Source organism: Canis lupus, chromosome 36 (assembly GCF_011100685.1).
Source record: "Canis lupus familiaris isolate Mischka breed German Shepherd chromosome 36, alternate assembly UU_Cfam_GSD_1.0, whole genome shotgun sequence".
Taxonomy (NCBI): domain Eukaryota; kingdom Metazoa; phylum Chordata; class Mammalia; order Carnivora; family Canidae; genus Canis; species Canis lupus.
In genome coordinates this window covers 25,303,964-26,444,571 of record NC_049257.1, presented here as the reverse complement: position 1 = coordinate 26,444,571, position 1,140,608 = coordinate 25,303,964, and the positions used below count along the sequence as shown (strand labels likewise).

Here is a 1,140,608-nt window from a genome sequence, read left to right as displayed (position 1 = left end):
TCTAAGCAACTAACGAGATTTGCCATTTACCAAGAAAGGGGTGATGTGCAGATGAGAAGTTCACTTTGGGACATGGTAAGTTTAATGTGCCTATTAATCAACCAAGTAGATATGTCAGGTGCACAGCCGGTGCACCTATGAATCTCTGAATCTCAGAAAGGATCTCTGCCAGAGGTGTGAATTTTGGGGTAATTGGCTCAATTTTAAAGCCCAGAGCCTGGGGCGCCTGGGTGGCTCAGTCGGTTAGGCATCTGATCACGGCTCAGGTCATGATCTCAGGGTCCGCGTGGGCCCCTCTCCCTCTGTCCCTCCCCACCCCCGCTCGTGCTTGCTCTCTCTTGCTCGCTAGTTCTTGCTCCTTCTGTCTCAGATAAGTAAAACCTTAAAAATAAATAAATAAATAAAGTCATGAGACTAAACATGATGATCCAGTAGTGAAAACTGATGGAGAAGCCTGCCGCCTATGCCCTCATTCAAGGGCGAGGAGGAAGAGGAGGATCCAGCAAAGCAGAGTAAGAAGAGGTTCCGAAGATCAGAGGGAAAAGGGAGAGGGGAGCCAGAGAGTACAAAGAGAGTGTTTCAAGGACAGTGTGATCGACTGTCACATGCTTCACACTGCCCATGGTGTTAGGAGGGAAACCGAGCACTGTTGCTGGATGTAAAGGCCTCCTCAGCCAGAACAGATGCTGTGTCCCCGCGCTGTAGGTGCAGCATCTGATCCAGTCCTCGTGACAACACCATGGGGCAGATACTCTCTACTACATTTTTTTTTAAGAAAATGACATTTAATTTGGAATTTAAGGACCTAGTCGTTGGTCACAGAGTGTGGGTTGGTTTGTTGGATTCTAAGAACACGAGGAGCACAGGTGCATCTTACTCAAAAGCCCGCGTCCGTGTCCTGCGCGCCACAATGCTCTCCGAGGACGGGAGGACTCGGCCTGGCACCTGCCCACGACGTGTGCCCCGGCGCCCGCATGCCTGCAGCAGCCCCTCGGAGGCCGGCACACGGCTCTGATCCCAGCTCTCTGGATTCAGTATTTAATGCTTGTTCTACGCGGCTACATGGGCTTCCCAAAAGCCCTTTGAGGGCAAGACTCCTTTTCACCTAGCTAGCCTGGATGCAGAGGGATTGGGGATGCAGAGGGATAGGGGGAGCCCTGCAATCCGGGACTGGAGTGTGGGCAGCAGACAGAGAAGAGGCAAACTGTTAGGAGGCCCAGGCCAGAGGGGAAGGGCAGCGGCTCATCCATGGAGGAAGCTTGCCTATGCGGGGACACCACCGGCAAGGGAGTATCCTGGAGGAGGGTGACATCCTCTCAGAGCCCAAGGGGCACCCCATGTAACTTTCCTCTCCTAACAGATTTAGAGTATTTATGCCAAGTGCAGTACTAGGCATTTTCTAGTCATCCTACAAATCCCACTTTACTCAGATAAAGTAATCGAAATGCAAAGTACAAGTAAGCAGTGGCTCTAGTATTCAGTCTCAGGTCTATTGGATCCCAATGCCCACTTTCATCCTGCTACATAATGCATTCAGACATATTACATAATAAAATCATCATGGTGATATGTACTCTTACTTCACATAGGACCTATATGGGTAAAAACATTTATAAATATTAAAAAATATTTTTTGCATTACAATTTGGGGCTTGAGTTAATGGTCCCCATTCTGCACGTCACTGAGAATGTGCAGACATAGGCTGAAATACATACAGAGAAAAACCAAACTTCTCTTGTGATTATGGCACTGTTCCCTGTGCAAGCTTTGTAAAGATATTTCCAAAAACTCAATTCAATTAAAACAAGTTTCAATGCAGATTTTTCTTTATGGCTACAATGCCTATAATATGAATAGGCATGCTCCAGTTTGTTACTGGAGCATTTTCATTACATAACATTTTTTGTTTACGTATGCATGGCTATAGTGATACTACAATGGTTAAAGACCTCACATGGCCCAAAGCAATGGAGATCGTTTCAAAGCCTGGAGAAAGAGATTTTAGGATATAACTTAGAACTTTAGAGTTCAATTCTTTGTAATATACATTTTTTAAAAAGTAGGTGTCACATAATTGTCTAATTCTTTTTCATCTTTTCTATCTCCCCTCAAAAAACAAACGGTTTTTGTTTTAATTTTTGAAATCAATAACATGCTAGGTATATGAGTTTATCTCTATTGCAGCCACGGTTCAAAACCATATAACTAGAAAACAAATCAACCAACAAGCATTTATGGCATATCTGCAACGAGCATAATATTTCTCCAAGGGTAAAAAAAAAAAAAAAAAATTTCTCCAAGGGTAGTAAAAGTAGAAAAAAATTGGCATTTGATTGCATTTAAGATACTATTGAGTACACAGTATTATTTTGTATACCACCAGGAGAGAATATATTCTGCCCTTGAAACTATTACAATGTTTAAGATGTCAATTTTTGTTGTAAGATGCTTCTCGACTTTAGGAAAGTTAATAAGATGAAAAAATGTGCATTTTTGGAGCTGATAAAATTAAACAACTAAAAATAGATTCTGATTTCCAAGAGCTCACAATGCTATTTTGGGGGTAAGGCAATCAACCAAGAAAAAAATAAATCACAAAATAGGAAAAGCAGTATTTGCAACAATATAGAAGTAACAAAAAAATCCACACTGTGGGGCAACAATATGAATTAGCTTTCTAGCTATAAAGAAAGGATGCATGTTGGGAATAAAATTTATGCAGTATGGGGAGTCTAGGTTATAAAAAGCTTCAAATACCAGGTGGAAATGTTTGGGCTTGCAGTGTCTAGGAACAGTAAAAGTGACATGATAAGAAATATTTTATTATACAGGCTGAAGAAAATAATCAGAAGACCAATTAGAAAAGCAAAGAAATAATCCAGGTATAAGGGACATGACAACTTGGATTACATTGAATCCCATAAGAACTGATGACTTAAAAGGCAGTTTTCAAAAATAAGTGAAAGATATTGAAAGAATGAATGAAGAGATTGAACAAAGAGGTTCATCAAACACAATATGAAAATTTAAAGCTAGGGCAACTTGAACTCTAGTCTCTTGAGGGTTATGAGTTTAGTTTTATAGAGTGTCAAGGAACCCAATTTATTTATTTAATACCTGCCATTTTGTAAGCCTTCAATAAATTTTTCACAGACAAAGGAGTGAGGAAAGCCATGACATCTGGGTTGAGTTGAGGCCATTCACATAGAGGTGATGGTTCAATGAGAAAATATGAATTTCTCAAAAGAGCCAGTTTAGAGAAAGCCCAGTCAAGGACAATGCCCTGGGGGACAAACTTTGGAGGCCTGAAAAGCAGGTGAAACATGAAAAGAAACCAGATAAGGAGAAGTCATGAAAGCTAGTAGAAAATATGGGCTGTGTAATCAAAGGTTAAATAGAGTTTAAAACAAACAGTTGCCCAACGATATAAGAAGTTACAGAGAGGCCAGGGTACAGAGAACCAACAAAAGACAACTCGACATGATAAAATGAGGTCAGCTGGTGATTTTTCTTGGAATGGCTTCATCAGAGTGACAGAGACAGCTGTCAGATTAGAGGGGCTGAAGGGATTTGATGGATTGGAAGCAAAGACAGATGTAGGTCATGCTCAAAATCCTAGATTATCAATGACAAAAAATTCCCCTTCTATGCCATCATCCTCAAGTAATGTTAACCTCTCCACTTTCTTTCAGGAATTTATTGATTTTTTTTATCTCATTTAAACGTCTTTAATTATTATATTGTATGTATAATTATGTGTAATTATACATATTTTTAAAATATTTATTTATTTTGGAGACTCAGTGCAAGTAGGGGGAGGGGCAGAGGGTGAGGGAGCTAGAATCTCAAGCAGACTGCGTTGATCATGGAACCTGTTGCAGAGGTTGATCCCAGGACGGTGAGACCATGACCTGAGCCGAAATCAAGAGTTGGATGCTTAACTGAGTTACCTAGGTGCCCCTCTAATTATACATTATATATATATGCATATAATTTATTTATTTATTTAAATATATATTTGTATATATTAACTTGATATTTTTATTTAAAATGATAGAAATGGAGAACTGTGAACAAATTATTTTTTAAAAATTAGGAATAATATGGATAATGTTAACTAAGTTAATAAAAGCCTAGGATATTTAAAAATACTAGGGAGTGTATTTTGAAGTTTAAAAGAAGTAATTTTATGTCAACCAAAAGAATGTGGTGGGTCGTAATGTTAACTGATTATGTTGTCTAAAGCACCGAAATAAGCAAACAACAGAATAATGGTCAAGAAATCTATTTTTATTTTTTTTTAAGATTTTATTTTTATTTATTCATAGAGACACAGCGAGAGAGAGGCAGAGACACAGGCAGAGGGAGAAGCAGGCATCATACAGAGAGCCTGATGTGGGACTCGCACCGCTGCGCCACCGGGGCTGCCCAATGGTCAAGAAATTTAGAAAATGTTTGGGTCATACATCAACTGATCTAATCCATTAAGGAAACCATCTATATTTCTGGATTTTAGATGGATTAATTAGAAAGCCATACTGCTTTCCTTTAAAATGTGTCTTGGTGTCATGGGTAGAATAGGTGATGGGGATTGAAGACTACATTTATCATGATGAGCACTGAGTAATGTGTAGAATTTTTGAACCTCTATATTGTATGCCTGAAACTAATATGACACTGTATGTTAACTATACCAGAGTTAAAATTAACGATGTGTCTTGATGTCAACTGTCAGCTGAATGACCACTTGGTCCAATGCAATATGACATTTCTTCTATTTTTATCTTCAATCTTCTCAATTAAGTCAAGAGTTCATAGTAACTTTTGTTTCTCTGGAAATACTCAAAAGGAACTATATATTTATCTGAAGATATCTCTAAAAATATTCTATGATGATGAGTAGTAAAAGCTAGAATCACTAGAGCTAAGCACATAGATGAAAGCACTCCTTCTTTTCAAAAATTGGTTATTTAAGTGCTTATGTTGGCAGCGCATATACTAAAATTGGAAAAACATAGAGAAAGTTAGCATGGTCCCCATGCAAGGATGACATGCACATTTGTGAAACATTTCATACTTTAAAAAAAATGGTTATTGAAAACTAAGTTAATTTGGGATGAGACTATGTAGAGTGAAAGGATTTTTTTTCTGATCTCTGAGAGGTCACTCATTTGATGATAGTTCAGTCTTTTTACTTCCTGATGGTCTGATTTAAAAGACCAAGATTGAAAGACTTCAGATTTTAAAGATCTGGATTTAAATACATTGATAAATAAGCATTTAGCAGGAAGAGGGGTAAGGCATATTGGATCAATGAATTTAGGGAAAAAATACAAATTTCACAACTTTTTCCATGCTGCAATTCTAGAAAGCAGACTGCAAGAATAGTGAAGTGAAGGTTAGGGAATTATATTACTAGATATTTTGCTGATCTCAGTTTTGGATTTTGTTAATTTTTCAAATGAAGAATACACCCCAGCTCTAAAACTACATGATGCCTCAGGTTGAAAAAAAGCAGCAAATAATGAGAAACTTTACATGAGTATTTTTTATGGAAAGACTGCAAAAGATGATGTGCTGTTCTATAGTTGTACTATATAACTTTTGCGTACTCTTAGGAAGTCTAGAGTATTTGTCTACTAATCAAATATGTTAAAATAGTTATAAAAGCAAAAACACATTTTGGTTTTGTTTATTTAATTTATATTTCCTGTGTTTCTATAAAACAAATCAAGGTTCATGGCTTCCTGTAAATATACTTTTAAATACATAGCACTAATTAGTCTAAAAAGTTTAACTGTGTTATTAAAAAAGATTTCTCTTTTTCATAATAAAGAGACAAACAGTGCTTCAAAGCTAAATGTAGCTAAATCATCAGTGTATTCAATGTTTGAATGCTTGATGAAGCCTTATTATTCTAGTTCTACTCATTCTTTACACTACTGAATTTAGTACCTCACATTGTACCCTATTGACAAGGAAATCTTTGAAGTTTCCAAGAAAACTATAAAAAAAATCAGATTATGGAGGAAAAAGTTTTCTTATTGGCTAATGGAATGATTTAAAATGATGGAGGAAGGAGGGTTATAAATCAAACAGAATTAGCTGTATGTCAATAAGTACTGAAGCTGGGTGATCGGTACATGGGAGGAGGGTTGATTTTACTATCCTTTCTCCTGTTTTTTGAAAATTTGAAAATATCCATTACTGAAAAGCAAACAAATCCATAAATTAAATAAAAACAAATTAACTTATCAGAACATACACCTTTGTGGGGCACTTGGGTGGCTTAGTCAGTTAAGTGTCCAACTCTTTGATGTTAGCTCAGATCATGATCCCAGGGTCATGAGATTGAGCCCCATGTCACTGGGCGTGGAGCCTACTTAAGATTATCTCTCTTCCTTTCCCTTTGCGCTTCCCCCATTGTTTCTTTCTCTTTAAAAAAAAAAAAAGAAATAAAGAAAATATACCTTTGTGATCTCCTGAAATTGGCCTGTCTTGGCAATTTAAGGATCTTAAAAATTGTGTTCATTAAAGGAAGAGCAAAAGCAAAGAAAAAAAAGAAGAAGAAAGAAAAACAAAGAAAAGCAAACGAAAAAAGGAAAGAGAGGCAGGGAGAGAAAGACTAACCAGAAAATGATGCCCTAATGTAATTAATACTACTATTAATAACTGTTATTAACCTTAATAATATGTTAGTGTTAATATTATTGAATGCTCTGGGGAAAATAACTCAATAACTTTTTAATAATATACTCTGGGTTTTTCTACTACTTTTAAAAATATATTTTATTTTATTTTATTTTTTAAAATATTATATTTATTTATTTATTCATGAGAGAAACAGAGAGGGAGAGAAGCAGAGAGAGAAGGAGGCTCCATGCAGGGGGCCCGATGTGACTCGATCCCAGGTCTCTAGGATCACACCCTGGGCTGAAGGCAAGCCCTAAACCGCTGAGCCATCCAGGCTGCTCTTATTTATTTTTTTTAAGTAAGCTCTATGTCCAATGTGGATCTTGAACTCATGACTCCAAGATTAAAAGTCACATGCTCTACTGATTGAGCCAGTCAGGCACCCCATTATACTTCCTTATTTTTGCATTTCTACTCTAAAGAGGACTGAGAGCTAAGATGTTTTCATCATTTTTTTTTTTTTTACATGGGAAGTGTGTTATTAGTCTTTGAGCACGATTCAGGCTATTGTTACAATGTTTTTAAAAAGTCATTTTATATATTTGTACAATACAACATTTTAAAGTGTCTAGAGTTTGCAGGTCCCTTCCCCATCAGAGATCAGCACTGCATGGAGTTTTATTATTTTACCAAAAGAGGGGAACCATATAACTTCGCTGTGCACGTGTGCATGGGCTGATGTGCACGTGTGTGTGCGCGGCTATTTATGTCTTAGTAGCATAGATGACTTGTAATTTACAAGCTGTAGAGTCATACAACGTGTGCTTGTCTCCATGGCAACCATCTCTAAGATAAATGCGCTGCTGAACAATGATCCCAAAATAGTCTGTTAACCATTTTTGTAGATTTCCATTGTAGCAGCAAAAAAACAATTTTGAAAATTTTTGATCCATTCCTTAACCAACAAAAGTAGAGAAAACAAACATATTTCCAAATCCGTGAAGAAACTACGGTTAAGTGCAATAACAATTTCTATAATAAACTCAAGATTTTGTTCAGTCTCATTTTCATTTAATGGGTTATCTGTATTTATTGCCTCTCCTGCAAGTTTTTGGCTTCATACATTTTAGCCATTTATCCTCTTTTTGAGAGTTCTTGGCTATAAAATGAAGAGGAAGAAATGATCTTGCAGGTCTCTTGCAGCCCTGAGATTTTATGTTTTTATGATTTCTCTACTCAACTTGAAATATTATGAGAAAATGAGCTTGGAAAATAAAAATAATTGGGACCTAAGTCAGGCAATTTTTTCTCCTTTTACTCAGAAAGAGGAGAGTTGGGTTTTGTTTTTTAAAGAGTCTGCTTTATTAGTATTGTTGCATCTTTTTTTTTTAAAAGATCTTTAATTTTTTTATTTGACAGAGCATAAGAGAGCATAGGCGTAGCAGGGGCGTAGGCAGGCAGAGGGTGTGGGAGAGACAGGCTCCCTCCTCAGCTGCCTCGGGAGCCTGATGCAGGGCTCCATCCCAGGACCCTGGGATCATGACCTGAGCTGAAGGCACACCAGCTCAGGTGCCCATACACTTTTTTTCTTTAAGTAGGTTCCATGCCCAACATGGGGCTTGAACTCATGACCCTGACATCAAGAGATGTATGCTCTACTGAGCCAGCCAGGCACCCCTATAAAGGACAGTTTTAAAACTATTTATTGGGATCCCTGGGTGGCGCAGCAGTTTGGTGCCTGCCTTTGGCCCAGGGCGTGATCCTGGAGACCCGGGATCAAATCCCACGTCGGGCTCCCGGTGCATGGAGCCTGCTTGTGTCTCTGCCTCTCTCTCTCTCTCTCTCTGACTATCATAAAAAAAAAAAAAAAAAAAAAAAAACTATTTATCAAAAAAATAAAAATAATTAAAACTATTTATCATAATGACGGGATTGCTGTTCCTATAAATTCCAAGTTGTTAGTCTTTTTTTTTTTTCCTCTGTCAGTTGTCTAGATGTTCTTAACTTTCATTAGAATATCTTGGTTTTCTAAAAATGAAGGCAAGTTGAGTTCTTACATTGGGGGAAATCCTTTCTGTAGTTTTAAAGATGCTCATTTTGCACCCACTCCTCCACATCCCCTCGGTTGGAGTTTCAATATCCGAGTCCTCCAAGGGACTGGGAAAGTCTCTGTGACCCTAGATGGGCTGGGTCAGAATTTACCTCCATGGAGAGGACTGTAAAAAGCAGGGCTGATTCTCCCCAACCCTTTTCAGTTCTTGGGGAATGGAAGGCTGATTCCTTGGGTTTTCGTGTCTCTACCACTCCTCCTCCCCCGCCCCAACCACCTCTGGGGCCAGTACATTCTCTCTCCCCCAAGATTTGTAAGGAGAGGGGAGGGGAGGGGCAGTTTCCCTAAGCTTTCACTCAGAGCAGCCTGCAGCAGAACTGTTAACACCATACTTTCTTTTCCTTGGAGAGCAATCCTTACTTGGGGCCCAAAATAAGGGTTCTTTGATCCTTTAAGAATTCCTTTGAAGTAGTTTCCTTCCTTTGGAGTATCACGTCTTCTCTCAGAGCTCATCTGAATGCTGCTATGTCCTCCTCTTGTACTTTCCCCAGGGAGAGGAAACTTCCTCTTTCTCTTATCTGGGTATAGGTGTTTCTAACAGCGCACCTTGGCCAGACCACTGAAACCATCATCCTTATTATTCTCGCCAAACCCAGACTCCCTCTCACACGTACCAACTCCTCCTAGGCCTTCCCCCTCAGCACAAGGCTGGCGGCCTCAGGCCCTCATCCATGCTAATGAAGGAAAAGAGGGGCTGGAGAACTGGGGTCTACCTTTGGGATACAAGTATACTTCAAAAGCAGCCTTTGCAGTCAGGGCCATTACATTTTCTGGCTCGCCTCAAGAATGTGGGGGACTTTCAGAAGGTAGGGCGGCACCACAGAATGCCTACCAAAGGCATAGTTTGCGCAATGGCCCCTTCAGCCAACGAAAGGGATGATTTTGGCATTGGGCTTTGTGAATGCCACAGAAAACGCAAAGAACCCCAAGTGGAAACTTCACGTCGGTTTCCACAGGTTAGTGAACTTTATATCTAAAAGTCCAACTCTGGGGATCCCTGGGTGGCTCAGCGGTTTAACACCTGCCTTTGGCCCAGGGTGTGATCCTGGAGTCCTGGGATCGAGTCCCATGTCGGGCTCCCTGCATGGAGCCTGCTTCTCCCTCTGCCTGGGTCTCTGCCTCTTTCTCTCTCTGTGTCTCTCATGAATAAAAAAATAAAGTCTTTAAAAAATAAAATAAAATAAAATAAAAGTCCAACTCTATCAGTCATTGTCCAGAGGCCACGTAGGACTGGAAACGGCAGTGCTTGCCTTGTCTTGACCATTTCTTTTTGGACTATCAAGGTTCCAGGTGTCCCTCCCTCAAGACCCATTTCATATAAAAGAATCTTGGGTTATGTATGACCCAAGAACTTTGAAGGAGCCTGAGCGGTAGTTTAGTATTTCATCTAGTTTCTCCTTTCTGCTAAGAATCTGAAGATGAGTAATACCATAATGCTTTACGTATCAAGAGCTTACAGTGTTACTCATATCACATCAAGTTGGTGATCTACATGCTTTTATTATAGGGCCTACTTTACCAATAAATACACACCTTCTAGTTCTCAAAAACTAAATAGAAGACTAAGAACTTCTATCAAAAGCCTCAGCTAGCAGCAGACATGTAACAGGTTTTAATAAGACCTGAATATCCTTGTTTTCTTTCATTGACATGGAATTGCTTAGAAATTTCTTAGTAGGGATATGCTATGACTCCTGTGACTATAATAATTTAAGTTGTGTTTAATCTATGTAATTATAAATAGTATCCTGACAAGCAAAATTGTTTTTATTTTGGATTTTTTTTCTTAGGGAATTTCCAGTAGTCAAATATTCAATTTATGTAAGTATTTATATACCTGTATCTAGAAGTTATGGATATTTTGAATGTTTTTCACATATATGTCCAAACTGACCTCCAAAAGGGTTACAGCACTGTTTAAAAATGGTCTTTTTACTTCATAAGCAGCTTATATTTATTTTATTTATTTATTTATTTATTTATTTATTTATTTATTTCACAGAGTGAGCACAAGCAGGAAGAGGAGAAGTAGGACCTTGGGACCATGACGCTTGATCCCAGGACCCAGGGACTGTGACCTGAGCCGATAGCAGTTGCCCAACCAACTGAGCCACACAGGTGCCCAAAAGCACCTTATTTTTAAACTTAATTTTTGTTTTCCAAAGTATGAAGTCTTGCTGCTTTAATTTTTGGAAATCTCCTTTTTCCCGTACTATAAATTCATGAAGAAAATACAGTTTGGATTTTTTGTGTTATAGGAAGGAAAAGGCATTTGATATCATGGATAACACAAAACTATAAAGATTAATATTTTTCTATGTTGTTGTAGCTCTTTTTCTTACAATTAATCTTAGGCTTAACTTAAAATTTACTACACAATAACTAACTGGGGAGTATATTTATCAAGCTTGTCAAGCTAATATAATTGCCAATATAATAAGCTAAATTTCCCAAAGCTATAGCCAATATCGCCAGCAAAAATGCTCTTCCATTATTTTTTTGGATATGAAAAAAGGAGAAACTGTTCTTAGGCTGAGTCAGTCAAAGTGATTTTTGTAATTTTCTTGTCAATTAGTGTAAATATCTAGCAAATGTTTAATACTAACCTAAAAAAGGTTTTGTTTAACAAAATACTTTGCTATGATTTTCAATATTATCTGATCAAAAAAAAAATTTTTTTTTACTTACACCTACGTACCAGCCAGAGAGCTTTTCACATAAGCAAATTCTCATAGTCACAGTTACCTGAGATGAAAATATACAGAACAAGCACTGGGTGAGTATTATTGTGGACAGGACAGGTAACAAAAGGCCTGGTGGCTTTCCTCCTACCAGTCCTCAAAGACTCCTGAGTCACGTAGAAGAAAAAATATATCATTGTTTCAGTAGGTGGTTTATCTTTCTTTCAACCCAGTGACTCAGCACAATGAATGTGCTTGGTGCATTCTTTATTTGCTCTGATCAGAGCAAGATTTAGGAAGTGCCACTCGGATAGCTGTGATATCACATGCTGCTAGCTTAGCTTCAGTTTGATAAAGAGATACGTATTTAACTGTTCTTAAATTTACCACTTGGTTTGGCTAATTGCTAGTCATGCCCCTTGGATATTTATCCTTATGGTCTCCTCTTTTAAAAAATCTGGCTAAACATTACCACTAAAAAACGTCAAAATAAAATTAACCCTATCTTAAGAATACTATTTATAATTCTAGGTCCTTCCTTAGGAAACAATAACTACTGGTCTTTTTTTTTTTTTTTTTAGATTTTATTTCTAAGTAGTCTCTAAATTCAACATGGGGCTTTAACTTACAACCCTGAGATCAAGTGTTTCATACTCCACCAATTGAACCAGCCAGGTACCCCTAAATAGTTGTCTTTTATTTTTTATTATTATTTTTTAAGATTTTATTCATTCGTGAGGGACACACAGAGAGAAGCAAACACAGGCAGAGGGAGAAGCAGGCTCCCTGCCAGGATCCCGATGTGGGACTCGATCCCAGAATCCTGGGATCATACCCTGAGCCAAAGGCAGATGCTCAACCACTGAGCCACCCAGGCATCCCAATAGTTGTCTTTTAAAAAATAATTCAAAGTAGGTGGATGAGGTAACCAGGTGATGGGCATTTTATGGAATAAACGCTGGGTGTTACACGTAACTGATGATTCACTAAATTCTACCTCTGAAATTAATAATACACCATATGTTAATTAAATTGAAATTAAATTTTTTAAAAAAGAAAAATAATTTAAAGTGATCTCTTCATCAATATTCCCTAGTTATTTATTATTTATATTATAATCATTTATTATTTATTATAATAATTTAAGAATTTATTATTTATTATAATCATTTATTATTTATTATAAGAATTTAAATAAATTTAAATATTCTGGTTTGGATTACAGACAAATTAAAATCCTTTACAGTCAAGTTTGGGAAAATGTTACGTGTCAAACCTGGGTAATGGGTACATGGGATAATTATACTCTACTCTTTTTATGTTTGAAACAATTTTGCAATAAAAATTAAAACTTAGAAAAACCTTCCTTTTGAATAAATATCTCTTGAAATTAAAGAAATACCTCTTTTTTAAAAAAGATTTTATTCCTTTATTCATGAGAGACACAGAGAGTCAGAGACACAGGCAGAGGGAGATGCAGGGACCCCGATGTGGGACTCCATCCTGGGACTCCAGGAACATGCCCTGGGCTGAAGGCAGGTGCTAAACCACTGAGCCACCCTGGGATCCCCTAAAGAAATACCTCTTGAAGTAAAAAAGACACATGAAGAAAAATAAATCTTTTGTATGAATTAAACAAAACTGTCTCCCATGGAGGGAAGGGGAAAAAAAATCCCTTAATCTTAGTATTTGGTTATATTTTTACATGATGTCACAGAATTTGAGGCACCTTACTTAACTCTGGTAACTGTAGTCAAGTCCATCGTTTTGTGTCAAACTGTTACTTAATGTTAAATAATGCTGGTAGTGGTGGCGGTTGCACTTACTTTATATCCATGTTTTGCCTACCTGGAAAAGCATTAGCAGTGGAAAAAAAAATAGGGCCAATTATATGGTGGTAGAGTGGGAACTTGCCACCTGGCAGGAGTATATTATCAACGTTCAAAGACACGTTTCATGTCCAGGTATTTGAAAACCAACCAACACTGAATTTTCTTAGAATTCATTGCTTCTTCCATTTTTGTGATCCTTTCATGTATGCTAGGTCCCTTTCTTGCTCGAGTTAAGTTTGTAAAGTCTTACTTCTTACGAACAGAGTGTGTATCAGCAACAGATTTCCAAATGTGCGGCTTTATACAGAGCAGCTTTGAAAACCAAAAAGCTGGCTGAGTCTGCTTTAAGCAGCAGGTTTCTGAGACTAAATTTACAATTTCCCTGCAATCATTCCGAGGCCGACTAACTGTGGCTTATGTAATGTGCAGAAGCCACAGGAGCTCTTTAAAGCACTGCACATTTCATTAAGGAGGCAGCCAACCCTGTACTGCAGTAACAATAGGAGAAAAGGGTAGGTAGGCAAATGATAACCCGCATGCAATTCAAAGCCTTAGTGCTAAACAGCAGTTTCCACCTTTTCCTCGTGCTAAGCTGTTTAGTCAAGGTATTCAACTGAAAGAAAAACAAAACAACTTGAGTTTCTTGCTTTCCGGACTCTTTCCCACCTTCTGCTGGAGGTGCCAAAGTTCTGGCAGCCAGAGGAGGTAGATAAAGAGAGAACCTGAGTCATCCATCTACAGTGGGATGTTTAGTCCTGATATTAGCCTGATAAGATGACGTCTGTGGGAAGATTACCATGGAGTTGATCTATCTAACAGATAACAGAACTACCATAACTACTTGCAATTTAAATCAATTTACAGGGACGCCTGGGTGTTTCTGGGGTTGAGCTGCCTTTGGCTCGGGTCGTGATCCTGGGTTCCTGGGATCGAGTGCCGCATCACGCTCCCTGCAGGGAGCCTGCTTCTCCCTCTGCCTGTGTCTCTGACTCTCTCTCTGTGTCTCTCATGAGTAAATAAATATAACCTTTTAAAAAAATTTTAAAAATATATCAATTTACAAATGCTTACTATTCATGTCAAACTATTCTATAATTAAAATCTGACATAAGAAAGTGTTTATGTATATACATATATACACCTATATGCAAAAGTTTGCTTTAATATGCTCCTAATATTTTAAATGCAGAACCTACTATATAAAATAAGTGATGTTTTGAAACTAGTTAGAAGTAGTTGTCCTTGCTTTATAAACTAAAAGTTAATTGCTTATCCTATCATTTCAAATATGGCACAAATAAAGACCATTAGGAATGGGAGAAATACAAAAAGTATGAAAAATCGGAATAAATTCTGATTCTGGGGCAGCCCTGATGGCCCAGCGGTTTGGCCCTGCCTTCAGCCTGGGGCATGATCCTGGAGACCAGGGACTCCTGCATGGAGCCTGCTTCTCCCTCTGCCTATATCTCTGACTCTCTCTCTCTCTGTGTCTGTCATGAATAAATAAATAAAATCTTTAAAAAAATAAATAAATTCTGATTCTTGAAGTTTTATTGTGAAAATAGTGATCTGTTGAAGGAATTACAAATAGTGGAAGAAATGGTAAAACTTTAACATGCAGACAATCCAGGTGGGGCAGTTGTATATTTATAATTTCAAAGCAGGAAAAAAAAAAAAGGATTTGGCAGTAGCAGCTTAGCTTTTAGGATAGTGGTTAAGTAACACTGGATTTGAATTTAAGTGGGAATACAAATTTGAATTTAAGCATCAGCGAACACCTGACTTATTGTAAACAGTTAGACTTCAGTGATGTTTTAATGGGGAAAAAATCATCTTATAATGAGTTTATAATATTTTAGCATAATGTATATTTTATAATAAGAAATTTAATGTTCTTAACATTTGCACATAATCAACACTTAGAAGCTTAATGATTATGGTGTGTGTCTAACATGAAATAGTGAAAATATCATTTTCAGAAATTATTACTTTGGAATAGGAATTTGTCAAGCAAAGCAATGTTAATACAATTAGGTGGGCTTTTAATTTTTTTTTTTTCGAATGTTAAAGCGCAGTGAGTTGGCTATATTATTCCCTAACCACTTCGCTCAACTCCTTTGCTACTTTTTCCCTCCTTTGCATTCACTTAAAAAAAGAAAAATCACAACTTTCCATCTTTCTTTGTGCCATTCTCAATATAGAAAATTACACAACTGAGCAGACTGGGGCAGTAATGATAATAATAATAACCATAACAGTAGTAATCATAGGCAACATTTATTCTCAATTGTATAAGGTACAGTGCTAAGAATTATCTCATGCATTCGTCACAACAATGATGCCCATTTAAGGTGAAAAATTGAGATTGAGATTTAGAGAGCTTTAGTCACACGTTCAACGTCACGTTGCTGCATGTGGCAAAGGCAGGATCCAGCTCTAGCAGTCTGACCTCAGAGCTTAGGCTTTCCTCTGCGAATCATTTAAATATATAACACCAAGCTCAAATGAACACTTAACATTTTTCTGACACATGACCTTCCATTTAGTCTAATGAACTATTTGTTACGAATATGAAACACATTAATCCACGAAAAGCACTTGGAATAGAACATGACACATTGCAAGTACTCAGTAAATATTAGCTAACATTATCTTGTCTCTCCCTACAACCCCCAATCAAAAATCAGTCTGGCTCTATGTTATCTGCTTCCCCATCATCCCTTTCCTTCCTGTTTCATCAAAGCTTCTATTCTTTTTTTTTTTAAGATTTTATTTATTTGAGAGAGAGAGAGAGAGTGCACACGTGTGCACCAGAGCTGGGGGGGGGGGTAGGAGAGAGAATCTCAAGCGGACTCCATGCTGAGGGGGAGGTAGGGGCAGGGCGGGGTGCAGTGGGGCCAGTCCCTGGACCCTGAGATCAAGACTTGAGGCAAAGCCAAGAGTTGGATGCCACCCACGTGCCCCAAAGCTTCTGCTCTTTTGATTATCCTGTTTCTCTGCACTGAGTTATAAAATCTCCCTTTCCATAGGATAATTTGGCAACCACCACTGAAAATAAACAAAAACCCTCCCTTAACCCCTCCAGATACTGCCCCAGTCTTTGGTCCCTTTCATAATTCTTTTGAGTCTCAGTTTGCTGGCTCTTGATCTTAAAAGTTGGGAGTTCCTTAGGGCTTTTGACTAGACTTTATTTTGTTTTTTTTTAAAATACTTCCTCCAAAAATGATCTCATCTATCCCTGTGGCTTCAAATAATCCATATTCTGATGATCCCAGATTTGTATCTGGGACCTGATACAGACTGTATCTGACCTACAGTCTAGGTCATTCCTGGGATGTCCATCCAGTTCAGTATACTCAATATCCCTCCAAATTTTTGAAAGACCGTTTACTTTTGGGGTCCACTAAATGTAAAAATGTTGGGTCTCATATGTTCAGCTGGAACTTAAGTATCATCATAGGTTTATCCTGTATTCTTTTTTTAAAAAATATTCATTTATTTATTTATTCATGATAGACATAGAGAGAGAGAGAGAGAGAGAGAGAGAGGCAGAGACACAGGCAGAGGGAGAAGCAGGCTCTATGTCGGGAGCCCGACGTGGGACTCGATCCCGGGACTCCAGGATCGCGCCCTGGGCCAAAGGCAGGTGCCAAACCGCTGAGCCACCCAGGGATCCCCTTATCTTGTATTCTAATTCAAGTTTTATTCTACCATTGACTTTGCTAATTTTCTATGCATTCTCATATTTAAAAGAAGACTTAAGATCAAACTAAAAAGAGCCACCAATATTTGTATATACTGATTCATATTTCATCATCCACCATTCTAAAAAAGATTTTATTTACTTATTGTAGAGAGAGAGAGAACGAGCAGAGGAGGGACAGAGGGCGAGGCTGACTCCCCACTGAGCAGGGAGCTCCATATGGGACTGGGTCCCAGGACCCTGAGCTCATGATCCCAGCAGAAGGCAGACACTTAACCGACCGAGCCACCCAGGCGTCCTCGTCATCCACTATTTAAGTGTCAGTCTAAGCATAACACTTATCTAAAACAAAACCAAGAAACTCACAAATCCTTTGTATTGGGAAAATAAGAAGTGAAACCAATCATAAAATTTTTCATTACATTCGAATTTTTCTACAGGGAAAACAGAAGTTTTCTGGGTGACTTTAATAGGAAAGACAAGTCTATCATTAGTTTTGCAGAGCAGAAGCAAAAAAAACACCTATGAAGTGCCTTATCAGAGATCCAGCCCGCTAAAAGATGAATCTAATTGGATGTGAATGGTCAAGATCAAGACTGTTAATTGATTTTTCATTGTTTTCTTTTTGAACTTTCTGGCTCGGTCCTATTTCTGGCATCTCTTCTGCTGATTACTGGAGACATCTTATGTTTCATTTAGGCCTGTCTTCGTTACTCCTTTGCAATACCAAGTTGCAATCTCTGGCTAAGTCTGAACTCCTTACTTCATTTACTACAGATACTGGGATACTGTTGCTCCATCTGTTCCCTATCCTCTTTCCTAATTATTTTCCAGTAACAGTACATTTTCATGCCTGGTTGTCTTTGGATGTATGGGGTACAGAACTTCAAGTATTGATTTAGCCATATATGTTACTGTCTATGAACACTGTTAAACAGTGAAATCTTCGATTGTCCTTTTCCAAGCTTCTTCACCCCAACTTGGTTCTTCTGTTTGCAATATGGTCCAACCAAATGTAGTCTTTAAAACAATTTTTAAAAACGCCAATTCCTTGCAAAACTCCATTAATTTCTACTTCATAGGTGGTCTGACCCTTCCCACTTTTTTTCTTTCTGTGCTCGATTCTATCAGAATGTAGCAGTTTCCCAAAGGAAGGGATGGAGGATAGAGAAACCCAATATATATCTGCTGCACCATGCTCAGGCTGTGAGAAATTTGGCCCTCTATCTCTGAAGTCTGATGGGGAAAAAAAGTGTTGCATTTGTCTTGAAGAATAAGTGGAACATTACCTTTGACAAGGAACAGCCTAATCAATTGGCTTTATCCCAAGAACCCAAAATGATGGGTTTCGGGTTCTCTTGTCAATTCTTCTCTCTCCTTGCCTTAAGCAGGGAGGCACCAAAAGGCTGGGTCTCATAAGTGATTTTTAAAATTAGACTGAAATATTCCTCATGATTTGCAAAAAGCAATACAGAAATAATTTTTATCCTAATTTTCTGGAGAAAACAAAGCTAAAGAAAGCTATCTAAAAAAGCTGGCATATTAGGGGAAAATATGACAGAGTCTAGCTGTTATTTGAAGAGTTTAAAGAAGGGTCCTAGATGGCAGTCGTTGCATCCTGGTTTCCTGTGGCCGAATGAGGTTAAGTGTAGAACTGGCAAAAGGAAAGCTGCATCGGTCTCTTAAGGAACATTCTTGAAAGCTTATATCCTATTGGCCAGAATGTCAGTCATATGGCCATAGTGGGCTGCAAGAGATGCTGGGAAATGCAGTTTTTATTTAATTTCTAAGGGAGAAAGAGACCATGGATATTGAAGGATAGTCTATAACCCTTGTCACAGTCAGCAATGGTCTCAAATTATCTTTATTATCCTCAAGTTCCCCAAAGTCATCTTTTGTTCTCTGGCTTTCTTTTTTTCTTCTTCTCCACTGAATTTTTTTTCCTGCCTTAGCATTCCTAAGCCTATATATTTTCTGTTCCACTTTTCTTTCCACCTTCATTTCTCATTCTGTCTTTTGTGTATGTAATGAACATTCTTACTATTTTCCTGCTATTTTTGCCTTTACTAAAGTTGAACTTCGTGCATAGAATGTCATTTTCTACAGGTTTGTAGGTCCAAGACTTCACACTTTAATTCAAAGTTCAATTATAGGTTATTCTGAAAAGGGTTCCTAGAAGCTTCAGTTTGAAACCGTTCTCTTTAGGTCTTCTCCTATAGCCTTGTATCTCAGGCTGCCTCATGTTAGAGCTGTTTCCTATTTCTTTTCTCATCAGGATATGAGTTTAAGGAGATAAAAATTTATTATCGTACATAGCTGCATATGTCCTCAAAAAAAAAAAACAGTACTCTGCATATTTTAAGTACTTGATTATTTTAATGTATTATTTAGAACTGGATAATATTCATTAAATCCATCCACAATTGTTACTGTAAATGATCAAATGTTTTATAATACCTATACAAAGAGCTGTGTGCCATAGATTAGTTTCTGAAATTTTATGAGTAGAATTTTTATAATTGAATCATTTTTATAATTGAATCCAAAATTGAAAATCATTCAATTTTATAATTGAATCATTTTTATAATTGAATCCAAAATATATTTGGGAGCCACAAATTATAATTCTATTATAAGTTCTTCTATAAGGCCAACTTCACTCCTCCTACAATTTAAATATTTTCTAGTTTGGATTTCCAAATCCTTACTTTGCTTAGAGTGAGTACATTTTGCCTGGCTTAGAAAACAATTTTTCAAATTTAGATACATAACTTTTTAAGAATCAGATTTATTGAGATAATGTATATACAATAAAATTCATACTTTCTTAGGCATACTGGTCTCAGCCAGTTAATTTTACTAGTTAATTTTTTTTTTACTAGTTAATTTTCTAAGATTACTACAAATTTGAAGCTATTATCTACTTTCTACATCTCTGAAGGCTTACAATTTTAATGATGTCTGAATATGTTTTAGGGACAAAACAGTAGAAATCTCTTAACTGAAGGGAAACTATTTGGAGATCTTTAGTACCAAAGGAACTGTTAAGACTATGCCTCACATGATGAGGGGAATAATTATCTCCAGTAATGCTTTTAAAGCTTAGTTTCCTAATCATTTTTAAAATTTTATGCTTTTCCAGAAAGCTATGTATGGTAGGAAAAGAAACATAACAGTCACACTTTTTCATAATAGCCTTATAGGCTGATTAACATGATACAGCATATATTTTCAAAGACTGAAGAACCAAAAGAAAACATAAAATGATATATACTGACTAAAACTGCCGTAAAATCATCTGTACATGGCAAATTATATAATTATCTTAGCTCTGATAGTATAGTTTTTATACATATAGGCAAATACTTGAAAGGGTTGAATCTTAGCAACAAAATGCTTTTTGATGCAAACTGTAGGAAAAAAATGCAAGAATTATGAATACTTCATCTAGATCTAATCCCTTTTACTCAAATAGGCATATTCTATTTTCAGTCTACGGTCAATATGTCTAGAAATCCATTGTAATAAAAACTGGATAATGAACGAGTATCTACAGAGTTCTCCCTCTATTGGGTATTCTGAATTATAAGTAGGTACAAGTGTTCAAGTTCATGTGGGAACTTTTCTTGAGGAGTAACAGTTGTGTTCAAATTATAATATGGTGCCATTTCCTGGTTCTCTTTATGCAACACTTTTGAAAAACTGGAAAATGATGTAAACTTTCTTTTTTCAAACTATTCATATGAGCAGAGAGAGAGAGTGTGTGTGTGTATGAGCAGGGGGGAGAGGCAGAGGGAGTAGCAGACTCTGCGTTGAGCAAGGTCCCAGGTGAGGCTGGATCCCAGGACCCCAAGGTCATGACCCGAGCTGAAGACAGATGCTCAATGGACTGAGCCACCCAGGCGCCCCGTGATGTAAACTTTCATTGGTGGGACTCTGTAGTTCTGCTTCTAGCTAAATTTGTTTGTGGTCGCCCCAAAGAGCACATCTTTCCCTCCACATTCAACATCTTTTCAGTTCTCTTCTCGGCTGGTCTCAAACCCCTCATGCAGCTTAGTTTTTCCCAGATCCATTCTCACCATGGCAGGCTCCAGGTAATCGCCTCCTCTAAAGTTTTAACTCTCAGGTTGGAGAGTAACCAGATAAATTAAATCCCCCAACAGGTTACTGAGTAATAATAGCTCAATAGGTCATCTCTCTGAGGCATCTGGATTAAAAAAAAAAAAAAAAAAAAAAAAAGGACTCTAGGTACAAAGCCTTCATTCAAGGCAAAGCAGTTCTATTTGTAGAATTTAAAGCGCAGTGTCAGGTCTGATTGGTGGATGTTGGATTCCTTTAACGCCCCTTAAGTCAAATGCATTCAGCCCATTCCCTTTCCCTGGTCAAGACGTTAAAATAAATATTTCTGTATTTTTTTTTGCAGGTGCCAGAGCATTTTGTCATTCACTTAAAATCAAGGAATACACTGGAAACACCGACACCTGGAAGGAAGTTCAGGGCAGATGCTCCTGGCTCCGCTCACGCCGGCGACCCAAGGGCTTGGCTCCTCCGCTCGCGGGCCCGAGGGGCCGTGTTGGAGCGCGGCCGGGGAGCAGCACACACAGTGGGCAGGAAAAGCAGAATGTTTCCAAGAGGAGGGGGGATTGAGGGTGGAGGCCCGGTCCCTGCGCAAACCTTGGGCTCCCGCAGGCCAGGCCAGGGCCACCGGGACTCCTCTCCGGATGGGAGCCGCCAGCCAACGGATTCCGGACGCCGAGTACCTCCGGAGCTGCAGCGGCCCTCGCTTCCGACCTCGGGTCCCCACCGGGGCGGGGCGGGGCGGGGGGGGGTGGGGAGGGAAGGGCTTGGGGCCACCCCCCCTCCACCCCTCCGGGGGGCGCTGCGGGGGCTCGTAGGAGCGGCGTGTGGGGCGCCGGGGATCCAGTCCCGGGCGGCGGAGGCGGGGAGGCCGGGCGGGGCCGGGAGGTGGGGACGCGGGGTGTGTGGGAGGAGACCCGGGCGGCGGGAAGGTGGGGGGGCGGGGCGGCAGGGAGCCCGGGAGGGGCGGAGCCGGGGATGCGGGGGGCGGGGCCGGATCCAGGATGGGGAGGCGGGGGGCGGGGCCAGGAGGCTGGGGGCGGGGCCGGGATGAGGGGCCCGGAGGCGAGGGGGCGGCTGGGAGCCTGGGAGGGGCGGAGCCTGGAATGTGGGGGGCGGGGCCGGGATGCGGGGCCCGGAGACGAAGGGGCGGCTGGGAGCCCGGGAGGGGCGGAGCCTGGAATGCGGGGGGGCGGGGCCGGGACGCGGGGGCGGGGCCAGGAGGCCGGGGGCGTGGCCGGGATGAGGGGCCCGGAGGCGAGGGGGCGGCTGGGAGCCCGGGAGGGGCGGAGCCTGGAATGTGGGGGGCGGGGCCGGGATGCGGGGGCGGGGCCAGGAGGCCGGGATGCAGGGCCAAGTGGCCGGGGGCGGGGCCGGGATGCGGGGCCCGGAGGCGAGGGGGCGGCTGGGAGCCCGGGAGGGGCGGAGCCTGGAATGCGTGGGGCGGGGCCAGGAGGCCGGGGGCGGGGCCGGGAGGCGACCGGGAGCCCGGGAGGGGCGGGGCTGGGAGTGCGGGGGGCGGGGCGTGGGGCGTGGCCGGGCGTCGCGGCGGCGGCCCCCGGTCCCCTCCGGTCCCCTCCCCTCCCCCCGGGCGCAGCTCCCCGTCCGGCCTGGCGGGGGCGCGCGAGCGTCGGATCAGGTGACCGAGCGTCCGTCCGGGGCTGCGGGAAGCGGCCTCGTTCTCAGCCGCCGGAGACGCCGCCGCCGCCGCCACACCTCGCGGAGGAGCCGGGGAGGGCGGCGCGGAGGGCGGCGGGGCGGAGGGCGGCGCGGGCGCGGGCGGAAGGGCGGCGGGCGGCGGGCGGGGGCGGCGGGGGCGCGGGCGCGGGCGGCTGCGGGGCCGGGCCCGAGGCCGGTGTGGGCGCCGGGGTCATGGGCGCGCTGGCCTGAGCCGGAGGCCGCGGCGGGGGACGGGGCGCGAGGCGGCGGCGGCGGCGGCGGCGGCGGGGCCCGGCACCATGTCGCGCGCGGTGCTGCAGCCCAGTCAGCAGAAGCTGGCGGAGAAGCTCACCATCCTCAACGACCGGGGCGTCGGCATGCTGACTCGTCTCTACAACATCAAGAAGGTGCGCGCGGGCCGGCGAGGCGGGGGCGGGGGCGGGGGCGGGGGGCGCGGGGCCGGGCCCGGTCCCGGGCGGCCGCCGAGCGCCGGGGCCTGCGGGCGGGTCCTGCGGGCGGGTCCTGCGGCGGGGCCCGGGGCCGGGGTGACGCCCGCGTCGGCCGTCCGCGCCCCCCCGCGGCCCCCCCGGCGGCCCCCCCAGCGGGGTCCCCGGGGAGGGGGAGGGGCAGGGGCAGGGGGAGCGCGCGGCGGGCGGGGCGGCGGGGCCTGGGAGGGCAGGGGCCGCCCGCGGGGGGGCCGCGAGGGTGGAACCAGTTTTCTTCCGAAATACTTCTGGCCGTGAGTCACTGCAACCGGAATAACCGCCTCCCCTCCCGGCCCGCCCCCCGCCCTCCCCACCTGGTCCGACGCCCCGGGCCCGTCCCCTGCTCGCTGCGGGCGCGGGGCCGAGAGCGCACCCGGTGCGGCCTGCCGTGCCCCCCTCCCCCGCCGCGGCGCAGAGGCCCCGAGGCCCCGAGGCCCCGAGGCCCCGGAGAAGTCTGCAAATGGCTCCGCCGACTGAGCCGGGGCAGGCGGGGCTGCAGCCCGGGCCCGTCCAGGTAGAGCAGACACAGCAAGAGCCCTCCCTCCCGGTGAAGGCAGAGCCGGTCGGTGCACCCGAGGCCTCGGTCAGGAGGGAAATGAGGGGGATTTGTGGGCACGGCCGACCCCCCCGAGTCTCCAGTGTCGGCCTTTCCGTGTATGACGAGCGTCCCCTGGGGCTGGACGACCCTGGGACCCCAGCGTGGGCCCTCGGGGCTGCTGCTGCGGCTGCGGACACGGTTCAGAAATGCAAACAGTGAGGTTCGAGCACAAAAGTAATTCGCTGCAGCCGTTTGCTGAGGATCCTGGGCGCCCAGGGAGGACGGTGCGCCTCTAGGTAGGGGCACAGGGTGTGTAAGGATCGCCGCTCCTGTGGCCCAGCGGGCTGCGAGCTCACCTGCGGCCTGAAGAGTCCCTGAAACCGGCCCAGGTTGTCACATGGGGGGGGGGGGGGCAGGAGCGCAGCATCATTACAAAGAAGCCCTCTGCATTGACCGGACAGCCTCGGCCACACGCTTGTGCACTTGCAAAGAACTTGATTTTCCTAACTCAGGGGTTGACCTGAGCTTTCTGGCCAGATTATTATGCTTCTTGACAGACTCTGAAACTGGTTCCTCTATGAGCTTTGTCCAAAAAGACGAGCAAGGCAAACAGTACTGAAAATTACTAGACCTGTGGTATTGTGGTTAGAGGAAATGGTTATGATGGTTTTCAGAAGAGGAAGTGAGAGTAACATCAAAAGTGATTTGGGTGTTTGGACGACCTACCTTTCGAAGCGCGCCTTGAAACACGTTTATGACGTAAAATACAACCAGACTTTACCTACTCCACCCTCATATAAATTATACAGAAGATTAAACCAAGTTTTAAGCGTTTCAACTCGTATTATTTCAGTTCACTGCCTCAGAAGCATATTTTTTCACTTCCTGTTTGTTGAGGAACTTCAGGCTCTTATATCACTGAGCTGCTGAAATTTAAAATGGATCGAACCCCAAGGGTGACATCCTAGGGTCAAATATTTTGAGTTACTGGAATGTGTTTCAGCCCTTAACACACATTTAGAGTTTATTGAGAAATGTTTTGTCTCCCCTGCCTGATTGTGAGTTCCCTCTGGGCAGGGAGAGTGCTACTCATTTTTGAATTACTCGTGCTCAGGCCCTTACCTGGTCTACGGAGTCTTGAGTCAAGTCTTGTTGAAAAGGATGAATACACCGTATGTCTTAGGTTATACGTATATGTTTAGCATATGAGCGTATGATCTTTATCTAGTTTAAATAATACCTTTGGGTTTGCTCTCCTTGTGTAATTTTGCATACAAATGCATCAGATAGGTTTAGAATATTTTAGCCTGTAGAGTTGTCTGTAAGACTGGCACATCTTCCTGGCTGACTAGGGATTGAAACATTTGTTCAGAAATCTTGCCAAAAAAAGTGAGTAAGATTCGTTCACCATGTGTTTGTAAGGTTCATGCCGCCTGCATTTTTTATGACAGTATAAGCTACATAATCTTTTAGATCTCAATCTCATAGAGTCCTCAAAAAAACACAAACCAAACCCTTCCACTACACAATACACGTCTACCAATCAGTTGTTACGTTTTTATTAATGCATGTGTGCATCACATTGCCTGTCAGGTCCAGTTGCTCTGTTTCTATTGGGAGTCTGCATGGAAATATTTTAGTGAGCATACACAATGAAAATATTTAAATGACCTGAGTAAGATAGCTTCATACTGTGATCAAAAATAATGTGCTTTAATGCTTGTCATAGGAAGGTAACATGGTTGTTGAAAATGTTTTGCTTTTTTAAAGAAAATTTCATCAGCTGAAAATATTTTTGAGGTCTTAATATGTACAGATTATGGAAAATTTAGCAAGATCGTAGACACTTCAGGGATGTGAGAACACATGAAGGAGTATTTTAGAGAAAAGACAGGAAGGTGGTAGGTAGTTTTACATTTAAGTTTATTTGTTTCTTGGTTTCTTACAAATTCTGTTTTTTTTTTTATTGAAAATATGTCTTTTTCCAGACCTGATAATGCTACTCACTTCTATCTTGATTTTTAACATTTTCCAGACTACTTTTATATCTTTTACCGTGGCATGGTAGGCAGTGTGGTTGTGGAAGTGGAGTACTAGGCCAGGTTTGGGGGGACCTGCCTCCCAGTCTTGAGTCTGTCGCTGAGAGTTCTTTAACATTGGGAGATGTCTTGACTTCCCTGAACTCCATTTTTTCCTCATCTGTAAAATGGGAAAGTTAACTGTTTAAAAAAAATGCTAAAGTCCATTCCAGCTCTGATTATCTTATCTCTAGAAGTGATAGCCCATTTTAAACAGTGCCTAGGCTCAGGCTAGTTTTCTGTAATACACAGATGGCAGTACCTTCTCTGCCTACCTCACAGGATCCCGCATGAATATAAAAGTGAACACAGTTCAGAGCTTCAGTGAACGTGAGATAGTATTTATTTAGGAGTCTCAGCGACTATTTTTGGGCAACATTTGTTTCTCTGAAATTTTACTGCTATTTGCAAACACATTCCCAAATACCAAAACATTTTAGCTGAGTTCAGAAAATACTTGTTTTGGTTTTTTTTTGTCTTTCTTTTCCTACCTGTCACCAACCTGAACTTGATGGTTCTGTACCGCAGAGGTCTCTGGTAATAGTTGCATAATTTTTCTTGCTACATTATTCCCTTAATTCTAAGGGACAGAAAAGAAGAGCCACCCAACTGTTGCAGACTTTTTTTGAATGGCGTGTGTTTGCAGATTTCGATGCACTTCCACTTGTTTTTAAAAAAATTCCTCAAAAAAAAAAATTTCTCTTATTAGTGACTATTTTTCTTTTTTTTTTTTTCCGTAGTTTTTCCCCCGTGATTTTGGATATGTTTATTTTATGAGGAAAAAAATGAATTAAAATAGCAGTGTAAAAAATTGAAAGTATTTGGCTGGTATCTGCTTATTTAATGGAGAAAAAAAGGATGTGTGTGAAGGGTGTAGTGCAAGGTAAAGGGAGGGGGAGCCACCTTTAGCTTTCTCTTTCAGTGTTAACCTTTCTTTTCATTTAGGGTATTTTCTCTGTTCCTCAATCAGGAGCAGAAACATGCTCCAAAGATTGGCTTGTAGCAAATTGTAAACTAATAAGTATTATTAGTATGAGATTTTTTTTCTCATCATTATGGGGTTTCATTATTAAGAGCCTTAAACATGTTAAGGAAACATACACCTCTTCATAAATCTGAATTAAATAGTATATATTATTTTTTTTTAAACAGATCCTATCATGTCTATTTGTAATTTTATTTTTCAGGAAAGCTACTCATAAAAATAAGGATTTGATAATCTTTTTTCTTGTTACGTTGGATGGTAGGCTGAGGAGATAAAGGTCACTGAAAAATACTTAGGAAAAAAAAATTTTTTTTTTCAAGTGGCAATGATAGATTGTCCCTTATGGACTTGTTAAATAACTTAATATTAAGCTTTTTTAACTAATACAAAAGGAATATATGTTTATTATCAGCAACTCAAACATAAGAGCATTGTGTCACTTCAGAAATTCTTTGCCTCCCCTTCTCCCATTTTTAAAAATAAGCCTATATACTTACATCCTTTTCTGTACAAATGCTAACATATGTGCATGCATATTTTATTATATTTTGATTAAATTAGACTCTTCACAAAAATAAAATTGAAGCAGCATGGTGCAGTTTGCATATCAATGAAATTAGGGTCCTTAATATATTGCTTGTGTACTTAGACTAGTAAGAAAATTATAAAAGAATGCACATACTTAACTATCTGTATCCAATATGTAAAAAATGAGGGAGCTCAGATGAAAATTATGTCAGTGTCAAAAGTTCCCGTCCTTACTGGTTGGGATGATTGAAAGATCTATTCCATATTCTTGTTTGATAGTATAGGAATGTTCACATTAACTTAAGTTCCAGCAGTAATTTTGAGTCAGCTCCAGTAGTTGCACATTTTAAATGTTACTAGAACTAAATAATTTCATCTCTTTATTGCCCAATAAAAATGTGTAATGAAATTAACACTTGCTGCCATTTATTGAGGCTGTACTGTATACTCTGTATTTTTTTTTTTTTTTGTCTTTAGGTCTGTGATACATATACTTATTAATTAATAAAACAGTTGAAAAAAAGTTGAATTTGGAGAGGTTAAATAACTTACCCAAGATATTTATTGTATCCTTTCTTTTTTTTTTTTTTTTAAACTTTATGTTTAGTAACCTACAACCAGTATGGGACTCTAATTCATGACTCTCAGATCAAGAGTCACATGTTGCTCTGACTGAGTTGGCCAGATGCCCCCTGCCCAATTCTTATTCTAGAAAATAATAAGAATTTAGATTGACACCTTTTTTTATTGACCACTAAAATGGTTTCTAATTTAATTATTTTTGCCATTAGATTTATAGTCATTATTGACATTTTTGTGGGAGATACAATTAGATTTTTTTTTTTTTTAAGATTTTTATTTATGTATTCATGAGAGACACAGGGAGATGCAGAGACACAGGCAGAGGGAGAAGCAGGCTCCATACAGGGAGCCCGATGTGGGACTCGATCCCAGGTCTCCAGGATCATGCCCTGGGCTGAAGGTGGCGCTAAACCACTGAGCCCACCCGGGCTGCCTGAACACATAGTATCCTTAAAGAAACATGTACATAAACATAGTACAGAAACCTTTTTTTTTTTTTTTTTTTTTTTTTACTGGAGATGACTTTTGTATGAACTTTCTGTGGATTTGCATGAAAAGATCATTGAGATCATACTAACCGTGTATCAGAATGATTTTTTTAAATTAATTTGACAGAGGGAGAGAGGCAGGGGGAGAGAGAGAGAGAGCACAAGTAGGGGGAGCAGGGGAGGGATAAGCAGGCTCCCCGCTGAGCAGGGAGCCTGACGTAGGGCTTGGTTCCAGGCCCTTGGGATCATGACCCCAGCCAAAGGCAGATGTTTAACTGAGCCACCCAGGCACCCTGGGTAATTATTTTTTTTTTTTTAGAAAGATTATTTGTGAGAGAGAAAGAGAAAGAGGGAGGCGGAGGGCAGGTGGAGCCCCACGCAGATTTATTTATTTATTTGAGAGAGAGAGAGAGAGAGCGCGTGGGCTCACACAGGTACGGGCAAAGGGAGAGGGAGAGAATCTTAAACTCCCTGCTAAATGAGCCCCACACAGGGTTCTATCCCAGGACCGTGAGATCGTGACCTGAGCTGAAATCAAGAGTGGGGTACTTAACCGACTGAGCTACCCAGGAGCTCCTGAATTTGGGAATTTGAATGTACTTTTTCATTTTAAATCTTACATACAGTTAAATGGTAACATTTTCAGGTTGGGCTCTCTGCTCAGCGGAGCCTGCTTCTTCCTGTCCCTCTGCTCTTCCCCTTTTTTGCACACTCTCTGTCTCAGATAAATCTCTAAAAAAAAAAAAAACAAAAAAAAAACCCCAAAAATTCTGTAACATGAAATATAAGAAATGCAATTAAGAAAGTCAACTGGTAAGTTTGTTTCTTTCTGTCTTGGGCAGAAACTAGTAATTGGTGGTACGTCAGTCAGTCGTATGCTTTTTCTATTCTCAAAATGAGTTTTGTTGTTGTTGGCGGCTTTTTATTATTGCCTTTATCAGTAAATGTAGCAAAATCTTATTTGGATCCTATTAGACATTTGCAAGTAGTATAATTAGACTGGCAGATCCTTTACTTATCTGACAGTGAGGAGACTGGCTCCTCATTTCTTCAAATATTATTCTGCAGTGTCTTAAATAAGTTAACAAACTTCATACGCTCTTAAGTTGCTAATTTTTAAGTAGGGTTGTACATGTGCCAGTTTTAAAGGAATTTCTTGTTTTAAGTAAAAGCCTGTACTGGAAAATAATTTTGTTATTGCATAGTTGATTATTTTAGATACTTGACAGTAATAAAACTGCATTTTTAAAGTGTTTTATAAATCATATGAACTATTCTTTTAGTTAATCTCAAATTTTGAGGGTTTCCTTTTCATTCATTCATTTCCTCTTTTATTGAATGTCTGGGGAGACAAATAAATTAAGATGCAGTCTCCAATGCCAAGAGATTCACATTTTAGTAGGTACAAGAGATTTACAGATACTTACCTAAAATGTATTATGTAAGTGTTCTTATGGGAGTCTTGAGAAGGGTGTTGAAGATTCCATTCTGGGTAAGAAGAGATAGTAACTTTTATGCTTGATTTTGAAGTACTAATAGTTTCAGGGAGGCAGTGACAGGTATAGTCAGTCATTATTTAAGGTGCCAGAACTTTTGTTCAGCAGAATATATAAAGATAGATATATATAAGGTTACAAAATAATGCCCTAGTAATGTCTAATGTCCTTCTTGCTGGCATACAGCCTCTAAACTTCTCTCTCATTTTCCATACTTGCAGTATATTCTATAGCTTGAGAGAGCTTGATTCAAGATAAAGCTCTGATACTATTTTTTTAAGCTTTGGACAAGCTATTTAACTGTTGTTCCCGGTTATAGTTTCTTATAAATTGGGGAGACCAGTTTTAAAAGTTTTTTTTTTTTAAGATTTTGTTTGTTTATTCATGAGAGACAGAGAGAGAGAGTGGGAGGCAGAGGCACAGGCAGAGGGAGAAGCAGGCTCCATGCAGGGAGCCTGACGTGGGACTCGACCCCAGGTCTCCAGGATCAGGCCCTGGGCTGAAGGCGGCACTAAACCGCTGAGCTACCCTGGCTGTCCTTTAAAAGGTTTTTAAAAATACATCTGTATCTTGACCCAAAGTTAGTAAGAAAATGCCCTGGAAGTGATTCTGATATTAAGAACCACTGAAATAAGTCAGATGTAAGTTCTTAATATCTGTTTATTTTTTCTTTCTTATATAGTTCACAATAGTGATGTAACTTTGTTTTGGGGGTAAAACCAAATTTCTGGAATGCTGGGCTTGCACATAGAGTTTATATAGCAGAACCATTTACAGAGTACTTATTTGTTCTCCGTGTCTGTTAGGCTCCAAGCTATATATTTTTGTTTTCTAAGCCATGTTATTCTTCTTGATTTGAATTCTTGAAATCCGAAATTTTTTTTAAAGATTTTACTTATTAATTTGACACAGAGAGCACAAGTAGACAGAGTGGCAGACAGAGGGAGGGAGAAGCAGGCTCTGAGCAGAGAGCCTGACATGGGGCTCCATCCCAGGACCCTGAGGTCATGACCTGAGCTGAAGGCAGATGCTTAACCAACTAAGCCACCCAGGAGCCCCTCGAATTCCTGAAATCTAAAATAGGTATCCAGCTCTCCCAGGTGTGTGGAATACTCTTTAGTTAACCTTATAAGGTTAAGTGAGTTAATTCATTTAAAGTGCTAGTGCAGGCTTAAGAGTAAGAAATGAATATGTTTAGGCTGTTGTTATTAAATCTATTTCTGGGGCTTGAAACAGAGTGGACATTTAATAAGTGTTCATCTTTTTCTCCTGTTAAATACAGCTCAAGGCCACCTTTAGGAAACATTACTTACTTCTTTTTTACTACCTGACATTACAGTTTGATATCTACTTACTGTTAGTACAAAATAAGTATTTGTATTTCAGGAGTGTGTTCTTCAGTAGGTCTTTTTATTTTATTTTTTATTTTTTATTTTTTTCCCTTCTTTTTTTCAGTAGGTCTTTAAAGAGAGCAGCTTATTTTATTTTATTTTTTAAAATATTCATTCATTCATTCATTCATTCATTCATTCATTAAGTACAGTGGAGCCCAACATGGGGCTTGAAGTCATGACCCTGAGATTAAGACCTCAGCTGAGATCAAGAGTCAGACAGATGCACTTAACCCACTAAGCCATCCAGGCACCCCAAGAACAGCTTCTTGAAAACAGTAAAAATGTGGCCATGTATATATAATACTTTAAAAAAACCTATAAAGCACCTTTGTTTTATATTGAGATGTTTCTGTATATTGCAAGCTGAAAAAAAATTTTTTTTTAAAAATTTTATTTATTTCTTCATGAGAGAGAGAAAGAGAGGCAGAGACACAGGCAGAGGAGGAAACAGGCTCCATGCAGGGAGCTTGACGTGGGACTCGATCACAGGTCTCCAGGTTCATGACCTGGGCTGAAGGCGGCGCTAAACCGCTGAGCCGCCGGGGTTGCCCCCTGAAAAGTGTTTAAGAGCAATAGTGACATACACATCTTCTTATGAATTGAATAGTAATTGGTAACTCATTTGAATCATTAAAGTTTTTAATAATGAATTTTGAAATATATAATGCTTTGAAATATTTAAGTTTGTGAAATTCCCAGAACTTGTGCTTTGAGACCAAATACCATAATATATATTTTTAAGTTGGCCATTATTGGCTCTAAGTAACAGTTATTGATACATTTGCATTAACTCAAAAGTATTTCCAATAATTCCAATATACTTGCCTATAAAGCCTCTTAATCTAAATTTTAGCAGTGAGTTGCTTTTTTTCCCACCTACTCAGCTCAAGGGGAAGTTCAAAGCAGATTGGCCAAAATGTAGGTGATACACAAGAAAACAAAACAATTAGAGACTAAACCACTTAGTTTCTAAAAAACTGCAGTTTTATTACTGCAAGAATTTAAGGCTTGTTTTGCTCTTGATAATTTTCCAATATTTATTGAAAATTTTCATTGTATTACTTTCATCATTTTTAAAATTAGAAAATAAAAGAATGATAGGTAAGTTGTTTCTATAGTTTTTGATTTTAGGTAATGTCTGTTTTCCTTCTAAGCATTAATGACAGTTAATTTCCTTTCAGACTCAATGGAGAATCTTGGTCCTGGTTTGCAAAACCTTTAAAAACTATGATTTTTCTTGTTTACTGAGTAAAAATCAAATTCCTGTTTCTAGCATAAATTGGTCACATTTTACATTTTTCTCTCCTTCCCTGACATATTCAGATAGGGATAGTTTATTTCCTGTATTCTCACAAATAGCATTCTCACTCTGAACTCTGGAATTTTGTTCATATTTTCAATTATGTTATTATATTTAAAAAATTGGTTTGTTCTACAGTATTTTGGCAAAGGAATGTATTTTATTGCTGAGTTAGACTAACAGTTAAAAATGAAACTGATCAAATTAAGCAGATACTTCCTTTTTAAAAATATTTTTATTTTATTTTTATTTTTTAAAAAGATTTTATTTATTTATTCATGAGAGACATAGAGACAGAGGCAGAGACACAGGCAGAGGGAGAAGCAGGCTCCCTGCGGGGGGAGCCCGATGTGGGACCGTGACCCATCCTGGAACCTCAGGATCACGCCCTGAGCCAAAGGCAGCCGCCCAACCGCCCCGCCACCCAGGCGTCCCCAGATACTTCCTTTGATAGTAATTACTCCAATGAAAGTTTTGGGCGGTTGAGGTAATTAAAGAATGGAGATCTTTTGTGTGGTTTTTTTAGTATTTTTTTTACTTTTTTCCCAAGCATATATTTTTAAATAACCATTTTAGTGCTTTGGAATCTTTAAGTACTCACAGCTAAACCTTGAGCAAGTCACTTAATTTTTCTGAAGCTCCTTTCCTCTCTGCTGAGAGACACTTTAGATAGTTTCAAAAGCATAGATGTTTTACACACAACAGGTGCCCAGTAAATTTTCTTTTTATTCCCCACTCTTTGTTTTTTTTTTTTTTCCTTGATTGTTGCTTAACCTGTTATGAATAGATAGAAGACTATTTCTATATTTGATTTTTGTTAACATGATAAGTTTTTGAAAAAGTACATAGCATTGACTGTGTAAGGTTAGTCTGTGGGATGTAATCTGACGTTGTTACAGCCTGAGGAAAGGACTTGGGAAGGGGTTTTTTGGTGTTAGATCGGCAGAAAAATTAGTTTTAAAGTCATACTAAAGTTTGGTCTTAAAGTTTTTAGTCAAAGATCTTTATTTTGTGGCCTGAATAAAATATATTGCGGTTTTCTAAAACATTTTTATTCTTTATTTTTGATAGTAATATTATATTTATGTTTCATGAAGAAAATGAACTTGGAGATGTTGATTGATAATTAATACTGAGCTAATACTGAAGTCAAATGGAAAATCTTACTTTAATAATTGGGAACTCACTATAAATATCCATGTATTTTTGAGAAGTTTTATTTTAAAAAGTAGAAGATGATTACTTAGAACTTAGTACTTAGGTATCAGTCACTGGAATAAGCACTTTATGTACATTTTGTCTTAAAAATCTGAGCAGTTTACCCAGTGAAGCAGGTAGTATTAGTGCCCTTAAGTTTATGGCTTAGAGAATTGAGGTTCAGAGATTAAACAGCTTGCCAGGAAGTCATATGGGCTGTGCTCCTTGACTCAGAGACAGATTTTTTAATTATTATATTTAAACATTCCCTTTAACACGAGTACAATTTTATCTTCTACATTAAATAGTTCTAACTTTGTTGAATTTAAAGATAAATAGAATATTCATAGAAAATAAAGTTCTAATTGTGAGAACTGGAAATTTAAGTACATAGATATTTAAATTTCCTTTAGATCTTCTGGAATTTTAAATTGGAATTTTAAATTACAATATTTTAGGCAATATGAAAGCTTGCTGAGTCAAGATAAAGTCACATACACGGTTTTGAGGTTGTGGGTTTTTTTTTTTTAAGTTCTGTGGTTCAGATATGGTTTCCTTTTTGTCTAGGAAAAGTAGCTGTTTTAACCACTCATGCAAAAAAACTTTTGTTTTTTGATAGGACCATAAGGTTCAGTTATTTAGATGCAATTTTGCCCTGTACTCACTTTTTCTTTTTCTTTTTTGGTATGGGAGAGATAGAAGTATTCAAAAGTTTTGTTTGATTGAATTAGTAACTTGTTAAACCTTTGGTTCAGTCTTTGTGGTAAGCCTTTCTGATATATATCAGTCTAAAATTTATTAATCACCATTGTATGTGTTTTCTTAAATGTGGTACTTCAAAGGGTGATATTTTTGAGAGTGAAAGATTAATTTTGTGTAATTTTGTAGTTGTATTAGGATGAAGTAGAGTTTCAGGTGTACAACTGCAGGCATTGTTTTTGAAATCTAGGTTATTTTATGATTTCTTTGTCCTCTGTGTCCTGAGAATGCTTTCAGTTAGGGTAGAGAAGAATAATTTTTATAAACTGAGACATCTGGCTAGTTGCAATTTTGCTATACTACTTTGGTATGGTAAGAAACCCATTTTAACTGAATTACTAAAAGTATGGCTTTTTGTCAGATTTTAATTACTTAGACATGAGTTTTTTTTGGCCTGAGTGTTCCCTATACAGTATCACTGTTGGTATTAAGTAAATAAATCAAGCAGATTGATTTCAGAAAAAAAAAAACAACAAAAAAAATAGGGTCTAGTTCTGTATAGTATCTATGAGCCTCGTGTAGTTTATTGGCATATTGGAGTGCTCATGGTATTCAAGATATTTGTGTAAACTGCATGCACACATGTGTGCACACACGTAATCGGCCTAAAAACTTTTTAGGGTAAATTGCAATTATTATTAACCTATTTAGCAGATGGAAAAGTTGAGGCACAGAGAAGTAAAATCACGTGCCTATGGTTCTGCAACTAAGAATTGATGGAGTTAGAATATGAACCTGGACAGTCTTAGGACTCATGTTCTTAACTACCAGGCTAAACCCTTTCTGTAAGTACAACATATTTGGCATTCAGACTTAGGACAAATGAAGGAAATGTGCGATTGGAAGAGGGAATTTTAGTCATTATCGTTAGTTCTGTATATTATGAGAAAGACGATTTTGCAGTTATATTCTTATGAGACTTTTACTTGGGTAATTATAATTTTTGAGGCGGTTTTTGGCAACAGCAAACATTTTTAGAGCATCTTAGAGCACTTACCTGTTAGTCCTGCTAAGTACCGTACATGGTTTATCTGTCTCTTTTCTAATCCTCATAATGACCCTAGGAGGTAAGTACTAATTTCCCCATTTAAACACGAAGAAACAGAGTAGGAGGTATTTTGTAATATATTCAAGGTCCTATGGATCGTTAAGTGGTGAAGATTGAAACTCAGTAAGTCTTATTCTAGAATGTGTCTCCTGCCTCCTGGGATAGGATGTTTAGGTATGGCTCATTGAGCAGTGTGGAAAAAGGTAAATCAATTCCAAGGGAAAATTAAACAACCATTTATTTTTCCATTGAAATGAAATTGGATTCTTTTTGTTTTCAGTGTAAGAAGGAAGAGTTCCTTACGTACATACATGCATGTATGTGTATGAGAATACATAAGTTAGTTTGTAGATATTTGATTAAATTCTCATACAGTATAATTTGTGATCATGGGAAATGCATATGGTAACCTGATGTATTTTCATTATTCTAAAATCACTGATATTGTTGGAATGGAAAGCTAAATTTTAAAATACTAGAATATGGAAGATAAAACATACCATTAAAAAACCGAGTATAATTCGGAATCACGTTAGGATTCTGGACCACCTCAGGCGTATTTAGGGAACTTGATTTTCATTGTATTACATCGGTGTAAGGAAATGCTAATCTGTAGGTATTTCTATTTGGACAAACTCTTAGTATGTGGTTCTTAGTTATTCTCTTATATAGTATAATATTTTTGGGGAAGTGGATTAATTGGCAAATGAATTTATAAGAAATAATATTTTAAATGAACGATGGTCTGCTCTGAGGAAAAGTCAGATACAGTTAGTATTTATGATGTTGAAATGAAATTTGCAAAGCTGCCTTGTGTCACTCTGGTTAAGGATTATGAAATTCTAAGTTTCTTGAGTTAATTTTGTTTTATCTACTTATGTTTCAGAATTAGGAGAATTCTTACTGCATTCCTATTTCCGTTTGGAAAATACAGGAATGTTTGCATTGATTTTTATACTTTGAGTTGGAAGGGAGTTAGGTGAAATTCGAAAAGTAGTTACAATTTGAGCTGAAGTAAAAGAGTCATCCAATAACGATTTATTTTTATTCTTGGCTACCGTTTCTTTTTAAGGTATGTAAAATTTCACTGACGGTTTTGCTCCTACTTTTATAGCTGCATGTAGTCTTCATTTTTTTTCTTCTAGTATTATTTTAAGTTTATTTAGAAAGAGCACCAAGAAACTTACATGGTTGTACACTTACACAATAGTATTTAAATATATATATGAATAATATAAACTCTATAAAATCTATTGTATACTAAACTCGCTACTTAGAATACCTTTAGAGTTGTAGCACCATATAGTTGTTTTGTTATTCATAGTCTGCAGTGCATAAAGTTCTCTACTGAAACGTATGTCATAGTTTGACAATCATTGTTTACACGTAATTTTCTCTCTTTTTATTACAATGCTTCCCCAGCAAGGACAAGTTTGGAAGGTTTGCAAAGCTTTTCACCTTCCCTCTGCCCGCTTGCCCGCTTTCAGATCAGTTTCATGTTTCATAACTTCTCTTTCTGCAATTCACAACATAGCCATAGTAAACAATGAAAGAAACATTAAATTGCAATACGGTGTTTCCTCACACGAAGTAGAGATATATAAGGGAGAGACGAAACTTTGCAAAGGACACACTTAAAAAAAATGCAATGAGAAGTTAAATAGCAGTGCTACAATTTTAGTAATTCCCTAAGAAATAACATCTCACTAGCACGCAGTTAATTAAATGTCACATTACAAAATGCTGAATAGTATTGATTATATTTGGTAGTGCTAATAGTTTAGGTAAAAAGTTCTTTCTAATACAGTTTACTACAGAGAACGCTGGCTGTACGGCTGATGTGGTCAAAATGTAAACATTCCCATTCATTCTGTGCTTACGAGACGAGACGTAGGACAGATGCAGATTCATTGTTTTAAGTGCTGCTGGTATGATGGAAAGATAGTGCTGTAACTCAGATGTTCAGAGGAACAGGCAATACACTTTAGTACTATAAAGACAATTTTAGCAGCTTCCAGTTCTTTTGAACTAGGGCTCTTGTATTAAAATGTTTAAAGTGAATGAGGAAGACATTCTGGAAAAGACATTTAAACATAAGCTTTTATTTTATAACACTTAGAAACATTTCCAGTACTCTTCTGAATATTTAATTTTGTAATATTTTATTAGCTTCAGATGAATACAATCCTACCTCAAACCAAGACTTTTATTTTCTTTTTCTTTTTTTTTAGGTTTGAGCTTTTTCCTTCACTGCTGTTCTGCGCTAACTGCTTTGAAACTTTCCATGCATTTTTTTCAGTAGAAGAACATCTCTGTACTGTCTCCCATTGCATATTTCAGCTGTGACAATCCCTGCACTTTGCCTATTCATTTTATCACCTGCTCACCAAAAACAATAAATATCTTTAATTTCTGATTACAGATTTGCTATTACTTGGTTTTAGAACAAGGATGCATTTCACCTTTTTATTACTGTTGTTTTATAGGCATGTGGAGATCCCAAGGCAAAACCATCCTACCTTATTGACAAAAACCTGGAATCTGCTGTGAAATTCATAGTCAGAAAGTTCCCTGCTGTAGAAACTCGCAACAACAATGTGAGTCATAGAAATTTTCGTATTACTTGATTTTTGCCATGTGTGAGAGAAAGTAATGGTTAGTGTAATACTTGAAGTAGTTGTTATTTGTCTAATTCTTTATATTTTGGTATGCCATTTATGTACGTTGATTAAGGGCTTTTTGGGACAATATTTTTATCTCTGAAACTGGAAAAAAAAAGACTCTGAATCATTTTATTATAGAAAAAATAAAATCTTAATTTCTTACACACTTCTTCCCTTTCAAGTTGCAACAGAAAGTAAGGTAATATGTATATATATTCCAGATATTTGCATGACTAGTTGGGGAGTTTTTCTTTATGGTAATAAACCTTATTTTGAGGTAAGTGAATGTCTTCATAGAACTTGTATTGTTTTTAGAAATTAGCTGTGTTTATTCTAAAATATATTTGTTTAGTATTTTTACAATTGAGAAAACTTTCTGAAAAGTATGTAGCAAGGTAATACTGTTGGACCTTTATTTTTCCATATTTTTTCAGATGGGATACTTTTTCATAATATATAAAATACAGTCATATTCACAGTTTTCCTGATAGGTTTACATAATCTTTTGGTAGTTCTTTATGATAATTTCTACATTTAACTAATTTTAGAAAATTGGAGTTAATTTTTATCTCACTCTGGTCTTTTCATATGAATTTTATTGACTTGGAATCTTTCTGCATGTCTTCTTTTAAATTTTTTCTGTTTGTAGTCTCATGTTACAATCTTTGTTCTCTTTTTATGTACAAACTTAGTCTAGAAATTTCCTCATATATATGGTCTCCCTATTCCTAAGAAACTGTTTAAAAAATATTTTGTCATCTTTTGGTTTCCTCAAATCACGTGTATTTATTGAAGATTCATATTTAACCTATGGATATCATCTTTACTTGAAAATATTTTAATGTAGGAAGAAAACACTAGTCAGAATTTATAAAGTCTGGTAAAGTGCTTTTTAAAGAACTAGAAAGTCTGTGATTCTTATAAGTACAAGTTAATAGAAGTCTCCCTTTGTTAGAAGATTGTGTTTTATAATTGGTATATTAATGTATCACAATTAGTTCCTGATTACAAATGGGTGATTCAAAGTATGCACTTCTTAAGAATACCATTATTTGTGTGGAGAATTCTTTTTTCGTTGTTGACACTTCTTTTTCTCCGGGCTCATAAAATCTCTGTGATATGAGCTCTTCCGAGAGTCATTTAAATTTAGTGTGTGTGTGTGTGTGTGTGTAAATTTCCATATAAAAATAACCATAGTTCCTAAATCTGAGGTCTTTTTTTAGAAAATTAATAAGATACAATTAAATACATATTCACTGTTTTTATAACAGTAACTTTTTTTGTTAAAGAGTAAATTAAGAATCTTTGCTCTTCCTGATTTGCAGGGCAAACTTTATAATGCCTCTGTTTTTTGCTTTTTAATAGTTTTACTTCCCTTCTCAACTTCTGTAGTATAAAACTGATTTTTTTTTTTTAAGTAACAGTTTTATTAAGGTATAATTCACATATATCCAGTTTACCCACTTAAAGTGGGTTCAGCGGGTCTATAGTACATCCACGGAGTTATGCATCCAGTACCACAATCAATTTTAGAACCCTTTTGTCACCCCAGAAACCCCACACCTGTTAGCATTCACTTTTGTCAATCTCCCATCCCTAGGCAAACACTAATCTTTCTTACTGTATGCCTGTTGTGGAGATTTTATATAAATAGAATCATATAACATGTGGTCTTTTGTGACTGGCTTCTTTACATTTTGCATAATGTTTTTAGGTTTATCCAGGTTGTAGCATAGATCAGTACTTCATTTCTTTTTGTTGCCAAAAAATACTCCATTGTTCAGATACACCATTTTATTTATTCATCAATTGATAGATGTTTGAGTTGTTTCTACTTTTTTTTTTTACAATTATGATTAATGCTATTGTGAACATATGTGTAAAAGTTGTGTGAACTTATGTTTTCATTTCTCTCGGATATGTATCCTTAGATGTGGAATTAGTCATGTGGTGATTTTTTGTTTGACCTATAAAATCAATTATATGGTATTGTTGAATATTAGGCTGCTTGTGGAATTGACTCTGGTGTTTTGTTTGCAAAGCCTGACTTTTGTCTTAGAACCTTTGCATCTATTCTGTGATGCTGTTCTTTTGTATTTTGCCAACTGAGGTACTATGTATTGGGTGCTTAGGAAGGTTTTTTTTTTTTTTTTTTTTAAAGATTTATTTATACATTGAGATTTATTTATACATGTATTTATTTATACATTTATACAATACATTCTCTCATTGAGAGAGAGAGAGAGAGAGAGGGAGAAGCAGGCTCCATGCAGAGAGCCCGACATGGGACTCAATCCCAGGTCTCCAGGATCACTCCCCGGGCTGCAGGCAGCGCTAAACCGCTGCACCACTAGGGCTGCCTGCTTAGGAAGTTTTGTGATCTCAGTTTTGATCTGAGCCTGCTAAAATCCTGGTGAGAGGTTCCTGGCAAACTTGGGTTACGAAATGAGAAATGAGTTCTGTTTTGTTTTCGTTTAATTTCATAGAAATATTTAATGGAGGTTTAAGGACTGGGAATGGTAGTAGCATCTGGGAATGATAGATACTCGTAGACTTCTGGCTGTTAGGTACACTGAAGATACAGTATTGATATCATGGTCGGGGGTTTTTTTCCCTTGTTATTTGGGTCATTGAGTCATAGTATAAATATGTGCCCCAGAGCGTATTTATCTCCCTTTATCTCAGGGAGAATTACTGGTTAGCATCGTTTCTATTTTGATTCAGATAAGCACCACAGTTTCATAAAAGGCCATTATAAATTGTTTTGATGAAAATTAAGCACAAATTTATTTTGAAGTTTCCATGATTAGAGTCGTGTGAAAAAGCTACCTATGTGCTCACAGATGGATGATTATCTTACACTCTAAGAAAGGAGGGCGCTGCTGACAGATCTAGCCGGATTGGTGCCTAACATAGCTTTAACAATGATGCTGTTGGGTTCTGTTGAGTCAGTTTTACTGTCTTGCTCAGGCCCCTTTGTAACTAGGTAGAAACTTTTATACTCAATTTTGGGTTTAGGGAAAGTCTGGATCAAAGAATTTTTTTTTTTTTTTTCTGAGTCATGATGTTGAACAAGATGCCCTGTAGGCTTCAAAGCAGGCTGATTAAATTAATATATAATATAGAATATTATGTAATAATTTTTAAAATATTACATAACAAATTAAGTAGTTTATAGCATCATTTACAGAAAGACAAAGTAACTCTAATGTAAGACATAGCTTTAGAATCTGGTTTTATTTTTATTTATTTTTTAAAGATTTTATTTATTTGAGAGAGAGAGAGTGTGTGCACACACACACATGCATGAACAGGGGAAGGGGCGGAGGGAGAGGGAGAAGCAGACTTCTCGCTGAGCAGGGAGCCCAACGCGGGGCTCCATCCCAGGATCCTGGGATCATGACCTGAGCCAAAGGCACATGCTTAATTGACTGAACCACCCAGGTGCCCCTAGAATCTCTTTAAACATCATTTTATTCAACTGAATAAAAGTGATACCAGTTTATAATTATACCAGCACTTACTGAGTGTCTAATATGTGTCAGGCTATGTAGTTTAATAGAGTTCATAGATTTTCTTATTTAATTTAATTAATTTATTATTTATTTATTTTTAAAGATTTTATTTATTCATGAGACACAGAGAGAGGCAGAGACACAGGCAGAGGGACAAGCAGGCTCTCTGTAGGGAGCCCCATGTAGGACTCCATCGTAGGACCCCGGGATCACGACCTAAGCTGAAGGCAGATGCTCAACCAGGCATCCCTTATTTAATTTTAAATTAAGGAAAGCATGTGTGAGCTGATTGTCTAATTTATCTATAACATGATATCTTCTAGTATTTTGAATATGTGACTGCCAGATGGGTGCATAATTTGTCTCCTGTAGGTTTCTTATGAGCATATAGAGGGAATCTGTTATTTTCCTGGATAAAAAGAAAATAGTAGAAATTTCTTATTTTATTAACAGGTAAAAATTGTTTTGTCCAGGAAATTCTAAGGGGCATTTTAAGGAAATGTTTGGGTGTATGTATGTTAAAACGTTTCTTCTGAAATATTTTTCCTAAAATATTTTAAACTTAATTTCCTGCTTGTTCCTGTGTTGTATTTCCATCCAAAAGCTAATTTGTATTTTTTAAATATTTTATTTATTTATTTTACAGAGAGAGAGAGAGAGAGTCCGAGATCACAAGTGGGGGGAATGGCAGAGGGAAAGGGAGAAGCAAGAGTGCCCAATGTGGGGCTTGATCCCAGGACCCTAGGATCATGACCTGAGCCAAAGGCAGATGCTTGACCTGACTGAGCCACCCGAGCGCCCTAATTTGTGTTTTTTAAAACAGTAAAGTTATCTGACACAGAGGTGTTATTATAAGATTTGTCTATTTACTGTACATTTCAGTATAAAATTTTGGATTTAATTCCCAAATTAATGGTAAAGTGATATAAATTACTGCCCTGTATATGTTGGATTAGGTCTTAACTCCCTAAGAATGAAGGCATTGTTGGTGAGGAGAGTGCTATTAACAATCTTACAGGGATTCTGAAGTGAGATATAGGCCATTATTGAAATAATTTGAGGGGCACCTGGGTGGTTCAGTTGATTGAAGTGTCTGCCTTTGGCTCAGGTCATGATCCTGGAGTCCTGGGATCCAGGCTCGCATCAGCTCCCTGCTCAGGGAGGAGTCTCCTTCTCCCTCTCCCTCTGCTACTCCCCCTGCTTGTGCTCTCTTTCTTTCTCAAATTTAAAAAAGAATTTTTTTTTTTAAATACAATTTGAAAATTAAGTTTTCAAACTTCTAGGAATACTTTTTTGTAGATGTTAGTTATCTCCGCTCTTAAGGAACACGGTATTATAGGATACCTTGTAATAAATTTAAGTAGCTTATAGCATCATTTACAGAAAGACAAAATAAAGCAACTCTAATGTTGGTTGTGAGACATAGCTTTGGAATCTATTTCTATTTTTTTATTATTTATTTTTAAAAGATTTTAAGAGAGTGAGTGCGTGTGCACACACATGAACAGGGGAAGGGGCAGAGGGAGAGGGAGAAGCAGCCTCCTCCCTGAGCAGGGAGCCAGATGTGGGGCTCCATCCCAGGACTCTGGGATCATCCCTTAGCCAAAGGCACATGCTCAACCGATTGAAATACCCAGGTGCCCCTAGAATGTGTTTTTAAACACCGTTTTATCCCTAGTGCTGAGTACGTAAGAAAATAAATATATGTTTGATGAGTGCATAAGGTTTCCTTTATTCAATCATTGTTTTAAATTTATATCAGAACTCAAACTTAGTAATAATTTTTTAACTTCATTATGTTATTAGCTAAAAAAATATCCTTTTTAGTAGAGCTATACAAATACATCTCATTAATGATACTATTGAGAGTAAACTGGAATAAGAATAGGAGTCCTAGCTTCTTAAAAACATGAATGTATGTGGGAGTGGGATGGTGGTATGGAGGATGGGTACAGGGAAGCCTGACACACGCACTGTGGTTTAGTTAGTAGTTAGAAGGAAAGGGGAAGGACTTCCTTGTTTCTAGCTAATCTCTAAGAGAGCATGTGTTGTCTTGTCCTGGCTTCCATTATGATGAGGTAGTTAAGAGGATGGACTTCAGAGCTAATAAACCAGAATTTGAGTTCTGGTCTTTCAACTTACTAGCTGAGTGGTTTGGGCGTCCTTTCACATCTAAAAGCCCGTTGGTTCTTATCTATAAAATTATGATAAAACCCAATTCTCAAGAAGCAGTTTAATATCTTCTAAGTACTTCACAGATCTGTGTGACAAATTGCTTCTGAGAAAAGGAAGCTGTTACTTAGATTACCTCTCTTTTTGGTCTACTTCACTGGCTTTTTTTGTAGTTGCCTTTTAAATGTGGGTGTTTCTGAATAATTTCCCCCACCTCCCCACTCCTCCCTGCCCCCCTTGCCTGCACTGTATATGTATGAAAACATTTACTTCCATGGCTTCAACTAAGTGATATACTCTCTTCTGTTCTCTGGGTTCTGGATTAGCTACCCTTTGGACAGCAGCACAAGTTAAATAGCAAACTTCATATCCAGTTATTGAACACATGATTGTGATCCATTTTGTTTCTCTTCTGTGGTTTCTGTCTTGAGCCATCATCCTCTACTTGGTTACCTACGCTAGAATTTTCAGAAACCCCTTTGACTTTTATAAAATGTCAAGTTATTTAGGGCTCATCAGTTTTAATACTTGTCAGTTTTAATAATGTCTTGAATTTATCCCCTTAAGGTCTGCATCTCCTGCTGGGAGAAACGCTGTGATAATCCAAACACTGCTTTTCGTCTCTTCCAATTTCTCTTACTGTTGTCACCCTCTGCCTCCCACACTAGGGGAGACCAAACAAAACAAAACCCCTCTCTGTGGTAACTCACATCTCTTCCTGGCCCAAGCACTCATCTTTGAATCCTTTTTTTTTTTTTCTAAGATTTTATTTATTTATTCATGAGAAACACACACACACACACACACACAGAGGCAGAGACATAGGCAGAGGGAGAAGCAGGCTCCATGCAAGGAGCCCGATGTGGGACTTGATCCTGGGACTCCAGGATCACACCCTGAGCTGAAGGCGGCGCTAAACCGCTGAGCCACCGGGCTGCCCTGAATCCTTTTCACTAGCATATAGTAGGCCAGCAAATAATACTTTGGTTTTAAAAGGATTTATCTTACAATAAAATGATGTTACAGTATTTTCATGGCATATTTTGTCCTTAGTCAGTATGTCTCTCTCTATATCTGTATATATGCTAATGGAAACTTAGAGAAATATTTGGTCTTGACCAATTAATTAAACTTTACCAAAATTAAGAAGCAGAACTAACTAAAATGTCTGTTCTTTGAAAAAAGAATCATCAGGGTGCTTGTTTGGCACAGAGAGCTCAGGTCATGATCCCAGGGTCATGGGATCAAGCCCCACATCCTGCTTCTTGCTCAGTGGGGAGCCTCCTTTTCCTCCTCCCTCTGCCTGCTGAGTTCCCTGCTAGCGTGTTCTCTCTCTCTCTGTGTCAATAAATAAAATTTTAAAAGAAAATAAAAAGGTATTATCAGTATTCATTTAATATTTTTTCTACATGTAATGGTCTTTAATTCTAACTTGAATAAACAGTAAATAAAAGAATGAACCCCTCATTAGCAGATGCAAGTAAGTCATGCTTAGATATATTTGAAAAGTATTTGAAATTGGTCAGATGCTGGCAGGGAATTGCATTAGCACTAATGACTTACCTAAACTGGTTTAAATGATCTTTTAATTTTATCAAAATAATATGAATGCATGGTAATGAGTCAAGAAATTCAGAAGAATTTAGGATAAAAAGTGAGTATATCTCCTATTCCACTCTTTCCCAACCTGGTCATGTTTCTCAGAAGGAACTTCTATTTCTTTTTTTAAAATATTTTATTTATTCATGAGAGACACACAGAGAGAGAGGCAGAGACACAGGCAGAGGGAGAAGTAGGCACCATGCAGGGAGCCCCGATGCGGGACTCAATCCTGGGACCCCAGGATCACGACCTGGGCCGAAGGCAGGTGCTTAACCGCTGAGCCACCCACACGTCCCAGGAACTGTTATAAGAAATATGCTTATTCTTTTTTCTTTTATAAATTAATTTAATAGTGTTAGACAATATCTGTTATAAATTCTTTGCTATAAAAAATGAAAGTTTATTTCATTCAATTTCTCACTTCTTGCTTACTCTTCTCCTGATATTTGATAGTTTTTTTTTTTTTTTTGGTTAATATTTTTAGATCATTGGTTACTTTCTTTTTAAACTTTAAATAATATAGTTCTCTATTTTTATAGCCTTACTCTTGGTCATATATTTAAATGTTGTCAGAATTGTTAGTGCTCCCTTTTGTTTCTGAAATCATAAAGTGTTCTGAGATTGAACTATATGCTGATTCTAAAAATTAAAAACTGGTAAAGACCTGAGTGATTATTTTGCATTGCTTCACTCCATTGTCACACTGGACTTAAAATAACTTTTATTACATGTATTTATTTATGTTTATATATATGTAACAGTAAAATTAAATGGATTCTTCTAGTATTATTTCATACTTAAATTTGTCTCAAAGGTATATGTTGATTTTTCTGGACTTACAGTAATGTGTTTTGATAGAATTCTTAAATTTATCCTAATAATCATATCACTTTTATAAGCTTTCCTTTTTTTGTGAAGCCCACCCTCCTATAACCCGCAGTCTTCTAACTTCTCTCTGGACAGTTTGCTTATGTCTGCTGCATAGTTTTCATCCCGGGAAATCTTCTTTTTGTTGTCCCACCTGGGCTTTCATATGGAGGAGTTTTCTTAGAGTTTGGGAATCCCTTGAAATTGTGCACAACGTTTGAGTGTGAATATACTTTCAGCTTTCATTGTATTCTCCAGGATGGTTTTTATGATCCCAAACCACATCTGCTTTGAATCACAGTATTGTGTACTGTATATGCTAATTATACAAAACTGTAATCATAACCTCTTCAGCTCATTGATGCTGTTTTCTTGCAAATGAGACTGCAAGTGGACATTATACTGGGGTTTTATAGCGTAGCCCCTAGCATAGCCCCCAAAGAGATACATTCCTGGTATTTGCAATCATCTTTATATTTTCCTCAAATTTCCTAAAGTTATATCTTACCTTTAGTGATAGCTTTTCAATTCTTTCTCCCTTTGGCTGCAATGGTGATTATGATGCCCTTTGTAATAACAAAGGATGTTACCAATACCTAATCACTTGTTGATCTTTAATTTTTATTTTTCTTGGTCATTTGTTTGAAGGAGGCTTTAGCCATTTTTAGCCTGGTGCCCTTTGAGTACTCTTAGCATTTATCATGGCAGTTCTGGTCTTAACTTTATCACAGCAAAAGTTATTTGCCAACATCCAGAATAAAAGACAACAAAAGAAATTACAATGGAGTAAATAAGAAATGTTGCAGAAACTCTTATTTTTCTTTATTCTTCTTCCTAGTGGTGATCTTGGCTAAAAATGTTTTAAATATGTATACCAATGATCTTTGGCTAAAAATAAATAGGGTAGTATATATTGTGTTAGTCCTCTGTCTATAGTGTTGGGTAGGTGTAGAGCATGAGAAAATTTAATTGCTTATATATTTTTTAAGAATTTACTTATTCATCTGAGAGAGAGAGAGCATGGATGCGCCAGTAGGGGGAGGGGCCAGGAGAGGGTGAGAGGGAGAGAATCTTAAGTGGACTCCACACTGAAAGTGGAGCCCCAAGCAGGGCTTGATCTTATGACCCTGAGATCATGACCTGAGCTAAAATCAAGAGTCAGATGCGGGATCCCTGGGTGGCGCAGCGGTTTGGCGCCTGCCTTTGGCCCAGGGCGTGATCCTGGAGACCCAGGATCGAATCCCACATCAGGCTCCCGGTGCATGGAGCCTGCTTCTCCCTCTGCCTGTGTCTCTGCCTCTCTCTCTCTCTGTGACTATCATAAATAAATAAAAATTAAAAAAAAAAAAAAAAAAAAGAGTCAGATGCTTAACCAGCTGAGTCACTTAGGCACCCCTAAATTGCTTGTTTTTTAAGAAGTATTTTACTTTGGGAAGATATAGTGTATATACAAATAGCCATGCTTTACTTTGCCTCTAGGCCTTTGTTTATGTTGTTTTTACTCTGGAAAAATACTTTTCTCTATAATCCTTCATTAGGCTAACTTCTACTTGTCTTTTGGGTCTATCCTTAGATGTCATCATTCTAGAGAAGCTTTCTTTAACCCTTTCAAATTAGGTTGTGTGCTGCATGTATAGTTTTCTCCTTTTATCACTCATTTTTATCACTTTATTCATTTATTTAAAAATTTTGTGGAGTGCTGTCTGTGAGCCAAATCCTATTCGAGAAGGCAGTAATGAATAGACAAATTACTGCCCCTGTAGAGCTTACATTCTATTGGGTAGAGATAGACAGAAAAGGATTTAAATGTAATACTAGGTAGAGGTGAGTTCTAAGAAGAAGAACAAAGCAGAGAGAGTGTGGGGAGATGCTTATTTACTTAAAGTGACCAGGGAATGCCATTCTGAGGAGTATGAAACTTGTAGTCCTTGAGATGAGAGGTGATAGTGGCTTGGGGTAGAATGGTAGCAGTGAGAAATGTTCAGATGCTGGAAATGTTTTTGAAAATAGAATCAACAGTAACTTACTCATGAGTTGATACGGGATATGTGAGACAATAAGAAATAAGACCCCAAGATTCTGGCTTGAGTGGATAACAAAATTTCCTTGGATGAGGACACAAGAGGAACGGGTTTGGGATAGGGGTGTAGAAGAGATAGTACTCACCAGCTCAATATTAGATATGTTAAATTTGAGGGGCATACTAGAAATCTGAGTGGAGATGTTGAGTAGCCAGTTGTATATATGAGTCTTGAGCTCAGGCTAGCCTGGACCTGAGAAGTTGAAGAGGAATTACTGAATGTTTTAAGAGGGAGGAGAAGTGGCATAATGACTGAGTGTAGGAGAATGAATTGATAGTAAAAATTGGCAGTGAAAATGGAGTAGTTACTCGTTATGGTTTATGACCATGAATTCAGGTTGAGGTCAAGGCAGCACATGTATATGCTTTCTCTCATTGTGGGTTTTATCAGGCAATAATGATAGAGGGAGACAGGGACAAGGAAGTAATACAGTGATGGGCCATTCAATCTTAAGATGGATAAAAAAGGAAATAGGGCATAAGATGGTGAGTGAAAAGATGGTAGGGTAAATGGATAGGAGGTGCCTCTGAGTTCGAAGACTTGATAAGGATATACAGGTATTAAGAGGGTATTAGAGGTATTTTTTTTTTAATTTTTATTTATTTACTTATGATAGTCACAGAGAGAGAGAGAGAGAGAGGCAGAGACACAGGCAGAGGGAGAAGCAGGCTCCATGCATCGGGAGCCTGATATGGGATTCGATCCCGGGTCTCCAGGATCACGCCCTGGGCCAAAGGCAGGCGCCAAACCGCTGCGCCACCCAGGGATCCCTAGAGGTATTAAGTGGGAGTTACTCTTCCATTGATGCCATTTTACCTTGTCTCTAAATCTGCCATGAACACAAATAAAAAGGCCAGAAAGAAGCCAAGGCAGTTTAAGCATAAACGTTACTCCTGTTTATAGGCCTGTGAATTGAGGAAATTTAACATGAGCCACTCTCTGTCAGTATGTAAGAAAAATAATTCCAGTCTTCTCTGTTTTAAGATCTCCTTTAACTTTCCCCTCTTCCTCACCATCCTCACTACCCTTAGAAACTCTGACAATTCTTATTGCGGTCTTCCTCAAACTGGAGTGTGTGTGTGTGTGTGTGTGTGTGTGTGTGTGTGTGTGTTTTAAACCTCTTCCATGTAATTACTAGTTGGTGAGGGTCTGTGTCTTGTTTGAAGCATTATACATGATAGTTTTTCGCCATGTACTTTGTACCTAGAAGTTAATTGTGGTGTAACCAGCTTCTAAAACTGGATATTTACCTAGAAAAAAAAGTGAGAATTACCTGTATATCTACATATACATCCCTTAGTAGATTATATACTGATTTAGAGGGCCATCATTTTATTGTTTTATCCCCAGGTCCCCCCACAATGCCTGATAATCTAATAGGTTAGGATATTTGTTGACTCAATGAATAATATATTATTACAGTCTTCCCTTTCCTAGAGGTTACTTTTCATATCACTTGCCGCTTTGCATTACATCTGAGAACTAGGAAGGAAGCAATTCCACTTTTAAGAATCTTCCCAAGAGGACCACCTGGGTGACTCAGTCAGTTAAGCACCTGCCTTTGGCTCAGGCCATGATCTCAAGGTCCTGGGATCTCAGGGTCCTGGGTTCAAGCCCTGAGTTTGGCCCCTGATCGGTGGGGAGTTTGCTTCTCCCTCTCCCCTGCCTCATCTCACCACTGGTGCTCTCTCTCTCAAAGAAATAAATAAAATCTTTTTTTTTTTTTAAAGCATCTTCCAAGAAAAAGAAAGTATGTGTCCACTTATAAAGATATGTTTATAAAAGCATTTATTATTCATAATAGCCTAGAACTGGAAACAGTTCAAATGCCCAGCAATTGATGAATAAATAAACAAAATGTGGTATATCTATTTAATGGAATACACTGTTCAGCAAAACACTACTGAAACATATTATAGTATCAGTGAACTCCAGAAAAGTTTAGACAAGTGAAAGAAGCCAGATGCAAAAAGGTACATACGGTGTGATTCTATCTTATAGGATTCTATCTTATAGGAAATGTCCCTCTAGAAAAAGCAAATTTGTTGAGAGAGAAAGTAGATCAATAGTTCCTTGGTGCTGGGGGTAGTGAGGTAAGAATGAGGTTAACTATAAATAGGCACAAGGGAAGTTTTTGGGATAATGGAGATTTTCTCAAATAGGGTTTGTGGTTGCACAAATCTAAATTTTACACAAATTACTTAATTGTTCATATATTATCAATGAATTTTATGGAATGTAAATTGTATCACAATAAAGCTATGAAGAACAAATAATTTTGAGCATCCAGATGAGGTATTTTAGAAAAAATGAAGTTTATCCAGAAATAAGCTTTTTGGTTCTCACTATGCCAAGCTTGTTGAGTTTACTTAGGCAAAATTGTAACCAGTCTATTTTCTAACACAGTGTACACATTGTACATTTAAAAGATACTGATCAGGAGCAAATGATGATTGACGGAAAAGAAATAAAAGCTTTAAAAAGTAAAAAGTAGGACAGCCTGGGTGGCTCAGCAGTTTAGCGCCGCCTTCGGCCCAGGGTGTGATCCTGAAGTCCTGGAATCGAGTCCCACGTCGGGCTCCCTGCGTGGAGCCAGCTTCTCCCTCTGCCTATGTCTCTGCCGTGTGTGTGTGTGTGTGTGTGTGTGTGTGTGTGTGTCTCATGAATAAATAAATAAAATAAAAAAAAAAAAGTAAAAAGTTTATCCAGCAAAGAGTGTTTAATGTTGGCTTGTTACCTTATATATGTCAGTAGCACCTGAGGCCATCTTGACATTAATAGCTTGGTATAATTACTGATTACAGTGATGACATCTAATCAGTAAGAAAAGCTTGATTTATTTCTGTGTCCCTAGGTTATGAAAGCAAGGTAATTATGTAAAAATTTATAAAAATTAATTATTAAAATTTGATGTAAAGGAACCAGCTTCATTTATGCTTTTATTTATATTGGAAAATGGTGCCAATGTATGAGGTAAATTATATTAATAGTGTGCTGTCTTGGTCATGTTACACCTGACGAATCACACTATACTAGGACCTGTAATTAGTGATTTTTCTAGTATTAATGATAAAATTACAGTAGTTTCATCAGTTTGCATTAACTTGACTGTCTTGTAACTAGAAATCTTAAAACTTTCAGGATTTTTTTCTGATGCAAGTTAATGCATTCAGATGGTAAAATAAAGGTTGTTTTAGTTTGGTGCTAGTTTTAACCTAGTACTACATAACAGACCACCCCAAATCTTACTGAGCTTAAAACAACTTATCTTTCATCATTCTGTGGGTTGATTGGGCAGTTCTTGTGCTTGTCTTACCAGGTAAGTCTTACATCACAGCTGCATTTAGCAGATGGGTTGCCTGGGGGATGGGCCAGGGGATGGGCCTAGCTGGGCTTAGCGAGATGCTGAGCTGCTTCTTGCCACATGATATGATATCTGAGGGTTCTTCACACATAGTGCTTTAGGGCAGTGTTCACAAAAGAGCAAAATCAGAAGTTGTAAGGCCTTAAGTTAAGAGTGTCATTTCTGCTGCTTTTTGTTGGTCAAAGCAAGTCACAAGGCGGGCTGAGATTATAAGGGTGGGAAAGTAGACTACAACTCTTGATGGGAGGAGCAGTAAAGTCCTATGACAAAAGAGGCATGCATACAATGTTTCCTTTTTTTTTTTTTTTTTTGGCCTTTCTGTTCTTTAAAATAAAAAATTCTGCTTTTCAGAATTAATTGGAACAGATGACTAGGAATATAAACTTGAAAAGGTTTGCTTTAATATAAAAAATGAAGAGGTTGACTTAGAGGAGTTCTTGGAAGCTTCAGTCTGATGAGGCTACACGTAAATACAAGTATTTTCTGAAAAGAAAATAGCTTTAGCTTTGCTTGTTTCTATACTACTATCATGTCATTGTATGGCAACTTGAATGTTGAAGTGAGAAGAGGTGTTTTGAGCTTTGAAATTTGATTGACCTGGATGGGCATTTTATGCTTTTATGGTCTGTTTCTGTATCTGGAACGTGAGGATAAAAATATATCTGGATTAGGAAGATAAAAAAAAGTTCTAGAGATAGATGGAAATGATGGTTGCACAACAGTGCTAGTATATATCTTTTTATTTTTTTATTTTTTTTAATATTTTTTTTTCAATTTTTATTTATTTATGATAGTCACAGAGAGAGAGAGAGAGAGAGGCAGAGACATAGGCCGAGGGAGAAGCAGGCTCCATGCACCGGGAGCCTGATGTGGGATTCGATCCCGGGTCTCCAGGATCGCGCCCTGGGCCAAAGGCAGGCGCCAAACTGCTGCGCCACCCAGGGATCCCAGTATATATCTTTTTAAAGATTTTATTCATTTAGAGAGTGAGAGAGTGCACACATGGGGGAGGGAGTAACTGGACAAAGTGGGAGGGAGAGGGACGAGCAGACTTTTCGTTGAGTGCAGAGCCCTATGTGGGGCTTGGGCTCCATCCCATGACTCTTGAGATCATTACCTGAGCCAAAAACAAGAGTCGGATGCTCAACAGACTGAACCCACGTGCCCCAACGCTGGTATATTTTTAAGGGTGAACTCAACACCTAAAAATGACTGAAATGCTTAAAGTAGATTTTATGTTATGTATATTTTATTGCAGTAAAAAAAACAAAACAAAACATGTACCTTGAAAAGCACTTATGAGGATTAGATTTAGTAACAGACACTCAGTTATGCTTATTCACTAGGCAGCTTGTTAGGGTTACTTTCCCTAAAATTTATTTAACCTTTACTCAGAGAAATGTGTTTCTGAAATATTGACTACTGGTAGAATCATTTTATATATGATAAAAAGAGAATCCTACAAAATCCCATGAACCTTTTTAAAAATGAGTACTCTGGGTGAATTTGGATTTTCAGGTAATCAAGAGATTTGCTTATATTGGATAGAATATGTCGTTCTCAAAAAAAAAAAAAATATGTTGTTCTCTTTAGATGTTTCTCGTTTTCTTCTTTTATGCTTTCTTGTCCCAGAAGGACATAATGAAATACTTTGCCCAACAGTGGGGATTTATTCAAGGGGTTAAATACTACTACTCTTTGTTAGGATACATAAACTCACTTGAGACATGAATTGATGCCTGATACTGCATTCATTTATAGTCAGCAGTGCAATTTGAAAAATTAATTCATGATTTTTATGTTAAGAATCTTGAAGATTGGTAATTGATTGACAGTTCATCTAATATGTGCTAGTGTTCTAGATACTGGAGATACAGTAGATAATAATACAAATGTCCTGGCTCTCATGGATTTAAATTCAAGTTGAGATTTTAGTCAATAATTAATGGAAATAAATACGTACTTTGATTTGGAGATAAGTGGTAGAAAGAACTAAAAAGGCAGGATAAGAAGTTAAGAGAGTAATGAGGAAGAAGAGACTATTTTAGAGAAAAGGGTCTAATGTTGGCATCTCTGAAGAGAAGTGTGGGAGTGAGCTATGCAAACAAGTGGCCAAGAGCATCCCAGATTTGAGAAATAGCAAGTGCAAAGGCTTTGAGGTAGGGCCAAGGGTGGTGAAGTTGATAGAGCAGGAAGTCCAGTAGTGACAACTACTGAGTGAGGCTAGAGGAACATGAAAGAAGGTGAGGTCTTAAAGATAGGTGTCCTATTTAAATTTTTTTCTGAGGCACTAGTAGGGACTTTGTATTTTAAGTGTGATGGGAAACCATTGGAATTTTTTTAAAAGCCTTTTATTTTGAAATGGTATTAGACTTTAACAATTTGCAGAAATAGTGCGGAGTGCCCATATATTCTTCACCCAGTATCAATATCTTGCATAACTATTATTGGAATCAGTTTTTTGAGGTAGTATTTTTTTTTTTTTAAGATTTTATTTATTGATTCATGAGAGACACAGAGAGAGAGGCAGAGACACAGGCAGAGGGAGACGCAGACTCTGTGCAGGGAACCTGACGTGGGACTCGATCCAGGGTCTCCAGGATCAGGCCCTGGGCTGAAGGCGGCGCTAAACCTCTGAGCCACCCAGGCCGCCCTTGAGGTAGTATATTGCTTTAAAATTTGCACTCTCCTGCTTCTATGTGAAGACTGAAGAGGCAAGAGATGAAGTCTGGAGACCAGTTCGGAGGCTAGTGTAGTGGGCTAGCAGAGAGTTGATGAGGGTGGGAAGCTGACAGTTCCTTAAAAGAGATGTACCCAAGTAGCTTCTTGGAACTCATATTTTTAAAAACCTGCTTTAGAGTAGAGTATCTTACCAAGAAACTGCAGAAAGCATTCCCTGAGACCAAACTTCTGTACTTGGTTATTTTTTAAGAGGAACAAAATACTAGCATAATTTAGATCAAGAAAAATATTATGTATAAGCAATTTTGATAATGAAAGAAGGTAGTAATTGACACAGGTGAATAAAGAACAATAGCCACATTTATCTATCTTGAAAATCAGTGAGTTGCTTAGGCATTGGTTCCATTATTGTAAGTTGCCAGTAGTTTTTCTTTGAAAAAGAAAACAAGTAAATATCACACACATTTCAAGTTTTTACTTTGTGTGGAAAATGCTTCTTAATTTGGCAAAGATTGATTACCAGGATTTTTCAGGGCAAAGATATAATCTGCATGGCTAATCTTTATCCTTTTTATTTTCAATTTTTACATATTTTACTTGAAAGTTAAGAATATGACCCATAGTTTGAAATGAAAGTTTAAGGAAAGCATTGTACAAATATTTTGCCAATGTATATAGTTAATTTATAGATCTATGATGGTGCTTATATTTATTTATTCATTTTTTAAAAAGATTTTATTTATTCATGAAAGACACAGAGAGGCAGAGACACAGGCAGAGGGAGAAGCAGGCTCCATGCAGGAAGCCGGACATGGGACTTGATCCCGGGACTCCAGGATCATGCCCTGGGCGGAAGGCAGGCGCTAAACCGCTGAGCCACCCAGGGATGCCCCCTATGATATGCTTTTAAAGTATTAATGAAATTCATGAATTATTCTCAAAATTGTAGTTTTCTAATGTTCTGTAACATCAAACAATTTGCTAATTTACTTAAACTATTTCCAGCTTTTTGTTTTCTATAAAAACAATGAGGTGATGAATTAAATAAACCTTGTTCTGAATGTTGAACCTAAAATTAAGTACTTTTTAGTAGTATCTACTCTCCTTCACTTTAAGAACTAAAAGGTAACATTTTTTTTGTGGTGGAAGTCTGAAAATTGTAGATACTTTTGTTCTTTGTTATAATTCAACTCTTTAATGCATGGCTTTATGGAATTTATTTTCATTAAAGAGGGAACATAATTGAGAGGATTGAGTGAAATACTTGTAGAATATTTGGAACAAAGTCTGGCAAGGAGTTCATGCTTACTTAATATCAACTCTTATTAGAAGTACTGTAAGTGGGATTGGGATTATTTAAAATAGCTTTATTTTTGCTTGTTTTGAAGAAGTGGTCTGTGAGCCCCCTTTGTTATTCACCTAATATCTAATGGGTAGCTTCTGGGTGTCAGGCAGTGTCAGATGTTCTCATGTACATTATTTTGGCTTATGATTAGGGTAATAGGCTCTGAGATGTGAAGTTATTGAGTCATGGTTGCATAAGAGGTAGGCTTTCTTACAAAACACCCAAACCTGCCATCTGTTGTTGACATAAAAGGCTTTTTAATTTGTCAAAATCACTCCTGATAAATGTATATATTGGATACTTTCTTATATGCAGAGCTATAGGATATGGGCTATGGAGATTGAAGATATTTTTGGTACAGTGTCTTGTAGTGTGGGAGACACTGAGATACAAGGTAAAAACTGGTATTATTAGAAATTATACACACTTAGAGGACAGAGATGTTTGCTTCAGGGAAGAAGTTTAATCAGGGATTTTTTTTTTTTTAAAGATTTTATTCGTTCATTCATTTATTTATTTATTTATTTATTTATTTATTTTTTCATTTATTTATTTACTTATGAGAGAGAGAGAGATTGAGGAGAGAGCGTGCGCACCCACACGAGCAGGGGTTGGGAGCAGAGAAAGAAAATCTGGAGCAAATTCTGCCCTGAGTGTGGAGCCTGACAAAGGACCAAGATCCCATAACCCAGAGATCATGACCTGAGCCTAAATCAAGAGTCAGATACTTAACCGACTGAGCCACCCAGGTGCCCTCAGGGATGGTTTCTTGAAAACAGTTAACATTTAAACTGAGTGATTTGGAGGAGTGGGATTTGGATGACTTAGTTGAAGAAACAATAACAAAACATGAGATGTGTATAGAAAATAGTGTGTAGTTTGTTTTGGCTACTGTGTGTGAATGAATGAATGTAGGGGAAATTTTATTATTTATTTTTAAAAGATTTTATTTATTCATGAGACACAGAGAGAGAGAGAGAGAGAGAGAGAGAGAGAGAGAGAGACAGGGACAGGCAGGCAGAGGGAGAAGCAGGCTCCATGCAGGAAGCCTGATGTGGGACTTGATCCCCATCTCCAGGATTACACCCTGGGCTGAAGGCAGGCGCTAAACTGCTGAGCCACCCGGGCTGCCCTCTAGGGGAAATTTTAGATTGAAAAGGTAAATTAAATTTAGGACCAAATTGTGTAGGATCTTGAAAACGTGACTGTTTTGAATTCAGACATTCATTAGTTGAGTGCATTTCTTTTAGTCACTATAGAAGCTAGGTACATATGGTTTGGGGAAAATAAAAGGGAATGAGAAATTTAGACCACGATGAGATTTTATTAAAAAGGGAAATTGGTGGGCATGCAGAATGGTAGAAAGAATATTCATTTTATTAGGAAAAAGGGAATGAAATTTCTAATCCTTGCCCTGCCATGAAGTAGTTATATAATGTCAGGATAGGCCTTTTACATTCTATGTGCATCAGTTTCTCAGTATGTAAAATGAGGTTTGTATAAAAGATCATTAAAGCCATAATGAGATGGTGACTGTGTCTTTTCTTGTCTAAACTAAGATGCTGAAATTGAAAGGAGGTACTATTAATAATTAAGCTCAGTAGCAACTGAATTATATTCTTGCTTCTTACTATGAGTCTACTTTCACCTATTTCAAAACTCAAATTTAAGCTACTGAAAAGAAAAAGAACTAAGACATAAATCATATATGTTTAATGTTGAACCAAGGTAAAAGTAGTATAATCTGAGGAAATATAATCTTTTAAACATTATCTTTAATTAAAGTATAATTGGCACTCGACGTCACATTTGTTTCAGGTGTGTAACGTAGTGATTCCACAAGTTTACGTGTTAATGCTGTGCTCACCACCAGGGTGGCTCCCATCTGTTACCTGCAGTGCTGCTGTAACACCCTTGACTGTATTCCTCGTGCTGGACTTTTGTTCTCGTGACTGACTCATAACCGGAAGCCTGTACCTCCCACTCCCCTTCACGCATTTTGACCATCTACCACCCCCCAGAAATAGAATCATTTTTAATTAAGTATCTGCTTGATGTTACGTACGAGTGGTGATGACTAAAAACGTGCATATGAACATGGAATTGTTTTGAAACGTATATTGTTCAAAATAAAGTCCGTTACTCTCATAGACAAAGCTAAAGACAATTACACGTCACTGTAAGAATACCCTTCAGTAAGTCTGGCATTTAGGGGAAGTAATGAGGTACTTCATTTACACGTGTTTTCTCAACATAATTCTTTAAATGTCTTCAGGGACTGCAGTCTTCAGGGTAGTTTACCTTGTATTAGCTGGTCTTCCGGACTGCTGTGCTTGCTGTTTTAAATACTCTTGTTACAGTTTTTAAGATCTTCCCTTGATGATAGACGCAGTGCTGTAATTTTCTGGCTTTTCATGATGGTTCAATTCGATTATGCAGAGGCATCTTTCCCCCCGGCCGTCCTGTAGAAGTAAGAACTGCCTGAGAGCTTCAACACTATGGATTTTGATAGCCAGATTGTTATTTCAAGCCACTTTCCCATATTTTCTAGTTTTCTCATATTCTAGACAAGAGATTCTCAGGCACTTGATGTACATTCAGATCACTTGGGTATTTTGTTAAAAGGCTAATTCTGATTCAGTAGATCTGTGGGCCTGAGAATCTGCTTTTCTAATAAGCTCCTAAATGGTGTGGAGTTGCTATTCTGTAGACTGCACTCAGGACCAAAGGTTCTAAAAAGTTTACTGGAATTCTGTAAATCTTAGGATACAGGGCATTAAGTTATTACCTGGATTCTTTCAGAATTATCAATAGTTTTAAAAAGAAAACTTAGTACTTCTGTAAATTTAATAATACAGCTGATTGAATAATATTTATCTTTTATATTCACATTTCCCTCTTTCATGTTTACCTGTGTCTTAACTCTAGGTTTGCTTCTTTCTCATTTCTTTTTTTTTTGTTGTTGTGGTTTTTTGCTTTTGTTTAATGTATTATTGTGTTTTGTGGATCTGGTCAGGGAACCGTTACTGTATTTTATGTTTGTATCTACATTTTATTTTGCATGCGTAACGTGGCTTTGCCTGGATGTTCTTTTTGGTAAGTTCCAAATTTATAAAGCATATTGTTTTTTTGTAGTGTAAGTTACAGTGTTTTTCATCTTTTTTTCCCCCTCTCACTTCTAGTAATGTGCTCATGCTCATGAGTTGTTTTTAATTTTTTTTGAAGAGTTCATTTGTATTTTTTCCTAACATTTTCCAACTTTCCTTAATAGTAGTACAGTTTGATACTAATCTGCTTTGATTGGTTTTATAGCCTCACGCTGTCAGTTGCTGATCACTTTAGCAATTGCTGTCTCAAGTATTTTGGTTTTTTAAAAAAGCCTTAGTCATCTAGAGATGTTGTTCTAAGAGCTTGTGCTTCCATATAGTAATCATAAAAGAAGATAGTTTGTAGTAATATTAAATATCTTTGTTCTGAATGAATAATGCATTCTGATTTTGTTTTTACAGCAACAGCTTGCACAGCTACAGAAAGAAAAATCAGAGATTCTGAAAAATCTGGCATTGTACTATTTCACATTTGTAGATGTTATGGAATTTAAGGTAAGTATTTTAATATGTAAAATTTAACATAGAATGATGTTTGTTAATTGTATAAATTGCTTTGTAACTTGTAGATAATAACATTAGAATTCTTAGAACTAAAAATTAAAATGTATTTTATTTGTATGTGTTTTCTAAATTCAGTATTATTTATATAGGTGAAAGATTAAAATCAGCTTTTATTTTTAGGACCATGTTTGTGAATTGCTGAATACTATTGATGTTTGCCAAGTCTTCTTTGATATTGTAAGTATTATTTTCAGAAAAGTTTCCAGTTCTCTTCTGATTTTCTAATAGAACTAAGGAGACTGAATATTTTTCTTTAGAAAAAATCTCCATGACTAGTGTGTGAAATTTTAGCATTGTTAATTTGGCTTATTTTGTAGCATTTTTTTAAGGTAAGAAGTTATAATGTATTCTCTGTTTTTGTTTATTTAATTGTCACTGAGTATGAGTCTTGCACATATTGGGAAATAGTTCTTAATTCTAGTATTTTATTTTAGTAGGTCTTTTAAAAAGTTAAGTGAATAATATTTTTCTCTGTAAAAGACATACTTGATGGGATCTTTCTTAGGTGAGACAATTTCTATATACAGAAAATCAAAGTGAAGAATGTCTCCGGTGACAATTTACTTATTGAATGACTTTTATTACTTATTTATTTAATACTTCTTTTTCTTGCTTAGTGAGATTGGCTCCATATTCCTTGTTATTCTAGTTTTGTTTATTCTTTTAAACTGTTACCAATTAAGGCAATAACAACTTTTTTTCATCCATAAAATTGTGTCACCAACACAAAACTATTATCTGTAACTTCCAAATTTTAGGTATGTTTTTTGGTGAAAGGAATTAGAATTTTAGAAATGGGAATAAAATAAATAACTATAGATTGGATTTCAGTAGCTGCTGTGAAGATTTTTGTGCCTTTAAAAGTTAGCAAAATAAGGAGTTAAACTTGATTTTTGTTTTCTAGACTGTAAACTTTGATTTAACAAAGAACTACTTAGATTTGATCATAACCTATACGACACTAATGATACTGCTGTCTCGAATTGAAGAAAGGAAGGCAATCATTGGATTATACAACTATGCTCACGAAATGACCCATGGAGCAAGGTAGACCTCCATTATACAAATCTTTGTGAAGTTCTTAGTTTGATGGCTAACAACTCACTGATATTTGATATGTCTGTTTTAAGTGACCGAGAATATCCGCGCCTTGGTCAGATGATTGTGGATTATGAAAACCCTTTAAAGAAGATGATGGAAGAATTTGTACCCCACAGCAAGGTAGGACCTGGTTTTTAAATGTGCATGTGAGATACAGGGTAATGAGATTGAGCTCCACATCAGGTTCCATGCTGAGCATGGAGCCTGCTTAAGATTCTCTCCCATTCTCTGCCTCCTGCGCCCCCACCCCCCACTGCCCACCCATGCACACTTGCTCTCTCTCTTTCTCTCTCTCAAAGAATGAATGAATAAAGAAATAAATAGGCATATGAGATGACATAAGGGTGAATAGAGTTAACAAACTTCTTTTATGAAAAACATTAAAATGGGATATGAATAGTAGGCAGGCATGGTTTTATCTAATTGTGAACTGGAGCACTCATTAGTTAGATTCCAAATAGTATATGGAGACTCAGGGATCATTCATTATAGTTTTCACATTTGGTATTGGGTATAGAGGTAGTGAAATTTAGTATTTGAGAATGTCTACTCTGATACCAGACTATCTTGATACTAATCCCAATGCTGCCGATTATTAAGTATGTAATATTGGGAAAGTTACTTAACTGTTTTCATTGTATCTCACTTTTCTTATCCGTAAAAATGGAGTAATGGTACTTGCCTCATGGTTGTTAGGATGTTTCAATGAGTTACTTCATAAAAAGTGTTTGGATACATAGTATTTGATAAATTTTAGCTATATTAATTCGTAAAGCCTTTTAATGAGGAAAAAATGACGAGTTTTGTGAAAATACTTGGGAATGTCTGTTTTTTACAATACATTGAAAAAATTTCTGTTCGAAGGAGTCTTGCCATTATGGCTTCTCTGCAGTTAAGGCTGATTCAGTGTACGTAAGCACATGAAGGAAATGTATAGGTATCTCATAAATCCTCATTATAGGTAAGGAAGTTGAGCGCTGGAGAACTGACACAATTAGGCATTTGGCAGTAATGGCAAAACCAGAGCAAAAGCCAAGATTTCAGAACCTTAGTTCATTCTTTTTGAATGATGAGAATTAGACATTTTAATAATACACTATTTTGTATGCATCTGTTAACGCCAAAATTTTCCTTTAGTTTTCTTACCTCTGAAAATTCTGAAGGTGCATTTGCAGTTTAATTTTTGCATAGCTGTATTATAGCCACAAATTTATATATCTAATGTTTTGAAGTTAGTTGGATCATTAGTTACAAGCTAATAGATGGCATCAGATTTGAAGTAAAAATCATCCTTATAGATGGAAGTGTCAGGATTCCTCAGAGTGTTGATGAGCACATCATAGTCATCTGTCTCTGATTTTAGTCATCTGTCTCTTTTTCCTCACCTTGAACTAGCTTCCCTACTTCTCCCTTGTTTTTTCTCTGGATCTGTGTCTGACTTCTTGCCAATCATGTCTGACCTTTTTTTTATTTATCCACTTCAAATTTGTTTTTTTTTTCCCACTTAGGTGATAAAAATTTCCTTAAAGGCTTAAGGGTTGGATCTCTCTTTTTTTTTTTTTTTAATTTTTATTTATTTATGATAGTCACACACAGAGAGAGAGAGAGACAGGCAGAGACACAGGCAGAGGGAGAAGCAGGCTCCATGCACCGGGAGCCCGACGTGGGATTCGATTCCGGGTCTCCAGGATCGCGCCCTGGGCCAAAGGCAGGCATTAAACCACTGCGCCACCCAGGGATTGGGATCTCTTTTTAAAGAGATTGGATTGGATCTCTTTTTAAATAAACTCTCCATACTCATTCACATATACTAGGCTATTAAATTGCTTGAGGACAATCATACAGTTGGATTAGACCATTTATTTCCTTATTATGATTTTTTCTGATGTACGATGATATTCCAGGTTTTTTGTTTTAAGATTTTCTTTTTCTTCTTTTTGAGAGTGTGAGTGGGGGAAGAGCAAAGGGAGAGGGAGAAAGAAAAATCTCAAACAGACTGCACTGAGTGCAGAGCCTGATAGAGGGCTCAAGCCCATGGCCCTGTGATCATGAACTGAGCTGAAATCAAGAGTCAGATGCTTAACCAACTGAGCCACCTAGGCATCCTAGTATCCCAAGTTTTAGTGGAAAGTCTATCTTGTATTTGCTAGAATTTGTTAAAATTAATTTAGTTTAAAAAATATCATTTGATAGAGCATAATAAAAATACAGATTTCTAGAGTCTACTCTCAGAGGTTCTAGTTTACTAAGCTATAGTAAACTATATAACTATATAACTATATAGTTATAACTATATAACTATATAGTTATAACTATAACTTTCTGTTTCCTGAACAAATCCCATGATAGTTCATGGGCAGCCAGATTAAAGAATCACTCTTATACAGAAGTTTTAGGAAGCAGAGATGAGTACCAAAGCACAGTTAAAAGCAAACAAGAAGCAGATGAGAAGAAACATTGAGTATCTTGATGATAAAGCTGTAGTTAACAAACCAAGAGGCAGAAAGAAGTTAAGCAATTTGTTAAGATAGAGTACATTTTTTTATAAGGCATTCTTTGGAGAAATATGAAATAAGTTGGGCTCTCTTAACACTTAGTCATATAACCCTAATGTTCTGTTATTTCAGTGAAAATTATCAGAGTACAAAAGAATGACACTAGGTTTCCTACCCCTTTTGAAATAAGTATCTCAAGATTGCCAAACATTTTAACTTCTAAGGAAGTAACATGATTTCCTGAGTTAAGCTCTTGCCCAGGAATGCAGAATCTATTTTGCTTTTATGAAGTTAAAAAAAAAATTCTAAAGGAGATTGCCAGACCCTCTCAAATATTTTACGGAGCATAGTTGTGATTAGGCTTTGTTGTTTTAGGATGGTACAGTTTTAGAAACACACAGCAGTTGTAGCTGAAATTTAAATGAGAAAGGAAAATGTTATTCCTCAACTTCCTTTTTTCCTATTTTAGTCTCTTTCAGATGCACTGATTTCTCTTCAGATGGTGTATCCTCGAAGGAATCTTTCAGCTGACCAGTGGAGAAATGCCCAATTATTGAGTCTCATCAGTGCACCTAGTACAATGCTTAATCCTGCACAGTCTGACACTGTATGGTTCTATTTTTCCCTTTTCAAATGAAAATAGTAAAGTTGATTTTTAAAATAACATAAGTTTTACAGTATTGTTGCAGTTTTTCTTCTAATTGATATTAGCTCATCAGTGAAATTTGCTAAATGTTCATTAAGTCCTACTGTTGAGTTTTATTTCTAAATTCTGATGCTGAGTTAATACAATTAGTGTAAGTATTTTCTTACACTAATTTAAATGTTTTGTTCTGTTATGGTAGAAAATTTGGAAAAAGCAGAAAGTTTTAAAGAAAAAAAAAAAATCTCAATCTTCACCAACCCGAGAAAATCATTACTAATTCTTTCACAAAGTTGACCCTTGAACAACACAAGTTTGAAGTGTGTGGGTCTACTTACATTTGGGTTTTTTCTTTTTCATAAATACCGTATTTTCTCTTCCTTAAGATTTTCTTAATAACATTTTCTTTTCTGTAGCTTAATTTACTGTAAGAGTACATTATATAATGTGTATTAACATGCAAAATATATGTTAATTGACTTTGTGTTATTGGTAGGGCTTCTGGTCAATAGTAGGCCATTAGTAGATACGTCTTTGGGAGTCAGAAGTTCTGTGTGAATTTTCAGCTGCGCAGGGAGGGGGTTTTGGCACTCCTAACCCTCGTGTTGTTTAATCTTTTCCCTGTGAACAAAGATGTTCTGCAGGTGGAGAGTACACACATAATTACTGATTTGGGTGAGACAGTGAACATCTATGTACATTAATCTTTTTTAACTTGATTAAAATATTATCTTTTGGAATACTGCAAACTCTGAAATAGGAAATTTGGAAGTTGTCATTTACCAAATTGAAGACAAGCAGGAGTATTAATTTAAGGGAGGTTTCAGGGAGTGTAAATATGAAAGGGGCACAGCTCTTATTGTCCTTTATAACTGCACATTTAAATATAAGTTATAAAACTATTATCTAGCTTTTCAAATATGTCATGGTGGTATTTGAGCCAACTATTGAGTAGTAAGAATTTTTAGGAGGAAAAAAAGGAGTGTAACTCGGTATAGGATTTGTGTTTTTAGAAATTCTTTTAATCACAGATTTTTTTTTTTTTTTTTTGTATCTTCTCTTTTTAAGATGCCTTGTGAATATCTTTCTTTGGATGCAATGGAAAAATGGATAATCTGTAAGTAAAATTAGTTTTGTAATTACCCCTCAGGTTTTAAGTTTTTAGAGAAAAATAACAGGTAACATGGATTACTTCTATGCTAAGCACTGTCCTGCGCCTTCTCTGTGCGTTACTTCATTCAGTTCTTTTATGACCCTGTCAAGATAGATCGTTTCTTTTATAGATAAGGAATCTAAAGCTTAATTCACATACGTGATAAGCGATAAAGGCAAAATAAGAACCCAGGCTAATGCCAGGGCTCATGGTGTATTATGTTGCCTCTCAGTATAGCTGTCAAAACTACATTTTTGTTTTGTTTTTAAGGATTTTAAAAAATATTTTGTTTATTCACTTAATGTTTTTGGTTTTGATTTACTTCAGTACATATAATAGCGGTTCATGGTTGGCACTTAGATGCATGGAGGATAAAATTTCTTGTGCTCCTGAAAAGTTCACAGATTTTCGGGGAAATAGACATGGTGACACACAGATAAAATAGAGAATGAGAATTGCTATAATACAGCTGCTTGTATCACCCCCCGGTCCAGTGGCAGAGGGGAATGATTTTAAGCAGTTTGTGTTTTTTACTTTCTCTAGTTCTTGTTTCTTGATTTTTTCACTGTTAGGCAGTATTTGTTGATTTTTTTATTATGCCTCAAATTATAGTGAAGGATCAGGTTTTTTTTTAAACAAATTTTTAGATTGATACTTACATAAAATATGAATGACTAAACTAATAACTGAAAGTGAATTACTAAAGTTACCAGAAATAAAGTAATAAAGATACAAAAGAAAAGCTCACATTTTTAGGGGTGGCTCAGTGGTTGAGCATCTGCCTTCAGTTTGGGTTGTGATCCCGGGGTCCTAGGATCCAGTCCCACATCAGGCTCCCTGCATGGAGCTTGCTTCTCCCTCTTCCTGTGTTGTGTGTCTGCTTCTCTCTCTGTGTCTCTCATGAGTAAATAAATAGAATCTTTAAAAAAATCCACATTTTTTTTTTAAAGGTATTTTTTTTTTAATTTTTATTTATTTATGATAGTCACACAGGGAGAGAGAAAGGCAGAGACATAGGCAGAGGGAGAAGCAGGCTCCAAGCACTGGGAGCCCGACATGGGATTCGATCCTGGGTCTCCAGGATCGCGCCCTGGGCCAAAGGCAGGCGCCAAACCGCTGCGCCACCCAGGGATCCCAAAATCCACATTTTTAATTACTAGATTGGTCTAATAGATTGTTACTAGATTTCTACTATAAATGTCAAATTTTTATGAAAATTTCTAAATACTCGTTTTCTTTACTTAATCTCAGTATGCCCTGTTATTTTGAATAGCACTGTTTTTATTATGAAAGAAAAGTAATTTAGGACATACTCCCTATCCTTAGCCTTTTTTTTTAAAAAAATAAGGTTTTCCTTCTTTCTTTCTTTCTTTCTTTCTTTCTTTCTTTCTTTCTTTCTTTCTTTCTTTCTTTCTGAGTGTGCACACACGAGTGGCGGGGTGGGGCAGGGGGAGAGAGAGAGAGAATCTCAAACAGAGGGACTCAGTGTGAAACCTGTCATGAGACTTGATCCCACCACCCTGAGATAATGACTTGAGCCAAAATCAAGAGTTGGATGCTTAACCATCCAGTTGCCCCTCCTTAGTCATTTTTATTAATTATATTTTTCACATTGATCATTTTTTTGATACTTATATTTTCTTCCATTATGATAATTAAGATTTTCATTCTTTGCCTCTTGGTTGATTCAAAAGACAGCTTTCAAAGTGTTGATTTTGCTTAAATGTATCCTGATCCCTGATTGTTCATGTTTATGGAAGTATGGTTGTAGAACAGAGGTGATTAGTAGAATTAGGTGGCATGGGTGACTTCTAGAATTAATAGCACTAGTTCCCCCAGGCTATACAGGAATGCTGATTTCAAGGCTCTGTACGATGGGCAGGGATGTGGGTCAGAAGGCAGGCTACACAGGGTCATATATAAGGCAGATAGATTTGGTATGATAACAGTTGCTGAAGTATGGAAAGTGTTAACTCTGAGCTTTGCTGAGCCTTGAGTAGAGTTAACAGAGGTTAAGAATTACCTCCAACTCAGTGCTTTTTTGACCCTGATATTCATAGTAGGACTTTTTCTGTAGAAGATAGTCTACTTTCTTTAGCACTTTGCTTTAGATTAGTTCAAAGTGTGGTCCCTGGGTCAGCAGCATCACCTAGGAGCTTGTTAGATACACAGAATCTTGATGTCGGCCTAGACCTACCAACATAGACTGTAAATGGATCGTGGCAGTGTGATTTAATAAGCCTTTCCAGTGCTGATACAAGCTAAAGTTTGAGGATCACAGGTCTAGATTGTAACCTGGGGCCAAGAGTTACTGAGAGTCTGGAATGTTGAAGACCCAGCTTTTTGGAATGCAGTTATAAAATAACTTACCCTGTTGTTCTTACTATATTGGTTGCACTCAGAAGGACTCCTTGGAAAAGATTTCTTTTTCATTTCTAGAGTTTTGTGTTACTAATTTCTGTTTCTTTTTAAATTGATAGTTGATTCTTTCTTAAAAGATTTTCTCCAACTTTCTTGTCTAGTATTGGTCTTTTATCTTGTTTTCCAACAATTTTGTGGCTTAAAAAATGAAAAAAAATGTTCAGTTCTTTTATTGGGACCTTGGTGGGGAAAGATGGGTAAAATGTGATTTAATAAACTATCCTGGGGCAGCCTGGGTAGCTCAGCGATTTAGCGCTGTCTTCAGCCCAGGGCATGATCCTGGAGACCCGGGATCGAGTCCCACATCAGGCTCCCTGCATGGAGTCTGCTTCTCCCTCTGCCTGTGTCTCTGCCTCTTACTCTCTCTGTTTCTCATGAGTAAATAAGTAAAATCTTAAAAACAAAACAAACAAACAAAAACTATCCTGATCTGGGCAATCTTAAATTAATTTACTTTTTTTGATTCTATCATAAACAAATAGATACACTAAATTCAGAGGTAATCCATATCTTAAAAAATAAAACATGGTAACACATAGTATAACTGCTAATATTTTTAGAGAAATGTTAAATTATCAGCAGCAATTTTGTGAATCTAAGTATTCCACAAGGTATAAGACACTAGGTGAAATCTCTTTTTACTCAGGGTTTTAGAGTAAAAAGTCATTATATAAGGAAAGAATCTTTTACAATTTCTCATAAGGATTCTTTAAATTTCCATGCATGTGTTCTCTGTCTTTGGTTGTGTACCAGGTCGTATAATTGGCTTGTGTTTAGGGGTCCTCTTGCATTAAAAATATGTCTACGTAACTTAAAAAGTTAACCTTTGGGGCTGTCCAGGTGGCTCAGGGGTTGAGTGTCTGCCTTTGGCTCAGGGCATGACCCCTGGGTCCCAGGATCGAGTCCCACATCAGGTTCCCTGCAGGGAGCCTGCTTCTCCCTCTGCCTGTGTCTCTGCCTCTCTCTCTCTCTGGGTCTCTCATGAATAAATAAATAAAATCTTTTTTTTTTTCTTTTAAAGTTAACTTGCTTGTGTAGTAACTCTGTTAAAGGAAGGTTCTTGAGCTAAAAATAAAAAGATAAATGGCAAGTTGTATGTTAATGATTCAGGAGTTTGTTTAAAGGTGGGAGTGACTACTGAGAATCCTAGCGAGATTTCATGGGAAATACGGTTGATTTGTAACTGGCCCAGTATAGTACTTTGTGTATAGCCCGCACTGAGTAGACGTTGAATGAATGACAGTTGAGGTTTTGTGGCCTAGTTCAGAGGGCTAGAGAGAGCGCTCACAAACATATATATGATTATACATTTGTGTAGGGTTTCCAAAGTAGATAACAAAAGATGAAAGAGTTACCTGAATTCATATACTAGAGAGCAGCATAGGGTAAATACTTGAGGCTAACTCTAGCTCTAACATGTTAATAATATAACTTTATGTAAGTCCTTGAACCCTCATTTTTTCAACTATGAAAGAAAAAGATACCATCTGTTTTATCTTCTCCGCAGAATCATGTGAGATAATATACGTGGAACTTATTTGGTAAACTATGAATTGCTATGAAAATACGAGATGCCATTACATCTCTTCTGGTGATTTAGAAAAGTAGATTAGCCTTATTTTTCAGTTATTTTAACAGTTGTAACGATTAGCAAGTTATGTGTTAATTAGTAACTTCTGATCTTTTGTTTAAAATATAAAGATTTTATAAATAAATATATTCATTTATTAAAATGACTTATACAACCCAGAAGCAACATTTCCTTTTCTCATCAGTGTGGGTTCAAAGAACTGATTTTGCAGTATACAGAAGATTGAGAGAAACATGTTGCCATCTTTATGTATATGAATTATTGCCTGTCACTTGAAATCCTCAATTTAGTGATTATGTTTATATTTCTGAAATTTTTGAAAGCAACTTTGTAACTGAAAGATTTCAATTTTGGAATACTTTTATATTTGTATTTACTTCTGTTTCTTTAAAGTTGGCTTCATTTTGTGCCATGGGATTCTAAATACTGATGCGACAGCTTTGAACCTTTGGAAGCTAGCTCTTCAAAGTAGCTCTTGCCTCTCTCTCTTTCGGGATGAAGTTTTCCACATTCATAAAGCTGCAGAAGACTTATTTGTAAACATACGAGGGTATGACATTTTCATTTATCTTGTCTTTTATTTTTTTTGGAGAAGGGTAGTGAGCAGATTATTTTTATTGAAGTTTGGTGATAGAGAAGGATCATGTGGTGATCACCTGTACTTTCCTACTGGCCATAGCAAGTTGTTTTTAACAATTGTCCTGTTATGGTAATATTCATAATTTTATAGGTAACTTTGTAGATTAAAGTTTCTAGTGTTTCTGCCTTTTCAAAATTTTCATTCTAGGATAGAGAAGATGTCTCCTCTTTTTCAAATCATGATATGGGTTTAGACATAAGTATTGCTAAAAGCACCATATACATTTTAGAGTTTTGACATTTTTATAAGTGCTATTTAAAATTAAGTATGTGAATCAGTCAAAAGCTCCTCTTTAAATTAATTACAGCAATTATAGAACTCAGACCACTGCACAAGAGAAATCACGGTTCCTTTTAATAAGATGTTCCAAGTGACTCATTTATATTCATTCCCTGTAAAGCAAACAGTTCATACAAATTCGTGTCCTTGAAATTTTTAATGCCTGCATTTCTTTCCACTTGAGGTTCTGTAGCTGTTGTATAGAAGTCAGGCTGAGCTCAGACTTGGTGGCAATTTTGAAATCTTTTGAAATTAGAAGCATCTAAAATATTCTGGGACCCCCTGTACCTGAGAATGTCAAATAATTATGTTTTGTTTTTTAGCTGAGGTAGAAATGAAGTTTACCTAGATTTACTTCATATCCAGTTTGGAAACGTCTTGATGAAATTGATACAAAGCATCTGTTAGTCAATAAAGACTATCAACTTGATAGTCTTGTTTAAGACTATCAACTTAAGCCTCAAATTTTAGTGTAAGAATTACTCTGTGATGTGAATTAAAAGCCTGGACATCATTCCTGACTTGTATTTCCTATATCTATATCTTGAAGAGGTTAATGGAATCTGCTTTTTGTTTCCCTAGTAATTTTGAAGTAAAATTTACAGACAGAAAAATGCATAAATTTTAGGTGTATAACTCAACAACTTTGCATATGAATACTGTTGTTGATTTCCTAGATCAAGATATAGAACATTTCCATTATCCCTAGAAAATTGATTTGCACCCTTCTGGGTCACTGCTGCCACGCTCCATCTCCCATCCATCAATCCCCTTCTCAAGTGACTATTCTGATTTCTGTCAGCATGGGTGTTTCTGACATTCTTAGTCATAAACTGAGGTCTAGTGCCCCGTGTACTTTCCAACTCTTATGTGGCTTTTATTTTAGATGCTAGAGTACCTGCAACTACCCCCTGTCTTTTGGGATATTTTCTAATTGATTTTTCATTTTCTAATTAATTCAGATTGAAAATCCTGAAACTTGTATTGTGTCTTACCATATTGATAACGTCTCTGTGAAATCATATTTATATATAAATTATAAGCATTTAGAACCAGGTGGTCTATATATTGAGCAAGCTTATGTTATTTATGATACACATACGCTTCATGGCATCATGAGACTGTCTTTTTGTTACACTTTTCTTTCCCTTTTTTTTTGTTATGCTTTTCTAATAAATTTACCAGTTAAGAATCTTATTTAAAGTTGGAAATTGTTAATTTTTTATTCAATCATGAGTGATCAATTTAAAATATGACTTAGCAGTAGTTACAAGTCAGATCATTAAGTATAAAAGCTTCTTAATTGTAAAGGACAGTGATTACAGAATTAGTGTATTTTGGACATTTGCTCAAAGAACATATAAATCTTAAGAGTATTTAATTTAGAAGTTGAAGTTTTTGGTATAACTGGTTTTAGCCAGGTTGTCAGGAATATAGTTTTTTTTTTTTTTTTTTTTTTTTTTTTTTTTAGGAATATAGTTTTTCTTTAACATTATAGGAATTTTCAGTTTTTGTATGTAGTAGTTACGAAAATAACATTTATTAGCACTTATTTTTCAGATGTTACCTTTAAACTTTTTGATGTTGGTGTCCTGTTTTAGTTTAAAGTAGTCATATGCTTTCCCACCCCAGTTTTTTGTACAACAAAACTAGTATGTCTAAACATTCACTAGTGTTGCTGACCTAATATATGTTCTTTCAGAATTTTTTTTAATGAGATAGCATTAAATAGCTTTGTTATTACTTGAGATTTTTTAGAAACCACTATTAATTGCAATGGAAGTATAATTTTAATGTCTTTATGGGGGCTGAATGAGGTGTATTTACTCAAGATCTACATAGTGAGCTTTATTTTTTTTTTGTTAGATATAATATAATATGAGATCTGTTTTTCTAAGAAGACTTAACTGGTACTGTAAGGGACCGAGAAAGGAGGGAGGTAGATTTCTTCCATGCACTTCTAGTTTGAGGGCTAGTTTTTCTTGTTGCTAATAGTCATTTATAATTGACTTTTAGTATTTGGCTAACTCGTTTTGACTGTTACTGATGAAATTAAGATTAACATGGCTTTAAATTTTTTTTTTGCATGTAGCTATAATAAGCGTATTAATGACATAAGAGAATGCAAAGAGGCAGCTGTGTCACATGCGTAAGTAGTTCAATCTTATCTGTGGAAGTTACAATCAAGAAGAATTCTTTTCTTAAAGCATAATTTTGTTCAATGATTGCAGACTTTTGGTATGCAAGATGTGATAGAAATGGGGGACTTTGAATCAATGAAAAATAAATATATATCAGTATCTTGTAAGCTTCAAGTTAGTGCATACATACAGTCCTTAAGTATTTTTGAGGTATTAATAAAAATACTCTAGGAAGTACCTTACAGAGCCTTTATTTTAGGTGTCACTCAAGTCTTTTACTATTGCCATGCTTTTGTGTCAATACTTTGCAAGTTGTGATGATTTTTGTACTATTTCATGAAAATTGACATCTTTACACTCCCCTCAATAGTATTTACTTTTCAAAATATGGCTTTCCTGAATTGTGGTAAATATTTTACATTAGTAAGTAGAATAACTTAAAAATTAGCATATTTAAGATCTTTGAGCAACTTCCCAATTTTCTCAGAAATAATTATAAATAACTTGATATTTCAACTTAATTGTTAAATATATGGTATACTTGTGTATATCTTTTCTCTGGTGAGCCTAGGTAGAAGTAATATTTGACCTATCTTATTTCTATAAGCCAGAGAGAAGATAATGCACCTTTGTCATTATAGCACTGCCAGATGTAAAGCCACAAGCAAGAAGTTTTAGAATTTAGGTTTAAGTTAAGGGATGGATGTTGGGAATTTAAACCATCTTTATTCATTGCTGTCAGTGCTATATCATTTCTTCATGCATATTTTTTTACTTGAATGAAATGCTTATATGATTAACAAGTTATTTTCTAGTACAAATAACATACTTTGGAGTGTGTTAGAATTCCTTTCTTAACATACAGAAATACAAATGTTTTTCACTTCTTCATGGGATACACCCTGTTTTAAGCACATATATGGTGTCATAGCTATCTTTTATGAAACTCTTTTAAAGGTAAGGCATTTCCCCCCCTTTATTATTATAAAGTAATCATAAACAGTAAGCAGTAGTAATTTTTCATAGGAATTCCTCATTACCATGTGCCAGGCATACTACTTTATAGACCTTTTCTCTCTGTATTAATAACACCGCAGGCTCCTTGCAACAACTCTGTGTAGTAAAATAGTCCAAATAACCTTGCCCTTTTTCGTCTTAGAAATCGTACTGGATGACTTTGTTATCGTTAGATTAAAAAAGTGCTTGTCATTGGAATTAACCTAACATTGTAAAAGTACTATGTATCAGCCATTATGAAAGATGTATCCTTTGAGGCAGGTATCATCATCCCTTTTTTATAGATGAGAGGCTGGAACTAGAAGTATCTGTGTCTTCTAAAACTAACCTGCTGTGTCCCAGCCAAATTTCTGGTATTCTGTATTCTTTATACTTGCTGTTTTGGCATATATACATAGTGTGTGAGTGTGTGTATGTGTGTGTGTGTGTGTTGAGGACTGCCTTTTTTTTAAACCTATCACAATCTTAAAATTAAAACTTAAATTGGGACAGTGTATGTCTTGCATAGTGTGATGAAGAGTTGGAATACTTAGGATATTCTGTGATTTTTTTTTCCATGTTAATATGTAAGAGTAATTATTTTTTAAAATTTTGTATTTTAAAAATACCTAGTAATGAATATTTATAATTATCTCTTCCCTTCCTGCTTTTGAACAAGAGTGCCAAATGATCTCATCCTAATATCTTTATTGTATATAGCTCTTTAAAGGGTCTCACATATTTAACAGGAATGTACTTAGGAAACTAGGATATACATAATCAGATATTAACTTGTGTTCATTGATTTTTGTGTGTGTGTGTGTGGGGATGACAGAAACTATATAGTAGAGCATTGCTTGCTTTCAAGGATTTCACAGTTCAGTTTATGAAGTGCTATGCTAAATGTTATTAAATTTATGGAAATTATTTAGAAACAGACATCTGGATTTTGGGAAATGCTTCTTGAAGGATTGGTCTTAAAGTTTGAGTAGGATTTTGATAGGTGGAGAGTAACAGAATAAACATGGTTATAAAAACAATGCAAGAAAGGTGAGGATAAACATAAGATTGGAAAGTCATTTAATGAGATGACATACCATAGAAGATATTTGTAGGGCTTCTGCTTTCTAAAAAAATCTTTGGAAATTGACCTGAAATGATAAGTCATTTAATAGCCAGTAATGATTTTAGTGGAAACAGATAAATTATAATGATGTCTTTCCCTATAGTGGTTCAATGCACAGAGAAAGACGCAAATTTTTAAGGTCTGCGCTGAAAGAATTGGCTACTGTCCTCTCTGATCAACCTGGCTTGCTAGGTCCTAAGGTAATTAATTTAATTCTTATTTTAATTATAGGTATGCCTTCTTAAAATGAAAAACTCATTGTGAAGTTTTACTAAAATTTGTTTTAATTCTTATCTCAACTATTGGTGTACCATATTAAAATTTAAAAATACTCTATGGGAAGTTGTGCTAAAATTTGAAGTCTTACTAAAACTGAGAATGAATTGACACTCACATATCACACTTCTTTGCGTTTTTCTCACTTCTTCCTTACATGTATACTTTCCCAAGTTTTCTTCTGTTTTCATTTTTGTTTATTGAACTTGATTTTATTAGCTTTTGCCAGTGACTTTGCTTACAGAAAGATTATGAGTAAGGTTTTGTTTATAATCTTGGCATGAGAATAAGCAATGTTGTTTATTTTTTTAATTAGGCACTTTTTGTTTTTATGGCATTATCCTTTGCCCGTGATGAAATTATCTGGCTACTTCGTCATGCAGATAACATGCCAAAGAAGAGTGCAGATGACTTTATAGACAAGTAAGTTAGCGACATTTAAAAAGTTATTTTTTGAATATTTTGATATATGGAATGTGGAATTTGAAAACGTGGAGTTAAATTATTTTGAAAAATCTTTTTTAGGGCTTTTCATATTTCATAGTAAAGTAATATTTGTAATATATCATTAGATGATACAAATTATAATGCAAAGTCAACTGTAGCTTAATATTAGGGCTTTTAATGTTTCCTTTCCAATACCCTAGGTATAAAGTAAAGTTCTTACTTGTTTTCTTGCTATAACCAGTAATATTTCTTTTGGAATTCAGTTTTTAAAATGATTAACCACACAAAAATTTAAATAAGAATCCTTATGAAGTAGAGTTGTACCAAGTGTGTTATTTGAAATGTCTATCTTTTTAGTCTACAGTCTTTCAATAAGAGTTAGATAAATGAAGCAGAGAAGTAAGAGCATATATAAAAATCTTATTTCTTCCCAATCCTCTAATCGTCTTTTATTTGTGATATTTTTTTTAATGATGTAATTTTTGAGATACCCTAATTTTATTTTCATTTTGGGTGGTCCTTTGTTAATTTTTTAGTTATAGCTGTTTTGCTGTTTTTTTAATTTACTTTCCATCATAGGAGATATCTTTAAAAAGTAGTTCACATAAGATGATATTTAGCAGTGCTTTTTCTAAGAAAAGGCATTTTATGTGTTCCTTGAGATTGATGAATTTATTTTTTGTGTACTTCTCTTGAATTTTTTTTTAAAAGGCACATTGCTGAATTAATATTTTACATGGAAGAGCTTAGAGCACATGTAAGGAAATACGGACCTGTAATGCAGAGGTATTATGTACAGTACCTTTCTGGCTTTGATGCTGTTGTTCTCAATGAACTTGTGCAGGTAAAAACTGTCTCATGCTGTTCTCCCTCTTATTCCTTCCTTCCCTCCTTTCTAGTAACTAATTTGCTTGCTCAAAATAATTTAGTGTCAGGTGGTGGAGATACAAATATAAGTAAGTCATTGTCATATCTTGTCAAGGAGATATGTAATAGGTGTTATGCTTAAGTGTGTACAAAGCTCAGAGTGAACACAATGCAGGGAATAATTCTTTACTGTGGGGGTGGAGGTATACAGTGGCAAAATTTTAGAAGGCCTTGCAAAAAGATTTACTAACAGAATCCCTCTGGCTCAGTGTGGATGATGGATTTGCTGGGGGCCAAAGGAGGAGGCAGAGAGGTCAGAAGAGAGCTGATGAGAGCCTGAACTTGGTCGGCGGCTATGGCAATAAAGATGAGATGATGGAGATATTATAATTGGTAACCAAGTTTTAGAGGAAAAATAGAATATAAATCTTTTGGCATAGTGTGTTAGTAAATGACCAGATTTAAAAAAAAAAAAAAAGAATCATCTAGTTGTCCTGATTTTATTTTATTTTCAATTTGGACTTCCTCTATGGATTTTTAGTCTTACTTTTGTCTCCATAATTTCTTTATTCAGTCTTTTTCATCTTAATATAAATTTGTTTTACTTTTATTCCAAATAAGCTAACTGTAAGGAAAATTTTTTTTCACTTCATTTTATAAAAATAAAGATGTCTAAAGAGTGTCATAAGCTAACACAGTATAAAGAACAGCATGAATTCTCTTTATAAGACTATTCTGAAATTACTCATTTTCCGGGCAGCCCAGGTGGCTCAGTGGTTTAGTGCCGCCTTCAGCTCAGGGCATGATCCCAGAGACTCAGGATCGAGTCCCACGTTGGGCTCCCTGCATGGAGCCTGCTTCTCCCTCTGCCTGTGTCTCTGCCTCTCTCTCTCCCTTTCTGTATCTCTCATAAATAAATAAAATCTTAAAAAAAAAATTACTCATTTTCCAATGAAATAACCATACTTTGAAATACTGATTTTTTTTCAAACCTACCTAAAAATGCACATAAGAAAAGAAAAAATTGTAAATTGTTTATCTTGGAACATACACACCTTATAGTTTGGTATCCTGAACTGGTGTATTTCTTCCTTTATCCACTAGATGGAGCTCAGATGCTTCTTGTCTAGAATGTCCATTAAAAAAGGAAATGGAAGAGCTGATTTTATCCCTAAAATGTTACTGTTTTCTGTACTTTTATTTAAATAGTTGTCACTTACCAGATAAAGGAGAGGCTTTTGTGCTATCACAATTTAAAAAATAAACCAGACTCCTGCTTTCATGTCATTTTGAAACTTGCTGAAGTTGGATATTAATTAATACATTTCAGATTTATGTTATATAATATTAAATTTTTTAAGTCATTCCATCTCTTTAGGTATCTTTTACATCAGTTGTGTTTTAACAATACTAGGAAAAATAATGTTTTATTTTTTTCTGGAATTACAGTCACATTACCAATAATAATACTAATACTAATTATTATCAGATCTGTTGATGATGTATTTTACTATATCTATACAACAATTCTCTGGGGGTAGGTATTGTTACCATTTGTTGGGGAAAAAAGACTTTGTATGACTTGCTCAGTATCATACAGTTCATAAGTAATAGAACCAGTATTTGAGCATAGGCTTTATTAACTCCATAGCCCGAGCTTCTTATACCCTTTTTGGTTGTAAGGTACATGCATGGTGTTTTTACCCATTTACTAGGATTTAAATTTAGAACTAAGATTAATTTGTTAATATAGTTCATTGTAATAGGTGTTAAATTTTTTTGTTGTGGTAAAATAAGTATCATATGCAAATTTTTATGTTAACTATTTTTAAGTGTACAGTATAGTGAAATTATGCACATATTGTATAGGTTTTAGAAAATTATGCTGTTTGTGAGCTAAGTATCTACTTTTTGAAAAAATATTATTCAGCATGCACTTCAGGTGCAGTTTATAAGGTATTCATTTTTTTAGCTGGCTTGAGAGGGATTTTTTGGTCTTTTGATGAAGTATAATTTATACACAATAAAAGTCACTTGTTCTCAGTATACCATTTCAATTTTGACAACTGTGTACATTCATGTTACTACCACTGCAGTCAAGACCTAGAAAGTTTCCAACACTTAACAGTTTTCTTGTGTCCTTTTTTTTTTTTTTTTTCTTGTGTACTTTTGTAATTGATTCATTCTCTAACCCTGGGCAACCATTGATCTGCTTTTGATCTGCTTTTTGTCACTTTTACCTTAAAAAAAATTTTTTTTTCATATAAATGCTATCATATGCTATATAATCTATTGTTTGTGATTTATTTGAATTAGCATAGTGTTTTTGAGATTGATCCATATTAATGTATGTATCAACATTTCATTCCTGTTTCAGGCTGAAAAATATTCCATAATATGGCCATACCAGCTTGTTTATCCATCCACCAAATTGACGGACCTATGAATTGTTTCCTGAGTTAGATGTTTTTAACATTGTTCTTTGTTTCTTTTTTCAGAATCTTTCTGTTTGCCCTGAAGATGAATCAATCATCATGTCCTCTTTTGTTAACACTATGACTTCCTTGAGTGTAAAACAAGGTAAGTCTTCCAAATAAAAGCATATTTTCTTCTGATTAGGTTTTCAAATGTGATTATTAAGGAGGGGATTTAACAGTTAATTTTTATATACTTATTTTTGGACACATTTAATTTGTTCTCTCTGAAGCAAAAGTTGCCAAAGTGTGTGTGTCATAATGTTTATCAAAATAATGAGGGGACGCCTGGATGGCTCAGCAGTTGAGTGTCTACCTCCTCGGGTCCTGGGATCCAGTCCCACATCGGGCTCCTGTGAGGAGCCTGCTTCTCCCTCTGCCTGAGTCTCTGCCTCTCTCTGTGTCTCTCATGAATTAATAAATAAAGTCTTAAAAAAAATGAGAATTATAGCTTGAAATATCTTATTTTTCAGCAGGGAGAAAGAAGGTATTTTGTAATTAAAAAAACAAAGCATAACGAAGTGTATATACAGCCCAAGCATCAGCTATGACAATATTTGGTACCACTGATAAAATGTTTTAAAAAGTGGTAGGCATATACATATTATCCTGTTTAATTCACATAAGTTTTTTTTTTTTTTTAAAGATTTTATTTATTTATTCATGATAGTCACACAGAGAGAGAGAGAGAGAGGCAGAGACACAGGAGGAGGGATAAGCAGGCTCCATGCCAGGAGCCTGATGCGGGACTTGATCCCGGGACTCCAGGATCGCGCCCTGGGCCAAAGGGAGGCGCTAAACCGCTGAGCCACCCAGGGATCCCGAGTAATAAATTTTAATCGGTCTTTATCACACTTAAAAATAGAGAAACTATTGTAAAGTTGCCTGGTGATACTTGGTTTATAGTTACTTGGAGGAGCTTCACCATGCTCTGCAAAAGCCTCTGTTAACAGGACTTCTCAAGCTCTGTTCTAGCTTCTTCAAAATTGGCATTTAGAGTTTAGGGCAGAAGTCTGTACTTTACACTTCTCCTAGCATATAACTCCCTCCTTATATCAACATCTTTATAGGATTTGAGAATGACTTCAGTGTCTTAGTGATTAAATTATTTTTGTTTTTTTTTTTTAAGTGTGCTGTGTAATGGTGTTTAGTGTATTCACATAGTTGTGCAACCAGTCCCCAGAACTTTTCGTCTTGAAAACTGCAACTCCATAGCTATTAAAGACAGCTCTTGATTTTTCCCTTGCCCCTGACATCTACCATTCTGCTTTCTGGTTCCAGGGGTTTGACTACTCCAGATGCCTCATAAGTGGGATCATGTAGTATTTGTCTTTTTGTCACTAACTTACTTCACTAGCATAATGTCCTCAAGGTTCAACTACGCTATAGCATGTGCCAGAATTTCCTTCCTTTTTAAGGCTGAATAATGTACCACATTTTGTTCATCTATTCCTCTGTTGATGGACATTTGGGCTGCTTTTGCCTTTTGGCTCTTGTAAATCATACTGCTGTGAGCATGGTGTACAAATACCTCTTTAAGACTCTGGTTTTAATTCTTTTATGTAGATGGCCATACATGGAATTGTCTTAGATCTTAAATTTTAAAACTCTGATTCTGTATCTGTGAAACATTAACTTCCTCTGTAATCTTTTTTCTCTTATTGTAGTTGAAGATGGGGAAGTATTTGATTTCAGAGGAATGAGATTAGATTGGTTTAGATTACAGGTAAGAATAATTAATAATTTTGTCATTCTGTTTTGAGTATTGAATATTTTTGTTAACATGAAAACGTTTAATAAGAAAAAGATTCATTGTTGTGTATGTGTTGAAAAGACTAGTTTTGTGTAACTATAATTTTTTACCTCATAGAAGAAACATTTTTATTAAGGTATCAACATATGAGTTTTCAGGTTTACAACATAATGAGTTTTGTACATATTGCAACATGATCATAATAAGTCTAATTAACATCCATCACCACACATAGTTAGAAATATTTTTTCTTATGATGAGGACTTTTAAGATCTGCTGTCTTAGCAAATTTCAAATATGCAGTACAGTATTCCTGAGACAGTAATCATGCTGTACATGAAATCTCCAGGACTTATTTATCTTATAACTGGAAGTCTATACCTTCAGATTACCTTCACCCATAATGCTCAACTCTGGCTCCCCACCTCTGGCAACCAGCAATCTGTTGTCTGAGAGTTCAGTTTTAGATTTTTGGGGGTTTTGTTATTTTTAAAAATTCCACATGTGAGATCATTTGATCTTTGACTTTCTGTGTCTGACTTACTTCACTTAGCATAATGCCTTCAGGGTCCACCCGTGTTGTTGCGCATGGTGGGATTTGCCCCATTCTTCTGATTAAATAATATTGTGTGTGTGTTTATACATATATGTATTTACAATGCCATTTCTTTTATCTGTTTATCCACCAGTTGCCACTTAGGCTATTTCCATGTCTTGGCTGTTGCAAATAGTGCTGCAGTGAACATGGGTTTGTAGATAATCTTTTTGAGGTAGTGTTTCATTTCCTTCAGATAAATACCTGGAAATGGAATTATTGGATCATATGGTAGTTTTAATTTTTTGAGGTGTCTCCATACTGTTTTCCATAGTGGCTGCATCCATTTACATTCCCACTAAGTGCATGAGGCTTCCCTTTTCTCCACATTCTTGCCTTGTGTTTTTGATAATAGCTTTTCTAACAGATGTGAGGTGATATGTCATTGTGATTTTGATTTTGATTTCCCTGATGATTAATGATGTTGAGCACCTTTTCATGTGTTTGTTAGCTGTCTGGATATCTTCTTTAGAAAAGAACAAGCAGGCAGCTCACAGGGTGTAGTTTGTTGTCCCGATATAGTGTCATAAGCTTCATTTTTCTGAAATGCAGAAATAAGTGGTAGTAGACTTTAAAAGTTCAGTTTTCATTTAATATATAACTCACATACATAGTTTTTAAGGACTTTTAAATTCAAGCTTAAAATCTTTGTGTATACTATGAATTTAATGATGGGATTTAATTGCCCCTTAAATAGTTCTAGTAATTATGTGGAGACTATGGCCCAGTTTTTTCAATAACTGCATATTTTTAAAATATATTTTTAAAATAATAATATTATGTTCTCATTATAAAATGTCAGAATACCCAGAGGTAAAGTAGGAAATGAAAGTTTGTACTTTTCCCAGTTTCATACCTCAGAAATACTCACTTAATAAGTGGCTTATATCCTTTTAGGTATTCAAACGGTAAGTGGGATTATACTATATATACACATGGCTGTGCAACTTAAATTAATTTTTGTTTGTTTAATTATAAAGTAAAAATATAACCAATATATATTGGTGGAAGTCATTTTTAGATCAGCCCAGTCTCAGGAAGGACTCCTAGGAAGAGCATGCTTTTCTGGCAGTCTGCTTAGTTCCCTGAGGTAATTTTGCTCTCAGGTTCTTTTCTTCGAACCTCAAAATACATGGACATTTTTTTCATTCTCGTTCTTTGTTCTGTGGTTGCATACTTTTGGAGATGATTTTATAAAGAAGACCACTAGTATTAAGTAACTTGCCTGAAGTTGCAGAGTTGGTTAGTGGGAAATCAGGGAAGAACACTTAACACCACTACCCCAAAATAATAAGTGTGTATGTATAAAAGATTTTTTCTTCCTATTAAAAATAAAGTTTAGAAATGAACATTTCTTTGTTTTAACAAGATCTGTGAAACAATATAGAAGTGGAGCATATAAGGTGAAAATAAAAGTGAAATTGCTCTGCCAAAGGATATCCACATTTAGAATTTTGAAAGTCATTCATTGTCAAAAAGCTTGAACTATTTAGTATTTAAGTCTTCTGCTGTCAGTTTGTGAGAGTGCCTAAACCAACATTTGGGTTCAGAAAATTATAGAGATTTAGGTACATCCCAAATTTACCCTTATTAAATACTTTCAGGATTATTAAGCTTACTCATTTGAAGGAATCACTTGATAATTTAGCTGTGTTCAGTCATATGGCAAAATATAAAGCATTTGTATAAGCATTAAGAATGTAGAACTGACAGATCCCTTTGTAAGTATTTTTAATTTTTATGAGTGATTATAAGAATATCACTCTCTCTGATTTTTTCATATGTTGTATTCTTGCTTTTATTAGTTTGCTAAGGCTCCCGTGATAGCATACCAAAGCTGGATGGCTTAAACAATAGAAATTTGTTGTTTTATAGTTACGGAGGCTAGAAGACTGAAATCAAGGTGTCAGCTGGATTGATTCCTTCTGAGGGCTATGAGGGAAAATCTTTTCTATGCTTTTTTCCTAGCTTCTGGTGATTTGCTGGCAATCTTTGATGTTTTTTGGCTTGTAGATGAGTCACTGTCATGGCATTGTCCCTGTCTCTCTTCATATAATCTGTACATATCTCTGTGTCCAAATTTTTCCTCTTATAAGGATACTGGTCTTATTGGATTAGGGCCCACTCTAATGACCTCTTTTTTAACTTGATTACCTCAGTAAAGACGCTGTTTCCAAGTAAGGTCACTTTCTGAGGTACTGGGGACTATGACTTCAACATATTTTTTGTGGATAGAATTTAACCCATAACATTGCTCATAATCGTGACTGGGACATAAAGTCACTCTCTATAACTCTTCATTTTTAGTGACAGAAGGGCAGAGCATACAAGGAAGAAAGCAGTGGGACATACAACTAAGCCAGAGAAGTCTTGTCTGAGCGGGAAAGTGCAACTTGTGAGGCAGTGGTGAGAATCCAGAAGGTTTGCATAGGTGATGAAGAATAGGTCAGCAATGAAGGTTCCATGCCTACTGACTAGACCATAGGATACAGGAGATAAAATATTGAACATTATTTTATAATCTGTAGAGGAGTACAAATCTTGTTTTGAGGATATTATAAATTTGGGTGTGGAGACAGGCATAAAAGATAATGAAAATTAAGTAGCGGTTGAAAGTGTAAAAGATGCTACTTGACAGAGTATGATTATAATTAACTATAGTTTTCTTAGAGGGGAGAAAGCTTTTTTTCATGTTGGAATTGCTAATAACGACTATAGAGAAAGCATCATTTTGCCCAGATCTTGAAAGATGGGTAGAAATTGAATAGGAAAATAGCCTACACAGGAGGAAAGGGCAAGTAAAGAGACTTTTTAGTGTAAAGTATTACTACAAGAGGGAAGAAGCCTTCACAAGAGAGATGACTGATGAGTGATCAAATAGAAGGATAAGAGTTGGGTATGAGCGCGTGGCCCGAGAGGGTGTAGAGTTCTCTAGGTAGCAGTAATTCTTGTAGTGCAGGGCCAGAAGGATAAGGCTTTGGGAGAATTTTGTAATTGTTTTCTGCCTTAACTGGAGTCCTATCCAATTTGATCTTAAGGTCATTGGTCTTTTATACGTCATTTTGATCTTTTTCCTTTTTTCTAATCTTTAAAGCATTCTTTCTCCATGTATTCTCTGTCATTATTTTTCTCCTTCCTACTTCTTGTTCCCCTATGTATTCCAGTAGTGTCTTAAGCATCTTTAGTCATCTATCTTCATTTATCTTCTTTTCTTCTGTCATCAAATTTACTTGGGTTGTTCATATCTTACACTTTTATTTAAACCTTTTTTTTTTAAAAAAAATAACCTATTTCTCCTTTCATTGTTGTCAAGTATTTCAAATAAGTCTTTTACGTTAAATTATCTCATTTTGTCACCATCCATTTCATCTGAAATTGTTTCCACAGTGATATTTTAATTCAGAATTTTTGAAATGAAGGTCAGTTAATGAAAGTCTTTATTAAGCTCATGGCCACAACTGTGTTTCCTCTTTAAACTGTAAAGCTGATTAAAGATAAACTTCTGTTAGACTTAATTTGTAATATATGTCCATGCCGTCAGAATATTGCCCTCATTCTTCTTCATTTATTCAAAAACTATAAAACTCTGTTTTGTCTGTGGTGTTTCTGTGTTAGTAAACAGTAATTATCCATGCTCTGGCCCCTTGTTATTGTAGAGGCTAAGAGTTGATTTTTATCCAGTTTACAAGGAAATAATTGTTTATAGTCTACTATTTCATGGAAACTGGCAGAAGACATGGGGCCCCTGCATCAGAGACAAAGGACTTAATTATTCACTGCACAGGAAGCATCATGAGCATTAGTGTATATGTATCATTTTTTCCCCTTGCTTCCATGACCCATGGTGGAAGGCCCAGAGGAACCCAGATGAATGGTGGGTACACAGTAGGTTTATGTTGCAGCTAGGGAACACTGAATTTGATGCACCCTCCCTTTTACCAATACAAGCATACTAGCTCTTTGATCCAGAGGTCGAGATGACCTCATTCCTCAAGTTTGGTAGCTGCAAATACAACCTTGAGAAATGGCCTGAGTAATGAGTGCTCTGGGTCTTGCATTCTTGGCATATCCAATGTGTAGGCATACATGAGATCCACGAGGAAGTATTTCCCAAAAGCCAGAACCCTGGCCACGATTCGTAGCTCTTCAGTTGCCCACCATTTCTAGTCATTTCCCGGATGAAACTGTTTTAAACTATACCACCATTGTAGACCAGACCATCATGATCCTGTCTGGATTATTGCCACTCCTGCCTGCTAACAGATCTCTGCCTCCTATTCCCTTTCTGTCCACCTTTCCCCAATTCCCTCCACTGCATAGAATAATCTTTCTAAAACAATAATTGGCCACTGTGCAAAACCTTTAGTTCATGAAAGGGGTCTACAAGATCTGGTGGACTCTCGTCTTATACCACTTTCTCTCTCTCTCTTTTTTTTTTTTTTTCTTTTTAAGATTATTTATTTATTCATGAGAGACAGAGAGGGAGAGAGAGAGAAGCAGAGACACAGGGGGAGAAGCAGGCTCCCTGCAGGGAGCCCAATGCGGGACTCGATCCCAGGACCCCAGAATCACGCCCTGGGCCAAAGGCAGGTGCTAAACCGCTGAGCCCCCCAGGGATCCCCTCTCTTCTTTTCACTTTAACTGTAGCCATAGTGAACAGTATTTATTCTGTAGACACTCCTCCTATTCTCATTCTGTGCCTTTCTGGAATGCTCACTGTCCATGGACAGATTTCTGCTCTCTGATTTGATACCCTTGTAATAAACACTGTTACAGTGTTTCTTTTCCCATAAAGCTATCCTCATGGTTTTGGTTAAGTTCTGTCACCTTATTGGTCAACCTACATTAATTTTTACTATCTTCAGTTCTTTTCTAGAATCCATCAGTTAGTACAGTGTGTCATATTACCTAGTTTTTAATTATTCAGTATAATCTAAAACCTCAGTGAATCAAAACGTACAGTACTTCCTTTCATCTCTGTGTTTCCCACGTATGTTTTCTTTCAAACTAGATTAAAAATTTCTTTTAGTAGGGTTAACTGATAATTCACTGTTTTATACTTTTGATATTGTAACTTCAGTTCCTTTGGGGTTCAATATGAATGACCCACATATTAGATTTTGTTTTATTGACAGTAATACCTGTTTGTTTATGTAAATAATTTTCTTGATAGGAATTTCAAGTTGGTCACTATTGACAGCTTTAAAAAGGTGATGTTATTGATACAGTGTCAAAATAAACACTAGAAATTTTTCAGTAGTGGGTTTTTTTTTTTCCCCTGTAGAATGTCAAGGCTGAAATATTGGTCTGTTCTTAAACTACTTTTGTTTTTGACTTTCACAGGCATATACTAGTGTTTCTAAGGCTTCACTTAGCCTTGCAGATCACAGAGAACTTGGAAAGATGATGAATACAATAATTTTTCATACAAAAATGGTAGATTCTTTGGTGGAAATGTTGGTGGAAACATCAGATCTCTCCATATTTTGGTATGTGGTAATTTTTTAAAAATCAGAATTTGAAATTTTTAGTATTCAAAGATATCTTTGTTGGTTGTTTTTATGTTAGTGTTGTAGTCCTTGAGCCCATTCAGTAAAAGACTCCTAAGAATAAAAAGAACAGGGGTGTCTAGCTGGCTCAACCAGTAGAACATGTGACTCATGATCTCAATGATAGGGGTTTGAGCCCCATGTTGGATGTAGAGATTACTTAAAAATAAAATCTTCAAAAAAAAAAATAAATAAATGGAATAGTTGGCAACTTGCTAACAAAAAGTCTACAAAGTTAGGGATCTTATGTCTTTTTTTTTTAGTTCTAAGAGTTGTGAATTTATTTTACTTTTTTTGAGGAGGTAAAAAACAGTCACTTTAGATTGCCTCAAGGCCCTCTTTTGCATCATTATATGAAGGAAAAGAAGTTGTGAATCAGGGTCAAATAGAGCAAATGTTGGAAACTAAATGGCAAGTAATTTCGCTCTGCAGTATTAAATTAGACGTTAATATTATGATGATGTGGTGACTACTCCTCCATGGTGCTCTGTTCCTCTCTGCTCTTTTTTTTTTTTCCTCTGCTCTTATCATAGCCTTTTTAGTTCTTTTCTTCCCTCTCTTTCCCCTTACATAATGTGGTCCTTGAAGGAAGGTCAGGTTTTTGTTTTCTTAGTATCTAACATGGTAGATACTTAATAAATGTTTGAAAGAATAAATGAACCTGATTGTGATCAAACTAATAAACAGTGGGACCAGGATTCATACTCAAGTATTCTGGCTCCTAAGCTGTGCAGTATCAATGCTGTATCTGCTTCTTGGCTTTTTTTCTGTGTATGGAGGCTAATTGGAGTAACCTATTATCCTTTATTTCTACAATGCTGAGATAATCTCAGTGGATACTAATAGTAGTTTCTGTGTGTTGAAAGCTATCATTATGAATAGCTTCTCACTGTTTTTCTGTTGTTGTTGTTTTTTTTTTTAGTGTGGGGAGATACCCCCAGTCCACACTGATTGGGCCGTTTGTTAGGATAGCTTTAATTAACAGTATTGCAGAAGAAATCCGGGTCATCAGATAGGGAAGGCATGAGAGGTTTCTTAAGGGAATTCCTGAAACAATGTATCACTGAAACACAATATATCACATGTCAGATTTGTAAGAATTTTAAGATTATTTTTAGAACTGTATACTATTGTCTGACTTGGAAAGAAAAATGGAACATTTTAGGTCTACATATATTTGATCTACAGCAAGGTACCTATTGGTAAAAGAAAGCTGCTGCAATAAAAAATCCTTTTCCCTTTCCTTAGAAGTAAAAATACATTGAGTAATGTTTAAAATTTGTGATTTTCAGTCATATTTAATTAATTTTTACCCATTTTTTTCTTGTCACATTCTTATTTTGTCTACTACATCCAAAATAAAGACATGTTTACTACTTCTTTTTTTTTTTTTTTTTTTTTTTTTTTTTTTTTTTGTTTACTACTTCTGGTTGTCTATTCCAAGATGTACTATATTTTATTGACTCATAGTCTTTTATATTTAATATCTCCTAAATCCAGAAGTAATTTTAAATTGATGGTGCATCATTATTTAATTGACAGTGCTTTTCTTTCTTGGTGGTACATAAAATAGTGGTGTTTCTTAAAATTGATAATGACTTGGCTTTGATAAATCTGGTAGTGTGAGATTTGAATGTCCTATGTTCATATGCCATAGATACAGTTTATTTTGTGTTTTTTTATTTTAAAACTTGGTTAATATTATAAAATAATATTTCTTTTATTCTGTAATGATTGTTGGTGTATAAAAGATAGTCTTTGGAGAAATAACTACTCTCTTCTTAAGGGAATAAAGGCTACCAGTTGATAGCTTTCATTCACTTGAATCAAACAAAATTAACTGTATCATAAAATTTTTTACTATAAAATATTCTAATTTTTAATTTGTTTCCTTATATAGTTTTTATAGTCGTGCTTTCGAGAAGATGTTTCAACAGTGTTTGGAGTTACCCTCTCAGTCAAGATACTCCATTGCATTTCCACTACTTTGCACTCATTTTATGAGTTGCACACATGAACTGTGTCCTGAAGAGGTAATTTCAGGGTAGTATTATGATTTATATGGTATGTAGAATACACCAGAGTACACCAAAATGTAGCTGGCTACATTTTGCAAAGTCACAATTACCTAATCTAGTTTCTTACCTAATTTCTCTGTTTGCAGAATCAGAAGAATGTTTCAATAGATTAAAATAGATGTAGCATTTACTTCCACAGATGAATAAATACACATATATATTTTTAAGAACATATTATAAAATCACTTGGGGTTACATTTATTAAATGGATTAAATATTCATATTTATGGTAAAGCTACATACAGTAATTGATTTTGTATGCTTACTTTTCCTCTTAAATTATTATTGGAAAGAATCAAAAATTGAATTACCGATTACTGACTGTAAACATAAAACATGTCAAGGAGGAATTTTACTGATGTTAATATGATAGATATAGTAAACAAAATTAACATTATTAGTATTTGTAAGACATACAGCCACACATAGTTATTGAATATTTTAATTACTTGGTACTTTTATCAATAAAAAGTATCAAAAAAGTATGCAGTATTTCTCCTGATTTTAGAGAAGAAATGTCACTTTGTAAGTGTGATAAGACTATATATTAGAGTTAAGTGGTCTGGTTTTTTATAGTTTAACTTATGTTGAGTCCCTTTACTTAGAACTACAGAGCTTGGAGAAAAGAAACTAACAAATAGCAGTAGCATTATTAATGTCTTTAAGCATTAAGTAACATCTGTTGCAGATTGTATTCCTCAGTGCATTGGAAGGGGACTCTGAGACAGAACTTAGCCTGCAAGAGGTTTAGGAGGAATTGCTTTTAGGAATATTAACTGTGAGGGGATAGCAACGCCAGCAAATTTTAGACTTTTTAGATTTAATAGATTCTTTCCTTGAGCTTTATACCCAAGGTATACTATTAATTTTTTCTTCAGTCATCCTTCCCATTCAATCACCCATGAAGTCTTCTTAATTTTGTCTGGTTTCATTTCTTGAATTCACCCTCTACCCTCAGTTTTGCTTTTGTGACTATTGTAGCTCAAATTTGCAGTACTCTTCACATGTACTCCTGTTTTGTTTTGTTTTTTTTTAAGATTTTATTTATTTATTCATGAGAGACACATACAGAGAGGAGGCAGAGACACAGGCAGAGGGAGAAGCAGGCTCCATGCAGGGAGCCCGATGCGGGACTCCATCCTAGGTCTCCAGGATCACGCCCTGGACTGAAGGTGGCACTAAACCGCTGAGCCACCCGGGCTGCCCCCACATGTACTGCTAAATAGTTTTCCTGCCTTCAGTATTTCTGCCTTTAAGATTATCTAATACAATGCCACCAGAGTCTCTTTCCTTCTGGGAGAATCCTCAGTGGTTGTCTGTTGCATATGGAGAAAGTAAACATTTCTCACCAAAGCACTTAGATCTTCAGCAATTTGGACTCTCATTCTTTTTTTCTCTTAAAAAAAACTGTAATTAGGGGCACCTGGGTGACTCAGTAGTTGAGTGGTTGCATTTGGCTCAGGGCGTGATTCTGGGGTCCTAGGATCGAGTCCCACAGTGGGCTCCCTTCTGGGAGCCTGCTTCTCCCTCTGCCTGTGTCTCTCATAAATAAATAAAATCTTTAAAAACAAAAACCTTATAATTAAAAATATATGTATATACATATATTTAATATATGTGATATATATATATATATCACATAAAACTTTTCCATTTAAATTATTTTTAAATGTTTAGTCAGTGGCATTAATTACTTTCACAGTGTTGTACAGCCACCACCACTATCCATTTCCAAAATGTTTGTCACCCGAAGGATAAACTTTGTAATCATTAAGTTGAACTTCTCATCCCTCCAACTCTTGGTATATCCTCTAGTCTATTTTCTGTCTCTAAGAATTTGCCTATTCTAGGTAGTTGATATAGGTGGAACCATGCAGTATATGTCTTTTTGTGTCTGGCTTATTTCAGTTAGCATATTGCTGATGTTGCCTGGGTCTTTATCTCCACTCCAGACCTTTACTGAAAGATCTCCATTTTCTGGATCAGGTATTTTTAGCCATCTGACATGTAGCATGTCCAGAATAGAACTTGATTCTCCACGTTACTCAGTCATCATCCTTTGAAGCCTTTTCTGCCTTTGGCTTCATATATATCCAAACTTATCCAAACTCCTCCCTCTTTTCATCCTTGTCAAAGCCACATCTTTTTTCTTGGATTATTGTTGTAGTCTCCTAAATGGTCTCCACTTCTGACATTGTTTTCCTAAAATCTTTCTCAGCACTGTAGCCCGAGGCTGAGGCAGATCATGGAGAGACTTTGTGATATTAAGAGACTATTTGTTCTGTTTTTCACCCAGTCTCAGCATTTCTGAGCCATTGAAGGGGAGTAGTGATATCAGATTTGTATTTTAAATAAGTCTAGTAAGTTTGAAGAAATGCTAGTTCAGTGGTCTTTTTTCGGAATTAAGTGATAGCAAGGGATATGTTTCATCTTCCAGGAGTCAGAATTTGGTTACATAAAACCTTAAATGTTTACTATTTGAAATCTTTCCTTATGTAAACCAATATTTAATTGTATCTGTCCTGGAGGTTCCTTTTGGTTTGGTTTCCTATTAAAATTTTCAGTGGTGCTTAGAATAAAATACATTAAGGTATCATGATAGATCTAGGAACTGTTACTTTAGGTATTGAAGTATTTTTATATTCTTGTATATTGCATTTGTTTTAGCACATAGAAATACCAAATGTAAACTCTCGGTATATTTGTTATGTAATTACGGAAGATTTGGTAAGGTAAACTTTCAAAAATTTATCTCTTTGTAAAGTATTGCAAAAGTGTAATACAAAATTTTATTGCATTATATACTCAACATTCTAGTTACCATTGACAAGAAAAACCTATTAAATTATTATGGCACCCACCAAAACTAAAAAGATCAGATTCCTATAGAGAAAGATGGATGGATTTAAGTGAGTGTGTGGCGTGCTCTCTCTCTCTCTCTCTATATATATATATATATATAAAATCTCCTTAAAATTAAACATAATATAAAAATAATAATTCTTTTTTTCCGCTGTTGTGTTCAGAAAATGCATGGTCAGCTTTTTATCTCTTCTGGGTTGGGGAGTTTGATTTTAGCAAGTTGAATGTCTTGTGACTTTGTTTTATTGACACGATTTCTCACAATTTTAATTAAATATTTAAGCTTTTTTGTTTATATATTACCAAGTTATTTTTTGTGCCAAGATTTACATTTATCTGTATATATAGTGTGTGTGTGTGTATCAGTTAAGATTAGAGAACATTACTCTAAATGTGTTCTTTCACATCTTCTGTTTGATGGTTCAGTATTTAAATAAGAACGAATGTAGGACCTTGCAAAAATTGAAGATTAATAGCTTTTCATGGTAAAGAAATTACTGGTCCTCTAAGATCTCCCCAATTGTGCTTGACTTGTATAATCACCAAATATTTATTTTATGTCAACTATGTAAAAACAGTATGATAGGTTAGTTGTTCTAAGAGATAAAAGTAATCTAGAACATTCTCTACTACCACTCCTTAGTGTACAATGGACTTTAACTTTATTTTCCGTGTTTATTTAAAAAAATATTTTAATTCAAGCTACTTTCTTATAACTTTTATTATTGTTATCATTCGGCTTTGACAGCGACATCATATTGGAGATCGCAGTCTTTCTTTATGTAATATGTTCTTGGATGAAATGGCCAAACAAGCTCGAAATCTCATCACTGATATTTGCACAGAACAGTGTACTCTTAGTGACCAGGTAATAATTTACGTGTTTCCTTACAGACAGGACTTTTGTGTACGAAGGCAAGAGAATTAAGTGTTAGGCAGTTGTAATTTTTTTATTGTTAAAATGTCAGTAAATCTCCTTACCTCTTCTTATAAAACATCATTTTTAGGTTTTTAAAAATTTGCCACTGTCTTACTGTTTAAAATCCAGCCTCTAGCTTGGCATTCAAGTCCCTTCCTCATAGCTCAAACCATCTACTTCACCCTTCACTTGGTGTTTTAACACCGAGTAGTTCTCACTAAATTCTGAACTTTTCTTTCCAGTAAAATGTTCTCATTCTTTGCTTGTCTAGTCTGTTTTTACTTACCATTTAAACTTTAGTTTTGATATAACTTACTCTATGAAGCTTTCTTCACACAAGATTTACCTATTTCTGTTTTCTACCAAGCTGTGTGACTTCCCTGACCTGGGTAGGTAAACTGCATCTCACATATGCCTCTGTTCTTTGTGCTAGATGCTATTTGCTACCTTGTCTGGATTCAGCTGAGATTTGCTTAAATAGTTAATGTTTTTTCAAAATAATTGGTGTAATATAAGATTTAATTTCTTTTTAAATTTAGTTGTTGCCCAAGCATTGTGCCAAAACCATTAGTCAAGCAGTGAATAAGAAGTCAAAAAAACAGACTGGTAAGAAAGGGGAACCTGAAAGGGAAAAGCCAGGAGTTGAGAGTATGAGGAAAAACAGGCTGGTAGTGACCAAGTAAGCCATCCAATTTTATTGTATCTTTTTGTTACAAGTAGAAGTTTTTCACTTTTTGTATGGCATTAGTACTGAGGGAATGCTCATAGTTGTAAATTCTTCATTTCTTGTCATTAAGTATCATCATTATTATTACTATTATTTTACCTTTGTGTATTTGAATAATTAGTGCTTATTTCCAAAATACAGATTTTGGATTTTTGAAAATTTTGGATTTAAAGAAAATTCATTTAATAGGTAATATTTGTCTATATATAATGAATGCAAAAGGCCAAAAATCTGTCTAAAAATTGGGAGGATACACTATAAGTAATCCATAATTTTCCATTTATTAAAAAGCAGGTAATCTGAGACTTTATTTTGGCATATTGTTGTATTAGAACATAAATCATTTTTATAGTACGTATATCAGACTAGATATTAAGGATTGTGTTTTTGGAGGGTAGGCATTGGTGGACAATAATGGATGAACATTTGTTTTGTTTAAAGTAAATTTCTTACTTCTTGGCTTTTTTTATGTTGAGCAAGCTGTTTGCCATTTTGTAGACAACTTTCGTCCTCCAATACAGAAAGTACAGCAAGATTGTCTATGAGCATGTAATAAACTTTCTTGTATATTAAATCAATGTAATTGTCATCTGAATGGAGAAACAAATGAGTGATACTGTCTTTAGAAAACTGCTCTCATGTTAGTGATATCCTTAAAGATTTTGAACTTGTCAATTTAGGAAGAAAAATACTGAATTCTGGAATTATTATCCCCAAATGAGATCTGATACATTTATAAAAGTAATTTTGTATTTTTATGATGAAACATTGAACATTTCATTTACTGTTCATTAATATTTTTTCAGCCTTGATAAATTGCACACTGCACTTTCTGAGTTGTGTTTCTCTATAAATTATGTACCAAACATGGTGGTTTGGGAACATACTTTTACCCCACGAGAATATTTGACTTCTCATCTGGAAATCCGCTTTACAAAGTAAGAAAGAATAACAAACTTTTTTGTTGGTTCAGTTAATGAATTTGTTATGTACTTCATATCCTTGTTACGAGGAAAAGTAGTAGTAGAACTGATATAGTATCAAGAATAATGAATGGGGAAGTATAGAGAGTGGTGAACTAGGAATCACTTAAGTTACCCAGATTCTTGTCCCATACTTGTTATTAACCAGTTTTAACACCGGACAAGCCAGTTAATTCTGTGAGCCTTAGATTCCCTATAAGTAAAATGAGAAGATTGAAGCGAATCAGTATATTTCAGCTGGTAGGTAGCAACCAAGTCGGGTCATGAAATCAATGTAGAAGGTTGTAGTAAACATTTAAAAAAAGAAAGAAGAGGCAGGGAAGGAAAAGAAACAAGAATAGAAAAAATCATCCACTGCATGTAGTAAGTATAAATACTGCTTCATGAAATTTTTCACTTATATGTATATATGTACCCAGTCATGATGCCACATACATATCTTATAAGTCGGTCACAGTCAAATGTTTGAAACCATCAGGACTAGATGATATCTTGTTTTTTTCTGAGTTCACATGTATGCTCTTAGGTCAGTAGAATTCTAGACTCTTGAGGCACCCCTAATTAGAGTTCTATAAGTCTTATATATGTTTCTTGAAGTCATATTGCATGTGATATCAGAAACCTTTCAGTTTTATAAATGTTGCTTCAGCTTTTTTCTAAAGTTACACATGTATTTATTCAAGAAAATATTGATTGATTTGAGAAGTTTTTCTTTGAACATCAATTTATAAAACAAAATTTAGCTGAAGATTTTTCAGTTTTGTGGTCGTTAACAAGTAGTATTTATACCATGTGCTTGACATTGTGTTAGGTCCTGTAAGTAGTAATGAAATAGTATAAAGCTTAGAGCTATAGTTTGTGAGAAGGCTACAACAATTAGAGAACAAAATAGGAGAATATGTAAGTGGGTACTAAATTGTGTGTTAAGTCATCAGTTGCCTAGTGAGATGTTAAACAAAGACTGTCTTTTGCTATCCTTTAGTAAGGCAGGCATTCTGACAGTGAAACCTAGAATAGTTTTTAAACCAAAGGGACATTATGCACTCTGGTATTTATTATTCTCAACTCGGTGGGAATGAGAGGATGGTGGGTGGAAGATAGGGTTGACTTTACACCCCCCTTGTTTTCCTTCTGTAAGTAGTCTGGTCTGTTAATCCATAGAGAAACAGATGTTCTTTTGACAAAACATCTACTTAGTTATCAGAATCAAAGCAAGGCTGTAAACTTGTTTACCTGGGAAAGATTTTCATGCCAAAACAATAGGTTGCATTAGTTTGTTGATTTTTGCTGATCACTTGAGTACAGTCTTGGAACTTGAGGGGTTATATGCAAGGATAGCAGTTATTGCCTTGAGTTGATCTTCTGGGGTTTGTTTCTATTGATGGAATTTGATGTTGTCTTTAAGGATTTATCCTTACAAACACAAGTTTAAGATCTTTACAGATCCAAAGCTCAGAGTTTTAAAGATGGTAAGATGGGGTGGCCAACATAGGAAAAGAACAGGTAGGAAAGTATTTTCAAAATTTGTGTTTCCTTTCAGGCTTATAGTTCATTGGGGTATAAATATAACAGAACTGTGTTTTGTGTGCTGCAAATGATTAAAAAACAACATGGGAGGTTTTTTGTTGCCTTGTTTGACTGTTGTGCATTTTGTTGAGTGGCAGCACTGTCAGGCAGATGTGGACTCAAACCCTAGACCCCCTACTTCCAAACAAAGTGACCTTATTCAGTTTACTTGAGTTCTGAGCCTTAGGTAGTGGTGGTGGTGGTGTTTAAATCTGTGAAATGGTGGTGATAATAACTACATAGTAGAGTTATTAAATATGAGAATGATCGGTATAAAGCTTACTGGTGTGTTAGAGTGCCAGATAAATTTGAGCTGTGGATTAAATAATCCATTGTACTTGCTATAGACAGTGTATCTTGTTAAGGAATTTTTTTAAGCCCTCTTTATCCTTAAATCATTTTTAATATTGATGTCCTTAGAATTTTTAAAATCATATTTCTACTTTATTGTAGCTTTTAGGTGTTCATTTTTTTTGGAGATAATGATAGTAATTTCATGGCTTTGTAACAAATTGTCTTTAAAATTAATGTTCTTGCTACCAGTAGGTTAAATGGCCTGCTTAATAAATGGAAAAGTCAGTTCTTTTATTCACCCCCAACAGGTCAATTGTTGGAATGACTATGTATAATCAAGCCACACAGGAAATTGCAAAACCATCAGAGCTTCTAACAAGTGTAAGAGCATATATGACTGTACTACAGTCCATAGAAAACTATGTGCAAATTGACATTACAAGAGTGTTTAACAACGTTCTTCTTCAACAAACACAACATTTAGACAGTCATGGAGAACCAACCATCACAAGTCTATACACAAATTGGTAAGCACATTTAGAAATTTGGAGTGATACAAAGTTTCTTTGTAACGAACTGCTTAGGGAAGTTTTTTTTTATTAATAAGTGCTCATTTTTGTTATCAGTCAACTTATGTAGGAATTTATACCATAATAAGTATTGACTTAATTTCTCCTGATTTTAAATTTACTTTTTCTTCTTAGGTATTTGGAAACTTTGTTAAGACAAGTCAGCAATGGTCACATAGCTTATTTCCCTGCAATGAAAGCGTTTGTGAACTTACCTACAGAAAATGAGTTAACATTCAATGCAGAGGAATACTCTGACATATCAGGTGAATAAAACGGACATGTTCTCTAGAGTGAAGACACCTCGATTCTTTTGGCTTTTGATTGTTATGACTGTTTTCATTTAATTCATTCAGTGCATAATCATACATTATATCTTAGACTTACTTTGCTTTTGTGTTACCTTGTTTATTCTAGAGACTTCTCAGGATTTTTGCATTAATAATTTGCTTCTATAATGAAACATTCCAGTGTGTTAACATTCGTTTTCTGAAAGTGTTTGCTCTGTCAAAGTATAAAATTAATTACATTTCCTTTCAGAAATGAGATCGTTATCAGAGCTCCTAGGCCCATATGGTATGAAGTTCCTAAGTGAGAGCCTTATGTGGCACATTTCATCACAAGTTGCTGAACTTAAGGTAATATAGTCTTTATCGGTTTTAGCTTTGAAATATTAAAACTATTTCCTGCAAAACATTTTAAGAATATGAACAGCAAGCCTAGAATGTTAATTACTTTAACCCAACATGAAAGTTCTCATATATAAATGAAATTATAGAGCTAGCATGGCCTTTTTTTTTTTTTTTTTTTTTTTTTTTTAAGATTTTATTTATTTATTCATGAGAGACCCAGAGAGAAAGGCAGAGACACAGGCAGAGGGAGAGGCAGGCTCCATGTAGGGAGCCTGATGCAGGACTCGATCCTGGGACCCTGGGATCACAATCAGAGCCAAAGGCAGACGCTCAGCTACTGAGCCGTCCAGGTGCCCCTAGCATGGCCTTTCAATAGCATTTTCATTTAGTACTCTCTCTTTTACAGAAGAAAAAACTGAGAACCTAGAGAGGTGAAATGACTTGCTAAACTCAGATTTCTTGACCGTTGGTCACGTCTTTATTCTATTGTACCATGGTGTTTCTGTTTAAAGTCATTTATTTAAATTTGTAGTTTGAATGTATTGCTTTCCACAGATTATATTACAAACATTATTAGGCTCACTGGTTTTTGTTTTTTGTTTTTTTTCCCTAAGTAATCTTAATTTCTCTGCCCACTTTGGGACTCAGACTCATGATCCTGAGATCAAGAGTCACATGATCTATCAACTGAACCAGTCAGGCCATCCCTAGGCTCACTTTTCTAAGTAATCTTTTAAATTATCTTATACCCTTTACGCTGGATTAAAAAAAATGTCTTTAGAATGCTTACTTAGCATTTTTAAAAAAGGCTTTGTTTATTTATTCATGAGAGAGATAGAGAGAGGCAGAGACACAGGCAGAGAGAGAAGCAGGCTCTCTCTAATGCAGGACTCGATCCCAGGACCCCGGGGTCACGACCTGAGCTGAAGGCAGACACTCAACCCCTGAGCCACCCAGGTGCTCTGAGCATGCTTAGCATTTTATTAAAGATGTAAAAGAGCTGAAGCAACAGCATTTTAAATGACTTTTTAAAAAAGCCTTTTAGAAATATCCCAGTGTCAAGGTGATTTACTTTGAATGAGTTAGTTTTAGTTTGTAGCTTTCAAGTGTTTGAAAGAATTTGAATTTGAGCCACTAAAACTTTTCAACTTACAAACAAAATAGAAGAGGCATATTTTTAAATGTGCTCTTTTAGGGGCAACTAGTTGGCTCAGTTGCTGGAGTGTGAGACTCTTGAGTTTGAGATTGTAAGCTTGAGCCCCACATTGGGTGTAGAGAAAATAAAATCTTAAAACAAATTGTAGAAAGATATGCCCTTTGTGAAATTTTTTTGGTGGTTACTTGTGCCTTGCATTTTTAATTTCCTAGCAATATAGTATATAGCACTGTTAAGTAGCTTGCATTTTAAATGTAGCACTTAGAGAGGTCTAAATGTGATAATCTTATTTATTGAAAATTGAGCAAATATATGGGATAAGTCAGTTCCGGCAAGGTGAGAAATATTTTACTGAATGAATAAAATAGATGGCAAGAGTCTGTGACTAAAAGGAGAGGTGATATTACCCAGTGTTTAAGAACTCACGCTTTTTTTTTAAGATTTTATTTATTTTATTTTAGAGAGAGAATGCATGAGTGGGGAGAGGAATGGAGGGAGAAAATCTCAAGCAGACTCCACGCTGAGCATGGAGCCTGATGCAGGGCTCCGTCTCATGACCTTGGGATCATCACCTGAGTGGAAACCAAGAGTTGGACACACAACTGACTAAGCCACTCAGGTGCCCCAAGAACTCAAGCCTTCGAGACTGAAATTATCTTGAATTTCATTCCTCTCACTTAAGAGCTTTGACATTGGGCAAAGTTTAAATTCCTAAACTTTTACTTTGAGAGAAATATATGAGATAATACATATCAGATACTTGGGTTCTGAGACTAGTCCTTGGCCCACAATAAACGTTAAATAAATCTTACTTGGTATTCATCATGTCCATTATCCTCTTACTGTTCTTTTTCAAAAGAGTGTTTTGCAATTTTTGTATAAAAGTTAACTTTTAGATACTTTGTAATATGGGTTTTAAATACATAAGCTGTATACTTGATATAGTTTTGAAGACATAAACATTTGACAATTTTGGTTCTTTACAGGCAGTCTAATTTCTGTTTATTAGACTCATTCACCTCTAAATACATGATCTCTTTTCCATCCTGTTGTTCTTAGGTAACAAATTTCTCAACATACTTTCTTGTGTTCTTTTCAGTAGGAGAGAAAAATTAGGACAAGGTACTCTTTTTTTTTTTTTACGACAAGATATTCTTGTTCTTGAATTCTAGAAAAGAATTTTACTTGCACCAGCTATTTTTTATTTCAGACTGAATAATAGGTACTTTTAGAATTCTTAAGTATTTTTAGTGCTTGTTTGCCATTTAATGTGATAGATTGAATATTGTCATGTAGTAGAAGAAATTAGCCTATTTAGATCTCTGTATCCATATCCCATGAGAGTTCAAAGGCATGATGTCCTTAACAGTACTGAAGGCGGCCTGGAATATAGAGCTAGCCTTTCACTTTTCTCACCTTAACTCACCCAGCGTGGTTGGCCTACTTGTTCTTATTTCAAAATACTCTTCACTGAGGTATTGTCTTAGCTTACTTTCTCGTAATATGCATCATGTATTTTTCAAATGTTGCCTTATCAGAATATCCTTTCTTCACCACACTTTGTAAAATAGCAAGCATCACTTTTTATTCTCTTTATTCAGCTTCCTGTGTATCTTACTTGTGACTCTCATGTCAGGTATTTGTTTATGTCCCTGTCACTAGAATAAAGTCTCAGTTATAAACTCTCTTAAAACTTTGGTACTAAATTAATATCCACACATAGAAAGTATGCACTAAATATTTGTTGGGTATAGAAATAAAAATAGGTAGCTATTTTGACTTTTTACTTTTTTCCAGGACTTTTCTAAGCTCCTTAAATAAAACTGGTATTGTTCCTAATATACAAACTAGAAAAATAAAACCAAGAAATATTAAGTACCTTGTCTAGGTTCACATGCTTATTAGAAGTGGTACGACTAAAATTTGAACCTGTCTAGTCAATCTAGACTTAGAGCTTATCCTACTAGTACTGTGCTAGACTGTTCTTAGAAATGAAAGGGATCTAAGCAGTCATCTACCCACGCTTACATGATGCAGGAAAATATACTACATTTTTCCAGGAGGATGGTCTGGTATTTTTGAAAATGAGGCAGTCTTTTTAGTTAACTACATATCTCTGTTGAGTCAGTATCTAAGTAGCGATTTTTGATTGTTTTTTATTCTAACATCAAGAGGTAAAGATTGCCTTTGACAAAATTACGCTTCATATATTTTAAAAACTTGTAGTGTATTGCCTTTGTCTTCCGCATGTGAAATATACTGATGCTTAGTCTCCCCTGTACAAATTCTGTTGAAATTGTTTGTCTCATCCTTAGAGAATAGTGCCTTGAATTGAGAATAAACTTTAGTTAGAGATCCGATTAGTGAAGATGCACTTACCTTTTCTGGATACTATGTTTACTAGTACAGGTAAAGATTATGTTGACACTTTCGGTAGCTATACTGTAATATTTTTAAGTTTTTTTTAATGTATTTTTTATTTTGTTTTTAAAGATTTTATTGATTTACTCATGAGAGTAATAGAGGGAGAGAGAGAGGCAGAGACACACACAGGCAGAGGGAGAAGCAGACTCCATGCAGGGAGCCCGACGTGGGACTCGATTCCCCATCTCCAGGATCCGCCCCTGGGCCAAAGGTGGCGCCAAACCGCTGAGCCACTGGGGCTGCCCTATTTTTAAGTTTTTAAGTTCTAGTTGGTGAACATGCAGCGTAATATTAATTTCAAGTGTACAATTTAGTGATTCAGCACTCCCATACAATATTTGGTGCTCTCCACAACCAAAGCACTCCTTAATCCCCCATCACCTATTTAACCCATCCTTCCTCCTCTCCCTTCTGGTAACCCCTAGTGTGTTCTCTATAGTTAGGAGTCTGTTTCTTGGTTTGCCTCTCTCTCTTTTTCCCCATGTTCATCTGTTTTGTTTCTTGAATTCCACATATGAGTGAAATCATATGGTATTTGTCTTTCTCTGACTTATTTCACTTAGCCTAATACTCTATAGCTCCATCCACATCATTGCAAATGGCAAGAATTTGTTCTTTTTTATGGCTGTGATATTCCAGTGTGTGTACACACAGACTACATCTTCTATATCCATTCATCAGTTGATGGATATTTGGGCTGTTTACGTGATTTGGCTATTGTAGAAAATGCTGCTATAAATATTGGTCTGCATGTATCCCTTTGAATTAGTATTTTTGTATTTGTTGGGTAAATATCTAGTAGTGTGATTACTGTATCATAGAGTAGTTCTGTTTTTAGTTTTCTTAAGGAACTTCCATACTGTTTTCTAGAGTGGCTGCCTGCACCAGTTTGCATTCCCAACAACAGTGCAAGAGGGTTCTCCTTTCTCTACATCCTTGCTAACACCTGTTGTTTCTTGTGTTTTTGGTTTTAGTCATCCCAACAGGTATACAGTGAGATTGCATTGTGGTTTTGATTTGCATTCTGATGATAAGTGATGATGAGCATCTTTTATGTGTCTGTTGGCTGTATGTATTTTTTGGAGAAATGTCTGTTGTTCCCATTTTTAATTGGATTATTTTGAGGGGTGTTGGTTTGTGTAAGTTCTTTATGTATTTTAGATATTACTTTATTAGATATGTCATTTGCAAATACCTTCTCCCATTTGGTAGGTTGCCTTTTAGTTTTACTGTATAGAAGCTTTTTATTTTGATATAGTCCCAATGGTGTATGTTTGCTTTTGTTTCTCTTAACTCAGGAGACGTAGCTAGAAAGAACTTGCTACAGCCAATGTTAAAGAGGTGACTGCTTATGTTCTCCTCTAGGATTTTAATTGTTTCATGTTTCATACTTAGGTCTTTAATTCATTTTTTTTTTTAATTTTTTATTTTTTTGTAGTTCTTTAATTCATTTTGAATTTATTTTTGTATATAGTGTACATAGGTTGCAACATTCTTTTGCATGTTGCTGTCCAGTTTTTCCAACACCTTTTGTTGAAGGGACTGTCTTTCCTGCTTTGCAAAAGATTAATTGACCATATGGTTGTGGGTTCATTTCTGGGTTTTCCGTTCTGTTCCATTGATCTGTGTGTCTATTTTTGTGCCAGTACCGTACTGTTTTGATGACCACAGCTCTGTAGTATAACTTGAAGTCTGGAATCGTGATGCCTCCAGCTTTGCTTTTCTTTTTCATGATTGCTTTGGCAATTTGGGATTTTTTGTGGTTCCATATAAATTCTCTAGGATTGTTTATTCTAGTTCTATGAAAAATGCTTTTGGTATTTTGATAGAGATTACATCAAATGTGTGTAGATTGCTTTGTGTGATATAGACATTTTAACAATATTCCTTCAATTCATGAACATGACATGTATTTACATTTTTTTTAAGATTTTATTTATGAGAGAGATAGTGTGTGCTCAGACACACGTGCACATGTGAGCTGGGGAAGGGGCAAAGTCAGAGGGAGAAGGACAGACTCCCTCCTCAGCATGGAGTCCCAACATGGGGCTCCATCCCAGGACCCTGAGATCATGACCCTGAGATCATGACCAAGAGTTGAATGCTTAACTGACTGAGCCACTCAGGCACCCCATCTTCAATTTCTTTTATCAGTGTTTTGTAATTTTCAGAATATAGATCTTTCTCCTCTTTGGTTAGGTTTATTCCTAGGTATCTTACTATTTTTTGTTGCAATTGTAAGTGGGATTGTTTTCTTTCTGCTGCTTCATGATTAGTGTATACAAATGCAGTGGATTTCTCTACATTGATTTTGTATGCTGTGACCTTACTGAATTCTTTTATCAGTTCTAGTAGTGTTTGGTGGAGTCTTTGGGTTTTCTATGTATAGTATCATATCATCTGCAAATGGAGTTTTACTTCTTTCTAACCAATTTGGATGCCTTTTCTTTCTTTTTGTTGTCTGATTGTTGTGGCTAGGATTTCTAGTACTATGTTGAAAAAAAGTGGGAGATTGGACATCCTTATCTTGTACCTGACTTTAATGGGAAAAGCTCTCAGTGTTTCCTCATTGAGTGTCATGTTCACTGTGGGCTTTTCATATATGACCTTTATTATGTTGAGGTATGTTCCTACTTTGTTGAGGGCTTTTATCAAGAATGAATGTTATACTTTGTCAAATACTTTTCCTGTATCTGTTGAAATGATCACATAATTTTTATCCTTTTCCTTATTGATGTAATGTATTACGTGGATTGATTTGCAAATATTGATTCACCTTTGCATATTGGGCATAAATCCCACCTGATCGTAGTGATTGATTTTTTGTAAAGTGTTGTTGGATTCTCTTGGCTGGTATTTTGTTGAGAATTTTTTCATCTGTGTTCATCAAAGATTTTGGCCTGTAGTTCTCTTTTTTTGTGGAGTCTTTATCTGGTTTTGTTATCGGGGTAATGCTGGCCTTGTAGAATGAGTTTGGAAGTTTTCCTTCCCTGTCTGTTTTTTGGAATAGTTTGAGAAGAATAGCTATTAACTCTTCTTTAAATATTTGGTAGAATTTGCCTGTGAAGCCGTTTGGTCCTTGACTTTTCATTTGTTGGGAGATTTTTTTATTACTGATGCAGTTTCTTTGCAGGTTATCAGTATGTTCAAGTTTCCTATTCCTGTTTCAGTTTTGGTAGTTTATAGGTTTCTAAGAGTTTATTCATTTCTTCCAGGTTGTTCAAATTGTTGGCATGTAGTTTTTCATAGATTTTAGCATTTGGGAAATCCATGTGATTTTTTTACTTGAGTTTTCATTTTATCTTCATAGAAACTTGCATATTTTATTAATGACAAGAAGTTGTAGTTACAGGAAGACTTTTTAAAAACCATGATTATATTTTGGTATTTAGGGACTTCCTGTTTTTACCTTTTTACTTCTGAAGTAGTAAATCCTGATTTAAATATTTTCAAAAGGCTCCTTCATGTAGGCAGCCATAAATATGAAAGCTTTACATTTCTAGCATTGTGCCTTTACCTTTAAGTTTCTTCAAAACAAAGCTAGTCCTAATGATTCAATTTTCTGGAATTGCACAGTGCTTTACAGCCATTTTCTTACAGATCCTTTTTTAACAACCCCAAGATGTAATCCAGTTTTATCTGGATTCAACTACTTGTATATTATTAAGAACTGGAGAAGATGTTATTTATGACTTTGTTTTCTTAGCCTCTGAATGCTGAGGCATACTTCCATGTATATTCTTGTATCTTATAATGTAAGAAATCTTATCATAATACATTGGTGTATCGCATAGACAAGTTCAATGTGTTGTGTACTATTCTGTCCCATTGAGATAAATCTTTGAAAGTATTCAGTCTCTCAGTGATGATTCTACTTGTTTTACATTTTTAAATGTCGTATAAAGTTACTTTCCTTAGAAGGACCTAATTTATGAAAACACAGAAACAAAATAGTATACAAATATTTGCTTCAAGTATTGATAGGCTAGGTTATTTAGACCATCTTTTCTCCTAAAGACAACTTAAAAAGTTGGAGAGAGATATAAAGATTCTTCTTTTAAAGAAGCGAAAAAGGTGTAGGCCAAAATTAGGAGAATGTGGGAACTCAGAGACATAAGGCTAGCACTGGAAGCTACCCTTGACCTGAGGACATTTGCTTATCTAGAAGCAATATTTGTGAGAGTAATACGTAGGTTTTGTGGCCTTGTGTACTGGTGGGGTTCTGTAGTAAAAAAGCCTGCTAAAGTGGAGAGTGGAAAATCTGCTTAAATTCCTCTCGACCTTCTTTACACATATACCCCCAAAGGGTTGTATCTGCAGGGTAATCATGAACTGGAAATGATTTGCCCCTGCCCAGGATCTCCAGCCGTTATGGTGTTGCTTTTTTTGACCAAGGAATCTGTTTTCTGAAACTTGGATTAAGGTGGTCCTAGATTAGTATTGCCTCAAAGGGCTTGACAAAAGCTAACAAATACTCTTTGGAGGAAGGTATCTTCATCATAGGTTTCAAATGATTCCTACAGTCCTTTTTCAAAAACAGTAACCTCCAGCTAGAGAGTAGAAGTCTGTTGGAGATCATTGGAATGTGGAGGTAGGAGTTTTTATACATCTGTCTGGCTGTCTCGGGTCATTTTCTGCCCCTTCTCTTCCTCCTGTCAACTTTTGCTCCTGATTTTAGAGTTGTCGTAAATGGCATCACTTCTTAAGATGGTGAGAGGTGTGTGACAACCTCCCATTTAGACATGTAATAACTGTCTTGTTTTCATCTTCCAGTCTTTCTGTGCCACTGCCTACAACTTTTACATCCTACTTGGGTCCTAAAGGCATGTATCAGCTTGCCTTCTCTACCGTATCTCCCCTGCAGGAATTTGCTGGGTCACATTTCTCCCCTCTACTTATTCTTTGGTCCAGTTTCCATCTTCTAGAAGTTTGTTGACTTCTCTCATTTGATCTTGTTTCCTGTAATGTTTTCTTATTTATTGTGGATTTATTCTTTTTCATTCTTTTCCTTTCACTTTAGTGAATTTCTGGAAGAGTTTTAGAGTGTAAAACACTCGACATTTAACCAGCACTTCCGCATAGTTTATAAACTTAATTTGAGCATAGGAAAAATTTCTGAAAATGGATCAAAAGATAGGGATGTCTAAATATTTTCTAATATTGCCAAGTATCCCTCTGAAGAGATTGTAACTCACACTCTTCACATTAGAACATGAGGATGCCTCTAATAGCATTTTATCCTTTTTTTTTTTTTAGTAGGTTCCATACCTTATATGGGGTTTGAAATCAAACACTGAGCTTGAGCCTCATACTATATTGACTGAGCCAGCCCCGCATTTTTATCTTTTTAAAATTAGTATATAAAGGGACATCTGGTTGGTTTATTTGGAAGAGCATGCAGCTCTTGATCTCAAGAGTTGTGAGTCTGAGCTCCACATTGGGTGTAGAGATTTCTAAAAATAAATAAACAATTAAATTGGTATATAAAATGTTTTGGAGAGAATTATAATTCTTTTAAGATAATTTCTATAACTTCTTAGCTTTTATTTTTCTGTTTTTATTTTTCACGTTTAATCTAACTTGACATCAACTAAATATGTGGTCACATATTTTCTTTTATCTTAAAGATGACCTTCATTGTTTCAAAGAGTAAGTTTATGTGTCAGAAAAAAGGAGAACTTCTTTATATTTAATGGTTGTGAATAAATCATGTGTCAGACATAGTCAACACTGTGCATGCATATTCATGGTAAAATGTGTTCGTTGCTCTTTGGAGAAGAAAACAGCCAGTCTTCTTTCCTACTAAAATTCTTGAAGTGTTTCATTTGGTGGTGTGCCCATTGAGTCAGTGTCTCCTTCTAATCCTGCCAAAAGAATCGTTTTTTGGCATTTTACAGATCAGTTCTTCTAGTTCTTCATAGAAGACTTTTTTTTTTCAAATGAAGTAGGAAATTTAAATATGAGTTATGCCAAGAATTTAACACTTTCTTATTAACTGAAAACCAAATTTATTTTTAGTACTGTTGATATATTTCACTTGATTTGTATTCACTAGTATTACTTCCAGCTTAGGGTCTATTTGCCAGTGATACTAATCAATGGCCTAAAATATTTAGAGAGCTCTGTTTCAGGATGCAGTTGAGGGAGGAAAAAAATGTTTTTTAATATGTAAACTATTTTTTAAGTGGAGATATCATTAACTTTTTTTTTTAAGGAATAATGTACAAACAAATATTTTAGGGTAATTTGTAAAAAGTATGATCCTCAGATCAGTGGCAGCAGCCTTACCTCAGAACTTAACAATGCACAACTTTTGGTTCTGCCTCAGACTTGCTAAATCAAAATCTGTGGGACCAGAACCCAGCAATGTGTGTTCTAATTAATAAGTCCTCCAGATTGTTCATACACTAAAAATTGGGAACCATTTCTTTAGGGATTAAGAGCATGGATTTTTAAATCAGAAATACCTGAATTCAAATTCCAAAACTCACTGTTTTAATATCTCTACAACTTTGGACTAGTTACCTCATTTCTCTAAGCCTTCATTTAGTTTCCTCAGTTGTAAAACTGGAATAACACCTCTTTTGTGTAGACCAGATAAATGGTTTTGTTTGTAAATTGGTTGGTACAGAGCTAAAAGGTGATCACAGTAGCTTTAACATTAAATATACACTACAATTTATTGATTCTAAAACATAGTTATTACATATTAATGTTTCTGAAATTATAGGTATCTTAAAGTCACTTGATTGGAAACATTATATCAATTTAATTGCTAAAAAAACTTTTTTTCCCTTAATGCCATATAAGATAATGGTACATTTAAAATTCAGTGGTGTCTGATTCAGTGATACATGTGGTATCATGTTCAAGGTGCAGGACCACTGTCAGGGTTGAGCATATATTTGAGTGTGTATTGATTGAATCAAGGTTTAGCATGGAACAGATATTGAATTGGCCCCAGGAGGGAGCAGATACTATAATCAGAGACTGTAGAAGTTGAGTTTAGCAAACAGATATGACTGGAAATATGTATCTCTTTGGGAGCATGAAGACAAATAATGTGAATACAGGAACACCTTGTTTCCTTGCACTTTACATATACTGTAGTTTTACAAGTTACAGGTTTGTGGCCAACCCTGTGTCGAACAAGTATACTGGCACCATTTCTCCAGCAGTATTTGCTCATGTCTTTGGCACATTTTGGTAATTCTTCCAGTATTTTGTGCTTTTTCATTATATTTGTTATAGTGATCAGTGATTTATGATTTGCTGAAAGTGCAAATGATGGTTAGCATTTTTAGCAATGAAGTATTTTCTAATTAAGGTATGTACACTGGTTTTAGACATAATGCTGTTACACACTTCATGGACTATGGTGTAGTGTCAACATAACTTTTTTTATGTACTGGGAAACCAAAAAATTCCTTTGACTCGCTTTACTGCAGTATTTGCTTTAATACAGTGGTCTGGAACCAAATCTGCAATATCTCTGAGGTATACCTGTAATATCAAGTAACCTAAACAAAATTCATACTAGTATAGGAAAATGATTTTTATAAATTTTCTGAATAGGTTTTCATGCTCTCTTAAGTCAGTTACCATCATCCTTTGGCTTGTAACAAAACCCTTATGGCATTTTAACAGTATGTTTGCTGTTAAATCTTTGCAACCAGATTTGCTAAATTGAAATATCTAAGGATGAAGCTTGGATTTGTATGTATTTTGAAATATACTAGGCTTCCTCCCTGGATATTTAAATACTACATCAAGGCTCTCCACATTCATATATAGGCATTATCTCTGCCAGAATCAAATTAATTATATTTGTTTTTATTTTAATTTTTAAACTAAATTACTTTTCCAAAGTACCTTTTAAGAAAAACATTCTTTAATGAGTTATACTTTTCTTTGAGTAACTATCCTTTACTCTTCCTCTCCCTTATTTTTAGCTCTTCGCTTCTTTTTCTCAGTGGTCTCTGAAAGAGAAGGTAGATAGTTAACACTTTCATTTTATAATTTGTGTGGGAAACCTCGCTCTATTATAATCCCCATGAAGTGGTATATACCCCAAAAGTTATTCTCCCTCTGATTGTATGCATCCAGTGATGAACTGTAGGCTATCTTTGGCTAGCTTTAACTTTAGCAAGTTCTTATTTTGGTTGGAATTTATTGCTCTCTATATCCACTTCAGTGTCTGTTTTTTATTATTGATGCTGTTCTGTGTTTAAGCATTAGGTAATCCTTTATCCTACTGCATATCTTTATTGCTTTTTCCTGAACCATCCTCCCTTCTTGAATTTGCAAACTGAAGAAAAACATTAATCCTATGTGAATAATTTTAAGATTCTTTAATTAAACCACCAACAGAAGTATATAGCATAGAACATCCGGATTTCATGAATTGTATTTCCTACTTTACTGGATTATGATTTCCAAGCATGCTCCTATTAACACAAGGTGGTCTATGCCTAACCTAGGATCTTTATTTTTTTTTCTTTCTTTCTTTCTTTTCTTTTTTTTTTAGAAACTTGTGGTGGAGAATGTTGATGTGCTAACACAAATGAGGACCAGCTTTGACAAACCAGACCAGATGGCCGCACTCTTTAAAAGATTATCATGTGGGTAACTCTTGAAACTTTCTATAAGCATTAAGAAGACCTTGATACTCAGTAGTTAGCTTTTGCTAAAACGTTAATATAAGTACTCCTTAGCTTATGAAGAGAGCAGAAAATATTTGCAGTGAAACAATATTTTAAGTCTATGGCTTACGTATTTCACATTTATTTTACTATACTCTTAGTACCATGTATGAAATACTTGATGAATATTACTAGTTTATAAAGTCATTTAATCCAAGTAAGTCTATATTAATTTAGACTAAAGGAGAATTAACTTTTGAGTCTATAACTTTCTAAAAATCAACTTTATGGTGGTTTAGTTTGCATATGATGAAGTTACGCATGTAAGTGAACGCTTTGATGAATATTGACAGATGCGTATATCTGTGTAACCATCATCACAGTGAAGACATAGAGCACTTGCATTGCCTCAGAAGTTCCCTCATGTCCCTTCATAGCCAGTTTCTGGCCATCCTCCAAACCCAGACGAAAAGTGATCTGATTTCTATGACTGTGGATTAAATTTACCTGTTTTAGAACTTCACCTAAATGGAATCACACAGCATATACTCTTGTATTTGCCTCTTTTCACTTGGTGTGTTTTGGAGCTTCACTGGCTATGTGAAGTGAATCAGTAATCTGTTCCTTTTCATTGCTATCTAGTATCCATTGGATGAAAACCTGAGCCCTACAACTAAAAATTGTTTTTAATATCTTCTTGACATTGGTTCTTTGTAGGAGAAGAAATAAGATTCATTGTGGAATAACAGTGAATCTTAAATATTTATTAAACTATATTTAGCCAGGTAACTATTTTAGATGCATTTGAATTAATTTCATTTTCATTTGCTTTGGCACTGGAACTTGAAGTATAATTAAAAATCATTCTAAAGTCATACTTTTATTGATTCATTTAAAAGCCTTTCCAACATTAAAAAATTAATGATATACCAAATAAAATATTCTTTGTGTTTGAGAAAACCAAAGAGTTTATTCTCCCAAATAAAAAATAATCCTGAAAAAATTATAGCCATGTATGTATTTTACTCAATACTTCGCCTTTGATATTTTTCTTTTAACTGTTATGTAGCTTTTTCAAATTTTATAAATGTATAAAGTTTTAGAGAATCATTTTATTAGGCTATCTTATGCCTACCTTCAAAAATATAAACTTCTTTAATAAAAATTCATATAAAATTAAACTACATGATAGGTGACCTTGTAGAACAGATCAGTTGCCAGAACTGGGAAGGCAATGAGGGAGTTTTTTACGTTGTTGGAACTGTTCCTCATGGTGGCAGTGGTGGTGACACAAATCTATATGTGTTAAAATTTTTTCCTAGAGCTATCTACCAAAAGAGGGAAGGAAGGTCAGGTTTACCATATGGGACTTTAAGAAATGAAATTAATGATAAAAATGAAAATACTGACTTGGTAGTATTAAAGGGAGGTAGAGTATGAATACTTAATAGGAGGTTATTTTTTAAATTTCTGACTGATCTCTTTGGTTCATTGTTGTATTATATACTTATATTTTCCAGTCTCGTTTTCTTTATTCTTATATTTTTCATGTTTCTCCCATTTTTTAATACTCAGTTGACCACCCAAGCAGCCTAATTACCTAACTTCTTACTAGTAAATAACGTTTTCACTGTATCATCTGGTGAGAAGCATGGAATCCACCGTACTGTTCATTGCCTGTTTACTGTTATGTTAACTCTCCTGTTTGTGGAATTGAAACAAAATGGAGTTTGTTAAAATTCCAGACAGTTTGTAAATTTTTTTTTTCAGTTTGTAAATTTTCAAAATAAAATCCGTAATCCTTTATGTAGATTCTGTTTACTTGAATTCTGGATATGGTAGTGGTGAGTCATGGTTTATGGAATTGTCCAAAATCAAAATCTAAATTGCTGAGTCTGAATAACCCATGTATATCAAATTTGCCTATAAGTAGAATTTATTAATTCTTTTTTGTAAATTAGAAAAGCTGCTCAAGAATGGCTTACTTAGGGGACTAGAGAAAGCTGTTCTTTCAGTTGAAATATTTTCTAAAATACTCTCTGTTGTCTCGGATTCCTATCTTTGTTATCTTCGTACTTCCTTCACCTTATATCCAGAAGTTGATACACTTTTGTAGCAGTTGGATTTTCATAGTCAACAACCATATTCTTTTTAATACCCTTAAAAAGCCATATAATTTATTAAAAGTGACCCTAATTGGGGCAGCTGGATGGTGCAGTCGGTCAAGCGTGTGACTCTTGATTTTGGTGCAGGTCATGATCTCAGAGTCGTGGGGCCTCAGGCTCAGCATGGAGTCTGCTTGAGAATCTCTCTCCCTTCTGTCCTTCCCTTTGTGCTCACTCTTGCATGCAGGCTTTCTCTCTCTCTCTCTCTCTCTCTCTCTCAAATAAATAAATCTTTTTTAAAAAGTAGCTGTGAATTGGGAGGTAATCTCAAAATAATTTTCAGTTTTTGGGCTTTTTAGCCATGTGACTTGAGCAAATTTAATACTGTCTCTATTTCTTTCTGTTTTCTCACAGTGTGTCTCCTAGGGCTCGGCTCACTTTATTGGCTCCCTTACTAGAGACCTTCATTTTCTAGTTTTCCTGTAGTTATTCTTCCTTTTTAAAATCCATTTCATTCACTTTTGCCCTGATCTTGCCACCATCTACAAACCTACAAGTTGCTTCCAGAGACCTTTACTTTAGCAGTACTTTGAATGTCATCACCTGAAATTATTGCACTGGTAAGATCTTGAATTTGAAGCTTTACTCTCAGGTCATAGTCCTGTCTTCCAGCTTTCCCACTTCACTCCTACTAAATCTTTTGTTCTATCTCCTTGAAACTTGGATGTCTCCCTAGTTTTCTAATCAGCTTCTTCCTGGCTTTACTTCCTTATCCATTCTGGACTTTAAAATTCAGTGATTTTAATGGCATTCTCCTCTGCTATCAGATCTTTGACTTTCTGCTACGTTTGTCATTCCAAACAATTTTCCTGATCCCAGAAAAGTCTCCTGCTCCGTGGAAGCCAGATACTGCTTGTAAAATAACACTTGTTAAAGTCTGTTGTTAAGCCTACCTTTTATTCATTCTAGTGTTCTTCATATTGCTTAATTCTTGACTAGCTTGTATTCACTGTTTTGTTTTCCTGGTCTTCTGCTTTCAGTAGTATAATGTGGCTACTCTCTGAAACTTTTCTGGAAGAGGTCATTAGTGACTACGCATTTTCAAAATCTGGGCCTCTTTCCTCTTATTCTACTTGAATAAGATTTCTTTTTTCCTCCTTTTTATTGAAATTTTATTCTCTTCATTTTCCGGTAATTTTACCTTTTTAAGCCATTGTTTTAATAATCCTATTGGGAAAATGCATCCAGTCGTATTTATCAGTGTATCTTTAAAATATTCATCCCCATCCTTGACTCTCTATATGGAGCTCTAGGAATTTAATACCAAGGGCTGGTTTGGTCAGGGTGTGTGTGGTCTGTGGACCACAAGCAACAAGCAGGCATAGCACGTAGAAGTTTGTTAATGTAAATTATTTCCACCCCAGACTTACTAAATCAGTTTGCTGAGGCCCAGCAAGTAATTCTGATTTGCATTGAAGTTTGAGAAACATTGTTAGATTATCTACAGCTATATGACCCACAGATACTTTGCAATATCTCTGGAATAGGAAGGATATTCCCCTCATTGGAGGTATGAATGAGTGAGGAGAAAAAGCCTGATTTCTTCTATTACTGACCATTTTATTACCTCCCATGCCATTCACCCAGTGATTCTCACAGGGAAACTTGGGTGTGCTATCTTGACTTTTCCTATAATCACATTCCATATCTATGAGTAGCTGTATGTTCCAGATCAGAGTTTGCAAATTGATGGGTCACATTTGGCCCAAAGAGAAAAAATTTTTGACTCTATGCTGCATTAAATTTAAAAACATTTTTTGATCATTATTTTAAAAATGGAAGATTTTGCATAAACATCCAAACTTCTGGGTCCCCTCCCCCCAAATCCTAGGCAGTATTTCCCCACATGGCAGTGATGGACTGGAGCTAAGTAGCAGTTGCCCCCTTTAGAAATGTTTTTCTTCAGTTCCCCCCCGCCCCAATGTTCTTTCGCTTAGTCTACTTCACTATTTTATGTTACCTACTGTAGATGTTTGAGCCTGTAACTCCTGCTGCAGATCCCACCTCTTAAATATGATGCCTAAATCTATTCCTTTTATTCCCATGGTTCTCATTTAAGGCTTTGTCATTATTTTGTGAACTCCAGTCTTGGTTTCCTAACATGTCCAGTCTTCCCTCTCTAGCCCATCTCTCACATTTAGAGTCATATTGATAAAGATTTCTTTTCATATTACTCCTTATATTTAAAAACCCTGAACTACCTCCTCTTTGCTTGGAGGATAGTCTAAAAATCCTTAGCATGTATTCAGAAGCCATTATTTAGATAACCTCTTTTCCCCCCACTACTTTTTGCCTGCCTGGCCTGAGATCCAAACATAGCCTGTGCTCAGTGTTAGTTCCTTGGCATGTGCCTTAGTCTATTTGGGCTGCTACAACAAAATATCACAGATTGGGTAATTTATAAACAACAGAAATTTATTTCTCATATTTCTGGGGGCTGGAAGTCCAAGATCATGGTGCTGGCATGGTTGGTGAGGGCCTGCTTCGGGGTCACAGACTCGTCATTGTATTTTCATGTGACTGAAAGGGATAGGGTTCTCTCTGAAGCTTCTATAAGGCAGTAATCAAATTCATGAGACTTCACCCTCATGGCTTGAGTGCACTTCAAAGGCCCCACCTTCTAATACCATCAGCTGTGGGGGCTTAAGTTTTTAATATATAAATTTTGTAGGGACATAAACATTCACACCAGAGCAGGATGTTAATGGAAATTACGGGGGATAAAAGGAGATGCCAGTGCTTAAAAAGGTATAGCGAATAGTCCATTAATGATCAGTTAAACAACATTTCTTACCATGAAGTTTCTCAGAACTTTTAATATGTCATTATTACTGTGTATATTCAAGAGGAGGTCGTAAGATATAGTTCTGGCAAAATTAATTGATTGAATTCTGGGTATCATCCCTTGGAAAATATGAGATTCTACCCCACTACTTATTTTCTGATTATTCACCTTATTCTCTGCCATTCCTTTTTCTAGATCCCCTTTTATTTTGTTTCCTGGCCTGGAATGCTTTTGTCTTCTTACTCCTCCTTTATGACCAACTTAGATGACATTTTCTCAGATAACTATTTCCTTTCACCCTTCTTTCTTCTCTCCTTTTCTGGATGGTAACAATTTTCTAGTCTCATTTTTTGAATAACCATTTCATTAAACATTTTGTAGTTTTCTGAGTGCTAAAGAAAGATGAAAAGATTGATTAAACTGATAACTGCTCATGTGGAATGTATAACATATTTGTGCCTTACTTCATTTTGTGAACACCACTGTTTTAATTTTCATCACATTTTGGCTTATATTGTGGCTGCTAGTATGTTTTTTTGTGTTTTTTTTTTTTTTTTTTTTGGCTGTTAGTATGTTTTAATAAAAGATGCTATGGTCACAGTTTAAAGCAAACCATGCAGGAGGTAGAAAGTCATAACAATTCTCTCCATTCCTATTTCTCATAGGTAACTATGTTAATGCTTTTCTGTACATCTTTCTAGAAATTTGTTATGTATACACAAATGTGTGTGTGTGTATGTGTATATATATATATATATACACACCCATATATACATATGGGTAGGGTCGCTGACTCCCGGTGCAGTCAAAAATCTGCATATAATTTTTGACTCCTCCAAAACTTAACTACTAGTAGCACTGTTTACTGGAAGCCTTGCTGATAAAATAGTTAACATATCTTATATATTATATGTATTATATACTGCTTTCTTACAATAAAATGAGCAAGAGAAAATGTTATTAAGAAAATCATAAGGAAGAGAAAGTACATTTACAGCACTATATTTAAAGAAAAAAACCCATGTGTAAGTGGACCTACACAATTCAAACCCGTGTTATTCAAGGGTCGCTGTTTATCTTTTTGTCTCCTATAAATAGGGTCATATTTTCTTAGTTTTCTTGATAGTCCATTTAGACTGTTACTTAGTCTAGATCATTATTCTTTTTTTTTTCATTTTAAGTTTTTATTTAAAGTCACATATAAGGTTACTTTACTCTTGCATCTTCTCAATGGTTTCTTCCTTATATTTGCCCTTTTCCTTTCCTACATGGTGCTAGATCATTATTCTGTTTATATTTGTGTTCTTATTACACAGTACGATGCCTTGTATATTTGGAGTAATTCCATAAATGTTGGCTTTTTAAAATATGAAGGTATTGATCCTTCCCATTCTAATCTCCCTTGATTTTGTTAACTAAGTTTTAATATTGAATATATAGTAATAATTTTCAAAGTAATGCTTTCTAACCAAAATGTTAAATGATCAAATCCATTCGTAGTCGTCAGCAACCTGGTCTTCCCAAAACTGCTTGTGATTTCAGTAGTCATTTTTTTGTTTCTTGACTCTCCAGACCTCCTCAACAGTTTAAGAATTTAGTGTCTCCAAGTTCTGGGACCATTTGAGGACTTAGCTCCTTTCCATTCTGGCAGCTTCCTGTTTCTCCCCTAGGCTTTCTCTCTCCTTCCCCCTACTTCTGCCATTTCTGAGAGGATTATACAAGTGGCTACTTATGGGATTATTTCAAGATTCTGGTGAACCATCTAAACCATTTTAAAGAATAGTGTGTACTTGATGTGAACTGTAATTTCCTTTTAATATCATCTTTTGGTACCTTTGCCTCTTTAATGTTGTAATCAAATTGCTCTTGTACCTTTTATCATGGGAATTTTATGACTAAGAGTTTTCTCCTAGTTAAGAAAGAATCAAATTCATACTCTTCTCCTCTCCTTTCTTCCAATTTAGCTGTCGACAGTGTCTTGAAGAGGATGACAATAATTGGTGTGATTTTATCCTTCCGATCGTTGGCACAAGAAGCACTTAGAGATGTAAGAAACCATTATAAGTACACATCCTATAGTCAAATAATCCCTTTTAATTTCCCAGGAATTAAAAGTTACTTAAAATTCTAGTTTACATAGTTATATAAAATCAAATATATAGAAATTAGAGTTATTTAAACATTTTTAATTTTGGTTTTGAAATTGGGGTGGGAGGGTATAGCTTGTCTGGATATTGTACTACTTTTTCAACTTTACTCTTCATTGAAGCATTTCCCATTTTGGCTGTATTCAGTTTGGCATTACTCTTCTTAATACTTTAGAAAATCACGTGAAAATATTAAAAAAAAGTTATGAAAACTAGAAGTAATTGAATGGTAATATTTGATAAATTTGGGGTTCACAATTAAAAGTAACTGCATTTTTATTTGTTGTCCTGCCTAGGTCTTATCTTACCACATTCCTTTTCTTGTAAGTTCAATTGAAGATTTCAAGGATCACATTCCAAGGGAAACTGATATGAAGGTAATAAACTTTCTGTTCCAATTCTACAGTGTTTAAAATGAAATATTTGAGTTACACGTGCAATAAAACTTAATAAATTCTAAACTACTGTAAAGTGTCTATTTTAGAGTGATCAGTTAGCATGCTTGCCTTTGAAAATATATCTTTGAGGGATGCCTGGGTGGCTCAGCAGTTGAGTGTCTGCCTTTGGCTCAGGGTGTGATCCCAGGGTTCTGGGATCGAGTCCCACATCAGGCTCCCTGCAGGGAGCCTGCTTCTCCCTCTGCCTTTGTTTCTGCCACTATGTGTCTCTCATGAATAAATACATAAAATCTTAAAAAATAAAAAGTGAGAAGAAAAGAAAAAACACAATACATCTTTGAGAGCTCAGCACCAGAGTGCTACTACATAGGCATTTTGAAAGTTCATCTTCCTTGATTACCTATAGCAATGTAAAATGGGTTGGTATTGATGTTTATCCCTTTTGCTGATAGCTGTCTATACATGGCCTTAAGCAGAGTAATTTGACAAGCCCGTGAAATAAGAGTTGTTTTGTTTAATTAAAATTAAATCAGTTTTTTATAAATTGATATTAAAAAGTCTTGTAAAAGGATGTCAATTATAGGGTATGATTTTTTAAAATTTTCATATCCTGTTTTTATAAATATAGAATATTAGTAGCCATATATGAGTTTACAATTTTTGTTTTGAAATTTTTTTGATCATGAAATCCAACTCCTTATCTAACCCCAGTAATAATTAACCAGTGGTTACACATCCAGTAAGTGATCTCTTCTGTATGTTTTCTAAACTTTCATGTGTCTTGGAGAAATTATTTTGTTTCACATGTTTTAAAGCACACCGTCTGAAAAAAGTTGTTTAAACTCTCTTGTATGACACTCCGGTCTTCTCAGATTGATGCCACTCACTTCCTGAGGCTTATCTTCCATGGCTTATTCCATCCTTCTCCCATGCTACTCCCTTTCTTACACTATGCTTCTCTTCATATTTATCCTGTGAGGTAACTAGTTCTTCCTGGGTGCAATCTCACATCTGTCTGTTTCATCCTTTAATTATTTTACCTGAAAATCTTGCCCTTTTTCTATTTTCTGCCTTTGGAAATCCTGCATTTCTTTTGAGGCCAGATTCAGTTGTTCTCGTCTAAGAAATATTCGTTGATCCCCAGGCAGTAAAGGTTTTCTTTTTTATTATTATTATCAGAAAACTTTTTGTTTATCCATTGTGCAGTTACATATGTTCTGCCTTGTATTATAATTGTGTTTTTTCTCCTCAATTTATGCTAGATTGTGAACGTTTTGAAGACCTTTATTCCTTTATTTTTGTGTGTCTCACGATGCTTAGTGTACACAGTATGTAGTGTGATCGTTAGAGATCAATGATTGTCTTATGATTTTATGATTGAAAACCATTATGATTAGTACAAAGTGATTAAATGGAAACACTGTAGGAAAAAAAAGTTAAGAAAACATGAAAGAAGAATCATTCCTTGAAATACACAAGTGTGGGGATCCCTGGGTGGCTCACTGATTTAGCGCCTGCCTTCCGCCCAGGTTGTGATCCTGGAGTTCCAGAATCAAGTCCCACATCGGGCTCCCTGCATGGAGCCTACTTCTCCCTCTGCCTGTGTCTCTGACTCTCTCTCTCTCCCTCTCTCACTCTCTCTCTCTCTCTCTCTCTCGCTGAGTCTCTCATGAATAAATAAATAAAATATTTTAAAAAAATACACAGGTGTGTGAATTATGAGAATACTAATTAATATTCTAAGCAACCATCCAGCTCTCTCAGCACCCAACATAATTATGTTTAGTTTTTAGCAAACTTTCAACAGAACTTAATATTTTTTTGAAAAGACATATATTTTTAAATTTATTTTTAATTGAAATATAGTTGCCATAAAATATTACACTAGTTTCAGATGTACAACATAGTGACTCCACATTTATACACATAATGAAATGCTCACAATGGTAAGTGTAGCTGCCATCTGGCACCATACAAGGTTGCTACGTTGTTGACTTATTCCCTATGCTGTACTTTTCATTCAAGTTACTTATTTTATATCTGGAAGTTTGTTGCCTCTTAATTCTCTTCACCTGTTTGTCCAGTTCCCTTCCCTTCTGGCAACCACCAGTTCTCCAAATATATACTTTTTAATGGCTTTATTAAAATATAACTCAGATATCTTAAAATTTACTCATTTATAGTATACAATTCAGCAGATCTAAGTATACTCACAGAGCGGTGCAGCAGTCATTGCAGCCAGTTTTAGAGCATTTTCATCTCCTGGTAGGAAGCCTGTGCCCATTAGCAGTCATTCCAGAAATCTTCCTAGTCCCCAACCCTAGTTAACTACTAACCTGCCTTCTATATCTAAAGTTTGCTCTTTTTTTTTTTTTTTTAAAGATTTATTTATTTATTTTAGAGAGAGAGAATACACGTGCATGTGTGCATAGGGGAAGGGATTGCGGAAGGGCATCCTCAAACCAGCTCCCCACTGAGCACAAAGCCCTACACAGGGCTTGACCCCGTGACCCAGGAGAGGATGACCTGATCTGAAATTAAGAGTCAAGTGGTTAACACACCAAGCCACCCAGGCATCCCAAGTTTGCCTATTCTTGACACTTAATATAAATCATATGATATGTAGGCATTTGGTGCTAGCTTCTTTTACTTAGCATAATGCTTTCAAGTTTTATTCATCTTGTAGCATGTATCAGTACTTCATTTTTTATTACCGAATAGTGGTCCATTATATGGATATACCACATTTTCTTTTTCCTTTCATCAGTTGATGGACATTTGGGTGGTTTTCACTTTTTGGCTCTTATAAATAATGCTACTGTGGATATCCATATACAAGTTATTGTGTGAACATACGCTTTCCTTTTCTTGGGTATATACCAGAAGTTGGATTGCCAGGTCACATGGAAACTCTATGTGTAACCTTTTGAGAAACTGCTGGATTGTTTCCGAAGTAGTTGTACCATTTTGCATTTCAAGCAACAATGTGTGAAGGTTTCATTTTCTCCATATCCTGTCAATATTTGTTGCTGTTTGTCTTACTTATAGCCATGCTAGTATGTATGACATGGTATCTCATTGTTTTGTTACACATTTTCCTGAAACGATGAATATTGAATATTTTCATGTCCTTCGCTTGTTTTTTTCACTTGGATTTTTTGCTGTTTTAATTTTGAGATTTAAGAGTTCATTATATATTCTGGATACAAGTCTATTAACAGATACATGATTTGCAAATTTCTGTTGTACTGTGGATGTTTTTTTCATTTTCTTAATAATGTCGTCTGTGGCACAAAAGTTGTTGGTTTTGGTGAAGTCCAGTTTGTCTATTTTTGATTTGGTTGCCTCTTCTTTTTGGTGCCCTAAGAAACCATTGCCTAACCCAAGTCATAAAGATTTATATCTATATTTTCTTATAAGGATTTTATAATTTTAGTTCTTATGTTTAGGTTTATGATCCATTTTGAGTTAATTTTTGTATGTGGAGTGAGTAATGAATCACCAAAAAAAAGTTTTTCCTTTTAAAAAAAAAAAGATTTATTTGAGAAAAGGAGACTGTGCTTGCATGCACAGTGGGGAGAGGGAGAGGGAGAGGAAGAGCATCTCAAGCAGACTCATCTGCTGAGTGTAGAGTGTAATGCAGGGCTTCTCACCACCCTGAGATCATGACCTGAGCTGGAATCAAGATGCTTTACCCACTGAGCCACCCCCCTCAAATGATTTTTTTGAAACTTATTCCATGACAATTTCCATTAATTTTAAGATACACAGTTTTGCTTCATATTTTATCCTGAGGGTTTTTCTTCTAGTAGTATCAGAGGTAACCAACCGTGTAGGTGGTTTTTAACTGAAGTATTGAACAGAGTATTGTAAATACTTGAAATCCATATGTGAGAACCAAAAAGAATTACTTTAGTCATTAGAAATTCCTTTATCAGGTTTTAAATCATTACTCCTTAAAAATCTGTTGTGGAGCACATGGATGGCTTAGTTGGTTGAACATGCAACTCTTGATCTCTGGGTTGTGAGTTCAAGTCCCACGGTGGGCATAGAGCTTGCTTGAAAAAAAAAATCTATTAGGATAAGTAATTTAGGGATCCCTGGGTGGCGCAGCGGTTTGGCGCCTGCCTTTGGCCCAGGTCGCGATCCTGGAGACCCGGGATCGAGTCCCACGTCAGGCTCCCGGTGCATGGAGCCTGCTTCTCCCTCTGCCTATGTCTCTGCCTCTCTCTCTCTCTCTGACTATCATACAAAAAAAAAAAAAAAAAAAGATAAGTAATTTACTAGCTATGATATGATGAGGCATTGAACCACCCCAATTTCTCATTAAATAAGTATGAATGTAAATAAAAGTTCAGTGATTTTGATTCACTTTTGTTCATTTATTCATCTCTTTTGGCTTGATATTTTACATCCATGCTTCCAAGAAAAATAATGTTAGGATGATTTTGTTGGTATTTGCCACAGAGAGTATACAAACTTTCTTTAGTATGACAATAGGAAGTTCAAATAAGCAGTACGTCATGAAGTAATAACTCAGTTTTTCATTGTAGGCTGGGTGTGCTGTGGTTCCTATTTCAGCCACGTTTTGAAATTCTCTAGTGTTCTTATAGGTAGATTCTAATTTAAACAGTATATCTTTTCTTAGTAAAGTGAGATTTCTTAGAAATTTGCTAAAATATTTCTTACTCTATAATTCTTACATATTTCATCAGGTTGCAATGAATGTGTATGAGTTATCATCAGCTGCTGGATTACCTTGCGAGATTGATCCTGCCTTGGTGGTAGCTCTCTCCTCACAAAAATCAGGTAAAATGCATTAGTAAATACATATCAGTCTTAGTTAAAATTATCAGGGCAATACAGATACAGGTATGCAGGTTGTGGCACTATTCAAATACCCACTTAATGTCATATTTGCCTTTTTTTTTTTTTTTTTTTTGGTAGTTGGAATATAGCAATGTAGAAGAGACAAAAATCCCTGTTTTCTGGAACTTATGTTTTAGCATAGTCATCATACAGATGATACTTAAGCCATAAGACTAGATGGAATTTCTAAGGTTAGTTAGCATAAATGCAGAAGTAAGAGGGATCAGGGTCTGAGCCTTAGGATACTTTCAACTTCAAGAACTCAGGAAGAAAAGGAGTAATTACCAGAAAAGAAGCTGAGAAAGAAGGATGGATGAAGGAGAAAAAAAACTAGGAAAGAGGAGCTTCCAGCAAAGTGGAGAGAGAATGATCAGCTATGTAGAATTAATGGGTAATGCTGCCAAAAGCAGTTACAGTGGAGTTTTCAGAGCAAAAGGCTGATTAGAGAGGTCTTAAGACAGAACACGAGAAAAGGAATTGGAAATAAGTATAAAATAACTCTATCAAAGAGTTTTACTATAAAAGGGAACAAAGAAATGAAATTACAGTAGCCAGAGGCAGGAATAAAATCAAGAGAAGGATTTTTTTCAGGTGAGAGAGTAACAGCATTTGCGTACTGATGGAGATGGACCAGTAGGTAGCAAAATTGATACCTGGAAAAGGGTGTCCTGTTTTCACTGGACTAGAGCTATTTACCAGTCAGTGCATCATTGTGTTATATTTAAAAGATTTTAAAACCGGGTAGCCCCGGTGGCGCAGCAGTTTGGCCCTGCCTGCAGCCTGGGGCGTGATCCTGGAGACCCTGGATCGAGTCCCACGTCGAGCTCCCTGCATGGAGCCTGCTTCTCCTTCTGCCTGTGTCTCTGCCTCTCTCTCTCCCTTTGTGTCTCTATGAATAAATGAATAAATAAAATCTTTTTTAAAAAAAGATTTTAAAACCAGGTCTTCGAAATATAGTACCCAGAATGCTCTAGATATTTCTAAATTTGTCTCCAAAGTAGGTAACATTTTATCTGTTTCTGATACTAAAATGCCCTTCCCTATCCCGTTGTACTCAGCATGTTTGGCTGGGCTCATCAGTTCTTTTTTTATTTAACACTGCTTTTTGTTTTATCATTCGTGCAATATGTTAATTATGGTCACATGAGCAGTTGCCATTATTACTCGTTTGGCTACAGCTCTATTTTTCATAGCCAAATTTTTAAGACCTATTCTGGCTCTTATGTTCAATTCTTACATATGCGTGGTAGGGTGAATAGTAGAGTAACTAGAATTTCCCAGGCACCAAATTCAAGTGCCGAGGTGTGACCTAGAGTTCTAGTACACATTACAGTAAATATTTTAGAAAGGATTATGTCTTCAAGGACTTAGAGCAGTGCTAGTTATTTTCATTTATGACTGGTTCCTTCTGTCTTTTAGAATGGAGAGGTTGGAAATCCAGTCCACTTTCCACACTTATGTCTTTTAAATAGTAATTTTTTAATTACATCTATTTAAGGATTTTTTAGGAAGATTTTACAGAGTAATTTATGAGATAATTTTCTAAACTGTAGTACACAGTTATCTTATGAAATAATAATTTATCAGTTTTCAGTTAGGAAATTTTAGGATTCCACTTATCCTAATCGTACTTTTTTGTCCTATCATCTCCTCTGTTTTTTTGCCTTATTGGGTTTTTAGAGGTCCTTGAAATATTCTTGGATAGTTAATAATAGCCAATAATAATATATGTTACTTCTATATTTCTTACAGCAAAGTTGTGATTAGTTCTGTAGAAGCTCAGTAATATACTTTATACAAAAATTAAAATTTGCATTTTCTGGTTTAGATTGATAACTCTTAACTAATCTTGAAGAAATACCTTGGTTTTATTTTTAATTTTCTCCCTCAGAAAACATAAGTCCAGAAGAAGAATATAAAATTGCCTGCCTCCTTATGGTCTTTGTGGCAGTTTCCTTGCCGACACTGGCAAGTAACGTGATGTCTCAGTATAGCCCTGCTATAGAAGGTAATAGTGCTTTAAAACTGTTTTGGCAATGAAGAAGTAACTTTTGATATAATAGGTAGTTTTCAAGTAATTAATGTTTGTATATAAAGAATGCGGATTAATTTAGTAGCCACTTACTAGCTTGATAACCATAAATAGTTTTTTCTTTAGAAAGAGAAAATAGATTTTTCTTGAGTTTCTCAGCCCTAGTTTCCTGATAAATGAAATATGTATGGGTGAGCTTTTGGGTGCCTGAATGTGTGCGGCAGGGGATGGTGAAGGAGTACCCAACTCTTAAGATTATTTTAAAGATTGAATGACAGAATGTTTCTACAGCAGCTAAGAGCTTCTTTTTTTTAAGTTTCTAAGGAAATATAAAAATGATACATGATTTCTTTTAGGAATTTTTTTTTAATAGAGACATCATCACTTGTTGCTTTTCTACTATAGTATTTTTAAAAGCACTAGTCCACATGAAAATGAAAGGAGAGCAAGGCAGGCTATGTCCTAGCTCTTTAATAATGTCACTATTTATATAGATTGTGAAGTTATTAAAGACTTGCCATTTATGTATTATTTGAAATATCGGAGTCACACAGAAACCACAAACCCTATATGAACTTTCTCAGGGCACTGCAACAACATACATTGCTTGGCCAAAGCCATCAACCAGATTGCCGCAGCTTTGTTTACAATTCACAAAGGAAGCATTGAAGACCGTCTTAAGGAATTTCTGGCGGTAGGTATACTCAAATAGCAGAACTCATGATGTTTTATAAGGAAAATTAAAATGATAACTATCAAATAAAGCAGAATACAGTCTCCTTTTTCCCCCCCTGAAAGGAGAACCAAATAAAGGAGCCAGTTATCATTTGTTCCCTTAGCTGTCTCTCATTTCTAGAGCTCTGCAATATGACCTTTTTTTCTAAGCTGGTATTTGGACTGCCTAGAATTTTGCCCATTATATTACAGATAGCCACTGAATAATTGAAATATATTGTAAGTTGAAACATACTGAAAATAAACAAGTAACTTGTGAACATTTCATTAAAACTTCCTTAAATTGTCTGTATCCTTCTAAGCTGGCATCTTCCAGTCTACTGAAAATTGGCCAGGAGACAGATAAAACAACAACGAGAAACAGAGAATCTGTGTATTTACTGCTAGATATGGTAAGTCTCATTTTATGTTTTATTAACAAGAAAACAGTTCCAGTCTGATAGTCTTTCTTGGCATTTAGATAATTAAATAACAACATGAGCTGAAATTCCTTTTGATCCCCTCTGTGTAGTTGACTCAAGCCACACACTTTCTAAATATTGCAGGAAAGACCGACATGCTTGTGCTTTACCATATGATAATCAGGTCAGAAAACAAAGATGAGTAGCATTATCTATAAGGTATTCTAAGGTATTCTTTCTGAGTAGTTTTTCAACCAGCTGGGAAGCACCTGGGGCCTTATATTTCACCGCCTCTGGTTTTCTACACCCTGACTCTCTTCCACCGTCTACTGTAATTTCCTGTGAGTCTCTGTGCCTCGTCGGTTCTTTCTCTTCACTGTTTGAACCAGCTCTGCTTGTTTCTACACCGTCCCTCTTCTCTCACAGTAATTTCCTTTTCCTGCAGAGATCTCTATCTGTTCTGTGATTCAGAATACCCCGTCACTCCCGTCTTTTTCTGGATAGACTTTCCTGATGACTCTGCCCCACGTTAATCTTTCATCCCTTTTGAACTCCTCTAGCTTTCCACTTAGTTACATACAGTTGGTCTTATGTGTGATCTGGCCTCCTAGCTTAGACTTGAGAACCCAATTACACTTGATGCTATGGACCGTATTTTAAATATGTTTATATTCTCAAAAAAATATGTTTATATTCTCTTAAATGTCTAGTGTACCGTTGAGGGCAAATGAAAGTACTCAGTCTGTTCCTGTGATTAATAGACTTAATTGAAAAGTGATGTTTTAAACATTTTTGATAGCAAAACAGTGGCACACTTAGATTTCAGGTTTTAAAGTTAAAAGGAAAATAATTTTCTGTTTCTAATAACACTGTAATACTGGCTGTGAGTAAATGTTGCTGCTATAAATAACTCCCAAATCTGTGATGCATTTTTGCCACTTTTCAGATTGTACAGGAATCCCCATTCCTGACCATGGATCTTTTGGAATCTTGTTTTCCTTACGTCTTGCTGAGAAATGCATACCATGCCGTCTACAAGCAAAGTGTTACATCTTCTGCATAAAATACCTACTTATTGAAGACAAGCACGCATTTTTGTTGGTCTGGTTTTACCTGTAAACTGTGGAACAATTTTACCTTAAGGCCTGAAAAACAGTTTTGTGGTTATAAATTTCTTTCATACGGTTGTGTTTTCTGATCATTGGTTTCATTTAATATGGTTGTATTACAGTATACTTGGTTGATTTAGGTTTCACATTCACTGAATTCACTAAAATTATTCCTATAATTTTAGAATATCATTGTTTGGGAAATATACATTTATCTCTATGTTTTTGATATTTGAAAATGAACAAAAAAACCCTTTGCTTGTTTATTTCTGAAAAAGAATTGTATTTAGTGATTATTTTAGATAGTGATATTATAGCATTCATCTGTGTGTAAATTATTTCATATAGGGAAGAGTTCTGATCTGTACCTATGGTCCGCATTGAAAACAAAACTGGATGTGTATTTCTGTGATGTTATGAATACATTTCTACTTTATTTTGAAACATTTGCCAAACTAAATACTGTAACACTGTATAACATTAAAAATGTTTAAGGACTGCTTAGCATTAGAAGCAGGCTATGTCCAGAAATTCTAAAACGGCAGCACATGTTGTTGCTTGTATAAAGCCTGGTGATGATTTTTAGACTAACTTCCCTGGTGCCCTACTGGCAATAGCACTACCATTGTACCCTGCTGTATAATAAATAATCTTAGACATTTATCAACTGTTGATACAAATGTTAGTCCCTAACCACTTTTTATATGTTTTAAATTTTTGAAATTCAAGTGTACCTGCCATAACATAAAATAAACACTAGACTGTATCACATTTTGAATTATTTCTTTAATTTTGGATCTCTAGAAATTTATTAAAAATATGAAAGTTTTAGTTTCAATTTAGTTTAAAATAAGCTTTTAGTTTAGAAATGTCTAACTGTAGCATTTGATACCAAGTCAGCTGTCAGAAAAATCTGCTTAAATATTTTGAAAAACATCCCACTGGAAAAAAATTTTTTTTGAATAAAAATCAGAAAATAAAATCATATGACATTTTTTTAAGAATTAAGCACTAAAAGGATATTCATGTGCCATCAGCTTGCAGTTTCATGTGACCAAATGGACAGTTTTATTTGAAAGAATGGGAATAAAATGATTGATTATGGAACCAGTAAAGTGTTGCTGAGAGCTACTACATCAGTCAGTAATGAATGGGAAAGACCAATTGCTTAGTGGTTGGCCGAGGGTAGAGCAGCTAATTTTGTTTAAAAACTAACCAGATGTTTTGCGCTTTGATTGGCATTATAAAGACTATTTCTCAACAGCTTTGTATCTGGATATCAAGTAGAACTTTTGCTCACAGCTTCTTAAATATACACTAGTAGCACGTTAAGAGAAAAGGAAGCTACTATGAACTCAGTTATATATTATTCTTCTTTGTTCAGGTAAGAGAGTAGAATGAAATTGAGGTGCCACAAGATTATCATGTTGCTATTTTGTGTGTGATCCTTCCAATCTATATTTCAAGCAGGGAATAGTCAGCACTCTCTGTTGAAAATTTTCAATAGTTCAGTGAGGATTTTTGAAAAGAAAAGGAATTTTCTGGGGCGCTGGGTGGCTCAGTCATCTAAGCATCCAACTCTTGATTTTGCCTCAGGTCATGATCTCGGGTCCTGGGATCAAGCCCCGAGTCCGGCTCCATGCTCAGCAGCAGGGAGTCTTCTTGAGACTCTCTCCCTGTCCCTCTGCTCATATAGTCATGTTCTGCCTCTCTCAAAATAAATACATCTGTAAGTACACATTTTAAACTTTGAAACATGTTAGGTTCCTTCCAGTAAGATTGTATCAATTTTACCTTTTCAGTTATGTGAATGTAATTTCCTCTATTAACTGCCAATGCATCTTTGCCTCTTCAAAAAGTGAAACACATGTTGTGTTTTAATTCACATATCTTTATTCATTAGGGAGATGGAATATCTTTTTTGTGTTAATTGGTTATTTTTATTTCTTAAATGAATTTCTCATTTTCACTGTGTTATTTTTTTTCATTTTCACTGTTTTAAGTGGAGTGTTGAAAAACTGTTGTTTTAAAATACCAATTGAACACTTACTTGCATATGTAAACATTTTTTAGTATAATAGGGTTGAAAATAGCTCCCAGACAATCTTGAGTGTAGTCATATGACTGTTAAAATCTAGTAGTGCATAGTAATTAATGTTAGGATGCAGCTACTTTTTTTTTTTTTTAAAGATTTTATTTATCCATGAGAAACTGAGAAGAGAGAGAGAGGCAGAGACACAGGCAGAGGGAGAAGCAGGCTCCATGCAGGGAGCCCGATGTGGGACTCGATCCCGGGTCTCCAGGATCACGCCCTGGGCTGAAGGCAGGTGCTAAACTGCTGAGCCACCCGGGCTGCCCATGGATGCAGCTACTTTGATAACTGAATTTTAATTGAATTTTCGAAGTATATGACATTTATTTCCAAGTCCAAGTTAATGGCATTCATTTAAAAGGGGTGTGTGTGTGTGTGTGTGTGTGTGTGTGTGTGTGTGTGTATACCTGTTAGAGAATGAAAAGATGTCCAATTTAAAAACATGAACTTAGGGGCCCCTGGGTGGCTCAGTCGGCCCAGTGTCCGGTCCGCCTTGGGCTCAGGTCGTGATCTCAGGGTCCTGGGATCAAGCCCTGCGTGGGGCTGGCTGTCCAGCGGAGAATATGCTTCTCCTTTTCCTCCTTGCTTTTGCTCTTTCTCACTTAGCTCTGTCACTATTTCTGTCTCGCTCTCAAATAAATAAATGAAATCTTTAATACATGAATTTAAGAATCAATTAAAATTACACCGAGATTGCAATTCCTTTATTCTATTAAATAGGTATATTATGAATTATATATTAAGCTAATTCAGAAAGATGCCGTTTGTGTGTTTAAATACTATATAGGAGACTATACACAGCAGTTTTTAGCTTCATTCCTTGGAGATGTCATTTTAAAAACTATGTTCTCAGTAAAAATGTCTACCAATCAGAAGGCGAAAAGTTGTAAGACTCCTTGCCTTTCATACCAATAGTCTGGTACACATCATTTTTTTTAAAGAGAAAAAAGACCAAAGAGGACTTCAGTAACTAAATTAGTGTAATTAATGTTAACCTTTGTCTTTCAGTTACATCCTCTAAAGTTAATTTGTAAAGCTCTTTATATTTTAATGGGCTTGATAAAATTGTTTCTGTCATTCATTCCACCCCAGCCTTCAAGTTATGGAAAGTTTTTCCATTTTACAAAATTTTTCAGAGCCAAGGTTAAGTGGCCTTTAAAAAAAAAAAGATTTTATTTATTTGTTTTTAGAGATAGATTGTTCAGGGAGAAGAGTGAAGGGCAAGGACAAGTAGACTCCAGGCTGAGGGTCAAGCCCCATGTGGGGCTCAATCTCATGACCCTGAGATCATGACCTGACCTGAAATTGAGAGTTGGTCTTTAACCAACTGAGCCACCCCGGTGCTCCTAAAGTGGCCTTTTTGTTATTACAAATAGGAAGGAAAAAATACATAAAGGAAATGGAATCTATATCATACATTATTTTAAATGTAATTAAGATAATTCCTTGTGAGAAAAAAGCTGCCTGGTCATTAAGTCATCTTTATTTACTGTAATCCTGACCTTCATAGATGGTGCTAATGCAGGAAATCCGGTCACAGAATGTTCCGTAGTGCAGTCGGTCTGAGAGCATATGTCCGTACAGTGGGATGAAAGCGACGTGTAAGATCTTGCACCTACCTTCCGGGAGCTCAGAGTGCACCTTGCTGTTAAGTCATAATCAGCTGATTGTTCTGCTAGTGTTGCCGATCTCTTAACCCAGATGGGATGGAAAAACTCCAAAGTTCAGTGGACTAGGATTAGGGCCCTGGAGAAAAGGCTTCTGCGAATTTACAGGTGTTAACGCAGAATGAGCAAGCCTTTAGTATCTCTAGAGGTCAGGAGGAGTTCTTGGAGCCTACGCTGGGCCAGGGGCTGGGGAAACACACTCTTCACAGTCAAGAAGGGCTCCTGACAATGAGTAGTTTTTTACAGGGTTATACACTTCTTGCGTTTTGTAAGAGCTCAAACAAGGACTACGGCCCACGGGCAGGCATCCCGTTTTCATCTGATGGCATTGGCCTGGATTTTCAAACAATGGCTCTTTTTTACTTTATTTTAGTTTTTTATTTAGGTTTTATTTATTCATGAGAGGCACAGAGAGAGGCAGAGACACAGGCAGAGGGAGAAGCAGGCTCCCTGTGGGTAGCCCGATGCAGGACTCAATCCCGGGACCCTGGGGTCATGACCTGGGCCAAAGGCAGGTGCTCAACCGCTGAGCCATCTAGGTGCCCCTTTTTCTAAAGATTTGCTGTGACCCTTGTCTTTTCATAAAAAGATTGGTTTGAAATTTTAAATGTTTTAATCTTTAATGACAAATGGATATTTAGTTATTTGGTCCTGTTGAATTGAAAGGAAAATCAGTATTTATTGAGCCCACTTGGTATTATTTTCAGGGTGGAAAGTTGCTTTAGGTATATTGAAATTTGGATATTTATATGAATCGAACTTTCCATACACGTTACTGTCATTACCGTTTCAGGTCAAGCATGCCTAACTCTAATATGCTTCATTTCCAAGAAAGGTTCTCAGGCTGTCGTTTTGACCTAAAAAGAACAATGTAAGATAAATTAGCAAATCAAAGTGAGGAACCTAGCCAGAGAGGCCATATCTTATTTCCAGTTAAATGCACTTTACTACTTTCTCTTAACTTCGAGAATGAGGTGGAGGGATGGGTTCTGGTCAACTTCTTGCATGAGGTCCACAAACCTGGGACATGGGTGGCCTGGAGATGGGACGATACTGGATAAGCAACCTGTGATTGCCATGTCTTAACTGTGGTATAAGGCTAAGTCATATTCGTAGTGTACATACTGACCAAATGCTCAATCGTCTGGTCTTGGAATTATATTTGGCCAAGGCCTAAGAGGAAAATCACCATTATAGAATATAAGCTTCTAAGACATATGAACAAGTCTTATTTAAAAATTATTATAATTTTATTTCATCAGTTATATATATATTTTTTAATTTTTATTTATTTATGATAGTCACACAGAGAGAGAGAGGCAGAGACACAGGCAGAAGGAGAGGCAGAGACACAGGCAGAGGGAGAAGCAGGCTCCATGCACTGGGAGCCTGACGTGGGATTCGATCCCGGGTCTCCAGGATCACGCCCTGGGCCAAAGGCAGGCACTAAACCGCTGCGCCACCCAGGGATCCCTCGTCAGTTATATTTTTAAAGTGTAATGTGGTTCAGAATCATTCATTTCTCACCTCTATCAACTGCTAAATTGCTCCTGTGCTCATGTTAAACCACTCATTTAAAATTCTAAATAGTGACTTACTTTTTAAAAAGATTTTATTTATTCATGAGAGACAGAGAGAGGCAGAAACACAGGCAGAGGGAGGAGCAGGCTCCCTATGGGGAGCCCAATGCAGGACTCGATCCCAGGACCCCGGGATCATGACCTGAACCAAAAGCAGACGCTCAGCCACTGAGCCCTCCAGGTGCCCCTAAATACTGACTTTCAAGTGGAGAGTGGAGAGCAACTCACGAAGTTGCTATCAAATTAGTAAGATTTGCTTTTTCTCCATTAGTAACTGAATAAGTTAAAGGCATTTCTTCTTTAACTCCTGCATTTGAAGTTTTGGGGGTCAGTGCTAATGATAAAATTTCATTGCAGTATTCTCCCAAACTGAAACTTCCTGCATTATTCGGTGGTATTTCCAGAAACAAACCTAAAACATGTCGCCCTTGTTTATTTTTTCCTAAGTTCTTGCATACATTATTGCATCATAATTACTTGAGAAAAAATTTTTTGATAGACTTTGGTTCTAAAAATGTGACAGTGGTACAAATGCAACTAAATTTTCCACTTGCATATTATCTTTAACTGTGTGCATGCTAATTTCGGCATCTTGTGGTAGAAAGAGAATCTTCACAACAAGTAGTATCATGTAAGAAATCCTTACATTCTAAAGGCACATTTGTACTTAAACTGATGGAATCCAATTTAAGGAGATCTCCACTCCAATTATATCTGAAATGTTTGTCTTGGGGCACCAGGGTGACTCAGTCGGTTAAGTGTCTGTCTTCGGCTCAGGTCATGGTCCCAGGGTCCTGGGGTGGAGCCCCTCATGGGGTTCCCTCCCAGTGGGGAGGCTGCTTCTCCCTCTCCCTCTCCCTGCCACTGTGCCTACCTGTGCTTTCCCTTATGTCTCTAATGAATAAGTAAAAGCCTTATAAAAAAAAGTATTTGAGAGCAGATATTCAATTATGAATCATAAATCAAGATGCCATACCAACTGGGTATGACCATAACCTATGGAATTACATGGTCATTGATCACACACAACTTGTAGAGGCCAAAAGGCAGATTGGAGCTGGCATTCGGTGGTTAGACCTTGCAAAAACTAAACCCAAATCTGAGGAGCAGCTAATGCACAAGTTCCTAGGCTGATGCTGAACTTTCAGTTCATCCCTAATGCCTACCTCCGGCCAAAACGTACAAGGGTCTTTTTGCATAGCCTGAAGCAAGGCCCTGCCAGTAGGACTCAGATGGGAATAAAGGTCAAATTTGATCTTGGCTGTTAATAGGGGTTTGTCCAAGCTGAAAACGCTGGTCAGAATAATAAGAAGAAGAACTTACTGATAGTTCACTGTGCAGCGGACACTGCCAAGTTTTATCCAATTTGATCTAAGTATTGCTCATCTAGTCTTCACAATATCCCTACGTTACTGATGTGGAAACTGAAGCTCAGGGAAGGTGAGTAACTTGTACAAACTCATGTTGCAAGGAAGTAGCAGCCAAGATTTAAATCTGGTCCCAAACTATATACTTATCCTTATCCTTATATTGTCTCAGATCTCTCAGATCGGAGGGTGGGCTTCTGGATGCAGTGGCATTTAAGGCTGCTTGGCACCGCCTTGGGTGCAGCTTCAGCGTTAGGAGCCACTTCTGAGTGCCTACATCATGCCACTTTCACACCCATTGCCTGTTTTAATCCCCACCACCAAATTGCTCAAGAGGGATTGTCTTTTCATGAAGAAATGGTACCACAGAGCTTTAAGTCCCTTGTCACAGGCACATGGAGTGACAGTAATAATGGAGCACTTTAGGTTTTTATAGCTGGAGAGAGCCTTAGAAATGATCTACTTTAACCTACTCAAGGGTGAGTAATTTATCCAGTCACATAGAAGGAATCTTGTGATTTCTTTTAGAATTTTGTCATCTAGGTTCGTGGCATAGTAGGTGTAGTGCTCCTTCTATTGTGCCATGCTGCTACACGTACGTGCATGGTTCTACAGTCGTAACGCCTTAGTCATCATGAGCGTTTCCTGGTTCCTGCTAGGATTTTAGGGGGTCTATGTGAGGGATGATTCCATGGCATCAGAAAATCTGGGATCGTAATCCCAGCTCTGCTACTTTCAAGTTACTTGACTTTTCTGAGTTTGCTTCTATAAACGTAGAGCGGAGATAATATCTACCTCAAAGGGCTGTTGTCAGGACTGAAGTGAGGTCATGTGTATAAACTGATAAGATTCAATAGATGGAGGTTGTTTTTCTGATTTGTGGTTGATTTGACAATTTGTTCTGCATCTTATACAACTGTCTTCAAAGAGTTTGCTGTGGATTCTAGGAACGGTATCACATCACAACTTCCATTCACGAGACTGGGACACTTTTTTTTTTTTTTATGATAGTCACACAGAAAGAGAGAGAGAGAGGCAGAGACATAGGCAGAGGGAGAAGCAGGCTCCATGTACCGGGAGCCCGACGTGGGATTCGATCCCGGGTCTCCAGGACCGCGCCTGGGGCCAAAGGCAGGCGCCAAACCGCTGCGCCACCCAGGGATCCCCCCGACTGGGACACTTTCGCGTCTATATCTGGGCAGCCTGGGTGGCTCAGCGGTTTAGTGCTGCCTTCAGCCCAGGGCGTGATCCTGGAGACCCGGGATCGAGCCCCACGTCGGGCTCCCTGCATGGAGCCTGCTTCTCCCTCTGCCTGTGTCTCTGCCTCTCTCTCTCTCTCTCTGTGTGTCTCTCATGAATAAATAAAAATCTCAAAAAAAAAATCCTTTGTGTCTATATCCCAGCCTATGTTCCAGCTCTGGTCTGAGAGTCTTTATGTGATCTTGGATGGGAAAGAGTTCTTTTTCTCAGGCAGCTTTAACATAAAGCAATGCTCAAGTTGATTGAAGCCTGCTCTTTACGCCTGTACATTGTACTATATTTATGTGCATTATACACACGGATGTAAAAGATAGAAACCTTGCATTTTCAATGTCATTGTAGCATCCGGAACAATTTTAACAATTGCTTGCTGGACGTCTCTGTGCTTTTTCCTCATGTTGTTTCCTGCCTCTAGAATGGAATGTTCGCTCATATTCTGGCCTCAACCTCCTGATCTCATTGTCAACAGTGAGTTCAAACCTTCTTTTCCATAGCACATCATTCTCTGTTTTCTTCTGAACCTCGTAAATACTTTTATTACACACTTACTGGATCATAGCGTGATTGTTACACATCTGCGTCTTCTTTGATTCTTGGAATACCTTCTGGGTCCGTGTTCATTTCACCTTTTTTAAAAAAATATTTTATTTATTTATTCACGAGAGAGAGAAAGAGGCAGAGACACAGGCAGAGGGAGAAGCAGGCTCCATGCAGGGAGCCCGACGTGGGACTCGATCCCGGGGCCCCAGGATCAGGCCCTGGGCTGAAGGCGGTGCTACACCGCTGAGCCCCCCGGGCTGCCCTCACCTTTCTTTTTAATCAAACCCCCAACTCAATGGAAAAGGCTGATGGCTGGACAGATGCTGTAGAAAAATGGCCTTTACTTCATGTTGGGGGCCAGTGGGTATTTTTCTTTTTGTACTTGCTTGTGAAGCACGGGTAGGTAGGGCTTCCAGGGCCCGGAGTGGAGGTAGCTCAGTGGTGACGCAAAGTGGTTTGTGTGATTTCTCCCAGTGAGATCATTCCCACGTTCGGACTATTAGGGGGACACTTGGAATCTGAACTCCTTATGTAAATAGGCATAAGCCCCTGAGACTGATGACACGCTATAAGTTAACTAAATTGAATTTAAATATAAAAAGTTTTAGGGGATCCCTGGGTGGCTCAGCGGTTTAGCGCCTGCCTTTGGCCCAGGCGTGATCCTGGAGTCCCAGGATCGAGTCCTGCGTCAGGCTCCCAGCATGGGGCCTGCTTCTCCCTCTGCCTGTGTCTCTGCCTCTCTCTCTCTCTATGTTTATCATTAAAAAAAAAAAAAACTTAAAAAAATAAATATAAAAAGTTTTAATAAATAGGCATAAGAAGGGGAGGGGTCGTGAGAGATCCAGATAGTGTTTCCTGTAACAGGAAAATGACTTTTTTTTTTTTTAATCTGGAAACGTAAGTGAAATGCCAAGAGCAAAGAAGAGGAGCTCTAAGAGAAATTGCAAAGTGACGATTGAGGTCATCGTCCTGAAGTAGAAAAATGGTCCTTTGAGCCTGGTGACCCGGGCCTCCCGGAGGTGGGCGCTTCACACACGGGGCCGGGGCTGCGAGGCCTTCACCGCAGCGTCAGCCCTGGGCAGCGGTGCCCCCGCCCCGGAGCTCGGCCGACGGTCCTCTGAGGTCATCGGGCGCAAGGCCCAGTGGACCTGTCACCCCGTCAGCCTAACTTCCCATCCGGCCCCGCGATGCGCCGGCAGCTACCCTGGCGGCCGGGCCCACGCTGAGGAGCGGCGACTCCCGGAGCGAAGAGCCTCGGCCGCGGGTTCTAGGCTCGTCCTGAGGGCCCGGCCCGGCCCGGCTGACGGGAGCTCCCACGGCGGCTCGGCCTGAGGGGCGCTGCCCAGGGCGGGGGCCTGGCCTCAGCCGCCGGCCACACGGGCTGCCTCAGCCCACCAGGACGTGGCCTTCCGGACAGGGCGTCCCAGCTGGGAGACAGATGTGGCCTTTCAGGAGCAGCTCCTCCAGCCGCCCCCCTCAGGGCTGTGGAGCTCCCGCCTCGCCTCACGCCCCGACCTCCCGCGCCTTCGAGGAGGACGAGGAGGACGTGTGCACCGGCCGCTCGGCCTGCGGGGAGAGGCCCGGGGCCACACGCAGGCAGAGGTGCTCGCCGCAGGCCCGACGGCGGCCTGTCAGTGGAGGAGGGAGGATGGCGGGTCCTGTCGCGGCCTGAGGCTGATGTCTGTCCCGTGACCACGGGCAGGAGGAGGATCACATGCTTCTCGGCCGCAGACGGCGACACAGGTCCCTGAAGCCGGGCCACGTGGCACAGGAGATCAGGGAGGACCGCTGTCACCCGTCGCGCCTTGCATCAGTTCGACGAATGTTTCTTAAGTTTATTTTCAAGCAACCTTTCCCCCCGACGACGTGGGGCTGGAGCTCGTGACCCCGAGACCGGGAGCCACATGCTCCTCTGGGGCACCAGCCCGGCGCCCTCAGCGGCAACAGCTCTTTCCTGACAGCGGCTACGCGCGGACGTGGTGGCTCAGCCTTCCCGCGGGCCCGACCCGCCGCCCCTCCCCGCTTGCCCACGCCGGGTCTCTGAGACTCGGTCACGAGAAGGTGGAGCATCGGCCGGGCCAGGCCCGTTTGGGCCGCAGTGACGAAGGGCGCCCGCTCCGAGGGCCGTCTGCCCCCTGCCTTGGCAGGAGCGCGTTTCCTCCCTTGCAAAAGGAAGTCTCCAGCCCGAGCAGACCGACTCCGTCAGCCGAGCCAGGGGTACGATCTCATGCGTCAGACAAACCCCAGTTTGCTGTTTCTTGTAACAGAGTTCAAGGAAGACCTGGGCTCAAGGAAGAGTTTGTTCTGACCGGCCGCGGCTCCGTTGGAACCGCCGGGCCGCGCAAGTGCCTGCACGCACCCTGGCTGCACAGCTCCGTCTTCACAGACCTGGGCCGCGTCCCGGGTCTTCAGCGATGAGCATAGGGTCCAGTGTTCCAAGAAGGATCCGGCTTCTGGACGTGCCGTCTGCAGAAGAGCTCATTTCATAGGAACTGAGCTAAAATTTCTATCGTGGAGCAAACGTGGTATAATCTTTCTGAATAAAAAGCCAATCAGGGCCGAACTCTGCTGGGGAAGTAGGCTCTGGGATACTTGAAGGGAAACACATGTACATGGATTAATATGAGGAGGGTTTCCTAGTTGTAAATCCGAAAAAAAATCCAGGACAATCCTCTTTTCACAATCGCTTATTGAAAACTTTTGCAAGAAATTTCTTCCCCAAAAAAGGACTGTGGAATTAGTCTACTGGTCAATTAATTAAAGGTAATTTTATTTTTTTTTAATTTTTTAAAATTTATTTATGATAGTCATACACAGAGAGAGAGAGGCAGAGACACAGGCAGAGGGAGAAGCAGGCTCCATGCACCGGGAGCCCGACGTGGGATTCGATCCCGGGTCTCCAGGATCGTGCCCTGGGCCAAAGGCAGGCGCCAAACCGCTGCACCACCCAGGGATCCCAATTAAAGGTAATTTTAATCATCTTTTTAAAAATTCTTCATACAAAGCACAGATGTGTGTGTCTCTCAAACAGACTGCATTATGTAAGTCCTTAAAAAAAACACACGATTGAATGAAGACCTACAAATATTTATGCCAAGCAGGAATCCGCCTGCCACCTCCCTGCAACATTAACTCAAAATTGATGTTGAGGGGCACCCGGGTGTCTCCGCGGTTGAGCGTCTGCCTTTGTCTCGGGTCGTGACCCCGGGGTCCCGGGTTCGAGTCCCACATCAGGCTCCCCGCGGGGAGCCTGCTTCTGCCTCTGCCTGTGTCTCCGTCTCTTTCTTGGTGTCTCTCATGAATAGATAAATACAATCTTAAAAAAAAAATTTGATGTTGGATTCAAGATTCTGAGACTAGGTTTCTACTACTTGAGCTCTAGCAAAATTTAAGGTTCTGTAGACTCAGCTAGGATAATGTCCTCCGTGTCCAAATCTAAAATGATTATGCTGATAACCTCCATGCTGAGTGCTGTTCAGATTGGCCCCCCTGGTGACAATTCTGGCTCACCCTTCCTCCCCCAGCCTCCTCCTCCTTGGCCTCCGCAACCACCCCTCTCTCCATAAGCACTGCCTTGATCACCACGGCGCCCACCATCGTGGTATCTGCCCTGCTGGTATCCACCACCCTGGTATCCACTTCCTGTATAGGTAGATGTTTGGAAGCCACCGTCACTACCACCTTGGTAGCTACCACCGTGGCCACCACCATGATGGCCCCCTGGCTGGAAACCTGAATCTTTTTTTTTTTTTAATTTTATGTATTTATTCATGAGAAACACACACACACACAGAGAGAGAGAGAGGCAGAGACACAGAGAAGCAGGCTCCACGCAGGGAGCCCAACGCGGGACTTGATCCCGGGTCTCGGGGATCATGCCCTGGGCTGAAGGCAGCCCTAAACCGCTGAGCCCCCCGGGCTGCCCTGGAAGCCTGAATCTTGGTAAGCACCACCGTGGTAGCCACCTCCTGCTCCATTCCCTCCATCTGTCCAGCCTCCTTCATGCTTATTTCCTCCTTCTCCCCCTCAGCTACCATGGGCGTAGCCACCTCGTCGACCTCTCCGTCCTCCTTGTTCATGGCCTCCTCGTCCACCATATGGGGAAGGTTCATGACCCCCTCCCCCCTTCTTGGCCTGCTGCTTGCCGCTGGGGGCCATCCTGCCTCTGTGCCGTGCTGGCATCTCTGGAAGGGGGGGTGCGATTTCACGGGTCTACCTCCCCTGTCGGGCACCCAGCCCGTCAACACCTTGTTGCTGGCTCGGCCGGTCTTTCCTCCTATAGAGCCATGGCTTGTTCTTAAAAGCTTTGACAGGTGTTGTCTTGTAGCCAAAAGGTGGGCCACAGCAACGGTGCTTTTAGGAGTATGAGCTTTTAGGGGATAAGGTTTCAGCTTGTCTTTGCTAATTTTTCTGTGTGACCTTTGGCTCCGTCAGACCAACCAGAAGACTGGACAGCGACATCCAACCATCTTATTAGCGGCCTTCTCGGGACCGGGTCTTCATTAGCTGCGGTTCATCGCCCCGGCCTTTCCCAGGGAGCTGGTCCCAGTGGCTCCTGCAATACAGGCCTCCCCACATGGTTAGCTGCAGCTCCTGCCAATGTCCCCTCTAATCGTTTGTCAATCCCGCTGAAGACCTGGAACGCAGTCATACTGGCGGCCGGGTTTGGACGTTCCCAGGGCAGGACATGTGCTTTTCAAGTCTTGAGGGTCCTCGCTGCGCCTCCTCCGGAGCTTCTCCTAGAGCAGCGTTCCCACAGGCCATTCTGGCAGGTTCCAACTCTGAGATGAGGCATGTGAGCCAAAGGAGGCACTTCTGAGTGCGAAGGCGCGTGGTCACATCCAGATGTGGCCTCCCCTAGTGGCCCACTCAGCTTGGGCTAGAATTCTCAGCTGCACTCGGACCGTTAGTCACTTGCACGTTTCCCTCTGGTTTATGGAGCACGCTTGACCCATCCACCAGCCCAGCACCGAGTCTGATGAGCTCGGGAACTGGCTCCGCAGACACGGCCGGCGGCCCACGACGGACCCACAACCTGGGTCTTCGGGCAGCGCCAAGATGGTAGCGTCCCCGAGGTCACGCTCCACGCCACTGCGACACTCACACACGGGTCACTAGACTCCCTTCTGCCCCCCCAGCATGTGCTCACACATCTGCAGCCTCCCTGCAGCGAATGTTTATTTAATACCTGCTATGGGCCAGCCACTTGGGGCAGAGGAGTAGGAAGACACTATCCTAAAGCACAATTTAACTAGACTTATCCAGTTCCCAGCCCCATGCCCAGCCACCCCTAAGGAGGAAGACTCCCAGCGGAGGCTCCTGCGATCCTACACTGGCACCCCACTACCCGTCCTCCTGCTGCCGGGCAGTTAATGAGAGAGGAAGCTGGATCCGCGGGGAGTTAGTCCACTGACTTGGAGGTGGCGGCCTGTTTCTACCAGATGTTTCTCGTAAGTGAGGACCAAGGCTGAAGGTTGTAGTGGTTGTTTCAGCTGCGAGTGTCATGGAGTAGAGATTGGGGCGGTCATTGGGGCGGTTTGCTATGCTCCCAGATTATAAGGAAGGAGAGAATCAGAAAGCTGATCGGGTGAAAAGAATGGTGTGGATGCCCAGAAGAAATCAAAGAAACATGGCACGATGAAGTTGAGAAAAAATCCAGACTCTCTTCTTCAATCTCTCTCTTTTTTTTTTTTTCCACTTGAATTGATTTCATTAGATTTATATTTCTTACTACTTCCCAGTGCAGAGAAGGTCCTCAAAAAAATATTTATTGAATGAATGAATTGTACGGGGCATTGCGTCCTAAATGCTTGGTGTATACAGGAAGCAGATACGGTCCCTGCCATCACGGGGTTCGTCCCTAGAGGAGGAGACAGGTGACAGGTGTTACGTATCCGATCTTGACCATGACACAAATGTTGACTCTCATCATCTGATGCAGGAGGCAGGTATTGAACAAATAATGACTATTCGATAGTGCGGTGTCAAAACCAACCAGAAGCTCAGGTAAAAGTTTCGATGTTATTGATCACAACCAATGGATACGTGAATGCGTAAGAACATTGATATTATTAGCAAAAACATAAACAAATTGCACTTCACTGGAATTCAGAGTTGGCTGGATGTTTTTTTTTTCCCACCCTCCCTCTCCCTCCTTTTCTTCCTTATTTCTTCCCTTTCCTTCTTTTTTGAAATATGACTGCAGGGATCCCTGGATGGTGCAGCGGTTTGGCGCCTGCCTTTGGCCCAGGGCGCGATCCTAGAGACCCGGGATCGAATCCCACGTCGGGCTCCCGGTGCATGGAGCCTGCTTCTCCCTCTGCCTGTGTCTCTGCCTCTCTCTCTCTCTGTGTGTCTCTCATGAATAAATAAATAAATGAAATATGACTGCAATATTGTGCTAGTGCACATATTTTAATTTGGTGCAGAGCATGCATAACAAAATAAGTGAAAAGCTGTAAATGTTAGAGCATACATATTATTAATTTCAATGACAAAGGGGCGATAAATCATTTTGCCAACTGCACTGTAACATTCAAGTTCTGCCTCTGTTATGTCTCATTGGCCAAGCATTTGCAATTCTGAACTCTGCAGACTGGGGAAAAAGCAATTAGTTTATAACAATAGATACCTGACTTGTCATACGTACCTTTCCTACTTCCTACTTTGTCTCTTTAACTGAAAAAAAAAAAAAAAAAAAGCCTTTCTCAAATATGTACTATTTACAGGTCATTGGAAAACAGTGGCGCACAATAGGATTATTATAACATATTAAAACATAGCACTTTTATCTTACTGGCATGCGGAGATCACATGTGAAAACTTTTTGATCTCTGTGGACTTTTTAGTGGAAAAGATTTGGAAATAAATCCTTTTGTCACTGGCCAAAACAGAACTGTGGTAGCTGTTTTATAGTCGGTCACTTTTTAACAATGGATAAAACAGTTTTTGTTGAAGCCAGTTTATTCATACATAACAGGCAACATGTTGCCTTAAAGACAAATAAATGCTTATTTTTCCCTCTTATCCAAAGACTCCCCAAATTTTTGCCAATATCCAAAGATCTACATTCTCCACACGCCCCCCTCCCCGGTCTGTCCTATGCTGAGAAATTGTACCGTAACCCTCTGAGCTTTAGCAGTCTTTCAGGGAAAAGGAATTTTTCATGATGTAATTGATATCATAACTGCTCAGCTGGACATAAACTTTTAAGGGCTAAGTCCATTTGCTGATTTGTTTGCATTTCCTGCTCCAACTAGAAGAATTCAAAGGCATGAAGAGCCTATTGTGAAAAATGCATGAATAATGCAAAAGCCATCCTGAGGTGGGATATCAGTAAGGTTCCAAATGCAGTTACGGCTTTCTAATAAAAGCATGAAAAACTTAAATCGAAAAAAGCAAAACCACCTCAAGTTAGTTCAGGCAGCTACGGGAAGAGTGCATGGGGGGGAAAGCTCCCTGTGACATGTTTGGATTTTCTTCCGTGAAGCCTCTCCCCTCACACCCCCACGACAACTTTGTCAAGACCGAGTTGACATACAACATTGTGTAAGTTTAAGCTGTAAAACGTGTAATTTTGATCCACTTATGTCTTGTAAAATGATTCCTACCACAGCGTTAGCTACTGTTCCCTCCAAGTCACACGATTGCCATTTCCTTTTTGCGGTGAGAACATTTAAGACCTACTGGAGGGACACCTGGGTGGCTCAGGGGTTGGGCCTCTGCCTTCAGCTCAGGAGGTGACCCCAGGGTCCTGGGATTGAGTCCCCCATCGGGCTCCCTGCATGGAGCCTGCTTCTCCCTCTGCTTGTGTCTCTGCCTCTCTCTCTGTCTCTCATGAATAAATATATAAAATCTTAAAAAAAAAATTAAGACCTACCCTCATAGCAACTTTCAGGTATCTGATAGAGTAGTGCCAACTACCATCACTGTGGCGTACTTTAGATCCCTAGAACGTATCCATCTTAAGTCCACAAGTTTGTAGCCTTGACCAACCTCTCCCCATTTCTCCCCACCTTCCCTCCTCAGGTAACCACCGTTTTACACTGTTTCCATAAATTTGGCTTTTTTAGATTCCACATATGGTCATATCATACTGTATTTGTCTTTCTTTGACATGTTTCACTTAGCATAATGCCCCAAGTTTCATCCAGGTTGACACAAGGGCAGGATTTCCTTTCTCACAACTGAATAATATTCTGTGTGTGTGTGTGTGTGTGTGTGTGTGTGTGTGTGTGTGTGTACATTCCCCCGGCCTCCCAGCCCCCACACACCATGTATGAATTGACGCTTTCCCCTGGGGGTCAATGCTTTGATTCCCTTCTCTTTGCCTTCCATGAATCTACCGTGGGTTTCCATTGCGTGGTTGTTAGGCGGCGTACATAAAACATCACATAGGTGTTAACAGTCTATTTTACACTGATAAGTTAACTTTGCTACAAAAGCTCTACCTTTTTACCTTATCTTTTTTTAGTCATAATTTTCATCTTTTTATACTGTGTCTCTAGCAGCAAGTTATTGTAACCATAGCTTTTTGTTTTAACGCATTGGTCCTTTCGCTTTTATACTAGAGTTAAGGAGTTATTTTCATATGTTTTTATGTTTCTAATTAGCATCCTTCTATTTCAGCATTTCTTAGAAGGCAGATTGACTGGTAATGAACACCCTCGGCTTTTGTTTGCTAGGGAAAAATCTTTATCTCATCTTCATTTCCTAAGAACAACTTTGCTGGGTAAAGTATTCTTGGTTGGGAGCTTTTTTCTTTCAGCGCTGGGATTATATCATTCTCTTCTTTCCTGGCCTGCAAGGTCTCTGCTGAGAAATCTGATGTTAGCTTGACGGGATTTCCTCTGATGAGAGAATTGTTTTCCCCTTACTGCTTTTATTTATTTATTTATTTATTTTAAAGATTTTATTTATTATTCATGAGAGACACACACACAGAGAGAGAGAGAGAGAGGCAGAGACATAGGCAGAGGGAGTAGCAGACTCCGTGCAGGGAGCCTGATGTGGGACTTGATCCTGGATCCGGGGATGATACCCTGGACCGAAGGCAGATGCTAAACCACTGAGCCACCCAGGCATCCCCTCTTACTGCTTTTAAAACTCCCTTTTTGTTTTTGATTTTAGACAATTTTATTATAATGTGTCTTGGAGAAGATCATTTTAGATTGAAATTTTGGGGTGACCTATTTTGTTCGTGAACGTGTCCAAATCTCTCCCTAGAGGGGGAAAGCTTTCAGCTATTATTTCTTTAAATAAGCTTTCTACACCATTCTCTCTCTCTCTCTCTCTCTCTCTCTCTCCTCCTTCTGGGACTCCAGTCGTGTACACTGTTTCTCTTACTAGCATCCCACAGGTGCTGTCAGGGTTCTTCATTCCTCTTTCTTTTTGTCCTTCTGATTGGATGATTTCACTTGGCCTGTCTTCTGGATCGCTGCTACTCCTGCTTGGTCAAATCTGTTATGGGAGTTCTCTGTTGAATTCTTCGGTTCAATCATTGCATTATTCTTAAGCCCCGACATTTGTTTGGTTTATTTCTATGTTTTCTATTTTCTGTGTTGATCTCATTTTGTTCTTGTATTTGTTTTCCTGATATTGTTATATTATTTATCTGTGTTCTCTTGTAGCTCTCTGAGCATCTTCAGAACAATTATTTTAAATTCCTTGTCAGACAATTCCTGGATTTCCATGTCTCTGTGGACAGTTACTTAAGGTTTACTACATTGCTTTGGTGCAGCCATGATTCACTGATTTTTCAGGACCCCTGTAGCCCTGAGTAGGTGTCTGCACATTTGCAGGACCAGTCACCTCTTCCAGGCTTTATGGATTAACTTCTTCAGTCATGGGAGGGACACAGTCTACTGTGACCCTGGGTCTAGTGGTATGGCACAGGTGTGGGGGCATGTGGCAGCATTGGGTTCAGGGGTGCATGATGCCTCTTTGGCTTGAGCTGCTGGAATGGACAGCATGAAGACCCACGTGGTCCTTAGTAAGCACTTACTGTGGCTGAAAGGGCTGCTGGGATCCTTAGTGGTGCCTCCAGGTTCCCCAACCAGTGACCAGGGCAGGCGGCTACAGTGGGGAGCCCCCAGTGGTGTGGGAGAGCCAGCTGCAGGTGCCTGTGTGAGGGCTGGGGCCAAATGCGGTCACACGTGTAGTGAGGAAGGCCAGTGCAGGCAGCAAGGGCCAGGCCAGCTAGGGGCTCCCTCACACCTCTGGGGGCCCTGCCTGCTGGTGTGCCCCCCTGTGGCTGCACAGTCTTCCCCGAGCTGCATGGCCTATCATGAAGGCTAGTAAGGAGGGTGGGTGAGGCCAGGCTATGCAGGTGCATGGCTGGGGGCACTAGCTGCAGGCCAGCGCCAAAAGAGGCACCTTAATTTGAGCCCAGCAGGTGTGCGAGCAGTCGGTGCAGACGCTGCAGTGGAGGCAGGTGACAGGTGTCAGGAGAGCAGCAGGCCAGTCACAGCTGGAGGCCCGGCCCCGGTGCGTGCAGGGCGGTGGAGGTGGGCCGGGAACCTAGCAGTGCAGCTCCTGGGCCCCGGAGTGGGGGGGACCTGTAGGGTCTGCTGTGGGCAAAACCTGCTGCAAACCAGCCGTGCTGGCATCCGTTTCTTGGAAGTCCTCCGTGTTGCTGTGCAGCGCAGGTGACTGTGGGCCACGATGGCCCGCGCTGCTCTTCCCCCTCCGAGCTGCCTCTCTGTGCCACCCACTGGGAACCTCCATGAGCCCTGAGGCCGGGGCAGCTGGGCCCTCGCCCCGTTCCCCCTTTCCTGGCGAGGGGCCGCTTCCAGATGGGCAGCCCCTCTCCGGCGGGTGGGCCGCAGGGGCACAGTGCAGCTGCCGTCCTTCCCCTGCTGGGCAGTCGTTGGCAGGTTCCTTGTTCCACTGTGCTGCTTAACTTTGGGGGGACTCCGCTGCTCTCCCAGCCGTGCTCTGTTCTTGGGTAGCTGTTGGGGTCTTGCTCTCTGCGGGGGAACGCGGCTACCATTTCCCGTGTCACCATTTTGGTGATGTCTCTCCTGCCATTAAAAAAAAAAATCTTAAAAAAAAAAAAAAAATCTCCATCAACAGGGGTCTGTTCTCCAAGTGAAAGAGTAGGTGTTATTCAACATAAATGTTCAAATGTTCCCCGAGGGAAAGGGGAAAAAAATATCAAAACTGGTGACTTTGCCAGTTTCAAGTCCCAATGATGGTCACTCCATTGAGGACTTACCATTTTGAAGTTTCAAGGGTCAGAATATTGATTTCACCTGTGTGTTCATGGTTTAAGATTTTTAGGTTTCAGTTTTTCTAGATAGTCTGTTCATAACAGATTATGTAAAATATGGTAACTCAATAGGGAAGTCATGAATTTATTGCCATTTTTCAGCTTTATTTTCGCTGTCCTTTGAATGTAGCCTTTTCCCATGTTCGCACTTGAAATCTCCATTGCCCAAGACGTGGGGGGTGAGAGGCCACCTCCTACCCTGGAGGCCCATTCTCCTAGCATCCCCCGTCCTTTTGTGGGGTACCAGATTCGGGCTCATCTAGTCAGATGCAACGACTCTGGTTTTGAACTGGGGGGTAGTGATGCAAGACGATGGGGAGCGCAGTGCAGGCGGTCATGCCCTATCCGATTTCCCAGGCCCGTGGAGACCTCGCTAACGGTGGTGTCCAGAGCTCAGCTCTGTAAAGCTCTATTGTTTGTTGTTGCAGGTGGTGTCGGTGGGCTTCCCTCTGGGTCATCTCTGCGCCTTGGTTTTGATGCCTCTGGTTGCCTGGCGTTCGAGTCTGGTTTCTAGCCTTCCTGGCTATTCGGTGACATGCTGGTCAACATTCGTTCACTAAATCCCCCCTTTGCTTAAATCAAAGCTGTCCTTTTTCGTTCTTGCAAACTTGAGGCTTGTGACCACTCAGCCCACATATGGGTCAGATAGGCTCTTGGTACATTTATGATGCGTGGGGGCTTATGTTCCACCACACTGGACGCACTTGTGCAAGTCATGCCACCGCAACGTCGGTGTAACAGAGATGTACACTTGCTGGAGTGGCGATACCGGGAAGAGGCTATGCAGCTGGGAAGAGGGAAGGGGATCATTTGAACTCTGGATGTAAGCTTTCTGATACACAACGTAAAACTGTACACAGAGTCCCTCTGAACATGGTTCCGTCTTACACAAATATGCTGGGTCATGTTGGCACATCAGAGTGTAGAAAGAGTCAACTTTCACGCATTGCTTAATTTACTTATTCTGGTAAATGTCCCATTCACAAATACTAATTTTGCTTTATAGAGATATTGCAAAGTGGAGAAATATAAGTGTTCAATAAAGTTAAGCAATGTTCAGCGTGACGGGATTAACATGTTCCTCTGGCAGTGGAGTTCTGCGGGAACCAAATTAAAGATGTGTCTTCTTTGGCCTGACATGCTGCGTGTAACTGTAGGCCTTTAGGACGTGAATTCAGATGGAGTCGTGAACTTATAAATACTTAGCAATACTTACAATTACACAATACGTAGGAATGCCTGCGCCTCCTTACTGATAGCCTTCTGTGAAGATGGCCAGACTTTGCAGATGCTCTCAGTGTCTGGCCATCCACCTCCTCAACATGAAAAATGAGGAAATAGGATTGGATTGCCAGGGGTGTCCTAGAAAAAATAAAAAGGTGTTTGAGGATGTGTTACCTGTGAGGTCATGAGGATCTCTTCCCACAGAATGTGGATGAACTTCTTGGGTGTTCTTTTACACCCGTTGTCTCATTTGACATGCACAGCAGTACTATCAACAGGGTGGGCAGGAATTATTCTGACTTCCCGAGGAGAATCCTGAGGGTCACTGTGTCAGACATCTGGCTAACAGGTGGTGCACTGGGGACACAAGCCTGTCCTCTGACTCTGGCCCTGTCCTCCGGCCAAGACGAAAGAACATGGCAAAGGAGCCTCCTTACTGGGTTTCTTCACTTTAGGAACCCACGGTCTTTATCCGAGACGTCGATCTATCTATACCCTTCCCCAGAAACCACTCGCAAAATGTTTTCTGCTCACTGTTCAAAATTAGTGGAATGCCCACGGCTTGGGTGTTGTCCATCAATATCAAAGCAGCGGAGCATTTCACTAATTCAGGTCAGTTCTGACCTCTCTGAGATTCCCTTTGCACTCAAGTGCAGTCAAGCGCCTTCTTTGCCAAAGAATCATGACCCAAACTTCCCAAGGCTCCAAATGTTGTGTGTGCATATGGGGACATGTCAACATCCATGCCCAAATGCTAGTCACCATTCCCCTCATGCACTCAACCCTGGCCTCCAAACCTCTGAGAAATCTTCCCTTTGGCCTTCCTCAGGCAGGGTGTTCTCCCCTGGGTACGGACCCAGACCATACTGGCTCTCTCACGCAAGAACTGCAGCTCGAACGGGCTGCTCTGAGCTTCCACTCCACTCGCTGGTGAGCTACAGACCTGTGCCAAGCACCTCCGCTGGAGCTGGCACAGCCGGCTGGTCTCTCAGGCAAGGAGGAGAACGCGCCCTCCCTCTGGGGTGCTCGCTTCAGGATGGTGCTGGAATGCCTAGGGTTGTCCTACAGCAGGGTTACGTGGACCTCAAGTGTAGAGTTCTGAAGGCAGCTCTCTGAGTTTGCATCCAGAGCCCTTTTGGCTTCCAGGGCACCTCTGGACCATCAGGTGGTTGAATCTGGACAGGTTAAAGAATCATCTACACAGGGCAGCCCTGGTGGCCCAGTGGTTTAGCGCCGCCTTCAGCCCAGGGAGTGATCCTGGAGACCTGGGATCAAGTCCCATGTCAGGATCCCTGCATAGGGTCTGCTTCTCCCTCTGCCTGTCTCTCTCTTTCTCTCTCTCTCTCTCTCTCTTTCTCTCTATGTGTGTCTTTCATGAATAAATAAATAAGATCTTGAAAAAAAAAAGAATCATCTACACAGCTTTGCACCGATCAGTATTTCGGTGCAGTATTTGGGCCCTCAATTCCGGGGCCCAGCAGCTGAATTCCTTAGAGCGAGCTTTCTCTTGGAGCTCGACAGTTTCCTTTTGTATTTTAGTCTTCACTGAGCCCCTTCCACCATGGCGCCCCTATCCCAACAGGCACGTGCAGATGTGTCTGAACACCAAACGTGACCGAAGCTGCGGTCTGTGACCAGAAGGCTACTTTCCCTTTGTATAAACCAGTGGCTGCAGATGGAACTGAGCAAAATGTTTTCCTTAGGAGTGACCAAGAAGCTCATTCTGAACCTCATCTCAGGGTGGGCTCCCTTTATTCTTAGCACCTCCAGTCAAATTCACAATGAAACATTGGAAACTCTCCGTTGCCAGTCAAATTATTTATATTTTGATGCTCTGTGCCACTAATATTTTCTCAGGGAAAATTTGGCTTTAAATTTTATTTTTTTGGGTGCATGGGCAGCTCAGTCCATTAAGCGTCTGCCTGTGGCCCAGGTCATGATCCCAGGGTCCTGGGAGGGAGCCCCACATCAGTCTCGCTGCTCAGTGGGGAGCCTGCTTCTCCCTCTTCCTTCCCCCTTCCCCTTGCTCGTGCTTTCTCTCTCTCTCTCTCTCTCTGTCTCAAATAAATAAATAAAATCTTTAAAAAAAAGTTATTTTTCACTTAAACAGATAAAATAGCAAAGTGTTCATCAACAGAGGAATGCGTACACAAAATGCAGCACATACAAGCAAGGGGATAGGATTCATTCTTGAAAAGGAAGGGAAATTGGATCCATGCTGCCACGTGGATGAACCTTGAAGCCCTTGCGCCAAGTGAAGTAGAGCAGTCAGGAAGGGAGAGAGATGGGTGATTTCTTCCACACAAGGTGCCTGGAGTAGTTGGATTCACAGAAGCAGAAGAGAAACCAGTGGCTGCCAGGGGCTGGCAGGGAAAGGGGGTGGGGAGCAAGCGCTTCATGGGGACAGAATTGGGGAAGAGGGAAAGGTCCTGGAGTGCGTGCTGGTGATTGTCGTACAGTGAGGCGTACTTTTTCAAGAATTAGGTTTTTTTTTTTTTTTTTTGGTCTATCATATAATTGGCAGATATTTTCCAAGTTTATCATTTGTCTTTACACTTTTTAAAAGCTAGACCGAACTCCTGACTCATTATGTAGACACCCATGTACCCACTTGTTCAAGATCAGAAAACCTCCGCGTCATTTCTAGCACTTCTATGGGTTCATTCTTGACTTCGCAGTCGTTGACTTATTATTCTGCTGTTAGATTGCGTCCGCGAGACTCGGCTCTTCCATAAACACAGTAGCTCCTCCTTAAGCACGTCGTGAAGCACTGTGCCAGTGTCTCCACCGGTCACAACGTGGAGGGACAGGTCGGGAAGTGGCTCAGCAGGCCCCATCGCCCAGCCCGGAGCCCAGCTCTGAAGAGACCAGACCCGTGCCCTTGCCGGGCTCTGAAAGGCTCATCTGCTCACAGAGTCTAGGACTGTCGGGGGACGTCTGCCTTCATGCTCCATCGCTTCCTTCACTTCACACGAGAAGATCTGAGCTCTAGAGACATCATCGCCCCAATAGGAACCGCTACTTTGAAAACCTGTGAGAGCACCCGAGTCCCAACCCAGGGTAAGTAGGCCTCTCTTCCAAGAAAACCTTTATCCTCAGACTTTCCCGGGTCAGCACAAAAAGGTGTGCAGGACGTTTCCCCATGCTGCTGCGTGGCCACTTCACCTGCAGGGACCGCAGGGACCTAGGGCCTTCCTGGGTGTCCCTGGGCATGATGAAACCTGGGGGTGCTGGGGTGGGGAGCAGGCCCAGAGACTCCCGGCCCCCCAGAGAAACTGGCCTCTACTGCAGGAGGCTGGTGAGCTTGGCTTTGTAGTTCATCTTGTTCATCAGATTTCAGAGAGGGAGAAGGTTGGGAGTCACTGCCCTGCGTGTATAAAATAGCCGTGGATGGCTGCTTGCCTTGGACTGTATTTCTTCTTGAAACATTTCGTGGACTATGCACCATGTCTTCTTGCAAGATTGTTCTGTTAGAAATTCCTCAACCAACAAAGGTAAGAGGGTCTGTTATTTCACTGTGGGCAGATGTGTCAACATTTTACAAATGTTTCCTTTTCCAGAGCCCCCTCCCCCCTCCACCTCTCCCTTCCGGAATCTTTCAAGTCTGAGAGGCCAAGTACTTCTGGGTGTCGGATGGTTGTTCCCTCAACACCTTGGGGGCCATGAGTTCCCCCAAACACAGCGTCCTGGCTGTCCTGTGGCCAGAAACACAGTCATCTGCGTGATAGATCGGCACAGGGCCCAGCCCCAGGTCCTGGGAGGACACTTGGTCCATTCGGCCTCCAGCAGCCGCATGATTTCTTGAGCTAAGCAGGAGGGGAACAGGGGACGAGGAGGCAGGGCCGGAAACCCTGCAAGTGAGACCAACGTTGAATTGATCCAGAATGGAGCCTTTTTTCCGCTCCTGAGCTGCAAGTCTTTGAAATGCTCCGTGGTGTCTTTGGGGTGGGAAATTAGCATCACTTCCTTCTCTCACGGTCAGGTCTTCAGCCTCCCAGCGGGGCCTCCCTTTGAAATCTGAGGAGCATGTGTGCAGAGGATTCAGGAGCCAGGCTTGCAGGCCCGGAAGAAAAGCAACCGGCCTATTTCCCATCCAGAGAGTAACCAAATACAGCTGTAACTCTACACTGAGGTGCTTGGGAAAAATGATTTTTCTTATTAGTCATTATTTTCTAAGAAGCAAGTGTGCAGTGCTCAGGAAAGGATCCAAAACGCGGCCGAGGAAATCTAGCTGGGGTGATATCGCCCCATCTATTATGGACAATTTAACAAGTCAGCTGATTTGTTTTCTTAGGAAGAGAAGCCTCGCAATTAAAAGAGTTTTGTTTTTTCGATTTTAAAGACAAAATGATTCGATATCGAGTTAGAAATACAAACCAGAGATTCCCAAACACGCGGCGGGTACCATATGCTTGTAGCCTGTTGCCGTTTCCTTCTAGATTAGCTCCATTCGAGTTCGAGCAATTATTAAAGGAAGCTAGAATTCTCTTGTGTCCTGTCTACCTGTGGGAGCTATAACGAGATCGCCGCTGAAACAGGAAACGTACAATAAATTCCCCTTTTATGACTGGAAGTGAAGTATTTTATGGTGCTTGCAAGTCATGTAACTTTGTAGGGGAAACAAGTAAATTACGTTGTGAGTTATGTATTACTGGACAGCCTCCGCTGCATAATAACCTGTTTTGTATATTTGCCACCTCTTTGAGGTTGTGGCCGGTGTCCGCGCCGTAGGTAGCACATAATCAACCGTGATTCTGAAACGAAAAGAGGCGTTTGATACTGAGTTTGTGAAAGGTGATACGTAATGAGGTTTCCTGTGAGCAAGGTAGACCAACAATGATATATCGTGTCTTATTAGTTTGAGTAGAAAAAAAAAAAAGTTAGGTGACTTAGAAACCAGGAGATATTTCAAGAATATGGTTTGTTGGCTCAATGTTTTTTTTTCCAAGGAGTCTTTATGCGTCTTTTCTCTGCCATTTTAAGAGAGATTCAGAGTATTCTTTGATGACTGTGACCCAAAAGCTAACTTCCAAAAAGAAGAAAGAAAACAAGACATGATCTTATTTTTCAAAATCCAATTTATTTGCAAAGCCTCTAGGGGTGGCCGCCAGAGTACGTGCATCTGAACCAAACTCGTTTTGCTCGATGCCGTCGACCTCCCTGAGGCCCAAATGTGGTGGTGTTTCCTGTGGCACCTCTCCCGGGTCTGACTGTGCACCTCCAGCGCATCACCTGGTCCAGGGTCCATGTAATCAAGACGACGCTGGTAAGGTATATCCCTTATCGTGACACCGTTGAAGATTCCAGTTTACTGACTTTTTTTTTAAGATTTTATTTATTTATTTAATCATGAGAGACACAGAGAAAGAGGCAGAGACACAGGCAGAGGGAGAAGCAGGCTCCATGCAGGGAGCCCGATGTGAGACTCGATCCCGGGACCCCAGGATCCCACCTGGGCCCAAGGCAGACGCCCACCCGCTGAGCCCTCCAGGTGCCTCAGTTTCCTGTCTTTAAAGTCTTGAGAGACCCGCTCTGTGGATCTCCAGTGTGAGGTTTTGGTACATGGTGGTGACCGTTACTGTCCCTGTAGGCCAGACCGTGTCCCTAGAAGGAAAGAGACATTCTTTCCTACAAGTGGAAGACGAATTCCTCCCAGAAGCTGTTCTGTGAGAAGGGCGGAAAGCGACGGGAGCTCAGGGGCCTCCTGGACCTGTCTTTGGGGCGGGCCTGGGCCCAGGGAGGGCCTCGGGAGCGGGAGGGCGCGAGCCCACGAACCAAATTGGGGAAAATTAAAGAGTAGGAACCAGTGTCCTGCCATGAGGCTGCGGCCACCCGGCCCGCAGGGCCTCGCTCTGTGCCAGCCTCGCCCGGCGGCCCAGTGCCCGCCCCGTGTCTGCATGCAGGCCGGCTGGCCCTCCTAGGAGCCGGCATTCTGCGGAGGCTGCTGTGCCAGGGACGTTGGCCCCGAGGTGCCACTCCCAGGGGAGGGGACCGCACTTCCTTCTTCGTTATCACCTGGGGCAGCGGGACCCCCAGACTCCCCTTCCCTCCCAGGCACGCTGGGCCCCTCGCCCGCCTCCCAAGGCCCAGGGTGCAGGCAGCTCGTCTCCACTTGGAGAGCCTCCAGGGGTTTCCCGACCAGCTGAGACTTCACTGGCGCAACCAGTAAGGACCTCTCTATCCTGTCTCAGACGATAGGGGCCTCGGGTCCTAGAATTATTATTTTTAAGATTTTATTCATGAGACCCAGAGAAAGGCAGAGATCCAGGCAGAGGGAGAAGCGGGCTTCCTGCGGGGCCCGATGCGGGACTCGAACCCAGGCCCCGGGGCCAGAGGTGGCAGCTCCATCTGAGCCATGCAGGTGCCTCGCAGTTGGTGACTTCAGACGGGTTGCGTCAGGCGCCTGGAAGCCCTACGTTCAAACCTAACTCTGACTTACCAGCTCTTTACTATCGGGCTGACCTAAAACTTAGTGTTTGGGTGAAGATTCCATGAAACAATGTATCTTGAGTGCTCAGGACGGAGTTTACACGCAGGAAAAGGCCCTTTGCAGCTTGGCATGCAGGAAAAAGATGTTTTAGGAGGTGGAAGAGACAATTGTTGGGGATTCCACTGATTATACCGGGTCCCCCAAGTGTTACTGGGGGTTACTTTGCCCCAGGCCGGTCAAATGCCTTCCCACTTGCTGCCGAAAGCCCAGCGTCTTCGCAGCGACGCCCGTGGATTCCGGAGAAGCTCAGGGCCGCGGGCCTGGCGGCTGAGGGCGCCTCGCTTTCCCGCGACCCCGTCCTCGGTTGGGGCCACGGTGACCCTGACTCCGAAATCATTCACCAGAGATATTTATGTCCGTGGAGGAAACTTGCCCGGAGGTTCAGGAGGTGGGATTTATCACAGCTGCATGGACCCTCGAGTGACACATGCCACGTGGGCTCGGGCTCGTCCTGGTTTAGGGAACGCCCAGGCCGCGTCTGAAAAGTGGGCTCCGGTTCGAAGGGGAGTGAGTAACGGTCACCACGGCCCCGGGTTGTTGGGAGGCTTAAGGGGGCTAAAGCTCCCCAGGGCCCGAGAACAAGGCCTGGCTCGCAGGCCCAGCTTCTCCCGCTGCCCCCCCAGGCTTGCCCCCCACCCCCCGCCACCTGCCTTCCTGGTTGTGGTCTGGGCAGCTGCTGACCTGTGGCTCTGGCCTCCACCCAAGGCGTTTAGGAAAACATTTCCCAGACACAGTTCCCTTTCGAAGAACACTTCTGCCGGCAATTACGATAAAAATACGGTTGCTCTGCGCCCTACACCTCAGCTATCCCGAGCTTATGAGCTAGGTTCAGGTGACGGTCACCCTCCTGCCCTGCACGACCTACGCCGTCGGACTCAGGCTCTGCCCACTGACCAGAGAGTGCTTCTGGCCTTTGCGACCAGAGCGCGCACCCCCCGACGGCGGGGTTGCATCCAGCACACCTCGGTTTGAGCCAGGCACTCGTGGGCCCATGGGTGTCACCAGGGATGACTGATTTTGTCCCCGCCCCCCCCCCCCCCCCGCTCTGCTGGGAGCTGCGGCTGCCTCTCTGTGTCCCGTGAGATTCCCAGGATCCAGTGATTTCTGGCCCAGAAGCAAAAGCAACGTGGTTTTCATTGGCCCTGAATTCACAGGAGGAGAGCTCACAGTGAATCAGGGGGTCCGGGGGGGGTGGACCCTGGGGAATCGGCAGGCCGGCAGGGGCTCCCGCCTCGAGGGCCCCCCAGGCCTGTCCAGGCCCCGGCAGCAGCTGAAACAGGGCCACCTCTCTGACAGGGGGGTGTGCTTATCGAGAGAATAATGTTTTCCCTTTACGCTTCTGCAAAATAGATGGCTTCCGTAATAAATATGAGAGAAGCCCTGTTGCAGGAAACAGCCGATGAAATGCACAGACTCCACAATAGTGAGTATGTTTAGTTCCAAGGGAGAAAAGCTTTGTTTTGTTTTGCTTAAAAAAAAAAAAAAAAAAGAGCGGGCAATCTTTTTAAGGGGGCGTGGAAAGCTTTAATTCATTCATGGGGTCCCAGGGGCTGGAACGCAGGGCGGCCACCTGTCAGCCGGCCACCTGTCAGCCGCAGTGGAACCCACGGCTGGGCAGCATCCTGGGGACGTTTCATCTGAGGGCTGAAGACACCTGCTGTGGGAGCAGGCGCTCTGGAAGGTTCGCTGGGTGTGCACGTGTGTGCATGAGTCTGTGTGTGTGTGTGTGTGTGGGGTGCACCACGCGGCAGCAGGGGTGGGGGTGGGGGGTGGGGGATTGGGGGGCGGGGGAGCACTGTCCAGCCCCATGTCTCCTGGAGCCTTTCTCCGCAGCTTTGGACACGTGTGGCCCTTGACCTGACCCTGTAGGTCACCTGCTGGCCTTGGGTGGGACACGGTTTAGGATGTTTCCTGTGAAGAGGCCGTTTACCAATCTGGGACTTCAGGCTTCAGTTTTCACCACCTGGACCCTCACCCCCCCACCCCCCCCCCCGACCCCCGTCCGGTTTGGCGTCTCCTTCCCCTGTTCCTAGGGCACCGCAGCAGCACATGCAGGTACATGCGGGTATTTCCTGCCACCCGCACGGATTCCTGAGGTGTCAGTGTATTGGCATTTTTTTTTCACTTCATACATCGTGGGTTGGTGCTCAGGTCACAGCTGCAAACCTGCCTTACTGTTTCAGGTTGCTGCACAGACTGGCTCTTGGGGCAGCTGCCATCACTTACTGGACCGGGTGATGGCAGTCACGCTGTTTCCAACTTTTTATTATAAACTATCCAGCAACAAATGTCTTTTTAAAAGCAGGGCTTAATTTAGAGCCTTTATATTTTTCTATGGTTTTATCAATGAATTTAGTCGTGTAAAGCTCTTGGTCCTGAAAACTGGTAAAGACATGGATTGTGAAGACTAAAATTCTGCGTTTTCTCCTGAGAATTGTGGGATGGATTGGGTAGAGTGATAATTATACATCTATACATGGATAATTATACAAATAGGTCTTGCATATGTAATGAACCTGCTGTAGCCGTGTATCTTGCTCTGTTAGGGGCCATAGAAATCATAGGATCTTCTAGTATATTCTTACTGGTCTTCAAATCATTTGGACACAGTCCTGCTTCAAGGCAGGATGAAGAATGAGATGATATATAAGATCACAATCAGTTTAATAGTCTATTTATATTATAATTTGTTGTATAATTAGAATAATGTAATTATGAGGATGTGGTCTCATAGTTTCATAATGATATTGTGCTGTGTACCGTAAGCCGATGGCAGTTGGACCTGATTTCTATAAGCCAGGGTTTCTGAGCCACTTCCCCCACGGCTTACCCTGTTTAGAAATCCATTTAATGAGGTTATTTCACAAAAACTTAGCCATCCAATATGAACTGAGAGCCTGTTTGTAAAAGAGAAATACAAAAATATATATGTTACAAAATTTCTGCCCTTCAGAATCCTGCTATAAGCAGTCAAAGATTTTGTATTTCATTTCAGTGTATGAAAAGTTGAAGGAGTAGCCATAAATGACAATTATAAATGACATTATGTAATGAAATGCTGAATAAGTCAAGCAGTCAGTTTAGTCAAGAAGAAATGAGGGAATTGACTCAACTTATCCTTGATATTTCATTATTAAAATGATTTGTCTAATGTTGTCAAGGCTATGACTTAAAATTTACACCGTTTTTAAAAATATATGTTATCTTATTTCACCCTCTAAGATTGCTTTTTGATATAGAGTGAGAAAGAATTCTTGGGCTCATTTTACAGATGAGGACACTGAAGGTCCGAGAAGTTCAATGACTTACACAAGGTCAAGGTATTAGTACGAGGTGGAACCAGGACTGAAAGCCAATACGTCTCTCTAGACTTTATGTTCAGGGGGTTATTATAATGAAGAACTTCTTTTTTTTTAATGAATTTATTTTTATTATTATTTATTTATTTATTTATTCATGAAAGACACAGACAGAGATAGAGGCAGAGACACAGGCAGAGGGAGAAGCAGGCTCCATGCAGGGAGCCTGACGTGGGACTCGATCCTGGGTCTCCCGGATCACGCCCTGAGCCAAAGGCAGACGCTTAACCACTGAGCCACCCCGGCGTCCCTAATGAAGAACTTCTCAATGCTGCTGTGCTTTTGTGGAACAGTCAGGAAAGATTCTTCTTCATACTTATTCTTTTTTTTTTTTTTTTAATTTTTATTTATTTATGATAGTCACAGAGAGAGAGAGAGAGAGAGAGGCAGAGACACAGGCAGAGGGAGAAGCAGGCTCCATGCACCGGGAGCCCGATGTGGGACTCGATCCCGGGTCTCCAGGATCGCGCCCTGGGCCAAAGGCAGGCGCCAAACCGCTGCGCCACCCAGGGATCCCCCATACTTATTCATTAATTTGTGACACAAATATTTTTTGAGTGTCTACTAGGCGCCTGGTTCTGTTGTAGGCTCTAGAACAAAGTGGTCAAATTCCTATGCTCGTGAGCTTACATTCTAGGCCACAGGATATCCACATATATATTACTGTTTGCTACCAGGTCCAAACAGCTATGGAGACAAATAAAGCAGTAGAAGAGGAATAAAGAGGCCATAGGATTGAGCATTTACCTTTTTAGATTTACCTTTTCAGGGAAGTCTTCACTGAGAAGTTAACATCTGAATTTAGAGAAGTTTGGGCTGAGAAATCCGTGCATCAGGAGCATTTCCATTCCCAGCATGTTCAAGAAGCAGCAAGAAAACACGTGGGGGGGGGGTGTGTGTGTGAATGAGGCTAAGAGTAGTAGGCCATTCAGCCAGAGCGAAGGGAAGGGGGATCCCTTGGAGCCTGGGTGGCCGCCGTAAAGACAGGGTGTCTGAGTTTCGGGAAAAAGAAGGCCGTTGGAAAAGTAACAGGATCTGACTTATATTTTTAAAGTGTCTTCTGTTGGGATTAGACAGTGAGGAGCTGAACACGGAGGCAGGGAGACGAGTCGGGAGGCTCTAGGAATAATCTAGACTTGTACCGCTGGGCTAACAGTCGCGGTGATGACAAGCAGTAGACTCTTTATATATTTTGAAGGTAGAACTGAAGGAAATAGAGGCCCAAGGATTGTGGCCTGAATTAACTAGAAGGATGGATCCATTAACTGAGGTTGGAAAGATTGCAAGTAGGCCAACTTTTTCATTCTTTAGTATTTTATTTTAGGTGGGTGGGGGTGGGGGCAGTAAGCAATCAGGTGGGGGAGAGCAGAGGTGCGGTTTGGGCGTACTAACTTTGGGGCATTCAGTAGATACCCCAAGGGGAAATTGTGGAGTAGGAAGTTGAGGAGAGTTCAGGGCCAGACTTGGGCTAAGAGACATAAACCTGACGGTCATCAGTTTCTAGATAGAACATAACAAGCCGCGGGATTGGATGAGATCACCATGGGAGTGATTGCCAGGGAGAGACTCGGATCTCACTGAGCTCTGGGCTCTCCAGTTCACAATCGAGGGAGATGAGGATTTCTCTTTCCTGGATTTCTCCGGGATCATCTTTTAGGTACAGAGCATACCAGGATTCTCCTACGTACGCAAATAGTTCTCTGCTGCCACCACCACCACCACGACCACCCCACCCCCCCGCCACAACCACCACCACCACCACCCCCGCCACGACCACCAGCACCACCACTATCACCATCACCACCACCACCACGATGACCACCACCACCACTATTACCATCACCACCACCATGACGACAACCACGACCACCACCACCACCACAACCACCACCACCACCACCACCACAAACCCCCCCACCATCATACCACCATCATTATTAGTTCCACGACCACATAGCTATTGCATGATGCTGGTTATGTGCACTGGATCTGCCATCATAGTGCTTTGCAGAGCAAGAGTGACCTCTTTGCGTACCCATAAGGGTGGTGAAATTGCTGAGTGCAGCCTTTGCTTACCTGACTTTCCTATGATAAGACATGCCTCTTATTCTACTACGATAGAATATGGCTGCAGAAAGGGCTTTGCCTTGGATTAACATGCCTTGATTAAAGAAGCCACATAAGGTAATTCTAGAGGAAAACAATAATCTCTTCTCCTTTGGGTTACAAATCCTAACCACATACCTTGGGAGTTGCTCACTGGGAAGTAGGGCAGGGTATCCAGAAAAGTTGCACTATGGCTCTCACCCCTAAGGCCTCGGAAATTGTTACATGTCTCTCTAACAGAGTAATCTGATGAAGTGAGGTGGTTGGGGATGAGTCACCGCATGCTGCCGGGACTGGGGAAGAGTTCGTGAAGGTCGTGCTCATGCAACAGCCTTCCTGGAGCAGACCACGTGAATTGGAAGGCCGCTCTGTGACTTGGAGAGAGGGCCAGGTAAGGTCTCAGGGGCGTGGGACCAGGGCTTGGGAGCCTTGGGGTAGAGGTGGTTTGGGAGGGGAGCATGGCCACAGCAGTGGGAAGATGTCAGGGGTCCGGCCGTCCTGGGCCAGGCCTCTATAGGGTTTTGATTAAAACTTTAAAGGGTAAGTCTCAGCCCCAGCCACTTACACTGCTTTAAAGAGACGGGTTTGGGGAAGCCTGGACATCAGGAGTCGGCACCTTCTCATACTGGAGGTGGAGGCTGAGCAGCCCCACTGACCTTCTGGGTCCTTCTTAAATTTCAGGACCGGAGGCTCACAGGGGTGACTTCCGAGGATAGCTTGCTTTCTTCCTTTCACGCCCACTAGATTTAGTGTTAGATTTAACCTCACTCGGAAAACGTGTTGTGAAATTTTTACTGGTCTTTTATATCAAAACGTTCTTAAAGAACAGAAAGTTGCTATACTGGACAAAAATGACACATATCCTTTTGCTTATTTTTTCATTCACTCTCCGCTCTCATAATCTACATTTATTGAACGTGTATAGAAGACATCGTGCTGAGGGCATAAAATGGGTGGAGCATAATTTCTGCCTTCTGTGGAGGTTCCTGATGTTCACATCATATGATGTTATACTTGGAATACTTCCTGGTAGAAAAAAAAACCCATTGAGGTAGGTGCCCCATCACATCCACTTCATAACCTCAAATAGTGGATTCAGTTTAATTTTGCACCTGTGAGCCTCCAAGGGGAAAGCAATGACCAAGCGTGTTGTTAAATAAAGCTTAACTGTTCTCTTAGTTGCAGTCATCATGTGCTCACCTTGAAGGCTAAGAGACTACAGAAGAACCCAGTGCTGAAGTTATTTGAGTTTTATCATTTTACTCCACTAATAAGTGATGCTTTTCCGAGAGGGAAAGAGGCGTAAGGCATTCAGTGGGATAGGTCGTTTCAAGACTTTTTACTCAAAGGATTTTTATTTCACTATTAACAACCTCAGGTTATTCTCTGAAAGCTTTCTTTAGGAGAGACCATGTTGAACCTCAGAATGTATTTTAAATGCCTTAATCACTGTAATAAAAAAAAGATAAACACTGTGGCCGTTTTCATAAATTTCAATGTGCATTTTATGTCTTTGCTGCAGAAGAAAGTCAAAAGAAAAAAACGAACTCTAGGACTTTGGCATAGTTCATCTAGAATTTATTTTTTTATTTTTTATTTTTTTAAAGATTCTATTTATTTATTTATTCATGAGAGACTCACAGAGAGAGGCAGAGACACAGGCAGAGGGAGAAGCAGGCTCCCTGTGGGCAGCCCGATGCGGGACTCGATCCTGGGACCCTGGGATCACGTCCTGGGCCGAAGGCGGCGCTAAACCACTGAGCCCCCCAGGCGTCCCTATTTTGTTTTTTTGCTCTCTTTACAGTTAGGGCTATATTTACCATTTGGGGACTGGGTAAATGCAGCAACAATGACTTTGGCAAAAACTTTTTATTTTTATTTTTTAAAGAAACTGAGAATTTTGGAGCATTTCCAAAGCATTACACTAAGGAACCTTTAATTGGTAGCAGTAAAGTTTTGTTTAAGCTTAGCCATTTGCTATGTTATGTTTGTTCGAAAAAAATTGCCGAGCCCGTGGCTGCCAGAGAGCATACAACACACACCGTAAGTCAGATCTGAAGCTCAGTGTGGCATCTTGAAACAAAACGGTGACCTAGGGCAATTTTCAAGTCAATGTCACATCTTATGCGTCTGGGAAATATTTAGCGTGGGTTGTTGTCGAGTCTTCTCCTTTAGATTGCCACATTAATTCGACCGTCCTGGAGAGCCTGACCCTGAGGTGTTTCTAGTTAGTTCGCTGTAAAGCAAATGGATTTAGAATTCATTGGTGGATAGTCACAAATTGGAAGAGCCCTATAAATTAAAGTCTGAAAATCTTATTTTTTAGAATACAGTGGAATGCCTTCCCAAGGAGTTGTATTTTGCTCACATTTAATCCAGTTTCAAAGCCTCCTACCTTCTTATTGAGCCGGGCTGTGCAGATAAAGGCTCTGGGGGGACCCTGGCTATGGTTAATGGCACGATGGCAAGTGTAGACGGTCTTGTCTTCCTAGAGGCCCTAATAATGAGACAAGGCATCTAATTCTAACCTTATGGTGCTTCATTCGTTGAATGAGGGCCATGTAATCAGAGTTCGAAAGAGGGGAAAGAGGTGGTGTTGATAAATCTCTGATGAAACTGGTGCAGAAGGCGACTCCCCTCTCCCTCCTCCTGCAAACTGATTCGGAGCCCAGAGGTTTTCTCTGCATGCCTCGATGATCTGTTTTCTCCTTCCTCTCCGTTCCCCTAAATTATCATTATCAACAAAACAATTAATACGTACTTCTGATCTAATAGAGTGCTTTAAGTTACATAAATCTAACTGGATTTTCTTAACATTGAAAATAGGATTAAAAAGCCCCAACACTGCCACCAACCAGACACGTCAAATTTCTACTATATTCAAACTGACCCTTTGTTCTTCATTAGTCAAATTTGTTTGTTAATATATAGATTCAACCATAGGGACCAGTAATTTATTTTCTGTTTTCTAAGGCCGTAAGACATAGGCATAACATTGATCTAAAAATAAAATTGAGCCTATAGATATGGGTATACGTGTGTGTGTGTGTGTGTGTGTGTGTGTGTGTGTAATGAGGGGGAGAGAAGGGGGAGAAGGAAGGAAGGGAGAGGGGAAGAGGGAGACTTAACCTTCCAGGTGGTGAGGGACCAATATTTGAAGGTCCCAAGGTGGAGATGTTGTGCTTTCTACGGAATATTTGCAAATGTAAATAATTTCCAGACTGCATCTCCTCTTAAGGACAGAGGAATACATTTGGAAGATTCTAATTTCAGTTTTCTTCTCCGCTCCTCCTCTGTTGTCCCCTGTGTTAGTTTGAAAGTGTTATTGGTAGTGGTTCCCCGAGGCACTTTGAAGGACATTGCTTAACCTATACAATCTAATGTTAATAATTAGACAATCAGGGATGCTTGGCTGGGGAGGGAGGGCTCAGTGGTTGAGCGTCTGCGTTGGGCTCAGGTCATGACCCCGGGGTCCTGGGGTCGAGTCCCTCATCGGGCTCCCTGCATGGAGCCTGCTTCTCCCTCTGCCTGTGGCTCTGCCTCTCTCTCTCTCTCTCTCTGGGTCTCTCATGAATAAATAAATAAAGTCTTTAAAAAAAATTAAAGAATCAAATAATCCTTCCAAGCAATAAAGGATCACCACACCTTTTGGAATTACATGCTACTATTACCCAGTACGTAGGTACCTGTGTGTGGACATTCTTTAAAAAAATAAAAGGAGGGATCCCTGGGTGGCGCAGCGGTTTGGCGCCTGCCTTTGGCCCAGGGCGCGATCCTGGAGACCGGGGATAGAGTCCCACGTCAGGCTCCCGGTGCATGGAGCCTGCTTCTCCCTCTGCCTATGTCTCTGCCTCTCTCTCTCTCTGTGTGTGACTATCATAAATAAATGAAAAAAAAAAAATAAAAGGAAATTGGGGCAGACCCATTAAGGGTTCAACAGATGTAAATTTTAAAAACAATTTACGTACTAATTAATGTTGGAACTGTACAGGAATTTTTATCCACAAGGCCTCCGCATTTTGTAGCCATTCCCCATCACGGGACAACATATTTATGTCCTGACTCGAGCCTTGGTTCAGAGGCTCCTGCGAACGTACTCAGAATTCATGACTTTTATCAATGAAGAGTTGCAAAAAAAATAAGCAGGAGCATCTTGGCGACAGCACATGATACCCTGGTGGGACAAGTGGTAAGTTGCAAGCGGGGTGCACAGCGGCTCGGGGGTTTCATGGATCTTGCCTCAGAGACTTCTACTGTTTTATGGCTTTAGCTACACACTACAGTGCAGATCAGATTCCTGAACAGGACCCATAGGATAAAAAGGTACAACAGGATTTTAGCCTTAGAGAAACACACAGTGTGCTAAAAGCACCTTCAACCCCCGGTTTTCTGGGGAGGGGGCAGGGTTATTTAGCACACCATCTGTTCCATCTTATATTTACGTCATGCTTAGTCTCCAGGACATTTCTGTTCATAGGTGGGCAAAGAAGAGGCAATACGAGAGAGAAATTGGTGGGAGGGCCTTGGCAAACATGAGAAAAATAAAAATGGCGAGAGTTGAAGGATTGCTAAATAGTGTATTTATCATCTGTGACCTATTTATTCTCTATGATCCCACTTACAAAATTACACAGTCGTATTGACAAGAGTGGTGCACATCTTTTTGGAATCGAATCCTTTTTCGTGGTGTATCGCTGAGGCCTCCCTCAGCTGAGGCAGGGCTCGTTACCATCCGTGTTCCAGGGGAACCGGATTCCAGCGGCACACAGTTGTCCCGGAGGCCCATCGGGTGAAGTTGGGCTGTTGGTAAATCTTGAAGGAGTCCAATCAACAAAGCCCTCTCTTACCAGCGCTGGGCCACCCCTCGAAAGACCACCTGGGACGCCAGGGGCAGTGGAAGGGCTCCCAGGGAGAGAGGGGAAGCCTGAAGTACTCTTTGCTCGAATTCACAGGTCAGAAAAATTGCCCCTTGTCCAGAATCCTCCCAAGGTCTTCCATCCTGGGGAGAAGAGTGCACATCACCTCCTATCTGTTGAAATATCTCCTGGTTTCTCTACCAGCATCAAGTTTGTCCCCGGCATCCTACCTACCTACCAGCCTACCTACCCTTCGTTCTCTTTCCCTTCCCGGGGTCAGGGGGTGCTTGCATGCTGTATCGATCACGGGTAGCCATCAAACATTATTTTCTGCATTTTCTTCTAATAACTTATCTCCATCAATGCATCCTAGCCTTAGGAATATAATATCAATATTAGTTATACCCATTTAAGATGCAAGAATGGGAACATGTATTTTATATACCTTGAGATCTATATGTGACTATGACACAGATCTTAATGATCTGTATCCAGGAAAGAAAAATTAATTTTGTACTTTGGTTGAAAACACGGAGTTTGTGAACACCTAAGGAACATTACATTTCTTAAAACTATGGAATAAGTTTATTTATATACAGAACCTACACATTTGTTTCCCTAGAGGGTACAATAAAAACAATTGATTGGCTGTCTATTTGGGTAATTTTTTTCTTTCTCAAATGTGACTGAATTCTGTTCTGTGTAGTTTTTTTTTTTTTTTAAGATTTTATTTATTTATTCATGAGAGACACAGAGAGAGAGGCAGAGACACAGGCAGAGGGAGAAGCACGCTCCCTGCGGGGAGCCCGATGTGGGACTCGATCCCAGGACCCCAGGGTCACGCCCTGGGCTGAAGGCAGACGCTCAACCCCTGAGCCACCCAGGTGCCCCTGTAAAGTAGTTTCTTGATTGCCTTTTCTTCCTTTGTTATAGTCTTACTATGAATTAAGTGTTACAGTTTTGTGGTTTTCTGTTTGGTTCTTCTTGAATACTTTAGGGAAAACCTTAGCTCTTGTGAACTGCATTCTTCAGAGAAAAACAAGTCCTAAAACAAAATGCATAGCAGATGGAAAGCCCTGCAAAGTTCCCCACCTCCTCTTTCACTATGGATGGTATCTGTAACACCGGGCGGCCCACCCCGAGTTAGTGATGCGGTGCTGGGTGACAGAGAGCTCCTTGTGGCTTGCACAAAGCTGGCAATTCAGGTCTTACAGATACTTCTGTGAACATTTTTTATATCTAGATGAGAAAATGCAATTTCCTGCAAAAAAAAAAAAAAAAGCAAAAACAAAAAATAAAAAACCAAAAAACCATGTCCATGGATATTGTAGGGGAAGAAACAAAAATAAAAAGAATATAGGGACCTGTAAGTTGGTGAAATGAAACATTAAATGCCACCTGCCAGACAAATAATCATTTCAATTGTATACACTTAGGGTACTAAGTGTGACTAAATAAATATATACACCAGCATCACAATATGTCAGTGAAATGTAAGCAGTTTTTCAAAAGCTGTTTATATGCACTATCAAAAATGCCAAATTAACCATTTTTCTACCTGCCATTTCTTCCTAAACTTCACCTCCCAGGGCCTCCGTCTTCCACGTTAAGCGTAGGGCCTGACTGAATATGAAATGGCGATCTGTGACCTGGTTTGCAGGTGGACCTGGTTTGCAGGTGGAGTCGTCTACACTCTTGGAAGAGAAACATGTTCTCTCTTTCAATTATAACTTAATTTTTAAGGGAACAAATTCAGGACTTTATCAACTTCTACCTTGAACATTCTTTCGATCTAATGTAATTCTTTCTTGCTGTAGCATCATGTTGTAACCTGGTCCTTCCTTCCTCAGTTAAGACACAGGGCTGACCATTTACAGTTCTTTCCATTTTGTACAGAAAAAAAAAATGATCAGAATGCCAATTTTATGATGGCCATGACTTTGTTTATTGTGCTGCTTATTCCACCTAAAACTATCTGGAGCTTACAAGGCCGGCCGTAAGTGTTGAATGAATGAACGGGCCAATGTTCTTCTCCAGAACAACACTATTCTTTTAAGCTTTCTCCAGAGATTACATCCCATTCCTGCCCCTCAAAGAAGATGCTTCATGTTTCCCACCAATAGTTTGGTGCTATTGGACCCAGATTTCTGGACCTTAACCGCTATGTTCTCGTGTTAATCACCATCCTTATCATAATAAAAAAAATGAAAGCATTTATACTGTTTATAAAACTGTAAGTGGGAGCCCATGGACTCTCCTCTCCAAGGCCTTCTTGAAGACCTATAAACTGTTTTCAATTTTTTGTTTTTCGTTTTTTTGAAGATTTTATTTATTTGACAGAGAGAGAGAGAGAGAGAGAGAGAAAGAGCACGAGTAGAGGGAGGGCAGAGGGAGAGGGAGAAGCAGGCTCCCCGCTGAGTAGGGAGCCCCTTGTGAGGCTGGATCCCGGGACCCTGAGATCATGACGTGGGCTGAAGGCAGACGCTTAACCCACTGAGCCGCCCAGGTGCCCCTAAACTGCCCCTAAACTATTTTTGTTTAAAGCAGATTATATTATGCTTACCAATTAGAATCACTTAAGTTTCAAAACCGACGAGGAAGAAGAGCCAAGAAAAGAGGCACTCTGTCTTATTCTTAAAAGATATTTAAAGAATTCAAAATGTTTCTGTTTGGCCATTACTAGTGATGAACTTGCATCAAGACAGGAGGTAGATTTAGAGAAATTCTGTGCTTAGAAAGTATCTGGACGGCCTCTGATCTTCCCTTGTGTTGCTGCTTTCATAATTTCACCAGGTCTTTTTTTTTTTTTTTTTTTTTTTTCACCAGGTCTTTATCTTTGACCGGCCAGCAGGAAGGATGGCTGATTCTTTGTCCCCATGTAATCAATCTTCTAACCTCAGATAGAATAATGGAGCAATGCTAACTCCATATAGCATTTCCCCTAATTCTCTCAGGGAAACACTCCACGCACCGTGCTGCCTTTCAGAGGACGTGGAACAAGGGAAAGGAGTGCTTTCCCAGACCTACGTGCAGAGTCCTAGCCAATCCTAAACTTCATCAGGTCAACCAATAAATAGGAGAGCCGGGGATCCCTGGGTGGCTCAGAGGTTTAGCGCCTGCCTTCAGCCCAGGGCGTGATCCTGGAGACCTGGGATCGAGTCCCACATTGGGCTCCCTGCATGGAGCCTGCTTCTCTCTCTCTATAATAAATAAATAAAATCTTTAATAGAAAAATAAATAGGAGAGCCTCTCACTTCTCTGTTACTTTAATAACGTACAGGATCAGACTGACAGCTGGGATTGAGGATCAAAATAAATATTACTTATAATTACTTATGAATTATAATTATTAAATATTTTTGAAATAGGCTTAGAACTGATTTCTTTTAAAAAAATATTTTATTTATTTATTCATGAGAATACACAGAGAGGAGAGAGAGACACACACACAGGCAGAGGGAGAAGCAGGCTCCATGCAGGGACCCTGATGTGGGACTCGATCCCGGGTCCCCAGGATCATGCGCTGGGCTGAAGGCAGCGCTAACCGCTGAGCCACCCGGGCTGCCCCAGAACCGATTTCTTATAAAGGTTATAAGTAAAAACAAATTTTTATCTAGATGGAAGGTATAGAAGAGAGAGAATTATAGAATAATTATAGAATAATTCTCCCCTAGAATGATTCCAGAGACTGTCATGTATCATAATGTAAGGAATGGGTTTAACCGGATGTTTTTCCTTTGGGCTCAAAAAATCTTTTGCTATTGTGCTCAGTTAATAATATCGCATTAATAACATATCACGTCATACATTCAGGGTAGGATCTGAGAATTATCATCTTCCCGTCTTGCCTTATTATTTCTGAGAGATTGCTCAAGGAAGACAGGCTTTACAAGACAAATGTCCTGAGATAAAACCCATCTTGGTGTTAAGGTCTTCACTACTTACCATCAGATGGAATCAGGTTATCAAGAGAATCAGTGGAATGGAGTTAAGAATCCAGGCAGACCCTTAATGTCCATGTTCACTTGATTTTTTTTAATGTACTTAAAAACATTTATTTAAATCACACATTAAAGTAACAAAGACACAGAAATGACACAGTCAATAAAGTTGGATTCCAAAGCTTGATAGAAGCGTGAACTCTTCTCACGGTAGCCTTCCAGCTGTTCTCTCTTTAAATCTCAGGCCGAATTCGTAGGTTTTCAGGATGGTTTGGAAGTTACCTAGGTAAGTTGGTGGGGACAGGTGACTTGGGGATCCGACTCCTCTGCCAGCTTGCCCCGTCTAGGTGTTCACTTGATTTTTGACAGAGGTGTCAAAACAAGAAATGGGGTAGGAAAAATCTTCTCTACAAACGGTGCTGAGACAACGAGATAGGCACATGCAAAAGAAGGGAGTCGGACCCCTTCCTCACACTCTGCACGAAAACTAGCTAAAAATGGATCTTGGCCCTAAATACAAGAGCTGAACCTATGACATTTTTAGAAGAAAGTGGAAGAGTAAATCTTCGTGACCTTGGGTCACTCAAAGCCCGCTTAGATATAACACAAAGAGGGAACAGAAAAAAAAAAAAGATAAATTGAACCTCATCAATATTAAAACCTTTCTGTGCTTCAAAGAACACTATTGAGCAAATGGAAAGACAAACCGTAGGATGAGAAAAGATATTTGTAAATGATATATCTATCTGATAAGGGGCTGGTGTCTAGATTATATAAAGAACTGCTACGACTCAAGAACAAATCATCAATGACAAACAACCCAATTAAAAAATGCAAAGGGTCTGAATCAAGATCTCCTCCAAGATGATTAGTTAAGCAGCAAATCGGCACTTGAAGAGATGCTCACTGTGACTAGTTGTTAAGAAAATATGCACCCAAACCACAGAGATGTCCTCTTACCCGCCTAGGACGGCGATGATGGAAAAGACGTTGATAGTAAGTGTTTATGAGGAAGTGGAGAAATGAGAACCCCTTCCACATCGCTGGTGGGAATAGTGGTATTGCTACTTGGAACAGAGATTGGCAGTTCCTCAGAAGGTTTAACATAGGGTTATTATGTGGTCCAGCAAGTTCCCTCCTGAGTATGTACCCAACAGAAATGAAACACACGGGCGCCTGCGTGGCTCAGCGGTTGGGCCTCTGCCTTCGGCTCAGGGCCTGATCCTGGGGTCCCGGGATCAAGTCCCACTTCGGGCCTCCCTTCATGGAGCCTGCTTCTCCCTCTGCCTGGGTCTCTGCCTCTCTCTCTGTGTCTTTTATGGATAAATAAATGCAATCTTTAAAAAAATATGTCCACCAAAAAAAATGTGTGCACAGATACTATGGCAGCATTATTCGTTGTAGCCCTAAAGTGGAAAAAACCCAAAAAATCCCAAACAGGTGCCCATTAGCTGATGGGTTTTTTTCCAGGTTCTGGCTACAATGTAGATGGACCTAAAACTTCGTAGGAGGGGAAAGCAGCCAGCCGCGGGAAGCTGTGCTGTACGGTCCCATTTGTGTGAGTTTGCATATATGTGTTAAAATAGGCCAATGTGAAGAGAGGGAGCCGAGATTCGCTGCCATCTAGGGCTGAAGGGATTAAGGGGGAAACGAGGAGTGACTGCAAATGGGTATGGGTTTTGGGGGGAGGTGGGGGAAACGGTCTCAAATTGACGGTGGTGACTGCTCGGTGCCTGTGGGCGAGCCAAGGACCACATGGTTCTAGGCTCCAGAGGAGTGAGCTGTGTCCGTGAAAGCCACCTGGGGGATGGCATGCGGTGTAGTAGGTAGAGGGTTTTTTTTTTTTTAAGATTTTATTTATTTATTCATGAGAGACACAGAGAGACAGAGAGGCAGAGACCCAGGCCGAGGGAGAAGCACGCCCCATGCAGGGACCCCGGGGTCATCCCCTGGGCTGAAGGCAGGTGCCCCACTGCTGAGCCCCGGGGTCCAGGTAGAGGGTTTCTGTTGCACCCAGCTCCCCCCCAGCTGCCCAGGCCGCCGTGCACCGTGGGCACCCCCACCCTGACATGACCTTTGCTTGCGTCTGGGGCCTTGGGAAAATGGGTGACCCGAGACCAAGCTTCCTCATTCGTGAAGTGGGAAGAGGGACGCTGCGGGCGGCCGCTGGGCCGGTCGGGGAGGTGGAGGCCCCGGCAGCGCCAGGCCGAGCCAGGGCCCGCGGGCAAGCCCTTGTCGCCCGTCACCGAGTGGCCCACGTCCAGAGCCATCCTCTGGCGCTCTCTGAATTCCAGCTCTTTCTGTCTCCAGCTTAGTGAATAAATGCGCTGAGAAAGGCGCCTGTGCTCGAGGAAGGAAAACAGATCGCCCAGGGACGAAGTTCGAAGTTCGGGCAGGTAAGGAAACAAGGTGGGGAGGAAGCGTAGCATGAGGTCTGCGTTTGCCTCCTGGAGGCCCAGTTCTGGACGAGAGACGTGCGGGGAAGGACTGGAAGGGAGGGTGGCAGCCAGAGGCCGGGAGGTGGTGGTGGGAAGGGCAGAGTAGCTGAGGCCCCTGTGACGGTCGGGGCATCAGTTAGAAAGGACGGGGGCTGGGGGGATGCACGGGCTGGTTTTTTTTTTTTTTTTTTTTTAAGATTTTATTTATTTGTAGAGAGGAGGAGGGAGCACAAGCAGGGGGAAAGCAGACTCCCCACCGATCGGGGAGCTGAGGGGCTCGATCCTGGGGCAGCCGCTTCTCGGAGTGAGCCGCCTGCCAGGCGCCCTTAAGGCTGATTGATGCCCTGGTGGCAGGAAGGCGAGCAGGTCAGGATTCGCACAGGGGCCCAATCAGTTGCTTGGTGACATAGGACTATCCCCCCAGTGCCCCAAAGGTTCTGTTAACACTCGGAGGATGCGTGGGAAGATTTAGGCCCCTAACCCGGCCTTGGTTATTCTTGAAATACCTCGCTGTGAGCCGAGGAGTCCTTCAGTAACCATTTCTGATATTCCGGTGTAGGCTCATTCTTCAAAACCGAGGAGACGATTTTAGACTTAAAAAAAAACAACAACAAAAAAACCCTCCCTCATTGGTTTCGAATTGATGCGTCTGCCACGCTGGCGGACTCACGCTCTCGCTATCTACCTGTTCTTGGCAGAGAACAATCCATCTCCCAGGGTAAGCCTGCGATGCACGACTCACGTGCGACACGTTACAGGTGACTGAGGACTCGCTGGGTTCTGGCCTCTTACTGACCGTTTTGCAGGATTCCTAGTACCGTGGGGATCCTTTTCAGGCTTCTCTGACTCGGTCTTGACCGTCGCAGTCAGTTGCTCAGTTGTTCAGTCACAGCTCAAGCCTAAAGTCCCTCTTGGGATGACCCGTGAGCCACCTGACTTCCCTTCGCCACCAGAGGGGCACCCGGGGAGTAAATCGAGACTTTAAAGATCCAAGAGGAAAGACGTAGCACAACGTGTAGGTCTGTCCCAGAGTAGGATGGCGGAGGGTTGGTCTAGCAATCATCTCTAAGTAAGTGTTGTCGAAGGGAGATTAGGAAAAAATTCGGGATCAGTTTCCCGCCGACGCCAGACAGAGGGAGCACTGGAGTCTGGAGTCCACTTGGATGTGTCCCACACCCCTCCTCCTGGACCCTCAAATCCTTTGGGGCTGTTTGGAAGGTTTGGATGATTTTAAGGGATTGTGAAAGCTGGATACCATCAGGTGTCATTATCCTACATACTTTCTATGGTGTCCCCAAACGTAACTTCCGACGGAGGCTGCCGTGTAAATAGGTCATTGAAGGAGCACCCGAGCACCCGTTAACCGCCGTTGGCTGCATGATTCTGCACAAGTGATTTTTATCTCTGAGGGTTTTTTTTTTTTTTTTTTTTTCCAGACTAAGCTAGGGAAGGCTGGGAGGTCAGAGGGGGAGGAACAGGTGGGCGGGCTAGACTGCGGAGGTTCCTTCCATTGCTAAGATACTATGGTTACGTCTGGAACTTCTTTGAAGCTGGATCTATTGTTCTTCTGCGGCGGTGGCAGTGGAGGGTGCTAGTTTCCTTTAGCAAAGTCACTGGGGTCAGAGAGCCAGCTGATTTTATTGTCAGGGCTGGCCTTTGAAGGACCAGTAGGGAAATCTCATCCTCTTTTCCTCCCTCACCCCCCTTCAGAGTGTACCTTAGCTGTCAGGCTGCTTTATTGAAATTTTGTTTCTAGATTCCTCCTAAGGAAACATAACTAGGAGATAAAATAATGAAATCTTCGTAGCTTGCAGAATTTGCTGAGGGCAAATCGGAGCCTCATATCTAAGTGCGAAGTGTGGTCCGGGGACAGCAATACCAGGTCACCTGGGAAGGTGTGGGAAATGCAAGTTCTTGGGCCCGGCCCAGACCTACTGCCGGACACTGGGCTGGGGCCCGGGCGTCGGGGCGTCAGAGGCCCTGCGGTCCTGCACTTCACCAGGTCACCGCCCTGATGTCCAGGTAGCTCGCAGGCGGCAGCTTTCGTGGGATGGCTTGTGGAGGCCGGAAAGGTGACACGTTCCCAAAGGTGCACAGCACCTCGAGGGAGGCCCTGAAGGCCCCCCCATTTGGAGAGCCTGTTCCTGGAAGGCAAAGCCAACATCCGACCAGGACAGGCCCCGGGAGAGACCTAGGTCCCCAGGGAGCAATGGCCCTTGCGCTTCCCGCATGCCCTCTGCCAAGGAAGTGATGGCTTGAGTGGGGGAAGGGGCAGGGTTCAGGTGGCATCTCTGGCCCCTCTGCAGCTGCCAGAGCCCTGGGAGATGCCTCATTGCCTGGAGCCTCGCCTCTTGGTGTTTGCAACTAGCACCTCTGCCAAGCACCGGCTGGTTTCTGCACCTCGCAGGTAGTGGGTACTCAGTAAACCCGGCTCCTTGCTCTGGGGGCTCGGGGGCCGACCCCCAACCCCCCCCTACCCCAGAACGGGACTGGCCTCAGTCTGCAGGCCGGACGTCCCCAGCCCCCCGAAGAGCCACCGCATGTGCTTTGGGGAGCCTTTCGAAGTCCTGGAACCAGGTCTCCATGGATCTTTCTCAGGAGGGTATTGGTACATTAGTTATTTGCATTTGCACCTCGACAGCCTTCTCAAATCTTCTCAAAAATCTTTGAATTCCATCCTTAGTTCTAAAAAATGAGTTTTGTTTATTTTTAAAGATTTTATTTATTTATTCATGAGACAGAGAGAGGGAGAGAATGACAGGCAGAGGGAAAAGCAGGCTCCATGCAGGGAGCCTGATGCAGGACTCGATCCTGGGTCTCCGGGATCATACCCCGGGCTGAAGGCGGTGCTAAACTGCTGAGCCATCCAAGGATCCCCTAAAAAGTGAATTTTAAAAGATTCCTATTGCTACGTGCAACAAAATAGCCCTTTATCTGATTCTCCAGCCACTTGTGTGTTGCCTGCAAATGATTTCGTCTGCCCTTTCTTCAGCAGCCCAGGGGCACTTTCCAGAAGGATTCTGTCCTTTTAACAACTGGTTAAATAAAACCGAGTGAATAACGTAAGACAAACAAGCCACCTATGATCCACTTCCTCGGAGGATTCACCCTCCCTTAGATCTCTCTGAATGTGGGCCTGCTGGAAGGCGCTCACTTGGGGCTACGGCTCATCCACTAGCGGAGACCGCAGGTCACATCTGATTTGTATTTCCCTCACCATCACATCGCCTATTTTTCAGACTTCACTGTTTATTCAAATCGTATCTTATTTCTCTTTAAGATGGTTATTATTTTTTTATATTTTTGGCATTAAAATCTTAATATTTAAAGTATTGCGTTCTAAATTACATCAGCTCGCATTTCTCAAATGCCTATTTCGAAAGAAATATTAGATGAATTCTCTTCTTGAAAAAAAAAACACACACATGCCATCTAGGAGGGCAGAGGACACCCAGATGAAATAATAAGAGAAACAATTTTCAGGCAATAACGGGACAGGTGCTAAAGAATAATTTGCAAAGTTCAAGAGGAACTAACTAGAAAAATGCACGGAACCAGGCAGTGTACCCAAAAGCCTTGAGGGAGGCAGTGAAATTTAGTTTGGATTTTGATAAAGACAGATTTGGATTAGAGAAAAACGGTGGGGGCACCTAGTAGACCAAGTGGATCATTTCTGTGCCGGGGGAGGAAAGCAACCTTCATTTCAGAGACTCGCAGAACCATACAGACAATTAGCTTGTGTCTTCTAAGACTTACGATGAACCCGAGAACATTAATAGCACAGAATCTACTAGATCTACTCTTTGCTTCTTCCTTCTAATTTATGGAAAATCCCAGCCACCTATTAGATGCAGATTAGCCCCCAAAGGCTCTAATAGCCACGATTTTCCAATCCAATCCCTCCCCCACCTTGCATTTGCAGTATCTCTTTTCTTTTTCTTTCTTTTTTTTTTTTTGTATCACTTTTCATCTAATTCATTTCTGTAATTCTTGGCTTTATTTTCTTACACGACATGAAATAACTGCAGATCAAAGTTTGCATACTTGCTAAATGGCTCGTTATCTATCATCTATTATGGGGTGTTTTTTTTTTTTTTCCTCTCCTAAATGGAACAAACTTTCTTCTGAAAAAAATTTACTGACAAACTGCTGTTTACGGTCATCTTAGAGATAAAATTCCATAAACTCAAGGGAGCCGTGATGTTTTCGGAGTCGGGGCTGGGGGCTGGAAGACGGCATCTCCCCGTGGGCTCGGGAGGGGGGGGCATCTTTTTCCTGCTTCTTGCTGCCTGGGAGAAATGGCTGGATTCAAGCAGCGAAATATCTCAATGATGTAGAGCAGAGGTGACTTCCTGTTTTGTTTTAGGGTTTGTTTTCCTCTCGTCTCAATGAAGGCTGTGTTTTCTGACATTCTGTAATCCTTCTGCCGAGTGAAAGGGCAGGGTGCTGGGCCTCCCCAGGTCTTCCCTCCACAATATGCCCGGGGCGGTGGGGGGGGGGGCTCATTAGTGGAGGGAGAGGACCGGGAGGGGATCTGTTTTCCATTTTCTTCTCTAGATTAAGCTACTTTGGTTGGGAAGGGTTTTCTCGTTGTCAGCGGCATCTTGATTGTCACGACCCGGGTGGTGTAAATTTCCTGCACTTTTCTCTCAGGCTTTGGGAGAAACCTTTGGTGACAAGAGATAAATAGGAAGTGCCATTTTATTGTAGTGAGTGAAATCGGGGGGGGGGGGGGGAAATATCCAAATACTTCAAAGCAGGTAGCTTTTCACTCTAAACCTTAAGAAGCAAAACTCCAAACGTTCTAATTCTGCAGGCAAACAAGACGAATTTTCTTTTAAACCTGTTTCTTGCTCCTGGTGGCCTACTTGAAATTATGTGCACTGTGCTGCCTCTTTCTTTTTTCTTTTTCTTTCTTCTTTCTTTCTTTCTTTCTTTCTTTCTTTCTTTCTTTCTTTCTTTCTTTCTTTCTTTCTTTCTTTCTTTCTTTTTTCTTTCTTCTTTGTTTCTTTCTTTCCTTTCTTTCTCTTTTTTTGAAAGGCAGTGTCCCCCCCCCCCCCCCTTAGTTCCTCACAATGCAGACTCTGTAGTCCTGACCTTGGGGCTGATAAAGCCCCACCACTGCGTGCAGGGGGCTGTTTTCTGTGACTTGGACTTTTAAAGCGACACAGCTGACGTCCATCCTCCGTCTGGCTCGGCGGGGCCGACCCGCAGAGGGAGAGCTGTAGTTTGCTTACGGAGCTATCCCCAGGGCGCGAGGGTGCAGGGGGGGTCCCAGGGGGGCAGCCTGGGGTACTCCTCCGTGACAGGTTAGCGAGGGCCTGGGGGGGGGGGGCTCTTCTTTGCAGCCAGTGTGGGGATGGGGAGGAGGTGCACGTCCCAAGTCCGCGCCGTGTCGGGCGATCGCATCCTGGCAGCTTCTCGAGGCTTCCCTCCCCTCCGCCTCAGCGCGCAGCCCTGCTCTCCCCCCTCCCCGCTCCCTCCCGGGAACAGGAGCTGCCGTTCGGGGGCTGGGAGTGCACGGGGTGGGGGGGGTGCTCGAGGGCTGGGACTGCGGGTGGGGGTGTGCTCTGGGCTGAGACTGCGCGGGGTGGGGGGGTGTGCTCGGGGGCTGGGAGTGCACGGGGTGGGGGGTGAGGGCTCGGAGTGCAGGGGGGGTGTGCTCGGGGGCTGGGAGTGCACGGGGTGGGGGGGTGAGGGCTGGGAGTGCACCGGGTGGGGGGTGAGGGCTGGGAGTGCACGGGGTGGGGGGGGTGGGAGTGCACGGGGGTGGGGGGGGTGAGAGCTCGGAGTGCACGGGGTGGGGGGTGAGGGCTCGGAGTGCAGGGGGGGTGTGCTCGGGGGCTGGGAGTGCACGGGGTGGGGGGGTGAGGGCTGGGAGTGCACGGGGTGGGGGGTGAGGGGTCGGAGTGCACGGGGGGGTGTGCTCGGGGGCTGGGAGTGCACGGGTGGGGGGTGAGAGCTCGGAGTGCACGGGTGGGGGGTGAGGGCTGGGAGTGCACGGGGTGGGGGGTGAGGGCTCGGAGTGCAGGGGTGGTGTGCTCGGGGGCTGGGAGTGCACGGGTGGGGGGTGAGAGCTCGGAGTGCACGGGGTGGGGGGTGAGGGCTCGGAGTGCACGGGGGGGTGTGCTCGGGGGCTGGGAGTGCACGGGTGGGGGGTGAGAGCTCGGAGTGCACGGGGTGGGGGGTGAGGGCTGGGAGTGCACGGGGGTGTGCTCGGGGCTGGGCCTGCGGAGGTCGGCGGGGGCGGGCTCGGGGGCCGGGCGGGCCGGGGGGGGCGGAGCTGCGCCCGGGGCCGGGGCGCGGGACGCGGCGAGCGGCGGTGGGAGCTCCCGGCTCGGGCGGCTCCGGCGGCTCCGGCTCCTGCGGGCGCCCCCCCCCCGCCCCATCCCAGCGCTGCGCCCCCAGCCTGCGGGCCCCGGGCCCCGCCCCCCACGTGGAGCCCCGCCCCGCCCCGCCCCGCCCCGCCCCGCCCGGCCCGCGGGTGAGCTCCGGCCCCGGGTGGCTCCTTAGCCGGATCCGGGGACGCGACGGTCCGGGGCGCCCGCGGCCTCGGCGGAGTCGGGTCTCGCCTCCGGTCGCCTCCCGGGCCCGGACCCGCTCGGCCCACGGCCGCCCCCGCGGAGGGTCCCAGGGGTCCCCGGCCGAGCAGCGGCGCAGCCCTCGGGGCGCGGGGTCGGGGCGCGGGGCGGGCGGCGGGAGGAGCGGGGGGCCGGGGCGGGGGCCGGGGCGGGGGCCGGGCGGGCGGGCGCGGCGTCCCGCGGGGACCATGGCGCGCGGCCCCGGAGGGCGGCTGCTGCTGCTGCTGCGCACCGGCCTGCTCGCCCTGGCCGCGCCGAGCCTGCTCTGGGCGCCCGGAGCTCGGGCTGCGGCGTGCGAGCCGGTGCGCATCCCGCTGTGCCAGGCCCTGCCCTGGAACATGACCAAGATGCCCAACCACCTGCACCACAGCACCCAGGCCAACGCCATCCTGGCCATCGAGCAGTTCGAGGGGCTGCTGGGCACGCACTGCAGCCCCGACCTGCTCTTCTTCCTCTGCGCCATGTACGCGCCCATCTGCACCATCGACTTCCAGCACGAGCCCATCAAGCCCTGCAAGTCCGTGTGCGAGCGCGCCCGGCAGGGCTGCGAGCCCATCCTCATCAAGTACCGCCACGCGTGGCCCGAGAGCCTGGCCTGCGACGAGCTGCCCGTGTACGACCGCGGCGTGTGCATCTCGCCCGAGGCCATCGTCACGGCGGACGGAGCCGGTGAGTCCCCCCCGCCCCCACCCCCTCCCCATGGGTGGCTCCTGGGGGCACCGCGTGCGCCCCCCCCCGCCCCCGCCTCCCCCGCGGCTGCAGGGTCTCCAGCTGCGGCTCAGACTGCGCCCCCCCCCCCCCTCTAGCCATTAGGAAAGCCTGGATGGTTCCAGGGACCTCGCTCCAGCCTCGGATGTCAGTGGCATGTGTTTGCTCGCAGTCCAGTGTGAGCAATTACCTTCACCCTAAATCTGCCCTCGTCTCTATAGGGTAGATTGTTCCCGCACTCCAGCCCCGGGTGGCTGGGAAGCTGCTGAGCCCCCTCCACATGCCACTCACCTGCAGCCCTTTTGTGAGGGGCACAGGGGTGAAAGGGGTTATGCCCAAGGCGGCTGTCACCATTCACCCGTGCAAGGGCATTTTAATCGCCCCCCAAGCTCCCCAGCCCGCTGTTGTGCTCTGCAGACCCGGCCCGAACACCTCATCTCATGCCCTTTGTTCTGCATGTGCATCACCCCCGGGTCCCTCGGGGTGTTCCCCTGCCCCCCAAGAGCTTGCCTGCTCTCCGACGGTTAATGGAATCAGTCACAGGTGGTTTTCTCACAACTGTTTGGTCTCATTATGACAGTCGTGCCTCTGAAGACCCCAGCGAAACCCAGCTCATGATGGTTCATTGAACTCTCGCTCTGTACCCCTCCCGCGTAGGACCCCTCAATTCAACTTGCACCCTTCATATAGTTTCATATATGGATATATTTATGGTTGGTGGTTGGTCTTCTTTCATCCCGTCCGGGGAGGAACTCTCTTATTAGATGTGATGACTTGATTGCCTCCCCTGTTCATTTCCTGGGCATCTCCCCCCCCCCCCCCACTTCATCTGCTTCTCAAGTTGTTCAGCCTGTGCTCACACCCTTAGTCCATTTCTAAGGGATGGTTCTTGGCTGTCAGAGAATTGATGGGGAAAAACTGCTTTCTGTGCACAATGACCCGCTCAACATACAGTGAGCAAAGAGGCCAAAAGTACTGCAAACCCAGGAACAGAAAGATTCCAGAAGCTTTTCGATCATCCCCTCGCTCAGTGAGTCGGGCTTCTAAATACCTGTTGTCTTGCTGCTTTTAATCAAGAGCCCAGAACGGGCTGTGTGCTCTAAGCAGGGGAGGAATGTATTTCTCTGGGCTAAAGGAACACTCTTGAGCCTTTGTACTCAGTAAAGTCACAGGCTGTGCGGATTCTGGAAAGTTTGCTCAGTCGCTGCCCTGCTTTGCCAGGCACTTAGAATCAGTTAGATGCAGGCGCTTCGCTCGCTCGGGCCAGCGACTAGGAATGGGGTGGCGATGGTTCACTCTGAATAGCTTTCCTCCCCTTAAAGGAAAAGACTTGTTCTGAAACCTCTCTTGGAGACGGACCTGGACCTCAGACGAGCGAGGTTTGGCAAGGGTAACAGCTCTCAAAAGCCATGGTCAATATGGTTGGGAAGCAGTTTCCTTAAGTGTCCCCGAATTACCTATCATTGGGGACCAGATGCAGAACAATTGCCTCATTGAAGCCCTCAAATAGGCCATGCATGGAAACAATTTGTCAGTATGTGGGACCTGGTTTCTGAGCTGCTTTAAAATGCCATAATATCCACTTTGTTGACAGCATCCTTGCTAGAAAAATAAGTAGGCTTAGGTGGCAGTTGGAACCATATTTTTATGACCGTCTCCCTTTTTTTACCACAACCTTCAGTGTGAATCAGAGAGCCTGGTGGCAGGAGGGGTGGGGAGGGGAATGGAGAGCTGGATTCCAACCCGAAGGGTCTCCTGGCTTCCGAGGCCAGCTTGCTAAAAATTGCATTCCCTGTCCTGGGTCAGACTGTCAGGCACCTGGACTTACTTAGTCACTACCATATGTGGCCGGTTTAATTTACAACGCAATATACTCTTTGGTTCAGCGGGATATGATAGTTCCCGAAGCACTTCCCCCCGCCTTCCTTTAGGTATAAACAGAATTGCTTATGTTTTAGGATTAGAATCCGGCCTCCGAATACGAAAATGAGGTCTCCCTGAATAAAAGGGGCCACCCTTCGCATTCCTTCAATGCCAAGAGGACTTTCAAATCCTAGCGTTCAGGGATCTGTTCCTTCCTAGCACAGTATGATCCCACAAACGAGTCTAGGCCCCTTTACAAAGCAAAGTCTTACAGAAACGGAGCAGTGCTTCAAACTACTCTTTGCTTTCAAAATACTAAGGGCCAGGGTACATTTAAAAAAGAAAAAAAAAAAAAGCTCACATCCTGACTATTATGGACAAATTTATATGGAACTTGTTCTTTGTCCACATTGTATATTTATCACGGGGTTGGGGCTTCCTGCGGCTGCTGCATCTGAGGATTCACGTCCTCTGTTCAGACCCCTGGTCCCCTCTCGAGGATGGGGGGGCGAGCAGGGCGTGGGCTCGGAGCCCGCAGACCAGGTGCTCAGTCTGGACCCCTCTCAGCTGTCATTTTGGGGAATTTCTGTAACCTGAGTGAGCTAAAGTCTTCGGACGTGTGCGGGGCCTGGGAGATGAGATGAAGCAGCCTGGTCCCTGGGGCGCGGGCCCTGACAGACTGTGCTGCTGCTTCTCTGTTTTGCCCTGATAACCGTCCTGATTACCGTCCTTCCGTCAAGATGAGGTTTTCTTTTTTTAAAGATTTTATTTATTTATTCATGAGAGACACAGAGAGAGGCAGAGACACAGGCAGAAGGAGAAGCAGGCTCCATGCAGGGAGCCCGACGTGGGACTCAGTCCCGGGTCTTCAGGATCACGCTCTGGGCCGAAGGCAGGTGCTAAACCGCTGAGCCACGCAGGGATCCCAAAATGAGGTTTTTCTTTTTTGAAATGGTCCCCTGGTCAGTGCGGATGCAGCCTGGAGCTTTTGTCACTTCGGCTCTGGAACGCAAGCTTCACCCCCGGGCCCAGTGGGAAAGCGGATCTTCCTGCTGAACCCGTGAGCCTCAGGTTTCATTTTGCGCGATTGACCCGGGTCTCAGGCACCGGATCGAGTCCCTGGGGCAGCAGCGGGAAGGAGGAGAGAAAGAGCCTGATGGGCGTCTGCTGGTGACAAACGGCGTGTCTGGGAAGCGCAGGGAGCAAGGATCCAAGCACACGCGTGGTCTGACATGAGCGGCCGCGGCTCCCGGCCCTGGCCCCGGCCCCGGCCTCGGGCAGCGCCGGTTTCCGGGCCGCTGTCAGCCTGTCACCCCGGCCCTTGCTCGACACGGTCCTCCGGGCCCGTCCCGCCTGCTGGGCCGCCGTGGGGTCACTCCTCCGCGCTCCCGGAACAGGCCGCCTTTTCCTTCGCCCTGGTCTACAGCTATTTGAGGGGCCAAATACCAAGAAGGCAGAATGACGTCGTGCGAGGGCCGGAGAATGGAATGGGAAGGACAAGTGGAGACTCCGACTCAGGCGCAGAGAGCACGGTTCTGTGGTCCCTCCTCACGGGAGACACTGCGGGGCGCTCTGGTGGCCCAGGGACGCGGGTCTCCGAGGGCCGCGGCTGACCTGCCCGGTGGGCATAGAATCTTGGGTAGGCCCCAAGCCTTATTTTAAGAATTCATTTTTTATCTCATTACTTTAAAAAAAAAAGATTTTATTTATTTATTCATGAGAGACCCAGAGAGAGAGGCAGAGACACAGGCAGAGGGAGAAGCACGTTCCCTGTGGGGAGCCCGATGTGGGACTCGAACCCGGGACCCCGGGGTCACGACCTGAGCTGAAGGCAGACGCTCAACCACCGAGCCACCCAGGTGTCCCTGTTTGTCTCATTCCTGCCAAATTTCCAAGTAGTTGTTGCGATAAGTAGCAAAACTAAGCTGTGCTGGGCCTTTCCCCTTCCAGTAGGTGAATAGAAGGACGGACACACGGACGTGACTAGTCCAGAACTGGTCTCATGTGCGCGGTTTCGCGGGTTTAGAGCGGGGGGCCCTCCGCTTGGAACTCCGGCTTGGCGTGGCCCTTAGGCCCTGAGCGAGTCGGTGGAGAGCGACGTTGGCAAGAGGAGGACGGAGGAGGACGGAGGCGCCGTACCCGGGAAGCGCCGGTAAATGGCACAGCAGGACGGCGTGGGAGTTAGCGACAGCAGCCCGCTGGGCCACCGGGTCCTGGCAGGAGCGGGATCGGCTGCAGCGACAGGCAGGGCGGCGGCACCCCGTCCCCCTGCTGTTGGGGGGGGCGGCCTGGCCCTATGACGCCTGCTGGCTGCGCCGCCTGCTCGTGGGAAGGAGAGCAAGGCCAGCTCCGGGGACAGGGGGTCCAGCAGAGGCCACCCTCCGCCACCCTCCGCCACGCTTCGTGTCTCCTGAAGAAGGAAGGGACTCGTAACCTAAGACGAAGAATCTGTCGCTGGCCCTCAGGCTGCAGTTAAAGGATCAGGTTCTGGGCATTGTCGCTTGAAGCCCCCGAGAGCTCCGAGGCGGCTGCGGGCAGGGGTTCCAGGACAGACAGGTACGTGCTGCCCCTTGGGGAGGACCGAGCAGGTCCCAGGCCCCCGTCCGACCCCCAGACCTCAGGGGCAGCGCCTCGGAGTGAACTCTCGTCTCCTTCCCCGCGTCGGCCGATGCTTCCCTCTCTGTTGGCTCCAGGCCCCAGAGCCACCCTGATTCTAGCACCTCCCCCTTTTATGTTATTTAAAATTTTATTTATTTCTTTGGGAGAAGGAGCAGGAGCAGGGGGAGGAGCAGGCTCCCCGCGGAGCAGGGACCCCACCTGGGGCTCGATCCCAGGGCCTCGAGGTCAGGCCCCCAGCCATCGGCAGCCCCCGCTTGTAGCCCCGCGTTCAAGTGTCCCTGAACCTGCTCTGAATCCAGTTTCCTTCCTTTTCCACTGCGGCTCGTTCAGCTTGGGCTTCCAGTGGGTCCCCTGGGTCACGGGTCCGGGGCAGTAACGGCTTGCTGCCCACAGCCCGATGCCCTCTGTGCAGAGGGTGTGCTGCTGACATCGGCGGTGCCTCGGCCCGGCCTGCATGGGCCTCGCCCCCGCCTCTCTGGGTGCAGCTCCCCTCTCCGTTAGCCTCGCTGCAGGACTTGGGGGCCCTCGGTCACAGCCGCAATCTCTGTCCATACTTGTCACACATGATACTTTCTATTTGGAACCTGCCCCCGCTCCCCGACTTTCCCCAGCAGCTTTGGGACTATTCTGGAAACTTCTGTGACTCCTCCTAGAAATCCTTGGGGCGTAAAACCCAATAATGCCTACGAATAATCTTCACTTAAGATGACTTTCTCGGAATGCCTAAGTTCAACTTTCTGAAAACAACTTTTTTTGGATGATTTTTGATCAGATAACTTTTTTTTTCTCTTAAAATTCTAACAACGGATACCTAAACGCTTTTATAAACAGAAATATCTTCCTGTGACTAAGAGTGAGAGAAGAAAACCATTTTCCTACGTTCAGCTATATCAAGAGTTTTCTTTCCCCCGGGAGAAGAGATTTATTTTTCATTTTTCTGTCAACATTTCAGGACTTAACAGTTATTTTACACGTGGATTAATATAATTTCTTCACTTACAGAGAGCTCATTTTTTAAAAAAAGATTTGAGAGAGAGAGAGTGCACGTGTGCACATGCGCGAGCGGGGCAGGGGCAAAGGGAGGGAGAGAATCTCCAGCAGACTCCTCGCCGAGTGTGGAGCCCGGAGGCAGGGCTGGATCCCAGGACCCTGAGATCATCACCTGAGCCGAAATCAAGAGACGGACGCTTAATCGACTGAGCCACCCAGACACCCCCAGAGAGATCATTTTTGTATAGATCGTATGTGTGTAACCATGATTATTGGACTTTTTCAGGAATAAAACCATTGGCATGTTACTCTAACACTTCATTTATCATGAAGAAAGTCTTTGAATAGAATGAAAGTCATTAAATTAATAGCATATGACTGAGTTGAACCTCACGTTTTAGAATCAAGTATGTGTTGCCTGGTGGTTACTGTCTTTCCTTGTATATAGCTTTTTAAATACCAGAAGAATAACAGCTAAGGAATTTCTTTAAAAATTGAAAAAAAAAAAAAAAACAGATGATGATTACCAAGCCTGAGAGAATAATTCACTAATTGTAATTTTGAGTGCTGTTGTCCTAAAATGGTGTTTAACCACTCCTTTTTAATCATGATACATCCTATGAAGAAAAAGGACAGAGCAAGGATGGTATTTCCTGTTGGGATCAGTGGATACTCAACTCCTATAACATGAAGTGTTAATGCAAAATTAAAGCTTGCGTAGGAGTACGGAGTTGAAGTGTCCATAAGAATCTATAACTAGAGGAATCACTGAACTCTACCTCTGGCCCAAGAAATACATCGTATGTTAATTAATTGACTTTATTATTTTTTAATTTATTTTATTTTTTATTTTTATTTTATTTTATTTTTATTTTTATTTTTTTAATTGACATAAAATAAAATAAAATAAAATAAAATAAAATAAAATAAAATAAAATAAAATACTATATTGCTAGGGGCAGCAGGTCTCAGCATGGTGTCTTGCCGAGGCCTCAGTCACCGGAGGCTGCTTTCTTAGCTGGAACACAGAAGAGCTTTATACTCTTAGTCATCGTTGCCACGTCCGTTAATCGCGCTGGCTTGAGCGGTCCCAGCATGATGTGCTTCCTTTCTGCTGAGGGACGGTTTAGTTTACAGGCAACAAAGGGCATGAGAATGCATTCTGGGTGTTTTCCTTAGGCCCTAAGAATCTAAGTACATGCTAGGAACGCATGAGGCGTCTATTTGTTGAAGAGATGCGTTTGCTGCTTTTGGGTGTTGGGTGAGGACTTAATATGTGTGTGGACTTCATCGTGTCAGAAATTTTGTGAGACCCCAAAACTTCTTAAATCCTGAAATTTTATGCGTAGTCGGTGAGGATTCCAAAGAGAGTGTCATCCTTTAATCACACAAAAGGACCGACGGTTGTCCTTACTTGACCTGTAAGTAACAGAGAACCAAGCTCATGTCACTGATAAGAATCGACTTCCTTGAGGCACCTTGGTTTTTTACCCAAATTAAACTCATGACTGAATTAGACTTTTATACGGGAATTCTCGAAATAATAATGAATAAATGATAATTGCTTATTCTGTCTGTCACCTTTCAGATTTTCCTATGGATTCTAGTAACGGAAACTGTAGAGGGACCAGCAGTGGTGAGTATACCAGTACCTTCCTACTTTTCGTTTGTGTTCACATGAGCCTTCGTGACCTATCTACTCAAGTCTCATTTGGGTACATTTGTGCCCTACGTTTTAAAAGTAAACTTAAAAAAAATCACTCATATTTTATTTAAAACATTAGCATTTACTAACATTGATGTTTTCTCTTGGTCATTAAAAATTGTGTGGATTTTGTGAGTTCTGTGGGTATTAATGCAGGAATAGATGTGCGTAACAGCCACCACAGCAAAGATACAGAACTATCGTATCCCCTCAGAAGAAACTTGCTCATGGTGTCTCTTCATCATTACAAGCTTCTGCCCCCCTTAACCGCTGGCGATCACTGATCCCTCCTCCGCTCTAGCTTTGTCTTTTTGAGACGATCTTATACATGGAATGGTAGGGTCTGTAACCTTTTGAGATCGGCTTATTTCACTTGTCATAATGCCTTTGAGCTTCATCCAAGTTGGTGCTGCATGTGGCACTATGGACTCGTTGCAATTGCTAAAGATTTCATTGCTTGAGTCTACTACCGTTTGTTTAGCCATTCAGGCCTTCGAGGATTATCGGGCTGTTTCTAGTTTTGGTCAGTCATGGGTAGATCCACTATAAGCATTGGCATAAAGGTGTTCGAATAAACCTGAGTGTTCATTTCTCTAGGGTAAGTAGGAATAGGATTACTGGGGCTATATGGTCAGGGTGTGCTTAATTTTGTAAAAAACGGTGAAACTGTTTCCAAAATGGCTGTTCTATTTTACACTTGGGGTGTCTCAGATTTCGAGTTGTTGTGCATCATCTGGCGTGTAGTATTTTCAGGTTTTATTTTTTAAATCTTAGCTATTTTGATAGCTGTGGAGTGCTAGTTCACACCCCTCAAGGTAGTGCCATATCCTGGCTATAAAGAACCATTTTTTGTTTCATCGATTTTCTCTGTTTTCAAATTTATTGGTTTCTGCTCATCAGTATTTCTTTCCTCTGCTTGTGTAGGACTTTTTTCCCCCTTACAGAAGTTTAGATTATGAGTTGAGACTTTTCTTCTTTTCTACTATAGTAATTTAATGCTATAACTATCCAGCTAAGGATGGCTTTATTTGCTTCTCACAAGGTTTGATAGGTTTTATTTTAATTTTTCTTCACCTTAAAATATTTTATAATTTCCCTTGAGATTACGTTTTTGGCTCTTGAATTACTGAGGATTGTACTATTAAATTTGCTGCTGTTTGGAGATTTTTCTCTTTGCTTTATGTTGTTATATTTTATTCTAATTACCCTAGAGAACATACTTTGTATAATCTTGATTCTTTTACATTTGTTAAGGTTTATTTTATGACCCAGGATGTGATTTATCTTGGTGAATGTTTTATTAGCCTTCAGGAAAAGAATACATATATTCTGCAGTTGTTGGCTGGAATGTTCTATAATGTCAATTAGATTAGTTAATACTGTTGTTTAGTACTTTTATATTGTTGCCCATTTTCTGTGTATGAGAGCTATTGATCACTTTGAGATGAATGTTTAAGTCTCCTAATATTGTAGTCTTTTCTATTTTCTTTTCAGGGCTGTCAATTTTGGTTCATGTATTCTGAAGCTCTGTTGTTTGGTGCATTCACAGTTAGTATTTTTATGTCTAATTAGGGAATCGACCCTTTGTCATGTAATGTCCCTCTTTACCTCTGTAATTTCCTCTGCTCTAAAGTCTTATTCCTTGGTATTTAATATAGCTACTTTAATCTTCTTTTGATCAGTGTTTTCAAGGTATGTCTTATGTCTTTATCTTTTTATTTTAACATACCTGTATTACTATGTTTCAAGTAAATTTCTTGTAGACCTGGAATAATTGGATAATTTTTTGGTAGGTATTGATTTCTTTGTCCATTTTACCAATCGTTATCTTTTTTTTTTCTTTTTTACCAATCGTTATCTTTTGATCAATGTGTTGAGACCATTTACATCAATGTGATTATTGATATATTTGTATTTAGATCTACCATTTTATTATTTGTTTTCTGTTTGTTCCTTCTCTTTTCATCCCTGTTTTGTATTTCCTAATTTATTTTGGATTAGGTGAATGTCTTTCACACACATGCACACATATATTTTTGTGTTATATATATATTCACAAGGTGTGTATACATATCATGAGAGTATATACAGTTGTATTTTTTCCAGACATTAAAAATGTTTTTTAAAAAGATTTATTTATTTATTTTGAGAGAGAGAGAGAGAGAGAGAGAGAGAGAGATGGTGGGGGGGAGGGGCAGAGGGAGGAGAGGGAGAGACCGAATCTCACACAGACTCCTAGTTGAGCATGGAGCCCATTGCATGGCTTGATTTCATGACCCTGAGATCATGACCTGAGCAAAACCAAGAGTCGGATGCTTACCTAGCAGAGCCAGCCGGGTGCCCTGACTTTAAAAATGTTTTAAGCAACTCAATAGGAGAATAGCTTACTGTGTTTACCCAGATGTTTTTAACTTCTGTTGTTTTCCCCATTTTCTAGTATTCCTTCTGCCTGAGGAGCATCCTTTAACACTTCTTTTAGAGCAGTTCTGGTGGCAATAATTCTCTTAGTTTTCCTTTCTCTGAAAGTGTCTTTCACCTTCATTCCTGAAGGACATTTTCCACTGGATATAGACTTCTGGGTTGGCTAGTTCATCCAGTGCTTTAAAAAGTTATTCCACTTACTTCTGTCCTCCGCGTTTCTCATGGGAAATTGGTTGTCATTCGAATCATTTTTCCCTGTATATAATGCATCAGTTTTCTCTGGTTGCTTTCAAGACTTTTTCTTGGTCTTTAGTTTTTAGCAGTTGGATTGTGCTATGTCTGGACATTTGGTTTCTTTGGGATTATCCTGTTTAGAGTTAACTGTGTTTTTTGAATCTATAAATTCTAGCATTTGTCAAATTAGGGAAGCTTTCAGCAACCATTTCTTCAAATACTTATTTTTATAACACATTCTCTTCTATTTCCAAGTCTATGATGATGTGAATGGTAGAGCTTTTGTTGTTGTCCCACAAGTCTCAGAGGCTCTGTTCATTTCCCTCCCCAACCTTTTCTGTTTGTTCAGATTATATAACGTCTCTTGGTCTGTTTTCAAGTTCATTGACTCTTTCCTCAATCATGTCTGTTCTGCTATTGAGCCCATCCAGTGAATTTTTAATTTCAGTTATTGGAGTTTTCAGCATTCAAAATTTCTACTTGGTTCTTCCCTTGTATCTTGTATTTCTTTGTTGAGACTTTCTATCTTTCCATTCATTTCAAGAGTTTTCACTATTACTTTTTGGAGAATTTTTATAAAAGCTGCCTTGAAATTATTGTTGGATACCTTTAACATTTGTGTCATCTGATTTCTTTTCCCCATACATTCTGAGATTTTTCTAGTTCTTCATGTGCAGAATAATTGATTGCATCCTGGTCATTTTGATTATTATATTCTAAGAAATTTGGTTCTTATTTAAAGTTCTATGAAGAATGTTGATATTTTTGTTTTAGCAGGAGTTGATCCTGCTGGGTTAAAGCAGCAAATTCTGACTTGTCTTCTGTGAATTGTGATTTCAGTACCAGTTCCATTCTCAGTCTTTGCAATGCCTTTCAGGTCCATCCCATGTGTATCCTGCCCAGTGGCCAGTGTGAGATCAGGGCAGTGACCTACCGCATGGCTTAGTTTTCAAAGTCTATAGTATACTGTTTCGTGTCAGATTCATATATACCCAGGGGTGAACCTACCAGTTCATAAACAATTTTATGGATTTTTTATTTCTAAGTTCTTCCCTCTCTGTGGTCTTCTCAGTACTTTTCAGTTCCTTGGGGGCTCTTCTTTTTGGTCCTTTGGCTGGAAAGCTGGAGCTTTACTTATCCCACTCTGTGACTGACTGCATCTGAGGCCAGATGGTGGGAGGACAACGCAATGGAACTTTGCCCCAATCTCATTTTTTTTTCCCCCAATCTCTTGATACTACATATCTAATCAGAAGAGAAGGTTCTCCAACATCAGCAGTTTAGGATTCTGAGGGCTTCCCTTGGTGCAGCTGTTGTCAGCACTGCCCCAGGATTGCTTGAGGGCTGGAATACAAGAGAATGGGGTGTTAGAAGACGCTTTTCCTACTTTTGATTCTTTTTTTTTTTTTTTTAGATTTTATTTATTTATTCATGAGAGACAGAGAGAGGCAGAGACATTGGCAGAGGGAGAAGCAGATTTTTCGCAGGGAGCCCAATGTGGGACTCAATTTCAGGACCCTGGGATCATGACCTGAGCGGAAGCCAGATACTCAACTGCTGAGCCCCCCAGGTGTCCCACCTGCTTTTGATTCTTAGCTAGAGGGCCTCTCCTGAAGGACTCTGCTGCATTATGCCCGCTTACAGGCTATGGGCTGTGTTGAAACTAGGCCTGAGGAGACCAGAGAGGGAAAAATTGATGAACCTATTGCCACTTTGATAGTATTAGTCTTCTTTCCCAATCTCCTGCTTTTACTAGCCGAGTGCTTAAGTAGTTGCTTCACGTATTCTGTAACTGTGTTCAGGGGGAGAGACATGGTGGCATCTAGTTACTCCGTCTTTCCTAAAATAAGCATTCAAATGAAGTATGACATATGTGCAAAAAACATGTCATAAGCACGTAGCTCAGTGACTTGTCACAAAGTAAACATTCTTGTGTAACCACCACACAGATCAAGATACATACCGTGACAGCACTCCAGAAGCCTCCTTGTACCTCTTCCAAATCACTGCTTCCATCCTTTTTCTCCAAGGGTAACTACTAGCAGAAATTCCAATAACATCTATTAATTTTGATCTTTTATGAACATATATATAGGGTGTGCCTTCCTTTGCTCTTCATTACCCAGTGTATAGTAGTTCTTCTGAATTTTCAGTGCTGTATAGTATTTTATCATATGAATATACCACATGTTATTCTAATGTTCTTGGAATATTTAGGTCGTTTCTAGTTTTTATTTTTATGATTAATGCTGTATTTGCTCTTATAAGAATGTTATAACTACAATTAATTACTATATACCTTTTCATTTCACGTTCCTCTAGTAATTTGCACTGATTTGGGTCTCTGCATCCTGCCTTGTAAGGTGTCTTTTTTTCTTTAAGATTGATTGAGAGAGAGAGAGAGAGAGAGAGAGAGTCCTTCCCCTCTACGGCCTTGAGATTAGTGGGAAGTTCCTTTCTACATTTGCTTTCATTGCTGACTTTGCCTCCACAGTCCACACATCCATTCCTTCTTCATATCTCCTTGAGTTCTCAGCACCTGCCATTCAAAGAGGAAACAACAAATAATGGTTGCACTTCCAAAAAAAAAAAAGAAAGAAAGAAAGAAACCCAAAAAAACCCAACTTTAGTTGTCTTTCGATGTGTTGAATCCCTGTCCAAATAAAAATATTTAATGGAAGAAAAGCAGGAGGAATTAGGTCATATAGAGGCTGGAGAAGATGCTGGTGGTGGGAGGGCTTAAGGGAAGATCTAAGAATGAGAAGATTTCCCAGTGGAAAGTAGTCAATCTGGTTTTATTTGTAGTAACTAATCAAAAATCAGCTTTGAATTTCGACTTTTCTCCTGACCTTGTTAAATACCATTAACTCCATACTTCTCTCCAAAGTCAAGGGAAAACAGAAACGTAGAAGGAAAAATACCATTTTTTTCTTTCTAAGAATCACATGCCTTGAAACTATTAATGCTAAATTAAACAAACTACTAATATCAAAAGAATCACTTTAATTGTTCATTTACCTGTTCATCCTCTACAAGAATCATTCCATTGAAATGACCTTAGATCGTGACCTGAGCCAACATCCAGTCAATGCACTCAGGTGCCTCTGCCTTGTAAGGTGTCTTATATGTGGAAGTGGAACTTTTCTTTTATGGAGTTGTAAATAAGTTTGAAATACCAATTTTCATTAGACTGCAGCAGTTTTCACCGTTGATTTCCAGTGAATATTGTTAAGAGTGACAGGTGTTCAACCGGAGGCCATGTCTGCCAGAGGTGTCCCACAAACATTTATCTGTGAAAAACGTAAGTGAGTGAAAATGATTTATTTAGAACGATTTCATTACCTTCTTGATACAGTTGAGAATGTTCTTGGAGTGTCATAAAATCACCTGGAAATTATTGGTGTCCAGTGATGGTTCTATTTTAATGATCACCCCTACTTTATATTTGATCAAAACAAACCACAAGGCTCATTTGTATAGTACAGTTGGCTAAGTCACCATTTTTGGCAACTGCATGCGTGTGCTATCAAATGGTCCAGAAGTTATAGTTAGAATAATACAGCCCTTCAGTGTGTAAACGGAAGATGGCATCAACAATACTATAAATAATATATGAAAATAGTTCAGTGTGTAAAACTACCTGGAATGAACGTAGTTTCCTGGGTTTAGGGTTGACTGTTCCTCTTTTACCAATGTTTTCCTGTTCCCTGGTATAATGGGAACCATGAAAACAAACCAGCAAACAGGCAAAACCAAGCTCATTCTGCTTGTAAAAAAAAATGTACTGACATATTCACATGTTCTGCAAAGAAAATATAAATTATTCACACGCAGAAATTCATGCCTTGGAAAAATGGAGCAGCCGAGGTTGACGAAACAAGGAATGAGGAAGATACAAAAACACTGTCACCCACATGTCCCCACTTTCAAAAGTGTTAAGCTGTTTCTGCTGGAATTTGGAAAAGAAATTCTTTTATTCCAGTTAAGTTATTCTTTGCCTAGAAGCTTCATAATTATTTTCTTTTCTTACCTTCCTTCCTTCCTTCTTTTTTTTTTTTTTTTTGAGCTAATGACTGAACAGCTTCCAATCTGTGAGTATGTTTTATTTTGTAAACCCACTGTCCCACTAAGGGGTGCATCACTTCTAGTTTCCATAACGTGGAATTTGGGGAAAAACAGTTATAGTTTTATTCCACTGAGTCATTTGGTCTGTCAAATCAACACCGAAGATTAAGGCAGGTGCTCCAGGGGTGCAATGAAAAGATCTATTTTGTATTGAAAGAATTCTCTCAGTTCCCCACTTTGTGATGGTGACTGGTTTATGAATTCCTATATTTGAAAAACACAAAGTTCCGGGGGGGGGGGGCAGAAAGCGCTGGCAAATTCTGACATGAGCTAATTGACATAAGCATAACAGAATTACTTTACTGGTTGGTTTCCAAAGATATAAAATCAGACTGTACTGACTCTCGGTTTCCTTCTGATACATATTCAAATCCGGGAGACATCAGCAGCGTTCCCAGGGTAAGGTGGGCACTCACCTGGTTTGCGCTGGCCTCTCCCTGCCTGTTCAGGGGTGCTTCAGAGAAACTCCCCTGGGTGGCTGAGTACTGGGTTCCCAGTTGCCTGCACCTGCCAGGCCGGCCCCAGCTCCCCACTCTTGGGGTGGCCTATGCCCGGCTTGGGTAGTATAGATTCACTCTCTCTCCTTCTCCAAACTTCTTTCCTCCCCTTTGGCTTCCTCCTAATTTGGGGAAGGAATTTAGGTTTTTTGTTTTTTTTTTTTGCTTTGGGTGCACATGTGTACTGATTCTGGCAGCTAAATTAACTTGGGTGCAATGCCTGCCCTTTATTGGGAAAAAATTAGGATGGATTAAAAAGTGGTCTATTTATAAATTCACAGTAGCTTCCAAGTAGAGGCGCTTTTTTTTTTTTAAATTCTTTGACACTTGACTCATTTTTATTCCTAAGCATTCTCCTCTTTGAGCTGTTTGCCAAATTGTACCAGAGCTTCCCCTGCCCCCCAGCCCCCCAGCCAGTGCAGGCCTCCGCTCCTCCCGCCTTCTGGGGGCTTCTTCCCCCTGGAGCGCCCGGCCACAGGGGCTCAGCTCTCCCTCCCCTGACTCCCCGGACCGGGTCTTATCTCTGTCAGGGGCAGAGCCCGCAGTTCTCCTTGGATAAACACCTCTCCCTGAGTCACCGGGCTGTACCTCAGATACAGCCTCGTTAATAATTAAGGCTCTCTTTGTATCGCAGATTTCCTCCTGGCAACTTTCTTTTTTAAATGTGTGGCACCATTGTTTTCTCAGGTCCCCAGGATTGAAACTTCAGAGTCCGTTTGTTGGTCCCTCCCCCCCCCCCACTGGCCCTTAGAAGGGCCACTTCCTCCTACCAGGCCTCCCGAAGGCCAGGACTTGGGAAGAGGGAGTGAGCAGTGACTGCACCCCTGGGGGCTGGGGGAGGTAGATAGATGGCTGATGATCTTTTTTTTTTAAAAAAAGATTTTGTTTATTTATTTGAGAGAGAGTGCTGGAGGGGGAGAGGGAGCAGGGAAAGGGGCTGAGGGAGAGGGGGAATCAGGCTCCCCCATAACACTTCCAGTCTCATGGGAGAAAGTAGACAGATCTCATGGACTACCCATATTTTGTGCATCCCCAATGATTCTTAGATCCAGAAGTGTTGTGAGGGACAGTTTATTTAAAAATTTCTGAAGGCATAAATCCTAAAGGAATACACTAAATTTCCTTTTCTTATTAATACAGGGTTAATCCCCTCAATCTTTTTATTTTATTTTTTTTAATCCCCTCAATCTTAAACAGTTCCCTTTTACAAAGTACAAATTACTATGAATAGAGACCTTTATTACAACATTTGAGGTTTGTTTTGTAGGCTAAACTGAGCAAGGGTTATTTTTGCTTTTTAAAGCCTCGTTACATTACCTGTGTTCACCAGTCAGCTGCATCGCCTTCTGCACATACTGCTCTTATCCAAAAGGAAATCTAATAGATTCTTTGCCTTATGCATACGACTGGGAAATAAAAATTATTCTAAACATGTAATGAACAGCTGCTAAGCCGTGGCACACTTCAGTTTATGGAAAAATGAAAGGAATGTCTCATGAATTTGTATGTTCCTGGCACTTTCTCGATATATAACTCACTTACAATAAAAGGCATAATGAAGCGTGTGCCACATTGAATTTTGGCAACTGTATACGCCTACGTGGCTCTCACCGTGATCAAAATAGAGAGCATTTCTAGCACCCTAAGGATCCCTCCGGGCCCAGTCACCCACCCCACTGTGAGGCAAGCACAGGTGTCGTTTTTTGTCACCCTACATTGGTATCCGTTCTTCAGATTCATGTAAATGGAATCATATAGAACCTATTCCTTTGTGACTGGCTACTTTTGTTTTGGGGTAATGTTTCTGAGATGTATCCATTTCTGGGTATCATTATATTTTGTGGAGTAACGTTCCCTTGTGGGACCGTAATACCAGTGTGATTTCTCAATTCTACCTTTTTCCATATAGTTCCCCCCAAAACCAAGTATAATACATATTCTGTCTCCAGGGGAAAAAAAAATCTAGTAGATTTTTATCTTTAAACGTGAACTTTTAAGTCTAAACTTTAATTTTTACACCAACTTGCAGATGATTTTCTGTTAGAAAAATCGTCTCTTCTGCGTCATCAACCGCTCTTGAATTTGCATAAAATATCTTCAGATCTTTTTGGTTTGTTTATGTATGACTCCTGCTAAGAGCTAACGTTCAGTGAATGATTTACTCACTAATAGGCTCTGCGCCAAATTGTTTAAGTGAATTATTCTTTAAATTCTTAACAATAACCCTACGTGGTAGATAGACAGTCGTCGTTTAGACCTAGGCTTTGCCGAAGGTAACCGGCCCAGGGTCACACGATGGGAAAGGCATGGAGCTGGGAGGCAGACCCATGGGCCCTTAATCACTTTGTCATATTCTCTTACATTTTAATACGTATGAGAATGGTCACATATGTGATCATTTTGGCTTGCTAAGCTTGATCCTTCAAATTTGGAATACGTACATGACAATTCGAAGGGACTCCTTGCATGGGGACAGAAATGAGCTTGGTCCACCTGGACCAAAACAGCAGAATCTGGCACCGTTGAGAAGCCTGATTGCCTGAGTTTGGTGGGCACCACGGTTCAGTGGGTGACAAGGGACCCTGGAAAAAATAGTGCTTCTCTTACCCATTAAATGGTCTTTATATATAACGGATTAAAAATCCCAGTGAATCTTGATTAAATCTGACAGTTACGAGGCAGGTATACCAGGTGCTGTGATAGGTATTTTATGTGTATTCTCTCCTCTAATTCTCCCAGTACTTCTATAAAGGAGATGTCTAAAATTACCTAAGGGCATGCTTATGGACATGCCTTATAGGTGGTGAAAAATACAGATCTGGATCTCCGTAAAGAAGTCATAGTTAAGAATATAGACATTCAAATTATAAAAAATAATTTTTTATGTCTGTTTTAAAACTTGTGGTTTGCTCCTATGTTTTTTTCAAATGGAAGGAAGGGGGCAAGTGGGCTCCTAGGGTCGAATGCCAAGATATAAAACATATAATACGTTTGGTACAAATTAAAATTACTTAAACTCTAATCTGATTAGAATGAGTCAATCTTGAAAGAATTACACTGGAAATTGTAAAACAAATAGGATTATACTTTCTTTAACCCCCACGTACTTTCTGACAATAGATCCTGCACACAGATCTAAGATGTTTGCTTCCTAGAAAAATCAGAAAAATACTAATTCATAGAGAGTAGTATTCCAAAGTTATGGTACCTGAAAACTACAGGGGTTTTGAAATCTGGCAAAGGAGGTCCGTTAGGGTCCTCCGGCTCTGGATGAGACCCAGCAGTAGTCCGTTTCAAGGAAAGGTCAAGGTTAGAAAGTAGTGTCACCCTTATTAGGCATCAACTTGAACAGATTCCATCAAGTAGCTAAGGTCCACTGATAATCGAATTTCATAGTTGTATTGGGTACTTCTAATTCTTTAGCTCTTATGAAACTATGTGACTATTTTTTTTAAAGATTTTATTTATTTATTCATGAGAGACACACCGAGAGAAGCAGAGATACAGGCAGAGGGAGAAGCAGGCTCCCTGCAGGGAGCCCGATGCGGGACTTGAACCCAGGATCCCAGGGTCACACCCTGGGCTGAAGGAGACACTCAACCACTGAGCCACCCAGGGGCCCCACCATATGACTCTTTAGGAAGACTATTATCATTATGTGTTTTCAGTAAATGAGCCCATTTTTCTGAACCAAATTTCAAATAAAGAAGTTTGTGATTACTTTCCTCTCTGAACTATGTTTGTAAGGCGCCTCATTGCTCAGGAGGCTGTTTAAGGCTCGGGCGCTGCAGTGCATGGGGCGGGGGGGATCTCCTCTGAGTTGCAAACCAGATTCTGTGGACCTCCGGCACGTTAATTTTGCAAATGAATATTTGTGTGAGGGTGATAAACTCGTGTTTGTACGAGGATAGGAAGCAGTGTTCACTTTCATTAGCCGAGGAGGGGGAAACCACTGATTCTGGGAGAGCGGCCGACCAGGGCCCGCGGACGCCTGTGGGATGTAGGATGATGAGGATGATGAGGATGCTCTTCTGCAACTCGGACGTTCTATTCAATCCTGGACGTGAGGTGAATGAATTGTTCGTCTAAAACCTTCCCCTCGTTTGAAGAATTCTTTGTCACGTCCAGCTCCTGTGACTTTTCCATATTCCTTAGATAAAAACCTCAAGGCATTTCCTTTACAACCTTTGCTTCTCAGCAGTGGAATGCAAGCAGATCAATCGCTAAGGGTTTTTGTGCAAAGCTCAGTAAATAATAGATTTTATCTTGCCACTGTAGAAACCAAAATTTAAAACCTTTGTGCGAAAATAAAAAAATAAAAAATAAAAGAAAATAAAACCTTTGTGCAGTTTGGGAAGCCGGGAGAGGAAGACTACTAGAAGAGTTATTAGCAAATCAAAGTAGAAATGATGGTAGTATTACTGGCTCCGTACAAAGTCCGAGGAGTCAACTACTCATAGTAATAGAAGAAGAAAAAAGGAGGCTGTTATAATCTGACTTAGGGTGGCAGGTACGAAAAACCTAACAATGTGTGTACCGTATCCCTCCGTGATTCTTTGTAATTTCCTAGTTTTTGGGCTTTTGGGGATATATAGGTAGATGTGAGTAAATGTACTCTAGAAGAAGAACCGATCTAAGATGTATTTTTCATGAATACACATAATCATAATTATGTTTGACTTGAGTTAGCATAAATAAGTGAAAGGAAGTCCTCCCCTATTTGAGCCCTTTGTAGATATAAATTTCCACTTCTCCTTTGAGTCAGCTATTTTATTGAGCTACTAGTTACTTTACCTAGGCAGATGTTTGCTTATAGCAAAAGCGACGGATAGAGGCATGGCCAGGGTCACGTGTATGGCATGGCGTCGCCACCTCTGAGGCTAGCAGAAACGAGTGAGCCGTAGAGAAGTCAAATCTAGTTCCAGGAATATAATTGCTTTGCTCCTTAGCTATCAGGAAATGGTGCAGCTCTGTGTATATATGGTATGTGAATACCGATTTGAAATCTTTCTACATCACTTTATGATCTAATTTTTGAAAAATCTCTGCTTGGGAAGGTTATGGAATCGCTTTGTTTATGCTTCAAGCAGAGTCCTATGGCAACAACCCCATATTCAACTCAGCCCAGTGATACTTGGTATGGTTCTGCCAAGAATTTTTATTAGCGTATTAGCAAATTTCTAAAGAATTACAAATATGTCGATAATTTATCTACATTATGTTTGACAAATATCTATTTTTAAATTATGGAGAAGCACAAATCCCTCTGAGGATAATCTGGAAATCAAAGACCATAGCAGTTATAGCTTCAGAAATGGTCTCATCTCCAGAATATCTTTCCATCAAAAGGAACCGTCGTGAACTGTTCATGGGAATGTAAATTGGTACAACCATGGTGGGAAATAGTATGGAGGTTCCTCAAAAAATTAAAAATAGAGGGGTGTCTGGCTGGCTCAGTCACTATAGCATGCAAATCCTGATCTCAGGGTTGTGAGTTCAAGCCCCACATCGGGCATAGGGCTTACTTAGGGAAAAAAAAAAAAAAAAAAGAAACCCTGTATGATCCAGTAATTCCATTACTCGTATTTACCCAAGGAAAACAAATACACTAATTTGAAAAGCATATGCACCCCTTTGTTGCAGCATTATTCATAACAGCCAGATAGGGAGGCAACCTAAGCGTCCGCTGATAGATCAATGGATAAAGATGTAGTGTGTGCGTGTACACACACACACACACACACACACACACACACACACACAGGAATATTACTCAGCGAAAAAAAGACTGAGATCTTGCCGTTGATGACAACATGGATGGACCCAGGGGGTGTGATGCTAAGTGAAACACGTGACTCTGAGAAAGACAACTACCATATGATTTCACTTATATGTGGAATCAGAAAACCAAACAAACGAACAAACAAAAGAAAAGCAGAAATGGATCCAAAAGTACAGATAAGAAACTGGTCGGAGAATGGGCGAAAGGCATGAAGGGAGTGAGCAGTGTCGGCTCCCCGCGGTGACATGAGTCCCGGGGATACAGGCCAGCAGCCCCAGCCTGGTCAGCGGTGTTCTGGTGGCAGCTGGCGGCGGGCGGTGGCCGCGGGGTGGTGAGCTCAGCGGCACGGAGGACCCGTGGAATCCGTGTCCTAACCTGTTAGAGAATATGTCGTTCAAACCGCGTGACATTTCGGTGCAGAGTAGAGCGGCCGCGCCGGAGAGCGGGGGAGCTTCCGTCCTGCACAGGTGGGCATGCAGGTGTCCTGCCCAGGAGCGCCCTCGTTGGTCTCCACGGGGCACCAGCACGAGGCTGGCGCAGGGGTGGGTCCGAGATCTCTTCCCCGACACGCGTGTCAGGAGTCCTGTGCCCAGCAAGGGCGCTGCTGTGTGGGGGGGAGACAGGCCTGGCGCCCCGGGGCCCGGGGGAGGCCGCTGGCTGCCGTCGGAGGGGTTCTGGAGCTTTAGGGGCCTGGGGCCGTGGCCGGGAAGCAGGGGCCCCCCGAAGCTCAGCCGCGAGGAAGCCGGGCCTTGGTGGGAGGACGGCGGCCGGCCGGGCCTGCAGGGCCGTCTCCCTTCTGCGGGGCGTCCTGGCAGAAAGCACTTAGGACCCCTCTCGTGTTGGCTTCCTGTGATTCGGAAAGAATCTTTGCTTTTTTTTCCCTTTTTCTGCTCTTTTTTCCTTTTTCTGCATCAAAACGTAAGCAGGTGTCATCCACGGCTCACGAAGCCTTCTCGGGCGCCGGTTACAGGCGCCTCACCCCGCTGGGCCGCGGCCCGGGTCATAGGGGAGGGGGAATGGGGAGGATGAGGGAATGGGGAGGATGGGGGAGGATGGGGGAGGATGGGGGTGGGGGGAGAGGGAGGATGGGGATGGGGGAGGGGGATGGGGAGGATGAGGGTGAGGGAGGGTAGGGAGGGGGGATGGGGAGGATGGGGGAGGATGGGGGTGGGGAGGGGGGATGGGGAGGATGGGGGATAGGGAGGATGGGGGGATGGGGAAGATGGGGAAGGATGGGGGTGGGGGGAGGGGGATGGGGAGGTTGGGGGGATGGGGAGGATGGGAATGGGGGGCTGGGGTAGGGGAGGATGGGGGGATGGGGGAGGATGGGTGATGGAGGGGAGAGGGCGCTGCTAGGAGCCGCCTCACCCTCACCCCCAGCTGCAGCTCCTCGTACCAAGAAAAAAAATGTGATTGAATAAAAAAGAAAGCTCAGGTTGCATTTTGGGCCCAAACCAAAAACGTTGTATTTTTCAGAGCGCTGCAAATGTAAGCCTGTCCGAGCCACGCAGAAGACCTACTTCCGGAACAACTACAACTACGGTAAGGGTGACGTCTCGGGGCTGGGGGGGCGCTGGGGGGGCGCAGAGCGATCTAAAAATACGGCCAAACAGGGACAACTTTTAAGCGCAAGTGCCCCGTCCCTGCCAAATAATTAAAATGTCTCCTGGGCAAAATTCTGTCTTTTTTATTCCCCCACGGGCAGAATTCTTAACAAATGCTTGATTTTTTAAAGTTAACTTTTTATGTTTATTTTTTTCTAAAGACTTTTCTGTATTTATTCATGAGACACACAGAGAGGGACAGAGGCAGAGGGGCGACCCGATCCCGCGACCCCGGGTCACGTCCTGGGCCGAAGGGCACTGCAGGGCCGAGTCCCGGGCCCCACATGCTGGGTTCTGAAGCCTGGGGGTGAGCGTGGCTGGCACCTGGTGCCCTGTGGGTGCGGTGGGGGCCCCTCCTTCCCCCGGAGGCCAAGGCCTGGCCCAGCTTGGAGCCTCGGGGCGAGTTGCCTGCAGAGGGGAGCAAGGGTCAACCCCCAGCTCGAGGGACCGATGGTTGACAGCACAACCTGGTGTCTCCGTCGTCGATCTGTCTGCTGGAACGTGGGGACCCAGTTGGAAGGTGACACAGACAGAAGGTGTTCGTGTGCAGTGAAGGAAATGGCTTTGTTGCTCTAGCTGGACCCCGGAGAGTGACCTCCTGTTGAAACCTTAGCTGGAGAGCCACCAACCCACATGTAGCCGCAGGCTTCACTGAGGGGGACAAGGCCTCCTGTCCCACCAGGTGCTGTGCTGGGTGCGTCCTGTACACCTGCCCCGTGAGATGTAGTACTACCCTAATTTTATCAGGGATAATTTAAAAAAACGGTGTTATTTATTTATTCATGAGAAACACACAGAGAGAGGCAGAGACACTGACAGGGAGAAGCGGGCTCCCTGTGGGGAAACCCCAGGCGGGACTCGATCCCAGGACCCCGGGATCACGACCTGAGCCCAAGGCAGAGCTCCCCCACTGAGCCACCCAGGTGTCCCATCACTGACTATTGAACCTGGGTTGTCCTTTCTTAATTATTTAGAATATACTTTTAGGCCCTGGCGGGCTTCAGACTCACAAATACCAATTACCACTATCTTTGCAAGGCTCAGAATTTCCCAGCTGATAATGTAAGGGACAAGTCAACATTTGCTGTCATCCAGAGGCATCTTATTGTGACTTTTCCCCCTTAATGTCTATGAGATTGATAAAGGGTTGCAGGACTATCTCTGTTGATGCTGAGTCAACGAATGAACGTGACGATTAGATTCTTAAAGGAAAGTTTATTATTAGAATGGGCATTTTATTATTGAATTTATGTGCCTCCTTTTAGAGGACGCAGGACATATGGCACAGATTTGTTTCTATTTCTGTACTGTGGGGAATCAGAAGGAGAGAAATCGGTAAGACTCCGTAAGAATAATCTTTAATATCTATGAAACTGTGTATTAGAAGGTATTTAATAGGAAATTCTCAGTGTAAGTAAATCTCTTTGAAATAAATGGTTTCCCAAGTTTTTTTTTTTTTCAATGGAATCAATTTTTATTTTTTGCTCACCACTCATCCTAAGAGGAATCCAATTTCTCTTAGCCGGTGGTGGATGCACTGTGCGAGGTCGAAAGGTCATGTTTTCCTGAGAGGCCGAATGCCTGGCTGCTCCTCTGAGAACCCATTCCTCTAAAAACTGATGTGAAAAATCACGGGAATGGAGGTTCTTGATTTTTTTAGGAGATTAGTTCTTCAAGATTGAAAACTGTTAGGTGAACGTTTAGTATAGTTATGCTAAAAACAAAGGCATAATAAAAATGTTATTTCAGGGACATTTCGTTGACTTTATTTTTCTTCTCTTATCCGTTTGCACTCTGTCTCACTTTCTTAGTGCTGTGACGGTGGGTGCTGCGTATTTTGGTTAAAAGTCGAAATACTACTAATACTTGGGTTGCAAGTCAGGGAAAGAGGAGATCTTTGACAAGGTAGCCGAGGGAATATTACGGCGTAAAATGAAATACAGCTCACAATCAATGGGAAGGAGATCCTTTCTTCCTCGTACCCAAATAATGACCGGGTTGCCCACAGTTGAAGGATGTTCACGCATCTGCTGCCTACTCAGCTGCTTTGGGGGAAGGCGGGCACTCAGATGCTTAAATGGAAGGAAGAACTCTGAAAAGCAAATGCAATTCAAACTCTAAAATACGGTGATTTTGGTCACTAGTATCTGCCCGCGTGGAATGAGAAAACAAAGTGGGGGTGGGGGTAAGATCCTTCAGACAATCTCTGCTTCATTCAGATGAATTCAGTAAAAGCTCTTGAGTTTGAACCAAATTACTTGAATAATAAAGTCAGTCTTGTAGAGGGATATTTATTTTGGAGTGGGGACATGTGCTAAAAATTTCTAATGAAAATAGTAGACACACTGGGTAAATAAATCATTAGTTTGAGAACATTTGCACAGTTTGCTAATCTCTGAGAGCTGATGGAAGCTGTGAAGCACATTTACATAAACCAGGACACCCAAAAATGTCTGCCAGCCAGGGCTGTCGATTTATCATCAGTTCTCCCAAGTGACATTTCAAAAAGGGCCATCTTATTTCTTGTTCAAATACGGACTTGAGAGACAAGGGATTCCTTTGCTCCCCAGGAGCACCCGCAGGGACGGCTGGCTGGAGCTCTTCCGTGCGCTGGAGTGCTCCTGCTTTCTCTGGAAATTGAAATACCTGTGGAGCAAAAATGGGGTTTTGTCCTGAAGCTTTTAGAATCAGCAACTTAATTTCTATCCACCATCTGTCCTACTGATGGAATGTCGCTGAACATTTCTGCGTGAGGTTGGGGCATCGACGGGGGAAACGGTTTATTAGCTGGCTTTATGTTTTCATGGAGTACTTTTTCCCCATTCCTTTGTAGTCTAAAAGACCCTAAAATCCGTGGGAAGGCACCCAGATGCAAGGAGTATGCAGATATGTGCTTAGAGGCTTTCAAAAAGTGGATTCATTTGTATGCATTGTGTAGTTTTCTGTATAACATCCCTGGGTATGGGACTAGGGAGCTGGGGCAAAAGCCACTAGCTTCTTGCTAGTTGACATTTTTACCTCTTTGCAGGCTTTTGCACCACCCACCCCCACCCCCCCCCCAAAAAAAAAGAAAAAAAAAAAGAAAGGAAAGCTCATTTATCAGAAAGAGGAATCTAAAAAATCTGGCTTTTCCAAGGGACAGAATATACAGCGTAGAAGCAGCACTGTACTTTCTAGATTCTGAGTCAAATACTTTGACTTTGCAGCTGAATTGGTACTTTTAAGACAGTTTGTATGGAGACGTGAAGCTGGCTTTTGTGAGCCAGGTTGGGTGCCAGGGTCTCCACCGGGAGAGGTATATGGTGCCGCGGACGCAGTGGAAGGAAACAAAGCGTATCTAAGTACCAGGTCTTTACCTAGCGTGAAATTAATATAAATTCCTCTTGGCAGCAACTGAAAGCACATATGCACACATTCAAAATAAAATTTTGGAGGAAAATCACATCAGATTCGCTCAACTTTCGATTAAGTGGATTTCTCACAATGAGATACAGGTGCACACGTGTGTGTGTGTGTGTGTGTGTGCACGAATATGTGTGTGCCCGCGAATTGGAAGGGGGTCAGGGCTGACCAGTAAAAGGGGCAGGTGTGTTGTGTCGTGTGCCACTCCCCTCCACCTAAGACAGAAACACCTGCTTAGAGCAGCCCAGGGGGGCTCAGCGGTTTGGCGCTGCCTTCAGCCCAGGGCCTGATCCTGGGGACCTGGGATCGAGTCCCACGTCGGGCTCCCTGCATGGAGCCTGCTTCTCCCTCTGCCTGTGTCTCTGCCCCTCTCTATGTCTGTCGTGAATAAATAAATAAAATCTTAAAAAAAAAAAAATACCTGGTTGACTTTCACGCATCGACCGTGAGAAAGCCGACTTGTCTTTTTGGAATGGAGCATCTGTTGTGTGTCGTTTTACCATTTCAGCTTTATTTTCTCTTATCCAGTCATTCGGGCTAAAGTTAAAGAAATAAAGACCAAGTGCCATGATGTGACCGTGGTCATTGAGGTGAAGGAGATTCTAAAGGCTTCCCTGGTAAACATTCCAAGGGACACCGTTAACCTGTACACCAGCTCTGGCTGCCTGTGTCCTCCGCTCAGCGTCAACGAGGAGTACGTCATCATGGGCTATGAGGATGAGGAGCGTGCCAGGTAGTGGCTCCCTGGTGCAGGATGCTTGCCTCTCTTTCCTGCATCTCTCCGGACCTCTTACTCTGCGGTTCTGACCTGGGGCCCTGTCCACCTGCTAGGGGACGATAGTTAGGTTTCAGTTGGGTCCCTCACTATCATGGATTGGGTAGCAAAGTGTAGGTGTGCGGTTTGTGGGCGTGCATTTTTCTGGGGGGAGAGATCATAGCATCATTTCTTTTTTTTTTTTTTTTTGCATCATTTCTTCTTAAAGGAGCCCGTGACTCGTAAATTGTTGAGGGTTGCTAATCTAAAACTTGGCTGTCCTACAATGAACAGGAAAGCTTTTTTGACCCATGACTCCTTGTATTTCAAAGAACATGTTTTAACCTGTCAAAAATGGTTGCTTCTCTTTAAAAAATTACAGATTACTGTTGGTGGAAGGGTCTATTGCTGAGAAATGGAAGGATCGACTTGGTAAAAAAGTCAAGGTAAGCCTGTACTTTGTGTTCATAAAAGAAATAAAAGGAGAAAATCAGCCATTTGTCATTTAAACGAAAGAGTTGCCCTTTAGGAGAAATACTAAAACCTGAGGGGTGTGTGTGTGTTGTGTGTGTGTGTGAAATTCTAAGGATGGAGTTTGTTTTGAACTGACTGAGCTACTCAGACACCCCTGGACTTTGTTTTTAATGTCCACTTAATTTGAGGAATGAATTCTCTGTAAGCGTATCAGAGATTTAACCACAATAGTCTCATTTCTTGCAACGAGAAATCTGGCTGTGGGGAGTCGAGTCCTGGTTGGGTGGCTGCACGTTATCATCAGGGCTCCAGGCTCCTCCTGCCTTACTCTTCTGCCCTTTGAAAGGATATCACTGCCGTGCTCAAGTTCACCTGGAGGTCACCTCCAGCATCGCACCTACGTTTTAGGGAGGAAAAAAAGGGAGGCGCAAAGGCAACTTATAGTTAGGTTTTAGTCTCGTATCCATCCCTAGCTGCAAGAGAGGCTGGCAAATGTAGTTTTTTTTTTTTTTTTTTTTCTTTAGCTGGGCATATTGCTTCTTTGAACAGATTGCAGTTCTGCGAGTCAGGAAGGGGAAGATGGATGATGGGCAGGAAACTGCCAGTGTCCCAAATCATAGACCCCAGTTCTTCTGTACGAGGTGCAGCCACATTCATCTGCGTGTAAGAGACCTGGCTCAGTTAGGTCCTTAGAGCAGTCGCGCAGCTTTATTTTTAAGCCAGTTATTCTCAGATTCTGGAAGTGATGCGTTTTTTAAAAAATCACAGTAAATTACCTTACTGTAGAAAGTTGGGTTTCATTTCTTTTTACTCTACGAAGCAAATCTGTTTCAAAGAAAGGAACGTATGCGTAGAATGGCCAAGAATTGAAAAGGGTGCTCACGCGCGCATGTGTGTGTGTAGTGGGCAGGGAGGGAGAAAGAAAGAGTGGGAATTGTACCGAACATAATACATCCTCCTCCTTCGGTGAGTTTGAAGGCTTGGAAAACATTTACAGGGTAAGTTAAACACCCCTGGGCGGTTTATCTTCTACATCTGGCACTTGACACAGCAGACACATTTGAGCCTAAGTGACCTACAAAAATGTAAAGGGCATTATTATTTTGCAGGGAGAAACTATCCTTCAGTAAGTTCTTCCCCCCTGCCCCCAGTGTGTTTGTCAAAAGGGAGATGCATTTCGGGTTCAGGCTTGTGGGAATTGTCCATTTGTATCTCTTTTCAGTTACTTTGGTATTTATTAAAAAGTGGCTCTTCAGTACGTTGGAATCTCTTACTGTTCTTTTAATTTGGTTTTCTGCTTGCTAATGCAGAACAGGAATTTGTCCTAAATTCCTGTACCAGTTGGAAGACCTTTCAACATCCCTGCTGCAAAGCATGTAACGAGGCTTGCTGCTTCTCTTTTGGTACCAAAACAATGACTATCATGTAAAGACCCAGGACGCATGGCTTGTTTATCCTGTTTCTTAGGCAAACATACGGTGTCCATTGCTTTCTACTCACAGAGTTGTTGTGAAATCCTTTATATTCTCAGTCTGGATTTAAACATGTTAAAGGGAAGAACTAAACCCATGATGTGAACCCAATTTCTAATTCACATGCAGATACTCATGGCTAAAGATCTTGGGTAGAAAAATCTCTTTTGGCTAGAATTACTGCGATTTTTACTTTAGTTTTCTAGTCAATTTGAGGATGTCAAAAAGTTTTATGGAGGACACTTTTTTTTTCAGATATGAATTTCCCTTTTCAGCTGATTTTTTTCTTTTTGCTCAGTGAATAGAATTAGAAATAAAGACCTTCTTATGATTTTGCTGTACAAATGGTTGTTTACCTAAGTCTCTGACATAACAGGTTGTTCAAATCAAAATATTTGGTCTGCCTTGGGCAGCTGAGAATCAGACTATTTTCTCATATGAAAAACAGTAAGATTGTGGAATAGAGTATGCTAAAATAAAGAATTCCTTACAGTATTTGAAAAATGATAATTTATTATGTACTAAGCCCTTTATACACTTTTTATTTGATAATCATCGCAACTGTCTTCTAAGTATATTCTATAATTAATTCCAATGTGTTAATGATGAAAATGAGGTTGAATAAGTTCAAGAAACTTTGCACAGTAACCAATGGAATTTGGATTTGAATTTGGGCCTTTGGACCAAATTAGCTCCTTGCTGCTCGACGTGTGGTCTCTGGACCCGCCACACTGGCATCACCTGGGAGCTTGTTAGGTGTGAAAATCTTGGGCCCCATCCCAGACCTACTGAATAAGAACCTGCAATTTTAACAATATCTCCAGTTATTTCTATATTTATTGAAATTTGAGAAGTATAGCTGTAGTCCTTATTCACTAGCTGTGATACTCAAAATATAACTCCCTTTTAATTTTAATTAGTTCACATGTGGACACTGTTGGCATTGTTAATATGAATTATCAGTGAGCTTGATTGTGGTTATTAGAAATACTGGTGATGTCTGCTTTGGAAAACTTTGAGTGCAGAACCCTGTCCGTTGTGATTGGTCCACTTGGTAGACGTTTTTAAGAGATCCCATTTGCCCCCCAAATTTCTATTTTTTTCACTGCTTAAATTCCATATGTTTTAAAAGACTGTGTTCTGATGTGTCATAAGAGAAGATGAAAAATAACCCTTCGAATTCCCCGTGCAAAGCTTCCATTTGTTGGTCACCTGTGAAGTGCCAGATTTGTGTATGTCACTTGCAAAAATACTTGCAGATTTTGATAGATTCTTTTGTCATCACTTGACATGGAGATTTTGAGTTGAAGGTTTGATATGAAAACATCACTGATACGTCAGAGGGGCCAGTTTTGCGCTTCTTATGATCAGAGAATCATGTCCATTTAGCACCAGTTTTGTTACCCTGAGATAGCGAAGGCTTATGCTGTTGGAAAATGCTTTTGAGACCTGACTTTGCGGCCTTGCTTAGTTGTTAGAATAATTGTAATGATGACCCTGGTGATATGTGCACGTGACCATTTCCTGTTTTGAATTTCACAGCGCTGGGACATGAAGCTCCGTCATCTTGGACTGAATAAAAGTGATTCTAGCCACAGTGATTCCACCCAGAGTCAGAAGTCTGGCAGGAACGCCAACCCCCGGCAAGCACGCAACTAAATCCTGAAATGCAGAAAGAACACCAGTGGACTTCCTACTAAGACTTGCGTTGCTGGATCAGCAAAGGAAAATTGCACTATTGCACGCCATATTCTATTTTTTACCACAAAAATCATGTGGTTACTGATATTACTTCTATTTTCTCTGTTTTCTGTTTCTCTCTCTCTCTCTCTTTTTGTGGTCTGAGTGCAGATCCTTAAATATATGTATTCTGTTTCACTAATCCTGGGAAAACTGTTCTTTGCAATAATAATAATAAATTAAACATGTTGATACCAGGTGCTCTTTGCTGGAGTAAATGTGAATTTGCTGTCCTGCACCCAGACTGGGGATGCAATCCCGGATGCAGAGGGAGACTTCTGGGGCACATGCAGAAGGCCAGGTACGCCGTGAAACGGAGTCTGCTCCTCTAATTACGGTCGCCTCATTTTCACATGCCTTTTGGGCCTTCTCCTCGCGCTTCAAAGTTCTGAATGTTTATAAAGGTAAAATGGCAGTTTGAAATCAGACGCCGCACAGGCAGAGCAATCAAGCACCGGGAAGCATTTATGAGGAAACGACACACAAGATAAATTATTTGCAAGATTGGCAGGAAGCAAAATAAATAGTGCTGGTAGCTGGGGAGAGAACATTTCGCCTGATTGAGAAGCACAACTGAAACCGGGAGCCGTTGGGGTGTTACCAGTAGCGTTTTTCTTTTGGCCAATACACTTGGTTTGCTTCTGAATGTATTAATCAGCACTAGGGAAGTGAGTTGGAAGGAGACCTCTGCCGTTAGCAGCGGAGCTCTGTTACATTCGCTTCCCTGGACTTAAACCCATCAGCGTAAGTCTTCCCCCCACCCCAATCTTTTAAGATAAACCTTGACTTGCTGCGCTGACCCGGAGAGGCAGTATGCATGCACGGGCACCGCGGTGTTGCTTTTAAAAGATGCGTAGCTCTAGAAGATGCTGTGGTTTGCAGGATGGTGAAGTGTGCGTGTGCCTGCGTGCGTGTGCACTCCCACCCGAGCTGGACCCAATCGCAGGCCTGTGCTCCTGTCGCCTGGATTTGTGCTGTTTCATGTTCGGTGAAATCTGCCCAGTAAAGGGAGTCCTGGTCATCGGGGGGAGGTTGTTGGACCTTGGAGCCAGCAGCAGCCAAGCTGTGTACCCCCCACCCCGGGGACCTGGGGCGGCTGTCGCGGCTCTCCCCCTCCCCCCAGCAGAGTCCCTCCCCTCCCTGTGGGACATCAGCAGAACCACGGTTCTGAGCTTCGGGCCTGGACAGCAGGCCAGGTGTGCACAGGTGTGCAGCCCCCTGCTGCGCTTTCCTCGGCTACAAGGGCCGTTGGGGGGCAGTGAGGCATGCGTTCGGGAACGGCCCCCCAAATAGCAAATATGTCTTGTAAGTCCCCCCTCTTGAGAGGGAGCAGGCACCCTGACGGCCGGCTCATGCCCGGGCCCGCAGCTTCTGGAATCCCGGAGGACCCCCCCACCTGCCCACCTGAGGCGCCCGCCTCCACCCGCCCTGGGCCCTGGCAGGTGCCTCCCTTGCCAGATGCGCCTATCCTCGGGGTGCCCCCAGCCCCCAGCGGCCCCCTGGGATCCCCAGGAGGGGGGCCCAGGTGGTTCTGCGTGGTGGGTCCTGCTTGATTCCTGCGCTTCTCAGGTTTGCTTTGGTCAGAAGGGCCAGAAGGGGGGACGGCGGGAGACCTCCAAGGCTGGGGTTCTTGAACCCACAAGGCGTCCTCCCCTCTCCAAAGCATAGTGAGACGTTTTTTGAGAGAGCAGGTGAGCAAGGGGGGGAGGAAGGGGGCGGGGAGAAGCCAGCAGGTGGTGTCCCCCCCCCCGAGCAGCTGGCCGTGGGGTCGCGGCCTGAGCCACCGCCCAGGCCTGGTGGCTTACCCGCCCCCCCAGGAAGTCTAAGTGAGGGACCTCTTCCAACGCCCCACGAGGGCGCAGGTGTATCCAGCGCCTGCAGTGTTGCTGAGCGGCGGGAGGCAGCAGCCGCAGGAATAATTCGATTCCACGTGCACGTGTGACACAGTTTACGCTCAGGACACCTACACTCAGAACCAACAGAGGACTGCAGCTTTTGATCCAGCCGTGTCCTCGGCCACGTCCCCGCCGGCCGAGGGGCGCAGCAGCTGCACCCCGAGTCCGTGCAGGCCTCCCCGGGCGAGGAGGTGACGGTCCCCAGGTCGGGCAGGTTCCTAATCCGGCTGCAGAGTCCGTTCTCCTCCGTAATCGCCAAAATGCAAGTGCGTCTTCTTGGCGCCTCTGTAGGGCTCTTCGGCCGGGCGCTAACTCCCAGAGCCACTAAACATGTAATATATATGCACCCTTGTCGGTAGCCTGCAGATCAGGAAAGTTCATTTAAAATTCCTTAGACACCAAATCCCTTGAAAAAAAATAAATAAATAAAATAAAATAAAAAAATAAAAAAATAATAAAATAATAAAATAAAATAATAAAATAAAATAAAATAAAATAAAATAAAATAAAATAATAAAATAAATAAATTCCTTAGAAACACCTTGTTCACCTCTGGGATTTTAATTTCCCCAGCCAGGTAACAGCTCCAAAATGTTCGGCGCCTGCTGTGCAGGCCAGCACAAACGAAAATAGCAGCAAACTTGGATTCTCTTCCCAGATTTGTGAGTATTTTACTGTGTCACATAGAGAGTGTAACCTGATTCGGTGCCATATGTTGCACTGAGCATTTGGGGGTGGGGTGGGACAAGTCCACGGCTTTCCACATCTGTTAGGTATTAAGAAGGCAAATACAAAAATTACAGTCACTGTGAGTAAATAGCACTACTTATTGCCTTCTGCAAGAAATTGCTTGCTATTATTTTTTCAACAAGTAAAATGACAAATAAGTATTTCAAGACTGGTGTTTATGCAGACTGTGAGTTTTAATACTTAAGTAATATAAGTGTTCAAGAAGATGGTAAAAATGAGACAAAACAGAGATTTCTTTTTTATTATTATTATTTTTTTAAAACAGAGATTTCTAATACTGTTACTGAAATCCAACTGATAGAGTTTTGGAATATGGTTCCCAGCTGTATTAATAAGAAAAAATGGTACAGTCAAGTCTTTTTTAGTTGTCTCTTTGGGTAATAATATCTAACAGGGGCTAGAGCTTTATAGAAAACACCTGTATGTGTGTTACCTCATGTAATCCTGCAAGGGCTGTCAAGTAAGTATTATTTCCACTTTATGGATGAAGAAATCAAGGACTGGGAACGCAGAGTTTCATAAGCAGCAGAGCTGGGCCTCAGACCCTCTTATTTTTATTTCCCAACTTATGTTTCCCACCATCGCAATTGCTGATAAAAAGATCAGGGCATCCTGACATTGTAAAAAAAAAAAAAAAATAGTGTCAGGCTTGGAGTGGGGTGCTGATATTTTTTTCTTCAATGGAGATCTACTGACTGAATGCCAGAAAGTGCATGTAATAGAGTTCCAGTTCTGATCCCAAGCGCTGTCGTTTTTGCTTTTCAGTTTTCCCTGCCCGAAAATCAAAGTTTTTTAATGGAATGATTCTTGTCGAGTATGAGCAGGTAAATGAACAATTAAAGCGATTCTTTTGGCACTAATTGTTTTGTTTAGCATCAATAGTTTAAAGATATGTGATTCTTTGAAGAAACAAAAATGGTATTTTTCCCTCTACGTTTCTGTTTTCCCTTGAATTTGGAGAGAAGTATGGAGCTAATAGTATTGAACAAGGTCAGGAGGAAAGGCGAAATTCAGAGTTGACAGTTACTCCAAATAAAACCAGATTGGCTACTTTCCACGGGGAGCTCTTGTTTCCCACTCTCAGATCTTCCCCCAAGCCCTCGCATGGCCAGCGTCCTCCCCAGCCTCTACATGACCTAATTCCTCCTGCTTTTCTTCCATTAAATATTTTTATTATGACAGGAATTCAACACGTTGAAAGACAACTAAAGCTGGCTTTTTTGTTTCTTGTTTGTTTGTTTTTGGAAGTGCAACCATTATTGCACTTGAACGGCGGGTGTTGAGAGCCCAAGGAGGAGCTGAAGAAGGAAGGGATCTATGGACTGTGGAGGCGAAGTCAGCAATGAAAGCAAATGTGGAAAGGAACTTCCCACCAATCTCCAGGCGGTGGAAGGGAAGGCCATCTCTTAGTGGCATCGTAGTGCCGGGGCTGCCCTTCCAAGGAGCCAGCAGCCCCTCCGCACACTTAACATTATGAAATAGGATTGAATAGGCTTGTAGGGTTGGGTCTTAGGAGAATTTGGGGCATCACTGGGGATCCCTGGGTGGCTCAGTGGTATAGCGCCTGCCTTCGGCCCAGAGCGTGATCCTGGAGTCCAGGGTTCGAGTCCCCCATCAGGCTCCCTGCATGGGCCCTGCTTCTCCCTCTGCTTGTGTCTCTGCCTCTCTCTCTCTCTCCCTCTTTCTCTCTCTCTATGTGTCTCTCATGAATAAATAAATAAAATCTTTAAAAAAAAAAAGAAAAAAGAAAATTTGGGGCATCAGCGAGGGTAGGCCGGGGTGATCCATGAAGCTTCTGAGATGGTAAATAGTCTGTGAAACAGAAAACAAAGTGTTTCTTGTCTATACTGGATGGCAAATAAGCTAATGAAGTCGATCTAGTTTACTCTCATTTTATTTCCATGTTCTTTTGGTGACTCTGCAGTGGAAGGATCAGGGCTTCTCAGATAGGATCCCTATGCTAGTATTAACAGAATTTGAGGTAAACAGTTATTACTTAACTGGACAAAAGAACATATGAATACAAACAAAATCTCTACTGTACAACCCTTTCCCTGTGACGTGTAACTCAAAGCTTTAAAAAGAAGCACGAGGGATCCCTGGGTGGCGCAGCGGTTTGGCGCCTGTCTTTGGCCCGGGGCGTGATCCTGGAGACCCGGGATCGAATCCCACGTCGGGCTCCCGGTGCATGGAGCCTGCTTCTCCCTCTGCCTGTGTCTCTGCGCCTCTCTCTCTCTCTGTGACTATCATAAATAAATTTAAAAAATAAAAAAATAAAAAAAAAATAAAAAGCACGAAGCTCGGAAATAGTACCCCTGCAAAGACTTCATTGTCTTGTCTGTGCACATTTGTCTCTTCCCGTCTTGTTCATCCTTCCCTTTTCTGTTCCTCCTTATATTGCTGTGCCAAGTCCAATACAGGCCAGTAGGAAATAAATTCAGAATCGCGAGAAAATCAAGCACGAAACAAATAGAAGAGATGGACAATCCTCAAGCCCATTGATCAATATCCACGAAGCTCATCTGAATTTCTTTCGAATCACTGGTTCACGCAGTCTTGTCTTCTCTTCTCTTGTGTACCCGGTACCAATAGCCTGAGACTACAGTTGCCTGCACTTCCTCCTTAGAAACACTCAGTCACTCAAAATGGCCCCATTATCACACCCTGAAAAGAGCTCTGAAGTTAGGACCCCTGGATTCAACTTCTTGCTTTGCAAGTTACTGTGCGTTTAGCCTTCTCCCCAAGTCTTAAGATCAGGTGAGTTGAGCTGGGCAGAGCATGTTGAGCAGTACCTGGAGCGAGGTAGGTGCTCAAAAAATGTCAGAACGATTCCACCTTTACTCTTGAATTCTCTAAGGTCCACGGTTCTCAAACATGGTGCTAGTGCATGCTTACCCAGCCAGGAAGAAAAAGTGGCTTCCAACACATCTTACACCCTGACCTGTTCTGGCCCCACCATCTTCAAGATGCCAAACTCAAAAAAATCCCTTTCATCCATTCTCAGGTTGAAGATCGAAATCCTCTTTCTTTCCTTCCTCTTCCTACGCAGACGTGCTTAGACAGTAGCATGGTCAGGAGACCAGATGAATTCTTATTTAATTAAAAAAAAAAAAAAGAGATACAATTCTGGAAAAACTTCATAATACTCAGTTCGGCAAGTACTTATAGAACTGATAATAAATTTTTTTTCTTCCAAATATGATTTGTTTTGGAAATCGAGAAACCAAAGTGCTTCTCTAACGACTTCTGAATACAGAAGATGGTAAACTTACGGGAAGCTTAACATCTTTATGTTGGTTATCTCCATGGAGATGTGAACTTTCCGATTGATTCACTTAATCTTCCAACTTTGGAAGTGGGCTTTTATGCTTTAATGTGATTCGTTTTAGGTCATTTCACGTAAGGGAACCAAACAAGTAAACCAATATTTTTCTTGATGTTATTGGTAAAATTCTGGTCCCCGAGAAGAGCCGTTGTTCACTGTTTAGGTGAGCAAGACGACGCCTCTTGCAAAGATATGCGCTCTCCGTGCGAGCTGAATTTTGTCAGAGGAGCTTCTTGGTGTTTTTCATTTCCTAGGGAGTTCCAGAAGTACTAAAATTATATCGAGATGAAGTGTTTATGTTTCAAAAGTGCAGGCTCTGCATTCCAGGCTGCACACTGAGGGTTCTCAAAACAGAGGCAGCTTTAGTTGAAATTTGGGAAATAAGGGTAACTCCTCAGGCCTTGGACTAGAACATATTGGAAAAGCAGAGGATAACCTATCAGCCAGCTGAAACAGGGAACAACCAAATTCTAGGGTTGGCATGCCTTTCTGTAAAGGGTTGCACAGCAAACACTTGAGGCTTTGTGGGCCGCGCGGCCTCTGTTACGAGCTCTGTCCTTCAGGCTTTGCAAGCCTTACCGGCTTACAAGCTGTAGTTTGCCTGCCTTTGTGGGTCGTCTAATCAAATGTCCGCCAACTAGCTTCAATGATCATTTTTTGGGGGCTTAATGAAATAGGTAGTTTTGGTGACATAGACGCTTTCCTGGGAAAGGTTGGGCTTGTGCTTAAATAGGACTTTGCCTAACATTTTACCAACAGAGTGAATCTACTGCGTAGAACACTGTTCTCTTCAGGAATGAAATGCAAGGGCTTGGGAAATATATCAAATTACCCCTTCCTTAGCATCAATTAAGTAACGAGGGCCGAAAGAGGCCCTAGAAGTTGCCAGAGAGTACATGGTACCTGGCCCGGGGAACAGGAGATTGAAAGGAGCCGGGAAAGGGAGATGTTAGCTGCCTCCCTTAAGCAATTATCCACAGGACTCGGCTGACCACCCAGTAATAGTTTGTTGTTTTCTACAAAGGCATATTCTTTGGGATGATCCAGCGGGGAAAATCCATGTATAATACACGATGGTAGGATCTATAAAAGAAATAAGAACAAGAGGTAATTCTTTGAAAAGTCCCTCTGGCTGCTGGTCTCATTTCTTCTCTCTGGCCTCCCCTCCCATTCATTCTGGTTTGGTGTCTTGAAATGTGTTCCTACCGCGAACTATCCCCTCTCTTTAAAGCTGGGCTGCCTGTAATGATGGGAGACTATCAATAGGACTGGTAGCTATCATTTAAAAAAAATGTTATTAAAAATAAATAAATAAAAAATTTTTAAAAATGTTATTAACTCTTTGCTATTTCCTTAATATTTCCATTTAAGTTGCTAAAACTAAAAAAGAAAAGAAAAGGGGAAAAAACAGACAGTAGGAAGTGCTGCCCACGCATCAAGACCCTCTTGTGTGTTTAACCCATTCGCCGTGAGCTTGATTTACAACTGCTTTCCCGGCCTGATGAATCCCACATGCCCCATAATTTAAACATCTTAATGTGCCTCTCACTGGAGTCCCTTTTTATTTGAATGTAAATTGATTCTGAAACTGCTCCCAGTCAGAAGTTTGTGTTTGAAATACCGTAGCTTTGAGTCGAAATATGGTCATACTAGGGTTCAGTCTGCGAGCTTAGAGGAACGAGGTTCAATTGCCGGCATAATTAACCTGCCTCAGGTTAATTTAACCATAAAATATACACTCCAGCTGACTGTTGATCCTGCCATAAATAAATAAATGGCAGAGACCCTGAGCCATTCGACAAACGGACTGCAGTTTGCTCGTACAAATACAAAAGAACTTTGAATTTGTGAGTTTATTCCTTTTTTGAGGACTTTTAGGGACTTTCCGTGAAAGGCAGACATGATTCTTGCAGCATTCTACACCTGAGAGCAACCCCAGTAATTCTTACCTAGTCTAGGTAAAGCCAAATATACTCTATATAAGACAGCGACTTATCTATCATCTATCTCATTCAAAAAGAATATTCTGGAAGACATATCTCTTTTTGTAGGTAATTCTGGAATTTAAGAATCATTTCTTAAATTCCGCTGCAGGCTTTTAGCACAAGGAAATGTCAAATTACACGAAATATTTAGCGACAATTATAACTGTTTTACTTTTTTTTTTTTTTGAAGTACTTGTTCAATACCTTACACTTAAATAGCCAGATCTGTATTTTGGACTTAGATTGGATATTTTCCTAATAAGTCTTGGTAACATTTTAAGTCCTACCTTTCTCCTTCAAGCTCAGGGCAGAATGTGTTAGCTTCAAATATGCCTGGGTTCAGGCGCTAGCTGTCCTTGGAGACAAACCACAGGCCCTTGACCCGATCCCCTTCTCGGAGCCACAGCCTGGAGAGCTGGGAAAATGTCTTGTGTGCTGAGGCCAGGCTGCCTAACACAGCCAAACGAACAAAACAACAAAAAACATGAATAAAGGAGGCAGTGGGTGCACAAATGTACCCAAAGATAGGCTTTGAGCTTAGAAAAGTCCAGAGCTCCACAGAGGAGGCTAGTACCTTGGCCCTAGTCTAGGTCAAAGAGCCACAAGCCATGTTGAAGCAAAAATCTTCCTCCCAAACACAGTGGATGGTGACTTCCACCCAGAGAACCAACCTCTTGGACAACTGCTTTTTTTTTTTTTTTGTCTCAGGAAATTAGGTTGTGGTGTTAAAAAATTCCTGAGGCCTGGAGTAGATAGAAAGGGCACAGCAGTTGTTTCCTCTGCACCAGAAATTGTCCATACTGCAAGCTTCTTACCATGGGAGAAAGGAAAGGAACAAGCCTGCTTTAATAACATGCAAATTTAAGTTGTCAAATAGCTCTTTACATTTTTTTTTTTTAGATTTTATTTATTTATTCATGAGAGACATAGAGAGGGGCAGAGACACAGGCAGAGGGAGAAGCAGGGAGCCCGATGCGGGACTCGATCCCGGGACCCCGGGGTCACGTCCTGGGCCGAAGGCAGACGCTCAGCCGCTGAGCCCCCCCAGGGGCCCCAGCTCTTTACATTTATCTGGCAGTGTTCATCTGAAAGGACACTTTGTCATTTACTCATTCAAGGGCACGTTTTTACTGAGCGCCGCTGTGCCAGACGCTACGTTGGGTGGAGGGCATTCTCGCGTGGTGCCTGCCCTGCTGTAGCACACGACGTGGGGCAGGGAGCAGACAAGTGACGTGCTGTGAGAGGCGCTGAGAAGGATGAATAAGATGTTAGAGGTGGAGGCGGGGGTGCAGAGGGAGGGGATGGGGAGCTGGTATCTGCGGAACAAGGGGAGTCACCGAGGTACAATCACTGTGGAGCTAATGACACTGAGCTTCAGTGTCCTTCCCACGTCCTGGCCTCTTCCAAGGCCCAGAGGCACCCCGTCATCATGTGTCTTTGTGAAGTTTGCAAATTTAAGATTCTAAAAAATTGGTTTTCCATAGAAGAAGATTCCCTCCAATTGCATGAGTTTTAGGGCCCAAGGAGTCTGGATTCATGCTTGGTGGCTAGGGGAGATCTCTCAGTGGAAGAACTATTTCAGTTGATTCAACAGGATCAGAAGGAAGCCGCCACGCTTCCTTCCAGGATGGTGAGGGTGGTGGTCCGGGTGGGCCGCTGGGCCATTTGAAACTTCCGAAGCTGGAAATTGCTTTGGGAGGACCTGTGGAGGGAGAGATAAGGCTGGAGACGATAGCAGGGGCCAACGCGGAGGCCGCGGAGGCCGGATTACCTAGTTTGGTTTGTGTCACTGGGGCATGTGAAACCATCAGCATGTTCGGAGCCGGAGAATAACACGATCAGATGGATGTTTTTAAGAGATGACTCCGGGGCCCCTGGGTGGCTCGGTCATTTAAGCGTCCGACTCTTGCTTTGGGCTGAGGTCGTGATTTTAGGGTCATGAGATCGAGCCCTGTGGGGGGCTCTGCGCTCAGCACAGAGTCTGCTTGGGACTCTCCCCACCCCACCTCCCACACCCGACCCCACTATTCTTCTGCTCCTCCCGCTGCTCAGGCATGCGCTCTCCCTTTCTCTCTAAAATAAATAGATGATAGATAAATAAATAAAACTTTAAAATCTTAAAAAAATGACTCAGATTCTGTAAGAATGCTTGATATAGGGTTGGGGGCCATGCTTAGAGAAAGAGGCTGTTGCAATATTCCAAGTGAAAGATGCTGGTGGCTCGGGTTATGGAGGAAAGTGGCCAGACTTAAGGCCCACCTTGGATTCTGGTCCACGGAACCCTAGGACTAGCTGATGGGCTGGATGGACAGAGCTGGAAAGAGACAGAGTCAAAGGCGACAAATGATTTTCTGACTTGAGCCACTGGATGGAGCGTAGTGCTACCTGGGGCCCAGGAAGAGGGAAAAGCTGGGTGGGTGGGTCTGGGGGGAAATGAGAGTTCTGATTTGTTGTATTAAGTTGGCCATGCTTACTACCCAACGGGAAGAGAGTGAGATGACATGGTCTGGAACATAGAGGAAAGCTACAGGTGCAAATTTAGGAGTCGCCAACGTACGTATGATAAACAGCACATTTCCGACCCTACAAGATTCCTACCTCTGCTCTTTTGAGTGGTTCTTCATTCCATAATGTAATCAAACGAGGCAGGAAGAAGCTCCTAAGCCAGATTAAGTAGAACTGCTCAGTTGCAGAGGTACTTTATGTGGAACTACGGGATCCTTCTAGAAAGACGTTGGAGTCTGGAGTACAGCCGGCAGGTTGCAATAATCACAAAAAGTTGTATTAGGAATTTCTCGAAAGGCATTTATTAACCTTATAGTGGATATGGCTTTGTAAGTGTAAAGTATGCCCATGTTGACATCTCTTTGAAGGTGATATAAAAGCAGGATTATGGAGTTAGACGTGATCCTGTGTTATTTAATCCCACTCGAGTGTGCAGGAATGAATTAGGCGTGTGAAATATGTACACCGTCTCCACAAATCAGACGTTAACTTTGTTATCCGAGTAAGTTTACATTTCTTAGTGGCCTGCGAGAAACAATGGTCTGGCTAACACTGAATCATTCCAGTCAATGAACAGACCCGGCTTTTAAAGCGTACGTGAAATGGGGCCAACATTGTGTTTGCCTGTGGATTAAGACCTTGACTTTAGGAGGTTTCAGGAGGCTTGTGTTTTCCCAGAAGTTAAATACACGTTTTTGCAAATAAGCAAGGAATAGGAATCTTGGCTCATCTGGCTGAAAAGTCCTGAATGTCAACTTTATTTAAACACAATCTGAGGGTTCGGGATCCCGACAAAACCATATTTCTGCGTGGTGTTGTAGCACTGGGGACAGTTTCAAAGAGCTGTGAGACGGAGATACTGAAGTATGAGGGCAAAGGAATCTGTTACGCTGGCCTTTCAAAAATGCTTACATGGGGATCCCCGGGTGCCTCGGCGGTTTAGCGCCGCCTTCAGCCCAGGGTGTGATCCTGGGGACCCGGGATCGAGTCTCACGTCGGGCTCCCTGTATGGAGCCTGCTTCTCCCTCTGCCTGTGTCTCTGTCTCTCTCTGTGTGTTTCTCATGAATAAATAAATTTCAAAAAAAATGCTTACATTTTCCTTATGGAATTTAGGCGAGCACACGTAGTCAGGACTTGCACATGCAAAGAAAGTTGTGCTGTTCTTAAACAGCTTCAGTCTCAGCCTTTAAAAAATGCACAGGTATTGAAATCGCTTTGGGATTCTGGAAGGAGATTCTTAGGCTACAAAGTAAGGTGGGTCGGGGAGGACACCTGTAGCTATGAAATGTGAAGATGCCAGAATCAGGGCAGGGTTGGACTTTGTAAGCGTTTTTCCACGGGGGATCTCGTGGGAATGACCCCCGTTTTATTACAGACCCGTTTCTTTGGATGCTTTTCTGTTTTTGGTGAGACTTGGTGACCTAGAAGCCCTTTGGACCTTATCTTTATGGGATTTCTGTCCTCGACTGCCCTCATGCATACCATTCCCGAAATACTTCTTTTGAAGGTTAAGCGGGATTTGAATAGAAATCTACTCTAGAAAAAAAAACAAAACAAAACAAGAAGGGAGGCGTGAGGAAGGTAGCGGAGAGTAGGAAGCACCAGCGACCCCCGACCTAAGCGCTCTAGGGGCGAAAATCACACTCTTGTGGCCGCCTGACATTAGTGTTAAACCCTAAAGAGCGACACATTCATGACAAGAAAAAAACGTTGGGGGAACATGGAGTAAGAGGCAAGGCCCGAGCGAGGATTACCGAGGACCACCCAGGGCCACCCTGCTGGAGAGGAGAGACACGCGCTTGCGGGCTCTGCTCTGGTGCATTCCTGGTCTGTGAGCCACGGGGACAGCTGTCACCCTCGGCGGTCGCGGCCTCGGGAGGAGGCCCCTCTGGGTGCACCCACTCTGCCCCACCTGCTTTGAGTGCACCCATTCTGCCCCACCCACTCTGGCTCCACTCGCGTGTACCCACTCGTCCCACCTGCTCTGGGCCCACCTGCTCTGGCCTCACCCACTCTGGCCCCACCTGCTCTGGGCGCACCCACTCTGGCCCCACCTGTTCTGGGTGCACCCGCTCTGGCCCCACACGCTCTGGCCCCACCTGCTCTGCGTGCACCCACTCGTCCCACCTGCTCTGGGCCCACCTGCTCTGGCCGCACCCACTCTGGCCCCACCCACTCTGGCCCCACCCGCTCTGGGTGCACCCACTCTGGCCCCACCCGCTCTGGGTGCACCCACTCTGCCCCACCTGATCTGGGAGCACCCACTCGCCCCACCCGCTCTGGCCCCCCCTCTCAGCCACCGTTGGCACATAGCCTGGCTTGCGGCTGTCGCTGTTCCCTCCCGGGCAGGGGAGGCAGTGAAGGGAGGCCCGAGGCGCCGCTTGCGGGGCTGAGGAGGCCGCGGGGAGGCTCCCGGAGCTCAGCCGCGCCGTGTGCACCTGCGCCTGCAGGAGTGTGTGGCCCAACTAGCGGAGAAACGCTTGACTAAGAGTTACCTGCCCTTTTGCCCTATGGACTGGTGTCCCCCCGAGCGTGAGGACCCGGCTGCAGGCTCCGTGCACCGCGGCGGACACCCACCCGACCAAGGTAGAAACCCGGCAAGGACCCTCCAGACCCAGGCCCACTGTTAGGGCTCAGGATTCACACCTGAGGGACACACACCTTGTTATTTGTAACCGTGGCGGTGCAAAGGTTACTAGGTCCCCACGTGTGACGGCACAAGACGCCGCACCAACACGACAGCTCCCTTCCGCACCCGGGGAAGGAGGCGACCGCAGGCGTGCAAGCTGGGTTAAAAGAAATACCGGTGGCATTTGCAGGCAAGTGGCTGGGTTAGTGGTTAGGCGGCCTCAGCCCAGGTTACCAGTTTTTCACACCGGGTGAAGTCCTCTGGTTCCTAACCGCTTACGACCTTGACATGTGGTTTACCCCCTAAAGTTATTCATAAAGTTGTGTTAAGCTCCAAATGACATCTCAGTTGGAAGTATTCTTAAAATCATCCCTGGGGTAAAACACCTGCAGGATTTTTTTTGCCCCCAAAGCCATTCTCGGGCGGTGGTACCGTGTAAAAGCGACGTCCGCTTTAACCTAGGAGAAGCCACAAGAAAGATGGGCCCAGCGACTCCGGAGGCACATTTAAAGCTCTCAGTTAACATTTTTCTTAAAAGTAAGCTTTTGAAAATAATGTAAAAGCTTGAAGGCTGCTAAGATGGTTTAGTCCACCTTGTAAAATTGTTCCGCGTGAAGACAGGCATTGCAGCCCCACATTTTAAGATGGAAATTACGTAATAAGAGTGAAAACATATACAAATTTTAAAATGATGATTTTGTTCAGTCTTTAACATTCTAGTGGACGAGAGTTTGTGGGAAGTATATTTGAGCGTGTGTGTGTATTTATTCATACCTGTATATGGCTATTTGTTGGGAGTGAAAATATTTCGATCAGCTGATTCCAATTGGTCCTTAAGTATGTTTTTCAGTTAGGGTATGACCTACTGCAGTAATTTAATTCTTTAAGGATTATTTTTGTTATTTCAAGTGCGGACCGTAAGTGCCTTTACTGTAGACAGCAGCAACCTTTGTTCTGTCAAGTAAAAAGCAGCTGTAATAAGACTGGCTTCTTTGCTTCTGTCTCTATTTTTAGTAAATCAAGGATAGGTCCTAGAAAATATTTCCTATGATCTCCCCCCCCCCCCACCCCCGCCGCCTTTCCTTCCAGCGCCCAGTGAAAACTAATCATCTTTAGGAAAATTAAAGTCTGTGGATTGTGAGCACAGATCTGACTTTTTTTTTTTTTTTTTAAGATTTTATTTATTCATGAGAGACACAGAGAGAAAGGGAGGCAGAGACACAGGCAGAGGGAGAAGCAGGCTCCATGCAGGGAACCCGATGCGGGACTCGATCCCGGGACTCCAGGATCACACCCTGGGCCAAAGGCAGGCGCTAAACCACTGAGCCGCCCGGGGATCCCCAGATCTGACATTTCTAATAGCAAAAACGATTGCAACCAAGAACGCAGGACGGATAAACATTCTATTAGGCTGCATCGCACCTACACCTCACTCCTGCAGCGCTTCTGTGTTCAGTCAACGTAGGTGGACTGCGGTGACGCTCAGGGAGAGGTTGTAAACCCAAGGGCTGGGAAAAGTTCTTTCTCGCTCTTCCCATTTTTATTTCGTCCTTGTTTATAACCATCTTGTGGCAAGAATTGCTGGTATTCCAAACATCTGCTCTGAAATGACCGTCTTTGCTTATCGATTGGAAGCAGCTGTTCAACCTGAGGGGCTCAAGCGCGTTTCCAGCTTCCATAGGCATTCAGAAATGCCCACGCTGGATCCCACATGATCAGGATTGTTTTGCATTCTCGGGATAAAAGCTTGTGGGGCTCCTGGGTTCTCCTTGGGCCTCGGCGAAGGCTTTGCAATTCCTGTGTGCGCTTTTAAAAATACTCAGGTACCAAATGAAAACTGGGCGACGAAGAGAAAGCCGGCGCGAGACGTGGCCCCGAAATGTTTGCAGTCAATTAAAGCCCTGTTCAAGGTTAGGCTGGCGCTCCTCCAGCTGTGGCGTTCCATGTAAAATAAAATAGTGCCAGCTGTGGTCAATTATTCGATTTCCCCCTGAAACCCGAGAAACGTGTAATCACTGTTAATATGGTAAAAATTGATCAAGTGTGACGTGCTCCGTAATTCACTGATTGCAATAGCCTTGCAGGTAGCGGCTCGGGGCGCAGTGCCCACGGATGAAGTTCCTGGGCCTCTGGAGCTGAAGCAAGAGTTAGGTGAACTTTTTTTTTTTTAAAGATTTATTTATTTATTTATCAGAGAGAGAGAGAGAGAGAGCGCGAGAGAGGCAGAGACACAGGAGGAGGGAGAAGCAGGCTCCATGCAGGGAGCCCAATGTGGGACTCGATCCTGGGACTCTAGGATCGTGCCCTGGGCCAAAGGCAGGCGGCAAACCGCTGAGCCACCCAGGGATCCCCTTTTTTTATTTTTTATTTTTATTTATTTTTTAATTAATTTTTTTTTTTTAGGTGAACCTTTTGACTTCAAATTTAGCCTTAGGACCTTGATGGAGGAGTGGCTAAAGACCCATGATCCATCCTCCTGAGAAAATAGAATCAAGTAGCAAACGTCTGTGTGTTCAATGCTTGTGCTACAATTTGAACAAAGCGGGACTCAGGGTTGTATATGTGAGGGTTACAGTCGCATGAAAGAAAAATCTGAGGTTAAAATCTAGAACATCAAAACATCTTTTTTTGTTCTGGTTTCCCTTTCTACTAAGCTAAACGTATTGCCTCAAAACGTGCAAGTGGCAACGTGCATGTGACCTGGGTCAGCAGAGCGGTGGCCGGGCCACGGTGCGGCCGGGGTGGCTTTCCCCGTCCACGGCGGGTCCCTACCTGGTGGCAGCCCAGCCGGAGGGTCGGATCGGGGCGTGGGGAGCACCAGGAGCCCAGCCGAGCTCTGCATCCCCCGCGGCGGCCGAGTGCCTCGTCCGCTCCCTCGTCCACCGCAGAGGGGCTCTTACTTCCCAGGCCTTTGGTCAGGTCCCCGGGTCCTCTCGGAGGACTGTCCCCTGCCAGCTCTGGAGGGTTTGCACCCCTGTGCACGCATCGTGTCTCCTGCTGGCCCGGCTGCTTCCGGGCTCCGGCCACCAGCGGCCTGCGGCGAGAGGTCCGAGGTGAGCGCCCCGGACGTCCAGCCCCCTGGGGATTCCGGACACCCTCGAAGGTGGATGTCGTGTGGGTGTGACACGGACCCTGTTCCAGCTGCCTCTAAAAGTGGTGCTTCCCTCCACGTTTGCGGTCCTGGAGTTGGTGGATGCCTTCCAGGATTACGGAACCACCGGTTTATGGGGCACTCAGTGGGTCACTCCTGCCAGGGGTGCCTGTGCCCAGCCCTGTCCCACCTGGGGCTCACTTGGGTAGATGCCACCTGCCCCCTGGGGTCACTCGGGTAGATGCCACCCACCGCCTGGGGCTCACTCCATGTAGATACCACCCACCGCCTGGGGCTCACTCCGTGTAGACGCCACCTGCCCCCTGGGGCTCACTCTGTGTAGACGCCACCTGCCCCCTGGGGCTCACTCCGTGTAGACGCCACCTGCCGCCTGGGGCTCATTCCGTGTAGACGCCACCTGCCCCCTGGGGCTCACTCTGTGTAGACGCCACCTGCCCCCTGGGGCTCACTCTGTGTAGACGCCACCTGCCGCCTGGGGCTCTCCCCGCCGCGGGCCGCCGGGAGCCGGTTGCTGGCTAGCCGTGAGGGGTGTTCTAACCAGGGCACTCGGGCCACCCGGGTGAAAGTCCCGACACCTGAATCCACCGGCGGGCCCGTACTCCGCCCGACAGGGTCCTCCTCCTTCGGTCACCTGCTGTGCCAGGACCGAGGCTGACAGCCCCCGAGTCACAGGGGCTGGTGGGGACCGAGGCAGATGAAGCCCGGGAGGCGGAGGCTTGGGTGACTCTGTCACCCCTGAACGGAGACTTTACTGCCCCCCCCCCCCGCCCCCAGCAGTGTGTCATCGCCCGGGAGCCTGCGCTGGTGCCCTCCGGCTGGTGTCCCGGGAAGGAGGTGGCGCCCTGATGCCCAGCCCGGGGGCTGCAGCGCTCGCTGCTGTTAATAAAAGCGAATTAAAATGCGGCCTTTGTCGGAAGAGCCTGGCGGAGCTGCAGTGTGCTCCCGGGTGCGGGAGGCCCGGTGCCACCGCAGGCCCTGTCGCCGGGGCCGCCACGTGTGCCCGGAGTCGAAGGACCGTGCGGGTCCCACGGGAGCAGCTGCCACGCGTGGGCCGCTCCTGCCCCCTCACCACCACCTCGCAGCCCAGGGGACAGCGTCGGCACAGCCCACCTGAGGCTGGTCCTGGGGCGCTGGGTCCCCGAAGCTCCCCGGGCCCCTGCTCCCCGGCGGTCCCGGCCGCGCTCGCCCCCGGAGCCCTCCGTCCAGTGCCCGGCCCGGCCGCTGCCCAGGGGCCACCGTGAGAACCGCCCCCCAGGCCCCCGACTCGACCCGCCGTCCTGCCGGGGGTCGCCCTAGAAAACATCCAGAAGGGCCATGCTGCTGGGGACGGGGCTCTGGGGCGGGGGGGGGGGCGGCATCGGTGCCCAGGACGACAGGTGGAGGAGGGAGGCCTTGGAGGGAGACCGAGGGCGGCACAAATCCAGACGGAGGCTTGAATTCGCGAAGGCGTCCTGGGCAGAGCCGGTATGTCAGAGATGTCTGGGGGGGAAACCAGGGGGAGCAGTAGCGGGTGTAGGGGCACCTAGGGGAGGCCGCCGGGCGCGGCTGGGTAGGGGCTGGGTAGGGGCCGGTGCGCCCAGGGTCGCGGGGTCGAGGCCCGCCTCAGGCTCCTCGCCCCGGGGGGGGGCGTCTGCTTAGAGCCTCTTTCTCCCTCTCTCTCAAAATAAATCAAGTAAATAGTTTTTTAAAAAGGATTTAAAGGAAATTCTTAATAAGGGTGTTGGGGTCTCCCCTTCCTTGTGAATGTCCCAGAAATGTAAGTGCAGGAGGGTTTGTGCGTGTGCCCCTCTCCTCTGGGCCACCCTCCGCGTTCTTACGACCTCTGCCTCCCCCAGGAAGCCCCCACCCGCCGGCCTCAACAGCTCCCTAAGAAACGAGGATTAGGAGGAGGGAGGTTTCAAGGACTCAAAGGACTGGACTCTTGGGGCCTTTTGCTGGAGTCTGGGGAGACCTTGGAGAACTTGCCCAACGGTTCTCATCACCCTTGGTCGGGAGTAACCCTGGGGTGTGAGGTTGGGGTGGCGGGAGGAGGTGGGCCCTACCGGGGAGGGGCGCCCCAAGCGCAGGCAGGCTTCCCCTGGGGAGGTGGGGTTGACTCAGGGCCGGGCCACATCAGGGCTGGGGGGCTCGGGGCGGGCATGCAGGACAGGCCTGGGACTTGGTCCGGGGAGACAGGCACGGCTGCCCACGGGGTGGGGGGCCCCCGGCACCCCTACCAACTCTCAGTTGCTCCGGCAGGAGTCGCCACGTGAAACACCCGCCAAGGCACCGTTCGTTTGCCAGTTCTGGCCGCGCTCACCAACTCTGCAGGTCCGGCCCCGGGGGGTCCCCCTCGGCCCATGGTGGCGCATGCTCCCTGCTGCAGGAGGCGTTAGCGGGCAATTAGACCATGACCCCCCAAGTCCAACTGGGAATCCGGTTCACGACAAGCAGGTTCACCGACTCCCGAATCCGTGAAACAGTGGGTGCCACTGGGGTGGGAAAGAAGCGGAATTTAAGGCGCAGACGGGTCAGATGGGGTTCGCTGTACCTTGGTGTCAACGATTAATTTTTTCATCCACGAATATTCGCAAATACTTTCGGCGACCCGGTGCCTAGTAGGAAACAAACTGGCTTAACAGGCGGAAAACCTGAGATCTAGTCCTGATTCTGTCGATGGTGTCGTCTTCTTCCAGAATGACCGTCTCTCAGGGCAGCCCTGACGCTCTGTCCTTCGTCGGCCCCCGAGGGCCGTTGTCCTCGAGGCGTGAGCGAGGCCTGTCCTGTCCTCGGCGTCTTCAACTGAGAGTCAAATTGGAGAAAACGCGCGTTTGTTTCCTTGGGTTGGGGGTGAGGCCGGCTCGAGGCTTAAGAGCACCAGGAGCTCAGCAGAGCCTTGTCCTCTCGGTGGGAACGTGCGGGACAAATGTTAGGACGGTTCGTTTTTGGTAAACAAGGAGGTTGGCCCAGTTAGAGCCCCACGGTAGAGCTCAGTCCCTTCAGGGTCCTCCTCTTCTCTGGACGTGGAGGGAAGGTCACATTCCTCAAAGGACGTTGTTGACCAAAATAGAGGAGCCCGGGACTGGAATCTTTTCTTATAACAAACAGCAAACCTTTCTTGGTTTCTTCCGTCGTCATCTATCGGCTCTGACGCGGGCAGCCCAGAACAACAAAGACCTTTTTCGAGATCCGGCCCTTGATTTTATGTGACAGTTGAATAATATTATTCAATTATTATTCCCGGTCCTGTTTCTACCTCCAAAGGTAAAGCGTTTCGTAGCTACGGTAGAAAGTTCTTCTAAAGAATTAAAATTCCGACGGAACGAGTGTGAACTCTTAAGTGGGTCATCGACGATTTAATCAAGAATTTAAAATCTGATATGAATACTGGCTATTTCATGTAATTGCATTAAATAAGAAAATGATAATATTAAATAATGAAAATCCTTTACAGATCGTTTGTGGCTTGTCAGTGACATTCTATAGTCCTACTAGAACCTAATTTTCATTCATTCATTCATTCACTTATCTATTTCTTTTCTTTCTTTTTTCTTTTCTTTTTCTTTCTTTTTTCTTTTCTTTCCTTTCTTTTCTTTCATCTATCTATCTATCTATCTATCATCTATCTATCTATCTATCTATCTATCTATCTATCTATCTATCTATCTATCTATCTATCAGCGACCCAGAGAGAGAGGCAGAGGGAGAAGCAGGCTCCCCACGGGAAATAGTCTGATGTGGGACTCGACCCCAGGACCCCGGGGTCACACCCTGAGCCAAAGGCAGATGCTCAACCACTGAGCCCCCCAGGCGCCCCTGAAACGTAATTTTCATTGGATTCTCAATATAAAACTTATCCTTCCACTAGTTCCTGGTCCCTCCTCTCATCTTCTGGCAGAGTTTTCTCTATTTGTGCCCCCCCCCTCCCATATGCTCACGAGGTTCCCATCCTGAAAACCATTAGATCCTGTCCACGCACTGCCGCGTTTCCCTGTCCTGCGCTCTGTCCTTTCATCCCTTGCTGCCTCCCTTGCTCTCTTTCTCCACAGCCGCCTTCCCCGTCCTCCTCCTCCCTTCTCCCCCCGCAACCTCACTCACCTGGTGGGGGTGCCGGCGATGTGTCTGACACTGTGGTGAAAACAGGAATGTGCTGGAAAGACCGGGCTGTGTCCTCATGGGGCCTAATATTTGGCACAGAAGACAAACACTTGATAAACAGGGGGTGGAGTCGTCTCGTCCTCACTTCCTACCTCCGACTTATCCCCACTGGGCTTGATACTCCAGCCCAGGCCAGCAACGACCGCAGTGGACCTTTTTTGTTCCACTTTTAATGTCTCATCGGAGTTCATCACATCATTCTTCTGGAAACTTCGTTCTCCTTTGCTCTGTGTCCCCATTCTTCACTGGGTGTCTTACCCCCTGGGCCGTTCTGGTAACTCTTCTTATGCTCCTCAGTGAAATAAATGGGTGGCATTTCACAGTGCTCTGAGATTAGTCCTTTTGTAACTTTTCTTTTTTTGATTTCCTGGGGCAAACCTACCTGATGCCGTGCGTTCTGCTGCGACCCACATGTTCCATCACACCCATTTTCCGAAGGATGGGCGCATCCGCTCACCTGCTGGGCAGCATCCTGTCCCGAGCTCAACAGGCTCTAAGCTGAACTCATTATCTTTAAAAACTATGCTTCCTGGCTGATTTTTAGAGAATTCCCATGCACGCCATCACCTAAACTGGGTCGTAAAGAAGAGCAGCAAGGTTTTCAGGAACCGGCTTTTACAGGTGGGAGTCAGTGAGATTTCAAAGAGCAGGAGGAGCAAGTGCACAAGCAGCGGGGCCCAGGTGCTCCAGGCAGGGGCCGCACGAGCCAAGGCCCACAAGCAGAGCACGATCGCGGGGTGCACAGGCTGGAAGGGAGCGTGGCAGGAGGGAGGTGTGTGCGCCTGGGAGGTTGGCGCACGTCCCACCAGAGCTGTCGTAGGTCACCAGGAAGCTTGAGCTTTATTCTGCGTGACGTGGGACGCTTGGAGGGATTCTTCAGCAGGGAATGGCCTGGGTTACACTTTGTAAAGATTATTTCTACTAGATCTTACAACAAACTGTGAGGGGGTCCGAGGAGAGGCGGCGGGAGGCGGGCGGGTAAGGGGGACAGGAGAGGCTGAAGGCGGAACCAGGGCGCAGGGGAGGCTTTGGCAGTAGCCTCTGCGAGCCTCGCTGATGACGGGGGTGATGCAAGGTAAGTGGAAAAGGGGCATCAGGGGTGACTCGCAGGTTCTGGGGACGAGTCGCTGCGGAGACCTTTCAGGGAGATGGAAAGAACGTGGGAGGAAGTGGGGCTCTGGGGAGGGGGGCTGTAGGGCCGACCTGCTCCTGTAAGCTTTGGGGTACCATTAGGATCGCCATGAGGATGTGCCAGATGGCCAGTTGGGCAAATGCCCGTGGGGCCTGGACCTGGGTGGGAGGCCCGGCAGGGGAGTGCAGGGGGCCCCCGGGGCCCGGGGTAGGAGGGGAGCAGGGGGCCCGGGAGCAGCTGGCTTGCCCGGAGTGGGCAGCGCGGCCAGCAGGTGCAGCAGATGGGCCGCAGGAAGGGGGCCCGGGGTCGTCGGTGCCCCACCTGGACAAGAGAAGTTTTGGGTTCGAGGTGGTCCCCCTTTGAAAGCGAGCACCTCAGATCGTCAGGTTGTACTTCACTCGCATGATTCTTTCGGTGTTCGGGGGGCTGCATGGCCGCTGCCCCAGGTCCTTGGGGGCAGCTGATGAGGGTCGCCGCCCGACGTTTGGGGCCCTGGGATCGGCTGCAGGTGGCCAGGAGCTTACGGGGTGTCGGGGAGAATGAAGGTGGAAGAGGATCAAAAAGAGTGAAAGTGAAGTTGGGACAGTAGACAGGACAGATGAAGAAGAGTAAAGTTTTATAGTTTTCCAGAGTTTTGTCACTTTCCCCAAATAGATCCTACGTATTTTCTTTTTAGATTTGTACCCGAGTATTTCATTTTTAGGGGTGTTAATGTGACTGATACTGTCCTTTATTTGAAATGTCACTGTTCATCACTGCTCTGGAGAAAAGGGACGGACTTGTGAGTAGTGACCTTGTGTTCTGCAACCTGGTTATAACTTCTTACGTGAGTTTCCTATAAGGAGGTTTAATTTGTTGATTCTTTAGGATTTTTCTACACAGACGATCGTGTCATCTGCAAATGAGGGCGGTTTTCTTTCTCCCTTCCCAGACTATGTCCCTTAATTTCCATCTCTTCCTGCGTTATCAAGACTTCATTACAGCGTCGAAGAGCAGTGATGAGAGGGGAAGTCTTTGCCTTATTCCCCATCTTAGTAGGAAAGCCTTGAGTTTCTCACCATTAAGTGTAACGTCAGGCCGTAAGTTGTTTACTTTTTAGAAATGAAGTTGAGGTTTCCCTCTATCCCTAGCTTATCAAGGGTTTTAGAATGAATGGGTGTTGGGATTGTTTAAAATGTTTTTTTTTTCTTGAGTGCCTGGGTGGCTCAGTTGCTTAAGCCTCCCATTGATTTTGGCTCCGGTCATGATCTCATGGTCCTGGGATCAAGCCCTGTGTCGGGCTCTGCTCTGGATGGAGACTGTTTCCTCTCATGTGTTGCTTAGAAGTGTGTTGTTCAATTTTCATTTATTTCGGGATTTCTCAGTTGTCTTTGTTACTGATTTCTAGTTTAATTCTACTGGGGTATGAGAGCAGACATCGTGTGATTTCTGTTGGTTTAGATTTATTAAGGTGTGTTTTATGGCCTACAATATGTTCTATCTTGGTGAATGTTCCATGTCAACTTGAAGAATGCGTATTCTGCTATTATTTGATGAAATAGGCTAAAGTATTTATTATATTCGGTTGGTTGATGGTGTTGAGTTCAGGTATTTTTGATTTTCTTCCTGCTGGATCTGTCCATTTCCAATAGGGCGGTATTAAACCCTCCAATTATAATAATAAACTCACCTATTTCACCTTGTGGTTCTATCGGATTTTACCACATGTATTTTGATGCTTTGTTGTTCGGTGCATATGTGTGAAAAATTGTCTCATCTTCTTAGAGACTTGACCTCTTTGTCATTATGTAATGCCCCTCTTTATCTCTGGTAACTTTCCTTGCTCTGAAGTCGGCTCTGTTTGAAATTAATAGAGCTACTCCTGCTGTCTTTTGGTGTTAGCATGGTATATTTTTCTTTATCTCTTTACTTTTACTCTATATGGAGCTTTATCTTTAAAGTGCATTTCTTGGGGGCACCTGAGTGGCTTAGTTGGTTGGGCATCTGCCTTCAGCTTGGGTCACGATCCCAGGGTCCTGGGATCACGTCCCACATTGGACTCCGTGCTCAGCAGGAGCCTGCTTCTCCCTCTTCCTCTGCCTGTCACTCCCCTTGTTTGTGCTCTCTCTCCTGCTCTGTCAGATAAATAAATAAAATATTTAAGAAAAATAAAAATAAAGTACATTTCTTGTGTGCTTGGCTGGCTCAGTAAGTAGAGCATGTGACTCTTGATCTCAAGGTTTTAAGGTTGAGCCCCATATTGGGTATAGAGATTACCTAAAAATAAAACCTTGGAAGTGGGTTTCTTGTAAGCCGAGTCATTATGCTGTGCATATTACATTTCTACAGAGCAATATGTCAAATATATTCCAATACAATGAAGAACCCCTCCCCCCCCCAAGATAACAAGTGTTGAGGATGTGGAGAAAAAGCAACTGTTGTACAGAGCTGGTCAGAATATAAATTGGTTCAGAGCCACGGGTGGCTCAGTGGGTTAAGCATCCAAATCTTGATTGGGACTCAAGTCATGATCTTGGGGTTGTGGGATCAAGCCCTGAGTCGGGCTCCGCCCACAGCACGTAATCTGCTTGTCCCTCTGTCTGCTCCCCCTCCCACCCCCATCATATACTTATGTCTCTCAAATAAATAAATAGAATGTAAATTGGTACAGCCACCTGTATGGAGGTTTCTACAAAAATTAAAAATAAAACCACCTTACGACCCAGGAATCCTATATATAGGATATATAGGGTATAGATCCAAATAGAAAAAAAAAAATCACTATCTCCAAGAGGTGGGGAGGATAATAATTGAGTTTCTTGTAGACAACCTATAGAATACTTAATTATTGCTAGAACTTCATCTTTAACAAATTTAAGTCTCATTTGACATTAAAGAATGTGGTAGGCCCTGGCTACTACTAAAGAAGCCATGGCTCTTTGGCAGGACATAATATTTCGAAACTGCAGTGTGGGGTGCCTTGTGCCTCAGCCTCTGCCTTTGGCTCAGGTCATGATCTCAGGGTCCTGGGGTCGAGATCCTCCCCCCTGCTTGCTCCTTCATGCTCATTCTCTTTCTCATGCTCATTCCCTTTCTCTCTCATGCTCATTCTCTTTCTCAAATAATCCATCAATCTTCATGAAAGTACTATTGCTGCCAATAATAGAATTTTTTAGATGCTCTTTATGAATCTTTGCAGTTCTTTTGTCCTAAGGCTACATCTCACTGAGGGTGTTTACTCCAAACACTGTGTTTTGATGTTAGTTGGTAACATCAACTATACCTACCACCAACTGGTTACGGTTAGACTCATTTGTTTTATCATTGCTCTTTAGGAATTTTTAAAAATAAGTTTTATGATTGTTAATATTCTTTACAGTGTTCCACAATAAAATTTTATGGACTAAAATACATTCAGGGAAATCTTACTTTATACCCATCTTTCTTATTCTGTTTCCAGTCTTCCTTTATCAGTAATCATTAAAAAAAAAAAGCTCCATCTTTCCATTGTTCTTTTATGTAAATTACCTGTCCTATCTACTGGCTGACTGATCTACCAAGAGGTCTATCCATCCATAATCATTTCCTCTTCTTAGATAAATGGTAGCATGTCATATGTATTTTTTTCTAACTTGTTCTTTTGCTCTTAGCAATATAGCTTCATAACAGTATGCAAAGATCTGTCTTCACGTTTATAACTGCAGAGAGCCCCATCGCTTGGTTGTAACCTGATCTACTAAACCAGTCCCCTCTTGGGGACTTAATAAATGTTTGAGTTAATGAGTGATGTTATTGAATTATCATTGCCATTTTTGAATATCATTTTGAATGAGTGTCATTACTGAATGAGTATTATTAATGAGTGACAAAGGTCACTTTAAAATACTGTTTTTTTGTAGTTAAGTAAAAAAAAAAAAACGATATTGTGGTTTTGTTAATAAGAAGGAACCCTTACATGAAATACATGTCAAAATATAGTTGATTCATTATTTGTGGATTCATATTTATGAGTTTGCCCACAGACTAAAAGGTTTTTGTAACCCCAGCATCGATACTTATGACGGCTCCATGGTCATTCCCAGTCGTGAGCAGCGCAGCACAATTCGAGGGGCCCAACGTACACGTTTCCGGCTTGGGTTGCCCAGGTGGCTCTCTGCCTTCTTTCAGTTTTCATGTCATGAAGCAGTGTTCTTAGGGTCTGTTTAGTGCCATGCTTTTCACGTGGGAAGCTTTATTATTTTGCTATTTAAAGTGGCCTCCAAACATAGCGTTAAAGTGCCATCTCGTGTTTCTAAGTACAAGGATCCTGGGATGTACCTTACAGAGAAAATACTCATAATAAAATTCAGCTGTATGTTCACCAGTTGTCAGAAATGTGACCAGAGGCTTTGGGAACCTCGTCCTATAATCCCGTAGGAGTGGCTCAGTATTTGCTAATAAAATGTTTGTGATGAATTCATGGAGCAAAACCACACAGAAGAGTGAGAATTGACTGTAGTTTCTGACGAAGTGACTAGGGGTTACGTAAAATAATTCAGGAGGGTCCAGGACAGTGTGTCAGGGCATAGATGAACCATGGCCAAGGAGTCGGAGATTGGTAAGGCCGTGTGATGGACACCTGAGGGCTCATTAGGCTATTTTTCTCTCTTTTGGTATATGCTTGGCATTTCCAATCATAAAAAAAAATTACCTTTAAATCCCATTATAAATATTTGAACACTTGAATTAGAGATATTTTCATGAACGTTTGATGCTTCCGATCAATGTCAGTATTTGACTCAACATCTTCATGATTTTTTTTTATTGTCCTGTTTCCTTCAGCTCTACCCCTTTCTTCCGTCCTAAGAGAACGTGAGAGGAGGTTAGAATACAATCTGAGGGCTCCAAAAAACAGTGTCTTGAACTTGCACAGACCCAGAAAAATCATGTCTTGTGGGGTTTTGTCTGGCTCTCGAGAACAGTCGGCACAGTAAATGAGTATCGTGCTGCTGGGGCTGCTATTTCCATGGCCCTCTTGCCCCCCCAGGGGCTCTGTGCCATCCTGTGCTCGTCTGCTTTTCGGAGAATAAAGATTCTCTGAGGGGAGCCTCCTCGTACGCGCTGGCCCTCCGCACCGGGTCGGGCACTGAGGGGCTGAGAGAGTTGGCCTGCCTCAAGCTTCACGACCTTCCCTCCCCAGTTCCCCGTGGACCTAGACCCTACCGGATGGGGGATGACCTCAGGGCCCCGTCAGGTCAAGAATGTAGGAACTGACCCGTGAGGTTGGCTCACAGCCTCGGAGGGAGAGGCCACCAGCCCTGTTTGTTTGTCTTAATAATTAAAAAAAAAAAAAAAAAAAACTGAAAGGAACAGGAGAGAAATATAGGGGAAAAAACCATAATTGTACCTTGTGCTCTCCTCATGTGTCTCAGCCTGTGGGGCTGAAAATATTCTCTAAACGTTACCTCAAACGTGAGTCGCTCCAAGGCACAGACAGGGCAAACATTATTAGCTTCATCTGAGACATGAGGTGGAGCAGGGCAGGGATTGACGGAGCCAAGATTTAGGGCCCAGAGCTTGGCTGCTGCTCAGCCCCCGCTAAGTTACCCCCAGGACCCCTTCCCCCCTTTCCCGGAGGGGCTCTTCCTCTCCTTGGGGGTAGTCCCACCCCTCACCACAGGCCTCTTGGGATCCCTGTCCTCCCATCCATGAGCCTTCCCCAACCCCCTTGGGTCATGAGTAGCCCTCCCCCACCTCCCCCCGCCTGGCCTCATCTCTCTCTCTCTCCTTCTCTCGCTTTATGACTTCCTTTTGCCCTCATCATCCGACACACCATCTATTCCTGGTTTCCCACCATTTTTGCGCGCCCCGAGGGAGTCCTGCGCTGGGGCAACTCCAACGCCTGCTGGGCCCCAAGTGGGTGCTGAGTAAATGTTTACCGACTCACTTCTTTTATCAAAACCTGCTTTTAGTTAAAACCCAATAGTTATCTCCGGGGGCTTGAGACACCTTGATAGACGACCCCTTCTGGGGGTTGCTTTCATTATAGCGGGAGAGACCGTGCTGTGAGGTCGCCAGCGGAACACGCCCTAATTCGTAGCAACTAATAGATTCAAGCAAGTCTTTTTGCACAGCAAGGGATCCTTCGGATGATCTCTGAGCTAGGCCCAAGGCTAGCCTTCCCAAGAGCTCTCAACGGAGAGTGAGAGGGAAAAAGTGGATGAGAAACAGACTTTGCAGGAGATGTATCAGTGGTGCTGGGGAATCAGGGGCGCTCCTTCAGAGCCCAGCCCCCCGGTAGTCAAGGGGAAAGCAGAGAAATCCCTTTCCTACTGGCTTGTCTCTTGATGAAGAGTTTGGTGCAGTTTCCTGGTGCCAGCCTTTGACCCGTTAGGTGGTACAAAGGGTCAGCCTTTGCTCACAGAAACTCACCAGGACAAATCGGAACAGGATCATCCTTCCAGCAGCTTCTGGAAGGTGCAAGAGCCGGGTTAACGTCTACTGAGATGATAATCCCTGTTATGCTTGTTGTGTAAGTTTATTATGTGTTTCATTTTAATTTTTAGAGAAGGGCGCGAGCACAGGTGTGAGTGGCGGGAGGGGGGGAGTGGAGGGGGAGGGAGAGAGAGAGCATCTCAAGCAGGCCCCGTACCCAGTGCGGAGGCCCCAGCGTAGGGCTGGATCTCAGGACGCTGAGGCCATCGCCTGAGCCGAAACCAAGAGTCGGACGCTTAACCAACTGAGCCGCCCAGGCATCTTTTACAAGAAGTAATACTTTCCTACTGATGACTTGTAACCGACTGTCAGGAGCTGCATATATTTTTGGCGCTTTCTCCGCGCGCATTTCCTTTTTTAACACCCAGCTCTGTTGGAGGAGGCATTTAAGGCGGCTTACCTACGACCAGACTTAAAAATTGGTGAAAGAGGGAATGGATACAGAGGGAAAGCAGATCGGACAGGTGAGACAGGGATGACACTGCCTCAACCCCAGTCGGTGGGCTCCCCGGCCCCGAGCAGGGCCTGCGGGCTCCTTCTCCCTGGCCCAGCGAGGGGCCTGTGGGTGCCGGGTGCCGGGTGCTGGGTGCCGGGCTGGGCCCTAGCTCCCCTCCGCGGGCTGTGGCAGCGGACATGGAGGAGGACACACGGCCGGGACCTGCCTCCCAGGGCTCGGGAGGCGACAGCAGGCCAGGCGCTCAGGAGCCGGTGATTATTTCTGGTCGGGACAGGGGGGGCCTGTCCTGCAAGTTCCCAGGAGCGGCCACCACAGGGCGGCAGGGCCGCCTCCGACGACATCCTACACTGGGTCATGATGTGCGACTGACGCCGAGGCCCAATTCAGGGAAAAAAAAAAAAAAAAGCCATTCCACTGGGGCGTGGATTCCAGAAACCGTGGTCAGGTTCGTGGTCTGCGTTGGGCTGGCTTAATTTAGGGGAACAGTTTAGGCTGTTTCGGGGGAAGAGTGGACTGTGGACTCCACAGGCCCAGGCCGTAATTATTATTTCTCTCAACTGGGATTTTGTAAAACTGTGAGGGCTGGGGAGCCCCAGGCCCCCGACCAGGCCCGGGGTGCAGCTCTCGGCTGCGGCCTGCGCGTGGGGCCTCAGCTGCCAACCCAACGGGCAAGGGAAGGGGCTTTTTGGTAAAAGCTGAAGAAATGCAAGGATACCGCTTGACTACAGGGCCGCCCAGTCCGCACGGACCCCCCGTGCGAGGGAACAGGATCCGGGGCCTTGACCACCCCCCAGTACTACATGGAGCCAGAGTGACGTTGTGCAGACCGAGATGTTCCTGCACATTCAGTGTTGAATTAGTGTTTGCATTTTCTTCGGATAAATACTTAGACACAGAAGAGCCGGCTTCTATAGTGTCTGCATTTTTCATTTTTAGAGGAAACGCCACACTTTTGCGCAGTGACGGCCTCCCGGCCGACAGGGCACGAGGGCGTCCTGCTGCCCGCGTCCTTGCCCACACTCGTCATTGCCTGTCTGCTTGATACCAGCCTTTCTGACAGCTACGAGGTGGTGGCTCTCTGTGGTTTCGAGTCGCGTTGCCCTGACGATCAGTGATGCTGAACAGCTTTTCCTATGTCTGTGGGCCATCCGCACATCTTTGAAAAAAATGTCTGTTGAGGTCCTCCGCCGTTTTCCGAAATTAACTTTTTTAAAGGTTTATTCATTTATTCATTTGTTCATTTATTCACAGAGAGAGGCAGAGACACAGGCAGAGGGAGGAGCAGGCTCCCTGTGGGGAGCCCGATGCGGGACTCAATCCCGGGACTCCAGGGTCATGACCTGAGCCAAAGGCAGCCGCTCAACCACTGAGCCACCCAGGAGCCCCTAAAATTAATTTTTTGAAATGCTGAGTTTTAGGAGTTCTTTATATATGTTGGATGTTAACCCTTCATCAGATCTATCATTTGCAACTATTTTTTCCCATTCAGTAGGTTTCCCTTTGATATTTTTTAAAGATTTATTTATTTATTTGAGAGAAAGAGAGTGTGTGTGCATGTGAGCTGGGGGTAGAAGCAGAGGTGGAGGGAGAGAAGGAGACCTCAAGCAGACTTCCTTGATGCATGTGACGCGAGGCTCAATCCCAGGAGCCTGAGATCACGACCTGAGCTGAAATCAGGAGCTGGCTGCCTGACTCACTGAGCCACCCGGGTGCCTTAGGCTGCCCTTTGATTTATTTTTAAATTTTTTTAAAGATTTTATTTATCTATTCACGAGAGACACAGAGAGAGAGAGAGAGAGAGGCAGAGGGAGAAGCAGGCTCCACACAGGGAACCCAACGTGGGACTCAATCCCAGGTCTCCAGGATCAGGCCCTGGGCCAAAGGCGACGCTAAACCACTAAGCCACCCAGGCTGCCCCTGCCCTTTGATTTTGATTGATGAAAATTGATTTCCTTCACTAGGCAAAACGTTTTTATTCTGGTGTAGTTTTATTTGCTTATTCTTAATTTTTTTTGGTCTTTGTTTAAGGAGACCACTAAAAAAATATCACCAAGACCCATGTCAAAGAGCTTATGCCTCCATTTTCTTCCAGGAATTTTACAGTTGCAGATAGTTAAGTCTTTGACCCATTTTGAGTTTACTTTTGTGGATGGCATAAAACAAGTCCAGTTTCCCCCTCTTGCAGGCTGCTGTCCCTGTCCAGCTTTTCCAACGCTGCTCATTAAAGAGACAATCCTTTGCCCTGCCATGTTCTGGCCCACTCTGTTGTAGGTCAATTGACCATATAAGCATGGGTTTATTTCTGGGATCTCTGTTTCGTCCCATTGACTGATTGTCTGTTTTTGCCAGGACCATACCGTTTTGATTACTGGAGCTTTGTCGTATAGTTTGAAATCTGGGAGCATGATACCTTTAGCTTTGTTCTTTCTCAAGATTGCTTTGGCCCTTCGGGGTCTTTTGGGTTCCATACACATGTTAGAATGACCTGTTCTGGTATTGTGAGATATGCCATTGGTACTTTGGTACGGATTGCAATGAATTTGTAGATTGCCGTGGGTACGAGAGACAGTTTAACAATATCAATTCTCCCCAGGTATGACAAGGTATCCCGTGTATGTGTATCTTTTCATCAATCTCACATAATTTCCTGAGTACAGGTCTTTGACTTTCTTGGTTAAATTTATTTCTAGGTATGTTATTCTTTTTGATGCAATTGTAAATGTGATTAGTTTCAGAATTTCTCTTGATAGTTTGTTATTAGTGGATAGAAATACAACAAATTTCTATATATTGATTTTTATATCCTGCAACTTTACTGAATTCGTATATTCTAATAGTTTTGGGTTTCTTATATATAATACATCATCTGTGAATAGTGACACTTTTACTTCTTCTTTTCCAATGTGGATGCCTTTTATTTTGATATTTTTCTTAATTGGTGTATCTAGGACTTACTATGATCAATAAAATTGGGAAGAACGGGCATCCTTGTCTTGTTTGTGATCTTAGAGGAAAAGCTTTCAGCTTTTCACTGTTGAGTACGTTGCCTGTGGGTTTGTCACTCACGGTCTTTACTATGTTGAGGTACATTCTATACCCACTTTGTTGAGAGTTTATCACGAATGGATGTTGTAGAAAACGTTTGACAAAGTACATCTATTGAGATGATCATATAATTTATATCCTTTGTTTTGTTAATGTGGTTTATCACGATGAGTTCCAGATATGAAACCATCCTTGCATCCCTGGAATAAATTCCATATGATCATGGTTTATGATTTTTTAATGTATTGTTGAATTTGATTTACTAATAATTTTTTGAGGATTTTTAGATCTATGTTAGATCTATGTTAATCAAGGATACTGGACTCTAGTTTTCTTTTTCTATAGTATTTTTGTCTAGTTTAGGCATCAGGGTAATTCTGGCCTCCTAGAATGAATTCCTAAGTATTAATTCTTCATCAATATTGTGAAACACTTTGATACAGATAGGTATTGACTATTCTTTAAATGTTTGGTAGGACCGGCCTGTGAAGTCATCTGGTGCTGGAGCCATCTGGTGCCGGACTTTAGTTTCTTGGAAGTTTTTTGATTACTGATTCAATTTCATTACTAGTGATTGTTCACTTTTTCTATTTTTGCTAGATTCATTCTTGGAAAATTATATGTTTCTAGTAATTCATCCATTTCTTCTAGGTTTTTCAATTTGTTGACATGTAATCATTTGTAGTAGTCTATTACGATCCTTTGTATTTCTGTGGTTTCATTTGTTACTTCCCTTCTTCAATATCTGAGTTTATGTATTTAGGGCCTTTTATTTCCTTGGTGAATCTTGCCAGAGGTTTATCAATTTTATCTTTTCAAAGAATGAGCTTTTTAGTTTCATTGATCTGTTTCATTTATTTCTACTCTTTATTATTTTTATATTTATTATAAATCTTTATTATTTTCTTATACTAATTTCGTGGTTTGTTTTTCTTTTCCTACTTCAGGTGTAATATAAAATTGTTTATTTGTGGTTTTTCTTTTCTTTTGAAATGGGCCTCTTAGAATCACTTTTATTGCATCCCACAAATTTCGGAGGATTGTTTGTTTTTTCTCTTCTTTCCTTTTTTTCTCCTCCCCTCCCCTCTCTTTCCCTCCCCTCCTCTCTCTTTCCCTCCCCTCTCCTCCCCTCCCCTCCTCTCCCTTTCCCTCCCCTCCCCTCTCCTCCCCTCCCCTCTCCTCTCTAGATTTTATTCATTTGAGAGAGAGGAGACAGAAAGCACAAGTAGGGAGGAGAATCAGAGGGAGAGGAAGAAGCAGACTCCGCTGAGCCAGGAGCCTGATGTTGGGCTCCATCCCAGAACCTGAAGATAATGACCTGAGCAGAAAGCAGACACTTAACCATCTGAGCCACGCAGGGGCCCTGGAGGATTGTGTTTTCATTTTCATTTGTCTCAAGGTACTTTCTTTGTTTCTTCTTTGATTTTGTTCATTGACCCATTGTTTACTTACATGTTGTTTAGTCTGCATGTGTTCATCTTCTTATTCTCCACCTTTTCCCCTATAAATTGATTTCTAGTTTCACACAGTTGTGGTCTTTTCTGACACAACTGATTGATATGATTTCAATCTTATTAAATTAATTAATACCTTTTTGTGCCCTAATGTGATTATCCTGGAGAATGTTTCGTGTGCACTCGAAAAGAATATGTATTCTGCTGTTTTCATATGGGATGTTCTAAATATATCTTTTAAGTCCATCGATCTAATGTGTCATTAAGGTCAATGCTTTCTTATTCACTCTCTGCCTGAAAAATTTATCCATTGATGTAAATAGGGTGTTAAAGTCCTCTGTTATTATATTACTGTCAATTTCTCCCTTTGCATTTGTTAATATTTGCTTTGTATATTTAGGTCTCCTTTGTTGGGTACATAAACATTTACAAGTTTTATCTTCTTGCCAGACTGATCCCTTTTTCATTATGTAATTCTCTTCTTGGTCTTTTGTTATAGCCTTTGTTTTAAAGTCTATTTTTTAATATGAGTATTACTACTCCAGCTTTCTTTTTGCTTCTATTTTTATGGAATCTCTTTTTCCATCTCTTTACTTTCAGTCTATGTGTGTTTTTAAATATGAAGTGAGTCTCTTGAAGGCAACATATAGATGGACCTTTTTTTTTTAAAAAAGATTATTTATTTATTTATTTGAGAGAGACAGCGAGCAAGAGAGAGCACAAGCCTGTGAGAGGGGGGAGGGACAGGGGGAGAGAACCATCAAGCAGACTCCCCACTTAGCATGGAGCCCAATCTATGGCTCAATCCCATGACCCATGAGACTGCCACCTGAGCCAAAACCAATAGTCAGATGCTCAGCCAACTGAGACACTCAGGGCTCAACTGACTGAGCCATCCACGCGTCCCCCTGTCCCTTTTTAAAATCCATCAGCCACACTTTATCTTTTCTTTGGAGAATTTTGTCCATTTACATTTAAGTAATTATTGATTGGTATGTATTTATTGTCCTCTTGTAATTGTGTCCTAACTTTTATATGGTTTTTCTTTGTTCTTTTGCTGTCTTCCCTTGTGATCTGGTGTCTTTCTTTAGTGTTATGTTGGATTTTTTACGTTTTGTTTTTTATGTATCTATTACAGGTTTTTGATTGTGGTTCTGTGAAGTTGATATATAACAGCCTATGTATATAGAAGTCTATTTTAAGTTGGTAGCTATCTGGTCCAGATGCATTTTAAAAGCATTGCATTTTTTTTAAGAACTGCATTTTTTAACCACTACACGTATTTTGTTTTTGATGTCATATTTTACATATTTTAATTTTGTATATCTCTAAACTAATTATTGTAGATACAGCAGATTTTACTTTTTTGTCTTTTTTAACACTCATACTACTCTTATAAGTGTTGATCCATTACTTTTTCAGTATATTTGTCTTTACTAATGAGATTTTTTTTCTTTCATGTATTTTCTTATTTTTAGTTGTGACCTTTTCTTTCCTTTTAAAGTTCTTTTAATTTTTTTATAAGGAAGGCTGGTGATAAACTTGTCTACTTTTGCTTGTCTCAGAAACCCTTTATCTCTCCTTCAATTCTTAATAATAATAACAACCTCACCATCTACTGTACTCTAGTTGTAAGTTTCTCCTTTCAGCACTTTAGCTATGTCATGCCATTCTTCTGGCCTGTGAAATTTCTTCTAAAAACCACCTGATAGTCATATGGAGGAACTACTTATATGTAACAGACTTTTCTCTTGGAGCTTTCAAAATCCTCTCTTTATCTTTACTTTTTGACATTTAAATTTTAATGTCTTGGTGTGGATCTTTTTGGATACATCTTGTTTGGGACTCGCTTTGATTTCTGGACCTGGAAATGTGTTTTCTTCCCCAGATTAGGGAAGTTTCCAGTTATTATTTTTTTCAAACAACTTTTGTGCCCCATTCTCTTCTCCTTCTGAGATCCTTATAATATTAATGTTAGTGTGCTTGATGTTTTCCCAGAAGTCCCTTATACTAATGTTATTTTTAAAATCCTTTTTTCTTTTTGCTATTCTGTTTAGATGATTTCCATTACCCTGTCTCCCAGACTGTGAATCCATTCTTCTCTATTATTTAATTTGTTGTATATTCCCTCTAGTGTATTTTTCATTTCTGTTGCTATATTCTTCAGCTCTGGCTGGTACTTTGTTTCATTTTCCATCTCTTTATTAACATTCTGGTTTCATCTATTCTTCTCCTGAGTTCAGTAAACATCTTTATGATCATTTCTTTGAAGTGTTACCTGTATCCTCCTGATGAGGCTGGGTGTGGGTGCTGTGGGCATGCTGGTCAGTTGGGGTGGCCCTAGCCTGGCTGGCTGCAGACCCTGCCAGGACTGTTGTAGCATCCTGGTGGCGGGGGGATTACTGTCTTGTTCGCTGTGAGGCCCAGCCCAGGCCCAGCGTTACATGGAGCTTTTAGCAGAACAGACCCCATAGTGTTAGGAGCCTAAGAGGGGGATTCCAAAATGGCATTCTTCAGTGCTGGGATCAGCATGCCTGAGTGAGAAGCAAAAACGGCAGCCACCAGGGTCTCAGTCCCATGGAGAAGCCCAGCTGCCTCCCCCTCCAGGTACTCCAAGGTCAATGAGTTTCCTTCATCTGTGGCCTATCAGCTTTTCAACCTGGTGTTTTTGCACTGGTTTCTGGCTTGTGCACGTCCTTTAAGAGTGATTTTTCCTTTTCCTGCAATTCTATAGTTTTCGGAATCCTGTTGGTTTTCAAAACCAGGTGTTTTGGGGCTCACTTCACCGGTAAGGATCTAATGGTTAGGGTGCCCGACATAGAGCTCAAACCTCTCGATCCACAAGAAAATTTCCCTTCCTGACTGTAGAATGTTGCAGGTGAGGTGTGATTTTTTTTTTTTTTTTCCTTGATGAGACTATACCTGTACTTTTCTGTCTTGGTCATGTCCCTTGTAAAGGCTCTGCTCTTTGAGTTCCTAGGTCTCCTTCAAGGGGAATTATTCCATATGTAGTTGTATATTTGTTGTGTCTGTGGGAGAAGGTGAGCTCAGGATCTTCCTATGCCACCATCCTGAATGGGAATCCCTTAATCTGGAATTCTTAAAAGCGGATGCAATCAAATATTTGCATTGGTGATAAAAAAAAAATGGTGATAAGAAGATAATCTTAAAAAAATTAAAATGAATAAAACCAACTTTCTTAAGCCATTGTTGAACTCGTTGAAGCTACTCTGCTCATTACCAGGACCTCAGTTATGTATAGCTAAGCTCCTGGAGAGAAGACAGGCAAACACCCTCGAGGCATACATCATGGAAACAGTGACTGAACAATGTCTGGAATACACAAGGCAGGGCAAATCTCTGGGTGGCTCAATGGTTTAGCACCTGCCTTCAGCCCGGGACCTGATCCTGGAGACCTGGGATCGAGTCCCACGTTGGGCTCCCTGCATGGAGCCTGCTTCTGCCTCTACCTGTGTCTCTGCCTCTCTCTCTCTCTGTGTCTATCATGAATAAATAAAATAAAATCTTAAAAAAAAATACAAGGGGGAAATTTTTTGGGGGGGGGGGAGATTTTTAAAATATATTTTATTTAAATTCAATTTGTACAATGGGGAGATTATTTGCTCTTCTCAAAGTGCTTCCCCGAGAGCAGCAAACATGGAGGCCCCTGTCCAGAGACAGAGCAGTAACTGGTGCCGTTTCCCTCCCTTGCCCCTCAGCATAAACACGCAGCAGCAGCCACATGCAGTAAACAGCACAACCCCGACACTAGCTACCTAACCTGCCTGCACCAGGGCCCAAGCCTTGCTCTCTGCCACTCCTGTCCTTTCTGGTCAAGTTTGCCTCAGCCCCTGCACAGCAGGCCGTGCCCCTAGAAGGTCAGTGGAGGCCCCTGCCCACACCATGCCTCCTGACCAGAGTTCTGCAAGGCTTCAGTTTTAGGGGAAGTAGCATCAGGTCTCATTTAACAGATCAGAGCATGCCTCGTTAAGACTTGCCACACTCTGGCCAAGCACCAAACACTGCCCGCATAGGCAAGGAAAAGCTGTGTAGACAACGGCCCGAAGGCTAGAGAGGCCAAAGCATGGCAGCCAACTGAGGACAGCACGCACCGGAGACGCTCCATGAAGTCCCAGGCCCTGGACACTACAGGCCCTCTTCGCAAAGCCGGTATCTCAGGAGCAGGAAACCTACCGGGCTTTTCTGACACACAGAAGAAGGTGGAGACTCGGCATTTTGCCTAAGATGGAGGAATTAATCCCAATGAAACAACACGATCAATTCACAGTTGGAGATCTAAGCAAAAGAGATGTAAGTAACACGCCTGGTAGAGAGTTTGAAGAAACAATCATAAGGCTACTCATCGGGCTTGAAAAGAGAATCGAAGACTCCAGGGAGGCCCTTACCACAGAGATAAAAGAGTTAAAGAACAATCAGGCAGAAATGAGAAAAACAAGAACAGATTTGAAACAGGCTGGATACAATGAACACAAGGAAGAAGCAGAGGAACAAGTAAATGATATAGGAAATAAAATAATGGAAAATAATAAGGCTGAACAGAAGAGAGAATGAAGAATTGTGGAACATGAGAATAGACTTAGGGAACTCAGTGACTCATTCAAATGTAATAATATTCATATTATAGGAGTCCCAAAAGAAGAGAGAAGAAAGGGAGCAGAAAACATATTTGATGTAATAATAGCTGAGAACTTCTCTAATCTGGGGAAAGAAGCAGGTATCCAGATCCAGGAGGTACAGAGAACTCCCATCAAAATCAACAAAAGCAGACCAACACCCAGACATGATGGAATTAAATTTATAAAATATAGCAATAAAGAAAAAATCCTAAAGGCAGCAAGACAAAATAAATCCCTAATTTATAAGGGAAGAGCCATCAGGGTAGCTGCAGATCTCTCCCAGGAACTTGGCAAGCCGGGGGGCGGGGGTACATTCAATGTGCTGAATGGGAAAAATCTTCAGCCAATAATACTCTCTCCAGCAAGGCTGTCGTTTAGAAAAGAAATAGTGATAAAGAGGTTCCCAAACAAAAACTAAAGGCATTCGTGACCACTAAATTAGCTCCTCAAGAACTGTTAAAGAGGACTCTTTGAGTGGAAAGGAAGGACCAAAAGTGACAAAGACCAGAAAGGAACAGAGAAAAATCTCCAGAAACAATAACCAAACAAGTAATAAAATGGCACTAAAGACACATCTATGAATAAAGACTCTGAACGTAAATGGACTAAATTGCTCTAACCGAAGGACCGAAGGTATCAGAATGGATTTAAAAAAAAAAAAAGGCAACCCATCATGGTGCCTACAAGTGACTCATTTTAGACCCAAATACGCCTCCAGATTGAAAGTGAGGGGTTGGACATTAACCATGGAAATGGACTACCAAGGAGAGCTGGAGTAGCAGCACTTACATACCAGACAAACTAGATTACAGACCAAGGACTGCAGCCAGAGATGAAGGAGGACTTAGTAGGGGACTGTCCAACAAGAAGATGGAACAATTGTAAATATTTATGCCCCTAACGTGGGAGCACCCAAATATACAGAACAGTAACAAACATAAAGGAACTCACCGATAGTCCTACAATAATAGTAGGGGGCTTTAACACCCCACTCACATTAATGGGCAGAAAATCCAAAGGAAACAATGGATGGATTTATATGTAAATGGGTAAATAAATATATGTAATGGGTAAATAAAACCCATTTACATATAAATCCATCCTGCTTTGTTGAAGATGAATTGACCATAGAGTTGTGGGTCCGTTTCTGGGTTTTCTGTTCTGTTCCATTGATCTGTGTGTCTCTTTTTGTGCCAGGACCATACCGTCTTGACCATAGCTTTGTAGTACAGCTTGAAGTCCAAAATGCAGATACCTACAGGTTTGCTTTTCTTTTTCACCATTGTTTGGGTTATTCGAGGTCTCTTGTGGTTCCATCCAAATTTTAGGATTGTTCCAGCTCTGTGAAGAATGATGATGGTATTTTGATAGGGATTGCCTTAGATGCATAGACTGCTCTGGGCAGCATAGACATTTTAACACTATTTGTCCTTGTGATCCATGAGTATGGAATGTTTTTTCATTTCTTTGTGTCATTTCTTTCATTGATGTTTTACAGTTAGCAGAGTACAGATCTTCTACATCTTTGATTGGGTTCATTCCTAGGCATCTCAGTGTTTTAGATACAACTGTACATGGAATCAATTCCTTGATTTTTTTTTCTTCTTCATTATTGGTGTGTAGAAATGCAACAGATTTCTGTACATTGATTTGTATCTTGTGACTTTACTGAATTTGCCTGTCAGTTCTAGCAATTTTTTGGTGGAGTCTTTTGGATTTTCTGTATGGAGTGTCATGTCATCTGTAAATAGTCAAAGGGTTGTTACTTCTTTGCTGATTTGGACACTTTTTATTTCTTTCTGTTGTCTGATTTCTGAGACTAGGACTGCTTCTCCCACTTTCCCTCTGATCTCTCTGGCTCTCTCTCTTCAAATAAATTGATGGTTGACTGGATAAAGCAGTAGTGTCTAAAAAAAAAAAACTAAAAAAAAAAAGCAGTAGTGTGTGTGTGTGAATATATATATTTATTATATTATATTATATTATATTATATTATATTATATATATTATATATATCATATATAGGGTATGTTCCAGCATAATTATTTTGAGATTCATATATCAGTATTTCATTTTTGTTGTTAAGAAATGTTTCTTTGTGTGGAGAGACCATAGATTGCTTACCCTTTCACCTGTTGATGGACATTTGGGTTGTTTGCTGTTTTTGACAATTACATAAGAAGCTGTGAACATTTATGTACAAGTTTTGTATGGTCTTAAGGAAATTGTATGTAAGGAAATATGTGGATTACACGATAGGTGTATGTTTGACTTCTTAAGAAACCGCCAAACTTTTCCAAAGTGGTTGTACTGTTTCATATTCCGATAGCACCGTAGAAGCGTTCCGGATCCTGCAGCTTCCAGCCAACACTAAAATGATTAGTCTTTTTAACGTTAGTGATTTTAGCCAATGCATATCATTGTGGTTTTAAGCATTGCCCTAATGACCGAGGATGTTGAGGTCATTTTGTGTGTTTGTCATATGTATGTCTTCTTGGTCAAGTGTCTTTTCAGATATTTTCCTTGATACTGAGGTTTTTGAATGTTTCTCTGTTTGGGTTTGTCTGATGTTTCCTTTTTACTGCATTTAGGTTGTGCATATTCAGCTGGAATACCATAAAAATATTTCCTTCTCAGAGCATCCGATCTGGAGCCACACTCTTTCTCCCTCCTCCACGTTGGTAACATAATCACTTCATCAACGTGTGGCCCTGTCTTCCCACTCCATAGTTCCTCTTTCCCTCCTTGAAACTATAAGTCGTCTATGGAGGGAGACTTTGAGACCATGGTAATTGTCCTGCTCCTCATCACACTCCCCTACACTTAGTATCCCTGGATGATTACTTCCCGAGCAGTCCTTAGTAGTATCATTGCAAAATTTTGATTTTTATGACTTAGCAGTCCTCCTACATTTATTAGTTCACATTCTACTGTGAGAGAGAGCCTGCTACAGCGACTTCTCCCTCCCTCTCCCTCCCTCTCCCCATCTCCTCCTCCTTCCCTCCTCCTTCCCTCCCTCTCCCTCCCTCCTCCCCCACCCCTTGTACATGCCATCTCTAGCTCCCTCCCTTGCCTTTCTACCTATCATTAGTTTTGACTCCTGGATTTCTAATGTATTCAGTGAGTTACAGATCATTCCTGTCCTTATATTGGTGCCCCAGATTTGGACAGAGTGTGATGCTTTTTGCTACCTTGTGTGTCCTCATCATTTTTTGAAAATGCCCTCATTTTGCGTCACAGAAAGATGTTCTAAGCTCCTCTTGTAACTTTACTGTTGCAGCTCTGAATTTAGTCATTTTTTCTAAGTGGGGAATGATATTTAGAAACTATGATCTGAATATTACATGTGCTTATTTCCACTAGCGTATAATTGCTTCTAGACCTTTTAAACAGATGGAGCCAGGAAGCCTATTTATCTATTATTTATTACTGAACTGGAAAAGTTGAACTACAACCTGGTGGGGAGAGACAGGGAGGGGTGGAAAGCCCTGATTTTTAGCATGTGCCGATTTCCAAGGTGTAAGTGTTCCCACCATGGATGGTTTCAAGCTACCATTATGAAATCACTAAATGTCTCTCTGGAAATAAATGTACAATTGGCTCTCATAAGTCAGTAGGAATGAACTCGGGTCCACCACCCTAGCTAACCATACTCATCTATCCATCTGCCTATCTATCCTCCCATCTGCCAAATTCCAATCCAACCCCATAGGGTTTTTTCTTGACTTCACTCATTTCACATTTTAACTTCCCTTCTTCCATAGTAGAATCCTATCTCTCAACAACATCAACATTTTAACTCATTTTCTAATTCCTACAAAATACAAAGAATTGTTTAAGAATGGCCACATCCCTATCACTACTCAAAACAAACCAGTTAAAGATGTATTTGCATTTGCCTAGACTGTAGGCATACACGTGAATCAATTTTTTAAAGTTCCTCGAATTTGTCCTCCTTTCCCCTTCAATTTGGTTATGTAGTTTATTCAAAATATAGTTGGCTTCACTTATAATTTTTTGAATTAATTTGGGGGGTTTCTCTTCATCTTTGACGATTCTTTGAATATGTAGAACATTAACATGATCCCAAAACTACAAAAATACATACCTTCAGTAATTTTCCTCTCTCCTCTATCCCTTCTACCCCATTCTACCCTATGGGGTCTCCAATTTCCTTAATTTCTCATTCTTGTGTTTCCTTTTGCAAAAACAAACAAACATGTATACTCTTATTTCCTTGCATTTTTTAGGCAAAGGTACCTTTCTACAGTTATTCTTTTGAACTTTTCATTGTTCTCTTTATAATATATCCTAGAAACCCCTTCCATAGCAGTTTATATAGATTTTTCTTTAAAAAAAAAAAAAAAACTTAAATCAGGGCAGCCCGGGTGGCTCAAGTGGTTTAGCACCGCCTTCGGCCCAGAGTCTGGTCCTGGAGACCCGGGATTGAGTCCCACGTCGGGCTCCCTGCATGGAGCCTGCTTCTCCCTCTGCCTGTGTCTCTGCTTCTCTCTCTCCTCTGTGTGTATTCTCAGAAATAAATAAATAAAATCTTAAAAAAAAAACCTTTAATCATCTTACTAGCTACTTAGTGCTCTACTGAGTATAAACTATAGTTTATAAAATCAGTGTCCGATAAGTGAGCAGTTAGGTTGTTTATAGTATTTTGAAATTACAACTAATGCTGCAGTGACCAACTTTGTGCATATGTGCCTGTGTATTTGCATAGTGTTGACGTGGAGCCCTCCTGCCGCAGCCATCCTGGCTAGGGGTATGCTCTACCAGCAGACATCCTGTGGCTAGGTTTCTCAGCCCCACCAGTGTCCTCTTCTCCAGGAGACCTACCCTGCCTACCCTGTTGAATACTGCAACTCTCCTGCTGCTGCCACCGCACTCTTGATTCCTCTTACCCTGTTCTGCTTTGTCCTTTATGCTGTAACATATCTCCTTCTAACATACTGTAACATTTACTTATATTAGGAGTTTATTGTCTATCTTTCCCTACTAGAATCAAATCCTCCTGAAGTCAAGAACTCTAATTTACTAACTGAAATGCAAGGAACAAAGCCTAGTACCTTTTAAGTGCCCAGTGGATTTTTGTTGAACAATGGGGGTTTGTGTTGAACTCATGTGGCTGGCTCATAGGATTTTTATTCAGGCAGGCTGAAGGGAAGATGACAAAGAGGATCGCAGTGTTCCATTAGTGGAAGAGTTGAACCTGGCATCTACTCACATTGAAATTACAGGCTTGCAGTTCACCAAGAGAGAAACTGGGCTGCCTTTTAAATGGACTGCTTAAGCCAATAGGTCTGTAATTTGTGGGATGCAATGAGTTGTTCTTTAAAAAAATGAGATAGGTGAGACAATAAATCCATTGGACAGCACATCTGTATATTTTTTAAATGTTATTTATTTGATGGGGGGAGAAAGAGAGAGAAAAAGAGAACAAGCAGGAGAGGGGCAGAGGGAGAGGGAAAAGCAGACTCCTCTCTGAGCAGGGAGCCCGATGTAGGGCTGGATCCCAGGACCCTGGGATCATGACCTGAGCTGAAGGCAGATGCTCAACCACTGAGCCACCCAGGCGCCCCTCAAAAACACTTTAAACTTTCACTATTGAAATGCACTTTTGACTTTTAAACATGTATTTTATGCCCATGTTGCAATTAATTAAAACGTGATACTAAAAATCCTAACTAGAAATCTTACTGCATAGTATCATGATTACATTCTTTAAATTATCATATACACATTACACTGGAGTGTCTCCAAACCCTATGTACAGTTTGTATGTCTGGATGCTGATTTATTAAGCAGAAAATAAATGGAAGGAAGAGCAAAGTATAGTTGACCCTTGAACAACTGAGCTTGAGCTGCATGGATTTTTTTAAACATGGATTAAACATGGATTTTTTTTTTTCAGTAAATAAAGTACAGCACTATAAATACATTGTCCTTCTGATTTTCTTAATAACATTTTCTTTTCTCTAGCTTTATTATCAGAATACAGTATATTAATACATATACAAAATCTGTTAATTGACTGTTTTTCTGGTCAACGGTAGGCTATTAATAGTTAAGTTCTGGGGGAAGTCAAAAGTTTTTCATAGATTTTTCTGACTGGTGGGGTGGTGGGTGGTGTCCCAAGGCTCCTTCACTGTTCAAGGGTCAGCTGTAGTCATTATCAGTGCTAGCTAGGTTTCCTTTGTCAAGAAAAATTTCTTCGGGGAGGGCAGTTTGAGGAATGTCTTCAATACAAGACATGGAATTAAAGTCGGTGTGGCTAGTATTTTGCTCAGAGGTATATAATCATCATATAATCAAATTTGTTTTCCTCAGCTTGGTGTCAGGATACAGGTTAGCTTCTAGCTGGGCTGAGCATTCAAGATGTGTGTGTTTTTAAAATTTCACTGGATTGCAAACCATTTGATAGCAACTTGGGCAAAATAGTATTGAAAAAATACTGTGTATGAATGGCCACCTGAACACCTTTCTCCTTTAAATCCTGAGTCTGGAGGCTGGGACAGGAGTTTTTATGTTAAGACTTATTCACACCATGGCATGCCAGGTTTTGTTGCCAAAAAGTTATGATTCAGAAGGACTGAAAACTAGGCTCTGGAGTTTCTTTAATTGGAGAATTACTGCTTGGATTCAGTTTTTATGGCTTGATCCCATAATGGATGAATTGGCCTACTTCTGAGAGAACACATTTCATGTAGGGTGGATCTGTGGGTGCGTATTTATCCCCTGGATTTATATAGTGTATATTTTATCCCAAAGAATGCTAAAAATATTTACTTGTTTAAGTAATAGAATAATGAACAAAAGTAGAAAGAGAAAGGAGGAAAGAAATAAATACGGCTACTTGGAAGAAGTAAGATAGAAAATAAAGCAAAGGCAATGTCAAAAAACAAATCCTACCAGCAGTCAGTGTAACCGATGTATTAAGAAACTAAGGTTATTTGATATTCGGTGCTGGAAAGTGTGATTATTACTGTTGTAATTTAAGAAAAGGGACAATTGCTTTGTTAGATGATGGATTTTACTTTTGACATTTTATATAGCAGATTTAAATACATCGAAGTATTGTTCAGTTCTAGAAGTCCAAATATTTACTTTGCAAACTTCTCAAATTTCACATCCGGAAAGTCATGCAAACTAAGTGAATAAGCTCCCCGAAAGCATTTCAGTGGCTCCTGAAGGTTATTAGTATAAAACAAATTTCTTAAAAAAATTTTTTTTTCTTTTGCTCTTGAAGTCCTAACAATCTACTTGGGAAGACCACATATGGAATATTTGGAGAATAATACAGGGCTGAATAAAAACTAGTGCTTTCTTATAAACAAATACAAAGTTATGTGGTAGATATTTTTAGAAATTTAGAAATTGATATGTAATATAGACATCAGTAAAGGCTTCACAAAGGAAGATTGGATTTAAAGGATGAGGTGTAGGATGAAAAAGGCATCAAAACGGGACAATACTATGAAATGGGTATGAAAATATAAGTTAGTCAACTTCCCATAAAATAAATTGGTATGGAAAAAGTTATTAAAAAGCTGCAAATGTGGGGCACTGGGTGGCTCAGGGGTTGAACAACTGGCTTCGGCTCAGGGTGTGATCCTGGGGTCCTGGGATCCGGTCCCCGCAGGGAGCCTGCTTCTCCCTCTGCCTGTGTCTGCCTCTCTCTCTCTGTATCTCCCATGAATAAATAAATAAAATTCTAAGTAACCCACAAAACTGTAAATGTGCAAATCAAAACCACAGGGTATCCCCTCACATTCATTAGGATGCCTACTGTGCAACAGAAAAGAGCAAGGCCCGGGTGAAGATTTACAGAAATTGGAATGCTTGTGAACTGTTGGTAGGGATGTAAAATGGTGTGGCTACTGTGGAAAACATTATGGGATCCCTCTGCAAACTAAAAATAGAATCACCACATGATCCAGCACTTCCAACTCTAGGTATATATCCAAAAGAATTGGAATCAGGGTGTCAGAGCTGTTTGTACATCCATGTTTACAGCAGCATTGTTGCTGATCACCAAAAGGTAGAAGCAATCTGAGCGTCCCCTTCATGGATACAAGGAAAAACAAAGTGAGGTATCTACACAGAATTGAATATTATTTAGTCTTCAGAAGAAAACTGACACATGCTGCCATATGGATGGACCTTGAGGACATGACGCCAAGTAAAATAAGCCAGTCATGGAAACACGGATACTGTATTACTCCATTTATGTGAGACCCACTGCAGCAAGCTTACAGACGCAGAAAGGGACATGGTGCTTGTCGGGGGCTTGGGGCAAGGGACGATGGGGAGCTGTTGTTTAATGGGTGTAGAGTTTTTGGTTTGCGAGAAGAAAAAGTTCTGGAGATTGATTGTACAACCATGTGAAATAAACTTGGCACTACTGTCGTGCACCTAAGAATAATTAAGACAGTAAATTTCCTGTTCTGTGTAGCTAGTCACCATTTTAGAAAACTAAAAGGAATCGAGTTCTAAGGAATACACTTTATTGACTTGAAACATCCCTCCCTCCAAAGATAAAACCTAGATATGCTTGATATTCTTGCAGAGAATCCATAGATACTTCTTCGAGTCTAAATAGTTGACCGTAGGTCTCATCCCTGTGTACAGGGAGAAGAACAATCACTAACTCTAAGTGATCATAAAGCCCCAGAACATGACAGCCATTCTAGAAGACTTCTATATGGTCTACATCCCATTGTCCCAGAAGGGAAGTTACCTGGATTTCCCCTGAGATAAACTGAAGTCCATTGGGCTGGGCGCAGCTTGCTGACTTCTGTTCTCCTCCAGAACTAAAGGTCACAGATATGACCAATACTTGTGGGAGGATTGATTACCGGTATCTCTTGCTGACATTTCTCATTCTGGGATAGTAGTTCAGGTCTCCATCCTTTCTAAATATTTTTCAACTTTTAATACTTCTTAGTTATCCCTTCTTATTTTTAGTCTTCTTTTTTCTCAAACAGTTGCTCTTAAAAAAAATTGTTACACTTATATCTGAGATTTTATTGGAATTGTTTATCCTAGTTTTCTACGAATCGTTACTTCAACTGAGAGGCATCTAATTTCTTTCTTTTTTTTTTTTTTATGATAGTCACAGAGAGAGAAAGAGAGAGAGAGGCAGAGACACAGGCAGAGGGAGAAGCAGGCTCCATGCACTGGGAGCCCGATGTGGGATTCGATCCCGGGTCTCCAGGATCGCGCCCTGGGCCAAAGGCAGGCGCCAAACCGCTGCGCCACCCAGGGATCCCAGGCATCTAATTTCTAAAACATTGTTTGCCTAGTAAATATATTATGACTACATCTTTATTCCTAAACCTATTTTGACTAAATTGTATTTTTTTTTTTCCAGTTGAAGTTGAAACTGCTCATGACCAAGCATGTAAGCCTTCAGTAGTGGTCTTGCATAGAAGGCCTAGACCTAGTCTATGGCTCTGCTGGCACATTTTTGTGCCGACTCATGGACTGTTCAGTGTTGTTTATAGGTTTCTCTGAACTTCTTGAACAGCAGAACTTGACTATTCAGAAGTCAGATGCCAGGTAGTTTGCAGATAAAGTTGACCTACGCTATTTCCTTCTACAATTTCTAGAGCCTTGTGAAGCAGAGACCCCAGTGACTAGTGGGTGTTGAGTCCCTTGCTCAAAAGTGGTGGTAATACCCGTAAGTTTGAATTCCCTCTAGTGTTCACATGACCGGTGGGGATGCGCCTGATTTAGAACTAGGACTTGCAGTTGTAGAAATACTGAGGGGTTAGGCTAAGGCTGGTGCTTAGGTGAATATATTCTCTAGCTGGTCCCAGCCAATATTTTTTTCAATGAATAAGAGGGGTTTGTTTTGTTTTTTAGATAATTCTCTTTTAACTTGAACTTTACCATGTACATCGGCTATCACCCCAGTTTATATTTTGTATTGCAAAAGGAGACAGGTGATCCTTATCAAACTACCACTAATATTGATTCTTCCAAACCACTAGTCCCTTTTGTGGAGTGGTTACTCATTCTGACCCTTTCATTCACACATTGGAGCTCTCATCTGCTGATTTGAGTGGCACTTTCTCTTCATAGTCTCTAAAAATAATTATTCATAGACTGCTGTGAAATATGAAAACAATATTATAGCAAACATTTAGGTGATTGACTCCTCAATTTTCTCCTCTCAAACCAAAGAAATTTCCTCCTTGATAGCTATTAAACTTAGTAGGACTGAATTTGTGCCTCCAGCTTGGGGCTCTGTGGCTGACCTAAGAAGGTTTCTGGGCCCAATGTGTATAGGGGTGCATCTATACCTCACGATGGGGTATGGAAGAAATCTTGAGAGTTGCTCCTAGGATTCCTGGAGGATTGAATTCAGGTAAAATCAAGAAGAATGATGGGCTCTACTCAATAACGCAGGGGAGGGTAAGGAAGACTGCGCCCTCCAAGGATTATGGAAACACATTCAAAGCCAGAAGAAAGTCTGCCTTAGAACACAGAAGGAAGGAGTTAGAGGGGGTAAGGGGGGGATGTACATTCTAGACTAGAACCCATGTGAGTCCACTTAGCTCATTAATGATATGATTATATACTGTTGTATCCATAGTGTCTTATATACCATGTTGGTTAAACAGGCGATATTGTTCAATAATCTTCAGAATCGGGATCCCTGGGTGGCGCAGCGGTTTGGCGCCTGCCTTTGGCCCAGGGCGCGATCCTGGAGACCCGGGATCGAATCCCACGTCGGGCTCCCGGTGCATGGAGCCTGCTTCTCCCTCTGCCTGTGTCTCTGCCTCTCTCTCTCTCTCTCTCTCTCTGACTATCATAAATAAATAAAAATTTAAAAAAAAAAATCTTCAGAATCATCTGAGATGATGTGCAATGCACAAAACTCTCTTAAATAACTATAACTATTTCAAGGGAAGTCCAGTTTTTTTTTTCTTTCTTTTTTTTTTTTTTTTTTAGAAACACAAGTTTTCGTACAGGAGTACTATTGCACTAAGGACACTGAGCCTATGAGCTGTAGAGAGAAAGAGATGGGATTGATCCAGGGCAGGAAAGAGTGATTCAGGTCAGGAAAAAGCACCCCTGGGAGGAGCAACCGCTGGTGGTTGGCTCTTTGAAGCTTTGGCAGCTCCATCAGGGGCAAGTGCTAGGTGCTGTGGGCCAAAGGACCATCCCTTGGGAGCAGGAGGAAAGGTGGCATTAGGAAGATGGTGGACCCTGCCCTCTCTGGCAGATTCAGTTAGATGGCCCTTGCAGAAGATGGTGAACCTGTGTCTAACGAGGCTTTAGCTCTATTAGTCTGGGTCCACCAGACAATCTCTAGTTAATTCTGTTTGGGAATTCAATCTTATGACCTGAGTAGGGAACGGGATCCTAATTTTCAGGCGTTCTGGTAGCTTGAGCCAATTACATAGGCCCTAAATAGTGAAGTGGCTCTCGGGCTCCAAGTTGGGAGGGAGTAATGAAAGGAAAATGAATCGCACATACTCTCTTCCAAAGTAGTCCTACTTCGTGCCAACCGATTCCATTTTTATCCTGTAATTTTCCTACCTCTCCTCACACACTGATTTCTCTGGCAGAGAGATGATCATAAATTTGTCATTTGGAGTTCTGCATGAACTTTCAACAATATCTTAGTTATAAAGACAACATTTTGCCTTTAAAAAATTAAACAGTTATTAAACTTTATTATGGCAATTTTCAAATAGAAAAAATGGAATTGTATAACCAACCCATATTTATCCATTATTCAGATCCAGTAAGATACAGTCACTCTTGTTTCACTTGACAACCACCTCCCGGATTATTATTTTTTTCTCTCCTCTGCTCCATCTTCCTCCAACATTCTGGTCACAGATGATTTTAAAGCAAATTCCAGACACTGTTATTTTGTAAATATTACTAGCACACCTGAACACCATTATTCCCTCTCCCCAAACAATATTCGGTTAATATCAAATGTCCAGCCAAGTGTTCTAAATAGCCTCAAATATTTCATAAATTTTTTGCAGTCAGTTTCTTCAAGTTAAAATCCACATAAAGTCTACACATTGCCTTTGGCTGATAGGACTCAAAAGTGTCTCTTTTAAATTTTTCTTTTAATCTATAAGTTCTCTTCCTCTTTTTTTCTTATCATTTTTCTTCATTAAGAAATCATGTCATTTGTTCTGCAAAATCCTCACATTCTTGATTTTTGCTGCTTGAGTATGTTTTTCTTACAAAACACATTATCTCATTTTATCTACGTGACAACTAGGCGGAAGAGATATTTTTGCTGTTAGCGTATGAATTGATCAGGATGCAGAAGATGAATTAAGCAGTTTGTCCAAACTTAGTAAGTAGCCGAACCACATCTAGAATCTCCACCATTCGTTGAAGAAACTGTCCTTTTTCCATTGGATATTCTTTTGAAGATTAGTTGACCACGGAGGTGAGGGTCCATTTCTGGGTTTTCTATTCTGTTCCATTGGACTCTGTGTTTGTTTTTGTGCCAGGACCATGCTGCCTTGATGACTACAGCTTTGTAATATAGCTTAAAGTCTGGAATTGTTGATGCTACCAGCTTTGGTTTTCTTTTTCAGCATTCCTGTGGCTATTTGGGGTCTTTTCTCTTTCCATACAAATTTTGAGATTATTCCAGCTCGGAAAGAGGTCAATGGTATTTGGATAGGGATTGCATTGAATATGTAGATTACTCTGCACAGTGTAGACATTTTAATAATATTTGTTCCTCCGATCCATGAGCATGAAATGTTTTTCCATTTCTTTGTGTCTTCCTCAGTTTCTTTCATAAATATGCCATAGTTTTAAGAGTATAGATCCTTTACCTCTTTGGTTAGGTTTATCCTTAGGTATCTTAGGGTTTTGGGTGCAATTGTAAAGGGGTCGAGTCTGTGATTTCTCTTCTGTCACACAGTGTATGGAAATACAATTGACTTCTGTGCATTGATTTTCTATCTTGCTACTTTGCTGAATTCCTATATGAATGAGTCCTAGCCCTTTTGGGTGGAGTCTTTGGATTTTCAACATCTGTGAAGAGTGAAAGTTTGACTTCTTTGCTAATTTAGATGCCTGTTATTTCTTTTTGTTGTCTGACTGCTGAGGCCAGGACTTCCAGCACTATGTTGAACAACAGCTGTGAGGGTGGACGTCCCTGTCGTGTTCCTGACCTTAGAGGAAATGCTCTTAGTTTTTCCCCATCACAGATGCTATTCAATGTGGGTTTTTTGTATATGGCTTTTGTGATATTGAGTATGTTCCCTCTATCCCTACACCGAAGGGGGTTTTAATCAAGAAAGGATGCTGTGTTATGTCAAATGCTGTTTCTGCATCTATTGAGAGGATCATGTGGTTCTTGTCCTTTATTAATGTTGTGTCACATTGATTGATTTGCGGATGTTGAACCACCCTTGCAGCCCAGGAAAGGATCATTTGCTCATTTGGTTGAGGTGAATAATCCTCTTAATGCACTATTGGATCCTATTGACTAGTATCTTGGTGAGAACCTTTGCATCCATGCTCATCAGGGATATTGGGCTGTAATTCTCCTCTTTGGTGGGGTCTTTGGTTTCGGGAACAAGGTAATGCTGGCCTCATAGAATGCGCTTGGAAGTTTTCCTTTCATTTCTATTTTTTTGAAACAGCTTCAGCAGAATAGATATTAATGTTTGGTTAATAGGTATTAAGCGTTTGGTAGAATTCTGCTGGGAGGCCATCTGGCCCTAGAGTCCTGTTTGGGCGATTTTTGATAACTTCTTCAATTTCTTTGCTGGTTATAGTTCTGTTCAGGTTTTCTATTTCTTCCTGTTTCAGTTTTGGTAGTTTATATGTTTCTAGAAATGCATCCATTTCTTCCAGATTGCCTAATTTGTTGGCATTTAGGTGCTCGAAATATGTTCTTATAATTGTATTTCTTCAGTGTTGACTGTGATCTCTCCTCTTTCCCTTATAATTTTGAGTCCTTTTTCTTTTTGATAAATCTGGCTAGAGGTTTATCTCATTAATTATTTCAAAGGATCAGCTCCTGGTTTCATTTATTTGTTTGACTGTTCTTTTGATTTCTATTTCATTGATTTCTGCTCTAATATTTCCTGTTTCTCTTCTCCTTCTGCATTTAGGCTTTATTTGGTGTTCTTTCTCCAGCTCCTTTAGGTGTAAGGTTAGGTTGTGTAGTTGAGACTTTTCTTATTTCTTGAGAAGGCCTGTATTGCTGTATACTTCCCTCTCAGGACCATCTTTGCTGCATCCCAAAGGTTCTGAATTATTTTTTTCATTTCCATGAATTAAAAAAATATTTAAATTTCCTGTTGACCTATTTGCTAGTAGGATGCTCCTCAACCTTCATGTATTTGTGTTCCTTTCAAATTTTCTCTGTGATCGAGTTCAAGCTTTAAAACATCATAGTTTGTGGGGCGCCTGGGTGGCTCAGTGGTTGAGCATCTGCCTTCAGCTCAGGGTCCCAGGATCGAGTCCCACATCGGGCTCTCTGCGTGGAACCTGCTTCTCCCTCTGCCTGTGTCTCTGCCTCTGTGTGTCTATCATGAGTAAATACATAAAATATTTAATAATAAATAAAAATAAATAAAACATTATGGTCTGAAAATATGCAGTGGAATAATCCCAATCTTTTGGTCCTGGTTGAGACCTGATTTATGTCCCAGTATGTGATCTATTCTGGAGAATGTTCCATGTGCACTAGAGAAGAATGTGTGTTTTATTGCTCTAGGATGGAAGGCTCTGAATAGGTCTGTGAAGCCCGTCCTGTAATGTGTCATTAAAGCCCTCGTTTCCTTGTTGATCTTCTGCTTAGATGATCTGCCCATTGCTGTGAGTAGGGTATTAAAGTGCCCTACTATTATTGTATTATTCTCAATGTGTTTCTTTAATGTTGTTATTAATTAGTTTACATAATTGCTGCTCCTATGTTGGCATAAATATTTACAATTGTTAGATCTTGTTGGATTTTTTTGTGACGTAGTGTCTGTCCTTCATCTCTTATAGTTTTTGGGTTTTTGGTTTAAAATCCAGTTTGACCACCATTTGCTTCAACGTGGATGGAACTGGAGGGTATTATGCTGAGTGAAGTAAGTCAATCGGAGAAGGACAAACATTATATGGTCTCACTCATTTGGGGAATATAAATAATAGTGAAAGGGAATAGAAGGGAAGGGAGAAGAAATGGGTAGGAAATATCAGAAAGGGAGACAGAACATAAAGACTCCTAACTCTGGGAAATGAACTAGGGGTGGTGGAGGGGGAGGAGGGCAGAGGGTGGGGTGACTGGGTGACGGGCACTGAGGGGGACACTTGACACAAATAACACTGGGTGTTATTCTGTATGTTGGCAAATTGAACACCAATAAAAAATAAATTTATTATTAAAAAAATAAAATCCAGTTTGATATAAGGATGGCTACCCCAGCTTTCTCTTGATGTCCATTAGGATGATAAATGCCTCTCCACCCCTTCACTTTCAATCTGGAGGTGTCTTTGGGTCTAAAATGAGTCTCTTATAGACAACATATTGATGGGTCTTGTTTTATTTTATTTTTTATTTTTTTTAATTTTTTAATTATTTTTTTATTTATTTATGATAGGCACACAGTGAGAGAGAGAGAGGCAGAGACACAGGCAGAGGGAGAAGCAGGCTCCATGCACTGGGAGCCTGACGTGGGATTCGATCCCGGGTCTCCAGGATCGAGCCCTGGGCCAAAGGCAGGTGCTAAACCGCTGCGCCACCCAGGGATCCCTGGGTCTTGTTTTATTATCTAATCTGATACCCTGTGTCTTTTGATTGGCGCATTTAGTCCATTTACATTCGGAGTAATTATTGACAGATAATGAATTTATTTATTTATTTATTTATTTATTTATTTATTTATTTATTTATTTATTTCAGATCATGAATGTAGTGCAGTTATATTACCTGTAAGGCTGTTGTTTCTGTAGATTGTTCCTGTCTGGTCATTGTTACTTTTGGGCTCTCTTCACTCAAAAAATCCCCTTTAATATTCTTGTAGGGCTGAGTTAGTGATCACAAACTCTTAGTATCTGTTTGTCCTGGAAGCTCTTTATCTCCCCTTCTATTCTGAATGACAGCCTTGCTGGATAGAGTATTCTTGGCTGCATGCATCTCTCATTTAGCACCTGAATATATCATGCCAGCCCTTTCTGGCCTGCCAGGTCTCTGTGGACAGGTCTGCTGGCAGCCTTACATTTCTACCCTTGTAGGTTAAGGACCTCTTGTCCTGAGCTGCTTTTAGGATTTTCTCTTTATCTCTGAAATTTGCAAGCTTCACTATTATATGTCAGATATTGGCCTGCTTTTGTTGATTTTGATGGGAGTTCTCTGTACCTCCTGGACTTGAATACCTGTTTCCTTCCCCAGATTAGGGAAGTTTTCAACTAGAATTTGTTCAAATATACCTTCATTTTCCCCCCACCCCTATCTCTCCTGTTCCTCAAGGACCCGTATTATTCTAATATTATTTCACTTTCTGGTATCATTGATTTCTCAAATCCTGCCTTCATAATCCAGTAGTTTTTTTTTCTTTCTCAGCTTCCTTATTTTCCATCACTTTGTCTTCTATATCACTGAGTCTCTCTTCTGCCTCATTTACCCTAACAGGTAGAGCCTCCATATTTTACTATGTCTATTAATAGCCTTTTAAAATTTCAGCTTGATTTGATTTTAGTTCTTTTATTTCTACAGCAGGCATTCTAGTGACTTCTATGCTTTTTTCAAGCCCAGCTAGTATCTTTATAATCATTGTTTTGAATTCTAGGCCCAACCTCTTAGTTATATCCATATTAATCTGATTAAATCCCTCACAGTGAATGCTGCCTCCTGTTCTTTCTTTTGGGGTGAGTTATTCAGTCTCATCATTATGTCCAGAAAAGAATAGATGAGAGAGAAAATACAAAAAATAGTAACAACAGCACCAGAAAGATACAAACAAAACAAATCAGAAGAAAACAAATGCCCCCCCCCCTCCAAAAATGAGGAAAAAAAAATCAAACAAGAAGTAAAACAGAACACAACAATAAGCTAAATGATGAATGCATTTTGGTCTGTTTATTAGAAGAAAGGAAACCAAAAGTATAATTTATATATATCATAAATGAAAAAAAAAAGCAAAAATACTTAAAAAAAAGGAATTGATAAAAAAAAAAAGAATTGATAAAATAAGAAAACAGCTGAAAAGGAAGAAAAATAAAATGGAAACACTAATGACTAAACAACTCCACACATGCTATGTACTGTTTTCCCCAAGGTCTGAAGCCTTACAGTTGTCTGGGTGGTAAACCTGGTATTAGCTGATGTTCTGTGGGTCTTCCAAGGGAGGGGACTTTGTGTTGGTTCTCAGGTGTCTTTGCCCCGGGGCAGAACTGTTACCCCCCTTGCCAGGGCCCTGGGCTCAGTGTAAGCGGCTCCGGGTTGCACTAGGTGGCACTGTTTTGCTCCCTGAAGGCTTCCAGCACTTCAGAAGGCCTAGCTTCCCATCTGTGGCCTTGGACTCCCCTCTCTGCACCTCCTATCTCGTTAAAGGTGGTCACCTATTTGTAGGGTGGCAGCAATTCTTTTCTCGGGTCTCAGGTTGATTCCACAGACCTACGTTGCTTTCATCGCCTACATTTCATCGATGAGGGTGATGAAAATGGTGACACCCCAGCCTGTAGCCCCGGAGCTGGACATCCATGCCCCCACTCTTCTGTGCACCATCACAGAAAAGCAGTCGGTTACTCGTTTCCCCGGTTTCTGTCCCCACTCTGTGTTCGCCCACCTTGTGGTGGAGCATTTGAGTTCAGAAAGGCGCCCCCATTTTGGGCCTCCACACTTCATGGTGTCCTATGGTGAGGACCCACACTGTCCCTCACAGGGGAGGGCTAGGGGTCTCGCCCTGCTTCTGCCTTTTGCTGGCCCAGCTCAGAGAGCAATTGGCCCAACACACAGCCGTCGGGGCTGGTGGCAGCACTGAGTAGGGAGCCTCGACTGGCCCTTTGGAGCCCGCTTCCCTGCTTGCGGGCTCTGGGAGCTCGGGCACACTCAGGCCCCCCATTCTCCCTGTGACCCCAGGAACCCTGAGGCCATGCCGCCCCCCTGGGACTCTGACCGGCTCCACCACCGGAGCACCTCTCAGGCGGGGAGGTCTCACCAGGACAGACTTCTGAAGTTCCAGTTTGGCCCTTCGCAGCTTATGCCACCTCCCAGGAGCCAACCCGAGGCTCCCCGCCCCAGGGCCTAGCTTCCATCTGTGGCCTTGGACCCACCTCTCTGCACCTCCTACCTCGCTAAAGGTGGTCGCCTATTTGTAGGGTGGCAGCAATTCTTTTCTCGGGTCTCAGGTTGATTCCACAGACCTATGTCGCTTTAAAATTTCCTATTAGAACTGCTTTTGCTGCATCCCGAAGGTTCCGAATGATCTGATGACTATGTAGCCGAATCCCAGGGACCAGAGGAAATTAGGGTCCTCTAGCCATCTGAACTCCTCCCCAAGACTTTCTTGAATTTATTCTTCTATGTCACTGCTCATTTGATTATTTCTTGGCCTTATTTGCTGTAGATTATAAACTAGATTATAAACTTTGGGATTCAAAATCCAGTGTTAGTTTATTTGCAGTTTTTCAGTCGAAAGCATGTGACTGATATTCAGGATCTTTATAGTGAAAAACAAAGGCCGGGCAGCCTGGGTGGCTCAGCGGTTTAGTGCCTGCCTTCAGCCCAGGACATGATCCTGGGGTCCTGGATGAGTCCCACATTGGGCTCCCTGCATGGAGCCTGCTTCTCCCTCTGCTTGTGTCTCTGCCTCTCTGTGTCTCTCATAAATAAAGTCTTAAAAAAAAAAAAAAAAGAAAGAAAAACAAAGGCAAACAAGGCTGTGTAAATTCTCATCCACCACTGGGGTAGAAACAGCATTTTCTCGGAGTAATGAAATATCTTCTATGTCTCTGCTTATTTTTCACTGCCATCTACTGGTGCCTGATTTTTGGACTAAAATTTTTTAAAGGAAATTTGTCAGAAGGACTTACACAGAGAGAAAAATTATGAAGTCATAAAAATTATTAGAGAAATTTCCTTTTGAAGGAATAATTGCTTTCTTGATAGGTAAAGCTACCTTAAATACAATAAAAAATCACTCACCTCTAAAAAAAAAAGTTCCCATTTTATCTACTACAATACCCGCTTAAGCACTGTAAGGGCTGCCAATTTACAGACCATTACCTGCAACTTTTATGGCATAAAATAATTATAACTTCTGTTAATAATTCTTCTCACAGTTGAATTCGTGGAAAATTAATTTTAAACTTAAAAATATAGTACAGTATTTCTGGTTGTTAATTAGAGTCTACACTTTACATGTGTGAGGTTCTGAAAACCGAGGAGGACATAAGAGAGCCATGGCTTATCCTCAGAGAAGATCATTGTAAATTAATGGGGGGAGGTGGACAAAATTTCTTATTTAGCTTTTTCTAAGTTTAGACAACATACATCCTTCTGCTGACTTTAGGTTTTATTTTTTGTTCTTTTTTTCCAGCTCCTTTAGGCACTAGAATTAGGTTGATATTTTTCTTGCTTCTCAAAGTAGACCTATATTGCTTTAAAATTTCCTCTTAGAATTGCTTTTGCTGCATCCCACAGGTTTTGAATCATTGTTTCCATTTTTAGTTGTTTTTGTGTACTTTTACATTTCTTTTCTTTTTTTTTCTGGTTGATACATTCATTATTTTGTAGCACATTATTTAACCTCCATTTGTTTGTGGTCTTTCCCGATTTTTTCTTGTGGTTGGCTTGTGGTCAGAAAGATGCATGGCAGGACTTTGATCTTTCAGAATTTGTTGAGGCTTGATTTGTGGCCTAATAGGTAATCTGTTCTGGAGAATGTCCCATGGGTGCTTGAAATTAATGTGTATTCTGCTGTTTTAGTACAAGTTTTTGTTTTTTGTGTTTTTGTTTTTTTTTTTTAAAGTAGGCTCCACGTCCAGCAGGGAGCCCAATGTGGGGCTTGAATTCACAACCCTAAGATCAAGACCTGAGCTGAGATCAAGAGTCAAATGCTTAACGAACTAAGCCACTCAGGCGTCCCTAGGATGGAACGTTCTGAATATATCAGTTACATCCATCTGGTCCAGTGTGTCATTCAGAGCCATTGTTTCCTTATTAATTTTCTGTTTAGATGATCTGGCAATTGATTTAAGTGGAAATGTTAAAGTCTCCTACTAGCGTATTATAATTCCTTTATGTTTGTCATTAACTGTTTTATGTATTTGGGTGTTCCCATGTTGGGTGCATAAATATTTACAATTGTGCCTTCTGGTTGGATTGTCCCTTTTATTATTATACAGTGTCCTTCTTTGATCTAAAGTCTTTTAAGTACTGCTACTCAGCTTTCTTTTGACATCCATTTGCATGGTACATGTTTTTCCATCCCCTCACTTTTTAATCTGCAGGTGTCGTTAGGTCTACAGTCTCCTATAGGCAGCATACACATGGGTCTTTATTTTTTTAATTCATTTTGTCACCCTATGTATTCTGATTATTGCATTCAGTCCATTGATATTCGAATGGACTTGATATGTATTTATTTTTTAAGATTTTATTTATTTTTTCATGAGATACACAGAGGGAGAGAGAGAGGCAGAGACACAGGCAGAGGGAACAGCAGGCTCCATGCAGGGAGCCCGACGTGGGACTCGATCCCGGGTCCCCAGGATCACGCCCTGGGCCAAAGGCAGGCGCTAAACCACCGAGCCACCCAGGGATCCCAATAGATATGTATTTATTACTTGTTTTGTGGTTTCTGAAGATTTTTTCTAATCCTTTCTTGTCTGTCTTTTATGGTTTGTTGTTTACTGATATGTTTGGATTTCTTTCTCTTTATTCTTTGCATATTTATTAGTGGTTTTTGATATATGGCTACCATAAGGCTTGTAGATAACCTCTTCTGTACAGAGCAGTCTGTATTAAGTTGATGGTTGTTTAGGTTTGAACTTCTTCTTTTCTCCTTTCTTCTCCATGGTTTAGGTATATGGTGTCATATTTTATATCTTTTGAGTTCCCTGATTTTTTTTTTTTACAGAAATATTCATTTTTACTGCTTTTGTGTTTCCTACTTTCATGCTGTGATTTTTGGTCTTTTCTTTCCAAAGAGTCTCCTTTAATATTTCTTCCAGGGCTGGTTTAGTGGTCATGAACTCCTTTAGTTTTTGTTTGCCTGGGAAATTCTCTCTCCTTCTATTCTTAATGATAGCCTTGCTGGATAGAGTATTCCTGGCTGCAGGTTTTCCCCCATTCAGCACTTTGAATATATCATGCCACTCACTTCTGGCTTTGAAAGTTTCTGCTGAAAAATCCGGTGATAGCCTTAATGGGATTTCTTTTGTATGTATTTAACTGTCTTCTGTTGTCTTGCTGACTTTAAAGTTTTATCACTAAATTTTGCTGTTTTAATGACTATGTCTTGGTATGGATTTGCTTTTGTTGATTTGGGGGGGATTCTCTGTGCTTCTAGGATCTGGGTATGTTTTCTTTCCCCAGATTAGGAAAGCTTTCAGCTATTTTTTTCTTCAAATAAATTATCTTAAAAAAATATTTATTTGGCCACAGAACACACAAGCAGGGGGGGAGTGGCAGGCAGAGGGACAGGGAGAAGCAGGCTCTTTGCTGAGCAGGGAACTTGATGCAGAGCTCCATCCAGGACCCAGGATCATGACCTGAGCTGAAGGCAGATGCTTAACTGACTGAGCTACCGAGGCACCCCTCTTCAAATAAATTATTTCCTCCCTTTTCTCTTCTTCTTCTTCTTCTGGAATTCCTACAACATGAATGTTGGTACATTTGATGGAGTTCCTTATGTATATTTTTGTTTTGCATTATTCTTTTTTCTCTCTTTGGTTCAGCTTGATTACTTTCCATTACTTTGTCTTCTAGGTCATTAATTCATTCTTCTGCTTCTTCCTGCCTGTTTTTTTCTACCAAACACATGTCTCATTTTGGTTTTTGAGCCCTTTATCTGTGCTACATTACTCCTTATCTCTGTGTTAATGGTCTCACTGATGTTCTCCACTCTTTCCTCAAGTCTGGGTAGTATCTCTATGATCATTGTTTTAAATTTTCCATTAGGCACATTGCTTATATCTATTGCATCTAGATCTCTAGGCATGGCCTTGTCCTGTTCTTTTATTTGGGACAAATCCCTCTGTGTTCTCATTTTGTCTAAGTCTCTGTGCCTATTTATCTGTAATATAAGCCAGCCATATCTCCTGTTCTTGAGGATAATGGCTTTATGAAGAATAGGTCCTATATGCCATACAGTCTAGTATCCCTTGTTCCCCAGGACTTGGAGCTTTTGGGATTGTCTCCAGTGTGGGCTGTGTGCTCTGCTGTTGTGTTCTGGCCCCTTTATTCTTTAGGGCAGTCGTCTGCAGAGGCTCTCTTTGCCTGTCATGAGTAGTGTTTGGTCTTTGGCCTGAAGGTGGTGCATTTTATCTAGGTGTGCTCTGGTCTGTACCTGAGAGTTGTCACCACTCCCCCTGGAAGCAAGACCTCAGAAACCTGTGCCAGGAATTGTGGTGTTGGCAGGGGTTTAGGCCTGTCTTCTGGCGGAGGCCCCACCGTCCTGAGACTCAGGCAAGCAGGACTACGAAGGGCAGTTCCAGTAGAGTGCAGGGGACAGGGCTTGGTAGTGAGTGTGGGTGCTGTGCTGGTTCTCACAGATGGCCCAGTGCTTATGCTGAGGGGTGAGTGAAAGAAATGGCTCTGCCAATTCCTTTGTTCCTGGGTGGGGGGGGTCTCTAGGTATTTCCTCTCTGGGATGTGCTCCAAGATGAACAATTAATCTGTGTGCCCCAGGTGCTCTTCAGATCACCATTTCCACATTGTGTGTCCATGGGGTGTTTGTCCTTTCTTTTTTCCAAGAGTAGTCTCAGGGTCCCCAGGCTCTCCCAGAGCCAAATATGCTGACCTTTAATAATCCAGGTGTAAGGGGGATCCCTGGGTGGCTCAGAGGTTTATCACCTGCCTTTGGTCCGGGGTGTGATCCTGGAGTCCCGGGATTGAGTCCTGCATCTGGCTCCCTGCATGGAGTCTGCTTCTCCCTCTGCCTGTGTCTCTGCCTCTCTCTCTCTGTCTCTCTTGTGAATGAATAAATAACATCTTTAAAAAAAACAAACAAACCCAAAAAACAATCTGGGTTTAAGTCCTGCTGTTTGCAAGAAGTCATGAAACTTGGGCCCTTGTGCGTTCCAAGCCAGTTGCTATAGGGATCCATGTTGCCTGTGTGCTAGTTTGTCTCTTGCCCTTTCCCAGGCCTGTGGCTCCCTCTCCACTGCAGTGGCCACAATCTGTCTCTCTCAAGCTGCCCACGCCTCTGCATTTCCTACCTTCTGTGATGTGGCCCCTCTTCTACCTTTAGTGTGGAGTTTGTTCGGCCAGTCTTCAGATTGACTTTGGGGGTATTTAGGACATGATAGTTATCTAGCTGTATCTGTGGGACACGGTGAGCCTGGGGTCCTCCTATTTGGCTGCCATCTTCCCCTCTCCAAAGATCTTTCGTTTTTCTTAAAGTAGGTTTTTTTTTTTTTTTTTTTTTTTATCACTATAAACTTTTATTGGAACTGCTTTTGCTGCATCCTATAGGATTTGGTATGTTGTATTTTCATTTTCATTTGTTTTGAGGCATTTACAAAATTTGACCATTGATAGCTTGGTAGCAGGTTAATTAATGTTCTGTATGATTATTACTAATATCATTTCATAATTGTTCTGTTTTAGAGTTCTCTTGTTCTTCCTCTTTTGTGGTCTTCCTTTGTGAGCTGTTAATGTTTTGTAGTGATCCACTTTAATTCCATTCTCTAACTTCTGTGACTCTATTACAGGTTTTGCCGTGTGGTTACCATGAATTTTAACGTAGAACATCTTTAAACACCTCAGTCTATTTTATGCTAACAATTTACTCTCCTACAAAAACCTTACCCCTTTACTTCCCTTTTGTGAATCTGATGACACAATTTAAACCTTATCTTTAGTATGAACAAACTGTCATAGTTATTACTACCTTTGTCTTTCCACTTTTATATTAGATTTATAAATGATGGACCCACCAGCATCACATTATTCTGAATCTAAGTATTACTTTGGCCAGTGAGACTGATACTTTCATATTCTTTGTATTTACTAATTAATGCCCTTTCAAGAAAGAAAGAAATTCCTTTAACATTCCTTGTAAGGCTTGTTTAGTGGTGACTTCCTCCAGCTTTTGCTTCTCTGGAACTCTCACTTTTAATTCTGAAGGACAATTTTGCCAGGTATTCTTGGTTGGAAGTCATGAGTTCCTCCTTGTTGTGACCTAGCACAGGGGGATGGGTTTTATGGGATTGTGTCATAGCTGCTTCTGCCCAGTTCAGTGTGGGTTTTTCTCTCATTAACCTGATGGACAGGAGTCACTTGGCTAGGGTCTGGATTTCTTTTAGAGGGAATGGTTTTGTACACAGCTGTAGATTCAGTGTCCATGGGAGGAGGTGGGCTCAGGAGACTCCTATTACACCATCTTCTCTACTAGAATCAACTCTTTATTTTCTCTATTTGAGGAGGTCAAATATTAAAATGTTTGGAATAGCAGTTCTTTACCAGTAGTTGATAGGGAACGAGTTTTTTGTGGACCTTAGCACGGATCTTTTTGAATAGGTTTTTTTTATCTGTATCTTTTTTTTTTTAACAGGACAGCAAGTACTAAAAAATGTATTCAAGTGACTAGACAGTGTAAGCAAGTGATCAGGATTTTCGTATTGGTTAGTCTGACATTAGCTTGCAGCCATAACTCAGGTTTATGACCCCTCACAAAGCAGATAAACCTCTAAGAAGGGGATTGTATGACAGTACAAGAATCTAAGTGCAAATCTAGTGTTAAATATAAAAAAGACTCAAGTTGTGAATGACTAACATTTTTGTATATGATCAGTAATACATTTCTATTTAGCCTGGTGGCAGACCTGAATTGTCATTACTTTTACTGAAAACAAGCTATTCACCAGAGGAATTTGGGTGTATTTAAGTTTCAGTTTATGTGTAGAGTAGCATGCTACTAGAAAGATCATTTTCTTCTCATCCTCAGAATCAGTTACAGGAATCATTATAGAAAATTGAAAATACATTTTGTTAACTTGACCTCTGTACTATTTAACAATCATGATGGACTGGATATGTCTAATTTAAGACATTTACCTGAGTTTGGTAGACCTAGGGCCTAATTATACAAAAAACCTGTTTTAAAAAGGGCTGAAAAATACCTCATTAAAGCCTTTCATATTCTAAGCATCTTTGTAAATATGTTCCATAGGAAAAAACATAGCAATTCTGATAACTATACTTAGAAAATTCCTGCTTTGAATACCATTAGAAAACAAAGCACAAATCTAAAGAAAACTTTTACAATATAAAAATAATATCATTTTCGTTTATCTTAATCACATACATTAAGTAAAAAAGATATAAAAGATTCTAAATAAAATTTGGGAAATTGGAATAGATAAGCATCATTAATATTAAAACACAAACTCCAAATTGTTTTACATATTTAAATATACCTAATTTTCAAATATAGTTGCCTGACAATGGTCTCTGGTATGCTAGAAATGATGCTTTGTTACCCAAGGCACACAAAAATGGTGTTGCTGAGAGAAATGGCCTATTTCAGCTGGCACTCTTCAGGGTGCTCTATTGCACTTACGTTAAAACCTTAATTCTGCCAGCTGTTTTTGAGATACTCAATGACACTGATTTGACTGCAGAAAATAGCCTCCTGATGGATACTGTAGGATATATATTTAACACGACTCCCAGTAGCCCTGGCTTTAGAGCCAATTCCACAAGTACATACTGAGACCAAGTTACAGGATATATAGTGTTCACTATTTTTTTTTTTTTTTTTACTGCCTAAGATGTTTTTCAGTAAGTTTGGAATTCTATTTACAGGTAACAGTATAGGTACCTATAACCTATTTATGAGTTCAGTGTCAGAACTGTGAATTACAGATGCTCGGGAGACAGGAATCATCCCTTGGATTCCTACATATGCTTCAGGGTCCAGCACAGTGGTATTCACATAATTGGTACAATAATTCAATAAACACTAAGACTTCTTTAGGTCTTCCATTTTAGGATTATTGTAGAAAGCCAATTTTGAGATTTCTAGGCAATGAAAATTTAATACATGAAAGGTACTTTACTTGCCATTACTGATCATATTTCTAAAAAGTGGTATTAAATTTAGATTAGAAGTGGAGATTGTTCTGTAACTGCCCACATATATGAAGGATTCAAATGAAGCAAATGGGAGAGGATATGAATAGGATTAGACTAGAAAATAAATTTTTATACAAATTGTAGTGATAATTATGAGGAAATACTGGGGAAGGAAAGTGACATTAAAAAATAAAACTCTTCCATATAATAAGGCATAATCCTAATGTTTCTGGGAAAACTTTTTTTTTAATTTGCTGACTTCTTTTGATCAAACAGAATTTTTACCATTCCATAGACTTTGAATTGTAACTAAACAACTGCATGTGTTGACGTTTGTTAAAATGCAAGGAAAAAAAAAATCCCATCCTTAGATTTATATACTTAATTTTTTTAAAAAAATAAGTTCAGTTATGCCAGTATTTATCTGAAAACAGCAGCATCCAACAGTAAACTAATAAATGGAATAACCACAGTGTCATTATGAGCTATAGTGAAACAAAACTGCAAAGTTACTTTTCCTATTTGAATAATGAAGAAATCAGATCAGTGAAAAAACACAACTATGGAGCACGGGGAAAAAGCAAATGTAAATAAAAGATCTGTATCAAAACTAAGTCCAGAAGGCAAAACCATACATATTAGAATTATGCTTCAAAAGTCATTTAGTATCACAGGGAAAACTTTTAAGAAAGCAATTCAGAAAATAAATGAACACACATGTTTAAAATATAGAACTCTAAATACTTGATATATTTGGGATACTCTACAGTGCCAGTTAATAGCTACAAATATGGTTTTCCTCAGGTATTTGTAGATGCTGTAGAAATCTATTGGGTTTATTTATTGTTACAAAAATTCTTCTCAATTGTGAAAAATTAAAATCAGTTCTTTAACCTTTAGAAAGAAAAGAATCGCTTTACTGTAATACAGCATTGAAAATAGGATATCTGTTTGCTATGTTGTGTTTTCAAAATGAAACAGGATCATTTTCATCCAATTTTTAGAATAAGTGACTAAATCAAGTTTTCAGGCCAGCCACAAAACTTTAAGGAAGAGAGTCCCGTTTTGTACAACTTAGACAGGTATGTACGTCATAGGGCAGGTTCCTGTCTGAGCCAGCCAGTCTTAACATCATTTCCAGGGGTCAGTAATCAATGACCCATGGACTGAATGTGGCTCGTGGCCAACTGTTTGTGAATGGCCCTGAGCTAAGAATGGTCTTTACATTTTTTAAAGGGTCGTAAACAAAACAAAAACAGAATATGTGACAACTGTATATGGTCTACAAAGCCAAGGATCTTCACGATCTGGCCTTTTACAGAAAAAGCTTGCAGCCCCTTCATTTATACCAGTGTTGTACAGAATTCAGACAGTGCAATTACAAGTCCAAGATAATGTTCATTTATTCCCATGAAGACTGTAGTAACATCCTGAAAAGACGTCTTCTGATGTCATTTGTTAGAACTCCTTTTCTTTTCTCTTCATCTTCAACATCATTAAAGTTCATCCTACAATAATGTACAAGTCATTGAAAGCAAAAGTATGAATTGAAATTAAAATTTTTTCTACCTTTAAAAAAATAATTACTATTTAATGGATGGATCGCTGTATGAAATACACATTGCTTAACTGTAACAATGGAAAAGAAAAGGGTGTCTCTCAGTTCTTTCCTGTCCATGCAGATGCTACAAATTACACTTTTACAGTCATATTGGTATGTTTAACTTAATTTCAATTATGATATTCTGACTTATGACTAATAACATTTTCTATTTCAAATATTTAACAACGAGATAAGAGTCAGATTTTCAAACCTCTTGAGGAAGCTAACAGTCAAAACATGAGAAAAATATTTCTGTAAACCCAAGAAAATAAAGATTTGTAACTTTCTTTTAGATTTGGATAAAATGTAACTCTCAAAACGGTATGTAAGGCTTCTTTCTATATTGGAGTCTGCAGTTCTAATACGGTTCTATAAAGCCAGACGTCTCCCTGTCTCTAGCCCTCTCCAGAATCTGTGTTTTTTTCTGTCCTTTTTTCACCTTACAGGGAAAGAATCTAAAAAAATCTCATAGGCCATTTTATTGAATTCCACTCAGAAAGCATTCCAGCATTCATGGACTCGAAGTATGTCCTGGGATGACAATGATTTAAAAAAGGGAGAAATCAACAGTTCTTCCACAGAATAGCAAAGGGGCTTCACTGCCTCTTGACAGGTAAATTTCAAGGAGGGGCCAAGATGAATACGGTTCTGATACATCCTGACTCTACACCAGAAGAAAATCTGCTATGCAAAATATATTATGAGGCTCCAGTATATTTATTCCCAACAAGTCAATGCTTTATTTGTATTTGAACAAAATTTAAATAATTTATGGCCATAGTTCACTATTTTGTGTTAAATGGTATTACTTGTCCAAATTGCTAAGCTTATCAGTGTATACAGGCTACAGTCTAATGGTCATATTTTCCAATCAAGAAACTTCAACTTTACTATTTTTTTGAAGCTTCCATTGTACCTGTTTATTGATGGATATAAGGTACAGTAAGGATAGATAATGTTTGCCAAGTCACCTCTACATTGTAGTCCTTACCTTATCTCTCTTTCCATGATTTTGGAGATTTTTCAATTTTTCATGTATTAAGGTAGCAATTTCTTTTGCATCTCTGGCATCTATCTGCTCTCCCCAAATATTTCTCTGAAATTAGAAACACTCCTCTTATAATCAAAACATGACATTTCCATCTAAGAAACTTGATTAATCCTTTAAAGTTCTAAATATTTGAAACTCCAATTTCCTCAAGGAAATAATGCCACAAAAGCAGTTAACTTCTAACTTCGTTAATTAAATACAATACCGTAGTGGCAACATGTAAAACAATTCCTTGGAAAAAATGCATCGCTAACTCCAATTGCCTTAAAACACAACTGAACTGTAAAGAGAGAGACATTCCTCAGAGGACTCCAATCACTCTAATACACGTCACAGGCACAGCCAACACCCTGACCAACAACACTGGAGAGTAATATCTGTCTCTAGGTTCTCATCTGCTCAGGGCAGAGAGGTGGCTTTGAAAAGCGGGGAAGGGGGCAGGTCAATATATCAGGCTTGCTCCTCCTGGATCTGGAGTCATTTATTTCCTCCTTCCTGGTGGGGGCTCCACACTGTGTGTCAGGATCTTGTTTTTGTGTGTTACTGCCCACCGGAGCTGTACTGCCGTTTACCACAGTCATTACTCTGCTGTGGTCTTCACCCTGGCCTGGTCTCCCACCCCGTCTCTTGGTTTACACGGGCATATCTGCAGTCCTCATGTCCTCTGGGCTCTTCTAGACACAGGATAACATCATCTTTTCAAACAGCTCCTGCTATGGCCTGATTAATTCTATGACTGCTCATTATACTGACATACATACTAACATCATTCTGAGTAGGACCCCTATCGAGGTCACCCATTTCTCAGCTGTTCTGAGAATCAGAGAGGAGAGCCAGCGATTCCAAAGGAATGAAGACTCAGGTACTGGGATAAGCTCCTTTACTCTGAGTTCTGCTTACTACAGGCCATTCTTAAGACAGAATTAACCTCTCTGAAAAATCAAAATCCTTCACTGAAAAATCTAGATGTCAATACTAGACTTCTGAAATTCATCATCAAATTTCATTAACTCTACTTCAAAATATAATTTTTAATAAATAGCAAGATCTTAAGCTGATGTTCTTTCTCAAAAAGTATAAACATATTTGAAATTACTTATTTCAAATATTTTACCAGAAAACATGAATACACGGCAAATCCTTACATAGTTACAGTTTTGTTGTCAAAAATGTCATGGTTTTACTCAGAAGATAGCTAAAGTCGTGAGTACTTTCAGTTAGCAATTATATTGGTTGAAAGATCATTTATATAAATGGCTGTAGGGGTTATCACCTGAATTTTAAGACCCACTGGTAGATGTCTAGGTTTCTTTTTTGGGGGAGAAAACACATTATTGTCAGTGGCACAGAGAAAGGAGTTATCACCAAACCAAGGAACCCTAACTTTTATTTTGTAGTATAAATCACCAATAGATATTTCTCAAGATAAATGTTCAGGTACTAGTCTATTTCAAAAATATCATGATAGTATTCTTTTAATTTTTTTCTTTTCCTGGAAAAAATAATTACAAAGGTAATATGCATTATTTTTACAAAAGTAGGAAATATAGAACTTCACAGAAAATAATTATCTTGAATTCTCAACTCACAGAAAATTACTACTAGTATTCTGGTATGTTTCTTTAGTAGTTCTATAATTCAGGAGTATAAAAATTTTAAGGCAATGGATCATACCAACTTTGAGACAGAAAAACTTCTTAAAATCATTTGATGCCTATGCTGAAGCTTTCTTTTACATATACATAGAAGAAAAAATAACAAAAGGGAAAAAAAGGCTAATACAAACATTCAGACTAGTAACAAACCTTTTCAACTTGGTCTGCTAAAGGAAAGGCACATGTAGGAAAGCCTTGTACATACCTTTGCTCTTTCATAGGGATAAAATTTAACAGTTGGATAGGCTCTGATACCAGCTTTCTGGCATGTTTGACCATAAGCCTGACAATCTACTTTTCCAGCTTTCACTTTTCCTTTAATCATCTGAAAAGAGAGAAATATGGTTTGCCATTCTCTGTGGCATAAACTATTTTGGTAATCATAAAGCAACATGATACTAAAATTTTAAATCTTTATAATTTTAAGGACCTGTTTTAAAAACTTAAGCTTTTATCCTTTCCACCCTAACAAGATCGCTTCCAACTTTTTACTGGCTCCTTAAATGCCTATTTACCCAGAACCACCTCTCCAAGAGTAAATAAACTCTTATCAGGAAAAACTCTTTCTTGGTACCCACACCTTGTCCCTCATACCACAAACACCTCAGATTCTGTCCTCACTCGCCTTCCTCCTTTCTCTGGTCTTACGTGTGGACGTAGCACTCTTCATCCTGTGGAAGCCTGACAACTACACCTACGTCCTCCATTTCCTCTCTATCAGGTTTCTTACTTGCTCTACAGGGTATGATCCGCTATATTCAAGATATGGCTGCATTACAAAATAAGCTAAGTTTTTCAGTGAACAAGGGAGTAAAAACTTTTTGATAGAATTACTAGAGAAAAAGGAAGCATGAGAGGAGAAGAAGATCTAATATAACTAAAATAATCTTTTGTAACTCCTGGGAGCTTTGAAATCCCTTTGCTAAAGAAATCCTCCAGGCTTGGGATTTTTGCTTTTGTTTTAGGCTGGTGAACAGAATTTTCTCACCCTAGTGAGTGTTTTACAGCCCATGGCAAAGCTCCTTGAAGCAAGGAAGCTAACAATCTGGATTAGCTAGTGAGCAGGATGACGGTGACAGAAACCACAAAAACTTTCAGTTTATGCATTCACTTAAATTTTATAAGCATTTACTGAGTTAGACACAGAAAAGACCTGTACACCTTGCCCTCAAGAAGTTCAGTCTTACGGAGGAGACACGTAACTAAATAAATATTTAACATTCATTGTGTAACTACACCAATGGAGTCCAAGATATCAAAGTGAACTGACTGAGGAGTGTGAACACAGAAGTGCCAGTTGAAGCTGGGTTTTGTAGGATAAGGAGAAAAAGATCCAGATGACCATGGTAAGGAAAAGGCATTTTAGACAGAGGGAACAGCACATACTTGTTTAACAAACCTGGAGTACTCTGTTGTGCCTGAACTGTAAGGTGTGGGGTGGGGACAGAGATAGAGCTGAAGAGGGAGGAAGGGTCCCATCAGAGACCTGCGATCAAGGATGCAAGCCCAGAAACTTATTGACACGAAGCTGGAGAAGGCAGACTGGCAACAGAAGACTAGCTAAAAGGTACACATGAACAGTCTAGATGAGAGGATGAAGGCTTGAGCAGAGAGGGGACGGTGAGGAGACCACAGATTTGAAAGGCATTAAGGAGGCAGTGATGGCCTGGTGGGCAGCAGAGTAATGGTGATAAAGGAAAGAAATAGGAAACAAGCAGGAGAAGTGAGGTGTCTGGCTGTCAGGGGTAGGTAGATGATGTCATCCATCAAGATAGGAGATGCTGCTAAAAGCATTCATAAAGAAGGAAGAAATCTGCAAAGATTAGAGTCATAGAAATGAAATGGAGTTTCAAAAAATACACAGGAAACTTTTAAGAAAAAAGAATCATATTTAAAATTGTATCTAATTATTTTATCTAATTTTAAAATAAATGTTATTTTATCTAATTACTGAAACATGCATGTGACTACAAGTTATTTAAGTAGATAGACGAGACTTACTCTAGCCAAGAGCTCAAACTCTGGAGCAAAATTTTGGCAAGGTCCACACCAAGGAGCATAGAAATCAACCACCCAGTGATTTTTCCCTTGTAGAACTTTTTCATTGAAAGTCTGAGGAGTTAAGTCTATGGATGCTTGAGGTAAAAATCTGTGGCAAGGGATCAAAATTATTTTTCATTATATGAAGCCAAAGCAAACATCTAAAATATAATTTTGCAAAAAGTTTCTAAAAAGGACTTCAAAGTTATCTTGGTAAATTATAATTCTTTACCAGGTAGTTTAAAATGCTATAGCCTTAAACAACTCATAATATATGTAACTACAGACATAAAAGGAAGGTCAAAAGCAATAAAGTCAATTTACAATGATGCATATTTTGATTACTCACCCTAGACCCCAAATTCTCAGGGAATAAGCATCTCTATTCCAACCGTTGTAACTACTGAAAGAAAAAAAATATGTAAGTTGTAAATACTATTTTCTAATATTGGATATGTTCAGAAAACCATCTCTCTGCAGCAATTTAAAAGTTTAACTTATTGACCACGTAGCGCTTCACCTAGCTGTAAACGGTGCTTATATGGCTTCCCAAATACATTTTTCTCTAAGTCTTGATGTTTTTTTTTTTTTGTGCTCCAGATAGCCCTGAATGTCTGGCTGCCTGCTGGGCATCTACAGATGCATGGGAATGGCAAAACTTCAGATGTCTACGACCTCATCTTCAGAGACTTCACTCTGGTCGTTACGTCCATCAAATTCCTACATACTTAAGGCCCATGTCAAAAGCCGCCTCATCAACGCAGCCTTCCATGATGTCCTCTCATAGCTGTGATCCTCTCCTCCTTTGAAATCCATGGGCCAGTATAATACTCCTTCTACTCTGCCTTGCACTGGACTCTTCTACCTCCAATACCATGTGGTGTTACAGGCACGGAAGACAGATGGGCTCATCCCCACTTACACACCTTAGCGGCCGTGTGCCGTGGGAAAGTCGTTGAAGGGCTGTCCGTCAGTTTACTCATCTAATAGTGGGAAGGACAAGCATTCTTATTTCTCAGGGTACATGTGAGGACTCGTGGAAATAACGTGAGCAAAGGGTCTATTATAGTACCTGGTACCAAATACTGATTTCCTAAATATCAGCACTTCCTCTCTATCTTCTGTACCAGCGTGCCAGTTTCATGAACACTGGGATTGTTCAATTCTTTTTTCATCTGCTGAGGTTCTCACCAGCACACGATCCTAAAACATGGTGGGCTCCCCAAAAATACTTGTTGGGTTAACTTTTATTTAGTCAAGATAACTTTTTTTTTTTTAAAGCTTATTTATTGTATTTAAGTAATCTCTACGGCCAATGTAGGGCTTGAACGCAAGACCCTGAGACCAAGAGTCACATACTTTTCTGACTGAAGTAACCAGGCACCAGAGTAAGATAACTTTAACTGTTTAAATAAATGGTTATAATAAATTGTCTTTAAATTTTAGGCAACACTTACTGATACTGATAAGCTTTATTTGATTTTTGGGGGTAAAATCTTATCTCAGGGTATCTCCGAACATTTTCTTGGGCACAAAAAGAATGATACTGTTGGCAGTCTATGCTGCCCACATTGATCAGTCCAGTTAATGTCTATAAAAGAGAAAAGAGGAGATAAATAGATCAAAGTGATTAGAATAAAATTACCTCCATAACTATTTGTTTACATTAGAGAAATCATCACTGTGAGATGGTTATGTTATTTATCAGTGATTTTCACCAAATAAAAATAGGTAAGGGTTTAAAACATTATAGTAATGAATTGAAAATGTAATGTTGAAGTTAAGACCTTACTGCAGATTAAACAATAGATTTCGTTCATGTTCTATGCAGGGGGAAAATTTGGTATCTCTAAAATTTAATGTAAGAAACCAGGAACTAATGAAGGTCTCTGCAATGGTATTTCCAATGTATTTTTCAAATAGAGTCTGGCATTGCAGCACATTGAATCATGCTCAACTTTAAAAATTTTACTGAAAAGAGAACTCTTTTGAACTCTTTGGCTTATGCATTTTTTTCTTAGAAACATAGTGATTTCATTTTCCATTATCATATTTAAATAACTTTTTTCCAATCTTTTGTGCTTTATATAACACTCTGTATAGAAAATAGATTTTTGGAAAAAAAAAAAAAGAAAATAGATTTTTGGGATGACTTTGGCAGAAATTTGGTCATATATGTAACAAATAAGTGACGCAGGAAAAAAAAGATTCTATTCACTCAACCAGACAGAAACAGAGTTGAAATCTAACTGGTATAACTGGAACTGTTAAATGATAATCTGGAGGTGGGTTCATCTCAGTTTCAAAATAGTTCTGTTAAATAAACATTCATGCTACATGTTAAGATTTAAAATAAATTACTATACTATACCCGGGCCATTCTTTTCCATTCTGGCATTAGGACTTGACATGGATGACACCATGGAGAATAGAAATCAACCATCCAGACTTCGTCATGTTTTCTCTGTTTAACCAGTTCATTGAAAGTGGTGGGTGTCAGGGAGATCACTGAAGGATTCATAAGGTCCTACAGAGAATGGAACTTTCATTATAACAAATACATTCTTGGCAAACTGCTGTCACTTAGAAAGTTCCTTTTCTGAATAATCAAAAGATACGGATATTTAAAAGACAATCTACAGTGAATTATTTTAAAAAAGGAAAAAATTAAGTTTGGACTCTGCCCATCAACCTTCTTAAATCAAGGGATATTTTCTTCTTACTTCTATGTATCATTAAAATCATCTCAGAAAGGGAACAAAGGCAATTTTATTTAAGGTGATAGTAGATGGGACAAAAGTTCTAAGAGATGCCCCGATGTCTACACAGGCCATATAGTTCTGTTTCAGAATCAATGATTGGTTTGGAAATGATCCTTTAATTATTAATGGAAAGCCTATTATTCTATTTTCCTGACAGTCTGACTGGAGATACTGCTCGATCTCCCCATGCGGTGTTAATAGAACTTCAGTCTACCACGATGGGGTAATACTAACAAAAAGGTTAGCTTTACTAGGGAGATAATAAAAAACAACACAAAACCAAAAGCCATTTAAAGATCATTTACTTCTATAATTTACAATACTGTAAATTAATTTAAAATTACCTCTATGAATTCCAAGATCTGTTCAGCAGAGTGATGGCCTTCGTATTCATGAACGTTGGACTGGTTGAACACCACTGTTGTTGGATAAGCCTGAATGTTATACTGTTAGGAATGAGAATACAAATGAAAGATTTTATGCATCTTACCTATTGGTTTCAAATTTATAACCATCTTGCTTTTAAGTAACAACAACATTTAAAAAACCCACTGCTATACTGCTGGCGATTAAAAATTTTTAGCCTGGCCAAATGCGGCAAAGAAATTGGGTTCACGGTTGCACTGGTAAATGACCCTTTTTTATAGCTACTCTCTTAGCCAGAAAATCCACGGGCAAAGAAACATGGAGAGGTGCGCACGGCTAATTATGAGCATGGGCCCTTTTGACTCTCCTGAACCATGACGGATAGATTCGGCTGCAAAGAGCAGGCTAATCTCTAGCTTGAGTCTTTTTGAAACCATAAAAATGCTCCAATTTGTCTAGTAGCAGAAGAAAATAAAGGAAATACAGTAGCAAGGATAAGGAAATAAATTAATAATGTATATACAATCATATTTTAAGTTAAGAATTATGACTCATGTCCTAAGAATATGGTCATCTTTTATTACTCATTCAAGATAGCTTTTATGGTACAAAATACTGTAATTTCTATCTCAGAATTAACATGAACACTGGCCCAGGAAGAATTTCTTTGAAGTTTTAATTTTTATTTTTCTAAAAGTATATAAGGATATCTGTGTAAATTTACTGCAGCTGATCCTTGCATCCTTAAAGTTGACAAGCACTCAGCAAGCAAACTGGAATCTTTGACTAGGATTCAAAAATAGTTTTAGAAAAAAACAATGGAAATATCAAACTTTTGTAATCTGAGTGTAAATTCAAATAACTCATTAGGTATGACTGTTGTTCTATTAATCTAAGTGATTTGCCTGTGTTGGGCATCTTTTTTAGCACTTAAACATGTAGTTTCTTTTTTTTTTTTTAAAGATTTACTTATTTGAGAGAGAGAGAATCTGAAGCAGAATCCATGCTGAGTGCAGAGTATGACACGAAGCTCGATCCCACGACCGTGAGATCATGACCTGAGCCAAAACCAAGAATCTGACGCTTAACTGACTAAGCCACCCAGGTGCCCCTGAAAAATGTAGTTTCTAATCTATTTTTTACAAGTCTATTCAGAAGCTAAATCAACTTTACAGATCTGAAAACAGAGGTACTGAGAGGCTATGTGACTTGGTGTAGGTACCGATTAGTGAGTCATGATTCCTGGCCTCTATTCCAGGTAAGAGGACACCACAGTTTTAAATCCTTACATTTTACTCAATTATCCAAAGGATATTTAACAATTTAGATAAAAGTAGAAAAACTAGAAGACTTCAAATTAAGGTAATTACTGTTATCACATCGTTTGCATCTTGCTCAGCATCTTTTCAACATCACATACAAGACACTCGAAACCAAAGATCTTATTTCATTTTTAAATATAGTTAAATGAAATTTCACACAGAATCGAGAGGGGAAATCATCTAACAAATATCCACATATCCCTTCTCAATATTTAAGAAAGATTAAATTCTTTGTCACACTGGCAGATGGCTTATATCTTTTTCATGATCCCATTTCCTTTCCTCCCTGAAAGCAGGAGCAATCAATATCCTCAAATAAGTGTGTATCCAATCCACTAATGCTTTATACTTTTGTGACATGCATATGTATCCTTGGGCAGTATAGTGGAATGTCGTACAGAAAATTTTTCTGTAATTCTATCATACTCTGTAAACTATTCTGTAATACACTTTTGTCATCTCACAATGTATTTCTGAGACTCACCCATGCTGGTAAAGATAGATCTAGTTTTAAATGCTCTATGGTATTCCATTATGTGACTGGATAATTCATTCATATACTTGCTATTGTCAGATTTCCAAATTTTTGTTAATTTGATGGATTGTTATGATTTGTACTTTCCTGGGACACCTGGGTGGCAAAGCGGTTGAGCGCCTGCCTTTCACTCAGGCCGTGATTCCGGGATCAAGGCCTGTATTGGGCTCCCTTCGAGGAGCCTGCTTCTCCCTCTGCCTGTGTCTCTGCCTCTCTCATGAATAAATATAAATCTTAAAAAAAAAAAAATTGTACTATCTTAAGGGCTAGTGAAGTGCAAGATTTTTTTTTTTTTTTTTTATAAATTTTTATTTATTTATGATAGTCACACAGAGAAAGAGAGGCAGAGACACAGGCAGAGGGAGAAGCAGGCTCCATGCACCGGGAGCCCGACATGGGATTCAATCCCGGGTCTCCAGGATCTTGCCCTGGGCCAAAGGCAGGCGCCAAACCGCTGCGCCACCCAGGGATCCCAAGATTTTTTATATTCATTGGTTTTTTCTAAAAAGAAAGTCTCAACTTTCTCACTTTATCTATTTAAAAAAATTGACTTGTAGTCAAATATTCTGGCACCAAGGTATTCCATCAGTTAAATGCACTGTAAATATTTAGCTTGTTTCCTAATTTCATAGTGTCTTATTCTTTGGAAATAGGTTTAACACTTCATGTACTCAAAATCATTCACATTAATTTTTACCCTGTATGTTGTGGACTGGGAAATTCTTGCTCACACAGAGCCAAAAAGATCTCCTCTACATTTACTTCTGTTTTTAAAACCCGTTTTCTTTCCTTTCCTTCTCCCCCTTTTTTCTTTTTTAAAACGTTTGCTTTTATAAAATATTTAAATTACAAACAAAAGCAGAGAGCAATAAACTCTCGTACTCTCATAGCTACCACAGGCATCCACTCAAGTGCACGCTAACTTCATTTATACTTCCTTCCAACTCTACTCCTACACAAAGATTACTTTAAAGCAAATTCCAGATAATTTATCATTTCATCTATATTTCAGTATATTTAAAACATAAACTTTCCCACAAATGTAACTACACTTTCATTTTTTCCCCTAAAAATGAACAATTCCTGATTATCATCAGATACCCTGTCAATGTTCAAATTTCCCCAATTCATGCTTGCTCATTTTTTTGCAGTTTGTTTGGTCCAAATGAGACCTAAACACTGCACTTTGAATATGTCTTTTAGTCTCTTTCATCTCTTTTCCCACGTTTCAGTGTATCTGTCCAATAAATTAGGTGTTTGTCCTGTCAAATCCTCTATATGCTGGGACTTGCAGATTTCATGCCCATGGTGTCAATATATTCCTCTATACTGATTTCCTATACACGGATAGATCTCAAAGTGTGATTTGATTTAGGTTTCACACACTTGTTCCAAGAATATTTCATAGGTGCTATTATATACTTTCATGATGAGATATATAATTTCTAGTTATTCCTGGAATTGAAGAGTGAATATCAACATAAGAAAATATTTTTATGTAAACAAAGGTTCAAAAAGCTTTTTCATTTTAAAAATTTCTATCTCCTTAGAAGACAATTATGAGGAAAACCTGAGAATCAAACTATAAAGTGCCAAAAGGTAATACTGAGTCAAGAATTATAAATAATTGAAAAATCATGTATTTTATCAAGTGAACTAAATATTTTCCCAAGTTTGGGGGGGAGGAGCAAGATGGCGGAAGAGCAGGGTCTCCAAATCACCTGTCTCCACCAAACCACCTAGAAAACCTTCAAATTATCCTGAAAATCTATGAATTCGGCCTGAGATTTAAAGAGAGACCAGCTGGAACGCTACAGTGAGAAGAGTTCGCGCTTCTATCAAGGTAGGAAGACGGGGAAAAAGAAATAAAGAAACAAAGGCCTCCAAGGGGGAGGGGCCCGCGAGGAGCCGGGCTGAGGCCGGGGCGAGTGTCCCCAGGACAGGAGAGCCCCGTCCGGGAGGAGCAGGAGCTGCACCGACCTTCCCGGGGGAAAGGGGCTCGCGGGGAGGTGGAGCAGGACCCAGGAGGGCGGGGATGCCCTCGGGCTCCCGGGGACAGTAACAGACACCTGCGCCCCGGGGGAGTGCGCCGAGCTCCCTAAGGGCTGCAGCGCGCACGGCGGGACCCGGCGGGACCCGGAGCAGCTGAAGGGGCTCGGGCGGCGGCTCCGCGGAGGGGGCTGCGCGGCCCCGGGAGCAGCTCGGAGGGGCTCGGGCAGAGGAAGAGGCTCCGTGCGGAGGGGGCTGCGCGGGTCCAGGAGCAGCTCGGAGGGCCTCCGGCGGCGGCTCCGCGGAGGGGGCTGCGGGGCGGGAGCGCGAATCCACCAGCGCAGGCTCCGGAGCACAGGGCGCCGGGACACAGCCCAGGATCCCGCCTCCCCCGGGACAGGCAGAGGCCGGGAGGGCCCAGGACAGCGAGGACGCTCCTGCCCCAGCTGAGCACATCAGCGGCCCCGCCCCGGAGCCTCCAGGGCCTGCAGACGGAGTTCCTGCCGGAGCTGAATCCAGGTTTCCAGAGCTGCCCCGCCACTGGGGCTGTTCCTCCTGCGGCCTCACGGGGTAAACAACCCCCACCGAGCCCTGCACCAGGCAGGGGCACAGCAGCTCCCCCAACTGCTAACACCTGAAAATCAGCACAGCAGGCCCCTCCCCCAGAACACCAGCTGGACGGACAACTTCCAGGAGAAGCCAAGGGACTTAAAGTACACAGAATCAGAAGATACTCCCCGGTGGTTCTTTTTTTGTTTGTTTGTTTTTGTTTTTGTTTTGTTTTGCTTTTTGATTTGTTTCCTTCCCCCACCCCCTTTTTTTCTCCTTTCTTTTTCTTTCTCTTTTTCTTTTTTTTTTCATTTTTTTTTCTTTTTCTTCCCTTTTTTTTTTCTTTTTTTTTCTCTTTCTCTTTTCTCTCCTTCTTTCTCTCCTCTCTTTTTCTCTTTTTCCCAGTACAACTTGCTTTTGGCCACTCTGCACTGAGCAAAATGACTAGAAGGAAAACCTCACCTCAAAAGAAAGAATCAGAAACAGTCCTCTCTCCCACAGAGTTACAAAATCTGGATTACAATTCAATGTCAGAAAGCCAATTCAGAAGCACTATTATACAGCTACTGGTGGCTCTAGAAAAAAGTATAAAGGACTCAAGAGACTTCATGACTGCAGAATTTAGAGCTAATCAGGCAGAAATTAAAAATCAATTGAATGAGATGCAATCCAAACTAGAAGTCCTAACGACGAGGGTTAACGAGGTGGAAGAACGAGTGAGTGACCTAGAAGACAAGTTGATAGCAAAGAGGGAAACTGAGGAAAAAAGAGACAAACAATTAAAAGACCATGAAGATAGATTAAGGGAAATAAACGACAGCCTGAGGAAGAAAAACCTACGTTTAATTGGGGTTCCCGAGGGCGCCGAAAGGGACAGAGGGCCAGAATATGTATTTGAACAAATTCTAGCTGAAAACTTTCCTAATCTGGGAAGGGAAACAGGCATTCAGATCCAGGAAATAGAGAGATCCCCCCCTAAAATCAATAAAAACCGTTCAACACCTCGACATTTAATTGTGAAGCTTGCAAATTCCAAAGATAAGGAGAAGATCCTTAAAGCAGCAAGAGACAAGAAATCCCTGACTTTTATGGGGAGGAGTATTAGGGTAACAGCAGACCTCTCCACAGAGACCTGGCAGGCCAGAAAGGGCTGGCAGGATATATTCAGGGTCCTAAATGAGAAGAACATGCAACCAAGAATACTTTATCCAGCAAGGCTCTCATTCAAAATGGAAGGAGAGATAAAGAGCTTCCAAGACAGGCAGCAACTAAAAGAATATGTGACCTCCAAACCAGCTCTGCAAGAAATTTTAAGGGGGACTCTTAAAATTCCCCTTTAAGAAGAAGTTCAGTGGAACAGTCCACAAAAACAAAGACTGAATAGATATCATGATGACACTAAACTCATATCTCTCAATAGTAACTCTGAATGTGAACGGGCTTAATGACCCCATCAAAAGGCGCAGGGTTTCAGACTGGATAAAAAAGCAGGACCCATCTATTTGCTGTCTACAAGAGACTCATTTTAGACAGAAGGACACCTACAGCCTGAAAATAAAAGGTTGGAGAACCATTTACCATTCGAATGGTCCTCAAAAGAAAGCAGGGGTAGCCATCCTTATATCAGATAAACTAAAATTTACCCCAAAGACTGTAGTGAGAGATGAAGAGGGACACTATATCATACTTAAAGGATCTATTCAACAAGAGGACTTAACAATCCTCAATATATATGCTCCGAATGTGGGAGCTGCCAAATATATAAATCAATTATTAAGCAAAGTGAAGAAATACTTAGATAATAATACACTTATACTTGGTGACTTCAATCTAGCTCTTTCTATACTCGATAGGTCTTCTAAGCAAAACATCTCCAAAGAAACGAGAGCTTTAAATGATACACTGGACCAGATGGATTTCACAGATATCTACAGAACTTTACATCCAAACTCAACTAAATACACATTCTTCTCAAGCGCACATGGAACTTTCTCCAGAATAGACCACATATTGGGTCACAAATCGGGTCTGAACCGATACCAAAAGATTGGGATTGTCCCCTGCATATTCTCGGACCATAATGCCTTGAAATTAGAACTAAATCACAACAAGAAGTTTGGAAGGACCTCAAACACATGGAGGTTAAGGACCATCCTGCTAAAAGATAAAAGGGTCAACCAGGAAATTAAGGAAGAATTAAAAAGATTCATGGAAACTAATGAGAATGAAGATACAACTGTTCAAAATCTTTGGGATGCAGCAAAAGCAGTCCTAAGGGGGAAATACATCGCAATACAAGCATCCATTCAAAAACTGGAAAGAACTCAAATACAAAAGCTAACCTTACACATAAAGGAGCTAGAGAAAAAACAGCAAATAGATCCTACACCCAAGAGAAGAAGGGAGTTAATAAAGATTCGAGCAGAACTCAACGAAATCGAGACCAGAAGAACTGTGGAACAGATCAACAGAACCAGGAGTTGGTTCTTTGAAAGAATTAATAAGATAGATAAACCATTAGCCAGCCTTATTAAAAAGAAGAGAGAGAAGACTCAAATTAATAAAATCATGAATGAGAAAGGAGAGATCACTACCAACACCAAGGAAATACAAACGATTTTAAAAACATATTATGAACAGCTATACGCCAATAAATTAGGCAATCTAGAAGAAATGGACGCATTCCTGGAAAGCCACAAACTACCAAAACTGGAACAGGAAGAAATAGAAAACCTGAACAGGCCAATAACCAGGGAGGAAATTGAAGCAGTCATCAAAAACCTCCCAAGACACAAGAGTCCAGGGCCAGATGGCTTCCCAGGAGAATTTTATCAAACGTTTAAAGAAGAAATCATACCTATTCTCCTAAAGCTGTTTGGAAAGATAGAAAGAGATGGAGTACTTCCAAATTCGTTCTATGAAGCCAGCATCACCTTAATTCCAAAGCCAGACAAAGACCCCGCCAAAAAGGAGAATTACAGACCAATATCCCTGATGAACATGGATGCAAAAATTCTCAACAAGATACTGGCCAATAGGATCCAACAGTACATTAAGAAAATTATTCACCATGACCAAGTAGGATTTATCCCTGGGACACAAGGCTGGTTCAACACCCGTAAAACAATCAATGTGATTCATCATATCAGCAAGAGAAAAACCAAGAACCATATGATCCTCTCATTGGATGCAGAGAAAGCATTTGACAAAATACAGCATCCATTCCTGATTAAAACTCTTCAGAGTGTAGGGATAGAGGGAACATTCCTCGACATCTTAAAAGCCATCTATGAAAAGCCCACAGCAAATATCATTCTCAATGGGGAAGCACTGGGAGCCTTTCCCCTAAGATCAGGAACAAGACAGGGATGTCCACTCTCACCACTGCTATTCAACATAGTACTGGAAGTCCTAGCCTCAGCAATCAGACAACAAAAAGACATTAAAGGCATTCAAATTGGCAAAGAAGAAGTCAAACTCTCTCTCTTCGCCGATGACACGATACTCTACATAGAAAACCCAAAAGTCTCCACCCCAAGATTGCTAGAACTTATACAGCAATTCGGTAGCGTGGCAGGATACAAAATCAATGCCCAGAAGTCAGTGGCATTTCTATACACTAACAATGAGACTGAAGAAAGAGAAATTAAGGAGTCAATCCCATTTACAATTGCACCCAAAAGCATAAGATACCTAGGAATAAACCTCACCAAAGATGTAAAGGATCTATACCCTCAAAACTATAGAACACTTCTGAAAGAAATTGAGGAAGACACAAAGAGATGGAAAAATATTCCATGCTCATGGATTGGCAGAATTAATATTGTGAAAATGTCAATGTTACCCAGGGCAATATACACGTTTAATGCAATCCCTATCAAAATACCATGGACTTTCTTCAGAGAGTTAGAACAAATTATTTTAAGATTTGTGTGGAATCAGAAAAGACCCCGAATAGCCAGGGGAATTTTAAAAAAGAAAACCATATCTGGGGGCATCACAATGCCAGATTTCAGGTTGTACTACAAAGCTGTGGTCATCAAGACAGTGTGGTACTGGCACAAAAACAGACACATAGATCAGTGGAACAGAATAGAGAATCCAGAAGTGGACCCTGAACTTTATGGGCAACTAATATTCGATAAAGGAGGAAAGACTATCCATTGGAAGAAAGACAGTCTCTTCAATAAATGGTGCTGGGAAAATTGGACATCCACATGCAGAAGAATGAAACTAGACCACTCTCTTGCACCATACACAAAGATAAACTCAAAATGGATGAAAGATCTAAATGTGAGACAAGATTCCATCAAAATCCTAGAGAAGAACACAGGCAACACCCTTTTTGAACTCGGCCATAGTAACTTCTTGCAAGATACATCCACAAAGGCAAAAGAAACAAAAGCAAAAATGAACTATTGGGACTTCATCAAGATAAGAAGCTTTTGCACAGCAAAGGATACAGTCAACAAAACTCAAAGACAACCTACAGAATGGGAGAAGATATTTGCAAATGACATATCAGATAAAGGGCTAGTTTCCAAGATCTATAAAGAACTTATTAAACTCAACACCAAAGAAACAAACAATCCAATCATGAAATGGGCAAAAGACATGAACAGAAATCTCACAGAGGAAGACATAGACATGGCCAACATGCATATGAGAAAATGCTCTGCATCACTTGCCATCAGGGAAATACAAATCAAAACTACAATGAGATACCACCTCACACCAGTGAGAATGGGGAACATTAACAAGGCAGGAAACAACAAATGTTGGAGAGGATGCGGAGAAAAGGGAACCCTCTTACACTGTTGGTGGGAATGTGAACTGGTGCAGCCACTCTGGAAAACTGTGTGGAGGTTCCTCAAACAGTTAAAAATATACCTGCCCTACGACCCAGCAATTGCACTGTTGGGGATTTACCCCAAAGATACAAATGCAATGAAACGCCGGGACACCTGCACCCCGATGTTTCTAGCAGCAATGGCCACTATAGCCAAACTGTGGAAGGAGCCTCGGTGTCCAACGAAAGATGAATGGATAAAGAAGATGTGGTTTATGTATACAATGGAATATTACTCAGCTATTAGAAATGACAAATACCCACCATTTGCTTCAACGTGGATGGAACTGGAGGGTATTATGCTGAGTGAAGTAAGTCAGTCGGAGAAGGACAAACATTATATGTTCTCATTCATTTGGGGAATATAAATAATAGTGAAAGGGAATATAAGGGAAGGGAGAAGAAATGTGTGGGAAATATCAGAAAGGGAGACAGAACGTAAAGACTGCTAACTCTGGGAAACGAACTAGGGGTGGTAGAAGGGGAGGAGGGCGGGGGGTGGGAGTGAATGGGTGACGGGCACTGGGTATTATTCTGTATGATAGTAAATTGAACACCAATAAAAAAAAAAAAAAAAAAAAATATTTTCCCAAGTTTGACAAATAATACCATTTCTACATTGAACTATGTCTGTTCATGTTTTTAATCCAATAATTAATTTAATCCAATAATTTTGTATCACTTTGTTAAAATTGATTAAATAATTTACTACTCTAAATGTAGACATACATTTAAAATAGAGACCTCTGTCAGTGTAACTTAAAAATCATTTTACAAAATAAAAATAAAGTATTTTATACTTACCATGTTACAGAGTCCCTCATGAATTGTACAATCTAGTGTACCAAATTTAAGCTGACCATAAAGATGCTTTGATGCTTTTCGTAACTCTGGCAATAAAGCTCGACACGGTGGACACCACTATGAAACAAAAATTCATACGCATTGAGCTAAATGAAACAAAAAACCCAAATTTCTACAATAAGCAATATATATTAAAATAAACTATACTTAGTGGCAAATCTTATGCGTGTGTGTATTTAATCCTTGGAGGGGCTACGACAACCCTGCTATTATTTTTAAAGATTTTATTTATTTATTCATGAGAGACACACAGAGAGAGGGAGAGAGACACAGGCAGAGGGAGAAGCAGGCTCCATGCAGGGAGCCTGATGTGGGACTCGATCCCAGGAATCTGGGATCACCCCTGAGCCGAAGGCAGATGGTCAACTGCTGAGCCACCCAGGCGTCCCCATCCTTGCTAATCTTAGAAGCACTATGTATAGGGACCAAAACTGAGTAACACAATTCTAGTACTCATGGTTCAAGACTATTTAGAAAATGCCTTTTTGCTATGACAAGAGAAAATCTGACAACACCGAAATTTGACATGTAAAAATAACTTACTGGGGCAAAGAAATCAACAAGCCACGGTTCCTTGTCATTGGCAGGAAAATTTTGAGGTCCAAGTGTGGTAACATGAGAATTAACACTTTCTTTGGCAAAGGCAAGTATATCATATAGAATCTTCTTTCCTTTGAAATTGAAGAGAAAAATTAAAATCCACATTCTATCCACAGAAACATTTCAAAGTTTTTATATTTAATATAATAAAGAAATGAAGACAAACTTATTGAACACATTGATTTTGGTGAGGGTCCGAGTGTTCTGTATACTATATGTAAATAGGTTTGCTCTGGCCAGAGTACCTTTCTTACATGCTTTGTTTCTTGGAGGACCTATCTTTCCAATGTTCCTTCATTCTCAGTGGCTGAGTAATCACTATTTGCAGTATTTGTGTTCTTTACGCTCACCTGAACTATTACTGTGGCCTAACTACTAACTTTGTTTCTTCAAACTCAACTTCCCTTATGAATTCAAATCCTGTATCACCAATTGCCCAGTGAAAATATTCATATGGATGTCATACAAACATTTCAAATATATTATAATTGAAGCTGTTTCCCCCCAAATTTGCCCCTTTTCTCAGCTTCCCTATCTTGGCAATGGCATAATCATCCACTAGGTGCCTAGGTAAAATTTTCCAGAGTGATCTTTGTATTCTTTCTTTGTCCTTGTATCATAACTCCATCCATTCCATCTGTTATATCTCTGAAACCAATTTTGTCTACTGCCGAAATTCAGTTGTGCCTATTATGATAACCAAGCTGGTCTTTGTGTAACATCTTCCTTAACTAATCCATTTTCAACACTGCTACCACAGTCAATTTACAAAACCATTTATCTGATTATACTGTCCCTGGCTTAGAGGCCTCTGATGATTTCCTCTTGTCTGAAGAATATACTCCATGGCTTGGCAAATAATTTTTTCAACCAGCACATAGTCCATTTTATTATGTGCCCTTTGACTTATTCACCTGATAGTCAATACTAAGACACCTATTATGTGTGACACCTATTTTTTTTTTACAATTTTATTTATTTGACAGAGAGGCTGCACAAGCAGGGGGAGTAGCAGAGAGGGGAGGAGAAGCAGACTCCCCCTGAGCAAAGAGCCTGATGCGGGGTTTGATCCCAGGATCCTGGGATCATGACCTAAGCTGAAGGCAGACACTTAACCAACTGAGCTACCCAGGCACCCTGACACCTGATTTAAATGTCATAGGGCAGGCAAAACAAAATAAAACAAAACAAAAAACAACAATTCACAGCCCTGCAGAAATATTTTCACAAATATTTCAATATGGTTATAAATGACACTACATTCCCCTGCTTTTTCTCTTACTCTGTAGCTGCTGCTGCTTGAATGCTTTACAAACTCCTCTATCTTTGACCATCCTTTACAAGTGATCCTTGGGGTTCTGCTCTTGTCTCTCTATTCACTCTTAGATAAGCTCATTCTCATCCAAGCTTCCATTATGATGGATATGATGATTATTTTTATCTACATTTTCAGTTCAAATTCCTCTCCTGAGGCCTAGGCCTATATTCAACTGCGAGCTAAGGGTGTCTACTCCCTGTCAACTCCTCCCCTCAGTATTCTCTTTCTTACTCAACGGTGCAGTCATCAACTGCCAACTGAGTGTCAGAAACCTGAGCTTCCTTCTCTTCCCCACATCTAAATCATCATCAAGTTATACTATTTTTTTTAAAGATTTGTTAGAGAGAGGGACTATGCACACAGAGGGAGAAGGAGAGGCAGACTTCCTGCATGCTGGAATCATGACCTGAGCCAAAGGTAGATGCTTAACAGACTGACCCACCCTAGTGCCCCTTAACTTTCTATTTAAATACTGACTTTGTATTTAAAAATCAGTTCACTTCCTTTCAACCACACTACCATTATTTAAACAAGGCAGCCGTTTTCTCTTAGATGGATACATCAGGCTTCTGTCTTCCATCCCTTCCTCTAATCATGCTTCTATCCATTCTAGGCAGCCACCTTCCTAAAATGTACTACTAGTTAAATCCTATGTCTCCTTAAATCTATGAGTGCATCTGTTTTCCTTCAGGATGAAGTCCAAATTCCTTTGTCTGACAGATGCCACACAGACTTTAGAACCCTCTAACCTTGTCTCAATCCTTTCCAACACTCAATCCAGTTATCCTGAAATCTTGCTTTCTAAGAATGAATAAGGCTCTCTCTTCAGAGTCCATGAGTACGTGTGCTGGTTCTGGTGCTTGGAACATGCTTGCTAACTCTTCAATTGGTTAGCCATTACTTACACCTTAGATCTCGACAAAGAGATTGCTTTCTCTAACCTCAGATTGTCCCTCCTAAGTGTTCTTCCTCTTGAGTGCAACCCGTGCTTGTCTCGGTAGTCGTCAGTCTCCAAGATTATCCTCAATGATGGTTATTACCTCAGGTATTCATACCACTGTTGAATCAGGGTTTGGTGTATGTGACCAATAGAATATGGCGGATGTGATGGCGTGTCCTGACTGACATTAGATTACATAAAAGATGTTGTTGCTTCTGTGTGTCTCTCTCTGGTCATTCATTCTGGGAGAAGCCAGCTGCCACGCTGTGAGCAGCTCTACAGAGAAATCCATGTGATAAGGAACTGAGGCTTTTGGCTGACAGCCATTAAGAACTAAGGCCCCCAAACTATCCCATGAATCAGCCTGGTACCAATTCCTCTAGCCATGGTCTAATCTTTAAATGACTATTGCTCCTGCCTATCCCGACTGCAAGCTCATGAGAATACCTGAGCCACAACCACTCAGTTAAGCTGTCCTCAGATTCCTGAATACCAGAAACTGGGACTGTGGACGAATGTTTGTTGCCTTAAGCCACTAAGTTTTAAGATAATTTATTATTCAAAAACAGATTATTACTCTTCACTTTGGATATTTTAAAATTTACTCATTTACTTGGTTTTCCTTACTAGTCCTGTTCCTTAAGGTAGAGATTTAGTTCACATTTTTCCCTATTCCCCAGGACTATACTTGGTATAAGTAAACGCTCATTATCTATTTATTTAAATCCAAGGAAATTAACAGCAGGTATGCTATAAAGTTATTGATGGCACATAAAAGGAAGTACATGGAAATCTGTGGTATATTACCAGGGTGGGGAGGAGTTTTCAGTGGGTGATTTGGAGTTTGCTAAATATTTTTAGAGGCAAGAAGGAATGATAAAATAAGAGGAAGAAAAATCTTGTGTGAAGGCACAGAGGAGTCAAAGAACATGGTATTTTTGAAGGATATACAAACAGCCAGGGCAAAGATTATTTGGAGGGGAAGAAATGGGATAAGACTAGAAACTGGGCAGAGGCAGTACCCTATTAACAACTGTTTACAGAGCCTACTATGCACCAGTCACCATTCTAAGTGCTGGAGGAGATAGACTGGTGAGGGAACCAGACAAAGTCATTGCTCATGTGAGAAGGAATCTGAAAATTACCTTAAAAGAAGTCAGGAGATGGCAGGTGGCTTCAGTTGGGTCTGATGCCCCCAAGGGAGTGGCTCTTACACTGGAGTGGGGGCGGGGGGTAGGGGTGGCCTCTACCAACCAGCATACCAGCAACAGTCATGGCCAGTCTTGAAGCCAGCTGTGCTGGGAGCTAACCCTGCCCACCAGTGTGACCACAGTAGCCATGGCTGGCCCCTTACCCAACCCAGCAGTGTACCTGCAGCAACTGTGGCTCGGTTCAACAGGAGGGCACATGTCGCCACCAGGGGAGCCCCCACCCCTCAAGCACCTGGCTCTGGTGATTGGGGTGGGGGAGTGGGCCAAGAAGACACTTTCTACAGAAGGCCACTCCTTCCTGACCACATGTAATTGATCTACCAGATACACGAAACAAACACAGAGTTAGGCAAAAGAGGAGACAGAAAGAATAGGTTCCAAACAAAAGAACAAGACAAAATTTCAGAAAAAAACCTAATAACTGAAATGGAGAAAAGCAATCTACCTAATAAATGTTCTAAGTATTGGTTATAAAGATGCTCACTGAAGTCAGGAGAAGAATGGATGAACACAGTGAGAACTTAAAGAAATAAAATATATCAAAAATGAGTCAGAGCCAAAGAATTCAAATAACAGATACTAAAAAGACACTAGAGGGAATCAACAGCAAGTTAAAGGTAGCAGAATTTACCAGGGATCTGGAAGATAGGGTTGAGGAAATCCCCCAGGCTGAACAACAGAAAGAAAGGAGAATAAAAAAGAAATATAGGTTAGATAAAGGAATCTTTAGGACAACATCAAGCATCCTAATATTGACATTATAGGTCTCAAAAGGAGAAGAAAGAGAATAAAAGGCAGGAAACTTATTTGAGGAAATCATAGCTGAAAAACTTCCTTACCAGGGGAAAGCAGAGACTTAGGGGGCACAGAGAAGACCAAAGAAGTAGAACTCAAATAAATCTACGCCCAGACACATTTAAAAAATTCTTTCAAAGTTTGAAACTAAAGAGAAAGAAAATCTTAAAAGCTGCAAGAACCATGCAACTAGTTACATATAAGAGTACCCTCATAAGATTATGAGCTGATTCTTCAGCAAAAACATAGCAGGTCAAGAGGGAGTGGCATGATTTATTAAAAGTGCTGAGAGGAAAAGTTCTACAACCAAGAGTACCCGACCCAACAAAGATCTCATTCAGAATTGAATTGTTTATAGAGATACAGGCCTACCTCAGGAAACAAGAAAACTCTCAATCTAATCTTACATCTTAAAGGAACTAGAAAAAGAAATGAAGTTCCAAGTTAACAGAAGGAAAAAATAAAGAGCAGAGCAGAAATAAATGAAATAGAGACTAAAAAAACAAAAAATGTTAAGAGATGGTTCTCTGAAAATATAAACAAAATTGATAAACCTTTAGCCAGACACATCGAGGGGAAAAAAAAGAAACAGGCCTAAATAAAATCAGAAATGAAAGAGAAGTTAAAACCAACATCACAGAAATAAAAAGAATTATATAAAGAACTACTAAAAACAATTATATGCCAACAAAGTGGACAATCCAGAAGAAATAGATAAATTCCTAGAAACATATAATCTTCCAAGACTGAATTAGGAAGAAACAGACAATCTAAACAGACCAATTATTAGCTGGGAAATTGAATCAATAATCAAAACATTGCCAACAAAAGTTCGGGACCAGGTGCCTTCAAAAGTGAATTGTACCAAACATTTAAAGAAGAGTTAATAACTATTTTTCTCAAACTTCCAAAAACACTGACGAGAAAAGAATGCTTCTGAACTCATTTTACAAGGCCATCATTACCTGGATATCTAAACCAGACAAAGACACTACAAAACAAGAAAATTGGAGGCTAATATCTCTAATGAACACAGATGTAAAAATCCTCAGCAAACTATTAGCATACTAAATTCATTAACAGATTAAAAGAATCCTTCAAAATGATCAAGTAAAACTTATCCCAGTGATGCAAGGATGGTTCAATATCTGCAAATAAATCAATGTGATACATCACAATAATGAAGGATAAAAACTGTAGGATCATCTGAACACATGCAGAAAAAAAGCATTTGACAAAATTCAACATCCATGTGTGATAAAAACTCTCAACAAAGTGGGTAGAAGGAAGACACATCAACATAATAAAGGCCATATATGACAAACCCATAGCTAACATACTCAATTATGAAAAGCTGAAAGCTTTTCCTTTAAGATCAGAAATAGGACAAGGATGTCCAATCTCCCTATTTTTATCCAACAGAGTCCTGAAGTCCTAGCCACAGCAATCAGAGAAGAAATAAAAGGCATCCAATTTGATAAAAAACTAACTTCGCTATGGGCAGATGCCATGATACTAATATGGTAAACCCTAAAGGCTCTACTGAAAAACTAATAGAACACATCAACTCAGTAAAGTAACAGGATATAAATTAATACACAGATATCTGTGTTCTCTCTTCTTTTAAGGGTAGAGAGGGGAGAAGGGAGAGGGAGAGAGAGAATCTTATTAAGCAGGCTCCACACCCAGTGTGGAGTGCAACACAGGGCTCAACCTCACAACCCTGAGATCATAAACTGAGTTGAAATCAAGAGTCAGATACTTAACTGACTGAGCCATGCAGACACTCTTAAGAGTTGGACACTTAATCAACTGAACCACCTGGTGCCTCAATCTGTGCTATTTCTTTTTTAAAAAGATTTTATTTATTTATTCATGAGAAACACAGAGAGGAGAGAGAAAGAGGCACAGACACAGGCAGAGGGAGAAGGAGGCTCCATGCAGGGGGCCCGACATGGGACTCAATCCAGGGTCTCCAGGATCACGCTCTGGGCTGAAGGCAGCACTAAACTTCTGATCCACTTGGGCTGCCCAATCTGTGCTATTTCTATACTCTAATAACCACACTATCAGAGAAATTATGAAGACAATCCCATTTACAATTGCATCAAAAAGGATAAAATACCTAGGAATAAATGTAACCAAGGAGATAAAAGACTTGTACTCTGAAAACTATAAGACATTGTTGAAAAAAATTAAAGAGGACACAAACAAATGGAAATATATACAGTCTTCATGGATTGGAAGGATTATCAAAATGTCTATATGATCTCTGAAAATCTACATATTCAATGCAATTCCTAGCAAAACATCAAAGGCACTTTTTACAGAATTAGAATAATCTTAAAATTTGTATGGAACCATGAAAGACTGTGAAGAATCAAAGTAATCATGAAAAAAAGAATTAAAAAAAAAAAAGAAAAAAGAATTTCAGAAAAGGTATTTCAAATCTTTGTAATTGCAATTGTATGTACATGAATGCAGAGCTAAAGTCCCAAACAAGCTGAAATGTAAAAATGTTAATTATAAATTCAAGAGAGCTAAAAGTAACCATTGAAATATCTAATAGTCTTAGTAGAAGGAAAATCTGGAAAATGCCCATGGTTGAGATGCAACTCAACCATGGGCACATAGAAATGGAAACTATAGGTATTGCTTACATTTCTTAAGACCATCCTTAAATTCTGCACTAACCTGTTTTGTCACCAGCATTCTTGCTGAAACATTAATCAAAACAGTGAGCAGAAAAAAGTGAATTATTTAAAAGAGAATAAAAGAACTAAATTCAAAATATCCTTCTCCAAAAGAAACCTATTTACTAATAAAAGCAAAATTATTTACAGGAAGTATATATTCATATAAAACAAGGTAAAAAATAAACCCACAAAATACCCCCAAAAGCCAAAGCAATCTTGAAAAAAAAAAGAACAAAGCTAGAGGTATCATGCACCCTGATTTCAAGATAAATTACAAAGCTATAGTAAAGACAGTATGGTACTGGCACAAAAACAGACACTAGGTCAATGGAACAGAATACAGAGCCCAGAAATAAACTCATGCTTATATGGCCAATTAATCTTTGACATTAATCAGTGCCTGCCTGGGTGGCTCAGTAGGTTAAGCACCTGCCTTTGGCTCAGCAGGGAGCCCACTTTCCCCCCTCCCTCTGTTGCTCTCCCTGCTTGTGCTTTCTAGCGCTCTCTCTCAAATAAATACATAAATAAAATCCTAAAGAAAATTAATCTTTGACAAAGGAGGCAAGATCATACAATGGGGAAAAAGGAGTCTCCTCAGTGAATGGTGCTGGGAAAACTCGACGCTACCTGCAAAAGAATGAAATTCAACCACTTCCTTACAGGTTTACAAAAACAAACTCAAAATGGATCAAAGACCTAAATGTGAAACCTGAAACCAAAGAAGTACTGTTAGAAAACATAGGCAGTAATCTCTGACATTGGCCTTAGCAATAATTTTTCTAGATTTGTCTAGGCAAGGGAAATAAAAGCAAAAGTAAACTATCAGGACTTCACCAAAATAAAATGCCTTTGCACAGTGAAGGAAATAGTCAACAAAAAGAAAAGGCAACCTACTGAAAGGGAGAGGCTATTTTCAAATGATTTTTTTTTTAAACTTTATATATAGGGATAGAGTGTGTGCAAGTGGGGGTGGTGAGAGGCAGAAGGAATCTTTTTTTTAGATTTATTTTATATATATAGAGAGAGAATATCCTGAGCAAGTTGGGGAGAAGTAGAGGGAGAGACTCTTCAAGCAGACTCCCTGTTGAGCACGGAGCCTAATAAGGGATTCGATCTCACAACCCATGAGTTCATGACCCAAGCTAACCAAGAGTCGGGTGCCCAACCAACTGAGATGCCTACACGTCCCGAGAAGAAGAGAGAATCTTAAGTTGCATGGAGTCTGACCCAGGGCTGGATCTCGTGACCCCGAGATCACGACCTGAATCAAAATTAAGACTTGCACACTTAAATGACTGAGTCACCAAGGCACCCCTCAAGTAAATCCAGTATCATCAGGGAAAAGCAGGTCAAACCCACAATGAGATATCACCTTACACCTGTCGGAACACCTAATACCACAAAGACAAAATGGGCAGAGCTGGCATGGATATAGAGAAAAAGAACCCTTGTGTGCTGAGGGAAATATAAATTGGTGCAGCCACTGTGGAAAACAGTAGACAGGTTCCCCCTAAAATAAAAAAAGCCATTATTTACCTTCAAAGAAATCAGAAACACTAATTTGAAAAGATATATGCACCCCTATGTTTATTGTAGCATTATTTGTAATAGCCAAGATATGGAAGCAATACAAGTGTCTGATAGATAAAGATGTGTGTATGTACACAGAAATACACACAAATGGAGTATTATTACTCAGTCATGAAAAAGTTGAAGATCTTGTCATTTGTGACCATATGGATGGACCTAGAATATATGATGCTAACTGAAATAAGTCTGAGAAGATAATTATTATAGGATTTCACTTATATGTGGAATCTCAAAAAACAAAACAAGTAGAAACAGATTCATAGATACAGAGAAGTTGGTGGTTACCGAAGGAGAGAGGGATGAGCAGATGGGCAAAATGGGTGAAATGGCATGGGAGTTATAGGCTTTGAGCTATGGAACGAATAAGTCATGGAGATGAAAGTACAGCATCGGAACAGAGTCACTAGTAATGTTAACAGCACCACGTGGTGACAGATGGTAACCACACCTGTGGTGAGCAAAGCATAATGCACATAATGTACACAATGAATCACTGTTGAACACCTGAAACTAATAAAACAGTGTGTCAACCTCATGCAAATTAAAGAATACTTTAAAAAAACAAAGTAAAAACTACAATTAAAAAATTACTATTTGAAGATAAATACAATTTAAAAAAATTTCTTCTCTTCTTACCATGATGAATTTCATATTCTTTGGTCCCTTGTCCTTTAAATACTGCTAGACATGGCTGAAATACATACAGATTACTGCAGACATCTGGTGCAGAGGAACAGTCAAACCTGCCAACCTAAAGTAGAAAATTTAATTTGATGAAAACAAAATCATATGCACTCATTTTTAAAATATTCATAAAGAAATAACATTGCTCTAACAACAGTTTCTAAATAGAAGCTAACTGGCCATGAAAATAAAAGATAGAAATAATTAATGTATTTTATTTATTTATTTTTATTTTTTAAAGATTTTATTTATTTATTTATGATAGAGAGAGAGAGAGAGAGAGAGAGGCAGAGACACAGGCAGAGGGAGAAGCAGGCTCCATGCCTGGAGCCTGACGCGGGACTTGATCCCGGGGACTCCAGGATCACGCCCTGGGCCAAAGGCAGGCGCCAAACCGCTGAGCCACCCAGGGATCCCCAGAAATAATTAATTTACATTTAACAATGAAATTCAATTTAGTTAAGGAAAAAAAAAAAAAGCATCCTACAGTGTTCAAAAACCTTATAGAAAACCTTCTGGAAAATAGTCAGTTGTTTAAGAAATCCACTCTCCTAAATATATAGAGGATATCTGTATAACCTTGGAGTGGGGGGGAGAGAAAACTTTTTCAGACCCCAGAAGCAGAAATAATAAAGCAAAGGCTGACAGTTTCATATGGTGTAAAGGAAAACAGCCTAAAAAATGCTAAGAGGGAAATGATAAACCATGAAAAAATATCTGAAGATTTCAAAGGACCCACTAAGAAATAAAAGATAAACATCCTTTCAGAAGAAAGACTATGGGCCAGAGGCAGAGAGAAAATGGAGAAGAATGATTATTTGATAATAATCACAAAAAACTTTTTCAACCCCATTAGGAAGCAAATGAAAATGATAATTATTAACATATCACTTTCAGCCTATCAGAATGGTGATTAAAAAAATAACACTATCATGGTTGGCACAGACGTGGAGAAATGGTTACTGACATTGTAAGAATATATTCTGGAGGACACTGGTAATGAGGACAATTTAAGGAAAAACATAATCTTGGTTAAAAAAATTCTTCATACTGAATTTTTGCAGTATATAGTTTTGATATAAAAAATAATGGAGACAATGTTAGTAAAAGAGAATTTACTAAACAACTATGGTGTAACTACCATATAGTGAAATACTACGTAGACTTTAGGGATGATGACATCCCTATGATGAAAAATATCTATATCCTGTGTTTAATAATGTGTTTGATATATTTATATACACGTGTATATATTTATCATCTCTAAAGACCAGGAAGTACACTTGATATACACATACCTACACATGCACACAGGCCCATACACACACACACACACATATACATGTTATATATACACATACAAATGTGTACACGTATATATATACACATATATCTACATCATGTAAAAAAACATAGGATACTGTCAAGTGAAAAATTTTACAGAAGAGAATACGGCAACTCCCCCCTTATCAGTGGTTTCGCTTTCCACAGTTTCAGTTCCCAACTGGTCAAACTGTACTCCAGCCAGAGGTATAGGATTCTCCTCCTCTCACACTGTCAGGTCGGTAGTAGCTTAACACCACGCCACAATGCCTGTGTCATTCACCTCACTTCTTCTCAGCACGAAGGCATTTTACCTGTAACTGCATACGTGAACTTTTTAAATAAAAACGGGCCTCGCTATGGCGGTGCCTCGATGGCGCAGTCAGTTAAGCATCTGATTCTCCTATCAATTCTTAAGGGTGAATTACAATATAGTAAGATACTTGGAGACATACCATACATAACTTTCATGATAGTATATTATTACAGCTGTCCATTTTATTATTATTGTTAATCTTTTTTTGTGCCCGATTTATGAATTAAACTTTATTATGGATACAGACGCACAGGAAAAAACATAGTATACATAGGATTTGGTACTATCTGTGGTTTCAGGCATCCACTGGAGGCTTCAGAACATATCCCCTACAGAAAAGAAAGGACTACTGTATAGTGAATCCATTTTTTGTTTGGGTTTTGTTTTTATAGATTTATTTTAGGGAGAGAGAGAGAGAATGAGAACAGGGGGAGGGGCGGAGGGAGAGGGCAAGAGAAACTCCAACAGACGTCATGCTATGTGCAGAGCTGGACGTGGGGATTGATCTCACGACCCTGAGGATCACGACCTGGGCTGAAACCAAGAGTCAGATGCTTAACTGCGCCACCCAGGCACCCCTATAGTGAAATCCGTTTTTATTAAAAAAGTTCATATACACAGTTACAAATACATCTAATGTGATGGCCATTACAATATGCATGTGTACACACATACACTTATGTCCACATACTAAAACATATGCAGAAAAAGTGTGAAAAGTTACACAGTAAGTTTATAGTAGGGCTATTAACAGTCGTGAGAATATGGGTGATTTTTAAATAATTCATTTTTGTCCTCATTTATATATCCTAATTTTTAAACTATGAGTTCAAATTTATTACATAAAAAATAACTTAAAAAAGGGAACGATATTCTTCTACAGTATGCATTCCAGAAAAATTGTCTGATAGAGGTAGATACACCAGCTACTCAAGAGCAATGAAAGCTAATTGCTTTCAGGTATCACTGTGGATTTTTAATAGAAAAACAAAATCACAACAGAAGGACAAAGGCACTTTGTGGTTTCTTAACCTAGTTTCAAATAAACATTTTTATGTTACTTAAAATATGATTTTATGTATTGAATTGGTAAGAAAGCACACCAGCAGGAGGCTTGGGAGAATGCATTTTTCTTACTTGAATATGTTCATTTTTAAGTAGAGTTTTTAGTTTCTTCAGCTCAGGATCATTTGAATTTTCATGTTTTCCAAAATTAAAAAATAAGAGCCACCGATGATGAGCCAACCGATCCTTAGAAGTGATAAAAAGGGAAGAATAATAAAATAATGTCAGAGTCAAGAAAGTCTAAGGGTTCTATTTTTTATTTCTTTGACTTAAAGTTAATTTTAGCCGTCATACCCATTACTTTGAAATACTGTCTAAAATTCAGACCCATTCATGCTTCTATTTTGTATTTCTTTGGAATGCTGCTATGTAAATCAATCCTAGATTAAAAGATAAAAATCACTAAATTATAAAATCTTAAAGCAGACAACTGTGCCAAAACAATATATGGTTTTAACAATATATAGCTAAAAAGTCGGAAGTAAGGAAGTAAGCCTTTTCAGGCTTAGCAGAGTCTGGTAGGCAAACAGACTTAGCTCTGGGATCACGAAGCAGGAAAAAAAAAGATTTTACTACTAACTCAGTCTTTCTAGAGCTGCTTGTATTTAATTCTCAGTGAACAATATAAATAGTTCTGTAAGCAAGAACTTAAAATTCTAAATCAGATCCAAAGCTGCTCTGTGACCAAAATCTTGGCTTTTCTGACACTCTCCCTGAGCCCTCCATTCAGGACTGGTTATGTCATCCTCAACTCCAGACCGACCCTGAAGTTGCACCTCAGAGTAGCTGATACACGTGTACATATACACATACACACATATACATATATACTATCCTTTGAAACTGCTACTTCCGCTCTAGTGATGAATAAACAAATGCTGATTTTAAAATGTTAAGACTTGAGATGTTACCAACATTTACTACCATTTATTATTATTAACGGAAATATTACCTCTAGTGTGTTTGCCGAAAGTAGTTCAAAGTCTGGAAGATTATGCATTATTTCCAAATATATTTCTTTAGCATCCAATGAGTTAAGGAACTAAAATAAGAGAATCATATTGTAATCTTTTGAATTAACATCCATTTATTTTAGTGTCTTTTCTCCATAGAACTCTTAATTAAAAAAATCACAAAAGTTAAAAACGGTTTTTAAGCTATTTATTCTAAAGGTATTTTTTAAAGTATATGGTATTTGGGCAACTAATAAAAACCTGTGTAACTGATCTGTTTCTTAAAAATACTGATGTCGATGTAAAATTCCATTATGTGGAATTTTCTCTTAATTGTGGTGTGCGTTCTATAATAATCCTCACAATAACCTGGAATAACCTCTGAATTATCGAGGAAAAAAAACTGTATTATGTTCAGATTAATTTTAATGCTCATCATGTTCTGCAGAATGCCAACACTTTACAAATTTTTTAAAGACTTGGTAATTAAAACACTGGAATATTTGGTGATCCAAGACACTGCACACCCAAACAATAATAGGAATTAAAAATTTATACCTGGAAAGTTGAAATATTCTTTACTGTAGGGATTTTCTGAAATAAAGTCCAAAAACCTAACCACCTAGGAGTTTGGCAGAGTAAAGCATCCTGATAAAGGCCTTATCTTAAAAGGTTTAAAACACAAAACAAGTGCAAAAGGCACACTTCCTACCTAACAAATTTCCTTTCTTTCTGTCCACATTTTATCCTCCTATTTTTCTCACACTCTCCCTGCTCGTAAATCTCAAAGAAAGCAGCCATTACGACAACGATGAAGTAACGGGCACATCAGGAATATGTATTTGGGGGCTGACCAAAAGCTTACTTATGAACCACCTGTGCCTGAGCTTCCAAGTACTACACCTGGAAGACCTGAAACTCCATTAAAAACTTGTAGTTTTGTCATGACAGTTCATGGTATTCAGAGCTTCCCTGTGCCCAGCATGAGAATAACCATATGGAAAGAACAATGGGTACAACATTAGAATAGAGAACTGTTTTCCCTAAGTTTCTTCTTTTAAAACTTGTTTTCCTTTTTTTTTCTTAAATCTTAGGCCACAGTACTCCAGGTCATTGACATCCATCACTTTTATTAGAAAGATTTTACTAAAAATACTCATATAGCAGCTTATATGAATATGTGGCTAATACACTACAACCTCATTATAAACCTGTCACAGAGTAAAACTTGGTAGTTACGCTTACAAGGGATATGGTCTAGCCTCTGAATTTCTTCCTCCCTCCCTCCCTCTTTAAGTTATTTATTCATTATACACAGAACATATCCCCTATAAAATGTACATGCAAATCATTTTTAAAGGTGTAATGTGGTGTACATTTCTCAACTATAGAACATACACATCAGTTGGGACAATAACTGTGCCTCAAAATAACCTAATTATAGCACCCAGAATTTTCTTTATTATCTAATGCAAAGTTACATGCTTATTTTTGGGATTATTTCCCAATATGAGTTTGGGGAGACAGAGTTTTCACAATTATAACTCCACTATATTACAATCACTACACACTAAACCAGTTTATTACAGATTGAATTTTTTTTCATTACTGATGGAATGCAAACAGAAACACTGGGTACTTTTAAATGGCAGATAACCACAAAATTACCTTTGACAGTATATGGGGTTTTAGAATTACACTAGGATATGAGTGGTGTAAAACGCTGTTATAAATAACATCCCCAAACAAGGAGGCCATGCTGTATGTAATGATTCACTATACTGTGTGGACCATTTATTAAATAAGTGAATCTTATCTGTTTTTCTCCCCAATTACCCAGTACAATTTTGTCCACAGTCAGGGCCTGGTAAATAAATGTTTGCTGAATATACGGACTAGGAAAGAGGGAAGAGAAGGGCGTTCTTAGCTGGGTGTCAAGTATTATAATTGGAATTTACCTGGGAAAGACAGTGTTAAGGAAGACATAAACTACCTATGGCATAGGAATAAATGGAACTCACATGCCAACAAAACAAACCATTAAGCAGAAAACACTGCCACTGGAATAAACAAGGCGAGATTTGCCAACAGTGAAAATAGAACTGACTTTGAGGGATAACCAAGATGTTTATATTTGACCATACCTTTGCACACCCAATTCAGTTTGAGGCAACAGATGTTTTACTTTCCTAAAAACTTGAATGTTTTGAGGAGTGACAAGGACTACTTAATTCATCACTCCCTGTTATTACATTTCCGGTATCACTCATTTATGTCTTTCCTAAGTTCTCCTGAATTTGCAGTTTTATATCAAAAAGCAGAAAGATCTATTAAAATAGGAGATTGTAGCACCGAAGGCAAGAATCTATATTAAGGGAATGAATGGGCATGCTTATGAACTGTGGCACAATATAAAATTTTCTTTAAGTGCAATCTGGCAAAACAAATTGAAATGAAAATTGCCAAGGCTATTTCATCTAAACAGGTAACTAAAGAAGTGCACAAAGATGAACAACCATTGTTCATTACAACACTTCTTATACTCATGAAAAAGTACGTAACTTAAACATCAAAAGAGGACTGATTAAATTAGGTAATGGAATATGTCACATTTATTCATTTATTTATTATCATTATATTTTTAAAGATTTTATTTATTTATTCATGAGAGACAGAGAGAGAGAGAGAGAGAGGCAGAGACACAGGTAGAGGGAGAAGCAGGCTCCCTGCAAGGAGCCTGACGCAGGGCTTGATCCTGGATCCCAGGATCACGCCCTGAGCTGAAGGCAGACGCTCAACCACTGAGCCACCAGCTGTCCTCTAAGTATGTCACATTTAGTCAGTGGATTGTAACTTACAGTTGTTGATTTATATATTTATGTATAAGTATATCTAAATCCCTAGCACATAGTATGTAATATACATTGGCACAATGTAGAGTGTCCACTATGTGCCAGATATTCCTCTAGGGATTTGAGGTATTATAATAAAAAAATTCAAACTTAAAAATATACTGTGGGAGAAAAATATAAATACAAATATATTAGTGTATATTACAAGGTGATAAAAGCTCTGGTAGCAGTGGAAGTGGATTTTAGAAAGATTATGACAGAGCCACAGATTCTCTTTGATAACTAGCTTGAATCTGTCTCCTCATTCATGAAATTAGGGAGGTGAACCATACAGTAGATATCCAAACTGAGTTTATACCAGAATCTAACTGGGTGGTTTAAAGAAAAACAGATACCAAGTCCCAGCCAAACCTACCAATGATCTGTATTTTAATATTAGAAAATACACACATAAATACAGACCACTAAAAATTCACATGACCTAAGAATGTTTCCCATACTTCTGGGTTATAAAATGTAATGGTCTATATCACTGTAAAAATAATACTTATAATAGACTTTACTATTAAATTAAATACCTATTCTAAATACTTGTTTATTATAAATGGATTTGTTTCCTTGTTCACCGTTTACAAAATGATATATTATGCCTGAATGTGTGTGTTCACATATACATAAAGAAATTAGTAATTCATACCAAAACACTGCTTTTCTCTTTGTTATTTAAAGTGGCTCCAGGAGGAAAATAGGCAGTAGTACTTGTTGTAATATCCAAACTTTTACAAAGGTTGTCCTGGGTGGCACAGTCCATCCATCCTACATTAACAAGACCGTCCTACAATGGAAAGAAATGGGTCACATGTAAGTGAAAGAGAAAGTTAAAGGGATTTAGCTTTATTTAAAAAACCCCAACTTTCTACTGTAAATTTAAAACATTTTTTAAAAGTTTACTCAAAAAATAAATGATGCAGATTTGAATTACATGATTAATAAAGTTGGCCTTATGGTATAAAAATTATAGCTGACAGACACACACAACATATTTTTGAGCACACATAGATTTTTCACAATTTTCATAATTGATAAATTCCCAGGCTGCAAAGGGAGATCCGATAGTGTTAAAGTATCAACAACATACAGATTATATTCCCCAACCATAGTGTGATGAGAGGTAAATATACAACAAAATAACAACAAAACAGTAAGAAATAAAGTTTGGAGGTGACACAAACACTAATATATACCTCTTTGATTAAAGAAGAATTCATAATTAAATTACAGGATAGTTAGAAGTGAATAACAATGGAAACATCACATGTCAAATTTCTAATTAGGAAGAAAAGTTTTATAGCTATGAACACATTTATCCAAAAACGAAATTTACAAATAAGTGAGTTAAGTGTTTAAGAACCACAAAGATATACTTAGAATCAATTTTTAAGTATCTTTCTTAACGTGGCCATAGAGTTTTACAAAATAATTGATGCTTACCAACATGCCACTCAGCCTGAGTCGTGTCTGTGAAGTCAAACAGTCTAGTGAGGAAAAAGAAATTATGAGATAATTTTAGCTTTATTAAGTATGTACTTTCTTTTGCCTTCCCCCTCCAAATTACCATGTTAGTTCCAAGGCAACTGACTGGACTTCACTGGTAAACAGTGACACATTCATTTACTAGGTAGATAGATACTGAGGCCCAAGTCTTACTACACACATACACACACACACACACACACACATACACATGCACACATGCACATTTTTCCATTCTCTCCCCTTAGCTTCCCAGGTTTCTAGCTATAGGAAATCTCTTTGGGATCTTCTCAAATCTCTGCTCCTACCAACAATCTCATTTAACCAGGAGATCTCACGGTTTTGGCAGAAATAAAATGCAATGGCTCTATTTGATAAAAATGTATAAAGAATCTTTAAGTTTAGAATACAACAGTCCCTTTACTTATTTAATTTTAATTCCAGTAGTTAAGTGTTAGTTTCAGGTGTACAATATAGGAATTCAGCAATTCTATACATTACAGTGCTCATCATGGTAAGTGTACTCTTTAATCTCCGTTACTTATTTCACCCATTCCGCACCCACCTCCCCCCCTGGTAACCATTAGTTTGTTCTCTGTACTTAAGAGTTTGTTCCTTGAGGTCTCTTTTTTCCTATTTCTTAAATTCCACATGTGAGTGAAATCATGTGGTATTGTCTTTCTCTGATTGAATTCTTTTATTTTTAAATATTTATTTATTTATTCATGAGAGGTGCACACACACACACACACACACACACAGAGGCAGAGATACAGGCAGAGGGAGAAGCAGGCTCCATGCAGGGAGCCCAACGTGGGACTCGATCCCGGGTCTTCAGGATCACGCCCTGGGCTGAAGGTAGTGCTAACCCGCTGAGCCACCTGGGCTGCCTTTATTTATTTATTTTTATTTTTTAAAGATTATTTACTTATTTATTCATGAGAGACACACACAGAGAGACAGAGAGAGAGAGAGAGAGAGAGAGAGAGAGGCAGAGACAGAGAGACAGAGAGAGAGAGGCAGAGACACAGGCAGAGGGAGAAGCAGGCTCCATGCAGGGAGCCCAACGTGGGACTCAACTCCGGGTCTCTAGGACAACACCCTGGGCTGAAGGCAGGCGCTAAATGGCTGAGCCACCAGGGCTGCCCTCTGACTGAATTTCACTTAGGATTATACTCTCTAGATCAATTTATGTTGTTGCCAATGGCAAGATTTCATTCCTTTTTAAATGGCTGAGTAACATTCCATTATGTACATATATGCCACTTCTTTATCCATTCATCTCTTGATGGACACTTGGGCTGCTTCCATAATTTGGATATTATAAATAATGCTGCAATAAACACAGGAGGATATAAAGATATAAAAAGATATAAAAATATATCTTTTTAAACTAGTGTTTTCATATTCTTTGGGCATAATTACCCAGTAGAGGAATTACTGGATCATATGGTAATTCTATTTTCAACTTTTGGAGGAACCTCCATATTGTCACAGTGGCTGCACAGGTTTGCATTCCCACCAACAGCACACAAGGGTTCCTTTTTCTCCACATCCTCACCCACACTTGTTTCTTGTGTTTTTGATTTTAGCCATCCTGATAGGTGTCAGGTGTGAAATGCTCAACATAACTCATCATCTTTTTCATGTGTCGGCCACCTGTGTGTCTCCTTTGGTAAAACGTCTGTTCATATCTCCTCCCCATTTGTAAATTGGATTATTTTTCTTTTAATTTTTAAATTTTTGGGGGGATTATTTGTTTTTCTTGCGTGTGTGTTAAGTTGTAGAAGTTCTTTATGTGTTTTGGATACTAATCCTTTATTGGATATGTCATTTGCAAATATCTTCTCCCATTCCATATATACGTCTTTTAGTTTTGTTTCCTTTGCTGTGCAGAACACGTTTATTTTGATGTAGTCCCAATAGTTTGCTTTTGCTTTTGTTTCCCTTGCCTCAGGAGACATATCTAGAAAAATGTTACTGTGGCTGATGTCAGAGAAATTACTACCTGGGCTCTCTTCTAGGATTTTTATAGTCTCAGGTCTCATTTTTAGGTCCTTACTTCATTTTATTTTTGTGTATGGTGTAAGAAAGTGGTCCAGTTTTCCTAACACTATTTGCAGAAGAAACTGCCTTTTCCCCCTCTGCATATTCTTGCCATTATTGTAGATTAATTGATCATATAAGCATGGCTTTGTTTTTGGGCTCCCCATCATGTTCTATTGATCTATTTTTGTCTATTTTTATGCTAGTACCACACTGTTTTGATTACTACAGCATTATAGACTATCTTGAAATCTGGGATTGTCATACCTCCAGTTTTGTTCTTTTTCAAGATTGCTTTGGCTACTTGGGGTCTTTGTGGTTCCATACAAATTTTAGGATTATTTGTTCTATTTCTTTGAAAAATGCTGTTGATATTTTGATAGGGATTGCAGTAAATCTGTAGATGGATTTGGATAGAATGGAGATTTTAACAATAGTTGTTCTTCCAATGAGTATGGAATAATGTCTTTCCACTTATAGCATCTTCAGTTTCTTTCAACAATGTTTTATGGTTTTTAGAATACAGGACTTTCACCTCTTTGGCTAAGTTTATTCTTAAGTACTTCATTATTCTTGGTGCAATTCTAAATGGAATTATTTTCTTAATTTCTTTCTGTTGCTTCATTATTAGGGTATAGAAATGCAACAGATTTCTGCATATCAATTTTGTATCCTACTTTACTGAATTCATTTATCAGTACTAGTAGTTTTTGATACTGAATATCATGTCATCTGCAAATAGTGAAAGTTTTACTTCTTTCTTACTGATCTGGATGCCTTTTATTTCTTTTTCTTATCTGACTGCTGTGGCTAGAACTTCCAGTACTATATTGAATAAAAGTGGTGAGAATGGACATTCTTGTCTTGGCCCTGACCTAAGGAAGGAAGCCCTTAATTTGTTACCATGGAGTATGATGTTAGCTGTAGCTTAGCACATGGCCTTTATTATGCTGAAATATGTTCCTTCCAAACCTACTTTGTTGAAGTAAGTATCATGAATGGATGTCGTACTGTGTCAAAAGCCTGCATCTACTGAAATGATCATACAGTTTTTATCTTCTCTCTTGCTGGTATGATGTATCACACTGACTGATTTGCTCATGTTGAACCACCCTTGCATCCCAGGAATAAATGCCACTTGATCACACTGAATAATTTTTTTTAGTATATTATTGGACTTGATTGCTAATATTTTGTTGAGGATTTTTCATCTATGTTCATCAGAGATATTGGCCTATAGCTCTCTCTCTCTCTCTTTTTCTTTTTTTTTTTTTTTGTAGTGTCTTCTGATTTTGGTATCAGAATAATGCTGGCCTCACAGAACGAATATGCGAGTTTTCCTTCCTAAAATATAATCTTAAAATAACTTCATCATTTTCATGAAAGTTTTTAAATAAGAATGCTAGGACACAATAAGACAGATTTAGAAGCGAGGGAACTATAATACTGCAGAACCTATAAAGATAGGTAAAATCAATCTACCTGGGATGAAAAGTAAAAGAATGCCAGAAAGTTTAAAAAGTTTTCTAAATGTGTGGAATGAATAGAAATCTGTGCATTAGACCAAAAGGAGGCAAAATCCCTCAATGATAGACTAAATTAAGGGTTTGTTTGATGGCACTACCTTCCTAACATGGGCCTTACAGGATAGGGTGAGTGGTTGATTTTGGCTTCACGGCAATTTATTCTCAATAAGCAGCAGGAAGCTGATGGGGTTCCTTTGGGTTAAAGACCCATCTTTGGGATTAAACATATGATAATGTGTTAATGAACTGGGCATTCAGTAATCCTGGGGCTGATTTTTAACTAATCTCATTGTTTGAATAGAGTTTATAATTTGTGGTTTGGCACACCAGAGTATTGAATTTTCAGATTAATTTGCTGATGGAAAAAGGTTCCTAGAAATGGAACATTGTCATCTTCAAGTATATAATTTTATAAGGCAAATATGTATACATTTGTGATATGTTAAGAATGAGGCAAAGTCTGTAATACCAAAAAATTATTTTGGGAGGGTTACACCTGTCAACGCTAATTTTTGCAAACATCTGTGGCTATCTGAAGGTACAATTTATAATAATTAAGCTGAAAACCTTGTCCACCAAAGTCATAAATGACCTTTAACAAACTAATAATTTTATAATATACGTGTAAATTAATAAAAAATAGAAGTATTCATTAAATAAATTGTCATCAGATAAAAACTGTAGCTTGAGGTACTGAGTCAATCATAGTAGCATACTTAATGCTGACAGCTGGTCAAAGGGTATCACCTTCCTGTTATAAGATTAACACGTTCTGGGAATGTGATGTATAGCATGGTAGATTTTAAATGCTCTTAGCATGAAAGAGAAACAGCACTTATGTGACAGGAGGGTGGTGTCAGCAAATGCTATGATGGATCATTTTGCAATATGTAAGTGTACCAACAGGTCGTATGCCCTTAAGTTATATAATGTTACATGACAATTATATCTCAATAAAGCTGGTAAAAAGAATAAAAAGAGTGTCACCTAAAAAATTAAATACTTGGTTTCTTCATCATTAACAAAATAATGAATAAAATTACCTCCGCCTTTGGAACAAAAAGTGATCAACCAGCCGACACCAGCAGCAAAAGCAGTTTGTATGGAGTTAACAAAATTTCCTAAGAAGAAAATAAAGCAAATTTCTGATTATCTATTACTTGAATTCAGGAATTCATAAAAGTCCTCTTGAAGCACACTGAATTCCTACACTGACTTTCCATTGTTTTCATCATATAAAATCTAAATTCATTATTTCATCAAGAAAGAAATCGGTAACTAAGATTCGTACGAAGGCCCATGTGATCTGAGCTTTGTCTACCCATGTAGCTAGCTGTGTTTTTCCCCATATCACAATACCCAACCACCTGTCTTTTCGTTAGACTCTGGGTGAAGTACCGCCAGTTTACCACGTTCACAGGGATCTCTGAAGGCTTCCTCCTCATTTTCATGACAGACTGGTCTGACTTCATTCAAGAAGTATTTTTTAATTCTTCCTCTTTTTCCCATCTGTTTTTTTTTTTTTTTTTAATGTTCTTCATGTTTCTCTAAGATTGCCTCTATCATAATAACTACTACATTGCATTAATGGTTTACTAATGCCTTCCTTGCTAAAATAATGAGGCCCTTGAAGCAGGGATTACATATTATTGCAGCCCCAACATGTAACAGTTTCAGAGACACGAGTTGTACTCACTGAATGATGTGAGTATCTTACTAGATGTGAGTACTATCATTTCATGGGTATCACAGAGTAGTTAACCCACCTAAAGCCACTTGATGAATCAGAAGTCTAAGGTTAGAGGAAAGAGTTTTTCAACTTTAAAATTAAACTGGATAGGGAGGTAGTCACTGCCTGATACAGTACATTTATGAAAGCAATAAAACACCTGGTTAACTAAACATTTAGCTGCACTTTAAAAGCTGCTATCCCACCTAGCATCACATTTTTTATTTCCCACATCTTAACTATTTTAGTTCCTAAACAAACATGATTCATTTGTTAAATACCAACTATTTAGCAGAACAAATGACAAAATTCCCTTCTAAAAAGCATGGAAAAGAAACTTTAAAAATTTTAATATTATGACCAACATGTTAAAACTGTTATTTATTTATTTATTTTTTAAATGTTTATTCATTTATGATAGTCACAGAGAGAGAAAGAGAGAGAGGCAGAGACACAGGCAGAGGGAGAAGCAGGCTCCATGCACCGGGAGCCCGACGTGAGATTCGATCCCGGGTCTCCAGGATCGCGCCCTGGGCCAAAGGCAGGTGCCAAACCCCTGCGCCACCCAGGGATCCCTAAAACTGTTATTTAAAAAAAAAACAAAAACACAAACCCCAACAAAACGCCAATTTCAAAGTATCCTTGAAAATCAAACAAATGAAGACAATAAAATTACCTGTCCATAATTCTGTCACTGTGCTTCTAACATGCTGCATGGCGAAACTCACTAAACTTTCCTTGGATCTGTCACCATGATATTTCACTGCGGCCTATTTTTTTTATAAAATGAAAAACATCTTCTATTATTTCTTTCAAAAACTCATTAAAATAATACCAAATACTTTTAACTGTACATTATTTTGAATACAATGAGATTAATCTCTTAATAGTATAGTGTATTTCCAAGTAATATCCTAAGCATCTTGGTTGTACAGATTCTATTAGAGACATTTTAATAACACCAGTTTTCCTGTTTCTGTTTTATCACTTAAAACTGGAAAAAAAAAACTAGAAAAAAAATGGGATATTAGAACTTTATACGCAATGAGACAACGTAAAATATTTTGTGACTATAAAGTACAATATTCACACTGGTTCAATTGTGTTAAGACAGAAACTGATGGTAAACATTTAATTTTGAAATAAAGAAAGGTCAAAGTAATGGCATTTAAAAAGCATTCACAGTATGATTCAAAATATTTATTATGCCTAGACCTAGTTAGATGGCACCTAAAATTAGATTTAAAAATCAAAACATTCTACAATATCATGTATTGTGTTTTCTCTAGTATTTTCCTTGTCAGAAAGTTCCAAATGAAAAAAACACCGACTTTACCCCTTACCATTCCAGACCTAAAAATGAAGAGGCTGGGATAACTGTTGACTCCTTTCATTCGGCAAAGCATTCTATCATCACCACAGTTAACGGCACCAATTCGAAGTAATCCATCCACTTCTTTAGCAAAGTCTCTCCACTATGAGGAAAAAAAGAACAAGTATTTCCATGATAAGATAATTTTTCGTTAACACTCTTCAAGCTGTACATTCTTTTTTTTTTTTTTTTTGAAGATTTTTAATTTATTTATTCATGAGAGGCAGAGACAGAGACAGAGGGAGAAATAGGCTCCATGCAGGGAGCCTGATGAGGGTGGGCCTCAATCCCGGGACCCCAGGATCACGCCCCAAGCCCAAAGACAGACGCTCAACCGCTGAGCCACCCTACTGTCCCAAACTGTACATTCTTAAAAGGAGAGTAATTTTATCAAATAAAACCATACATGTGTCAAAGTATTTGATAATTGATAGTTATCATTACTATTAATAGAAAAAAATCCTAACATATTTAAAGAACACTCAACAGATTAGAATAAAACTTTAAAAATCAGGATGTAAAAAATACATACCGTGGGAGCTAAATCATGGCAGTGTGAACATCCCGGGGAGTAAAAGTTCACAAACCACAGTTCTCCAGAATTAACAGCAGCATCTAAAGTACATAAAACCAAAACAGCTTAGAAGTATGTACTAAGATTCATGCTTATTTTAGTTAAAATTTTGTTGAGATTAGAAGAAGATACTCATATACTACTTTTGTCATTTTCTGTATAAGTTTTTTTTTTTTTAATAAAAAAGGGAACATATTATAGTTGACCCTTGAACAACATGGGCTTGGATTTTTCTTGATATAGTACTGTAAATGTTTTTTGTCTTCCTTATGATTTTAATAAGTTTTCTGTATTGTATAAATACAGTCTATAACATATATATGGAATACGTGTTAAACAACTGTTATGTTACTGTAAAGCTTCTAGTCAACAGAAGGGTATTAGTAGTTACGTGTGGGATTTTCAATTGCGTGAGGGGTCAGTATCCCTAAGCCTTGCGTTGTTCAAGGGTCAACTGTGTATCAACTGTCTAACAACATCTTAAAAAAACTCCTCTGGGCACCTACTTGAATAAGACCAACCCTGACCTGTAAGACACTTGTCACTATGAAGCTGTGAGAAGAAGTGGCATAAGGAATTGGCAGCCAAACCTCAGACAAGAGTTTGTATGGATGAGAGAAATGAAGAAGACAAACAGTGAGAGCTAGAAATTTAAGTTCATCTACTATCTGCAGCACAGGATAAATACCTGGGTCAATCAGTTCTGACAGCTACTTCAAATTCTGAAAGAATGAAATAAGAGAACTACACAATATAGTAAAGACTATGGGGATTAAATTTAATCTTTGTCCTTAAATAAGTCATATACCTTGGAAAAATATATTATTAAAATATATTATTAAAATATATTATTAAAAGCATTAGTCAAAGTTTTTAACAATTTAAAACACAAATACATATTTGCTAAAATAACAGATCTGAATACCACATGATATCCAGCCAACAATACATTATGCATTATAATCTATAAAATGACTGATGTAAACTCTGAGAATATAGGCAGTAATTTCTTTGACACTGGCTGCAGCAACATTGTTCTAGATATACCACCTAAGGCAAGGGAAACAAAAGCAAAAATAAACTACTGGGATTATATCAGAACAAAAAGTTTTGCATAGCAAAGAAAACCATCAACAAAATAAGCAACCTGCTAAATTGGAGGAGATAGTTACAAATGGTATATCTGATAAAGGGTTAATATCCAAAATATATAAAATATTTATACAACCCAACACCGAAAAAATACATAATCTGATTTAAAATGCAGAGGATCTGAATATTTTTCCAAAGAAGACATACAGATGGCCATTAGACATATGAAAATATGGCTCCACATCACCAATCATCAGAGAAAGGCAAATCATAACCACTATGAGATACCACTTTACATCTGTCAGAACAGCTCGAGTCAAGAAGACAAGAGATAACAAATGTTGGCAAGGGTGTGGAGAAAAAGGAACCCTCGTGCGTGTGGATGAGAATGTAAAGTGTACGGGGCTGTTCTTCAAAAAACTAAAAATAGAAATACCATAGGATCCAACAGTTTCCCTGAGTATTTACCTAAAAAAACCCGAAAACACTAATTTGAAAGATAACATGCACCTTTTTGGTTATTGCAGCATTATTTATAATAGCCAAGATATGGAAGCAGCCCAAGTGTCCACTGATAGATTGATAGGTTAAAAAAATCTTCCATATACAATGGAAGATTAGCCATAAAAGGGATGAAACTCTGCCATTTGTGACAATACAAATGGACCTAAAGGGTATTATGCTAAGTGAAGTCAGAGAAAAACAAACACCATATGATTTCACTTACATGTACGATCTAAATAATAGAGCAGATGAATCAACAAACAAAAAGTAGAATCAGACACAGGAGTATAAACTGATGGTCCCCAGTGGGGAGGAAGGTGGGTGGGAAAGGGCAAAATGGGAAGGGACATGGGAGTTATGGGCTGCCAGTTATGGAATAAGTCAGTCCTGGGAATAAGAGACACAGTTATAGAGACTGCATCTGTGGGGCTGTAACAGCACTGCACGGGGACAGATGGCGGCTACACGTGTGAGGAGCGTGGCATACCTACAGAGCTGTTGGACGCTATGATGTATACCTGAAGTTAACACTGTATGTCAACTATACTCAAAAAACAACAACACAAATTTTTTTTTTTTTAACTCTGTAAGGATGCACTCAACATTTAAGATGAAAAAGTAAAGACAATTTGCTTTTGGTTGAAATGTTTCTGTGTAATTCCATATCAAAATCACTTAATAGTAATTTTTAAATAAAAGTTTCATAAATTATATGAGTAACTTATTGTAAGATATCAAAACAAACATACTATTTTAAATATGTATAACCAATTCACATTAAATAGAAACATGCTCAAGACTCCATGTTCACTTTCAATGATAAGACACATAGATCTGTGGGAAAAAGTTAATCTGTACATTACTGATAAAGTGTATAATTTAGGATTTTATCAGCTGATCCCTGGCAATGTTTAGAAAATGTGACTAAGAGATGGTTAAAATGTGACTAAGAGATGGTTGAGATAATTGCCACTAACACTTGCCATTAATATCTACACAACTAAGCTAATAACTCGTTAGCCCAGAAAAATGTAAATATAGGATGAGGTCACAAAGGCATGAGATAACAGAGATCCAAGAGTTAAAAGCATCCATTACTGAGCAAGAGAAAACTAAATGTACAAGTATAGGGTCAATAAGAAAACACTGATGAATAACTCTAATGCTGACAGGTTTATTTCCTTTAAGAAAAAAAGAGCAGCACAAGCACGGGCTTTAAGGGGAACCTGAGTTGAGTGCTACGTCCTGCCTCCGGTACGGTGTCGGTCAGGAAGGGTTATGCTATAGGAAACAAATGATTCCAGTCATGTCATGGGCTGACAATGAAGGTTTATCTCTACCACCTACTACACGTCTATACTGAGTTAGCCGCAACTCGCCTCCGTCTCTTTCACCACTGACCCCAGGCTGGTGGAGCAGGCTCTACCTTGAACACCACTATTTTTCACAACAGAGCAGAATGGTAAACCACACGCTGGCTCTTAAAGCTTCTGCCCAGAAGTGGCTTCTGCTCGCACTTCACGGGCCAACACGAGTCACGTGGTCATGCCTGAGGTCTACAGAGTGGGATGTGCAATTCTCCCTCCTAGAGAGGCACTTCACGAAGAAACAATCAATGTGAATAAATATAGTAAAATATACCACAAACACCTATTAGCTGAACTTAGGCATGTAATTTTTCTCCCCCTGAAATGCAGTTTGTAATTTGTGGAAAAAAACCCCTAATATCATTACTGAGGTTTGTTGTCAAGATTAAATATGGTAAGTGTTAATTGTGTGGAATAGGAACACTCACAAATTATAGCAATGTTTTATTATTCTCTTCTAGTTACCTACAAAACATTCTTATAGTACGACTACATATTATTTGATAGGACTTCAAGAACTCACACAGAGGCAGCACAGGACCTGCTGGCAGACAGCATGGCTGTGAAATCAACAGCGGCTCCATGAAATTGCACATTAAAAAAAAAATTTTGCCACAATTTTTATCCCTCAGGGTGAAGACTTTTAAGAGGAGACTTATTCATTCATTGATTCATTTTATTTTTGAGAAATAATTTACTCCTTGATGTATTATGGAAAAAAATGAGAAAGTTTAGGATATTAGTTAAGGAAGTTTGAGTCATTATTCCGAATGGTAGAATTTCATCTTTCTTGGCTCAAGAAGGTTCTCAAAAGGAGCCTAAATCAATGGGAAGCAATCCAGTATAGCTGAGATCTCCAAAACCTTACCAAGAATCCAGTTATTGCACACACCCTTGCAAAATGAGCCTCAAATGCCCAGAAGTTCATCTTATGTGGGCTATGCTTTGCATCATTTCCACACTGAATGGGCAGTCTTGTTAGATGCCCTCACATCTTGTATAACTAGAGTAAGCACGTGTGGTTCATATAAACAAGACCCTGCCATTAACACAACTACTCTCCCAAGAAGAGTTCTCTGACAAACCCTAACTGAACAAAATCCTAGACTTCACTTTGCTAGGAGAGGATGGGGATTAAAAAAAAAAAGAAAGAAAGAAAAAGAAAACAAAGAGAGGGAGAGAGAGGTGCTGTGAGCTCCTCTGTAATTTCCGGAGCTTGTCTGGAAAAGGATGCCTGTGTTGTGTACGTACTCTTCAGAATGACAGTGAAAGTCAGAGACGCCCTCTGCATTTGCAGATACTGTCTAGAATTTGCTTATAATGACTGATATCACACTTCTCTGTGACATAGGAAAAGACAATATGCACCATGTTTAATGGGAAGGATGAGGACAGTTTTAAAGCTTTCAAAGTGGAATTTATTAATCACATTTTCTTTTTCTGTACTATAAACATTCTAGAGTTCACTCCTGATAAAAGTGAACTATGTAATTTGGACTAACTCTCCCACTACAGCTACAAAATTGGACAAAATAGAAAAGATTTCCGTTGAAAGCATCAGACCATCACCAATACAGCGAAGGATCAGGGGGCCCAAAGTACGGGAGGAGGTGGAAATCACAGAGCCGGTGTTTGCCACCTGGAGAAGAGGTCGTTACTAGGCAAGAAACTGAGCCAGCTTTCAATATATTCATGAGTTCAGGGCACCCCAAAAAAGGGCCCTGTAAATACAGAGGAACCGGAAAGTGACCAGTCCTTTCCAAGTCCAAACCCCAGCTTTTGAATCCTTTCAGTTTGGATAAAACTGATCTGACTGATCATTAATAATTACTCGGCTTGCAAGTTTTGTTCAGTTCCTCCAATTCTATCTGTGATTGCAGTTTTCTGTCCTGCCGGGCTGCCCGGCAAGCAGATGAGCGACGACGACGGCCATCCAGGAATCCCACAGGTTCACCCGACTGCGTGCAGCACTTCTGTTTCTGTCAGCTCATGACATGGGGGTCACTTCTGCCTACCAACAATCCAAAACTGAGCAGATTTTTTTTTTTTGGATTCTCTTTGTACAGAAGGTGTGTCTTGTATTCACTTTACTCAGAGCTCATTCGAGTGTTCATGTAGAAGACTATTAAAGTGATACACTGAATATCTACTTTGTAGGTCTGAGCTCACCAACCAGATGTAGAAAATATGAATAAATCCAATTCTAGGTCAGAAGAAACTGATCAAAATCAAATGACTATACTATATCTTTGATAATGAAGATACATGAGAAATACTCTATGTGCTATTTTTTGAAGCTAGTACGCTATTTTTGTTTTCTAAATTAAATAAGATTGTAATAGAAAATAAAATTGACACTTGAGGTAAAATATATTGATTGGAAATACAAAAGAAAGAGTTAATTCTATTTTATTATACCTGTACAAACTCTGCAAGTGTAAGAATCTAATCCAATATTTAAGATTTTCTAAAATGCAATGGAAAATTACAATAGAACTGTATCTTATGTCCAATTTCACATAAATCAGAGTCAAAAATAAATCTGCTTCTAAAATAACCACAAAGTTACCCGAAACTCTGAAATCCAGAAACTCCCAAACTGGGAATTTATCTGCAAGTTTGCAGCAAGTTCCCCTAGCACCCAAACCTGTCTTGAACTGATCTGGGGCTACATGTTATTTTTACTTTCTTTTTTCCTTTTCTTTTTTTAGCATACATACTTATATATTTATCTGCAGAAATATTAATGCTCCCATCTCTCCTGAATCTATTTAAACCTGCCCCCTTAGAGACTTCTGAGGATCCTAATAAGCCCCAAATTTCTTAGGTTCCCTGGACTAAGGCTGAATTGCAAGCCATAGTTAGAGAGTCTCCTAAAGTGAGAAAGGACCCATTAGGTCTGCTGAAGATTTTAGTAGTTACTCAAACTTACCAACCTGGTTTCTCAGATATATGTATCAGTTAGTCTACCTGCTTGTTCACGAAGGCCAGGCCAAACCCTGGATGAAACTAGCCCAATGGGAACATCCTGAAAGGGATTCAGAGAAACAGGCCCCCTAACTTTTGGCAAGATGTGAGAACACTCGGCTGGAAACCTCCACTGTGCCTTTCCTAAGCCTGTTGATTGGAAAAAAATTCAGACTCACACACAAAAGCCTGATGAGCCTGTTCATGACTACTGCAATCAATTTCAAAGTACCTTTTTTTTTTTTCTCCAAATTATCTTTAAAGAAAATTCTGATCTTGCTGTGCGTGTTGAATCCATATAGATAGCATTTAACTTTATGCTTATTAGCAGGCTGAACTGTGGTCTTTCTCTTTTAGTTAAAAGAACCAAGAAAAGATGAGAAACTATGTCCACTCCAGGGTTAATTTGGCAAACCATCACTTGCACCCTAGATGAGTCACTTCAAAGACTGCTAAAATTCTTAATTTTCAACCCCAGCAAATGAAAGCCTCTCAGCAAAACCAAAAACCTAATTTCTGCTATTACTGCAAAAAGCCAGGAGATTGGGAGAAAGGCTATTACCCTCCTAAGCGCTTCAGATGTCTTCGGCCCTCTACCTCTCCAGTGTCCTGCTAATTCCCAGTGATGGGGCTCCAAGGAACCACAAGGGGTCTTTCTCCATCCTCCCACTTAACCAGCTTGGAGAAACTACTCTCCAGATTGGGAATGAGTTTTTCCCTGTCCTCGACACCACAGCTACTGTGCTGGTGCTCAACCTCACTGCTATAAAGTAAAGCCGCCTCAGAGTTCTACAACAGTTCAAATAGTGGGGGCGATTAATCAGCCCCAACAGGTTCCTATCTCTGACATCCCACTCATTTACCAGGCCAAGATTTTTTTTTTTTTTTTTTAAAGATTTTGTTTATTTACTCATGAGAGACAGAGAGAGAGAAAAGAGAGAGAGGGACAGAGACACAGGCAGAGGGAGAAGCAGGCTCCCTGCAGGGAGCCTGACGTGGGACTCGATCCCAGGTCTCCAGGATCAGGCCCTGGGCTGAAGGTGGTGCTAAACCTCTGAGCGACCCGGGCTGCCCCAGGCCAAGATTTCTTAGAAAAATATTATGCCAGAATTCCTTTCTTCCAAAAGGGAGAAATAGTTTTACAGTTTGACTGTGGTAATTAAAGCAGCCAACCAGGTGAATTAAATGACCCTTTGACATCTTTTATTCGTTCTGACGGTACATAGAGGAGTCTGGGGACCAGGATCATCTGTCTTTATTGGATCAGCTACTGTCCTCTTTAAGGGCAAGATCTTCGACTAATATGGGCAGAATCCACAGCGCATCCCCCAATGAGATTCAAATGAGATCCCTCAGAATATCTCCCCAGGTTAATGAGCACCCTATAAATAAAGAAGCCCTTCAAGGCATCAAGCCTGTAACAGAAGGTCACAGGCTCAGGGCCTCATTATTCCCAGTGCTAGTACCTATAACACACTTACTTTACCTGTGAGAAAACCTAAATAACCGAAGATGGAGGTTTGCTCAGGACCTCCACGCAACAAGTACCACTGTAATCACTGGGTACGCAGCTGTCCCTAACCCCCCACATACTAGTCATATCCATTCCCACAAAAGCACGGTAGCTGGTCTATGCAGGACACTTTTAGTATTCTAGTCGCTAAGGCCATCTGGAGGAACAGAAATACACCTGGACGGTAATGTCCTAGGGTATCCCGGAGAGGTTCTTCCCGACCTGGAGAGCTGATTTTGGATGACACCAAGTTTTCTGCAGGCTCTAATTTGTTATGATAGCAGATTATTTGCTTCTCTGCTGCCTTCTCCAACCTCTTCATAGGAAGACAGCATCTACCCCTCAAAACTTGTGGACTTAAGGGACATAAAGTCTTCAAAGAAAAACTGCATTTTACTCAAATCTATTCAAGATCTCAGAAGAAGGTCTATATTTGAATTCAGGTAGGAGTTACTACATCCTGCACTTCCCCCAAATCTAAAACTAATCTCTAATTACGAGGTTTTCCTGGACTCACTGGACACTGTTGAAAGTTGATTCCAACCTTCTCTCTTCAGGCTCAGTATGCCTTACCAAAAAAAAAAAAAAAAAAAAAGACAAACCTGACCCTGCTACTTGGAAAGACTAGACAGATGCAGCTTTGGGACTTTAAAAAGCCTGCTGCTTTTCAACATCCAACTTCCCTTTTTCCTCTTTGCATGTGAGAGAGAGGGAAGGTTTTGTCTGCATTTCCCAAGCCTCTGCAATAGGAGGAAACCTCTTCTTTTGGTTATGGCCTTTTGGAAATAGCCTCATAGTGATCCTGTGATAAAATTAATTTTTTACCTGTTTTTTCCTAAAGGGTTAGAAGGTTCAGAATTCACAAGTCTGCCTTTTATCTGATGTATTATCTGACTCTGGAACTCTTATCCAAATTCATGGTCTCTGAATTTGCAACCTTACAGCTGTATTATTAGACACCACTTGTTTCCAAACAGTTCATTTGTGATAACAAGACTGTTTCAATCTTTGAGGTTTTGCTATTTTTTGCAACAAACTCATTAGCTATTGCTTCATGTTTATACTTGCACTATATCATCCCAAATGCACTTGGTTAATTCAGTGTGCTCTTGCAGTATCTAAAGTTTTGCTTTCATGGCCACTTTAAGCAGGAACTTCCAGGGGGCATCCATAACTCTGGGTTTGTTTCTGTAGGGGGGACTTTTCTCCCCTAAGTTGGAATAAGTGCCAATAAATATTTTCAGTTAGCTACTTTCTGATCTAGGGTCTCGGCTCTGCCGTCATAAAACTTGGAATTACAGGGATGCCTGGGTGGCTCAGCGGTTTAGCGCCTGCCTTTGTGGCTCAGGGCGTGATCCCGGAATCCGGGATCAAGTCCCACATCTGGCTCCCTGCATGGAGCCTGCTTCTCCCTCTGCCTGTGTCTCTCATGAATGTATAGATAAAATCTTTAAAAAAAACAAAAACAAAAAACCTTGGAATCACGTTACTATTCCTGTTTTGCATAATATATTTTAAATTTTATATTTTGTTGCCTGTCAAACTTTTATAAAAAGGGAGATGATCTCCCTTGCTTACAATCTTGATAAATGCACGTGAGAAGTGCCTGAGAGCTCTCCTTTCTAACCTTTCTTGTTATGCCAAAGGCCATAAGTAGTTTTTAACGGCAATGTGCTTTTCTCCAGGTAGGATGGGAAGACCAGAAAAGGTCCTTCCTGGCACTGAGGAACAAAATCATTCAATATGGAAAGCCTGAGTTTTGATCAGAGATACTTTCAGAAAAAGATCTTGATCTAAAGGGGGAAATGTTAAAATTAATAAAGGAAAATCTCACTTAGGTAGACTAGGGAAGCTAAAAGGGGGGGAGCTATAGACTTCCTCAAAGTCTAGAGGAAGAACTGTCAACTGAAGGCACTAACAAAAGAACCATCAATAGGACAAAATGATCAATTACAGGCCCCAACAGGAAAAGATGTACATTGACTCTTCTACAAGGAACTCACTATCCCTGAAAATCAGCTAATGAGAAACTGTTGTCACCTTGAATTCTTGCTTTTCTCTAAAGGACTTTCACTTAAAACAACTCTTCCCAACTTCCTTCTTCTCCATGAAATAAGGTTCCTTTTATTTCTTTAACTTGCCTATGGTCTGACTGTGGCTTGCATGTCCTGAATTACAATGTTCTGCTATTCCTGAATGAACCCATTTTTGCTAGCAAAATAACTATTTTATTTTAAAAGTTAACAAAACCACAGTACCATGCTAAAATACAAAATATTTCTAAATTCCAAATACATTGGTCCCCAAGAGTTTTAGGTAAGAGAGTGGTCTTGGAGTAGTTTTAGAAAATCATATGCCCACGAACTTACCAAATTCTCTTCTATCCAATGTTATGATTTCAGGATCATCATCATAAATACCTAATTTAAAAGTTAAAATGATAAATTAATGTTCATCATAAAAAAATAAATTACCACATAAAATAGGTTATTTACTCTCGTTTTATCATCAAAAATCAGATTACTATATTACATCTCAAAGTGGAAGTATGTGTAACAAACAAAAACCAAGAGTAAATAATACCACTGGTGATGTACCTAAAGAGTGATAAAAAATTCGTTTCCAGATCTGGATATTGCTGTGTATAGGAGTTCCTAATATTCCCATTTCATCTCCACAGAAAACTATTATTATTAACTGTTTATTTTGCAGTAATTATAGACTCACAGAAAGTTGTAAAAATAGCAGACTTCTACGTACCCTTCCTCTCAGCTTCCCCTAATGGTGACTTAATGTAGTTTTAATAAAAATATTAAAGCTATGAAATGGACACAGGTATGTTACTGTTAGCTAGACTACACACCTCACTTCCTTCTCAGATTATGTGGTTTTTAAAATAAATGTTATCACTAAAATACTTTGTTTTTTAACAGTCTTGGAATATTTATAGAGACCAACTTACTTAGTAAATATAAATTTTGTCACAATTAAAACCAACATAAGAAAGTCTCATTAGTATATATATCAAAATACTACTGGTGATGGATATAGACCAGATGTCAGCAAACTTTTTCTGTAGAGGCCAGTTAAATAGGCCTTGTGGGACATTCGGTTTCTCTCACAACTATTCAACTCTGTCCCTGAAGTGAAAGAAGCCATAAACGATATGTAAGTAAATGGGCATAATTTTATCCTCCTAATTATCATATTCTCATAATTCCATGATTAATAAAACTTTTACAAAAATAGGTGGCAGGCCAGATTTAGCCTCTGAAATGTAGATTGCTGACACCTGCTATCGAGCTGCAGTGAATATCCTTGAAAATTCTATTTTGAAAAGAAACCTCAGTCTTGAGAAACAAATACTCCAAATATGAACTGAAAGTATTTATGTGGTCTATTACAGAAGCATACCTCAGTTCTTAGCCTGCAGTTAAGGCTAATAATGAAGAGAAATATGGGTAAGTGAATGCTCCCTTTTGCCTTGACACCTGTGTTTATATTTTACTCTCTCCTTTAACTTGCTTCCTCCCTCTGCTCTTCCCTCATTTCTTATTTCTGTCAAAACATCAAACCATTATTAAGGATTCCACATGAGAAGGACTGCATTTCTGCTGAATTGACCACTATTAAAGGAAACTTTAGCTTTCCTTGGAAAACATGATGCTTTAAAAATATCGAAAGGCATCAATATTTAAACATCCAATTCAATTATTATTATTTTTTAAAAAGATATGACGGGGGGAGAGAGAGAGAGTACATAAGGAGTGAGAGTGGCAGGCCAGGGGAGAAGGAGAAGCAGGCTCCCTGCTCAGCGAGGAGGGAGCCCCGAGTGGGGACCTTGACCTGAGCTGAAGGCAGACACTTAACTGACTGAGCCACCAAAGCAACCCCCAATGCAATTATTCTGTAATAGCAGTCCATATTTTAAAAGTACCTAACACGATTATGACCAAAACACCTTCACATCTGTGCAACAGATATTTACATACTGACTTTCCTTTTGAATTTTGTTCCAATGTTATATTAAAAAAAGAGTCAAGGTGACACATATTAACTACAGATGCTTAGTGGTAAAACAAAATTAATTTTCTCAACTTACTCAAATAAAATGCAGTATTTCATATAGAGTATATCATCTTACCAAAATCATAACGATAATAATTCCAGCTTTCATACTGGCCTCCTTCTTGATTATCTGCAAGTCCCTTTTCTCCATATTTGTCATACTTTTTCCGCAGATCTTCATCTTTGAGTACTTCATATGCTCTGTTTATTTTTAAAAAATCACTATGTGCGTTTGGGTTATTCTATTAAAAATATTAGATATAACAGTTTTAGTTACATGATCAAGTCTTCAAAACCTATATGAAGATTTAGTTTAAGATTCCTGGGATAAAGGATACCAAAATAAGGAGGAGGAGTACAATATGAAATGGGATATCATGAGTTAAAATAAGAAAGTATTTCTAAAGAACTACAATCTTCCAAAAACCCCCAACCAACAAAAGAATAAGGAAAGTAACAGAGATGAGAATTGATGCCTCAAAAGGCTGACAGATATGGTCTTCCAATAGAAGTCTTATTGTGGCCCCAAGGAACAGAGCCTTAGAAGGAGAAGTCACTCCTAAGAAATACAACTGAGAAAAACTGACTAATAAAACCTTAGGAACATTTAATTTTGTAAATATTATGTTACCCTTAAAACAATTACAAAGAAATTTGTAGGTTCTTTTTCTATTTGAGGCAAAATCAATATATTAATTTAAAAAAAACAAACTGCAAAAATAAAAAACAAAAGGTATGTGCCCCAATCCATCTGATAATTAAATGCGACTAATATCAGAGTAAAATTCAAACTGGATTAGAAAGGTTCCTCATTTGTTACGGTTTCACAGGACTGACTTTTGAAGAATGCTTTCATCTGAATAATAATTAGTCGTAAAAGGTCAACCATCTTTCATATGGAAACTTAAAAAATCATACTCTGAAATTTTAAAGAAAAATAATGAGAAATAAAAATCCTAAATCAAGAGATCTCGGAAAGATAACCAACTAACAAGAGTTAGTTGAGTGTTACGCAATCAGAATAAAATAACTCTTTTAAAAATTCTATAAGGAAAACAAAATTATAAACCATACCCTTCTCCTTGATAAGCCAAAAAAGTCAGTAAGTTATTAAGTCCTTAAAAAGTTAAATTATAAAGAAAACTCTAAGTATTAAAACATTTAGTTTTGAAAAATTACGTTATTGAATATGTAATCTATATTTATGCCTGGAATTAACTGGATTTGGCTGCTCCAAAGTTTTAATTTATAATAATTTGACTGGTCTGGGATTTGTATATGGGAGAAAACAAAGTTGAAACATGTTATTATTTGCTATTACCACCATTTTCAGCAAGAACCTTCCAAGTTCTAAGAAAATAATTTTTGTTACAGCTCTGAAATAGCTGATCTTAACTTACTTTATTAAAAAAAAATACTTGAACTACTTCACAGACATTATTTGTCAGCTTTGAAATTAACCCCTGTAACGCAACTGTTGTAAATCAGTTTTCAAATTTGGTATCTGCATTCTTCGCACACTGTTCTCAACTAGAATGTGTTGCTGCTTCTTAGCACAGAACTTGGATTGTGATGTTTTTTTCTTAACCATTTTGAGTACTTATTTGAAATTTAAGTATGTATCAAAAGCTTACTAAAATACATGAACTAGATACATTTAAAAAGAAAATTTTACCTACCGGGTTTTTATCAGGATGTAGCTTCAATGCCAATTTCTTGAAAGCTTGTCTTATTTCTCTACTGCTTGCAGTTTTGGATACTCCAAGCAAACTGTAAAAATCCTGATCTGTGCCCACTAAAATGGCCATATACACTATTAGAAAACAGAGAATGACCCTTTTCAAGTCTCTGACATAGTCATTTTTATTTAACCAGACTCCCATTCTTTTTCTTACACAAGTTCTGATTTAAGTGAACATTAAGATACGACGCTGGTTCCAGTTGATATGATATGCAAGATCGAGGACTTCTGTTCACTTTACTCCAAGAGTGAATCGAGCATCATGAAATGGCCTCCCAAAATGTCAATCTAAAGAGAAGAAACCAGGTCGTTAAAATGACATTTCAAAAAAATTGCAGTAACAGTACTAAATAAACATGATCAGTAACATAATCTCCATTCAATGGCAAATCAGGGTGACTGCCTCGGCGCTGTTCCTTGGGGGTTCCCTTTCCTGCTTCCAGATCCAATTTGTGAAGCCACTCAAGATAGGAGGTGAAAGGGCAGCCTGGGTGGCCCAGCGGGTTTAGCCCAGCGGTTTAGTGTCGCCTTCGGCCCAGGGCGTGACCCTGGGGTCCCAGGATTGAGTCCCGGGTGGAGCTCCCTGAGTGGAGCCTGCTTCTCCCTCTGCCCGTGTCTCTGCCTCTCTCTCTCTGTGTCTCTCATGAATAAATAAACAAAATCTTAAGGAAAAAAAAAGATAGGAGGTAAAAGGTGGTATGTAGTTGTAGCTAGAAGACTTCAAAAACAAGCAAATTCAATGATTTGCTATAATCAGCACCAGCACACCAAAAAAGCTTGGGGAAAAGGCTGTTTCCTTCCTTCTCCTATCTAGCTTAAGCACTGTTCTTTTGTATTATCACTTCCTTTTCAGCTACTTTTTTTTTTTTTTTTTAAATCACTTAAAGCTACATTGTTTTAATTTTACTCAGATTTCACTGGTAGGAAATATTCTTTGGAAATATTCTTCGGAGGGGCTGGCAGGAAGCATCAGGGCCTTTCAGTCTTTTTCATGTAGCTCTTCCAACAACGGCTCGAGTTTTTATCCTCATAGTAGACAACACGCTTGGTAGGGACGTTTTTTTCCGAGTTTTCTCAACTCAGAAGTAGTAGTAGATACTACATCCAAGGAGAGGCTATAATGACAAGTTAACAGTGTAATTTTACTGCAAAGTTGACGTTTGAGATAGATATAGGGGGGAAAAAACCCTAGAAAAGGAGATGAAATCAGTGACCTTGACATGCTCAGCTGTACAGGGTCTATCACCTCCACTTCATCTGATCACAAAAGACCTCAGACTGCTTTGGAAAAGTGTCACCTCCTTAGGCATTCTCGGCTTCTCTTTCCTTGTTTATATATTAGATTTTATGTATTTATTCATGAGAGACACAGAGAGAGGCAGAGGGAGAAGCAGGCTCCATGCAGGGAGCCCACGTGGGACTCGATCCGGGACCCCGAGGTCACGCCCGGAGTCAAAGGCAGACGCTCAACCGCTGAGCCACCCGGGGATCCCTCTTTCCTTCGTTTAATTCCAAGTGTCTCTGTCCCGATTTTTCTCCTTACCTGAGAATGGTCCTCGGCTCACACCTGACTCCCCCTTTTCACGCAACCAAGACGCACCTTTGCGAAGTACAGTGATGGAGGGTGACAAGTGTGCAGGCTAGACCGCAGGGGCTGGGGGGCGGGGGAGAAGGTGCCTTACGCGGGGACAGGTGCCTGGGGGCAGGTACGTTGGGGGACAGGTGCCCAGGTGCCCGGGGGACAGCTACCTAGGAGGGAGCCCGAGGACAGGTGCCCAGGTGCGCCGGGGGACAGGTGCCCAGGGTCAGGTGCGCCGGGGTGGGGCGGGGGGCCAGGTGCGCTGCCTGCCGGCGGTCGTCCCCCGCGGGGGTGTGGCCGGCGGCTCGCGGGCAGGTGGCCGCGCAGGCTCGCAGCGGCCCGGCTCCGGCCGGGATGCGGGAGACGGAGGACGGGAGGCCTCGCGCCGCGGGGACGGGACGGGATGGGGACGAGGACGGGGACGGGCGGCCGCGGGACCCTGGGCGCCGGGGGCAGGCGCGGGGAGCCGGGGTCGGCAGCGGACAGGACACGGCGCCCGGCGGGGCGGGAAGGGGCGGACCCCCCGGGCGGACCCCCCACCCCCGCCGTCCCCCCCGGCGCGGACCCCCCCCCGCCGTCCCCCCCGGACCCCCCTCCCGCCCCCCCGGCCCCCCCCGCCCGCCGCCGGCCCCGCTCCTGCCCACCTCGCCGCGGCCGGGTGGCCTCGTGCGGCTACTCCCCCATCCTCGGGCCCCGGCGGCGGCCCCGCCGACCGAGGCAAGCTGCGCGCGGACCAAGCCGGCCCCACGGCCCCCCACGGCCCCCACGGCCCCCCACGGCCCCCCACGGCCGCCGGCCGCCGCCTCGGGACGCGGGAGGAGCGGCCGCCGCGGCAGCGAGGAGCGGGGCGGGGCCCGGCGCGGGGCACTGTGGGAAGGGCGCGGCGGCCCGGGCGGCGCGGGGTTAGGTTGACGTGGCCGTCCGCGCGGAATCCGGCTGCGGCTCCGGCTCCGGCTCCGGCTCCGGCTCCGGCTCCGGCTCCGGCTCCGGCTCCACGCCGCGGCGGAGAAAGCCGAGAAGCGCGCGCCCCCGCGCCCGAGCGGCCGGCGCCGGCGGCGAGCAACACGCAGGACGACGGGGCCCGCCCCTTCCGGCTGCGGTTGCCATGGCGACGGGGAACCCCGGCGGGCGCGTCGCGGCGGGCGGGCCTCGAGAGGCTCGGTTCTTAAAGGGGACGCACCGCCGGGAGCCTTTTCCGGGCTGGTGGGTGGGAAATTTCCGGGGAGAAGGGCAGCTCGCTGAAGTGACGTGGGCTACGGCGGCCTGGGTCTGCGGGGCCGAGGAGGAGACCGGGGAGGCACGAAACCAGCTGGGCGTGGGGACGGAGCCTTCCCCTGGACTGCCTGGATTCCCGGACCCCGAGCCAGCCTCTCCGTCTCGCCTTCACCTGTAAGCGACAGGGGGCAAAAAGCCTGCAGCGACGCACAACAGCTCAAGTAGCTCCATCTGCAACCATCAAAACCAAAAATGCATGATGAGGGAGCCTGCTTGAGACCTTGACCGCAACATGAAATAAATCCTAGTTTCGTGGGTAGGACAGCCAATGTAAGCTCGTAAAGAACCGATTGATCAACCCATCGCTGAACTGATACATCAGAGGAAGAGGAGGAAGGAGATGGACAACGGCAGAAACATTACAAGAGCCTAATTTTTTTTTTTTTTTTTTTTTGGAAAAACAAGCATTTGTGTTTATTAACCAAAGGGAGAGGAGTCAGAGCGGTACAGACTCCTACTAGTCCCTCCTGTGGTCTACCCTCCTGGGTCGGCCAGGCCGCCACGGGCCTGCCCCCACCCACTGGGAACCAGGGCCCACTGGGAAAGGAAGAGGGAGTCCGCAAAGGTTAGGGGCCAAGGAAGAAGGAAACAGAACCGCTAGGTCTGCCTAGTAAGGACAGGTACCTATCTCACAGGTAGTAAGATCCTTTGGTCCTTCACTGTCAGTGGACAAGGTGGAGTGCCCGGATCCAAACCCTCAAGAAGAACCAGGCAGGGCTCCTGTCAAAGCCCCTGCATGTGAGGAGGGTAGAAGGTGGCCCAAGGTCCAGAGGCAACTCTCTCCAAGGTGGGTCCTTGCCAGATGGATGCTGGCCCAGCCTCTGAGTTCTGCCTCCATGCCGGGCTCACACAAGGTAGCAGCCTCTGGTCTGCCCCAAGCCAGGGAAATGATACTGAAGAGGTCAAGGGGCCAGTGGGCTCCCTAAGATCTGTCCTGTGGCAAATGCCAAGTCCAGTGGAGGCCTAGCCCTCAGCGGCTGGGGTATCCCGTGCTGGCCGCACCCCGTAACCATGTACCAGGACCTGGTGTAAGCACACGTGTGTTATGGTCCTCCGAGCAATCTGGTATTACAGTGACTGTTACTTCACCCATTTCACCTTTGAGGAAACTGGGGTGAATATGTGATAGACCTGGGATTCACCTGTAAGCAGCCCGGCTGCAAAGACTGTGATTTTTTTTTTAAGATTTATTTATTTATTTATTCATGAGACACACACACACACAGAGGCAGAGACACAGGCAGAGGGAGAAGCAGGCTCCATGCAGGGAACCTGATGTGGGACTGGATCCCAGGACCCCGGGGTCACGACCTGGGCTGAAGGCGGCACTAACCGCTGAGCCACCCGGGCTGCCCCAAAGACTGTGATGTTAATTATTAGCCACACTGTGTGTGTGACCCAACAAAACCTTTAGAGTAAGTTGGAAAGCAAAGCAAAACACTGGAGAATCAAGCAGAGACCAGATCACAGCGGGTTTTATGCTATGTTGAAAACATAGACTTCATCTTTTTGGTGAAGAAAAAGCTATTTAAAGCTTTTAAATAAGAGACTGAGATTGTATTTGTGATTGTTCTGGTAGCTACTGGAAAGTGAATACAAAGGGAACCAGGTGAGAAAGGAAGAACGGTTAGAAGAGGGCTAGAGAAAGTCAATTTGGCAGGAGATGGTGATTGATTGGATACGGGAAATAAAAAAGAGGAAGGATCTAAGGTTACTTCTCGTTTTGGTAGCTGAGTACATCCACTGAATGAGAATCTGGGAAAAAATAAAGGGTTCTGGTTCCGGGTATATCTATTTCAAAGTTCCTAGATTACGTCCGAATAAATACATCCAGCCTAAGACTCATGGGAAGTGTCTAGACTGAAGGAAAAACATTGGAAATTATCAATTAATCTGTGGTAGTCAAACCATGAATATAAATAGAAAGTATGCTGTAGAAAGTATGCAGAATAAAAACTGTGAGTGAAGGATAAAATCTTGGGGAATTCTCATATCAAGATCGTTGCACAGCATAGGAAACCTCAACAAAATGAAAAGATCGCCTATGGAATGGAAGAAAATCTTTGCAGATAATATATCTAATAAAGGGTTAATATTCAAACTATATAAAGAACTTATACAATTCAAATAGCAAAAAAATAAAAACCCCAAATAATTTGATTAAAAAATGAGCAGAGGATCTGAATAGATATTTTTTGAGAAGACCTACAGATGGCCAACAAGCATATGAAAAGGTGCTCAGCATCATTAATCATCAAGGAAATGCAAATCAAAACCACAATGAGATGTCACTTCATACCAGCAAGAATGACTATTATAAAAAGACAAAAAAATTACAGGAATTAGCAAGGCTGTGGAGAAAAGCGGACCCTCATACTATAGGTGAGAATGTAAATTGGTGTAGTCACCTTGGAAAACAGTATGGAGGTTCCTCAAAAAATTAAAAATAGAATTACCATAGGATTCAGCAATTCTACTTCTGAGTATTCATCCTAAGGGAGGGAAAAACATTAGAAAAGATATATGCACCCTCATATTCATTGCAGCATTATTCACGATAGCCAAGATATGAAAACAACCTAAATTTTGATTAACAGATGAACAGATGAAGAGAATGTGGTATATATGTAAAATGGAATATTAGCCATAAAAGAACGAAATCTTGTCATTTGTGGCAACATGGATGGATTTTGAGGACGTTATGCTAAGTAAAAAAGAACACACAGAAAAAGATAAATCCCATGTGATCCTACTTATATGTGGAATCTAAAACACATATGACACCAAACTTACAGATACAGAGAACAGATTGTTGGTTGCCAGAGGCTGAGAGTAGGGGGTGGGTGAGATGGATGCAGCAAGCCAGCAGGTACAAATTTTCATTTATAAAATATATGAGTCTTAGGGATGTAATAAACAGCAAGGTGACTATCGTTAATAACACTAAAATGCATACTTGAGAGGTACGAAGAGAGTAGATGCTAAAAGTTCTCTTCATAAAAAAATTCTCTTTCTTTATGGGATAGATGTTAATTAGACTGTGGTGATCATTTCACAATACGTATAAATATCAGGTCATTATAGCATTATATTGTCTATCTGAAACAAAATAATGTCAATTATACCTTAATAAAAAATTTACAAATAAAAAAAAGTAAGCTCTATGAAGATAGGATTTTGAATTATTGTTTTGTTTGTTTGAATTATTGTTGTATCCCCAGGTGCTCCTGGCACATGGTGGGTACTAAATAAATATTTCTTAAATGTAACAGATTAATTTGAGAACAGGGTTGAAAAAGAAGAGCCTCATAAAGGAATCAAAAAGGAGAAGATCAGAGATGTACAAAGAGACCTAAACGTCCAGGAAGTTGTAAGAGTGATTCAGGTAAGACAGTGACTACACTTGTTAATTCTTCACAAGTATCACGGTCTTGAAAGTGAAGAGAAAACTGAAGAATTGGTCCTGACTGAAGGAGCTAAGGAGTCACGACAGCTAAGGGAAACGGTAGTTGCAGGCTGGATCCTGTTAAGACATTATCGGAACAACTGGCAAAGCCTGAAGGGAAATGAGGATTAGAAGGTACTAATGTGTCAATGTTATTTTTCAGATTTTGATGATTGTGTTGTGGATTATAGAAGGACATTCTTCCTTCTGTAAAAGCACACCACAGTTTTGGGGGAATAATGGGAAAACATGTCTGCGATTTACTCAAAAGGCTGCAGGTCTTTTTGTTCCTCAAACAGTCCTTATGCTTTAGAAATATAAAGCCTATGTATTTGCTAACACCTCTGCCTCAAACCTCCCCCAATCCCTTGCCCACATTCAATGAATTTTTTTTCATTTTATTTTATATATTTTGGCAATACCTTTTCAAAACCTTTGCACCCAGGACTAGATCAGTTCCCCATTATTCATTCACACAGCACTAAGTATTTTCCCTTCATAATTATGTTTGTTTTTATAATTGATTGATGTGCCCCCCCCCCTCCCATTATCCTGCTTCTCCAGGACAGAGCTATGTCTTTGCTCACCACAGCATCCCAGGGATCTAGCCCAGGGGACAATAAACAATTTATTGAATAAATGGACTGTTTAACTCATCCGCCTCTGTCCCTGCTTCTGACCCACTCTCCTTTATCTGCAGCCATTCTTTCCCATCCTCCTCCTCTCCTCACCTTGGTTTAGCTCTGACACTGTGCCTGTTCCACCTGATGGCTTTTGGTCTGAATTATTCAGAATGGGAAAGGGCCATGATTATTTTTAATAATCACTTAGCTATAGTTTGAAGAATGTATTGTAGGAGGGCGATAGTAAGTATAGGAACACTGGCGAGAAGACATTGCAGTGGCCTGGGTGATAGATGATGATGGCTTGGACTATGACGGAGTTAAGCACAGATGTAGAGGAATGAATAGATTCAAGAAAAAAGTAAGGGGTAATATGTAGAGAGAATTTGGTAATGAGTTGGTCATGGTGGGGAAGAAAAAGATATTTGGAGACCCATTCCTACTTCAGAGAATTGACATCAGGGATGTCCATCTGCTTCAGGGAAACCAAAGCCTTACTAGCCTCAGTAGAATAAAGCAAAACTTGATACAATAGTTCTATCATATATGCATGAGATATGTTATAACAGGGGGACTGTTTTGTTTCTTATTCCATCTGGGGCATTGGTACTCATCCAAGACCAGTTCATGTTTCTTCCGGAAAACAAATTTCTGTGAGCCATTCAAGCATATTTGAGCATTTCATCCTCTATTATTGCATTTATCACACCATATAGTAATTATGTTTCATTGGTTGTCCTACTATAATGAATTCTTTGAGATCAGGAATCAGGTTTTATTTACTTTTTTCCCTCAATGTCTAGCTAGAACAGTGCTTGGCACCTCTTCAATGCGTGCATTATGATGGAATGAAGAATCAATATTTATCATGTGCAAAGAGGAAAGAATAGCCCTTTGTTCCTAAAGTCATTATTATCTGGCCTTGAGGAAGGAACATGAAGAACACATATTCACATGTAGAAACATAATATAATAAATGTCAAAAGAGTGGTATAAACAATATGTTCCATAAGGAATCAATTTTGGGCTCAAGTGCTCAGAACAGAATGAGAGTACAGTGTGGGTGTTTCTGAATTTCAAAAAAATGCCTAATAAATTTGAAATTTCAGGACAGGTAAAATCTTTGAGGCCATGGAGTTCTTTCTTTAAATTCATAGAGGAGGAAACTAAGGCCCAGAAAAGTTGATGTGTCACCTGCTGAAAGACACTGAAGTGTAAATGGATGAAATGAGAATATAAGCTGGGTCTTTTGTTTAAGTACTTGGTGTAAAATGATAATGATAATCATAATAACTAAAACTTACATGTCTCGGGCACTATATCAAGCTCTTGTATCAACACATGTAATTGTCATAACCACTCTATGTGGAAAGCACAGTTATTGTATCAATACAATATATCATGATATATTGATCATGAGACATGATCATTGTCTCATCAATACAATTATAGATGGAGAAACTGAGGCTAAATACTTAACCAATGTTACAGTTAGAAAGTGGTAGAAATTTGGATTATGGGCAGTCTGGATCTGTAGTCCAGAAGGAACACCACAATTAATTAATTGAAATATTTTTGACAGCATTTACTTAAGTTAAACAAAGTGTTATTTTCATATAACTTTTCATAACAACATAATCACCTGTCATAAGTGCTTGATTTGGGGGGTAAATTGTAATAGCTCATTAGGTCAGATCAAATGTATACAAATGAAGTAGTTGATGTCTTAAAATTACCCACAGCATCTACTAATGGAATTGATATTTAATATATGTGTTGTATTAGTTGTATTTAGTTGAATTTGTGGTGTCTTAAATCTCCGTAATAATTACAATCTCAAATTTTCATCTCCAATAAATAGGTCAACCTTTAGCTATAGCCGACCTTTAATGCTTATTTCCCTACATCCCAATTATTTTGACACTACAGTTTTTAGTGTTAAAAAAGGTCACGTGGTAGGGTGGTGCAGTGGGTTAAGCATACAACTCTTGGCTTCGGCTCAGGTGGTGATCTCACAGTGGTGAGATCAGTTCCGGTTGGGCCGGGCTCCGTGCTCAGTGGGGACAGTCTGCTTTTTGAGTTTCTCTCTCCTTCTCCCTCTGCCTCACGCCACCCCCTGGTGTGTTCTCTCTCTCTCTCCCTAAAATAAATAAATCTTTAAAAGAAAAAAACGTTATGTGGTAATTAAACCCTTAAAACTAATAAGTTAAAATAAAGCAGACATAGGCATGTACACACATGTATACACGTGTACATATAAAAGTAGATGTATATATATATATATATATATATATTTGTAAACATTCGTTTTTCTTGGCACTATTTCCTCCATAAATACTTGCTAAATATAACTGAATGCAAATAAAAAAAGCAAATATGGACTGACAGGCCTAGTGAAATATTTTCTTTCTATTTTACTCGATAAACAATAGGGGACAAGGAGATCAGAATATAAACTGATAAAAGGTGCCTGCCAGCCTAGCTACATCCCAAATCTTTGAAGATGATAGAGAAGTTTATTAAAAAAAAAAAAAATCAACATCGTTGTTGCAGAACAAGTGCCTTCCTTAATGGACCAGAAACTTTGAGGAATCCCTGAAATGTAGAAGACAGAAGGTGTTGAGTCGACAGAAGAATTCACTGAACAAAGCACAAAAAATGCTATAAAATGTGAGAATGGATTGGATGTAAGGAAAGAAGAAAATGACATGACAGTGGAGGAACTTGTAATGTCTGTTGGTCGAGGCATTGCCTTTAGAGTAGCTATGCAGGCTGGCCCCTACATTGGATGTCCCCAAGACTATCCCCGGGTTTGATGATTTACTAGAATAAGAATATATGGTACTCATGGCTAAGATTTATTATAGCAAAAGGGAACAAAGCAGAATCAGCAAAGAGAGAAGGCACATGGGCAGAAGCTGGAGGAAATCAGGTGGAGGCTCCCAAAGGTCCTCTCGCAGTGGAGTCACCTAGGACACAGGACGCCAGCCATGAGCTGTGGTAACAAGTGCAAAGGGTTGTAGGGTCTCTACAGAGGAAGCTCAGTAGAGACTAAATAACCAAAGTGTCTACTGGGAGCTGGACCCGTAGGCATCCTTCACTTAGCATGCACCCACATTCCAGCCCCCCAGAAGGAAAAGAGATGTTCAGCATGAACTATATTGTTTCTGGGGTTCCGATACAGTGAGCCATGCTTGTTACTTAAGATTTTTTTTTTTTTTTTTAAACAGGAAGTTGTTTATTAAGCAAGTTCCCAGACACCAGGCAAGGACCAGTCTTCCAAGCAGGACTTTCAAAAAATAGCAGTCTCAGGTTTGCTATGCTAACTGTCTCCTGTGTAGCCTCCTCTGATCACCCGCTCCAACCAATCAAGTAGTACATCATGGACACAGCTTCCGCCAGACAGGTACAATGAGGTTACAAGCATCTGTGAGGTGTCAAGGAAAGGCCCTGGTTTGCCAAGAGGAAGAAGAAGATGCCACATTCAGAAAATTAATGATTGGCACAAGTCTCCCAGCAACCTGTGTTCCCTTCCTTTGTGAACACAAAGGAGACTGTAAAGGGCATAGGATTAGCAAAAGGAGCTAAGGTGTGTACACAGAGTGGGGTGTGTGCATCCCAGGAGGTGTACATTTGATTGTCTGGGGGTGGGGGCAGGGAGAAAATGCTTTACCCCTTTATTTTTAATAAAAAATGATTTTCAAAATCTAACTTGTACTAACATGTATCACTTGTACGTTACTAGAATATACAAAATACAACTTGTATTACTTGTATTACTTGGAGTCAGGGATCCAGAACCCTGATCATGACAGAGGGGCTAATGTTTTCCCAATTAAAATCCTCACAGCTCCAAGACCAGGATACTTTTTCTGAACCTGATGTCTGGCCTTCTAAATGCCTGGGTCCTTGCCCAGAATGTGATAGGCAATGGAAGGCCCCCATTACTACCACTTCTTTCTTAGACATTTTATCACAAGCCTGGTGCGTTCATTGTCTCGTCACTTGACTTTGTTCCTTCAACAGTTGACACACAAAAAAATTAGGGCATCTGGGCCAGCATTCCAAGGTCTGCAGATAAAGGCCTACTCTAGAAATGAGGAAGGCCCAAATAGGGCAGCATGACTAGCTTTGAGGATCGAGAAGGATAATTACTAACATTACAAGAACTAGTCCCTTGAAGTTCCACGTTTCTGAAACAATAAACTTGCTGAGAATATCAAGACTGGGGAGATGGATTGTCAATATTCCACGGCTGTTATTAAGGCCTCCAAGGGAGTTGCGTAAGACGTGAAGCAGAAGGATAAGGGTGAACCGGAACTGCAGGTGAAACTACTAGTTGAATATTTTTGTGGGTGGAATGTGCAAAGAATTTCAGATAAAGTAAGACCAAGCAAACGGATCATTTGCCTAATCCGCTGCATTCTATAACTAGAGCAACACAGGCTGTCATGCAGCCAGGGTGTACACTCTGCAGTATGAGACAGAGCATGCTACCAGGGCACTACATAGAGCAAGAAGAAGGGGAAATAGAAAGCCGGCGGTCCTTATTATCATCATCTCTGCTCCACAGTTCCATGAATGTGACAACCTTAAATCAGACCAAGCAAACAGATCCTGGGGTCCTGGAACCGAGTCCCATGTCGGGCTCCCTGCATGGAGTCTGCTTCTCCCTCTACCTGGGTCTCTGCCTCTTTCTCTGTGTCTCTCATGAATAAATAAATAAAATCTTAAAAAAAAATAAAGCATTGAGAGGATGATACTGTTTCCTTTGGGGCTATCTAGGAACTCTCCAGTCGGACATGGATTACCCTTTTGGCCCAGGAAATAATAAGGCAGACCTTTTAGCATAGGATCCTATGCGCATATCACCTGCAGAGTGTGTGGCAATAAAGTGCTGGGAAGGTGCCTGAAAAGGACAAATTTCACCAGTCTGCTGCTCAGCATGCCATTGTAGCCTGGCTGGACCTTCTGCTAATGCTTTATCTGCCCTGGGTACATCTCCTCAAAGGTTTATCTGTTTTCAATAATCTTCTAGCAATCCAGAAAATTGGGGACATGAAAGTATCTGGAGTGGAACAAATACAGAGCAGGACCCAAGCCCACAATCCCTCCTCTTCTTTCCTACCCTGACTAGATCAATGAGTTAGGAATCCCAGACTGCATTCTGTGCCAGTGGGTGGAGGGACACCAACCTAGATGCAGTGCCATCTCCTGACCCAATGCAGCGGCCACCCATCCGTGTAATATATTACACTTCTAGATGCAGACCTTGCACTTATGCAGACACTCTATTGCGTGGACACTGCACTTACGCTTATGACACACGCACTGCACTCATTCTTATCTCTATGAAAGGTAGGAGAATGTGGTGGCAATAGGGGAAGTCCTAGATCCCAGAGAAATTGATTTATGGTTTGGTGGATTAGATAATAGTTTGTGGTTCAGTGTGAATTTCATAATCACGTGGTAGCCCGTGGTCAGGCATTCACTCTCTGCCAGGCTCTGATAGAAAACTGATGATTGCTGATGTTGATGATAACTGCTGCAAAAGGACACCATTGCCATGTAACAAAACTCTAGGGACCTAGGCTGTGGTTTTCCTAGTGGGGCATATCGGAAGCACCTTATAGTATTTCAATCTGCCAAAGGCCCTTTTGGTATCATTGGATCTATTGGTGATAAGATCCAAGAGATGGGACCGTCACATGACAGCTTAGAGCTACCTACTTCAGACTCTTTCGTAATTCAGGTCCATCTGAACACGCCAGTCTCACGCGTTAGTTGGTAAACAAGTCCGAGTAATACGACTATATATTGTAGATACACTCTCTCCACAACTTAAGAAGCCATCAAATGTTGAACCTCTTCCTTCGTGGTAGATATAGCAGCTCGCACCATTATACCGTTACGCCATCTATGCCGCTCATACCATGATGACTTAAAGCAACTCATATCATTACACAACTGAAAAAGAAATATTCTAACATGTCCCGGACCACTGGGCCTCTAGAAACTTTACCAGTATGGCAGGGTCCTGAAGTTTATCTCCTGTTCTCTGGCACATGGAGGCCTTAGCAAGCCTTGGTACGTTCTGCTTCTCTGTTCCAATCCATATGGATCCAGTATGATCCAATGGATCCAGTTGCAATCCAATGGATCAGTATGACGGTCTTTTCCTAAAGAGGGAACCTGATCCTATCAGAATGATCGAATTCCTTCCAAACTCTATTATGACAGTAAGATCTTTGACATAGTCCTGGCATAAGGTAATAAAGACGTGCTGTGCCTGGTGGTGTCAGGTACATGCAAATTGCTTCGTTTTCTCATATACAAGTAAAAAACCTAGCATTTAACAGGTTAATTACTAACTGCATATGAGGTGCCAGACTGTGCTAGATTTTTTTCAGCTGAGAAAATATATTTGAAAATGTATCTGTCTTTGGCATTCCCATTTTATTCTCCTGACAGCCCATGACTTTTGCCTTAGCAAAGGGAGCAAGTTAAATGAGAGCCCTGCAGGTCTCAGGCCTTTAATAGTGGTTTTATGTCAAAATTCACCCCAAGATGTAACTTCACTTTTGGTTTACTTGCTCCGCGTCTGTGGGAGCAGTTTCAAATGCTTCCGTTTGGCCCTCGCTAGCATGAAAGCCCTGGTCCCCTCACGGAGGCAATGCTGGGACGCTGCCAGTTACTACGCACGACCAGCTAAAGCATACATTCGAGGACAGGGAAATAACCATAGGACGGTGCTCGTCCTCTTGGGGCTACTATTAGACTCAGGCTACCCTCTGTGAGCCCCACTCTGCTTAGCGGATTATGGTGGCATTTTAGGTTTCTAGGGATCCACAAAAACTCAGAATTACTGTATAAAAATTCCCAGAAGGTCTGGTTGTTTCCCTTTCCTAAGGGCTATGTCAGTCTGGACAAGGGCCCTGGTAGCCTGGGGCAGGCTCATGGGGGAACACTCAGTATATTTCTGCTCTCCTGTTGCAAGTCTCTTCCTCACTTGAGGCCTCAGGGGTTGGTTCTATCTGGGAGCTAAGCAAGAGTGTGAATCTCCACCATAGGTAACTTATTTTTCTGTCCAGCATATCCAGAGGTTTTCTTTTTTTTGAGACACAGAAAGAGAGGCAGAGACACAGGCAGAGGGAGAAGCAGGCTCCATGCAGGGGAGCCCAATGTGGGACTTGATCCCAGAATCCCGGGATCATGCCCTGAGCTGAAGCCAGATGTTCAACCGCTGAGCCCCCCAAGACCCCCAGAAGTTTTCCTTCTATATATGTCAAACAGTACCCTAATTCCTGCCTATTGTTTATATTTCTTGGGACCTGATAGTCAATTAGCCACTGTTACAGATCACTGCAGGTCAAAATACCTGATTTTCATCCATCTCTATAGTAATTACACCTTTCTATCCCTGCTAGTTCAATCCTACCGTCTGGCCTCTACAATTTTGGGACCTTATTGTTCTCAACGAGATCAACAACTCATTTCTATCTCAACGTTCTCCACCAGTATTTCCAGCTGTTAGAGCTCTTCAAGGTTGCTGGCGTCCCCCCACCCTCACCCCAGTGTACTTATTAATACTTTGGTGAAGTTAATGTTCTTTTGATCCTTCTGAGGGGGCGGTTTGGGAGTGACAGAGCACGTCGACCATCCTAGATCCCATTTCAACTTCTCTTTTTTTCCTGAGCCTTTAGACGGCTTCCCCTGTAGTATTCCAGGAAAGTTCTGACATTCTGACTTCATTAACCGAGAGCCATCATTTAACCTAGGCTTCAATTAGCAGGTACTGAAGCCAAAATATTAAACATGATGTCCTTGAGGGGGAGTGCACTTATGTAAGTGAATTTGGCTCTACTGAGTTGCATATTCTAGACCTCTTGGTATAAATATTTATAGAACTTATCCTTCTATGTGCTTCCCAGCCTCTGGTCAGTAAAAGTTGGAAGTTCTAGTAGTTTTTAAATTTTTATTTATTTTTTTATTGAAAAAATTGGAATAACTTTGATTTATAAAAAAGGCACAAAGATAGTACAGAGAGTTCTTATATATTCTTTATCTAGGTTCCCCAGAGATTTATACCTCACATAATCATGGGCCATTTGTGAAACTCATGTTTTAACTTTGGTACAACACCATTAACTCTACTACAGACTTTATTTGGGTCTTGCCAGTTTTCCCACTAATAATTGACAGTTCTTCTATCTCATTTTGTGTGCACACTATTTCCTGGGGAAACAGGTCTTGTACTGCTCCATCTGGACTATGTTGGGCCTTGAATGAATAAGTCCTAGCACGTTATGGGCCTATAATGAATGAGTAGTAGCATAGGGGAGTTCTGGGAGTACCACTATGAGGAACCCAACACATCCAATATACAGGGGTAGAAAAGGGAAAAGATAGCTTCAATAAAAATTCACATTTGTAAAAAGTACAATGGGAAACACATGCACGCAAACATATATATCAAAATTTTGAGCACATATCATACCCTTTTGGATGTGAAAAGCAAAGCAGGAAAAGTAAGCCCTATGAATGGTTAGCCAATGTGACAGCTCTCTAAGATGATCTCCTTTTTACCTTATTCTCCACGGTTCCTCGACTTTCTAGGAAAGGCTCCTTTCCTATTAACCTCTATACCACATCTGAGGGGCCACTGAGAAGGAAAAGTGAAAAGAGTGAGCTTATTAAGGATAAAGAGAGAAAAAAAATAAATTGAAAACCAGGAAATAGCTAACACAGATGAGAGGATAACTATAAGCCAGGCACATTGCAAGTACTTCTCACACAATAATCCATTTAATTCTTACAAAATCCTCAGAGGTAGATACTATTGTGCAAGTTTTACAGAGGGGAAAGTGAGGCACAGAGAAGTCACTAACTTGCCCAAGGTTGGACAGCTAGTGCGGATAGAACTGGAACTTGAACCTGGGGAGCCTGGTTCTAGAGTCTGCACTTCTGCACAGGGGTAATGCCGGCATCATAGAATGAATTGGGAAGTGTATTCTTTTCCTTTATTTTAAAGACACATTAATTTTATTTTTTCTTTATATAATAGAAATCACTGTGGGGCATCCCGGGTGGCTCAGTGGTTAGGCGCCGCCTTCAGCCCAGGGCCTGATCCCGGGTGCCAGGATCAAGTCCCATGTCAGGCTCTCGGCATGGAGCCTGCTTCTCCCTCTGCCTGTGTCTCTGCCTGTGTCTCTATCTCTCTCTCTCATGAATAAATAAATAAAATCTTAAAAAAAATAAATTGCTTTAAAATTTTTTTGCTTCTCAAACTTCAGATGGAAGTCTAAATTATTGATTTATTTCTTTTTCTAGAATAAACACTTAAAGCTAGGAGTTTCCTTTTCTTTCAGCTTTCTGAGATATCATAGACAATGTTGTAATATATTTGTTGGTATGTGTATACATTATGAAAGGATTCCCACCACTGAATTAATGAACATATCTATCACCTAATATATTTATCGAATTTTTTGTGTGTGTGAATGCATAGGTTCTATTCTGTTAGCAAATTTCAACTACACAATGCAGTATTATCAATTATCGTCACTCTATTATATATTAGATTGTCACTTACCCATCTGATAAATGAAAGTTTGTACCTAACAGCCTCTCTCAATTATCTCCATTCCCCAGTTCTGGCAACTGCCATTCTACTCTCTGTATCTAACAGTTCAAAAAAAAAATTTTTAATTCTACATAGAAGTGATATAATGCAGTTATTTGTTTTTCTGTGTCTGGCTTATTTCACTTAGCATAATGTTCTCTAGGTTCACCCATGTTATTGCAAATGGCAATATTTCCTCCTTTTCAAAGGCTAAATGATGTTCCATTGTATATGTATGTGTGTGTGTATCATATTTCCTTTATCCATTCATTCACTGACAGACACTCAGGTTGTTTCCATACCTTGACTATTGTGAATAATGCTGAAATGAACATGGGAGTATATCTTTTGAAGAAAATTATTTCCTTTGCATATAAATTCAGAAATGGGATTGCTAAATAATGTTAGTTCTGTTTTCAATTTTTTTCAGGAGCCTCCATACTGTTTTCCATAGTGACTGCACTAACGATAGCTGTGGTGAGTGATAGCTGTGGTGAGCACATGCTCAAGTACCTTTTAAGAACTGTGGCTTTGTTTCTAGTCTCATGAATTTACGGATGGCATGCCACATTGACCCTCAAGAGCCACATGCCTTGAGCTCCTGTCCCTTGGATGGAAGTCTTAAAGTCGGGATGCTAGATATATGGCCCAAACTCCTCATTTCTCAGGGAGAAGCTGGAAACTGGGCGATCCCCCCTGATTGCATGGTGCTGTGCCAGGGTAGGGGCCAGGGTAGGGCTTATGGTGACAACGTGTCTCAGCTTTTCTTGCCCATCTTGATGTTGGTACTACTCTCTCATTTTCCCAATGTGTAGGAGTCCATCAGTAGTTTCTGGATTTCTTTCAGAGGGAATTTTTCTGTATGTAGCTGTATATTTGGTCCATTTGTGGGAGGAGGAAAGTTCAGGAACCTCATGTGTCACCACCTTGGTCTCTCCTCCTCCTTCAATTTCTTTCTAAGTACAGTTTTTATCCTATAAATTTTGATATATTGTGTTTTTATTCTCACTCAGTTCAAAATATTTTCTGATGTTTCTTGTAATTCTTCTTTGACCTATGGATCATTTAGATGTAACAAGGAGAATCGATTAGTGCTTACGTCAAGGAATTGTTGTGAAGAAGTAAATGGCCCATTGTCAAAGTGATGTGTGTAGGAACAGTGCCTGCCACGTAATAATTGTTATGCAGTAGCTTTTGTTGTCACCTCCAAATTTATCTTTGGGTTTCCTCATTCTGCTTTAAGGAGAAATCTAAATTGTCTCTTAACTTTTGCTACTATAAACCCTGCTTAGTCTTTCATATTCCTTTGTTACCACCAGTGTGGGATAGGAATACTTTAAGGGCCCAGGCTTTCTTATATTGCTAACAGGTACTTGGACTCTTTAATTAATCAGATTCTGTAGATAAGAGGAATAACAATTTGGTTTTTATAACTTTTGTTTGCTTTAGCAGCCATGTGCCCTTTAAAATGCTGTGACTAGAACAGGAGAATGAGAAAAGAGTATGTGTGTGTGTGTGTGTGTGTGTGTGTGTGTGTGTTTTAACCATATTGCTTCTTAGATTGTCTTTTTCAAACAGAAAAAGTTACTTTGGCCGCCTTGGAATATATTACTCATAACTAGTTTCAAGTTAAAGGCTCTCTCCTTCTTAATGAATTTATTTTATACCAAAAGAGTTGGTTTTTTTTTTTTTTTTCACTAAATGCTATTTCCAGGGGTTATTTCATTTTTCTCCTCAACATTTTGAAACACCAACCAGAACTGAATGTGCCTCTTGCCCAAATTAATATATTCAAAGCTAAGATTACATAAAACTGTGAAAACTTCATCTGCACACTAATATGCAAAAAACCATCCTCCATGTTGAGTAAAGATGCTAAATCAGTAGCACAGAATTCTCTATCCCTAAGTGAGGGAATAGGATTTCAGGGAAGAAAGTGGTCGCTGAAAGGCTCTTTCAGATTTTTCAACCTGAATCACTGTTCCTGTTTGTCTAGATACAAATGCCTAACCTGATGATATATTTTGGATTTTTCATACCTAACAGCCAGCCTCTCACATTTTGATATAGGTTTCTATTCTGTTCTCCAAGGAAGAGTTCCAATTTTTAGAATAGACTTTCAACAAGAAGTATTAGATTGAACAATTCTGTTGGCATAACTAAGCACACAAACTTGGTATATTCCCTCTCAATAGTAGTGGATACTTTAATGCAGTTTATTCCATTTATAAGAACATTTTGTAGCATAATAATGGAATCAGCAATAATTCTGCAGTTAAATATAACTGTTTAATTCTATTGTCAGACATTTTTCATTTGAAGACTTAGTCCTCATCAAGATAAATTTCTATCCCAAAGACCTAATCTACTCCTTGTAAAAATATCCTCTTTAATTAGTTGAGTAACTTCTTTTTAAAATTTATACAACTAAAGGGCAGATTGTCACCAAATTGGTGGCAACAAACATGCTCTCACTAGGCCTATCCTTCTGTTTCCATTATTACTGTTTTTGTTCAATTTGTAAAAATCTCAGTGAGCCAGCAAAATGCACCACCCACTAATAATTAGGTAAAATAAGTTGCCAAAGTATCCTGGGGGAAAAAAAGGCATCTTTCCAGTGGGCAAGACTTCATAGAATTTTTGTTTGAAAAATTATTATACATGATATTTGGTCCTGAAGATAATTGGAGATTTTGCATTTTTTTCTGAACTCTTCAAGGTAAACACTGAAACTTTTATTTGATTTTACTTTTGCTTCATCAATTTGACAGTAGCAAAAGCATGAAAACTACCAGGCTTTAGTTTGCCATATTCTCTAGGACATACTTGAAGGAAAAAAAAAATCTTTAAATACTTCAATTAATCATCAGAACATGAAGTATGATCTAGGGACTCTTGGGGACCCCAAACTCTTTCCAGATATCCAAGAGGTCAATATATATAATATTATCATATTATTTCCATGATAATAATGACATGTTAATTATTTATAAACTATTTTCCTAATAGGAAGATGTAAATTGTCTATAAATGATTTTCATAATAGTGAGTTATTAATTATGCTTTGTTTACTCTTATTCTGTTACAAGTATCCAGTGAAGTTTTCCATAAGCTACACAATGTATCATATCTACAGTAGGCTAAATATAGAAACAGGTATAAAAATCCAGCCCTCATTTCTAAGGGCCAGACATTAGACAGGAATATAAGGTATTGTCATCTTTCCGATTAATTTTCTTTAGGGAAAAATTTCATAGACATGTTAATATGTAATGGGTTTATTATATTTTAAATGAATTAATAAATATTTTAAGTTTCCTAGTGTAATTTCTAATGTGGTAAATATCAGTAGGCACGATGGACTCACAAAAAGATCTTTGAAGTCCTCAATAATTTTAAGTATGTAAAAGGGTCTTGAGACAAGAGTTTGAGAACCACCAATCAATCCAATTGCCAAGGAAACTTCCTACTCTTATTCTATCCCAGAAATTGTGCACGTGGATTTTTACTTAACGATTTTACTCGTTTTAATGACCTCAACTCCATTTCTAGTTCATGTGGCCCATGCCTCCTTCCTCTCCCCCACCTTCTAGATTCACTGCTAAATCAATTACCTTGGATCCTGAATTTTTAGAGTCCTGAATACTTGTAGCAATTTGGTGACCTGAGAGGCAAAATTCCTTGATAAGGTATGAGGAGATAAGAGTACAAAGAGTAAGCTTCAAAGACCTGAAGTTTTGTAACTGGTAACATTTCTCCTGTAACTCCTACATTCATGTAACCAGGACAACAAGAACTGACCAGGGCTAGAACCTTACCATCCATGGGTGGTCTATAATACGTCAGACATTCTATTAGCCACTTTGTCTTTTGTTTTTAATCCTTACAGTTTATAGCTATGCATAATTGACTTATTCATGGGTAAGGACCTGTAGGTTTGGAAATGATTTGTTCAAGACAAAGTTTGTAGAGTTGGGATTCCTGGACCAGCCTCATTAGTGCACAGGCCAGGCCTTTCAATTCTTTTTGTGATGTGTCTCCTTACATTTTACACTGAGGGAGGTCTGGACCATAATAGTCATTTAACAAATACATTTTTGTAGAATGGAGAAATGAATTTGACCCCACCTAAGAGTTAAGTTCTGCTTAGCAGTTTTAGGATTCCTTCTCTTTTCTCTCAGATCGTTTCAGCTCTCTGATCAGAATCAGAAATTCTAAATGTTCCCTCTGCTCATCAAAGCATTGTAATCAGAGATCTTTTAGCAGCACGGAGAGTCACTGACCTTTCAAAGGCTGAAAAAATTAATGAATAAAGATGGGCCTGTTTCTTCCAGAATGTAAATTGGAATTAGTCTGAAAGGAACTTAAAAATAAATTGCCACTGGGGTCTGAAGAGCTATTAGATATAAAGACCCCTCCCCACCCAAAAAAAGACTAAATGTCAAGTAGGACTTTTTTTACATAACATGTAATATCTATCCTGAAATATTTTCCCACACCCCCTCCTTTAAAGAAATTCTATCTTGTTTTCACTGTCTGTCTAGAACAGTTTGGTTGGTTCAATTCTGCTTTAACAATTGGCTTAAAGTACATGAACAGTTTCATGTCATTAACTTTCATCTCTATTTGCCATTATAACTTGAAATCTTAAAAAGTAATAGTTATGCTTCAAGAAAGTACTTTGTGTGACTTTCCTATATCTGAAAGATCACAAGGGAGAGAGTGAATAGTTCACGCAAATCCAAACTGATATATTTTAACTATCTACTTACTTTATTTTCAACAGGATAGGACTTCAATTTAAACCAGTTACATCAATAGTAGCAGGTGAGTAACACCAGCCATGCTGCTCTAAAGAGTTTAGGCTGATTCAAAGTAAAAATTATTAAGATGGCATATGAAAATAAGTTAAGATAAATCTAACTAAGAAAATTACTTTAAAATTAGCTTTTAGGATGCCTGGGTGGCTCAGTCAGTTAGGCATCTGCCTTCGTCTCAGGTCACGATCCCAGGGTCCTGAGATCGAACACCACCTCCAGCAGGGACTCTGCTTCTCCCTCTCCCTCTTCCTGCCATTCTCCCTGCTTGTGTGCGCTCTCTCTCTCCATCAGATAAATAAATAAAATCTTAAAAAAAGGAAAATAGCTTTTAAAATTATTTCTCTGATTTAATACCAATTCCTTATTTATTTCCTTATTCAGAAATATTTTTATAGCTTTTATAATTATGAAAAATAAGACAATGAGTATCTATTTCCTCTGACCTCATCTTTAATTCTTTGCACATATTTTATGACGTGCATCACACTTAACCTCCTGTGCACATTTCCTCTCCCTCACTACAGTGCAAGCTCGTAAGACCAGAGAACATACCGTTCATCTTTGCATCTCTCACTAAAAGCAGTATGGTATTTTGCATATTGTATACGTCCAATAAATATTCATATGAATAAATTATTACTCACCACGCGTGCTAATGTATCTCTCACATTAATTCTATATTGGATTCTTTAGAGAAACCTAGACTCTAGAGCCCCAAATTTAATTGAGTTTTGCTTAGATTTTGCTTATTTCTTTGTAGTCTTTAAGTGAGTGTTAACATAAAATGCAAGAATCTCCTAAGCAGTAATTGGAATTGGTCTTATTAGAATTGTCTTGGCCAGTTACCCTTGCTGGAATAAAAGTTCTGTTCTTTGATCACACCCTGGAGATTGCATCTCCTTTGTCATATCTTTGACGGGGGCCTAGAATCACAAGACAGTGAAAGTGAATAGGTAATCTCAGACCAGTCTAGCACTGTTTGTCTTTTGGGCACAGGTTTAAAAGATAAGCACGCTTTCACTTTTAGAATGAAATAAGATATAACTAAAACTGGGCCGAGAGTAAACACAGTACTAGTGTTAGGAGAGTTTTTCATTAAAGGAGTTTTTCCTTTAATGAAAACTAATGAGGGTATGTATTCCATGGATAACTTTTTTTTTTTTTTTTTTTTTTTTTACTGGGAAAATTCCCCAGAACTAATTTGCCACATGTTGTATTTTGGAGACCGCTAAGTCATGAGAGTAAGGTATCCCCTCAGCGCAGCCAACCTGAGTTAGCCACTAATTTTTGTTCTCGGGAAATGTGACTTCCTATAAAAGAACTTGTGTTGTTAAGAAGAGTGATAGGATGATGATAAAGAAAAGTAGTTTTCCTCATGAGAAGAGAGAGTTGGAGAATAAAGTCTTGTCCCCTCCCCCCCTTTTTTAAGGAGAAACATGGAGCCAGCAGGACCAGCAGCCTGAGCACCATGATCAAGAGCAAGATCACAGGAGAAGGAGACAGACTCGGATTTGAATCCCAGCCGTGCCCTTTCAATTAACAAAGCAATTAACCCCTTTCTTCCTCATCTGTGAAATAGTCATAACGATGGTTTCGTAGATTGTTTTGAGAATGATAAAAGGCCATGTTTTCAAAAAGCATGGTACATAATAAACATTTACGGATGTTAACAAAGGAAAAAACAAACGTTCTTTCTACAGAAACATTCTTACAGCAGAGAGTGGTATTTCATCATGCTATTTTAGCTTAGTGGAAATACCTCGTAAGAGCCTATCACTGTCATCAAAAAGCACTCTGAGTAACCTCCTATGTTCTCTTGCTTTTTTGAAGATGAATTAACTCACCAGATAGCAAATATGATGCAATATAAAATCATACACCTGTATTCTTGATTTTAAATCAGTTTCTTGTCAAAAAAAAAAAAAAAAAAAGCACCAACTAGGACTTTATTATCCCCTCAGGGAACTGATAAGATCAATGTTCAGAAACTAAAAAAAAAAAAAGTAAGAAAAATTCAGTCCTGAAATTTGGTATATTTACCAAAAGGCAGTACCTTGGCGGTGGTGGTGGGGGGGGGCGGTGGTTTGCTGAAACAATCAGCAGATCATACTAATTTCCTTCCTGGGAAAAGAAAGTGTGAATTGTCACCTGATGTGGAGAGTGGATAGTACAGAGTTTTGTCTGGTAGTGTTAGTTATCCTGCTGAATCCAATTCCTAGCCCTGTTTCCCTTGTGAAGGTTCAGGGTAAGAGCTGGAGCCTGAATATCACCACTTACCCCTCTGTCCTCGAGTTATAACTAAAAAAGAATAATCGCAGACATTTGACTCAAGCAGGGATCAAGACAGCGACATTATTATTGATAAAGGGCTACGCCAAGGATAGACATACAGCCTTTAATCCTTAAGAATAACTGAAATACCTTCCTGCCTGGTCCTCCTGTTGGATGGTAAGTATTGCCGAGTGTCTGAAGAGGTTCCTTGGGAAGTAGAGGTCTCAGGGCCAAATACACTGTGTTCTCATGTTCTCCCACATGATATATTTAGAGATGAAATCAGCTTGAAATGAACAGTAAGAACAGCCTTAAAGGGGAGATGAAGTCATAGCCCAGCAGTTTTATCTCTTTGCTTTGGTAATGGGGTAGGTTATGTGCTCACTGTGTGCAAATGTCTCTGGACTTTAAAAGGAAACATATTTTTACAGGATAAGCATAGGCATAAAAAGGAATAGAGAAAGAAAAATTGTTCATCTATCCCCTGCCCCATTATGATGACACTCTTCTGGGTATCATTTAGTTTTTACAAATCTGTAAAAGTTTTGAAAAAAATTTTATTCTGTTCTTTCTGCTCGAGAATATAAATAATATAAATATAAATATAAATGTTGTTAGTGTCATAGCATAATCCTTATAAATATATTTAATGATAGTGTAGTGTATAAATATTTCACTAAGTGGATTCAACATAAGTTATTTAACGAGTCACTTTAAGGTTATTTTCAGTTTTTAAACTTGTTTCCAGATTTCCCTTTGCTAATATAAAGAATGCTGGTGTATCATTCTGCATAAAACCTTTGCTGTTCTAGATTTTTTTTTTAACCTTACAATAGATTCTCAAGAGTTGGATTTTAAGGTCCTGGGTATATTTAGAGTATAGTGCCACAAGACATTTTTAGTAGGGGACAAAGGATCACTTTCTCCTAATAAAAATCCAATTAGATCTCTAAAACTTGGTATCTGAAGGTTGTTCAGAGAAGCTGTATTTTGGGAATGGCATCAGGACGTACACGACAGGTATATGAGAATTGCATTCTGTCTCAGATGATAACCACTTAGCAGTACTGTTTCTAGGAGGAAAAGCTGCCTTTGCCACTCTTCTGATGCATTAGAGTACTTTAACAGAAAATAACATATTTTCAACTTGATAAATTCTTTAAGCAGAAGAAGAGAAACTCGTATTTGTTGAGTGCCTACTTGGCTCCAAGCACAGTATTTCCATTTTCACATTTATTATTGTTGGAGCTACACAGTAGGGTTTGTTTCCTCAATTGTACCCCTCTTTTTTTCCCTCCATGGTTCTGGTCAACAGAGCATCAAAGACCTGAGTGTAATAGGACTCAAGACTTCAGTCATGTTACTGGTAAAGCTGGATTAAAAGGTGTGAAACACCTCCAAGTTCCTTCCAAACCTGGACTTTGGAATGCATACGTCTGTCATTTATTTACTTGCTGACAGGTGGGAAGCTGGAGTGGAGAAAGCAGGCCCTCTTGGTCTGCCTATTATGTAAAGATTAAAAGCACAGGTGCCCACTGGGTAAGAGAGCAGGACTCTGGAGGACAAGAGGCAGTCTCCAGTCTGAATGGCAATGTCGTCTTGCCTTTTGGTTATAACTGATCAATGAAGAGCTGCCTTCCTGTAAACCAATCAGGTTACCCACTCCTCCCGTCCTGATGAGGGACGGGTGTAGAAAAGACCTGCTCTTGTGGAAACATGGCTGAAGGAGGGTCTGGAGCCCTTACTTTCCCAAATTATCACAAATAGTCTTCAAAAGAATACCATAAAGATTAGAATCCTATTTGTAGGTAAGGAGCCTGACGTTCAGATATGTCAAGCAATTCCTAAGTTCACATAGGTAGCAAGTGAGCCAACATTCAAACCGAGATGTGTCAGACTCCAAGGCCTGCAATCCTTTCATTGGACTGATGAGTACTATTGCCTTCATGACCCTCACCAACCACCGTCCCTCCATTCTTATTTAATAGAGGCTTTTTAGAGACACAATCACTTACAGTGTAGGAGTGACTCTCATGGTGGGAATTTCAGGCATCTTGGTAGTCTAGAGGGATTGAGGTTTAGGGCAGTTTGACCTTTGACATTCTCAAATGACGAATCTCTCTGTAACTTTTGGAACAGCTATAGCAACACAACTCTATGTAAGACTTCCCCTTGTCTAGAGATGTCTCTCATCGTTTAGACCCAGACTGTAAGACCCTGATTGCTCTTTCACCTGGCACATTTGCCAGGATTGTTTACATCAAATAGGTGAGAGGATGAGATACGCTCTCCTCTGGATGAAGAGCAGACTTGCTCACTGCTTGCTGTAAAAGCTGTGTGTTCCTCGAACTAAGTGTCCTCTGGACACAACACAAGACTACTACATGCACAGCATCCGTTTGAGCCCATTGTATCATTAAGATTTTTTTTTTAAGATTTTATTTATTTATTCATGAGAGACAGAGAGAGAGAGAGAGGGAGAGGGAGAAGCACGTTCCATGCAGGGAGCCTGATGTGGGACTCGATCCCAGGTCTCCAGGATCATACCCCGGGCTGTAGGTGGCACTTAAACCGCCGAGCTACCGGGGCTGCCTGTATCATTAAGATTGTGTGACTACTGATTTTCAGGGTTGCTAGACAGTTTAACATTTGGAAATCTATTAATATAAATCCTTATTTTAGCAGATTAAAGAAGAAACACCAGGTCATTGTATTAATTGATGTTTTTCTCTTTTGGGTATTGTTGGCATATTTGGAAGGTGCATTTTAGGTCAATTCTCACCTCAGTTTGCAGATACCTTCTGGAGTACTCAGCGAATTTTCCAGTCCATACACATATATAGAGAAGAGCAAGGAAAGGAAGAGTATGGAGAATCTTTTTTAGTTCCTCTAGAAAATCAGGTTGCTAAGGCCAGTTAAATCAGGTTCAGATCGGTTCAAATCAAGCTCATTATCTATCACAGAATCATTATATGATATATGATGATTAAGATTGCTCCAGTGACTAATGGAATAGATTTTGTGTCTCATTAAAATGCAAATTGTCTTGGCAGGGGCAATATATTCAGCTTCATTTGTCAATTACAACAGAGGAGACGGTTAGGGAAGTGGAGAGGAGGAAAAATAAATTGGATACTTAGGATGGGGAGAAAAGTGTACCATCAAGAAGGCAAAAGTACCTCAGGAGATCAATTTTACTGATCTAATACTTTGGCTTAGGTGAGTCCTGAGAGTGTAGGCCCTAAACACAGAGGCCTTCGTGAGAAAGGGAAGGGTAGATTCAGAGGATGGGCAGACAGGACACGGAGATTAGCATTCAAGAAGCGCCTTCCACGTCCCGGCTTTTAACAGGCCTTTTAATAATAGCAAGTGCTATGATTGGTAACAATTTATAGATGAGGAGGCTGAATTTTGGGGACGTTATCATGCACAAGGTGACCCAGCTCTTAACATGTTAAGCCAAATTTTAATTCCAAGTTTGTCTCTAAAGTCAGTTTTGCTTCCATTGAAATAATTAAGGAAAGGAGAGTCCATGGAGGAATTGTCTTCAATAATGAGAACAGGAGAGGAGTATTACATAAGCATATTATACAAAGCATGTAAGTATCTCCTTAGCTGATTTACTAAAAACTTCAGTGAAATTCAGAAGCAAAAAATGTCCTTTTTGTCAAACACAAAGCAACAAAATAGTCAGTAGGGATTATTTTATTTCTCTAATATATGTCTCAGTAAACACTGAAACCTCTCTTTTTGATAGCCAAGGTTTTACAAAGTTAGTTTCTGGATATATATTCTCTCTCTCTCTGAGTTTTATGTGTACATAGGTGACACAGATATATCCTCTCTGATATGTCATTTAACAAATCATGATTTTAATATTTATATGGCTGATCAAAAATGACATGTTTTGCATTTTAAAAAATTAGAAAGATCCCTACTTCAGGAAAGCCATCCTTGAAGTCCTTGACCTGATTACTTACATAAGAGTTTCCAGGTTGGGTTTGTAGTCTACTTTATTTTAATTTTTTAAAGATTGTATTTCTTTATTCATGAGAGACACAGAAAGAGGCAGAGACACAGGCAGAGGGAGAAGCAGGCTCCATGCAGGGAGCCCGATGCGGGACTCCATCCCAGGCCCCAGGGTCATGCCCTGAGCCGGAGGCAGACACTCAACCATTGAGCCACCCAGGTGCCCCTGTAGTCTACTTTAAAGCAAAATAAAAAATAATGAGTTTTTCCTAGTTAGAATTGTTTAGCTTAAATCTCTAGATAGTTTATTTTTCTCATATATTTAATTAGCAGTCTATATTGGTCAGAAAATAAAATATATAATATTTAATATGTAACATATATATTACGTGAGTGTATCAAACCATTTGCCTTAATTTTTTGCCAGTTTAACTTTGGAATGCAGTTTTAGAAATAATTTTGGTTTGTCATATATATGTGTGTGTGTGTGTGTGTGTGTGTATAAAACTTTAAAAAATATTGTAAATTGATTCTCTGTTGTACCATTTTGCATTGTCATCAGCCATTTGCTCAAAGCCTTGCCAGTAGAAGGTGTTGTTATACTTTGGTCGCCAATCTGAGAGTTAGAGGTGGTGTCTTAATTGCATTTTTCTTGTTATGAATCAGGTCCAGCATATTCTTATATATTTAAGGGCCATTTGTGTTTCATTCAGTTCACTTTTTCTACGCTGATTGTGTCTTTTGTCTGTTTTTTTATTTGGTTGTTTCTCTCTCTCTCTTTTTTTTTTGTTCTTCAGGTCTTTATCTAGAAAGTACTTAAGCCCTTGGTCAGTGAAAAGTTGCAAGCCTTTTTCCCTCTTTATTTTTTTTCATCGACTTAATTTTTGAGTCACAATTAAAAATTTGGATAACATAAGGGGTGTCTGGCTGGCTCAGTCTGCAGAGGATGCGACTCGACCTCTGAGCTGTGAGTTCAAGTCCCATGTTGGATGTAGGGCTTATTTTAAAAATTTGAATAATGTCAAACTTGTCAATTTTCTTTTGTTTATTGTTTCTAGATTTTGAGTTAGTGTTATTAGAAAACTTCTCCACTCCTAGGATATATAGAAATTCTTCTGGTTTTTTACTTGTCTTCTTCGCGAAATTGTATAGTTCCATTTTTTTAACAGTAAGATGTTTGATCTATTTGGAGTTTATCTTTGTGGACTCCGTTTTTATTTATCCATATTTAGAAAGTGCAGCCAGTTCTACTGTAGCGCTTGTTTTGAAGACACAAGTTGTTCCAATGTAATTGATATATTAGGGAACACTGTAAACATAACAGTAATTTTTACATTTGCTAATGAACAGTTCTGTGTGCAGGCAATACTAAATGCATCTGGAAAATTACCTAGATGATCTGAACTACACTATTAAGGAATACATAATATGCATGTATATACACATACCCCTCAGCTGTCTACCAGCTACCTTAGTTCACCACATTTTACCTTACAAGGTTGTGTTTTGGTACTACTTCACACATTTGTAAACTTTCTGTGTTACAAAAAACCAGAACCATTCATTCTACATCCCAAACATGTCTAAGCATCCCGGTTCCAAAATGTCAAGCAGTGTATAGAAGAGGAAAGCTATAAAACCTGAAATAGTAAAGATTTTCAAAGAAATGAGAAAGCATGCCATTCCTTCCAAGCAAAAGACATGAAGGAATTTACATTGCAGACAATCAGAGACTCTACAAATATAAAAGAAACACCTATGGCCTGAACAACGTCAAGTGCTGTGAGGTCAATAACAATAACATTTTAAAGAAATGGAAACAACGCAAAGACTATGGAATACAGATTGAAGACTAAACTGTGTTGCCTAAAACTTTTCTCACAATCAAAGAAAAAAAGATCATCTACAAATGAGGCCTTATGCAGACATTTCCAAATCCTGAAGAACTGATTTCTTCTTATTTAGGACTGTTAGTTTGGTGATTTGAAACGTCACTACAGTTTCAAAGTCTTTTGCTGTCTGGCAAAGCCAAGGGTACAAAAAGGAAAGCCACAAAAGAATTTCCAGCAATGAAGCAGATATTAGCTGAAAGTAGGCTATACGATGCCTCACATTGCAGTTTTGATGAAACAGGTACCTATTAAAAATGCATGCCCATCTCAAAGGCAGAAAAAACAGGCTATTTAAGTATTTAAGGCTGTGAAATGGATAATTGTCTATCTATTTCATAATGACTTATAGATGGCACCCCTTCCTACAAGCCAACTCCAGGTCATTTTCAAGGTTGAGTGCCATTTTCATTACAGTGTTTATATATTTCTTAACCATTAAGCATTTACAAAATTGTGCTATACTTTTAAAAATTAAATTCCTGTCTTTTTTATGTCACTGATGAAGTTTTTTGAGTGTTGAATTCTGTCATATTTTTTATTGTGTGATTTTGCATAATGGGGAGATTTTTAGGAACATGTACTTTCTGTTACAGCAGAACTGCTTACATATATTTTCTGATTATATGAAATACTGCCTTTTGATTTATTTTTATTTATTATTATTATTATTTTTAAAAAATATTTTATTTATTTATTCATGAGAGAGAGACACACACACACACAGAGAGAGAGAGAGAGAGAGAGAGAGAAAGGCAGAAGGAGAAACAGGTTACAGGCGCGGAGTAGGATGTGGGACTCGATCCTGCATCTCCAGGATCATGCCCTGAGCCAAAGGCAGATGCTCAACTACTGAGCCACCCAGGCACCCCAAAATGCTTTATTTTTTAAAAAATAAAGATTTTATTTATTTATTTATTTATTTATTTATTTATTTGAGAGAGAGAGAGAGAGAGAGAGAGAGAATGAACAGGGGAAGGGGCAGAGGAAAGGGACAAGCAGACTCCCTGCCAAGGGAGGAGCCCAACGCAGGGTTCAATGTGGGGCTTGATCCCAGGACCCTGAGATGATGACCTGAATGGAAGGCAGATACTTAACTGACCAAGCCATCAAGATGCACCTTGAAATGCTGCTTTTATGTTTAAATTTCTATGTGTACTTTTTCTATTTCTGGACATTCAATTTTGTTTCATGGTCAGTCTGATTATTCATATGCCAATACCATGTTACTTTAATTTTTGAGGCTTGATAATATTTTGAATCTAGTAGAGTTAGCTAATCTTCATCCTTCTGCCCGCCTGCCCTGCCATAGCACCTATATTTTAGGATTTTCCTGTCCTATTTTTGCTTGCTTATTTTTTCATGTGGACTTTTGAATGAATTTCATGAGCTCTAGGAAGAGAGATGTTGATAATTTAAATGGAATTAAATTCATGAATCAACACAGAAAAAACTGACATCTTTCTGATATTGAGTCTTCCTCTTCATGAAATATCTCCAGAACATGCCTTCCCTTTGTTCAAGTCTGTATTTGTTTATTTTGGAAGTGTTTTGATAATTTTTTCTTTATAGAGCCTTTAATATTTCTTAAGTATATTTCTACTACTTTATATTTTTAGTTGCTATGCTAAATGGGATTTTACTTTCCATTATGTTATTTAAATGGTGGTTGTTTTAATAAAGTCAATTGATTTCTGTGTGTTAATTGTATATTGTGTTACCTTACTAAGTTATCTTACTGTTTGTGCTTGTTTTTCCATTGATTTTCTTGGGATTTTCAGGTATACATCATAAACATTATGTAATACTTATGTTAGTAAGCAAGAGAAAGCATTGAGAAAATTTTCCAATTCATATGCCATAAGTGCCTTTTTTTCCTTAATGGAATTAACATTAATACTTCCAATAAGTTGTAAAATAGTAGTGATGGTGTTTATCCTCCTCTCATTAGCAATGGCCCCATATTTTCCTATTGTATGAGGTCCTGGCTTTTGGACTGTGATAGATTGAGCAAGTTTCTACCTACCACCATTTTAATTAGTGTTTTGTTGTTGTTGTTGTTTTGCAAGGAGAAGGAAATTTCTGGGCCTGAGCATCATTTGATAAAATAGGCTGTCAAGAATGTACAGAAGTAACATGGTAAGTAGAAAGTAGGCTTCTTGACTTTTTATATATCGTTGTGAAAATAATACTTCTTTGAATATATGCCTTTGAATGTACCACTAAATTTGCTTCATGTTTCACTATGATGTGAAGTGGCAGTTCTGAATAGACTATGGACAAGTCTGTATGTGGGACTGGGTGGATGGTGTATATATATATATATATATATAACTTGATTATTAATGAATGTGATTAGATCCATAACTGCATGTCAATTTTTATTTTGCCCTAGACTCTGCATCCTAATGATACTGGCTTTTTACTTACCAATCCTACACACAGCTACCAGATTATTATAAATTAAGGTTAAGAGCATAGATTAAAGTAATAAGAATTTCAAAGGGATAATTAGGGGATGATTTATTGGAGACTGGTACCCTGTGTTTGTCTATATTTGTATAAAGAGATGAATCTGGGTGCAAATTTGAAAACAATACAATTGCATTTGTATTTCATAGTGGTTTAGTATACAGAGTAACATACTGTTTTAGTATATACTGTTTCCTACTGTTTGGTGGCAGACATTGTGGGTTTTTTTTTTTTAATTTTTTTATTTATTTATTTATGATAGTCACAGAGAGAGAGGCAGAGACATAGGCAGAGGGAGAGGGAGAAGCAGGCTCCATGCACCGGGAGCCCGATGTGGGATTCGATCCCGGGTCTCCAGGATCGCGCCCTGGGCCAAAGGCAGGCGCTAAACCGCTGCGCCACCCAGGGTTCCCGACATTGTGGGTTTAATTCCTTGGCTATACCACTTACTAAGTCTGTGATTATGGTCAAATTCTATACATGTTCCATGCCTTAGCTTTCTTATTCGTAAATACAAGATAATAGTGTCTACCTCACAGGTTGTTGGTAGGTTTAAATCAGTTTGTATATAGAGAATTCAAAATATTGCCTAGCACATAATAAGTACTCTGTATTTTTATTGGATGGCAAATTTTAGCATTAGTATGGCTAACTGCTCCTATTCATGACTACTTTTTTTAGAGTGACAAATCTCGAAAATACAGGTCATTTGTTTTATTAACCAAGAAATTAGGATGTTTTTCTTATAGGATGTTTTTATTATAGTTAAGTTTTCTTATATAATATTCTCAGTTTTTATTATATCAGAGAACGTGTCCTAGGGATTTGGGTTGAATAAGCAGCATATTTAAGGAAACGAAATCTAAAGAAGCCTGTGATTAATTGTCATATATAAAACGGAGTGCGTAAAACAAAATGAAAAACTAAATCTCAAATAGAATTAAATTTCCACATATTTACAAATTATTTATTTAAAATATTTAATAAAACTATATCGAAATGCTTCCCCATTGTGCTATTAAGATGAAATAGATAATTCCTAAAGAAAAAGTATTTTTTTAAGTGACACATTTTTTGAAAAACTATTCTCATGATTTTTTGTTTAACGTTTCTTTGCATGCTGTAGGCTAGATCTAGATCTAGAGAAGGTACACCATGGTAAAAAGAAGTGGTGTCATATTATGTCTTTGGGCTTCATTACCTTTTCCTAAAAGTAGAAATTTATATTAGATATCTTTCATATCCTGCCCAATTCTAAAATTTCATGAATTTCTTATGAAGGAAATCTTTACCTTTAAAGTATATGGATATAGAAAAGGACTGAAATTTATTGATCATTTTAAGGTTGGCTAAATTTAGGTAAATAGCATGTGTGCACGCTGTGTCTCTAAAGTAAATAAATAAATCTTAAAAGAAGTACTTTAAGGAAAAGCCTGCTTTCATTACAATGACATGTTTGGTAGCAACTGGTGGTGTGACTCCCGCTCTAGAAAAACATAAATGATTCATTGTAACCTGGAATCAATATAGCAACTTCAACAGACTATTTCTTATTCTCAAGAAATTTTAAGGATTTGAAATTTCAGAAAATACAGGACTCCTAGATTCAAGATAAAGGACCATTTATTAACCACAGCAATAGTGGTGGCCAGAAGATCGGCATTTTTAAGATAGGTTTCTTGAGCCACTATTCCCACAATATTACGTGGATAGGACTAGGTAATACCTGTTTACATAGTAGGCTGGTTTATAGGAGAGAAACCCTGAACTTACGGAAATCACCACCTCTTATAATGGACAATAAGATACTTACCATTTGCAAGTGAAACATTATCTCTATTTACCATAGCTGTTCACTCTCCAAAATCCCTGAAAAGATAGTCTGAACAATAGATATTCAGTGCTTCTGCTCACAAGAAGTGCAGAAATATGAGAGACCCTTAAAGAATGCTTAACACCTCTTGATAATAACTTTTACATTTTCTGACTTGTTTTTAGGTAACTCTTAAATGTTCAGATGAAGACATGTCAAAACTTGAAATTTTAAGCTCAGTCAAATACATTTTCAATGTCATCAGTTTGGGATAATCAGAATTATAGAAGTTTCCATATTGGGTTAGACAATGATGTGTCTAAACTGGCATGGCTAATTATAAAGTGATATATCTTCATTAATATTTGGCAGCAACTGAATTCTGCTAACATTATGTGCATCGTTATAATTCTTTTCTGTCCTATTGTCATTCTTTTCAGTCTGGGGAAATTACTTTGATATTTTCTAAAAGTCAATCCTGGAGTGAAGTGAGAAGCAGAATGACAACTCCCCAAGTCAGCTGACTACTGACAACTGCTTGATATACACATAAGAAGATGAAATAGATGATGCTTTAGAATGAGGCTCCCAACCTGGGGCAGCAAGATGAGGGGCCATATAATTATTATTACAAATCAGAATGAAGATCACAAGTTGCTTATTGAATTGAGAAATTTCTGAGGGGGCAAATGGTACAAGTTTAGCTTAAAGTAGGATGTTTCTTTTTTAAAGATTCTATCTATCTATCATCTATCTATCATCTATCTATCTATCTATCTATCTATCTATCTATCTATCATCTACCATCTATCTATTTATTTAGAAAATGTGAGCAGGGGAAGGTGCAGTGGGAGAAGAAGAGAATCCCAAGCAGACACCAAGCTGAGCATGGAGCCGAGCACAGAGCCTGATGTGGGCCTGTCCTCATGATCCTGAATTCAGGACCACAGCTGAAATCAGGAGCTGGAGGCTCAATCGACTGAGCCACCCAGGCACCCCTAAAGTGATCATGTTAACAGAACTCTGGCAGGCATCACAGAATAGTCTGTCATGAATACTGCTCAGCTAAACTCCTAAGGTCTCTCAAAGAACACAGAAGTCATTAGAATAGGTTTTACTAATGACTAATCAACCATACCCAGAGCAGGCCATTGATACCTGGTTGGGTTCCTCTTCCACCACCCCTCAGGTGATCACCTTCAGCAAAAATCCTGTTAGGTGGGTTTAGCCAGAATCCTCCTCTAGTCCTAATGTTTCCTTCCAGAAATCTTCCATCCACTGACCCCCAACCCTACTCTTTGACTAAAAATCCCATTTTCCCATGCTGTATATGGAGTTGAGCCCCATCTCTCTCCCCCACTGCCATTTTCCATCTCATGTCCTTATCTGGACTTGGAATAATATCTTCCTTATTGAGCTTTAGGGTGTCCTTGAATATTATTTTTTCTTTAAGATTACTCTAAGGGTGGCGCAGAGACCAGCAGCCTAGCCATTACCTGAGAGTGTATTAAAAATAGAGAATCCCCACACCAGATCCTGGATTAAACCTGCACTTTTAGAGGATTTCTCAGGTGATTCACGTGCACATTAGAAACAGAGACACGTTCCTCTGTGACTGGTTTGCAATGCTTGTCACTAAACCAGGACCATTTTGGCTAGGTAAGAATCTGAGGAAACCTTTTTTAACATAGAAATTCTTAGCACCGTCCACCAGAGATTCTAATTCAGTAGATCTGAAGTCCTGGAACAAGCTCCCACTGTTTGATTGTGATATACCGTTGCCCTAGGCCTAGGGCATTATCTCCCAACTTTGGCTTGATCTGGTCCCAGATCACTGATTCTCAAACTTGACTGCACAATAGAGTCACTTGGGAAGCTCTTAAAAGAGATTGAAAGCTGAGCCCTACTCCGAGAGTCTTGATTTACCTGTGTTATTGTGAGACCGAGGAATGTATATGTTTTTAAAGCTCCTCAGGTGATTTTAATGTGTGAGACAGAATTTAGAAATACTAGTTCTTATAATTTAGTTAAATTATAAGAGTTAATACGAGAGGGACCTTTCAGAAAGATTATTTTCATGGTGGTATAAAAAAATGGATTAAAATGAGAGAGAAAGAGTGTGAAAACCACCTGTAATAGTGCAGTTGGGAGCTGTTCTACAGAAGCCTGACAGTAAAAATTGAAAGAGAAATTTTGAAAAAATCTTTAGAATGAAGAATTATGAGGTCTTTGAGATGAACTCTTAATAAGGAGAGTGTTCAACAACATAACAGTCTGTAGAGAGGTCAAAGTTGGATTGAATAGTGAGGAAGTTATGGAGATTTTTGAGAGTATTATTCCAGGAAAGAGTGAGGAACACAATTTAAAATGCAAGGGATTGTAGAGAAAATTAATGATGAAAAAATAGGGAATTAATGATGAACAAAATATGGTTCATACTTAACCGAGAAGATAAAGACATAACATGCTTACTAATGAAAGGATAAAATAGCTTAGTGAAGGTGGTGGTTGTTTTAATAAATTGTGAGATCTACACAGAAGATGAAGTCAGAGGTTGAAAGAAGAAAGCAAAACAAAATAAATCTCTACTTTTTTTGTACAAACTATGGGAAGACATTTAACAAATTTTACTTGACTGACGGGAATATTTGTCAGAAGGCGCTATGGGTTAAAAAATAAATAAAACCTTGAGTACACTCTTAGGTTTTGTCAAAACAAAGAATTCTCATCACTTTAATCCATGAAATAGCAATACCTGAGCCTACTGGGCCATTCATGCCTTACGGACACAACTGCCAGAAACAAATAATGTCCTTTCATTTTGAGAACTGATCTTTCCCTGGAATACTTGGAATGGTGGTGCTGGGGTGAGCTGAAGATCACCACACTTAATCGTGTCTAATATTAAAGACCATTTTCTGCCTATCAGAGCCTCTTTTGGGGAAATAGTCAACGAATTCAAAATTTAAACTTCCTAAAAGGCTCTTTTTCTTTTCTCTTTCAAAAGTCTCTCCTCTCTTTCCTCTATTTTAAGAATAGAGGTCTGTGTGTGGTGGCCGTAGCTTACATTTACTCATGACGACCTCTTGATTAGCCTGAGTTTTGCCCCTTCTTTGTCTCATACTGGTCTCCAACAAAATGAGGTGGTCCCATCTGATCTCCCGCAGAGGCATGCTTATTTCCCTATGTCTGATCTTTGTTATTTTCTTCCTTCTCCTAACTTTGGGCCTAGTTTGTTCCTCTTCTTCTTCTAGTTCCTTGAGGTGTAAAGTTAGGTTGGTTATTTGAGGTCTTTCCTTTCCAGAATTGTCGTCTTTTATTGCTAGAAACTTCCCACTCTGCATTGCTTTTACTGCATCCCATAGGTTCTGGTTTGTTGTGTTTCTACTTTGATTTGCTTCAAGATACTCTGCTATTTTCCTTTTGATTTCTTCTTTGATCCATTTGGTCATTCTAGAGTATGTGGCTAAATTTCCATTATTTGTAAATTTTTCAATTTTCCTTCTGTCACTGATTTATAATTTCATACCATTGTGGTCAGAAAATGATTTCCAAAGATCTGCTTTGTGGCCTTACATATAATCTATGTGGACAATGTTCTATATGTACTTGAGAAGGACGTGTATCCTGCTGCTGTTGATGGGATGCTCTGTATATGTTTCTTTAGTCCATCTAGTGCATAGTGCTATTCCTGTCATACTGATTTTATGTCTGGATGATTTGGAGCCAAGTTCAGGATTCACAATCAGACCAAGGTTGTACCTGTGAGGGTAAAGATGGATATATCTCCTGCTGGGTCCCTATCTGAGGCTACTACTCCTGAACCACAGTGTGAGGGGCTGGAGCCAGGTCATGGCCTGCTTTCACAGTCCACAGCTGTGGCTGAGGTTGGGGGGGTCTGTTATCTAAGGCATGAGACAGTGTGACTTCTCCCAGGCTCTTTGGCAGATGGTGCTAGTGGCAGGAGCAAGACCAAGAAGGTTATAGCTAAGTCCACGGAGGGTGGGGCAGTTTCTGGGTCTGCAGTCAGGGTCATAGTAGTGCCATGGGTGTGAGGCCCCGCTGTCACAAATTGGCCCTTTTTAGTCTTGGGGTCCGCTGGAGTTTTGCAAACCCCTACCTGGATCCAAAAGCTCCCACAAAGTCTCTTTCTGGCAAATGGCTATCAAACTGTTGTTGCAATAGAGGGATATTAACAGTGGACCTTTTATTTTTCCATCTGACTCTGTCCATTTAAAAAAAAAAAAGTGTAGTTATCTTTACTCCATTAAGCTAGATTTAAGGGTGCTGATTTATATAAGTATGTGGGATTTTTATGAAAAGAAAACTTAAACCTCTGAACCATAATATAATTAGTTATTATCATAATTATAATAATTATTTTGGAAAAAATAAGTTAAAGTGAAAATGGCAAAAGTTCATTGTAATAGTCTATCAATTTTTCTGAATGTTTGAGATTTTTCATAATAAATAAATTGGGAAAAGAAAAAAGATTTGATTTGATTAAAATTTGTCAAGAAAGCAGTTTATATACTTCAAAAGATGTCTTCTAAGGAACAATTAACCTTACTAACAACTACTTTGTATTTTGAGTTTCCCATTTCTTAGAAAAACTATAGTGCCATAAGCCATTATTAAAAGACTTTGTGGACCTAAAATATGCATTGTCTTAGCCTGAGAATGAAAAAGAAATGCAATCCACTGATTTATGTATCTTATTAGAATAATGTCAAAAGAGTAAACTCACCCTGACATTATGAAGCATACAATATTGATTCAGAAGTTCCACTGATCCAAATGCATGAATTAATTAGAACTAATTTTAAGGTAGAGTTATTTCTTTCTGTCAGACACTAGGATATTTGGATAGGCAGTGGTGTCCTTATCTTAAATGTTGAATTCAATCATGTGTCCTCCTCCCTTTCTCTTCAAACCAAAAGATACATTTTTTTTTGTATGTGATGTTTATCATTTCATGCATAATGAATTATATTTTATTGAATACAAAACTACATTTGTGATCATCCCTAAACAATATATTGATGTTTCAAAACTATATAAATGTTAGGCTTTAGCTATCTTATTTTTCCATTTTAATGCATATAGCTCTGTCATTCATTTTTATACCCATGTGTTTTTACAAATTATGAATATACTATAATTTACATATGATTCTAGCATTCGTGGGCACTTAGATTGTATTCAATTTTTTTTGCTCTTGTAAGTAAGGCTTGTGTATGACTCCTTGGGCATATTTTAAAAAATTCTTCAGTAGTGGAACTATTGTGTTTATAGAGAATGTGGGTTTCTTCTGTAAATTGCCTGTTCAAATCTTTTGCTCATTAGTCTATGGGGCTGTTTTTCTTTTTCTCATCAGTTTTTCTTTATGTACTTGATATGCTAATCCTTTAACACTTATAAAAGTTGCAGAAAAATTTTCTCAGTCTATCTCTGGTCTTTTCACTTTTAAAAAGGGAACTTCAAATGCTCAAAAGTTTTAATATTTAATGCCTCATTTCCCTTAGAATTTATCTTATTTTAGGAAAATCTTGCTTAAGAAGTTTTAAATTTTCTTAAGTTCTTCTATATTTTCTTCTAAAAATATTTAAATTTTGATTTTAATATGTAAGCTTTCAATTACCTTGAATTCATTTTTTTCTACTATTCCAGCATTAGTTTTTTTTGGCTGCTCTAACCTTTCCTCACTATGAAATATTTTTTTCCAATACATAATATGTTCCTCAGGTCTTTATTCTGTTCCATTATCTACTTTTGAGCTCATGTTATATCATCTAACTACATCTATATACTACATCTTTTTTTTTTTTAATATATACTACATTTTGATATTAGGTAGAGTAAGCCCTTCCCATATTTTTCATTTTTTTTTTCAAAAATGGTTTTGGGTTATTTGTGGCTCTTTGGTTGTTCATATCAATTATTTTTAGAATCAGATTATCAAATTCACATATTGTTTTGATTTTTGGTTGGAATTGTATAAGTATTACAAATTAAATTGAGAGAAGTCTGTCCTTATATTACTTATTTTTCTTTGGTGTCTTTTTATAAAGTTTATAAATGTAACATATCTTTTGCTACATTTATTCCTAGGTACCTTATGTTATTGTTGCATTACAAAAAATATCCTCAAAATGCTAGGTTTCAGTTATTTATTCGTTGTTATAGGAATATATATGATACCATATCCAATTAATTGTAATAATTTGTCAACAGTTTCTTTTTTTTCCCCTAAGAGTTATTTATGTATTTGAGAAAGAATGTGAGAGAATATGTGTGTAAGCTGGGGGAAGGACAGAGGGACTGGGAGAGGGGGAAGCAGACTCCCTGCTGAGTGTGGAGCCCACCAGAGGACTTGATCTCATAATGCTGAGATCATGACCTTAGCAGAAGTCAAGAGTTGATTGCTTAACCGACTGAGCCACCCATGTGCCCAATCAGTAGTTTCTTATAGGCCACTTTGTAGACAGTAATGTTGCCTAATAATAATAATAATGCCACCTTCCCCTACTTTCCCCAATACTTCCACCTTTTTAAATTTCTTCTTGTCTTTCTTCAGAGGTAAGGACAAACTCTAGTACTGTATCAAATAATGTAGTGATAGCCAGCATCCTTGTATCCAATTTTATTTATTTATTTATTTATTTATTTATTTATTTATTTATTTATTTATTTCTTGTATCCAATTTTAGTGGCAATTAACAATTCACCATTAACCATAGGTCCTTGAATGCATGTTTGTAAATAATGGTTGGGAAAGTCTTTAATTCTAGTACCTAACCTTGCCTCTGGTACACAGTAGAAACTTATTAAATAATTGTTGATTTAAATTTCTTATTCTTTCTAGTATATGGACATATATTATGTAAGAGCATTTCTGTCAGGCATAAAAATCCTAGAAAATTATATGCTTAAGTGTAAAGTGATTACAACTTACAATCTGGTAACATCTTAAATTACCCAGAGTAGGTGTCAACTTGAATATTTATAAGAAGCTTTCTAATCTCTGTGATAAACAAGAGGAATTACTCTGGGACTAGAGAGAATTGATTTATGATAAAACTGCTGTTTTTAAACATCTGTTATTACCAACTCACCAGGCATAAACATTCAAATGTTAAAGATGTCATTCAGAAGCTATGTTTTTGTGCTTGCCTTCTTTTTAAAAAATTTTTAAAGATTTTATTTATCTTCTCATGAGAGACACAGAGAGAGGCATAGACACAGGCAGAGGGAGAAGCAGGCTCCCTACAAGGAGCCTGATGCAGGACTCAATCCCAGGACTCTGGGGTGTCCTGTGCTGGCCTTCTTTATAAACCAATAGTAACCATTAGGAGAGAGAAAGCAGTTCTGCTGTTCTGCTACTGAATTGATTTCTATTGTTTTGTAATGAATTATTAGAAATTTAGCAGCTTAAAACAACACTAATTTTATTATCTCAGGTTTCTGTGGGTCAGGAGTATGGGCATAGGTTAACTGGATCCTCTCTTCAGATCTTATAGGGCTGCAATCAAGATGCCAGCTATGTTATAGTTTCCTTCTAGGGTTTGGGTCTTCTCCTAAGTTCATTTAGGTCATTGGTAGAAATTCAGTTCCTTGCTGCTTTAGGACTGAAGTCCTTGTGTTCATGCTAGTTGTTGGATGGGAACCACTCTAAGCAACTAAAAGCTAATTCTGTAATCAATTTACAATATGGCAATTTGCTTTTTTTCTCCTAAGTCAACCAGAGAAAATTCTTGCTTCTATGGACTCACCTGATTAGAACATTTTCTTTTCATGGTATCATTGTAAGAAGGCCTTAACAAAACTTTCTCTTTTCCAAACATTTGCACATGCCTTAAACTGCTATGTGCTTTAAGTTGATAGTTTGGTTTTAGCCTTATTTCTTAGGTAGGCCTAGGGATGCTTCATGTGACACTTAGTAGTTGGATAATTGATAGATTTTAATCTGGGAGTATGTCTGTGCTTCACTGGTTTTAAGCTGCTATTTCAGCTACATTCAAAGCCACATGGACACACACACACATACACACTTATGCATGAGAAGCCATATTTACAATATTTCATGCACTTATGCATGAGAAGCCATATTTACAATATTTCTTCAGATTACATATTTACAATATTTACAACAATTTATCTGGAATTTTAATATTGTCTTGCTGTTAGTTAATAATAGGCCCTGGTATAATTTTATTCTCTTCCAGTTTGAATAGAGAATGTTTTAAAAATTATGAAGGCATTAGAGAATCCTAAAATGACAGAAAAAAATATTGTCATGGCATTTTGTTTACTTTTGAGAGATGTGTACTTTATTAGCAGTACCTACATTTTAGCAGCATTTTAAGTTTACAAGATGCCATATCACATTTTATGTTATTATGCCCAGCAGCACTGTTATAGGAAGGAAAGTAAGGCCTAGGTCAACGATTTCCATAAATACACATGCATGATTGGGTAGGATAGGGAATTTAACCCAAAACTTTTAATTTCAACTATAAATCTTTTTCATACATCTGCCTCATTACATCATGAGTAGAAAGAGTTTATAAATATGCCTCTTATATTTGCATTAAGTAATGGAGACAGAATTTTCTAAAATTGAAGGGGTATTCTTTTGTATAATCTTATTTTGTGCAACTCTGAACTGGTTTTGAGTGATGAATCTTTACTTTTCCTATAATTTATGTGCAATTCTTTTTTGAATTGGTTTTATTTTATATTATGCTCTATCATTTATAATTTGGCATATGTTTCTTGTCTGCTTTATGCTCTCCTTGTGTTTTTATGAAGTTGTATATCTTCTTTAAAAGAGGGAACAAATGGAAAACATGACTGTTATATTTATTCAAGGACTTCACAGCACTTCATACTTATGCTTTATCATCCACATTTCATTGTCTGGTGGCAACTTTTCTAACTAAAGAAAGATAATAATATCCAGAATGGAGCTATTCATGAGGTTTGGAGATTTATGAGGAAATTCTACAATGCCACTGGCTTTTGTTAAGTAGATAGAACTTACAAATATGATGAAAGATGGTATAAATTCATAGATATTGGTGACTTTTTAAATTATATTTTTTGTATGTAATATAGACACATAATAAATGCAAATAGATTAAAAGAATGTGTGGTGAGAAGTGAATTTTTCTCCTGATCCCATGTTCTAGTCCTCGTCAGTAGTTTGGTGGCTTGCAGGGAGTCTCTGGTTAATACTTCCTCAAAATGGGAAAAAGGATTCGCTAATGTTTAAAAGTATAGAGGAATTTAACAATGAATGAAAAATGGCAGTAAAACACATTTGTATGTATAAGGGAGAAAACTTCTGGGTATGCAATTTCCAAAAGGATGCTGTCCTTAAAGTGACACACTTTGGAGAATGGTGTGAGAATGGTGGAGTTGAATGGTGGAGAGAACACACCGCTAGTTGTGCATGGTTCTGAATTCACTTATTTAGCTGCTTCTACCATTTTCTGGCTAAGCTTGTTAATAGGATCCATTCCTTCAGTTATCTTCTCTTGGACTAATCTCTTGGTTATGGTATGGAAGAAAGTGATGTTGTGGGTTGAATTGTGTACCTCAGAAAGATATGAAGTCCTAAACTATGATACCTGTAGTTGTGGACTCATTTGGAAGTAAGGTCTTTGCAGATAATCAGGTTAAGATGTGGTTACATTGGATTAGGGTAGGGTCTAAATCCAGTAACATGTGTCCTTATTAGAAAGCTGTGAGCAGATGCAGACACACACAGGGAGCTGTGAGCAGATGCAGACACACACAGGGAGCATACCACATGATGGTGGAAGCAGAGACTGGAGTGATTCAGTGGTGAGCTAAGGAATGGCAAGGTTTGCTGGCATCACCAGAATCTAGGAGAGAAGCATGGAACAGGGTGTCCTTCAGAACCTCCAGAAGTAACTAACCTTGGTGACATGTTGATTTTGGACTTCTAGCCTTCATAAGTGTAAGAGAATAAATTTTGTTGTCTTAAGTTGCCCAACTTTTTATGGCAACTCTATGAAACTAACACAGGAGAGAAGGCAGAAAGAACTTTTTCTTTAATGAGAAATTACTGACATGCTAATACCATTGCAATAAACACATTATCTCATTACTATTCTCCTCATAACAGCATTGCAAGGTAGATATTCTCTCCATTTTAAGGATGCAAAGACTCAGGCTCAGAAGTCTTAAGTAACTTTTCCAGAGTCACTTGGTCTCTGTCTGATAAAGAAGCCATTACAGCACACTCTTATTGATGATCACCAGTTTATAAAGGGACAGCTAAACTTAGAAATGGTTTTATTCATCTAGGGCTGCCCCACATGGTCTGATTACAGGAGGATTGGAAGCAAAACTTACCTCTCCTACTGATGCCTGAAATTTCACTACTTTTAATAATTAATACTTCTTTTTAAAAATGTAAATATTCCAGAAAGATTAACATATTATGCCAATGAAAATATAAATATGTAAGAATATTTTTTCTTTCTTAATATCATAGAAGACCTATTAGCTTAAGAATATTGTTTGCTGGAAAAAAAAAGAATATTGTTTGCTGGAAGTTGGAATATGGTAGCAGAGGAGGAGGATCCTAGGCTCACCTTGTCCCATGAATACAACTATATAGCTATCAAATCATCCTAAATACCTGGAAAGTGACCAAAATTCTGACAGAACAAACTCCACAACTAAAGGTAGAGAACACATTGAAGAAAGTAGGAAGTGCAGAAGTTGAAGTTTGGGAGAGAAAGGGATCATGGACACTGTGGTAGGGACGGAGCTGTGGTCACGCAGAAGAGTGAGAGACACAGTAGCACTCAGAAGAGTACACAGGGCAAATGAATGTCCATGGCAATTGGTTTGGGAAATGAGAGGGCCTGAATTTTGTATTCTTGTAACCAGCAGAGCTCAATGCCTAGAGCATTAAAGTTCAGTGGATTTGTCTGGGATAGAGCCCACATGGCATCGTGCTGCTCTTGGAAAAAAAATTTGTGGGAAAACAAGCTGCGACATACAGCTTGGAAACAGTGATCTGAAGAGCACCCAGGGCGCACAGTAGGAGGTTATCAGAGAATGTGCCAGAGAGATAGCATTCATAGAGACCCCTCGGAAAACAAAGCAACTGGCAGAACAATTTTCCTCCCCCTGCCCTCAGCATAAACACAGTACCACCTGCAAGAGCCAGCATGGTGCCAACACTGGTTGGCACCTAACTTGCTTACGCCAAGCTGTAGTCCCCAAAGCTCCAGTGTAATCGCCTTTCCCAGTCACACTTGCCTCAGTCCCAGAGTGGTGGGTCCCCTTCCCTAGAAGACTGGCTGAAACCCCTTCTCACATCATCTCTCCCCATGTCAGTTTTGTGGAACCTTGGTCCTGTGGCAATGGCAACAGGGCCTCCTTCCACAAGCAGACCAGAGCACACCTCGTTAACATGCACCACACTCAGACCAGGGACCAAACACTGCCCACAACAAGCAAAGAGAACCTCTGAAGATGACTGGCCTAAAGCATAAAGTAGCCAGGACACAACAGCAGAGCACACACAGCATACACTGGAGACACTCCAGAAGTAACAGAGGACTCCACACAGCAGGGCACTTTAGGATTTCTCCGCCATTAGGCCATTACCCTTAAAAACAGGAGACATAGCTTCTTTTCTAACACGGAGAAACAGGCACAGAGACTTAGACAAAATAAGAAGAGAGAGAAATTTATCTAAAATGAAAGAACAGGACAGGCCATGCCTGGAGATCTACACAAAACAGATGTAAGTAACATGCCTGATAGAGAATTTAAAGTGAAGATCGTAAAGATACTACATGGACTTGCTAAAAGAGTGAAAAACATGAGTGGGGCCTTTAACATAGATAGAAGGTAAAACAGCAGAGATAATGTGCTCTATAAATGAAATGAGAAACACTTGATGGAATGAACAGCAGGCTGGAAGCAGCAGAGGCAAAATATAGTGATAAAAAAAAAATCTTAAAAACAGCAAAGCAGGGATCCCTGGGTGGCGCAGTGGTTTAGCGCCTGCCTTTGGCCCAGGGCGCGATCCTGGAGACCCGGGATCGAATCCCACATCAGGCTCCCGGTGCATGGAGCCTGCTTCTCCCTCTGCCTGTGTCTCTGCCTCTCTCTCTCTCTCTCTCTGTGACTATCATAAATAAAACTTAGATTGGTCCATGAAAAAAAAAAAAAAAAAAAAAAACAGCAAAGCAAAAGAAGACACTAACTTACAAGGCAAACCCATAAGGCTAGCAGGGGATTTCTTAGCAGAAACTTTCCAAGGCAGAAGGGAATAGCAAATTATATTCAAAGTGCTGAATGGGAAAAACCTGCAGTGAAGAATACTCTATCCAGCAAAGTTATCTTTAAGAGTAAAAGGAGAGATAGTTTCCCAATACAGAACAAACTGGTGGTGACCAGAAAGGAGAGGGGTGGGGGGGATAGTTTAAATAGGTGATGGGGATTAAGAAGGGCACCTGTTGTGATGAGAACAGGGTGATGTATGGAAGTGTTGAATCACAATATTATACACCTGAAGCTAATATAACACTGTATGTTAACTACCTGGGATTAAAATAAAAGCTTTTAATTAATTAAAAAAAAGAGTTTCCCAGACAAATAGAAACTAAAGCAGTTCATGACCACTGAACCAGCCTGAAGAAATATTAAAGGGGACTCTTTGAGTGGAAAGTAGAGATTAAAGTAACAATATAAATATAGGAAACACACAGGTAGTAAAAATGAATATTTCTGTAAAAAAATCAGTCAAGGAACTCACAAAATTAAAGGATGTGAAGTATAACAACATACACATAAATGTGAGTAGAAGACTAGTAAAGAGTGGGTTCAAACTTAAATGATAATCAACTTAATATAGATTGCTATAGTGGAAGAGGCTATATACAAACCTAATGGTGATCACAAATCAAAAACCAGTAATATACAAAAAATAATGGGAAAAATAAATCCAAATATATCACTAAAGAAAATCAGCAAAATCACAAAAAAGAGAAAGATTAAAAAAAGGAACAGAGAAAATCTTCAGCAACAACCACAAAACAAGTAATAAAATGGCAATAAATATATATCTATCAATAATTACTTTGAATGTGAATGGACCAAATAATTCAATCAAAATACTTAGAGTGGCAGAATGGATAAAAAAAAAAAAAAACAAGACTCATCTGTATACTGCCTACATGGGACTCATTTCAGACCAAAAGACATCTGCAGATTGGAAGTAAAGGGATAGAGAAATAGCTATCATGCAAATGGACGTCAAAAGAAAGCCAAAGTAGCAATATTTATATTGGACAAAGTAGATATTAAAACAGATTATAACAGGAGACAAGGAAGGACCTATATAATGATAAGAGGGCAATCCAGTGAGAAGATATAACTGTTATATCTTCTCACTCAGCAAAATCACAAAAAAAGAGAAAGATAAAAAAAGGATAAAAAGGATATATGGATGGATAATAATACAATAATAGTAGGTGACTTTAATACCCCACTCATATCAATGGACAGATCATCAAAACAGAACACAGCAAAGAAACAATGGCTTTGAATGACACACTGGAATAGATGTATTTAACAGATATATTCAGACTATTCCATCCTAAAACAGCAGAATACACATTCCTTTCAAGTTCTCATGGAATATTATCCAAAAGTAGATCACATATGAGGTCATAAACAGACCTCTACAAATACAAAAACTACAACTACAAATACTATGCAACTTTTCCGACCACAAAGGTATGAAACTAGAAGTCACCCAGAAGAAAAAATCTGGAAAGACCACAAACACATTGAGGTTAAGTAACATGCTACTAAACAAAGAATGGATCAATAAGGAAATAAAAGAAGAAATAAAAAAGTACATAGAAAACAAATGAAAATGAAAACATAATAGCCAAAACCTTTGGGATGCAACAAAAGCAGTTCTATGAAGGAGGTTTATAGCATTATAGGTCTTCCTCAAGAAGCTAGAAAAATCTCAAATAACCTAACCTTACACCTACAGGACTGAGGAAAATAATAACAAACAAAATCTAAAACCAGCAGGAGGAAGGAAATAATAAAGATTACAGCAGAAATAAATGATGTAGAAACAAAAAAAGCCCCAATATAACAGATCAATGAAACCAATCAATAAATGAAAAAAAATTAATAAAATTGATAACTTTCTAAGCCAGATTCAAGAAAAAAGAAAAAGGACTCAAATAAATAAAATCAGAAATGAGAGAGGAGAAATAATAACCAACACCACTGAAATACAAGAGAATATTATGTAAAACTATATGCTAACAAACTGGGCAACCTAGAAGAAATAGACAAATTCCTGGAAACATATAAACGATCGAAATTGAAACAGGAAGAAATAGGAAATTTCAACAGACTGATAACCAGCAAAGAAATTGAAACAGTAATCAAAAAACTCTCAACAAGTCAAAATCCAGGGCCAGATGGTTTCACAGGCAAATTCTAGCAAACATTTAAAGAAGAGTTAATACTTATTCTTCTTTATTCCAAAAATTAGAAAAAGAAGAAAAACTTCCAAATGCATTTTATGAGAATAAAAAAGAGAACCACAGGCCAATATCCCTGATGAACATAGATGCAAAAATTCTCAACAAAAACTAGTAAACTGAATCCAACAATACATTAAAAAAAAACCAAGATCTGGATTGCAAGGGTAGTTCAATATTCACAAATCAATCAATGTGATATATCACATCAATAAGAGTGAGGAAAAGAACTATAAGATCATCTCAATAGATGCAGAAAAAGGATTTAACAAAGTACAATATCCATTCATGATAAAAACCCTCAACAAAGTAGGTTTAGAGGTTCACATAATAGAGACCATATGTGAAAAGCCCACAGAAAACATCATCTTCAGTGGGAAAAACTGAGAGCCTTTCCCCCAAGGTCAGGAACACGACAGGGATGTCCACTCTCACCACTTTTATTCAACACGGTACTGGAAGTCCTAGCCACAGCAATCAGAAAACAAAAAGAAATAAAAGGCATCCAAATTGCTAAGGAAGGAATAAAACTTTCAGTACTTTCAGATGCAGATGATACTGTACACAGAAAACCCTAAAGACTCCCCTAAAAAACTGCTAGAACTGATAAATGAATTCGGTAGAGTCACAGGATACAAAATCAACACACAGAGATCTGTTGTATTTTTATACACCAATTATGAAGCAACAGAAAGAGAAATTTAAAAAATCTCATTTATAATTGTACCAAAAAGAATTACTTAGGAATACACCTTCTAAGAGGTGAAGGACTTCTACTCTGAAAGCCATAAAACACTGATGAAAAAAATTGACAACATAAAGCAATGGAAAGATATTCCATGCTCATAGATTGGAACAACAAATACTGTTAAAATGTCTATACTATCCAAAGCACTGAACACATTTAATGCAATCTCTATCACAATATCAACATTTTTCACAGAACTAGAACAAACGATCCTAAAATTTGTATGGAACCATGAAGACCCTGAATAGCCAAAGCAGTCTTGATAAAGAAAAGCGAAGCTGGAGACATCACAATTCCAAACTTCAAGTTACATTGCAAGGTTGTAGTGCTTAAAACAATATGGTGCTGGCACAGAAATAGACATTAGATCAATAGAACAGAACAGAAAACCCAGAAATGAATCCACAACTATGTGGTGAATTAATCTTCGAAAAAGCAGGAAAGAATATTCAGTGGAAAAAAATCTCTTCAACAAATGGTGTTGGGAATACTGTGCAGCAGATGCAGAAGAATGAAACTGGACCACTTTCTTACACCAGACACAAAAAGAAACTCAAAATGGATTAAGGTCCTAAATCTGGACATGAAACCACAAAAATCCCAGAAGAGAACACAGGCAGTAGCTTCTATGACATCAGCCATAGCAACCTTTTTCTAGATATGTCTCCTGAAGCAAGGAAGCAGAAGCAAATATAAACTATTGGAACTATATCAAAATAGAAAGCTTCTGTGTAGTGAAAGAAATAATCAACAAACCTAAAGGCAACCTTCAGAATGGGAGGAGATATTTGCCAATGACATGTCTGATAAAGGGTTAGTATCCAAAATATATAACAATTTATCAAACTCAACACCCCCAAAAACAAATAATCTAATTAAAAGTGGGCAGAAGACATGATTAGACATTTTTCCAAAGGAGACATCCAGATGGCCAACAGACACATGAGAAGATGCTCCACATCACTCATCGTCAGGGAAATGCAAATCAAAACTGAGATATCACTGCACACCTGTCAGAATGGCTAAAACCAAAAACACAAGGATCAACAAGTGTTGGCAAGGATGCGGAGAAAAAGAAGCTCTTGTGTACTGTTGGTGAGAATGCAAACTGATGCAGCCGCTGTGAAAAATGGTATGGAGTTTCCTCAAAAAGTTAAAAATACAACTACTTTATCATCCAGCAATCACATGACTGGGTATTTACCCAAAAAAACACAAAAACGCTAATTGAAAAACATGCATGCACCCCCAGATTTATAGCAGCATTGTTTACAATAGCCAAGATATGGAAGCAGCCCAAGTGTCCATCAACTGATGAACGGATAAAGAAGATGTGGTATATTTATCTCTATATTTCTATATATAATGGAATATTAGTGATAAAAAATAATGAGATCTTGCCATTTTCAAAGACAAGGATGGGGCTAGAGAGTATTATGCTAAGTTAAATCAGTCAGAAATACAAATACCATATGATTTCTCTCACATGTGGAATTTTAGAAACAAAACAAATGAACAAAGGGAGGGAAAGATGGAAGGACAGAGAGGGAGAGAGGGATAAACCAAGTAACAGACTCTTAATTATAGAGAAAAATCTTATGATTACTAGAGGGGAGAAAGGTGAGGGGATGGGTGAAATAGGTGAGGGGATTAAGGAGTGCACCTGTGATGAGCCCTAAGTGATATTTGGAATTGTTGGATCACTATGTTGTACATTTGAAATGAATATAATAGTGTTTGTTAACTAACTGGAATTTAAAATGTAAAAAAATTAATTAAAGAAGTTTTATGTTCAAATTAAAAAGATGAATATTGTTAGCCTGGTGATAAGGAGGAGAGTGGCATAGCGAACAGAGTACAGAAGGACTAAACAGAAGAGCAGCATAAATACATCTGTTCACTTTGGGATTTTGCTGAGTTCTGGCAAATTTTCTTACATATTTTCATCCTTGTGTTTTTTTTTTTTTTTTTTTTGCTGGGGATGACACTGTTTTTACTAAAGATTTAAAGTTGTAAATGTGTGAAATATGAGGACTAAGTGGGAATATTTGGCCAAGATAGGATAGCAGAATACATATGATACATTACCTGTCTCAAGCAACTGTTTGACATCCTAAATCTAATCACAAAGTTTTTCATGTAATATAATTTTTTTTATGACACAGAATACATTTTTACTGTGAAAAATAAAAAGACCCCCACATATACAAGAGGAAAGAAGATAATGACAGTGATCCATAATCATAACATCCTAAGTCTAGCAATGCTATCTTTTGCTATATTTCCAGGACTTAATTGTATAAATATTTTTAAAATTATATGGATTGATACTAATACATATTTTCGAACTGTTTGCAATTTTTAAAAATAGAATAAGAATATTTAATGTAGGAATAGATGCAAAAAATCATTTGGGATCCCTAATACAGTCAAGAGATTATTTGAATTTCTATTCATAGACTAAGTATAAGGACATTTTAAAGATGCATTTTCATTTTCCACAGAAGTTAAAATCTCAGCCTAGAACACAAAGAAGAGCCTGACTCAACTTCATTTGCTGTGAATTTATTACCTTGATAAAGGCTGAATCCTGAATGGATAAATAATGATTTTATTGTGTTTTTCCCAGCTCAATTCCATTAAAATAGTTTCAAAGTGAAATTATCATAGAATTTGCCTGATAGATAAACCACAGACTGGCTTATCTGACAAAAGTAAGATAAAGTAAAATAATTTGAAATTATTTGAATTATATAAAGATCAATTTTCAGGGGTTTTGAGTGTACTGGAGGTTGTTTTGTAAAATAGATATCATTTCTAGCTTAGCACTTAATATATCTCAGAGGTTTTTTGTTTGTTTGCTTGCTTGATTGTTTAGAAGAGAAGTAATGTGGTTAAGTAGAATGATGACTTCTGGGGAGATGTGTTCTCATGATGGCCAATAACCTTACCTGGGATGGATGTGATATGCAATAGCTAAGACAAGATAAAGGATAGTTCTACTAGTTGAATGTTGCGGGGGGGGGGGGGGGCGGGGTAATAAGGACTGTATACTTGTCTGGCCTGCTTTGGAAGCCTTGAAGAAGAACCAGAGGCTCAGAGCAGCCAATTATCAACTCAGGATGCACTGAAAGCCAGGAGGCAGTGCTTAAAGTGTCTCTTATCTCTTGCAGTCAGAGACTGCACTGGGACTGGAACTGAATTGTGAGGGTGGTCAAGCTACCGAGGAGATGGAGAGAGTCGCCTTGACAAGTCTCCTAAGTCAGCAGCAGGGCCCTGATAGTGGAAAATTGATAAATAGGATGAGGAAATGTGGTGGATGTGCCAGAGAAGTTTGAGCCCTTAATTCCCTGGGCTGGCAGAGGTAACCCTTACCTTTATGTTAGGGAAGAGCAGTGTCTTCTTGCCTGGGAATGAAAGACCCTGCATGAAAGACCTCCACAGGGCCAAATGCTCTGCAAAACAACTTGTCATGCTTGTCTTCCTTAAGATATCCTCCTTCCTTCCCTCATTGCCTATAAAGCAGAAACAGGAGTAAAAGCAGCATAGCTTGAGGGGAAAAGCCTGGGGCCGGTGGGGTGGGGTGGCTGCTTACTTTCCAAAGAAATGCAGGAGCTGGACTAGGTATAGCAGCTGGAATTTGGGAATATGTGTGGGAATAAGTCTTGAGTACATTGGCCTGGGGCTTGTGCAGAAAGCAAGGCTGGGAAGTTGAGTTTATAGACTTGGGTTTATATGCCCACGACTTAAGATTTAAAGTGCTAGGGAGGACACCTGGAGCCGGTTTTAATACCCTGCTGACCTAGTAATACCTCTTTGAAGCTAGGAGGGGAAGCCAGAACTTCCTTGTCAGAATAGTGAGGAATGGAGCTAGAAGGTCAGGAGGTGGGCATGTTAGAATGGACTTATTACGTGAGTCTAGAGAACCCATCCCTGCCTCTCTTCCCTGGAAGAGCCCAGAGGACACTTCCTACACTAGAGCAATAAGGAATGCACCGTTGATGGAGAAATTGGCATATGTGAGAAGTTCTATAGGAGCTGTCCTCTATAGGCTACAGTTCACAGTTGGAGATTGCCTTTTGTGGTTGCCTAGAGAAAATGGGAAATGATAGGATTCTAGAATATCTGAGGCCAAATGGTTGCACTTTTTAAAAAAATATTTTATTTATTGGGGATCTGGGTGGCTCAGTGGTTGAGCATCTGCCTTTAGCTCAGGTAGTGATCCTGAGGTCCTGGGATGAGTCTCACATTGAACTCCCTGCAGGGAGCCTGCTTCTACCTCTGTGTGTCTCTGCCTCTCTCTGTGTGTCTCTCATGAATAAATACATAAAATCTTTAAAAAATATTTTATTTATTTATTTGAGAGACAGAAAGAGGGAGAGAGAGAAAGGTAGCAGCAGAGAGCACAAGTGGGGAGGAGAGGGAGAAGCAGGCTCCCACTAAGCAGGGAGCCCGATGTGGGGCTCTATCCCAGGACCGTGGGATCATGACCTGAGCCAAAGGCAGAAGCTTAACTGACCAAGCCACCCAGGTATCCCCAAATGGTTGCACTTTGGACATAATTACTATTATGTCCAACAAGGCCAGAGTGGCAACCAGGAAGCCTTGGCCCACTGGAATCCATGCTAAGGGTTCATATATCATGCTGCTCAGAAAAAGAGAGATGAAATGCACATCAGTGTATACCTTGTTAACTTCAATATGTGGAAAAATCAATTGTGGAGAGAAGATTGACATTAGAAGGAACAATGGAAAATGGATTCCAGAGCTGAGCTAGTTATCAGAGTGATCTGAGCAAGTTCACAGATGCAGAGCCCATTGATTGAAGGGAAGCTTGGGTTCCTTTGAGAAAGAGTCTTGAGAGGCTACTTCAAGTATATGCAATATCTATTTCTTCAATACTTACTCAAAAGGACTTATAGCCACTTATCAGGTAGTGGTTCATTGGGGAAAGACCTTTCAGGAGGTTTTGGATAAACAATCTGAGCTGGAACTCATGACAAAGAACCAGAAGTGTTATCATGAGCCTTGGTCAGGGTGAGACTTTGGGAGAGCAGGTGCTAAGCAGAGTCCTGGCCTAAATATGTCTTTTTTCTTTTTTAGATATAATTATCTATTTGAGAGAGAGAGAAAGCACGAGCTGAGGGAGGAGTAGAGGGGGAGAGGGACAGACTCCCCACTGAGCATGGAGCCTGATGATATGAGGCTCAATCCTAGGACCCTGAGTTCATGACCTGAACCAAGGCAGATGCTTAACTGATGGAGCCACCCAGGCGCCCCCTAAATCTTATAGTGAGTCAAACTCCCAGAACCAAGAAAAAAAAATCATAAGTGAAACTGAAAACTAGGAGAAACTGCAGAGGTTAGTGTCATCCTCACAGTCTTAAAGGACGCAGGTTTATTTCCAATGTATTTCCTTTCAATTCACCTCTGACTCATGTAACAACCATATATATTTTGGCAGATAACAGTAGACCACATACGTAACCAAATAGTGGACCCAATCACAGCCGTGCCAAATATTTTATCTCCCCTAGAACAAACCAATATTGCCTCTAGTACTTGGTATTGATCTAGCAAATGAGTTATTTTCAATCCCTGTGAATCAAGAGTGTTTCAAAGTCAATTTACCTTTACGTTAGATGGACAGCAGTACACATTTACTATCTTGTCCCAGGACATGATTAATGCTACTTCTCTCTATAAAAATAAAGTCTGCAGAGAATTTGATTATCTTAACATTTAACAGATCATTACACTGTTCCACTATATTGATGCCACCTTGTTAACTGGATCTAATGTGTAAAAAGAAATTACACTAGTTGCCCATTCATGTCAGATGGTGGGAAAAAACTCTTTTAAGTTTTAGGGGGCTGCTTTATTTTCAATGTTTTTAGAGGTTCAATGACCTTAAACATTCTAGGACATTCTCTCCATGGTAAGGGCCAAGTTATTACATCTTATGCCCAGTACAACTAAGAAAACAGGCAGAGTAGTAAGTGGGCTTCTTTGGATTTTGAAGGCGGCATACTGGCAATTAAAAATACTGCAATTAAAATGATTGCTTTGACTCATTAATAGGGTGACTTCGATTGTTGCCAGTTTCAAGTTGGGCCCATAGCAAAAGAAGGCTGTGGTCCAGGCGAGCTGTTCTGTATCTCAGGTGGAGCCAACTATGCAAGAACCAGATAAGGATTCCATTTGGTGTATCTGGAAGCCCCAACAAGAAAATTGTAGCATCTACGATTTTAATGCAAGATTATGTCTTCTGCAGAAGAGAATTACCTGGTGCACCGCTGAGCGCTAGTAGACACTGAATACCTGCCCATTCGCTAGCTGCCTACCACAACCTGGATAGATCATGGAGTTGAAAAGTTTGGATAAGCATGGTGACAATTCATTATAAAATGATGCTGTGGTCTGAATGTTTGTGCCTCTCCTCCCCATTTATATGTTGAAATATAGCTCCCAAGGTGATAGTACTAGGAGGTGAGGTCTTTGGGAAGTGATTAGGTGATGAGGGCAGAGCTTTCATGAATGGAATTAGTGCCCTTACAAAAGTGGCCCTAAAAAGCTCCCTTGCCTCTTCTGCCATGTAAGATTATCATAAAGAAGCTAGCCATCTATGAAGAAACAGATTCTCAACAGACGCTAAGTCTGCTGGCACCATGATCTTGGATTTCCCAGCCACCAGAATTGTGGGAAATAAATGTCTATTGCTTATACGCCATCCAGTTTATGGTATTTTTGTTCCAGAATCCAAATGGACTAAGATAAATGGAAATCGTACTTTTGGGATTAGGCCCAAGTAGGTCACGAGGACAAATAAATTATATTAATAGGTGACCTAAATTCTGTTTTCCTATCTCTGTTATACTGACAGAGTTGTATCTCCCTCTCCTCACTTTTGGGTCTAGTTCACAGATAGGTTGACTCCATGTGTGGAACCAAATATGAGCTGCTCCCTCACTCTAGTGCTACTCAGGAGTGGTCCTAAAGGACAATTGGGAAGGAGGATTTATTCCCAGGGAGCTGAGATGTGAGCATTAGACACATCATACTTTGTATAAAGGGCAAGTAGCCTGAGGTAAAGATATACCTCTGAAGAAGGTAGTGAATGACTTGGCTTGGTCAGGGGACTGGAATGGGCAAGATTAGATTAAGGACAAAAAGGTCTGAGTTAGAGGCATGAGCTGGCATGTGTGCATCTCTTCTCTGATGATATTATCCACTAGAACGCATCCAACACACAAGAAAGACCAAAGAGCTGGGCGGTCAGAGTGACCCTTCTGGTGGATGTTGGTCAGCTTCTGCCTTGAGTCACCTCAATATTTGCACAATGGGCTCATAAACAGAATATCGCTGGTGGCAGAGATGGAGATTATATGTTGGCTCAATACCATGGCTGCTCTAGCTACTGCTGCTACTGAATGCTGGACCTACTAAAAGCAGATTTCAGTGATAAGCTCCTGATACATTATCATCCCTCAAGGAGATAAACCGCTTGCTTGATGGCAAGTTGATTACACCAATCCCTTTCCACCCTCATGATGCCAGTGATTCTTCATTAATTGAATTAATATCTTCTCTAAATATGGATTTCCTTACCTGCTAGTGGTGCTTCTGCAACACAGAATCACTCACACAGTGGATGACTTACTAAGGCAATACCATATAACATCCTGTCAGATCAAGGGACTCATTTCATATAGAAAGAGGTGTAAAAGTGGGTACAGAGCCAAGAGGTCCCCTGGTCCTACCACATACCAAATCAACTAAAAACAACCAGATGATTAAAATTACAGAGTGGTTCGGCCAACACCCTTCAAGACTGCCTTGAATTACTGGTTGATCTATAATGAGGTGTCCTCATGGCTAAAATACACAGGTCCAGGGAGTAGGAGGTGGAAATTGAACCGGTCCTTCTCAGCATCACCCCCTAATGTCCATTTGTTGAATTTGCAGTTCCTTTTCCTGATAATTCAGCTCTGCTAGTTTAGGGAAACACTTTCGCTGAGTAATAATACAGTGTGTTCACTGAACCTGAAGTTGTGACCTCACTTCAGAGAGCGAAAAGTAATTCCTGTTTTATTATGGGCTCCTCATGGCAGTGGACCAGCAGGTAAGAAAGGAATTATTATATTCATGGGGGAAATGAGCCTGAGGATCTTGAAGAGCTAGGATTGCTACTGAATAGTGGAACTCAGGATCGGCATTGGTGTTTCTATGGTAATAAAGATGAGCCAGCAGTTGCAGTGATGATAGCATGATAAGAACAAAGCAAGTAAGAACTCAGACCCTCAGGCTGAAGAGCTGTGTCACTCCAGTCACTCCACTAGGCAAGCAACTTAGATAAGTAGGGGGACTGATCAACCTGGCAGATGGAAGGGAGAAGAAAATATATAAAGAATGATAGACAAGTGAGATGATGGGCATAAATTTCGGTTTGGGTATCAGTGGCAGCATCTGTAGTTTGTGCCTCTAACCTTTGTGCATTAAGCTTTTGGGCACCTTAAACAATGATGGACTGCATTTAATGTAGGGCACAGGTGGGTCTGAGTAGTCCCAGGGCTGGACAATATCAAGGTGCCTCTGGTGCCCTCACATCCTCTTGGCCATTTCTCTGAGTCCAGCTGTGACTGGGGAGGGCAGTTCTAAATATGTTTTGACTCATTTTTCACTGACAGCATCTTATCTCAAACATACTGCATGTCTTTGATTTCAGCCGCAGGGCTTGTCTAATGCTGTAGATGAAGGAGGCATAAAGTAGGCAGTTGGCCTGTAGATCTAGATGTTAGGAAGTAGATCTGTAGAGGCAAATTGAAGTGTTTCCAGACTGTAGGAAGTATTTGAAGGCATTGGAGGGAAAGAGATTCTCTAGGAAGAATTTCAAGGGAAAAGAGAAAGGTCATGGGAAAGATTCACAAAGAATATACAAAACATTTATATGTGAGGAACAGTTAAAATATGTGCAAAAAAGGAAAAATTTGCAAAAAAAAAAAAAAAAAAAGCTTGAGGAGTGGCCAGGGATAATAACAGAGTGCATAACATTTTTATTTAAGTATGACCTCATTTAGCCAAACATAGCTAATCCTCTCAATTTTATATATAAAACAAATACCACACATACACTTTTTTGTGGTTTATAAAGTCCTTCTATATGTTTTCACATTTGATACGTAAAAAAATGACAAGCTCAGATGTCAAAATTATCCCTGTTCTAGAGATAAGGAAATTGGATCCTCGACTTTGTTGGTAAAGAGCATCATGATAGCTAGGTATTAAAGCAAAGCCAACCTTCTATTAAACTGCAGGAAGTAACTGTTCATCTTTCTAGACTTTGACTTTTAGTTTCTGATTCAAGGATGGGGCTTCAGACTTCACATACTGTATATAAACCTGTTCCTGTTAAGTGTACTGTTAGAGCCTAGGCCTGATCCATGTGTCTTAAACATGGCAAATACTTATCTAGTTATGCCTCTATTTTAATCACCGTATGTTGATTTATCTGCTTGTAAAAGTATTTATGAATTACTCTCATGCATGATCTCAGTTTAAGGCAGGAGCCTGACATGTTAGATTAACAAATATTGTTCCTCTTTTGGGGGAATTATAGACTTCGATGAAAGCAAAACATAAACAGATAACACGAACACATAAAAGACGAAAATAGCCTTACTGGTATTCGATTTGTTTCAAATATATAGGCTAGAGAAAGAAAGTAAAATAAAAATGTAATATATATTAAATACAATCTCGTCTTTTTGGGTTCTGTTCAAAGAACAAATGTTCAAAGATATTTCTCTTGGGGGAGAGAGACTTATACTAAATTTTTAAGAGACATACATTTTTGTAGCAGCAATAGACAAATTTACCACATTTCTAAATTTTAATGAGCATGGCCAGCAAATGATTAAAATGAGATTTTCCCCTCAATTTGGCATTTAAAATACGTGTAGGACTCTAGAGGGCACTCTACTCCTGTTGTTTTCAGGAGGTGGTGAAATTCTTTTAAACGCAGGTATTTAAAATTCATCATGAGTACTTACAGAAAGGTTAGAGTTCTATTTTTTTTTTTTTTTTAAAGATTTTATTTATTTATTCATGAAAGACACACAGAAAGAGAGAGAGAGAGAGGCAGAGACACAGGCAGAGGGAGAAGCAGGCTCCACACCGGGAGCCTGATGTGGGACTCAATCCCAGGACTCCAGGATCACACCCCGGGCCAAAGGCAGGCACCAAACGGCTGAGCCACCAGGGATCCCAAGGTTAGAGTTCTTATGAAGATCTTGAAGTCAGTGTGGATTAATGGGACTTTTGTGTTTTGTGTTACATGGCTTCACTTGGAATAGTTTATGTTCTTTAATGCCTGGGATGGTAATTAAGTTCTCAAGAGAACATACTTACATTTACAAGGTTAAATGCTCTAAAATGTGTAGGTCTAATAGTTTTCTTGGCATTACTCAATTATATTTTACTTTATTTCCTTACGTGATTGTTACTGTTAGCAACAACATTATCATTATTACTATTACTCTTAAAACCCTTTACTCAGAGTTTTGAGATGTTTCACGGGAGTGGGATCATCATAACTTGGATTTTCCCCTAATTATATGCACGTTAAATATGTGTGGGAGGGCCTCATTCTGATGCCTGGATTACAGTAGGTGTTAATTGAATGTTCCTCAAGTCTGAGTCCAAAGATTCAGAAAACTTTTAATATTAATGAAGATACCACATTATCTGTATCTGTGCCCTCTTTCCTTGTCCCTTCATGGTCTAGGCGATGGTAAGAACCTGGTCCCTTGGTGTTTGATTTAGCCAGGGAGACCATTTTTGTTTGTTAGTAGGTCTTTAAAAAATCAGAATCAGGCTGCATTTGAGCTATTGCTAAATTTGAACAATGCTCACCTTCCCCTATTGTCCTATGTCCCATGCCTGCTGCATAAAAAAGCTTATGTGCACTTAAAACCTCTGGATACACCCAGGATCTTTCGCTGGCAGCAGATGTCTCTCTTGAACACCACTTTGTGCTTGAATAAACATCGTCTCAGTAATTTGGTTTATCGGCTTTTGTGCAAAAACATCTTCCGTTCTTTGAATCTCCCCATTCTTTACAGCTAGGGTTTTATTTCCACTTGTAGGCTCAACTTTGCCAGGCTGACCAAGGGGAATTGGAAGTCTTAGGAATAGCTCACTCCTGCTTTTCCTTGTTGATTTTGCTTTCAGGGCTAATACCGTGTGTTACACAAAGCTCTCATCATGTACCCCATTTCCACGAAGTGGGCACTGAGTTTTCTCCCATAGGTCTGAATTGTATCTTGGTGACTTTTCAGCTACCCAATTCCTCTCCGAGTAATTTTTCCTTCCCAGGTCCGGAGATGGCAGTTGCAGGGAACTATTAGCCACTAGAGGGGACTAGGTTTCCTGCTGCCATTTAGCCACGTTCTCTATATTACATTCTGTATGTTCCCACTGCAGTTTCCCACACCTTGCTGGACTCTCCCCACACTAATGGTTGCCCTCATAGTCTTCACCTGGTAGGCATAATCCACTTGTGTGGACTTTTAAACACAGTACTTAATTTACTTATCATACCAGCTCCGATAATAAAGCATTTATGAATTGGGTATCACCATTTCTTTCATATAGATAATAGAAATGTGACTGAAAATGTCAGGATTTGCAGCCATGTCTTCATATTGCAGCCATCCGTGTGCTTTTTGTTTGCTTGTTTAAAATAACTGCAACTGGTAATATGCTCGAGCTGCCTTGCCCGGACTTGTTATGACTATGTCTGGCTGAAGCTCTTTTCCCACATTGTGAGGCCTTGAGATTTTTGTTCTGCTCATTTGAATTTGAGCTTCTATTCTGACTCCAACAAGTGGATTATCATCTTATTAGGGATGAGATGCACTATTCCCAAGGCTCAGAATACCACAATAAGCACACGGAGGCATCTTCTTGGGTAACAACTTGACATTCTCTTTTCAAACAGTGCATCACAAACTTATCCGGGAAGAGTCACCTGAGGCCCTGTTACAGGCACAGATTATCAGGTTACCAGGTTTTATCCCTGGGCTCACTGTGGTTTAGTGGGTCTGGGCTGAGATCTGAGAGTTTTTATTTATTCATAAAAGACACATAGAGAAAGAGGCAGACACAGAGGCAGAGGGAGAGGCAGGCTCCATGCAGGAAGCCTGATGCAGGACTCAATCCCGGGACCCCAGGATCATGCCTTGAGCTGAAGGCAGATGCTCAACTGCTGAGCCACTCAGGCATCCCGAGATCAGAGAATTTTTTATTTTTTATTATTATTTTTTTATTTTATTTTTTTAAAGATTTTATTTATTTATTCATGACAGAGAGAGAGAGAGAGGCAGGCAGAGACATAGGCAGAGGGAGAAGCAGGCTCCATGCAGGGAGCCCCATATGGGACTTGATCCGGGGACCGTGGGATCACGCCCTGAGCCGAAGGCAGATGCTCAACTGCTGAGCCACCCAGGCATCCCCGGATAATTTTTTAAAAAGGGTTGTAGACAGTTCTTATCTTCAAGCAAATTTGAAAATCAACTTCCTAGAGCACAGTGTCTTAGAATGGTGTGAAATTAACCTGCTGCTCCTACTTATTTCCATTTCTGTATCTTTTTTCTTGGTAGATGAATGCAACATCTTTCTTTCCTCTTGCCCTCCTCCACTGCCAAACTCCTGTAAATGACAGAATTTCATTTTGACAGCCTATCAGCTCACTGTATGATTTGGGTTTGGAAAGCCATTTGATCTACAGGTGCTCCTGGTGGTAAACTGAATTGGAGAGAATGATTCTGAAATTACATCGACCCAAGATGACTTATGCCATAGCATTTCTAAAAGTCACAGGTTAATGAAAGAGCTTTAGAACCAGATGGTGTTGGACCTTAAATCCTTTTCTTATATTCTCAGAAGAAGGTGACATGTCTTTCCCTAAATGATCCCATTCTTTTCCTGAAGGAATAGCCAGATTATCTCAATAACTTTTAAGTTAAATCCTCAGCACATTACAAAAACTATGCCCACTTATAAATATTTCACAAGAAAAATGACAGATTATGGAATGGTTATTTGCGTCAAGAAATAGGATGTTCTGGAAAGACATGCAATCTAATGTAACCATCTGCCATTGGAAAGAGATTGGAAGTAAATACACATCTTGAAAGCTGATAAGCTACCCATTAAGGATTCTGTATTGTTATGTTCTCACATAACTGTAACAGAGCGTGTGGCAAGTCACTAGGCCAAGAATGAAATTATACAGCTACTGTCTCCCAGAGAAGATGCTCCTGGAGTGGAGGTACTTTGAAGGATTTGCTGTGGTCCTTAGCTGGATAGGCTTAAAATCCTCATTCAATCAGTTTCAGAGTGGTTCGATTTAAGAAAAGCAAAAACTCTTAAATCGGGATCCCTAGGTGGCACAGCGGTTTAGCGCCTGCCTTTGGCCCAGGGTGCGATCCTGGAGACCCGGGATCGAATCCCACGTCAGGCTCCTGGTGCATGGAGCCTGCTTCTCCCTCTGCCTATGTCTCTGTCCCCCACCCCCTCTCTGTGTGTGACTATCATAAATAAAAAAAAAAAAATTAAAAAAAAAGAAATCTTATAAAAAAAAAAACCTCTTAAATCTAATGTTTAATACCAGAGTGCCAATTTATTACTTTGCCATTACATCTGTGATAGAAACTCCTATCAACATGGCCACAATCTGCTTTTTCTCAATGTAAAACTACATGGAAATGAATTTTATTACCAAAAAACTGATGGCTAAATTTCCTATATTTTTTCTTGACACAATCTGGATAGGCACTGCAATGTTTGAAAAAGATTATCTTACAATGTTGTAACTGATCAATCTTTCCTTCTGACTAATACATACTTTCTTCAGCTATATCACAACTTTTAATTGAGTTATACTTATGTTTCAATGACTTGGGAATTACACTTTTTTAGGTGACTTTGTTTAACTATTACTGTAATTATTCATGAGCAATATGACTTATATTCTTATCAAACTAATTACACAGAGGAATAGGCTGAGGTTTTTTTTTTTTTTTGAATACTACCTCTTTCATTTATGTATCTTTTATATCCTTAAGTAACCTATCAGAAGTTATTTTTAACCAAAATATGATATTTTATTCCCCAAATAGGGAAGATATGAATCACTGATTTGGATATTTAAAAAGAAAGCAAATTCATTTTAGGCAATGCTTTGCTTCTGGATGACATTAAGATGAACAATAATTTAGCTTGTTAGGAGGATGATCATATTCGAAACATGGATTTCTTTTAACTATGGAATAAGAAGCTAACATAATGTTAACTATTTTACTGTCACATTACCAATTCTGATTACATTGTACTTGGATTTAGCATATTTTGTTCAGTACTGGCCACATACTATTTTTTTTTCTTTTTCATTAGGAATTAAAGACTTACATAGGGTAATTTCAAAAAAATTTCATGTTTTATTTACTTTAGATAGCCATTGTTTTTGCCTTTTTTTTCCCCCTGAGTATAATGATTTTGATAAACATTGTTCCACTATTATTTGAATATCTGACAGGCTCTCCATTAACATTCTAAAAAGCAAAACAGTTGACTTTAGTTTGACAGAAAAAAGATAAGTGTACCCTGGCCTCCAACGTTATTGATGTGTTTTGAATAAGAAATACCAACCATGTTTGTGTAGCTTTACACAGATGTAGAAATTGTCAAAAGAAATAAATCAGCAGTGATGAATTCATGATAAGTGACAATTTTATTAGAAAAAGATCCCAAAGAAATAATATTTCATAAGGCAAAAGGAATATTTACATTAAAACAACAATCCACAACAGAAAGTATTTGCAAAAATGTAGCAGATGTGGGCATGCCTGAGGATGTAGGAAATCATTTATGCTATTTTGAGTTACTATGATTTTGAAAATTGGAATAATTTAATGCTATTATTTTATCTTTCAAATTTATGTGTTCGTATACTTTTTCTTATTTTAGAATCCGTTTATACTCAAACATTCTGAAGAGTTTCACTGCCTTGCTTATATCTTAAATAGGATTGGGAAAGAAGAGGAAACCACGTACTAGTCACTCTGCTACTTATGCTACCTCCCTTGTCACAGCTAATCCTCACCACAATCCTCTGAAGCAGGTTCTATCCTTCCCACTCAGAGACTTGAAAACGAGTCTCAGAGAGATTAAGTCATGTTGAAGATCACAGATGGAGTAATGCCAGCAAAACTGGCATTAGAGCCTCAATCTTTTGATTCAGTAACTCATTCCATACTATGTAGTATATTTTGTAAACTAAAAAACAATCTGCGCTTGTAAGAGTTATAATGATTACCTCATAGGGTAGAGTTTTGATAGAGTCTTTTGCTGTGCAGAAAGGCACTGCCTTTGATTCCAAGTCAGATGAATGTTTAAATTCAATTTGGCTTTGGTTTTTTCCCGAGGACATCAATGGATGTGCCAAGTGCTTTCTGTGAATTATATCGTCAAACCCTCACATCCTCCCATTGTAGTAAATAACGTTGCTATCTTCCTGTTACAAATGAGGAAACAGGTTCAAGGAGTTTAAGTAGCTTACTTAATGGTTAGTGTGGAGCCCATGTCTTGTGTATCCATGATATGGCCCATTGTCAGTCAGTGGGCTGAATTTCTTATAAAGAATTACACATGCAGCTTTACATGGAGTCCAACTCCTTATTTCCTTAATCGTGATTTAGGCTTTCCCACAATCCATTACTCAATCAGGTTTTGATCCATTAGTTCTGGAAACCACTATTCCAAACTCCATGGTTTGGATCTAATAACAACTTTGGGTTTCACAGATGGTTATATATATATATGCAGAGAGAGAAAGAGAGAGAGAGAGATATTTAAGGTGACATAATAGGAGATATTTAAGGAGATACATTTACATAAGGATATACGTAAGAGCATATTTATAAGGACATACATATATCCTTATCATTCCAACCTTCAGAAATTAGGAGGAAAAGCCCACATGTAGGAATGATTATTTGGTGGTTAGTAAGTCCTCTGGTACAGAAGCTTGTTACAAGATTTTTTTTGTGTGTGTGTAATCACTGATTAGAGAAAAGGTATCTCTGACTTAACATACATTAAATATGACCACTAGGTTTTTGAAGAGCATTGACTTACTCTAGACAAGCTGTATGGTTCTGAGGAGTTAGATGAAAGGGAAAAATTGTAACATATCAGTCATCAGCATTTATTTATCATCCATTATGAGCTAACAAGGGAATTTCTGGGAGTATATGTCAACAGGAGTTGGCTAAATTCCAGTCTCATTTAACAAGCAATCAACATAAGCAGCTTAAATATATAGCAAATAAACTGTAATATCGTATTTTCCTATAGTTTCTCAGATGTGCCAAGGCAAGTACCCTTCATATCAACTCTCTTTTTTAAATTATCTGCCCTTTACTGTAGTATCCCCTTGAACTGTAGCTCTTGTTTCTGGGCTGCCATTTTCAAACCTTTTCTTCCCTTCTGTGAGATTGAGGAGGAATGCTGATGATTCTGAAGAGAGAGCTGTCTCTTTTACATTAATCATTTTTTCTACTTCAACATTAATTGCTTAAAAAAAAAACCCAAACCAAAAAACTTCACTACCAAAATAGTTTTGTTTGCTTTAGAACAAAAATATTGGGAAGAAAGTTAGGCGATGTATGAGGACTGAGGAAGAGTGTGTGGGTACAGGGGGAAAAGCACATGACCTAGGCAGAAGACCTAGCTCAAAACTTTCCTGGGTCAGTCTCGGAAATTAATTAATTAATATCTCTGAGCAACAATTTTTAATCTCTATGAAAAATATACCCACTTCAGTGTGGATGGAATGTGTTCTAACTGTAATTACCATGTGAAATCTTTGGATGGAGCTGGAAAGGCAGCAACAAGTAGTCAGAAATTGAGGAGGACTTGGAATCTTGGATGGCCAGGACCCAGCAGTAGCCTACTTACAGCTATGACAAAGAACAAGACTGTCTGGCCTGTGGGGCTGCAGAGAAAGGTACATTCTCCAAGAGGAGGGTATGAGCAGAGAGAAATCTCAGAAATCAGCCCTCTAGAGACTTTTTGACCTTCCATGTTTGAGCATGTGCTTGTTCCTAGGACTGGGTTTAAGGTTTGCCAATCTGTATCATTTGATTCTGTCTATAGAAGTGGAAAGCGTTAGAGGGAGTAATGAATGCCACGATGAAGTCTAAAGTGCCATTTTAAGACCCAATTCCGGGAATTGAAATCAGATGATGTTCCCCCTAAAATAACTCAGGGCTCTAACATTTGGATATGAAAGACTTCAGAGAAACCAGTTCAGAACTTCTAAAACTCATTCCCCTGGGCTGGATATTTTAGCATCAGATTAAGTAAGAAGAAAAATACATAGATAAACATCTTCAGCACTCTCTTTTAGGGAGCCACACCTTCTCCCATGTCATAAAGATTACGTAGGCCTGGCCAAGTCTTATGTTGCCTAATTCCTCTTCACTCAGGGGCCAGGTCCAGGCCTGACCACTCAGGGCGCTGTATCTCCCTGACCTCAGTGGTTGTCATGGGGCTGGCCATGTAACTCAGACTGGGTGATTCAGAACCCTCCAGGTTTCTGACATTTATAATCCTTATGGTTTTCAGAATACTTGCAGCCATGCTGCTGTCACACAGATAAATCCTGTCTGATTTGAAGCAAAGCAGAAGCAAGCAAAACCAGTCAAGTAGGCGAGAAAACCATCCTAATGACATTGTTTAAACAGCTGGATTCAACAAGGGATGTACCTTTTGGCTTCTTGCTCACATTTTTCTGTCATTTGATCTTGAAAAGTGCACTGGCTTTATACAGTTCCATAGTGTTAAGATACAAATATTTCTCATAGTGTTATATATCTTATAATTTGGCCAAGCAAAAATAAAAGAAATATGTTTTGGCTAAAAATAATTTAATACTGTAGGATTCCTTATCATATGTAGGCTCCGCTGAATTGTTTGCTATTGTTTTAGAAATAACAGATTAGTTTGCCCCATAAAGCCTATTAATATGAAAACTTTTCTCGTATAGGTCTTTGTCTTTATCTGATTAAATTATTCAATTGCTTAGGAAAGAAGTTTCTATAGTGATTTCAAACAATTGATCTCAGATGATCTTAGGAAGTATCTCATAGCAAATTAGGAAAATGGGTAGATATTCTTTCCTGGATACATCATTTGACAACTGAAGATAGTTTAAAATGTCAACTAGAAGACATATTATCTCATGTACCTTGAATAGCAGGTATACTAGAGTGCTAAAATTAAATTAAATTAAAATTAAAGCGATTATCATATCTAAGAAGAGTAAAATAAAAATGTTACTTGAAACAAGAAAATTGTTTTCTTACTTCAGAAAAACTTTGCAAAGGTCTTTAGTCAGAGTAATAGAATTAAGTCATTATACGAGAATGTGAAAGAAGACTAATGGTATTCTCAGAATATAAAACTATAATAAATTGTGAGTTATAAATTCATACCTTCTCCTTGTTCATCATAATGATTAACTTTTAAAATCTGGGATGAATAAGCCCAATTAACTCATTTTGATTAGGGTTTTGCTCTTGGTTAAAATATTTCAATTCATATCTGCCTTCTTGGAAAAATATTGAGATGCCCAAAGTTTGTGGAACTATCTAATAAATAATCATTTACATTTTATATTTTTTATAAAATATTGGCAACAGCTTAACTATGACAACAGAGAGAAAAATGGGCCCAGTTTTTAATAAGTGAATATATTTTTATATTATATTTTATTTCATTTTTTTGATTAGGTAAACTTAAAATTATATTAACTAATTTTCTAAGTTAAATTAATTAAATTTCTAAAAATACAGTGAAAAGTCTACACCATCTTGTTGCCCCATATATCCATTATCTGCCCTATATTCTCCCTCACATCACTCCCCTCACATAGACACCACCTCTTCTGGTTTCTTATCTATCCTTTCACAGTTTCTTTAGGCATATATAAGGAAATAAGTATATTAAGAATCTCAATGTTCCTCTATTTATTACATGTGTTTGAAAACTTTTACCATGCTGTTATTTTTGCTTTTGAAAAATGCCTTCTGCATAATTAAAATATCTTCTGGATAATTAAAAATGTCTTTTGGATAATTAAAAAAACTTTTGTCACCTAGTGATTGCCTTTATGAATATAACTGTATATTATACCATTAGCCCTACAGTATGAATCCTATTAAGAGAAATAACAAAATAAGAATGTTTTCTCTTCTTTTCTGTTGCCTTCTATTCTTCCACCATCTGATATTAGTATTTATCTTCACACTGTTAAAAATGTACATATTTCTATTAATTGATTTGTCAGCTTTAAATGTTACTGACTCCCAGCTATTAGAGACGAGATGATCAACAAATTTACTTACTCTCTATCTTTTTCTTTTATGCTTTCCTTGTTTGAATTAGTTGATCATTTGTACATTTTCAGAGCATATAATATTTACACTCTGACTGTTCACCTTTATCCTTACTTAGATTCAGTGTCAGTTCTACAGGTGAATGTATCTTATCATTTCCAGCCTGATTTGGTGTTTAATTAATGTTCCATTTTACTTCCAAAATTTTATATTGCATACCACATTACATTTAGTTTTTATTTCTCCTACATTTCCTCCAGTCTGTGACAATTATTTGATCCTTTCCTTTCTTTTATAATCTTGACATTTCAGAAGAATACTGATTATTTTGTAGAATGATCTTATTTTGATTAGTACATTGTTTACTTATGACTAAAATGAGGTTATATATCTCTGGCAAGAAAATTCAGACTCTTCTGCTAAAACTTCACTTTTTCTATTTGGCATTTTTATACATTAGCCACTGCTATGGGAATGCCTTTTTCTTGATCAAATGGGTTCTTCAAGTTTCCATTTTATTAGTTTTTTTGTTTTTCTTTTTTAGAATTTGAGGAATATTTGAAAATTTAGGAAAATTTGAAAATTATGCTAAGATTCTAACCTTCCTCATATTCGGCATTTGTATGTATCAGTCACTAATCAAATTAATTCTTCAAATTTCAGTTTCATTAACTTGTTTTCAAATGCAGGGTTTTCTTATTTGCCAAATTATACTAGCTAATCAAAAGAACTGTGTCTTAGGTGAAATTTATCTTGTTGTGTCTCAAATGAAGGTAAATGCTGGACATATTTGGATCTGTTGGAAGAATAAAATATCTTTTGAAATTTCCATGCCCAAATACCAGATCTAAGAAGATACTATATTAGTGATAAAAGGAACTTTGCAGTTGTGATTAAGGTTACTGACCTTAAAACGGGGGAGATCATCATTGTAGACTCATGTGGTTAGACTGGGGAGCTCTTATGACCTGTAGCTCTCATCAAGGATCATATAGTTGTTAATGTCATGGACTCCAATAGCCTGAGTTGAGACATTATGCCCATAAGGACCCAGAGTCACAAAACACTCCCACACTTGACACCCTGCACTACTACACCTAGTGATAAAGAACTTTCTTTACTGAAGTCAGTTGATAAAGTCTAGAAATGGGTCACTACTTCTTCAAATATGCAGACATCTATGCAACTCAGAAGAGATCATGAAGAATGAGGGAAATATGACATCACCAAAGAAAAATAATAAACTTCTAGTAAATGATACAAAGAAATGGAGGTACATAAAGTAACCAAGAATTCAAAATAGTTGTTCTAAAGATGCTCAGAGAACTCCAAGGAAAGATAGATAAAAGTTTAATGACTTTGGGAAAACAATACAAGAACAAAATGATAATTTCAAATACAACAACAACAAAAAGACATTAAAAAAAAGGAAGCTTGAGGGCAGCCCTGGTGGCGCAGCGGTTTGGCGCCGCCTGCCGCCCGGGGCCTGATCCTGGAGACCCTGGATCGAGTCCCACATCGGGCTCTCTGCGTGGAGCCTGCTTCTCCTTCTGCCTGTGTCTCTGCCTCTCTCTCTCTCTGCATCTCTATGAATAAATAAATAAAAATAAAATCTTTAAAAAAAAAAGGAAGCTTGAGAGCTGAAGAATATAATGAGTAAACTGAAGAATTCAACAGAGAACTTCAACAGGAGACTTGACCAAGCAGAAGAAAGAATGTGAACTCAAATACAGATAATTTGAAATTATTCAGTCAGAGGAGCAAAAATAAATAAGGAATAAAAAGGAATGAAGAAATCCTATGGAGCTTCTAGGATACCCTTAAGAAAAACAATCTCCACATTACTGAGTCCCAGAAGGAGAGAGAGAAAGGGGAAGACAGATATTTAAAAAATTATAGCTGGGAACTTCCTAAATCTATGGAGATATATTTTTTTTTTCAGGTTTTTTTTAAAGGCTAGTTAAGTGAAGCATGGGAGTGTAGATGGAACAAAAAAAGAATCTGTAACTGGCTGTGATCAATTAATTGTAAATACCACTAAACTTGGACTAGCCACTGGGGAGAGATTTGGACAACCACAATCATAAGGTAATAGGTCCCCAAACAAATTCAACTTGATATCCCAGATACATCATAATAAAGTTTCAAAAATCAAAGACAAAGTGAGAATCTTTAAACAAGCAAGGGAAAAGCTTTATCTCTTAGAAAGGAACTCCCATAAGGTTCTTACCAGATTTCTCAGCAAAAACTTCAGAGGCCATGAGGGAGTGGGATGATATATTCAAAATGCTACAAGAAAAAGAAGACCTGCCAACCAAAAATGCTATATCCAACAAAGTTGTCCTTGATAAGTGAAGGAGTGATAAGGACTTTCCCAGATACACAAAGCCTGAGGAAGTTCATTACTTGCCTTACAAGAAATGCTAAAAGGAGTTCTAGAAGCTGAAATTAAAGGACACTAATCAGTAACATAAAAACATGAAAATATAAAACCCTGGAAAAGATATGCATATCATCAAATTCAGAATTCTCCAACGTTGTAATATGGTGATATATTTTTTTAAAGATTTATTTATTTATTCATGATAGACATAGAGAGAGAGAGAGAGAGGCAGAGACACAGGCAGAGGGAGAAGCAGGCTCTATGCCGGAAGCCCAATGTGGGACTCGATCCCAGGACTCCAGGATCCCACCCTGGGCCAAAGGCAGGCGCCAAACCACTGAGCCACCCAGGGATCCCCTAATATGGTGATATTTTAAATACCCAACTCTAAAGGTTAAAGAACAGAAGTATTTTAATGGCTATGGCTACAATAATTTGTTAGTGAATACACAATATAAAAATATGTAAATTGTGACATCAAAAACAAAATGTGGGGGCAGGGAGAAGTAAAAGAGTTTTTGTATGCAATCAAAGTTAAGATGTTATCAGCTTAAAATAGCCTGTAATAAGATTTTTATGTAAGCAACAGGGTAACCACAGAACAAAAACCTCAAGTAGATTCACACAAGATAAAGAGAAAAGTAATCAAAGTATACCACTATGGAAAATCATTAAATCACAAAGAAGACAGCAAGAGAGGAAGAAAACAACAAAGGAGCTTGAAAATAGCAGAAAAAAATGTCATTAATAAGTCATGACCGATCAATAATTACTTTAAATGTAAATTGATTAAATTCTCTCTAATCAAAAGGTATAGAGTGGCTAAACAGATTTAAAACAACAACAACAACAACAACAACAACAGCAAGACCCAGTTATATGCTGCCTACAAATGACTCACTGCAACTTTAAGGGCACCCAGGGTCTCATAGTGAAGGTATGGAAAAATATATTCCATGCAAATGGAAACCAGAAATGAACAGAGTTAACTATACCTACATCAAATAAAATATACTTTAAGTCAAAAACTGTAAGAAGAGAAAAAGGAAGACATTATATATTGAAAAAGGGGTCAATTTATTAAGAAGAGATAACAACTGTAAATATATATGCACACAACATGCACCTAAATATATTAAGCAAATACTAAAAGATCTGAAGGGAGAGATAGACAACAATGCAATTAAAATAAGGGACCTTAATACTCCACCTATTCCAATGGATAGATGACCAAGACAGAAAATCAATAAGTACACATTGAACTTGAACTATACTTTAGACCAAATAGACCTAACACATATATAGAACATCCTATCTAACAGGAGCAGAACACACATTTTTCTCAAGTGCATATGGAACATCCTCCAGGATAGATAATATGTTAAGTAACAAAACAAGCCTTAGTGAATGTAAGAAGTCTGAAATTACACCATGGATCTTTTTTGACCACAATGATATGAAACTAGAAGTCAATTACAGGAGGAAAACTAGAGATATTCACAAATACATGGAAATTGAACAGCACGTACCTGAACAATGAGACAAAGAAGGAATTAAAAGGGAAATAAAAAAGGAAATAAAAGGCATCCAAATGGGAAAGGAAAAAGTAAAATTATCTGTATTTGCAGATGACATAATATTATATATGGAGAACTCTAACAACTCCACCAAGAAACTGTTAGAACTAATAAACAATTCTGTAAAGTCTCAGCATACAAAATTGATGTATGAAAATCAATAGTGTTTCTATACACTAACAATGAACTATCTGAAAACAAAAATAAAGAAACCAATCTCATTTATAGTAGCATAAAAAAATACTTAGGAATAAATGTAACCAGGGAGCAAAAGATCTAAACTCTGAAAACTATAAGAAATTGATGAAAAAACTGAAGAAGCACAAATAAATGGGAAAATGTTCTATGTTCCTGGATCAGAAAAATTAATATTGTTAAAATATCCATACGATCCAAAGTGATCTACAGATTCAATGCAATCCCTACCAAAACTGCAATGGTATTTTCACAGAAAAAAAAAATCCCAAGATTGTATAAGACTACAAAGGACTCCAAATAGCTAGAGCAATCTTGAGAAAGAACAAGACCACAGTTATCACACTTCCAGATTTCAAACTATATCACAAAGCTAAAGTGATCAAACAGTATGGTACTGGCATAAAAAGAGACACATAGACCAATGGGTTAGAATCGAGAAACCCACACATATATGGTGAACTAATATTTGACATGGGAGCCAAGAATTTACAATGGGGAAGGGATAGTCACTTTAAATAATTGTATTGAAAATGTAAATTCACATATAAGAGTATGAAATTGAACCACTCACAAATGTTGACTTGACATGGATTAAGAACTTAAACATAAGACTTGAAACCATGAATTCCTAGGAGAAAACAGGGAAAAAACTATTTGGCATTGGTCTTAACAGTAATTTTTGGATATAACACCAAAAATACAAGAAACAAAACCAAAAATCAATAAGTGGGATTGTATCAAACCAGTCTCTACACAGCAAAGGAAATAATCAATAAAAGGAAAAGGCAACCTTTGTAATATTTGTAAACCATCTCTCTGATAAGGAGTTAATGTACAAAATATACAAGGAATTCATACAACTCAAGAACAAAAAATCTAATAATATAATTGAAAAATAAGTAAGGGAAAACCAATATTATTAAAATGTCCATACTTCCCAAAGCAATCTACAGATTTATTGCAGTCCCTATTGAAACACCAACAGCACTTTAGAACTAGAAAAAGTAATACTAAAACTTGTATGGGACAACAAAAGATCCCCAATAGCCACAGCAATCTTGAGAAAGGAAAACAAAGCTGGAGATACACAATCCCAGATTTCAAGATATACTATAAAACAGTACGGTACTGACAAAAATAGACACATAGTATCAATGAAACAGAATAGAGAGCCCAGCAATAAATCCATCCTTAAATGGTCAGTTAATGTTACAACAAAGAAGACAAGAACATACAATGAGAAAAGAGTCTTTACAACAAATGGTGCTGGGAGAACTGGTCAGCTACATGAAAAAGAATGAAACTGGACCACTTTCTTAAACCATACACAAAAATAAACTCAAAATGGATTAAAAACTTAAATGTGAGATCTGAAAACATAAAACTCCTAGAAGAGAACATAGGCATTTGTATATGTTTTCTCATGCAAGGAAAACAAGAGCAAAAATAAACTATTAAGAATACATTAAAATTAAAAGCTTTTTCCCAGCAAAGGAAGCCATCAACAAAATGAAAAGGCAATCTAGTGAGCGGGAGAAGATATTTTCAAATGATTTATCTGATAAGGGGCTAATACCTAAAATATATGAAAAACTTATACAACTCAACCCCCCCCCCCCCAAAAAAAAAAGCTGGTTAAAAATAGGCAGAGGCCCTGAATAGACATCTTTCCAAAGAGGACATTACAGATGGCCAACAGACAAATGAAAAGATGCTCAACATCACTATTTGTCAGGGAAAAGTAAATCAATATCACAATGAGATATCTACCTTACACCTTTCAGAATAGCTAGAATCAAAATACAAGAAATAACAAGTATTGGTGAGGATGAGGAGAAAAACAAATTTTTGTGTGCTGTTGGTGGGAATGCAAACTTGTGCAATTACTGTGGAAAATAGTATGGAGGTTTCTCAAAAAATTGAAAATAGAACTATCTCATGATCCAATAGCTCCAATACTGAGTATTTACCTAAAGAAAACAAAAATATTAATTCAAAAAGATGTACGCCCCCCCTATGTTTATAGCAGCATTGTTTACAAGATATGGAAACAACTTTGGTGTCCATTGATAGATGAGTGGATAAAGAAGATGTTATCTATCTATCTATCTATCTATCTATCTATCTATCTATCTATCTATCTAATGAAATACTCCACTGTCATGATAAAAATGAGATCTTGCCACTTGAAACAACACGGATGGACCTAGAAGGTACAAAACTAAGTGAAATAAGTCAGACAGAGTAAGGCAAATATGGTATGATCTTACTTATATACAGAATCTAAAAAAACTTCAGTCATAGAAACAAAGAGGAGAATGATGGTTGCCAGGGCTAGGGCTTGGAAAACGAGGAGATGTTGGTTAAAGGATAAAAACTTCCAATTATAAGATGAATAATCGGGTGGATCTAACCTACAGTATGGTGACTATAGCTGATGATACTGTATTGTATACTTTAAAGTTGCTACGAGACTAGCTCTTAAATGTTTCACCATAACAACACCACCACCACCACTACCAACATTAACAACAACAGAACAACAGCAACAAAATGGCAATTGTGGGAGGTGAAAGATGTATTAACTAACTTTATTGTGGTAAACATTTTACACTACATATAACATCATATTGTCCTGTTTAAATTTATACAATATTTTATGTCAATTGTATCTTCATTAATCTGGAAAGAAAATGAACTGGCATTACATCAATTTAAATGCTTATTTGACTAAAGGAAGAAAGGTCACTCAAACTTATTGACACACAAAACTCTTAGAAAACATTAATGCAGATCAGATGAAAACTGAGAAAAAACATTCTGCCATGAATTTGAAAACAAAGGCTTCATAAGGCAACCACTTCTTTAAAGGAAAACCAAAAAAGCAGAAACAAAAAAGTAAGGAAGATGGCAAGGTAAAATAAGATGGCCAGAAGAACTTAAGAAAAAGCAGAAATGAAAAACAAAGCCATTGCAGAAATGCAAAGAACAGGAACAAGGGAAAATAGACATATGGTTTAGGTGCATACAATTTAGAAATAACAAAACTGATCTAAAGAATTAGAGAAAGATGGTAATATTGAAGTGAGGCAAATAAAAATGTAACATTGCATAATTAGACTCCCAAGGAATAAAGATATAACTCAAGAAAATCTTGGTGAAATAAAAGATTTGAATCTATATAATGAAAGAAAACATTGTGTGCCAGGGGAAAGTAATCCAGATGGGACTTTATGGATAAAGAATGAATCTTTTGGATATCTAGTCAAAATGGTTAAGTTATATATATAAGGGAGAAAAATCAGGTTGACCTCAGATTTCTCAGGAGAATTCAACTTTAGAAGGTAGTGGAACAAATCTTACAAGATCCTCAAATAATGTGTGACCCAATAATTTTCTAACCAGCAAAACTGTTCTTTAAGATTAAAGGCTAGAATGAACTGTTTTGAACATGAAAGAATTCCGAGTATATTTTTCTATCTACCCTCCTGCAGGAAACTACTAGGGAATAAATAAAAACATTGTTTGAAGACCATATGAATGTATAAAAAAATACTATCAGTTGAAAACCTACCACATAAAAGAATATTCAGTAAAGGGGTGGGGCATAGAATTAATATGTAGAAATCAACAGTTTTTATTATACAGGAAACAACTATGAAATAATAGAACAAATCACTCCAGATATTATTTTAATACCTAGGAATAAACACATCAAGAAATATAAAACATATATTCAGAAAACGTTAGAATGCTCTTGAAGGTTATAAAAGAAGAATTGAAATAATGGAAAGTCACACCAAGGTTTTGACAGGAAAATTCAAAATCATAAAGTTATCAATTCTTCATAAATTATAAAGTAAAGCAATGTAAATTTCTTCAATTCTTCATGATGTGAATTTAAAATGATCCAATAAGAATACCAAGTGTTTTTAAACTATTGAAAAATTGATTATAATGTTTATATAGAAAAAGTATACAAACAGGAATATTGAGAAAAACTGACAAAAGGAGCAATACTGGTAGCAGCTAGATTTCCTGGTAGTAAAACACTTTATGTCTCAATAACTCAACAAACAATGTATATGTCAAGGGGCACCTGGGTGGCTCAGTTGGTTGTGTGAGCCTTCAGCTCAGGTCATGATCCCAGACCCATATTGGGTTCCTTGCTCAGTGGGGAGCCTACTTCTCCCTCTCCCTCTGCCTGCCACTCCTCCTGCTTGTGCTCTCTCTCTCTGTCAAATAAATAAATAAAATCTTTTAAAAAAGGAATGTGTATATCAGTAAGTAAACAGCTATAAATAAATGATACTAAAATCTAGTGTGTTACAAAGGGCTCTCTCAAAACAGGAGGGTAAAAGTGGATTGCTTAATAAGTGGTCTTGGGACAACAGGTTGCTTTCTGGAAGAAATAAAATTGGATCCATATTATACATTATATTACATACTATGATATATTTCAAATGCATCAAGAACTACGTATAAAAAAAAGGACGCCCTTAAATTCCAGATGAAAATTCAGTTTTTAATAGGAAGGCTTTTCTAAGTTGGAATCAGAATCCAGAATTTACAATAAAAAAGATTAGTAAATTTAGAAACATAAAAAGAAAAAGAATTCTTCATGACAAAAAAAAAACCACATGGTAAATCAAAAGACAAATTGCAAACTTGGAAAAATTCTGCAATCCTTTATTACGAGCAAAGAGTTAATCTCACCATGATACAGAAAACTCATGGAGCTCAGCAAAAGACTGATAATCCAAAATATAAGAAGCCAAAAAATATGAACAGATAGCTCACACTTAACAAAATACAAATAATTTAAAAACATATAAAAAAGTAGTAACTTCACTGAATATTAGAGACATGGATATAAAAACTACTCTAGGGCTATTTCTTCTGTCATACTGGCAAAGTTTTGAGCTTTATAATGTTATCTATTGGTAACAGGAAACAAGCACTACTATTCATTGCTCTTAGGGATATGGATAACTTCATATAAAGGGCAATTTGACAGCATTTGTCAAAATTATAAACATACATTTCCTTTTGAACCAGTAACTTTATTTTTCATGGATGAATCCTTACAGATGTGAAATTCCTTACAGATGTGAAATGACAGATGTACAAATCTGTAGGGTATATTGGTTAAATGCATGTGGTGCATCCATACAATGGAATATTTTTCATTTGTTAAAAACAGACAAGAAAGTGCTCTGTGTACTGACTTAGAAAGTTTTTAAAGAAATAGTGTTAACTGAAAAAGTAAGGTATGTTACTATTTGTGTAAATTGAGAAAATGAATATATGTATTCATTATATAAAACAGTTGTTACTGGGAAGGAAACAACTGGAAACTGTGTGGATGGAGATAATCTTGAAAGGAGTCTTCACTGTATATCTTTCAAACTGTAATTTTTTGATCATGTGAATTATCTATCATATATTTAAAAGTCCGAATTAAAAGCAACATTGATATAAAGTTCTCTTTTAAAAAACCCACAACATGATTTCATTCAATCTGAAATCATGCAGAAATGCGAATTTTTCACTAAGGTGGAAAGCAATAGCAAAGACCACAGCTCCATCTCTTGTGAAAACTTCTCTCTGCCATCTTAAACTTCAACCATATTTCCCATCCCAAACCATTCTTTCTTGGCTTTTTCACATCTAAGCTGAAAGCAGCCTCTTTTACCAAGCCATAGGAAGTACCAAGAATGAAGCTAGGAAGCCACAAAGTCTCAGCTGGAGCTAAGAATCAATGAAGAAATATTGAAATTGTCTAGAAATACACGTTCTGTGAAAAGTTGGTACAAAAGGAGAATGTGCTTCGTTGGGATTTTGTTGGTTCAGTGATATTTGGTTTAGGAAGGCAGGTACACACATAGTGCTAAGTATCATTGAGTCCCATGGTGAGAAGCTTGTGTTGGAGACCCTTTTCAGGTCTCTTTTAATTTTAGTTACATCAATGAGAAAGTCTTGGTTTGGTGTTAATGCATCTCTTATATATTAGCCTTATATCCTGTGATTTTTCTAGAATTGTTTATTAATTCCAGGAGTGACTTTTTTGATTCTTTGGGATTTTCTATACAAACAATCATGCCTCTGTGAACAAAGATAGATTTCTTTCTTTCTTCCCAATCTGTATACATTTTATTTCCTTTTCTTGTCTTATTGCATTAGCTAGGACTTCAGAACAGTGTTGAGCAGGAGTAGTGAGAGGGGACATTCTTGGCTTATTTCTGACCTTAGAGGGGAAACTTCTAGTTTCTCACAATTATGTATGATGTTAGCTGGAGGTCTTTTGTAGATGTTCTTTGTGAAGTTAAGGAGGTTCTTTTGTAGTTACCACTATATTCCTAGTTTGCCGAGATTGTGTGTGTGTGTGTGTGTGTGTGTGTGTATGTTTTAGTCATAAATGGGTGTTGGATTTGGTCAAGTGCTTTTTTGTGCATGTATTAATATGATCATATGATTTTTATTCTCGTTGATGTGATAGATTACATTAATTGATTTTTGAAGGTTGCAAACCTGGGATAAACTCCACTTGGTCATGGTATAGAAGATAAAAAATTCTAAAAAGAATAAAGGAATTTACTAGTGATGAAATTAAAAAGTCTGTCTTTTTTTTTTTTTCAATCAAGATGTTATGTATCCCCTTCTCTTCTCCTAACAATCAGAATATGAGAACATGTTTTCAGAATGAAGGGTATCTATTTGATTTATTCTTCTAAATTTTATTTTTTTTCTTCTAAATTTTAAAATTTAGATTATGCTATTAATGTCCTTTAAGTTCCATGGTTTGGTGCTACTTATAATAATTGTAACTGCCATTTACTTTCACATAGAGTGACATTTTATGCTTTTATTTTGCACCTGTTTTAAATATTTCTGGAACAGGTTCAAATCATATGATGAATGTAGTAATTAAGGGTGTACTAAAGATGAATCATCATCCATATATGCTACATGAATTTTGATCACTCTAATATGTCACTGCTGTTAAAACAATTCATTTCACTTCGTCAAGTGTTTTGTAGACTTTTATTTTCTTTTAGTCCTCAGATTAGAAAGTTGTTTTTTTCTCCTCTGAATACCACAAAACATCACCCATGTGAGATGAGGATTTTACATGATAATGGTGACACCTGCAATTCTTAGTATCACAGAAAATGGTAATAGGATTAGTTTCATGGCTATAAAAGTGACAGTTAAAAACCTCTTTCAGCAAAGCAGGGCTCTTCTGTTACTGCTTGATTTGTTTCAGTTGTTTAGGCTCTTCAATCTACCCTGTTCCTGGAGTAATTTTCATTTCCTCCAATACTTATTATCTTAGTATTATGAACATATTGGAGATGGTCATAGTGCATCCTCTGTTTTTGATCTCTTCTGCAGAGAATGTCTCCTGAGAGAACTCTTTGGGATAACTGGATTTTCCTATGTCTGGTTCAAGCTTCATTGGAGTTATGTTGGTATGAGGTCACACTGTACCCAAATAGAGGCTCTGTACCTCAATTTATCTTCATTTATCTAACTTGCCAGTTATACTTGTACTCTACATTCCCTCTGCAAAATATAACCATGCTCAGAGCAAGCCGAATGTGGATAGCTGAGGATTGCTCAGTCATGCTCTGCTCCTCCTTGGATAGTCGAATACTTACCTTAAGTCAGGGAGTTTGTCCCCACATTTTACTTAGGACAGCTTTTTTGGTAACCACAATAACATAATTTTATTTAATTATCCCATAAGCTGACGAGAGTGAAAAGAAAGTGATGTCTCCATGACAACTAAACTGAATGCTTTGGAAAGACTCAGTTAAAAAGGTTACTTCAAAATCTTGTTAGGTTAAGTATTGGCAAGCAACAGTAAAAACATTAGAAAATAATTATACAATATTAAATGATTTCCTATTGAGATTATTCTGAAAGACTGCATTTCTGAGATTTCTCTTCATATTAAAAAAATAAAAATTGGAAATCCTAGACTGCATTAGGAGTGTGGTTCATGCAGGACATCATGCAAAACTAGTCACTAGAGTGCCAGGTGGTGGATTTAGAGTTACAGAAGTTTGGGCTCTACATGAAAAATCTGGAAAATGAATGTATGTTTGTATATTTTAAATTCAGGTAAAATGTCTATAGTACATACATAATACTTATGGTGATTCACTCTTTACATCAACTGGTTTTGATTAACTGACCAGCTACAAATGCTGATAGGTCAGATAAGATTTTTTTTTAAACATTTTATTTATTTATTCACGAGAGACACACAGAGAGAGGCAGAGACACAGGCAGAGGGAGAAGCAGGCTCCCTGCAGGGAGCCTGATGTGGGACTTGATGCCAGGACCCTGGGGTCATGCTGTGAGCCAAAGGCAGAGGCTCAACCACTGAGCCACCCAGGTGCCCTTGTCAGATAAGATTTTTACTGAACTTGAACTTGAATGGCTGTCTTTTTAATCCTTCCATGTGGACCTAAGGTTTTTGAGATAGGTAAATGTGTGTCTCTGGAATCAATATTTTGTTAATATTCAGGCAAACAGATTAGAAAGATTTAAGAGATAACTACAATAAGGGCAGAATGGCATAGGAGTGGGAGCAAAGTGAGAAAACCATGGATCTAGCAGTCCTGTTCTTCCTATTCCCTCCGGAAGAAATCCACGACTCAAGTCCAAAGTTAATAGTCTCCTCTTTCCTCCATAATGTCCTTTAATAAGGGACAAAGACTTTCATGTTAATATTAAGGATTTTCCGAATGCAAAGTACTAGACATCACATGAGATGTTTTTATTTTACCATGAATGAGTTTTTAGGTTTTGTATAGATAACTGAAGTGGTGGGGGGGTCCAGGAAGTAAAGCACAAACATGAGGCTGGAGTAGGGTGGGACAGAGTGTACCTTCTTTTTTTTTCAGAGTGTACCTTCTTAATCCAGTATTAGGTGAGGGAAATCTCCTTGACTACATGGATAAAGGTAGATTTTTCAAAACTGTCCATGTAATCAATTGCATATTGTTGGCCTGAGCCACGAAAATCTTATTCATGTTGTAATATCTATCCATTTCATGCCGACCTGCTATCACACTGACATTTCAGTCTTAACTACGTTTGAGTAAGTCTATTCATCATGCCATTTTAATTTTAAGTTGTTTTGGTTGTAGCAAATGGAGCCAACATGACATTTATTTTTATTTGTAAGCTAGCATGATTGGAAAGTAAGTGGATACAGTCTAAGTGGAATACTACCAAGTCGCATGGTTTGATTTTACCATGATGTCATAAAATTATTTTCCTTTTTCTTTAGTTTCTGGAGAAAAAAATATGTCTTTTATTTAATGAAGTAAGAAATTTAGAAAGAAACAAAGCAGTATTGTTACTATATAGTAGTCATAATTTGAGATAGTTCTATATCATAAAATTGATCCTTTTACTTAAAATTGAGGGGACCTATGTAAACTTGTGTGTTTATAAGAGTAATAATCTTTTAAAGTGAAATTTGAATGGCTATAAACAATTTTTTGTTGTATTCTATTTGCTTTCAGTTATAGATATACTTGAAAAAATTATTTAACTTTGCAAAACTGGGAAATTACTAAGTCAGTCTACAACCCAGTTGGGCAAAAGAGCTGTGGAAGAAAGAAGGCATAATTTTTCGAGGTAAAAGAATATTGCTTTGTGTGTGTGTGTGTGTGTTTTGTTTTTGTTTTTTTTTTAACAGAGCTATCCTATCACTAGAGGGAGAAAAAAGGCAACTAGAGCAACAGGGGCATAATTACAAATTAAAAGGGAAAAAAAAATTATGTTGATCTTTAAATTTGTTGTCAAATATTTAAAATGGAAGCTTTAAGCTTGAAGTTATTCTTCTATTCACTCAGGTGAATGATAAATCTTGCAAAGTTCATAGTAAAAATCTCAGATTTTGTATACTTGGCTCCTAGGATAAAAGTGGTCTGGTTAAAATATATTGGCAATTTAAAATTTTATTTTCAATAATGGTACAGTCGAAGAAAGCCAACTGTGCTTTTCTTTGACTTTAAGCCTGATAAAATATTTGTCTGGAAAAAAATACACCTGATTGTGTGTGCGCATGTTTGTGTGTGTGCATGCATTTCTGTGTTATCCTGAAGACTTTCTTCCTTTTCCTCACAACCCAGTCAACCCTCTCTCACATCTTATATACTTCAGTCTGGGAATGAACAAAATCCTCTGAAGGTTGTTTACAATTTGCATAGAACAGAGAAAAAGAAAGCAACAACCATAATTTAGTATCAATATATCTGATTCCAGTGATTTGATTGATAATGCTTCCTATTTATGGGAATTACAAAAGCAAATGGTAATTCATGTCATTTCTCTTACACGCTTGAATTCAACTTATATATATATATATATATATATATATATGTATGTATATATGTGTGTGTGTCTTTTTTAAGATTTATTTATTTATTTATTTATCTTAGAGAGAGAGAGAGAGCTTGAGCACAGGGGTGGGAAGGGCAGAGGGAGAAGAGAGAATCTTAAGCAGACCTGGTGCTGAGCTGGGAGCCCAGCAGGGGGTTTAATTTCATGACCCTGAGATTATGAACTAAGCTTTTACATAAAATTTGCTTTTACTAAGTTAACTTCTGTTTAAGCTAATCCCCAAATATATAGTACTTAATCATGTTTAAGTGTTTTGCAATTGTAAAGACCCAAATTCTCATTAAATGAATAAACACCAAAAAGAAAAGGGAAAGGAGGGAGAAAGGAGAAAAGAAGAAAATTTGCTGAGCTTATGATGTCTATGTTTTAGTGATTCCCTGGATCCTGGGAGAGTCCCAAGGAGAGAACTGATGCTGGACAAATCTTTATGTAGAACACTACAGATTTGTATGAAAGAACATAATGTGAGATGTAAATAAAGGGCTGGAATACGTTTTTGGATGAAAAGAACTAATAGCATTAAAATGTGAATCTTCTAAATGTCAATATAAAAATGAAACTCATTTTTAAAATTAGAACTCCCAGCAAACTATTTTTTTTCAGTTGGATGAAGTGTTTTAAAATTTTTGATGAAGGTATAAATGCTTAAGAGATGGTAAGATATTTTTGAAAAGAGAACTAGAGAAAGAGAACTTGCCTTACAGATGAGAACATGCTGTAATTTACTGTATTTAAATCAATATGGCATTGGATCAGACCAGACCAGTGGAAAAGAATAAAAAATCTGAAAATAGATCCTGGTGAGGATGAGAATTTAACATATGGCCAAGGTGGTATTTTAACTCATTGGGAAAATGATGGTTTTTGCACCATATGGTGCTAGCCCAACTGGCTACCCATTAGGAAATAAATAAGATAGTACCAGTACCTCATGCCATATAGACAAATTTTGGATGGATTAAAAATTAAATGTGACAAAAACAAGCTAACAAACACCTACAAGAAAATCTAGAAGAAGAACAGGGGTATAAACTGGAGGATGGGGGAGGAGAACTTTTATTTTTCAAATTAGAAAAAACAATACATTTAGAAAATATATTTGCATGCAGAACACAGAATACTAATACCTATAATCTACAAAGAGTTCTTACAAGTGAACAATAAAATAATCCAAGAGAAGAATATGCAAAGGCTAAAAGTAGGCAAATCATAGAACAATGATTCAAACTCCTCATAGGCAGGCAAAAGCAGATTAAATTAACACCTTGTAACAGACTGGACAAAATTAAAAAGAGAAAAAAATACCACTTTCTTCCCAAGAATGGAGAGGTGAGTGTATTTTCAGATTTCTGTAACAAAAATGTAAATTGTTGCATCCTTTTTGGAAAGTAATGTAGTACCCTCTATTAAAAGCAACAAATGCATAGTTGACTTTGATCTAGCAGTCTCTCTCTTAGGAATCTAGCCAGTAGAAATAATAGCACCCATGAAGATTGTATACAGAATATTGGTTGTAACATTATTCATAGTGGCAAAGAATTGGAAACAAAGTGAATGCCCATCATAGCATATTTATACCATGGACTATTTTGTAGCCATTAAAAAAAAAACTGTATAGAACCATATTAGGAAACTTGGAAGGATTTCCATGAGGTATTATTGAGTGAGAAAAGCAAGGTGCTGCTGATATTGCATAATATCCAAGTTTTAAAGTAGAAGTAAGATTCCCCACGCTAAAAATATATGTGTAGTTTGTAAATACTTATAATTTTATAATGTAAGAGTCTTTGTCACCTGGGTTACCTAGGTGGTGATGGTGGCAGTGATGCTGTGGGTAGACAGGAGAAAGAAAAAGGAGAAGGGTAGCATGTTAGTTTTCTGTGGTTGTGTTACAAGGTAACACAAATTTAGAAGCTTAAAACAATATACATGTATTTTCTCATAGTTTTTGTGGGTCAGGGGTCAGACCTGCTCAGCTGAATCCCCTGCTAAGCATCTATCTAGTAAGGCTGCAGTTAAAGTGTTGACAGGACTGAATTCCCTTCTGAAGCTCATGATGTTTTTCCAAGCTCACATGACTGCGGTGGTATTCATTTCTTCATGACTATATGGCTGAGGGCCTTGTCACTCCAATGTCCTGGAGCCCACCCGCAGTTCCTTGTCACATGTCTTTTTCCATAGATAGTTCACAACATGGCTGTTTGCTTCTTCCAGGCCAGCAAGAGAGTGTCTGTTGCTTAATCAGCTAAGATGGAGTCTTATAGAAAAGAATGCAACCAGAAGAGTGACATCCCATCCCATCATCTTTGCTATATTCTATTGGTTAGGAGTAAGGTACCACCAAACACCCAAGGGGAAGGAATTATTACAAGGACATGGAGCACTGGAGGGGGTCAGCATTAGAGTGTGTCCATAATACAGAGCCAAACAAACAATGAAAAGAAATAATAATTCAAAAAGACCAAAATAATAGAAAAGAGAAACTATTAATACTCTATGTAACTATGCATGTATATGAAATAATTTTTTACAAGAAAGACATTTAAAAAAAATGACTGCCATGTCCACTAGTATTGTGCATTCCCTTAGGTTATTCACAGACCATTAATAGGATATGTCGTACCATGCTACTTCTTTGGGTTCTTCATGAAGAATATGTCCTGTTGTTTTCTTCCATATTTCATCCATTCTGTTGTGCCCTCAGTTGTCAGAGGCCCCCTGTTTTGTGCACCATAATGAAAGAAAATAGAATCCTAGTTAAACTAGGTTTTTCTAGCACTATTAATTAGGAGACACATGTCAATATAAAAGATGGAATATCTTAGATTCGATGAAAATTACTTGAAGGCATTTTCTCCTTGGGAAAGCTCTCTTTAGCTTCCTGCTGGAGGCCCTTAGAGCCCAATGGGTTGCCTCCTTCCTCTCAGATATTGCTTGCTGAGAGCCACTGCTTGCCTCCCATCCTTCTATTTTCTTAATGCAAATTAGGAATAACAATAATCAGGTTTAGGCTAGGCAACAATAAATAAGATTCTTTTATAAGTACAAATTCCTCTGAAGTCATTCAATGGTTCTAGGGCACTGGGATTTCATTTCTAGGTAACTAATGCAAACTCTCTAAGGTTGTTTTTTTTTTTTTTCCTAAAGTATATTTTTCTTTTTTTTGTAGAAAGAAGCACTATTAAGGTGAAATAATATATGAAAAATTTGAGGGCAGCCTCTGGGTGGCTCAGCGGATTAGTGCCACCTTAAGGCCAGGGCCTGATCCTGGAGGCGCGGGATTGAGTCCCACGTCAGGCTCCTTGCATGGAGCCTGCTTCTCCCTCTGCCTGTGTCTCTGCTGCGCTTTTTCACACACTCTCTCTCTTTGTCTCTCATTAATAAATAAATAAAATCTTTAAAAAGAAAAAAGAAAAATTAGAATTAATTTTTAATTATCAGATGCAGATGTCTGGAAAATCTTTTAGCTAAGCATGGCAAATAGAGGTAATTATGATATTGTGTATGAACAATGTTTTTCCTTAGATAAAATACATGCTAATCAAACTTGAAAAGCAATTTAAATGAACTATCTCTTAAAGCAATTTCAAATGTACTGAAAGTGACTTGATTTGCTTGAAAGAGATTATAATTTTCAAAATGAAGGTGATTCACTCTTTGGCCATTTCTTGGCTCCAAGTCTCCTGTATATTAGAACACATTTTTCTTATGAGATCTACAGGTTGCTGCTAAATTTGTATATGATATCTATAGCATCCTCCAGAATGACCTCTATCATGATTTTTCCACATCAGCACAAGGATTAATATTACAAGCTCTAAAATTAGTTTAATATATTTAAGAGGTCTTGAAATTATTAGAATTTTCAAAAGGAACAGCCTAAATCCCTACCGTTAAAAAATTATAGATAGCATTATATTTCTATTCTTAGGTTTTAAAAAAAGTTCAAGCATCCTTATTTCTGTTAAATATTTTGTAGATCTCAAAGCTTTTCTCTAAAGTTCTTCTGAAATTGAATTTCATGGTGTTATTCTAGTTTTCATCAATAAAAAGCCTTAACCAGAATGCCAGGAATTCATTTACATTTTCTGTTTCATAGTGACCTGAAGCTATCTGCTGTTGAAGTTTGCTTTTTTTCCAGAAATCAGTGACAACATATCAAATAAAGCTTCAAGCTGGAGTCTAATTTTCAGTCACCTTACATGTCTTCCCGATGAGGATACCTACCCTACAGATTTCAAAAGGCAATGGCGAGCATCAGGTGAGCAAGATTAGATCCCCTATTCATGCTTTGTCAGTATTACTATCTACCATTTTAAGAGGTAATTTTTCTTTCTGTCTTTGTCTCCGATCTCAGTCATTGCTTGAATTCTATCCTCAATAAGTCTTCCTAATTCCCTGTCTTCCCTTTGGCTTGTCTCACACATAAGTAACAACTGATGCCAGCACTGTGGCACATGTTTCTGAACATGAGGAAGAATGTTTTTATTAGTAAACATAAATGCTTGGGTTTCTTTTCTTTCTTTCTTTTTTTCTTTTTGAGCTAGAAATACATGATGGCTTGACTTTTAGCCCTGGGCCCTTCAAAATTATATCTTGGGTTTATGATATTGTGTGGTATTGGTAGGTTAAAAGCAATGTAAGCTGGTCTCACATTTTCATGTTTTTCTGTTAAGTGTTTTCAGATGAAAGCTGGAAGACTCAGCCCTCCTAGAACTGGTGAGATGGCCCTGTCTCCAGCCAATCGGCCAGCCAAGAGTTATTTCTCAAACCCACTGTAAATTGGGGTCATCTAAATTCTGCTCCCTATAACTGAGATCTCTTTTCATGGTGGTGTTCCCACATTTAGGCAGGTGCCTTAAACTCAATCTGACCTGTTAAAAGTCCAGAGGAGGTAACATATTTTGGAAGGAATAGTAAAAGAGAGTCAAGTTAACTACTCAATTCTCCAATCTCTGTACTTCCCTCAAGTCAGAGCATCAGAACATGTACTCCCACAGAGCTACTTCACTTTGCCTTCATTTCATGGTATTTCTAAGATTTTGTCTAAGCCCCAGTTGCCATAATACCATCGACTGGATGGGTTAAACAACAAAAGTTTACTTCTCATGGTTCTGGAGGCTGGAAGTCTGAGATCAGGGTACCAGTATGATTGGGTTCTGGGGAGGACCCTCCTCCCGGCTTGCTAACATGTGCCTTCTTGCTGTATCCCTTTATGGTGAAGAGAGGGAGATCTGATGTCTCTTTCCCTTCTCATAAGGGCATGAATCCCATCATGGAGGATCTACCCTCATGACCTCATGTAAAAGTAATTACCTCCCAGAGGCCCCATCTCCTCAGATGGTTGCTTTGAAGGTTAGTGCTTTAACATATGAATTTTTCTGGAAACACAAATGTTCAGTCTATAACAGATTTAAAGAGTTCTGTTCTTTCATTTTTTTTTTGTATTTTGTTTTTTTTGCTTTTTTTTTTAAATCTCAGAACAGAAAAAACTGACACTGAATAGATGAAATAGGTAAAAGCTACGGCTCTTTGTTACTTAATGCTCCAAATGAGAAAAAGTTGTCACTCAGGGACATACAGGAGTGTATCCAAGGACAGGACAACAGCAAGCTGGAACTGTAGGAGGCAACTTATGTATGGGATGCTCCCAAACATGTCTTTCCATATAGTATCTGATACCATAACATTGGGTTGGACAGGAATATGGTCACTGTGCTGTCACCTCCATCCTCATGTCTTCCTCTCACTAGATTCTCAGCTCAGTGCATGCACATGCCTACATACTCACATCTCCTCCTCCTTCTTCTTCTCAGACCCCAGAACTTTTTATGGATATCAATTCAAGCATATAGATAATGCCAGAGTTGCCCTATATAAGGAACATTTGTTTTTTCTTACATTGTGGATTACTGCAAGTCTTGTAACAACTAGGTTCAGGATAGTTTAATTTTATTCATTTGGGAAACTATCACTGTATAGTTTTCCTTCTCGTGTTCAGCTGTCTCTGACTTAATAATATAGAACAGTGGTGCTCAGTCCTGGCTGCCCATTTTAAGTCATCTTGAATGGTTTTTTAAAAAAATGTCTCACTTGAGATCAGTTGAATCAGAATCTCTACAAATGGATATAAAACATAGGCACTTAAAAAAATCTCTCTCAGGTGTTTCTAATATGCAGTTAGGATTGAGAACCAACAGTGGTAGAAGCAGCTTTCAAAATAATCACTTGCTTTCTAATTTTAAATTGTAGTTCTATCTTATACTAATTATTCTCCTCTCCACCCCTCATCAGTTCCTTTTAAAAATAAAAGTATTCAAAATATACTACCCCTTAATTCTTGCCTAAGATAGAACATTTATATATCTGGAAATGGGTTAACCATTCTGTAATATTTAATGGTTTATAAACTGAACCATTAATTAGATTTTCAAATCTCATCCTCCAAGGTCTTGAAAATATGCAATACTCTCCTGAGGCTATTTCCATTATTAAGTAAATGTGTTATAAATTAGCAAACCAAAAGAATATGCATGGAACTGTAATTCACATCTTGTAATTTTCACACTAAATCACAAACCTCATTTTTTTTCAGGATGTACTGCTATACTTTTCTTGTCTACCATCCTGAACTTATTTACCTAGAATTAAATACTTTGAAATCCTCCAGAATTTTAAAATGTTGGAAAAAACAACAAACATTTTACTGTATTCACATAAAAATAAAACTTTTAAAATTCTTGTTGGAGATCTAAAAGCCTCACAACACACTCAAAGGAAGGGAGAAACAATGGATTATCTGTAAAACGACAATCAAAGATTGAAAGAAAAGTCGTCTTAAATGGTTGAAAATACTTGAAGGGTTTAGAAAATGACAATGCTATTTTTTTAAAAATTGATGTTTCCTCCTGATATTTCCCCTGAGGAGAGTGGTTTGTAGGTTGGAGTGTAAAAGATTGGGGTCTCCGGCTATTGTGTTTCAAAAGGCACAGCCATACAGTGGAGATTACATTAGGTGCTCTCTGAAGCAAAAACATCTGATAGAAAAAGAAGAGATTCTTCTACTTTCAAAACAAGATGAAGGGTGGAAGTTTCAAGTGGAGATAGCCAAATATTCTCCCAGGAGTGATGGAGCTGGGGGTGTTTGGTCAATGAGAGGGGGATGTGTACCCCTACGTCTGAGATAGAATCTTCAATTTTCACACTTAGAGTTTTCCAATGTGGCAAAACTTCAGAGAGGACATGACTGCTTGGTGCACTGGGGCAGAAAGAACAGAGAGCCCTATAGAGACGATTCCTGGGTCCCTAAGTGCTATCAACTGAATGTTCATATCTCCTTCTCCCAATTTATACGTTGAGACTTAATCCACATAAAGATGACATTTGGAGGTGGGGCCGTTGATCGCTCACTAAGTCATAAGGGTGGAGCCCTTATAAGTGGGGCCAGGCCTTTATAAAAGAGCCCCAGAGATGACTCAGCATGTGAGGTTCCTTCTGCCTCATGAGGATCCAGTGCAAAGTGAGCAATCTATAATGTGGAAGGGGGCCTCACCAGAACTTGACCATGCTGGCATTCTGATCTCAGGCTTTCAGCTTCCAGAACTGTGAGAAATAAATGTTTGTAGTTTATAAGCCACCTAGTCTACGGTATTTTTGTTATAGCAGCCCTGAAGTCAAAACCACTGGGATTAATATAAAGGCAGTGGAGAGAACTTCTGGACCTGAACCCAGGCAGGAATGAAGATTGTTTCAGAGTGTCATGTGAGGCCGATAACTGGATGGGATGATAAACATCCTACTGAATGTCTAACAGAATCCTATCAGTTAAGGTCCAAATGTGCCCTACCCCATCCTCTGGCAGTCTGTAAACACCCAGGATTTAGAGCCCTAGAAAAATAAAAATTGGGAGCTCTAATTAGCTAAGATTAAGGTTTTTCATCCTGATGAGATAGATGTTCAAAATAGAAATGGAGTTTCAGGCAAGTAAAGAAAATTATATTTTTGTATATATGTCTGTGAAACTAAATTCTTTAGGGATGTGAAAAAGATGAATGTTTATTACCATTCACATTCTTTTAATTGCATTAAACAATCTTGTAACTGTAAAAGGTTTCAATTTTATAGTGTGCTAGCCTCTATTTCCTGTTTTAAGAGCCTTGTAAATATTATTTAATAATTTTTAAATCCTTGGTCTATTTATTCTGGTATAGGGGGTAACAATAGAAGACAACTTTGCTACAAGAGAAGGTTACAATCTTACAATATTTTTGATAGAATAAGTTTCCATATACATCTTAATAAATTTATGGGTGCTGTGATCAAAATAAAAAAATTGTGTGAAAAAATGGGTTTCAATTAGATGTTTAAAACAATAAATGAAAACTGAATATCTATTTGAAAAATCATCAAAAATAAAATAAAATTAATACTAATATAAAAACACATTAATAGTTATATTCCCAGAGACTCGAATAGACTAATTTAATCACTATTATCATTGAATAAAAAATACATTAAAAATTATATTTTATGGGACCCTGCATTTGGCTTAATTGCCACTAAAAATCCCAGCAAATCTCTGACAGCCCAGTGGCATTAAGTTCTCCTGAACTTACATGTGCTGTAACTCTGAAACATCTGAAGGAAAATCTGATGAAAGGAACAAAAATATTTTTCATAACAGATTATTTACAGTGATGTAAAATCTTAGAATGTCAGTGTTTCACAAAGGATATTTCCCAATGTCAAAAACCTCTCTGAGGATTTTTTTTTTCATGCAGGGATCATGTAGCCACTCTGTGTGACTCTGACAAAGTCTGCAGCATTTCCCTCTGTTGCTGTGGTTTGCTCACATGACTCTGCTCTTCTGGTCACTGGGGAGCATAACTGGCTGCCCGTTTCTCTGTTTGTTTGAGTCACACAGTGTCTTCTCAGAGATTATTCATTCTCATTTTCTGAGGCATCTATAATACTTTCTGAATTCATTTAGACTTTTGAACTTCACATATCAGTGGTACTTCCCCTCAATTTTTGAGAATTATCATAGTGTTGTGATTTTTCCATTCAGCCAAATATGTTGATATAATGAACCAATTACTACTCATTTTTATTACAGTGGACAGTGGATAAATGAATGTTTTTGTAAGGGAGATAGGGAAATATAATGGCAGAAATTAAGAATGTAGAATTAATTTAGCTTTAGGTAAAATGTAGTATTGTATTTATTTATTTATTTTTTTTGGTAGAAAAATCAGTGACAACTTAATCACTGACTGGTGCTGGACAAAGGCCTGGAATGTGGGAGTCATTGCCCTAGATAATTCCCCCTTGTTATGGACAATTTCAATGGCACCCATAATTCTAACATAGTGTCAGAACAGGGGCTGTCTTTCTCTAAGGTTTATCTTCTCTTTGTAGGGCCTTCATTTATTTAACAAACACAATCCAGGCCTGTACTTTGTGCCAGGGACATAGAGATAAAAGTCCTTCCTCCTGAAACTCAGTCTGTTAATAGAAATTTTTCAGTTGACTCACGTTCCTGGAAATCGCCATGTTTACTGAAAATACATAAAAGAGAAATGTAATACGTATAGTCTTTTAAAGCAGTAAACTACTGCCAATATGCAGGAAAAAATTTTCAATTCTTTCTATCTTTATTAAATTTTCATTTATGACTACTCATTTTTTTGTAAATGACCATCATTTTTATGATGATTCTTACTGTAAATTCTTTGGCTCCATCACTTTTTGACTATCATTATATTGTTTTCCTTATTCACCAAACTCTTCACTTGCCTCTACTTTTACTCAGAACTAGTAAGATATTTTGCAGTCTTTTTCTCTTTTCTAATTCCTTCTGTTGGTTGTATTTATTTTTCCACTGATTTCTCACAAATAAAAAGCTCAAGCATAATGACACAATGTCCATGACCTTAAGACATTGAGCAGAGAGGACTGAAGAAATGAGAAAGAGAGTAAGATGGATATGAAATACTGAAGTTTCTCTGATATTAAAATTGGAGCTTGGTCAAAATTCTATCAAAGATATATGAACTTGGAAGAAATCAAAAATACCAAGCTTCAGACATGTGTGTTACAATTTGATAAGTTTATGCTAGATGTGAGTACAAGGTTCTATGAGAACATGAAGGGCTAACATGTAATCCAGATGGCTTGTGGAGATTTCTGGAAGCAAGTGACGAGACAATTTATGACAAATGAGGAGAAGTGAGTCAGTGGTGAAGATAAGTAAAGCCATTCTCACATAGGGAAAAGCTGATACAAAGACACGAAGATGTGAGAGGATGCTGCTGCCAAGGGAGAATGACACAGCGGGTTGTTGGAGTCTTCACAGAGATCATCTGAGCTGAGTGAACTGGATAGGCCACACACAAAGTACAGGAAATTCCCAAGACCACTGCTGTTTCTGACATCTGTTGTTGCAACTTTGAGTGTCCCCATGACCATCCTCAGGTTCAGTAACTCACTAGGAGGACTCACAGAACTCAGCAAAACCATTATACTCATGGTGACAGTTCATTACAGCACAGGTTATAGATTCAAATGAAACAAAGGAAGATATGCGTGGGGTAGGGAGGATCCAAGAGGGTTCCAGGCACAAGCTTCCAGATATCCCTTCCCAGTGGAATTTTGAGGACAGCACTCTTTTCCCAGCAACAATGTGTGACAACATTTGCAGAATATTGTCAAGCGGGAAAGTTTACTTGATGCTCAGAGTTTTTACTGGGGCTTGGGCATATGGATATGTTTGACCACCCACATGGCTGATCTCTGTCCTCTAGCTCCCCCAAGAGGTCAAGCTGACACTCTGTGGCTCAACACTCCTCAACCATAAATGACATTGTTAGCACAGACTATCTGACATGGCCCATTGTTTCCAAGAAAACAAATAAACAAAAATACTCTTATTAGGCAAGACATTCCAAGGGCATGACCTGAGAGGTTAGCTCTCAGGACCTGAGGGCAAAGGCCAATCTCTTTGGGCAAGGTTAATACTTTATGTAATTAATTAATTTATTTAAGATTTTATTTATTTACTTGAGAGAGAGTGTGCACGTGCTCATGGGTGTGTGGGGAGGGGCAGAGGCGGAGAGGGGTAGCAAAAGGGACAAACAGATTCTGTGCACTGAGCAGGGAGCCCAATGTGGCCGTTGATGTCATGAAACCAAGAGTCTGCTGCTTAAATGACCGAGCCACCCAGGCACCCCATAGGCAAGACTGATATATTATTGCATACCAGAAAACTCTGAAATTCCAGCCATATTTCCTTCAGAGGAAATCTTATATAAAGCAGCCTCAAAGGACCAGGGGTCAGCTCCTGGCTCAAAGGATTCACTGACCTCAGCCCTGGCTATACATTGGGTTCACTTAGATACACTTAATATTGCTGATTTAAGTCCACATCCCCTGACCCCAGAGATTCGAATTTAATTTGTCTGAGCCAGATCCAGGATTGGTATATTTTTAAAGTTCTCCAGATGATTCTAATTTATGGGAACCACCCCATGAAACAGCTGGGAGAATTCAGCCTAGTAAAGATGCTCTCTATCACAACTCTGGCAGTGGATGTACACAAGGATGCAGCTTCAGGAGACGCATAAGCGAAGACACTGAGTCAAGAGAATGATTTTCAACTGGAATTGCTGAGGAATCCAGAGTGACATGCCAGTTCTCACGAGGCCTTACTCTCCCACTGCTGAGTTGGTTTCCTGTATGTACCTTACCTTTAGGGCAGACATCTATCATCAGAGGTAACCTATTTTGTGCGAGGGCAATCTGAATGAATTTACCTAGTATGATAGCTGCCGCTCCTCACCTTCTGGCACAGGTTAGTTAATCTTTTGAGTCTCAGCTACCTCATTGATAAAAAGGAGATAGTAGTAGATACCCCATAAATTGTCCTAGGATTAAATAATGGAAACCTTAGTCCAGCCACTGTGCCAAATTGTTTAGTTTAACACATAACTTAACACATAAATTAACTCATTTAATTTTTATAACAGCCCTGTGAAGTGCCATTACAATTTTCATTTGATAGCTGAGAAACTAAGACTTATTAAAGTTAAATAATATGTTCATGGCTTTTTCATTAATAATGTTATCAGGGATTCCTGGGTGGCTCAGTGGTTGAGCATCTGCCTTTGGCTCAGGGTGTGATCCCGATCTGGGGATGGAGTCCCGCATCAGGCTCCCTGTGAGGAGCTTGCTTCTCTCTCTGCCTGTGTCTCTGCTTCTTTCTCTGTGTCTCTCATGAAAAAATAAATAAAAACTATTAAAAAAAATAATGCTACCAGTTCACATTTTGTTTGCCTCCCTTACTGTTCTTGGAGGATGAGGGGAATTGATCCTGTCATTTTAGAGGGAACAAAATCGATACCTAGGGATGTCAAATAATAGAAGTTACTCATTGAAAGGGGAGGAGAACGTCAATCTATTGGCTTTTGCTTAGAACGCTTTTACTGGACCTTATTCCTGTGGAAATGGGTAAATACATTTATTTAATAATTTATCACATTCTCGGGGAAGCCTGGGTGGCTCGGCAGTTTAGCGCTGCCTTCAGCCCAGGGCGTGATCCTGGAGACCCAGGATCAAGTCCCACGTCGGGCTCCCTGCATGGAGCCTGCTTCTCCTTCTGCCTGTGTCTCTGCCTCTCTCTCTCTCTGTGTCTCTCATGAATAAATAAATAAAATCTTTAAAAAATAATAATAATAATTTATCACACTCTCAAATCATTTGTCTTAGCTACATCATTACAGGAAATAATGACAATGATCGAATTTGAACTCAATTACTACTGAAATTTCAGGAAAACAGAGAATTCTAGTATATCAAATATTCTGCTTAACCAAGACTTTCTACATTTGTCATATAGGAATGATCTATTTTTAAAATCCCCTCCATATTAAAACTCTATGGGACATATTGTACTTGGTTTGCTAATTCATAAAACAGTTTCTTCCTATGGCCTAGAATCAGAATACCATCTCTTCAGGTATAACTGAATAGATAAACTAAATAATTTTAAATATTATACATTAAAGTGATACTTCAATAAAATATTCACATAATAATATTGCAAAAATGAAAAACTCAATGAGTCATTCAGGAGATTGGAGAATGAAAATTTGTAGAGTTTCTATGGTTATTCCTTTAGATACTTTTATATGCATTATGTACTCTAACTTTCACAAATAAAATTAGTTTTATATTCATTATACAGATAAAGAAAATACAGCTCAGAGGGATTAAGTCAGAGGTTCTTCAACTTCTTCAGTTCATAGTATCTTTTTGCATCATGGTAATTTTTCATAGCATCACTCTGCCAAAAGACATACCGAAGTTTCTTTTATTAAGTTGTTCATCCCAACTTAGGTTCTAACAACTTAGTACCCATCTGAAAATAAAATATACATAAATTAAAACCAAAATTAATATTTTTACTTAATTCTTAAATACCCACAAATACCCTAGGATCATGGCCTGACCCCAAGGATCAACTGAGCCACCTAACCAACTGAGCCACCCAGGCGACCCTCATGTAAAAATTTATAACCACAAAACTTATAACCACAAAATTTACTTTGAAATTTTGTGCATTTCAAAATAGTTTTTTCTTGCAGATTTGCTGCAAGAGTAAAAGCTCATGATGATAAAACTCATAAAAAAGATCATGAAACTTTAGAAATGAAAAATATTGATAGTTTATAAAGGAAATTGATCCCAAAAATGATTTTTCCCATTCTCTTCTGTTGTAGGTACACAAATTGTGCTAGAAGAAAATTTTCTAAAATATAGTTTGTATTCATTTAATTATTTTTTTTTTTAGAGGGCTCTGTTGTGGGGCTTAGTCTCACAACCCTGAGATCATGACCTGAGCCAAAATAGTTGGACGCTTAACTAACTGAGCCACCCAGGTGCCCCTTCATTTAATTTTTGTACAAATATTTTAGATTGGGCCTGCTTTCTTTTTCTTCAAATTAAGCGACATATTGACAAACAGAAGTAGGAAATATAATATGCCTACTTTTTTGCTCCTCTAAGTATTTGCAGAGTCATCAATGAAAAGAAAAAGTGTATAGTGAGAGCCACTTTTAACTCTTGTCTTTTAGTAATTATATACAAATTGAACAAAATATTTGAAAACCTTTATGTTTTTCTTTTCTCTTTCCACACTTGGATATGATTTGGCTGAAAATACTCAGGTTCCAGTTACATAGCCTAGGGTGCTCAAAATCTAAATAATTCTCATTGATACATTTGTGTATGGAAACACAAATATGTGGGATTCATGAGAGTTAAGAATTAAAGCTTGTTCATTTTTCATTTCAACTCTGTTTCTGAATAGTCTATAAAAAGTTATTTCAATCCATAAATTCCTTCTCTGATATTTTCCTGTCCTGAATACCTATGAAATTGATGTTTCTGTGAAAGCGACCTGGTAACACAATTTATAAGGACTAAATTATTAAATATTAGCCATGTTCATTAAGAATATAGAATTCCTATAAGTGAGATTATTTTGACATTAATTTATAGCTTGTTCTGAACATTAAAATACTGCACATATTTCTTTTGGGTAAAATTAGTACTGGGTTGCAATCCTCCAGGAAGCAAAGTATTTTGAGTTGATTCTTTGTCATCTCATTATGAGAAACTGGAGAATATGGAGCTGTTGCTTTGACACAGAGGTCAGTGTTAAGGTTGAGATTTTTGTCAGTAGGGCATGCAAGGTGTCTGAACAGCCTGACTAGCTATTTCTTGTTTTGAGTAAAGTAGTGGTTTGGCAAATATCATCATTCATTTATGTTTAACTTTGTTAACTGAAGTCAATCATCAGTTTCAAATATTATAATTCCTAATATTTAGTTATTTTTGTACTTTGCAATTCTTTTGCTTTCACATAGACCTGATTTTTTCCTCATTCTTTTCCCAATATATATTTCTTGACAGTATAAATTATTAAATTTAAAAGTAATTACTAAGGGAAGCTAAAAAATCACCATCTTTGTAAATTTTAATAGTAGGGTAGATTTTTCTGGGTTTTTTTAGGCTGGAGTTTAAGGCCAAGGAATAAATGTACATACTTTCAGTGTCTACTGGCCCTACAGTTCTGGAATCCACTGCTATTTCAAGCAAAATGTTTGAAAATAAATGGAAATTTTAATTTGCTGACTGTTGATACTAGTTGAGAAGATTAGATTGATGAAAAGTATAACAAAGGAATACTGTGCCTTGGGATTACTTTGTTTATGTAAAATCTATCTTTTGGCATATATATTTGAGACACATTTTGGGGGGGGGGAAGATGTTTCTTCTCTTTGAATCACTTTAATCTAGTGCTATTTTGAGAACTATTTTTCCTAGTTTCTGCCCACTTCTCAGCCCTCTCCCTCACACTCACGTTGTAGGTGGTGAATAGTTTAGAATTCTGAGTGGCTTAGATGATGAATAATTCTATGTTATATAGCACCCAGAATGGCAATACATGGAATTGGCAGTGGGCTAACTCAGTTAATTGTGTACTTCAAGTATAGAAGTCAGGGAATTGGAGGTCCAGGAAGACACAGGTTGGAGCCACATTTACTGCTTGAATTTTGCATGTCCCCTGGATGGAGTAAGGAAAGGAGTGACAGACATGACAAAGGTCATCTCTGATAACCTCAGCTTTTGCTACTAATCTAAAGACTTTACTTGGAAATCTTTTCAAAGTGATTTGTATCTTCAGATGACAAGCAAATGGTCAAAAACAAAACAAAACAAAACAAAAAAACCTTGAGGGCAGCCCAGGTGGCTCAGTGGTTTAGTACCACCTTCAGCCCAGGGTGTGATCCTGGAGACCCAGGATCGAGTCCCACATCGGGCTCCCTGCGTGGAGCCTGCTTCTCGCTCTGCCTGTGTCTCTGCCTTTCTCTCTCTCTCTCTCCTCTCTCTGTGTGTCTCTCATGAATAAATAAATAAAATCTTAAAAAAAAAAAAACCCTCGAAACTCTTGACATTCTCTGCACTGAGCTTGCATTTGCTTTCTTTACCTCTTGTATATGAAATGCTTTGGAACAACTTTTAGATATTTTATTCTCTTAGTGTTTATAGCATTAATAGCTTATATTTTTAAATAAGAGTATATCTTAAAAAGAAAGAGTATATCTTTGCCTTCTACTTGTTTTTTAGATACTTCATTTTACTTTTACTTTTCAATTTCTCTTTTTGCTCTTTTTAAAGTAAGAATTTTATGATTTTCTTAGAATTTATTTTAATCTAACAATATTAAATTTTGAACTGTTGGTGTTGTCTTAACATTTAAAAAAATTAGAACAATTTTTTAAGTGGTTTTAGGTTCACAGGGAAAATTGAAGGGAAGGTACAGAGATTTCCCATAAACTCCTTGCCCTGACACATGCATAGTCTTCCCTGTTATCAACATCACCCACCAGAATTGATCTAGGGAGGCTTTTGTGCTCCTGTAGAGAAGACAGGCAGATAGCCCAGGGGCAGAAGGCATGATCTGAGGATCTCCCAGAACTCACTGAGAGAGATGGTTCCCCCTACTTGGAGCACATCTGAGAGAGGTGGCATTGCCTCTCCTCCATCCCTCTGCATGGCACAGACACACCTGCTAAGGACTGTTAACCTGGACACTGGCTCTTTACTGTGCTTTACCCCAAATCACATGCTACTGTACTTTGGTGTAACTGCCCTTCTTGGTCAAACCTGCATCAATCCCAGCTCCACAAGACCCTCTCCCAGTGCAAGTCCCTGCCATACTAGGTCACTAACGTTTGGAGTTTTAAAACTCAGCTGGCCTGACTGGTATAGAACCCATAGTGTACTTCTTTGATCCAGGCAGGCAAGCAACTCAGACACAGTGTGAAGGCAGTGATCTGAAGGACACCTGAGATGCATGAGGGAAAAACTGTTTGCTCTTCTGGGAGGGTTTCCCTGAAAGCAGCAAGCGTGAACTCCTCTCTCTGGGATGAAGGATCTGACAAGTTCCATTTCCCTACCCTACCCCTCAGCATAAACTAACTTTAGTAAATAGCACGGTGCCAACACTGGCGGCCTAAGTTGTTTACACCAAGCCCTACTACCCAGCACACTGCTGCTGCTACTTTTCTTAGACAAGTGTGCCTGAGAACCAGAGCATCTGGCCCTTCCCCCAGAAGACCAGCACAAAGCCCTGCTTGCACCACGTCTCCTGACCATAGAGTTCTGCAAAGCATAAGCTCTAGTGAAAATAGCATCAGGTCTCTTTTAACAAGCAGAACAGAGCACACCTAGTTAAAATTCACCACACTCTGGCCAAGGTCCAAACAACATCCACTGCAGGCAAGTAGAAACTCTGCAGAGGACTGACCTGAGAGATAGAGTAGCCAAAACACAGTATTAGAGTGTATGCAGCATACACTAGAGCTATTTCCTGAGGCCCTGAAGGGTATATGACCTCTTTTTTCATAAAGCCATTACTCTCAAGGGCAGGAAACAACATGCTTTCAGAGGACAGAGACATAGGCAAAAAGCCAAGATGGGGGAATTCATCCCAAAGTTAAGAACAAGAAAAGGTCATGGCCAGGGATCTAATTGAAATATATATAAATAATATGCCTGATCCAGAATTCAAAGCAATAGTCATAAGGATACTAGTTGGACTTGAGAAAAGCATAGAAGACACAAGGGAGTTCCTTACTGCAGAGATAAAGGAGCTAAGAGCTAATCAGGATTAAATGAAAAATGCAATAACTGAGACTCGAAACCAACTGGATGTAATGACCATAAAGATGGAAGAAGCAGAGGAATGAAAAATTTTTGCACGTCCATTATTTATGGAAAATAATGAGGCTGCACAAAAGAGGGAAAGAAAATCTTGGATCATGAAAGTAGACTTACAACCCAGTCATTCCATAAAGCATAATAACATTCATATTATTGGAGTCCCAGAAAAAGAGGAGAGAGAAAAGGGTGCAGAAGACTTACTGAAAGAAAACTTCCCTAATCTGGGTATGAAACAGATATCCATATCCAGGAGGTACAGAGAACTCTCATCAAAATCAACAAAAGCAGGCCAACACCAAATATACTGTAGTTAAATTTGCAGAAAATAGAAATAAAGAAAAAATTCTAAAAGCAACAAGACAAATGAAGTCCCTAACTTACAAGAGAAGACAAATAAGGGTAGCAGCAGAGCTATCCTCAGAAACTTTATAGGCAAGGAGAAATTGGCTGAATGGGGAAAATACACAGCCAAGAATATGCTATCCAGCAAGGCTATCACTCAGAATAGAAAGAGAGATTGAGAGTTTCCCAGACACAGAAACTAAAGGAACTTATGACCACTAAAACCAACCTGCAAGAAATATTAAAGAGACTCTTTGAATAGAAAGACCCAAAGTGACAAAGACTAGAAAGGAACAGATAAAATCTCCAGAAATGACAAAACAAGGAATAAAATGGCGCTGAATTAATATCTATCAATAATTACTTTGAATGTAAATGGACTAACTGCTCCAATCAAGACATAAGGTGCCAGAATGGATACAAAATGTAGCAATATTTATATCAGACAGACAAGATTTTAAACCAAAAATTGCAATAAGAGATGAAGGCACTGCATAATAATAAAGGGATCTCTCCAACGAGATGATCTAATAATTATAAATATGCCCCCAAATTGGGAGCACCCAAATATATAAAACAATTAATAAAAATCATAAGGGAATTCATTTTTAAAAGATTTTATTTATTTACTGGACAGACAAAGAGAAAGAGCACAAGTAGGGGTAGAAGCAGGCAGAGGCAGAGGGAGAAGCAGGCTCCTCACTGAGCAGGGAGCTGGATGTGGGGCTCAATCCTAGGATCCCGGAGTCATGACCTGAACTGAAGGAAGACACTTACCCGACTGAGCCACCCAAGCACCCCAAGGGAACTCATTGATAATAATACAATAATAGTAGGGAACTTTAACACCCCACTTATAGCAATGGACAGATCACCTAAGCAGAAAATCAACAAGGAAATAATGGCTTTGAATGACACATGGGACCAGATGGACTTAATAGATATATTCAGAACATTCCACCCCAAAGCAGCAGAACACACATTCTTTTCAAGTGCACATGGGACATGCTTCAGAATAGATCACATACTAAGTAACGAATCAGGCCTGAAAAAGCACAAAAAGAATGAGATCCTACCATGCATATTTTCTGACCACAACACTATGAACCTTGAAGTCAATCACAGGAAAAAACTTTGAAAGACCACAAATACATGGAAGATGAAGAGCATCCTACTACAGAATGAATGGGTCAACCAGGAAATTAAAGAAGAAAAAAATGTTAAATGTCTGTACTTCCCAAAGTAATCTACATGTTTAATGCAATCCCAATCAAAATACCACCAGCATTTTTCACAGACCTAGAACAAACAATCTTAAAATTTGTATGGAACCAAAAAGACCTCAAATAGCCAAAGCAACTCCGAAAAAAAAACCAAACCAAAGCTGGAGGCATCACGATTCCAGACTTCAAGTTATACTACAAAGCTGTAGCATCAAGACAGTATGCTACTGGCACAAAAACAGACACATAGATCAATGGAACAAAATAGAAAACACAGAATGGACCCAAAACTATATGTCAACTAATCTTTAACAAAGCAGGAAAGAATATCCGATAATGGAAAAGAGACAGTCACTTCAGTAAATGGTATTGGGAAAATTGGATAGCATCATTCAAAAGATGGAAATGGGGCCCTTTCTTACACCATACACAAAAATAAACTCAGAATGGATTAAGGACCCAAATGTGAGACCCGCGAAACCATAAAAATCATAGAATAAAACACAGGCGGGAGCTTCTTTGAAACTGACTGTAGAAACTTCTTTCTAGATATATCTCCTGAGGCAAGGGAAACAAAAATAAATGAATGGGACTTCATGGAGATAAATAGCATCTGCACAGCAAAGGAAATAATCAACAAAACTAAAAGGCAAACTTCAGAATGGGAGGAAGTATTTGTAAATGACATTTCTGATAAAGGCTTGGTATCCAAAATATATAAAGAACTTATCACACTCAACATCCAAAAATCAGTTAAAAAATGGGCAGAAGACATGAATAGATAGTTTTCCAAAGAAGACAAACAGAAGGCTAACAGACACATGAAAAGATGCTCAACATCACTCATCATCAGGGAAATACAAATCAAAACTATAATGAGATGTCACCTCACACCTGTCAGATTGGCTGAAACTAACAACACCTGAAACGACAAATATTGGTGAGGATGTGGAGAAAGGGGAACCCTCACACACTGTTGGTAGGAATGCAAGCTCTGGAGAACAGTATGGAGGTTCCTCAAAAAGTTAAAAATAGAACTACTCTATGATCCAGCAATTGCGCTACTAGGTATTTACTCAAAATATACAAAAATACTAATTTGAAGGGATACATACGCCCCAATGTTTATAGCAGCATTATCAATAATAACCAAATTATGGAAAGAGCCCATATGTCCGTCAGCAAATGAATGGTGAAAGAAGATGTAGTATATATACACAATGGAGTATTATTTAGCCATCATAAAGAATGAAATCTCAACATTTGCAATGACATGGATGGAGCTAGAGAGTATATTATGCTCAGCAAAATCAGAGAAAGACAAATGCCATATGATTTCACTCATATGTGGAATTTAAGAAACAAAACAGATGAACATCAGAGAAAAAAAAGAAGCAAATCATAAAACAGACTTTGAACTATAGAGAACAAACAGGTTTGCTGAGGGGAGGTGGGTGGGGAATGGGTTAAATGGGTGATGGGGATCAAGGAGGGTACTTGTTGCTATGTGCACTGGGAGTTGTATGTAAGGGATGGATCCCTAAATACCTGAAACTAAAATTACACTGTATGTTAACTAATTGGAGTTTAAATAAAAACTTGAAACTACAAAAAAGATAGGCTGGACTTCATTCATTAAAATTAAAAATCTCTGCTCTGTGAAAGACAATATCAAGGGATTGAGAAGAGAAGCCACAAGCTGCAAGGAAATATTTGCAAAAGACATATCTGATAGAGAACTGTTAGTCAAAATGTACCAAGAACACTTAAAACTTGACAATAAGAAAACAAGTAATCATATTTAAAAATAGGCCAAAGACTTTAGAAACACCTCACCAAAGAAGATATCTAGATGGTAAATAAGCATATGAAAATATGACGCACATGATATGCCACCAGGAAAATGCAAATTAAAGTGAGATACCGTGACACACACCTATTAGAATGTCCAAAATCCAGAACACTGACAACAATGAATGGTGCTGATGACGTGGAAAACAAGAACTCTCATATACTGCTAGTGAGAATGCAAAAAGGAACAGACATTTTAGAAATCATGTGATGGTCTCTTACAAAATTAAACATACTTTTACCATATGATTCAGCAATCCCATTCTTTAGTATTTACCCAAGGGTGTTGAAAAGTTATGTTCACACAAAAACTATACGTGGATGTTTCTAGCAACTTTATTCATAATCACTAAACCTTGGAAGCAACCAAGATGTCCTTCAGGAGGTGAACGGATAAATAACTGTGATACATCCAGACACTGGAAGATTATTCCGTGTTCCAAGCAACTGAGCTATCCAGCCATGAAAACACACAGAGGAGGCTTACATGCATATGACTAAGTGCGAGAAGCCCATCTGACGAGGCTGCACACTATATGATCGCAACTATAAGAAATTCTGGATAATGCACAACTATGGAGACAATAAGAAGATCAGTGGTTGCCAGACATGAAGGGGGTGAAAAGGATGAATCAGTAGAGCACAGAGGATTTTTAGGGCAGTGAAAATACTCCGTGTGATTCTCTAATGTTGGATGTGTGTCATTATACATTTGTCCAAATCCATAGAATGTACAACACCACAGTTAATCCTAATGTGAGCTACGGGCTCTGGTGATATGACGTTCAGTGTAGGTCCATCAAATGTACCAAACACACCACTCTGATAGGGGTTGTTGATAACAGGGGAGGCTATGCAGGAGTGGAGGCAAGCGGTATATAGGAAATCTCTGCATCTTCCCCCCAAGTCTGCCGTGAACCCAAAACTGTTCTAAAAAAAATAAAGTTAAATAAAACTTGGTTTTTAAAAACCTACAACTTCTCTCACTGATTCTTTTTTCGTTAAAGTCCCCCTGGGTTCTCCATATTCTTGAGTTGAGCGAATGATTACTTTTGTCATTTTAAATGGTTCTTCATAGGAAATGCTTTTTTTCCCTTTCCCCTGAATATAATGTTGTCTTCTCTGATAATTATGATGATTGACAGCATGTTTAAAATAAAGATCATTCAGTTAGTATTCTGGGAAATTTTCAAGAATTAGCAAATTTCCTCTTGAAGTTTCTTGGGTAATATCTTAAATTTGCTATTGCTAGTTTAGTAATGGCTTAACAAGCTGATAACACTTTGAAATAATTAGACTAGTTATCCAAACACTGCTACATGTAAGCAGGATATCTACTGTAATGCATTGACACCACAGGTTAACCAAAAAGTATTTCAAATAAAAAATTAAGATAGATTTTGCTTATATTTCATTATAATTATTTTCAAATATGAATCTTCAATTTTTATTCTGTAGTTTTCTTCCAAATTCTCCACAATTTATGGGCACTTTATGTATAGTTCTAGTCATGTATTGTTTAGGAAAGGTGTGCAAAATATTTTATTTATGAAAGCTATATTTTTAGGAATAATATGTAATTTATTCTAAAACATATCTAAAAAAACTGGTTTACTTTTAACTCAATCAAGTATTAGTGGTTTGAAATATTTCAGAATGAAATGGGAATGTAGACATCACTTTGAAATTATAGAGGTTTAAGTTGCTGCAGTTTTATTTTTTAATTTGCTTTTTATTTTTTTTAAAGATTTCACTTATTTGAGAGATAGAGAGCATGCATACAAGAGCAGGGGAGAGGGGTAGAGAGAGAAGCAGACTCCCCATCGAGGAGGGAGCCCAAGGCAGGGCTTGATCCCCAGACCCAGAGATCCTGACCTGAGCAGAAGGCAGATGTTTAACTGACTGAGCCACCCAGGTGCCCTCAATATTAACTTTAAATATTATTAATATTCTCTCTTTCTTGGTATAGGATTTACATTTTTTTTTTTTGGATAATGATTCTTGTTAACCTGAGTCTTATCTTTAAAAACGAATTTAATGGAAGGCCCCATCTTGTTGAATAAAATAAATCTTGAATGACTTACTTAATACAGACAAATTAACTCTTGATTGTGCTACTCTTACAGTCTGCATTCTACTTAAGCATCTTACCTGCATTCTATAACTATTAACAAACTTCAACTCACCCCTCCTAGTTGGCCCTCCTTGGTTACCAGTGTGGTCATAGTGAATACCATTTGCACAGAGTGAATATCAGCAAACTCAATGATAAATTCTTAAACAAATATTTACTGACAGAAAAGGTAAAAGAACTTCTAGAAGCAAGAAAAGACATCATGCATGTCAGTTACCGCCACGGATATAGTTGATCTTTAGTCTTGACCAGGTTGCCTTTCAAATTAACATCAAAGCTGAGTAGACAAAGAGAAAGTATTTTAGCTTCCTCATCATGTCTTTTTTTTTTTTTTTTTTTAAGTATAACACCGTGTAAACATCTTAGATGCTCAATAGGTCTACTGGGTTATCCTGTATTCTTTATCAATTTCTTGACTCCACCTTCTAATCCAGTGGCCTTTTTTATAGCTTCAGTTTCATGAAAGTGAGTTATTACTGGTATGAATTCTTGATGTTATTTTATCCTCTTTGTCTATCGTACTATTTAGTTTCTGCCTTATATTAATTCTTTCCCATCCATGTTGTCCAATTATTCTGTCTCTCAACAACCACTATTGCCCAATTTTATTCTGCTTCCAAATTATCATCAACATAGTCTCTAAAAAATTTTTATTGGATATTTAGGACAAAAAAAATATCACAGGAGAGCATACCATTTAAAATCAGATTATAGATATTTATATCCGAAAGATTTTGTTCCATGACAAATTGCCACAAAACTTTTAAGATTTTATGTTTGAGTCTGGGGGTCGGGTGTTCTAGGATGGCCTTTCCCATCTACTGGGTAGTTGATGTTGGTTATTGACTGTGATCATGGGGATGACTGGACCCTGTGTTTTTATCATCCAGCAGACTAGCCTTGATTTTTAACATGATGGCAGCAACAGGATTCTGAAGAGTAGCAAGAGATAAGCCTTTAATGAACAAGCACTTTCCAAATCTCTGCTTATGTCAGGTTTGCCACTGACCAAAGCAAGATATATAGCCAAGCCCAGAATTGGTGTGGGAGAGGAATACTCAAGGGCAAGGAAACAAGAAGGAGGATTATTAAGCCAATTTCTAAACAACCTATGAAACATTGTTTAACTTCTATATCTTTTTAAATTGGTCATCTTGTCTCAAAGGGCACATATATTCCATTGTACTGCTGGGCTAACTTCTCTTCCTATGACTTTCCCTGCCTCAGTAACTCAATCTTGCCCATGCCCTGTATCTTTATGTTACGCCAAGTGCTTTCTCTTTTTTTAAACTCTTCCTGTGTCATTTATTTTAATTATTTTATTTTATTTTAATTCCAGTATAGTTAACATACAGTGTTATATTAGCTTCCAGTATACAATATGGTGATCTTCCTATGTCATCTAAATCTGACCTCCAAAGAACCTAATTTTTATAAACAAACTTACTGATTACATATGTTTATTAATAAAATAGCTTTCTTCATGATAGTTCAGTAGACAACTCTAATCTTTTTCTTGCAGCTAAACAAATATGAAGATGAAAATGTGAAATTTTAACAAAATACTCATAGCACTTTTATGTATTCAGTGTATAAATAAGGCTTAAGATTTATAAACTTAAAATAATTCTGGAGCCCCACTAAGGGTCCTCTATTATTGAAAATTTTATAGTGCATTTGGAAAAAAAAACTCAGGAAATGAATATTCTAAAACAGAAGAAAGACAATTGTTTTGTGATGAGGGAAGCATGAACATTTTGAAATAGTGTTATTATTTTTTTTTAGAACAAACTCTATATGAGTGGCCAATTTTATTTTAGAAACTTAGGAGAACTCTGCTGTAGAGTTTTCAAATCTAATTTCCAGTGATGACAACTCTAAAAAAAAATCTGAAAAATTTTACTTAATGATTTATTTTATTCATGGATGTAAAGTAGGGTTGTGTACCCAGATCAGGCTGTGGGGGATTTCCCTGTCATGTGCTGATATAACAACCTGAAGATCTGGGTGTAGAAAGTGTGGTTTCACTTTATGATTCCCGTATAGGGAGTATGACTCCTATACAGGGATCTAGTGATCTGGTACATGTTGTTATTCAACAATGTAATCAAATATAATATTTGGATCAATAACAGGTATAACTGAGCCTCTCTGATACCCATGGCACTGAGGTATGCTTGAGTAGGATTATCTGATGAGATAAGAGACTATGCAGTTTAATTTGAATTTCAGATAAGCAACAAATAATTTTTTAGTATAAGTATGTCCTAAATGTTGGACTGAAGATATCTACCTACATTAAAAAATTATTCACTTGAAATTCAAATTTAATGGGGAATTCCATATGATTTTATTTTATTTAAAAAAAAATTTTTTATTTATGATAGTCACAGAGAGAGAGAGACAGAGAGAGAGAGGGGGGCAGAGACACAGGCAGAGGGAGAAGCAGGCTCCATGCACCGGGAGCCCGACGTGGGACTCGATCCCGGGTCTCCAGGATCGCGCCCTGGGCCAAAGGCAGGCGCCAAACCGCTGCGCCACCCAGGGATCCCCCATATGATTTTAAAAGACTTATTTATTTGAGAAAGAGAGAGTGTGCACACACAAGCTGTGTCTATCATGGGGCTTGATCCCATACTCATGGACCCATGAGATCATGCCCTAAGCCAAAACCAAGAGTCAGAGGCTCAACCAACCGCCACTTAGGCTCCCTGGGGAATTCCATATTTTTACTCGCTATTTCTGGCAACCCTATCAGCTTAGAACAAAATGAAGCTAAAGAGCCAGGACAGGTATATATATATAAAGTAATAAGGTAAAGAAATGCTTTGTAGCAATTTAAAAACATAAACCCACAAATTATTTGGCACTACATTGAGAGGTGGAGTATATATACCCCTTCCTTTGAATCTGATTATATTTAGGGATTTGCTTGTGACCAAGAAGATGCAGAGGAAATGCTCCTATGTGACTATAGAGGCTGGGACATGAAATGCACTGCAGTTCCTGCCTTGCTCACTATTAAAGCATGGAGTCTCCAGGGAGAAGACCACTGCTACCCCTAGGCCATCGTGCTGTGAGGGAGCCTAGACCACACGGAGAGGGTCACATTGGTGCTCCAGTTGACAGCCCCTGTTTAAGTCCCAGAGAGGTAGCCACTGAGCCAATAGCAACCACCAGGCACATTGAGTGAAATCACCACCAGATGACTGTAACTCCCTGCTGAAATGCTGATGCTGCGGAACAGAGGTGAGCCATTCCCACTGTGGTATCTGAATTCTTGACTTTCACAGTCCTAGACCATAACAAAGAGGTTGTTCTAAGCCAGTAAAGTTTGGGGTAATGTTGTTGTTATTGTTACGTAGTAATAGTAAGTGCTATACACACACGTTAAAGGCAAAGCGAATGTTTAACATAATCTGTGCTATAGGAGTTTAGAGGAGGAAGCAGTCACCAAAGTTTGGATAGAGGCGGGCTACCTTTTCTGCTCCCTTCCCTGTACTTTAAAAGCATAGCTTGAAAGGCAGTACAGGACATGGACAATGAGAAAGGAAAAGCATGAATGTAGAGTTAATGGCAAAGATTCTTGTTCTATTTTCTTCAAAATTCTTTTCTTAGAATAATTACAATTAAAAATCAATCAGCTTATAAAGCACTGACATAAAGAATAAGAGCTGGAGAAGAAATAAATTAAACTCCCATCTTAATTTATGTGATGTATCCTCCAAGCATTTAAAGATGAAGCTACTGTGGTTGTGCATAGTACTTAATGGTCTTCAGGGAGACTGATAAACTGAGAAACAGACTGCAATGATTTTGGATCGGTGATGCACCAGGATGACTTAGTTACTTACATTTCATATCTCTCTTAAAATTATGAAGCAAGGGCATCCTAACACGTTCTTTTAGAGGAAAAGTTTCATGGGAGAACAAAGCAATTTGGTGAAAAGAGACTTCTTTATGCTTTAATGCCTTTGGGGAAGTCTCCAAACTAGCAAACAACTAAAAGCAAAAGAGAATATTTGGCCTTTATTTTGTGAAAGGATTTTTTTTGAGAGACACCAGGTGTAGATATAGTAGGGAAAGATATTGATGGTTGAATCCTTGAGGACTTTACAATGTCAGGAGATGTTTGCACTGTACAGGATGTTTTTGCGATACTCAAAGCTAAAATCTAGAGTATCTGTTTACATACAGAGCAGTATACTATATACTTTCTATTTTATTTTATTTTTATTTATTTTTTTAATATTTTCTATTTTAGAAGGGGCTACTGAAACAGCTTCCCTCCTCTCCTTCCTGTATGCTTTCTTCTCTTCCCTTCCCTTGCACCTCTTGGACCTCAACTGGACCCTTCAGTCCTCACGTTGTGTTTGGGTCTATCAGTTCCTCTTCCTCTGCTCCAGCACTGGCCTCTGAGTTTCCTTCAAGCTCTCCATTGAACCTACTGATGGCTCCTTCACATCCAAATGTACTTCCCCTTAGTGAGGCATGGCAACCACATCTACCGGATTTTCCAAGATAGGTAGTATACAAACAATTTCGTTATCTTTGTGTATTTAAATTTTTCACAAGTCCCAAGATTTTGATATTTAACTACATCTCTCAGAACTTTATCCAAGTCTGAAAGGGACACCAATTCCCAGATCATATATTTAGATTCCTTATATGAAAAATTCTTACCCTCCCTCCCTCATTTGCCTATTATTATTATTATTTAATTAGCTTTCTAGTTACACCGCAGTTTTCATTGAGACCTTGGCATTTGCTTTTACTCTTTTTCTCTTTGCCCAAATGCTGGCATTTCCTCAGCTATCCATCCATCTGTCCATCTATCCATCCATCCAGTTATTATTCACATGAATAGGTCATATTATAGGATAGCCTCATACTCACTTGTGGTTCTCAAGTTTTATATTTTTATTTCTTTTCATTTTAGTTCCCTGGCATGTAGTGAACATTATGTTAAAGAAATAATAATACTTAAAATGCATATCAATTGTTAAAAAGTATCATCAGACTTTGGTAACAGATGGGATCATGTATCTACTACTAATAGCTCAAATTTCACTGTCCCTTGCTCCCCCCTTACCTTTAGAACTCCCTGAATGGGGTGCTGTCATATTTGTGCCTCAGAAAAGTATGCCAGGGTATTGCTTACCCTGTTTTGTTTTGTTTTTTTTTCTGTCACTCTGTGAGCTTCTCAATCCTCTTTGCCTGAGTGGCTATCAGTGTTCTATCTGCAGGTATCTGCAGTGAAAACATCCATGTCCATACCAAATGTTCACTTTCTCTGAACTTCCATAGCTGCCAAATCCCAAGGCAGGAAGGAATGCAGCCTACTTGATTAGACTTTTGTCTATGAGACTTAAATAACACCCCCTATGTATTGTTGGTGAGAAGACGAAATGTTTAAGAAGACGAATGTTTAAGAAGATATGCATTCTTGTGTATGAATATATAAGAAGTGATCCTATAAAAAAACCAAGATTTTTTAGAAATTAACTTTGGAAATCTGTTTGGGGTCCATTTAATATTTTGTTTATATATGACTAAGAAAAGTCATGCTGTATAGAAACTAAATCTTAGGTTAGTCAAAAAGAACTTGAGGAATGCCTTAACAGAGCTTCAGCTTGCAACTAGGATGGTTCTTAAAATATATTGAAAGAAGGAAGCCAGCTGCTAACACAAAGGAGTACTACTCAATAGTCAGTGTGTAGGAGTTGTTATGAGGGCTAGAAAGGAGACAGTACAGATATTCAACAATTGCTTAAATCTTTACCAAGAAATACTTTGGGGAATGTGCCATACTTAAACTCTATCTAGAGATGATCCATGTTGTAAGTTTAGAGAGTTATAAGCGGATGGTATTCTCTGTATAATTTGGTAACCTCGAAATGAATAAATTATTTGGGTGTCAGCTTTAATGTACATAAGTATTGAAAGTAAATGAAAAATGAATTTAAGACTAGGTTGTTTAAAAAACATAAGCTCAGGATGCCTTGGTGGCTCAATGGTTGAGCATCTCCCCTCGGCCCAGGATGTGATCCTGGAGTCCCGGGATCCCACACTGGGGTCCCTGCATGGAGCCTGCTTCTCCCTCTGCCTGTGTCTGCCTCTCAGTGTGTCTCTCATGAATACATAAATAAAATCTTTAAAAAATAAAAAAAAGAAACATAAGCCACTTTGGAAATAAATCATAACATAACCTTTGAGAAGAATAACCCCACCTTATTATTTTCACAGATATTTTTATTTGTAAGCTAAGAAGACTCTATGATGACACTGTATTTACAGATTCAAAGATGCTTTGATAAGTTTAATTTTTTAAAAGATTTCATTTGTTTTTTTATTTAGAGGGCACACACATGCAGGGGTGGCACAGAGGGAGAGGGAGAAAGAGAATCTCAAGTGGACTCTGCGCTGAGCATGGAATCTGATACAGGGCTCTATCTCATGGCCCAGAAATCATGACCTGAGCTGAAATCAAGAGTTGGACACTTAACTGATTGAGCCACCAAGATGCGTCAAGTTTAATTTTAATAAACAGATAAAAATAGGCAACAAGAGGTACAGAAGAAGGGTAGTTTTGGGTAGAAAGAGTGCTTCTCATGCGCTTTTAAGGCAGTTTCATTTAAAGTCACACAAACATGGGATTCCTGGGTGGCGCAGCGGTTTAGCACCTGCCTTTGGCCCAGGGTGCGATCCTGGAGACCCGGGATCAAATCCCACGTCGGGCTCCCAGTGCATGGAGCCTGCTTCTCCCTCTGCCTATGTCTCTGCCTCTCTCTCTCTCTGTGTGACTATCATAAATAAATAAAAATTAAAAAAAAATTTAAAAAAAGTTACACAAACACCTGGAAGCACCCGGGAATACTCAAATTTGCTGAAGCCATTCGTTTTTCTAAGTGAAGGCTCATCTACCTATTCAGCACTCAAAAAAATGTTATTGGATACTTAACATATTCCAGACATTGTATTAGATGACAGAGATGAAGGGATGAAGGCAATTGTGTCTCAAGGGCACAATCCAAAAGATGGAGACAAATTAGGTAAATATATAACACCATGTAATATAACATCTAAGAGATCTGCAGAAATGAATTAGTCACTCTATATAATTATATATCTTTTTAGTATAAGATGCTGCTTGGCAGAAACTCTAAAAGAGTTTTCAAACCCAACACAGAGTCTCTCCCACGAATGTGACTCATCCGGAGGGATTATTCTGTCCTGTGTTAAGTTGAACCATATCGTGCTGTTTTAGAGCCCAAATTCCTTGAGTACATGGTTGGTAAAACAGTACAGCGGTGGGCATTCTATTCGGTCTCTGTCAATCCCTCCCATTTTTCTGGTCTGGCTACAATGCTCTTCCGTTCACATTCCTGGGACAAGTATATCTGCCTTCTGATCTTTTACTAATGAAAGGAACTTCAGCCATAATTTGATTCAAGTGCACACTTGCCCAGTTTAATTCCCAGATTTGATCCCAAGTTCCACCAGCAGGTGGTAGGGAAGTCAAACAGAGTTAGCCTGTTTATAGTTGTTTTGGGCTGAGACCACAAGCAGAGTAATCATTGTTATACTTCTGAGTAAATAACAAACCTTCTACATTTATAACAACACCTGTAGACATTGTTCTCACTTACTTTATTTGTCTTATAAAATCTGAATAGTTTTTGAGTCATGTTTTTAGTTTCCTAGATTTTCAAGCATTGGCGTTGTTATTATTGTTAAAAAAATACTGTTTGTGAATGTGTACATGTGTGATTTGCCTTACTTGAAGCTTAACTAACGTAAACATAGTCTTTATATCCAGAAAGAGTATGATTTAAAGGACTAAAAGCACAATTCATATGTGCGAATACTAATATGTAAGATTTTCTTTCTAGAATAAAAAAATCTGAGAATGTAAGTAATGCATTTTCTATTTCATTTCTTATTCTGCAAATGAATCAAAAGGGACAGGGATTTATTGACCATTGTGATCAGCATATCCTTGGAGACATTCAACTGCTTTTGGTATCCACCACCCCAGGATCCCTGAGGTCCTTTAGCATCCTCTGTGACATGGAAACAAGTGAACAAACATCAAATACCTATGTTTTTTCCTCCATTCTTTATCCAAATAATTTTACACAAGTCCCTCCATGTACAAGTTTAAGGTAAAGAAAGCAAAGGTTAATTAGAAGTAGAAGATCAAGCTAATTTTCCTTAACTGGCAAACTTCATATGGGCTTGTAAGACTACATTTAAAAAAAAAAAGATTTATGTATTTATTAGAGACAGACAAGAGAGAAAGAGAACACAAGCAGGGTAGGGGTGGAGGGAGAGAGAGACAAGCAGACTCCCCGCTGAGCAGTGAGTATGACTCGTTGCTCAATCCCAGGACCCTGGGATCATGACCTGAGCCAAAACCAAGAGTCAGACATTCAACTCACTTAGCCACCCAGGAGCCCCCATAAGACTACATTTTAAATATACTTTGTGGCAAATATCTCCATGAATTATTCTAAAAGGAAATTAATTTAATGAAGCATGTTTGTTTTAGAACTTCTTTGTTTTTTAAGGAAGCATTTTGAGATAATGCATCGCTTTAAGTATATTTCTTAGTCAAGGAAAGTGTTTCTTTTCTAACTTTTTGTTTCCTTTTTTTTTTTTTGTACAACAAATATTTTCTTGACTTCAGTGGCAACTCTATTTCAATGAAGTAAATGATCATGACAACGAATTTTTCTTGATAATGTTTTTAACTATCATAGGAATAAATGTCTGGCAAATAGAATGAGAAGTCACTTTTCTTTCTATAACATTTTAACACTAAAAAATTTAATGTTAGAAGCATATGGGTGGCTCAGTCAGTTAAGCATCTGCCTTTGGCTCAGGTCATGATCTCAGGGTCCTGGAATCAAGCCCCACATCGAGCTCCCTGCACAGTGGGAAGTCTGCTTCTCCCTCTGACCTCTGCCTCTGTTCTCCACTCATGCTTGCTTTCTCTCTTTTTCTCAAATAAATAAAATCTTTAAAAAAATAAAAATTTAATGTTAGGAAATAAAGTTAACTTGCCTATATGTATTGCAATTAGTAGATCTGATACATGGACTAATGCCTATTGGCATTAGGCATGTAGTGTTAACTTGAAGTCTGAAATAATATTTCCTTTTTGAACTCTGATGATATGTCATCATAAATTATGTTGTTGAAAAATCATTTGATGGGAAGACAGAGATAGCTTTTGGATCTTCCCAATTCCCCACATAGAAATAACACAGTGACTAGACAGCAAAACCAAAAATATTCATGGACAACTTTTATAATAAAATTAGGTGGTATTTTGATCTCTCAAATTCCAAAAGTACAAATAGGTACAAACCACCAAGAGCAACAATACAAAAGATACTGCCTTATGTTCAGGAGAAAGCAGAGGAAAATAATGGTGAATCTGAAGGACCTGAGAACAGGAGATCCTAAAATAACCAACTAATCTTCACTGGCAAGTGTAGTGGGGGCAATCTGAGAACTGCAGCTGATACTAGGAGTGGGTTTTGCCTACTGTCAAGAGTGCAGGGGCCTTCAGTAAGGCCTGAAAGTGTTGGAGAAGTCTACGGCCCTTAGACTCTTAAAATTGATCAGCTAGGATTCCTTTCAAGACAGAATTCCACACCAAGGAGAAACTGTCTAGAGTGAATTAAAAACCTAGCCAACAGAGAGACAACCAGAGGACCAAAGAGCAATGTTTAGATAAGACTCCAGGAGGAGACAGAGACAGGAAACTCAGCAAGCTGCCTTATTATCTAGCACTATACAAACAGCGACCAAACACGAAAATTAAAAGAATAGCTGAATTCTAAAAACTTGTGAAAACCAATTTTACATAAAATACCTAGAAACTATTGAGGTTAAGTCCCAAAAAATTGTTACAAAAATAAAAGAGAATAAAAAAGAATAGGATGTTTACAGATGATATAAGCCTGCTAAAAAGACATGTCCATAAAAGAGGTGAAATTCATAACCTACTAATTAAAAATAAATTAATAGAGATTAAGAAAATGGCCCAAGTTAGGAAAATAACATAAGTAAGATTAGAAATTCTAAGTGACAGAAAGCAAGAAAGAATTGGAAATTGAAGAAAAATCATTTTAGAAATGAAGATTAAATTGAAGGACTACAAGACTAAATATAACAAATAATGCTGTAAGAGAAATATAAGGCAAAAAAAGAGAAAAAATTTTAAAATCAAAAAGAAATTCAAAATAAAAGATTTGAGAGAAAATGACAGATATTGAAGATAGACAAACAAAATCTAGTATAAGGATAATAGCAGTCCATTAAGAAAATTCAAAGCAAGAAAAGAATAAATACCAAAATATGAAATTTAAGAAAAATTTCCTAAAATTACAAAATATATATTTGAAAGTAAATTTTGAAAGAGCTTAACAGGTACCTGAGAATATTGATCCAAATGACTGCCACTAAGACAAATCCTAGTTAAATTATTGAAAGAAGAGAAAATTCTGTATGTTCTAACTAATTGAACATTAGAAGCCAAGGAATGATACAATTTTTGTTTGATTGATCAAACTTACATTTGAACAAATAGAAGTATGTAAAGGTGTGAACGTAACAAATTAGTTTTTTTTTTTTTTTTTTAAAGACTGCATTTATTTGAGAGACAGAGGATGAGAGACCAAGACAGCATGGGGGAGGTACAAAGGGAGAAGAGCTGCTGAGCAGGGAGCCCAATGCAGAGCTCAATCCCAGGACCCAGGGATAATGACCCGAGATGAAGGCAGACACTTAACCTACTGAGCCACCAGACACCTGAAGAACTTGTTCCTGAAGCTGAATCCAAAAACAGGAATGTTCCATTTATCTATCACTGCATAGCAGCATACCAAGCCACACCAAAACTTAGTGACTAAAAACATCAACTTCATTTATTTTGCTCACAGATCTGCAACTTTGTTGGGGATGAGTTGGGTTGGCTCATTTTTATTCTACTTAGCATCACTTGGACAGCTCAAAGCAAAGGAATTGAAATCATTGAAGACTTGGTTGTTCATTCTTATGTCTTGGCAGTTGGTGCTGGCTGATTGTCCAAACAACTACACATTCTCTTTTCCCATGGCCTGGACTTCCTTCCAACATGGTGGTTGGATTCTAAGAGTCGCATTCCAAAAGGGAGAGATCTAGGTGGCAGCCCATTGTCTATTATGGTTCAGCCTTGGGCGTCATGCAGCATCATTTCTACTACTTTTGTATTTACAGAAGCATTCACAAAGGGAGTTCACCCAAGTTCACCCAGTCCTCAGAGAGAAACTGACTCTCCATCTTTTGATAGGGAAGTGTCAAGGTGCTGGATATTTTTGTGTCCCTACAGATATTTTTGAGCTTTGTTTTACAATGTGGTAAAGTTACTTGAAACGAGTTTGCTTCTTTCAAATCCTACTTTTAAGATATGTTAACAGTACTCAGTCTAAGACTATTCATTCTTTAATACTGAGGGAAGATCTTTTTGAATACTCTACCCAACGTCCTGTGAAACATGGAGTCTTCCACTCTGGCTGGTGGGAGCCAGGAATACTTCTGGTCCTGTGTGAATTTTGGGCATAGGAACAACTAATCCTCTTGGTAATTCTTTTCTCAGTCCCAGGTAGTTTCCTTACATTTCTGGTTGGTTGGTACTCGGGCAAATGCTGTACAGGGAGCCTCTCTTGTTTTCTAGAGTTCTTTCTCTTTACAACTCTTTTCCCTATGAAACTCTGCCCTTCAAAGCTGCCTTGGTCACCAGGGAGTCTGAGTTCTGTCTTCTCAAGTCAGTAAATCAGCTGGGCTCCTCCTGGATCTCCCCTCCTGTGCCTGGAAATCCTCAAAAGGTAGTAAGCTGAAGCAACAGTGTTTCCCAGCTCTTGGCATCCTTACTCTGACCCATCATTGTCTAACGTTCTGTGTCTTGAAGACCAGTATTTCAGATATTTTGCCCATTTTTTGGATATTTTAGGCAAGAGGATAAGTTATATTCCTGTCTCCATCTTGACTAGAAATGGAAGTCCTGCTTGGCTGCCTTTTAGTTATGTCTTAGTTTATCTTGCCTCCTGCAAAGACTTTTAAATCCATAAATATTTAGAGAATGTTTCTCAAAGCACAGTAAACACCTGTGTGCCTACCTAGTGTTTCCTTGATATTAAACCATTCATGCTTTGAGTGTCAAGTCACTATATTGTCTCTTTTACTTTTTATTTCTGTTTCAAGCTTTAAGGAATGTTAAATTATATTTCTACTGCTGCTGTAATACATTACTACAAACTTTGCAGCTTAAAACAACTCAAATTTATTCTCTTGCAGTCTATAGGCCAAAGGCCTATTCCCAGAATGACTTGGCTGTTTCCTTTATTCCAAGTCTCACAAGGCTGAAATCGAAGTGTCAGCAGGCCTGTGTTCCCTCCTGAAGGCTCTGGGGGGAGAATCTGCTCCCTGACTTATTTGCATTTTTGGCAGAATTCAACTCTATGGGCCAACCTGGGTATTCCAGAAAAATCTCCCTATTTTAAGGTTCATAATCTTAATTGTGTCTACAAAGTCCCTTTTGCCATGTAGCATAACGTATTTACACATTCTGGGGAGTAAGGTATGGGCATCTTAGAGGATGGACATTTTTCTGCCACCACAGAAATAAGTTGTAATTGTTTTTATTATGGGTTCTATTTCCCTAAAGTTTTAAAATTAGAAGTCACTCTACATATTTTTGGATGAAGATTTCCCTTGGAGGTCAGTTTGCTTTCTGAAGACTTGGGTCTCTTCCTCTGCCAGATTCTTAAGTCTCAGTCATGCTTTCTGATCTGGTAATAACTAATCATCTTTCCCTTTAGACATCTCCTCTTTGAGAGCAACTAGACCTGGGTCCATCTCCTTTTCCCATTTACATACACTCGATATGATTTCTAAAATCTCCTTTTACTCCTAGGTCAATCTCTTGCTTGCTTCTTGTTCTTTCATTGTCATGCTTCTGTCTAAGCATATTTTTACCATCAATTCAATCTCTTCTTTTTCTGAGCAAATATGATTCTAGAGACAGATTGTTCCAGGAACAGTACTTTTAAATTGCCTACATAGCTCTTGTATTTCCGATAATTTTCTGGAGTTATTTATATATACCAACTGAGGAAGATGGCATTTTTCCTATATAGTAAAGTCTCACAGTTCTGGATTATATAATTAATAAATTAGAGCCAATTTAAAACTATTATGCTGTATGGGTGCAAGTGTGTTTGTGTGTGTGTATTTGTGTGTGTGTGTGTGTGTGTGTGTATGGTGACTTCTAAGCTGTTGACAACCATAATGACCATAAGAATTTAGCCTTTCATCTGTGGGTAAAGCTATAAAAAGCTGTTGGACCCTACAATGTCAGAATCCCAACTCTTTTAAACTATTAAACTTTAGAGCCACCTACCCTGATCACATCAGGAACCTCAATATTCAAGTGTTGTTTTTGTCTTCATATACAAGTCCTTGTTCCTATTTCTCAAGGTTTCTTGTGTTTTATCTTACAGATGATTTGGCAAATATTTATTATTCTATTATCTTTCTGAATCTAGAGCTAACTTGAGGCATAGATCAGGGAGCAGACAGAAATGAAGATATCAGCTTCATAACAGGTGAAAATTGAAGATGGCAGTGTAGACGTACTACCATAATGGGTTTCTTAACGCATCACTCCTGACTTAACCATTCAGGAAGTGATGAATCTAGACAAAGGTAACTTAGCACTTAGGTTTCCCATAGGGTTGAGAGCAGCCCAGAGTGTTTTCTCTCTATTTAGGAAGGTTCTAAAGAGGAACAACCAAACATGCTAAGTCAAGCAAACTCATTTTTTTTCCCCCCAGATGCATTAATTAGGTAAGCCATTCCTCTTTTACAGGGAGGAGGAGTGAGTAATGAGGGAATTGAGAGTCAGGAAAACATAAGATGAAATGAATAAGGTTTCACCCTCACCCCACCACTTTATAGGGGTGTTTATCATACCCCCTCCACCATGTAAGTCAGTGAAAGTAGATACAGTGTCTTGTGTATAAGCCTAACTATTTGGTAGAATTTGCTCCTGTTTTTCTTAAGATGTTCAACTGGATCTCTTTCCAGGTGGGTGTTGTCCTTTGTGTTCATAGACTATTATATTCTCAGAGACAAGGCCTCTGGGTCACCTAGATGTTTAAATGCTTTTAGTTCTTCCCAGGTGGATCAGCAGGTCCAGGTGCTGTCCAGAGATGGAGAACAGTGTGTGTGAAAAGGGGATGTACTGTGACAAATGGATCAATTGTCCTCTTTTCCTTCTCTGACACATTTTCTGATTCTCTTTTTCTTTTTCTCAATGGGTCAGGCATGAAATCTCTGCTACACTGCCTAGGGGCATAATTTATCTAAAATACCTCCATTGGACTGTGATTATTTAATTGGATTCACTTGATTTGGCCTGTCCTATTTTTGCCTGTATTTTGTACACAGAAAAGTGGGGACTGGCTGTCTTTTGTCAGCATCATCATCATTTTACTCAGCCCTGACTTACAACAAACACCAAAATTGAAATAATCTAAACTACATTACCTCCTAATTTTGACTCATTGAATCTGATGATGGGAAGATATTTATCAGTCCTTGGGTATGAAGATAGGCATTCCTATCTACAGATACTTCTCACTATTCAAATCTTATTATCCAAACATTTACTCTATATCCTTGCAAGAATATTACCCACACTTCATTCTTTGAACTGAAAACCTGCTATAATGAGTATGTTTGTGCATCAGCAAAATCATTTTAATTGGGCAGGACTCAGGGAGAGAAGATGTAAAACACGTTACATCTCAGCTGTTCTCCCAACAGGATTACAGCATGTGTACTTGTGTTGTTCAATGCATTTGCACTATTGCTATCAACTTCATTACTTTTTCCTTCAGAGTTCAGCCTTTATGTTTTCCAGTGGTTGCCTCTGTAAAGTGCCTGTAAGTACTACCAATATGGGGTCTAAATTAGATACCAAGTGTTAATTTTATTTGAAGTCAGAGGAATGGTTAGTTAGCATTTGAAATACTTTAATCAGGCATACACTCAGACAGGCAGTTAGCATTTGAAAGAATCTAATCAGGAGAACATTCTCCAGAGGCACCTGCTACTAGGACTCCCATTATCTAGATCTGGATAAGTACTAGTAGGTGTCCTAATTACAACATATGGAACATTGAAATGAGTTTTCACTGGTGAATTGAGTGTTCAAGATATAGAGGTTGGTTAGAAATATTGTGTAGGAACCTGTGACTTACATAAAAAGAGACAGTGTTCAGTGGACCAAGCAGCCTAGACCAAGTGGTTCTTGATTAGGGAGTGACTTTGCAATTTGGCAATGTCAACATTTTTGGTTTTCTCAACTGCTACTGCTACTGACATCTAGTGGATAGGTGCTAGGGATGTTGCTGAAAATTCTACAATGCGCAGAAACTTCCCATCCCTTAGCTCGCCCCCAACAAAGAATTATTGGCCCAAAATATTAGTAAATGTCAACATTAGACACATAGCCTACACTCTTTAGAGTGGTGCCCTAGGCCTAGGGTTCTATTTGTTTCTATGCATAGCCATTAACAGATGAGTCTGTCTTCTGCCTCAGGACTAGAAATTTAGTTGACACCTGCTACTAAAATATTGATGCAATTCCCTCCAGTGAACCTTTCATGGAAGGTGCTAGTTGGAGTTCCTATGAGATCAGAGAACTGGAACTTAACTATTTTTGTGCCTGCTTGGTAATGTATGTTTGAATGTTGTAGAATTCAGTCTGAGACCTGCTTTCATTGTAATAGAATTCCTGATGGATTGAGAAATCTTTAGAGCAAAGATCTATAGTTTTTACCAACTTCTTGTTATTAGATACTATTTATATTTATCAAAATAGGCTAATGATTGTGCATAACTAATTTTTCTTAGATTTGTTCCCAAAGGCAACGTATATCTTCAACCTTCTGTGGCACTGACTACCCAGGATCTTGAGGAGCTTTTACTATGCTTAAATATTTGTGCATACACCGAATAGGTTATATTGGGCATCTTTTATATACCAGGCATTGTTATAGTTCCTATGGATGTAATGGTAAACAAAACAGACATAGTGCTTGCTTTCCTGTGGATTATATTAGAAATATGTCTGAGTTCCAATTGGGAACACAAATAAGTTCTTTTGCTAGTAGGCAAGTTATTTCCAAAGCAAACTGATAGATACAAATAAACATAAGAGTGAAGGTCACATGCTACTGCCAATTTTTCCAATATAAATTTTCCCCCAGAACAAGGTTTTCCCTAAATTCTAGTGAAAATCTTTGCTTATAAAATATCTAGGCTAATTATTTATGTGAGAGAATCTACAAAATCTGCAAATCATTGGTACATGAGATGGAAAATGCAATAGAATATTTGATAAAGTCTCTTGGTTCTCCAGTTACTTCAATTTCACTTCTACAAACTACCATCGTAGTGTTTTCACAGTCCATCACATTAATGCGCATTTCTGTCTCATCTGCCAAGTTGTGCACTGTTTCAAGGTTGGAATGGCCCATTTCCAGTACTTACCAAAGAACCTGACACAAAGAGGGAATTATGCTTAAAAGATGAATGAACTGGTATCATCACTTATTCCTTTTTTTAAAAAATGTTTTCATCACTTATTCCTACATCTAGAAAGGACACATATTATTTGTATTTATGGTTTCTACAGATTGTTTAATGTCCAGAGTAAAAGGGTGAGTGTTAGTTTTAGAAATTGCAAATGGAAAGAACAAATAGCCAATATAATGGTCAAGGTGTCCACTTGAGAAAGACTGGCTGATTGCTGGCCAAGAGGACTCACAGGTGGCATTTATTATCTTGGTAAGTATATAATCTTAAATCTTACACAGTTAACTCTGAGAGTGGATGTTCTAATCACTGGTGTGATGAATTTCTATTAACAAGACTCATGAGATTGATATATAGCATACGATTGCTATTATAACAATATTCACAAGTATTGGCATGATCAGAGCATTTTGACCTGTAGGCACATCCATTTGGAATCGAAATCAGAGCAGTGAGATTTAGATACAATTTTTTTTAGTCTGATGTATCCTTCTCCCTGAAAGGGAGGACATTTTTCATAGGGTTGTAGTATTCTAAGTGTAATTGGTTAGGATGCTTTCTTCCTTGGATGAAGCTTGTCTGGGCACCCCCAGGTTTTGCTCTTTCAATTTCCATTCTAAGAATTTCATGACAGTACACTCCTGCTTTTCCATATCCTCCACCAATCTATGATGGAAACTTTTTTTCTTTAAGGAATATTATATTCACTCAGATTGAATTTTATCTTTTTGGCCAAGAATCTCTGCATTCATGCATTATTCATGGACTCTAAATCTCAGTGGAGATTGTCACACTGTAGCTTTTATGAATTACGACATAAACCATATTACCCTCCCTTTTTCTCTCATGTCCTCCCTCCCTCTCTTCCTTCCATTTTTCTTCCTTCTTTCCCTTCTCTTTCTTCTTACTATTGTATCCTTTCAATTTTTCTCTTTTTAAAAATCAAGTCCAATCCTGCTAAATTAAAAAAATTATAGTTGTGACAAAGATCATTTATATTTACTATTTTAAATTGTAACTTAACTTTTGTTGAATACCATTGAAAATTTAAATAAAGTTAGGAACAAAGAATTAAGTTCCAATCTTCCTCTGGTAGGTTTTATAATCTTAACTAGGTATTTAGATATAGCTACTTAGAAAGGATATGATCCTTTCTAAAACCCAGACAACAGATAATATCATAAAAGGGTCATATGGATGTTTATTTTTTAAGGACTCTGCTGTGATATTTAAATTCATTTTTTAAAAAAGATTTTATTTATTTATTCAGGAGAGACACAGAGACATAGGTAGAGGGAGAAGCAGACTCCCTGATGCGGTACTCGATCCCAGGACCCCGGGATCATGACCTGAGCCAAAGATAAACGTTCAATTCCTGAGCCACCCAGGTGTCCCTTTAAATTCATTTCTTAAAAGAAAACTGGACAGAAATAAGAGTCTCAAGGAAGGTCAGGTTTCTAGCACTTGAAAGGCTTTCTAAACATTTAGAATTAACAATGTAAGAGAAAGAATTTATGGGAATTTGGGGATCCCTGGGTGGTGCAGCGGTTTGGCGCCTACCTTTGGCCCAGGGCATGATCCTGGAGACCCGGGATCGAGTCCCACGTCGGGCTCCCGGTGCATGGAGCCTGCTTCTCCCTCTGCCTATGTCTCTGCCTCTCTCTCTCTCTCTGTGACAATCATAAATAAATAAAAATAAAAAAAAAAGAATTTATGGGAAATTAAAACTCTAGGAACATTTTTTACCTCTTACCTCTGAGGGAAAAATCAATTGACAGGAATTGCTCTGAAGTGTGGTAAGGTTCAAAGGTAGAGGTCATTGACCCATGTCTCTAGAAATAAAGGTGGTTCAAAAATAAACAAACAAACAAATAAATAAATAAAATATTAAAAAAAAAAAAGAAAAGAAAAGAAAGAAAGAAAGAAAGGTGGTTCCTTACAGAACTGGAAGGAAAGTTCATCCCTGCTGCATATTCCCCAGAGCTTTCTTTTCCCTGTTTTATGCTGTAGTGAACAGATGATATGGAGGAAATGAATTCAAACTTATTTACTTGCAAATAGACATATTCTACAAAGCTTTGCTTTGAGTAAGAATACTAAATAGCAAAGCAACCCTACCATTTTTCATCCTTCAAATTCCAAACTGATTCTATCAAAAACAGATTCTATTAAAACACAGTTGGTAAAAAAATAAATTCTCCCAATATGTTGAGCATTCATTTGACTTTCTTTATGTGACTCAGATATTACTCAAAGTTGCATCAAGTTGTTTTCTCATGCTAAATGTCTTCTTTAGTTGTGTGGTATATTGAACAAACATCACCTGCCTATTTAATGTTTTTAATTCACACAAAGAACAAATCTAGTGTTTATGTAATAGATACATTACATACTTAATGTAAAAAAGTCTTTATAATTCAGAAATTCCCAACTAAATTCTAGACAAATCTAGATAAACAAAACAAGATAAAATAACCTCAAGCCTTGGAGAGGGGGAAGTCGGTAGGCTTTGTCCAAACCTGACATGCCACTGATTTGCTTTTTTTCTTAGTTTTGCATATAATGGTAAGTTAACTATGCACTTGCTTTGTCTTCTTAACAAGCTTTTTTTCTGAGCACTAATTTAATTAGTACACAGAAAATTTGATACTCTGGTTCAAACACATGCAAACTTTAGAAATTAGAGTTATTTTTGTAATAGTGAAAAATTAAGGATAGCTTAGCTTTAATTAGAGAGATAATTTTACATTTTTTTAATGGACAGACTGGGAAGATTGATGGCTTGTTTTGTTCCTGGTAAAAGGCAGAGAAATTGGAGAAGTTTTGGGTTGGTGTACATGTACTCAAGACTGACTTATATTGGAAGAATTTATCTGAAGTTACAAAAGTCAGCGAACCAGACTCACTGTCCTGAAGAGCAAGAGCATAGCTCACCACTATCCTTAGAATAAGGTCAAAACTCCTTAATACGAAACATAAAACCTCATATAACTCGGCCCTTGCCTATAGTTCTCGGTGCCTCAGTAATGTTGACCTGCTTTCTCACTTATAGGCTGTCACTTAATTGTTCCCTTTGCCTGCAACACTCTTTCCCTTTTTAATTTTTCACTGAACTAATTCCCACTTATCTTCTTGGTGTCAGCTTAAGTGCCTCTTCTTTTGTGAAAAGCTGGACCTCCCCCCAACCACGACCCGCCAACTTGGTTAGGTGCCTTAGAAGTACTAGTCTTTTGTTCTTTGTGCTCCAGTAGTACTTTGTTCCTACCTCTGTGATAATTTTTTTAAAAAAGATTTTATTTATTCATGAGAGACACAGAGAGAGAGGCAGAGACACAGACAGAAGGAGAAGTAGGCTCCATGCAGGGAGCCCATGTGGGACTCAATCCCTGGACCACGGGATCACGACACCAGCCAAAGGCAGATGCTCAACCACTGAGCCACCCAGGCGTCCTTGTGATAATGTTTTATATACTAAGTTGTAATTAACAGTTTACTCATCCACACTTATAACTAGACTTCAGGAGAAGGCAAACACTACCACTGTCTTAACTGTAGTAGTCCAGTACTTCACACAAAGCATGCATCTGACAGACTTTTATTGAATGGATCAATCTGTAAATAAACAAATGTCAAATGGGAGTGACTGACTTTGCCTACTAGTGAATATTTGGCAATGTCTGGAGACATTTTGATTGACAAGATTTGGGATGAGTGGTGTTAATGGCATCTAGTGGGTAGAGGCCAGAGATGCTGCTAAAAATTGTACAGCACACTGGCTCAGCACCCCCATAATAAAGTGTTATGTGGTCCAAAATGTCAAAAGTGTCAAGACTGAGAAACTCTGGTGTAAATAATGCTGTGTTTATTGTAACAGGTCATACAAAAGTATCCTCAGGGGAAAGTAGTGGGAAAAAAACAAATACAAATGCAAATAACTGGGATGTTTGGAAGCAGTTCAAAGTGAAATACAAGGAGAGTGGTTCAGAGCCAAGGTCATGGAGAGCAATGGGAGCCAATCTTCCTCTGTTGGTGGTGTGTGCTGGCGGAGTGAAGGAGTTCAAGAGGTTCAGGCTTAGATGTGCTCTCCAGCATATTTATTATTCTCTTCTTATTCCTTCTAGTAACTGCTCTTTAGTGTCACCTCAACGTGCTTCTACTGCCCATAAAATAATTGTCACTCAATTGTGGAGCTTAAATAAATATATTGTCTTTAATACACGCCGAGGAGGAAAACTGAAAATGAATAGCCCAAAATTTGCAAGAGAAAGATGGCGAGACAGAACGTGAAGTGATTCTAAAACAGGGATAGACAAAAACATCGTCTTTCTGGCCTGTCTTTTTAGAAACAGGAACACATTATTTCATATAATCTGTATACCATCTTTCTTTGATCATATTTTATCTATTGTCAAGCACAGAAAGACCATTGTTTCTATATAAACATCTGAAATGCATCTAAATTTAAATCAAATTGGCTTTTAAAATCACATACAGTATTAAAAAATGGAACCAATTAGTAAATAAAATGTTTGGAGTATTAAGTAAGGACAGATGATATTTAACTGGCTTTGTAAATTATGGTCTATCATTCTGATTAATAATCAGATGTACTGTATCTATGGAAACGAAGGGAAAAATTATTTCTGCTTCCAACAAATGTACAAAGATGAGAAATATTGTGCTTCTCTGAATAATCAGCACAGATGTTGCCCTCCTTGTTAACCTTGTGTTATTATCTGTTTTACCATGAGAAGAGCCAAGTCATGTGGGTGGCAATCAAAAGGTGTAAAATTAAAAAAAAACGGACAGATGTTGCCTTAAGGAAAGTTGTATGCTATCAACTGATTTGGAATTCTGAATTGTTTTTTGAATTAGGAAATAAAAATGTTCAAACTCACATGATTTCTAAGTAAATTCTGTAATTTGACTCATGAATATGGCCACTTTCTCAATTTTATAGGCAAAGTTTAATGGAAAATCTTTAAGATTAAGAACACGGAAGAAAAAAAGTTAACTGGGGGCGCCTGGGTGGCTTAGTTGGTTAAGTATCTGATTCTTGATTTGGGCTTAGATGTTGATCTCTGGGTTGTGAGATTAAGCCCTGCAATGGGCTCTAGGCTGGGCTTCGTGCTGAGCATGGAGCCTACTTAAGATTCTTTTTCTCTCCCTCCCTCTGTGCCTCCCTCATCCCCCCTCACTCTTTTGCTCTCTCTACTCTCTCTTAAAAAAAAAAAAAAAAAAAGAATAAAAATTAACCAAACAGGGAAGAGACTCCTAAAATACATTTCATAAACATAATACATCATTATTTTTAAATGGGATGTCCTAAGGGCTATGTTGATATGAATTTGGTTTTCATCAGGATAACCTATAGCTATGTAGCTTGATGTGATTTCTTGGAAGATATCATTACTTTCCAGGTGATTTTCACCAGATATTAAGGATGAAATGGGACTTATATGAGAGATAGGGCTGAAATGCAATTCCTATTACTCTCATATCTGCCTTTTAACCCTTTACTGAAATTAAAAGATTGTTGTGTTCCTCTGTTTAGGTTTGGAAGTTTTAGAATCTATTTTATATAGTTTTTCAAAAAATTAAGTTGAAGAAACTTCCTGTTTACATTAGTTTTTTTTGTTTGATTTTGTTTTGTTTGTTTTTGTAGAACCAGCTAAAAAGGCAAAGCCTTTCTCATTTTACCATTTCCAGTAGACTGAATTTGTTCTGTTTGTGTAGTTAATGATTGGGCTTGGCTCTCCTCCTGTGCTCAAGAGGGTTTGAAGCATGCATTCTCCTGGGTAGAAAGAGAGGAGAGGCAATACCAGCTACTGTTAGGCAGGTGCCCCAACCTGGCTCTTTGCTGAAAGGTGAACCTCAACTACAACCACCAACAGGATGCTGGCACAAGACTTCCATCCTTCTAGGCAGGCAGGGAGGTGATGAGGGAGGAGTTCACTATGGAGAAGTCTGACTCTGCCCTGGCACACCCTATTGATGCCCTTTTAGATGGTAAGCATTGCACAGCTACCTAGGACATCGGTGGCTTGAGAAGTGGTAAAAGCCACCATTTGCCTCTCTAATACACATTTTCTCACACACAATTCACAATTCGCCAGCTAAGCGAGTATTCTTATCTTCTTTTTTTAAAGACAAGGAAGTAATTTGCCCAAAGTCACACAGATCATCAGTGATGAAGCTACAATTCAAACTGAAGTCTCTCCAACCCCAACACTGCTGTGTTCTCTCTGGAAACTCCTTGTGGCTCCTGCAAGTTCTCTGAAGTTGCCTTCCTAACTAAAAGAAGAAGTGGTAACAATGAGCTTTCCTCACTGGATCACTTAGTACCTTTGTTTAATAACTCAAATGGAGGTTAAAGGATATAGTAATATTCTAGAATCTCTTAATTTGAATTTTGGCCCCATTCTATTGTTAACTTTAAAGTCTAAGCATTTTCTTTTAAGATTTTATTTATTTATTCATGAGAGACACACAGAGAGAGGCAAAGACACAGGCAGAGGGAGAAGCAGGCTCCATGCAGGGAGCCCGATGCAGGACTGATCCCCATTGAACTCAACTTCAAGGAAACAGAGGCCTAGAGAATTTGTGAGTACTGGGATGGGGGAAATCATAGACCATCTATCTGTATCAGGTCAATTGGCCTAACCCAAAGGAAAAGTCAACCTTCTCCTATCTTCAAGACAGGAGAATGTTTTACAAGTTGGAGCAAGGCATCCATTGAAGTTAGGCTCCAACCCTTCCCCAGAAACTGGGAGACAGGGATGCTATCTTCCTTGATGAACACATCTGCATTATTGCACAAGCTGTTCCCCTGCCAAGATGGTATCATCTCATCTCTTTTGTCTGTGTATGCAACTTATCCTTGATCACTACTTAGTGTTCCAGACCCCTGCAAAGTTGATTACTTTCCTGTTTCTGTAGTACTTTCAGTATTATTTTAAAATTTCATTCTTACTATGTTATTATTTGGTTCTGTATCTATCCCCTTTGTTAGACATGAGTTCCTTGGAGGCCAGATGACCAACTATATCTTGGATAGTAAAAAGCATGTAGCATGGGGATCCCTGGGTGGCTCAGCAGTTTAGCGCCTACTTTTGGCCCAGGGTGCGATCCTGGAGACCCGGGATCGAGTCCCACGTTGGGCCCCCGGCATGGAGCCTGCTTCTCTCTCCTCCTATGTTTCTGCCTCTCTCTCTCTCTATGTCTATCATAAATAAAAAAATAAATCTTAAAAAAAAAGCAGGTACTCAGTAGCTTTTCTTTAAGTGATATTGACTAATATTCATATCCTTTTGAAGAGGGTATTCACATTTCCATGACAACTGACATAACTTTCAAGACTCTTGCCTAGTTCCTTGTTTTATATTTTTGACTCTGTAAAAAAGTCCATCTAACTGGACATTTGGATCTTTGCCACTAGGAAAGCCTATAAAGTGAAATCCTGGGGTGTGGATTTTTGGTTTGATTGAGTTGGCAGGGACAATCAGATAATTTGATTTATTTTAATATTAGGCCAAACATCTTAAAGATATTACTATTCACTTTGATACATAACTCGATATTACCTCACTGTCATTTTTGGTTTTATGTGGAGCAACTGAAGAGCTTGCTTTAATATTGTTTTTAGAAAACAGAATTAATACTTTTCTTAGCATCTCAAATCAGATAACACAACTTTCATCCTGCTTCTCCCAGGTGATCTAAAATGGGATGTAATATGGAAAGCACCGTGCACTGGATTCAAGAGACCTCATTACAGTTATGGGTTAGCCTTGAGTTATCCCTAAAACCTCCTGACATGTTATTTCACTGCCTGGGCCTCTTTTTCCTCATCTGGTTCTTTACAGATGAAACAGGCTAAGGTTCTCTAAGTATAGATATATTTTTCTGGATGTCCTATGTGGACTTGGTTCTGACTTCTCGATCTGGCCTTTTAAAAGATTTCTACATAATTGAAGACATTGAGATCTCACAACGTGAGACACAGAGTTTTATAAGATAGAAGTATAGATTGGGTGAAGAAATGGTCACTACTCTAGGTAAAAAAAAAAAGTTTGCTGGAGGTGTTCATACATAATGAAATTCCTATACAAAGGCTCTTCAGTTATACAACATGTTTGCTTAGCTAGCGTTGTCTATCTTTTGAACCCACAGAACCCTTCTGAGTACTAACTATATCTGTAGATGCTTTCCTTAGGAAGGGAGAGTCTCCATGAAGCCATGTAAGGTTTTTATCCCATTCTGTTCTTATCTGAGTCTACTATGTAAAAACTAAAACTTATGAAAATACTATAACAATCCTTATTTTTCCTTTACCAGGTCTTTCTGGGGAGGATAGAATGGTCCTCATTCACTGAGTTTGTGTAACAACTGTTAAAATAAGTATTTTGCTCCAGGTCTAAAATTTGCTTCAATATAATTAATACTAGCTAGTGTGTACAGCTTTAAGTTACTGTGTTTTCTCTAATAATTTCTTTTTATTGTCATAAGACTCAATTTGTGAAGGAAAATGTGACTGCAAGTGTGGTCAACAGACATGGTTATCTTGTTGGATATCATCTGACATTGTAAGCAATACTGAAAGCAGTAGGAACAGTAAGACCCCTAGACTGGGACAGTAAGATTGACAAAATATAGAGGTGATACATATATATTTTATAATTGGGAGATTTTTTTTTTTTTTGCAAGGCATACGATTTACACAGAACAATGGGGAAAAAACAAGTTTAAATACTCTCTGAATAAATTCACTGAATGTTTAATTATTCCAAAAAGAGATAAACAGTGAAGTTATATAAGACTAAGGCTTTTGTTAAGCAGGTGTCAGGCAAAGAGTGTTTATAAAGGCTGCCAAAAAAGAAGTGTGCCTTTGTTATAGATCTCTTGGCTTATAGTAGTGACCGTTTACTAAAAATCTCACTATACATTATTCCTGGTAGTTACAATGGCACTACGTATACTGAAAACGAGTTGGCTGACAGCACGGTCTTTCGTTACAGTTAGAGTAAAATCTTGTTTTTGATCTTGTTATGGGCTGCATTGTATCTCTCCACCTCCCAGCACATTAATATATTAAAGTCGTAATACTTGGTACCATAGCATTTGACTGTATTTGTGAAAGGATCTTTAAAGAGGTAATTAAGTTACATGAAGTAATTATGATGGGCCCTAGTCCAATAAGACTGGCATTCTCATAAGAGGAAATCTGAACACAGACAGGCACAGAGGGAAGACCACAGAAGGCCTACATAGAAGATGGCCATCTGCAAGCCAAGGAGAAAGAAACCAAGCCTCAGAAGCAACTAAGCCCATCAACACCTTGATCTCAGATTTCTTGCCTCCAGAACTTTGAGAACATAAATTCTGCTGTTCAAGTCATCCACCTAAAGGGTTATATCCAGAACGAAAATGGAATGTGTAGTTGTTTCCTAGGTTTGCTGTAACAAGTAATAAACTGTAGCGTTAAACACCAGAAATCAATCATGTCATGGCTCTGGAGGCTGCAAGTCCAAAATTAAGGTGTCAGCAGGGCCATTCTCCCTCCGAAATCAATAGGGAAATCCTCCTTTACCTCTTCCTAGCTTCTGGTGGTCGGCTGGGAATCTCTGGAATCTTCTGGTTCCTTGACTTGAAGCAGCTGCCTAACTGCAGTCTCTGCTTCCCTCACCACATGGTGTTCTCCCTGTGTCTTTGTTTCTCCTCCTCTTGTAAAGACATCAGACATATTGGATTAAGGGTTGATACTACTCAAAAATGACCTTATTTTAACTTAATCAATTATATTTGTTATAACTCTATTTCTAAATAAGACCATATTTTGAGGTAGTGGGAGTTAGCATGTCAATATACCTTTTTGGGCAATACAATTCAACCCATAAGGGATTCTTTGGGATATAGTGAATTCCTTGTCATCGGATGGGCAAACGTAGGAAATTCAAATGGTTGATATGTTTATTTATTGTTAGCAATTAAGGGAGTATAGTTGATTGGTCTCACAAATATTGTCACCCTGAATGGACTACACATAGGGCCTGGATATTTATCTGCATTTAATAAAATCATATTGCTTATAGTCAGCCACTAATGAAATAAAGTGCTGATGGCATCAGTAGGAATAAAAAGTTTTGCCAGACATTTCCTCATTACTTGATATTCTCATGGAATTAATGCCCAAAGTCACCTTCTTGTTATTCAAATCATACCAGTTTATATCAGTTTATTATAAAAATTTATGTGAAAGTAATTAAAAACTCTTTCCAAGTTCTAAAAAAATTTTATTTGAATTCCAATAGAGTTACCATTATAGTGTTATATTAGTTTCAGGTGTGCAATATAGTGATTCAGCAATTCTATACATTACTCAGGGCTTGTCACAAAAAGTGTACCTTAATTCCCTTTATCTTTACCTCCCATCCCCCTAACCACCTCCCCTCTGGTAAACACTATTGTTCTCTATAGTTAAGAGTCTGATTTTGGTTTGCCTCTTTTTACTTTGTTCCTTTATTTTGTTTCTTATATTCCACATATGAGAGAAATCATGTTGTATTTGTCTTTCTCTCACTTATTTCACTTAGCTTTATATCCCCTAGATTTATCCATGTTGTTGTAAATGGTAAGATTTCATTTTGTTTATGGCTGAGTAATATTCCATAGGATATAAACCACTTCTTTATCCATTCATCTATGCATGGACACTTGGATTGCTTCCACAATTTGGTTATTGCAAATAATGCTGCAATAAGTATAGGGGTGCAAATATCCTTTCTTATTAGTGTTTTGTATTCTTTGGGTAAATACCCAGTCGGGTGATTACTGGATTATATGGAAATTCTATTTTTAATTTTTTGAGGAACCTCCCTACTGTTTTCCACAGTCGCTGTACCAATTTGCAATCCCACCAACAGAGCATGAGGCTTCCTTTTCCTCTACATCCTGATACTTGTTTCTTGTGTTTTTGATTTTAGCCATTCTGACAGACATGAGGTGATATCTCATTTTAGTTTTGATTTGCATTTACTTGATAATGAGTGATTTATTTATTTATTTATTTGAGAGAGACAGAGAAAGTGCACATGAGTGAGGGGAGGGGCAGGAGAGAATCTTCAAGCAGACTCCCCACTGAGCATGGAGCCTGACTCGGGGCTTGATCCCACGACCCATGAAATCATGATCTGAGCCAAAAGCAAGAGTCAGACACTTAATCAACTGAGCCACCCCGGCACCCCAATGATGAGTGATGTTGAGCATCTTTTCATTTGTCTGTTGGCCATCTGTATTCCTTCTTTGGAGAAACGTCTGTTCATGTCTTCTGCCCATTTTTTAATTGGATTATCTGTGTTTTGGGCATTGAGTTCTGTAAGTTCTTTATATATCTTGGATAGTAACCTTTATTTGATATGTCATTTGCAAATATGTTTACTCATTCATTAGGTTCTGTTTTAGTTTTTTTTTATTGCTTCCTCTGCTGTGCAGAAGCTTTTTACTTTATGTAGTCTCAATAGCTTATTTTTTCTTTTATTTCCTTGTCTTGGAAGACATATCTAGAAAAATGTTGCTATGGCTAACGTCACAGAAATTACTGCTGTATTCTAGATTTTTACGGTTTTAGGTCTCACATTTAGGTCCTTAATCCATTTTGAGTTTATTTTTCTGTATGGTGTAAGAAAGTGGTCCTGTTCCATTCTTTTGCATGTAGCTGTCCAGTTTTCCCAACACCATTTGTTGAAGAGATTATCTTTTTCTCGTTGCATATTCTTCCCAGTTTTGTTGGAGACTAATTGATCATATAATTGTAGGTGTATTTCTGGGATCTCTATTCTCTTCCATTGATCTATGTATCTGTTTCTGTGCCAGGAGCATACTGTTTTGATTATTTCAATTTTGTAGTATAATTTGAAGTCTGGGATTGCAATACTTCCATTTTGTTCTTTTTCCTGATTGTTTTAGCTATTCGGAGTCTTTTGTGATTCCATATACATTTTAGGATTGTTTGTTCTAGTTCTGTGAAAAATGCTGTTGGTATTTTGATAGGGATTGCATTCAATCTGTAGATTGCTTTGAGTATTACCAACATTTTAATAGTATTTGCTCTTACAATCCATGAGCATGGCATATCTTTTCCTTTGTATTGTCTTCAATTTTTTTTCATCAAAGTTTTATAGTTTTCAGGGGACATGTCTTTTACCTTCTTGGTTAAGTTCATTCCTAAGTATTTTATTATTTTTAATGCAATTGTGAATGAGATTGTTTTCTTAATTTCTCTATTACTTCATTATTAGTGCATAGAAATACAACAGATTTATCTATTTTGATTTTTGTATCCTGAGACCTTACTGAATTCATTTCCAGTAATTTTTTTTTGGGGGGGGTGTCTTGAGAGTTTTCTATATTTAGTATCATGATAGTGAAAGTTTTACTTCTACCTTACCAATGTGGATGCCTTATTTATTTATTTAGTCTGATGGCTGTGGCTAGGACTTCCAGTACTATGTTGAATAAAGGTAGTGAGAGTGGATGTCCTTATCTTGTTCCTGACCTTAAGGTCAGGTTTTTTGTATTTTTTCCTTAGATCATGGTGAATGAATTTTTTAATGTTGTTGGATTTGGTTTGCTAATATTTTGTTGAGGATATTTGCATCTATGTTCATCAGGGGCATTGCCCTGTAGTTCTTGTTTTTGGTAGTGTCTTTATCTGGTTTTATTATCAGGGTAATACTGGCTTCATAGAATGAATTTGGAAGTTTTTCTTTCTCTTCTAGGTTTTGGAATAGTTTGAAATAATAGGTATTAACTCTTTAAATGTTTGGTGAACACCTGTGAAGCTGTCTGGTCCTGGACTTTGACTGTTGAGTTTTTTGATTACTGATTCAATATCATTGCTGGTAATCAGTCTGTTCAAATTTTCTATTTCTTCCTGATTCAATTTTGGGAGGTTATGTTTCTAGGAATTTATTAATTTTTTCTACATTGTCCAAATTGTTGACCTATAATTTTTCATAATATTTTCTTACAGTCCTTTGTATTTCTGTGGTGTTGGTTGCTATTTCTCCTCTTTCTGATTTTGAGTCCTCTCTCCATCTCCCTTTCCTTCCCTCCTTCTCTCTCTCTCTCTCCGTCTCTCTTTTGATAAGTCTGGCTAGAGGTTTATCAATTTTGTTGATCTTTCAAATAATCAGCTCCTGGTTTCATAGATCTGTCCTGTTGGTATTTTTTGTTTTTGTGTTTTAGTTTCTATTTATTTATTTTTATTTTCATTTACTTTTGTTCTAATCTTTATTATTTCCTTCCTTCTACTGGTTTTGGGTTTTATTTTTTCTTTTATAGCTCCATTAGGTGTAAGGTTAGGTTGTTTGAGATTTTTCTTGCTTCTTGGAGTAGGCCTGTATTGCTGTAAACTTCCCTCTTAGAACAGCTTTTGCTGCATCCCAAGGATTTTAAACTATTGTGTTTTCATTTATACTTGTCTCCATGTACTTTTTGATTTCCTATTTAATTTCTTGGCTAACTTATTCATTGTTTAGTAGCATGTTATTTAACCTCCATATGTTTTCTTATGCTTGATTTCTAATTTCATATTGTGGTCAGAAAAGATGTATGGTATGACTTCAATCTTTTAAAATTTGTTGAGACTTGTTTTGTGGCTTACCATATGATCTATTCTGGAGAATGTTCCATGTGTGTGTGTAAAGAATGTGTATTCTGCTATTTTAGGATGAAATGTTCTGAGTATATGTATTAAATATATCTGGTCCAGAGTGTCATTCAAAGCCACTGTTTCCTTATTGATATTCTGTGTAGATGATCTTTCTACTGATGTAATTGAAGTGTTCAAGTCCTCTACTATCAATTACTTCTGTGATGTTTGGTAAAAGCTGCTTTATAAATTTGGGTGCTCCCATATTAGGTGCATATATATTTACAATTATATCTTCTTATTGGATTGTTCCCTTTATGATTATGCAGTATCTTTGTCTCTTGTTATAGTTTTTGTTTTATAGCCTATTTTGTCTGATATAAGTATTGCTATCCTGGCTTTCTTTTCAATTCTATTTGCATGGTAAATGTTTTCCCTTCTCTTCACTTTATTTATTTATTTATTTATTTATTTATTTATTTATTTATTTATTTATTTATTTATTTAAAGATTCTATTTATTTATTCATGAGAGAGAGAGAGAGAGGGAGGCAGAGACACAGGCAGAGGGAGAAGCAGGCTCCATGCAGGGAGCCCCACATGGGACTCAATCGCGGGTCTCCAGGATACACCTTGGGCTGCAAGCAGCGCTAAACCGCTGCGCCACAGGGGCTGCCCCCTTCTCTTCACTTTCAATTTGCATATGTCTTTAGGTCTGAAATGGATCTCTTGTAGGCAGCATACAGATGGGTCTTACTTTTTTATCCATTCTGTCATCCTATGTCTTTTGTTTGGAGCCTTTAGTCCATTTACATTCAAAGTAATTATTGATAGGTATGTACTGTTTGCCATTTTGTTACTTGTCTCGTGGTTATTTCTGAGTTCTTCTCTATTACTTCTCTTGCTCTCTTGCCTCACAGTTTCCTGGCTTTCTTTAGTGATGTACTTGGATTCCTTTTGTTTTTTGCATCTCTATCACTTTTTTTTTTTTTTTTTTTTTTGTGGTTACCATTGGTTTATAGATAACATCTTATGGGTATAACAGTCTATATTAAGTTGATGTTGGGGGCTAAAAGTTTGCATCCATTCTTTATTCCTCTCTTCCCCATATTTTTTGAATATCTTGACTAATTTTTATAGATATACTTAATGTTACTGCTTTTGTGATTTTTACTTTTCTTACTCCCATTTATGGTCTTTAAAGAGTCTCTTTTGTCATTTCTTGTAGGGCTGGTTTACTGGTCATGAGTTTCTGTAACTTTTGTTTGTCTGGGAAACTCTATTTCTCCTTTAATTTTAATTGATAGCCTTGCTGGATACAGTTTTCTTGGTTGCAGGTTATTTTTCTTTCAGCACTTCAGATATATCATGCCAGTGCCTTTTGGTTTCTGCTAAAAAATCAACTAATAGCCTTATGAGGTTTCCATTGTATATAATTATTTTCTCTTGCTGCTTTTAAAATTCCTTCTCTATCACTATTTCTTGCCATTTTAATTACTACATGTCTTGGTTTGGACCTCCTTGGGTTGATTTTGTTGGGTGCTCTCTGTGCCTTCTGGCTCTGGATTTCTGTTTCCTTCTCCAGTTTCAGGAAATTTTCAGCGATTATTTTTTCAAATAAATGTTCTGCCCACTTTTCTCTCTCTTCTTCTGGGCCCCCCTATGATGCAAATGCTTGTTGGTGTTGCTAGAGTTTCTTTAATCTATATTCATTTATTATTATTTTTCTCTCTCTCCTATTCAGCTTGATTACTTTCCATTATTTTGTCTTTCAGGTTGCTAATCTATCTTCTGCTTCCTCTCATCTACAATTTGTTTCCTCTAGAGTATTATTAACTTCAATTATTGAGTTCTTCATCCATGATTAGCTCTTTTTTATGTTTTAGGTCTGTTTGTTGAAGGTCTCACTGAGGTCTCTCATAGTTCTCTTGCTGTGATTTTGTCCTGTTATTTCATTTGGGACATATTTCTCTGTCTCCTCACTTTGTCTAACTCTATATGAGTGTTTCTATATGTTTAGAAAGTCAGCTATGTCTTCTGCTCTTGAAAGCACTGGCCTTATGAGGAAGAGGTCCTGTACTGCCCTGCAGTGCAATGTGTCCTGTTCACCAGAAGTTGGTGCTTCATGAATGTTTCCTATATGTGTGGTATTTGCCCTACTGTTGTGGCTCAGAAGCTTTTGCTTTCAGTCCAGTTGTCTGCAATGGCTCTCTGTTTGTTGTGTGCAGGGTTTGGTCCCTGTACTGTTTTTTTAGTGGGCCAGTCTGGGGTTTGAGTTGAGTCAGACCAGGCATTTGCCATAGATGCAGTAGCACTAAACTGCAGAGTGCTTTCCCTGTGTTGTCCACCAAGAAGCTTTCATTGGTGGGCAAGGCCCACAGTCAGATCAGATACCTGCTCCAGCCCACTGCTGGGTCTGCAATCAAGTTGTATGTGTGGTTATCTTCTCCTGTCCCTGGGGCAGGAGTAACTTTATAGAGTAATGCTGGTCCCTGTTGGGGCTGCTTGCACACTGCCAGGCCTATGGCACTATTTTGGATGGGCTTCAGCCAAAGGCATATTAAAGGGAGCAAGGTATGTGGGGCCAGCAAGGTCCATGTTGGTCTGCTGCAGGACAGGACCTGCAGCTACTTGAGAAAACTCTTGGTGAGGCCTGCCAGGTTGGAGGGGGAAGGTCCACAGAAGAATGTGGGGGTGGGGCACAACATTAACAAGCTAGGTAGAGTGTTGGTACTGCACAGGTTCCTGCAGGTGTCTGTGTATCTAGGCTGAGAAGCAGGGACTGCAAATAGCACCTGCCAGCTCTTTTCTTCTTAGAGAAGTCTCCCAAAGAATCCTGTCCCTCCAGCACATGTTCTGAGATTAGTAAATAAATCTCCTTCCTATATACCCCAGGTATTTTTCAAACTGCTCCTTCTATGTTATATCTCAGTGAAGCTATTTGTTATTCTGCCTCTTTGAGGGCAGGGAATTGGTTTTCTCTCACCCTCCTGGCTCAGAGTTGAGTCTGATGATTTTAAGTTTCAGGTATTAATCCCCACTGATCATAAAAACTAGCAGCGGCAAAAAACAAACAAACAAACAAACAAACAAACAAAAAACTAGCAAAGTTAGGCCTTTCTGGTTTTGAAAGCCAAGTGTTCTGGGGATTCATCTTCCCCATGCCTGGGATGCCTGGGGCATCTCTCCTCTCTATGCTCACCATGTCCTTCCTTCCTGTGGACAGTTCTGTGTGTCAATTTGACTCCAGACCAGGTCTCCACCCCTCCTACCCTCTTCAATGTGGCTCTTCTCTACATCTAGCTGTGGAGAGTCTGTTCTTCCTGTTTTGGGGTCATTTTCTGGGTTATTTACACTGATGTGGGTGTTATCTGGTTGTATCAGTGGGACAAACTGAGCTTAGGATCTTCCTACTCTGTTATCTTCTCAAGAAACCTCCCATTTTAACTTTTTTTAAATATATTATATGCTTGTTTCCAGGTATGAAAGAAAAGAGTCATCTTTTTCTTCTCAGATTTGCTCTCCTTTCAGACATATTCCAGCAATGACGTTTTAAGTAACTATATACATTGACAGTCCTTACCTGATCTCCAAGCTGCTACAAACCATGTCACTTGAGGGACAATTAAAAATGTTTGTGATCCTTCGCAAAGGAATCTTCATTAGCTAAGTTATTTGCTAATTTTTAGAAGTTTGTCTCCCTGCTTCACTAAGATCTTCTTGAGGGCAATGACTGAATCCTATAGTAGAGTGACTAACTCATTTACTGAAAAATCATTATGTGCCTGGCACTATTCTAAGGGAATTATATCTCATTTTACAGATGAGCAGATGGAGGCTTATACAGAAGTTAAAGAGTCAAATATCCACATCAAGTGAGTGGCAGGTAGGATTTGAATACAGGCAGTCTGATCACAGGGTTGATGCTCCATTCAGAAGCTCCCTCTTCCTACACAGATGGCCAACCAAAAAACATTTATTAAATCCATGGTAGGATGTTTATTTTATTTTATTTTATTTTATTTTATTATTTTATTTTTTTAAAGATTTTATTTATTCATGATAGTCACAGAGAGAGAGAGAGAGAGAGGCAGAGACACAGGCAGAGGGAGAAGCAGGCTCCATGCAGGGAGCCCGACGTGGGATTCGATCCCGGGTCTCCAGGATCGTGCCCTGGGCCAAAGGCAGGCGCCAAACCGCTGCACCACCCAGGGATCCCCGGATATTTATTTTAATATACATTAGGCTCACCTGTTTCCATCTCATAATCAAGTTAGAATTAAGTGTCCATGATCTTGTAAAAAATGGTTTTCAGGTTATTTAGTTCAATCAAGGTAAAAAAATTTCCCCTTTTTGCGTGATTAGATAACTAAATGCCTTTTAGGAAAAGAAAAGGGAAATAATTCTATTGCCTAGAATTTGATTTTAGGAATTGTATTTTTTTTGAGCCTGAGCAGAATTTTACATTCTTTTCTTTACTATATACAAAATTACAAAGTAGTATTTAGTTGGTGCAAAAAAACGGCAATATGAGATTTAAAGACACTGGTCATATCTCCTTCAATTCTTTCTCCAGTGCCAAAGTAACCCATGTTAACATGCCACTGTCTATACCCTTCCTTTCTGAGCTCACAATAGGGTCAAAACATATACATTTCTATAATTTTCTGTTTTCATTGAACAGAAATATAATTTCTTCAATTACATACATAAAGATCTAATTTGCTTTTAAAATAGCAGTATAATTTTCCATTGTATAAATGTACTGATTCAAGTGTTCCTTTACTGATGAACATTAAGATTGTTTACAGCTCCTCTGGCCTCTTTGCTATTAAGTAATAAGCTTATGAAAAGTAAATCTGCTGGTCAAAGTACATGTATATTTTAAAATAGATTTGCCAGATCCTAATACCAAAATTATAGCTAAAACTGCAAATGTAGACTTTTTTTTTACTTTTCTTTTTGAATTCAGACAATATTGTCTATCTGAGGTTGAAGTGTTTAAATCTCCACTTAAATATTTTCTCTGTCTCCTATAATCAGAATAAAATTCATAAGAAACTCAGATGATAAGCTTGATAGAAATGTAGGGTATAAAAGAGGATCCTTAAATTTGCTTTCACTTTCATTCCAAAGAGAAACGAATTTAGAAGAAAATAGATCCAGGTTATGCTGTGTTATGAGGGGTTTGTGACAGGTTAGCTTATGACCTTAGGCTCCTTCTAGACTAAAGCTCATGGCTCAGAAAATAGGGCAAAAAAGTTGTCTTTATGGTCCTTGTGCAAAGATACTTTTTATTTTAACTAAATTATTCCTCACTCTTATCTACTAAGAAGGTGAATACCCAACTCTCTTTAGCAATTCTATACATTGTTGTGTAATGTTTGAGACTATCTCACACAATGGACCTGTTGTCACATTCAGACAATCCTTGTGATAATGCCTGATCCCTTGAACTCTCATCTTAGTTATTCCAAAAACTGTCTGCCAGAAGTCTTGTATGACTATCTTTTTCTGATTCTAAGTACTTCCCATGTCAAAGAAATAATATACGAGACATTTGGCTGTCCAAGCTCTGCCATCTGGGGAAGAGTTTCTCTTAATTTAACCAGACTCTATGTTTGTAGAACTGACAAATCTGCACATTCAGGATGGGACAGAAAGTTTATTCTAATTAATTCTTAATCTTGTAAAAATATAAATATTGAAACCAGTACTGCAAAATGGTGATATACAGAACTGAATTTGAAACTCAGCTTCTCCTTGTAGTAGTTGGCGGACTTGGCCAGGTTAATTGATTCCTCCAAGCTTTAGTTTATTCATGTATAACATTTGGCTATAATACCCATCTCTCAGAGTGATGAAAAACAGATCAGGTTGCAAAAAAAGAAAAAATAGATAAATTAAACTATATTAAAATTAAGAACTTCTGTGCATCAAACTGCACAGTCAATAGTGTGAAAAAGCAACCCACAGATTGGAGAAAATATTTGCAAATCATATACCTGACAGAGAATTAATTATCAGAATATATAAAGAACTCTTATAACTCAACAATAAGACAATGCAATTAAAATTGTGCAAAGTACTTGAATAGACATTGCTTCAAAGAAGATATACAAATTGCCAACAGACACATGAAAAGGTCCTCATCGCTAATCATTACAGAAATGCAAATCAAAACCACAAAACCACTGATGCCATCTCATACTTGTTAGGATGGCTAGTATGAAAGAAAAAACACAGAAAATAAAAGATGTTGGTAAGAAAATGGAAAAATTGGAACCCTTGTGCACTATTTGTGGGAACTTAAAATGGTACATCTGCAATGAAAAAAAGTATAACAGTTCCTCAAAAAAAATGTAAATTAGATGTACCATATGATTCAGCAACTATGCTCCTGGGTATATATTAAAAAGAGGTGAAAGCAGGATCTCGAGGAGATAATTCTTACACCCATATTCATAGTAACGTTATTCATAATAGCCAAAAGGTGAAAATGACACAAGTATCCATCCATAGATGGATCGATAAATAAAATTTGGTATATATACACAATGGAATATTATTCAGCCTTGAAAAGGAAGGAAATTTTGACCCATGCTACAACACTGATGAATCTTGAAGAAATTTTGCTAAGTGAAGTTAGTTGGTCACAAAAAGACAAATACTATGTGATTCCACTTTATGAGGTATCTAGAGTAGTCAAATTCATACAAAAAGTAGAATGGTGACAGTCAGGGGCTGGGGAAGGGGGAAAGGAAAGGAAGTTTAATGGGTATAGGGTTTCCGTTTTCTGAAATGAAAAGAATTCTGTAGATGGACGGTGGTGGTAATTGTTACACAACAACATGAATGTACCTAATGCCACTTAACTGTACACATGAAATGGTTAAGATAGTAAATTTTGTGTTATGCATATTTTCCAATTAAGAAAACACTTAAAAAAGTATTTTATCACAATTATAAAAAAATGAATAATGTATATATAGCAACTAGTGTGGTTTCTTGTTATAGTAAATGATCGATAAATAGTTATTACTAACAACAGTGTTTAATCTCACTGGGTTTCTACTTTCCTCTAGCTTATTTTATCTTTAATTCATAAAAAATAAAAAACACTTTGTGTATGTCAGCTTTCAAACATACAGAAAAGGTGAAATAGTGCACCAGACATCTGTATATCCTTAACCAGGATTCAGTGAAATTAACATTTTCCCACATTTGATATGTGATATGTGTGTGCGTGCGATGAGAAAATTTAATTATGATCTAGTAAATTTAGTACATTTCAAGTATGTAAGATGAAACATTTTTGGCGGGAATATTTCGCCAGTGTTGACTTTATATTAGCTCCCAAAAGGCACATAAGGCAGGTTGTCCTTCCAAGAGTTTGCTCAGAAAGCATAGTCAAATGTTTGTGCTGTAAAGGATATAACATAATTGCCAAGCAAAGTGGAATAGCATGCGGGACAGAGCCTGCTCCTGACCAGCCTTAGTCCAAATGGCTTTAACATTATTTTATCTTTGACTAAATCAGTATTTCATTGGGAATTTAAAAATAGAGATGAATTAGACTTCCTCCAAAGAGGCAAGTTAGATATTTATCAATTTTCAGAGTGAAGATTGGATGTAGTTGTCTCCTCCCGTGGTGGCATATGAGATTTGTTATTCACTTCTAAAATAACATATAGACTATATAAATGTTTAGCAATGATTTTAAAATGAAGTGAACTTCTTCGCAGATCCAGGGTTGATATCTATATATTTCTATATAGAAATTTTTCTATATTTTTCTAAATTGGGTTACAGTGATTACGATTTAAGGTAACAAAGTCTGAACCTGAAGAAAAGGAGGCTGGCTTTTTAAACCAAGAGAGGTGTAAACCACCTTCTTCTCTTGCTTTTCTCCCTTACCAGATCCCTCCAGAGCTACAGGACTCAAGTATTCTCCTTGGCTGGAAGAAGACCAAAGATGATTGTGTGAATCTCTCCTTCACTCTTTAGGGAATGCTCTTTCTTCCCCTTTTCTTTCATCTCACCTGTCTGGACAAAGAGGGCTTTTTATAAGCAACTAAACATTCCTGGGAACACATCTTGCTGGTTGACGTTCTTTCAACAATAAAGAATTACTCACAGTTGCTGAACATCAGGCATAGTGATGAGTCCTGAATCTATAGATAGATAAAAATACTGTCTCTGCCTTTCAGGAGCTTCTGGCACATTCCAAAATTATCTTTCCAACAGGAGTCAGATAACAGCTCAGGTATAAGAAAAATGATGATCTGTGGATGATCATGAGGTCTTACTAAGACAACAATCAGCTTTTCTTAAGAAGTGAACATAGATAAAGGTCAATTTAAAAAAGGACCTTTTCTGGATAATGAGATAGGGTTGAGCTGTTGCTAGATTGTGGATTTAGAATTCTGCTGGCATAATGGAACCTGACTCCCTTCCCAATAAGTTGCTATTACATTGGAGACCTGAAGATTGCTCAAGCTTTAATGATACTCTCAAAATCAATTTTACTGAAATTTAAAACATTTTCTATGATGATATTACTTTTAAAAATATATATTTAAAATATATTTTATGTTTATATATATATATATATATATATATATATATATATATACTTTTATTGTACATTCTTTTGCTGTAACATAACAGGGAAGTATCATTGTATATTACCTTTGATCCACTAATAAGCATTTCTTGCATTTTACTAGGATTTTCATTTTAACAATGACAGTGATTATCCTCCTTAAAGCTCATGACATTTGCCTTCATAGTTCCACATTCACTTTAGATGATGAAATTGAAATAAGAGGCTAAATGAGTCTCTAATATCTCAAAGTTCATAGATGACTATATGCCATTTTCTTAAGCTTTTCTTTGTCTTGTCATACCATCTCTTCCATGATTTGATATATTGGAAATGATATGTGCATTTTTAAAAAAGATTTTATTTATTTATTCACGAGAGACATAGGCAGAGGGAGAAGCAGGCTCCATGCAGGGAGCCTGACGTGGGACTCCATCCCGGGATCCCAGGATCACTCACTGAGCCAAAGGCAGATGCTCAACTGCTGAGCTACCTAGGCGCCCCTGATATGTGCATTTTTGTTTTTCCATTCACTCCCACTTAGTAAGACTTCACTGACCCAGATTTTATTTATTTATTTTTTATTTTTTTTTTATTTTTTATGATAGTCACAGAGAGAGAGAGAGAGGCAGAGACACAGGCAGAGGGAGAAGCAGGCTCCATGCACCGGGAGCCCGATGTGGGGATTCGATCCCGGGTCTCCAGGATCGCGCCCTGGGCCAAAGGCAGGCGCCAAACCGCTGCGCCACCCAGGGATCCCTGACCCAGATTTTAAAAGAAAACACATGAGAAACATGATCTGAAAATTGTGAATTACAAAGTAAAAGTTTCATCCATGTTAATACCTCTTGCCATCAGGAAGAAATGAACGAATGACTTGTGGTCATCCACTGAAATAAAAGCCCTGGTCTGCCTTCTCAATTTTTATGTAAGTATTTCAACATTACTATCTACTTAAAATGAATGAACAACCACTTTTATAGCAGTTACTATGTGCCAGCTCTTGTTCTAACAACCTTATTAATACTACCATTGTAATGCTCACATCAGCTCAATGAACTAGGGACTATTACTGTTCTCATTTTTTTATAGATAAATGAAAGCAAAGACAACTTAAGTGACTTGCCCAGTGTTCTACAGTCAATAAGAGGCAGAGCCTGTGTGCTTGTATCTTGTGTCATTTCCTCACACAGCTTCACACGTCAAATACATGGCTGTCTATACTCTTGAACTCTCCACCATCTGGCCTAACTCAGAAGTGAGGTTGAGAGAGAATTAGGTATTAGTGACAGTTTGAAAGATATGCATTGCTCTAATTATTTTTATTCTTAGACCGAATTTCACACAAAAAAATGACTACTGAAAAAAAAATTACTACTGAATCCTGACTCTATAAAATAACCTTCACTATTGTGTTTGATATCATGCCCATTATTTTTTTAGAACATTTTATTTATTTATTTATTCATGATAGAGAGAGAGAGAGAGAGAGAGAGGCAGAGACACAGGCAGAGGGAGAAGCAGGCTCCATGCCGGAAGCCGGACGTGGGATCCGATCCCAGGTCTCCAGGATCAGGCCTGGGGTGAAGGTGGTGCTAAACCAATGAGTCACCCAGGTTGCCCTATCATGCCCATTATTGATGAGTGCTATAAGAAACAGCCTCATAGGGGCACCTGTGGGGCTCAGTGCTTGAGCCTCTGCCTTTGGCTTAGGTTGTAACCCTGGGGTCCTGGGATTGAGTCCCATATCGGACTACTCCCCGCAGGGAGCCTGCTGCTCCCTCTGCCTGTGTCTCTGCCTGTCTCTCTGTGTCTCTTATGGATAAGTAAAAAAAAAAAAAAAAAAAAAAAAAAAAAAAAAAAAACTAAAAAAAAAAAAGAAAGAGCCTCATAAATCCATTATTGTATTTGACATGCAAATGCTACTAGGGACATCCTCCACTTGTATTTCTTAGTCCTGCCTTGTAAAATATGGAGTGAAAAATTTTTTTTAAAAGAAATGGATTTGCTTCCACTGAAAAAAATTTCCCATTTCAACCGTAATTTACAATTGGCCATATCTCTCTTTTCATTCATTCTGGTTACCAGGAATGGCATGCATATCCTAGTCAAATATATATCTTAGAGTCAAATATATTGCTTAATGCTAAAACATTTAAAAATAAATTTTACAATCTGTATTTTTCTATTTTCTAACTTGTACTTCTCTCCTTGTTATGTGTGGCTTCCTAGTTCAGTTTATCCTTTCTGTACTCCAGAGTTTTATTGACAATTTACCACCCTTTTGGATGTTGTAGGTAAGCTACCTCAAATCTCTCATGGAATGAGACAGATAAAGTCTCATGTCCAGGGATGCAAAGAAACAAAGGACATGGTCTCTGATCTCGTGAAGCTCAGACATGGTTGGGAATGTAGCACACACACAGGAACAAATTAGTAATGAAACTGAGCACACTGTGAGTTCCAAACAGGTGGTATAGATTGAAAATAAAATACTATTTCAGATTTGAACAAAGTCTCGGGCAGTTGGAAAAAATAAGAAGAAACAGAAACTAAATTGGCCATCGAAGAAAGGATAGAACTTCCGTAAAAGTAGTATAGGAAGGGAGTAAGACTTTTAGGGAAGGCAAGGGTCCTGAACTGAGATTTGGAAATGGAAATCTGGTTTATCCAAATTACAATGGACAGAAAAACATGGCAGGATATTGTCAATTGCCTGCTCTAACATCCATGCTCCTGCTCCATCTCAATTGCTGAAAACAAATTTTTATACCAGAGCAACGATATATTCCAGATAAAAATGGTTTTCTGTCTCCTCTCTTGAAACCAGGTTTATCTAAGTAATAAGTTGTTGGCAATGACATGCAAGCAGAAGAGTTGTGTCAATGCATAGGACTTTAGGAAAGCTTCAAAGAGAGGCAGTATGCCTTTTCTACTGCCTGGAAGGCCATAGGACAGATGGAGTGTGAGTGAGGACTGTAGACTCTGAGGACAAAGCTCACACACAGGAATAGTGGAGCAGAGAGCAGCATGTAGCCTGGGTCTCCAAGGCCTTTCTGTAGCTGCCCAACAGCCCTAGACAGAGACCATCTCCAGATTCCTTCACATGAGAGACCAAAACCTGGTGAGTTTAAAGGGCTATTTTCCATGTTGCTCTGACTCACATCTAAAAGCAGTTCCTCCTGGATAAAACCATTTGGCTCAGGTAGAGAATTCTGAATTCTCTATTATGAATAATGGAAAACCGTGGATTAGATGATGTCCCATTGGACAGCACATTTTTTTATACCTACATGGAGAGATCACTGTGGTGTTCTCCATGTCTGCTAGCCATGTAGGTAAGAGTAGGGCACTTTTAATTTAAGTGACTTCTTGCACCATCTTGCCTAATGAACTAGATTGGACTATATCAACATTGATCTACTCTACTTTTTATGCCTTCCATTGTGAGAACGTCAAACACAGTGAGAGCCTTCAGTCATGCTTATGGGATTTAACTGTGTATCCTTGTTACTGTGTCATTTGTGGGGTACACCCCCTTTTTAAAATTAAATATAACTCATTCTTACTGTGGCTTGTAGCATTCCTCCTCTTCTGGCCTCCTGGACTCTTCCCCTTCATCTCTTTTACCCGTGCCCCCTCCACCCAGTCTTGGTGGTGGTATATTAAAAAAAGAAAGAATGAAAGCACGCAAAATGAGTCAGTTTGGGGTCAGTGGTAAAGGGGGTTTATGTTGCAAACACATGTTTTAATAACAGTTGGCTGTAGTCACCTCTTGATGTGTCTGGCACCGAAAATAAAGGGAAAAAATACTACTACTGAACACAAGTGACAAAGAATGGAAAAGAAAAACAAAAAGAAAAACCATGGGTTAGAGCTAATACCCAGCAAACAAATATAGGCTTTGATTTATTACTAAATGAAATAAATTTGATTGTATATGAACTTTCAAGCAAAAGTTTCTAAGCTGTTATTTTTAGTTAACACTTGCATGAACTAGTTTTCTGAGTGAAATTACATTTTATACCAGTTACAAATGTAGAAATATATACCTCGTCTGTGTTTACTGTTACTATAAAAACACTTGATGAAAGGAGAGAAGACACATTTAGAATGATTTTTAAATGTGTTCAGTTTGGGTGTCTGGGGAGCTGTGTCAATTAGGCAGCAGACTCTTGGTTTTGGCTCAGGTCATGATCTCAGGGTCCTGGGATCCAGCCTGTGTCAGGCTCCACCCTCAGCAGGGAGTCTGTTTCTCCCTCTCCTTCTGCCCACCTCCCTTACGCCCCATTCATGTTCTCTCTCTCTCTCAAATAAATAAAATCATTTAAAAAATAGTATTAAATCTTGAATTGAAAAATCTAAATAAAGGTAATTATATCATCCCGCTATACAAAAAGTTGTTTACGAAACATAAGCATTACAATTTGTAACATATAAGATACTGAAAACTCACAGGAAAATCTAGATTTTCTTTTAAACCAAGAATGTAAACTATATCTAGATAAATATTATTTTTCCCTTTTCCAATTTTGCAAGCTGAGATTTATAATTAGTGTCTTAAAACATTTTTTCTGGTCTCTGCATGCTTCAAACCTGTGAAAATTAAAGAATCACTTTATTAGGTTTAGAAATCCTATTAAAACAATTGTATTTACTGTGAAATGCTGGGAAGATGAGAAGATACATGTTTTTGAAATCTTCCAGTTTGGTGGTGTTTCATGTTTAAATGAATTAAAGATTTTATTTTTCAGAACTATTTGACCCTTAGTTTGAAAGACAAGTTTATCACATCCCAGGTTTCTTATGCAGGCACCACAAAAGTAAAAGGATAGTACTCCTGCTGTAAAATTCCTTTCCCTTCTGGAAAATTACCCTGGAGCATCAGGTCACCAGCTGGCAGAGATATCAAGCACAAAACTGTATTGGCTGCCAAGAAAATGAAATTTCTTAGTCATCCAATCAGATGATTCCAATTGGAACCAAACCAAATCTTTTGTGATAACCAGGTAAACCTCTCACTAATTTAATTTTTTTTTTTTTTTTTTATAGAGAGAGAGAACAAGAGAGAACATACACGCAGGAGCACAAGCAGGGAGGGGAGGGGCAGAGGGCGAGGGAGAGACAGACTCTTAAGCAGGCTCTACATCCAGTGCAGAACCTGACCTAGGGCTAGATCTTACAACCCTGAGTTCATGAGCTGAGCCGAAATCAAGAGCTGGACATTTAACCAACTGAGCCACCCAGGCACCCCTCTAATTCCTAATTCTTGACTTCTCATGGTAACATTGCAGCAAATTGTTATGAAATGGCATCAGTGGGAGTGATTCAGAATATCACGTAGCTAAATTTGGTTATGGTAGAAAAGAATGTTTTGGCATTTAAAAGAGAATAACTAATTACTAATTAATTAATTAACAAAGCTAGACTCCTCTGGGGCTTTTAGCATGTCAAATTTATCCATTCTGAATTATGATTATGTAAGAAACAAACTGTATAAGGTTATGGTGGATTATCCATATATATTGCAAAGCAAGAATAAATGCTGAGTCAAATCTAGGGGCTCACAAAAAAGTACAAAACTTTGGTTGCTTGCCTGGTTGTGCAAAGGTCAAGCTCATAAAATATATTTACAAAGCAGTGTCGCTATTTAGAGAAAATGGAAAGCAAAGTCATAACTGGTAGATGGTCTTAGACTGCTAGGAAGGAACGATTTGGCACATTTACTATCAATCACTATAATCAGCTTCCCAGGTTCATAGACATTTCTGTTCAGACACAAACTTCAGAACTGAAACTGCTTAAAAGTATAAAGTTGAACAAAAATAAAAATGGCTGCACGAATGCTTTAGGGAAGCTCAATTTTAAAGCAACCTTTTCTCTCTCTTCCGCAAACCTCCCCTCCTCCCTTCTTAGCCTTCTGTTTTAGGAACCTGGTCCCACTCTAAAGAAATGAGGAAGGAGGCTGGCAGCACAGACTCAATTCCTGTCAAAACTGGCTAGCTCCTGAAAACCCCCAAAACTCCTTGCCCCCACCCCTCTCCTCCTTTTTATTTTTTTTTTGACACTATGAAAATGCTTTAATGGTGGCATCTGTACAGCATGTGACGTCCAGACAGGAAAAAGAGCGAGTGCACACAGAGACACGGCTATCAGAGAACAGGTTGTGAGCGAATAAAGAGTTCACACAGCTTCCATGCGCTTTACCAGGTGTCAGCTCTAGGCCACCTCCTCCTCCGCCTCCTCCTCGAACTCCGCCTCCTCCTCGGCCCTGGAGTCTTGGTACTGCTGGTACTCAGACACCAGGTCATTCATGTTGCTCTTGGCCTCTGTGAACTCCATCTCGTCCATGCCCTCACCCGTGTACCAGTGTAGGAAGGCCTTGAGCCGGAACATGGCCGTGAACTGCTCTGAGATGCACTTGAACAGCTCCTGGATGGCTGTGCTGTTGCCGATGAAGGTGGCGGACATCTTTAGCCCCCGGGCTGGGATGTCACAGACAGCTGTTTTCACGTTGTTGGGGATCCACTCGACGAAGTAGCTGCTGTTCTTGTTTTGGACGTTCAGCATCTGCTCGTCCACCTCCTTCATGGACATGCGGCCCCTGAATACTGCAGCCACAGTCAGGTAGCGGCCATGGTGGGGGTCACAGGCAGCCATCATGTTCTTAGCATCAAACATCTGCTGGGTGAGCTCGGGCACTGTCAGGGCCCGGTACTGCTGGATACCTCGGCTGGTCAGTGGGGCGAAGCCAGGCATGAAGAAGTGCAGGCAGGGGAAGGGGATCATATTGACAGCCAGCTTGCGCAGGTCAGCACTGAGCTGACCCAGTGGAATCTGGGCCAGCTTGCAGGTTTGAAGATCACAGGTTGTTGCAAACTCCTCCGCCCTGCAAGGCAATAAAGCTATTGCTCCTCTTGATCCCAAACTCTGTCTTCCTATTATATTTTGGTTCCAAAGCACAGAGGTTGGTTTTTGACAAATAAAGCTTTAAAGACATATTATCAAGATAAGGACCCACACTTGTCCAGTTCCATACTAGAATCATACCTTGAGGAACTAGAAAGGAATATTCAAAGTGTAATGCCCACAATTCACCTCTTCTATCCTATATCATAGCATATAACATACATACAACACATAGCATATATTATTATACAAAACAATATATATTTAGAATGCAAGATAAAGTCTTTCTTGTTCTTTCTCCCTCCGTTATTTCCTATCTGGCTTCCTTCTTTTCATTTTGATCTTGTGTTTAGAAGACGACCAGGAAGTTTCCTAGTTCCACATGAAATATAACTTCAAAATTTACATTATTAGAAGGTATAAGGGACAAAGTTGTGGCAGACATATCACTATAGGAAATGAATTGATATAAAACAGGAGAAATTTAACAAAAGGTTCTGACCAAGATTTGTTATGGTTCAATGAAGGGAAAATGTAGGAGTGGGATATAAAGGAAAGTTTGCGGATGGGAGGAATGAATGACTTGTCTGAAAAAAGTCAATGTTTATAAACTTTAAGAACGTCAACAGATAATCTGGAAGTTACCTTGAACCATCCTTATAATGCTGTTGCAGCTCACTCAAATTATTGTACTCGCAGTTCCATATTTTGTGTATCCTGCTTTGGCAGGGCTGACCCAACTTTCTCCTTCTTTCTTCCTTAAAGAGAATAACCAGAATAACAAGTCAGATTCTTACTATTATAAATAAAATTTGAACCATTAGGTTGTTTCAACAAAAAATTAGTCTTCTTGGGTGCCCGAATGGCTCAATTACATCTCCTTTTGCTCCCGTCATGGTCCCAGGGTCCTGGGATCGAGCCCTGGGTCAGGCTCCCTGCTCAAGGCAGCCTGTTTCTCCTTCTCCCTCTGCCATTCCCCCTTCTTGTGCTCTCTGGCTCTCTCTCTCCCTCTGTCAAATAAATAAATATATATATATTTTTTAAAGCCATAATTTTTTTAAATTAAAAAATTTTTTAAAATTAAAAATATTTTTAAAATCTTTTTTAAGAAACCATAAAAACTCATAATTTATAAAAGTCATAATAATTTTATAAATTATGAGTTTCTCATCCCCAGGAGTGGTTACACTAGAAATTCAGAAAGTAGATTGTAGATTGTACTAAGGCAGACAGCTACTATGTATGAGTCTTCAACGCTGTGCTTTTTATGTATGTATCACCAGTCAATATAAGAATCTCATCATTTCTTCATCATTCCTCTTTGCCACCAAGCTGTAGTCTCATTGCTAACCTGTTTATTACTTTTCTCCCCCTACATATTACCGTCCAGTCCTGATCACCCCCAACAAGCAGCAAGAGTAACCGCTATTCTATCCTTTAAAAATAATAGATTAGCTTTACCTTTTTTTTTTTTTTTCAACGTGTAATTGGAATTACTCAATATGTACTCTCTTGTCTGGCTTTTGCCCAATGATATCTGTGAGATTCATTCATATTGTTTTGTGCAGTTGTAGATTACTCATTTCTAATTTCTACATAGGGTTTCACTGTATGAATGCCCTGAGCCAAGGGCAGACGTTCAACCGCTGAGCCCCCCAGGCATCCCATGAATGCATTTCTATTGCAAATACACCTAGGGGTAGCTTGCTGGGCCATGGATTATACATGTGTTCAATTTACCAAACACTATAAAATATTTTTCCAAAGTGCTCGTATTCACTTAATATTCTCCCCAGCAATGTCTGAGAATTCTAGTTGCTTCATATCTTTGCCAACATTTACTATTGTCAGTACTTGTCATTTTAACTGATATAATGGTTGTTTTATAGTCACAGTGACCTTTCAAAAAATATAAATAAGATTACATCTCTCCCTTCCTAAACAGCCCTCCAATAGCTTCTAATTTCATCTAAAATAAAATCCAAACTTCTTAGATTTTATTTATTTACTCATGAGAGACACACACACACAGAGAGGCAGATACACAGGCAGAGGGAGAAGCAGGCTCCATGCAGGGAGCCTGATGTGGAACTCGATCCTGGGTCTCCAGGATCATACCCTGGGCTGAAGGCAGCGCTAAACCACTGAGTCACCTGGGCCACCCAATCCAAACTTCTTATAATGGCTTACGGACCTCTGCATTGTCTAGCCTAGCCTCTCTCTGACGTCATTTTATATCACAATCTTCCCTATTCTCTAGATTCTAGTTCCATGGTCTTTATTTCTATCTTTTGAAAACTACAAACCCTTTCTCACTTCAGAAATTTTATAGTAGGTTTTTTTAGATCTCAGATTATTCAGCTTATTGAGATTTTAATTCTAATATGATAATGCTTTTGTAAAAAGCTGATCATTTAGGTAGTAATAAGGAGATAAGACATGACTTGAAAGCTCACCTTGATTGGTATAAGTATCAAAGTTTAGAAACAGTGAGACTTAAAATCACTATTTTGTTTTCCCTCTGGATTTGGGTTAGGCTTTGCTTTTGGCAAAAAATCACTGAAAGCGTATTGCCCAAGCAAGGAGGAGAGAAAACTCTCTTCAATAGCCTTTTGGAGTTGACTCAAGTCCAATTTCTGATCTGCAGAAATTTCTTTTCCAATCAGACTGAGGAGGAAGAGTGCCTTTTTCTTTGTGGAAGATGCATAGTTTGAGCACTAACAGTTTAAATACTGTACATCGTGATTTATTGAGAAATGAAAAGCACATTTATCATTTTTGGAAATCCTTTCTCTTCAGCGTGGCTTTTATGAATCATTCTTGTCACACACTATGAAGAAACAATTGCTGTTTCACTTTCACTATTTGTTTTGTCGGCGTTATAACATTTTAGATGATTATATATTTGTTGATAGGAAAAGACTGACATATCTGGTACTTTTCACTTCTTATAACAGTCCTGATTTTACATGGATTCAGGACAATTATGACTGCAATATTATTTCTTATGCCAGAGTATAATAATTAATGATGATTATAAAAGTTTTGACTTTTGTTATTTTGTGTTATTAAGAATTGGTAAAGAGTTAAATAGAAAAATAGAGTGGCAGTCCATGTAAATATCAAAGAAACAAATTTGAAAAGATCCATATATTCTTTTTGAGGTAATAATTAATAAATAAAATTTTAATTTTATTTATTTATTCATGAGAGACACACAGAGAGGCAGAGACATATGCAGAGGGAGAAGCAGGCTCTCTACGGGGAGCCCGATGCAGGACTCGATCCCAGGGCCCTGGGATCATGACCTGAGCCAAAGGCTCAGGTTCAACCACTAAGCCTCTCAGGTGCCTCAAGGCAGTAAATATTAACAAAATTTAAATCATAAAACAATAATAGATATTAGATTATATCATAATTCTATTATTTGTAGATTCATTTGGTGTATTTGTTTCATTAAAAAAATAGTTGCCATACTGTTTCATGTTTCTTTGAAAATTCTTCACATCTGGTGAGAATAGATTAACAGAAAGATACCCACCTTGTCCCTTCGAAATTTATGAGGAAGAAAAATCCTACAAAATTATATAAACACCTATGACAAATGATTTTCAAGTCAAACATAAAAAGGAACATAAAAATATAATGAAGAGTGTTACAGAAAAATAAGGTATCCAGAGCACATTTTGTACTCACTAATCAAACTTCAAAACACAGATTTGATAACACCAATTCTAAAAAGAAAAGCTTCTAACGTTTCGTGCCTATGGCAGTTAAGAATTTTCAATAGAATCTTGTTGAAGTGATTTCTACAGACTGCCAGCCATTTTCAGTACTTGATAATGAGGGCTTTTTAAGATTAGCGTAAGCTATGGATGTTGGTATAAAATTCTCCCTGGGAAATAGGCTGCTAGAAAACTGTTTCCAGAATTATATTCTTCAATGTATAGAGGAGTTTAGACACATTATTAAGTGGACCAGTTAAAGTAAGAATTTATGTCTAGTGCCTGCAGAACAATCTAGAAATGATAGTGCTGAGAGAAATGATTATTCTCAGGCAATAATAAAAAAACTTAAAAAGGCAGTTACTAGAATTTTTAATAATCTGAAGTAATATATGTTTTTGATAAAATTTTGTTTATTCTTTTTTTTTTTTTTTAATTTTGTTTATTCTTATATACCAGATGTTCTTTCCATGATGGTGATATTTGGCTTTGAGTGAATACTAATTCTAGTGCTCAGCTCAGTGAAAATGTGTATTTACTGCATCACTAGTATTTATTTATTCATTAGTATACGCGTGTACTAACAGTCCTAGCATTTTAAATATAAGGCCAACTATATTAAGTACTTAGTAAATTAAGTATATTACAAAATGAACAGAAAAAATGGAAATTGGAAAAGGCTGAAATAAGATGATATAAACAATACTTTAAAATGTCAGCTCGCTAATTATCATGACTTCCTAAAATCATTAGATAATATTTTAAGAAGTAAAATTAGGGCAATGCATTCATCATAAGTGAAAGTTAATGTAAATCCATTTTATAAATAGTCTTTATAATCTTAAATTTTTCAAAGGCCTAATTAGATTGCCATTGTCTTTCTAGCTGTGAAAACGAAGAGTACTTCCTGATGGAAGAAGTGTAAGCTTCCTCTATTTCCTGTTGTATGTTTGTGCTTGGCATTATTATTACACTGCCTTTAATCTTTAATTTATTTACAGGAATATTTTTAAGCCACTTGTGCATCTTCTGAGGATAAATTTAGTTAAAACTATATAGAATAATCTACAAATCAATTTAACTACTTGCAAGCGAACTGTGAGGAACCACAACATCCTGGCTGCTTGAGGCTCTTTTCGTCTCAACACCCGACAGCCAGATTATCTTTTAGACCTCAGCCTAGAACATTGCCATGTTTTTTCTGGCTGGTCTTTGGCAGGAAACTTTAATACAGTTTAAATTGATATTTCTTTCCAAAAGTTCCTCTTAGCGTCATGTGTGTAGCTACCATCTCAAATAATTTTCATGCAGTCAGCTCTGATTTTCTTTTATTTTTATTCGTATTTTATTTAAACTATAAAGAAATAACAACTTTATAGTTTGGAAAGGATTTTGGAGCTAATGTATGTCAATCCTCCTATTTTTATTGTTAATTTCTTTCCAATAAGTTAACTTTTTCCCCACCGTCAACTTAACCATTCTTTTGTCTTCCAGTTGTACACTGCCTTATTTTTAAGTCAAAACAATGCTATAGTCAAAGAATATAACTTTAAACGATTCCTGATAACTAATAATGATGTATCAGACATTTTTCTCAGAATATATTTTGACAAAAATTTTCTCAGTGCAAAGTATATGCATTCTCAATACATGTTCTTAAATGGTGAAGAAAGGGTTAAATGATTTTTAAGACAATTTTTTCCACTGTACTGTAACACAGAAGACATGATTTTAAAGAACTGGATAATTTGCATGAAAAAAGTTCATTTACATGTATCAGAATTTACTAGTTATGCCAAGTGTCATCCCCATGAATTAGAAATAATTTTGTTTTTTGCAGTTCTTGAAATTTTGATCCTATTATCTTACTTCTACTATCAAACACTCCAAACTTCCTGACAAAAGCATTCACCACCAATACCTTTGAATGATGTAATGAACTCAGGTAGCATGGCAATTTGTTTTCTGTGAATTTTTAAGAGAAGCTTCACAGAAAGCTTCTTTTGGAAAGGTTCTGTTTATTATCTGGAGTACCTTATGTCAACCAAGAGCTCTAAAGTCAGGGGAATGATTACTGTGAGCGCTACTGAAATTAAATTTGCCCTATGAGTCATTGCCCAGTTGTGATGTCAGGTAACAGATTATGTTTGTTCACATCTCTTCATTTTACACGAGTGTTATGAGCCACATAGCATTGACAAAGCTTTAAAGATTTAATATTTCAAGGGTTTCTCTGTTTATATTTTTGAAAAGATATCTTGAAATCTTAACAGGGTATTTATGAGATTATGCACACTTTTTGGAAGGAATTTAATTCAGGTTTTATGATGAATTATGGCTAATGGGATACTGACTTTATTTTGCCAAATTATATTCTGAAACCAGCTTTTTCTGCAAAGTGGCACACAGGAGAAAAGTCTAAGGTAGCTATCCAACATTAAAGATGATGCCTTGGAAAGTAATAATAAATAACAACTCAATAAAAATAATAAGGATAGTATTATTAAAATTTTTGAGGTCTTCATTATATGTGGGACATTGTACAGAGTGAGACCCATGCATTGTTTCATTTGTAGAACTCTGAGTTAGGAAGCGATATTATCTCTATTTTACAGATGAAAATTCTGAAGCTCTAGAAAAGTTAACTTGCCAAAGTTCACATGAGTGTAAGTGATAGAATAGGAATTCAAATCTAGGTCTGCTTAATTCTTGAGCCCACGCTCTTACCCACCTCACTAGATACATCATCCATGGAGATGTTCAAGCCTAGTTCAGAAGATGGGTTGGCAAGAATATGCAAGAAAGACTTCCAAAATCAGCTGGATGGTTGAACCAAGTGAATTAAAACTTTCAAACCCCGAGAATCTGTGATTCTATGTTTATATCAGTAAGAAATGTATTTTTATGTACCTTTAGACTTTAGAAGGAGAATCGTGACTAGGGTTTCATCAAAGATGGATTTAAAATCAGTTTTAATTTAAGACACTAAAAAGGAATATGAAATAGTTTAGAAAATTTGGTTCCAAAACAAATGTTCTCTTCATATTGTGGGTTAAATTTAGTCAGAGAAAATGGTGCAACTTCTTTGAGAGATGCCTTGCTTCGGGCCCTTGTATCTCATCTAAATATTGAACTACCTCCTCCACAGATCTCCCTGCTTGAGACTCATCTCAATATGCCATTTGTCCCAGTTATTGTCCGTCACCATATAAAGCCCTAGGTTTCTTGGCAACTTCATCATCAACAACATCCTGATTATCTTTGACCTTCTGAATGGTCCCTCTACCTTCTTGCTCTTGTGGAACTGGCCTCTCCCACGAGGTCATTCCTTCCGTGCACCGTTCTCAGGTGGTGGCTGCTTTTTATTCTATAGCTTTTTTATAGCCAGACCTGAAGGTGGGGGCGGACATTCTCTTGTCCCTCACTGCTGCTTTCAGATAATTCGTTTTCTATCCTCTCTAAAACCTTGAATTCCCCGCCAAATTTCCCACGACTTCTCCTTATTGCTGTAATCAACTCACTCAGGGGACACCCTCAACTCCTGTTTCTGTATGATTTTAGCTCCTGGCTCACCATCACTTTCTCTAACATCATGCTATTACTGGTAAAGATGAAGCGTTCGATAATTGGCCTCCAATTTTTCAGACTTTCTCTTCCACCGTGATCTATCCTCCATTCTATGTCAGTCACCTACAGCCATTGTCAAAAGACTCTTCTTCCTCTTACCCTGCTCTGTAATTTCTTTCCCCTTCCATACCACCTCCAGCTGCAACTGTGTTATCACTCTATAATAGAGTGATAGATAGATATTTATCACTCTATAATAGACTGTATAATTTATAATTTATTATGTTTGCTGTAAATTGTTTGTTTCCCCCAGATAGGGTGCAAATTCCTCAAAATCAGAGATCTGGTTTGTTTACTGATTATAGGACATGTTGGTTAGTTACTTTTCCAATCTGTTTCATTCTTCCCTGGGCACCCAGGTGTCCTATATTTCCCAGATACCCTTACTGTTTGGTGTATCCTTGTGACTTCTTTCAGGCCAATGGAAGGTGCATGCTGTGATGTGCACCATTTTGAGGCCTGGCCTCAATGTTCTCTTTTTTCCCCCCTTCTGCTATATGGACACAAAAGACCCAACCATTGACTGATGCTCTGTAGGATAATGGAACCACAAGATAGAAACAACCTGGGCTCCTGAATCACCTCCTGATGGCTGCCCACCAAACATACTCATTAATCTCTTATCTGATACAGAAGTAAAATTCTGTTGGGTTAAGCCTTGAAAATTGTTATTGCAGTTAGCCCATCCTAAATCATATAAAGTTGTATCCTGAGCCCTTGGACTGCGGCTGAAACATGATAATTGCTTCTTAACAGATATGTTTTTCCTTTTCTCTTCAATATGATGGAATGAAAGACTTCAAAATCACCAGTACCTGCTTAACCAGTATTTCAGAACTAGTAATAGATTAAGGCTAATAGAGAATATGGCCTGTCTTGAATTTCCCTGAATTCTTATCATCTATGCCAGAAAAGTAGTTGCTCAGAGCCTGATTTCTCTGGAGAACAGGGTCCTATTCTAGCTATAACAATAGAATACAAAGGCTAATGAAATACTCTGTGAATTGATCTATTTCAGATTAAGACCGCAAATTAGTTTGTTATTTAACTTCATGATGTTTAAAACTTCTGTATAGAACTCAGAAAATTTTTGCTGGCCTGGGAACAGACAAACTGAATTGGATATTTATCATTCTCTTATTTCTTTATTTATAGTAAGAGTTCTATAATAGGTGGGACAGAGGTAAAGCCCTTATTTTAATATTTATTATTAACTTGAATATTTGAGGTCAGAAATACACTTTTTGTCTAGGAATCCTCAAGATTTACCAAGATTTATCAAAAATGTTTATTTTTCAGCTCAGTGGTTGAGCAACTACCTTTGGCTCAGGTCATGATCTGGGGTCCAGGGATCGAGTCCCACATCGGACTCCGCATGGAGCCTGCTTCTCCCTCTGCCTATGTCTCTGCCTCTCTCTGTGTGTTTCTCATGAATAAATAAGATCTTTAAAAATGTTTATTTTTCTTCATAGATGGATTTAAAAAATCTAATGACTTTGACTATGAATGTACAAATAATAAATTTCCCTGGAAAAGCTAAGTAAGATATAAAGATGATACCTAAATTCAGAATAATCAGGCTTTCTGCTTGGTTTCATGTGTATATCAGTTTTCCTTAACCAAATGTTCTATTTGCACAAATGAAATTATGTAACACAGACAGCACAAAATACTTAATGATTCTGTATATAAGTAGCATGAATACACATACAAATATGACAAGAAACACTATCTTATTTAAAGAACCCTAATAATTTGGTGAAGGAAGGAAAATAATATATGCTAGGAACACTGCTGTTGCTGCCCTTTCCTGTATTATATGTCTATTTAGATTGGAACAGAATTCTTCAGTTTTGCCCTTACCTACAGTGAATGATTGGTAGCAATAATATAATGTAGAGTGAAAAAGGCATTTGTTTTTCTATTTAAACAATTTGATCACATTTAGAGACATTTGCCAGAGATCTGCAAATCATATTTTGATTTCCTAATTCACTCTTTTCTTCTGCCACATGCTATACATTCTATGTATAATGTAATACCATGTTGTGATTATATTACCAGTGTAACATGGTATTGTAATTATATTACCATTAATTCCTGATTTATGTGTAACACATGACTTTTCAATGCCCTGTGTTCTTTCAGAATTAATTAGTTTTGTGTCTCTTTGTATTATTAGTAATATGTGTAACTTTAAAGAGGCAAAATCTGGGCAGCCCGGGTAGCTCAGAGGTTTAGTGCCGCCTTCAGCCCAGGGCCTGATCCTGGAGACTTGGGATCGATCCCACGTCGGGCTCCCTGCGTGGAGCCTGCTTCTCCCTCTGCCTGTGTCTCTGCCTCTCTCTGTCTGTCTCTCTCTTTGTCTCTGTGTCTCTCATGAATAAATAAATAAAATCTTTAAAAAAAAATAAAGAGGCAAAATCTGAGTTAATAGAAACATAGTTCTGGCTTGCAAATTAAAGTTGAAGATTGTCCTATGAAAAGCTTCAATAAGAATTGATTGTGTTTGATGTTTGTTACATTTTTTTTAAGATTTTTTTTGAAAAGGCTATTCAAATATACTTCTAACACTTTTTGAAATACTTTTTCCATAAGGATAGCTTTTTCAATGTATTCTGAAACCTTGATGATTTAAAGAGTCAATGCCTCTATAATCCAAAGTTTTACTATATTTGAGAACTTCAAAGTAGTTTATAAATATTAATTTTTATAATGTAATCTAGTATACAGGTATCCTCACTTCATGTATATGTTGTATAAACTGGGTTTAAAATCTTAAACACATTCTCTGTTTCCTATTAGCCTTGTAAATAGTGATTTCAGGAAATGTTTAGTTGGCTATCCGTATGGAACCTTCTTCCAGGAGTGGTCTGCAAACATTTAGAGAATATGTACTGGTCAGTTTTTCCATCGTAGAGTTGCTGTTTGACCTTAACGTGACCTGAGGGAACCCAGAACCACAAATGAAATCTGGTTCCAAATGGGGAAAATATATTAGTGTTGCATAATCAAGGGTCTAACCCTACCACAGATGGAAGTTTAGTCACTGGGAGAAAGAACATCATCCACACAGGAAGGTGGAAATCCTTAATTTCAGGGAAACATTCTAGCATGACTTATTAAAAAAAAAAAAAAATTCCTCAAGTCCAAGAAGCAGCATCTGCCTCCTTGGTTGGTATGTGTGTTTGAATCAACTCCCAAGTGTATCTTTGACCTCAGCAGTTTATTGAGAGCAGTTGGCAGGCACAGATTTGGGCCCACATTCCCCTAATCTGCCTTCCAAATTCCTTCTTGCATTTTGCTTAGTTGTATCCTGTGTATTTCCACTTGGCATTTCAGCATTTGTCACCAATCCTATTTTAAAAAATCAAGCTTGTCGTTGTTTTGGCTCAGGTGGTTTAAAAACAAAAGTTAAAGGGCGAAGAACTATTCAGGAGGTCTTGGCAAAGAAGGTAATGCCAGCTATTTCCTGTTAATAAGAGTTGAATGTGGAATATAGGTTTCTTCAGCTCTGGTCTTGACTTCTGTCCACGACTCTTCTTCTGGTGTCTCAGCAAATATACATCAATTGATTCAAGATGAGAATCAAAGCCAATTCTTTTTCCAAATTTCAGCGAAGTTCTTTGGGAAAAACATGAAGCTGGGAAAGGAGATGTTTTTGTAAACTTGTGATGGTAATGAAATGGTATAGCAGCCTGATCCTCAGAGAAGTTTTGGCAAGTGTTTTAGGGCAAGCCATTCCCATTTCTACATCCCTCTCTTAATTCCTACTTCCCTGACTCTCAGAGAGTGCTGCAATAAGCGTTGTTAACTTTCTTGAAGATCCCTCTTCTTCAGAACTTACTTGTCTGATGCACTCACCACTCAGAGAACTAGAACTCATTAGTTGGTTAACTATGTCATGTGAAGGTGTTGAAGAATAACTAACAAATACATTAGCTTTTAAATGTAAGTAAGTGTCCTCTAAATGCCTTTATTCCAATCATAGAAATTTCTGGTTTTGTGATAGGACATTTCTTAGGGTTTTTTTGGGTCAGAGTGTTCCTTCTAGTAGTCGCCAAAGTGCATCACCTAGGCAAGAGCTTAATCTACTTACATGCAAATGAATGTAGGCTTTTTGTCCCCCTGGATGTTTCTCTATGTACATGTACCATGCAATCTGAGGAGTATGCCAAATGCCTGTAGGGACTATGCATTTTAACTAGCATTTGGTGGGTGCTATTGGTTAAGTAGGCCTGATTGATAAAAAAGAGTTTATGTGAAAAAAATTCTGATGTTCTGGATTAGTTCTTGCCTGGAATCCTTTCATTAAGCAGATGTCCTATGCTTATCATTAAAGGCAGGAAGGCAAAAGATCTAGGGTTAAATCACATCAACCTCAGTCGGTTTCCTGTGGCTTTGCTTGCTTTTCTCCCTTTTTTTTTTTTTTTTAGAAGAGAGATTCATTTTAGGAGATGAAATCCTACTAGGCAGATATGAACAGCAAGAAGGTGATAGATTCAATTCCAGGGTATGCTGGAATTATAAAACGGGAGCTCTACAGTGGGATGGAAACCCAGCACTCAGGAAGTACAAATGCCTCTGTATTTTGTAAATGCAATAACTGACCAGGGCTGTCTATAAGGACGTTTTTGTTAAATTCTAATTTATATCTATTTGCACCTAATAACCACTGGTAATACAATTTCAATTTACTTTTTGTTCTTGTTGTTGTTTTTGGTTTACAATGTGAGTTCATCTACAGAAGCGGCCCTGGGGGCAGTTCGTTGGAGTCAGTTACCTGGTTAAGATAGAATCACAAAAATGATTTGAAAATAACCATATTGGTGAAATTTCAGCCTGGGGGTAAAAACACGAAATGGATTAAATTTTCAATACTTTTACTACTCCTTCAGTAGCAGTTCTTTGAAGTTACCCATCTTTCCTGCTCAGTGGTGGGCTTCCTTAATAACCTATCAGTTAAATTACGTAGTATTTCATCATTTATAGTTTAAAAAAAAAAGTATCATTTTGGTTACTGACACTCCTTTCTTCTCCACACTTGTTCCTGTGGCATTGGTTTCGCAAGAGGGGAAGGAACAAGATTTTTCCTGCTTCTTCTCTATACCCTAGCTGGATCAGGCATTTTGCTTATCAGGTGCTTAGTCACTTTCAGATAAGAGAGAATTACTAGTTCTTGCTTTAGTAGCAAGGGGAGACAGTTTGGATAATACTTTCTTGTTGGGAGGATGGAGCCAGAGGACCAATTCAAATGATTTTCCTCAGCCACAGGAAGGATGAGGGGAAGAATGGTTGCTCTCTATGGAGTCTGTGGTGCTCTAAAATGTCACTCCTGATTTGCTTCCAGTCCTTCTCTTAAATCTCTCTATGGTACAAGTCATCAAACCAATTTGGCTCTGTTACTCACTAATTACTTTATGTAAACACACAAACAACTGGCACAGACAGGTCTTGGAATAAATACAACCAACTCCTGGTTGTATTGGAGTGCGGGTAGAGAAGTGTAGACCCCTGGCCGGAGGACCGCCAGCTGTGAACTTTCACTGTGACATGGACATCAGTATGTTTTATGAAGGAATGGAGAGTTGTTATGGAACTGACAAGTCTATTATTGGGGTTAACTTTCACTGTAAACTATGATATTTGAACCATAAAGCAATTTTATGAACCCAAGGTTGAAAGACCTGACCCAGACTTTCCAGATAATTAGTCACACTTAGGACATGAAATCAGGTCTTCTGATTTTATTTATGGGGCTCTTCCCACTGTATACTCTTTGTATCCATCAGGGTTCAGTCAGGAAAATTGAAACTATTCAACATATCAAGGGGAATAGATATATTAGAAAGAACTAGCTACAATAGTCATGGAAGAACACTGACAGCGTAGAAGGAAGAGTGAACACCGCTCGGAAGATACCGACTGCAGGGAGCTGCTACCATTCCTGGGGCTCAGTGTTATCACCGGAGCCCATGAGGTGAGGGCTGGCACCACGGTAAGAGCTGTTGGCATAGATCGTGACGACAGAGGTTGGGGTTTTCTGGCAACAGGAAGAAATATCTGGCTTCTTCCTTCATCCTGTGCCCTTGTTTCCCCCCAAGAAAACTTATATATACTTTACAATTGGAAGTCTGTACCCTTTCGTACATTCTTGTACCTGTGCCTTTCTTCCCTTTTCCAATTCTTACTTTTGGGGAATAGATATGAAGTAATCCCAACAGTATTACTTAGGGAAATATGTAGCTATGGACTAGGGAACAACATGCCATGTCTAATAACTTAGCTCAAAAAGGAGCATATTTGAAGGATAAAAAGAAGCAATCTCCCAGTAAGATGGGTACTTAATTATTATAAAAATAATAAACATTACATTTTTCACAATAGCCAAGACATGGAAACAGCCTAAGTCTCAATGGATGAATGGGTAATGTGGTGTGGGTGTGTGTGTATGAAGGGATAATGTGGTGTCTGTATATATATAAATCTATATATATATGGTGACTGTGTATGGGTGGATAACGTGGTGTATGTGTGCGTATATATAAATATACATGGACTATTATTCAACCATAAAAGGAAGAAAATTCCTCCATTTGTGACAATATGGATGGACCTTGAGGATATTATGCTAAGTGAGATAAGTCAAACAGGAAGATAAATATAGTATGGGATCACTTACATATGGAATCTAAAAAAGCTCAACTCCTAGAAAGAGAAACTAGAGTAGTGGTTGACAGGGGCTGGGGAATGAGGGAAATGAGATGTTTGCCAAAGGGTACAAACTTTCAAGTGTAAAATATATATGAATTCTGGGGAGAAAACAAATATTACACAAATAGCAAATGATAAAATTAAACATGGCCATTTTATCACTTATTCCTATCTTCATCATACCTTTTACTATCGTTACATCCCTTTCTCATTCCCCATCACAGGAAAAGAAGAAAGGTAAAGAATAATTGGAAAGATGAGAAGAGTGGGTGGGGGTTGTCAGGGAAACAAAATGTGGAGAGAATCAAAAGAATCAATAACTGCAATTATAAATCAAGACGTTGAGACAATATTATGTATTCAGAATGTTAATGGACATTCTCCTCATTTAAGTAAAGCGAAGGAGGAGAAGGATTAGGAAGGTGAATAGGGAAGATTACACCAAACAAATCCTCCCCCTACTGCATTATTTTCCCTTAGGCTCATTTTGATTTCTTGCCACCAGAGCAGGTGCTACAGATGTTTAATCCTCTGAGTTGGTGGTATGTCCCCAATCTCATATTTTTATGATTATTTTTAACTTCTTTCTTATGATTTAAGTGTATTTAGACTCAAGGGTTTACATGTAGATAGCAGAAGGAAGCATAAACAGAAAAAGGAAGCATCTATTTTCCTACAGAAGAGAATTTTTTAAAAAAGAAAAAAAAAAGAAGAGAATACTTAAAACTTGCCCACAGACAGGGGAGAGATACCAGACAACTGTGTTGTGCTTCAATTCTCTTTCTCTCGGGCATGCACTTTTTTTTTTTTTTTTTTCACCTAGCACCTGTCCGGGCTAGTCTAATTGCTGCTCTGAGTAATTAGCTGTGCCTTAATTTTGTCAATGTCTGTCCATCACCTAGCCCTGGTCTCTAATTGTGGTCAGATAATTGTTTGTCACCTCTTACCTCCCTTTGAAAAAGTTTATACATTGATAGTCCTGTAACTTGAAAGAGGTCACTGATTTTTTAGAGAGTTCTTTTTTGTTTTCTGCTTGTCACGGTTAAAAGAAATTCATTGAGAATCACAGAAACCACCATGTAAGTGATTTATATCAAAGGCACCCAACATCATGACAGGATCCAGGATGTGCTGGGAGACTGGCAGGTGGGGAAGGGAAGACAGAGAGGAGTAGTTGGCAAGACCCATGTGTATCATTTTCTTAGTTTAGAAGCACATATGGTGCTTCATAATGCTCTGCTCAATTGCTATATACTTTTAGTCTACATCCTATTAAAAATAAGCTCTATTAAGAAGACTATTTCAGAGAAGTCATGAATCTCATACTATAATTCACGGAATTTTTCAGGAGGAGCATTTAAGTTTAATATAGACTAACCCTGAAAGATAAATTGAGACATCCAAACTTTTTTAATGAAAAAATAAACTTATTTCTAAAAGATGTTTCCACTCTTTAAAAATTACTAATGGAACATTACAAATTCATGACTGAAGTAAAATTTTAATGTGAACAGTAGAAAATAAAAGAAAATATAGCAAATGCCTCCCTAACCTCGCCCAACCCCCCCAAAGCCACCCATCATCCATAATAAGTCATGTCCTCTTCCTTTTGTAGCTTCATGTATGCAGGTCTAAGTCCTAATTCTAAACCCTGAGGAGGAACTACCCAAAAGAAATCACAAGCCCCGACCTTCAGAATCTTGTCATCTGAATTATATGGTGAGATAGAAGAGCAAGTTGTAATGACTTACTATAGTGTTTATTGATATATTAGGAACTAATCTTACAGTTAGACTAGTGTGCTATTGGGAATTAATCATACCAATCTGTAAGTTCTATTTAGGTTCAGGATGATTTTTGGAAAATGTAAATAAATAAAGGGGTCTAGAATTTTTTCTATAATTGCATGAATATATCAATATCTGAGCTATTTATACACTCAACGTTTCATATTATAGTTTTGTCACAAAGTATGATTGAAGTGGTCTTCAATACTGACACTGTCAGTGTTAAGGGGCCACCCTGTCTGCTGATAGCTATACCTCCCTAATGCCCACTGCTTCCTGGATTTTCAGTTTAAAAGAAACAGAGCGGCTTTTTACTTAAGAGAAGCAGACTCACTCAGAGCACACTCACAAAAACAGACTCCTACCAAGGGCAAAGGGAAAAAGAGATATGGGAGCAATGCATATCAGTGATAATCCTCACAAATGTACTCACCCTCTGATTTCTTTTATCATTGCCCCGTAAGTTCTGGCTTTTGGATCTGGAGACATATGCTTATTTCCATTAACATGATTTCCCCTGAAAGATAAATATATGACTTTGGCAGAGAATTCAAAACAAATGTGAAAATTGAGAAACATCCAAGTTATTATCTTGACAATTGGCTTTTATACACTAGTTAGACATCTTCAAGAAACAAAGATTTATCATCCATTGACGTAAATCCATGGTGTGGAAATTCTAAAGATGGGCCATGAAACCAAGAGATTTCTATTCCCAAAATAGGTATTAGTATTTTATCGCCTAGTAGAATGATAGAACATGCTATATAGGATAAAAGTATTAAAATCTTACATTCTAAAAATCCAAATAATAAAATAATTAATCGAGACAACATTTAGAATATATCAGACGTATATGTAATTTAGTTCACCCTGTTTGAGCAAAATAACAAAATGAAACTGACAAATCAAATATTCTAATTAATTGATAGTAACAATATCACATTATCTTAGTGGTCTTTTAATGAGGTCATCACTATAAGCAAACAAGTTACAAAATTTGAAAAAACTGGCATATAACAAATAAACTATATTTAGTTTTACCTTTCTGACTCCAGAGTTATATTAGTGTCATTATTTGGACCATAAATTAGTTCCATCTAGCAACTAACTAGCATGGCTCTCAGTAAACCTGTATTAAAGAATAAGTAAGTGCAAACACATACTAATATGATTCTGGTTGACGGAGTAAATGGCCAACATTACATAATATATGTAACATTTATATTGACCTTAAAAAAGCTTAATCTATACAGAATGTTATTTTCATACATTGCCAATGCATTTTTTTTTTTTTTTCAATTCCAAATTTACCCAGTAAATCTACTTGGTTCGGAAAGTTTGGCATTTTCCTTAGTGTTATACACATAGATACATCTGTCAAGTAAAAGACCAAAAGGTTAAAAAAAAAAAAAAAAAAGACCAAAAGGTATCCATATTTTGGTTAAATTGAGCATAGTTTTAAAAAGAATAGCAGAATATATGTTAACATAATTTGAAATATTCAAGGTTGGGTTTTTAACTTAAATAACATACTTCTCCTGAAGCCACACATAGGCTTAGATGTTATAAAATGATAAAGGAATTTGGAAAGGCATGCTTGATTTAAAAATGATCTAATAAAAGCAACATATTTTATTTATTCATTTATTTTTTAAAAGATTTTATTTATTCATGAGAGACACAGAGAGAGGCAGAGACACAAGCAGAGGGAGAAGCAGGCTCCCTGTGGGGAGCCCGATGTGGGACTTGATCCCAGAACCCTGAGATCACACCCTGGGCCGAAGGCATAAGCTCAACTGCTGAGCCACCCAGGTGCCCCCAAAGCAATATATTTTATAACTACATGAAATTATTAAGTAATTTAGGATATTTCTGGCAAATGTTTCTAAATTCCTGACATAAAACTGTCAAATTGATTTTAATTTTTTTTTGTGTTTTGGACTTGCAATTGATAGGTTTATTAGTGGGAGAAGGAATTTTAATATCTAGGCATAGCCTTAAGCCAGTGATTTCCTGCTCTTAGTCACATAAAGCTTCATTTCCAATCGTTGATTTGGGATTCTAAAACCAAATTAATATTTCCTTTTCTAACATGTGAAGGTAATTAAATCAGAAGCAGATTTGCCTATCAATATTAGTCATGACTAAGTAACAAAACAGTGCAATTTTCTTCTGTGTTCATTGCATTAATACTCCATTATCAGTTAAATTAATTAAATACGTGCAAATGTATATCTAATGGTGAACCTGGAATAGTTTTAAAAATAATTTAGATGTGTAATAGTTTTTCATAAACATTATTAGAAGTTGAACCTCCCAAGAACAGTCTACTTAGGCTGGTAGGGCAGCTTTTGTTACACTCCTTCAATAGTGTAATGATAGCTCCCCTTTATCAAATGTGTCTTTCAACCAAGGATCCTGGTGACTAAGTTACATGCGTTCATTATCTCTCTGAAACTTCATGACAACCCAGTGAAGTAAGTTCTATGATTAGTGATACTTTATGGCTGAAGAATCTAGAAATATTGGTTTCCCCAAGGTCACTGAGTTGGTAAGTGGTGAGGCTGGGAATGGATCCAGGCTTATCTTTACCTCTTTTGTCTTCTTATGTTCAGATGAAGAAACTGAAATAGAAAAAGCTCATGTTTAAGATCACTAGCAAGGAGCAGAGCCAGAAGCTGAACCAGTTACCATGAATACAAATCTAGCACTTGTTCTACTCTACCACCATGCTCTGCCTATTTTTTGTAGTCTTTATAAAACTAATTTGTCCTTTTAAATCATGTGAGGATAGGGGTGCCTGGGTGGCTCAGTCGATTAAGTGTCTGCCTTCCGCCCATGTCATGCCCCTAGGGTCCTGGGATCAAGCCCTGCATCAGACTCCCTGCTCAGTGGGGAGTCAGCCTTCTCCCTCTACCCCGGACCCCTTTTCATGCTCTCTCTCAAATAAATAAGTAAAATCTTTTAAAATCAATCAATCATGTGAGGTTAGCAATGGCTTTCAGTAGGTCTAAATGACAGGTTTATATATTTTGAACTGTATTTCTCCCCTTAGATATAAATATATCTTATTTCTGCAATTTCTATTACAGTCAATTGGCCTTTCTTGCCTTCCTTCTTCTTTTTATTAATTAGATGATTACTATAATTATATTAGGGGTTTTGGGTAATGGTAACAAGGAAAACAGTTGGGCTTTCTTGCATAAACTAATCATAAATATGTAATTAGGTAATGAATATTAAGTATTTTATACAGCTTATGGGAGGAAAGAGGTCTTGTGCATGTATATTAACACAGTACTGCAAGTATGTAGTCATGTATTTTTTGTTGATGTGAATTAAGAACAACACAAGTGTATATATATATATATATATATATATATGCACATTCATTGTACGTTTTGCAATGACTTAAGTGGATAAAGAATCAATCCTATACTTTGACAAAAATCTGCGCACATGTGAAAAAATGTAAATCTGTATATTACATTTCATTATTTTTGAATATGAAGAACATGACCTCTTTAAGAATATATATTTTTAATTTTAAAAATACAGAGAATGTGGTTTCACCCAGAGACTCTTTTTTTTAAAAGAAATTATTTATTATACAGCAGTGTGGCCAATTTAATTTGGCAAGGTTTTGAAGTAAGAGAAATTAGTCCTTTGGGAAATAACCTTCCTTTTCTGAGGTTATTTCATCTCCTTCTTCATGTACCAAAGCCCTCATGCTCTCTTCTCTTTGGCTTTTTAAGAAATGATTTGATGTAATTTACGTCTTTGTGGACCTTTGGGTCAATGTCTTACTTTTCCAAGAGTTATTTGCATGTTATTTTTTTTTTAATTATTTATTTGAGAGAGAGAGAGAGAGAGAGAGAGAGAGAGACCCAACATGGGGTGGGGCAGGGGGAGAGGCAGACTCCCCCTGAGCAGGGAACCCAATGCAGGGCCCAATCCGAGGACCCTGGAATCATGACCTGAGCTGAAGGCAGACGCTTAAATGACTGAGCCACCAGGCACCCCTGATGTTAATATTTTAAAGTAATGCCACAATAAAATCTTTCTTCTGAACATAGCTTTAGGGATTATCTAGAACATGGGGTGACATATTTGGAGGGAGGGAAATTACTTCTTGAATAAAGCTAGGGGACTTTCTACTCCACCTCTACATAAAACTGATGATGAAACCAACAGATCATTTGATAGATATTTTCACATGTGTTTATTAAAAATGCATGTCAGGGGGATCCCTGGGTGGCGCAGTGGTTTGGCACCTGCCTTTGGCCCAGGGCGTGATCCTGGAGACCCGGGATAGAGTCCCACATCGGGCTCCCGGTGCATGGAGCCTGCTTCTCCCTCTGCCTGTGTCTCTGCCTCTCTCTCTATCATAAATAAAAATTTAAAAAAAATAAAAAAATAAAAAATAAAAATAAAAATGCATGTCAGTGTCATTAAGTGTCCATTGCATTGTAACTATAGTTAGGCTATTGATGTTACACTATATGATAAACTTGGCACTTTAGGTCAATGTGATCAATGTGTTCATAATGTGCTCAGTAATGGAGTAACAAAATGTCTTTATTTTTCTTAACAAATAATCAAATATTCTCATAGATAGCTTGATCTTAAGTGGAAAAAGTATTTGTTTTTATTTTATTGCTTTAAAAGTTAGCAGAATTATGCTAAAAAAATGTTTCTTTTGGAGTAGAAACGCTCAGAACTTTGGTGCAAAACTCTTGGAGTGCTCCCCTAAGCTCATTGCTCCAGGGACTCAAAATAAAAGTAATAGAAGTATATTGTTTGACCTAGCAGTTTGCAGGAAGGAGAGAGAAAATCTTGAAAGCTCCTAAATATTTGTGATGGCTCTGGAGACTCTTCTGCTTCTATTGTTATGGGATGTAACATATGTTACATATGTAACATAACATAGATTTTAAATTTGATCCAGATAACTCAGTAATTCACCATGAGTAAAATCAATCCCTTTTGTGGGACCTATCTTTGTTCAGTGATCTTGCTAATGAGATCCTATAAAAATGGTGCAGATACTCTGGCCATTCCTAATACTATAGATTGATTTCAACATTACCTTAGGTATAGGATTAGAGTAGAGATGACTGGAGACATGAATGTTGGGTTTATTCCATGACTCACTACTACTGCAGGCTTAAATCTTAGCTTATATAATGTTAATGTTTGATTTTACTGAATTACTTTTTACTACTTAAAAGTAGTTTTATAAAATTCAATCCCACATAAACTTTATTCAACCAGATTTAACAAACTTTGTAAGTAGTACAGGAGTACTAGACCTAAAATATTGTCAGAGGTATTTAGATTGTAAAATTTCTTTTCACACTTACAGAAATTTTTCTCTTTATCTGGATAACTATTGGATTAATTCTGAATTAAAAGCAAAACACCCTGGGGCCCCTGAGTGGCTCAGTCAGTTGAGTGTCCAACTCTTGATTTCAGCTCAAGTCATGATTTCAAGACTCGTGTGATTGAGCATCTTGTCAGGTTCTGTGTTCAGTAGAGAGACTACTTGAGATTCTCTCTCCCTCTGCCTCTGCCCTCCCCCTACACTTGCTCATACATGCCTTCTTTCTCTATAAAATAAATAAATCTTAAAAAAATAAAATTAGAGCAAAACACTTCAAAGGAGCCAAATCTGAAGATATTCTCCTTACACTGCGTGAAGCAAGTAAGAATAGAGATGGAGTTTAAAAAGAAGTGAAAAATATTGGGAAAGAAAAAAAATTTTAATTTTCTAAATTAACAATTCATAAACAAACTGCATGCCAATATCTTTTCCTACGTTTTATGTCTTAGTCTTTATGATATCTATAGAAGATATGATTGTTTTCACATTTATTTAACAGATATTGGTGGAATACTTATTTTATTCCAAGCACTATTCGAGGTGCTGTGGATATATCAGTAAAGCAAGAGCGACATGGCCCCTGTTCTCACAGGGCTTACATATGAGACACACACACACACAGGGTGATATGATTGGAAGTGTCACTGGAATTAGACTGGTATTTTTGATTGGATGGACAGACCAAGTATCCTGGCAGCAACATACATTGAGGATATGAAGAGAAGGTGCTGAAGGAGGATACGAATCTCAAAGGTCCTAAGTCAGGAAAGACTTCTGTATGTTTAAGGAATAGAAAAAAGTGCAATATGGCTGGAGCAAAATCAGTGAGAAAGAATATCAGGGGAAAAACTAACCCAGAGGGTGATTTTAATATATAAATCAGAGCCCATCACTCTTACTCAAAATGCTCTAAGAGCTTCTCATTACACATAGAATAAAACCCCCAAACTTGTAAGGGGCATCCAGGTTTTTACACAGATATGACTCCTGCCATCTATCTACACACATGTCCTCTAGTTTACATCCCACTGGCAGCACACCTCCTTGCTGACTGGTCAGTATGCTAAGCATCCCCAACCTCAGGATGCTTTTATTTGCTGTCCCCACTGCATGAATTTCTCTTTCTGTAGATATGTGCATCACCTCCCCATTTTTTTCATTCATTTCATTTTCATTCTCAGCTCAAATGTTACAATCTTAAAGAAGCTTTCTCTGAATATCCTTGAAAATCCCACCTCCTCTTATCCCTTTCTTTTCCTTTACCCTGTTCCTGCAGTTGCTATGGATGCATAAATAATTACATTAAAACTTAGTTCCTTAAAACAGCAAGAATCATTTATTATCTCTCATCATTTCCGTGGTCAGGAGTTTGAGAGTGGTTCAGCTGTGCATTTTTGGCTTGGGGTCTTTTGTGAGGTTGTAGTCAGACGGTGGCCTGTGACAGAGGTCATCTCCCAGGCTCCATTCACAGATCTGTCACCTGATCTGGGAAGACTCAAAGAACTGGGGACTAGAACAGCTAGGGCTCCTCAATCACCTTTCTTTTTCTCTACTGGGTCTCTCCAGCACGGTGGCTTAAGAGTAGTAAGAATTCATACATGTGGCTCAAGGATCCAAAGGCAAATGTCTTAAGAGAGAAAGATCCAGGCAGAAGCCATACAATCATTTATGATCTAGCCTTGGAAAGTCAAGCAATGTTACTTCTGCTGCATTCTACTGGGGTTGAGACCATTGCAGAAGTTTACCCAGTTTCAAGGGAGAAGGGGGGATGTAGGCATTGCTTCTCGAAGGAGAAATGCTGGTATAATATTACATTATAAGAACATGTTGGGATGGCATATGTATAAATAATATATATATTCTCCAATGCTTGGAAAATAAAATTTGTCACATTGCTTTCTTTATTCTTTCTCCGAAGCAGTTTCTACTCTATTGCCTGTCTCCCTCACTAGAATATAAACCCTACAATGGTAGGACTCTCGTCTGTCTCCTTTCCCGCTGGTCAATCTTCTTTACTATTCGAATCAATGATTAGCATAGACTAAGCACTTGACATTTTCTGTTCTTGAATGAATAAACAATTCCTGAATCAACTACCTATGAAGCAATGGAAGTATCATGAAAATCATCATTTTAGAGATGGAAGAAAATTTTATAATATTCTATAAGTGGTCTCAGAAATCTACCAGGATCATGGAACATACTAAAACTATCTTAAAAGTGAGCTGGTTTTCGCAATGTGTGCCTAAAAGAAAAAGAAAAAAAAATGTGTCTTCTAATATTTTGGAAAAACTATGACTCTTTTTATGACATTATATTAACTAAGTTCTCAGTGGCTTAAATTGTTAAGAGATGAGGGGTGGCAAGCCTAGCTTGTAATCTGCTCTCACACAGAGATTATAACTTTGCAAGTAGGTGTATCAATCTTCCAGTCGCAGCTACACAAATGCAGTTAGTCGTTCAGCTCATAACCATATCCACGAAGATGAGCTGTAGGCTACAGGGGCTTCCACTCCCTGTTTTTGATTGCTTACTTTGTCATTTTCAATGGGCCTCCATTTTTGCTTCTTTTAAGGCGGATTGTTGACACACAGAGGCAAACTATTGCTTGGATTTTTACTGTCGCCAAGAGATAGTCTTTTGAAACTCATTCTCCGTAACACTGAATGTCGTGGCTTGTGACGCAAACGTGGGAATGAGCCTTGAAGTTGTCCTCTTAAAAATAAGCCTCCAGGGCTTAAGAATTCATTGCACCCACAGGCAAAATGGGTGATTTTTCATGCGAACTGGAAACAACCTCAATGCTCACAAAGAACAGCTGAGAAATTAATGACATACCAGCAAAGGCACAAGCACTTAGAAAGGTGTTGCAAAAGAGAGGAGGCAAAAAATAATTTTTCATAGCTAACAGGAATACCTAAAACTCCAAGACGATTAACTAAAAAATCAGAAATGCTATAAAATTGCACAAGCTATCTGGATAGAACATATTATGAAAACATCAATAGTTTTCATATAAACAGCTGAGAAGACCTCAATGGTCAAGTAAAGAAGCATGATGCCAACAAAACACAAAACACTTAGCGTTGGTGACAAGATAGGAAGGAAAGGACTAAACTGAGAAATGATGTGGTAAAGAATTCAAGGAGCAAGACCCAAACCAGCTCCCCCGACATCTTGGCAGGCTGGCGGAATGGGTCTGCAAACTTTAAGTAACCAAGTTGTCCTTGGTGCAAAAGCACAGAACATCGTGGCTTCTGTTTTTCTAGAACTTACCAGAAGGTCATCTGCTCTTTGTTGCAGAGAGAAAATGTGTCACCCAAGCCGTGAAGGTGGCTTTTCAGTCACTTTTGTGGGATCCAGGGCAGCGCAGGATTTCGAGTCCCAGCAGGAACAACAAACTTGAGGCTTGTTTTGCTCTGGCTGACACCCTTGGGTTAAAAATTCTCCCCCAATCTGGGGAACACTTGGGTGGCTCAGGGGTGGAGCCTCCGCCTTTGGCCCAGGGCGTGACCCCGGGGTCCCAGGACCGAGTCCCACGTCGGGCTCCCTGCGTGGAGCCTGCTTCTCCCTCTGCCTGTGTCTCTGCCTCTCTCTCTGTCTCTCTGTGTTTCATGAATAAATAAAATCCTTAAAAAAAAAATTCTCCCCAAATCTGGCTCCAGGAAGAGAACCAAGAGTCCACCAAGGAAGTGGGTGTCAATGAGCAATGGAGTTCCCCTCCGGGGGCCCGAAGCCGGCCTCTCCAGGGAGGTGCCCAGAGAGCCGGGCGTGGCCTCCTGGCTTGGCCAGCGCTCCTGGACCTCCCCTGAGCCCCGCCCCCCCAGGCTCGGACGCCGCAGGGCATCTGCAGGAGGCAGGGATGCGAGCTTCCCGCCCCTGAGACCGAGGCCTCCGGACACGCTTCAGGGACCGCGCCCCAAGCCCGCGGCGCTCGAGGCCACGGGAGGCAGAGGGCGCCCCAGGCTCCTGGCTGCCCCGCCCCCCGCCTGGCCCACGCACCTGGGCCGCGCACCTGGGCCGCGCACCTGGGCCCAGCAGCTCCCTCCTGCAGTCGCGCCTTCCGGGTCCTGAGAACGCTGCCCAGATGGACGGCGAGGCCTGAGAGCGCCCCCAGGAGGCGCGTGAGGGTCCTGCTGCCCCGCCCCGGGTTGGGGGGTTACAACGCGGGCGCCCAGAGCCTCCCGGGCGGGCAGCGTCTGGCACGCGGCAGGAGCGGACGGGAGGCCCCAGAATGCCCCGGGCGCTGAGCAGCTCCGCGCAGGCGCAGTCCCTCCCGCCCTCAGGCCCCTGTGCGTGTGCGTGGGGGGCGGGTGGCCTTGCAGCGGTCCCGCCCATTCTCGGGCCCCTGTGCGCGTGCGCGGTGTGGGGGGGGCCTGCAGCAGCCCCTCCCGCCCTCGGGCCCCTGCATGTGCGCGTGCGCGGTGGGAGGGGCCTCCAGCAGCCCCTCTCGCCCTCGGGCCCCCGTGCGCGTGCGCAGTGTGTGGGGGGAGCACGTGCAGCGGCCCCTCCTGCCCTCGGGCCCCTGCATGTGCGCGTGCGCGGTGAGGGGGGCCTCCAGCAGCCCCTCTCGCCCTCGGGCCCCCGTGCGCGTGCGCAGTGTGTGGGGGGAGCGCCTGCAGCGGCCCCTCCCGCCCTCACGTCAGGAGCGGGGCCTGAGGCAGCGGGTCTCGGCGCCCGAGGTCCGCCCTGTCCGGAAGCGCGGTCCTCAGAGCCCCCGCCCCCCACGCGGGCGCGGAAACCAGCAGCACCCACGAAGCAGGTGCGCGGTGGTCGGGGAGTCCCCGCGGCCCGGCTGCTGGAACCCGATGCCTTCGGAGCTGCGGCTGCCCCGGCCTCGGGTCGGGCCCGTGCCCTCGGGCCGGGAGGTGCCTGGTGGCCCCGGTTCCCATCGTGGACGCGCCGCGGCACAACCAGAGGAGCCTGGCACGGCCCTGGAAGGATCAGAGGGACAAGCTGTTGGTGAGGAGCAGGTATGAGAAGCTGCGGCTAGAGAAGGTCGGGGACGGACCTGGCGGGTGGTGTGCGGGTGGTGGAGGCGGCTCGGGCAGAGGCCAGCTTGCTGCAGGCCTGGACTACCTGGGAAGGTAAGTCTCTGACCTCCTCCAGTGGTGCCTGAGGGCTGCCCAACGAAGAACCGGACTGCACGAGAAAGAACTGAAAAGGAAGGCCAGAGATCGCGAGCACTGAAGACTCCGTGGGAGAGACCCTGACGCCGCCTAACGAGATCAGCCAGGTCTGGAGCAAGCCCAGGTGGAGGCCTCGGCCATCCACGTGAGCTCGAGGAAGGAGCGGATGTGGACAAGACCGCTGAGCAGAAGACTACAGTAAATGACGAGCGCATCGTCATCAGAATCCATGACCTCATTTCCAAGATAGAAAACAGTAAATGACGAGCGCATCGTCATCAGAATCCATGACCTCATTTCCAAGGTAGAAAACAGTAAATGACGAGCTTATCGTCATCAGAATCCATGACCTCATTTCCAAGATAGAAAAGATCTGACATGGAAGTTCCTGATGAATGTCTGTCTCCCTTGTCTGTCAGTCTGACTATTCAAAGATCTCATGCTCTTTCTTGATTCTTCAACTTGTTTTTAAACTGGGTTGCTTTAAAAAGGAAACTAAATAGTTTCCCTTTAGTCAATGAGGGAAAGAAGAAGAGAGAAGAAGAAAAAGGAAGAAGAAGAAAAAGAAGAAGAAAAAGAAGAAGAAAGGAGGAAGGAGAGAAGAGGAATTATTTTATAGTACAGGCTTTGGAATGACACAAATGATTTAAATGCAGGTTTACATTCTGTGTCATGTACTAACTGGTAGCCTTAATCTCGTTGAGTTCAATTTCCTTATCTATAAAATGGTTGCAATAATTGAAATACTGGTGTGAGATTAACAATGTATGCCTGGAAAAAACACTTGAGAATAATATCTATTAAACAGAATTGAAAGTCCATCAAAATATTATTAGTAAAACTGTGGGACTTATGTAATAGACAGATGGAGCAGTAAGAGCACAGATGCTTCAGGGACACATACTAGTATATATAATAATATAATGGTTGATAAAGGCCACAATACAAATCCATGAGGGCAGAAGAAAAATTTCAATAAATAGTTCTGAACTCTGCGTGAAATCTTTGGAAAGAATATAGTTAGATGTGTAGTTTTCACCTGAACAGATAAATTCCAAAAAAGTTACAGCACTAAACAAAATGAAACTTTTATTTCATTTTATTTATGATTTTATTCTATATCAATTAGAATAAAATCAAAGTCAGGAAATACTGGATATTGACATAGAGAATAAACTTCAAAGGCAAAAGAGCAATAGCAGAATCACAGAGAAGAGGTGGACAGATTTGACTACATGGAAAATTAGATCTTGGGAGTGCCAGGGTGGCTCAGTTGATGGAGCATCCAACTCTTGATCTCTGGGTTGTGAGTTCGAACACACAGTGTAGAGGTTACTTAAAAAAATTTTCTTTTAATCTTAAAAAAAGTTAGGTCTAAATGACACCAAAAAAAGTAACGAAATATTTCTATCACTTATGATAGGCCAAAGGTTAGTACAAATATCTAAAGAACATTTACAAATCAATAATAAAAATGTAAACCCTACTAGAGAAAAGTGAACAAAAGGTGGAGCAAGATATTAAGTGGTACCAAGATCCCCCGAAAATTAATACAAGAAATCTCAATAACAAACTTAAATTCACTTTTTTTTAACCTATCATATTGGTAACTAATTTTAAAGAAAAATACATAAGATACATTACTAGTGTTCCCTGAGTTTAGAACATTCATGTATTGCAGAAAGGGAATAAATTGGAGTAAATGTTAAGGAAATTATACTAGATTTATAATTCTTGACACAATATTTCTCCTATATAAATTTGTTCATAAAAACTAGAGATGCAGAAATCACTTATGTGCAAAAATATATTTATTAGAGGATTATTTACCATAAAGGAAAATTGGAAAAAATAGGGATGGATAAATAATGGCACAATCAAATGATAGTATACTACGCAGCTAGCTAGATGAACAATTTTGAAGTTAAGGGAATGGGAAAATGTTCATAGTAAAATTTTAAAAGGATGAAGGAATATGCAGTTTTATAAACCTCTGCAGGTTTTAGTGGATGATAGTGGATGTTTTCTCTCATTTTTAGTGGTTTTCTCTCAGGGAAAATAGGTAACTTCCGTTTTTTACTTTGCATTTTGCAGTATTATTTCAAATTCTCTATAATAATTATATATATCTTAATATTCAGGAAATGTGCAAAATGCTGCTCTTCACATTGTATTAAGTACACCAAACTATAAAATGCATATGCAGATGGTCTCAACTATATAAATACAAGTGTTTATTTTTAAATCACTTTAAAGTTTTTTTGAAAAGCCTGAGGAAAAGGGGTTTTATGTCGATTTGGCAAGCAGTGGACAACCCGAGCAAGTTCACAGGCAGGGCACCATGTGATCAGAGCAGCAGTTAGGAGGAATCGCCTAGGAGGGTGCTAACAGCTGGTGCGGAAAGGTGACTCAGATCAGGCTGTGGTAGGCAGAAGGACAAGAAGGGGTTGATCCTGAGCTACAACCGGGAGCAGAACTGAAAGTACTTGGAGCCTGGGAGTGGGACATGAAGGACAAACAGGAGCCAAGAACTTAAAAAAGGCATACAATTATTGTAAAAAAATTTGAAACAATAAAGGAAAATACCAGATAAAGCAAGATAAAAATAAAAATGCCAGTTTATAGAAACAAGGAAATTTGGAGGAGAAGCTGGTTTGAAAAAGATAAATGAATTTTTAAACCTGTGAGAAGTTTGTGGCTAGAAGAGGATATCAAAGACGTATTTAAATATCTCCTTTAGTTTTTTTTTTTTTTTTTTTTAATTTTTATTTATTTATGATAGTCACAGAGAGAGAGAGAGAGACAGAGACACAGGCAGAGGGAGAAGCAGGCTCCATGCACCGGGAGCCCGATGTGGGATTCGATCCCGGGTCTCCAGGATCGCGCCCTGGGCCAAAGGCAGGCGCTAAACCGCTGTGCCACCCAGGGATCCCCTCTCCTTTAGTTTTTATTATGTAAATATAAACAGTAAAAAAAAATCAAACAGGAGAGAAAGGAACACATTAATATCAAATCTCCTACTGAATTTCCTACAACTACCCAGAGGCCTACTCTTCGCCATAACTGCTTTCAATTGTTTTCATTTTTATTTCCTCTGGTGATCAATTTCATATCTGCTCAGACCTCAATATCTTATCTATCACCACCAAACATCCCTTGATCAATGTCTCCATACTCTGAAAGATGAGGAACTTCTCTGTTCCTAATTTTTTTAAGATAAATTATTATTTTGGCATTCCTTTGGTAACTGTTGTAACAAATTACACTTCTGTAAGAAGTTTAGGCTTAAACTTTTTATATCTTGATCAATCAACTTCAAACAGTATATCATTGAATTCCCCACAATATAAACGGAGAATACCAGTGATTATAAACTTCCTTCCATCTCTTATCCCCCCGTTTTTCTCCCAATATCTGGCAGCAATATAATCACTTTTATTAAAAAGTTCGGGACATTTGTATTTTTTTCTGTAACTATAATAAAATAACTCATGTTATATCTCGTGGTTGAATTCTAAAAACTGAAAACATATATACACAGCATTTGATAGTATAATTATGTAAATACTATTGATGTAGAAAATACTGCTTATCTGGGGACCTGCCTGAGAAAGAAATGGAATTCTTTTTTTTTTTTTTAATTTTTATTTATTTATGATAGTCACAGAGAGAGAGAGAGAGGCAGAGACACAGGCAGAGGGAGAAGCAGGCTCCATGCACCGGGAGCCTGATGTGGGATTCGATCCTGGGTCTCTAGGATCGCGCCCTGGGCCAAAGGCAGGCACCAAACCGCTGCGCCACCCAGGGATCCCGGAATTCTTTTTTTTCTGTGCTTTTTAAACAACTTTATTGAGTGTAACTTGTACACAACACAATTCATCCCTTTTAAGTAGACAATTCCAAGGTTTTTAGCAAACTTACCAAGTGGTGCAATCTTCACCATAATCCAGCTTTAGAACATTTCATCACTCCAATAAAATACCTCATGTCCATTTACAGTCAATTCCCTTTCCTACCCCCAGCCCCAGGTAGCCACTAATTTACTTTCTGATTCTATAGATTTGCCTGTTCTGGTTTCTTCCACTCAGGAAAACAGTTTTAAGATTTATATATGTTGTAGCATGTGTCAATATTTCATGCCTCTTTACTGTAGATGGGTTCCATTGTTTTGATTTACATCTTGTTCGTCATTCATCAGTTGATGGACATTTGAGTTGTTTTTACTTTTTGGCTATTATAGATAATTCTGCTATGGACATTTGTGTGCAAATCTTTGTGTGGACTTATGCTTTTTATTACTCTTGGGTAGATACCTAGGAAATTTAATTCTATATTTTCCTAACCAGTCTACTCAAAGAAAAATGTCCCAATTATCAAGAGCATCTGGAATTTATTTTTCTTATATGTCATCAATTACTTTAAATCATTCCATATTTTAGTTTGGCTTGCAATCTTACCACGGCTTTTATGCTTATATTTTTCCCTCTAGAGATTTAAAACAATTTTTAAATTACGTATTTCATAAATACTAAAAGGTATAAAGGTATTATCTGTCAAACTATATATTCACATCCTATTTAAGAAATAAAACACTTGTAAGTGCTCCTGGGTGGCTCAGTCGGTTAAATGTCTGCCTTCAGCTCAGGTCACGATCTCAGGGTCCTGGGATTGGGCCCACATTGGATTCCCTGCTCAGAAAGGAGTCTGTTTCTCCCACCCTCTCCCTCTGTCCCTTCCAGCCCCCTGCTTTTGTGTTCACTCCTCTCTGTCTCTTTCTCGAATAAAGAAATTTTAAAAAATCTTAAAAAAAAAAAAGAAAACGCTTCTAAAACAGTTGAAGAGGCTTATATGGAGTTCACTTCAAAGCATCCTCCTCTCTCTTTCCAGAGATTACCATTATCTAGAGTTTAGTGTTTATCATTCCTATGCATTTCTTTAAACATTTACTAATTATATATGTATTTACTAATTAGCAAAAAATAAAGTCATGCTGTCTAAATTCTTACTGGACTTCGTTTTTGTTCTCAATATTATTTTCATGAAATTTATCCTCATGTATAGTTTTAACTCCAAGATATATATTTTCACAACCATATTATATTCCATTTTGTGAATATGTCAACATTTATACATTTTTCCAGTTAATGGGAAGTTAACTGATTTAAAAAAAAACTTTTTTTTGCTACTAGAAACATTCTTGTATACGTCTCCTTCAACGCACTGAGTCCCCCAAACTTCGTATGTTGAGACCTAATCCCGAATGCAAGTATTAAGAAGTGGGGCATTTAAGGGGATGATTAGGTCATGACGGTGGAGCCCTCATGAATGGGATTAGTGCTTTCATGAAAGAAACTCCAGAGAGTTTCCATGTTCCTTCTCCCTCGTGAGAACACAGCTAGGGAGAGGGCTGTCAACAAACCAGGAGGTAGGCTCTCATCAGACACTAAATCTGCAAACATCTTGCTCTGGTACTCCCCTGCTTCCAGACTAGTGAAATAAATTTCTGTTGTTCGTGAGCTACCCAATCTCTGGTATTTTTTAATAGTAGCCTGAATGGGCTAAAATGTCTCCTTTATGCATGTAGGAAAGTATTTTAGAGTACATCCATTTTCAACCTTTCTAGACATTGGCATATTGCTTTCCAAAATGATTTTGCTAATACTTAAACCAACAAAACATGAAGTTCCTCTATTGCTACACATCCTTCCCAATATCTGGTGTGGCCAGATAGTTCTTCTCTCAAATTATTGAGTGTGCAAAGGTATATATCTATGTAGCCACTTCTGTTTCACTGAATACAGTAATTTTTAACGCCTTCTATTATGCCTATTGTGCATTTATGTTTCTGCTTCAGTGACTTTCTTGCTCCTATTTTTATCTTTTTTTTTTTTAAATACTAACTTGCTTGTGCTTATATTATGGCTTTCCAGAAATTATTTGTGTGTTCTTGGTATGAGAATTTTGTTGGTTATATTATATGCACCACAAATAATTTCTGAATCTTCTTTTGGAGATTTTAGTACTCTCTGGAGTAAATGACAGGTAAATTTACCATTCAGTTTAATAAAGATAATCAGGTTTCCTTCTGGAGAAATGGTTTGGCATGTTTACTGCCCGCTGTAAAAGATCCAAAGTCTCTAAGTCTCTTACAGTGTCAGTCACTGTGTGCGCAGGTATCATGTGGCCGTCTTCGTGCCACCTTGTGGAAATCAGAGCTCAGATAACCTGTATACCAAAATGCCAATACTGTGGCCACTACTTTTGGTGTGAAGAGTAAATACAATTCTTTGTTCCTGACCCAAGGATAGGCTGGTAGACTGATCTGATAGCTTGTGTGAATGGTGAAATTTCAGAATCTTCACAGTTCTTGACATCTTTTTCTATTAATAAAATAAGGTATATCAATTTTATTGATGTTTTCAAAGAGACAACTTTTTATTTTGTTGATTACTTTTCTGATTATTGTTTTATTTCATTGATTTCTGCTCTGATATTTATTTATTAATTTTTACCTGTTTCACTTGACCTTTTAAGATTCTTAGTGTGGAGGCATCCAGGTAGCTCAATTAAGTAAGTGTCTGACTCTTGATCTTGGCTCAGGTCGTGATCTTAGGGTCGTGGGATCCAGTCTGCCTATCATTACTCTGCTTCTCCTCTTCCCCTCTGCCCCGCCCCCAGCATTCTCTCTTTCTGTCTCTCATTCTCAAATAAAATAAATACATAAATAACATTATAAAATTTCTTACTGTGGATCCTGAGATCATTGATTTGAGATCTTTTTCCATTTCTAATAGAGCTATATGGTGCAACAAATTTCTCCCTAGTTACTGCTTCAGCTGTATTTCACAGATTTTGGTATATTATGTGTTTCATCCTTATTCAGTTCAAAAATACATTCTAATTTACTTTCCAATTTCTTGTTTGGCCCATAGGTTATTTAAAAGTGTATTATTTAGTTTGCAAATATTGGGAGTTTTCCAAAGATATTTCTGTTACTGATTTCTAATTTAATTCCACTGGGATCAGAGAATATAGTTCGTATTGTTTGACTCCTTTTAAATTATGGAGACTCGTTTTATCATCCAGAATGTGATTTCTTTTGGTAAATATTCAATGCCTGCACTTTAAAATAATGAATATTTTGCTGTTTTTGAGTGGAGCGTACTATAAATGTCAATTAGTTCAAGTCTACTGATAATGTTGTTCATGTCTCTTACATACTTACTGGATTTCTCTCTACTTATCAATTTTTATAGTGAGGAGTATAAAATATCTGACTATATGACTATAATTATAAATGTGTCTACTTCTCCTTAGAGTTGTATTATTTTTGCTTTCATGTATTTTGAAGCTCTGTTATTATGTGCATCTACATTTTGACACCTTCACTTTTTAGAAGCCCATCTGTGCATTCAAAAGTATGTTTATTATAATTTTTCCAATATTTGTAGATGCTTTTTGGCCTAGACATTTTTGGAATATCTAGTCTGCTATACCATTATAACTTCACAAATTTCTGGGGGTCTTTTCTTATCAATTAAGAAATAATGTGCTCTCATTTAATCAAGAAAATCATCTTTTTAGTTTAAGATTGTTTTAAAATTTAATCCATTTTTTTCTTGAAGCCATCTTTTTTGGATCGCCTTAGTTTTTTTGTTCTAATTTGAACTAATTTTCTCCTAACATTTCTTCACAGAAATAAATCTGGGATTTTGTTTTTAATCTCCATGGCTAGTTAGGTACATGTCTCTGATTTTAGTCACTAATTACTTTTTTGTTTTTCGGGTATACTGACTCATGTAATTATTTTATTTATTTATTTTTAAAATATAATTATTTTAGAAGAATATTTGAGTGGTATGCTTTCCAAATTTGATGCCTCTGAATGTTATCATTTATCTTTGTCATTTGCTGGGTGTGGACTCATAAGTCTAAAACTCTTTTCCCTTTAATTTACTACATGGTGCTAGTATAACCTTATTATGATAATAAAATTAGTGTCACAAATATTTCGAACATTTCACACGTGAGCAAGGATGTAAGGTTTCTAAACTGAACACTGGCAATGCATAAAAACAATAATGTTCTATGACAAATTATTTGGGAAATAGTTCATGATGAGTAAACCTACTGAGATAAATGATTACACTACAATCCAAAGGAGAAAAGTCATGCAATAATATCAATAATAATACATGCTAACAATTTAATAGAGCAGTTACTATGTGCCTAATACTGTCTTAATTTTTTTTGTATATGAAATCATTTAGTCCTTACATCAACTGTATGAGAAGGATGATATTATTATGTTTCTTTATACATGAGGAAACAGACACGTGGTAGTAACTTGCAAAGTTACCACATAATTCTTTAAGTGAAAGAACAGGGATTCAAACTCAGGTAGTCTGGATCCAGTCTATGCTGGGGATCAGTAGATCCCTCAAAATCATTGTATAAATTTTAGTCAACATTCCAGTAAAATATTAGGTAATAAGAATGAAGGAACTACGAGCTACTTATTATAATAGATAATTTACCTGAACATAGAACTAAAGCAAAAGAGATGGAACATATGAGAGATAAGAGACAAATTAGGTCAATTTTTACTCTATATTTAAGAGTATTTTCTCAGCTTCTTCCCAGAGCTTGTATAGAACATCTTGTTTTAGCAAGCGTATTTTAATTTCTTAGAATACTTTCATGTTATCTTATTTCTTTGTCTTATGTCAGAATTTTTTTTGGCTTAGTTTAATTTCATGAATGCAACATCTCAAATTTTTCTCAACAGATTAATTAGGGAAAAAAAGTTGAATGCTGTTCCCTAAGTTCTATTCTGTTCTCTCCAATGTGATTTATTTTATTTTTACCTATTAATACATCTTGGAGACGTTAGTTATAAACTAGAAAAGAAAAATGCTTTGAATTCTCTGCATTAACAGAAATAGCTTCTTGATGGTGCCTAAATCTGAAGATTACATTGGTCAAGGATTTAAGTAACAAGCTGTTCTGCATAGCTTATTGTTCACATTTGAATTTTATTTTATGAAACATTTAATGCAATAATTAAGCCTTTTTGTGTACTGAGTGTGTAATCAGTATACTATGAGATCTGAAATATCAATACATGACAGAAGTGAGATCATGAAAGGGCAAATAAATTTTAATGACAAAATTCACCCACGATGGGGTAAGATAGTCCTCGTATTTTAGAGAGTTTTTCACTGTGATTCATCTTTGTGAGCAGAATTCAGATATTGGCTATCGCATTAAAGGAAAATCAGGTAAGTGTTTATTAAATGCATATCTCCAGAAGGATAAACGAAGGCGCAGGGAAGGTAAAGTCAGTATTTTCAGAGCAACGACTAACTTACCTCTGACAATTCCGGTAAGTGCTCGCAGGGGTGGGCGGCGATTACGTAGAGCTCCCTGCGCGCTAGAGGCCTTACCTGCAGATGGAGGTCAGGAACACAAGCGAAGCTGCACTTCACTTAACTTCTTTTTTGGAAACTATTTTCGATTTTCGACCAGTCTTTCCGTCTCCTGCTCCCCGGCGTGTGGGAGCGCGGGGAGGCGGGGTGGGGGTCCCAGGCTGCAGGCGGGAGCCTCTGCGCAGGCGCACAGCGCCCCTGGTCCTGCCGCGCCCCGAGCTTCCCTGCTGGGAAGGAGGCCCTGGCCTGGCTGTGTTGCGGGGGGTCCGGGCACGGGGCATGCCCCCTCGGCCGCCCCCCGACGGGAGACCCCGGGGCGAGCCCCTCACCGGTGCTCGGGGTGGCAGGGCCCCCGGGGTGCAGACCCGGGTTCGTGGGGAGCAAGAGGGGCCTCAGGGAGAGGTTGCTGGTCGGCCCCAGGTCAGGACCCGGGCCGGTTGCGGCCCCTGCCAGGCTGCCTCCGTCTGCTCAGAGAAGGTTCCAGAGCCGAGCACCCTGCGGCCTGCGTGCAATAGGAGTGGCTGCAGGGCCGCAGCAAACTTCAGCTCAGCTCGCTGCCCACAGCTCTGGAGAGGCGGGTGCTGGGGGTGCGGGGTGGCCACTGGGCTCCAGGAGGGGGTGCTGGGGTCTGCGGGGGCTCTGGGGAGGTGCTGGGGTCTGCGGGGGCTCCGGGGGGGAGTGCTGGGGTCTGTGGGGGCTCCGGGGGGTGCTGGGGGCTGCGGGGGCTCCGGGGAAGAGGTGCTGGGGGCTGCAGGGGCTCCGGGGGGGTGCGGGGGCTCCGGGGAAGGGGTGCAAGGGGCCCCTGGGCTGGGGGGGGGTGCTGGGAGCTCCAGGGGCTCCGGGGAGGGGGTGCTGGGGGTGCAGGGGCTCTGGGGAAGGGGTGCAAGGGGCCACTGTGCTCGGGGGGGTGCTGGGGGCTGCTGGGGCTCTGGGGAGGGGGTGCGGGGCTCCGGGGTGGGGGTGCAGGGGGGCCCTGGGCTCTGGGGAGGGGGTGCTGGGGGCTGCAGGGGCTCCGGGGAGGGTGTGGGGGGGGCCGCTGAGCTCCAAGAGGGGGGTTCTGGAGGCCGCTGGGCTGCGGGGTGGGGGTGCTGGGGGCCAATGTGCTCCGGGGAGGGGGTGCTGGCGGCGTTGCGGGCTCGACGGCAACGAGGGCTCGAGCCGCCCAAAGAACCCACGCCCCCTTAGACTGGGGAGGTCATGACGTCCCTTCTCTTCTGGGGCCGTTGCACCTGCAGTCAAGGTTGGCCCGCGTGGGTGCAGGTGGGTTCCTGCTGCAAGGACTTGGGGGGCGTCCTGCTCCTTTATTCGCCGACGCGGGGGAGTGGCCTGTCATGACTGGACGGCTCTGCCCCAGTCGTGCAGCAAAGCTCACCTCTTCTCATTTGTAAATCAGAAGGCACTTTCTATAAAATTTGGCAGACACGCTCTTTACATACTACGATGATTTTACTCCTTGGTGCATTCGGCGCCTAGATACACATGGTAACTTTGTGTTGGGAGACGGTCGGTCAAATCCTAGCGCCCATTGGAAAGGACCGGCTCTGGGGGCCCCTGGGTGGCTCCGTTGGTTGAGCCTCCGATTCTGATGTCTGCTCAGGTCCTGATCTCAGGTTCACGGGCTCAAGCCCCACAATCTCTGCTTGAGGTTCTCGCTCTTCCTCTCCCTCTGCCCCTCTCCCACCCCACTCACTGTCTCTGTCTCTCAAATAAACAAATAACCCTAAACACACACACACACAAATGAAGGACTGGCTTTAAATCTGGGAAATACCTTTCTCGGTTTCTTCAGCTGTTAAATGGGAATATTGCCTACGTCATAGTCTTTCTGTAAGAATTTTTAAAAGGTACGCTGTTAGGTACTGGCAGCAGTGTCTGACATACATACCTAATAAATTCAAGACATCACCATCGCTCTACTACCCCTGAATATCCCTACCTTGAACTTCAAGGTAACAGGCAAGGTTTCTTGCAGGGAGGATAAAACTACACCTGGGTTTTCAAACAAACAAGAAGAGAGATTGCTTTTAAGTGTATTTTTCTTAGCAGCTTGCGGATAGCGATCGCTGCTGTGGAGCTCATACTCAGGGTCTGTGCTTGTTTCAAAGAAAGCTCACCATGTGTTGGGTGCTTGGCAGATGACTCAGTTCTGATTCCTTTTATGTTCACTTTCTCTCATTTTTCTTCTCAAATGCACAAGCAGCACAGCATCACTTTCTCTCCCTCTCTCCTTTTCTTCCACCCCCCACCTTCACACACTCCCTTTCCTTCAACACACAGATACACACACACACACACACACACACAGACACACAAGCATTCACACTAGTTTCATTTTATTTATCTTTTAATCCCCAAAGGATTCACGGAGCAGGCTGTGTGCAGCTGCCGTGTTTTCTTCTGGGTAAATTGGCGGTTACCTACTGTGTGGAGTTGCTAGGAGAAGGTGAATAAGCATGATTACAGCATCATTGATGTACATAGTCTCTCAACAGCAACCTGTGGAGCTCTGTGGTCTGTCTTCTGTATGGCTCTATGTGTTATCTCCTCATTGTTGTCATTAATATCTGTTGCATTTATTGCTGGAGCATGCTATATCTTTTCACTGTTGGTTCCAGATCAATTAAGAGACAAAAACCTTGGCATTTAAAACAGGCACTTTTTTCTCAGGGTGGTGCTGCTGACACTGGTTCCTACCATCTGCTTCCTTATTACATCCCGCCCTCCTTCCATTGGTAGAGAGGAATTCAGCTTCTTCTGATGCGCTAAAGTCATTCACGTTTCTCTTGTGCATAATAGATCTTGTAAACTGTAGGAATTCTGATGTGCTTCAGTGCACGGAGCAGTAACAGATGAGCTGCTTTTGGGGAGAGCTGGAGCGCTCAGTCGGTCAGTAGTACAGTAGCAGGCTCACATGTGCCGACTGTTCTGTGAGGTCAGAGGATCTGCTTATACTGCTGTCTGCTTGGGGGGGGGGGGGCAGGGGGGTGAGGAGCAGTGGATATGCCTGTCAAAGTCAATAGCAATTCTGCCAGAGGCTGCCCTTAGCTTTGTAAATCTGCAATATTTTGATAGATGAGAGATGCTACTGTCTAACTGTTTGAGATTTGTAGTGGACTGAGGAATGCTTGTTCTAGCTGCTGAGACTGACTGTAACTATATTGCCCTAGGAGTATCATCATGGGGTCAACTGCTACAGAAATTGAAGAATTGGAAAACACCACTTTTAAGTATCTCATAGGAGAACACACTGAAAAAATGTGGCAACGCCTGAAAGGAATGTGAGTAAGCTCTTTGCTTGGTTCTGTGTTTGATTTCCCCCCACCCCACCCAGAATTTGACTAGTAACATGACTATTTTTTCCTATTATCTGACTTGGTGGACCAGTGTTTCCTTTAGAAAGATTTTTCTCTTAGAAAATAACGTGTCAGTCTCAGATCAACTTGCTTGATTTATTATCTTTTTGGCACCTGTATGTTTAACATAAAGTAACTCCCTGAGAATTCACTTCACTGTAATAACACATGGCTTCTTCTGTACATTCTCTGTGTATTCTTTAGATACGTCATTTAGATATGCACAAAAGTAACTAGGAATGCTGCTTGCCAAGATACGTGCAAAAATAAAATTTCCTTCAGAAAAACGGAAAGGTTACTACTGGTACTTATTTCTCTGTGATTAGATTTTGAAAAAGCAAGGGCAGATTTAATGTGGTACTGAATATATATACTCCATTGTGCTTATTCTTTGTCTTAGTTGATATTTCTTTAAGAAAAAATGTGGTGAAACACTAGTGGGATTCCAAACTTATTGGAGAGTTTTGGCTTGAAATTAACCAATTCACTTCTTCTGAGAGTACAGAATAGCTCATGGTATAAAATAGACCTTACTAAGGTGGGTCAAGAGATGTGCTTATGTCAAACATGAACTGTAAGTACCTGAGTCAAACTTTAATTGCATTGCTATTCACTCTGCTATTGAAACAACATTTAAGTTTTTTCTTGTGTATGCTGCTAAGTTCTGTTTAGTTCTCCAGAACCCTGTGTTTATGTGCTTTATTTTAATTATGTCATAATTTAAAAATTGGCTTTAACATTTCAATGAAAAATGTGCAATATGAATATTTACAGGCCATTGCAATTGCTTAGCATATCTGCAGATCTGAAATGAAAATATATTTTCTTTTCTATAATAATAGCTGAAGGAATACTATACTAGGCAAAATAGAGATTTTCTAGGATTCCTATTTCTAATGATTCATTTACATATTATTATATAAAATGCAATATCTAAGTAAATTTAATGTTATTGTTTTGATATCTATGATTTTTTAAAAGAAAAAATATGTCAAACTTTGTTTAGAGGAAAATTCTTTTCTACTTTTCTCCATTTGAATGCATTTAATGATGTTTATATATTTAAATAGCGTTGTCTGTGTGTTTTCTTACACTTGAAGTAATACACAGCTTTACAGTAGGCTAGTATAAGAGCATACTAATAATGCAAACAGCATTTAACAGAGAATAACTTTTAAAAAAGGAAGCCATCTTACAGTATTTGAATGAATTAGAGAAATATGTTTTTAAGATCCATTGAAGATTTAAGATTATAGTTTTTTGATAAATTTGTTCTCTAGGGAAACGAATAATCCTGTAAAAGCAAATAACAGCTCACAAAATTAATTAGCATAGATGAAAATTAAACATTGGCAGTCATCAGATGATTTGTGTCCTAACCTAATTAGTAAGTGAACATCTGTACCGGAAAAATTTTAGATCATATTATAACCTATTTTAGAATTTCTTCCCTTTATCAGGACAGGATGTTTTTGCTTGTTGGTTTTGTTTGTATTTGTTTTATTTTTCTGTAGTTACTTAAATGTATGAATATATGTAGTTATTTAAATGTATGTATGTGTGTATGGTAGTGAATTTGTGCATAGGTCTTTAAGAAATTTGAAAAGTGACTTTGTGTTTACCTAACATTTTAGAGCAAAGTTACCTGGCTTTTTTATCAGTTGATCTCAAAGATCAATCTCATTTTATTTCAGTAGAGAGTGATAGAGTCATTCAACAGTAGACTTTTGTGATTTGATATTCCGTGTTGATTTAATGATAATCATACATGTATGTAGTAAGTAAATATGGTGTGTGTCTGCATAGAGCCACTGAATGACCATTTAGGGAAAAAAATACTGAAACTAGTTTTTTTTTTTAAAAAGAATCATGATTACCGAACTGATTGAAATGACTGATTGCCTTTGCATCAAAAAAAGAAGGAATTTGCATTTTGGTACTACTACTTTAACTTGTACTTTGACTTAAGACATTTCCAGTATCCTAGGTTTAGAATCGTCAAAACAAGAAGCTCTAAATCTAAAATCTGCATGACTAATGACAGCCAAATTGTTTAATTATGGTCTTTTGTGTAGTCTGCATTCATAGCGGTGATATGAGGGTCTCTTTATTCCATTGCTGGAATTGTCTTGCCTATTTAAAATGTAATATTGACTCAAACAGAAATTTTAGCTTATCAAAATCTCTACTGCTAGAATTTCACTATTTAAGTGGTGCCAAATAAAATTATGCTACTCACAAAAACTATCAAACAATTTTGCAATAGTTTTCTTGGTTTGTTAAAGAAGACTCAATGAAGACCTTTCGATATTTGGAAAGTAATTTTTTTTACTTTTACTGTATCTAACTTCACGAATACATTGATTTATTTCAACAGGACATTCTGTTTTTTGAGTAGGTTTATAATACATACACTTTTGAGGTTAGATAAAAATAGAGACAAGGATTAAAATAAATTAACGCTTATTCAACTATCTTTAAATATGGAAACATGAACTATTACAGGTAGATATTTTATTTTTTATTTATTTTTTTAGGTAGATATTTTATAAGGAATATCATATAACATAATATTATAAATCACTTTTTTGAGCGCACAGAAATAGTTATTAAATTTTGTAACACATGTGAAAACATCGGTAAGCTAAATTAAATTATCAGTTATTTTCTACCATTTTGTTGATTTTTTTCTTTGAGTTCCTTTTAAATCTCCTTCATATAATATTTAATTGAGACACCATGTTCAGTGATGTGCCAAGAAATCTCTTATTTCTTTGTGGAAACAAGGGTAAAATACTTTCCTCTTCTGATTCCTGATGTAGATTTGCATGATTATTCTATTAATTTTATTTTACAGTTATGGCTTTTTTCTTTGGCTTTCTTTGTCTATCCCTTCTTCCATCAGTCCATCTTCTCCCATTAACCTGTCTCTCAATATGACAATTTGGATTCTACACTGTGACTCATCATCCATGGTGGGGGAAATGTTAGCAAGTGAGTATGACATCATGCCCTTCATAAATGACATTTTGAAAGAATCATATACTTGTTCATAAGGTATCCGTTGTTTAGGACCTGGAAAACACTTCCTATTTCTTCCGTCACCTCAACACCTGATGAAATTTCTGGTTCAGAAGTTTTCTGTGACTCTGGGACCTATACTACTTCCTACATACTGAGGAGATTTTTCTGACTCTAATCTTTGCTAGATCATTAAGTTTATCGGTTCCCATGAGGAAAGTTGATTTGAAGATTTTGTATGTGTTTTCGTGTATGCAGGATTTTTTCCCCAAATTTTAGAAATAATTCTCTTTTCTGTGTCATGGTACTGTTTTATTTATTTTTATTAAGATTTTTATTTATTTATTCATGAGAGACCCAGAGAGAGAGGCAGAGACACAGGTAGAGGGAGAAGCAGGCTCCTTGCAGGGAGCTCAATGTGGGTCTTGATCCCAGGACCCTGGGATCACAACCTGAGTGAGCCACCGTGGCTCCCCCTTTTTTCTTTTTTAAATGTAAAAATTGCTCCACAGCTGTGGATTAAAAAAATTAACATATTTTAAAACATCCGTGCTGCTCTTTCCAGTCAATACCCCTGTTCTAAGAGTTTGATCTAAGGGGTGACAGCATTTCCAGAAAAGTGTGGTCAAGTAGAAACTGCAGTGAACATGGCATTATAGCAAAAACTAAATCAGAGTGTTATCTTATTCAGTTGTTCAATAGAAGGGAGGAAAATTTAAGCTATAAACTATAGACAAAAATCTGAGATGTGGTACTTTATAGTAGTTACTTATTGCCAATTCTTTCAGTTTTTATTAATGTAGGACTAGAACCTATGAGAATTTTACAGTTAGATACTAACTTAATATATGAAAATTGATTTTTCACATACAGATGCTTACCTCCTTATCTCTTCATATCTAGACAAACTTCTAATGTCTGGATATGAAGACCTAGAATTGTGAATGCAACAGTTGAAAGACGTAAGCTCCTTTTTTTCTTTTTTCTCTGACTGGTGGTGAACATGATCATCAGTAATGGAAGAATAAAATATAGAGAAGCAGAAAGTGAAGGAGAAAGGAAGTTGTGTTTAATTACTGTATGACAAATTTAAAGTAACTGTTGCTAAAGAGGGTGGTGTGTTGAGCAGCTCTCAGATGGAGTTTCCCAAACCCTCATCACCAAGAAGATGTAGCAGAAATGCATATTTTGAACACAAATGGGCAAAAACCAGTAAAATGACAGGAGCTATTAGCACATATTCCCAAACTGACATTGTACTTTAGAAGGAAGCAGCATCACAGATTAGCAAATCTGATCCTTTTATTGTCCTGCCCTCTACCCTCCCTTCAAGGTTCAGTGTCCTGCACAGGGTGAGGATGTCCCTATACATTTGAAGCCTCCTCTCATGCTTCTCCCGCTTGTGGCCCCCTCTCAGTTAGGCACAAGATTGCCCCCAAAGAAATGCTGCTTACTGCCCATCTGCCTTTGCTCATTTTGTTCTCTCTTCCCAAGGGAACCACTCCTTCGTCCTCTCTCAGCCAGGACTGCTCGTGTTCCCTGTGATGCTTTTAGAGATATGTGGGGATGTTTCTGGTTATTGCAGTGCCTGAGGGTGTTTCTGTACTCAGTGGGCAGCAGGGTCCAGGCATGATAAATGTCCTCCAGAGCTTGGGAGATTCCTTTGTCAGGAAGAATTGTCCTACTCGAAATGCTAATAGGGGATTCACTATTAAGTAATGTTCAAAGATCTCATTAAATTTCACTTGCAAAGGAAATCCTTCTTGACCTTCCATATTAGGTTAGTTTCCTATATTTGGTTCATAAAGTAACCTGGACTTCCCTTTTCATAACAAAATCTACCTTCACTGCTGGGCCACAAGTTCCCGAGGGTAAGAATCATGTTCATTGCGTTTGTTTTTGGATCCCCAGCACCTAGCACAATACCTGGCACATAGAAGATCATGCAATAAATCTTTTTCAATCAGTCAATGAGTAAATAAAATTTAGTGGTTGTAACTTCAAAATTAGAGAATCAGTTAGGCTACCAAAGTAGCCAGGTTGGAGGAATGGAGATAGATGCACAGATAGAGTAGGAATGGAGAAGATGGAAAGAAGTAATATTTGCTTATCATCTACTGGTTGTCAGAACTTTCCAAATATAACATATCTGTATTCTTGTTTACTTTTCCAATGATTTAAAAAAGTAAGTATCCTAAGTTCATTAAATAGCTAGTATCTGGTGAAACTTGCATTTAAATACAGATCTACCTAGCTCTAAAGCTCTTTTTCTTTTTTAAATGATTTTATTCATTTATTAGAAAGAGAGAGGGAGCATGAGCAGGAGTGGGGTGGGGAGAGCAGAGGGAGAAGGAGAAGCAGATTCCTCATTGAGGGAGGAGCTTGATCCCAGGACCCTGAGATCAGGATCTGAGCTGAAGTCACATGTTAACTGACTGAGCCACCCAGGTGCCATCTAAAGCTCTTATTCATCTTATTTTAAAACAAAAAAAGAAAACATTCTCAGAATGGTTACCCAGAATGATCACAGAAAAGGATGAAGATCTTTAAAACTTAGTCAATGGGCGTTGTGGTGGGCAGACTAATTGCCCCCCAGACATGTCCATATCCTAATCCCTAGAATCTCTGATGACATTTACCCTACATGTCAAAGGGGAATTACGGTAGCAGATGGAATTAAGGTTGCTAATCAGCAGACTTTGAATTGTGAAGATCAGTCTGGATTTTCCAAGGGGACCCATTGTAGTCACAAGGGTTCTTAAAAGTGAAAGAGTGGGGCAGAAGAAGAGGTCACAGTGCCTGATGTGAGAAAGAAAGGCTCAATTTGTCTTTGTCAATGTTGAAGATGGAGGAAACAGGCTGGGAGGCAAGGTATGTGGGTCACCTCTAGAAGCTTGCAAAGGCAAGAAGCAGATACTTCTCTAAAGTCTCCAAAAAAAAAAATGCAGCGCTGCCAAAACCTTGATTTTAGCGCCATGGAACTTGCATCAAATTTTTGGCCTACAGAACTAGCAATAATCCATTTATGTTGTTTCAAGCTACTAAGTTTGTGGTAGATTTGATGCAGCAGCACTAAGAAACTAATACATTCCTCCCATAACAGAATAACAGAGTGCTTAATCAACATGACTATTTTTATATTCTTACCCTTCCCCTCTCACCCCCCACTGCTCCCCAGCACACGTTTTCTCGTACAGATAGGATGCCTAGGGGTGGAGCCAGTCTTGGCTGCTCCATGGAGAAGTAGAGTAGATACCCTTTATCTTTAGCCATAAAAAACCCACCGTCTTCCATCTAAACCTGGTTTACCTGCCTAGACCATCCAATTTTCTTACCAAGCTGTGATATTGAGAGCTTATAGTGGATTCATTTCAAATGCCAAGGAAGAATGTTAATGCTCTTTTTTTTTTTTTTTGGAAATTGTTGATAAATCTCAGTCTTTATTCTCACATTGTTGAGTATATGATGGTTTTGATGGATTGATCAGAAAAATCAGTTTAAAAACTATCCTTTCATCATAAAACTAAAGAAAACCACTTCACAAAATCTGTTCTGGTATATAAATACAATCTTAAAGTAGGTCTTATTCCTTATATAATATTATGTTATGTTTGTAGAATACATATGGTTAAAATGAAGTACCCTATAATATTAGAGACCTGAACTCTGGAATCAGCCAGGTATTTTCTAATATCATCTGTCCTTTAGCTCTGTGGTCATGGAAGATCTATTAACTTTTCTAAACTTCACTTTCTTTATTTGTAAAATCCAATTATTTTATTCATCATTCATTCACTCATTTAGTAAATACTGTTGGTCATGTGCTATATAAGGCATAAATTTAGGCACGGGAACTCAAGTTTTAGCAGAGGAAACAAATATCAACAACAATAAAGAAATAAAGTTAATATAGAGCAAGAAGTGACCTGAAGAAAATGTACTGGGTGATGTGACCAAGAGCTACTTGGGAAGTATCCAAGAGTACTTCAGATAGGAATGACTTATTTCAGCTGAGGCAGACAAAAATTGATACCTACCTCATGAGATCTTGGGCACTCCAAGTTCAGGAGTAAACGAGGGATAGATTTAGGAGTCCAAGTTCAGGATTAAGTGTGGCATAGATTTAGAGTCCAGCTGATGAAGATCATTATGTCAGCTTTATTGCAGACTAAATTTCTGTTGGAGGATAAGATTTTGCAGCTAAATAAGCCAGAACACCCTTGAATTCAATTTTTCCACCCAAAAGGCAGACCTCCCCAGCAGGAGCAAAGTCTCACCTCCTAAATGTGCCTCGTGACCTCTAACAGATGAGACTACACTTTCTACAAGCAAAATATCCTTTCCTCACTCCCTGAAAAGGATATTTTACACCCCTAGGTGTAATTCTTTTTCCACATTCCCCAACCAAATGTTGCTCCTCCTCCTCTGTGAAAGAATATGAAAAGTGACAAAGGGCAGCCTGGAAGGCTTTTCCAGGCGAAAATCCTTCCACTTAAAAGGGAAGGATTAGGATCAAAGAATCGCCATAGTGCCCAAATCAAGGTAGTGAAAATTAAATAAAATAATGTTTATAAGAAATACAGCATAGTATCTGGCATACAGTAATATCTTAAAAATACTGTAATTCTTAATATTTCTGTAATTTTATCTTTTCTTATGTTTATATCAACTCTATTTAACAAGCTATATGATCTTCTCCAAGTTGCTGATTTTTTGATATCTTAGGTTTTTTTTATCTGTAAAATGGAATGATATCATTACCTATCTCCTAGATACTAAGAAGATTAAATGAGTAAGTCTTGTAAACTTCTTAGAACAGTGTCCAGAATTCAAACAATTCTAGCCGTGATCATTATTATTGCTAATATTATATGCAAATGCAGAATTCTGTTTTTTTCAAGTAATTTTCTTATCAGAATCAGTGGAGAGAGTTGTCAAGATGAGAAAGGAAGCTCTGTTAGGTCAGTGGAAGTGCTCTCACCGAGATTCCCAGATTTTTATATCAAGGACTTACATTTCCTTGGGGCAGGAGTGATGGGCATGTAAATAAGGAGAGAGCTGAGGAAGAGAAGTGGGCTGACCTTGAATTTCACTGGTAAGAATTTCCTTGACGAATTTAGCACCCTTAATTCAGCATCTTGTGGTGGCCGTAGAGTGGATTTTAGGGCTCTGTAATCATGCGTAACCCAGGGCTAGTCTGATTTCTTGAGTCACTCTGACTTGAAAATCATTCTTTAGGTCTTTCCTTATCCCAGTCTAGGTCTGGTTCACAATGGAATTGACTTCCAAGTAATTACTGTCTTGTCCCGTAGTCCTTCCTTTTGCTGATTCATTTTAGAAAATACCAAATTACCATTATGTTATTAGATTTTGTCCCTTATTCTAACATATTTCAATCAGCTAATCAAATGTAAATATTTGAGCAAGTCTGATTCCCCTCTGAAAGGTCTGTGCTGTAAGCCCTTTGGATATGAAAGGAACTGTTCACTAACATCATTAAACAGATGATAATGTTAAAGGCTCATGAGAATCACAGTATTCCAAATATCTGGTCTGAGCTAGTATTAGGCATGAATAACCATCTATTGTTAAGGAAGGACATAAAAGTGGTAATAGGTCATGAGAGGCATATAAATGAAATGTTATATCCCTTCTGGTTTCTTCTTTTAAAGCTACACTTTCTTGAAATTGTTTAAAGAGATTGTATTTTATGAAATGTTTAAAAACACATTTTTATTAAATAGGCCCAGAAAATGCTGAATGCAGATAATTTCTGCTAGGTAAAATTTTGATGTTTATAGCTACTCAAACACACTTCTAATTAGTCCTGAAAAAAAATAGTAAAGTCCTAAGGACAGTGTCCAAAGGGCAAGGAAACAGAGGTCAACCTTAATTAAGCTCTGCATAAGAATAGAAGATCAAAGGATTCTTGGAATTTTGTACATGAATCAAGTACTTGATGACTTAGAAGAAAATAAAAACAGACTTCTTAGTAGAAAAGTAATAGTATGCTGACTCTTAAAAGTGGACTTTCTAAGACTTGTTTCAAAATAAACAGCATTTGGAGCAAGGTAGGAAAACACTGAACAACTTGTGCATCAATCCTATTTTTAGTTAGCTTAAACTTATAAATGAATCATAGTAGAAATCATATTTTATAATTTTTTGTGCTTTATAATTTCTAAAAGATTTTTGTTTTGATCTGTGTGGTTCAGCCCCATTATCCCATTTTTCTGAAAACTGAGCCTCAAAGACATTAACCGACTTGACCAATGTTTCCCAGGTAGTAAGTGGAAGGCCAGATTCATAGCCTCATATCTTTCTTTTCCAATCAACACTGACTTAGATAATTCTATTTAATACTCACTGTAAAGACTCACTGTAAAACCTGACACTTTAGGAATTAAAAACTATTCTCTTGTTTTGATTTTTCTACAATCCTGCCATCTGTTTGCCTAGTTTTGCATACTCCAAGGGGAGTTATCACTTGGCATATGCTTTAGATGTCAGAAACTCCCTGGTTCTATTTCTCCTCTTCTCCTAGATTTGCACTACCATTACCCTTTTAATCAACTTATTTTAACAGTGATCCTAGCAGTAATTTCAAAGGTGCTTGACTTTTCCTAACCCCTCTCACCTCTTCGGAGTTTGGATTCTTACAAAATTATTTTAATTTATTTGGCCTTTAGTATCCCAAACAAAATGGGAAAAAAAAATACCTCAAACTCTGCACGGTAGAGACATCTGGGTGTCTGTCCCTGAAGATTTTATTTACCAGTAAGAATAAAGACAGGTGTTCTATTGATTAAAACTAGGTATTTTCTTCCTGCTATGCTGCTGCTTCTTGTTATAAAGGATTTTATGCATGCAGTAAAGTTCTTTCCTGAAGTAGAGTGAGAAGAATCTTTTCTCTTTTTGTTTTAGGAAAATCATTTAAATGGAGTTTATTCTGCTTTATTTCCCACAGAGAACATAAACTATGTAAAGGTACACAGCGTTTTTCTCATCCATTTTTAGACTGCGTTTGGAGGTGGTTATTAGATGAGTTAAGGAGCTCCTTTAGAACTTTTAGAGCTCTCAAAATCTGCAGTACCTCCTACTGGTACCAACTGAAAACAGTGTCTTTGTAAGTGTGACCCTCTTGACATTTTATCCTCCAGCAAATCTCTGCCTTAATATCTCAGGTTTGCCAAAGAACTCTCTGTTTCCCAGAAATTCTTTCATGCTGTTTTTCACTGTTGCAATATGGCCCAATTTGTGATTTCCAATATCCACTCTTGGGTAATCCCTCCCAGGCTGACTCTGAGCTTGGCAATGCAACTTGCTTTGGCCAATGGGCTCTTAGCAAATGTGACACAAGTGAAGGGTTGGAAAGGGCTTATGCATTGGAGTTTACTCTCTCCTGCTGCTCTTTGTAACTCTCATACCAGCATGGGAAGAAGCCTGGTCAAACCTACTGGAGGAGGAGCATGTGAAGCAGATATAAACCATTCCAGCTGAGTCCCCTTTAGACCAGCCAAACCATTAACCACCAGATATGTGAGTGAAGTCATCTGGGACTATCTAACTTCCTCAAAGTCATAAGGAAATAATAAGTGTTTATTGTTTTTGGCCACTAGTTGCAAGATGGTTTGTTGCACACAAAAAAGTCAACAATATACACTCAAAATCAGGCTGTTAGCTTCTAACATTTTCAGATAATTCTTCTCTGGCTTTCAAGGGTTTTTTTTCCTACTACCACTCTGCTTTTTTCCCCCTCTCACCGTCATCTTTCATTTTCTTCTTTGATCCAGTCAAACAATTATGAAAATAAAGAGAAATTTTCAGAAAATCAGTAAGATTCTCTTCCACTCATTTCCACCAGCAACTGTATCAACTGCATGTCCCGACTTACAATATTTTTTCCAATATGTGATTTCTCAGTGGGCTTTGTGTTGAAGTGTGTCACTCTAGGTTTCTGTGAAAAAATATAATTTCCCACCAAATAGAAGAGAAACATAAAATAAGGCAGGGAAACTGCATGGTTGCATAAGGAAAGATGGTTCATATCCTGTTACCCTGGCAACAGGCACTGGGAAGGCCAGGGCTCCCCACACATCCTGTTGCCCTGACAACAGGTCATGCAGGGCATGGGAAGGCCCAGTTTCCACTCTTCTAGCCCTCTTCTTTGCAACCACAAAGAAAAAGGAGAAAGTGATTTTCTATCTTGTTCCTCCTTACCTACATATTTCTTCTATTATCTGAATCACCCCAATATAAGTTTATCACTACCAGATGTAGGAGAGGGTAAGAAAAACGTGACCTCAATTCTTACATTCATAAGCTTTGAAACATTTGCTAATTTTTGATGGGGTAAAAGGAGTGAGTGATCGGAAAAAATAAAAGAGAGGAAGGGTATCAAAGCAGTAGGGGGAATAAATTGTGGAAACCAGATAAGTGGTATATGAATAATGTAGCAGCCAAGAGCTGATTTGGGATATGTATCACTTAGCTTCATTGCATAGGCTTAGCTAATTTTTAGGGTGTTTATCTGAAATAGTCACATATATGAAATATTTATTTTGTTACTCCTACTGTGAACAGACACTGTATAACCAAATGTCATATTATGTTACAAAATTTTTTGTAAACTTAACTTGCAATTCTGTATACATTTTCCCCTTTTAGTTTTCATGCAGCTTTTCTTTCATTACTTATCCTTTTTTGCCACATAGAGTTGATAAGGAAGCAATCTGATCAAATTCTTTTTTTTCCTTCCTTCTCCCTTTGTTCCTTCAGCAATTGTTTTGGTTATATTAAAGAAAAACTCTATACATTTATTTTTGGAGCTCTATCTTGCTGTGTCTTCACAATTTATGGTTTATATAAAGTAGTTGTCTATTCAAAACTGACATACACCATTAGTTCTGCTATTACCAATCTCTATCAATTTTTCTGTGATCTAAAATAAAATTTTAGCTGACTCTTCTGCTTTTAAAGATGGAATAACAACATTAAATGCTGTAAAACAGAAGTCTTTAATTTTCGCAAGCCAGAGACTTATTGGTTGAAGACAAAATTGTCTGGAAAAATCTTCTCTTAAAAAACTGGACAAAGGGATCTGTGGAGAAAAGATTTTTAAGTTAAACGGAGTGAAAAAGGAAGTACAGGCTGGCGAAAAGGCAGTGTCTTTGTGAGACCATAAGCATGTTGAAATGGGATTTCTGAAAGACCAGGTGGGAAAGTTGGGGCCTAATCAGAATATCATAAAAGTCAGAGAAAAATCACTCATGATTATCTGAGACTAAGTTAGGTGACCCTTCTAGGTACTCTGTTTGCACTTCATGTATTATTATTACCGACAACCTAATTGTTCTGCATTTTAGGCAGTCCTTCTCTTTGTCTTCTGAGGATAACAAGAGGAAAGAGGTGGAATCCATCTCATTATTATTGTATCGTCAGTGCCCCACATAGCACATTGCAAGAAGTGAAAACTTAAAAATGTTTCAGTATAAAAAACAAAAACAAAAACACAGTAGGCCATATGCAACAACCTTACATTTGAAAGATGTAGCTAGTAAATATTGAAATTTGAAAGATATAGCTAGTAAATATTGTCCAGCAGCAACATTAACTCAATCTGGAAGACCAAGAAACTTTTTTTGGAGGGTGTTTAAAAAGCTTCTAAGAAAGGAAGAGAATGAGGTGTCAGGACCTGACCAGGGGAAATTGTTGAGGATGTGACTGTGTCACAAACACAAACAAAAATGACAAAAGATAAACCTTATAATATGGAACTTAGAATCTCAGAGCATTGTTGTGAGGGATGAAAATAATGCAAGATGCACAGACCCTGCAGAAGCATCTACAAATGGTAGCGGTTATTGTAAATTACTTATGTGGTTCAACTATGTGTGAGACACTATGTTTGTTTTTGCCTATTCCTCTGCCAAATACGAGATTAAAGTTGACTCTGGGTAACTATATGGTGGGTGGAAGGCAGAGGAGATTCAAACATTGAATAACTGAATGACTACTCCAAGACTATGATTTCCTACGATCTATATACTACTTGCATCCTAGTAAAACTCAAATTTCTGTTCGATTATGTAATTGAATAGCTAGGATTATGCTGAGAATATCTTTTAGTCATCAGTGAATATTTTGGATTCACGTGATCTTGTAGCCCAGGGAATTCATGGTGAGTGAAGACGGCTGTGTATCGTGTGAGGGTTATTGCCTGCTGAAGTTTTCCTAACTGTAGTGAGTCAAGCAGAAGGAGAGAAGCTGACCAACTTGGAGGCCATCAGGCTAAAAACTTTATATTAGCCTCCAGGCTCCAGTTACTTGTCCACAACTGAGTTGAAGACTAACTAATCCTCTTTTTGCACAGCCTTTACAGAGACACTTACAAAGAAAGATAGTCTTGAGATTTCACAATGTGATTGTACAGTTTTCATGATTCTTGAGTTTTATTTTTACCAGAAATCAACTCCAAGGTGTTTGATGAAGCTTGAACTAAAGTCATAATTTTCAAACTGTCATTTAATAACTTTGTTCTGATGTCATCCTATCATGTGAATCATATTTTGATTAGAGATAAATATTTGCAAAATGTGTATCAAAAGATACCTCTGTAAAGATAACCCGTCTATCCATAATGAAGTCATGGGTTAAGGAGAGATCACATATGCTTATAGACTGAAAATTTTGTGGAATGAAATTTACAACCAAAATAATTAATATCTAGTTTAAAGATAGATATTTTTGGCATTAGTCCCCAAGTGACTTTATTATATAGGCTTTCCCTCAATTTTATGAAGGCATTCTTTACCACAAATTTTTTTATTTTTTCTAAAAAAGGACCAAATGCAGTGCTAAAAAGTATTTACCTTTATTCTTATATTTCTTTGATTTCTTTTTTAAAAATTTCTGATTCTATAGTAAAATAACTGATGTCTACTACGTGTTATTAGACAACTTGGTTAATTTACTGATAGCTACAGCACCTGAAAGATAAGATATGATGGAATGAATTTAGAACACTTTGGAATTAAAAGCATGTTACCAAATAATCTTAAATTCCCTAGAAAGGAGAAGTGTTTAGGCTCAGAAATAAGAAAATAAAAACAAAATACTCTCCTTAATAAGTTCAGTATTTAAGAATATGTCTTATCAGTATAAAAGTAAACATTAAATTATAGTGTGTCAAATCAAAAGGATGTAAATGAGGTTAAAACTATATAAAAATGAGAGTCTTTCAGAAATAAAGTTGTAGTTTAAGTTTAATACAGACACTTGCAAAAATATTGAGGTACTTTGGAAAGTAGGACTAATATTATTTGACTTACCCAATTCAGTTGACTTATTAATACAATATAATTTGTTCATTCAATGAATATTCATCACTTAGGGAGCTCCAGCATTATTTCGTGCACCAGGGATACAATGATAAGCAGTATGGTCATGATCCCTACCTTTCCAGAGTTACATTTTGATGGAGAGGATGGGTAATAAAGAAAGAAAGAAATATGCAATGTAATTTTAATAAAAGCAAACAAGGTAAGACAGCCAAGTGTCTGGGAGATTCAGAAATGGCTATTTTAGAAGAGTTGTCAGGCAAGGGCTTTCTATGATAGCAACTGGTAGAGAAGGACGTTAATGAAGTGAGGTCTGAGCTATGCCACGGCCTGAAGCAATGTCATCCCAGACGGGGGCAAGAGGAGCACAACCCTGTGAGGCAGGTGCATGTGACATATTTGAGGAAGATAAGACCAGGAAGGGCTGGAGCACAGTGGGTGAAGGAAAGAGTGAAAGAACTGAAGGTGGAAAGAAAAGCAAAAGTCACATCATCTAACACCAAATAGACTGTGATAAGAAATTAGGATTTTATTTTCAGCCTGGTAGGAAGCCTTTGGAGCTTTGGAACAGCACAGTGGAAGATCCGGCTTATGTTTTAACAAGGCTTTTCTGAATAGAGTAGAATGATGCTTACCGGGGATTGCGGAGTGGTGGAAATGTGGAGATGTTGGTCAAAGGACACAAAATTCTAGTTATGAGATTAAGAAGTTTTGGGACCTAATGTACAGCATGGTAATTATTGCTAATAATACTGTATCATATACTTGAATGGTGCTAAGAGAGTAGATCTTAAATGTTCTCACTTCAAAATGAGATGGTAACTATGTGAAGAAATGGAGGTGGTGGCTAATACTGTGGTGGTAATCATTTATAAAAATTTATTTTTTTAAGATTTTATTTATTTATTCATGAGAGACACAGAGAAAGGCAGAGACAAAGGTAGAGGGAGAAGCAGGCTCCATTCAGGGAGCCCGATGTGGGACTCAATCCCAGGACTCCAGGATTATGCCCTGGGCTGAAGGCAGGTGCTAAACCGCTGAGCCATCCAGGGATCCCCATTTATACATAATTTAAAATTTATAATTATAAATGCATTTTATAAATGTATCAAATCAATAGGTTGTACACCTTAAACTTATAAAAAGAAGGCTTCTCTGCTTATTTTGTGGAAGCTAACACTGACAAGGGGGGAAGCAGGGAAGGATAAGATAGGAGGAAATAGGAAGATGTATTAGGGGGCTATGGCAGTTGTCCATGGCAACATAGGTCCTTATGGAGATGATAAATATTCAGATTTAGGACATATTTAAAATTAAAGCAGTAATACTCACTCATGAATTGAATGTGGGAATGTAAGGATTGAAATGAGGTGTAATGTCTTGTTATAGTGTGTGTGTTTGTGTGTGTGTGTGTGTCTGTGTGTGTGTGTGTGAGAGAGAGAGAGAAAGAGAGACAGAGAGAGACAGAGACAGAGACTAAGAGAGAGAGAGACATCCTGAACAAATGGGTAATGTATGGTCCCTTCTTTGAAGCCCTTGGGTTAAAATGTGACCCAAATTCATAATTTTCAGATTTCAGAAAGGTATTAAGGTGCCCATCCCTCAAATCAGTAAATGTTCCCAGTGGGGTCTGGAGTAGCTCCCAATGGATATTTCTGTGACAGAATGTGTTAGTATTTACTTAAATAGGGACAATAAATGGCTTGTACTAATTCAAGTCAGGTTTTGGTGCCAAATGAGTTCAGGTCAGATCAGATTTTACTGAGAAATAAAAATGTTTGGTGTTTAGATCTTTCAGATTTTCATAGCTGTGGATAAGGGATTATTGTAATACCTTTACCATTTCCTGAAATGGGGGAAGATGGCACTAAAAACAAAAAAGCTCTTTTGGATCTATGGATTTTGAGAAGCCTATTAGATATTCAAGTGGCCTTACAAATAAATAGACAGCTGGACATATGAGAGGTCAAGGCAGAAGACAGAAATTTGTGACTTATCAATATGCAAATATATTTAAAATCATGGAACTAGATGAGATCCTGTGGGGAGTTAAAAGGTATAAATGAGAAGAGAGTCAGGGCTGAGCCCTCAGATACCCCAACAATTAGTGCTTGGGAGGAGGAGTCAGGAAAGGAGAAGAGTGGCCGGTGCACTGAGGCATCCTGGAAGCCAAAGAGGACTACTTTTCAAGAACAGCAAATATCAAGGGTCAGATGTTGCTGAGAGGTCATGTACAGGGATCGTGCATTGACCATTGGTCTTTGCACTATGGAGGCCTTCAGCAATGTTGGCTAAATACTCCCAAAGAAGTAATGGGACAAAAATCCTCACGGGAGGTGGATAGAAGAGAGGACTGATGTGAAGAAGTGGGAGCAGTATGCACAGCTAGCTCTTTAAATAAGTCTCTATAAAGGAGATTGTAGAGAGACAGTGATAGCTCTGTTACCCTCTGAGAGTAAATGTGGGGACATCACAGGAGAGGTCTGATGGGGTCGATGGTAAGAATGATTCGTGGGGAGTGAAAAAAATCAATGCAGAGAGTGACACAGAGAGAGAGAGAGAGAGATGGAAAAAGAGAGAGGAAGATGTCCATCTCCTTCAATAGGTGAGAGGTCAGGACTGCTGAAGTGCAGAGATTGGATCCAGGAGCAAGGGTGGCTCACCCTCACCCACGGTAGCAGGAGGGACGCAGACTATTTGGGAACGTGTGCAAGTAGGTAGGTGAAAACTTGGTGATGGTCCCCTCTGGTTACTTTTATGTTCTCCGTGAAATAAGAGGCTATTTGTAGAGAGTGAGGAGGGGAGAGAGGGAGTGGAGATTTGAGGAGAAGGCGTGAAACAGTCAGCTCAGCAAGGAGTGTGACTAAGGAAATGCGCTGGAACGGGTGGGCAGTGCTGAGCATGCACCTCGACCACAGATTTCAAGTGTGATCGGTTTGCACGCCCTGGGACTTTATTCCCTGTTACATTTGGCTCAGCTGCTTCTGTGCAGGCTCAGAGCAGAGCAGAACTGGGTGCACGGGGTTCACATTTTTCCAGAAAATACAAGTGCCATGGATGAAGAAGGGCTGAGGGCTGAGGGAAGAGGTGAGAATAGGAGGGAATGAGGGACAGGGAAAAAGCGGATAAAGACAACAGATTTAAAAAAAAAAAAAGCAACAGATTTGAGGTAGAGGAGGAAATAATGAACTTCTGGAATGAGATACCAGGATTTAGTGATCTTTTTGTTCTTTTCAAAGGCACGGAATGAAAATATAGATATGTATTATGTGTAGACGAACTTACACAAGAAATATAATTTGGTGAAAACAATAAATGGTGGGTAATTTTATTCTTCCCCTGTTTATAGAAACCCCCTGTGAAATCTTTACCTTTCACTACTAGGCTCTCTCTTCAAAACAGAAGAGGCTGTTAGGAGTGTGGCCACTCCTGCAAAGAAAACAAAGCTGGCCGATCTAATTTTAGGATGCTTTTCCTTGACAACAGCCTTTTAAATATTGCCTGTACAGTAATAAAAATTGGCTTCAGAAAATAATGACACTGTGTTTCGTTAACAAAATGCAGTCACTTCTTACACCTGAGCCTTGCGAAGTGTCATGAGGACACATATGAGGGCTTTTCCTTCACCTTTCATCAGTGAGTGAAATGTTACCCATTTGTAGTATTTATGGCAAATTTCCATGCCTTTCATCAGTTGCAACAGGCCAAGCGTGTAACAGGGACTGCTGTGAAATATGGTTTTAAGCACAAGGATATGGAAAGTATTTTACTACGTAAAGAGTTGTTGTTCCTCTGTTTACATTACGAGTAGCTTTAGTTGGGACGCCGGGGTGGCTCAGTGGTTGAGCGTCTGCCTTCAGCCCAGGGCCTGATCCTAGAGACCTGGGGTCGAGTCCCACATCGGGCTCCTTGCAGGGAGCCTGCTTCTCCCCCTGCCTGTGTCTCTGCCTCTCTCTCTCTCTCTGTGTCTGTCATGAATAAATAAATAAAATCTTTAAAAAAATAAAAGAGTAGCTTTGGTTGATCTAAATAATGTAGATTTTCAGTTCCTTCTTGAGAGCCAAACCATTGTATAAGTCTGCACACACTAAGCAAGCAATTATTCCTTTCTTTGATGATGATTTTAATGCAAGGAGTGAAGTTTGCCTTGGTTGAAATTTTATAAAACAGTCTCACACACATACACACACACACACACTCATATTCACATTCACACAAAATAATGGTACTTAGTCATGCACTTTGACATACCTGCAGCTGCCATTCAGTAACTATATATAATATTGTGTGCTGATGAGGCATAAAGAGAACAAAAAGTCATTGTTTCCTTTGATTTTTATCAGAGTGTTATTATACATAGAATTTCATGGGTCATAATATTAAAGAATTATGAAACTTCAATGTAAAGGTCACTTATAGATAGATTTTATATCTACTTTTTCCAGGAAATTGAACCTTCTGTTTTGTGCAATAAACTAATTTGGGGCTAATTATATATGAGTTATGTGAATATTTAAAAATTACTCTTCTGACATGTTTGTTGAATTTCCTATTTAGCATTGCATAGTTAATCTTATTTGAAGTTGGTACTAGGTTGTTTACTCCCAAATACTCTTTGCATCTTTAGATCCTTGGTGGGATGTTTCCTGGGTAATGCTGTGCATTTTATTGTTGGCAAATTGAATTTCCTTTCTAGCTCCTAGAGATGTCTCTTGATTTCCCTTCTTTTTTTTTTTTTTTTTTTTTTTCTGTTCCCTTCTTTTAAGGATTGGCCTGAATATGATCTGAGGCTGCATGATTCCTGTTTATTCTATCATCAAAGATATACTTGTATGTTGGAGACTGCCAGTTATCTGCCTTGACTGGCTCTTTAAAGAAATATAAATTTGGCTTCCCATGCATTGTTATAACACTTTTACTTTCAAAAATTAATTCTTATTTTTATCAAAGTAATAAAATAGCATAAGAATGCCAACAGCTCCCCACCCCCCTCCTCGGTACTGCCTAGGTCTGCTTCCTGAGACCTCAACTTTCATCTTTTAGTTCTTCCTTCCTGTAAATTATCTGTATTTCAGAATAACAACTCTGTGTAGTTGTTTCTTGATTTATTTATGTTAAGCATATCTATTGCTTTCATATAGCCCCTGCTGAAAATTTAGCACGTAGACCAAGCTCTACCGATGGCCCTCTTGCGTTATCCTCTCCCGTTCTCCCAATGTAGGTCTATTACCTTTCCTGCACATCAATATTTGGTGTTTAGAGTCTTGCCACTAAATTGTCTTCACTTCTGAGCCAAGAAATAAAATGTGGATGCTTCCTGTAGAGTACAACCCCCTTGTTTTTACTGGAATTAACAAATGTCTCATTTTAATTGTTAGCTTTGAATACTGTGCATACATATCACTAATTCTTTCCAAATTCAGAAAAAGAATTGTAGAACACTCTTTAACATTATCCCCACATTTCCAAGCACATCGTGTGCTTTTTCTGTCTTACTCTTTTCCTTGGAGACCTTGCCCTTCCAGCGTCCGTCCCAGCTCCTTCTGGGGTTCGCCAAGCCGGAGACACAGCTGAGACTGGGGGTTGCCTTTCGCCTTCATTCTGGGAAATCCCTTCAACATCCTCAGGAGTTGGGTATGTTGTTTCCTGGATCCCGTGCTTTCTCTGTTTACTCTTGTTTAGGGGATGAGCTTCTCTAATAGCTTCCTGAAGTAGGGTACTTGAGAAATACATTCATTTACAGTACATTTAAATATGAAAATACATTTATTCTGTTTTGATAATAGCTTGAGAGGCTCTGAAATCATAAGTAAAATAATTTTTTTCTCAGAATTAAAAAAAAATTCTGCTTTATTGACTCTTAACATTAGTACTGCTACCGAGAGGTTTGGTGCCAGGTAGCCCTGATCTTGGGATGTGGTGTTCTTCCCAACACTCATGAGTCAGAAATTTCTCCTGATACCTCTTTCCTCTGAAATTTTGTGATAATGGCATTGGCGTGAGAATTTTGTACTGAGAAGTTTGTTGGTCCTTTTAATCTAGAAATGCATGCCTCCGTTTTTTTGTTTTTTTTTTTGAAAACCTCTCCATTTTTTAATTTGATAATTTTCTTCCTTCCATTTTCTTCGTCTATTCTTTCTAGGATTTTTATGTTGCTCTTTCTAGATTGAGTCAAATTTTATTACTTTCCCACTCCTCTCATCTATTTTTACTTAAAAAAAAAACACAAAAAACTTGAATATCTATTTATCAACCCCTCCAATACTTTTCAAGATCTGACCTCATGCTTGTTTTGGTTGATTCGTCTTTGTAGAATTCTATTCTTTCATGGTGCATGCAACACTTTTTATAGCTCTGAAGCTCATCTTTGTTAATTAACGAATTTTTCTTCTACTTGAATAAGCTCTTTCTACTGAGTTACTGTTTTCTGTGTGTTTGTTTCAATTTGTCTGTTAAAAACTTTCCTCAAGGGGGGCTATCTGCTCACTTTTAAAGAGAAAACACTAAAAAAGCTAATTGATGTCAGTGTGTATGGATAATGTTCCTTGATAATAAGGTGGGAGGTACTCAACCCATCCAATTAGGTACAAGTGTTAGTATCTGAAGGTTCTCTGGAACCATTTATTTTCTATTGGAAAATGACCTAACCTCTTGTCTAGGATAGTAAAACTTTGTTGCTTTCATTCTAGAACTGAGTGAGGAAAGGAGTTGGGGCCATACCATTTATTATGTAGTTTTCTTTTTCAACTTAGTTCACTTTTTTTAAAAATACAGAAACCCACATTTCTCATCTCTGTGTCTTAATTTCACTGGAAAATAAATATCTAGTTTTCCATAATGATGTGGGAGCAGTAGTTGCTTGGCACTTCTCTATATATTGACTTTCAAATAAAATCCTACTTTGAGTCCCACTTTGATTCTCTGAATTCTGCAACACTGGGTGCCTCTAATTTCTGCATCTTTCATGGTTCTTCAGGGTGAAGCTTCTATTTCTAGCTGGCATTCTTCACTAAGATTTCTACTCCTCCATCTATTTTTCAAACTTCTGAAATATGATTATTTTCTTGTGCCATGTTATATTTTTTCCAATTCAGTTTGTTCTTCCGGGGGATTTATAATATCTTTATGTCTTTACTATCATGTTAGGCGATAACAATGATAAATACACGTTCAATTAGCCATGATTAAAAAATCATGCACTTAAATTTTCCAACATTTTAAAAAATTAATTCAAATTTTATTTTGTGCTTTAATTTTCTTGAAAACCTTGAAAGGTAAAACCATGTACTAACTGCATTATCATATAAGGAAACAAAAAAGATGATTTTCTTTTCTTTTTTTGCAGATTTATTTATTTATTGATATTAGCGAGAGAGAAAGCGAGTGAAGAGGGTGTGTAAATATGCATGTGCAAGCAGTGGGAGGGGCCCAGGGAGAGAGACTCCCCCAGCAAACTCCCCAGTGAGCGTGGAGCCCTTTGCAGGAGCTCAATCCTAGGACCCTGAGATCATTACCTGAGCCTAAATCAAGAGTCAGCTGCTCAATCGACTGTGCCACCCAGGTGCCCCATAAAGAGATGCTTTTCTTAAAGTAATTATATCATTGAGTTCAATGCAGAAAACAGGAACCAGGCTGTTATTTGAAACAGAAAGGGATTCAATATGGATTCAATAGATGTTTGTAGGAGCTGGAAATCAGGGGCCACCACTAAACTGGCAAGTTAAAAGATCAACACTACAGCTGTGATTCAGAAACAGGAAGCAGCTGGGCTGCCATCACTAATGCTACTACCCCAATGCCAACAGCTATCCATTGGAGCCAGTGGCTGGATATGCAAAGGTGGAATCCAGCCAACACCACCGGCTCATGGCCCTGTTTGTCAGCCAAAATGGCTTCTCCTAACTTTGCCTTCCAAATATTCCAAACACTTTGAGACTGCTTATCATTGGTATCACCTAATTCGTATCTAGAGCCTTAGCTAAAATGATCTGATTATAGATTTTAGCTTTCAGATCTCTTCAAATAGAATGTCTCAGTCTGAAGCATCTGCTATAGTAATACAGCTGGTTTGGACAGAGTTACAATTGGACCCCAGTTTTTGTGACTTTGAGCATTTTCCTTTGTACTATTTCATTTTAAAAATACAAAGTAATAGAAAAGAATATAATAAAATAGAATATTTAAATATTGGAGAATATAAAAATCACGTTAAAATTTGTCAAGCCTTACTGGTCAGGTGGAGGACTAGCATGGCCTGCCTTAGGAATTGTAGTCAGAAGACCCCAGAGAGAAGATTTCCAAACATCCTGTGTTTGGCCTAGAGAAAAGGCCAACATCTAGAAGGAACCAACACAGGAAAGCAATCGTATATGCTGCACCCTTCCCCCTAATTCCCTTTCTTCTCTGGCCTCATAAATTACAGAGGAGAGGGAAGGAAACTCTAAACTGAAGCAGGTCCCAACCCTAGGAGTTGGGAGAGTGAGGCTGGAAAATGCTTCACTTTGGAAGAATATGGAGTGCTAATTATTACATTGGGTGTTGGCATTTTGACTTCTGAAACGAAAGTCACACTGTGACTGAAAGGGACCAGAAAATCAGAAACAAAGAAATCCAGAGGATGGGTATGGAAGAGCGATGAGGGAAAAGAGTAAGACCCTTCTTGACTGCAGTATGTTCCTTAAACATGTGTCTACAAGACACGTGTCTATAAGCCAAAACTGTGTGTTCTCCATTTGCAATCTCTGGGATAGGGAAAGATGGTTGGGGGTGGAGGAGTATGGGTGAGCACTGGATGGATAAAGCATGGTCAGAAGCACTAAGTAATGAAAGATATACAACTTTGTATATAAATAGTCTGCTTTCTGTTTTGCCTTTTTATTTCTTCATTGTAGAATCTGGATGACCTTGTAAGGCCTTTACTACACATTTAGATGAATTAACAAAACGGATGGTGCTAATGCTTTTAAACATGTAGATAGGAAAAGGTTACCCTGGCTTAGGAAATAGCCCCATAAAGACCATTAAACTTTCTTCAAATGGGAATACATGACACATTGACGACTCAGTAAATAATTTTGTAGGCTCCTCGGAAGCCCACTGCAATTGATTTCTTTAAATGTACTTTTCTTCGGCAGCCCCAGTGGCCCAGCAGTTTAGCGCCGCCTTCAGCCCAGGGTGTGATCCTGGAGTCCTGGGATCGAGTCTCACGTCGGGCTCCCTGCATGGAGCCTGCTTCTGCCTCTGCCTGTGTCTCTGCCTCTCTCTCTCTCTGTCTGTCATGAATAAATAAATAAAATCTTAAAAAAAAATAAATGTATGTTTCTCAAGGATTTAACAAAATCACCAAATTAAGGGACATTATGAATCCCTGATTACATAAGTACTACAGTGCTGTCATCTGGAATTTGGAATTTGTTCACATACTGGTGTAGAATGGGTTGCAAAAGTTAGTCCAGGAAGTCCTTTTGCTGATTGAAAGTTTGTAAGTTAAGGGAGATTTTTTGTAATATATGGCAAGGAATGCTTTGGCCAGTTGTTAAGGTTTTTGTTCTCTGAATTCCCGGCAGTGTTCTGTTGTTTGGGGCTCTTGTAGCTGCTGCAGTGATTAGGATGAAGTTAGCACAGAGTAGATGTTTTGCACAATACAATAAGCATGGCTGAAAAGGCTGCTGGTCCTCTGCCCAGTTGCTGTCACCCTAATAGAACCTGCGGGCATTGCACTGTCCGACACTCATTCTGAGCCTGGAAATCGTTTGTGTAATTCCCACACCGTTAAGTTTGTGGGTAACAAAGGCAGCACTAATGACTTTTTGGCTTGTGGATATCTCTTGTCACAGAATCTCTTTGAGAATCAGACTTTCTTTAAAAACATGTTCTACCAGATCAAAAATAAAATTCGTTTACCATTGTTTGGACGTACAACAATAAACAATCGTTTGTAGTTCATCGAGGGATAGGAAAATTGATTCTCCTTAAGTGAAACTAATTCACAAGGTGAATATTTTTCTCTTGATCCACGGTCGATTTTAAGATCATATATAGATAAAGTCTCTAAATTATGTGATGGTTTTGTAACCTTAAACCATTCACATTAATAGATCAGACAGGTAAACTCAGAATTCCAGGAAGTTTGATAGAATCTTGCAATTAGACATTGTATGTGAAGTTCAGATATGAGAATCAAAGAGTAGACACAGATCTTCATTTATCCATTCATCATCCCTCCATCCATTCGCTCATGAAATCACTCACTCAATAAAATGTACTGAACTTCTCCCATGTGTAGAGCTTGATGCTTGCTTTTTAGATGGATAAAAAGAATACTTGTAAACCTTAGTAAGTGGGACACTTAAAAGCTAGCAAGAAAGTTAGACATTGGCACAAATAACCACATAAATAATTAGATATATCTATATATTTGAATAAATGTTACATATTTATATATGTAAACACATAAATATGTGTATGTGTATATATGTCTGGACTCATAATCATTGGGTGCGTACAACTTGGTATCTGACTTCTTTGTTTTGTTACATTTTATTAATTGCTGCTCTATTTTCTTTATATATTATGTTTTACATGGTAACATGGAGTTTACCTCAGTGTTTCTATCACTGAATAATTATGTTGTTTCTAATTTATGGTGGTCATATTGATAACACTAGGAAACATGTTTCTCATAATCTATATTTGTCCTTTGGATAGATTTCCAGAAAGTTTGCTGGGGTAAATCTAAATTCTGAGTGACCAAATTTCCAGTCACCTGCTTTTTGTTTTTGTTTTTGTTTTTGTTTTTGTTTTGTTTTTGTTTTTGTTTTTGTTTTTGTTTTTTCAAGTCCATTCCTTCTAGCACCTCACCTCCGGGACTTTTTCCATCCTACTGGTACCTCCAACTTATTATCCCTTTACACTGTCTCTCTCATTTCCCTTTGTTCCCTTCAGGTGCTCATATTCCCACAACATGCTTCAGATACAATGGTCCGTTATTATACCCCTTGCTTGTATTCTTATTAACGCCTTTGTTCCTCTCATGTATATATTTCCAGAAAATTCCTACTCCTGGTTAAAACATGCTCTCAGATCATTTCATGCCTGAACTCATGTGAGCTGAATGTGTCTGGAGAAACCCGCACCCCTGTGCTGACTGCTTTTACTTTAAATGCATGACTAGGAACCTCAGGTTCACCCTGTTGTGCACAAACCCACTGCATTTCCTACAACCATGAATGGCTATTCTAGAGGCCTCTCCTGTCTCCCCAAGCCTCAAATGCTTCCTTTCCTCTTGCTTCCTACTTCATTGAGCAGAGGGACCCCTCACAAGAGCCTTCCCCATCCATGTCTACAACCCCACAGGTTTCTCCACACCCATACTTTGCCTTCCCTTCTGTTACAGTGAATGAATGGTCAGGGTTCCTAAGGCCACCTCCCTACTTGTGCTTTAAAGTATGCCACTCAACAATATATTCCTACAATTAAGCCTGCTGTAGCTTGCATTTTACTTCTTTTCAGCTGTATCATTCTGATCAGCATAGAAGTGTATCATAGTATTTCCAACTTAAATAAATAAAACTCTTTTAAACTTATGTCATCCTCCCTGTAAGTCAAATTTCCCCTTATGGTAAAACTCCTCAAAAGAGTTGGCTACATATATTGTTTGCACTTGCTCTCCTTCCACTTGTTCTTGAATCCAATAATAATTTTTTATATCTCCCTTTTCCAATAAAACTGCTCTTGTTAAAAATCATTAGTGGCCTCCATATCACTAAATCAACTGTTTATGCTCAGTCTTCAAATCTCTTGGTCCATTAGCATGTATTACATTTGGTTTAATGTTCCTATTTGAAACACTCTTCACTGCTCCTAGAAAAACACTCTCTCGGTTTTCTTTGCTGGATTTCTCATCATTTTCCAGTATTTGAATTTTGGGGTACCCTTGGATTCAGTTCTCAGCTTAGTTGTCTTCTCTATGATTCCATTCTATCGATAACATCCAGTGTCATGGTGTAACAGTCTATTACTGATTGCTGCCAAATGTATGTCCCCAAACCTGACCTCATCAGACTTTAAAACCCATATTCTACCCAATATCTCTTGTTCAGACTTAACATTTCCAAAACCAAATTTGGTTCCCTACTTGTATCTCCCTATAAAACTGTTTCCATAAACTTATGGAAGACATAAAAAACAAGTAAAAGATTTACTTACGAGAAATGACAAATACAAATAGTAGTGTATTCAGATCTTGACATATGAATTGAATAATTGATATCTTTTCTGATGTTAATTTTGGGAAACCCCTTTGAGCATATTATTCATGAGACTTTCTGATACAGAATCTTTTCATTATAAACTTTCTTAAGAAGTCAGCTTCAAATAAACTTTTTTGGTTTAATACAGATAGCTTTGAACAGTCTTATTTAGGTATAATTTACATATCATAAAACTCATCCATTTTAAGTATACAATTCAATGATTTTTAAAGCAAATTTATAGTATTTTGCAGCCCTCACCATGATCCAGTTCTAAAACATTTCCATTGCTTCAAAAAAATTTCCTTGGTCAGTTTGGGGTCATTCTCCACTCCCACCTACTCCCAGCCCCAGGCAAAGGTTGCTTTATTTTCTCTCTATAGATTTACTCTTTTTTTGAAATGTCGTGTAAATGGAATCATGCAATATACAGTCTTTAATATTTTTATAGTGGATATCAAAAGTCCATTCCTTTTTCTTGCTGAATAGCATTTAATTTTATGGATATGCCACATTTTGTTTATTCATCCACCAATTGATGGACAGGTTTGGCTATCACAAATGATGTTGCTGTAACATCCCTGAACAAGACTTGGTGCAAACATGAGTTTTTGATTCTCTTGCAATTGTTAGATCCAATGTTAAGTCTACTTTTAATCCTTTAATAAACTGCGAAACTTCCAAAGTGGCTGTATGAAATTCCCACCAGCAGCGTTTAAGAGTTAAAGCCTCTCCACATTTTCTCTAGCACCTGGTACGGCAGTGTTTTTGATTAGAATTACTCTGGTGGGAGTGTAATTGTATTTCATTGTGGTATTAATTTGCATTTCTCTAAGGACTGATGATGGTGAACATCTTTTTATGTGCTTATTAGTCATTTGTATAGCTTCTTTGATAGAATGTCTATTCAAGTCTTTTGCCTATTTTTAAAAAGGTTTAACTTCTTATTTTAAATTTTAAGAGTTCTTTATAGATTCTGGTTACAAGTTATTTATCAGAGTTATGACCTACAAATACTTTTTTTCTCTGTTGCTTATCTTTCATTTTCTTAATGGTGTCTTTTGAAGAGCCAATTTTCTAATTTTATGGAATTCCAATTTATCATTTTAGTGTCCTAAGAAAATTTTGCCTAATATAAAGTCACAGGATTTGCTCATTTTCTACCAGAAGTTTTTGTAGTTTTCATCTTTACATTTAGGTCTATCACTCTAAGTAAATTTCTGTATGTGGGTTGAAATAAGCATCTCAGTTCATGTTTTTGCATATGGATAACCAAATGACCAGGCAACATTTATTGAAAAGCCCACCTGGTACCTTTATTAAAAATAAATTGTTAAAAATATAAGGATTTATTTCTGGCCTTTCAATTCTATGCTTTTTATACCATATGTCAATTTATAATAATATCAACTATCTTGATTACTATAGCTTTAGAGTTAAGTTCAAAATCACATGGTGTAAATCTTTCAACTTTGATCTTTTTTTAAAAAAAATGTTTTGGCTATTCTATATTCTTTGTAATTCCATATTAATTTTAGAATCAGTTTTCCAATTGTGACCAAAAAAGCCTGGTGGGATTTTTGATAGGGATATTATTGAAGCTGTAGATCCATCCAAGTAATTACCATGTTACAATATCAAGTCATCAGCTCATGAACATGGAAAGTCCCATTTATTTTAATCTTCTTTAATTTCTCTTAGTAATATTTTTATAATTATCAATGTATAAGTCTTATACTCATTTTATTAAATTTATTCCTGAGTATTTTGTTCTTTCTTTTCTTTTTTTTTTTTTGTTCTTTTTTTTCAATGGAAGTTAGTTTTATATTTTATTTCAAATTGTTAGTTGCTGTTATAAAGAAATACAGTTGAATGTTAACTAAACTTATGGTGTAATCATTTCATAATACATGTACATGAAGTTACTATGTTGTACACCTTAAGCTTATGCAGTACTCTATGTTGATTATATATCAATAAAATTAAAAAAAAGAATTTGTATTACAAAATGTAGAACAATTAGAAATGGAAAGTTACAATAAAAGATAAATAAAACTTAAAAAAATACAATTGAAATTTTTATATTGATCATATATCCCCCAAACTGGCTAAAACTCATTTATTACCTTCTGGCAAATTTTTCTCTTACAGATTTTTTTAGAATTTTATACATACATGAGTAGGCTGTCCATAAAGGCAGTTTTACTTCTAACTTTCTGATTTATATGCTTATACTTGCTAGATCCTCCACTATGATGGTGAATAGGAATGATATGCAGATGTCCTTGTTTAGTTCTATCCTAGGTAGAGGCCTTAACTATTTCTCTTAGATGCCCTTTAAGTTAATGACGTTCCTTTTTATTTCTTGTTAAAATTTTTTTAGTCATCAATATGTATCAGGTTTTGTGAAAATTTCTCTGCAACTATTGGGTTGATGATATACTTTTGTCTTTTTATTCCTAGGATAAGCCAGACTTGGGCATTATGTATAATCCTTTTATATATTGTTGGGTTTGGTTTGGTTTGCTGCTATTTTGTTACGGTTTTTTTTTTTTTTAAATAAATGTTCATGAAGGATATTGTTTTGTAATTTTCTTTTCTTGTGATGCTTTGCCTGAGTTTGACATTATGAAATGAGTTGGGAAGTGTTCCTCTAGCCTCTATTTGATGAAAGAGTTTTGGTAGATTTAGTATTATTTCTTTTTTGCCAAAAAATTACAGAATTTATCAGGGAAGCCATCTGGACCTGAGTTTTCCTCTGTGGGAAGATTTTTAATTACTCATGTAATTTCTTTACTTGTTATAGATCTTTTCAGAATTTCTATTTCTTCATTAGTCAGTTCTAGCTATTAATATCTTTCTATGAATTTGTCCATTTTACCCATGTTATCTAATTTTTTGGCATAGAGTTGTTAAAAATATTCCTCTGCAATCCTTTAATTTCTGAAGTGTTGACAGTATTGTCTATGCTTTCATTATTTTATTGTTGATATTTTTAAAGAGTGAATTTTTGGTTTCATTGATGTTCTTATAGTTTTATGTTATCTGTATCACTGATTTCTGAATCTTTAATCTTCCTGTGCTTGCTTAGGATATAGGTTGCTTTTTCTTTTCTAGCCTGTTATAGTGGAAGCTTGGACTATTTATTTGAAATCTTTCCTTTTTTTTTTTTTTGATAGTAGAATTAAAAGCTATATATTTACTTTTAAACAATGCTCTAGGTGCCTCTGATACTCTTTGATGTGTCGTATTTTCATTTTTATAAAGTTCAAAATATGCCCTGACTTCTAGTATAGTTATATCTATCCATGACTTATTTAGAGTATATTATTTTCTGTATTTGTGGATTTTTCTAATTTCTGTTGTTAATTTCTAATTTAATATAGTTGTGGTTGGTGGGAGACCATACTTGAATGATTCCAATCATTTTAAATTTATTGAGAATTATGGGTTAACAAGTGGTCAATTTTGGAGAATATTATTTGTGCACTTCAAAAGAATGTATAACCTGTTGTTGTCAGAATATTCTCTAAATATCAGGTCTAATTGATTGATTGTGTTGTTGAAGTCTTCTGTATCTCTGTATATTTTCTGTCCAGTTTATCAATCATTGAAAGTGCAGTACTGAAATCTACAACTATAATTGCTTAATTTTCCATTTCATCTTTCAGTTTGGTCATTTTTTGCTTCAGATTTGTGGGACCTCTGGTAGGTAGGTATACGTTTATAATAGTTACATCTTCCAGTTGTATTGACCCTTTTATCATTATTATTGTTCTTCTTTGTCTATAGTTACATTTATTGTCTAAAGGTTTATTTTATATGACATTAATATGGCCACTTTAGCTCTCTTAAGATAGTATGGCTTCTTTTCCTATCCTCTTATTTTCAAACTATTTATATCTTTGTATTATAGTGTGTCTCTTATAGACATATATGGTTGGGTCTTGCCTTTTTGTTCAGTCCAACAATCTCTAGCTTTTGATTGGAATGTCTAATCAAATCCATTGATTGTAATTATTGATCTGGTCAGATTTACATCTGTCATTTTCCTGTTTATTTTGTCCATGTCATATGCTTTCTGACCTCTATACTCTGCTCCAGATCAAGTCAGCCACTTCTAGCAGTGAAGTTCCTGGTTTCAAAGGCCAGACTCACTGTGGTAAAACTATCATTTTGACCTAGCTGAAATGGCAGATGGGGGTAGTAGCTCCAGGTCAGAATACCATAGATTTCCATTGCTAACTGAGGTTTAGTAGTATCTGGTCAATATATGCTTTTCAATTTGTAGTTTGCCTTTAGTTAATGTCTGGAGCCCTAAGAGTGTTTTTGATCATTTTTGTCGGGTTGTATCACTGCTTTTTGATGGAGAATATTGTTTCAAGTTTCTATTTTAATTCCAGGTAGATAATACGGTGTAGATAACATTCAGGTGTATAACATAGTGATTCAGCAATTCCATATGTCACCCAGTGCTTATTACAAGTGCATTCCTTGATCCCATTATCTATTTAACCCATCCCTCCCATTCACCTACCCTCTGGTAACCATTAGTTTGTTCTCTATAGTTAAGAGTTTGTTTCTTGGTTTGACTCTCTTTCTCTCTCTCTCTTTCTTTCTTTCTCTCCTTCTGCTGGTGGTTCTGCTTCTTAAATCTCACATATAAGTGAAGTCATATGGTATTTGTCTTCCTCTGGCTGTCTTATTTATCTTAGCATTATACTCTGTAGCTCCATCCATGTTGTTGCAAATGGCAAGATCTCCTTCCTTTTATTGGCTGAGTAGGAATCCATTTTATTTTATTTTTATTTTATTTTTTTTAAGATTTTATTTATTCATGAGAGACAGAGAGAGAGAGAGAGAGAGAGAGAGAGAGAGACATAGGGAGAGGGAGAAGCAGCAGGGAGCCTGATGTGGGACTTGATCTCAGGACCCCAGGATCATGACCTGAGCCAAAGGGAGACCCTCAACCACTGAGCCACCCAGTTGCCCTTACATTCCATTTTATATATATCACTTCTTTATGTATTCATCAATCACTGGAGACTTGGGCTGCTTCCATATCTTGAATATTGTAAATAATGCTGCTATAAATATAGAGATGCATATATTCTTTTGAGTTAGTGTTTTTGTATTTTGGGGGGTAAATACCCAGTAGTATGATTGCTGGAATGTAGGATAGTTCTATTTTTTTTTTTTTGATAGTTCTATTTTTTAACTTTTTGAGGAACCTCCATACTCTTTCCTACAGTAGCTGCACCATGTGAAGAATATTTTTAATTTTTTTACTACTCCATAGCCAGAAATCCCCAACATTTTGGATTTGATGAAACATTTTGATGAAACATGTGAGCTTTATTTTTTCCAATAAATGAAAATGGTAACTTTAAAAACCTACATTTAAACTATTTAAACTTTTTTTTTTTTTTTTTTTTTTACAATTAGATTAGATTGGTCAAATTGAGATAAAGTTCTTTGGAATTAAAAGCTCTCCTCAGTACTGATCTATGGTTTCATCTTATAGCAGACTAAAGAGCAGATATTGACCTAAAAGTTATGTGAATTTTATAAACCCTAAGGGGTTTATTTTTTAAATCTATACTTTTAGCTTTCTGCAGTTAGTAGAGTGACTATTTTGTCATTGTACCTTGTTGGTTTTGCCAGACTGGAAGTTGTAGTTAATGGTGTAGAGTGTTAATAAGAAAATGTAGTAACTGTGTGTAAATTCTACTTTCTTGTGAATAGGTAGTGAAGGCAAGCAAGACAGAGACTATTTCTTGGATTTTAGGGGGCCTCAGGATCGAAAGATCTTACATCTCTAGTTCTGTAGCTGAGATAGGAATGCCTAATTGAGCATCTCTATCATCCAACTTCTGCTTAAATACCTCACATTTGTGAGGAGCTCACTAGCATCCTGATGGAGTCCATTTTGTTTTGGTAGCTCTAATATTTGACTCTCAAATCTGAAATGAACTAGATAAAAAAGAAACCTTCTAAATGCCAAAGAGTGAAAAAAAAAAAAAAAAAAAGGAAAACACCTCCCAAATGCTGAAAATGTTTCATTCTAACTATAGAAAAAAAGGAAAGAATTTTCACTAACTCAAAATGGTTAAACGCTTATTTGATCATTGTGGAGAAACATAGAAGAATTTATGGTACAGAAATTTTCATCCTTGCAAAGGAAGGGCCTGACTCAAAGCAAGCACCACAGATTGTGGAAATAGCTAGTGTCTGAGGGGGATCCTAAAACACAGGAGATGTGAGTATGTGGGAGAAGTCACGGAAAAGCACTCACATTGATCCAATCCCTTCTCTATACTTTTAGATCTTGCCCCCACAGCAGGTAGCACATGGCCCCAATGTGTGCTCTGGGAAGTGAGGGTGAATCAGAACGAAAAAAATCACATACTCCTGGCCAGAGGGATCCATTTGGTGTCTAAGAGCATTGACTTTAGGATCAGATGGACCTGAGTGTGAAGCATGCTACCCCTTGATGGAACTGAGTGGCCAAGAAAAGATAATTTATCCCTGGTCTTCGTTTCCTTATCTATTAAATGGGGCTATCTATTATCTATTAAATGATAACAGCATTTTTTACAAGCAATAAATAAAACAGCATATGACAAGTGCTTAAAAAACTACTTTGACAATTACTGAGCATTTGAACAAATGGTGGTTATATTTATGTATCCAATTAATCCAATAGATATTTACTGACTACCTACTACATGCCAGATACTGCACTAGATGCTGAGAATATAAACAGTAACACACGTAAAAAGACATTTGAATCTGTAAACACACAAATTTTGGCTTTCATGGATCTTATATTCTAGTGGAAAAAGTTTAGATGGATAGATGTACATATATATCTAAACATATGAGAGGCCATGATATTATTATTTATTATTATAATTTTAGTAATAAAGGAACATGTATTTCTTGAGGTCTAAACAGAACATTTTATTCTATTATTGTCTCTGATTATATTATTAACACCTCTTTTTTCACTCAAGGTTATGGCCCCTTCACAAAATATTAGCCTCATTCAAAATTTCTCAGTCACTCTGGTGATTGAATTAATATCTTTGTGTTTTTTAAGATGTGATCTTGTGTATTTAAAATTGTTAGTCTTATATTCAGTTTAAAAGTATTTTCCCTCAACTCCAAGGGCAAAAGTTAGAAGGAATGACTGTTTCTACTTAAGCAACTGCTCACCCCATCTTCCTAACTGACATCAAATGCTCTGATGTTGAATCTTGGGGAAAGGACAGGACAGGCCAATTGTCCCCAAGTTACTGCAAAGTACAGGTGATGGCTGTATCAGGGAAAGAAAAGAAGGCATATCCTCTCCATGAATACAGATTTCCCTAAAAAGTGACTTCCTTCTTTCCATCAACCATCTTTTTATATTAGGAAATGTGTGTGGGCTTGCACGCGCAAGAGAAAGTATTTCTGGTTCTGCTAACCGACTCTTTTTCAGGAGGCCCTACATGAAGGTGGCTAGCTCTAATAGGTCTTTTGCTTTTGCTCTTGGGCTGTGGACTTGAATTGCCATGTGCAGCTTCAAGGTGCAGCAACTGGCACCATTCTGTCTTATGTGTTGAATAGAATAACTATTGCTCGACCTCACACGTTATAGTCGATTTTTGCTATTGCAGTAGGGATGTGTGTGTGGATATGATATTAGATTCTCTTTGATGGAAAGTTATTAGTTTTTTGATGAACTTTTCTTTGCCTTAGCTGTCATACATGTAAATGCTATTGATGGTCAAGCCAGTAAAGGTCTTTTTTTGTTTTCTAGTTATTATTCTTCAGCATAATGGTGCTGAATGTTTAATTGCAATAGTTCCTTGTAACTGAGAGGGAAAAATAATTTATACTATGCTTTTTAAGAAGTTATGTTCTCTGTATGAAACAGATGTAATAGAATCATTTTAGCCAGCTTACCAATGACAATAGGACAGAATTCATATTTAGGCAACACTGTTAATTTTATATAGAAGGTTACATTGCCTTTCTTCCCTATGTACATAAAGGAATCAAAAGACGTGGCTCAGCGGTTTAGTGCCTGCCTTCAGCCCGGGGCATGATCCTGGAGGCCCGGGATCGAGTCCCACATCAGGCTCCCTGCATGGAGCCTGCTTCTCCCTCTGCCTGTGTCTCTGCCTCTTTCTCTCTGTGTCTCTCATGAATGAATAAATAAAATCTTTAAAAAAAAAAAAGACTTCTGTGATAAAAGCTTATTTCAAGGACCTCTGATAGTGTAATAAATACAAACAAGAAAGAATGCTGCAAAGTATTATATATATATATATCAACAATGATTATTTCTAGCATACGTGATTTATAGCTTATGTGTGCAATGAATATTTATTTAAAAATTCAAAGTATGATAAACACTGAAATGCAACGTATATTTATCTTTTCTTTGTATTCTTTTCAGTCTCTAGTGTTGTGCCAGTCTGTAAAGTTGTGCCAGGATGTACACTTCATCCTTTGAGGACAGATCTAAATCAGTCATATGTCCTAAGTCGGCCTGTCTGCTTGCTTCTTTCTTTCTTTCTTTCTTTCTTTCTTTCTTTCTTTCTTTCTTTCTTTCTTTCTTTCTTTCTTTCTTTCCTTCCTTCCTTCCTTCCTTCCTTCCTTCCTTCCTTCCTTCCTTCCTTCCTTCTTGTTCCTTTTTATGTATAAAAGTGTAAAATTACATCTGCAAATTTGACACTAATGATTCTGTCAATTAGAGGTTGAATTAGAGCTTTCACATTTCAATATCACTTGTAAAGCCCAAATTTATCTAAGAATTGTTATGATTGCTAGCGTGGTAAGCTGTCAACATAACTACCTTTTGGATGAATGTTCAAGTAGGAGTAATGTAAAGACAGGAATATGGCTTTCGTGCATCCTTTAAATTGCCTACAATTGCTAATTTTTTTTTTTTTTTTTTACAAAAGTGATGTTCACCCTTCATGCTTTGAGTTTGTCTAAGAAAATTCTAACACTTCCTCTATAGACTATCCTGTAAACATGATCTGAAAGGATTATCCTTTACTAGAATTAACACTGACATCTTTTTGAGTTTGAAGTACTTAAGGCTTTCATTTTTCATCCTCTTTCCTAACTAAAAGGCATCAGTAGGAAGTAATACATATGTGTGGATTCAGTAACTTCAAGTTAAAGGAAGCCTCATCAGTCAAAACCGCTGTGTTTTGGAGTAAGATGGCACATATTCCCTGTTATAAAATAACACAACAGGAAAGGAGTCGTTTATCAAACATTGTGACATTGTAATTTTAGTTTGATTTTTTTAAAATTTTTATTTATTTATGATAGTCACAGAGAGAGAGAGAGAGAGAGAGAGAGGCAGAGACACAGGCAGAGGGAGAAGCAGGCTCCATGCACCGGGAGCCCGACGTGGGACTCAACCCCGGGTCTGCGGGGATCGCGCCCTGGGCCAAAGGCAGGCGCCAAACCGCTGCGCCACCCAGGGATCCCTGTAATTTTAGTTTGAACAAGAAAATGTTGTGGTAGTCAAGTTGGCAAAGGCCAGACCCGGGGCCAATAACTTTTGAAAAGTGCTAAGCTAAATTCATGGCTCCTTTATTTCTTGTAGGAGAAGAGATGTGATGTGTTTGCTTTAGTAGCCTCTACATGAGAACCAAGACATGAGACGTTATGTAGGAAAAGGCCAACTTTTCCAAGCTAAGAAAAGGCCGAGGAATTGCACTAATTTTTCCACAAACAGTGCGACAAATGCACTAGCAATTGCATACAGACATAATGAGTCCAGGTACCATATTTGGACCTGTGTTGTGATTTTCCCATTTTCACTTGGCTTTGAGAAAAAGGAATTTGCAGAGATAAATGACTTGGGGTAATAACAGGACACACAGGAATGCCCCTGAAATGGGAGTTGTATACATGTCGCATGCACAGAGACATTCTCTTTCTCACCACATATCAGACGTCGTTAATCTGTCCTATCACCCTTTCCCACTGAGGCTGGGCATGATCTGTACTGCTCCAGGCATCTACTGCCAATCTGTCATAATTAGAAAGAACTTGGTTTTTTTTTTTTTTTTTTTTTTTTTTTTTTGTGAAAGGAGAGTAATTAACCCAGTGCTTGACTCGTAGTAGTACCCAATGGATATTTGTTTCATTAATGAATTGAACAAGATTGTCCAGAATTTATAAAATGCCCTTGATGTTTTGCGAATTGTAGCAAGTATAGACCAACAAGGAAATTTCTCTTTAAAGTTGTTTGTTTTATTTTCTAGTAGTCAAAAGAAACAGGAATTTAGTAAAGAATTATTTTTAGGCTTCACTTATATTGGTTTGAACAGCTTCTTTTTGAGATTAATTTCAACCCTGCTTGCAGGTGTTCTTTAGTCCTCCTCCATGTTGAAGGGAAGCTGTCCTTTGTCATGGCAAGAATATGAGTCAAGCTCCATGGCTTCTGCAACAAAACCTCATCTTTTCCTTCTGTGTACCTGGTACTTAGAGAAGAGAGACTTTACTTCACCACAGAGGACCCGTGCATTGACTGGATGATTTTTTTGTGACTGGAGTTTGAACTATGCCGTATAGCTTCTGTCAAAAGCATGGACGGGCTTTGGATTTCTAAGTCTTGAATAAGTCTTTATTCATTTCACAGTAAATATGCAACCTTGGGCTTTATGGGGCTATGATTCTCTTATCTGTAAATTGGACATTACTCTAATAGTGCTCTCTACTTCTAGGAGTAGTTCTGTGAAATGAAACTACATGTTTGAAATGCCCATAAAGTTTTAAGCAAGTGTTAGTTAATGTTCAGCCCTGTGCACTGTCTTCTAGAATGTGGCAATTATCAGATGGGGAGGCAGGATGATGTGGGTTGAATGGTCTTTGAAATGAAAAACATTGGGATTCGTATCTCAATTTCACTATTTACTGTGACTCAAGGTATATCCCTTCACCCTTTTGAGTCTTATTTTCTCAACTGTCTGGAGGAAAATGGATTTTATGAGAATTAAATTGTCACATATTTAAAGCAGCTGGCACTGTCACTGGTGCCCAGCAGTCAATTAATGACAGCTATTATAATCAATAAATGCTAGTGGATATAATAAAAATTACAATCGGAGAAATGCTAACCGCTCTACATTTTTTATCCTCAATCCTCAGCATGTGTCAGATTATCAGAAAGCTACACATATGAATCGGTTTGAATTATCCTGAAGTGCAATTACTACTAAAGAACCTCAACATTCTATGATTGGCTTTTTATTGATGTTCTTTTAAAGTGATGGAAATAGATTCATGCCTTTGAATTATTATGCCATTTATTTTGTTCTTTGCTGTCTTTATATAATAACCCATGTGACAAATTCCTAACAGAATTTAAATATGTATCTCCTTTTATGAGATGAAATGAGTTGTGTAAAATGCATAATATCTCCCTCTTTACCTCAGCTGGAAGCTTAGAGCTATGTTTTGTTCACAAAGCTTTAGCCATATTAAGAATTGAAACTTCCCTATGTAATCCCTACTTCTTGATCATTTTTATTATTGACATTCTCATTTTCATGTTAAAATATTCTGATCCTAGATCTTCATTCTTTTGGTAAGTTGGCCCACGTCTCTTTTGAAATAATTGGATCGCTAAAAATTAGAAAAATATAAGCTACTCAGTTCTGGTGTTTGATTTCACCTTTGCTACATTGCAATATTCTGAATTAGTTTTATTAAATTAGGGTTAACTTTGAAACTTAGTAAAATAAGATGCCCTAGTCAGCATAACAGTGTGCTACGTATTAGTCAAAATAATGTGCACCTTATGAATGCAGCCTTAAAATGGGTAACACTAATTGTAACAAATATAATTCATGCTAATTAATAGTTCATCAACCTGTAGATATAGAACTTACACGTTTGTTGTCCAATATTTTGCCTTTAAAAGAAAATTTGTCACAATATTAGAATAGCCTATTCAATATTAGTGTTTCTATTGAGCTCATGAATGAAATTTAACTTTTACTGTGCTCTTTTGATGACAAAATAAGAAAATTGGTTCTTTTATCTTGCGACCTTAAATACACCAAGAGGTAGAGCATCCTACCTCTTTAGTACTTTTACGTGTTATCTAAAGTGAATTAACACTGTTAAAACTGAATTATCAGAAATATTATTATATAACATTTTAGGAAGCAAACATTTAAGGATTTAAAAAAGCGTTACTTCCATTCATAATACTCTTTACTAAATATATAGTCTGAGGAAGCTCATAAAACACTTTTAGTAAGTTAAACAAAATGGAATTTTACCCTAACTTCATTAAGTTAAGAAAAGGATCTAGTACATTTGGGAAAGCATTTTGTGGTACTTGTAAAATAATAGAAGAAAAAGTGACTAGCCAGTATTTTTTTTCTAAAGGATATAAAATAATTTCAGCCACAAAAAACATGTAACTTTAGCTTTCCTAGGATGTGTTGGTAATACAAAATATCAAAGTTATCATGGAAATGATAAAACAATATAGCTTGACCCCAATTTCCAGCCCTTTGGAGTTTCTTGGTTTACAAATCCTGTCTCAGTTTACATGTTCTCCTGCCCTGTCTTGTCTTGCTCAGTGGTACTAATCAAGGTTCAGACACCTAGTGGCCTCCATCTACATTTGTTGCTGCTTATCTTGATCTTTTTTCTGGGATGTCACCTTGGCATTGATGATGTGGAAGTCATTCCATTCCTGGAACCAATTGTCATGCTTATTGAAGTAGGAGAAAGTTCTATATTCTCATTTGGCTTCTTCTTCTTCTTCTTTTTTAAGATTTCCTTCTTAAATAATCTCTACACTCGATGTAGGGCTCCAATCCCAAGATCAAGAGTCACATGCTCTACTAACTGAGTCAGCGAGACAACCCTCTTTTAGCTTCTTAAAGAATCTAAGCTTTTAGTTTCCTTTCTGAGAAGCTATAGACAAGTCCTTGGGGCTGGAGAAGAAGCCATCCAAGGGCTGTTTTAAGAGTACTCCAGAGTGATAGCCAGCAATACTGACCTTTTTCTATAAGATATTGTCCATTTCTAGTTGGGAGAAATTGCAAAGGTACATATCTTCCCCTTTATGAGGGAATCTATTTCTGTATGCCTGAACCCAGTTGTCCACATCACTGTCTTTTATTTTTCTCTTGGAATTCCATGTTGTCTTCATGTAAATAAGACAAAATAGCATCACTTTGGGCAATTCCTGGTCATCCTCTTCCATTTTTTTTTTTAATAATAAGCAAACCAAAGAATCTCATTACGGTATATGTATATGTAATTGTTCTCATATTCTATAATTTCCTTTTTCTGTCTTATTGAGGAAAAGCAGTAACTTTATACATCCTTCCTATGTCACCAAAAGAACTAACCTAATGAAGCAACTGCTTTGTGCTTCATAATAATCTCATTGAATTTTCATAAGATCCTTCAAAAGAGGATGTACATTTTATAAATAATAAGGCCAGGATTCAGAAAGTTAAGTAGCTTGCTTAAGATCAAATGATTAATTATGAATGGAATAAAAATTCAATTCTAGTGCATTTTGTTGGACCCCAAAGTCTGGGCACTATCGTGTCTAGGGCAACATTTGGCTCCTTCAGCAAATTACTTTTCCAACCTTTAGAGAATTGAATAAGTTACCTTGCTGTGTACATGATGTGAAACATTCCTATTGGTCCTTTTCTTTGATAGAAATGTTTACAAAGACATTTTTCCCCATTCAGGAAAGAGCCTCTCCTAAGCAAAGTGAAGGAATAAAATTTTCATGATAGTAAAATATATAGATCCAAGTAAATATATGTCTATATTCTTATTTATCACTTTGCACAAAATAGGTACACAATATTAATGCATTAATCAATTGCTTGTATTGAGGAAGCTTATAGATCTGGATACTAAAGATAAGTTTTTATGTTAAAGAAGTCTTTCTAAGTTCTAAAATAGATTTTAAGATAAGTTTGAGAAGAGTGTCTCATGAAACTCTTTTTGCAATCACATTGCTGAGCCATTGACTTTCTTATTGATATTCACTAAAGAGTTGGAACACTGAACAGTGTGATAATTTCTTTCCTGTTGAAAAAAAATTTTCAACAAAAAAAGTATTCTTAAAAAAGAAGCAAATGGCAACTTAAAAAGTTCTTTTCTCAGAGTACAGTACAACTTAGTAGGGAACAGTACATAACATCTTCATGTGTATCAAGAATTAGGTTGGCATATCTTGGAGAAGAAAACACTTTTCTATCCTATACTCAAAGGCTAGTCTCATTTTAGTCCAGATCTGAAAAGTCACGATTCAGATTAAAGGGAGCTCTTTCTTTTGTTTTATTTCAGTTATTCTTCCTGGATAACAGCCAATAATTATACTGTGGAATTAAGAGTTCTGGGGACTTCTGATGGTTGTGGGACTAGATGAGGTCATTTCTGTAAGCTTAGGCAAAGTTTCTTGCTCATGTTTTCTCATCTGCCTGACATGTATTACCTTTGTGGCATGTTATCTCTTTTCTTCAGTGAATAATTACTGAAAGGCATTTCTTCATTATAATTTTTATCATTGTTCCAAACCCCATGACTGTGGATTATAGCTGGTGGTTTTAGAGAATATTTTTGCTCTGAATCTAAATGTATTGGTCTAGAAAGCAAGTTGATTTCCATGAAACCGCTTAGAAAATTTAGTTCACTAAATTGTGAAGATTGTCATTTGCCTACCTTCTGTTTTTTAGATAAGTGTATATATAATTTTAACTGAAATGTTATTCCACCTACATGCAGCACTCAAGAACAAAAATCACTTGGAAATCAGACAAGGTAATTCATGAAAAACAAATCGCTATATCAAAATAGTCATAGTATCTCTATAAAAATGTGCAGTCAAATGTCACCTTCCACTGGGTTGAGCCTAATGTGCCATGTGCAAAAACCTCTTATTCTAAGTGCTTTATAACACAATAGAAACTCTCTTCACTTCGTGAATATATCTATCTATATTTCCTACTTGCTGTTTTGTGGATACTTTTCTCTTTCACTAAACTTTTAAGTTTCCAGAAAGAAGGACTGTCTTCTTGTTAATTGTTAAATAGCTATTCCTATAATAACCCCAGACAGAGAGTAACTAACTGTTCAATGATATGTGGAGAATTGAGTTAAACTGAACATTGAAAATTAGGTATTGAGAGAATTATTACTGTGACACAGTCCTCACATTCAGAATCTTTGGGGGAAAAAAAGTATAAGTGGGTAAGGTCTTGTAAGAGTCTTGTAAGACCCATTTAAATTGTGTAGAGAATGGATGGGGGGGTCCCTGCCTTTTTATTCCTGGTATGTATAAATGGCACTTCCTTGTGGAGAAGAGAGGCCATGACTGGGACCTGTGACACAATATAGTGATATTTGCCTTAGTATAGAGACTCTTTCCTCTGTTTTGTTTACTTATAAATTCCACCAATTTTAAGTGTATAGTTTGTTGAGATTTTGTAATGTCTCCAATTATGAAATCACCATGACATCAAGATGTACCAATAGTTCTCTCAACCTAAAAAATTTCCTTGTGTCTTGTTACACTTGAACAGGGCCAACAAACTTGTTCTCTCTCCACCCTGGCCACAGGTAAAATCAGATCTGCTTTCTGTTCTTACCATTTTTCATTTTCTAGAACCTTATGTAAATGGAATTATGCAGTACGTAGTCTCCTGATTTTACTTCTTTTACTAATAAGCAAATGTTTTTAAATTCATCCATGTTGCATGTATTCATATTTGATTATTTTTTATTGGTGTGTAGTATGTCATGCTATGTGTATAAGAAACTTTTCTTATCCATCCAGAAGTTGACAGACATTTGGATTGCTTCCACTTTTTAGCTATTATGAATAATACTTCTGTGACGTTTGCATATAGCTTGTGTGTGGACACATGTCTTCATTTTCCTTGAGTAAAACCTAGGAGTAAAATTACTAGGTTGCATGGTTAATATTTATCCAGCTTTATAAGAAACAGATATATAGCTTTCCAAAGTGGCTGTATGATTTTATATTTCTACTAGCAATGTGTGAGAGTTCCACTTACTCCGTATTTTTGTTACACTTGTTATTTCAACCTTTTCAATTTTAACCATTCTGGTGAGTATGTAGTAGTATCACATTGTGGTTTTAATTTATGCTTTCCTAATGACTAGTGATCATTCAAAATCTTTTCATATGCTTATTAGCCATTCATATGTTTTCTTTTGTGAAGTGCCTGTTTAAATATTTTGTCCAATTTTGATTATTTTTTATTATTACAAAATTGTAAGAATTCTTTATGCAGTCTGGACAAAAGCTGTTAGTTAGATTTGTGGATTCCAGAATAAAACTTTTTGTAGTTGTGGCTAGCTTTTTGTTTTATTAACTGTCTTTTAAGAAACAGAAGTTTCTGCTCTTTTTTTTATTTTATTTTTTATTTTTTTAATTTATTTTTTATTGGTGTTCAATTTACTAACATACAGAATAACCCCCAGTGCCCGTCACCCATTCACTCCCACCCCCCGCCCTTCTCCCCTTCTACCACCCCTAGTTCGTTTCCCAGAGTTAGCAGTCTTTACGTTCTGTCTCCCTTTCTGATATTTCCCACACATTTCTTCTCCCTTCCCTTATATTCCCTTTCACTATTATTTATATTCCCCAAATGAATGAGAACATATAATGCTTGTCCTTCTCCGACCGACTTACTTCACTCAGCATAATACCCTCCAGTTCCATCCACGTTGAGGCAAATGGTGGGTATTTGTCATTTCTAATAGCTGAGTAATATTCCATTGTGTACATAAACCACATCTTCTTTATCCATTCATCTTTCATTGGACACCGAGGCTCCTTCCACAGTTTGGCTATTGGGGACATTGCTGCTATAAACATCGGGGTGCAGGTGTCCCAGCGTTTCACTGCATCTATATCTTTGGGGTAAATCCCCAACAGTGCAATTGCTGGGTCGTAGGGCAGGTCTATTTTTAACTCTTTGAGGAACCTCCACACAGTTTTCCAGAGTGGCTGCACCAGTTCACATTCCCACCAACAGTGTAAGAGGGTTCCCTTTTCTCCGCATCCCCTCCAACATTTGTTGTTTCCTGCCTTGTTAATTTGCCCCATTCTCGCTGGTGTGAGGTGGTATCTCATTGTGGTTTTGATTTGTATTTCCCTGATGGCAAGTGATGCAGAGCATTTTCTCATATGCATGTTGGCCATGTCTATGTCTTCCTCTGTGAGATTTCTGTTCATGTCTTTTGCCCATTTCATGATTGGATTGTTTGTTTCTTTGGTGTTGAGTTTAATAAGTTCTTTATAGATCTTGGAAACTAGCCCTTTATCTGATATGTCATTTGCAAATATCTTCTCCCATTCTGTAGGTTGTCTTTGAGTTTTGTTGACTGTATCCTTTGCTGTGCAAAAGCTTCTTATCTTGATGAAGTCCCAATAGTTCATTTTTGCTTTTGTTTCTTTTGCCTTCGTGGATGTATCTTGCAAGAAGTTACTATGGCAGAGTTCAAAAAGGGTGTTGCCTGTGTTCTTCTCTAGGATTTTGATGGAATCTTGTCTCACATTTAGATCTTTCATCCATTTTGAGTTTATCTTTGTGTATGGTGCAAGAGAGTGGTCTAGTTTCATTCTTCTGCATGTGGATGTCCAATTTTCCTAGCACCATTTATTGAAGAGACTGTCTTTCTTCCAATGGATAGTCTTTCCTCCTTTATCGAATATTAGTTGACCAGAAGTTTCTGCTCTTGATGAAATCTATTTTACCAATTGTTTTCTTTTATAGTTTGTGTTTTGGGACTCACCCAATATCACAAAATTTTTCTCTTAATTTTTAAGTAGAAGTTTAGTTTTAGCTCTTATGTTTAGGAACAGTTACCTGAGCTGACTTTCTTGTGTGCGATGTGAGGTAATGATTGGTATTTATTCCTCCCCCCACCCCCATATAGTCAGTTTTCCCATCACCTTTTCTTGGAAAGACAGTCATTTTCCTATTAAATTATCTTGGTAACTTTGCCAAAGCCAATTAAAGTATGAGTTTGTCTCTGAAGTTTCTATTCTGCTCCATTAACCTATACATCTATCTTTATGTCAGTATCTCACTGTCTTGATTATTGTAGCTTTATACTAAAATTTGAAAGGAAGTAGTTTAAGTACTATAATTTTATTCTTTTTTCAGGATTGCTTTAGCTATTCTAGTCCTTTGGATTTTGATATAAATATTTAATTTATATTGTTAATTTTCTTTAAAAGTCCTAGTTAGGATTATGATTAGGATTGTATTAAATCTAGAGATTAATTTGGAGAGAATTGGTATCTTAACAATTTTGAGAAGAATGGTGTATCTCTTCATTTATTTAGGTCTAGCTTAATTTCTTTCAAGAGTATTTTGTAAATTTTAGTGTAAAATCTTAACAATTGTCTTCACTAAAATTTTTCCCATATTTATTTTTATGCTTTTTGAATGTGGCTTTTTCTGAATTTCATTTCACATTTTTATTCCCCCCAAAACTGAAATACACTTGATTTTTTAATAATGACCTTAGTTATTGGAAACCTGCTGGATTCACTTATTAGTTTTCATAGCTTTCTTATGGATTTCTTAGGATTTTCTATATATACTATCTTGTCTATAATTAAAGTATCTCTACTTCTTGCCTATTCCGTATGCTTTTTATTTTTTTTCTTACCTTTTTGCACTGGTTTGAATTTAAAGTGTAATGTTAAATAAAATAATGAAAACACAGATCCTTTTCTCTGATCTTATCTAGGAAGCATTGAGACTTTTATTACTGAGTTTGATATTAAATGGAGCCATAGGAGCTCTTAATTGGGTTAAGGATATTCTCTTTTAGTTCTAGTTTTCTGGGAGCTTTTAATAATGAAATAGTGATCAATTTTGTCAAATACTTTCACTGTATGTACTAAAATAATCATATGCTTTTTTCCCTTTATTAAATTAATATGGTGAATTATGTTGACTGATTTTCAGATATTAAATCAACCTTCCCTTCCTGGGATAAACACCTGTTAATTATTATATATTATCTTTTTTTTTTACATAATGCTCAATTTGATTGATAATATTTTAACATAATTTTTATGTCTATATTTGTGAGAGGTATTTGTCTACATTTCTCTTTGCTTGTTGTATTATCTTTGCCTCATTTTGGAATCAAGGTAATTTTGTCTTAATAAATTGGGAAGTTTTTTCTTTGAAATAGTTTGTGAGAGATAGCTACTAGTTTTTCCTTAAATGTCTGATAGAATTCATCATTAAAGTCATCTGGATTCAGAGTTATCTTTTGGAGGAGGTTTTTATTTACAAAGCTTATTAATTAATAATGGCTGTGAATTTTTTTAAATGTGAGTTTTTTTTTTTTGAGGATTTTTCCTCTTTCACTTAGGTTGCCAAATTTATGAGCACAAAGGTGTTCATAATATCCCCCTTATTGTTTTTGTTTTGCAATTCCCCTAATATCCTTTTAGTGTTTGTAGAATCTGTAGAGTCCTCTTTTTCATCTTTGATATTGGTAACTTTCCTTCTATCTCTCCCCATCCTTCATTTTCCTTCTTCCTTTTCTTTTCCTTCACCTCTCCCTCCCAGTTTAATCTCTAGCTGCCCTTTTAGCCTGGTGAGCCTAACAGTTGAATAGACAAACGCTGAGAAGTCGTCTTTTGTCCTTTCTGGCCAGGGTAGAGTCAGAGCATAGTTCAAAAATAAGGATTCTCATGAGCAGAAAGAAGAAACTAGTTAGGAGGAAGAATAGTACTTTAATTTATGACAGAAAAAGCTATAAAACTTTCTGGAGGATATATAACATGGGAATAAGTGGCAAAATCAGCTTCTTAGTTCTAAAGAATTTTGCGGATGCATGGTAGGACAGCTGAGACCTGTGCATAGGAGACCCAGTGTGAAACCTTTATCCAATTGTGTCCTCCCTTTTTCCTTTTTCATTTTGAAGTTAGATTTACAACTCTAAATAAATAATAAATAAATGACAGTACATAAATTGATTACATAACAAAATTAAATTTAAAAATTAACTGATTCGTATACAACTCATAAATTGACTTGATTTACAACTCTAAACATTGTACCTCCTGTACCAATTGTGCATACTTTTCGGATGCTTTATTCTAGAGCTCCTTCCTGAAAATTGAATAATAGCATTACCTCTTCCTCAAAAATATTCAATGACTTCCTACCGTTTGATAAAACGAAGTGCATAACTCTCTGTGTAATATTTTAAGCCTTCTTTCTCATTTTTCCAAGTTTCCAACTTCCCATTGTGTTACATTTTCATCCTTACCTCTCCCACGAGTCAAGATGGTTGGTTCACTGATTATTTTGCTGATGCACTTGGTAGATTTCCACTTTTATGCTTTCACTGTTGTAGGACTGACTTGTTTCTTTATATCTCTCAGTTGTCTATGAGAACTGAGGTTTAGAGAAGTGGCATAAATTTATCAATGTCAAACACTTTACTTAGGAGAGAATGGAAATAAGAACTCAGATCTAGAATTTATCTATCTTAATATGAAGGATTTGGATTTTATCTGTTAAGAAATGAGGAGCCTTTTTGGTTTCTAGGAAGGTAACTCTTGAGAAATGTGTTCTAAGAAAGATAAACTTGACATCTTTAAGTAGAAGGGAGGAAGACAAAACTGTGACAGGTATAAAATCTAAGAGGCTGCGGTATCCCTGAGGACACAGGTCAGGCCAGAGATTATAGGACTAACAAAGTTACTGATTTAAAGCTACTATGAAGAAAACAGTGACAATACATTTCAAGACCATGGAAAGAAGGAATTGTCAGGATACAAAAGAAATAAGGTTTGGAAAATACCTTAAAACTCTTTCTTTAGCTAACCATAAACCTCATCATAATATCTTTAGTACAATAGATATTTATGTTACTTTTATTTATTTTATAATTTTCCAAATTGCTTTCACCATATGCTTTTTCTAAGCATTGTTCTAGACACTGGAGACACAAGAGTGAACCATTTAATGAATGAATGAATATGATCTCACTATCAAAATGCATATGCCAAGTGGGTGGGGGGTGGGGGTGACTGGGTGATGGGCACTGAGGTGGGCACTGAGGTGGGCACTTGACGGAATGAGCACTGGGTGTTATTCTATATGTTGGCAAATTGAACACCAATAAAAAATAAATTTACCAAAAACAACAACAACAACAAAATGTATATGCCAAAATGTTATTAGGGCCATTGAAAAAATTTTGATTCTACAAATTTATTGTTTATTTATTAATTTTTTAAGTTTTAATTTTTTTTTTTTGAGGGAGATAGTGTGAGAGATGGGGGAGTGACAGATGAGGAGGGAGAAGGAGAGAACCTCAAGCAGACTCCCCACTGAGTACAGAGCCTGGCATGGGCTTGATCTCATAACCCTGAGATCAGACCTGAGCTGAAATCACTAGTAGTACAGTTAACTGACTGAGCCACTCGGGGACCTAAATTTATTTTTTTTAAAGAGAATGATAATCTTAATTTTGGGAATAGTTAGGAATAGCTTCTGTATTTGCCTGTGGATAACACCATTCAGGAAACATGAAACGAGAATATATGTATGTGTTTAATGAGGATAAAAATTATTGTTTTAAATTGCATAGAACTGGTTTTAAGGTTAATGTTCATGAAGTAATTTAGGTGATGCTATTCCCAACCATCATACTGACAAAAGATAGAATGAAAGAAATGCTTTCTCAACTGAAGAGGATCTATTTTCAACTTTAAAAAAATACTTGTAATTCCTGTGATTTCTTAGGAATTACACACCTTCTCAATGTATCATATAAGCAATTAAAAGTTTTTTTAAATTTTATTTATTTATTTGAGAGAGAGAGCGAGAGCAAGCCAGAGAACACAAGTGGGGGAAATTGCAGAGGGAGCTGGAGAAGCTGACTCCCCTCTGAGCAGGGAGACTGATGTGGGGCTTGATCCTGGCACTCCAGGATCATGACCTGAGCTGAAGGCAGGTCTTAACCGACTGAGCCACCCAGGCACCCCAAAAGTTTTTGAGACCCTGCTTCAAATTTTTTAATCAAAATATACTTTAGTTACTCGAATTCCAATTCTATAGCATTTTATTGGAAAGGAAAGATGAAAACATTCTTAGATACAGACATTTACAGTGTATTTGGCTAAATGCAAAACTGGTCACTCTACTAGGATTTAATGAATAAACTTTAGGCTAAATTTGAAATATCTGATGAGGCCAAGTTCCTGATAAATTATTACTAGTGGAATCTTTATGAACTAAAGGCACTATCCCTTCCTGTAGCTATCATTTATTCTTTATTACTGTCTTAAATTAATCCAAAGAAACTGAGGTCATGCCAAATTAAGCAATCCAAGATAATTCTCGAAGAAAAATGAAACAAAAATAAGAAGTAGAATCAAAGTACACACATTTACTATTTTTTTTTTAGTAATCCTTCAGTCTCACTCTTTAATTAAAGATTCAGTCATAGTATTTTCCAAGTGCTCTCCATGTATCAGTTTTTGTGCTTAGTAGGAGGAATGCACAGGTGAAGGCAGAAGGGTCCATGTAAAATGGTGCTTTCTTTCTGGTTGGTGAAGAGAGGTATTAGAAAACTAGCAAGTAATCAGAATGATTCCCTAAAACGGTAAGTGACTTGAAGGAAATAATAGAATGGGAAATACCTATAGGATAGGAAGTAAGCTGATGGGTCTGCTTTACATAAAATGGCCAAAAAAAGGCCCTACTGAGAGATACTACTTCAGGTGTTGAAGAATTAGAATTTAACTGGTTCACAACACTGGATGCAGGAGAAAGAACTTAGCCTTATAGCTTCCTCAAAATAAATTAACCTTTTATGAAAGGCTAGGATATGAAAGCAAATAGCTTTTCCTTTATATCCAGAATGCCATTTCAGTTCTTTCAGTACCTGTATGAAGATTCAAAAGACAATAACAAACTAGAAAAATGGGGAAGAGCTTGATATTTTTGGAGGTTAATAAAGTTTGGTCTTTACATTGTTTTCCTTTTAAGTGTCATTTTTACACACACAAAAAAAACTTGTTATACTCTGCGAAGAGTGATTCTGAATATGGTATTTCTGTGTCATTAAATTTTTTTAAGTTTAGCTTTAAAATAATTGGCTCCTTTTGCTTCATATCCTACCTAGTTGTTCTGAACATTGTTCATCTTTTGAACTGAATGGAAATTTGTTTCTTTAATAACTGACTATGAGCAAACTCAAAAGTATTCTTAAATACTTAATGGATTTACAAGCTCAAGTGGCTTCACAATAACTAAATGATTTGTCACAACTTTCTCCCTCCTCCCAACTCTCTCTCTCTCCAGAATTTCTTAGATTCTCTCTGTTCAAGGAAGCCCTTATAAGTCTTCTACTAAATACAATCTTCAGTCTCAGTACTGTTCTTAAACTGTTCCAGGTAGAGGCTCATTGTCTTCTGTTTTTTTTTCTTTTAAATCACTGAAAATGAAAATGATAGGTTCTCCTCTAATGGTGCATTTCTAACACAAGAGCCTTTCTTTGTAAAAGCAAATAGAAAATTTAGTTTTATAACTTTAGTTTTGGAATGACCACCCAAAGTTCAAAGGGGTGAGAAATTCTTTCAGTATCTGTGATCCCAGCAGCCTTAAGAAAACCTAACAAGTCTTGGGAGTTCTGGCCTTTGTTGGTCTTGTGTGGTATAGGTAGATCAGGAATGGAGAAGGAACTTTGGTAGAGGCAGCCCAGCCATCACCATGGCTCTGAACTCCTATTCACATACCAAACAGATAAAGTGAGAGGTTGGGCTGGCATAGAAGCAGTTCTTTCCTCATCATCACTAGCTTGGTATCCTTGCCAAGGGTTTCCTTGCCAGGAGATAGCTCAGTTACCATGAGCTCCTTGAAGTGTTCCTTGGCAGTCCTGAGTGAATCTGAAGTGTGATTTCATGCCTTTGCTTTTCTTCAGCTTGTGCTTGGCTGTGGTTTTGAAAATTAACTATGAATTTTTAATAGATTGTTCATATTTTGCATATTATTTGAACTCTATAGGGACTAGGACATTATCTTTTACATATTCCTTAATATTAACAAAACAAAATTTTTGCCTTATGAAATGTACTTTTTCTTCCTTATATAGAGCAGTATGTGAGTGGGAAGATGCTTGAATTGTTCCTGCTTCTCCTTGCCAGAAGAAAATAAAAGTATGTCTTCTACAATCCCTTTCTTATGTTATTTGAGGCTATCAAAATGCCAGCTGGTGGCTTCTTTTCTTGTTGAATACAATGCAACCTAAATATCCTCTTCTTTCACAAAAAGGAGCTAAATCAGAGTGGATTTGCTTCTTGTATCTAAAGGTTAAAGGCCAAGGGATAAAATGTGCATAGTATTTTGTGTGTGTGTGCTGTGACTGCTAGAGGATTTATAGGGATGAAATATAGGTTAGTTTTATAATTTTGTTTTTTTAAATGAATGTTTTTTGAGATACCGAGATTCTTAGATTTTGGGTTATTGTATTAATAAGATCCAGAAAATTAGTTATAGGAAAAACATACTTAACAACTTATTTGAGCTCACAGATATTAAATATATTGTGGAAAAACAGTTGAATGGATAAAGCGTAGTACATCCAAATAATGAAATATTATTCATCCCTAAAAAGATACGAGCTATCAAGCCATGAAAAAACATGGAGAAATCTCATATGCCTATTACAAAATGAAAGAAACCCATCTGAAAGGCCGAATACTCTATTATTCCAATTATATGACATTCTAGAAAAGGTAAAACTATGGAAAAAGTAGAAAGATCAGTGGTTTTTAGAAGTTGAGAGGGAGGGATGGGTAGGCAGAGAATAGAGGACTTTTAGGGCAGTGAAAATACTGTTATGAGACCTTAAGGATGGATACAAATTATACATTTAGCCAAACCCATAGAATGAACAACACCAAGAGTGAACCCTAATGTAAACTATGGTTCATCAATTATAAGAAAATCACCCGAGGATCCCTGGGTGGCTCAGTGGTTTGGTGCCTGCCTTTGGCCCAGGGCGCGATCCTGGAGTCCCGGGATCGAGTCCCACGTCCGGCTTCTGGCATGGAGCCTGCTTCTCCCTCTGCCTGTCTCTGCTTCTCTCCCTCTCTGTCTATTATAAATAAATAAATAAATCTTAAAAAAAAAAAAAAAAAAGAAAATGACCCACTTTGGTGGGGAATATTGACAATGGGGGAGGCTGTGTATACATAGGTACAGGGAATATTTGGGAAATATCTGTGCCTTCTTCTAAATTTTACTTGAATTTAAAATTGAATTTTAAATTGCTGTAAAATATAAAGTCTTGATTAGAAAAAACATGATAATCTATTATTCTTTTTATCTTAAAATTTTAACAAATTAAAAATATTTCAAAATCCTGGTATTTTAATTTTTAATTTAAAAAAATCAGAGAAAAATAATCCAAAAATTTTGTGCTGGGAAGGGTAAATGTTTATCCCACTCTCCACTCCTGCCTGTGCAACTCCCTATCTGTCTCTTTTCCCTCCTCCTCCCCCTAGATTAGTCAGTGTCTGGGAAAATTTGGCAGAAGTACTAATCCTAAAAGGTAAGAGCTATGCCCTACTACCCCTTGTTCTGCTCCTCATGCACAGATTGATTAGGTTAAGTCTGGCTGAGGGCACTTCTTGTCAATTGTCACTCTCCATATTCAAGCCTAACCCTGATAGAATGCTAAACCCCAAGATTTTGGGTTTCAAGTTGCCAGAGTGCAATCTCTTTCTTTTAATAAGAAGCACAAATTTCTTTTGAAAGCCGCCCTCCTCCATTATCATTGGTTGATGGAACTGATCTTATTCCCAACATTGGACAGCGAGGTAAGGGGAGCCTCTATGGGCTTAATCCAATAAATAGTCTACCTTCCCAGTCACGGGACTGGTTCAGAGATGGGCATGTGACCCAGTTAGAAGTATAAGATACAAGAGACTATTTTTGGAGCTTCTGGGAAAAACTAGATGGGGTCTTCCTTCTGCTGAATGTGGGAGTGCAAAAACAAAGGGTCAGAGCCATGCTGCCTTTTTGCTAGCCAAGAGATCCACCCTGAGGAGGAAGTTTACTCCCAGAGGAAAGCACAGCTGAGACACGCAGAGAAACCAACTCTTGATGACATTGTTTCAATAACTGCATCAAATCACAGCTGAAGGAAGCACTAGCACTGAATCTTCATGTTATTGGCCTGCACATTTCCTATTTTTCTCTAAGTCATTTGAGCTCAGTTTTGTTCCTTGCAACACACAGTGTACTGAAGGTCTGTGGAGCCCTTGTAGCTAATAGCTAATCTCTGGCTCGTCCAATGCCCTCTGCTCCCACCATTTGAACAGTATGCTTGCCAAGAATCTGCTGTGATTCTTCCCAAACTTGTTTAAGGAAGTTGTAATTCTATGTAGTAATTACACAAGCTAATTAAATATTAAATAAACTAATAAAATATGAGTATGAAAAGAAAGTTATCATATATACAAAAACTAAGTTTAATATTTTGAGAAGCCTCATAAAAAGTCATATAAAAAAGTTATCTAATTTAAAATGAATAAGAACAAGAGTTTGTAAGAAAACTAAATGAAACTAGTAAGATTTTGAGCTTAGTTTGTTTTGCAGATGTCTTAAATTCTCATTCCATGTTAAAGAATCACAGAGAGCCTGTAAAGGTGAATCCACCGGGGCTGGCTGGGGAAAAGGAGGAAGCTTGCTCCAGAAGGAACTGTCTGAGGGATCATAGGGATTTCTAAATGTGGGAAAAGGGAATAAATCATTTGGTGAAGTCAACTGTACCTACTTCTTTATAGGTCTAAAGAAAGAGCAAAGCTTTTATATAACAGGAATCCTGTTCTTCAGGGATACCAAAAGGAAATTTTTATTTATTTATTTATTTATTTATTTATTTATTTATTTATTTATTTTAAAAGGAATTTTTTTAAAAGGCTTTTATTTATTCATGAGAGACACGGAGGGTGGGGGGCTGGCAGAGACAGACAGAGAGCGAGGAAGAAGCAGGCTCCATTCAGGGACCCCGTTGCGGGACTCAATCCAGGATCACACCATGGGCCGAAGGCAGGCACTAAACTGCCCAGGGATCCCCCCAAAAGGAAATTTTTAAGTCATTTTTGGTGCAACCTAGCTGGAAATTAGCATGTAATTGTTTGAGCCTTGCTGATTAAAAGTTTAACCTTCAAAAAAAAAAAAAAAAGAATCACAGAGAGGCATTTTGAATTTGGTTAGTTCTAGAAAGGTGAATTGAAGCTCCTCCAATCAGCAGACTCCTATATAAAGAAAAAGCTTTGTTCCTACATCAACTGATTGGCCAATGAATGCATTTTCATAAACTTTAAGTTAAAAAATTAATTATTACTTAATGCTTTCATACTTTAGCCAGTATTTTTGGCTAATTGACTATTACAGGTTTTAAAATTCTATGAGATCAGAGGAATTTTACTGTTCTTAAGTGGAAGATGAGACAGGGTGTGTATGGGAAAGTGACATTAAGAAAGTGAAGTTTAGGGCAGCCCCGGTGGCCCAGGGGTTTAGTGCCGCCCGCAGCCCGCAGTGTGATCCTGGAGACCCCGATCGAGTCCCACATCGGGCTCCCTGCATGGAGCCTGCTTCTCCCTCTGCCTGTGTCTATGCATATCTCTCTCCCTCTGTGTCTCATGAATAATAAATAAAATCTTTAAAAAAAAAAAAAAGAAAGTGAAGCTTAAACTCAGGAGATGAATGTGCACATGTCACAGGCAAGGCCGATGGGATTGTGGGAAGGAAGAGCTGTGAGTTAAAACATCAAGTTTGAGATATCCTCTTGTGTCTTTGATATAGGAAATCTTTAGTAGTTAGTAGCTATTTATGATGGATTTTAGGCAGATTTTTATTTTAGGAAGATCACTCTGGTGGTAGGTTGGAAGATGGACTGGAATGAGGAGGAAAAATGTTAAAGGAAAACATGTCAATGGATGTGGTCACCAACTAAATAATCAGAGTGAGGAAGAAGAAGGAATAAAAGATGACTTGGTACTTGTCAGTGAATGGAGAATGAGGAGACTTAGCATTTAGTTCTTTGACATTAGAGTTTAAAGTTGAAGAGTGTGCTGAGACCAAGTATTTATTGAGCACTTTTTGTGTCACATATGGTTCTAAGCACAATGGGGAAGACTGTGGTTCTCTAGAAGCTCAGAGTTTTGAGCAAAAATATATGCTACAGTAGGTATTTGCTAGGATTTATAAAGTTTTTAATTTTTCTGCTTACATCCAACCTCTTTTGTAGAATTTCCCATAGAATTTTAGTAAAAGAGTTGTATCTCCCATTATGGAAGCCAAAGTTAGCCAAACAGTCTATCTCTCTTCTCCCCAAAAGCTATTATTTCTTTAGGGACCCAGGATGAGCCAAATGGATATTTCAATTTTTGGAGTTTTTGATACAGTATTGGATAGTTAGAGATGAGTTGTAGGGTGAGTCCAGCTACCTAGTATCCTTCCAGTAAATTCCTTTTCCGATTAAATTTGACTTGACATAAATAAACAGGAAATACAAGACAAAACAAAAAAAACATGATTTGATAGAATAAGAAGGGGAGAGACCTTTAGAGCGTGCCATCAGTAACGAAGGAAATTTTCATGGTCTACCTTCCTTCCAATGTGCACTGGGAAGAATCTTTCCAAGGGGAAATGATTATAACATTCCCTTCTCTGAGAGATTATCTTACAGAGGATCTTTCAGCTCTTTTCATAGGAAGTTAAGGATTTAGTATAGTACTAGGACTTTTGTCCTTGGTTTTGTGATTTCAAACTTCCATTAACTATATATTGAGAATTTACATAGGGAACCTCTACATGTTTGTTGGGGTTAATTTAATAGCAAATATAAGGTGAAATAAGCCAGAGGGCAAAGACAAATACTGCATGGTATCACTCATTTATAGAAGTAAAAAAAAAATCAAACTCTTAGAAACAGAGTAGAAAAATGGTTTCTAGGATCTGGAGGGTAAGGGTGGGAGGGAAAAATAGGGAGAGGTTGGTAAAAGGTTATAAATTTTCAGTTATATGCTGAATAAGGTCTGAGGATCTAATGTATAACTTGGTGACCAAAGAAAGAAACACTACGTATTATAATTAAAATTTTGTAAGAGAGGAGAACTTAAATGTTTTCACCACCTTTCCCCACCAAAAGGTAAAACATATGACGTGATAAATGTGGTAATTGACTTGATAGGAGGAATGCTTTCATAGTATATACATATATCAAATCATTGCATTGCAAACTTTAAATATCTTACAATTTTACTTGCCAACTATGCCTCGATAAAGCTGGAAAAAATAATTTAATAGCAAATAATAGGTATATGTATTGTTCAATTTAGGGATGAATTAAAATATTGAAAAACCAAATGTATTAAAAACAAAAGAATTCAGGAAAAGATTGCAAACATATTTATGTTTATGTAAAGTGTTTTTTTACTAGATTGTATAAAAGCAGAAAAAGAGGGAAGATATCAAGTGTAAAGAGTGATCTTTAGAATATGATAGCTCAGACTTTGGACCATGACTGAATAGGAAAGTGGGCTAGCACACTTGTCTGTGCGATGAGAACACTTAGCATCATTTTAATTAGTGCAAATTTATGATGTTGTTTTTGCTTTCTAGTGTTTTTAGAAAGTGCTTGCCTACACTTCAGTTCTGGCTTCCCCCACATTTGCTTTGTTAAGAAAAGCTCTTTAAGCATAATTTCTCAGGATCGGAGTCGGATGGGGAAATAAAATGAGTACAAAACTGAGTTGGCAATTCTAAGACTTTTCCTGAATTTATTACTTCCTGTTATTCTCTCTGAGCCTAAATTTTCTCATTTTAATGTAAGACTCTGAACCCCCTTTATTTGTTTAGAGCGCACTTATAAAGGTTAAATTAGTGCCAGATATAAAATACCACCCATCACTCTATCGCCTTATACTGCTGCTTTATTTTTACGATTCTTATTTTATACCTGTTGTATAATATTCAGGGTATGCTCTGAATAAAATTTGGTTGACTAAACGAAGTGAATAAAAGTATTCCTATTTTTAATTGTTGAAAGCCTTTCTTGGGAAGCTTGCCTCTAACTGGGGGATTAGACCCAAAATCTTTGATTCAGCGAAGTCTTTCCATACTTGATTGATGATCTTGTCTGTTCATCTTCCATTGTCCCAGTACTACTACACATTATTTCAAGGTAAGATCGACAGCATCCTCCTTAGGTTTTCATGCAAGCTATTTGTTGTAACTAGTATTTAAAAAAAAAAAATCTCAAAATCACGTACTCCTAGGTTGTGTTTATTTGTTAATACTGGTGCTTTATAGATGAGTGTTTTCTTTATCAGTAGGGAAATGTATGAGAATTTTGGCTTGAACTTAATGGAGCCTAAATTTTACTTTGCCCAACCAAATCATAAATAAATTTTTAAATAGAAATATCACATTTTTAGAATCACACTTGCTAGAAGTTAACCTGGAGAATCATTAAAAAAAAATAACACCACAAAACTCCAAGAACATATGCAAAAGAGGCAGGAATTTAATCTTTGTAAGGGCTGGATATGTCTTCGTAATTAGGGCCCAGCAGAGGTTCTAGCCCACAGTTGGCACTGAGTGTTGAATGAGAGAAAGGAGAAATACTTGAAGGAAAGCAGTACAGAGGACAAGTAGTAAGGAAGATAAGGCAATGAAGAGGTCAGGAGAGAGTAAATATTCTGCATGTGGTTAAAAAATAATAAGGAAAAAAATAATAATAAGGTAGATTTGAGGGGGCAGTGGAGACAGCAGCACCACATTACTCTATTATCCTTGATCTCTTTCCGTATTTTTTGTACTATCAGGAGTTTAAGCAACCAGAGGATAGACTCTATACTGAGTTCACATTGTCAGGTGACCTCAGTCCTTGATCATGTCTTGAAAGAAGAGCAAAATGCCCACTGATGATTCCTTTTGTAAGGCGAAGACTGCACAATACATTTCAGAATGATTTAAAAAAAAAAATGGTTAAACATTTTTAAGGAATCAAGCCTCAGTGACTTGAAGAAATAAGGTATACTCTTCTCTGATGGTGCCAGTTAATAACAAAAATATATTTGGGAAGAGTATGTATTTATGCCTTTGCACATACATATTTCTGTATATATGCTAATATATTTCTCTATATTTCTAAATTTAAAATACTTTTTATAAAGAGAAAAAGATCTTTCGAGCACATATTTATATAATATTGATCGTTTGAATGTGATTAGGGATCCAACTTTTATTAACTTCAGTGTGAATTACAGAATACAAGCATAAGTTATTTGTGAATAATTTGTCAGAGCAAAAGCACTAGCATATGGTAATTCTTATACTTTTGACATTCTGTATTGTTTTCAGAAACTGGTACATGAAACAGTGCCAGCTGCAGATATCTATTTTTCCCCCTTTTATAGTTAAGATGCAGAAGTTTTTACAAATGTAAGCAATTTTTATTTTTTGTGTTTTGCATTTTTTATACATAATGAAAAGCTATTGGTTCACATACTGTAATGTTAATGTAACATCTCTCTGATGAATAAATTATAATTTCCAAAGTGAGGATCCTTGGAAATTTGAAAAACAAAACAATAGCATTAAAAGGAATGAGCCTGAATTGATCTTAACCAGTTTTTGATTTAATCATAGTGCAGGGGATTTTCATGTCCCTAGTAATGTTGTTTATTTTATTTTAAAACATTTTTTTGAGAGCTAACTTGATGTCATTGGTATATTGTTTCATGCCATGAGCCAGTAACTTCACTTGTATGGGTAAATGCTCTGGTTTTGGCCCCTAATAGAGGCATAGGAACTGAGGCGGAGTCATAAATGGGCCAGTCTTGAATTCCATTCAAGGAAGATTTCCTAGCTTGTTTCTCCAACTGGAAACTTTCTGATTCAGTTTGGCACTTTTTTTATGTCCCCATTTCTGCTATTTTTTTTTCCTTTGTCCATTCCATCATTTTCTCTAGTTATTAAATTTTTGTGAGTGCCACTGTCTTTTGAAGACATGATATCTGCTTGAGGATGTTCTCATTTCCTTTGATGGGGGAAAGGAGAAGAGAAGGCAGTTGGCAGTAGGAGTAATTAAAAGTAATGTCAATGATAATAATAAGGATGCTAATGGAAAGCCAGTATTTATTGAGGTCTTATGTGCCAGGTAACTGTGCTCAGAAATTTGTATATTTATATTATCTTATTAATCTTGACAACAGCCCTATGAGGTAAACAAAATTTTAGCTAACATGTTTTATTTGGGAATTCATATTATAAATGCTTTAAATGGGTCATCTAAATTGGTTTACTTTAGAGTTATTTAATGGCTGAAATGTAAACATTTTTAAAAACCGTAAATGCTACATATACTATAGAGTTGTCAATATCTACTATGATTCCACTTACTAGGACAATCGCATAAAGGAGTTATTATTCTGAAGACTATTTTATACATGTGGAAACTGAAGCATAGAGATAAGAAGATTATCCAAGATCAAATAGCTAACAAGTGGCAAAACCATATTCAAACCCAGGTCTTTTTCACATTAGATTTTATGAATATTTGTGCTTTATGATTCTGCTTAGGAATAGAGATGAAGATTTCAAAGAGTGAGTGTTGAGTGCCCCTAAGTGAGTGTAGAAAACAAATCTGGAGGGTATAAAACTGGAACAGGTACACTTTCTTTTTTCAGCTTACATTACTGTTGACAGTATTTAAACCTTAAAGACCCTTCTTTGCTGAAGGAGTAGAGTAGACATAATACAAGGAGGGAGGTGTTCTTTTTCTTCCTATTCTCTTCACTATTAATGGTATTGAATGCATTTTTCATTTAATTTGTGTGTGTGGTGGGGGTAAAATTAAGTTGATGATCTTTTATTTGCTATTTTTTTTTTTTTGGTTAGGGGTTATGTTTTTTCTGACTCAACCTAAATATTTGGCAGGGGCGCTTCCATTTTTGGGTATATTGTTACAGAGTGACACTTTTTATCCACAGTTTTATTATAAGGGCTGACGATGCTAGTATCTTAAGAAGATCTTAAAATTCCTGGTGTGTGTGTGTGTATGTATGTGTGTGTGTGTGTGTGTGTGTGCGTATTCCTATGGATAGTATAATCTATCAACCTCCAAATGTTATTTATTTTATTTTATTTTAGAAAATATTTTGTTTATTTATTTGAGCGAAGGAGCAGGGAGAGGGGCAGAAGGAGAGGGAAAAGAAGGCCCCCAGTTCAGGAGGGAGCCTAACATGGTGCTTGATCCCTGGACCCCAGAATCATGACCTGAGCAGAAGGCAGACTCTTAACCAACTGAGCCACCAAGGAGCCCCGATAGTTATTTATTTTAAATTTTAAAGTATATGTGAAATACAGAGAAAAATTAACTTCAGATTTGTGGATGAGAGGGAAAGAGTACTATTTTATTCAGTTTTGTGGCCTCAGTTTCCCCAGACGAAAATACAGGGTCTGACCTAGCTGATCTCTAAAGTACCTTCCCAGGGATCCCTGGGTGGCGCAGCGGTTTGGCGCCTGCCTTTGGCCCAGGGCGCGATCCTGGAGACCCGGGATCGAATCCCACATCGGGCTCCCTGCATGGAGCCCGCTTCTCTCTCTGCCTGTGTCTCTGCCTCTCTCTCTCTCTCTCTCTCTCTGTGACTGTCATGAATAAATAAATAAAAAATCTTTAAAAAAAAAATAAAAAAAAAATAAAGTACCTTCCCATACTACCACCGTAATTCATGTTTGTACCTGCCATTGAATGGAATCAGAGTAGATAATGCAACTCTGTAGGGCAAACTGCTTCCAAGTAAAAAAGTCATTTTGACTTCAGCCATTAAACCACACTAAATTAGACTTAGAACTCTGTTGAAAGGAACTGTAAGTGAATACATTTGCTGGTAGATGAAAATTGGCTGGCATGCACAGTCATTAGCAGTGGGTGATAGTTTTTTTGGATGTTATGTGAAAAGAACAGAGAGCTGTTTTGGAATGCCTTTGAAGTTTTTTCTTTCAGTTCTAAATATCTGAGATTCTTTACAATTTTCACAGCAGAATGGTCCATAATTTTTGCTGGGTCTTAAAAAGTCACATGTGCTTAACAATTGTAGAGTTTCAGGGTGCCTATAAATCAGACTTCAATGAGGGAAATTCTTAAGTTGGAAAGAATAATTCGAAGGTAACTCTAAATTTTCTGTCTTAAATGAAAACAATCTAAATGATAGAATTAAAGAAATCATTTAGTTTTATAATTTTTATTTGAAACATATGTTCCAACATGGTTCAAATGGTTTAAAATAAGAAAGGAAGGAAGAATATCAAAAGTTACTGGGCATACCCAATGTGCCAAGCATGAGTGTTAGGAGCTCGAAATGTTAGGAAAGCAAAGGATTTGCATAATTAGAAGAGTCACTGAGCTCTTACTCTAGTGTGAAAATGCTAAAATGCAACTTCAGGTCATATGGTGGTATGCCTGGGATCTTGGAAAACAGCAGTGACAACCAGGGACATGGAACAAGAGCTTCATAGCAAAGGAGATAAAGCCAGAACTCCAAGACAAGCTTGTGTTCTAGCCCCATAGTATCAAAAATTGTCCAGTGTCAATGCCTCATCAGCAAACGTCTTTATAATGGAATATGGACAAAGATCTGAAGCACAAGGTAGTCTAGCAGTTTAGACCTGATTCAAAGGTTGATCATTGATATTCATTCATTTATTTATCCATCCATTCATCAACCACTTATTATCAACAATCCACAAAAGCCTGGTAGGGAAGATCTCATGACCGTAAGAACTATGATACGTAGTAGTTAGTGAGTCATGCCATAAGAAAGTATAGGTAAGGTATGTGGTAAGTATGAGGCACCAGGGAAAACATCATTGAACAGATGGCCTATAAGCTGACCCTTACAGGGTAGGTTTTGGGTGCCTCATAGAATCTGTCTTTTAGTCTCAGGCCTGCACAAATTACTAGTCTTTGGGAAGTATGAGGACACTTATGTGGTGATGGTCTTCAGCATGCATCTTCTCTTCTTCTCTGCTTGTGGTATACACTTCTATTAATAAAGAGGACTTTTTGTGAACTGAACTGGGGCTAAGGAGGGTCGGTGAGAGTTGTGGAATCTGATGGGAACAAGAAGAAGCCTGTGGCGTGGGGGTGCGGTGGAGGGTGGGAGTAGGGAGGCAGGTGTATGTCTGCAGTTTCTAAAAGGTCCAGGCTGAATCTGATAGTCTCCTTAGATGGCTATGTCTCTCTTTCACCCACTTGGAAATTATCACTCGTAGGTGACATGAGATATTAGGACATCAAACCTAAGTGCAACATTATTTAGGAATATTTGAAAAAAAAAAGGAATATTTGGTAATGAAGAATACTAAAATTTATGAGGGGGAGGCACCTTGTAATAAAAAGTGATATATAAAATATGAACAAAGCATATCCATGTGTATGTACTGTAGGGGCAGAAAGACACCTTCTACCCTCCTAGGTTCAATAGCTGGGTCTCTGAAATAAACTCACAGCAAGCAGATTAATAGGAGAAAAGATATATAACTTTATTAATTTTTATTACTTGTGTAGGGGGAAAAAAGCAATGCTCAATAAAGCAGTGGATGTGAGGGCTTGATGAGGGGTGGCGTATGCACATGTGCACAGGTGTATCCATGAAAATCATGATTCATCCAGCAATTAGGAGCTGTGATACAGTGAAAAATCCTTAAGGTAGTAAGCATTTTTCCAAAGGTTGTCCTGAACCTAACCAATTATACGTGAAATCCTGAAGGTTAGTGTGCATATTAAAGTTAAAAACAAAATATTTGGGGTGCCTGGGTGGCTCAGTCGGTCAAGCGTTTGCCTTATGCTCAGGTCATGATCTCAGGGTCCTGGGATCCAGGCTCACTACTGAGTGGGGAGTCTGCTCCTTCCTCTCCCTCTGCCCCTTCCCCTGCTCATGCTCTCTCTCTCAAATATATAAAAATCTTAAAACAAAACAAAACAAAACATTTTGTGCAGATTTACCATGAATCAGATATTTGTCTGAATGTTCTCTATATATTGCCTCATTTAAAAAACACAAAAATTACATGAATTGGTCATAACTGTTAGCCCTTCTTTACAGATGAGGAAATTGGAGTCTAAATATTTTAAGTAACTTTCCAAAGACCACACTCCTTGTTAGAAGAGGAACTAGCTTTCTAACCAGATTCGGCCATTTCAGAGATTTCATGCTCTTGATACCAAAGAAGGTTATGATATAAGGATACATAGAAGTAATATTTAATTATCTGAACTAAACATTTCACAAGTATTATGTAGACCAGTGAATACCCAAATGACAAAATGAGTAAATTTTAAAATTCTCATATTCTCTTACTTTTCCATTTGCAAAGTGAATTGTCAATCTGAATAATTACTCTGCATTGCAGCAAATAATCTGTCGTCAGTTCTTAAATCTGATGTTTCAGACAGACTTACTAGTCTCGTTTCAGGTATGTTGTAGTAACCATACCTGACCCAAACAGGAGACTGGGCTTAATTTCATAAATGTTTGATGACAATAACATTTCCCTCCACCCTCCGACTTGATTTCATTGTATTAAACAGCATGCCTTTGTGTGATCAATGACTAAGACAAATTCATCTTTGTCCTGTGTGAATTGAATCTTGAGTTTTCACTTCACTGGTACGCTGTTTAACCCAGTGGGATGGTCCACATCTTCCTCCAGGCAGGGTTAGGAACATGCCTTTCACTCAGTATGTTAAGATACCATAAAATATTCCTGAGAAATCATTGCTATTTTACTTTTTAATGAATTTATTCTATCATATTTAAAATATTTATCATATTTAAAATAAAATATTAAATATTCTATCATATTTAAAATATAGTAAAAAAAGCTGAGATGATGTAAACATGATGCCATAACTATCATTGAAACTGAAATGGATTGAAAAACATATTTGTACTTTTATCTCTCATATTAGCATTTTAAGTAGGGTCACACTTGTACTTTTATCTTGCATATTAGCATTTTAAATGGTGATAAATATTGAATATTCATGTCCCAGCATGCTATCATTTCCATCATAACTAATTTCCTAATAAGGTTCCATGAAATTTGTTTTGATGCTAGAGGCCCTTGACCATATTGAATTTTAAAATACTAAGTCATGATTGAGGGTTAAAGAAAATATTCTTAAAAGGCATGTGCAGTTTCATGCCAACACACTAATCTTTAAAACAGCCCAAGTATTTTTGAGCTGCAATAATGGAAAAAACAACAATACTGGGCAGGAATGAAACAGGAAATGTTTAAATTGTTATTGCCTTAGGCAGAAACTGATCTAAGTAATGGTATTAAGAGCTATACAATATTTAGGATCTTAATATTGACTACAGGATTGAAATATATTCTTGTGCTATAGATTTTCCTCTTTTGTATAGCTTTTCCTCTTTTGTATAGCTTTCACATTGAAGCTAATTTGATCTTATTGGCATAAAATATTTTCCCTTAAACTCCCAGATCAGCTTCCTAAAACAATATTTATAGGTTTCATCTCTCCTGAAGGGAATCACCAACATTCATGGATCCTAGAAAAAATAATCCTGTTTAGAAGCAAAACAATGTCATTTGATTCTTTGTCAGATGGGAAATGGAATGTTTGTTTTGAGGAGATAGCTCAAGGCATAAACTATTTACTCTAAGTGATTTCCTTTACTGTTGTTTTTATACCAATAAAAAGCTGACTTTAGCCCATTCTGGAATCCTGTTGACATCTTAATTACTTATATTTAGAAGTAGGCTTCTTTATTTTTCCTCATTGTCTTTGGCAAATATCTATATCTTGTATATCTTCAGTAAATGGTCTTAAATTAACTGCATTGTCATTTGTCTGCATTAGCTTTAAGTGCTGAAAAAAATTCAACACTTTCCAGCACGCATAGTCTTTTAATCACGCTGAAAGCTCCCCATCACATTATGCATTTCTAAACACAATTATAGTATGGCCCAACATAGTCTAAAATTCCATCTTCCACAGCCAATAAAAACAATTTTTTGGTCCAGATCCAAAGTATGCCAACTTTAACTTGTGTATCTCAGAACTTTTTTAGCACACTAAACCCCAAAGGGTTAGGTATCTTTTCCATTCTTTTTTCCTTGTTTTATTCAAGAAAGAGGCTGAGTGTTAAGTACTGAAAACATTCTCTAGGAAAAAATTAGTTATATAATTGCATAAGCGTGCATGGATACATGATAGATTAAATAAATTGCTTTTAGTAGAGAATGGTATATAGAAGCCAAGATATTGATGCTAGGTTTGCCCACTTCAAATGAATTGTCATTGCTTGCAGGCTTTCTCAGTGGACAGAAGGAGGAAATAGATTTCTCCTCAAACTTGAAATCCATAGGTAGCATTTTGCAAAAGTATAACATAGATAGGCATTTAATCACTGCCAATCTAATTTATGCATGGTAATATTAAAGAAATGTATAGAATACAATGATGAGTTATTTCCTCAACACAAATAAAGCAAAAAAAAAAAAAAGTTAGAGTTAATGGTGGTCCAAAAGAAGTACAAGAATTATTGCAATTATGCTGTTGATGCCTTAGTAGTGAAAGAAAGGATGTTCGACAGCTAGACAAGGGACATCTATTTCAGACTTGGTTTCCAACAAAGGCTTCCAGAAGCAAAACATACCCACGCTGATTGGATAGTAAGCCGGAAATAGAGGGGGGAAGAATTTGAAGGAAGTATTTCTAGGCAGAAGCACTTAGAAACTATAAATTTCTGGAGAAAGAAAATAATAGCAGGTTTTATATGTCCCAGGAAAGTTAGAGAAACAGTGGCATAGGAGTTAAGAGTTGGAAGATTATTTCTACTCGAATAGCTGAGAGAAATTTGTCTGAAGGGAAACATTTTGTTTGGGCTTAAAACTCATTCGGGGTTGTAGATTACTCATTTTATTTAATACTGATGTTTTGTCTTTAAATCACTATGAACATAAAAAATATGCAGTTGTTATCCTCCAAAAGTTTTTTTACCTTACTTCTGAAAAATGATTTGAGGTTTTGATGTAGCAAATTATATTATAAAGTTTATTGTAAGATATAAAGTTTAAAGGCAATGCTGGTTATATTTGACAATTAAAAGCCAATTATATGTTGACTTTTCAATGTCTAAGATTTCAATACAATGTAAAAGTTACAGTTTGAACTGTAATTTAAAAAAATATTTCATATAATTTTGAAGTTGCAGTAATAGTGCAAGGAACTCCATGAACAATTTTTATTTTGTTCCATTTATTATTCTCTCTCTCACTCTTTCTATACATATATATGATTAAATATGCATATAGATATTAAGTTTTATTATGTAAGTACAGTAGTTAAATGTGTATTGTATAATGCCCACACTTTTTAATCTGTCACTTGCACATCTACAGTACTATTATTAAAATCAAGAAATTTAATACTGATAAAATATTAATCTAATCCTCAGTTCATATTCAAATTTTGGCCTTGTTCTGATAATATCTTTGAAAGTTATATTATTCCTAGTCCAGGATCAAATCTAAAATGACATATTGTGTGTAGTCATCCTGTCTCCTTAGTCTTTTCGTCTGAAACAGTTCTTTAACCTTTCCATGTGCTTTTTGACCTTGACACTTTGAGAGCACAGGCCAATTATTTTGTAGACCCTCCCTCAGTTTGGTTATGTGTAATATTTCCTCATGAGTAGATTCATACAGGAACAGGACATAAGTGGTGTTGTGTCAAGAGAGACATGCTGCTGGTTTATCTTAATATGGATGAAGTAATAGTAAAGTGCTTAGACTTTAAATTAATAAGCAATTTGTAGAAAGATACTTTGAGACTATATAAATACCCTACCCTATCTTTTTCTTTAAAAACAACTTTATTGAGGTGTATGTATTTATATATGCAAAACCTGCATGTATTTAATGTATAAAATTTGATGAATTTGGGTATATGCATACATCCATGAACCTATCATTGCAATCGAGGTAATAAACTTACGTACCACCTTCACAAGTTTCCTCTTGTCCCATTGTGTGTGTGTATGTGATAATATTTAGCAGGAGATCCATTCTCTTAACCAAATTTTTAAGTGCATGATACAGTATTGTTAACTATAATTATAATTTAGTGCAACATTCATTTTGGAAAACTAAAACTTATCCAACTTGCATAACTGAAACTTTGCACTCACTGAAAATAACTCCCCATTACCCTCTCCCTCCAGTCCCTGGCAACCACCATCATACTCTCTGATTCCGAGCCTGACTATTTTAGATACCTCATGTAAGTGGAATCATGCAGTATTCGTCCTATGACAGGCTTATGTCATTTAGCCTAACATCCTCCAGGTGTGTCCATGTTGTTACATATAGCAGAATTTCCCTCTTTTTAAAGGCTGAGTACTATTCCATTATATGTTTACCACATTGTTTTCATCCATTCATCCATTGGTGGAGATTTAGGTCCTTTCCATGTCTTGGATGTTGTGAATAGTGCTGCAGTGAACACAGGACTGCAGATATTGTTTCAAGATTCTGATTTCAATTCTTTTGGATATGTACCCAGAAGTGGGGATTATTGAATTGTATGGTGTTTCCAGTTTTAATTTTTAAAGAAGCCTCCGTAGAGTTTTCCATAGTGGCCAGACCATTTTATATTCCTACTGACAGTGCACAAGGATTCCAGTGTCTTTACATCCTTGCTAATACTTGTTAATCTTTTGTTTTTTTATGATTGTCATCCTTACAGATATGAGGTAATATCTCATCGTGGGTTTGATTTACATTTCCCTAATGATTAGTGATATTGAGTACCCTTTTATATACCTAGTGGCTATTCATTTTCTTTTTTAAGTAGGCTTTATGCCCAGCATGGAGCCCAGTGCAGGGCTCGAACTCCTGACCCTGAGATCAAGACCTGAGCTGACATCGAGATCTGGACCCTCAACTGACTGAGCCCCTAAGGTGCCCATATTCATTTTTTTTAATTGGGCTATTTGTATTTTGCTATTGAGTTAAAAGAATTCTTTATATATTTGGAGATTAACCCCCTTATCAGATATTTGGTTTGCTAATATTTTCTCTCATTTTTTTAGGTTACTTTTTAATTTTGTTGGTTGTCTCCTTTTTGGTAAAGAAGCTTTCTAGTTTGATATAGTACCAATTGTTTATTTTTTCTTTTGCTGTGCTGCTTTCGATGTCATATCCAATAAATCATCGTCAAGAACAGTGTGTCAAAGAGTTTTTTCCCAATATTTTGTTCTAGGAGTTTTACAGTTTTAGGTCTCCCACAGTCAATTAAGTCTTTAAACCATTTTGAATTGATTTTACTGTGTAGTATAAGATAAGGATCCAATTTCATTCTTTTGCATATAGATATTCAGTTTTCCCGACACCGTTTGTTAAAGATTATCTTTTTCTTATTGTATATTTTTGGCACCCCGTCAAAGAACAATTGAGTGTATATGTGTGGACTTATATTTGGACTTCCTGTTTTTGTTCCATTGTTCTATATGTCTGTCTTCATGTCAGCACCATACTGTTTTAATTACTGCAGCTTTGTAAGATATTTTGTAATCAGAAAGTGTGGTAGCTCCAGCTTTGTTCTTCTTTCTCAAGATTGCTTTGGCTATTTGAGGACTTTTGTAGTTCAGCATGGATTTTAGCATTGTTTTTTCTATTTCTGTGAAAAATGTCATGGGGATTCTTAAAGCCAAAAACCACTAGTGAAAGAAATTAAATAAAACACAAATAAGTAGATATCCTATTTTTTTTTTTTTAATGAAAGTGAAAGACTTTATTCACTACTATTGCAACAGGGGTGAGAGAATCCAGCAGAAACAGCTGGACTTCTGCCAGGAAGCAGAGTGGGGTCCGTGGACGGGAAGTCACTAGGGGTAGACACTGAGGAGGGAATATCCTTGCTAACACTGGGTGAGGCCCCGTGGAGCAGCCTGGCTGCCACTGGGTCAAGAAGGTGCCCTATGTCTGCATTTGGAGGTGAGAGGCTCCATCGGGGCCAGGGCAGAGCGTGCGGACCAGACTGGGGCAGGCAGATGCCGTGGGGACCTGACATTCTCCGAGGAGGGAAGGAGGCTCACTGGGAGTAGAACCAGTCCTTATGGTATGTCGGGAAGATGGCAAAATTAAATAAAACACAAGTAAATAGATATCCTATGTTTAAGACTCAATATTTAAAAAATGTCCATACTACCTAAAGTCATCTGGATTCAACACAATCTTTATCAGTATCCTGTTTCTTTTTCATTATACTTTTACCCACTGTTTTAATATTCATTGATTAAAAAAAATTCATTGATTTTATAACTCCATCATTCTTTTGATATTTATTAGTTATATTTTACTCTAAGGAAGAGCTTTCTTCCCAATTTATTCAGTCAATTTTTATATGAATAATGATTCAGTGATTTTTATTTTATTTAATGAGTAACAGTATGTGATCATTATTATTTAATTTAATGCTCAAATTGTCCCACATTTGACCAATAGAGCCTCTTTAGGCTGTATTTTTTTGATATGTTCCCATCATTCTTTGAATGTTTCCTTATTTTCTATCATAAGAGTCTAGGTTGATCTTGTACTTTCCCTCCTCAATCCTGAATCAACCTATTTTATAAGGAATACTGATTTTTTTTAATTTTTAAAATTTTTTATATTTTTTTAGTTTTGAGTGGTATATAGAGACCAAAATTTGGGTGCTCGGTGTACTAATTACTGTTGGTGTCTCATTGCTTCTCGGCTTCTCAATGGACATAGCTAGAATTATATATAGTATACACATAAACTATAGTTTATATCAGTACCACCAAGTCCAAAGGATATATTCTAGTCTTATTCTTTTCCATACGTGGAATTCCCTTCTCCAATCGTGAGCAATCTGACTCCTGTTATCCCTAATGATCCTTTGCTCAAGATCATAGACTTTTTATATTTGACAAAATGATTGTGTAGAAGAATAAATTTTTGCAGAAGAGTAACTATGCACTAGTATGGAAAAAAAATTATTGGGAGGAGAACTAAACTGAGGGAAGTCTGTTTAAACATTATCCAATGTTTTAGTATACTAAAAGTTATAATAACTAAACCAGTGTGGTATTTGTATAGAAAAATTAGCAGAATAGAAGAGAGACCAAGCCAAATAAATGTGAAAGTTAAATGTATGTATGATAAAAGTGGCATTTTAAACTAAAGAGGAATATAAGATGTTTCGAAGAAATAATGTTGGGATAATAGGCAGTTTGAGTAATTTGGAAAAATTAAATTATGTCACATTGAGAGTAAATCTTAAATTTTAGATACCATTAATTCATTTCCCAAAAGAGCACTATTTCTATTATCTTTTTAAAATGATACAGAAAATATGTAAAGTGTTTATTATTTCTTTTGCACAAATGAAGACACAATAGGCATTTACTAGAATTGGATGTGAATATATGCCTGCGTATAATTAGGAAGAATCGTTAGCTGACTATGTGGTATTATTTAAAAGGTACCTAAAACTGAATAGCATACAATCAATCTACCATAATTCCTTAACTTTAGAATTCTTGATTATCATGTTCTGGAATGTGCTAGCAGGTTTTTATCATCTGCTAATGCATTGGCAGATACTTTTTTTGTTGTTGTTGTTAGATCATCTGGTTTACATTTGAGAGAGCAAAACACAGAACACAGTTAAGTTTTTATAGAAATCTAGATGAGAAGAAAATACATAGAACATTGATTCTAGATGGGTGCTGTAGTTCAAGACTTAAACACCCAGGATCAAAATAGGAGCAGTGGGATCCTGGAAGTAAATCCTGAAAGCCAAAGAGACATACGAGACTGACTGTTGCTACTTAGATTGTATGCCAAGGGCCAGCAGAGTCACTCTTTCTTCTGTAAAATAACTACACGCGAGCACACACACACACAGACACACACAGACAGAGGTTATCTGAGAGTATGTCAAGCTGAAGAAGACACAGGGCAACTTTGTCCTGATCTTTTCTTGGATCCATATCTCTTGTTGAGTTAGTACACATGTCCTCCCAAAAGAAAACAATACTTGGAGATTTAAAATGAAGGATTAAAGTAGAAAAAAAAAAAAAAGAAACCTAAAAACACTTTCTTGAAGCAAACTGTTGTCATGCAAACAGATGGTCATATTTCTTTATTCTTAATGCCAAATATTTGTAAAGTTAGCTCATATCTTTTTTTCATGTTTATTTCCATAAGCAGCATTAATTGAAGTAAGTATGATATATACCCAGTTAGAAAAATCCCCCAACTTTCATGATTTTCTTGGTTTCAGAACTTTTGTCTTACTGAATATATGATTGTTCCAGCACAGATATTGCTTTCATTAAAGCGCACTGGTGGCTTCCTTATTGCCAACTATAATGAAAACATTTCTATTCTTTCTCTTTTTATTTGCTCTGCACCTTTGATTCCAGTAACATCTTTCTTCCACTTGAAGCTCCTTCCGCTTTTATTGTAGGAAAAACTTTCCCTCCTGACTTTTCAGTCTTTTTTTTTTTTTTTTTAATTTTATTTATTTATTCATGAGAGACAGAGAAAGAGAGAGAAGCAGACACAGGCAGAGGAAGAAGGGAGCCTGATGCGGGACTCGATGCCAGGAATCCAGGATCCTGCCCTGGGCAGATGGCAGGTGCTAAACCGCTGAGCCACCCAGGGATCCTCTTCAGTCTTTCTAACATCACCTGAATGTTCTTCACTGGCCATCCCTTCAGTTGCTGCAGTTTTATTCTTGGGCGTTTACTTCTCAAACCTATATGTTCCCTCTGAGCAATACCATCCACATTCATCCTTTTATATTTATGTAGCAATACCTCCACCTCCCACACACACACATTTTCCCTCTGTAACTGACTCCATTCCTCCTTCGATAATTTCAGTACATAGTCACCCCTGAAACATCTCCACTTCGGCCATCCCTTGATGTTGCAATTCACTGTGTCCCACCAATAAACTCTGATCGTACTTCTTTCTTTGTATTTCATCATCATTTTTTTTATGATCTGAGTCTTCCTATACCATCCACTCAAATTAACAAACCAGAAATGAATGTACTGCCTTAGAATCCTTTTCTTTCTCGTTCAGCATACCCAATTATTCACTAAGCCCTATGCTTTACATCCTGTTAGTATCTTAGAGTCTCTCTTGTCCAATGGTTTTGCCTCACTTTATACCACTACCATCTTTGATATTTCGCCAAGACTCTAGTAGACTATTTACTGATATCCCTGCATTTAGACTCATTCTTTTCAAAAATATTTTCCATATTTGAATCAGTGAGATCTTTTAAAGCTGCAAAACTGAAGGTGCCATTTTCCCTGACTAGCCAATCAGTGGCTACTCATTGCTCATTGCCTACTCTATATAGTCTAAGCTCCCCATATGGCACATATGATTTGGCCTCTGTCTAATCTTCCAACTTTATCTCCTGCCACTCCCCATCATACTTTTACCCTTGCTCATACCAAGATAACTATCAGGTCCTGAATACTATGGTTTTTCATGCTGCTTTGTTATTTTCACCTTCCTTTTACTTGACTTTCTCCATTTTATCCTTCTAGTAAACAGTTCTGCCATCGTGAATTTCTAATCACTGGCTAACCCTTGATAAAACAGAATAATTTCCCCTATGAGGCTTTCTTTCTCTCCTTTCTGAGCTTCTTTTGTCTGTTTTATGAACCCACTCACCGAATTGTTGCGGAACTACCTTTAAACGTGGGTATTTTTTTCCTTTTTATCTTTAGCTCTTGAGGACAATGCCCATGTTTTAGTAATCATTGTTCTCCTAACGTCTGGTAAATCTTTGTCACATTAGCCAGTGAAGTGAAGCCATGTTATTTATTATTATTATTATTATTATTATATTGTTATTTTAGATTTTTGTTTATTTATTTGAGAGAGAGAGAAAGCACGTGCACAAGTAGGGGTGAGAGGGATAAGCAGACTATCCTGCTAAGCAGGGAGACCTGGGATCATGATCTGAGCTGAAGGCAGACTATTAACCAACTGAACCACCAGGTACCCCTAAGCTGTTTTATTTTTAAATTTTTTTTTTCAATTTTTATTTATTTATGATAGTCACAGAGAGAGAGAGAGAGAGAGAGAGAGGCAGAGACACAGGCAGAGGGAGAAGCAGGCTCCATGCACCGGGAGCCCGATGTGGGATTCGATCCCGGGTTTCCAGGATCGCGCCCTGGACCAAAGGCAGGTGCCAAACCGCTGCGCCACCCAGGGATCCCAAGCTGTTTTATTTTTAAAGGTGAGGTTTAAAGCAAAAATCAACCTAAAATAAAAATTTACCATTTCAATTGCTACATTGGAAATCAAATACCATCCCTTGGTAAGACCAACCCTGCTAGTTTTCTCTTCATTGCTGGAAAAGGTGGTTATTTCTTTGATTGTATACAAGGTAAAGAAGTTAGTCTAAGAAAAGCCTAATGCTATCTTTACACATAAGTAACATTGAACAAGATGAAATACTTAGGTTGTAAAATGTTTTTGGAATGGAGATCAAGGGAATAATGTATTCACTTCCTCTACCGCAGGGGCACTTGGGAGTAAGCCCTCTCTGAAAGGAAAAGCAAGAGAAATTCTGCAATGGTTGAGAGGGTGAATAACTTGACCTTGAAGGTCCTCTTAGATTCAAGGGGCCTACTCTTCTATTTATAGCAAATAACTCATTAACTCAAGGTAAAAAAAAAAAATCAATGTCCACGAGCTTCTATACTGAAACAATGTGTACATCCAAAACAGCAGCAGTGTTTTTTATTTACAGAACAATTGAGAAAAGTGAGTACAGAATTCCCACAAATTTAAGAAAGTTAGAATCAATAATGATACTTGCAGCTTGTCATTGGAAAAGAAAATTGTTAATTCACCAGGAGCAGAAGAAGAGAGTGAGGATAAAAATGCAAAATGGGGGGGGGGGGGGGTACCTGGGTGGCTCAGTGGTTGTGTGTCTGCCTTTGTCTCAGGTCATGATCCTGGAGTCCCAGGATCAAGTCCCACGTTGGGCTCCCTGCGTGGAGCCTGCTTCTCCCTCTGCTGTCTCTGCCTCTCTCTCTCTCTGTGTCTTTCATGAAAAAGTAAATAAAATTTCAAAAAAGAAAAGAAAAGCAAAATGGCTGTAAGGAGCAGAGCAAGGGAATCAAAGCAAATCATATTAGATGGCCACATTCAGGGTGCATACTAGTAGGTAATGCATTAACTAGGGAAGAAAGGTGTCCTGAGCTCAAATACCTGCTTTGCCAGTCCCATTTGTACAATATTACATCTAAAATAGGGACACTAATTCCTATCCCAGGAGAATTCAGTGTTTATAGGGTTTGTAGAGCACTCAGCAGAGCTGGATACATAATATATGTTCAATAAATGGCAGCAGTGATCCATATTTTCCTTGTAGTGGAATATAGGGTCTAGGCAATCTCAGGCAACTCTGAGCTTTACAAGTCTACAAATGGAGCCCATCCAGCTTCTTCTTCTTCTTCTTCTTTTTTTTGTGCAGGTGAAATATCTAATAATGTGATTTTGAAAGAAGATAGAGAATTTAATTAATGAATTAAGTTTTTTAATGATACCAGATCAGTTGCTAAGAGCATGATTTTAGAAAGAACTTCATTACACACACCTCAGTATTGGAGAGCCATTTTGTATGTTGGGGGTAGAACCACAACTTCATTTATCTATTTACTCCAGCTTGCTTTATTTTCTGGGGTTTCTCAGTGATGCTTGACTGAACGTTTATCCACTTTTGTTCAGGAAGATTATACACCAAACATATGCTAAAATTTAAACTTTAAAATTTAAACTCCATATGTAGTCTTCTGGTTTTTTTAATTTTTTTATTCATTTTTTTTGTTCACTGATCCATATATATGTGAGAATCCATATATAGCATTCATATATATTGTGAAAATGACGCAAACCAAAATAATGTGTCTCTAAATCATGTCTGAGTCATTGCTGGGGTTCAGTCTCATTAAAATGATTAAAGAATTATATTTTTAAGGTATGGTTAGCCCAAGGGTCCCGGGGTGGCTCAGGGTGTTAAGGGTCTGCCTTCCGTTTGGGTCGTGGTCCTGGGATGGAGCCCTGCTTCTGGCTCCCTGCTATGTGAGGAGCCTGCTTCTGCCTCTCCCTCTGCCTGCCACTCTCCTTGCTTGTGCTCTCTCTGTCAAATGGATAAATAAAAACCTTTATATATATAAAAAAAGATATGGTCGGCCTAGATGCCTTTTTCTTTAAGGCTACTATTTAAACTAAGAATGTGATTATTGAGAGGCAGGGTTAGTAAGAACAAAGCTGTTGGCATCAGATAGAACTGGATTCAAATCTTATTACTGTAACATATAAATTCTATAGCATTTGGCAAATAATGTAACTTTTCTAAACTCTGTTTCCTTGGATGTGACTTGAAGATAAGAGAATCTATCTTCTAGGTGTGTTATGTAGAATTAACTGAAATGGTGTATAGAAAAGTATTGTGTAAATGACTAAAAGATAGGTCAACTCACTTGCTCCCATGCTTTCTGTTGGGCCAGGTGGAGAAAAAGAGCAGATGAAGGAAGATTGACATTCTGAGGGACCACAGCAAAATGAAGGTTCATAATTAAAAAAAAAAAAAAAAAAAGCAGAATTTCTAAAATAGACTTGATTTCCAATGTTTTGTCAGGTATTGGGGTTTGATGTTCACTGACTAGTTTAAACCCTATGGAATTTAAGTTTAGAAATTAATTAAATGAATGTACAAATAAGTTATATCATGGAAAATTGATAGAAATAATACATTGATAAGAGAAGATAGCAATTCCAGAGATGAGATTTGCTAGGATGGATCATTCCAAAGAATATGACATGAGGGAAAGTGAGTAGAAATGGAGCAAAAATCTAAAGCTGGAATGAGTTTTTTTGAGAAGGGAATGGATGTGAGGGTACAAATATATGTGGTCTGTATTCTCTCTGCGAACTCATTTTTGTTTTAAAAAGTTAATAAGGGTTAGTGACCTATTTCTATACATTTGAGTTATTTTCATAGAACCTACCACATAACTATTAAAATCTTGGCAAATTGAGTGGCTGCTTCTATTCAAAGTCAGTGTGAGTCACGATTATCTCTCCTGCTGTCTAATTCTAAAAGCCTGGAGAGTCAATAGGTTAGCATTTAGGAATTTTCCATTTACTGACATTGACTCAATTCATTCTTGGTGGTAGTTCTGCATATTTATTCATAGGCATTACTGGAAGCTTAAGATGGACTTAAAATACAACCACCACTAACTACGAATTGAATCTAAAGTCATGTTGAAACCAAACTTAAAATATGGAGGAAACCTGGTAATGATGACTCAGTACTGAAGCTAAGTCAATGATTTCGTGATGGGTTTCAGAGCTGCAGAGAAACAGAACATGTCTCAGCATGCAAGTACCTTTGGACAATTTTCCACTGCCTGAAGAGCTGCAGATAACAACATTTTTGGCATGTTTGGGGAGTAATGGAAACTTCTGAATCACATGCTTTTAAACTGTGATATCACATTGATTATTTTCCTCATTTCAACTCTGCTCTTACGTGATGGCGTGAGCCTCTTGAACTCTGCAGGCCACATTAGCCTGAACCACAGTGCACTGCTACAGCCACAACCTGTCCTCCCAATCAACTGTTGTTGCCTAGTGCTAGTGGCTGATGAAACACTTTGCTTGCCCTTCATCTTAGCCTGCTTACTGAATATCTATTCCTCATTCAAGCCCCTGTTCAATCATCTCTTTCTTAGTCCTCTGACTCAAAGGGAATTTTATATTAAGGAGGCCTCTTTCTCTAATGTTTATTTAACTACCCGCTATGCATAAGTCATTTCCTTTTACAGTGAATTACGCAGTGAGCTGTGGGTGGGTGGTTGGCTATGAGATTCTGCTTTAAATGATTTCCTTTGTTGTTGTTGTTGTTGATGTTTTCATAGAATGTCACACTCATTTAAAAGAAGTTGTCCTACTGCCAGCACTAAGGCTGTCAGAACTTGTGGGAGTGCTAATTGGAGCCAATCAAACTCTAACTGACCTGCTTCCACACTTAAATGACAAAGAGGAGTTTTTCATCCTTTGTGAAGTAGGAGGGCTCCGCTCTGATACCTGGCCAAAGAGTCAGCCAACAGTTTTTCCTTGCCCCTTGAAGCTATGTACTTGGGCTTCCTTATTAATTCATTGAAGAAAACAACAATACTGATCTATTTTATTATTGAATAAGTGGCAAATAAGCTCATTCTGACTGACAAGTCAGGAGCATCGAATTTAAAACGATTAATGGGATAGAGTCTGTTCTTTGCCCAATAAGGTAGAAAATAGTTTTGGTGAAACTGAGAACCATTTCCAAAGTGATTCATCAGCTGCACTGTCAGTTTTAATATTCAATGCATTTATTCTCAGGTAGAGTTCCTCATGTGAAGAAGTGTAATGACAAATATTTCAAGATGAAATACATACACGTATTAGTGTTTTGAAGCATTGCAAGAGATCAGTAAGAGTCTCCTTATATACATAGAGGTGAAAACGTTTTCTCCTTTTGTACGTTCTTTGGCTGATCTAATAATTAAATTGATGTAAGATAGATGGACAGGAGAAAAGTAAACAAAATTTGGTAACATGGATACATGGGAGAGACCCAGAGAAACTTAAGTAACTCCCAAATGGCCAAAGTCATCAACTTAAACATCGTTTTCAGCTAAAGACAGATGTTGGGGGTGGGAAGTCAGGAAAAGCATAGTAAACAAAAGTAAGGCTGTTTTGCAGGTTTAAGTCGAAGGTTTCTCTGATAGGTGTCTAGAGATTTAGATATCCTCCTCTTCCCAGTGCAGCCAGGGAGACAACCTTAGAATTGCAGATTTCCCTAACAAATGTGTTTCTTACAAAAGGGTAACTTCTACTCAGTTTTCTGAGCCTCATCAGGGTCTCCGTTTCTTAAAAATAATGAGCTTAGGATAATCAATGTGCCAAAGAGATATATTTTGGAGTTGTTTCGCTCCCCTTCAAAGACATGTATATAAGAAAAAATATATATTTTTGTATAATTTGACTAGGTTTATGTTTAAGGTAGTTAGGAACAGTTAGATGTTCTGATTTTTCCCTTAGTTTCTGTATCCTGAAGAGTGGGTTTATTCATCACTTAAACAAATGAATTTGTGAATAAATAATTAACATGACCTACACAGATTATGAAGCTTGCTAATAAGGGGACAAAGACAGTATTGAAGGTATATAAATTCAGATAAGGTTGTCAGAAGAGTCACCTCTTGGAGGTGAAAGTGCAGCTGAAATCTGAGCAGTGGGCAGAAGGAACAGCATCCTAGACCGCAGGGACACTACATTCAAAGAGTCCGAAAGATTGTGGAGTGTTCAAGGAACAAAATGCTGGCGTGGTAGTGAGGAATGAGCAAATGAGATGGGGATAGATAGGTCAGGGCAGTGTTAAGATTGTGCTATAATTTACTCACTATGCACCCACTGAAATGAATAAGAAAGCCGCATAAAATAATGCGAATAATGTGTTTCTCTCTCTTCCACTTAATAAATATGATCTTATCTTCTTCCAGTTAGCCAGAGGCACCAATGCAGTGTGGGGAGTGGGATTATTCTTATCACAGATGAAAGTAAAAACAAGTAAGAAGCCAGACTTTAATATACCTTGGAGTTACTTCGAGTTCTGTTCCAGAATACTGCAATAAAGCGAATATTCTATTAAAGCAAGTCAAATTAATATTTTGGTTTCTCAGTGCATAATCAAGTTATATTTATACTATTCTATATAATTAAGTATGCAATAGCATTGTGTCTAAAAACACAATGTACATACCTTAATTAAAAAATACTTTATTGCTAAAGAAGCTAAACTTTTTTTTTAGCAAATTAAACTTTTTTTTAGCATCATCTAAACTTTCAGCAAGTTGTTAAGAAACAAAATTTAACGAGTAAATTTGAAGATCTAATTGGCTTTATAAGGGATTCATGCATGAGGCATCATCCCTTCAAGCACGTAGAGGGGAGCTCTAAGGAGTTGTACAAAATGAAAGTTTTTTGGATATTGGGTTTGTTAACTCTTTTATAGATTTTGGGTAAGTTGGGTGATGGGCATTGAGGAAGGCACTTGATGTAATTAATGAGCACTGGATGTTATATGCAACTGATGAATCACTAAATTTTACCTCAGAAACTAATTTTTTTTTTAATTTATTTTTTATTGGTGTTCAATTTACTAACATACAGAATAACACCCAGTGCCCATCACCCATTCACTCCCACCCCCCGCCCTCCTCCCCTTCTACCACCCCTAGTTCGTTTCCCAGAGTTAGCAGTCTTTACGTTCTGTCTCCCTTTCTGATATTTCCCACACATTTCTTCTCCATTCCCTTATATTCCCTTTAATTTTTTTTTTTTTTTTTAATGGAAGGTTTTTGTAGGAAGGAGAGTGGGGCAAAGAAGTTATTAGCAAAACAAAAGAAAGAATTGTTTCAGGAACTTTCCCTTAGGGGAAAGAGCAGGGGTTCTTTATCCTGCAGATTACCTCATCTTCCTTGGGGCATAGAGAAGAACCCCATGACAGATTACCTCCTTTGTGCTGATAAGAACGTTTCTGATCAACCAGTTAAGACTACATTTCTAGGGGATTTTGAAGCTGTAATTAGGTTAGGTATTAAACCCTGTTTTGAAAACCAAAAACCGAAAACCCTGTTTTGATGGCTTGTGTAGAATAAGTGACTCCATCTTGGGCCTGTGGTAAGAGAGTAGTAATTTTTCTGCCGATGGAGGGTCTTACCTCGGTGTTGATGGCTTCTGATGGATTACATGGTGGTAGTTCAGCTAAAGTTTTGGGGTAGCTGTGGCAATTTCTTAAAATAGGACAACAATGAAGTTTGCTGCATTGATTGACTCTTCCTTTCGCAAATGTTTTCTCTGTAGCACGTGACACTATTTGATTTGATAGCATTTTACCCAAGGTAGATCTTTCAGAATTGGAGTCAATCTGTCACTGTTTCATCATCCAAGTTTATCTAATGTTTAAAATCCTCTGTTGTCATTTCAACAATGTACAGCATCCTCACCAGGAGTAGATTGTATCTCAAGAAGCTGCTTTCTTGATTCATCCTTAAGAAGCAACTGCTCATTTATTAAAGTTTTATCATGAAATGATGACAATTCAGTCACATCCTCAGGCTCCACTTTTAATTCTTGTTCTCAAGGAATATGGAGGCAGAAGGAGAGGGACAGAGTAAGGGGAATGGCCAGTCAGTGGAGCACTCAAAACACACACGACATTTATCGATTAAGCTTAGAGTGTGGAGCATGAGCGCTTAGAGTGAAAGCTTACAGCAGGGAATTTTCTCATGTCTTGGTGAGTTTAGCTACAACAGAATAAAGATGGTGGAATGGCTTGTCCAATTCCAAGCCTTCCCTCTGGGTGGGATGAAGGGCTCAGGAAGTCCTGCTGCACTAAGAAGAGTTTATCTATGCTATGAGCCTGCCATGCCCATTTAAGAGGTCAGGGAATCCTACACAGAAACCAAAGGATTAAGAACTTCATCAGGGATCCAGTTGAAGGATATAATGTACATTTGAGGGTCCTGCACCACCAGCAAAGGGTGAGATTGGGTTTAAGGAGAAAGGAATGGCCATAGTGCCCAGACTGAGCCTACTGAACAAAACAGCCATAGATTTCAGCAATAGATGTCTCCAGGGAGCCAAGTGACCAGACAGAAAAGGGACATGGTTGCAGAGACCAGAGAAAACAGAGAGGTTCAGGGACTTGCAGGTTTGGGTTTGAGGCCACCTTTTTTCTGACAGTACAGGGTCATAGAAACCCATGTCCCTCTAAGGTCAGATGCCTCCTTGAAGGAAAACAGTGGGTTGGAGGAAATATGAAAGTCTGAACATTTACCAGATATGACTAAGTTTTTAGAAAAAGAATATACAAAAAGATGATGAGATAGTACTAATAGTCACTTTGTTCATGTGATCATTCATTCAGTAAATAGCCACTGAATGTATTAGGAACAAGACAGACACTAATCCCTGTCTTCCTGTAGTTTACATTCCAGTCATGGTAGTTCCAAAGTGAAGCTATAGGAAAAAAAAAATAAAAAAAGGAAAAAAAGAAAACCGCTTAAATAGAAAAAAACTAGAGATACTACAATTTATTTTCACATTTGAATAGCAATGTATTATATTTTTCAATCCAGAACAATGGGGATGAAAAGTATTCTGGTGGTATGCATAGACTCATTGTGGTTAAGAAAAGCTAAAAATAAATACAGAGCTTATTCTTGTTTGGACACCAAGTTTAAATAACTTGACATGTTATCACAGGGTCAGTCATGGAGTCACAAAAATTTGGAGCTGGAAAGGCTCTTCGAGGTCACGAGGCCTGACTTCTTAGTTTGACTGCTAAGGAAACAGATGTGTAGGGAGTTGAGAAAATCACTGCTAGAGCTGGGATTTAAAAATACGGGCCTTGACATTAGTCCAGGGCTCTTTAAAATAGAACACAGCTTCCATTTGAATCGTAGGAGAACATACTCATTGATTATTTCGCCTTGATATCAGTAGGCCTTCTCTGGGGCTGGCTCTTGTAAGAAATGCGAACACAATGAACAATGCAATGATCTTGCAGTAGGGTAGAGGATTAAGAGAGTAGACACTCATCAGTGATTAATTTCTCCTTCTCTTTCTCCATAGAGTGAGAAATAAAGCCCAGAAAGAACACAGGCAACCTCAGTGTCAGAGTCTCCACAAAGGTGACAATTTAACTCATTAGGGGTAAAAGCCTGGGCTCAAGAATAAGACATTTGAATTTAAATCCCAGCTCTACTACTTATGAACTAGCTTTGTAGCCAGTCAAGAGACATGTAGTAGGAAATTTGCCATGAAATATGGATGAAATGCTGAAGAGATTGCAAATGACTTACCTTAAAAGGGTACATTAGATTTAGAGTTATCTCTAAACGATGCCAGTCTCATGCACTTATAGGCAGTAGCTTTTTGCCCAGTGGTAAAGGGGCTGTGTGTGATTGGTTCGTTAGTCATAGTTTACACCCTTCTGTTTATCTCAAATAAATAGCAAATGGTGCTCCACTTTACTGATGCCATATTTATACATCAAATGAAAATTATGGCAGTGCTTGTATTTTATTTTTCTTGGTTTTATCAAAATGTAGGCACTTTTCCTGGAGAGTATCATATATGTGTTTTTCTTTCACATATGTTGTATCAAAAAAAATTAGATTGAGCACTCTGGAACTGGAGATTAGGTATAGGAGACACTCTAATCATACACAAGACTAGCACTAACCTTGATGGAAAGTAGAGAGGCAAGAGGGAAAGAAATTTTTTAAAAAATTTTACTTATTTAAAAAAATCATTTATTTATTTAAGAGGGAGAGAGATTGAGAGAGCACAAGCAGAGGGAGGAGCAGAGGGAGAGAGAGAAGCAGGCTCCCCACTGAGCAGCAAGTCCAATGTAGGCCTCCATCCCAGGACCGTGAGATCATGACCTGAGCCAGAGGCAGATGTTTAACCAACTGAGCCACCCAGGTGCCCCAAAATGTGTTTTTTAATTGAAATATCATATGTATATAATAGTAAAACCTAAAATGCCATTTGTTCTTCTCTTTCTTGCATTTCCTTCCCATTTCTCTACTAAGTTTAAAACTCATTTAAATACATAACTTGTGACCTTGTGTTTAATTAGACTTTGTGAAAAAAAAATTTTTGTCTCAGGCTGATATTTGACCAGACTTACCAGGTAAAGTGATACTTTATAGATAAGTTCATAACCCAGTTCTTGGGCTGTCATTGCATGATTTTTCATCCATTGCATACTTTTTGGCACTTATGCATAACAGAGCTATAGAACAAAGTATTTCAATAGAAAAAAAAAAGAAAAGAAAAACAAGAGAAAGTAAAGCTCACCTCTTTTCCAAGATGCTAAAAACAAAATACCATGACACGCCTTGTCTCCACTTGGTTGGGAAAGTTACGGAGCTAATCTATGTTTTTTGTCACACACCATGAGTTATGTTGGATACATTGGTGTGTTTCAGCTGAGTATTTTAACAAATTAATTTAAGGAATATTTATTAAGCACCCGTTTTGGCAGTCTCTAACAATGCTGAGTGGGGGGAAGGTCTGTGTGTGTGTGTGTGTGTGTGTGTGTGTGTGTGAGACAGAGAGAGAGAGAGAGAGAGAGAGACAGAGTAAGCACATGCCATGAGCTGGGGTTGCTGGTGAAAGTGTTAGACAAGGTCTACTGAAAGAGAGTTTACCATAACAGAAAAAATATAAACACCATTTCTGATTCCCACTCCCAGGAGGAAACTATGCATAATAAATTGTATTTGGTTTATTTTATAGGAGAGTTGGCCTGGTTGGTTATTTATACAATATATTTTAGTTCTTTACACAGTACAATTGTGTTAATTTAAGGAATATATTTTTGTAATTTAAGCAACAATAGTGGAGTACTTTTATCTTATTGAATAATACTGCAATAAGTTGAGTAAGTTAATGAAGGAAACTTTCTTCCGAATATTACATATAAATACTTTTTGATAAAAAGTTTACGAGAACATTTAAGAAATACATATTTTCCTTTGTGCCAGATGAATATTTAACTTATTGGTATTTTCTCATGGCTTTTTAGGCTTTAAGATTGGGTTTAAATATGGTGCTTGAAATAAATGGGAATCTAAGCTTTCTACCTTAACTAAAGAACAAAAAGAATATAAAATTAATCACGACAAAAATATTATTTTTCTATAATTAATTTAACAAGTTTAAGATTCTGCAGTTGATAGTCAAGTCTTCGAGCTTCAAGTTAGATTTTATACTTGACTTGTCATTTGAGCTGTACCTTGGCTAGAAGTTTACTAGTATTTATGTTGAGTTCCTTCCATCCTGTAAATGAAGAAATCATCTCACCTTTCTAATTCAAAATGACAAAATGAAAGTTAATTTTTAAAAGTTGATGAGCTTATTCTCTAGGGTTATCTCTCAGGAGTATTTGTGCTAAATTAATAGTAATATAGATGAACTGTGAGTACAGAAATTGACTGCCACCCATAAATGCCAAAATCCTTCCAGAAGACCTGTATATCATGGTATTTCTTATGTGCCTTCCTATACAAAGAAACAGAATATGATAATTAGTTTAAATTAAAAAAAATTATTTTGACTCATTAGATTATGATTAAAGTCATAATTAGGGATCCCTAGGTGGCTCAGCAGTTTCGTGCCTGCCTTTGGTTTGGGGCATGATCCTGGAAGCCCTAGGATCAAGTCCCACATCCAGCTCCCTGCATGGAGCCTGCTCCTCCCTCTGCCTGTGTCTCTGCCTCTCTCTATGTCTCTCATGATTAAATAAATAAAATATTAAAAAAAGTCATAATTAGCCAAAGCATATGGTTACAATAATGCATTTATTCCAAAGGTCTGCATATCAGTTTGCATGTAGATGGTCTCCAGATTTAACTGCAGTGTCACACACGTGTCAGGTTGTGATTGGATGCCTATTGATGGTGACGAGAACACTGATTTAGATGTCATTAAGTAGATATATAATATCTACAGAGATACATACAATATAAAATTTCTTTTTATTTATTATTTTTAAAATTTCTTTTTATTTATGACTTCTTTACCTAAAGCTTACATAATAAATGTGTATTTTTGGAGTATTGGGCATCATAACTTCTATGCTAGTTCCTTTGCAAGAAGCAAAGTAATCATATTGAGAAATAGCATGATAGTACCATTAAAACTGGAAGAGAACATAGAATTCAATTGATGTTATTACTTCATTTTATAAATACAAGAACTGGGGCTCAGATAGGTCAAGAATTTTCCAACAGTGTCCCGGCATTTTCATGATAGACCTAGGACTAGAACCCATTTATTATTTTTAGTTCAATCCTGTCTCAGAATGATGTCATTAGATTAAAAAAAAAAAGGTATGGATTAGAACCATGCTCTACATAATCAGTGATTTCTTTGAAATTCTCTTCTTCTTTGTCTTTCCACTAAGAGGAAAATAAAAGGGTGTAATTGCTCCCGTGGAGGTATTTGGAGAGTACTAAGAACTACAGATTACAACCACATAGGTCATATCCTCTTCTGTGTCATTTGACCCTTGTTTGATCATTCGGGAGCATCTCAATTTCCCTGGCCTTTATTTCACATATATTTTTAAAACATTTTAATCATGCTTTGAAATGGTTTATTTTATTGCATACCAAACTTCTGGCCTGGAATCTCATGCCACTATTGATTGAGTAGGAATTTTGTTAGTGATTCAGATATAAGAATGTCTCCAAAATACATTACATTAAAATGTGAGGGTTCACCTTATCTCTAACTAAAACTAGAGCTCCTGCAGTGTGAGTCAAAGTCTTCCAAGTAAAACAGTTTTTAATGTCATTTATTTTCAGCTGTTTACAACTTCCCTCAAATATCTACATTTCTTTCTTTTTATTTTTGAAATTCAAATTTGATCATATAAAATATAAAAACCTTAGGTTCCAAGGAAGTTTGGGGAACATAAAAAAAAAAGTGTGTGTCTATGTATATGTGTGTTTCCATAGCATTTTTTTTTTTTTTTTTTTTTTTTGCCGTGTCTCCAGGTAGTTGGAAAGTCACTCTGGATACAGACATCTGGGCACAATGTCACACTGATAGAATTGAGCAATTTTTGTTTTTCTAACTTTTGTAGCTCTGGCCAGCTTCACATGGGCTTCTAAAGGTTGAAATGATATCTTTGACTTTAACCAAGTGTAGGTTATTGAGTTATGAGTGCCAAAAACCATGAGTGGCCTCCACAGTCCATCCAGTGTGAATAAAAGCAATATTGTAAAATAATTATAATCTTTTGAAGCAGAGCCAGGCATGCAGCCTGAGCCCATCTTCCTTCGTTAATTTGTATACAGTTCTTCTTTTAAGGGAACAAACTTTCAGAGGGTACTCACATGGGACTGCTGAACCAGCTGTACAACTTTTATTTTGAAGAAAAAAAGTTGAGCCTCAGAACAGGCTGTTTTAAAGACAGGGAGGGACTTAGCTTTTCAGAGCTTGACCAGCATGTGGAAGGAGTGCTCTCATGGCTGCAATAACTCAGGGAGCTCCTACCTGGGTGCCACTAGGGTAGGAAGTTTTCTGTTTGTTCTGTTCTGTTTCCGAGGGTCCTGTGCACTTCTCTTGCCTGTATCAACGTGACTGTTGGTGGTTTTTGCACACCCTGCTCTGTGGGGGAGTGCCCCAACGTGCCTGTCTTATGTGGCCTCTATGGACACACTGTTCAGCTGGCAGAGAGCAGGGAAGTTTTCTCCCAGCACCCAAAAAGAGAAAGAGGAAACTACTTTTTCCTTCTGGGCTCCTTGCAGCACGATAGACCAGGATAAGCTTCTACATTCTCTCCCTGGATTTCTGGAGTGGTTTCCAGGAAGAAGTTAAACTTTTACCTTTAAATGGATGACCATGTCACAATCAGGAAGAAACATCTCCAAAGACCCATCTTTAGGTAAGTAATGCTACATCCCAGTTGGCTCCAGGGCTCTCAGGAAAAATCACTTCTTTCCTCACCCTTAACTTGGGAATTTTGGCACTAAGCTACAGCAAAGCAGTAGAGTGTGTCTCAAGTTTAGCTTCATGCATACCTAAGGAGTCCTTTTATTTTCTATTTTCTGAAACTCTGTGCACAAGCTCTTATCAACTCCTCAAAAGATATTTTAAAAGCAAATTAGCTATTCAAGCACATGAATGACACAGCACTGGAAAAACTTCTAAAACATTATGCAATCCCTCGCTGTTTGCAATGGTTGCACAGCCCTCTAAATTGGAAATACTGTGCTTGGTTATTTCAACTGATTATACTCAGAGATAATGTTTCGGTGCAGCAAATGCTATACCTTTTTGCAATAACGTGTGAAAAGACAAATGTGAACTTGATGGCTGTACGGTAAAGTATATACCTCTACAGCTTGTTCAGGGGTATCTTTCTGCAGTTTAGGAAACAACAGGGCAACAGGAAAATTAAGTTTTTGTGGTGAAATCTATGGCCAGAAAAAATGTAGATACAGTGTAATAAATTGAGCTAAGTAAGATTTTATTTTCTATGTGTGTGTGGGGGGCTCACCCTTTCTCTAGAGAACAGCAATTTCTTCATTGACTCTTTAACCCTTGATTCTTAAGTCACTTATGTACTTTAGAATTCAGAATTAGGAATTTAACATTTTAAAGAGGCTAGAAAGTCAACACGATTTCTGCCTTGTAAGACAGAAGATTTTTTAAAAAGAAGCTGATTATATATAAATTTTGGGCTTCCCCCAAAATAATGTCCTAAACAAAGCAGAGATATTACCTGTTAGCAAAATGAGACATTAAAGTCAAGTTGCAGTCACAGTTGTTGTTCTAGAGTTAACTACAGGATAGTAGAAGTTTATGGATGGAATTCCTGGCATTTTGTGATTGTCACATAATAAGAGTGGGCCTCAAGGCATATGTTTTATGTATTGATTAAACGTTATTATAGTGTTATTAGTAGCTACTAATATATATTTTTGTAATGCTTAAAATGCTAGCTCAAATATGTTTCACAACCTTTTTAAAAATAAATCATATTGGGGCGCCTGGGTGGTTCAGTTGGCTAAGTGTCTGCCTTCAGCTCAGGTCATCATCCCAGGGTGCTGGGATGAAGCTCCGAGCCTGGCATTGGGCTCCCTGCTGAGCGGGGAGCCTGCTTCTCCCTCTCCTTCTGACCCCCACCCCTGCTTGTGCTCTGTCTCCCTCTCAAATAAATAAATAAATAATCTTTAAAAAATCATATTTAAATCTACACATGTGGATTTAATATCATAACCTCTGCCTACATTTTATGCAGTAATGGCAATAAATAACCAAAAATCCAAAATGACCGTAGAATGTGTATTCACCTGCCATAATTCCTGTGTAACTAATTTGTATTTTCCCCCAAGTGCATGTATGACTTCAAGAAGATGTGACAGTAGCACAGATGATTCCAAACTCAATCCCATTGAGGGCACCATGAGAAGAGGGCACCTGCGGAAATTCAAGAAGGCGAGATTGTGTTGGATAAAGTCAGATCCACTTAGCCAGTAGCATTAGTGTGTACCCCGTTGGGAAGCTGTTGGATTGAAGCGGGTGGTCTTTCACCACTGGTTTATGGTGAATCCATATCCCCTTCTGCTGCATTGTGTGCTGAAGTGCCACTCATGGGGAAATTGAGACTCATCTGTGCTTCAGTTCTTTTTCATGTAAAGTAACTGAGATGCTTTGCCCCCAAAATAGAATACAATTTGGCAAATTCGAATGATTGCCTCATGATCCTAGTGACCTAGAAGAGAAAACATAGCTGCCAAGGAGGACATACTTTCACTTAGGCAACTGTTTCGAGCAAGTGTACAAATAAATGGTCCCTGGCTAAAAACAGGTTATTAAGGCTAGATTTTGGGGTTGGGATTGATTGGTCAGTTGGCACGTTGACAGATGGCTTTGCTTTTATCAGGATATGATTGTCATGAGGAAAAAGGGAGGTGGAGAGTATCTTAATAAAGCATTCAAATGAGTAGAAAATTTTGGGTGATTTTTCAGTAAAACACAGCAGTGGCTTTCTGGTACCTAGTTGTACTTTTGGGCAAGTTAGGAAGTGGTTTAAGACTGCTTTTGGTATCTTATGCCCTTATTCCATGCCTCACTTCATTTTCTTTTTTGGTCTCCTTTCTCTGGTCCCTTGTCTTCTTGGGCTAGTATTGGACTGTCCACCTCTCACATTGGAACATCTTTCTTAAGCCTGCCTTTCTGGGTCAGAGACCCATGTACCAGACCTTTCCTTCTCAATATGTACTTGTTCACAACCTATTTCCTAAAGGGTTTGCAATACTAGTTCTCAATCCACTGGTAAGCAAACTAGTGCTAGACTGTTTGTGTGTGTCAGTCACAAATTTGACAGGAGTTTTGTGAAAATAGTATTTTAACTGTTTATAAATAATTCACTTAAAATATTAGTCATTAAGAGAGGTCAGTCCAAGATTTTGGGGGAAATATCTGACATATTGACACCATTCAAATTTTTATACACAGACTACTTTCTCCTGCAGATGAACCCACAGGTTAAATTCAGTTCACCTGGCCTTGTCTGATTGATTATAAGTCTCCAGAATCTGGGCTACTGCATTGAAGAGGTCAGACATGATAAAGAAAAACACATCTTTTTTTTTTTTTTTTTTTTTTTAAGAAAAACACATCTTATCTGCCTTCACATGACATATCGTCTAGTATATACCTAGGTAACTATGGCACAGGAACATGATGGGTGCCAAAAAGGAGGTGACAAAGTCCTGGGAAATTATAATGAGACAGATTTCAATGATGACTAATTCTGACACCTAAGTGAATTGAGAGAGATGAGCAAGATTTTATTTTTTTTAATTTAATTTTTGAAAATGAATAAGCATCGATTTTTAATTAGCATAATCTCCCTAAATTTTAGACAAAAAAGTCATCCATCAAGTGCAAAAAGTTAGTTAAGAGGCTTTAGAGCAGACAGTAGATGTTGAAATTCCATATCCATGGCTGGATGTGATTTTGGGAACACTGTGAGAAATCTTACGTATTCTTTAGATTTTGCCTCTAAGAATGTCTGTATCTCCTATGATGGTGATTCTTGAATCATCTCACATAGTAAGGTTCGCAAGTCTATGTTTTAAAAGTCTTTTGTGGGCTGGAGGAGTGGCTTCCGAAAAAAAAAAAAAAAGTCTTTTGTGGGGACACCTGGGCGGCTCAGTGGTTGAGGGTCTGCTTTGGGCTCAAGTTGAGATCCCGGGGTCCTGGGATCGAGTCCCACGTCGGGCTCCCTGCATGGAGCCTGCTTCTCCCTCTCCCTGTGTCTCTGCCTCTCTCTGTGTGTCTCTCATGAATAAATACATAAAATCTTTTTAAAAAGTCTTTTGTGAATATTTCAGGTACATATTCTCACACCAGGTCTATGAGGCAAGGAAAAGGCAAAATTTTATTTTTTATTTTTTTTTATGGCCAAGGTGGAAGTTTATATGGTCTCTATTATGCATATCATGTGGAACTTGGATCAGTGAGTCTGGCCATTCAGCGCTGAGAATATATAAACGATGCATCTCAAACATACCTCGTCGTTCTGACTGTAGGCATCAGTGCAGCTCAGAATTGTATTTAAAAATGATGATTCTCTCTTTATTCAAGAGAAATTCTTTAGGTTTTATAATTTTCCAGGAAGGAAACACTATCACAATATGTATATTAATATATTTTAAATTAATAACACTAGTTTGTTCCTCAACACATAGAAAATAAAATTACATATGTGAATAAACACTTGATATTAAAGATTTCCCATAGAAAAGGGAACATTTTCTTTTTTTTTAGACTTTTAAAAACTTCTTTTTCTGTGTTACCACTGAGTTTTATCTCTGGTAATCCTAATCGATCACTTGATAGAAATAGGTTCATCAATTTATTACCCATTTCAAATGAATTACCTTTCTATGACTCCAGTAAAACAGTTGGTGAAGATACTTCCATCTTCTTGCATACTCATATTGTTTAGTGAACTTTCTATATTCTCGTGGGATTAAATAAACATTTAACATTGATATCAAGAAAAATCTGTTTCTCCTAACAAAGCTACATCAGTGGGAATATTTCTTATACGAATTTCATTGCCATGAAGTTTAAGTCTGGGTTTCTGTTTTTTTTTTTTTTTTTTTTTTAAGGATTTTATTTATTTATTCATGAGAGACACAGAGACACAGGCAGAAGCATAGGCAGAGGGAGAAGCAGGCTCCTTACGGGGAGCCCAATGCGGGACCCGATCCCAGGACCCCGGAATCATGATCTGAGCCAAGTCAGACCCTCAACCACTGAGCCACAAACGAAATCGTGCAAATAGTTGTTCATCAGCCCCAGATTTGAGAACTGGTCTATGCATCCAGAATCTGAGACATTAAAGTGCAAGTCAGATCGCTGCCAGGCCCTAAGACTAATGAAAATCATGTTGAGATCTTCACAGCATTTAGAACATGCTGTTTCTTCCCTTTATGCCTTTTCAAAAGTCTTATTTTTACAAGTATCTGTTAGCAGAGGAATTCTGAGTGTGCTTTTGGCAGGCACATTCTCTTCACATGGAGATGGAGAAAGCAGGAGGATGAAATAAGAAAGCACAGCAAAAGAAAGGCAGATCCTAATTTTCTTTGTGGACCTAATAGGCATGGTTAGTAACCTATTGCTGTGACTGGTTTTTAAATTTCAAGGTTGTGATCTATGCTTTATAGAAGAATCACATAAAATATCTGTTACATATTTAAAATCATACACCTTTTGGAATGTAATCATTTTTACTTATTTCCACATTTAAGCTCAGTGTATGAACATCAGTGTTACAGCTAAAACAGAAGTTGCTGGTACGCAGGGGCCCGCACTGCATTTCAGATTATTACACGTTAATAAGGGAACACCTGACCGACTGCTTATTTATGGTAGTTTTCTAGGTAAAATGTCTAGCTAGTATTCAGTTATTCAGATATTTCAAACCCATATCCTTCAGTGTTTTGGGAACAACAAAAAGCCTGAACAAATATAAAATACAAAGTCACTTCAGAATTTAAAGAAATTGTAATACATTTGTGGACATTGGGATTTTTGTCTTGTAAATATTTAAGTATTTATGATATTCTGTGATTTGATCCACTTTTTAACACCTCCCTCTCACCAGAAACATATATTGTAGACAGGGATACATTTAGCACAAGTCATCAGAGTGAAAAGTAATTACATAGAAAAAAATTAAGTTTGAGCTGAAGAAGTAGTATAATATGTAAAATATCATTTTTATGTGGTGAATTTCCTCATAGGAAAAAGCTCCATGTAAATGGAATCCAAAATATAATAAAATTCTGTATTTATGAAAATGTTTTAACAGTTTCTGGCTCTAAGACAAAAATAATTATGAATTTGTTTTTTTTTTTTTTAAAGAATTTTCCTGCAATGGTTACATAGTTACATACTGGAATTTTAGTTTCATTGTTTTTTTTTTTTAATAAATGCTGATGTTTATGTGACAGTTAATTGAACAAAACAGTTGTGTTTAAGTTATTCTCTCCTCGCTATGAAAGTGAAAAATACTTCTGGAAAATAGGCATAGTGAAATGAATTTAATGTTTATGATGCTATCAGGCGCAATGTTAGTTAATAGACGAACAATTACATTTTATAACAGACGTGTCCATTAAAAATTAGTTTTTCATCATTTAGGCCAGGATGTTATTGCTGCTGGTCAGAGGTCTTTGTATGACGTATAAGGGAAGGAACAGACTCAAACTGATCTTTAAAATGTACTACAAAGATCAAAGCAAAATAGCAAACACCTATAAATGTAAGACATAGGGTGATGTTTATCATGCAAAAGTTAACAGACATAATTGTGCCCTTTTTTTCCAGCTGTGATAAAAGTAACTAATTTTTAAGTGGTCATCACAAATATATAAGCTGTAATTTGTCATACACTTTAAAGTCAAGCAGTAAGTAATTTACTCCTGGTGGTATTATTTCATCCACAAATAAACAAATTTATTTCCAATAAACTTACCATCACCAGCAGCAGTAAGTAGCAGCAGTAGGTAGTAATGCTAATATTAAGAACTGCTGCTTACTGAAATCCTCAGTGTGTTTTTCATCATTTACAAGCATATAAGTCTTTAAATTAGTAATAAATCCACAATTAATAATTCTGAGTATAGATCCAGGAATAGATGGTAGATTAAAACAAAAGGAAATGTCTCTCTCTCAGGAATTACACAAATCTTGTTTTCTAAGCCAGAGAAGCTTGGTGATAATTGTGTTTATCTTGGACATTGGCATGAAGTAGAAATGGCTTTTGTAGTGTTTGAAATGAGGAAAATCAAGGTAATGAAGGTAAAATGATTTATTGGATAATTTAATGGTTTTATACCATCTGGAAACTTATATATTTGGAATGATCAGTCTGTTACATATAGTGTTTAGGTAAAAAGCAATGAAAAAGAGTAAGATTAAGGTGATCCCTAGGTTTGTAGAGATTGAATGAGTTTAAGGAGGCCTGCAGTACTTATAAACCCTATCTCTCCAGTTCTGTGACTGGATATGACATAATTTTGATAGTTCTCATGGGAAAGCTTCTGTTTATTTATGTATTTGATTAAAGCCACTTGGACATGAGCTCTAATTGAGGAAAATCCAACATTTCCTGAATTGGAGCTGCTGCAAGTGAATAGGGCAAGTCACGGTGCATTTGAAGAACGGAAAATAAAACTTTCAAATTTGTTATCTTCACAATATCCCAAGCTTGCTCTATTAAAGCTATATTTTTTGTTATGGAGAAACACTAATTTTGAGTCAAATTGGTGACCATTTTTAGTGTTTTGGACACTTCCAGCCTTTAACATGTCATTTTTAGAAGAGCTGTTTGTTTAAAGAGCTATTTAAATATTAATTCTAAATGTATTAATCAGTTGTTTATAGGCATTGAATGTCAATGGCCTTTATAATGAAAATCACCACTTCAACTTTAAAAATATTAATATTTAATTTGACATTTTCAAAGATCAAAGAGCTTGGAACAAATTGTAGAGACCAACGTAATGAAAAACAGCATGTCTGTAGCTTTAACATACAAACATGGCAATTTTTGAGTTCTAATTGAGGAAGAAAAGGAAAATCCCATTAGATCAAAGTCATTTTAATTAATTAATTATATCATTAAATTAAAATTTGGGTGAAAGCAGGGACCTGTGACAACCTGCGGCCACCTGTTTGTTAGCTATCTCCTTCCTCTAATGAAGATTCCAAATGCTTAATGCTCTTCCAGTGGTGATGTCGTTGTGAAATAACATGAAACAGAAAAAAAGAGACTCTTGCCAATTCTGTGCCCACTAATTAAGCATGTGCTGCTCAGTTCAGCTACATCTAATTTTTTCCTGACTCTGAGATCCTATGTCATTTTATCTGGATTTCTTTTACTGCACATATCACTTCAGTCTAATTACTCGAGTAAGATTAACCCTTCTAAAAATTTTTTTGAGATTTCTGAGGCTGAATGAATATTGAATACACTTGTGTATTTCCCATAACTTTTGATAGAATGTGTGACACAAGTAAGTACTTACATAGTCTTCAAGAAGAGACTAAGTCAGTATTGTAAATACTGTAAATAGGAGGTATTGGGAACTATGTAGATGGGAAGTGAAACATTTAGTTTCACATTATTAAAAACAGTGCACGACTGGGAGGCCTGGTTGACTCAGTTGGTTGGATGTCACTCCAGGTTTTGACTTAGGTCGTGATCTTATGGGTCGTGGGATGGGCCCCAAGAGGCCTGAGATTGGCTCCACACTTAGCCAGCAGTGAGTCTGCTTGAGAGATTCCCTCCCTCTGCCTCTCCTCCCACTCAGGCATGCCACACGCGCTCTCTCTCCCTTTCTCTAAAATCAATCAATCAATCAATCAATCAATATTTATTTTAAAAAAAGTAGTGAAAGACTAAACGAAATCCAGCTACAGACTGCTAGCTGGTGACCCTTGAAATGAATGAAAGATAGGTGGAATAATTTGTTTAGTTAGGTATACATAATGGTAATCCATTTGCAGAGTGAATGGTGGCCAGTAAGTCTTGGGTTAAAATTCTGGCAGCCATATCACAGAGGATTACTAGAGGGATGGGTATTTTTTTCTTGTTTTCACTACCAGTTAAGATGAGAAAACCAAACTCTACAACACACTTGTACTGATTATATACAGATTATATACTGATATATACAGATACTGTATATACGGATTATATAATTTCGTAGCATTAAAGGAAAAGAGTAAGAAACATATTTGTTGAACGAATAAAATGCATTCCTGTTAGCCCCAACTTGAATTATTCCAGAATCAGTGAAGTCACTGCCTTTAGCCCATTCCTCCTTTGAACAACCGTGACTTGTTAGAAAGTACTTTCTTAAATGGAAATCTGTTTTTCAATCAATACAAACTTTTTTTCTTTCTTAGCAGAACTAAGAACGAGAAGGATCCAAATTCTCTTTCACAGGACAGCCTTTCAAATGCTGAAGACAATTGTATTAGCAATTGCTGTTTATAAATTTCCTTAAAACATAGTCATTGCTGTTTACAAATCTCCCTAAAACATAGTGGCTTAAAACAATGAGTCTACAGATCAGCTGCCTGGTTCTGTCGTCCCAGTGGACTTTCTCATGCATCTGTGGCCAGATCATAGGTTTGTGGTGAACTGGCTGGCTAGGAAGACCTTGGTTACATGACTTGAGTTTCTTCCATGTGTCTCTCATATCCCTCCAGCATGCCAGCCTGGATATTTTCTCACGGTAATTGCAGGAATCCATTGAGGAAGCAGAAACTCACAAATATTTTTTTCAAGGCTCTGACTGAGTCTGAAATGAGTCAAGTTCCTTCTATCCCATTGGAAAAATCAAAAAGTCACATGGCCAAACCCAGAATTGGCAAATGTGGCAAATATAATTGAGTCAATTAATGGAATTAATGCTCTCTGAAAACTCTTACGCTTTTTCTGATTCTTCTTTCCTTTATTCCATCCATAGTCCATCTTCATTCAGCCAATGAAGAGATAGCATATAATCTGAATTTTTATATCATGTTTTGAAGTTTTCTGAGACCAGTGAGGATAGGAAAGCAAAATAGTGAAGTCCTATTGACTCTCATGTGACTAATGAGTCAAATATTGCTCACCTGACTCCAGAGTTACAGCGTGTCTGAGATTCCTGGTTAAAAAAAGTTTTAAAAAGTTAAACATTAAAGAAATTTCACTAATTTCTTAAAACATGAGCTATTAAGCCCATAATGATGGCCTATCTTTTCTCAGTTTCTTTTCGAGAATTGATTTTTACTAAGTGTCATGCTAACAGGCTTGAGACAATTCATTGTTTTAATACAAACTGAATATAATTAATTTTCGGCAATTCAATACCAATTCCACTAAAACTGTGGCATGGAAACGAGGCATTATAAATCCTGAAATTAAAAAAAGTAAATAAATCCTGAAATAAAATAATGCCGCCTTATGCATTTTGAACCATATGTGAATCTCATCCATAATGTGTATTCTCTAGGGATTTATGATTGTTATTTTAAAAAAAATATTTATTCTTTATAGTTTAGATTTATGACACTATTTTCTATTACTGAACCCTTCTGAATACCACTATAACAAGTAGATGTTTTCACAAAAGCCAAATTACATAGTTCTTCTTTTAAATCAGTGATTCAGAAAATAAATGTGTTTGCTATTGACATTAGAATTGTAGCTTACAAAACAGAACAAAACAAAAACAAAACAAACTTCTGGAGCTCTTAGATATGCTTTGGTAGGTCAGGGAGTAGAAAGCTTTGATATATGTATTTCCACATGCTCCCAGTTTATGTTGATTCATAGCTAGATTTGGGAGCCACTTAATGATATAATTTACATGAATAGGAATGGAAAAACAGAGTAGTTTGGAAGACTTTTGTTTTTGTTTTTGTTTTTGTTTTAAGATTTTATTTATTCATGGGAGACACAGAGAGAGAATGGCAGAGACATAGGCAGAGGGAAAAGCAGGCTCTATGCAGGGAGCCTGCTGCGGGACTCGATCCCAGGACTCCAGGATCACACCCTGAGCCAAAGGCAGATGCTCAACCGCTGAGCCACCCAGGCATCCCTGGAAAACATTTTGATAAGATTAGCATCATTATTGGAAATAGAAGCCAAAGTTTTCTTTTAGTGTTTTTTTTTTTAAGATTTATTTTTATTTATTTATTTGAGAGATAGAGAGAGAGAGAGAGAGCATTGGTTGAGGGTTGGGGGGCAGAGGGAGAGGGAAAGAGAAACCCAAGCAGACTTTGTACTCAATGAAGAGCCAGTCCTAGGGCTTGATCTTATGACTCCGAGATCATACTTGAGCCAAAACCAAGAGTCCGATGCTTAACCAACTGGGTCACCCAGGCACCCCTTTTCTTTTAGTTTTTTATTAAAAAATGTCTATGGGTACAAGCGACCTATGAAAATGAAGGGTGTTATGCTGCTTCTCTAAAAATCTTAAACCATTTTTTAGAATGTAGGTTTAAAAAGTACGGAGACAAACTACCATGAACTCCAAATCAATGGTTTTCAACATTGCCTGTATCTTAACAATCACTGAGAAATTTTCTAATTCAAACACCCAAGTTGTATCTCAGACCTATGTATCTCCTGGATGAGACCCAGGAATCAGTGTTTTTTAAAAACTCTTTAGATATCTCTAATATGCAGCCAAGTTTGAGAACTACTGTCCTAAAGTGAAGCACATATGAAGTACTGAGATAGAGAGAGAGAAACATTGAAGGTTGAACACTGAAGGTTCTTTCAATTTTTACGGGCAAGTAGAAGAAGAGAAGGATATCAAAAAGGTCGTATAACTTGAGTAGAGGCATGGGACTGCACAAGTGCTTGAAGTGTTTGGGAGAGTTCTGGCCATACGGAGAATTCCTCATTAGCCAGCATAGAGCTGAGCTTTGGCACAGGGAGCAATACAAGGCTTTAAGTGGTTAGGGCTAGTGAGTCAAGGTCCATACTCCATTTATTTTGTGAATATGTGCTGCCCCCCCATCTGGTTCATTGTTAAAACTGACAAATCTGATGAACTGAACTCCTAAACTTCTGAGCTCAGTGTTTCCAAAATGCTGTTTCATCATAGAACACCATTCCCTGAAAATACTCTGAACAAAAGCATGGAATATGTTTGAGAAATACTGCCTGTCACACTCTCCTCTTAGAAATTTATAAGGCCTATTAGATTTTTTTGCAGTAAAATTTAAGTTTCTTTTTTTTTTTTTTTTTTTTTTTTAAAGTTTTTTTAAGTTTTTTTTTTTTAATTTTTATTTATTTATGATAGTCACAGAGAGAGAGAGAGAGAGAGAGGCAGAGACATAGGCAGAGGGAGAAGCAGGCTCCATGCACCGGGAGCCCGACATGGGATTCGATCCCGGGTCTCCAGGATCGCGCCCTGGGCCAAAGGCAGGCGCTAAACCGCTGCGCCACCCAGGGATCCCAAAATTTAAGTTTCTTTACTCCATTATTTCCCCAAATATATTCTATTGATATATAAGGCTTATTAGTAGCTCCAGATATTAGTGTTCTAAGGTACACATTTCTGTTTCTCTAAGTTTTCCCAAAATATACCTCCTTTTATTTTTCTGAGATTCACTTTACTTCAGCTAGTCCTTTTTCTTCCTTTACTGCTTTCCTTGCTTATGTTTTCCAGATGATAGTCTGATCCCAAGAAGCTTCCCCATAGTTAATATTTTTCATCTACTCTTAGAGAAGCTAGGGAAACAAAGTTGCCTACTTGAGAGAATAGTTAATGTTCAATTACATAACTGCAATGGTGTGAGTTTAAAAATGGAAGAAGAAATATTTTGAAAAGATTGAAAAATGATGAACAATATCACATTATTGAAACAGCTGAGGGTAAATTAAGAAATAACAGATGGGAGTTATCTGTGGATTATCACACCCAGGTATCATGTACACACAAGTTTGGCAGCATTTTACCTAGCCTTGTGCCTTTTTCCTCATTTCTTCCTGAAGAGAGTTTTTTTTAAAAGCATTGCTTTTAAATTCACACTTAGCAAAAAGCAGATGATACAAAATCTGCAAATAATACCATTTTGAATAATGATGGCTTATGTTGGTATAGAATCCCATAATAAGAATTTTGAAAAACATTTTTTAACATCTTTTATAGTATTTGTCCATACAATATCCTCATGAGGTAGAAAGGAAACTACATAGATCTACATTCTATTGGTGAAGAAACTGAAGCTCAAGGAGTAACAACCGACTAGATGGGGAAACACTGAAGAGTACTGATACTAAGAACAAACAGATTGAGTGTGGCTTGCCATTACACATGGTATCTTCGAAACAGATAGTGTTAGGAGGCCTTCATGAGTATGCCAGGTTGGCCAAACAATCCTTCGTTGAGGTATAACCCATTCTCGCTAGCCAAGGAAATGATTTGAATCTCCTTCAAAAATTATTTTGAGCTACTCAGAATTATTTAAGAGTCATTATATTCATGAAAACTTTCTGTTCCAGAGGTGGAGCAAGAAAAATACGAGGAGCAAGAGTACATTATCATATGTTCTCTGGATCATATGATTTATGGTGATGATTATACAAACACAAACACAGATTTAGAGATGTGTCACATACGAGGCACTTACTAGGAACTTTAGGACATGAAATACTGTCTCCAGAAGGAGTAAAGAAAGAGGAGGGAAAAGGAAGATAAAGTTCAGGCATTTGCTTTGAAAGTATATCTCTGCAGAAGGGATTTGTTGCTACATAATGTAAACAACATTTTCTTAGGCAGTGGAAGGACCCTTTTAGGACCCTTTTAGCCACTGAAGGACGTGGCTTCTAGGTTGTGCAAGACTAGAGCGAGATTTCATTATGACTTCATTATGATTTCGTTAATAGACATGAATAAAATATAATTTGACAGTAACCATCCTATTAATCTCTTCTTTTTTAGGCTTTGCTTTTTGTAAATTTGCTCATACTCAAATTGCTTGAAATTTACTGTTCAGATGCTATTTTGTTTTAATGTACTTTAGACCATTCTAGAGTGCCATAAAACTTCCATGTTTTGTTATTTTAAAATATTTTACTTTATTGTAATTTTTTTCTGAAATATCATAGTAAGAATCTATTTTCTTTCTTTTTTTTTTTTTAAAGATTTTATTTATTCATGAGAGACACACACACAGAGAGAGAGAGAGAGAGAGAGAGAGAGACAGGGACAGGCAGGCAGAGGGAGAAGCAGGCTCCATGCAGGGATCCTGACATGGGATCCCCAGCCTCCAGGATCAGGCCCTGGGCTGAAAGCAGTGCTAAACTGCTGAGCCACCCGGGGTGCCCAAGAATCTATTTTCTAAAGGGAAAGTAAATCCTATGTTTTGTTAGGCAAAACAATATAATAACCTTAAGAATGCTATTTTTTCTCTCTCAAGAATCAAATATTTAAAAAATATTTACTAAAGAATATATATATTTGTGGTACAGGGTAGCAAAGACAATTTATTTAAAATACATTTCATTCCTAGAGTAGATCCATTATTTCTTGATCTTTGCTCATTTAAAAAATGGAAAATCCTTTCTGACTACATTCTGAGGAGCCAAACAGCTATACCAAATGACCATTGACCTAAATTTTATATAAAAATTCTTAATTCTGTATACCAGCTTTTAGACAAACCCATGTGGAAGTTGAGGAGCTAAAGTTGAATAATTTTGATCAGTATATAAAATCTGGATCATCTATTCTGCTTTATGCTTCTTTTTACCTAACAACACATTGTTTCCCCCTCTCTTATTAGCTCAGCTGCCAAGTTAGCCTCATTTATCTATTTAATGGAGGCTATGCCAACTTTGTGCTGGTAAAGGACCTTAGCTTTCATCTAGTTTTTAAAATCTTTACGGATATCTAGATAAAAATATGATTTTTGCTCCTTCCCACTCCCTGCTTTTTTTCTTTCTCTCTCCTCTCCTGACAGACCCCAGAGTGCTTAGCGTTACCTGTGTGAGAAGAACTGGCCCCATTCTCAGAAAACCAGTGGCCATGCCAATTAGTGTGTTATCCTGAGGAGTTCAATCTACAACTGTAAACATTAGAACACCGAGGCCACTTAGAACTATGAGTTTAAATCTCAACTGACACAGGTCTTATGACTTCCAGACTTTTTGGTTCTGGGTTTTCCCTTAAGATTGATTGGGATGCCAAGGGAATGGTCTAGGATTCCACATTTCAGACTTGTCTTAGATTAAAATGCTTAGGTGATATCTCTCTATATAACTCATTAACTTGGAGATGCTCACTCTGAAATAATTTTCTCTTAGGTTTTCTACTCTGCAAGTTACAATTTAATCTCCCTCCCTTCTATTTATTATATTTCAAAATGTAGATTGTCTACAGCTTCCACATCCTCTCATTAACTTCTCCAGTCCTTTGCAAAACCACCTCTTCTCATAATCTCGACGACCTTCTCTGTTAGGTGACGTCTACATTTATATTTGCAGATCTCAACTCTGTCCTGAGTGACAATTTGCATCTCTTTCTATCTCTTAAGCATGTCTACCTGCATGACTTCCTGATGCCTGGTATTGATCCATTCCAAAGAGATTTATTATAACACCTACTTTCTCTGTAAGAGTAAGTTCAGGAGAATACGTATGCTCATCTCTCTAAACTTTGTCCTTTGCAGCACTAGTGTCCTGTGAGATTTAATATTTTACACACACACACACACACACACACACACACACACATTACTACACAATTTCCTGGAACTTTATTATGTTTATGTTAAATGTAAATATTTAAAAGGAAGATAAGATATTTAGTGTGTCCTAAATTGACAGTGAAGCCCTCTTTGTGTTGAATATTTATAAACATATCAAAGTCTCCAGTAAACTGTTATTTGAAAAATATTGCTTAGACGAACGGCCTAAGCTGTTTGTTGATAGCTACTAAAGAAAGCATAAAATGTACTTCCACTCCCCTATGTCATTTCAGCTGGAAATCTATTATTTTTGATGCCTCTTTAACTTACTGTCTTCCATAACAAAATGAATATCAAATCCTTTCTGTTCTGTTTTTAAAAATTTACTTATTTCTCTCTGCTTTGTGCCTTTTCACTTCAAAACCTCTTCCCCTTTTAATCTAAAATTTTATATTTTTCAGATTAATCTTCTAATCTTCAGCCCTCCTTTCACAGTTCCTTGTTTCTAGAGTAATTAGATCAGTCTTTGGAGCTTTGTCATGGTTATGTCCCTCCCTTCTCCCTGTAATTTGTAATGACCCTTCATTTTCGACTAAGTAAAATACTGACTCTTCTGTCATTTGAAGGACTTTATACCCACTTTCCACTTACCTCACCTCCTTCCTCCTTTCCCAGATCCTATGCTACACTCATTCTGGATGCCTCATTGTCCTCCAGGACTTGTCGCATGCCTCCCTTCCTGAGCCTATGTCCATTCTGCTTCCTCTGCTTCAATGCTTCCCCTCTATTTCCTATTTAAACTTCCTGTTTTTGTTCATGCTTCAAATCCTAATTCCAGCACTACTACTGTCTTCATGAAGTGTTCCTTGATTCATTCAGTGAAAATAAGCTTCTCTTCTCTTGGGCATTAGTGGTGGTAGGTTTTTTGGTTGTTTTGTTGTTTGTTTGTTTGTTAATTTTATGTAACACTATGTTCCTGAGTATATTTGCCTGAGTACGTACCAGAGTAGCTACCAGAAATTGGTATGATCATTTATTATTTTTATTTTTTAAAAAAGATTTTATTTATTTATTCATGATAGACATAGAGAGAGGAGAGAGAGAGAGAGAGAGAGAGAGAGGCAGAGACCCAGGCAGAGGGAGAAGCAGGCTCCATGCAGGGAGCCCGACGTGGGACTCAATCCTGGGTCTCCAAGATCACACCCTGGGCTGAAGGCAGGCGCTTAAACCGCTGAGCCACCCGGGCTGCCCATGATCATTTATTATTTAGTGCATATCCTATCTTCCCTCCTTCTTTAAAAAATATTTTATTTATTTGACAGAGAAAAAGAGAGAGAGCAATCATAAGCAGGGGGGATGGCAGAGGGAGAGGAAGAAGCAAGCTCCCTGCTGAGCAGGGAGGCTGATGTGTGCTCCATCTCAGGACCTGGGATCATGACCTGAACAGAAGGTACACAGGACGTTCATTATCTCCCGTCCTTGCTGTACACACTTAACTGACTGTGCCACCCAGGTGCCCCTATATTTCCTTCTTAGTATGAACTTATTGATGATTGTCAAATAAATAAATAAATGTAGAGGACAACGAGTAGCTGATGAGTGTACATTTAACTTTTAAATTCTCTGTGTTTGCCACATACCTTTCATGTTTTATTATTCTACTTTGTTAATGAGAGTGATTATACTATCTTCATGAAGTAAAGTTTGAGAAATGGAAATGCTTTACACAGAATGATACAGGCCATGTGAGCCCAGCTATATTATTGTATTATTGAGCTGTGTATTAGTTGTATTACAATTTTTATATATTCATTAGAGGGTATTCCCACATTCATATTTACACTGCTAATCATCATTGTTATAGTTGGAAACAATTCATATCAATATATAGGCTTTCTAAAAAAAAAATATATATATATATATAGGCTTTCTTTAGGGCGCCTGGGTGACTCAGTTAAGTGTCTGACGCTTGATTTTGGCTCAGGTCATGATCTCAGGGTCATGAGATTGAGTCTTGCATTGAGCTCCATGCTCAGTGTGGAGCCTGCTTAAAATTCTCTCTCCTTCTCCCTCTTCAAAAAGAAAAAAGAGGGATCCCTGGGTGGCGCAGTGGTTTGGCGCCTGCCTTTGGCCCAGGGCGCAATCCTGGAGACCCGGGATCGAATCCCACGTCGGGCTCCCGGTGCATGGAGCCTGCTTCTCCCTCTGCCTGTGTCTCTGCCTCTCTCTCTCTCTCTGTGTGACTATCATAAATAAATAAAAATTTAAAAAAAAAAGAAAAAAGAAAAAAGAAAAAAAGAAAAAAAGATATAGGGTTTCTTTAAAGTAAATTACACTCTAACAAAGGTTTATTCATAGCCTTAAACTGTGGGCATATTTTAAAATAGTAAATTAGTTCAATTGTTCATTACAAAATTTTGATTTTTTTTTTTCACGAACTTATTCTTCTAAAGTATAAATTTAGAACCCGTTCCTTAGGAGATACCTTATGGAATATCTACTCTGAAAATGGGAGAAAGCAGAAAAACATATTTGTTATTTTGAACTCTTTATAATGAATACTGTTATTATTATTTATTGTGTTTTGGCGTTTTAATAACCTGATTCAAAAGTGTCTATTCTGAAGAGACACCATATTTAATCTATATTAATATTTTTACTGGCAGGCCATATGGCACATACAATGTAAATAATTCTGACTACAGCAGTTAAATAAGATCAGGAAGTCTGGAGGTTCATCAATATAAAGAGATTTTTACTTCTCCTATCCCTGTGATATACCCAGCAATCCTCCTATTAATTCTATCATCATGAATGGAAGGATAAATGAAGATGCTTCCATAGACCTATTAAGAAATGAGAACGAAGGATTATTTCCTAGCGCCTGTAACTTCCATTGGAAATATTTATCACGGTTTGTGTTATACACTTATATTTATGATTTGCTTCGTGTCTGTCTCTTCCACTGGAATGGAAGAGATAGAGACCCAGGCACAGACTCCAGAGACCCTGCTCTGGAGCAGAGCTAGGCAGTAAAAGGCAAACACGGGAAAGGCTCAGATTTTGCACTGGGGGATCCTGGAAAATTTGAGGTTGGCACCTGCCCCCAGGCTTGGCTACTGTTCTAGGTGTCCCAGCATGTCTGCTCGAAGTTTGTTGCGTGTGAGCCCAGGATCCTTTTGCTGTGAGGACCTGTCACCAGGCTCCATGTCCTGCTTTTGGGTAGCGTAACGAAGGCCAGAACTTCGAACTATTGTAGCCATCGTGGACACAATAGGATTGTAGTTCATGCTGGCCCCAGCAGTCAGATCATTGCCTTTGGTGTAAACAGCCATGAACTTCAGCTCCTTCAGATATTCCAGGCTGATGATGTCATTGAAGCCTTTTTCATACCCCACGGACCTGGCAGGCTAGGGGCACTATGTGACCTGTCTGAATGGAGAGGGTTTTATGGTGCTCAGGCCCTGTGGCCTCCTAACTCTGCCCTGGACTCGCCACCCTGGAATGTATGTTCTGAGTCTACAAAATTGGGATTGAGTTTGTATACATCACATCTCCAGTGCCAGCACAGTGCCTCCTACATAAAAGATGTGAGAAAAGTATTTGCCCAATGAATGAACAATGTCAGAGAATTCTTTTTTTTTTAAGACCTCTGGGCTTATCTTACTGGTTATCTAATTAAGCTTAACCCCAGTATTTGAGATTAATCATTAAAGGTGGAAATTAATCATTCCAGGTGGGAATTTCTAGCAGATTATTCATAGTCTAGGAATGAGCCTGGAGCCAGATTTAGGAGATACTTTAAGAAAGGTGCTAGTTGAAGGAGGAGAAAAATATTAGATTCAAGAAAGAGAAGGTACAAGGTTAAGGGAAGAGGGCTGAAGAAAGAAATTAGAGAAATGGCCCATGTTAGGAGGAGAGAGAATTAGAGAAGAATTAGGAGGAAGTCAACACAGAGTTGCAGAATGGGAACTGATCAGTATCCAAGATGGAGCTAGGAAAGAGCAGAGCCAAGATTCAAGCTCACATCTGTCAAACTACAAAATCCGTACAAAGTTTCAGTACAATGTATTGTCTCAAATACCTGGGAGTAATATTGTGGGGGAATAAAAGATGGCAGGAGGATTTGTTTGTTTAACAGAACACCACGTAGATATACTTTTTGTTTTCTTTTATACAAACAAAAGAAATTAATTAAAAAAATCCATTGCCTTTTCAATTTTCAGAAATATATTTAATGTTTATTATTTATGTTTTTATGCTGGCATACCAGCACAAGTTCAGCTAGATAAAATGTTTACTGTCTGTTTTTCTTTTCTAGCCATTATTATTATTTGTCTCATTGCATAAATATATCTGAGAACAATTTTTTCATATGTATGAGAGAAGTGTTAAAAATGATCCACGCTTTGTGTCCAACATGCTAGGTATGCCACCGGCTAAAACTCAGGGTTATTTTAAAAATTCTTCTTGGATGATTGTGGGAAATAGCTTTTCATTTTTTTGTATCCACCAGAGTTCTGAGCAGTTGATAATACATACTTATTGAATGAAAAGACACATGATAAATGAATAATAAACAACTGCTTAAAATAAGCCATGTTTGGTCTTCTAGCATTACTGGAAATCTACATTTTTACTGTGAGCCTAAGAACCTAAAAATAATCTGACTGCGAATCAAAACTTCTTCTTTAGGTTTTGGCTGAAAGATGAAAACTACTAAATAAATGCAGTGAACTTCAGGATGTTTAAAGCCTGATCCCCTAAAAATATTCTGTAAAGGATTTTGGGATTTCAGGCCCAGCTTGACTTTTTGTTTTTTCTTATAAAATGGGGATAATAATAGTAGAACCATATAGGGTTGAAGTGACAGTAAAATGAGGTAACATATAGAAAGTACTTAACAGTGCTCAAAATCATCTAAAGATTTGATAAATGATAACTATTGTGATCATATAGAAATTTGATTTTTTTGGATACAATTACTTTGATCTCATATGGGTCCATAAATCTTTCCATTTCGGGATTACATATTTGTAGGCTAATTTTTTTTTCCTCTAAAAAAATTTAGGACACAAAGGATTTGGTGCCTTTAGCTTTTGACAGAAATAAGTGAAAGCAGAAAATGGAATAAAAAAAACAGCGAGAGGGGATTCCTGGGTGGCTCAGTGGTTTAGCGCCTGCCTTTGGCCCAGGGTGTGATCCTGGAGTCCCGGGATTGAGTCCCATGTGAGGCTCCCTGCGTGGAGCCTGCTTCTCCCTCTGCCTGTGTCTCTGCCCCCCTCTCTCTCTCTCTCTGTGTGTGTCTATCATGAATAAATAGATAAAAGCTTTAAAAAAGAAAAACAGCGAGAGAAAAGAATCAAGTCCCTCAGAGGGCATATTCATGATTTCCTACAAGCCAAGCTTATGTCAGGACCACTTGACAAAATCCTATCTAGAACTCAGGCTCATGAAATATCAGATTTCATTGACCCTAGTTGCATCATGTAGTCAAGCAGCAATAGGCTCCCTTTCAATATCAGCTATGTATTCTTGGTCTCTTTGTATAAATGATATCAGAGCAGCAGAAGGGTAACAGTTCATTTACGTGTTTCATTTCATGTGTACTCCTCATTCTATCCTAAGGAAGGGCTGTACCAGTGAATTTTATATATATACATATTTATATTATATATATTTATAAATTATAAATATATATATATATATTCATGTACTTTTAAATCTCTTTTCTCTGTCATGTTGATGCTATCACCCAACATGGCTATGGTGTGCCTTGACTATGACCAAGTATACACCAGTTTTGTGTGATTCAATCTGTTGTCATTTGGATAATAAACAACTGCTTATTTAGTAAAAACAATGGTCCTCTCTCACATTTTTAGTTTGGGCTATAATAGAAATAATAACCCTAATTACCTAGGATATTTCTGTACATTCTTCTTCTATTGTTTTAAATTTAAATCTGACACGAATCCTGAGGAAGGGGCAGCATTTATTATTATTCCTACACATATTGAAATGAGACAGTTATCTAATTATAGAGTCATGGGGTTACATGGTAAGTCATGAAGTCCTACCTCTTTTGTCTGTCTAGAGCACTTTCTACTTTATGATAAAAGTTTGTGGTGAAAATGCTGTTCGTAGCTAAGAAAGCATTGGATTGAGAAGTTGTTATATACAATTGATAAAAGTTAACTAGAAATTTGCATTTCATTTTGAGACAAAGCCTGGATTTCCATATTTGCCTTTTCAAAATTCCCGTTGAACAAATAATCATGTTAAGGGTGTAGTTTTTATTGTTGTTATGATAGTGATTCCAGAAGTGGTTAGTAAGCAACTCTGAAGGAACAATCTTGTGGTACACGTTTTCTACTACTGTTATATATCTATAATTTGGGGGATAAGGGATGAGTTGGCCAGTAAAGCAGCAATCAGTAGTGACTTAGGCCCCAAACTAGATCTTGACAACCAGTCTTCTGTTATTTCCATTAATAAACATTGTGAGACTAAACAATTCACTTTCTCTTGGCACTTCTGTCCCTGACCACTCACATAAACTTCTTATAATGCTCCTTTATTATGTGATGCATGCAATCCAAACTTCCCTACTGCTTGCTACTGATGGGACCGCATTTATTTTCTTAAAAAGAGCTAGATGGAGTGGTGTACTGGTAGATCGCCTTTATGAAAAGACATTAAAATGCCTTGATTTGTAGAATTGACCAATTTCCCTAGTATAAATATTTCCATCATGGACTTGGAGTTGGAAAGACCATGAGCACAATGAGCTCTCAAGAGCTGGCAGGGGCTGGCTCCATCCAGCACAGTACTGGGGAGGGGGTCCAATATCACCACACTGTGGCCTCTAGAGTCACAGAGGAGAAAAGTGAGGCCCAATCCAAAGCAAATATGCAGCTTTTCTAGCTTTTGCTCTAACTGGGGTACTTAATTTAGTACTTTACCATGTCAACTACCTGAGGAGTGAGTGATTTATCCACAAGCGGAGGTAGTGATGAGCAGAGGGCAGAATGTTACTATAAAGTATCTGTGGGAGATGAGATAAAGTGAACATGTGTTGATATTCAGAAGCCAAAACAGATTAACAGGAGAATGCTATTCCTACCTACACACGTTATGCTATAACCAAGACAGTTTAGAGAGACGATTTAAAAATCATTGTGCATTGGACTGGAGAGATATCTATAGCTTCCAAGAGTCTTTTACAATTCAATTTTTTATTTTCCTATCTTAATAAAAAGCGAAGTGACAGAGTGATCTTCCTAATGGTCCAATTAGATGCTGGCCCAGAAGTTTCTGGTCCAGAAATTCACCTTTCTAGAAGTAAACACAATATATAAAAGAGAGTATCTTCTATTATTAATCATTAAAAAGTAATCTGATTGCCAGATTTTTTTTTCATTTTCTCACTTTCTTTTCAAATTTAATCATGCAATTTATATACTCCGTTAATTGTAGTAATTATATTTTCTGGATTTGAATTGAACACCAGTCATCAATTTTTACTACCTAAATTTAAATTCCCTAAGTTAATTAGATTCCATTATAAAATGCTAATGCCAAGGTTTTTTTTTTTTTTTTTTTGCCTGTGGAGAAACAGTCATGAAATGGAAAGTGCAAATGGTATTGTAATCTTATGTTTAAAAATAGGAATGATTAGTTGAGTAACTGAATCGTATTTGAAATTGCGGTATATAATCAGATTTATTATATTTTAGACTTAGAAAACATGCTAGATGTTCAATAGTATTCATTCTCTTAATTATATTACTCTTAAGTGATACTTCGGTGAGGGTGACTCAAATAGAATCTAAAAGAAGAATTTAAAGGCTTAACAGTGCATAACAGTGTTTTGTACCATATTCTCATACTTGTTTGCCAGCTTCAATTCATTATGTCAATGGTGTTGATTTATAGTAGTAAAAGGCTATGTGGCCAGTCTCTTATAATACCAAGAATAATAAATCATTAATTTTTCTCAAGATACAGTAGATACTAGATTAAGATACCAGATTAAGATAAGTTAGAGAACCTTTTAAATTTTTACATGTTTCTAGCTACAAATCTAGTTACACACAGAACATTAAAAAACACTTGAACTTACAAATTGAAACAGATTTATTCATATTGATTGTTCTTCATGTTTTAGCTAAGCTGTCTGGCTGTGACCTGTGCACAATTTCATATATTTTAATGAACACCTTAATTGTATTTGTAGACAGATTTCCAGGCTTCAGTAAGGCTTTAGTTCTATTATATTAGTCTCGTGAATGAATTGCATAGAATCCAGACACCGTATGAAGAAACCATTCTCAAGCAGCATGACTATGCTATCCCCTAAAGATAGTCTAAACCTATCTAAATCCTCAAATAATAATAATAATACAAGATACCAAGATGGGAAGCATCACAAATTAATAGGTGACTCTTGACCAATAAGTGATACTGGAAGATTCCTGTGAATTTATTGGGGGATAAAGGACTGAGTGGAAGAGTCAAGGAAGGCTTCGTGGTAGGGGTGGAAAGTACCTGCACTCCGGAGGAGGACAGGAGCCGGGAGGTGGAAGGGAAGGGATTTGGGCTTCTCAGAGGCAAGAAACAGCAGGCAGTTTACGGAGCACCCGGAGTTTTTCAGGATGGTGAGCTGGCTGTTGTGGCTGAAGCTACAGGTTGGTTTGATGGGACTACAGTAGTGTTTCTCAGGTGGTCGTCGGCAGCAGTTCACCCGGAGACCCCGGTACAAGGCGGATTCAGAACCAGCAGGTCTGGGTGAGGTGCCGGGTGGTGCAGGGCCAAGGGTCTGAAGCGCTCCTGTTGCTGCTGTTCCCCCCCCGCCCCCACTGGCCTGACTGGCCTGTTCCATTTGATCTCTGTCTCTTCCCCCTCACTTGGCATTTTCATTTGGAGAAGTTAATTAGAATTTATGCATAGATGAGACTTCATGGATTTCATCTACTTGTACCTGTAATGACTGGGCTGAAGTGACTTTGAAGCAGTTAATCTCCTTCTAGAAGTTTTCCTGGTTTCAGAATGTTCTGGTCCTAGTTTCTGTCGGCTTGCATCTCTAATGCAGTTTCTGGCATCGGTCAGGCTTGATTTCATCCTCTCACTCCCTGTTTGTTTCTCAACTGGTTTTGGAATCACTTCTAGACTAGTCTGTGCCTCCTATGGGATTGCCCACCTTTTAGCGCTCTCACTCTGTCTTCCCGGTGCCTTCCAGGAATATCCACCTGTTACCTCTCCTTTAGCACCTCACTTGAAATCTCCTCATCTCTGCTCCACCTCAGGTCTCCCTCATCCACTGTGTCCATGTGGAACTGGCCAGAACAAAAGGTCAAAAAGCAAAGGCACTAACTTTTTTGTCTGATAACTTGACGAATTGTTAATTATAATTTTATGAATGATTGATTAATTGATATTTAATTTAAGACCTCGAAAAGCTAATGATTTTAAGCCAGACTGAACAACGGCGATCAAAAATGATGTGTTCCATCCCATAGTTGAATTTTTTCTTGATATAGGGAACTCGAAAAACTCACTATAAAGTGAGTTGAAAAATTGAAGTTGTCAGGTGAGAGAAAAAGTTGAGCTTCTTCTTTTTGATATAGAAGGATTTTTCTAGGGATATCATTTTGTGAGCCAAAGAATGAGTCATCTCTCTCAAAACTTGATCTATGGAATATAAAAAATTTCATGCATTTCTCACATTTCTCCCTTCCGCTTTTCTCATGGGCCATTAGGCAAAAAGTATCCAAGAGAGAAAAAGGTGGGGCTATCAGATTTGGGGGTTGGATGAACTTCTAGTCTATCTGCAGCATGAAACTTCTTTTTGGCTTATTTTGTATCTACCAAGGTCATTTTCAGAGCATACTTTTATTGGGTTTTTAAAAAATGTTATCATTATTATTAAAAAATGACATGTAACACCCAGAATTAAAACTGTCCTTTGTCTCACTCTGTGGACAAAGGTCTTGGAGGATATACAGGGTTTTCTTTTTAGTTTTAGTTTTATTTCATTTTTAATTTTAATTCAATATAGTTAACATACAGTGTAATATTCAAGTATGCAATACAGAAAGTGGTTCAACAATTCCATACATCACCCAGTATTCATCACAAGTGTACTCCTTAATCCCCATCACGTATTTCACCCATCCTCCCATCCACCATCTCTCTGGTAGCCATCAGTTTGTTCTCTGTAGTTGAGAGTCTGTTTCTTGATTTTTCTCTTTTTCCCCCTTTGATTTAGTGTTTTTATATTTTGGGGGCAGATAGCCAATAGTAAGATTACTGGATCATACAGTAGTTCTATTTTTAACCTTTTGAGGAACCTCCATGCTGCTTTCCACAGTGGCTGCACAAGTTTGCATTCCCACCAGCAGTGCACCATGGTTCCTTTTTCTCTATAATCCTCTAAAACACTTGTTGTTTCTTGTGTAGTTGACTTTAGCCTTTCTCAAGGTGTGAAGTGATACCTCATTGTGGTGTTGATTTGCATTTCCCTGATAATGTGTGATGTTGAGCATCTTTTCATGTGTCTGTTGGCCATCTGGATATGTTTTTTGGAGAAATGTCTGTTCACATCTTTGGTCCACTTTTGATCGGATTATTTGCTTTTTGGGTGTTGAGTTGTAAGCTCTTTAAATATTTTGGATATTAATCCTTTATCAGAGATATCATTTGCAAGCATCTTCTCCCATTTAGTAGGTTGCCTTTGAGTTTTTCTGATTATTTGCCTCATTGTGCAGAAGCTTTTTATTTTGACGTAGTCCCAATAATTTATTTTTTCTTTTATTTCCCTTCCCTCAGGAGATATGTCTAGAAAATTGTTTCTACCGTCAGTGTCAGAGACATTACTGCCTGTGCTCTCTTCTAGGATTTTTATGGTTTCATGTCTCACATTTAGATCTTTAATCCATTTTGGGTTTATAAGTTTTTAAAAAATATACATTTATGATTCATAAGTAAGGACTTATAACAAAAACTGAACACTGATGGAATAGTAAAAACTCCCCTCTGGTAGAAGTTATTAATGTTTTGCACTGGACTGGTAGGTCACAGATGCTCTGATATTTTTGGCAAAGGTGGTATTGTCTACTAGGCTTTGTGAAAAAAAAAAAAAAAAAAAAACAGAAAGAAAAAGAACTTTGTGACAGGTTTAGAGCAGATCAATTAAGATAATGTCCACTATTATTCACCCCAGCAAGTGGTCCTTTCCTGCTTGCTGTTTTGGCCTCAATTTCCTAGACTTTTCCCTAACCGGTCTTTCTCTCCATTGTAGTTAAACTCAAGATATAATTTCACTTTCTCCTCTTGCCAAAATAGAATGATTCTTTTGAATAAAGACATTGCTATACTTAGTTCTTTAGTGGCTTAATTGGAAATCTGCCCTCAGGGTTGCTGTTGAGACTCATCTGGATGGCTAATTAAGGCTACAGAATCTAAAGAGACTTTGAGAGACTCCTGTGAGCAAAGCTGTAAATAGGAAAGAGATAACGAACATATTTGTGTGCTGGAAGCTCTTTCTGCTGCCATAAACAAAGGCACATCATCTTGGAGCATTATTCCTAAAGGGTTTGTGTAGAAATTAGCAAATGTTTCTCACTTTGTAGAAGTATAGTCTAAAATGTGCAAATCTCTTGCCACCATGTCAGAGAGGTTGCTAACTTGAGATGATGCTTGGGAAAGAAAAAAGAAAAAAACAAAACAAAACACTAGTTTGCTCAGTATCTGTTCTATGTCAAGGACACAGTCTCCATTTAGTCATGGGAAAAGCACAAATCAGCACAAAGCCTGATACAAATGTGTTCAATGACATGACAAGGAATTAAAGATAAAAGTCAATTATTACTAATCATTGTGCATCATATGATCAAGCTGTGGAATATTCAGCAACTATTAAAAGGAAAGAAATAGATCTCTATATAAATCTGAAAGTATTTCCCAAATTGATGAATATTGAAAAAGTAAGCTGTAAAACCTGTATTAGAATGGTTTCAATAAAAAGAAAAAGAAATGGGACTTTATAAGTTTTAAGTATATGTATAAATGCCCTTGTAAATTGAGTATTGAGAAAGTTGTTGAATGATATATACCATAGTATTAATGCTGATTAGCTTAAAGGTATAGATTAATAAAAGGAATGGGAGCATACTAGCTTTTAAATGTATATATATTTTAACTCTTTAGAATAAGCATGTATTAATTTCATTATTAAAATTTCATAAAATTGAGAGCATATTAGTAGTTTCTGGTGATAAGGATTTAGGGGGGAAATTTGGCTCAAAAGGGCAACATAAGGGAATAGTTTTGGCTCATGGAACACTTCTGTATTCTGAGAGTGATAGTGAGTGATGATACATGAATCTATATATATGCCAAAATTCATAGAATTTCTCACACCAAAAAAACATAGTTAATTGAATGTGAGTTTGTAAGAAACTGTAAAAGTCAGTGAAGAAAAAACAATGATTTAAAAAAATACTGAGAAATGGGTAATAAAAAATAGTCCTTCAAAATCTACCAATTATAGACTAGACTGAAAGGCCACATTCTTTCCAAGAGAAAACTATGCCATAATGTTGAAAACATTAGCGTTATTTTCCAATTTGAGACCACTTAGTCATTGATGGTCAAGAGTGTAAGTCAGTAAGTCGATAGGACGGGTCAATAGGTATTATTCACCCTGTTTTATAAATAGGTAAACTAAAGCTTAGGATAGTTTAGTAACTTTCCACAGTTACATAGTTAATAAAACTCTAAGTTGAAATCCAAACTGTGGAAAAAAAGAGGTCAAGATTTCTATATGTAAAAAATATATAGGATACAAACTATTTGTGTGCATTAGCTGTAATAAGGTAGTAATGAAAAGCTAGCAAGATTTGAGACAGCAATATATTCCTCTACACTAAAAGTAATAAGACAGACTTGAGACCTAAGTAGTTGCTTGTAGCCCACACCTATTCAGGCGTTCCTGGAGGCTCTGGGGAGAGTGATCACAAATTACTGTAATCATCTCAGTGTGCAGTTCAGTCCAGGATGCTGAAAATAAAGCAATATACTATTTTTATAAAGAACCCCAATTCAACTCTGCCAAAGAACTTGACCTCCATACTTGCAAAAGCGCTTTTCATGATATAATAGCAGCAAAGAGCCAATGTTAATGATTTAACATGGGGCCATTGTAGTATAAAAAAAGTATAATAAATTTGAAGCCTATTTGGTGGTGTTACATTCACATCTTATCACAACGCCGGACTCTGTGTTTTTGTGTCAATAGGAGTTAAGTGGCAAAATAGATCAAATTTTTATAGTTGTGGTTGACAGTTTACATTATAATTCATGCTTATGTCCATTTTCAGTAATAACAGTGAATATTACACATCTTTCTTTTAAGTGGTCATAATTCAAAACAGCACATTTTAAATATAAACTGTTCTACAAGAGTAGAATAGGAATTTCCTCACTGACTTCATCCAATTTAAGTTTTAATTCTTTTTATAATTCCATGTATCTTTATTATTTTTTCAGTGTCAAATACAATTTTTCAGTTTTTCATTTTAGCTTCATCTGTTTAAACCACTTCCATCCTTTCTGAACTCAGTTGAAATTCCATGTTTTTCATGTAAACCTCTTTGGAAGTAATGCTCCTTATTTTCTGAAATCTTACTATTCTTAGAATATGACTTTTTTTTTTTTGTCCTATGCAAGTTGGTTTTATCTCTAAACAAATTGTATGTGCAGAGTCTGTATCATACTCCTTTGGCATTTACCTAGTATCCATTCATTCCATCAAGTAGGTACTGATCACCTTTTCTGTTCATGGCACCATGCTAGCTGGGGAAAGAGATACAAAGGTGATCTAAAACTCATCCCTGATCTTAAAGAATTTACTATCCAGTAGAAGATATAATAAGACTTGTACATGTGACTCCAATACTAGACATTGTATCATATGATGAGAAAAAAAGACAAAAAGACACTGGAGTGTTGATACACAGGTAGAGGATATTTTTTCCCATTGATTTTTGAACTAGTCTGTGAAACAACTTTTCTAATGTGGTTTCTTTCTTCCTTTACCTTTATTAGATTATTTTTTTTCCATCTTGATAAGTGTACTCTTTAATCCTCATCACCTATTTTACCCATATCCCCCCATCTCCTCTCTGGTAATCATCAATTTGTTGTCTATAGTTAAGAGTCTGTTTCTTGTTTTCTTTCTCTCTCTCTCTTTCCCCTCTTTATTCATTTGTTTTGTTTCTTAAATTCCACATATGAGTGAAATCATTTGTCTTTCTCTGGCTGACTTATTTTGCTTAGCATTATATTCTCTGCTCTATCCATGTTGTTGCAAATGGCAAAATCCTAATCTGATTTGTTATTCCAGAAATTTTCTCTTATGTCTTACACTAACACTAATAATTCTTAAAATCACATATAATATTTTTTTCTGGTAAAGAGTTTATTGAAAAATACATTTTTTCCTAATTCATGCATTTTCCCCCTATATTATAATGTCCCTGAAATCAGACTTTTTAAAAAATTGGGTCTTAAAATGCCTTTTAGAGAGATGACAACCATGACAAACTAGGTTAAACAATATGAAATCACCGTTGAAAATATTGTATGAATAATTTTTGACCTACAAAACCAGCAATTTTATTTGACATAATTGCCAGCCCATTTATAATTTTTTCCATTTCTGTTCATCTTATCATCATCTCAGTTGTGTCAGGTGCATTATTCTTACTACACATGTTGAGTTTGCTGCTCCTCAAAATACCATACTCAAGATGACATTGAAATGAAAAGTAATTGTGCACACAAAAAGACACAGAAATGCACAGAAATATAGGCCCCAGTGCACACAAAAAGCACTGGGGCCTATATTTGACATTGGAGCAAACATTTATTATGGAATAAGTGACCTTAAGTATCTGTTTTCTTGCAAAGCAGTAATAAAATGTGTAGAGATCTCTACGGGGATATTCACAAGTAGGTAAAGCTGTGTTATGCTGTTCCTTAGGCATATAAACAAGCATTACTTCTCATTCCCCAGGCAATGGTAAGAGTAGTTGCCAAATCACCTGGTCTGATAAAATAAATGCCAAAGTGATGAGAAGTTATTTTGTTACAGTGGAAATGGCAATTTTTGTTTCTTTTTAGTGATATAAAAATAATAGTGTGTCTTACACTGATGATGTTTTAGATTCAGTGCAAGGAAATAATGTAGGTATTTGCTTTTTCTTAAAAAACTGTTTAAAAGTTGTTCACATGAAGTATTCTGTAAAGAAACACAGACTTTTTAAATGAGTATGAACTTTTGTAGAACACTCAATCAGCTTTTTGCTTTTTCCTCCAGTCATGGCTAAAATGTGATTTCATTTACTTCTTTGTGTTTTATTAGACGTAAGTTCTAAATATTTTTAAAGTTTCTTTATATTTGTAAAAAAAAAATCAAACTGTCAAATACTAATCATTTCCTATTTTTATGATATGAGCTCAGCCTTCAGTGAGTATATAGTCCATACAGAGAGATAATATGAATTGAATAATAGTTCAAGATGGCATTTGAGATAAAAGAAATAAATATGATGACAAGATAACTGGGCACAGATAAGAAGTACTGAGGAATTCAGAAAAGGAAGAGAGTTTGAGAGCAGGAGAAGATTATCAGGAAGGACTTCAGGTCTTGAAATTTGGGTGAAAAAAATTTTATTCAGGTCCTTTGCTTATTTTTAAATAGAGTTGCTTGCTTTTTTGCTTTTTAGTTCTTTATACATTTTGGTTTTTAATTCTTTTGGATATTAATCTGATAAATATGTGGCTTGCAAATATATTCTGCCATTTCTTAGGCTGCCTTTTCTTTTTGTGATTGTTTTCTTTGCTCTGAAGAAGCTTTTTAGTTTGATGTTCTTCTAATTGTTTATTTTTTTTCTTCTGTTGCCTCTACTTTGTGTGTCATATCCAAGAAATCATTGCCAAGATCAATGTCAAAGAGTTTTTCCCCTATATTTTCTTCTAGGAGTTTTATAATGTTAGGTCTTACATTTAAGTCTTTAATCCATTTGCGTTAAGGATCCTATTTTATTCTTTTGCATATAGATACTGAGTTTTTCCAATACCATTTGTTGAAAAGACTCTTCTTTTCCTATTGTATATTCTTGGGGCTCTTGTCAAGGATCAGTTGACTGTATATGTGTGGGTTTATTTCTGGGCCTTTTGTTCTGTTCTACTGGTCTATGTACTGGTTTTTATGCCCTTACCATATATTTTGATTACTATAGCTTTATAAATAGTTTGAAATCAAGAAATGTGATGCCTCCAGGTTTGTAGGGTCTTTTGTGGTTCCATACTAATGGCCAATAGGTACATGAAAAGGTGCTCAGCATCGCCAGTCATCAGAGAAATGTGAATCAAAACCACAATGAAATATCACCTCATAGGATGTCTAGTATTAAAAAGACAAGAAATAACAAATGTTAGAAAGGGTGTGGAGAAAAGGGAATCTTCACTGTTAATGGGAATGTAAATTGATACAGCCATTATGGAAACTAACATAGTGGTTTACCAAAATACTAAAAATACAGTTACCATATGATCCAGCATTCTTACCTCTGGGTGTATCTAAAGGAAATGAAGTCAATATCTCGAAGGGATAATTGCACTTCTATGTTTATTGCAGCGTTATTTGCAATACCCAAGGTATGGAAAAAAACTAAATGTCTTTCAGTGGATGAATGGATGTATATCCACGCAGATTTAAGCCAAAGGGCACGAACATTCAGTTAGTAGAAGAATAACTTCTGAGGATCTAATGTACAACATGATGGCGTTAGTTCATAAGGTGGTATTGTATACTTGAAAGTTGCTGAGAGTAGATCTTAAACTTTCTTATCCCACACACAAGAAGAATTATGTGACATCTGGTGGCGTTAGTTATATCTTGATCTCAGTAGTCATTGCACCATGTATACATATGTCAAATCATAATGTTCTCTATAAATATATACAATTATATTTGTAAATAATTCCTTAATAAAGTTGAAAAAAGAAAAAGAAAGAAGGGTGGAAATTAGATAGGAAGAGTGGATGAAAAGGGAGTCCAGATATTGATGAAAGGAATAGTAGAAAGACTGTGTGAGAAAACCAAAGAGATTTTCAGAGTATGGAGAGGCTCTGAGAAGAGGATTAATTATAAATGAGGTGGGCAGAAGATTTAGGACCAGAATGAGGTTCCAGATGCAGATTCTGGATTTTATTATGTTGGTGGTGAGGAGTACCTAGTGATTATCTTGCCTGTGAGTTGCAGTAATTAAGCTGTGGACACTTTTAATTTACCAAATGTAATCTTCTATCAAAAATTTTTTTCCCAAATTTTTTCCCAAAATATTAATTTTCAGACTTTTAATTATTAAATTATGCAAGATGTTGTAGTTCATATTTTAGGAAATGTCTGGTTAAACTTCCTAGGAATAACGGTATGAGTTCCAGAAGAGAAAAGTTAGATGTTCGATGAATAACAACATGTTCTTGAAATATTCTGTGCAAAAAGAAAATATCCCTAAAACTGAGCTCTTTTCTCTAGATAGTAAACCAAGCTTGCATGTTCATGGTTTTAGATGCTGTATTAGTTTTCTTTAGCTAAGGAACAAATCACCACAGACGACGGCTCAAAACAACACCTTTTATGAGCTCAGAATTCTGTAGGTCAGAAATTTGAGCACATAAGGCCGGGTTTTTTGCTCAGAGTATCATAAGAGTGAAATCAAGGTGTGGGCCAGGCAGGGCTCTTGTTTAGAGACTCTGGGAAAGAGTATGCTTCTAAGTTTGTTCTTAATTGGGCAGATTTTCCTGTTTCCTCAATGGCGGTTAGCCAGGAGCCTCACGTCAACCTCTAGGACTGTTCTTGGTCCTTGCATGTGGCCCCTCCATCTTCAAATGATGAATCAAATCTTTCTCTTGCTTTGAATTTCTCTAACCTCTCTTCTGCCTTCCTTATATGCTCCCATCCAAGGAAAACTCTCTACTTTTAAAGGACTTGAGTGATTAGATTAGGACACCTGGATTATGTCCCTATGTGAAGGTTAACTTTTCCATGTAACATATCATCATCACTGCAGGAATCACAGCTACATCGTCATACTCACAGGTTCTACTCATTTTCAAAGAAATGAGGTTACAAAAGAATAATGATCATTGGAGATTATTCTTAGAATTCTGCCTACCACAGATACGTATTTGATTATTGCTAAAACTTACTTTTAATATTATGCCAGGTGGAAATAGTGTAAACAATAATTGTTACAGAAATAAATATTGAGTAGGTACTAGTGGAAAAAAAACCCATGTAGTCCAGAAACAATGAATATCTCTATGCAAGAATAAAATGAGTTAAAGATTAAAATGACATAAAATTATTCTTTGGTAGCAAAATTGAACAAAGTTAATACAGGTCTTATGAGGAATCCCTATGTTATGTGTAACATATGCCCTCACGCTGACAGATTCAATAAGGACCTTTATGAAAGCAGTTGCCACCATCCAGAACCATATAAAGGGACTTTTCACTGATCTCTCTGGCAACCATTCAAAATCATATTTTGACATGATATGATGTCCTAATAACAAATTCAGAAGTTTGTGTCTAGTCTGGAAAGGGTATGATGGGAGGTGGAGAAAATCCTCTTTTCTCCCAGCATACTAGGTGAAAAACAACTTCACGAGTGCCTAAAATCTATCAGAACTCCATTGGTTCTCTTTCTTCTGAGAAATGTAACAAAACAAAACCAACTCCCCATAAAACTACTCATGATTAATGAAAATCTATCACATCATATCAAACTAATCATATAATTTATTACCTACATACCTTTTGTGATCACCTGCTGATCCTTAAATGCTCTGAGTTCATTACAACTTCTCAATGCAATCATTGTTTTATTCAAATACAACCATGACTTCTGGCTAGTGATCTTGACTATGAATCGATGGGCATTCTTTTCTAGTGTCTCACACCAACATGTGCCATGTCTGACTTTTCACTCTAGGATGTGGTATGTTCTCAGGTGATCTTCAGTGCACTTGAAACAGCTTGGTCATGGGCCTTGATCATGGGCCTGCTGAGATTTACTCAGTGGTATTATCATTGCTTTATGCAATGACCATAATTCTTATTAGCTTATGACTTGGATTTTATACGTTCCCATCAGTATCTTATAATTATCCCAAAGGTGAAGAAATACTTTTCCCAATTAAAAAGCCCGTAAATGATTATTAAAAATCAACAAGAGGAAAACAACATAAGGTTGCTTAAAACATAAATTTCAAAAAAAAAAAAGATTTTTCAAAATGACCCTTTAAATGATCCTGTTTAAGATAACTTGTAAATCTGGTATGAAGCTTCGCACGCATGTCATTGTTCTCAAATGACCTAGGTGATGAATCAGAATGGGCAGGGGGAATGGTTTATTCCACCTGGACAGGAAACAGAAAACTTTAAAGAGGAGCTGAATCTTGTAAGGTCAACTGGTGTCGGGTGGAGAGGACCAGAGAGAACACGAATAAGGGCAGAGAGGCATGACAAGGCAAGGTACTCGTGGAGAACGTAAAGCAGGGGGTGTAGGAAGAGAAGAGAACTTAAAAAGAATAAGATTTTGGCAGATTAAAAAAAAAAGATTTTAGTCATTTATTTACTTATTCGTGAGAGATGCAGAGAGAGAGAGAGGCAGAGACAGGGGCAGAGGGAGAAGCAGGCTCCCTGCAGGGAGGGAGCCTGATGGGGACTTGATCCTGGGACCCCGGGATCATGACCTGAGCCAGAGGCAGATGCTCACCAACTGAGCCACCCAGGTGTCCTAAGATTTTGGTGGATCTTATCTGCTGTGCTTCAAAGTGTGTCATAATGATGGTGATCCAGAATCTCTAGGCTTGCTTATGAGTCGGCATGAAGTGAGGTGCTCATTCAAGTCTCTGGATCATCATGGATGAATAGAAAAGATCTTCATCCAGACAGAGTCCACACCTGGTGCTTTTGACCAAGTAAGATGATCCTGACACATATCCACTTTTGGAAAGAAAAGATATTTCATAAATATCACATGAGCATCTCTGTCTCAAAATTAAGAACGTTAATACGTAGCCGTATTAACACTTTATGCTTAAATCCTTATATTATGTTACTGTGCATTTTTTTCCACTTAACCTTTACAGAATGATGCATTTTTATTTCCTCCATTTGCAGATTATTTACTTTTATAAAATCCTTGCCTGTGAGCATTGCTTTATTCCTGTTTGTGCTGTTAAAGTTCAGCCAGATGGAACTCTTCCAAGCCCTTATTTCTGTCAGACATTTGAACAGCTGGGATTGTGTAGTTTCTGAGCTTGAAGGAAAGGATCTGTAGAGCTCATGTCAGCAAGGGCCATGAGCTCTCATGATCTCTCTCAGTAGCTTTATAGTCACACAGTTTCACTTGGAAAAAAACTAACATTTGTAATTGGTGCCAAGATGGGAGAGAGAATGAGAAGGAATTGCATCTAATATTTGGCTTTTAACATTCCGGGACATTTGTAACTGTTTTATTAAACCTATTTCAGAAATCATAATCATGTCATTTTTCTATCTTATGAAATTTGGCGTGAAGCATGGATATGAGTAGTTTAAGAGTGATTTATTTATTTTTTATTTTTGGAAAGGGTTGCGATTCAGCATGTTCAATTTAGATTCCTAAGTGGAAGAAAATTAAAAAGAGCTGGTGTTAATGTAGCATGTGAGAATTATCTCAAAGATTAAGTAGGTTTCAAAAATTGTGCTTTGTGCTACTAAAAAGGGAATTTATTATTTAAGTTTTGAGAGTAGTCATAAAAGGGGTTTAAACAAAACAATTTCTTCCCTTTTCTCCTTTGCAATGGCTTAATATTCATAAAAATGAATTTTAAAGATTTTTGTCAAAAATGATTCTCAAATTGTTGTATGTGCCTTTGTGGATACATTTTGAAAGTCTAAGCAAATGCTATGTTCAGATTAGTGACTACCCAGTTTTGATTTGGATACAACTATGCTAACATGGTAAGACCTTTAAAAATATGAAAATATCAGTAATAAAAGATTTCATAGTAAGAGTCATAATAGCAAAAAAGCAGGATTTTCATAGTTTAATTCTGAAGAAGATAAATGGGAAGATTTGAAGATGGAGAATGACATCTGAGTTACATGAGTTAACATTTTATTTGGGGAATTCATTAGTTGCAATTGGAAACTCATTAAAAAGCTACAGAATGTTAAACTTTAAGATAGTAACATGCAAATGGCTCCAAGTATAATGTATAGTTTTCCTTCAACAGTTATTTTTTTCAATAGTTATTTTTTTATGGAAGCTAATACTTAGAAAATTGTTGCAGTCTTTTTTTTTTTTTTTTTTTTATAAATTGTTGCAGTCTTGACAAAAATATTAGAATAGGAAGAGACTCCTAGGAATCATTTGGTCCAATTTCAGTTATTTTTATTAACCGAGGCATAATTTATATACAGTAATACACAGATTATGGATATTTAGTTCAGTGGAACCTTATGGTTACGCATACAGGTGACCATAACTCCAATTAAAATACTGAATATCTTCATCTCTCCAAAAAGTTTTTCTCAATCTTGAAAACCCAGGACCCTGGAATCATGTCCTTAGGGGAAGGCAGAGGCCTAACCAACTGAGCGCCCCAGGCGCCCCAGGAAACCTTCTAATTTCCATCATCTTATCTTGGTTTTCCCTACTTTAGAACTTCATGTCAGTGGAATCACTTGCTACGCACTCTTTTGTATTTGGCTATTGTAGCTCAACATAATACTTTCGGAGGTTCATCCATGTTGTTTTGGGTATCGGTACATGATTATTTTTTTAGAGCTTATTTCTAAATGTTATTATTTCATTGTGTAAAAACACCACAGTTTGTTCATCAGCTTTCCTGTTGTGGAGATGTGGGTTATTTCCACTGGGGGCATTGTGAATAAAAGGTACTATGAACGTTCTTGTACAAATCTTTCTGTGGACACATGTTTTCATTTCTCTTGGGTAAATACCAAGGAGCGGGCTGGCTGGGTCATAAAGAGGTTGTATATTTAACTTTATGAAAACTGTCAAATTAATTTCCAAAGTAGTAATAAAATTTTACTTCCATCAGCAATGTAGGAGAGTTCTGCTTGCTTCACTTTCTTATCAATGTTTGATAAGAAAATTTTATCCTATTCTAGTAGGTTCAAAGTGGTAACTCATTGGATTTAATTTGCATTTCCTCGATGACTATAATTATGTTGAATATCTTTTTATTTGATTATTGACCATTCGTGTATCTTCTGTGAAGCATTTGATATATTTGTCCTTTTTTTAAGGTTGTTTTCTGTTTATTATGGATTTGTAGAGCTCTTTATATATTCTGTGTGTAAGTCTTTTGTAGATATATGTCTGATAAATAATTTTGTATAGCTTGTGACTTGCCTTTATGTTTATTTGATGGAATTTTTAATGGTCTCTTTTGAAGAACAGAAGTTTAATTTTGGTGAGATTAACTTTATGAATTTTCTCTCCTAATAGCTCGTGCTTTTGGTGTCCCAAGAAATTTTGTCTGCACTGATGTCGTAAAAATACTTTACCATTTTCTTTTGTGAGCTTTATAATCTTATCATTTATGTGTAGGCCTCTGATTTATCCTGAAATTAATTTTTGTGAGGTAGAGGCTACAGTTTATCCTTTCTATATGGATATCTAAGTATTTGTGCTGATATTCATTATAGAGCCTATCATATCAATCTTTGAGAGTTATTCATTTTAATTTGATGCATGAATGAATGCACATACAAATTTTTAAACATTACATACAAAAAATAATACTAAGTATACGCTACAAGGAATTACTCATTAATCTTTTACGTGGATTTATCTACCTAACTAAATTTTAAATTTTGAACACATTTGTACACATCTGGTTCATATTTCTGCTCCATCATTTCCGAAATGCTTAGTCAATATTTATTGATTGAATGGATGATTAAGACAAAGGATCCATTAGTATTTATTAGTTTCTGTCCTTTTACATATCTATTTAGTACCTTTAAGCAGTAGTACATGATTTGCTCACTTGAGTTAGTCATTAAGTGAAAGTCTAATTTATTTTCCTGTGCTACAAGCATTTCCTCTTGCTTTTCTTTTTTTTTTCTCTTGCTTTGCTAAATCATGTTTCTCCCCCAGATATTACATTGATAAACTATTTATAAACTGTCTCTCCCTTGATTTCTTCTTCACTGCCTTCAAATAAGCTCAAGTATGAGAAAAAAAAAAAAAAACTACCTAGTTTTCAATTTTGCTATTCCCAGGTACCATTCTTTACCTTTCTTTATTCCTTTACTTCTACATTTCTCTGATGGAATGCTATCATATATTGCAAGGGTCTGTGGTTTTCACTTTAAGGAAAATCTATGAAATAGCCTTCTTATTCTCATTCATCCAGGGGATCGTCTTCAGGTTTTACCACAGCTTTTGAACTGCCCTTGGCATTTGTGTTTATAATTCCACCATGTCCAAAAATGATAACCTAATGATAAGTTTGAATTCTCAAACAAGGAGTTGTGCTCTACTAGTAGACTATAGAAGAAGTAATTTACACTGTTGCCCTCTTTTTCCCTCCTTCCTCTACCGACCCCTTGTCATTTGGCTTTGCCTTCCATTACTTTGTTAACATTGGAAATTGCTCTCTTAATAGTATTCGTATCAGACTAGGCCACCCTCAGTCCCCAGAAAAGGCAAGTTAGATAGTAATTTTGCTCCCGTTCCATTACTGCTACAATGCAGTGTCTGATGCTCCACACTCAAACTCAGGATACTTGATCCAAGTAAATCAGCCAGGCTCCCCTGATGCCTTTTTCCTTCTAGTCTTCATCACTGACTACCACAGGTAAGGCCTGGAGTCCTGTGACGTCATGAAGTTGTCGAGCCTCAACAATTCCTCCTGTCATTACATGGTGTCCTAGTCCACAGTGTTTGGGCCTTTTCCTAAGTCTCCTTTCATTACTAATGACTAGATCCCTGGCCTGTACACTATCCCCATCCTGAATCCCTATCCTTAGGAAACCTCTGCTTTCGGGCTGTCATATCCAGGAAATGGAGTCTTATCTTATGCTTCAGGTTGGTGTTTGAGCATTGTCTTACTATGGGAATGCTCCCCGGGTAGTAACATTGGTCTAGTTTACCTTACTCTCTTTTTTTTTAAGATTTTATTTATTTATTCATGAGAGACACACAGAGAGAGGAAGAGACACAGGCAGAGGGAGAAGCAGGCTCCATGCAGGAAGCCCGATGTGGGACTTGATCCGGGGACCGGGACCTCACCCTGAGCCAAAGGCAGACGCTCAACGGCTGAACTACCCAGTTGTCCCTGGTCTACCTTACTCTTAACCACTCTGCACGTTCTTGAATTTTTCTGTGCTATGACCTACCATGCAGATTGGTTCTCCAAGTATAAAGAGCTTCTGAATTTGTATTTGAGGTTGTAGCATTGCACCCTCTTAGATATTGCACTTTCTTACTTTACAGAGCCAGACCCTGGGGTGGGGTGTGTGTCTCCTACCTCTTAACTTCCTGGTCCTGAATTGCTTGGTAATTCACAAAGGTGTACCTCTTTTATGCTTAAGGAATTGCTATGATACTGGCTTGTACAATGTTGCCTGTTTAATTCTTTGTCATCACTATTTCAAACATTTCATACTGTCTGCTGAGATACAATGGGGAGAATTTGCTCATATTTTTATTTGCAGCTGTTGACACCTTGTCTCTGTGCAGTCCTCTCCCTTTGTTTAGGTCCCTCAGTCGAGTCAATGACAAACTTTGTCAGAGTAAGTTTTCATCTCAGGAGATCTGATGGCCATATTTAAAAATAACATTTCAAATAAAATATTGCTTGGAGAAGTTTCTTCTGGCTTTCTTCTCTTAACAAAACAAAATCTGGCAGGATCTTGACCTTAAATAGGAACTGATGCTTGTAGGTATTAAAAGAATAATTTAATATGGAAGAAATCTATATTTGAGAAATGTTTATAATGCACATTTTATAACCACTTTTTCCATAATCTTTTTTTGGGAACTGTTGCTCTAATGTTTTTCAGTGATTTTGGAGTCAGGTGACATTAAGTTGTGATTCCACCCAGCTGCTGCTTTGGATAGGCAAAGACTTTCTGCTTAGTCTGTACCCCTGGGAAGTTTTCTTTTTTTTTTTTTTAAGATTTATTTATTCATTCATAAGACATACAGAGAGAGAGGCAGAGACACAGGCAGAGGGAGAAGCAGGCTCCACTCAGGGAGCCCGATGTGGGACTCGATCCCAAGACCCCAGGATCATGCCCTGGGCCGAAGGCAGACGCTTAAACTGCTGAGCCACCCAGGGATCCCCCTGGGAAGTTTTCTTTCTGTGTTTCTTACACATGTAAATTCATCTTGTTTGAGTTATTCTCCCCCTCTTCTCCATCTCATGGGAAGTCTTATAAGGCCTCTCTTTGCAGTTCTTTTTTTCTCTTTCTTCTTTTCTTTGTCTTTGTTGGAAGGTCTCTGAAGGCTCCTGATGTATTATAACTTTAGTATCTTCGATGATAATCCATTTAACAAACTCTTAACCTCCTCTAATCCAATGACTTCACTATTTCAGCTGCATACTCCCAAGATCCTTCTCTAAGATCTTGAATTTTGAAAATGCCCTTTCTGACCACAGTCTTTTTCTCATCCTACCGTAGCCTCCTACCTCATCATAGTCCTTCTTCTTAGATGGTTGCTCACTCTTAGCCTTTTCTTCCTACCTTGGTTGGAGCTCCTCTTAAGTCTCTTTAACAGCAGATCTTACCATAATGCTGCCTTGGTTGGAGCTCCTCTTAAGTCTCTTTAACAGCAGATCTTACCATAATGCTGTCTTGTCACATTCTTTGGGTCTTTCCTTGTTTACTCTCAGTTCGATCATCAACTTACTCCATGCTTGCTCCTGGTCCATTGTGGTGCTCAAGAAAGACTGCTTAACAGTATTGCCCTTCATCCTTAAAGACAATTTCCAATCACAATCAGCCCTTCATGATTCCAAATCAGTTTCATGCACATCCACTCACCAACTCCTGGAAATCTTTATATTTTCCTCAAGAAACTCAACTCAGCACTCAACCAACTGTCCTTTATTATATTTTCAAGAAATGAGAGTCCATCTGGCATGGACCCATCTCCATCTCAAAGTTTATCTCCTTAATCAGCCACTCTTTCCTCCTCTTATCTGAGAGGAAGAAAATGAACTTTTTTCCAAGGCCACCTTCATATTCAAATAATGAATCTATCTCTATCATTTGCTTCCAAATTTAATTTAAATTCATTGTTTCTAATTCATTCTTTATGCCACTGCAATTTTAGCCTTGGTTCCTACCATATCAATAGAACTGCTCCAAAATTGTGAGGCATTACCTGATGTTAAAGTTTGGTTTCTGGGTCTCCTGTTCTTGTTTTCCTTGACCATGCTCCAGGATTTATCACTGCAGTCTACTCCACTGAATGTTCTGCATCCTTCATTTTTATAACATTCTAGAGACCTGAAATCTGCTTTAGTTAATCTTAGTAAAGATGTAACAACCTCATGGCATCCCTCCCTTTTTCCAATAAGTGCTTTATTTAACTGGAAAGAGATTACTGTAGCTTACTACAGTAGCTACATTTTAATCAATTAAGTGTTTCTTTTTCAAATAAACTGAACTTAATTTTATGTCCTTCAAATGTGAATAGATTTTAATAAAAAAGAAAAATTATTAAACGTGTGATAAGAATCTGTTGTATAAAAACAATGCATCAAGAAGATTAACTTAATAATGAGATATACTCTTCTGGGTTGTGAAAAGAGAAAATGGTGTCACTGAGTTATGCACACCAGCTAGATGACTTTTGGGGGTGTACATTAGGGTAGAGACAGAATACAGAGTTAGAGAGGAATTCTAAACATTTTACAAATCAGGCTTTATACCATGGATCATACCTGGGATAGAATGATAGGAGAGAACTAAAGTGCTTGATTTGATATTAAAAAAGATTTAGCAACTATTAACAATACATCATCCAATTCTAACTGTACCATCAGGCCTATAGTGGTTCCAAAAAATGGTACTGTTTTTGCTCAAAACCAACCTGGTGTTTCCCAAAAAGACAAAAAAGAAGTATAACTTAAAATAATAATGTAAAAGTAGCTAGCATTTAATAAGTATTTTATGAGCAAGGGAAGGAATTTTTCCTTCTTATTTTTCATATGTGGAAAATGTGGCTTAGAGAGTCTAGATGACATGTTTAAGGTCACTCAGCTACTAAATGGATCTAAGCACCTCGTCCAAGGTGTCAACCTCCAAACTTCTTGCTCTTTTTCTTTCCTATACTATATAAGTCTATAGATTCAATAGCAGAGATTTGAGTTCCACTCCTACACTTCTATTATCTCATCCTGTAACAACAGATGTCATTGAATCTCTTTCAGCCCCAGTAGTCTTCCACAAAAAAAGAGGTACTAAGAAGGGTGAGAGGGAGGAAATCAGCCAAATCTGAAATGTGGGAATTTTATAGGATAAATGACATGGATAAAATGGAGTGGGGGGTGACAGCTGAGACTTAATAGACATATCAACCAAATAAAACGATACCAGGTCTTCTTGGCAGTGAGTGTGGTGGTAGAGGCTATCTTGATTTAAACAACAAACTGAAAAAATATGTATGAGCAAATCACAGAATTTGAACATGAATGAAATATTTGGTGATATTAAAGTATTCTTAGGAATATTGTAAAATGGGATAATAATATTTGTAAATGTTACAGGAAAAAAGCGTTACCTGCTAATGATACATACCAAAAGGTAAACAAGTGAAGTGATATTAAGTGTGACATTTGCATTAAAATATTCTCATAAATATAAGCGAGGAGAAGATAGATGAGAAAGATTGGCAAACTGTTAATAATTGTTAAAGTTGAGTGGTGGGTGCATGGGAGCTCATTTTACTGATATTACTTTTGAATGTGTTTTAAAATTTCCATAATACAAAGTAAAAAAAAAAGTAAAGAAATAAAAATGGTGAGACAGATATTTCCAAGTTCACTTTCAGAAGTAAGACTGAGTTACAAAGAAATCTCATATAACTTTTTTATTATGTATTATGACATTCGTGCATGACAAAGTATAATTTTATTTTTTAATTAATTTTTAAGGTATTCAAGAATAATTGGATTTTTAAAAGTCCCCTGACTAACCCATAAATGCTGCTTATCTCCACCACATGCAGTTTCACACCTGAATTGGCTTTGCTAAATTAATCTGTCAGGCTCTTTTATCAAGAAGTTAAGTACCCAGAGTTCAGGAATGTTCTTTAGTTCCATCTCATTGATTTTGTTGGGAAAACAGTGTCTCACCATGAGAATTTAAAATTTATTAAGGCGTCTTTCTAATGTTTAGTACAGATTCTAAAATTGTAACACATATTTGAAATAGAAATATAGGGAGATAAAAGTATTGCAGAAACTATGGTGAGCAAATTTGCTAGTTGTGTCATGTAATATGTATATCAGACCCTTATGTAAAAAGGGGCCAATTATTTTACATCCAATTTTAGTTACAAGAGATGAAATGGTTAAAAGGATTAATAATAAATCAGTAAGAGATGGTTCTTATCTTAAAGAGCCTTAATATTTACACTCAGCTGGCATATACCTTTTTTCATCTTTTCCATGTGATTTTCAAATCACCAGAATCAATGAAAGAGGATTCTGTATTTTTTCTAAATTGCAAATTTTATAAATCATTAAATATTTTTGATCAAAAGAAGCAGACTATTTTTTTGCCATAGTGACTAGTGATAATTTGAAGAAAGATGCTCAACAAGTACTTGAAACTCACTTTTATTGTTCATGGCATTTTGTCAGGTTTATGGTTATCTTGTCAAATAATAAGGCTGTGACAATTTAACATGAGCTTGTGACAATGATGTGTTCCTCTGTTTATTTCTGTATGACTCTGGTTGCTCAAGGAGCTGCTTTCTTTGTCTCACATTGGCAATGACTGCCAAGTCTGCTAGTCAAAACAATTTCACAATTGAACATTAATGTACTCAAGAACATTAGCAGAAATAAATATAAGCAAGATACCATAGTAACCCATGGAGTCTGAGGAAATGATGTTCTATTAAAGGGAAGGATTATGTCCCAAAATAAAGCTTTACATAAACAAATTGGCTTCTCATACTTAACGGGCCTCTTAACATGAAATGAATTTCCAATTTCATACTGTCCATATTTGCCACTACAAAAATTTCTGTTAATATTGAATACATTTTATTTTTTTTAAAGATTTTATTTATTTATTCATGACAGACACAGGGAGAGAGAGAGGCAGAGACACAGGCAGAGGGAGAAGCAGGCCCCATGCAGGGAGCCTGATGGGGGACTCAATCCCAGGTATCCAGGATCACACCCTGGGCTGAAGGCAGCACTAAATCACTGAGCCACCCGGGCTGCCCCATTGACTACATTTTAAAAATTTAAGAACAATATCAAAGTAATGGGGAAGAGAGATAAAATTATTTTATATGGAGGTAGGTAGTTTAGGATTTTTAAGGTCATATGATAAATTTTAAGAGAGGCAATAGGCAAGTATGAGCAATAAATCAATATGGTTTCAGTTTCAGCACTAACAGAAATGTCACCTCACCCAGAAAGGAACATAGGAAACATACCCTTCATTCTCTTTTTTCTTTTTTTTACTTTTATTGGCCAATCAGCATTCTTCAAATAAACGTGTATTATAGTGGATCTCAAACTTTTCTTGTTTGAGGCAAACTCTTTAGCAGTAAAAGTTTTGGAGTCACTCTTGAAGGGATTAATCAATTAATTAATTGAAGGGATTAGTGCTATTGCACTAGACACAGAAAAAATAATTAACTTTTTAAAACTGCTCTAGTAGACAAACTTCTCACAGTGTCTGTTCCTATAAAAATAACCACAATTTCAAAGATTTCACATCATCACCTTTCAACATTGTATCACTGCCAGATATAACTGTTTACTGCCAGACAGACATCTCTTGATACATAGGAGGCAAATTCCTGCACATTGTAGTCACTTAGCATCTTTTGACATTTGACTACATACCAAGGAAGAATATGGTAAATAGCAGAGGTGAGAACCACTGATGTATTGAGTGTCTCCTGGGTACAAAGCCCTGTAAAAGTGCCATGCACTCTTTCCATCTCAGTTTGATTTCAATTATACAGAGGACAGTACAAAATGAGAAATAGATTTCTACACAGGATGCTAGTAGGTGGATACTGGAATCTATATTCAGTCACATGGATTCTAGGACAGGTCAGCACATTTTTAGTGATGAGAAAAAAAGGCAAGTAAGTCTAAACAATATTAATTCTGTCATTGCAGGCCCAAGATAATAATAAGAGAAGGGGGGAAATAAGGAGAAGAATGTAGGCTGAAGAGGAAGAAGGAAAGATGGATCCAAATGAGGAAGCCAGAATGTATAACCAAGAATTAACTTAGGGACATTTACCAGTTCCCTAATTTGTCCCTTTTGTGATTGAGAAGCTTTAGCTTATAATTCAGTTTAGTTTGATTCCTCTTCCTTTGTAATACCTATTTAATATATTTAAAGTAAACCAAGTGAAATGTATAGAGTTCAAAGTTCTGCCAGCAGAGGAATGATCCAAGAAAATGGAGTCATGTTTAACTTCATGAAAATGAAAGTAAACAACAATAGTAGAAATCATCAGTTATTTTAAAGGATAGCTTGCCAAAGAGGAATCACGTATATTCATTGTGAAACATACATAGGGTGGTTGTACTTGTTTATGTGCCCAGTATTATCTCAGGTTACACTTGCTGTCCCATCATGATTACTAAGAGTGTTCTGGCTTGCGTGATAGGGAATATAACCACCTGACTCATAAACTGAAGTTATAGCAATACAGATTTTTATTTGTAATTAGAAAGAAATTTCCATAAGTTAAAATTGTCCAAAATGAGAGAAATTGCGTTAAGAGCCAATAGAAACATTAGAAGTTCTCAATCAGGTGATGAAATATTATTGAGTGTTTTAGGGGGTCTAAACTAGAGAATGGTTAGAGGAGCAGATTTGTTTCAGTTATATAAAAGTGCCAATATCTGGCTGTTATCTGACTTACAAAAATGTGAGTTTTTTTTTTTTTCAGTATCTGATTTACAAAAATGTGAGTTTCAGATAGTTCAACCTAATATAATGTCCATCAACACTCTAGGAATCTATTTTATGTTTACAGTCTTATAAAGGCATGTTATATATTTGCAATAAACTTAAAAACTTTTACTTTAAAATCTTAAACGTTTTTCATCAGGGAGAGTGAAAATTAAGACAGCTCTTTATTGGAATACGTCATTAATAGAATGTCAAGGCATGTAAGTCAGAGGCATTAAGTCAGAGGGCTAGAATTGAAAGCGGAGAAGAAAGTTGGATGTATTTTGATGCCAAAGTGAAATGAAATGTCAGAGCTCTACACCAGCATTTCCTGTAAGGGATAAGATTCCTAGAAAAGAATTCAGAATACGTTTTTTAAAAACAATGTGTTCTAATATAGTCTGGGAATGCTATAAAAGCCTGTTAGATTAAACCATGATTGATTAACAGTTAAGATTAATGAAAGGCTTACAAAAGTAGGCTACCGCTAATTGATTTGTAAGATTGCCTTATATCCATGTTTTCCAAACAGACGACAGTCTCGGGGACCCCTTTCATGTGGTTAATTACATTGAAGCAATGGTAGTGTCCAAGTATATTAACCGACAGACATTCCTAAGAGTCAAGGGACAGAAAGACTCACAGACCCAAACTAGGGTGCTTGATTCCCATAGTTTATTGAACCAAATGAGAACACACAGCAAGAAGCAAGAAGAAAAAGATGCATATGGGTTAACATACTTGCAGTAGGGTGCAGGAGCGGTTAAAGGACTATCCTACTGGAATCCTGTGTTGCACAACACTTATATATTCTCTCTCTCTCTCTCTCTCTCCACCCCTCCTGTCACATTGGCCTTTATTATTGAAGATGTAGTTACAAGATACATTGAACAAGGAGGTTAGTGAAGGAAGGCAGTTGGAACCAATATATTCTTGTTCCACTAGGGGTATACAGGGGCAGCACCTGGTCAGTTGCTCTCACTTTCACTGATCTGCTGAATAGCCTTGCCTTTTTTCTGCGCATGTCAGATAGAACATAACATGGGATCCAAATGGAACCGTGATGTGTGTCACAGATAGGGACCTGACTTAGTGATAGTATACCTTTCAATCTGGAGGTGACATGATTTGTACCTTGTGACTTGGTCTTTTGTATCTGTTTCCATCTCTGAGTGATACTTCTGTTTAATCCATTTACTTTTTTTTTTATCATATATTTCACTTATTCTGTATGTAGGAGATAGATATCCATATCTTACAAGTTACTGATTTACTTTCTAATTATACTTTTCTAATTATACTTACCACTTTGTATAAATAGTACTGATGTTTTAGACACTAACTGAATTGTTCACCATCTATATACTTAATACGCCTTGTCAGTTTCATCCACCACGTTTTGTTTTCTGTTTTTTTTTTTTTTTTATTTAACAGATATTGGATATTCTTAAATAATGCAGCAAGCACACAATGCAGACCCAGAGGAGGAAAGTGGGAGAGGAAAGTAAGGGTGAAGGCTGGGTATCCCCAATTCAGCTTCAACCTGAATGGCTATGGTTTCTGCTTCTACTGTTTTGTATATTCTGTATGAGATCTTGTATGACAAGGTCTTCAGTGCTACTAATAAAAGAACCTGAAAACCAATGCTGCATCAGGTTACTTTACTATTTACTATTAGGTTTGATTAGTAATTCCATAATTATAAATTAAATTTAAAAATACATAGTTGCCACATTGTTAGGGGTTGAAAGAAAACTCTATAGGAATTGCAGATAATATATGAGCCTATTACTTCAAACCCTCTAACATAAGCATTTATCCCTAATGCAAATGCTAATGGCTGAAATTTGTTGAAAATCAGATTTCATGTTTAAAGTGAAGATAACAAAATAAAAATACCATTTTAGATGAAAACTGTGATTTAAAGTTGCACAAAATAATAATCCTTATTTTATTCATTTATCCAACTATTCATTCTCCGATCTTTCTTTTTTTAAGATTTTATTTATTTACTTGAGAGAGAGAGCACAAGTAGGGGGGAACAGCAGAGGGAGAGGGAGAGGCTGACTCCCCTTTGAGCAGGGAGCCTGACATGGGGCTTGATCCTAGGACCCCAGGGATCATGACCTAAGCTGAAGGCAAATGCTTAACTAACTGAGCCATCCAGGCATACCTCATTCTTTGACCTTTTTAACACGTATCACTTAGATGCGAGACACTCTTTCTAAGAGCTAGTGATACAAAGATGAGTAAGTCTCTGCTCCCATGCTTAAATAATTCAGCCTGATGGAAAAGACAGAGAAGTAAAGCATCTGTTGAAATCCAGTGTGGTAACTCTTTTAAAGAATCTGCTTTGGAGACACAGAAGAGGAGTAGGGAGGGGAGGTGCTATAAAGGAAATCTTCATAAAGGAGTTGAATACTGAGCAAGAATTAATGGAAGTAAGGAAATAATTGAGATGAGGGAGAAAAAAACACAAATTGTAGAGAGAAGAAATAGCATTAGTGGGGGTACAAAAGGGAAAACAGATGTAGATTCCATGTGGAGAATTATCAGGAAATGAGACCTTGACAAATCTGGTCATGAATGGCTTTTATGCTGCAAATTGAAGATTAGAATTTATTCTGAAGTTGAAGAAGAGTGCTTGGAGAATTTTAAGTAAGAGGATAGTGTGATTGTGTCATAATGTTTACAGCTGGAAAGATAACTTTGGGAGAGGAAAGGAGAGGAGCTAGAGTAGATTGATTAATAGTCCATAGTCCAAAACCGCCATCCAATTTTAAGAGGGAGGTGTAGGGAGTGGAGGAGGAGACTGTCAAGTCATTAGAGAGCTACTGAGAATTAGATCACATTTTCCAACTTTGGGATAGTCCAGTAGTATTTCCAGCTCTTCACACCACCGTGGTCATAGACCAGACACTGGCTAATACCATATATATCTGCAAAATATCTTGTGGCTTACACTTGAATTCTGGAAGGTACATGTTGATTCTGTAGTCACTTTACTTGTTGTATCAGAAATGTTTTCCTCAGGTTTGGCTCCCTGTTACAAAATTTAAGACTGAGGAAATTCACACATATTTGTGAAACGGAGTTAGTTTTCTTTATTAATATCAATGTAATTAATCTCACTATTGCCTCTTATTAAAAAACAAAGCAAATTATTAGTAAATATAAAATGACATTACTAATGTTTTGTGGATTATTTTCCAAAGTGATTTATCTATGTTTGTTTTTAAACATGAAAGATACTGACTCTATCTTTCCTCAATCTATAAAGCTCATGAGATGTGAGTATAGTATAATTATGGCACATGTCCATCAGCGCTCTGAGCCTCTCAGACCTTATCTGTAGTTCGTGGTAAGCATCTTTTACTGGGACCATTGCCTTGCTAGCCTGTAGAGATAATTAGTTTCCAGTTCCTCCTGATAAAACCATTCTGTGGTTTACTTTAAATGTCTTTGGCAGTCCAGCTTTCTTACTCTGCCTCCCATGATGTGGCTAAACAGGCTTGGAGAATCTGAATTTTCTGTCTGGTTTCATCTACCCTGCTCTCAGCCCATAGTGGACTTCCCTTCACTCCTCTTTGAATACATAAAGCTGGCTTTCTGCTTAGGGTCCTTGTATGTGTTGTTCTCTCTGCCAGGAACATAATTCTCCCCAGTAATCTATGTGGCTCACTCTTTTGCCTCCTTCAAGTCTATGTTCAAATGTCACCTTCTTGGGGGAGGCCCTTCCTTATCGTACTAAAAAAGTTGCTGTCCTAGATCAATTCTCCTTCTCTGTTCTATTTTTTTCCATAGCACTTAGAATGTTGAACACGCTACATACTTCATTTATTTGTTGTGTTTATTTTCTATCTCTCTTCCCCCATTAGAACAGGTCTTTGAGGCAGGGATTTGTATCTTGTTTTCTTCTCTTTGTACCGTATAGGAAGGTGTGCGCATATATTCGTATGGCTGTTAAATATCAACAATCATTCTCAACAGGCAAATTTGAAAATAAAAGGAAAAAAGAAATGTGAATTGAAAATGTAAAGAAAAATAATGTCTTTGCATCTTGTTCAGGTTTTCGTGGGGCATTCTCAGTTTTAGTACTGAAAGTCCTGTGTCTTGGGAGCCCTCCCAACCCTGTGCACATGAGAGTTGGTCAACTTTCATTCTTGTCATTATTTGTCATTGTTTGATGATTTTATCACCTCTTTCTGTCTTGGTGGGAGATGGCTATGCTACATTATGTTTCCAATAATTCGTAGTAAGATTGCTTATGTTCACCCCACACAAAGACATTGGGGGCTTTCCTCGTTTACTAAGAAGTCTCTAAATTGTCATCTCTTTGGTCTTCTGGCTTGGTTTGCAGAATGAACACATCTTCCTTCCACTAATACTTCTCATGTTATGATGAGGGAAGTCCTGGACTAGCAAACTTGATTCTGCCACAGATTTGCTCAAAATCATCTCACCAGTCTGGCCTCAGTATTTTTCTTCCATAAAATGAGGAAACAACAGATGTTGATTATGTTCTTTTCACCACTAGCATTCTAGGGTTCTATTGTGTGGTATTTCTTCTGACCTGCAATGGAAACTGCTCCTCTCGCCCAGGAGATGGCTTAGCCCCTTCAATGAGAGGATCTGGCACTTGAGAAGAAGCATGGGCCTTCTCAAACCATGAAAAGTAGAAGGACTTTAATTTTCTTCTCTGAGTTACAGCCTCACATGCCTTTTTTCCTAGTAAGATTTCCACATGGAGAAAAGTGTGGTTTGCATTTTGCTTCTTAAGTGGCTACATTTCCTATTTAATAAAGTTATTTTTTTAAAGACGTCAACTATCATTTGAACAATTTAAAACTTAATTTGGATTTAATAATTGGTCACCAGTTTCCTCATAATTTATACATATGCATGACTAAAATAATACATATTATACATACATACACACATATTAATTAAACTAGGTTTATGTTACCATTTCATGACTTTGAAGAAAACCTAGATGACCAACAAGGAGTTTCATCTACATGTAGCTGTCATACGGGAATCAAAAAATGCTTTGGGGAGAAAATGTAAGTGAAAGCAAATGCCATCATTTGCAATTAGCTACTTTGCATTTAAATGATACTTAGGTGTTTAAAAATCATTTCTTTTATCTACAGATCCTCACAGTGACTCTGGAAAGAAATCAGATTGGGTTCAGATTTTTGCTCTAGTATTCACTAATTGTGGATACTTGGAGGAATCAGGTCAGCCCTCTGACACTCAGCTTAGGCAGGTGTATAATGGTGATTATAGTGCCTGCCTCATTTAGCTCCATCCTTTTCCAAGTTATGGTAGGACTAAATGAGTTCATACTTGAACCTAGGAGATGCCAAATACATAAGCCACTAATATTATTATTCCTGTTTATAGATAAAGAAATTGAGGGTAGAGAAGGTTAAGTGATTTGTCCACTTGACAAAACTCATAACTTGTGCACCCAGGACTTGTTTATTAGTCTAGGACTTTTTCTCTGAGAACCACAGTAATATGTTAAAGCCTGTCAAGGATCCACTCAGCAAAAAGATCAACTAAGATCAGGGCTGCATTATGACAAACCAAGCCATGAGCACTTTTGCCATTTTGGGATCCCTTCACCAAAGAAAAAAATAAGCCCAGGTGGGATTCATTGAGACATATGCATTACTATTCACTTTTTCTTCATATTTTAGAACATTTCTATGAGTCTCTAAATATGGCATGGGTGCTAGGCCCTGTGCCCACTGTGCCTAAATGGTTAAATCAACTGTAAGTTAGAAAAAAAACCTGCTTCATACTTAGACAAACAATAAAATTAAGAGATCTTCTGTCCCTATGTTTGGTCTTGCAGTTGAGAGAGTGTTCTAGTGAGATCTTTCAGCTGCCCCCACAGTGCCTTACAAAGCGTACTATAGTTAGCTTCTAAACCAAGTTAGATAAAACCGGGACACCTGCCAGATCCTATTGCCTCACCCTCTGAATGATGGATGGGATTATACAAATTTAAAAGTTGATGATAAAGAAGTTAATATTTTAAGACATGTAAAATATGACTCTTCCATGTCAGATAATGAAATCTAAGATTAATCACAAACAAATTTGTACTAGGACATGTTATAGTAATTCATCATGTCTTCTCCAGAAGTGGTATCTATGTTGAGTGTTCCCAAACAGTGTCAAAGTCAGTGTCTGGAGCAGATGTAATCAGGAAGGAAAAAGAGCCCAGAGTCATACGTTTAAAATGTGTAGGCTTTATATGATAATCACTATGAGGGAAAGGAACGGGACGTTGAAACTTCTGTAGCACTTCTTTCATGGTATTTGGGTTCCATTTTGAAAGAATCTATAGAACTTAGGAATTCAAGTCTTGACCTGTATAAAATCATTGGACAGTATTCAAGAAATAAGGCTAAATAAACACGTCATTGCCTGGCAATCTTAGGATAAGCCTACCCTTCTTTTCTGGGTAATTTTTGGTGTGCGTGACCATGTGAGTTTCCTCAGACAGGAAGGTTTATGAATGCAGGGAATAAAAGCTCATGGGAAAATGCCTTCTGTAACCTTTTCCCTGTTACTTTTCTTGATTGCTGGGAGTTTTATTCTCAGCAGCATGAAGTGTGTGTATGACAGACAATCCTATACAGATTTTAGCTACTCAATTATTATACTGACAGGGACATCGCACAAACAAAAAAATACCTAAAGCGACACCAGTAATCTTTCTGATGCATAAAAACGATGTTTCAAACTGAGGGAAATGTATTAGTACAGATATAAACTTAGGTGTCTGAATGAATTCTTAGAGCTAGAAACTGATTTTAAGCTGAAAAAGTCATTTACATTAATCATTAATGTGTCAGCTTGAAAGCTTGTAAATTTGTCATCTCTAAAAGCAGTTTTACGTTATAAAGTCACTCAAAAAACCCTTCAAGTATAAGACAGAGGGGTTTATTGCCATTATTTATTACATGTTTTAACATGCTTATTTTTGTTTTGCCTTTTTAAAAAAAATATCAATTAAATGAATTAGTGTGTTCTGAAAGAGTGTACTTAAATTTTGCTTCAAATGGATTCTGGTTACCATCAGTTTCAAACTAAGGAAACAGAATTGTTTATGTATAATTTAACTTAGATTTATTAAGCTTTTTAAGAGTTGTTTGGGAAGATGCTGTGCCTCTTTCTAAGACTTACTCATACATGTTATTCAAAACAACGTTAATTTGATGGAGAAACATGTACTGCTACATGGTTAGGAAATATGATAGGCATTGAAAAAGTTGGCAGGCAAGTTGGAGGAGGAAGAAAGAAAAAAGGAAGGAAGGAAGGAAGAAAGGGAGGAAGGGAGGGAAGAGGTAGTATAGGAAATTGACTAGGAACAAGGGTTATGGAGTCAGAGGCCCTGAATATGAATATAGTCTCTTCCAATAGCAAGATACAAAGCTCTGAAGAAATTACTTCTCTCTGCTTTAGTTTCCTTATTTGTAACACTGGGATGATAGTCCAACCTCCTAGAGTTTTTATGAGGATCAAGTGGGTTTATGCATGTTAAGTACTTAGAATCATGCCTTGCACTTGGTAAGGCCTCAATAAATGTTAGCTATTAACTGAACATCCCTGCTGCCAAGAAACTCAGTGTATGAGGAAAAGGAAAAAATACAAATGCAGATACACTGTAGTACACTGAAGTGAATACTGTTATAAAATAGCTAAAGGAAGTTCTAGAGGAGGCACAGAGATGATACCAGATGGAAAAATATCCTGGTGATTAGGAAATGGTGATGATGGACATCACTGTAGGGTGACATAAAGGAGGAGAGGAATTCTGGTCAGATGAGTTAGACCAAATTTCCAACAGGAGGTTACTTGGAAGCATGTTGAGATTTTAGAAAGCACGCAGATGAAAGCATATGAACAAAAGATTGAGGGTATGAATATAGAGATTACAAAAAAGAAGAAGAAAGAAAATAAAGATTTAAGAAATGGTAATCGGTTAGGTGTCCTGAAGGGAGGGAGAGTCAAAGTTCAGGGAGAGGAGTCTGGAAAGGAAGGTTGGGATCAGGCTGTCCATAGCTTCTTTTCTTTTTTCTTTCTTTCTTTTTTCTTTTTCTTTTTTTTCTTTTTTAGATTTTATTTATTCATGAGAGACACAGAGAGTAGAGAGAGAGGCAGAGACACACACAGGCAGAGGCTCCATGCAGGGAGCCCGATGTGGGACTCGATCCCAGGTCTCCAAGATCACGCCCTGGGATAAAGGCAGTGCTAAAGCGCTGAGCCACCCGGGCTGCCCCTGTCCATAGCTTCTCGTGAACGTACATAAAGCACTGGGAAGCCATTGAAAGATTTACGTGAAAAGGTGACATCATTGAGTCTGTCTTGAAAAGATAACTCTGAATATGAAAGAGTGGAATCTTGTACACCAAAATCACAGAACTGGGAAATTCATGCAATTGTCAGGAAAAGGGAAGGTGGCTAAGAAATGGTTGAGAGGCACCCAATAAAGGTCTGCCTACTAGAGGTAGGACTTTCAGTGGTGTTCAATCATCATCAAAGGGGGACCACTGCTTGGCCCACCTCCACCTCCCTTAATCTATAATTCTAGAGTTCAGGCCTCAGTAAGGCCAAATGCTGCCTTGGGACAAACTGCTTGGAAATCGAATACTGTATATTTCATGATCTACTGATAACAGTCAAGTTATGTCTCTGAGGCGCATCAGTGGAGCTATCTTGGAAATGCAAAATGGAGCAATTTAAAGTCAAATCTGGAATCTAACGTTACTTAGAGAAAGTTATAAAGCTAGTTTCTTCTAGAATCCATCCAAAGCAATTTAGTAACTAAGATACAAAAAAAAGGGCACTGTAATAATGTTTTAGGGATTGTATTTTTTTGTTTAGACTTTGAGTGAAGCATCACTATGAGGCTCTATTGAAAAGAGTGATTTCTGTGGTTTTCTTAAGTATTTATCATCTTTTCAAATGCGAAATGTTTGAAGAGCTCACAGATAGTACCGGAACATGTTGAAAAGTCCTGCAGCTTTTCTTTGGAGTTAAGTGTCTTGATGGAATTGGGTGTTTAGCATGAATTTGAAAGTAATATTATTTCATACTTTTGTTTTTTTTACTTTGAATTATTTAAGTTAAAAAAAAAGAATTATTTAAATTTCAGAAAACACTAAGAGGTATTTTGCACAAACATCCAAATTTCTCATAAGTCTTTTCACCAGTGTGTTATGAATCTTAATTTCTTCTGCTGCAAGTTGATATAGGAAGTAGTGATATTTTTTATTTGAATCATGATGATCCTAACAGCCAAAGAAATAAACAAACTTTGTGCAACTCTCCAAAGCTTGTTGGCAGTGTAATTCAGTATCATTTAGTCTTTTAATATTGTAGGTTGACTTCCTGTTCTAAAGAAAGGCCAGTGAACTTGTAATAATTCATGTAATATTGTTTTGTAAGCTTTCCCCCATATACTCTATGATGATATAAGACAATGAACTGATTTCAAGGATGATAGAAAGTATTGATGTCACCTAAGTGTTTAGACCGAGTTCTCTTCTCTGGCCTTCCTCTTCTCAATTCTCTCTCTCTTTCTCTTTTTAACTTTCCTCCTTGCTTTTTCTTTCTCTCTCAGTAGCTCACTGAACTATCACTTCATAAGAACTATTGATCAGAAAATGATTATTACATGATAGGAGGTCAATGAGAAATTTCTATTTTAGTGTTAATAAATTAATGATTCTTAATTAGTGTTAATAAAAATTCACAAGACATTGTTTTCAAACAGATATGGGAAGGTATTTAACATAGTATATATCCCCAAGATATATAATCTATTGTTTTTGGTTTTGGATCTGCAGCTTATTGTGTTACCAAAGCATTCTTTAATCATATTAAAATCTTCTGTTTCTGGGATTCCAGCAATTTTGTAAAATATCTTCATATTTTTGTATGGTTCAACTGTGTATTTATATCAACACTTAGCAAGGTAGTTTAAAAGTCTTGTTACAATCAAATTCACCTTGAGCTGTTTTCAAATTGTGCAACTCTTATATGTTAGATATTACTTGACTCAGACTTTCCTATCCTGGAATATGAGCAACTCTTAAAAAATTGATGGTAAACTCGGTTTCCTTCAAAATCCCTATAACTCAAAGCAACTTGAAAATATTACAAACATTTTCATTTTAAAGGAAGAGTTATTTGAAATTAGAAGCCTAAAATTTCATTAAATGTGTCCTCAATTAGAATTGTTCACTTTGAATTCTGCATTGAAGGAACTACACTGAAATCATGAGTTGTCATAGAAACAGCATTGCTGCCAAACTCGACCTTAATTAAAACCTTTTTTAAAAAAATTACCATGAAATGAGCTTTAAGAAATAAATGCCTTAGGCAGTTTCAATTTGATAGCAATGATTTTAGTATTAATGGATACATGTAAAATTCAGATGATGATATATGCTTGTAAAAAAAAACCATGTAGACATGAAATGCAGTCACTCAGAAATGATTGAAATGTTTCTGATACGTGTCTTTGTTTTACAATTTTATTTTCAGAGCTAGATTAATTTTATAAGAGCAAGAAATATCAGAATAAAATTTACTTTTTAAAGTGACAGTCATTTTGGGCCGACGTTTTATAATATACACATTTAGTAGGGATGCCTGGGTGGCTCAGTCAGTTAAGCATCTGACTCTGTGATCTCATCTCAGGTCTTGATCTCATCTCAGGTCTTAATCTCAGAGTTGTGAGTTCAAGCCCTGTGCTGGGCTCTGTGCTTGGCAGGGAGCCTACTTAAAAACAAAATGAAACAAAACAGAAACCAAAATGGCTTTACAATATACATAAATACTTCAACTTATCTTTCCTGTAGTAAGAGTACCAAGACAAATTCAGAAATTAATTCATTTTTAACGGTTAATGAGGATAAACTGCTAAGTTCTAAAGATAAGAATATCCATATTTATTTAAGTGTAATTCAGCTACTGATATAACTGGCAATAGAGTATTCACACACATATTTCATTTGCATTTTGTTATTTTTCTTGTGTGTATGAGAAAGATTGGCTCATACTAAATATTCATTTGAGTTAAAACATAAGGCCTCTACTTATTCCCCTTCTTCTCGATGTTTGGTTTGTGTATTTCTATTACCAGATGCATTAGCAAGTTACTCAACTGTATTTTTTATTTATTCTTTATTTATTTATTGCCAGAAAGGTAAGCATTAGAACATATATGTTCAGATGTAGAGCAACCAGCAGGTAAGCCTATATTTGCATTCCATAAGTATATTTTATTTTCATACTATGCATTTCACACCAAAGGATTCTGGATTTAGCAAATGCAGTTAAGCTGCTGCCATTGACAAATCCTGACAGTGTAAATAATTAACTGATTAATTTTTAGAAAACAGATGAAATCAAGACATCATTGAATTCAATATGCATGTCTCCTGTGACCACTAGAGTTAGTTTTTTAGATTTCAACTATAAAATACACATGGCTTCCATATGTATTCGGGGTAGCAGTTGTCAAGGTACATTTTTGCCTATTCAGATATTCATGTTTCACTAACATTACTTTATAGTTATCTCATTGGACCTCTCAGGTGCAGCCCACCTGCAATGGGAAATGTCCTATTAAAATATATTGAATTTTGATTTACGTGTGCCTCACATATTTGAGATTTACAGGGTCAAATTGCTGATTTTTAAAAAGGTGATTAAAGTTCTCACTCTAAAAAAAAAATAAGTTCTTACTCTAGAAGGAGGATGGCTAATGGTTTCCTTGACTCAGGATGAAACGTGTTCACTGCTTAACTGAATGTCACAGTTATGTTTTGTTTAGAGTTTTATCTAAAATAAATGTTTCTGCCATTTATCAAGTCAACTCTTGTAGGCAACTCCTTTAAATCCAGCTGGCAATTGGGTAGAACACGGACACAATTGACCATTGTTTTTAGGGGAGGAACATTATTTTATAGCCAGTGGCATGTTCTTGTCTTAATGCCTATGAAGTAGTTTCTTTCCTGTTTAGTTTATTTCTTTTTTTTCCATTTTCCTTGGAAATGAAATGTAAAGCTAGACTATTTGGATATTCCATTTTAATTTTGTTCTAGTATTTTATATTTGAGTCCTTTTGTCTTGGAATAAATTTAACCCTCCTCAAAAGCTAATAAATTAGCCTATTGCTGCCTCAGAGATGCTGTCAGAAGACATGAGATTCCTGGGTCAGAAGCAAGATGCTTTATTCTTCAGGGCATGAGTATCCACATGTGCATCTACTAGCCTTGCTCACACATTCCACAGGAGCAAACACAAAATGGGCTCAGACACACATGCTACTGCATCATACCTGAGGAATGCTGAGCTTGGGGGATCCATGTTTTTATAGCTAGCAGTAGACAAGCCTGCTCTTTGTCCCAAAGGGAAACATTTATCTCAACTGTGAAGGTTGCTTACTGCAAACACTAATTGAGAGATGGCTGGTTTGTTTCTCTCTCTGATTTCATCTTATTTTATTTTTCCTTTTCTTCCACTGTGTTCATCTGTTTTGTTTCTTTAATTCCACAAATAAGTGAAATCATATGTTTGTCTTTCTCCGACTGACTGATTTTGCTTAGCATAATAACCTCTAGTTCCATCCAGGTCATTACAAATGGCAAGATTTCATTCTTTTTGATGGCTGCATAATATTCCACTATATATATATATATATATATATATATATATATATATATATATATATATGTGTGTGTGTGTGTGTGTGTATGTATGTGTATATATATATACCATTTCTTCCTTATCCATTATCTGTCAGTGGGCATCTGGGCTCTTTCCATAGTTTGGCTATTGTGGACACTGCTGCTATAAACATTGGAGTGCATGTGCCCCTTGGAGTCACTATGTTTGTATTCTTTGGGCCAACACCTAATAGTGCAATTGCTGGGTCATAGGGTAGCTCTCTTTTTAACTTTTGGAGGAACCATACTGTTTTTTTCAGAGTGGCTGCACCAGTTCACCTTCTTAATCCAGATTATTTCCTAGAACATCAGCATCAAGTAAATTATTAATATTAACTAATTATGGTTCAGATTCATTTCCTTCAATAAGTTTACACGCACACAACACAACAGGGGAGATTTTACCTTTAGAAGCTAGAACAGACTGCTCTGACTGATGATTAAATGTCAATGTAAGGTGCCAACACTGACACTTAACACACCCTGAATGAAATTGTTTGTGACATGCATGGAAAAGCATCCCAAATTTGTGAAGTAAAATGATTTATTCTCTGATATCACCTTGTCAGATATTTTTAACTCACATCCACTATTTTCTTTAGTTTTTATACCCTAAACTATTGATTTTCCCTCACTTGATAATCAGGTCCTAAAAGATATCTTCCAAATGCAGCCAATCACCCAACAGCTTTCAAAGTTATTCTCTAGGAAATTGGATTTCTTCATTTTGATACATTTAGAGAAAAACAAGCATCTGGAAACTACCCCTAACTATGGCTGTTATTAATGTATTAAAATATTTAAGCACTTACCTGCATTTACAGCTATTGAAAACATGGAAGTTTTGATGAATACTTTGAGAAACAGCAGGTTAAACTATAGAAACATTGAACTAAGGGCAAAATCATCTGTAGTTGTTCAAGTGATGAAATTGTTTCCAGAGTCTCTGGACTACAGAGTCTGCCTATTTCAAATGCATTTTTTTCTTCAGATTATCAGAAGAAGAACATGTTCTATTGGTCATGTGCTTTTTGTTAATATTGCTGAAGCAAGGAAAAGCAAAATGGCCATCTTTCACTATAAACTAACCTTGAATTTGTCATAATTCATAAAGATAAAAAGAACTTACAGTTATAACCACCACAGTCATTCCTTGGGATGAGGAAGATCAGGGATGAGAATATTATAGGGCAGGGAGTAAAGACTGATTGGAGAGAGGCAGCTGGTGAGGGTGATGGTGGTTGTGGGGGGCATCAGTACCGCCCTAGCTGAGTACTGGGGACTTTACCCTGCTCCCTGCTCTGGCTCTCCTCTGGTCTTGCCCGCCTCACAGACAGAGATGCTAGAAATGTGCTCTTAGAGTCTGTGTATTCCTCTCTTCTTGACCACATTTGAGAAGCCCGAAATATCAGAATTCTATGCCCAACTGGTTTAGAATCTGCTTTCTAGGCCCTGCATGAACTTTTCCCCCAGGTTTGTCTTTCTGAGGGTGGACTGGCCTACTGGTGATAGTGGTAGCTACCATTTACTTCCTCTGCTGGAATGTGTTTTCCTTCACAAATACTTTACTTCAGTTGATACATATTCTCCGAAATTCTCCCTTAAGCCCACCCTTAGGTGGGACCTAGTTTGTCGTGGAGGCAGATTTCATCTAAATGTCTTAAAACTCTGGAGCTCTAGTGAATATCCATTGGTCTAACTTCATCTACCTGCAATCATCAAGCAATATAAACAGTCATATTGCAATTGGCCTCATTTGAGAGCTCACCAGTCTTACTTTCAGGCATTTCTTTTGGCTGAATCTCTGACTTCTAGAACTTTAGTTCACAAACATGTGTTGTGTGTTTTCTCTCTAAGGTCATGTTTGACTTACAAGAGCTTTGGAACTTTTCTGCTCCCTCTTACCTTAGCTGACCTCTTTGAACCTGAAACCTTACTTGCTTGCTTTTGCTATTTTTCAGCTCTCTCCTTTTCAGAAAGGTTCCTGTCCTCATCTCTTTCTGGTCAAGCCATGATATTTTCTTTCTTTTCACTATCATTACATTTTTTCTAGATACTATCTTTTACAACACATTTTTCTCATCAAAGATGCTTTTGTTTTTGATATATAATAATTCAAATACATTCAAATAATTCAAATATAACTGCAAATGTTGCTGAAGGGTATAAGGAGATAGAGGAGATCTATCGTAAGGGTTCTACCACTTTCTTTTTTTTCTTGCCACTGTCTTTTATAGGAATCTCCTTGTGGTCAATGGCCATTTTTTAATGTTTCTCAGGATGGCTTCATGGGTGTGTGTGATTTCTGTGTATGACTAGACATGCTGCTGGGCTCAGAAGGACTTCACATTTTATTTAAAACCATACTGTTGCCATTTTAATAGCCCTACAAAATGGATTTTTCAATTCCTAATTTTGTAAGTGAAGCTCCATGGGACAATGGTTTATGTACCAGAGGTTTGGAGCCTTGGTTTATTTATGATGACACCTAGCATCACCCTCCTGGTTACCACTCTCTGTTCCCTGAGCCCAGATCCTGCCTGACCTTTCCGTTCTGTCTCCCTGCCCTGTACCATGACACTGCTGCCTTTTTTTTTTTAATTTTAAGATTCTATTTATTTATTCATGAGAGAGAGAGAAAGAGAGACAGGCAGAGGGACAAGCAGGCTCCATGCGGGGAGCCTGATGTGAGACTCGATCCTGGCACTCCAGGATCATGCCCTGGCCCAAAGGCAGGTGCTCAATCGCTGAGCCACCCAGGCGTCCCAACACTGCTGCCTTTTGAAGGGTGAAGGTAGACGCCCATTGTGTCCACTGAGTGGGAGTAAAAGAAAAGGAAGATCCGAATTCAGCTCACTGCCTCTAACACCAGCAGAGGTGTGGGCAGGAGCATGGGGTTGAGGAGGATCGTAGTCTGGCACTGGGGAAATCACAGGGTAGGATTGGTAGCAACTGTCTCCATTATGGTCTGGCAGCAAAACTGCCCATTTTTAAAGAAAGTTGAGGGTCACCTGTACACTATAGACTGGGGCAGTGGGCTCGTGGAAAGAGGAGATACTGGCTTCAGTTTCTCCAGAGCCCATCCACAGGTGGGCTTTGTGTACTGCCCCAGCAGCTGGTGGAAAGAAGAACCTGTCCTTCATCAGACCTGAGCATGCACCTGACCTATCCATGGGTGGCCTCCAGGTTGCTTGTAAGGTCTGCATGCAACTCTGAGAATTCTGTGTCCTAGATAGACTCATTGGCTGGCTCTGTGCCTGGGGGGCTATATCTTCCTTCTTCCAATCTTCTGAGTCTAACTTGTGCTTGTTCTGGCCAGCTCAAAGCTCCCTCTGAAATAAGAATTATGCAAATTTGGTGATTCTTCATGAGACTTGAATGCTTTTATATTTGCATTTAATACTGACATTGTATATCATCGATGTAAAGGGTAAAATCCATGCTAATAATTTCAATTAATTTTTTTACTTAGAGTCTGATTATATACCAAGTTAAGAGAAAGATCATAGAAAAGGGGAAAAATACTTCTACATCTAACTGCATTTTTTGCTTTTTAAAAAAGAGACGAGTATTTTTAGTTTTCACTGTGCCCTGCAAATTATATAGGGAGCCCTATATGTAGGCGTTCTTTTAGAGAAGCCATTTTTCCTTAGCCTCAAATAAATATAAAACAGCTAGCCCATTAAAGCTGGACACAAGCATTTTTTTTTATAACCCAGCAACTCAAATCCTAGGGAAACACCTAATAAAAATGCATGTGAAAATTCATCTAAAAACATGAACAAGAATGTTTGTAGAAGCACTACCTAAGTGGCCCTAAGCTGAAAACTACCCAAATGCCCCAAAATTTGTGGAAGCAGATTCTATCTACAAGAAACTATAGCTTGAAGTCAGACATTGTGATGCCTACAGCTTTGGTTTTCTTTGTCAACATTCTTCTGGCTATTTGGGGTCTTTCCTGGTTCCATACAAATGAATCTCACAAAGATAATGGGGAATGAAAGAAGCCAGATATATAAACATGCATACAGTATAATTCTATTTACATAAATTCAAAAATAGGCAAGACTAACCTATGGTATTAGAAGTCAGGACAGTGGTTACTCTTTGTCAGAGGGGTTGGGTAAGTACTGAAAGAAGGCATAAGTGGAACTTGTGAAATCTTGATAATGTTCTGTTTGTCTTTCTTGGTCTTGGTGCCAATAATGTGTTCATTTGTGAAAGTTTATCAAATTGCAATTTAACTTTTGTGCTCTTTTCTGTATGTATGTTATACTTAATAAAAAATTAAATATAGACTAAGCATGAAAAATCCCCTATTATTACAATTCCTGTAAAATAAGACCTGATTCAGTTACTGTACAGTTCAGTGGAAAGCAATGACATAACCAAAGAAATTTATTTTCTTTTTTATGCTAGGGTTGTAGGCTATGTAGATGAAGAAGAAGAAACCATTGTTTTTGTTTTTGACCAAAACTTTAAAAAAATAAGGAGTAACAAGAGGCAAAATATATTATTATTACAAATATCTCCCTAAGATAGCCACTGGCAATGGCTTGGAAGGGGTGTAATTTTAAGAGCTATTCTATAGAGTGTAGTTCAGGAGTTAGAATTAATCTTGGTAGGTTAAAGCAATGTATTTTCATAATTAAGCAACAAATGGGTGTGTAAGAAGAATGTACTCCTGTTAATTTAGTCTGGTTGAATTATTTTTTCCTTTTTTATCCTTAGTTGTCAGTGTTGACTTAGGGGCATTCATTTGGGGGCAGTTTTTAAATACCTCAAATAATTTCTTCATAGGAGCAGCGAAAACTGTATAACCTTTGGTAAATTGGAGAGGATCAGCCAAATGCAATTTCCTACAAAATGTATGAAATGTAGAAAATTTAAAGTAAATGATATTCTCTGAATTTCCATCAATTGTCAAATAATTTCAAATCCATGAAGGATGGAAAGTAATAGAAAAATACATGTCTAATTATAAAATATTTAGTGATTTTATGATCTGTCCCTACCACATTACAGGTTCCTATACGGTGGTTCTGTCGATTGTTGCTGTGGATTAGTTCACCTTCCTTTCTATCACAAGTTAACTTCCTCAAAATGAAATCTGATGATATTAAATCTATACTTAGAAGGTTCAGTTGACTTTCTATTATCTATTGAATGAGATCCGGTTTACTTAACCTGTCCTACAATGCCATACTTTGCAACCTGATCCCAGACTCTTCCTCTCATCTTGCCTTCTGCCAGTTCTCTCCATCTTTCCTCTCCATCTTTCTCTCCATCCTGAACCTCGTGTGATTTCAGATTATGTCATGACCTCTCATATGCCTGCTGCTGTACTTTGCCTAGAAGGATTTTACTTCCTTTTGTCTTCTGGGCCCATCCAGAGTTAATACTCCCCACCTTGGTCACTTCATGGAATTTTGTTCACACCTCTGTAATAGTTCTTAGCTCAAAATATTATCATATATGTGATTGCATGTCACTAAACTATGAGAATGTGAAGTGAATTTAATCCTCATATTCTAAGGGTTTAGGTTAGTGCCTGGCTCATAGTTAGTGCTCAACTATGTTGCTTAAATAAGTGATTATTTAAAAATTGGGAACCAGATGGAACCCAATGAACTGTCAAAAGGAATTTCTACTATCACTTGATTTTAGGAAAAAGATTTTTTATTCTCCTACAGAGTTTCAGTTATGCAAGATGAACTAGTCCTAGAGATCTACTGTAAAGTATAGCACCTACATTGTATATTTAAAAATTTACTGAGAGGACAGGATTCGCAACACAAAATAATGATAATAACTACTACTAATAAAAAGAGAATGCAGGAGGAAACTTTTGGTGCTTATGGCATAAGCAGTGGTGATGGTTTCGCAGAAGTATACTTATCTCCAAACTCACCAGGTTGTATACAGTAAATACGCAGAACATTTCATATGTCTACCATGCCTCCATAAAATGGTTAAAAAATATTTTGTGTTAGCCTGAACATTAGTTTAACATTCTCTCAGCATTTTGGATAGTTGAGGCAGTTCTGGGATGAGGCAATTAACTGTCTGAAGTTCCAGTCTGCTCCCATGATATAATCCTGGCATGACAAACTATTCCCCTAGTGTTACCCTCCAGAGACTTTCAATACCTTTTCTTTGATTGTCTGGTTGTGTGTATTTGTGCTTGTGTTTTAATTTTCAGATTAAGTACCATGCCTAGAAGTCCATGCCTTTGGAAAGGAAGGCAGTTTGACAAATCTTAATCTTCCTCACCAGAAGACTGATGGTTTTCAGAAATTTCAAGTACCTTTCAATGTCATAAACACTACTAAAAATTCTACCAACCTAGTCTCTGACCAAGAAAAACAAAACAAAGGACAGAAAACTAAGCATAAATGCCTGTAACTGAAAAGCTTTCCATTCAACTTGTTGTTATAGTTAAGATCCCATAGACTCAATGACCATACTACTTTACTTACTTGTACTGGCTCAGTCGGAGGCCAGTATGTGACTTTGGCAAAGAGAAATGGAAAGTGTGTCTTTTTCAGACATAGTCTATGTTTATCCTGTTTACTTGTGATATTTAAAAAAAAATTAAATTGTTCACACACAGAGGCTACTCTTTTCCTCGGTGAGCTCCATTTTGTAATCTGAACTTTAGTATATTCAAATACTACTCCTAGCCTCCACGCAAAAAGCTTTCTAACTAAATAAACTTAGCAGTCAAAGGTCTGGCCTGTACACTCACATGGGTTATTTTCAATTCTCCTGAGACTAAAATCACCATAGCAATGACATTTTAGTCTACCTACCTCCTTATTGGAGATGTCTATTAATATACCATTTATCAGAACAGATTATTTTGGTGTTATAATAACACTTTTTTACAGGAATTTAAACTATCCCACCTCCTTTGCATAGCCTTTTCTATCTTAGGTTCTTTCCTCTATTCACAGAATCATGAGGATCAATCTATTTTAGTAAGGAAAAGTATAGAACAATTTGAACTTAAAATTTAGAATAAGGTTTAATAACCCTTCCAGGCATGGAGTAGCCCAAAGCTCTGGCACAAGGTAAGATTTTGAGATCCAGGGCAACAACTAAGAATGCAGACAGACAGAAAGTGAAGCGGGAACTAAGGTCTGTTTTTTGGATTTTAAAAAATGGAACAGAGTGAAATGGACAGGTTGATGTGGAGTCCAAAGAGTCAGTTGGATAGATGTGATCTATACACCTCAGAAAAATGTGCCAAAAAGAGGAAAAATAATCAATTCATGTGAGAAGAATGAGAAATTACCCCTAAACCATGTGAAAACACAGCAGGAAACCTTTTCTATGGAACATGTGGTCCTATTTTTGGGTGGTCTGAGACAAGTCATATGGGTAATGCATGCCTCCAAAGCCAGAGACCACAGAATACTGAAATATTCTATACATATTTATTGACCCCTTTTGCCTTTCCTGTCTACTCTTATTCTCTTTGACTCCTCTTGCTAGACGGGTCTAATAACCTGCCTGAGTTCATGAAGATTTCTATCGACATTAGTAGAATGGAGAAATGATCTCTTCCTGCTTTTTCCCATACTGGCTTTTTCAAGCCTATTAATATAAAGCCAGTCTTCAACTCAATAGGTACATTATTTTTCTTAAAGATTGGGATGTACAGCTAAGTAGTAGATCCCCCGTAAATGACAGACATACCGGTTAGTTTTACATCAGCTTAGTATGAGGTAGTTTGATTTTAGTAATGTCTTCAAATCTCCAGGAATAGTAAGCTACTTAAACGTATCACTTCATCTGTGGCTGGTGTGAGCCGTCTTTTCCCCAGAAAAGTACTTCTGCTTTCTTTGAAGATGACCATGTTCCACCATAACTCTCTGGCTTTTACTTATGATTTCCCCTCATCTGGCATACACCTCTTTTAATTTTCAGCTTTCTTGCCCCTCTTTCATGAAGCTATTTCTGAACCTGTTAAACTCCATAATCTTTCCTTTGTGCTCTCATTGTGCTTTGTTTATATATCTTTATAATGGCTTTGCATTATGATTATTTATGTGCATTCCTGTCTTTCTCACCGGACTATAATCTCTTTGAGAATAGAGAACATGCCCTGTCCTTTCTTATTGTACAGTATCTAACGTGGCACCTATTTTTTAAAAGATTTTTATTTATTTACTCTTAAGAGACAGAGAGAGAGAGAGAGAGAGAGAGAGAGAGGCAGAGACACAAGCAGAGGGAGAAGCAGGCTCCATGCAGGAGCCAGTGTGAGACTCGATCCTGGGACTCTGGGATCACACCCTGAGTCAAAGGCAGACGCTCAATCACTGAGCCACCCAGGCACCCCACATGGCACCTATCTTAAATTAGACACTTAGTATGTATTGGGGAGTTTCACTACATGATGAAAAAAAGCAATTTTCCAAGGGCTGAATGCAGGCTGCAGTTGGCAAGGATTTCAATCTGTGATTGTATCAGAAGCAAAGGAAGTAACAAGTTATTAATGGAGATCATGAGGGAGACATAATTTAAACAAAATGAAATGGATATGTGAGTACCTTAATATTGAAACTGAATATATGAGTTAAACAGAAGCATAGCACAGATTAGCTATTAGACTGCAGGATCCAAAGGTTTTATTATTAGTTTCTGAGTTTATAGCTTTAAATTAGGTTAATAGTCAAAATGAGGGAGACTGCTTTCTTTGTAGTGATGTCTGTTCATACCTCCTTCCCCCTGGATTATTAACACAAGATAGGGCCAATTATTTATCAAAGGGATATCTGGAGTTTTAAGCAAAAATAATATTTAAAAATTCTTTATTGAGATTTAAATCAAACATTTTCTAACCAAATGGTTTTTACATTTAGGCTAAAGGGAAAAGCAAGCTCAGCTTGTTTGTTGCTACCTTCTTTTTTTATTTTTTTATTTTTTCTGACATAGATGAAGACTTCACCACTCACAGTCAGATCTGCCTTTACAGACCTTTATCTCAGACTTCGCTTGAGAAAGGTTCCCAGAAAAGAACAGAGGATCCTAATAGTTTTCTTCTCTGCTAGCTGCCCAATGAAGGAGAAGTGTTTTTATGGAGGATAAGTCAATTTTCTCAAGAGGTCTTGGGGTGAAATACTTGGGATTTTTCTTGATGTGGGCTTTAAGATCAAATAGACAAGCAATGCAGGCTTGGCCGTTTATTCTCCGAGTGATCATGGGATGGCCATTTAAATACTCTGAGTTGTTTTTCTCATTTTTAAAGCAGGGATGAACTACCATTATGTAAAGATATATCAATAGGCATACATTTTTATGTGCATAGATCACCTCTAAAAGGTTGTAGAAGAAATGGTTATAATTTTTTCCTCCAGGTGGAGGAATTGGGTGCCTTCCAGGTATCACAGATGGGAGAGAAACTTACTTTTTATGGTCTACCACTTTACACCTTTAGAACATTCTACTATTACGTGTATTACCCTTTCAAAAGTAAAATGTTTGATTTACAAATTAAAACATAATAAAATATGAAATAAAATTTCCAACACAATTGCTGACCTGATATTCAATAAATACTGTTCCCTCCAGCTTCTCTATTTCTATTCCCCAGTTTATCCTCTTTGATCTGGTATCTGTAGGAAAATATACCCACCCTTTCATAGAAGTTTTAGTTCTACCATATTTTAGAAAGTTAAGTCTTTTAGATTATTAACAACTAAAATGACTAAATGTAAAAGATAATGATGTTTTGGGGAAATGCAAACTTTATGACTTAGCTTGTCATTCTTTTGGAAAAGACATATGGATCTAAAAACCTGAAATAGCATGTTCATTCCTCTAAGAGATACTTTCTTTTTCTGCTGTGGGCTTGTCAGACACTATTCTAGACTCGAACAAGGCAGAAAAATATCTTTCTCCTTGTAGAGGGCTAGCTTTCAGGAGACAGCAATAAACAATAAACATGATGCATAAGTAAATTAGTACGTTAGAAGGTAGACTAAATTAATTTAGTGCAGTAGAAGGTAGAGTACTCCATGGAAATAAAACAAGACGGGGAAAAGGAGGAAAAAGAGAGTTGGGATAGCTGGGGACTTGAACCGCGGTCAGTGTGGTCTTCTTGAGAGAGGCTTGAGCTGAGACTCCAGATAGTGATGAAGCCACACAGATATGTGGAGGAGAGCATTCCAGGCAGAGAGAACAACCATTCCAGAGTCTAAACAGAGGCGTGCCCATGTGTCTAAGGGGTAGCAAGGCTGTGGCTAGGGGAGGTGCGATTCAGAGGAGGTGTGGCAGGAGAGGAGACGTGGAAGGACATAGGTTAAGATCATGGAAAGCCTGTAAGCCACATTAAAGAGGTCAGCTTTTGCTCCCAGTGAGAAAGGGGGCACGGGGGATTTTAGGCAGAGGTATGACAAGTGCTGACTTCTTTTTCAAAAAAAAAAAAAAAAAAAATCCTTCTGGTTGCTTTGTTCAGAATAACCTTATAGGAAGGCAAAAAGAAAAGCAAGAGATAGTATTTATTGGTGTAATATGGGCAAGAAATTGCTGTTCAGAGAGGTGGTACTGGGTTGGTTATAGGGTTGTGAGTGAAAGATAAAGCCAAAGATACTTAAAGTTATGTGAGCTGAGTATCTGGAGGAATGACATCTCCATTACCTGAGGTGGGAACAACTGAGGAAGGATCTGAACTGAAAAGGCGAGTATTGGCAGTTCATTTTTTGAGTACGTTAAGTGTGAGATGCTTATTAATTACCCAAATGGAGATGGTGATGAAGCAGAGAGGTCCAGGCTGAATATATGAATGTGCTAGTCATCAGCCTAAATGTAGTGGTCCCCTGTTTGCCCGTGTTTTTGCTTTCCACAGTTCCGGTGACCCGTGGTCAACCATGGTCTGGAAGCAAATGATCCTCCTCCTGATATATTGTCAGAAGTAGGCTGATGCTACATCACAGTGCCTACATCATTCACCTCCCTTCCTCTCATCACGCAGGCATTTAGTCATCTCACATCCTCACAAGAAGAGGAGTGAGTACAGTACAGGAAGATATTTTGAGAAAGACCACAATTATTTAACTTTTATTGTGGTGTATTGCTATAATTATTCTATTATTGTTGTTAATCTCTTACTGTGCCTACTTCATAAATTAGACTTTGTTATAGATATGCATGCATAGGGGAAGAGGTAGAGATGCAGGTTGGTACTATTCAAGGTGTCAGGCACCCAGTGGGAGTCTTGGAAGTATTCCCCTCGGATAAAGCGGGACTATTGTAATGTCTCTTTGAAAGCAGTTGCTTCTTTCCAGCCCCAAAACCACGCTCAGAGATCTTATCAACATTTAAATGATATCCTGGTTGACTCTTAAGAGCAGAGAGGGCAGTCTTAAGAGAAAGCCAAGGAAAAAGGCAGGTATCATCAAATTGGGGTGTAAAGGATGTACAGTTTTTTTTTTCTATGATTATTTCAGGATGAGTTTCTCATTTCTGTATCTTGTGTTTGCAAGAAACTTTTTTTCTGCAGAGGTTCTGGATAACATACATGCTCTCTTGTGATTTTTAAAAAATTTTTAAAAAATATCTTATTTATTCATGAGAGACACACACACACACAGAGAGAGAGAGAGAGAGAGAGAGAGAGGCAGAGACACAGGCAGAGGGAGAAGCAGGCTCCATGCAGGGAGCCCGACGTGGGACTCGATCCTGGGACTCCAGGATCACAACCTGGGCTGAAGGTGGTGCTAAACTGCTGAGCCACCTGGGCCGCCCTCTAGTGATTTTTGAAGTCTTGTGTGTGTGTGTGTGTGTGTGTGTGTGTGAGAGAGAGAGAGAAAAAGAGGGAGAAGAAATGAGAAAAACAAAGAAAATGCAACACACAATTACAAACACTATTATTTTAGAGATGCACGTAGTTTTTTATCTTGCGAAGGTGAAGATATGATTATATCTTTGGTGCCAAATATTTCTTTGTTCAAAGAAAAATCATGAAAGTGATGACATCATTGTAAAGCAGAGGCCATGACTGGAGGTGGAGGTGTTTAAGAAGTAGAGGCAGCAATGGGCTGTTTTGAGTGATTATATATATACCACACTATGGATTTGGGGATGCTTTTATCACTATAGACCAGTTTCACATATAAAGTAGCTACTTGCAAATTACTAATTTATTTCAGTTTTGGGTTTTTTTTTTTTTTTATCTTTAGCAGAAGTTGATTTAATATTAAAGCTTGAACTCAGTTGTGTTGTAAGATTTATTAGGGAAAAATTGTTGTCTGTATTGCAGCCATTGAGGCTGCCATCTGAGAAGAATAGGCATCTAGTTTCAAGAGCCCAGAACAACAGCAAGTGAGCTGCAATGGGTAGCCTGAAGGAAATAATACAACGATGCTTATCAGAATTGGAAAGATAATAGACTTACAGCTTCCAGACACACTGACGGAGGAAATGCCCAAAGGAAGCACAAGATGCTTTAAGAAGGTCCTTAGGTGGAGGCCAAAGCAATAGAATGTCGGCATATGCACGAGTGTGATTTCATTCATACATTCAGGATGGTGCAGTCTGGAGACAATTAAATTATGTATAATTAAGTTACAATAGTAGGAAGGTTGAAGCCAATTTGTAGTCATTGCTAAGAATAGTACAAGTAAGCATGCAATGTGTTTGTGTGCACTGATCTTTCTGTTTTGTTTTTTGTTCTTTTTTCTTTGTAAATATTTTATTACAGATTTGAAAGCTTCCTCATATTCATATTTTTTGTAGCACTATGCAAGGTGTAAATAATGGTTTTCATTAAATTTCAATGATGGCATAAAAAACATTGATTAAATGACTACTATGTCTTAAATGTTGTAATATAATTCAGAAAAGGTACTCAATATAGTTTTTAGGTATTTTTTAATTGAAGATGGCATTTAATATTTTAATTCCTGAAAGTGAGAAGTCATAAGTGGCAATATACTAATTCTCCCACTCTGATACTCAATTTAATCATGATTTTGATATGTATATTACAAAAACACCTCAATAGCCTGAAGGTGTAAATCTGTGTAAAATGCCAGCCCATCAATCAGTCTGTACACATTTTTCAAGAGTAAGAATGTTTGAAGGTTGGGGCAATTGTAATGACAAATTTTCTAGTTTTCTATCTTAGAAGAAGCATATTGCACTGTAGTTTCTGAAAGGATAAAATTCAAGAAGATGATGTAGTTAGGTCTGCTGCCTATGCTGTCATACTGAACACCTTCAAAACTCTGTCATATTTAAAAAATATATAGATACATCATAAAGTGATTGACATAGTGTCACGCATCCATGCAATTAAAAATTTATCAAATGAATACCAAATGCTTGTACAACAGGCCCTGAATAGATTAATTTATAAACCAGGGTATATTTTCTGATTTTGTTTCTCATGCTATGGTCATATAAAGATGTTTACTGTATTAAAAATTTCACTTTCAAACTGTAAGCCATATGAAAAAAACAATTGTTACTGTTCTCTTTCTAATTTCTTAAGATGAATGTTTAGCTGATTAATTATTAATCTTTCTTCATTCCCAATATCTATATTTCACACTGTGCATTTCCCTCTGTTTTGTTTTATCTGCGTCTAATGCTTTGATATGATGCATTTCATTTATCAATCAGCTCAAAAATATCTTGTATAATATCTTCTTTGATCCATGGATTAATCACAAATGTTTTATTTTCCCAGCATCTGGGGGATTTTCTAGTTGATTTCTGTCACAATTACATTGCAAACAGAACACACTCCGTGTTTTAAAGTCTTTGAGATTTTTTGTGATTGGCTTTACCTAATTTGGTATTTTGTCACCTTCATAAATGCTTCCTGTAGACTTGAAAAGAATATGCCTTCCATAGTTTTAGGTACAGTGTTGGATGCAGTTTAGTGCAGGCCTATACCCATTGGGTCAAATTTATTAAAAGATTTGTTCAAGTCTTCAATGAATTTACTTTTTATTTCCTACCTTTTTTCAGTTGCTAAGAGAGGTCTACTAAACTAACCCACTATGATCTTTGGTTTGTCTATTTCTGCTCGTAGTTTGGTCACTTCAGTTTATATATATTAAGGTTATACTATTAAAAGCACACATTAAAGAGATTTCTGAATTGAATTTTTGACATCTATGTAGTGATTCTCCATATCTCTAGCAGTAATTTTTGCTTTTAAATTCATTTTGTCTGGTATTAATATAGTGACACCAGTTTTTTCTTGGTTAATATTGTATGATAGTTCTTTCTGTTGTTTTATCCTTAATCTTTCTATTTACTTATATTTTATATGTATGTCTTTTAAGAGAATTTAAATTTTAGTATACTTGGTCTGTTTACATTTAATATAATTATTAATAGAGTTTTGATTTAAATCAGCCAACCTACAATTTGCCTATTTTTGTCTTAACTGTTATGTTTCCCTTAATTCTATCATTTTATTTTTTCAATCCTTGTATTAGTTTAAAAGATATACATTTCCTTTCCAGTCTTTTTAGTGATTCCCTAAAAATTATAACATTCATGCTTGACTTATTAAAATCTAATGCTAACTAATACTTTTAGCCTTCTAAGAAATATAAGCATTAGGCTTCTTGAACTCTACTTATTCTCCTTTTAATTTGTTTTTTTTTAAATATTTTAATTCTACGTACTATAAATCCTACAAGATGTTATTATTATTTATACAGTTAGTGTTCACTTAGGTTTATCACATTTTTACTATCATGATACTCTTCATTTTTCCCACATCTTTGACCTTCTTTAATTCTCTAATTCATAACATAATCTCCCCAAATATGAGCTTTAACCCCTTTTCTCCCTAACATAATATGTTAGATATTTACGCAGTGCTCTTTATGTCTCTTCTCTTCTCTTTTGTCTCTTTTTGTCTCTCTCTACTTCGCTCTGGAAAGTCTTTGATTTATTTTTTCACTCTGGAAAGTCTTTTGATTTAATTTCTTTTTTTTAAAAGATTTTATTTATTCATGAGAGACACAGAGAAAGAGAGAGAGAGGCAGAGACACAGGCAGAGGGAGAAGCAGGCTCCATGCAGGGAGCCCGACGTGGGACTCCATCCTGGGTCTCCAGGATCAGGCCCTGGGCTGAAGGCGGCACTAAACCGCTGAGCCACCCAGGCTGCTCCTGAATTAATTTCTAATTTATTCATTCTCTCATTGCTAGCATCCATTCTGCTGTTAAACCAATTTATTGATTTCTTAATTATAAATATTGTATTTTTACTTCTGGAATTTCTATTTAATAATTTTAAAAATCTTTCATGTTATGTATTATAGGTTACTGATGTTATTTTCAATTTGGTATTTATCTACTTGGTTGTTTAGTAGTTTGTGTTTGCTATTTCCTGTATCTGGAGTATCTGTGATTCTGTTTTTGTTGTTTGTGCTAGTTTTTACTCATGGGGTCTTGTGTCCCTATGTATTGATTGAATATCTGCTAAACACAGAATTTGAAAGGTTAATTTGGAAGTAATTTGAGACTTAGGCTTGTTTTATTTTCTTCCAAAAGTATTTTAAATTATGCTTTCCAAGCTCTGAATTTCTAGCTATTGCCTTAAATAAGTTTATTGTTTAAGCTTATGTAGGCCACTTAGATAACTCAAAACTGGGCATAATTCAGTTTTTGTTACTTCTAGAATGAAGCCCTTTCAGAATCCTAGCAGAAAGTTGGTGAAGATGGTCATAGTGACTTACCAAGGCCTCAGCTGTAATAGACCGTAAATTCAAACTTTTGTGTCCTTACCCATGTAAAGTTCAACTTCTTAGCTACCTTTTTCATATTAGCCTCTGGAGTAAAAGTGGTATTTTATTTTTTTATTTTATTTTATTTTATTTTTTATTTTATTTTATTTTATTTTATTTTATTTTATTTTATTTTATTTTATTTTATTTTATTTTACTTTATATTAGAGAGAGAGCATGCAAAGCAGGGGAAAGACAGAGGGAGAAGGAGAGAGTCTTAAACAGGCTCCACATTCAGCATGAAGTCTGATCTGGGGCTCAATCTCATGACCCTGAGATCATGACCTGAACTGAAATCAAGAGTCAGATATTCACCTGATTGAGCCACCCAAGCACCTCAGAAAGGGGTATTTTAGGAAAACAAGCCCACATTTCTGGACTCCCATCCTTTCCCAGATCTTGTTCCTATAATTTTTTATTGTATCTATAATGATTTTTGTAAAGGTTTTAAAATTCTCTTCAGAAGCAGTATTCTTAATTGCCTAGTCCTCCATTATAGAAAGATGAATTGATCAACAGCTATTATTACAGTCACAGTTATAGCTCTATTCACTAACATACTAAAGAGAACATTTTAACTATATAGAGTACCTTACTCCTTGTTGTAATGCTTATATTCTGTTTATTGTATATGCCAAAATGTGAAGTCCAAATGAGATTTCTGTGCTACTCTCACTCCTCAACCAGTAGTTTCATAGGCCATTTCTGAATTCCTTCCCCTACTGTCTTCCCACTCACTCAATATGTGATCATGCATTCAAAAATAAAATCTCTTTAATGCATACGGCATCCTAATAGTTGCTATGGAAAATAGAAAGTCAAATGTTACAGTCCTGGTCCCTGAAATTTAAGGTCTACTTGATGATTCAAAATCAAAATATACTTGCAAACTATTGTTGAAATACAAAGAAAATATCAAGAAAACTAAGCGTTCATTAGCTTCATGATAGTTCAGTATCAATCTGGGTGCCAAAGAAAGCAGGATGGCTTGTAAGGATTGTACTGTATTGGATGAGAGGATGAGAACGAAGATTGAGAGAGATTATAATTTAAGGAAACTGTTCATCTCAGTCAGAATTGGAAGTTGGCCAGGGATTAAGTAGGTTAAATATTAACTCTAATTTATAATGAATGGGCAGGAGTTAGAGCTACCACTCTATTGTTAAATGACCACCAAAATACCGAGATAAAGCAGTGTGAGCTGTGACTATATCATATCGGTGACTGTATCCTTCCAGGCAACGGCATCGTATATTGACTTATGCTTACTCTAAGTAGATGAACTGATTCACACAGAATATTCAGGTGATCAACCAATGAGGATATGGGGTCTATTTGTGTGTAAAACAATGTGTCAGTCTCATAGTCTAATTATAAAAAAATAGTTGCATTCACTCTTAATGTGCAATTTGCTTGTGTATATACGTAAACATATGCATATATGTACATATACACATAATATATACTCACCATATCCTGTGTAAGATTCTAAAGAACAGGGAAAGTGTCTTAGTTGCTATTGAATGCCTCCTTGATACAACACACGAGTCTCTAGTCATAAGTACTAAAGAGTCTATTGATTTTATACTAATGCAAGTGTGTTCCACACTAAATTATTATATATAATTCCATTTCAGTGATGATTATTATTTATTTATTTATTTGTTTATTTATTTATTTATTCATGTATTTTAAATGGAAAATTCAGCATAATTCTACTTAGTGTTTAAGTGATATTTTCTACTTCTGAATCTTTGAAAAAAAATCCTGATTTGGCTACCAAGTTTGGTCCAGATGTAATAAGAAAGAAGTGGAATGTTCTCAGCCAAATCATAAAAGCTCATTTAACAGTTATAAAACAAACATTAAACACCAAATTCACATTACCAAATGTGAATAATTCCCAGCACCCAATGTGAGCAATTTCTGCTAATACATAGCAGAAAACTAAAGTAAAGAATATACCAAATCTGGAGTTTCTTCAAAGAAAATGTCCCCTATAAACACAATAAAACAATAAAATAAGAACAAGTTTCTTCCTGTTAGTTGCTCATTTAGTGATTACAAAGGAAATTTTTATAACTAAGGACTTATGGTATGCTTATCTAAAGGCTAAGACAAAGCTATACTTTGTTCCCATATATTAATTATCTGACTAGGTCAGGATAGAGTTTCTGGAGCTGCTGAATCTCGAGGGAGGGGAATTTGAAGGTAGATTGTAGAGTTCTCACGTGAGTGCACACTGATAAATAGAAATGAGAACATCTACAAAGATGTCATTAAAAGGTAGACATATGCAAGAGTTATAGCCACAAATATTTCTATATCTTTTACATCTAGAAATTTGAATTAGATTACATAAAATAGGGGCATAGTTTCATCAGATAATATATTTATATCTCAAAAATCTAATAATTTATATGGTAAGGGGTATGGGAGGAGTCTGCTCTTGTTGAAAAGTGAGTTACTAACTTCATTTTGGATACTTGTTAACCTTTTATGGTAACATTTGGTATATATTTAAGAATGGTATTTTGGGGTGTGAGGAGACAGAAAATTTATCTTTTAGGATTTGTTAAATCTTAAAGAGCTGGCAAGCTGGGGGAAGAGGAAAGGGAGAGGGAGAGAGAATTCTCAGGCAGACCCCTCACTGAGCACAGGGCTTGAGGGCAAGGCTCGATCCCAGGACTCTGAGAACATTACCTGAGCCATAATCAAGAGTAGTCCGCCTAACTGCCTGAAGGACCCAGGCGCCCAAGAAAATGTATCTTTTAAAAATTTTATTAAAAAAATATTTTTTCTTGTGATTTTTACAAAAAGAAAAAAAACCCTGAAGAACATGAATGTGTCTGTGCCCTTTTTCTTCAAGGGAAGTCCACTTTCTACTATGTGTTATGCCTGATTCAAGGAAATATAATCTTTATGCTATTCCAAAAGACATCTAAATTAGAAGTAAACAAACAGGTTTCTGCAATTAATCTGTTTGACATGTGAAAATATGCAACATCAATAAGTTATTTTCAGTACCTGGATTTTAGTTAATTTCCTCCTATTTTACCAACAGGACCACGGAAAAGCTAGCTATTATCCCTGACAATCTAGGTATTTTAATGATATATAGCATAACCATATAATTTTCAGGGTAAACTTCCTTAACTACTTTTCCTGCTTGAAAATCTAAAGATGCTAGATCTAGTCAAGGGGTTGCTTGTTTTGTTTCTTTTAGTTTTTTGTGTGTTCTGTTTCTAATTTCAAATTTTCCATTTTCTTCTCTTTTATAAGAGATATTTTATGAAGTGAGTTTTATAAGACTAGGTGCTTTTGGCTTAGATTAATAGTAAAAAAAAAAAAAAGTGGGGAATGGAAGACCAAAATAGGTTTCAGAAATTTTGTTCATCAGAATTCATTCCACCTGGAGTCTCTCTGAAAGTTTTGACAGAAAACTAGTCTTTATTGTTGAGAGCAAACATTAGCCATGCGGAAATGATGGTGGGGCATTTTATTGGACAGACTTTCTGAAGAATAACATTTAAATTTGATGTAACTTGCCTGAAAGCAAATGAAAACACAAGTTGCATATTTTACAAATGGCCTTAAGGGCATCCATTTGCTTATTTTGAAACTCCTTTTGACAATTCTGTAAATCCTACAGGCTGTGTATATTTCACTTTGCTATTTACCTTGGCCCTATTTAATTCAACAATTCCCATAAATTTTTCTTCAATAAAAGTTGCATTTTATAGCATAATCTCAATGATCTATGCCCAAACTACACAATAGGAGCTCTATCAGGGTCACTTGGTGGCAGGTTTATATCTCTGTAGTGAAGTAGGTTAATGAATGTATGGTTATCACCCTCTACCTCAAGTAAATTCGGTTTAGGACTTTAGAAAATGAAACACCTTTCCTTCTTTCATAAAACGTAAGCATAATTGCATTTGTGAAGTGTTATGAAACCCACATGAAGTAGATCAGCTCAGACAAAATCTCGCAGACAGTTAATATTTTTAAAAGGTCCTGCAAGTGATTATGATTCAGCAATTTTGGGAACCTTTGTCATAGATAGAAGTAGAATATTTACTTTTTCCTGAAAGAGGGATCAGCCCTTGCCTTATAATTTCTGATTGTTCAAGACTTAGAAATGCACAAGATTCTCCTAGGCTGAACAGAGCTTGTAGAACTTGAGGGTATTTTTATGTGAACATTTTGACCCAGAAAATTGGATTGAGGCACTCTTCAAAACAATTACATTCTAATGATTACTCAAGATTACATATTCTTAATTAAAACATCTTATTCCAATTAAATAACTTAATTGTAATGAATCTAGATTGTGTTTGAATTTGATCATTCTTTTAAAAGTGCCTTTTTAAGGACTAGATTTTTTTTTTTACTGCCATATTTTCATTTATAAAATGGAAATTCAACAGTATTTTATGGATAAAAACATCTAGTTTATCCTAAATATTTCCTCAGATGACTTAAGAAATAAAAAGGTAATATGAAATGGAGCATGGTAAGATAAGTGCATCTTTGAAAATACAAATTACCCTGGAGGATTCCACAATCTATTAGGCAAGTAGAAAAGGCTGTTTCTTGTGTCTCCTTTACTTTTACCAAAGAAAGCCTCATTCCTACAACCTATAAAAGTTTCTTTAGTCCAATAATTCAAAGAAAAGGAAATATGGTTTTGAGATTAAAGCAAAGTTATTCTTTCATAGATATATGGAAAATAATAATGTCTTCAGCACAAATCCATGAGGAAGACTAAATTAAAATTTATGCTCTTCAGCAGGACACTAATAAGCATCAAATAAAAACAAGGGTAAGAGATTCAAACAGTGCATTAAATGCAGTCTGGTGGGATCCCTGGGTGGCGCAGCGGTTTACCGCCTGCCTTTGGCCTGGGGCGCGATCTTGGAGACCCGGGATCGAGTCCCACGTCAGGCTCCCGGTGCATGGAGCCTGCTTCTCCCTCTGCCTAGGTCTCTGCCTCTCTCTCTCTCTCTCTGTGTGACTATCATAAATAAATAAAAATTAAAAAAAAATAAATGCAGTCTGGCTATCACTGAAATGTTGTTTACTACCATTGGTGCAGTCATGCAAGAAAAAACAGGTGACTTACCTGCCTGTCATCTCAGACCCTTGCCTCCTGGTTATAAAGAAACTCTGCACTTAGCAGAAAGGTAGGATGGTGACAGGGACTGCTGTGATGAGTAAGGTGGTTTTGATTGCATAGGTGCTTATGCCAGTTAACATTTTTTTTTAATATTTTATTTATTGACTTGAGAGAGAGAGAGAAAAGGAGAGAGAGAGAGAAAGAGAGAGAGAGAGAGAAGCAGACTCCGCACTGAACAGGGAGCCCTATGTAGAGCTTGATCCCAGGACCCCAGGATCATGACCTGAGCCGAAGACAAATGCTTACCCGACCGAGCCACCCAGGTGCCTGCCAGTTAACAATCTAGGTGGTAAATCACCAAGAAAGGAACTCTCAGGCTAGCTCAAGTGAACATGCTCATTTCCTTAATTCCTTATAAGCTAAGTGCTATTTTCCCTATTTCACAGTTGAGGCCTGACAGGCCCAAGTAATCAAGTAACCCCGCATCAAACACTGGGTGGTAGAGTCAGAGCTCAAGAGCAGGTGTTTCTGCCTCCAGTACCCTCACGTCCACCCATGCCCCATTCGAGACAGAAAGCGAGTGAACTCGGTAGGTCCAGCGGTCATCTTTGAGTGGCTATCTCCTGTCTGCAGTCTTGCTTCTAAAATGATGGTATTAGAATACTTCAATCAGTCCCAACTGTGCTGACGTTGTGTAGCTACTGCGGAAGGCCATAACCAAACAGGGGACCCAGGGGGACAGGTAATTATGACTAAGACTCAAATATAATAATGACATAAAGGCTCTAGAACTTCAATGGGCAGGTAACTGAGGATCAACATTGATGAGGAAGGCGTTGGTGAGTGTGATATTTTACCATAGGTATTACTGATGATAGTGGGTTATCATACTTTACTACTTTCTTGAGGGAAGAAAGCCATATGTCTCTTTAGCGCACTGAAATGGACCTTCCTGCTTTTTGTCCAAAAGGCAGCAACCATGCATTTAGTCAGTTTGACAAAACTCTATCCTGTAATGATTATCAGAATAGGTGGCCTGTCAAGACATATCATGTTTGGGGGAAGGAAATCAGGAGCTCATTTTGATGAGCTTCTGTTTGGTTTTGCCTCTGGGCTCTTTCAGCATCACTCTCTCCCATCCTCTGCTTTTCTTTCGTCACCACCCAGGTTGGCAGGCCCTTTCCCTTGCCCCATAAGTCCTGCCGTTGGTAATTTCACTCCGTGAAATCAGCGCTCTTCATGGAGGTCCCATTTACTCTCAGGGCTTCCCTGGGTGCTGTATGTGGCTGTTTCCAGATTCTGTGCTCTGCTATGCCTCTTAAACTCCAGAGGAAGACATACCAGCAAGAAGCAGATTGGTTTTAGCAAAGTCACTTTCTCTTAAGGGGATGGTGAGGGTCTAGGAAACTACCTTGCTAGTGCTGATCAGGTGATTCCTGATTGACTGGCTTAAGATTCCATTTCTGGGAGAGGCAGAAACTGCAATTAAGTGTCAGTTTGGTGATGTTGGGTTTAGCATAAGGGACTCTATTTTGGGCCTGTTGTCTTGTTTTAAAAAGTGGAAACACCAGTGAAAGCTAATTTCTAGACACCAAAAGCTAATTTTTACAGTTGAGGAGATAAAATGACATGTTATTTACCAAAAGCTTCAAGTTATTAATAATTTTATGACTTTGAAAATGACAGAATTATTCATTACTCTGTCAGGGATTCCGTGTACACTCTTCCGTTTAGATGGTAAATTTAATGGAACTCAGTATTATGATGGGATGAACTAAATATATTTCAAACACGATTTAAGTGAAATTAACTGTGAAGCTCTTAACATGTAGATTTTCTTTCTTTCCATGCAGTATACTACTGTATTTTTTCTTTAGGATTTTTTTCAAGTAAAAGTTCACAGTCTTTCTATCTTTCTCTGCTTTGGAGGTCTTGCTCCTTCCACTATAGGATATAATGCGAAGGAAACAGATTCAGTCCCCATGTAAGAAAATAACACCTACTATATGCTATTTACTATGTACTCGTCTAAGAACTTCATACTTTTATTTCATTTTAATTCTCACAGCCAACTTATGACAAAGGGACTATTTTTTTTAAAAAAATCTCCTTTTGTAAATGAGAGAACAAGGCCCAGAACAGTTAAGTAATTTTTCCTAGTCCCAAGATTCGAACCCTAAACTGTGATGTTTTCGGCTCATCTGCTCCGTAACTGGATGATGTCAGCTAAATTACTAAGCCTCTCTGTGCGTCCATCTGCTCATCTGTAAAGGGGCGCAATGAGGACACAAAATAAATAGATAAGCTACAAAGAATTCAATCATCTTAGTAGCCATGTTAAGCGGGCAGGTAAAAAAGAAACGTGACAAATTCAAGAGGCAAAGTAGAGCAGGAAAGTCTGGAGACCAGCCACATGGAGCACCAGGGAAGCCCTGAGAGTAGGGACCTCCGGCAAGAGCACCGAGTGCGATCACCAAGGGTGAGACCCTGTGTGGCAGGGGAGGGGCCACCTGACTTGGATTCTAAGGGATGCAAAGGAGAGTGTGAAGCAGGGTAGGGGCTGGAGTAGCGCTGGGAGACTGATGCCAGAGGAGCCAAGAAACTGGCCGACGAGCCCCAACTTAACTTTTTATATTTTGGGAACTGGCCATGTCATTTTGTTTGCTGATGAAGTCACCACTGACCTTTTGAGAGACTTCTTCCTAGAACTGTTGCGGTGAAAGCGGGGTTGCAGCAGATTTTAAGGTGTGAGGCAGGAGGGGGAGGTGAGTGGAGGGCGAATGTCCTCCCCGTTTGGTGTGAAGCAGGCTGCAGCAGGAGAGAGCGGTGCTGAGAGATGGGCTTGTGGATGGGGGACATCTAAGTGTGTTTCTACTTAACATTTAGGGCTCTACATAACATGAGGGAGAGATGGAGATGGGGAGGGGTGGTAAGACATGGAAAGAAATAGGCCAATAGCCCTTCTGAAATCATTTGCTCTAATAATTTCTTCAGCACTATTATGCAAGAAATAACTGGTGATCATTTGAGACTTGAAGTTTCAACAGCTCCAATTTATTAGGTGCCTGTATATGTCAGACACCATTTTGAGTGCGGGGAATATAACAACAGTTGCTACTAAATAAGACAGGCAAAATTTCTGCTCATGTGGCATTTGCATTGGAGAATTTGCCTAAATTAAATGATAAACATGCAAATGAATGGAGAGAAAACATGTCCAGTGGAGGTAAGGGGTAGGAAGAAAACCAAATTGGGAGTAAAAAAGGTAGGGGTGGCCTCTAGAGGGATGGTGGTGCTGTTGTAGCTGAGGAGTAGGAAGCCCTATTTATTTGGAGATGTTTTAGGAGAAACTAAAACAATAAGAGGCTGAATTTTATGAATATATGGTGAAAAAAATGAGTGCAGCAGTCCACAAGTACAAAGATTTAGATTCAAGGACTAGTTGAGAGGCCACTATGGCTAGAGTGGAATGAGTGAGGAGAGAGCAGGAGAGCTTGACACCTTAAATTGCCCGACCCCATAAACAGTGGTTAGCTGTGCCTAGAGGTAAAGACAGCTCTAGGAATGGATTACATTCAAATTATTATTTTATTTTTACTATATATGGTTTTTTATGCCTTAGTAGTAGTTTTGATGTTTTGAGGACATTAGGTTCTTCTGAGAACCAGAGGAAAGCTATGGATTCTCTTCTTAGAAAAAAAAAAAAAAATCATGTATTTACCCAAAGAACAGAAGTTGCTTACAATTTCAGAGGATTCTGGGAACTCAGCAATCCTTTCTATAGACCCCAGCTTAAAAACTCTTTCTATGGAAGATGAGATGTTTTCTAACATAGTTCTTCAGTGTTACTTTGATTGTAAATAACAGGTGAGGAGACCCTTGCTCACCTGTTCCTGATGAGTTTATCATCCGGCTGTCACTATAATCATACTTCATAGTCATTCCACAAAGAATTCTGGAATTTCAGTTCCTTGATCCACTTCTGTTCTCCCCACTGTCTCCATCATCCATTCCTGTGGTCACAGTTGAGGCCTAATAACACTACCCCTTCCACAAGCTCAGTTTTTAGCATCTTCAGTCTCTAACTACCTCCTATCTTTCCAGTTTATTCCTTCTAGTGTCCCAACTCCAAAAATTCTTTATTCAAATGGAACCTACCATCCATTAATCCTGCCGCCTTTTTACTGTGCCCTTGTCCCTGAATTGTGTCCTTATTTCTCTCCTTGCACAGCTCATTTATTTAATGATCCATTGTGCATTAATGACCTTCCTTACACTCTCAGTGTCCTTGTTTTCATTACATTCTTCTGGCAAACCCCCAACATTGTTAAATTCAACTTTCAAGCTGTTCACACCACCACTTGGGCAATGTGGTTGAATAAAAACATGGCCATACTTAATATTCTGTTTAAATTCATGACCACAAACCTCAAAGAATCCCTTAATAATATGTGCCTTCAATCATACTGTTTCCTTACTAGCTTTAGGCTCAAATACGCTCCTAGAAACAATTTCACACCTTGGCCTCTTCTCTCATACCACCTATCCCCTGGCGTTCAGATGGAGTCTTTGTGACTTTGTTTTCTATCTCACTGAGAAAAAAGAAATCAGAAGAAAACGTGCAACATTTGTGGCACATTTACCCACCTCACTGTACCCATGCTTACATATCCTGCCTTCATGCCTCCACCTGTTACACTCGTCACTAAATCACATTCTTTTTTACCTTCTCAAAGACTTTAGCTTTGCTTCCTTTCTCCACCACATCAGTTTGTCCTATTGGATCACTGTTTTCAGCATAAAAACATGCTTTTATTTTTTCATTTAGAAAAAAAACCCTTCCTCAACTCACGTTTCTTTCCCTTGTTCTCAACCATCACCGCTATTCCACTCCCAGAAATTTCATATCATCTCAGACTAAAACCCTGTACCCAGAGAGCAACAACTACTTATACCATGGTAACTACTGTTCTACTTTCTGTTTCTATGAATTTGAATGTCCTAGGTATCTCATATAAGTGGAATCATATAGTATTTGTCTTTTTGCATTTAGTTTATATTACTTAGAATAACATTTTCAAGGCTCATTCATACTATATTATGTACTGGAATTTCTTTTCTTTTAAAGTTAAATAATATTCCATCGTATGCATGTGTCACATTTTGTTTATTCATTCATCAGTGGACATTTGGATTGCTTCTACCTTTTGGCTATTGTGAATAATGATTCTATAAACACTGGTGTATAAATATTTGTTTGTGTTCCTGCTTTTAATCCTTTTGGGTATTTACCCAGATATCAAATTGCTAGGTCATATGATAGTTCTGCTTTTTTTTTTTTTTGAGGCATTGCTGTAATGTCTTCCCTCGTGACTGCACTATTTTGCATTCCCATCAGCAAAACACAAGGGTTCCAATTCCTCCACCCTGGCCAACACATATTTTCTGTTTCTTTCTTTTTTTTGTTTGATACTAATCATCTTTAAGAGTGTTTATTGATATCTCATTGTGATTTTGATTTGCACTTTCCTAATGATTAGTGATATTGAGTGTCTTTTAATATGTTATTGACCATTTGTATATCTTCTTTGGAGAATGGTCTGTTTAAGATCTTTGCCCATTCTTTAGTTGGGTTGTTTGGGTTTTTGGTTATTGTTGTAGAGTTGTAGAAGTTCTTTATATATTCTAGGTATTAATATGTTATCAGATATATGATTTGCAAATACTTTTCCCATTTCTCCTAACTTACATGAGTTGCCTTTTCGCTATTGATAGCATCCTTCGGTGCACAAAATTTTTAATTTTGACAATGTCAAATTTTCCTATTTTTTCTTTTGTTGCCTATACTTTGGTATCATATCTAAGAAATTATTGCCAAATCCAATGTCATGAAGCTTTTATTTATGTTTTCTTCTGAGATATTCATAGTGTAACCTTTTCCATTAGATCTTTGATCCATTTTGAGTTAGTTTGGGTATATAGTATAAGATAAGGACACAGATACACTTTTCAGTCACATTTGGTGCTGTAGGTGAGCATAATATCTATGCATCACTAAAGATAACTGAAGAGTCTAGATTTTCCAGTTATTATCATACTTAGGATTTCTGTCTTCCAATTTCTGATTGTGCAGCTTGATCTTCATTTATTACACTTTCTGCTCCTGTTGACTTATTGAATCAACTTATCATTCATAACCTGAGATTTTAGCCAGGATGTGTTGTTGGTATAAAAAAAAGAGAAATGAATTCAAAATCCAAAGCTTGGCTTGAATACCAGCAATAACTAATTCCATGACCTTGAGCAAGTTCTTAAAACTTCCAGAGATTCATGAGTAATAGTACCTACCTCACTTTGTTGTGATAACCTCAGTGAAAACAACTGACACATAATAAACACTTAAATATCTACTGAATCTATTGTCCAAGACAACCACTGATTTTTTCTGAATGACTAATTTAGCTGACTTGGTCTTGCATCTAGGGCAGTCAACCATACAGTACATAGAGGGTAGAGAGGGCAAATCACCCATGCTGAAAAAAAAAAAAAAAAGAACAAAGATATCACAAAAGAGTATAGGTGTGGAGTGAGCACACTTTCTGCAATAGGTACCCACAGAGCAATGATCTTGTTTCCTTGTAGATTAGGGGTAAAACATACAGTTTAAGCAAAAAGTAATGGCAGGAACAAATCTGACCTCCAAAATAGGATATGCTTCATCTAAAATGCTTGGAAATTAGGTAGAAACTCTAAATTTTAAAGAGTATATAGGAACCCCACTGATTTCAATCTATTTTTAATTTTCTCACATATATGTAATTTTAACAAAGTTGCTATATATTGAAATTCCCTAAATTTAGGCATTAAAATTATTTTATGCATATCATTTTCACATTTAGGATGATTATAACTTGAAAATATGACTAAAATTGTACATATTGAGGATCTCATATGCATGACCCCAAAATGGGAATTTTAGCAGTTTGATGTGAAGGAGTCAAGATTCTGGTGAGAGAATTGTGGTTCAAAAAATTCTGTTTCCTGTTCCTTAAATACTGAGACATAGAACTTTTAGTGTTATTTCCTCTTTAGTAAAACTGAAATAATATTTCTTATCCTATCTCCCTCACAGTGATAACATGAGGTTTAATGAAATGAAACATATAATCTTTAATGAATAATTTTTCCAGGCACTAGCCTGGAAAATGGACAGTAAAAATTAATAAAGCCACTGATATTATGGCTCTGTCTTCCACTCTCCTACAATGTCTCAAAACAGAGATGTCTTCTTTCCTGGCTATAGTGTCTGATTGACTCTTTGGCCTCCTAAGAAGGTGCTCAAGAAATCTGCAGAGCATCACTTCAATGCCAGATCCTATAGCTTGTATAGGATGGTGGGACTACGCATTGGCCTACTGCATTAGGATAGGGAAGCTCCTGGAAATTGGGAGAGCCTCTCACTTCTGGAAGAAATGGGGTGTCTTAGATCGTTGCTCCTGGAGCTCTTGAGTTGCCATATTTGCAGTACCATCCTTCTTGTGGTCCATGAGGTTTTCCTGGTCCTGTTCACTAATGACATTGGACCTACCTCCCAAACAAGTACTCTCTCTACAAGCAGTGTTCACACTGGAGATGTGTTTTTCTTGTGCTTCTCTGACAGGCACAAGAATTTTCCAAAGAATTCCCTCTTCCTCCATAGAGCTGGAAGAAATTTTTAGCTCCAACTACTAGACATTAGGACAGGGGTAAAAATGTTTTCAAAAATTTTCTCTCTCTCTCTCTCTCTCTCTCTTTTTTTTTTTTTTTTTTTGGCCTGGCTTCAGCCTGCATTCAACTTCCTAATTATCTCTATCTTCCTTCTTAGAAAAAAATGCTCATTACTTTAGTTATTGCTTCCCTAGTAGAGAACTTCTTTTTATAATTTTTGCGATTGAATCTTTACCAAGGAGAAAAATAGCTAATTTCTTATTTGGGGAGGAAAAATGGGAGGTTTTTATTTCTGCATAGAATCATAAGATATATTTACCAGCATTGACAATAAATGAATATTTTTAACTGGTCACAAAAAAGGGAGAAACTAGGTATGTTTTTCTATCCTTTACTTATATGTAACTTCTTAGAATGTCTTTATTTTCCACTGCTTTAACTTGTTTACAGATCTGAAGGCTTTCACAAAGCTGTTTATTCTAGATTTGTTTGTTAAAACTCATCAGGTTAAAATAATATTTGCCTGATTTTGTAATAAATCAGGAAAGACTCTCAACTGTTTGTGAGCCTTACAAAATGTCACAATAATTGTATTATAAACAAAACTCAGAATATTGAGAACTCTTTGACATTCAACGAGAATTCATTTTGTGGAATCTAAATATAAAATTTTATTAGCTCACGTAATTATGATATTATTTTCATGGAATGTGGTCTTTGACTTGATTTCTGGATCTAAAGCTGATTATTTACTGATTTCTGAGAAACCATTTATCTACTTTATTATTTTTTTCTAAAATAAAAAGAATAATTAAAAAATAATACAGGTTCACGTGTTTCACTTAACTGTTCTACAAATGTTTCCACTTAGCTTATAAAGTATTGAGTATCTCCAAGGAAAATTCCATCAATATGAAAATGAAAACTATCGATGAGTCACATAACTTTTTATTTATGTAAGTAGAGATCCTGCATCATGAGCAATGAATTCAGCTTCTAATATCCAGGAAACTGCAGACTCTGGGCTTGATTCTGTGACTTACTATGTGCCCAATACCAAATTAAGAAATTTCTTTTTTTTTTTCAAATTAAGAAATTTCTAATCAGTAATGAATTCTACCCTAGTGAAGTAGATTCTACTTTTATCTCGTTTTATAAAAGTGAAGACTAACGTTTAAGTACAATGTGCCCAAGATCATTACCAATGTAGTGACAGATCAGTACACTTTTCTTTTAAACATAATTACTTCAAAATTATAAAACCAGAGTAAAATATTTCCTGGACTCATTGAATGATGAAACTGCAAGAGAACTTAAAAGACTAGCCTAGTGACTTACACATTGGTTCCTGGCCTTGAAAATTCCTTCAAATAAAAATTTAACTGGCAGCTCAAATAGGCAAACAATACAGTTTAGAAAGCTCTTTCAAAGAAAGCAGGGGCAGAGGGTCGACTTGCACAGTTCTTAGTTTGAGATGCTTTTCAAGGGAGCACCAAAGAATCTTCCCAGAATCAGATCCTAGGGGAGTAATTTGTAAAATGATTGTAAAGTCCAATATCTTCATTTCATAAATGATAAAAACCAGATTTTTAGTAATGTAGGTAAAGTAAAAGAACTATCAAAGTCATAAAGATTCCCTTCTTTGTGCCTTTTCTTTCATTGTAGATCCAGACAATTGGAGGCTGACTAAAGTTTTTCCCCTTTCTTTTAATCACTGAGACCCATTTATCAGCACAGTGCTTGGTACCTAACATGAATTCAACATTTTTTATGTGAATGAATCAAATAATTGATGCATTTGCTAACTTTCTTAAAAGTGTGTGTGTGTGTATATGCACGTGTGCATGCTAAGATTTGGGAAGGAAAAGTAATTTTTATAGCAACATGTTGATTTGTAACTAAATCTTCATGCTCACTCCAACATATTGCCTTTGGGAGACCTAGTGAACTGTTAAAAATAGGACACCATGTCCTTTCAGCAAAAAGTGAAGAAATACGCCAATTGGAACTACAAGAGAGCTTGGCAATTCTGGCTGTGATCTCATGAATTGGAATCCAGTCAGAGGGTATCAGTAAATGCTCTTACTGGAAAATGCCATTACTGCTGTTTTTAATGACCATCTTGATTTTATATCTCATTCAACGTGCAAAACATCTATCTGCTTTAGATTATAGTCATACAGAAGTCATTAGCAGTCATTTGCCCTAAATACTATTTATTACTTCTCATTGAAACCAGATTAGTTTTTCTGTAGGTACTTTATTACAACCAATTGAAGAGATCGAATGTATAAACTTTAGATAAATTAGGATTTAATTATTACTGATTGTATACCTGCTAGTGATGTAAAACAAAATATTTTGCAGATGTGTAATCATTTATACATGTAGGATATTTTTGGTTTAGGGTAGTATCTTAGAGATCAGAGTCCATGGAGACAAAGCAGTCACAAAATCAGTAACAATGAATCTGCTATTATAAACTCAAGTTCTCTATGAAATGATATGCATAACTTTATATTTAACATAGTCTTTTATAAGAAGTAGCCCATTTCCAAATTGTTCAATTGAAGTTAGCTAAGAACATAGGAAAGGTGATTTGATACTAAAAATAAGTTAATTTTTAAAAAGCAAGTTTTATTGAGACCCAAAAAGAGTAAATTCAAAGCAGATTCCTGCTTGTGGTTAATATCTGTTTACTGAGGTAACAGAGATAAATATGAATTTTAAGAACTGTTTCTTCAATTCCAGAAAAATAGTTATTTTATTCTTAGTTCAATTTATAATATACTTTAAAATATAATTGTTACTTAAAATATTTATTAAGCCCATGCAAGGCTGTATGTGTCTCTCAAGTTCCATTTCCCCACATTCCTCCTGGTCAGTGTGACATGCTGGAAGTCAACAATGGTATGTCCCAGCTCAGAGGACCTGGAATACTACAGCAGGTCTGCCCTGAGGGAATCCACATGTACTGTGGTCTCCACCCCATAGCCACACAGAGCCAACTAAACCACCTAGCATGTTCTTGGCTCTCAGGGTGCAATAACAAAGAACACGGACAAGAGGCTTCCATATTGAGCTTATGTTATCACATCAGTGTTATATAAAGACTTAATTGTGACTTTGAATATTTATTAAACAATTTACCATGTTTGTCCAGTCCTCACTATGATTCAAGAAAACTTGTATATCTTCCAGCTGACCCTTATTTTACAGGTCTTGTTGAATAAAAGACACTGACACTGCAGGCAATACTGAGTCTATCAGTTGTTCAGTCTACCAAGAGAATGCAGACCACTAGCATCACATACTCTTCTGTAGAAGAAAAAGAATTGAAAGTTGAAAGCTGCTTTTTAATTTGGCATAACCTCAGAATCCAGTAGAGACTAAATATATGCTCATAATCTTAAGATTTAACACCGAAGAAAAAATCCCATTGCATGCTAATTAAGTAATGTGTATCATATTTATCCACTTTGTCATGCCAATTTTTGGAGGAACCACGTCATTTTGTGTTCCTTGCTGGGTTACTGTGCTTGGTAGCAGGAGCTGACGTCGTTTTGTAGATTCTAAAAAACAGCTGTACAGAATGCTTGGCACAGCGAAAAGAAGAAAGAAGAGGGCTTAAGCATACTTCTTACCTTTTATGTTGTCCCTTTGAGCCATCAGAAAATCTGCTTGGGGAAAATTATTCCTTAGCTTGGTTGCCCTGGGAGTAAATGAAGTCTATATAATATCACCCTTTTAATGCATTTTAAACTAATTGTTTAAGCAAAGTAGCTTTGATTTATAAGTAGAAGAGTAAATAAAGACAGAATTGCCACTAAATATGAGTATACTTAAGATGCAAAATTAAGGGCAGAACCATAGTGAGCATTTTTAAATTTGTTGATTAGCTTAAGGTCAGAAAAGAAGAGTTGAACTAGGATTTAGGATTAATTTATTGTAGAACCTCTTTAAACAATTTTCTTTGACAAGTAGGACTTTTATCATCAATGTCATAGATAATAGTGTTTGTTTAATAATATCAAGATCTCATAGAATATGTTTAAGTTATATAAAGATTAGGTGGTACCAGTTTTTCTCCTAAATTCATATAATTCTATTAAGATTTTGAGCCAGCAAATCCCCTTACAGTAAGAAACATATTTCAAGATTTTTTTTTTTGACAAAACTAAAAATTACCAAAGCAAGAAAATCAATCCATGATGAGGAATAACGTTGTTCTTTCAAGTCTTGTTTCAAGTTCTTTCAAGCCATGAAGGGCAAAATGAAAGAGGCGGTGATAGAGTGAAAAGAAAATATTCATTCTTAAAGGCAGTTTATAACACACTTGGATATACATAGGAGGAATGACTAAGAAGATAGGTTAATGAGTAATTCATACTGACAATGCTAAGACCTAATGAAGTAAATGTGGTCTGAAGAGAGCCTTCTTAAAGGTTATAAACATTAAGGGGCTATAAAAGAGCCCATACTGTAGAGAAGGAATGGGTGGCTCCAGAGGAAATTAGAACTGTAGAACTGAAAAAAAAAAAAAAAAAAAAAAGAACTATAGAACTGTTAGTGTTCTACAAAACTTTAGAAACCACAGAGAATCATCATGTTTCTACAAAGATACTGCTTTCCCCTGGGATCTCTATGACACTGGCATCAGCCTCTGATGGCCACCTTGGTCCTGTGGGTGAAGTTCTTTTCATTCACATTGTTTTCATAAGGGCATCAAGATGAGGGAGAGTGTAAATCAAGCATGCTGCTACTGTAGCATTGGATTTTCTGGGAAAGTACCTTCTTACCTCTAATCAAAGCTTTCTTTAAAAAAAGATGTTTCTTGTTTATGTAGACTTATGCATAGAATATGGTCAGTTGGACAAAGTGGAGAATACTAAAAGTGGCAAATGGCAGGGATCATTTCTCTGTAGGAAGCGACATTAGGACAGGTAAGGCCAGGAGAGAGCTTGGGGTAGTGTTGGGGTTTTCAGGAGGTGACTCTTGAGGTAGAGCGTGTGTATAGGTTGAAAAAAAAAAAAACCACAGTTAGCATTTTAATTTTATATTTGGAAATTAAAAAATATTATTTGATTTACATTACACATATAGGGATTAACATTCTTGGCTAGTGAAAATATCCAGATTATAGTGGTTTATACTGAGGGGACATATTATTAGATCAGCAGGAGTGTGGGGATGAGATTTTCATGTTTGTCAAAAAGGCAGAGGGAAGTTTTCAAAATTTGGGAAATGGTGTAATTAAAAGAAAATGTGAATTGTAGTTGGAAAATCTTGTATTTGTATTCCAGCCCTGCTTGTTGTGTAGCCAGGGCATCTGATTTATGCTCTTTCAGTCTTATTTCATAGATAATTACATCTACACATAGAGTTAGACAATTATATCTATTCATTAAATTTTTAAAACCATTATAGGCTGACACAGTGTTAATTCAATATATACACCTCTGTTTTATTAATCCCTGTCCCTCTTGCTCTTATTTTCTTTCTCTGTTTTATTAATCCCTGTCCCTCTTGCTCTTATTTTCTTTCGCTCTTCCCCAATCTCTTCCCCCGACCCCCCCATCCAGCATTTAAGCATACTCAAGAGAACTGATTAAAAACTTAAAAGAGAATCTCTGTTGTTCTTGGGTCCCGACCTTGTTACCCCACTGGCTCTCTTTTTCCTTTCACGATAAAAATTCTTGGTCTGCATTCACTGTCCTGACCTTCCTGTTGTCCAGTCCTGTCCTTCACCCTTTGCACCAGGTTTTGACCTCCATCTGTCCATGGAAACTGGTCTCACTAAGTTTCTCAGTTTCCTAAATCATCAAGTTTAATCAGTAATTTTCAGGATTTTCTTTCTGGCCCTAATCTTCAGAAACACTACTGTTAGAATTATTCAGATACATCCTTTCGTGATATTTTCTCCCACAGCTTCCTTGTTGTTGGTTCTTTTCGCTCTTTCCATAACAATATTCATCTTCTCTTGCCCATTCTTTAACTATTGTCATTTTCATGGTTCCATCTTTAATATACTTTCCTTCTCTCTTTCTAAAGTCTTATGGAGATGTTTATCCCATTTTAGAGTCAGCTACTCTTGATTACTGCCTACGTGGTCTCTGAACAACCTGCTTTGGAATCACAGACACTTAGCAGAAGTGCAGATTTGGGGCTCGACTCTAGACCCTCTTCTGCCCTGCGCTCTGATGAATTTCAAGTATGTGTCACCATCACTGAACAGAACCTGTCACTTCTCTCAGCCCAACTTGTGCCTTCTCTTCCCATGGCCACTCTCCTGTGTTGCTCACAAGTCTTCCCCGTTTTGTAAGCCCACATTTCTCCCTCTCTTTTACCACTGCAGCCTCTCAGTCATTAAGCTCCTTCTTTCCACCCTCACTGCCTTCTCTTATTTCTCATGGGTAACAAAACAGTGTCCATTTCCCTGCCATAGTCTCACCCCTCTTAGATTTATCCTCCACCCTACTGCCATCCTGCAGGAGTGATATTTCCTACTTTAAATTGATTGCTGGCTCCCTCATGAGTCTTTGAGTATATTCCAAACTTCTTAAGGTATGGATGGCCCCTGCCTGCCTTCCAGGATTATCAACAGAAGCCCCTCAGCAGAAACTCTGTAAGATCCTTTCTAATGGTTTGTAGTTTCCTGCAGGCTTCCTGACTTGCTTGCCTTCAAGCCTTTGCACGTATTGTTTTTTATGCTTGAGATTCCATTCTTCACTTAACTCCTATAGCTTCAGTTATTTCAAGGATAATCCCCGAAGATTCCCTTGGGAAACTCTCTACCTCATCTGGATTGAAAGATCTACTTTTGCTTTTCTTAATAGCATTCCGTACTTTCCTTTATCACAGCATTAATCATCCCATATGGTGATCATCAGAGCACTTGTCTGTCTGCACTTCTGGTTGTGAGAATGAGAACTGCAGCTTTCATTTTAAAATCTGCAACACCATTCACAATACTGAGTACATAGTAGATACTCAATATATGTTTAACATATTGGTTTGTGAACTAATGGTCCTTTCCTGTGGATGATGTTGGTATTGTGAGTGGAGAGAAACTTTTCAGAATATCTTAGTGTAATGAATTATTGTTATATTGATAAATCATATAATACTCTTATTTTTAAAAAGGTTATGAGAAATGTTCAAAAAAGATCTGTTTTCTTAAAAAAATTAAGCATAAATATTTAAAACTTAACTCTGGAGCCACATATCACTATCATTGTCATAGGCTTAAATGCACAAGAGTGTTAACATCTGGTTAGCCTGGAAATATGTTTAAGTGTGGGTATTAAGATGCATTGCATAACTAAACTTGTCTAAACTCCAAACCAGAAATTTATTATTTGGAAGCAAGATAAAACTAAAACATAAGCCTTTTAAACCTAAACACAGGCTGGCCAGAGGAAGAACAATGAAAACATGTCCATCCTTAATGTCTTGCAAAAGGATATAAGTAATTTTTCACTTTTTAAAATGAGTGCTGCAATCCGACAGCAATTTGGCAGACTTTCCTCACTTAATATTTAGACAAAATGTATCAGAAATGAGAGAAATGACCATGTTCTTACCTCTGATTTTAAATAATAATACCCAACTCAGATAACTTCAAAATGCTCTAATGTATTTAGAGTACGAAGTCTATATAATACCAATTGAAAGTAAAGGTACAAAATATAATAATCTATTGTAATTCAGTTTTATTTTTATTTTTAAAAGATTTTATTTATTAGAGAGAGAGAGAGAGACAGGCAGAGGAAGAAGCAGGCTCCATGTAGGGAACCTGATGTGGGACTCGATCCTGAGTCCCCAGGATCAGGCCCCTCTGCTGAAGGCAGCGCTAAACCGCTGAGCCACCCCGGCTGCCCTGTAATTCAGTTTTAAAAGGTAAATGAAAATTAAAAATAAACTCTATATTCCCGATTATCTAAATATATTCTTTTTAATCTCCAACCCAAACTGAAGACTCCAGAAATATTGTCACAAATATTGTTAGCTATTAATAAAATGGGCATTGCAAATACATTCTTAATGAGATGAGGTTAGTAGAATGGAAAGAATTTTCGATTAGAATTTAAAAGACCCAATCTTGTCTGGGCCACTTACCAAATGTGTGGTCTTGAGCAACTCACTCATCCCCTTTGAATCTCAGCTCATGCCTTTGTAAAATAGAAATAATAATTCCTATTTGTTCCACTTGTCATTTATGTAATGAAACGACAAAAATATATGATCTCTCTTTGCATAACTTTAAATGCATGTAAACTTATACATCAATATAAACAATGAATTGCAATTTTATAAAACATTACATTTCTTGCAAAATTTGACCACATACATTACTCCATTTTATATGAGGGTCTTCTGTTGCCCTATTTTTCATGAGGATGAATTAGCATAATCTCATATTGCATTTTTATTTCTTGAAAACCTAGGTATTATATCATGGACTCTTAGATGCACCTCCGTAGTATAAGTCCTCCAGCTTACATTCAGAGACTCACTTAGTCACTTCTGGGAAACATGAGGATGTCACCTCTGAGCTTAGGAACAACTCTATTTTTCTAGCCCCTGACTGCTTGGTCATTTTTTACTGCTTGTGAAGTTACTTGGAGGAAGAGCTTTGCCAGGCTTCCCTATTGCCAATGTCCTTCGTTAGTAGATATGGTGCCATATTTGCTGGGAGGTGCTTTCTCTTGGTGCTACCAACATTGTATTTCCCAGGATCCTCTCTGCTGAAACCACATGAAGTGCCCTTGAAACTGTGGGATGAATACTACGCCCCCTACTCTGTGCCGTTGTTAATTGTCTGGCACTAAAGCATCCTGCATATGCTCTAGAGTCCCATAAAATTCCTCATGAAAATAGTTTCATGAGGCCCAGATGTGTGATCTTTTCATCTAATGCAATCAATTTTTGGAATTGGGCTCAGGGAGCATTACTTCATAAGAAAGTCCTGAACTGGGATCCCTGGGTGGCACAGCGGTTTGGCGCCTGCCTTTGGCCCAGGGCCTGATCCTGGAGACCCGGGATCGAATCCCACATCGGGCTCCCGGTGCATGGAGCCTGCTTCTCCCTCTGCCTGTGTCTCTGCCTCTCTCTCTCTCTGTATCTGTCATAAATAAATAAAATATTTAAAAAAAAAAAAAAAAGAAAGTCCTGAACTGTTTTCTACAGTGACTGTATCATTTTGTAGTCCCATTTTATATGAATTTGAAATCTGTTCTACCTCATTGACAGCACTAGATACTGTCTTTAGATGAGTTAGCTTTTAATATTTGATTAATTATATATGTATATAATTACTAAAATGGTTTTTAAGTAGACTGTTCCATATCTCCTCTTCATAACCTAATATTTCATCCTATATATAAAAAATTATAATTAATAATGAAATAATGTTCACTATTAGATATTAGGAACATTATTAGTAGTAAAAGCCATTCACTTCCTACCCATCTTCAACATGTTTGTCAATAAAGATCAATACAGGTGAAATACAAAAGTGTACAAAAAAGCAAAATACAGAAAGAAAATAAACTATCAAGAAGATAAGATGTCTACTCTTATTGTGCCGATTCAGTGTCATACTGGAAATTCCAGCAAATGCAATAAGATGAGAAAAAGAAAGGAAACATGTATAGATTGCAAAGAAAGAAGTAAAACTATTATTTGCAGAACACATAATCATCTGTGTAGAAACTCTAATAAAATTTTCTTTTAGACTCCTAGAACTCACGAATGAATTTAGCAAGGTGGTAAGATGTACAGTATTTACAACAAATAGCAGCAAAAAATTATAAAATACTTAGGATAAATCTGATAACTAAGTGTGTAAGATTTATATATTAAAAACTATAACATGTAACAGAGAAATTTAAAAAATCATAAATAAGTGGAGACATAGACCATGTCTGTAGGTATATCATGTTTACGGTCAGAAGATTGTTATAATGTCAATTCATTGTCACACGTATACAATACAACCTCAGTAGTAATTCTAGCAGCCCTTGTTTTGTAGAACATAAGAAGTTCATTCTAAAATTCATACAGAAATATGAAGGACTATAAATGCTTTTCACAAGAATAGTTTTGGAGAATTAATACTGCCTGATTATAGGACTTATTATTATTTTTAAAGATTTTATTTATTCATGAGAGACACAGAGATAGAGGGAGAGAGAGAGAGGGAGAGACAGAGAGAGAGAGAGAGAGAGACAGTAGCAGGCTTCATACAGGGAGCCCAATGTGGGACTCAATTCCAGGACTCCAGGATCATGCCCTGGGCCAGGGGCAGGCGCTAAACCACTGAGCCACCCAGGGATCCCTAGGACTTATTATTAAAAGCTATAGTAATCAAGACAATGTGATATTTGGTGTTCAGTAGAAAAATAGAAAAACTGATTAGAATAGAGTCCATAAATTGACCACACATAACATATGTGGCAAGAAGTGCAAAGTCAGTGGAGAAATAATAGCCCTTTCAATAACGATGTTCCCCAAGATTGGATATTTATATATAAAAATAAAATAAACTCTTACCTATAACTCACATGATATGTAGAAAAGTAATTCAAAATGAATCATAGATCTAAATGCAAGACCTAGAGAAGTCTGGGTGGCTCAACAGTTGAGTGGCTGCCTTTAGCCTGAGGCATGATCCTGGAGTCCTGGGATCAAGTCCCACATCGGGCTTCCTGCAGGGAGCCTGCTTTTCCCTCTGCCTGTGTCTCTGCCTCTGTCTCTGTGTGTCTCATGAATAAATAAATAAAATCTTTAAAAAAAAATGCAAAACCTAAAACTAAAAAATGTTTTAGCAGAAATAATAGAAAATCTTAGTAATCTTGAATTAGGGAAATGTTTTTAACTGTGGTAGAAAACATACAATCCACAAAATAAAAGAATCGATAAATTGGATATCACCAAATCTTAAAATTAAAAAAAAAGCTTCAAAAGTTTGCTCTTTGAAAAACACTATTAGGAAATGAAAAGATACCATGACCAGGGAGAAAATAGTTGCAAATTATATATGTGAAAAGTAGCATATCTGGAATATATAAAGAACTCTTAATCTTCTATTTTAAAAAAAGAAAAAAATAACAATTAAAATAAGATTGATTTTCACCAAAGAAGATATATGAATGGCAAAATAGGCACATGAAGAAATACTCATAACACTAGAAACATTAATCATTAGCAATGCAAATTAATCATTTGATATCATGATACAACCATTAAAATGGCTAAAATTAAAAGAAATGACTATATTAAGTGTTGATGATGTTCTTAAGGTGTCAGAACTCATACATTGATGTTTGGATTACAAAATAGTACAACCGCTTTGAAAAAGTTTAGCAGTTTCTTGAAAATTTAAACTTACACCTATATTTATTCCAACCATTCCATCCCTAGTCATTTATATGAGAAAAATGAAATCATACAACCATACATAGACTTGTAGGTGAGTATTCCTTTGCTGAGGAATGAATAAAAAAATTGTGGTTTACCCATACAATGAAATATTATCGAATATGGGTCTTGAACTCACACCCTGAGATAAAAAGTTGCATGCTCCGCTAACTGAGGCAGCCAGGCACCCCAATTTATTTGACATTTTAGAATAGGAAAATCATAGGGACCGAAAACACACCAGCAGTTGCCAACGACTAATTTGTAGGGAGGGAGCTGATGGGAAAGGGCAATAGTGCAACTCTTAGGGGTAATGAAAATGGTCGAGATCTTTATTATAGTCGTTGTTACATGACCATATGCGTTTATGAAAACTCAGAGATCTGTACACATAAGAATGATTTCTTTAAAAAAAAAAAAGAATGATTTCTTTAAATTAGGTAAGTTTAAAATGGCATTAAATGCACTAAATAATAAACAAGAATTATAGGAAAATTAATTATAGGAAAATTCAGGAAGTGCTGAAGTGGTCAAAAAAGTTTTCCTGGAAAAGAGTAACTTGAACTTGGTTGGAAAATGCAGTTTCTATCTGAATAGGTAAACAGAGTAAAATTTAATACGAGAGCAAACTTACTGTTACAAGAGTAATCCCGAAGAAATACACCATATTTCCTGCTCACCTGGTGGTATATACTTCAATATTCGGGAGGTGCTCTTCCAAGGGGTGATGCAGAAACCCAGGTCCCAGAAAGTCTATGTCCTTATAATCCTCCACTACATTCTCTGTATCAGGAATAGGAAGATGAGGAAGTAGAGCACTTGCATGGCAGGTTGAGTGGGAGATTTTAGAAAACAGGCATGGAAGTTGTGTATATGATTTCCTCTGGTACTTTATTAGCCAGAACATGGCCTCATCTATCAGCAAAAACTCTGGGTTCTCAGGTGGAAAAGGAATGAGTTTGGTGAGTACATAGGAGGGTCTTTGCCACAGGTATGGACATGAAAAAGTGAGATACGCAGTCATAGAGTGTGGAGGAGTCTGTTTGGATGTAGGGAGCCGGTGAATGTCCTAAAGAAATGTGGGAAGAATTAGAAAGAAAAAACAAAAAAACATTGAATACCAAGATTAAAGAGTTTATATTGTCTTTGGGGCAATAACTGGCCAACGATACCTTTGTAAAATAGGAGGATACTTGCCAACCACTCAAAGGATTGCTGAGGATGGAATGAGATCATATACTGAAGCTGTCTTTCAAGGCTTTCAAAGCACTAACTGCGTCTATGATACCTACTTAGCATGTTATTAACTATAAAAGGAACAGAAACCACAGGACTTCTTAGAACACTTCTCTTCTTTGCAGTACTGCTGCGTTGTGGTTAAGGATATAGTATGACCATCTGTGCTAATAAAACTAACAATAGTGTGCACAAATAATGTTGAAATGTAGAATGATAAAGGATTATTTCAGAAAATGAGAATTAGTTCTGTTTTGTTTCTTTCTGCAGATTTCAATTTTTCCTTATCCATATATTTTTCTTTTATCATTAGTATGTTCACTGTGTCTTTGCCTCAATTATGCTGATAACTCTGCTTCCCTCCTTAAGGCTGATCACTTCTAAAACCAATTTCCTTCATTGCATTGGCATTCTCTTCCTCTTTTCTTTTTATATTACAGTACCTTTGAATCCAATTTTAACTATTTTATTGAGTTACAGAAAAGTTTTTCTACAATTCTTGAGCTGTTCACATCCATCACATGTAGATATTTCACCTCTCCATATCTTTATGTGAGCCTCACTCTTAAAATTGTCCTTTTGTTATTTTTCCCAACTGTATTTCCTTGCATATTTTTCTCTGACTGCATGTCTGCAAAATAAGTTTTTCTTCATAAATATACTTTTCTCAGATTTCAAACAACCACTCTTTTTTCCAATGAAATTTTAACTGAAATGATTGATTTGATATTTAAATTGAATAAACTTATCCTTTCTAATCTTTGATATTTTCTGATAGAATCCATCAAATGTGGATACAGTAAAGTCTTCATAATCTTTGAGAATAAATGGTTTCATCACTTGACACTGACCCTCTATCTTTCTCCTATGACTTTGAGTACATTTTTTTTTTTTTTTTACTTTTTTAGACCCCACATTTCATTACTAGAAATGGAAGTGTTTTAAGTTTTGATTTGGTGGAAGAGTAATAAATTGCTTTTCATTGTAATTACCCTTAATTATGGAATTATAATAATGGTATTATGTCCACTATTATTCTCTACACAACAAATCTCAATATAAATACAAAATACTGATTTCTCTCTACCTAATTTTACAGCATGTGAAGTAAAAACGTGGTCATAGAAAATAAAGTTCATCAGTCTTGTCTTTTTTCAGAAATAATAGCAAATTGATTCTCTTAAATAAACAAAAAGCATATCCAACATTTTACCTTGAAGGAAAATACAAAGCTGTTATCGATTAATTTGCAAACCCTCTGTTTTCTCCCCATGTGAACCTCCTCATCATTTATTTTTTTAAAAAGCAAGACTAGGGGCCCCTGGGTGGCTCAGTAGTTGAACATCTGTTTTTGACTCAGGTTGTGGTCCCAGGGTCCTGGGATCAAGTCCCACATCGGGTTCCCCGCAGGGAGCCTGCTTCTCCTCCTGCCTGTGTCTCTGCCTCACTGTCTCTTATGAATAAATAAATAAAATCTTTTAAAAAAGCAAGATTAATGCCTACATTATAAACTTAAAAGGAGATGTTTATATGATATGATAAATTTTAAAGGTAAGTGAGGATAAAGGGAACACTTTTTTTTTTTTTAAGATTTTATTTATTTATTCATGAGAGACAGAAAGAGGCAGAGACAGAGGCAGAGGGAGAAGCAGGCTCCATGCAAGGAGCCTGATATGGGATTTGATCTCAGGTCTCGGGAATCACGCCCTGAGCCAAAGGCAGATGCTCAACTGAGCCACACAGGCGTTCCAAGGAACACTTTCAATTTAAAAAGGAAAAACAAAAATGGCAGCTTTCTCAGCATGTATGTATGTTTTGTGAATAAATTATAGCACTAAGTTGAATTTTAGTAAATTCTATAGAATTTTATTGGATACACACTACTTTATAACTATAGACAAAAAACATACACTCTGCCTCCAAATGAATAAAGTAAATTACTTGGGATGTTTCATATACTTTTAACTCTTTATAATGTAACTCATCTTATGTCTGGGAAAAAAGATGCACAAACACACAATTGGATGAAAGTGAAAATTTTCTGTTAAACAACTTATGGATATAAGAAGTGAGGAGGCAGCCATTCCAAGGACTGTGTATTTCCTTCCTCCCACCAATTCAACTTACATTATCAGTATTGTTTAAAGTTCTAAAAAGTGCACTTGGCCAAATTTCACTTTTTATTTTAATCAATTTGTTCAATAGGTATATCTGTTAATTTCTAGATTGCTCCATTGTATTTCATCCTTTTAAATATTCTGCTTGTTTAAAAATTAAAGGGGGAGGGAAGATGATACACATAGAGATTTTGTTAATCTATAGTAGTTTATTATGCAGAGACTTGCTTTTTAAAGTTCTCAGTATCTGAACATATGTTTCATCTTCTTTATTAAAGATTTATGGCTATATATTTTATTTGGCACTCTAAACTGGAAGTGATTTCATTTTGATTCAGGCAATAATTATGAAGCTTGAACAGACTAATATTGTCAACAAGTCATGCCATTTGAAAAAAAAAAAAGAATAATTTTCCCAGTGGACATTGTTTTTCAAATTGTTTTCAACATAATTGTCAATTCCTTAATACTACATGTTCAAAAATAATTATATTCATTTTTAAAGGTAGTCTAAATTGTTACAATACATTATTTTTACTACTAGAGACTTAAATCTGAAATACTAAGTCTTAGCAATAGTTTTAGATTATGTATGATTTTTATCAACTTTCTAATATCCTTATAGAGATATTGCTAATCTCCTGTGACTTGAAGGACTTTTCAGAATGTTACCTGAATATAAAGGCCTACAATATAGAATTTTATACCACTAAGGAAATTTAGGAATAATTTACTGCAGCGATTGGAAAACTATAGCCCATGGGCTAAATCTGGCCAGCAATTTGTTTTTGCAAATAAAATTTATTGTAACACAGTCACCATCCTATAATTCACCTCACGCTGCATCCTGGGAATCAGTAGCTCTTATGCAGCAAAGTTGAAAGCTGAGTATGGAAAGCAGAAATCACTCGAGTGGGTCACTAGGAGGGATAATAAAAGGGGCTACTTCTAGATCTACAGAGTCATGTATTCTAGCTATTAGACAAATAGCATCATAGAACAGCCACTGATATTTAAGGGATAGGACCCCAATCCCACAGAGATTGTCGTCCACAAACCTGTGGTTTATTTGTGCCTTTAGGAGATGAATCCAACATTTCATCAGGCCACCAGATTTGGAATCATGCAATATATTATAAAATAAGTGATATCTCATAGTCATGTACTTCTGGTCACCTTTCTTTGCTGTAATATGGGTCCTTTCATTCAAGAATGTGTTATACAAGATCCCATGATTATAAATTGCCCATTCTCTGAGGCCTGGATAGTATTACTACATAAGAAACTAAGGCTTATTGTCCTTTTGGGGGAGGAAAGGGTCAGATATTACCAACTTGCAACCAAATGGTTGGTTGGTTTCCTCAAAGGATTGCATTATATCAAGTGATTGATCACTGTTGGTCTTTGATTTTGACAAACCAGTCAAGAGAGGTGGTAGCTAGATCAGCCTCCTAAGAGAAAGCCCGTGCGTAGCCTACATATGTACTCCAATACCTTCTTCTCTCATGGGCCAGTGGGAAAGATAAACTTTACCCACTAGACAAGAAGTTTTGCCCATTTGGTAGTTCAGTGTCTTTACTGTAGAGGACATTTAGATACGAAACAACTTTGTGCCTACTGCTATAATTCCTTCCACTTGTTCTTCTCTAGACACTATTATCTCCAGTCTTCCAATCCTGTTTTTTCTAAGGCCCCCTAATCACAGAGTCAAGTCATTTGCCGTATGTATCCTTACCTTGGGCCAACTCTGTCTCCACAGGGTTGACAGTCAGATGCAATGCTCAAAGCCCTGCCCACTGGAAGGATCTCCCCATACTATGGACTTTCAGGGCAATCACTGAGTAAGGAGGTAGTGTGGCATTTTCAGCTCCCAGTATTTTATTGCAATGGCCAATCAGTGAACCATGGCCAGATTTTTCTTCAGCTCCACCCTACAGAAGCCCCCATGAGGCCCTAGGTGTGAGCTGAGAGGGAGGTGTCAGTGCAACATGGAAGTCTAGTCTACCTGTTCCTGAAACTAGACTTAATTCCAAATATAACATTTCTAAATGTGGAATGAAAAAAAATGTCTTCAAAATCTAAAGAGGCTATTAAATTCTGTATTTATTTCTTAGTGTTTGAGGTGTAAAATACAATGACTTTAGCTTAGAGTTTATGTTCTGGTGTGTGCCAGGCAACTGGACTCCTACAAACCTCACCAGTGTGGTATACCCTTGAATCTTTGTAGAATTTACCTACCCACTGTCTGTCACAGAAGGCACAGTGTGGGTTTCTTTATCGTTTGCTGCTGTTTGAGTAGCATGCTGTCATCAGTATAGTGGCCCAGTGTAATGCTCTGCAAAGTCCCAATGGCCAAGGTCCTTCCATGTTGTATTGTATCAGAAAGCGGGAGAACCAACAGTCCCTAGGGCATGATCATGAACAGATGCTACTATCCAACCACATGAATCTGAACTGCTGATCTTCCTTTCTGATGGGTGTTGAAATGAAAACACCTGCCAGTTCAAGAGTTGTATACCATGTCTTAGAGGGTTTGTTAATGTGCTATAGAAAATAATGCCACATTTAGCACAGCAAATGGAGATATTACTTAATTTTGTGGTCAGTGGCTGTCATCTGCCATGATCTAGCCTATTTCTGCAAAACCAGGATGTTGAGTTAGTTGAGGGTATGGTAGACATGATCCTCTCTGAACCATTAAGGCTTTGATGGTGACACTAACCTTTGCCATTCCACCCAAGTTGCCATATTACATGTGATGTGCATTCTTGGCCCAGGGGAATGAAGCCGTTTTAAGGGCTTATAGTAGGCTTTCTCAACCATATGGTTTTTATTATAAAGATTTGGAAATCAATTCAAGGTTCTGCTAATTGCTAAGTATATCTATCCATTTTCTGCATTCAGGGACTTGGGAAATAATCATAGGATGGGTCCATAGAGACAATGGATCCACTACAAAATAGACTTGGGCCAGCATTCTGCTTATTACTTGGCATCTGTATATCCTAAGAAAGTCAGGATATGATGGTATTTTTGGTCCCCTGGCATCCAACATACCTCAAAAATGCGAGTATTTTTTCCCATTGTACAGAGGCCCTAGTATTTAGAGGGAAATATTGGGAAATTGCTACTTAATGTATTTGCTATGCATGGCAGGGTCCTTCTACAAGGCTACTCAACTTTCCTAATTGATGATTTGGGGTCTTGAACTGGTTCTGCTTTGAAAGCTGCTGAGAACTTTTAAATTTCCATAATAGCAGCACATATCCGCCTCCCGCTTACCTGATCTTGATCTTTTTATGAGTGTGTGGTACGTGTGTGTGTATGTAGCCAACCTTATTTTCTACTCCTTATATTTCAGTAACCTCAAGACTGACTCTTAGGCATATCTTCCCAGTTATTGCTGGTATATAATATCAAATTCCTACAGCTCTTTTGGTGAATAATCTCTTTTATAAAAGGGACAGTACTGGGATCCCTGGGTGGCACAGCGGTTTGGCGCCTGCCTTTGGCCCAGGGCGCGATCCTGGAGACCCGGGATCGAATCCCACATCGGGCTCCCGGTGCATGGAGCCTGCTTCTCCCTCTGCCTATGTCTCTGCCTCTGTCTCTCTCTGTGACTATCGTAAATAAATTGAAAAAAAAAAAAAAAGGGACAGTACTTCTCTAACCAAGTCATACTGAGACTTGACCCTACTACTAGAAGTAGTAGACACCTCTCTTAGGATTCAAATGAATTTGGGGGTTCAGTGTTACCAACGCATCCACCCATATGTCCCCACCACATATCCTATGATCACATTTTTTTCTTAACAGGGCCTTTAGCATAAATGACTTCCCAGTTCTGTGTTTTAGTCTTAACAATAAGACTTAATTTACAACATATTCTTCTAGTTATAGGAGATATGTGTCTATTTAAATGCCACATGAAGAATTTTGGCCTTCACACCCTCTCCTGAATTGAGACTAGGCTCAAGTGACACAGTCATTCTTTCTTTAAGTGCTACAATGGCCAAACAATAACCATTCAACTCCATAGCTCTTATAATTACCATTGTCCCCATAGCTGTTGAATAGTATGCAGAAATACATTCTTCTATCTATATATTATCTTAGATCTTCACAAGTGAGTTAGCAGTTGTGCTAGAGGACACTAAGGATTATCACCACTGCAGTTACAACTAGCAGCGGGATTCTTCTTGCCATCTGGCTGGCAAGTTATCTAATTCCACTGGCTTGTATATTTACTTTTTCATGTAGCAAAAGACTGTCTTTGTTTATGCTCTCCCAAAAGCAGGCCAGCTGATCTCTGGAAACATTAATAAAGAAATGGGGAAGTGATACACAAGCAAATTACCAGTGTGGGAAACTGTACCTTACTGGGGGCCTCCGGGAAATGGTGGAACACGTGCTTTGGAGTGTGCCATGCAAGGAGGGGGAGGAAGAGAAGGCATTGTCACAGCAACCACTTCTGTTGTCAGGAACTGGTTGAAGCAGCTTCCAGAGTCAGGTGTGATACAGAGTGGGCACTGGCATCCAGAGAAAGTCTCAGGTAAAGGAATGTAGGTGCTGGATATTGGAAGTGGGAGAGGCATGGGCTAAAGTGGTGAAGACACAGTACTGATAGCATCTGCTCTAAGTAACTGGCCTAACATCCAAGGCTATTCAAGGTAGAATGGAAGGAAGACCATGGGCTTTCTGACTCCTGTTTGTGACCCTGTACTAAGCTGTTTCACATTTATCCTCCAAGAATGTTGTCTAGTTTATACTTAAAGGTGGCATATATAGAAATGACTCCCAACCCAATTTAATGAACAAATCTCTTTGTTTTCAACGTGAGGATAAAAGAAAAATAGCTCTCATCTTTTCTGCTTTGAGCTCAGGAAATCAAGTTTACTGAGCAAAGACGATGCTCTTATGTGAGTGGGCGAAGGAGAGAGGAAAGAGGATAAGTAGGATTTTTTCTTTTTCCCACTGATGGAAAAGATCAAAATAAACAAGAAAAAAAAGGACAGTGGAAGCTTTGTGCAATAGGCAGTAGTTTTTGTAAACCCCAGGACAGCCCAAAGTTACTTTACAGTTAACCAAGGCTATGGCCGAATAAGAATCTTAGGGACGCCTCGGTGGCTCAGTGGTTGGGCGTCTGCCTTCGGCCCAGGGCGTGATCCTGGAGTCCCAAGATCGAGTCCCACATCGGGCTCCCTGCATGGAGCCTGCTTCTCCCTCTGCCTGTGTCTCTGCCTGCCTCTCTCTCTTTTTCTCTCTCTCTCTGTGTCTCTCATGAATAAATAAATAAAATCTTAAAAAAAAAAAAAAAGAATCTTAGCATACCCACTCACTTGCGGGTTACACTTTAGAGCCTCCCAAGGCCTTTTGCCAGGTGTTCCTTGCTCGAAGATGAGTGTCCTTTTCACTCCTTGGCCTCATTTCTTTTGGGCAAGTGGTCCTGGACCACACACTATTAGGTCTTTAGTCTTTAGGGAAAGGACAGATAGATAATTCAGTGACCCAATCATTTATGGAGTTTTTGACATCTTAACATGGAAACTGAGCATTATTGCAACTTCCCTGTACAGCTAAAGGCTGCAGATGGAAGCCCAATATTATGCAATGGCAAAGGTCCAGAGCTCTTCCTCTCTCTAGCAACATTCCGGTAAACTAAAAGGGATTTTCTCAAATCTGTTGGAGACACGTGGCATGCCTTGTTTTCCAGCTGTGGCCATGGATAAATGAAAATATCTGAGGCTACTTGTCTTTACCTATTACCTGGTGGCAAGAGGGAGCTGGGTAATTCTGAGGAGTGATCTAGAATGAATGGGATGTTTCAGATGGAAGTTGTCAAGAAGGAGGTCATTTCAGTAATCTCAGTAATCCTGGTTGAGGAGTCAGGGGGCAGAAAGTGGTTGGGGGTATTCTTGGTCAGAAAGTAGCATGGACTATAGGAATTTTTCCCCAGAAACAGCCATGGACACACTGCTCGCAACACCAAAGGTGCCTTCTTCCTTCAGTGTCCCTTCATCGATAAGCAAGCACATGTGTGCTTTGACCTCACCCCCACTTACTTGTGTGTATGGAGGGGAGGGCAGCAAGTCTAAGTGAAAATCTATGTGATGGGATTGGGCACAGCCGCCCAGAGAGATTGTGTGAGTATTTCAGACCAATCCCAAAGCCCAAGTGAAGGCAATTTAGTTAGTGGTTTTTGGCCTGATTCCATGGACTCTAGTGCGTCACATATACTTTTATTTCAGCTCACTCTGGATATATTTTTAGTTTCTGTGTTCTGACTGGTACTGAAGTCGAAACCTTGAAAGCATTACCCTGCTTGAAATATTCAACCAGTTGTGAACTTAGAGTTTTAAGTCTCATCTGATGTCCCAAGTTAATTAACTAGTAAGATAAATTTGTATGACTAGACTTGGTGGGTCTCTTGCTAATGCACACAGCACGTTGCATACATGTAACCAGAAAATTACAATTTCTTTTCCTCATAAGGAATCATTAGTTAGTAGCATCCAGGATTCTGCATTTTTATAATACTTGTTCAATAATATTAAATCCCACATTTTCTTTTCTCTTTCCATATATACGTCATTCAGAAATAGCTTTTAGCTAATTCTAAAGGAGACAAATTTGAAAAGTTTAAGTTCCCTTAAAAGTAGACATTTTGATCCTCATTCTGAATGACCATCACAATAGTATTGAGGAACTTAGTGAAAATCCTGAAACTAAGCCATAGCCATATATTCAGCACTTCCCGGCAGGGCCTAGAACTCTGCATATTGAGAAAATTCTCTAGATGATTCTGATGACACTCTAAATTTAAGATACAATGCTGAAGAAAACACTTTATTTGGCTTTAAAGGGTTTGGGTTCCACTACCAACTGAAACACTTAATGGCCACATGAAAATAGATATGTGACTTCGAATATAAAGTGGGGTTAAATGTACCTATTGTTTTGATTGATCTCCTTTAGTTCCAATAAACACTTTTATAACAACAACAAAAAAAAACTGTGCTTATGTACATGGATATTTGCAGGTATGAACATTGTTATAACCGTGGGTAAAAATTTGGAATGAGAGCATCAAGCTTTTAATTGAAAGAGGCAATGTTTTACCTCTTTATATTCTTTTAAAATATGTAGTGAGAGTATGTGTGGTTTCTACTAACTTTTTTGTGTTTCTTGCATTATAAAAAATTAAAAATAAAATGCCACATTTTTTATTCTTATTCAATAATACGGAGCTGTAGATGAGAATATACTGTATACTAGAATGAGAATATACTATCAATATTGAGTATTCTTACTGTTGTGAAATATGTATTTTAAAAAGAAATCATAAATTTTATGGTACAGATAACCTTAACAGAACTTAGAGCTAAAAATGTTAAAATTTTAATTTTAATTAAAATTTAATTAAAATTGTAATTAAAAATTAATAAAAATATGAAAACTTAGGAAAAAAGTAAAAAGCTAGTAAAATAATTATTTATAAATGTCATAGAAAACTATTAGATCTGTAGATGCTAGGTTTTCAGATGGTCAACTGTTGAAAATTTAGGCATAAAAATCAGATTATTACAAGTGATGAAGGAAAAAGCTCTCCAAAATATCTGCAATCTTATTCGATAATAAGATTATTAGAGAAAGAGCTTCTGGTAGTTTAGAAGTTTATACAGATAGTGTTTATAAAGTTACTTCTATACACAAAGCATATCCCACAACTTGAGAATGTTAAAAAAGAAAGAATACTTCCCCCTTTTATTGTAAGATATTTATTTCCAAATTACTGATACTTTTTCATAGATCATACTGTACTATTAGTCTTATTTTTAGAAATCAAGAAGTATGTCCTTTTTGAAACCACAAGTAACACGATCTGTTTTCCTGAGCATCTGTGTTGCACAGCAGTGATTCAAAGGAGTATTTGAGGAAGGGAGAACACAATAAATATATTTGCTCTTTAAATCAAATACAAAAATGTGATTAAAGGAGATTTTTTAAAAACTTCTGAATGTCAGAATTTAAATTCTATGAATAGATAAATAATCATTTCCTTCCAAATTGAATAGTGCCCTTTCTACAGACCCCCAGCACGGTTTTTATTTAGGACTTTGTCATTTCTTCTGTGCCTGTCCTATCGCAATCATTTTCTTCCTTGTTTCCTGGTCAACATTTTCTACCCATTCCAATTTATGCTCTACGTTAGTGTTGGGTCATATTCCAAATTAAACAAATTCTATTATTCCTCCATATTCCCAATGAATTAATATATTTTTATGCCAAAAAGTTATGTTCAGTCTCCTAAAAGATAAAAAGCCACAATCCAAGGCCTCAAAGAGCTTAAAATCCAGAGGCAGTACAAGCAATTATGCTACCAGAGGAGGTGATTCATTCTGCCTCACTATGTCAAGGATCTCAAGAAGGAGAAAACATCTGATCTAACTCTTGAAGATTGACTAGTAGTTTGTCCTAGCATATCTTCCTGGCGTAGATATGCTGAGGAATTTCCTTTCTGAATTCCTGCAAGCAGTAGGGATCCTGAAGAGTTTTTACCTTGCTTAAATATGTGGCTTATTGAGATCACCTCAATAGTAGTGTAAATGAAGGATTGCCTCTGCAGAACAAGAGGATTAGGGGAAGATCTAGATGTAGGCACAGCGGTAGATAGACTGAATTGACAATCCAAGCAAGAGATCAATATCTGAACTAAAGTCATGGCTATAGGGCAGCCTGGGTGACTCAGCGGTTTAGCGCTGCCTTCAGCCCAGGGCCTGATCCTGGAGACCTGGGATGGAGTCCCACGTCGGGCTCCCTGCATGGAGCCTGCTTCTCCCTCTGCCTGTGTCTCTGCCTGCCTCTCTCTCTCTCTCTCTGTCATGAATAATTAAATAAAATCTTTAAAAAAAAAAGAAAAAAAATAAGTCATGGCTGTAGAAAAGAATAAAGGTTAAATATAGAGATATGATGGAGAATCAGAGGTATTTAATAATGACGGGGTCTGATGGGTTAGTGTTAAGCATGAAATCTAAGATTAGGCTAATAACCACATTTCTTGCTTGCAAGACCGGGTGAGTGTGGATGGCATTATCAAAATATAGTGTATAGGAAAGAGCAGGTTTGGGGGGAAGGTTAGTGAGCTCCAACTTAGGGTTTTGGAGATTGAAGTTTCTGGGGGCATCTATATGGAGAACACAGTAGGAAGTGCTGTATAGGTTAGAATCTTGAGGAGGGGCAGGAAATGCCGATTTATGCCACCAGCCAATAGGTGGCAGTACAATTCGGGGGCATATAGACTATAATGAGAAGAGAAGGAAGGATGGAACTATGGGCAACATTAACAATTAAGCAGCAGGATGAGAAAGGAAATAGAAAAAGGTTGTAAGAAGAGACCAGACTGGAGGGAAATGAGAAGTCAGTGAGCGTCATAGAAGCTGTAGGCATACAGAGTCTCAACGAGGAGATCACGGTAAGGATCCTCAAGGGAGGCAGGGGAGCCTGGACTCTACTCTTTATATGTAGGGTAGACACTCATCTGGAATCATTTTTTCATGTTTTAAGATTGAAGTTACTACTAATTTTACCCTTGTTCCTCTCATTTTATTCCTAGTTTGTGTTGCTAGAGAATAGTCTTAAGCTTTGGGGAAATTAATAAAGATCTAGCCAAACACTTTTTTTTAAAAAATGGTGGACTATAAGTTACTCTAATCTTTCCACCAAGAGATTTGGATATTTTTGAACATTTTCTTTTGTTTGAATGTTGAATATTCTGTATTCTCAACTTATTAAAAAAATGCTTACCCACAGATTGCATGCTGATATACTAGTACATATATATTCTGTATACTTTTTCCCCTCAAATTTTGGTATTAATGTAAATTAAAAATAATAATAGAATCAGAAGTGAATATGAGAATTTTTTTTTTTGAAGATGAGAATTTTAGAATTAAGTACATTTGCCTTTACTAGACATAAGGCAATAGTAAATTTCAGATCTGGAAATTAAGTTGAAAAAGAAGGTAGAACTGTTAAAATTTAAAAATTAACTGTAGAAAATGCCCTTATTGTTAAATGTCAAAGTGTCTCCTCTTGACTTATGCTTTCTCTTGAAACCAGAAGAGAAAACTAAACAAAGAATAGTTTGTGATTAGAGAAGAGACATAAATACTAAAACACAGGGAGTGATGTCTACCCCTACTTTAAATATTTATTCACATGTTTATTTAGCTTGTTCTGGCTGTTATACTATCACTGCTTCTTTGGCTCTGTGTCCTTCTATATGAAGCTATCTCTGTGCCCCATGTGATTTGAAGGGCTGTGAAAAATAACTGCCCGAAATACCTTTCCTTTTGTTCTGCTATGTTCCCCCAAATCCCAATTATTGGAGACTTCAGAAGGTATGTTTTCAACAAACAAATTTTTTTGCTAAGAAACGGAAAAGAAGTATTTCAGGCTTTGGCCTCCATTAATATTTTATTTTTCTACTTTTATAATATCTAAGTAAACAGAGCATTAAGAATAAGGATAATAGGTCCGGTAAATATTGATGATGTAAAGCGTGAGAAGAGAATAAGAAAGTAGCAAAATCAGAAAAGGAAGCAAGCATTGTTACGGATAACCAGAAGTAGTGAGATGAGGAAGCATGAGAGTCACCACACAGGAAGACCATGAATCCAGGAGCAGAGGCTGGAATCATTTGCCTGTAATGGCAAATTTATCTGAACTGATTTGATTCATTGACAAAAGGAAGATCTTAAGCCAGGTTACTGTAAAAAAAAAAAAAAAATCTTTCAAAATTTGAATTATGAAACTTGACTTTCCAGGTAGTCTCCAACTCTCATAGTCTGTGGTACTGAAGCAGGAGTGGTGTTGGGGGAGTGATGGAGTGGCAAAGTTGGAACAGGAAGCAGTCACTGTGGTTGAAGCCTACAAATACCAGGAGCAAAATTTAACAATTCTGTGTAGAGAACAGATCTGGTGCTGATACCACATCAGTGCTGTTGGTTTCAGACTTTTTTGAAAGCCAAGAACATTCATCTCTCTGGGCAGTTTCAGGCAGAAACCAACAGAGTACGTAGCCCTTGGGACATGGGTTGACTTACTGACCAGGAAAGTGATTCTGAAAGAATTGACGGACTCTGCTGTGCGATCCAGCAGTAGGTCCTGCAGGACAGTGGCACAGCCAACAGCAGAGCCCCAGTGGGACGGTGGTGTTCAGTATTCAGGTCGCACAACAGATGGCTGGCACACCAAGCATGGTGGCCGCTGGTTTTCTATGGCCCAGGCTGTGGCCATTACATTGCGATGGGTAAATTATATTGGTAGTGTGCACAGTGCTTACCCTCGATAGCTTCTGACTCCAGGAAGGTACCGTAACCTCAGTAGGCCTCGGTTTCTTAAGCTTATCCTTGTAAAGTATGCGTATGCACTGCCTGCCAAATCAGAGGTTCTCAGCAACTATGAATCATTATGATTCTATCTGTATCACTGCAAACATCCTATTGGAGAAGGAAACAAAGTTAAGTCCCCCTTCCACATTTAACCAAACTAAATCATATTAGTACGACTTTTAAAATATTTAAAATGCCTCAGCTTGTTTTAAGTATTGAGAATTTGGCTTTCTTTTACTACTGTGTTTTTTAACTTTTAAATATCACATTAGGGGGCACCTAGGTGGCTCAGTGGTTGAGCGTCTGCCTTTGGCTCAGATTGTGATCCCAGAGTCCTGGGATTGAGTCCGCATCAGGCTCACTGCAGGGAGCCTGCTTCTCCCTCTGCCTGTGTCTCTACCTGTCTCTCTGTGTCTCTCATGGATAAATAAATAAAATTAAAAAAAAAACAGTAATAAATATCACATTAGAAGTTTGTCCTTCTTTTGCACTAAGATTTCCTGATACAAGTGGGAAGAGAAATTTAATTCATTGCATTGAAGAAGATATTTTGTTGCAGACTTAAAACTTTAGTGGTTTCACTGAATGCAAAAATAAAACATCTTTGGGGGGAAAAAAAGTCCTGACTAAGTAGAGAAAAACATGTTTCTACCCCTTTGAGATTCCTTTTAGGTTTTTAGGCTTATTGGAAAGAAAAAAGAGCATAATTAAACTGGTCAGCTAAGTGGTTCTTTAGGCATAATTTGACCAGTTGGTTTTTTAGTAAGTCTGGTTTTCAGCCACATGTACCTTTTGCAATATTAATGTAAGAAACAAACTTGTTTTGTCTTTTTCAGGTCAGTAGAGTCGGTTGGAGTCCTAGCACAGTGCATAGAAAGTTTAACACACTTCATTAATGAGTCAAGTTTACTGAACACTAACCATGTGTCAAACCCTGCTAGCATTCCACGTTGTAGAGGTCAGTGGTGAATAAAACACCTAAGAATTTCTGACTACTTACATTACTGTCAGAAGAGTAGAGGGGTGAAGAGTTAGATAGGCATAATAAGTAGATACCTGAGAGAAAGAAACATATAAAATCGCTGTGAATTCTATGAAAAAAAATGTTAAAATAGATTGACATGCTAGAAGGTGACTGGTGACTATTTTAGATTGGATTGTCAGGGATGGCGTCTCTGAAAAGGTGTCATTTAAGCTGGTCTTAGTGGGAGGAAGGTAACAAACATGTAAAGATTATAGAAGAGTGTTCTAGGAAAAGAAAAGAGTGGATACAAAGGATAGGAAGAAATGTGTGTGAGTGGTTCTGGAACAGAAAGTAAATGGAGTAGACCATAGTACCTGATAAAGAAATTGGCATGAAGCAAGCTCAGAAAGGTAAAAACAAGGGCAAAATTACAAAGAACTCTGTAAGTCAAGGCAGTAGTTTGGGTTTTAGTCAAAGAACTACATGGAAGACAATGGAGAATTTAAACATCGGAGTGAGATGATCCAATTTATGTTTAACAAAAATATCCCTCTGGATCCTGCCAGGAATTGTGTTATAGGAGAACCAGTCCTGGAGACATGGAAGACAGCAAGGGGACTGGAGCAATGCATGGCTACCTGCTCGTTAGACCCATTACCTCTCACTTTTTGGCACACAGTTGGATTGCCTCTCCCCACCTTCCTTAAAGTAAGATGTGGCCATATCACTGATTTCTTCTCAATGTAAGATGAGTGGAGGTTATGAGCCACTTCCATCTCTCAACCAAAAAGCCTTCTACATGCAACAACCCATGCTCTTTTCCTACTTCACTGGCTTACTCCACTGATATGAGTGAGTCAGTGATCATGGAAGGCATGTACTGAAAATGGTACCATATGAAGGAAGGAATTTAAATCCTAAATCATTTACTAACCAGGAACTCACAACTTGGCCTTTTTATAAGTTGAAAATAACCTTCGATTGTGTTAAGCTATTAGGTTTAGAGTTTTATCTCTTATAGTGGCTAGCAGAGCCTTAACTAAATTAGGGATGCTGCAGTAAAATAAGTGAATTAGGTGGTAGCAGTAAGGAGAAAAGGTTATGGAAGGTTGACATATAGAAGATAAAATTGGAAAACTTTGATTGCAGATCAAACAAAAAAAGCAAGGAAGAAGCCAGAGAGGACCTCTAGGTCGCTTGTTTATGAGCCATGTGAAACCTATTGCCATTTTGAATGTTAGGTGCATAGGAAGGGAAATATAATGAGCTCATTATTGCAGGAGTTGAGTGTAAGGTCTTTAAGTGACCTCCAGCTTCTTAGCATATTTGAGCCTGGAGACCAGGAGAATAATAACAATAATAATAGCAAGCATTAATTGGGTTCATGTTATATGTCAGTCATTGTGCTAAGAATTTCACTTGGATTATTTCATGTGCTTAATTTTTTCAACAACCAAAAAAAATTTTTTTTTTCTCAACAACCCAAGTAAAGCAGACATTTTTCCAACTTTGTAAATGAGAACACTAAGGCTTATATGTATGTTAACTTATTTGCCCCTTATCAAAGTCCCATTAGTAGTGGAGCTGAACTTTTAACTTCCCAGCGGTTTATAACATTTGGTTTTAAATATTTGATTTCACATTCATGGTTCTGCAAGTGTGCTGTTTTTCTGTTGAACTCATCTGGGATCAGCTCAGCATGACTACAGGTTGGAGATTAAATTTAGGTCTGCAGTCTGTGTTTCCTCGTTGTCCTTAGCAAGCTATTTTTTGGGGTATGTTCTTTTCCTGGCGGATCACAGGAACCCAAGAGACCAAGCCAAAATGTGCAAATACATTTAAGACCACTGCTTGTTTGAAGACCCACATGCCGGGCAGCCCCGGTGGCTCAGTGGTTTAGCGCCGCCTTCAGCCCAGGGTGTGATCCTGGAGACCCATGATCGAGTCCCACGTCAGGCTCCCTGCATGGAGCCTGCTTCTCCCTCTGCCTGTGTCTCTATCTTCCTCTCTCTGTATCTTATTAATAAATAAATTTTTTAAAAAATCTTTTAAAAAATATATATAAAAAAAGACCCACATGCCACTGGCCCAAGCAACTCACATGGGCAAGGTTGACAACAATGTGGGAAAGGTTTAGAAGGGGACAGTTATACTCTACTCTTGTACTGCAAGCACACTTAGAAAGAGGGAAAATTCAGAAAAAAACAAAGCCAACTTTGGCACATCAAAGAAAGATAAGATGATGGTAGAGAAGACAAGAATATTCTAGAGAGTTCGGAAGTGAAAAAAATGCTGCTGAAAGTTTGGGAAGCGTAAGAACCAGAGCATTCTCCAAATGTGGCCATGAAGAAGTCATGATGGCATAGACAAGTATGATCGTGGTGCCATAGTAGAGGTGGAAGGCAGCTCTTCAGGAGTGAATCAGAGGTAAGAATGTGCCTATTTGGGGAGAAAGTTTAGTAAAAAGGGAAGGCAAAAGAATACAAGAATGGTAGCTAGAAGGGAGGGAGACTAGCATGTAATTAGTATAATAGCGAAGACTGCATGGCTACCTGACAAACTAATTAGTAGTTATATGACCTTGAGTGAGCTACTTACCCTCCTGGTATCTCAGAGTCCTCATTATAGAATCAAGACAAATGTAAATTACTTTGCAGAACTGATTTAAGATTAAATAAGTTGGTATATGTGAAGCACTTAAAACAATTTCTAACACAATGTAAAGGCATACTAAGTGTTAGCAATTATTTTTTTTTCCAGGATGGGAAAACATTCAAAATGTTTACATACTGGTGACAAGGAATTTTTACAAAGGAATGATTAAAAAGCTAGGAAAGAGTAGATTGTATGTCTTTATTTTAAAAAATCACCACTCATTTATATGTTCTATGGACTTAGGTAGATGAGAGAAATCCAATTCTTTCTTTCTTCTGATTAATTGGCCAACATGCCCCCTTAAAGCAATATTAATTTCTTATATATCTGATCATTGATAACATTATAATGAAATTCCATTTATATTCATATCCCTTCAAAATATATTTTATATACATTGTGGCAAAGATAGTAAGAGGGACAAATTAGCCAATGATTCTTAAAATTTGTGACTTTGTTCAATTTGACTTTTATGTTCTGATTTTGTATTATAATTCTCAGTTGTCTAATTAAACTCTTGGTCAGTAAAATCCTCTAACGCAGCTATTTACTTATAAGTATAAATGTTATTTTGGATTTAAGATTCTCTCTATCTAAAAATTAAGCCAAATAAAACCTACCAAAAACTGCTTTCATCATGACCATTTCCTAAAATCCCTCATGTAGTATAAGACCCAGACTCCTCAAACTGGAATCTAAAATCATAGACATTGGGGCTTCCATAGGGTTTCAACCCCTCTTGCCAGTAGCTACATCCCTGTGTTCTTCCAGAAGACATCTCCTTACCTTACAGCCTTTTGAAATCCCAAGCTCCTGCTTATGCTTTCCTGCAATAGGACAGGTTAAGGTTCTCAGGTCACCAGCTGCTTGAAAGCTGGGACCTAATTCAGCTGCACCAGGGAGAAAAAGAGGGCATGTGCTTGATCATAGGAATGTTTACGATTACAGAACCACCTCCTTGAGCTTCTGATGCCCCAGGAATCCTAAGTGTTATTAGGTCTCAGGTGTTATTGACATTTTGCTTCATCCTTAGAACAAGATGTTAAGATGGGGTTTGATAATGTACAATCTTTAAAGAACCATGATCCTTTCACAAGTGTGGGTGCGTTGCCATGGAATTTTAGCTAACCACTAATTTCTTCCTTGTCTGACTTCCACTTTATAATCTTTAGAATTTCGCAAGAAAAAAAAAAAGCAAAGTAATAGTAATGCTCCATTGTGTGTTTTGTTTTGGGGTCAAGACTTCAGTTTCTAAAAATGATTTATTTTCTCCTTGATGGATATGTCTTTTGTTTCCTTCCAGAAAAACTTCAATCTGTGTCTTCCCTTGTTAGACTAATGGTCATTAATGATTTGTTCTGAGTTAACAGTTGAAAAGATTTTTTTAAAGTTCAGAAATAAGTAATATCAAAAGCCCAAACAGAGCCTTATATTGTTTTACCATTTTCTCAAATCTAAAAATTTGTATTGAATACCATTTAATGAAGGCTGTCACAAGTTATAAAGTGTGTGTGTTTGTGTGTGTGTGTAAAACTTCATACTAAAACCATGTTCTCATATTTATAAGGTAGACTCCTCAACAGACAAGTTTAAACAATGTGTTGTATTATTCTTGGAAACATTTGCTGATTGGCTAATTCCATCAGAATCACTGAAATTATACCATATAGGGGACCATTTACTACTAAATATCGGACTAATGTGGCTGTACATATGTGGACACAGAACAGATGTCTGGTATTTTCTGCTTTTCTATTAGATTTGCTAATCCTTAAAAATGATTACATCAAAAGTTGACATTTTAAACTTCAAGGATTTAAGAAGAAAATAGCTCCCCCCTGTTGTATATTGATCAATATTTAAATATTTTTAGTCGTATTACCTGCTTGCTATAGAAGGAAAAAGAATGGATTTCTGAGAAATACAGATTTGGTTTAGATATGCCTCTTCTACTAATCCACTGTATAGACGTGGGCAAGTTAGTTAAAACTCTGAGCCTCAGTGTTGTCATTTTTAAATTGAGAGTATTTCATTAGGGGTTTTGTGTGGATTACATAAGATTTATGATCTTTAGATAGATCTTCAATAGTTTATCAGATGAATGGGACTGTCAATGGAAACTTAGTACAAAGAGATTTATTATGCCAGAAGACATGCATGTAGACGATATATTCATATGTTGAATTAATCATTTGTAAAGTACAATAAATCTCATTCAATTCTTGGTATATGTGGGGAAATAATGCTGATTTTTGGAATTGTGTGTCCACAAATATACATGCACACACACACAGCTACATACATGTACGCATTACACAAACTTCAATATTAGGATATGTTAGGATATGAGATATGATATGAATGTAAGAGGACATCAATGTTAGGATCCTTCCGGGGGTTGTGTACAGCAGAAGTGAGAGCTGAAATTTGGTGAGAATGGATTCTTTTGTGCCAAGGTTTTGTAATCTTGAGTTAAGCTGGATATAACAGTGATAAGGACACCTATGAACTTAATTAGTTCAGAGCAGTGAATTACATTCACATAGAAAGTTTTTCTTAGGAAAGAAGATTAATAGCTAGAATCAGGGTTATTATATACGTAAAATTTCCTGAAAGATTAGATCTTAAAATAGCCCCCTGTACACATGGTAACTATGTAAAGATGATGGGTAAGTTATTTAGCTCAATTATGGTGATCTTTTCACAATGCATATAGATATCAAAACATAAAGATGTATACCTTAAATATATACAATTTTTATATGTCAAAGATATCTTAATAAAGTTGTTTTTAGAAAGGCATGCAGTGACTTCTCCTGACAGTGACTATCCTCTCCAGGAGCAGAGGAACAGCCAAGACCAAGTTGAATTAGGTAATGGAGGAAGGCTCAAACAGGGAATGATCAGAGGGGAGGAATTGAGAAAGAAGGCGATGAGGACACGTGATGGGAGTGGTGGTGGAGACATTGAGATTATGGTAGTCTTTGGTATTGGTGATGGAGGTGAGTGAGTTGAGCCACCAGAGTTAGACAGGCCTATTCTCATTTTAATATTGAAATAAGTGATACTAACATCCATCTGCAATAACAGCATCACTGCATTGAACGTGACATTGTTTCAGATGTAGAAAGTCACAGGTACTGTGGGAATAATTTAGGTGATCAATAATAAGCATAGAAAATTATATTAATAATGCACTGATTTCTACATTTTAGTCTAAGGTTTACTTCTCTAAATTCTATCAACTACATTTAATATTAAACTCAGAAGTATTTGGCTGTAGTATTAGAAACTGAATTGACCAAATGGTTATTCACTGCACGGAAAAAAAAAAAAAAAAAAAAAAAAAAAAACCAACAACAACATTGTGCCTTTTCAATCAGCATTCACTTGTTGAATCAGATTGAGAGCACAACAGTCTAAGGGAGCCCACTAAAAGAGGTAGCTCAAAAAAATAACATTTTCCCAACCTCATCTTTTGGATATACTGACATGTGTCACACTCCACTGATTTCTTCAGTTCTCTGGCTTTAAAAGCACAAGGTGAATATAAAGTGCATTGAGGTGCATAGTCCTTTTCTCTTTCTTAGCAGCAGGGGCAGCATCTGCTCAGCAGCTGGCTCCTTCATGGGACACTTGATTACTAGAATTCACATTGTGTCTTCTAGTCCATGTGGTTAGCACTCAGAGGGGTTTCTTGGCATCACTTAACTACTTTATTGGTATCATTGCATGGCCATTTGTTCCACAGGCTGGTTTTAAGTAGTTTCTCTGAGAAGCAAATTGCAGTAGAAAAACCCAACATCACACAAGTGAGAGACTATCCCACTTTCAAATAGAAATGCTGAAGTAACTGATGAAGCCAGAAAACTAATGGTAAAATTAGCGAACAAAAATGACTTGTGGATTTGGAGCACAGAGATTCCCTTAGAGTATGTCTCTTTGAGCCTTTACAGTTTTAGAGGGAGTAATGAAATGGAAAAAGTATAGAGCTGTGTATGAATCAAGAGACTGAATTTCTAGTTTCTAGATTAAACTCAATTCTCTCTACTACCTCTACTACTTCCAGCTATAATTCTTTATTCCTTTTTTTCCCACTTTTTTCTGCCCTAGGAAAAGATAATCTTTTACTTGTGAAAAATACTCCATGATTTTTTCAGTACCAAATAGGTAATGCCCACTTGTACTAGCCCTGGAAATTTTCTGCTTCATTATTGTTATTTTGTTCAGTCATTTAGGAACTTCATCAAAAAGAAGTTTTCATCTTAGCTACACTTTATTATCTTCTTTTTGCTAATTTAGTCAGGCAGCAAGAAAAGAACATTCTTACTTTTGAATATAGATGGTGGATTGTCACATGTATTTATTTCCTTTCAACCTAGAACCTTCCCCAAAATGACAGAAGAAGAGTAAAAATTGATAAGCCTACAACGTCAAAGACAAAAAAGAGAAGGCATTAGAGAATAGAACATTTTAATAAAATGTTGAAATATGTAAATAGGAGAAGTAGTTAATGTTAGAACAGAACAGAGTGACCCAAGTACGTGTCTCTCCTTGGCAGAAGTAAAGGCAAGTTTTCAAATTTTGAGAGAAAATGCTTCTCAATCTTAAATATACTGTCAAACTACCAATCAAATGGGAAGAAAGAACAAAGACTTTTAAGATTCAGAGATTCAAAAATTTATGTCACATGCACATTTCCTTAGGAACTACTGGAGAATATGCTCTTTTCAGTAAAACGGGGAGAATGCAGAAGAGAGGAAGTCATTGAATCCAGAAACAGGGGATCCATACCATAAGGAGTATGGCCAAGGCAGGCCTCAAGATGATAGTTGTGTTTCAGATTTGGAGATCAGCCCCTCCAGATTTGAGCCAGAAGATAAAGAGCTATAAGACAGAAGTCTCCAGAATAAAAGGAGAAAATTGTTGATCGATATTTGGTAGATGTAAGTAGGATTTGGGGGAAAAATTTGGAATAGACATAGAGAAAATAATGATGGTAAAAAATGAGGTATTTAATAAAATCAGGAAATTTTTTTAAATCCAGAGGTGGAAATGTGACCTTTATACACTTTTTGGCCATGTAATGAGCATTATGTATGTGATGTGATCATAAAAATATAAATATTGATTATTGGTTAAGAGTAGTATAGACCAGTAGTGGGAATTTAGGGTTATAAAATACAGTCACCAGACCTAAGTCTGGCTGTATAAAGACCTAAGTTCTCATCCACCATAACAGGAAGCCAATAGGCATTATCCAATATTGATGTCAAGAAATAAAAGAATAAATAATAAAAGAAATAATAAATATACCATTTTAAAATATGGAGAAAAATCCCAGAATAGATAGCCAAAATATTTTAAAGTAGATGTCTCTGGTGAACAGAACACAGAGTAGGACTGAGAGGGTGAAAAAAATACTAATTTTTATGAAAGGATATATCCTTTCAATAAGTATCCTTGACTTACCCTGACAAAAATACTTTAAAAGTAAAGGCCAAAGAATAAGAAAAAATTAAAACCTTCATATTTTAGATCTTATAAGAATCTTCTTAAAATAGTTACTCTAAATTTGAAGCCCAAAAGGGTACAGGTAGGAAACCAGGATCGATACTCTTTTTTTTTTTTTTTTTTAAGATTGTATTTATTTATTTGACCGAGCAAGAGAGAGACAGAGACAGAGATAGAGACAGAGAGCACAAGCAGGGGGAACAGCAGAGGGAGAGAGAGAAACAGGTTCTCTGCTGAGCAGGGAGACCAATGCAGCGCTCCATCTCAAGACCATTGGATCATGACCTGGGCCAAAGGCAGCCACTCAACCAGATGAGCCACCCAGGCGCCCCCAGGATCGATACTCTCATATATGCATTCACTATGGTGGCAACTGGGTGGCTCAGTCAGTTGAGCATCAGACTCATGATCTTGACTCAGGTCATGAACTCAGGGCGGTGAAATTGCACCCTGCATTGGGCTCCGTGCTCATTGAGGTGTCTGCTTGAGATTCTCTCTTTCCCTCTCTCTCTGTCCATCCCCACTTGTGTGCTCTCTTTCTCCTTCTCAAAATAAGTAAATGAATCATTAAAAAAATGCATTCACTATGGAAAGAAGAGGAAAGCAAGTTTTTTAAGCAGGTTCATAAATATAATAGTCTACAAGGAGGGTTTTCTTTTCCCAGTAACCAAACTTCTCTGTTTTGATTGATCATTAGCTTGCCAGGGAACCAACCCTAGAGAAGACGAAGAGCAAATGGGTCTTTGATCTTTGCTATCGAGCTATTATTGCTTTCTAATCCTGGGAACAGAAAAGGCAGATGAAATTTCTGTACAGTTTATCCTGGGAGCTGCAAAACAGGTATAGCTATTAAGCCAAAGGGATATGGACCTTAAATAAATAAGGAAGAAAGAGAGAATAACCTTTCTACCTTGTTAAATATGTTAAGAGAGCCCTCTGGTTCTATGGTGGTGGCATGCTTTGTGAGTTCTTATCTATCACAATAAGGTTGTAGCTTGCTAAGAATTATAGAATGGTATTTTTTCTCCTGCTATAGACTGTTGAAAATTTGCTCATCTTTTGCTTATAGTGAATACTTATTGCCTTTATAATAATATAAATAATAAATATAATTTATATAATAAAAACCATGCTAAAGAGTGAAAATTAAGGATTCTGTCTCCCTACCCTATTTTCATTATGACCTAGTCATCGTTTACTGGAAGATAACTTATGGAGAGTCTCTAAGAAAATGTAAACTCTTCCATTATTTGCCAATATAAGGAGTTTGAGTTGGAAAAAAAAGAGAGAGAAAGATGAAGTTGAATATTGGAATTCAACTTTAAGCTTTTACACTAATTTGCAAATTTTTACCACTCCGTACAAATCTATTTAAACTGTATTTGGGACGCCGGGTGGCTCAGCAGTTGAGCATCTGCCCTCGGCCCAGGGTGTGATCCTGGAGTCCCAGGATCTAGTCGCACATTGGGCTCCTGCATGGAGCCTGCTTCTCCCTCTGCTTGTGTCTCTGCCTCTCTCATGACTAAATAAATAAAATCTTTAAAAAAATAAAAAATAAACTGTATTTGGCCTACTTTTAAAAGTTAAAAAAAAAAAAAAGAACTTCAGATCTTCTTGGGTTATTCAATTTTACCAGATTTCTCTCTCTCCACCCCCAAAATTAAATCAGTGCTGAACTACTATAGAGAACAGGATTGAACTTACTAGGTGAGGACTTTTTCTGTAATGTCAAGCAGATAATTGAGCCTGTTCGTACATTTGGATCTGCATAAATTGCTGTTTCATGTTGATTTTAGCATTGACAAGTATCTCTATGATCTTGAAGTATTGTCCATAATGCATGAAAAATGTCTCCACTACCGTGTATGCCAGATCGACCTATCTGCTAAAGAATCAAAGTAATTCATAAATCCCTCTGACATGGTAGAAATGTCAATTTTACTGATCACTGCTTCTTTTTAAAAAATAATACTTTAAAAATTTATTGAGAGAATGAGAAGGAGAGAGAGAGGGTGAACAGGGGAGGAGCAGAGGGAGAGGGACAAGAAAACTCCACACCAAGAGTGGAGCCTGATGTGTGGTGGATTCCATGACCCAAATCGAGAGTCAGACACTCAACCGCCTGAGCCACCCCCGCATCCCCCGATCCCTGTCTCTTTGACAGTTCTGTTCTAATACTAAGTCTTCTCTTTACCTAAGGCTATCAAAACACAGAGTTGAAATATTTCATTCGGCATTTATGCTTAAAGATCTCGAAAACATTGTCAAAAGTTATGTCCTGGGTTATCTGCCCCAGCAAATGGTTGAGTGTTTGTGCCATAACCACCAGAAACCTTGAAATGAGAAGGCTCAATTGGCTCAATTGTGTAGGCATGTAAATTCCCATTTTCAACTGTGCCCACTTCCAGATGAGCCCTTGTTTTGATAGGAGTTGGAGTCTTTGTAGGGATAAAGGAAAGGGATAAGAATTGAAGATTTTTCCCAGGAAATTGTCCTGTTTAATCATCATCATATTAAATAATTAAATAGGTTTTATAAGGAAATCTTGACCTTCCAGAAAGAAGTCATCATGTTCTCTTGGCCAGATCATATATGGCTAATATGTCATGGAGGTGGTGTCTCTCTAGTGCTGTGGACTGATTGTCTTTGAATAGATTGTGACTGAGGCTGGTACTTGCCAGGCACTCACTGTAACCAAGTCATGACTGAGACTCAAGAATGTTGGATAAGGACCCTAATTGATTTTGTGAACCATTCCAAGAGCCTCCTGGATAGGGTTTCACCTCCCATTATTGTCTTACAGTGAAGTTGAATTCCTGCAGAAACACTGTAGCAGTGCATCTCCAGACAATTGGGATTGCTTTTATCTCAGTCAAATTGAAGGAATTTGCAGAAAAGCATCTAATATGAGATTTCACTCTAGCATCCAACAGCTCTGAAGGAATAAAACCCAGACCACTGAAGATTCCCTGAAAACAAGTCATGAGAAAAATTGGCCAAGGGTAGTTTTCTTATTGTTTAGCATGTAATTCCATGCTTAAAAATCAGGAATCTATCTTGCTGAATTACTTGCCTTGTTTGCCTAGAGTAGCAAATAAGGACTTAGAAGCAAAAATATGTTGAAAACTTCTGTGATTGTGCAGTGATATTATGATAGGCTCTTGGGACAGATTCAGTGCTTGAGCTATATTTTCAATCATCAGAAATCAAATGAGAATCACTATATTGTACACTAAAACTAATAATGTCAGTATGTCAAAAATTTTTTTTAAAAATCAAGTGAGTGAGCATAGCACTACGGCTCTGTGGATCCGCTAGGAAGCTGCTCTTTCCCAAACAAGTTACTATTTTTAGGGCCAATTTTTGTTGATTTTTAAATCTACATTCTAGGAACTTACAAGAGCCATGTCTTTATTAGTTCTGAAAGAAAGGGAAAAAAAGAAATAGACAGGAAAGGAGGACATATTTTCTGGTTGTTATTTGTGTATCTATTATATCCTTCTCTGGAGTTGGTGGCATTACATATTATTATACATGCTGAATTGGGATAAATTGTACAGACATTTTTTGTACTCATTTTATATTATTTTTTTAAAGATTTTATTTATTTATTCATGAGAAATATATATATAGAGAGACAGAGACACAGGTAGAGGGAGAAGCAGGCTCCATGCAAGGAGCCCGACGTGGGACTCGACCCCGGGTCTCCAGGATCACACCCTGGGCTGAAGGCCGTACTAAACCGCTGAGCCACCCGGGCTGTTCTGTTGTACTTATTTTAAAATATGCTTTTAAAAAGATAAAGTCATGATGTGCAAATGCAAACTGAACATGTGCCAAGTTTTTGTTTAAATCACTAATAATGAGGGAATCAGTGGGAAGTTATAACTAATTGAAAATGTGTGGGATCCCTGAGTGGCGCAGCGGTTTGGCGCCTGCCTTTGGCCCAGGGCGTGATCCTGGAGACCGGGGATCGAGTCCCACATCAGGCTCCCCGTGCATGGAGCCTGTTTCTCCCTCTGCCTATGTCTCTGCCTCTCTCTCTCTGTGTGTGTGACTATCATAAAAAAAAAAAAATGTGTTTAAGGAGGTATGTGTACACGGGCAATGTACAGTAAGATTGCTGGTTTGGATGCACAACTGGCTAATGTCCAACAAGGTCTCAAACTTGTCAAGTTGTCTGTTCCACCAGATAAAATTGTTTTCTTTTCATTTCTACCAGACAAAAATCTGCAAGTACACTGAACAAGTGGCTTCACCAAATCTAGATTTTTTTAATCAATAGTAATATGTGAAGAAAACGAAATACATCCCTTCCAAATAGTCCTGGTTAGCTTTGCCCCAACATGACAGAGGAGACATGTCACCCACCTTTCTGCCTTATTTCCAAATCTCAGAAAAAAAAAAATTTGTGACACTTTCTGGGTACTGTGCCTTATGTTTTGGGGCCTAATTGCCCCTAGGTCTATCCCTTGCCTTATTCCTGCTCTACTCTGTATCATCACAGCTGAATTTCCTAGGTTCCTGTGTGAACTGGCACCTGCCTAGATTTGGCCAGTGGCAGATAATTGCCAGGAGATTGCAGGATGGATTGATGAGGAGGATGAGAAAAGCCAGGCTAATTCTCTCTCCCTCTCTGCTTCTAGGAAACCCTCCTGTGTCAGCTATGCAGTGGGCCTGTACTTTCTTTCCATATATTTTTTTTAAATGTGTCTTTCTTTAAAAGTCTATTTTAATAGGATCTATTTTCCTTCTCTGCTAGTGTATTTCTAAAGCCTGTTGTTACGTGGCACTCTATTAAGAATAAATGTCCTAAACGTGCCTTTGTTATTTTTGGTGGAATTGGCGCTGAGGTTGCTTTGCTCAGCTAACACAGTACTCGACTTTGCTGGTTTTCAACTGCTAATTGCTTTAGGAACATTCCAGCTTCATAGTACTTTTTGCATGTGCAACCTCTTCATTCTTTCTCAACCATGTTCTAATTTGACTTTTGAAGCACCTCAGTGTACCTTTCTCTGATTTTTCACAAAACTATGTAACCTGTAATAAATTATATACTTAATACATAAATAAAATATGTAATAGATTCATCCATTATAGTTCAGTCTGCACTCATAGTTTATGCTATTTCCCCATACCTCTCTTTCTCTTTTTCACATAATATATGTATATTTTCCTTTGTGTGTCTACCTCAAATCTGAAACACTGGTGCCTGTTTTCTGTTATTTTAGTCCATGAGCATGGAACATGCGATGAACTAGTGTACATTTATCATGTGTAATTCTCTTTCCCTTGGCTTCACTGTGTGTCTAAAACGCCTAGAACAACTGGAATTCAACATTAATCATCAACTCATAATTAGAATGCTTTGTACCCTTTCAGTCTTTGCTTTAATTCGAGATGAATTTTGACATCTTGTTATTTTCCAGTCATTTAAATTTTTCATGGTCAGTGATTCCAAAACTACCAAGTAAAGTACCTGACTTCTAAGTTAAGTCACTTGTGTTGTTTACAACATATTGAATATTCTACTTTAATAGGGGATTATGTCATTAAAATTACTTTTATTATTATCAAGATCAGCAGCCAGTTTTCCAGAAGTAAGTAATTTCAGTGGTTTAACTCTTTTTAGTTCTTCCTTCTTTAGAATATTTCCAAATCATATTATTTCTTAATTTATCAATTTTAGCCTTTATCAGTGGACATCCATATTAATAACAGAGAAAATAGCTCTCATACATTTATTGCATCAGCTTCCTTACGCTCATCTTTTCAAAAGTGTCATATTGTACCTTATTTCATTTTTAAGTCACTTGTGTTTGTAAGCAGGTGATTTCTAAATATGATTCACTTGTCAGTCAAAAATGTCAATCAAATGCCTTCTATATCTTATATAACTTTCTTCTTTCTCCTTGATTTCATAATTATTGTATTTTTCATATATATTTTATAATTTTATAAATTGATCTGCCAACTGATCTGCCAAAACAAAGCTGATCTGCTCAACTGATCTGCCAAAACAAAGCTCCAAATATCCTATTGGTTCCATTGTTCTTCAGTTCCATTTTTTTCCCTAGAGACTTCTTCCTACATCCTTTCCTCTGTGCTCCTACTTCATTTAGAGTAGTTGATTCCAGGATGGTCACATATCTCTTATTCAGACACTTCCCATCTTCACCTATCTACATTAGATTCAAGTTATGTCCTTGCTTTGGTCAAATGCGTCTCTCAGTGGCTTCCTGAAAAAAGAGTGCATGGAAAGGCAAATGTTGGGAGTCACTGAATATCTGAAAAAGCCTTTATTCTTCAAATTTGATTGAAAATTTGGCTGAGTATAGGATTCTAGGTCAACCCCTGACCAGCTACATAACATACAGAGCTTGATGCAAAATGAAAATGTGAGGCTTCTTGTTCAAAAATTATTAAGAATTTCAGGATGGTGACAGCAGAGCACTACACTACGAGTACTTTTAAGCACAAGGTCCTATATGACTATCAGATCACATGCCCATGAACCTGACCCCAGTGGGTCCTTTCAATATGGAGATTCTTAGTTCTGGGTAATTGACTTTTTTCTATGGTAATTTCCTTTATAATCGATTTCTAGAACTTTAGTTCACTACATATTAGATTGCCTGAATTGGCCCTCTAATTTTCTTATCTTTATTATTCTATTATCCCTCTTGCTGTCTTTTTGTCCACTTTATAGGATATTAGAATTTTTTTCTCTATTCTTCCTGTTGAGATTTTTATGTAAATAATTAGGATTCATTTGTAAGAGTTTCTTCAATACTACTTACTCCATTTATAAAAAGTAGCATTATATTCTTGTTACATGGATGAATCTCTTATTTTTCTTAGAAAAATCTCTTATTTTTTTTAAATGTTTATCTTTGGCCTTTATATTATTTCTGCTTTCCCCAATTTTTAAAAAAATTTTGCCTGTATTTGTCTATGTGAAAAACATTGTTTTTTATGTTGGAGATTTCCCCTCCATGCTTGCTCATGGTTGATAGGCCATTAATACTGAAGAATGTGGCTCTGAGAAGTGATTAGAATCTCTCTGTGCATAGGTGGTGCTTGTCACTTGCTGAGCTTCACCAAAGGGTGAGTAAGCTCTGAACTGTTTCCAAAATTTCATTTCTCTTTTATAGGCTTTATAGTCTCTCCCACAATGAGTACTCCAGTCTTCATTCTCTAAATAGGTGGGAGAAAAAAAACCTGGGTTGTCATCATTCAGCATACTTTCATTTAATCCTCCTATTTTCAATCTGGCAGTCTTGCCTCATTTCCATGTTTGCTGTAAGTATAGGTAAGGATAGTTTTCCACTAGTTGGGTGGAGAAAGAAATCTGAAAGCTCTAAAGAAATTCCACCCTCCTGTTTTGAACTTGAAGCCAGATCCCTATATTGTAAGATCTTTGGTATCCCTACCTGCTAAGCTATTCTGAGGTTCTGTGAGGAATAATGGTCTTGTTTCTCTCTGTTATTATCCTTTGAAAGCACTTTGGTTTGTTTTTCTTTCTTGGTATCTGTTAAATCAGTCCTCAAATCTCACTGTTTAACTTTCCCAAAAATGTATTGTGAACTTCTCTGCCATTATCTTCTTTCCAATCCCTTTGTCTTGTAGCTTTTTTACCTTTTCAATCCCTTTATGTGATGTTAGTGATGTTTCAGGGCTGAAAGGTAGTAAAGACATTTTTTTTAATCCACCAGGCTTAAATATAAACCATGAATCTATTTTTGTCTACTTTTTTCTTTAAATTTGAAAAATTGTACCACATACTCTCTGACCCAGCAAGCATCAGTTATCCCCCCAAAACCCCCTTTCAAGTGTCAGGTTGCTCCAGTGTGAAAGTGGCACTTTGGTCTTGTGGCTCGCCTACATTTCCCCAGCATTGTGTGCAGTTTCCATGAGCCAGAGCTCACTCTAATGCTGATCGTTCTAGAAAGCTGAAGTAGCTGTCCTCCCAGTGTGTTGTGCCTCTCCATGAATGCCAGAAAAAAGGTGAATGTAAGTAGAGTGAATCCTCACTGACTTTAAAGCCCTGTCTCTACAGTCTTTTCAACACACTCAGAGGAGTGTACTGAAAATCTCTGAGAGTCTCTGATTTGAGAGGATGGCGTTATAGGAGGTGTGATGGAAGTAAAGCAAAATAGATGGTATGGTCAAAATGGTAATTTGAGGAGAAATTAATATTAGAGAGGATTTATAGTTCTGGGATGAGTGTAGAAACTACCAGGAGAGACAGAGACAGAAAGAGAACTCTGTGAAGATGAGAGCACAGCCTGCCAAGTGACTTTCTGTGGGGAGTGACCATCCAGGGAGAAGAAGAGAATAATAATACTCTGACTTCATTCTTCTCTCTCCCCCCTATCTCCTGTGATGCTTCCTATTTGTGAAACTCAAATGGTTACCTGATGTAGTTCTTACAACTCCCTCTCAGGGCAAGGAGTAGGGTACAGTGCAGTAAAGTGGATTAGGAGGAGGGACAAGCTAAGGATATTTAGCACAGAGTGGCTATCTGAGCTCAGTGCTAAATATGTGTTTTCCAAAACATATGTGTTTTATATTAATATATAAAGCTAAAAATATATATAAAAAGCTATATAAACATAAATATAGCTATTAAAATAATAACTATTTTATAAATATGTTTTTGCATTTTATGGTTTTATCAATACAAATAAATAAAACAATAAACATATTCAAATCTGTAATATATATAGATTTAAATGTGTCTAAATATGTGTATTTAAATATATATGTAATATACATATTTATTTAATATATAACCTTTAAAGAAAATCCTGGAGTCCACACAGCCCAAAGTATTTCAGAGAAGAAACAATAGCCAGGCACAAATGATTGCTTCCCTCTGTACAGTCAACATGATTTTACTGTTCTTTGGCTTCTAAATAGGAAAAAAATTGATCTTGAAAGCGTTTCTGTTTGAATGGTTTTTAAAAATATTTTATTTATTTATGAGAGACAGAGAGAGGGTGCGGACATAGGCAGAGGGAGAAGCAGGCTCCATGCAGGGAGCCCGATGTGGAACTCAATCCCGGAACTCCAGGATCACAACCTGGGCGGAAGGCAGACACTCAACTGCTGAGCCACCCCCAGGTGTCCCTGTTTGAGTGTTTTTATGTCTGTACTTAGAAGGAATTTTTCCACATGCTGGGAATTATGCCTGCCCATTTCTGTAATAAAAAGTTTACTTGAAGGGCACCTGGATGGCTCAGTTGGTTGAGCGTCTGACTTTGGCTTGGTTGTGATCTCAGGGTCCTGGGATCAAGCCCTGCGTTGGGCTCCTACTGAGCAGGGAATCTGCTTCTCCCTCTCCCTCTACTCCTCCTCCTCCTCCTGCTCATGCTCTCTCTCTCAAATAAATGAATAAAATCTTTAAAAAAAAAAAGTTTACTTGCAGTAAAGTGATAGTTTTACCTAAATTGTGATTTTGGGAGAAGAGAGAGAATAATGATATATTCCTTTGTACTTAAAAAAATACTTTTTCAAAAAAGAATACTTTTCCCTCATATATTCTCCACCTCAGTAGGATTATTTTGCTCCTTAAATGTAGAATATAAACTTATTTTAAAGACAATTAATATTTGTCATACAATTGTTCCCATTGTTTTTAATAATATCAATTTTTTAGGAATCATTTATCTCATAAAACAAATATAACAGGAGCTTTACAATTATATTTTCCTAGGTGAAAGAAAAATGTCTTAAAAATTCATTAAATCTATAAGCCTTGCTGCTTAAACTGAGGTTAGGACTTACTTTCCTAAGCATTGACCTGCAGTGTAGACAAGAGTATGTCACTATTTAACAGCTTCTAATTATCATTTTTATTACCAAGTTGGAATCAGAGGCAATAGGACTTACTGAAAACTACATAGCAGCTTCTTTGTTGACAGTCCCTATTTGTGTTTTTGTGCCCTCCTGTGTAAGGCCGTCTCCCTGTGTTAATGTTAATATCTGCTATAGATACTCTTCTAGCTTTACCTTTCTGCTTCTCAGTATGGTGTTCTTAGAACCATGTCTTTCTCACTTTTGTATTTCAATCAGATCACAAAGGGGGATGTTGATAGGGATTTAATGATTATCAATTCTCTTTTAAATTACATTTATTAATTTATTTATTATTCAGGCTCCATAGTGTTAGGAATGTCCTGGGCATTTTATATCCTAGAATTAATAAAGTCTTGCATAGATACAGAAGATTTTTCAATATGAGAATATCCTTAGTTAGGCGGGTCATCATTTTGCAAGGTTGGGTCATGGTAGTAGTATCTTAGAAGGTAACCTTATAGTATTTGAAGTACTTGATTATGAAGACTACACCAGTTTATATTGGGTATTTTTTCATTTGGAAAGTTGCAGCTCTATATTTGCATAAAAGATACTCAGTCGTTTTCTACAGCTAAGTATTTTTTGCTCAAAGGTAGAAATTGTTTCTCCCCTGTAAACTACTTATTGAATCACAAAGCCAGTCAGTTATTTTCAAAGATGGCGTTTCTATTTTCATTTCTGTCTTCTTTTATGTGTTCTGATCATTAGAAGGTAAGGAAGCCCTTCCAAAAAGCTAAGAAGATCAAAACCTGTTTGTAATATTCAGGCTCATGTTAAAAGTCTTAGGAATTATCAAAGGTTAGCATCATTCTCTTTGGGAAGATATCATTAATATAATGCTGGTTCAGATTTTTTTTTCATGTCTCTAATAGTATATGTTAGAATTTTGGTATTTTAATAAAATTGATGAAGATGAAGATATGTAAGAAGCATCTATTTTGCATATGTCCTTTTTCTATCTGATACATAAATTACATATTTCAGTTTTAACTTATACTTTGGTAAGTATTGACATATGTATACACCTAAGAAACCATGACCACAATTAAGAAAATTAACATTTCTCTTAATGTCAGAAGTTTCCTTGAGCTCCTTTGTAATCCTTCCCTCCCTTTCCTTCTTCATCCCTACTTCCACCATTCCCAGGTAACCATTGATCTGTTCCTGTCACTCTAAGAATCATTTGCATTTTCTATAGCTTTGTAGAAAATGAGTCAGGCTGTTTGCACATATCTTATTTTACTCAGTATAAGTATTTGGCACCTACTCATGTCAGTAGTTCATTCCTTCTATTGCTCTATTGCTGGCTAGAACTTCTTTGGATGGATATGTCCTAGTTTGTTTTTCTGTTTACTGTTAATGAACATTTGGGTTGTTTGCAGTTTGGGGTCCTTACCAATAAAGCTTCTATTTTGTGTACAAGTCTTTGAAAGGACGTATATTTCTTGTTCTCTCCACCAAAGAATGGAATGGCTGATTTGTATGGTAGATACATGTTTAACCTTTAAGAAACTATTTTCAAAATGATTGTATGTATTTATATTCCCAACAATTGTGTACGGTAGTTTTTGTTGCTTAACATCTTTGCCAATACTTGATATGCCCAGTTATTTTAGTCTTGGCTATTGTAATAAGTGTTTGATTATATCTCATTATTGTTTTAATTTGTTTTCTAATGATTAGTAACTTTGAGCATCCTTTCATATTTGCCATGAATACATCTTTTTTAGTGAAGAGTTTGTTCAAATCATTTGCAAATTTTGTATTGGGTTGTTTATCTTGTTATATTGAGTTTGCAAGATCTTTATGCTTTAGATATGCATCCTTTATCAGATATATGATTTGCAAATATTTTCTCCCAGTCTTTGGTTTTTCTTTTCATTCTTTTAATAACATTTCTGAAAAACAGAAGTTCTTAATATTAATGAAATTCAACTTATTTATGTTTTTCATAGACAGTGCTTTAAGTGTTATATATAAGACCTCTTTGGCTGTGTCAGGAGGACAAAATTTTCTTCTGTTTTCTTCTAGGTTTATAGTTCTAGGATATACATTTGGATCTGTGATGCGTGTATGGATCAAAGTTCCTTTCACACATAGATATTTCTATTTATTCAGCACCATTTATTGTGAAGACTATCCTTTTTCCACTAAATTATCTTTGCACCTTTTTCCAAAATCAATTATATACATTAGTAGATATCTTTCTGGACTATATTCTGTTTCATTGATCTATCAACCTATCCTGATGCTAATAATATACCATGTTATGTTATTTTTACTGTACTGATTACTGTAGCTTTAAAATAAGTCTTGAAAGGGCACCTGGGTGGCTCCGTGGGTTATGGCTGCCTTCAGCTCAGGTCCTGGGGTCCGGGGTCAAGCCCCTTGTCGGGAATCCCTGCCCAGTGGGGAGTCTGCTTCTCCCCCTCCCTCTGCCCCTTCTCCCTACTTATGCTCTCTCTCTCTCTCAAATAAACTAAAATCTTTAGAGAAAATAAAATGTCTTGAAGTTTTATAAGTGTTAAAATACTGTAAGTCCTCCAAATTATTCTTTTTATTACATTTGTTTTGAATCAGCATGTTAATATATACAACAATATCAAAAGCCTCCATGGACATTTGCTAGGATTGCATTGAATCTATAGTTAAATTTTGGGGAAATTATGTGTTAATAAGATTGAGTCTTTCAATCCATGAATACATGCATCTCATTTATTTAGGTCTACTTTAATTCCTTTCAGCAATGTTCTGTAGTTTTCAGTGCATTGGGCTTCCATGTTATTTTGCCAGACTTACGTCCTTTTTGGTACTATTTTAAATGATACTGCTTTTCGTTTGAATTTCATATTGTCCATTACTATCATACAGAAAGGATGTTGGCTTTTAATCTGTTTTTCTTTATTGCAGACTTGTTAAAATCATACCCCTGGGAACAACTGCAGGCTGTCATGATTTGAAAGTGCACCTGAGGGTAGCTTCCCAGGGACATCCCCATTCATTTTCTATGATGATTTTGCTATTCTTGGGTTCTTTATTTTGAGTCATTTCTTACTCATTTCACTTATCAGTTAGGATTGGATTCAGCTGCACATAAAAGTCCCAAAATAATAGTAGCTTAAATACAACATTTTTTTGTTTTCTCATATGAAATAACTTCAGAGGCAGGTGACCTCATTTGGGTAGGTTCACAGCATGGGACTTGGGCCACTGGCATCTTCCTTCTCTGCCATTCATAGTGGGTAACTTCCTATTGCCAGATTGCCTCATGATCCTAAATGGTTGCTTGACCTTGAGACAATTCCACTGTATTTGGGCAGCAAGGAACTGGCAAGGATGAAACAGAATTCCTTCCAGCTGAGTTCAAGCCCTCTTCAAAATAATTGTTCTGAATGTCTTCACTCAACCTATTACGCTACTTGGCCAGAACGCACTTGAATGACTATACCTAGCTTTAAGAGAATGTGAAAAATGTAGTTTTGGGGGGGATGCCTGGGTGGCTCAGCAGTTGAACATCTGCCTTTGACTCAGGGTGTGATCCTGGAGTTCCGGGATCGAGTCCCACATCAGGCTTCCTGCATGGAGCCTGCTTCTCCCTCTGCCTCTCTTTCTCTCTCTCTCTCTCTCTTTCTCTCTCTCATTCTCTCATGAATAAATAAATAATTTTTTTAGAAAGAAAAGAAAAATGTAGTTTTTTAGGAGAGAAAATTGCTAACTCAAATAAGAGTTTATTCAGAAGATAAGCCAATCAGCTGAAGTACTTACTGCTTTTAAATGTACATGATACAACCCCAAATACAACCAAGCTGCACCAAGTAATTTTCACAAGAAGGATACACGAGTGGTATATTTTTAAGTCATTGTGGACTGTGAGACTCTTTTGCTCTCACACATAAAAGGTAGTTCACTAAGTATAACATGCTTGAGTCATAAGCATTACAAAAATCTCAGAACACTCAATGTGTTACTCCATTATCATCATAATTGGACAGGCCTAGCTTTTCCTTTCTAAGTAACCTGTTTTAGTTGTTTCTTTCACTTTGTTTTAGTTTGCTGACTGTATGAATAAGATTCTTTTTTATTAACACATAGATTTTATTTTGCAATGCGTTATCTGCTAATATTTTATCATACAAAAATGTATGGCACACAAAATAATTGTTTGTAGATTCCTGAATAAGAACTTTTAGTCTAAGCATGGCTTTTTTCCCATGGAGAGAGAAAGTATTTGTGAAAACTCTTGCTGAAATTTTTAACTTGTCTTTACACCCTTAGTCTTAGTATTAGAAATCATCCAAAGTAAATTTTCAGAAAATCTGCTACACTACCTCTAAGGTGGTGCCTAAAAGCAGATGTACTTTATTCTCTCTAAAATACCTTTGTTCAGGAATGGAATTAAATTCTGTCTACCGACTTAGGAAAATGGACAAATTGTCTTCACGTTGTTTATCAATAGTACGTAGAGAGTAAGGAATATGTTTTCCTTTTCTGCTGAGGATAGAGTAGCATCTTCAGAAACACTTGGTTTATAAAATTAATGCATAGAAATTTTTTAAAATGTTAGGAAACATATAGAGATATCCGTATTTACATTATCTTACTCCATGAGATATCTATTGTTGCATAAAAAATTATTCCTCAAATTTAATGGCTTCAAACAATAACATTAATTATCTCACAGTTTCTGTGAGTCAGGAGTCCAGACATGGCATAGTTGATCCCTATGCTTCAAATTTCCTTGGGGAGTTGAGATACATTGTATGTGCAGAAGCAAAAGAAAATATTGTACAGATTTGTCTCAGGTGAAAAATCACTTCAGTAAAAATACTAAGCATACATACATAAATTTTTTCTCATCATAATTATATTTTCTCAGATCTTTTGCCTTTCATTTTTGTTTGTATTGCTATATACAGTGAATAGTTGCTACAGTGGTGATATAAAGAGTACCCTTTAAATAATATTTTAGTGCCAGCTCTGAAAAAAGAGAACAACCACAGAATAAATTCTAATGTTAGAAATATACTTTTATGGAAATATTTATATTGTTTTGAATTTTCAGAAAGACTGTCCTTGAAATAATACCTAAAATAGCTATCTATCGCCCTAATATTATTAAGAGGTGGATATAATTTTCAAGAGTTGTTTAAGAGACAAAAACTGAACTTAATTATATCAAAAAAAACTCCTGAAAATATTTCTATTTCATGACCTAGAAAGATATGTTACTAGTTTAACTTGATTTGTGTATTTAATACTGGACTATTTTCCATATAGTTATAATAAATCCTCTTTTTATTTCTCTTTCTTATTACTTTTTTGAAACAGACTAAGATGCTTAGTGAAGCAGCTGGAGAGAGGTGATGTTAACGTCGTAGACTTAAAGAAGAATATTGAATATGCAGCATCTGTATTGGAAGCTGTTTACATTGACGAAACAAGGTATGCTTTAGCCCCCTTCCCTTTTATCTTCTTTGCCTCTCTCCCTTTCTCCTCTTTCTTGGCCTTCATTTATCTCAAACATGAATTTAGCACATCTTAGTCATGAAATCAAAATCTTATAAAAATTTAAAGGGTTTTTCTACATGTAGCTATTTAACTGGACTATGACCCTTTCCAAAAAAATACACATTTAAACCTGAAGAGCTGAATATGGAAAAAAATAGCCAAACAATTAAGTCATAAAATGAACAAATTAAAAGTCTCCTCGCCCCCTACCCTCATTATCTTTAGGCGCAGATTTGTAAACGTCGGAGACAGATATAGGCTTATATCAATTTTCACTGATATACAGATTTTCCTATTATCCCAAGATTTCAGAGTTCCTGCTAAGAAAATGGGCGTCACATGCTCACACATTCCCCTAAGATGTACCCATCAGACTCTCTGTGCATCACCTAGACCTTATCACCTAGCCTCATATTTAGCAGAGTGGTTAGACAATTAGGAAATGGGGATTTATTTGAAGAGCATTCTTAGCCTCCTGCTGTGGCTCTTGACCAGGTGATTGGCTTTCCATTGGTCATTTGACACTATTTGGAGACATTTTTGGTTTGGTTGATGGGAGTGTGCTACTGTTATGTGATGGGGAGAAGCTAGAGATGCAACTACAAATCCTACAATGCACAAGAAAATCCCTCACAACAAAGAATTATCCAGCCCCAAATATTGTTAATATGGAGACTAGGAAACCCTGGCCTTAAGAGAGAACTGTTCATTTTCTCTTTTTCCTCCAAGGAAGTACTTACCTCAGAACCTCAAGAGGGGGTGCTGAGGATCCTAATGCTAATAGAATACTCAGTAGAGTATGATATGACAGATTGTAAGAGACTTGACCACTATCTCTTGGAGTTTAGAGGGTACTGAGACTGGTTTCTTTACCTCAGCAGAGATAAAGGTGGCAGGCTGATTCAAACTACCTTGAATTCACAGGTAAAAGGGACACTGTAGGACAGCCCAGGTGGCTCAGCAGTTTAGCGCCACCTTCGGCCCAGGGCCTGATCCCAGAGACCCGGGTTCAAGTCCCATGTCGGGCTCCCTGCATGGAGCCTGCTTCTCCCTCTGCCTGTGTCTCTGCCTTTCTCTCTCTCTGTGTCTCTCGTGAATAAATAAATAAAATCTTTTTTTTTTAAAAGGGGGACACTGTAGAGGGAGGGACATGTCCCTCCAGAGTTTAGCCTAGAAAAGGCACTAAGTTTTTCAGAGTCATAAAGCAAGTGGAGTAGGAGTCCTTTGAAGGCATTCACCCATAATGAAAGAAAACTGACTTCAGAAGACGAAAAAGAGGCTGGCTGCATGGGATGATTGTTGAATGAACCAGGGAAAAATCATAAAGATCCAGTCCAAATATCAGAGAACACATAACACCCAGGAGGGTGTAGCAAGTTCTCTGAAGGACACACAAAAGCTCCCAAGAAGAGAAAAATAAGCAGCATTTGGGCATTTGTCACATAGATGACAACACACACAAACACCGGTCTTGTAACACCCTTTGACTCCTATAATTTCCTGCCACTCCCCCCCCCCCGCCCATCATCAAGTGATGAGAAACAGCAGAGTGAGTAGAACAGATGATGGGACAAGGAGAGTGCAGACTTCCATCATGCCCCTTCGCTTCTGCAGGTGTCCAAGCATGAGTCAGGCCTAAGCTTGGCAGAGGTGACAACTGTTAAGCCAGATGTGAGACTGAAGTTCGTACATATCCATGTGTTCTGGGCATAAACACACACACACACACACACACAGAGCTGTTTCAGGTAAAAATTCACATGATTTGAAAATCAAGAGAATGTAAAAAGATGCCTCATGAAAGTCTTGCCTTATCCCATCCCAATATACTTATGTTTCCAACTCATAAATTTCTTATATATATTTCCAATGATTTATTACAAATTTTTATTCCATATTTTTCTCTTCTCCTTTTATGGAAGGTAGCGCACTGTATACACAGTGTTTCATGTTGTTTTCTTTCCCATAACTAAGGAAACTTGGAGGACTTTCTATGTCATATACTGACCTTTTTAATATCAAACCATGAGAATTTTCACTAATAACAGACAATAGAGGGCATGGTGCAGGCTGTGTTGCACAGGTGATTTTTTTCCTTCTCCGCAGACAGAACTCTTCTGTTAAAACATGATTTAGAGCCATAGATTGGGGGTGGGGATCATAGGCACACTTTTATTTTATTTTATTTTTTTTATTTATTTATTTTTTTTTTTACTGCTCCATAGGCACACTTTTAGATTGCAAACCTTATGCAGAATTGTCTTCCTGGTTAACGTTCACTGAGTGTATATAATGTGTGTACTTCTAGGCAAACAGAGATTCGAAGTGTAAATTAAAAAAAAAATCCATTGTTCCTGTAATTTCCTTGCTCCTTCATTTTCATGTATGCTTTTCACAAATTATTCACAAATTGAATGAATGTGATATGTTTAAGATTTCTTCAATCTGTCCTTGACATTTTTATTTATTATTTTTATTTATAAAACTAAGGAAATTTTATCTTAAAGAATTATTTGGAGATTTACATTATTTATAACATTAAGATGGCATAATGCTGATGATCTCATTTCCCTAAATATATCTTGTCTTTCATTTGATAGATTATTATATGCTATGTTTATTAAGTTTCCCAGAAAATTATGATTCTGTGGAAATTTTGTTAACTTAGTTCTCCATGATCCCTAACTCATTTACACATATGTTACATTTCTAAGTATAGTTCCTTTTCATTTGAAAATTACTTTTTTAGAAAATTGCTTTTTTGTGGGAAGAAAAAAAGTACTTAACTGCTTCACAGTAGAACTAGTGTGTGTGTGTGTGTGTGTGTGTGTGTGTGTGTTCTCATTAAAAAAAAATCCCTGCTCTTAACACTGTCACTCTCATTTTTTACTCAAATGACACAAAACTTTTCACTGTTTTATTTTAATGCTTCCATGCTTCCATGGCATCTTGATTTCTAAATTGGATTAGTAATACTACCCCACCTTTGGACCATCGTCCAAGGGCTTATCATAGGCTCCCCACAATCCTATGCAGTTGACAGGGTGACCATTATTTTCTGCACTTTACTAATGATAGATAGAACTAAAGCTCTTAGAAGTAAGCAGATTTGCCAGGGGTCACAGACTTAGGCTATGGCAAAACTAGGGACAGAAACTAAGGTATGACTTCTCTCTCTTAGTGCTCTTCTCCCTGTAACTGGCATCCTCTTGGGATGTTTTTGTTTTGTTTTTTTTTTCATTCATGAGGGACATAGAGAGAGAGAGATGCAGAGACACAGGCAGAGGGAGAAGCAGGCTCCATGCAGGGAGCCTGACTTGGGACTTAATCCCGGGACTCCAGAATCACGCCCTGGGCTGAAGGTGGCGCTAAACCGCTGAGCCACCCGGGCTGCCCAAGGATGGTTTTTAATGACCTTTGAAAGATTAAGGTGACAATGTACAATAAAACATTCTGACAGTTGGATTTGTAGATCCTAGAAAAACAATACCTAACATTTATTACTAAAAGCCTCTTCTTACCATACATTTCCTGCTATGTGCCAGGAACTCTTCAAAGCATTTTCATGCACTCTTTCATTGAACCATCACAATAATCCTGTGAGCCAGAAACTTTTTTATCACCATTTTACATACCTAATACAGAGGAGGAAATGAATTGACAGAAAAGCTTACCCAAGCATCTCTTCTGCATCCCCTCACTAACATCAGACTCTGGAGACTTTGGAGACTTACTGGAAATTTTGATGAAAGCTCACATGCTGTCAGGGTTGTCAGCCTCAGTGGTGTGCGGATTGTGTTTGCATCACTGCCAACTCTGCCTTCAGTGATGCCACGTTGGTAGCTTGAAGTTGGCTGCAGTGTGAGTATTTATTTACACCATGGAAACTGGGAAATGCAACGAGTCAGGATTTGTTTTTTCTGGAGAGCCTGTGGTTAAACATTTACCAGTATGCCACTGGTTAGGCCTAAGATGATTTCTTATGTATATTCTAAGGCGGTAACTTTATGATCAAAATACCAGCTAGAAATTTTAGAGCAATAATACTTGATGTGATTTGATTTCCAATGGACTTAGTAAGACCCAGCAGGAAACTGAGAATGTTTTTGTTGAGATGCATTTACGATTATTAGGATTGCATTTGCCTTTGGAATATTAGTAAAACAGATGAGTTAGGAGGAGAGATGAAGAAGCAGTTGATTTTAAACTTTAAATAAAAAACTTACTGGCTTTTGAGATGTTTTTTAATGGAAAATTTTTTCTCTAGAAAAAAGTGGTTCAGTGAATATTCCAGAGAGGCACTTTTTTTTCATTTTGGGCTGGACCAAAGAAAAAGGTCAACACATGATAAAAGCAAGACAAAACAAATTACCAATTGGTTTAGAACCCATACACACAACACACACACACACACACACACACACACACACCCATGCACACACACGTTTTCCTGCTAAGCGTTAGTAACTTCAGGGTTTCAGTTAAGAAAACAAATCAAAACAAACAGACAAAAAAATCTCTCTGGAAGGATGAGAAAGATAAGTGAGAAAAATGAAAACAGAGTTTCTGACAGAATTTGAATAATAACCCTCTTTGAAGGATTATAGCATAATTTCCTAATGAATACAACTGTTTGTTGTTTTTTTTTAACAAGACATTTTACAAATATAAATGCCAATATTTTATGAGTCCTGTTTTGGGCGTATCCCTAGAGGCTATGGTTTTTCAAAGCTGCATGGTTGTAAGCCAGAAACATGTGGCCTTAAGGGGGAAACAAACAAACAACAAACAACTGTCCGATTATCCTTATTTAGACTGGGATATTGCCAGGCAAAGTAGCATCCTCGACCTCATGGATTGCTGCTGTTCATGAGAGGAGGCAGATGGCTGGCAGGTATCCTTTCAGAGATGGATATTATGCTTTCTAATACCACCTAATAACACAATCAGTCACCTCATCTTGTTATATGGATCAATCCAAGCCTTAGGATAACCATGGAGCACAGACTCTGGATTCAGAAAGAATGGACTGTTCAAAGCCTCGATCCTCCACTCAATACTTCCTTTCTTTAAGCATCTTACTTAACTTCTCTATTTCCTACGTTTATCATCTATGAAACAAGAATAATGAAAATGCTGACCTCATAGGGTTTATCTGAGGATTAAATGTAGCACAATACCAGATGGAGTAAAAGTTAAATAATAACCACTACTTTTATTTTACTAATAAAAACGCAGATACCTCTAGGATACATATCATATTAAGATATATAGTTTTTGTTTCCTAGTGAAACAAATAATTTCCTGAGTGTGGTTTTTGATCCTGAAAAGAAAAACTGAAGACAGGTGGGCTATAGTTACCTGGAAATGCAAGCAAAGCCCAACTGATAGAAAGGAATCTCGAAAGGAAACCTGTCTTGATAGAAACATTTTCAGTTGACTTCATGAGAGATTGATTTGAGCAAGAACAGGTTGATGTCAATCAGGACTTTTGGAAGTTATGCTGGTAGAAATTGAGGTGAAGTTTGGGGCACCTGGAAACCTAACCCCCTTGAAATCATTGAGTACAGGAATTTACCAACAAATATTCACTCATGAAGCGAATTGTTATTGAGCATCTGAAGTGAATACACGACCCAGGTCAGTAGAGTTAGGAGTACAACTGTGCACATAGCTGGTGTCTAGAACTGGGTCAAGAGCTGTGAAGACAAACCTAGGCACAGGAACAAGTGCTGCAAGCAAGAAACAGAGAAGGTTTGAGTTAGAGAAACCCAAGCATCCTGACATTTTACAGGAGGAAACACTAAAAAGCTGCACTCGGTCATAATGAGAGAGAATAACAGGCAGTAAGAATTGTATGGAGTCAAGATTCCAAACTAGATAGAATCGGACTTGAAGGTATTCCTTAAAGTTCATGGGTTTTGTTCTCTGGCAAAGCTCCTCATGCTTATTCTTAAATAGATGGCTTCTAACAAAAGTAATTTTTAAAAAATGTCTGGAACATGCCAGATATCTGAGTATTAGAGTTCAGAAATATAGTGTCAGAGATGTGAAATTGGGGATTGTAACACAGGGGTCTCAGATATTTTTATGCTTTAATTTTATTTCAATAATTGGAACTCCAATAGCAAAGCTATTTCAACATGTTCCCCATCCTAAAGCTTTTGAGAATGCCCAGTGAGTGTTTACCTTGCTTTACCCATCTTCCCCGCTGTCACTTTCCTCTGCTGGCAGCTCTCTGGCTTCACACTGCTGAACTGTTCCTCTGCAGATCACCTGTTTTCCCCTGAAATCCAGCAATCCATAGGTGGGCCCTACTCCCAAGCATGAGCTCAACATCTTCCTCCAGTTCCCCAAACTGATGCTAGAGCTGTAACTGCTGTAGGACCGTCCTGATGGATGCTCTCAGAACCCACAAACAACCCCTTCCACAGAGGTCCTCTACCAGGCATTTATCTGCATCCTCTAAAGTCTAAGTCCATCTTCCAGAAGTCAGCTTATCATCACCTACGGGAGTGCTTTTCAACATATTTTCCTATCCTGACTTCAGGACCTCAAGCTCCAAGGCCAGGAGAAAGGAAGGGGCTCTCAAAATTAACGTCAGGTTGTGCATTCATCTCATCTCAACAGCAACTATGTTCAAAGATTATGCAATATAAATCTCTATTTAGAAAAAAAAAAAGTCACTTTTTTCCTAAAGGACACTGAATCCTTAGTGATGCAGCTGTGCTTCCGAAGAGGACAACTGTGTACATTACTGTTCAGAGATAATTAGCCTCTTGCAGTCGCTTTGTCTCGATTTTCTGTATGGCAGAGTAGGGCATTCGCTTTAATTTTATGTAGCTAGTGGGCCTATTCAAAAAAATTTTCATAGAACAAAAAAGCAGCCTTTCTCTGAAAGTAAAATAAAACCTCTAAGAAAAAAAACCCAAATTATTTTTTGACTTTTCAAATGTGCATTTTTCTTCTAACCATTAAGGTTTCAAAAACTCGTGGAGTTCCATCTCAAGAGGGGTCTCCATGCAACCCTAGTAACTGAAGTCAGGGGATAGGATGCAATGTAGAATAGAGGGTGGAGTGGGAAGGTAGATATGTCAAGGGCAGATATGGGAAAGACAAGCATTGAAAGTTAGGCATGCAGCTACTGGACCGGAGACGTAGGAAGAATAGATACAGATGCAGGAGGCAGATCTGCAGATCCGGAGCATGAAAAGCCAGTAGAGAGTAGGGTTACTGAAAAGAGTAAATCAAATGCCACAAGGAAAAGTACTGGCTGCAGGTAGGATATCCCTGATGCCTCCGAGAGGAGTTTCAGGAAAGATTAGGGCAGTATGAAGAATTAATATGGAACAGGACAAGAAGAAATTAGATTATTTTTCAAGAATTTGCAAGCATAGGAAAAAGCAAAAACAGAACAGTCTATTAGTAGGGACCTTTACTTGTTTGTTTGTGCTTGTCTGTTTATTTGTTTCATACTTTTTATAGAATGGAAGGCTTCCTGTAGCCTGGACACAAAGAGTGAAAAAGATATTTGGGTTAAAGAAAAATAATATTTATAGATAGTTTAGGTGAGAAGCTACCTTGAGGAAGTTACCTAGGAAAAGAGACCAATGGCCAAGCATAAGTGGAAAATATAAGGATGGAGCTAACCAGTGCACAGACAAGGCCTTTCAAATAGGCAAAACTTAAGTAGCACTGTGAAATCAGAAAGGTTAGTTACGATTTATTTTAAACTCAGTTGTTCAGCATTGGCCAGAGCGTGACAATAATTATGGCCAAAATATAGACCGTGGGCTGTAAAACTATGGGCTCAGTGTGACAATGGAGAGCAAACTCTTTGTGATTAATCACTACAAGCTGCACATCATGAGGACACTGACCCATGTGTACTCAGTGGACACCTAGAGCCAGCATGGGCAAAAGGGGAAAAGAAGGGCAGGACTAATGAACACCTTTCACAAATATTTTAATTATAAGTGACAGGAAGCGCAACCAAACCACCTTCCAGAAACTCTCACTGCCAAAACATTGATGGCTAGTGCGGACTCTAAGCATAGGTGACTCCAGGCAAAAATGATGTCAAGGGACTCAACCTCTGTGTTTCACTGGCTCTGAAGTAGCCTCCTTTTGATCCTTTGAGTGGTAGCAGGATGGCAACGGTTATTTTTAAGCTTTAGAGCCTCACATCTTCAAATCCAGCAGGAATGAGAAAGGGTTTCTTTTTCAGAGGCTCCAGCAAACATAATCTTTATGTTTCATTGATTCTGGTCAGGTAACACATGTGTATCCCTCAAACAATACGACCAGGGGAGTTGGATATGTAAGTGCAGTGGTCAGATATCTCCCGAGGCAGGTAAGAGATCAATTTTATTTAAATCACATGCCACGCAATTGAGACTGGAGGAGAGCACTTTGCCGAACAACAACAACTTTGTCCTCTCTGGAGTAAAAATTAAAATGTCTAGGTCAGTACCACATGCAGGGGGCCTGGATCAGGATTTGTGTGGGACGTTGAACAAATCCTATCCAGGCTTCTCTCCTACTAAGGATAAGCCTCCGGGCAAGAGTTTTTTCTTTTTTTCCTAGTCATTGGTTATATTTTACATGGAAGATGAAGTCTCCAGCCCCTATCTGTTCTGGATTTCTGTGGCTTTATCCATAGTTGCAAAGTTCTTTTCAGAGACCTGCTCATGCCTAACCTACCCTGGTCACCAGCAGGGTGACAGGAGGTAGCTGCTTATCATTTGCTTAGTGAGGGAGCATTTATAGATATGGGCTCTTGTATATTTTAGATTGCTTTTATTTGGAGGAGTCCCTAAGGGAAATCAATTTGAAGGGTAGGTGCTAAGACACTATTGGAGCTCAGTGAACCACTAAAAAGCAAATTATGATTTTTTATGGACTCCCATTTTTATGGTGTGAGTTGAAGGGAGGGGTGGTTGTTTGGAGTGCTGTGTTTGTAGGCTGTTCTCACCCTGTGGATGGAGTGTGAAAACCAGGCTTAGAAAAAGTGGCAGTACATTTCGGTTGATTTTCATATTTTCTGTCCATCTGTGGTATGTTACTTTCTACAAACTTTCAAAAACAGCCTCACTAGTGAAAAAGGGAAAAAAAAATCTGACCAGATCTTTTGAGAGATGACTAACAAGAAAAAGCTCCATGGATTATATAAGATCTTACTGTTCGTGAAATTTGAGGTCAGTAAAATATAAATGATTATTTACTAGATTTGCAAAAGATATAAATTTAGGGGCACCTGAGTGGCTCAGTGGGTGAAGCATCTGCTTTTAGCTCAGGTCATGATCTCAGGGTCCTGGGATAGAGCCCCACATCAGGCTCCCTGCTTAGTCCCTTAAACCCCTTAGGGGTCTGTGTCTCTTCTCCCTTTGCCGCCTCCACCCCCACTTGTGCACGCTCACTCTCTCTCAAATAAATAAATAAAATCTTTAAAAAAAAAGAAAAATGTATCAAATATTCTTTTCCAATAATGATATTAAGAACAATTAAGATTATCTGATAATTAATTAGACCCAAAGCAACATATTATGCATGTTGTATATGTGATTGTATATAATTTTCAAGAGAACTTAGGAATTAGATATTTATATTATTTCCACTATAAAGTTAAGAAACTTGAGGCATAAAGAAACTAAATGGACTTGCTCAGGATCATATAATTATGAAGTGTCAAAGATAAATTCAAACTTAAATCCAGCATTAACTCTTCTCTTCTTCCTTGCCAACAGAACCCATTTTTTTCTCAATTATTCACTCTCCTCTGCAAAGACAAGTGATTCAGGGAAGACGAATCCCAGGCCCAGGGTCACAATGAGTGAAATCCTAATTGATTTAAATCAGTAATTAGCCTCCAATTCCCTGATCAATGAGTTTATATATGGATGCATGATGCAATTCTGGCATCAGAATTTTATGTTCTGGAACATAAAAGGAAGACTGATGGGAGTGTTGCACAAAAGCTTTCTTCTCCATAAAATGGGAGTCTGGAAAACCTATGCATCCAGGTCTTGTATCTGGGTATGATGCGGGAAACTGATACAACAATCTCGCTATAAGCATAACACTAAATCTAGCATTAAAGGTGGTGCTATAGAAAGATGGAGGAAACCTGAGTCCTTGATGTTATCGACCTGCTGATTTTAAAGAAGCCCTTCCTGGAGCCAACCTACCTCTAGTTTTCTTTTTAAGGAAAACACTAAATCTCTGTATTAGTTAAGCCACTTGAGATTAGGGTTGATGTCACATGCAGTGGAGAGCATCCTAACAACCGCACAGATCGCCTGTTTCAAAGCTCAAATTCTTAATCTCTAATCCATCCAGGGAGTCATCTTACCCTAATAAGAAGTCCTAACACAAAAGGCTGATTTCTAAGTTAGCTACTTAGAATTCACATCCTATTTTCCTGTAAAACAAAAAGGTTGATTCAGTTTCCAAGGTAGCCCACAAAACCTACTGATTCCATGATACAGCTCAACAATAATAGATGGTCCTTGGGCAAGTATCGAGTACTGGAAAGTCAGATACTTAAGACTTTTCTCATTAAATGCAAGGTTTTTCCTCATTCTTTGCCATATTTTATCAACAAGCCTGCCTCCAAAGTATATTTTGCCTCTGTCTACTGTCCCCCACTTTTCTCTCAATTCAGTCTCCGTCAGTCTGAGTCACTATCGTCTTTGATGCTGTCTGTCTAGACACAGCTCTGCACCGGGAGCTTGCTGTCCTTCTGTCCCACTTGGAAATGGGGGCTGAAGGTAGGGTGGAGCATCCAGCTCTCTTCTGTTCCAGGATCCTGGGAATTTATTTGGGGTGTATTATCACTCTCTTCAAGATTTTTCTGAGTTTGGAGAAGGTCAGGCAGGATTCAGGGTCTCTTCTCAAGATCCCTTCTGTCTTCCTTTCTGACTCCTCTTGTTAAACCGAGGGCATGTGTGCACAAAGGAATGAAAACTCTGCTCTGACTCATGTATTCTTCTGTTGTCTTTTCCTGGGCCTTTCCTCCTTTCACAGGATCTAGACTTTGAAAAGTCGAGTCCAGGAACAGGAGTTTTCTCCCTTTCGGTAATTGTGTTTCACGTATAACTTGAATCAGTGAATGAAATCATGGCTGACTATATGGACAAAGGGCCACAGGATTAGAGCAAATATTTTTAAAAATATTTTGGGATAGCATATTTCACACATGAAACAGGGCCTGACCAAAAATGTTAACATATATATATATATTTTTAAGATTTATTTATTTATGATAGACATAGAGATAGAGAGAGGCAGAGACACAGGCAGAGGGAGAAGCAGGCTCCATGCAGGGAGCCTGATGTGGGGCTCGATCCCGGGGCTCCAGGATCACACCCTGGGCCAAAGGCAGGCGCTAAACTGCTGAGCCACCCAGGGATCCCCAAATGTTAACATATATAACATGCATTGAAATATACAAAAAATGACTGTTTAACAACCACTAAGACTAGAGATTCTCTGCTTCTCTTTTTATACATCTGTGCCTTTATTCAACAAGTATTTATGCAGGACAATCTATATACAATGGTAATTATTTATCTATTATTATTTTGCTATTCTGTTTGGCTCTTGTTAACTCCCTCTTATCATTCTGGTCATATTTTAGCCTCACAGGTTTAGAAAGAAATATAGTCTTTATCTTCCCTCATACTCCTGTCTTCCAAATATATCTCAACTCCTCTAAGTAGGTTCTGCCCCTACTCCATTGAGAAACTGACTTTTCTATTTTACAATTAAGTAACATACAGATAATTCTCATTTGTAACATCAATATAAAATCTTCATTAATTAAGATACCTTCATGGAGATTGTCCTGCCGGTACCCTCTCAGTAGTTCACCAACACTCTCCATTGCTAAGTTCGTGTAATGCACAGTCGAATCTTGTTTTCTTGGCGGAGAATCCATGAATTGGCAAGCTGTGAATGGATGAGAGCGGTTCTCAAACTTTAGCATTCATGAGAGTCACCTGGAGGACTTGTTAAAGCGGAGTGCTGGTCTCCACCCCCCAAAGTTTCTAATTTAATAGGTCTGGAGTAGAGCCTTAAAGTTCCCAGGTACTGCTGATTCTGCTGGTCTAGGAACCACATTTTGAGAACTCCTGCATTAGGGAATGTCAAAATGAGGCTACAGAAAAGAGAGATAGAATGTTAGAAATGTAATGGTTAGAATTTTAAGGTCTTATTAAGAGTGTAGCCCAAGTATTATTATGAGATGATCTTGTGCTGAAATGCCTCCTTCGACCAGGAAATTCCATCATTGAACAGGAGCAAAAAGTAAGAGGTGCTGAATTGGAGATTAGCTGTGCCTCATAGCAATGAGTCTTGGGCAAAGGGGGAGGGCCCTTCCTTTGATTTGTGATGTGGTCACATCTCCCAGATCTGAGAAACTGTAGGCCCTTAGGCTTCATTTCTGGCCTACAGGCCACCCTTTTCCTTCACCCTAGCACTCTTAGTAGGCCTTGGAAGGATGCACAATTGGATGAAGAACAGAATGCGCTTCTCTTACTTCTCCAATTAGAAGAAGTAACATATCTCTTCCCTGAAAAATGGGGCAGGAAGACCAATACTAGGTAGATATTATGTTGTGATAATACGTACATAACATGAAAGCTACCATTTTAGCTATTTTAAAGGGTATAGTTCAGTGGAACTAAGTACAGTGTGGCACTACTATCTCTACTCTCTATTTCCAGAACTTTTTCATCATCCCAAAATAACTCTGTACCCATTAAACAATAATTCCCATGCTCTTCCTCCTCTCAGGCCCTGGAAACCTCTGTCCTATTTTTTGTCTCTACAAATGTGCCTATTTTCCTAGGTAAAATTTTAAAGTGGGTAAAAGTTATTCTTGGAGATTCCTCCCACTGCCTCGTTATGATCCTTGGAAACTTTACATTGTTCTTTGGCTCTCCAAACTCACTTTGACTGACTTCTTACTATAAAATGTCTCAAACACCTCCATCCCCATGAGAGGATACCCTCCTTTTCCTTCATGTCAGAAATGAAGATCTGCGTAGACGAACTCACGCAGATGTGTAAATAACTGGGGTTCTTGAGGACTTTCTTTGTGACAGACACTTTTCTAAGTGCTTCCCTAGACGATTCCATCTTCACAACCCCACCATTAGGGATACTATTATTATCACTTCTCTTTAACAGACAAAGAAACTGAGACTCAGGTAGGATGAAGCACATTTCCCAAGACCACACAGCAAATATGTGGTGAAGTCAGGAGTTTGACTCCAGAGGCAGTTCTCCTAACCATGGAGGATGCTTATTAATCAGAAAATTTGGTAATTAATGGAATGTGAAGCTTTGTGCCTAATGGCATGTATTCAAAGATATTTTTGAGCTAAAAGAGCACTTTCTGGTGGGAAGCCAAGAGTCATCAGCCAGGCCTAGGGCAGTTTGCTGCTTCACCCATTCCCCCATTTCAATCTCCCAGCTGACTCCAAAAATACAGTCTGAATCCCAACTGTCCAAGCAACTTGACTCCTTCTCAGACTCCTCCTGCAATATTCCCCTGGCCCTTTCTGCCTATACTTGGGGACGGAACCTCCTCTTGCTAAGCCTCTGCTTCCATGGGTGAGTACAGAGGGGGCATAGAGCCCTCCTTAGGCCTTAACATGAAGAAAGCTCCATATGACTTTAACATTCTCCTTAGCTGGTCTTGTTTTAGCCAAGATTTGTCTCTTGAGGATTAAGCTAAGGTCAGCATAACTAACATGTCTCCCCACACCTGTACCCCACAAGTGTGCAGTCTTAATAGTAATATAATGGTCATTTTTTCACAGTTCAAAAAAAAAAGCTAATAAAACCAAAAGAACAAAGTTATCGCATAGACAGAAAAAGGAAAGAAAACTGCCAACAACAACAATAAAACTGTTGAAATAAGTTTGTGAGCCTGCCATCTTAAATCCTTTTTGGAACAAGACAAGGAATAAATAAATAAATAAGTGTGCTCAGGTGTAGACTGGAAGAATTAATTCAAGAGTATCTCACACTCAGGAAGCAGGTTACTGGCAACTCACTATGGCATTTTGAATGTATCACCTTTTCTCATCCTGACATTTAATTTATTGTACTTCAAAGTACCCTGAAATTCTATGACCATCCAGATAGATCTATGAGAGAATGATTCAACGTACCAGTCTTGGAAAATAAATTTGAACATCCTTTGACCAAAAAATTCCCTGGTGGGCCAAATTCCCTTAATTTTTTTTTTAAGATCAATTATTTTTTAAATATTTTATTTATTCATGAGAGACACAGGCAGAGGGAGAAGGAGAAGCAGGCTGATGCGGGACTTGATCCCAGGACCCTGGGATCACGCCCTGAGCCAAAGGCAGATGCTCAACCACTGAGCCACCCAGGTGCCCCAAGCTCAATTATTTTTAGTCCTAAATTTCAAGCTAGAGATGGGTTAGATAATAGTGATTATTCACATCAATATTGCCTGAAAGTGAAGGTAGTCTGGGTACCTAGTAAGAAAACATACGTTTGAGGTAAAGTAGAGCTGAGCAGTTAAAAACTCAAACCCCATCGAAAGATGAATGGATAAAGAAGATGTGGTTTATGTATACAATGGAATATTCCTCAGCCATTAGACACGACAAATACCCACCATTTGCTTCAACGTGGATGGAACTGGAGGGTATTATGCTGAGTGAAATGAGTCAATCGGAGAAGGACAAACAGTGTATGTTCTCATTCATTTGGGGAATATAAATAATAGTGAAAGGGAATAGAAGGGAAGGGAGAAGAAATGTGTGGGAAATATCAGAAAGGGAGACAGAACATAAAGACTGCTAACTCTGGGAAACGAACTAGGGGTGGTAGAAGGGGAGGAGGGCTGGGGTTGGGGGTGAATGGGTGATGGGCACTGAGGGGGGCACTTGACGGGATGAGCACTGGGTGTTATTCTGTATGTTGGCAAATTGAATACCAATAAAAAATAAATTTATTATTAAAAAATAAATAAATAAAAACTCAAACTCTGAGATCAGACTTGAGCTCAAAAGTGGCATGGCCACTACTGGTTGTGTGGCTTGGAGCAAATCACTGAAGGTGTCTGTGCCTCAGTTTATTCATCAGTAGAATAAGGGTACTGATAATCATCGTATTCTCCTCATGGCGGAATTGTGAGGATTAGAGCGTGGCTCCTGGCCTGATTCATTGAAACTAATAGAGTCAGCAGCATTAGCATCTCTGAGTAAAGCTTTAGTATTACTCTTAGGGTTTTGGTTTGTTTTTTGTTTTTGTTTTTTGATGGGAGGCTGCAGTCAGCTCAGAGCACAGGTATGTGCTCATCAAACAAATAACACTAATGGATTAAACTATGTGGGAGCTACTTACCCCAAAAATAACCATACTGCAAAATGATCAACTTCTGTTAATTCTCCCAGCCATCCCTGGAGGGCTCACTTGGAACATATTTACCACATGAGTTCAATACCATCCTGAGCCCAGGGCCACTGCCTCCCTCGACACTGCCCCTCATTTCAGAGTGCTCACCAATGGCTCATTTTTGGAGTGCCCCTCCCCATGGGGTGATAAGTCTTCAAGCCAAGAAGTACTTGAAACTCATGCCCCTCTTCTCTCTTTTTGGGTCCATGGACTATAGAATCCCCTCCCCTGCCCATTGTGCTCCTCTCTCATATTCTGGACACTGAGACCCCAGAATTCTCTGCCCAAAGGACCCCTAGCCTGTCTCCTAAGTTTTAAGGGGCTTCTTTCATAGGTCTTTCCTCCTGAGATGGCCAGACCACTTAGGTCTGTGGTCTGTGTACCTCTCCACCCCTACAAGAATGGCCAACAAACAGCTACTTTCAAAGCTGGGCAGGTTGATTAGAGTGAGGAGGGAGGCTGCAGTATCCACCTGCTTATGCAGTAAGGCCTGAGCCGGAGGTTAGGTAGGTGCAGAAGGACAGCGGCCGCCAGCTGGCCCAACCTTGTCTTGTAAGGAGTTGAGAATTCTCAAGTCAAACTCAACTTGCCAGGCTTTTGTGAAACTTATTAAAAGGTAGGGGGATAGAACACATTTAACAATTCCATCATTTGATATTTAACTATAAAATATTTAATTATTTGGTATTTGGGAGAAATGTGCTCCTGCCCTGGGACCAGCAAATGTTTAGGGGTAGAACTGAATGACTTGGTGGCTTATTGAAATGTATCCTTTACAAGAAGAGTAAATCAAGAAAAAGAAAATTTCAAACCTAGGAAGCCAGTTTCTAATTACATCCAGCACTTGAATCTTAATGCTCAGTAGGTGTAAATGTGGGCACCGATTGCCTGGAAATAGCTGTGTGGGTACACTGATATAACCGTTTTCCAAGAGTCCACTGTGGACAGAAATATTTTCACTGATATAATTGTAAAAGTCAAAATCTCATGACCTCTCTTTCCGTGGCTGCCTCCTTTATTCCCTTCCTCTTGAAAATTTTCTAGTTCAAAATATAAGCCCTTTGGGAGTTGTGTCATCTGATTTCAAGAGAAAATTTGGGGTATAAATAGCTTCAAGGATCAGTTGAGCACTGATTGGACAGAGGATCAGTTTTTACAGCTCCCCGGCCCCCCATCTATCCATAGCTCATTTTCAGGTACTCTTCACTTTCTGTTTTATTGACACTCTTAAAACAAAAAAAAAAAAAAGAAAGAAAGGAAAGAGAAAGAAAGAAAGAAAGAAAGAAGAAAGGAAAGAAGAAAGAAAGAAAGAAAGAAAGAAAGAAAGAAAGAAAGAAAGAAAGAAAGAAAGAAAGAAAGTCACATCACACAGAAGTATTTCTCAGAGGTTAACAGTGATAACATTTTACACATTTATTTTCTATAGAGTGCATTATTAGAATTCCTAAGAAAAATGCACCAGTGACTATGTTTTCATGTTGTAAGATATTTAAACACAAAGTCTTTATTTTTTTAAGAGCACTCATGATGTAAAGCAGTATGCTTACTCTGCCATCTAACATTAGGATGAGGAGTAATTGAGCTCTTAGAGATTTTGAAAGCAAAATTAATCACAGTATTCCAGATCCCATTTTATCAACCCTACATGCACAAATTTATTTCAAAAATGAAATGAGGGCAAAATGTAGTCTTACGTGTTTTCCATGTGACATAATCTTAGGTGAGTATTCAGATATTTTCACTTGTCTCACATAGATGGATAGGAAAACTGTTTATGTTTATGATAATTCTCTAACAAAACCCCAGGATTGCCCTTCCACATTATACTGTAGTTTTTGCTTCTGCCCAGTGAAACCTGAAGAGTCCTTGTGCTCAGAGGCAGGAAGGCAGAGGTATAAGGCAGGTGGCCAGGAGAGGGAGAACAAAAGGGAGAAGATGGAGACGGAGAGGAGTGGGGAGAAATATGTATCATTAGGTGTGTTAGTTTTTTAAAAATTTATTTATATTTAGGTTTTATTCACTTGTCTATCAAGTTTCTTCTCTCCAAACCAGAATAATTATTTTAATGAATCTGCTACAACTTATTGATAACTTCCTTGAGAATGTCTTGTATACTCTACTTTAGAGATGAGTCTAAAAGAGTTAGTATTTAACAGAAACACTGACTTCCTGGGCTAAAGGCATGTAAACAGTGTATTCAATTTTTAAAATTTCTTTGTACTTTGCCTATAATTCAAAATACCATAAAAATGTTTAATGTGTTTTCCACACCAAATATACATGTTGCCCCATAATTTGCTTCAAAAACTGTAAAGGGGTTATTCAAATGCAAATTATCCTAAAGGCAATGAAGGAGATGAAGTCACTCCCAGGCTGCTAGGACTTCTAAAGACCAAAATTTCTCCTACCATCCCCATTCTCACTCCACTCCTCAAAGGTAATCACTTATAATAGTTTAGCGTAAATATCTCTGGATGTTTTCTAGACACTCAGTAGATACATATTCATCTCCTACTCTGTGCCATGCACTGTTGTAGGTGCTGGTGATACAATAATGCACAAAAACAGACCAACTCTCTGCTCTCTTTATAGTTTAGTGGATTAAACATAAAATGAATAAACAATCCAGTAAACATACAACATTATATCAAGTAGCGGTAAATGCTAGGAAGGCAATAATAGAACAAAAAGACAGAGGTGTTTCCCAGTTGAGTAGGGGGGTCAGGGAAACCCTCTTTACCTGAATACAGTGAGAAAATGACCCCTTTCAAAACTGGTAAGAGAGTCAAAGCAAAGTGAACAACAAGTGCAAAGAAAGACTCTGAAGCCAAGCAAGGCTGGCAAGGTGGAGCACAGCAAGGAGGCCAGTGTTGCTGGAAGAAAATGAGTAAGGGGAAACTGATGAAAAGATGAAGGTAGAGGTAGCACTTGTGACAAGCTGTGTAGGACTTTATGAATTAGTTCTTGACAAGGTCTGACTCAACTTTAAAAGAGCATTCTGGCCGCAGAAGAAAGAGACTGAGGGCATCAGGACAAGAACTGGAGGACCAGTAGGAGGCTCCTGCAGTAGGCCAGGAGAGAGAAGATAGTGGCTTGGCCTCTCTCTCATTCATTGCCGGTCAGGATGCAAAACGGAACAGCCACTTTGGGAGACAGTTGGGAAGTTTCTTTAGAAAACTCAACATTCTCTCTCTCTCTTTTTCTTTTCTTTTTTCTTTTCTTTCCCTTCTCTTCTCTTCTCTTTTCTTCCCCTTCCCTTCCCTTCCCTTCCCTTCCCTTCCCTTCCCTTCCCTTCCCTTCCCTTCCCTTCCCCTTCCCCTTCTTCCCCTTCTTCCCCTTCTTCCCCTTCTTCCCCTTCTTCCCCTTCTTCCCCTTCTTCCCCTTCCCCTTCTTCCCCTTCCCCTTCTTCCCCTTCCCCTTCTTCCCCTTCCCCTTCTTCCCCTTCCCCTTCCCCTTCCCCTTCCCCTTCTTTTCTTTTCTCAACATACTCTTACCATACGATCCAACCATTGTGGTCTTTGGTATTTACTCAAATGAACTAGAAAAGTCTGCATACAATCATTTGTAACTACTTTATTGTAATTGTGAGAATCGGAAGCAACCAAGATGGCCGTAGTTCAATATAAACACAAACTAGTATATCCATACAATACGTTATGATTCAGCAATTAAAAAAAAGAGCTGTTAATACATGAGAAGACAGTTTGGTGCCTAGATCCATAATAGCTAAAAGGGCATTTTAGTTCCTTGCAAATGATTTTTGTGTTTCAAAACCAGAGGTATAACTGATGTGCTCTATTAAGTGAACATTAATATAATGGAGTTGTGCCTTTGTCATCTATTGGGTTTTTAATCCATGCAGTAGTTACCACGTAGTGTTCATGAATGATAGAAATAGTCTTTCTTAGCCTTTATATAGTATATATTATATATGTATAGCTTTTATATATATGAAAACCTCTATCTCCTTAGCCTTTATATTATTAGAGAGAATGAGAGAGAGATAGAGATTGAAATGGATTAATTACAAGGAATTGGTTCATGTGATTGTGGGGGCTATAGGCTGGAAATCTGCAGAACACGCTGACCCTGGCTAAAAAATCTGGCAGGAGCCAATGTTGCAGTCGTTAGTCGGAAGGCAGTCTGAAGGCGGAATTCCTTCCTCGTGAAAGAATCTTTGTCTTAAGGCCTTCAATTAATTGGATGAGGCCAACTCACAGTATGTAAGATAATCTACTTTACCCAGTCTACTGATTTAAAGGTTAATCACCTCCAAAAAACACCTTGACAGCAATATGTACACTTAGGCTAATGTTTGACCAAATAACAGCACCACGCCCTAGCCATGTGTAACGTATAAAATTAACCATCGAAGAGGTAGGTGTTGCTTTTTCAAAATTTTCTTTTAGTCACAGGCTAGCATATCTCATGCTTTCCTCTTTACACACTCTTCCTTTATGTCTGTATCCACAAATGAATTCACATTACTCTTTCTCCAAGATTATATGTGCTCTTTCCTTCTTCATGAATGACATCATGCATCATGATTAAGAATTTCCAAAGTACCAGACTCCTAAGTCTCATATCTCCATTCAAAATCTCATTTCCATATGCTGATTTTGTCATGTTTGATGATCGGTCTTGGGTAATTTATGAGCTTAGGACATACAGCTGTAAAGTCCTCCACATCAAATTTGCAAAGAATCAATGGACCACCGTTACAGCGTGTCTCTCATTCTACTTTGAGTAGCTGATAAAACGAGGCAGCAGTAGAATTCTTGGAGCTCAGTGACATCACAGGATTACACCACAATGAATTCCCATGCCACCTGTTCTGTTCTGTGGTTTTACTTATCACTGAATAAGTAATAATAGAAATGGCATAAGCCCTTGAATTTTCAAACCATGTAGTGTAGTGTCTTGCTGCCATGGGCTAAACGATCCAATTTAAAATGGACAAAATGCTAAAAAAAACATTTTGCCTTGAATTACAATGTTGGTGTATTAAGAGTAAGTCAAAACCACTCAAACATAAGTTCCAAAAGAAAGTTAAAAATGAATCAAAGTAAGTATTAATCAGTTCTAACTTCCAGTTATGTAAGGCTTTTCTTAATCTTCATATGCATACATGTAGTTTTGTAATTCCAGAATTAATTGTATATATTTTGTCATAAGGTAATTTCATAAATGCATTTGTGCATAGTGGCAATGACTGCGCTCTGAATGTTTATAAAGAGCAGCATGTAGAGGTCTTCATGTAACCTTTTGTGACTCTTTGAGATAGCATTGGGTGCTGTGGGTGGGCTTTCTATTTTTTTTTTTCCCTTCCCTTGGTTCCTGCCCTCTCAAAGATGACTTCTTCTAGATGCTTTAGCACACACACTGTCATTCTGCTTTCCATCAGCTTATGATCCGTAGGCTTCACTCTGTACAAAGAGCTTTACCTAAGCACATGGAACCCCAAAGCCAAAACTCAAGTGTGCTAAAAATAGCTCTGAGTTATCAAATTGGTGCAGACACAGAAATAAGGAAGTCAGGAGGCAGACAGGTGGCCTGTGTTCTTCCCAGAAGCAAACCTCAGTCACTCTGTAGAGTGTTTTTGTCATTTGTGGGGAGCCTTTCACACCATCTTCTCAGTTCAGACCTTTGGGAAGTTCTGGATCACTGGAGCTGACCAGCCTTACTGGCAGGTATTACCACCCATCAGTCCTGACAGTGTTGTCTAACCTGGAGCTTAGAGAGGACAGGGGCCCTCGGCCAGCAGTTCTCAGCATGCCCTCAAGATAGCATCTGCACTTAACTGCAGGTGTTTCTCTTCCTCTTCCACTGGCATTGTCACCTAAAATGAGCCTTCAAAATAATCCATCTTTTTTTTTCTTCACGTTTTAATCTGTGATGTTGGTCTCAGAATGAGTATCTTTTAGAGTCCTTGATATATTATTTGCCTAAAACTTAGAGATACCTCTCAAATGAAATAGCACATATGAGTGACTTTTGTAGACTCCAAGGACTTAAGCAAGCAGCATGTGCTATCTGTACTATATACACAAGATCGTTACATATAAGGCGACTTCCATAGCTTCTATTCTCCTGTTGTCTTTCCACTCCAATTACCTTCCTTAATAACAGACATCTGTTGATGAACTCTCTTCTCTAATTTAGTTTTATTTATGACTAGGATAGTACATTAGTTGATATATTCTCTAGACTGGTATCACGGTACTGGATTTGGGAAGCTGCAAATGCTCAAGACCATTGCTTGCCTTCAGAAGACCATCAGTTTGAGAAATTCAGAGCTTTCCAAATGTGAACCCAAACATTTTTCTTTTTTAGGTACCTCATATTAAAGGATGATCAGAGAGTGATTGCTGTATTTTAAATCCTATTGCAATGTTTGGTTATCAGTTTTCCTTCACTTTTTCCTAAAGTTTAAATATCGGTATAAACTTTTACAGAAGACTGCTGGATACTGAAGATGAGCTCAGTGACATTCAGACAGACTCAGTCCCATCAGAAGTACGGGACTGGTTGGCGTCCACCTTCACGCGGAAAATGGGGATGATGAAAAAGAAATCTGAGGAAAAACCCAAATTTCGAAGCATTGTGCATGCTGTTCAAGCTGGAATTTTTGTGGAAAGGTAAGTGAAATTGTTAGTATCTCAAGACAATAAAATTTGGAAGGCAAGAGATATACTTACCATATCAAAATTACATGAGTCAAATATTTTACTTATTGAAGAAAACTTCAGTTATAAGTATACCCAGAATGAGCAAAAGTAGAACTTTATTATGAGCTTGCCTTAACAAAAATGTTTTGTCCCGGATTTATTACTTTTATTTCTTTTAAATTGATGTTAAATGCTAAAAGCAAAGACTTTTGAATGACCAGTGCCCTCAAATGTACCTCTGTAAGCAATTGTTTAAAAAATTGCAACGCATTCATGTTACACAACTAGTTTCACCTGAATAAAATGTCACATTTCATAAAACAAATTCCATACTACATGCTCAAATCCAACAGGCCTTTCTCTGCATTAAAGCAAAAAGAGCATTCCCTCTCCATCATGGAAGAAAAGCTCCTTATGTCTGCTTTCGAAGAGTTGTTTTTTTTTTGTTTGTTTGTTTTTTTAACATTTCTGTCGCTGAAACAAGGAATATTTGATGGCCCCTAGAAGCACCAGATCAAATCACCATAGGTTCTGATGTGAAATACATGTTAATGTGGCATGATTTTATATTTGGTTAGCCCTTAGGAATACAGTCGATTTTTCTGTGTAGAAAACAAGTGTTTCAGCATAAAACTAAAGAAAAGACTTGAAGTAAACACATGACATCTGACAATTTTGAAAACTAGTTATTAGAACCCCCTTAGATGAAGAAAAAATTATACACCCCTGGTAAGGTGCATAAACTGGTCCTTTGCCAGGTAGGACCAGAAGCCTCCAATAGGGAGGCAGGGCTGGAGAGAAAGAGTATCTATAACCATATTGCCCTTTTTCAAAGACAATTTAGGAAAGTGTGTGACAGTTGCTGATTTTCATTTACATCAAATCGAAAATATCCCCATAGTAGTTCAGAAAGTCAGTGAGAGAATCACAGATAAGAGAAAATATGTGTGATTTGCCAAAAGAATGTATATTTTGTCTTTTTAAAGAAAATATTGTAGAACTTGGCAGGCTAAAAAGGATGCAAACTGAGGAAGTAAATTTCTGTTTCCATTCAATAAAAGATTAAGATTCCTGTAAAGTAAATTCTCATTTGAGAATTGGTAATTCTCAAATGGTAAATTCTCATTCTTTTCATATGCTACATAAAATATTTGGTTTAACAGAGTATGGAAATATCAAATACACGTAAGGAAACTAAACTAGCAAGCCGTCTTGAAGAAATTGGTATGTTACAAACATGTGGAAATGAAATCTCTTTTATTACTCTTGTATCCCCATTAGGAGGTGCATTAAAAATCGGGCCATATGTTTATCTTTCATTTTCAAAGATAATCGCCTTCAATTTTGGAAATTAGGAAGCCCTCCTGAGTATCTCTCAAGTCTTCCCTCCCAAGACCCAGTGCCTCTGCAGCTCCCCTAGCAATTCACTTCTCCAGATAGACCTTGAATCTGCTCACTTTCCCACCTCTGCTCCTGCAACCCCAGTATCCAGCTCTGGGATCTGCCATCTGCTTTCCAGTTGGGCCTCTTAACTTCCCCAGCTGCCCTCTCCAAACAAGTCACTCTAACAGTGACTGTATGAAATATAAATTAGTCCCTGTCACTCCTAAGTTTAAAAACATCTGATGGTTTTCCATTTCACTTGGTATTAATGGCGACTTCCATATCATGGTTTTTGCAGGATTAGGCACCTTATTACTTTCTCGCCTCATCAAATGCCACCTTCATTTCTGACTGAATATCTATATTCTGATTTCAACCCCATGAACACCCCTAACTCTTTCTCCCCTTGAGACCATTCATCCTGTTATTACCTCTACCAAAAGTGATTTGCCCTCCCTTTTCCCCTGGCTGGCCCTTCCTGTTTTTCCAGAGGCCTTCCCTGATGGCTCTGTACACAGTTCATCACTCTGTCTACCCTAACCAGTGGTTTAAATCATAGCACTGAATGCCGTCTATAATCGTCTAATTTTTATTTATTGCCTGCCTTCACTCTTCAGTAAGCCCCAGGAAAGCAGCAACTGTCATTTTCTTGCTTGCCATTGGTCTCTTACCTAACACAGTGTCTGACATGAGGTAGTTTTTGGTTTGGGGGCAGTTCTTTTGAGTTTTTGAATCACACATTGCAAATACAGTCAAAACTTCCCAAGGCCATCCACCATATTTCCAGTTGGACTTTCACCACTTACAGGAGCCCAGGAAATTCCTGGTTCTTTTTCAGCAACTTATCATGTATCAGCTACTTGCTCAATGTGAGGCAGCTCTGGTAAGGTTCCGCCCCCCCACACACTGATTCTGATCCCAGTCACCCTCCCTTTTTGTTCTAATGTTCTGTTATGGATTGTGGGATTAGAACCTGATAATGGGGGAGTTCCTCTATCTCCTCAGAAGGATAATTTTCTTGGTCTCACTTTACATTTCTTATAATGAGAACACACATGGACATTCCTTCCTCAGCCTCCTCCAGGCCTAAGAGATCAGCACCAGCGTCCCCACAGAAGCCAGGGAGCCCTGAAGACCAGAGCACTGGCTGCCGAGGAGTGAAACAGGGACATTAATAATAATAATGGCTTTCTTGTATTGAGTCCTTATTATATTATGGTACGCATTGGTATCATTTACTGTTCACAAAAAGCTTATAATTATCCTCATTTTACAGATGAGAGGCATTAAATCGTTTTGTAAAGGTCCTGTAGCCAGTAAGTGGCTAGTCTGTGATTTAAGGCATGTCTTCTCTTTGCTTCATCCTACCACTGTTCTCTACCATCAAGTCCCACAGGTTGAAAGTTACTTAACTTTTTGAATTTCTTACTCCTGGTTATTATATTGACCTTATTTTCCTAGTCCATTATCCTTTTATTTCCCAAGTCCTTCCATTGTTTAGTAATAATGACTAGAAAAATAGATAGAAAAAGACTGTTGTCTGCAAAACAAAAACAAAAACAACCCACAAGACAACTAAATATCATTATTGACAATCATCCTTTTCTGGATCTGTTTTAGTGCAATTACTAATTTCCTTGCCCTGAAAGACTGGAATAATTATGCCTAGCTCAATGGAGTAGTTAATAGAAGTATTCTTATCTATAAACTGAAATCTTCCAAGAGAGATAGAGAATAAGGATAATTTTTTATTATAATCAATTACCACATTCAAAAATTATTTAGTCTTTTAAAATAAACATTAAATGGAAATAGTGAAATAAAGTAATAAGGTCTCTGTGATAAAATGGCGAAATACTTTTATCAAGGAGGCCTAGGTTAGAGATAAACATAAATGCAATATTTGAATTCTAACTTAAAAGAAATCAAGATTAAAAAGAGAACCATGAGGGGCACCTGAGTAGCTCAGTTGGTTAAGCGAATGACTCTTGGTTTCCGTCAGGTCATGATCTCAGGGTCCTGGGATCGAGCCCTGCACCAGGCTTCCTGCTCAAAGAGAAGTCTGCTTCACCCCTCTCTGCCCCTACACCCACTGGAATTCTCTCTCTATATATAAAATAAATAAATAAATCTTTTAAAAAGAGAGAAACATGAATTATTTGGCATTTATTATCTTTAAAAAAGAAAGGTTTTACATAGAAACCAAGTAATATGTTTTATGGATTTTTAATATAAGGTACATTGAATCAAAAAGTTAGTGTCTAGGGGCACCTGAGTGGCTCAGTCAGTTAAGCATCTGACTCTTGGATTTGCTCAGGTCATGATCTCAGGGTCGTGTGATGGAGTCCTGCATCTGGCTCTGCACTCAACGTGGAGTCTGGTTGAGATTCTCTCTCCCTCTCCATCTGCCCCTCCTACTCGTGCTCTCTCTCTCTCTCTCTCAAAAATAAATAAATTATAAAAACCTTTAAAAACAAAAAGGATTCGTGTCTTCTGTAGTGGTTTTATGAAATTGCAAATTATTTTCCAAATGACTGTTTCTTATATTGACCTCCTTCATACAAATTAATGATATAGTCATTAAATTATGATTTTATTCAGGCATTTGTGGAGAAGTTACAACAGTATAGTCTAGGAATGCAGCTTGCCAATGGACTAACAATAGGAAAATGAAGGGACACAATTCATAGTTAAATTCTTTCTTCCCAGGACTTTGTGGATGAACCATGCATCTTCCAGTTCTGAATAGAAGTCTAATGCCATTCCTACACATTAGGGTATCACATAGATTCTCTTGTCAAATGAACTAATGGAAGAGTTGTATATATTTGGTTTATGTCATTTTGGTTGCTCATCAGAAGATCCAACAAATGACTAATTAATAATATTTTTATTGATGCTATTATAAAAATGGAAATAACTTTCTTCTGCATAAGGTTTCTTAATTTTTATTAAATGATAATTCAGACAACCTTCAGCCATTTTTGTCAATATGGTCTGCCATAGTATTTTTAAATTTAAAAAAAAGGAAGCTGTGGAAATTCTGGTGATACTACATGTTCTTTCTCTCATGATTTCCATTTTATATATATAAAAAAAGAAACAAATCCATAAAAGAAATATTTTAATGACATTCAGCTTCCAGCCTGAAAATTTTGGCACATAAATGAACACAAAACAAGAATAACTCTTCTGTCATTGATGTAGTGGCATGCCAAAAAGCGTTGTTGCACATACAAAGGACAATCTCTTTTAATAGGATGAAGTGAAGAGAAAGATGTCAATTATATTGACTTAGTAGGGTGCTTGTGTGTAGGCAAATTCATATAAGCATACGCCACATTGTAGATTCTCAATAAATGTTGACCATAGTTATCATTGTTGCCACAAAGACAGCCTGAAAGTAATGATACAAGGTGAACAAGTCAAAAGTAATCTCTTCCCTTATATTTAAAAAATAGTTGAAAACTTCAAGTATATGAGTCATATAAATACTTACTTTTCTTTTTCAGGATGTACAGAAAGTCCTATCACATGGTTGGTTTGGTATATCCAGAAGCTGTCATAGTAACGTTAAAGGTGAAATAATTTCAATTATTTTAATTTTTCAAATAGTCATTTTTTTCAAATCTTATTAAAATGGCTGGGAGAAAATAAGAATGGGTCTTTGTTGCAGCTTGTGTATTGGTACATAAAAAATACTGTAGCCATTTACAACATGTCTTGTGTTCCAAGTCATGACTCATTGTAGACTTACATGAGGATTGATTTGCACTAACAAATTATATCCATGCATATGCATATGTGTGCACACACATATGTGATTTTTTTCTTCTTCATGCTTTATTTAGGTAGATCTTGAATTCAGTGTTAAGAAGGCACTAGGACTTGTCAGAATATACATATTTTTTATATATATATTACAGGAAAGTTGCATGTGTTAAAAAAAGATGTTCCAGGACAAAACTTATATGAAAGAAATTTGTTTAGAATTTTAGGTCTGGGAAAATATAAAAAGATAAAATTAAGAAAAGAAAAAGAAATTTGTCTCTCTTATCTCTGCTTTTCTGTGGCCAAGACCCAAATGCAGTATGAAATATGTTAGAAATAGCTGGAGTCGAAACTCTGAAGTGGTGACAGTTTTGGGTCCAGTTGTCCCACTGCTTGTGTACCCATGAGCTCTGTTCCTATTTCTAGAGGCATTTTGCAGGCTCACCATTCGACATCTCTTATTTCTTTCTATCATTTAATTTGGGTGGAGAAATTCAACTTTGTCTCCTCTAACAATTTCATGGTGGTTTTCTTATATCACCCAAGAATTTAAAGGACACTGGCAACGGACCATCCTGAGTTGCTTTATTTCTGATTTATTAAACTCCTTTTCTAGTTTAAATTTATATTGCTACTTATATTCTTTGGTTAATTTCCTTTTAAGCATCCTCTTTGCATATTTTTTTCCTCTGCTGCATATTAGACTTTAATCTTATTAATTTTAGTTTTTCTTGGATACTTTTTTATATGTTTCTAAAGCTATAATAAAGACAAATATATAAGTGAAATGTCACATTATAGGATATTAATTACTTCTTGGATCTTGTGAGGTTTTGATTTTCCCAACTGTGGGCAAGAATATAACTTTTTAATTTTTTTTATTTTAATAACCTTTATGTGGAAACCAACACAATATTTTAGTATGAGAGAAAGTAAACACTTTTCTAAAATACAGGATAGAAAAAATGTAGAAACGAACAGGTGGAAGGAGGAAATATTACCATTAAGGAATATTTTTAAATAGGTCTTGCTTCCTGAGGTACTTCTTGTCTTGTTTGTTCTCAATGAAGCATCTGTACTAGTTTATAAATGTAAATCATCATTGTTGATAAAAATCCCCCACAGTGGAAAACTAACTTTTATTCAGTGGGAAACCCCTAGCAGGAACTATAAACAGCAGCTTCCTAGCAATCTGAACTAATTCTTCTGTGTTAGCTTTGGAATTTGATCAAAGATTTGTTGGCCTCATTTGAGATTTACTGATGGTAAGATGTCTTCTAACACAACCTTCAGAGATTTTAAATTCACAAACACATAAAGCAAGTGTTTGGGGATCAAACCAGGGCCAAATGGAAGGAATTTAACAAAGGCATACAAGCAAATAAAAAAAATATCTCATTGGTGTTTTCAAGTGATTAAAAATACCATTTGAAGCTGTTATTGCTATTTTCAAAAACAGTATTTTTAAAAGACTGTTTGAATACTTTTTATCAGATTCTCAGTTTAGTTTCAGCATGTTACAGTACAGATAATTGGCCTCTGTAAACATTTGTTAAATGAACGAAGTTCTAAATAATCTCAGCTCAAATTAAAAATTAATGCACAGTCTTAAGGTTGCCTACCCAGTACTAAACCTGCTATGTGTATGTAAACATACACTTTGCTAGTAGTTTCTAATAATCCTTACAATTTACTGTTGTTATTTCTTTAAATTTTTAAAATTTTAGCAATTAAAATTTTATATTAAAACCTCTTTAGTATATAGGGTTGATATCACTGTTACAAGTCCATTTTATGAACCTCTCTGCAAGATTTCATCCTGGCCTTACCTAAAGCAAAAGGTCATGAGGTAGCTGGAATGGTTTGGCATACTTGCTCATTGCTTTCTCTCCTCCCACTGTCAGTGGAGTTTTTCCAAGGGTATGTACTCCTTTCCCTACAGACCTGCCCACTTCCCTAGGGAATCACCTGAAATGCTGTAATTACTTTCTTCCTCCCTCTCCTCAATCAAAGGCCTCACTTCCTTTCCCTTTCCCTCTGTCCCTGGAGGAAAGTATAAATGAATCAGCCAAGGTTAGAGTGAGGAATAAGGTAGTCCTCTATCTTTCTAGGGTAATTGCATCTTAAAAGAAGACATAAAATATCAAAGCTTTAAATCCAAGGACTAACTCTTAGAGTGGAATTTCAAGCCATGTAGAAGGTGGTGGTTGGGAAAAAAGAAGCTGGAACCGCTTTCCCCTATAGCTCCACTGACATTGACATCACCTGCATACCTGTAATTCTACCTCAAAATGAAGCCCACTCTGGGAAAGTGATTTTTGGGGTGGATTTGAAGAGAGATGGAGAATGAGATCAGTATTACAGTGTTATGGGGTTTATTACATCCAGTTTGATAACTCTGGGATTAAGGGAAGATTTTAGCACTTACAGCACATGGTATGGCCTCACTTTTGTAAACCCAGGGATACTAAGTGCCTCTTGTCATCGCAGACACTGGGGAAAATATACCCTGATGTTCTAAATTGAAATGTGACCTGCTGAATCTACAATTCTTGATCTTTCCAAGAATTTTTTATAGAAAGAAACAACTCTATAATATTGTCATCTAAAGTATTTACTCCTTTTTTCTTCTTACAGGACGTTGATAAATGGTCTTTTGACGTATTTGCCTTAAATGAAGCAAGTGGAGAACACAGTCTGAAGTTTATGATTTATGAACTGTTTACCAGATATGATCTTATCAATCGTTTCAAGGTCAGAAACATGGAACAAAAGTAAAATGCTCCTAGAATTAGTTATCTGAGTAAGAATTAAAATGCAGAGCCATCAAGTCATCAATCAGTGCATTTCATGTTTCTAGTCGGCAGGTCCCAGGCCTAGGGGGATGAGTTCACCACACGGTGTAGCTATTTTCCATGACTCATTGACATATTTCCACACGGATATCATGGGGCCATGGTAGCCCCATTCCAACAAGATACAACATCCCCCTGAATTACTCACAGAACAGTCATGTAGAGATTGGGAGCTGTGTTTTTGTTTTTGTTTTAATATAATATCTTGTTTCCCAAACACAGAATGAACCTTTATTGGTAGCTTTTCTTAAACTGAGATGAAAGAGCTTCTAATTAATTTCATTTAGAGCCACTTAAGCAACAGATTTGATCCAGATTTTTGAGCACTCTGCAAGGTGTACCTTTCCTCATTACCAATGGGATCATGGCCTTTTTGAGCTAGAAGGTACTGGGAGGTCATTTATTTTAATCCCTTGTATTACAGATAGAAAAACTAAACTTCCCAACTGTAATTGGGAACTTTACCCTTTTAAGAACTAGCCTTCTGTCTTGGCTCTGGAAAATATAAACATTTAAAGATGACAGTATGGGTAAGATTTTTTTTTTTTTTTTTTTTTTTTTTTTTTTTTTTTTATGGGTAAGATTGTTATTTCATCTATCTTAGTCAAAGACCCGGAGGTTGCAATCTTTCTCAGGATTAAAAGCTAACAGGTTAATAAAACAGTTTTTCAGAACAACCTACATTTAACTTCAAGAACCTACTGCTCACATCTGACTCATATTTGTGTCCTATCCCAAACATTGTTGTGCTCATGTTGATTTAGTGCTACTATTTTGGTCAAAATATAATCATAATTATTACTTTTCGCAGATTCCTGTTTCTTGCCTAATTTCCTTTGCAGAAGCTTTAGAAGTTGGTTACAGCAAGTACAAAAATCCTTATCACAATTTGATTCATGCAGCTGATGTCACGCAAACTGTGCACTACATAATGCTTCATACAGGTATCATGGTAAGAAAGTTTTTGTAACTGAAGTCTGTTAGTTTGGAATAGTTTGGCATATCAAATTCCTTTCTTTTACGTTGCCATTGTCCCTTTAATGCCCATAGAAGTATTGTAAGAAATGATCTTTTGGATTTATGAGGGTTAATGAGTTGTTCATAATATACATTTTCCAAAAAAATATTTTAACTCTGTGAAAAGATATCCAGAGGCAAATGCAAATATACTGCAAAATTCCCAAAATTTGAACTCTAGAATATTTTTGTTCATAACCTATTTTTCCTGTAGGGATCAGCCAAAAAAAATGACCTACATAAAAAGTCTTGGGATAAAAGCTACAGTGCTCTTTCTTCATATTATCATGTTCTCCCAAGCTGACCTCTGTGGCTTTTTCTCCTTTAGTTGCATTGCTAATCACAATCAAATCCTAGTAGGGATTTCGGAAATTATTTCTATGAATTTTCCCAAATTCTCCTTCCTCTTCTTTCCACATGAATGAATCAGTGACTAACTCAGCAATGCAATCTGGAGACAACCTGAGTAGATGTTAGGAATTCTGACACTGCTTGGAATTTCTTGGTACCTTCTTGATTCTTTTATGCGTCAGCCTATGCTGAAGCAGTGCCATAAACTGCATGTAAATAGAATGCTCCACCAAATCCCACAATATGCACTAACTATTTTGATTTTAGAAGTCACACACATGTTCTGTTGGGTCACTGGCACTCCGATCTATGTAACTAATACTCTCTGGGGCCCAGAGATCCTCAATACCTCATCTGTCCACACCAGAGACCGTTCTTAATCTGGTCCCAAGCAATGCCCCAGGGCCACAGTATGTCATCCTGAAGATCTTGAAAATATACAACAGTTGCATGATTCTTCAACTTTATCATACATAGAAAATTTTCATAACAATTTTATTTTCCCCCAAGAAACAATAGTGTGTTGTTTACTACACATACAGTCCATTTTCTGTGGTTCATCCAATAGTGTCTCATATTATGATTGAAGAAATTATCTACTCCTCTTCATCTTTCTTTGCCTCCAAAACGTTGCATATCCACCAATGCCTTGGGCCCAGATCCCACTTCTAACCTGTGTTTCAATGATCTGTTTGTCCAAAACAAACTGCTCTAAAACTAGTGGCTTAAAACAACAACTCATCAATATCTCCCAAGGGTCTGTAGTTAGAAGGGTCCCAACTAGCAGGTTCTCACTTGAGGTTGTTGATAGATTTACAATTAGCTAGCAACCATGGCTGAAGACATCTGGGGACATCAGTGGGCAGGACATCCATGGAGCTTCACTTACATAGCTGGCAGTTATAATGGCTAATGGCTAGCAGATCAATTTTTAATAAAGGCTTTCAATAAAGGATTTTTTTGGAGTCTTACCACCAATCCAATAGACATACACATTCTACCACAAAATTACAAAGTAATGTAACCTGCTCTGGAGTTAAGTCCTATTTAGGGGAGAAAGAAATCTCAAAAATTTAACTTATGAAATAGCATGGCCCCCTTGTGACCTTGTAGAAGGCTGAATGAACTGTGTGTGTTGTCACCCTCAGAGCTTATGTTTTTCTATTGTAAGACATATGTACGGGCATCCCAGACTTACGGTGTAACTGTGCCCCTCGGCTGAGATCAGATGCAATCATGGCGGGACTTCCTTGGTCCTGGGTTGAAGCTTACTCACTCATCTTTCCAGGAGTCTGGTTTGACATGTAAAGGGAAGTAGAAGTTAACAATAATAAGTAGAAAATAAGGGCAGCCCAGGTGGCTCAGCGGTTTAGCACCCCCTTCAGCCCAGGGCGTGATCCTGGAGACCCGGGATCCAGTCCCGCGTCAGGCTCCCTGCATGGAGTCTGCTTCTCCCTCTGCCTGCGTCTCTGCCTCTCTCTCTGTGTGTGTCTCTCATGATTGAATAAATAAAAATCTTAAAAAAAAAAAAAAAAAAGTAGAGGGCAGCCCCAGTGGCTCAGGAGTTCAGCGCCGCCTACCTTCAGCCCGGGGTGGGATCCTGGAGACCCGGGATCAAGTCCCGCATCAGGCTCCCTGCATGGAGCCTGCTTCTCCCTCTGCCTATGTCTCTGCCTCTCTCTCTCTTTGTCTCTCATAAATAAATAAATAAAATCTTTTTTTTATAAAGTAGAAAATCAAGCATTCAAAGCCATAGCTGTAAGATTGATAAACTTTTAGAAAGTAGTTACATAGCCTTCTTTATAACTGTTTCTAGCACCTGAGCGCGCGCGCGCACACACACACACACACACACACACAGAAATTCTTTTAAAGTTCCTTTGGTTTTATAAGACTTGACTTTCACAGCTATTTCTTGACTCTTTGCCTCCTGATAGCCACAAATGCTGTTACACTTGAAAAAAGCCACTTCGACATCTTCCTGGTGAGAGCTACTTGCTCTTTCCTTTCTAAGGCCTTGGTCCTGAATCCAGTAGTGAGATGGTTTTCATTTTAAGTGTAGCATGTCCTCTTTCCTAAATTCTGTGGCTTTGAAAAAGTTAACTGAGAAATGAAATATTTAAGTGCCGCTCTGAAAAGTAATGCCTCCTTCAGGATAATCAAATATCTACTTTAATTAGGAAATGCAATGAGGAGATATGTACTGTTTTATGAGGGGAGGTAATCAAAATTCCATCATTTAGAAATATGTTTCTGCTTAAGTAATTTTTTTTTTTTTTGCTATCAGTGTAAAGACAGCCAAATAAAAGCCTATTTCAGCTTCAGAACTTCTCTTCTGAAGTTGACATCGAAGAGATGAAGGATGCTGTATTATTGGTAAAAGGAGAAATTCATATCCACGGTGTGACTTTTGCCTCCAACTTGTGAGGAGGACTCTTTCCCGGGAATAACAAGCCATCCTAACTTCTCTGGAAGACTGGGGAAATCTGGCCTGGCCTGGCCTGACTGCTAGAAAGTTGACATTAGTAAAGATCACATAGTCCGTAACTTACCAATCATAAACATAACTTCACTCTACTTTAGCAGGTTCCATGGGGGGGGGGGGGGGGGGGAACTGGTTTCTAATTGATTCATCCTTCAGCAACGTGTCAGTGGGCTCTTTACTCATCTATTAGTGTGGCCTTTACAAAAAATCCTCTAGTGGAAGACTGTCATTGTCCGAGATCAGGAAAATATATTTAAACTACAGGGAGTAATGAGAAATTTTATGATAGATGGTAAGAGGAAAGGCAAAATGAATAATGAATTTATTGACGATGTTGCCAAAACTAAATTACACAGCCCGCTTGGTAGCTTTAGGGAAGTTATTTTAACAAGCTTTACTTCAGATGAAAAAAGCAGTGGTAGGTTAGTATTAATTTTCCCACAGATGAATGTGTTGGTTCTTTGAAACCACAAAAATGCATTATAGAAATATTCATTTAGCTGAAACCCCTCGGATTTGATAACGGGGAAGACTGGGTCACTGGCTTTCTTGTTTTAGTTGATGCCCTGTTATTTCACGACAGTCTTATCCATGTGACATTTATGGAGTAGTCCGGTGGCAGCCCCAAACTGTGACTAATGCAGCCTGCCACCTGCAAAATGTGCTGAGGACCAGTGCCTGAAAGGGACTGTGATGGAGCTCTTGCCCTTCAGTCTGTTAATGTCACAGGGATGCCCTCAGCCTGGGACTAGACTGCAGAGGAAACTTGATCCCAGTCCGTCTCTCTCTCTGTCCTTTGACACTTAATTAACTTGTAGCCCTGTGCCAAGGTGACAGTGGTGTGTGGTACCTCAATCCATTTGCTAAGGAGCAAATTGCTTCACCAGATGCTGCGAAGCCACCTCCAAATGTCTCTCCGAATTTGAAATCATCCTAGGGCCTTGGTAAGGGAACATTTGTGTTTAAGGGCTCCTGGCACTGTGTTCTAATATCAGGAGTAGAAGAAAAAAATGATGACGTGAGATCTATTTCTTTTGGAAATTGTAAGTCCACTGACTATACCCAGAAATAGCCTCCCACGCTCTGGAATGACTCAGGTTTTCTCCAATCAATCTGCAGAGAATATGCCAATATGTTTCTATTCTACAAACTATGTGGTGATTCTGTTCTTGCAAATGGCTTTCCAGACAACAATGTTTAGAAGAGTGGAAAGAGTGCAGGCTTTCCAGGCAATCAGACATAGGGTTGAAACTCTGCTCTACCATGACCTAGCTCACTCACTCACTACCTTGGTTTTCTTGTCATTAATATGTAGTTAATAATACTGACCACCATGTAGGATGACAGTGAAGAGTCAATGACACCATATATGGATGCACCTACCCTAGTTCCTGAAACATAATAGGCATTAACAGACATCTTAATTATTAACTTATTTTTATTCTATATTATTTTATATGTATAAAAATTAATATTAATTAATATTAATATTATTATACTCTCTATACTGGAGTATATTAATATTAATATTAATATTATAATACTCTCTATACTGGATAAGTTATAGCAAACTATGTCATCTTGTTCAAAGGGATAGAGAAAAAGGTGTCCAACCCTACAATTTAGCTAAAAGAGTTGTTAATTATGCCGTTTTAGACACATGAGGAATTAATAGGTCAATGTTGTTTTCTGACCTGAAACTCTCCCAACATTATATACACACATACACTTTCTCTCTCTTTCTCTTTCTCACACACACACACACAGAATAATTCAGATATGAAAATTTACATCTTAAGTCTTAAAGGCTCTACCCATCAATATACCCAGTTAAATCATCTAGAAATTCTGCTTCTGAAACCTTAGAAAACTGTGTTCTGCATATTGTCTCCCTCAAGTACTGGATGCTGTTGTCATCGGTAGAGGGAATACTGTGGTCGCCGGAGGGAGGAGAAACACTGGACGGGTTGCATTCCTGCTCTGCCTCTTGATAATTATGTGACCTTTGGCAGGTTGATTCAATTCTTTAGGATTCAGCTTTGTTATCTGCCAAGTAAAGATAAAAACATCTACCGCGTAAGTGGAAAATAGGGTGATTATACAAACAAACAGCAACCATGTTCACTAACATGTTCAGTCCGTGTCAGCTCCTTCTCCTTTCTTTCTCCTTTCAGTCCTTGTACAAACTACCGTTGGCAGCCAGCAGGTCCCTCTGATGTAATTCGAGGACCGCTCACTTTAGGGTTAGTGTGCCTGGGTGTGTCTCTAGACAAAATGCAAACTGCAGTTCAGATGAAGAACAGTGTCTGCTCTGATCATGACTCCTCATTTTAACCCTTTATGTCACCCATGAGGAATCAGAAGAAAGTAGATGATGTACTGACCACTGTGCTATTAGGGAAGAGGGACAGGGCTCAGCCTTGTTCTCTCTGGCGTGTTCTCATGATTCACACAAAATCCATGAATGTAAGCATCCATTTTCTGAGTTAGAATTCTCTATTTGGCACTCATGTAAAACGAGTAAACAACCAAGGAACTAAAAATCAGCCCCAAATTCTACTTTCACTAATACGAAATAGATGTGCTTTTAGAATTCGGTGAGAGAGGTCAACATTTTACTCTCTTCAGAGTATTTTATAATTTAAGCTTAATTCCTAGGGCTATCATGTGGCAATAAATAAGAGGGATTTGTGGAGGAAGTAGTATTTATGGGAAGCAGAATAATGAGACAAAAAACAAGAAATAAGTATAATTAGTTTTGACAGCTAAGAAGATACTTGTAAATACTTATGAGATAATCTATAATTAAAATCCATCTCTGTTGCCCTAATTTTTTTTTAGAATTGCAACTTCATATTCTATGTTATTGCAGATATTGAATGTTACGGGGGTTTTTTAAATCACAGTGAAATCTCTAAATCTTAAATATAATCAATAGGAAATACATACGGGGCACTGGGTGGCACAGTCTGTGAAGTGTCCAACTCTTGGTTTTGGCTCAAGTCATAATCTCAGGGTCCTGGGGTTGAGCCCTACTTTGAGGTCCATGCTCAGTATGGAGTCTGCTTAAGATTCTCTTCTCCCTCTGCCTCATCCCTAAATGGACTCTCTCTCCAATAAATAAAATCTTTAGAAAAAATAGGAAATATGTAAGAAAACTGGTGACTTGTTTCTAGGATCATTTTTTTATATAAAACAATGAATTTCTGGGGGTACAAAACCTGGTTTGACTTTAATTGCTATTCATTTCATGGTGTTTAATTCCCAGTCACACTGGGGACATTGGAGGCTCAGTCCCACTTTAGTCTATAATACAGGCCATTCTTCCTTTTAATGACTCACAATTAAATGCACCCATAAACACAAAATAGCTAGTTATATCAACTCCCATTGGTTCTGAAAATCATTTCTTCTCAGTCTTCCAGCTGTGAGACATTTATTCTTGAATTGCAATCACTAAAGATATGTTAGCTCACTATTATTTTCCAGACTCAGTGCCTTCTACAGTGCACTTAAGGTAATAAGTTCAGTAAAATGACATTTTTTTTCTGTGTTTTACTGTATGACAAGATTTGTGAAAGGCACGCTGAATACATTAACTTAAAAACTTCTTTTAAAATTCCACAGGGGAAAAAAAATTCCACAGGGAATGATCACAAATTCTTTCATGGGAACTTGTGGCTCAGAGGGTAAATAACTTATTTGCCTAAGGATCAACAAAGATTTAAAACCAGAATTGTCTGATTATCCATGGTAGAGATTATTTACTACTCCGTACTACCTCCTCCTAAAGCAAAACCAGTGAAATTCAAGTCAGCAGACAAATGTTAAGTTCCGACTATGTGCTGATGACCATGATAGGTTATGTGAAGAGGAGCAAAGGTTAATAAGATCATGGCTTCGTCAATTAGGAAATTTAACAGTTGTTGCCTCTCATTTTTGACTCATTGGACCTACTACAGTGGCTCCCTCTTGCATTTCATACAAAATCCAAATTCATCAGCTTTAATCAAAGTAGTCTGTCAACTCTTCCCATAATCTGATCTGCACTCTCCACTCTCATTCCTCTCAATTCTCCAATACAACTGTACTATTGGCAGCTCAACTTCCATATCGGCCTCTATAGTATCATTCTGCATTTGCTCTTTCTATTTAGAATCTCTCTGTTCCTAATACTGCACGTAGAATGGGCAATCTAATCTTTGCTCATTCTTCCAAGATTCCCTGCCACCAAATAGACATTCTATCTGCCCTTCAATTGTACCTTTTTTTTGTGACCTTTTATGAAGTATGCATGTAGTTTACAATATATTTTTCTGTTGCTTTATATGAGTTCATTGTTTAAATACATGGAAATGAGACTCCTAAAAGCAAGCTCTGTATCATTTGGATCCTCCATTTCCCACCATCAAGTACCACCTACTTGTACTTCTATCTAATAGAACTTTCTGTGAGATGGAAACACTGCATCTGCAGGGTTTCATATGGTAACTACTTGCTACATGTGACTTTTGAACAGTTGAAATGTAGCTTCTGTGCCTGGGAAAATGAACTTAATCTTAATTTTATTTATTTTCAATTTAAGTGGTCACATGTGGTTACCATAATGGACAGTATAATAAAACTGTTATGCAAAATTTCAGTGATGAATAAACTACCAAATTACCTAAGTAGACTTAAAATAGAGAAATTTGGTTAAACCATCTAATTAATTGATAACAGAAAGATCAATGGATATGAAGCAAGTGGTCTGGATTTTATATGAAAACACTTGTTCTATCTTTATTATTAAGTTTACTTGCAGGGATGCCTGGTGGCTCAGTGGTTGAGCGTCTGCCTTTGGCTCAGAGCGTGATCCCAAGATCTGGGATCGAGTCCCGCATGGGAGCCTGCTGCGGGGAGGCTGCTTCTCCCTCTGCCTATGTCTCTGCTTCTCTCTCTGTGTGTCTCCCAGGAGTAAATAAATAAATCTTTAAAAAAAAGTTTAATTGCACAGTTTATGTGTGTTATGAAGAAGAAATTTGATAAAGTCTTAGAAACTCTTACAAATCTTTAAATATAAAAGTGAAGTTCAGTTCTCTAAAGAGCAAAGTGAGTATTTGCAACTCTTAGGTGTAAAATCTTCTCATAGAAGAGTTTTCTACAAAAGTCTAGCTAGAGACATCTTAATGGTATATGGACCCTTATGCCAAAAATTATTAAAATTACTGAGCTGTAATTGATTATATGAGAGCCCAAATTCATAAGTCTGTGAATTCAAAAATCCACTCAGGGCTTACCTTTTAAATCATAGAAAATTAGTCCTTTTCTGATTGGCAAGGAACATTATAAGGTCTGTATTTTGAATTTACAAGCCATGAAACAATCACTGATCTCATGAAACATTCATTATGCACCATCAATGGGTGTGAAATGGGGAGAAAAAATGTATTTAAAAATCAATAAAAATATGTGGCACCTGGGTGGCTCAGTGGGTGAGTGTCTGCCTTTTGGCTCAGGTCATGATCCCAGGGTCGTGGGATTGAGTCCCACATTGGGCTCCCTGCAGGGAACCTGTTTCTCCCTCTGCCTGTGTCTCTGCCTCTCTCTGTTTGTCTTTCATGAATAAGTAAATAAAATCTTAAAAAATAATCATTAAAATAAAATCAATAAAAATAATTTAATGTATTTATATGATTACTTATACTGGGTGCACTGGAAATCTCTTGTAGAAATACAAAATGGCTTCTGCTTTCTAAATATGATAGTATCTTTCTTTAATTTACTAGCACTGGCTCACTGAACTGGAAATTTTAGCAATGGTCTTTGCCGCTGCCATTCATGATTATGAGCATACAGGAACTACAAACAACTTTCATATTCAGACAAGGTAAGCTATATAAAGTACTAACTTTTCTAAGCTAAAACTTGAAATCTATTTTTCTACATATTACTTATTTTTAAGAAAATTTAAAAATAACAGTGAAGATGTCTAATAACAATTTTAATGGATTCTAGAAAAATTTCTTAAGCTACAATCAATTATTTATCAAGAAAATTCTATGAGCATTTGGTGACATATTTAGCAATTTAAAGAATGTAAAAATGTGTCAGATAATTTCTCTCTGCCCAGAACATAAGTTTGAACCAGCACACAAGTCAGACATCTACTGACTGAGATGAATCTTAACAACATATTATTTAAAGCATCAGTTTAGTATCATTATGTATTTGAAAGTAATAAAATTGTGCTCCTGGAAAAAAAATCAAAGAAACTTTATTTCCAAGTTAGTGTGAAGTGCTAAATTGAAAATAATTAGAAAATGAGGTTTTTTTTTTTTTTTTTAATGATGGTAATAATGGCAGGTATTAGAATCCAAATACCAGAGTGGAGATGTATCTGTCTGCTAGGGCTCTTTTCCCAAAATCACAGATGAGTGGTGTAAATAACAGAAATGTTCACAGTTCTGAAGTCTAGAAGTCCAAGAAGTGTCAGCAGGTTTGGTTCCTGCAGAAGGCCATCTTCTCACTGTCTTCACATGGCCTTTTCCCTGTAGGTACACATTCCTGGTATTGCTCCCTCTTCTTATGAGAATATCAGCCATAATGGATTAGGCTACACCCTTATGACCTTGTTTAACTTTAATTACCTCTTTTAAAAGCCATATCTCCAAATACGGTCATCTTCGGAGGTACAAGGCATGAGGACCTCAACATATAAATTTTGGGGAGACATAATTCATTTCATAAGAGAAAGCTGCTCTGTGCTCTTTTTTGGTTGCACAGAGATCTCAGGGCCTGGGAGGCAGAATGTGTCTGGGACTCATCATGATCTGACTTTCTATACATAGGATCCTGGCATTTCTCTGAGTCTTTCACAAGTCAGAGATGCTTGAGATGGAGATGTAAGTTTCTCTGGATGTAATGTTTCTCTGGAACTACTGTAGAACCCTCTAGTCCTATTAAGAGAAAACTAATTTTTTTCTTTTTTTAATTACTAGACTTCATTTCTTAGAGCAGTTTTAGATTTATAGAAAAACTGAACATGAAGTACATAGTTCCCATGTTCTTTCTTTCCCCACCCCTACAGTTGCCCCTGTTAACATCTTGCATCAGTATGGTTACCTTTATTATAATTAATGAACCACTATTGACACATTATTAACTAAAGCCCATCTACACATGAGAGTCTAGTCTTTGTGGTACACATTGCATGGATTTTACAAATGTATAATGCCATATATCCACCGTTATATATCGTACATAATAGGTTCACTTCCCTAAAATCCCCTGTGCTTCACCTGTTCATCCCTTCCTCCCTCCCCACCCCTTTACACCTGACAACCACTGGTCTTGTTAGTGTCTTTGGTTTTACCTTTTCAAAATGTCATATAGTTGAAATTATACAATAGGAAGCCATTCTCAGACTGGCTCCTTTCACTTAATAATATGCATTTAAGGTTCCTTGATGTCTTTTCATGGCTTGATAGCTCATTTGTTTTCATTGGTGAATGATATTCCATTGTATGGAAGGGACAGAGTTTGTTTCCTTGTTCATGTATGAAGGATATCTTAGTTACTTCAAATTTTGGAATAAAGGTTACGAATAAAGGGGCTAGAAACATTCATGTGCAGGTTTTCGTATGGTCTGTCCATTTGCTTTTTAATAGCAATGTTTCCAACAACTGATTTTGCAGCTGTGGGAAATTACTTTACATTTAAAAATGTGGGGCACGTAAGAATATTTTATTAAAAGATTAGACGTTTTTAGAGCTTTTAGTGACTGAAGTGACAGAGAGCCACATTATGTATGGATCATCTAGTCAAGCCCTCACAGCCTAAGTAGAGAAAACAAAGACCTCAAGAGGCTAAACAACCTCTCTGTATGCACACAGCCAGCTGATGGCAGTGCAGAATTGAGAAGCTGAGAAGAGGGACAGTCTCAATCCAGTCTGCTCATACAACCCTAACCTCATGACCAAGGCAGATGCTGGAGAGTTCTAGTCTTCTATAGCCTGAAATGGGATGGACTTAGATAATATGGCCCCTTGATGGAGACAGAAGAAGAGTTGAAATTCCAGCAGTGAAGTATTGAGGAAGGCATCTGTGTGTCCTGAAGTTCCCAAGATTGACAGAACAATGAAGGGAAAAGGCAGACCTGGAGGTCTGGTCATGTGGAAGGGAATGTTATTAGCCTATACATTTGGAGAGTAGAGAGACTTGTTCCACTTTTTGTGTCAAACATTGTAGCAAAGGTAGACTGTATAGATCAGTTTTGCTTGTTGGAGACTCTTCTACATCCACTGAATCCATACTGAGTGAGATTTTAATTAAAGACTGCTCATTACTGAGCTGGGCCCTGTATAGGACAACAGTTTTAGGAGGTGGAGAAGGGAGCAAGTGATTTGGAACCAAAGAACACTTCTTGTTGTTTCTACTTTGCAAAGTGAAGGCAATGGACTGGCCTTCTCCTGCAGTGAAGGAGAAGGAAATGGAGAAAAAAGGAAAAGGTGGAAGAAGAGAAAGTAAAGAAGGAGGAGAGGAAAGAGGAATAATTCATTTCTCCCCCAATTTTACATTAGGAAACTGTGTATAGAAAGTGGAGAAAAGGTCTAGTATTTTATTTATTTTCTTCTAAATTGCCTACCAGGATCAACTTAAAGGATTAATTATACAAGAATTTGAAAATTCTATGAACAAAAATGTTGTACTGACCACAAATGTAAGAATGTAATGTGCTTTTAAAACTCTATCACCTTTACATTTTGTCCAAGAAAAAAATTAGGTCTTATGTTACTAGTATCAATAATTCTATTGTATGTTTTGTTATTTGCTGTTTCTGGGATTTAGAATGCATTTCTAATGTGGGAGACTATATACTGGAGAATGCAGACTAAAAAAATAATTTAGAACACAGTGCAATGCTAGATTTCAGTTTAATACAGATATTATAATTTATGAAATCCTTGAAAGTGTAAATAAATGGAAATATTTTTTTTGTAAAAAGACTGAGCTACGTGTTACCATGGATACTGAATGTTGCTTAGAGTTCTATTCTTTTCTTAGCAAAGACCATCTCAAACATTAAGACCATGCTATATTCTCAGAATCTTATTGGATTTATGAAACAAAATCATAATAGTTGGCTACAATTAAATCTGGTTCCAAGAGATGCATCTTTGCTGGCTGCTGATAGTAAAAGACAGTGATACTTGTAGCCATGTCATGTGATTATGCTGCCATGGGTGGATTTGAGGCCATATGAAACAAACGATATGTGATTTTCAAGTTAGTTTTTCCCACAATATGAATGAACTTCTGGAGATACTTGAGCAAGATATGATCAGTTCTCTCTTAAGGTTTGCAGGTGTACTTTTCTGTAAACTGAGTTATGATTATTGGTTAAAGAATTTTTAGGCCATGGTTGAGGTTAAAAGAAAATCTATTTTGGAATTATATACCATTAGCTAACTACATATGTTTTTTGGCTTTTATGATAGTTCTAGAAACAAAAGATGAAGTAATTGTTCTGTCTGCTAGGTCATTTTCCCTATGTTGGATGAACAATAAAGTTCGGATTATTTGGTAGATTATTAGATACAGATCTAAAATAGGTTGCTTGCAACAGAAAGCAGATTTCTTTGGTTCTTTCTTTTATTTATCCTTGCCTCCTCTTTGGTAAAACATTCAGAGTAAAGTCAGTTCTGTAACTAGTGCTACTGACTATAAATAAAGCCCTAAAACAGAACCTCTTCGTGAGGTGGTTTTAGTGCTGACAGAGTATACATCTACCACAAGGAAGGAATAATGAAGAGTCTAGACATTGGGGCAAGTGGAAGCAAAGTTGCACAGGTTTTAACTTGACTTTCCTTTTGCTATTTTTGCAGTCTACCTTCAACCTGGCAACTTACATGGGTGGGTTTATCATTATAATACATTAAACATAAAGATCCTGCTTCCATTCCACACTTGCAAAATCATCTGGTCCTAAAAGGACAGAGGAAGAAGCCAGGGCTCCATTATACACATCTGAGAATGCTTGGCATAGTTCATACTTTATGCTAGAATACCAAGTTCAATAATACTACTTGAAGTAGTTTATTTGATCAAATGATGTGAAAATATGGACAGGTGAAAAACAAAAAACTTCTCTTGACGAATCCATCACTTTAAAATATAATGTTCACTATAAATTGGTGGTAAAACACATATTTTAAATTTTGTGGTTTTTTTTTAAAGGTTTTCTGAGTTAATTTAATGCTGCAAGATCTAAATATTCAAATTGAATCATAGCATTATAAGGGAGAAAAAAAAACTAAAATCATAAATAGATTAAATGATTTTCATCATTCCCTCCACCCTCCATCCAAAGTAATTTTAGTCCAAGGGAATACGAAATAGTTGGTAATCAGCTATCTGGATGGGTTGATTCATCCACAGAGGGGTTGATTCATTCAGTAATTGAATGAGGGTATCAGGTAATTTTGTTTTCTCTGTTGGGCATATCTAGATTATCTCACAGTTACTGGGATTACAAATTATAAGGAAAAGGCCTAAGTATATTCAAACTATGATACTGAAAAGGAAACTAAACACTGACCAAATGGGATTTATCCCCAAGGTCAACATTCAAAATCAATTAAGGAAATCATCATATTGACATGCTAAAGAAGAAAAAAAAAACACATGATCATATAAAAATGCAGAAAAGACATTTGGCAAAATTTAACACCGTTCATGATAAAAATGTTCAGCAAACTAAGAATAAAGGAGACCTTTCTCAACTTGATAAAGATCTATGAAAAACTGACAACTAGCATCACCCTGAACAGTGAGAAACTTGAGGCTTTTCCACTAACGTCAGGAACAAGGCAAGGACGTTCTCTCTCACCACGTTTTTATTTTAACATCATAGTGAAAGTCTTAGTGCAATAAGACAAGGAAAGGAAATAAAAGGTGTAGAGATTGGGAAAGAAACTGTCTTTGTTCACAGGTTATCTGATAGTCTATATAAAAAATCCAAAAGAATTGACAAAAAGCTTCTAGAACTAATAAGCAACTATATAGCAAGTTTGCAGGCTATAAGGTTAGCACACAAAATTTAGTCACTTTTGTATATGCCAGTAAGGGACAAGTAGAATTTGAAGTTAAAATCACAATGTCATTTACATTAGCAGCAAAAAAAACTGAGAAGCTTAGGTATAAATCTAACAAAATATGTATGAGATGTTTATCAGGAATACTATAAAAATCTGTTGATGGAATTCAAAGAACTAAATCAATGGAGGGATATTCTATGTTCATGGTAGGGAGATTGTCAATATGTTCAGTTCTTTTTAACTTGATCTACAGATTCAGTGCCACCCCAGTCAAACTCCCAGCAAATTATTTTTTGGATATTGACAAGTGGATTTAAAATTTACATGGAAAGGCAAAAGAGCCAGAACAGCCAACACATTACAGAAAGAGAAGAACAGAGTTGGAGAATTGATACTAACTTCTAGACTCAGTATAAAGCTACAGTAGTCAAGATAATGTGGTATTAGTAAAAGAATAGGCAAATAGATCAATGGAACAGAGCCCAGAAATAGACACATAAAAAATATACTCAACTGATCTTTGATAAAGGTGCAAAGGCAATGCAATAGACCAAAGATAATCTAGTTTCTTCAACAAATGGATTTGAAACTACTGAATATGCAAAAAAAAAAAAAAATCTAGACACAGACCTTATTCTCCTCACAAAAACTCAAAATGGATAGACCTAAATATAAAATGCAAAACTGTGGCGGCCTGGGTGGCTCAGCGGTTTAGCGCTGCCTTCAGCCCAGGGCCTGGTACTGGAGACATGGGATCGAGTCCCACGTTGGGTTTCCTGCATGGAGCCTGCTTCTCCTTCTGCCTCTCTCTCTCTCTCTGTCTTTCATTAATAAATGAGTAAAATCTTAAATAAAATAAAATAAAATGTGAAACTATCAAACTCCTAGAAGTTAACCTAAGAGAAAACCTAGATGATCTTGAATGTGGCAATGACTTCTTAGATACAACACTAAAGGAAAAATTCACAAAAAACAATTGATAAGCTGGATTTCATTAAAATTAAAAATTTATGCTCTACAAAAGACAGTATCAGGACAATGAGTCCATCCACAAGATAGGAGAAAATATTTGCAGAAGATATATCTGATAAGGGACTGTTATGCAAAATATACAAAAAGCTCTTTAATCTCCACAATAATAAGTGACCCCACTTAAAAATGTGCCTCAACAGACACTTCACCACAGAAGATATACAGATTTCATATAGCATATGAAATGATGTTCCACATTATATATCATCAGGGAAATGCACATTAAAACAATGAGATACCACTACACATCTATTAGAATGGCTAAGACACCAATTGTTGATGAGGATGTGTAGCCATTGAAACTCTCCTGCGTTGTAGTGGGGATGCAAAATGGTACAGACATTTAGAAAGACAGTTGGGCAGTTTCCTCGAAAACTAAACATACTCTTACCATACAATCCAGCAATTGCATGTCTTTATTTATCTAAAGGAGCTGAAAAATTATGTCCACACAAAAACCTGAATATGGATATTTGTAGCAGCTTTATTCATAATGGCCAAAACACGGAAGCAACTGAGGTGTCCTTCAGTAGGTGAAAGGGTAAATTGTGAAAGAGGCAGACAATAGAATATTACTCAGTGTTCAAAAGAATTGAGCTATTGAGCCATGAAAACGCATGGAGGAATCTTAGGTGCATATTAGTAAGTGTAAGAAGTCAGTCTGAAAGGGTTACACACTATATGATTTTAAATATATGATGTTCTGCAAAAGCTGAAACTATGGAGACAAAAAAGTAGTGGTTGCCAGGGGTTACAGGCATGGGAGGGATGAACAGACAGCACAGAAGATTTATATGGCAGTGAAAATATTCTGTGTAATGCCATAATGGTGGGTGTATAATGGTGGGTGCATAATGGTGGGTGCATAATGGTTGGTGTATAATGGCGGGTGCATAATGGCGGGTGCATAATGGCAGTGCTAATGTCATTTGTACATTTGCCTGATTTCAAGAATGTGCACAGAATGTCCAAGAGTGAATCCTAATGGAAACTATGGACTTTGGGTGATAATGATGTTCAATGTACAACTATAAATTATAACCAAGTACTACCCTAGTGGGAGATGTCAGTAATGAGGGGGGCAGTTTTACATGTCTGGGGTGAGGGGGTATATGACAAATTTCTGTACTTTCCTGTCAGTTTTGCTGTGAACTACAACTGTGCTAAAAAAAAAGTCTATTTTTAAGTTATCATATGGTTAAAAAAAAAAAGACACTAAGTACTTCCATAAATGTAGGTGTTCAACTATAAAATTCTTATTGATAAGATGTCTTGTGACATGAGTATTTTTAGTAAATACTTGTGAAGTCTAAAGAAATCATCTGCTGGACATTGTGTTTTTAATTCTTAGGTCAGATGTTGCCCTTTTGTATAATGATCGCTCTGTCCTAGAGAATCACCATGTGAGTGCAGCTTATCGACTTATGCAAGAAGAAGAAATGAATGTTTTGATAAATTTATCCAAAGATGACTGGAGGTGAGTTTCAAAGGAAGCGTGGAGGAAATTCAATTTTGGGTAAAAGTTAAATTATATAAGTTAAAGTGAAGAAAACAGAAGAAAGTCAATCCCATACTCACATTATAAAAATTCCCCTTGACTGGATGATTTTGAGGATTAGTACCTAGAAGATGTTCAGGAGCCAGGCTCGGCTGGTTGGAGTTGAGCTATTTCCCAGGCTAATTCCACATCTGTCTACATCATAGCCAGTCCGTAAGACTGCACACCACACAGCGAATACTTAGGGTACATAATGATGTGCTCTCGGGAATGGAGCTCTGCTTAATTGTACCAATATGTGCTCCTAAAAAATTCAAAATCTTAGTGAATATGGATTCCTTCATATATTACTTTTCTCTATGTGGAATTTAGCTTTTAAAAAAAATTTAAAAATTCACTGTTTGAGGAAAAAAATTACAAATATGCTAAAATGACCCAGAAGCAGAGGGAAATCTTAACTTGTTTCTCCAAGGCATCTGTCTGCCAAAAAAAAAAAATCATGGATTGATGATAACTTATTGTCATGTAGAGGGAAATAACAAGATGTACCCCTACCACTTAGCATAACTTCCTTCTTGATCCTTTGGTCATCATCAGCTGGTTCATCTGATGAAAAAAATCTGGCCTGCCAGATTTAGCAAATAAAAATAAGGGATGTCCAGTTAAGTATGAATTTCTGATAAACATAGAAATTTTTAGTGCAAATACATCTACATATCCCTACTAGTCAATGAGACCTACTTATACTTAAAAAAAATAGCCCTATCTTTAACAAGGATTTTGTTAAAAGTTAGATAATGAGCCAGAAAGTTTCCTATTTAAATATCAGGGGGTTTTCATTTTTTTCTTTAAATTGAGGTAGAAGAAAAGAAGTGCCTTGGGATCAAGAACTGCCTGAAAATAAATGAAGGAATATAGAATAAATAGTTAATTCAAGGTTTAAAACAAGCTCTAATTTCTGATGGTTACTTGTCCCAGTACTCAAGCTTTCTGGTTTTTTCAAGGCCATTTTTGAAGCTGTGTAAAAAATATGGGCTCCCTGTTGCAACTGTAGAAGCAGATCTAATGTCAGTGGAAGGAAGCACTTAGTTTTGGGAAGCTGGTTTGGGCCTTTCATTTTATTCTGCAAGAAATGATATCCCAGTTGGGTTTCCATCTAAGAAAGCGAGCATCTAATTGCAAAAGAATTTTAAAGCTACAGCTACTGGGCTACGTAGAGAATAGAAGGGCAAAGGTAGGAGTAGGGAGATAAGTTTGGAAGCATTTCCTATGGTTCAAAAGATGATTATTTACATTTTGAGTATTAATTTTTCACCAGTGATTAGTATTCCCAGAGGTAACATTTATATTACTAATTTTTATGGATATTCCTTTCAGTTAACCTCTTTCCTTCTCAAAGTTGATTCTGTTGCTACTTCAGTGTGATTTTTTTTCCTACTACCTTTTTGTCCTTTAACATCTTTACTATTCTAATAATTTATTCCTGTAATATTTTATAGATTTTCTGTACAGTAACTTCTCAGAATCATCCTAATTGTATGTTTTTATAGAATTGTTTTAACAAATACTATACTACCATATAGATTGTAGAATTTAATTGATCCAATATTGTTTCTTAAAAGCTACCAAAGATGCATTTGCTAGTATAAACTTGATAACGTTTTACCACAAATTAAAATATGAATAGCTTTTTAAAGACTTGTTGGTTGTCTGTTTGCATACCTATTTATTTCTCAATGTAACTTAAACAATAAATGCAACAATTAAAAATTTTGATAAGGAAGACTCATAAATAAGTAACATTTCCCTTATGCACTATTTTGCTTAGTTTATTGATACATTATTAGTTGATTATTGATAATATCTAGCATTTACTCATCACTTATTTGGAAAGTACAATGCACCAATTTTGTAGATTTCATAAAACTTTCATCTCATTTTTCCTTAGAATGAATATTTTGGTTCAGTTGCTATTGTAATATGGGTCTCTTCATAATTCCAGAGAAAAAATGTAATTAAGAATAATTTTATTAACTATCTTTAGTTTCCTTTCCTTTAATATCTGGGTAAAAGTGTTCTGTATGCAAGCTATCCAGTATTGTCAACAGTAACCAGAGCATTGATATCTCACGGTGCCCATCTAAAAATTCAGTTGAATTGAGCACTCATAATTTTCAGCAAGTACCTCTAATATGTGATTGTTTTAAAAACAAATCATTCAATCATACAAACTTTAGGTTAAATATCTTTGACACAAGATTATAATTCAACTTGACCACATACCTTTTCTTTAGCTTATTACTCTATTAGCCATGCCACAGAATGAAAATAAAATATGATTTCCAGTGTAAGTGACCTTTTTATCTATCCGTAGTGAGCAAGCAATGAATTGTAGAACATGCAAGCCTTTGCTGAGCTAACTAATTTCCTACATAGTGTGAGAATGAGTTATTCATGCACAAGTTTTGTGATATGGTCCCTGCATTTATAGCTTAGATTAAAATTTGATTAAAATTTCAATAGTACCAATAGCTCTGTCTACAATAGATTGTAGAGTCAGGGTACCAAACGCTGAAATAGAGAATCCCCACTCACTTTAGCATCTTGGCTTCCCTGGGGGTCTTATGATAGAAGTGGTGCAAGTGTCAGCTTTAAGGAGTGTGAACTCTTGGGGTTGAATCTTATCTCTGCCATCTACCTGTGTGACTGGGCAAAACTCTTATCCCCTCTAGTGTGCAATAATAATAATATCTCATCATTTAAAGCACGTAGGACACTGCTTGGACTGGATATATCCTGAATGAATAGTGGTGGTTTTAATAATAGCAAATACTGCATTTATTTTTAATTAAAAAAAATTTTTTAGGTTGGTCAGGATCCCTTCAGATAGAAAAACAGTATTTGGGAATTATGGGTAGGGGAGGGTTGTGAATGTGTGTGGGGAAAGCATCCAGTTCTTTAAGGGGACATGTTAAACAGCATCATTCACAGATCACTCTCCTGGCAACTTCCTAAAGCCATAAGAATTAAAGGGTGAAATAACGTCAACGTTTGTGAGCTCTTTTACATGTAAAGTAGCATCTTTTGTGCTCATATCCATTAAGAAAAATAAAATTTAATTAGCAATATTTAAGGAAATGTTTTACTTGGGAATCATCAAGGGCCAAATGAACCTTTCTTCTTTTGATGACTCCACAGGGATCTTCGGAACCTAGTGATTGAAATGGTTTTATCTACAGACATGTCAGGTCACTTCCAGCAAATTAAAAATATAAGAAACAGTTTGCAGCAGCCTGAAGGGTAGGTTATTTTCTTCTGTCATGTTAAAGTTCCATGAGCTTAGACTCAGAAAAGACTGTAATTTGTTACTTTGTTCTGATAATTTGAACATGTCCTTGGTTTGACAGGATTGACAAAGCCAAAACTATGTCCCTGATTCTTCATGCAGCAGACATCAGCCACCCGGCCAAGTCCTGGCAGCTGCACTACCGGTGGACCATGGCCCTGATGGAGGAGTTTTTCCTACAGGTGCCTCTTTCACAATATGTGCAAATGTTTTTGGAAATAGTGACTATGCATATTGGCATACTTTCTATACACAATCCAGGACTTGTGACTTACTCTTATCAACTGGCCACAACACATTCTTTAGACTTTAAGCAGAATTTATTAATCTTTCAGATAAATGTATTTCATAATCCTGTGTGGCATAATATATGTTTTGAAGAAGAGAATCAAGTCTTGGATCTCAGATGCCACCCCAGGAAAGAAGGAAGGAAGGAAGGAAGGAAGGAAGGAAGGAAGGAAGGAAGGAAGGAAGGAGGGAGGGAGGGAGGGAGGGAGGGAGGGATTGATTGCTTCTTGCTTCTTTCTTACTTCTGCCTGTCCCTCACTTACCTTCCTTCCGTTTCTTTATTGAGTACCTACAGACCTCCTACACACATGCGCATCATTGTCTACTGTTAAGAGATAGCAAATATCTTTTATTTTCTTTTTTAAAGTTATTTAAAAGATTTTACTTATCCATTCATGAGAGACACACAGAGAGAGGCAGAGACACAGGCAGAGGGAGAAGCAGGCTCCATGCAGGGAGCTGTATGTGGGACTCCTTTCAGGGACCCTGAGATCACAACCTGAACCAAAGGCAGACACTCACTCGACCACTGAGCCACCCAGGCACCCAGCAGATACCTTTCATCATAAAATGGGAAAGGAGAGGATATATAGCACTGCTGTATACACCTTGTTGGTTAAAATTTAGTTATATATGCATAGTTGCAAGGGAGGCTGAGAAATGTAGTTTTTTGTTAGATGGATGCATGCCTGAGTAAAAACTAAATTATTATATGAAAAAGCAAGCTTGGACATGGGGAATGGCTAGCGGTCTCTACCACAGTATACTTTTTAAAAATAGTATCCCTGTTCTGTTTCCACTCCCACCTGAGGTACCACAATACAATTATGATGTTAATTACCCAGAATTAGTATCAGTTCCCAAAGATAAAGGCTCAGTTTTCCCTAAGAGTGGCTTCACTTCAAGATGCCAACCTCAAGAGGGGCCCTAGGACACCAGCCCTTCTGACCACTGGTTATAAATTCAAGGTTTCCCATGACCTTCTTCAGGTTTGATAATTTGTTAGAGTGACTCAACTCCAGAAAGCCCTATACTTATGGTTATAGTTTAATTATAAATAATATAATAAGGAATGGCCAATTGATATTACATCTTTCTTAAGACATGAAGACTGAATATATTACTATATTTGTAATGTAATTGTCAATGGCTATGATAACATGGTTTCACTTTAAAATAGCCTTGCATAGTCCTAGAGAAAATTACCTGGTAGCATCTTCCAAATTTAAGTATTTAAATACTAAAAACAGTTTTTAAATATTTTAATACATTTTGTGGTTAAAAAAAACACACCACAAATGTTAAAACCTATCCAGTTCTACAGGCCAACTGTATACTATGGTCAAATAAAAATTATAATTTCATGTATTCAACCAGATACTTAACTAGAAAATTGTAAATCTAATGAGAACTTAGAGATCTTTAAGAACAATTTTATCATATGAGAGAGAAGAAAAATAGAAATATGAAAAGACAGAATGACTTCGTTCAGGTTAAGAAAAAAATTTAAATATTTTAAATGATCATGAAAACACAACCTGTGAAATTTTGTCAGATACAGCTAAAGCAATGCTTAGAGGAAATTTTATAGCTTTAAATACTCATATTAGAAAAGAAAAAAGTATGTATCAATTGCCTGCTCGTCCACTTAAATAAGCTGGGAGAAGTTAGGAAAATTAAACCAAAATAAATTGAGGGAAGGAAGTAACAAACATAAAGTAACAAACATAAAACACTTAAATAAGCTAGGAGAAGTTAGGAAAATTAAACCAAAATAAATTGAGGGAAGGAAGTAACAAACATAAAAGTGGAAATCAATGAAATAGAACAAAGACAAACAATAGCAAAAATTAACAAAGAAAGCAATTGGTTCTCTGAAAAGTATAATAAAATTATTAGCAAGTTTAAAAAGAGAAAAAAAAACATAAATTATAAGTAAAAGAGAAGTTATCATTATGGACCCTACATATAGCAAAAGGATAAGGAACCTTATGCACAATTTATGCCAAAGCATTTGACAACTTAGAAGAAATTGTCAAATTCTTTGAAAGATATAAATTACCAAAACAAACACAAGAAAAAGTTGTTATTTGTATATCCATATATCTATTTATAAACATTGAATTTGTAATTTAAACTCTTTCCATGAAGAAAGATTCAGGCAGTTCTTAATTCTCATTTCAGTTCTCAATTCAGTTGAGAGATGGTGAGTTCTTCAAGCGTTTCAAAAAGAAATAATGCCAGTTTTACACAAATTATTTCATAACACAGAGTGAGAGGGAAAATTATCAGTATAATCCTGACAAAACTTGACAAAGATTTTGCAAGTAAAGAAAATTAATCATCCATCTATGTCACAAACCTAGGTGAAATATTCCTTTAGATATTAGCAAATCCAATCCAGCAATAGAGTAAAAGAGTACAAATTATGAACTGGGTTGTTTTAATATTACAAATCATTCAAAGTAATTTACTGTATTAAGAGAAAAAAAATCCTACAATCATCTCAATAGATGCAGAAAAGACCTTTGACAAAATTCAAAAGACATTAATTACAAAAACTTTCTGCAAACTAGAAATAAGAGACCTCTCTAAACATGGTAAAAAGTGTCTATAGCTTACATAATACTTCCTGGTGAAATATTGAACACTTTCATGCTAAGTTCAAGATATCTGCTCTTACCACTTCCTTTCAAAATGGCATTTGAAGCTCTAGCCATTACAATAAATAGAAGAAAATAAAGTAGATTGGATAGAAATCAAAAGAACTGACTTTATTTGCAGAAACATGAGCTTCTACATAGAAATTTTTTTTCTTAAAGATTTTATTTATTCATGATAGAGAGGGAGGGAGAGAGGGAGAGAGAGAGATTGGCAGAGACACAGGCAGAGAGAGAGAGAAGCAGGCTCCATGCACGGAGCCCGACTTGGGACTCAATCCCGGGACTCCGGGATCACACCCTGGGTCAAAAGCAGACACTAAACCGCTAAGCCACCCAGGGATCCCTTACATAGAAAATTTTAAGGAATCTATAAATAGCGACCAGAACTGATAATTTTAATAGAGTTGTAGGGTCGACTGTAGTCTGTATGCTGGCAATAAACAACTTGAAAATGAAAATTTAAAGACAGTATGACTTATAATAGCATAATAATAAAAATATTTGGGAATATATTTAATTAAATGCATATAAAACCTAAACACTGAAAAACCATAGGATACTGTTGAGAGAAGATTTTTAAAGACCTATCTATGCAGATTGAAAGGTATACCATGTTAATGGATTAACATATTAAGATGTCAATTCTTCTAAAATTGATTAATATACTTAGCATAATCCTTATCAAAAGTTGTAATAGACTTCTTTGTAGCATTTGAAAGAAAAGTAATCCTAAATTGACACAGAAATTAAGAACCTAAAAATAACCAAGACAATTTTGAAAAAGAGGAGAAAGTTGGAGAATTTACCCTTGTATTACATGACTTAGTAGAAAGCTAGAGTCATCAAGGCAGTGTATTATTAACATGGAGAGTGACAAATAGATCAATAAAATAGAATAGTTATCCCAACTCTGTTGATCAATGGGTGACAGATGTCACAAAAAAAAAAAAATACTTGTATGGTCATTTGATTTTCTACAAAGGCAACAAAACAGTTAAGTGGAGAAGGGAAAGTCTGTAAATAGTAATGGAATACTAAATATATGGGAGAAAAGGAATCTTGTCCCTTACCTATATCATATATAAATAGCAATTCAAGATTGACCCCACCCTTGGGGCACTGGGATGACTCCGTGGTTGAGCATCTATCTATCTGCCTTTGGCTCAGGTCATGGTCTCAGAGTTCTGGGATCGAGTCCCACATCAGACTCACTGTAAGGAGCCTGCTTCTTCTTCTACCTATGTCTCTGCCTCTCTCTCTGTGTCTCTCATGAATAAATAAATAAAATCTTTGGAAGAAAAAAAAAGATTGACTCCAGCCTTAATACAAAACCTAAAACTCTAAAGTTTCTGGAGGAAAACTTAGGAGAAAATCTCTCTCATTGTGAGAGTAGCCATACATTTTTTAGAGAAGACACATAAAGCACTGACTTAAAAGAAAAAAAAATTGATAAAGTGGACAAGAGCAAAATTTAAATGAGAAAATATTTGTACTACAAATATCTGTCCGAGGACTTGCTCACAGATTGCATAAATAACTCCTACAAATCAGTAATTTAAAAAAATATCTAATTTGATCAGATACCTCATAAAAGAAAATACACAAATGGGTGGTATGCCCATTACCATTGCTTATCAAAGAATTATACATAAAAATCACAATCAGTTACCTCTTCATCCTCATCCTATAGCCAAAATTAAAAGGACAGAAAATATTAAGTGTTACTGACAATGCAGAGCAACTGGAAATATCAGGCAATTGTTGATTGAAGTATAAATCATTGCAACCCACCTGAAAACTACTGGTTAGTATTCACTAAAGTGAAACTTAATATTCTTTATGACCCAGTGTGTCCACCCATAAGTGTGTAAGAGAAAAATTGGTGCTTGTGCCCACCAAATGTGGAGTAGTCATAACCATATTACTTACAATAGCCCAACACTAGACACAGTCCAAATTTGCATCAAAAATAGAAACGAATAAATAAATCATAGTATAGTCATACAATGGAATACCATGCAACAATAAAAAATGGACTAGTAATACAAACAAGGATAAATCTCAAAAAATACATACTACATGATTCCATTTATATGAAGTTCAAAACTGGCAAAATTAATCTATGGTAATTGAAATCTGGACACTGAGTGCCTATAGGAGGTGAGAGTCATTGGAAAGTGTTCAGGGATTGGAAGTGATGGAAATATTTTATATATTAGTTGAGTGTTAACTACACAAGTGTGTTCATAATCTATGCTTTTAAGATTTGTACATTAAGTTTTCCTTTGATTTAAAATAGAACATCTCAGAATAAGGCTACTTCATTGATGACTTGAAATCTAAAAACAAAACAAAACAAAAAACCAGTGTTAAGAAAAGTTCTAATATATTCTGGACTCTTAAAAATTACTGTTAGATACCCAAGGAGTATCATGACTTCTATTATCCCTGTCTTTTATTGATTTAAAACCAAAGAATACCTTATAGAACCATGAGAGTAATGAATTTAATGATATGGAGTCCAGATGTTTTTGAAGTTCACTATCAGATTCTTGAATTTCTAGAAAGGTGACTGATAGTAATAATGAAGCTGCTTCCAGCATGCAGTGATTTTTGTCACCTGAAATCCAGGGTGGAGAAAAACTCTTCCATATGGCTACTTAGCAACTCTGTCATTCTCAATGCCTGATGAACTCAGATATCTAAATATCTACATAGAGGTTAAAATGCTCACAGCACAAAAGGTCAAGTCTTGAAATAGGTGTAGTAGCATCATGATGTTTGGAATGTTTTTGTAATCTCATTTTCAGATTGTGTTAGAGAAAGAGAGTGTCATGTTTTTGTTTTGTTTTTTGACAGGATTGTTGATGGGCAATAATAGGCATTTGTATCATCCCAAAATGTTCAGAAATTGACCACCTTTGCTTCAATGACCTTAACATATAAGGTCCTTAGGGCTCGAAGGAGACGAAAACATATGTGTTTATATGGAATATTATAAAATCAAATTGTCTCATTCCTTCTTCTCTTCATTTATGAAATTCCTTTCAGATCATAATAAGTTGATTTAGGCCTTGAGTTTTTAATAATGGAATATTGTATTTCTCAGTCTCTGGACTTGTAAACATAAGTGACTTTCAAATCTCCTTCAGAAAAATATAGAGCAAAAACAGGTGAAGGTCAAAACAAGTAAGTTTGTACTACCAACAAACATGTTTACAAGCAAAACAAGTTTATGAGTCTCTTTAAGTTAAGTGTACCTTCTAAAGCCATGAGAAACCGTAGCCTGAAGAGATCAGAATTGTATCCAGAATTTGCAGCCTTGAGAAACTCTTATTTCTGTCTCTAGTAAGCAGCTGATGGTAAAGCATGTCCTCATCTCCAAAGCAGGTTTCACAGCACAATTGTGACATTCATCAGTAGAGTTCATGGCCTCTCCTCAAGTGTTTGTGCAGGTCAACACAGTTGGCTCTGCCCTCTTGCTGTAATGTGTGAATTCAGAAAATGCTCCCCTCATTTCAAATATGACTGATAGGACAGATCAGAGATAGAGGGACCAGCAGAGGAATGCGTGAGTACAGGAACACAGGCTTTTGCTTTTTTTCTCTCCTTGAACAGGTTGGCAGAATAATAAGTTTCTGCAAATAATAAAAGATAAAATAATAAAGTTAAAAGAAATATTTCCTGTCATTAAAACTTGTTCATGCTTCCTACTGCATAAGCCCTATAAGTAAGTGAATTTTCCCCTTTTTCGTCTAGCTGTTTTGTGACATAAAATGACATTTAGGTAAAATCTACACTTACCAATAAGAATTACCTTGTCAAATAAGGAGGAACAAATTATTGGGAATGCAATTTTTGGGGGGAGGGAAGAGCCAAATAATTACTTTATCCTAAATTGTATACCATCAGGCCCCTTTGTGTTCAATATTGCTAGAAGCAGTATGAAGTGCGTTATTTCAAAATAGATTGCATTTCCCATAGTAATAAAAATGTATTTAGTTGGTACACTCTCAGCCAAGGACCTGGCATCAAAAATTGAGACACAACCAAAAAAAAAAAAAAATCCTCAATATAAAGAACCGTAGCTATGAGTCAGGATAATAACATTTAAGAATCAAAGTTCATAGTTTTAAGAGGCATGTAAGTATTGTACAGGGGGTACTAATGTTCTATGAAATATAACTCACAAAAACACAACTATAGCATATCATAAATTTTGCTGAAAGTGAATATGTTAGCTCTAATAATCATTAAGCTTTTAGACAGTTTTGGGGGCTTTCTAGAATTTAGAAGGGCCATTTTTAGAAGGAAGGAAGAAAAGGGGGTACTCGGGTGACCTAAATCCTTTGAGTTGTCCCAAGAAGGCTAAACTATTGCTTCTTTCCCTTCTCCTCAGTTAAATTCCCCTGCAGAACTAGTGGCCCCTCAAACTCACCCTTCACCTTATAGTGGCCCCCAGGTCTGTGGTCAGGAGCTTCCTGTATGTTTGTTGTTGGTGTGGCTTCTATGATTAGAACTTGGGTTTCAATGCCAAAGGTTCCTCAGGATTTCTATACTTCGCCCTTTTCTATCCTTTCCAATTCTTGAAAGCTATAGAAATTGCTTTGGCTTCAGATAAAATGCAAAAATGAAAAAACAATATGCCAGTAAGTCACTAGATTGGACACCCTGTTGACATCAATTGGAGCATTTCACACTGTTAGGAAAACATAAAAATAACTTCTGGTCTCTATTGTGGCCTTTCAGAGAAGGAACCTCAACGACCTCCAGGGGAATTCCCAAGACAGGCATGAGCCTAAGCACAGACTACCTTGTGTTTCCATGTGGCAGGGGTAACCTTCTCCCCTTCCCTGCCTGCAGGCTCATCCCCAAGAACAGATGCAGAGATCTAGGATCAGAATTGAGTTGTGTTGGCTAATGAATTGAGTTTGGTAGCCTTAGGATGCTATATTTTTGCTCCAACCACTGTACAAGTCAATGCACTAGAATATATATGTATATTCGGTATTTTACTAATTTTTGAAAGTACATTTTTGGCCTTCAGAAGGTGGCACCCTCTAATGAAAATATATCCTCCAAGAAAAACTAGTTGACTTCTACAATGTCTATTGCCTTGACCCCTGATTTCATCTTGATGGAAAGTGAAGGTTCCCTATGCCAGGACACAGTAAGGAAAATTATAAAATTTGTCAAATTTATACTCAGGAAATCCAAATTTCTCTTTACACAGTTTTCTCTCTCCTTTAGTAACACCCGCTTTGTCCAATTGGGTTTATGAAGTCCTCAGTCTGGCTATAGGGCCCTCTACTAATCTTGCATTCATGGCCTTAATTCACCCTGAAGAACAACACTTTAAATATTTATAAATAAATAATTAATGTGCTTAACATTCAGTGTGCTTTAGCAGTGGAAATTTAATATCCAGATTCCATTGTGAGATACAAGAAGCAAATAGAATTTAAAATTTCTAATTCAAAATATAGGAAGGTGGACCCACATGTATCTGTCAAATGCCTGAGTCCTATATGAAAATGTTACTATCTAGCATTGTATAAAATTTAGGTCATGGAAGGTCAGTCATCACAATGCCTTCTTCAGACCCAAATTATCATTTTTAGGTCAAACAAAGGAAGTCTGTTATATAGTATAAAAATATAGCTTCTAAAATACCAGACAACAGCCCCTACATCAATATAACCAATCAGCTGTTTCTGCCTAGATCAGATAAGTATCTCCAATATCACATTTCCCATGATGTATATATGAGGAGCTTTATTCCTATTTTAACAATAGTAATATTCTTATTATTTTAGCATAAGCAGTGATGATTCTTACACTTTATTCTCAATATCTTAAATCCATAATAGTCTTCAAATTCTCATTTTTTAATTTTAATTTTTAATTTTTATTTTTTTATTGGAGTTCAATTTGCCAACATATAGCATAATACCCAGTGCTTATCCCACCAAGTGCCCCCATCAGTGCCCATCACCCAGTCACCCCAACCCCCCACCCACTGCCCCTTCCACTACTCCTTGTTCATTTCCCAGAGTTGGGAGTCTCTCATGTTTTGTCACCCTCACTGATATTTTCACTCATTTTCTCTCCTTTCCCTTTATTCCCTTTCACTAATTTTTATATTCCCCAAATCAATGAGACCATATAATGTTTGTCCTTTTCCAATTGACGTATTTCACTCAGCATAATACCCTCAAGGTCCCTCCATGTCGAAGCAAATAGTGGGTATTTGTCGTTTCTAATGGCTGAGGAATATCCCAGTGTATACATAGACCACATCTTCTTCATCCATTCATCTTTTGATGGACACTGAGGCTCCTTCCACAGATGGGCTATTGTGGACATTGCTGCTAGAAACATCGGGGTGCAGGTGTCCCGGCGTTTCATTGCATCTGTATCTTTGGGGTAAATCCCCAACAGTGCAATTACTGGGTCGTAGGGCAGGTCTATTTTTAACTCTTTGAGGAACCTCCACACAGTTTTCCAGAGTGGCTGCACCAGTTCACATTCCCACCAACAGTGCAGGAGGGTCCCCCTTTCTCCACATCCCCTCCAACATTTGTGGTTTCCTGTCTTAATTTTCCCCATTCTCACTGGTGTGAGGTGGTATCTCACTGTGGTTTTGATTTGTATTTCCCTGATGGCCAGTGATGCGGAGCATTTCCTCATATGCTTGTTGGCCATGTCTATGTCTTCCTCTGTGAGATTTCTGTTCATGTCTTTTGCCCATTTCATGATTGGATTGTTTGTTTCTTTGCTGTTGAGTTTAATAAGTTCTTTATAGATCTTGGATACTAGTCCTTTATCTGATATGTCATTTGCAAATATCTTCTCCCATTCTGTAGGTTGTCTTTTAGTTTTGTTGACTGTTTCTTTTGCTGTGCAGAAGCTTCTTACCTTGATGAAGTTCCAATAATTCATTTTTGCTTTTGTTTCTCTTGCCTTAGTGGATGTATCTTGCAAGAAGTTACTGTGGCCAAGTTCAAAAAGGGTGTTGCCCGTGTTCTCCTCTAGGATTTTGATGGAATCTTGTCTCACATTTAGATCTTTCATCCATTTTGAGTTTATCTTTGTGTATGGTGCAAGAGAGTGGTCTAGTTTCATTCTTCTGCATGTGGATGTCCAATTTTCCCAGCACCATCTATTGAAGAGACTGTCTTTCTTCCAATGGATAGTCTTTCCTGCTTTGTCGAATATTAGTTGACCATAAAGTTGAGGGTCCACTTCTGAATTCTCTGTTCTGTTCCACTGATCTATGTGTCTGTTTTTGTGCCAGTACCACACTGTCTTGATGACCACAGCTTTGTAGTACAACCTGAAATCTGGCATTGTGATGCCCCCAGCTATGGTTCTCTTTTTTAATATTCCCCTGGCTATTTGGGGTCTTTTCTGATTCCACACAAATCTTAAGATGATTTGTTCCAACTCTCTGAAGAAAGTCCATGGTGTTTTGATAGGGATTGCATTGAATGTGTACATTGCCCTGGGTAGCATGGACATTTTCACAATATTAATTCTTCCAATCCATGAGCATGGAATATTTTTCCATCTCTTTGTGTCTTCCTCAATTTCTTTCAGAAGTGTTCTGTAGTTTTTAGGGTATAGATCCTTTACTTTGGTTAGGTTTATTCCTAGGTATCTTATGCTTTTGGGTGCAATTGACTCCTTAATTTCTCTTTCTTCAGTCTCATTGTTAGTGTATAGAAATGCCACTGACTTCTGGGCATTGATTTTGTATCCTGCCACACTGCCAAATTGTTGTATGAGTTCTAGCAATCTTGGGATGGAGTCTTTTGGGTTTTCTATGTTACAGTATCATGTCATCTGCAAAGAGGGAGAGTTTGACTCTTCTTTGCCAATTTGAATGCCTTTTATTTCTTTTTGTTGTCTGATTGCTGAGGCTAGGACTTCTAGTACTATGTTGGATACCAGTGGTGAGAGTGGACATCCCTGTCTCATTCCTGATCTTAGGGGAAAGGCTCCCAGTGTTTCCCCATTGAGAATGATATTTGCTGTGGGCTTTTCATAGATGGCTTTTAAGATGCTAAGGAATGTTCCCTCTATCCCTACACTCTCAAGAGTTTTAATCAGGAATGGATGTTGTATTTTGTCAAATGCTTTCTCTGCATCTATTGACAGGATCATATGGTCCTTGTTTTTTTCTCTTGCTGATATGATCAATCACATTGATTGCTTTACGAGTGTTGAACCAGCCTTGCATCCCAGGGAAAAATCCCACTTGGTCATGGTGAATAATATTCTTAATGTACTGTTGGATCCTGTTGGCTAGTATCTCGTTGAGAATTTTTGCATCCATGTTCATCAGGGATATTGGTCTATAATTCTCCTTTTTGGTGGGGTCTTTGTCTGGTTTTGGAATTAAGGTGATGCTGGCCTCATAGAACAAGTTTGGAAGTACTCCACCTCTTTCTATCTTTCGGAACAGCTTTAGTAAAATAGGTATGGTTTCTTCTTTAAACGTTTGATAGAATTCCCCAGGGAAGCCATCTGGCCCTGGACTTTTATATCTTGGGAGGTTTTTGATGACTGCTTCAATTTCCTCCCTGGTTATCAGCCTGTTCAGGTTTTCTATTTCTTCCTGTTCCAGTTTTGGTAGTTTGTGGTTTTCCAGAAATGCGTCCATTTCTTCTAGATTGCCTAATTTATTGGCGTATAGCTGCTCATAATAAGTTTTTAAAATCCTTTGTGTTTCCTTGGTGTGGGTGGTGATCTCTCCTTTCTCATTCATGATTTTATTAATTTGAGTCTTTTCTCTCCTATTTTTAATAAGGCTTGCTAATGGTTTATCTATCTTATTAATTCTTTTAAAGAACCAACTCCTGGTTTTGTTAATCTCAAATTCTCATTCAGATTGTCTTATTTCTATCAGTGGCACGAAAGACTCCTACTTATTCAGGGGTGAAGCCCAAGGGTCATCTTTAATTCACTTCAAGTCATCCACCACACTGCTGACAAATCAATCCTTCAACATGTAATTCCTCTCATGTCAATTCCATGCTAGAAAATGGGGGGGGTGGGGATAGTTAGGGGTGGGGGCAATGCCACTCCATCACATGCTCAATTAAGTACCTGTCCTTTTTCCTGTACCATCCAAGATATGCATTAGACATCATCTATACCTCACGGCTTTGTATTTTTGTTATTGTGAAGTAGGGTTCTTTTTTTTTTTTTAATTTTAACTCCAGTATAGTTAACATACAATGTTCTGTTAGCTTCTAGGGCCCAATGTAGTGATTCAGCACTTCTGCACACTACCCCGTGTAAGTGCACTCTTAATCTTATTCACCTATAGAAATACAGTTTTATTAGCTAACATTCAGTGACCGTTTACCAAATATTTGGCAATGTAGGCTTCACATAAACTCTCTTAGATAACCTCAGGATAATCCTACAAGGAGATACCATTGGATCTTTATTCCCAATATGAGTTAGCCGTAATTACCAAGTGATGTAACATATGAGGGGAGTTCATTTCAGCAAAGGTTGCGCTAAGTCTGAAATAACAGAGAGATCCAGCCGAACAGCAGGGATTCCAGTGTGTGTCTTGTAACTCCAAGGCTAATAAATCCCTTTCCTCAGACCCTTAAGCTGGATGTAAATATTAATTCCCAATGGAGTGGATGTTGTTATTCTCCAAGGAAAGAGCACGGCTGCTGGAAGAGCTCATGGAAATTCTACTCATTATTTTCTCTAAGTCATGACATAGTAAAATATACCTGTTTGCAGCTACTTTGCCTACTTGTCCAGTGACCATATCTAGATGGCCCCCCAAACAATTTTGTTCTTAAACTTTCTGCTCCTGGTAATCAGAGGCTTATAAGGAAGGCTTAGAGGAAGTGTGCCAGAAAACATCATCAATGAAAGATTGTAAAGCCAATAAAACATATTGACATGATGTTGTAAAGATCACGACCAAAAGGTATTCAAGGAAGCAGAGTGAGTGGAAATGCCGAAGTCCTCAGACAGGTCCTACATTGTTGCATGATATGCTCCACAACAAAGCAAAAGTGAGAGGCTCTTCCTTTTGTTTTCCGATTTCAGAACCTGACCATGTGTCCCAAATTGTGGCCTTGCATAAGGCCAGCGTGCTCCATGAAGATATACAACCAATACCTTAGGAGAAAATAGAGCCCGAGGCATTCTTTCAATTAGCCAGAAATTTGAAGGAAAGAGAAGGGAAGTAGCTTCTCTTTCTTTTGTAAGGTCATGCCCTTGAATGGAAAGGAAAGAACCTATGTTTGATATTTTATTAAACCTTGTGAAGTTAAAGTTTTGCACAGAGCAGCCACCTTTATTTTAGGAGATAAAACCGGATTAGTCTTGTGATGTTGCACCCAAGCATAAATGGAATTCTTTACCATATGGGCTCAATTAACCTACTATAGATAAGACCAAATAATAAAAACCGTTGTTTCAATTTTCTGAGAGTATGTTAAAACTAAATTATGCACACAGAATATAAGAATGTTGATACTCCACATGATTTGCTGTGGAAGATTCAGGTGAAATGGTTAATAAGTGGAAACATGTTTCAAAATGTTTATGTGCTTTTAATTTCAAAAAGCAGTATAATCATGAAGTTTTGATACTGAAGATCTGTGATGTACTTGGCATGGGGGGATAAAAAGAGCATAAAAATCCACGAGCTTGATTGTTAATTAAATGCCAAATGACAGAGTGAGATGACTATTTTATGGCAGCTGCAGAAAATTCCAAAGAGCAAAGGTTTGTCTCTCTCTTTTTTTAAAAGATTTTATTTATTTATTCATGACAGAGAGAGAGAGAGAGGCAGAGACACAGGCAGAGGGAGAAGCAGGCTCCATGCAGGGAGCCTGACTTGGGACTTAATCCCGGGACTCCAGAATCACACCCTGGGCTGAAGGCGGCGCTAAACCGCTTGGCCACAGGGGCTGCCCAAGGTTTGTCTCTTTAATGGGTTTATCTCTTCACAGGAAAGAGGTTGTCATCCCAAAGCAGTCTCCAGGTGCTGAAAATGTTCTTTTTTTTTCCTTCAGCAACAAATACATCCTCAAAAGGAGACTGAGTAAAATCACACCAGTTTGGGCTGTACCTTTGGTTTTATAAAAATTAAATAAATAATAACACAGTGCCCATTAAGGAGCTAAAGATGTGACTTTTTTTTTTTAGACTTTGTATCTGGACCACTTGTTATCCAAGCGTCTCCAACCCAAGTATGTACTAATAAGCTTTCCTTTCCACAGGGAGATAAAGAAGCCGAGTTAGGACTTCCATTTTCTCCACTTTGTGATCGGAAGTCAACGATGGTGGCCCAGTCACAAATAGGTACTACTCGAGAATGGTGGTCGTGGAGGGTGGGATGTGCTCCCCGGTTTTCAGGTGGATAAACCAACCGTGTTGGTCATGAGGGCAACACCCATGAAAACCTCCCTTCATACGCACGATAAATTTAATGATAAGAATTTCAAAACATTCTCACAAAACACATTCAAGTAGCAGTATTAGTAAACGTGTTACTTGCTCTGTAACCCTTGAATAAATAATGGGCCTTTTCTCATGTAAGAGCCTTTTCTGTACTTTGTTGCCCATGACTAATCTGTAATCCCATCCTTCGTGTGTAGGACCATCCATGAAAACATTAATATGTCTGTTTTGTTGTCACTGAGCTTGCATTGTGTATTTAATATAGTAGCTTATATTCCTCCAGAAACAAAACTCTTCTAGGTAGATGAGCCAACAAGTTCAGCCCATTATTAAACACATTGTGGCTGTGCTGCGTGGTCCAGATGTTTGTACTGGTTATTCCCTGAGGCAGCGTCCTCGTTGAACTCTAAGATGAATAAACATGAGGATTGCCACTTGCCCCGGGCACGTCCTACCAAGCCCTGACCTTTGCTCTGACCTTTGCCCCTTCCCATCCAAGTGCCAACGATTGTGTTGCAAGCTCCCATGACACAGGTGCTCTCCGTTGTTTAGCACATGTGAGTGTGGCAGGCTGGGATCCTCCTCAAGCGAGCTGGAAAGAAGGGAATCTTCTGAGACTGTTGCTGTCATATAAATTGCCACCCCGTTAGTGGAGGTGACCCCTCATTTGGCAGTCTCCATGTCCCAGGTATTTGAAACCATGGACAGAACTCAAAGGAGCAGTGCACTGGAGGCCAATTAACACTGCTTTTCAGTCGAGGGCGTCAATTAAAACACAAAGCTATTGGTGTTTTCTTGTGTTAAGAATGTCCCTGAGGGGCGCCTGGTGGCTCAGTTGGTTAAGCTTCGACTCAGATGGTGATGTCAGGGCCCAGGGATCAGAGCCCCGGCATGGGCTCCAAGCCAAGTGTGGAGCCTGCCTGGATTGTGTCTCTCCCTCTGCACCTTCCCTCCCCTCTCTCCCTCTCTTTAAAAAAAAAAAAAGGCACCCTAATGTATAATAATATGTCTGACCCCATTACTTGGAATGTGCATTATTTTTATCTGATGGATGGAATACTCTTCAAATGTGGATATTTCTGGGTACGGTATCACTTAACAAGCCTCCCTCCCATGTTGTCTTATATTCAGGTAGTTGCCCGTAGCCCTCAGGGGTGTGTAAGGCCACAAGCACTTGATTTCTAGGGGCACAGCTCTGCAGGGGTACATAGCACTGAAGTGTGGCCGGAGTGTGCAAGAGGCTGGCTCTTCCTCCACCTAAACAGGGGGTGGGAGTGCCCCCAGGAGGACAGTGCCCCCTTCTCCCTGTGTGTCGTCTTCTTCCTCGAGGAGTACTTTAAGGTCTCACTCGTCCTGACCTCTCAAGGTGGAGGGAATGGTGCTGTCCCCCAGAGACGTTACTGTTCTCTTCGCTGATTTTGATACAACATGCCCACGTGCTGTGAACGTTCCCTTTACATCCAGAGAATAATAAACAGCACCTTGAAGTATTAACACCTAGCAGAAGGCTCTCACTGACCCACTAAGAGGGAAAAACACGGCTGCCTTCCTGTGGCCTGAGCACAAAACGTCAGTTATTCCGCTTTTTTTGGAGCTTTAGAGATATCATTCTTTGTTGGTCAGTAATAAATTCAACCAGCAAGGGGAGACCTTTCAGAAAAGCAATGATCCCTCTCACTGAGAGAGGAAAATATATTCACTCTGGGTAGATTTGAATTTATTGTTTATTTATTGTAAAGTAATCTCTACACCCAGCGTGGGGCTCAAACTCACAACCCCAAGAAAAGAGTCACAAGTTCTTCCAACTGAGCCAGCCAGGAACCCCTTCATTTGAATCTATTGTTAATGGGAGTCTAAGACTGAATATTAAGTAGCAAAGCCAATATACTTGAGTTATCCAACTTAAATAGTATCACTTTCCATGCTGAGGAGATTATTGTATAGAGCTGTAGAGCCATTAAGTTATCCCGAAAGATCACATTATTGGACGCAGAATAACTGCAAGGGGTAAACTGAGTCAGGGTTGTAGCCGATACTTACCATCCGGTGCGTCAGACTCTTCGTTATTACAGGTTTTAGAATTCCAAGAAATTCAAATGTTTCAATTTATCTTTTTTTTTTTTTTTTTTTTTTTTGCTTTTGGTTTTGTAGGTTTCATTGATTTCATAGTAGAGCCAACATTTTCTCTTCTGACAGACTCGACAGAGAAAATTATTATTCCTCTTATAGAGGAAGCCTCAAAAACAGACACTTCTTCCTATGGGGCAAGCAGGTTTGATATGTTCTTCATTTCTGCATCCTTTTTTTTTTTTTTTAATCTTTGTGCTGTTTAATAACCTTTTCCTTACGATTATCTTTCAGTCTTACTGGAGGGCAGGAAATGCTTAAAAGAATTATTAGGTAGTATTGCCACCTGGTGGCTACATGTGATTTTTGCATCTGCCTTTGAAAGTCACTTGCTGTCCCCTGCAAAACATATGCAGGTACTAACTCATGCGTATAATATGAAAGCATTCAGTACTCAGGAGAATGAAACTATTGGGATTTGCGTGGAAATGTATGTGTCATGCTTTGGATACTAACATACCTAGCCGTGTCCGTTTGCTCACAAATAAACCGATTACAACCCGCTGGTACCTCTGGAGAGACGCTTGTACCAAAATGAGGCTTGTAGCTGAGGTGGGTTCCACAGGTGTAGAATGTGTAACAGTAACATCTTGATTTATACGATCACTTACAGTATTTCCAGCTATAAACACTTTCCATTGATAAATTTAAGGGATATTATTTAAAGCTTTCAGTTGCAAACTAATCATGCCCGACTCTTGCGCCTCTGACCACACAGCCTTTCCTGATAGCACACAACAGGCTCCCTGTGTGTTGGCCCAGGGAGGGAGGGCAGGAGGAAATGTTCTCCCTGAGAAGAATGCAGGTTATCCCCCCTTCGGGCCCCAGAGTCCTGACACCCCTTTGGTGATTCACTAAGGGACTCACCTCAAGTCTCCGCTGGTCTAATCAGGCCTGGCCACCCCGTAAGGCGAGGGTGCTCCAACCTGTGCTCTGGGAGCCCTTGCCCCACCCGGGCCTTCCAGCCAGAGTCCCGGCCCCCCTCCCCGGGAGGAGAAAGGAGGGATGTAAGCAGCCCCGACACATGCTCGAAACTGGGCCCGAGCACCTGCCATCCTGTTTCTGGAGTCGGTTTTGTAAAGTGTTTCAGGCTCTGCTCCCTTATTTCATATCTTGAGCTTCATGTTTTCTGGGCTTTTTGTTCTGTTTTGTTTTGGTTGTTACTCTTAGCTTGAGCACCTTTCTTGTGTAACCGTTGTTGATTTGTCTAGACGATCAAATATGAAAGGCACCATGAACGATGGAACCTATTCCCCAGACTACTCCCTTGCAAGCGTGGACCTAAAGAGCTTCAAAAACAACCTGGTGGACATCATCCAGCAGAACAAAGAGAGGTGGAAAGAGTTGGCTGCTCAAGGTACTGTTGTTTATGCAACCTTACAGCCATCTCTATCTCTCTCAACTCTTCCTCTGGGATTTGGGGGTTTCTTTTCCTCCTAGGTTACTCCTCTTATGAAGCACGCAAGCCTGTGGTGGTATCTGGAACTTGGCTACCCTTTAATTATTCATAACAAAGTTAGTTTATCCCTTAAATAGATGAGGTCACATGGACTGTAGAAGCAGGTATCGGTGGGTGGCAGTGACGTGAACGCGAAGGATGGAACAATAACATGGTGACACAACCTTACGTGGCAGAGAACCTCTTGTTCATCTCTAGAAGTGCTCTCGAGCCTGAGTTTTAGGCTTTACAAGTGGCTTTTGTGTTGCATTGGGAATGTCACATAGAGTGTCAGAGACCTGCGTGTGTGTTTTTTTTTTTTTTTCAGTTTTACTAAATTATTTCTTTTGGAGACAACTGCACTCATGCATTGAAAAAGATCATTTGTGGGCACCTGGGTGGCTCAGTAGGTTAAGCACCTGCCTTTGGCTCAGGTCATGATCCCAGGTCAATCCTGGAATCGAGTCCCGCCTGAGGCTCCCTGCCCACTGGGGAGCCTGCTTCTCTCTCTCCCTTTGCCCCTCCACCCTGCCCATGCTCTCTCTTCGCACTCTTTCAAATAAATAAATGAAATATTTTTTAAAAAAATGATTTGTAATCAGCCGTTAAAGGAAACAAATGGGAAGCTAGCTTTTGCTATTTCTGGTATGTTGTCCGATTCAAATAAATTAGTCAATTTGGTTTACAGTGTATGTGAATTAGTACCAGTTATTATCTTTGGTGCAGGAAATTAGCTTTCTAATTCCGAATCTGGCTCCTGCCTTCCTCACACTCCGTTCCATTGCCCTGGGCCTCTCATGTGCTTTGCTCCCTGCACAGCAGCCTCTGGCAGGTTCTTGAAATACGCCAGAGCCTTTGCAATGATTATTTCTTCAGCTGGGGGGTTCTCCTCTTAGAGCTCTCTGCAAGGCCATTTCCTCCTTGGCTGGCAAGGCTGTTGTTCATTTTTAGCTGAAAAAACAGTTAATTGTAATTAACTCAATTTAATTTTCACATGGGCCTTATAAGGTATATACTATTGTTATCCCCATTTGACAGATAAGGAAACTGAGGCAGAAGAGAGCTATATGACTTTGCCCCAAATCCCATAACTAGTAAGTGAAGAATTCACTGTTTCTCTCCAACTGCAGCAGCCCCACAAGGAGGTCGTCCTTGACCTCGACAAATAATATCCTCTGTCCTGTCTTTCCCAGTGAGGGCCCAGTTTAGTCATTTCAGTGTAGTACCACTAATCTATAATCAATGACATTTACTTATTCCTTTTTAAATGTATCGTCTGTTTTCCGCATCGGTCACACACAGTCCACAGATGTTAGGACGTGGTCTGTTGTGTTTTCCGGTATATCCTTAGCTCCTAGCACAGGGCTGGGCATAGAAGAAGCACTCGGTAAATATTTGTTTAATGAAGCAACTACTTAATGGTGTCCACACCTTATTTCCCCTACCTCTGCTATTAGAAAATAAAAGAAATATCCTTCTGATGTTTTCATCTGACTCTGTAACTCACATTTTCCTATAAGCCTGATCTTAGTTGAAAAGAAATAGGGTTTCCCAGGCTTAGGTGGTTCTCTACAGCCATGACGAGGGCCACTTCCTGTCGTCACGCAGCCTCCCACACTCAGAATGGCCCTGGGCTTCATTAAAACCTCTACTATCATCATCTTGAGCTTCTCAGACATTTTTGAACCAGGGACCCCATTTCTATTTTGGACGGGGCCATGCGGTCATGTAGCTAGTCCTGGCCAGTACAGAGGGTCGGTCTTTGTGATACATTATTGTCACTGGATAAAGAACATAACGCAACACAAGACCCAGATGGCCATACTGAAATATTGTCAAACCCATCCAACTGAGGACTTCAAATGACTCGAATTACTTTTCTCTAGGGACAAATTATATTCAAGATATTGGCCCTGAAGCAGTATAAGGATATAAATCCCTAAAGTATATGCTCTTGAAAATAGGAACAATATCTATCTTATTGCCATTATTTTCTCAAAGCTAGTATGTCCCTGGCATAGTGTAGGGGCTTTAAAATTACTTAGTGAGTTTAGTTTTGAATGAATGAATAAATGAATACTTAAACTCCACTTTGCATGTATTTATACAGAAAGGAAAATAGATAGATACATAATATTTTCAGCGATGGAAGGAAGGGAGGAGGAAGCAAGATTTCTGAAAACTCTCCTATGTGCCAGGTGTCTCCTCCTGCAACAACTTTCCTAACTAGAAATGACTGCCCTCGTTTGATACGTACAGAAATTGAAGATCACACAGCTTCTCAGCACTAGAGTCCAAACTGTTCTGATTCTTTACCCAAAGTTTTTCCCACTGCGCCCTAGCACTTCCTATTATACTCTTTCAAGAAAAGTATTTTGAAAAAATTGACCTGAAGTATTCATCCTTAATAACCTGAAAATCCAATTGGCCAAAATAAACTCTCTCCTAGGAAAGTTTTAACTAAAATAAACAATAAACCCCCAAACATCAACCTATTGCCTGGAACCTATTTGCCATAAATCTGTGAGGGAAAACTCTTCAGAATTGGATTAGGGACTGCAATTGTTCCCTTTCTAATAAACTTTCTGGCACTGTGCTCTACTGAATATTTTGTTGCACATGTGCAGTAAACTTTAGATGTGTCTAAAGTTCTCAATTTATATTTCTGGAATTGAGTAATAATATCTGAGTCCCATAGTTAGAAAAGGTAGAACCAATATTTGAACACAGGCAGCTTGGCTTTAGCAAATTAAAACTATAGATCAGGGATCCCTGGGTGGCTCAGTGGTTAAGTGTCTGCCTTTGGCCTAGGGCGTGACCCCGGGGTCCAGGGATCAAGTCCCACATCGGGCTCCCTGCAGGGAGCCTGCTTCTGCCTCTGCCTCTCTCTCTCTGTGTCTCTCTCATGAATAAATAAAATTAAAAAAAAATAAAACCATAGATCATTTTGATAATATAGTTTCCAAGGAGTCAGTGTGTAGAGTATACACACTTAGAGTAAAGCAAATACTGCCAAATTTATTTTATTTATAACATCGCATGTTTGGTTTCTATTTCCAATTCAATGGTGAACTAGATACACTTAAAGAAAAATCCCATGGTAAAAAGAACTAAAAATGTGGGATGAAATGCTGCTAACAAGAAATTGACGGAGACAGCACTTGGAGAACTGTCTCCCTGTCTCCTTGCTTGCAACAAATATTAAAAAGTATATTGTTCTCAGCAAGAAAGGAGGAAAGGAAGGAAGGAAAAAAAGAGGAAGGAAGGAAGGAAGGAAGGAAGGAAGGAAGGAAGGAAGGAAGGAAGGAAGGAAGGAAGGAGGAAGGAAGGAAGGAAGGAAGAAGGCCATGTCCGGAGCATGCACTGCCCGTACAAGAAGCCCTCCATAAAAAACAACTCAATCAAGACATCCTCCCTCCTACCATCCGCCACCCGCCCGAAACAACGACAGAAAATCCACTCACGTCCTAAATCACAGCACGCTCCACAGAAGACATCAGCAATACAGAACGAAAAAGACAAGAAGAGAGAAAAAGCTGATACATACTCTCAGAACTTGTCTAAATAAAGATGGAACAGAAATTCAGAAAGACAAGGAAACTTTGGAGCTAGAATCTCTCTGGAGGGCATCTGCTTATCTCTACCGGAATCCTGATTTGGAGACTGAATTGACCACCACACTAGGTTTATGTCACAGTGAAAATTTGATTCTATGTTCTGTAATGTACAAAAATTCTGTAAATGCAACTCACCATATTAAGGATCAAAGGATGAAAACCTAAGATCTCAAGAGATACAGAAAAACCATTCAAGAAAATCAGTATTCATGATAAAAATTATTAAAATTAAAGGAACCTTTTTTAAGATTTTATTTATTTTTTCATGAGAGACACAGAGAGAAGCAGAGACACAGGCAGAGAGAAGCAGGCTCCATGCAGGGAGCCCAATGAGGGACTGGATCCCGGGACTCCAGGATCTCGCCCTGGGCTGAAGGTAGACGCTTAACCACTGAGCCACCCAGGTGCCCCTAGAGGAACCTTCTTAATCTACTTTTTTTTTTTCCTACTTTCCTTGCTTTCATTCTTACTGATAGAGTTGTTTCTTTTTTCCATTGCAATTCATCTCCTTGATGGTTTGAAATATTTACACTCTATTTCTATTATTTTTGTGATTAAGTAGAAAAATTTAAACGCATAATCAATAGTAGATAACAATGAAGTTAATAACTTCACCCTTCCACCAAGTAACACAAAGCCCTTGGAAAACTTAGTCTCTGATAACATGATGCCACATCATTGGTTTTGACCCAGGAGAGATAGGAAGCCAAATGTAGTTTTTCGAAGAAGAAAAATAAAATGGTCTAAAGTTTTATAAGGATCACTGTGGCTACAGAATGGAAAATGTTGTTTGGGAAACAAAGAGGTGGAAACAAAGAGGTGGGAAAGGAGGCTCTCGTTTTTATAACACAGGAAAAAGATGGGGGCTTAGACCAGGTGGTAGTGATGTCTAAATTCTGGATGCATAAAGATGGTGACTTGAATGAGTAGGCATGAGCAGGAAGGGAGAGCAACAGGAGATCAGATTCTGGGTATATTTTGAAAGTAGAACTAATGGGATTTGTTAACAGATGTGGAATATGAAATCAAGAAAAGAGTCAAGAATAAAGCCAGAGTCTTTGCTTTTCTTACACATTAACTGTATATATGTATTCATAGAATCGTTCTGCAGAAGAACTTGGTGTTCTCTAGCAAAGCTGAAGACACTTCTGCCGTGTTTCCAATAATTTGATTTCCGTATTTTTACCCTAGAGAGACTTTTTCTCATGTGCATCAGAAGATTTGAACAAAACATCCACTCTAGCATTGTTCTTGAGAGCAAAAAAACCTGAAAACAGCAGTAAAATGGATTCACAAGCTGTGCTGTATTCATATTATGGAAAAGCATACGACTGTAAAGATACACAAATTTTAATTGCAAGTCCCAACAGGGATGGGAGACACAAATAACACTGAGCAAGCACTGAGCAAAATACACAAGCCACTGCAGTAAAGCAAGATGCCATTTATGCAGAAATTTTTTAAACCTATAAGCTAACCGATAGGTTTTAGAATACACTTAGCTTCATGCCTAGAACTGTTAAAGAAGCTCTTTAGAGCTAGCCCCCAAACGGCAAACACAAATATTGGTTCCCCTTCAAGGCAAATGAGTTACTTTGGTAAGCCACAGGATGGTTTGGTTTGTGTTTAGACACAATAACTATCAATTGAACCAGATCTACTAAGTCCACTTTGATTGGAAAAAAAACAAAAACAAAAAACAAAAACAAAAAAAAAAAAACAAGTTTTTCTCAATGGAATTGGGGTGTGGGGGTAGAGGCAAGTCAGACTGAAATGAAATGCAATATGATTCTTACTGTACTGGGTAACTTTCTGATTTCTTGTGATATTGATTCAAACCCCAAAATACTAGGCTCAAAGGCGAGAAACAAGTGAGGAAAGGAGGCAGCGTGGGAACCGAGGCACCACCAGATTTGCCCATTGGGTACCAGTAACAGCTGTTTAGAAGCAGAAGGAAACCTAGTGCTAGTTTAAGGCAAGCTTGACATTTTAAAATATGCATTAAAATTGTCAAACACATGAGTGTTTTCTAGTCTCTTTTGGGAGCTTATTTCCTACATAACTGCTCTGGAGTCATAGATGTTCAGTATGATATCATCACTCATTTGGAATCTTAAGCCCTGCTTTTGTCTTCAGTAGCTCATAAGGTCCACCCAAAGAAGGAAAACAAATTAGGATTTTGTTAGAATTACTTTCATATCGATTTGGAGCAAATTATCTTTATGAATTTGAGTCTTCCTATTCATATATATCTAATATATATCTTTTTTCATGTTTCTCAGGAAGTTTACTTTTACTTCATAGTAATAATAATAATGTGATGGAAAATACATAGTGTTATTAGATGCTTGGCATCACATTAAGCATATTGTATACCATGTAATCAGTATTTATACTTAATAATTTATTTCAAAATTCTGAGTATATTTTGTTGGATTTTTCCATCAGTATTTTATATTTTTTGTTATTTTTGCAAATGGCTGTTTCTCGCTGGTGTAGAGAAATACAATTTGCTTTTGAATACTGATCTTCTGCAAATAATGTCAGCTTTTTTCTTTCCCAAATGTGTACCTTTAATGATTGTTTTTCTTGAATCAACTGCATTAGCAAGTTTATCCAGAATCATCTGACAAGGAAATGGTGATAGCTTTTGACTTTTCTCTAAATATAAAAGGAAGGTGTTTCATGTTTCATCATTAAGTGTGATATGTCTTAATTTTCTTTGATCTGCTCTTTATGAGGTTACATTTCCATCAACAATTTGTTAAGAATAAGTATTTAAAAATTTTTTAAATTTAAATTCAAGTTAGTTAACAGATAATAGTAATATTGGTTTCAGAAAAAATGTACTTTAAATGGACATTTGACATTATCAAATGTCTTCCCTGTGGCTTTTTAAATAATTCATATGATTTTTCTTTTTGATTAGTTTATATAATGCATTATATTAATAGATTTCCTAATGTTGAACCACCTTATCTTCCTTATTAGGCCCAACTAATTGTGATGTATTAACTTCCCAAAATGTAGGTGGTACTTGTGCTGACTTAAAAACTCTATCTTTATGAGTGAGATTAGCCTGCATTTTCCTTTCTCATGCTCGTAGCTCTGGTATTCAGGTTACCCTAGCCTCAGAAAATGAGTTGGAATTTTTAAATTCTTGAGAGTTTGTGAGGCTGAAATTGGCATTGAATTTGGCAGAATTTACTTTTAAAAACATGTGAACCTGCTGTTTTCTTTGTGAGGTAATTTTCATCTGCTGATTCAATTTTCTTAATAGTCATAGAGGATGAATTAAGTTGTTTACTTTTTTGGTTTTAAAAATATATATTGTGAAATATACTGCAAAAGAATATATAAAAACATATATGTGCTACTTATAGGTAAATAATTCAGCATATATTCTTACAATGGACAATCTTGGCAGCGGCCTACAAGCAGTAACGTGCTGGCAAGCGTAACAACTGGCTCAAAACAAGTGTATACACACACATATATGCAGGTTTCTCAGACCTCTTACTGATAGACAGGATATCTAACACATAATTGAAAAGTGATAATCAAATATACCAGTAGCCTTTGTTGTAAATTCTATATGGGTTATTGGTTCTCACAGAATGCTTTCATTGATTTTTGCCAAATTCTGTCTATGGTCCACTTATGGTGGCAACTGACAAATGTAAGTTGTTCAGATATGAACATTGATATTTTCATTTGTATCAAGGAATAAGACGAAAGTATAAAAAAAGCATATGTCAGAACATAGAAAATATAGAAGAGACATGTGTCCACCTCACTTGTTCATCAAAAGTGCAAATGTCTTCTTGGTAATTTAATGATTTTTGAATACTGGAAAAAAATTTCCTCAAATCTCTTTGCTATTTACAATGTGTAGCAATTGTAGACATGACACATTTTTAAATTTAATCTCTATTTTTATCATTATCTCCACCACTTTAGGTAACAATGAAACAATAAATCAAGCCGCAATTCATAAAGTTTGATGCCATCCATGGTGCAAATATTCCCACATGGCCAGCCAGTTTCAAGCTATCAGTATGAAGTCTCTGAACATGGGAGTTGGGAAAGAGATGTGCACATAAGATATTTACATCATACAGATTTGGTGGATATAATTAACCTCGAGACATAGATAGTGAAAATATGGGTCAAAATAATTAGGAAATACTTTTAAAAATATTTATCACCTTTGCTTTAAATGCAGTCTGTTTCATTGTAGCTTCTATAATTTTATTTTTAAGAATGACTAGATTTAGGGACACCTGGGTGGCTCAGAAGTTGAGCATCTGCCTTTGGCTCAGGGTGTGATCCCTGTCCAGGGATTGAGCCCCACATTGGGCTTCCTGTGAGGAACCTGCTTCTCCCTCTATGTCTCTGCTTCTCTCTGTGTCTCTCAGGAATAAATAAATAAAATCTTTAAAAAAAAAAAAAGAATTACTAGATTTAACAACCTACTTATAAAATACCTAAAATGTAACAATCAGGTCCCAAGATCCTTTACAGGGCAGACGTAGCTTATTGTTGCCCATAAGGCTTTATATGACCCATGTCTGTGCTACCTCCTTTATCTTGCGGATCCAATTCCCATTTTCCTTCCTCTCACTCGCTTGCTCTAGTCCAGCTACGCTAAACTCCACATTGTCCTTTTGTTTTCTTTCTTTAAGCACATCAGATTTGTTCCTGCTTTAAGGGCTTTGAACCAGCATCTCTTTGTTAGAAGCACTCTTCCTCCAAGCAACACGGCTGTCTCCTCTCTGCTTTCCAATCTAGCAACAGTTGTCCCTTGTCAGTGAGGTTGCACATCACTGTCTAACCTTTAAATAATTGGCTTGCTACACTTAATTTTTAGTGTCTGTCTTCCCCTACTCAGAACAAGGCTCATGAGAACAAGGATGTCTGTTTAATTACTGATGTTTCTGGAGCTCCTAGGACAGTGACCACCACAAAGTAGAGAGAGAGAGAGAGAAATGAGAGAAAGGAAAGAAAGGAAAGAAAGAGAAAAGAAGGGAGAGAGAGAAAACCTATCATCTAGGCCAAGAAATATATTATCACCCCTGGAAGTTCCAAGTGTTTCCCTAATTGTTTCTTTCCTCCCCTAATTGTTTCTTTCCTCTTTCCCTCTCATGATCTAATCACTACTATGAATTTCATGATTTTTTTTTGTTTGTTTCCTAGCTGTTATTCCTGTTTGTATAACTCCAGACAACACATAGTTTAGTTTGGCATATTTGGGTGTAAATGATATCATGCAGATCATGCAGTACATATTCTTTAATGAACACCTTTCTACTCAATGGCATATTTTCTGAGCTTTATCCACAATGAGGCAAATAGCTGTTATCTGTCTCAGCAGGGAATTTGGGGATCTTGATAGAAAACATGAGACCAAAAAATGTATTCAAATATCGTACAGATTTTTTTTCTAAAAATCACTAAGTACAAAAACATTAAGTAGTTAAGTCTTTTAAATAGCATATGTATAATACATATCAATTTCTTAGCCCATAAATCAGGTGCACAAATAAAATAACTTGTGTTGTTTTTCTATGACAAAACATCATGTCTAGCTGAAGGCCCCCTGCTACAGTTCGAAGAAAACCGAAGCTCGTCATTCAAATGTTTTCACTGAAGCAGAGTAAGCCTATTCCAGTTAGAGTTCTTGACCTCCTTTTTTCTTTAAATGCCATTGAGGTTCATAATGTGATGTTACCCTTGGGATAACCACCTTGCTTGACTCCTGTTCTCTCCTTCTCATCTCCCTAGATATACCCTGTCCCATCTGCTTCTTGTTATTCTCACCGGCTGCCTCTGACACTTGACCTCCTGTTTTGGCCATTTGTAGGCCGTCAGAGCTTTGCCGTCCCCCTTTTGCTTGATCTCTCATTCTCCTTTTGTCCTAATGCTTCTGAGACCTGATTGTTAAGCATCCCACCCAAACCAACTACATGGCAGGACTTTCCCTCCCAAGTGCCCGTCTCACTCTGGAGTCTGTCTCTGTGCTTTTATCCCATAGATTTCTCTTCACGTTCTGGGCCCATTTTTTTTCTTCTTAGCCAGCAATCCCTACCAGTCCCTAACAGTGCGCCTAACGATTCTACATCTGCTGCTTAGAGAAAATAAAAACACTGTTTTTAAACAACAAAAACATGTCCACATTACTTTGTATTGAATTACTTTAAAAGATTATGTTTTAAAATATTTGTTCATAAAATGTTTTAGTTATTCCTTCCCATTATCTTTTTAATGAATCAAAACTCACCATGTAAACAAAATTATAACTTTTAAGCTCCCAGGACCAAATCTTAAGCATCTTTTTGATGAAAATATATGCATACTGTTTAGATTTCAGAAGGGACATTTAAACAGAGGGAAGCAAAGTCTTTCAGATAAAAACTAGAGTTCATTCTCGGGGCACCTGGGTGGCTCAGCCAGTTAAACATCTGCCTTAGGCCCAGGTCATGATCCTAGGGTCCTGGGTTCGAGCCTGGCTTCCACTCCATGCTCAGTGGGGAGTCTGCTTTTTCCTCTCCCTCTACCCCTCATCCTACTCATGTTCTCTCTCTCTATGTTCTATGTTCTATATTCTATATTCTATGTTCCCAAATAGAATCTTAAAAAGAAAAGAAAAAACTAGTGTCCACTCTCATTTTCTCTCTAATCATGGTTCAATAATGCAATTAACAGCTTAAATGAGATCTTACTAGTAATTTTTAAGTTGTATATTTCAAACTATTACTAAATTACATATTATGCATTTAGTTTATTCCCATTTCCAATTTCATCTCTTTAGCTGATATTCTATATTATCAGTATATTAGATCAGGGGCATGGTAGATAGACTGGAAACATTTGGAAGATCAGAATTATGAAGTTTTAAGAGGTGGTATTCACCAAAGTCACTTAAACGTAGGAGAGCTTACATACAGTTTGAACAGTGAGTATGTGCTTATTCATTCATTTATTGTAAAAGCAGAACTCAATAGTTTTCAACTCTGGCAGCATATTAGCACCTTGGGGGCTGTTTTATTTTTTAAAAGTTCAGTATGGCTTATCTCCAGTTTACAGAGGTAGTTCAAAATAGAACGCTCTTGTGCATTGAAATGAATGCAGCAGACATGGAGGGAGAGAGCAGGAAATTAGTCAGTTTATGGTCAAGACAAGCCAAGTACAGTTTAGAATCTGAGCCAGCTCCACCCTGGCAAGCTGTACTCAAGAAACAGCAGAGTGTACCTTGGTAACGATATCCCTTAAAATATCTGTGTCTCGGGTCACACATTTCCTCTGGAATGTTTACCTTCTACTCCTAGGAAAGGCAGTAGATTTTCTCTGCCTTAATCCTTGTTCTTTCTTCCTCATGGAATGTACTTCTTAGGTCCCCTCCTCTACTCTGCTTTAAAATCCTACCTATCTTCCCAAACTCCATTAACCTGCTTTCTCCAAAAAGGCTACCCCTAAGTTATAGAAGTACAGCTGTCTTATTCATACTCCAGTTGGGATATTTATCACATTATGACTTGCATTCTCAAAATGGGAAGAGAAAAAAATGTGTTCAAAAGGGGCCTACCAAAAGCAGTGTAGGAATGAGTGGAAATGGTGAGGAATTTTAGGCTGTTTCCAATTGCACATTGTCTGTTGGAGATTCCAGCCTTCCCTTCTGGAGGTGTGCATCACCTCTCCACCTAGCAAGAACCACTGTATGTCATGAGATACTGTGATTGGAGTGTGTTGCACTTAATAAAGCCGTGGAGCCTGACAAAAAATTGAGAACTATAACGAAGTCACTACAAAAATACTTACAGAGGCCTTCTACGTGCCAAACAAAAAGCTGATAGGATTTTTGAAGAGCAGAATTCATGGAATATTTATTCCTCTTCAGATCCCTAAGCCAGATGAGAACTTGGTCAGTATTGGGTAGAGGAGAATTGACTCCCATTTTATGGAGGTCTTTATTTTATGAAGGTCTCAATTTAGCGGTGAGCCCTGTAAATGAAATTTATGTTACCCACTATGTTTTATCATATATTTTTGGTTAGCGAAAAGATCTAAAAAGAGAAAAGAAACATCTGATATGTAGAAAAAGGGAAAACTAGATGTGGGGGATGTTCCCCCAAAGCCTCTTCTCTTGCACAATATCTATACTTTCTGTGTTTTCAGACACCCAAAACCTACTCACTTGCTCTCATCTTGCTTTGTGCAATATGAGAAATCACTGCAAGGGTTCACAGGAGTTCTGTAGCCTCTGAAAACTCTGCGGGGAACACTGTGACAGTGGAACTTTGGGGAGTAGAGAAAACGATGGTGGGGAAGAAAGGAGCAGATTGGAGGTAGCGCTGTTGAGCAGAGGTGATGGGAGCAGAATGAGACTGAAGACCTAGGCAGGAAGTAGGGACCAGCTCTCGGAGACAGTTCTCTCTCTCAGGTGCTACTCTTCTCTGACAAATGTAACCAGAATTTCAGGGTAACACACTGCTAACACTAGCCTAGGTTCAAGACTTTGTCATATTCCCCCAATAATTCCAAATTCCAAGGACATTGAAAGCTTTGTTGTCTTAACGATACACCTCCGAGCAAAAGGAAAATTTCTTTGTCATCACTCACCTCTGTTCTTTCTCTAAAAGCCTTTTAGTCTCATATTCCTCTTGATTCACGACCTTAACTCCTCTCTTTTCCTTCTCAGCCAGTAAAAATCCCCTCATTTGTACAGCATGATTTAGCTCTGGCCTCAAATTTAACCCATTCAACAAAGCAAAAGCCTGATTATTTGTCTAAAATGATATCTCTAGTCCTTCATCCATGCCTACACATGTCTGGGATGATCGTGGTTGGCTTTTAGCATTTTCAACTTCATTAGAATCCCTAAAAAAAGCTTTGTTTCCTATTGCCGTCAGGACATTTTTAAAAAAAAAAATCACTGTACCTACGACCTACCTTCGTAATCAGAAAATCATCATATGAATTACAAATAAGATAGATACTTTACTTTTTCACATTTTATAATTTATTTGATTAATTTTTTTTTTTTTTTTTAATTTATGATAGGCACACAGTGAGAGAGAGAGAGGCAGAGACACAGGCAGAGGGAGAAGCAGGCTCCATGCACCGGGAGCCCGATGTGGGATTCGATCCCGGATCTCCAGGATCGCGCCCTGGGCCAAAGGCAGGCGCCAAACCGCTGCACCATTCACATTTTATAATTTATTTGATTAATTTATTTGAAGTGTATTGAATACCTAATATTTTAGCCAAACTAGTTTATGTAAATCGTATTTTGCTAGAAAACATCATAGGCTCTCTCAACAGGAAACAAAAAGTTTGTAAAAATAGGTCTTGTATCATTGCTTGAAAAATTAAAACACAAAACCACTAGAAGTAAAGGAAATATTTAAAACTGATGGGGAAGTATTAAAATATTTAAAAGATCAAATTTACATTATGATTAGCATGACATTTTAATAGACTGCGATAGGTTCACTAATTAAACCTTATATATTGTTATTTGTATTTGAACTATCTTAAAATGCAGTATTGACTATTACAGTGTGTATAAGTGATTTTTGAAATCACGTTGGTGTTAGTGCTAAATAGGATGCAGAAACCTTTTCTACTAAAGACACGTTTACTTGCCAGGTGATAGACCGAGCTCTGCCGTGGTCTCTATCCTATTGAATCAGGCAACCAAGCCTATAATGCAGGTATTATCACCATTTTACCAATGTGAAAACTGAGGTCTGCGGGGGCAAGTTAGTTACCCAAATCACAGGTTTGCACACATATTGCAAATGAATCTTCCATATTCATTTTCACCGTTTAATATAATACCCAGAAAATAGCGTCATGGTAGTAGTAAATCCAAAAAGAGAAGACAACTTTGTCCCAAAACTTATCTCAGAGAGCAGTATAATTGCTTCATCAAATCTACTTCTGTTTAATCTCAATGCAACTTGATCCCTTGAGCTTTCAAATGTGTATGTTATATCCCATAGACATTTTTATTTTAAAATGTTGAAAACTATGAATTTGGGAGTGAAATTTTACATTGTTTATGTATCTTCCCGTGGATCATTTATACAAACATATATTATAGCAACCTCACAAGGTAGGAATTATAGCCCTGATAAAACTGCAGGTTAGAGAATCAAAATTGTCTAAATCCATACAAGCAGGTCTTTGAAAAAGGCAGGTATTTGTACTTGGTTTATCTAAATTCAAAGCCAGTGGCCTTCTGGATAGTTTCTAGATCATCTTCTAGAAGTTAGTTGTGAGAAGTTGGTTTATTTACATTTTCTAAATTTTCTCACAGAAGTCTTGTCCAAACTGTTGATGGAAGAACTGTAATAGCAGCAGAATTCAGGGGCAGCTGGGTGGCACAGTCAGTTCAGTCTCTGACTCTTGTTTTGGCTCCAGTTGTAATCTCAGGTTTGTGAGACTGAGCCCCGTCGGGCTCTGTGCTCAGGGCCGAGTCTACTTGTCCCTCTCCCTACCCCTCTGCTCCTCTCCCTACTCTCTCTAAATAAATGAATAAAGTCTTTTTTTTTTTTAAAAAAAAAAAAGTAGGGGTATTAATAGTGATACTATTAAGTGAACTCCCCACTTGTATTTACGTGAACAATAAAAGTTGGAAGGAAGGTAGAAGGAGCAGGTTTGCATTCTCTTGTGATTACGGGCTACTTAGTGATGATGAAAAAATGGTTTCCCCGCAGGTCCTGGGACAAGGACAAGAAGAGATCTGTGCTGGTAGGAACACAAGTAGGAAGATGTGCTCCTTTCTCAATTTGGAAATGAAGCCGATGTATTCTGGGGCAACTTTGAGATTTTATCCATAGTTGTACATAGTCAGAATATAAGTTATTCCCAGAATTTCCAATGATCCTCTTCCTCCAAAGCATGCCTCTTGTTCTTTCTATTTGGTCAAGGGTACTCTGACAGGTGGTCCTCACTGAGTATTACAAATCATTTTTTTTCTTTCTTGAGCACTATTTTATTGTTATGCTTAACAATTTTAGCTGATTTTGTCTTTACCATCATTTAGTTGGATCACTCAGAATTTATAACATATATTGGTTCATACATAAAGTTCATGCTACATTTATATACAAATGAGTAAGTATAAGTAATTCCTGTGGTAAAATTTTCAGTATATATATATTTTAGTATGTTTTTTCAGTGTACAATGTTGTTTTCCTTAAAAATGTATGCCTATAACTCTCCTAAACTAAAGATTTAGTCAATATAAAAGTCTTATAAATAGTAAAGAAACTTAACTTCCAATCAGTTAATAGTTGCTCTGAAACCCAGAGTCAGCCAAAAATGTCCTCCTATACTTTACCATAATGTTTATGAGCTTACCAAATGCTTATGAGTTAAATAGATTACTTATATATATTAAATTATAAAAAGTAGGATGTACTGTGCATGACTATAACTCATGAGATACACACATAAGAAGAAAAGCTTAATGGTTTTCTTGATGCTTTTTCAGTAGATTAAGGAATGATAGAGTGCAGTTGTACCTGAAAGTCAAGTCATAACCTACGTAAGGGCATTGATCCTTCTAACTCTGTATTTCTACAAATAATTCGATATTTTGTTAAGATCATTAAAATACATTAGTAGGAAAAAGACAAAAGAACAGGAAGTATGATTATATTTTTATTTTTGAAATAAGTCATAGATTCCGTATTATTGCTTTATATAATATGGTCCTACATCCTAATACTTGTATACTATTTGTTAGTAGACAATATTAATATCCTTCAAGATAGCTTCTTATTAGATTCTGAGAGTTCCTACTCTAGTTGAAGTCAACTAGAAGTGAGCTTCCTGGGCTCATTTAGGCAATCTGGGCTTTTTAGGCAACAAATCAAATGGTGAAAAAATAAGTTAAATTCCAAAAAAAAAGGGGGGGGGTCATTTCGTGATCATTACTAATGAACACAAAAATCACAAAGAAGTTTTAGGAGCAAAAGTAAAATATATTGAAAATTAAGAAAAATATCAATTATATTTATCTTTATAATTTCCACAATAATTCCTATAAACATGGATCATTATAAATTTTAAGTACAATTTAGTATTTCGTAACTTTTAAATAATTTTGTCTCGATATTTTTTAAATAAGCACCCTTTTTTTTCAGAAGCAAAAGCCAGTTCATGCAAACGTTAAGTTTTCCTGATCAGTAAACATCCTTAGGTAAAACTGCATGCATGGTGGCAGCTCCAGTGTGACAAAAAAAAACTTGAAGATTTCATTTACTCGCTGGAAATCTACCTGGCTCCATGAGAGAAAGGGAACCAATTTTTGCAGATTGCACATTGGCATCACTGACCACAAAGGCTACAAATTCCTTGGTTGACCTGGTTCAACTGCTGTCGCTACATCAGCATCTTTATTCTTTCAAATATCTGTTTAAATGGCATTTTGTAGCATTTCTCTTTACTGAAATAATATGTTGAGTGTCAATAAATTTTCTTTGAGCATCTTATCACTGTGTCATTTCTGCAATAAAGCTTTACAGTTTCATGTTGGATGTCCCTTTTCTAAAACATCAGAAAGGCAATATGACTTTCATAAACTTACTTTCTCCTTTACACTAATTCTACCATTTTTTTTTAACAACTGCTGTAATAGTTCTCGGCCACTAAAAAATAAATAAAAAAGGATTGATAAAAATTCTAAGGGACAGATATCCCTGAAAAATTATTTCTATTTTTTTTTAGATTCTTTTTTATTCATTTATGATAGTCACAGAGAGAGAGAGAGAGAGGCAGAGACACAGGCAGAGGGAGAAGCAGGCTCCATGCACCAGGAGCCCGACGTGGGATTCGATCCCGGGTCTCCAGGATCGCGCCCTGGGCCAAAGGCAAGCGCCAAACCGCTGCGCCACCCAAGGATCCCTTATTTCTATTATAGTAGAAGTAGATGGCTGGAGAAAAATGGCTTCATATACTGTTCATTTGAGAATGACTTGTCCCATATATAATTCAGTTTATCAGATTAGCCAAGTTATTTTCCCCCTGAAAAACCTGATTTTTTAAGAGCTGCTCTTATATACCTTCTTTACTGTGATTCCCTAGCAGTTGACTTAATGGTTAATTATAGTGGACTAGTAGGAACACCCCAATAACTAACCAGCTGAGAATGGCTTGGTGTCTGATACCAAAGAACACATTTTCACATATGTGTTTTTACTTATTCTTACTGTCTGTCTCCACCTTAGGAAAAAAGGCTATCGTTTACCATCGGATTTAACTTCAAAGATAAGGCATAAACTCATACTAGGGAAAGACAGAAACATAGCAGCTATTAAATAAACTATACCCTGGACGGTTGTACAGTGTAGAATTAGGATCTAGAACCCTGGACCTAGACTACCTGTTTAATCCCGGTCCCACCACTTACTTGCTGTGTAACATGGAGCAAGTTATTTAATCTCTCAGTTTCAGTTTGCAGAGTTCTAAAGTGAGGATCATAAAAATTGTGTCTATCTCAAGGGCTGTTGTGAAGATTAGATGAGTCAATACATAAGAAGTATTTAGAATTTAGTGTTTTCCACAGTAATTCTTATTACTCTTCTGGGCTCACATATGTGCCCCCAAACTACATGGAGATCTTCCTTAAGGAGTTATATTATGGAAAAACACTGCTTGGTCACGACAATTTTGGTTTGAGATAAAGCAATGGAATATTTCATGAGAAAATGGATCAATTCCATCGATCAAGTGGGCAGATGTATGATGAATGGGTCTTGGCTCTCCTGTCAACTTTCAATTCTTAATTAGTCCAACAGAATTACCTCTAGAGTATCTCTCCAAAAGACATTTTGGATTTTCTCTCAAATCCATCCAGTTTTCTGCAGGAGTGAGTGAAGGAATGGAAGTGGCTTATTCTGAATGACTGTTGAGCTGAAAATGAAGTGTTCTCCTAAATTCTTTCTGTTGAGGATTCCGCCGCTTAATATACTTGCCTTTATTTTTTCTTGGCATAGAACCCTTGAGGAAAAAAACCAAATTTTTAGAAAGCATTCTGCAGACCTAAATGCTCTTAAAAAGAAAAGATTTTAGCTAACCCAGTTAGCTTAGTTTATAACAATCCTACTTATTTTCCAAAAGAATATTTTACCATCTTAGTTTTCATCCCTTAACGTATGCCTAAATTTAGACCAATTACAATCCAAACTCTTGAGTTCTGACTTTACTCCCTCTGAGACTCTTGTTCAGGCTTTAGCTAATATAATGTTCCCTTGTTAACTATAGAAATCTAGGAAATTTGCAGAAATAATGCAATAAAAAAGATTTATAGCTGAAATCTTTTCCTTTCTTTCATATATTTCATTTCTATGAAGAAATTATGAAAAAAATGAAAGTGAATAAAAAATGATTCGAAAGATACCTTCAGGTAGGATTTAATATGTAAGCCTTCAAGAAGAAATGGTGAAAATTGTCAAGAATCTGATGTTCAAACTTCATTTCCATAACCTCTTCGAAGCCCAGTGTAGCCCTATTCTTTGGTAAGACAACTGGTAGCCAGTGATCTTGGAAGTCGACTAGTTTTGATTTGTATCAGGAAACTTTTGTGGAAGTAAGGAGGTATTCAGCAAAAAGACCTACTTAATCGTGTTAACTCATCACTCTAAACAGATTCATTCTGTGTTCCCATATCACCCATCCTGAGCTATGCTTCTATAAAATATGCTGAGCAAGTCTGATGATTAAAGAAAACCCAGAGACTGGTAAGAAATAGAAATCTCGTTAAATAAAAGAAGTTCAACAAGAATAAGATAATAGTTTTGATGTTCGTAATGTAGAAATAATAGAGAACTCATGATTTATTTTAAGTAAACTCACCTCCATCATGAGAGTCATCCTGTTATATGAGTATTGATAGATTAGAGACTGTGCCACTCCCCACAATCTTGGCTGAATGTTGTAGATCAATAAAGTGCTGTGTGGCTAATTGCTTAAAGTGCTTTTATTTTAAAGCATGGATTTACCATTTATAAGTGTACTGCGATAGAACAACTTGCATTACGACCAAAAGAAGCAATTTATTCCATTATAACTTTTAAAAACTCTTAAATAGGACCTCTCCGCACATCCCTCAAGTAGCCTCGCCTCACAGCCAGCCTAAGCTAGCTAGGGGCATGTACATAGGAGAGAAAATAGCATGGGAGGCATTTTTAGAGAACACTAGCCCTTCTCATCCCAGGTTAAAGGACAGCTAGTTATGTGAGATTGATTTCTATTTTGGCTGAGTTTTGAACTTTAATCAAGATAGCTACCTACTAAGTCCTCTGGGATTTGTGGCCTAAAGCCAAATAAGATGGAAGAAACAATTACTTGTTTGGGGTTTAGTTTTCCCCAATTCAACCAATCTACAAATTTGTCAAACAATCTTTACAGTCTACATCTAAAGGCTCAAATTTTGAATTCTGCATACCATCAATATTTGCCAAATCTGCTTTCCATAGCAGGTACCTACCTGCTGAAAATTATGTACTCAGCTTGATGAAGATTATAAGTAGTTTTTGTCTCCCTGGGGAAAATGAAAACCAAAAATCAAAGGAGACATACTCTCCTGACTCTTTCTTCTGTAGATGGAAACTCATACAGAAAAAAGTCTCTCCCCTGAAGAATTTGATCATAAACACTAATAATTAGGGAACTTGTGATGTGTGTGGTCTCTAGAAACAATGCATTGTCCTTGTTGTGGATGAATATGCAAGGAAAACAGAGCAATCTGAGATCCCTAACATCTATGGTGCAGTGTTGGCTGTGGTGCTGCAGGGTGGAGAGTCAGAAATCACTGCGACTCCTGGAGTCACAAATCCCTATTATTTCTCCTCCCTGGCATTAGCAAGAAAGCATTTGATTCCTTCTTGCAGCCTTTTGCATTGAAATCCCCCTGAGTGTAGGATTTGTGTGGACCTTGGTATCTGAATCCTTCTTAGCCTGTCTCTACTGTAGGTTTTACTACACAGAATGGCAGTAAACAGAGTTTTGTTTCTTAGAAAATGCTTACTACAGTTCTTACTATGGAACCATTCATTCTTCTCTGAAGAACTGAATTTTGAATCCTAGTAGCTAGCCAGAGCAGGAGGATGAAAAATGAAAAATGTCATGTTTACTCTACACTTCTCAAGTTGAAACTTTGCAATCATTTCTCTCCAAGCAACAAGGAATGCTTTCAGCCTTTCAAATCTAATAGAAACTTGCCCCTTTGGGTCAGGGAGTTAGCCCTGTGTGACCAAACTCTTTGGTTTAGTAGTAAAGTGCATGGCTCCAGGGTTGAAGGGCCAGCTCTGCTCCTTAGATGGTATATGACCTTGGGCAATAAAAATTGTTCAAAGGATTAAATGATAAAATATATGAAGCACTTAGCATAGTGTAAGCATTCTCTAAATGTTAACTACTGTTTTTGCTGTTGCTGCTAATAGGGATAATATAAAATTTGTTACTCTGATGCATTAATTTGTATTCTTTCTTACTCAGATCATTCATTACTCATTATTGGTTCAATAAACCAATATATAACAACATGTTCATGTTAGAATACATAATACATATAGACAGTTTTAACAAGAATTGTAAATTGTAATGGCTGTATTATTACAACTTGATGATTTTGTTCCTATTCCACTCTTGTTACTGGTGAGTTCTTTATCAGTATTTTTGCCCACTGTAAAAGTTTCTCTCAAAAAATTTTAAGAACCAGTGAATTACTCTTATTCCTCTTTTAGTGAAGTCTATTCTTTTTGCTCTGTTCTGTTCTAATCTAGTCCTAAGTAACAAAATATTAAATCAGAGGTTTAAGCTAAGAGTCTAAGATTTTAGAAAAAAATCCTGTGAGTCAGGAATTTCAAAGAAGATTCAAAGCCAATTATGAGATGCTTATGATCATTACCCAACTCAAACAAATGAAAGGGTCAGGTTATTAATGGTTGAAAAAGGATCCGCGAGGAGAATTTCTTTAATGAACTATCTGCTGTGGGGGAAGGTATAGAAATGTTTCCCTCTTTACCCCAAATCAAGAGAAGAGAACTGCATCAGGACCCTCAGGGATATTAGGAATGGAGTGTAATTATTACATGAGATGGAAAAGATTAGCTGGTGACAGATGAGCCGCATGAGAGGAGGCTATGTAAGTTTCAGTCTTTCCTCAAGTAATTTATGGGAACAACAGCCTCATGAGTGTTTTGTGTAAACCAAATGGGCCCCACCCATATTTGGAAGAATGAAAGAACCTCAGCAGACAGAAGCTGAAGATGCAACAGTAAATTTCCAGGGGGCTTTGAACATCGTAAAGGATAACGAGGTGATAAGATGGCTCCAGCCATGGCCTCTGGCAAGAAGTCCCTGAAGAGCCCATGAATGTGTCCATCAAAGAATTAGCTCTAAACACCTGCCAGGTCTAGTGAGTATGAAGCCATCCTACCATGGTGTAGGGACTTGGCTTCTACAACTCAGCCCTTTCCCTCCTTTGCTCCAGCTCAGGAGTCAAGGTAGCCAGTTGGGGGAGAGTGAAACAGAAAGAAGCATCGACCATGCCTCACCATCACACACCATTTCTGGGCTCCACCACAAACTCAAGGTTGGAAAGGAATCTTCTATGATCTTTAAGATTGATGTGTAACATATATGACCAGACTAATATCAGAATGGAGACTTTGGCAACTTAATGTGATCACATAATGTTTTTATTATCTAAGGATGATTGCAAAAGTCATGATACTACCTGAGAACTTCATCCTGGGATAAAAGAGAATTTTCCCTTTTTGAATATATTTTAAAGAGAAAGCAGGAGACAAAATAATTTTGCTTCATAGTAACACCCCATAAGGTTTATATGCTCACTAATTTTATAACCTCAATAAAAGATCTGTTGCAACTGAGACAACACAATCTTACAATATATGTTAAAGGAATGATCTCAAAGATAACTGGTCTTACTTACTGGTGTAGCTTATCTATCTACCTATTTTGAGAGAGAGAGAGAGAGAATGAGAGAGTGGGGGCAGGGAGGGGGAGAGAGGGAGAGAGAAAATCTTAGACTCCACACTTAGTGCAGAGCTCCACTTGGGATTCGATCTCACAGCCCTGAGATCATGACCTGAGCCTAAACCAAGAGTAAGATGCTTAAACCAACTGTGCCACTCTGGTGCCCCTTAAGTGTTAGTATATTTTTGACCAAAGTTCAAACAGAAAGAACGTGCCATCATATATTTCCTGAAATATCAAAGTACTTTGAGTAATTGCTTCAAAAATAAATTTCCGCTAATTTTGTTTACTTTCTTTTTCACATAAGACTCTTTTATCTATACATTTTGCTTTATATTTTTATTTTTGATAGATTCTCTTCAACTTCTCTAGAAATATTGGCACATTTTTCATGTTCATTTTTTTCTTCATGGTTTATATAGAAGATGAGTTATTCTCGGATTATAAATTTCATTAGTGTGTTTGGCAAATTATGTCTTATCTTAAAGATCAGTATTCTAATTAGACATTTGTTTAAATTCATAGCGACTAAAGGGTATGTGGTAAAAGGCACTGATAATTACAGAGTTTGTTTAAAACAATTTGTTTTGATTAAAAAATTCAAGAAAGGGGCACCTCGGTGGCTCAGTCGGTTAAGCATCTACTCTTGATTTCGGCTCAGGTCATGATCTCAGGGTCGTGAGAATCAAGCCTGACCTCCAGCTCACACGAAACATGGAGCCTCCCCCCTTTCCCTCTGCCCCAAATCCCCCCCAAAAAATCAAAGAAAAGCATGCATAATTTTTATGTTTGATTTAGTAGGTGTCATCTATTTCAGTTTTGTATTACCAGCTTAAATTGCAACTTCACAATGTTGTACAACCCCCAGGAGATGACTTGTACTCTTTAAATCCACAGTCTGAAAAGACGATATTTGATATCTTTGGAGAAATGTGCCACAGAATCCATTGTATAACTGAATCTTCAATATTTGACTAAATTGCTTCAGATTCCTGACCTTATTAGGTTTTTTCCACAGGCTTATTTTGTTTATTTGTCTGCTTGTGTTTTAGGTGAACCAGATCTTCATAAGAACTCAGAAGATCTAGTAAACGCTGAAGAAAAACATGTGGATACACATTCATAGGTTTGAAATACCTTACAGGCTTCTGTCATTTTAAACATGAGAGGTAATTTTATTTTTTAGACAAGAAACCTAATTTCTGAAGTGAATGGTTCGTAGAATATCATTAGAGACAAAGCTATCTCATTGCAGTGTCCTCCTGGAATCTTTAAAAAAAAAAATCTCTCCTATTTTCTGAAGCAAAATCTTAAATGTGTACTTTTTCAAAGAGCTTAGTTTGCTCATTGATAAAAATTATCCTCAGCGAGACATGTTAGTCCTTTAAAAATAATAATCTGTAGGCTGTGGAGAGATTTAATCATGATCCCCTTTCTACTTCATGTAGGAAATATGAATGTTAACACTAGGTGACAATAACAAAGCAAGGACATATTAGGAAACAAATAATCAGTGTTTGCTCAAATCTATAGACATTTGTTTGCATCAGGGGTTCTCTTTTTAAAAGTTCAGCTTCTGAGGCTTGCCCTCGACCTATAAAATTACTAACTCTGGGAATCATGCCTTGGAAATCTTAATTTTTAATAATTCTGTCTGTGGTATTTCTGTACACTAGAGTTAAGGACCGTGGTCTTGGGTCTGCCTACAGGGGAAGTGCCAGCTGTTAGAAGGGAAGGATGTGTATTTATAGTGGAGATGTTGTAGGGTCTCCTTAAAAGCTGAGAAACAAAACTCTCTGTGTTATACTGAGCCCTGCTCTTGGGGTGATGGTGGGGGGCAGGGAAGAAAATGCTGAGGGATCCTATACCAAGACTTTGAGATGCCGTCAGTAGCTCCTCACATATTGCTTTAGATATAAAAGAGTTAAACTGTGGTTAGCTTTTAGGATGATTCATCTCCGTATTTGTGAGTTGGTTATAAGACTGTCTTTTATTGATAAATAAATAATAGCAACTATCAAGTGTCAGACCAGTGAACATCTCACGTGTATTAATCTCGGTTAGTCCTCTCAACAATTTCAGAGTTGGTGATTGTGAAATCATATGTAAAATTCTTTACATATGAAGCTTGGGTGGAAATCAAGCCCACAGAGTGGCTGTTCAGCAATTAAAACCCATGTATGTCTATATTTAACAATTTTAACATATTGTCTCATATTAGCTATAGCAATTTCTCTTCATACCCTCCATCCAAACTGTAAATTTATTACCTTTAGAGCCCATGGCTGTTTCTGAAGAGTTCTTTTTTTTTTTTAAGATTTTATTTATTTATTCATGACAGAGCGAGAGCAAGAGAGAGACAGAGACACAGGCAGAGGGAGAAGCAGGCTCCATGCAGGGAGCCCGACGTGGGACTCGATCCTGGGTCTCCAGGGTCACACCCCCAGCTGAAGGCGGTGCTAAACCTCTGCACCACCGGGGCTGCCCTGTTTCTGAAGAGTTCTTAGGTTCTGATGATATAGGATGGACCCTCAAAGCATATTTTAGGGAAAACTAGATTCAGTGGAGTATTTATAGATGCTTTAAGTACAAAAAAATTTTTTGTGTCAAATAAATACCATTTGAAAACTGAGTTGAACAAAATTAAGCAAGTCTTTCCTACTGGGTATCTTCAAGCCAGTGCACACTATGAAGCTTCAAAAGAAAAAGGTTTACAATCAGCATTTCTTACATGTTTATAATATGGAACTGGAATATTTATGAACATTTTCCAAAAACTGCTGTGCAGGGGACACGGGTCGCCAGTACCTTCGTAAAAATGACTGTCCGATCTATGAAGAAGTCTATGGCAAAGTGTATATTATATATATTTACAGATAAAATATCTGTAAAATTCTGGCATCCCATCAGTAAGGTGTTTCAGTGGGATTCAACTGGCAGTTAATGAAGTCTCTTTTATCTTTTTTTTTTCAACTAAAAAGACCCCAACGCTGGAAAGATTTGAGACCCACTCAAACAGCAGTGTGCACACTGAAGCAGGCTGTTAGACCATTGTTTTTTCTGTCCACACTAGCCAAATGCTGTAGTGTTCTTTTCAATTTGAGAAAGCTCTGCCTTCAGTTCACAGTCTTCCAGAAATCATGACCTGCAGTAGGTGAGATTTATACACCTTCAAGAAATAGGCAGGTCTCTTAAATAAGGGAAGTAGAAAACCAAAAGGAGTGGTGACATTTGGGAACAGTGACTCAGGCCCAGGGTCTGGGAGACAAGAGCGGTGGTCAGCCTTGGAAACAGGAAGGACACAGTGCACCTGACCTAAAGGCTGCAGCCAGCCAGTCTTTGCCTCCAGCATATTTTCACCATGCACAAATTAGGGACCAGTGTTTCCAGGTGTTTCCATTGGCTAAGAGACTTTTTTTTTTTTTTTGTAAAACCTTTCCATTTTTAATGTTGGCTCAAAGTGTTTTTGAAACACTGTGTAGAACAAACAAAATATATGTGAAGGTCAGATTTTGCCTCCAGGCTCCCAGGTTGCATTTTTTTTTTTCCAGGTTGCATATTAACCACATTTTCTTTGTGACCTCTAGCTAACTGTTTCCCTGGCTGCCGTGGGGAAAGTATAGACCTTACGGCAGCCTGGCTGTATCTCTGAGAGCCATTGCCTGTTTCATTCTCGGTGTGTGGGCCCCAGTATGAGATATTTTCCCACGAAACACTGAGGTCTAATTCAATGTGCCCCATGAGAAAACCTCATAAATCAACACTACACTTAGGGCAAGAAACCAACCTTTGAAATCTACTTTTCACATTGTTGAATAACTTCACTATTATTTCTGAGAGATTTCCGTCCACAAAACTATTTGGTTTTGCTTACTTTTTAAAACCGTTTTTGTTAATTAGAGTGAATGAGATTGGAAGTGGATGTACAATGCCATGCTGCTTTATCATTTACAAAGATGCTAGAATATAATTTACCATATTGTCTTCCTTGAAGGACACGCCAGAGACTGATGGCGCTCCAAAAGCAAACCAATATCAGAGCTGGCACTCACGGGGAAGGACGTGTTCCCTCTTCCTACCAACACCTGCTCTTTGGTGTTGAGTGCACCGTCCAAGGAGAGGTCAAAGCCTAATGGAGTGCGGGCTGGATGTCGTCGGTGCATTTGCTTTATTTGACTTACTGATTTAAAATCTCTTTGAATGTCGTCACACAGGACTTGTTCTCTCTAGTTCACTACAGTCCTCGTGACTCCACTGGTTTTACACTCACACAGGCCCGCTTACCCCATATATACTGCCTTCTTGGCTTGTATAGCTACTTGGGTTTGGACTTCTGATCCAGACAATCCAAAGTTTTAGTAGAATTAAAATATACAGACAGACACATGCACACACAGAGAGACGAAAAGAAGACGACGACTCCCAGCTGGTAGAAAGCCATTATCTTTTCTGTATTGACAAAACCCTTATTTTTTATTATTATTTCTTAAAACCCTTATTTCTGACAAGGTATATAAAGTCCAAGGTGATACCACCACACAGTAATCGATGCATGTGTATGACCGAAACATGATCCTCATTTTTGTTTGGATTTTATTTCAGGATAATGAGAACAGGACCAGAACATCTTAAATCCTCAACTTTCCACACAGCTATGTTCTCCTTTTTCAACACACATCTGGATAGGGCCATTTTAATGGACTCTTAGGAGGAACTCGTAAGAAGAAGAACATAAATTCTGAGCTAGTAACTCCAGCCAACCAAGTACATCCAAAGTTGCCATCAGATTTTTTGGCCAGTGCTTCTGCCATTGTCCTTCCCCCAACAAACAGTCTTGGAGGAGATGTTTTGATTGTTTTGACCCAGCTTTTTCAAGCAAGTCTGAGAAATTTTGAAGACAAAGGTTGGATAGGTTAAAATTGTCATCACTCTGAGCCCAGGTATAGCATAGGGGACTTGGTGACACATGTACAAAAGATGAAGCATTTTAAAAATTTACTTCCTTATATCCTTTTATGCAGAGTTCTATAATTACAAATATTTCAAGGTTTTAAGTAAAAGCAAAGCAAAATTATGGGGGGAAAATTTTTTTTTTCGCCTCTCTGAAGAATGGGCTATTTAGATTGTCTTTATTTTAAATACACGGAAGCAACATGAGAGGTGGGGCTGCTCAGAAGCTGTGGTTGACGTCCTGTGACAACAATGGAGCTTTACCCCGGCTCTACGACCTTGATGACCAACCACTTCATTGTAACTCTCACGCTGGGAAACTGCAGTGAGACCCATCCCTGAAACCAGTGGACCAACTGGCATCCATGCCTGTGGTTTCAAAGCACTAAGACATCACCCACCTGAGCGTCATCACGATGCAAGTCCCATGTTCCCTACACTCCAGGGTAAGAAGATCCCTCACCCATTGTTGGAGACAGCTGTGAGGACTGAGAATGAAATTTGCCTTCTGGGGTGTTGATGCCATCAGGACATGACAAAATATATCACAGGCCCAGGGATAAGTGACAAGAAGTATGTGTGTGTATTGAAAAATATCTATGAAAATGGAAACCCATCCTTTTCTGTACAGATAATATCATTTGGCGTGACTTGATAGTTTTACTACACAGAAACAGACTGCAACTCTTGGAGACTCTGCTTGCCTGTCATGTCTTGCCTGAGCATGTGCAGAGCCTTTCCTTTGCCCCCACCTGAAGAACAACTTTTGTTTGTTATTAGCTGACAGGAAGGGTCAAGCACAATGAGGGGTTGTGACTTTTCACCGTGCAAACACGTCCATGATTCTGAAACGAATCTGTGTGGTGGAAGGTAGGAACTGGATGGAAAAAATCAAGAGTAGCCATGAATTAAAGAATAAAGTGAAGGAGAGTCCATCCATCCTATCAGTTTTCTGTTGCACCTGCTTTTTTCTTGGGTTCCACAATGCTAAGCAATATTTTAGAAAGTGATATAATCAGAAGCTTTTAAGTCTGAGTGGTGGGATTTTACGATCCACAACTTAGATCTCCTTTAATGTGTAAGCCATATTCTAAATGCATATTAGGTATGCATCATTCTAATTTAAGATATATTTGTGCATAGACTGTGTATAAAATGCCTTTAAATGTTCTGTGAATAAGGTCCTTAGTTTTTGGTTCACCTGAATCTTGTGTAGAACTCAGCTAAATAATTGAATTGTATCATAGACATTATAATGCAATTGATATTTTAAATGTAAGCAGTACGGATTGATCTCTGATGATGCGGTGGGGGGAGATTTATAGATATGTACATCATGGTGACTTTTTGTCTTTTAACTATGGACTTTTTATTTCTATTTATGAAGAAATGAGAACTACTGCTTTCAGTGTCTTTTTAAAAGTAGCTACTTACCAGCTAGAAAATATTCTGCATTTAAAATAGAATCTGACTCTCTGGGAAGCGTAATTACTTTTGTTCTTATTCCAGCCAGTCGTCTTTTGGAAAAGCTAGAGAATCTCTCCGGGGAGAAGTAACTTGGAACATTGCTTCTCAAGGATCATAGGAAACTTGTCCACTTTGTTCCTATTGATATTTTAGGACCTATAGACTTTGTTAACTAAAAAGAGAGAGAGAGAAATATAATGAATTCATCAGTTTCTGTATATGGCCTCTCACCTAATTTTCCAGGTTATTTAACTTACAAAGCACCGTGACTGAATTTCCAGAGGGAGTGGAGAAATAGGGTCTACTTCCTTAGAATCGGCACGCTGTCAGTGCGCTTTTTCTTTGCCTCGCCCCCCTTCCTCTCTGCATACCCTCCTCCCCCCCTTCCACTTGTCTCCTTTCCATCTCCCTTATTCTCTCTTCCTTCCAGGGTAGCTACTAATTAGCGCCAACGGGAGGGAGTCAGGGCGGAGGTGGGCAGGGCCCACCCTTTCTGCAAACACCAATGCCGGGTGGGCCCTGAGGAGGGCGGGTGAGTCAGGCTGCTGCACCTCGGCCTTCCTGCTTTGCATTTCGATCCTCAGCTACACGACACATACCTAACAATGCCACACGTCTCTTTATTTAACCAGTAGCCCTTTTATTTCATTTTTAACATGCCAAGCTACAATTCCTGTGTTTTTATTCTGCTGTAATTCTCTGTATTTCCTATTACATATGATTGTTAAATAAATCATACTTGAGGGAAAATAATTGTGAAACACTTGGTGTCTGATATCATTCCATTTGGTGGGGCACGGACAAGTTGGAGAAATCAGAAAATCAGGCAGATTGCCAGCTCTGATAGGAGTCCTCTCAGAAAATAATTTTCATTCTATTAAGGAAATACCCTTTGGACATCTATCATTGGGCTGTTATCCGCAAGCTCATGGCCAGATGCGTGTTGCTGACGGGAATCTGAAAAGCTGAATCTTATCTCCATAAATGTCGTATCTCATTGTGGAGATCGTTCCTACACATAATGACCAAAATGCCGCATAGAAAAGTAACCAGGGGCAAGTAACATGCAGCTCCGAGCATTAAGGAGGGTAAAATCTTCAGGGCCTTTAAGACTTCTTTGAGTCAACTGCACACGAGTTGACACTTTCTTTACAAATAATAAAGAAGCTCATACTCGTTGCCTATTTTCCATGTACGGCCTCTGTATTAACCCTCAACGCGTATCAACTCTAATCCCCAATACTCCAGCAAAGTAGGTATCGATATGACAAGGAAACCAAGACCGAGGGAAAGAGCATAAGGCCAGGTCCCACGTGGAAGGAAGCCCAATCCGACCCAGACTGGATTTGCTTCTAGGTCTCTCTTGGCACCCAAGACCCCTTTTTCTTTCTCCTCTATCTGCATAGGGTGGAGCAGAAGCACAGTGGACAGGAAAGCTCTGTGAAGAACGATGCGACCAAGGTAACAGTGGAGAATATTAAAGAAGCAAAGTGTATCAAATCAAGGTGAAGACCTGAAGAGTTTCAGCTAATTGAATTAAGAATAATTGGTTCCCTGTGTGTCCCTTCTCAGACTCCGCCTCCCAGGCTGCGAAGCACTCCATCAAAATATAGAAATGCATCTATTCATCAGATACATGACATTTAACTGAAATTTTTACCTTACGTGTGATTCCGTGATAGATTTCCGCAAGGAGCAAAAAGCTCCCAAAGGCCATATTTTAATTCTGAAATACGATTTAGATATAAAACACCTATTTCCTTTGGAAGCTATATTAAGCCTTCTGTCCTCCAGTTGCTTTTCTAAATATCACAAAGCCTATCCACCACCTAGAACGAGCCTTAAACCGTAAAGACCATATATATTTTAGAGTCAAAACCAAACACCTCCTAATGTCCTCCACTACATATGCGGCATTTCTTCGGAGGGAATCCCAAATATTTCAGATACAGTCCTTCTGGATCAACATGTATATTGAAAGCTCTATTTGGGGCCACTGGTCTTTTAGTGACATTAGTCAATGTCTAGGTTATTTGCTTACGATTTGTGGTGTTTGGGGAGCTTCCTTTGCATCTCAAGCTGATGCATTTTCTATCCCTGATAATTGAAGATCACAGTTATTTAGGGGTTCTTATAGGTTCTTACAGTCCTGCAATGGCATTAACTTCCCGTTCTGACGTTGTCTCTCCTACTCCCTATCAGTGCCCTCCGAGGACTCGCTGTCCCCGTGTGTGGGTGAGGAGTCGTGGCAGAGGGGGCACTAACTTGTGGCAGGTGGCACGGCTGCTCAGCGCAAGAGCCGGGTTTGCAGCTGAGCGAGGCTCCTGGTGGCTGTGGGAGGCCCTCGCGTGCCTTCTCCGCGCTCCAGATCCCTCACCTGCCTTTCTCCCCTGCGTTCCACACCCCGACGTTGGTCTCTAGAGGCGGCCCCGAGGGCCAGGGCCCGGCTCTTCGCAGGACGGCGGCGTCCTGTGCTGCAGCGGCCACGCTGCCTTTGATTCCTGCGGACAGAATGGTTTTGCACGTTTAACATGTGACCTCAAAGTGTGTGATTCAAGCAGCCCCACCCGGAGTTCAGTGTGGACCTTCGTAGGTGAAGGGTGGCCGCCCCCCAGGGCACCCGCAGGCCCCGACCAGCCCCCCAGCTGCAGCTGGCCAGGAAGGCAACTGGCGGCTCGAGCCCATCGCCGGGCGAGGCCTAGCAGGTGCTGGGGGGACCCCCGAGCCCCACCAAGCGCCCACGGGAGGCGGCTTCTCTCCACACCGGACAAGAGGCTCCACGTTCCCGCTTTCAACGTGGCTCTAGTCCCAGAAGGACTGGGAAGCGAGCCCGCGGGCCCCACGCCGAGGGCCTGGTGCTCGAGGGCCTGCCTGCAGCCTCCTGCCCGCCGCGACCACGTCACATTCCCCTGGAAGCCCGCGGGCCACTCCTGGCTCCGCAATAGAGCCGCTGGCCGCGTGCACCACCTCGCCCGGCCTGCTCGGCCTCCAGCTCGGCTCTGCTCCTTTCCCCGGCGCCCTCAGTGCGTCAGTCTCCCACGCAGGCTGGGCCCTCCCCGGCTGCTCCCCAGCAATCTAAGCACGGGAAGCCTGTCCTGCAGGGGTCGCGACCTGCCCGCAGAGCCTGAGGCCGCAAGTCCTTGGGCTGCGCCTCCCGCCTTCCCCTCCTGCTGCCCCCTTTCCTCCCCATCTTTGTTCTCCTTCCTCCCCTTCCGTTGCTGCTTCTGTGACCCTCCAGAGGTGTGAAGGTCCTGCTCAGCGTCACTGGGCCGGCCCTGGGCCCTGGCACCTGCCCCGGGAGGCCGTGGGGCGCCGAGGCCTGGCCCGGCCGCTGGGCGGAGAGCCGGGAGCCCTGGCGCACAGCTTGCACGTGGACCTTCCACTCCTTAGCCTCACACTCGAAGCGCGGACACACACGTGCACACAAGTACACACACACACACACACACACACACACACACACACGTCTAAGCCCAGGCTGTGTTGGGCCGCAGCTCTCCCTCACCTCACCGTTCCCTGGTCCTGGATTCCTGCTTGGCCCCGGCAGGCGGTGCCTCCCCGCAAGGGCCTTTGGCATCTTGACCTGTCACACGACCCCTGCCCCCCGCCCCCGCATCTGGGCACAGGTCAGCCCTCCCAGAAAGCCTCCCCTCAGTTCTCCGCCCAGGGGCCGGGCCCTCCGCTGCGGGAACACCGTGCGGTGCAGGAATTCGGTGGCTTGCCAGGGCGCACACCTGCCGCCAGATCTGCAGGTAAGGAAGCACTGAGCCCTACACATGGGGGGGTTAGAAAATGTTTATGGAATAAGTAAAAATGAATTCATGAAGGAAGGCAGGCAGGAAAAGTTTTTATTTGTCTGAAGTGTTTGGTAGGTGATTGAGTTAATCCTTTTCAGATGACATCTCTAGTTAATTCGATCAAAATGAGACTCACTTTTCAAGCCCTTTAGATCTAAGTAATTCCAAAAAGCCATTTGTGTTTTTTTTTTCTCAGAGCAGACACATGGGAGTGCATTAATTCTTAATTAATACTTAATAGCTACTAAAAGCAAACCTGAATTATAAGAGAGAACCATTAAGATCTCCCCATCTGTCTCTTGTCTACCCTTGGGGAGATGGAGCTGCTGGTGCAGAGGTATATTAATTGTAGCTGATCTTACCAAATTTGCTAAGGAGAAAAGCTTACATTTCTGGGGTGATTTCTTATAGGCTTGATGATTAATAGTGGGAACCACGTAAGCTTCGGAACAGGAATGACCTCAATTCACAGTATGTTTTTAGCTGTTGACCTTAACGTTTCCTAACCTCTTACCATGAAGGCTTGGAGAGAATGGCAAAATAATGAGGAATATTTAAAGGATCTGGGCAGTACCTGACACACTGTTGGTTCTCAATGAACGTAAATTCGTGTTATTATTTTATATTAATAATACCATTATTTCTTGTCGAATTTTATGTGGAAGACCTGAGGCAAGAAATATTTTATCCAAGGGACTGATTTTGACGCTCAGTTCAATTTCAGACTTCGTCGTGGTCTCTGTGATCTTGGACAAGCCTCCATTTCCCCCTCTGTGAGGTGGAGACATAAGAGTCTCTAGTCTACAGAATTTCTAGAATGATGAGATGAAATGGCCCATGTAAGATGCTGACAATAATACCCGGCACAGTGTCTTCTAAACAGAGATAGTACGAGCTGTAAAAATTCCCCTTTAAAGGAATCATCCTCTTCTTATCAAATGAATTCCTGAGTATAGTTGCAAGAACACAGCATGGCTTTCACTTCAGTAGCAATATCCTAAGAGTCCACAGGATGGGGAAATTTCTCCGAGTTAGGAGTAGGCTGGCGCTTCTACAGGAGAGAGCACATTATCATCAACTGCACAATTTATGTCCTTGCTGGAGGAGAGGAAAGGCACAATTACAGACATGCCAGAGAGAGAGACATGGAGGTACAGTAGACTGAGGTATAGACATATTTATAGACAAGACTCCTCTATTGATATGTAATGTCGATATATGTCCTGTAGACATTGGATTCTAGGGGAAATTGTTTAATGCAAATGTCAGGAAGAAAACTATCAGCATAAAGATAAAATAACAATGACTTTTAGACTTCCAGGATGGCTTGTTAAATAAAACACGGTATTAGACATCCAGGTGCACTTAGAAGCAACAATAGCAGTTTCTCAAAAGGAAAACTACAGGCACACACTCCAGCAAACTCCAGGGGTTTCAGAGAGCGCCTTCGTTAGCAACACAAAAAGGTCTTTCTTTGGAGGAAACAAAACAAAAAAAAAAAGGAGAGGACCTTTCATAATGAGGAAATTGCCCATAAACAGACGCGTCCACTAAATGTGGTAAATCAGATGCAACCTAGAAGCCAAGTGGGTCAACACTGAAACCAGGATCTTTAAACCCACCCGGGAGAAAGGAGACTGCGAGAAATAGGCGGCGTGCAAAAGGCGCATTCAGATGGAGATGGCCTGGCAGCCTGGGCCGGGGCCACTAGGCCCTGGGTGGCCGGGGACAGGAGGCTGCAGGGCTGGCCTTCCCCGCCCGGCCTCACTCTCCCCTGGGTCTGCTCTCCTCCGCTCTCCCTCCTTCTCACCCCCCCTTCTCTAGCAGAACCCCCTGGAAGTGATAACTAGGGAAGTATTGATTGCCTGGGGCTTTGGTCTCTGTGCTTTATAGCAAAGGGGTTAAAATTGTTTTCTCTTTTTAAAGTTTCCTTTTTTGGGACCCCTCGGGGGCTCATTGAGTGAGCATCTGCTTTTGGTTCAGGGCGTGACCCCGGGGTCCTGGGATCGAGTCCACATCAGGCTCCCTGCAGGAAGCCTGCTTCTCCCTCTGCCTGTGGCTCTCCCTCTCCATGTCTCTCAGGAATAAATAATAATAATAACAATAACAATAAAAAATAAAAGGTTTCCTTTCTTATTTCAGCAGTTACCTTATACATATGCATTTGTACACATGTATTTTGTATATACACATGTGTACATATACATGTATACACACATATGTATAAATTCTGCACACACACATTCATATATATATATATACTCCTCAACAGAAAAAAATATTTTAACTCCACATTACACAATGAAAGAAAAAAGGTTTGTAAACAGTAATTCATTAATAGGAGAAAAGCATACAAATTTATTTATAGTTTAAATCAAAATTTATTGATTTTGGCAATTATTTTCCCCCAGAATATTGCATTAGATTATCTTCTACCAACACAGCTTTTGGTAGTTTATGATGACAATGTCTAATTTCTAATACTTCTCTGCCCATACTCTTAAGAATTATTTTTAAGAATCTCATTTAGCTAGCAATGGGTTCCAGCGAAATAATTTGTTCCAGTGAACTGCTTCCTATGAAAACTCTATTTATAGTGACAATGAAAATAGACAGCTCAAGCCTGGCATCCTGTGAAAGTCCAAGATAACTGCGCTAGTACAGTATAGTTAGTAGAAGTATAATTAACAGTATAACTCCTACCCCGGTCATCCCTGGCCTTCACGTCAAGTTCAAGTTTTAGACCACTGAGTGTTTTCAAAAGCAAATAAAGGACCAGATAGTGTTTAAAACACTTGACAAATATAACACATAAGTGGCAATTTCAAAATAGGAAATTCATGTCCCATTAAGGCAAAAGAAGAAAGATGAGAACATCTGGTAATGTAATTAGTATGATTAGAGAAACATCCACAGAATTTATGCTGCAGGGAAGTGTCATGTAACCTGCCCATCTACGACAGTGCCTCGGCAAATGCCAGTCTCTTTAAAAAATAAAGAAGAAAGAGAAGATATTCTCCTGCAATTATTAGAGAGATGGTCAAACAGCTATGAGCTTTTTTTTTTTTTTAAGTTCTTATCATCCCATCATTTTGATTCATATTAAGCCCATGCTATACCTTTGCTACTGTAAGAGCGATAAAAGGTTTCTGGCTGGGTCTGAAAAGTTAAACTGACAAAGACAGAATAATAGGGAAAAAAGCATACAGATTTACTTAATATAAGTTTTACATGACATGGGAGCCCTCATCAGGAAATGAAGATCCAAAGAAACAGATCTGAGTGTTTTGTGCTAGGGTTGAGGAAGAATGGGGTCGGTCGTGGAAGACCAAGATGAGTTAAGGAGTATGAGGTCAGTGCAGTAAACTGGGGGAACTTAGGATAAGTTCTTGTTTGGATTCTTCTTTGAGTCCCTTTGTCTTCAGAGACAAGGGTGCTCCTCTCTTTTGGGCATAAAGCACTTCTCACGTGAGGGTTTTATGGCCCATTTCAGGGAGAAGGGCAGAGGGAAGCTGACCTTCCTGCTTCTGCCATTTTCTCAAACTCCTTCAGTCGACAATATTCACTGTGCCAAGGTGCTGTGTTTTTGCAGTGGTGGGTCCTGAACCCTATCGCTACTCTTGAGAAAAGAAAGGGATTTTGAAATATCAATAAATTGATTTCTCAGTTAGCTTGAGGAGAGCAGCAGTTAGAATGTTCTCTGTGGTTCCTCATTAATTAACATACTGTTTTCTAATGCCTAAGAGCCATACTTTATTTCACAATTATGCATTTAAGTCTATGGTAATTATGCTTGTTTATATTATTTTTACTTTTTGGGTAATACAAATCTGGGAGTGGTAAGTAAAAATTAGTATTCTTCAGATCCTGGGGACAGGGGTGTAGAGAAAGGGGAAGGCCATAACAAAAAATAGCAATTTGTGAGGTGATTTTTCAATTTATTAGAAATCAAGGAAAAGAAACTTAAAAAGATCGATGCCTTTTTCTTTAAGAAAAGATTGTACCCAACAGTGGCATAAACTCAGTAATTCTCTCCTACTTTTTAGATATTAAAGATTGTTTTTTTAAAGCACAGATTTACATATAAAAAAATATTTTTAAGTGAGTCACGTAGTTTAAAAGGAGTTTCAAATTTGCCTCTTTTATTGGGCAAAGGTCATTTTAGTTTGAGGTCAATCAAAGAATTAAAGTAGAACTCAGGTGCTTCTTTCCATTCCAGCACCTCTAACAAAATTATTCCCGCCCACCCCGCACCGCTCCCCACCCCCGTGCTTTTAGGTCTGAAATGTAGAATGCAGTCTACAAGACACTCTAAGAAAATGCAAAAAGCTCTGGTTTCTAAGGAAGACGGGCTTTTCCATCCTAAAAAGTATCACAATTTCTCAAAAAGAACATCAGCTAGTAAAAGGGTTTGCTGGATTATTAATTCGTTTAGGGCCATTTATTTTCCTTGGACTCCAGTTCTCTGATCTATAAACTGAATCCTAACTGTCATATATATTTAATGTGATTATTAACTGAGAAACATAGATGAGGCCACTTTATTAATTATAAAGAACTGAACTGATATTAACTGGCAGGAGGGCAGCAACAATAATAATACCCTTTACATTTTTATAACTGAAAAATGGTCAGTGTGTAGTAAATTATTAATAGGTATTTGTGGAACTAAATTGAATCAAGACCAATGGATTTGAAAAAGAAACAGAAGAGTAAATAAATATGATGAAATTTGAGAAGAAAAAAGGAAATATATTTGAAAGCTTCTCTATTGTAAAGGAAGGCTCAGATTCCAGACTTAGAAAAACTAAAAATGAATCACTTAAAAGTCACCCAAATTCAAGATCTCCCTTTTAGTAGTAGAGAAAAATAAAACCAAAAGGAAGAACTTGGCACATAGAATAGCATAAATAATCAGAAAAATAAATAAAACAAAGGAAAATTTTCTGAAAAACGTGTCAATATTTATGCATCAAATATCTAAAGTGCTTCAGAAGGCGATCCAAGAGGGAGAAAATAACACACAATGATGCAGGTGGAGGTGACGCTGGTGGCGGTGGTGGTGGTGGTTTTGTGTTGGTATTTTTCCAAGCTCCCACTGGAGCACAACAGCACTGACAAGTCAGCTTCTGGTTGTTATCAACCCATTTTGCACCTGGTGGAGAAAAGTAAAATAACAAACTATTCCAGAACCCCGTGGAAAAGTTCCAGAGAATTTCATACCATGTCACATAAATCTCTGTAAAGGGAAAAATCTGGTATGCGACTTAATAGCAACAAAGCCTGAGTGCTAGGATAGAGTAAATTATCCAATTAGTGATTTGTAGGAGGAAATTTTTCTTGCAAGGACTTTTAAATCTTAAGGAAAACACTACCACAACAACAAATGAAAAAATGATCACCATTTTTTTTTAGATCATCTTCTAAGGGGAAGTTTTAAAAGACAGAAAATATAATTGGTTACAATGCTAACGTTGCTAAATACATACGTACATATGGGTGTATATTTCTTAATGACAACAATTTTGTCCTGTTGACTGTCATACAACCATACAGAGATACCCCTTCCTCTTCTGATTCCATTCTCTCTTAATGCTGCTCTTTTCTGTCTATTCCTGTCTCTTCTTTTCTCCTTTGCTGCGTGTCTGCAGTTCCTGAAAGAGAATCAGAGGGGAGACACAGATCTCAGAGTGGGAAGGAGCCTCCTAGGATCCTCTGATCCACCTCCTCGTATCACTCTCTACATTTGACTCCTCAGAAAACTGAAGCCCGTTTCGATTGAAGGGTTTCCCCAATGTCACACAGCTATGATCAACGAGGAGATGCCATCCTGTGCCACATCATCTCATTTTTTTTCTTAAAGATTTTATTTATTTATTTTGAGAGAGAGAGAGAGAGCAGTGCACATGGGCACACAAGCACAAGGGTGGGGAAGAGCAGAGGCAGAGGGAGAGAGAATCTGAAGCAGACTCCACGCTGAGTGGGGAGCCCAACATAGGGCTCGATCTCACAACTCTAAGATCATGACCTGAGCGGAAATCAAGAGTCAGATGTCTAACGGAGTCAGCCACCCAGACGCCCCACCATATCACCTCATTCTATTTCCTTCCAGGAATGTATCACTATGTGGCATGATTTCATTTATTTATTATTAATAATAATTTACGTATTAATTCACATGAGTATGAGCAGTCTTCAAACACTAGAATATACATTCATGGATTTGAGGACCTTAACTATCTTAGTAATACCTGTGTCCTCAGCATTCATTCATATGTATTTACTAAATAATAAACTAGAATATTGGTCTCTTGTTTCTAGAACATCCTTTTATAATGGACACCAAATTATCCCATGAAAAATACTGTAGAATAATTCAGGGCATCTGAATTTTCCTATCTAACTACCGCCTATCATAAACACTAACCTAATTTATGCACTTTAAATAGCAAAAATACCTAGTAAGTATTAATATTTTTAACTCTTCGACATGTATTGAATAGTCTATACTTCCTTTGGATACCCCAGGGAAGAAGAAATTCCCTGAATTTTGCTCATTTGGGAAGCAGATATTGCTCGTTGCTCAGCTGATATGATGGTCACTTCAAAACTTACAAAGAGAACCTTGACTGAGTTGGAAGGTCGCAAGGTTCCTGGTTTAAAATACTTTTGGGGCACCTGGGTGACTCACTCAGTTAAATGTTCGGCTCTTGATTTCTCTGCTCAGGTCATATCTCAGGGGCAGGGGCAAGGGGTGAGACCGAGCTCCACATCAGGCTCCATGCTCAGCAGGGAGTCGGCTTGAGATTCTCTCTTCTTCTCCCTCTGCCCCTCCCCGCTGCATGCATGTGCATGTGCACACACACTCTCTCTCAAAATAAATAAATGCAGCGTAAAAAAGTATTTACTTTCTCCAACTCCTTTGCATCAAGGGCTGGTCTTGTGGCACAGCTCTGGTCCATAAGACAGTAGTTGGGGGGCTCTGAGATAGCTTTGCTTCTCTGCTACATTCTTTGCCTTTCTCTTCCCACTATTCTGTTTGCTCAGAACAGACTGGATGCCTGGAGCAGCAACTCTCTTGGGAGCATGAAGTTACAACTTTTGAGAATATTAAGGAAAATGAAAAGTGTCTGTATGCCCATTGGAGTCTTGAGCCACAATTTTAGTCCTGGATGTTTAATCTCATGACATAAATAAGCCTGTATGCTATTGTTTGCAGGGTTTTCTATTATTTGCTGTCAAATCCTTGTTCTGAATAATGATGATGAATCATTTGCCAAACATATTCTAATATTCTTCTCCTTCTAAGATTCTCATCCTAGTGACATATACTTCTAGGGTTCACTGTGCTCATTCCTTCACATTAGGGTCCTTGTTACTAAACATAACACAAAAGGGAAAAGATGCTAAGTCCTATTTGTACAGTAAGAAACAAAAAATGAAGATAAATCCAAAACCATTTTAGTTTACTTTCTCCAGTGTTTTTCCTCAAATTCCCAGGCTCCTTTGAGTTCCCTCCTTTGCCTACTTCTCATTGTAAGCAATAATAGCTATAAAATCACGGGTTTGGAGCACCAATAGTGTCTTTTCTAATATGTATTATGACAATTTATAAATATGAAAATAAAAGTAATTTGTCCCTTACCGACACAAAATAATCAGTTTCCACGATGTAGAAAACATTGCCATAACTGAATTAAAATTTAAAATGGATGGTGAAAACACTTTTAAGAACAGAAAAAGTCTCAGAATTTTGTTTTTTATAAAGACCCTTACCCTGGCCCACTCTGGGAAGAGAAGAGGCTTACAATATTACTGTCTAGTAGAAAGAACCCTGGCCTAGAATTCTGCTCTGCCCTGACACACTCTATGCTTCAGTTTCTCATGTTTAGGGAGATTAGGGAAAAAATCCAACATATCTACCTGACACAACCTTTCTTAGATTCAGTATACACAATTAAAGAGGATCCATAGCAAGTGGCCAGGATGATGAGAAAGGTTGGGAAGACCTGGTGGTGTTTTACATAGAGATGAGGCCACGTACGAGATGACATCACAGGGTTGAATGGCTGTGATCAAGGAGGTGAAGGACAGGAAAAAGAGTTTCACACAGAGAACAGAGCTCTGTGGCTGGGTTTGGGGTTCAGCTGGTGTTATTAAAGAAGGGAGGGGATCAATCACTGGTCTGTGATGTTGAAGAGGATCGTGTTTTGGGTAAGGCTTGGATAGATAGCATCAGGTCCTTTCCCACCCTGATCATAATAATAGGCACCAGTTATTAAATGCTCGTTAAGCTAGACTAAGCATTTTAATGTATCTTATTTAATTTCTACAATAACCCATAGGGGTAAGTATGGTGGTACCCATTTTACAAATGGAGTAACTGAGTCTAAAATTTGAAAGAGGTTGAATTTGAACCCAAGCTGAAGCGACTCAAAGCTACTAACTATTATATTATAAATGTGTCTGGGAAAGATAAAGTTTTTGTTTTGTTTTGTTTTGTTCAGAAAGTTTCTTTAACCATTCAGCCAAACTGAAGCCAAGTTGTCTTCTTGAAAAAAATTTGTTGTAAACTATAATTGTGTGAAAAGGAAACTGAAAAGCCATTATCTCAGCTGGCTTCCTTCAGGTTTCTGAGAAAGCCAACATATTTCCCAAGGAAAACTTATGCTTTTAATTGTAATCTCTGTTTTGAGAGTAGAGAACAGAATGGAATAAACCAACATTTCCTAAGGAAAACTTATGCTTTTAATTTTTATATTTTTGTGTTTTTAATAGAGAACAGAAGAATCCAGAAGCCATGCTATTTATTTACCCAAATGATGTTACAAAGTCAGCAAAAGCTTTGGCTTCTTTTGTCTGAATCCTAAAAAAAAAAAAAAAAAAAGAAAGAAGAAAGAAAGAAAGAAAGAAAGAAAGAAAGAAGAAAGAAAGAAAAGAAAAGAAGAAAAGAAAAGAAAAGAAAAGAAAAGAAGAAAAGAAAAGAAAAGAAAAGAAAAGAAAAGAAAAGAAAAGAAAAGAAAAGAAAAGAAATTGAAAGTGTGTTCAAGGAAAGAGAAGAGCAAACTTTTATTTTTTAGCACCTTGGGTATCTCAAATAATCTGAAGTGCTATCAGAATGTTTTCCAAACACAAAAAATTAAAAAATCATGTAAAACAAATCTGTGCCTTAATCATGTTTAAGTAGAAAGAAATTTAGGAAATCAAATAGTCACAGCAGGTGATCTAGAAACTCCAGAAAGTATTGACTGAAACTGGCTTAAAAACAACAACAAAAAAACCCATAAAAGGCTAGGGGTGGGGGTGGGGAGGAGGAGAGGAAGGAACAAAAAGGAAGGAAGGAAGGAAGGAAGGAAGGAAGGAAGGAAGGAAGGAAGGAAGGAAGGAAGGAAGGAAGGAAGGAAAGGAGGACATGAAGGAGGAAAGACACTTGGAACCAGAGTACTCATTCATACTTGGTGATACTACTTATCCATGAGTTTTGCATTTATTTTCTTGAGGAAAATATACTAAGAAAAATGATTGTTATCTCTAATGCATTGTCTGATTCACATATTTCTCTTAATTTCTATATTATAAAGCTTGCATTAAAGATAAAAACGATAGTTTTACTTCTTTGAATCTTGATATAACATTCCACAGTGGATTTCACATTTTTTTTCCTTCCAGTCTTAATTTCCCTCTTTACTGACTTCTGAGAAATATTTTCATTTTTTTCATCCATGACACATTGAACCTCACCAATATCATGAGTGTGGGAACCAAACTGGGCATTCCATCATCCTTACTAAATTTGTGGCATAGATACTTTACCTTAAATGCCATAAACAATTAATGGAATGCCTCGGTGGCTCAGTCAGCTAAATTGACCCACTCTTGCTTTCCACTCAGGTCATGATCTCAGGTTGTGAGATGGAGCCCTGCATCAGGCTCCATGCTCAGCACAGAGTCTGCTTGAGATTCTTTCTCTCTTCCTCCCCCTCTGCCCCTCGCCCTGCTCATGCACGAGCTCTCTCTAAAATAAATAAGTAAATAAAAATCTTTAAAAAATAATTAGTATTGTCCTGGAGGCCAGAACTTTTTTTTTTTCAAAGATTTTACTTATTTATTCATGAGAGACACAGAGACACAGGCAGAGGGAGAAGCAGGCTCCATGCAGGAAGCCTGACGTGGGACTCAATCCCGGATCTCCAAGATCAAGCCCTGGCCCAAAGGTGGCCCTAAACCTCTGAGCCACCCGGGCTGCCCAAAGCCAGAACTTTAAAAACCAAAAGTCCTCTTCAATAAATATGTGTCTACCTTCCTGGAAAACCTGCTTTATGCTGATGCTTTATCTTCTCTGCCAGTTGTAAGGATGAGAAATTATCTTTCCTTTATTTTTATAACCCCAAAGTCGTTTGGTGGAGGTAGACTCATTAAAAATAGTTATTGAATTAATGAATAACTATATGCATGGATTAATGGAATTTCTTATTTGATAATAATAGATTTATAAAATTCTAATGATTTCTTAAAATGCGATAGGAAATAGCTCGCATTTCAAGTAATAGCCAAAAAAGTGGAAGGAGAGATTTGGGCATATTTTATTTTAGATTTAGCATTTTTGTTTCATAATACCTAGTGGAGATGCTGACAAATATCTCTCTCACAGCTCAGAAAAATGAGAATTTCGCAGTCCTTTAACCATTAGCATGTTGGAGGGAAACGGATGTTCAATATCTAAAGACCATTATATTACAATCTTTTGAATCATGAAATTGGGCATTTCTTCATCATTTTGAAATAAATACCATGTACCGTTCTGTATACAGAAACATGATAAATGCCAATCTTAACTTAAAAGTTTCGTTAAACATTCCTCTGTAAGTTAAACCCAGACACACACTCATGTCTAAATGTATTTAATATTTATTTTTTACTCTTAAAGTGAAGCTATTTACATTTGACCTTAGAAGGCAGACCACATCAGTAGGACATCAGGGATTAAGCTCGGCAGTTATTAAAGTTAGAACACTCACATGTTTGCAAATGTCTATGCAGATATCATTAAAAAGAAATATCACCATAAAATAAATGTTTATTCTTTAATTTTAAGTAATTTCGCACAATCTGTACTTAGTTCTAAAGTTCAATCAAGGAGAGCTTCCCAGGAGGTGTATTACTACTGTATGAGTGTGGAGAGCAGAGGTGGAGAATGCTTCTGGAAGTCAAGCAGTGGCCTTCCATGGGATATTCAGAAAGTTAATAGTTCAGTTATTCCCAAGAAGCCTTCTTGCTGCAGACCCGTAATTAATGTTCCCACTGCTCCTCTCTTTCGTTTACACCTTCTTCTTCTTCAGGGAATGCTGATTCATTCTGGCCTTTCAGATGCTTAACCCCTGAAATTATAAAAAATTATGCTCTATATAAGTGAAATTTATTTCTAGCAGATTCAGTGCTTTGCTGCAAGAAATAAAGAGAGTCAGTGGAAAGTTTGCCCTGGTGTATACGTGTTTTCTCCAAGAATTTCAACCATCTAACCCTATATAAACCTTTTAATTCAAGGAGAAATAAAAACACACCCAGCCAAATTTCCATTGGAGACGTGCTTCCTTTATAATTAAATCTTCTCCATTAAGAATTGCATCACAGCCTATTAAAAACCTGTTAACTAAAAATCTGCTCATAGGCTCTTATTATAATTCTGATATATCATTTAGTTCAAATATTTCTTTTGGCATCCCTGAATTCCATTACAATGAGAACCACTGAAGAAACCCCTAGGAACAAAGGGGTGTGTGTGCCATGCCTGTAACTTGTAAACAACAAAAGAATCACAATATTGTTAGTCTCCTTCAGGAATAAGAACATATTCATCTGATTACGAAACTTCTGTATACTAAATTCTTCAGTAACTTCCCCCACAGCCCACAGAGAGGCAAAACCCTGACACCCCTCTGCCGGCCACACAGGCTTATAGATCTGGCCCTTCCCTATTGTCCCAGGCCTTCCTGCTTCCCCTTCCATGGTTATTTATGGGTTAGAGTGAAGGACACCAACCTACTCCTGCACATTCCTTGATCGCTCCAGGTTCCTTCAAGCCTCCATGCTCTTCTCTTTCTCTTCTCACTGCCAAGTAGCTTCCTACTCACCCCCCCCATCATCTCCTACTCATGTCTCCGCCTCAGCTTGCTTCTCTGTGAAGGCTCTTCTAGTTCCCCAAGCAGGACTTGGCTAGATTTTTCTCATATTTCCCTACTGCTCTTGGATCACTTTCTCTTGTATCAATTGCCTTATAGAACTGATTTGTTTACATATCTTTCTCATTAGAGCAAACTTCTTGATATCGAAATTATACACTTTCAGTTCGGGGTCCCGGGCACAATACCTGGCAGGTGGTATGTACTCACTCATATTGATTGAGCAAATGACTGATACAATTAATAAGTAAGTTGGTATGTGTCTTTGGCCTATTCTTTTTCAAAATTTCACATTTGGGAGTATAAACCAGAAGGCAACTACCACAACCATACTCAAAATCTACAAAATTACCTTCTGTTTCACTTGGGTCTGTTCTGTTAAAACACCATCCCAGTGGACACTCCACGCATTGCTACTGAACATGAAAAATTTTGTATTTTAGAAAATGGGTTTATGAGATTTTTCTAAGTGTCACTGAAAAGTATTCCAGTTAGAATTGATGAATGAAAGGAAGTCACTGCTCATGTTTGTTATGAAACAAAGAAACTCAAAAAAAAAGTGTAGATTTGCATGTACTGCAGTCAGCAAGCCTCAGAGTGCTGTTTGGCAAAGAATGACATCCTTGGGCTTGGTGGATTATCTTGCAAAAATATTTGATCAGTTGTAATAATATTTAAATACTTTGATTTCATCCACAAGCACAGATCACTCACAATTCCTGTTGACCCAAAACTGTAGAGAGACATTTATTGTTAACAAATGGAATTTATTTTATATTATTATAAATAACAGCACGGGAAGGGGAGATCTAAATGTTAAGAAGGTAAGGGAGTTAGTTCATTTATTCAGTAAACATCCAATCAGTGACTCTGCTAGAGTCTTATATACCTTAGTTCTAGACCTCACTAAACCTATGACAGAAATACCTGGATGGTAAAATTTAGACTTGAAGACGGTAAGGGATTTGTTCAAGGTCATAAGGATGGTGTATTTTTAAGATAAGTTATGACACATCGTATTTCCTCAGTATGTACTGATGGCTGACTGAATGAATAGTGAATAAGGCATAAAGTTCCACCGGCAGGAGACCCTAACTCATGTTCAGCTTTAGCCTTTTTGGATATTGACGAATATTTTCCTGTCATTCTCTAGGACTCGTTATAGGTTTGCAGTACCTATAAACCTTGCTTAGACAATGTTGGGATTCCCTCTGACATATTAAAGCACAATAATCATTCAGCCACCTGTCACTCTCCTAAGCTGAAATTGTCTGTACCTCTCTCAATTGGGGAAGGTTCTATGACCTCCAGAGCTCATCCTTTCATCCACAAGGTAACTACAGAGTAATAAAGTTGTGTTTAAGACAGTGTTATTTAAATTAGAGTTAGTAACTTAATGGCAACATTGATTTGTTTATTTGAGGGGCTCAAGCATTATGAAAATATGGTAACCAAAAAGCCCAAGTTACTAAACCGTTAACTACTTCCCTTACTTGAGTATAGGCCTACATGCTTATCCTGACCCACATTTAATCTATTTTATAACCCAATAATGGTCACACATTTAAATGAGGAAAGCTTTTTAAAAGTAAAATCACTCACTTGGGCAAACCTTGGAAGATGTCTTCCTTAGCTTTTTTCAAGTATGACAGTAACTATTTCTAGGTGAAAGATTTGATGAGACAGGAGTTGGTAACATGAACATCTCTGCAGACCCACACATTCTTTGGTTCTCAGAGCAATTTACATTCATGTCATCTTTCCATTGGCTAATGGACAGTCGGTTACTTTGCGTTTTCAATCTTTTTTTCCTATCAGTAATATTGTTTGGTTACAGATGAAATAGTAGTAAGATTACAGTGTGAGGTCTGTGAGGATTATCTAATAATTTCTGTCTCCCCATGCCCTCCTCCTATGTCCAAACACACATAAATTTGTGTCTATATTTTCTTTGGACTTCCATTTAATATTAATGCAATTGTGGAGTTGGAAGAAAATAACTGGGTCCGGGGGGTTTGAGAAAATCCTCAGAGCCTCTTCCCCTGCTGAATGTATTTAAACACTTTGCCTGCTGGGGACTGACTCCCACCAGCACACAGCAGAGAGCCTCCTGGGACCAGCCGATGCAGCCAGCCCTGCACACAGGCAGAGGGCAGAGATCCCAAAAAACACAACGGAGCTTCATCCCCTGTGGCCAAGGAACACGGGAAAAGGAAACAAATATAAGACCAAGATGTGCAGTAGAAACATATGAAGGAATGAAAAAAAAAAAAAAAAAAGCAACAGAGTTTGAGGAAAGGAAACTAGACTGAATAAAAGAAAAGGAAAGAAATAAATGTTGCCCCAACAGGACATAATCTTCCCACTCTTCTCCATTCTGCAGATCACGCAGTTGGATGAAGTTGTGAAGTGACTGAGTGAAGAATCATGAATAATGAATCCACAGAGGGAAGTTTGTATTTGGCAACCACGGGTCAATATGTTTATCAATTAATTTGGGGGGTGGGGGAGGGGGGAGGCAGGCTTATTTACATTGGCAGATAACACAGCACTTGGAGGGAAAGATGGCATGATGAGAGACAAAACTAGCATTCCAAAAGCTGTGCGAGAGCTGGGAAGAGGCTGATGTGGGTAAGGTGCAGGTGAGCAGGGGTGCTAGGAAGGTGACTTTGCTTCTAAAACAACGGAGAATGAGGGCAGCCGCCATGGATGATAAAGGAGTTTCAGTTGACCACAATTCCAACATGACCCAGCAGAGTCACCTGTTTAGGGACCAGGCTCTTGGTGGCATGGGCAGCACTCCTCACAGCAGTTAGCAGTTTAAGGAATTACTGCCCAACCATGTGTTTGTCAGACCTTTTCTGGAATATGCTGCCTAATTATGGGCTGTTTCAAGAGTTCCATTGAAGAAGGTAATTGAGATTAAAAGTAGTCTTATGAAGTCACTTTTCTAGAACAATTGTACTTGAAACTGGAATGCCTGGCATAGAGAAAATTAACAGAGGACAAAAGAGGCTGCCATTGAATTCCTAACAGACTGGAAAAAGAATTAAAATTCATGTGGCTCCTGAGGGCAGAAATAGGGTCAGTAGCAGACATTTACATGGGGAGGGCAGAGTTAACTCAAAAAAGACAAGACAATTCTGAAACTCTTTGCCCAGCAATAAATGTGAGTGAGCCCTCATCACCACATGGGTTCAAGTCTCAGCTACACGTCTGTCTCTGAGATGGGTCATAGAAGGAGGCCTGCACTGTGTAGCAGGAGGGACTGACCACCTCGCTGACCCTGAGATGCTATTAATCCACAAAAGAGATCTTTTTTTTCTACTGAAAAATTTGCTCTGCTGTAAGTACTTGAAATTGCAAAAAAGTAATTATGACTTCAAATGACATAAATGGCTCAAATACACATTTTAAAACTAATTCACACTGGGAGTAACAAATGCAAATAGATTCTTTTTTTTTTTTTTTTCAACCACATACTTTAGACCTTGAAAATCATTCTAAAGTCCGCTAGGGAATATGTGGGTGGATTTTACAGAGCCTCTGACCCTCTTGGCATTCTATTTATAGACGTATTTGTGTTTTTTTGGGGAAAAAGGCCCATAGTTTTCAGCAAAATCTCAGAGGGGTCTCTGACCCACAAATAATTGTGAATATGAATCCTGGTCTAATCTCTTTAGCTTCAAGATGAAGGAGCAATTTCAGATAGCAAAGTGATTTGCTTAAATTCACACAGCAGCCTTTGGCTAAGCCAGGACATAAATCTTGGCCCCTAATTCCTACTGGGGGCTCTTCATCTGGGTCACCAGGACTCAATCTTGCCCAGTCATTGACCTTTTCCCAAGTTAAAACCTGAAGGAAAATCAGGCGACCAGATCATAAGGGCCTTTTTTAGTATCACGTTCCTTGAAAGAACTTTACGTGGCTGGTAGTTTTAGATGTAACTTGTCAGTCTTTTGTTGTTGTAGCTGTTACTGTTTTTCACAGAATCTGGAATTGGAAAGATATAGAATTTAATCTCACCCAGGAACATTCCCAGAATAGAACCAAGTTCCAAATAATGTTCAGCGTATCAGAAAAGCACTTTTTCTCTCTGCTGTGCTCAAACCTAAGACAGGACTCTGGAAGACATAGAAAACACATCATGGTCTAGTCTGGGAGGTGAGACATAATAGTCATCAAGCAATATGAGTTAAATATCAGGAAGTAATAAAGCCCCTCCCGTGTGTTGAGCACAGGAGAGACACAACTACAGGTCAGAAGGGGATGTAGGTCAAGGGGTGATGATGTATACGTAAATGAAGTTAACTCTGTGAATATATGTTTCATACTAGTACTACAGATAATACATTTGGAGAGTGCTGATATGGGAAAAAAAGAGCTCCAACTTGGGAGATATTAATTTGGAGGGCTATTTACTGAGCAATACACTGGATAGAGTAAGGGAAACAGCAAGTCTGAGTTCTAGATAAAAAAAACTATTTGCAAAATACAATTAACAGCCATTCATTTTCTGAAGGCCTCCTAGTACCAAAGAGTGATTTCAGTGGCCCTAGAAAGATGATTTTCTAATGGTTCCTTGTGAGTTGACCCTTCAAATCTTATCAAAATACTCAGCCGTGCTAGATATACTTGAGGGATGTAATGTAACCTATAATATGGTACAGCGGGGCCCATCATCCCTCAGATTGAAAATGTGCTTTCCATTTCCCAAAATGCTTTCACATGTATTTTGTTTAATCTTCTTGTCATTCATTTATAATGCATAGCTATACGTTAATACACTTAGAGTCACAGAGATCAAGAGACATATTGATTTCATTTCAAAGCTAAACACATTATCATGTCCTGAAGTCACTCTAAATCTATCCCTTTCTACTTTATCTGAAGTAAATTACGTACACACAGCACAGTCAATCTCTGCTCTACTATGGTGACCGGTCAGTTAACATAAACTACAAATCAACACGTGGTCATTTCATGTAATACCCTATCGCTTGGGGAAGCATTTTCCTGGAGAGGGTAAATGTATGATATGCTTCTCTCTTCGCCATACACAGAAACAGGGGCAGCATGTTTCACAGTTTATGTGATATTCATAACCATTTGCAAGTGTTATATAACTTAAGTATATTTTTACTATGATATATTTCACCAGAGCTCTTGCCCAAGAGCAAACCCTAGGTAAAAGATTTAGCAGTAAATATGAAGGAGAAGGTAGGGGAGGAGGTACACTTGCATACTGTTTGTTAGAAGTGTGAATTCAAATACTATCTTTGGAGAGCAGCTTAGTTTTAAAATGTAAAGTGCCCACCTCTTTGTCAGTAAGTATGAGGTAGGAGCCAGGCTTTTGCGAGAATCCTGTGCTCAGCCTAGGAAGAGAATCACTTTGATAGACTGAGTGCCTCTTTTGCCCTCTACAGTCAAGTGCCCTTCTAATACCCCTTTTTGCTTCTAAGCTAATGCATTCCCTATGAACTCAGAAATAGAGTTAAATTTTTAAGCCTACATATAATGGAGCTAAATGTGTTGAGCAATTTCACTTTAGAAAGGGACAGAAGGGCTCCCTAGCTTGCAAGACTTGACTGCCATTGATTGAACACAATAGCATGTCTAAAATAAAGAATGCATCAATCAGCAGGAGTCAGTGGTTAGACTTGAAAGCACTAAAAATAAAGTAACGAAAGGGGAGTTGCATTTACGGCCACAGAAGCTAATGCTGTCTGTGTTTTTTTAAGCATGCCCATTGGAGGATGTCCTGTGCTGGCATTTTAGAAGGTTCTGTCTTCCAGGCAGGGCAGTTTTCTGCTGAAGCAGTGTCTCTATAGGCCACCATAGCCTGATGCCAATATATGCCCCCAACCAAATCATCCAGCTCTGATTCTAATCTCACTGAGAAACCTTGTGGCAACAACAGAGCTTCCTCACAAGGAGAAATGACCCTGACCAGCCTTAAAGAAGGTAGGAATGAGTTGTGGAGCTACCTAGAAGACCGTCCCTGGCAAATGGAACAATAAGTGTAAAGGCTTTGTCTGAAGCATGTCTGCCCTGGTCAAAGGACAGCAACGAGCCTGACGTGTCAGGAATGAGGCAGTAGGAGGAGGTGAGCTCAGAGAGATGAACTCAGGCAGGGAGGAGAAGGAGCTGACAATGTGGGACCTCAGGGGACGTTATAAGCATTTTGGCTGTTATCCTGGGAAGCTACTGACAGATATTTTTGGTGTTTTTGTTTGAGTAGAGGAGCAACATGATCTGAGTTTCAAAGCATTTTCAGAGACTCACTCTGTGGTCCAAGCTGCAAGAGCTTAGACGTCACCACTCTATTCTGAAAAGTAAAAAGCTAAACAAGCTGAAAAAAATCAACAACTTAGATCTACTAGAAAAGCAAGGTCACAGAGCAAACCACTTCCAAAATATAGAAATAGAGAAAGGTGGATACAGAGGAACATAGTTTGCTAGAGCAGAAACCCATGTGGAAATCAGTGCCAGGGTAGGAAACCGGAACTATAACTGATGAATGGCTGAAGGCTCAGTGTGGACAAGACAGATTAAAAACTCCAGGGGTGGGAAGGCAGCTGTTTGGGGCCCTCACAGTTTTGTGTATTTTACCTCCAGGAGCTCTACTCTGTTCTCACAATAAAAATCAGAGAAAAATCTCCTCATGCTTTTGAAAAAGTAAAGGAGATAGTGGCCATTTTAAAAATCAGAGCATTCTATTCTTAACAAGGTCGGCTTCAGGAGGTTTTTACCAGAGCCTAACCTTCTGGTATTATATTAAAGACTAACCCTACCTGGGGCGGGAGAGAAATATCGAATATCCTATCCCAACGAAGTGGGGAGAAGGAGGACTGAGAAGCACTGGTGAGGTTTCCGGTCCACAGGTACAGGCTCGCTAAAAGGCCGAGACCTTCTCAGAGACCACAGGACACTTCCTCCCCACCCCTTACCACCACATTACTAAAGATGATCTGTTTACCACAGTTGCTTTTACCAAGTACATCATATTTACCTTTCCACAAAAATTACAAGGCAACTATAGGCAAAAAAACACAGTTCGAAGAGATTGAACAACCACCGGAACCAGAGTCAGATGTAACAGGAATGTCAGAATTATCACACCAGGAATTGTGTCTTAAACCATAATTAAGGGACGCCTGGGTGGCTCAGTAGTTGAGCACCTGCCATTGGCTCGGGCTGTGACTCCAGGGTCCTGGGATGGAGTCCTACATCGAGCTCCCCACAGGGAGCCTGCTTCTCCCTCTGCCTATGTCTCTGCCATTCTCTCTGTGTCTCTCGTAAATAAATAAATAAATAAATAAATAAATAAATAAATAAAATCTTTTTTAAAAACCATAATTAATATCCTAAGGGCTTTAATGGAAAAAAAATGGATAATCTGTAAGAACAGATGGATAATATAAGCAGAGAAATGGAAATTCTACGGAAGAATAAAAAAGAAACCCTGGCAATCAAAAACACTGTAACAAAAATGAAGAACGTCTTTGACAGGCTTGTTAGCAGACTGCACACGGATGGGGAAAGAACCTCTGAGCTTGAAGACATGACAGTAGAAAATTCCAAAACTGAAAAGCAAGAGAAAAATACAAAACAATATGCAAGAGCTGTGGGACAACTACAAAAGGTGTAACATACAGGTAATGGGAACACCAGAGTGAGAAAAAAGAAAGACATAGAAGCAATATTTGAAGTCATAATGATTTGAGAACTTCTTTCTAATTAACCTCAGATACCAAACCATAGATCCAGGAAGCGCTGAGAATTCCAAGCAAGTTAAATGCCCAAAACACTACACTTAGGTATATAATATTCAAACTACAGGAAAAAAAGGGGGGGGGGGGACAGAAAGAGAACACTGAAAGAAGCCAGAGGGAGGGGGGAAAAAAAAAAAACACCTTGCCTGGAGTGGAACAGAGGTAAGAATCACATCCAACTTCTCCTCTGAAACTATGCAAGAGAGGAGTGAAGAGTAATATTTAAAATGTTGATGGGAAAAAAAACCTAGCAATCTATAATCCTGTGCCCTGTAAAATTATCCTTCCAAAGTGAAGGAGGAATGAAGACTTTGTCAGACAAAAAATAATTGAGTGAATTCGTTGCCAGTAGATCTGCCTTGCAAGAAAGTTTGAAATTCTTTAGATTCAAGGTAAGTAACATAGATCAGCAACATGGATCTACACAACGAAAGGAGATCATCAATGAAAGAATAAATGAAAGTAAAATAAAAACCGTTAACTTCTCAATTAATCTAACAGCAGATGTTCCAAAATAATAATAGCAACAATGTATTCAATTATGAATGCTTATGTATATATGTTAGGTATATATGTTTAAGCATGCTTATATATCAGTGAAATGAATGACAGTGATGATATATGGTACGAGAATAAGATTATTGTATTGTATTATTGTATTGATTATTATTAATAATCAATTGTATTGATTATTATTAGGTATTCACACTGTGAAGTGGTATAGTGTTATCTGAAAGTAGACTTGGAGGGACACCCGGGGGGCTCAGCGATCGAGCATCTGCCTTCAGCTCAGGTCGTGATCCTGGGTCGGGGATCAAGTCCTGTATCGGGCTCCTTGAGGGGAGCCTGCTTCTCCCTCTGCCTATATTTCTGCCTCTCCCTCTCTGTGTCTCTCATGAATAAATAAATAAAATCTTTTTTAAAAAAGTAGACTTGGATTACTTGTAAACGTATACTGCAAATTCTAGGGCAATCATTAAATTTTTTTTAAAGTATTACCAATAGTCAAAGAAAAGAAAGAAAATGGAGTGATACAAGATGCTACATTGAAACTACAAAAGGCAAAGAAAGAGTGAAAGACAAAAACGGAGACAAAGAACAGGGCAACAAATAGAAAGCATGGTATTTATTAACATAAGACCCAAACTACAGATTGTCTATAAAAAATGTCTTTAAACCAGGGTACCTGGGTGGCTCAGTCAGTTAAGCATCTGCCTTCAGCTCAGGTCATGATCTCAGGGTCCTGGGATCAAGCCCTGCATCGGGCTCCCTGCTCAGTGGGGAGTTTGCTTCTCCGTCCCCCTATGCCGCCTTCCCACCTCATTTGCGGGTTCTCTCTCAAATAAATAAATAAATAAAATATTTAAAAAAAATAAATTTCTTTAAATATATATACAGATTAAAAGTATAAATGGGTGGAGAAAACATATTTTGTTGACATTAATCAAAGAAAGCAGGAGTAGCTATATTACTCTTTCGCCAGCTAGACTCCAAGACCTGATCTTTACTGCCCACCTGTTGTACTCACCCACCTTTGTCCCATAATTTTCTTTAAACTCTTTTCCAGCTTATCTCTAAATTCAGGCAAATGGAAAGTGAAATTGCCCCTTGAGTGCGAGCAACTGCCCTGACAAGATCTCCGGTGGCCCAGACCACCCAGACCAGTTTGGGCATAACCACACTTGGGCCTGCACAGAGAATCAAGGAGTAACCTTGAGAATGACCGACAATTACACTTACCTCATTATAATACTAAAAATCTCTGCCCGAGGAGGAGCACAAGCCTCATTTATATGACATACAACATACAACGTATGTACAGGCATGTTTCCTTAAGGCACATATACAACCTTATGGCCGCCTCTACATATGGTGACCAGGCTCCTCTTTTTCAGTATTTCCCTAACCCTAAATAAAAGGAACCCATTCACCTTGTTCAGGGAGTCATGGCTTTGGAAGTTACTCCCTGTGATCTCCTTATTTGCTGCAAAAATAAAGTTGACTTTGTGGGACAACTCCACCTGGTGTATCTGTAACTCACCCAGGAATGAACTCATGTTGGTTTGATTACACTTTTGGACTGAATAGACTTCAAAGCAAGGAAAATTTTCAGAAATAAAGCAGGACGTTATACCTGACAAAACTGTGATTGAGATGAAACCCAACTCTAGGGATCCCTGGATGGCGCAGCGGTTTGGCGCCTGCCTTTGGCCCAGGGCGTGATCCTGGAGACCCAGGATCGAATCCCACGTCGGGCTCCCGGTGCATGGAGCCTGCTTCTCCCTCTGCCTGTGTCTCTGCCTCTCTCTCTCTCTCTGTGTGTGACTATCATAAATAAATAAAAATTAAAAAAAAAAAAAAGAAACCCAACTCTATGCTCCTAATCCCTGAACCTAGACAAGGAAACACAGCTGACAAAAAGTTTTCAACCATGAAGACTACTTTCACATAACACTTTGAACCACATTTCTTGAGGAAGCTTTCATATTTCCTGAAAGATATTTTATTTTCCTGTTTAAATCATTCTGAAAGGTCTTCACTCCTGCAATGATGCCTTAATAGCAGGGATGCTGAAGAAATGACTGACTTCAATCTCACTTTCCTATTTCTTATTCATCTCGTATTTCCCAAAGTATAAATAATTTTCAACCTAGTCAGTTTTTTTTTTTCAGATGAGTGAACTTCTGCTCCATCTGTCATTAGATGTGACAAATTGGTGTAGACACCAACTGTAAAAACTGGTGACAGAAAAAGTAGAGTGTTCTTGATCTCAAGTTACTTCGTTCTTCTCAGTCTCCTGTACTTTTTTAGATTACCAGGCTAGACTCACTTAGTCATTACAATTCAAGACAATGTGTAGTAAGACTTAGAGATGGAAACGAGATAAACTGTACTTGCCCCAGTACAGAAGGTCGCTCTGATCCCCAAACACAGGTAATTAATCCCTGGGGGAATATATAGCTTTTACAACAAATGGGTTTAAGTAGTGTAGTCTCTCCAGTCCTTCTCTTGTTACTTAGAATTTTCTTTTATTGGAAAGTGCTAATCCAGAGGAGTTGCTAGTTCACATCCAGCCTCCCATTCTGCTCACTTCTCTCCACGTCCTGAGGCTGTTTTCCTCCACTTTGTCTGTGGAGGGCCTCAGCTCAGTTTGCTTCTCATTATGCAGCTTGCTAGCCGCCAGGAAGCTTCTGAATGATGACATTGTTCTGCTGTTTCATCCTCTGCCCAACCCAAGGACATGCAGTTCACACTCTGAGCCTTGCAACTGTTTTGCTCTGACCCTGCTTTTCTGTTCATTTACCATTGTTCTCGTAGGCATTCTTGTTCACAGGCAGCTTAACTCTCTGACCATCCCTTTAAATAACAGCAATTCATTGTATTGCCATGGGGCTCGCTGACCTACTTTCTTCTTTGATTTGCTGCCCTACAGTTGGTCTGTTTTACTTGTCTCCCTTGTGTAAAATCACAGTATCTCTTCGTTTTACATATCTTTAGCAAACTCTCCTTAGATGAGGTGATACCATTTTATTTCTTTCTTCTTAAATTTTAGTTTTATTAAGAACATTTGATGCAAAGGAGCAATTGTATACTCAATTCTCCAGGCAGTAACAATTTTATATCGTTTATATGAAGAAGAAAAAAAAAACTAATAACATTTTTGGCTTAAAATTATAATTTTGTTATTTCTATCCTATGATATTTAAATGTAATAACAAGGGAAAAAAGTGTTTACTTACCTAATTTCCTTAGTTTCTCAACACTTACTGGAAAAAAATTTCTTTTCATTACAAAATTGGAACCTTGCTCCAAACCAACCCCTTGGACATTACAAGTCAATTGCACTAAAATCATGGCTTTTGAATTTTCAAATTCTTCTCTTAAAAAAGTAAACAATCTTACCTTCAGTGTATACACATTACATTCAATTCACAAAAATTCATTATCTTTGTATTAGAAAACTTCTAAAATTATTAATAAAAATTAATGTAAAGTTTTTCCAAATACCATGAATTTCATTTAAATCCACAGTTCACGAGGAAGGATTCTCTTGAAGTATGTTTATGGCTTATCACACCCCCAAATGATATAAAATCTTTTCAATTTGTTCCCCAAATTTACTGTCCATCTGTCTACTTAATTTTCTTAGTTATTTATTTCTATTTCTTCCTCAAATAATAGAAACTACTTTGAGGGAAAAAATACATAGATAACTTATAAGGTAATCACCAGATTTTTAGAAATAACACGAAATTATTGAGAATAAGCAACTATTAGCTCAGAGAGCTGTCTTCCCTTGAGTAGCCATAGTGCTATAAGAAAAGTACATTTTATCAGTTACTTCTGTAATTGTACTTCGGTACAAGGGTTGAAAGAACTTTAAAAGATAGCTTTGAATGTAAACAGCATTCCAACTTCCTCCTAACACACACACACACACACACACACACACCACCACCACCACCAACACCACCACCACTGCCGCCATCATATTAAGATGTAAAAAGCCAGGGCCTGTCTTCTGAAGTCTCACAGCAAGTAGCAGTCCCTTAGTCTAGAACATCAGTGGTCAGACTTTTATTCCATGTTCTCTGCATCATACCACATCAGATGCAGAGAGTGCCTGGAAATCCCAGCAGAGTTCCCTTTCCTAACTTCCCTTACTCAATCATGATCTGGTGGCCTGATGTCCCCTAAGAGATGAAATGTATTCCATGGTGTGTGGAAAGCAGGGTCTCTAGAAAGATACTCCAGTGAATGTTTGGTGACATCGAAATGGACTGTTACTATAAAAACTTAGGCATATTATATTCTACTTTTATAAACTGACCCCCCAAAATACCACTAGTAGCATTGATTCCATGTCTTGTTAGGTTCAAATCCCTTACAATTTTAAGAACACAATCCTTTTTATAATTGGAGGCTGCATGGTGTGAAATCCGCCAACATTACTACCAGAATATAATTAGAAGTGGGCAGAAATAAGAGGTATAATTTTCTAAGTGTCTAAGGAAGACCTGTTTATTTCTCAACAAATAATATTATCCCCCAGATATTCCTGACGGGTTCTTTATAATGAATATGTATTGATTGGTCTTTTCAGCAATGCTCTCTACCCTCCCCTGCTTACAGGGAATGACTCCTTTCCACTCATTTTCCTTCAGGAACCACTCCAAACATAGGGAGGGAACCATCAGCACTTGCCTGGTTCTTATGTCACCTTGCCCTCTGGTCATTGTGCCAAGATGAAGGGTGCTTGACCCAAGCTGAGCCAATCATGATCTTTTCCCCATGACTTTACTGTCTGAAACAAGTCATTACACAAGACTTTTGAAATTATAGGTGGTGTAAGACATTAAACTTGTTTGCTCTCGATGATCATACTTCCTCCATGAGAAGATGGCTCATCTACAGGGGACTTCGACGAGGAGGAAGTTGACAGGCAAAGTGAAGGACATGAAAGACATGTAGCCTTTGATTAATCTGTTTCCTGAAGCTCAACTCCTCCCCCTCCTTCCCTTCCTAGTGGTTTGTTTTCCCTTTACCTAAAGTAACCAGGTGATCTTTCAATAAATTTCCCTTTTGCCTGAACTAACTAGATTTGGGTTTTGACATGTAAAACCCAAAGTGACCTGACTAGTCTATTCTCCCTATATTATATCTTCCCTGGAACCTTCCTTTGGCATGGAAGACAGAAAAGAGAAATGGAAGGAAACTGGGTTATTTCTTTTTTATTATTTTCTTTTCTGTTTCTACCTCTATCTTTGAATGTAACATATGATGAGTTGAGAACCAGACAAAAATGGGGAATGTTCCATTATGTCTCAGGAGTGTCCTTTAAATTAAATCTAAATCTTAGACTAATTACGGGAACTATAGTAATAGAGAAAATTTAGGAAATCTTTTATAAAAATCAGCAACTGTCTCCTCATGGGCAAGGCAACTTTTGAAGGATGGATATCATAGACTTGCAGGTCAAAGGTCAAAATCATTGCAACTTATTTCATGTTTTCTTGAGGCAATAATTTTATTATTACAAAACCTTGAACATTTATGGCCAGCTCTCACTGTGTGGATTTGTAAATAACCATATGACAGAATTTGAGTGATTCTAAAAGAAGTGTTTTGCCCAGAATGATCACAACCGAGGTTTTACGACACTTAAAATCTGTCAGTTTTCTCAGATTAAACATCTCCTTCAGTAAATTGTGAAGATATATTGACACACATGATGTTACAGCACATTCAAAGCAACCTCCTGAAAACTCTAAAAACACATAGCAAAGAAAAACTTTTTTAAATACCCAAATTAGCTCTTGAACTTCCTTCCTTGACATTATTTCAATTTGACTTTGAAATACAAGTAAATAGGATCTACAATTTTGGATGCCCTAAGTTTTGTTGTTGTTGTTCATCTATGCCTTTCCACTCACTTAGTTTACTCTTATATTATGATCTCAGCCAGTTCTAGGTAAAAGTAAGGTTCAGGTGATGCACAGCTTCCCTCAACCTCCCGGTGGGACATTCAATCTGTCTTGGAGTAGAAGATTATTTTGAAAGTTTCCTTTCTTTGCACCTTCATCCTATATAATCAATGTTTGTGATTAACACTAGCTAACCTAACATGGGCCTTTCTTCTGCTTCTCCTATTATTTTCCTGATCTCAATTCTATCATCCTGTTTATTAATAGTAATGGCATATTATAGCACTTTTAATTTTTCAGGGCAATAAACTCATTTTTCTATTCTTAACATAATGCTGAAAAATGGGAGGGACCATTGATATTATTCCCATTTCACAGTTGGAGAAATTGTGTTTGCCAATAATTAAATGAGTTGCCCAGGATCTATTAGCAAGACAGTATCAGAACTAGCATCAGAACTCAAAATTCCTGAATTCTAATCTGGTTGTTTTTTTTACTACGGCATTCAAATTCTCATTCTCTTTGGGTCAAGATCTCATTATTCAAGTTACAAGCTTTTCTTAATGAAGGCTCTTCCTCCATTCCCTTGAGATATAATATGATGAACATTTTAACAATTTTTTTTTCCTAGAGAATTTGTATTCTTTTCTCCTACCCCTGAAGAAAGATTCAGGTAACGGCAGTAGATGAGATATATAGGAAATTAGGACTCTGTACTGCCCCTTTACATCATAATATATATAGATGGTCTCTGTTCTCTGCCTGTTTGCAAGGGTAATGCTACTAAGGGATAAGGCGGATGTTTTTCTAGGATAGTACTACTTTAAATTAGTCTTAAGTATTTTTCTCATAAATTATGGAAATGTCCTAGGAATTCCAACATAGCCTGAACCAACATTATTGCAAAATTGCAAATGACCTCAGTCCTGATTTTTTTCCTAGAAAATATCATCACTAAAACACTAAAAGAATGCAGAGAGACAGATTACATCTGTTGAAGAGTCGATTACTAGAATCAAATTTTTCATTTTTTTCCCTACAAAGTTATTTTAGGAAGCTTATTATGATCTCTCAATTACTTTTAGATACTTGTTCTTAGGTTAATACTCTGTACACAAATAGCTGTAGATTAGTGTGTATTGACTCAGAACAGCTTGTACCTTTTTGTTACGCAACAAATATCATCATAAGAAGCCACATCCATTATATTTGAAGAAAATCCAAAATTAATGAGCATTTTTTTTTCTAATTCCATTAGTCAAGAAGTCTATAAATTAGAAGAAATTGTGTCCCAAAAATGTGTTTGTAAGATGTTTGGAACTGAATCTATTTTTTTTTTTTTGTTATAAGGACAGATATAAAATGTGGGGAATTTTTTTTCTAGATTGCTGATGTACAAATCCTCCAGAGGAAAAGACCTATATTTGCTGTTTTGATAAGTTCACTAATAGTGGAGGCTCAGGCCTTGGGGTCTGGCCTATCAGTTGGCATCCAGGATTCAGAGAAAACTGTAGGGTATTATGATGTGAGAAAAAAGGGAACCTTTTGCTTTTGGAAGAGAAGGGACAGAATCAGAAGGGAGTGGACAGTGTCTGAGGAAGGGAAGAGGAGGGGAGGCTATCGGTTGGATCACATGAAAGGTAGAGAGACCAGAAAGGAGAGGAATGTCTCATGAGAATTTTGAGAGTTAATGTTGGAATATTTGATGTTAGACTCTCTCTTCTTTTTATCTTAAAGCGAAATTGTCAGTAAATTCAACACTGCTGCTTATACTTGTGTGCAATACCTGTACTTGAAAGACCAGGAAAAGAAAAAGGGAAGACATAATTTGGGTTTCATTATAGTTTTTCAGGTAAGCTTCAATGCCTATTTAACCCATAAAGATCCAAAAATGCAATGCCAGCAGATCCATTTTAAGCCAAATCAAGACTGGCCTTGTTTCTGTAAAACAAATACATTTCAAGTTATAATGGGAGGTTCCAGAAACAATTTCTTCAAATCCCATTATTTCTATCGATGGAGGAAAGGGAATGGCACTTTTATTCCCAGTAACAAACTAATTTTTTAATTCTCATGTTGATTACTCAGAATTGGTTTGGGAGTAGTGGAGAGTAAAGAATTCTCATGGTTTGGCTTTATGGATGCGTGATTGATTCCTAACTGGTATGTTTCCTATAATGCACATCAGAATAGAGAATATGATATATGTGAGTGTATGTGGACAGGAGTAAATATTTGTTAATTTTATCTACTCCTTAGGGATGGTTGATTAATATTCAAGTACACTAATCACGACTAACACTCCAAGGAGAGCTAGTTAGCATTTGAAGGACCTTAATGGAAAATCCACTTCAGAGGAGCACCATTTGTAACTTCAATCAGTATAAGAAAGTTTATTAATTAGTGTATAATGTGCTAGAAAGAATTTTTCTTCAGGGAAATGAGTGTTAATCAAGATCTTTCTACTGGCTAGATACACTGAATGGGCACACTTGCATTTATTTGCATGAGTTAGGTTTGAGTACCTAATAAGCCTAATAGCATATATTCTTCAAAGCAGAATCCAGTCTATTCTGTGTGCAATCTTTGCCATCTGATTCTGTCTAGCAATTTAAATTAATCCTGCCACCAGGAGATTGCCCCCCTTGCCTTGACTAACCCATTCATGCAGGTTGCTTGTTGGAGAACTTAAAAAGGCAGAAAGCTGAAATTCATTGAGATTTCAGAACAACTTGTATGGTTCTGAAAGAAGGAGCTGCTTGTTAACTAGCAGCCAGCCACGTTGATTATCTGAAGAAAATAAACTGCGGTAAAGGAAACTGAAAATGTAAAGGCATAGAGACTGGAGGGAGCTTGACAATATATAAGAAAAAGGAAGTGGGCCATTGAAGACAGAAAACCAGAATGGATTTAAAGCCAAGTCAAAGGATGGAAGCAGCCAGCTCATGTAGGGCCTGACTAGCCATGGTGAATTTCACCTACTTCTAAAGATATTGGAAAACCCCATTGGAATAGAAGTTACTTGTTAGTAGAATACTATCAATATTATTGACTGCAGATACATTTGCCCAAAGAGGCCAGGCAGGATGAAGCAGCCACACTATGAAAAATAGTAGCTCAAGTTCAATAATAAATGGTGACTGACAGTGGACTTAAGTGTTGAGGATATCATAGTGGATGGGTAGGACTTTGGCAAATGAAGATCACATGCTTTATCTTATGAGCCCACATCCTGGAAGGTGGTAGTGAGGGGACAGCCTCAAATCAAATCCAGGTGATTAGTGTTATGCAGAGATGAGTCAAATATTACCACATCTTCTTGCTTTCCAAGATAAGCCATTCATCTGCACCTCTGAGTTAAATCTAGTGGGTTTTTAAAAAAAGATATTATTTATTTATTCATTAGAGACACACAGAGAGAGAGAGAGAGGTACAGACACAGACAGATGAAGAAGCAGACTCCATGCAGGGAGCTCGACATGGGACTTGATCCTGGGACCCCAGGATCACACCCTGGGCTGAAGGCAGGCGCTAAACCTCTGAGCCACCTGGGCTGCCCCTAAATCTAGTGTTTAAATGATGGTAACTTATTAAAAATAAATATAAACTATTATATGAGATAAACAAATGAATTTAAATAGGGCTTGTGAGCTATTTAAATAAGCCTTCTGAGTTACTCCACAAATAACATCTGATCCAAACAATGAGTGTTTGACTTTTAGTACGTATGAGGTCTCTCTTCACTTTACTCTTCTTGTAAGTTGCAAATTATTTCTACTTAGCAGGTTAAAAATAAAATCCTTCAAGCTAATCTCAACATTTTTTTAATTCTACGATCCAGCATTTTTTCATTCAACAAGTATTTATTGAGTGCCCACCATGTTCAAGGTGCTTGAAATATGTGAATGAACAAAAGATAAACATCTCTGCCCCTGTGAACTTTATAGCCTTGGGAGGACACTTCCATTTAAAGTGTAAGTGCCAACAGTAGGAAATGAAAAGTTCACAAAAGAGATTGAAGTAGAGAAGACAAGTGACAAATATAGCAAATACCTGAATTATATAGTATTATAGGAAGTAACTGATGCTACAATGAAAAGAAAAATAGAGCAGAGTAAAAGGGATTGGAAGTGCTGATGGTCTTGGGAGGATTCCCACACACATCCTCAACTCCAGTCTGCTCAGGGACCTGTCTCTGCCTTTTATCTAGAACTTCATTCTCTCCTCCCTCTACCGCCTTCTTCCACTCAGTTTGTAAAATGTACTCAACTATCTTCTATCCTAAAAGTAAGCAAACAAGCATAAAACTCCTTTAACCATGCATATTCCTCTTGTTTGTATCTTACCCTAGAAGAAAGGGGCTGTCTATGCTGCTGGGCCCACTTTCTCACCTCCTGTGCACTCAACCACCTACTCTGATATGATTTCCGTTCCAATCCCTTCACCAGAATTGTTGTAGTGACCTTTGATTGGCCTAATCCAACTGGTGTTCCTTAAGCTTTAACCTTATTTCACCATCCCTCAGCTTTTGCCACTGTTAAATGTTCACTCATCCTTGAGGATTCAACTTCTCTTGCCTCCTGAGAGATCATTCAACTGGTGGTCCCTGTGCTGCACTTAATTAAATCCTCCTTCTCAGTTCCCTTTGTGTTCTATTTTTCTGCTTTTACTAACTTCTTAAATGTCAATATTCTCCCAAGAAGTAATTTATTACTTCTTTAAGGTTAAAAAAAGTCCTTTACCAACACAGGCACCACAAACTCAACGTATCCAAAACTATATACTCATTTATTCTCTTTTAATATTGATCTTGATTAACCACTTTCAGTATTTGTTTTTGGGAAAGGAAGGCAAATTTCTGAATAACTTGACCTTCCCTGGGAAATAGGTTACCTATTTTCATTTTCAAATTTTAAAGTTTTTATTTTTAAAATGATGGTTTATACTCCCATGTAACTATGAAGACTATGCATGTGTGAATATGGAATTTGGGTTTAAAAATTTAGTTTGAGACTTTAAGTGTTATGAGAAACCAGTTATCATCTGAAAGCACTTGACTTTCAAAACCTGGCATATTATCTAAATTTATTCTCAAAGAAATTAAGATTATATTGGCATTCCTGGGAGACTGCATTCAGAATGATTTTTATCTATTCATCCTACACTATCTTTTCAAAAAGATTCAGTGTAAATATTAAGCACAGAGTTTAAAGAAACTGAGCTTGTCTAGTCATCAGAGGTTAGAGCAGAAAGAAATTCTCATCTGGTTTTCATCTGTTATAAACAGCAAATGTCACCCGATTTACTACTTGTTTAAGGTTGAAAAAGCATCCTTCACCAATCAACTCCCTGCAGCCTTATTTTAAGAAAGTATATTCAACTACATACCCTCTTCTCTCTCTCTCTCTCTGTGTCACACACACACACACAAATTTATAGTTCATGAGAATCGTTTAAAAGTAATTTGACACAGTATTAGGTGACAAAATGAATTTTGGCTTAGGTTTTCAACTGCTATCTAATCAGAATTAGTATTTATCTTTAAACAAAGTATTTTTTTTGATAGGTTTGTTAAGTCTAGATAGACAAGAATGTCCAAATGAAACATATGTACTATACATGTATACTAAAGGAAAATAAATCAATTTCTTCTGAGAGACTAAATATTTATACTTGACATGATTTGCTTTTGGTCAAATGTTCAAATGAAAACCAAATTCAAATGTATAATTTATAATTTGTGAGTATTAAGAGAGAATATACTATAAGCATGTAAAAATGGAATAGATTTAAATAAATGCAAAGTGTTTTAAAATATTTGTGCTATTGGAAGATAGTTCTGAGCACAGAGTTAAACTAAGGAAATTTATTTACCTAGACAATGAAATTATTCAATTTAATTTTCAGAGACTGATACTGTTATTCATTTTACTAGTAATATAGTATATAGCTAAGAATAGTACTAAGTTAATTAGCAATATAGTGATGATTACTGTGGAAAGGAAATTGCCAACTGGTGATCCACCATGTTGTTCTGTGAGTATTTCCGTATACTTTAAGTAGTATTTTATGCTATGTAATGAAAATGAGACAATCTGTAGAAATATCTGTACCTGCTTGCATTTATAAAAAGGCAAAAAAATTCTGCCCATTTTTAAACTGGATTATTTGTGTTTTGGGTGTTCAGTTTTATACATTCTTTATATATTTTGGATACTAACCCTTTACCAGATATGTCAATTGCAATATCTTCCCCTACTCCATAGGTTTGCCTTTTAGTACTGTTGATTGTTTCCTTCACTGTGCAGAAGCTTCTTATTTTGATGAAGTCCCAACAGTTTATTTTCGTTTGTTTCGTTTGCCTCAGGAGATGTACCTAGTAAGAAGCTGATACTGCCAATGCCTAAGAGGTTACTGCCAGTGTTCTCCTCCAGAATTCTGATGCTTTCCTGTCACATTTAGGTCTTTAATCCATTTGGAATTTATTTTTGTGTATAGCGTAAGGAAGTGCTCCAGTTTTGTTCCTTCGCATGAATAGACATTTTTCCAAAGAAGATGTACAGATGGCCAACAGACACATGAAAAAATGCTCAACATCATTCATCATCAGGGAAATGCAAATCAAAACTATAATGAGGTATCACCTTACACCAGTCAGAATGGCTAAAATTGACAACACAGGAAACAACAGGTGTTAGTGAGGATGCAGAGAAAGGGAAAGGGGGACTTTCCTATACTGCTGATGGGAAAGCAAACTGGTGCAGCCACTTTGGAAAACAGTACAGAAGTTCCTCAAAAAGTTAAAAATAGAACTACTTTATAATCCAGCAACTGCAATACTAGATGTTTAACCAAAGGATACAAAAATACTGATCTGTAGGGATACATGTAGCCAGGTGCTTATAGCAGCACTGTTAACAGTAGCCAAAATATGGAAAGAGCCCAAATGTCCATTGACTCATGAGTGGATAAGGAAGGTGTGATGTGTGTGTGTGATGTGTGTGTGTGTGTGTATAGGAGTATTACTCAGCCATAAAAAAGAATGAAATCTTGCCATTTGCAACGATATAGATAGAGCTAGAGAGTATTATGCTAAGTGAAATAAGTCAGCCAGAGAAAGGCAAACACCATATGATTTTACTCATATGTGTAATTTAAGAAACAAAACAGATGAACATGAGGTACAGAAAAAGAAAGGCAAATTATAAAACAGATTCTTAACTACAGGGAACAAACTGTGGGTCACTGGAGTGGAGGTGGGTGGGGGGAAAGGCTATATGGGTGATGGGGATTAAGGAGGGCATTTGTGATAAGCACTGGGTGTTGTATGTAAGTGATAAATCACTAAATTCTATATCTGAAGCTAATATTGCAGTATATGTTAACAAACTGGAATTTAAATAAAAACTTGAAAAAAAAGAAACAAAACAAAATAACATGGGGCGGGGGGAATAAAAAAGAGAGGCAAACCAAGAAATGGACTTTTAATTATAGAGAACAAACTATGGTTACCAGAGGAGAGTGGGCAGGGGGTGGGTTAAATGGGTAATGGGATTAAGGGAGGGCACTTGTGTTGAGCACTGAGTGTTGTACGTAAATGATGAATCACTGAATTCTACATCTGAAACTAATATTACACTTTATGTTAACTAAATGGAATTTCTATGAAAACTTAAAAAATAAAAAGGCAAAAAAAGCTAATTATGAAACAAAATACACAATCCATGAACAATTAATTATGACTATTGAGGAAATTCACAAAAAGTTTATCACAAAACTGGCAAATTTTAAAATTTCCTGGAAAAGGACTAGCTTTTCCAACTTGGAAATATGCACATCTAGCAAATATTCATTCTCATGCTTGGAACAATTTGAGACACCAAGAGACTTGAGGTAGTTGGGCCAGCTAAAACCACAAGCAAGAATTAATCTCTTCCTCTTATTATCCTTTCCAAGCTCCTGCTGAGTGGGAGGGCTCTTTAAGGATTTGGCTTTTATGTACCTGCAACTCCAAACCAGAATTTACTACTGATAGTCCTTTTCATGGCAGTATTTAGTTGTTCTTGGGTCAAGATAATCTAAACAGCTGGAATCTATTTCAGAATTGCCTGGCTTTTGTAGGATATGCCTTTGCAAAAAAAAGTCTCCTGTTTGGTGCTGGATTTTTACTGTAATCACAGAACTTAGTTTATAAAACCAAGCCATAAATGGTGTTCTTGCACAGGGCCAGTTTGACCTGATTGCCTAAATAGAAGAAACCTCAACTGCTTTTTCATTCTTTTTCTCCACTATTTGAGATCATCCTAATTATATATGTATATAATTATATACATATATATGTTTATGTACATATACATATATATCGTGTGTGTATATGTATATATATAAAATATCATATCATATCAAGAAGCTGTAGAGATCTGGTTCCTATTGGGATTTTGTTAAGATTGTGTAAATGAATTTAAATAAGAAATGCTGGGTGCACCAAGTAAGGATTCTGATTCATTTACATTAAGTGTGTTCACAGGATGCTTGCTACTAGAAACCCTATGAGCAAAACTGTTTAGTTTTGATTACTTTGAACCAAACATGTAGAGCTAAGGAAAGAAACACATTACCAAGGAGCAGGAGTAAAGGAATAATCAACATAGTCGAAACATCCATGACTTTTCAGGGTAAGAGGAATTGAGTGATAAGAAAACTGCCAGGGATCCCTGGGTGGCGCAGCGGTTTGGCGCCTGCCTTTGGCCCAGGGCGCAATCCTGGAGACCCGGGATCGAATCCCACGTCGGGCTCCCGGTGCATGGAGCCTGCTTCTCCCTCTGCCTGTGTCTCTGCCTCTCTCTCTCTGTGACTATCATAAATAAATAAGAATTAAAAAAAATAAAATCTTAAAAAAAAAAAAAAAAAAAAAGAAAACTGCCAAACCCTTAGTGCTGCTGGATGTCAGTCTCTGTGGCATCAGGAAATCACTCCTTTCCCCTAAAGCCTCACTCTGTGTCACCATCACGTTACTACTCCCCTATGAACTCTGATGACCATGCAGGTGGGTAAACACTTCCTATGGGACAGCCACGAATGAACATCAACAATCTTCTCTAAACTTTATCCAACTGTGGCTTCCAGTTTAGTGATAGTTTAGAAGTCTCTTGAAATGGAATTGTGAGCTAGAAAATTTCTATAGCAGGAGTCCCCAAAATTTGTGTAAACTATGTTTTTACTAGTCTAAATCATTTAGACCATCATCAGACTTTACTGATAGTAAAGTCCCTGGGTAGGAAATGGGGAGTTGTTACTGTCTCCTTACTGCTTATCCCAGGAAAGCAGAGAGAAAATGTTCAAGGCAGTTGCCTGAGAGAGAGAGCCGTCTCTAAAGCTTTGAGTCTTCCATGCAATGTCTGTCTACAACCAGACAATGTATGTATGCAGGTTTTTAAATTTTCAAAATAGAAGTGAGGGAGAAAACCACCACAGAAGTTAATGAAACAGCTACTAAGCACTACTGGAAAGAATTTTATTACTCAGAATGTAAGTGGAGCCATCTCTCCACTCCTAGAAGATGGGGATAGCATTTGGACCGGGTCATAGCATCGTTTGCCACAGCAGGTGATTACTGTCACTTCACTTCTTAGTCTATGGTTATGCCCTATGGGAACTCATTAAGTATTTACTACTTTTGTGTAGCTTATAAGGCTTTATAAGTACTACTAATTTGGAGCAACAAAAAAATATATGCTATCATAAACTACGGACTTATGACCAAAGGTGTGTCATGATTAATAAATTCGCTTCTCCCTCTCATTCATTCATTCAGCAAATATTCATGTAGCATAGTAAGTGCTAAACCATGTGGTAGGCCCCGGGGATCTAGCAGTGACCCAAATAGACAGGATCACGGCTTATAATCATTCACAGTCCATTAATTCACTCAATGGATATTTCTGGAGTATCTACCACATGACAGGCATTCTTCTGTATACTGAAAAATGCAAGTAAACAAAAAAGAAAAAAAATTTCTGACCTTGTGGAGCTTATTTTTAGTGGGAAATTTCCAGTAATAAGCACCAAACATGATAAACAAATAAATGATAAAAGATGCTAGAAAGATACAAGTATCGTGGAAAGATATAAAGTAGGGGAAGAGATCTCAGAGGTTTGGTTTGACTGGTTATAATTTTAAATATAGTAGTCCAGGTAAGTTTCATTGAGAAGGTGATGCATTTGAGAAGACTCAAAGGAGTTAGGAAGTTGGCCATGCAGATATCTAGAGAAAGAAAGTACTGGGACAGAGAGAACAGACAGTGCAAAGGCCCTAAGGCAAGTGGATGACTGGCATTCTCAAGGAAGAAAAAAGAAGCCATTGTGGCTTAAGCCGAGTGAGCTATTGAGAAAGTAGCAGGTGAAGAGGTCAGAGAGGTATCAGGGATCCAGATCCTGGGCTTTGCAGGTCTTATAAGAAATCTAAAGAATCACTCTCATTGATGTAGTTAGAATAGACTGTAGGGTGCAAAGTTAAAAACAGACCCATTAAAAGATAATTGCCATAAGCCAGGGGAAGAGTAGTGATGGCTTAAACTTAAGGGAAATATCTTCTGAGAGCAGAGCCAATGGGATTTCCTTAATAGACTAGATGTGAAATGTGAGAGTAAAAAAGAAGTCAAAGACTGAAGTTTTTGATCTGAACAACTGGGAGAATGTAAGTGTCATTAACTGGGAGGAAGAAGGTTGGAAGGGAAGCAAGTTTTGTTTTTGGCTTTTTTGGTTTTTTGTTTGTTTGTTTGGTTGGTTGGTTGGTTGGTTTTTTCCCCCTCCTTAGTCAGGAGTTGCTAGAGGTCTGGAGATCATGGTTTCTGTTGGGGCCTATTAAGTTTGAGGTATCTGTTACATACCCAAGTGAATATCACCTGTATTTCCAAGGTGGTTTTATATGTGAACATGGAATTTGAAAGACATAAATTTTGGAGTCATTTGTGTATAAAGGTACTTAGAGCTGCTAGGCTGGATGACATTACCAAGGGGGTGAATATGGATAGAGCTGAGGACTCAAACTGATCTCTGGGTCATACCACCATCGAGAGGTCTGAGAGAGGAGGATTAAAACACACACACAAACACACACACACACAAACAAAAAAACCAAAAACAAAAAAAAACAAAAAACAAAAAAAACAAGAAGAACTGAGAAGGCACAACCAGTGAGGTGGGAGGAAAATCTGGTAGGCGCAGTGCTCGGAAGTCATCAAGAGAAAGTACATCACGTGTTAAATCCTGGCTGACAAATCCTGCGGTAATTCACCATAGTAAGGGAAAGACCAGAAAGATCATTAAAAATATAATTAAAGTCACAAAAGAACCATTTGTAATAGACCTTCTCAGTGATAGGTAGTTACTGATCACCAGCTAGTAACAGATTTTCTTTCAACTCTACAAATAGTAAGTTGTGTGTTGGTCATCATTTCTCTCATCAATTCACATACAAACTTTAATGGCCTAAACTTAATGAAGAAGGTATAGGGTCAAATATACTGATATCCTATGCTAATGCTATCTTAACTCACCTCAATAGAGGGAGATGGAAAGAGGTTTTTTAAAAGATGTATTTGAGAGTGAGAGAGAGAGAGAGAGAGAGCATGTGCGAGCAGGGAGAGGAGCGGAAGGGAGGAGAGAAATTTCAAGCAGACTCTCCACTGAGCACGGAGCCTATCAAAGGGCTCAGTCCCAGGGCCCTGAGTGAGATCAGGACCTGAGCCAAATCAAGAGACAGATGCTTAGCTGACTGAGCCGCCCAGGCACCCGGAGAAAGAGATCCTTTATACAATTTTTGTATCATAGGGACCTTCCAATTTGTTTGCAAACTATATTCTTTACCTGACCAAAAAAAATAGAAGAAAATTCAGTCCGTCAATACCTCTCATCCATGAGAAATTCTATCAGTCACATAATAGGTCTTACATCTGTAGTTGTTGTGCTAATTGATGGATTTGTACATTTATGTGATAGGAGTAGATTTAGATATATTAACTGATATTTTGTGTACAGGTGTAGAAGCCCATTGTTTAAATCCCTCAGTTCTATCTTGATTTAAAACTGCCTTTCAGAGTAGTAACCATTATTAATATTGCTGTATGTTTTTTTTTTTAATTTCCACAATAAAATTGAGATCATACAACAGATGAGGCAGGTATCACCATGAATCCAGGTTTTTTTCCACTTAACGTTTTATATGGTTATTTTTTCCATGTCATGTTTATAACGGATTCATAAATGCGGAATTTTGTAATAAGAGGTTGAATGTTTTTGTTTCTTGCAAAAGTGGGATGAATTTATATTCTAATAACAATGTGTGAATGTTTCTTTTCCCACGGTCTCACAAAGTTTGAATATTATCTTTTTAATGAGAATTCTGAACTTAGAGGTATTTTATATTTCTTTGATTATGAAAGAGATTTAGCTGTTTGGGGGAATTAATATTTTCCTGCAAAGTTTTCATGCCTTTAGTTCATTCTTCTTTTAAATATTTGTTTTATATGCCATGTTTTCCAGTCTGCCACTTATCTTTCAATAATGTTTTGATTTTCAGATTTTTTTTCTATTCACTTCTATAATCTTCTCTTTCATTTTTTATTCTCTGTAAATTCTCACCTTAACTTTTCGTTTAAGTCTTAGATATATTCTCTAAATATATTTCTATCTCCAGACTCAATATTGTGTATGCACCCATATTGTTTTCTAGGTTATTTTACACCATCATTTTAAAGTTTTTATTCTATGATCCATTGAGAATTCATTTCTAAGATGTATTTACCAATATACTTTCATTTTACCAAAACACTAAAATAAACCGTAGGGTAAAATAGACCAAACATGTGTGTTATGTGATCAGCTTTCTTATCTGTCCCTTCTCTGTTTTAAGACAATTCCCCTTGTGGCATGTTGCAGTGTAGTTTATTCATCGAAGAAATACCAAATATTTGAACTTCAATTCTGTCATAAGAGTCAAAGTAGAGAGTTGCTTTAGATAGAAAAAGCATTCCATGCAGCAAATCCTTCAGAGATTGCTTTTAGTGTGAGAAGCTAGAGGCAATAAAATACAAGATATTTCCCAGTTTGTCTAAAGTGAATTGAACCAGAGTTTAATTATCTCGTAGAAGTGTCATCTTTGGCACCCATATGCATATTTATATTCCAAAGGGGGCTGGAGGGTAAAGCTACATAAAATACCAACAAACATTTTAGAAAATAATTTTTAGTAACTACCTATGTCTTACAGTCAAAGGATAAATATTCAGGATGTTTTATTTTTATTGGAGAAAGCTGTACATTTCCTACAACTATGGGACAAAGACTTAGAACGTTGTAGTTTTATTGGAGCGAGGTGTGAGTATTTACATGCATGGAGACGAGTGTGTGTAAGGGAAAACTTGCAAAATAAAATATTTAAGGAAAAGTTAGTCTTTATCTTTAATTATTCAACCCTGTCCATTTGAAGACTCGAACCAAAAACCTATAAACAGTTGGAAATATGAAAATTTAATCTTTTTATAATTTGATATATAATTTGATTTGATAATATGCAACCTGAAGATTTAATGGGATCTTAAAATCAGTGAGTGATACTTTGAATCTCCTTTTTGGCTGTTGGACCCACCTTCTTAGGCCTCTTTGAAAATCCGCTCTGCCCTGTTGCTGTGTTCCAAGGCATTCAGGACTTTTCAGAGTATAAGCATGTAACAGTGTTCACGCTTAAGGATATTCCAGTAGGACTGTTTTGAATCTGTCCCATCAGGTACAGCGGTCTCCCACTGGGTGTCACCAGACTCCACTAAGTGCTGCAGCGTCCCATCAGGTACCTCTGCTCCGTAAAGTGCTGTCAGCTAGATTCCTTTTGACATCAAGGCAGAGGGTGGTCTGGGTCAAAGTAGGAAAACCTATCCTTTCTTCCTTCGTATCCTCGTTGATTAGAGGGGCCCCTTAGTAATACTGCTTGGATCTCTGATGTGCAATTGTGCCTTTCCCAAAACAAGTCTTTCAATCTCTTACTCTTTCCTAGGTCTCATGCTATCGTAGTCAACATACATTCGGCACCTTTTCAGGCTGCACTTTTCTAGGGCTCAGACATGGGGCCAATAAAAACAGAGCAGGAAACAAGTGTGAGTGACAAAATGGACCTGGAGCTCAGGTTCAGGCGTCTTCTATGACTGAGGCTCTCTCACCATGACAGACTGAAAGGGACTCCGTGAGGTGGGGCCCTCCGTCCTTCAGGGTAACTTTGCAACCAGTGGTTTCTATGCCATATATATGCAAATATGCTTCAGAGGCAACACTTCATGATTTTGTCAGATACAATCTGAATCCTTGACAATCAGGTGAGACTCTTGCCACGAAGTATTTTCCTAACTGTACCTCCTCTGATCACCTTTCTATCACTTTAAAAGCAAACGACTTCCAACATCACATGCATGTACTCATCTCTTGCTTTATGACGTGTTTCTGTCCTTTGCATAGGTGCTCTGAGAATTCCTAACCAGATCAGAGCATGTTTTGTGTGTCCTTTCGGGAAACAGAGTGGTAGGTGCAGGACAATATGCAACCCTGCACAAATTTCAATATGTTGTTATCTCCTTTGTCAAAGTAATACTTCAATGTTTATTTCTTTACGCTGCTTCAAAAAATGTACATACGTACATATATGTATATGTAGTTTGAGCTTTTTGTTATTTATTTTCCCACTAACTGCAAAGTTTCTGCACATGAACCGTCTCTCCTAGACATTTATGACCTACTACTATGGAGGATATTGTTAATAAGTGGAATAAAAATATGTATCCATAGTGAAATGGGCATGGCCTTACACAAGATATGAGGCATATGCAGCATCCTCTGAGTGTTTTCAGCCACACACATTAGACACAGTTAATGTAATTGCTGTTAAATGCAGTTTTTATTGACAGCACGACATTTTTCAGAAGAAGTCACCCAGAGGTTATGAAAACTCATCTCTATTTTAATCCTGCTAGTTCTATCTCAGAATTAAGGTTATCATTCACTTTACTGAGTGATCACTTTCAGCAGATTCTACGTGCATCAGAATCCCAACATTCAATAGGTGCTAAATATATGGTGACTGTTCTAACAATAGAAATATAAGGATTTTAAGATCATCTATCATGGTGCTCTAATTCTTTCTCCCCAGATACCTTTTGTAACTTCTGCGCCATAACGGATGGCACACTTTTTAAAAAAAATTTTTTGGGATGTAATTGACACACAATGTTACATTAGTTTTAGGTGTGCCACATGGTGATTCCACTTCTCATGCTCACCACTGTAACTGCAGCTACTATGTCGCCATTCGATGCTATTACAGTATCACTGACTGTTCCCTATGCTGCACTTTTTATTCCCGTGACTTAATTCATTCTGTTCCTGAAAGTCTGTATCTGTGGCTTCCCTTCACCCATTTTGCCCCTCGTCCCACCCAGATCACATCCTCTTTTTGAAAGAATGAAAAGAAGACCACCCATTGATATTCACCTAGACCCTGAGACCCAAGAACACTTTATTATGGCCAGCCACCATTTATTGAATGCTGACTGTGTATCGTTTAGTTCTTGTAACGCCTTTTAACCCCTTTTTATAAATAAGGACACCAGAGAGTACTATGCTCAGAAGAGTACATCCCTAACCTAAGGATTTTTCCCAACAGCGGCTAATGACTCAGAAGCCAAGTTCTTCCTAACAATTGCACACACTGCACTCAAATCACATGGCTTTGTTTAAATGCAACAGAATCTGGAAATATACTTTAAATGAAATGAGCCACCAAATGAAACAACAAAATAACTGCAAGAATTTTAGGGAATTAAGGTCTACAAGATTCTAAAATTATATAGAGTAGTTAACACTTATTATGCATGTGTTAAGGGTATAGCACTATTCGAAAGCATTTTGCATATAGTTTTCCCATTTAATTTTTATGTCAAACTTATGGGTAAGTATAATCTAAATGGATGATAAAGCATCATCTGGAGGAAAAGGAATTTAAGTAACTCTTTCAAGGTCACATTTTACTGATAAGGAAACTGAGGCCGGGGCTGTAAAATGTCTGGACAGAGTCCGTGCCAGATTACCACGCTTTTGTTTACATCTTATACATTAGAAGCACAGTAGGTATTTTCCCTTTTTCCCCTCAAAGTTTCTTTTTTTCTAATAGAGCTAATTTACATACAGAGCCACTAAGCCCTCTTTATTGTATATCATATCTCGTGTTTTATCATTAAGTCATTAAATAGACATATTATTCGAATTAAAGGAAATGTAGTTATTTTTCTGTGCTCTGAAATACATGTGTGCGTGTGCATTTATTGTGATTTACTGTGTGACTGCCCTTATGCTATTTCTCACTGGGGTGACTATTAAAGAAGCCTGTGCTGGAGAAGCGAGAGTATAACAAGTTCTACTTCTATCAGTGCTGAGGCTTTGAATCTTGGGAAATGAAAGACAGGTAAATGAGGTTGGTGATGCCCCTTATAAGAACTGAGGCATCCAGTGGTTCTCACGTGGGGTGAAAATGAGGGCAGTTTTCAGTGGCTCTTGTTTAAGATACAGAGGGCCCTGCGGGGAGATGTCCAGCGCATATCTGTAACGGGGCATCTGTAAGGTGGGTGAAACTGCCGGAACAACAGATAAAGTTTTAGCAGTCAACCTTAGCCAACACATCTGTGACAACCATTGTTCCAGTGCTTTAACTGTAACTCATTTAATCCTCAGAACTGTCCTATGAGGCATGTAGTAGGTTGAATAGTGTCCCTAAAATCCACGTCCACTTGGAACCTCCCAATGAGATCTTATTGGAAATAGGGTCTTTGCAAATGTAGTTAGTATGAGGTCTTGCTGGACTGGATCCCAACATCCTCGGCCCAATGACGGGTGTCCTCACAGGAAGGCGACGGGACATACAGAGAAGACAGATCATGTGATGACAGCCGTAGGCTGGGCTGGGCTGCCACATGCCAAGGCACAGCAGGGGCCACCAGAAGCTAGAAGAAGCCAGGAAGGATTCTTCCCTAGACCTTCTGGTGGGAACATGACCCTGCTGATAATTTGGTTTCAGGCTTCCGGCCTCCCAATCTGTGAGAAAATACATATCTGTTGTTTTAAGCCATCGAGTTTGTGGTTATTTGTCAAGGCGGCCCTAGGAAACTGATACAAAGCATAAAGTTTTATATCAGTATCTTATACGTGAAGACAGTGAAGCACAGATGACGCATCCCAGGTCCTCCGCCGAGGTCCCAGAGCTAAACAGAACGAGAATTCATACCCAGGTTTTCTGGCTTCAGAGTTTTTCACTTAACTATCACCTGTTCTGCCTCTATTATTTTTTTGCTATCTCATAATAAAGAGTGACCTAGCCCATGTCCATAGGACTAGACACCGCACAGCACTCCCTAGAGGCAAACTGTCACTCAGAAAATGGAAACACTAGGCTCGGACCACTTTTCCCTATCTTGCTATTCGATTGTGAAACCATTATTTACTGTCTTGTCAAAACCTGATAGAGTAAAATAAACACTTTTACTGCATCTGTAGCAAAAGAGGGCTATCAAAGACATGAATTTATTTGTAATAACCTATGACAACCTCTGTAACTCATTATCTAAATCCTCTTCATCAGAGGATTTAGCCTCTGTGTACCTAGCTTCTTTTACAGCACAATTTAATAGGCTTCTGGGACCTACAATTCTGTAGGGTCGCCTATACTTCTCATCTTGTCTCCATATCAAAAAAAAAAAAAAAAAGAGAGAGAGAGAGAGAAAAAAAATTAAAAAAAAAAGAGGATTGGATTGTAGATTGTGCAACTATGGTGAGGTCAAATCATATTAACTTTTTTCATTAGAATTTATATGATTGAACATACGCTATGTGGTCATACTTTTAGAATTTTTGGAAGGGACATGGTTTCTCTTTGACACGCTCTGGATTGTTTGCTTCATTGGAGGAGAAATCCAAATTTCTTAGTAATTGTGATAATTACGATTAATATGTATCTGCCAGATGTCAGGCACTATACATACATGGCTTTATTTAGCGGAGACTAGACAACGACTCCTGAGAATTTTATCTCCGTATCAGAGATGTGAACAAGAAAGAGCAGGGAAAATAAAAACTTGATTTTGTCAAAGCTGGGATTCAAACCATATTTCTCAACTTCGGTCTTTTCTTTTTTGACTACCTTTGGCCTACTATCCCAAATGAAGATGGTCACCAATGCCATAAAAATGAGATGCACAGGATTTTAACCGATCGGTTTGAAAAAAAATGTTTATTTCTTTACATCTTTCACTTGCCACCCCCCATAGATGGAGTAACGATACCTTAAGGCCTCCTATGAATAACGCCCTACCTTATGGAGGGATAGAGCTATTAATGTGGACCTGATAGGCTCATGAATCTTACTTTTGTTGGACTTGTCCAGAAAAATTACCTGCCTACTGCTCTAAAGTCTGCTTTTTATTGCAAAGAATAAGATAGTACAGGCACATAATGGTAGAATGATTAAAGACACATAATGAGTACAGTGGCTCACAACTTGAGAAACCAAAAAAATAAGAAGTCTTTCTGTTGCTTATTTCTTCAGTTTAATGCCCTGGCCTCTCCGAAATGACATGTTTTTCTCTTAAGAGGCTCTAGGTCATAACATTTCCTATTGTACTTCTTAAACTTTGGAACCAGCAGAGGGAGATATATAGTCACAAGCAGTTTGTTCTTTTTAAAATGATGTAATAAGTACTGAATGTGAAGCTCTTCTTTCTGGTTTCATTGCCAATGAAGAAAATATGACCCTCTCCTCCTCTTGCCCATATAGTGTTTATTTAAGGGATCAAAACACTCCTGGGGGGTCTATTGGCCAATTACCAGGGGTAGAACAGAACATTATTTACACAGCACACACTGGAGTGGCTCCATGGTATCTGTCCTGTTCTATTGAGTAATTATATAATTACGTGAAAAATATATTTATCTCAGAGATCAGAAGGGATTAAAATGTCTGTCTGGAAAACTAGGAATGCTGATATAAATGCAAAGAATTCTTTGGTTTGGCTTTGCAAGTAAAACACGGGACCTGTGGTGATTCAACAATTAATTAATCTTAATAAAATGAAAGAAAGCTTTGACATTAACAAGGTCCTGCAATATTTACTTTTGGAACATTTTTCATTGCTAACTTCAATAAATTGATTAATTAAATTTATTTGCATTAAATGAAGGCTATGCGGTTCTCCATTTTATCTTTGTTCAGCCCTTAGAAAATGTATCTTAATCCCCCCCAAATCAGTTAAGTTTATGACATTTTAAGTTATTCAAAAACAAATAGCATACTGTAGCAATGTTTAAGTAATATGAAATTTGAAGCATATTTTGCTATGCCTTGGGATTCTTTGAGGTTATAAAAGACGGTTTTAGTTTTCATTTTTCAAGAGTGTATTCATGTCGTACTTTTTAAAATTTGAAGAAGGAACTAGAATCTTTTAAAGTTTTCATTACTTCTAGAACACATCTGGATGTCCAAGTAATTACAGAAGATGAATTAAATAATAATCAAATGACATTTTGCCTATCATCTTCTAAGAAAGCCTAAAGTAAAATTAACTCTATTACTATTTTTTCACAATGCTTAGGATGAATAAGATTGGTACAAAGGAGTATGTGGGGAGCAGCACTATCAAATAGGCTAAGATTCTTTGCCAACTGAATCTCTTTCTCATATTTCTTCATGCTAGAATTTGCAGGTGTGTTATAAAAACCTAGTGAATTACTTAAACGTAGAAAAATTGTAATGTTGAAGAAAATAGCACAAGCAAGAGACTATAGGCATACATAATTGGGAAAGATCAATAGAAAATAATTTGGAGAAAATTATTGCACGAGTGCTAATTAATTTACTGCTTAGAGGAGGAATTACATCAAGGAGTAATAGTAGTGTTGGAAGATGTGAAAAAAACTCTGATCAACTTCATAACCCATCCAGGCTTAAAGGATGAGAAGGGAGCCGTGCCTGAGGGAAATTCCAGATGCAATAATCCTTTCCTTCAGTCCTCTGACCTAATGTTTACATGTGTTCTTCCTTCCAGAACATCAAAAGTAAGGGCAGGTATCTTTTGCTTGTGAATTTTAAAAAGATGAACAGATGGAAGGAGAGGACTTCTCTTCTTGTCCTATTTTTCTAGAAGTCCAAAATTCTTGATAGTTCCTCTTAAAGACACTAACAACTGTCCCAAGAGATCCAGACTAATTCCCACAATAATAAAATAAATATTTTCAAGGCAAACATCAAAACAATAAATAGTGGAACTAAATTTAAAAGCTAAAAATAAAATAACATTCATTATAAATGCATACTAAAAATATATTTTTAAATCACTTCTCAAAATATTTCTTTTTTCTGTATAGCGTCTGTATTCAGACCTCTCATTACACAAGGGTTATCAGGCGATGGTGATTTTCAATACAAGAAATATGTTTATTTTTCTGCTTAACTACTAATAAAGAGCAAAACTGATAATCCAGAGATTATCCAATGAACCCAAAATGGAAACTATCTTCAAAATTTGAACTAAGATGCTTTGACTTCATAGTTTCACATAAAATGGACAGACTCTTGCACAGGGTCAATGGTCAGCACGAATTTTAAATTAAGTGAATTAGTCCTCCAAGTGCCATAGTAGGGCAAAAGGATTTATTTTTACTTTCAATTATTTTCTGAAATAGTTCCCTGAAAGGAGCATTTCAGTGTGGTTATCTGTGGTAATAAATCCTGATGGCACTGGCAAATTTGTCTCCAGAAAGCTCACCACTCCGAAGTGAAAAATAAAAACACTTGCTATTGTTTCAAAGTGACCCTTTTTAAATTTTCCAAGCCAGATGAAATTCTTTGCAGGGACTGGAAGAAAACTTGAAAGTGGGTCTTCACCTTCAGATTTCTGAGAAAGATTTTAAAGGAAACCTCTGCTGTGTCCTCTGTGTAGGAGGCAAGGTGCTGGCCTAGGAGCATTGCTTAAGTAGGCCAGATCGGTTTCCACACCCTTCCTAAGGTCCTAGAATGACTTGAACGCCACTGAGGTCTAGATCTCTCCCCATCTCCTGTCATCTCACACTCATTAACCCCGTGGGTCAATGCTAACAAGAGTGGGTGGGCGTCAAGGCTTCAGAAAAAGGAAAGATGCCAGAGTACATGTGTATTTCCATAGAATGAGGAGCACATACCACACTCAGTAGAAACTTTTTTTTTTTTTAAAGCAGGATTTAAAACCTTTCATTGTAGGGGCACCTGGGTGGCTCAGTGATTTAGCATCTGCCTTTGGCCCAGGGCATGATCCTGGGGACCCTGGATCGAGTCCCATGTCAGGCTCCCTGCATGGAGCCTGCTTCTCCCTCTGCCTCTCTCTCTGTCTCTCATGAATAAATAAAGTCTTTTTAAAAATATTTCATTGTATAGTTTCACTTTCCTGCATTTTAAAATACATACTATAATTAAAATAATACGACTTTTTCCTTAGTGACTCTAGACCACCTTTCTGATCATCTGCTGTCCTGTGCAGGGCTATAGTTGGACACACTTGCAGTCCTTCTGCTTCTCCCTTGCTCAGACAGCTCTTGTAGCTCTTGCAGTCATTTTACTTGTTACTTCTACTGCTTATTTATTTTATTTATTTATTTATTTATTTATTTATTTATTTATTTATTTACCTCTAGACTGCCAGGGTCTAGGTGGACCAATAAGCTATAAGGAATTAAATATTTAATAATAGACTGAGCAATGGGCTCAGATGCAGAAGAGGCAGGATGATGTAATTTCATAATCTCAAACACTCAAAGTCTTTTGTCAATTCTAGTCCAGCTGTATTGAAAGCTAAGCTGTCTTTTGACTATTATACTGATGGAAACATGTGAGAGCCTTGCCCTATGACGGCTAATCAGATATCAATAAGATGCTTTTTTAAAGACTTGTAAACAAATTTTTAAGTAATCTCTGCACCCAACGTGGGGCTCGAACACAACCTCTAGGTCAAGAGTTGCATGCTCTACAGATGGAGCCAGTGAGGCATCCCTCAATAAGATAATTTTAAGTATGGTTTTTGAGAAGAAAATCTTACAAAGTTACTCAAGAATGCAGTGAGTAAAATTTCTGTTAAAAAGACCCCCCACCCCCAAAAAAAGATAGCTTCAGCATAACTATGAAGCATAAGGAAAGCACAGCATGGCGCATGGCTCCCATTGGTGATTATCCCAGAAAGGAAGGGATGTCGAATACAGGTCATAAATGCAGCGCTTATCATGTAATTTTTATCTTGTAGGCCTAGTAATTTCCTGAAACTGTAACCTTTGGACATTCTTTCTCCTACTTGGTATTTTGTCCTTTAAGAAAAAACCAAAATAGTAAACCTTCCTCAAAATTTGATCTGGGTCATTCATTTAAAGTAACACACAGGGATCCCTGGGTGGCGCAGCGGTTTGGCGCCTGCCTTTGGCCCAGGGCGCGATCCTGGAGACCCGGGATCGAATCCCACGTCGGGCTCCCGGTGCATGGAGCCTGCTTCTCCCTCTGCCTGTGTCTCTGCCTCTCTCTCTCTCTCTCTGTGTGTGTGACTGTCATAAATAAATAAAAAATATATATATATAAAAAAGAGACATTTAAAAAAAAAAAATAAAGTAACACACAGCTCAGAGCTTCAGCACAGAGTTTGAGTTAAATAAATATTCCTATACTGATTGACAGCAACACTGATACCTCTGCTACCCTATAATAATCACGCCACAGAAAGAGTGCAACCAGCTCTGGCAACCAAAGGTGGGCTATTTTGCCACAAGGACCTTTTGAGAAAAGAATTAATGAAACTTTAAGAAAGTATCTTGAGGTTCAGACTTTTTTTTTTTTTTTAAAGGTTTAGACAAGAATATTAAGTTTTATGAGGGAACATGTTTAGAAAAGTTTCATAGACTGGCACAAATTTGTAAAGAATGTAATCCTATCTTAAACTTACCCCCATTAAGTACAAGTTGCTCAATTGATCTTGACATTTTTATATTTTAACACATTACTAATTGGATTTTCATTAACTTATTTTGGAACATAATACGATGACTATTTCAGCTTCTCACAGGTCATAACGATTTTTTAGAAAGTCTAAATGCATTAAAGAAAAAGAAAGTGAGGCTGGTACTAGCAGTTAGCCATTTTTATATAAATAAGTATTGGGAACAGGCAGATGAACGGAGACAAATAAAATCTAAGGTAGACTGATCTTTAAAAATTAGCTCTGTAAGTCAACTTCTTTGTCCCTTCCCCTTACCCACACTTTCAAAGCACTCAAAAGAACATGGTAACAGGGGATCCCTGGGTGGCGCAGCGGTTTAGCGCCTGCCTTTGGCCCAGGGCGCGATCTTGGAGACCCGGGATCGAGTCCCATGTCGGGCTCCCGGTGCATGGAGCCTGCTTCTCCCTCTGCCTATGTCTCTGCCTCTCTCTCTCTCTGAGTGACTATCATAAATAAATAAAAATAAATAAATAAATAAATAAAAAATAAAAAAAAAAAGAACATGGTAACATATCATGGAACCTTAAGAACTGTCCAGAAGTCCTCTGACATCTTGGGATAAATTCCCAACACCAGGGCACACGACACATGGGACCTTTGTTTGACAAGTCCCCAGAATCTCTCCAGAGTTCTCTCCTCCACTTGTTCCACCCCCAGCTCCACAGAGTTCCAGGTTCACGAGCTCTTTCACATTTGTGCCTCCCACCTGCTCCATTCTTTGCCTGGAATCCACCCCTCAGGCTTCTCTATGAAAATCTTGTTCATTCCCTCCAACAAACAGATGGGGTTCATCTTTTCTTTGAAGTCTGCACTCTCTGTGACAGGGACAGCTAGCAAGTCCCTCCTCTGCATGCAAATACTGCTGTTCATTTAATGTCATGGAATTTACTGTTATTTTTTTACACAACTTGCTTTTTCACTGGACTACATTTATCCTAGGGACAGAGGCTGCATTTAACTCATCCTGAACTCACAGAGCCTCATACATGACCCGGCAGAGAGCAGGCACTCTATCCATGGCTGTAGAATGAGTAAGTGGGCAAACAAAATACACACCAGAAATTCATAAAATTTTTTTCCACGTGGCTAAAATTAAGCTATTAAATTCTCATTTTTAAACCAGAAAGATTATTCACTCACTGATTCAGCATTTACCAAGAGCCTTCTGCAAGACAAGTGGAAGACAAATAAGGTGTTGGTTCTGTCCTCTAGGAATTCAGTTGAGCTCAGTGGGATTACGGATACATACAAATAGGTGTGTATAATGTATTCTGAGTCTCGAACTAGCACAGCTCAAAGAATTTAGAAGAGGGGAGGGGGAAGCCTTCGATGCAAATGAAGCTGCAGAGCAAATGCTCAGGCTAGAAACCATGATTTATTTTCAAGGAACTCAGTATACTCAGCATTGCTGGGGCCTGAAATACAAGTGGCAGGAGATGAGGCTAGACAGGTATGAGGGGCTAGATTTGAACAGCCTTGCACATTCTTGCCAGGGCCTCATTCTAAAGGAATTGGTATGCATTTGAAAGGTAAAACAAAAAGTCATGGGGTCAGGTATGTGTGGTCAGCTGCCAGAGGTTAGGGGGAAGGTAGGTTGGAGAGAGACAAGATTAAATGCAAGCTTAGTCTGGGTACAAAAGTGTTATTCTATAGGGGCTCATGCTGTGAGTTTAAAATACAAAATAATTGGGAATCCCTGGGTGACTCAGTGGTTGAGCACCCACCTTTGGCCCAGGGCGTGATCCTGGAGGCCCAGGATCGAGTCCTGTGTCGGGCTGCCTGCATGGAGCCTGCTTCTCCCTCTGCCTCTCTCTCTCTCTCTCTCTCTCTCTGTGTCTCATGAATAAATAAATAAAATCTTTTTAAAAAATACAAAATAATTAAAAACAAAGGTGCTAAGCATTCTGTAGGAACTTTGGTATAAAAGACCTTGTAAAAACTTTCCATTAAGTTATGAGTTTGAGGGATCACTGGATTCTATTAGGGCAAGCAGGATAGATGGGTACAGTAAATGGAAAACATGAGGCCTAGTGTTATTCCAACAGAAAAGCAAAAAAAAGGCTCATGTCACAAGTTAGCCTTGTAAAGAAGAATGACCTTTAACACAGGAATCCTGCTCTTCTGTGACCCTCACTTTCCTCTAAAATAAAAGATCCTACTTATCTTACACGTTTGCTGTAAAAACAAATAAACTATACGAAAGCATGTATGTGGCAGCACAACACAAGTATAAGGTGTTATAAATGTTACTTTTTAAAATTTAAAAAGATTTAAAGCAAAGCAAATAGCCAATCTCCAAGAAAGCTGCAAATCTATTACTAACTCCATTTCTATAAAACAGTAATACAAATGTCATCCCAGAAAACATTGTATTAGGTTTTAAATGAAGGAAGGCAAGCCCATAAAGACAACATCTGTTCTTAGGCGCTGTTTTTTTTTTTTTTTTTTTCTTCCTGGAACTTCCATTAGCATTAATAAGAGTGGAGTGTGTGCATCTGTATGCTGATAGTATAGCATTAACCCTCCTAAACCCTAATGGATATGATCCACATAAATTTCTGCAGAACAAGAGATAGATTTCTCTATCTTTAGTAACTATGTGCTGGTGCAAACATACGTTTTATAGTATACTGACTCAAATGAAAAATAGCATTGTAACATGAGGGCTTCTTGGAGAAATGGCTGATTCTAAGACAGGGGTCGGAAATACATAGATGAACCTAGAGGATCTTGAAGTGCCAGAAGAATATGCTCAAACAAACAAAAAAATAAACCAACAACAAAACCCCCATAGTAATGGGTATGTCAAAGGAAACAGGAATTAAATGGGAAAGCTCCCCAGATCCCAACCTAGAATAATTTGTGCAACAAAATAAAGTAGTGCTGGTTTATTAAGTATAAAATAAATATCCATGACTCTATACTGATAAAAATAAATGGTTGAATAATTAAGAAATGGAGAAGAAACAAATGTCCTGTGCACAAGAATTCCAAATAATTTATACATTTCCTTCTAGAAGGCGGAACACAACTTCCCACTGCTTAAGTGTGAACTACACATGGTGACTTCCTTCCAAAGAATACAGTATGGAAAGAGAGTGAAAAAAAAAAAAAAGTAACTTTACTAGAAAATCCTGCGAAATGCCACCTCAGCCAGTGATCGAGGGCAACATTAACAGTGGTAAGTCAGGTTACCCCGGATATCATGAGATGAAAAGGTCACTTTGTATCTGCAGTTTTTCTCCCCAAAACCCACAAACCCAGTCTAATCCAGAGAAAAACATCAGACAAATTACAATAGAAGAACCTTTTAGAAAACACCTGCCCAGTATTCTTCAAAACTATCAAAGTCATCAAAAACAAGGAAAGTCTGAGAAACTGTCACAACCAAGAGGAGACTAAAGAAGACTTGATAACTAAATGTAAATGTGGTGTCCTGGAGGGTATCTTTTTTTTTTTTTAAAGATTTATTTTTATTTATTTATGATAGACATAGAGAGAGAGAGAGGCAGAGACACAGGCAGAGGGAGAAGCAGGCTCCATGCAGGGAGCCCGATGCGGGACTCGATCCCGGGACCCAAGGATCGCGCCCTGGGCCAAAGGCAGGCGTGAAACCGCTGAGCCACCCAGGGATCTTAGAACAGAAAAAGGACATTAGGCAAAAACTAAACAGCAATGAATAAAATATGGACTGTAGTTAATAATAATGTATCAGTATCAGTTTATTAATTATAAAAAATGTACCACACTAACACATGGTATAAACAATAGGAGAAACTGGATGCAGGGTGCATGGAAACTTCGAACTATCATCATAATTTTCCTGAAAATCTAATGCTGTTCTGAAATATAAAGTTTATCCTTAAAGTGTAATTTGAGCTGGAAATTACTGTTTTAAAAGCGATATTATTAAGAGGAAAGACAAAGATGTGAACCACAACTTTTAAACTGCAATCAAACGCACAAGGGTTTCCAACTGCTCTGGAGAGTGTTGTGGGCACAGTCCATTGGTGGGGCCTAGTTAAACTCGGTACCGCCGCAGAGGCCCGCCTGATGACCCATGCAGGACTTCACTCTCTGCATTAGGGTGTCATCTTAAATGCTTTTCAAGTTCATATGAACGGGTGGGATGAAAATGGTGCGCTACGTATTCCACGTTTCCATGACCCAGCCCGTTTTACTCTCCAGGCACATGTGGAAAGACGACTGTTCCTTCTGTGATAGGAAAGTGGCTTCACTCTCCGGTCCCCCAGGCCCAGTGAAGTCTTCTCAGGTCCTCTGATCACTTTGTCAGATCCCTATTCAAGGATTCACTTGGATGTGCTCTACCTGTCTACTTAAATGTTGCTTCCTTTAGACTGGTCTCCCATTGGGCAGGGACTTTGCTTTCCATCTCTGTAGAAACAACACTTTATTGCAGTATTTGATACACGGGAGAAGCTCGTCTGTGCCTTGTGGCGGTATATGATCAGTGCTTACACAGCTGACGTTTACCATGGACGTATGTGGAAAAAACCTTGACACTGTATCTTTACTCATCTGTTCCAACCAAATGCAAAAGTTCATCTCCTTCCCTGCTTCTAAGATAGGAAGCAATTTTTAAAGTTGCTTGTTATTTATAGAGCAATGTAAATTAAAAACACTAGTTTAAAAATAGGTAAATATATACAAATACGTGAATGGAACCATATTGGCAAACAGCGGTCTCCTTTGCAAAGTATAAGTAGCACCACGTGGGATTAAGTTTCTTGTCCCAAATATTAAAGTTGCAATTGAATTCATTTCCAGGTCCTTTGGACCTCTCAGCCTAATAATCATGGACAATGCTATAAAATATGAAGTCCACTCATACTTGCTGGCATTTTCCTCTTGCTTCACTCAGAAAAGAAAGAAAAAAAAAAAAGACATCAGAGTCGCTTTCAAGAAAGGGACATTCTCAGATCAGTTCTCTACCCTGACACCAGCCTCTGCATTTAAAGATATGAGGAAAGATGAACAAATACGTAGTGGAAGAAATTGAAGGAAAGCGAAAGAAGTGGATCTAGAAATAGAAGCACTCTTTTTTTCAAAAGCAAGACTTGTGATCTTCAGAAAGTTCCTTGTTATCTAGAAATCTGTTAAAATGTTTCTTGAGTTGCCTACGTAAGCCCTCCCCTACACAGTAAATAAATCGAGCCAGCACAAACAAAAAAGCCAAGGCTTAGAAAGGCAAATGTGAATACCTGGAAAATGCCCAGAGAAGGACAGAAATGTTTTTTATTTTATTTTTTTTATTTTTTTTTTTAATTTTATTTATTTATGATAGTCACAGAGAGAGAAAGAGAGGGGCAGAGACATAGGCAGAGGGAGAAGCAGGCTCCATGCACCGGGAGCCCGATGTGGGATTCGATCCCTGGTCTCCAGGATCGTGCCCTGGGCCAAAGGCAGGCGCCAAACCGCTGCGCCACCCAGGGATCCCCAGAAATGTTTTTTAAAAAAAGAATGTAGTATGGTAGAGATTGCCTGAAGAGAAATTAAAAGATCTTGCTAATTCTCTTTCTGTCTTTAATTTTCACTGTGCAGGGGGTGATAAGAACTGGCTGGCTTATTGCTTCTGAGTATTTCTTCAGTCACAATGACAAGAGGCTTGACATCAGGAGGGAAAAATTGGTAACAACTCAATATAATCATTGTTAATCTACCTTGGTTGGCTAATTTCAGGCTGGATTGATATGATGTGATTCTTGTTCATCCTTCCAGCTAGACATGTATATATATTGCATAATCTTTAGCAATCCCTAAATTCACCATTAACCATAACTTTGTTCTTATGCTTTTTTGAAATACAAGACTTAAATTTAAAAAAAATTTTTTTTAATTTATTTATGATAGTCACAGAGAGAGAGAGAGGCAGAGACACAGGCAGAGGGAGAAGCAGGTTCCATGCACCGGGAGCCCGACATGGGATTCGATCCCGGGTCTCCAGGATCGCGCCCTGGGTCAAAGGCAGGCACCAAACCGCTGTGCCACCCAGGAATCCCGAAATACAAGATTTATAAATTAAGCATAAATACTTTTGAAAGGGTTGTTAGTTGAGAAATAAGGGACATAGCGTCTGAGGTGAAATAAAGGAAAAGCCAGCTGGATTTTGTCGAAAAGGAAAGGAAAGGAAAGATCAAAGCCTACCTGCACAAATGAACTTGAGACAGGTGAAAATAAAAGTGGAGCAAATGTTGCAAAGCTGGGTAATAATCCATATGCTTAAAGGATGGGCACTCTTAGATAGATGGCACCTTATGGGATTAGGGCACCTCTAACTCTGGCTTTTCCATTCCTGCCAAGATGAGAGCAAAATCCTGGCAGGGATTTCATTTTCCCCAAAGTCCTTTTGTCCCTCTTCCATCCTTCTCCTGGGTTCCTTCCTCCCTTCTTCAGGGCGCAGTGGAAATGGAAAAGGAGTGCACCTGACTTTTCATCCAGGGTTCAAAGAAGTTTTGAAGTAGTTGCGGCATATTCCATGCGTGTTCCAAACGGTCTCTTTTATATATTGTTTCATTATGTCTCTACAGCGATCCTATCATCAACATGTTACCGATGAGACAAGAGAGGTTAAACTAATTGAGTTGCTGAAGCCAAACAGTTAATAAACAGTGGCGCTGAGGTCTGAACCCTGATCACTTGGCCCTCAAAGTCCATGCCCCCTCATGTCAGGTCTGGTAAAATTATTATGATCAATGGCTTTCCCTGACTTGAAGATTATCCCTCAGTTATTATGACGTGTCACATCCTTGCTGCTGTCATCTACCACCCTCTAAAAACCTATTGAGGGTAGCCCTGGTGGCGCAGTGGTTTAGCACCGCCTGCAGCCCGGGGTGTGATCCTGGAGACCCGGGATCGAGTCCCACGTCGGGCTCCCTGCATGGAGCCTGCTTCTCCCTCTGCCTGTGTCTCTCTGCCTCTCTCTCGCTCTCTCTGAATGAATAAATAAATAAATCTTAAAAAAATATAAAAATTATAAAAATAATAAAACCTATTGAACCTTCGTATTGTTTCCTATCTTAGGTTATTCCTTATTTGCATTTATTGCTTAAGTGTGAAAAGAGGCTGGATTAGGGTAAAATATCAAGATCCCAACCATCCTTGGAGAAAATAGAACGTAGGAGTTCCAATGCTGCAAGCATTCAAAGATGTCTTTGACATACCAGAAGAACAATCTCTGGACACTGAAGTAATCAAAACTTGGCTTTAGAGAAATTAAAAAGAATGAGAGGAAGATCTTTTTCAGAAGTACACATAACATCTGACTTGCTATGCATTAAAAATGGTAATGCAATCCTAATAGAGCCTGCTATACAATGCCATTTTGAGCCAGCTGCTTCGCTTTGCGTTCAAATTTCCTTTTTAAATCGATAGCACTTGCTTTGCTCTCTTCAGTTGAAGGCATTTGCATTCCAGTAAAACACACACACACACACACACACACAAAATGAGGATGGAAATGAGTCAGCTATTTCCTGTCCCAAGACTCAAACCTACTTTGCTTTTCTGAAAACACGATTCCAGCTCTCCAACAATAATTTAATTGGCTGTGCTGTAAATTGCAAGGCTGACCACCAAATAAACACCAAAAACGTCCACACTGAGTATTCAGTAGTCAGCTGTCATTTTCCTGATAATCCTCAGAACTTTCTACTTATATAATTATAAAGCATTATATTGCAAAGGGTAATGGAAAAGTAAGTCTGTTTTCCATGCAAACTTCAACTTCTGTCATTTTTGTGAATCATATGCATTATAAATTCATGACTCATCTGCACAGATGAAAAAATGTAGTCAGCACAAAATATCTGAAACACAACAATATATCTAACAATAATAATCATGATATCCTCTGGCTTTATGGGATGGAGCCCTGATATATAAGTCTATTTGATAATTGGTTGAATGGTGGCTTCCAGGAGGACTGATAGCAACTAGAGAGAGAGATGTGTTCTACAAGGCCCTCTCTTTGCCTTGTTCTGTTTGATATGTTTATTACAAGTGTGGATAAAAATACCAAAGATAAGTTTATCTTATCTGTGGTGACACACGATTGAGATAAGAAAGGGATGAAAGAATCACAATACAAAATATGACATATTCATGTGACAGCCTGATTCTAACAAGAGGAAATTCAATTGGGATGACAGCACTGTCTTACTTTTTGGTTAAAAAAGAACATAATGCTAAAATGGGAAATGCATGGTGAATAAGAGGGTTTAAAAGCAATACGTAAGAAAGGCTTGAAAGTTTTGATTCGCTATTTTTCATCAACATATATGGATGACAGAAAACGTTAGTAAGATTTTAGGTTGCATTATTAGAATGAAATAATCTGGGTGGAAGGAGGGGATAAGCATAATTGAAGTCTGTATTCTATTCCGATCAAACCACACTTAAATATAAGGTTGCTAGTGAATGATGCACTTTTAGAACGATATAGGTAAAGTGCAGCTTATTAGGAGATCAAGAAAGAATGTGAAAAAAGCTGAATGGGAGGCATGATTGACATGGTGATTATTTTAACCTTGAAAGAAGCAAATTAAGGGTGAGGTGAGGACCCATTAGATGTCCTGAAATATTTAAATAGTTGTCATTTTGAAATTTGCCACAAATAGTAACAAGATATAAAACAATACATGGACACAAATTTCTAGAGACTTCAACAGAAAAAAGTTCTTTCTAACAGACCAGAGAGAAGGTAATATCCTTAGGAGATGATTCATTCACCAATACTTGTGCATTAGGCATATTTTAAAAACTATTTAAAAATACATTTATAAGCACTGCTCATGTCCCAAGCATTATGTGAAGCCCTGCAGATACGGTACTAAATAAAATTGACGCTGCCCCTGTGGCCAGTATATAGTATATAGTATATAGTATATAGTATATAGCTGGGCCTCATATGTACTTGCTATGAAAGAACTCTAGAGATGACAACTATCAATAGGGAGTTTATAGCTATAGAAAATTTAGACTGGAGGGTTAGCAAAAGCGCCTTTCAGAAACTGATCTTTAAGGACAGGGCTTGAATGATAAGTAGGAGTTATCCAATGAAGAATGAGGACAAGGAGGAGGCGGAGAAGAACATTCTGGGTGAAGGGAAGAATGTGTGACTCTTTCGTGTACCCGTGAAGAGCTTGGTGCCTTCAGAAGCTCGCAGAATGCCAGACGTCTGGGACTCAGTGGAGGAGAGCAGAGACAGATTGGAGCCATGGTCCAGGAAGCTTTGAAAACTTTCCTCTAGAATAGGGTTTTTACCCAATGGCAAAGGGGAGCTATTAATGAGTTTTAACTGAAGAAATAGCATATAAAAGTTCACTTTGGCTACAGTATAGAAAACTCATGGGAGGCAAGAGAAAGACTAGCTGTTGAGCAACCCGGTACAGGCATAGCTTGATTTCTTGCACTTCTCTTTATTGCACACCGCAGATACTATGTTTTGTTTTGTTTTTTGTTTTTACAGATTGAAGGTTTGTGGCAACCGTGCATTAAGTAAGTCTATTGGTACAGTTTTTTCAATAGCATTTGCACGCTTTGTGTCTATCACATTTTGGCAATTCTCACAATATTTCACTTTTTCATTGCTACTATATTATGGTGATCTGTGATTAGGGATCTTTGATGTTACTACTATAATAGTTTTGGAGAGCCATGAACCGTGCCCGCATAAGCTGGTGAACTTAACTGAAAGATATGTGTGTTCTGACTACTTCACTGAACAGCTGTCACCCACGTCTCTCCCTCCTTCTTCTTGAGCCTCTCTATTCCCTGAGACACAACAATATTGAAATTAGGCCAGTTAATAACCCCACAAGTCCTCTCAGTGCTCAAGTGAAAGGGAAGAGCTGTTAAGTCTCTCAGGTTAAATAAAAAAACTAGACATGATTAAGCTTAGTGAGGAAGACATGTCAAAAGCCAAGCTAGGTCCAAAGCTAGGCCTCTTGAGCCTGGGTTAGCCAAACTGTGAATGTAAAGAAAAATTCTTAAAGGAAATTTAAAGCGGTACCCAGTGAACACATACACATACACACATACACACACGATTAAAAAAAAATGAAACGGTCTTATTGCTGATATGGAGAAAGTTTGAGTGGTCTGGATAGAAGATCCAACCAGTCTCAATATTCCCTAACCCAAAACCTAATCCAGAGGAAGGCCCTAACTCTCTTCAGTTCTATGAAGGCTGAGAGAGGTGAGGAAGGTGTAGAAGGAAAGCCTGAAGCTAGCCGAGGTAAGTTTACGAGGGTTTTTTTTTTTTTTTCTTTTTTAAGAGAGAGAAAGAACATGCATGAGCAAGGCTGGGGGAGGGGCGGATGAGGGAGAAGAGAGAGAATCTTAAGCAGGCTCCATACCCAGCACAGAGCCCCATGTGGAACTCCATCTCACGACTCTGAGATCATGACTTGAAGTGAAATCAAGAATTGGACGCTTAACCGACTGAGCCACCCAAAAGCCTCTGGCTTCTAAGGTTTAAAGAAAGAAGCCATCTCCATAACATCAAAGTGCAAGGTGAAGCAGCAAGTGCTGATGTGGAAGCTGTACCAAGTTTCCAGGAGATCTAACTGAGATCATTAATGAAGGTGGCTAAACAACAGATCTTCGATGTAGATGAAACACCTTCTTTTGGAAGAACATGCCTTCTAGGACTTTCGGAGCTAGAGAAGAAAAGTCAATACCTGGCTTCAAAGCTTCAAAGGACAGGCTGGCTCTCCTGTTAGGGTTAATGTAGCTGGTGACTTTAAGTTGAAGCCAAAGCTCATTTACACCAGGATGTAGCTGGTGACTTTAAGTTGAAGCCAAAGCTCATTTACTATTCTGACAATCCTAGGGCCCTTAAGAATTATGATAAATCTACTTTGCCTATACTCCATAAATGTAAAAACAAAGCATGAAAGACAGCACCTCTGTTTATAAAATAGTTTACTTAATATTTTAAAGCCCACTGCTGAGAACTACTGCTCAGAAAAAAAAACAAAAGATTTCTTTTAAAAGATTATTGCTCAATGGCAATGCACTTGGCCACCCAAAAGTGCTGATGGAGATGTACAAGATTAACATGCCTGCTAATGCAATATACATTCTGTAGCTCATGGGTCAAGGAGTAATTTTGACTTTTGAGTCTTATTAATCAAGAAACTCATTTCATTAAGCTCTAGCTGCCATAGATAATGATTCCTCGGATAGATCCGAGTAAAGCAAATCAAAAAGGTTCTGGAGAGGATTCATTATTCTAGGTACTACTGAGAACATTCATGATTCATGGGAAGAGGTTAAAATATCAACACTAACAGGAGTTTGCAAGAAGTTGATTCCAACTGTCATGGTTGACTTTGAGGGGTTCAAAACTTCCATGGAGGAAGTAACTGAAGATGTGGTGGAAACAGCAAGAGAACTAGAATTAGAAGTAGAGCCTAAAGATGGGACTGAATTGCTCTAACCTCATAATAAAACCGTAAGAAATGAGGAATTGCTTCTTACAGATGAGCAGAGAAAGTAGTTTCTTGAGGCGAAATCTATTCCCAGTGAAGATGCCGTGAAGATTGTAGAAATGACAACAAAGGACATAGAATACTACATAAATTTAGTTGATAAAAAGTGGCAGGGTTTGGAAAGATTGACTTCAAGGTCAAAAGTAGTTCTATTGTGGGTAAAATGCTCTCAAACAGCGTCACATGCTACAGAGAAATCATTTGTGAAAGGAAGAGACCATTGATGTGACAAACTTCATTGTTGTCTTATTTTAAGAAATTGCCACAGGGGCTCCTGGGTAGCTCAATCGGTTAAGCATCTGACTCTTGATTTCAGCTCAGGTCACGATCTCAGGGTCATGAGATTAAGCCCCCAGGATGCCCTCCATGCTCAGCAGGGAGTCTGCTCAAGATTCTCTTTCTCCTTCTCCCTCTGCCCCTCTTCCTGCTTGCACTCACTTGCACTCTCCTCTCTCCAAAATAAATAAGTAAAAATCTGAAAGAAAAAAAAAAAAGTAATTGCCATAGCCACCCCAGCCTTTGGCAACTACCACCCTGATCAGTCAGCAGCCATCAATATGGAGGCAAGACCCTCCACCAGCAAAAGATTATGGGGTGCTGGAAACTCAGATGATGGCTAGCATTTTTTAGCAACAAAGTATTTTTAAATGAAAGCATATACATTATTTTTTTAGACATAATGCTATTGCACACTTAATAGACCACAGTATAGTATAAACAGCTTTTATAAGCAGTGGGAAACTAAAAAATTCATTTGATTTGCTTTATTGCAGTGGTTTAGAATACCTCTGAGGTATGCCTATTTCCTTGTGATTGTGATTGATTGTGATTGATTTGAAATATGGTGGTGACGTCGAAGATAAGAAAGTGGGAAACATAAGAGGGCTAATGGGGTGAAACCCATGAACTAGTGTTCCACTATTGAAGAGAGTGAAAGAGAAGGAGGGGCCCCTGGAAGCTCTCAGAACTCAGCAATACACAGGTAGGCAGATAGATATTCCACTTGCTGAGAAGGGAAACAGTGCAAGACAAACTGATTTGGCGTTGAGAAGATTCCAAGGTCAGTCTTGAACTTACTAATTTTGATCTCATTATCTCTTTGATCTCCATGAGACATGTTAGGTAGGTGATTGGATATTTGAGTCTGGTCAATCTTTAGACTTACTATAGCAGAATCACTTGGAGATTTTGATTATCTGGCTCCACCCCAGGCCTAATATGCTGGAATCCTCAAGAGAACGTTGCCAATATGGTACCCTGAGGTTAGATGCATTGGAAAAAACTCAGTCATCACTGGCTAGTTGCCCTAGTTAACCTGTAACCTCCTTGAACACATTGGATGCCTATAATGTTATAAATAAAAAGGCAGACCAAGTACTAAATCTGTTTATTACGTTCTAAGAGTAAATGTGTGGACAAACCATGAAACATCGCTGAAAAAAGGGATCCATATACAGATTCTTCCATTTACATTGTCATACTTGTACCATATGATGTTGTCATCTTGGCCATAAACTAATTGATCCAGGTATGAGGCCCTAAAAGGCAACCACCCAATAATTCCAGTGGTCCTTGAGATGATCTTTCTTCAGAATCCAGCCTAACTGATACACCATTCTGGATTGTAATTAATTTACCAAATCATATTTTTCTCTTTGACCATAGGGGAGGGAAGTGGGAAAAATTAAAACTAGAACAACAGAAGCATTTGGATATAGACCTGGACATGTCTCTGTTTCCCGAAACTTGGTGGAGACATAAGCGCCACTGTTACTTTTGAAAGAGAAAAACCAAATGCACTTAGGAGACAGGAGACTAATCTGTCCATGCGTTAAATGAAACAGAAATAGGTGGGGTGTAGCATCTTGCCCTCCTGCCACCTTGGCCTCTGTACCTGGTAACTCCTGACGACTGAGCAAAGGAAGGGGGAAGCAAGGAGTTTGGCCAGTTTGTTTTTTGTTTTGTTTGTTTTGCTTTGTTTTGTTTTACTAACCAGTTATTTACTGGGTCCTTCATGAAATCCTGGTTGGCCTTTTTGTCAGAGTAGTTTTTTTAGAACTATTAATCACATCTGTTTCTGCTTTGCTCTCCAAGCAAACTTTTTTTTTTTTTTTTTTTTATACTCAATAACATATAATGATGCTCCACTGCAATTTGAAGAACTACACATTTCGGAGCAATTGTATTATCGTATTTAGCATCTCAATAACATTTCCTTTGCTAATTCATCTTTCTTATGATTGAAGCTTCTTAATATGCTCACAATGCACCATATGTTACCATAGCTTAATTTCGTCTTGAAATATTCATTTCTAGCTCTTGGGGACAGGTAGCCTGAATAAAACATGTGGATTTAGCTTTCTCTCTCTCTTCCTTTTTTTTTTTTTTTTTTTTTTTTTAATCAGAAGCAGGAGATTTACCTAGGTATTTATTGGTTATCAAGAGGGCCTAAGTAACTTGTAATAACTGCCTGGTAGCCTCTTGAAAGAATTACTATGCTTTCCCAAGCCTTTAACCCAGGACCAATATGACTGTCACTGAATGTTCATCTTGGAGGGACTGACGGTAGTAAGGTCACATGTGAAAATGTGCAATATGACTAACTTCCCTAAATGTTAGGATCCCACATTCTTATGATATTTGAGAGCTAAATATAATGAAAGCTCCTGGGACATCGATTTTAAGAATTTCCTTTAAAAATAATATTATTATTCTCCGAGGATATGAGAACAGTATTCCTTTATTTAGTTAAGCCATCCCAAAATAGAACAGAGGAAATCATTAAATAGTGAACATATATCTTTTACTGTTGCCCATTCATGCCAAAACTGATGTGTCTTAAAATTACAAGATGACTTACAATAGGAACTATATCTTCAAATGATTATATTTATCTTTCAGGAGAGGGAAGCCTGATAGTCTCAAATAATTACCCCGGAATAAAGTACAATACTGGTGATTGTGTTATTTACTGCAGTCTTACAAACAAATAAACATGGTGTTTTATAGCTGCACAGGAAGGAAGTTTACTGAGAGTAGTTATTAATGTGTCCATTTATATTCCACCTTCCTGAAAAAAAGCCTCAAATCTAGAGAGAATACAGAGTGGAAAATTTCACTCCCAATTTAGACATTTCTCCAGACTCCAGAGGAAGCTGCTCAGCTGGCCTCTCTTGTAGTTGAAACTGAGCTTGATGAGCCACTGGGCCAACAGCCCAAGTGACAGGCTGGAGTAGGAGCTACTGGACAGAGCTCACTCTGCCTCATGTCAGGAACATTTTTGTGTGAGAAATAAAAGAAGTAGGGCACAGGGGTGGCTTAGTGCTTGAGCGTCTGCCTTTGGCTCAGGTCATGATCCCGGGGGGTCCTGGGATCGAGTCCCGCATCGGGCTCCCCCCAGGGAGCCTGTTTCTCCCTCTGCCTGTGTCTCTGCTTCTCTCTCTCTGTGTCTCTCATGAGTAAATAAATGACATCTTTAAAATATAAAAAAAATTTTTTTAAATAATAAAAGAAGCCTTCCCTGGAACTGGTGTCAGTCAGAATTCCGACACACTTAGATGTTCTTTTCCCAGTTCCAGTTTTGGGGGAGAAATTTGGGAAAATGCCAGGATCTGAGCTAGCATTTCTAGTTGTTATTTGAACAGCTGTTACATGTACAGCGAATAGCTGTTTGATTGGGTTTCTTAGAGCTACTCTTGATACAAGGCAATGAGGCAACAGTTTACATTAAATTTGCCCCAAATTCAAGTTACTCTACTTTGCATAAGCCAAGAAAAAAAAATGGCAATCGTCTGGCAACACTGGCAAGAGTAATTAGGGATTCTGGAAAGATCCCTTCAAAGAAAATATGTGAGGAAGGGTAAAAGAAAAATCTCTGTCATTATTTTGGAAAATGAGAATTTCCAGACTGAATTTCTGAGACATTTCTAGTTATTCCTTCTTCAGCTACCTATTTTATTCTTGATGAAACTAAGCTTTCAGTGGATAAAGTAGCTTATTGAAAGTCACATGATCAAGCTGTAGAGCTGAGACTAGATCAAGCTTATGGTCCTTGCAAACAGACAGCCTAGCCTGCCAGCCGTGAACTCAACATTCACAGCAACCCCGCATAGTCAGTACCTGAACAGTACCTTTCATGGCCGGTGGTGTGTACACGCTCTGCTTCCTTTGCTTCGGGGATGCATTTTGTGACTGTGAACAAAGAGAAAAGAGGAAAAGTCTTATTTGAATAAAAATTAGCCCTGTGAGGGAGATAAACATTGTGCCACATTTCAAAGAGCTTTCTGATTCCCCTTTGTTATGAAATACAACTCAAATCAACGAGAAATTATACACATGTTCGCTGATAGCACCGTTTTAACAGATATATAAAGCTACTTTATCAGAAAACCCTTCATCCCTTGCAGTCTTGAAATTACTCTTTTACTCACTTCAGAGCATTCATTTATTTTTAAAAGAAAAAAAAAAAGAGACACCAATCCCTTTTGTTTGAGAGAAAAATCGTAAGTGCCAGAACAAAGTGTACTCCAAAAGCTATGTCCACGGGATAACTATACCTGCTCAAAGGATTTTTGATTGGTTCTGCATAGATAATGAGGGTCTTCGGTAAGTGATACCAGTTTGTAAACTTCTGGAATTGACACGTTCAGTCTATCTTCCCCATTTACTTGGAATTACAATGTGGAGATAATATTCTCTTCTTTTTTCAAAAGATAAATAAGTCCTCTCCTAACCAAACTGCTGCATAACACTCTTACCTATGCACACGAGACCAATAAGACTCTCTTCTTACCGGAGAGAATGTTTGCATTAAAAATTACAAAAATTGCAACACAGAAACATATTTAGAGACCAAAACCACAAACTATTCGTATATATGTGAATATATATAATATTATTTATTATTATAAAATACATATACACCATCTACACCCCAATCCGATTATGTCAAAGATTCCTTTTTAGTCGTGTGTTGATTTATATTTCAATGTGGCAAAGGTAGGGGTCTTCGTCAATGAGTTTTAGTATCTAGAGCAATTATTTTTACTTTGATAAGGTCAGGTATGAATAGTTACAAGACACTTTTGGGGAATTATTCTAGGCTTTGGGAATTTTTCTAGGTGTATTGGAAAGAATATACAGAGTCTGAAAAACTAGAAGCTGTTTCAATGACGTTAAATAGAATTTAAGGTATCTTTCCTTGTACATACTAAAGCTTATTTGCCCTCAAAGGTATTATCAAGATATAGACATTTGCTTGATGCAAAAACAATATATTAAAAAGTAAAAAAAAAAAAAAATTCAATTAAATAGTTGTCAAATCCGTATCAACCAAACAAATGGTACGAGCAGATTTCTTCAGAATAGAAGGTCTTAGTACCACCAGTTTATTATGTTAAACATGTGGATGGTTGATATTTCTGGCGTTCCTTTACTGTATTCAGTCTCATCTGGTTGATTTCAAGAAGCAATCATTTTGGGATTTCTTGTATATTTCCATATATACATTCAAAGATCAAGCAGAAAATTAATCCTACAGGAAAGTTTGTTTAGCAACATGTAGTAAAACTTACTAAGCAATAAAAACTGCTTTATATGTATGAGTTCTGTTGTCAAAGTATTTCAAATACACAATCTCATTAAAGTTTTAGAAAAGTCTCAAGAGATACTATTCGGTATTTTGTTCTTTCTACATTTTCCTCTGGGTATTGCTCTATGATTAATGCAGCCATGGGAATTGGCTAATATGCCTGCACACTACGTGATAGTTGTTCTATTCCTGAGCATGAGTTTACTTATGTCCTTGTATTCAATTTATCCTACATTATCAGCTCCCCTAGCCTCCCCTGGTTCCTATTTTCCATAGGAACTCTCCTCTGAACTCCTACACACGTATGTGAACCTCTAGCCTCGGGGTCTGCTCGTGGCTTCACAGACCAGCAGACTCTTCCAGGGGTGCCCGCTCCCCAGCTTCTTGCTCCAGGATCCGACCTTGGCCCTGCCTGTAGTTGGTCATAAACAACTAGTCACTAAGTTGAACATATCAATACCATATCTTGCCACTAAAGCAATGGTTCATCGTACGAGTTTTATCAGGGGTTGGCATTTCGTAGGTTGACAACCAAAGTACCATAGGGGCAGAGATCTAATGACCCCATTTTGTTGTTTCTTTACTCAGGAAAAGCAAACCAGTTTTTACATGACATATTTTTATAAAATATTAAACCTAAAAAAAATATTAAACCTAACTAATCGTGTTTGTAATTTAATTTTTAATGAACATCTACTTATACAAAATATAAGAAAACTTACTTCAGCTTGTGTGTTGGTTACCCTCTTGTCATCTATTTCTGCAAGAGAGTGGATATAATTCGTTAGAAAATGGGTTTCATCTTTATAATATGCATATTAACATTTGCAACAATTTGATTAAAATAATTTAATAACTGCCTTGTGTTTCTTTTTAAAGATTTTATTTACTTATTTGACAGAGAGAGAGAGCATGCATAAGCAGGGGGAACAGCAGGAAGAGAGAGAAGCAGGCTTCCTGCTTTGTAGGGAGCCCAATCCCAGGACCCTGGGATCATGACCTGAGCTGAAGATGACCTGAGCCAGAGGCAGATGCTTAATGAACTGAGCCACCTGGATGCCCCACCTTGTGCTTATATGACATCTGTGGCTTAGGGAAAGGGGGACAGAAGATGGTTTTCTTCTGAGATAGCCTTTTCCCTAAGCTTTTTTTTTTTTTTTTTTTAAAAAAGGCAGTTAAAAAAAAAAAAAAAAAGGAAAGGCATCCCTTTTGAAATTTCAAATTGCCCTCCTTCCAGTAATCCAGAAAGGAACCAGGGAAAATGGCCCTTGAACCAACTGTTGGTGTCACCAACCTCGCAGTGTTAAGGCGTAAAACAATCTCCTCTGTGGATCTTGCTGCCAATCTACTCACTGCAGCTTGTCAGATTTCCTCAAGTTTTCCACTAAGCTGAACAGAGCTCCTTTTCCATTCTGCTCAGTCACTCAGACTCTGAGAAGCCCTTTTTCTATATGCTTCTGGAAAGAATCAGTTACCCTGTCAGAAATCTTCCTTATGACAAAGCAAGGGAAACATGTACCCTGTATGCGGAAAGAGGAATGTGAGAAAGAGGCGGGGGAGGAAGAGCTGCTCACATGCTGCCCTTCAACACAAGGAGGGCCTGCAGGGCTGAGTTTCTTTCCTCCCTCACTTACTTTCCTTGGATCCTGATTTTTTTTTTTTTTTTTTTTTTTTAGTATTTACACATTTATTTGACTTCCTTTAAAAATCTCTCCCTCTCTCATCTGTACTTCAGGGGCTAGGTTTCTCCACGTTTCAAGAAAATGAGACTTGGAGGGGCACATGTGTGGCTTAGACGGTTAATGGTCCCACTTCTGGTCTTAATCTCCGGGTTGGGAGTTCAAGCCCCAGTTGGGGCTTCATCCTAGACATAGAACCTACTTAAAAATAAAAATAAAAAATGGACTTGGAGACTGTCTTCTGCAATCAGACTGCAGCCAGCTGTGCGACCCCCTGAGCGCCACGTGCAGGGCCGACCGCAGCATCAGCATCGGTACTGGAGGTGGTCGCGGTGGGCTCCCACCCGGCAGGAGCAGGGGGGAAGGTAGGCGCTCAAGGCTGCAAACCCCCGAGCTACCTGGAGCCCCAAAGCCACCTGGCTTCAATCCTCCCGAAACAGGGAGCCGTGCAGAGCCCCGACCTCCTTCATCCCCCGCCTTTTGGAATGTTCACCCCTGGCCGGCCCCGCGGCCCTGCGGCCCTGGGAGGCGACCGTGGGCTGGTCTCAGGCTGCACGGGCAGGGGCAGGGGCAGGGGACGGGGCGGGGGCAGGGGCACGGGCAGGGGCAGGGGTAGGGGCCAGGGCAGGGGTGGGGGCGGGGGCAGGGGCACGGGCACGGGCCAGGGCAGGGGCAGGGGCCGGGGTCAGGGCAGGGGTACGGGCAGGGGCCAGGGCAGGGGTACGGGCAGGGGTAGGGGCAGGGGCCGGGGCAGGGGCCGGGGCCGGGCTTCCCGCAGCAGGTGACCGCGACCCTCGTGCCCTCGTCCTGCGTCTCTGCGCAGCGGGGCCGGGTCGAGCCCCCCGGAGCGGATTCCCGGGGGCGGCGGGAAAGCGAGCAGCGCCCAGGGGGAAGCCTTCGGGGGCAAGAGAGGAGCCGCGGGCCTGAGCCGCTTCTGCATTTTGGCGCCACCTCCACGCGCAGAGGAACGTGCCGAGCGCGGGCCCTGCAGGGGGGGGGCGGGGGGGGACCGCGGAGGCCGCCCGAGGCCCGAGGCCTGCAGGTGGGGGGGCGCGTGCTCGGCCGGGCGGGCTCCTGCGGGGCTCCCTGTCGGGCCCGCGTGGGCCTCGCAGCTCCCCCCCCCCCGCCCGCCGAGCCCCGCGCCCCGCCCCAGCCCGGCCGCCCCTGCTCGGCCCCGTAGGCGACCCCGCCCCTTCCCGCCCGCGGTTCGCGGGCTCCGTATCCCCAGTTGGCAGCAGGTCCTACCGGACGCACTTGGGGGGCGTCGGGCCCGAGCGCTGCCCCGGAGTCGCCCCCAGCTTCGCGCTTTCCCGGCGGCCGGTCCATCGCGGCTAACCCGGCACGGGGCCCCCCGGGGGAGGGAGGGGGCGGGGAGGGCCCCCAGGTGAGGGAGAGGGGCGGGGCCCCGGTGAGGGAGGGGGTGAGGCCCCCAGGTGAGAGAGGGGCAGGGGAGGGCCCCCAGATGAAGGAGGGGGTGGGGCCCCCAGGTGCCGGAGAAGGGCGGGGGAAGGGCCCCAGGTGAGGGAGGGAAGCAGGGGAGAGACCCCAGGTGAGGGAGAGGGCGGGGAGGGTCCCCAGGTGAGGGAGAGGGCGGAGAGGGGCCCCCAGGTGAGGGAGAGGGGCGAGGCCCCGGTGAGGGAGGGGGTGGGGCCCCCAGGTGAGGGAGGGAGCGGGGGAGGGCTCCTAGGTGAGGGAGAGGGCGGGGAGGGCCCACGGGGGAGGGCCCACGGGGAAGGGAGGAGGCAGAGAGGGGCCCCCAGGTGAGGGAGAGGGGCGAGGCCCCGGTGAGGGAGGGGGTGGGGCCCCCAGGTGAGAGAGGGGCAGGGGAGGGCCCCCAGATGAAGGAGGGGGTGGGGCCCCCAGGTGCCGGAGAAGGGCGGGTGAAGGGCCCCAGGTGAGGGAGGGAAGCAGGGGAGAGCCCCCCAGGTGAGGGAGGGAAGTGGGGCAGGGCCCCAGGTGAGGGAGAGGGCGGGGAGGCCCCCAGGTGAGGGAGAGGGCGGGGCGTGGGTCCTGGGGGTTAGGAGGAGGCCGGGGCATGGGGAAGAGGCAGAGGTCTCCAGAGCCCGCCCTCTCCCCCTCGCAGCCGCCCGGTGGGGTCTCCCTACCGCCTAACTTAGGGGCCGAAGCCCAGAGCGTGAGCTCATGGCCCCAAAACTGAAGGAGTTCAGCAGAGTAACTGCGGAAGGACAGTGATGGAGATCTGCATTTGTGGACGTGAAAGCATCGTATGCAAATTAAAAGGACTTCAAAACTATAGGTATGGTATTTTTTATTCCATAAAGTATAGATAAACCATCTGGAGAGAGATGATAGAAAAAGGCATGTATATTCTTTTTCTAGTGAGCACGCATTACTTTTATAATGAAAAACTATATGTATCATGTGGATCTATAGAAACACAGGTATGGGGATCCCTGGGTGGCGCAGTGGTTTGGCGCCTGCCTTTGGCCCAGGGCACGATCCTGGAGACCCGGGATCGAATCCCACATCAGGCTCCCAGTGCATGGAGCCTGCTTCTCCCTCTGCCTGTGTCTCTGCCTCTCTCTCTCTCTCTGTGACTATCATAAATAAATAAAAAAAAAAAAAAAAAGAAACACAGGTATGTAGTAAAATTTCTAGGTAAGGCCACAGTACAGAACATTGGCGTTTCACACAGTAAGAGACCAAAACGGACAAGCAGCAGCACAACATAAATACACGAAATAAAATAAATTTTAAAAATAAAAATCAAAAAATAGATAAGCAGTTAGAATCACTAGTATTCGACACTATTATTTATGCTGAACTTGTCTTGATCAGCAACATTTGGAAGTTATGGAACCTAATAATGAATTGACCCGTGGCTTGTACAGGGGTAGGCAGACAGGAGCTACTGGCTGAGGACAGCAATCACAGTTATTTGATAAAAATCACTGGAAGTTTATTATATGAGTCATTATCAGACAGCTGTGAGTACAGTGGATGAAGCAGTTCTATCAATGCAAAATCTTTGCTGTCTTTTAAGTAAATATCAGCTATGATCCACTTTAACAGTGCCTCTTTGTGATCCACTGGATCGTTAAATGCCAATATTTTGTTTTTGATTGTTTTAAAGATCTATTTTAGGGAGAGAGCAAATGGGGGTGGAGCAGAGGGAGAGAGAAACTCAAGCTCACTCCACCCTGAGCAGGGAGCCCACTCTGGGCTCCATCCCAGACCCCGAGATCATGATCTGAACTGAAACCAAGAGTCGAAGGCTTACCCAATGTGCCACCCAGCTGCCCCGGCCCCTAGTGTTTCTTAATATTTTATTTATGCCTTAGTTGTTGAGAATTCAGCCCAGGACTCAGAACCTATTGTTTTAAGAGCAAAATGGTGTCCAGTCATTCACCTTTGTGCTTTTTAACTGTCTGTGTAACACACTCTAAAAGAGTGTCTTTCTAAGGCAACTGTGTAGACGTTACTCGTTGCATAATTCAATGAAAAAAGGCTTTTATTCTTCTTGGTTAGTTTTTCTTATTAGTATTTGTCTTGAACTGATTAGGTTAGCCAGATAAGTCTTTTTAAAAAAATATAGAATTGTATTCTATAGTATAAGCCTGTTTTGCATGATTCCAAAATAGCTTATATTGCTTTTCTATTATGAACTTTTGGGGAGTTTCAAAAATAGAAACATAAATTACTTTTTGTTTAGAATTTAAACATATGGTTTTTTCCCACTTCACTCATTTGGGACTTGTTCTCATTAGTTGACAGAAATATCGTCTATTTTAGTCTCCTGATGAAAATTATAATTACACATTTATTATATGATCAAATGATCATTTTACTTTACTGAAAATATTAGAACATGATAAGAAAAACTGCATATTTTGTGATTTCAGTCATTTCACACCAAAAGGCAAAAACAACTAATCCTAAAATATGGTGGATGATTTCAGTCATTTCACACCAAAAGACAAAAACAAATAACTAATCCTAAAATATAGTAGATAATTTCCTTCCGTCAATTTACAAAATTGCAGGTTGAAGCAGCGAAGCAACATTCTGCTGTATTGTTGCCATGATCTCACATTTGTTTTATTGATGCGGGAGTGTCCCTGGGCAAAGTAGTGAGGCCAGTCGTCATCCAGTCCAATGGAATTCACTACAATAGGATTGAATTTCACAAAACCACCACTATTGTGTGTGATGACAAGTGTCTCTCTCACACACACACCCCACCTAGATTATTTTATTTATCAAGGCATTCCTTTGGCATTATCTACGCATAACTACACAGACCGGGCTAGAGCCAAATATGCCTGCTCAAACGGGAGGAAGGAAATTGAGATTTCCCAATATCCTTTTCTTTCTATGGCAAAGGCTATAGGTTTGTTTTCACTAATTCGTATTTCATCTGACCAATTTCGCATGGAGCCAGAAACTTAAAGCATATGCAGAACTTTAACTATAGATACCAATTTTTTTTTTATACCAATTTTGAATTGCTTTCGTGGTCCGTGAGTCTTACTCACTTGATCCAGTGTGTAAACGCCATCCTTTAACTGCAATGTGATAAATTCAGTTTCCAAAGCTTTTCTTCTTTGTAGCTGTCGCCATAAAAACTATGCTTTAATCTGTTAGTTGCCTGCGACTTTGTTGGAATAATAGATTAAGAAAAATCAGATTCTCTCATCCCTGTTGTCTCTACCAAAGGAAGGTTCAGGAATGTACACTGGAATGGCCCTCTTTTATGTGTCTCTTTGCCATCCACATTGAGATTTCTGTTGGATTGTCTCCTTATAGGGACACTTAAATTGTTACTTCGTATTCTAACTAGTACGTACTTCTCCACTTAGGAAGAGGGCTATAAAGTCAAGTGAAAAGAATTCTAAAATCCGGAAAAATCTTATGTATAGAACCTTCATATTCTAGTTGGTCATCATACCGTGACACCACCAAGCTGTTTGCTTTGTAGCTTTATTTGACTGTGTAGGTTTACGTGACTGTCTATGTTACATTAACAAATATCTGCACTGAATATCTGGGTGAAAATTGACTCAGGGTTCTTAATTTCCTATCAATTAAATGTTTCATTGTATGTGCAATAAAGTGATCCATTAACTTACAGCACTTTCCATAACTTTTATTAATAACTGGAAGAAATATTACCTCTATTCCATATTAAGCAATCTAAGATAGTGCTTCTGCAGACAGATCCTTCTAAAGGCAGAGGTCATTGACACCTTTATACTTAAACTAGAATTACTCAAAATCATCCCTTAAAGTAAATCCTGAAAGAGACCAGACTAACTTCCTGGATTACCTCGAACCAAAAAAAAAGTAAAATTTTAATATATTTTGCTAAAATATTTGTTAGAATGTCACTTAATACTTTTTCTACCAAATTTATCATTAAAAAACATCCATCTATAATTGATGCATTATAGTTTTAAAAATACATAATATGAATCATTGTATTATCACATTTTTAAAGTTTTATGAACTATTGACCATCCATCTTCACCAAACCTGAACTATTTCACATACATTTTTTATATCCAAAACCAGATGGCTTAAATATATTTGAAGAGTGGAAATAGATATGGAAAGGTCATTATTTGTCTGTCAACATTCACTTCTATATGCTAGTCAAATTTTTTTATTAAAAAATATTTTCACATGTCTTCTGAGGCAGTGAGACTCATCTGATGTATCTATAAGAATTCCATATGCCTTCACAGCAAAGTCTGAATTGAAAAATAGAGGTCATGTAAGTTTACAAGGCATGATGACAAAATAATAATCTCTTGGCTGATTTTTCTTTTTACTTTTTAAAAATGTCCATCACTGGAAATACTGCAACTCATTGTGGTAATGATATTTAGTTACCAAGAAAAACCAGACTAGCTCTTATGAACATTACCACTTTTCCCTGGATAGTTCTGCACTGAAAAAGTCCCTCATTAAACCACAATATTCCAGCTGCCATAGTAAATATTACTAGAAGTTGATTTTTCACCTCTTCTACTAATCTACTAACAAGAGAGTAAAGGCAGCAATTAGCACAGAGTTTACACACCAGCCAGCGTCTTACGTTATTATTCCTTTTTCTTAGGAACAGTAATAGCAAATTGAGCACAGAAAATTGTAGAATAAGTCTCATTCACGCACATGCTCTTTTTTCCATTTCTTTTTCTATCCTGTTGAGCTAGTGTTGGAAGGGAATGCTTCATCTTTTCTCATCAAATCCCTCAGTAAAATTCAAAGTATTCAGATAAGGATAGGTTATTTTTACATCCAACCTGTGTGTGTTGCTGGATTATGAAAGGCTTAGCTGTGGTTTTGTTTTTGTTTAAAATCAGAATGTACTTCCTTCTCTATGGGAAGCTTCTCCGAACATTCAGAGAGAATGTTTTTGATTCTCTTCTTTTTAAAGTTAGCCAAGAGAAAAATATTTGACTGCTATAATACAATCTGGTTGAAATTGCAGTAAAATGTGTTCTGGACTCATACTCTAGGAAATGTATGCAAAGCATACCAAAATTGATAAATGATGTGGAAAAAATACTTTAAAAATCTTTTGTAAAGATTTTATTTCTTTGAGAGAGAGAGAGAGTGTGTGTGTGTATGTGAGACAGAGAAAGCATGAGCAGCGGGGAGAGGTGGAGGGAGCCCAATGCAGGACTTGATCCCAGGACTTGGAGATCATGACCTGAGCCAAAGGCAGACGCTTAACCAACTGAGCCACCTAGGTGTTTGGGGAAAACAAAACAAAACAAAACAAAACAACCTTCTACATTAAAATTTTTTTCTTTGAAATTTTCTCTCAGCTTTGCAGTTGTTTTATACTCCATTTTATTATAAAAATACAAGTACTGGTTTACGGATGACAAGTGGACAGATATGACTAAGTGAGGCAAGATGAGTATTTATTTGGGCAAGGGCCTAGAATAAGATAACTAAGCAAGGCTGTGGGATCAGTGCATAACCTAGTACCAGAGTGTGACACTGATCAGAGAACCAGTGAGGGTGACATCTGAATAGCCCAGAGGTACTGTGACAAGTTAACATATGGACAAACAGAAGTTTGCAGAATATCATGTGTAGAGGCAGCAGTTTTATACCCAGAAGACCAACCTGGGACAAAGTCAGCAGATAGAGTAGAATTCTGAGAGGCAATTCAGTCCTAAAGACCAGAATAGGGATTTCAAGTTATAGTAGAAGTTGGCAGGGTCGTATACATAGCTGGGAAAGATCAGCTTTCATGGAACTAAGCATTAAGACCAGGGACACAGCCATGGACAGTCTGGGCTGTTAGAGAATGGTTACCAAGAGACAATAGAAATCATGGGGGATAGTCACTGAGCTAGGAAAGTAAGCAGAACAACAACAAAAATACTACCTTAATATTAAAATTTGAGGTTTTGCTTGGGGTAGTAGGTACCAGTTCACAGCAGGCCAGTGATACCGCTTATTAGAACGAGAAAAGCAAGATCAATTACAGAATGCGTCAAGACTTGCAGAGCAAACTACCTCTGTATTTTGTATACAAAATGTATTCTATAAATGTATCAGAGACATTTCAGAGTAAGAGGTTGACAAGTCCTATTTGGCCCCTGGGAGAGGCCACTGTAGGGAAACAGAGAATCCAGAGATTTTGGTGATTGTGTGGGACGAGGGTAAAGACTTGCTCAGTGTGTCTTCAGTTATATGTTCTACTCCTTGCTTAATAAAATGGTGTCATCTGCCCTGGCAGGGAAGTGGGATAACTATCCTAGATCTTTAGTGTATTTTCATTCAGCATTTCTTCTTTAATTTTCCCTAGCACTAATTTGTGGGGGAAAAAATTAATTCTCTTCTGTAGAGGAGTAGCAACAGAGGAAAGCAATTTACAGTCATCTTTTTGAGGTGCCTTAGAGATTTAATCACGAGGACATTGGTGCTATCTTTACAGCCTCAGAAGGAATTTGCCATCAGATCTCTAAAAACAGCAGTGAAATCTAAATGGTCACATTTCAGTAGATTCTCTATTTTGGTATCTCACATATTTGAAGGTAGAACATCTTTCTTTCCAGAGACTCTTGGATCACAGCCGTTGACAAGATCATCTAAGGCTGTGCAATACGGGGAAGGGCAGAGTTAAAGACAGACATTCTATAGATGGCTTCAGATCTACTAGTTCAAGAACAATCGCTGACCCACGAGCCTTCAGAACTGAATAAGATAAATCAGATACAAATGAAAGAAATCATCTTGCATGGCTCAGCTCTTCATTTTGCATGTGTCATTACCTTGTGGTTTTAGCAGTCTGGCATAGAACCGGTCCCTCTAAAGCACCAGAGAAATCTATCATGTATTTCTTACATAGAATTACAGGACTAGAATACTCACTACCTCTTTTTAGTGGAGCAATGAAAATCTCCTAAGACTGCTATAGCGAAGCCTCTCTTCTGACTTACTATCAAACTCTCCACACTTGAAAATGAGCTTTAGTCAGCAGCCTTTTTGCTGAAAGCCTGCTGGGCTCTGTTGGAGGCCTATCATTTGGGGCTGTGAGTTAGGCCACTGGGCAGTGGTTTCAGCTGTGTTTTTCTTTGAGCGCTTAGATTTAGTCAAAACTAGGGCCCAAATTAAAACCACCAGAGCAATGAATTTATATGTACTGGAAAGGGGACATGGGGAAAAGAAGCAAACAGTAGAAATAGTTTCATCCTGTTGTGCCAAGATTCACACAGCTGTATTGTTCCTTCAATATTATTTATGGCTTTCCACTTTTAATTGATAGAAGTAGAAACATAACCCCATTACCATATAGTTTTTTTTTTTTTTTTTTTTTTTTTTTTTATCTCTCAGAGTCCCCTACAAAATGGTTCACTTTATATGAGAATCAACTACAAAGTGTTTTATTTGGAAATAGTGAAGGAGATGACAAGGAAAACAAAATGGATCGTGTTGGTTTATTAAGGACTCTCAATCAGCAATTGTCTTGTGAGAGAGGCTTGAAATCTTCCAAACTACTTTTATGTTTATTTTTCATCATTTCTGCTGCCACTTCCATGCACAGTAAAAGAAGAACAGAAAAGTCAGATCACTTAAAACCTCAGAAGTCTGCTTTTCATTAGTATTCTTCATTTTTATAAACTTGGTTCCTCTTATAAAACATATTTTATCCTACCACAGAACCAGCTTACATGAGGGCCAGAGAACTGTTGCATCATCTTATCAGTTGTGATTTTCAATGATTGGTAAAGTTTTTCTGCCTTTTTGGAGTTTGAGTTTTGCACATTTATTCCAGAAAAAGAAATTGATTCCTTTAATACATGTTTTATTTTTTTTTTCAGGAGGGGATGGGGAATGATATTAGCTTGATCACTCATACTTGTTTTAGTAATTCTAATTTTTAAGAATTCTATCTACTTTTCATGGAATTACCTGAAGAACTGATTATGAATTATACTTTTTATTTTTGCATCAGTTTTATAGGTGTATTTAAAATTAATTATCAGATGTTTCAGGCAATGTGGACAACCAATCAAGTCATTGTTTAATGAGCACCTATCTTCTCACAATGTGCTATATGTCATTTTGACCTAATAAACTTAAAACTAGTTAGAATTTGAATAATTCAAGTTTTAACCAATTTAAAACACTAAAATTTCATTATTTTATCACATATTACAAAGAGATACTTAGTACAGACCCCGGAAGAAGCCCTATAACCAGGCGCCTTATAAGTAGGAGTATGAGAAGTGACTGAGGTGAACATAAGAACATTATTCAGAGGTCAATCACTTGAACAGTAATGATAGAAAATTTTGAGGAAATTTTGAGAACTTTAGAGATGGGTCTGAGTGGCACTGGAGTTGGAAAAGAATTTGTTGCTTAGCAATATTTGGAATATTTAGTATATTTAGTAGTCGTTTCACTCCATAGAATATTTCCTGTCTTTTTATATTGACTGCCAAAATTGAATGACTTATTAGCTCTGCTTTGCAACTTGCATCAGTCATCGGAGAAAATGTAATAGTTTCCATTTGTAAAAAAGATGATGGAATATAAAGGTAAACTTCTATAAGTGTTTCCTCATATCTCATAAGTTCAATTCCTTGAAATGATTATTCAACTTGAAATTATGATCAATGTATTTCTAGCTTGAATTATTAGTTCATAATTTTTGAAGGCCAACTTGGAACTACAGTTCATGCACACAAACTGAGAGGCAAAGCTAAATTAGGCTTCAACAGAGTCTTGTGAAACCAACATAAGTGGACATTTGATAGTTTTGGGGCTTCTCTACCTTTGTCAAACTACTGAACTACAAGATTTGCTATTTAAGTCAGATTCTTATTTCTTAATCATGCTATTTGATATCCTTCATTGAAAAACAGTTAAATTTTTTTCCAAACTCTTTTGTGTTTCAACTGTGTAGACACACCTTTGTGAATTTCAAAATAATTTTATCTGAGTAATTCTACTAATGAGTAGACCATTGTAAAATGACACAAAGTAAAGCAACGACTCCTTTTAATGAGAATTTTCTATAACAAAAGGCAAATGTCCCTGTTTTTAGTTGTAAATGGAAGATATATTCATAAAAATTACAAAGTGTCATTCTATACATTAAGTACACATGAGTATCTATAAACAACATGATAATATTTTCGTGGCTTAATCAATTGAAAGCAACCTATCACTGGTGGTAAATATGTTTCTCTCAGTAACGGAGAGAAGGAACAGTAGAGCTAACTTTAAAGTTCTACTTGACATAACTTTTTGTAGAAAAAATCTTAAAAGTCCAGGAAAATATAGAAGTTAGCTTTTGTCAGTAGATCATCTATAAACACTTACCTCACATTGTAAGTAATATTTTTCAAGAAAAGATACTTTATTCATTCAGTTTTAAAGATTGAAGGAATTAAATATCTGTGTAATTGGGTTCTCTTTTCAACTCTGGGTATTTTACCTGCCTTGGAAACCTTAACCTTCATGCTGTTTCTCAGTTTTTTATTTTTTTGTTTTTGTCTCATATATACTTTACTTGAGGACTTCACAGGATAGAAAGCAATGGCTATTTATAGTAGATACATGGAAGAACTATTAGAGAAAAAAGTACTGTAATCAGATATTACTTCAATATGTTTAGCACCAAGGTCAGAGAGGACAACAGAAAAAAATCATGTGTGTATCAGGAGAGAAAATAAGCTTTATATTTATTTGTATAAGTCTTAAAGCATTCTTTCTTATGAATGGTGATATAAGAGGAAAATTAAATGAAAACACATACTTAAATGCAGTTTATAAGTTATAGGATAGATTGTGATTTTTAGAAAGCTGGTCATCAGGGATCTAAAATGCATCTCATGTTAACAATAGTTTATTGCATGTATGATATGTGTAGGGCATCCATGGTATCTAACCTTTCTAGAGAAATTAAACTCTATTGAAATTAAAGAAACAACCTCAGTATGATAAATAAAGGTTGTCATAGAGGAAGTACAAGGTGAAGTAAAAGCATATGTCAAGGGTATCAAAATTAGTTTTGGCGGAGCCAAGAAAGACTTCTTGGAGGAAAGGGCATCTAAGCTGACGTGGCCAGCAAAGCTAGGTGGGATAGGGAAAGTTGATGAGACAAGAAAGTTGGGTGGGTTGGGACTAGGGAGGAGAAGAGGTTTTAGTTAAAGGAAACAATTTATGGGAATGTCCTGAGGTGTGAGAGAGCATGACAATTTTTTGGAAATTGAACAAAACTCAGATATTGGACTGTAGGATGCCAGGGTTAGGTTCAGAGAGAAGAGGGCAAAGGCTTAAGAAAGAGCTGGATAATTTGTGGTTTTGTAATAATATGAAGAAGTTTGGAGTTTATTCTAAAGTGATGAGAAACCACTGATGGAGTTTAAGCAGAAAAAGGCATGATCAGATTTCCCTTGTAGAAAAATTGTTCTTTTGTTTTTTAAAAGATTTTATTTACTTATTCAAAAGAGACACACAGAGAGAGGCAGAGATATAGGCAGAGGGAGAAGTAGGCTCCCTGCGGGGAGCCCAATGTGGGACTCGATCCTGGGACCCCGGGATCAGCCCCTCAGCTGAAGGCAGACGCTCAACCACTGAGCCACCCAGGTGCCCCTAGAAAGATCGTTCTGACACTCCATGTGGAGAATAGTTTGCAGGAGTCTATTTGGAAATATAGCTAGTTCAGCTAAGAAGGTGTCCCAGTAATTGCTGTGATGGAATATGATGATTTGAATGAGGTTAGAGAGATGCTTAAGGTAAAGAATGGACTGGACTTCAATGACTGATGGATGTGGGAGGGGAGTGACAAAGGGGAAAAAGGGAACCAAATATTACATCAATTTCTGGCTCATAACTTGAGTATTCATGAAATGGTTTATTTTGAGGTACTTACTGACCATCAAAGTGAGAAGAGTTCAGAAACTGTCACTCTTAGAAGTGAAAGCAAAGTAAAGGTACAGGTCTGGGAGTCATCAGCCTCTAGGTGGTCTGTGATGCCAGGGGAAAGGCTGACAATGCACAGAGGGAGAGGGTGGAAAACTAGGGAAGCTGAGGGCCCACATGACAACCCTAATAACAAAGTAAAGAGGTAGGCTGGGGAAGACATCCTGTAAGATGGAGGAGCAGCCAAGGAGTAGATGGGGAAACTTCATTGGTGATGTATATGATTTAAGTCATTCTTTAGAATGGTCATGAATTTGTCCTGGGTCATTCATTCCACTTTTAGACTCCTGGCATATGTGTAAACTGCTTACACAAGGCTTGCCGTCTAGATAATTTGCATTATACTCTATCTGGGCATATATATAGTAAAAATAGATACTGTGTTGATCTTTTTCCTTTTTGTTCATGTATTATGCTTGATTTCAGCATGAATGGCATTGTAACAGATACTTTTTTTGCCTGTTTTTGCTTCTAATTAAAAATTCAGCATATTTGAGAGGGTTCAGTGCAATAGCCATATTTCAGACTTTTTGAGCAGGTTTGGCAAGAGGTCAGGGATATCATAAGACTTGTTGGAAATCAGTTCTTGTAAAATAAAATGTTGGTGGTTTGAGAAAATAATTCAGGAACAGATGGATCAAATTTACTTCCACACACATGAATTTGAATATGAAGTGGTTGACCAAATGCATTTTGCACTCATCTAAACATAACTCCGTGAATATAGAATTTTAAAATGCTGATCTGTGTGTTCTTTTACTCTTCTAATATTTGGCCATCATCATTTACTAGTTAATTTCCTTCTTTGATTTCTCTGGAGGCTCAGTGTTTGGAGTTGCATACATAATTTAAAGAAGAAAGTACAAATCAAAACTACAGTAAAGTATTAGCTCACACTTGTTAAAGTGATTATCAAAAAGACAAGAAATAACCAGCACTGGTGGGGATGTAGAGAAAGCGGAACCATTTCTGTAAGGGTTAGTGGGATTGTAAGTTGAGAACAGTGACTATGGAAAACTGTGTTCCTCAGAAAATTATAAATAGAACTAAATTATAAATAGAACTAAATAGTACCATTGCTACTATCCAGCAATCCCAGTGCTAGGTATATATCCAAAATTAATGAAACCACAATCTCAAAGAAGTGTCTGCACCTCCATGTTCATTGCAGCTTATTCATAAGTCATGACCTGGAAGCAACCTTTGTGGATGGATGACTGTATCAAAAAAGTGACTATATACATTCATATATATAATGCAGTAGAATATTATTCAGCCATAAAAAGAAGGAAGTTCTGCCCTGTGTGACAACATTGATGGACCTTGAAGGTATTATGCCCAAGTGAAATGAGTCAGATGGCACAACAAGGGTGCTCTTCTGTGAGGGCGCACTGAGGAGTGGAGGACCTGAACTTTCAGTTCTGGGGCTGAAGGGTGGGGCACCACCTAGTGGAGCCTTGAGCTTACACCAAGCCCTGCCCCCCTGTACCCTGGCCTGCTTTTCCACTGAACCAAGTGAGCCTGAGAGTCAGTGTAGCAGGCCCTTCCCCCAGAAGACCAGAAAAAACAACTTGCTCACACCAAGTCTACTCACCACGGAGTGCTGCAGTTTCCACTCTAAGGAAAACAGGATATAGCTTCTTTTTTACTCTTATTCTTTACTTTTTATTATTTTTGCAATTCCGTTTTTAAAATTTTTATTATTTTTTCCATTTTTATATGTATATCTTGTATGTATGTTTCTGTTTATTTTCATTATATATATGTATGTATGTATGTATTTTGGAATCTAGATTCTCTTAACAAGCAGACAAAAACACCCAAGATCGAGGGGTATTTTTTGTTTTGGGGTTTTGAGGTTTTTTTCTCTTTCTTCTTATCTTTTATGGACAAAATGATGGGATATAGAACTTCACCCCAAAAGAAAGAACAGGAAGTAGAGCTCAAGGCCTGGGGTTTAATCAATACAGATGTAAGTAAGATGTCTGAACCAGGATTCACAAGAATGATTATAAGGATGCGAGTTGTGCTTATAAAAAACATAGAACACACTAGAGAATCTTTTGCTGCAGAGATAAAAGAACTAAAATCTAGTCAAGCCAAAATTAAAAATGCTATAGCTCAGATTCAAACACAAATGGAGGCCATAAAAATGAGGGTGGATGAGTCAGTGGAGCAATTCAGTGATATTGAAGATAAAATTATAGAGAATAATGAAGCTGAAAAGAAGAGTGAAAGAAAAGTAATGGATCATGAAGATAGACTTAAGGGAACTCAGTGACTTATTAAGATGTAACAACATTATTTTCATAGGAATTTCAGAAGATGAAGAAAGAGAAAAGGGAAGAGAAGATTTGAACAAATTATAGCTGAAAACTTCTTAGTCTGGGGAAGGAGATAGATATCAACATTTAACTCCCATTAAATTCAACAAAATCTACCATCCCCAAGGCCTATCATAGCCAAATTCACAAACTACACAGACAAGGAAAGAATCCTGAAAGCAGCAAGGGAAAAAAGTCCTAAACCTACAAAGGAAGACAAATCAGGCTCCCAGCAGATCTGTCCACAGAAACTTGACAGGCAGAAGAAAATGGCAGGAAGTATTCAACGTGCTGAATGGGAAAAATATTTGGTCAAAGATTCCTTATCCAGCAAGACTGTCATTTAGAGTAGGAGGAGAGATAAAGAGTTTCCCAGACAAACAAAAATTAAAGGAGTTTGTGACCATTAAACCAGCCCTGCAAGAAATTTTAAGGGGGACTCTTTGAGTGGAGAAAAAAAAAAAAGACTAAAAGTACTAAAGACTAGAAGGGCCCAGAGAACATCACCAGAAGCACCAACTCTACAGGTAACACAATGGCACTAAATTCATATCTTTCAGTAATCACTCTAAATGTAAATAGGCTGAATACTCCAATCAAAAGATAAAGGGCATTTGGATAGATTTAAAAAAACAAGATTTATCTATATGCTGCCTACAAGAGACTCATTTTATACCTTAAAGTCACCGCAGATTAAAAGTCAGGGGATGGAGAATCAATCATCTATCTCACCAATGGACAATCAAAAGAAAGCTGAAGTAGCCATATTCTATCAAACTAGATTTTAAAACAAAGACTGTAACAAGAGATGGAGAAAAGCATTATATCATAATTAAGGGGTCTGTCCATCAAAAAGTTCTAACAATTGTAAATATGTCCCCTTCCTGGGAACACTCAAATATATAAATAAGTTAATAATAAACATTTAAAAACTCATTTATAATAATACAATAATAGCGAGAGACTTTAACACCCTACTTACAGCAATGGACAGATCATACAAACAGATAATCAACAGGGAAACAATGGCTTTGAATGACACACTGGACCAGATGGACTTAATGGATATATTTAGAACATTTCATCCTAAAGCGGCAGAATACACATCATCAGGGAAATACAAATCAAAACCATGCTGAGATACCACCTCACACCTGTCAGAATGGCTAAGATTAACAACACAAGAAACAACAGGTGTTGGCAAGGATGTGGAGAAAGGGAAACCCTCTTGCACTAGTGGTAGGAATGCAAACTGATGCAGCCACTCCGGAGAACAGTGTAGAGGTTCCTCAAAAAGTTAAAAATAGAGCTACCCTATGATTCAGAAATTGTGCTACTAGATATTTACCCAAAGGATGGAAAAATAAAGACTCAAGGGGGTACATGCACCCTGAAATTTATAAAAACATTATCAACAATAGCCAAGCTATGGAGAGAGCCCAAATGCCCATCGACTAATGAATGGATAAAGAAGATATATATACACACACACACACATACACACACACACACATATCACACACACACACTATGGAATATTACTCAGCCATCAAAAAGAATGAAATCTTGCCATCTGCAATGACGTGGATGGAGTTAGAATGTATTATACTAAGTGAAATAAGTCAGTCAGAGAAAGACAAATATCAAAAGATATCACTCACATGTGTAATTTAAGAAAACAGATGAATATATGGGAAAGGAGAAAAGGAAAGAAGAGAGGGAAACAAACCAGAGACTCTTAGCTATAGAGAATAAACTGAAGGGTGATGGAAGGAGGTGGATGGGGGATGGGCTACATGGGTGATGGGTATGAAGGAGGGCACTTGTGACGAACACTGGGTATGGTATGTAAGTGATGAGTCACTGACTTCTACTCCAGAAACCAGTTGCACTGTATGTTAGCTAAATTTAAGGGGAAAAAAAGTCAGAAGGAGAAAAGCAAATACTGTATAATCACACATATATGTCAAATCTAAAAAAACTGAATTTATAAAATAAAGTAGAATGAGGTTATCAGGGGCTGGGTATGGAAAAAATGGGGAGATGTTGGTCAAAGGGTACAAACTTCCAGTTATAACATGAAAGAGTTCTGGGGATCTAATGTCCAGCACAATAACTCTAGTTAACAATACTGTATTTTATACTTAAAATTTCTAGAAGAGCAGATATTAAATGTTCTCATCTCACACACACACATACATACACACGGTAATTATGTGAGGTGATGGATTACCTTATTGTTATAATCATTTTGCAGTATGTACATGTATCAAATCATCATTTTATACAACTTAAACTTACACAATGTTACGTGTCAGTTATATTTCATTTATTTATTTATTTTTAAATATTTTATTTATTTATTCATGAGAGGCATAGAGAGAGGCAGAGACACAGGCAGAGGGAGAAGCAGGCTCCATGCAGGGACCCCAACATGGGACTTGATCCTGGGTCTTCAGCATCCCACCCTGGGCTGAAGGCTGCGCTAAACCTCTGAGCCACCGGGGATGCCCTCAGTTATGTTTTAATAAAGCTGGAAAAAATCCCTACTCGAAGTGAGAAACCTTTCTGTGAATCCTAGCAGGCTTTCAATATCTAAGCATTAGAAAATTGTTTTCTATTCTGAGCTAAAATCTACCTCCCTAGAGCTTCGGCTCATATCTTCATTACTCTTGTCAGTGGATGGCCCTCTTAAAGCTGATTTTCAGAACCGAGCACTATATTCCAAATGAAGGTGTATCATAGTTCTCCTAATGTTGCAAAATATTATATCACTTGCCATACACAATAGGCTCACACAGCCTATTATTATCTTTTTAAATCTATAGATTTGATTCACATAAACTCTTTGTTCTTTGTTCTTTCTTTCTCCTTTGACTTTAAATAGTTGAAGAAAGGATCTTACATTCCTCCCTGATATATTTATTCTGGAAGGCTTGCAACCAGTTTGTAAGAGTACCTGCATAAATCTTTCCAGCTTTGGGGCTTTAGAAGACTTAGAGTCATTAATAAAAAAATATTGAACAAAATGGCTCAAGAAGAGGCAAATCACTAAGCTATTTACCAGGCCCATGTATATCCACTGATCATTAGGTAAGGTTCCTTTAAAAATTATGAGTTGTCTAAATGCATTATAATCCAAGATTATTTTCATATATATATGAAATATATAATTTATTCGAAATATATAATTTATATGAAATATATAATTTCATATATATGTGAATATGAATATCAGGAGATACACCAAATATCTTATTGATATATATATGTTTTGAAAATATCATCAATTGACCAATTAATACAGTATAATCTGCTAAAAGAGTAGAAATAAAGTTGTGGGAACATGATTTGTTTTGAATGAAACTACTTGTGTCTAGGAATCACCATTTTAGGTTACTAAAACGTCTACAATAGACTTTCCTTCAAATTAAGGTCTAATTAACAGTTCAGTTTCTACGCTCCACTATTTTCTCAGCCATAACGGTCAAGACTCCCTACAGTCTTTGGCCAGCTTACTTATTTTACATGTATCTTTACATGTTCACAGCAACAGCTCTTTGGTCATAATTGCTATTCTTTTATTATCTAATGATGTATTTTTTTCTTGAGCTTGGGAACCTGAAGTTTAACAAGCAATACTTTCATTTTGTTGTTGTTACTAAACGTATCTTCTTTTAACAATGCTCATGGCACATTTTCACTTGGAGGAAAATTCTCCTTGTAGAAAGAGATGAAAGAAATATAAAAGTTGAAGACCTCTTTTTGTTTGTTTGCTCTTGTTTTTAAGCTAAGATTACAGCATCTTAACAAAAACAATGGGGAATGCCTTTTTACCCCCCTTACTCCTAAAAGGATCTAAAAGCTGTTTTATACATGGGTTTTATTTTCAGGCTTTAACTTGTTCTGGTATTTAGTCTCTCTGATAAAATTTTTACAAATCCACAAAATCTCTTAAGTTTATGTGTTGCTATATGCTGCTGCTTTCGTCTTTGTGTTGTATCTCAAAATAATGTATAAGAGTTTGTTCTTTTTAAAACTAGCATAACAGAAGGATAGAATAGAAAACATAGGCCTTTAGTGAGTTAACCTTGAAAATGCGGCTTATAAATGTAAGTACTCATGCATGAGTCATTTAATATTGTATACACACACACACACACACACACACACACCCCTCCTTATATAGCTATATACAGTGATCTTTTTAAAACAATATTTTGATAATAGAAATTATGACTCTATGTCAAATGTTTTGTCAGGAAGTATAAGTTATAATTTTTACATTGTGTTCTCAATAAATTTAGAACTATGAAATGTTGATAGTGGACTGCAAAGAACTCTCTTAGGAATCATCTTCTAGATGAACGTGTAGTTGATTATTAAATACTAATACTAAAAATTATATTTATACTGAGAAGCAGAATTAAGAATTAGTTTGCCTGTGTAGTAATTTTATGTTTAAAATGTGAATTTTATTTTATTTTATTTTTTGAGTGTGAATTTTAAATATGCATGTGGAGATGAGCAGTAAATAACAATAATAAAATAATCTAATCACCGCTATTCAGTGAGTATTCACTTTGTGTCAGGACTGTGCTAAGTCTCGTAACATGTTATCCTATTTAAGCTTTTCAGCTTTATTGAATAGTTATCCTCAATTTTTAGGCAGTAAAAGAGACAAATCAAATAGTAAATGGTAAAATCAGGATTTGAAACCAGATATGAGCAGACTCACTGAATCCTTAAGAGGAGAAACTGTCTAGAGTTACAGACTATAAGAGAGAAAGGGGTTCGTGCTCTACTGAATAAATTTAAACCCAGTTTGCTTTGAATTTATAGCGCCAGCCCTCTGTTTTCCTTGAAAGGACTTGTTTCGGAGAATCTGTTTTCTCTTCCACAGCTTAGTCATACTCCTTGTTTATAAAGAAGCAAAATAAGATGTGTTTAGAGCACAATGAAATGAATGAGTATAGCATAGGTCTCTATAGTAAAGCCATTGTTGGATTAGTCAGAAACAAATTAAGCTCTTTTTTCCACCCTAGGGTATTTAGAGTTGGCAGCAAGAATGCCAAGAAGTAAACTCTCTGCAGGAAAAAAAAAAAAAAAATATATATATATATATAACCTCATGGCTCATGGCAATTATTTTTTTTTATTACTAAGGCACTTACATGACTGGTTAGAGGTTTTTTTTCTCCAAAAAATAAGTTGAGCAGTTATTAAAAGCTGATGAAACATTGAGAAAATATTTTACTTAGGCATTTGATTTTAAAACCTAGTTTTTTATTATAACAACCATTTTTTTATTCATTCATTCATTCATTCACTCACTCACTCACTCACTCACCCACTCATTCATTCAGTAAACTTTGTGAATCAAGTATTCTGCTCCATGCTGGAGATGAGAAGAAGCAATGTGATGTAGTGATGAAGATTCCAGATTCTCTGTCAGACTGCTGAGCTATTTAACAGACATGTACATGGGCATACAGTCACTTCTCATTCCCTTTCCAAGTAGTTATTGAGCAACTAGGTGCCAGGCACTGGGATAGGTACTGGAATAAAAGGTGAAAAATCACATTGCAGTGCAGTAAGTATTATGTTAAAAGTGTGTAAGGGGCTAGCTATGGCAGTTCAGTTCCATCTGGATCTGGTTGTTGTATATTTTAAGACTATCATTCTGTTGGAAAAGAGAAGTATAAAATCAAAGTTGGCATGAGTCAGACAAGGTTATTGCAGAACGAAGATGATAAGGGGATTTTTATGTCCACTTTTATATAACTTAAGGATTTAATAGGAAGAGAACGGGAAGGGAGGGCTCTGTTGGTCTTGGCTCTGCTATATCTTCAACATCTTACTAAATTCCCCACCTTCAGGTTTATCCACCAGTTAGCAATGTATGTTATCATAAGAGGGATGCCCTTACTCTTCCCATTATGTATGGAAGCCTGAATATGATGATCTCTAATGGATTCTCAAGCTTCTACTAAGGTCCTGAGATTTTATAGCAGTGGATGACAGTCTTCTACTCTTCAGGGTTTTATTTTCTTCCCCACTACTTTTATTGGATGCCCCTGAATAGAGGTCTCTCTAAATTGAAGGTTTTATTTTATTTTATTTATTTTTTAAATATTTTATTTATTTATTTATTCATGAGAGAGACAGACAGACAGGCGCAGAGACACATGCAGAGAGAGAAGCAGGCTCCATGCAGGGAGCCCGATGTGGGACTCGATCCCAGGTCTCCAGAATCACACCCTGAGCTGAAGGTGGCGCTAAACCGCTGAGCCACCTGGGCTGCCCAAATTGAAGGTTTTAAATAAAAACACAGAGTATATTATTGTACCACTTATGGGGATGTAATTGACGATGGTAGAGAAATAAGGAGCTAGTCTGAATTGGGATAGAATCATCTATTGCTTTTCTTGGCTACCACTTTTTAAAGTTCATGGCATGTGATTTTACTCTTTAACCCTTGTAGGTACTGCTAGTTTTTATCTTATTTCTTGCTGGTTTTACTTTTTTTTTTTTTTTAATTATAAGGAACTGAGAAAGTACAAAAAAGTAATGCAGCTCCATTAAACTAGCTTTACCCAGGTTTATGAATTATGCTTTCTTTATCTCTGATTTTCCCCCAGGGCCTAGCACAGAAGTTCAAAATACATTTTGAATTTCATTGAAAATGTAAATTGATCTGAGTGCAAAGATCACATAAGCCAAAAAATTTTTCATCAATTTGTTTCCTACGGCATATGGTAGGGATTTCTTTAATTAAATTATTTGTTTCATTTAAATAACAGCATAAATTAAACATTGGTTACTAATTCTGTCAAGAAAATACACGGTTTGGGACAAGACTAGAAGGAACATCTACTTACAAATTATTAATCGACAACCCCTTGTAGAGTCTTGTCTTATCTTCTAATGCTGATTGTAAAGCATACTAACTATTCCTTTTCAACTGTGGCCTCTCCTTGCTATTTTTGACTGTATCATTTACAGATAACTGTCATTTTTATATGCCAGTGAGTAGCGCTGATATCTAAAATGTTGGTTCATTTTTACAATAACCATTTTCTTTTTTTTTTTTTTCTGGGAAGAAATAACTTCTTGACACTTTCTGGAGTTCACTAATTGCCCCTTTATCTGACTTTATTTTACCTCATCAGCTTCCTTCTGCCTAATTGTCCTTCTTTCCAGAAGTTTAAAATAAGCAAAAAGAAATAACTAATGACTGCTTTCCTGTATTAGAGATTCTAAAATCTTTTTTTTTTTTTTCATCTCCAAAGTCATTTATTGGGCCAGCAAGGCTGGGAGTGGGGTCCCAGCCCCAGTCTGGAGTATCCAGGACCGTGGTACCCCTACCCCTGTTCCTGACTGGATCAGGTCACCTCCTCTGGCAGGCTACTTGGTTCACTCCTTCCGGTATTCCCAGACCTCTTATTGAATACATAAGGCTAGATGATTTGAGCCTTGTAATACATTATAAAGAAGCAACCTTTTGAGGGTCTACTTTAAATAGTGGGGGGATCTTTTCTACCACATTTCTGAGACACAGTCATCTGAATTCCGCTAGAGTTACAGAAGATTCACGTCTACTCCAGCTCACATTTCCATGGTGGAGACTTTGATTATTATAATGTAATGCTTTATATTGTATTAAAATGTGTCCCTATAACCTCTGCCCATATGGTCTGCATCAAAATTATGTACTTTCCTGACTCTAAGCTACACATATTTTGGATTATTAGAAGGGCTCCCTTGACATTTAAAAAAAATTGTTCTCTCTGTTGAGGTTCACAGCTGGTTTCAACTGTGCCCTTTCCTTCAGACACTTGACTTTAACTAGTTGGGAAATGAGATTGTACTGATCTTATTAGAACAAATCTTTACTGCCACTATCAGGAACTTGTCAAAATATACAGTTCTATTATGTCTATGATGTAAATGTACTCAGGAGGCTATTTTTAAAAGGTTCATTTCAAAAATATTATGTAACTATAAGTTTTGGGATCCCATTCAAGTTGAGGCATAACTCTCAAACAGATATATCCCAGAAAATTTTTAGAGCCATAGAATGATAAATTCTCTATTTACAAAGCTCTAAACTTGAAATATGTTTGGAAAATTCATCTGTTTCAATAGCTGAATTATTTTAAAGTGGAAATACAGTCCACAATCATTGATTAGCTCCCTGCCATTTGTAGAGCAGTCTCACTCTGTAAATCTGTCAACTGGAGTATACAGAGAGTACCATAGATGTTTGTATTAAACATAATTGTTATTTAAATCGGTAAATGCTGAAGGGACGCACAGTAAGCTATAGTTAGCTGACAGTTGGTAACACTGATTCTGAAGCAGAATAAACATCTGAGTCCATGTATTGAGGGTGGTAGAGACAAAGAGCTACCAGTCAACAATACTGAGCAAGGAAAGTCGTCCTGGGCATGAAAGAAAAAGAGGGCATGGAATGACAAAAGGCCAAGGTGGAGAGAATTTCAAGAAGGGAATTGTTAATAGTTTCGAAAGCAGCTGAGAGATTCAGAAAGGTAAGCACAGAAAAAATCAACTATGTTTGGATAAAGTGACCTTAGATGATTTAGTGAAAGCCACATGGAAGTGGGTTGAGTGACTAAAGAGAATCTAAAAGCAAGGGCAGGCTAACCTTTGAAAAGTGAGTCATCAACAGCCAGAGAGAAATCACGTAACATATAGAAAGGGTTGGCCAGGGTCAGGACAAGAGCTTTCATCTTAAGATGCAGGCCACTCTTCAAGTTACAAGGCAGAAGAAAGGAAGAGGGTAAAGATGCCAGAGAATAGGGGACTAAGAACTTTATTAAAAAGAGAGGAAGATAATCTCAGAATAGAAGGAGAAACTGCATGTTGAGAAGAGTTCTGATTTCCTCTTAGGCTGTCAGGGGAAACATGCAAAACAGTGTTCGGGGTAGGAAGGACCTCTAAGGGCCATTATTCTAATATTTCCCTTTACTCTTAGATACCTCATAGTTAAGAAGAATCCTTATATGGTTCTCAGAGAGAAAAAAGAGATAGAAAAGTATAGGTTATATAGTCTTTCTTGTTCTTATCCCCCAAATCTAGAATCTTATAATTTTTATTACTTATTTTCCCCCCTTTTTCATCCTCTAATTCTATGCAATGATAATATGGAAATTAAAATGTGTAATCTATTTACTTCAGGTTTCCTATGAGGACTCATAGTATGAATATTTATGAATACGTTAAAATAATTTATCAAATAAAAAATCAGAATAGTGCTACTTTCATTTAAATACCTATAGAGGATTGTAGTCCTTTTAGCGTTTCCTTTAGTTGTCTATAATCTCATGCTCTAATCTGAGAGCTAATTTTATTTCTGAAGAGTTTTCAATATTAAATGTCAAACATACATCTAATTTGTTTAAACCAGTTTCGACATGCTCATGTTTTTAGAGAACTGATTTCTTAAGCATCTCAGTTATTTGATATATCTGATATACTAAGTTACTGTTACAGAGATGTATCTACATGTCATTGCCTACTTTGAAGAAAACTTCAAATGTGTGACTAACCTTGGCTTTAGTCTAGGGATTTCTGTTTTCTGTCCTGCTAATTTAATAAGCCCCTGGATCTGATCCCCAGAGCTTGTTTCTATGCTGTCTTATGATACTGCATGGCATTCATGATTATTAAAAATTCTGTGGTTAAGAATAGAGGGTTTGTAGTCAGATTGGAGTTGAATCCCAGCTCTGCCACTGATTAGTCATATAGCATCCACCACATTACTCAATTTCTCTGGACTCATCTTCTCATCCAAAAATGGGGAAAGGAGCTTAAGTAAAACCTGAAAGAGATACTTTACTTCTAAGTATTTCAGAGCTCCACTATTGGGTTAATCCCAAGAAGAGAAAGGCTTTTTTTTTTTTAAAGAGAGAGTGAGTATGGGGAGGGTCAAGGAGAAGAGGAGGGAGAGACAGACAGAGACAGAATCATAAGCAGGCTTCATGCTCCGCACGGAGTTGGATGCAGGGCTAGATCTCATGACCCTGAAATCATGATTTGAGCTGAAATCAAGAGTCAAACACTCAACAGACTGAGCCACCCAGGCGCCTGGAGAGAAGCATTTTTGACCAAAGCATGGTGCCATTGAATCATTTGGAGGCTCAGGGCAGAGGGTGGCTACAAACTGAAAAAAGATGTGCCTGGTGGTTGAAACGTTTAAAGTAGTAGCAGCTGTGCCTAGTGAAGCAGTAAAAATAATGAGAAGTGGTACACATGTGATGCTTCACCCAGGGGATCTAAGAAAACATTAGGGAAAGCACTTTGCACGGGGCTGGAGCACCCACATTAGCAGGCAATGGCTACCACACAAGGGAACTTTAGGAATTATAAAGAAAGTCATATCTACATCCCTAGGTTGGGAAGACCCAGGAAACTTCAAGCTGCATCTATGACAATATAGACCTCTATTTTTTTTTTTTAAGAATCTATTTTTTATTTTAATTTTTAAAAAGATGTTATTTATTTATTCATGAGAGACAGAGAGAGGCAGAGACATAGGCAGAGGGAGAAGCAGGCTCCCCACAGAGAACCTAATGCAGGACTCGATCCTAGGATCTCGGGATCACGACCTGAGCTGAAGGCAGACACTCAACCACTGAGCCACCCAAGTGTCCCTAAAGAATCTCAGTTTTAAATAGACTATCATTTGGCTTTATTTTTAGAGTTTGTGTATAAGCATGCTGTCATGGCATAAATATGGTTGCAACCATAATATACATAAAATATCAGCAATGTGCATGTTACATATACTCTGGATTTGTTTAATGTGTTATAATGTAGCTACACAACCATTACTGTTGCATTCATGATTAACTTCCATTTTTACTACAAAATTATTTCCCTCCTCCACGTCTTCCAATCCCCCTATTGGAGGCCTGCTTTACTTTTTGAGTTTCCTCATCACATAGCCATTCAGGCCTTCAAGGATTCAGGGGATAAATTACTTTTCCACTACGCCTCACAACTTTGTCTTTCACAATCCATTACTTTGCCATTGCCCAGTTTAGAACCTTATCGCTTATTCCTAGATTACCCCATTTGTCTCCTAAATGACCCTCCTGCTATTCCTCATTCTGTACCGTGTGCTGCAAGACTGAGCTTCATTTGATCACAACCTGCTGTAGCTCATACAATCCCAATAATTTCCACTTTGCAAGACAAATTCAGAATTACTCATTCTAGCACCTCTACACATTGGCTCCCACATACCTAAATCCTCACTGGTCTCCTGTGTTAACCGTCTGCTCCAGTCCAGTTGACCTGAGCAATCAACTTCACACATTCTACCTCCGTAAAGATATGCCTGAGATGAAACTCCCACTACTCCATAAAGTCAACTGAAGAGCATCATAAGGGTTCTTACTCCCCTGAACTCTAAGCATATACTGTTTGTTGATCATTCATTAAATAATGAATCATCCGCTGTCTTACTTATAACTACTTTGTATTGTTTTACACCTCTATTATTTTTCTAATTTCCTTGTCTTATTTCCTAAAAGCAGTTTGTAAGCTCACAGATCGGATCTTGCAATCTATTTTATCGAGCACACATAACACAAAAACTGAACTATAACATTCTCAATGTTTTTATTTTGGCTTAATTTAGACATACCATTACAACCAAAAGCTATATGGTGTGAAGTCATTTTTCCACATTATTCTCCATTTTCTCTTTAAGTAAGAAGATAGGAGCACAAAGACAAGACTTGAGAGAAATCAATAAAAATAGTTATTATTGATTAGTCTGAATGGACATAGAGTCTCAAAAACCTTGAACTATAACCATGTCCTTTTCACTAACATTAACTCAGAGTAACAGCCATTCATCAGTATGAACAACACATTTTTTTTAAGGTACAAAATGAAAGAGCGTTATTTTTCTTTTTGTTGACTTATCCCAGAAATCTAGAACTTTAGCGTTGCACATCTCTTTTGAGGCCACAGAGGATTTGCAGTATGTTAGTTTCAATGAAAATGGTGCATTTGGTAGTGAATGAATATATTTTGCCAAATACAGCACAGGTTATGCATTTCAACTTATTTTTCTTATGGGACAGGATACAAATTCACAGAAACTTCGTATTGGAGATAAGGACTTAGTGATTAATGACTCCTCCACCCACGGTTCCTACTAGAATAGTGTCTATCAAAAGAATGCAGCACTTCATCACTGTATCTTCAAATGCCTAGAACATGTAGTCAGTGCTCAAAGCCTATTTATTTATTGAATAAATGAGTGAAAGAAAAATTATTTTAATTCTGTACATCTTTAAATGTTAACATTCTAATGTGCATGGGCAGTGCTGGAGTCCATGAAGAAGAGATGCAAGATGAACAAGACACAGAACTGTTTTTTACAAGTTTATAATCAAATTGAATTAACTGAGATCCGTTGTAGAGTCATGAGATTTGAGCAACTGGAAATACCTTTATCCTATCTCATTCTAACATCACTCCTTTTTCATTTGTATGAAAACCTAAAGCCAAATGAGCAAGGACAGTGACGAATGAGAATGTAGTATGAATTTTGTAGTAAGTACGATGAAAAATTAAGATGAAAAAACCACTTTGATAATACTGAACTCAGAAATAGGAAAAGGATAAGCTTAAAGAGTTAAAAATGTATAGTTCTGTCAGAGATTAAAGACTACTTTGGCACAGCTCTGAGAGTTTAACAGATTTCTACAATGGTATATTTACTTTGCATTATGTAACTCTCATCTGTGTATTTGTACAAAAGTTTTCTTAAAAAAATTTTTTTTTTTTCTCTTCACCTATAGAGCTAAGCAGAATTTTCACAAGAGGTCCAATGAAGCAGTAAGCAACCTCCACTTTAGAGATCTACCTTAGCCTTCTGGAAACCTCCCCCCATTTTCTTTTTTTCTCAGTTGCCTTTTTCTTTTATCTCTCCAGCTTTATTTATTGAGATATAATGAAAAAATAAGATTATGTTGCTCCCATACCCTGAATATGAGTGATCATATGATATGTGTATACACACACAGGTGTGAACATTTTATCTTTGATGTCAGATTTGCACGAAGATTTTGCTTTCTCCTTTTTGTCTTTGGTTATACCTCAAATCTGTTCTAATAAATGAACTTCCAAATCTGTTCTAATAATGAACTTCCACTGTCTTTCTCACAGTAGCGTAATATCTAAACCCTAGTGAAACCATGATCCGGACTTAGCCTTGACTCTGAAAGCCCATGCAAGTCTCATCTCACCAAGGATAATAAGATAGTCCTTCATTTTATATATGAGCAAACCAAATGCCTAGTAAGGTTTATTAACCCGCTCAGTACCGTAACAAATTGGAAGCAGACCTAGACTAGAACTCTATTAACTGTAGTTTCCACAAAATATAAATTATTAACTCCAAAAGGTATTGACATACCTTGATTACATATATGTGCTTCCAGAAAGTAACTTTTTTCTTAGCTGATTTATTAATTTCTGAATAAATTCATATGAAAGGAATAAATAAAGATTTATTTATTTAATAAATAAATAAAGATACAGTTGATCCATTTGGAATGCTTTCCTTTGGTGGAAACATAAAATCTGTTGGCCTTCCAGTATTTGGCAAAGACTTCAAAGATGGCTAAACCTCTGCGAAGATAGATGAGTGTATATTGTCATGTACTTATGATGACAAGGAAAGATTCTGTTTGGATCATGGATGAAAATGAGATTAAAACTTTAGTTCTGTATTGGAAATTTGGCTATAAGTCACACAAATTTAATATTTTAGAGCCTAGCCTTTTAAATGACATAAAAACTAAACAGATGTCTGGCTACTTTTAAGCAGTAAATAGAGGGATAATTGCAATTAGCCATATAATCAGGAACCCAGACTCTTACAGTTAGTTGTCAGAAACAAAGACAAAATTAGATACTTAATCTGATGAAATGATTTAAAGAAGCTGGAATGTTAACATGTTTTAGCTACAAAGAATAGGAGAATGAGAATCAATTTCTCTTCCAAATATCATATATATAATTTATACTATTTAATAATATAAATTTAATAACTTAATAATTTTACAAATAAACTAAATTTAATAATAATTTTAATTATATATAATTTCTTTAAAATGCCAAATCAATAAAGTTTTGCTTAAAAAGGAAACTAACACCTCATTAAGAAACTACCATATACCATTCACTATTACTTCATTTAACCCTCATTTAATATTCATATGAAATGAATAACCCTGTACTGCTTTCCAGGTAAAGACACTGTTCCAAGAAAATTATGTTACTTTTGTAAGGTCCCTTAACTACTTAGTGGTAAAACTGAGATACAAAACTAGAACTACTTTAAAAAAAAAAAATTTATTTGAAAGAGAGAGAACGAGAGAGAGAAAGCACCTGAGAATGGGAGAGGGGGGGAAGGGCAGAGGGAGAGGGAGAGAGATTCTCAATCAGGGTTTGATCTCAAGACCTGAGCCAAAATCCAGAGTCTGATGCTTAACCACTGAGCCACCCAGGCACCCTAAAACTTAGAACTATCTTACTCCAAAACCTTTATTCTTTACCCTACTATTTTCAAAGATAAAATTATCACAAAGTATTTTCTAAGTTTTCTTTGATTGTAAATCAAGAATTATAATTAACAGCATTTTAAAAATCGAACATAATCCTTTGGTTATGTCCTTTAAAGTCATTGATTCTGTTCCCCATTACCAACGTGCCTTTATCAAAGGTATGAGCAGAGACTTAGAGGGGTCTATCTTATATCATACCAAGCATATCACATATACTCAGAGCTTACATTAAACGTAGTTTATTTTTAAGTACATTCTTTGGGTTGTAAATAACTAGCTGAAACTATATTTTATAGAAATTTATTCAAATACATTGATTTATATTTTGAAATATTTTAAAATACCTACACTAAATCCATTTAAAATTTTTAGGCCCTCCATTTTTCAGTAAGTTCAGATACAATGCATAATCTCCAGGCATTATACCTTTATTGGTTAATGGGGAAAAGCCAGCACTGAGAAAACAAAGACAAAGCACCTTACCGAAGTTAGTTGGTTAGTGGAAGTGTAGACAAGAACCCCTATTGTCTAGTTTTCTTTTACTTTATCATTATAGGACTCAGTATTACACTATTCTCAAAAGCACAGAATCCTGTACAAGGCATTATATAGGCATATTTTGGGATCTATGTTCAAGTGGTCTCTTCTATGAATGCTCAGGCTTTGAGCAGAATTTCAATTGGATATTTGATGACATTAGGATTTTAAAGGAATTGTAAGTAAGGTATTAATGGTATTGGAATTTTCTAAAATAAATAAACCAAAATATAGTCATGAGATGATGGAAAATTATAAGCAATCAGGTATATACTGTGTTAGAATATCTGTGTAGATGATAAATCTCTGTATGTGTGTGTATGTATGACAATAACTATACAATTGTTAAATTTCAATACAGAGAAAGAAGATACCATCTCATCAAATCACTTCATTTCACAGATAGAGATGAAGTGATTAACCCTTTTGTATAAGTAGATCATGGCAGACTTGAAATTAATATCTAGATTTCCTGAATCTCAGTATACAAATCATTGGCTTTGTTTTTGTTTTTAATTGCTCCCATGCTGCTACATAAATAAGGTAACAAAAAGCAAACAATCTCTGTGGATAAAACATAAGATAGGCAGTAACATAACAAATATTCCTTTGAACAAGAAAATTTGTACCCTACATCCTCTTTTTAAAGATCAATATGAAAAAAAAAAATAAAGACCAATATGATGAGTACACTGGAAATCATTAAGCACTGAAACAGCCGGTTAACCAGCTCAGATCCTAATATTGCAGTATTTCTTCAGCCCATGGTTTTGACTTTGATCATTGCTCAAAACTTTAATCTTCTTTCTTTTCTGGTAATACTTCAAATATTTCAATGGCTCATGTGTAAGATTGTGTTTCACCTTCTTTGTATTTCACTCATAATGGCACATGACCTCACATGCATGTGTCAGCACATCTGCCTTACAAGAGAAACTGCTTAAAACTTAAGGCCACTGCTAACAAAAGAAAAGACATAAAAGATGTCAGGAAATTTTAAAGACAATTTTTGAATTAGTCCATGCAGTTTTGTTCACATTCAACAATAACATTTATCCTTCAATATTAAGAATCAAATGGGTGTCACCAGCAGCTATAGACAAACTGGCTAAAGGATCACTTTTTTCTTTTTTTTTTAAGTATTCTTATTCTTTCATTGCTCTAGACCATTTGTGCAGATCTGATTAACTTAAAATCCACTTTTAGTCTCTCTCATCTAATCCTTATTTTCTAAGAAATTAAAAGACAATATTTTTAAAGAATCTTTGGAAGGTTCCAGTGAAGATCAAAGTAAATATCTTTGATCTTTTATAACAAAAGCCTTACTTCCAAATATTGTTTTTATTGTGTTTAGTAACATCTTAGGCAATAATAATAGATTTTAGTCCAAATTCTCTTTCATGATTTTTGAGTTGCCAGTTCCTTAATTTTAACCAGTTTTTTTGTTTTGTTTTGTTCTGTTCTTTTGGTGATGCTTCATCCACCCAATTCATAAAATCACAATTCATAAAAACACAACCAACAAGTGCAATGACTACATTGGCAGGACTTCCAGTTGAGGAGAGTAAAGCACACATACTCTTTGCTTCAACAAACTAAAATATTAATAGTTCACTCGTATTGCTATTGGCTCTAATACTGTGATGGCATGCCAAGCATTTTCATCTTCAAAACAACTCTGTGAGGTAGATATTATTAATTATATGTTATATGTGAGCAAACTGAAGTTCAAAGATGATGGTGACTTACTTAAGGCCAGAGAACTGGGAAGTGACAGAGATGGGATTCAGGCCTATGCCTTTCTAGTTCCAAAGATTATGTCTTTTTTATTATACTCTGCTTCTAGATACATAGTTTTTCTAAGGTTGAGATGGAATGACTGAGAACAAGAGAATGACAAAGTAGATAGTGTAGTCAGGCATTTACTTGAGACCAGGTAATAATGGAATAAATAACACAAATGACAGAAAATAGGTATGTTTGTATGGACTATAACAAATGCCATCAGTTACAGATTGAAACAATTTGCTGCTTCTGACTTCCCAAATCTTCAAAACTTCCTAGATCCATATTTAGATAACTTGTTCAGCCACCCATGCTCATTTTGCTAAACACTGAAAATGAGAAGGACATAAAACTCATCAGAGAAGAATGAGAAATGTTGTTCTAATTGGACTTTGAATTTAAGTAGATGTGTCGAACTGAGGTCATATGATTTAGGACTAGTTATTCCTTGGAGCCCCCGCATATAGAACAGCTGCCAGAGGGAGAGTAATACCCATCCCCTAGATTGTCTGGCAGCATGTTAGTGACTGAGCAGATAAGTAGATGTGAGCAGTTAATCTTAATTGCTTGACTAGTGGTGTATGTGTCTAATTGGAGTTTTTAATGATTAAGAGCAATAATTGTTTTTCAGGTAGTTATACTGAGACTATAGTAGATATATTGCCAACATTATTAAGATAGTAATTACTCGGTAAACATTTCCTTCTTATAAGCACATTGTGCTTACTCTTAAGAGGCTCTAGTAAATTGATTTTTAATACCAGTGGCTCCATTATTGAGGCATTACTTCCAGGAATGTTATGCATATTTTATATTGAAATAGAATGAAAGCTAATTTATTTTATCCACTATATCTAAAGTAAAGTGTTCCTTGAACTCATCACCTTTCTACAGTCCTCTACAAATGTGCTCTGCCTTTTTACCAAAGGCCCTAGCATCTATAGCCTTACTCAAATTTCTTTTTTATCACCACCTGCCTCTCTGCCATCCAATTACTCACGTCCACTGACTCTCCCTGCACTCAGATTTTCTTGCACATACCTATTCTTTGCAGCCTCTGAGACCATTCTAGAATTAAATCTGAGCATGTGAGCCCTTCCATTGGTGGTTCCTAATCATAACTCCTTAAAATTGTTTACAATATCACCACCCCAGTGCCTACTTGGTCTCCATCCCCACTTGATGCCATTCTTTGCTGCATCATACTGTACTCCTCTCAGTACCTTGAATCTTCAGTGCTTCAGCCTACTTCTGAATCTATGTCCCTGTTTTCCCCTTTGACTTGAATGGTTGGTCTTCCCTGCCTTTTTTTTTTTTTTTTTAAGTTTCCCTACAACCTTTTTTTTTCCCATTAAGCCTACTGACTGGGTTAGATGCTCTTACTCTGTGTTTCTAAAGTATCCTGTATTTCAGTTAGCACAAACTCCATCACATTTTATTGTGAATCCTCACATGTAGCATACTATGTGGCCAATGGTAGATGAGCAATAACTAACTGTTAAATGAGTAAGATGTGGGTTCTATGCTGAAAAGTATGAGTATCATCATGGGCCAGAACTGCAAGATTTCTGAAAGCCATATCATAAGTGTAAAGCTAAATATAACTGAAAGTTTTATAGAAGAGAGAACTGAGGGCAAAGGAGGTATCTGTCCCCATATGAGAGGTTCTCAGTTGGAATAGGTATTACACTTTTTCTGAGATCTTTTAGAAGGACATACCCAGCAAGATCAACAGTTTAAAGTTTCCAGAAGGATAATTCAACTAGATATAAGGGAGAACTTTCTAACAATTAGAGGTATCTAGTCACAACCATGATGCTTCAAAAAGAGCTAAACTGTTCATCACTGAAAACAGTCAAGTAGAATCTGATCATCCCTTGGAATCCCTGGAGAAAGTAATCCTGCATAGAGTTGAGACCAAAAGAGAACCAATACCATGGCTTTTACCGGTTTTACTGCAAGCTTCTTTTGCTTGTCAATATTAATGAAAGAGGATGGTTCTAGTGGATGGTAGGGTGGCTATTGAGCATTCCTTTTTTTCAATGATTATTTACACTTATGTCAACTCCAACTGATAAGGTTCATTTTCACACACACACACATGCACTCACAAAGAGGCAATCTGAAAAACATCATAGAGGTTTTGGTAGGGTTGGTAGGCTGGAGATGCCAGCTGTAAAGGAGTTTGGGAAACTTGTGAATGTAAGCCACTACCAAACTGTGCTCTACATAGCAGTATTTTTTCAGCTCTGAGCTGCTAGAAGACATATTTCTGATAAATATCTGTTTCTAGAAACGAGTGAAATGAAATATAGATATTAAAAACTGCAGATATTTGGTAAAATAGAGTCATGGTAAGGGCATTCTAAATAGGAAAGACTTTCCGTTCAAAGATTTCAGTTGGAAATGGTTAGAGGACAAGTAAATAGCCTGTTTGACCAGAGATGCAGGTTAAAAATAAAATGGAGTTGGAGAATTTGGCTTGATCCAGACTGTCAAGGATCTTGGATATTAGGATAAGGAATCTAAGTATTATTCTATAAGGAGCAAAAGGTGAGCAAAGGCAGTGAAATAAAGGAGTATTATTGGGAAAAGATGAGGATATATAGAGTACATCTCAAATATAAGTGCAAATTACATATGCTTTTATCACAATAGTTTAAAATTTTAACAATTTAGGTGTTCTTTTTAAAATTTCAATCGTGTTGGTAACAGCTGATCCTTGGACAGTGTCGAAGTTGGGCATGCCAACTGTTCATGCAGTTGAAAATCTGTGTATAACTTTTGACTCACCCAGAACTTAATTACTCATAGCCTGCTGTTGACTTGGAAGCCTTACTGACAACACAACGTGTAAACCATGATGCTTAACTTTTGTTAATCAATTTATGACTTTCTTCTTTTCTGAATTTTTGCGTTTCCAAACTGTCCCCTGTGACAGCTGATCTCCATATTTGTGACCTCTGATTGAATTCAGTGTTATCGCAAAGCTGTCTGACTTGTATTTCACTTTCTGCAGAGGGCATTTCTATCACAATGACAAGTAGTCTGTGAAATCTTATGTACTCTGCATGTGGTCAGTGAATTATAAGTATTTGGTTTTGTGCGGGCACCTGCAATTACTTTTCAGTTGAGTGGAGATACTGCTGCACTTATAAAATATGGCATTTTCAAGCATTACTGATTTTATTGTAGCTTTTTATCATTATGTGTTATTTTCAGCTGTGGGTGCTAAAAATACAGCTGTATGTAAGTATTCTCAAAGTCATTTTCTGTTAAAAAAGTCCTTATTTGGAAAATGCACTAGAAGCAAATCTTACAATAAAGTGAGTTAAAGACCAGAAAACGTCACTAAGAAAATCTTAAGGAAGAGAAAATACTTTTATAGTACTGTACTGTATTTATAAAAAAATATATCCACGTATAAGCAGACCCAAATAGTTCAAATCTATGGTTGTTCAAGGGTCAACCATAGTTGTCATGTTGTTAACCACCACCATTCTTCACCAAAGGAAGCTCTTTGCTATTTGCTTGGCTTCTGGGAGAAAATATAGACCAATCCTGAGTTAACCATCAACAGGATGGTTGATGGCAGTTTTTTGGGTTTTGTTTTTCGTTTTTGGTTTCACCATGGCTCTGCATTGAATAATTCTATAAGTTATAGAAGAAGAAAGTGAGAATTATGATGTACAGATATTTAGGATCAACTTATAAACACATCTTTTTTTCACATGTGCTTCCTACTACCAAATGCTTGGTGGAAATTAGTATGGATGCTACTGTATTTGTAATTTGGATTTGAAGTGTTTAAAGCATGTAAATCACTGTAGATAATGAAGGATATTAATGAACAACCTTAAATGCTAATGATTTTATTTTTCAGTTTTGAAACATTCAATGCTTTCTTAGTCATTTTTTTAATCAAAACATTAAATTAAAGCTATTAATAAATAAAATCTGAGTATTTTATTTTAAGAAATCTTACTTATTGCTACATTATTGACAAGATACAAATTTGATGACTTCCGTATAAAGTATGTTTTAAGTTGCTTTTATTTTTTCTTTTGTGTTGTTTTCAGTTTGCATATATTCATTAGTCTGTAAAATTTGAAGTAGGAAGTCAGTAAGAAGAAATTTTCTTTCTTCTTAATTTACATCAGAATTTCAGGTTTCTTTTACAACTAAGGAGCTTGATGCTAAAGCTTTTCAGATTTTTTTACTGAAGTGAAATGTAGGCCTATAGCTCTAAAGGCAATGAGAGCAATTCGAAGTTCTTGCTACTTCACAGAAAAACTTAAAAGGGAAAAAAAGAATCTCAGTAGAAAGTGAGTTGTGGTATGTCTGGAAAAATTGCCAAGAAGAATGTCAAGCTAAGTTAGAAATGGGAAATGGAGCTGATGCCTACAATGAACTCATTTTTATGTATTATACTAGCAGTGTGCCCGTAATGATAGACATGTTAATAAGTACCCAGATAACAGAAATACATAGAATACAATCTTATCTGACTCAGTTAGAAAATAATAAAGCAGCTGGAATGTTGTAATGTGAAGCTATGTATAGATATGCTTGCAAATAATTCACTGGGGTCAAAGTAAATTGTTTCAATGGTTTCCTTGTGTAAAAAGTGAGGGAAAGGAAGAATAAGATGAAAGGTTCATTCCAAAATTATTCTTCTTGCCGTCAGTAAGTTCCACTTACATAGAAATCTTACACATAAACCAATCACATGTATTTTTTTAGGTAAAATTGTGTAATTTCGAATGCTTTTGATAAGTAATGGACTGTTTGATTTTCAGTATTGACTACAGGTTACTAACTATTTGCTGGTAGCTTATCATTTAAAAAAAGAGTTGAAGAGGAATTACTAGGTAAAATGTTTATTTCACAATTCAAAGGAAATGAAAAGAAAATCCATCCCTTATTTATGGACTCAACATAGAAGAAAAGTATATAATCTTTCAGTGGGATAGATTGCTCCTATTTGATGGTATTGAACTGAACTCTTGAACTCCCATACTCTTGTAAGAAAGCAGCCAAACTGATTATGTATTCAGTTTTCCACCATCACCATTTTACTGACATTTTAAAATCAGTTTCAATAATTTAAAGACAGCAAAAGAATAAAATTGGTCATCAGACAGAACATACTCAGGCTTTAAATTGTCCTGTAAAACATAACAAGTCCTCAAATTATTATTATTTCACAAAATTATCAGTGTATTGCAGTCATTAGTTGCCTATGGTGCTTAATTCAGAGCATTTCTATATGAAAATAATGAAACAACCAGCTCTAGTTATTTACTACTAAAATTTACTTTCTCAGATCCTTAAAACACTATTCTGCAGCAACTGTTACCCAAAAAGGACTCAACTAAAGCCTGATAACACATGGAAGGAACTTGTGACCCAATCTTTCTTTTTCTTTTTTCTTTTTTAAAGATTTTATTTATTTGGGATAGAGAGGGAGAGGGAAACTACAGAGGGAGAGTGACAGGGAGAAGCATACCCCTCGCTGAGCAGAGAGCTCGATGTGGGACTTGATCCCAGGACCCTGAGATCATGACCTGAACTGAAGGCAGATGCTTATCTGACTGAGCCACCTTGGTGCTCCCAGTCTTTCTTTTTTCTGACTCAGATTAAAATTGATTATTTCTATAATCCATTCCTTGAGGGCAATACTAGGTGACAAAGTCATCAACAATCATTTAGAACAAATGAATTAATAGATCCACTCACTGACTTGCTATTTTTACTGGAATAAAGCCTTCTAGCTAGAGTGGCTAATGAAGGTTTCATGGAAGAAGGGGGATTTGATCTTACTCTAGGGGGATAAGAAAAACTATAGTAGATAGGAAGGGAAGATGACATCCACGTATGTGTACAAATCAGTCATGTTCAGAGTCAACTAGAATCCAAGTGTAAATGTTAGCTTCCAAATAATGTTTTGAATCAAGACTTTTTAAATAAGTGTGAGCATATAGGTAGGCAAGCAGAATCATGAATGAATAACAACATCTAACTAAGAATGGAATAATGGGTGAGATTTATTTTCTTATTTGGTTATCTTTTTGCTTATATAATAAAAAAAAGTCTAGTATTAGTAACTCTAAGGTCCTCTTATCTAATAAATTATCAAAGAAAAGAAAAAGAAAAAGGTGTAGAATTACAACTCTAAAATTAACCCATTTGCATTGAGAGAGAAAGAAGTACATTCTGGAATTATATCAAAGAGAATCTCACTTGGGGGCATCTGGTGACTCTGTTGGTTAAGTGTCCAACTCTGGATTTTCGCTCAGGTCATGATCTCAGGGTTGGAAGATCAAGCCCTGTGTCAGGCTCTGCACTCAGCAGGGAGTCTGCTTTAGATTCTCTCCCCATGCCCCTCACCCTGCTCGCACTCTCCCTTTCTAAAATACATAAATATAAATAAACAATTCCACTTGGCCAAGCTACAGTGAGGAACTTGCTTATAGTTACTTTCATGAGGAAGACAGAAATAAAATAGCAAGAATATATTACTTATTTGTAGAAAGAAAAATGTTATTAATGTAGTTGAAAGTGCATTGACCTTGGGTAGATACCTATGTTTAAATTTCAGATCTACTAACTTATTAGCTTCTTTAAACTTGACAGCCCTATCACCTTCCTTCTGTAAAATGAAGGTTGTAATATTTATCTCACAGAGTTGTTGAGCAGAAATATTACAGGTGAAAATTATATTTTCAAACTACAAAACTACCAAAAGGAAGATACATTACTATTATAAACCTCTTTAAATTTGCCTTTGAGATTGATTGATTAGATTGATTGGTTGGTTGGTTGGTTTATTTTATTTATTTATTAGAGAGAGAGAGAGACAGCATGAGCAAGAGGAGGGGCAGAGGAAGAGAATCCTAAGTAGACTCCTCCATGAGCGCAGAGCCTGAGCTAGGTGATCCCACCACCCCTAGACCATAACACAAGCCAAACAAAGAGTTGGCTACCCAATTGATTGTGCCACTCAGGTGCCCCTGCCTTTGAGTTTATATGGTTTTTAATTTTTTTGTAGCTTTGAAGGGGTTTTTTTGGTCTTTTATGTCCTAAATATACATCAAAATATACTTGAATATGTTTCTTATACTGTAAGTGTCCATATAAACAGTACAGCTAATTTTTGCCTTGGTTCTAGTGGTGGCTATGAACCACAGCACTAGTGTATGAAAATGTCTTTGGTCATCTCCAAGAACTTAAGCAAAAAAGATGCCCTTCATTGGATGACTAAAGAAGGAAATCTGGGCTATTCACCAAGTTAAATGACCTGTAGCAGAATTTGAGATGAGCCATTTTAGCTCAATCATTCATGACATTTTACTTCACTAAAATGTGATGGTGAGTGGGTCTCTGGCCTCATTTCTTGAAAACCTTTTAATCATGGGGGGCAGGTGGGCATGCTTAGGATCCTTAGGATGAAGGGAAAGTGGATAATCCTTAGAGTAGTTTGGACAGTAAATCCAGCCTGAGTCTGTCCTGCTTAATCTGAAATTCCTGCACATATGGAAAAGTTATTTTCAGTAGGAAGGTACCTATGGCAAAGGAACAAGTTTCCTGTATTCAGTTTTAGAGCCCTCAGCTAAAAATAAATGAGGCAATAGAAAAGAAAGTATAAAGCAATAATTTTAACCATAATCTAATACAATTATTGTCATTTTCTCTGTGTATTTCTTTCCTTTTAACTAAATCTCAGCTTTAGTACAGTTATCAACGATTTAGGTAATAAAGATTCCTACTTAAATCAAGAAACAGGAATGATGTGCAGATTATGATTAAATTTATGAGCTCCTCATGAGAAGACCTCATATGTCTCATAGCTAATTAAGAGCTTGAACAGGTAAAGTATAGGATACAAATTACAGCTTATAACAAATCAATTATGGAAAAGTAAAGCCGTCTTAGTCAATCACGCATTATATAATTAGGTCTGCCAAAGTCTCTCACACTAACCAGAGTGGAGAAAAAAACAAATCTACCATCAATAGTGTTGCTAGCATACATCATCTCACTTGATTCCAGCAGTACAACCAGTGTTGCAGTTACTGTGCTCCGGGCTTCATGGAATTGGAAACCAAGACAGCAGTTCCCACTCATGCCACGTTTTGATTCTAAGTCACGCCATGTTCACTAATTTTAACATTAGGGCTCAACTGTACACAAACTCCCTCCCAGTGTTAACGTCATGGAAAAGCAGTTTGGAAGTTACTATATGATTTTGGAATAAAGCAATAAATGTCCTAGACAAAAGCAATGAAAACAGAGAGAGATAGAGTCAACCTATTCAATAGAATCAGCAGAAAAACCGTTGATAGATTTAGGGAGCTAAGGGGGAGAGAGAGGTGTCAAAGGTGATTCCAAGTTTGTGTGGTTCAGCGAGTAGAAGAATGAGGATACTGTTAATGTAATTAATATAATCAGAGGTTAAGAGTTTAAATGTTGATTTTAAATAATGTGGATGACACATTTTGGTTAGACATTAACTATCAGGTGGTCTCAGGAGGAGCTCACTTTTTATATCTAGTTATATTATTTGTATTCATGAATTATGAAAATGGAAATACAAAATCTACTCAAGTGAGAAAGATAGTCTTAAACCAATTAATATATAGTAAATATATTTTTAAATGCTCTTTTGATTTAAAAATAGTAAATCTCATCACTTAAAGTCAATAATTTCAATGCTTTTTATTTTTTTATTTTTTTAAACATTTTATTTATTCATGAAAGACACAGAGAGGGGCAGAGACACAGGCAGAGGGAGAAGCAGGCTCCATGGAGGGAGCCCAATGTGGGACTCGATCCCTGGACTCTAGGATCATGCCCTGGGCCTAAGGCAGATGCTCAACCACTGAGCCACCCAGGTGTCTCTTAATGTTTTTTATTCATAGTTTTTCAAACTTTGTGATTAGTTTTTGATCTGTTGATTTTAAGTTTAAAGGGTTAGAAGTTCAAATAATAATTATTATTTTTATTCCATTTATAACCTGAGTTCATAAAGCTTTTCTAGATACTTTGGTATGTTCTAGCCTTTTTGTAAGTCAGGTCATTTAGTGGAGGTTGATTTCATTACATGGATAAATTGCCTGTGATATTTGTACACAAAGCTGGGTACTTGACTTATATATGAGTATACATGTGAACATGTAGATCTGTGTATGTTTTCTAATATTTCAGTTCTGTCAGGTAGGAAAAAAAGCATAAAATGATGTTGCATTGAAGCAAATTATTTGAGTCAAATTATTCTAAAAATTGAATTCCAAAATAACTATTGTTCTCAATCTTCATTTGTGCACTTTGTGTCAGTATGTATTTATTTGTAAAGAGTATGATTTTGAAAATTGTTTCCTATAATGGTAGAAAATTGCTCCCAGAGAATGGAAAGAAAGAAAGAGGGAGCGAAGGAGGGAGGAAGGAAAGGAGGGGGGAGGAAGGAAGGGAACAGATTTCCTAGCTTTTCTCATTTTACACAGTACTTTTTCCCCAGCATTATTGCCAAGGTCAAACTGTAATTGTATTCTAACCAGACTGTCAATATATCTCCCTTTGATGATGCAGATTTTGGCAATTTATTTCACCAATTAGCTTTATTAAGCGCTGTAATTGTCACTATATCAAATTACTCTGAGTGATACAAAGCCATTGAGTTAAAATCAAAGATAATCTTTTACTCACAGCCTAAGGAAGGCTCACAGATATGGATGTCACATTTTTCAGCATGTGCCAGGGGCCCCTGAAATACTGGGGAAGACCAAACCGGAAGGGGACAGGGTGTGGAGGAGACAGTGGCAGCACTCGGACTGGGAGTGGAGATGAATTCTCAGGAGTCTGCTCTGCAGCTGGGACATTGGCCTCAGGACATCCCTCTCCCTCAGGTTTTCACAGGTCCCTTCTGAGCTCCAGGTAGACTGCTTCTCTAGTGTTGGGAAGAACGTGCTATGTCTAGTCAAGTACTTGCAGTTTAGAAGGTAGAGTATAGTAACAATAACTTTGGAAGGTACAACTTCAGGTAGTAGGGAAGCTGACCACTTGGGCACCTCCATCCCTCACAGTGGTCGGTCTTTCTTTCTTTCTTTCTTTCTTTCTTTCTTTCTTTCTTTCTTCATAGTTTTGTATGTTTGTTTCATTTGAAAGACTTGAATGGAGCTTGCATCCTCCATCACAATGTCCCACACGGAGCCCGGTACTTCTCTGTGTCACCTGCCTGAGCCCCTGGGGCATTTCGGTTTAATTCCCTGGTAAACCCTGCTACCAAATTGTGTCTGGAATTGCTGGAACAGTGTCAGGTCACGGCTTGGTCAAATTCAAGATAGAAAATGGTGGGAGAAAGGGAGAAAAAAAATCCCAAAGCTTGAAACTTGTTCTTGAGCAACTCTAAGATAAAGAAACATGGAAATAACTCCTCTCCATTCATTATACAGCTTAGCTAGAGTTTTTATTAGAGGTTGCCAAGTACCACTAATTTAATGTCTGTCTTAAATACGGCTATGAACTAGAAACAATTAGAGCCATTAGGAACTTTTTCAGTCTTAAATTTGAGACAGAATGTACCCTTAAACTCTCCATGACAACTGACGATGATATGGTACATGTGTATTATTCTGCAGACAAAAAATGCGCGTCTACTTATTCAATGGTCTCAGAATAGCCTTCTTTAATGAATATATTTTGCATTTACTGAAAATTGATAGTATGTAAAAAAAGAAACATGCATTTCAGAGCCACTTGAACCCGGCTTCCTCATTTAATAGGCCTTGGGAGGATAAGCCACTTTCCTTGGGTAAACTTTATAGGCAGTAAGCAACCATCCGAGACCTATATCTAGACCTGAATGATTCCAACGTCTCTACTCCTAAGTGCTATGTGCCTGCCTCCCCAAAATAATAGTTGCCATTTGTCAATCACCTAGTCTTTGTACTGTACTCTATAATATAATCAGATTTCCCAAAATGTCCAGCAATAGACATTTCTGTACTGATATTTCTATACTGAATATAAATATATTTTATATATCTGTCACATTCTGTTGTGACAAATTCTCAATAAACGTATTAAATGATAAATATCTCAGGTAGGTTTCTCCATGAGGGCAGAGATAGTGACTTATCTATTTTATCTCCTAGAGCAGCTAACACTGTTTCCTAATCAGAGTAAATACTCAAAAAGTTTGATGAATTGCCATTGGATTTGAGGATCTTTTTTTTTATCCATTTATTTATTTATTTATTTTTAAAAGATTTTATTTATTTATTGATGAGAGACACAGAGACAGAGGCAGAGACATAGGCAGAAGGAGAAGTTAGGTCCTCACAAGGAGCCTGATGTGGGACTTGATCCCAGGATCTGGGATCATACCCTGAGCTGAAGGCAGATGCTCAAACACTGAACCACCCAGGCGTCCCTATCCATTTCAATTTAATAGCTTATGGGCATCTAACATCTACTCAAGTAGATATTCACTGTACTAGTTTGGAATAAATAGTAAAATTTTAGCTCTAGCCCTAATCCTTAAAAACTTAAAGCCTTAAGATCAAGATAAGTCACTCAAATGTTTTATAGATTAGGGAACATGTGAAATAAGTTCTTCTATGTCTTGGCCAGAATTAATCTTACCATGGTCTGAGCAGTTGGGATTTCTGTCATTTACATTTGTATCCTGGTTCACGTACACGTATTATCCCCTACTATTTAAATCACACATTCCTGGAGGATTTAGAACAAGGACTAAATAAATACTTATTGAATTGTATTGGATATATAAACTGATAAATAGCTTTAAGAGTTGGAAGTGGGATGACTATTGGAATAAAGAAGCCAGACAATGGATGAAACTAGTCAGGGAAAATTTTTGAGATTTAAGTGAGTTTTGGGCTGCAATTTAAATTGGTGGGAAAAATGGAGACTGATTTACACAAATGACCCTGTCTAGACTAAGCCTTAAGATCTGGCAGAAGAACTAAAAGAAGGAACCAGAAAAGAAAGCTTAGCCAAAATATGGTGCAGGGATGGTGTATGGAAGGAAGTGAGAACAGATGGAGTGGAGATAAAAGTGTGAAATTAAATGAGTGTTTGATAGATATCCCTAAAAGATTGTTTTAAAGATTTTATTTCTTTATTTGAGAGAGAGAGACAGAGACAGAGATAGCGAGAGAACACAAGCAGGGAGGAGAGGGAGAAGCAGGCTCCCCACTGAGATGAAGCCTGATGTGGGGGTTCAATCCCAGGACCCTGAGATCATGACCTGAGCTGAAGGCAGATGCTTAACTGACTGAGCCACCCAGGCACCTACTCTACAAGATTTTTATAGTCAATAATCAACCTTCTTTCTGTGCACACACTATTCGAATATGGATTTCATTTTTTGTTCAAATACAGATCTGCTACAAAGATCTCTATTGCTTTTTGTAATTTTATAGACATCGGTAGCTTGTTTTTTTTTAATTATTTATTTATTTGAGAGAGAGAGAGAGAGAGAGCAAGCAAGCTGGGGAGGAGCAGAGGGAGAGGGACAAGCAGACTTTTCACTAAGCCCATCGCAGTGACCCTGAGATCATGACCTGAGCCGAAATGAAGAGCCGAATGTTTCGAATGTTTCACCGACTGAGCCACCCAGGTGTCCCAGTAGCTTGCTTTTTTTTTTTTTTTAAAGAAAATTCTAAGGGACTTTATTTTATGGAAATTTTATTGATAAGCAAGACACACTCAGTTGGACAAGTATCACAGTATAAGATACATAACAATTCCATGATTGTGTATTCTTATCCTGATGAATTAGGAGATATGATACATCTTCTCTCTTATCAAGAACCTCTATCTCTTGAGGACACTGACAGGTCTGGCACCGCAGTCAGAATAGCAAAGGAGCTGGACCATCTTCTGATAAGAAATATAGGTTTTAGAAGAACACAGCATTTCTCGGCTTGGGTATAATCATGCAGGAGGTCTCATGTCTTCAGAACCTATCTGGTTGCAGGCACTGTGCTATGCATTTTCTCACACCTCAGTATCCCCCGTATGATAGAGGTGAACTACACACACAGTGGCTCACCACCCGTAACTGGCAAAGCTGAGATTCAAACCCACCTCTTCCTCCAAAGCCAGTGCTTTACGTGCTACCAGCACTGCCGCTCCACATCATGCAAAAGTACCTTAGAGTTATTTTCATCTGCTGATGAAAATAGTAGGCAGAGGACAAGAAAAATGAAGTAAATTGACTCCTACCATCATTTTGTCATATTTCACTAAGTTATTTCTAATTAAAATCAACATAAAAAGTAAGCAGTTATCTATTATTATTCAAAATGAGCAAAAGTAGTAATTTTGCTGAACTCAAGAACTGTTTTATAGTTTTATGATTTGCCCTTTCATGTTTTTCTTTCATTTAATTTGAAGATTATGCTAGTCCCTCTCAATACTTACAGTATAGCAAACCTTGACATTACTGAGAATTAGAATCTCATCTTTGGCTCATGGTTATTCTGACTGAATGGACTACTTGGCTGCACAGATTGAGTATTTATGGAAAAATAATTCAATCAGTTGTGCAGTACATGGAATCTCTGAAAGCCACATGTGTCACTTGTCTTTAAATCATTCAGCATGGTTTGGTATTTAATAACTCATAGAAATAAATCGGAAGAGGAAAAAATGGCTTTTTAAAAAGATTTTATATATTTATTCATGACAGACAGAGAGAGAGAGAGAGAGAGAGAGGCAGAGACATAGGCAGAGTGAGAAGCAGGCTCCATGCAGGGAGCCCGAGGTGATAATCGATCCCGGGACTCGGGGTCACAACTGAGCTGTAGGTAGATGCTCAACTGCTGAGCCACCCAGGCTATCCCCCAAAAAAGGATTTTCTGAAAATTCCTTAGAAATAATACCAGTTATTTCCTAAGTATTTTCAAACATTGAATTTGTCTTTGTTTTATATTGCCATTAATAGTGAGAAGGCAAAACAAATGCTGAATAATCAACAAGGACTGTGGATCAGAATGAATTACAGCCACATTCCCAAAGAAGATAAGAAAACTGAGAAAGAAACAAAACTGTATGGACTGTGAGTCCTTTGTGCATTTTGAGTGCATTTGATTGGAGGTCCTTGGAGGTGACAGGCACCTCTAGGTATGGAGTTCATGATGTCTTCCCTGTCCTGAGGTTCCAGGAAAATCCTCCAAATGTGATTCTTGGAGCTTGCACTCAAGATGCCTGTTGCCTTTTGACTACAGATCATTCATTTGGTAAAATAGAGGGTCCCATGATAAGAGATTGTGTACAGATGACTGTCCTACCACTGGAAACAAATCTCCACTTTAACTTTGTTGACCCTGCAGAGCCTCCCATCATGGGAAATTCCTGGAGCCCCTCTGTTTTGAACCACTCAATCTCAGTCCAGCAATGTTCTCCAGCTATCATTCAATGTCTCAGAGTTATCAATCCAGAGCTGCCAAAACCTCATTAGCTAACTTAGTATCAGGGTCTGAAAATGCAAGCCTCATTTAGAAAGTCATATGCAATGGGACGCCTGGGTGGCTTAGTGATTGAGTGTCTGCCTTCGGCTCAGGGCATGACCCCGGGGTCCTGGGATCGAGTCCCACATCGGGCTCCCCGCAGGGAGCCTACTTCTCCCTCTGCCTGTGTCTTTGCCTCTCTCTCTGCCTGTCATGAATAAATAAATAAAATATTAAAAAAAAAAGAACCTTATATGGAACATTCAGAATTGACTGTGGCTTCTTTTTCCATCTATGGAGTCAAACAGACCAATCAATTTGGAAACCCAGTTCTCTTTACTGACTAGACTTACTGTCTCAAGGTTGAACAGAGGCAATGTGGTATTTAGTTCGTATGTCTCATATTAACTAATTTTTTAGGATCCTCACTTATGTGAGAAAATCCCTTTGTTCTTATTCCTCATTTCTAAGAATGTTTAAAGCCAAAAGTGTCGAAGAGAAAGTCATTCTCCCCAAAATTCAGCTGTGATAGGAAGTTCAAGAAACAGCCCCAGAAAACTATTTTACTTTGTATTTCTGGTCCCACTTTTTAGATGTACAATAAACTTTTAAATGATGCCAAAACTCTTCTGAGTACCTACCCAAACCTTTACTAAGCTCCAGGCCTCTTAGAGTTCACTCATGCATAATAGGCATCAGTCAGGTTCACTAAATTTAATCGTAACCATATTGTTTCTGCTTAAAGTACGTGGAAGAGAATGAATGCCACAAACTGTAATATTCAGAAGGTGTAGGATGGCTTCTTTTGAAAATACCATGTCCAGCTCTGGGTTCTAGAGGCCAAGAGACAAGGAAAATTTGCATAGAGTTCATGAAGGTTCTCATAGGGACTAGGAGTAATCAGTTTAGAAAGAAAATAATAATTCTTTTTTGTATTTGGAGAGGTGAGTAAATAAACTTTTATCGGAGAGAGTAAACAAGCAGTTATTTTATGATAAAGTGGGAGTATTACTCAAGTTCGATAAAACTATTTTCTAACATCTAAAATTATTGGATCAAGAATTGAAAAGTAGGGGTAATTATGGAATCTTCTTTGAGGTATACAAAATGGAGCAAGTCTCAGGGACTTGGGTTGATTTTTGTATCTTTTACAAAGATGTGTGGTTAGATTAGGTATTTTCTGAAGTTCTTTTCAATTCTAGATTTCTAATACTGGTAGCCAAATATAAAGTCTTCTCCTAAGTTTACTTACAGACAAATAATGTTTAAGTAAATCTAGAAATTTGAAGTAAATTGAAGAAATTGGCATTGCCATTTATTTCTCAATAGGATTTGTATGTATTACACTAAATAAAAATAGACAAACCAAGCCGGTTAACTATAGACTATATAAGAGTAAAAGCGAACAGCACACAATGTAAGAATAGACAGTGAAGCTCTACTGTATAGCCTCAGAGAGCTCATTATAAATAGGCCCTTAGTCAGAAGATGAACTGAAAATACAGAAAAATAAGCAGTTTGCTACAAGGTCACTCACACCGCTAGCCCCAGAAAATATTTGAAAAAGTTGAAATTTGTCTTTTGTGCTTTTCTACCTTTACATGGTCAGGTTTCACGTATCTTTTTACTGCCTTCTGGCACTTTAGAGTCATTCCTAGAAGCAAACCTAGTTTCTGCCCTCTCCACCATAAAGACATGCTCTTTGCTATCAAATTTTTTAAGGCATGAGGACTTCGATTCAAAATTTTTAGTTCTGCTTCCCATTGTTTTGAGTTAAATTGTATTTGTTGCCCTATGCCCAAGGGTGAGGTATCCAGGTTATGTGTCTGTTTCCATAGTGTTTCTACTGCTGAGAATTCTGGGCCATTGGATAGAAAAGGACTGAGGGCACATTTTGCTGTCCCTGAAGTCCTACCAATCAAATGCCTGCCTCATCTATGTGTTTAGACCAGCACAGACAAACTAGCAAACAATCTGGATGTACATGTTAAAATATCTTTCTATTCTGCTTCCTCTCTATCAGATATAAACAATGCATATGTTTTTCTGAATCTAAAAGCAAATTTTTCTTTCAGATACTTTATAACTGACTATTCTTGAAAACTCCAGGAAAGGTTAAAAAAAAAGAAGCTATGTTTAATTCATTTAACAGTGATTATAAGATATCTGTCTCATTATATGAATTGGGAGGGTTTATTAATTGTGTCTGTATAATGGGAAATTTAATAATCTTTGCTACATTAATTCAAAGTAAAGTTTTTTTCTGAGATTTGAATTTTAAACAGCATTAATGACGGGTGATTCCAAGAACAGGCAGTTACTTCCTGGGGAGATTCAGTAAAATTAAAGAGTTTTATTTAGTTTATCAGGGTTTAGAGCTGAATGCAATTTTTGTTAAAGAAGATGCAGCTTTTTGTGGCTAGAAGAAACAATTGCTTAAAAAAGCAATTTAACACTTGAGGTTTTTGTTATTGCTGTTATTTTGTTTTGTTTAGTACAAATGTTAGAGAATAGTTGGAACATGAAGAATTTTGGGGTCTGGCAGAAATATTTAGTACAGGTGAGATTATGACAATCCTGTTATCTGCTAAATACCATGCAAAGATTGTATTCCAGAATACATCAGCTAATGACACCTAAGATTTGTTGCACTTTACAGTTTTTAAGGAGTATTCACATTAATTCTTTCAATCATTGCAAGAACTCTGTAAAGTAGAAAGGATGGACATTTTCTCTATATTGTAGATAAAATAAAACTTGGAGATGTTGTCCCTTACCCAACCCAAACCACATGGATAGGGAAGATTAGTATCTAGGTTTGGTTTGGTTCAGTGTGGTGGTATTCTTTTTGTTACTGTTTTTTTTGTTTGGTCCTTAGGTTTATTTCTCCAGTCATCATGGTTCTAGATAATTTTTACTAGGGAAGCTATGTAAGTGTTTGATTTTTTTGCTGCAGGAACCTGAAAAAAAAATCAGACTACTTTGCCTTGAAATTCTTAAACAAATCATTCACTACAGCTTGTATTTAGACTATGTTTCTATTATTCAAACTCCTTTTGTCCACCCATATTGTTTAGACCTATAAAGAAACCCAACACCAAGTCCTGCCTGTGCCCAAATTAATGCCATGACCTTTGCTGTCTTACTTGTATTTCTAGAAACAGCACTTAAATGTGAGATTAAAATCACCTCCATTCAATAAGTAAATAACGTTTGTGTATTGCAGATCACAGTCATTTATCAGGAATAAGGCAGCTTTACTTTTTACAGGAAATGGAAAGTAAAACCTCAACAAATGGATGCAACCCTTCAGAATGGACTCTCAAATGGGCACTGCTGAAAATTGATCTGGTTACTTGTCAATTGCATTATTCAGACATGACATCAGCAACAGAGCTGTAGCCAGTGCTAGCTCATTGCCCCATGACAAGCTTTCATAAATAAAAAACATACTCTCTAAAGATACAAGCATCTCTTAGACTGTAATTTGAGCTTCAGAACCTAATTAAACAACTTTCCACTAGCCTCATTAATAAGCACTGAACCAGACTCTATACAAACAACAAACCATTTTATTATATCATCACCAGTGTGTCATTCCATTCTAGAGGAAAGCAGGCTGTTGACTGAGACAGTTTCTATATTTACTTCTGATTTTGTTTATGATGCATTTTTATAGACTAGCATGTTAAATTATGACTGACTGAAATCCTAAATTTAAATCTTTTGGCAATGACATACTCTTTGATGCTCTTCAAACAATTCTATTTTGTTCCATCAGTGCAAAGACATCATGCTTCTTTACCTGGGGGATTATGTTCATTCAGAATCACAAGCGATGCTGGTGTAGGTCTTCTTTTTCTTATCTGTGAACAACAAAGCCCCAGCTAAGGTCAGTGAGAGTCAGACATTCCCCCCGGTTACTCTACAGCTTGCAAAGCTGTTCCATCCTCATCTTTTCCCAACATAAAAAAAACAAAACAAACAAACAAAAAAAAACAAAAAAAAAAACAGGCAAATTTCTGGAGAGCGCACAGTAGGTGTTTACTATTTTGAATTACAGAAAGCCAGGGAGTAGAACTTTCAGATATTAGTATCGCCTTCTAGGACCAAAAAAGCTACCATTCCACAGAAAATAAATAGTTGTATATAATCAAATGATGCCACTGAAATAATATGCAGTGTAGGTACAAGGATGACTTGCTAATTTAATGGCCCTCTTGGAGTCCCATAATGATGCTTTCAAGATCCATTATCCTTTTGCTAAATAGGTTAAGAGAAGCTTAGAAAACTTAAATTTCTAGCAGGTTAAATTTAATAACAAGAGTTCTTCATTTTTATTAATATTATAAGGTTTTCTTATTTTCTAATAAGATATTTAGGACAAAGAAGGAATGAGTATGGATTTTATGAGAGTAATTCATTTAAAACTAATAGGTTTGATGTGGATTCTTTCCTTATTTTAAGAGTTACAGGAGTATATTATGATTAGACTTTCTAAAGTGTTCTTTATTTCCTAAACATATAGGTAAGTTCTTAAAATATAAGTCAGTAGGATAGAGGATAAAATTTGCCAATGACATTTTGTCTAGGACAGAACCAATGTCCCATTCAATACAGATACATGTTCAAGGTTATGTTTATCTGGCCTGAGTCTGGGAGGATCTGTTTCAGATTATCAAAGCATCCTAGAAAGGTATGAGTCTTAGTTTCAGTAATTATTCTTAAGATGTTGTATAAAATATTTGGAAAAGTGTTCAAGGATAATTTAGGTTGTAAAAATTAATGAGTTAGATTGAAGATCCCATAAATTTTTTTCTGCTTTTGCCTCCCAACTGTTGTATTTTACCACAAATGGTCTTTAAGTGGTTCTATTGCATCAAGACTCTAAGTAAATCTGAATATGAAAGGTGATACAGATGTAAACCAATCTTAGATGAAAAAGAGACAGAGACAAAAGTATAGAAATATATTTATATAGATATATTAGACATAGAAAAGGAATCCAAGAAGTATTTAATACTATTTTAATATCTGAAAAAATATCTTTAAAATTATACATACCATCTACAAATCCTATCTCATATATTAGCTACACTTATAATTACTGCTTTGAATATATGATGAAAAACATTAAAAATATTAACCCGATAGTCTGAAATTATTCAAAGGTTTAATGCTTTCATTGTTAAATGAATCTATTTTATAAATAATGAAATAAAAGGTTGCTAATGCTGATAATTGTTTTTTTTCTCTAAATGTTGAACTTGTTAATTTAGTAAGCAAAAGCAAAAGATTTCCAGATCCAAATCTGAATCACTAATATAACCATTTTTTTCCCTAATGAGTGCTAATATTTTATCACATGAAGGGCTGCATTTTAGCCAATAGGTCCCCCAGTGCAACTCAAATACAAGTGCCATATGGAAACCAGCTTATTTCTCATTCACATATCCTGGAAAGTCACAAAGTTTAACAAATTCAAGAGGTAGAGAAGCTTTCAATGAAAGCTTATATACAGGACCTTATATGTTACCTTATATACAGGACCTGGTCCCCACCCAAGTCCACTTACCTGCTCTGCTGCTTCAGGTGCAATCTGACTCTGGAATAAAGGCACAGCAAATTGTATCTTTTTAGGACTGTTGGGCTCCATGATAATGACGAGAATTAGAGACGGGAAGCGCTCAGAAAGACTAACCCCAGGTGGTGTCTGGGATGTGTATCCTCAGGCACACTCCGCCCAGCCACACAGGGCACTTCGTAATAAATAGCTGTAATTCCAGAGCGAGCAAGTGAAGATGCCGAGGTCTGGGTAAATCCCTTCTTCAACTCCACAGTGATGCCTGGCTTGCCTGTTCCCCCACCAATCTCTTAGAACCTCTCAGCACAATACAGAAAGGAACAATAAGCTAATTGTGTGCTTCTTCACTAATACACATGCCAAGCATTCACTCAGCAGCTAATTGAAAATGCAATGCTAGCCTTGAAGGACCCGCTGCCCTGGGATTTGAAAGAAAGGCTCTATCCACTGTACATTACTAACCGGCTGCTCAAAAGTGCAATGTAAGCTCCCTCTGAGTATTGCAGGGATGGGCCATTCATTATTGATGAACATAAAGCAGGAAGTTTTTAGAACTGGGGGCAGGGTTTGGGTATGAAATCATTTCATTTCTCTTGTAGTAACTTGTAAGTCAGACACCTGTGCCATTTTGCATTCAGCCACCAAATTGATGAATGGCCACAGAAGGTAAGCCACAACCAATAATATCAGCTATATTTATGCTATGAGATCTGGTTAGGTAAGACTGACCATGGGAAGCAGAGTATCTGTGGCATAGTAAGGATACCACTGCCCTAGACTGAGCAGATTTTAATTCAAGTTCCACTTCTACCATTCACAAGCAAATCACAGCCTACGTCTAGGCCCCCGTACCTCCATTAGAAAAACGATGGGATTGGACTCGGTGACCTTTAAGCTCCTGTTCTGTTCCAGCATTCTATAATTGTAGTTCACAGTTATCATTAGAGTGGAAAGTATTGGACAGCTAAATTTAGCAAACAGCTTGAAAGTCACTGCTGCAATAATGACCTCTGTTTCATTTCCTGGTGGAGCCAGCTATATTCTCTGATTTGGAAGAAAACAGAAGTGACTAGAAAACATTAGTGAAACCTCACATTGTGCTTTATTGTCAATAGTGGGTATATGTGTACAGAAAAGGACTTGAAAAAAAAAAAAAAAGCATAGAAGGGGTTTTCTCCAGAATGATAGAGGAAGATGGTCATACTGGCTGTGGGGAAGGTAGAGGGAGACAGTAGCCTGACCTCACGTCAGTTAGTATCCAAGGGGAGGCAACAGCATGGCTAGATGGCCTTCCTGCATCCAGCTCCTTTTGCAAAGGGAAGCCTGAAAATGAAGCTGTCTAATGGGAGAACGAACTTGAGTGCTCTAGTCTCTTATTTGAAAGATTTGGTTTGAAGAATACTAGATTTTTAATGTGTTTTTGGATTTATAGAATACATTTAGGTACTGAAATATTATTCCAGGTATTTACAAATGAGGTTTTTTTCTCTTTTGTTTAAATTCTGAGTCCATACCAGGAATCCATCTTAATGATTTAAGTATGCAATGTTCTGTTGAAAGAATATGGAAAGTAACATGCATTATTCAAGTGGTTTTCTATACCCACTAGGGGAAAAAGCAAATGAAGATGTGGATGTGAAAGCACTTTCAGCTGGAGAACAGTGCTGACCGGCAAGACATTTTGTGATGCACTCATCCTTGTCGTGTCAAAGGCAAACTTATAAATTACATTTTGTGTAACAGCTTACAAAGATCCCAGCCTGAAGCCTGAATCAATATCATTAATGAAGTAATTTTTTTGAGTATTTCCTCAAATTATACAAAAGAAAAACAAGACAGTATTTCTAGTGAGTAATCAATCCAGAACTTCACTTAGAGGTTTAGAGCATGCACTTGGCAGCCTCGAGTTCAAACCCTGGCTCTGCTACTTAGTTTATCAACTTGGCAGTAAAGGAAATTTCTTCTTGTGAGGTTTAGATGAATTCTTTATAGGAGTGTGTTTTGAGGCCAGTACATGATAACTACTCGGTAAAAGATAACTATTATTTTTCTTTCAACTAGACTCTTCAATAGGCTTGAAGATAGACATTTTCAGCCTGAATTAGTAGGAATCTCTACCTGTTTGGAATGATTTCGTACCTGTTAGAACACTAGGTGATCAAGTGAAATTCCAGTGCACATTATAGTATAAATAGCAATAAAATCATTCTCATTTACTAACTGCTCTATTTTGAATACTTTGACCAGAAATAGTATCATAAAAGAACTATCTGGACCCTTTAAGTTTCTCCTCCACCAGCTCAACTCTTGTGCATCGTTCAGACTCAGCTGAGTTTTGTGGCCTCTAGGTAGATTTTGTACATTTACTTCTACTTCTAATCTACTTCTATCCACAGTAGGTTTAGGCTTACCTTTTCTGTGTTCCCAAAGCACCCAGAATATGTCTACTTAGTATAATAAATACCCATTTGTCTTTTCTGTTTAGCATTTCACAGAGTCACTCATTTACATAGTACATATTTATCAAATACATAGTACATCTGCTTTATGCCAGGCTTTGTGCTATGGCACTAGAAGAGAAATTATGTTAGACGATGTTTGAGGTCATTTTCAAGCTGAGTTGTTATTCCAAGAATCACTTAAAATGCAACTTAAATTTGAAATAATAAAAAAATTATATCTGTTTATATGGGCAGTATGGTTACACTAAATATTGGTGTGCATTTTTTCTCCCCATTAGAGATAATACTAATAGCTAACACTTATATAACATTTACCATGTGCCTGGTGCTACTTTAAGTGCTTTATCAGCATTATTTTATTTAATACTCATAATAACTCTTTGAGGTAAATACTATTGCTATCCTCATTTTTAATTTACAAGGAAGAAACAGAACCAAAGAATTTAAGTAATTTACCCAAGGTCATACAGCTAATATGTAGCAGAAACAGGATTCAGATGCTAGTGATTTTGTCTAAGGCCTGGGCTTTACTCAGATGGTTACTTCCCCATAAGGGCCTACAGAGAAGTTGGTGGAAGGCATCAGAACCTAAAATGGTGAGGTGTTCTAACCATTCTAGTTCCATGGTAAAAGATCTTAAGATGAAGTGGTGAGTGAATAAAAGGAAAGAAAGTAGCAGACTCTAAGATACTAGTAACCAGGAAGATCTTACATTTCAAATTAGATATCAGAATAAAATGAAGACTCTAGAGATGAGTGTTAAGTCACCATGCTGACTTTTTACTTTTCTTTCTTTTTTTTTTTTAAGTTACGGGTTCTTTTTTAAAAAAATATTTTATTTAAATTCAATTTGCGGGGACGCCTGGGTGGCTCAGCAGTTTAGCACCTGCCTTCAGCCCAGGGCATGATCCTGGGGTCCCGGGATCGAGTCTCACATTGGGCTCCCTGCAGGGGACACACTCTGCCTGTGTCTCTGGCTCTCTCTCTCTCTCTCTCTGTGTGTGTCTTTCATGAATAAATAAATAAAAAATCTTAAAATGAATAAATAAATTCAATTTGCCAACATATAGTATAATCCCCAGTGCTCATCCCATCAAGTGCCCTCCTTAGTGCCGGTTACCCAGTTACCCCATTTCTCCACCCACCTCCCCTTCTGCAAACCTTTGTTTCCCAGAGTTAGGAATCTCTCATGGTTTGTCTCCCTCTCTAATTTTTCCCCAATTCGTTTCCCTCCTTTCCTTCATAGTCCCTTTCTCTATTTTAAAGTAATGAATTCTATCATTAAAGATTAAAAATGCCTCTAGAGCAAGCAATAACTATATTCTGTCTTCAAGGTAAATGATACTGTGAATAAAGAAGGTAGTACACTAGGAGAATAGTCCATTATGCCTTCCTGATTTTAGTTTATAATATCTGACCTTATTTTCCATAGCTCTTCAAGAATCCCATCTAGCCCACACTTTACTCTGCAGCCAGTCTTTTCTGTGGCCTCCCCTACCTTCCTGGGAAGTTTTCCTGCCCTCACTCCTTTTATCCAAATTGGATTTATCCTCTAATCCCACTTCTTAGGAAGTTACCTTCAGATTCTCCAGATAAAATGCATCGTTCCTTTTGTTCCTCTCCTGGTTTTTAATTCTATGTAGTCTTATTTACTTGTTATATGTAGTTCTATTTACTATGTGTAGTTCTGTATGTTATATGTAATTCTATATGTTATATGTAATCTATAACAATGTCCTATGTGTTCCTTCAGCCTCCCTTCCTAGACTGGAAGTCCTTTTTTTTTTTTTTTTTTTTTTTGGAAGTCCTTTTCCATCTTGTCCTACACATACACAAACAAGCATAAGGTTGGCCATCCAGTCTTGCCAAATAATTCCACTTAGGCATCACCTATCCAATATTGTCAGGAAACAAGGTTCTCCTGACACCCCTATAAATAAATAATCTCAACCTCACAAGAAGAAATTTCCCTTGTCAGAAAAATTTATACTGAATTTTTCTAAAGACTACAGCTCAACCTCTTAAGCACCACACTTGGCTTTTATCGTGATATTTTAAGATATCATGTTTAAGTGGGCACTTAAAACATATTCCGTATTTTCATGTCTTTTAAAAGAGTATATATCAACCAGAATTTCTCCTTTTTCCTTACTTCATAGCATTCATATAAACATCAGTTGTTGTCTCTGTCATATACAAAGCTGCCATCTGAAGCTATTGGTATTTGTTGCTACCCTAACTAGCTCCAAATGCCATAGATTTATAGTTCTATGACTGTTCTGGAGATCTTCTTTAACGGATGATTGCCAGTAGTTATTTTTCTTTTTGGCCACCACCTCCACCTCCCCTTCCTCCTCCTCCTCTTCTTCCTTCTCCTTCTTTTCAGAGAGAGAATGTGTTCCCAAGAGCGGGGTGGGGTAGTGGACAGAGGGAGAGAGAGAATCTTGAGCAGGCTCCATGCTCAGGGCAGAGCCTGATGCGGCGCTCGATCTCATGACCTGAGCTGAAATCAAGAGTCATGCGCTCAACCAATTGAGCCACACAGGCATCCCTATCAGTAGTTATTTTTAAATTGTCATTCGTGTTAGTCCCTTCGAGCTGCCATAACACGGTATTAGAGACCAAGTGCCTCACAAACAACAGACACTTCTTTCTCACAGTTCTGGAGTCTGAGAAGTCCAAGATCATGGTGTCAGCAGATGTGGTGACTGGTAGGACTCACATTCTAGACAGCTATCTTTTCACTGTGTCCTCCTCTGGCTTAAAGGGCAAGAGATCTCTCCAGAGCCTCTTCTATAAGGACACTAATCCCTTTAATGAGGGCTCTGCCGTCATGACCTAATCCCTTCTCAAAGTCCTCACTTCCTAATATCATTACCTAGTGATTAGGATTTCAATATATTTCAATATATGCATTTGGTCCATTGCATCCAACTGATATATAATAAGTGCTTTAATTTTGTAAAAAGAGAAGAGAATAAAAGGAAGAATAGGGAAGGGATGAAAGGGAATAGGGGGAGTGGAGAAGGGAGGAAAAGGTTTGCTCAGAAAATATTTTTAAGAAATGTTTAATGTACTTCCTATTCAAGGTTGTGTTTCAAATAGTTTGATTTCATGAATCATGAGATATTATTCTGTTTAACGCTTGGTTGGCTAATTGAATATCACAAAAATAAGAGCAAATATTTATTAAACATATTTATAGATATGTAGGATTACATTAAATGCCAAAAATACCATAATGAGCAAAAGCAGATAACATATGATAGTGTCTAGATATGTATCAGTTAAAACAATTTCTTTCCCTGCCTTTAAGGAGATGATTATTATATGAACTAAAGAAATTGTAGTTCTTGAGTCTACATAAAAGTGTATTAGTTTGTAAAATACTGTCATAAATATCATTCATTCATCCAGTAAATATGTATTGAGCATCCCATTCTATGCTAAACTGCTGGGATATAAACATGAACAAGACAATGTCCCAACCATCAAAGAACTTACAGTTAAGTGAAGAAGGCAAAATCCTAAACAAGTGAGTGGCATAGAGCTAAAGATGCTATGATAGAAAGTGGTAAAAGGAAATATCAAGGGGACCTGGGTAGGAAGGTGATGGGTGACTCTGGGTCACAGATAGTTTTGTTTGCCTATACAGTATTTTTTAAAACTGAGATGACATTTTAAGGCAAATAAAAATAAAATATATCCAACTTTTCTTAATAAAATAGAAGGTCTCAAAGCTGGGTTCTCATATCCACAAGGTCACAGTCAACGCCAGTGACATAAAGCTACCTTCTGTAAACATGGCAGTGATTTCTACACTGAAAATCATTCTAACATAGTGTATGTATGGTATTGCTCATAATCCAGATAGCCTCAGTCAATACCAACACCAACTACAGGAGAGGATGATAGGTGTGACAACGTTGGATACCATGCAAAGAACTGTGGGATTTACTGTGAAGGCAACAAGTATATCTAGAGCGATTTAAGTAGGAGAATATTATAATCTAATTTGAGTCTTAGAATGGTCACCTTGGTGTCTCTGTGGAGGATAGATTGGAAGGGATCAAGACCAAAGGTGAGAAAATCTGAAGATATTATAATATTCTACTCCAGATGACAAAAGCCTTAACTAAAGTAATAGTGGTGAAGGTGGAGAGGGAGATGGACACAATGTGGCTATTTGATAGCATTGGATAGTGATGGGGGAAGAAAGAAATGGAAGAATGAATCCAGGATTTCAGGTTCAGCAGCTTGGCATATGGGAATATCACTCACTAATATGTGGGTGGTTGAAACATTCCACATATTCTTCTGCAATGTGCCTTTACTGCTCCCTCATTAAGAGGTGGAGTCAAATTCCCTGAGCTTGAATCTGTCTGGCCTTAGTGACATGTCTGTAACGAACAGAATACAAAGGAAATGATCCTGCATGACTGCAGAGGTTAGGTCATAAAAGGCTACACTGGGCACCTGAGTGGCTCAGTCAATTAAGTGTTTGCTTTCAGCTCAGGTCATAGTCTCAGGTTTCTGGAATAGAGCCCCAAGTCAAGCTCCACACTTATCAGGGAGTCCGCTTCTTTCTCTCCCTCTGCCTCTGCTCCTGCTCATGTACTTTCTCTCTCAAGTAAATAAATAAGATCTTCAAAAAAAGAAAAAGGCCATACTAATTCCTCTTAGTTCTCTTGTAATACTTGCTCACTAGTCCCTCCATCTGGGAATGCTCCTTCTTAGAAACCAGCCAGCCCACTGTGAAGAATACATGTAAGCAGGATACATGTAAGCATTCTGGTTGATAGCCCCAAATGAACCTAACTTTCAAATCATTCTTGCCAAGGTGCCAGACATGTGAGTTAAGAAGCCTCCAAAGCACTCTAGTCCCTAACTACTCACATCATCCCAGCTGTTTGAGTCTTCAGAGCTGATGACATCAGATGCAAAGTTCTGCTTTGTCTATTGACACTCCAGATGCTCCATCTTGGGCCATTTTCTTTCTGAGCCCGGTTGGTATGCAGTGAGAAGCCCAAGCCATATGGAGAGGTCATGTGTTCACTCCAGTCAGTAGCCTCAGTGAAGAACAGCCTTTGAATAACCACAACCATCCCATGAGACATTGAATGAAGAAGCCTCTGGATGATTCCAGCCTTTTACCATGAGTCACTTCCAGCTGTTTGTGTGTTCCAGCTGGGACCCCAGACATCCGGGAGCAGAGATGGACTCTCCTCACTTTACCCTGTCTGAATTCTTGACCTATAAATCTGGATGTAAATTGATAGTTGTTTATAGCACTATATTTGCAACAGGGATATATAGGCAAAATTTGGTAATCATTGGCTACTTTAAAATCATTATTATCTTCTTTTTATAGCTGGCCATTTTATATGTGTGTTTATAACTCAGAAGTGAGGTCTCACTTAATAAAGATATACATATAAATAAATGAGTGATTGTCAAATAAACAATTGAAGACATAGAAGTCAAAAAATTAATCCAAGCAGTGTGTAGAATGCAGAGAGAAGGAAATCAGAATTTTGAGAATTCCAAAGGTTAAAGAGAGAAGAAAAGACAGAATGGAAACAAAAATTAAAGAAGTAAGAAGATCAGGGAAGAATTGTTACATGGAGATCAAAGTTGAAGACAGTTTATTTAGGAGCATTGTAATCTGCAATAAAAAACAACTGTAGGGACTCCTGGGTGGCTCAGCAGTTGGGTGTCTGCCTTCGGCTCAGGGCATGATCCCGGGATCTGGGATAGAGTCCCACATCGGGCTCCTTGCATGGAGCCTGCTTCTCCCTCTGCCTGTGTCTCTGCCTTTCTCTCTGTGTGTCTCTCATGAATAAATAAATAAAATCTTAAAACAAACAAACAAACAAACACAGAACCTTAAAGTAGACAGCAAGAGCAAGAAGGGGATCTTTAGGTCAGTTTTATATATGAACAAGTCTCAAGTATGTCCTGTGTTGTAAGGAGGTGGCCAATAGAGAGAGGTTGAACATACAGAAGAGAGAGGAGAGAATTTTTTAAAAATGCAAATGTATTTTTTTAGGTTGAAGACAATAAAAGGTAGGCAATTTATTTCAGATTACACATCTCTTTTCTGTGCAGGAATTACTACTCAGAATTCCTAAATAGTAGGCCAGTTTTCTTTCTAGAAGGCCATAGATATACTTCTCAAATAAGGAAATGAATGCACAAATAGTCCATTTGTAAAATTCTTCACATTTTATCAATTTCTGATGATACAGTGGGATAAAGTGATGTTATAATGGTATTATATTGGGTTTGAATTTGGAATAACTTCTAAACTCTCGCTCCTGGTTGTTGGTATGGCTTTTAATAATTAATTTTTTTCATGATGTGTTGTTAACTATAGTTAAGTAAAAAAAAAAAGGTTCTTAAACAGTATGTCTAATCTGTTTCCATAACATATTTATATGGATATATACACACATACACCACACACACAGAGTCATGCATAAGACACATATTGACATGTACATATACATGTGAGAACATATACACATTTTTATATTTTTGTGTGTGATGTGAGAAAAATGTTTGGAGTAACCTCTTCTGATATGTTACTAGGGATTTTCTCTGAATGATGGGACTATAGATCTTATATTTGCTCTTTATGCTTTTCTATTTTATATAATGGGCAGGTATTAATTTTGTAATTAAAAATCAGCTTTCATAATAACAAAGATAATCTTTAAAATAATACTTTCTTTAAAAGGTCTTAATTTTCATATTAAGATTATTTTTACACTCTCCCTTAAATCAGAGAAATTAAAATAGAGTAATCTTTCCAGAAAACATACTTTGTCTTTTAATTAAGGACAGACTGCTTTGGATGAGATCATTATTTCCATAAGCATATTGAATTTTCCTCAGCTATTAAATGCAAAATAATGCCATTCTTAACACACATATTTACCCTACCCAAAGGATAAAAAAAATACTGATTCAAAGGGGCATATGCACTGCAATGTTTATAGCAGCATTATCAACAGTAGTGAAATTATGGAAAGAGTCCAAATGTCCATCAACTGATGAATGGATAAAGAAGATGTGGTATATGCAAACACACACACACACACACACACACACACACAGGAATATTATTCAGCCATCAAAAATAATGACATCTTGCCATTTGCAATGATATGGATGGAGCCAGAGTATATTGTGCTAAGTGAAATTAGTCAGAAAAAGACAAATACCATATAATCTCACTCATATGTGGAATTTAAGAAACAAAATTAATGAACATAGGAGAAGGGGGGAAAAAGAGAGAGGGAGGCAAACCATCAGAGACTCTTAATGATAGAGAACAAACTGAGGGTCGCTGGAGGGGAGGTGGATGGGGGAGGGGATAACTGGGTGATGGGGATCAAGGAGGGTCCTTGTGATATAACTGGGTGTTTTATATAAGTTATGAATCACTAAATTCTGCTCTTGAAACCAATATTACACTATGTGTTAATTACAATGTAAATAAAAACTTAAACATCCTTTTTTTTAATTTCTAAATTTTTTTTAATTTTTTTTATTTATTTATGATAGTCACAGAGAGAGAGAGAGAGAGGCAGAGACACAGACAGAGGGAGAAGCAGGCTCCATGCACCGGGAGCCCGATGTGGGATTTGATCCCAGGTCTCCAGGATCGCACCCTGGGCCAAAGGCAGGCGCCAAACCGCTGCGCCACCCAGGGATCCCAAACTTAAACATCCTTATATTTACCTATAAGAGCAGTATTGCAGGGAAGACTACAGGTACTCAAAGGACCTTTTAATAGACTTGCTGTTACATGCAACATAATGCATATGAGCTACAATAACATCAGTAAAACATCAGGAGAAATGTATTTTCTTATCATTTCCTTGAAGATCACCATTATTTTCTCACTAGCTTAGTGGATTTCTTTCTCTAAGCTGTGGGTAACAAATGGAACATATTCTTACTTCTACTGTTGCATAATTAAGATAGTATGAATGAACAGAATGAACAGAATTAACAGAAGAAGATGTAGCTCCTTAAACTTTAAAGAACTTCAAGTCTTCTACTCAAAAGAGATGTTCAAAATGTAAATAGTATTACATACCACAAAACTGTGATCAGGCAAGGTGTAAAAATATTCAGATAATACTTTCAGTCAGAGAAGTTTGAAGGAACAGTTTTTTCAAAGTCTTAACCAGTCTTACTTTTAAAAATGTCTTTCAGAAGAAAAACTTGAGGGGACAAACATTCTGAAGGAAACAAAATAGGCAACAAATAACTCCCCAGCTAATGCACTATCTTCAGTTTAGTTCCTTAAAACATGCCCTCACATGCCAGCTAGAGAATAGTCAACATCAATTACTGCAAAGATTGTAGATTCATAGAATTTTTCAAAGCAGTATTTTGTGAGTCACCTAAGATAAGTGTCTCATAACTTCATGTGACTGATGCCAAGCACAGTCTCAATTGTCATAAAAGTTTTGGTAGACTCTTAAATCCTTTCATTCATTTTACAGCTACAGGGAAGGTACCTTGAGTACTACCTTTATCGAGAGATCATTTTGGAATCATTGAAGACAGGAAAAGACTGCCCTCCTGAGATGATGAGGCACTTTACTTTAAAATGTATATAATCTTGTCTCACATTTAGATCTTTCATCCATTTTGAGTTTATCTTTGTGTATGGTGAAAGAGAGTGGTCACACCCTTTTTGAACTCAGCCACAGTAACTTCTTGCAAGACACATCCACGAAGGCAAAAGAAACAAAAGCAAAAATGAACTATTGGGACTTCATCAAGATAAGAAGTTTTTGCACAGCAAAGGATACAGTCAACAAAACTCAAAGACAACCTACAGAATGGGAGAAGATATTTGCAAATGACGTATCAGATAAAGGGCTAGTTTCCAAGATCTATAAAGAACTATTAAACTATTAAACTCAACACCAAAGAAACAAACAATCCAATCATGAAATGAGCAAAAGACATGAACAGAAATCTCACAGAGGAAGACATAGACATGGCCAACATGCACATGAGAACATGCTCTGCGTCACTGGCCATCAGGGAAATACAAATCAAAACCACAATGAGATACCACCTCACACCAGTGAGAATGGGGCAAATTAACAAGGCAGGAAACCACAAATGTTGGAGAGGATGTGGAGAAAGGGGAACCCTCTTACACCGTTGGTGGGAATGTGAACTGGTGCAGCCACTCTGGAAACTGTGTGGAGGTTCCTCAAAAAGTTAAAAATAGACCTGCCCTACGACCCAGCAATTGCACTGTTGGGGATTTACCCCAAAGATACAGATGCAATGAAACGCCGGGACACCTGCACCCCGATGTTTCTAGCAGCAATGGCCACAATAGCCAAACTGGAAGGAGCCTCGGTGTCCATCGACGGATGAATGGATAAAGAAGATGTGGTTTATGTATACAATGGAATATTCCTCAGCCATTAGACACGACAAATACCCACCATTTGCTTCAACGTGGATGGAACTGGAGGGTATTATGCTGAGTGAAATAAGTCAATCAGAGAAGGACAAACATTATATGTTCTCATTCATTTGGGGAATATAAATAATAGTGAAAGGGAATATAAGGGAAGGGAGAAGAAATGTGTGGGAAATATCAGAAAGGGAGACAGAACATAAAGACTCCTAATTCTGGGAAATGAACTAGGTGTGGTGGAAGGGGAGGAGGGCAGGGGGTGGGGGTGAATGGGTGACGGGCACTGAGGGGGGCACTTGACGGGATGAGCACTGGGTGTTATTCTGTATGTTGGCAAATTGAACACCAATAAATGAAATGGTAAAATAAAAAAAAATAAAATGTATATAATCAAAAAAAATAAAAAAATAAAATAAAATGTATATAATCTTTCAAGGTACCTGAGTGGTACAGGCAGGTAAGTGTCTGATTCTTGGTTTCTGCTCAGGTTGTGACCTCAGAGTTGCAAGATTGAGCCCCACGTCGGGCTTCGTGCAGAGTCTGCTTAAGATTCTCACTCTCCCTCTGCCTCTCCCCTACCCCATGCTCACTTGGTCTCTCTCTCTCTCTTTCTCTCAAATAAATAAATGCTTTTTCAAAAATGTATATAATCTTTTAAAGGGTACTCAAGTGTAGTTAGTGGACAGTCAGGTAGATCACAGACAGCTGCTGCTGCTAACCTCTGGGGACCAGTGAGGCTTCTGATTTATGGTTCTCAGTTTAAGGGCTTCTTAAACCCCAAACTGACCTTCAGTTCATCCTCAGTTGCTTTTGTTTATCTCACCTCTCACCCCTTCATGCTTGGACAGGCTCAGATAGTTTCTTACAACCCTGGGACACAACCAGAAAAACTGAGTTCCCCAGAGGAATTCCAGGAAAGGCCCATCCTGTGTGTAAAGTTGTGACTGAGTTACTTCAGGTTTATCTTAATTCTAGAAAAATCCCACCTCAGAGTGGATACCTAATCTTTAGAGGAGAGGTATGACCACAGTCTTTTCCAGTTACAACTTATGACAAAAATAGAATCTAAGTTCTGTGATGATATAAAAAAGTAGGTAAGAATTTTTCATTGAATTTTTGGTGATTCTGTAAAATATTTTAATAGCATCTTCTCACCTCATTTGTACCTGCAAATATACTCTATGGAATCCAGTTTTAAATGTATATATACACTGAGACACATGTCAAGTAAGAAACAGCCTCAGAGTGTAATCTTCTATGTTACCTTAATTAATACGCACAACCACCTCTTGGTTGTGCTGTGGGAAAGCGTGACAAACAGCATATACATAATTTAAATCAACTCTAGATATTGGTTCCAATTTTCTTTCCCTAATGATTATTTTAAACCTAAAACTCTCTCTATGCATGTATGTATAAGCCTTGTGTTAGAAACACTCCAAGGTGGCATAATTGACTTAAGGTAAGTCTTATCCCTAAATCTTCCTGCCTCGGGGAAAATGGTAATACTTAGGAGATGCTTAAAAGGCAGGATACAGGGAAGATAAGACCAGAGGCAAATGTCTGCATAAGCCATAAGTTAATACTTCAGTCTCCAGAAATAGAAAGCTGATGCTAATGGTAATTGAATTGACAGGCTTCTCAATCTTTGTTAAAGGAAACAAGATGTAAATTAAAGATATATGTAATTTCAAAGTTTCATGTAATATGAGATGTCAGTGAGGCCATGGTATTCTTCAAATGAATACTATGTTCACATTGAGTATGTTCTCACTTTTAAAAAAATGTATTCAGGTTAGAACATCTCTGAAAGGAAGCCTATTGTTTTCTATGCTCTTTGTTTCAGAGAAAGATCTACGTCGGCAAAAATTCCTTTTCTTCTGAATTATACCTCAAGAAATGGTGAGCTTGAGTTGATACTTTTATACCATTTTGCCTTTTTTAAAATTATCAGTATAAAACTTGATAAACACTCTTTTCTGTCTCACTTTTTTCTGCTCATCTACATTCCTTCTACCTAAATGTTATTTGCACATTTAGTACTTACTGTGTTCTCTCTTTATCCTAACTTCCATTTCAACAAAAATAAGTTCTCTTTAACACGATTGCACATTTTGGCTACATATTGTTGCATGTTAGCCATCTGCTAGCTCTGCATGGACTTTAAAAAGGAACTTGATAGCCATACATGAGTGTTTGCCTGTGTTTCCACATGCAACATAGGCTTATATCCACAAGTAATCTTAACTAATGGAACATTAAAAAAATAAAATAATTTACTGATTAGGATGAGTCACTTCCAATAAAAGCAAACCTCTTAGTTAAGAACACGAAACCTATATTAAACATCTGAGGGCGTTTGCCATTGTTTCTTGGTCATGTTGGTCTGTCGTGACTGGAAATCAGTTGGTCTGTAAATCAGAATTGCTTATTGATCACATTTATTTCATAGCAACCTGTTATGGGATATCAGTGCTATCCCATAATTCTGTTCTTTGAGAATTTAAAATATTATAAATCTTTTTTATGATTCTGTAACTACTTAGTTTTAAGAGCATATGACTCATTATACTGTTTGTGTAATATATGCATAATGATTTTGGAAGCAAAGAGATCATTCTTAATTCAAATAGAACATGAAATTTCTAGCAGGTTGTAATGTGCTGAGCCTTATTTTCCAGTGCAAATAATGAGTCATGGAACAAAATGGATGATAAGAGTAGATAATTAAGAAAGTACAATAAGGAAGTCAACTTACATCATCATCTGGCCCTTTAGAGAAGACAAGAAGATTAAAAAACCTTATTTTCCAGACACATCTCAGGCTACACATGCTATAGCCACCGCTTGAGGTTCTTTTTCTGTCTTGAATAACCCAAGCACTTGTATAATGCTACACCCTTTGTACATGTGGACACTTTGTTCAGAACCTACTTCTACCGCAGAGGCTCCTGGGTGGCTCAGTCAATTAATTTGACTCTCAATTTTGGCTCAAGTCATAATCTCAGGGTTGTGAGATCAAGCTCCTTGTCAGGCTCCACGCTGAGTGTAGCCTGCCTAAGATTATCCCTCTCCCTCTCCATCTGTCCCTTCCCCTTCTGACTCCCCAGTTCTAAAAAAAGAAAAGAAAAGAACATCCCTCTACCCCACTTCTGTTATTTGACAAATACCTCTTCTTGTAGGACTGTGTTCAAATGCCACATCTTCTAAAATGTCTTCCCAGAATCTTCTGGGCTTTCACAAGGCTGGTTTATACATTGCTCTCTGCTCTATTAAAATTAATTATACTAATAATTAATATAATAGATAAATAACATTCATTGTCAACATCCACCCCGAAATAAACAAGAGGCTTAGCATGTCCCTTTGCCCAGTCTTCACTCAACCTGAGATAGTGAAAGGATCTTTTCTTTTAACTTCAGGGTGTTTTTTTTTTTTTTTTTTTTTCTTTACGGTATATTTTGGCTATTTCTTTTTATTGGTTTATTTGCCCACATTGGTCCTATATCCCACTTCTTCATCTTGGATTCATTCTCTGTTTTGCTGAACTGTGTTCTTCAGTAATTTTTTAAGAAATGATTCATAGGTAGTAAATTCTCTAAGTCTTTGCATATCTAAAAATGCAAATCTTTATTTTGCCTTCCCACATGAGTGGCTTTGGCTGGGTGAAGAACTCCAGGCTGATTTCTTTTTCAGAATTTTGATGATATTTCTCTGTTGTCAACTTATTTCCAGTATTGCTGATTTTAATTAGAAGAGAACTCTTTCATAAGGCAATCTGACTTTTTCTCTTGAGAAACTTTTAGGATTTTATCTTTATGTTTAGCATTCTAAAACTGCATTAGGGTGTGTCAAAATGTGGGTAGTGTTTTTATTCATGCTACTCAAACATTTTGGATCCTTTCAATATTTTGAATGACTCACTTGCATAGTTAAGTTTCTTCAATTTGTTTGTAGTTTGGGGTTGCTATTTATATTTGTGGTTGAGTGTCTTTATCATAACAGGATTGTTGGAATGTATTTAATCAGATCAAATGAGAACTTCTTTTGCAGTAAGTGACATTAAATTCTGAATATAGAAGACTACCTGGGATGTTTGGGAGGAGGGTCAGGCTGGGAAAATTTGCAAGGTATAAAAAGTACCTTTTATTTAGGGCGTGAGGGCTCCTCAACCCTTCTGGTTGTGACACCTCATCTGGCACACTGCCCTGGGAGTATCCTATGTCAGAACTCCCATTTCAGAGTGTCCCATCCCCAATTTTTTCCTGTGGACAAAGGAAAGAAGTGGTTCTCCTTCCTTCCCCACCTTTGCTGTGGATTTGGAAGCTCCAAGTTAGCTCAGGTTCTACTTTCCTTCATCTCTGACCTCATCCTTCATACAAGGGACTCTCCTAAGGAAGGAACTCACTTTATATATGAAACAGTCCTCTAGGCTTTATCCTGAGGCAAACACTGCTGCTACCAACTGCTTTTGGGGGGTGGGAGGGGACAGCCAGCTGGCCCAGACTGTCCAAATAAAGTCATTAGTTAATTGGCCTCAGGGGCCCCCTCCTTCTCTGATTTGGTAAATCTGAGCATGATATTTCCCCTAGTGTCTTTAGGAAATGCTAAAATAATGTAGATCCTTCTCTAACTACAGCCTTTGTTGTATTTTAGTTCTCTTTTCTGGTTTCTCCAGCTAGATGATCCTATCTTCTCTTTCTCATCAAAGAATTGCTCAAAATTTCTCGTGTGGTGAGTTTATCTTTTTTTCCTTAGGGTGTATTATGGATGTATTATCTAGTTAAGATTTTCTGTAACTTCTACATATTTGGGTAGAATTTCTATAATTCCAACAGGCACAAAAAGGTAGCTAGAGCAGGTTTTGGTTCATAACTTTCATGAATGTATTGCATTGTGCACTCCCGAACACCTCAAATTCTAGTTCAGGTCAGACAGCCACCTCTCTCCTGCCTCACTATCAAGTTTTGGTCTATAGAAAATCATAACTTTTTTAAAAGATTTTTTTGAATTTGTGCATTTATTATTTTGAGAGAGAGAGAGAGAGTACGAGCAGGGGGAGAGGCAGAGGGGAGAGGTAGAGGGGGAGAGAGAAAATCTCAAGCAGACTTTGCTCTGTGCTCAGAGCCCGACATGGGGCTTGATCTCACAATACTGAGTTCATGACCTAAGCCAAAACCAAGAGTTGGAAGAAAGCTTAACCGACTGTGCCACCCAGGCACCCTTAATTTTTTTTTTAAAGTCTTATACTTCTTCACTGAAACTGTGTTTTTTTTTTCCCCAGTTGAGGCTAAACTGACTTGTTTCTGATTCTTTACATTCACAGATGTCAGAATATTTGCACATACTTCTACCAGGTTGCTTCAGTCTTAAATTGGAGCTAGAAATTTCTAGGGTGAAGACCAGTCAACATAAGATTTCTTTTCTTTTCTTTTTTTTTTTTTTGTAAAAGATATGTGTTCCATAGTTGATAACATTATACTTTTTTCTATATAGAGCAAATGTAAACAGACATACCCTTGATTGCTATAATATACAATATTAGTGAGATCTTGTTGATTCATACCTAAATGACTTAAGAATGAAAAAGAATGCCAGTTGAATAAATATTTAGCACCCATTTTATGCATGAGGAGAGAACTTATTCAGCAATATCAGCATTTCTCAAAATGAGTTTGCTATATTCAAGAAGTTTCTACGAGAATTTTAAGTTGAATTTTCGATTCAATCACAGTTTAGAAAACGATCCACACACCCAGAATGGTTAGAAGTTACAGACTGAGATGACTGAGTCATGCTGAGGATGCCAAGCAAATGAAATTTCTTACACACTGCTAGTGGGAATTAAAATGGCACAATGGCGGGATCCCTGGGTGGCGCAGCGGTTTAGCGCCTGCCTTTGGCCCAGGGCGCGATCCTGGAGACCCGGGATCGAATCCCACGTCGGGGTCCCGGTGCATGGAGCCTGCTTCTCCCTCTGCCTCTCTCTCTCTATCATAAATAAATAAAAATTTAAAAAAAAATGGCACAATGGCAGTATCTACTAAGGCTTAATATGTGCACAATCTATGTAGTCAACTCTACTCTCAGATACTTATCTGCATACCTCCCAGAAATGCAAACATTTGGGCCTCAAAATACACTCCCAGGAAATTTATATCAGCATCACTTATAATAGCCCCAAATTGGAATGAAGCAGGGTAAATGCAATACCAGGTAAGAGTCGTGAAATTGAGACATGTTTCAAATAACTACACCATTATTAATTTCATGAAACACTGTGTTTATTGCACAACCTTATCACACAAGTTAGTCACACAGGAAAGTTAAAAATGGGAATTAATGAAGCCCTTGGAAGAGGATGTGGGAAGGAGGCATCAAAATGCTAGCAGCAAGGCACAGATATGGTCCTGTGACAGGCATTGGCCTTGATTGCAGTCAGGTTGCCTTCTGGACTGATAGAGCCCCAGCGGTCTGGCTGGAGCAACATCTCCACACACATCCACATGGGTGATTGATCCATCTTTGAGCTGCTGCTAGGCAGCTGCTACTCAGGAGGCCCATGTAGCTGGGTGCAATGGTCATGCCTGAGTCCATGGGGTCTCACCCCTTTTTCCAGATGTTGGCAAATTAGTCTGGTTTATCACTTGGGGGACTTTAAGTCCTACAACAAGTGTTGACAAACAACTACTATGAAAGTTCACATTGGCCACTGTGATTTCCTTTTATCTTATTCTTAGTTTATTCTCTATGTTCTATGAGTAGGATTTTACATACAAAGTATATGACATGGAAACAACCTAAATGTCTAGCAACAGTAAAATAAATTATGAAACAGCCATACAAATGGAATACTCCAAAGCAATGAAAAAGAATGAACTACCTAACTACCTCTAGATACTATGACATAGATGAATCTCACAATAAGTTGAATAAAAAAAGCCAGGCACGGAAGAGTATATACTGTAAGATTCATTTATAAAAGGGTAAAAAAAGCAAGCAGGACTAACTATAATCAGTGCACTGGTTACCTTTTCAACGTATCTATTGATTGGGAAAAGGTACAAGGAAGACTTCTGAGGTGTTTTTATTACTCTATATCTTGATCTAAAGTTGAAATTGCCTCTAGGAAGAAGGCTTCAACTGCCCAAGACCTGGTTGCATAGACATTGTTCACCCACTACGCTCCCTCTCAAGTTTGTGTCATTATAGCAGATATAGAAGATACTCTCCACCCATATCATTTTGGGTCTTCATTATAAGTCTTGAGCTTCCTTGTGAGTCCCTCAGCTTCTGTATGTTGCACTTTTGACAGCTCACAGTTGTAATCTTCAGAACTGCCCTTGGTTACTGGGGCCCCTTTGGGCATACCTGCATAAAGCTGGAGGTGCAGGGAGCTTGTTTCTCCCACGGAGCAGCTATGGCCAATAGCTGGTGAGAAATAGTGAAAGCCCTGTTCCTTGGACTCAAAATAAGACAAGCTCTGAAATGTAATGTCCTCTGCATAGCTCCCTGTAGGATCATGCCAAGACTAGGACTTGACCTAAAACTGCTCCCTTCCTTAGCTTCTTTCCTTCCCTATCTAATTTCCCCTAGGCCTCTACTGGCTTTTCCTGGAAGTACTGCCTTAACAAATCTCATGATCACGAATTTTTTGTTAAAGTCATCCTCTGAGAATCAGACCGAGTGAGAATCAGACCCCAAGTGGCCATATTGGAAATCTAGGATCATAGCTTTCTTTCTCCTACTACCCTTCAAAATACTTACCACTAGTTTTCTTATTGCCTAGATCTCATATCCCAGACAGTTCCTTTACGGGATCAAGATCTTGAAAGGCTTCCATTAATTGAATGGAGACACAATCTGGGAGGCACGTTTATGAAACTTCTGCCAATGATTTGCATTTTAGCAAAATGCAGTAAGATTAGCAATGCAGTCATCTGACAAATCCCTCAGCCACCAGGAGACCCACCAGAGGCTGTGATTATGGGGCAAGGGACCATATTCAGGAAAGGTCCAAAGCACAAACCTTGCCTGGAAAGGGGACCTGAGTAGGGCATGAGAGACATGTTCCTCAGGCCAGATTTTGATCACCTGGCCACAGGAAGGGAAGAAAAAACACTCAAAACAGAAACAATTTTGAGCAGAAGATGATCCAATTTCATGAGTAGGACTAACCCATAACTGATTAATGTTTATTAATTCTGTATGTAGCCAATGGAATGAATGGATGTTATGATTTAATAAGCCAGAGGGACTTCTCCTATTTTTAAGTGGTTGAGAATAGAGAAATTGCTACTAGGCCCACATGAAACCCAGATGGCTTCATGAATTGAGTGAGATTTCAAGAGCTTGCTTAGTAAGAGTTAGTACAGTTATCCAGTGGGAAAGCACATTAATACTACTTATTCCAATTAAAACAGCTGGTCAAATATTTATTGCCCAAAATCCATTTTAAGGTTTAACAATATGGACAGCTGGTGATATGGCTTTAGAATTAATTACACAGTGAGTCAGTAAATATTAAATTATATAACATTTCAGGTGGAAATTTCAAAAATAATTTATATTTCCCAATTTCAATGTACTTGTATCTAAAGTAATTTTAAATTGACCTATTTAAACAGCTTGTGCAAAAAAGAAAGGTGTTAAATATTGCATGATTGCCTTAATTGGAATAAATGGTAATCAAAATTACTAAAAGAAACTGTGACACAAAATGAGGTGAATAAAACAAAAAGAATGTATAGAACGTAAAAATGTGCATAGACAAAAGGCTAGACTAACGCAAACCAACAATTCAGTAGTGTTTATCTTTGTGTGCTAAAATGATTGAGGATCATTTCATTTCCTTCATCAGGAAAAGTGTTGTTTATGAAAAAGATAATACATAAGATCCTCACTCCAATTCAAAGTTCCCTCAAACAACGGCTTAGTGGATGAATGTCATCTGCGCACGGGCATGTTGTATGAAAGTACGTTATTCTAAAGGCTTGTGTGAATTAAGTAGAGAGATTCACTTTGATCTCTTTGAATTACTATACACTGCCTAGGAAACATTCTAAAATAAGGGAGTGTTGCAGACCAAAATAGAACTGTTGGTAGTGGTGAGATGAAACAAGGAGACATTTTCCTAACATCTATTTCCTTGATGGACAAATACTGTAAGGGAAGGGATAAACACATTCAAGCATACACACGTGACCTTTACCTGGTGGAAAAGAAACTGTATTTGTGCAGGGCTCCCTTAAGTAATTGCTCAATGACTCCCTTGCAGGTTATAAATGTCATCCAATTTGAAGGTATAGTAAAGGAGAAAGGAAAATGGAACAAATTCCTGAGAAAAGGCACAGCTGATGAGAACAGGATTCTTATCAAAGGAGTTTTTAAATATCAAGTTTCCATCACACTGAAAGGGATCAGCTGTGAATCTGTGGGATGGTTTATTTCATACTTGGCATTTCCTGTGAGTCACACCTTTCATCTGAGCATCTTAGAATATTTTATAAACACAAAACCTCAACAGCATCTGCATTATTTTATTTGTTTTATAAATGGATAATAAGTCATCAAAGAGCTTATAAAGTTGACCAAGGTCACCTAGAATGAGATTGATTCCATATCAACACCTCTCTCCATGATGGCCTCTACTAGAATATGAGAATGCCAGAGCTTCCATGCCAGCACATTCTGTAAAATGAAACCTGTGTCTTTAACTTTTTAGAAGTAATTTTTAAGGAAACATCTCTAAGAAAAAACTTCTAAAAAACTTCCTCTATATACATATTCACAGATAGATATCATATACCTATAGAAATAGATACAGATACGCATAGAGGGACACCTGGGTGGTTCATCGGTTGAGCATCTGCCTCATGGCATGACACTGGGATCCAGGATCAAGTTCCATATCAGGCTCCTTGCAGGAAGTCTGCTTCTCCCTCTGCCTGTGTCTCTGCCTCACCCTCTCTCTGTGTCTCTCATGAATAAATAAATAAACTCTTTTTTAAAAAAAAGATATGCATAGGAAGTATTCTTAACCAGTAAAGTAGCAATAAACTGGTAACAGGCAGAGGAGTTGGAGCCTGCCTCCTGACCATGGATGTCTGCCTTTGGTTACATAGCTGAGAAAAGAATGAGAAAGTCTATAGGCAATAGGCAACAAATAGAAAGATGGAATGTTTAGGATTTTTTTTTTTCTAACTCCTTTGTCAATTCTGATCTTTCAGATGTTTCTTAACCCTTTTTTAGAGGTTCCCAAACTTTTTGGTTCATGGTTCCCTGAAGTATCAGTAAATTTTTCACCTGCTTCTAAGGCAAAAGAAATTCCTAATAGTATACCACTCAACACCAAAAAAACAAAAATAATCCAATTCAGAAATAGGCAGAAAACATGAACAGACATTTCTCCAAAGAAGACGTATAAATGACCAACAGACACATGGAAAGATACTCAACATTACTCATCATCAGGGAAATGCAAATCAAAGCCACAATGAGATATCACCTCACACCTGTCAGAATGGCTAAAATCAAAAACACAAGACACAAGTGCTGACAAGGATGTGGAGAAAAAGGAACCCTCGTACACAATTGGGAATGCAAATTGGTGCAGCCACTATGGAAAACAGTATGGAGGGTCCTCAAAAAATTAAAAATAGAACTACCATATGATCCAATAATTACACTACTAGATACTTAGCCAAAGAATATGAAAACACTAATTCAAAAGGAGATATGCATCTCTTTGTTTATTGCAGCATGTTTTATACCCAAATTATGGAAGTAACCCAAGTGTCCATCAATAGATGAATGGATAAAGAAGATGTGATAGAATAGAATATTTTTCGGCCACAAAAAAGAATAAAGTCTTGGCATTTGCAACAACATGGATGGATCTAGAGAGTATAATGCTACCCAAAATAAGTCAGAGAAAGATAGATACTATGTGTTCTATTCATATGTGTTTAAGAAACAAAGAAAAAATAAAGAGACAAGCCAAAAAATAGACTCTTAACTATAGAGAATTGATGGTTACCAGAGGGGAGGTGGGTTGGAGGAGAAGTGAAATAGGTGATGGAGATTAAGAGCGTATCTTGACAAACCCTGAGTAATGTAGAGAACAGTTGAATCATTATATTGTGAACCTGAAATAAATGACAAACACTATATGTTATTAACTATATTGGAATTAAAATTATTTATTTATTTATTTTTTTTTTTTTTTATTGGTGTTCAATTTACTAACATACAGAATAACCCCCAGTGCCCGTCACCCATTCACTCCCACCCCCCGCCCTCCTCCCCTTCTACCACCCCTAGTTCGTTTCCCAGAGTTAGCAGTCTTTACGTTCTGTCTCCCTTTCTGATATTTCCCACACATTTCTTCCCCCTTCCCTTATATTCCCTTTCACTATTATTTATATTCCCCAAATGAATGAGAACATATAATGTTTGTCCTTCTCCGACTGGCTTACTTCACTCAGCATAATACCCTCCAGTTCCATCCACGTTGAAGCAAATGGTGGGTATTTGTCATTTCTAATAGCTGAGTAATATTCCATTGTATACATAAACCACGTCTTCTTTATCCATTCATCTTTCGTTGGACACCGAGGCTCCTTCCACAGTTTGGCTATCGTGGCCATTGCTGCTAGAAACATCGGGGTGCAGGTGTCCCGGCGTTTCATTGCATCTGTATCTTTGGGGTAAATCCCCAACAGTGCAATTGCTGGGTCGTAGGGCAGGTCTATTTTTAACTGTTTGAGGAACCTCCACACAGTTTTCCAGAGTGGCTGCACCAGTTCACATTCCCACCAACAGTGCAGGAGGGTTCCCTTTTCTCCACATCCTCTCCAACATTTGTTGTTTCCTGCCTTGTTAATTTTCCCCATTCTCACTGGTGTGAGGTGGGATCTCATTGTGGTTTTGATTTGTATTTCCCTGATGGCAAGTGATGCAGAGCATTTTCTCATGTGCATGTTGGCCATGTCTATGTCTTCCTCTGTGAGATTTCTGTTCATGTCTTTTGCCCATTTCATGATTGGATTGTTTGTTTCTTTGCTGTTGAGTTTAATAAGTTCTTTATAGATCTTGGAAACTAGCCCTTTATCTGATATGTCATTTGCAAATATCTTCTCCCATTCTGTAGGTTGTCTTTGAGTTTTGTTGACTGTATCCTTTGCTGTGCAAAAGCTTCTTATCTTGATGAAGTCCCAATAGTTCATTTTTGCTTTTGTTTCTTTTGCCTTCGTGGATGTATCTTGCAAGAAGTTACTATGGCTGAGTTCAAAAAGGGTGTTGCCTGTGTTCTTCTCTAGGATTTTGATGGAATCTTGTCTCACATTTAGATCTTTCATCCATTTTGAGTTTATCTTTGTGTATGGTGAAAGAGGGTGGTCTAGTTTCATTCTTCTGCATGTGGATGTCCAATTTTCCCAGCACCATTTATTGAAGAGACTGTCTTTCTTCCAATGGATAGTCTTTCCTCTTTTATCGAATCAATGCCCAGAAGTCAGTGGCATTTCTATACACTAACAATGAGACTGAAGAAAGAGAAATTAAGGAGTCAATCCCATTTACAATTGCACCCAAAAGCATAAGATACCTAGGAATAAACCTAACCAAAGATGTAAAGGATCTATACCCTCAAAACTATAGAACACTTCTGAAAGAAATTGAGGAAGACACAAAGAGATGGAAAAATATTCCATGCTCATGGATTGGCAGAATTAATATTGTGAAAATGTCAATGTTACCCAGGGCAATATACACGTTTAATGCAATCCCTATCAAAATACCATGGACTTTCTTCAGAGAGTTAGAACAAATTATTTTAAGATTTGTGTGGAATCAGAAAAGACCCCGAATAGCCAGGGGAATTTTAAAAAAGAAAACCATATCTGGGGGCATCACAATGCCAGATTTCAGGTTGTACTACAAAGCTGTGGTCATCAAGACAGTGTGGTACTGGCACAAAAACAGACACATAGATCAGTGGAACAGAATAGAGAATCCAGAAGTGGACCCTGAACTTTATGGGGAATTAAAAATTTTTAAAAGGAATACCTAACAGTTCCATTTATTAAGCAGTTACATTAGAACACCTTAATAATAATAGTTGGTGCGATGTCCTGACAGATGGCACTGTGCCCCCCGCCCCCCCCCCCCCCCCGGCAACGATTTAAACTCCCTCAGGGCTCCTGTGAGTTCCTTGTGAGGAGCCTCTGAGCACCTAGGCTCAGCTTGGGACCCAAGTCTCTAGATGATTTGTGAATCAGGTGGAGTGAACAGCAGAGCTGGCGTTGGAGGAATTTGAAAAAGGGTGAAAGGGACTCTATGGAGTTACCTTTCTCTCATTGTAGGAACTCCAGAAAATTACCTGATTCTAATCAAAATGGCTGTTGCTTCCCTTTAAGTCTAATTACTGTTGTACTCTCCCCAGGAAAGAGGGGAACAGCTGGCCTCTCCTACACGGTACATACAAGCAGCCTCTTACTGTATCACGTTTAGCTAATCTCCTCCTCAGACAAAAACCTCCAAAATTACAAGCACTCTAAGTTGGTTTGTTCTACTCAGTGTTTTACTCTTGCATTTTTCTATGACTCATTCTCCAACCCACATAACCTCAATAACTATACAAATAAAATCAGTCTCTGCATCTGAATCACCCAAAAATAAATAAACAGATTTTTTAGTAAATACTAAAACTTTGTTTGGTTCAGCCAGATTTAAAATATAAGCATAAGTGAAATTTGTTTTCTGGGACCCTGAAGGGACACCCCAAAGGACTCGGTAGTCCTCTGCCATGATCATGAACTTGGATAACAGATCTGTGTGCTTGCCAGATGGATGAAAGGTGCTGGATGCAGTAAGGTGCCCCCGACTGAGGGAATGGTGGTTTTAAATGAATCTACAGATGAGAAATCCCAAGAGTAGACTGTTTAAACTATAGGTGTAGATTGGCGATGGAAATGTTTCTCATACAGGCAACTCCATTTGAGAATGTATTTGGGCGAAGAGCGGCAGGGATTTGTTTTCTTTGATCGGTGCTTGGTGATGCTCCTAAGCCACACCAAGAATGGAGGACAGTTTCTAATTAGATTCTGGTGAGGACAAAATACTCTGTACAGAGTTGAACACAATTCCTTTAGAAAAAAAAAAAAAAAGAACTCTAGATAGAGTGCCTGCCATGTGCCAGGCATGGCTTTGGTTTAGTGGAAGATCAAGCCCCCTGGTAGAGAATGAGAAAGGAAAGGACAACTCATGCTCTGATCTCGGAGTTGGGTCTAATGGTTCGGGACAACAGGAGGCTCTACGTTCGAACTCGAAGGAAATAGAAGGTGTCCCACAGTTCACTTTCCTCCCTGACCTCTATTTACTCTTTTCAAATGAGGGGGTTGGGCTTGGTGACCTCGAAGCCCTAAGGTTGTGATTCTAGCACCATATGAAGTTCACTTCAAAGTCAGCGAAAGAGTTGCAGCAACATAAATAGACCTCAGGGTATAAACACTATGTTATCCAAAGGGAAAATAAAGATGACAGACTCCATGTTTTAAAATAAACTCACTGTGGTTTTTAATTCTCAATTCCAACCTTGAGTTTTATGAGTATTGATTTCCTAAGAAAAGAAAGCCTACAACTGCTACCTTCCTTAAGTACCTTTCTGTTCATTTTAAATAGAGCCATTAAAAGTTTTCAGGCCCCATACACATAACTTTCAGTTTAAATGTCCTTTTTACCCTCACCAAAAGGACCTTTCTTAGATAACTAAAACAAAAGGTTTAATTTTGTACACATAAAAAGTTAGGCTTGACATTTATTGAGCATTTATAAGAAAACATTACCTTGTTTTGTCTGGAAAAAAAAGCCATCTTGACTGTTAGGTATTTCAAACATTGACATGAAGTGACGTTGACAATACAATGAAATGGGCTGAGGGACCTTGACTGAAGACATTTGTGATTTACTTAAGATCACACAGTTATTTTATGTATCGGCCTCATTTTCAACGTGTGTATCCCTCCCAGTAGACCTATCGAGATTTCCCTGCTCTACAGACAAGGAAACTGAGTTTATTTATAAATATATTTATTTCAGAAATATTACATTTTTACAACAGTACTGGATGCAAAACTAGGTCGACTTATCCCAAAATCTCTTGCAGTTTCCCCCTCTACCTTGTGGGATTCTAGCCTATAATCCCTGCTTTCCAAATTGCACATTCTCACATGCTCAAATGGGGAAAATATCTTCATTTTTCTTTAGAGAATGAATAAGAGGCAGCTATAGAGGAGAAATGAGGGGAAAAGTGCTGTTTAAGAACTTCTACTTACTGCTCTAACATGTTTGTGGACTTACTGGGCCCTCAGCCTGTGTAGACCTCCTCTTGCACCCAAGTTAGACTGCCACAGTTCTCGATTACACTCTCACTCCCCAGCCCCCACTTCTCCATGTTTTCCTCTCCTAGAATTCCCTTTCTCTCCTCTTTGCTTCCTGAAAACCTGTTCATCCTTTACAGCCCATTTCATGAGTCACTCCCCTTCCATGAGGCTCTTCGAATCTGTTTCCTCAATTACAGAGTGAAGAGAATTCCTACTGGGATAATAATATCTACTTGGCAGAGTCATTAAAGTGGTGATGTGACTCCTCAGTTAGTGATAAAATATAAAAAGAAAATAAATGTATTATTTCTCACTGTTAAAAATAAAACTTTAGTATGTCCATAGCTTTTATCCTCCCTCTTAGCTAATGTTCTGGCATTGAAAGTTCCAGTCTAGTCTAATAATGACTCCTCTGGGTAGCCCAGGTGGCTCAGCGGTTTAGGGGTGCCTTCAGCCCAGGGCCTGATCCTGGGGACCCGGGATTGAGTCCAGCGTCAGGCTCCCCTCATGGATCCTGCTTCTCCCTCTGCCTGTGTCTCTGCCTCTCTCTCTCTCTCTCTGTCTTTCATGAATAAATAAATAAAATCTTAAAAAAAAAATAATGACTCCTCTAAGCATTAGGCTTTTTTTCACTCCTCAGAGCAAGGAGGGGAGGCAGGGAGGTTGACTTTTCCAGCAGTTCCTCCTCTGCCTCGTCTCTCACTGTGCAGGCCACTGTTCTGGCCTTTCCAACATCAGCCTGGGAGGAGAGGGACTAGAGGAAGGGCAGCAGGTCACATGGCTGGTGTGATGCGATCTGACCTCGACCTCAGTGCCCTCTGCACTGAAGAAACATTGCTGACCTTGCCTCCGACTTGCCTCCGATAGGCAGTTTTGTTCTTGGAGATTCTCACTCAGGATGACCAAGGAAATTCCTTTGCCCTTGGCCCTCTTCTGGGTAACTCTGTTCTGAGCATTCAGCAACTCCCCATCTCTTTGTCTGTCATAGCTCACTGAGGCTATCCTTTTGGAAGGGATTCTCTTTTAAGATGACCCGGGTCAGTTCACTTTAGGAAGGGGGTTCATTTTGTCCCCACAAGCCACATTGAGTGGAAGTGCATACTACCTCAGTGGATTTGCTGTACACCCCTTGACTTTAGACTTCTCAGTCGTAGGTCAAACACCACTATCTCCCTCAGTCTCTGGGATACAGATATAAAATCTCCTCAGATCTTCACTCATTGGTTTGGCATCCTATTCTCATGAGGAAGGAGCAGAGAATAGTACTACACAAAGTCCACACAAAGACATCTCTCTGATCTCCAACTTTTTTCTATTATATCAGTGGCAATGCACGATCAAGCTGGCAGGGGCAGCATCTCGTTATCCCTTAATATATTATGCAGGGGGTTGGGGGGGCTGTCCAGTGCTTACGTTGGTATCTGGGGCATTAGGTGGGGAGAGAGAATCAATCCTTGGGCTCCACTACATTATTCTTTGTCTTTGAGGTCCAGGTTAACAGCCTGCTATATAGATAGTAGCCCTAAGCAGTAACCGAACCATGCATGTGAAAGTCAGCAGGAGCCAAGCAAGTTCTTCTTTCTCTTTAGAGTCAAATCTTACTTCTGCTTCTCCCTGCTCATTATCTCTCTACACCGTCTTTGTTTCTCTGTGCACTCACAGAACACAGCTCACCCAGAGCTTCCAGTCTGTTCCTATAGACCAGCAGAGACTACCTCGTCTAAAAACCACTTCAAAATTCCTAGAGAAGAAAGAACATTGGCCTAGTCTGGACCAGGTCTCTATCCCTGATCCAGTCACCTTTGTCCAACAAACAGGCTATCAGAGCCTCTCCCCAAAGTAGGGAAATTCTTAAAGAAAGGAGATAATAGGCTAGGAAGACACTCCCTGGCCATAGCAAAAATACATGGATTGCCTGGCACAAGGTCTAGCATAAGTGAATAGTTGGCATGTTTTTCTTCCCTTTCAAGACATTTATTCTCTTCTGAGGGGTTAGATATACTGGGCATTGTGGTTAGTTTTCCAACATTGCTGTCCCATTTCCTTAGTCACTATCCAAACTTTCATTCAGATATCTTTGCCTCCCCTGGACATCTCACACTAGCAGTAGGATGAGGGACTAAAGCCCAAAATAACGAATACAGTCCCTCTCCTGCGTCACGGTTATTTGTTCCAGAATGATTGGGTCTAGGCTGACCAAATCAAAGGACAGCCTTTCTGATGGTTTCTAGAAGAAAAGCATCCTCCCCCTTCTGAGAACACTCTTGAAAATGATCCCCTTTATCTTCATAGATGTGCCTGGAGAAGCACATTCCCATGGAAGCTGACATAACCATCTTATGACGAAGTAGAACCAGGCTTAGGAAGAAGATGAACCTGGATGAGACAGAGGGAAGATAAAAGGAAACTGAATCTTGAATATATGATTGAGCAGCTGACAAACCAACCCTGAAGCTAACTTAAATGTCAGCTTCCAGTGATATGAGCCAAAAATCCTATCATTTTAACCTGCTTGGATTGGATTCCAGAGAGACCTAATTTGTGTATTCACCCAAAATTCTAACATGTCAGGACAAACTATCAGTAAGTATATTTGCAGAAAATTCTGATGTTCCCTAGGGGACATAGTAAATAGTCTAGGAAAAAAGAAATCAAGAATCATCTCCAAAAAGAGGATAAAAGCAATCTTAAAACCTCTCAATGAATATAGCAGATACGTACAGAACTCGGGGAGAGGAGTAGGAAGATGCTTGAATTGAATCATAAGAAACTGGCTCATTTTGTAGTAAAAGGGGATATTTCCAGATAACCTCACAGGATCCCCTGTGGGTTGTCCTCTAACTCGCCAATGAAGAGTTAGATCTAAATCTCTCAAGAAATTAAAGAGAGTATCAAGAAATAAAAATAAATAAATAAATAAATAAATAAATAAATAAATAAATAAATAAATAAATAAAAAGGAAATATGTAATACCTGTAATACAAATAGGAACTGAAAAATAAAAAGTCTACTCTACATGGAAATTACATACAATAATGATCTTGCTAGGGAAGTACGCTTTCTATCACCATTAGTAGGCTCATCTGAAGGAGCACAGCAGAACCCAGGGCCAAGAGGAGACAGGGAGACCTCAGCAAACCCTATGTCACACCCCAAGGGACGACATGGACGACATGTCAGATAGACAGCAGTCCTGAGACCAGAGTGGGGCCCATGCATGTACTACCCATCAAAACTATAGAAGAAACCCTGACAGAGAACTTTGTCTTAGGAGTTCTAGCAATACCAAGGGATCGAGAGAGGTAAGAGAAGTAGCTTAGAAGAGAGTACTGCTTTTTCTATTAACCATTGTAGTTACCTACTTCTCAATTATTTTTTTATGCATGGGTAAGAAACCTTGTATTTGTGCAATGAAATAATATTTTGAAATACATTACTATTCTTTTCTTTCTGGCACTTCCTTGTATTTGTTATTGTTGTTTAGTCTTACCCCTATTCAACTGGTGCTATTCATTACCTCCGAGAGGATTAAGATTGTTGTCAGTGAAAAGGAAAAAGAATCAGTACTCAGCGTTTGGCTTTTGGCTTCTAGAATTAGATTCCTAAAATCAGTTTCAGTAAAGACAGTCTTGAATTTGGTTTTCGATCTCAAGAGGCAGGCAAGAGATTGAGACGGAGAAAGTTTTGTTTTTTGTACGTTTTTTGTTTTTAACTCTATAATCTTTCTGTTAAATGTCAAGAAATAAATTCTGGAAGCCTGGGAATAGAGTTTCTACTAAAAAACCTTTAAATATGAAAAATAAGGACGCCTCAGGAAGGCAGTTTTCTATCCCAAAGAAAGGAAACAAACAAACAAAAAAAAACTCCCTTAGGTGTGGTATCTTGGACTTTTGGGGGGCTGCTGGAACAAAATATCACAGACTGGGTGGCTAAACAATAGGAATTTATTTCTCACAGTTCTGAGACTGGAAAGTCCAAGATCAAGGTGCCAGGCTATTGAGTTCCTTGTGAAGATCCTCTTCCTGGCTTGTAGACTGTCACCTTTAACTGTGACCAACTGGCAGAGAGAGAAAGAGCATGCATTTGGTGTCTCCTCTTACAAAGACACTAATCATATTGGATCAGGGCTCTGCTCTTAGGGCCTCCTTTAATCTTAATTATTTCCTTACTCCAAATGCTGCCAGTCTGTGGGTTAGGACTTCAACATATAAATTTAGGGGGACACAATTCAGTCCAAAGCATGTGGAAAGGATCCTCAGGATGAGTAAAGCTTGTAAGTGAATCATAGATGAGTTTCCAGAGTCCCCTGCCCTGCCTTCTCCCCAGGTGAAGAGGAAGGTGGGGTAGATAATAAACTAGCTGGCAGAAAACTCTCCAATAGCTCATTTCTGTGGGCAAAAGCAACTTTCATTTGTTTGGGGCCTGGAATTCTAATTGGAAACAGCCTCAAAGAGTGTTCTAGCCAGATTGCCATGGGCGTCATAAAGTAGGTCAATCAGGAATATTTAGACTGAGAAGACCTAGGATAGCACCCTATGCAGCGCTTTCATCTCCATCTGCAGACATTTCCACATGCTCAAGATGGAGTTGCTGTAACCCTTAGCAGAAGGCTGTAAGGAGTCCCCTAAACCAGACATCGAATGGGAATAAGAAAATCTCACTGAATGTAAAATACTAACAAAGCTGAAATCGGGTCTAGTCAACAATGGAAGTTGGTCTATTTCCTCCAGACACAGCGGCTGCTGCCACTTGTTGGCATTCTACTATTCCAATATACCATGCTATATTTAAGTGGGAAAACACTTATTTTTGTTGATGTAGTGTCAATATTCTGAATTTTTTTAAATTTATGCATCCTTTTACCAAAGCACAACTGCTCACAGAGGTTACCCTCTTACTACAAACAACTAGAAAACTGGACAAAATGGATGAAACAACTGTTTTTATACATTGGATAACTGTGCTTTCTGAGAGAAGGGAACTAACCAAGATGAACCCTATGATTGCTCCAGCAGTTTCTATGCTGCAGTACAAGGAGGATAAACCCAAACAGAAGCTGGCAGTTACAGTGAGTTTGGAAGACAGAGCTTTCAGATGAGGAAGGCTGAGGAAGCTAGAATTTGCTGGAAGGATTACCAGAGAAGAGGGAGCTATGCAAAGAATGAGCTCCAGAAATCTGCATAAAGGTCTTTGGTGGGTGAGGTGAAATTCAATATGGCCAGTCAGAAAACAACTGCTGGGAGATATTACTAGGGAGCTGTAAACCAAACCAACCATAGAACTTAAGTAAACCGGGAAATAATTTGGGTTTACATCAGTCTGAGTGGAGAAATGTTATCAAACACATGGCATTTCATTAGAGAAACCAGAAGGTTCAGGTGTAGTCGTGGTTTTATAGGCTACTATAGGCTTCTATGAAAAACTGAAAGGCAAGCTTTGAAGGAATCAAGCTGATCTGCAAGTAGCTCCCCCTACCAGAGTATATCCAATACTCTTTAAAGGAGTACCACAAAATCCAGCACTCCGTGTCATAAAATCACAATGGCCAGCACCTAATAAAAATGTTTCTGGTCATGTGAACAAGCAGGTAAATATGCCCCATAATCAAGAGAGCCCCCAAAATGACAGGCATAATGGAATTAGCAAAGACTTTAAAACAGCTATTATAAATATGTTCAAAGATTCAAAAAAAAAAAAAACCCAAAACACAATGCAGAAAGAAATGGAAAATTTAAAAAGAACCAAATCGAACTTCTAGAGATGAAAATATAATATCGTAATTGAAAAGTTCATTGAATGATATTAACAACAGATTAGATACTACATAAAAAAAAGCTGTGAACTTGAAGCCAGAGCAATTGAAATATCCAAAATGAAGCATAGAGGGAGGCCAGGATGGGGAAAGGTGTTGGAGTGGAGTGAGAGTGGGCTGGTGAGTATGGTGGTGATGGGGAGAACAGAACCCCAGTGACCTGAGGAAGAATATCAAAAGTTTAACGTTCACATAGTTGCAGTCCAGAAAGAAAGGAGGGGTAGAAGGAAAGAAAATAATGTTGAAAAAAAATGACTAAGAAATTTCCAAGTTTGGGGAGGATCCCTGGGTGGCTCAGAGGTTTAGCACCTGCCTAAACCAGGGTGTGATCCTGGAGTCCCAGGATTGAGTCCCACATAGGGCTCCCTGCATGGAGCCTGCTTCTCCTTCTCCCTGTGTCTCTGCCTCTCTCTCTGTGTCTCTCATGAATAAATAAATAAAATCTTAAAAAAAAAGAAATTTCCAAATTTGATGAAAATATAAACCCACAGATCCAAGAATCTCATCCAAGAAACTCAAACCACACTGAGGCAAGCCATAATCAAATTGCTGAAAAGTAGTATTAAAGAGAAAATCGTAAAAGCAGCCAATGTTGTGGAGTAGGGAAGGGAATTGGTATCATTTATATGTTGAGATATTCCCAGAGAATCATGATATTCCTTTAAAATTTTGCATTAAACAATGATGCCTTCACTTAAAAAGCATCCTATTAAACCACCACAATCCTCAATTTGAAGTTATGGTTCATATTACTGTAAAAGTCAAAACATTTTTTCAATTTCTGTAAAAATTTACACTAAAACAATTTTGTCATCCAACTACACCAGTGTTCAAGAGCATCTCTTTCTTTAATTGTAATTAAGAAGAGAATAATATTATTTCTAATGATTGATTATTCTTTTAGCATTTTATGAATCATTGACAATATTTTTATTCTTTTCACATTTTATCTGTCCATTTATAATAGAGTGAGAAAATTTTTGACACACTTTTATGCATTTATTTTTATTTTAAAACATTTTTTATTTATTTATAATTGGAGAATAATTGACACACAATGCTACATTACTTTCAAGTGTGCAACATGCAACATCGTGATTACAGAAGTTTATGCTATGCCCACCACAAGTGTACAACCATCTGTCACCAACGTTATTACACTATAATTGCTATATACTCTTTTGCATTTAAATTTATGATTTGTAATTTTTCATGAATTTTATATTTAAATGTATAAGTATTTAGTTTCATTAACTCTTTTGACTCCTGAACACACTTTCAAAATTAAAAAAAATAACATGGGTACTGGTTTTTAATTTTATAAAAAATAAGTACCAACATATTTATATCATAATTTCACTCCCTTACTAGAATCACAACTTAAGAGAAATTACTCTGCATTTTTCTTTTGAATAGAAAGTATAACTAATTGTATCAGCATAGTAAAAGAAAAATTCCAAAGGGGGAAAAGGAAAAAGATTGATTCCTTAAGGGTATGTTGATTTGGTTTTACTTACCATTTCCATTAATTAGGGTAGCTTACAACTGTAAAAAAGTAAATATTAACTTACAGAAAAACTGATAGCATTCAAATTATTTTTGTACATTAGCACTGAAAATGAATTTGCATATAGGTATGTAAATGGTTTATATATGATAGAAATAAAACATAGGTTTTAAAATTCAGTTTAACAATTTTATTCTGCATTCTTTTTCTCAATTATAATATTTCTACCTGTCTAGTACACTTTTCAATCAGCTTTATTGTCTCTCTAATTCCCTCAGTAATAATCTAAATCAATCTTTGACACTTGCTAACTTTATATTTGTAGAAGAGCCGTATTTTTAATTTTTTTGAAAATCATATTTTGATGAGTATCAAATGCAAAGAGATGGTGTGGAAGCTCAGTTGTTTTTTTTTTTTTTAAGATTTATTTATTCTAGAGAGAGAGAGAGTGAGCACAGGATGGGGGGCAAGGACAGAGGGAGAAAGAGAATCTTGAGCAGGCTCCCTGCTGAGCGAGTAGCCTGACAAGGGGATCCTGGGATCATGGCCAGAGCCAAAATCCAGAGTCAGATGCTTAACCGACAGAGCCAGCAGGTGCCCCTGAGCAAGCTCAGCTATAGAGAAGAAAAATATGCATTTCTGCACATTTAAGTCACACTGAATGAATTAAAAACTCATTATTTGAGAATTTCTATTTTCAGAGCTTTTATCCACACTGTCTCTTAGGCTTATCTCCCAAGAACATCTCTACACTGGGTACAATCTTATTAGCTGATCCCAAAACAAGTACAGAGATCTTTTGCAATTCATATGTGTCTCTGGTACTCATTTTAGGAAAACAGATGGTTATAAACCACAACAACAATATGGAAAAATTACAGATTTAAGACACCCCCCAACACACATCATATTCTTTTGGATATTATTCTTTGTAGTTCCTAACTTCCTTCTGACCTAGTGATAGAAAGTTCTATTAGATTGTTTACCTTTATATGAACTTTGAAGTTCATAAAGTTTCTGAAGATCATCTTAAACAAAGGATATGTGGGCTCCTTTCTATGGGAAGTCCTATAAAAGCCTGTGTTCTATTTAGGTGATCAGAGTTGAAGAACAGTGGTGTCTGGTCTGAGAATCCCTAGCCTGCACCTTACCCACTTCTCCAGGGACCCTGCTCTGGAAGGGTGGTGGTTGCTGTCTTGTGTTGGTCGTGGGTTTTCTCCAAAGCAGTCAGAAGACGAGAGCCAATGTGGAGTCCCCTAAGTACAGACTCATGACAGCCAGCTCTCCTTCTTGAAGCAAGGGATTGTGTCTCTTGGCTACTGTCTTCTAATTGGAATGAGAAGAATACTAAGGAAATATGCATAAATATGAAAGCATTCTCCTGTCAGAGTAAATCAGGAATAAAGACCTGAAGACAATGACTCTGTTAAACTGTAAAAAACTTGGACTAATCAAACGACAACTAAAACTGTTACTCAGCATTAGGTTTTGAATTAATAATGTGATCAAATCGGGTTTGTTTCTTTGTAAGTAAATGACTTTGGATCCAGAAGAAGTGACTGGTTGTTCAAATGGTAGAAAGCCATTTGTATAGAACTTGCATAGACGTGCCAACTCACTGGGCCAAATTCTGTGTATGTCTCTGTGAGGCTGGGGAAACACAAATGAGGGAAGTTCATTCACATTTTTAGGTTTTCATAAACAAAGATGACAGAGAAAAGGATGAGCTGCTGATGCTTTTCCATTTCATTTTGTGAACTTTTCATTCTGGAAATTATCACCAGGGCCAAGGTCTTCGAGTTTGCCATAATTAGATTGCTTTACAAGGAATGCAGCTCGACTGGTACTTGGATGTTGTTGACATTGCAAATGCGTGCTGCACAGGGAAGGACATAACTTCGCAGAGGGTCTGAGACGATTCCAAATATGTACCTGCTGCGACACTGGGCTTCCTGTGCCAAACTGCCCAATGCAAAAGGAAGGATTTCAGATCCATTTAAACTTGAATTCACCTCCTTAAACTTAACATAATTGAAGTGAATAAAAGGAAACACGTGGAATAATCTTTTCTTACTATCTAAACAGGATTCTGCCGATATTTACTGTTTCTACTTACCACATTTGATATATTTGTGTCCTACTTTATTTCCCATAATCCATGAACTGCTTCTACTAGAGGCAGTTAACAATGCAAACAATCTTGTTCTGTGATATATGGCTAAAGATTTTAAAGAACATTTTCAATCACACCAGATTTAATAAGACAAATATCATCTCCATGATCACCAAGAAGGGTATTGTGGTAAGAAAAGAAAAACAACCTTGTCCTGACCTTTGACAAAAGCAGCATATCGTCTGCTCTGAAACATTAAATATAGTTCTGGCCAATATACTTTAAGACAGAGTAAATCCAGAAAATAGAAGGGAAGTGCAAACTTTTGAAGGAATGTAGACGGTAGGTAGTGGGTGGGAGGAAGCTACCTTATGAGAGGAAAAAATAAACTCTAGTGTTTTTCAATCTTAACCTCTGTGCGACAGTTTATATGAGGCCTCTAAAACTGACTAAATTAGGGGATCCCTGGGTGGCGCAGCGGTTTGGCGCCTGCCTTTGGCCCAGGGCGCGATCCTGGAGACCCGGGATCGAATCCCACATCGGGCTCCCGGTGCATGGAGCCTGCTTCTCCCTCTGCCTGTGTCTCTCCCTCTCTCTCTCTCACTGTGTGCCTATCATAAATAAATAAAAAAATAAATAAAAAAAAATGTTTAAAAAAAAATAAATAAAACTGACTAAATTAATGGAATAGGGGCAATATCTTGTTCTTCAGATTCTAGTAATACTAGAGATTAGAAAATGTCCTTCGAAATATGAAAATTTAAGACACATAAAAGAAAATCACCCAAGCAAGATAATGAATAATCTGATGTAGCACAAAGATAGATGAATTAAAAAGGCCTGCTCCCTGCCTCTATGACTTTGGGGATCAAAAGCCCTCTTTATATCGCTTTCAGCGGAAGGTGGTATAATTCTTTTAAAATCCTCGTGGGTTTCTTAAGTATTAATTTATAACCAATTTCATTAGACAAAAGCCAAATTCACAAAGCTCCTTGAGATAAAGTTGTATAGTTAGGCCTCTTTTGAGACTCCTGTGGGAGAACACCATTGAGAGTCATAGAAGCCCTGGGATTTAACTGAAATGATGCGGCCAGGCAGGCATCAAGATCCTGAAAGGACCTTTCCTCTGTTTGAAAACTTCTGTGAGTAACTGTCTTAAATCCTTCTGAGATATTATCAAAGATCCTACAGACCTATACTGGCATTGATCTTGTCCAGAAGCCATTTTGTCTTACATTTGTTTTTAAAGAATCTGGATATGAGAAACCATTTTATTTCAAATCCAGCAAGTTCTGGCTCTTTTATATTTAATAGTTTATTCTTTAGCTTGCCTCTTGCATTTTGACATAGGTAATGGAAAAAAAATCAGGTGGCGTTTTGAATATTTTTACCTGGGACTCTCCTTAGCCTAGATCTTTGACTTTATTAAAGGTACATTTCCTCTTAGCCACATTATCATGAATGACGATGTTGGCAAACCCTCTGTGATCACCTAACAAGGGTTCCCATTCCTTCAGCTTCCAATAATATTTTTCTCTGTTTCCTTTAAAGTTTTGCTGTCCGTCTCGTCAAAGCCTTTTAGGCTTCCATTAACACTCTACTTGAGACCCTTTGGATTTCACTAACAGTCTCCTCGACTGCATTTCAAAACATTTTTTATGTCCTAGCCTTGAAAGTCACAGGTCATTACTTCTACCATACTTTGTTCAGAGCAGTCTTAAAGATTCAGACAGTTGCAAAGGGAAGGGATACAGACTCCAGCTCTTGATGGAAGTAGCAAAATTTTAGAAGAGTATCTGGAGGACAGGATGATATTATTGGACCCATCTTTAGAAAATATGATCTGCTGCATTAAGAATGATTGCATAAGGAATTAATATGGGGGGAGGTAATGTGTCTTATCACTGATACCAGAATTATGGAGAAGAATTAAACATTTTATAACATAGCTCTTGTTTCTGTGAAAGTAAACAATATATCTGTTGAGATGGATTATAGATCTAACCCAGCTTGGGAATCTTTTTATGTCCATCTAAAATACACATATACCAATGAAATATAATTATTATTAAAAATCAAACAATTTATATATTTCAATCGAAATAACTTAGTTTTATGGTGATGATAAAAAAATTGTCAATATTTTCCACTCAGCTAAGTTACATTTAAGAAGTATGTATTGAACAACTACATGCTAAGCACTGTTCTAGGTGTACTAGGTGTAAATAAGGCATGTTCCTGTCTTACTATAGTCTGAAAATCACACACTAAATAGTTACACCATAGTAATATAAATGAAAAAACATTAAAAGTATGTACTATACCACCATGAAAATTAATGAAGTTGGATCTCTACCTCACATATATAAAAATTAAAACTCAAAATCCATAAAGATCTAAATGTAAGAGCTTAAAGTATAAAACTCCTGAAACACAACCTTAAATCTCCATGACCTTGGGTTAGGTAATGACTTTTTATTTTTATTTTATTTTATTTTATTTTTTTTAGGTAATGACTTTATTCAAGTTTAAAACTTGTGCCTCAAGAACATCATCCAGAAAGTGAAAAAGACAGGACATAGACTAGGAGGAAAGTTCTCCAAATCATATATATATATTATATATCTGATAAAGGACTCATCTAGAATATGAAAAGAACTCTTATAACTCAATAATAAAAAGAAAAATGACTCAGTTTTGAAAATGGCCAAAGAATCTGAATAGACATTTCTCCAAGGAAAATAAGTGGTTAATAAGCACCTGAAAAGATGCTCAACATCATTCAGAAAAATGCTCATAAATCGGGTGGTGAAATCGATTAAGCATCTGCTTTTGGCTCAAGTTATGATCCTGTGGTCCTGGGATCAAGCCCCGTATTGTGCTCCCTACTCAGTGGGGAGCCTGCTTCTCCCTCTCCCTCTGCGGCTCCCCCTGCTTGTGTTCTTTCATTCTCTCTCAAATAAATAAAAATCTTTAAGAAATTAATTAAAGAGAAATGCTCATCAAATCCTCAATGAGATACTACCACCCATCCATTAGGTTGGCTAGAATAATGATAATAACAACAATAAAAGACGGTGGAGGATGTGGAGAAGTTGGAACCCTCATACCCTGCTAATAGGAATGTGAAATGGTTCATATAATAACTCTATTTAACTCTGCGTTTAGCCAGCTACTTTGGAAAACAGCCTAGCAGCCCCTCAAAAGGTTAAACATACAGTTACCATACGCCCCAGACGATCCACTTCTACCCAAGATAAATAAAAATATATGTCCATACAAAAACTCGCACATGAAAGTACTTAGCAGTATTGCTCATAATAGACAAAAAGTGCAGGCAGCCCAATGTCCTTCAAATGATGAATGAATAAACAAAACTTGGTGCATTCATACAGGGGAATATTATTCAACAGTAAAAAGGAATGAAGTAGTGACACCTGCTACAAGAAGGATGAACTTAATAACTACATAACCAGGGACTTCTTGTAACTATTGTGAAGTTCTTTTATAGTTATTTTTGTAGGTCAGCCTCATGGTTAATTGGAAATCTCCTAGCCTTTGAGAAATAATTATGGCATTTTGTCCCAACGACTGTAAAAATAGGCAGGTGGGAAAGAAGCCGCTGCTGCATATGCTCTGTTCTTCTAGTAATGTCCCAGCATCTTTTGGAGATATCTAAATGTTCCTTGTTTTAAAAAGAAACCAGGAAGTTGGCAGTAGCCATAACTTCTCCAAAGCGCCTCTTCTTTTTCTTGCCTGTAATGAGAGATCAAGGTCATGAAATACCGGTGTGCACACTTCCTGATCTTCGGCCTCTAAGATACACAAGTCATGGTGAAGCAACTGTTCCTCCCTTAGAAATCCTTGGGACCCAGAGCTCTAAATCCTGCCCTCTAAAGAGAAGATGCTGACTCTTCCACCATAGCGACCCTAAAAATTGTTGAAATTGTTTGCAGTTTCTACCAGTTGAATATTTATTAAACTTTAAATTGTGTGTCCTTCAGAATTATATCAACCTGAAAATCTCTGTCATGTATCAGTTAGAATTATGATATTCTGAAGAGTAGAACCTCTCAAAAGTAAATCATCATAATGCACTCTGGGTGTAGTGCATCTTATTTGGGATATTTCTACATTGATAATAAATTGGCTTGATTTGTTAGTTTTTCTCAGCTTTTTAAAACCCATACCCCATCCATTCAGAAGATTTTAAAAGGTTTTGTTTTCTGTAGCTTGTATTTCAAAGGAGTATTTCTCCAAATACTAAATTATAAAACAATAAAAACGTGTCCATGCATATGTGCATAAATACACACACATACAACATCTATTCTGTAGTTGCTCCTGCCCAGCGGAGAGTTGCTATGCTTAGAGGGTTTTTAAGAGCTTAACTCAGTTGTTCACTGATTCATTTTGAAAAATGAGAAACGGAAAAGAAGCAGGAGGATTATGCTGAGAATGTTGTAGTCAAGGGCGTTGATATAAAAACAATAAATGGCTACAAATAGACAAAACTGAGAATTCCAATTCTCTGAAGCCCCAAATCCTTTAAATAAATGATACAGGGTCAAGGATCTCACCATTGGCAATTATCCTAATTGATCATTTATTGTGGTGCCAACTAAGTGTATTGAACATAACAGAAAAGATAAACTTGTGGCAAATGTATCTAACATCGAGCTTTTCCTGAGTTAAAGGAAAAACTTAGGCATGACAGATCACACAATTTTGATAGTGGTTTATTTAACATAAAGTTGGAATAACTTCAGCTGTATTTTCACTAAGATAATACAGTGTATCATCTTGATCTTTTAATACACTGCTATATTTTTTGCTTTCTCTTCTATTATTGTTACTACCTCTTGCTAGTAGTTACTATTTATTGTGCTCTTACCATATGCTAGGCAGTATGCTAAATGTCCTAATGTTATTATACCTTATTAATCTCCCCTATTGGACCAAAGAGGTAGATGCCAATGTTATTTTCAGGAGACTGAGGCTAATACAAATAAATGGCAGAGCTAAGCCTGGAACTGAGGCCTGTCTGTCTCGAGATTGGGCCTCTTCATGTTCACTTACGTTCTTCTACTCCCTTCAGTTATGTGTCTTTTTAGCAATATTTTCTTGAAAAATAAACATAAATGGCTTATGATGTTTAGCAAACTCAGTACAGAGTCAGACATGTATGTAGGCCAGATCACCTGAAGATCTAACTTGCTTTATACAACCCGGGGTCTCAAACTCAATGTTCAGACTAGAATGATATTGAAAGGGACATTCGTTGGCAAAATGTGATAATTAATCCAGCTCTATTGGAAGCTGTAATGCACAGATGTGAAGAAGAAAACAATGTTCTCAGAGCAGAAAAGGGGAGTCCAAGAAATCTCTTAGTAAGGAAATAATTTCTAGGTCTTGAAGGGAAAGAGGTGAAAAAGAAAAAAAAAAAGCAGAAAGGAAATGCTGAAATTGAGAAATACTATAAAAGAAATCTGCATTGCTCAATATGTGTCTGTGGTTAGGATTTTTCCCTCATAGAAGTATTTCCTCACCAAATGACTTAAATTCATGGCTATTACTAGTTCTTCCAACTGGCTCCTCCTCTGTTGCCTTTATTTTTGATATTATTTGGAGAGTATAAAGAAATTTGCTTTGTTGCTGGCTTTGCTGTAATTCAGCTAATTCACAAACCAAGAGATAGTGTAAATAAACTGTTACCAGTTTTGCCGATCTTCCTTATTGATTTTAATGAAGTCAGGCATCCTGTCACTAAGATTCCTTTAAAAAAAAAAAAAAAAGATAATTTGTCTAGGGGCAGACAAAAATCCAAAGGCTTTGGAGAGTTAAGCCTATTTTGAAAAAGTCCCCAGAATCATGAGCAATAATTACACGGATGGTCTTTAACTCACATAATTTCTGGTAATGGATGAAGTTTCCTTCACTGCTGTTGTGCCTTTTTGCAAATAATTTGTCAACTGCATATCTAGAGCCTAAAATAATAAAACATTTCAAAAGAGATGAGCTGTTTCATCCGTTGCTCTTTCCCATTATGGGCATTACAGGCAGAATGGACCAAGTAAAGACTCTTATAGAAATTATTATCTACTCTAAAAAATGGGCTAGGATCACACCTGACTGATCTGTGGTATTATTTATGTTTGGCTTTTGGCTTCTTATTACAGTAATGAAAGATAACGATAATAAAAAATTGCACCACAATAAAAATTCTTCTTTGTGAATCTTGAGAAACTTGATTCAAATGCTAGCAAAATTAGCAAATAGTAAAAAAAAAAAAAAAAAAGACCATATAAAAATCAACCTTGTCACTCGTGACTTGTCCTCAACAGTTATTCACTAGATGGGTGTTAAATCAATTTAATTGTGATGAGATTTCAGGATCAAAATATAATAACAATAAGAATGTTCAACATTTGTCATTAAATGTGTGTCTGTGTCCAGGAGTAAAAGGGACCCGGTTTGAGCCTACACACACTAATTTGTGTTCGTGCTAAAGATTCAGCCATGGTCCATTTGGTGTTTTGACAGCAAGAGAGCTTGCCAGCACCAGAGGAGAACAGGCCATGGAAGGAGAGCAAAGTGTCTCTCTTAAGCACTTTTCACCATGGACGAGTCCCTTGGAGCTGGTAGTGAAGCATGAAGATGCCCTCGCTCGAAGATGCCCTCGCAGGGGACTTGTGGGAGGAGGCTGGGCTACAAGTGCTGCTGTGCTGCCAATAGGAGTAAGCAATGGTCTGGCAAGAGAGGCTCTCACCCCACCTCTGTAAGGCATGATATCACCACCACTTTGGCCAGTCGAGGGCCCCAGGAGAAGATCAAGAGAGCGCTGTGGACCCCAATAAAGAGAAGAGATCTCTTAGAACTGATAGATAAGGTCTATTGTGAAGATGTATAATAACTCTTGAGGACTTTCCAAGTAAACACTCTTCTAGGATATTCTTCAGCAGTCCTGAGGAGGGGACAGAAGAAGGTAAAAGAAAAAAAAGTCTGTCATCATTAATGTAATCTCATTTGTCCTTATAGACTGAGGAGGCCTGGGTAATAATTGATATGATATGATATGATATGATATGATATATGATATGATATAGTAATTGCTTTGCAATACCTTAAGGGATTTTTTTTTTAACCTCAGGACTGGAGAAATAATAGAAGGAATTACTCGAGATGCACCAAACAAAACCATGAATCATCTGTGGATGAATATACTAAACGATTCAAAATGTAAGTAACATACTACAATGCGTTTGACACAGGTGTAAATGTTTTTATTCATTACTCCCTTCCCCAAAAGAATGGTAAACTTCTCCACATACCACTGACTGGAACAAATTCCATACTGTAGAGCTGATCTCGTTCTACAGCATCTCCAGAGCCAGTTCATTCCTTTTTGCACCTTTTTGGGTCTCATCCTGGTTCTTGAGTGGTTCCTGACTTCAGAAGCCCTCAGACTGTCTACGTCTTCTCAACGTCCAGTCAACACAGCATAAAGACTTCTCACCTGCTGTCGTTAACAGCAAGACAGCGCTTTGCTTGCGCTATTCTTGTTGCCAACAGGTCTGTCCAGACAACTGTACATTTCCACGTGGCCTTAGATTGTTCCCCTCATAGTTTCTTCCTTACGTGCAGTACTTGCCTTTGTTCTCAGTTTTGAATTTGGGGCTGTCATTAAAAGTTTCCTGAAGGGAGCCTCTAAGCTGACATCTCCCTAGAGACAAAAAGTTCTTTTTCTGCTTAACAAATTTCTCTGCTTAACAAAGCATCTGGCATATAGGCAGTAAGACCTATTAATCTAAATCCTTGCTACTGAAAGTTCAGTTCATGGACTAGCAGCATCAATCTTACCCGAGAGCTTCCAGAAACACAAAAATTTGGACCCTGGAAATAGGACCCAGGTCTACTTAGGCAGAACCTTCACATCTACAAGATTGGCAATGATTTGATTTCTATGCATATTGAAGCTTGCAAAGCATTGCTCTAAGTGGTATTCCACAAACAAAAATTTTTGTCCCAAAGAACAAAGCATCTTTTGTATTGTTTTGAACACAATAATGTTCACCTTTCATGATAGGAGCATCAGAGGTCTTTTTTCCAGTCCTCGTTCTAGTACTTGAAAGAACATGATGACGATGAAAAATCCAGCCTGGATCTATAAATTCATGTTTTCTCTTCTATATGAAGCTGAATTTGCCAAACCTCATGTACCAGTCACCCTATTTCTACCCATCATGACCACCATTGCCACCGCCGCCAACCACCACCACCACCACCACCAACCAAGCCCTGTGCTGTGTATTTACATTTGTCTAACAACTCTGTAAAAGAGGTACTGGTATCACCATCCTAATTCTACATGGTAGAGATATGGAGTCAGCTTGAGCCTTAACCACTAGAAATGTGTATATTTTTGTCAAGTCAGTGATGATTTGAATCTCGTTATTATTTATTACTAAGCCCTCTTGCTTAAAGCATGTTGTTACCCTTTCTAGTAATCTAGTTTCTTGTTTTCTGAGGAAGTGCCTGCAGAAATATGATGTCTAGCCACTTTTATTTAACAGAAACACTCCTTTTGACCAGCTGCAAGCTTATTACACTGGAAAAATAGGTGTTTTATTAATACGTGCATGTGTCTTGAACACAGAATAACATTTACATTCCTATATTATATGAAGCTAAATATATGACATGTAACACTATTTCTAAAGGCAGAAAACTATAAAGAGGCTTACTTTGTAAGGTGTGTTACACTGATAAATTGCTTGCTTAGGAAAACTGTAAGATTTATGCACATTAGTATTAAGAACAGAAAATAATTTAGCATAAAACATTAACTTCTGACTGCTTTAAAACATTCTCATTGTTGTCGTAGTACCTACCATTCAGGTGTCCAAATTGAGTACACGTGTCCATTCGGTACTATTTTTATGGATTCCATAAAAGTATATTTATGACAGCCAGGACGATTCAAGGAACATTTTTATAAATCTAAATCAATATGGGCATCCAGATAACAGAATACTGTAGGTTTTCTAAAACTACAAGAACATACAAATATTTATAAGGTGCATGCTTTCTCTATATTTGTATGGTTCTTGTGTAGGTAATGTAGCTAAAGTAACTTCCCAAGTTTCCTTTTTTTCTCCTTAGCTTACAGATAAACCAGTTATTTTTCCTTAAAATATGTTATCACTACTTCAAATATTTTTATTTCTAAACTAAAGCAACATTCTTTTCTCAGTTCCAGTCCTAAGTTATTCTGAACTCTGCTCTTCAAAATGCATTACCTTTCATATCATTCCCACTCACATTACCTACAGCATACTTAATATGCTTTTCTATCCATTTAAAGATCTCATTGGATTTTTAAAAAATGGACAAAAAAGAGAAAATCTAATTCCTAAATGTATTGATTCCTTCAAAGGTCTAATCAGTGTACTCTATTGCTTGTCCTTAGAATGTGCTCTTATTCGTTCTTTATACATCCATCTTTATAAGCTGAGAACCTCGTAAAGCGTAGGTATCTAGTGAACTTGTTAAGGTTTTATTTTGAGAGAGAGCACACCTGAAAGTGTATGAGTCGGTGGAGGGGTAAAGGGAGAGGGAGTGGGAGCAGCAGACTCCTGAGTGAGGAGCCTGGCCCATGGCAGAGGCACCCCAGGACCCCCGAGATCGTGACCTGAGCCAAAGGCCGACGCTTAACCAACTGAGCCACCCAGGTGCCGCTCCAGCAAACTTTTATTAAATGAGGGAATGCTGTTGAGTAAGTAAGCTAGGTGACCATTATCCCCAAGATTTCGTCTCCTCTGGGGTACTGAAAGGACTTGCGAGCAAATGGACACTGCTATTTGATGTGAATGTTTGAGTACAATCCTAATTTACTGCTAAGCACACGGACTTCCTGTATGTAAGCACAGTGAGAAAGAGCATCAGTTGTGCAAATGAGAACAAAGTGAACAAGGTAAAGGGCCAGATTTAACAGTCATAAACAGAAATAAAAACCATAGAAGAGAGGAGCTATTAGATAGGACATCTTAAACCTTCTCCATTTAGAATGCAGCCAGGATAAGTGCTAATTAAATGATTTCAACATTTATAAAAGATCCTAATAATCTGTCATACATAACTTACAACTTAGATCCTCAGCTTTAATTACAAGATAGAATGTTTCCTCTTCCCACTTCTTGGAAGTTATCAATTCTTCCTTTCCAGGAGAGAGAAACAGAAAAAAAGAATTCATACTTTGGTTTTGTATTATTCTTCAACTAGCACCAAACTCCCATGTGGACAAGTGAGGAGCATGGGCAGTGCACCATCTCTTCAGGAATCCTCCCCAAAGACTTTTTTTTTTAAGATTTTATTTATTCATGAGAGACACAGAGACAGAGGCAGAGACAGAGGTAGAGGGAGAAGCAGGCTCCATGTGGGGAAGCCTGATGCGGCACTCGATCCCAGGACACCGGGGTCACGCCCTGAGCCGAAGGCAGATGCTCAACTGCTGAGCCACAGAGGCGCCCCAAAGACTTTTCCTTTACATTATTTCACATGCACTTTACTGCATTCTTACTGTCCTCTAAAAAAGTTGAAGTGTATGGTAAACCTAAAACTTCTCTAAAAACATGTTTTGTTTTTTTTTAGAAAGTTGAAGATGGCCAGCTGAGCAAATAGTCTTAACTGATGTAATGCATATTTTAAATGTTACTGAAATTCAACTGAATGTTTTTGGAGGAACAATATGTACTCAAGTGTGAGTAGTTGCCCAGTTTTGTCCATGGTATATCATTCATGGTGACTCCCAAATTCCAAATCACCATTTCAAGATTCTTTTTCTTCTATGCCTTCTTTCTTCAGGCTCTCAGCACATGTGCAAGCTACAGACAACTTGGGTTTTTAAAAACATTTCTTCATCACACACGTAGTAATTCAAGCTCAATTTATACATTCTGAATAACCTTTACAAATATTCTTATTTGAACCCCATCCTTTCCACTTCCCATTTTTTAAGACTTTACACAAACCACATCTTCTTGGTAAAGACTTCTGTGACCACCCACGCTACACTCTCTCAAATTCTTATAATGCTTCATAGTTTTTGGTACCATAAACTCACCCATATATAAAAAAGATGCCTTGTTCTTCCATCTGGTTTGTAGACCTCTCATTCATTTCTACATACCAGCAGCTGGCTCGGTGGCTTTTAAACACAAAGGTTTAAAATGGAGAGAAGGATGAAACTCTAATAGTAAAGTTCATTTTATTTCATTCACATACTATAGGAATAATTTGCCCATTGGCTCAGTCTGTTACTGCAACGGTTACGTCTCTAATTTTGATTCTCAAACTCTGGGTATCTTAATTGTCCAGAAATGTACTTTAAGTGGCTATGAAGCCGAACAGTTCAAATCACTGATGCCTGTATTACTTTCAGTACTGGGTGCCTGGTTTATGTATCTCATTACTGATACTAGAATCAACTAAATTGAATAATTTGTCCAGAGAATAAAATAGCACTTTAATCTGTTCTTTGGAGCTTAACAGTACATTTTAAAGAGAAGTTTTATTTGGCTTCAGATGGTAATCATTAGGACCACAGAACTAGAGGAGACCAAGAGGCATCAGTAAGCTGTTTCTCCAGGGTGGTCTCGTCTTAAGTATATTTTGCAAAGCACCATAGGAGCATCTTCAGGAAAAGAGAATATCGACCAATTAGGTTATATCCAATTCCTTTGGACCTTATTTGTTACTCATTAAATCTAATCCAAATTCTTCACGTTGTAGTTAGAGAAAAGAAACTATTAAAAAGATGTTAGGCAAAATAAATACTTTATTGTTTTATTTTTAGAAATCAGCCTTTGTGTGATAATTCAAACATTTATAAACCTTTTAGATGTTCTTTCAAAGAACATCTCAACCACTTTTGATTAAAATTTCACACAAAGAAATATAATAAGAGTTGAAAATCATAAATGCTAAAGGAATAATTCTAATAAATTTGGTTGTTACTTTACACATTTAATACATACAAACCAACAGGAAACCACCTTCCTTTTCTTCCCCCCTGCAAACAAACAGTTCTCACTAGTTAAAACTGATTTAAAACCATTTATTGTGAGGAGAACAAATCTAGATTACTTCCATTTTGAAAACCAAAACCAGCTTATTCATTTCTATCCATTCAAGTCAGAGGTCCCATTATTTTGGCAATACTCTACTATTCAGTCTAAAAGACAGAAGAAGAAACATCTCCTTATAATATAAGAAGTCTGGACAACGCAAAAAGTATAGTGTTTAATGTAAGGCATGTTTCCAAAAGAAAAATAAGCTATAATAAAATTACATTTATCTTGGTAAAGTAACAATGCTTACAGTGTAAGAACATTAAGTAGTTGTAGGTAACCTCATACAATTCTATCCTACTGCTATTAGTAAACCTCCTCAAGAATTAAGAGCAATTTTTACAACAGAACAATTTTTCTTCTTGGAAGTGACACTAATTAACAGCAGTGGAGGGAAAATCATTGGTTGCTTCAAGCTCTCAAAAAATGAATCAGTTATTGCACAGTAAATACCTCATAGAGGTCAGTGTTTTAAGAAGCTAGTCTGAAGAAATATGTTATTTATAAGTTGGTTAAGTCTGGACGTTTTCAAGTTTTAAAATTAATTCTATGTAGGGAATGAATTGGAAAATATTGACATACAAATAAATATTAGGCTTTTCAAATGGCTACAGTTTTGGTAGTTTAGAAAAGAAATACAGTCAGCAAAGTGCCTAAGTTTCTATGTATGTTTTTTAAAAAGATATGCATAGAAGAAATAAACATTGTACACGGTATACAGTAGCCCAGCTCAGCAGCAAGTATCTTCTGAAGCACAAATAACACCTCCACCAGTGTATGTCATTGGTAACTCCAACACCGCATAGCCAATAAGATCCATACCAACCTTAAAAAAGAAAGAGAAATCTTTAAACATCTTTCAAATATCAGTATTAAAAGATTCTTTAAAAGGATGACAATATTTTCTAAATATATGTATATATATGCGTGTGTGTGTATATATGTATGTGTGTGTATATATATATATATAAATAGCATCCTTCTTTATAAATTATGATATGATTAGATATGGGCCTATGGGATACTTTTCTTTAAAAGACAAAAAATTAAGAAAGATAAGAATTTGTGATTAAGTCTCAAAATCTTGGTCCATAAATCACACATTTGAAATACCATTATAGCGAATGGTACCAAAATAATGCTCAAGTCTGAAAGTTCTGATTTCTTCAATTCTAGTATGTTATTTACTATAATGTAACTTCAGTAAAATAACACACTATCAATAGTCCCTTGGAGGTGGATATTATGCAATTTACTTGCTTGCACTTCCAATGGGGCTGAATGAGTATTTCACACTGCAGGACTACCTATAATATACATATAATATACATTTTAAAATTAAAAATTAGCCAGAGAAACAGTCCTGGGAACTAAGAAGGCAAAGCATTCAAAACTAAGTAGTTATTTAGCTAAGCAAAAAATTTCAGAAAAATTTACCTAGAAATCCCATTTAATGACTGTCTTGCTTAGAATTAGATGCTTTACTTGAAGATACTGCTGCCAAAAGTCCACTTACAATTTCCCGTCTGATTTCGCCAACAATAGACTCCTTAATCTAGAATAGAAAAAGAGAAAAATAAGAATTTAACAATATGACCATAATCTACTTTTTCTGTTTTCGGAAAAATACACAAAGAGCATTTAATTCCTGTAATCAGCCAAGCCAGAGAGAAACCCTCATGTAAACCCTCATGAAATACAGAGAGGTAGTGAGGAATCCTGTCCATCTGTCCTCAAACCCAGGTCAGTGTGTGGTCCGGCATTAACTCCGATACTCCATTATAAAATTAACATCACAATTCTTAAGGTGAGAACATTAAAAATGTTATTTTATGGACTAAAAAACTTCATTTGCTTCATGACACAAAGTAACGTAGGAGAACTGATTAAATGTTAGATCCACTTTTATGTTTTTATTAAGGTCTATTTTGGAATGGTAATCAACAGTATACTTCGTGTTCTCATTATTTAAGAAAACTCATGAGTGGCAAACTAACGTATCAGTCTATTGCCTGTTTATAACAACTGAAGACCAAGTATGTGAAAGTTACATATCGTTTGAACCTAACTTGCACATTTTAAGTGGAATGAAGAAATAATTTAGTACAATTTATTTTAAACCATGAAAAACATCCTCTGAACAACCACAAAGAAATAAATTCTTCTGGTAGAGGTTTGTTATCTCTCTGAAAATTTTTCTTCAGACAAGGATATACAATCTCATCTTATTGGTGGAAAAGGTCAACGGACGTAAGGGCGATGATAATTCCATCCAGATTCTCTCTTCCAGATGCCCACACATTACCCACGCCTGTCCGTGCCTTTCTCTCTGGAATGATACAGCATCACCTCCAAATAGCTCTTTGTGAAAGCTTTAAATGTGGATTTCCTGGAATAAACTGATAATGTCTTCCCAAATTAGAACTTGAGACACTTTCAACCAGCTTTTAAAAATTCTACATTTCCACAGTTTCCTGTCAGCCTGATCTATTTCCTAAAATGTTCCTAAGTACATCCTGAACACATCTCAGTTGAAGTCTTTCCAAAAATGGCTCTGTATTAACCTGTCATGCAAAACTGGTACACGATACATAGATTTATACGGAGGTACTCATGGAAACAAATGCTCCTTAGCTACCAACTATCTGTATTGGAATATATTTAACTAAATATAAACCTCTCCTTTTACCTTCTACCAATATTGCTAAGCTTTAAACATCATGAGAAGTTACTGACTTTCATAGTACTTTGGATTTACTTTTAATTGAAAATTTAATTTACTTTAAATTTAATTTAATAAATTTAATTTAAAGTAAATTTTTTTATTTACTTTAATTTGTTGGATACAAATATTATGAAAACCAGAATCTCTGAGCCACAATGTATTATAAGCACAAACACAACGTGTTGAATCAGAACCTCTGCAAATCTGTATTTACAGAAGACAATGAGTAGTACAATCTTTCCAGTGCTGTTATTCCATGCAATATGGCAATTTTATTAACTTTCGTCATCATCATTCAAAAAATAAAACAGAAGCCAGAAAGTATCCTCTACAAACCAAAAATGTGTGCCAGCCTTTTTTGAGGGTACAGATATTACTGGAATAAGGAGTTAAAGAAGCACGACCAAGGAGGATGCTATAATCTAGGCGGGCACAAAATGAATATTCATTCATAAAACATTAAGAGGGAAAAAATAATGTATTAATTCACTAAAACACAAGAACAGAAAATGAGAGGCCAGCATGGGCTACAAGAGGAAAAAGTACAAAGTTCTTGGAGAATGGCAGACTTTAAAGTAGTAGGTCAACGAAAACTCAGGGCAACTTGAGGTCACAGTGAGGACAGAAAACTGGAGCAAGAGCACCTTGGATGAGGGGGAAGAGCAGGAAGGTGTGCTGCTCACAGATGGTCCCCACCAGGGAGGAGAAGGGCCTGGGGCAGCAAGGGGGGGTCAGACGGGGGGTGCTGTGCGGCGAGCTACTCAGGGAGAGAACTGGGTCTCACTCATCAACGTCTCCTGGCATAAAGTGCGTGCTCCGTAGATGTCCGAATGAATGAGAGACAGAGAAGCCACACGGAGCGAAGGCGTGAGAGTGACAGAGACACCACCTCTGACACGGAAAGTAGAAGAACAAAGAACGGCAGACAGACGAACACTGAAAACAACAAAATGCCTTTAGTAATGTATGGAAGGACTAAATGTATGGATAAACGAATTAGCTCCCAAGTCCTGCATGCTGCATAGGGAGGGGGGAAGGATGAGGAGCAAACTCCACTGGGATGGATGGGAAACTGCCCTTACGGCCACAATTTCCAAAAAGTGGTACAGGCCAAACACAGACTTGAGTGACATTAAGGAAAGGATGCTCACTCGACATAAGCAGACCGACTGCAGGCCCGAAGGCCGGGCCACAGGCATCTGCCAAAACACATGTACAATATGAAGCAGGTCAGGTGGACTGTAGTGAAGATACTAAAAGGCATGAACCAAGCCTAGGAGCTTCATTCAACAAAAAAGAAGACCTCCCTCAAGAGAAAAGCAGTCTACGTTTATTCTTTGAGGCTTAATTCTGTTGATTTGCTCCTATGGCACATGCTCATTTATTCTATTAAGTAATCGTTTAAATTTTTTTTTTTACGTAATCCTAAACCGTTTCAGGCCACTGATTACATCTACCACAGACCACCTGGGCAAATTCTAGGAGTGTGATTTTCCCCCACCACAACATAGACGATCTGTACCTTTAATCTGACAAAAGCTTTGTTACTGAATGAATGAGTGTATTAAACATTTGTCTGAAAGGACTTTCAGAGTTCTCCTTCCAAAGAATTCTACTGTATTAACACATTATAATGAGAGCATACTTTTTCACTTCACATATGGTGAAATGATGAGAACAAAGACCCGACAGACATCATTGTTTTCACGCACCCATGAGCGCAGTAAGAAAACTTCCCTGAACGTGTGTCTGCCAAACACGCTTAATCTTCACCTGCAAAACTGCTCAACCCAAGCTTAAATCCTGCCGTCCTGAAGAGTGGCTTTGTTAATGGTGTCAGGGGCACAGAATCGACTGGAAAGGCAGCGTCTAATTTAGTTTTCTTGGTAGCTGATATGTTAGCTTTAACAAAAACAGGAATTCAGTACCATATGTATTAAAAGATTATGGATTTGGAAGGAATGGCATCAAGACTAATCTGGATTTTACATATTCTGTAAACAAAGTTCAACAGAACACCGCTATCACTGAGCTAAGACAGTATCAACACAAATTACTTTTTAAAATTATAAATGGCATTGGACTAACTTATCTAATAACATATGTTTTTTAAGTGCTTCAGATCATTTATTTTCTTAAGTACATCAAAATTCCTCTTAACAACACCTTGTTTCACCTACGTTTTGCTTGGTAAGTCCTCATCTGTAAACAGCAAAAGGGCAAATGTTAAGCCCAACCTCCTCCAAACTATGCCAAATGTTGGTTAAGGAGTTTCTAATGAATGGGTTTAGTAACAAATTTTGAAAACTTCCTCAAACATTTGCCTTGCATATCAGTTTAAATGCCTTTAGAATTTTAAAATCTTTCCCATTTTATGGGAGGGAGGTTCCATATAAATGATCGAATACTTCCCTAGGATCAAAGAACATATACTATGTTCTATCAGCCAAAGAATCAATGTTCGGTCTAGGAATGCTTCATTCCTCGGAAATTACTCACAGCACTTACCAGGCCACCTACTAACAACTTTAGAAATGAGGTCTTAAGTGTGCATTCAGGGAATATTTATGCCAAACAAGCGAAATTAAGTCGACTTTTTCAAGGAAAACTTTCAAATTAAAGCAAGCTAAAGGCAACAAAAATATCCCATTTCTAGGGGAAGAAAAAAAGTACCTTAAAACTTACTTCTTCAATAAATAAATATAATGTGGAGAAGAATAATTACTTAATTTCATGGAACAATTAATCTTTGATGTGAAACATATAAATAAGAATGGATTATAATCATTTGCATCTAACTGAGCAAGGTGGATTTACAGCACTTGCTAAACATTAACTGTCTACACACAATCAACTTACAAAAATTACTTTTGTAGAACAAATCCATTTATAGAATTAAGACCTTTTAAACTTTAAGCTGGTAATTCATGTCATGAAAAATTGTAAGCAGGCAGTCTCTTCTACTACAATGCTGGTTTTGAAAATGTAAATTTGTCTCCATCTGATTGAAATATTAGGAGAACGACTTGAGTATAATATAAATTTCGTGTCTGTGTGCAGCTTCCTCCATAAGAAACACTGGGTGAAGGCAGATAATTGCGTTCAGCAGAACCCAGGGACGCAGCACAATACACAGACACTATCTACCAGCCAGCTCCGTTCACTGTGTCATGAGCCACACCTGCCCACATCTGGTATTAAAACTGTCTGCTGGATTTCATCTCACTCTGCTACCTTGCAATACCTCACCAGCTGCAACCCTTCCCAAGCCCAGTTCCACAAGCAAATTTCAGGTATTTTTTTTCAAGGTCAAGTACCATATTTATTGCAGTATTTACGTATTTCTTAAGCATTTAATATGTATAAAGTTGTGCTACGATTTTTGCTAGGTTTCTGTCTTCTTTTAAATAGCTCACTGCTAGAAACAGAAAAAAAAAAAATAGCTCACTGCTAAAGTTTGGGTTATGCTTCTCATCCTATTTTCTCCATAAGCTCTGTGGTTATTACTGCACCCATGTACACAGCACAAATGTGTAGGAATGTGTATATATCATACTATAGTAAAAACGGCTGTATTTATTTTTAATGTACTTTTCAAGCTACTATTATGCAGCTATGAATGATGGCACCTAATTAATACACATAAACTAATCTCTGGACCCAGAGGATCAAAGGTCCATTTGAGGGGAAGATTCTGGTCTGTTGCCACCATTCTTGACCTATAACCAAACTCGTTCTATGTTACTCACACATTAATTCCAAAAACACATTAGGTTCACACTGCTGAATTTACTGGAAATATGTAGATTTAAAACAGGGAGCCACTGACCCTAATTTCTCTGGCCCGTTTTGACCTTTTCCATTTCTAAATTCTTGAATACATTAGACTACATGTTTCTCTCTGTAATTTTTTTATTGTTTCCTGAATTAGTCCTACTAATTACCTTCCTACTAGTCTTTAAGCTTCAGGATCTCACATCTGATATGTAGTTTTCTTTTATCCCTTACAGAGCAACATATTCATTAAGACTCTTGTTTTTCTTTTTAAAGATTTTATTTATTTATTTTTATTTTTTTAAGATTTTATTTATTCATTTTATTCTCTAAGGAGCAAAAAGGGAAGCAGACTTGCTGCCAGATAGGGAACCCAATGTGGGGCTTGATCCCAGGACTGTGGGATGATGACCTGAGCTGATGGCAGACAATTAACCAACTGTGGCACCCAGGCGCCCCTCATTAAGACTTTTATGAAATGATTATTTTTTAAGATGTATAGGATATCCCCCTGCTTTTAATAATGAAAAGATCCTTTTTCATCATGGGTTTTAGTATCAGTGGGAAGAACTATGGATAATTATGGTTCTTCCTAGAGTTACTCTTAAAAGAATAGATTGAAAAATATATATTCAACATGTGTAATTTTTATCCTGTGCACTCTATTACATTTTGTACCAGACACAGTGTGATTTGGGGAAAAAAGGAAAAAATTAAAAGCCATCAAATATTTTGATCTGGACTCTCACTTTTTAAATTATATATATATACACACACACACACACACACACACACACACACATATATATACACACACTACTCCTTCTTATTGCCTGATCCTAGCGTCCAAAACAGCTGTTTTAAAATTTTCTCTATTAACTTTTGACCTTTGACTAGTCTTCTTAATTTTTTGCAGTCCTTTTGGTAACCTTGAACTATGGTTTACATAATGCTATCACTCAGAGTAAACCTTCTTTTCATTTTGTATCTGTATCTTCCATATATCATCATCCATTAAGCCAAATAGATCATATTCTTTATACTTATTATTTCATACTGGAGTATAAAATTTGCAGAGATGCCATTTAAAACATATCTTAATAGACGTGAGCAAGATCAATGGGAAAGCTCTCTGAAAATTAGCGAATACAGTAAATCAAAGGAATACTTTATAAAGTTCAAATAAAACCTCCTCCAACATATACTGCCAAATAGATTAAGCATAGATTTTACTCACCTCCCGTATGACTTGCTGCAACTCATCTTGCTCCACATTTTTATGCATTTCCTCAGCAGCTGTCATTAATGGGACTTTTCCATTCCCTTCTTCCACTTCAGATTTGGGTCCTACAAATTCCGAGGCTTCTTCAGCTGCTCCAACTTCCTCAGAGCTTTCCACATCTGGAGGTGTCTGCACAGAGCCCGTTCTAGAAGGAGCAGTGGGTGTCAGGGCCACTGATGCTCGGAATACTTTCTTGCTTGGTACCAAATGAGTCTTAGGTTTGCCCACTAAATCACTAGAAGGTACTCCAGTTCTTCTATTAGCATGGGAGGGACCAGAACATACTGAAGAGGACTCTGATGTCGCTTGGGAGAAAACCGATTCTGAGCTTTCTCCAGGAGGAATTTCAAATCCCATTTCTCCAAGTCCCATGCCCAATTCGGACTTCAGATAGGACTGTTCCCGCATGAGTTCAGTGACCTGGAAATCAGAAAAACTGCAATTCTTCTCCCTTGAAATTACGACTGGTAGTTAAAACTGATTACTGCCAAAAATCACTTAAAAATCTTTAGCTTGTGAAGACATTCTAATTCATTCATTTAGGAACTACCGAGTTTTTCATGTAGGAAAATGCAAATTCACGGTGAGAGAAGGCCATAAAATACATAACCAGACTATACAGTTGGATGAAATTTTACTTTTTACTGCATGGGTGTCCAAATTACTTGTTAAGGATTAGTAACTAGTGAAAAAAAATAGCCACTTATATGCTTTTGCACTCAAATTAACCAATTTCTTTAAAATATAATAAAAAATCAGACTTTCGTTCAAAAAGTAGTCATCTTACAAATCCAACTACCGAAAGGACCTGGAATCAGACTGTGAAGGCACACGTCCTCTGGAGCATAAATTAAATACTTCTTATAATGCATTACCTACTTTATACCATAAAGATAAATCACCATTGCAATTAACTGCTTTCTAAGTGGCCTAAGATGGCAAAAGACTTTCAGAAGTGCCAAAGTCACTTCCAGTCAATTTAGCTCAGGTCAAATTCTGCATTTAATAACCAAAACATTTCATCTACACCAGGAAAATTGTGTGTTTATGAAATGTCATATCATTCCCTTCCCCAGTGATTTGAAAGGAGAGAGGCTTACTGGTTCCATTACATTCAATGGAGAAGGGCATGACAAGTTATCAGCGCTCCTACTGCCACACATTCCCTGAAAAAATAAGAACAATATATATACATATGTATGTATGTATGTATAAAATATTTCTTCAAAATGCAAATGTTTCATAATAAAATGAATTGGCTAATTATTGCCCTGCAACATTCTTTTATGTCACAAAGGTTACTATCTACTGTCATGGGATCCATATAAAATATGTTATTGTGCCTGAAGGTACATAGAAGATGTTCTCATTCTCTGCTGTCACCAACACACATTTCTCAGAATAATGGATTGAGACCTTTTATGGAAAAAGACATTCATCAATGATAAATGACAGTCTTATTCCCTACCACACACACACGTATGTGTGTACACATTCCTATTCTACTGATTCTACTCCATATGTGTACACACGTGCACAGATTTATTGTTAACAAAATCAAGGATAAAAAAGTTGACCGTTTCAACATGTCAAAACAATGTATTTTACAACTGCAAAGATAATAGCAAAAATAATCAACTGAAGTTTACATTTCCTGCAAAGAAACAGAAGTTTGAAAAGTGATACAAAACAAAGTATTTTATTCTCTTGGCTGTATACCTGTTGTCTGCCTTTAAAACAGATCTCATTTGATTCCTTAAAAAACATTAAGACTGGCAAAGAGTCCAGAATAAGGAAAAAAAATTATAAAGGAATAGTTATTTGGAGGCAAAAAAGGGAACAAAAGACTGAGCGAAATATAGATTTATGTTCTTGGCAGTTAGTTACAGGCAGTGATTAAAATCTAAGTTAGTCATATATTAACCCACTATCATTTTTCCTTTAAAACCCCTAAATTTTGTATTTCTCCTTATTCTTTATTAAAACATGTGATTAACATTTTTCAGCATGTTTCTAACTAGACTAATGAATCTCAACTTGCACATTCAACTGATTTGTGGGAAAGTTTCCTGAAACATTCTGCTTGCCTCAAAGCCATTACAGTAAGTGTTTTAAAATCAAGGCATTTGTCCTAAATTATGTGGAACATTGTAAATAAATCCTAAGCGAAAACTGCTGACAACCCCCAAGGTACCGTACCATAAGAGCTGAGGAACGGAAGGGAGAAGGCATGCGCACGACACGGAACTGCTCCTCCAGGGCCAGCAGGCGCTCCTCCAGCTGCAGTTCCAGGTCTTGAAGTTCCATTCGCACAGAATTTCTCAAACTCTGAAGCTGATCCACTTCATACCTATTGGTATGATGACAGGCGCAAGGTTGAAAAAAGCAGTTTGGAGATTCATATTCATCACTCTCTCACAAGCCAGTGGAAGGCACTGAGAGCGCAAGTTCTAAAAATTAGCACAACAGCGAAAACCATAGGTGTGACCAGTAGAACAAACAGTCTTTCTTCCTCTACCTTCTCTCCCAAATATTCCGAACTAAAAAACAGATTACAACCACTGGCTTCCTTAATACATTGAAAGCAGCTTAATTAGTAAAACACGAGGCCCTAATTTACAGTGGTTCACAAAATAAACAGTACACACCAGCAGACATAAAATGAAGCTTTAAAAATAAAAAAGTTGGCAATGCTTTTTTTAGCATGAAGAATATTTTGAGTTACATTAAGACAAAATGAACTTTTACCTTTCCTCCTCGGTCATATGATGATAAACCATGGTTTGCTGACGCAGCATTGCCAACTCTAAATCCATCATTTGCGTTCTAAATAAATTCAGGCTCCGCCTCATTACCTGGAGCTCCTGAAAAGTATTCTAAAATACAGTATGACAAAATTATACTTCTAAATCATATAAATTACTCTGTAACACACAAAAGATCTAAATAAGCACTTACTTCATATAGAGGTAGAACAGATGATTTCTGGGTACTATATGGAGCAGCAGCAAGATCAGATCCTCTCGTCATAGGGTACTTCAAAAAAAGCGAAAGTATGATTACAAATCAATGTTAAAGCGGCTACGTCCAAATTATCTAAGGTGTTAAAAAAGGCGGAATTTAGGGCCTACGTAATTTTCTCTTTGAGGCAAAACAAAAACAAAAACAAAACGCTACCAAAAAAAACCCCACTTCATTTTGTGAGCAGGAGCCAAGTCAGCCCCCACTGCCACCTCTGGTACTCCTAACTGTTTTGGGGGTAAGTCGGTCTATTTGGAACAAAGGAGGGAAAAAGAAACATGTATCATTCAAATCTAATCTATGTCTTGTACGACTTCCCTCCTGCCTCAAGAAAGTCGAAAAGAGAAACAAAACTAAAAAATGTAGAAGTGATAGTAAATTCTCAGATGACTGAGTTATCTGAGAATTACTGAGTTGCCGGAAATTACTGAGTTGCCGGAGAGAGGAGCAAGCCATCCTCACACTTATTTGTAGACAGTTAAGCATCTACCACATGTCACTACTTTAGTTGGTGAAGAAAAAAAGACAAAAGGAAGGCAAAAGGCTTTCCCAGCCTCCACGTGTTCTGATGGTGTTAAGGAAAAAAAAAAAGAGAGAGAGAGAAGTGAGACAAAACTTACAACGTTGGGGTGTGGAAGGGGAGCACTTGATGGAAACAAACAAAAACCTAGAGGAGGTGAGTAAAGGATCCCAGCTCTGGTGGGTGACACCTGAGCTGAGCCTCAGCAGTAAACAGCACTCGGTCAGGCAAAGAAAGGCCAGGGTGGGGCATTCCAGGTTAAAGACCAAGAAACAGGGGCATCTGTAAAACCAGATGCCACGGAACGCACACCTGCTTAGGGGCCTGCATGCAGCGCGGCCCCGGGCACACCCACAAGGAATGAGAGTGGGGGGACAGGCGGAGACCAGGCCAGAGAGAGTATCTGTCTCTCGGGGGCTGGGGGGCAGTGAGAAGACTAATTAGCTGAGTTACTGACGGGACATCCAGGAGGAGAAGGCCACATCCAGAGCAGAATGACAAGCTGGTCTAGAGAGAAAGGTGCACCATTAGGGCGTAGGCAACAGAGCCCCGGAAACCCCACGTTTCACGTAATAACAGTTGAAAGGCTGGATGTCCCGCTCACAGAGAAACCAAACTGCGATTTGTAAGGAGGAAGAAGAAATACCCACATCTGGTTAGGGCAAAAGTCATCAGGGGACAACTGTCATGAGGATAAAATCTCTATTTAAAAGAAGGTATCCCTGGGGCGCCCAGAGCCCAGGTGGCTCAAGTGTCAGGCTCAGGTCATGATCCAGGGTCCCGTGATCGAGCCCCACCTTGGGCTCTGTGCTCACCGCAGTCTGCCTGAGAGTCTTTCCGCCTCCCTCCCTGGCCCTCTCCTTCTCCCTCTCTGCCCCCTCCCACTCTCTTTCTCTCTAAAAAGTAAATAAATAAATACAATCTTTAAAAGAAAATATACTTTACTACATAACTTAAGAAGCTGCGACTTTCGGGGACCCTGGGTGGCTCCGTCGGTTAAGCGTCTGACTCCTGAACTCAGCTCAGGTTGTGATCTTAGGGTCATGAGATCGAGCCCGGTGTCAGGCTCTGTGCTGACGTGGAGCCTAATATTCTCTCTCTCCTTCTCCCTCGGCCCTACTCCTCCCCTCCCTCTCTAAAAACAAAACAAAACAAAAAACAGTAATAAATTAAAAAAATATAGGTCTCTCTCCCTCTCTTAAAAAGAGAACTTGCAACTTTCATTTTTACTTTCCTAGTGGCTTCCTGTCTATTATGTCATCGTAAGGATCTATTACACGCATTCTGAACCCCGACTCCTGGCTGAATGCTCTGATCATTACACCACGCTACCATTCTTATTTCCTCAACTGCCTAAACACAAGTAGCCTGGGGAGAGATTCAGAAAGGAAATGGGAAATGCAAACCTAAAGACAATTTGTAGTTATTGTCAAACCCTTTTTTGGGAATTACTTCCAGCCCATGTAACGTATCTGAGAGCAATTAATTTTCACCGTGACAAGACAGACTATTTTTAGGCAAATGCACACTTTACCTGATTTTTTTTTCCTTCCTGGGGTAGTTCCAGTCTCTGAGCCCAGTGGAAGCAGACTCATCCTGTGCCAGGAGACCAGCACCAGGAGTCGGGAGATGGAGGGGAAAGCTTAGAGAGCTATGAGCAGAACCAGGAGAGCGCGCGGCCACACAGAAGCCCAGGGGGAGGGAGGCTTAGAGAGGAAAGAGGCGGTAAACACAGTCAAATGGCAGAGAAAAGGAGAGAAAGTACTGACAGGGAAGACTTTTTTAATAACAGGGACGACCTAAGAACAGACCGTAGAGTAGAGGCTAAAGAAGGGGGGCTACCTCATGAGCAGCCTCTCCTCTAGGAGGGGGGGCGACCCCGAGCCCGGGCGGAGAGGTCAGCCGTGCTCGGACCGGGACAGCTGCCCCCTGGAGACGGGAGGGACGAGCGTGGGAGGAGGGCAGGGACACGTATGCCTAGACTCGTAAGAAAACGAAGCCGAGGTGGATCGTGCCTGATGGGCCCCAGCCTCTCGGGGAGCTAAGAGGTGCTCGGATCAGTAAAAGAAACGAGAGCATCTTCTTCCCGTACCTGTGAAAGATTCTGCAGCGAGTTTCTAATATCGTGCAGTACTCTTCGCAGCTGCATTTCGACGGCGGAAGGGGGGTTCACGGGGCACGCCCGGTAGGGGTAGGCAGCGGGTCTGTGCGAGTGAGGACACCCGAAAGGGGCGGCGAAGGCACTGCAGGCGGCGCCAGACACGCTGGGAACACTGTGAGTGCTCAGAGTCCGCGTGTGCTCGCACAGGGGCCTCTCCGGCCACTCGGAGCGCACGGAGTGCAGGGAACAGGTGGACTGGGACGCGGGGGCCGGAGTCCTTCGGGGACGGCACTCCTCCAAGCGGGTCAGCTCGCTCGGACACGCTGCCTCCTTCCTCGCAGATGACGGGGAGATGAAAATAGTGGATTTGACTAAGGACTGGCCATCAGGCTCGGCCACCTCCTTTCCTAACTCCTGCTCCTCTTCAGGTGTGTACTTGTAGGTGAAGGAGGGGGGACTGCACCTGGTCTCCTTTCCTGGGGACAGCCGGACGTTGACAGAGGATACAACTCTTACTGGGCTCAACAGAGTGGTTGGTAAAGACTGAGACCTCCTCAGAGGGTAGCCGGCTTTCGCAAAGAAGTACCTCTGCTTCAACAGATCCTTGGACTTTATCAGGCTGCGCCCCACTCTTTGATGAGACAGACTGCAGACCTTCATCTGAGCTCGCTGCAAAGCTGTGTTCACTCTGTCTGCGGACGAGGGGGGCCCGGGTGCACTTTCAGAGCCCTTCTCCCCGTGCCCAGCCTCAATCGAAGCCAGTGACTTCAGAATGTGGTGTGTGGTGTAGTGGGCAAATTCACATTCACTGCTTTTATCCACATCGCTTTCGGCACTGGCTTCCCGTGGCAGGTCCGCTGGCTGTGCCGGAGGCAAACCCTGTCCCGCTTCAGTGACTTCAGAAGTGTGGTCGCCTGCGCCACAGGTGGACTGCGTGCTCCCTGCCTGGGCCGCAGGCTCGCGCCGCGGGGAATCCTGGCTGTCTGACCTCTTGGCAGCAGCCGGTGCCGCCTGCTCCCTGCCCTTGTCCCTGCCCTTTGGAAGAGGGCTAAGAGACTCCTCCTCGGATTCATTAAAATAAGGCTGGTCTTGTGCTGTCGGTGTGACAAGCTCTTCACCAAAAGATGTGACGGTGGTCTCGCTGTCACAGCTGTCAGCACTACTCCCCATGGCTTGCAAGGACTCAGGAACCTGGGAATGGGACACAGGTGGGAAGACGGAGAATTCAAATACGAAGTTTCATCAGCAAAAATACCAAAGTGATGCGATGCTTGTATACTTCCGGGGAGTACAGGGCCTCAGTTAGGGCCCTCGTACCGCTCGAAACTGCCCCTGATCGGCAACCCCGTTCCCAGAGAGATTATTCCAGACCTTTACTATTTTCCTCAGTCCCCTTTTCAGCACCCATTTCCTTTCCTCCCAGCACAGGACACTGAATCGCTGAGAAGATGGACAAACGTTTAACTTTCTCCTCCAGCACCTCTCCCCATAGGTTCAACATCCCCATACCCCTCCCCACCATTCCTGTCTCTCTGTTCTGAGAGGAAACTGCCCTTTTTATTCACAGCTAACTCTCCAATCTGTACATCTGATCACATCCTCTCCAGGACTAGGTTTCTCTTCACAAATTCATCCCAGATTTTCCTGCATCAATCCCACTGTCCTCTTAGAGCCCTCGTCCTCAGCCAGACAACTTCCCTGAGTCATTCCCATATGAGAAAAACACAGAGACCTATTACCCTTATTTGGAAAAGGAGTCAACACTCATATCTTCTCTTCCTTATCATCGATTTACTCTCCACTCCTGCTTCTGCCTCATTTACTTCCTCAGAAGGACTCAGTCACTCGCTTTCCAAAAAGCTGAATTCTTATCTTTCCACGCTCATGTCCACAGATTTCCTTTTATAAAAGGCTCTCCACCTCCCAGTTCTGCCCACTGGATTATTTGTTCTGAGTCTCCTCTTGTCTGTATACCCATCAAGGACAAGATTCCTAAAGGCCGTTTTGGGTTTTTTTCTCTTACACTAACACTTTTCTTTGAAATTTGCTTATAAATATTTTAAACACTTTCTAGATATTTCTGTACCTGTGCATACAAGGGTTCCACGTACTACACACAGACCGTAAACTCTGTAAGGGTAAAGATGTGCCTGCTATTGGCTTACCTGACACACTCTAGCATAAAAGTCATATAATATTCAGCAAGCTATGAACACACTTATTGTTAGTTACTAAATAAATAAAACAATTATGGTAAAATATGCAAACAATGATAAGAAAAAAGAAGAAAAATACCAGAGAGAATAGATTAGCGATCAAAATAACCTGTGTTTACTGAAAGCTCAAAAATAAAGACAAGTCTCTTTGTTTTTAAAAGTCCAGTCAGAGAAAGATGTATAATTAGTGAAAACTAAAACGTGTAGTCAAATGCTTAGAGAGTATCTACATCCTGGCATTCTTATCCTGTCATTTGAGAAGTAAAGATTAGAAAGATTCAGTCTTGAAATATATAGCTACTGAAAAATCACCTAAATATGAAGAAGTTAATCACAGTACCTACTACAATAAACATTTTTACCTGAAGATGATTAAGGGAGAGGCAATCTGTCGAATCTTCAGCAAAACCACTGCTATCAGAGTGCTGACTTGCAGTACGTAACAGGTGATCTACCAAAAGAAACGTAGTTAGGCAAAACTGCTAAATATGACTTCACTGAAAAGAAAATATTACAGATACATGATTCCTAATGGATATTTGTGTTGATACCTTTTATTTTTTTAAAAGATTTGTTTATTCATGAGAGACACACACAGAGAGAGGCAGAGGCAGCGGCAGCGGCAGAGGGAGAAGCAGGCTCCTTGCGGGGACCCTGATGAGGGACTCAATCCCGGGACCCCCAGGATCATGACCTGAGATGAAGGCAGATGCTCAACCACTGAACCACCCAGGTGTCCCCGTAATTGAGTCCCTCTTAGAAAATATGCATCACTTATGCAAAATGTGGTTTCAAAGCACAGGAGGTTACTCAAATTCATCCTAAAATGGAATCAGGTCCATCAGAAATTCTCTGCATTCAGTTGCTAATTAAGTTCCAGTGTTAATATATTTTGGTAAATCCAATTAACGTCTTATCTTAGAAAGACAATTGGCTGACATAAAGAATCACACTAATAAAAACAGAAATCCCAAGGTAAGCTACTTCCATCACCTAAATATGTAAAGATATTTAGCAGATAAAATTAGAAGTTTACATGCAGTGTATAAAAAGTTCTATTATTTTCCTACTAAGAAAATAAGACTATAGCAATAAATTAACCAATCTGCATGCCAGAGTACTTAAATGTTTCTGATATTTCAAACGATGCAAACATTTGTAAGTCATGAAACAACGATTTCCTAACAACTGCATGAAACGCAAACATAGTCAATCGGTACATAATATTGTTAATCTTATAAAAACCCTGTTCTGGTTTTTCGCCTGAAAACTCTAATTCCTGGTTAGTATAACCTAAAAAACACTTTTTAAAGTAAAAAGGCCACCGAGGCACAAGAGTGATCGCATGCCCATCCACACTGTAAGTACAGGAAGACTTTACAGCTCTTACATTTATCAGGGGAGAAGTTTCAGGAGATGGTCAGGTTCTGCAAAACTTCAAAAGCAGTTGGCTAAATAAAGTGTGTTTACCAAATCCACATTCAAGATCTGAATGACAGAACCTGGTAATATGTTTGAATAAAATCCCAAATCAATTAAAATTCACTTGATTTTGAAAAAGATCCCACTGCAGCCTCGGGTTCTAAATGTAGAGCATCACAGAATGGCATAATTTCTTCTCATTAAAATTTAGAATAATTCTGTAACATTCTTTTGAAGTTAACAAAACTGCATAATGAGAAAAGAAATTGATCCACATCTTTGATAACTCTAGGTAAACTGGGACAATTGTGAAACTGAACTGGAGTAAGCTGTTAGCCATGGGTACTAATTATGCATTATATCAGCTGAGAAGATGATTAACATCTTACATCAGAGCAGTTATCACCATAATTATGTGTTTGCATGTCCTTTTTTTTTTAGACTATCAGTCTCCTGAAAACAGAAACCTAATTTATTCTATTTTGTATCCCAGTACCTAGAACAATAAAAAATGTTTGCTGAATGAATCAATGATAACTTTCTTCTTAAAGCAACAATAAAATTAAACAGTCACTTAAAGCATTTAGAAGTGAAACTGCCTATGTGGTTGGGCAAAGGGCAACTGCTGGAGAGCCTGGGGGAGCCAGAGTGACCAGCTCCGCTCACGTCCTCTCTGCTGAGATCTGTTTTATCTGCGGTGGAGGCCAGTCTCTGCTGAGTTCACCTCCATACGTGGCCTTGAGTTCATACAGATCGTTGACTACTCAGGCTTCAGGGCAGGTGTGGGGCAGTGGAAAGATCAAGGGGGCCTGGGTTCAAGTTCCTACTTTATCACAATAATCAGTAACTTCTCTTCTCCACAAAACAGAATAATTCTTCTTTCTCACAGGGTTACTTCGGGAACTAAATAGGGTATAAGCAAAACTGTATTCTGTAAAGTGTAAGTCACAATCATGTTCTTAGTCGGGCATTTAGCAAAAAAAAATAGTTCTCTGCAGAAAAAGCTGGGATTAAAAACAATTAGATCTCTGACCTAGCTAAGAGATATAACATTATTTCTAATTAAAAACGAGGAAGTTGGGGCGCCTGGGGGGCTCAGTCAGTTAAGTGTCTGCCTTTGGCTCAGGTCATGATTCCGGGATCCTGAGATGGAGCCCCAATTCGGTTTCCCTGTTCAGCCTGCTTCTCTCTCCCTCACCCCCTCCCACTGCCTGTGTTCTCTTATCTCCGTCTCTCAAATAAGTAAAATTTAAAAAAAAATTTTTTAAGTAAAAAAAAAACAAAAAACAAAAAACCAGGAAGTTAGAGCAAAACATTAAAGTGAGAACAAAACAAAACCTAGAATTTGTATTTATCCAATATCGTGAAGAAACAAACAGAACACCTGTATACGCTATGAGACTAAAGGAAATTTATACATCTTCTATAATAAGGAAAATGTTTGCTCTCAATATAGTTTACTGAATGTTAGTAGACAAAAGCTGAGTCACTAAACCTCTCTAGGCTTCAGTATGTTTTTTAAGAGGGACAGAGAGAGCAGGGGTCAAGGGGTGGAGAGAGGAGCAGAGGGAGAGGGAGAGAGAATCTTAAGCAGACTCCACACCTAGCACAGAGCCCGATATGAGGCTCAGTCTCACCATCCTGAGAGATCGTGACCTGAGCCAAAATCCAGAGATGGATGCTTTAACCAACTGAGCCACTCAGGTGCCCGCAGGCTTCAGTATTAAATTGTAGGACTGGATATGAGACTAAGATCACTGTAACTTCAAAAGTCCTATTACTAAAGTGCAAAGTATTTCTATAAATGTATTATATGCATTTTTTACTAAACCTGTAAAATGAATATCTTACCAGTGATTCTAATTCTGTAATTATAGTTAACTAAGATACTTTCATATCACATTATCAGAATTTGATAGGCTATGTTCAAAAATGATGAAAATACCCTCTCATGCACATACAAAACCATTTTACTGTTAATTTTTAAAAAGTGAAAAAAAAAGTGTTATTCATAAAAATGTTAACATTTTTACTTATGGGGCACCTGGGTGACTCAGTGATTGAGCGTCTGCCTTTGGTTTGGGGCAAGATCCCGGGGTCCTGGATCAAGTCCCACATCAGGCTCCCTGCATGGAGCCTGCTTCTCCCTCTGCCTGTGTCTCTGCCTATCTCTCTCTGGGTCCCTCATGAATAGATGGGTAAAATCTTTAATTTTTTTTTTTTTTTTTTTTTTTTTTTTACTTATGCCACCAGAAATAAGAGACATCTTATTGGTAAGAGGAAGAAACTCAGATGTAAATACAAAACCACATTTTGTCTTTTCTACCACAGAGAGCTTGCTCTTGAAAGACCTTAAGATACTTATGCATTGTTTTAAATCCCCCGCCCCTTTTTTTACACAGGGTAAGATGCTTTTTCCAATGTATCCCATGTCAACCTATCTAAAGGAAAAATTTCTTAATGTCTGGGAACCCTGCCTGATAACTCAGAAACACACACAAATATTTATGGACTTTAAAAGGGGAAGAAAATTAAATAGGAAAGTTCTTTTTCTGTCTGACCAGAACTATAGTGACCTAGTGAAAGCGGACTTGTTTCTTAGCACCACGATGCAATAAAAGAAAAATTATATGCAAATTGTCTCTTATGAAGTCATTTCAGAGATCAAAAGAGAACAAACATGCAATTTCCTATTCTAGGAACATACATATGAATCTTTGTTTAAAAAAAACCAGGGTGGTTCAGCATGTGTAAAGCTTTAAAAATAAACCATCCTACCTTCAGTGGTCACTTTAACATCTTTACTTCCTCTCTCCTTTTCTCTAAATCTCAAAAGCTTTGGGATTTTAAACATCAGACATGCTTTTCTTGTTGCAAATTAAAAGTGAAAGAAATGGATTCGAAGGTTCTTTGGTCAATAATTAATAACTCAAGAAAAGAACAGTTATCTACAGCCACTCACCTTTGATCCACAGTTTGAATTTAACTTAACTAGCTTTAACCATTACTGAGAGATGGGTATCTTTGCTAGAGGCATATGCATGTATATACTTAGGAGCCATGTTTAATTAATGAAAAGCAAACGTGAATAAGACAAGTGTGTATTTTGAGGCCCCTGGGTGGCTCAGTTGGTTAAGTGCCTGACTCTTGATTTCAGCTCAGATCATGATCTCGGGGTCCTGAGATCGAGCCCTGCCTCAGGTTCTGCCCTAGGCGTGGAGCCTGCTGAATGTTCTCGTTCTCCCCCTCATCCCCTCCTCACCTCACTTGCACATGCACTCCCAATAACTAAATAAAATCTTTTTTAAAAAAATGTTATTTATTTGAGAGAGAGACAGCAGAGTAGGGAGGCAGGGGTAGAGGAACAAGCAGAATCCCTGCAGGGCAGGAAGCCAAACATGGGGCTCGATCCCAAGTCCCTGAGATCAAGACCTGAGCTCAAGGCAAATGCTCTACTGACTGAGCCACCCAGGTGCCCCCTAAATAAAATCTTAAAAAAAAACCCACAAGTATGTATCTCAGTCATCACCATGTAAAAAGTAGGCCTCAATGTGTGGCTCTATCACTTCCCATTTGGCTCTTATGCAGAGTTGAAAAGTAATTAAGAGTACAAAGAACTGCATTTCAGGATAAGCAAGCTAAAATTACTTTATGAACACAAAAGTCTTCAAGAGAGTATAAAAAATTCTATCACCAAAGTATAATGAAACATGCATACCTGTGTACTTAACCTTCTTTTACAGTTATAGGTGCTCAAATACTGATAGATAAACCCAAATCCATTGATGACACTTTGGTAAGGTGCTTGGGAACTAGTAGGTATTAGTCTACTCACCTCTTTTTGACTTGGTAAGACCTAGCTGGTATGCCGCTGGAACGTGAGGAGCTTCTCCCTCTGTACTTTGAACCTAAAAAAGTTTTAAGTAGTAAGAACTTGATAAATCTATGGCAAAGAAGAATACCACTTCATAATTATTTATTAAACCAATCAACATAACTAAAAGGGTACTAAAGCTTTTTATTTAAAAAATGCAAAACATCTTATCTTGAAATCATGAGAGCATCCCACATCTTAATTTTATGACCTATTTTCCAGTTAAAGATAGGACTGCAAGTTCGTAGCAGGCAATGAAAAGTGACTAAGTGTATAAACCACTTCATTAAAAAAAGTTGGTATTAAACGAAAAATAAATCCTGAAGAATAAGTTTTGTAAATGTTAAAATTCAAAGTGTAAGGCCAATCTCCAGATAAATGCTGACTTTGCAACAGATCGTGACTGACACACAGTTAAGGTAACTACAAGTCTTACATCTTTAAAAAAATTGCTATCATGCTCCCAATACAAAATTTTATAAAATCTCACAAATTTTGAGTGTCTCAAAAACCACGCTTGTATGAAGACTGCTTTGTTCTAATGTAAGTGGTCTTTTAAGATATAACTTGCAAGTTGTAAACAGAAAATCATGTTTCATCACAGAACTAAATGTTGAAAGATCTTAACCATAAATCCTTCTGAAAACTATATTCAGAGAAGTTATTGAACCCAAAAAAGTTTTTTAATGATATTTCCCCCCACCTACACAAGTGCATAATGTAGGAATTTTCAGATTCTTTATTTACCATACCCATCCCATTCCCCAAATACTCTAACATAACTAAGTCTATATTGAGATTAAACACTTAAGGAGGAGGGAGAGACATTAATTCCTAACACTACTAGGTCAGTAGTGATTAGTACTTAAAATAACAAATAGCATCCTAGTGAAATAGGCAAACTAGCCAAAGAGGGCTTTCAACCTTGAACAAATGAGAAAGCAATTAACAAAACAGGTTTTAGGTAGAACCCTGGTAGTTTTGAGGTAGGAATCCACCCAAGAATAAGAAATATTCTATAGGAATAAGAAGGGAATGACAAACAAGAAAAAAAAAATCTCAAAGGTTAAAGATACTATTATGAAATTTAAAAACTGCTTTGATTTGTGGGATCTTTGTTCTACACAGTTCCACAAATCCAAGGTTTATGAATCCTTTGAGAACCAAAACACACTGGTCATTTAAAATCATCACCTATAGGGCAGCCCGGGTGGCTCAGCGGTTTAGCACCACCTTCGGCCTAGGGTATAATCCTGGAGTCCTGGGTTCGGGATCGGGTCCCACATCAGGCTCCCTGCATGGAGCCTGCTTCTCCTCCTGCCTGTGTCTCTGCCCCTCTCTCTCTCTCTCTCTCTCTCTCTCATAAATAAATAAAATCTTTAAAAACAAAATTATCACCTATAAATTATTATATAAAATAGTTTCTAACCTCTGTTATTACTAAAAAATTATATATATACATATATTCTTCAAAGAAGCAAACATAAGTTCAACAGGAAAACCATTGTTATGTGTGCAAGGAAACAAAATGCATTTTCTTTTTATATTCAACAAAAGGTCTATTATTAGTCAGGCCTACCATACTTCAAAGAGTTTTCTGTTAAAGTAAATATCAAACAGACCAAAGAAGTATAACAGAAATCCAAATGCCTCTTTAATTATATTCTAGGAATCTCAGCTTAGGCAGGACAGTATGATACACCAAACTATACTCTCTCATATTTTTAAATGTAGAATAATCATATATTCTATTCCTTAGATTTATAATAGACGCAAAATATGACCTTAACGAATAAGTATTTTTAATATACTATCTTTCAATATGTAACTCTATGGCAAAACAAAACAAAAAACTACAAAAACTACAAACTCTGTAGTTAATTTAAAGAAAAGGGGGCCCTTTATAAAAAAGCTGAGAGGATCATATTTTACTAATAAAACTACTAACATCAAGATTCTTCTTCCCACTTAGTAAAATCATTAACCACTTGTTGAACACAGAACATAAGCTGGTGATAACAATTAAATTTCATAGCTTAGAATGTGTTATTGCTGCTCACAGTTGTGCAAAGGAAAGCAGTCAAATTCGAGATGGAGTACAGCACAGAAAATTATGAAGCAAATAAAACTTGGGACTTCAAGTCCTCAGTGGTGTGCTTGTCATTTGCTACAGATTGACTTTCATTAAATTAACTACAGCTAGATATTGATAACTGAATTGAGTAACGGAAAATGAGTGTTCAGTATACAATTTTCTTTGATCTCTGGGTAAGTCTGAAACTTTTCATAACAAGAATTACAAAACCCCACCCTAAACCAAAATGATAAAATCACTTGGGTCTTAGTGCTTTGAGATTTAAAACTGTATGAAAATAGCTTTAGGGTAACCCTGTATTTATTTCATTAAAAAAAAATGTTTTAACAAAACACTTATTAAAACTGTATCTTTTTGAATCAATGTCCTGCTGCCACAGCAGGCACCTACTTTGGTGGTGTTTTTTTTTTTTTAACATGTGCCGCATTTATCCTAAAATATATCTTCCGGGCACAACACTATTGTGCTGTGTTCCATAGAGCAGCAATACATGAATGTTCTAACTCAATTCTTCCTTTAAGGTTTAAAGACATATGGACAGTTAAAAAAAAAGAAAAGAAAATCAAAAGTGGAGCTTCAGAAATTTTTTTTTTTTTTAATTTTTATTTACTTATGATAGGCACACAGTGAGAGAGAGAGAGGCAGAGACACAGGCAGAGGGAGAAGCAGGCTCCATGCACCAGGAGCCCTGACGTGGGACTCGATCCCGGGTCTCCAGGATCGCGCCCTGGGCCAAAGGCAGGCGCTAAACCGCTGTGCCACCCAGGGATCCCGGAGCTTCAGAAATTCTGATTTTTAATGAGACCTCAAAAAATTCAAATGAAAGCATTATTTTTCTCACAAAGTAGCATGGGGCTGTGTACCAGACGACTTGAGTTCTCGTCCAAAGTCTGACACTATCAGCACGTCTGACCTTTACCAAGAGCTATGGTGTAGTCAAAAGTAGCAAGTTTGTGCAAAGACCTGAATTCAAGCTTTATTCATGCCACTTACTGGCCTAAATGGCTTCAGACAGTTATCAGATTTATCTATGACAATCATGTCAGTTTTTCAAACTGAAAAATAAATACTCAAACTCCTACTTCACAAGTCCTTTGGATGATCAAATATTTTGCAACAGTAAAGTGGTAAGAGTTTACAACAGATCTCTCCTTGCTACCATGTAGGGACTCCCTACACTGACATCCCCTTAGCACTCCCCCGAGTAAGGCAGGGGTACCAAAGGGAACATTACATCCCTCGACACATGATAGAGAACCATTGCTGTCAAGTAATAGCAAATGTTGGAGGAGGAAAAATGCTTCCTCCTCTGTAAAAGGAGGAAACTGGAGTAAGAATTCAAAGATCTCTTTCTGTGCTAGTTTATCATTCTATATTTGTTGCAAATATTTATTAAAAAAAATCAGGTTTTACTTACAAGGTTTGCTTTCTACTGTCAGGTTAATGCTTGTAACAAAAGTTAGTTTAAGCCTTTTAGATAAATGTCAAATAAAATTTAGTGGCTAACTGGACTTCAAACTAGCAGTCGTGGGTGCACGCATGTATCATGTGTTCGGACCCTACTGCATTCTATTCTAAGACACAGGGCTTGTCTTCAAAACACAGTCAAATTTGAAAGGCCAAAGGAAGAATTTAACTATGTGTCAAGTGTCTGAATGATTTCAGATTATTTTAACTCAGGCAAATAAATAAAACAAAAAAAAAATTCTGAAACTCAATGACTAAAAATAAGGAGAAATAGTAGTTAAATAAACAATCAGTGTAGACACAGATTTAGAAACACTAAGACTTCAGTAGCTTAAAAAATTATGTACACTTCCAGTAATGGCCTCTATTTGAATATAAACTCCTTTGTAGAGTAAGCCACAGAGCAACCCCTTTACAGAAATACACAGCTAAGAGGTCTCCTTCCTCTAACATTTAAGTATGAGGAATTTTTCCTTGACGCCTCAAAGATGAACAACTGCTTACTGAGTAGGATCATTTTGGTTTAACCGTACATCCTTCATACTACAAATCCACGGCTCTAGACTGTTACCATCCTGTATTTAGTAAAAGCAAGCCATTCTGAGAAGAAGACAAGAAGTATCTAAGACGGTCATTAAGAATTAGAAAAACTCAAGAGTAGAGTTTTACAACTTTCAGACATACTGGAACATTTTAAATAGTCTATAAAACTTTTTTTATAAGGCACACTGACTTTTAGTTGAAAATACTCTCTGGCCTTTTATTCATTTTTCTTAATGTGCAGAATAGTCACTCTCACTCTCCAAGGCCTGAGTCAGTCTTGTCATCTATTAGACTCCCCTTATGTTTAACTATTTCCTCTCCTGGCTCCTGGTGAGGGTCAGAGCTTACCTTTGCCTCAGAGGGATTAGCCAGCTTCCTGCACAGAGTCAGGTCTGCAACATTTTCTCCTACCTAGCTTCCCCAAAGCAGCTGGCATTCAGTTCATCTGTCTGAGAACTGGTTTACTGGGAGAGAAAGGGAGTGTCCTCCAACTTACATTTATGTTCTCTTTTTACAGGAAGAAAGTTCCCAATAGGAATCAAACCTCAAGGGAAAGAAGTCTAAAAGAAAAACAGCAACAACCTACTTTGAATGGGATCTAAAAGTTTGCTTCAGTAAGATTGTTCTCTTCATTTGTCAATATAATTCAAGTCACACTTGGGAGAAGAGGAAATTAAAGAAACACATTATTTCCTTTCTTTATCCATTGTTCTACAAGCTCTCTTTAAAGTTCCCAAAAGGATAAAAACACAGTTCTAGGTTTCTATCCATGTTTTAAATACATCTGAAGAATAAGATTCATTATCCTTAAAATTCCCCATATTTACAGTGCAGCTATTGTTGACCATATCCATATATGTTTTTTTTTGAAAACAAAAATGTTCTATTATCCTTCAACCACCAATGCATGTAATTTTGTACTTAAAAAAAAAAAGTTCACTTACATGTGGCATTACTTTCTTCATTAATTGCTTTTGCCAGCAGAGGGAGCAAAAAAAAAAAAAAAAAAACAAAAAAAACCCACACACATTAAATCATTAAATGTTAACTAAATGTTAACTTGCCACCAAAGCACATCTATCTAGTACTTTACAAATGTTTTAAAGGTCTTTTGTGCATGATAGCAATAATCTAAAATATATATAGTTTAAGGGGCGCACGGGTGGCTCCATTGGTTAATCGTCTGCCTTTGGCTCAGGTCTTGATCCCAAGGCCCTGTCTGCTCCCTGCTCTGTGGGGAGGCTGCTGCTCCCTCTCCCTCTGCCTGCTGCTCCCCCTGCTTGTGCATGCGCGCACGCTCTCTCTCTCTCTCTCTCTCTCTCCCTCTCCCTCTCTCTCTGTTAAATAAATATAATCATACACACACACACAGTTTAAAATTTAGGAACTCTAGGAATTAAAAAGCAACATATAAGAGTGCCTTCTCATTGGAGTCACCAGTATCAGATTGGCAAATATCTAACAGAATTTGTTTGAATTTTCATACTCTGCTATTAAATTAAAACAAGGAAACCAACTGTCATATCTGACTGTCAAAGAAGAGGGGCTCTAATGAAAGGCAAGAATTTACACGTTGATTATTAATGGTAGGACAAGTTCAGACCAAAACAAAGTAAAGGAATCAAATAGTAAAATAGGACAAATGAGGCTTTAATTTATGAAGTAGTCATCTTATGATATTAGGAATTAAATAAGAAAAATATAAAGAATACACAAAGAAATAAGAGAAATAGAAGCTTAAAAATAATGTAAACTATTTCAAAGGCCTGTTCCTCTCCCTTTTAATTTCACTTTTTAGTTAGAATTAAAGTGCTAAAAGATAAATTCAAAGACCACAAAAAAAGGTAAATATATCAGCAATAGAAGTTTTGTAATAAATGAAACATCTTCAGTAATGTGAGAGATACATACTCCCCAGAAGGACATTTATGGGCAGAATCAATTATCCCATTTTCCAATTCCCTAAAATAGTGGCCTGTGATTCTAAAATCCTTGGAAGTTATTACTATACTACTAACACTATTCTGTAATAAATTTTAAAAAGAAAATTGCACATTATGCAACTTAGAGACACAACTCTTCAGCGGTATACGTATGCCTCAGTTTCCTCATGCGTAAAATAAGACCAGCACTGCCTGCCTCACAGACTTAAAGAGAAAAGTACTTCAAGGGCCTGGTACAGTGCCTGCCACAAGGTAGGCGCTTGATAAACTTCAGTTTCCTGTCTCAAACTATACAGTGCCAATCCTAGTATCAGCTCTGGCCATTCAAAAGTCGTTTTAGTTGACCTCATCGAAAAGAGTCTCTTTATGTCACCCAATTTGACATTTATGTAAATGAAGGAATATCTCTCCTAGAAGTAGAAATAAAAAGTAACCAAACGTTGGTTTTCTGGGCTTGCAGAAATCATATTTGGGGGTGTTTCAAACCTTCTTCCTTGAGGCTCCATAGCCTCCCCTTCAGATACATAATATCTTCAGGTTCCTTCCAGTCTCTTGCCAAAACCTATCCTTCCCAAAACCTTATTCACATTTAGCTTATCCTTTCCACTAAGATACTTTGAGAAAAGTTTGCACAAAGGCACATAGCATTTAGTGGCAAAAGAAAGAACTCAAATTGGGTGTCTGGGTGGCTCAGTTGGTTAAGGGTCTGCCTTTGGCTCAGGTCCTGACCCCAGGGTCCTGGTCCCCATCAGGCTCCCTGCCCAGCGGGGAGTCTGCTGCTCCCTCTGCCCCTCCCCCATCTGTGCTCACTGGCTCTCACATGCTCTCTAATAAGTAAAATCTTTAAAAAAGAAAGAAAGAAAGAAAGAAAGAAAGAAAGAAAGAAAGAAAGAAAGAAAGAAAGAAAGAACGAACCCAAACTTCTGTTTGATTTCAGAGCCTGTGTTTTTAACTATTATGCAACATTGATTTTAATTTAAATATACTCTTCTCAGGGCATTCTCAGGGTATCAAAATCTTAAACTGAGAAAGGAAGGGGTTAAAATTCAAGTATCAGCAGTGAACAACAGAGGATCTAGAGAAGAACTAATTGTCACGTTACCCTGGCAATGCATAGTCCTGTGACCAATTCTTGGTTTGTGAAACACAGAACTAAAACTTGAAAAGTCAAAATTTGGATTTTCTTCTAGTATAAATCTACTAGCCATCTTTCACTTTATATTTGTTGGCATTTTTTTTCCTGAATCCTTATTTGAAACAGGTCTCAGTAATATTTTACCTACCTCTTCCATTTCGAAGGAGTCCTTCTGCTGCGCCATTATATTTCTTATGGATGGGATTGTCAGCGGTGCACACGGCTCTTTTTCAGGTGTGGACACATGGATACTTTTCATCACATTGCCGTTTTCTGGCTCACTGTGACTAGGAGTGTTAAAATCGTTACCTAAATCAGATTCTAGAATACCAGATTCCTCACCCAGTTTCATCTCATGATTTTGAGTTTCTTTACTTTGCTCACTTTCAGTTTTTTGGTTAAAATCACTATTTGCTTCATCACAAAGTCCAGCACTCTCCATAACAGTTGCTGAACTCCCTGATACTTCTTCTTTAACTGTAGCCAACATAGAAGAGGAGTCTTTCTTCTTTACAATTTTTTGAGACTTTTGATCATTTTTACTGCCGCTTTCTTCCATCACTGAAACATTTGGAATCTTTCCTTTTTCAATTGCTGAGGAAGGAGAACTACCTTCTCCTCTCTCTGTTTTATCAACGCATAAATTTAGTTTTGATAGTGTTTTCATTAAACGGTTTGCAGTGTTACTTCGGGTTAAAGGCGGAGGTGAGTCTGTTTCCTTGTTGGAAGTCACTGAGGACATACTTCCGATTCTCTGGAGGGGAGTTCCAGAGACTTGAGAATATAAAGAAGAAAATGCATTGGCCACAGTAGTAAGCACTTCAATTTGACGAAAACGGCCTACAAAAAAGGAAATTACATTAATTTTATATCGATCTGTCTACATATGTATACACATATTAAACAAATCACTATTTTTCAGAATTCCAGTAAACTGAACTTAGATCACAAAGATCACAAAACCAGAACCTTTTTCTTTATCCAATGTTTAAAAAAGTTCCCTGTATTTACCGGGGAGAGGGAGAAAGATTTTTCATTCTAAGCACTAGAATTTATGTTTTAAGAATTTATTTAAGAATTTGTTTTATGATTTAAAACCAGAAAGAAGCACAAAGCAGGACAACACTGAATAAAACAGAAAGGACTAGCTATTGATCTACAGTTCTGATTCTATTTTTATGCCTTTGACTCCATTAAAACTCTTGCAGATGTTCTCCCAAGAAAATGCACTGAAGTCTCTATTTTATACCTAATTGTGAGGGGGGTCAGGAGGGAGAAGAAGGGTTGTTAGATTTATAGATTCTTAAAGCTGCTCAAAGGACCACCTAAAGACCCCATTTTTGGAACTTCTGTTCAACAGAGAAAAATAAGATATAAATAAAAATTATCAAGTTAGCCATGCTATTATAAATTTACAGAAAAGCACCTAAAACTGACTGACTTTAATAGTAACAAGCCACCCCCTCTTTCCTTTTTGAACATCAGCAATCTGGAGATAAACTTAAGTACAAGGTTCTGCATGTCAGTTATAGTAACACTAAAGTCAAGGATGAGGAGGGGAAAGTTAGCTTCTATAAATAAATAAAAATTCAGAATCAGTAAAATGGCTACTGTGTTAACCTCAATAATTAAGTTGCTAGTACTATTCCTAAAAATTAGTAAGGCTTCAAAAAAATAAGAACATCTCACTGTGGATGCTAATATTTAAAAACCTTACTTGTTAAAGCATAATTTGGGTTTTCTACTTCCATCCGTTGCATCTGAGCACTCAAAAATACTTTAATATCTATCCCTCTAGCAAATGATGATGAGTTAAAAAATCTGGAGGGAATTTTAGAAGCAATATCTGGTTCATCTCGTCCAAATCCAAGATTATAAAGGATTTCTTCAGGATCTTCCTCATAAAGTTCCAACAATTCTGAAACACTACAAAAAAAGAAAAAAAGAAAAGAAAGAAAAAACATCAAGATATAAGTTTAGAGTTCACATCACATTATAAAAAAAGAGCTTCTGCTCTTAACATCACTATTTACTTCAGCATCTTTATACACTGTGTACTAAATGTGATATATGACTCTTAAAGAGTCCATTCTTTCAATCTGTTAATATTGGTAAAAAGAGCTAGTCCCTCAGCAGATACTCAGCAAGACTCCCTAAATGATTCCTCACCTTATTTTCTTTGTCATTTTAAAGGAGTCCCAGTAAAGCAGCTAAAACAGAGGACAGCTGAGGGAGAATAAGAAATAAATGGATTAGGAGAGAAATGAAAAGGGAAAACACATTAGGAAGTTGGTAGCACAGGGCATCCTGTAGAACGTGAGCTTTTCTGCTACCTTTGGCCAGCACTATAAGATGCTGTACAGGTAACAAGGTGAACTCAGAAAGGGAGGGAGGAGCTTACATTCAAATTTTCTCTAACTACTTTCACTCAGGAAGTAGGAGGAGTAAGGTATGGAGAGAATGGGTTACTCAAAGGTAAGTTCTTGTTGTGATCCTACTGGGAATTAAAGCTTTCTCATCTCTTCTTCCTCATACCAGGAATAATCCACCTTTAGAGATTCACTGAGGAAAATGTTAGAGATAAAACTTGAGCTGAAGAAAATTTCAATTTGCTTCAGAGAAGATGCTCAGATTCCAATACAATAATTTGGATAACAATTTAAACTGTTCTACAGGTAGACATACTTGCCTATTTTAATATATATTTTGAATAACTTTGATTTAATATGTTGAAGATAAAGCTATCTTTAAATATCAAGCTTTACATTGTAAAGTTTATTCTGACTTTTATGTCAGAGTAACTCAAGACCCTAAAAAAAATGGAGAATTTTGGAAGAAGTCATTCCACTATGGAGCTCCTCTTTTAAGTCGATGAAAGGCCTCACTCAAAATATTCATTCTGACAGGAATTCCAGCAGCATTATAAACACATTCGCTGCTTTTTATTTAGTCTTAATTAAAAAAAAATTATTTTTTTATTTAGCTTTTTATTTAGTCTTAATTAAAAAAAACAGCAACGAAGGAAACCTTTTGGATTCTTTTTGATTTCATATTATTAAGCCAAATCCAAGACTGAAAAAGTGGTAAGAGTAGGTCATCTATAACACAATGTAACAGTAGTATAATTTCAGAATAAGTTACCTTGAAACTGTCCCACTACTTTTCCCTGATCCAGTGGAATTCATACTTCTCCCTTTCTGATGAAACTGCAGTCTTCTCTCTTTGGCCAAGATATTATTGCTATAAACAAAATTATATAAAACCTTAGTTTCATAAATGTTCTCATTTTTGAAAAAAGAACAAACAGCACAGCTACGTACCAGTTTTCAATTTGAGTATCCGTTTCATGGAGGTGGTTGGCTAAAAGAATAAATGCAGGGCAGATCTGTTAAGACAGTAACAACTGTAATATATAGTCATCAAAAAAACAGATTAGCTAAATATTACAGCTAAATGTCTAATATCCCAAATCGTTCTCTTGGTTCATTAAATCTGCATCGTTAAAAGTAATATACAGATCAATATGCGCAAACCAGTAGCTTCAGAAAGGTGGTTTTGTTTGTTAGCAGCGTAAAACTACTCCCTTCACTAATGCTTAAAAGACATGTAAATAACCAATTAAATTTCTTTAACAATTAGAAATAAATAGTAAGAAGATATACAGCACCTGTAGTAAATGTGGTCCTAATTAATAAGTTTAAAAGCTGTTACTAAAGAAGACCTTAAGAGCAAAAACATGATTTAACATTTTTACGTGTATACATAAATTTGTAGTATGGTTTTTTAAACGCTGAAAATTCATCCCAGTTACAACCAATTTTTCATGCCTCTACTTTGAAAATTTCTACTCATTTCAAAATAAGTTTTCTTAAAAAAATTGCTTTTTAACTTTATCCTAGAATCACAAGTTTTAAACAGGTAAATTTAGAGTGAGTTAAATTGACTCCATTTAACTTTTATAGACAAATACAAAGAATGAAAATAATTATAAATGTATTTATTTCAGTGTACCAGATTTCTCTTTCCACTTCTGATCTGGAAAGTCAATGGCAATTTGTTATGTTTCTTTGTATATCCACTCAGAAAGGTGCCTAACACATAGCATTCAATAAATTATTTGCTGAATGGATGAAAAAAAGTCTTGAAATAATTTTTAGTAAGTAAAACAACATAGAATCTCCATTCTTCTGTGGAACTTCCTTTTAGGTTCTGGTTTCCAACAAATCCATTCAATATGGATGAACAGGCAAAACAGAAATGATTTTTGGAGCAGTAGAAAATATACTTAGGATATCATAATGATAGATACATGTCATTATACATTCCTGTAAACCACGAATGTACATGACCACGAGTGAACTATAATGTAAAGGTTGGGTAGTTATGATGCCTCATTACAGTTTCCTCAATTGTAACAAATGTACCAGTCCGGTGGGGGACATTGATGATGGAAGAGGCCACGTAAGTACGGAGGCAGGAAATACAGGGAAAATCTCTATGCCTTCCCCTCAATTTTCCTGCAAACCTAAACCTGCTCCAAACAAGAAGACTTAAAAAAAAAAAATCCATATTGTGAAATTAAGACAGATATCAAAAGTGCTATTTACAGTAACACTGAAATGCATTTTAGTAAGGAGTTGACAACATGCTCAACTGTACTGATTGGGAAGCAGTAAGTTTAACTTCTTTATAGAGCTTATTCCTTGAAAACACATTAACTGAAATAATAAAACCTAATATAATCACATATTCTAGAGTTAAAAGGTTAGGAGGTTCTAAATAGCATACAAACATTTAAAACAGCAAAAGATCAAGGATACTCCCTTCAACAGATAAATTCACCATTCATCAACTTATAATTTTAAATGATTTAACAAAATTCTTAATTCTTTTTGATAAAAAAGCACACATTAAGAACCCAGCTACCATTCTTCCAATACCAGTAAAATAATAAAAATTCAATTCGATTCGATTCAATTCTACATTTACTGTAAATCCACTGGAAAAGATAATAACATCTATGAAAATTTAAACATGGCACAACACACTTTTAAAATAATGCAGTCTGGAATAGACATCAGCATAATGATTTCTAATTAAATTCTAATAACTCTTGTGTGTGTGTGTGGGTCCTTTAGTGTTCTAAAGATCTGGAAAAAGAGGAAGGGGGAAAGACAGGACACACTTGAATGAAAGAGAAAGATAAGCCGCAGCTGTAAATCTGACATAAGGCTACCTCACACTAAAAATAAGCTTCAATTTAGTCTTCCCATGTATAAATATTTAAGTTTCCTTCCTTCTGGCGGGCAAATCTTCCCTCAGTTCCATGACCATTGTTTGCCCCCAAACAGTTCCTTTAAGCAATTAAGTCCAAGGAAGAGACATGGACATTTCACAATGGTTTTCAGAGTCATTTCTACATGTATCCTACAAGCTCTGACTAGATTACTAACATATAAAACGTTCTGTAAAATGTGTCTGAGCCATTTTCAAGACCTTTGACTTTGGCTCTGAGGAATGAATACCTGAAAGCACTCAACTCTTTTTTTTTTTTTTTTTAAATGTTAAACCTGTATGAAAATAGAGTTCTTCCAAACAGATATACCTTCAGCTCCCAATGACAAATCATCTTCAAAACTGCCTCCATTTCTCACAAGTACACCTGAAAGAAACATTAGAAGACTCATCCTGGTGTTCTGTTCTTTTGAACCTCTATATAAAATCATAGTTTTAACCTAAAGCAAATTGACTAAGCAAAAAATAAGACACAATAAAGTCTTTCAGACCTGAATGTACTCAGAAATTATTCCCATTATATAATTTCAAAAAGTAAGTATAAGCTTTACTTTGTCACAAACAAACCATGATCCGCAGCCAGGTAAAGTTGTTAAAAGCCCCGATAAGGACTACTTTATACTTACTTTGTCTTTGAAGACAGTCATTTAGCTCACATCTTACCCAGGAGTTTCATGGAAAGTCAGATCCCAGAGCAATCATTGCTTTTACCTCCCTTAATAGTCAGGAGCTCAAGCTAGATTTTTCTAATACTATAAATGCTTTTTATATGCCTTGCCACTACCTGCACATTCTTGTTGTACTTTGAACTTAGGATTCTGTTTTCCACAGGTGGTAAAATTTCAGGTGTGGCAATTTCAGTTAATGTAAGCAAAGAAATGCTATATTAAAGCTGATCCAGTTCACTTAGTATTTTCCTTATGTTTACATATATTTCTACATTTAATTAATCTTCAAAATATCTAACTGGACAATAAAAATAAGAGTTTCACATTGTGGAAAGGTTCAGTAATTTGCTTGCGCTATTCACTCACTGTTCTATGATTTATGACAAGGTTTCTTTCTTATGGCTTTTCTCTCAGAATGGCGTATTTTATAAAATGAACATCATTTTTATGATTTATATATGTTATACTTTCACTCAGAGGACAAATAAAGTAGGGCCCTCCTAAAGAACAAATTTAGAAAGGCGACTTTCGCTTACCCTTGAGTGTATTACTGCTTTGCTCATCCAGTGAGGCTCCCAAAGGGGTACTGAAACCACATAAACATATAAACCTTAGTATTAAAAAGCTGCTGGAGAGTTGTCACTGCACAACTTTACACTTAAAGGATCATAGCCAAGCAAGCTTCTAATCACAGTTTAACTCTCCTCCCCAAACACAAAAGGAATGCAAGCATGTTACATAAGTAATATCCTACTAAGCAAACACCTATCTTCAAGTCAGTTCACCAGGAATGGTTTAATCACACGTCTGATCTGCCAGCAATTAAGAGCAAGAATTGTAATTACAAGTGATATGGATTAGCATTTTCTTTACAAAAACAGAAAAAGAGAATGTCAGCAGACATTAAGAAAATGTCTGCTTCCCTCAATCCCTTCCCTAGAAACAGGAAACAGAGTTAAAAGAAAACAAATCTTTACCTTAATAAAATTTGACAGTCAGAATCTAGTTAGAAATAAGACTCAACAGTTTTTTTGTTAACCTACCACCAGCATTTTAAAGCATCACTCAGTGCCTCCCTTACCCCAACTACTATATCTTTTTCGGTCTAAATGGAGAAGCTTGAGGGTTTTTTTTCTGTTTTTAAACTATGAAATACGTGTATCTTCATTTAACTCTGAAAACGAAAAAGTCGGCTTGAGAATCAACCTTAAGAACCAGCCATTGCTACAGTTTTTTCACATTCTTTCTGTTCAAACACAGATAACTTAGAAATCTTTTAACGTGAAAATGTTTTTCATTTCTTTCTCAAAAGTAAATGATAAGAAGAAACACTTGTTTTCTTTTGAAAGTTCTGTTTTGTGATTTGAACCATCCACCAGTAACAGTTTATACCTGTTACAAATTCACATCAGATATGGGATCGGATCATAAAAAAAGTCTCAGAAAAATATTACTGAAATGGCAATTGAATGTGAAAACTTTCTGCAAGTATACAAGCAGTGGCAGTTCTTAGAAAATCAGTGCTTTTGAAATGTAAAAGAATCACAACTACTATAAAGACAATAAAAACTGTGAACTGAGTTTTTGCATATATTTTAATAAAACTGAAATTTATGCCTTTATAAAGTCCTTTTTCTTCCCGGATGGCTACTTTCTTAGGACAAAACACTGTTATTACTCCTTCTGCAGATGTCTCTACTGATCTGTGCACTAAAAGAAAATGGCAAAGAGAATATGACTGCCATTCTCCTTCAGAAACCAGTTTCTCATTCTTCTAACTGCTGTCTTCCAAATTCTCTCAAAAACTATCCTTTCTTAGATGCTAATTCAAGCAACTTATTTCCACTTAGTCAAAAAAAAAAAAAAAAAAAAAAAAAAAAAGATCAAAATAAAGACCCCCTCCCCTTAAAGGAATGACAAATGGTATCTTTATTCAGGATATGGACAGCAGTAAGAAAAAAAAAAAATGAGAATGTATCAAGGGAAAAAGGCCAGCTTTAGAACATTGATAAATAATGTTACAAAGTAGGTATGTGCCCAACTCTGAGAAGGATCCTAAACTGTTAGAGGAAAAAAATAAAATAAAATAAACGACAGTTGCATATATCCTAGCAGTCAAATCTGCATTAATACAGCTAGCATTACAAGACTGTTTGCTCTAGCATTCCCAGGTACAAATGAATACCCCTTTTGTACAAAATAGGTGCAACTGTAAGGAACAAGAAGAAAACCTATGAGGGAAGGAGCAGCAGACTATGTAATCTGCCTACACAAGATTAGCAACAAAACTTTTGGAATTTTCAGAGATGGTAAATCTGATGAATAACATTTGCCTACTGCATTTATCTCTCAAGATCTACTTACTTACTGTCTTCATTCCTATACATCCTAAAGTAAACACCATGTGATTTTTCTCTTGCCGTTAAACACCATTTTTGGTGCATCTTTAGAGAGAAGATCTGTATACTTCATCATATTTCAAGAAATCTATGACACCCCCAATATAGGTTAAGGAGTTCTGTAGTGAAGAGTGCTTGGTAATTCATGAAAATTACTCAAAAATCCTGGTGATTCATCAATACAGGACATTAATGGAGTAGCGGCCAATATTTTATCTGTGTCTAAGGAAGAAAAATAAGCTGGCATATAGGAAAAATCACTCCTCCCCCCCCCCAACACACACACAACACTTCCCTACCCCTGGTACTTGAACAAAAAGATTAAGAAAAGCCCAAAAGGAGATGGCAACTACGTGCAGAAGCAAACACCTTAACTGATTTAAAAAAAAAAAAGTAACATTCTCCATATGAGATTTTACAAGTAGGAAATAAATTGGGGGAAAAATTAAAATATAAAACGAGCTCTTTTTTACTGCAGAATGATTTACTTGCGATATGATTCACATCCTCTCGTACTTCATCTAAGACTTGTACCAGTTGCCAGAGAGCATGCAATTAAACAGATTTACGCCGTCTGAATGCCTTCAAAGCCCCACTTCCCTTCGTGCATTCCAGTGCCATCTGACAATCGCATGTCCAAGGACTGAACTCCAAGAACAAAGTTAGCTGGCTTTACAGCTGTCCAAACAGAATTAAGGCACAAAAATAAAACTGAAGCCCCGGCAGTGGGTGTTCATCATTAAATCCATCTAAGACGCATTTGAAAGGGAAATCATTCCACGCCGGATATACAGATGTCAAAAGTAAAATAACCGCGTGAAACGTGAAAATCCTTTCGGATAAGGAGGAGGCAGGAGAATAGTAAGTAAGGCCACGGCCTGGTGATCCCTTGGGTCTCCGACCCCCTGACGCACCGGGGCTCAAGCCCTAACAACTGGAAAGTCACCACGGCCGCCGACGCTCAGCGGCCACAGTACTTGCATTTCTAATCTTCTGGAGGAGGAAACCGTCGGCCGGCTCGCCTTCCGGCTGCGCGCTCGCAAAGGCCCTGGGGCCACCGGGCTGCGGCCGCACGACCCCGGGCGCGGGGCGCGGGGCGCGGGGCGCGAGCCGGGACTCACCGGCAGTCCTTGAGCCATATCGCGATCTTCTCGTTGGGCACGTTCCCTGCGGGGCAGAGCGGGGGACACCCGGTTACCGGCGCGGGGGCTCCCGCGGGGTCCACCTGCCCGCCCCCCGCGAGGCTGCGCGCGCGTCCCCGGGGGGGCTCCGGGCCCCGAGCCGCCGCGCATTTCAAGGTCCGGAGGGTCCCGCGGCCCCGGCTCCGGCGCCCAGGAGGACCTTCCGGGGGGCCCTGCCGTGCCCGCCCCCGCCCCCGCGCCCCCCGCCCGCGCCCACCTCTCCCGGCGGCCGCCCGCAGCTGCGCGCCCGGGAGGTCCTCGTCGTCGTCCTCGTCCTCCTCCTGCGTCGTCGCCTCCGCCGACAGGTCCTCCGTCTCCGACGCCTGCCAGGAGCCGCGGCACTTGGCCCAGGCCTTCCTCCGCCGGCTCGCCACTTGCCACTCCAGTTCCTCCTCCGCCTCCGCCGACGCCGCCAGAGGCCGGTCCATGGCCGCGCCGCGCGCTCCGCCGCCCCGGCCCGAGCCTGCGAGACACGCGGCGGCCGCGGGGACCCCCGCCCCTGCTGTCAGCGCCCGGCCGGGCTGGGGGCCCCGGGGAGCGGCCGCGGGCGCGGGAGGGGGCGGAGGGGGCGGGGGCGGGGGCGGAGGCGCAGGCGGAGGCGGAGGGGGCGGGAGGGAGGGAGGGAGGGAGGAAGGGGAGGGAGGGGGCAGGCGGCCCGCGCTTCACATCAAGCCGGCGCGGCGCGGCGCGGGAGCGCGAGTGGCCCGGGCGGGCGCCGCGGAGGACGGGCGCCGGCCAGCCCCGGGCCCCGCCCCAAGCCCCGCCCCAAGCCCCGCCCCCGGGTCCCGGCCCCGCCCCCGCCCGACGCGCCGCGGGCCCGGCCGGCCTCTGCGCCTCTGCGCGCCCTTCCCCGGCCCCGCCCCCAGCCCCGCCCCCAGGTCCCGCCCCCGCCCGACCCGCCGCGGGCCCGGCCGGCCTCTGCGCATCTGCGCGCCCTCCCCGGCCCCGCCCCCAGCCCCGCCCCCGGGTCCCGGCCCCGCCCCCCAGCCCCGCCCCCCAACGCGCCGCGGGCCCGGCCGGCCTCTGAGCGTCTACGCGCCCCTCCCTCCAGCCCCGCCTCCTTCCCCGGCCCCGCCCCCGCCCGACGCGCCCCGGGCCCGGCCGGCCTCTGCGAGCCTGCGCGCCCGTCCCCCGGCCCCGCCTCCCTCCCTGGCCACGCCCCCGGACCTGGCCCCGCCCCCGCCCGACGCGCCCCGGGCCCCGCCGGCCTCCGCGCGCCTGCGCGCCCCTCCCCCGGCGGCGTGCCCCGCCCCCTTCCGGCCGGGGGCGCGCGGGGCGGGGCGGGGCGGGGCGGGGCGCGGAGTGGGGCGCTGGGGGCCGCCGCCGCCGCCGCCCGCGGAGGGGCGGACGTTTGCGGGCCTGTTTGTCTGCAGGCTTTGCTGCCCGACAAGTGCGCTCGCGGGAGAGCCGCGCCAGGCCACGCGCCTCGCTCGCCCGCGGCCGGCCCGCTGTCGCCGCCGTCCTGTTCCCCGGGTCCCAGGGTCGAGGATGAAGATGCAAAGAGGCGCGTAGCTGGCATTTGCCAAAATGTCAGAACTGGGAAAGGCCGAACTTGGTGAAGCGCCACTTTCTTCCTTAAGAAAGTCATTGGTCGTGGCTTTGCTGTGTGTGAGCAGGGACCGAGGAAGAAGGCTTCGTCCGGAAATCCCGCGTGGGACGGGAGAGAGGAAGGAAAGTAGAGCAAGGGACGGCCAGGAAAATGCAGAAATATTTGCTTGGACTTTGGTGTCTGCAAGATGCGACGAGAAACGGATGACGTCGGGGTTCAGAACTAGTTTTAAAAAGGCGTCTGGGCATCTCGCCCTCCCCCCGCCCTTAAGGCTCATCTGGTTTAAAGACTATAAAATCCTATGGAGAATCACACACCCGCTTCTGGGGGTTTACCAATGTCTGCAAGGTAGTGTCGAGAATGGAGAATGCACGCTGACTGCCCAGGGCCACCTGAGCTGCAGCAGTGGAACCAGACCCAGGGCGTGAAGGTTCACTCTAGCCTTTTTTTTTTTTTTTTTTTTTTTTTTTGAGCCTGAACAGACTTTTCAGCCCTTCAGAGCCCTGTAGCAAGATCCTGCTAAGGACTGACTGACCTTCAGAGTAGGTTAGAGCCTGACTTACTGACCCTTCACAGTAGGCTGGAGCCTGACTTACTGACCCTTCAGAGTAGGCTGGAGCCTGACTTACCCTCAGAGTAGGTTAGAGCCTGGACTTACTGACCCTTCACAGTAGGTTAAAGCCTGGACTTACTGACCCTTCAAAGTAGGTTAGAGCCTGACTTACTGACCTTTCACAGTAGGCTGGAGCCTGACTTACCCTCAGAGTAGGTTAGAGCCTGGACTTACTGACCCTTCACAGTAGGTTAAAGCTTGGACTTACTGACCCTTCAGAGTAGGTTAGAGCCTGACTTACTGACCTTTCACAGTAGGCTGGAGCCTGACTTACTGACCCTTCAGAGTAGGCTGGAGCCTGGACTTACCCTTCGTAGTAGGTTAGAGCCTGACTTACTGACCCTTCAGAGTAGGCTGGAGCCTGGACTTACCCTTCGTAGTAGGTTAGAGCCTGACTTACTGACCCTTCAGAGTAGGCTGGAGCCTGGACGTACTGACCCTCAGAGTAGGTTAGAGCCTGACTTACCCTCAGACGAGGTTAGAGCCTGACTTACTGACCCTTCACAGTAGGCTGGAGCCTGGACTTACTGACCCTTCAGAATAGGTTAGAGCGTGACTTACTGACCCTTCACAGTAGGTTAGAGCCTGACTTACTGACCCTTCAGAGTAGGATAGAGCCTGACTTACTGACCCTCAGAGTAGGCTGGAGCCTGGACTTACCTTCAGAGTAGGTTAGAGCCTGACTTACTGACCCTTCACAGTAGGCTGGAGCCTGGACTTACTGACCCTTCTTCACAGTAGCTTAGAGCCTGACTTACCCTTCAGAGTAGGCAAGAGCCTGAACTTACTGACCCTTCACAGTAGGTTAGAGCCTGACTTACTGACCTTTCACAGTAGGCTGGAGCCTGACTTACTGACCCTTCAGAGTAGGCTGGAGCCTGGACGTACTGACCCTCAGAGTAGGTTAGAGCCTGACTTACCCTCAGACGAGGTTAGAGCCTGACTTACTGACCCTTCACAGTAGGCTGGAGCCTGGACTTACTGACCCTTCTTCACAGTAGCTTAGAGCCTGACTTACCCTTCAGAGTAGGTTAGAGCCTGGACTTACTGACCCTTCAGAGTAGGTTAGAGCCTGACTTAAGGACCCTTCACAGTAGGCTGGAGCCTGGCTTACCCTTCAGAATAGGCTAAAGCCTGGACTTACCCTTCAGAGTAGGCTAGAGCCTGGACTTACTGACCCTTCAGAGTAGGCTAGAGCCTGGCATTCTTTGGAAAAGTGAGCAAGTCAGAGAGTGGGAAGTGGTGGGAGAGGAGGCCCTGAAAGGGTTGGTCAGAAACCAGGCAGAGAAAAACTATGCTGTCTTCTCAGTTTCGTCCTGGGTCCTGTCCGACCCCACCCTCCTTCTCTGGGGCTCCCAGCTTCAGCGTTATCTCCACATGCTGCTGCTGACTCCATGACTCCATGTCCTTGCATCTCAATGGGCTGCTGTTCTTTCCATCCTATGCCTTCATGAATTGCAGAACCTTTCCTGGACCACATCTTTCCATCACTCTGATCTCCTCTCTCCCACGATTCCTGATACACAACTGAATGTCTAGGTCACTCATTTTGAGCCAGAAAAGTGCGGTAAGTGCTATGACTGGCCTTTGAGGGTACGTTTGGCTTCCCGGCCACACTGTGACGTTATTCTGGATTCTTCTTGTACCCCTTACACTTTCAGTACAGTTTTGTTGTTTAAATACTTTGAGACAACAGAGAATTTTTGAGAAAGGTGACGGTGTACCATATTTTATATTTAAAAGCCAAACGCCAGGATCAATCTATAAAGAAAGGGTAGGGGGACCCCAGCAGGTAATATTAGCATAGAATATAGAAATTGTTGAGTCTCCAATAGCACAATTGTGTGTTTTCTTCTACATGATACTTTTTAATGCAAGATGTTGAGGATACAGAAATAGTAGGGGAAGGAAATCCTTGAAACAGCAAGCGGATTTTGAAGGGTTTTCATTGCATTCTCAGCCTTGAAATTTCAAAAAAAAAAAAAATGCCCAAGGTGTTTCACTTATTGAATAATGAATGCCGTATCACACATGAGGAGAGTCTAGCTATTTGCTTCAAGGAATTTTTTCCCAAAGAGACCAACTGCGAGTCCACATTGCAGAAGCTCTGCATAAGGAATAATGTCTGATTCACCCACGCTTATATGCTGACGAGCTAGAGGAATAAACACATTCATGTTAGATGTGAATAATTCCATCCAGCAAGCTGTAGTGGAAACAGTAGGGTCTTTGGTGTTAGAGTGAAGTTTGAAATCTGTTTCTGTGTCTTTCTAGTTTTATGGCCTAAGGCAAGACAGTTCTTATCTCAAGCCATCACATTCCTCAACTGTGAAATAGCAATCCTGACAACAACCTTCCCAAACTGATGTGAGCATCACATGGAATCACAGGGAAGTAGGAGCTCAGGATAGCTGCTGGAATTGTTATCTTGCAGAAGGCAAAAATCAATTTTATACTAGGGGGATTGTTCTTATACTGGTAAGCGACATCTACATGCTTATGCAGATGAATTTTTTAAATGGCATAAATTTAGGCTAAAGCATAAACATGCTCTGATTAGATAGTTTTAAATGGAAAAGCTTGTATCAGAAATGAAACATTATGCTCAGTTCAATTACTTTAGTTACTTTTTGCTTTTCCAGACCTTAACAAATGCCTCAAAATTACTAAACAAGATTTACTTTTGGGTAAGCTAAGACATTTTGTTCTAGTTATTGCACTGTTGTTCAATAATATTTATGCAGTCAAAATTTTATTTTGTGTATCAAAATCTTAATAATACAGACTCTGATCAGAAAGTGGTGGCATTGTACAGTTAACCAAAGTTTCATCCCTTATTAAGCCAGATAGATAGATAGATAGATAGATAGATAGATAGATATTGGAAGGTATAAGCTAATTGCAAATTAAATAGAGCAGCATTTTCTATTTCAATAGGATTGCCTGGGAAAAGAGCTCTATATGAAATAAGTTTGGAAAAACACTATATATTATATCCCCACTTCTCCAACCCAGGCCAGTCATGATGAACATAAAAGAGAAATAAATTTAAAGATTTATTGGGGGGGGGGGGGGGAACTGGTTAACTTCATTTTACCCAATATTTCTAAAATTCATTTCAAACTGAAATCTTTGGGGCCTGCTCAATACGGCTATTACCATTTCCAGGGATACTGGTGGAAAACTTTGCAACAGGAAACAAGAGGATGAAAGGAAAATGTTATCAGTGAAAAATTCTTCAAAAACTTTCAAGGTTTATTTACAAACCATATAAATGAAGCAATGGGGAAAGGTGGTTAGTCTGACTTAAGATATTTTTCTGATATATTTCTTTAAGTCATTATTAATCTTTAAAATATTTCTAGTTGTATATATTTTAAAGTAACAAAACTCATTTTTGTGGTCTATATTTGAACCTATTACTTTTTCTTAGGGTTTTTCCACATTAGCAAAAATTCAGAGAGTGTGATACTAGTTCATTGTCCTCCTGAGTAACCATTAATATAGCATAACAACCTGCTATTTTGATTTCCCTTATTTTCTCAAGTACACACCTGTAGGAGAAGCAGGTATTAGTTAATACCAGTGGAACGTTCCTTGCAGATTAATCACATAATCTGGGTTAATTTACATACTTTCTAATTTTTGGATGTTGAAGATTCATCATTTTATCACCCATTTCCCTGTCCTCAGATCACAATTTCTTGACATTGCCACATAGGGCTAAATATACCCTTTCCATGGCAAAACCTTGTAGATACCTTGTTTTCTTTTCAGGGGCTCAATTCTTTGGTGTTTCTGAGCAACAGGTAAGAACAGCTCATCTATTCTTCATCAACAATTGAAGCAAGATTATGTAACAGAATAGGCTTTATTTGGTCTGTTTCATGAATTCATGAAAGTTTAGATCAGGCCTTTTTTTTTTTTTTTCCTATGGAGTTCTGCCCTAAAATATTTTTTAAACACTCTGACATTTTGAATCATAAAAGCTTTAGAAGAGGTACATCTATCGATATTAAATACTCAATCTATGCCATTTGATATCAAACATTTTTATGCAGCACACAGCAAAACAAGAGGATGCCATGATTGCATTTCCCAGTGTTAACACTGTCCTATTATATGATCAATGTATTGATACTCATTTTCTTCCTACTTTAAGATTAATTTCTAGCTCATGTCACATGTATGATTATTTCCTATATTTCACAATGCATATATATATTTAGAATTACATTTACGTGTAAATCTTCCTATCATTTTTCATGAGAATCAGAAGAGGTTGGTGACTAGATGAACCATATCTAATACTGATGTATCTTTAAAAGCTTAAAATGGAACTGACCTTATAGACAGTTCTTTAACACACACACACACACACAATGTCTTTTTAAAAACTAATTCTGATGTGTGCCTGAACCTGAATAAATATAAACTGTACTGCCTCTCCCACCACATTTCCCTTCTGTAATCTCCTTTCTGCAGCTCCTTCATGCCCATCTCAGAACAAACACAATCTGCATTCAGAACAGGACCGTTTACAAGTTCAATGGAGTTATTTTGGGTGAGTCATTGAAAACACAGTACAAAACCTTTCCTCACTCACCAGAAATGCATTTTTAAAATAAAGCCAAAATGAACAAGGCTTGGCAAGTTTGAGGGTGGACAAAATGGGGAGAGAGTAGGGTTTCTGCCAGACTCAAGACAGGATTTTGCTAAACCATTTTTGTCTATTCCTTACATTCAACTCTACCAATTTTTCTTACTATCCCTGACCAAAAAGTATAAGATTGAGCAGGTGGGATATCAAAACAAGGGCACTTCATATCAACCACCTCGTGATACTGAGTAGAACCAGCAAATCCCTTATACCTTACTATCAGTTTTAAGTCCCGCTCTTGCCATTCTTTAATTCAGAAGCTGTAAGATGTATCCACTGAATAATCCCTTTATTCTAAGTAAATCAATTTTAACAAATTAATTAGATAATAAAATATTAAAGGAAATAGAGCAATAGAGACAGAAAATAATAAGCTAGTTCCTTAAAACCCTTTGAAGTTGAATTAATATAATGAAAGTCTGTACAATGGCTTGCTCCATTTTAGATATTTAACATTCAGGTATTCAATGATTCTATGAATCAGTGTAGATCATTTATCTATCTATATAACATACTACTCACCCTTTATCCTGCAAAAACTTTCTAGCAGAAATACAAGCAATCACTCTTCCACAACTTGGTACAAATCAGTTGAGGTTCACATCTCATGAGCAGAAACCTAGAATCAATAAAGAGAGATTCTTAAACATATAATGATAATTCAGAATTCCTCTGTCATAAAATTTGATGGTCCATGAAAGCCACCTTTAACACAGGTTGACCCAGCAAGTTACTTTGTAATTACCACACCTTGCAGGCAGCCCTACAGTTAGAATTGTTCATAAAGGGTCTATCTCCAAGCTTCAGGGACAAGCCAGGTTCTCCTAAATGGAACTATGCAAATGTTCTCCTTGAACTCCCTGCAAATTATCAGTTTCCACAAGTCAGGGTGACAATTGTTGGTTAAACGGAATGAAAACTCTGTGTTTGAAAGTTAATCTGGCTATGAAAGCACTAGGGTCATAATAAACAAACACATATTTCCTGCTGTAGTTTAAGAGCATAGCCAAGAACTCTGGTTTCCCACATTTGGGGAATTTTTTCCTTTTCTTTTATGGTTAGGCAATTGTTTTTGAATTATAAAATAAGTACTTATACAGGCTTCAAAGCTTATCTCAACCATCTAAGAATGATTTTATCATGTTTAGTTGTATTTAAATATAATCTACAAATGATCAAAAATTAAAGGGACTAAATATCTATTGATGAGAACCCAAAACCAAGGACTTCCCCACAATCTTGTTTCAAATTGAATAGAAAAATGAAGCAAACCTCCATTAAAATTTTTTTGGAGGGTGGCCCTGGTGGCACAGCAGCTTAGCGCCGCCTGCAGCCTGAGGTGTGATCCTGGAGACTTGGGATCGAGTCCCATGTCGAGCTCCCTGCATGGAGCCTGCTTCTCCCTCTGCCTGTGCCTCTGCCTCTCTTTCTTTCTGTGTCTCTCATGAATAAACAAATAAAACCTTTAAAAAAATAAATAAAATAAATTTTTTTTGGAGTAGGCAAGAAAGGTAGCATATTTGGCCTGAATTACGTTAGCACTAAGTCAAAACGCTGAAAGTCAGGCTTATTAATAGACTGTTATTAAATAAAAGAACTACAGGATAAAGGTCAACACAGGTTGTTTGGGTTAATTTTTTAAAAATCCCCCAAGCCTGTGTCTTTCAATTTTTTTACTAGTCAGCCAAGTTGGCACCTTAAAACCTTTAAATACTGTAATTATAATAGTGCTGATATTCGATTTGGAGAAATGCTTTTAGAAGAGCAATTATTTCAGTGGACCCAAGGAAATAACAGTAATAAAAATGGATACTTTATATTGAGCATTTGTGCCAGACACAGTACTTAGGGCTGGATTTACAGTGCCTCATTTAATACCACAATTCTATAACAGCTTGTATTATCTTCACTTTATAGTTAGGGAAACTAAGCTTTAGAGAGGTTAACACTTGCCCCAGGCCATGTACTAATAAGTGGCAGAGGGGAACCTGGAGTTTCCCCCTGCAAAGCCTATGCCCTCACCTAAGATGTATAACTGTCTCCTAGTACTCCAGGCCCACTTTTTGTTGTTGTTGTTTTGGGTTTTTTGTTTTTGTTTTTGTTTTATTTTAGAGAGAGTGAGAGAGCATGGGGCAAGGGGTGCAGATGGAGAGGGAGAAGCAGATTCCTGCTAAGCAGGGAGCTTGATCTGAGGACCCTGGGATCATGACCTGAGCCAGAATGCTCTACCACTCTACCCACTGAGCCACCCAGGCATATCTCCAGGCCCACTGTTAGAGAAACATTAGTAATCACTCTCTTGCACTGAAGAGATTCTTCTTGTATAGCTGATGGGCAGTTCTGTGACTCAGAACTGGAAGGAATCCTAGGGAACCAATTACCTACTGCAACTCTCTCATTTTACAAAGGGAGGGAAACTGAGCTCAGAAACTTTAAGTAGCCTGCTCAAGGTCAGCCATCTAGTTAGTGACAGAAGTAATTAGGGACAAGAATCCATATCTCAAAGCCCTACAAACACTGATAAAAGCAAAGGTAGAAACACTGTTTTTGTCTTATCAAATGTTCTGAAAAACTTGGAGAATATGAAAACAAAGATTTTGAGTATGTAGGCTCCTAAAAAGCATGTAATATTATAATTTATCAGTAAAGGTGATACCTCTATTCCAAAATTTGTAGCTGCACCTAGCCATCTTTCTGGAGAGGACTCAAGGTTGGGGACAGTGAAAATCTCTGCAAACTTGAGTATATTATTCAACTAATTTTTGAGTCCTTCTAGAATAACATCCTATATTCTCTTAGATACAAAAACCCAAGACTGTAGCATACCTGGCCCAGCCAAAGAACTTTCTCAGGGGAATCACACTCATAATCAAGAAGAGAGAATTTTTGCTTCTTAACCTAAAATCTGGTCTTCCAAGTAAGCCCTAATTGCCCAATAGGAGACCTGAAGTTTTAAGATTTCACCTTTTACCTAAGAAATATTGAAAATTCTATTTTGAAGAGAAACAATAGTCAGAAAGTTTTTCTGAAGGGTAAAAATTCAGCCACTACTATGACTAATATATACTATATGTGAATATTCCAATATGTTAGTATTTAGCCATAATTTAAAGCAGACCAGCAAAGAGCTTGACAGTATCAAATGATTTCCAAAAAGATGGTTTTTGGAAAAAATAGATGGTTTTTACACTCTGATTTGTAAAATGGCATCTGCCTGTATTGATTCTCAATATGAGCAATGATGTATAATGAGATGCGTTATTTTTAATAAGGAGTGTTCCCAGAAATTGTTAAGTACATCAGCCTGTGCTCTCTTTAGGAGAACCTCAGAAGAAATATATTTTTACAATATTTGTTCCAAGAGGAGTTGAAATTACTGGGACATTTTATTGTAATCTCATGGGCACTGGGTCTTGGATAAGTAACAAAGTTTCTGTTTTTAACATTGGTTTCTAGAAAATTGAAAGCCAAATGTGTGGCTCACTCATGGTAGATGAGTAGGTCATCATGGTATGCATCCTAAATCTTATTCATAGCTCTATTTTGTCCCCACCCTTTTTTTCCTTCTATTTTTTTTCCTTTCTCAAAATAATATTTTTATAATTTTGATACTCCTCTTCTTCACGATGATAAGGAATAGCTAAATCTCTAAGAATATTATGCAAAATTATGTTTACGATACAATATATATATCCATAGAGGAATATTAGCAAGGAAACAAAAATGTTCCATTACAATGACAATATTATGGCTTTTTTCCTTTTTTTTCCAAACTTTTTCAAATTGTATTTATAATTTAGGGAGAAAAAGTTATTTGAACTTTGAAAACTCTATTTTTCCAGAGATAGAAGAAGTATGGGAAATATTTGCACGACCCCTCACAATGTATTTCAGTTTGATTATGTCGAGGATAGTGGGGAACTATCATAAAGTGAGGTTGGAATGGTAGGTGAGAGCCAAACTTCAAAGGCCTTGGTGTGCTATTTTAAGATTATGTCATTGTAAGTGGGAAGTTAGAAGCACCTTTCAGTTTTTAACTGAAGGGCTTTATTGAAAGACAACTAGTAACTTTAGAGCTGAAAGAGTGGGACATTGTTAGGCAAGGGAGCCGGTTAGGAGGCTTACTAGTATGGGGCCTGGAGATAGGGAGGTTAATAAAGACTCAAGTTAGTCTGGTGGAAATAGAGGCCGCAATCAGATTTGACAAATTGGAAATGGATGGGAGGAAAGAAACAAAATGATCTTCAAGTTTTGTTTTCTACTGTAGGTACATGGATAGGTATTGGTGTCATTCAGTGTGATAGAGAATTTAGAAGAATTTGGTATTTGGCGTTAATTTGTTTAGGAGTAAGGAAAACAAGAAAGAGGAAAGGAAATGGGTTCATTATAGGATATATTAGATATGAGGTGCTTATAAATCATACTGATAGGGATGTAGCCCCAAGCATTCAAAAGTACAGTACAGAGCTGAAACTCTGGATGAAAGTTTGGCTTAAATATTGTAAGGTATGTGTGTGCTTGGACTCACTAGCACTAGAGAGCCATGTTATATTTCCCAAGTAAACTATTCCAAATCCAACAAAGCAGTAGTTATCAATGACTCCTAAAATGCTAAATCCTCTGGTTCCTTTTCAACCCTTATTTTATAGTTATCCTTATAGCTTTTGCAGGACTGACTCTTCCTCTCATTTCTTTCTTGATCTTACATTTTCCTCATCTCCTTAACTGTCTTTCATTCTTTTACCAGCTTTATTGTTGCGTTCTTGAGAGTTCCCCTCTATTAAGTTTACATACTCTCCCTGACTGAGATGGAGAAGACTAAAGGTGGAGAAGTTTGGGGAGAAACAAGAGTTTGTTGAATGTATTAAGTTTGAAACATCCAAAGGGATATGTTGAGTAGGCATTTAGATACATGAATACAGAGCTCAAGGGAAAAATGTGGACTGGAATATTAATTTAAGAGTCGTCATATAAATAGTATGTACAGTTTGACTATTGTGGACATTGCTGCTATAGATAGATGAATGGATAAAGAAGATATAGCATATATATATATAATGGAATACTACTCAACCATCAAAAAATGAAATCTTGCCATTTGCAAAGACCTGGATGGAACTAGAGGTTATTATGCTATGTGAAATAAGTCAGTCAGAGAAAGACAGTTATATAATCTCACTCATATGTGGAATTTAAGACAAAACAGAGAATCATGGGGGAAGAGAGGAAAAAATAAAACAAGATGAAATTAGAGAGGAAGACAAACCACAAGAGACTCTTTATCATAGGAAACAAACTGAGGATTGCTGGAGGGGAGGTGAGTGGGGGCATGGGTAACTGGGTGATGGGCATTATGGAGGGCACATGATACAATGAGCACTGGGTATTTTTTTTTAAGATTTTATTTATTTATTCATGAGAGACACAGAGAGAGAGGCAGAGACATAGGTAGGAGAAGCAGGCTCCCTGTAGGGAGCCCGGTGTGGGACTCAATCCCAGGACCCCAGGATCACACCCGAGCCGAAGGCAGATGCACAACCGCTGAGCCACCCAGGTGTTCCAAGCACTGGGTATTATATAAGACTGGTGAATCACTGACCTCTACCTATGAAACCAATAATATATATGTTAATTAATTGGATTTAAATTAAATACAATAATGAAAAAATAAATAGACTCTATAGCTTAAAAACTAGTTGGGGGTAGCAGGGGGAATTGGTAAAAAATGGTAAGAATTCTGAGCATAGTGCTTGGAGTACTCCACATTTTAAAGGCAGATAAATGAGAAGAATCTAGCAAAAGAGGCTAAGAAAGATCGACTAGTGCAACTAGCAAAATGGGAAGATAACACAGAGAAATAGTATGTTGAAGGCTCCTGGAAAAAAATGTTTTAAAGAGGAGGAAATGATGAACTCTACCAACTTCCTGAGAAGTTGATTAAGATGAAGACAGAGAATTGACCTCTGGGTTTGGCAGTGCAGATGTTATTGCTGCCCTTGATAATAACCGCGGTGGAAGGGCCAAAAGTGAAGTGGAAGTCTGTGGGGCTGGTTTCTTTTTAGAAGAGGGAAATGGGAAACAGCAGGGGCAGTCAAACTAAAAACAATTAATTGGTTGTTTAACAACCGATTCTTGATAGAACAAGATAGCAAGAAAGCCATTATATAAATATATGGCCATTCAAGATCATGATTATCTATGTCTGGATAAGATTGGAGAAAAAGCAAGTTCTAAAGTTTTTCCCCTCTGGGTTTATTTCCACTTAATTTTAATATTAGACCTTCTTATAGCTAAGAAGGTCATTTGTCAAGAATAGTCATGAGAAAGGTAAAGATAGAAACAGTAAAGGTAGAGACATCTGATGAAGAGAAAGATGAAGATAGAAAATAGATAAAAGGAAATACAGAGTTGAAGGATTTCTAGCTATTTTCTGAGGACTAAGACATGTTTATTGCTTAAAGACAAGAGCAAGTAGAGAGGAAAAGGTTAAATATACACAGAAAAGGTTAGGTATTTGAAGGGATAAGATCGTGAGAAAGGGAGGAAAATTTATTTCATTTAGGTCATTTCTTTATTTTAGATTGGAAAGAGATGCAATGTACCAATGTAGTTAAATTTTCAAAGGAAGATAATTTAAAGGAGTTCACACCTACGGTCCTATATATACTGTGAGAATTAGGCCAGATTGTCTGCCGAAGTAATGGATCATGAGCTGTTTGGAGAATTTAAAAGAATAAATGTTCAGAATAGTTGTTATTAAAAATGGAAACAAAACCACAGAGGAGAAGTAAAATATTTAACTATTATATACTCTTCTAAGCACCTTATAAACATCAGCTCATTTACTCATAATATGTCTAGGAGATATGCTTGACGATTATTCCCTCTTCGCGTATGAAGAAAATGAGGCACAAAGTGGTTATGCTATTTTTCTAAGGGTGCTCAGGTAGTAAGTAGAGGATCCTAGAACTGAACTTCTGTGGTCAAGCTCCAGAGTCCATGCTCTTAACGCCTTTAACAATGCCAATTGATGGCAATGGCCTAGCTTTACTTAGCAGGTTTAGGTACGTAGGTGGTGAACTTCAAAAGACAAAATTTCACACCCATCCAGGATAGGAGCACAGAGGTTGAGCGTGATGGAAGCTGAAATTATTGATGAGATAAGCCATAGCATGCAAGGTTAGATGGAAGACATAGGGCAGGAGGGAAAGAATCTGGGTCATGTAGAGGCTCAGATTTGAATCTTTGCTATATTCTTAAGGTTGAGGTTCCTTTGAAATCCAATAGTTTGATAGAACCAAGGAAGAGGAATCACTGAAAAGAGCAGGAACTCAGATTAAGAGGGTAAAATGGCGAAGTATAATTAAGAGGGGTAAAGAGTTGCTGGGGATGGCTTGGTAGCATTGGAGAATGGCACTGGTAGTAGATCACTGAAGTCCAAAGAAGCTAAAGGCCTGTGCAGCAGCAGAAGAGGTCAAGAAATGGTGAGTCTAGGGTGTTGGGTGGGGCCCATCTATAAATATTGAAGTCACTTATGAATCACTCACGATGAGACAGGAAATGGGGTGGAGAAAACGGCTGCAGAAACCAGTGGATTGCAATGTGAATGTGATGAGGGAATGAAAGACAGCATGAGAGTGACCAGACAGGCATAATGAACATACTCCAAGCAGTGGAGTCATATAGGCCAACCCTTCCTGTAGCCACCTGCCTCTGGGAGCTTGATGAGGAAGCCAAAAGTGCCATGCACCAAGATGCCTAAACTGGCAGCGTTCCTGAAGAGCTTTTTAAAGAGGTTGAACTGTTGAAATGATTAAAGCTTTCAGTTACTGCAGTGGTCCAACACATTAGTAAAGTAAATGTTAACACAGATTAGTTTATCTAGCCCATATAAAACCATTATCATTTAAGTACAAATATGGCCCTACAGATATTGTAAGTCTTCAAAGGTGGGATGCTGGAAGGAGGAAGAGAACGTAGGAAATTGAGGTATAATTTGGCCATGCGTAATGTGAACAACTGACACAAAGGAGGAGGAAAGAACCAGCAACCATGAAGATGGAGAACCTCTTATATGTGCCCCAAGAATAATGTGGAAAAGGGGAAATGTGCAAATGAGCCATAGTCTTCCCTTAGTTCAGAACACTCAGTAAAAATTGTTATTTTAGATGCAGTGATAGGGGCTTTCCCTGTTCCAACAAAAGGACTGAAAAACCAAAAAATACATTTTTACAGAAAAGAAATCCTATCCCTGAATCAGAAGGCATATAATTAACTACTTAATATCAGAGGAAATTATGTTTTGATCAACACAAATTCAGATTTGTCTTGGTGCTCTATATTGTTGGTTACCTACCAAACCACCACTCCTCCACCTTCTTCCTTACCAATAGAATTCCTTATTATGCCACTGGATATTGGCATCTACATACAAGAGATAAGGCAGCTATCTTGTGACCATAAGTGAAGCCAGCCTAGAAAGAAAAACCAAGATGCTAATAAATTTCCCAGATTTAGGAAACAGTAATGCAGGTTACCCAGTTAAATATGAAATTTCAGATAATGAATGATATCACAAGGGAGATATATGTGTGTGTGTGTGTATATATATATATATATATATATATATATATATATATGTATATATATGATTTAACTAAAATTCAAATTTAACTTGAGATCCTGTATTTAATCTGACAACCCTAGATATTCAGGATGACAAGATGGAAAGTTAGATAGATCCTGTCCATTGATGAAGTAACTGAGTTGCTAAATTGGCCAACTCTGGGACCACTTTAACTGAAAACATTTTAGTATCAGGCAAATGCTCCTTAGTGTTAAGCCAGTTCCTATTACATTTTCTGTTACTTAGAGCCAAAGGCATCCTAATGCAATTTTGTCAGCCCTCTCATTGAGCATTAGTTCAACCCTAAAGATCAATTTACAGATCCTAATTAGTATTTTCAAAAGGTTCCTTTATGAAAGTTTTTGAGTATGAAATACATCTGTTTTCAGAATTCATGGTTTCCCATCTTTGTGTAATACTCCATAAAAGTTATTTTCGTAAAATACATAATGTGAAATGTCTTTCTCTGCACAGGTCAGCTGGATTAGATGGTCTTTAAGATCTATTCTAGTTCAGAAAATATTAGTTATTATAGAACAAATGCAGATGTGAAATAACGATAGGCCCCTAACAAGAAAACCATACAAAAGAAAATATCCAGTGTTAAAATTAATTATATCACAAAAGGCTTCCTCTAGCAGTAGTTGCTTGTTTTAAGAATTAGCAGAATTACATTCCTAATACCACCACCATGAAAACCGGTAATACAACAAATTTGATGTGATGTTTCCTGAGTTATGAATAGAAATTAGAATGAATTCTTTTATCTGTATAAATATATAGCTCTTATTCTTAATATCCCAGAGGTACAAAGTAATCTTGGGCAGCAGAAAACAAGATAAACGATGAGAAATTTCTAAATGATTATATTCACAGGCAGTGTGGCTCTGGAAGCACCAAAAGTTGGCATTTGCCATCCGTTTCCAGTGGCTTATCAGAGGCCTGAATCAATTTGTATGTGGTCATAAAATTCTGTTTTTTGGCCCTAAGTATGACCACAGTGATCAGAGAACAGAGTGATCTTTACATGAACTGACCTCCCCTGGTCGATGGGGAAGTGGCTTACACTAACAGACAGCTATCTTTTTTCATGGTGATAGACATTTGTGCATTTGTGTGCATAGGACTGCAAGTATGTGCGCACTTTTACACTTGATCATTAGACCAAGAAGCCCCTGCCTTCCCCCCTAAGCCCATGCACAAGGCAGATCTAGCTGCACAGAACAGGGGCAGTGGAAGTCAGTTTTCAGGGCTGGGAAACTGAGTGAGGTTACCAAGATGTTTATAAGCGACATTATCTGGCCTATCAGTACCCTTCAAAACTATGTTCTGATCTGAAACCAGCCATCTCACTACTCTCCTCTCCTCCCTCTTCTAACAGTCTTATTTAAATGCAATTTAGCTCTCCTTCCAAGCTTGTTTTCTGAGAAAAACAAAAACACGGCAGTTATAGAAGCCATTCATTTTAGAATACTGTCTAATTACCACTATTCTTACTCAAGCATACCTCTTGACAGACTTCTCATGCACACCTCTTAACAAACATATCACAGTATTTATCCAGAAAAACCAGGTAACTCCCAAGAAGGAAAAAAAATTCCTCCTTAAAAAAAAAATAATTTTCTCTGTACCAAATTTTAGAAAGGAGAACCATGGCATGGGCATGTGTGCATAGCCACAGACCCCCACAGTAAACTTGGGAAAAGAAAAAGGAGGGGAGGAAACACGTAACATTTTCCACTGGGTGGTCTGAAGATACTGGAGATTGAAAAAATATATTTACAAGTTTAAAAATCTTTTCTGTGAGATAATTTTCATCTGAGATCTATTTTATGTATATACAGGACGTATTACTTTTACAAAATGATGGTTTGTTTTCCCCTAAAAATGAACAATCATACAATAAACTCTTTTCTAAAGACCATTCATTGATTTGACCTTGGAAGAATATTCCCAGGCCATTGATTACTTTTTTGTATTATTTTTTTATACTAGGTAAAATTTTGTCTCCACATCCTGTATAGTGAAGAAACAGAAATAAAAGCTATAAATGGAAAGGAATACTTCTCTAGGGTCATTTAATTCAAATTTTCCTAAGGAACATTCCTTCCTCAATTTTGATTGTCTAATAATATCCATTATTTTTCTAATATATACAAATATTTCTACACTACCCTAAGAGAGACTATTTTATTTCAAATATTTCTCAATGGAGAACTTGCTATGAAGCAAAATTTCTCATTTTCTAAATGTTTTAAAAAGAGATGATGGGGAGCACCTGGGTGACCCAGTTGGTTAAGCTCAGGCTTAGGTTAGCCTAAAGTTAAGCCTTAGGCTTAGGTCACAATCCCGGTGTCCTGGGATTAAGCCCCACATTGGGCTCCCTGCTCAGTGAGGAGTCTACTTCTCCCTCTCCTGCCTCTCCCTGACCCTTGCTTGTGCTCACTCTTTCATCTTTTTCTCAAATAAATAAAATCTTTTTAAAAAGTGAGGGCAGAGGGATGATAGAGGCACCTGGGTAGCTCTGTCAGTTAAGCATCTGACTCTTGATTTCAGCTCAGGTCATGATCTCAGAGTCATGGGACCCAGCCCCACATAGGGCTCCACACTGGGCATAGAGCCTGCTTGGGATTCTCTCCTCCTTTCTCTGCTCCTCCTCTCCCTCCCCCACCTGCACTTGCACACTCTCTCTCTCTCTTTAAAAAAAAAAAAAAAAAGGATGATAAAAACTAAAAATGATATGTAATGCATAAATCTGACACGAAAGTGGTAGATTAGGCTATGATGTATGCCTCCTAAGTTGTTATTTTTTATTTTTTTCCCAGCACCTCTGCGAAAGTATAAAATGTCTGTGTGTCCATTATTGCATGTGTTTATAAATCTATGAAAAGATGGGTACCTAGGTCCTCAGTTGGTTAAACCTTGAATCTTGGTTGGCTTGGGTCATAATCTCATAGGTCATGAGATTTGAGTCCAGCATGGAGCTCCATGCTCAGTGGTGAGTCTGCTTGAAGATTCTTTCCCCCTCCCCCTACTTGCATGTACACTCTTTCTCTCCCAAATAAATGAATCTTTATATTCATTTTTTTAAAGATCTTATTTATTTATTCATGAGAGACACACACACACACACACACACACACAGAGGCAGAGACACAGGCAGAGGGAGAAGCAGGCTCCTTGCAGGGAGCCTGATGTGGGACTGGATCCCAGGACTCCAGAATCATGCCCTGGGCTGAAGGCAGGCTCTTAACTGCTGAGCCACCCAGGGATTCCCTAAATGAATCTTAAAATAATAAAACTATGAAAACAATCTAGCATCTTTTGAAGTATCTCCTAATTTTTTTTCCACCACTAGTAATTTAAGACAGTAAAAGAAAATTGCCCTGAATATTCAGAATATGGTGCCAGTTTAATAGCACTAATGTGCTTGTTGAGTGTCAAAGGTAGTACCATATTGCCCCTTTTGCATACTTTAAATTCAGTGTTCTCCTCTATTGGCTTCAAAGCACTGCTTCAAAATAACCTCATTTTACCAATTCAAGCTTACAGATCACTGACACAAGCACTCCTCTCCATTTGGACGTATCTTTATCTTCAATAAATGTGTTTTCTCCTTCCCTCCTCATCTCTGTTGTTCCCTCCACTAGGAATATCATTTTCCTTTACCTCTGCTCTTCCTTGAGTACCTCTTTTCCAGAAAGCTTTTTTTTTTTTTAAGATTTTGTTTATTTATTCATGAGAGACACAGAGAGAGAGAGAGAGAGAGAGAGAGAGAGGCGAGACAGAGGCGAGACAGAGGCAGAGAGAGAAGCATGCCCTATGCAGGAGTCGGATGTGGGACTCTAGGATCATGCCCTGGGCTGAAGGTAGACACTCAACCATTGAGCCACCCAGGCATCTCCAGAAAGCTTTTTCTGAGTGTTTTGCCCATCTGGTGTTCTTACTGTCAATATGTCCATATAGCATTCCATTGTTCTGATTTCTCTTAGTTTATTCTTATGCTCGTCTGTAGGCTCCACCTGTCTTTGTATTCTGAAACACATTGGAAGTTCCTCTACCAAACTGTTTACTCATTGTTCATTTCTGTGTGATTCAAATTTCTAGAACCACCAAGTTGATAACCAAGGTATTAAAAAAAAAGAAAAAGAATAAAGGTTTTATGTGTACAGAAACTACATTCAGAACCCCTTCCCCCCCCTTTTTTTTTTAAGATTTTATTTGTTTACTCATGAGAGACATAGAGAGGCAGAGACACAGGCAGAGAGAGAAGCAGGCTCCCCGCAGGGAACTCAGAGATCATGCCCTGAACCCAAAGGCAGACGCTCAACCACTGAGCCACCCAGGCGTCCCCTTTTCCCTTATTTTGAAATGCAATTTCTAGGTGATCCTTGTGGTAGCTACTAACAGTGACATCATTTCATTTTGGACCCCCATAATACTCCCCCTCTTTTCTTTCCATGGTTTCAATTTTTTTTTTTTTTTTTTAGGAACAGAATTCTTTTTTCTTTTCAAACTCATTCTTACCAGAATTTCAAATATGTCAAAGAGATGCAAGCTGAGCAACCCTTGTCAAAGAGAATGTGGTGTGTACGGGGAATGTGAGGAGAGTCCTTCCAGCCTAGCATTTCCAAAGCCCTACGAGTGGCTCCTCTGGCTCCTTGGAGGAATTCTGGAGGCCCTTTGTAGAAACTGCAGGAACTCTGGCCTTGGCTCTACTGTCTTACTGTTCAGGCTTGAGCAAGTCTGTTTCCTCAACCTTAAAAACAATGCACTTGATCTTCAGAGACCATTCATAGAAATTACAAAGCAGCACGCTCAAAACAAAAAAATTCATACCTATTTTGGCCTTCTATTGTGTTGGGTCATTACTTTTAGATACTTTCTTAGGACAAAAACTGATGTCTGATAAAAATTAGTACCAAGGGTTGATTATAGATTTAAACTTTTTGCAGGGGGAGGGGAGATTTATCTAGGTTCTGCATTGTGGGTACCTTTTATTATCAGTAAATTTCAGTTGTGAAAATTCTAGTTTGAGGTAACATTTCAAAAAACGAACCCAAAGTTTGTATTCCACATTCACAATTTCTAATCTTTTGCATTCCTTCAAGAAAGCAAGCAGTGTGACACAGTGTTCCTACATGGAAACAATCTGGTATAAATATCATAGATATTTGTTTTGGCAGATGTTCATTTATAGAATGTGTGAAGAAATAAACTCAATATCAGGCAAATACCATTAAAGAGTGATATCATTCTAGTTAATAAAATATATTGGAAAACTTGGTTTTCCAATGAAACAACTTAGGATGTTTCATTTTAACTGTATTTTAAAACTATTTCTATGGGGGCATTGATTTCATTTGTAAATGGAAAAAGGCAAAATACCAAAACAGTAAGTACTACTTGATTACAAGCAACCTGTTAAATAAACTGTTGCTGCTTTTAACTGCAGAGTATTTAAATCTAACTGCTTTCTATATATTTTTTTAGATTTCTTGACTTCCCGGCAGATAAACTTGACTCAGCTGTCAATATAAAAGTCCCTTACCTGTCAATTTGGCTTAATCAAAACAATTTTTGATGCTACTAATCTTTCTACCCAAAATTTTCATTTTACAAAATAGATTTATAACATGAAAATCTCAACTAAAAAAACCCACTTAACCTATGTGTATATGTGTAGGTATATATGTACGTATATAGACATAATTTTAGAAACATTTATTGTTAAATAAAGTCACTTCTAGTGAATTAAACTTTGCAAATAAAAGTAGTATATTTAGGCAAGTTGTTGAAAATTTGTTTTTACCATAGTACCCTCATTACTAAAAAGTTACATAAAATTTTATTAAAGACACTTAGATTAAGAATCATTCAGTCCATGCACATTTTTATTCGTTGAATAGTTATGTTTAACCCAGATAGGAATGGAGTACTAAGATTTTGTTTCTGGTACCCAGGAAATTGCAAACTAATGAGGATCACAATGTGGAACTACAGTATAATTATCATTTTAGTGATACAGGCAAGTGCCTTAACATACCACTTAAATGTCAAAAAGCAAATGAAGTCTTAAATGAATCAAAGGAGAACTTTTTTTCTGGAGAAGCAGCGAGAGATTCCTAGTCAGACTAGTGACACTTTCTTTTCCTCCTCCTGAAGAATCAACATCAACCAGTTTTAAAAGCACTATTTTGGGTGGCGGGGGTGGAGGGGTGGGGAATAGTCTGGCTAGGGTGAGAATAGTGATTTAGCTTTGAGAAAGCCTGAAGTAGGAGGGAAGGATAAAGAAGTAAGATAAGAACAACAACAACAAAAGAACATTTATGGAATACTTTAGCAATTGAGCTTTTTATGTTTATTATGACATTGTGTTTCTTCTTAAAAGGAACTTGCTAGAAAGCTATTGAAACCACGGAGGTAGAAGAAGAAACAAACAGACTAGGATCTATTCAAACTTGTCACTATTGACCAGTCTTTGAGTGAAAAGTATCTAGCACCAAACTAATAGAGAATATCAGGTAAGATTTTCTTTCAAATTCTATTCATGCCTTGAATTTAATAGATCATCAATGTATTTGGTTTAATTAAGCTGTAAAGTTACAAGGAAAAATGACAAAGCTAATGCGAAGAAAAAAAAAAAAAGAAAAAAGGTAATGCTCAGAAGACGGAGAATGAGTTTTTGGACTAGAAGCCACCCATTAGACCTCTTACTATTGATAAGGACTGCAAGAATTATAGTAAGGCCATAAACAGACACTTGGGTTCATTGCATATTCCTTTTTAGAAAAATGTTGAGTTTGGGGCCTTTAAGGAAAATATCTTATTATTTTTCAGTAGTTAAATACATCAAAATAAAAACCAAAAGCAAAGCATTCTGACAGTTAAATAAAAAAGATTTTTAACTTTACTGTACATTTGTGTTTTATTTATCTATATCAGTTCTTTATTTTATTCTCCAAATTAAATTTCCCTGAAATTTCTAGCAATAATAAAGGGGAGTCTGGGTTTTATAGCTTCTCTGAAGTTAAATATCTTAAGAGTAGAAAATCAAGGGGCAGACAACAGTATGAAGTTATATATCTTCTAGAAAATCTATATTTAATTCATCTGTATGTTCAAATGGTAAGAACTTATTATCATTGTTACAATTTTATATTACATATAATAGAATTATAGCACATCTTGTCTGAAGCGGGTATTTCTAAAGAGAGGAGCAAGATATTTGTACTCAAGTGTAAACTTCCTGAATAGGAAATAATGTTCAAAAGTAAAGCTCAATAAGCCCAAGTGCATATTTTAAGGCTGTAAGAATTATTTAGCATTTGCTTCTATTAAGAGTTAGCTAACTAGGGGCACCTGAGTGAGTCAGTGGTTGAGCCTTTGGCTCAGGTCCTGGGATCAAGTCTCACATCAGGCTCCCTGGACCTCTGCCTATCTCTGCCTCTCTCTCTGTGTCTCTCATGAATAAATATATAAAATATTTTTTAAAAAAAGCTAACTAAATACAAGCTAATCTTGAATGCTATACTAAATTACTAGTATATTGATAATTAGTATTAGTTCCACTTTAAAGAGGAGACTTTTTGTACCTCTCTGAATTCATGCTAGTAACATTATTATCAATAAATCAAGACTTCCCTATTTTTATTATAGGCAGAAATATTTTGATATGCTTCTTCCTATATTGTAAAATAAAATATTAATACTAAATCCTGGGAAATTCTATATTTTATCTCTCATGGTATTCAGATTTCTCATGGAAAATGTATATAGAGTGTATTACATACTATTAAATTTTATGTCATAAAGTGAGAAAAGCAGTTTTAAATTAGTTATTTAAAAAATATATGGTCTTAAAAAAATAAAAAATATATGGTCTTTAAGGACAAATTGCTGCACATCAGAGTCAGATTTTTTGTTACAACAAAAAAATCTTAAAAGGCCAGATTAGTAAATATTTTAGGCTTTTTGAGCCTAAATGGTCTCTGTCTCTACTAAATTCTGCCATGGATCACAAAAGCAGCCATAGCAATACGTAAATGAATGAGTAGTGCTATCTTTCAATGAAACTTTATTTTCAAAGACAGGTGGTAGATCAGGTTGGCCTCTGGGCCATAGTTTACTGATTAGTTGTACTTAGTACTTTTTACATTTCCTCTATTTAAGAAAGATGATTTTGACCCACATTTCCCACTCTCTCTAGATATTATAGATTTGTATATATGTATATATAATTGTATTATAATTGAGTATATGATTGTTATGTAATATAATATATAACAAAATATAACATGTTTGTACATTGAGATTTTTAAGGATCAAATACATGAGAAAGTACTTTAAAAATGAAATATTGGTCAAAGGGTACAAACTTCCAGCTAAAGATGGATAAGTTCTGGAAATTATTGATAGCAAGGTGATTACAGCTTATAATTCTGTATTAATACTTGCAAGCTGCTAAGTAAGTAGATCTCAAATGTTCTCACCACAAAAAATAAATGGTAATTGTGTGATGTGATAGAGGTGGTAGCGACACTACTGGTGGTAATCATTTTGCAATATATAAATGTTTCAACTCAACATGTCTTACACCTTAAACTTATACTGTGTTATATGCCAACCCTATCTCAATAAAGCTTGGGGAAAAACTAGAAGTATTTCTATTTATAAATAAAAGGCGGTAGGACTGTAAAATGAGATGTTCAGCTATTCATGGCTAAAATGTATATCAGGATGTCTTTCTAACATTATAGTGGGTTAAAATTATTTCATGCTTCTAATGTGAAGAGACATGGAGATACCTTAATATCATATTATACATAATAAATGTAATAAATATATAATAATATAAAATATATAATGTAAAGTGTTATTTATGATCCTCTGTATAGTTAATTCTATCATAAATAGGAAATTTGTTTGAAACTAATTTGGTGTGCTTTAACATTATATTTAAAATACATGGAACCAGTATCATTTCAACACATGAAAAATAGGAAGTTGTTAATTTTATAAATATCCAACAATCTCACTGATTTGCTATAAAATCAGTGTCACTACCATGTGATACTTGGGGTCAAGGATGTTAAGAAAGAAATGAGCTAAAGAAACAACATGGCTGACAATGGAAGCTTTTGTTACCTTCACATGGAAAAGTTGAGAAAATACTAAACCTGAAATTCTCCACGTAAATTAGGAAATGTGAGTTCTCTCTTTTTTTAAGATTTTATTTATTTATTCATGAGAGACACAGAGAGGCAGAGACACAGGCTGAGGGAGAAGCAGGTTCCCTGTGGGCAGCTTGACGTAAGACTCAATCCAGGACCTGGGGTCATGACCTGAGCCAAAGGCGTAAGCTCAACCACTGAGCCACCCAGGCACCCTGGGAAATGTGAGTTCTAACATTAGGTAGGCAAAGGACAGTCCTTTAAATTATTTTAATGTGAAGGCTATTCAGATTAAGAATTGATTTATTGATAATTATCCATAATAGATTATTGATTTATTGATAATAAATTATCCATAATTAAATTCAAAGTACAGTAACAAATAGCTCAGATTCACCTTAAAACTTTTCTGCTGAATTCAAAGATAACAAAAATTTGCTTCAGTTTTTTTTGTATCTTTCAGGGTCTCAAAAGTATCTTAATTTATATAGATTGTGATAGGAGATTAAATGTTCTTAGAAACACTATCACCTTTAGGTAGTGACTTGACTTTAAAAACATTTTATGATGTATTACATAATATAGGGAAATAATTCTAGTTAAGCAGGTACATGCTACATAATTTACATTTTTAGAACACTTACATGGGAGACCGGGGGTTTTAAAAGATAAGGGATTCCAGTAACATTACCACTCATTTGAATGATGAACAATAGACAAGTTAGTGCTAATCAGATGTTTTTCTGACCTATTTAAAATGATTCAACCCTCCCACATCCAGGTTCCAGAGAAAAAAATATATTACAAATTGGTTCATTCTTTTCTCTCCACATCTGGGGATATTCCCTCTTGATTCTCAAGTCTGATATGGATATGATACATACTTCTAAATTAGTACTTACTGTATTACATCATGGAAACTCTATATTTTTATACATATAAAATGAGTTTTTTAAGGACAGAGCTGTATCTTACAGTATTCCTAGTGCTTCACACAGTACTTGGCATTTCCTCATATTTACTGGTTAAATTGAATTAAAGACTACACTACAAGGAGTTCCACTGTCACTGACATTAACCTTGTTAAGATATATGGTTTCTCAACATAATGGCACCATACAAAAAAACTTTTCTGGAAACTATCTAGGGAGACATGAGAAGGACAAAGTTGTGTTTCAGAGGAAGGAAGGTACTGTGCTAACATTTCCTGGGGTGGTCAACAAGCTTATATTTTATTTGCTTCTTAATAAATGGTTTTAAATAATAAGTTTGCACTATTGAAACCCACTATTACCTTGAGAAAGTCTAGTTAGGAATAGAGTATAAGGAGGCCCTTAAACGAACACTTTTCTCTATAGCTTACTCATAGGGCATTGAGTGCAACCTATTCTACAGATGATCTACTGTCATGAAAATGGTTAGAACACTAAAAATATTATATTTTAAGCAGGATGTTGGAGAGATGGTTTCCCATTAGAAACAAAGGAATTTGAAAGGAATTTGAACATATAATTCATATATATATAAATAAGTTTTCTTAAGAAAGAATAACTGGAAGAAGGAAGTAGGGGTGATTTCTCTCAATAGTTAATGAGGTTATTTTCCTTAAAAATATACACTACCTATAGGCATACCTGACCTTCCCCAGGCCTACGGCATACATTATATTGAAAAGGATTTGGACCTATGCCTCACAGCTTGTACATCGAAGGGTACTGATGGTTTGGGGCCCGTGTGTACATCACTGTGTACAAGCATTTGTGCAGCCAATTCTTGACTTGTATTTTCACGGCTGGTAGAAGAGAACTGCTTCAACTTTATTCCCTCAAAACGCGGCACCTGCCCTACCCCAAGTTCTACATTCTGGTCTAGCTAACCAGTTGTAAATACGGAACGTTCTGTGTCCTCTCACACAGCCTTGTACTCCTTTGCATGCAGAACATCCTCTCCAAATGTTTCTTTTGCTTAGGACGCTCTCCGCCACACCCAAGCTCTGATCTAATTCCCACCCACACTTCCAGGCCTGGCTTAGCTGTAAACGTTTATGGAAGGCATCCTCAGCCCTTTTACTCATACTTCCAGATCACCTTTGCAGAACTGTCCGTTCACCTCTTGTTTTTCTATTTGAAGTATTGTCTTGAAGACAAGGCCAGTACCCATTATCATATCTTCAGCAATACAAAAACAAGGAGGCAGTCTGCAGATAGAGTGAAGATTTCCAGCTTGCTAACGCTGTAGGGCTTGATAGCAGCATTACTTTGGGCAGATATCAATCTCTCTATGGTTCAGTTTCATCATCTATAAAATACATGTAATACTTTGGAGGGTTGTAAATAAGTACTCAAATACGTAATTGTGCTTTTGTAAGCACTTTACATGTATTATCATTTATTCCTCTGTACAACTCTAGGAGGCAAGTAATGTTATCATTTATATTTTATAGTTACACTGAAACATAGAAATATTAAGTAACTGGCCCAACAAGTATTCAGAATAAGACCATAACCAGAATTTGAACCTGGGCTGTCTGACTCCAGAGTACACATTCATTCTATAATGCATTTCATTTTGTTTCCAGTTCCACTACTTATAAGGATATTATATTTTGATGATCTTCACGTTCATGTATTTTCACCTTTCAGCAAGTCTCATGAGGCAGTTACTTTTCCTTTCTCTTTAAAGAAAACTGTGTAAATTCAGAAAGATTGTAATTAGAAGAATTTCTTCTTAAGATGTATATTTTATTCCAATTTGAAGAGCAATACCAAATATATGGAATAATTGCAGTTTTCTTATCTTAACCCCTTAGTCCTTATCTAGGCTTTAATATGTAAATGCATTAAATTCTTGCTTCACTTCTAGTCAGACCTTGATACCAAATATTCTCATTTAAATTATTAACTCCCTAGGCTCCTAAATTATCCTAGTGTGTCTAGGGGGCCCCAGGCTCATTCAGGCAGGAAACCAAATCCCTCCACTTTCTGCCCCTATTATTCTTTTTGTCAATGTATTTGTTCTAAAAATCTATTTCCATAGTTGCTGATTCTTATTTCTGTTTTGCAGAGAAAGATTATCTCCCAACAGACCTGCAGATAGGAGATTATACAGCTTTGCTAAGAATAAAAACTTTGCTTGACTTAAAATTCTCAGTTCTAAACAACCCCTCTTCCTTTCAAAACAGCAATTTAACTTTTCTTAAAGAGATCAGATAGTGCTGGTGGTCTTGGATGCAAAGTGTTTAGACTTGATGCTATAGTCATTGGAGAGCTACTGATGATATGAACGTATCTTGTAAAACACGTCACAAAGATTTGGTTGGCAGGGGTCAGCGGGGACTTAGGAGGGACTTAGGAAAAGAGACTGAATCAAGACTGTTGCAGCATTGCAGATGTGGGTGTTCTCACTTGGGGAGGGACAGAGAGAATACAGAGGGGTGCTTTTGAAAGATAGGGTGAAGCAAGAGTCTATATACTGCTTGACAAGATACAGGAGGCCAGGGAAGAGGGGAAGGGAAAAACCACGTTTTCTCTGCTTTAAGGCTGAGTGACCAAAAGATGATATAAACAGAGATGGAGAGAGCTGATTTGGGCAGCAGGCATGGAAAGTGGTGCAGGGTGCTGGACAAGAAAAGAAGAGTAAAGTGAGTAATCTGACTACAAACACATTTCATATAACAGCACTGAATCTATATCTTCTATTTTCCAGACAAAAGATTGAGTTGAAAATTAATAGTCTATAAATGTATTATTAAAATTCTCTTTCTCCTAAGTAATTCCTAAATCATCAAAAACATGAGCCATTAACTCTTTTAAAAATAGGACATCTAATTTAGTCCTATAAAAAACTGAGAATGCTTTTAAAAATATCCAGCAAGTATTGAGACATCACATAACACTTCTTTCTAGAAACAACATATTTAGAAAATGATTTCTCAGATACTTCAGTGGCCCTAAAATAGTCCTCTCATTGTATGTACTCTGTTTCGGGAATGAATGACTGAGAATATAGTCAGTGGGCAGTTAGTTTAAAACTGTACAAGAATGATTTAAAAAAATAAAGACGTTAATTTCAGAGCTGTCTACACATTAGTGACAATTAGTCAAGAAAATTCTAAGGGAGCAAGATCCAATGCAGGAGAGCCCAGAGGGTTTGGGACTAGATCTTGTATTACACCTAAAATTAATTGTGTACCCAGGGTACAAGGCTGAATAATGCCACGGGAATAAAAGAATATAAAGAATAAAGGGTGGACTGTGGTGGTAAATGTAATACAAGACTGGGAGGGGGGAGGGCTAGAAAACGTTGCTAAGTGTGTGCGTTCTAGCGGAAAAGCCAATGAGTAGGAGAATGGAAGCTGCTAAAATAAAAAACTGAATATATGCATAAGAAAACCATGTTATGTGGGGCTTTTGGCATATGTCCCACACCCACAATTTACGACATCGGTTTGGTTCACAAATGAAGGTAATTACACATCAGCCCTTACCTGCAATCGGCACCCTGACAATACCTATAGTTTGCTTAAATCCTCTGAGCAGCTAGCCATGTAGCATTGTGCCAATCACAATTCAAGAACCTTTCTTTATTTGCCAGGTATTGTTTGAACGTTAAAAAATAAAATCAAGTGACGCAAGTAGCTTTTCTGTGGCTATATTGTTTGCCAAAGCTGTGACTGGATAAGGTCCAGTAGTACCTTTAGGATGGGCCCAGAAATAAGTAAGAAAGCAAGGCGTATTTTGATAGAAACTTCTAGAAAAATGACACGATTTCAGGGCTTTAATTAACCTTCGGAATCATAATGCAGCTCCTCGTTTACAGTGAAAAATATTTAGGTCCAAAGGAGGTCAAGTGACCTGTGACCTGCCCAAGCTCACCAAACTAATTACTAGCAAAGCTAGCACCAGAAGTCAGGTGTAATTCTCCTTCTCTGCCCTGCTCATATCAGAAGTCATGCTGCCTTCACCTGAATTCACAAAACTCCCAAATGCCATTTTAGCTAAATGACATATTCTAAAACTATTTTTTTCTATGTAAATCAATCTAGTTACAGCATGCTAGTATCTGAGACGTTCTTTTTTTTAAAAAAAAAATTTTTTTTAAAGATTTTATTTATTTATTTATGAGAGATACAGAGAGAAAGGCAGAGACACTGGCAGAGGGAGAAGCAGGCTCCATGCAGGGAGCCCGATGTGGGACTCCATCCCGGGTCTCCAGGATCATGTCCTGGGCTGAAGGCAGTGCTAAACCACTGAGCCACCTGGGCTGCCCCCCCAAAAAAATGTTTTTAAGACCTTATTTACTATTTGAGAGCAAGTAAGTGCATAAGTTGAGGGGGGAGAGGGGCAGAGAGAGAGGGAGAAGCAGACTCTCCACAATGAGCCTGACCTTGGGCTCAATCCCAGGACCCCAAGATCAGGACCTGTGCCAAAGGCAGACACTTAACTGACCTGGATGGCCCATATAGAAGATATTCTGAAATTAGCATTTTCTACCATTCCAAACTAAGTCTTGCTAAGCAAAATTTTAAACAAGTATTTACTATCAGGTTTTTAAAACAAATTAAAACAACTGGTGAACAACTTCTGGTGAACAACTTCTCTGATTTTATCTGCCTGATGTTTGGTTTCACAGGTTAAAAACTAGAAAATATTTTATCTTTCCCATAAGGCCCCTGACATGATTTTGGTGATTAATACAATTCACATTTATGAATTTTTTTTTTTTTTTTTTAGTATACAGCCTTTTACAGTGAGACCGTCTAGATAACATATTAGCTCAAGTTTTTGTTAGGGAAAGCCTTTTAATGTTTTTCTCCCTCTCTGTCTCTGTCCTTGACAAGTAAAACAGGTCCTTAAAGACTTTAAAAATGTGGCTTAAAAGACAAAACAGGTGTGTGCTCTTTAATCTGTGGGCATCACTACCTCATCCCATGTAAAGATGCTTGTTGCTAATAGTAGAAATAGTATCTGACATAGGTTTGTTTGGTTTTCATCAGTATTTACAGTTCAGATTTCATTTTGTTTTTCACAAGACCATTTGGTATCAGTTCAAGCTAACATTTAACAACACCTTAGCAAAACAACCCAAAGTTGATCCGATATACATTACACACGTATACACACACACACACACACACACACACACACACACACACACACTTTGCAAATGTCAGATACCTGTAGATAAAAGAAAATGGTCACCTGATACTCTTCTTGAAGGTTCATCTCTCAGGCCTATCTAAATGAGGGGAAGACCCACCTAAGTATTATAATACAATAGCAGAAGACCATTTAAAATAAGAACTAATTTACTTTCTAATTATTTTTTAGAACTCCTAAGTTTTCTGCAGTTCAGTGCTTAGGTGGTTATGAGGTTATGCAGAAGAGTCTAACAGGTAGATTTTGGCAGATACCATGGTTTGAGAGCTTCAGGAAGGCCATGGGAGGTAGACACAAGGCTGGGAGGGGCACAGAGTTGTTATATTTTAGGCTGGAGTCCAGGGAAGTCAAGTAAGGCCAAGCACAGCTGGCAAAGGCCATCGTTCTAGGTAATGAAGGCCCAGAGTCCAGGAAGTCAGAGCAAATTGGAAAGACAGATTCTGGAGAACAGGTAACACTTTGTTCTTTCTGCTCTCTGTGGCCATGACAGGCCCCGTTGTTGATTGTTACCAGAAAGAGGTCAGAAGTCAGCCTGGGTATTCTGCTTCTCACTGAAGCAGAGGCACCAGGATCACTTGGTATGGATTTTTGCCATTTTAGATCATTAGATGACTGACTTCTCTATTTCAGACTATGCTGGTAACCTTTGAAGGGGGCTACTGAGTATATATATCCATCACATTCTTGATATGTATTAAGGCCGACAAGATTTAAATTTATGATACATACAAATATTATGAGGGAATAGAAATAATAAAATGTCAGTTGGTGGTAGATGAGTCCATCATTTCACAAGCTGTGTTATCTTGTGTCGGTCATATAACCTTGTTGATTTGCATTTTATTCACCTGGAGCAGATTTAATGCCCTACGATATACAAAGCACTAATCCTTGGGCTTGATATAAATTACTTCCATTAATTCACTTACTCTTTTGTCAGCCAACAAAAACTTACTGAGAGCACTACCATGGACGATTCTGGATTCTAGGTCTGGAAACGGGGTGGTGAGCCAGCTGAGATGTTCTTGTCCCCAAGGAGCTGGCACTCCTGCTTGCTTCGTTTGTTTGTTTACATATGCCAATTACCTACTTTCTACTTCACAGAGTAATAAAATGTTGGAGAACATGGTTGGGTAATAAGGAAACCCACAAATAGTTACAGTGATCACGATCCAGGGTGTGGATCACTTAAAATATCAGTAAAATATCTTGACTCATCCCAGATTGTGGCAAATCAGATCACAACAAATTAAATTTACCACTTCAAGTTATCCAAGACTATTAAATGTAGTGTAAAACCTGAGTAGTTCACATACATGAATTTGAAATATCTGTTCAAATACCTGATTCATTTTACTAATCCTTAACTGCATCTTGTATTCCTTGATGTCTTCTATTACCTACACTCAAGTCTTTGGCTTCTCTACTTCCCAAATACAGACACTAGCTGGAACATAACCTTTTTTTAAAAAAAGTTAAAAGTCACAATCACATGTAAAGAGTAATTTTTTTTCTTATTTGTAGGCTACATTTTCTTAACTATCTCTTTTCAAATATCACTGTATAGCACAAAAATAAATATAGGGCTTCAGTACTTTATGTTCAAAAGACTAAAGATTGAGCTTCAACTCATTATTACCAAAGATAATTGGCAGTCCACAGGTTAAAGGGTTATAAACTTTTAAGAAAAACCCCTCCTAAAATGCATACAAGAGGAGGAAAGGCACTCAAGGGAAGAGCTGTGAAACCAACAATGAGGGTAGGAAACACTTAACTGAAGGAGGCACCCCCCACGTCAGCCCCCTGCTAAGTCTACTCAGCAGGAAATAACATTCTTCATTATTCCACAGTGTATAACATCATAATGAGGAGCAAAATGAAGTCGATCCTTCAATATATGGATGAAGGAAACTTGACAGCTTCCCAGGACTTTCTGAGATGTACTGCAATCTCATTAATCTATAATTGGAATTATTTATTTGAGGTATGTAGATATCCACAGTCTACTAATCATTGAAGTGCACCCAGTGGCAAATGTGATATATTGCTCGCCCTTTTATTATTTATTTTTATTATGTTTTTAAGATTTTATTTATTTATTCATGAGAGACACAGAGGGAGATGGGGGGGAGAGAGAGAGAGAGAGAGAGAGAGAGAGAGAGAGAGAGAGATTGGCATAGACCCAGGCAGAGGGGGAAGCAGGCTCCATGCAGGGAGCCTGACGTGGGACTCGATGCTGGGTCTCCAGGATCAGGCCCTGGGCTGAAGGCAGCGCTAAACTGCTGAGCCACCCGGGCTGCCCTGCTCACCCTTTTAGATCACCCAAAAGTGATCTATAAGGTTATACCTCTCTCTTAGATAATGGATATATGATTATATGTTAAATTTTCTGTATCTTCAAAAAACATATAGACAACAGTGCTTGGCACACACACACACACCAAGGCAAGAGGGGCTTCTGTCCTCTGGGCCTGGGCTTCAGAGAATCTCTCTGCACATCTCTAACTATAGATCTTTGCACAAGATAAAGAATTGAGGAACTGAAGGACTGTGCCCATCCAGAGCCTGAGCCATGCCTCCTTTTATGCCTTCTCTGGTTACTTGGTATCCCAGAATTCCCACCCAAATGGCCATGAGCCTGCTTCAGCTTCTAACCCTAAGACTGTTTTCAAGCCTGGATTGTTCCATCTATATGAAACACTCCAAGGCTTGAGGGATGCCCAAGCAGCAGCTGTTTGCAGCAGATCAGATATGGATATGTGGGTTGGTCCGGCCATGTGCATAACCTTGACATCTCTCACCTTGCCTTTGGACCTCTCACCTTGTGGGTTGGAGATAAGAATGGAAAAGAAGGGAGGCTGGTGCATGAACTTTCAAGCAGACCCTCCATGGATTTGTACTTTTTAAACATGAAACTCCAAGGTTTCAAACAATTTTAATTTTGAACTTCACCTGAAGATATATTTTTCAAGGTGGGATGATAGAATATGCTTCATTTACAGATACCACAATTTATAATTTGATGTTTTATGTGGGCCTCTATTTGTACTCTTTTATAAATCCTACAAATGTTAGGGAAGGGACTATATGTATATATTAAATACAATTAATTTTCCCTAGCATTTCTGGTATATGAATTTCCAAGAGGATGGCAAAAGATCTCTAAATTTTTAAGGTGTGCTTCAGACTGTGATTTCATATTAAGTCCACATCACCTTGGATTGCTTTTCCCAACATGTCTCAGCAAAACATTATACAACCTGATTAAACAAAGCCTCTTTCCCACACAGCTCCACCTTCCTTACTTGGCAGATTTAATTTGGTAACACCCTTTAAAGGCCATCATTCCAGCCACATTTAAAAGAAATAGCCCTTAGATCAATATATTAACTTTTTTTTAAAGATTGTATTCTATTTCTGACCACAAGGCAGGTAAAACCAAAGAAAAACTATCCCTCAAGGAATAATACACTTTATACTTTTCTTCCCACTCTTCCTCTCTTAATTTTTTAAACCAAAGTCACACAAATTAGACAAACAAGACTAAAAAAACCAAAATAGAAACAAAGTTGAACACCATGGGATCATTCTGAATATTTATCTCCGTAATTCCTCTAAGCCATAATAATGTAATAATACCCTAGTAAATACTAAGAATCCTCTACAACCCAAGGATATGCTCCTAGGTGATGGCAGTCTAGGGATGTATGTATAATTCAGTGCAAAATAAGACATAAGAAATGCTAGGCAAGAGAGAAAAGGTTTTAATGTGAGTTCAGGGGCAAAAAAGATTATTTTACCTTAGGCAATGAGTAGGAATTGAATATATTTTGTGAAAAGACAAAAGGGCATTTCCTGATTGCTTTTTAAATTTAATTTAGAGCCTTCTAGAATATCCCAAGTTTAAATATTGAAGGTATTAAAGCATCTTGCTTTCATATTTCCAGGCCACTTAAGATTTGCCAAATGCCTAAGGTAATCTGAAACAGAGATCACAAAAATGGGCAAGGAGGAATAGAGTAAAGTTGGGGCATTGATTTTCAGAGCTTTACTCTGAAAAGTGATGACTTATTAAGAAAACTAATGGCTGTCAAGTGCACTGAAATTTTTGTAGCAAATCTATCTTCTTTGGATATCGATATTTAGTGGGAACTTAATATATAGGCAACAACAGATTTTCTAACAATAACTCCAATGAGTCATTGAATTACCCTAGTTATATGTAAGTGATGAACCGACCCACAGTACACACCCGGTGTGTCATAGCCGATGATGCTCAAGGTGGGCTGTTCATAAGCCACACAGATTCCTCAACATACAGCTCCTTGGACTTGAGTCATCCCAGTGGCATTCATTACATTCTGAATTGTCAGAATGCAAACATGTCACCATAAATTACTAAGGCCTGACTAACTATCTTCAACTGCTCAAACCATTGTCAAGTCCCTAGTGAAAGCTCTGAACCACAAATATGGCCCAACAAATTATGATTTGGGAAACATCACCACAGGCATTCAGTTAAGTTTGTTGAATTGAAATGAAGTTGCAACACCAGAAATAGTGCTTCAGCATGATTCAAAATTAACGTAGGAAAATGTTTTGTTTCCTTTGTTGTTTTTTTCTTGTCAAATTTATCTAATTTTGAAACATTATCCAAACTGACTCTCATCAAATTTAGCTAATTTTGAAACATCCAAACATTATATCTACAATATGATATAATGTGCAATCCTTGGTGGCAGATTATTTTTAGAAAAGAAAATATGGTAAAAGTGGATTTTATACAGAAATAATGCTGTTTGCACTAGAAATACAAGGGAGAGGGAGAACATGAGCTCAGCCAAGCATGTTCCCCCTCAGGTCACTTGCACTTGCTATTCCTACTGCATGGAACCCTCTTGCTTAGTAATCTGCATAGATAGTTCCTTGGAACCTTCCAGTTTCTGACTACATATTGCTTTAATCAGAGAGACCTCTGACCACTCTTTATAAACCAGCAACCCCTTTATACATCGTGCTCTCCCTCTTATTCTGCTTATATTTTTAATTTTTAATATGCTTTTAATGTTCTCCTAAACATGTATCAATAGCGCACATGTTATATATCTACCTGTGTCCTTTTTTTCTTCTTCTCCTTAAAATATGTTCCTTGAGGATAAGGACTATATTTTGTTCATTACTATATTCCCAGCATTATGTCTATGGCACATAGTATAGTAGGTACTCAATAAATTTTTCTTGAGGAAATGAATGGATAATTGCTAGCTCTTTGTAGGTCACAATTCTCACTCACTTTAACCTTAAATATAGTAAATGATATAATTACTTTGAGGAAGAGAAATACCATCCAGACACCTGAAATATACAACAGAACAAAACTCAAATTATTCAGAAGCAAGAAGAGACATACAGTGTATACAAATCTATAGAACCAAATACCGGTAACTTAAGCCTCTCAGAGTTGAATTTGCTTACCTGATGCTTAGTGACAGATAGCTAATGTAACTGCTAACTTAAAAACTTCCTAGGTATCATTTAAATAAGTATATGCAATTTCAACAAATAGTTGGGATAACTGGATATCTACATGAAAAAGGATGAAGTTAGATACCTACCTCACACCATATACAGAAATTAATTCAAAATGGATCCCAGACCTACAGCTAAAAGGGAAAATTATAGGGGATCCCTGGGTGGCTCAGCGGTTCAGCACTGCCTTTGCCCTGGGGCATGATCCTGGAGTCCCGGGATCGAGTCCCATATCAGGCTCCCTGTGGAGCCTGCTTCTCCCTCTGCCTGTGTCTCTGCCTCTCTCCCTCCCTCTCTCTCTCTTTCTGTGCCTCTCATGAATAAATAAATAAAATCTTTTTTTAAAAAAAGGGAAAATTATAAAACCCTTTGAAGAAAACATAAAAGTAAAACCTTTGTCACTTGGGTTAGGCAATATTATCTTGGATACAACTTTAAAGCAATAAGCAAATTGGATTTCCTCAAACTTAAAAAAAACTGGGCTTCAAAAAAAAAAACCAACAAAAAAGTAAACAGACAACCACTAGAATGGGAGAAAATATGTGTAAGTCATATATCTGACAAACAACTTATATCCAGAATATATAAAGAACTCTTACAACTGAATAATAAAAAGACAACACAATTAAAAATGGACAAAAGATATGAATAGACATATCTCCGAAGAAGATATAGAATAACCACATGAAAAGGTGATCAATAGCATTAGTAGATTAGGGAAAGGGAAATCAAACCCAAAGTGAGAGACTACTTCACACATCCACTAGGATGGCAATACCAAGTGTTAGTGAAGAATGTAAAGAAATTGGAAACCTAATACACTACTGATGGAAACATAAACTGGTATAGCCACTTTTGAAACAGTTTGGCAATTACTCAAAATGTTATGCATAGAACTGCCATATAACCCAGCAATGCCACAACCAGATATAGGCCCAAGAAAACTGAAAACTGAAAACTGAATATGCCAATATTCCTAGCAGCATTATTCATGATAGACAGAAAGTGGAAATAACCCAAATGTTCATCAACTGATGAGTAAACAGTGGTGGTAAATACATATAACGGAAAACTATTCAGAAGGAAAAAGGAATGAAGTAGTACAAGATTCATACTACAACATTCATGAATCTTGAAAACATAGCACTAGATGAAAGAAGCCAGTCACAACTCATTTAGTGTATGAAAAATCCAAAATACACAAATGCACAGAGCCAGAAAATAGATTATATATTATCCGATGCTGGGTTGGAGTAGTGGGAATGGGAGTGGAGAATGACCACTAATGTGGATAGGGTTTGTTTTGGGATGATGAGAATGTTTGGAAATGAGATAGAGCTGATAGTTGCACAACTGAGAATAGATAAAAATTACTCAACCGTACACTTTAAACGGGTGAATTTAATGGTATGCAAATTATATTTAAATAAAACTATTAAAAAACCAACAACATAAGTATGAAGCACAGCTGTAGAGCAAAATATCACCTTCCATTGTGCTGCACAACAGGGATACTCAGAGTAGCAGGAATCCCACTCCTGGGAGGTGCAGGTCATACAAAGCAATGGAATTCTTCCCTTCAGGGCCACTTCTATTTCAGAGGGAGAGTAAGAGCCTGGAGTTAAGTGGTGTTCAAAAGCCCATTTGCTCAAGCTTTCTGCTCAGCTTGTTGCTTCAGGATCTGAAATGCCTTTTATAGGTCATCTTGTGGAATAAGTCATGAAGGACCTTATTAAAATAGAAACACTGTATGTGGAAATGCATAGTACATTAACTTATTAACACTCCTAAGAATTAGCTTATGAACTTACTTAGCCAAGCATTTCAGTCGGGCCCTAAAGGAATGAAATGTTAATTAAAATTGAAGGAGAAAAAGATTTGGTACTGGCACACTGCCTGAAGCACTGATCTTAGAAATAAAATCTGAAAAACATAGATCTGAAATGTGGGATGGCACTAAAGATTAATATTTTTGTCTATCACCATTTACCCACCTGGCTTTACCTTTCCTACCATGTAAATAAATTCTGGTCGTATAGGCTAGACTTACACCATTTTCTTCTTTTGTTCTTTAAGCTTTAGTAAGCAAGTGCTAAATCTAGGATTATAAATCATAATCCTTGGCAGTGAAAAGCCACTCAAGTGTTTTTGAAGAAAGGGAGTGTCATGATTAGGTGTTTTAGAAATATTCTAGCTGCAGTGTGGAGAACAGATTTGTGGGAACAAGACTGAATGTAGTGAGATGGTGTAGGGACCAACAACCCACCAAGATGGCATGAAGATTACTTCAAAGGGAAAACATCTGCAGAAAGAAATCTTATCTGCACTCCCCTTCCATGACTAAAGCAGGACTTTATTGAGTCACTTACTACAAACCTCATCTCCAGGGAAGTCTTGCGTCAGGAAAACAACTGGCCTAGGGCACTGGGACATTCCAAAAAATCATGTAAACAAGTCTCATCAGAACCTTCCATCTTTTGAAGCCCTCAACTCACTCTCCTTTATTAAGCTGATAGATAAACCCTTAGTCCTACCTGTTCAGGGAATCCACTTCTTATGGGATGTCCCCACATGCACATGAAAATAAATTTTTCTCCTGTTACTCTATTACCAATTATTTCATGGGCCCCCAATCACATGGACCTAAATTGGTAGAGGATAATGTTTCCTGCCAACAATAGGTTAGGAGGCTATTACACTAATCTGGTTTAAAAAAAAAAAAAAAAAGACAATGCTGGTTTGAATTAGGGTGGCAGCTGAGGGACGAGAAGTGTTTTAAATAAAATCAGCAGATTTGAGGATTTGGATATGGTCAGGAGGGAATAGGGAAAATATGGCAATGAATCCCAGGTCCCTTCCCAAAGCCCTTCAAAACTTCATACTCTGCTGGCTGAATAGCTTTCAAAATGTAGAATGTGCTATAGAAACGGTATGCGGGTGGGTGGGCAGATAATTCAAAAGCAGGTGGTACAATTCCTCATAGAAAAACTGCTTTGTTAAGCAAAAACATCTTGGTAAGTCATCATTGGCTCTGCATTTGGAGCTTGTCTAAAATGAGCTTAAAATTGGACAAAGGAAATACTGCCTGCACAGAAAAAGTGAGAGGAATGCTTTGCTTCAGCAAGAGATGAATGAATCAAATGTTTGAAGACCAGGAAAAGCCATGCGGGATAATAAGAAGTAGGGAAGATGGCCCAGGAAGCCATCAGGAGCTAGGTCCTGAGCAAAAGTCTTGACTAGTTGGCTAGTGATGTGTGGCCGATGAACGGGATGTCTGTTGTTCAATGCGACATTATCTACTGTGCTATGATGTCCTGGCATCTTAGGATATAACCCAAATCTTTAATCCGACTCCTGGTGTAAAAACACATGTACTTCACATTTGGGTCCATGCAGAATGGATAGAAGAGGATAGCTAGGGGGCGCCTGAGTGACTCAGTTGGTTAAGCATCTTACTCTAGATTTGGGCTCAGGTCATGATCTTAGGGTCATGGGATCCAGTCCCATGCTGGGCTCTGTGGTCAGTGGGGAGTCTGCTTGAGATTCTCTCTCTCCTCCTCCCTCTGCTTCTCCCCCCATCTGTGCACTTGTGCACTCTTTCTCTCAAATAAATAAATGTTGAAGAAGAAGGAGGAGGAGGAGCAAGAGAAGAAAAAGAAGAAAGCTAGGAGAGGAAGGATGTAAAAGGCATACTTAAAGTAGGAACTGAAAACAAGGAGTAAAGTAGGGAGGATGTACCACCTGACATTCACCACATCTACTGTGACGTCGGATGGGAGGGGAGGTTGGCAACAGGGGAAGCAAGAAAATTATATGTAAGACCCAGAGTAGGGGCAAAAGCAGGGCCATTTCCAGTCAACTATTGTAGGACAAGACAGCTCTGAGCAAACTGGATGACTGGGGCTACCAGGCCCCTAATACATGGGTAAATACCTGAGAATCTTTTAAATTGTCTTTTCAGAAATCTAACTTCTGAATATCCTCATCCTTCATTTCTGTGCAAAACTGAAAGTACCCCTCTATTTGTGAATGTAGGTTACGTTGGACATACATCTAGTGGTTCAAAATATTAAAAGACTTATTATCTGTATTATATACCAATCAGATGGAAGAGCTGGGTGTTGAAACACACAAAATAATATTGTCTGGAATAGAAAATAATACTGGACAATTTTTAATCTTACAATTTTTCTTAGTACTTCAGAAGGTATAAGTTTTTCTTAACTAGGACTCCTGAACTAATGAAAATGTCTAAATTACAAGTATAAAACGAATGCCTTCTTACTTGGAATATATACTGTCAGTGAAATGTATTTTGAAGAAAATATAGTGAATGTTTTATCTAATGCTTTAAAGTCTGTCTTAGTATTGCCTGAAGTATTCTCCAGAGAGGCCTCCTTGAAGCAGGACAATTTAGAAAATAAATGATGTACCTGGAAATTATCATCAGGGTTAATCTTGTAAAAAATAGGTTCTTAATTCATGATTTCCACAGAGACATTATTGTACTTACCAAGTTGCAGCTCTTACTGTGGTTACCACTGGGAATTCTAATGAAAAATAGATTGTTTTCTCTTCCTATTGAGATTGGTGTAATCCTAAGTATATTCAGATAAGAGCTAATAGAATATATCATGAAAACAAACTGGAAGATTGAGGGGTTTTTAAAAGTTAAAAGCCACAGATATGGTTTTGGAATGTCCTCTGAATTTGTATATTCTACCCATAAAAGGTGTAAAACTGTATTATTTTGTTTCTATAACATGGATAAATTTGTTTAACTTTGCATAATCAGGTTTTACAGATTATGTGGAAAATTATAAATTTATCTATCTTCAGCAGTGATTAAAAAAATACAAACATGAGCATTGTAACTGGTTACTAGCTATTCTTGGAGCTATTATCTGTCCATGTATAATTTTTTAAAGATTTTATTTATTAATTCATGAGAGACACAGAGAGAGAGAGAGGCAGAGACACAGGCAGAGGGAGAAGCAGGCTCCATGCAGGGAGCCTGATGTGGGACTCGATCCCAGGATCCCGGGGTCACGACTTGAGCCGAAGGTAGATGCTCAACCACTGAGCCCCCCAGGCATCCCTGTCCATGTACAGTTATTTGCAATAGTTAATAATGCTCAGTTGTGTCACTGGGCTAACCTAAACGTCATCAGCCTGACATACTAAGTAGATGACAGTTAAAGTATTATCTGTGAAAGATTTATTGTGTCACCAAGGCTGATTCCTAGCATCATCTAGTAGAAGAGATGTGTTCCCAGATCATTCACATGAAATCAAGTTTACATTAGCATGAATTTACTATGCTTTCCACAGACAACTTTTAAGTAAACTCACTATCTCTAAGATTTGTGATGACAGGAAATTTCTGCAATAGCTTCACAAAATGGGAAGTGGACAAAAATGTTTCCGTTTTTAAACATAAAAATTCAGGAAATGAAACATAACTAGTTCTTTTATATTAGCTTCTTTCCTCAGTCTGTTAATTACACAATCTAACCAAAATTGGGTATTTTATTATTATTAGAACTTTCCACTAGTTTTCTCATAGCCATAGTTCATCTACCATTTGAGGAAATGGCAGGACATCTCAAAAATAACAGGAGGTTTATCAATAAAATATTCTCTTCCCTAAATTCAAAGCCATTGATAAAAGATTGCACTCTAAAAGAAAAAATTCTATTTGTATATATGGAAGGAAATTTTTTTTTTTTGAAGGAAATCTTTAAAAGTAAATTTTTAGCAATATTTTCTTCCTGGAGTATATTTTGAACTTTTTTTTTTTTTTTTTTTTTGGAGGATTTTATCAAAGCTGTGTTAGAAAACACTATTGGTCATTTGCAGGAATAAACACAATTTACCACAAAAAATATGAGGAAAAGTAAAAAGTTATATTTTATCAATTAGAAGGAAGAAGTCAATACTAATGTTAACTATTACCTTAGCGGTTATTTCCTAAGAAACTAACACATGATATGTTATTCAGTATTGTATTTTCTAATAGAACAAGTTTCAAGTCTTGACACTGGTCAAAAGTAGGAAAAATAAAAGATCATAGCTTAGAATTTCTCTCCCCTTCATCTTTAATAACAAGCTTTGGGTGAAACTTTACCCAAATTAATGTACCTACTAAAGTCTGAATCACTGACTTCAGCCATTTGCAGCATTTGTGGAGTGGGAGAAATGAGAAAGAATTCCTGACATGTTTCCCTCCCACTGTCCTTTCTTCATGCTAAAGGTCACAATTTTGCTTTAGGATAGATTGCATTATAGAGTGTTGGAGCTAAAAGAGACTCTTCCAATAATCTCGACTCACATTCTCATTTAATACAGAAAAAGAAACTGAGGCCCAGAGAATTTAAATGACTTGCCCAATGATGTAAAGGTAAAAGTTAATGGGACAGGAACTGGAAAATATAGAGCAGGAGAGAGTTTTCTCTGTTAATTATTTTTTGTGGTTGTTAGTTCAAATAGGTTAGCCCAATAAGAGATTAATTCAGGTAAGCCAGCTAAAAATACTCGTACTTGTTTCTCAATATAACAAGGATGGTGGGGGAGGGGGGAATCACAGGAATGAAAGCATAGGAGTGAAAAGAGAAATGGCCCACAGAACAAGTGAGACACAGCATATGTGCTTTGGTTTTTAAGCCTCTGGGCCAAAATTACACTTACGATCTTGGTAACCAAAAAGAATCTTGTTCCTGGAATGCTTGTGGAGACCTGAATTAGTCATAAGCTTCTTAGAAAAGAATTTAGCCTTTGTTTGATATTGCAATGATTCTTGATCAGAAAGGCAAGCAAGCCTCTTTTATTGTTACAGGCCTAGTCATACTCTAGTTGCTGGTGTAACAAATCCCTGGAAACCTTTCACTAAGGAACCATGTATTTGAATGATTTTAGTATGGATTAGATGATCTCATGAGGTTGCTCCCTGCTCTATCATTCTTTCCCTATTGGTGCCAGCACAACAAACCTCATATGCTTGTTTCAAGAAATTTGACTAGCCAGGAATGATAGGATTTCTAATTACAGACTTATTCAACTGGAGAGATAACTACAGAATGTTTATTTCAGAGCATTGGTAGAATCATTATTTGGAAACACTAAAATGAGGACTCAAATGCCCATATCCAGGACAAAACAACTCAATGAAGTCATTGGCTCTGGACCAAAGATTTGGACCACTTGATAATTTACGTGATAAATCTAGCTTCTGGTTTTCCTTCTACTCAATTCCTTCCCCCCCTCCGGACAGGTAAATCTGTTACTGCCTGTGGCCAAAGGATAAAAATTCCTTTCTAATCTACTTTCACAGGTAGGGGACTGATCAAAAGTTCTATTTGGTCATTGATTAAACTTTACACTTTGCTAAAAGATAAGAAAGAAGCACCCTACCTTTATTTCTGAAGTCTCTAGGAACAACTTTAGCTTCATATTATATTAAAATACAGCATTCAAAATAACATCTGGCATCTTCTTGACATTCCAGAGGCATACTTGAAATAAATGATGCCAACAGTAGCTAAAAATGGTGAAGGAAATTACAGAAGTATTTGACTATCATCCAAAAGATTCTAACAGAGGAAAATTTCCCTCCACCCCACAAGCATCTTAAGGCTGTGTACCAAAGAATGCTAAAGATTTTAACTGGCTGGCAAAATACATAGCAGGTGGCAAAATATTTTTGACTTGGTAGCTAAACAGTTTCTTTCTTTCTTTTTCTCATAATTGACTGCATTGTAAGCAAAAAGAGTAATTAGAAAACAAAAAAAGGAATAATTTATATATGATAGAATCTATTGTATTTGAAAATAGCAAGTTTCTTCAATCTTTCATATTGAAATACATGAATAACCCTTCATGCATATTCTTATGAAACAACATGAAATTTGACAACACTTTCTCTTCCTTGTTTCAGATATGACTCATTACTCTTGGTGTAATCCCCAAGGACCAGAGAAGCTCTGCTTTAAAGTAAGGAAACAAAAGAAGCACCTTTAATTCAAGCTGGTTTATCCAGAGAACTCCAATAGTTATTATTCACTGACTTCTTAAGTACAACATTATAAAGCTGAGAGAGTTTGAAGTGTCCTCTCTTCATCTTTCCCTGGGGAAACCACTGTAGAAAAGCAGGAGAGGTAACCTGACTGATAAGTCTTAGACTTGAAGTTTATCAGCAGTTCTACTTAAACCATCCATTATCTTTAGGATGCTATTGGATTTTAGCTTTGGGAGCATTTTATTTTACTTCCAAGATTTTGGATCGTCTTCCCACCAGATCCTTCTGACTTTGTATACAAAAAATAATAGATCTGAGCTATTTCTTAAAAGTCTTTCTAATTTAAAACTTAACCCTTCCTCTGCTGAGGGATAACCATTACCCCACCTCCCAGTCTCTCTCAGAAAGAGCTGCAGAGCTCAATTCACTTCAGAAATTTTAGATCATCTAGAAAACCTGTGGTCTTTCAAACAATGTTTAAACAAGAAGAAAACAAGAATGTCACTCTAAGTAAATTTCTACTTACCCTTACTTGAAAATAGGAAAAAGTAAATAAAAAGCTGAGGTCTCTTCACTTTTCCAAATCTTAGAAACATCTAGTCCCAAGAGAAACCGTTTCTTGGTTTAGAAGATGAGAAGAGTTGAAGTTAAACAATGATTTTTTTTCCCATTTCTTAAAAAAAAAAAAAAAAAAAAAAGGGCCAGCAAAGGCAAATGCTCTGTTGGACAAATTGTTTCAGCAGATGTTCATTGTCCCAGGGAGAAAACAGCCTCTACTTTGCAGCTTAGCACTTGCAAATTTAGAAACTTAAATATTTTTAACTTGAAATGGTCCATGTGGTATGAGTGAGGTGTAAATATTAAAATCATTTATATGAGTAAGTGGTTCCATTCTAACATGAACATCTACTGAATGCTGAGGTCTGTTATGTCACGATATGGTGATGCAGTGGTTATCGCCCATCTGTGCTTCCCAAGCTTCTCTAAGTTGTTATTCCTCTTCCCATTTACAATGGTGCCCTGGGAGAGTATTAATACTCTATCATTTATAGAGTACTTGTGATGTACCAGGCACTCGTAATTATCCTATGAGGTAAATACTATTAGTGTGCCTATTTTAAAATGTGTAAGCTGAGGCTGACAAAAGTTAAGTAACTTACTTAAATCCTAAGAAGTGGTGGCGCTGGCATGCCAATGTAGGTAGTCTGACTCTGGGACAAGTTCGTCAAACCTTTTCTGTAAAGGGCCAGGTAATAAATAAAGGTTTTAGGTTTTAAGAGCCCTAAAGGCCATTGCAACAACTCAACTTTATCTTTGCAGAACAAAAGCAGTCTGAGACAATATGTAAACAAGTGCGCATGGTTTGTTCCATAAAACCTTTATTTATGGTCCTTGAAATTTGAGCTTCATATAATTTTTATGCGTCACAAAATATTATCCTTCTTTTGATTTTTATCAACTATTTAAAAATGTTACAACAGTTCTTATCCCATGAGCTGTACCAAAAAAACACATAGCGGCCTGGATTTGGACCACAGATTAGTTTGTCAACCCCCGCTCAAGGCTTTTACTGATTATAAAAAGGCACTATTAGAAAAACAGTATAATTTTTTTTTAATAGCTAATGGAACTGCATTTACATTCTAACACTATCAAATTATGGAAGACTTTTATCATATAAAATTTTGGGGGGAAATAAGATTTTTTGTATTATATATTTTATATACATATAAAGTTGAATCATATGAAATTTGCCAATATTTAACTGTTTGACCTATAAAAGTGGCAATTTCATGTTTCAATATAATATTTATAATTGTCTATTGCTGTCAGAGGTTAACACTTATTAGCATTATGAAAGCACAGGCTAGTGATTAGGGGAATATTATATAAATAAGATGTGTAGCACACTAGATGATCTTTAAAGTTCCTTTAGAATCTTTTCTATGAAATGAATTAGGATAGCCTGGGACTGACTGAAGTGATAAAGAAAGGGGAACACTTACTGTTACATAATTGCTCTGTGACAAGTACTAAACTATGTTATCTCATTTGGTGTCCATACTGACACTGTTAACTTGGTATTTTTACTCAATTCACAGTTGAGTCTTAGAAACTCAGTAACTTGCCTGCATCAGAACACTGATAGATGGCAAAGCCGGTCCTTGAACAAAGAAGAAAGGATTCCTCTTTGTTTTGCTCACAAAGGCAATTTCATTGCCATCTGTCAGTACCACTAAGAATCTTAAGATAAAATTCAATTTTTTCTTCAAATTCATTGCTAGAAAACTAGTTATGAGCCATAGTATTGGAATTTCTCTCATTTTTCAGTAAACTCCAGAAAATACGTAATTTAAAAACACTTTTTTGTAGCCACATCTATATTGTTTCTTCAGGATTTCTTATGCAAATAACCCCCTTGTTGGGTAAGATTTCAATTTATATTTAAATTAAAGAGAAGAAGATGGAGAAATCACAGCTTTTGGTAAACATAATTTTTTAAAAGATTTTTTATTTGAAAGAGAGACTGTGAGCAGAGGAGGGGCAGAGGCAGAGGGAGAGAGAGAGAGTCCTCCAGCAGACTTCTCCCTGAACCCTGGGGGAGACCTGAGGACCTTAGAATCATGAACTGAGCCATAATCCAGAGTTAGATGCTTAAAGGACTGAGCTACCCAGGCTCCAGAGTAAACATCTTAATAAGTTAAATGATTACTTAAAAACTGATAGGTTTACAAAGTCTGAGAATTTTAGAGCCATTAAATCCTTTTTTTTTTTAATATTTTCACATATTAGTATAACATTTTAACTCCTGCATACCCTAAGAAAATAATTTTGCATATACTAAGAGAACAAGCATTCGGGAGGAAAGGAAGCTATAAAGTAAAATGAAAAGAAATATTGAGATCAGAATATTAACACTGTATTACATTGCTTCATGTAGGCTTCTCATTTCCTATCTAACGTAGAAACCAATAATCTTATCAATGACTGCTGAGGAATCAACTATGTAACAGGTAAGGAATTCTAAAGGATTCACCAGAAGGAAGTGATTACTCCAAGTCACACTTATGCTGCAAAGGTGTATCACTGCTCTTTTCCTTTTCTCCTGTTTTTCTTTTTTTATTCTTTTCTTTCCTTTATCCATTTTTCTTGGCATAGCAAATAAAATAAACTTCAGGCATGACTGGCCTCTTTCCTCTCACAATTTTCCATCTTTATTTTTATGTCTTTTTCCCCCCTAAGTGCCAGATTGACTATTCTCATTAACATTATTTCAACTCATCAAATATTCTATTTCCTTTCATTCAAAATTTACTTCAAAGTCAGTGTTCTCTGGAATGCACACCAAGCAAGTTAAAAATAGAGATATTTGCCAGAAAGTGAAGTTCAGAAATTAACAAAAAGGTTCTTGGCAGTTTCCAAGAAACAGAAGTTTTACATGCAAAAAAAAAAAAAAAAAAAAAGAATGAGCAAACTTTTGCAAACATCATTATGCACCAGATTCTGCTGCTGTTTTGTTTTTTAATATACAATAGGCCAAGATAAAAAGATGGTTGAAGGAAAAGGTTGAAGAATTTGAGATCCTCTGATCCTCTGTAACAAAATCACTACAAAAGTAGGGTTGGTGTCTTATTCACTGCTGAATTTCTAACATAATACGGTTTCTGGAACATGATAGGTGCTCAATAAATATCTGTGGAATGAATGGATATTTGTTGAAGAGTGACTTTGGACGTTAAATCAGGAACACAGCAATTAAGTTTGGATATTAAATAACACAGAAGGTATTATTGTCTTGCCTTAATGAATCCTTACTTATCCATGAGTAGAAGCTATGAGGGAAATACTCTACAAGTCATTAAAACGCAGCCCTGTTTAGTAATGTGGATATAATATGGGCTTAAAGATAATGTGACCATTGTCATTTTGGTACTGGTAATAAGTAAGAGAAAAGTGGGCACTCTAGTCAGATCATGATTCCTAGGCTTTACACAGGCAGAGATCAGAAAATTAAAAACTAGGTGTCATCCTCTAGGTCAATATTATAAGGAAAAGGAATGGAGAAGGTACATGGGATTTCAGGATGTTATGAAAACAAAAATTCTAACCTGTAATCATGCATTTAACCACAATAAGGTATGTGAGACCTGTAGAGCAGGGTTTCTCAATCTCAGTATTATTGACATTTGGATTCCCAGACTTATTTGTTGTAGGGAGTGCCCTGTGCATTGTAGGATCTTTAGCAGCATCCTTGTCTTCTATCCACCAGATGCTGAGTACCCCACCCCCTTTGTTGCAGTGACCAAAAAATATCTTCAGACAAGGCCAAATTGAGAACTGCTCAAAAGAAAGGAAAAGAGGGGCAGCATTCTTAGGTTTTAGAAATACTTCCAAGCAAAAAAAAAAAAAGGAACTTGTAAGAGTGGTTCCAAAATTTATTATTATTTATTATTACAGTCGAAGAGTTAAAAATCTCAGTTTAAGAAAAAATTTAAGGACAAAAGCCAGGAATATTCCTAGTGCCTTATGAGAGCAAGATAATAATGGCTCATTATGTATAAATCACAGGACAATTAAAATCACCAAAATATTTTGCATGTGTCTTCTCCATTTTGAAAACAATTTTCTAATAAAGAGACCATTTTTAGATAAGAAGAGAATAAAAAAGCACTTTACTACTTTATATATTATTCTGAATTCCTGAAGTTAGGCAAATTTCATACCAAAAATGTATGGGAAAATTAGTAATCAAAAGCACAATGTATTTAGAAATTCTTGAAGTGATGTTGAACAGTAATACCATGAAACAAATAATCCCAGTTAAAAAAATAATATTAAATAAAAATATTAAAAATTGATATGCTGATTAATAAAGATCCCTGAAATACTTCTAGAACATGAAAGAAATGCTAAGTGCCTACGATAGAAGAAATGACTGTCAAAAGCCTTCTTGAGTTCACTATAAATGAGATATGTTAAATTAATCTCACACTTTGACTGGGTTTCTTGAATTGTACATCAGCATTATGCTATAAATACAGTGTTTCTTGATTATCATGAAGGGTTTATTGAATAGTCTTAGGCTGTATATATTCTTGTGGATAAACAGGAAGAACGTGGCTGGTTGCTAATATGATTTATTTTCCCCTACCATTCTCCCCACCTTCACACCTTCACCCAATGCTTTTGGGAATCTCTAGGAGTCCGTAAAATAAAGTTTCAAAGCCATTAGATTCACTAATCAATAAGTGCCCTTAAATGCCTATCATTTTGTGGTATTTCAGTCACTGTGATCTATAAACTACCAATGAATTCAGTGTCTTCTCAACCTAAGGTTGAACAAAATTTTATACTGATTTCCATCCCAACCTGAATAAATCTCTCTCTTTTTTTTTTTTTTTTTTTTGGCAAAACCCTGAATCCACAGAGGTCAATATCAGTTAATATTGGTTTAATTTTAAAATACCACTCATAAATAAAGTCAAGATTGTTATGCTGTTAAGTATTTTCTTTACAGTTACTTTATTCCTATCACAGTTGTTCTGTTATACTGACAAAGATACGGTGTGCTAGATGTGAGAAGAAATCTGCCCGTAAGCTACTGTATCAGTCTCACTTTCGCTCCACTCCACCCGTCTCACATAGTCACCTGTCACCTGCCTGCAGTAATTACAAAAAAGACTGAGCAAAAACTTTACCAGTACAGATATTTTAAGCACTGTGTACCAATAATATCAAAAGTATATTTTCAGGGCACAGAGCACTATTTGACAAGGCGAAGAAAGGAATGTAAACTAGAACAGAACTGTTTAATTACATCTCACCTGAAAACAAATGCGGTTCCAACAAAAAATGGTAATAAATTACACCAAGTATATGTAACTGCAAACCATGCATTTATTTAAAGGGCTGATTCAATTCCACTTACTACATAAATTAAAAAACAGAGCATAATGAAAATTTGTGATAGTTGATGATACTGTGACTCTCTATTTTAGTTAATTAAAAAATGCATAGGAATTCAAGGAAGGAGACTCCATTTTGGCAAGTTAAAAATAAATGCATGGATTGCATGTTATACTTAATGATCACTTCACAGACCTTATTCCACATCATGGTTTCATTGCCAGAGTATTGGTTCACTTTTGGAAAACCCAAATAATATTACCAGGTAAAGGCATGCTGCAAGGATTTCTTTCCAGCATCAACTAGGGTTCAAATTACACGGGTCATATTTATACTCAGGTGTCTTCAAACTCTGAACAAATGGAAACTTTCTTAATGAGACAACAAATATTTGACCTGACTTGTATCCATGTTGATGAGCTTCCTTGTAAAGGAACTATATTCCCGGGAAACACAGAACCTTGGGAGAGAGAAGGTAAAATATGACTCTGAAAGAAAGGATTAATAACAGCACTTTGCAGATTTGCCAATCAACTTGTTTTCAATGTGGAGTCCACATGCACTCTGTGAAGTTTTAAGTGTAAGTTCACAGGATTACAGAGTTCAACCTGAATCTATGAAAAGTATGAATTCGTCAAGAATGGGAGAATGATTTGACCCAAGAAACTCGACTCCCAGAGTTATTTTCCAGCGCTTATCCCAAATTATTACCCACTGTGAGCACTGTATTGGTGAGCCTGGGAGCAAGTGACTTTGAATCAAAAAATGCCATTTTCCTTCCTGAGAAAGAAGGGTGACTTGTTTGTTTGTATCAAGCCTATTAGCAGTAGTATTAAGTACAAGGACTCTGGTTTTATCTTCATCTTTAGGACAAAATTATGAGGAAAACAGCCAAAAGGGATAATTAAAATATATTTGGTTTTAAGATATAAGTAATCAATTTATAAATAAAATCAAGCATTTCTTTTTAAAGTTAACAAATATGAAGACCATTTCTCAGTTGGAACAAGTCAAACACAGTTTGAGATCTTTTCTTCAAACAGAAATAAAGATATTTGCTTCCATAGCAATGATTTTATATTTCAACCCAAACACACTCACAACTTTTTGCTTTACATGGATTTACTACTCTGAAATCAAGAAGAAACCAACTTGAAAGCCAGTCTTACAACTGACTATTATTATCTCTACCTCTTGTTTTTTTTTCTCAGAAGCTTCAGCTGGAAGAAAATCAACTTCGCATGATTTTACATGAAACTATCCCACGTATCAAAAACCATCGTTTTAGATCCACTCATTCACTCAACATAAAAGCATTTAAATGATTTAGGAAAACTGAAGCATTAGGAAGAAGGTAGCACTTTCAAATCCAAATCTTACCTGGTCAGTTGAAACGGAACAACACCCCTGAAAGCCTTCTTGATTTGTGCTCCTCTCCTCAAGGGACAACTAAATCACAGCAGCCTATATTCTTAAACCCTCAAAGAAAAATCAGGAAGCTTGATCTGTGCACATAATGGCCTGCATAATGTAAGAAAGCACCGTTTCTTGGCAACTAGAAAACAATCCTTTTCAATTAACTCAGCAATTGGCCCACATTTGTTGTTAAACACAGAGTAAAGAAAATGCTTTAAGAACTTGAAAGAACTTGGTAATAGCTCACCAAGAAAGTCAGGTCAGTTTGTTCATTTTTGAAAAACGTTTTTAGTTGATTGACTGCCCATTCCAATTGTCTAACCCTCTCCTAGGACCTTCCATTGACATACCTGTCTCACTTACTTGTTGCATAGTATTTACTTTAAACCTCAATCCTGAATAGTTGCATCTGTTGCAGAAACACAGGGAAAACCTGAAAGGTGGTTCCAACAAAACGGTGGCATGTAATGTTTTCCTGCTCTTTTTCATTTTGCATACCATATTTCCCTTTCTAAAATGCCAGCTTCAGTGTAGGTCCGGATGCTTATTAGGGTACATAATTCAGAGCAGTTGTATGTTATAGTCTCTTGGCTGTTAAAGACCACCTCCAGCAGGCACAAATTTTAGGTGATATAGAAGAAGTACAGCTGGGCTAGATTGATTTTGTGCTACAGTAACTGTTTTGAAGGGGTTTGTGTATACTTATGAGAATTTGGACAATCTCCTTAGGGCACTGTGCATTCTTACACGCATAATGGAAATCTCACATATCAGAAGGACTCCATCTATGGGGCCCCTATTTAAAAATGTCTGTTTAAAAAGGCAAGTGGTTAGGGTGCCTCGGTGGCTCAGTTAAGCATCTGACTCTTGATTCCCACTCAGCTCATGATCTCAGGGTCATGAGGTGAGTCCCGTGTTGGGTTCCACACTGGGCGTGGAGTCTGTTTAAGATTCTCTCTCTCCCTCACCCTCTGCCCCTCCTTCCCTTAAAAAAAAAGAAAAGGACTGTGGTGAGAAAAATACAAGTTATACACAGGTAATTCTTGCTGTTAAACTTTACCATTACCAATAGCAAAGGTTTAACTATCTGTATGGTTATACTTCCCAAATGGGAAAATAGCTTAAGGCGGATAATTTCCATAATCAATCAAAGCCAAATTGCTTGAATTTTGTCTTTATAACCCCTTCACTTTGCCAGGATTGACCAAGAGTGTACATTATAGTGTTTAACTTCAACATCCCTTTTATTCTTTCTCCTTTTATCATCCAAATCTCTCTAAATGTGCGTACCTTGTCTTGCTATCATTATCATTTTAAACTATATCCTTCTGGAGGCATTATCTTTGCATGAAGCACTTTCTCTGTTAGTGGGAATTTGAGACAGTGTTGTACACTGTTGAAGGCGATGTATTTAGGCAGACCTTCTGGCATCTTCAAATCATACTCTTGACAGCTGTGTATACTTCCCAGGGATAGAATGGGCTGGGATAATTTTACTAGTGTTTCTTCAGCTTTAGTACTAATGATTCCCCTTGCTAGCTCCATGACCTTAGGCAGATTGGTTAAACATTTTGTGACTCAGCTCCCTTTTCTGTCAAATGAATTTAATAATATTTACATTGCAGGATTGTTGTGAGGATTGACCGAGATTACATATGTAAAGCTTCTTAAAACAGTGGCCAGGAAGATGGTAGGTGCTCAAAGGTTATGTTATTAACATCCTTGTTGTTGTTATTAGTGTTCCTGAACTAAATAATTTCCAGGTCCTTTCCAGAGTTCGGATTTCAAAGATCCTATATTATTCTTATGTAAAAATCTGAAGTAATATAAAAAAAGGTTCTTGAGGCATTTAATATAAAATTATTTTTTTCCTTTTCAATAGATTAATCCTCATTTACCATTTAATATGTCTAATATCTAGAACTTTTGTATGCCTTTTTACTAATAAAAGAAAATGCACATTTATTTAAAAAGTGGGATGTTTCTTTATCTTCATGAAAAATGCACTCATATTAAATACCTTGACTTTAACCAAAGGCATTGAGAAACAGAATTTCTGCAAGAGATTTTCAAGACATTTTATTACATACAATACAATTATTAAAAGATTCACAAGCCTTTCTTATACTCCTAAAATGTATGGAGCATTTGCTTTAGCATTTGGCATTCCTTTGGACGTCAGCAGTTGTAAATATTAATATTTGAGAGGAAATGTATGCTTTTGAGTATTTGCTATAAACAGAGTCCTGCCAGAGTGGGCTATCAAGACTCCACATGATCCTCTCCAGTTTGAAAGGCAAGTTTAACCTGAGGTAAATCCATTATGCAGCTCCCTCAATCAAAATATCATGCCCTCTCTCTGCTGGGAAAACAAAAATCAAATTTAGTAAGGGGCCAACTGAACCAACCTTCCTAAGAGGGAGTAGATTCAGCTATTCAGGTAGGTAATTACTATTATCTGCTCAGTACATGACAGTGCATCCTTGTTCTTTATTCCTGACAGTCTTGTTTGCCTCAGTGTCTTGAAATAGCAAATTTTGGCACAGGGGAAATGAAATCTGAAAAAAAAAAAAAGAAAGAAAGAAAGAACAAGAAACCTGAAAGGATAATATTTGTTTAAAAGGCTGAACTCCGGAGATTGTAACAGAAATACTCTGTTAAATATCAATCTGGTATCTCTCTTCACAGAAGATTACATATAATACGAAAGCAGTGCTGCATACGGTACTGGGAAATGTGAATTCCTCATCACAAATTCTATGACAGAACAGTCTAAATCACAGAGTGTTTCCTTCCATAACTCTGAAAAAGTCCGCAAAGTTTAGTGCTACCAGCTTGAACAGCATAAAAACCTAACAAGATATATGGCATTTATTAGTAACTTTTGGGTACCCCTACTTCTAATTCAAGTATAATGTTGAAAAATGATCCACGTGGGAAATACCACCATTTAAATAAAAATAAGGTCAGTGCTGATCCACAGAAATATGTAGGAGTCATAGATAATCCTTCTACAAATTATCAATTTTCAAACAAGACATCAAGTCTCATACAACAGAAATTGAGGACTGTGCAAAACAATTCTTATAGATGGTATTTAATGATAAAATATTTTACAAAATAATATTTTATAAACAGTGACTAAAAATAGGAATAAAGTTTCAGCAGGTTACAGTCAGTCATAATATAATAGAGCAAAACCAAATTTTTCCGAGGCCTCATCATTGGAGTAAGGAAGAAAATCAGGTATAAGGAATTGCTTGGGGGGCACCTGGGTGGCTCAGTTGATTAAGTGGCTGTCTTTGGCTCAGGTCAGGATCTCACAGTCCTAGGACTGAGCAGGTGTTGAGCTCCCTGCGCAGTGGGGAGTCTGCTCCTCTCCCTCTGCCCCTCCCTGACTCCTGTGTGTGCTCTCTCTCTCTCTCCCTCTCTCAAATAAATAAATAAATAAATAAATAAATAAAATCTTAATAAAAAGAAATTGCTTGGGTGCCCATTGGAAGGGTGCTGTTTCTATAATCTAGAATTTTAATATGCAGGCCTCACAGTAAGAAACAGCTGACCTTGGGAAACTTATTAAACATGGATTCTTTGACCCCAAAGCCAGAGATACTGATTGAATGTCTTCAGTAAGACCAAGGAATCTGTGTTTCAGTAGGTTACCATCCCCACCCCCACCCGGCACTGAAGCAGGTGAGTTTGAAGGCCACTGGTGGGAACTACCCATCCAGAGAAACACAGGTTGGTTAGGTCTCTGCTTCTCTGATACAGGGAACATTTGGATAACCGAAAGATAAGGAAGGTGGCCCAAAGGAAGAAATGTGATTAGTCATGAAGACGACTAGGGAAATACAGCTCAGCTTCCCGGGAGCCAGAGAAAAGGATGGAGAAGGGTGGGGAATGAATCTTGAGAGACAAAGATGTGGAGATGCCTGTAATAGTGTCCTACTTCAGACTTGTAATACCATTTAATGTAATGACATAAAAGTCAGAATCCTTAAAACAGGCTATCAGACTGACTCTCCTTAGTTCTCATGTCTTACTATTCCCTCAGTTGACTTCACTTGGCCTGCTATTTCTTTAAACATGGTGCCTTCCTTCACATCTTTCCTTAAATGTCATCTCAAGAGTCCATCTCTAACCATGCTACCTAAAACCGCACCCACTGCCAACCTCACTGATGCTTTTTCTCCCTTGCTGTCTTAATTTTCCCTTTATCATTTATGACTGAGTTTCTATTGTTCATTTTCTGTCTCCACCTCCCACTAGGCTGTATACTCTACAATGGCAGGGATTTTGACCTCTTTTGTTTACTGGTATATCTCCAGCATCTAGAATGGTCCCTGGCAGATTATAAGTACTACTCCACAGGATTAAAGAGGTTCCCCAGTAAAAGGAAAAGGATTTTATTAAGCGCTAGTAGAGAAAACGTTTATGTAAAATATTTGATTTTTTTAAAAATTCCTCTGTGTTCTTCTAGGAAGAAGAAAAGATAAGAAAGAACTGAAGTATGGGAATCTTTTCAACTGTTTCACTGGTTGAAGGTATATTTGTTTTCCATTCTTTCACAAAAATAACCATGGGTAGTTACTGTTTAACCCTATTGAAAGCTAATAATTGTGTCACTTTGGCCTTGGGGAAATGAAAAACAGGAAACACTGTATTGAGGTACATAGATTCATAAGTAATATTTTAAAAGGTTATTTGAAGGTTGTTACAGAATTTTTTTTGAACAGAATTATGTTAAGGTAAAGTAAAAATATATATTTTTTTGAAAAAGCATTAAAAAACTAAAAATTAGTCATTGGTACTCTGTTTCTTAACATAATCGGCTAAACCTGAATATTATTTTTTGAGCAAAAGCATTAAAGACATAAGCTTAAGCAATGAAAATTATTATTTTAATTAGTAATGGCAATATTACTGCACTTTATTTCAGAATGTTTCTTCTGAATTGTCTGACCTATAGAGATTAAGGATAGAAATGACTTCAGCAGTTCATCTGAAAAGGGAGAAAAGGCCTTTTGTCTACCTAACATCTTTCCTTCACTCCTTTCCCAACTCTCATTCCTTAGAAAATTCCACTTTTATTTGTATATCACACTGGACTTTCTTCCCATAATAACATGAAAATACCTCTAAGTTGTTTGCAGGGCCACCGTAATGGCCTGGTGGCTTTTCAACTGTCATATCTACTGGACGGCTGAGTCCTGTTCATAGGACAGGCTTCTGACATTGGGTACACAGAAGTGCAAGGGCAGGTGCAAAAGTATGATTGAAATGGAAATAGAAGGGGGAACAGGAAGTGGGAAATGTTTTTGACTTTCTGCTTTATCATATGTACAGAAGACTAGTGACTCTCAAAGCAACATAAATCTCTGTATGTTTCCTGACATTTCATTCCTGTCCCATTTCCATATCTTCAATATTCAAAATCTCTTCCTCAGATAAGTTAACATTAACAAATAACCATCACATCCATACTGTGTCCCCAATAGTGTTCTCTCTATGCCTCTTTCAAAATAGTCTCTCCATCTGTCTCTCTTCCTCATTCTTCCTTTCCCCCATGTCTCCTTGCCTCCTTCCCTGCTCTCCTATACACACACACGATACCTACCGAAGTGTGTGTTTACTCTTCTCTGACTTGTTAACAGTGCACCTACTCTGTGCCAAGCACTGGTGAGCAAATTACATATGTTATCTCATTTAACCATTAAGCCAACCCTAGAAGGGGAATACTTCTATCTCCAATGTTCCAGATATGGAAAATGAGCCACAGGGAGGGTGAGTCAATTTCTCAGTCCCATTTATTAGTCAGAGAAGCTAAAACCAGAGCTGATTGATACCCAAATCTACGCATTTAACCATTACACTCAATGGCCTCTCCCCAGCCTCCTCCCATGTCCAAAGTGAGTGTACTTGAAAAGCTTCTGACCTTTGTGTGTTGAATAAATAATAACATAAAATGGAATGCCTGGCAGATCTACTGCTTGTGGACCTCAGAATGGATTTCTTTAGTGTAATTAATTTTTTTTTTTTTGCTATTTATAAAACACCATGAAGTACTTTTAAGGACAAAAGAAGCAAACATTTTCATGCAGTCTTATGTAATAATGTGCAATTTAGACCTAATCCTTTTAGCCCAGAGATGGAAGACTGACACTCTAAACAAAACTCATTGTGTTCTTTTGTGCTGCCATAACAAGGTATTTAAAGGATGAAATTCTGGCTGGCAGATGGATTTCTTGGCATCACTATACATGCATCACAGAAATTGTTTTGTTTCAGAGGATTCAAACAAGATGCCTGACATTTCTCAGAAGATATTTCTACTTATAAATATGGTTACTTGTTAGGTGGTGGTGTTAATGAACAATAACAAAGGTTTTTAAGGCTTGTGTCCTGTTTATAATTTTGTGTGATGCGTCAAAAGTGCATTTACTGAAACTCATCCTAACTCAGAGTCCAAGTATTTGGTCTTGGTATATAATGTTTGTATAGATCCCCTCATCCACACATGGGATTTCTCTGTATCTGTATTATCTCATGTATGTGGCACAATACATGGAAACACTCTACTATATACCTTAACTAACATGGAATAGAGAAGACCATTCAGCTGTATATCTGTGTGGCCAGAGTTGCTGTCTAGGATAGAGTACTTGAAGACCATCCACAGTTCCTTCAGATCACTTCTTGCCATATGTTACTTGAGGATGCTACAAGGTTGTCATAATGTCACATATTCTTGGAGTATGGGAACTTGACTGTCATTCAAAAATGCAAATAAAAGCTCTGGTCATGTAGGAATCTCCTTTGGGCCTAGAATCATCAGAAAATGAAAAGGGCCAAAAGAAGAACATAAGGGCCAGCCTTTTGCTTTTAAACAAATGACTACTTATATCATCCAAGGAAGCCAATAGTGGTGTCCCTTCTTGAAGATCAAAGGGTAGAGCCTTTCTATGGTGCCTCGGTCGTTTTGGCATAAACCACAGAATTTCTTTTCTTTTCCTTCCAAAATACATTATTTCAACAAACACTCAAGGAGTATCTCCTATGTATCTGGCATTATCATAAGGACTGGTGATGCAAGAGAAAGCAAGACAGCAAGGCCCCTTTGGTGGATTTTTAAAAAATGGCTGTAAAATTCATAGACACCCCTCACACTGAGAAATGAGTATGCATTCCCTCACTGTGAATATGGGTAGATTCATAACTACTTTGACTGTAGAGTAAGGAGAAATGATGCTATGTGATTTCTGAGACCAGGTCATAAAAGGTGAGACAGTTTTTACCCTGTTCACGAGAACACTTATACTTGGGGTCCTGAATTACCACTTAAGAAATCCAAATACTCAAAGCTGCCAAAGTGTGAGGAAGCTAAGCCATATGTATGTACATGCCCCAGGTGACAATCTAGCTCAGATCCCAGCTGACAGCTGGCTTCAACTGCCAGACATGACAATGAGCTCTCTTGGACATGCAGCCCAATTGAGCTCCATAGGATTAATGTAGTTCTGGACCACATTTGACAATGACTACATGAAGGACCCCAGGTAGGATCTGCCTAGCTGAGCTCTTCCCAAAATTACTGTCAGACAAAATCATGAGCAAAAACAAAATGATGTAGGTTTTATATGGATTTGCTATCTAGCAAGAGCAATAGATTTTGATACCTGGACATGGGTGTTACCGGGACCAGTGAGCCTTAAAGTGGCTGACAGTGAAGGTCTGAAGGAGCATGAGTGGAATGGCATTAGGGACTAGAAAATAGAAGATCTTTGATATATAGTGATAGAAAGTTTGGGAAAATGGTCACTTGCAGATAAAGAGAAGTGTATCTAGTGAACTAATTGATCTGGCCAGGGATATTTATTTCTAAGCTGAATGTTGAAAGTGACAACTAATTTCTTTTAGCTGAATATCATAAGATAAAGAGATGTGAGCTAAAAAAGAAATTATCCCATTTTTAAGCAGAATGTAGGGCAAATAAAAATGACCCCTGATTTGCTAGTTTCAAAAATAAAAATATTTCTCATCTCTAGTTTTTCTTCAAAGAGGACTCTCAAAAGTAAGAAAGAGCCTCCAGGGAAAGATCAAATCCCGGGTGCTTTCAGGAATGTGCTCTTAGGGCAAGCATGAAGCAAAATGTGTGGCTGTAAAAACCTTTCTTAAGAATTGAAGTATTTAAGGTGATTTCTCATAGATCGTTTCAAAAAGTCTTTTACTGATTTTCAGGACATGGTTTCCAATCCCTCTATTTTCAATTAACAAGAGCTGTTCTGAGAATCTTAAAGGAATAGGTCCCAAATACCCTCATAAGGAATCCAAAGTAGACATCTACTCTGAGGCCAACTTTCCAGTTTTTGTATAGGGATGCACTGTTCGAGATTGAATATTTTAAGCAAAAATCAAGAATTTGTATCATTATATAAGCTAAAATCATTCCAAGTTACAGGTGAGAGGCTTTTTTTTGTTTTGTTTTTGAGATTTACCTCAACAGTCTCTAAAATATAACCCTTTTTTTCCCAATGGGAAGTGTATATGTGGCCACTGTGCTTTTGCTTTTACCAAGCTCTATCTGTCAAGTCCATCAAATGTAGGACATCTACTGTTGAAGCAGGTATCAAGCATACATTGGAATCCCCACTAGAGGTTGCTAACCTGTTAACCATATACTAGATACATTGTCAGGCAGCTCAATTTCAGGGAACGGACAGAAGGATTTTAAGTTTGAAGAGAGCATGCTGTGTTGCAGTAGTGGCAGGTTTCAGAGGCAGAGATGTGAAGATTAAAAGGAAGTTTACAGACTTGGCATTAGGAGGTACACATGATCTCAGCCCTGCCAGAGCTTCACATCGGTGACGAAATACTTGACAGCATCAAATAGTACACTTGATAATGGGGAGAGTTGCTGGGACTCGTACATCCATTTCCCCACCATGCACTAACAGGAAGGAGAAGAGTTCTCTGGAATTGTGTTAATAATAGAGTCTTTTGCAATGAGCCATATGACAAGGTGTTATTGAACAGTTTGGAAAATCGGATTCAGTTAAAGCATGTTATTACAAGAGCAACATACAACAAGGCATTATTAGAGAAGCTTCAGAATTCATGGGAGATCTAAATTCTTCTTGTTAGCAAAGCTTTTTTTCAAGGAGAGAAAAAAGAGGGGTAAGAGATGTGTGTTTATGGAACCCAACCAAATGGCAGAGATGAACTGGAAGCCTTAGTTGAGACTTGGGGAGTTGCAGTTGATGGTGCTGGTTTAATAGCCCTCTTAGTAAATCGACTTCCCTGAAAGTAAGGCCCCACAGAGAGGTTTCCAATCTCCAGCTCTGGTCTGAAATTTCAGGTAAAAAAAAAAAAAAAAAAAAAAAAAACAGGAACCCCGGTGAGAGACTGTGTACATTAATTTAGTTTTAGTGTATGACGTCTAAGTTCAGAGAGAACGGCTGGGACCATCCAAGTACAAATCACCTTTAACTTAGAAGCTACCCATTTATATGGGACTTTTTCAACATTGGTTGCTGGGTGAAAGGAAAGTATCTTCCTGCCCGTTTTGGAAAAATTGGTTATAGAAAATATGGGTAGTTTTTAGCAAACAAGAGTTGCCACGGAAGCCTTCTTTAGCCATATAGAAATTAAGATCAGAAAACAAGAAGAACCAAGGAGACGAGTCATCCTTGCAAGCAAAATTGCCCAGTAGATATTCTGGCTCCTTCTTGTAGGAGGCAGGGATCATGCTTGTAGGGACTGTAAAGAATAGAAGGCCGATGCTTTTCCCTGCATGTAGGAGTCGTTAACCTATAAGTAATCCTTGATCCTGAGTGGGACAGATGATAGAAGACACTGGTGAGAATTTCATTTTTTTTAGGTCCATATTTTATAATGCTATGATCTGCTAACTAGGAACAACTGTATAGCTCCCCAGAAAGCCACATACCACAGAGATGTCTGCTGACACAGGGAGACTCTGTTTTATTAGGCTGGGCCAGTGACAGTACTGTCTTGGATGACTAGCATTGTGGAGGTGAGTGTGAGAAACTTTCCTATTACCCCAGTGACAGAGAAGATCAAAAAATAAATACCCTGAGTGCCAGTTCAAATCCTCAAAGAGAAAAGGAAGTTGTTTGGGCTCAAAGGAGGAGTTGGAGACTCAGACACTAAAAGTAAATTCAGTCTTATTTTCTTTCCCATACTGTAAGAAGATTTTTTTATGGAAGGTGAACAGGAGGCTACCTTTTCCCTCTCAGGGACGTCCTATACGATGCTGCCGTCCGTGCACTATTGAGATGCCCCTGTTGTCTGGAATCTGGATGCTGGATCTCACAGCTGTGTCCTCCTCCAGGCATTGTCCTTGGCTGAAGGAAGCTGCGTCACCTAAGGTTATGCCCTCTTCCTATGACACAACACACATCTAATGCCTGGGCAATGCAGGATACAAAGGTTTCTTCCCCCTTGTCTTGATTCATGATACATCTAAAGGGCCACTCCACCTTCAGAGATCCTCATGGGATTCACTGAGGCTGTGAGGTTGTTCTTATAATTACATCACAGGTCAGCTTCTCTTCTCATGTATCTAGCTAGGATTAGCACTAATTCCCTTAAGAAATTAATTTAATTATTTTGGTCCTAGCTTGATGTTAAAACACTTCACTGGATTCTGTTGGAAATCAAAATTATGATCTGGTCTCTGCCTTCAAGGAGATTTTTAACTTAACAGAAAAGATAAATGGCTACAAAACAGAATGCAAAGCTGTGCGGCCTGAGTATAAGGTGCTAAGGCCTTCATTCATCAAAGCGTCAGCACCTACTGCGTGCTTTGTGCAGCAGTATGAAGACAGGCAAAAGAGGCCCTGCTGTTAAGGAATTCAGTGTGTTCTGGGAAGGGAAAAATCTATTCCTGACAGGAGTTTCTTCACAGAGGCTCAATTTGTTTGTTTATTTAAGTCCCCACTGACGTCCAGAAAGAATTTGAGTTGGATCATAAAAAGTAATTAAGTATTTCATGGAAGGTTGGGGTGTGATGGAGTGGGAGGAAATTCCAGGTTGAAGTAATAACATGAAGGCAGTAAATGGAAGACCATTTTCTCACAGCTGTTTCTGGTAGGGTCTTTCAAAGTATAGCGGTTAAGAGAATGTTTACCAGGCATATGGAGTCCGAAGTTGGAAAAGGCCTAAAGACAAAAGTGAGGAATTTTGGCTTTGTTTAGTATAAAGCATAAAGATTTTTTCTATCTTATCTCCTATATTTATTTATAACTTCATTGTTATCTCACAGGCTCTCTGACATCCTTTCATTATTTGTTGATAATGATATCACAATCCCTATTCTTCACGTCCTCATTTTATGACTTTCACTCACTTCCATTTGTCTTTATCCTTAGGCCATTGTCTTTAAGAAACAATACGCTGTTGTTTTAAACCACTTAGCTTTGGGATGGTGTGATGCACAGCAGTAGACAACTGATAGAGCCTTGGGACTCTTGCACAACAGCCTCACTCAGGTGTGGCCTGGAAAGACAGCAGTGGGGGCAGTCTTCCCCATTGGCAGAGTTTTGGTGGTGTGCATTGTCATCTATTTGGGGTCAAGACGAGTATGTTGATGTAAGGTTGTATAGAGACTCCATAGCAGTGAAAAATGTTCAGACTTGTTGGTCAGGGGATTGAAAAGAGAAAAGTTAGAAAGATGAGACAGAGAAGTCTGGAGAAGAAACATGTGAAATGGCATGTCAACATGGGCATGACATGTAAATAACTTCGATTCACATAATCATGTGGACCAGAGAGAATCTACTATTGAAGGGGCCCCAAACTATCTTACAGAGTAACTTAGTTGATAATAGCCAGTCTTTGTCAAAAGCCACCCCAGTGTTGTACAAAGGGCTTATAAGGAGAAGCCATGGAGGCAGGCATGTAGGGTATGTATGGGCCCAACAACATGGACTACCATTCACCAAAGTGGAGTTAGTACTGCTGCTGCCAGCTATCTAAAGTGACAGCAGTAACACTAATGCTGACCCTCTATAGAGCCCCATCCCTTGAGGGGACCAGCTAGCCACAGTTGATTGTGTCCATTCTTCCATGTTAGAAGGCAGAAATTTATTTTGAATAGAGTTCTCTATGTGGTTGCCTTTCCTGCCCATGAGGCTCATAGGCGACACCATTACTCAAGGTCAAACAGAATGTTTAATCCTACCAACATGTGATCCTACATAAATTGCATTGGACTAACCAATGCACTTTATAGCAATTGAGATGTCACAGTAGGCCCTGACAATGAGATTCACTGGTCTTATCACATATCCTATCACTTGATTCTGCTAGCCTGGAGGAATAATGGAATGGCTTTTTAGAGGTATACCTAAGGTGGCAACTTGGAAATTATACTCTACAAGGATATGGTGCACATCTTTTTTCTCCAGGATGAAGAGCATTCCTTAAATCATCAACTATTGTATAATGCTGTGTTCTGTAAAAGGAAGAATACATGCATCTGGGAACTAAGGGTTGCAAAGAGAAGGGACTCTACTTATCACATTCAGTGACCCACTTGGGAAATCTATACTTCCTATCCCCACAACTCTCGGTCCTATAGGTTAATAGTTGTGATTATCAGAGGGAGGATGCTTCTACAGAAGCGCCATTAAATTTTAGCTATGACTGCCACATGATTACTTTAGGTTCTTTGTGTCAGGAGTTCAGTAGGCCAAGAAAAAAATCTACATCCTGGTAGGAATAATTGTCTCTGATCATCAGGAGAAGGTAGGGCTGCCGTCAATAATAGGAGCAGACAAAAATACATTTGTCACCCAAGTGATCTGCTGGAGAAAGGGTAGAGTGGAAGAGGGCTCTTGGTATCCCCCACACCAATTTTTATGGTTAACAGACATGAAAATGTACAGAAGCCACATCTTGGGAAGGTCACAGTAACTAGGGGCTCAGACCTCTCCTCTGAGGGGAGCCTGGATCAACCCATCAAGTAAGTGAGGGAGACCAGCTGAATGACAGTCAAAGGTGAGCAGAATCTAGTAGTTAATAGATGAGGGAGACTATAAATGTCAGATTCATCCTAGAGAAGAGCTGCAGGGGACACTGTAATTTGTCCCACTAAACTCCTCATAAAGCTTTCTTAGGAAAAGGTACCAATTATAACCCTCAAGTTGTTAAGTGAAACAACAGTGAAGCAAGTGGAACAAAGTGGTACAGGGATGGATTATAGTGGATGCATTTGAACACTTCCCAGATTTGCCTTTATGAGTCAAGGCTTCATGATCTCAGATTCTGGTAGTGTTTGCTGATGATTTACAGTTGCATGCAACCCTGGGAATTGACCTCATCTGAAGGAAGCTGCCTTGCCCAACCTATCCCTGGCTATAGCAATATCCAATGATGGATCGATTGTTGTGGGCTACCTCCCCCAATGTGGGACATCTTTGTAGGATCATGTCAGCCTAGAAGATCTCTGTGGCATTGACTGAGGCTACTGTTTTGACTGTATCTCATTTTAACTTCTCCCTCTGCCTGGTCTTGTCTCCTTTGCTCTTTCACAGATATTGACTGTTAAGAGCACTCCAGAAAATCTCCTGTATGCAAATTCTGGGGGAACTTTACCCACAACAGTAGGGTAAATTCACAAACCTAAATGGCTCGGAAGGGGAGATCCTGAGCCCTTCTTTATTCTAATAACCTCCTTAAGTGGTTTTGTTTATATAATGCTGAGTGTAGGAGATAGTTAAACTCTAAAATAATAAAAGTTCAGAATTCACAGGGAGCAATTTCATAAGGAGGGAACACAAATGAAGGAGTAAAAAAAAAAAAGGGGGGGGGAGAGGAAACCTGATGAACATGAGAGGGAAAGAGAGGAAAGGACTTCTTTTTGAAACCAGTGAAGGGACTGAGTTTTGCATCCAGGTTAATGAGAGGAGGTAGGTACATGTAGATATAGGAGTCACATAGGATCTATGTCCCCAGCCCCAGCCTAGAGATTTCTATGGGTCTTTGAAATCAGGACTTTGAGGGGCAGAAAAAATCTATGGCAGATAGGTAAATCACAAAATACAATTGGTGTATCAAGTCATATTTTCCTTTTAAGGTTGATTTTTTTTTAACACTAGTATCTCTTCCTTCCTAAATGTATTATTTTCTATTTAATTATTTGCTGCTGTCATTGTGATTTATTGGCAGTTCTATTATAAACTTCGTGGTCATCTTTGATTTTACTTTCTCTCAAAGGCTACATAAAATACAACTGGAAACTTCATTGGCTCTACCTCAAAATATATACAGAATTTAGGAAATTCTTCAGGCAAAAAGCATAGGAGACCAACCATAAACTTGGATCTACATCAAGGAATGAAGAGCATTGGAAGTGGAAGCAAGGTAACATAAAATTAATGTTTCATATTTTAATTGCTTCAAAAAGTAACTGTCTAAAGCAAAGATAGTAATGTATTATATATTTATCACAAATGTAAATATAATATATGTGACAACAATAGTAGATGGAAGGGAGGCATGGGGTGTATAATACTTTAAGGTCTTTATAGTGCATATGAAGGTATACATTATTTTAAGTTAGATCCTGACAAAATTGCATACTTAAAAACCTACAGTAATCATTACAAGTTGTATAGAAAGTTGTATAAAAAGTTTACTCTATAGTAGAAGTAAGCTAAAATTAAAAAATACTCATAAACTCAAAAGTAGGGGGGAAAAGAGGACAAAAGGAACAAAGAACAGAACATTAGAGAAAAATAGCAAGATGATAGAGTTTCCCCTAACCAGAGACTATTTTCATTAAATATAAATAGTATAAATACACTAAAAGGCTCAGATTGTCAAACTGGATAAGAAAACAAGATGAGGGATCCCTGGGTGGCGCAGCGGTTTGGCGCCTGCCTTTGGCCCAGGGCGCGATCCTGGAGACCCGGGATTGAATCCCACGTCGGGCTCCTGGTGCATGGAGCCTGCTTCTCCCTCTGCCTGTGTCTCTGCGCCTCTCTCTCTCTCTCTGTGACTATCATAAATAAATAAAAATTTTAAAAAAATTAAAAAAAAAGAAAACAAGATGAAACTATATGCTTCTATAAGAAAACGATTTTAAATGTAGGACATAGATAAGTTTAAAGTAGAGATGGAAAAAGATATACTATGAAAATACTTATTTAAAAAAAAAGGCTAGAGTAGCTCTATTATACTGGATAAAGTAGACTTAAGGGTAAGTAATATTACCAGGGACAAAGAGGGACATTACATAATGATAAAGAGGTTAGCTCTACAAGAAAACAGTATTATCCTACATGTGTATGCATCAAACAACAGAGTTTCAAAGTACAAAGAGCAAAAATTGATACAAATAAAAGACAAATTCACAATTATGATTGGAGATGTCAATACTCCTCTCAGTCATTGATAGGACTAATAGAAAATTAGTAAGGATATAAAAGTCTTGAACATTATTTTTTTTAAGACTTGAACATTATTGACAAGTTGAGCTAATTAATATTTATGGAACACTCCACCCAACAACTGTAAAATACATATTCTTTCCAGTTCAAATGGACCATTTACTAAAATAGACCCTCTTCTAGGTCATACAAGCAATCCTTAATATGTTAATACATTTAAACAAATTATAAAGTGTGTTTCAGACTTTAACAGAATTAGACTAGGAATCAATACCAGAAAGATACATACCGTCCCCAAATATTAGAGAATAAAACTAGTTATTTCTAAATAACGCATGGGTCAAAAGAGGAAATCACAAGAGAAGTTAGAAAATATTTTGAATTGAATGCAAATAAAACAGAGCACAATCAACTTGTGGGATAGCAGTAAAGCAGCGCTTAGAGGCAAACATATATATCATTAGATGCTTATAGTACAAAATGCAATCAGAATTCAGATCCTCCTCAGTTCTGCTTATGATCTATCACTCTTATTCACTCAGGTTGTTGCAAAGCCCCAACTCATTTCCTTGCGTCTTTCTACTATTGTCCATTACAGTTTATTCTCCACGCAGCAGCCAAAGCAATTCATTTGAATCCTGTGTCAGATCATGTCACTCTCCAAATCCTACATTAGCTATTCATTTTCCTCAGTGTAAACATGAAAGGCTTTATGAAACTAACTTGACCTTCAATGATTTGGCCCCATTACCTCTCTGACCTCATTCTTGGTTCTCCCCCCTCACTTAACTCCGTTCGTCCACACCACTTCCTTGCTTGCCCCAAGCCTATCAGGCACACATCTGCCTTGGGCCTACATACTGGCTGTGCTGTCTAGAAACAATCTTCCCTCCAAAAACCACATGGTTAACTCCTTCACTTCCTTCAGTTCTTTGTTTAAGTATGTTCCTCTCAATGAGGACTCTCTCGAGTCCTATTTTAAACTGTAGCCTTCCTCTCTCATTCCTATGGCACCAATCCTGCCCTATTTTTTTTTCCATGGTATATATCCCTTTCTAGAATACTATGTATTGTCCTTTGTTGGCTTATTTTTTACATCTGTGCCCCCCACTAGAATATAAACTCCCTGAGGACAACAATTTTTGTGTATTATAAACATCCAAAATAGTGCCTAGCATATAATATGCACTAAATTAATGATCTGAGGGATTAAGGGAAGGAAGGAGACAAGGGAGGAGGGAAGGTAAGGGGCGGGGGAGAAGAAAAAATCAAGAGGAAAATAAATCTTCTATAATTTCAGTTTGCTAATATTTAAGGATAGATTTATGTTTAAAGTTTTGGTAAACTCCAAACTACTTGTTATAGAACATATAACTACTCCAAAATATTCAAATTTTCTCTTTCTTTTTTTTCTTTAACCAAGTAAATTTTATTCACAGGTGAGCCATAAGGTACAAACCTTTTTTTTCTCTTAATATTTGTTTATTTCTGTGGTAAGCCCTTTAGAAATCTACTTATTGCAACTTTCATATTTCTTCCCATTTCTCTACATGACTTTGTAGATTTTTCTGGTTTTTAAGTATGACGTTTGAGTAAATATGGGATTCATAATGGGGGCTGAAACTGGCTGCGCACATGTCCACATGCCCTGGAAATTACATTTCAATATAGATATGTGTATTTAGTCCCAGGGGAATCTACATTCATTTTTTTCTGTCTTAAAAAAATTTGAAATATTCATTGATTGTGCTTATAAGGCAATTTAGAGGTGTTAAGAGTGTGCCTTGCAATCAGACTCCCTGAGTGTGATTCCTGGCTCTGTTCCTTACTAGTTGTGCAATGTGAGCATATGACTTACCATTCTGAGTGTCTGTTTCCTGTATAAAATGAGGATACTAATACTGACTTCACTGGTTCTTTGTACAAAAAGAAAGAATACGTATACAAGGCTTAGCAGCATATATAAAACTTACTATTCAAATGACAATTATCATAATCATTAATATTTGTAAAATCCTATTTTTAAGTAAGTTACTTAAAACTTGAAAGTTTCCCTTTATAATGTTATCTATACTGGATGAATCCCCAGACTATATGAGATAGCATGCAGAAATTCAAGAAAAACATATAAAGTGCATTGTACACCTGGATTAGCCATATAAAACTGCCCTATAGAAAGAACTGAACAAGGAGAAAGGAGAAAGAAAGGTCTGCATTCATTCACTTACTCATTCAGTAACTAACAATTATCAGCACCTTTGTTTTGCTAGATGTGTATCAGTGGTAATTTTCTTCAGAAAAATAGACTCTGAGTTATGAAATCCTCTTGCACAGAAGCTCTATGGGTGAGACCAAGACATCCTCCTGCACAGGGCTCACCCTCTAACCTGTGGCTCACCCTCTAACCTGTCAGGACCTCCTCTGAAAGTAGTTCAGTGACTTTAGCAGAGCCTATTCTCAGAGTTATTTTTCAGATTCAGACTGGTTAACCCTATTTGTTTCCTATCAACAATATTTTTACCACTACGAACTTTCTCCCTACCTCCATCTCGATCCACATAAGATAATTCAGTTTCATTTCTCTCCAAAGTTAAAAGTCCCCAAAGAAAATGCTACATCTTTTTTTATTAGCAGCAACGGGGTGTGAGGCCAGGGCCAGTAACAAGAGAGATTATGGCTCAAAATACTCCCTCTCCTCCAAAAAACCTCAAAAATAAATTATACTCCTAGTATAAAGTAAATCTAGGTCCTGAAGCTTACAGTTTTCCTTGATTTTTAACTAAAACTGCATTTGTGTTCTTGAAACTCCTCTGCTGTGTAAATGACAGATTCCATTTCTTAAAGTTTGCCCACAAATTGGTTTTAGTTGTTAAAATTAGTTGTCAAACTTACCAAAAATTATTGACTTTGAGACAAGATTAGGTTTTGATTTCTTTAAAAGGGCCAAATTGGCAGTTTTTCATTGGCATCACTTTCCAGACAATAATAAACTCACATACTATTTAAGTCTGCTTCAAAATGGAATGCTATATACAAGTATGTGTTTATCAGTGTGGGAAGGGATTTTGCTTATTCTGAGAGTCTAGAGCCAGTTGAAACTACACTAGAATGTTGTTGGGATGCCCATCAGCATTTCATAATCTCTCAATCACCCTGTGTTTTTCTGTCTAAAGTATAGTATAATTTCAGCTTTCACATCTTGAAAATTAACTCCAAATCACTTCACTGGCTCTGTGAAGAAGGGAAACAAAGGTGTATTCAGCCTTTCATTAGGTTTCAATTAATTATGATTCCCCCAGAACAATTCGGGCACAAGAATTTAAACTGTCAAATTTGCCTTCTGGGATGCTTTTCTTCCACAAATTAGTGTTTCTCCAAAGCATCCCATAAAAATAATGACCCTGACATTCTAGACAAACAAAGCGTCTGCTTTTCTTTCAACAGTTCTTTTTGAGCTAGGAGATACAGTTTTACATCTATAATTACATAGCAAACTGTATTTCAAAAACACTTTTAAAAACTGGCATTCTGTGTCCTTCAGATGATGAAATCCAGGCTCTGTGGTTGAGGCACATATACTTTGTGAATGATTAAAAAACGAATTCGCAGAAACTTGGTCGATGGCCAGATATAAGTGATGAATTTTTAGGCAATTATAAAAATGTTTGCCTTTCAAAGCACTTCTTTGGAAAGGGAAGCCATGTCCTTTGGAACCACTTATCAAATGTCTTTTATTATCTGCTGCCACAGCTATCATTGATAACATGTGAACAGAGCTTCATCTCTATATAACAGCTGGAAAATCAACAGATCGTATTCATTCACTAGACTTTTTTTGAATATCCGTGTGCGCAAAGCTCTGTCCTGTGTCTTATATAGGTAGGAAAATATGAGACACTCCTTCCTCAAGGAGTTTGTAAGTAAATAAAGGAGAAGAGACATTGATATAATTAATTATGTCATAAGGATGAAAGATTGCTTTAAAGATCCATTTTGTTTTAATATAGAAAACAGAGGTACAATCCCGAAGTAATGTTTAAGAGACTCACATAAGAAGAATCCTTGGTCCTCTTCATTATCATTTCACTGGTTCCCTTTCCCATATCCCGCACTTCTCCATAACTTCCCTGCACCTCCTGCAAATGAATCCAGGCACAAGCCCTTAAAATGTACTTTTCTCATGGTATATGCTTCAGAATTTACACACAGCTACCTTGGCTGAGGCTTTTTCCATACTAAGCATAAAATAAATTCTACAGCTCAAACACAAATCTTGTGCCTCATTCCTCTCGAAGTGTTGCATCTATTTGGTGTCATTTAATCTCAACAGCAGGGCATCCATAGGGATTGATTTATTAAAGGAGTCTGCTCAGATGTGCTCCGGCTGTTATCCAGTATTTCACATATCCTGTGAGCTATGAGGCTGGCATTAGAAGGTGGTTTTCCAAAAGCTCTGCCCAAAGAAATTCTTTATTAGGCTTTATTGATAATTTATAACAATAATTATCCATCCCCAGTTATCCTAGAACAGCTAACCTTACGACAGAAGTGGCCCCTCCACTCCTCCAGGGATCATAAAAAACAAAGTGAGCAAAGAGTTTAGAGCTACATTGTACCAGGAGACAGTCACCGCTTCACGTCCTCAGACTTCTAGTTACCCCACAGTGAGTCATGATTGGATGCCCTCAGGACCCTCTTCCTATCCATAAACTGGGAGCACAGGAGCTGATATTGGAGATGCCAGCAGTGTGTATAATTTGAATGCATAGTCCTATATTTCAGTTCTATTTTTCTGGTTGGTTTTTTTTTTTTTTTTTTGTCCCATGGATTGTACCACTTTCCCCAAGCAGTTAACTGACAGAGCACACTTTTGCTTCCAACTCTGAGCCCCACCCTCTTTTCAGATCTCATCTTTCTTTTCTCTTTTCTTATGTTCAGGTGTCCATTATTTCCTTCTCCTGATGCTTCACCATACTATAGGCATTTATAAAACAGGCTAGGGTGGGGAGTGGTTTTGACAGAGAAAGAATATTAAATGCTCTAGCACAAGTGCTCTTTCAGACTTTATTTACTTTTCACATCCTATGTTCATTTCTGACTGTGAAGGGCAACCATGTCCTTGATATATCCGTCAACCAAAAACAATACATCAAAGCTCTAGTCGTGTTCCAGGAACTGTCTAGCACATCATCTCTTTATGTCTAGAGAAAACATTTACTGACTCTCTTCCCACACTTTAACATTTAGACATCCTTCTCCTTTGATATGTTGTTCTGATTTTCGTAGTCTTACACTTTTCAATACAGAAATATCTACTTAAAAATGGAAAAAATTAATTTTAAGCAGACTTGCCTTTTCACAAGATGTAAGTATTCATAAAATACCCAAGATATATTAGCTATTGGCAGTACCTTTCATGGATTCACACAACAATGTTTTCTTCAACATATACTGAAGAACAGTAGTGAACAAGATCTCAAATTCTCAAGTAAGCATTAAATAATACATTTTCAAAGGAAGAACTGCTACAAGGATATTTGTTTTCAAAAAAGTCCAAGTCCCAGCAAATTATGTTAATAATACCAAAGCATTCATAATAAAAAAATTATTATTCAACATGTTTTCATTAAGGGAAAAACCTAGATAACAAATAATAGCATCATGCCTCATTTACCTCCAAAGATAAAATTGTAGATGACTTCTTATGAGGCAGTAATTTATTTCCAAGGCAAGTCTGTTCCTGTTGTAGACTTCATTACCCCAGGTGATTCTTCACTGCACTGAATCCAGATGTTTTCCAAAATTCTACATTAAACAGAAAAATAAAAGCCAAAGATTGAGAGGAGCTGGATTTGATTCTTGATATTTTCACTCCATTCTTTCAGGCTAATTTTGTTTTTAATTAAGTAAGAGTAGATTTCCTTCTAATGACAATGTTGGTAGTGACTTCTCCAAGAGAAAAAATAAGACTGTTTGAGGTATTGAGAACGGGTCTAAGTTCTCTAAATCCTTTAGTTCTTATTCTTTTGAAATATTGCTTCTAACAGATTGAGTTATTTCACATTGAAAACTCAAGTCCTGTTGTAACATAATTGCCACCGGCAGTTATCTGTGAAATGTTTTGAAGACTAGAGTTGGCCTTCACTCCTTAAAGCAATGTCTCTTCAGGATTCAAAAAAGCCAAACTCAAGATTTCCCACATCTTTTTTTTTTTTTTAAAGACTTTATTTATTTATTCATGAGAGATAAACAGAGAGAGAGAGACAGAGACATAGGCAGAGGGAGAAGCAGGCTTCATGCAGGGAGCCTGATGTGGGACTCGATCCCAGAGTCCTGGGATTATGCCTTGAGCCAAAGGCAGATGCTCAACCACTGAGCCACCCAAGCGTCCCGATTTCCCACATCTTTAAATGCTACTTTTACCACCTCATAGATTTGGCTCACTAAACTTTCTGCTAGGACTCGTTCAGGAGGTTTGAGGAAAGAAGGGTGAAGAACAAAGAAAAAGTCACTGAAAACACAGGTGTTTTGGCACAGGCCAGTCCTTTTCTGTCATCTTACAAAGAGTGTGCTCATGGTATTTCTACTATCAATATTTCCTTAGGTTACAATATTATAATTATCTGTAGGGCAAGAACGAAGGTGTATGGGGTTCTATTAATTCAATCCTTAGTACCATGCCAACACTGGCACTTAATAGATGCTTTTAAGTAATGTGAAAGTATAGTATAGTAATACTATAAGTGTAGTAATATCTGCTATAACTCAATGGAGCCAAACATGATGGATTAGGAGAGTAACAAGCAAATTCCATTTTTTGTTGTTGTCTTTTTTTTTTTATTTTATAGAAACAGAAATTGTATTCCAATGTATCGTATGACACATGGCCTAACATGCATTCCATGTCCCCCATGCTAAGATGCCCCTATCTTAAAACCAAATGTGCTAAAAAATATTTTTTTCTAAGCTTTTGGTAACGGCTTCCAAACAACCCCTCTGTCCGTGGAATGTGCCACCAACTCATTGCTATCTCCTTCTTTAACCATTCTTCCTCTTCTCTTTAATTCATTATTTTGTAGAGAATGCTCTTAATAATCCTAATGTATTCAATGTTTTTGACCTCTTTAATAGTCTTGCCCATGCGACATAATAATTACATACAGCCTTCTACTCAGGTGGTGTGGGCTTGATCTCCATTGCTAGATGGGAAGTGCTTTAAAGGCAGAGCCTATGTCTCATCATTTTATCATCCCCTCAGTGTTTGCCCCATTGTTGAACACACAGCGAGGCAAATAATGTCTCCTGAGTTTCCTAGATCCTGCAGAACTCCAGGCCTCTCTAACATGATGCCCTCCTATATCCTCCCACTGTAGAGATTTCACCCCTGAGATGTTCTTTACTTACTCATTTCCCTTGCTGCACGGTGATATGCCCTGTCCTCAGTCCCCAGGTTGATAAGCAGTTTTTCTAACCATAATTATTTATGATTGTGGTTTTTTACCAGCAGCCAACTAAAGATAAGGCCCCACCTCTTTAAACTGATGATGAACAGGGATCATGCCAAATCAGTATTCAAAAATCTGGAGGCATGTGGGGTTTTGAAATCCCTAAAATTATATAAAGTAGGTGGCCAATTACTCCAGCTGGGCATCAGGCTAGGTTCAGACCCCACATCCTGATCATTCAGCATGTTGCTTGTTCTAGTTATTTCCTTTCGGCTTCAGGGGAAGAAGCTGTTATAGCAAATGTTGATCACAAATGAAAAAGGTCATGCTGATTTTCAAAAGTATAAAGTATGCTGTACAAAAGAAAAAGAACAGGTGAAATGTTGTTTTTGAAAAATGGAGCTACTATGTTTGACAGATTTAAAGATAGAAAACAGAAGTCTGGAAATAGCATAGGAGACATAGGGGAAAAGGCCCCGGTGTTTTTAAAGAGCTGATGAACTAAGCAAAAAAGAAAGAGAAATAATTAGAAATGAGTTGACAGTAATGGCGAAAACTTGAGTTTTTTAGAAACATTGTAGCTCAAACATTAGTCCCACTACAAATTGATCTTAACCTCATGATCGAAAACATGACGTCGAGTGTGTGAGTAGCAAAGCAGGGAGAGCTAGAGTGAGGGAAATAAATTGTAAAAGCTGATTATCCTCTTGTAATGCTTGTATTTACAGTAAAAGTACAATCTTTAAGGGTCTCTGGAGGAAGACTGATTGAGTTTTACAAATTTATTTCCTTTACTATTGAATTAAATAAGTGTATTTCTTGAAAACTTTTACATTCCATCTGAGAGAATAGAGTTAAAATCCAGGCTGTTTGTGAACAGCTTATGGAAAGGTTGGGACTGATTTGTGATTTGCAATTATTGGCCTATTGAATTGTCTTTATGGTTTTGTGAAAACCATCTAGTTTCTTGATTTTAACATTTAATCTCACCATATGCATTTCCTTCATAAATTCAACTAAAGATTTATGGCAGTATAATTAGAATATTATGAAACAGGATCACTAGTCATCAGACTTTAGTTCACTATGGTCCATTAGATCTTCCAAGCTGCATAAACTTGGGTAAATTACTTTTCTATGAATAATTTTCTCATCAGTAAATTAAGTTACTAATAATTTATATCCCATATGATTGTCATTAGGATTTAATAAAAGAAAACATGTAAAACACCAGGCATGGATCAGCTATAAAGCAAGTATTTGATTAATATTATTTTTCAGTGGTAATTCAGGTACCAAATCTTAAGCCATGACTCATAGAAAATGTCTTAGGGAATATTTCAAAATCTAGAAATTAGTACTAGGGAGCCATTACTTTCAGAGATTGTGTCTATGGCATATACATTTTAAAAATTTATTTTGAGCCCTTAACAAAAAGTAGTATATTTTCATAAATAAAAATATACATATTAAAATGTTGATTGTCGTTAGGGAATTTTCAAACTTTATAATATTTTGCTTATCATGTATTTCTGGACAACTTAGTTTTTTATGTGTATTCACATAAAAAACTTATCATGGTTTTGGCCTTTTTTCTTTTAACATAATACTTTAATGTTCTGATGTCTTTGATCACCAGATTTGTTGTTTCTTTCATACTAATTTTAACATGTTCACCAAATAATTTGGTTTAAATTCTTAATTCTTCCTCTTAAACTACATTATTTTTAACATTAATCGTAAGTTAAATATGCAGAAAATATAATGTTGGTGTGGAAGGGATTGGTAGAAAGAGGTAAAAATAATGTTAGACCGAATTTTGTTTTGTTTTAAGTAGGCTCCACACCCAGTGTGGAGCCCAACATGGGGCTTGAAATCACAACTGAGAGATCAAGACCTGAGCTGAGATCAAGAATCAGACACCAACTGAGCCATCCAGGTGCCCCTGGACTGAGTACTTACAGATCTGGATTCTAGTCTTGGCTTTGCCCAGGAAGAAACCATGTGCATTTGGCAAGTATAACTGTATAATGACATTAACAACCAGCATCCATTCAGTCCTTTGTCTTTATGTGCCAGATACTCTTCTGGCTCTTTATGTTTATTTGCTTTACTCAGCTCTTACAGACCTCTATTGTCAAGAACTGTGAAGGGTCTAAGATGTCGCTCCACTTGGAAGCTACTATGTTAGCCTGTCACAATCACATGGATGTTGGCAGAAGATGTGAGACCCGTGAGTCACAGACGAAGGTCTTTATTACCTACATAGATATTAACAGCCAGAATATCAGCATTTACATCAGTTCTCTGAGGTCCAGGTGATTTCTACACACAGAGAGAGTCATAGTGCAGGAGAAGAATGCTGAAATAAGGGAACCCAAATCTTTTAAAATGGAAAGAAAGCATATCTCCAGAGGGAGACATCTTTATTTTGCTGAGTTGTAAGCAAACCTGCTCTTTGCCCTGAGGCAGACACTATAACCTTCAAGGCTGTCATCTATACAAACATCTTTGAAAAGGTAGTCCGTGTGACTGCTCAAAAGACAGGCAAAGAAACCTATGGAGAATTGTCTACCAACACCTGTGAAAAGATACTGTAAAACTTGATATCACAGATGGAGGAACAAAAGATCTGAGAGGCTAAGTAATTTGCCCAAGGCTTGTGTGATTGTCTGACCCAGATAACGGATTCCAAGAGCCTGGAATCTTCAACAGTGTAATCACTAATATTACTTTGAATGTAAACATTATTATTTAAATATATATTTGCAAATATCTTCTCCCATTCTGTAGGTTGTCTTTTAGTTTTGTTGACTGTTTCTTTTGCTGTGCAGAAGCTATTTATCTTGATTAAGTCCCAATAATTCATTTTTGCTTTTGTTTCCCTTGCCTTCATAGATGTATCTTGCAAGAAGTTGCTGTGGCCAAGTTCAAAAAGGGTGTTGTCTGTGTTCTCCCCTAGGATTTTGATGGGTTCTTTTCTCACATTTAGATCTGTCATCCATTTTGAGTTTATCTTTGTGTATGGTGTAAGAGAGTGGTCCGAGTTTCATTCTTCTGCATGTGGATGTCCAATTTTCCCAGCACCATTTATTGAAGAGTCCTTTTTCCAGTGGATATGGTTTCCTGCTTTGTCGAATAGATAGCAACATGTAAATGTAAGTTCTAGGTGCCATTACCCCTGCACCTCAATTTCCTCATCTATAAGTGGGCACAGGGACAGGGCAGAGAGGGCTGAGTGAGAGGCTCTCTTGGAATTCCTTTCAAATTTAATATGCTATGATTCTAAGATTTGTCTCTTAGAATGAAGAGACAGCGTAAGTGGATGTGATGCAGACTAGAAACACAGGGAAGAAAATAAGAGCATCTATTTCATTGTCAGTGTACATTTTAAAATTTTTATCTGAACCTTTGCATTCCTTAATTAAGTTTTATGAGATTCTTGAGAAAAATGAGTGTTGAATGACTACTACTTATGGTATTTTGGGCCTTTCTAATTATAGTTCATGGCTAGAGTAAGCAGATACTTTGTTTTCCAACTACCCCTATCATAAAACTTCCTTTTTCTATAATATGAGTGAGAATATTATCTAAGGATAAAATGAGGGTAGTCTTCAAGCTGCTTATGCCTGGCATGTTATCAGGGAAGCATGTCCTGGATAGAGCATTACCAAAGAAGGGAAGGAAAAGCAAAGAAACTGTAATAACATTAGTGAGATAGGCTGTGAGTCTTCCTCACATCCAGAGGAGCTCAAAAGATATTTTCTTGAGTTGGAATCTGGCTTTAAAACTATATTTAGATATGGACTGACACTCTAACCCAGAACATAATATCAGACATTTTATCTTATCATCACTTGTGGGTCATATGCTGCCTGTTTCCTGGAGCCTTTTGAAACCTCATTTTCTTGCCAGAGAAATGCAAAAGCAGTCCTCTTCCTCTTTTACAAGTTGATATAATGAAAGGAGTCTCTTTTTGAGCCTCCTCTTCTTTCATTCTACCCACTTTCTCCATGATGTCTCATCTACTCCCAGAGCTTCAAAGGCCATTTGTATGCTAATAAACCCCAATTCTCGAAATATGGTTCAACATGCTCTCTGAGCTCCTAACTTACGAGATCAACTTTGTGTTTGACATCTCTACTTGAATATGTCAAGGATATTTCAAACTCAACTTGTCCAAAATGGAATGTACTATCACCACCCTGCAAACCTACTTCTCCTTAAATATTCTTTGTACATACATTTAAGGGCATCACTATCCAGTCAGGTTTCTAAGCCAAAACCTGGGCATTTTTTACTTCACTGTCCATGTCCAGTAAATCACCAAATCTTGTTAATATTCCTTCCTAAATGTCTCCATTTCCACTGACACCATCTTTGTAGAAATTGCTGTTAATTTTGATCTCGACCATTGTATAATTCTCTAAATGGTCTCTTGTAGTCAGAATTATTTATATAAAATCCATATCTGATCATGTTAGCCTTCTGCATAAAACCTCTCAATGGCTTCCCATTTACCTACTGGATAAAGTTTGAACTCCTAATATAATATACAAAGCCTCTATAATTTGGCCTCTCCTCACCTCTCCAGCATATTGATCACGTATCTTTATTCTAGACCTAATAGCCTATTACTAGATCCTTACACCAAGCTCTCTCTTCCCATCTCTCACATATTATCCCTTCTGCCTTGGACATTATTTCCATTATAAAATGGCTATTCATACTCATCCTACTCAGCTTAACAAATCACATACTCAGAGACACTTCTCTGTTCCCTGGAGCACTATCGTTTCCCACAGTGCCTTGAGCTTCCCTTTATCATTAGTACTGGGTTTCATTTTATAGTAATTATTGATAGCAATACTGTCTGCCTCGCTGGACTTCAAGGCTGGGATAACATCATGCTTGAATCTCCAGCATCTGACCTTGAGCAAGGTACTTACAAAGAACATGATAAATTCTTATGAATAAATAAGTGAACAAACAAAAGATCTTCCCAGGTGCACTTTTGTGAACAGGAAATTTGCCAGTCTGGAGTTAACCTCTTCCATACCTCCTTCCCAATATATAGTTGGTAGAGTCTAGAAAATTTCTTGAATCAGGGCTCGAAGTACCTGCCTTAGTTGATTAGTCAAGATTTAACAGCCAAGTTGAGATAGTTCAGGATTAGTCTTCAAAATAAAAAAAAATAGGCAATGTCAGATTTTTCATACATGTACTTTACACACTCTGTGTCTTCTATGTTTAAGAATTGAAATTTTATAAACTGTAGAAGTATTTAAAATTTTCATTTCTCCTTTTTATCCTCAGTTTAAAAAGTCTTTCCTTAGGTGAATAGTAAGGTTATTTGTTCCCTATCAAATAGGAATTTAAAGCAGGATGTATAACCACATTCCCTAGGCATCAAATTTAGTCAGTGTCTTGAATGCCATCAAATAGATCATCAAAATGTATTTTAGATTAAATAGAGACAGAAAGGAGGAGGAGGAGATGCTTTCCAGATTATGACATTTAAATTGTAGGATTCCAAGACAAAATTTTGAAAAGTCTCCTTTCTACTTTTCACTCACCAATTCCAGGGATATTTCTGTGTTGGGGTGGGTGAGTTCTATTCTTGTGGGTTTTAAGCATTTCAGTGGCTACTTGGGCAAGAAGCAGATCTAGGTTTTCTTCAGTTGAGGGGGGAGAGTGGATAAAACAGGGGAAGAAGAAAACTGGGTCATACACTTTCTTTTTTCTTCTGTATCACTTACTACAAACTAGGTTGTTTTTGTGAACCAATGATAAATAACTATGAAGTATCCGTGAGGAACCTTGGGCCTTTCGTGCCAACAACAATAAAATTCGTAAATGATTGCAAAGTTATATCAGAGATAAGGAGATCTGACTCCTCCCTTTAGCTCTATCAATAAAGTAACATGATTATAATTAAAGTGATTATACCTTCAGATTTGCTCAGGACAGTCTTTGTTTGCCCTGATATCCTGGGCTAATTATTAATAATGACCCCTTCACTCTGAAAAAAGGTCCTTAGAGTATAAAGTATATGATTATCTTGAATATGGACAGTTAGTATAATACCAACTCAATAGGGTTTCTTTGTTTCTTTTTTTTTTTTTTTTGAGAGACTGCTACTCTCAAAATGACTCTCTTTTTCATTTGCAATCTAATTTATTCTTTTTTGTAATAAATCCACTAGGTAGACAATATTACTCTTTTAAAAGACAGGAAATTTATGATGGAGAAATATTAAGGCATTGCTCTAGGCCACACCACAAATACATGACAGCCACAACTTAAATCCTTTCTGGGCAATTGGAAAACCCTCTTCTTTCATTTACATTATTGCAGGATGAAAGTTAAGCCTTAAAAATACACTACCTCCTTACCCCCATAAATAAATAAAACACACAGACAGAAGCAGCAAGCACTCCAAAGTGACTAGATGCTGGACAGTCGAGTTTACATCTGGGCAATGAGGTGTGATTGACTTAATCACAGACTTGATTACAAATTCTAGCAGTTCCATTGTCCTGAGTATGTTTTTAGACCACTGTCTACACATCCTGGGGGTCAAATAAGAAAAAAGCTACAGCAGGAGAACTTTCACTATGTGCTTCTCACTGGCTTTGTGGCACTGGAAACAGAACGGAACTCCTCCCCTGCGTGCTGCCCACTGCTACCAGTCTTTCCCACACCCCAGATATGAAGAGAGATAACAAGGCCCTCAAATAGAAGTTTCCTGATTGTGAGTCATGGCTTACTCAGCCTTTGTTACAGAGAACCTGGAAGCCTTTGAAATACACTGTTGATTTTGGCAGTCTTAACTCCCTGTGCTGTTATCAAGAAACAAGCTACATGACTAATTTGCTTGAGAAATTGCCTCTGTAATGAGTATATTAAGAACAGCCTATGCTAAAGGGGCTAGTGTTTAATATACGGTGTTCAATGTTTGTATTTATGAATATGTACTCATTTCCTTGAACAGTGCTTCACACATATAGTTCCTAATAAATATGTTATATTGAATTAAATAAAAATACCAATAACAGCTAACATTATTATGGGGACATTTAAGATAAGCAGGATCCAGGCATTATATTAAGAGCTTTATGGATATTATCTCTTCTCCCTTCTTCCTTCTCTCTTTTATGGATATACTATGTGTATTTTTTTATACATAATGTCTTATGCATAACAAACACTTAAATATGCGACTAAATTTAACTAAACAAATTTGGTATGCAAACAACTGCATAAATCAGCATATCTCCCTTAACTTTAGTTATTGTTCTTGATAGCACTTCAGAGAGGTAATTTTTAAAACAAATGAGAAATATATATTATACAGGGATATGTATTATATAGTTATCAAGAAAAATGCATCATTATATTCATTTAAGTTAGAGTAGATAATGTGTATTATATAATGCTATAGCATAAGTACTGTATAACCCTTATCTGCAAAACATAGATAATAGTGTTACCTAATTATTAGGGTTGCCAAGTAGATAAAATTAGATAATATATGCAAAATATAGTTTTGGGCATATCTCACATACCCTATAAATTAATGACACCCTCTTCATAACTACAATAAGTCTTTGGTTATAGACAGCTACCAATTTTATTTAGGAAAACTTGTTCCATATTGTGTTAAAGGTGCTGTTTAGAAATATATACACTTGTTCTATAATTTTAAATATTGTTATATTGCTATAAATATGTAAACTTAAAATATTAGCTTTGAAGTTAACCTAGGAAGGCAAAATTTTATGGTCTACAATTTTCCAAAGATAGATTCTGAAGATTTTTCTTGAAAGCAAACTTTTCTTTGTCTTTTTTTGAAAATGCATTTTAACTAAAACAGTAGAAAAGGTAAAATAGCAAAGTTTTCTTCCTCTATTTAAAGACTACAATTCTTGCTGGTCCAGGGTAGTTACTGACTGATCTTAGAGGCAGGCCATGGTTCTTGACTGTGATTGGTTCAGGAACACAATCCTAAGCCAATCAGCAAATAGTGCTCTCTGACCAGTAAAATTTGTTCAAGAATAAAGAAGTGATCTAATTTAGGTGAAGACCCAATGACATTTCCTGTGGACTTTGGTAAAGGAATTTCCTTGTTCTTATAAAAATCGCTCAAAGCGTAGAATTCTTTTTTCTTGGATATTATTACATGCAGATTCAAGGATTAAAATGGTTGCAGTCACCTTGTTACTGCTTGAAGATTAGGCAGGGACCCAGAGGAGTTAACACCTAAGAAAGATGCAGAGAAATGGAGTTGGAGAAATTGGGTTAAGCCAACCTAAGACCTGAATCTTGACTTCTACAGTCAATGAATTTTCTCAAAGTATGGTCCTAACCCAGAAGTAGCAGCCTCACCTGGGATCTTATTAGAAATGCAAATTCTAGAGCCCCATGTCAGACCCCTGCAACCAGAAACTTCGAGTGAAGTTCAGCAATCTGTGTTTTAAGAGGCCCCTGGGATGATTTCCAATGCAGGCTAGAGTTTGAGACTAGTGGTCTCAGCCAGTTTGAGGGACATTTTTCTGTCACCTGAAGTCAAAACTATATTAAACATTACACATAGACTTGTAAGTATATACCAATCTACTTTTTAAATTTTTTTTTTTTTTTTTTTTTTTTTTTATGATAGTCACACAGATTGAGAGAGAGAGAAGCAGAGACACAGGCAGAGGGAGAAGCAGGCTCCATGCTCCGGGAGCCCGACGTGGGACTCGATCCCGGGTCTCCAGGATCGCGCCCTGGGCCAAAGGCAGGCGCCAAACCGCTGCGCCACCCAGGGATCCCCCAATCTACTTTTTAAAAAAGATTGCTTGGAAGTATACTGAGTTGACTAATGATAAATTAAAAGGAAAAATTCAGAAAAGGAAATCATAGTATGATAGGAATGTAAGATTGCCTTCTCTAAGACTAATAGTAAAACTTAACAACTTTGAACCCAGACTGGCTGGGTCTATATCCTGATTCCAGTACTTATTGACTGTTTGATCAAAGGAAAATTACTCTAATTTCCTCCTCTGTAATATGTAGAGAATTGTATTCTTTTGAGTGTTAAATGAGTTAATAAAGGAAGAGCAATATAGAGTCTTTTCCTAACAGAACTAAGCACTCAGTAAATGTCAGCAGTTAGTATTGTTTTTACCATCAACAGGCAAAATACCACATCAGAGAAGCGCTAAGGAACAAACCACACCTGACTAAACTGACCACATCAGTATTCTTTCGGTAATGTGGAGTTGGTGCCAAATTACTCTTATGGTGGCATTTAGAACCACAGTCAATAATGTTATTATGAAATCTATATCTCATTATGAGGATAACACTGTAATTGTTCATCCAAAAATTCCCCTTAGAAATAACTCTCAGAACTTAATTGAATGTTATTTTTAATTTATTAACCATATATTTTGTTATGTGAAATACACACATGCACCCTTCTCTAGTAAAGCTAGAAAAAAATTAGATGATAATAGACCTGTTTCAGTGTTTGTCTTTGGGTAATGGAATGCAGTTTATATTTTTATTTTCATTTATATTTATATATACTTATGCTACTATTTAATGAAAGATGCAAAGCACTGCTGAAAAGCACATATAAAAATTACTTTAGAGGGGATGCCTAGGTGGCTCAGTGGTTGAGTGTCTGCCTTAGGCTCAGGTAGTGATCCTGGGGTCCTGGGATCGAGTCCCACATCGGGTTCCCTGTGGGGAGCCTGCTTCTCCCTCTGCCTGTGTCTCTGCCTTTCTCTGTGTCTCTCATAAATAAACAAATAAATCTTTAAAAAGAAAATTACTGTAGGGGCACCTGGGTGGCTCAGTGGCTAAGTGTGTTGGACTTTTGATTTTGGTTCAGGTCATGATCTCAGGGTCATGGGATGGAGCCCCACATGGGGCTCTGCACTGAATGTGGAGCCTGCTTAAGATTCTCTCTCTAACCTCTTCCTCTTTCTCCCTTCCCCCTCTCTCTCCCTCTTTAAAAATAATAAATAAATAAATAAGCAAACAAACAAATATTTTAAAAATTATTTTTAAGGGAATACAGAGGTCTAATTTCAGGGTACCCAAGTTTCATTTTCTACTTATGATATAGTGGCCAATCAGCATTTAGTTCCCAAATTGTAGTTTCGTTGTTGTTCCTATAGCCATATTGTATCAGAGTTCACTGCCTGATTTCAGTACCAACTCATGTTTTCATGATCTCAGACTTCAGGATAGAAATTTATGGCAGGGCATAAGCACCAAACCTACAGCCAGTGGGCAGATATTAATCAAACAGTCCATTCTGTGTAAGAATCCTGGGGCCGTCAGATGGGAAATACACAGTAAGGAAGTTGACCAATGGGTTGAGGTTACATATTTCAAGGTGAGTCTTGAGCCAGAAACCAGCGTAAGGTCTTTCTCCCACACTTTGATTTAGCGAAAGCCAATTTTCCCGGCTTGATTTAGCAATGTTAGTAATTAGTGAGCTGTCACGTCACAACCTAGGACTCTAGAAAATAGCAATTTACAGCCAAAGTAACAGTATACACATTCTAATCGCTTTTTAGTTTTGTTGATTTGTAACCATCCATTTTCCTCCCATGCTTCTGTCTCCATTGTAAACTGAACAGAGGAGGCAAAGCATGGCAGCCAATATGGCACAGTTGTTAAGAACTGGACTCTGTAATCAGACAGTTCTAGGTCTGAATCCCATTCCACCACTAAAGAATTGGGACCTAGCAGATACCTCAACCTCTCCAAATTACTTCCTCAGGCTATTGTAAACGCTAACTAAAATAATGCATGCACAGTGCTTTAGTCAATGTGTAGTGTAGAGGAAACACTCAGTAAAGGCTAATATCTAATAATATCAATTGTTCTCTTTCTTGATATTTTCTTCTTCTGTCTATGTTCTTTGCTGTTACAACAGATGGGGGTCTAAGCAACAAATGCTATTGAGATAAAACCCTCCAAACATATGTGCTTTCTTATTCCCATAATGTGAAGAGAAACAAAAATAAAAATACATATAATAGTTTCCAGTGTGTGAAATTTTAGTGACTTCAGAAATCCCAGGTTCTGAGAGGACAAATAGCTGAAAGGAAATTAGTATTTTTGGCCAACTGTTTTCTGGTGGCCTACAACTCAGGCCTTCCTGAGCAATTTGGGAACGTGAGGAAAGAGTACTCACACTGATCACCAAATGTGAGGGCCCAGAGCTTGGCAGCTCCCCTGGTATAACAGTGAAACTCCTAGGAGCTACCAAATCCTTGCTTTCCCTCTGATATGCATGATTCAAGTTGACTTGGAGCTCCAGTTGTCTCATCTAAAATGTAAAGGGTACACTCTGAGAAAATGCTCTGGCAAAATTCAGGCTCTCGTCTCTCTGTCTTTGAAGACTATACCTAAAGCAGGCCAATGCCAGTGCTCCCTTGGACCTCAATGGAGCAGATCACCTAAGTAAGGTCCCTCCAGGCTTTGGGCAGCTAGGGTCAGACCAGACATCATATGCCCTCTCCAGACCTTACTATTCCTCATTTCTCTCTTCTCTTTGTATGACCCTCGGCCTCTCAATGGTGCAAAACCCAGAAAAGGGGAAGTCTTGGCCACATTGTCAAAAACCACCTCCTTTCACACAGCTGTCCCATGTTCAGAACTGCCAACGGGAAATGTAGCATCGATGGGCAATGCTTCGGTGTATATTATTGAAAGGGAAACCTTAAATACTAAGTCGTTTCTTATGAAAAAGGAGACAGAAGAGATTTTCAGAGAACAAAATACTTTCCACAATGTTGTGTTTCTTCTCCACTAGGCTCATTTGGGGGGTAAGTAAGTAAGGCCTGGAAGCCAGTATTGGAAATACATCAAGTCGAAGAACTAAAATGATGTAAACAAATGATGTGCATCTATTAAAAAATCTCATGGGATACAAAGGACAGTACTTTAAAGTTTAACAAGGATATTTGCTAATTAGGGTCTTCTTTCTCCTGCCAGAATGCCTTGTCATAAAACCTCAACTATGCCAAATGTCTAAGGCTCAGAATTAGCGCTGCATCTGTTCTGTGATCTGGAAAATATCAAGGTTCTCGGATTCTTTTTGTCAGTGAGGTAAAACGTAGAATTCTGGATTTCTTGGGAGGTTAAAAAAAATTAAAAAGCATATTCACTTCCTATTCAGGTTGTATTTTCTTAAAAAAGTAACAGTTGCCCTTTTGCCCAGCCCTCACTTTTCCTTTATTGTGTGCTACATTCTATTGTTAATTAACAATAAAAATGTTCACTAGGGAAACATTTGATGAATTCATTTTTCAGAATAAAAATAACTTGGTACTACTAGGACTTGTATATAGTCAGAGATTTGGAGAATGTTAGATGTGGTAGGAGCTCTTGAACCTCTCATTCAATGCAGGATTAATTCTGAAATATTCTTACACCAAGCAACTGAAATTATTTTTACACAAGTTTTAAGAAATGCAGAGATTCAGCAAGGATTAAAGCATCAAAGAAAAATAAGAATAATCAATTCAAAACACATTCGCTGGTTATAAAATTACCATATGCCTAGTCTCTTCCAGTGAACCCTTCTCAAAGATTCACCAGGTTAGAGGGAAAATCATGATGGAGAATTATTCAGGAAGCAATTTGGAAGTACACACAAAAAACACACATTGAAGTAAGAAGATGGGCATTTTGATAAATAAAGGAGTTATTTCTAAAAAGGCAATTTGCTTATTAAAATATTCACAACTGGGGCGCTTGGGTGGCTCAGTGGTTGAGCATCTATCTGCCTTTGGCTCAGGGCATGATTCTGGAGTCCCAGGATTGGGTCCTGTGTCAGGTTCTCTGCAGGGAGCCTGCTTCTTCCTCTACCTGTGTCTCTGCCTCTCCCTCTCTCTCTCTCTTTGTGTGTCTCTCATGAATAAATAAGTAAAATCTTTAAAAATAATAATAAATAAAAATATTTACAATTAACGCAGTCCAAATCCATGGCATTATTATGATTTCAGCATATCCTGGGCCAGAAGGTCATATCAAAGAGGGAAGGCTCTTAGCACAGAGACCCATCAACTGTAAGAACAGCCATCTTTTAATTGTCAGGCCCCTCCCTGTGTACAGTTTCATGTTGTTATGAATTGGATTGTGCCCCCTTCCGATTCATATATTGGAATCCTAATCCCTAATACCCAGAAGGTGACCTTATTTGGAACTCAAGTTTTGCAGATTAATTCACTGAGATGAGATCATCCTAGATTAGGGTGAGCCCCCAATCTGATATGACTGGTGCCCTTATACAAGGGGGAAATCTGGACACACACACACAAGGGAAAAGCATATGAAGGTCGGAGTTCATAAGCCAAGGAACTACCAGAAGCTAGGAGGGAGGCTGAGACCAGATCCTTCCCTAAGGTCTTCAGAGGGAAGCATGGCCATGTTGACACCTTGATTTCAGCCTTCTGGCTGCCACAATTGTGAGACAATAACTTTCTTTTATTCTAAGCCATCTTGTTTGTTATGGCAGCCCCAGCAAACTAATCTAGGTATCCTGTTTTATTTCTTACTCTTCCAAATTTTCCTCTCCCTTTCAAATAACACAGCAACGTCAAACCAAGAATCATAAAGCAGAGGCATGACTATGCACACTTTGTATTCCCCCCACTTCTCTTACTCTCTCACATCCAGATCTCCAGCCATCATGGAGATGATTTCCACAAGTAAAACCACTTGCTGCCTTTCTCAGCTCAGGCTCTTGATAGATGGGAAGTAGTCAGTCTTCTCTGTGGGCCCCATTGGGTATCTGGCTATACAAAGTCCTCTTCACAATAACTTTTTCTGTCTTATTAGGTCTGTCATTTCAGATGGAAATAGGCTCCTTCCCCTAGCAACTACCCCTGCCTTTAACCCAAAAGTCTGAAATTCTGTCAACAAAATGGTAAGAGTCTTTATTTTTTATTGATGCATAAAATAAACTGTTCCCCCTCAACCCACAACACACGTGCGCACGTAGACTTGCCAATGGCATCAGAGTGTGATTAGTAGCCTAATAGGATGTTGAAAAAGTGATATGTGAACAGGCTAGCACAATTTTTTGAAAAATAGTGTATTTGGAAGACTGACATATGGGATAGGCATGCAAAAATACAGAGAGAAAACAGAAAATAAAAGATAATTGTGTTGTGTTGTACCTTTAGCGGGAATTCTGTTGCTTGTTGATTGAGAATATTGAAACTTGAGGATAATCAGCATGTGTGCCATCTAGTTGAGGTCTCCTGGACTTTGACCAGAACTGCTGCTACAGATTGGCCAACTTTTGTAAAAACCTCTTTGTTTCTCCTGCTCTCAAAGGCATTGTAAATTCATTAAATGGCCCAAGGCTTTGCCACTGATCCTCACTCTCTTGTAAGATCTTATAAATGGGGTGTTTGGGGCCAAAGCCTCTAAGCAAGATCTAGGTTTGTGAGGAAATGTATTGGTGATTCATCCTCTTCTAAGATGATAAAGTATATTATTA

General features: G+C 38.2%; 7 protein-coding genes, 12 long non-coding RNA genes, 2 other non-coding genes and 1 pseudogene across 58 annotated transcripts; 14 read left to right on the top strand and 8 right to left on the bottom strand.

Moving 5' to 3' along the window:
* The first annotated feature begins 4,975 nt into the window (after positions 1 to 4,975).
* On the top strand, positions 4,976 to 5,082 carry LOC119867870. The gene has a single exon (XR_005384920.1). It is a non-coding gene; the product is annotated as a U6 spliceosomal RNA (small nuclear RNA).
* A 17,865-nt stretch (positions 5,083 to 22,947) lies between these two features.
* Positions 22,948 to 126,347, top strand: NCKAP1 (NCK associated protein 1). 4 transcript variants are annotated; one of them, XM_038585046.1, is made up of 32 exons: positions 22,965 to 23,103; positions 36,997 to 37,014; positions 38,061 to 38,171; positions 59,381 to 59,467; positions 59,657 to 59,713; positions 60,441 to 60,583; positions 60,667 to 60,757; positions 63,602 to 63,739; positions 64,844 to 64,892; positions 69,334 to 69,490; positions 71,952 to 72,008; positions 74,226 to 74,322; positions 74,715 to 74,821; positions 75,557 to 75,689; positions 78,211 to 78,292; positions 79,854 to 79,912; positions 85,878 to 86,023; positions 87,984 to 88,116; positions 91,772 to 91,891; positions 92,482 to 92,621; positions 93,476 to 93,607; positions 95,821 to 96,039; positions 96,217 to 96,347; positions 96,622 to 96,719; positions 108,821 to 108,914; positions 115,850 to 115,932; positions 116,329 to 116,409; positions 121,146 to 121,239; positions 123,191 to 123,307; positions 123,916 to 124,025; positions 124,369 to 124,458; positions 125,414 to 126,347. In XM_038585046.1, the coding sequence occupies exons 1-32, from the start codon at positions 22,996 to 22,998 to the stop codon at positions 125,528 to 125,530; spliced, it is 3,399 nt and encodes a 1,132-aa protein (XP_038440974.1). In that variant the 5' UTR covers positions 22,965 to 22,995; the 3' UTR covers positions 125,531 to 126,347. The 4 variants fall into 4 exon arrangements, with proteins under 4 accessions (XP_038440976.1, XP_038440975.1, XP_038440974.1 ...); XM_038585045.1 differs by having other exon boundaries at positions 22,966 to 23,103; positions 59,375 to 59,467; XM_038585048.1 differs by lacking the exon at positions 36,997 to 37,014 and having other exon boundaries at positions 22,948 to 23,103.
* An 11,139-nt stretch (positions 126,348 to 137,486) lies between these two features.
* LOC100855734 lies at positions 137,487 to 139,587 on the bottom strand (annotated as a pseudogene).
* Positions 139,588 to 176,534: 36,947 nt separating this feature from the next.
* Positions 176,535 to 206,936, top strand: FRZB (frizzled related protein). The gene is made up of 6 exons (XM_038584521.1): positions 176,535 to 177,015; positions 184,115 to 184,162; positions 198,767 to 198,832; positions 202,825 to 203,029; positions 203,433 to 203,496; positions 206,539 to 206,936. Exons 1-6 carry the CDS (start codon positions 176,535 to 176,537, stop codon positions 206,653 to 206,655), a joined length of 981 nt encoding a protein of 326 aa, XP_038440449.1. The 3' UTR covers positions 206,656 to 206,936.
* Positions 186,389 to 191,603, bottom strand: LOC119867853. The gene is made up of 4 exons (XR_005384852.1): positions 191,428 to 191,603; positions 189,905 to 190,176; positions 188,850 to 189,425; positions 186,389 to 188,230 (listed from the first exon to the last, which is right to left on the bottom strand). It is a non-coding gene; the product is annotated as an uncharacterized LOC119867853 (long non-coding RNA).
* A 2,218-nt stretch (positions 206,937 to 209,154) lies between the features above and the next one.
* LOC119867799 lies at positions 209,155 to 211,403 on the top strand. The gene is made up of 3 exons (XR_005384518.1): positions 209,155 to 209,293; positions 210,147 to 210,205; positions 210,630 to 211,403. It is a non-coding gene; the product is annotated as an uncharacterized LOC119867799 (long non-coding RNA).
* Positions 211,404 to 252,982: 41,579 nt separating this feature from the next.
* On the top strand, positions 252,983 to 279,359 carry LOC111094300. Of its 2 annotated transcripts, none has more exons than XR_005384850.1 (3): positions 252,983 to 253,161; positions 272,548 to 272,714; positions 277,452 to 279,359. It is a non-coding gene; the product is annotated as an uncharacterized LOC111094300 (long non-coding RNA). The 2 variants fall into 2 exon arrangements; XR_005384849.1 differs by having other exon boundaries at positions 277,448 to 279,358.
* Positions 270,168 to 348,764, bottom strand: DNAJC10 (DnaJ heat shock protein family (Hsp40) member C10). Of its 3 annotated transcripts, XM_038585043.1 has the most exons (24): positions 348,617 to 348,764; positions 343,967 to 344,042; positions 328,397 to 328,746; positions 326,794 to 326,959; positions 325,019 to 325,069; positions 315,165 to 315,247; positions 314,604 to 314,735; positions 313,937 to 314,030; positions 312,575 to 312,652; positions 307,918 to 307,961; positions 307,124 to 307,261; positions 303,574 to 303,663; positions 302,694 to 302,807; positions 299,870 to 299,984; positions 290,627 to 290,754; positions 290,024 to 290,140; positions 279,954 to 280,055; positions 279,219 to 279,374; positions 278,305 to 278,438; positions 277,197 to 277,250; positions 276,809 to 276,956; positions 275,013 to 275,132; positions 273,093 to 273,197; positions 270,168 to 272,006 (listed from the first exon to the last, which is right to left on the bottom strand). In XM_038585043.1, the coding sequence occupies exons 3-24, from the start codon at positions 328,598 to 328,600 to the stop codon at positions 271,995 to 271,997; spliced, it is 2,385 nt and encodes a 794-aa protein (XP_038440971.1). In that variant the 5' UTR covers positions 328,601 to 328,746; positions 343,967 to 344,042; positions 348,617 to 348,764; the 3' UTR covers positions 270,168 to 271,994. The 3 variants fall into 3 exon arrangements, with proteins under 3 accessions (XP_038440971.1, XP_038440970.1, XP_038440972.1); XM_038585042.1 differs by lacking the exons at positions 343,967 to 344,042; positions 348,617 to 348,764 and adding an exon at positions 330,682 to 330,846; XM_038585044.1 differs by lacking the exons at positions 343,967 to 344,042; positions 348,617 to 348,764 and adding an exon at positions 330,002 to 330,111.
* LOC111094299 lies at positions 334,023 to 340,010 on the top strand. The gene is made up of 3 exons (XR_005384851.1): positions 334,023 to 334,697; positions 337,813 to 338,050; positions 338,611 to 340,010. It is a non-coding gene; the product is annotated as an uncharacterized LOC111094299 (long non-coding RNA).
* A 43-nt stretch (positions 348,765 to 348,807) lies between the features above and the next one.
* On the top strand, positions 348,808 to 351,753 carry LOC102155371. Its single transcript, XR_005384848.1, has 3 exons — positions 348,808 to 348,923; positions 349,789 to 349,829; positions 351,252 to 351,753. It is a non-coding gene; the product is annotated as an uncharacterized LOC102155371 (long non-coding RNA).
* Positions 351,754 to 355,409: 3,656 nt separating this feature from the next.
* Positions 355,410 to 362,843, top strand: LOC119867852. Its single transcript, XR_005384517.1, has 3 exons — positions 355,410 to 355,692; positions 360,021 to 360,090; positions 362,677 to 362,843. It is a non-coding gene; the product is annotated as an uncharacterized LOC119867852 (long non-coding RNA).
* Positions 362,844 to 479,897: 117,054 nt separating this feature from the next.
* On the bottom strand, positions 479,898 to 506,169 carry LOC478825 (tubulin beta chain-like). 2 transcript variants are annotated; one of them, XM_038585040.1, is made up of 5 exons: positions 505,987 to 506,169; positions 497,032 to 497,115; positions 481,621 to 481,755; positions 481,391 to 481,503; positions 479,898 to 480,725 (listed from the first exon to the last, which is right to left on the bottom strand). In XM_038585040.1, exons 3-5 carry the CDS (start codon positions 481,639 to 481,641, stop codon positions 480,056 to 480,058), a joined length of 804 nt encoding a protein of 267 aa, XP_038440968.1. In that variant the 5' UTR covers positions 481,642 to 481,755; positions 497,032 to 497,115; positions 505,987 to 506,169; the 3' UTR covers positions 479,898 to 480,055. The 2 variants fall into 2 exon arrangements, with proteins under 2 accessions (XP_038440968.1, XP_038440967.1); XM_038585039.1 differs by lacking the exon at positions 505,987 to 506,169 and adding an exon at positions 505,261 to 505,788.
* Positions 484,574 to 496,603, top strand: LOC111094225. Of its 2 annotated transcripts, XR_005384846.1 has the most exons (4): positions 484,574 to 484,731; positions 485,356 to 485,391; positions 493,890 to 494,077; positions 496,427 to 496,603. It is a non-coding gene; the product is annotated as an uncharacterized LOC111094225 (long non-coding RNA). The 2 variants fall into 2 exon arrangements; XR_005384847.1 differs by lacking the exons at positions 493,890 to 494,077; positions 496,427 to 496,603 and adding an exon at positions 487,210 to 487,307.
* Positions 506,170 to 556,749: 50,580 nt separating the features above from the next.
* Positions 556,750 to 559,265, bottom strand: LOC102155307. The gene is made up of 3 exons (XR_005384844.1): positions 559,029 to 559,265; positions 558,412 to 558,434; positions 556,750 to 557,001 (listed from the first exon to the last, which is right to left on the bottom strand). It is a non-coding gene; the product is annotated as an uncharacterized LOC102155307 (long non-coding RNA).
* Positions 558,844 to 562,126, top strand: LOC119867850. Its single transcript, XR_005384845.1, has 3 exons — positions 558,844 to 559,586; positions 561,293 to 561,328; positions 562,090 to 562,126. It is a non-coding gene; the product is annotated as an uncharacterized LOC119867850 (long non-coding RNA).
* An 11,052-nt stretch (positions 562,127 to 573,178) lies between these two features.
* Positions 573,179 to 573,302, top strand: LOC119867883. Its single transcript, XR_005384930.1, has one exon. It is a non-coding gene; the product is annotated as a small nucleolar RNA SNORD22 (small nucleolar RNA).
* Positions 573,303 to 606,075: 32,773 nt separating this feature from the next.
* PDE1A (phosphodiesterase 1A) lies at positions 606,076 to 836,117 on the top strand. The gene is made up of 14 exons (NM_001003091.1): positions 606,076 to 606,220; positions 744,159 to 744,272; positions 766,232 to 766,414; positions 771,340 to 771,406; positions 774,236 to 774,352; positions 775,265 to 775,405; positions 784,075 to 784,175; positions 791,768 to 791,893; positions 795,113 to 795,214; positions 795,322 to 795,442; positions 809,476 to 809,557; positions 811,808 to 811,928; positions 812,995 to 813,140; positions 835,906 to 836,117. The coding sequence occupies exons 1-14, from the start codon at positions 606,168 to 606,170 to the stop codon at positions 835,977 to 835,979; spliced, it is 1,548 nt and encodes a 515-aa protein (NP_001003091.1). The 5' UTR covers positions 606,076 to 606,167; the 3' UTR covers positions 835,980 to 836,117.
* An 11,280-nt stretch (positions 836,118 to 847,397) lies between these two features.
* PPP1R1C (protein phosphatase 1 regulatory inhibitor subunit 1C) lies at positions 847,398 to 965,505 on the bottom strand. 4 transcript variants are annotated; one of them, XM_038585036.1, is made up of 5 exons: positions 965,052 to 965,505; positions 963,282 to 963,342; positions 912,368 to 912,405; positions 910,186 to 910,246; positions 847,398 to 850,721 (listed from the first exon to the last, which is right to left on the bottom strand). In XM_038585036.1, exons 1-5 carry the CDS (start codon positions 965,130 to 965,132, stop codon positions 850,657 to 850,659), a joined length of 306 nt encoding a protein of 101 aa, XP_038440964.1. In that variant the 5' UTR covers positions 965,133 to 965,505; the 3' UTR covers positions 847,398 to 850,656. The 4 variants fall into 4 exon arrangements, with proteins under 4 accessions (XP_038440964.1, XP_038440965.1, XP_038440966.1 ...); XM_038585037.1 differs by having other exon boundaries at positions 910,175 to 910,246; positions 965,052 to 965,504; XM_038585038.1 differs by lacking the exon at positions 847,398 to 850,721 and adding an exon at positions 855,953 to 856,445 and having other exon boundaries at positions 910,175 to 910,246; positions 965,052 to 965,498.
* LOC102155256 lies at positions 914,646 to 1,045,060 on the top strand. 18 transcript variants are annotated; one of them, XR_005384824.1, is made up of 8 exons: positions 914,646 to 914,708; positions 915,408 to 915,581; positions 978,829 to 978,884; positions 981,639 to 981,716; positions 1,008,949 to 1,009,037; positions 1,012,449 to 1,012,557; positions 1,019,712 to 1,019,944; positions 1,039,484 to 1,039,668. It is a non-coding gene; the product is annotated as an uncharacterized LOC102155256 (long non-coding RNA). The 18 variants fall into 18 exon arrangements; XR_005384823.1 differs by lacking the exon at positions 914,646 to 914,708 and adding an exon at positions 914,719 to 914,757; XR_005384826.1 differs by lacking the exon at positions 914,646 to 914,708 and adding an exon at positions 914,897 to 914,932.
* ITPRID2 (ITPR interacting domain containing 2) lies at positions 1,013,617 to 1,124,741 on the bottom strand. 6 transcript variants are annotated; one of them, XM_038585029.1, is made up of 18 exons: positions 1,051,805 to 1,052,039; positions 1,051,528 to 1,051,573; positions 1,048,544 to 1,048,593; positions 1,047,650 to 1,047,706; positions 1,045,365 to 1,045,404; positions 1,045,186 to 1,045,284; positions 1,043,762 to 1,043,970; positions 1,042,193 to 1,042,884; positions 1,034,823 to 1,034,895; positions 1,029,928 to 1,030,016; positions 1,027,341 to 1,028,540; positions 1,024,666 to 1,024,743; positions 1,024,456 to 1,024,583; positions 1,023,907 to 1,024,057; positions 1,022,808 to 1,022,873; positions 1,021,663 to 1,022,127; positions 1,015,364 to 1,015,481; positions 1,013,617 to 1,014,752 (listed from the first exon to the last, which is right to left on the bottom strand). In XM_038585029.1, the coding sequence occupies exons 1-17, from the start codon at positions 1,052,013 to 1,052,015 to the stop codon at positions 1,015,377 to 1,015,379; spliced, it is 3,759 nt and encodes a 1,252-aa protein (XP_038440957.1). In that variant the 5' UTR covers positions 1,052,016 to 1,052,039; the 3' UTR covers positions 1,013,617 to 1,014,752; positions 1,015,364 to 1,015,376. The 6 variants fall into 6 exon arrangements, with proteins under 6 accessions (XP_038440957.1, XP_038440958.1, XP_038440962.1 ...); XM_038585030.1 differs by having other exon boundaries at positions 1,022,820 to 1,022,873; positions 1,051,805 to 1,052,036; XM_038585034.1 differs by lacking the exon at positions 1,015,364 to 1,015,481 and having other exon boundaries at positions 1,051,805 to 1,052,043.
* LOC106558299 lies at positions 1,052,928 to 1,128,893 on the top strand. 5 transcript variants are annotated; one of them, XR_005384839.1, is made up of 11 exons: positions 1,052,928 to 1,055,316; positions 1,056,024 to 1,056,227; positions 1,057,527 to 1,057,558; positions 1,058,235 to 1,058,313; positions 1,073,427 to 1,073,559; positions 1,095,829 to 1,095,884; positions 1,098,851 to 1,098,923; positions 1,104,858 to 1,104,922; positions 1,107,713 to 1,107,776; positions 1,117,471 to 1,117,617; positions 1,127,928 to 1,128,893. It is a non-coding gene; the product is annotated as an uncharacterized LOC106558299 (long non-coding RNA). The 5 variants fall into 5 exon arrangements; XR_005384840.1 differs by lacking the exon at positions 1,057,527 to 1,057,558; XR_005384842.1 differs by lacking the exon at positions 1,098,851 to 1,098,923.
* Positions 1,128,894 to 1,131,149: 2,256 nt separating this feature from the next.
* On the bottom strand, positions 1,131,150 to 1,132,790 carry LOC119877891. The gene is made up of 3 exons (XR_005384516.1): positions 1,132,721 to 1,132,790; positions 1,131,667 to 1,131,765; positions 1,131,150 to 1,131,267 (listed from the first exon to the last, which is right to left on the bottom strand). It is a non-coding gene; the product is annotated as an uncharacterized LOC119877891 (long non-coding RNA).
* Between the last annotated feature and the right edge of the window lie 7,818 nt (positions 1,132,791 to 1,140,608).

Coding starts and splice junctions, on each gene's coding strand:
- PDE1A (NM_001003091.1), top strand. CDS start 606,168: ATGGATGACCATGTCACAATCAGGAAGAAACATCTCCAAAGACCCATC. Junction 784,176..791,767: donor AACTTTCATATTCAGACAAG/GTAAGCTATATA, acceptor TTTAATTCTTAG/GTCAGATGTTGCCCTTTTGT. Junction 795,443..809,475: donor TGGAGGAGTTTTTCCTACAG/GTGCCTCTTTCA, acceptor TCCTTTCCACAG/GGAGATAAAGAAGCCGAGTT.
- DNAJC10 (XM_038585043.1), bottom strand. CDS start 328,600: ATGGGAGTCTGGTTAAATAAAAATGACTATGTCAGAGACTTGAAAAGG. Junction 307,962..312,574: donor TTTTTGTTCCAAAGGCGGAG/GTAATTTTATTC, acceptor TTTCCTCACTAG/ACTGTTTGACTTCACAGACA. Junction 277,251..278,304: donor AATAAAGCTTATCAGTATCA/GTAAGTGTTGCC, acceptor TTTTTCTTTCAG/TAGTTACAACGGTTGGAATA.
- PPP1R1C (XM_038585035.1), bottom strand. CDS start 965,132: ATGGAGCCCAACAGTCCTAAAAAGATACAATTTGCTGTGCCTTTATTC. Junction 963,343..965,051: donor CACCTGAAGCAGCAGAGCAG/GTAAGTGGACTT, acceptor TGTTGTTCACAG/ATAAGAAAAAGAAGACCTAC. Junction 910,247..912,367: donor TAACCAACACACAAGCTGAA/GTAAGTTTTCTT, acceptor CTTTGTTCACAG/TCACAAAATGCATCCCCGAA.
- ITPRID2 (XM_038585029.1), bottom strand. CDS start 1,052,015: ATGGACCGGCCTCTGGCGGCGTCGGCGGAGGCGGAGGAGGAACTGGAG. Junction 1,028,541..1,029,927: donor TCTCCCTTAATCATCTTCAG/GTAAAAATGTTT, acceptor TCCCATTCCCAG/GTTCCTGAGTCCTTGCAAGC. Junction 1,022,128..1,022,807: donor CATTGAATGTAATGGAACCA/GTAAGCCTCTCT, acceptor TCTGATTTCCAG/GTCACTGAACTCATGCGGGA.
- FRZB (XM_038584521.1), top strand. CDS start 176,535: ATGGCGCGCGGCCCCGGAGGGCGGCTGCTGCTGCTGCTGCGCACCGGC. Junction 177,016..184,114: donor CGTCACGGCGGACGGAGCCG/GTGAGTCCCCCC, acceptor GTCACCTTTCAG/ATTTTCCTATGGATTCTAGT. Junction 203,030..203,432: donor GAGGATGAGGAGCGTGCCAG/GTAGTGGCTCCC, acceptor AAAAAATTACAG/ATTACTGTTGGTGGAAGGGT.
- NCKAP1 (XM_038585045.1), top strand. CDS start 22,996: ATGTCGCGCGCGGTGCTGCAGCCCAGTCAGCAGAAGCTGGCGGAGAAG. Junction 79,913..85,877: donor TAGATTGGTTTAGATTACAG/GTAAGAATAATT, acceptor TGACTTTCACAG/GCATATACTAGTGTTTCTAA. Junction 108,915..115,849: donor ACTCTTTAAAAGATTATCAT/GTGGGTAACTCT, acceptor CTTCCAATTTAG/CTGTCGACAGTGTCTTGAAG.
- LOC478825 (XM_038585040.1), bottom strand. CDS start 481,641: ATGACGGGAGCAAAAGGAGAT. Junction 481,504..481,620: donor TGACGGGAGCAAAAGGAGAT/GTAATTGAGCCA, acceptor ATTCTCTTTAAG/GAAGAAAGAAGGAGAAAGTT. Junction 480,726..481,390: donor CATTATAAGGATGGTTCAAG/GTAACTTCCAGA, acceptor ATTGCCTTGCAG/GGCGGAGGAGTTTGCAACAA.